Here is a 1091704-nt window from a genome sequence, read left to right on the forward strand (position 1 = left end):
TCCAATACAGTGACCTTCCAGCTTATACACTTTAATATATGAATAATTTATTTACTATATAAACGTAATAATAAACATAATGCAGGGGTGTGATTTATGTACTATCACATGATGCTCCCTTGTTTAATATCACAATTAAACCTAGCCCTCCTGGTTGTCATGATCATTAAGGTGTAAAGTCACCAGGTGTATACAAAAGTTTTTGCCATTTTTGTGGTACAGAATACACCTAATTTTCAAGGGAAATTCAATTTTTGTTTATTCAAAATATTGGCCATCAGCTTCTACACACTTCACCCATTTTTCAGGTAAGTCATGAATACCATACCAGAAAAACTGCTTGTCTTTTGTGGCAAACCATTCATTGAGCCATTTTCCAACTTCCTTGAAATTGCTGAAGTGCTACTCTGTGAGCGTGTGCCTCATAGATGCGAATAGGTGATAGATGGTGCCAGGTCGGGGTAGTACAACGGCTGTGGAAGGCTGTCCCATCCAAGCGAATTCAAGGTATCTTCCACTGGTTTTGCTGTGTGAGACGACACACTGTCATGTAACAAAATCACTTTGCCATGCCTTCTGGACCATTCCAGTCGTCTTTTGATCAATGCGTGATTTAAATGAATAATTTGTTGGCAATAGCGTTGTGCATTAATGGTTTCACCTGCAATTGCTTTTCTTTGCACTTTTGTGGTCTACCAGAATGCATACTGTTTTTCACATTGAAATCACCATGTTTAAATTGTTGAAACCATGTCTCTCATGTTCACCATATGTTTATACCAGAAAACGATGACTTTCCACAGTCTTTTTCTTTTGATTAAATAAGAAAAGTAATGCGTGTCACAAATGATGTCCTTTTTCAGGCACAAACGTCAACAAGATCACTGAATGATACAACACCGATGCTAGTGTTTGGCAGACTCAAGTTGTGTGTGTTGGTAGGTTAATGTCAGGCGAAAAAACTTATGTATGTGCCAAATTGATACGCTGTGTACTGTTCACTGGCGCCATCTCTTGGAGAAACCGGAAAAGACTTATGCACAAACCTGGTATATGCACACACACACACACACACACACACACACACACACATACACCCCTTCATTATACACTGTTACACCTTTCAGCATTCAATCTGCAAGCCTCTGAGAATTAACTAAGTACCTCCATAATCCTGTATTTGCAACTAGTGATGGGACATTTGATTCATTTTACTGAATCCATTCATTTGATTCCATTCACGTTACTGCATCGATACAGTGATCTGATTCATGGCACATTACAGTCACCGCTCCTACTGCATCTGTGTAGTATGTACTGGTAAGACAGCAGCAACAGCATTCAGTGTTCGCTGCTGCCATCTGGTCTTCATAGTATGAACTCCTTTCTTAGAAAAAAAATGCTAGTCACTCTAATACATCAAAGGTTTCCGGCGACGCAGGATGGGAAATGTCTGGGATTAGGAAGGTAGCAGCCATAGCCTTAATTAAGGTACAGTCCCAGGATTTCCTGCTGCAAAAATGGGGAAACTACGGAAAACCATCTTAACGGCTGTTGACGGTGGGATTCGAACCCACCATCCCCCGAATGCAAGCGCATAGCTACGTGATATTAACCGCATGTCCAGCTCGCTCAGCCATTTTTGAAAATATGTATTTTTCTATCAGTATAGGATTTTTTTAAATCGCCATATTTTGTATAGGCTACCCGAGATGTACAGTAGCCCACTGGTTTTCTGATTAAACATACTGTTGATTAAGTTATTGCATCAGTCAGCTCACTTACTGTCCACATATTATTGAAGTCTTGTGCAACGATGTGACATATGAACTGAGAGAATACTGAGTCGTTCTTCCCAATATAAAACAGTTACTTTTGAGTGGTCATGAGCATGACTTATAGCCATACGGCAGGCTAGAGTCGAGTTTAATTAATTGTCACACACACGCACACACGCACGCACGCACGCACGCACGCACGCACGCACGCATGCACGCACACACGCACGCACACTCTCTCTCTCTCTCTCTCTCTCTAATGAACCACCATCTTGACAAACATTTGACTGCTACAGTAGCATGTCAACAGAATACAATACGAGTTCACGACTTCCACACAAGTCAAATTAAAAAACAACTCAATTCAACCCTCGTGACTGCCTCTTTATATACAGTGCCTGCCAGGCTTCTAGAAGAATATGACACAAGATGATTTCTTGTAACTTTGAGAGACTCTGATAGCCTGTTTACAATTATAAGAATATATTGACAAGAGGGTCCATCTTTTCAATACAATATATCAAGTGACTTGATACTTCAAGTTACTTCAATACGGAACAAAAAATTAAATTTATAGCTTATGATTAAGCCTATTTACAATGTAAGGAATTTTCTACACAATTCTGGCAACCTGTTATGCGAGAATGTATGAGCGATTGCAAGTGGGTAGTCTTGAGCAAGGATCTTGTAGGCTGGAGTGCTGTGCACAAGTTATTCATGGTTAATAATTATAGTAAGTACAAATTCATAACTAGGGTCAACATTTTTGTATTGTTTGTGGATAACCAGCTATTAGAACATTTAATTCAAGAGACCAAAAAGTATGCAATGTTTTTAAATTGTACAGACTCACAAAAACCTTCTGATGAAATTTTTTGTTTCAACATCATACTTTTCATTTCTGGATACAATAACTTGCTCTCCAGGCGTTCGTATTGGGACACACAGGATGATATGAAGACAGTACAAGACTGTCATTCTAATCCATGTGTCTAACATGTAAGTAGTGAGGGTAGGTTTTTATCTGCCTCCGAAAATATTGACACTCTATTTATTCTACAGTGTGTAGTTGCATCTGAAGTTCTTTGGTTCTTAGTTTTCTTATTTTTGATTGTATTCTATTGTTTGAGTGAGTGTTTTGTTTTGATAGGCAAAAAACTATACATATGTCTCTCTGTACTGCAAACAAATAGTTCTTTCCTTTGTTAAATAATTCTATTTTTTCAGCTATGATGTGAATAAAAAAAGATTTTATGTATTCTTACAATAAATAATGTTAAAATTTTTCATCATTTTTATTGTATGACAAACAAAAACTACTTTGTAACCTAAATTCTTCTTCCAAAACTCATCGTTAGAAAATAGGTAGGACAAGCATCTAGCGTTGCCATATGGCAACATCAAATATCTTACGACCTAGCAGTCCCAAAATTCTGAAACTTGTTTCATTCGTTTATTTTGGTCTCAAACATGCAGTAAAACATAGTAAATCAATTAATATGAGAAAAAAAAAGAATTCCCATGCTAATGGGTTAAATTATATATTCCGGCAGTTGACCTTTCAAGGTGTCTTTCCAGAGTCTCTCACCAGCAGACAGAGCACAGGCACCACCCGACCGAAGTGAACCGAGGAAAGGAAACAAGCACACAGCCAGAAGATGAAAGCTTTCTGGGCGAAGAAAAAACAGAATTTCCATACAAGGAGTTGAAACGAGCCTCGTGGTCCTCAGTAGGCCCAAACAACAAGGAGAAGAAGAAGATATAGAATCCAATGTACTTTAAATATTTTCAAAATGAAGGTCTGCTTTCTTACTAGCTAGTTGGAGTTTATTTTATGGATGCTCTGCATGTAGTTTACTGATGTCTCATGATTTGTGTAGTCTCTAAAATATAATTAGACTATAAAATCATCCCTAGTTTTAACAATGGTGAGATGAATGAAAAGTTTATAATAAGACATTTTACATCATGACCAAAGGGCAAACTTACACTAGGATTGCCACACAAGGATATTCCCAAGTTCAATCTTCTCTTCATGCCTCCTGATAACTGTGAAGGGCGATCATTCTCATGACCTTTCAACCTCAAGATGTCTATTAGTTCTATTGCTTCATCATATGCTTCTTTCCTTGGGGATCCTTTCACCTAAAAAGTAATAAAATCAGATATGATGTACACTGACTTAGCAAATGTCATGGGACAGTCACCTAATAGTGTGTGGGGCCTCCTCTGGCCCTGCAAACTGCAGTGAGACACCATGGAAGTGAGTCAACAAGTCCTTGGTTGTCCTCTGGATACAGCTGACACCAAATCGTTTGCAGAGCGGCCGCCAATGCTGGTCTGTTCGTGGGTGCAGGATCCATGGACGGAGCCTGCATTCCAGGACACCCCAGATATGCTCGATAGGGTTCATATCGGGGCTCCTGGGTGGCCATGGCAGTCGTTGGACCTCTGCTGCATGTTCCTGGAACCATTCCCGGGCGACGTGGGAGCGATGTGGCGGCGCGTTATCATCTTGAAACACCGCAGAACCGTCTGGGCGCTGGAAGGCCAAAAATGGGTGGAGATGGTCTCCGAGCAGCTCAACATACCGCGTACCATTCAAAGTCTCTTTCAGAACAACTAGGGGGCTCATTCCATACCAGGAAAATGCACCCCCGACCATAAGAGAGACACTAGCGCCCTGGATCACACCTTCAAGGCAGACGGGATCCATCGCTTCATGTGGTCTGCGCCATACATGGGGCCTCTCATCGGCATGGAGCAGTTAAAATTGTGTCTTATTCTGAATTTATATAAAGCTCAAACCACGGAAGTTAATATTAATGGTAGTACAAGAGAAGCAAAACTTAGAAGAGGAGTATGACAAGGCTGCTCACTGTCACCATGTATCTTTAACCTGCTCATGGGAAATAAAGTTAGAGAAATGAAAGGGCATGCCAAAGGGGTGAATTTTAATGGTATTCAGGTTCACAGCATCCACTTTGCAGATGATATTGCTATCTAAGCTAATTCTGAAAAGGATATGAGTAAGATGTTAAGAACATTCAACAAATCCTTTGAAAAAATTAAACTAATAAATAATATTTTTAAAAAATTCATGTTAGTAGACTAAAGGAAGCCTACAGATAGAAAAACTTAAGAATTAAATAACACACTGATAGAACAAGTCACAGAATTCTCCTATTTGGGTAGTGTAATTACCTCTCATATCAGGTTCCCTTCGGAAATCAAGAAAAGAATAGCGATAGCAAAACAAGCCTTCCGAAATAAGAAAAACTTATTGCTAAACAACCATCTGTTTGGAGACCTGAAAATAATTTCACAAGACCTTTATTTGGAGTGTACTACTATACGGATGTGAAACCTGGACATTAGGGAAACAGGTAGAAACAAAACTTGAGGCTGTAGAAATGTGGTTTTGGAGAAGAATTACAAAAACAAGTTGGATGGATAAAAAAACAAATGACCTTATTTTAAAAAAGGTAAGGGAGAACTGTTCTTTACATTAGATATGATAAAGAAGAGGAAAACAAAGTTCTTTGGACACGTATAGAGACATGACTCTACGGATGTCATACATCAGGAACTCCATTGGTGAACTGACTGAGAGAGAGAGACTTGTCATCGTAGACTATGCTTTGGGGACTGTAACACTAGTTGAAGTCATCCATAAATTTTGTTTTTCGTGACGGTTCTGTTGTCCCCATTTGTTGAGATAAAACTGATCACATATAATGAAACTTTTCAATGAGAGCTAACACTGTTTTGTTATTTGGTGCCTCCTTATTAAATTGCTCCTGTCCTTTAATGTGAAGCAAATTCAGCCTATCCTGATGCCCCATACATATGACCAGAAATAATGTTCCAAGATAAACACTCTCTCCTATGTTATGAGGTCAATAACTGCAGAAATAATACAACACTGAATTCACAATATGTCAAACAAACAAACAAACAAACAAACAAACAAACAAACAAACAAACAAACAAACAAACAAACAAACAAACAAACAAATACTTAATTGCTAGAGAAACATAAACAATAATTTCAATGTTTGTTCTGCCACATACTGTACAATTCAAAGTCGAAGTCTAATGTATTCTGTTAAATGTACTGAACCAAGATTACCATTGAGAAAAACATCAGATGCTGCACCACCGTAAGGTCGTTGTGAAGCATATTCTGCTGAGGACATAACCCCAAATTTTTACGTACTCTAGTTATATCATGTTGTATATCATAACCATCGATTCTTATATAGCCACTTGTGGGAAAATACATTCCTAGAAAACAGAAAGAAATACTCTCGTTAGAGTTAACAGAGAACTAAATCCTGAGAATAGGATATGAGTAATGATAAAATAAGGAGGTACCGGTAGTTATTGTTTTGGGGCAACAATGTAAGGTTTTTAATTCCAAAGAAAGGAAGGAAGAAAGAAGAAATACACACACACTTACATCTTCATTATACACTGTTACACCTTTCAGCATTCAATCTGCAAGCCTCTGAGAATTAACTAAGTACCTCCATAATCCTGTATTTGCAACTAGTGATGGGACATTCGATTCATTTTACTGAATCGATTCATTTGATTCCATTCACGTTACTGCATCGATACAGTGATCTGATTCATGGCACATTACAGTCACCGCTCCTACTGCATCTGTGTAGTATGTACTGGTAAGACAGCAGCAACAGCATTCAGTGTTTGCTGCTGCCATCTGGTCTTCTTAGTATGAACTCCTTTCTTAGAAAAAAAAATGCTAGTCACTCTAATACATCAAAGGTTTCCGGCGACGCAGGATGGGAAATGTCTCGGATTAGGAAGGTAGCAGCCATAGCCTTAATTAAGGTACAGTCCCAGGATTTCCTGCTATAAAAATGGGGAAACTACGGAAAACCATCTTAACGGCTGTCGACGGTGGGATTCGAACCCACCATCCCCCGAATGCAAGCGCATAGCTACGTGATATTAACCGCATGTCCAACTCGCTCAGCCATTTTTGAAAATATGTATTTTTCTATCAGCAGAGGATTTTTTAAAAATCGAACTTGCTTATCTGAAAAAACAAGTTTGAAGTCTGCTAAAAGGAAGCTACAGATCGGGAAGAAGCAATTAATTGCATTAGATGGGGACAACAGACGAATTACTGATAGGGAAGAACTTCTTGAGTTCATCAGGAACTTTTATAGCAAGTTGTACGAGAAGGCTGATGATAACCTGTCCTTGCCTGACTTATCCAACATTTCCCAAGTCCCGGAAGTTCTCGCATCTGAGATCAGACATGCTATAAACAGTATGAAAAAAGAATCAGTCACAGGTAGCAATAACCTTTCAGTTAGCGTTCTCAAACTTGCTGGTGATGAAACTTTAAGCCACTTGGCAAAAATATTCACGTCTTGTCTACACAATGCATTCATCCCTCCATCTTGGAACAGAGCAATGATAATTCTCCTGCACAAAAAAGGGAACATACATGACATCAGAAACTATCGTCCTATTAGCTTGCTTTCTGTCCTTTACAAGGTTTTCACCAAGGTACTGACAAATAGAATCAGTTCAACGCTTGATTTTGCCCAACCAATTGAACAAGCAGGTTTCCGCCAAGGTTTTGGAACAATCGACCATATACTCACCCTTTGTGAAGTTATCAGCAGAAGTAATGAATATCAAATGCCGCTCTGTCTAGCCTTTGTGGACTTTGAAAAGGCTTTTGACTCGGTGAGCCACGCTGCTGTTATGCAAGCCTTAGCTGAACACGGCGTTGATGCTGCCTACATAAGAGTTCTCCAGCATATCTACGAAACCTCTTCAGCCTTCGTGAACATCAATGTGCCAACCACGGATTTTCCCATTCAAAGAGGTGTTAAGCAAGGTGACCCCATATTTCCCAAGCTGTTCTCAGCCGTATTAGAAATGGCCATGTCAAAAATCAACTGGCAAAGCACAGGAATCAAAATCAATGGGAAAAGGCTGAACAATTTAAGGTTTGCAGACGACATTACACTTTTGGCCAACAACATCGATGAACTACAAACTCTAATACAAGATCTTGTCTCAGCCTGTCAAAAAGTGGGACTATCCATGAACCTTTCTAAAACCAAAGTAATGCTTAACAAATGGGCCCCAGCAGGAAAGCTGCATGTGGGAAACACCACATTACAACAGGTCAATGAATTTGTCTATCTTGGGCAACTTGTAAACATGAAAGGGGACTTAAGACCGGAAATCTTCCGACGTATCAAACTAGGATGGCAAGCCTACGAAAGAAATTCTTCAGTCTTCAAATCCAACATGCCACCCCACCTAAAGAAGATAGTCTTTGACCAGAGTGTTCTCCCCGTACTGACTTACGGTTGTGAAACCTGGACATTGAGCGAGTTTGTTAAGCAAAAACTCAGAACAACCCAAAGAGCTATGGAACGGTTCATGCTAGGCTTGACGAAGAAAGACAGGAAGAGAGCAGATTACATCAGGTCAGTCACAAAGGTCAGTGACATTTTAGAAAGGGTATTTACCCTAAAATGGCAGTGGGCAGGCCATGTTGCTCGGAGAACTGATGGTAGGTGGACTTGTGCTTGAGTGGTGTCCGAAAGATCATCTCAGACCAAGGGGAAGACCACCGGACAGATGGGATAAAGACATCCGGAAGATTACTGGGATCAATTGGCAGAACATCGCTCAAGACCGTCCCAGATGGAGAGACCTCATGAAAACCTACCTTGCTTCGGACTTAAAGAGGCCACATCATAAAAACGATTGAATATGGCTGATAGTGATAGTGATAGTGATAGTGATTTTGTATAGGCTACCCGAGATGTACAGTAGCCCACTGGTTTTCTGATTCAACATACTGTTGATTAAGTTATTGCATCAGTCAGCTCACTTACTGTCCACATATTATTGAAGTCTTGTGCAACGATGTGACATACGAACTGAGAGAATACTGAGTCGTTCTTCCCAATATAAAACAGGTACTTTTGAGTGGTCATGAGCATGACTTATAGCCATACGGCAGGCTAGAGTCGAGTTTAATTAATTGTCACATGTCAGCTAAGTTATAAAACTAAGATTCATTAAACTAATAAATAGTATAACCTAATAGCCTACCTACTTACTAGCTACTTTAGAATTATGTTTAGACTACCTTTTTAACACTGCAAATAAATCCATCTATTATTTAAACCTCCCTATAAGAATAGGACAGTGAATGCAATAAACCGTGTGTGAGTTGTGTCTCACTGATCCGTGACTGCATATGATTCTTTCGGTGTGCCATGGCTCACTGAATGTCACGCTGCAGCGGAAGCTCGGCTCTCCGCCAGTGTCCAGTATGCCGATAAGGAGCCGTGTGTATCTTGTGTCTCACTGAGCCGTGCTGTGCGTACGATTCTTTCGGTGTGCCATGATTCACTGTCTCGCTGCAGCAGAAGCTCTGCTCCCCACCATCACTCTCCGCTGGGAGTAAGCTGAATCGTGTGCCATGAGCTCGCCGTTCCTGTGAATCGATTCACTCGGACACTTGAATGAATCGATACACTGCTTCAAATCATGCATTCAGTAGCCAACATTATTTGCAACTAGTTTTGTGGCCTTGTTTAGCTTTACACCTCTTATTTTTAAATTAAACCTTTAAAATCTGAGTCTAACAACCATCATCTTCATGGTCTCACTCCCCCCCCCCCCCCCCCAACTGTTTCTCTTACCCTTCATGGCCAAATTCCTTACTCTCCTTATGTGGCTTACCTTCCTCCATTCCCCTAACATACCCAAGATGGCGTGAGCTGTACAACGTGTGTAAACGTGCTCCGCAATTCACCTGTTATATCAGACAGATAATATTTATTTTAATGTTCATGGGTGGGTGCTACTGCTTTATTTAAGTGTGAACTTCAATACCCATGAAGTGCTATAAGGCTGAAGGCCATAAACAAATTGTCTATCAAAGTTTGAAAGGCGAATGGCTGAATTCCAAGTATGCTTGGAACCAGTGCTGCCAACTCGGTGACACACTAGCCAGCCTCGCTTCAGATTTCCAGGACTTTCGGGAAGTAATATCAGATGAATTATGTGAAATGAAGAAGGAGGTAAGCCTGCAGGAACATCTCGATCAGGAGGATATTCTGATTGATGAGGCAGAGCAATACAGCAGAAGGAAATGCCTCCTTCTTCATGGTGAAAGTGAGACCACTGGAAGGACACCTATGCTATGGCAATGGGTATGTTAAAAACCAGTTTATCTATAGACAGTATAGATCAATGTCATAGACTGGGCCATATGAAGACGACGGCAGCTGAGGTGGTGTCCACAGGAAATAGGCCGATCATTATTAAATTCCTCAGGTACCATGAAAGAGACTGCATCTGGCACACCAACTGAGATCTTAAAGGTTCCAAACTCCCAATCACCGAATCTCTGACATCCACAAGGAAGGAAGTACTGTGTAAAGCACAGGACTTCTGGGGTATGTGGTGGGTTTTGATGCAGGATGGCTGCATTATCATTCATTTAGAAGACGGGAGAAAGCTCCACATTAGTTCAACTTATGTACATGTGCGTCCAGGTAAGATTTTTTGTCTCAATTAAATCATGTCCGTGAGTCAGGTAACTATGTATTTTCCCATGACGACCTCTTTAAGAATACCACTCTCTTCACTTCTCCCCAGAGCATAGATGCCAGCATCCTTTTGAAACAAGAACTCTTATAATATCCCCTTACACTCTAGTGTTGTCACTTGCATAGCCTAAGTTTGCCCTAACACTCTGATGAAATTCAGGCTATATATAACAAAAGTAGTGTCCAGTTGAGAGGAATTAGTGAAAGCTGGTCATCACCTTCAATTCCAAACAGCATGGTTTAAGCTGTTAGTTATAATCTCACCGTCATGACTGCACCAATAAGAGGGGAGGAGGTATTGTTCTCTACTATAGAGATGTCCTGAAGAGCCGTGTTATTTGTACCTTATCAACCAGTGAATTGCCGAGGATGGAATTCATGTTCAATGAAGTAGTTGCTACAGGACAGAAAATACTTATTGGAGTGGTTTACCGACCATCAAAAGTATCTTATTTGACTGAGTCTGAAATGTACCTACTTAACTTGCTATCAGCCTATAAACATATCATTATATAGGGGACTTTAACACAGGTCTACTTACGAAGAAATACAATACTACGAAACTAGACTTGTTTTCCATGTTTTTAACTTATAATATGACTTAACTATCATTCCCTCTCATCCTTTTTTTTTTTTTTTTTTTTTTACAATTCGTTTTACATTACAAGTTATAAATCTCATTATGATAACCATATTGTAGAGTATTGGAATGGTGGTTTTTAATAAGTCTGTTTGAAACTTTTATATATATAATTTGTTTTACGTCGCACCGACACAGATAGGTCTTATGGCGATGATGGGATAGGAAAGGCCTAGGAGTGTGAAGAGAGCAGCCGTGATCTTAATATAAAGGTACAGGCCCAGCATTTGCCTCATGTGAAAATGTGAAACCATGGAAACTCATCCTACTAACCATATACATATAGCCAACAACATTCCCCACACTTTAATAGATCTCAACCCTCAGAACGTGGTAACTCACGAACAAATTTTAGTACCAGCTGTGTCCACCCATGATCTTCTATTTCTCGCTTACACACTTTGCGTTCCAAAAAATAAACTTAGATATACAACATGGCAGGAATATGAAAGATATATAGGAATTAAGATACGATGCCTACAATCTTTCGTGGAATGACATTTTAAATCTGACAGACATTGATGCAAAAATAAATAAATTGAATTCATTAATACAGAGTTGATACAACAAACATGCACCTAAAAGACAGATAAGAATATCCCGTGAACCTAATCCACTGCTAACCTCTGCAGTTAAAAATATGTCGTCTCAGTGTGATACTCTTTACCGACATTAAAACGTACTCATGACCCAAGAGACTATGAAAATTATAGAATAATTAGGAATAAAAATAAAGAAATCATCCGTAATCTTAAATTTAAATATGTTCAAGAATCAGTAAGTAACATAATACAGCTAGTGCTTGGAGGCATATTCAAGCCATGGGTATAGGCAAAACACGGGAACAGCTTCAGGTACCTGCCATTCCACTCAATGATTTAAATGTGTATTTCTCAGAAAAGACAGTTCAGTCTAATCCACTTAAAATACCTCACATAAATAACTACCCACTGATTGTCCTACAAAATCACCCCTGCTTTGCTTTTCATACCATCAGCACTAACGAAGTTAAGAAAGGCTTGTATTCTATTAATACTAGGATTACCAAACATTCCTTCTACCAACTTTTACCAAAGTGGTCATTTTGACTGATGGTAACACATATTCATTTCTTGAGGATATTGGTACCAGAAAAAGGTTCAAATTGAGTACAAAAACATCAAAGATGCTGTATAATTTGATTATGATCATCTAGGACTTTAAACAAACAAAAAAAAAAAAAAAAGAAAGAAAAAAAAACACACACACACACACAAAAGTAAGGCAGAATGTTCTTCTTACACACTTTCCTTGCATTATATACATATCTGAATGAATGTCACTTTCTTCTTTTCAACCTATTTGTCACACTGTACACGCACACTTTGCTTGTTCACCTTCAAAATGCATTTACACCAGACCAGTTTTCTACAGATTGCACACCTTTCCTTTGTCTTGTTCCTTTTGCAAACTGCAACCTGACACTGTCTGCGATGTTAACTCTCTTCGGAGGCTAGGGTCTCATTATTGCAGCCAACAGCAATGATGGTGCTGAAAGGCCTAATAATCCGATATGAAGCGTATGCATGCGCTCGATCGGTTGCCAGCTGTCTCAGGAATACCGGTGTTTGCTTGCCGGCTGTTGCCTTATACAGTGCATAAGCATTTATACCAGCAAGATCTAATATGTTGAAGACATCGCCGACTCATCGATTTTACCAGGTACTGGTGGAATTATAAGAAGGGACTGTTTCAAGTTTTTCTTTGGATGTTGTTCGCTGATGCTTACATCAGTATGTACTGTACTGAGAATGAGGACATTCTTTCTTTTTACCTTGGTACACTACTGTGCCATAGCGTGGGTCACTGTTGGTCTCCACAGAAGGAGGAACTTCTCTCCCACTACGGGTCAGAGTGCCTACAATACTTGTGTTCTTTTTCTTCAATGATTTTGCTAGTTTCAGTGACACGAAAAAGTTATCACTACTGATATTTCTTCCGTGATTGAAGAAAGGCGCAGCAAGATGCAATACTACATGTTCACTTAGAGACTGATCAGTGGGTCGCGTTTCATCTTTCGCAAGATAGGGAAAACTGTTTACGACATACTTGGCTTCCACATAGACAGCCAAACTTGTCTGGTTCATTGTCCATACACTGCATAAATGGGAAAAAGCTGTTCATCCACAGTAATGTTCTCACCTGGTCAGTAGAAAATAGTACAATTAGATCCAAATTTGTCCCACACAATGGAGACAAGCGTAGATCTATCAGTTTTCAGCTGATCCCTGCAGGTAAATTTTTTATTGAATTGAAGAAACCTCATGGTTTACTTACACTGTGCACAGAATTACATAAATACAAAATGACTAATGTCAAATAGGCTTACCTTTTTTCATCAGCGGTTTTGCTGTTGTGCCGGTGTCGCCATTTGGCGGGTAATTACCTAACCCTTGAGATTGCTTGACTGTTATGGGGAAATATTAGGTAAATGGTTCAGAATTTCAGCATCCGCCAGCAGATTACGTGAGAACATATTTTTTCAGATTGAAATCTAGTTTGAATGTTTGTAACCAGTGAGCACGACAATTGACTGCTCGTTATGATTGCATACCATTCATTACTGAACAGTCCAACTCGTTGGCTGAATGGTCAGCGTACTTGCCTTCGGTTCAGACGGTCCCGGGTTTGATTCCCAGCCGGGTCGGGGATTTTAACCTTCATTGGTTAACTCCAATGGCCCGGGGACTGGGTGTTCGTGCTGTCCCCAACATCCCTGCAACTCACACACCACACATAACACTATCTTCCACCACAATAACACGCAGTTACCTACACATGGCAGATGCCGCCCACCCTCAGCAGAGGGTCTGCCTTAGAAGGGCTGCACTCAGCTAGAAATAGCCACACGAAATTAAAAATTATTGAACAAATACTGATTATGATTTCTTGCCAGTGTACTTCAATCATTGTTTGAAAAGAGCCAACAGCTGCCCCATTGTAGCACACCAATATGCTACATTCGATACTACAGTAATAAAATATACTGTTACAGCTTGTTAAAATGATATTCCGCTCTAAATGAATGCCACAAAAGCTGATATATAACTACTGCAGTAGCGGTCAAAATGGCCGTCTCGTAAAAGTAGGTGTATGACCTCATTGCACCAAGCAGAAATGAGTTACGGGTATTTGAAGCTATATGCCGGAAAGTACACTTAAAATCATTAAAAGCCAACAAAGAATTTGTTTGTCATTTCTTCGTTAACACTGCTATCTATGATGGTTAGCACATTATCAACTTAACGTGACCTGTATTTTATAGCTTTGATCTTTTCTATGATGTTTGTGTGTTCTAAGTGGTCCATGTACATGTTCTCCAAAATACTTGAGGACAGTGCTCCCATAGGTAAAACTGTTTGTTGGTAATTAATGAAATTAATGAAATAATTATTAAAAGAGAATTTTAATAGGCCTATGAACCCATCTATTTCACCAATGCTTAATTTACTGAATTTGGTTAAATTATTCCGTATCAAATTTATAGGTGTTTTTAACTGGGATATTGGCATACATACTGACAACATCAAATGAAAGTTTTTTTTCTTTTTTGTTAGTGGCTTTACCTTGCACCTACACAGATAGGTCATATGGTGACAATGCGATAGGAAAGACCTAGGAATTGGAAGGAAGTGGCCGTGGCCTTAATTAAGGTACAGCCTTAATGGCAAACCATGGAAAACCATCTTCAGGGCAGCTGACAGTGGGATTCGAACCCACTATCTCCTGGATGCAAGCTCACAGCCGCGCGCACCTCTAACCGCATAGCTAACTCGCCTGGTTGAAAGGATCTTGTGGTGTTCTGGTACCTTTATATGCTTTTTACTTTCACAAATTTCTATCGAGTTCTTTATCATTGTGTTCGCTTTCTTCCGCATACTCCCATTCTCCTGCAAGCCCCGCCCTATTTCCCCACTCTACTTCCTTGCAGCAACACGTCTTGCGTCTCAACTGCGGGAGCAGGTCAGTCGAGAGCTAGACTCCATAATTAGAGAACACAGGTGATACAAGTGGGCCACATAACGTAAGTTAAGTTTCGCTCTTCATAACTTAATCTAAATGTTGTTCCTGTTAGTCACCACTTTTCCACCTTAATTTGATTCGTATTATCCATTTTACAGACTAAAATCAGACGGTTCATCTTCAATAATGTTTATGTACAACAGCCCATGTCGGAACATGAAAACTAAGCCAACAGTTTACAGATACCAGTTGATCCACACCAAAGGATAACAAAAACCATTGAAACAGAAAGACTTCCAGCTCAAGACTGTTTTAATGATCAACATTTCACAGTTTTTTTTACCTTTCATCATGCTTTTTTAAAAACTTTTAAAACTAACATTTCATTTTGTGTGTCTCCTGTGTTTTTTAATACATCATATATGTCTCACTGAGGATGACCCAACGCCGGATTGAAACATGTCTATTCATGTGTGAACTTTCGTATTAATTGGACGTAAAAAATATGTAGTACTGACTAGGTGGATTAAAATAGTTTTTGTACAATTTTGTAAGAAGTTCAACCATCAATATGGATTCAACAATGAGATTTATAGTCTGTAATTTATCATCACAGGACTGGCTGCATAAGGAATAGTGTTTTTCATATTTCAAGGCTTAAGATGAAACTTAGACAGATCTATGAAAGCAGTAAACTTGCTCACTCATAGGGTCATTAGTGTGCACATTTCGGTGGGCTTGGCAGAATGATACTTAATAGCATTTTTGGCATGGCAAGGAAAGCAATGAGAAACTACCTCACTCCTCATTTCACTAGTTTGCCTCTTCAACGACACTTAGGCTTTTTATAATAGCTAATGGAGTTATTACAGATCCAACCAATCATGAGCTGAAGTGAGTATTCCAACATGCATGATACATACATAAATACATACAAGGCAGGTATCTTTAAGTACAGAAATTTCAAAGAAACGCAACATTACTTTGAAAACATTTTCTTTTCTTTGGATTCCACAAAACTTAAACTACTTCTCCATATAGTCACCGCCATTATTAACCAATTTCCCATTTTGAACGACAAATCGTCATGAAGATGAGCAAGTTCATGGCAGCACAACAGCTGAAAGTCAAACTAATAGTATTGTGCCATTTCACTGTTAGGAATGAACATCTTGGAACAAAAATGGATGCTACGCCACGAGAAAATTAAACACGACACGCAAATTTAATCATCAATGTCGAGAAGATTGCATTCATATCAGGGATAAGCCGAGAAATAGTATCAAGAAGGCGGTGAAAAAGAATGAAGGATACGGGATTGTTACAAATTTATTATTACAAAAAAATTCCAGAAGAAGTCATCTCAAGCTGATCAGTACAACATATTGCTATGTAAAGAAGACAGTATTTATAGCAAAAGGCTTGAACAAGAAAGAAATAGGAATAACATCAAGAGAAAAGAGCAAGGCTACAGAAGTATTGCATAGAATCGCATGTTAATAAGCTGAAAAATTAAAACGACTTGTTGGGAATCGTTACGTAACTACGTCACAAGACACCACGCAGAAGTAGCAGATATCATACAAAGTTACCGGCAAGAAATAATAAATACTATGGCAATTGAAAATAAGATACTGGAACCTAAGTCGAATTATAATTGAGAATTTCATAGACATATTAATAGTCTGCAAGACATTAGCTGAATCTAATTGAAAGAAGCATTCTTTCCAATACGTTTATGAATGTTAGAAGGCTTTGAATACTAAGACCATGTTTATCTGTATTTTTGTCCTAACTGCACAAGAGATGGCCACCATCATGCACTAAGAAGACTGAGGCGGACTGTCTGGAGATGGTGACCCGAAGTCGACGGAGCTATCCCTAGGTGACGGAGAAGGAGGAAGGACCTGCCCATATGTTCCCAGAGACCGGCACGATGTAGCAGTCGTACCTAACGAGATGTCCTAATGCATCTGGGCACACCATCGAGGGAATACAGGGAAGAAAAGATAAGTTGATTGAGATATCATTACAGTAAGTAACTTAAACAGCTTGTTTTGAAAAGTGCCATTTTCTGATTGCGTGTAATATAATTGTGTAGTGCTGTCACTGATTTATTTCAAGAAGAGTGATTTATGTGTGAAATAGCATTGATATAACAACGTAGCAGGATAATATGTAGTCATCTAACTTAAAATAACAATCCTTTGGTTAGGATGTATTTGATCAGTGATAATCAAGTTATGCATTCGTAATGCCGTCTATTTTAAGTAAGAGGTTAATTTACTTTGGTTGTGAATATTATACCGACATTTGGTTAATTTTTTTTTACATAAAATGAATTTCATTGTAAAGCCCGTATTGTCATATGTATACTTTTTGAGGTTAAATCAATATTCCACCTTTACAATGGTTAATGTTATGATTGAGTTAGGGTGTTATACCATGAAATGGAGATGATGCAATACGATATACCCGATGACTTTACTCTCCGAACCTACGACCCGAAATTGATACTTGATTGATAGATAAGGATGAATTGAGCTAGTCAGAATTTCTTTGTGACTCGACCTGGATGGAGGAACGGCACAGTATTTTCATATCTCCAACTGATGAATGTGAAGTGCTCAAAATTATCACTTCTCTAACAAATAAAAATAATTTAACAGAAGATAAAATAACCAATGTCATGTTAAAAACCTGTGTTGAATGTTCAGTGCCATATATTGTGGAAATTATTAACCGTTCAATTCTCAGTGGAAAAATGCCCCAATTACTCAAATGTGCCAGAATTGTACCTATCTTTAAATCAGGAGATAATACAGATCCATCCAATTACAGGCCAATCAGTATATTATCTGCCATTGGAAAACTCATAGAAATGGTAGTAAAAATTAGACTGATAAATTTTCTGTGTAAAACTAATTACTTTTCCAAGAATATGGGTTTCTCACAAATAGAGGGATTGATAATGCTGTATTTGATACAGTTATAGATGTTCAAAAGACCTTAGATGAAAATAAATTAGCAGCAGGGCTACTCATAGATCTTAAAAAAGCATTCGACCTGGTTGACCACTAAATACTTCTGAACAAGTTAAAAATAGCAGGAATTAGGGGTTTAGCACATAAATGGTTCCAAAATCATTTATCCAACCGAACACAATATGTGATGATTAATGATACTAAAAGTTCTAAGCAACAAACAAAAACGGGAGTACCGCAGGGCACAGTAATAGGTCCTTTATATTAATGGCATGTAATCTTTAACACTAAAGGGAAAATGTAAATTATTTGCCGATGATATCTTGATAACTTATAAAGAACTAAGTGAAACACAAATTATGGAAGATATAAATTGTGATCTGAACAAGTTATCGGACTGGGCTTTATCTCAAAAAATGATCATAAATGTAACTAAAACAGCCCATAAGATCACAGTGGCTAATACTGATACCCTAAAGGACCAAGTAATAGAAAGAGTCAACTCAGCTAAGTATCGTGGTATAATATTGGACTCAACACTTTCCTGGAAAAGCCATATTGATTATGTAATAAGTAAAATTACCCCTTTCATAGGAATAATGCACAGATTAAGATACAGTAATTTCTCTCATCAACAACTGAAGTGTATATATTATGCAATGATCCACCCACATCTAACATACATAACATACATACATAAGCTTCATTCGGGGAAGATGTAGGAAAGATTATGTTATGTTAATAATTTGGAAATCCTACAAAAAAGAGCCATCAAAATCATGTATGGATTCCCCTTCCTCAAACCATCACATTAAGTTTTTTCGGAGTCAAATATTCTACCATTCCATAAACAAATTGCATTTTCATCATCAGTCTTTATGTATAAGCTAGACAGGAAATTAACCCACTCTACTGTTAACTTCTCCCATTTTAGTGAAATTCATAGATATGAAACTAGAGGATCAATAAGGATATATCCCTCTCACTCTAATTCAGTAAAGTATGGAGTGAAAGGCATAGAATCATCAATGTTTAGGGAATATAATGTGTTGCCTTCTGTTATAAAGAACTCTACATTGATTATATGTTTTAAGAAAAAAACTGAAGGAATATTACTCTTATACAGATATCTTAATATAATCTCTATATAACTTACTTTAATTAATACAATAATATATTGTCCATATTTAATATCTTGCAGCCATGCAATGTATCTGAATATACTTCTGAAAAACTATGATGCTAACATGTTAAAACAAACATGTCTTAGTTATCCAAAAATGTACTTGTCACTTTACTGAACCCCACCTAGCTGATTCTCTTATCAAATAATTCCTCATCAGCATTAGCACTAGCCTTGCCAGATCTGTACACCTCAAAGGTACTGAGTTGCATATTATCTTTAGAGATAAGCCTTACACCTAGAATTTCATGTTTCTCATCCTTAACTTTTTCATAGCTTACAGATTCCTCTTTTACCAGTATGAATACTCTCCCTCCTATCGTTCTTAACATGTCTCTATGTCCAATTCCATAATATCACTTCTCAGCCATGATTCGATTCCTATTACAATATCTGGTAAATGTATATCTGTTAAATTACTTAATTCTATTCCTTTCTTTACAATACTTCTGCATTTAAGCTCTTTAGACCTTTTCAATCCTGAAATTACCAGCACTTTGCCCCAGTGTAGTAATGGGCTCATCAGTTGGATTGCTACACCTTTCAGGTTCGCACAGTATCTTTGATAGCTTTATTTAAACTTAATAAATTGTTGATTGTGGGTTGCATGCCGAAAATTGTTGTACTTTATTATCTCAACTCCTACAACGATATTTCTTGCATTATCAGCAAAAACAGTGACAACTTTTTTCTTCCAAATCTCACGAACTACATCTTCAAACTTTTCTGTGCAGTTAGCGGCATTGTGGTTTGTGTGTTATTTTGAATTGCGATATTCCTCATTTGAATCAATCCAGTGAGCTGAAACCCCCAAGTAGCTACGGTTAGATATGGAAGACCAAAAACCCCCCACGAAATTAAATTCTGCTTGTTTCAATTCATGTAATAATTTTGATCTTTCTACGTCACACAACTTGTTTTTTTAGTATTTATTTATTTATTCATTTTCAATGCAGGATAACAATGTCTGCATCCTTAAACTTGTTCTGTGCTGCCATAACCAGATCCCGCACATCCCCCAACTATGTTAGTACCTATTCCTGCTTGCCTTACCTTATTGTTTCCAATGTGGAAAATTACCACCATCTCTTTACCCTCCTCCTTACCTTCTATTTTCCTCAACATCTGCCTTTGCCTAATTCCAGGATAATACTTCCCCTGGCTCCCTTTGCTCATACCTCTCAATTGCAGCCCTGAAGACTGTTTTCCATTTTTACTCTAGGCAAAAGCTGGGACTGTACCTTAACTAAGATCACAGTTGCTTCCTTCCCAGTCCTAGCCCTATCCTATACCATCATTGCCATAAGACCTGAGTTGGTGTGACATAAACTAATAGGGGAAAACAAACACAATCCTACATCCAACATGAAACAGCAAGAGACAAATATAATATTATAATCCTATAAAAATAAAAAGTGAATATTTATATTATGTATGACCATCAAAGAAAAATGTCATACCTTACCTGTCAACATAAATAAAGTGGTTGTCTTCCCAGCTCCATTGTGACCAAGTAATACTGTAATTTGATTTTTGTAAATATTCAATGTAATGCCAGCAACAGCCAATTTATAGTTCCCGAACAAGGGTTTAAACTCCTTCTTAAGTCTGAAGATCTCAATTCCTGGAGTAAAATTAGTATTATTAACCTGTTCATAATTACTATTCTCCTCAACATAATCTCTTTCTTCAACTTGTACTTTATTAGGCTTCTTCCAGTAAGAAGTCTGAAAGAACAATAGTTGAAAATGGTTCATATTTTGTGTTAGTTAAGAAACACTAGAGCTAGATTTGCATGAACTATATACTTATTATCTATTTGGTATCCTTAAGTCCTATATACTCATATTTGGAGTAATCATTTATCTGAATGGGGTCTACACTAAATTGCTTGAATCATTCTTTTGAGAACTGTACAGAGTATACAGCTGAGTCATGAATATTTTGGCAGAGTTCACTTAGTTGCATTTTGATGCTTGTTTAGTTATGGTTGCTTCACCAGTAGAATGGCCATCACTATTCATTAAGAATTTACTGTCTCTTTTTTTCTTCTTTCTTTTCTTCTGTTTATCTACCTTTGGTTAGTGTACTCACAAAAGAAAGTTATTCTTTTGAGAATGATTAGCTGTACACTAGGTAAGCATACTAATTCCCTTAAAATATTTTATATTTGAAATTTTACGCAAAGAACTGTAATATTAGTGTTATGGGCTTTATGTCCCACTAATTTCTTTTACGGTTTTTGGAGACACCAAGGTGCTGGAATTTAATCCCGCAGGAGTTGTTTTACATGCCAGTAAATCTACCGACATGAGGTTGACTTTTTGAGCACCTTCAAATACCACCGGACTGAGCCAGGATCGAATCTACCAAGTTGGTGTCAGAACGCCAGCGCCTCAACCGTCTGAGCCACTCAGCCCGGCCAAAGAACTGTAGTGGCCATTACAAAATACCCTGATTACTGTAAACTTCATCCAGCCTTGAATTTCCTGCATATGAGATCTAGTCATGCTTGGTATAAATCTTCATGATAGATTACAAGGGACCGGGCGACTTGGCCGTGCGGTTAGAGGCGCGCGGCTGTGAGTTTGCATCCAGGAGTCAGTGGGTTTGAATCCCACTGTCGGCAGCCCTGAAGATGGTTTTCCATGGTTTTCTATTTTCACACCAGGCAAATACTGGGGCTGTACCTTAATTAAGGCCATGGCTACTTCCTTCCAACTCCTAAGCCTTTCCTATCCCAGCATCGCCATAAGACCTGTATGTGTTGGTGTGACGTAAAGCCACTATCAAAAAAAAAAAATACATGGAATGAAGATTAGAACCTGTTATCCTATAAAATACAGTGGATTATTAAGGTTTTGGTTCCTATTGTGATCTTTGTAGAAGTTTTACATAGCAAATGATGTTTTATATACAGTATATATCAATTGAAGCTCTTCATTTGAACTAAGTTACTAGCACCACCAACCATCAGCTGACTGGATGTAGTACAAGGCATATGATGATGATGAAGATGGAGAAAGAGCAGCGATGGTGATTATGATAATTGGTGATACACTAAGATAATTGCAAAATATAAATCTCATGTTAGATCTGTATTGATGGTTGAACTTCTTACAAATTGTACTAAATTATGTTGATATTCTCCTAGTTAATACTCATTATTACATCCAATTAAGTTGAAATTTAGATAGACATGTTTCGACTTGCCATAGGGTCATCCTCAGTAAAATATATATAATAAACTAAAAGACATATAAGTAATATAGTATAATTTAATATAATATTCATATTTTTATATTGTTTCCTTCATGGTAAAAGAATATGCAAGGGTACTGATGGGTATATATTCCTATTATGCAACAATACTATTGTTAAACTATTCTTAGATGAATGTAAAAATAGTCTCCCCTCATTTGCGTTGTGACTCCTTCCAAGTTCATGCAGAAGGCCTTCTACATCATTCCATAGATATACTAGCAAGATACCTGTACTTTGCTATGGTATTATACTGAAATTTATAATTGAATACTTAACATTTGTATATGATCCACCAAAATTCGCGATCTGACGGCAAAGGTCCTCCCATTTTTCAATCTTTCTTTCCAGCAATCGATTTTGTACTTCCCAGGCAAACTCCAGGTGTTCTGTCTGGTCAGTTGGGTCCCTAAATCTTTGCCATCTTTTCCTATAAGCATTTTTAATATGGAACAAATCCTTGAGGAGATCTGGCGTGGTGTCGTCTTCAATGCCCTGACGGCACTGAACCTGCAGTCGGACTGCATTCGTAGTCATTACCTGGCCATGATCTGTTTCCAGCATGGTCCGCACATTTTGACGATGGTCCAGAACAATATTATTATTATTATTATTATTATTATTATTATTATTATTATTATTATTATTATTATTATTATTATTATTAGATATTTGGGATACTGCTACAATGCCTGAAGAGTGGAATATGGCAATAATTCAACCATTGCATAAAAAGGGCGATAGATCTGATCCAAATAATTATCGGGGAGTATCATTATTGGATATTACATATAAGATTTTATCTAAGATTATCTATAACAGAATACAGGGTCATCTTGACTGTGAACTAGGGGAATATCAAGGTGGATTTTGTCCAGGAAGAAGCTGCCCTGACCAAATCATCAGTTTAAAATGGATTATGAAACATCATAGATCTAGAAACAAAAATTTAGTTATTACGTTTGTTGATTTTCAAAAGGCGTATGATAGTATACATCGTGAATCACTGTTGAATGGCCTTCAGGAATTTGGTCTACATTCCAAACTTATTAGCCTGATTGGTATGACTCTTAAGAATACTCAATCTAAAGTTAGATTCAGAAATGAGTTATCTAAATCATTTGCAATTACAACAGGCCTCCGCCAGGGAGATGGACTTTCGCCATTATTGTTCAATTGTGTATTGGAAAAGGTCATGCGAGAGTGGACTAAGGTATGTCCTCCAAAAGTCAAAATTGTAAAAAATATCAAACTAAATTGCTTGGCATTCGCGGATGATCTTGCGATACTGGCAAATGGTTTCAAAGAGGCTAAAGTTCAATTGGAAGAACTTGCAAATGTAGCAAAAAAAGCTGGATTGCAAATTTCGTATGATAAAACAAAAATAATGCCTACTTTCAGAACTTTAAATTCAGAGCTATTATTAAATAATAATAAACGAATTGAAATTGTAAGTACATTTAAATATTTGGGTGAAAATCTCACTTGGAATTGCAATGAAAAACCATCAATAGAGGGCAGAATATATAAAATGAAGCAGGCACAACGGATAACTTGGCCTACATACAAAAAGAAATGTCTTTTGATTAATGCTAAATTTAGGCAATATAACTCTGTTATTAAACCAGAAGCAACTTATGCTTGTGAAACATTATTTAAACTCAATACTAGATCAACAACAGAACGCTTACAACGAGTTGATCAAAGGATACTCAGGACGATCATAAACAAGAAACATCAGGTGGATGGACAGTGGAGATTGTTGCCAAATGAGGTTATCTATCGGGAAAGTGAGTCCATCACAGACACGATGAGAAAAAGAAGAATTGCCTTTTTTTGTCATATATTTCGACTAAGTGATAACAGAGTTTTAAAACAATTATTTAATTACTTTTGGAATAGTAAATCAAAAAAAAAAAAAAATTGGTTTAAAGAAGTTCAAAGTGATTTGGAGGAGTTGAATATTACCATGCAAACCATAGAAAACAGAGGCGAGAAAAGTATTTTGAGGAATAAATGTATGAGGCTTCCTCTGACCACTGTACAGAGGAAACAATATGTTATAACGGATGCAGAGAGGGCAGCCAGGTCAACCAGACTCAAGACTTTTTGGGAGAAGAAAAGGAAGACAAATTTGTTGTAGTCTGATTTAAATGCTCCAATGTGGGCCTAAACTCTGTAAATAAATAAATAAATAATTATTATTAGAGTGGGTGATATTAGTTGAATTTAGGTTATTGTTATTAATATTATTATTGATGTTCTGGACCACGCAGCAAGATACAAGATCGCTACTTGGCCGTAAATTACATCTGCTGCCATTCTCATTGCTGACAATGTGACCAGCACCATTGTTGCACGTAGGCAAGTGCATGGGATTTCTGGCTACACGAATGATATTTTTCCTTGAATTACTGACTTTATTATAGAGGTGAACAATTGCACGGTCAATATCATTCCTATCGTTTATTTCAAATGTGTTAACATTTTTATTTATATGCCAGGAGAATCTACTGTAATCAAACTTTAAGTTCTTCAAAGGAAAAGATGGCTCTTGAAAACAAACCCTGGAAAGATTAAAAATGATCGGTTTATGATCAGAATCAAGTAGTACATTATGAACAGTAAAATCAATTGATCTCAACTCCTTTTTAACCCCACCGCCATTAAGTTGATCCCCCCCCCCACCCAAAATAAAAGAAGATGTGTTTCTTTATGTTTAAAGGAGATCCAAATACTAATGTTCACGTCTGTTACCTTCAGTTTTGAGATATAAGTATCCCCATAAAAAGAATTCACTCTTTTTCACTTCCTTTCACACGAGATATGTGTCCTCATAAAAAGAATTCAACTCCTTCCCCCCCCTGCTCTATAAGATGATTATCCCCCCCAAAACCCTTTGTCTTTGTTTCTAAAGGAGATCCAATTACCAATTTTCACGTCTGTAACAACTTTAGTTTCTATTATTATACTGCAAGTATGTTCATACAATTAATTCAATTAATTTTTCAATTCTTTCAACCCCCCCTCCCCCACTGGATTTTCCAAGAATACGTGTCTCTTTACTTTTAAAACAGATTCCAAATACCAATTTTCACGTCTGCAAAATCTTTCGTTTTTGAGATAATAGTATCTTCATACAAATAATTCAACTAATTTTTCAGTCCCCCCCGCCTTTTAAGTGGATTTCCGAAGACAAAAAATACGTATTTCTTTACTTTTAAAGGAGATTCCAAATACCAAATTTCACATCTGTAACATCTTCAGTTTTTGAGATACCAGTATCCTAATTTAAAAAATTCAACCACATTTTCAGTCTTTTTTACCCCTCACACAAGTGGTTCTTCCAAAAACAAAATATATATGTTTCTTTATTTTTAATAGAGATAAAAAATATCATTTTTCACTCCTGTAACATGTTAAGTTCTTGAGATATACTGTAGACATGCTCATTTCAAAATTTCACCCTCTTTTTAGTTCTCCTTAAGTAGAATTTCCAAAAACAAATCACCTATGTTTCTGTGGCCTTGGTAAATATTTACACTATTCAAAGTAAGATATTTACAAGAATAAAATATAATATTATATTATATTATATAATATTATAATATAATATTAACAAATTAATATTTTCCCACGGAAAGGAAAGAACACGAATCCCATAAGGGGAAATTACAAGGCATGGGAGAGTCAGGCATAAGTAGGTTTGAGCGGGGAGCAGGGCTGGGTGAGCAAAGAAAAGAAAAGGAAAAAAAAAAATCTTGCATAACAAGAAAGAAAAAAAAAGGGGAGGTCATGCCTGGGCAAACGTTATAAGAGGAAAGAAAACAGAAAAAAAAAAAAAGCTAGAAATCAGACTGAACAATGAAATCTTCTCACTAACGTATGATAAGTGAGACTGAAGATCAGGGGAATAAATGAGGATATCGTCAATAAAGGGAAATAAATACTTATACTTAATACCAGAAAACAAAGAATCAACAAAACGTTGCATAATTTGAGAACTAAGATTTAAACCAAAGGGAACTTTTTTAAACTGGTGTAAACCATTAAGAGTAATAAATGCAGTGTAACGAGAACTGCTTTCATCCAAAGGAATTTGATTATAAGCAGAGTTAAGATCAAAAATGGTGAAATATTGAGAACCAGAAAAGTGCTGGAAAGCAGATTGTAATTTTGGCATGGGGTAAGCATCATATAATATCCTAGAGTTCAATTTATGATAGTCAATAATAAATCTAGCTAATCCATTGGGTTTATCCACAACAAATGTGGGTGAGGCATAATTAAAAGATGAAGTGTTATCTTTTAGCATCTTGTCGACTAACTGGTTTAAATCACAAAGTTTACACAAGGAGTAATTTTAATATCACCTATTCAATACAATTTATTCCACTATCGTGTGGTCAAATACACATAGAAATTACCAGAATTTTAAATGTGCATGTTTCGCCCACTATTTATTGGGCATCATATGCCTCGTTCAATCTTAAAACACATACTGGTCTGAGGAATCTTAACAATTTACGTAAAACATATTGATGAACACTTAAAGGTGTTGATACTGTGGTTGCATAATGATTACAGCACAACAAATATTTAATAAAATAGAAACATATACTAAAATCACTTTGAAAGATTAAAACGTTCGTCTAAAAGTAATTGTGTCACATTGTATTTTAAAAATCATCCATGTCTGGCACTGAACTGGATCTTTTTGATAAAAAGCTTGAACAATATATATCTATCACGACTGGGGAACAGATTATCAAAACCAAGGCTTCACAGGATAAGAATAATACAGTTAAAAGATACAGTATTTGATGAAGTTGAAGTATAATATTTAAAATTAGGATGAAAATATGTAGTCAAATTGGAGGCGGTATAGATTAAGACATCTTGGAATGTTGGATAAAAATCATAGTATGTCGAGAAGCGCTAAAAAACATTGAAGAATTTGTCAAAAATGCTGCTAAAATTATCCAAATAAAGGAGGGTGGGTCAAATGACAATTTCGTGTAACCAGAAAATGCTTCATGTAGACGTGGATGTCCGTAGTAATACAATGTGACACAATTACTTTTATACAAATGTTTTAATCTTTCAAAGTGATTTTAGTATATGTTTCTATTTTATTAAATATTTTTTGTGCTGTAATCATTATGCAACCACAGTATCAACACCTGTAAGTGTTCATCAATACATTTTATGTAATTTGTTAAGATTCTTCAGACCAGTGTGTGTTTTAAGATTGAACGAGGCATATGATGCTCAATAAATAGTGGGCGAAACATGTACCTTTAAAATTCTGGTAATTTCTATGTGTATTTGACCACACAATAGTGGAATAAATTGTATTGAATAGGTGGTATTAAAATTACTCTTTGTGAAAACTTCGTGATTAGCTATTTTCAATTTGGAATAATGACGAGAATAATGGTTTGTAACTGGTTTAAAACCTTCATCCTAGGAGGGCTCAGAAAATAAGGGGACGAACGGACCAGAGTGGTATTGGTAAGGTCAATATGAGTGGAAAAGTTTTTTACAGTAACCAAAGTTGGGATAATAACATCGGAAAATTCAGTAAGCGACTGGACATGATCAGAGCGAACAGAAGTAACATGAGAAGAAGAAGAATGTAAAAAATGGGGATAATCGAAAGTATTCACCAAGGGAACTGACTTGGAAGAAAAATGAAAAGAAACCTTAGAATTCACGGAATCAAGAATAAGGCCAGTATGGGAAAAAAAAATCAAAACCTAAAATAATAGCAGATGATGATAATTCTACAATGAGAAAGGTAAAGGGCCAAGAAAAATATTGCATTTTGATATTTAAAGAAATGGTACCAAGAATGACCAAAGGTTGATTAGACACAGAAAGACATTGAGTAAAAGATAGAAAATAATGCAATTGGGAAGAAACTGACTTTAAAGATTCAAAACACTCGAGACCAATAAGATACACTGCTGCTCCCGAATCCAAGAGAGCAACAGAGGGCAAATTGTTTACGGTTAGAAGAACATGAGAGGTAGGAGGTAAAAATGAAGCACAATCAGTTGAAAAATCAGAAGAGAGTATATGAGAACAAGCTTGGAATACATGAGAAACAGAAGGCACATTTTCCCCCCATTAAACGTCTACTGCCTAACAACGTGGGTGAAAGGCGTTTTCCTAAGGCTGAATATTACAATATTTCGCAATGTGTCCTTGTTCTTTAAAACAAAAACAAATGGCTGGGGGACGAACAGTAGAAATGGAAGAGGGAGGCAATGATTGAGGTAGTGAAGTAGGGTCGATAATTGATGGTGGAATAGAAGAATAATAAGAACAATCGCCTAAAGAATTAATAGCATGAGATTGAGCTAGATTATATAATTGCAGAATGGAAACGGAAGGGTTAAGCATATTAAAAAGTTGACGGAAGGAAGGGGTGGCATAAAATTGTACAATGGAAATTAATTCCGAAGTATTATGGGCAATATTGAGAACATCGCTATAGGTAATGATAGAGTCTAATTAATCATGTGCTGGAGTAGGTAATTTATGACGTTGAATAAACTCGATACTCAGCTTATATCACACTTCAAAAGGTAAGAAATAGTTGTGTATCACATGCTGTAATTCATACCAATTAGAAAAATTGGACATATTATCTAACCAAAATGTTGAAAAAAATCCAGTAGTCTTTCTGGATAAGAGACCAATTAATTGTGGAAAAGAAGCAAACTTAATATTTAAAATTTTTGAATAGAAAAAAGCCAGATGGTTAAGCTACGAGGGTCAGTTGCTTGTAATTGAGGGACCTGGAGTAATGATTGTTTAACAATCTGAATATTAAGAGAACTGTCCTCTGGAGTAAGCTGAGGTATGGGAGAAGGAGCCGGAGGCATTGGATACTGTCGGAAAGACAACAAAGGTTTTATATCTTCGGTTAATAAGTCAGATGTAGGAGTAATAGATGGAGGGTATATGGAGGAAGACATAGAATTAGAGAAGGAACTCAAAGTCACCAACAGAAGGGTTAGGCAAAGACAAATTATGATATGATCGGGGTGGTAATGAAGTAGAATCTTCCCCTAATGGAAAATTATCAGAAAAACATGCCATTTTGAGAGAGCGAGAGAGAAAAAACAAAATATGTTTCAAGAAGAAATTTAGGTCAATTATAGAGGAGAAAGAATCAGATCAGAGTAAGAAAAGGATACTCTGCTACCATTTGTTACGGATGGTTTATGGTGGGATGGGGTATCCATTTAGTGTATCCAGGTTAGGTGTGTTAAACAGTAGAAACTCAGTCGTTAGTTGGTGATGACAAATAATATGGGTAATGGTATACAAATGCTAAATTAAGTATAAATCTGCCCGTGCACTGATGCAGAAATAGATCACTGGGCCAAAGGACGTGTACGATAGAGGCCACAAGGCAAAATAGTTACGTGGTAGACAAAAAATAACCAAGCTCCAGTGCCAGACCAAAAAAAAGGAAAACAGTGCGAAGCATAATCACAAATCAAAACCTCAACATATCAGCAGAATTAGCGCAGAGTTCGCTGGCATGGTAAGCGCATAATAAGCAGGAGGGAGAAAAAGGGGAAGTTAGGACAGCTACGGAAGCTTAAATGACAAAGTTCAAAATTACAAAAATGTACTGATAACACCCAAAGAAGAAAGTATTTTACAAACAGGGATTTCCACAAATACCAACACTAAATTATTGTGATATCATTACTTCAAACCATAAATAAAGAATTTAAAATACATTAAGGTGCTCATTAAGGAAGACGTTCATTAAGATCGTGACTGGAATTTTACAATATTGCTTTGGCAATACCAAGAAGACCATAAAAATAACTGATCATTAGACCATGACTAGACCTAGGTATAATTACATAGATACAAATAACATGACCATAAAAGGTAAGGCTTACGAGATAGTGACTAGAAATCTTTGATAATGGAACATTTTTATCGACAATAGGAAGAGATCAAAATAATGATTTTACACCTTAGAAAGATATTGTACAATAGCTAAACACCAATATTCATAGTAGATGAAACACGAAGGCCACTTTTACAAATTTAGGGTCATGGAAATTATGGAAAAGAAAAAAATTAAAGGGACAGGAAAGGAAAGGGCAGTAAATAATAAGCAATGTTAACAGTGACAAGAGAAAAGGGAGAGAAAAGCTAGGAGTGACGAGGGTGAGAGATTGTAAAAATCAGGCTGCAATAATTGAAAGTTATTCTATCACATGCACACAGGTCATATATAAAAGTTTCGCATTTGTCAGTCTCTCACTTGATTCAATATTGAAACGTTCGCCCAAGCTATGAGTCCTTTGTGACACAAGTGTACAAGATTTTGTAGCTAAGTCTTGACGGTGGAAGTTCATCAAATAAGCAGTGATAACTGCCCTGCAAAGGGCTAAGTTTGAAATACGAACAAGGCCTGAGGGGCAAAGTTGTAGAAGATTAAATCCAAAGTGTCTAGAATAACATAATAAAATTCTGCTCACCCAGCATAGCGAAGGTAATAAAGATGTCGCGTAGAAGATGGAAAATTTTTAACATCGCAATGGACCAGCCTTCACAATTAAGTAATTTATTTATTTTCCACCTAGTCGATACAATGATTGCTTAAGGCAATTTTAAAGGTCAAAAGTGGTACATGTTTCGTATATTATCAACATCTTCAGCCACATAACACTGTTTAGATGAAAAATATATAAAATTGACAAAGTAATGCTTTAGAGGAAGTGTCCTTTCTAATTTTAAGGACACTTCCTCTAAAGCATTACTTTGTCAATTTTATATATTTTTCATCTAAACAGTGTTATGTGGCTGAAGATGTTGATAATATACGAAACATGTACCACTTTTGACCTTTAAAATTGCCTTAAGCAATCATTGTATCGACTAGGTGGAAAATAAATAAATTACTTAATTGTGAATCTATTGAAGTGCGATACGGACCATGAAACTGATTTTATGTAATGGACCAGCCTTGCGAAACAGTTTCTGCTCCCTCCACTCAAGTTAATACAGGATGCCTGACTGCCGGTAACAGGGCAGCGGCAACATATATACCCAAGAGAAGCGAAGCCAAGAACATGCGAGAACATCGTAACATAGTAGAATGGAGGCTAGGAAGGAGAGGCAGCAAACAGTCGCAGGTGGGCCGTGTGAGCAGACGGTGCAAGATGAGTTGAACTGCAATATACACAGCAGCAAGTCAGCGAAGTAGGCAGAAGGTAAGATCAAACATCAATGTAGTAAATATGATTAGGAAGCTCGTAACATATGATAGGGTACCAGCCGTGCGAAACAGTTTCTGCTCCCTCCACTTAAGTGAACACAGAATGCCTGACTGCTGGTAACAGGGCAGCGGCGACATATATACGCATGTTCACCATACTGGGGGACTATAGAATTAAAGGTAGATTATTAAAATCAATCAAAGGTATTTATGTTGACAATTGGGCTTCAGTGAGAATTGATGGTAGAATGAGCTCTTGGTTCAGGGTACTTACAGGAGTTAGACAAGGCTGTAATCTTTCACCTTTGTTGTTCGTAGTTTACATGGATCATCTGCTGAAAGGTATAAAGTGGCAGGGAGGGATTCAATTAGGTGGAAATGTAGTAAGCAGTCTGGCCTATGATAACGACTTGGTCTTAATGGCAGATTGTGCCGAAAGCCTGCAGTCTAATATCTTGGAACTTGAAAATAGGTGTAATGAGTATGGTATGAAAATTAGCCTTTCGAAGACTAAACTGATGTCAGTAGGTAAGAAATTCAACAGAATTGAATGTCAGATTGGTGATACAAAGCTAGAAGAGGTTGATAATTTCAAGTATTTAGGTTGTGTGTTCCCCTAGGATGGTAACATAGTAAGTGAGATTGAATCGAGGTGTAAAGCTAATGCAGTGAGCTTGCAGTTGCGATCAACAGTATTCTGTAAGAAGGAAGTCAGTTCCCAGATGAAACTATCTTTACATCGGTCTGTTTTTCAGACCAACTTTTGCTTTACGGGAGCGAAAGCTGGGTGGACTCAAGATATCTTATTCATAGGTTAGAAGTAACAGATATGAAAGTTGCTGGTACAATCAGGACTGAGCTCAATAGCTGCAGTCGCTTAAGTGCGGCTGGTATCCAGTATTCGGAAGATAGTAGGTTCGAACCCCACTGTCGGCAGCCCTGAAAATGGTTTTCCGTGGTTTCCCATTTTCACACCAGGCAAATGCTGGGGCTGTATCTTAATTAAGGCCACGGCTGCTTCCTTCCCACTCTTAGCCATTCCCTGTCCCATTGTCGCCATAAGACCTATCTGTGCCGGTGCGACGTAAAGCAACTAGGAAAAAAAAGTACAATCAGGTGGGAACAATGGCAGAAGGGTACTCAGAATGAGGAGATAAAGACTAATTTAAGAATGAACTCGATGGATGAAACTGTACGCATAAACCGGCTTCGGTGGTGGGGTCATGTGATGTGAATGGAGGAGGATAGGTTACCTAGGAGAATAATGGACTCTGTTATGGAGGGTAAGAGAAGTAGAAGGAGACCAAGACGATAATGGTTAGACTCAGTTTCTAACGATTTAAAGATAAGAGGTATAGAACTAAATGAGGCCACAGCACTAATTGCAAATAGTGGATTGTGGCGACATTTAGTAAATTCACAGAGGCCTGCAGACTAAACGCTGAAAGGCATAACAGTCTATAATGATAATGTATGTATGTATGTATGTATGTATGTATAATAATAATAATAATAATAATAATAATAATAATAATAATAATAATAATAATAATAATAATAATAATAATGTTATTTGTTCTTATGTCCCACTAACTACTATATTCTAGTTGGAATTGGAATTAGCATAGGTGTATTGTCCTTTTTTGTTCTCTTTTTCATTTCTCTTGAATCTAAAATTATTGTCTTCTTTCTTCTCAAATATGCCTTCTCGGAGGAGGAGTAATATCAGTGCTCTATCTAATGAGGCTAAGCACTTGTGAGTGATTCACTCACGTGAATCCCAAGAGCATAGATTTTGATGTTGGATGGGACTGAAGGAGCATGCCTCACAGTTAAGACAAGCAGAGACTGAATCCCAGACAGAGGAGAGGCTGTCTCAGAATCATGCATGTATTGCAAAGTTAAGAAAATGAAAAAGTGAGGCTGAGAGGAAGGAAAGATGGCATCAAGACAGAGTACAACATGTTAAATATAAGATAAAGAATAATAATAGTAGCATGTATATTTTTACAGGTATGTTTTTAGTGTTATAATTTATATTGACATTTTTGTTTGTCTGACAGACTGGAAAGTTTTTATCTTACATTTTACTAAGTGAACACTGGAAGGTATGGCTTCCTCTTAACAAAATAGAACACGTTATGCTGTGGGAACATAGAACTGAATTTGAGAGGAAAGAAAGACTAACTCAAGACAGGGTGTGCCATTTTGAACTCAGAGAACGGGAGACTGAAGCCCAAACAGAGGAAAGATTGGGTCAAGACAGGGTACGTCACTTTCAGTTTGGGGAACAGGAGACCGAAGCCTGAAAAGAGGAGAGATTGAGTTGAGACAGGGTACACCACACTGAATTGAGGTAACAGGAGGCAGAAGCCCAAAAAGCGGAAAGACTGTGTTGAGATAGTGTTTGCCACATTTACTTAAGGAAACAAGAAACAGATGCTGAAAGAGATGAAAGATTGCATCACGACAGGGTACGCCACACTGAGGGATCAAGAGATGGAGGCCTAAAGAGAGAGGAAAGACTGGAACCAGGCAGGGTATGCCACATTTGATTGTCGGACAGGGAATCCAGCAGAGAAAGAGAAGAATGGTTGGCCGTAAATAGATCTCGCTATACTCTAACAAGATTGCATGAAACAAATGGTGAGAGGGAAGTTAGACTTGCTGAAAGGAGACAAGAGTTACTGCTTGAATGTTGAAGCAAGGCTTGGGAAATAAAGTGGGGCATATTTGGATCAGGAAAATTTGGATCGGTGTTTGAATATGAGGGTCTGGAGAACCACTGCTCGGTTCTGTTTCATCCACTGTCTGTTTTTTAGGAAGCTTAGGAACTGGTATAAAAACATGATAGGTTTCTTGGCTGAAAGAACATCAGGATAAAATATAGAATGTTTTGATTTAGAACAGAAGTAACAATCCATAGTATGATCTTTCTGTTCTGTCCATATTACAGGGTTTCTGAAGCGCACTGATTTGTGAGTGCCATTAAGCCAACCATGTAAAGTATGCAAACAATTAAAACAAATTTTACCTGGTGCCCAGCTTTTTCCCCTCATCTACTGCTCTTCCAAAATACAACTCATATCTCTTTTCCAATATAGGAGTGATAGTTTTTCTCTGTGACTTCAGAATAAATTCCCCGCAAACATAACAAAACAAGTTTGGGTTACTCATACATTTGAATGACATGGCAAACTCATTGAGTTATAATATATTTCTTTATATAAACATTTATGATGAATGCTGTTATCATTTTGTTAAAATACGACTTAAACTTCACTTCACTGTACACAATATTACATTTGCAATTTCACGAACATATACAAGCATAAAGTACCACTACTCGTGAAGTGATCGGAAAGGAAGTTAAGACTTGACTAACCCACAAAAGAACAAAATTTAACAGAGAAACAGGAAATTACATTACTGCCAGGTATTTCCTCCACAAAATATTAAAAGTGGCAGTCATAAACTTACAAGGTCACTAAACCGCTCTTGTCCATTTTCTAGGAACCAACCGCTAAGCCGGATGAGGAGCTGGGTGTGGAGACCTGAGACCATAAAACTATAAATGCAGGTGTTCTGCAAACAGTTTAGGTGATACAGGAAAACGGATGTGATATTCACTATCAGCACATCTGAACAGGTCTATGTAAAGGTCATTTAGTTTTATTTAAAGGAGTATTTCATTGTTTATCAGTGTAATCATGGATAGTCTTTACTTGATGCCGGTATCTTCAGCTTATGAATAAGATATTCAATGTTCATCCAGTCCCCTGGTTCACTTAAAAACAGAGTAATATAAGATTAATTTCATCTGCACAATTAATCTTCTGTTAAAATACCTTCAATTACTATTACAAACTTCTGCAGTAATTTTGCTGTACAATTATTCAGTTTCTCGCATTATTCTCCTATACTTGCGGGAAGAAAAACTAAAATATATGAAACGATGCTGTTGCTTCAATTTAAAATCTCTTAATATTCATTCGAACTCCTTAGGTCTGTTTCCTAGCAAAAACATTTTAGTCTTAAAAATGCTGGTATTCACACCATTTTACAAGTAGTTTCCTTGCACCTTCCCATTCTGGAATGAAAAATAAACCTAAAGACATTTAGTACTCACCATACATAGGAATAACCATGGTTTAGGAATACCATATCTTCCAGGCAGAACAGCTTCAAAGTATAATGTGACAATGCTGTACAGAATCATTTCAACTATATACATGATCCACAGCTCAAACATGACAATCTTTTGGTGTTGGCTTATTTTGCTGTATGATGCCAAATTGCTCATTTGGAAATCCATACCTTAGGAGAAAGAATGTAACATTTTCAGACCAAGATTCAAAGACGAGTACATGAATTCTGACAAGATATTAATGACAACAGTTATTATGTTCCCATTTGAGAGTCTCACAACTTCTATATACTGTATAACTATAAATCTATGCACTTCATACAGAGGCTCATGACTGCAAAGTTTGGCCCCTTATGATGACGATCATCATCAGCATGATCAGCAGTTTGTTCACTAGAGTGTGGTGGCACTTTTCTTGGTGATTATTATTTCAAGTGCAGCAGAAGCACCAACAAATAAAAAATAATGACATTTTTATACATTTTCATTCCACAAAATAAGTTAAGAATTTCCTGATTACGTTGATGTATTACTTGTTATCAGGGTTATCGAATTATAGGCAAGAAAAATGAACACACTTTGCCTCATGTACTAGCAATAAAATAGTTGCTTAGGAAGTACTTTTAACATAACAAACATAAGTAGCATACCAAAACTATAAAATGTACAAGTGCTGTACCTTTATTAATCATATTCTCTACAAAACAGAACAACTAACTTAGCTTTGATTTTTTGAAGCTCTATTCTTCACTTCTGACAACCATAGATGTATAACAAAAACTTTTTAGTTTGTCAGACACACAATAATTTCAAATGTAAATTAAAAAACTATAAGCAAACCTGTAAATATCACATATTATATACAAAGAATGAGATGTTTCATTCTACAAGAACATCCTCAGATTCTATCAGACCACTTGAATGGTGTGCATATATGTATGGTATAGTTTATGTAGTGTAAACTTATCAATGATATGGAGTTAAGTGATAATGTGAACCATGTGTGAGTAAAAAATGATTGTATGGGATACAACCAACAACGTATAATGAAATATTTTGTACTTATCTACACACCTCTCACCATAACAGATCTGTGATCCTGGGAGAGGAGCGGTTTTGAGCTTAGCTAGCAGTTCCTCGGGGAGGGGCGCATGTAATGATGTGGATTTTTCCTACTGGTTGGAGGAGAGCAGGTTGATGCCTTCTTCCTACAGCTAGCAACTGTAACCTGGAAAGAAGACGGGGGTGTTCGGGGTGGAGCGTTGTGAAACTTTCTTCATCTATCTTCTTCTAGTAATAATGTATTATGTATTATGAATAAATGCAAGTTTATGATGTGGGTTTAATAAATTAGGTATTGAAATACATATACCTATTAGACCTTCTTTTTAATGTTAACTCATTTTGTTTTTTTATATTTAAACTTGCTATTCTTATTCTTCCTCTTCTTCTTCTTCTTCTTCTTATTATTATTATTACAATATTTTAGGAGTGTTCCTGTGAGTTTTATTTAGTGATATTTGATAATCTATAAAGATGGTCCTGAGCCTGCAAGGATGGTGCATAAGTCAGGTGCACTTACTACAGATAAGAATATCCTAACCCATATTCCAGACCTTTAAGTCAGAGATTACCTCCTGTGGGATTCATTAAGTGCTAATGTATAAGTGTAAATGTTGTCCAGATGTTAATTAAGTAAAGTGAATAGAGGGGAATTTTGTTCGTTCAAGTTGTTTTTCTCATAATTTTATCTTTATTTAGTTTTTATGCTCAAGGGCGTCCATACCCGGGGGCATGGTGGGGCTATGCACCCCCCCCCCACCCCAGCTCTCAGGAAAAGGCAAAAATCTAATGCAGTCAGGTGTTTTCCTTTCAAGAAAATGATTTAAAAGCCAGTATTACGTAGAAGTGGTAGTACCGTCCCCCACCAACCGGCAGGGGATACCGCGGTTTATTCTACCACAGAATACAAGTCACCATTTATCTTTCAAAATATTAAAAATACTACATATCCCCAGGTCTAAGCCCCTCCTACAAACTGTCATACAGGCACCCATGCTAATGCTAGCATGCTCAGGCAAAAGAGTATAAGTAAAAAAATTGCCAAAATGAGATAAGTCCAGATTCTGTGAGGTAGAGTCATCACACAGCTATGGTAAAAATTATACGAGTCTGAAGAGAAGCAATGAGCTGTAACGCCACATAGTTGAAACAGTATAACTAAGAAAGGAATTTGTATGCTTGGTCAGAACAGTATATGTCAAGATGTACTCTTTATACCACAGCACCTTCCTACAAGGCATATTGAGTAAAATAGTACAAGTCATTTCCCTCCTTGATTACGATTGTTGGATACAATTCTGTGCACAGATTGATGCATTAACAATACCAAATAACAATTCCGGTTATTGTTGTACATTACAGTGTATAATATCAGAAGGATTAGTTAAGCTGTGACTTGCTGCTGCTAATAAAGTAGTTTTTCCTGCTGTATGAGTGAATGTTTTGTGATGCACCCTGGTATCAAGGGCTAAGAAGATTTTGGAGATGGTTCTGGCTCAGGAAGAGGACAAATTTTACAAATTCTTTACCATACATTTTAATATTTTTTAGTGACAGGATGGTGATTGTTCATATCATTTCAGATCAGCATGAATCCAATGGAGTTTTCACAACTGAACACAGAGAAGTTGGTTCATGGTCTTCTTCAGAACTTAACGATGAACAGATGGAAACAGCAGAAGAAGCTGAGAAGCTCCTGAACAGAGACAGTGATGAACAGTGTGCCATAGAATTCAGTTCACTGACTTCGACCACTCCTAAAAATGCCAGCAACATTTGTACAGATCTGATTACAAATTCCAATGAAAACCACAGTGAAATATCCGACTTCGACGATTCTGATCATGACAAGACCTATATACCCAAAAGCAGCGATTAGGGCAGCCCACAAAACAAAAACACTTCCAGCTTGCAAATTCTTACAAAATGAGTGAGAAATCGTGCTGCAGTGTTTTCCAGAAAACTTATAGCTGAGTGGAAATTGAGTAGAAATACAGTAAAGAAATATGTAACCGCAAAGGGTAATGGTATAACAGATGTAAAAGCCACTTAAGGACTGTCAGATTCTGGAGGCAATCCACAGAGAGAATTTTGGTCTTTGGGTGTCAGAAACAAAAGACTTAATTACATCACTCAACTCGTAGAAACGAAACAGCCAGGTACATCGCGGAAATGCCCAAGTAATCCAGATAGACAAAACTAGGACAGTGACTCACCTGTTTCATTTCAGAGTTGATGGTGAGCGATTTAGGGTTTGTAGAGACTGCTTTATGTGGACACTTGATGTGTCACAAATATTCGTTACTGTTGTTATCGCAAATCAAAAAGTGCTAGTGTGTCCTGTACAATCCAACCAGATCAGAGGGGGCAACACCCACCAGCTATTAAATTGAAATAATAAATAAGGTAGTTCAACCTATTCAATACACAATGGCAGTAAATTACAAGAAGTTAAGCAGCACATCATCTCTTTCCCAGCGTACGAATCGCACTACATAAGGCGGAAAAGCATTCGTCTGTATCTACCACCCCAACTAAATTTGCAAATAATGTACAAGTTGTATTGTGAGAACACATGCGACCTGGTATCCCACCCAATACATGAAAAAGAGTTCCATAAAATGAACATTTCTTTTAAGAAACCCAAAGCAGGCACATGCCACATTCGTGAGGTTTTACACATAACAAAAAGACTGAAGGAAGGCCAAGAAGAGAAGTTAAAACTGGAGAAGAACTTGCACTTCATCATAAAGAAGCAGATGCAGCATATTTAGCAAAGGATGAAGACAAACAGCTGTGCAAAGAAGACCTTACAGCCTGGTGATACTCGTTCGATATGCAACAGTGTTCACCAACACCATTTCTTCAGACATCTGTTTCTTTTAAAAACGACAATATTATGGAACTTTAATCTCACTATGCACGAAACAAGCAAGAAAGATGTAATATGCTACTTGTGGAAGGAGACTGCGGGAGCACATGGGACAAATCAGGCTGCAATCGGCATTTACAAATAATTGATAGGCCTTCCATAAGACGTTAAGAAGGTTACCATGTACTCGGACACATGCGCGGGGTGGGGGGGCCAAATAAGAACTCCCATGTTTCCACTACATTTTTCTGTGCACTGAACGATAAGAAAAACTTAGAATTAATAGATCATAAGTTCATGGTTAGCGGCCATAGCCACTTAGATTGTGATGTTGACCACCGGCTCATAAAGAAGCAGAAGAAGAGACTGCAGTTCCCTCTCTATCATTCCTATGATTGGAGACAGCTGATATGTTCTATGGGAAAGAAAAAGAAGTTTCAGGTCACCAAACTTTCCCACGAAGACTTTCTGGATTTGGGAGGCCTGTACAGAACTTCATTTATGCACCGCAAAAAGGATACTGGTCATAATCCTTTCAGCGGGCGTAATGTAAAGTGGATTCATCATACCAGGGATTGCGGTGTGATGTACTTAAAAACTAGAATGAAAAAAAGAGGACTTATTTAGAACCTTGGACCTCAAAAGAAGAGGACGCATAGAAGAAGGGCTTAGAGCAAGAAGGTGCTACAATGGCAAACTGCCCATTTCTAAGGAGAAGAAAAAGGACATTTTAATTCCTCTTATTACAAGTGCTTTCCATCAGTTCTATAAAGAGATGCAAACATCCAGTATTGCAGACATTTATCCAGATGGGGAAGGAAACGAAGATGAAGACTGAGATAGAAACAAACATTAGGCAGCAAATCAGTGATAGCTGATGAAGGAAAGCCAGTTTATAGATCGAGTTCACTGAATGCCTCAGAACGATTACTGAGAGCATCATTTTAGTTCTTTGACATTTTTTATATCTCTTGCTTGAAATTAGTGCAATTTAATTAAGTTTACATATAAAATTTTATGTACTTATAGCTATTCTGAACCTGAAAATGTGGAATGGTCCAAACAGTATAAGTGAGAAACTGTAGGTAGTAAAACCAGTATAAGTCAACAGTTTTCTAAAATGTTTCATTTAAATCTATTTTATTTTATTTTACAGCATTTAGACTAAAAAAACCTAACATTTTAAAACACATACATGCTTTGTAGTAGGTATAGTACTTAAATAAAGAAAAAATTAATCTACTGAAAAGTTATATTTTTTGATGATGTTATTTGCTTTACTTTACGTCTTCGGAGACGCCGAGGTGGCGGAATTTAGTCCCGCAGGAGTTCTTTTACGTGCCAGTAAATCTACCAACACGAGGCTGTCGCATTTCAGCACCTTCAAATACCACCGGACTGAGCCAGGATTGAACCTGCTAATTTGGGGTTAGAAGGCCAGTGCCTTAACCGTCTGAGCCACTCAGCCCGGCGGTTATATTTTTTGACTTATACTTATACTCTTTTGCCCAAGCATGCTAGATAATTAACTAATAATAAATCCAAATCTGGAAGTACTCCGGAGACAATGGTTCATCCCATTCGAGTCCACCTGTCGACAAATGTTACATTAACCCCTTGGTTAACACCGTACCACTGAGCCCCAGAGGATCAAAAACCTGTAAAAGTTTGGACGTGATCTCTCTTTATGATTTTTGTATCTGCTTTGGGAACTCAATGAAAAACTGAAAATAGTCTTCAGCTAAATCTCAGAGTAATCCAAGAGCTTTGCTAGCTTCTTGTTTGTCTAGAAACAACAAAGTTCTCTTGTCACTCTCTTTCTTCAAATTTTGCAGGATCTATTTGTTGTTGGACCTCCATTTGCATAATTGCATACCTCTGTATATTAGTATACTTTGTAGCAGTTGTTGTAAGCAAATAATATCTTGCAGTATGTTTCTTCCACTCATGCAATTGTCCATGTGGAAATCATCAAGGAGAGCCCTAGTGGCTGCTGGAAAATTGTTCTCATGAAGATTAGCTAGTTCGTTGAGGTACCTCATGGCATGATATAAAAAATAATTAATCAATACTGATCTGCATTTAGAACAGTTGCACAGGTGGCAGATTCCCTACTGTTGTTTTCCTAGCCTTTTCTTAAATGATTTCAAGGGAACTGGATAATTATTGAACATCTCCCTTGGTAAGTTTTTCCAATCCTTAACTCCCCTTCCTATAAACAAATATTTGCCCCGATTTGTCCTCTTGAATTCCAACTTTATCTTCATATTGAGATCTTTCCTACTTTTAAAGACACCAAGACATCCAAGAGCTTTGCTCAAACTTCTTCATCTACTAATGTCATGCCACGCCATCTCTCCATTGAAAGCTCAGAACATACCCGTTAATGAGCATGCTACAAACATACTACTTAGTCGAGCAGCTCGTCTTCTTTCTCCCAGGTCTTCCAGCCTTTATCTCTTCATTCTGAGTACCCTGCTGTCATTGTTCCCACCTGTTTGTACCAGCAATCATTTTCGTTACTTTCATGTCTGTTACTTCTGGTTTATGAATACTGTAAGATATCCTGAGTCACCCAGCTTTCACTCCCATAAAGCAAAGTTGGTCTGAAAATAGACCAATGTAAAGATACTTTTGTCCGGAAGCTGACCAGCTTCTTACAAAATACTGTTTATTGCAACTGCGAGCTAACTGCATTAGAATCAATATCACTTATTACACTGCCATCCTGGGAGAACATACATCCTAAATACTTGCAATTATCCACATGTTCCAGCTTTTTATCACCAATCAATTCTCAATTTTCTTGGATTTCTCACCTACTGACACCAATTTAGTCTTGGAAAGGCTAATTTTCATACCATACTAATTGCACCTATTTTCAACTTCCAAGATATTTTCAGCACAATCTGCCATTAAGACCAAGTCATAAGCATAGGCCAGATTGCTTACTACATTTCCACTTGGCTGAATACCTCCCTGACACTTTATACCTTTCAGCAGATGATCCATGTAAACTACGAACAACAAAGGTGAAAGATTACAGCCTTGTCTAACCCCTGTAAATAATCAATAACAGTCATCAACAATCATCAGTATGGTGATAATAAATAATTTGATTTTACTACAGCATACATCTAAGAAACTGATGGATACCAGTGACTTAACACATAAGACTGCATGGATAGAGTATACTTAAAAGAAAAACATCGGTCCAAAATTTTTGGCTGTAGCCTTTGTCAGTAGAGGACAGAACGAATGGTCACTGTCGGTAAGTAGACACTGTGTTAGGTGAGGTGAGCGGGAGGTGGGGAAGGTGACGTAACATCAGATGCTTTCAATGCAACCTTGAGGTGACGTAACATCATGTGCTTGCAGCACGGTTCCGTACTTAAAGCTGAACGTTGTCAGTACTCAACCAACAGCCTGAGCATGAGGAAAAGCCAGCCCTTCCTATGTTGATGTCAACAAGGCTACATTTTAAACTCATTTTAACTAATTTTGATGACACACTCATGTGGAATTAAATTTAAATTTTAACACTGATGATGGACCATAGTGTCCGAAAACCGGTTATGTTTAAAAAAAAAAGTGTGTGCTGATACGTATATAATTAATAATAATAATAATAATAATAATAATAATAATAATAATAAAATAACTACATCAGCACTGTTAATAAGAAATGGCTTTGATATTTTATAATGATTATAATTGGCCAAGATCTAGTGGATGTCAACTGTTTTATCAGAGTTATCCGAAGGTTCTGAAGTGGCTTGGATGTAGCTTCTTGTTATTACATAAAGCAGCTGCAACCAACTGACAAGGTATTCCAGGACCCCTTATTATCAATGGATAACATGAAGGCAAACATAATTAGCAGTTATATGAAATTTAAGGGAAAAAGAAGGATTTGTATAAGTACTTAAAGACTGAAGCAGGTTCCAGGAAGGAAATACCAGAGATCATTAATGAACAAGACAAGTGGTGTATATGTGAGGACTTACAGAAGGCAGAAGTATTCAGTCCGCAGTATGTAAAGGTACTTAGATATAAGAATAATGTCCAGATAGAGGAATCGACTAATACTGGCGAATTACAGAATGCTTGTTACCTATGATAAGAAAGCCATTTACAAAAGGATACAAAAGATGAAAGATAGAAAAGTAGCTGGTATTGATAGAATTTCTGGGGATATAGTGTATTAAAGGCAATGGGCTGGGATATAGTGCCATATCAGAAATAGTTATTTGTTTACTGTTTGCATGAATGAGTAATACCAAATAAATGGAGAGTTTCTGGCAGACCATTCTTTCTGATTATATAAGGCACATTCGAAAAATTACTGACTGGTTTGATAGAAGACATTCGGGTTTAGGAAAGTTAATTCCAGTGAGGCTCAACTTGTAGGACTTGGCAAGATACAGCAGATATCTTAGATTGAAGAGGTCAAATGGACTGTGTTGAAGACTTTTGATGCAATGTATCATGGAAGACTGCTGATTTGAACTAGGCAAAAGAGTGGTTGAATGACTGGCTAAATTTCTAGAAAAGAGAACTCAGAAAATTAGAGTAGGTGAAGCATTTATCTCACCCTGTAATGATAAAGAGAAGGGCCCTGCGACAGACCGACCGACCAATCAATGATCTGCATTTAGGAATGTCATCCAGGTGGCAGATTGCTTATCAGCTGTTGTTTACCTAGTCTTTTCTTGAATGATATCAAAGAACTTGAAAATCTATCAAACATTTTTGAAAATTTATTGAACATTTTACTTGATAACGTATTCATTGATTCCTATTCTAACAGAAGAATATTTGCCACAATTTGTCCTCTTGAATTCCAAATCTTCATATTCTTTCCTACCTTTAAAAGCTCCACTCAAGCTTATTTGTCTACTAATCTCAGATAGCTTGGAACATCCCACTTAGTCAAGCAGCTCGTCTTCTTACTCCCAAGTCTTGATGATGATGATGATGATGATGATGATGATGATGATGATGATGATGATGATGATGATGATTGTTGTTTAAAGGGGCCTAACATCGAGGTCATCAGCCCACTCCCAAGTCTTACTAGCCCAAAATTTGCAAATAACACTACTCTTTTGTTGGAAATCCCAAATAACAAATCATGCTTCCTTCCTATGGATCTTTTTCTATGTCCCATATCAAGTCATTCTGGTGTAGATACTGTATATTGGAACCATACCCTAATTTATCCATCAGAAGGTCTCTCATCTTTCACCAGTTACTCGTTGAATCTTCGTCAGCATATCAGTCATGCTTAATACATTTTTCTATTTCAATTCATCTAGTCTGTGAAATTTGACCATCTGTGAGAAATTCTCATCAAAAATTTTAATGTACATCTGAATACTCTTAATAATTACTGTCATATACTGAATCTTGGTTATTATAATGGAAGATAACTTTACCTTGGAGAAAACTTACCATTTAGTTCATAGGTCCGAATTATATCAAATCCATAGTAGAGGGGCACATTTGGGAAGAATATACAAAGAAAGACAAGAGATGTTTTCCATCTACTTGCCTTGGCCATTTGGTTAAGAATTATAAGGCTTCCAAATGATAAAACGAAAGCTACTGCTGCCGCTAGGATAGCTGAAAACAAGAGCAACAACATTAAGCCCATTGATATGATCAAAGTAAAATTTCTGAGTTATGAAATTACAGATATAACAAAATCAGATAATTAGAATCCTAAATTCTGTGACAAAATGCTGCAACATCATAACAGGTTACCATAGGCTCATGGAAAAGTTGCTAAGATTAGATGAATGTTGGTCAGCAATGTGTGATAAGGTTGAGAGAGGACAGTCTCAATGACTAAAAGACAATGTGAGACAAAGTTCAAGTGAGTCTGAGTGAGGAAATTGTAGGACAATCTGAGTAATTGGAAATACAGTTTTTAAGAGAAAGGCATTGGGGACAATATGGGACAAGAGCATGTGACAACAAAGCATGTACAAAACAATGACAGTGAGAAAATAATTGTGTGAATGGATGAAACTGTAGGAAAAATATTGACCGACCAGAGAGACAAAGTGAAGCATGGACAGAGTGACCAGAGGACAATATGGAAAGAGGACAGAGTGATAAGGACTGTGTGGGGCAAAGAATGAGTGACTATAAAATAGTGTGGGACAAGGATTGAAAGACTAGGGGATACTGTAAATGAGGGAAAAATGATCAAAATTTTGTGGTTTTTTATGGTACTGAGGTAAAGGAACACTGTAAAAATTGTGGGGAAAAAATTCTTGGAAAAGAATTCTGCCTATTCAATGACAAAGTAACAACAATTTTGCAACTGATGCCAACTTCTTCTTCATCCAAGCATTTATCCCACTGATATAGCGTCCACTTGATGGATCAAGGAATGCCATATTCTGTGATTGAAAACATCATTGCACTGTAGGTGGAAAGGTCTTATGTCAGCATAGATGTGGCATCCTGCTATTGTTTTCTTTAGTCTTCCAATTGTTTGAGTTCTGATGATTTTGAGGTGGTAGGGCTATGGCAACGGTGTTAGGTGCTGTGTGCTTGATGTGGCCATACCATTGGAGAAGTCTTTCACTGCTGAATAGCGTTTTATTTTGTAATGTGCACAAGGAGAGAGATTTCATTATACCAACACAACATACACATCTCCATAATGTGAAGTTGGTGCTCTACTTATCTCGTATCTGGCCAGCACTCTGCTCCATGGATAGTGACTGTATGCTACATTTTCGGTTTTAGGTGTATCAGCATCCTCTCGTAGCAGAGCATTCCTGTTACCTCCTGCACTTTAGCACTGATGTTGGTGTTATTACATAAAGGAGATTGAGGCGTAATTATGCAAAATACACTAAAATGTAATTTGGACTATGAACTGTCTACAAGATATCTATTTAAATTGCGTGCCTTATCGGCACAGCTCATCTACTGTGACTTATGCGCTTTGCAATTGAACTCTGCATACTTGGCACGGTACGTGTCTATCGAGCGATGACATTATTTATGTCACTATAATCATATTAAATTGGGATCTGATGCTATTGCACAAACTGTGTTGTTTATCTACATATCTGTATGCCACAAATTATCCTCAGTGTGAGGGCGCACGGAACATTTGACCTGCATGTCTACTACTCATTGTATGTATGGCTATTTGGGACATTACAGCACCAAATTATCCTGAAAGTTTTTATCTGGTGTGTAGGATTGTACGGTGGACTCTGCTAAACGAACTCCTATGTCATCTGTGTGTGTCTATTGCAACTGCAGTGTGTGTTTTGACGGTGTCCACCAGAGCGTGTTCCGAGGCTAGACTGTGTCGCCGCGTGTGGCCAAATGTGGAGTGTGCCTGTTGATGGTTTGAACTGCTCGGGAGTAGATGGTTTTTTGGTAGCCATGTATAACGGCTGTACTGCTCCTAAAATAATGACCGAGGTGGTCGGTATTGGATAACAGGAAGTGCATTCCTCACCCAGGGACGAGGGAAGATATTTTGTTTTTAAATATTTTGAGTTATTTACTATTATATTAATTACTAGCTGATGTATCCATGCTTCACTACGGAATTCTACATTGTATACGGAATTCTAGTGTACACATTGTGAGCAAGATTGTATTAAATTGCAAAGCTCTTAACGTTACCCTAGAAATGCGACAGGGAAGTCACCAAACATCTTTTCTCATACGAAGACTGAGTTAGGGAGTTTTCAATGTAATGGTAGACCCAATTGCATACCATCAGTCACAGTCAGGTTGGGAAGTTTTCATTATAAAGTTAGACACTCACTCTCCACCTGCCTTTTTACATCCTCAGAAAGACTGTCTCAGTGGTTTTCCCAACTGAAATGAACATACATTACAATGATGTCAGTAGGAATGGCTCAATTAAAAGCAATGCTTTCATATGGAATAATCGATCAAATTAAACACCACACATTTTCTCATTTTTCATGAACAGGACTACACTGCCGATCTAACAGTCCAAAGTTCCAGAGCTGGAATGACCAAGCTGCAGACAGCCATGAATCGTGAACACTCTTCGTCATTTTTCGGCGGGGAACAGGTCGAATAGTGGAGACTCCCAGAGCAAAACCAATGCCCTTTTACTAATCTGTTTTCCTAGGAGTACCGAATGAGTCAGAAAATATCAAATCACTACACTGCCGGTGGAAAAATCTAACTGACTTGGAGGCAAATTTTTCCTCCAAGCCAGAGGAGAAAGCCTCTCTTCACTGATAATTTGGAATAAAATGAATGTAGAATTTAATAAAAGTGAAGAGGAAGAAGCTTTCCTTAAGAAACGGCTCTTTTCAGGGTTGAATTTTGAGTTATTTAGTGAATTGTTATACTATAATTTGGAATAGGACTAAATTGTTATTCTAGACCAGGCCATACTACTACTACTACTACTACTAAGCCAGCCTCTGCCTTAAGTATGCACACTGCTCATTCAAAACAGCACGTCAGAGTAGGGATCAAATAACTGGAATACTATGAAGAACCAGTGTGTTACGTACCAACTGTATCAGAAAATGTATGAACCAGAGGAATGGCATGTTAAAGAAGAACGTTTTCTAACTCCCCAGCTATTTCCCGCCAATATTCAGTCAGACTATTATACTCGGTAAACAGCAGTAATCCCATCTATCAGAGTTGAGAGGCAGCATAAGAGACAAATAACATCACAACAAACAATGGTCAATGTAATGTTATTGTTGATCAATGTTATGCGCTTTCAATATTGTAGGTCTTCACATTTAGTTTTCTCCCGACTCTGAATTACCATTCATCATAGTCGGTATGGTAAAACTGAATAAAATATAAATAATTGGAAATTGTATTCTCTGTAACTTTTGTTATGTAGTACTTTTTGATAGGACCAAAAACATAGCTATTTAAAAATTAAATTTTAGGCACCTTCCCCTAAACTACAATTTTATCCTGGGTGAATAAAATTGTTTATAGCTTAGACTGTAGTTTCTTATTCCCCGACTCTATATCCGATTTTCATTAAATTCTGTTTACCAATTTTCTCAAGGCTCGGCGTCGATATGGACTTAGCAACAAAAGTACAAATTCATGAATATCCGTGTTATCATAGCTGGTACGGTAAAAATGAATAAGACATAAATGGTCGGATATATAATTCTATATAACTATGGTTATGTAGTATTTATCGATACGACCACTAATAATATAAATATTTGAGAATTAAATTTTATGCCTTCCCCTAAAGTACCATTTTATTCAGCGCGAATAAAACAATTTATGGCCTAGATTGTAGCAGCTCATCCTCTGACTTTGTATACCAGTTTTCAATGAGGTAGGACCACTAATGACATAAATATATAAGAATTAAATCTTAGCCCTTTCCCTAAACTACCATTTCTATCAGCGAAAATAAAAAGTTTTATGGATTAGATTGAAGCAACTTATTTCCCGACTTTGCATACCGATTTATATTAAATTCTCTTTAGCCGTTTTCTAGTGATGTGTGTACATACCCACAGACAGACAGATAGACAGACAGAAATTACGGAAAAGTGAAAAGTGCATTTCCTTGTTACTGTGGACATGACCGATGCAGAAATACAATTCTTTTCAAATTCTGAGCAATGTACAGACAAAACTCTTATTTTATATACACTGACTGACAGTGACAATGCAACACCAAGGAGGAGTGGTTCGAAAGGGATGAAAGTTGGGGAAAAAACAGAGACGGCACGGACGAATAATTGATGTTTATTTCAAACCGATATGCAGGTTACACAATGCGCATGGCATCGACTCAGTAGGATGTAGGACCACCGCGAGCGGCGATGCACGCATAAACACGTCGAGGTACAGAGTCAATAAGAGTGCGGATGGTGTCCTGAGGGATGGTTCTCCATTCTCTGTCAACCATTTGCCACAGTTGGTCGTCCGTACGAGGCTGGGGCAGAGTTTGCAAACGGTGTCCAATGAGATCCCACACGTGTTCGATTGGTGAGAGATCCGGAGAGTACGCTGGCCACGGAAGCATCTGTACACCTCGTAGAGCCTGTTGGGAGATGCGAGCAGTGTGTGGGCGGGCATTATCCTGCTGAAACAGAGCATTGGGCAGCCCCTGAAGGTACGGGAGTGCCACCGGCCGCAGCACATGCTGCACGTAGCGGTGGGCATTTAACGTGCCTTGAATACGCACTAGAGGTGACGTGGAATCATACGCAATAGCGCCCCAAACCATGATGCCGCGTTGTCTAGCGGTAGGGCGCTCCACAGTTACTGCAGGATTTGACCTTTCTCCACGCCGACGCCACACTCGTCTGCGGTGACTATCACTGACAGAACAGAAGCGGGACTCATCGGAGAACACGACGTTCTGCCATTCCCTCATCCAAGTCGCTCTAGCCCGGCACCATGCCACGCGTGCACGTCTATGCTGTGGAGTCAATGGTAGTCTTCTGAGCGGACGCCGGGAGTGCAGGCCTCCTTCAACCAATCGACGGGAAATTGTTCTGGTCGATATTGGAACAGCCAGGGTGTCTTGCACATGCTGAAGAATGGCGGTTGACATGGCGTGCGGGGCTGCCACCGCTTGGCGGCGGATGCGCCGATCCTCGCGTGCTGACGTCACTCGGGCTGCGCCTGGACCCCTTGCACGTGCCACATGTCCCTGCGCCAACCATCTTCGCCACAGGCGCTGCACCGTGGACACATCCCTATGGGTATCGGCTGCGATTTGACGAAGCGACCAACCTGCCCTTCTCAGCCCGATCACCATACCCCTCGTAAAGTCGTCTGTCTACTGGAAATGCCTCCATTGACGGCGGCCTGGCATTCTTAGCTATACACGTGTCCTGTGGCACACGACAACACGTTCTACAATGACTGTCGGCTGAGAAATCACGGTACGAAGTGGGCCATTCGCCAACGCCGTGTCCCATTTATCGTTCGCTACGTGCGCAGCACAGCGGCGCATTTCACATCATGAGCATACCTCAGTGACGTCAGTCTACCCTGCAATTGGCATAAAGTTCTGACCACTCCTTCTTGGTGTTGCATTTGCTCTCTCAGTCAGTGTATATAGATGTAGGGTTTTTTTATTTTATTTTTTTGGTTAATATTTTTACAGGTGCGCGGCTGTGAGCTTGCATCCGGGAGATAGTAGGTTCGAATCCCACTATTGGCAGCCCTGAAAATGGTTTTCCGTGGTTTCCCATTTTCACACCAGGCAAATGCCGGGGCTGTACCTTAATTAAGGCCACGGCCGCTTCCTTCCAACTCCTAGGCCTTTCCTATCCCATCGTCGCCATAAGACCTATCTGTGTCGGTGCGACGTAAAGCCCATAGCAAAAAAAATTAAAAAAAAAATTTTTACTTGTGAGTGTAGTAGTGTTAGGTCAAATACGAGGTAAGTTATCTAGGCACATGGCCTCCTTGTAAGTACATTTTATGAATTATTTCTGTTAATATTATTTTTTTGGTGTGTATTATTTATATTCTATTTCGTGTTTTAATTTGGATGTGAATGGTATCTCAGTGTGGTGGTATGGAGTTCGTGGTTCAAGTGTGTATCGTATGTAACAGAAGCCTATTGTCATGCTTAGATAAATGTTCTCAAGTATCCCAGCATTTGTCTGGAAATAAGCATACTGCGGCTTCTTTGCGTGTGCGTTCACGATAATTACTAATAGCTGAACCAGCTACTTCAAATGCAGGCCCATCTAAATATCCCCAGCATTATTTAGATGTGTGCAGAGCATTTGTTTGCGCTGACATTCCTCTTGACAAAATAAATAATCCAGGACTGAGAAATTTCCTAACAAAGTACATTCATTTTGAGCTTCCAGACGAATCCACATTAAGGAAAAACTATCTCCCTAAATGTTATGAAAAAACTTTATAGAAAATTCGGGCAGTATATGATAGCGAAAAACTGTGGGTGAGCATTGACGAAACCATTGATTCAAGTGGCAGAAAAGTAGGAAATGTTGTAGTTGGTGTGTTTAAGAACAACAAAACTGATTGTGAACTTTCTTATTTGCTAGGTTATAAAGAAATGCTTGCTGCAAACCATGTCACTGTAGCTAGGTTATTCAATGAAGCCATGCACTTACTTTGGCCAAAAGGTATAAAATACAACCTTGTATTGCTTATACTTACTGATAGCGCAGCTTACATGAAAAAGGCAGCCGAAGGCCTTTCTGTGAGCTTTCTGAAAATGATACATGTAAGTTGCGTTGTTCATGCTCTACACAGGTTATGTGAAACTGTGCGGGCTCAGTATTCTCAAGTGGATAAATTAGTGTCTAATGGCAAAAAAGTCTTCATAAAAACACCCTCAAGAATCGATCTGTTTGAAGAGAAAAACCCGGATCTTGCGCTTCCTCCTCTGCCTATTGTTACGCGGTAGGGTACCTGGCTTAGCTCTGTGATATACTACACAGAAAATTTTGAAAGTTTTGCATCCATTCTCGTGTCCTCTGTGAATGCACTAGATAAAAACGATGCATCGTCAATTGAGATTCTTCATAAGATACTGGAAGGCAGCTCTTTGAAAAATGATTTGGTGTTTATATCTGCCAATCTAAGCTTCTTGTGTAAAACTATAGACATACTTGAAAAATCCACTAACCTGTTGTCTGAGTGAAGGAAGTGCATGCTGTTGAAAATGAATTAGATTCACTCCCGGCTTCGCAGGTACAGGGACTATTAAAGGTCAAATATCAAAATTTGTTCAGGAAAACAGAGGATTTCAAACAATGTGCCAAATTTCTAATGTATTAGAGGGTGCTCATATTGGCAAAATTGATGGCGTTAGTATTGGTGACATTCCTCTCTTTAACTATGCATGTCTGACTTCCTGTGATGTGGAACGATCGTTTTCGCAGTATAAGGCGTTCTTTAGAGATAATCGGCATACATTTGTGATGGACAATTTGGAGATGACCTTTGTTGTTCACTGCAATTCTGAGACTACTTACTTCTAGCAACAAATATTCCAGCGTGTGATGGGTGAGTACGAACTGGTACCATTTTTTAAAGGTGATAGGTTGCTTCTGCCATATTTAAACAAAACATTACCTTTAAAAAATTAACTATTCATAATATCTACTCTGGCATATCAAAAATTAATTTACCATACTGCACGTTTCCATACACAGACACCAATTTGCCTTAAGGCGCATATTTAGTAGCACCATATTCTAATACAAAATGTTATACTTATTTACTTCTTGAGCGCAAGTAGTTATGTGATATTTAAAGGAAAATAATTTTAATTTGTTATCATGTATCTTACAGTTTTAAGCACATAAAAAATAAATATTTTTAATATTTTTAGCACACAAAAATCTGCTCCCTACTAATTACAGTATTATAATGCACTAATCTAATAATATGTCTGTTTATTCTAACGTGTATTCATACTAATTTCCCTATCTATCTATACCCACTGATATGTCCCTTATTTGTTCCTTTCCATTGCTTAAACTAACCCATTGGGTACCTTTTCTCCTTCAGTATTTGTCCTGTGTTTGAAGTCTCTAAACACCTACAGTATATTTTTATATTACCTTTTCTTTGTTTGTTTGTCCTACTTTCTCTTTATCTTATACTGTGTTACATAAAACTGATGATGTGTCCCCATGGCCCTCAGTGAGTGTTAACTTCACTCTTCTTAATGAACTGGGAAGCAGAACAGAGCTTGTTGGGAACTGAGAAGAAACAGATGTAGAAAGACTGAGATTGATGAGGAAAGAAGATGTGGTGGTAGTTCTTGTCCTTTTTGTGTTTTCATGTTTGTCTTTTATATCTCTTGCACCCTTTTCTGATCCTGACCTGTCATTATGTTCATTCTATTATGTTTTCCTATTCATATTTCTATCTTTATACAACTTAGTCTGATAATACGGCTTTACAATAATACTTACGGTGCTGAAAGATAGCGCTGATTGCAAACAAGAAGATGATAGATGCAATGCAATAAAGAAATAGATGAAGGAATAGAACTACTGCACTGCTCTCCAAAATTGGGTTGGAACCCTCTAGGATAGTAATCTTGAGCAATGTCACTATTATTATTATAGAGATGATAGGAGGTATCAAAGCATTTATAAACCATCCAAACCACATTACTCCTGTCCTGAGACCCATCAACTTCATCAGTTCCTGTAAAAGAAGAACATTATATTATCTTTACTAATAAATGGAAGTGGAAGTAAAGCAAACTATGAAGTTAGGTATAAAAATGAAACAGACCTGAAATAATGATGTACTTCTAGGCGTATTTTCTCTTAAAATAATAATCACTATCACCAATATCCTAGAAACTTACCAGAGAACCTGATAACCCCAAGATCCCTAGAAAAATACAAAGTTTCCCAAATTCACATGGGAATCAAGTTTGGGGTATTCAAAATTGGTGCATTGAATCCATGTACTTATGAAAGAAATATATGAATTGTCACTTTAAGTATCACAAATGATATGATGTATATGCATATTTTACTGAATGTATTTTGTCTTTTTTCATTTCCTAGCAAGCCATAGTTAAGCACCAAAACTTTGAGGCTAATAGAGGAAAGGAAACAGCTAAAAAGAAACAATTATAAAACTGATGAATATTTACAAATGCACGCATCACTATCTCAGAAGAATAAAAAGCAGTGCGAACTTGATAAGACAAACCAGATTCACGAAATCTGTGAAGAGATTAAACTGCATAAGCAGCACTGTCAACCCCGTGATCTCTTTATGAAGGTAAAGAAAATTACCCGCGACTTCAAGCCCTGTTCATGGGTTGTGGAAGTTGGTTGAAAAGGCACATGAATTCAACATTCCTCTGTTTCTGTGCTTCACTGACTACCAAAAGGCCTTTGATTATGTTTTGTGGCCCAAGTTGTGGTGTGTTCTAGAGAAAATGGGAATTCTATGTCATTGGAGAGAAACAACTGGTCATTGAAAGATGGAAAAGATATTGTCAAAATCTATATGCAGATGTGACTACCAGAAATGTTTGCAATAAGTACATCCTTAATCAATCTAACTCAGAACCAGACCCTTCAATACTGAGGAGAGAAGTAGAAGATGCAATTAAACACCTGAAGAATCATAAAGCATCAGGAAGTGATGGCATCACTGGGGAAATTATTAAGGAAATGGGAGAAGAAGGAGTACATTTAATGCACTTCATCTGTAACAAGATGTGGGACAGTCGTGTATGGCCACAAGACTGGCTCATTTCCATCTTCATTCCACTTCACAAAAAAGGGATCAACAAGGAAAAACAGGAATTATTGAACCATCTCACTAATATCACACGCAAGTAAAATATTACTGCATATCATAAATGAATGTTTGAAGCCTTACATTAGATATCAGCTACCATCAGAACAGGCTGGCTTTGTCAAGGGAAGAGGAACTAGAAAACAGATTCTGAATATTCGTCAGTTGGTTGAAAAGGAATATGAATTCAACATTCCTCTGTATCTGTGCTTCGTTGACTACCAAAAGGCCTTTGATTGTGTTTTGTGGCCGAAGTTATGGTGTGTTCTAAAGGAAATGGGAATTCCATCTCATCTCATTTCACTTACAAAAGGCTTATATGATAACAACTTTGCCAAAGTCATAGTTGATGGTGATCTATCATCAAGTTTCAAAGTCTCCAAAGGTGTGAGACAAGGATGCATTTTATCACCTCAACTGTTTAACGCCCATGGTGAATACAGGATGAACCGAAATTCGCGCACTTGGGCATTGCAGCACGACTCCTCACATGCCAGCAATAAACAAATGTCTCTCACAAAAGTTCGTTCTGCGAGTATATCCGGCATGAAAAGGACGTAAAGAGTGGCAATCTCGTGTAACCATATGTAGGGTAACTACCTCTGTCAGCACATATTAGTCATGCTGTACAGTTGGTGCAGTAGATAGAGCTTTGGGTTAGCATGCAGGAGGTCAAGGGGTCGATCCTGGTTTGAGGAGTATGTTTTTTATTTTGTAAATGTAATGGGAAGACGCCGACGATGTGGGACGACTCCAACGCTGCAAGACATTCAAACTATTCGTCTGTAAAAGGTGATATAATTTCTATGCATTTTTTTAATAAACTGCAAGTTCCACTTTAAATATGAACTCATTTCACTACCCTTCTATCGTACGAAGTGTGTTCAAAAAAAGACCGAACTTTGTAAATTGCACGCAAACCGCAACATTGAGCGAGTTGTGACTGTGGCGGCGCCTAGCGGCAACTTCTGACAACAGACCGCTGCTTTTCGCATTCCATTGCCTGCATTATCAGTTGAGTTAGAGTGATTGAAGTGATTGCGTGTGTCACATGTTCGTCGAATTCTATAATGAAACAGCTTGAGGAACAACGCGTGTGCGTGAAGTTCTGCTTCAAAGTTGGAAAAACGTTTGTGGAAACATTTGAAATGTTGAAGCTAGCATACGGGGAGGAATGCATGAGTCATACACAATGCTATGAGTGGTTTAAATGTTTCAAAGATGGTAGAACGTCTGTCACTGAAGACCCTAGGCCTGGGCGACCTTCCACATCAACAGACGACCGCCATGTCGAGAGAGTTCGTGAAGTGATTCGTGGAAATCGTCGTTTGACAGTCCGAGAGGTTGCTGATCAGGTGTGCATCAGCGTAGGATCATGTCATGCAATTTTAACCGAAAAACTTCAGTGCTAAATTTGTCCCTCGTTTGCTGACTGACGATCAAAAAGAGAACCGAGTCAGCATCAGTCAGGAAATGCTTGCTAATGCAGATGCTGATGACAACTTCCTGAAGAACATCATCACTGGAGATGAGACGTGGGTGTACGGTTACGATGTCGAAACCAAAAGGCAATCATCACAGTGGGTGGGGAAAGGTTCTCCTCGACCGAAAAAAGCACGAATGAGTCGTTCAAACATCAAGGTGATGCTGATTGTGTTTTTTGATTGGAAAGGCATTGTACATCACGAGTTTGTACCCCGAGGCCAGACAGTGAACAAAGAACTGTACCAGAATGTTTTAACGCATTTGAGAGATGCTGTGCGCAGGAAGAGGCCTGAACTGTGGGAAAACAAATCCTGGATGTTGCACCATGACAATGCGCCAGCACATGCCTCTCTCTCGGTCCGCAGTTATCTGGCAAAACACCAAATTCCTGTTGTGCCCCATCCGCCCTATTCTCCCGACTTGGCTCCAGCAGACTTTTTCTTATTCCCCAAATTGAAAACCACCTTGAAAGGACATCGTTTCCAAGACATTGAAGAGATCAAGGAGAATGCGACGAGGCAACTTCGCGCCATCAAAGAAAGTGCATTCCAGGAAGCATTCCAAAAGTGGAAGAAACGTTGGCAACACGCTGTTGATAGTGCAGGGGACTATTTTGAAGGGGACAGTCTGTGAAATGATGTAAGCTACATAATAAAGTTTTTCTAGCCACAGTTCGGTCTTTTTTTGAACACACCTCGTACTTTCTAAAGCATGAACCATACACACCTTGGCGTTATGCATGCTCTCCACAAAGTTGAAGTATGGACGTTCCTGTTTCAGAGAGAAGGTAGTGAATAGTAAAGTGGCACCCATGACGTTGGGGCCTGATTAAAGAGAGTACAAAGTGACAATAATTAACTTTGATGAAAACAGTGATATCATTACTTTCATGTTCAGATAGAAGTGAATACTTTAACTTCAGTTCAGTGAATACTTTAAATTTTACCAAGTTCAATTCAATGACTTTGATAAAATCTTGAACTCATGGCACAGAACTCAGACTAATTTTTATGGCACAAATGATGATTATTTTTTCATTGTACTTAAACATTTCAGGCACAATATTTGATTTATGCACAGTCTCATATAAGTATTTAATATTTGTGTTAGTGAACTATTGAACTTTACCATTGGACAATAATGGTGATTTTACGTATGAACTGAGTCATTGTATTTTCTGCATTTTGTGAAAATATCGACATTAATATGGAAAATATACTAGCTGCTATTGAGGCTTTAAAAGTCAGTCTAAATGACAGGATCACAGAAAGTAACACTAATTTAAGGCGTAAGATTGCTGAATCTAATGCTGCATTAGGAAAGTGTATTGATGCCACTAACACTGGCATAAACCAACTTTGCGTTAACCTAGAAAGTCGTATTGATGCCACTAATAATACTTAAGGATCTCAACTTAGAGAATCTAACGCTACCTTAGGTGCTAACATGACTCAACTTAGAGAATCTAACACCACCTTGGAAAGTCATATTAATGCCAATATGACTCAACTTAGAGAAGCTAATGAGGCCACTAATGCTAGTATAGGTCAGCTTAGGGAGGCTAATGAAGTAACTAATCGCAACATCACTCAGCTTAGGGAGGCTAATGAAGTAACTAATCGCAGTATCACTCAGTTGAGGGAGGCAAATGAGGCTAACATTGTAAAATTAACCGAGTCTGTTGATCAAACTTTTGCAGAAGTTAATGATAATTTGGAACGTAGACTCAATAGTGCAGGTGCCGAAATTGAGAAACGATTTAAAGAGTCTAACAAAAGAATGGATTCTATGTTTACGGAATTAAATGAAAAATTAACATGTGTCTTAGAAACCATTAAACAAGATATCAAATCACAAGTAGCGGAGGACTTTAAAATTGCTTTCCTTTCTTCTCAGGAAGTCCTTAAAGAAGTAGAAAACTTGAAGGGAGAATTTCAAGAGTCCCCATTATTACTTGCGCAAACCAACATGGCCTCTATTCAAGACAAACGTCATGATCTGTTAAAAATAATTTTGTGAAGTTGGGAAACGAAATTACTCTTCTGAAAACTCAGCAAGAGGAGGCCGATAAACGTGTCAAGACCAGGCGCGGTTCTGCCTTTAGGTCACATGGTCACGTACCCCTCCACCAATTAAACCTATTATAAAAAATCAGAACAACATTATGCACGATTACTGTCACGACCACCTTCAGTGAGTTCAAGAGGCTATGATTCACCATGGTTGTTCTTGTTCTAGCAGCCCTGGACTAAACTAGGCAACATAGTAAAGGTCTAACCCTGGATGGGACCGACTCGTTCTTATACCTGAACATCATCCCCTCGTTCTGCGAGCTGTGAGGGGTGAAGGGGGTAATGGCAAATTCCATTGACCCGGTAACAGTATTTCTACAACGTGACACTTCAGCGCTAGTTCGTATTTTGAACTTACTTCTCCTACAGCCTACTAGATAGCACCCAGCTACACTTTCTTATCGGCATATGTATTATTAACGCGCGCAAAGGTAGTGTTTGTAGCATATCTGTGCTTACCTTGTACGTCTGTTAGATTAATCGTGTCCATCGGTGTCGATGTTCATTGTAAGTCTGAAAAGAGTGTGAAGATTAGTGTGATGTATCTGAGTGTATTCCTGTGTGAGCATAAGTGTTTTTAAAATTAATCAAGTGAGCTACTTACAAACAAAATCACTTAATTACAAAAACAGATTATTAGCTAAAGAAATGAGCCGACCGAGACCAGAGCTTAGCATAAATCGTTCAAAGATAAAAATAGAACCTACAATCACAGTTTCATATACAAGAAATAAAAAGGTAGATGATAGATAGATATTTATTTCAATAATTAATTCCAATGAGCCAAAGGCTCATACAGAGGAATTATACAATGAATAATATATTCAATGGCAGATTAATTTAAGATTAATTTAATTGATTTAAATGATTCCTAGTTTTCCTAATGTGCCCCACCCATTTCTATCATCATGAGCTGCCACTGGTCAAGACACAACTATATAGTGCTCACACACAGATTACTCATATCTGTTGCGATGTAGCAGAAGTTAAGACTGACTTAGAGAAGGAGGTCAAAGAAATTGAGAATTCCGTACATGGGAAAATTAAAACCCTAAAACTCGAACTCCAAGGAGGTATGGAATCTCTCAACAGCAAAGTATCCCAAATCGAACAGGATGTCTTATCATCTAGCCTTCACAATACTAGTGGAGAAACCATGAATGTTTCCACAGCTTTTAAAATGACTGAGGAAAAACCAGCCAAATTTTCGGGGAAGGAAAAGTATACTGCTAAAGAGTTTCTCCTTAACCTTGAAGAGTATTTTCAGGAAAATCACATTAAGACAGACCGCCGATAACGTATAGCATCTCGATTGTTAGAAGGCAGGGCGTTAATGTGGTACACTGCTTTCAAATTTAGTACCAGCACTTATCAAAAATTTAAGGAAGCTCTACTTAGACGATTTTGGAGTTCTGAAACTCAGCACTTGATACAACTCCAACTATACTCTAGAAAGTATAACACTTCCGTCAATTCCTCATGGTACTCAGATTATCTAATATGTCAGCTTAAAAAGATGCAATTTTTCGACCCTCCTTTGCCGGAGTAAGAACTTATTCAGGTCATAACACTGCAATTCCCTCCAAACGTTCAGGAGATATTGGTAGCGGCAAACGTCTAGGACTTAGAGCAGCTCGATGACGTCCTGAGGAAACTCGATACTGCGCACACTCAGAACGTAACAAAAGCAGGTAAAACCAAAGAAACTACGGCTAACTCCACGGAAGTGAAGACCCCGGTTCAAGTAAATCCAGAACCGTGAGAAGAAAGGGAAATACCAATATAAATGGTACGTTATTGGACATTATAAATTTTCCAGCTAACTCATTCTTGGTTCCCAGCGTTTTGCCCTCGTGTGCTAGGGTGGGCTCATCAGTTGGTACCTAACACACCTACCAATACGCTGGCTAGTGCATATCGTGGAGGCCACTGCGTAGGCTAACTGGAGCCACCGGCAGTGCCAATGCACTAAGATAATTTGTCTCATTACCAAAAATTGATGCCTGCTTGGCCATCAGATGATATAGATGTTGATTTCCATAGGGAATCTGAAATATTTGTCCTGAATGAGTAAATTTATAATAACAATATAAATGGTCTGTTAGTGGACATTATAAATTTTCCACCTAACTCATTCTTGGTTGCCAGCGTTTCGCCCTCATGTGCTAGGGTGGGCTCATCAGTTGGTACCATTTATATTGGTATTATAAATTTACTCATTCAGGACAAATATTTCAGATTCCCTATGGGAATCAACATCTATATTAAAGAAAGGGAAACTCATCGAGACATTCTGTTCCAGTACAGAAGATATAGAAATCGTCCCTACGAAGAGAGGGCTACATTTCAACAAGGACCTTTGTGGAGGCAGACAGCTAGCCAACCTAATGACAATAGAACTCCCAGCAGGAGGAATTGGAGAAACATTGGAGAGAGACTAGAGAATATATAAGGAATAAGAACAGGGAAGAAGGTTTACCTAGTGCAGCTTCTATGGAATACCAGGCAGAGATTCAAAGAAGAAATGAGAGAACAGAAATGGACCCCGAAGTTACGGGTGCAAAAAAAGAACTTTGTCAAAGCAATAAGGAGATTGCCTGAAAAACCCGGACGAAGGAGAAATAATATGTAGCACAGTCATCAACCATTGGTATTTAGAGGATACGGACTTACTGTATGAGGATTCAACAAACCGACAGTCTCAGATACAGCTCGGCTTACCGATCATAATTATTAAGTTAAGCGATATGATTGTCAATTTTTTAGTGGACTCAGGATCACAAGCCTCACTAATTTGGCAAAAATTGATAGATGTGGCGCAAGAGATGAACAACATTTCCATCCTGCCTGTTGCCCAAGTTAAGGTTAAAGGCATAGTTCCTGACAAGGCTATTAAATGTAAATTCCAGGCGTTTCTTGAGTTAGAAATTGGTGGTGTTTAGTTCCAACATCTATTTTTTTATTTTGACTCAAATGATATTTGATTTAATCCTTGGATCGGACTTCCTCATTCAACATGGGGGAATCATTGATTATCCTGTTAACATGATTAAATTTTCCCAAGTCGAATCTGTAGAGCTACAGTTGGTTGCTTGTAATGAAGTGAAGCATCCGGAATTTGAGACCTGGTGGATATAGTAGAAGGCAAGATGAGCGAGGCTCCGCCTGTCGAAGAAAGCGTCCACGAAGAGGGGAGACCCGAGGAAGTGGGACCCGTACAGGACCAGATGGCGTCCATCATCGGTGATGAGTTCAACGAGGACCACTACAACTTCACGATTTATGCCAGTGTAGCTGAAAGCCCAGATTATGATGATGATGACGATGAAGTAGCAGAGGCAATCCAAAAGCTTTTCAAGAAGTTTCCAGATGTATTTTCTGATAAACCTGGAGTTATTAAGAGTTTTGAGCACCACTTAGATGTTACTGACACTTCACCCTATAAGAAACGACCTTATCCGATACCCAGAAGTACTTGGAAGAAGCTCGGGTCATCATTGAACTGTAGGAAGAACAGATAGCAACATCGAGGGAATTTTCAACTCTGCCAATCTCAAGAAATACTTTACCAGGACATGAAAAAAAAAGAAAAGAAAATCGTCCACCAATTTTCTTTTTTCCTGAGCAGGGGGGAGATGAAATGGGAATGCGCAGCGAGCAATCTCATTCATGTATTTCTTGAGAAGAATGCACTAACACCCAACTGTATGGATTCAAAACGAGTGACGAGCGTGCAGGCATCATGGAGGACAGCATGCAAGCAAGCGCTGCTACAGAGTGCCAGCCAAGGCCAAGTGACATCACACCAAAAGTTCCATTAGATTCTATGGCATTTCATCATGAATGGAAGGTCAGATCATTTTCTGGAGAATGTCACCTTGTAGGCCTGGACAACAAATGCTACTACACTAAATTTCATTAAAATCGGCAGAAGGATGGCCGAGATGTGAATTTTTTTTAAAGCTCATATTTCCAGTTTTGCCGTCCGACCTTGAGCAATATAAGAGGGTCGCTAGCCTTGAGGAGATCAGAGTGTGTCAGTATGTCACAGTGTGTCACAGTACTTTGTCATGAACCAGCCATCCCACTGATATGATACAGTTCGTTACTCTGTCCGGGTAAGGACCGGGATTTGAAAGTACGTAATACGAGTGTTGAAAGTCTTCTCTGTGGACTTTAACTTTGCGTGTAAGTGAAAGCTTATTCCCTGATAATATCGGTTTGTCGAGCCGACTAACATTATTTCATTGCAAGTAATGAAAATCATTTTATTTTCCGTATTGAAAGAATCTCAATAATAATAATAATAATATAAAAGAATTTATTGGACTTCAACCTATTCAATACATTACTGGATGTTAACATTTTTTAGTTAAACATCGTTAAAATGGAGACATGTTTCGCCCTCCATGTGGGGCATCATCAGTCATATCAAAGCACCTCAAAATTAAACCAGACGTCTGGTTGGAAATTATAAACAATATATGTAAGAAAGAATACATTAAAAACACGTACAAAATCCTATCCTAAACGAAATAACAACAGACTAGTTACACATAGTAAAATACGCTAGTGGTTTCTTAATATTAAAATGAGGTTATCATATGCACAGTATAAAAATGGAAGTAATCAAAGTCCGTATGATATTGAGTTCGATGGTAGTTCTGCGTAGTATATACAAATGTTGGCAAAATAAAACACAATTTATAATTTATAATTTATAATTACTAGTTGTCAAATCTTATTAAGCCTGCTTTCCTTTGGAACAGTAACTCCTGTAATTCTTTCACAGTTTTGCGCCGGGTGTAATATTGATGATATTTTCATCTACATTAATAATAAGAGCCGCATTGTGATATCAGGATTTCTTCATTTCGATAATTACTTATAAATTGTATAATTTTTAATTTTTAAATTGATTTTTTTCATGAATTATTAAGAAAAGAATATTTATTAGGACATATTCTCTATGGAATATTGTACAAGTGTTTCCTTGACGACTGCTTTCTATTGTAGAAATAATTTATATATTTTCTCTTGAGTTATTTGTTTGTTTTAATGTTGTCAATCTTATGTTAATTTTAAGGACACTTCCTCTAAAGCATTACTTTGTCAATTTTATACATTTTTCATCTAAACAGTGTTATGTGGCTGAAGATGTTGATAATATACGAAACATGTACCACTTTTGACCATTAAAAATTACCTTAAGCAATCATTGTATCGACTAGGTGGAAAATAAATAAATACTTAATTGTGAATCTATTGAAGTGCGATACAGACCATGAAGCTGATTTTATGTAAACCTAACTGAATGTCAGCATTCCAGAAACAATGCAATTCATATAAGATGAGTAAGATGTTTTCCAACAATCGGGAAGGGCTTGTATCAGAGCCAATCATTACAATTATTTCTGTAAACACAGAAGGATTATCAATATGTAAAGAAGAACTATTACACAACCTTTGTTACACCCACAACTGTGATTAATTATGTATTCAGGAAACACATAGGGACAGTCATCAACGGCCCCTAAGATCCAAGGAATGAAATTAGTGGCCGAAAGACCTCACGGCCTGTATGGTAGTGCCATCTTTGCCAAACCAGATCTTAGGATTCTTATGACTTCCACCACAGAACAAAATAATGTTGAAATAATTACTGAAGAAGTTAGTAACCTTGTAACTTCCTGTCTACAAGCCTCCCAGTGAGACATCCTTATTTAATCCTCCTGCTAATTTCAGCAGTCGGAAACCATCTGTTATTGTCAGTAATTTCAATAGTCATAGCATTGTTTGGGGATATTCTCAAGATGATTCAAATGGAGATGCCGTACTAGAGTGGGCAGAACTGCATCGACTATCCTTGATCCATGATAATAAACTTCCTCAATCTTTCGATAGTGGTAGATGGCAACGTGGATACAACCCTGATCTTATTTTTGTCAGCGAGAAATTAGCTAATCAAAGCATAAAGTCAATTTGCACACTCATTCCTAACACACAACACTGCCCAATTATGTGTCAGTTGGTACCAGCAATCTGGCCACACACTGTGCACTTCAGGCGAAGGTACAATTTCAAGAAGGAAGACTGGCAAAAATTCACCACAATACTTGATGAGAGGATTACAACAATTGATCCCATTCCAGAGGCATATGAAGAGTTCTTGGAAGTCGTCCAGTATTGCTCCAGAAAAGCTATTCCTAGAGGATGTAGGACCAGTTACATTCAAGGTCTTACCTCTGAAACATCCACTTTGCTGAAAGAATATTAAGACCTTTTAAAAAACGATCCTTTCAGTGATGAAACTATCCACAGCGGACTGCGTGTTATTTCCTCCATTTCAGAATCCAAACGTAACCAATAGATTAAATTAATGGAAGAGCTGGATATGGTAAGAAACAGTTACAACGCGTGGAGGTTACTTAGGCACCTCAGTAATGATACAACTAAGACACACAGCAACGTTTCTGCAAATCAAATAGCTAGTCAGCTTGTAGAGAGCGGCAAATCAAATAAAGCTGGGCGAGTATCAAAAAAAAAAAGAAGAAAAGCTGACTAATCAGGAAAACAGCATTCTCTTTAACCGGTTTGCTATGGAAGATCTACATAGAGCACTGAATGAATGCGAAAATGGTAAGGCGGCAGGCCTTGATGACATTTGTATTGAGCAACTCAAAAGATTTGGTCCTGTCAGTAAGCAATGGCTCTTGGACTTATTCAACAACTGCATCAAATATTGCAAAATTCCTAAACTGTGGAAAAAAAGCAAGAGTTAAGCAATACTCAAACCTGGCAAGAACACAGGCGATCCGAAGAACTACCAACCAATCTCTTTATTGTGCCATTTATACAAAATCTTAGAAAGAACGATTCTGGACAGACTATCTGAAGTGATAGACCCATTACTCATACCAGAACAAGCCAGCTTTCGACCAGGGAAAAGTTGTACTTCCTAAATACTGCACCTCACGAAATATATAGAAGACGGCTATGAAAACAACAAAGTCACTGGAGTAGTTTTTGTTGACTTGACATCAGCCTACGATACACTTAATCACCATATACTGCTTCGTAAAGTGCACAGTATAACTAAGGACTATAAACTCACCCAAATGATTGAGTGCTTTCTACAGAACGGAAGATTTTTTGTTGATTTCAAGGCCAGAGGAGTAGATGGAGGAACTTAAAGAATGGCCTTCCACAAGGGAGTGTGCTAGCACCTATACTTTTCAACATCTACACCAATGATCAGCCTCGCCCACAAGGGACAAAGAGCTTTATTTATGTAGACGATGTCACTCTGGCAGCTCAAGAGAAAACGTTTGAACTAGCTGAAGAGAAGCTCTCCCATGCTCTACAAATTCTAAGTGGTTATTACCAGGAGAACAACTAAAACCAAACCCATCAAAAACACAAGTCTGTGCCTTCCACCTAAAAAATCGACAGACATCGAGAAAATTGCAAGTGATTTGGGAAGATAAAATATTAGAACACTGCTTCACTCACAAATATCTAGTAGTAACTCTTGACCGAGCACTAACCTATACAACACACTGTCTGAATACCAAAAGGAAGGTATTTGCAAGGAACAACATTATCCGGAAATTATCGGGTTCAACCTGGGGGATGCATCCTCTCCTTTTAAGAACATCAGCAATAGCCCTCTGTTGTTCAGCAGCAGAATACACCTGCCCTGTCTGGTGTAGATTTAGTCATGCTAATCAAGTGGATGTTGCCTTAAATGAAACCTGCAGGCTCATTACAGGATGTTTGAGATCAACACCACTTGATAAAGTTTATTGTCTAGCAGGTATCCCACCTCCAGATATTCGCTGTGAGTGTGCATCCAGACTGGAGAAATCTAAAGCACTGAACCTGACGACCCATACTTTATATGGGTACCATCCAGCAACCCAACGGCTCAAATCAAGGAAAAGCTTTCTCCATACAACTGAAAGCCTCACTGAATCACCATCAAACTTCAGAGTGAATTCATGGTGTTCCAGATCCAGCCACCTTGCAGGATGGATGACTCCTTTCGAAAGACTTCCTCCAGGCCACGAGGAAAGCTGGTCAATATGGAAGACGCTCAACAGGTTGCATTCAGGAGTTGGAAGAACAAAGACCAACATGAGAAAGTGGGGTTTTGTTTGTGACTCCACTCTATGTAAATGTGATGAAGAAGAGACAATGAGCCATCTTCTTGTTTGTAACTTGTGTCCAACTAATTGCTCTCTCCAGAATGTCATCGACGCTACCAAGGAAGCATGTAAATTAGCCGCTTATTGGTCACACCACATTTAATTAATTTTGTATTTATGTAGAGCTTAAATCACATCATTACCTGGCATCATCAGAAATGATTAATGATTATAGTACCAGATTTATTATTGTCCTGTATAATTGTAAGTATAATGTATGTTTCTGACATGATTAAATAAATAAGTAAAATCACAGGCCTTTCCTAAGTCGAAGAAAACAGCTATCAAATGCTGTTTGTGGAGAAATGCATCCTAGATAGAGCCCTCCAGGCATACCAAGTGGTCAGTGGTCGAGCGAGCAGCTCGAAAACCACACTGGTACTCGGACAAGTGTCCTTGTTTCTCCACACACCATTCAAGTCGGCAATTTACCATCCTCTCAGGCAGTTTGTAAGACAAAATAGGTCTGCAGGCTTGAGGACAGGAATGACTATGCCCTCTCGCCACTGAGATGGAAACTCACCCTCTATCCAGATTAGGTTGAACACACGAAGGAGATATATTAGACTATCCTCACTAAGGTGTTTCAACACCTGGTTATGGATACTGTCTGGCCCAGGGGATGTGTCCTTGCGAAACACCAAGGCGCTGCATAGTTCCCACTACATAAAGGGTACATTATCATTCTCTGAAGCTTGAGTGGCAAAACAAAGGCGATGATGTTCTGCCTCCCGCTTCAGAGCGAGGAAGTCACAATGGTAATTCCCGGAGCCAGACACATCCATGAAATGGCCAGCTAGATGGTTAGCACTCGAAAGTGTCTCGACAATACTGCCTCCAATGGAAATTCCCGGTACAGAAAATGATCCTTGGATATCTGAAATACGTTGAAGTTTAGTCCACGCTTGAGACAATGGAGTATGTGACGTCATAGACAACACATATCTCTCCCACAAAGCTTTCTTACTTTGGCGAATAAGATCTCGTGCCTTAGCATGGAGTCTTTTAAATGATACCAAGTTGGCCACAGTAGGCTACCTACGATAACATTTATGAGCGCGACGGCGTTCTTTGATTGCTGCTGCAATTTCTTCGTTCCACCAAGGAACGAGTGTTTAGCGAGGAGTCCCTGAGAAGTAGGGAATGGACTCCCCAGCAGCAGCAATGATAACTTGTGTTATGTAAGTAATATCACCATCTACAGTCCATAGCGTCTCATCATTAAAGACAACGAGTGATGTGAGCTTTGGCCAATTAGCATGTTTAAGAATCCATCGAGGAGGAGCCTCGATAGATTTTCATTTTCAACAAAGTAAGAATAATAGGAAAATGGTCACTGTCACAGAGATCATTGTGTGTATTTCACCAATAAAGCGGAACCAACGTTTGGCTGCATAGACTTAAGTCTATGCTAGAGTATGTGCCATAACGTACACTGAAATGAGTTGGTTCACCTATGTTCAAGATACATAAATCCAGCTCTGTTACTAATGTTTCCAAATCCCTTCCCCTGGGGCACCGTATGATGACCTGGTCTGAAGTTTGTCTCCTGAACACAGACTATACTCGCCGCACACTCACTAATGAGCTGACGCAGCTCAGCAAGATGCCTGTCATAACCATTACAATTCCACTGTACCTGTGCCATAGTGTGGACTATAAAAAAAGTGTTAAGTTATGAGCGACAAGGTGCTCTTAAACCTGAACACTATCAACATCTACATCCGAAGATCCGAAGATGTAGATGACAGCTCGACGTCCATCCCGTCATTGACACTCCGGACGGAGGGCATGATTTCCCCTTCGTAGGAGTAGTGCAAGAGCGTCCACTAAGGGCGCTCCTCTTCTCCACCTTCTTTTCAAGTTTAGACGGGCTGGGAGATAATTTCCCAGCCCTGGTCGATGATGCCGCCTCCGTCGGCATGGGCATGGCTTTTGACAACCCCTTAAGGGGGGAGACTTAGCCTTCCCCACTTTCTGTGCCAGCTTAGAACTGCCAGCCGGCACAGACTTCTTGGTGGTCAAAGGAAGAGTGGTCCCTCCCTTCAAGCTTATACACTTTGTGACTTTGCTCTCAGGAGCAACAGCCGCCTTGAGCGCAGCGATCATCACGGGTAACGATGTCGTGAAAGACAAACCTGGGAGACTCTGAGCTAACATGCTGTAGTCGAGTGTATGGGCAGGTGTATTCGTGGAATTAAACTTACGGCGCGCTTCCTGGTAGGAAAGACCATCCAGAGTCTTGATCTCCTGGATTTTCTTCTCACTCAGATATGTCGGACAGTTCTGATCCCGAGGAGAATGAAGACCAGAGCAATTAGTGCACTTGTACGGAGTTGTGCACTCTTCCGCACCATGAGCTACTCTTCCACATATACCACACACAGACAGATTTGAACAACTAGATACCATATGTCCGAATCTCTGGCATTGATAGCATCACATAGGAGTCGGGATGTACGGCCTCAAATCACAACGATAAGTTGTTACCTTGAACTTCTCTGGTAATACTGACAACTTGAAAGAGACAATGAAGGCACTAGTGGCAATGTCTTCACCATTGATCTTGCGCGTAATGTGCCTGACGTGTGTCATGACACGGTTCTTCATGTCTTCCAACTCTTCATCAGTGTTCAAAATAAGGTCACGGTGAAAGATGACTCTGTGAACCAGATTCAAGGATTTGTGCTCCTCCCCTTTGATGGAGATTTTGCCAAAATGGTCGCACTTAAGCAACTGATCAGCTTGCAGTGCTGTACGAGCCTTCAAAAGCAAACTACCATTGTGCATTTTCTTGAGATCCTCAAGTTTGCCATAGATGCCGTCAATGTGTCTACTAAAAAGGATAGATTTTACCAGCTTAAAATCGTGCCCATCAGTTCTGGTAGCAACCAGAAACCTAGGCAAGCTGGATCCCATTCCTTCACACTGCGCATGTTCCCAGGGAGTGGAACCTCTCAGGGAAGCAAAAGTTGAAGACTTTGGTGGGGGACCATCTTGGGCATGCCGATGACGTTTCGAAGCCATGCCTGAAAAGCATCTTCCCCGAAAGCCACCCACTCTGATCAGGGGTCTCTGTAGCCGAACCAAGCTGCCAAGGCAATACCTACATGGTCATAGCCGATACTGCCGGGGGTCCGATGTTGGACGATGCCTAATACGGGATGACCAAGGCAATGAGCACTAGGACTCCCTTCCTCCAGTCACCTGCAATAGCATGTACCTCATAGCATGTACAGAACACTAAATATAGAGAAAAAAAATAAAAGACAATTAATAATATGTCCTTCTGGCATTCGGCTGTGCGGAAACCTGTGTTGTCAGGCGGATACTACTGCAAGGGTACATGACGCTCCCACGTGCAGGATCCCTGGGTGGTCACAAATGTGGGCTTTTGGGTGTAATCACACATGTAAGAGACCCATCTCTGAGCAGCACGCACATCAAAACTAACCCTCAAAGAACAATAAAGATAGAGAGGGGACCATGGCCACATGACCCTTTTAGTCGCCTTCCATCACGAACCACTGGCAATATCCACATTGACAGCATTACTGCAGAGGATGTTGAACTAGCATTAAAAAAGCCCAAGCCAAAGTCTTCCATGGGACCAGATCAGATACCGCTGTATGTTATAAAAGGTTGCAAAGATGTACTGAAATATCCTCTCTCTTTCATTTATAACTTCTCAAAACATCTGTATTTCCCACAGTATGGAAACTGTCCCAAGTATGTCCTGTGTTTAAATAGGGCAATCCAATATTAATAAAAACTACCAACCAATATCAATTATTTCAGCTATTGCCAAGGTTTTTGAATTTATGTTATGTCATAGACTCCCAGTCTATACAAGACCTTTAATATCAGAACAGCAACATGGATTTATTTCAGGACAATCTACAGTAACAAATCTCATAAATTTTAAGTAATCAATATCCACAGAACTTGATAGAGGTGGCCAGATAGATGCAATATTTACTGACTTTGAAAAGTCCTTTGACAAAATTGACCATGACATACTCCTAAGAAAAATAAAATATGCTTGGATTATCTTAACCACTACTGTGTCTTTTCAGCTCCTACTAAGAGATAGAAATCAGTATGTAATTTATCAAAGAAACTCATCCAGAGAATACCCTGTAAGTTCAGGAATAGTCCAGGCCTCTAATCTAGGGCCGTGGATGTTCCTGGCACTAATCAATGACTTACCAGAAGGAATAAAATTCTCGGACTCTCTCTTATATGCCGATGACTTTAAGGTATTGAAATCCATTGTCACCATTAATGACTGTGAACTTCTCCAGGCTGACTTAAGTAATTTACTACAATGGACAACTGAAAATCAACTATATCTAAATGTAGAGAAATGTGTATCGATGTCATTCACCTGAAATAAAACGTGTATTTCTTTTAAATATAAACTAGGTTATGATGACCTGAAACCAGTAAATGAGGTTAAAGACCTTGGGATATTATTAGCCCGAGAACTCGCCTTCACCCCACATATACAGAAGGTAGTTGCTGAGCCATACAGGCCATTAGGATTTAAACTCCTAAAAACATATACACACCTCTACAGCTCTCTCGTCAGTTCCAAAGTAGAATATGCAAGCATTGTATGGAATCCACCAAACAAAGTATATATTGCACAGATTGAAAAAATCCAAAAGAGATATTTAAAATACTTACATTTCAAAAAAACAAAAACAAAAAACAGTAATTATCCACACATAGCATACAACAAACTTCTCCTAAATTTTGAAATATAAAGATTGAAACTGAGGAGACAAAAGGATGACATGAAGTTTCTGTACATAACTGTAAATTCTATTATTAACAACCCTGACTTCTTATGCCTCTTGAGCTTCCACGTGCCCCACTTTAATGCGAGGACAAATGTAACTTTTCATAATTAAAAAATCAGAACAAACGCTCACAAAAAGTCTCCACTCTACAAGCTATGCAATGTCTACAACAGTGCAGTTCAGAAAAATAATTTTTGTAGACTTCTGTGTACCTCTAGACCTGTTTTTACAACAATTCACCATCTCTGTGAAAACTCCCTAATTTTTAATGCTGATTTGAACCACAGAATGTATTATAAACATTCTACATTAAGCCCTATCCCATAAATGTAGTTATAAGTGTTAGAACTAGAAGAAAATAATAGTTTAGATATGAAATTATGATTTTTTAAATTTACTCTTTCTTGTAAAGATTAAATTAGATTAGATGTGAAATACTGTTCCTTTCTAATTGTAAATATAATATTAGAATAGTTCAGATATTAGGTTATTAGACTGATTCGAAGCATTTAAAAAAAAAAAAAACACATGTAAACATTTGCCACTGTAATTGGGATTAGAAATCCTGTAGTATGAAACAAACAAACAAACAAACAAACAAACAAACAAACAAGCAAACAAACAAACAAACAAACAAACAAACAAACAAACAAACAAACAAACAAACAAACAAACAAACAAACAAACAAATCCTCCAGAACAGATTTTTCCATGTGTTAAACATCTAGCATCGTGTGATGCAGATAATATTAGTGTGATATTTATGTTTTCCCATGTACACTGACAATGATTTATAAACTTATGGTACATTACAAGGAACGTCCAGTACAGTTTGCTGTCTGGGCTACTGTAGGGCAGTTCAATCTTTTGACCAAATATCTCCGATATTAATCCATATGAGTTCTTCCTGCGGGGAATATTTGAAGGAGAAAATCAACTGTCATAAACAAGAAATATTTTGCAGTAGCAAGCGATTATTGTGGAGTCTTTCTGGGGGGTCGGGGTGGAGGGTGGCTTATGAATTTCTTCTTAAGTGGTCAGAAAGATGAAGGTTTATCTAGAAGAGGTTTTAATGGTGGGAAGGTGGAAACATATTGAACACGTTCGGCATACTGTGTAGCCATGCACATTCCTGTGAGTATATTATACATTTTATTGACCATTTTCAATGTATAGAATTTCCATGTGCAACCTGTAACTGTAGCTATCTATGGTGCAGTGGCAAGATCGTTCCCCATCAGACTGACAAAACTTCTGGTGAAACAAGACTGTCCGTATTGCATACTTGTGGCAGAGGGCAGGCGTACAAAACAGACAAATTGTGACACAGATCTTGAAAAAAGTCCGTACTTTTCATAAAAAACCTTCGAAGAAGAAAATTACCCCCTGGCCAGAGGAAAGAAAGGAGCTACACTGGAAAATGATTGGACAATACTGGGCAAAGATCAAAGCCCAACGCTGAACAAATGTGGTCCCAGATAGTTCCATTATAAAGAAGAATGGATTAATTTCCAAATACATGAAACTAAAACATTACAATATGTTCATCAAACCAAAATGTCTCTACGGACCACGAGCTCTAATCCTGAACAGCAAACCAGACAATGAAAACATACGGAATGGGGGTTGAGTGTCCTGAGGACATATTCGGCTCGACGTCCATGGGCGATCTGTGTGTCTGTGTGTGGGATTACAATATACTATGCGTGATGGTTTGGTGTGCCCTGACAATATCTTATCAACTTCTAATTTTGTACAATTATTTTACTCGTACATGTTTTGGGAGCTCCAACTCCCTTCACAGCGAGTTCTACCTCATAAAGTGATATTCACCATATCTTAAGATCTAACATCATTCAATTATACATACGACATTGTCAATATATAACATTATTTTTAACATATACACACAATGACCATTTCTTGATAATGTTTGTTATGCAGTAGAACACTTCAAAACACTTATAAAAAGTTCAATTGTTTAATGTTATATATCACTTTAAAACATGTATTAAAATGTCAGTTGGTTTTCTTGAAAAAATCAGCCAAAGATTAAATGTTTCTTGCTACTGTTTGCTCTGTGTATATTTACTGTTGTAGCCCACTTTAAGCATATTAAAAGGTCAACTGATGTACTACCAAAGTTAAAATCTTCACCTTGTTGTTGTTAGAACATGTTCTAGAATGAACTATTTACCATTGAATTTTTTTACTTCTTAAGATCTAAATGCATAATTGATTATATCAGGTCAGGGAATCAGGGGTTAGTTAATAAGTAGACAAAGAAATTTCAATGGAAATATTTTCATCTTGAAAATTTTGAGTTCTCTCTCATTATAACACACTTCAGAATACCCAAAAAGAAATGACTCAGTTTTAAAGTATATTTACCTTTATACCAGAATGCTTCTCTTCAACAATCCTCGGTACGAGGAACAGAAGGGCCATAAAACCAAGAACTGTAAATGGAGTTAATTGATTCAATATCAGAAGCCGTCCTTCAGTAAAATCCTGTGTTTCTGGCCTAGGAAACTGCTGAATGTAAAACTGAAATGAAGAAAAATGTCAGTTCATTTACAAATTTATACTCACCAGATTGATTGATTGATTGATTGATTGATTGATTGATTGATTGATTGATTGATTGATTGAAGAATTAGTGGGCAGCAGTCAGGGATTCAATTTCCTGTAGTGATGATGGCCTGTTTTTCTGTTCAATCTAGGATAGTGGTGTTGTGTTTATGATTATGATTACTCAATTGGCAAAACAGCAATATTACCAAATCCTCTTAACATTAATTAACCCATTAACATACTAAATTTAATGTACTGAGCATGCACATGTATACAATTTTTTCATGCGAAAGATACGGTTTTACACTACTAGGATTTATAGATGTAATCCGCAACATAGGTACTGAATTTTAATAATATCCCTATTTGATGTGATGAAGTGCAGAAGAACAATTTGAAGGTTTTTAATGGTGTGAAATACCCTAGAACACTCTGGGAAATGCAAAGCCACCAAATACTTTTCACACTTGTATCTCACAATACTTTTCTTTCCGGTCTTGCTTTAAACCTTGTGAAATGTGCCCAGTGAACTCATACAGGGTGAGTTGGGATTTTTTCTGTGAATAAGTGATTGGCAAACCCATTCCTTTCAGTAGCTATCTCATCCCATAAAGAGTTGTAAACCACGTGTTGAGAAATGTCTAGAGGGTAGGGATCTGGAGGGAGGGTCCCATTTATGATTGCTTTTATTCCAGAATTTCATATAAAACCATATTTGGAAGGTGTATCACCTGTTTTAATTCATTCCCAGCCATCCTCCTTTGTGATTTTGAAGGCAGTATACACTTCATTATCATCATCACCTTCAAACTCATCATCACTCAACGTGAATTGTTTTGTTATGCTGCTATAACTGTCACTGCTAGTAAATAAATTCACTATGATTTTCCCATAATATAAGTTCAATTTATTCCTCATAATACAATGTTTACTAGTGTCTGCCATTTCTGCTGATTATCAAGCATGTAATCACCCTACTTTGAGAGTGATTGCCTGCTGCATGATGCAATCTATGATGTTCATTCCAACTTCAAGAAAGAGAGCAGATTCTCAGCTTTCAGACAGTATATTGCATGTGATGCCATCTATGGACAGAAAGCTTGAACTAGTTGCAAAAGCTTACCTCTCAATAGACCGCCTGCCAGGTGTCTGTGTATGAATGGTCACTGCACACGCGGCTACCTGCCAGGCGGCAAGACATGCCAATGAGTTGAAAGAAGAATAGGGAGATTCTAAGAATGTGAGAGCTGACTGATAATTACTGGCTTCTCACCAAGGTGGCCTTGGTTCAATTCCCAGGCAATGAATGCATGGTTTTTAAAATGAAAATCACACTTTTGCAGTTTGGATCCCATGCAGAAATGGAAGACCTATGACTAAGAACACTAAATTAGCAGTTATGTAAAACTATCAGCTTGCTTGTTAGATCAAAAAGGGAATGTTCTAAGGATAAGAGTTTCAACAACGAAAGATGCAAGGCAAACGAATGAAAGTTTCTCTAGGCCTTACAAATCTAAAACCATTACAAGAACAAGAGATAAAGAAAGGAAGTTGAACAGGATAAATGACAGAACCAACCTTGCTCTGGCGAAAGCAGCTTGGATCCACGTCTGAAGTAGGTGACTAATTATTAGGGCTCGGGATTGGAATAGATTGCTTGGGTGCCAAAGCATTTTCCTGGAGTAAGGTTGAATATATTTTTTTGCTAGTGGCTTTACATCGCACCGACACAAATAGGTCTTATGGCGACTGGATAAGTCTAGCAAGCACCTTAGACAGCTATTGTCAATGCCAAAATTTATGCTTCATGTCTTTAAACAGTGTGCAGGAGGAAGAAAATTGCATTACCTTAAACCAAAATCAGTTTAGAAGTAGATTTATTAAAAGAAGTAAGAACGGTGATAACGTGTTCAAATTCTTTACTATGGTGACAAAAGCAAATTACTCAATATTTACAAAAACTTAATATGAATGAAATCTCAGATAAAATTAATACCCTTCTTGTACTATATTTCCAATACAACTTCAAACCAAAAATATCCAATCCATAACAATTTTCATATCCCCTACCTATCAAATTTTCATCCTTTCCCCACCCCCTTCCTCCAACCACATTCTTTAATTTTTTATAATCCATTTTATTAGAAATTCCTTTAAACCATTTATTATTTTTCATATATACAAATTATATAATGAAAATTTGCAGACGTCTACGTCTTTTTGATGAAAGGATACAACATTTGATGCGGCTACTTTTCACTTACAATTTTACATTCTCAACGAGATTATTGCATGGATGCCCTGCAGCAGCTCTCAGCCTTCAAGTGTTAAGTTCTCATCTTTGGTGTATTTAATCCTAACATTATATATTTAGCCATTTTGCTGTGATTTTACAAACTTTCCATCAAAGAGCTTATATAATTGGCCATCTTGTGATGTTTCTACAAACATTTTATCAATAATTTCCAATATTTTGTTTTGAACTCTCTCAAGTATTAACACTTCTCTTTCAAGTGCATTTTTGTTGTGATTTTTATCATATTTATGTGTTTGTGCTGATGATGGCTCCAAGAGCTGAAACATGTTCACACTTACTACATTAATAATCTTTTCAGACTGTAATATTTGTATTAATTTGGTGGTTTAACTATATATAATTTTATTATACCATGTCTTGTCATTTCTGCAATTGCACTGTATTTTGTGGCAAGGTGCACTGTATGCTTCTTCATCTTGTGTGGGTTGAATGCCATGTTTTTCAATATGCTCCTTTCCTCTATCAGCAGTAGAGTTGTGTTAGGAGTTAGATATCCAGGGATACCTTACATGCAGAGGCTTAGTTACTGGTTCCGAGAGAGACAAATTAATTATTGTCTTGAGGTTGTTCCAAGTTTGGGAGGCTACTCTTTTCTCCTCTCCTTCTAAAAATATTTTGGGCTGGCAGAAATGATAATATACTGAAATTTTCTGCAGAGCACAGTTACAATAAATCACCCACTTGATTGGACAATCCTAGGTAACCTCTCAAGGTTCAATTAGTGACACTACTTCCTTTTTTGTGATATCTGAAGCCATTTTTTTAAAAGTTTAGACTCTTCTAATTCATAACTGTTAGGTTCCTCAGTCTGCTGAAACAAATTTTAAATAAATAAATTCAGAAGCTCTCCGCTGGCAAATTTATAGTCACGTGAAAGAATTCCTGTGGGACAAACTTCAGGCACCCCAGTGTCTCCGAAAACCATAAAAGTAGTTAGTGGCAGACATCTTTCTGTCAAGCTCTTGCTCCACTGGGAGCTTTGGCCGTTAACATGGAAGATAAAAAGTAAGTTTCCTTTCCTTAAATGCTTTAATGTAACTTTTGATTTCATGTAGGAGCTCCATAGGGCAGTCCTGTGTCCTCATTTATAAACAGTTTTATTAAGGTATTACAGTTTGGTAATATCTAAAAGCATTTTGTTTGGATCAAGGAAACCTTATTACATAACCAGTTTTATAAACATAATGCAATTAATTAACTTCATTGGTTGCCTGTTTCCAGTAATATGGCAGCAGCCCACGATGACAAGGAATTGTAAATTCCTCCCTAGCTTTGTAAACAGGGATCTGCTGCCACCTCACAGCAGGTATCACAGGATCTAAAACAATTCATGGCAATGCTTGATGTTTGCTTTAAATGAATAATCTTTTCTAGATTATTAATTTTTCTTTTTAACTGTTAGTTTATTGAGTTGTAAATACCATTTGATGATAGTGATTTAAGCCAGAGGGTGATTAATGTAAGTAAGGACATCACATAGGTTCCAAATGTAGGACAATGGCTTCAAGTGCCTGCAAGCACTCTGATACAATTTTGCACTTCATAGATTGCACAGTCAGCTGGGTTTTGTTATCTTTTTTTATGCTTGAGATTTGCAAAGGCTTTAATAATTCAAATTTCTTTATATATTCCTCAAACAGAAGAGAATAAATTCAAGTTCAATTTTATGCTTAATGACCTTCAGTGTAATTCCTTTGTTTAAAATTATTTTAAAAGTTGCATTCATCGCAATTTTAATTTCTCTATGGTTTAAAAGCTATGACATAAATTTTCAATTTTTTATTTTAATAAATTGTATCTTGTGGAATATAAATATTCTATTGAAACTACAAGTATCACCAGTCATATTTCTTGGCAAGGTTGCTCATACCTTTCACGTCCTATTTTCCGAATGTTCATATCAGCTTTACAGTAGTTATCCTTGTATTTTATAATAACTTTCGTAATGTTACCGCATGGTACACAGATGATTATTACTGAGTAGTTGAGGAAACTATTGGATTCAAGAAAATGAAGAGTGAAGACTGGTTTGAAGACAACAGTGAATACATTTTGAGCCTTGTTGATGATAAAATTTAGGCCTAGAATTCAGATTCAAGACCCAGTTAGGCCTAAATCAGCGAAGGTAGCTGTGTTTGGTGATAGCCAAGGAAGGGGAATTGCGGGAGTGATTAACGACGAGAATATAGCAGCAACCGGAGAAATATATCCAGGAGCTTCTATCAGCAGTGTTGTGGAAAACGTAGAAGCAGCAACTAGGAACTTCGGGAGCGGCGATGCAGTGCTTATCATCGGTGGGACGAACGACGTAGCTCACGACGACGCCAAGAATGTAAGATCACAACTTAAACATACACTAGGGAAGCTGACCCACACTAACGTTTTTGTAGTGAACGTGCCCCACAGGCATGATTTGAGTAGAGACTCGTGTGTGAACATTGAAGTGGACAAGGTCAATACAGATATTGTTAAAATTTGTAAACATTTTTGGAATACTCAGGTTATTGAATGCAGCAGTTTTGAGAGATACTGTTATACAAAACATGGCCTCCATCTAAACAATTCAGGTAAACGAAAGATAGCAAATATTGTTCTAGATTTTATTAATCTTAAGATATGTACTGTAAAACAGGCAACTCCCATGAGTTATAATACTGACCAGGAAAACTAGTAGAAAGAGCCAGCTGTACTTCAAGCTGGCTCAGTCAACTAGAAAAAGAAACTCAGGATAGTAAGGAATTTCAAGTTACCCAATTGCAACAGTCAAGTTTTAGGGAGGAAGGGGGTCTGAGATTGCTCTTGGTAAACAGTCAAAGTGTAGTAAATAAACAATTAAAATTCGGTACATTGATGGAATCTTATGAGACTGATGTGGTGATAGGAGTGGAATTGTGGTTGAAAGAAGGGGTGGGTAATAGAGAAGTATTTCCAGAAGGGTACACAGTCTATCGTAGAGACCGAGGAGATAAAAAGGGAGGGGGGGGGGTGTTTATTCTGGTGAAGGAAACTTACTGTTCACATGAATGGTTTACTGATGAAAGGGATGAAATATTAGGGATAAAATTAGTTCGTGATAATATGAAGGAGGTGGGAATTATAGGAACATACAGGCCTGGAAGAGAGGAAAGAGACATGGAAATCTTTGAGAAAATAATAGATTATACTCGTAAAAACAATAATAATGATATGGTAATAATTGGGGGGGAGCTAAATTTGCCTGAAGTTGAATGGAATGGAGCTGCAAGTGAAGCCCATGAACAGAAACTGGAAAATAAGTTAATTTGGGAGGGAGGATTTACACAAGTAGTACAAGAACCGACTCGTCTCAATAACTTACTAGATGTATTCTTGGTTAAACCATGGGAAATTGTTGATAAAACTGAGGTAATTGAAGGAATAGGAGACCATAAAGCTGTAATAATGGATGTAGGACTCGTACCAAAAAGGCTTAATAAGAGGGTTACACAAGACAAGAAATTGTACAGAAAAACTAAAGTTGATGAATTTGGGACTTACCTTAAATCACAATTCAGTTGTTGGATAAGTGAAGGGAGTAACGTGGATACACTTTGGGCTAAATTTAAAGGAATCATTTGGGAAGGAGAGAAGAGATTTGTACCTGTTAAGAAGGGTAAAATGACCTCAGACCCTGTTTATTATACAAGGGAAATAAGAAAATTAAAAAGAAAATGTAGAATAGTAAACAGGAAAATCAAAGAGGGCGGGGAGAGTAGAGAAACTAGAAAACAGCTAATGAGGGAACTGGATAGAGTGAAAAAGGAAGCAAAAGAGAATTATATGAATGGCATACTTCAAGAGGGTAATGACCACAAAGAGAAATGGAAAAAGCTGTATTCATATATCAGGAATCAAAAAGGAAAAGGAATCCAAATTCCTACAATGGTGGGAGAAGGGGGTGAACACTATTTAACAGATACTGAGAAAGCAAACCTATTTAGTAGGGAATTTAGAGATTCAGTAGATGATTGTCAAGAGTTGGAAACCAAAACAGAAGATAGAGAGGGAGAGAGACAGAGGGAAACAAGAAGCTTCTCATTCACAAACGAAGATATTTTCAGAGAAATCCAACTGCTTCAGCAAGGAAAAGCAGCAGGAAGTGATCAAATTACTGGGGAGGTATTAAAGACAATGGGGTGGTACATAGTGCCTTATTTAAAATTTCTCTTTGACTATGTCATAAATAATAGTGTAATACCAAAGGAATGGAAGGAATCTATAATAATACCAATTTATAAAGGAAAGGGTGATAAAAGGAAACCAGAGAACTACAGACCAATCAGCCTGACCAGTATAGTTTGTAAAATACTGGAGAGTTTAATATCGAAGTACATCAGAGGGATATGTGATGATAAAAATTGGTTCATGAGGAGCCAGTATGGATTTAGAAAGAAATTTTCTTGTGAGGCACAACTGGTGGGATTTCAGCAGGACATATCAGATCAGTTGGATTCAGGAGGTCAGTTAGATTGCATAGCCATAGATCTTTCCAAAGCCTTTGATAGAGTGGAACATGGAATATTATTAAAGACATTGGAGGGAATAGGATTGGACGTAAGGGTTACACGTTGGATAAAAACATTTCTAAATTCAAGGGTTCAGAAAGTCAAAGTAGGAAATAATGTATCTCAGGAAGAGAAAGTTTGGAAGGGAATTGCACAGGGTAGTATAATCGGTCCCTTACTTTTCTTAATATACGCAAATGATTTAGGGAACAATATAACATCAAAAAAAGTAGGAAATAATGTATCTCAGGAAGAGAAAGTTTGGAAGGGAATTGCACAGGGTAGTATAATCGGTCCCTTACTTTTCTTAATATACGCAAATGATTTAGGGAACAATATAACATCAAAAAAAGTAGGAAATAATGTATCTCAGGAAGAGAAAGTTTGGAAGGGAATTGCACAGGGTAGTATAATCGGTCCCTTACTTTTCTTAATATACGCAAATGATTTAGGGAACAATATAACATCAAAAATAAGATTGTATGCAGATGACATAAGTGTTTATAGGGAAATAAACAACATTGAGGATTGTTCAGAATTACAAAGGGACCTTGAAAGTATCCAACAATGGGTTGAAGAAAATAATATGAAGGTTAATGGAGGCAAATCAACTGTTACAACTTTTACAAACAGGAGCTTTAAAACTGAATTTGAATATACTTTGGATGAGGTAGTTATCCTAAAAGATGGCAAGTGCAAATATTTAGGTGTGAGATTTGAAAGTAATTTGCACTGGAAGGGTCATATTGATGACATTGTTGGGAAAGCATACAGATCATTACATGTCATAATGAGGCTACTTAAAGGATGCAACAAAGAATTAAAAGAAAAAAGTTACTTGAGTATGGTTCGTCCATTATTGGAATATGCAAACAGTGTTTGGGATCCTCACCAAGAATACCTAATAAAAGAAATAGATAGTGTGCAGAGGAAAGCAGCAACATTTGTAACAGGGGATTTCAGGAGAAAGAGTAGTGTATCAGAAATGTTAAAGGAACTTGGGTGGGAAACTTTAAGTAAGAGAAGGGAGAAAACTAGACTTATAGGATTATATAGAGCCTATACAGGAGAAGAAGCATGGGGAGATATCCATGAGAGGCTTCAGTTGGAAAATAATTATATCGGCAGGACTGACCACAAATATAAAATTAGAAGGAATTTTAGCAGAAGCGATTGGAGTAAATTTTCATTCATTGGGAAGGGTGAAGGAGTGGAACAGTTTACCAGGGGTAGTGTTTGATCCTTTTCCAAAATCTGTACAGATATTCAAGAAGAGAATAAACAGCAACAGAGAAAATAAATGAAGTGTTAGAGGGCATTCGACCAGTGCAGGTTATTGTAAATAAAAAAATGTGTGTGAATAAATTAATTCCATCCCCTGGTCTAAGGAGTTTGGACAGCCAAAGTAGGGAACTGCCTGTAGGGGTGAAGTACAGTGGGGACTTCGAGGGCCCTGGGACCGCTACGGTAGCTGTGAAGGCCCTTCAGGAACTCTGAAAAGTGGTGGCAAAAGGGGCTCTGGTTAAGACGCAGCAGGTCGTTATGCTACTTAGGATCTAGAACGGGTAAAAAAAAAAAAAAAAATAGTAAATAAATTAATGCAATGTAAATATTAATCTTATACCAGTTGTATAGTATCATTTGAAGTAATTCCACATACTGTATATCAGTTGACTATATTTGTAAGTAGTACAGGAGATATTATAAGTAGAATTTTGTAAACAATATAAATTTATTAAGGATGAGCTGTGTGTTTAATAGAAAACATTGTTAGCGTAAATTGTATAATATTGTATTATAGGAAAATTTTCTTCTCTTGTTAATTTAATATTTAGTGCTTGACAATAATGTATTTTAGTGTACCATTTGCCACCGAGGTAGACACCTCATTTGCAAATAAAGAGATTTTGATTTTTGAAGTGAAGCCCATCTACCCCTTCTTCAAGATCCATCTTCATGAGTCATCTTAATTAGTGATAAACACAAAATGTAATGAAGATATGCAGCAAGATGTATTTACATTATTTATCATAGATATGAACAATTCAAAATTCTAATTTGACTGCAAATGTTTGCAGAAAAATGTATGTTTCAGTAAAAATAATCATTTTTATGATAAAAATGAAAAGTGGTATTGTTCTAAAAGTTCATTTTATTTCGTGTATTTAGAAATAATACTCGTTTTTAAGTTATTACTATTTATTAGCTGCAAGAGCAAGGGAAGGCATGACTCAACCTTGAGAACTTCTATTATTTTCTCAAGTTTCCCCTTTGCTTTTCTATCCATTGTCACTCTTTTGTTGTTCTTACAGTTCCATAAAGCACAAGTATGGTGAGCCGAGAATGACACTCCAGTCCAGTTTACACAATACTTGAAGAGATTAAATCAAATTTCCAGGGACACACTAATGAAGGTGTATTTCAACATTTCTGACAAGTTGAGAACTATTTCTGGTCAACTTGCTCCAGACATTAGAACAATGTGCTCCTGTCATTCTGGCCAAGATGGGAAGAAGTCATGAAGTTAGTGTTACCTCTCGGGCTAACAAATTCAAAATAATGTGGTTTTGTGGCAGGTGGTACTAATAGTAATATACTGATGTGTAAACATTAGTAATACAATAGTAGAGTGGAAAAGGCGCAATTCATGTGAAAAACATATTCAAAGTAAAGGAGATTTAAATCATGTTCAGCTAACAAGTTCAAAGGATTCTGCTCCAAAAAGACAGAGTACAGTAATATTGAAGAAAGTCTTCAGCAACAGAAAAGAGTAAAAGAAAAATACACGTTCGTAATGGACTCAATAAAAATGTTCCTCAAGCTAAGCTGCGTTTTGTCATTTGTATATTACACCACTGAACAGTGGTGTAGTCAGGGGGAGGGGTTGGGGATAGAACCCCCTTTGATTTAAAAATAATGCAAAATTGAATAGCAAACACAGCTTCTTTTAGGTTAGTGGTAACGAGATACTTCCTAATCGTACCACTGTTAGTGCTGTATGTACGCTGCATGTACAGTATCTATTATATGGTCAAAAGTGACAGTAACGGCCGGTTGGACATCCCCCCCCCCCCAATCCCGCCCTTCATATTTCTCTGGCTACATTACTGGAATTTGATAAAGGCCATTTTAAAATTAACTAAAGGGAAATGTGGGATGGAAATAAATAAAACAATTATTATTTTAGACCAATATCCCCCTACAAAAAGTGGATCATCCTGCAGTGAAGGCATGGATGAGGAAGTATGTACAGGGGTCTGGAGATCTTCCCACTGCAAACTGGTTGAGGCGGGAATGTATACCAAAATGCACTGCAGAAACTTGGACCAATATTGCTGACGATCTTACAGACAACCAGCCATAATATTTTGTGATGAAATGACCGATTCTAATGGTAACTGTGTATTTGCGGTCCTTATTGGAACTATAGAAAGGAAATAGGATCATAAACTTTACCTTGGATCATGCTCATTTCTAAAAGCAGCGAATGCCACTACAACAAGCCAAGCAGTAATAAAAACAATGAGTTAAATATCAGTTATTCAAATGTAAAAGCGATTTGTACTGACAGTGCCAATTATATGTTGAAATTTGTAAAAACTCTCAAAGTACTAATAGGGGATGAAACGATTGCCTTCACATGATGGTGTCATAAGTTTAATCTATTAGGAGAAATATGGCAGAAAAATCTGAAAGATCTTAACTGTGTTATTTCAGGTCTAAAAAGTGTTTTTAGAAATGAAAGGAAAATCAAATCACACTATAAAATATTTGTTGTGAAAAACTATCCAAACCTCACACCAAGATTGTTTCCTATTCCTGTTATGACAAGTTGGTCTAGTTGGTTTAATTCCGTGGAATATCTGTTTGAATATTTTGAAGCAATTGTAGAATATTTCACTCAGTGCAATCCAATCCTCAAGGTCAAAATTTAGTTCAGGAATATTTTTTAAATCTAGACAAATGTAAAATTCGGAAAATTCAGGCTTCCTTCGTAGCTTTGAATTGTGACTTCATTATAAAACCCATATTAGAGTTTCAGACATGTATGAAACCTGTAGCACACTTATTAATTTCACAAACTGAATCTCTAGAAAGCAAATGTGAGTTAATAGTGTGTGGCCAGTTTGATAATGAAATTAATAAATTAACTGAAGTTGTTGATTCCAAGAATCGAGCTGCAGTTTACAATTCATATATCTTTGGCTAGGTTCTAAAAGGGCCAAAGTCAAAAAACCTGTTTTTGAGCTATGAGCATTTGAAGTTTTGCTTATAGTTTTCCAATTATTTTTTTCAACAACTAACTTTAAATAACTTTATACTTTCTTTGTGAAGTCACCTTATTAAACGCTAATTTTTTCTATCGTATTCTTTAAAAATTGTCAGGTCTCTAATCATTATTGGTAATCTAACATTATTGGCAAGATCAAGGCATCAGAGAAGAAATGAAGAACTACTATAATACTTTATTAAATGGACAAAATCTTCGAAGTGGTATCACGACTGCAGTTTAAGTGCAAATGATGGAGCACAACACCAACTAACATGGCTAGAACTGGTGGTGAGCTGTGGAACATGAGAAATGGTTAAGTTCCAAGGGTTTGAGGACCTCACTGCTGACATGATACAGGCAGCTGGAGCACAAGGCATACAATGGTTGTACAGAGTACTCCCTGTCATTGGAAAGAGAACAGGATACCAGAGGACTGAACAAAAGGTATCATTACCCTCCTGCATAAAAAGGGAAACAAGAAGAAATGTGGAAATTATAGGGGCATCACATTACTTTCTCACTCACTGAAACTTCTGGAGAAGATATCTGAAAGAAAAATCAGGAATATAGTAGAACAATTATTGGAGGAGAAGCAATATGGGTTCAGGAAGAGCCAAAGCACTAATCATGTAGGCTGAGTGCACCTCGAACCAGCCCTCAGATTCAGGTAAAAATCCCTGACCGGGCTGGGAATTGAACCTGGGCCCTCCGGGTAAGAGGCAGGCACACTAACCCTGCATCATGGGGCTGACAATATTCAGTCAACAGAAATGAATTCATCAGAACAGTGAACCAAATGACCAGAAAAGACAAAATTAGAAATGAAAACAGGAAGGAGGCTGGCATCAAAATACCTATTAGTGAGCTTTTGAGAAGACATAGGCTACAATGATTTGGACATGTTATGAGAATGGGCAGAACAAGAACAGCAAGGAATAACTTTTAACAGAGAAGTAAAAGGGGAGAGGCCAGTAGGGAGGCCAAGGAATCGCTGGATAGACACAGTGAACTCAGAGGTCAGCAAGAGGAATGTCAAGTGGGAGGACATAGAGGAACAGAAACTATTTTTTAAAAATTATATTTGTTCGTGGCGTCGACCTCTGTAGATCTCCTGCCACTACTTGCACCATATGATAGGAACCTGCGTGTAAGTGGAATTGCGGAAGTGTAGAGTGTTGAATGTGCGGCAAGAAATATTAAGGACGACACAAACACCCAGTCCCCAAGCCAGGGATATTAATCATTTACAACTAAAAATCCCTGACCTGGCCGAGAATCGAACCCAGGTCCGCCGGGTGATAGGCGGACGCATTGCCCTCTACACCGTGGAGCCAGATTAACAGAAATTATACTTTGACAGGAAGAAGTGGTGAGCACTTGTACACAACACACGGGAAAATGGAGCTGGAAAAATGATGATGATGATGATGATGATGATGATGATGATGATGATGATGATGATGATGATGATGATGATGATGATGAGAGCTTGCTCTGCATTGTCCCACAAAAAAAACTGCACTGCCATGGATGATCATGTCACCATTGTACCCAGAGTTCACTCAGGCTCTCAAAATACTGAAATTAAGTGAGGCACCTGGACCTGACAGCATCTCTTTAGAGTTCATTCAGGGTGGAGGCTTACCTCTAAAGACAAGGCTATTCATGGCCATTCTCCTTATATGGGAAATCCAAAAATTACCTGGTGACATCTATAAATCCCACTATCATCACAATGTTCCAGAAGGGTAAAATGAAATAAAATCACATCTCCACCCCGAGGTGGTACAGCTCATTACAGGCACACTCTCAATTGATGCCAGCAGCATGTACAATTTTAACTACACTCCAGCTTTCCTGCCAATCTTAAGTTTCTACCAGTACTGGGAGATGAACCTCCAAGAATGGAAGCTAATCCTGCTGTTACACTACTGAGGTGAGTAAGAAGGGTGATAAGAGTACAAGAGTTGAGGCATAAGTCATGACAACTACTTTTTTTTTTTTTTTTCACGAATGCAGAATCTGCTAGACAAATGGAAATATGAAGATGGAAGTGGGGAGTGTAAGGTGCTGTGGAATGTATGAATAATGCCGACTAGTTTTACCAGGTGTAGGATATAAAGTGAGGAAACTGACAGCCATGAAATCCTTGTATTACATAATGTTTATTCAAGTGTTACGGTTCCGTTTTAGGAAAATCCACCCTTATAATACCAAATTGATTTGTTCCTAACATTATTGGTACATGTTTCATCTTTTTAAAAGACAACTTCAGCCATTTAGGGAACAATGTTTAAAAAGGCAAAGATACTATTAATTTCTAAAAACCTTAAAATGTTTCTGTCCAATTCTTGATAATGTCTATTGCACCCGTCCACCTCCCGAGTCCCAGACTAGCATTTATCTCAGGGGTATCGGTTCATTATTTAAGTCATCAAATATATAAATATAGAGGCATCAGTGAACACGGGAATGAATGGGGCAACTAAAAATAAAAATGGGGAAAGCTCAATTGTAACATGAATTTAAGGACTCCATGATAGGACTAGGAAGTGACATTTAACTTGAAAAAGGACATAACATCTAACTACAATAGAAAGATTATGAGAATGGTTTCCTTTGAAATAATTGCCAGAAGGAGCAGTTTATTGCACTGAATTTTGATACACTCGAGAACAAACATTAAATTTACAAGATGTTAAATCAAACAAATCACTTGCTTCACCACAAGTAGTGACAATATGCTGATGATGTTCATCCTGGAAAAGAATTACAGTTGTGGGGTATAATGCACTGATCGATCGCATTAGGATCGAACCTATGTCCATAGGACTCGAGAGCCCGAGGATAAACCATGTTTATTGTTGGCTTCTCGATTTAAATTAGATGAAGTACCTCCATCTATCTACATTCCCCTGAGGTCGGCACTCAGGATGAAAAATGTCATATGATCTCAGGAAGTGTAATCACGAACGGGTTCCATTTTATATCCAGCTGATGCCATGCCATGCCATGCCATCTACAAATTATTTACACATGATCTAACTACTGCCCAACTCGGCCACATGGTCTCAGTAGGTTAGTGTCTCGATAAGATAACGTGGGGAGCAGTGGGAATTACCGGCCGATGACCTCCACTCACCCCACAAGCAGAAAATAAACAAACCAAGCATTACGGTAACATGACTCACGCAAGAGCCAGCTAGTTACGAGAAAACATGTGATTATTACTCCGACGAAATCGCAAGCTGAATGATGTCGTCATCAATAATTTAATTCATTATTATTAAAATAATCATTCATCCACGAAATTAGCATTATTATTATTATTATTATTATTATTATTATTATTATTATTATTATTATTATTATTATTATTATTATTATTATTATTATTATTATTATTTGATGATTCCTGACACCGCCACATTTCATTATGATCCTGATTATTACGGGATGCAAAACACAAATGTTATTACTGTTATTATTATTATACTATCACTCATGTGACGATTAATATTATTATGATATCACTCATATGATTATTATTATTATGGGTTATGAGTTGGTCACGTCCGCAAACATCTCAATATACTGGGTGCATTTACGAATTTACAATGATCACCAACCCAAAATGTGATTATTATTCTGATAATTATTGTTATACTGATCACTACGATTTATCACCGTTCTGACATTATTACCATCAGTCATATTCCTCTTTAACATATTTATCCTCGTTTATTTATTTAACATGGTCCAACTTCTCAATCTGAAATATTTATTATTATTATTATTATTATTATTATTATTATTATTATTATTATTATGGTATCATGATTATTATCACTTGTCACTTTTAACTAATACAACACACGATCATTTATGTGGAACCTGAACCTCTCATTATCTTTAGGTCCGTAATATTTCAACGAATAGCTGCGCAGTCTATTTACTTCGTACATGCTGTCACGGGTTCGAATCATGCCCGCTACGTAATTCAGTATTACTCTGTTACATTGCCCGTACTTTTACACTCATTTCTCAGTAGGTAAGGTAAGGGTTGTTCTGCCCGAAGGCAGGTCCGAACCTCCGCAGAGGTGTTCCTGAGCCGGAGTTTACGTGCGGTAGGGTGGCCAGTTCCTTTCCGCTCCTCCATTCCCTTACCCCCCACCAACAGCGCGTGGCGACCCATCCAACTCCTGACCACGCCCAATGTTGCTTAACTTTGGAGATCTCACGGGATCCAGTGTTTCAACATGGCCACGGCCGTTGGCGATTTCTCTGTGTTCATCATTAATTTCATACATTTCCTCATATCCTATTATTTCAACACAGCTTCATCATATGATAAGTGTTTCCCATACGGAATTTATATCTCTTTCTATCTCAACATTATTTTATTCATCTATTTATCACAGAGTTATCAACTGACTTATATTTCTCATCTATGACATCGTACAAGATTTTTATATCCCGACTGCATGATCTTTATAATATCTCTCTTCCCATCTGATTTATTTCTGAGGTCATTCTCCACAAATCATCGCAACAACCTGGAATTATATTGCCAACATTTGACAATCATGATCACGTAATTCATCACCCTACGTGTTCCGGTTAATACTTGCAAATGAAATATCTGACATTTATTTATAAAATTTTGGACCGTAATTTAAACAATACATCTATCAACATACAAGGATCATTAGCACCGATCTCACTACTCATAATTATTATTGATGGTTATGAATTTCATGTTTTTGGTCCGTATTGAACAATATATAAGTAATAATAATAATAACTTAAATGTTTCCACCTTTTCAATACAATATATTCACAAAATTACAAAATTATACGGTACTAGTTTCGACCCGTCTAGGGGTCATCATCAGCCGTATTGGAGCAAAGATCATTTGTGGCGAAATCCTAAGACAATATTATTTTAAAGAATAACAAGTGAAATGAGATGTTATGGTAATAGTTAATAATACAAGGAATATACATAATAAGAGGTTTTTAACAAAGAATAAAGTATAAATGGGGTGTTGTAAAAATTATAATCATGGAAATCAGTAAGTTCTTGTATTGAAATGAAATATGGCTTAGGAAGAGGGCTTAAGGTGGGGCTGAAGGGTGCGGGAGAAAGTGTAATTGTCTTGGAAAAGTACCTTTGATTAAATTTAGGATTGAGTTTAGGTTGGCTGCATTATTGTTTCTGAGGAAAGTGATAAATAGATCGAAGAGTATGTTGGGTTTCTCTGAGATTTCATTGAGATTGTGACTGGCATTAAAGTATTGGTCTAGGTGTATGTAGTAATTTTCCATTATGTTCAGTAAAGGGCCCTTGTTTGCTAATACGAGGATGTCCATGTCTTGTTCAATATTGGTGAAATTATGGTTATAATCTTGCATGTGTTGGCCGATGGCTGAAAACTTGTTGTATTTTATTGCGTTAGTGTGCTCGTGGTATCTGATAATGAAGTTTCTCCCGGTTTGCCCGATGTAGGTTTTTTTACAGGTGGTACATTTGATCCTATAAACTCCTGATTTTAAAAAACTGCTGGTCTTGTTGATGTGTGAAGTATTGTATAAAACATTCATGTTCTTATTGTTGGTTTTGAAGGCTATTTTAACGCCTTGTTTCTTAAAGATGTTGGTTAACTTGTAGTTTATAGGATCAAATGTACCACCTGTAAAAAAACCTACATCGGGCAAACCGGGAGAAACTTCATTATCAGATACCACGAGCACACTAACGCAATAAAATACAACAAGTTTTCAGCCATCGGCCAACACATGCAAGATTATAACCATAATTTCACCAATATTGAACAAGACATGGACATCCTCGTATTAGCAAACAAGGGCCCTTTACTGAACATAATGGAAAATTACTACATACACCTAGACCAATACTTTAATGCCAGTCACAATCTCAATGAAATCTCAGAGAAACCCAACATACTCTTCGATCTATTTATCACTTTCCTCAGAAACAATAATGCAGCCAACCTAAACTCAATCCTAAATTTAATCAAAGGTACTTTTCCAAGACAATTACACTTTCTCCCGCACCCTTCAGCCCCACCTTAAGCCCTCTTCCTAAGCCATATTTCATTTCAATACAAGAACTTACTGATTTCCATGATTATAATTTTTACAACACCCCATTTATACTTTATTCTTTGTTAAAAACCTCTTATTATGTATATTCCTTGTATTATTAACTATTACCATAACATCTCATTTCACTTGTTATTCTTTAAAATAATATTGTCTTAGGATTTCGCCACAAATGATCTTTGCTCCAATACGGCTGATGATGACCCCTAGACGGGTCGAAACTAGTACCGTATAATTTTGTAATTTTGTGAATATATTGTATTGAAAAGGTGGAAACATTTAAGTTATTATTATTATTACTCATAATTATTAATTCACAAATTTAGATTATCGCACATATTAAGTCCGAATTAGAAAAACATACCGGTTACATTTACGAATCCTAATAATTTCAACATATCATCACACAAAATTTACTATTACTCGCTGTTCACATCGAAAGATGATATCTCAAGAATTAATATTATAATGATTATTATTAGTGGCATTCCCTCCAACTCTTGACAACGTTAAATGGAGACTATTAACATAACAACACAAACACAGCTGGCCTGACACATGCCTGGATTTTCAATAAATATTATTATACAACTCGTCGTCACATGAAATAACATAACAGCAAACTCCGGGTCGAATTGAACACTACACAAAATCAAAACTTGTCAAAAAATCTCGACTATAAAATACTGGTAATACATGCATGACTTAACTGCTATCCTCTACCTACAGAAATTATATGTACAACAAAATGAATACATATTTTGACCCAACATTTACGTTAGAATTATTTAATCCTGTTTGTTATCCAAATTTAGGATGGCATCGAGAAGCGACCCATTTCGTTATGTGAAGTAACCAAGTCAAAATCAAACTACTACCCTTCCATTGTCATAGTAACATCCCTAAATATTTTACATTTTGGTACTCATCTGGTAGTTGTCATCCTGGCGGCATAGCAGACGAGAGACCCATTTGGCCCTCTCTGCTGTTTACCCTTCCATAATGGCTGGTTGCCCGTCACATGTGATTTCCTGGCATTCCACCATACTTATTAAATTATCACACATTTATTACTTCAAATATTAACACTGTTGGTATTCACTGAAATACTATCATAACACTTAATCATCCTGGACCCAAATTAATTTATTTACACTGTTATCTCTTTGTCCCCCTTCCGCACAAAGGACTTAACACAACAGCAGAGTGTTAATATACATGCCCGACGCATTTTGCGTTGTCCGGCCCGTCCGAATCATGTCGCACTCTTGAAGAGTTTATCATGATGACGGTTCAATTCCTACCATACAGGCTCCATTAATTTATTGTTATTTCCTTGTACTGCTCGTCACACAGTAGCGTAACTCTGCATTTACTGTTTTTAGGAAAATAAAGTATTTTCTCTCCTTGGAAATACTATCTACTATTTAGACTTCACAAACTATAGATCACAAAGTCTCAAATCGTTACATGATTTGGAATGTTTAACTTTACTGACTGGAACACGACGTAAATACTACAAGTCACTTCGCCCACACACGAGCACATCATGTAAGTACATGCGGTCGTTCATACAAAATGCAAGTTAATTCAGCATCAAAGTAAAATTTCAGAGTAAGCTCCATGACGAGTTAGCGTCAACCTGAATTCAGAAGTAACTACTGAGTGTTCATTGCGCTCATATTTATCGGTGAATGTCTTCCTCGTGGCTCCACTGACGTCATGTCTCGGAGAGAGGGGGGTGGGTTTCTCAAATCGGCACTTGCACTCCAAACTGGAAATTGTAATTTATATCAAATTAATCCCCTCATTTGAAACATACAATGGATCGAATACGATCTCCTAACGATCATAGATTTCGGAGATATGGACGGATTTCTCTCCTGACTTTTTGTGGGCTCAAAAGCATCTATCCCAACGTGGTCACCTTCCAGCCAATGGCAATCGATGAGCTCAAATTCCAAGAAAGTCCGTCTTCAATTAATTTAATTTGCAATTTATTACTGATTATTCTTCCACGCATGACATCTAAAAAGTTCCTTAAGTTGATCCATATAACTGCAATAATTTATTGATGATTACATTTGAAGCTAACTTTATTATTTCACCCAGATCTTTCAAGGTGGTATTCCTGAGTCGCCAACTAAAATTTCGTGATTGGTCTACAAGCGAGCGGTCGGTTTGAATTTTCACCTGCAATAACTTAGCCAACGATTGCCGTGGAAACACCATAATTTTCCATTCTCTGATTCTGAGAGTCCGTGACGTAGCAGAAAGCTTGTGCTCACCCAAAATATACCAGCGCAGCGCTCATGTTGCAACCATTCTATTGTCTCTGGCTCCACTTTCTCTTCTTGTATGAAACATACTTGTGGACATACGTATCTTCTGGTCGCTGAATTAATGGGCCCCCTGCCGTGAGGCAGCTCTCTGCTGTTATGACAAGCTAATCTCTCAGGCTCCAGTCTGTCGTGTCCTTAGCTCATATTTCAACACTATACAGATGAAATATTGTCAACTAAAATTCTGTACTTCAATAAATGTACCCTATTCTCGTTCATATATCAAATCATGATTAAATTATGACCCCGATCAGGCGGGTTCACTATGGACTCCGGTCAAGTTTGTCACTATTACATAAACACGCATGCAAACAAATGAGACTGTAGTCTCCTAAGTCATATTTGCCATTTTTGAGGGCATATAAACTTCAGAACACCATGTAAACAACAGAATTATTTTTAAATAACTCCTATTGATACTGTACAGAACTATAGTTTCAGCAGATCTTCATGAAAAGATCGTATTTTACTGTATTTATTAGATATAACACTCCGGAGCGAGCTTCAGCTACCGGGAAGGTCGCAGGTGTTGAATAGCGAATGGTCCTCAAATATGGAGTTAGCTGTGAATAAGGGGAAACCTGATTAAGCAGCCCCAGACTGAGACAAACTGCTGCCTTGCAGAAAGAGGGCTAGTGGAAGAAATCCTGACAGAAAATCTAGCAGACCGAGGGCTGTGAGGGAGGTAGCCCCTCCCACAAGGCTTTGAAACTACAGCTGATAACCCAAGTGTCCAAGATACAATTATTAAAAGAATCTATAGAGGGGAAACTGGACTGATTAAACTGTTGACAACCAAGCAAGGAAAGAAGGATTATGAATATGGCAATATGGAACGTACAAGGACTTGTGAATACAGAGTTTTAACTGATGTCGGAAACGCTACGAGCGAAGCTAAACATTCTGGCAGTGACAGAGACCAAGGAAAAAAGGCAACGAATGTGAACGGCTAATAGAACCAAACATTGGTGAAAGGATGTTCCATTCAGGCATGGGCAAGAATGGAGAGCAAAGGAAGGAGTCACCATAGTTATCGCCAAAGGCTACAGACATTATGTCAAGTGCTGGAAATTCATCAATGATAGAATGATCTTGGTGACTTTAATCTTCAACAGCAGCACCAATGAAGACACCACTTTCAATGCCATATATGCACCTAATGAAGATGATTTTTCAAAAGAGAAAGAGGACAGTGGACGACACCATGGGAATTGTCTTTGTCCTTGGTGACTTCCATGGCAGGTTTGGAAACAACACACAGGGAATGTGGGGAAATGAGGAGAGATGCACCAGACTGATAATGGGAGAAGACTCCTGATATGTTTGTGGGAAATTATTTTGTAATCACAAATACTAATGTTCCCACACAAAGAAGTGTACCACTATACAAGAGAAGTTTCCACCTGCAAAGAGAAATCTGTCATCGACTACATCCCAGCACAGTGGAGCCAGTGGAGATGTAACTTGGATGCAAGAGTGTATAGAGGTTAGGAGATTGGAAGTGACCACTATTTAGTAGTTATGCGACTGCATGTTAACATGAAGACCCAAGACTTCATTAGCAGGAAACCCAAAGACAGAATAAGGGTCCATAAATTGAAAGAAGAAGGAACTGTGGAAGAAATACTTTACTCACAAAACACCCACATGATTATAAGGCCTACAAAAACCAAAGGCTTGTAGTCAAGAACACAGTGCAAAATGCAAAACAGCAATCATGGGAAAAGTTCAAAGAAACAACCAAAAGCTGTTTTATAGGGTGCTGAAATCTTTGGAAACAGAGAAGCACTGTCCTGTTAAGTTCAAAAAGGACAAAAGTGGTTACCTCCTCCAAAGTGAAAATGACATCATGGAACGGTGGAAAGAACACTTTCAAGAATTGCTAGGAGGGATTATGAAAACCGGGGATAATGATCAGATTGGAGAAGAACAGCAGCACCAAGAGGAAGGTTGGACCTGTGAAGAATTACCCATTCAGGAACTAAAGCATGCATTGATGAAAATGAAACTAAGCAAAGCTGTAGGCCATGATCAGATAGCACCTGACATGCTCAAGTTTATGGGCAAAAGTGGCAAAGACTTGTTCAACTGGATTATCAGTCTTGCCTGGAAAACAAAAAAGGCACCAACTGACTGGGAAAAAGTGAAATAGCATATGGCTTTTAGTGACGGGAGTGTCCGAGGACAAGTTTGGCTCGCCAGATGCAGGTCTTTCGATTTGACACCCATAGGTGACCTGTGCATTGTGATGAGGATGAAATTATGATGAAGACAACACATACACCCAGCCCCCGTGCCAGAGAAATTAACCAATGATGGTTAAAATTCCCGACCCTGCTGGGAATCGAACCTGGGACCCCTGTGACCAAAGGTCAGCACGCTAACCATTTAGCCATGGGACTGACTGGGAGTACAGTATCATTGTGCCAATATTCAAGAAGGGTGATACCAGAGATTGCACAAACCATCAAGGAATATCGCTTGAGTGTGCTGGGGGAAACATATGCAAGGATTTTGTAAGACGGGCTAAAGCAAGCTATAGAACCACAGTTGGATGAGGCACAGTGTGGGTTCCAATCAGGAAGAAGCATCCAAAACCTCATATTTACCACCAGGCAGATCAGCGAAAAACTGATGAGGTACAGAAAAGAGGCACATCTGGCCTTCATCAACCTAGGAGAAATTCCAAGGGATGAAATTCAGATGACATTAAAGCAAAGAAGTGTTGATGAAAAACTAATTACAGCAATTCAAAGCCTGTACAGGAAATGTCAGAATTATGTCTGCACCTGCAATGTAGGGTCTTTGGAGTTTGAGACTTCAGTGGGACTTAAAGAAGGGTGCATCTTCAGTCCACTTCTCTTCATTATTCTAATGGATGATGTTAATGGGCAGGTGCAGAAATTCAGGCTTGACTATAAGTTTAAGAGGCCAGTGTATATCACCTATAGTGCCTTCGCTGATGACATACAACTACTTGGAGACTCAGAAAGAAATCTCCAAAAAAACTTGTTAATTTGGGATGGAGAGCTGAAAAAGAGAGGCATGAAAATAAATGCTAGAAAGACTCAGACCATGATGATGTCATGACAGCCTAACCCATACCAGATCGCACTGAAGGATGGTATAGTATTGGAGCAGACCACAGAATTTAAACATCTTGGAGCTACAGTGCAGCAAGATGGTAGAATGGATGGTGAAATCACAGCTCGATCCCAAACCTCAGGGCGACTCTTCAATGCACTGAAGATAAATTTCCTTATTAACAACCCATCTGTGACTAAATCCACAAAACTTTGTGTATACAAAGTGATATATTTCCCTACCTTACTCTATGGCTGCGAAACTTGAACAATGACCAGCAAACACTGGAGTAGTATTCAGGCATCACAAATGCAATTTCTCTGCAAAATAGAGGGGAAAATGAGAAGGGAAAGAATCAGGAACCAGACCATCAGAACTAGTCTTGACGTCTCAACTGTGCTCGAGAAAACTGAACAGAGCCTAGTATGATGGTTTGGACATACCAAAGAATGGATGACACCAGAATGGCTGAACAAGCTTTGGACGCCAGAATGCAAGGAGCAAGATCGCAGAGGAAACCTGGAAGAACATGGGAAGAAGATGTGAAGGCAGCTGTAGAAGCAAGCAAGCAAGCAAGCAAGCAAGCAAATGTGCATGGTCATGGGACCTGTTTGTGCAGTAGGGGGGGGGGGGGAAATGAAGGAGATAGGGGGCAGAAGAGAAGTGGGGAAGTTTCTTATTTTCTTATCGATGCCTATCAGTGCTAATACGGAAGAAATTATCTCATAGAGAGGATTCTTATTGTCCAAAACATCATTCAGATTATACCTATTATTATATAATTGATCTAGGAAAGTAAACAAATTTTCTGTAGTGTTCATGAGAGTATGTAAATTTCTTTTTAATATCCTCAAATCCTGCTCTATGGATGTATAAGAGTGTCCTACTTCGTCCATATGGGTACTCAATGCAGAAAACTTACGATGTTTACCCGCATTCACGTGTTCCATGCACTTGGTTTTGAAGCTTTGTACCATCTGTCCAACTTATGAAGCTTTGCAATGACTACAATTAAGCCTATAAATGCCTGAGCTTGCTTAATTGCTATTCTTGGAGTTAATGCTATTGTGATTAAAAAACAAATTAGAGTTAATATTATGAGTAGAGTATGCTACTTGAACATTTCTTTTCTTGAATAAATTTGTTATCTGTGTAATGGCTGGACTATTATAGGTAAAGACTGCAAACCCTGCTTTTTTATGTGTATCAGGGGACAACTTAGAAAAAAGCTTCTTCTTAACTTTATTTACAATTCTATTGATAAAACCTATACTGAACCCATTAAACTTGGCTATATTGTGTACATATTCTGTCTTCTTAGACTGTTTGGCCCGAGAAAGAGGCAATTTAAGAGCTTGGTATATTAAATTGTAAGTGGCCACTTTTTTATGACTAACTGGATGCAGCAAGTTACTTTTAATAGTAATCGGTGAGTAAGTTAACTTTCTATATACTTTGTAATCAAATTTCCAAATTCTAGAAGAGAGGGAACTAGATCCCAAAACTCGAGAACTCATAAAACAAACACTGACAATGGCACAAAATCTAAAGTGAAATATATGGGGTAAATCTCAGAACCCTTTGACATTCAAACAGGTGTGAGACAAGGTGATGGACTCTCTCCTATTCTGTTCAATATCATCCTAGACAAGGTTAAGTAAGAATAGGAGAAAGAACTCAAGGAATGTGAGTTTTGGAAGCCAATCCAACTGGGCTTTCCCAAAGATAACCTCTACATACCATATCTTGCTTTTGCAGATGATCTGTCAATACTAACAGAGGATGAGGAGACTGCCATTAAACTGCTTGAGATAAAGAAAGTGCAGAAAAGGTGGAACAACAGATGTCGCACGAGAAAACTAAATTATTATACTCAAAGACAGATATCAAGAACCTGAGAACAAAATATGGTACAATTGACAAAGTCCCTTACTTTAAATACCTTGGAGAATTTATCAAACCGACAAGCCTTGAAAAGATCTCACAATAAACTCGTCTCCAAAAAAATTAAAAGAGCATTAAGGTTAGTCCAAAACATCTACAACCGTCAAGACATACAAAAATTTGACATTACAACACAGTCATAAAACCAACAGTCCTTTATACAAGTGAAACACTAGCACTTAACAGAAAACAAGAACATGAAGAAATCAAAAAAGAAGAGAGGAAGATCATTAGGAAAATCTTAGGAGCAAGATACATCCAAGATGGTTACAGGTTACAATCAATCAAAACGAAAATCGATTGACGAAAATAATAATAGATTATGTAACCTCGCTTAAGAACTCAACACCCTGGCTTAACAAACTTCAAAAGGACCTGAAAAACACAAACATAAGTTCAATAGATATCCTAGAAGGAGACTAGGCAGAAAGTAAACAAAAGGGAAGCTACATCAGAGCAAACCAAAAAAACAGACCAAAGTGGTAAAGTGGTCAGCAGAACGTAAACAAGCCTTCTCGGGAAGAATGAAAACCTATTGGAAAAACAAGAACAACCCACAGAAGAACTGACTGAGTTATTCGCTTGACGTCTTCCAATATTGGGATATGAAACAACAACAACAACAACAACAACTGCAACTACTACTACTACTACTACTACTAAGTTTCTTAGCACGTAGGAGTAGTTTTCACAATGATGCACAATATTATCTTGGACAAAGCAATTTGAGGACAGAAAGCTTGGCAGTAGCTCACCTTCTCACCTAGACCTGTTACGAACTGCAGTCCTGCCTGTATTATCTGCCCAGAGCACACAAGTTTCTACATTGAATAAACGAATGACATTAAGTATACGAGAGAAGCAAGAAGTGTGCTTATAAAGAACACTATCCTCCTGCTAATCAGTGGAACATTGCAAATGATCTTTCATTGTTGTGGGGGAAAACATAAGATGGCAAGGGTTTGGAGATATTCTGAGTTAAAAACTTAAAGTGGACAGGTGAAACATCCCTGTGAGGCAGAAAACTGAAAAGTGTGAGATGCTGGAAGAAGCTTTGGTTATTTGGATATCCAAAGTCAACATAAAAAACAAAATTGCAATCGCTGAGGTCACTAAGGAAGCTGAGATGAGGGCTGTGAAAATCTTTCAGCAATCGCTGAAAATTACGATGTAACTGATGTGTACAGTATGGATAAAAGGATGAAACTGCTTTATTTTATTGTATGCAACTTGATACTGAGTAGGCCCAGAACATGAATGCTGGATTTCCTATGGACAAGCCCGACACTACATACGAAAATGGGTACAAAAGAAACAAATGGAGAACTGGAAAAATACTCAAGGATGCAGGTTGCAAAGGAACTGATAAAAGGACCAAACAAGAAGCATACTAAAGAACTAAAGAACTGTTGAAACTCAGCAGGGAAATTATAAAATGGATAGTAGGATTCTTGACAGGACACTGCCATCTGAAGAAACACCTACATAGAATTGGAGTAATAAGAGACAATATGTGTCAGAAATGCAATGAAGCAGAGGAATCAGCTACACACATACTTTTCGAATGTGAGGCTCTGGGTAGAATCAGACTCTCCACTCTAGGACTATCAGGTGAAGAGAGAGAAAAAATCCAAGAAGACCAATAAGAACAACCTGCAGCTTTTTGAAGGGAGCAGGTATATCTAGGTGGGAATGAAGGAAAAACATAGTAGCAAAAGATCTTAGAGGTCTTAGGAACTAATATCTAGAGGCCCCATGAAGAAAAGGAGAAGAAGAAGAAGAAGAAGAAGAAGAAGAAGAAGAAGAAGAAGAAGAAGAGATGCAATTTGATAATACAGTATCAAATACCACTGTAAAGGGTTGCAAGAAATCAACGATAGACCAACTAATGTATTTTGTACCAATGCCAATAGGAGTGATAAAAGAAAAATGACAGTGATCAATAAGTCCGCTATACCTAGGTGTTTGAAAAATTTTAACCCATCAGTTTATGTTCAGTATAGTAACAACAGAAAGGCGTGGATGACCACTATCAAATTCAACAAATGGATCAAAGATTTCTACAATAACATCAGATTAAACGTTATTGCATAAAATTTGCATATAACAACTGCCATGGTATTGTACAAATGCAAAATACCTAAATAAATTAAATGTTGAATTAGTCCAGAAAATCCCCATACAATATGTCACTATGCAGTATAAGTAATTCAAATTGTTTTAATGCATGACTTTGATTTAATAAACCAAACCAAACCCCATGGCGCAACAGCCCAAAAGGTCATGGCCTACCAAGCGACTGCTGCTCAGCCCGAAGGCCTGCAGATTACGTGGTGTCATGTGGTCAGCACAACGGATCCTCTCTGCCGTTATTCGTGGCTTTCTAGACTGAGGCCACTATCTCACCATCAGATAGCTCCTCAATTGTAATCACGTAGGCTGAGTGAACTACGAACCAGTCCTGAGATGCAGGTAAAAAACCCTGACCTGGCCGAGAATCGAACTCGAGGCCTCCAGGTAAGAGGCAGGCACGCTATCACTATGGGGCTGGCCTTTAATTTAATGCCCACTCTGAACAAACTATGGTGTTAAAAATGAGAGACAACGGTGTAAGAAATCAGTTCCATGTGCACCTGCATTAGGGCTATCTGTTTGGACTTAGACTATAAAGCATTCCATTAATAATATCTTCATTATTAATCCTCCTACCAAAATAGTGTATATGACAAGAAAAGTTTTAGAAACAGAATTTCATTTAGCTGGTAGAATTCCATTTGGTTTCTCATGGGTATTTTGCAGGAGAGAAAAATCACAGTTTTGGTCTTTCTATAAACTCCAGTCTATTCAGGGATTTTGAAATGGTATGGATCCTAAAACATACCTTTGGATAGGGGGATTCTAAATATGAAGTTTGGTACAAATATGTCCAGTAGAGTAGTTTCCATTTATGAGAAATCAGCTCTACATGCACCTGCTCTTGGCTGTGTCCATTTGAAATTGAACTGTAAAACATTCTGTTAATAATATCTCCCTTGTTAATCTCCAATTGAAAATGTGCACATGGCAAGAAAGTTTTAGAAACAGTATTCGATTAAGGTTGGTAGGTTTGCAAAGATTGATAATGGATATTTTGTGAGACAGTAAAATCACAGTTTCAGTTTTCCTATCATGGGTGCCCACAAGGGGGGGGGGGGCTCGTCTCCCCCTAGAATTCTAAAAAAGGTTGATGTTCAATTGTTTAATATCATACTAGATTATTTCATAAACTGAACTTACTGACAATCATCTAGCATCTGTAATAACTGGAAATTTCAGTTATAAGAACTCAAACAGATAAACAGACACGAAAGTTGTTAAATCTGTAGATGGTCATTATTTCACCTGAAACAGATAACTATATGAAAATTTCACCGAAATAATCAATGTACAGACACAGAGTCATTACCATTTTATTTATATAGATATGCAACAGAAAAAGCATACATATTTTCCAAGTCTTTTGTTGCTAGATGATCAACTCATAACTGCTCTATTACCTGTTACTCTCATGACTTAAGAGTTTTTGCTTTCTGCTCAGGTCACTTGATTAATTTCTTTCCATTCATGGCTGCTCAAAATTTCCCTCTTGGGTGGAGTTTATTTATCTTTTTAGTTAGCTAGTTAGTTATCGTATGGCTTTTAATGCCGGGAGTGTCTGAGGACACAATCGGCTTGCCTGGTGCTGTTCTTTTTATTTGACATCCTGCAAATAACCTGCACATCTGGATGTGGGATGATCATGATAATCAGGTAGGGAGAAGGTGAAACACAGTGTTGGCACATAGCCTATTCCTGTCGAAGAACGCCAAGGGGTCTGCTCAAATCTGTATATTTCCATTCAATGGACAAATTACTGTCAACAGTGCCATATGCCCTCACTCTATATGAACACTGAATCCAGGCTTTTGGTATACAATCCAGTGATTAGAAATTGTATACCACCACTCTCCTACCCTGCTAGCCAACATTCTAAGGTGAAACTTTTTCAACCAATGGGACTCAAACCAGCTAACCATGGTGTCAGACCATATAGAATTGATGCCTTAACAATCATGGCCACTAGGTGGGTTATAGTATTCCTGGTATTTAGCATGCTTACCATAACATTGTGATAGCATACTTTCACAATTTGCTATGTGCTTCCCAGGCAGAATCTTTCAGTTTCTGGTACTTTCTTGTTAGGGCTTACTTCAACAATCATCTCTGTACATGGTTTATGACAAATTGAGTGGACTCTGGTGGACCGCACAGTAATGGGGTATCATTTTCCAGCAATCAAAGCATAGCTCTCCTTGAAATTTAGTACACTATCTCCCAGAATATATCTCTCAATAATTCCATCATGGTTTAGTTTAAAATCATTACCCACTAACTGAAAGTTGGTGTTTCTTTTTCCAATCAAGAGCCTCACTCTGCCCTTGGTCTATCTGTCTCAAATGTAGGAGGGGCATTTGGTTAATCCATTCCTCCTATGGTATGTACTTTTCTTTTGCGAGGGACACTCACCTTCAGTTTTGAGTAAAAATAAAAGTGGGTTCTTCTGACCAGTTACTTCAATCAGTGAAGTGCCCTCACACTCATCTGCACGATCAGTGCTGGGAATACTAACTTCACAAATCTCTCAGATGCCCAGTCTCACAGGAAATATATTCCTCAAAATGTCCATGTATCCAGCAAGATAGTTTATAGTCCTATCTTATAATAGGTCTTTCCCTATGAAACCATTAACTGACAGTTGAGACTCATCCCATATGACATCGATGTCTTGGTTGGAATCTCCTACATGTAACGTTATACACCCCAAGTGGAGTACGTTCTTCCCATTTCACCTGAGAGTCCTGTTAACTTATTGGGTTATGATAATGAGCCTCTCTTCTTTTCTCTATCAGACCTATATCAGCCCCAGTGTCAAACAAAAAATTTCAAAAAATTCTCAAAAATTTCTCCCTGTCTTTTACCAGTACAGAGCTTTCATGATCTTACTCTCTTCTTCCTATCTATCACCTGACTGATAACTACTATTTTGCAAACTGTTTGTAGGTCATAATTTTCCTGTGTTGTTCTTCTTTTCATGATGGGTTGAATGTTCTTGTGGGGGTCTTACTTTGCAAGACTTACCTTTCAACTTGTCTTAGCAGTCCCTGACCCATTTAATGCTTGAGTGAATATTTTTCACCCTCAATTGGCACCCACTGCTTCCATTCCTCTTAGGTTATTTGCGAGCTTGTGAATTTGCCATACATTATCCTTTAATTCCTTTTTTCAGATATATTGTTCCCAGGGTGTTGAACCAACAGTCTTTCTGCAAGTGACCCTTTCACCCTCATATGAAACACTTCCTTTTACTTATACCCTTTGGAGAGCTCAACATTTGAATTGTTGATGTCCCATTTTGTTAAATTATACACCTAATCACAGCACAAATATGTATCTTGTGGGGTCCCATTTTAGCTTTCATATCCTGTTTGATGCTTGTTGTTTAAAGGGACCAAAAATCTAGGTCATCGGCCCTTATCCTATTGTTTAGTTAGGCAGTCCTCTTCTGTATGTTCTGTCTTTTTTCAAAATACCAGCAGGTTCTCTGATTAGGCTCTTTTAATGAGCAGCTTGGCCCTTGCAGTCATGGCTGCCTTTGATTCTGAGGTCTTTGTTTTACCTTCACTTCTGTGGGCTTCCTTGCCTAGACCAAGACTTGCTGTTTGGCCTGATAAGAGAAGATAACAGTCTTTTCTTCCTATGTGATATTAATGGCCTGTTATTTTATTCTTGAGTTCCTAACTTTGATTAGATTCTGAATACTTCCATTTGACAGGCCCTGCATATAACTAGCCTTTTCCAACTTATGCACTAGTTGCACTTGATGTTTGCATGGAGGCTCCCCTTGTCCTGAGATGTTTCTAAGTTCGGTCTCCATCCTATCAATTCTATGCATCCACTGAGTCACTGTTTCTTTTACTGTTCCACGAACCTACTACGCTGGCATAGCAGGGGGAGAGGTGATACTCTCACGTGGCGCATCCCAGGTGGCGGATAGAGGGGTCCTAACCAGCTTGCTGGTGGACTTGAGGGAAATAAAATACCTCTCGCGGACCAAACACACTACCCCTGCGGGTGGGAGACGCACATGTAGAGTACACCCGCGGTATCGCCTGCCTGTCGGAAGAGGCGACAAAAAGGGGCGACCTAAGTGCGGACATGGATTACGGTTTGGTATAATGTGTTGGACCTCCTGTGGGTGGGAGAGGCTGAATACATCCACAGGTAATCTCTGCCTGTCGTAGAAGGTGACTAAAAGGGTCATGTGGCCATGGTACCCTCTTTATTTTTTAATGTTTTTCCGAGGGTCAGTTGTACACCATTTCCAAATTTTGATGTGCATGCTACCTGGAGATGGGCCTCTTACATGTGCAATTACTCCCAAAACCGCAATTGCCCACCCAGGAATATTGTGGGTGGGAGCAACATTTACCTTGGCAGTAGTATCCACCTGACAACATAGGTCCCCGCACAGCCGAATGCCAGGACATATTATTATTAATTATTTTTTATTTTTTTCTCTATATTTAGTGCTCTGTACATGCTATGGGGTACATGCTATTGTGGGTGACTGGAGGAAGGGAGTCCTAGTGCTCATTGCCTCAGTCATCCCGTATTAGGCATCGTCCAACATTGGACCCAGGGCAGTATCGGCTATGACCAAGTGGGTATTGCCTTGGCTGCTTGGTTCAGCTACAGAGACCCCTGATCAGAGTGGGTGGCATTCGGGGAGGAAGTTTTCGAGCATGACTTTGAAACAAAGTCGCCCCTCTCAAGGTGGTCCCCCACCGAAGTCTTTAACTTCTACTTCCCTGAGAGGTTTAACTTCCTGGGAACATGCACAGCATGAACGAATGGGATCCAGCTTTCCTAGGTTTCTGGTCGCTACCAGAACTGATGGGCATGATTTTAAGCTGGTAAAGTCGATCCTTTTTAGTAGACACATCGAAGGCATCTACGGCAAACTTGAGGACCTCAAGAAAATGTGCAACAGTAGTTTGCTTATGAAGACTCGTAGAGCACTGTGCAACCACTTTGGCGAAATCCCCGTCAAAGTGGAGGAGCATAAGTCCTTGAATCTGGTTCGCGGAGTCATCTTTCACCGCGACCTTATTTTGAACACTGACGACGAGTTGATGGAAGACATGAAGAACCGTGGTGTGACCCACACGTCCGGCGCATTACGTGCAAGGTCAATGGTGAACATGTTGCCACTGGTGCCTTCATTGTCTCTTTCAAGTTGTTAGTGTTACCAGAGAAAGTCAAGGTAACAACTTATCGTTGCGATGTGAGGCTGTAATTCCCGCCTCCTATGCGATGCTATCAATGCCAGTGATTTGGACATATGGTATCTTGCTGTTCGAATCAGTCTGTATGTGGTACATGTGGACGAACAGCTCACGGCGCGGAGGAGTGCACAACTCTGTACAAGTGCACTAACTGCTCCGGTTTTCATTCTCCTCGGGATTGGAACTGTCCGACATATCTGAGCGAGAATAAGATCCAGGAAATCAAGACCCTGGATGGTCCTTCCTACCAGGAAGTGCGCCGTAAGTTTAATTCCACGAATACACCTGCCCGTACACTCGACTATAGCATGATAGCTCAGAGTCTTCCAGATTTGTCATTTACAACATCGTCACCTGTGCTGATTGCTGCACCCAAGGTGACTGTTCCTGCTCCCAGCAACATCACAAAGAGTAAAAGCTCGAAGGGGGGACCCCCGCCACCTTCGACCAACCAGAAGCAAGAGGGAAAGGCTAAGTCTCCCCTCCCTAAGACGTTGGCAAAAGCCGTGCCCCATCTGGCGGAGGCGGCATCGTCGACCAGGGCTAGGAAACCATCTCCCAGCCCATCTAAACCAGAAAAGAAGAAGGTGGCAAAGAAGAGCGCCCTTGCTGAGCGCTCTTGAACTTCCCCTGTGAAGGAGAAGTCATGCCCCCATCTGCGGGTTATGAGTCTGCACCAGGAGGTATTCCTGCTCCCAAACCTGCACGCTCTCCTCGTAGGGGACCTGCTTGCCCCTGAAAAGCGTCGAAGCTCTGGGCGGCATCCCCGCCGTTTGTTGATGACGGGATGGATGTCGCGCTGTCCTCTATATCTACAGATGTAGATGTTGATAGTGTTTAGGTTTGCGAGCATTTTGTCGCTCAAAACTTTTTTTTTTTGCTAGGGGCTTTACGTCGCACCGATACAGATAGGTCTTATGGCGACGATGGGATAGGAAAGGCCTAGGAGTTGGAAGGAAGCGGCCGTGGCCTTCATTAAGGTACAGCCCCAGCATTTGCCTGGTGTGAAAATGGGAAACCACGGAAAACCATTTTCAAGGCTGCCGATAGTGGGATTCGAACCTACTATCTCCTGGATGCAAGCTCACAGCCGCGCGCCTCTACGCGCACGGCCAACTCGCCCGGTGCTCAAAACCTAACACACCTTCTATAGTCCACACTATAGCACTGTTACAGTGGAATTTTAACGGTTATGACAGGCATCTTGCTAAGTTATATCAGCTAATTAGTGAGTACGCAGCGAGTATAGTCTGTATTCAAGAGACCAACTTCAGACCCGGTCATCATACGGTCTTGAAAAATTTCAGACTATACTTGACAGAACAATATTATGCTCATCGGGCATCTGGTGGCGTGGGCATTTTTGTCCGTTCTGATACTTACAGCGAAGAGGTTCCTCTAAGGACCCCACTGGAAGCAATTGCGGTGCGGGTACCTCTGCCTGCCATAGCAACAGTGCGTAACGTTTATTTTCCACCAAGCCAGCCTCTTAACATAAATGATGTCACTGATCTTATAGATCAGCTCCCACCTCCCTTCATCTTGTTGGGCGATTTTAATGCCCATCACCCCATATGGGGTTCTGAGATGCCTTGCCCCAGGGGACGAGAGCTGGAAAGATTGGTATCAGAGCTGGATTTATGTATTTTGAGCACAGGGGAACCAACTCACTTTAGTGTACGTTACGGCACATATTCTCGCATAGACGTAGGTCTATGCAGCCGAACGTTAGTTCCGCTGTTTCAGTGGAATACACATGATGATCTCTGTGACAGTGACCATTTTCCCATCATCCTTACTTTGTTGAAACATAAATCCATCGAGGCTCCCCCTCAATGGATTCTTAAACATGCTGATTGGCCAAAGTACACGTCACTAACTGTCTTTAATGATATCATCATTCGGACCATCAGCGTGGAAATAACTTACATCACCCAAGTTATTCTTGCTGCTGCTGAGGAGTCCATTCCATCCTTCTCGGGTCCTTCTCGTCTAAAACTCGTTCCTTGGTGGAATGAAGCAATAGCAGCAGCTATCAAAGAACGCCGTCGAGCTCTTAAACATTACCGTAGACAGCCTACTGTGGCCAACTTGGTAACATTTAAACAACTCCGCGCTAAGGAGCGAGTCCTTATTCTCCAAAGTAAGAACGTTTCATGTGAGAGATATGTGTCATCTATGACGTCACAAACTCCATCATCTCAAGTGTGGACTAAACTTGGACGTATTTCGGGTATCCAAGGATCATCTTCTGTACCGGGAATTTCCATTGCAGGCAACATCGTCACTGAACCACTATCGATTGCTAACCATCTAGTTAGCCATTTTGCGGATGTGTCTGGTTCTGGGAATTACCATCATGATTTCCTCGCTCTGAAGTGGGAGGCAGAACGTCATCACCTCAGTTTTGCCACTCATGCTTCAGAGGACTATAATGTGCCCTTTATGGAGTGGGAACTCCTCAGCGCATTAGCGCTTTGCAAGGACACTTCTCCTGGACCAGACAACATCCATAACCAGATGTTGAAACACCTTAGTGAGGACAGTCTTCTATATCTCCTTCGTGTGTTCAACCGAATCTGGATGGAGGGTGATTTTCCATCTCAGTGGTGAGAGAGCATCGTCATTCCTGTTCTCAAGCCTGACAAAGATCTTAAGTATGCGGAAAGTTACAGACCTATTTGTCTTACAAGCTGCCTGTGTAACCTAATTGACAGGATGGTAAATCGCCACATGTGTGGTGTCTGGAGAAACAAGGACTCTTGTCCAAGTACCAGTGTGGTTTTCGAGCCACTCAATCCACCACTGACCACTTGGTACGCCTGGAGAACTCTATCCAGGATGCGTTTCTTTGCAAACAGCATTTGGTAGCTGTTTTCTTTGATATAGAGAAGGTCTACGACACCACATGGTGATATGGTATCCTTTCAGTCCTGCATCACTGGAGATTCCAAGATAACTTGCCGGTATTTATTGCAAATTTTTTGTTCCTCCGTCTATTCCGTGTCTGAGTAGGGAGGACATATTCGCAATACCATGTTCAAGAAAATGGAGTCCCACAGGGATCAATTCTTAGTGTCACTCTGTTCGCAATTGCCATAAACGGTATTGTTGCTGCTGCTGGTTCAGCAGTAATACCGTCGCTGTATGTGGACAATTTTGCTCTGCATTATAGCTCGCGCAGTATGGCAGTCGCAGAGCGACAATTACAGCAAGCGATTAGGAGGGTGGAGCAGTGGACCTTACAACATGGCCTTCAGATTTCTACCGCAAAGACCTGTGTTGTCCACTTTTGTCGTCAACGTACTCTTCACGCCCATCCTGAACTTTCTCTAGGAAATGTCGCTCTTCCCGTAGTTGACACTTACCGATTTCTTGGGTTCCTTTTTGACAGTAAATTATCGTGGGAGCCACATGTACAGGAGCTAAAAGCGCAATGCACCAATAGGCTTAATCTCTTGAAGTTTCTTAGCAGCACAAATTGGGGAGCTGACCGCGCGGTGCTCCTACAATTCTACAGGGCACACATTTTATCCAGGTTAGACTATGGCAGTGCAGCATATGGTTCAGCAAGACCAAGCGTTCTTGCGAAGTTGAACAGCCTCCACCACAGTGGGGTTAGGCTGGTGACGGGAGCTTTTCATACAAGCCCCATTGCCAGCCTACTTGCTGAGTCTGGCAATGGCAATGGCAACCATTTGCTGTATGCTGCTTGTCCTCAAGCAACGCGGCCGGTTGGAATACACTTGGATAGCAGTTACAGATTGTTTCACGTACCTTCAGTTCCTTGCCTTGTCAGACAACCAAGTGGGGTACCTCCGTGGGTAGTATGGCGACCTGAAATAATCCTGGACCTACACACTGGCCCAAAGGAAAACACAAACCCTTCGATTTATTGGAGGCTCTTCCTGTCCATTGTTGGCCGATATCCAGGTTCAGTCGTCATCTACATGGATGGTTCAAGGACAGAAATGAAGATGGTCTGTGCGATCGTTGTCGACCATGATAGGTTCTATTTGCTCTCCCGGAAACCTGTAGTGTGTACACAGCAGAGCTCTATGCTATCTGTGAAGCTATGCAGTACGCACTGTACAATGAGCGCTGACACTTTCTTCTGTGTACTGACTCCTTGAGTTTGCTCCAGTCTATTGACACTTGTTTCCCTCGGCACCCTCTGGTGCAGTGGGTCCAGGACCTGCTGGCCAGGTGTTCAGATGCTGGCACCAGAATTACGTTTATGTGGCTCCCAAGCCATATGGGTGTAGAGGGAAATGAATTAGCAGATGCGGCTGCCAAGGAGGCAGTTACATTGCCCCCATTGCCTTTCAAGGTTCAAGCAAGTGATATTTGCACTCAGCTGAGACTTCTGGTTATGTCCCATTGGGAGATGGAGTGGCAGGCCATTCCACTTCCCATAAGCTGAGAGCGATAAAAGGAACAACGAAGGTATGGAGGACTTCCCTTCGTGTTTCGCGGAGGGAAGCAGTGGTATTATGTCATCTTCGGATCGGCCATGGTATCCTGACTCACTCGCATCTTTCGAAAGGAGAACCCCCTCCGGTGTGTACCTGGGGCAACCATCTTACCGTGGTACACATCCTTATGGAGTGTATGGACCTGGTCGATCTTCGCTGTAGTCTTAACCTTGTGAGTACGATTTCCCTTATCTTGCGAGACGACGAGCAGTCAGCAGACCTCGTCATCCGCTTTATGAGGGATGGTGGTCTGTTTTATCGTGTCTAATGATGTCCTTTGTCCTAGTGTATTTGTGTCACTTGCGCTTTTATGCCATTGACTTCATTTTAGTTTATGTTGCGTATTTTAATGTGTTATTTTAACATCTAATGTATATTATGTATATATATCTATTTGTCTTACAAGCTGCCTGTGTAACCTAATTGAGAGGATGGTAAATCGCCACTTGTGTGGTGTCTGGAGAAACAAGGACTCTTGTCCAAGTACCAGTGTGGTTTTCGAGCCACTCGATCCACCACTGACCACTTGGTACGCCTGGAGAGCTCTATCCAGGATGTGTTTCTCTGCAAACAGCATTTGGTAGCTGTTTTCTTTGATATAGAGAAGGTCTACGACACCACATGGTGATATGGTATCCTTTCAGTCCTGCATCACTGGAGATTCCAAGATAACTTGCCGGTATTTATTGCAAATTTTTTGTTCCTCCGTCTATTCCGTCTATTTCTATTTCCGTCTATTTCTTATCTATTACATATATATCTGCACCACCAGGCAATGCCTTATGCCTTTTTTTCCGCCTTTATTTTCTCTTATTTTATTAGAAAATAAGGCATTGCGAATTAGATCCACTGATCCACTCATACTCATTTTCTCATCACCATTTTTTTAAACTCTTGTCAGTGGATACATTTTAAAATTTTAACTATCATATATCATGTCGTCCATCTCATTCCATCAGGAGCCGATAACCTTCGATGTTAGGCCCCTTAAAAGAACAAGCATCATCATCATCATCATCATCATCTTTTACTGTTTGTCTAGAGGCAAACAACTGACAAGCATAACAAGCCATGGTACTATTTTTTACTGTACTATTCTTCTAATTCACTCCTAATATCATCCCAAGTTTGTCAGTTTGGTCATACAAGTAATTTACAGCATGACTAGTTATCTTAGACTCAATTTATAAAACAACTCATACTAGTTAGGATGCACTAACTGAAGTGCAGTCCTTAAATTTTTTCAAAAAACCTTTAATCTTTGAGGATGCAAGGCATCCAATGAGTTTTAGAGCAGCGTCAGCCAACTGGCTGGCGTGTGGTGTAAAGAGGGCCCGTGTGACGTCAGAGAGCCCATGTGATGTAAGAGCGCAGAAGGTGGGGAGCCGCTGTTGTAAAGTGAGACGGAGAGACAGCCTCGCTTTGTAGTAAACACGTGCAGTGCTGTACGTAGTGGTGGTGTTAGTGGTACAGTACAGTACATAAGTATGGATGAACCGGGCACATCACGGTGCGATAAGTTATCTATGCCTCCGATCCTTTTATCTTTATGAGAAAATCTATATTTATTTGTTGAAAATGGTAGGAATGTTTAGTTTGTAGAAAAGAGTTACAGTATGTAAAAGGATATAATTTACAATGCCACTACATTTTGTGTCACGCTACAGACTATGATCAGTATCAAGGCGAGGTAAGGGTACGTGTAATTACAGAATTAAAAGGTAAATTAAATAAAACTGTCGAGCATTCGATCAGCGAGTCAACAGTTCGACTAAGTTATAAAATTTCATATTTAATTGCAAAGAAAATTAAACCTTTCAGTGATGGTGAATTTGTAAAGGAATGTTTAATACCAGCAGGTGAGGAGTTTTGTCCAAATATCATTGAAGAGTTTGAAGCTACCAGCTTGTCCGCACACACAGTGTCGAGAAGAATTCAAGACCTACCTGATGATGTCCACCTACAATTATTAGAACCAAAAAGCTTCTGGGCATACTCCCTAGCAACTGACGAGAGCACGGATATTTCTGGCACAGCCCAACTAGCAGTGTTCATATGAGGGTTCGACGAAAACCTTAAATTTGTGAGGAACTACTAGATTTAGTGCCTATGAAGAATACCACGAAAGGCATCGATATTTTCAACTGCGTTGTGTTGTTGAAAATGCTTCCATGCCATGGAACAAAATAATTTCAATAGGAATAGATGGTTCACCTTCTATGGTAGGACACGATTCTGGAGTAGTTGGGCTAATAATACAAAAAATGAAGACTCTCAGTATAGCTCACACACGTGTTCCAATTCACTGTATCATACATTTAGAAAATCTACGTGCGAAAAGCATTGAACTGAACAATGTAATGACCGCAGTGGTTAGAATTACTAACCTCATAAGATCAAGGGCCTTACATCATTGGCAATTCAAGGAATTCCTAGCAGAAAATGACAGTGAAATTGATTATTTGCCTTATCATTGTGCTGTTCGCAGGCTTAGTCAAGGCAAAGTACTTGACACGTTTTTTCAGCTACGACAAGATATAGCTACATTTATGAGGCGACAAAATGTGCCAGTCCCCGAACTACAAGATCGCAGGTGGATTGGTGACCTCACATTTCCTGCAGATTTAACAGGTCATTTGAACTTTCTGAATGTTTCTCTCCAGGGAAAGGGTTTAACAATTACAGAAATGTTTGATAGAGTGAAATCGCTCAAATTAAAATTATGTTTGTGGGAGCGTCAGTTCATGAACAGAATTATTCCACATTTTCAAAAACTGCTTACAGTGTTTGAATGAACTACGGCTGAGGATATATGTATGTCAAAATCATAAAAAACCTTTATTCAGAATTTGATTCTAGATCTAACAATTTGGAGTGTCTGGAAACTGATTTTCATCTTTTAAACACGCGATATTCAGTTATTGCAGATATCGTTGATCCAGACCTACAATTAGAGTCAATAGAGTTACATTGTGATAGAGAACTAAGAGATAAATTTGTAAATAATGACATTTATGACTTTTATAGACATTTTTCACAAAAAAGGTTTCCCCAATTGCATAGGTTTGCAGCAAGAATGTTGAGTATTTTCGGTTCCACGTATGCCTGTGAACGACTCTCTTCTATTTTAAAAACAACCAAACCAAGACAGAGAAGCCAGTTGTCAGATCACAATTTGAAGTGTTCTCTTAAACTTAGTGTTTCTCAAACATTAATTCCAAATATTGAAAAACTAGTCAACAAAAAAAGACTACAAAAATCAAGGAAACCCACGAGTGGCAACTGAGTATCGACATCATGAGGTAAAACATATGTTTTGAGTTTACGTATTACTCTTTGTACTATTTTTGTTGTAAAACTGTACTGTTTGTTACTATTAGCACTCTTTTTAGATTGGATGATATTGTAAACAAAACCATTTTTTGTTCAATATTGGTTCCGAAGATGCACCGAAAAAAGTCAAGTTTAGTTTGTATATGTACAAATAAAGTTGCTTTATAACTCTTATGCTACTTCATAACAAAGTTACGTTACATTAAAGTATGTAGAGAGAAATATGCACTACACATACTGCATTGTACTACCTACAGCCCTAGGGCCTCCCCCTACGAATGACGTGTTTCCCCTCGCCCCTCTAGCCATCACTTCTCAGTTACTCGTTTCGCTGCCCGAGCAGAGTGTGTGACGTGTTACCTGACATCACATGTACACGCAGTTGGCTGACCCTGTTTTAGAGCCTCAGTTACCGAAAAAAATAACTTTTAGCATGGAGAACCTCTTCATGCATAATATCAAGTTTAGTAGGAGCAGGATTTGCACTTCTTTCTGACCTTGTCATTTGAGCTAACTCATGCTACTGTCGTATTCAGGAAGCTCTCGAGCTGTGTGTTATTTGTCTTTGATCCTCAGACTGGATTCTTTCTCTTAGTGACAGTTATAGATGACATTTCTCACTGTTTCACTTGATTTAGAAATCATATGCTTGCATCATATTGCCACTATGCTCAACTTTATTGAATACTTCAAATTAAACCTACATAACTTTTCATATGACTTCTGAATTTTTGCCCTTTTTTTTAAATTATCATTGAACATTGGTAACATTAACTGAAATTGCTGTTCACTTCCCGTTGTCTTCCTTTCTATGTTTGGGACCATTATCCAGGAGGTCATGGACCAAATCTTGTCCAATTAGTTCACTCTCAACTTTATGCACAGAAGATTCAACGTAAATTCTCATTTTGCTTCATTAAGCTAACCTATCAGCAGAGACATATTTGCTTTTACAAGTCAATCTCTGCTGAATAATTTCAGTCAGGGTTGTCGCTAAAATGCTGAAAATAAACCAATCCAAATTGTTCTGGGGATAATATTTGCAATGTGCAATATCCTATAAAGTCCATCACACTGAAGACAGTAATTCAATATTGTTTCCACTATCACCATATAACTTAAAGAACTGTGTTCTTATCCTAAACTACTTCTTCAGTCAAATTACTTTGAGGATAACTTATATTCTAGAAATTAATATTACTTACTTTTGCTTTTATGTCTTTCTTTCCCTTTAATTCAATGTAGCTTTTATCCAGTGCATATTGCAGTGTTGCAAACCCTGAAGTGATGTACTTATCTGAAAATAATTGTTAAAAATTCAGGTCAGTATTTTCTTTTAGATTATACACTAGGGTAAGAGATGTCAATGATAGAGTTGTCAAATATGGGCGACGATGAGAGAGGAAAGGCCTAGGAGTTGGAAAGAAGTGGGTGTGGCCTTAATTAATGTACAGTCCCAGCATTTTCCTGGTGTGAATATGGGAAACCACAGAAAACCATCTTCAGGGCTGCCGACAGTGGGGTTTAAACCCACCATCTCCAGGATGCAAGCTCACAGCTGTGCAGTCCTAACCACATGGTCAACTCGCCTGGTGATTCCTTGTTCTGAAACTCTTAAACTCTTCACTTAAGACAAGTTTGGTGGAAGGACTGTGAAAATATATCCATCGTTCTGGTTGAATATCCCAAGGTACTTAGACTTCTCAGTTTTATCAAGGTCAGCATCAATTATGTTACTTTTTAAACTATCCAATCTACTTTATTATGATCATAATCTATTTATCAGAAACACTCTGTTTATAGTACAGAATGGAATACGGTAAATTTGAGCAGTTCCTTCTTGAACACCTTGTCTTATGGAGGGTCGGTGATGTGACAGCGACATTTCCATCTTGTGCATCCTCAGTGGTGAGTTCAGTTTCGTATGGATTTCATTTCTGCCCAACTATGCTAATTTGTTCTGCGATCAGCAGGAGTGACATCTACTAAACTTCTAAGCATTCTCATCTCCACTGAGTGAAGATGTATATTTTCAAGACCACTAAATGACATTATAATTTATAATTTTGGGGATATTAGGTCCTGTTTACTTAACATGTGCTGATGTGTTTCGAACCTGCAACCAAAATTATCTTCAGAGCAATAATAAAGTTGTTAGTGGCAACTGTTACTCCATAGTAACTAGACTCAAGGTAATAGAGAGACCCTGTTAGGAAGGGTATCCAGAGTCAAGTAGAAAGATGTTGGAGTTAACTATGGAGGATAGCCATGATCCCCTTTGTTAAACTTATTCGTATGTTTATACCCATTTCTACCACCTCATGAATGATTCTAGGTATAAAATGTTTCTCTTTACAAATAACAAAAGTTGCATAAAAATGATTTGATGATCATTACATATGGCATGTTCTGTCACAGCAGACTTCTCTGGCTGGCAAAGACGTAAGTGCCAGTGATGTTCCTTGACTGATCCACAGCAACAACGATTCATAGTTATTCCAGCAAAGTTTAAGCCAATAGGATCTTTAACAGATCTTAAGCAACTGCTTATGATGATATTAGGCTTAAAGATGGTCTTGATATTGTGTGTTTTCTGAGAATATTGCTAATCATATCCATGACAAATTATACATATGGCAAGAAGGCCAGACTCAAGGACGAGAATCATATGACAGTCTGTCTTTTGGCTGAGGATGTAGCATTTTTATCAATCTGGCAATCTATTTCCTTGAGTAGCCATTGTTCAGGAAAGTTCTGGTTAGCAACACAAGTTCACCATTTAACTTATCCTTCTCACAAACCTCCCAGAAGATTGCACTAATTCCATGGAATTGGGCATCCCCTGGGTAATGATAAAAAAAGTACTGCAAAATTACTGGCTGATTCTTACAATACAAAAACATCTTTTTATAGAACCCATCAAGATACCTATTAATAAGGTAAACCAAATGACCTAAATTTCCATCTGATTTCCTAGAAACCAAATTACATATTATCCAACAATATTCAGGAAACTGAGCTCAAATCAGATCTCTGCAGGAAACAGCATGGAAAATAAGCCTTAGAATTTCTTTTGAAAAACTGAAATCACGTCAAACGATCCACCACTCAAAAATAAAATTAATATACCGTACATTAACATGAAATTAAAATTGTTGATACATTTAAGTATTTAGGTGAGATTATAACTTATAATCTAAACAAAAAACCCAGCAAAACAGAATAAATAAATTAACCAAAGCAAATTAAGTTGCCAAAACACAACAACAAAATAACAGCAAAATTAAGACATTATAAAACAGTCACAGAGCCATAGATGAATTATGCAAGTGAAACTACTTTCATAACTACTAATACAGCTGAAAAAGATAAAATACTTAAGATGTAAAGAATAATAATTAGGATGTGTACAAATAAACACTATCAAATTAATGGCCATTGGAGAATAGCTTCAAATAACACAGTTTATAAGGAAATCGAACCAGTATTGATCAAAATGAGAAAGAAGTGCATCTCATTTTTTACATCTTATTGGAACACCGGAAACTAGAATCAGTAGAAAAATGATGGAATAGCAATACCAGAGTTATATGTTTTTCTTATTATTATTAATCACATACAGTCGTATAAGCACACTAATCTTAACACAAAACCGGTTTTCGGATTCTAAGGTCCATCATCAGTGCTAAAACATAAAACATTTAATTCCACATGAGTGTGTTATGAAAATGAGTTAAAATAAGTTTTAAATTTTTTTAAATGGAGCCCTGTTGAAATAAACTGTAAAATAAGAAAAAGAAAAAACAAGTGTAAAAGATGCAAACAATACATATAAACTTACAATGATATTTTAAAAGGTACGAAATACCATAGGAAGTCAAAGTACGGCTTAAAAATCTTCATGCTTACGGATTCTATCGCATTTTTCACTTCGAACAAGGAGATATCAGGATTATATGTATTACAGAAATTAAGGATGATATTAACCCTTGAGGACTCGTGTGGGGTAAATTTTTTCTGAGAACAAGAAAAAGCCAGTTATTAGACGGTGAGGTTATTTTTCATGAGCTTGTGAACTCATCTACTTTCAAGTGCAGTCGTCCAACACTTGTCTTATTGTGATTCATTTCTCTCCAACAATTAGTTCAGCAGTGATAGTTGTTTAATGCAACTGCCGCTATGGGTGCAAAGTTGTTACCTCGCACGCGCCTGTCTGTTACGACTAATTGTAGTTCTTGTTTATTGTGTATTTCTGAATAGTGTAATATTATAAATGAAGAGAGGAAGAAGACCTACGGATAAAGAAATTAAGGCTTGTCTTGAAGCATTAGACAATGAAGTTGTTAGCGGAGATAGGTCTTCATCAGAAGAGGATAGTGTACAAGACAGCGATAATGACTCAAACTCAATATAAAGCGCAGAAAGTGATCAAGATTCTACATCAGAAGACGAAGATACACTGAAGAAAATGGAAATTGCAACACCCAGAAGCAGTGGTGCTACATTGCTGCAGTTAAACATGCAGGATGAGTGTTTAGTTGTGATTCGATGATTACACTTTCAGGTCCCTCTGACCGCAAGTTTGGACAACAATCAATACAGGATGTGCCCACCACGAGCTGCAATACATTGATGAATTCATCGAGGCATGGAGTCAATAAGGCCCTGGATCACTTCCTGAGGTTTTGTGGCCCATGCTTGCTGCACTGCACGGGTCAGTTGTTCCAGAGTTGTGGGTGGCTGAGGACGGTTGGCCAGTTGTCGACCCGTCATGTCCCACACATGCTCTATAGGACTGAGGTCCGGGATCTCGTGGGCCATTCTAACGTAGTGATGTCGTGGAGAGCTTCTCTAGAGATGCGTGCAGTATAAACCCGGGCACTGTCCTGTTGAAACATCCCTTTAGAAATGTTCGCCATCATAGGGACAACTACTGGATTGAGTACCCTATCAACGTACTGTCGAGCAGTCATAGTGCCCTTAACAAGCACTAATTGTGATTTCACATTAAAGCCAATAGCTCCCCAGACCATAATGCTTGGTGTTGGCCCTGTGTGCCTCTTGACAATAAGATCTGGGTGGTCCCTCTCCCTGGTACGTTGGCGCACAGATTACGGCAATCACTGCGGGCAAGACAGAAGCGCGATTCATCACTAAAGACAACCCTATGCCATTTGTCGACCCACGTCGATCTTTCTCGACACCAGGCCAGCCTTACACTTCGCTGTTGTGGAGTTAATGGAACACCTTCTGTAGGGACACAGGCTCGTAACCCAGCTGCACGCAGGCGATTACCAACTGTTTGTTGTGTAATGTGGGATGCCACAGCTGCTCGAATTTGCGCTGCTGTTGCATAGGGTTCCACCCGGGCCATCCAAATGATGCGGCGATCCTCTCTCACAGTTATCTGTCGCGCTGGGCCTGTACCAGGTCTATGAGAATGGGTACCTTCATATGACCACTGCTGCCATACAGGTTGTACCATAGATGCCTGTCAGCCAACATGTGCAGTGACAGTCCTTAGCGATAATCCAGCCTCATACAGCCTAATTATCCGAGCCCTCTCAAACAGCGACAGTTGTTGATAGCGTGCTCTTCTCTGTTGTAGAGGCACGTTTGACGGGGAACACTTCACTGTACAGACTGCAAGTCAACTACGCTACAACAGAGTCCGTATACTGGAGTTGATTCCTCCGCGACCAATCACGTGGGGAGACCTGTAGCAACAATCCAATGGGTCTGAAACTTTGATCGTGGCATCGTTCCATATCTTGAAAAACAACACAAATGACCAATGCCTTCATGGTGTTGCAATTTCCATTTTCTTAAGTGTAGTTCACACCTTTCTGAAGATGACATTCCCTTGGGAATATGAATTCATTGCTTGAAAGAGAAAGATGGTATGATATGGTATAAGGAACCTCTGGATACTAGAGGTAGAACATGTGCTTGAAATATTGTGACAGAGCGACCTGGTGTAAAACAAATAGCTAAAAATGCAATGACTGCTGGTGAAACTTGGAGCTTATTATTTACAGAAGAAATGATAGATCAGATAGTAAATTATACTAACATTTACATAGATATGAAGAGAGAACAATATTGTAGGGAACGTGGTGCCACAGTAACCGAATGCAAAAGAGATCAAAGCATTATCTGGATTATTGTATATTACTGGAATAATGAAATCTGCACATCTGAACACAAAAGACATTTGAGCATCAGATGGTACTGGTATAGAACTCGTTTGCACCATGTCGTGGAAATGGTTCCATTCGCTGATGAATTCTCTTAGGTTTGATGACAGAACTACTCGGTACGATAGAAAAAGAGTGGATAAAATGACACGTGTAGGAAATATTTCATGTTTTTGTAAGAAACTGTCAATCTGCATACACTATCTCTGACTATGCAACTATAGATGAGAATTTGGAAGCTTTTCAGGGCTGCTGTAGCTTCAAAGTATTTATGAAGTCAAAGCTCAAAAATCTTCATGCTTACGGACTCTATCTCATTTTTCACTTCAAACAAGGAGATATATACGGGAACACAACCTGATGGCCCCTACGTAATCAATAATGATGCAAGTGACGTTGTCAAGCAACTGATAGCTCCCATATAACTGTCGACAACTGGTTTACCAGTATACCTTTAGCAAGAGATCTGCTCTGCCATCATAAACCGACCCTGGTTGGGACTATCAGGAAGAATGAAACGGAAGTATCTAAGGAGTACATCGAAGTAAAGAATAAACTGATTTATTCCAGCACATTCGGTTTCAGCAAGGACAAGATGACCATTGTTTCCTATGTGCCTAAAAAGAACAAGTGTGTACTCTTGTTATCAACAATGCATGACACTCCTTCCATTGATCCAGCAACTTGCAAAGCATGGAAACCGGAGATGAACAGCTTTTATAACAAGACTAAAGCAGGTGTCGATGTTGTAAATCAGATAATCCAAAACTACTCAGTGACCCATAGATCCAACTGTTGGCCACTGACATAGTTAGGCACAGGCTACTTAGATCCACTGGCAGTGCCAATGCACTATGACATTGCGGCCTCCACGGTATGCACTAGCCATGCATCTTGGTGGGTGTGCTATGAACCAACTGATGAGCCCAACTTAGCACACAGGGGTGAAACGCTAGCAACCAGGAATGAGTTAGCTGAAAAATTTACAACGTCCAATAATGGACCAACGACATTGGTATTGTGAAAGGGGATCGAGATGTTTCAGTTAACCACTTGACGTGCTTTGACGGATCTCTCTGTCCAGGCTCTCGATCGCACTCCGGTACAAAGACGGATCTCTCCGTCCGCGCCTAGTGTTAATTTCCGGACCCGCTCCAAGCCAGTTTCCTTTGTGAAAAGATTTGATATTAGTAAGGTAAACTCTTGACAGATGGAAGCACTGTTTTATTCCATTGATGCATTTGATAAACACGTCTGTGCAGTTATTCCATGGAAAGAATAACCTGTAGCTTAGCAACCTTGGAATCACAAAAAATGGACACAGTAGAACATTGCAAAAAAGGAAATGTTTTTCTTTTTTTCTTTTTTGCTAGTGGCTTTACGTCGCACCGACACAGATAGGTCTTATGGCAACGATGGGATAGGAAAGGCCTAGGAGTTGGAAGGAAGCGGCCGTGGCCTTAATTAAGGTGTTGCCTGTTTTGAAACTGGGAAACCACAGAAAACCATCTTCAGGGCTGCTGACAGTGGGACTCGAACCCACTATCTCCCGGATGCAAGCTCACAGCCACGCCCCCCTAACCGCACGGCCAACTCACCCGGTAGGAAAAGTTTTAATGTTGGAATTTCACATGGAAAATTTCTTGATGTAAGTTCATTTTAGAGAAAAAAATCTTGAAATCCAATCTTGAAGTCTTCCCACAGTAGTCTAAGTCTGTGGTGCCTAGTTCAAGTTTGACGGTAAGATCGACCGTCACCGCCAATACCAGGGTGGCGTCCTCCGGACCCCCCAAGTACCCTCAGATACAACTCTCCCGCTACTATGAGAGGGGTAGTCATGGTGATGGTCGCCGCAGACCAGATGTAGAGGTACTGTTCCAAGATGGGTTGGCGGTTGTGTTACTGCACCTCAGCCCTTGCCAGAAGGATGGAGCTCCAGCGCGCCATTCAGAAAGAGACTAGACTAGAGTGGAGCGGGCCCTTACCCCACGCTGGCATCACTTGCCAGATGTTGAGACACGGCTGCCGATGGCTGAGGGGGCACTGAAACAGTAATACACTCGGTGACAGAGATTGTTTGATGGAGCTTGAGAGTACCACTTTTTTGTGTGCGGCATTGAGGATGAGTGTGTGTCTGTAGGCCGGGATTTGGAGACGGGGGCTAGGTAATGGCCACCTGGCCATGGCAAACAGAAATTCCTCTTAGAGAGGAAGGTTGTACACATCTAATTACAAGGCATAATATTACTTTCTTATGATCAGGCCAGAAGGCCTCCATATTTCAAAATAAATCACCTAATTAATTTTAAGACTTAAGACCATTACTTTAAGGAATATAACCTTAGCTTACTGCCAAGATTTAGTGGCCAATGTACAAAATTAGGAAATTATACTGGTTTTACCTGAGGAAGGTGAACCCTAAATATCCTCTCAGTGGCTGGGTTGCTGACCAATAAAGTGTCAGGGGTTAAGAAATCCAAAATAATATATGGCCCATGAAATCTGGGGGCAAGCTTGCCGGCAGGTACAAAACTTTTGACGATAACCTGATCTCCGACTTTTAAATCGGTGGGCCTCCGTCCACAATCATATCTTTCTGTAACCTTTTCATGAGAAGCTTTAAGGTTACTCTTAGCCTTCTTCCATAGATCACTAATATTATCGGGATCTATTGTCTCTGGCAATATTTCATTAAGTGACCAAAGATTAAAGAGCGGCGTGTTGGGAACAAACTTGAACATGAGAGAGGCAGGGGTGAACTTGTGTGACTCATGAACAGCTGAATTTAAAGCAAAAGATAACCAATGCAATGCAGCATCCCACCTGGGATGATCTTCATGATGAAAAGCAATCAATGCCAATCGAAGATTACGATTAACCCGCTCAGCCAGAGATGGTGGAGGGTAATAAGCAGAAGTTGTTACATGTGAAATAGGTCGAAACAGAGTTTTCGGAATAAGTTGGATGTGAAAGCCTTAGCATTATCGAAAACTATGTATTGACAAGGACCAAAAGAAGCAAAAATAGTATTAAGACAAGAAATTGTAGACTGAGCGGTGGCCAGCTTTGTCGGAAACAAGAATGAAAATCAAGTGAAGCCATCTACACACACCAGAATGAATTTATTTCCATTACCCTTTGATTGGGGGAAAGGTCTGACATAGTCTATATACAGACGCTCCATGGGGTGAGATGCCTGATGAGATGACAACAGCCCTAGCTTAGTAGACAAGGTGGGCTTACTAAGCAAGCAAGATTTACAAGCTTTAACAATTTCTCTAATTTTGCCATCGATACTCTTCCAAATAAACATCTCTCTGATCTTTTCCCAAGTTTTGAAGATGCCTAAATGCTTCCCCCCCCCCCACATCTCATGATAGTATTTGAAAATCATGGGCACAAGCACAGCTGGAACTACTACTTTCATTTTCTGATTGTGCCTCGAAGGGCAACACAAAACGCTGTTCCTCAATACATAAGGGACAACATGTTCCCCAGAAGAGAGGGTTTCCATAATGGGAGCCAGCACTGGATCTTCACATTGATATTTCTCAATATCCCGAAATAACATAGAGGCATCAGTCAGAATAGCACTAATACATGAAGGTATGGGCATGGGAAGAACAGAACTACCTTTCTGGTCACTGGTTTCAACCTCATTGGAAAACATGTGACTTAGTCCATCAGCAACTACATTTTCTGATCCTCTAATATGTCGCACATCAAATTGGAATGCTGAGATCCTGATAGCCCAACGGGCAATACGCCCAGTACGATGAGGCCTAGCTAAGATCCAACTTAGGGCTTGGTTATCCGCCTCTAATTCAAATTTGACATGTTCCAGATAAAGGCTGAACTTCTCTAGGGCAAACAATACTGCTAAACCCTCAAGTTCATAGATAGAATATTTGGCTTCTTGAGCCAATAAGGTCCTAGAAGCATATCGTCGCTGCCGGGACAAAACCTCCCATGTGAAATATTTTAGCTTAGAGCTTCGGCCGGTAAGATCCTGTCATCTAAGGTGCAATATTGTGTGCATGTCGTCAAGGCATCTCGCTCTTCATAATGTATGTGGTGCGGGTCAGTATATCTTCAAAAATATTATCACATAGGAGGTTTTGTCCCAGCAATGACGATATGCTATGGGCCGCCTTCCGAGTTCAGTTTCCTGAAGAAGGACAGCGGCAACAGCTCATGAAGAGGTATCTGTTTAGACTATGAATTTCTTAGATAAATCGGGCATGGCTAATACATGGGGATTATAGAGCGCTAATTTCAGGTCTTCAAAAGAGGCCTTTCCTATGCAGTAAGTTCAGGGGTGCCGCCCTGTTAGTGAAGTTAGGAATAAATTTCCTGAAGAAATTCACCATGCCTATAAACCTGGCCATGCCTTTCATGTCCTTAGGAGGCTTGAAATCACGGATAGCCTGTGTTCTGGAATTGTCAATAGAAACACCATCGGGCAACACGATATGCCCTAAGAATGACATAGAAGGCTTAGCAAAAGCTACCTTAGATAGTTTAACAGTCAACCCAGCCTTCTGAAGATGGTTAAGTACTTCCTTCAGATGATCTACATGTTCTTCAAAGGTCTCAGAAAACACAACGACATCATCGAGGTAATGATACAGATATTCGAATTTGATATCAGAGAAGACCCTATCTAGCAGTCTAGTAAACATGGCTGCCCCCGTGGGAAGCACAAAAGGCACACGGTTGTATTCATACAAGTTCCAATCTGTGGCGAAATCTGTTAGATGTTTTGATTCTTCTGCTAGAGTTATCTGGTTATATGCCTGATTAAGATCAAGGATGGTAAAGAACTTGTCCTTTCAAAACCATGAAAAACAAGAGTGAAGATCGGGAAGGGGCACATATTGTAACACCACCTTACGGTTCAAAGCTCTGTAATCAATAACAGTCCTGAAGCCACCTTGGGGTTTTGGCACAAGAAAAATGGGCAATGAATACGCCGACTTGGAAGGTCGAATGATCCCATCCTTTAACATCTGATCAATGATTACCTTAAGAGCCTTGATTTTAGGTGGCAATAATCTATATGGTAGAAACCTAACTGAGATAGAATCAGTTAACTCAATCTTATGTTCAATAAGGTCAGTAATGCCAAGAGTATCTGAGAATACATCAGGAAAGGACTGACACAACCTTCGAATACTATCAGCCTGATCCTCAGGTTGATGCCTAAGATCTAACAAGATCTGATTCAGTGTACGAGAAATACATGAACATGATATAGAATTACATTTCATAAGGGAAATATTACAGTTGCTAGCAAACTTGAAGGTGCACGACTTGCTCTGAATGTCGAGTACAAGACCAGTATTAGACATGAAATCGGCCCCCAATATTATAGGGCAAGACAATTGTTTAGCATCAAACAATTTCACCTTCAAAGTAAATTTTGAAATATGAACTTTAGCAAAAATTAATCCTAACATTTCTGATGGAGAGGAGTTAGCTGAAACACATTTCATAGAGTTTTTAATTTAGAATACCATTCTAATTATTCAGTATATTAATAAGTGAGTTTTGTTGGGTTGAGATAGTCATACTGTAACTTGTCACTGTGGCCAGATGAGCAATTTTGCAATCGAGGCTAAGTTTAACCGAGACTGTGTTAAGCAAGTGAATTTTCCGCTGACACATGCTATATAGTCATCGTCTGTAAGCGTGGTCAAGCTTTTAGTCACATGACTGATGACATCGGTGCGTGGGCATCAGTGGCGGCTCGTGAAAAAATCGTCCTACGTGCTACAAAAAAGAAGCTAAATACGCTGTTTTAAATCTGCATATTGCCATGATGAACAACGCATACTTCAAACTTGGTAATAATAATAATAATAATAATAATAATAATAATAATAATAATAATAATAATAATAATAATAATAATAATACAACTTTTCCCACGATTTATAACTCAGAACAAACAAAAACAACATTAATTTGGAAGCAGATGAATTCTTCGACAACTGTCTACGAGATAAATAATTCATTGGAGAAATATTGTTTTTACTAACCTAAGGGCGCAACTTACATCAGTGCAAATAGAATCGTGGGAATATAGATCCCCACTAAGAACACTAATTTAATTTCACTTTATATACACTGCAGTGGATAAATAATTTGATAAATCTTCGTATAAACTTTAGCACTAACCCAATGACAGAAAAAACACGCACCAGTAATATAACCGCGAGATTAAAAACCGCACAAAGCAACTGAAAGAGCCACCAACTGATTCATTGAGACCTCCCCTATTACCAGAGTAAATGTCCGGCTCCATGGCTAAATGGTTAGCGCGCTGGCCTTTGGTCACAGGGATCCCGGGTTCGATTCCCGGCAGGGTCTGGAATTATAACCATCATTGGGTGTACGTGTTGTCTTCATCATCATTTCATCCTCATCACGACTCGCAGGTCGCCTACGGGCGTCAAATCAAAAGATCTGCATCTGGCGAGTCGAACATGTCCTCGGATACTTCCGGCACTAAAAGCCATATGCTATTTCATTTCACCAGAGTAAATGACATTGTAATGCGAGATAACATTTAGGGTCAGTCAAAGATTCTTTGACTCACCTACGAATTCCTTATTTTTGACACAAAAGGTAGATGGATATTTTAATAAGCATGTGTGAGATAGATTGCCTCCACTTACGCTTTACTTTCGAGCCCAGACGATGCTACTCTCTAGTGGCAGGTTCGCTTACCACGTTCAACATAAGCACGGCCGACTGGATCCCCCGCTGCGCTCCAAGGAGCTAGCTACAGCGACGCATCAAGTCGGCCGTGAACATAAGGGTAGCAGGAGACATCGAGTAATTCTACCCCCTTGCGGGAGAGGAAGTAACTATAAACGGGATCAGTGAAAGTTGATCCCGGTTTACGGTATACTCCGCCGGCTAGGGGGAGTGTTGCAAGCTTGGCTGCGCCTGCGTATTGCTTCCTTCAGGCTACAGGCAAGGGCTCACTTCACATGAGCACGAGCCAGGTTCCCCGGGGGAACGGCGCTAGGTGTTCGACAGATGTCATCTTGATTTTCACAAAACACAAATTCATATCGTACTCAAAACAACGAAAAGGCACCAGGATAATTGTACTGTACATAAATAATATTCCTTACAGTTCCAAGCTACGTGCTGGAGCCCGGTAGCACGTACTGACCGGCCGCCACTGGTGGGCATATGGTTTTGACCGAGTGTCTGCATTTGCTAGCTGGCGTGTGTCTAGGTGGAAGGGATGACCAGATAGTAGGGAGATATGTGGTCATTACGAGTTTATAAAAGTAGAGGTAAGAATAGTTGGCCCATGGAAGAGTGATGGTCAGTGGTCTAAGAGTGGTGGTCAGAGCTAAGAAGTGGTCTAAGTGTTCTAAGAGGTGTTTGAAGAGGTCTTAGAATCATCGAAGAGGTCTACGAGTGGTGGTTGGATCTGAGTAGGGACCGGTACTGTGCTGATAGTGAAACATCATCTACTTGTGAGGATGGACTTCACAATTGTGTTTCAATAATATTTTCCAATTTCTCACAATCTATTGAGTGGACGTAACCACATTGGAGGTCACTCCACTCGGGAAGGAAATGTAGGTCAACTCCAGGTTACATAAGAAGAGTGTTTACATTCTTATTTACCGTTTTCCACCGATCATATTTACTTTTTTTTAACTGCCTCTTGCATGCACAGTAGTCACAGCTAATGACTTATGACTTCAATTCGGTGGTAATAATAAGTTATTCTATTTCCAAATACAATCCTCAATTGTGGAAATGCAACCGTAATCTACTATTGTCATGATCCATATTCCTGTATATTGCCAGATGTGTGAGTTTATCACCTCACGCCTTGAGATAATTGAGATAAGAGGCATGCTCTACGAATTTTGTTGCTTAATACAGCAATTGGTGCTCAACAAATTGAATATATATTGTGTGAAGGAGATTAAGGTGTAAGAGTAGTGGTAGGAGTAGTCACACTGCCTTTGGAAGATCCTCACATACACACTCTCCTTGTTCATTAATTATTCCTGGAATGTCCTTCTTGGAACCTGTTTTTGCCTTAAAGTACCTTATGCATACCCTTCCATTTTTCACTAAAATTTGTATGACTGCCAATTATACTTGCCATCATGTTATCCTTAGCTGCCTTCTTTGCTGGATTCAATTTCATAGTAAGTTCCTTCAATTTCTCCTTACGTCCACAGCCAGTTCAAACTCTATTTCTTTCCAGTCTGCACCTCCTTCTTAGTCTCTTTATTTCTCTATTATAATAAGGTGGGTCTTTACCATTCCTTACCACCTTTCACATTCCTCATCAATTGCTTTAAACCCATCCCAGAGTCTGTTTACATTCTTATTTACCGTTTTCCACCAATCATATTTACTTTTTATAAACTGCCTCATGCATGCTATATCAGCCATATGAACTGTCTAATAGTCCTACTTTTAAAACCTTCCTTTCTATCACATTTATTTTTAACTACAAAAAACCAGCTTCGTGATCACTAATACCATCTACTACTTCGATTTCTCTATAGAGCTCATCTGGTTTTATCAGCACCACGTCCAGGATATTTTTCCCTCTAGTTGGTTCCGTCACTTTCTGAATCAGCTGTCCTTCCCATATTAGCTTATTTGCCATTTGTTGGTCATGCTTCCTGTCCTTCGCATTTCCTTCCCAATTGACATTTGGTAAATTCAGATCTACCACTACAATCACATTCCTTTCCATGTCATTTCCCACACAGTTGATTATCTTATCAAATAATTCTGAATCCGTGTCAGTGCTACCCTTTCCCGGTCTGTACACTCCAAAAACATCAAGTTGCCTATTATCTTTAGAAATGAGCCGTACACCTAGAATTTCATGTTTCTCATCTTTAACTTTTTCATAGCTTACAAATTCTTCTTTCACCAGAATGAATACTCCCCCTCCCACCATTCCTATCCTATCTCTATGATACACACTCCAGTTCCATGAGAAAATTTCTGCATCCATTATATCATTTCTCAGCCATGATTCAACTCCTATTACAATATCTGGTAAATGTATATCTGTTAAATTACTTAATTCTTTTCCTTTCTTTACAATACTTCTACAGTTCAACACTAACATTTTTATGTCATCCCTACTTGACTTCCAGATCTATGTACCCTTATCACCGCTCCCTAGACAACCCTGTTTCCTTGAATGTACCTCCCTATTACCCTTCCAAACAAATTTCCTAACTTATACGTACCACTGCGGTTTAAATGAAGGCCATCTGAATGCAGATCCTTATCTCCTACCCACGCATTAGGGTCTAGAAATTTCACTCCCAGTTTCCCACATATCCACTCCATAGTCTCATTTTAAACCTCCAATCACCCTCCAGTCAGTATTCCTCCGACACAGTATTCTACTGATAACAATCTCTGCTTCCTTAAACTTCACCTGTGCTGCATTTACCAGATCCCACACATCCCCAACTATGTTGGTACCTATAGCAGCTTGCCTTACGTTGTTGGTACCAATGTGGAACACTACCACCTTCTCCTTGCCGTCTTACTTCTCTTCTACTTTTCTCAACATCTGCCTCAACCTAATTCCTGGATAACACTCTACCCTGGTTCCCTTTCCTTCACACACTTTCCCCACATGTCTAACGATGGAATCCCCCCATGACCGGAGCTTCAAACCACTCATTTGATCCCGTCCTCTCCTGGTCAGCCCTATCTTTCCTGATAGCTGCAGAAGTTACTTCCTCCTCCTTTTTCTCCCTCCCATGACCCTGTTCCACCCGTTTTTTCCTATCCTCTACTCTACATTTCTCTTTCCTACCTTTTCCCTTCCTCCTGCTTCCACACATTTCAGCAACAGTTTGCTGTTCCTCATCTTTCCTCTGTTGCTCTACCTGGAGTGGCTCGTACTGATTTCTCACAGACACCTGTCCTGAATTCTGCTCCTGAATAGAGCCCTTAGCCTGCAATCTCCTTTCCCTTAGAACATTAGACTACCTGTCCTCTACAATTCCCCCCTTTCCTTCCTGTCCCATTTTTACACCTGTTGTAACCTGTACTTTGTTTGAGGGAGGCCTACCTTCCTTCCTGTCTTCTGTGAGAATCCTAATTATCTCCCTCGAACTTTCCAACTCCTCCCTCATACCCCTCAATGCCTCGCCACATCCACTGTTCCTACACTTGCACTCCTTAGCCATTCTTTACAGAGAAAATGGAAAAAGGAAAAATAAAATGGCTTATGTGCAAAAAAAATGAACGGAAGGAAATATTGTCTAGGATAGTACTCAAAGATCACATGACAATAAGGCAATTAATATATGACTACACTACAATACTACTTAGTCGTACTCTGTTTTTATCCTACAAAACCCTAACAGTATAAAAACTGCTACCCTACTCTCCTAATGAAGCTGGGAAGTACAAATGAGTTTGTTAGGGGCTGAGAAGGTGTAGAAGAACTGAGAGTGATGAGGAGAAAGGCAATCTCTTTGAAGATGGCAGTGTATGAAGATGTGAAAATTGTCCCAGTCCTTTCAAGTTCTCTCTCTCAAGTCTCCCCACGATGACTTGGCATGAGAAGAGATGGATGTACAAGAACTGGAATTGATGAGAAGAGAGCCTATCTATTTCAAGATAGCGGTGTAAGAAACTGGGGAGATTGTCCAAGTCCTTTTGTGTTTTCATATTTATCCTAGTCTCCTCTTTCTGCTGCTTCCTCTTCCCACACAGACCTGCCATTATGTTTATCTTATTATATGCTCTTCTTCTTGTTCCTCCCTCTAAATATACTTTATGCCATGACCTGTCACTGCATTTATTCTGTTATGTGTCCTTTCAATGTTCCAATCTTTCTATATTATTTATGTACTTCAACAAGCACACCCACATACAATTTAAAAGTATTCTTAAATAGAGAAGGGGCAGTCATAATTTAATGGACATGTGGTACTGACGATGACCTTCACTTCGAGACAGTTCCAGGGGTTTGTGATATTCATGGTGTGTTTCTGAGTTAACTCTGTTACTCATATTTCAGTACCCTGCATAGGTGTTTCTATTTGTAATTAATTTGCAGTGGAAAAGAAAAACATGCTCTAGAACTTGCACAAACTGTGTAATATCTCAGAGGCAAATAATGTACCCAGGATAACTATATAAAGTTGCTGTAGCTGGTATCAAACCAATAAGCTGTTCTTCCTCCCCTCTCATGGTGCATGTCAGAATGCTGTCCACTATACTATGGAGGTGAGCTTAAGTCCAGGATGAAATGCTCTGTATGGCTGGAAAATCTATAATTGATGTTCATTTATTCCAAAAATTGTTCACAAATAGAAATGTATTATTTTATCTTACCAGTAAGACGATACAATAATTTAGTCTTCATTGTAACTGGATCAACCAGTTCATACATTATTTTGTAGAGAAAGTGATTTGAACTGTCATCAGGTGAGGCTTCTTCAAATATAACTGCCATGATATGAATTTCTGAATTATTTTGATGTATACTCAGTCGTCGAGCTTCTACCTCTCCCTGACTGTGTAGACCAATATATTCTGTGGAGAAAATGCTGTACTGATAAAGTTGTTACAAGTAGAAGAATAAGAACTATCTATTATTATCTGTAAAACTCAACAACTCACCTGAATCACGTATGTTTAAAGTACGAGATACCTTATCCATCAGTTGATCAACAAACTCGGTTTTTGGGGAGTATAAGAATTTTGCAGGTCGGTTCGCTGGAAATTTGCTGTTTATATCTTCACTAGGGTAATACCGTTCACCGAGAGTTTCTGCAAATGTAATTACTTTTGCATTGCCTATGGCTAAGAATATGAAAATAATTATTGGAGTCACAATTTCAAACACAAGTGCGAAAAGGTGACGTCTACGAACTCTCCAGTTCTTCCATAGGACTATTCTAGACTGTTGCATACAATTCCCCATTTTTATCTGCTTTCTGGCTCCAATCTAAAAATAAATGTTTCCATAAGTAATTAATATACTCATACTAAAACTTACTCATACTAAAACTAAGTGAGACATGGCTAATGTAATACATAAAATCTCTTAATGGAAGTTTGGTTTACTGAAACATAAAGATTGGTTGGATCTAATCATGAAGTCTTGGCCTTACTAGGCCGTGTTCTCTCTCCTAACTACAAAATTAAAACACTCTCTAAAAATAACAGTTTTACCATTGATTGTGGCATGTTATAAAATGTTGAGAGATGATACATTGAAACATATGTAAGTCCATTATAAAACCTCTTTTAGCCTGGCCACTTATTTCATAGCTGTCTAAATCTCTTGGAAAGCTACAGTTCAGTACTCTAGTGATAAATATCCTACTAGAGTTGCATGTAACTCATCCAGCCTAATAGATCATTTTATCACAAACAGTGAAATGAAAATCCACAGCCTGTTTCTAGTCATTCAACCGGTCAGGAATGTAGTGAATGAAGCCCACAACTAGATAGGAATTGTGCCGGCTGCCGAAGCTTGTCGCCCTCCTCTGGCGCAATGATTAATGAATGACAGATGAAATGAAATGATATTGGAGAGTGTTGCTGGAATGAATTATGACAGGAAAAACCGGAGTACCCGGAGAAAGACCTGTCCTGCCTCTGCTTTGTCCAGCACAAATCTCACATGGAGTAATCGGGATTTGAACCACAGAACCCAGTAGTGAGAGACCGGCGTGCTGCCGCCTGAGCTATGGAGGCTACATCACAAACAGTAATAAGAGCAATTATACAATTTCAAATATCACCCATGAAATCATTATATAATAGGCAAACTGATGTTTATGTGATGTGCAGACTTGGCAAGGCTGGCGCTGATGCTCGTGCAGAACTATTTGATAAGATAACCGGCTATGTGGGAATGACACAGATATTAACGATATTATAGTGGGTGAGCTGAACTTACCAAATGTTAAGTGAGAATGCAGTGCAAACAACAGAAAGCATCACTAACAAATGGTGAATAGGTTGATATGGGAAGGAAGGCTGAGTCAGAAAGTGACGGAACCAACTGGAGGGGAAAAATTTCTAGATGTGGTGCTGAAAAACCAGATAAGCTATATAGATAAACTGAAGTGATAGGTGGTATAAGTGATCATGAGGCTGTCTTTGTCAAAGTTAAAAATAAATGTGATAGAAAGGAATGCCATACAAGTAGAACTATTAGACAATACCACATGGTTGATAAGAGAAGCAAGGGGAAAGAAAAAAAAAATTATAATCAATGGAAAATGGTAAATAAAAATGTTAACAGCCTACGGGATGCATTTAAAGCAATTGTTGAGGAGTGTGAAAACAGGTAAGGAATGGTACGGACCCATAATTTTATAACAGGGAAATAAAGACATTAAGAAGGAGATGCAGATTAGAAAGAAATAGAGTTATGAATTGTTGCAGGAGTAAGATGAGAATGAAGGATCTTGCTAGGAAAAAAAAAATCAGCAAAAAAGTCACCTAACGATAACATGATAGCAAACATAATTGACAGTCATATGAATTTTAGGGAGCAGGTAGAAAGAGGTGGTGGTGGTGGTGGTGGTGGTGGTGGTGGTGGTGGTGGATTTTGTTTTAAGAGGAAGTACAACTAGGTAATTATCGTCTCTGAACAAATTAAGTGAAAATGACATTCAAAATAAAACAAAATTATTTATTCAACAAAGGAATTTTGAAACGAGGTACAAAATAGAACAAAGAAAGTACTGAATTAAGCCAAAAAATCTCTAATGAATCAAAGGGGAATGTGCATTCCCCGAGTAATAGAACACTTGCAATTTACATACCCCTGATTAATCCACTGTTGCATATAAAGCGGATGATGAGATCAACAGTAATCACGTCATCGGCTAATATGCGTTCGAGTGTTTCCTACAGGCCGAGGCTCTGTCTTAGGCCAAAAAGATCAGCGCACTCTGTGAGGATGTGGGCCATGGTAAAGTCGGCACCATAAGAACACACTAGGGGGTCTTCCCTCTTTAGTAGATAAGAGTGCGTAGATCGTCCATAACCTATCCACAGCCTACACAATACTATGGCCTCTCTCTGTGAAGCTTGGAAAGAGGACCACCACACGGTAGTTGTTTTCTTAATTGCACTCAGCTTGTTAGGAGTTCAGATAGATAGCCACTCTGATTCCCAGGACGCCAAGATAGTTCAACGTAGCTGAGAACAAATATCTTTAGCAGGTACATTGATCACTGATATCAGACAAATTGTCAATTTTAGGAATTTCATCCCGTAACACACACATATAAATATTCAAACATGCTTCACCTTTGTCACGTTAGCAAGAAGTATAAATAACCACCTAATCGATACTTTATTATTGCCTCAGGCAAAATTGAATATAAATTAACACTTACAGGACATGTTTCAACCACTTAGTGGTCCTCTTCAGCTGTAGAAAGAAAAAAATTGAGAAGAAAAAACGTTAGGACAATAAGCACAAATAAAAGTTCTTTGGAGACTCTTTTGTTAAAAAATGGAGGTCATCAGAACAGGACATCTTGCCTCTCGTTCTTGTTTGGAAAAGATGTTTAATCTGCGCTGTCTAGAGGGTCTGTCTTTGAGTGCGACCTGGTGAAGTAACGATGTGACACAGTCTAACAGTTCATGCAAAGCTCTGGAGAGAAGGGAAGTCGAGTTTTGTTGTCATCTAAAATAACATGTGAGGGAGGACGGAGATTGGGCTGTGCTTCTGCGATGTCGTGTTTGATTATATCTCTTGTTCGTCTAGTCTGTTTCATGTTTACCCATTCCAAGTATTTACTAATATTCTCATATAAGATGTTTTTTTGCTCGTTGTTTTCGTTAAGATTCTCTTCACTGTTTTCTAATTTATTAAGAACGATGTGGATGTTTTCCAGGTTGTTCATTAGATTTCCTTTATTTATTATACAGATAATTTGAAGGTCCTGTCTGATATTGGTGAATTTGTGGTTGGACTCTTTCATATGGGATCCCATGGCATCTTTTGTATTTTTCAGCATTGACGTGTTCTTGATATCTAATTAAGAAGTTCCTTCCAGATTGTCCCATATAAGTTTTTTACACTGAGTACAAGTTAGCTTATAAATACCAGATTCCTGGAATTCGTCATCTTTAAGTTTATTAGCTTTATTGTGACTAAAGAACCTATGTTTTGTGTTGTTGTTTGTTGAGAAGGCTACTTTAGTGTTGTGTTTCTTGAATAAGTTGGTGATTTCGTAAATCTTCGAGTTATTAAAGGTGAATTTGACATATCCTGTTTCTTTTTCTGAATGCTGTTTAAGTTTAATTTGTTGTTGGTATTTGCATTTAGTAATGATTTTATTGATGAATTTCAAACTGAAACCGTTATGTAGAGCTTGTTGACGAATGAAAGATAGTTCTTGACGAAACTATGATAAGCAGATCTCTTTTGTGAGATGGGATGTAAAGAATCACTTTTGATTGTGGTCGGAGTAAAAGTGGATATCCTGTATATTTTAAATTGGAAATGGTTGTCTTTCTGAATTGTTTGGATATCTTGAAAATTGAGTATGCCTTTCTCTTCTTCTTCAGCTATAAATTTTACGTTTGGATCTAAATTATTCAAAGTATTTAGGATACTGTGACTGTCATTGATTTCCTTATTAATTATGGCATAGGTATCATCAACATATCGAAGCCAGAGATCAGGTCCTTTAATGTGGCCTACTATCTGAAAACTTCATAACTATCTTGGAATTCGTTTTGAATCATAATTTCTTTTCTTTTAATAATAAAATATATCAGCAAGATGGACTACTAATGGGAGCGCTGGCTTCTGGAATTTTAGCTAACATATACCTCGACTATTTGGAACACACTCAGATAGCAGGCCACATTAAAAGGTGCTTGCAACCATTTTCTGAGACTCCACAGGGATTTTGCAGGTGGATTTTCTTCACAAACAAAGGACAATTAATGCAGCCTATTATTATCACCTTCTGAATAAGCAAAAGCTGCATATTGCAACAAGAGAAGTCTGCAACTGATCTGAAATGTCATTCTTCTCCATGAGAATGCAAGGCTGCATACTGCCGCTTTAACGCAAGAGAAACTGGAGGAAATTCACTGGACATCTCTGGAACATCCTCTGTACAGTCCAGATTTATTGCCCTGTGACTACCATTTATTTGGATCACTCAAATAAGATCTAGGAGGATAGCGGTTCAATGATGATGCAAGTCTTCAGGACAGCATCAAAAACTTACCAATCTCATGGAGAATATGTGTATCGAAGGCAGGAGACTATATCAGTTTTTAAAAGTTAACATGTCCCTTTCTACTCCATTTACCGGTACCATAACATATTCAGTTCTTCCTTCAAGCTAACTTAGGAACTTTGGAAAAGCAAGACCTCTGACTCCTACTTTATGTAATTTGATATTGGTGATTTAGCTTTAGCTTGCATCTATTGCAGCACTTTCTATGCTTAATTTCCTTCAAAAGCAGTAATTTGGTCTTGTTAGTGCTTTGGTTGGCCTACTTAATCTCTCAAGCTAACAGATATTGTGTTGGCAAGAACACAAAAAGTACAGTACCACTCCAAGCCTTAGTCAAGGTAAATATTTAAATTGTGCATGAAGAGGCCAACTGTGACTTCATGCAGGTAATATTGCCGATATGTAATTTTACTGACGTAATTTACAAGCTTCAGTGAATATATGACCATACTGCATAGTGTTTTGTAGGCTATCGTCATTAGAATAAGTTTGGAACATTGTGCGTCTATGCCTGCCATCTAGCGGAGAAATTTTGTCGCAGCCTAGTCACAAAAAACCTCGCATAAAGCAGGCAGTATAGGAGGATTGAGACAGCGGTGGTTCCTACACATTACTCAAATATGGCTAAACATGAGCATGACTTGCCCACAGGTAAGTGTATCGCTTTCGGTGGAAATTAAATCTCATAATATTATCGACACTGAAGCGACACGCCACCGTACAGGGAAGAGTAGCTTTGATTGTAGCATTGTTACAGTGAGTGTAATCTACTCATAAATACGGTAGCTTCGATGAAGGGAAGATGATGCAATCAAAGACTTTAATATTACTTATCTAGACTCACAGAGCGCGCTGATGCTATGCGGAATATTGAACACTTTCGTACATCGCCATGTTGCGGGTACTTCGGCTTTGAATGCATGATTAGCACGTGGTCATGTTGACAGTCCCTTGTTCCGTATTGAAGATGACTTTATCATCAAGTTTATACATGGAATATTCTATTATACTGTATTGAATAGGTGGTATAGTAAAATACTCCTTGTATAAACTTGATGATATATACCACTTAGTCAAACAGCTCATCTCCTTTCTCCCAAGTCTTTCCAGTCCAAACTTTGCAACAATTTTGTAACGCTACTCTTTTGTCGGAAATCACCCAGAGAACAAATTGAGCTGCTTTTCTTTGGATTTTTTCCAGCCTTTGAAACAAGTAATCCTGGTGAGGGTTCCATACACTGGAAACATACTCTAGTTGGGGTTTTACCAGAGACTTACAGTATATGCCCTCTCCTTTACACCCTTATTACAACCCCTAAATACCCTAATAACCATGTGCAGAGATCTGTGCCCTTTATTTACAATCCCATTTTATCATCCAACAGATTATGTCAGGACACTAAAACTGAACAGAAAAGTAAGTTCCCAATGAAGTGAAAGAAAATAAACTTACGAAGTGAGAGATTATAGATAGGCATTCTGGTCCAGCCACTGTGCTAAAATGGTGTGACAAAAAATGTTACGTTTATGTCTACATACCATAATGCAGAAAGGAATAATGTCACTGAGAGGCGAAAGTAAACAGTAAAGCCCTTGTATGCTACATATTTCAATCATAGCACTGGAGGGGATGGGGTGATCTAAAGGATCATTTATTAGATATGTTCTTAGTCAAAAGGAAGAGAATGACTAAGCGGTACATCAAACTGTTCAAAAGACTTTTGAAGGCAACCATGTTAAATTCTCTCCTAATATTTATACAATTGACAGGGACAGACACTGAGTTGTATTCTTATTGGGTCCTGCTGGTGGAAGGTTTGTTTATGAAATACACTTGCTCAGGCAGAGGACAAACTACTTAAGGCCAGCACACATCAGATGATGTAGTCCCGAGGTTGCAGGGAAGACATTTTGTAAGGAAAGTAGCACTTACAACAGAAAAATCTAAATCTTAGAGATGATTTGTCATCTGTTCAAACACGGTTAAAAAAATACTTTGGTGTACTGCTGCCAGGAATGTGATGTGGGTCTTTGTCTGGAGGTGTGCTTGGAACTCTACCACACCAAACTAAATTACTAAGGTAATGTGAACATGTATCTGCATGTACATAGTTGTATCATAAGAAATTCCAAGTTTTGTCTATGTTACGCTACCCTTATAAAGTTGATCAGTATATTTCAGTCATGCCTATTTTTTTAATCTCTCCAGGTAGTGGAGTATGAAGCTCTTTAAATGGCTGCATCAGAGGGTTTAAACTGAAATCATTGACTGGACTGTCCTTTTTCTATAGAAGTGAGTTTAATTTTTGTTCATGTATAATATTTGCTGAATTTGTTCTTGTGCATTAAGTATTTGTTGATAATCTCAAATTTTTAAAGAAATCCTGATGTGAGAATAAAATATGAACATACTAAATAATAATTAAGATAAGCCTAGTTAATTATATGACAACACAGAAAAATTTATGGAAGTTTACAGGGCTTTTTATTAATTTTGCTGGGGGAGGGAGGGGGCAAATATTATAAGTCTGCCACTGATTGTAGTACATTTTGTTTTGGAGCCTGGAAAACTGACCACAATCCTGATCTCTGCTTTTCGTCGACAGTAATGGCATAATTACTCCTGTAATATGTTTATTTCCAAGGCCTCAATAGAACTTCAGAAAGCCTAACTGGACTTCATTTATCTGAGAATCTGGAAAGTGTGCAGGATAGATTCCTCCTATAAGCTCGAACTATTGTACAAGCAGTTTGATGGAGCTGTAATAAGAACAGCGAACAAGTGTATCTCCTGAGGTTTCCAAACTTCAGAAGTTCATACACTTACAATCACTGTTAAAAAAGAACTGAAAGTACTCAAAGGAAATGCCAAAACTGAGACTGAGTACTCTAAACTATTCAGTGCTGAAGAAGTAAGAAAAGCCCTAAAAGAAATTAAGGTTCTGGGATTTGAGGGATTCCTTGTAGAATTCCTAAAATATTCTGGCAAGTTCACCAAACAATAGCTCGCTGTGTTCTTTGCAGATATCTTCCAACCTTGCAACCTTCCAAATGAATTGAAAACAGCAAAAATCATAGCTCTCCTTTAACCTGATTAATTAATTAATCGGTGATCCACAAAGTTATTGCCCCATTGCTTTCCTCAGCACTGGTATGATCCACAAGCCTCTGGAGAGGATGCTTTACAACAGAATAAGCTCTAGAATCTTCAAAAACATACCCATTACTAATAACTTTCATAAAATCTGGTTTCCAGAAGCAATAAATTTCAGTCAGATTCATTGATCTAACAGCAGCTTATGATACCATGTGAAAGCAAGGTGTAATACTGAAACTTCTCCCATATATCCTGTGCCTAAAAGTCAGCAAACTCATCAGTGTCATGGTCAGTAACAGAAGTTTCCAGGCAATGATAGGTAATCAAATGAAGAAACCAATGGAATAAACAACAAATCATGTCAGGAGTTCCTGGACCACAGCCTACAAGCCTGAAAAACACTAACGTGGTTTGTAGTACCAGCCGTGAAAGGCTCAATTGCTAAGTAAACAACAGTCTTTCATAAGGATTCATACTGGCCCCTCTGCTTTTCAGTCTATACATAGTTCACATGCATGAAACCACTTCAGGAAGGTTTGAATATGCGATGACTTGGCGCTCACTATAAGTTGTTAAGGTCCAGTTTGACCACGGAATTTTACATTTTTGGACTATATTTATAGGAAGTACTGGTTACAAAAAGTGCTCCCAAGGCAGAAGAATCTATCAACATCATCATCATCGTCTCCAGTTTCCCGGGTGTGGTGTAAGAGCACCCTCCATTTCTGTTTGCACAGGTACGTTCCTTCATCTTTACACCATTATTGCCTCTTCCTTGCAGATCTTCTTTTATTTGGGATATCCATCTTGTCCTTGGCCTCTCTCTAGGTCACTTACCCTCCTGGTCCCTTTCAAACTATTCCCTTGCTACTCTCTTTGGATACATTCTCTTCAAATGAACAAACCATTTCAATCTTGATGTTGCCAGAGTTACATAAAGTGGTTTTATTTGGATATCATTTTGGATCATTTCATTTTGAATTTTATCTCATCTTGTTTTCTGAAACATTGAGCTCAGGAATTTCATTTCTGCAGCCTCAAATTTGCTATTATCCCTTCTGTTGATGGTGCAAGTTTCCCGTCCATTTGTTGTTATTGAGACTGTTGTTGAGACTGAGTACTCTAAACTATTCAGTGTTGAAGAAGTAAGAAAAGCCCCAAAAGAAATTAAGGTTCTGGGATTTGAGGGATTCCTGAGGCCTGATCTTCTTAGATATTAATAATAATAATAATAATAATAGTAATAATAATAATAATAATGTTATTTGCTTTACGTCCCACTAAGTACTTTTTAAGGTCTTCGGAGACGCCGAGTTGCTGGAATTTAGTCCCGCAGGAGTTCTTTTACCTGCCAGTAAATCTACCGACACGGGGCTGTCGTATTTGAGCACCTTCAAATACCACCAGACTGAGCCAGGATCGAACCTGCCAAGTTGGGGTTAGAAGGCCAGTGCCTTAACCGTCTGAGCCACTCAGCCCGGCTCTTAGATATTAAAGGTGCTAGTCTCTCCCAAAGGAGGTTCCTGACTTGTCGGTAAAATGGGATCCTTTCTGAACTCTGTTGATTAATTCAGCTGTGCTTCAGACATCTTGAGTTACAATGCCGCCAAGATATTGGAAATAATCGACTTCTAATCTCTCATGTATCTCCTCCTTGCCTGTTCACTTTCATTGCTACTGGTTTTGTGGGACTGATTTTAAGAACAAACTCCTTAAATTGGTAGTTTCAAATATTTAGTTTCTGCTGTACTTCATCACCTGTGCAACCCCATATCACTATATGGTCTGCAAAAGCAAATGCCTGAAAATCATTTCTGGAATTCTATTGTTTCATGCTCTTTATGATTTCATCCATTACAGTGATGAATAATAATGGTGACAATGTTGAACTTTCAGAGTTGTGCAAACCAATCTGAATATCAACTCCCTAATTGGACACAGTTCTGACAATGGTTATAGAGCATTTTCACTTTCCTTATAAGAGATTGTGGTACTTCTCTTCTTATTAGATATTCCAAGATCTTGTCCCTAGGCAAGTTGTCATAATCCTCTTCTATATCTAAGAAAATATAGATGACACCCCTTCCTTTCTACCAGTATTTCTCCATAATCATCCTAACAGCGAAGAAGAGGTCTGTGGTTGTTCTACTACCCTTGAATCCATATTATTGTTTTTATTGCCGAGGTTCAATGACACACCATAGTTATCTATATTTCACCAAAATAACAAGCTGGCTGACAGAGAACTGAGGATCTAGTTTGAAGACCTATTTCTTTCTCACACCAAGTGCCCAAAACATCTTGGGGTCATCTTTGACTGAACTTTCAGCTACAGACATCTACTGAAAACAACTACCAAAATTCAAACCAAAAGCAATATTTTTCAGAAATGTTGTAGTTTAATGTTAAGTTCCTCAGCTTCAACACTCAGCATCTCTAGTCTTGGTTTCATTTACCCTGTGGATGAGTACTGTGCTGCAATTTGAGACACATGTGAGACTCAGTTAAATTAAACTATGCACACTATGACAGGAATGATCAGACCCACTGCATCTTTTTGTTTACCTATTCTCAGTCACATAACTCCTCCTTTCCTACGGTAAAAAACGTGCGCTTGTTTGGGAGCATAGGAATATACTGTACGTACCACACAGCATTCTGTATCCATGATGACATTCCTTCTACCAACAGAAACAGATCTCATTCTCAGTAACCTTCACTTAGGAATGCAAGTGAGCTCATTGAAAATGGATTTAATGCAAGTGACCAATGGAAGGAAAAGTGGCAGACTAATGAACAGCTTAAAATGCCCTGCAACAAGATAAAACTAACAGGATCTTATTTAAATCATAAAACCTGGTCTGTTCTTGATAGTATAAGGAAAACTGTGCTGAATCATTGCACAAATAGAGCACAAGATCCTCTCCAAGCTGTGATTGTGGTGCAGAAGAACAAACTGTCCAGTATATATATCAAGAATGCCTTCTCAGATCCCTTCCTTATTTCCCAGCTGAGCTCCTGATGGAAACTACGAGAGATTATGACTATATTAAAAATCCAGACATTAGTCTATGACCGCTTTCTGCAGTGAAATACTTATAGAGCCTAGATTTCTAAGTAAAATGCATATTCTTTCCTGCACTACTAAACATAAGCAGAAAGATTATACTTTGTAAGCCATGCCTTCATAAGCATTTTTAACTATGTTTGATAGTATACTATTGTTATTATTATCATTGGGGGCCTATTCTTTGGAAGATTCAAATTAGTGTCCTTTTAAAACTGTGATTAAAACATTTTAGTAATATTGTTTATTTATGCTAGTCACTGAGCTACTGTTGACCTGATATTGTTATACAAGACTATTTATTATTTACATTGCTATTTGGGCTGAACAGTGAACTGTGCATTTGAAAAGGGAGCCTCGTCCATGCGCTGTGAAGTTCCCTTCTGCCAGTCGTTTCGCATCTCGTGTGGACTGCAGGGGATTTCTTCTTCTTGTACCTTGTTATCGGACAACTATAGCTACGGACATGTACCCGTCTCTTCAGTGAGACCAAGTATGGAATAATGCCTTGTACTCTGTATCACTGACCCAGGGTAAAGATGAAGTGAATATGTTAGTTAACATTTGTGAGAAGAATAATTCATGTGTCCTTGCCAGTGTGGAAATCATTAGTAGATTATTTTTGCACTGTACAATTAGTGCTTGGGTAAGTCCTTATTATATTAAAATGAAGCACTAGAAGTATGAAGTTTAATAATTCCACTATGGATTAAGGTTTATACGTACCTTATGGTACACTCTACTAAAGCTTATACCTGCAATTTGCTTATTTTCTTTCTGGGTTTGTAAAAAAATGTTTTTACTGTAACGACAGAAAGAGAGTTAATCTGAAGCTGTAAATCTCAGTTGCTGCCCTTTTTTTCACCATTTATATATGATATTTTCTTTGGTATGCTGGTACTATTTCTCCTAAATACATAACACTCACTACAGAATTCTACATTGTTCTATATAATGGCTGGCCTACTTTTCTACTGCCAGTCACATTTGAGTTGTCGAGTTGGGGAGTTCTCATTGTAATGGCAGGCTCCCTTGCCTACAGCCAGTCACAACTGAATTCTACTGCTGTTCAAATTATGTTATTCAAAGTTGTTGATAAGTTAGGCTGTTTTATAAAACTTCCTTGTTAACTACATTTTTCGTTCACTCCTGTGGCTCCAGAATCACAAGGCCGTCAGGAGACCTTATAAGTGAACAGGCCATGGAAGAAACAATCATTCCTTAAGTCAAATTTTAAAGACTGCCCCTGAGTTTTGTTTATTGACATTGCAAAGCATACTTTTACAGAAAATTGCAGTCATCTGAATAAGAAGTGGGAGCAGAGGGAACCAAAGGAATGTTGGGGATGAAAATTCCCGTACTACATCCCATGAAGATGGTTGCTTCAATCATGTTACTATGTAAAGACTTCAACTACAGTCTGGTGCCATTACAATGCTTAGGAGATAACAGACTCCATACAGCATTATAGGTGATCCAACTTTCAGACTTAGATTGAGAGGTGAAAAACCTGGTGGATTTGAAGTGTGGAGAAACTCCACAGGGTGTTGGACCATGTCTTCTACCTCCACCATGGAGCCCACAGATGTATATCTCACCATCTTATTAGGAAGTTTGTCCAATAGGAGATCACATGCTTGCTTCAGTGTCATTCTTAAGCATGAGAACAGCTCTTTCCTTAAGCAAATTTGGCCAGCGAGTCAGTGCATTAACTGAGATAAGGAATAGAAAAATAGTAAATATTAATTTTACTCGCTTTATGTCCCACTAATGACTTTTATGGTTTCTGGAGACACCAATGTGCCGGATCTGCAGTTCATTTATGCACCAGTAAATCTACCAACATGAGGCTGATGTTTGAGCACCTTCAAATACAATTAGACTGAGCCAGGATCGAAACTGCCAAACTGGGGTCAGAAGGCCAGTCCTCAACCATCTGAGCCACTCAGCCCAGTAGGAATAGAAAAAAACAGGACCTGTCTCCCTTCATGGGTACAACATGGTGAAGTACCATTACACTGCCAATAGCAGTTAGCCCCATACCTAACGAATCCTATTATGGAAAACAATAGGAAAATAGAGTCAGCTATGAGAAACAGGAACTTCAGTATACAGGAGTTAGGTAAACAGAAAAGAAAACGTGGTAGAACAACCATAGTGTTTGTGACCAGAATGAGTGTGAAAAGGTAGAAAGTAATAAGAATACCGGGTGAGTTGGCCATGCAGTTAGGGCTGCCCAGCTTTGAGCTTGCATCTGGGAGATAGTGGGCTGTTGGCAGCCCTGAAGATGGTTTTCCGTGTTTTCCCATTTTCACACCAACCTCTATTAACATTAATCAGAGGGCAAAAACAGAAGGGGTCCAACACTAAAAACAATCAACGTATCGACCAAAGAAAAACAAGGAGTAAGAGTGAGCACCATAAAATTCTCTTGCAGAATAATGTCTTCTTCCTGCAATCTTCTCAAGTGGAAGCTATTAATACTGTTAACAATAGAACAACGGGAGTGGTCATTGTGACCACAAAGCTCTTTCTATATAACCCCAGCGTATTGAAAATATAAGACTTTTCTCAAGCTTCTAAGTTTGTTAAGCATACAAAATGTTTCTTTTGAATGTTTCATTGGAACGGAATAAATTAATGTTTTACCTAGAACAATGAGAACGGTCAAAATGACCACCATGAATTTCTCTGTAAGGGGATCATCATTATTGATTTTTCTCCACCTATTTTCCTCGCGCTAGCAGTGTCACTTGTTTCACATTCAAACATCTATTGTTATGTGTTTCAGCAAATGGTCATTATCGATTTTTCTCCACCCCTTTCCTTCAGACACGCAGTGTCATGTGTTTCAATTTCGAACACCTACTGTTATGAATTTCATTGGATGGTCTGGAACTGCAGTTTGTTGGAACTGAAATGTCTAGGCTCAAGCGACTGACTCTTGATGAATGCCTTGCATTCCTTGAGGAACTCTGTGAGAATTCCAGTAATGGTGGCAGTGCCAGTGATCCAGAATTTGTAGTGCCTGTTGGAAATGTGGAACACATGAGCATCTCTTCAGAGACAGGAACAGATTCTGATGTCACCACTTCATGCCTGGCGACCGATAATGAGTGTAATGCCCCCACACCAGCCAATCTTCGCGCTCGCGATGGAACTGAGTGGAAAATATAGAATCAAGATAGTACAGTAAGAGGTAGATTTGGTGGATGAAGGATAAGGATAAGAAAGGACCTACTCCATATGCAAGGAGACATACTGGATGCAATGAGCCTTCATCGTGGCATCTATTGTTTTCAGAATCCATGCTGCAGCATATTAAATATGCACCACTGAAGAAGCTCACAGACAAGGAGTCCGATTCATGGGACATTTCTTTCATAGAACTTGAAGCGTTTATTGCTTTAGTGTACACAAGGGGAGCAATGCATTATTCTTCATTAGATGTGAATGAAATGGGGTCAAAATAATGGGGACCTCCAGTATTTGCTGAAACCATGTCATGTGGCCGCTTCAAGGAAATTCTTAGGTTCATCTGGTTTGGCAGAAAAACAACACTTTCAACTTGGCTTATCAATGACAAATTCACCCTAGCTTCTGAGCTGTGGGCCACCTTTTGTTGAAAACTCTCAGCTGTGCCTTACAGCTGGTGAATACTGAATCACAATTGATGAACAACTCCTACCATGTAAAGCGTGTTGTAAATTCATTCAATACATTGCAAATAAGCCTTATAAGTCTGGATTGAAATTCTGGTTGGCTGTAGACCTTGAAACCAAATACTTCTTGGTTTCATGTTCTTGGGAAAAGATGAAGAAAGGGACAGAAGTTCTCAACTTGCCGAGCATGTGGTTCTGAAGCTCATGGAGCTGTTTCTTTATAAGGAGAGAAATGGCACTACTGACAATTTCTTTACTTCATAGAGGCTTCCAGAATTCCCACTGATCAAAGGGATATCTATTCTTGGTACTATGTGACCAAATCAACGAGAACTTCCACCAGTTTGCAAAGACACAAGTGGAGAACGCTTTTCGTCAAGGATATTGGTCACTGGACAAAATACTCTTACTGTTTATTGGTGCAAACTAAGAAAAGATGTTTGTATCCTGAGTACCATGCACAAGCAGGTTGAAATATCTGACAATGACAAAAGGCATACGGTAACTGCGATATTTTACAAATCCAGAAAGTTTGGAGTGGAGGTTCTTGACCAAATGAGCCACTTGTACACTTGTACACTACTCAGTCAGCATCAAAACGATGGCCTGTTTACATCTGTAAGGTACTGGATTTTGCAGCTGTAAATGCCTGGATTTTATTTTGCACAAGCAATTCTTTGGAAATTTGTCAAAGATGCTTTATTTTGAACCTTGTAATAGAACAGGAATCTACCGGCCTTGACATCATTATTTAATCAACTCTATGCCTCAAAAAAGATACCATTATGACTGGCTAAAATCAACATTCATTCTGCTGCCAAAGAAGTTCAATTCATCTTCTTGCGATGACTACTGTTCGATAAGTTTGATGTCTCATGTACTCAAAATTTTCCTCCCAATCATAATACACTCTTGAATATATAAGAAATGTGAATCTTGCATGGATCAGAGTTAATTTGGTTTTAGGAATGGTCTTGGCATGCGTGAAGCACTTTTCTCCTTAAATGTATTGACACAGCGTTGCATGGATATGAATATGGATGTTTATGCTTGTTTTATACAGAGGGCACTAGGAAAATTTTGCAATGTGAGTGAATGCTTTAGACGTTTTCAAAATAATTTCCACCACACTCAATACACTTCTCCATATGTCAAAACCAGTCACTGAACCAACACTGCCACTTTTCTTTGGGTACATGTTCACACTTTTGATCCCATGCTGCCAGAAGCTCCTCATCGGATGCAAAACGCCGCCCTTTCAGCTTCATCTTCACTTCTGGGAAGAGTGTGAAGTCACATGGGGCAAGATCAGGACTGTATGGAGGGGGATCAAGCACAGTCAATCCTGATCTGGCAAGAAAATCCATTGTTACATTAGCACAATGTGCTGGAGCATTGTTGTGATGCAAGAGCCAAATGTTGAGCCGTGACCTTGGACGGAGCTGCTTGAGAGCCTGGATGACTTGAGGCAGACAAGTCTCACTGTACCACTTCGCAGTAACTGTCCTTTGTATTTCTAACATAACCCAAGTCAGGATGCCCCGTTTAGTGAAGAATACTGCAATCATCCTTTTCTTCACTGACCTTGACTTTCACACAGTCACAGGAGTACCCTCATCTTCAAACAGCCATACCTTGTTCTGGGATTTTGTTGGGACATCGTAATAATAAAGCCAAGTTTTGTCACCTGTAATGATGCTATTGACGTTACGCAAAGTCCCATTTTCAAACTGTTTTAGCATTTTTATGGCACCATTTCACTCGATGTGCCCTTTGTTCCTCTGAAAGTGAATGGGGTACCCTAAGGAAACAAACCTTTCTAACATGGAGATGGTCGTGTAGAAATGAATGAATAGCTAGTGCAGGGATGTGGAGGGTCTCTTCAACCTGCCGATATGTCAACTGCCTCTCTTGCTGCAACATTTTCCTCGCAGCTTCAACGTTTTCCTCAATCACTGATTCAGACAGTCACCCAGAATGAGGATCGTCTTCAACCCCAAAATTTCTCCTCTGGAACTCTTTGTGTCTGTCTATATCGGTCCCTCAGTCCTGAGGATCGTGTGATCTCTGAAGATATTTCTTTGTACCCATTTCCATCCTCCACGGTCTTCTGCTATACGGGTAGATTGTATGAACGATGTCTTTGTTGCATGTAATTAATCTCATAATAGAACCGTATTGAGGACAATATATTAAAATTATAAAATCCTTTTAATAACAACCACCTACTCAATACAATACAGAGTAGGTGGTTGTTATTAAAAGGATTTTATAATTTTAATAGTCTTTGTTGCATGTTTTATGCCATCTGTCCAGCATATAGGTGCTCACCCATGGTCCATCTTTCCAGGCATATTTCCCAAGGTTATGTGCTTTTCAAGGCTTCCTTCTCCACGACGCATAATATGACCAAAGAATTGGAGAATCCTCTGTTGACATTTTGCCGATAACCTGGTAGGCTACTGATGTTCAGCTCCTTGAGGATGGATTCGTTGGTTCGAAATGCTGTCCAAGGAATGTGAAGCATTCTTCTCCAGCACCACATCTCGAATGAGTTGATCTTATTCAAATCTGAAACTCATAAAGTCCATGTTTCAGCACCATAGAGGAAGATAGGGAATACTAGTGTCTGTACTAGTCTCATCTTTAGCTTTACAGAAATGGAGCGATCCTTTCAAATATGAGATAACTGAGACATGATATTCTTGGCCATGGCAATTCTTCTCCTGATCTCTATTTCACAGCTGTTGTTGCTAGTTACAATGGCACCCAGGTACAACATTTCTGAAACCATTTCCATTTCGCTGAAGGCACTGAGTGCGTTCAGCTTGCCAGGCCTATCAACTACCATAATTTTTGTCTTTTGCATGTTGATCTGCAAACCCAAACTGATGATCTCAGTTCTAACACGGTCTAAAAGTTCTGTCATTTCTGCCTCATCCATGGCAATCAATACAGTGTAGTCTGCATATCGGAGATTCGATATCTTTCTGCCACAAATAGGAAATCCACCAGTTCATCCAGCCAAAGCAGTTCTCATGATGTACTCACCATAAATGTTAAAAAGCTGGGGCGACAATATACAGCCTTGGGAACGCCCCTTTGTGTCTTGAAGATTTCAGACATCTTGCCATTTATCCTGACAACTGCTGTGTTAGACTCATAGATTCTTTATCAACCAGATAAGATGTTTTGGAACTCCCATTTCTAACAACACTTGCCAAAGTTTCTTCCATTGAACACAGTCAAAGGCTTTCCTATAGTCTAGAAAGCAAACGATCATAGGAAGCTGGAATTCTCTGCTCTTTTCGATTAGTTGTCGGATGTTCAGCAGCTGTTCTCCTGTGCCTTTTCCTTTGACAAAACCAGCTTGTTCATGGGAATCTATGAACTAGTATAATGTTGGAGTCTGTCTTTCAAGGTAGACAACATGATCTTGCTAGCATGTGAAATTAACGATAAAGTCCTATAGTTATCACATTTTATTGTTGAGCCCTTGTTATGCAAGGGGATAAAAATGGATGTAACTCAGTCAGCTGGCCATTTGCCATTTCTCCATATTTTATTGCAAATATCTGTGATAATTTGAGCAGCAGCGAAAAATTGGTGTCCGATGTGAACAGTCTTTCTCCAGCACAGGAGTAATTTACTCCAGGCACTGGTCAACAGTTAATCCACGAGTAAAATTGTAGTGGATAATTGCGCGATATTCACCTTTAGACCACAATGACATTTTAACTTGCTTTCAATCCCACTGCTTGGTAACAACTGGTGTGAAGGTTGCACCTTGCTGTCTTCTAGACCAGTTTTCACCCTTCACCATAACAGGGGTGTCCAGCCAACCATTTTTGTGTATTGCAAAATTCTCCTAGTGCCCTTTTTACATTACAAAAAGCCATTTGACTGCGTTAAACATGAAAAGTTAATCACGATTCTTCAACAACTCGGTATTGATCACTATGATCTACGTATAATCAGTAATCTATACTGAAATCAGACAGCAGGCCAAAACTGATAATGGAACTTCAGGAACAACTTCAATCAGAATAGGTGTACGTTAAGGCAATCTTCAAGGAAGCATTGGTGGATTACTGTGGAGGGATCACAATAAACGGAAAAGTTATTAACAACATTAGATATGCAGATGGCACTGTCATCATAGCAGATGAGCTACCTGCCCTTCAACGCATGATAAACCACCTAGTTCAGTGCAGTGAGCAATACGGCCTATTTATTAACACTTCCAAAACCAAGGTTATGGTAATCACTAAGAGGAAAAACCCAATAACCCTCACAATAAATGGAAAAATAGTTGAGCAAGTATCCTCCTTCAAAATTTAGGCACTATTTTGGACAGTCAATCTGACTCTTCTAAGAAAGAGGTTAAATCTAGAATAGAACAAGTCCAGAAACAATTAATTAATATAAGAAAATTCTTCATATGATCAGGCCTCAGCTTATCACTGAGAATCAGAATGATCCGCTGTTACATATTCTCTGCTGTGAGCTTGCATCCGGGAGATAGTGGGTTCGAATCCCACTGTTGGCATCCCTGAAGATGTTTTTCCGTGGTTTCCCATTTTCACACCAGGCAAATGCTGGGGCTGTACCTTAATTAAGGCCACGGCCGCTTCCTTCCCACTCCTAGGCCATTCCTATCCTACCATCACCATAAGATCTATCTGTGTCTGTGCGACGTAAAGCCACTAGCAAAAAAAAAAAGAAGCATATTCTCTGTCCTCCTTTACGGGTGTGAAAGTTGGACCTTGGAACCAAATACTGAGAAACGAATAGGAGCATTTGAAATGAATTTGTACAGATGTATTCTACGTATACCATGGATACTGAATGTTTCGAATATTGAGGTCCTTCGCCGGATGGAAAAGCAAAGATAACTATTGCTTGTTACAAAACAATGAAAAACAAGATACTTGGGATATTATGAGAGATAATAAATATGTTATTACAATTAATTATTGAAGAAAAAATTCATGGGAAAAGGTCTATTGGAAGACGAAGAAACTCATGGTTGAAGGATATCCAAAGATGGTATTGTTGTACATCGGAGGAGGTCTTTTGTGCTGCAATATTAAGATCAGAGCTGGCCGTGTGGATCGTCAACCTCCGTTCGGAGACGACGTCTTAAGAAGAAGAATGAACTAAGATCACCACCCTGTTTGACCAAGAGGTGATCACTAACCCTTCCTTGTGGTACAGAGACCACCAGTAAAAAAACTTCGCCAGTTCTCATTCTGCCGTAACAAAACACCAGATGTCTGTTCGTCATGTGACAAGTCAACCTGTGGAAAATGCCAAGAATGCTGCATCAAGAAGGTTTATTGCAAGAAATGTGTCACTGGTAAATCAAGCATTAACTGGATGTGCTTGCAAGAAAAGTACTGTATATGATTGATAATGATAAACAATAATAATGTCATAAATGATGTTCTTGTCCTGAAACACAAATAAATGTGTTATGTAGTTGTAAAGTGTTCTAAAATGATGTATAAACTGTAAAATGCAACAGGTAAAATAAAGAAAAAGAACTGAAATAATATTGAAGATATGATTAAACCTAATAAATACTGTAAACATAATGTCCGAATTCTGTACAACAGGTATTGTACTTCCATATTTACAAAATGTGTAGCCGTGAAGTATTTTAAAATATTGTGTATGTTGTAAAAATCAACAGGAAGAATTACATAAAGGAACTGAAATACCTGTTTCAAAATATGATGAAACATAATGAATACTGTAAACAAGTTGTTTTGTTTCTGTGAAATGTGTATTGTACTTTTCCTTATTGCGGTCAAAATGACCGCTGCCATCATACTAGGTAGTTAAAAATAGCTGTCGTTCTAGTGTTAAAATGTGGTTTTCACAGAGATTTGTTCCTCGCGTCATAATGAGCTTTGTCTCATCCTTGTATAACAAATTAGATTTTCCCCTATGCTTTTTTTTTTTTTGCTATTGGCTTTACGTCGCACCGACACAGATATGTTTTATGGTGACGATGGGACAGGAAAGGGCTAGGACTGGCAAGGAAGCGGCTGTGGGCTTTTGCCTGGCGTGAAAATGGGAAACCACGGAAAACCATCTTCAGGACTGCCGACAGTGGGGTTTGAACCCACTATCTCTCGAATACTGGATACTGGCCGCACTTAAGCGACTACAGCTATCGAGCTCGGTCCTATGCTATTGTGGCAATAGGTCTAAATATAGGGCAGAAGCTGAATTCTGAAAAATCTTTTCTTAGTGCAACTCTGGGAAAAAAGATGAACCTATGTTCCTAATTTCAAGCATTCTAGGTCTTTTGGATCTGGAGATACCTTGATCAGCGAATGGTATTTGGCTTTTATATGCAGAGATTAAGTTATAATTTTTCACAGGCACCTTCCTAAAATTTTTTATGAATTCAGTTTTTGATTTTGATCCTGGCAACAAGCCCTTGCTTATAACTTTTCATATATGTCCGGTTGGACATGCCTGCTCATTATTCTGCATATTATCCTCTGTTATTATATTTTATTTCATTAATGCAGTGAATAATAAATTTTATTTTTGACAGTTTATTTAACTTACAGTACATAAGGAGTCCTGAGTATGCTATGATTATATTTTACCAATTATAAGAGGATCCCTTGGTAATTAACCTTACCTAACCCCATGGCACCACAGCCCTGAAGGGCTTTAGCCTAACAAGCGACTGCTGCTGAGCCCGAAGGCCTGCAGATTATGAGGTTTCATGTGGTCACCACGACGAATCCTCTCAGCCGTTATTCTTGGCTTCCTAGACCGGAGTCGCTCTCACCGTCAGATAGCTCCTCAATTCTAATCACACAGGCTGAGTGGAACTCGAACCAGCCCTCATATCAAGGTAAAAATCCCTGACCTGGCCAGGAATCGAACCCTCTAGCTACTGGGTAAGAGAAAGGCACATTACCCCTACACCACCGGGCCAGCTCTCTAAGTAATTACAGGTAATAATTTCATATAAGCCTTTTCTATAACAACTAAGTATGTAATTGAGTGTTAGCTAACTCAAAATATTGTAGTGGGCTACATATTGCTTCGCCATAAGACCTATCTGTGTCAGTGCGACGTAAAGCAAATAGCAAAAGACATATTTCTTCTCTTATCAGGTAGGCTATATCTTCTCATTGTTGCTTACCCTTTCCTTTAATCTTGCATCTCTTTGTGACATTGCATCATATTGTTCCATTGTGTGTATAGGTATACCTTCTATTCTGTTTGACATTTGAAGATAATCTCTGATGTTTAGGTTTTTTATTCTGGGGCTTTATCATCTGGTGGCAATGATTGTTAAGACGTTAAGGTCTAAATGGTCTGGCACCATGGTTAGCCGGTTCGAGCCCTGCTGGTCGAAAAAATTTCACCATCAGAATGTTAGCCAGCAGGGTAGGAGAGGTGGTGTTATACAATTTCTAATCACTAGACTGCGTGCCAAAAGCCTGGATTAAATTCCAAACCTCTCCGCAGTGCTCATATGGAGTGAGGCATATGATGCTATTCATGGTGATTCGTCTGTCAGATGGACACGTTAAGCCTTGAGCAGACCCCTTGGTGCTATTTGACAGGAATAGGCTATGTACCGGCACCGGGTTTCACCCTCTACCTCTGATGAGTTGGCGTAAGAAACGGCATCTGGTCATAAAAACCCGCCACAAAAAAATCATCTCACCTCATCCCCAACCCCATAGAAAAACGGGACAAGGGTTGGACGAACATTATTTTTCTTAAACTCCATTAACCATACTTAATTGAAATTTGCTTTTGTGGAAGACTTATTCTTTAATTTTTTGTTTCCCTATGCATTGTTTTTGTATTTTTAATTGGCTAATGATGACCCAGATTGGTGTTCGAAACCGGTACCGCTTTTAACCAAATAAGAATGTAACACTACATTTTTTATTTACTTGTATCGAATAGGTTGAACCACTTAATTTCTTGTTTCAATTTAATTGGGATACAGTTCAATACGGAACATTATGATATTGTTAGCTTTAAACGAATTATTGCATCTCGCCAGTGTACTATTTGGATTCAGAGTTCATCATGTGATATCACCAGCCAGGTCGTAGTTGGTATACATACACACATTGGCCACTATGTCAAAACTTGCATGTTTCAGTGCTGCGAAGGATGAATAATTAATTGAAATAATTAGTGGCCATCCATTTCTGTGGGAGCTGAAGAATCCGGAGTATAAAAATACCATAAAGAAAGAAATGACTTGGGCAAATATCAGCACTATGATCAACAAAAGAAATAAGCACCAACATGAAAAGAAATATTTTATTGACAGTACATTACATTAAATAATTCATCATTGTTTATTCTTATTTCATGCACAGTAAAACAAAAGAATGTAGACTATATAAGTAAACATTAGTATCATTATGGTTCAATATAAGTAGTCATTATTATTTTTAATGAATGTTTTTATTGAAGTCCATGGGATAGTATGCTCAATGATCGTATGAGCCACCAAAGCAAACAGAATGTGCATTGTGGAATTAAACCATCTTATCTGAAATCGTTCTGATTTCAAAAAGCCACCTGTCCCTGAAAGAGGGATCAATATTTTTTTGTTGGGAAAACCTGTTCATGGGAATTCTGCGACACCTTCACGGCATGGTGAGCTGATAAGTATTCATCCCTCAGCATGGGCGTAATTTGAGCATTCTGACTAGGGGGTTGGGTGGTGGCAGGGATTACGGGGGGTCAAGGGGTCCTCTTGGGAGCAATTTGCAACCTATCTCTTGTTCAAGTATGTCAATAATGAGAAACAACATTTATCTTTGTAGTAGGTACTGTTGCACTGTCCCAAATGAAGCTTTTCTTCTACTGCCAATTTTCACAGGATTGTTTCTTAGCAACTCTGCTGCTCTAAATCCACATTTTTCTTCTACCTCTGCACAGTGATTGAGCAATATGGAGTAAAACATTCTTCAGTTCTAAAAAGATCGTAAAAATTTCAAGTGTGCTGTTGTTCACTGAGTTTACAACTTCGTAGCTCACACTGCTGGATGAGTCATATTGCATTAGAATTCTTCTTAGTATGATAATAGTGAGCTGGCCCCGTGGTGTAGGGGTAGTGTGCCTGCCTCTTACCTGGAGGCCCCGGGTTTGATTCCTGGCCAGGTCAGGGGTTTTTACCTGGACCTGAGGGCTGGTTTGAGGTCCAGTCAGCCTACGTGGTTAGAACTGAGGAGCTATCTGATGGTGAGATAGCAGCCCTAGTCTCGAAAGCCAAGAATAACGGCCGAGAGGATTCGTCATGCTGACCACACAGCACCTCGTAATCTGCAGGCATTCGGGCTGAGCAGCGGTCGCTTGGCAGGCCAAGGCCCTACAAGGGCTGTAGTGCCATGGGGTTTGGTTAGGTTTTTTATGGTAATAGTAAATCAAATTTTAAAAAAATGTGAAATCCTCCATGCTTTTTAACAGAGCACTGGCTTGCCTACTACTGGTAGGGTCAATCTGTGAAATTTCCTCTGGAGTTAACAGAATAGCTTCAAAGTTATCTAACAAATATTATATACTGTATTTACAAGTAAAAGTAATAGTAATAATCAAGTCTAAAACATGTACATATAGATACAATGTTGACATAAAGTGTAGTGAAATGAAATGGCATATGGCTTTTAGTGCCGGGAGTGTTCGATGACTTGTTCGGCTCTCCAGGTACAGGTCTTTTGATTTGACGCCCGATGAAGATTAAATTATGATGAAGACGACACATATTATACACCCAGCCCCCGTGCCAGAGAAATTAACCAATGATGGTTAAAATTCAATTTAACCATGGGGCTGGACATAAAGTGTACGGTAGTAACAAACATTAACACAAACTGGCACATATTAAACCTAAGACATAAATACAGCAAAAGGGTTTGCTTACCACTTAGCTATTAAAATATTTATGAATGCAGCTAAACAAAATGCCCAATAAATATAAGTACAGGTGACGCACGAAACAAACACTACACTCTAACATAACCAAACAGCGTCTCCACCGCAAGACAAATACGCGTACAGTAGGTAGGTTTGTTGGAACACTCTTTCCTTACTACCGATGCATCAGACAGTTTGCAAACTGTTCCCGTTCTTGTTGGAACAAACCTAAAATTTACTTTCGTGTTTATTTTGTTCGTTCTACTAGTTCTATTTATAAATCTGTATTTTACCTACATTTTCTATGACCCAACTCTGAATGAAAGTACAACGTTGTTAATATTTGTGATTACCGATACCGAAGAACACTCATTTATTATTAATGGAAAAATTATTGTGAATATACGTTATATAAAATATTTATGTCTTTGGTGTATGATCAATATAATTTCAGTTAATAAACAGTTATTTTTGTACATACTTTTCTCCTCGCCATATTTCTTTCGACGTTTATAAGAAAATGATCTATTACTTATATTCATTAGTAGCCTAATCATTTCGAAGAGTATTTTATTTCTTCAGGACATATTGTATCTTGACAAACAAAAGTGCAAGTAGTGATGTGCGCGAGTGATGCCTGGAATCGCGGTACTCGATTCTTTCGAGTCCAGGCTCGGACTCGCTTCGCTTGCGAAGGCTCGATGATAGCATGACGTCACACGTTCGCTCACTCGCCGGCTCGTAGATGGATGAAGCATGCGTACAAGCGGTCGCTGAGGGTTTATGGGATTGCGACAGCGCGGTACGATATGAAAAAACTGAATGAATGCGCAAAAGGAATAACCTAAATTTGATAATTACTTGAGAACGATAATAATGCCACTTAATACGCATAATAAGATATGAAAATATCCGTTTACGGCGTCTCGCACACACTTCACTGAATATGCCATCTATTCTAATATTGATAATATAGCTTATCTGGCCTTCATAGCCCAACGTGGCCGGTTCGATACTGGTTTATTCCGGTAGTATTTGAAGATGCTCAAATACGTCAACCTAGTGTCGGTAGAATTATTGGGACGTAAAAAATCTCCCGGGGGACTAAATGCGGTACCTCGGCATCCCCGAAAACCATACAAATGTACGTACTTGGACGTAAAAGTTATAACATTATTATTATTATTATTATTATTATTATTATTATTATTATTATTATTATTATTATTATTATTATTATTATTATTATTATTATTATTATTATTTCAAATCCCTGTCACGGTATGTATGTTGTAATTAGTGTATTTTAAACATGTGCTATCTGTAGACTATAGACGGTATTTCTGCACACATTGTATTGCTTCGCTACTGGTAAATTATATCTCATGTAGCCATTATGCATATACACGGGCGTAGATGTGCTAATATGATCGGTAGTATGACAGATTTCTTGTAACCATAGCCTATTGCTAACCGCGCCAAAGCCTACAATCGTCCGGGGGAACAGGTGAATTACAGCAGTTTATATGTACATCATACTTTCGGCAGATATAATGTCGGGTATTAAGATGAGGCGTCCAGAATGTGACGTACGTTCACGCAGCAAATCAGCGGACAGAACGTCATTCTGTTCTAGCTAAACAGCTGACAGTTTGTTAGTAAGTCACAACCTTTAGTGCCTATGATGATAATAATAATAATAATAATAATCATAACAATCGAATTATTAACGACCGATGACTGAACAACACCAATCATCAGCAGCAAACATATTGCACTCCACACCACAAAAATATTCTGTGGGCGACCCTGAATGCCGTGCATTCCAGTACAGTAGATTTTAGTTCTAAGGCATGTCCACAGATAGCGACACCAGTATGCTTGGACTCGAGTCTGGAGTCGAGTAATACCGATTCTAAGAGCACATTACTCGATTCTACTCGATTCCGTCGCTAGCCCATCACTAAGTGCAAGTATGCCAAAATCCGCCCTCTAGCCATGAGTGACTACAAAAGACGTAGGAAAGTGAACTCTGAAAATTCTGTTTTCAAGCCGAATGGGAACTGCAATTCTTCTTCGATTTACTTAAACGTATAGACGCAAAACCGTCATGTTTAATATGCCTTGCGGTTTTCAATACAAACTTCCCTTTTAGTCGCCTCTTTCGACAGACAGTGGAAATTCAGTGCGACATTTCAACAGTAAGCCTTTCAGTTACGACCATTAATAGGGATGTAGAACGCAAAACTTCTCCGGTTGGCAGCGTAATGGATGGTATGCGCTTTCTGCTCTTATATGAAGTATTTCTAAATTTATGATAATCGAAATGCATGAAAATGAAATTATCATATTCTGCTGATGATTCGAAAGAGATGTAGGTGCAATGACAATTGCGGATTTGAAAGTGGATTTGAAGGGAAAGGGCAGAAAATTATCCGGGAAAAAGCAAAAGTAGATTGAAAGTTAAGGGCTAAAAGTAGCAACCTTTTCTCTCCTGGGCCGATGACCTTCGATGTCAGGCTCTTTAAAACAACAAGCATCATCAACCTTTTCGTTTAGTGTTTTTGTTAAGATTGAATTCTTTAAGTGCAAATAGCCTTTTAAAAACCTGCGTGATACCGGTATGTATATTTTAGGTTACAGGCGTTAATAAAGCACGAGATTGGCATGACTGCAGTACCAGAGGCTACATCCGGTACTACTAAATTGGATTTCCCTTCAGCACCAGAGTTTCAAGATCTTGTTTCAGGTCATAAGACAGATATAAATAATTCAGATTTGGAATTGATGAATTATTTCCTGTTCAAGAAGTCTAAAATTGATGGTGCTTCAGTGTCAAACTATAGGTCACTCTGTGATTCATGGTACACCACCGCACACGGTGTTACGGCTGCTTCCCAACTTCTAAATCTTCTTGCTGTCGGGATTATTTCGAAGGTATCGGTGCCACTCCATGGAAATATCGAAGGTACAGCGTCCTCCCTATGTTTCCGTCTTTCGCCTAAAATTAATAATACCGGGCGAGTTGGCCGTGCGCGTAGAGGCACGCGGCTGTGAGCTTGCATCCGGGAGATAGTAGGTTCGAATCCCACTATCGGCAGCCCTGAAAATGGTTTTCCGTAGTTTCCCATTTTCACACCAGGCAAATGCTGGGGCTGTACCTTAATTAAGGCCACGGCCGCTTCCTTCCAACTCCCAGGCCTTTCCCATCCCATCGTCGCCATAATACCTATCTGTGTCGGTGCGACGTAAAGCCCCTAGCAAAATAATAATAATAATAATAATAATAATAATAATAATAATGTTATTGTCTTTACTTTCAACTGACTAATTTTACGGTTTTCGTAGTCGCCGAAGTGCCGGAATGTTGTCTCATAGAAGTTCTCTTTTACGTGCCAGTAAGTCTACCGACGCGAAGCTGACGTATTTGAGCACCTTCAAATACCACCAGAATGAGCCAGGATCGAACCTACTAAGTAGGGCTTGGAAGGCGCTCTACCGTCCGAGCTACTCAGTCCGACTAAAATGATTGAAATAAGTCTTATTAACTAATCAGAACGTCACTGACTTTTTATAAAGTGACTCCTTAATTAGAACTAATTAGCGTATTCACTCGTTTCAATAATGACAAAATGCAAACTCTTCAAAATCATTGGAGCTGACCTTAATATTACGAGTCACGCTTTCATTTCTCAGATCATGTCTACGAAGCGCATGCAACCTAACCTTGATTTTGGAACAATGGAACACTGTAATAGTCAGGCATTACAGTTTTCTTGTTTTCTTTTCTGTCGTTGGAATATATTAAAACTTTGTCCGGCTCCATGACTAAATGGTTAGCGTGCTGGCCTTTGGCCACGGGGGTCCCGGGTTCGATTCCCGCTAGGGTCGGGAATTTTAACCATAATTGATTAATTTCGCTGGCACGGGGTCTGGGTATTCTCGGACACTCCCGGCATTAAAGCCATCCTTCATTTCATTGAAACTTTACCTTCGTCAATTAACTAAGCAACTTCCATTACCAACATAGAGGAACAAATGACGATCCACTAGCGCATACCGTCTACCACTCGTGAGACATCTATCGGCAGTGATTCAGTACCTCCCTATTACCACCTGGCAGTTACGCAAGAAACCGGAATGAAATCTTCATTAGATACACATCAAGTGTGCATGAGACGAGTTACCCTACTATAGAACAGGAGAAGGCAACAGATGTGTCTTTTTAACAGGATCCTGAATTTTGCTGTAGGTAGGGCAAAAAATTAATTTGACGACTCAGAAACTGTGAAGGAGTGTCTTGTTGAAATTGTCAGCGAATTATTTCGAAGTCATGCGAATTGATTCAAGTCGTGTAAAGTATACAAGTTGTCTGCTGCTATAAATGTCTGCAGGAAAGAATTATTACCTTTGGATGTTCGTTGTAAACTCAAGCAGGAAATTAGTGATGCCTCCGTGTACTCTGTGTCCCTGGACGAGTCTTCTGAAAGGACCGACTGCGTTCAACTCTGGTATATATCCGTTTCTTTAATGGTGTCCGATATGTGGAATAATTGCACTGATTCAAAGCTATTGAACGCAGTATTACGGAATGCATATATCGGACACTATGCTCCATTACGTCCGAGTGTGATAGACATGAAATGGGAAAAATCTGTTTTCGGTGGCAACGGATGGTGGGTGCTCTTACATGGTGGAAGGTAAGTGAAGGTGGTGATTACTGTTTTAAGATGAAGTGCTACTGGGCAATCAACCTCTCTTAACACTAATCAGAGAGAAAATGGAAGGGGTTCGACCCTTCGAAAAAAGGCGTCGGCAAAAAAAAATAATAATAAGAAAACGGCCACGAAGCGTATGAAACTGGAAGACTCCCTAGGACAGGGATGGCAAACCTTTCCGATTGGCGTCTTTATAACTTTTTTACTATCTAGTGTGCCATCGGTTAATTTCCTTTAAAATCATCATGAACCCCTTCATTTGACTTCATTTAGGTATTAGATTGCATTACATATAAATCCATTCGACTGAATGTTCCGTGATTTATTTTGCAAACATAATTGAAAATTACACTTCAAAAATTAAGTTAATTTTAAGAATAGGATATATTGTTATTTTAACCTAATAAAATTTGTAGAAAATTTGGCCATAGAATTACACTGGCGGAAAAAATATCCAAACACCATGAAATAAGGAATGTGGAATACGGAAATTTTGGCAATATATTTGTCAAGGTAACATATTTCATAGACTAAAGGTACAAGACTACAGGTTAATATCCGCGCGAGAAAAGCCATCGCAAATGTGCCATGCTGGTCCATCAATAAACGGTGTAATCGCCTGACTGTTGAATGCAGGCATGCAAACGTGCACGCATTGTGTCGTACAGGTGTCGGATGTCAGCTTGTGGGATGGAGTTCCATGCCTGTTGCACTTCGTCTGTCAATACACAGATGGTTAATGCCGGTTGTGGATGAAGCTGGAGTTGTCCAATGATGTCCCATACGTACTCGATTGGGGTCAGATCGGGGGATCGAGCAGGCCAAGGAAACATGTCTACACTCTGTACAGCACTTTGGGTTACAACAGCGGCATGGGGGCGTACATTATCCAGTTCAAAAACACCCTCGGGAATGCTGTTCATGAATGACAGCACAACAGATCGAATCACTGGACCGACGTATACATCTGCAATCAGGGTGTGTAGGATAATTACGAGAGTGCTTCTGCTTCCATGGAGAATTGCTCCCCAGATCAGAATTCCCGGTGTAGGTCCAGTGTGTCGACGCTCCAGACAGGTAGAATGTAGGTGCTCAACTGGCCCCCTTCTAACCAGCACACGGCCATCAATGGCACCAAGGCAGAACCGGTTTTCATCGAAAAACACAACGGACCTCCACTCCATTCTCCAATGAGCTCTCGCTTGACACCACTGAAGTCGCACACGGCGGTGGTTTGTGGTAAGCGGAATGCACGCCACAGGGCGTCTGGCTCGGAGCTGTCCTTCAAGTAACCGATTTTGAACAGTTCGTTGCGTCACTGTGGTGCCAACTGCCGCTCGAATTGGTGCTGCAGACATACTCCGCTGTACCACAGCCATACACCGAATATAGCGGTCTTCCCTCTCGGTGGTGGTGCCACGGGGACGTCTGGAGGCTGGTCTTCTTGTGAGCATACCTTCTCGTTACCACCTGCTGCCAGCATGCATGCAAAGTAGAGACATTCCTGCCAAGTCGTTCTGCAATAGCGCAGAAGGAAAATTGACCTTCACGTAGCCCTATTATAGACCTCGTTCAATCGCAGTGAGCTGTTGATACTTGCCTCTTCGTCGTCGTAAAGGCATTCTAGACTCACTCTCAGTCACTCCCTCAAATCTCACATGTAACTAATGCTCTTGCACAGTGCAGCCCGTATTTTAAAGCTGCAACGTCACGGGGCCGCTTCTAGCGCCAAGCTCTTGCGATTGGCGGAAAAATTGAATCAACGGCATCTTTCAGATGTATAAACACACCTGTCAACGTTCGTTAATCTAGCACAACCCCTTCTTGGTGTTTTGATATTTTTTCCGCAAGTGTAATTGTGATACATTTCTTTTTATTAAAGCGCAGTGTTAAAATATGCTATGTTGCTAGATTATATTATTATTATTGCTAGATTATTTATTATATGTTAAAACATTAAATATGTTAGTATGTTATGCGGCGTGCCGCAGAAGTCGTGTTCGAGTGTGGCACGCGTGTCATAGGTTAGCCATCTCTGTCCTAAGATTAGCAAACCTAATACCGTTATGGTCGGAAATGATCAAGAGGTGACCGTAGGAGGTCGGAAAAATGAAAGTGGGGAGCCTGGCAGAAGTAAGTGGAAACTATGCAAGGATTTATCTGAGGGCCCCGTGGCTCCCAATCCACGCTCCAAATTTTAGAGATCCTGGAAACCCCTTTGGGCGCCTTTTACGACTTTCACAACAACGTTCACTGGCTTAGCAAAGGAAACCCGAATGGCTTGCTAAATTTCTAGACAATAGAACTCAGAGAATTAGAGTAGGTGAAGCTTTATCTGTCCCTGTAATAATTAAGAGGGGAATTCATCAAGGCAGTATTATTGGACCTTTATGTTTTCTTATATATATATCAATGATATGTGTAAAGAAGTGGAATCAGAGATAAGGCTTTTTGCAGATGATGTTATTCTCTATAGAGTAATAAATAAGTTACAAGATTGTGAGGAACTGCAGCGTGACCTCGAAAATGTTGCGAGATGGGTAGCAGGCAATGGTATGTTGATAAACGGGGTTAAAAGCCAGGCTGTGAGTTTCACAAATAGAAAAAGTCCTCTCAGTTTTAATTACTTCGTTGATGGGGTGAAAGTTCCTTTTGGGGATCATTGTAAGTATCTAGGTGTTAACATAAGGAAAGATCTTCATTGGGGTAATCACATAAATGGGATTGTAAATAAAGGGTACAGATCTCTGCACATGGTTATGAGGGTGTTTAGGGGTTTTAGTAAGGATGTAAAGGAGAGGGCATATAAGTCTCTGGTAAGACCCCAACTAGAGTATGGTTCCAGTGTATGGGACCCTCACCAGAATTACCAGACTCAAGAACTGGAAAAAATCCAAAGAAATGCTGTTCGATTTGTTCTGGGTGATTTCCGACAAAAGTGTAGCGTAACAAATTTTTTGCAAAGTTTGGGCTGGGAAGACTTGGGAGAAAGGAGACGAGCTGCTCGACTAAGGGGTATGTTCCGAGCTGTCAGTGGAGAGGTGGCGTGGAATGACATTAGTAGACGAATTAGTATGAGTGGTGTCTTTAAAAGTAGGAAAGATCACAATATAAAGTTGGAATTCAAGAGGACAAATTGGGGCAAATATTCGTTTATAGGAAGGGGAGTTAGGGATTGGAATAACTTAACTTACCAAGGGAGATGTTCAATAAATTTCCAATTTCTTTGCAATCATTTAGGAAAAGGCTAGGAAAACAACAGAGAGGGAATCTGCCACCTGGGCGACTGCCCTAAATGCAGATCAGTAGTGCTTGATTCTTTGAAATAAAAGACAAAATCAGAAGAGTTCACAATGAGAGTGACGTTAAAAACAGTAACAAGAAATGCAATTTCATCATCTTCCTCCATGACGAAGGAACAATTCAGCCGGTTGCTTTCTTGAGTGACATATTTTACCAATTAAACAATCTTGTCATAATATCACAGGAAGCAGGAAAATTGGTACATGAACTGCATGATGCTGTAAGGCGTTTTCTAGTTAACGTAAATATCTTCATTCATGGCCTGAGGGAGGAATGAATTCCCCCAAATTCATTCGGTATTTTGTTCAAAGGTTTGTTGCGAAAATGTCATAATTTTGTACCACCTGAAGTGAGAATAATGGTGTACAAAAGCAATTGAATTGTGGAACTTTGACAAGGCAGAATTACAGATGGAAATGCTACAGCGGCAGGATTAAAAGGGCAGGGAATCCTTATATGTCGTTTTCGCCCTTCCCAGATAGAGATTCCATCCTCAATTGCGTAAGTATTCAAAAGCTATACTGAAAATGTTGGGATATATGTGAATATATGATTTCCAGCATGAATCCCGTGGAAAATATTTTCTGATCCAGAAGAATTAATAAATACTTAACGGACTGCTTAAGCATTCCACACTTCAGACTTCGAAAATATTTCACTAAACGAGACATGCTATTGCACAATAACCCTCTCTATTGAAATAGTGCCATCAATCCGGTCCCCGGGGAATAATAGCTGAAGACCCGTGAATTATTCAGTCGATGCCTAGGCGTCACTGAGAAGGAATGCTACGGACATGAGGGGTGAGGAAGTTCCACGCTGCCTTCTTCGCCAAGCCAGAAGTTGCTATTAGGCCTAAATATCAGTTTGCCGAGCCCACTGAAATGCACGCACTAACCGACCCTATGAGCGACGTTTTCACACCATTATTAACAGGATTGTTATTACTAGTATCGCTCATACTTCGGTCACTTTCAGATAACGTCAAAGCCAAGGAATGGACTGAGATAGGTCAATTAACACGACTAATTTGATTGGCTCATACCAGAAGACAAAGTAAATACTAGGTTTCGCAAACAAAGGCAACGGCATAGTTTACGTTCATTCAAACAAAATATTGGGAAGATAGCAGTAATTATTTTCTTTTGAAAGTTGCTACGCCGCAGAAAAAATTGAATTGCAGGAAAAACTGAAATTCGAAAGTAAAAAGTAGGAAATCTAGGCAAGGTATTTTTACTATAATAGTCTTGTTTTTATTTTTTCTCGTTCTTATTCCCATTCTTAAATTTACTCTTATTTGGCACTCTTACATAATATTCTCTGTGGTGGGGACTTCAACCTTTATTTAAAATCCCATTTATGTGATTAGGCCACTCCAATGAAGACAGTTTCTTGTATTAACACCCACGTACTCCCTATGAGGTACTTTCACCCCCATCAACATGTTATATCCCAATAGAATGCGCGCATGTCGACCACACAATTTATATAGAGACTTGTTTTATTCTTAGTCTCCCCATTTGTTGAGGTTGATTATTCAGATGAATCATGAGACAATTTCAATACAATTATTTATTTTTGTAAGCAATGTGTTCGTGCTTAATTATAAATGTAATTCGTGTATGTCATAACAAACACACAATTGAAACTCAGAGACATTTTTCTCTTGGTGAAACTTACATCCTGATTTTAACAACATTCTATCCCCTGCCAGCATCCTTTAGAGGCTTGCTTTTAACTTCCTGACAGGATCTAATCATTGAATGTTTATGAATCTGCCTAGCACAAATATCTGACATCTCCACTGTTCTATAAATTTCACTCTTGATTTTAATAATCTTTTTAAGATACATTGTTAAAATAGTGAATGTCACCTTTACATGTGAGGCACACTGATCCTTTCCTGACAATACGATCTGCCCTGTGTTAAAAAGTATCTGGTCACAAAACAATACTCACAAAACAGTTATTTATTAGTATTTTATTAATTAATTCCAACGAGTTCTAGTTTGATTCCCGATTCAGTTATACCTGGAACGAGTATTACGGAAAACTCCGAATTAAAAACGACCATTTCAAACATGACACACTCATATGACAACGCCTTGACCAACACATGGTCGTTTGCTAACCATGTTGAGACTCATATCATTCCCACGATTAAGTTCTTACAGATAACTTTAACTACAAACTTCGACACATCTATAGACCTAACAGGACATTTTTACCATATCCTGGACTGTGAACACAAAAAATATTCTCTCTATAAATACAGAACACTAATACTAGGTAAGTTATATTAATTTCAACGTAAATCCTACTTTTCACAGAATATCATTTTAAAAGAAAATGAAATGGGGTCGTTTTTGCGTGTGCGTGGTAAAATGGTGATACGCTAAATCCGTTCGCAAAACACAACAGAAAGGATGACTTAAGTCCGACACTCGAGTCTGAGATCTACACAAGGTAAACGCAGATTTTATTTCACATTTTTGATAGCATTTAGCAAATTGCAATGAGAAGTTATTGTACAATAATAAGGCGAAATGAATAGTTTTCTGGGCATTGTAAACACTATCAGCATAATGTAAATAATTTTGGCTTACTTTTCTGTGATAGCGGTAGAAATTCACCAACTATTACATTTGAATTACGTTCACACTTATATACCACATCAATTGTGACATCAGAACATTTCCAGTTTCGTTAAGGTAGAATATATGTTCTTAACAAGTGTTTGATATATACTAACTCTTAATATCATACTTGCAGTACGGTACACAACTGGTATGAAAACTCATGGAGCAAGGAAAAAGAAACTGATTCCTACGATAGCCAGCGAGGTTACAAGCCTTGCTGAGTAACCTGAAAGCACCACCCGCTGAATTTTAACGATAATTACACTAGACTTAACATGCATCAAGGAGTCGCAACATGGTGGCAATCGAAGGCCTGTGACGAGAATGATGTAATTGATAAGGGGCTCACAACCAGACTCAGACTCCGGATCTCCTTAAGGATTTGATCCAAATTAAAAATAATGTCAGGAAGCGATGGCAGAAATTTCGAGACTCTGCTAATAAAGAAGAATTCAAACAATTAAAGAAACTTGTACAGGCCAAATTACTTGAACGTAAGATTGAAAGATGGGAGTAGCTAACAGCGACCTTAACCAAAGAGGATAGAATAGAATAGAGATGTAACTCTGTTGAATTTCGATACCAAGCCACTAGGCACTAGTAGTTTCAGTCGGAAATTCGAGATAGCACCACAGTGCGCATTTTATGCAATACCTTACTGTTATTAACAACAGATAGCGCATAGAAATAACATCCGGCGCAGTGACGCACATCCAGTTATGCCAAATAGCTTAATATGATAATAGTGGAAACTCCTGCGAGAAACTGGCGACACCGCTTCTGCGTGCCATCTAGCGGCTCGAGAGGCTAACTACTCTTACTACGGCTGTCAGCTGTGTATGCCAGAAGTGTCTTATTTGTACTTCAGATAGTTTTGTGCTTGTAATGTATCACGATTTTGGAAATGGCAGGAAGAGGAGTTATTTGTGCTATGCATGGGTGTTTTCATTACAGAAGACAAAGTAATCGCAAGCCATTTTGCAGATTTCCTAACAACAAAGTGCTGTGACTATAGGCCTACCTGTTAATGTTTACGTGCCGGTATTTTTTTCTATCTATGAGAACACACTTTCTTTAAAATATTGTTATGATTAAACCTATGCATTTAATCGATTTTTAGGTGTACTCGGTGGGTGAAGAGCAGAAGGGCAGATTTAGATGAAAGGTATGAGGGTATGTTTAGCCAGCAGAGTCCTCAGCCATTCTGTAGCTTCTGGAATGCTAGTTCATGTGTCATTCAATTCTTTGCAATCAAGTGCTGCAAACACTGCAGAGTTTATAGAAATGTGTGATACTTTATCTGATATTTTTAATTCTTCAAGTCTCAGTAGCCCCAAAGAGTTCAGGAGACCTTTAAGCAATGACTCCGGGCATATGAAAAAGCTGGATGAAATCTGTGATTGTCTAAAACAACTCAAAGTTTAGAATAACCGCAAAGGCAACCCTCTCTGTATTTAGGGTTGGATACACAATATTTCTGCACTGAAACTATTGTGGTCTGAATTATATAGTGATTATGGTTTTCATTATTTGCTAACAAGGAGGCTCACACAGGACTGCATTGAAAACATTATTTCCATCATCATAGCAAGAGAAGGTAACAATGTAACCCCAGATGCAACAAAATTTCGCAGTGCCATAAGGAGTGTTATGATAAATCAATTGCTCTGTGCTTCTGATGACAGCAATTGTGAATCTGATGTTGCAGACTTTCTACTGACTCATAATGATGTGATGAAGTGCAATTTTGATGTTAATGTCTCTCGACAGTGTGAGTTAAGTGATCAGGTAACTGATTATGACATGATATAATACAGAAAAATGCAGACAATTATGTCATGGGCTGGGCATGTAGCAAATTTCCCCATGCTGAGTGTAGGGATGTATTGTCATCTTATGATAATGATTATAGCATGGGAAACTTGCACATAGAAATGAAAAAATATGACAATTCTAAAATTATGTTTCCAAATATTTGTGGGGAAAAGTTAGATGCTAAAATATCAAGAACATTTGAAGATAGGTTTTTTTTTAGTTTTTGTTAGAAAGCAAAGATGGAATTAGAAGAAAATTAAATGACAGGTTTTTGTCATTGAATGAATGTAGTGTAGGCTTATGTAACAGCTGTGTAAAATTACTGACCGACAAACAAGTATTTCAAAGTCCTTATAAAGGCATCTGTGAATAGAATCAATGACTCAACAGTGAAACATATTGCCTGTAAAAATGCCAAGTTTAAAAATATATTGCATGTGTGATTTGCTCTTGAAGACTGTAGGCCCTAGTCATAACATGACGATCTAATGTTTTTATTGGATATTACATTTGTTTTATTCTTATCACTAGTTCATTCAGATCAACATCCACCTTTTACCTTCCCTATATTATGTTACAAGAACGACGCAAACGTCTTAAAATCTGTATTTCGTTGGGTTGGAAGTCGAAATGTGTAGTGTTTGAATAGCGCGTTATGTTAGTGTTCCCTGCGAGCCGCTAGATGGCAGCACTACGTGCTGTCGCCGCTGCTCTGCGTGCTAAGTGAGGAGAGTTTCCACTATTGTCATATTAAGCTATTTTCGTGACTGGACGATAACACATGAGTCCAACCACACCTTTCAAGAAGAAGAAGAAGAAGAAGAAGAAGAAGAATCATATTAAGCTATTTGGTTATGCTTAACAGCTCCCCTTACCCTCTTTCTCCTGCCCCTCGTCCCCTCCCTCCCTTCCTTCCATCGATTATAATGCAGTTCTACTACTTCCATGCCCAATACATTGTAATTCATATATTTTTATTTTCAAGTACTTATTGTGTTGTAAATATTGATCTGATACCACTAGTTCGTATAGCATACTATGTTATTGAGAACATAACCTCACACCTCAAAGCAGCTTTAACTTCAAATGAATGATTAACACATTAATACACAGCTGATATTATAACAAATAAGAAATCCCCTGAGAAATCCCTTCAAAAGCAAGGCAGCAGAACACACCATATACAAGAGAATGGGGTATCACATCAATATCCCAGTACCGCATGGAAATAAAAATAACAGAATTAAATGCACTGAGACAGGAAATATATAGAAATACATTAATAGAACCATTCAGCTTTTAGCCCCTGAGCTGTACTCGAGCAGGAAATACAGGATCAGGAGGACTGGTGAATATATATTTCTAATAAACAAGCCCAAGGAACAAAGATTTACAGCACAAGCACTTGGGCACTTGGATTTCAAACAACACAAATACTGTAGCATCATGGGACCTGTCGCTTAAAATCGATATTAGTTCGTACAAGACCAACTCCAATACTCAGACCACAATGCAAAAAAACATGGCTGCCGTACCAGGCCAAAGCTGACATGGCGACGAATAACCTAATAATAGTCGTAAGAAATTTGTAGTTCGAAAATGTTTATCTATGGTTATCAAACACGCAATATTTGAAACATAAAATAACAGTGGTAATTTAAATTGCGCTTTATCTATGAGAGTATGACACAGAGCGGACTTTGAAAGCTTTACAACAAACAGTAAGTTATACTGTAGGTACGTACTACTACATTTAAATGTAAACACATATTCAAGAAAGTTACAGACTAGGCTAAGTAACATAACACCAAAAGAAACACTGGCACAACATACCTATTAGGTCATTATTCACCCATCACCAAAATATTTCAGTCGAACAAATCTTGTGGTGCACACTTCGAACAAACGAATTACAGATTAAGCAACATAACACAAAACACATAAATAAATCAGTTTTCCTCCTAACTTATTAACACTAACACGACATATTAATTAGCTCGTTACACCCTTCAACAAAATATTGCAGTCGAACAAAAGTAGTAGTGCACACATCTAACAAACAAATTACAGACTAAACAACATAACGCCAAGCTAAGAGAAAAATTCGATTTCCTCCTAACTTATAAACACTAACACAACATACCCATTAGCTTTTTATTCACCCTTCACCAAAATATTGCAGTCGAACAAAACTATTAGTGCATACATCCAACAAACAAATTACAGACTAAGTGACATAACATCAAGCACAGAAAAAAATCAGTTTTCCTCCTAACTTATGAACACTAACACAACATATCCATTAGCTCGTTATTCACCTTTCACCAACATTTTGCAGTCGAACAAAACTATTAGTGCACACATCCAACACACAAATTAGGCCTACAGACTAAATAACATAACAAAAAGCAAAGAAAAAAATTAGTTTTCTTCCTAACTTTCTAACTTAATAATACTAACACAACATACCCATGAGCTCATTATACACCCTTCACCAAAATATTGCAGTCGAACAAAACTAGCACTGTGCATATCCAACATACAATTTTAAAGAAAGTTTCTACACAAGTTTCTAATGACTCAAAATTAATTAATTTATTAGAAGCCTACCTTAAAGTTACTTGCTGCTGAGTTTCAATTCTTTCCTAATGTGCTGTTTCAGCCTGAGAGTTGATTCATCAGTCTTTCTCAAGGCACTCTGCTTTTTAAGTTTCTTGGCAATTTCTTGGGAGATTTTCTTTCCATTTAAGACCTTTGTGAATAAAAATATTGGCCAGAATTTTCACACACTTCTTCATAATTCTGGTCAAAGGAACACCACAGTTGCATACGTCACTCGCATTAACAGCACTACTTTCAAAGGCTTCAGCTCCTAAAGCAACTATTGCATCCCTTTGGTTTTCTAATTTTGAAAATTCTGCTTCATAAGCACTACTTATGAGGACCTGAAAGATCCTGAACATTTTACAACACATAGAAATCATTATCAGTGATGGGCACTTCAAGCCACCTCTGTTTAACTGCCTAAAATATGAGAGCATTTGGTCAACATCACAGTGTATCACCATTTCTTCTTCGGGCTGTAACATCTCAACACAATCAGCACAGTTGTTAAACTTCTTAAGCTTCTCAATAACCCATGTTAATCTAAAATATGTACATTCCATTTTAAAACGACACTAATAATATTAACAATAACATACGAACACAAAGATAAACAAACACGTAACCTATACGTGACCACGTGTAAACAGGAGATAACCTATACTTAGTATATTAAACTTCCAGAGAAAAGAACTCCTATACTTCCTTGTCACTATTGAAAGCTATTAAACGCAGTCATAAAAGCAGACCCGAAATAATTCAGTCGCCACGATTACTTTAAACTGGCATTCACGATCACACTGAATTAATTTATGGCCCGCGCTCACCGCCATCTTGCCAATAATCGAAACCTGCCTTGAGGTCTGAGTATTGGAGTTAGTCTTGGTTCGTACAAGATTAGTCGATTGGGTAAAGTCGGATTCAATACAATCCACCAATATTATCTCCATAATCCTTGATGTGATACGACTAATTCTTTGTCAGAAGGGCCTACTGATTGAGGTTAGACTTGAAATACATTATTTCGAGGCAAACTGCCTTTAATTATTAATATCGCTCATTTCATGCTTACTTGCGTTCCATCTACAGAACGTGTCTACAACTATCTACACGTTGTGAATGACCTCCAACGCCATCTAAAATTTCCGACGGGAACTACCTGAAGCTAGGTACAAGTTGGAACCATAAGTCCCATTAAACTTTCACCGGGGTGACCTTAACTAAGAGCGAAAGTGATATTTGGCACGTCACTCCCTCTCTTACCAGATCTAAAGCACCGAAAGGTGCTTCACAGGTGACGTGGGCTGGCCTTCTCCCCATTGGAAAAAGCCGAAGCTTTCGCAGATACTTTTAGAGTCAATTCACAGCCAACAGGGCTACGAACGACGAAGGCATTGGTAACATTCATGACGATATTCTGCGAAACGTTTCGAGACTTAGAAGACAGTGGACAACGACCACAAACGAATTTGACAAAATTACTCCTATGGAGGTTAGGCGGGTCATCAGAAAACTCCAAAAGGACAAAGCCGCAGGCCCAAATAGTGTAACAACAGAGCACTTAAAACATTTGCCCCCCAATGCATTGACATTTCTGGCAGATATTTTCAATGCTTGCATTTCCATTGGCTATTTGCCTAGTGAATGGAAAATAGCAAAGATAATAATGATCCCCAAGCCCCTCAGAATTATAGACCCATCTCACTGCTGTCCCATATTTCAAAGATACTTGAGAGATGCCGCTTAAGATGCCTCAGTTCTCAGCTCAACAGTCATGACTCATGACATAATAGCACCCAAGAAGTTCGGGTTCAGGACAAAACGTAGTGTTCCACTACAGGTACTACGACTGGTATATGACATAACAACTACTATAGATAACAGGCAGCCGGTCCCGGCTGTATTTATGGACATCGAACACACATTTGATACAGTGTGGCACCCTTTGTTGTTATATAAAATGCACTTGGAGGCCCATGTACAGCCTTTCCTGACTCGAATGGTAGCCACCTTCCTGGACACAAGATCGTTCTTAGTGAGTGTAGTAGGTGAGCGTTCCTCCACTCGTGGAGGGGAAGCGGGAGTACCCCAAGGCAGCACACTTTCACCGGAGTTCTACAGCATTATGGTGAACGATCTTCCAAGATTACCGCACGCACGTTTAGCACATTACGCAGACGATGTTGCACTTTACGTTATAGCTACATGACATCTGAGCTTTAAATATTTATCTGAATATTTAAGGCTCTTTGAGGACTGGTGCGACGTTAACCGTGTAAAGGTTGACGCGACGAAGACGGTTGCCATGACCTTTACTAGACTGAAAATAGATCCCCCGCCACTGACTTTTAACCATACCTCCCTACCATGGCAATCCAGGACAAGATATTTGGGAATGACCTTGGATAGAAAACTTTTATGGAGAGATCATATTGCCCGGGCGATCGCTAGAGCGGAAGTCCATACATCCACTCTGTACTCTCTCTTGAGAGACAGGCATCTGCCTGTTCAACTCGAAAAGAGGATGTGCCTAGCCTGCATTAGGCCTGTCTTAGTGTTCGTCTCTGAAGTATGGGGATATATCCCCAAGACATATATTAGAGCACTACAGGTCGTGCAAAACCGTGTCGTATCCATTATGACCAACTCCCCACGATTCACGAATCTTTGAAGACTACACACCTCCCTACAAATACCGGCAATACGCAGGTTAATAGAGAAGACGGCTCTAGGTGTATTAGGCCATATCCCTGCCGGTCCTCAAGATCGCGGCAACAATATGATTAGAAGACGTTTCCAAATTTCAAAATTGCCTACTAGGCGTAAACTCCGAGGACCGTGGCTAATGTATAAAATATAAAACTGATGCATGTTAAAGTAGGGGTTTTCATTCCGATCATGTATTTTATACATGACCGAATACGATTTCTCTCCGATAGCGAATTTCTTTAAAGTCAGAAGAAACTACCTTAGGTGAGTTTCTCTCTCCTTAATTAAAAAAGCCCATCAGATACATACATGTAAATGGACCAGGTTTAGGTCCTAGGACATGCAATCTATATTTGTGACAAAAAAGAATTGATAATGTGACCGTTGCTTTTAAAGGACACACTTATGAAATTATTAGTCCTTATTAACACTAATCGTAGTAGAGCAGGAAGAGATCCATCGTTTCAGTGAATGAAGGTATTAGCTATTTAGTGCTCAAAAGAAAAGCACCCTGGATGGAGTAATGTGTGATCGTGAAAGGAAAGAATTACAGAATATCATACAGTTAGGAAATTTGTGCCCCTTTTAGAGAAAGAAACTATTCTAACTTTCGGATAGTTTCTTTGATGGCTTGTTGTGTCATTTCCACTTGGCTGGCAATGCAATGATTTTCCAAAAAAATATGATGAAACGATTTTCTTCACACAGGTCCACACAGCGAGATCACGGTGTTGGAAAGATAGGTGATGCAGTGAGCGCTTGGAGCATGTGCCTCTAATACACCACCGTCTCGATCCTCTTATACTGCCTGCTCTATGCAAGGCTTTTTACGAATAGACTGATCCAAAAATTCTCCTCTGGATGGCAGACATATACGCACAATGTTCTTAACGCATTATTATGACGACAATCCACAGAACCCCATTTCAGTATAGATAGTCATAGCACATCTAAATACGTTACAATTCAGCGCTCTCCGCATTGGTCTCGGTGCTCTTCACACAACCCTACTAACGCATTACTTGTATAAGCCGGCGATCCCCCTCTAGAAATACGACGACTTATGTTAACAACAAAATACCTCTTCAAGAAATGTGCCATCATCGCTACTCCCCTCATACCAAAATTACAACTATTGTTCGAACTCTCCGCTCTTCCCCGTCACCGTCTTCAAAAAATGCCGGCACTATATCACGCATTTAGTTATTTACATGGATATCGCAATGCTCTTTTGCACATGCCTATATTTGTTTTATTCATCGTTCTTACATTATTCTCTCTACTGCTTCTAACTGTTCTCGCGATGAAATGTCGTATGGCTTTTAGTGCCGGGACATCCCAGGAAGGGTTTGGCTCGCCAGGTGCAGGTCTTTCTATTTGACACCCGTAGGTGACCTGCGCGTCGTGATGAGGATGAAATGATGATGAAGACAACACATACACCCAGCCCCCGTGCCATTGGAATTAACCAATTAAGGTTAAAATCCCCGACCCGGCCGGGAATCGAATCCGGGACCCTCTGAACTGAAGGCCAGTACGCTGACCGTGCAAATCAGCACTGCACACATGCACAGCTTCACAAAAAATTACGTGTCTCTCCCTTTACAAATACTGTCATTATGTACACAGATGGCTCTAAGTCAGCAACTGGCGTTGGAGCGGCCTTTTTTGCTGTTCAGCCTCAGTCAGCTCAACAATTGAGATTACCTAATCACTTCTCCATTTATTCTGCTGAACTTTCTGCCGTACGCCAAGCTCTCTTTTATTTTACACAGCATAATTATGGAAAAGCAACCATCTACACCGATTCTATGAGCGTATTACAATCACTCTCCTCCTCCTCCTTCTCATACACTTGGTACCTGTATAACGTAAAACATCTTATTTATACGCTAGATCACTCAAACGTCTACCCCACTTTCGTCTGGGTGCTAGCGCATATTGGAATTTTTGGAAATGAACGAGCCGATACTTATGCAAAGCAAGCGGCACGTCTTCCGCTTCCCGCCTCTACTATAGCCATTCCCCCCAATGATTATTTTATACATGTCAAACACAAGGCTCACTCTGAATGGCAATCAGAATGACATGATACTACCTAGTACAAAGGTAGATCGTACTACCAACTGCAACCTATTATTCCCCTACAACCGTGGTTCATAACAGGCCAGTACTCTCGACGACATATAACTACTATCATCCGTCTAAGATTTAATCATGTTCTTACTCCGCCGTATAAATATCGTTTTCAGCTGACAACTCACCCCTTTTGTGAATGTGGTTACCCCGACGGAGATGCTAATGTCCTTTATACCGTTCAGCCCGCCGACATTTTTACACCGCCTTGTCCAGCACAAATTTTCATTGCCTACCAGTATTTCTTGTTTACTCTATAATCTGACACCCACTGCAATTTCAATAATTACCACTTTTCTTGATGAATCCAACCTTACTTTATAACTTGATATCATATTACTCTTTCATTCTTTTGTCGGTATGCTCCAGGCTTCCTTTGCGTATATAACCTGATCGTTTGTTTTTTGTAGTGACTCTTTCTACATTCTCAGGTTTTCTTCTATTTTGTTACTGGAGCTGCTTACTACCTTTTCCTTAAAGCTTATCCCTTGCATACGATACCGTTACCGCTCTATGAATTAATCGAGTCTATCATGCGCACTTCTTTTTCCAAACCCCCTGTGTTTTCTGTCGTGTGTATAATGCAGTGCTCCCATTAGTTTATTCATTTATATTTATACAGATATCTATACGGTGTTTTATAACACTCATAAAAATATTGACTGAGCGAAAATCACAAGGAGCCCAACACAACATTTCATGAAGAAGAAGAAGAAGAAGAAGAAGAAGAAGAAGAAGAAGAAGAAGAAGAAGAAGAAGAAGAATCATACTCTCACCGAAGCTCGCAAATTATATCAGTAATATTAAATATCGGTACGATTACCTGTATGAAGTGGTAGTGGCCTCTTCATCTCACAATTTAAAGGTTTTTCTGGATGAAGGCTTGGAGTGATACTTCGGGCGGGTAACTCTCTGTGTTCTCTTCAACGCTATATCAGTTAATAGAGGTCTTACGAACTTGGTTAGGATAATGTCACTAAGTTTGCTGATTTTCTCTGACGTCACACTGTAACAGAACACATTCTGAAAGGGAAGATGTAGCAAGTCTCCGTATTACGCTCGTAAGTTTGGAAGAGGTGTGACAGTAGAGCACAGCAGCTTAACAAACTCATGCAGATCCTTAATTAGAGCAACAAAACAACGTTTTGGTAGCTTCTATGTATTTTAGCATTGTTCAAATTTTTTCCCTTCCATTTGTGGTGAATGATTCTTCTGGGATTGATTTTGCACGAGAAAAATAGGACTGTGATCTGTGATACTTATAAGTAGAACATATGAGTCAAAATCGTTATTTGTATAGGATTTAACATGTACTATATATGATCTATACATGTTCTGGGTTTTGGGATTATTCTGGTTGCGGAGTTTATGTATGTAGTGAAACCATTAACATGTAAGGTTTTTGTAACGTATTCATGTTTAATTTTTTTTAGCATACTGACCAGTTGAGTTTAAAATATCAATGTTTAGATTTCGTATTATTTTACAATGTGTAGCTGCGTCCGACTCGTTGTCTGAATGGTCAGTGTACTGGCCTTCGTTTCAGAGGGTCCCAGGTTCGATTCCCGGCCGGGTCGGGAATTTTAATCGCTTCTGATTAATTCTTCTGGCTCGGGGACTGGTTGTTTATGACCGTCCCAACACTATCCTCTTCATATTCACACAACACACTACACTACCAACCACCACAGAAACACACAATAGTGATGAACTTCCTCCATACAGGGTTGGCGTCAGGAAGGACATTCTGCCGTAAAACAGGGCCAAGTCCACATGTGCGACGCAGTTCACACCCGCGACCCCACAGGTGTGGGAAAAGCGACAGGCAAAGAAGAAGAAGAAGAAGAAGAAGAAGAAGAAGAAGAAGAAGGAGAAGATACAATGTGTAGCTGCATAATTTAGAAATTACGGAGCTCGATAGCTGCAGTCGCTTAATTGCGACCAGTATCCAGTATTAGGGAGATAGTGGGTTCGAAACACATTGCTAGTGGCTCTGAAGATGGTTTTCCGTGGTTTCCTATTTTCGCACCAGGCAAATGCTGGGGCTGTACCTAATTAAGGCCATGGCCGCTTCCTTCCCACTCCTAGCTCCTTCCTGTCCCATCGTCGCCATAAGACCTGTCTGTGTCGGTGCGACGTAAAGCAACTTGAAAACATTTTAGAAATTCTTGCATTCCTCAATGTTTATCTTTCCATTTGAGATATATGATATTTCTGGGATTTATTTTGTACGAATACAATTATTTCCTAGTTCTTCTATGAATTACTTTGGGCTTTTGGAGGGTGATCTGTACATAGCAAATATTAAGTAACTTTCTTTATTATGTTTGAAGGTGTGAGTACTACCATATGCTGTTTTCATTGTTTTCACAGTAGATACTGCGATATTTTGTATATGAGTTACATATGTGTGTGTAGATATACAGTAGAACTCGGTTACAACGACATCCAAGGGACCTGAAAAATTGTGTCATTATAACTGAGTGTCGTAGTAACCAAGATTCGCATTATCAGTCTAGTGAAGTTGAAAGTGAAAAATACTGTAATACAAAATTGGGTTTATTGTAGATTTATGTATTCACTTTTAAGCATAACATGAACATAATAAAATACACGTACAATTATAGATACAGTATTCTGCATTAAAACAGTTTGTCCAGTACTAACCAAACTTCCTTACTTAGTAGTGAAGTAATTATTCATTTTGCTCTGTTGTCTCCTACTTGCCCAATACACACTTTCTAAATTACGTTCTGTGTTCATTATTTCATTAGTAATTTCACTGCTCCCTCCCCTGGCTTCATATGTTCACAATTCTAATGGCTTCTAAGGCGTCACTCATTGTAGGAACGGGCACTTTAGTTATTTCTTCAACTTCCTCTTCTTCTACGTCATCTCCTTCCTCCACTTCATGGTCACTGTGGCCGTTATTCTTCAATTCACTTACAATTTCTTCTTCAGTGTGCACTTCGGTTGTAACTAGGTCATCATCTAATGTTGCGTACGTTCCATAGTCACACTTATTGAGCACATCACAGTTGGTTTCTCGCAGAAATGCAGATAACGGCAGATCATCACTGCCATCGAACGTATCTTCAGTTTCGGTGGCATTTATTTCTTCAGTTAATGAGATTGCGGTATGATGGAAACAGTTCTTGATAGTTTTGGTAGCAATCCATTTCCATGCTTTTGTAATGCATCTTATCGCATCTATCAGTGTAAGAGAATAATGCTGCTGTTTATCGATGCATTCTATCATTTTCAGCTTACGGTAATAGCATTTCAGACTTCTAATTACCCCTTAATCCAAGGGCTGCAATATGCTTGTTGTATTTGCAGGAAGAGAAACAAGCTTAATGTTCTCCAGACCTGAGATTACAGGGTGTCCTGGACAGTTGTCAACAAGAACTTTTTTCTTTTGCAAGCTGCTTTACTTCGCACCGACACAGATAGGTCTAGTAGTGACGATGGGATAGGAAAGGGCTAGGAGTGGGAAGGAAGCGTCCGTGGCCTTAATATTAAGGTAGGCCTACAGCGCTAGCATTTGCCTGGTGTGAAAATGGGAAACCACGGAAAACCATCTTCAGGTCTGCAGACAGTGGGGTTCGAACCCACTATCTCCCGAATACTGGCTGCACTTAAGCGACTGCAGCTATCGAGCTTGGTATCAATAAGAACTAGAATATTTCTTTTCTGAATTCCAAGCTCCAGATTCCAATGCCTCATTTCAGCTTCAAACAATTCGGAAGTCATCCAGGATGTTTCATTAGCACTGTAGTCTACTAGAAGATTTTTTTACCTGCCTGAAGCATCTGCGACTTTTGGATTTGCCGATCACAAACAGGTTTCTCTTCTCAGTTATGTCTGCATTAGCACAAACGAGAATTGTTATATCTGCACGGAAAAGTATCCCATGATTTTTGTCCATGATTATGTTTTTTCGTTTTATGGGAATAGAATTTTGCATTTGTGAGAGAAGTCTTCTTCCTTCCGTCCTTATCTGTAACAGCTGGGAGTCGGTGGCAATATTCAGTATCCGGTCAGGCTGATTTTCCACTCCAACTGAACTTGCAACTTCAGTTACTATGTCATATTCTCTTCCTTAGAGTCTGGTATGCCAGCAATTTCTGAATTATAATTCTTAGCATATTGTTCCAGGTCATTGATTTGCTCTTTCAAATAATTTTTTGTTCTTTGAGAGCACTATTTTCAGAGTTGCTGTTGTTGACTTTGCTGATCAGGTAATCTATGCATTTTTTTAAGGTCAGTTTTGCTGTATTAGTTCATCAAATTTTTGGTCTGAAATTCCAGCATACTGTAGATGTCTTTCAAGACTTGTTGCATGCTATCTACAGCTTTACTTAGGGTTGTATTGTCCGCTTTGACCTTATTACACTGAAGAGTGAATGGAGATGATTTGGCAGAAGTAGGGTTATGTTTACAATGCCATTAAATTTCCCCTCGATTTGCCAGCTTTGTCTTAAAGACAGTGTTCGAAACTCGCACCCAGTTTATGTGAAAGGTTCCACCACACTTCCTGTCCCACTGTACATATTTTCGTTCTCTTTCAGTGACACTTTGCAGAAACTACTCGTAACATTGCTAGAATTGGGCACATTACTGTACGGTAACTGTAGCTGTTAGAGAATCTGCCACCTGAGTGACAGCCCTAAATGTAGATCAGTTATGGTTGATTGATTAATTGATTGATTGATTGATTGATTGATTGATTGATTGATTGATTGATTGATTGATTTTACAGTTAATTGGGTGTGAATTTTCTTTAACCATTCTTGTTCTAATAATTTGCAATTTAAAAAACTGGAATGTAATACAATTACTGAAGAGAAGTAGTGGAAGGAAAGGCAACGATGGGGAAGTGCCATCGACACCCCGACCTGGTTGGAGCTGTGAGGATTGGTGGCAGGGGTATATTATTTTGTGAAGGTCATAGACATTGATGTATGAGTCACCCCGCTTGCCGCGCGTATTCGTCAGTCTTGCAGTCTCTTAGTGTCTGTTAGTTCCTTAGTGTGTAGTCAAATACTAAAGGATTTTTAATTGTATAAACACGCCGTACTTCTATTTAAACGTAATACTTGTTTAACATTGTTCCTTTGGTGAAAGTTTTATTGCACAGTACTGAATCAAAATCTCAAACATCTATTACCACCGCACTTAAAGTGGTAAACTGTCAACCTTTACCCCTCTGTCTAAATTTGTTAAGAGAGCATAATCAAATTACCATTTTGTAGCATTTCTTTCAGTTTCCTCTCCCTCCGCTATATCACATAAACCTAGGTACTTTTTGTTGTCTCTACATTTTTTCCCCTCCTCCCTCCCACGTTTTATTCGCAATCGCTGCTACTGCTTTCTTCCTCGAGGTAAATAAATGTTTTGCGAAAGCTGATTGTAGAATACGGTTAGATAGCTCTCATGTGACAATTTAAGATGTTTCCTTGGGATGCGAAAAGGTTCACTATTTTCAACGGGAAATATATCTTTACGGACAATAAACTTAGAGTTAAAATATTTGATGCAAATGACAATTTCATTACTTACAACCAAATTCTCGCTATTATTGAATCGAATCCATTTATCTCGAAGACTTTATCCTTTGGTGAGAGCAGACATTACCTGTAGAGAGGTACACAACACGGTCGATCCATATTAGTCTAATATATGCATACTACATTCTAATAAAACACCAATAATTATAGTAGAACCACTCAAACAAAATGGTAAATAAACACATAACCTATATCACGTTCAAATACGAAATAATAATTAACCTACAGGTGTTTTAAGTTTCCAAGTAAAAGTAACTGATGACTCAAATACTTCCTCATCGGTATTGAAAATCAAATGCGGACTCGAAGCACCTATTTCACAATTATTACTATAAACAAGTATCCACGAACACATTTAACCTATGCCTGGCCCGCATCCACAACCATATTGCCACCAATCGAAACCTGCCTTGAGGTCTGAGAGCTGTATTGGTCTTGATCAGACCTGAAGGCATTATCGTCCCATGTTAATTAATTATGGAGGAATATCGCACAATGCACATACATGAAATAAAAATAACTTAATTACACAGTTCAGCTAACGATTCTGTTATTTTGGAACATAGTTCTGTCTGGAACCGTTGGCAAATTTCCCCACACAATTCGCAAACACAATTTTCATCTGGTTCGTGGAAGTACTTTCTATGGCACAACTTGTAATGAAATCCATGGACCGTGAAGCATGTTATAGTATGCCGCAGTTGAAAATGAAAATCCACAGCCTGTTTTCAGTCATTCGACCGGGTCAGGGATGGAATCAATTAAGCCCCCTTCTAGCAGCGAGGATAGGAATTGTGCCGGCTCCCGAAGCCTGTCGCACTCCTCTGGGGCAATGATTAAGGAACGACAGATGAAGCGAAATGTTAGTGGAGAGTGTTGCTGGAATGCTAGATGACAGGGAAAACCGGAGTAAACCGGATAAAAACCTGTCCCGCCTCCACTTTGTCCAGCACAAATCTCACATGGAATGACCGGGATTTTAACCACCGAACCCAGCGGTGAGAGCCGACGCGGCCGCCTGAACCACGGAGGCTGTCTATGCCGCAGTTCATAGGCGGAATTCGTCGGTTCTGATGTCATCATGGTGTATGTTCGGTAAAAAAACTATCCATACATTCGCTTTTTTATCCTGCAGTTCTTGAAGTAAAACTTGGTACTGTGTCGCCTGAATTGTAGTTCTTCTGTATAGAACGGTTGTCTTGTGAGCTCATAGGTTAGTCCCGAACGAGCGATTTTTTGCCAGGCAGACAGCTTAAAGGAAATGGCCTTCATTCTTTTTAGTGTAGCTAGGTTATCCTTTGATAGGTGTTCCCAGTTCACCTGTCTCAGTCTCGTCTTTGGCTTTGACAACATGAAAGTGACCAGGTTATGTGCGGTACTAGTAATGCTATTCCTTATGCAGCCAGGCCCTGTTATGAATGGTATGAAAATGTTGCTCATAGGGTCGGTTAGTGTAGACATTTCAGTGGACTTGGCAAACTGATATGTAATAGCAACTTCTGGCTCAGTGAGGAAAACAACGGGAAACTACCTCACTCCTCATTTCTCTAGTACGCCTCTTCAGTGACGCCTGGGCCACCTATGACAGATGATGGCAGAGTTGTCGAGTTCCAAACCAGCCTTCGGGCTGAGCACTCAACATACACGTACGTAGGCCTACAGGTGTTCCCAGATGTCTAATGCATATGCCATGGCGAGTGAAATCTTGATGTGAAATATGGCTATTGCTGTCTCTGTAGATAATTTTCTAAGGTCCTTGATAAAAAGGCCAAGGCAAGACCGTCTCCAATCCTCAGTCCTTAATGCTGCTGTCGATCGTTCCAAGATGGCGAATCAAGTAGCCGGACTTGTTGTAAACGTGGGTTCGTTGTTTTTGTATACAGTCGGTGTAATTTCGTGGAAGCTGACGATAAATATTAGTTTCTTTGTAGTATATACTTGTGCGAGTGTATTTATATGAGTCGGTGGATACTTAGGATCTTGTTTTGATTGTGCTGTGAACCGGGTTTAAGTCAAACTACGGCAATGCCTCTCATACAACTATTCTTAAGATATTTTTTGCTAGTGGCTTTACTTCTCACTGACACAGATAGGTCTTACGATGACGATGGGAGAGGAAACGCCTAGGAGTTGGAAGGAAGCGACCGTGGCCTTAATTAAGGTAGAGCTCCCAGCATTTTCCTGGTTTGAAAATGGGAAACCACGGAAAACCATCTTCAGGGCTGTCGACAGTGGGGTTCGAACCCACTATCCCCCGGATGCAAGCTCACAGCTGCGCGACCCTAACAGCACGGCCAATTTGCCCGGTGCATCAAATTGAAGCTAGTCAATGTACGTTAGACGGCCTAAGTTAGTCAATAGAGGTTTTGCATTCATGTACCTGAATGGGAAAATACCTATTATATCTTTGGTGTCTGAACATTTCATTACTAAGTTTACCATCACTCTGTGAGGTGCTGCTATGCCATACGTCAATATATGTTTTAAAATTTTCCAGAAAGGAAAGCTTAGCGTCACCAGGGTTGTTAATTGGGTTACCGTCATCATTTCGGGTGTACTTCACTTTCATTGGATGCTGAATATTAGAAACTGTCCACCACTTCGAAACTAAGGTAACACGCTGTGTTTCATAGTTCTCTTCTTCTTCTTCATAGTACCGTATCAGGTCCCCCTGACGTTGGCGATCACTGTGGCGAATGCAGAACGATCTCTTGCTAGGTGGAAAAGTCTTTCAACATTGTGAATTCCAGTCCATTCTTTGATGTTTCCAAGCCATGATGTTCGCCTCCTCCCGACACCTCTTCGACCCTGTATTTTGCCTTGTACAATCCGCTGTAAGATGAGGTAACGGTCATTTCTAAGGATGTGGCCAAGGTAAGAGATCTTCCGGAATTTTATTGTTTGAACGAATTCCCGACTTGCTCTTGCCCTTCTGAGTACTTCTTGGTTCGTTAGTCGTGCAACCCACGAAATCCTGAGCATCCTACGGTGGATCCACATTTCAAAGACTTCCAAGCGTTTCACTGATATGTTCTTGAGAGTCCACGTTTCCACACCATATAGCAAGGCTGACCATATATAGCATTTGACCATCCTCTGTCTAAGTTTTAAATTTAAGTAGTCATTGCAAAAGAAAGATTTCATTTTTGTAAATATTTTTCGTGCTATTGCTATCCTCTGTTTCACTTCTTTCTCGGGATCAAGTTGTTTAGTGACAATGGCACCCAGATATTTAAAAGTGGTTACTCTCTCAATCTGTCGGTTGTTTAGTTGTAAGATTGCCTCAGCATTGGCACGTCTGCTGAAGATCATGAACTTGGTCTTGTTTACATTTATTTTTAGTCCCATGTCCTCACTTACTGCACTGATATTATTGAGCAGGAGTTGGAGACCTTCAAAATTGTCACACAGGATGACTGTATCATCCGCATATCTTATGTTGTTAATTATGCCGCCATTTACTTTTATTCCATATTGTTGATTTTCTAAAGCTGTTTTGAAAATTTTATCCGAGTAAAGGTTGAATAACAATGGAGACAAAACACAACCTTGTCTAACTCCTCTTTGGATGGCTATCTCGTTTGTAGATTGATTTCCGATTTGGACAACGGCCTTTTGTCTCCAGTAAAGGTTTTCAATAATGCGGATATCTTTGCTGTCAACTCCTATATCTTTTAGGAGTTCTACAAGTTTTGGATGTTGAACTCTGTCAAATGCCTTTTCAAAATCAATGAAACAAGCAAACACTTCTTGCTGTTGATCTAGACTGTTCTGAATTAGGATATTTAGCGCAAACAATGCTTCCCTTGTACCAAACGAATTTCTGAACCCAAACTGTGCTTCGTCGAGGTCTTGTTCACACTTAGTCTTGATTCTGTTATGTATTACACGAAGGAATACTTTAAGTGTGTGGCTCATGAGGCTTATTAGCCTATAATCATTACACTTACATGCCTTTTGCTTCTTTGGCAACGTGATGAATGTAGATAACAGCCAGTCAGATGGGACGTCTCCAGTATTATATATAGTATTGAACAACTTTACCAAGAATTGGATATTGTCTTCGTAAATCATTTTAAGAAGTTCTACAGGGATGTTATCTGGACCTGGTGATTTCTTGCTTTTTGTAACTTTCACAGCATATAACACTTCTGATTTAAGAATGTCAGGGCCTTCACAATTAGCTCGTTGGTTAGTTTCCTCACCCCTCTGATCACAGAAAAGTTCCATCAGATAATTTTCCCAAGTATTTAAAACTTCTTCTTCATTAATAATAGGCCTGTTTGTAGCATCAACCAGTACAGAAAGGTTACGTTTTCTGTACATACCAGCTATTTCCTTTACTTTTCGATGTATATTGAACAGATCATGTTTAGACTGAAAGATTTCCATTTCCACACATTGTTCTTTCATCCAGTTCTCTTTCGCAGCACGTATTTCTTTCCTTATGTGGCGTTGTAATTTTTTGTATTCCTCTGCATCATTTTTTACTAATCTTCGTTGTTCCATTAGTTCAAGAATATCATCTGTCATCCATTTCTTTTTCTTCATTGGATGTATCTTTTGATCTTTGTTTTGAAGAAGTATCTCTACCCGACTTTTAAACTGATTCCATAAATCATTTGCTGTTTCACAGTTATTGGTATTGATTTCTTTTAAATGCCTATTCAAATCCTGAGCAATTTTCTGCCGAGCTTCACAATTTTGCAGATTAGGTGTATTTAGTACCTTTCTTCTAGGCTTATTCTTCATGATTTTCGGACGAACTCTTACGTCAGCTATCAATGGATTATGATCCGAGGAAATATCTGCACCTGGATATGCTGCGACTCTTTTGATGGAATTTCTGAAACGCTTATTTATCAGAATGTAATCAATTTGGTTCCTTGTTGAGTCAGGATTCTGAGGATCATCTTTAGGAGCTTTCCATGTGTATAAACGACGTTTTGGAAGTTTGAACCATGTATTGGTGAGAACCATTTGATGTTCTACACAAAATTCGTACAGCTTTTCTCCCCGGTCATTGCATTTACCAAGCCCAAATTCGCCTACCAAGTCGGAACGACGCCCTTGACCAATTTTTGCGTTGAAATCACCCATTATGACAGTTATTTCATCCTTCTTCAAGTCTTTAAGAACAGTTCCAAGTTGTTCATAGAATGTTTCTACTTCGTCATCGTACTTTTTGTCCGCTGTTGGTGCATATATCTGTAAGATGTTTACGTTAAAAGGTGAGCATGAAAGCTGTAATAACATGATTCGATCAGAGACTGGTACAAAGTTGCTGACATACTTCGTAAGTTCAGAATTTATAAAGATTCCGACTCCATTTCTATGATCTTTATCATTATCTTCGCTACCAGAGTAATAGAATGTACCATTATCACGATGACATTTACCTGCACCCGGCCAGCGAATTTCACTAATTCCCATTAATGGTGTTCTTAATCTAACCATTTCCTTGATAAGATTGTCAAGCTTGCCAGCTGCATAGAGACTTCTGACGTTCCAAGTCCCCATTCTTATTGCGGAATTCACTAATTTGAGCCGGGAGATTCTTAGCACCCCTCGCCCATTTAAGCGCTGCCCGGGACTAGGGGCCGTTTCTTTCTGATTCCTCGCCATAGTGATTTCCTGGGAATTTATACCAGTGTAGTTTCCCCTTGCCTTCACTGGTGTAGACTCAGCCGCCCCTAACATGGAGAACAGACGCTGTTGGTAGCCGCTCCTAACATGAAGTACAGACGATACCTGATGGATTCTAGTGGCATTACCTCCACTAAGGGACCATCACCCTCCTAAGGGAGCTCCTCCGCCATAAGCCGTTGGCTCCTTTAGGGTGTCAGGTTATTTCCCGCCGCCCAACACTCGGCGTTGAGTCGCTGGCTGTACGGTCTACTCCATACCGTAGCAGGATAACCTGGCCAGACAGCATCATAGTTCTCATGAGAGTGAATATATCGAGAAATTTCGCACCTTATTTTTTTAATATTCAAAATGACGTTATAAATATAATTTTTAACTGTTTTATCATGTATACTCATGTTCCCAGTGACGTAGAATCTAAGGCTCCTTTCACACTACACGGTTTCGAGCGTACGGCAATAAAAACCGTTACGGCTCTTTGCCCTGGACATGTTGCTTTCCCACTGCAACGGTTTTTTTGCCGTGTTGAGCTCAGTGCATGTATTGATGATAGGCATACAAGAGAGAATAAATTTATTGGCGTTCCCCTTTGATTGTGGGAAGGGTCCGACGTAGTCTATATATAGAAGTTCCATGGGGCGCGACGCTTAGTGAGCGGCAGTAGACCTAGCTTAATGGACAAGATGGGCTTCAATCAATCAATCAATCAATCAATCAATCAATCAATCAATCAATCAATCAATCAATCAATCAATCAATCAATCAATCAATCAATCAATCAATCAATCAATCAATCAATCAATCAATCAATCAATCAATCAATCAATCAATCAATCAATCAATCAATCAATCAATCAATCAATCAATCAATCAATACTGAATCTGCATTTAGGGCAGTCGCCCAGGTGGCAGATTCCCTATCTGTTGCTTTCCTAGCCTTTTCCTAAATGATTTCAAAGAAATTGGAAATTTATTGAACGTCTCCCTTGGTAAGTTATTCCAATCCCTAACTCCCCTTCCTATAAATGAATATTTGCCCCAGTTTGTCCTCTTGAATTCCAACTTTATCTTCATATTGTGATCTTTCCTACTTTTATAAACGCCATTCAAACTTATTCGTCTACTAATGTCATTCCACGCCAACTCTCTGCTGACAGCTCGGAACATACCACTTAGTCGAGCAGCTCTTCTTCTTTCTCTCAATTCTTCCCAACCCAAACATTGCAACATTTTTGTAACGCTACTCTTTTGTCGGAAATCACCCAGAACAAATCGAGCTGCTTTTCTTTGGATTTAAGATTTACAAGCCTTTACCATTTCTCAAATTTTGCCGTCCATACCTTTCCAAATGAAAAATTCTCGGATTTTTCCCCCGAGTTTTGAAGATGCCTAAATGCCCCCCTAATGGGGTCTCATGATCGTACTTGAAGATCATAGGCACAAGCACAGCTGCAACCACTACTTTCATTTTTCGTTCATGCCTCGACGGGCAACACAAAACCCCGTTTCTCACTACATAAGGGACGACATATTCCCCAGAGGCAAGGGTTTCCATAATAGGAGACATCACAGGATCTTCACGTTGGTATTTTTCAATATCCCGAAATAACATGGCGGCATCAGTTAGAATGGCATTAATGTCCGAAGGTAAGGGCGTAGGAAGAGAAGAACTATCTTCCTGTTCCGTGGTCTCCATGTCATGAGAAAACACGTGGCTTAGTCCATCCGCAACTAGATTTTCCGATCCTCGAATATGCCTCACATCAAATTGGAAGGCAGAAATCCTGATGGACCAGCGGGCTATACGACCAGTACGACGCGGCCTAGCTAACACACAACTTAATGCTTGGTTATCTGTTTCTAGGTCGAAGTTGACATGTTCCAGATAAAGTCGGAACTTCTCTCGTGCAAACAAAACTGCCAAACCCTCAAGTTCATAGGTGGAATATTTGGCCTCTTGAGCCGATAATGTCCTAGAAGCATAGGCGACGGGTCGCCTTCCGAGTTCCATTTCCTGAAGGACAGCAGCAACCGCCGATGACGAGGCGTCTATTTGGACAATGCATTTCTTCGAGAAATCAGGCATAGCTAATACAGGGGCGTTACAAAGAGCTAATTTCAGATCTTCGAAGGCGGTTTGCTGAGAGGGCCCCCATTCAAATTTGACGCCTTTTCTACGGAGTAAGTTCAAGGTCGCCGCCCTGTTAGCGAAGTTAGTAATAAATTTCCTGAAGAAATTCGCCATGCCGATGTACCTGGCAATACCTTTGATGTCCTTAGGAGGTTTGAAATTACGGATGGCCTGTGTTCTAGAATGATCAATGGAAACACCATCGGGCGACACAGTATGCCCTAGGAATGACATGGAAGGTTTAGCAAAGGCTACCTTGGATAATTTGACAGTCAACCCAGCTTTACGAAGGCGATTGAGTACCTCCTTTAGATGATCTAGGTGCTCTTCAAAGGTCTCAGAAAATACAACGACATCATCAAGATAGCGATACAAGTATTCAAATTTGATGTCCTATCTAGCAGTCTAGTGAGAACAGCAGCACCTGTAGGGAGCACGAAAGGCACGTGGTTGTACTCATACAAGTTCCAATCCGTGGCAAAAGCAGTTAAATGTTTCGATTCTTCAGCTATAGGGATCTGGTTGAACGCCTGATTAAGGTCTAGGATGATAAAGAACTTGGCTTTCCGAAACCATGAAAAACAAGAGTGAAGATCAGGAAGGGGCACAGATTGTAACACCACCTTATGATTTAAAGCCCTATAATCAATCACAGGCTTGTAGCCGCCTTGGGGTTTCGGCACTAGAAAAATAGGCGATGAATACGCTGACTTAGAAGGTCGAATAATACCATATTTCAATATCTGATCGGTGATCTCCTTAAGAGCCTTCATTTTAGGTGGGGACAGTCTATAAGGCGGAAACCTAACCTGAATCATCCGTCACCTCAATCTTGTATTCGATCAGGTCAGTAACACCAAGAGTCTCAGAAAATACATCCGGAAAAGACTGACACACTTTACCAATATTTTCAGCCTGCTCCTCAGGTAGATGTCTAAGGTCTAACAACATCTCATCCTGGGTAGGTGAAACAGATTAACATGATACTGAATTACACTTTAACAAAGGAATTTTACAATTATTAGCAAATTTGAAGGTGCACGACTTACTCTGAATGTCAGCCCCCAATATTACAGGGCAAGACAAGTGTTTAGCCACAAACAATTTTATTTTCCAGGTGAATTTAGAAATACGAATTTTAGCAAAGATGAAACCTAAAATTTCTAAAGGAGAAGAGTTAGCCGAAACGCACTGGACCGAAGACGAACAATAGTCAGGAAACTTACAAACAGTCTTTAATTTAGAATACCATTCAGCCGAAATTATAGAACACACGCTCCCTGAGTCTAATAAAGCAGTGACAGTTTCACTATTCACTTCAATTTTAAGAAATGGTACAAGTGCGGGGGACTCCGCCTTGGGAAGATGAACATACTGACTCAGCCGATGACACTAGTCACTTTCTAATATTGGAGTTCGCGGAGGTTGCACCAGAAATTGAGCAGGAGGGGGTGCTATTGGCATTAATGCAATTCTTGGCGAGATGGGTAAACGAGCCACATTTGAAACAAACATTTGATGACCCTGCTCCATTCTTTGTCCCACCCGATTTTATCAATGATCACTTGTTGCACAGATGTTCCGTTGGCCTACAAGCATAGCATTTGCGGGTGGTGAAAGATCGGCGAGGTTTAGGCCGAAAACTATTAGAAAACGCAGGGGATTCCTTTGCAACTCTCTAGGTGTCGGCATACCTCACTCCTTCAGCTGAGACAGCCATAGCCTCTAATTCTGCAAAAGTTTGGGAACGAGATGCAAAACATAAGTAAGTCCTCTAGGGCGGAGAGATGCCTTCGACAATAGTTTGCACTATTTGGTCTTCGGAAAAATGCAGAGCGAACACTTGGGTATAAAACTTGATATATTGGATGAAGTCCGCAAGATTTTCGTCCTAAAATAGTACTTTTGAAACAATGATGACATTGCTCTAGCCGGAATGAAATTTGCCAACAGGTGGGCGTGGAAGTCTACTATGGATGATCTATCAGCTATAGCTTTGACTATCTTGTCCGAAAGGACTCCAACAGAATATGGGTACAGAATATGGGTACATGATTTGTGGTATCTGAGAATGAGAGAGAGAAAATACCAAAGCGTGATATTGAAATTCAACAAGGAGCCTGAGAAATGAAATTACTTCGTTAGTGGAGTTTACTGAAAATCTAGAAATTCCCCTAAGCAACATAGCCAATGGATGGGGCAAACTACTGAAACCGAGTGACATAATTGAGAGGTCTCAAAAACAGCATTGTTCAAAACGAAAGGTGGAATTTGTCTAGGATGACCAGACTCAATATCCGATGGAGCAGAAGTTTGTTGAATAGCCACAGATTTTCTACTTTCTACAGTTTTAGAAGAATCCTCCTCAGTAGGCAAGTTGATTAAAGGGATTTGATCGATTTTGGGAGCAGCTGCCCCAGTCAACAATTGACTAACTCTATTTGACATTTCTGAAATGTGTTCAACGAGATTACTAGTTTCCTGGGGATCCATTGTTTCTCACGTCCGTGGGTTTAACCTTAAAGTACCCTACGCGTGATCCCCGGCTGGTGCTAAGCGAGCAACAGCGAACAGGCGAGCAGACATATTTCTCTCCTGGTCAAGATACAACATTAATGAACATGGATTCACCATCCAAAGGTCCTTTTCAGGACCAAACTACTACTACTACTACTACTACTACTACTACTAGGAGACTGGGACTTACTGTCCGTATTTGCCAACTTAATATGGAAGGCATTAGCCGATCCAAGAGTGAAGCGCTGTCTAAACTGCTACTTTCTTATGAAGTTGATTTAGTAGTTATCCAAGAAACTCATGCTGCAGATGATCAGCAATTGAGAACAAGATGAAAGATTCCAGGATATGATCTTCTGGGAGCTACCTATCATTAAGCGTATGGAAATGCCACCTAAGTACGCTCCACGGTAGATAATGCCTACCTTGTCTCTTCCAGTACAAGCGAGGATATTCACACTGTTGTTACTCGAATAGGTGACACTGTAGTCTCAAATATCTATAAATCACCCAATGTCAAGTGGCCTAGTCAAGTTTTAGATGTGCATCCACACCCAGCTGTCTATGTAGGAGACTTCAACAGCCATCATCGGGAGTGGAATTATAGAACCAACGACGACAATGGAGAGGCGTTAATGGGTTGGGTTGAACTTAATGACCTTTTCCGTGTTTTTGACGCCAAGGATCGAGGTACTTTTAGATCTGCAGCATGGGGATTAGAACATTGCCCTGACCTATGCTTTGTGTCTAGAAACAAAGACGATATATCCTTACCAATCATCCGGAAAGTGCTCACAGACATTTCTCATAGCCAGCACCGACCAGTTCTCTATGAGCTTGGAATCCAGATTCCTCTAGTTTCAGCTACCCCACGACCACGCTGGAATTTCAGTAAAGCTAACTGGTCTGCCTTTACAGAGGACCTTGACAATGTTTTGCGAAAGATACCACCAACAAACACAGGATATGAGAGATTCGTGGGAGCTGTGATCTCTACAGCAAAAAAGCACATCCCTAGGGGCTTTCGTAGAGAGTATATCCCTGGATGGATTGAAGAAACAGATAATCTTTATCAACAATACATTGATAGTGGTGATCATGAAATTGCAGATCAACTTTTACATAGCTTAGATTCTGCAAGAAGACAAAAGTGGGTTTCAAAAGTTGTATCTCTTGACTTTACAAAATCCAGTCGTGAAGCTTGGTCCCTTCTCAGGAAGCTGGGGGATGGAAAACCCATTACACGAATGAATTCAGAAATTCACCCAAACAAAATTGCACCTCATATAGTCACAGGGATATAGTAGCAGGGATAAAGTATTCACGAAACGAATAAAGAAGTATCTGAAAATCCTGAAGGACAGTGTCCAGATATATCGGAGTACTCCAGACCTTTTACTGAGAATGAGATAACTATTGCAATTACTGATATCAAGCCAGGAAAAGCACCAGGTGTGGATGGTATTCACCCAGAATTTATCATTCGTGTGGGGATAGAGCTAGAGTATGTTTGTCCACCTTCTTCACGAACATCCTACAGAGTGGGCAATTGCCAAAGCTATTCAAACAAACAAGGCAAGAAAGGCAAAGCCAGCGATAAACCAGAGAGCTATCGACCTATTGCCCTAAATTACTTGAAAGGCTCCTTCTCAATAGAATTGGCCCAGAGATCCTCGAGAAAATCCCAGTGGAGCAGGCAGGATTCATACCGAATAGAAGCACTACAGACCAAATAATGTCTCTTACAACTTACATAGAAGCAGGCTATCAGAGAAATCTCAAGAGATCGTGGCTTTTATTGATCTAACAGCAGCCTATAATACCTCGTACAGTCTGGAAGGATGGTCTGCTCTTCAAGTTTCTGAAAGTGATACCATGTAAGACGACTGCCCGGCTCTTGAATAATATGCTAAGCCAAAGACTTTTCCGAGTACATATGGGGAATACTGTGAGCACCAAAAGACCACTAAATAATGGATTTCCTCAGGGTTCTGTTCTTGCTCCAATCTTATTTAGTCTATATATCTCAGACATGCCTGCCACATTTTCTAGAAAATTTGGATATGCCGATGATTGGGCTATTGCTACCAGAGATACAACATTCGAGAAATCCGAGATGACCTTAACGGACGACATAAAAGTGTTGGTACAGTACTTTAATTGTGGAGACTTGCACTTAATGCCAATAAAACAGAAGTAAGCTGCTTCCATCTAAACAGCAAGATGGCTAACAAACAATTGCAGGTGTACATTGGAAATCAGTTATCGAGACATAATAGATTCCCTAAATACCTGGGAGTTACCTTAGATAAAACACTCTCCTTTAGACAACATCTTCGTAACGTCGAATCCAAAGTAAGAACTCGCAACAACGTAATCCAAAAATTATGTGGTACAACTTGGGGTTGAACAGCAACTTTAGTCCGATGCACCGCTTTGGGACTTGTGTTCTCGGCTGCTGGGTACTGCGCTCCTGTTTGGCTGAATAGCCCTCACATCAACCTCATAGATACGCAGCTCAACACCACGATGCGTCTCGTCACTAGCACAATAAGGTCTACACCCACATATTGTCTACCTATTCTCAGCCATATCTTCCCACCAGATCTTCGACGTAAAAACGCTCTCTTCAGGGAATTTAAGAAACTAATAAATAATCCCTAATTACCAATACATTACGACATCGCCGATTTTCATCTAAATCGTATAAGGTCCAGAAATCCACCATTAAGAACTGCAAAAAACTGAAGAATACCAATTTCAGTATTACTAAGGAATGGCAGGGAAGACAAGATACTAGGCCTGAGTCAACTTTGCCACAGATAGAATCGTCACTGCCACCTGGATTTGAGCTTCCTCGGAAAACCTGGTCTACTCTTAGCAGGATACGGTCGGGCCATAGTAACTGCGCGTATTTCCACTACAAGTGGAAAAGAATTCCTACGCCTAACTGCGACTGTGGTGCCTCTAAGCAGACCATCCTGCACATTATCAGCGAATGTCCAAAAAGAAAGTACAGTGGCGATATCAGTGACTTTGCTCATGCGCTTCCAGAGACAGTTAGCTATATAAATAACCTGGATATAAATATATACTTTGTTCTTCAAAATCATTGTGTGTTGTGTCGGTAAAGCCATACGCTAAATAAATAAGTAAACTAGCCTCCTTAGCATGATCTTCTTTTAATTTTAGAGACAATAGGTCCCTAGTCCGGTTATAGAAATCAAATAGCCTAGCCTGTACTCTCTTAAAGCTGATTAGCAGATGGATCCCTTATTTCAAAAAACTCACTACAGACGCTAGTTCAGTGGTGTTGTTAGTGATGGTGGATAGAGCCTCATCAATTTCCTTTCCCCCCAAAATTGGGATACAAATAGGCAATTCTAGGGATTCTTTTTGTCAATATCTGCCGCAACCGTGCCTCCAGATTGGACCTTACTAATGAGTAACTCATAGATCAATAAATGCCTCCTTGTACAAGTACCCGAGAGTGAGGACTTCGCGAGGGCCAGACATGTTGACAGAAAACTTCAAATTTAGAAAAAAATCCCAGCGACCGAGAAAATTCTTAGAGTTCGGCGCGGATCCAATATTTAGCCGTCAAAAGGGGCTTAATTTAGACCCATTCAACCACGCTCTGCTACCACTTGTTACCATGTTTTGGTGGATCGCAGAGAGGTGGAAGAATGTGCGGGCTTGAATGGGTCTAACTACAATATCGAGAATTGACTTGAAACTTTAAATAAAGGTTATATTTCTTTTAGTGTAGTGACATACGGCTCAAAAGCCTGGAAAATTTTAATTGATGACGCAAATAAATTAAGAATATTTGAAAGAAAGATTATTAGACGAATATATGGCCCAATTCAAGACCAGAATGGTTGGAGGATAAAGACGAATGCTGAAATACAGAACATATTAGACTAGGAGGATATAGTTAGATTTATTAAGGCACAGAGACTGCGATGGCTTGGCCATGTGGAAAGAATGGAGGAAGATCGTTTGCCAAGAAAAGTAGTTAAATCCCGAGTAGATAAAAGACAGCGACAAGGAAGGCCCCGTAATAGATGGAGCGATGAAGTTGAAGCCGACTTGAGGGCAATGAACATCCGCCCATGGAGACCAGCCCCTCAGGATCGAGGTAGATTGCGGACTATCGTAGAAGAGGCCAAGGCTCACACAGGGCTGTAGCGCCGGATAAGTAAGTATATTTCTTTTAGAATTTCAAACATAACAAATTTCTTCACTGAGTGAACAATAACAATGAAAATTCAGGTACAATGCCAATTCAGTTACAAGGGTGGAACACCCCAGAATAAAGAATTTAACAATTTTGGCCATCGAGCCATCAGTTTACACGTTTACAGTTTCAAAAGAGGTATTGCTTAGACAAAGATAGAAATCTCACGGATACAAGAGCACTTTGCTCCAACAAATTTACCGCCTTCCAGAGGCACTCCTCAATGTTACAGAAATTTAGGAAAGAGCTTACGTGCTCTCGATTTCTTACAGCCTGCTCAAGGCAACATTACATCAAAATCTTACAATCTCTGGTCTCTCAAGGCACGATTCACAACATTTATTTTACACAGGGGTATCTATTACCCAACCTACTGGGCCTTTGCGGAAAAAGAACAGGTTAAATGACTGGCCCAAACACAAACTGAATGGAAGAGTACACTTGCGCTCCTAGAAAATTAAAAATTAAAAACCTAACAGGGCTCTCGGTCCGAAGAAACAGGGGCTAGTACCAAGCTACTGAGGTGACTCGAATGAAAATAAATTTAATACATTACAGGAAGGAAAATATTACGAAATCGTAGTCACCTCAAATCAAGATGAAGGGGAGCTCGAGCGGGTAACACACCCTCTATCCCCGATTTAAAGTCGAAGAATTTAAGAAATTTTACATAAAAAGGAAGAAGTTTACATTAAAACGGTTACATAGTTAGAAATTCGGACCTTCCCCTCGGATAAATTCGCGGAGGCAGCTAGAAGATAGATTTTAGGTGGCCATTACCTGGCTATTGTTCTGCCTGCCGAACAGGGGCGTATTCTCCTTGAATGCAAGGCATTCATTGCATGCGTTATGATAACAAAAAGAACTGTCTGATGTACGATTTTAGGTTGTTTCAAGTCAAATATTAACGATTTCATCTCTCAGAAGTTCAAAAGTTCCGCGCAGCTGTACTAGTTCCGTTGCTTGACTACGTGTGGTGCTCGTATAGTCTCGCCGTCTACTCCACTCTCGGAAGAAAGAGACAGCAAATGGAGGAGTTAAGGAAGTAAGGCATTCAATCTTAAAATTGCATTCGGTGGCAGACGTAGTTCTGAAACCCTCCGAACGATGTCGCTGCAATTGAAACTTGGTCAGAATTTGTCACCCCATACCCGTTCTACCCCTGCCATCTGTTAGCAACTTGGAGAAAGTCGGCATGTTTACAGCGAACGGGACCCACAATTACCCTCCAGCGAGAACCCAACGTGACTAAACTGACCAATGCCACTGGGGTGACTTACCTCCAGTGCTTGAGTTGTGGCTAACTAGTGAGTTAATCCATTGTGTGTTTTGCTGATTAGTGACTTCACTCTGTGTGTGCTGTTCCTGTGCTATTCGTCGTTTTCGGTGTTTTATTATATTTTGCGCACATGTGGTATTAACGATGGATGAGTTTAAAACGGATATAATTGCAAATCAGTTTGAAAAGCGATTTACTGGCCGTTCGTTTGACAAAAAGATTCAAATAGTTAAAGCCTTCCCTCGTAAATTTCTTCTTCTTCTTAATCTGCTTACCCTCCAGGGTTGGCTTTTCCCTCGGACTCAGCGAGGGATCCCACCTCTACCGCCTCAAGGGCAGTGTCCTGGAGCGTCAGACTCTGGGTCGGGGATACAACTGAGGAGGATGACCAGTACCTCGCCCAGGCTGCCTCACCTGCTATGCTGAACAGCGGCCTTGCGGGGGATGGGATGATTGGAAGGGATAGACAAGGAAGAGGGAAGGAAGCGGCCGAGGCCTGAAGTTAGGTACCATCCCGGCATTTGCCTGGAGGAGAAGTGGGAAACCACGGAAAACCACTTCGAGGATGGCTGAGGTGGGAATCGAACCCACCTCTACTCAGTTGACCTCCCGAGGCTGAGTGGACCCCGTTCCAGCCCTCGTACCACTTTCCAAATTTCGTCGCAGAGCCGGGAATCGAATCCGGACCTCCGGGGTTGGCAGCTAATCACACTAACCACTACACCACAGAGGCGGACCCTCGTAAATTTAAAAACAGAAAACAAGAATTGTGTACGCACGTTCAATCCAGAAACTTACAGTAAAACTGTTTAGCTCGAGTTCACCTACATGTAATTAGGGTGAGTAGAATTGAAATGTACTTAATACATTGTGTTAACTGCATGGTTACTAGTTGCATACCTCCGTGGAGATTCCAGGATACGCCACTGCTGCCGAAGAATGAGGTGTCCTACCCCCTGCCTTAACACGCACACTCAGAAAGACGACGATCAATGAGACAAAGTAGCCAGAAAAGCCTCAGCTTATATACCCGGAGGGAAGGTTCGAGAGGATTCTGGACTAATCCGGATACACCCTCTCAATTGTATTGGTCAATTTAAACTTTACACCCAACAAACCAAGAGGAAGCCTATGTTAGGCTGAAAAATAATTACAGAAAAATTATTAGCCAGATTCAAAACTGGCGGAATGAGAAAGAAGTGTTGCAACCCTTAAAATATATCAGACCCATGTACACAAAATTTCTTTCATTAACAACTTCCTTTACCTTGAACTAGAGTGCATGACCATAGTTTTTTGGTAGTGACATCTGTGGAAAAGTGTCCAAACTTCTTGATGTAAACAAACCCACAGCAAATAAAACCAGTCAGTTTAGGCAACTTCACAATAACACAATTACTCAATACTTCAGTAGTGACATCTTCTGATTGAAGTCTCAACTTTATGTAGTAGCAGTTGCACATTTGTTGGATAGATGGAATTCATTAAGGCGCTTTTGAATGTGCGGGGTTGAGGTGTACGTCCCGGTACAGTAATAATATTGTATAACTGAAAATGCACTTACCAAATGCATTTTTCTTTGTCTTCAATTACATCAAAATCTGGTTTCAATTCTAAGTAAATTTCATACCAGGTATTTCTTGTCGCATTTATGCAGTAGCATTTATAATGATCTGTTTTTTTTGTGCCTTGTTGAAGACACCAGATGAGTAGCACGTGGACACGAACTCTACCAGACCAAAAGCGATCAATAGTTTGAGATTTTGACGTCATGATATTTAACCAATTGGATCGCAAGGTTAGCCCGATCGCTAAATCTCAGCCAATAAAATTCAACTAACAAACACACCTACGTCTTGAAGAAATAAATACCCATTATCTGGGGGAATCTTGCTCTTTTGCTCTTTTGTGTCTTCAGTTGTCTACGTGAATAATTGCTTCGTACAAGTGCAAGTCATCGTGTTGTAAGAGCACATGTGTAATTGGAGACGGCATATACGACGTTGAACATTACAAGCATTCATTTGAAGAAAGATGATATTTTTTTCTGCTTCTGAGGAAATTTTGAGATACGGAAATATTGGAAACGCAGCAGTTCAGATTTCCTTAATTTTATAAATCTGAGGAAATTTTAAAGTACGTAAAAACTGTGCCAGCTTGGAGAATCGAGTGTGTGTTGGGAACTATTACTAAAGCAAACCTTTTAGTTTCAGCTTTCACCAGAAGACGGAAGATCACTAGCAGTCCTGAACTATTTCGGAAGAATGGAACTTCAACCTTACGACGGAGTTTGTAATTGTCCTAAGTCCTCGCCTGCTGCAGCCATGTGTAACTAAAATGTGAGGCATAATTCAGCCCAGGGGAGAATAATATCGGAAATGGAGTTTGGTTAAATATTCACTGATCATCAACCGAGTCCAGAAGCCAAGTCTACTACAGCTAAGATTTAAATTATACTTTTCTCTATTTTCTGTTGTAATAATTATGTAGACGTAGTCCTTGCTTGAATATTTGAGATCATTTCTGATAGTCTTTGTAGTTAGGAATTTCACTCTTCTTTCACTGGTGTTGGTAGATTTGATGTGTGTGAGAGTGTATTTGGGACCTATATTTTGTTCTATTTGAGTGAGTGCTTCGTGACATGTTCTCACTGTCCCATGATAAGTCGAGGAAAGTATTAAAAATATTTGACGCATGCGATAACATTTATTAATTTATAAAATAATGATGGAATAATTTTGAATTATTTGGGACAGAATATCGACGTGTTCTGTGAACTTAGGATTTTTCCTTGATGTTTTCGTGGTTTACCATAGATCTGAGATAGGATAGAGTCATCTATGATTTCATTAAACCATAGCCTACGATGACGCGACCGCGCGCGTATAATAATAATAATAATTATTATTGACATTATTACGGTCTAATAGAATGTTTAAAGGTCATGAGTGTAATTATTACTGTGCTTAAAAAGTGATTAATGTGTGCTATATTGAAGTAGATGTTGACCTGGAATATTGGTCGTGGCTTGAATGTCCACAAATTTTGCATTTACTGTTATTGGTATTTTTGAGACTTGTAAATGAATCCTCTAGATTCAAAATCCTCTATATCCACTTCCATAAATTGTTCAGGAACTGACTTTTTCTTTGACAGGTTCTTATTGAAATGGTACTGAACAATTTGTGTTATCTAAACATGCAAAGAGGATCCAGAAGCAATTATAAGTTACATAAAATACATTAAGAGATATTAATATGCAGTAAAATCAGTGTGAAATATGAACGTAGGGGGGTTTTGAATCTCAAATACTAACATAGGGGATTTTGAAACGCATAATCATGAATACTACTGGATATGGAGCATTTTGAAACTAACTCACTTACTTCAGCTTTTATCACTAAAATGATGTTAAACAATATAAGATCACTGAATCACATTTTATACAACTGTTTTGCATTCTTGGCCTAGTAATCATGAATACAAACTTCTAAATCACAGTCAAGAATGTAATTATAAGAACTGTAATAATACTTTAATCGCTAAACAATACTCACCTTTCTCGCTTTTCCCTAGACCTTTTCCAATTATCCACCTACCACAACCTTTTTCGTCCTCTTCCTAGAGTTGCTTTAGCAACAAGAAAAGTTTCGTCCCTCATTTTTCAATAAATGATGCCAAGGAAATGGACAACAAATCGCTTTCTCCTTAATGCACTAGGAAGCCACCTTCTATCAGAGTAACGCATATTGCCAACATACTGCTTTAGAATTCTCCTGTCCGAGGTAGAAAGAACGGACAATTTGTACTTTCTCCACTGATTAGGCCTTTTACTTTAATCAAAATCCCTGTGAATAGGTTCATATTATCCTCTGACAATCATATTGTTTTGTCTTTCATTCGGGTCCATTAGTATATGAAAATCTGTGGTTAAGAGAAGATCGCAAGACTTGGCTGCATTGCTAAACAAGTGACGTCATTCTTATTCCTCAATACATCTGGAATTTCTCATTGGTTGTTACACACAGAGGCTTTTGAAAGTAACTGGTGGTGGATATAGAGGATTTTGAATTTAACAGAGATTTTCAAGTAGCTCGTTCTATGTAACTTAGCGAGTTCTGAAACTCAGAGGTTCACCAACAGATCGAACTCATCCTTGGAAATCTACTGCCATGCTTATCTCAATTTTATAAAAAATGGTCTTTAGGGGGTTTTGACTATTCCAGTATTTATTAATGAACATAACAGGCGTTCAGCCCCGAATACATGTTCACAATAATAAATAAATAAATAAATAAATAAATAAATAAATAAATAAATAAATAAATAAATAAATAAATAAATAAATAAATAAATACTAACTACTGCTACTATACTAACTACTGCTACTGTACACCTTGGCCGTGCCATGAAGCCCGTAAGATACTCCGGAAATGTGACCTAAAAAGTTAGGTCACCACGGTAGTCATCCTCCGTCTCTTCATGCCACGTCCAGCAACTCCCCTGTCTAATTCTAAATTCACACTTAAGCCACCCTACTCCTCCAACAGAAATTTACAAACAAAAATAATAAAAATCCATAACTAATAAAATTAATAAACGTCCTAACAACCAACTGGCCCACGGTTAAATCCCTCGAGGAACCGTTAGCCCCAGCACATAATTTAATATATAAATATTTCTTACTCTATTCCTTATTGCTGAGCCCAGCATACCTTACCTCCTCCGCTGTGACCATGTTTACATTATTTCGCTGGTGTTGCAACTTTATCCTTGCTTTCGCTCTTACGTCCAACACTCATCACGTAACCTTATGCACTCAGCATTTTTATTGTTCCCTGACCTAATCTCGATCAAACTACTGCAACAACATTCCACAATTGCATACCAACCCGCCATAACACTACGTTTGCCAACCTGCATTCCTCTTTCAAACTCCACCTACTGTACAGAAATGGAAAAGAAAAATAATACACCTGCACCTCCACACTGATCTCTCTCAACACTTACCTTAAATGCCATCTCTCCTTCAGTCATTACATAAATCCCTCTCACCACCACATTTCAATAGATCTCTCTCAACACCAAAAACCAAGCGCTATTAAAATCACCTCTCCGACTCCAAAAATTCAGGAATAAATAATCCATTTAACAACCAAACCATCTTCACTTACAAATACCAAAACTCTCTCGTACCATCACTTCCTCTTCACCACATTTCAACCTCCACCTTCATAATTCTGCTCCCTCTCCATATTATAGCAGTAAATAAACATCCACCATCCACGTTTTAATACCCCCAAATACCACTTCAGCCCCATCTCATCGGCAATGAATAACAAATACCAATCACGCACATACCAGCACCTCTCCACCATCATATTTCTTCGTCCTCTCCATACCAGACACCAATACAATAATACCACCTCCCAACTCCCACGAATTCAACCGTAAATAAACCATCTCAATACCAAACCATACATCTGCCTTCCACTATCTTATATCACCACTTCTCCCACCACACATAACACCTCATAAAGTAATCATAACACATAATCATAAATACTAAGCCTTCAATACTTCCAACACCACATTTCAGCAATACAACACCAACTCCACATCATTCCAACGATATAACACCTCATAAATTAATCATAACACATAATCATAAATACTAAGCCTTCAATACTTCCAACACCACATTTCAGCAATACAACACCAACTCCACATCATATACCACCTCTACTTATATCACCACTTCTCCCACACCACATTCCAACGATCGAACACCACCTAAATTAATCATAACACATAATCATAAATACCAAGCCCTCAATATTTTCCAACACCACATTTCAGCAATACAACACCAACTCCACCTCATATACCACCTCTACTTCTTCTACAAATACACTCACCTTCTGCCATCCACCATCTTAATCATAAATACTGAGCCTTCAATACTTCCAACACCACATTTCAGCAATAGAACACCAACTCCACATCATATACCACCTCTACTTATATCACCACTTCTCCCACACCACATTCCAACGATATAACACCTCCTAAATTAATCATAACACATAGTCAAAAATACCAAGCCCTCAATATTTTCCAACACCACATTTCAGCAATACAACACCAACTCCACCTCATATACCACCTTTACTTCTTCTACCATTACACTCACCTTCTGCCATCCACCATCTTATACCACCACTTCTCCAACACCACATTTCGACCCTATAACATATCATAACTTATATATCACTTCTCCATCACAACATTTCAACCTCCACAAATAAATACCATTCTCGCTTCTCAACTCTACTTTCAGTAACCGAACCACCTACTACTGTTTTTTTTACTTCTAGTAGCTACCCCCCTCTCATGTCCACTTTGTACCCCATATTTCTTTAGCTCCCCTCATGTCCGTATAGTTTCTATTTCTCCCTCCGCTCAAACTCTGATTTTGCTCGAAAAACTCACGGGTTAACTCTGACCTTACTTTTTTACCCTGATCTTGCCTTACTACACCACTACACTCGGCTCTCTCAGCTTCTTGTTGCTCACTCTCCTTGCGCCCGTCCCCCATTTGTTCTTTGGCCTCTCCACTGCACTGACCGTCCACTGCTCTTTCCTTGCCGTTATTCCTACTTCCACTTAGCACTTCTCTCTGTCTCCCTTGACACCTTTCAGTAATACTTCCGATAATTACACGTCTACCCTCGTTATCTTTCACTTGCCTATTATCTTCCACTCGTTTGTCTTCCACATTATTCACTACACTTCTCTTAGCCTCCTCATCTTGTTTCATCCTCCGTTCTAGATCCATCAGTCTATTCACCGACCATATTCTCCTCCAGTTGTTGCCTGTCACCACTAATTCCTGTCCTCTGATGACTGCATTCAACCCCTGCTGCCTGGCTCGTATCATGTGTTTTTTAAGGATCCTTTCATTCCTCCACGCTTCCGTTCCCATGTCCCTTCTTATCCATATTTTTTTCCTTTGCACATTACCTGCATTACGCACCACTATATCAGCCATCAATGTAGAAAATAATTGCACTTTGATAGGCCTATTACCTCTAAATCTTCCCACTCTTGTCACATCATCAATGTGCACTTCACTGAAATTTATTTTCATTTTACCCTGAATTATGTCCACTACTTTATAAATTATACTCGCCTTATCTTCCTTCTTCCCCTCTTGCACTCCATATATAAATAAGCATTTATTTCTGCGACTTCGGGTGTTAGCAACTACGTCGGCTTTCAATTTCGACATCTCCTCTTCCAATCTCCCTATCTCATCTCTTAATGCTGAAACTTCTGCACCATTTCTTCTCACCTGTGACGCTGTGTCTTCTACCTTTTCTTGAAACAACCCCTTCATTTTTTCAAACTCCCTCGTTTGTTCCTTGATCATGTTTTTGATTTGTTCAAAGGGACATGTCTCCGCGACCACCTCTTTTACGATTTTTCTGATTGTTTCCATGTCCTCCAAGCTCATATTTCCCCTGGAAGTCGGACCTGGGTTCAGTTCTACTCCCCCGATCCAAAGCAGTATCAAACTCACCGCTGCAGAAAGCATAAATTCTCCTATTTTGTCCAGTTCTATTTTACATCCTCTTGTCTTCAATTCTTCTTTCTTCTTTCTTCCCTCCCAACCACCTATGCTCGCCCTGTACTGTTCTACACCAATCATTGCCTATAAGCACCTCGCTGACTTCCAACACTCCGCACTTACACTACCTTCTCCCACTCCAGGGACCCTCCACTCCGTACGTCTGCACTCGCCGGTGGCTCTAGGTGAACTACCTTAGGGGGTTTTGAATCTAGAGGATTCAAATGGATCTTAAGATAGGATTTTATTTGTGTGTCCATTACATGAGTCAGTTAAGGAAGAGAGTGTGTCTTTGAACATAATTTCTTCTTATGCAGCACATATTGATCGATAATTTGAGATAATAGGAGATTAAAAATAACGTAGTCGTGACTCATAGACCGTATACGCGAATGCTTATTTATCTATGACTGTAGGCAATTCTATGGAATTTTTAGTGATGATTTCTACTGTAAAATTATCCTGGAACATCGTTGTGGAATCTATTTCATTGTAAAAGTGATAATCCTGTTACAATCACACGCCAGACGATCGTAATGGTAGCACTTATCTGATATCGTCATCGGGAGAAACTCTCATATTTCAAATAAAATTTAAAATTAAAAATCAAGAGATAGGTTTCGATAAATCTATTTGATAATATTACCGTGGACCAAAGCTTGAATGTGAGATGGATGAATGACTGATATTTTGTAAATGTGATTTTCATGGTGATATTTCGTCATGATATGTGTACGCTGTGCGCGTAAAGTTTTCGATTTCTTGTTGTTTTGTGGCGAGCATATTTGGCTCAATTATAAACCTTGAAGCAATTTTATGACGGAATAAGATAGATAAGGATCTTTGCTTCGAGGGAAAATACTTAAGCAAGGATCGCGTCAATGAACTAAGCTCACAAAATGTAAAATGTTTAACTTTACAATGCGAGAATTTTAAGTCTTTATTGTGAGTTGTGCACAACACTAGGTCAATTGACACAAGAGTAAAAATCTAATGAGTTGAATATTGGACTTCAAAATAATTTAATTAAATAATTTGAAGCATAAGTAATTAATTAGAATAATATTTAATTAATAGAAATGATTTTTTTTCGTGTGAGGTAAAAATTTGACTCATTGCAAAATAAATCGCAGAGTATTGTTAATTTAAATAATAATTTGAAAAATCAGATTTTTGATATTTTGAGATAGGATTTTCTCAGATAATAAGTTAATTAATTTCCTAATACGATTTATTAAGACTCAGTTTCGTATCTTTGCAGAATGCAATTTAATGAAGAACTGTGGGTGAATTCCAGCAGGGAAGAGCTAAATATTTTAATTCAAGATTTTGAAAATATTAATGGAATTTCGAAAAGTGCTAATAATTTTTTAATAAATGTTAAAACCCTTTTTTTAGTGTTTTCATTTGTCGTCAGTCCTTAGGTTGTCCCTGTCCTCAATAATTTAGCGTTGCCTGTAAGCGAACGTTCCGCCTCTGGGACTTTTGCTTACCGGCTGAGCTGCCCGGCAAAACGGGGGCAATATACATATATATATTTTTTTCAATTTGCTTTACGTCGCACCGACACAGAGGTCTTATGGCGACGATGGGATAGGAAAGGCTTTGGAATGGGAAGGAAGCGGTTGTGGCCTTAATTAAAGTGCAGCCCCGCATTTGCCTGGTGTGAAAATGGGCAACCACGGTAAACCATCTTCAGGGCTGCCGACAGCGTGGTTCGAACCCACTATCTCCCGGATACGAGCTCACAACTGCGCGCTCCTAACCGCACGGCCCGGTTACTTAAAAGTTTAGATGTACTGTATATACCACGCCACTGTCGCTATATCTCACTAACCCGGGTACGTTTTGTTGTCTGTACATTTTTTCCTGCCCCCCCCCCTTCTAATTTACAATCGCCGCTACTGTATAAATATGTCTGGAGTTTTATCCCACAGCGCAGGTCTGCCTTGGACCATAGTAATCAGAATTTCAGAGTCTACGTCAGCCATTTCACAAAACCAACCATAAATCCTACAAAGCAATGCACTGAACATTTTAACAACAAAGTAAAACAATAAAACACTACGATACTAATGTGTATAACTTGTGTCTAGATACCCTTGCGTTATCTCCTCTACAGCTGCTCGAGAGCTGCCGTACGATTAAAAAAACCATACAGTGTGAAAGCATGCATTTAGCTGCGTGCGCCGCTGAGTCAACGGCAGCCGTCCATTCCAGTAAAAGACTAAAAATAGATGAATATATATAAAAAATATTCAGTGCACAACTTCCTAATAAAATTAAACTCATTGTCACGAGCATGAAGTGAAATCAAACATTTTAAAAACAAATTAATTACATCGATTGTTATTTCTTTACTTACCACAACGTTACAGCCAGCATTTCAATAGGCTGTATACAGTTTCTAAATTGCGTGTTTTGACGTTGAAGAACATCCTTCAGTTTTCTGTGTAATTCGTCATAGGATGCAATTGACATACGAAAGTAGTAAAAAAAAATATTTTCGTCATTCCTGAGATCTTCAAAAAGTGTGTAAAATAATCCCACTTCCTCTCTCCTCTGATTGATAGGATTCACCCAAAGACGAGGATTTCGTTTTTGCCTCTTTCGGCAACGATGAAATAACCATAACGCAATAATTTGTTCACGATCCATTCCAAGACTCTCTTGTATGACTAACTTCAAGACATGCACTGAGCTTCCCACGAATAAAAAAAAAATAAAAAAAAAAAATAAAACCGTTGCAGTGTGAAAGCAAAATCTCCACGGCAAAGAGCCGTGAGGTGTTTTTTGCTGTACGGTCGAAACCGTGTAGTGTGACAGGAAGAGAAGATGTTATTTGAGTAAGTATGTATGTCCAACCCTTATCGCGGTCGGGTGCGAAGTGAGATGAATCTTTGTAGCGAGCTTTAGGAACGGATGACTTTCCTGATGTCAGCCTCATCGGAGGAGTTAATGAGATGAAATGAATGACGTGATATACGATAGCAGGAAGGTGAAACCCGGTGCCGGCCCATAGCCTAATCCGGTCGAATAGCACCAACGAGTCTGCTCAAGGCTTAAGAAAGCGGAGATTGTTATTAGTGGAATACTGTGTAGAAGGGATACTGACTGGAGGGTGATTGGGGATTTAAATGAGACTATGGAGTGGGTATGTGGGAAACTGGGAGTAAAATTTCTAGATCCTAATGGGTGGGTAGGAGATAGGGACCTGCGCTCAGATGGCCTTCATTTAAATCGCAGTGGTACGTATAAGTTAGGAAATTTGTTTGGAAGGGTAACAGGGAGGTACATTCAGGGAAACGGGATGGGCTAGGGAGCGGTGATAAGGGAGCAGGGAACTGGAAATCAAGTAGGGATGACATAAAATTGTTAGTGTTGAACTGTAGAAGTATTGTAAGGAAAGGAATAGAATTAATTTAATAGATATATATTTACCAGATATTGTAATAGGAGTTGAATCATGGCTGAGAAATGATATAATGGATGCAGAAATTTTCTCACGGCACTGGAGTGTGTATCGTAGAGATAGGATAGGAAGGGTGGGAGGGGGAGTGTTCATTCTGGTGAAAGAAGAATTTGTAAGCTACGAAAAAGTTAAAGATGAGACACATGAAATTCTAGGTGTAAGGCTCATTTCTAAAGATAATAGGCAACTTGATATATTTGGAGTGTACAGATCGGGAAAGGGTAGCACTGACGCGGATTCGGAATTATTTGATAGGATAGTCAGCTATGTGGGAAACGACATGGAAAGAAATGTGATTGTAGCGGGAGATCTGAATTTGCCAAATGTAAATTGGGAAGGAAATGCGAACGACAGGAAGCATGACCAACAAATGGCAAATAAGTTAATATGGGAAGGGCAGCTGATTCAGAAAGTGATGGAACCAACCAGAGGGAAAAATATCCTGGATGTGGTGCTGATAAAACCAGATGAGCTCTATAGGGAAACTGAAGTAATAGATGGTATTAGTGATCATGAAGCTGTTTTTGTGGTAGTTAAAAATAAATGTGATAGAAAGGAAGGTCTTAAAAGTAGGACTGTTAGGCAGTACCATATGGCTGATAAAGCAGGCATGAGGCAGTTTCTAAAAAGTAACTATGATCGGTGGAAAACGGTAAATAAAAATGTAAACAGACTCTGGTATGGGTTTAAAGAAATTGTTGAGGAATGCGAAAACAGGTTTGTACCATTAAGGGTGGTAAGGAATGGTAAAGACCCACCTTATTATAATAGAGAAATAAAGAGTCTAAGAAGGAGGTGCAGACTGGATAGAAATAGAGTTAGAAATGGCTGTGGAAGTAAGGAGAAATTGAAGGAACTTACTAGAAAATTGAATCTAGCAAAGAAGGCAGCTAAGGATAACATGATGGCAAGCATAATTGGCAGTCATACGAATTTTAGTGGAAAATGGAAGGGTATGTACAGGTATTTTAAGGCAGAAACAGGTTCCAAGAAGGACATTCCAGGAATAATTAATGAACAAGGGGAGTGTATATGCGAGGATCTTCAAAAGGCAGAAGCATTCAGTCAGTAGTATGTAAAGATTGTTGGTTACAAGGATAATGTCCAGACAGAGGAGGAGACTAAGGCCAAAGAAGTAATAAAATTTACATATGATAACAATGACATTCACAATAAAATACAAAAGTTGAAAACTAGAAAAGCGGCTGGAATTGATAAGATTTCTGGGGATATACTAAAGACAATGGGTTGGGATATAGTACCATATCTGAAGTACTTGTTTGATTATTGTTTGTTCGGAGGAGCTATACCAGATGAATGGGGAGTTGCTATAGTAGCCCCTGTGTATAAAGGAAAGGGTGATAGACATAAAGCTGAAAATTACAGGCCAGTAAGTTTGACATGCATTGTATGTAAGCTTTGGGAAGGCATTATTTCTGATTATATTAGACATGTTTGTGAAATTAATAACTGGTTTGATAGAAGGCAATTCGGTTTTAGGAAAGGTTATTCCACTGAAGCTCAACTTGTAGGATTCCAGCAAGATGTAGCAGATATCTTGGATTCTGGAGGTCAAATGGACTGTATGGCGATTGACCTGTCTAAAGCATTTGATAGGGTGGATCATGGGAGACTACTGGCAAAAATGAGTGCAATTGGACTAGACAAAAGAGTGACTGAATGGGTTGCTATATTTCTAGAAAATAGATCTCAGAGAATTAGAGTAGGTGAAGCTTTATCTGACCCTGTAATAATTAAGAGGGGAATTCCTCAAGGCAGTATTATCGGACCTTTATGTTTTCTTATACAGTATATGTAAATGGTATGAGTAAAGGAGTAGAATCGGAGGTAAGGCTTTTTGCGGATGATGTTATTCTCTATAGAGTGATAAATAAGTTACAAGATTGTGAGTAACTGCAACGTGACCTCGAAAATGTTGTGAGATGGACAGCAGGCAATGGTATGTTGATAAATGGGGTTAAAAGTCAGGTTGTGAGTTTCACAAATAGGAAAAGTCCTCTCAATTTTAATTACTGCGTTGATGGGGTGAAAGTTCCTTTTGGGGATCATTGTAAGTATCTGGGTGTTAATATAAGGAAAGATCTTCATTGGGGTAATCACATAAATGGGATTGTAAATAAAGGGTACAGATCTATGCACATGGTTATGAGGGTGTTTAGGGGTTGTAGTAAGGATGTAAAGGAGAGAGCATATAAGTCTCTGGTAAGACCCCAACTAGGGTATGGTTCCAGTGTATGGGACCCTCACCAGGATTACCTGATTCAAGAACTGGAAAAAATCCAAAGAAAAGCAGCTCGATTTGTTCTGGGTGATTTCCGACAAAAGAGTAGCGTTACAAAAATGTTGCAATGTTTGGGTTGGGAAGAATTGAGAGAAAGAAGAAGAGCTGCTCGACTAAGTGGTATGTTCCGAGCTGTCAGCGGAGAGATGGCTTGGAATGATATTAGTAGACGAATAAGTTTGAATGCGTTTATAAAAGTAGGAAAGATCACAATATGAAGATAAAGTTGGAATTCAAGAGGACAAACTGGGGCAAATATTCATTTATACGAAGGGGAGTTAGGGATTGGAATAATTTACCAAGGGAGATGTTCAATAAATTTCCAATTTCTTTGAAATCATTTAGGAAAAGGCTAGGAAAGCAACAGATAGGGAATCTGCCACCTGGGCGACTGCCCTAAATGCAGATCAGTATTGATTGATTGATTGATTGATTGATTGTTAGACAAACAAAACACATACGGAAGCGCTCCACGTGGCAGAAAAAGTAGTTGTAAGGTAGTAAATTATGTATCCATATTATTCTCTACACGTACAATATATTTCGTACTGTTTCTTAATTTACCGCAGATTTTACACTCTATTTGAGTAAAAGCAATTATTATCTTCCATTTGAAATGTGGACGTACCGAAGGATGCTTAAGATACCTTGGACAGCTAAAATGACCAATATAGACGTTTTGCACCGTATGAACAAAGAACCAGAAATTCTCACTACCATCAAGAGAAGGAAACTAGAATACTTTGGTCATATGATGCGGAACTCTAAATACCACCTTCTGCAAGTAATACTCCAAGGGAAAATTAATGGAAAACGTGGTCCGGGGAGAAGTAGGACATCATGGCTCGGCAACTTGAGCCAGTGGTTTGGGGTGACAAAGCTTACTCTGTTCAGAACAGCTATGAACAAACAACAGATCATGCTACTGATCGCCAACGTTCTGCGAGGACATGGCACATGAAGAAGAAGAAGATTTGGGACAAATATTACAGTGACATTTCATGGATCGGATTCGTTCACGTAGGTCTAAACCCCTATTTCCATTTGAACACTGTGGAGATATTTGGAATTGAATCCAGGATTTTGGCACGCAATCTAGTGATTAGAAATTGTATACCGCCACCTCGCCTACGCTGCCTGCCAACACTCTGAAGGTAATTTTTTTCGACCAACGGGACTCGAACCGGTTAACTGCGGTGTCAGACCATATACACTTGACTCCTTAACGATCATGGTCACTAGGCGGACTGTTATTTGACAAAGTGAAATTTCTAAATAATCAGCTTGTTGTTTTCTTTTACTGTCGTTCTGTCAGTCTATGCTGATGTGATTCTAGTTTTACACTGACTGACAGAGCAAATGCAACACCAAGAAGGAGTGGTCAGAACTTTATGCCAATTGCAGGGTAGACTGACGTCACTGAGGTATGCTCATGATGTGGAATGCGCCGCTGTGCTGCGCACGTAGCGAACGATAAATGGGACACGGCGTTGGCGAATGGCCCACTTCGTACCGTGATTTCTCAGCCGACAGTCATTGTAGAACGTGTTGTCGTGTGCCACAGGACACGTGTATAGCTAAGAATGCCAGGCCGTCGTCAACGGAGGCATTTCCAGCAGACAGACGACTTTACGAGGGGTATGGTGATCGGGCTGAGAAGGGCAGGTTGGTCGCTTCGTCAAATCGCAGCCGATACCCATAGGGATGTGTCCACGGTGCAGCGCCTGTGGCGAAGATGGTTGGCGCAGGGACATGTGGCACGTGCGAGGGGTCCAGGCGCAGCCCGAGTGACGTCAGCACGCGAGGATAGGCGCATCCGCCGCCAAGCGGTGGCAGCCCCGCACGCCACGTCAACCGCCATTCTTTAGCATGTGCAAGACACCCTGGCTGTTCCAATATCGACCAGAACAATTTCCCGTCGATTGGTTGAAGGAGGCCTGCACTCCCGGCGTCCGCTCAGAAGACTACCATTGACTCCACAGCATAGACGTGCACGCCTGGCATGGTGCCGGGCTAGAGCGACTTGGATGAGGGAATGGCGGAACGTCGTGTTCTCCGATGAGTCACGCTTCTGTTCTGTCAGTGATAGTCACCGCAGACGAGTGTGGCGTCGGCGTGGAGAAAGGTCAAATCCGGCAGTAACTGTGGAGCGCCCTACCGCTAGACAACGCGGCATCATGGTTTGGGGCGCTATTGCGTATGATTCCACGTCACCTCTAGTGCGTATTCAAGGCACGTTAAATGCCCACCGCTACGTGCAGCATGTGCTGCGGCTGGTGGCACTCCCGTACCTTCAGGGGCTGCCCAATGCTCTGTTTCAGCAGGATAATGCCCGCCCACACACTGCTCGCATCTCCCAACAGGCTCTACGAGGTGTACAGATGCTTCCGTGGCCAGCGTACTCTCCGGATCTCTCACCAATCGAACACGTGTGGGATCTCATTGGACGCCGTTTGCAAACTCTGCCCCAGCCTCGTACGGACGACCAACTGTGGCAAATGGTTGACAGAGAATGGAGAACCATCCCTGAGGACACCATCCGCACTCTTATTGACTCTGTACCTCGACGTGTTTCTGCGTGCATCGCCGCTCGCGGTGGTCCTACATCCTACTGAGTCGATGCCGTGCGCATTGTGTAACCTGCATATCGGTTTGAAATAAACATCAATTATTCTTCCGTGCCGACTCTGTTTTTTTCCCAACTTTCATCCCTTTCGAACCACTCCTCCTTGGTGTTGCATTGTCACTGTCAGTCAGTGTATAACATGTGATGAGTAGTTGTTAGCGAAGCGTTTTCATACGTGCAACTGTGATTTTCCTTCGGATATTACATGTATCATGTTAAATTACCACCATTGGTATAATATGTATGTGATATTTTCGTGTTAGGCAATACCAGCAGTCCAGCTACTTCGGCCGCCATGTTTTATTAATGTTACGGTCTCAGTATTGGAGTCGGTCTTGGCCAAGAGCTGGGGCCATGCGTTGCGAGGGTATTGGGTCTTGTTTACGTTATGTTTGGTGTATATTGCGCGTGTGTCCAAGCGGAAGAAATCGTCCTGTACCTTGTATTCGCGATATCACTATCTGTTAGTTATTTTTGTAATGTTACGGTTCCTCCTATTAGCAATTTTGTTGTCTCTGACGCGCTAATGATATGCCTAATTACATTATAACCTATTTCGAATTTCTACCTTATCTTCAGTGTTTTCCGGTGCTTCAGTTGCTTTCGTTGATGTGTTGTAAGGAATATGACTCAAATGTGAAAAGGCAAGGCGGTAACCAGTATGATTTTTGGGAAGAAAGAAACAAAAAGTATGATTAAATTAAACAATCTTAACCAAAAATGAGACCTCAGTCTGTATCAAACAACAATTAATGGATATCCTATTCAAAAATGAAGCACAAATACAGTCATCAAGTTTCATTTGTAAAAAGCAAAATCAACGACTACCAGTACTCTAACATTCCTCCCCTTCATCTTAGAAGACAAGTAGCAATGAATACAGAATGGCTTTAATGCGGTGAAATTTCTCTCCCGTCAATACATCAGGACTGCTCGCATCAAACCTCGGGTTAAATTCAAGGAAACCATGATGGCTACTAGGTGAGAGAGGGATCCAAAAGCAATTGAACGTGAATCATACATGGTGCAATAAGTGGTTCACTTCAAACTCGGACAAACTAGGCTTAATCCTGGACCCACTTAACCGTCCACCTGATTTCAACCTACCCAGAACAATCTGGCCGTCATGAAATTAAATAAGAACCCAACATGGCAGTTGCCAATACTGGAAGCTTAAGTGGAAGGTAACTGAGAACCCTTGCAGTGACTGTGCAGACGTGCCCCAGACTCTCCAACATATCGCTATGGATTGCCCATTGCGGAAGTTCAACGGAACAATGCAAGTCACCCATGAGGCCACTCATGAAGCTGTAAAATGTTGAACATTCAACTCTAACACTACGACATCATGTGATCTAAGTTTCTTTCTGTATGTTTTTAAGACTACTCAAATACGAGTATGTAGGTCTATATAATTATATGTTTTATTATTGTTTGTAATCTTGTATCCTTCTACAATACGAAATAAAATAAATACATTCATGAGGTTGGGGGGGGGGGCATTATCAGGTCAGTGGCTTAGCTGCTGGCTTCCAACAGGAAAGGCTGAGGTTCGAATCCCGGTTGATCCCGGGTTGGGATTTTCGTCTTAAAAGTCACGTAGCATCAGGAAGGGCATCCGGCCTTAAGCCCCTGGTCAGAAACAAAAAAAATAGCCTAGGTGGCTCCAAGGACCCCGGAAACATCTAGGACAAGCTGAAGAAAGTTTTAAATCTTTGATTGAGCTTTGAAGTTAATTTCAGTGAGAAATTTGTATCGTTTCTACAAATAAGAAGGAACAGCTGAAGGGTCTTTGACAAGACAACAAACATGTCGTCTTTGACATTCAATCGATTTCGTCTATTTACGCGGAACATTTTCCATGTTGTTTGATTCACATATCACGCACTTATAAACAATAGTTGGCTATTCATAAATTCACAATCACACAATCACCATTGATCTGCATTTAAGGCTGTCACCCAGGTGGCAGATTACCTAACAGTTCTTTACCTAGTCTGTTCTTAAATGATTTCAAACAAGTTGGAAATTTATCAATTATTTATTCATAATTCCTCCAAAGGTACTTAGAACTCATTTACAATAAAATAGATACAAAGTTTTGCCATTTAACTGAATAATAATAATAATAATAATAATAATAATAATAATAATAATAATAATAATAATAATAATGGCTTGTGGCTTGCGGAGAAGCCTGGTGCAGGTCTTCCGAATTGACGCCGTACGGGCGACCTGCACGTCTTGAGGATGGCGCATGGCGCCCTATCTAAGATGAATTCTAATGATTAATTCTATCCAAACATCCATCCCCATAACGAGGCGCACTAGGCAAGATGAGGAGTAAATTACACTGAAGAAAATGGAAATTGCAACACCAAGAAGGAGTGGTGCTACATTGCTGCAATTAAGGATGCAGGACGAGTGTTTGGTTGTGATTCGATGATTACACTTTCAGGTCCCTCTGACTGCAAGTTTGGACAACAATCAATACAGTATGTGCCCACCACGAGCTGCGATACATTGACGAATTCGTCGAGGCATGGAGAAAGTAAGGCCCTGGATCGCTTCCTGAGGAATTGTGGCCCATGTTTGCTGCACTGCACGGGTCAGTTGTTCCAGAGTTGTGGGTGGCTGAGGACGGTTGGCCACTTGTCGACCCATCATGTCCCACACATGCTCAATAGGACTGAGGTCCGGGGATCTCGTGGGCCATTCTTAGGTTGTGATGTCGTGGAGAGCTTCTCTGGAGATGCGTGCAGTGTGAACCCGGGCATTGTCCTGCTGAAACATTCCATTAGCAATGTTCGCCATCATAGGGACAACCACTGGATTGAGTACCCTATCAACGTACTGTTGAGCAGTCATAGTGCCCTCAACAAGCACTAATTGTGATTTCACATTAAAGCAAATAGCTCCCCAGACCATAATGCTTGGTGTTGGCCCTGTGTGCCTCTCGACAATAAGATCTGGGAGGCCCCTCTCCCCGGTACGTCGCCGCACACGATTCCGGCGATCACTGCGGGCAAGACAGAAGCGCGATTCATCACTAAAGACGACCCTATGCCATTCGTCGACCCACGTCGATCTTTCTCGACACCAGGCCAGCCTTACACGTCGCTGTTGTGGGGTCAATGGAACACCTTCTGCAGGGACACGGGCTCGTAAGCCAGCTGCACGCAGGCGATTACCAACTGTTTGTTGTGTAACGTGGGGTGCCACAGCTGCTCGAATTTGCGCTGCTGTTTTATGGGGTTCCATCCGGGCCATCCGAATGATGCGGCGATCCTCTCTCACAGTTGTCTGTCGAGCTGGGCCTGTGCCAGGTCTACGAGTGTGGGTACCCTCATTTGACCACTGCTGCCATACACGTTGTACCGTAGATGCCTGTCGGCCAAAACGTGCAGCGACAGTCCTTAGCGATGATCCAGCCTCACACAGCCCAATTATCCGAGCCCTCTCAAACGGCGACAGTTGTTGACAGCGTGCTCTTCTCTATCGTCGAGGCATGTTTGACGGGGAACACTTCACTGCACAGACTGCAAGTCAACTACGCTACACCGGAGTCCGTATACTGGAGTTGATTCCTACGCGACCAATCACGTGGGGAGACCTGTAGCAACAATCCAATGGATCTGAAAATTTGATCATTTACATTCCTACATGGCATCGTTCCATATCTTGAAAATCAACACAAACTACCAATGTCTTCATGGTGTTGCAATTTCCAATTTCTTAAGTGTAGCTTGCCATTGGTTTCCTCGCTGGGTACCGTACAGGTAATGTTGACGGAAAAAGTAGACACTACCTGATTTAGTCCCCATAACATTCCTACGCGCCTATAGGTTGTACTTCTCAAAATAAACAACATCACCACCACCACGACTCCTACACCGCACACATCACACCCAACCCGGCACACTTTTTATTCTATTTATTTTACGTCGTACCGACTCAGAAAGGTCTTATGGTGATGGTGGAGTAGGACATGGCTAGGAATGGGATGGAATAGATAACATACTGTTACAGTCTGGTGTGAAAATGGGAAACCAAGGAAAATTATCTTCAGAGCTGTCGACATTGGGATTCGCTCCCAATATCTTCCGAATGCAAGCTCGCAGCTACGTTACCCAAACCGCCTAGCCAACTCACTCGGACTGACAGGCTACACCGTTACTGTACAAGCTATGATAACAGAGATAACGAGTTAACCGGCGGTGGTGATGGTTGTTATGTCCGTTTTATAAGGTGTAAAACAGCGTGGTTATCAAAGTGACTTCTAAATGAGCAGAAAATAATATGAAGAAACCAACACCAAAAGTATGAGAGACAGAGAAATCATAAGTGGTTGATGTTGAAAGGCTAGGTCTCGAATACCCTATAGCGTCCCTCTACAATCTGGTCTTCGGCATTTTGTGTGCATCTGACCCAGTTCTACGACCAGATGCCGTTCCTGACCCCAACCCTACGTGGAAGGATATAATAAATATTTTGTCTCTCTGTGTTGGTTGGTAGCATGGTGCGTTGTGTGTAGATGAAGATATGTATTAAGACGAAAACAAAGTACGAATTCCCGAGCTAGAATAATCAACTTATGCAAATTAAAATCCCCGGCTTGCCCGGGCATCAAATTCGGGACCCTCTGAACCGAAGGCCATTGCGCTGACCTGTCAGCCAAGGAGCTTGACATAGCCTACAGTGTCTTAAACCCGTAAAACTCATCATAAATATCATCTCACTGACTATAGACGTGGGCTCTGTCTTTCTTGCTGTCATCCATCACCACTGGAAACGGTACTCCTGAAAATCTACAGAAATGAACTCGTCAACAACGGGTAAACAGATATCGCGGAGATATAACCCCTCCTTAATATTCTATTAAATGAAAAAGAAAAGGGTTAGTATTTGTAGGGTTAATCGAAAGAACTGACTACCAGGTAATGCGAAACATTCTAGTTCAATTTTAATTGACTGTGGGCCTCCTTCCCGTAACTGACTCATTATCGAGCAACTTGCAGCCTCAGGTTGTGATTGTTGTTACAATGGATAAAATAACGTGATTATCAGCTCCAGGATTTAGATACTACTTCTTTTGGCACACAAACCTTTACCATGTACCCAAATGGCATATTTCTTATATAACTTCTCAATAAGCATGTACCCAAATGGTATATTTCTGATATAACTTCTCAATAAGCACTAATGATCATGTAATGATCATGTGAAAACAACTACGTGGATTGTTGCCCAGTTGTACTTCCACGACCGCCACAACGACCCCTATTTACGCCAGTCAAATTCACAACATGACGACTGAACAAGACATGTTTGCTGTTGATGGACTAGAAAATCCAAATTCATGAATATCTAAGTTATTACAGCTTGTAAAGTAAATTTTTATGAGATACAGAAAATATGCAATATTTTCAGCAACTTTTGTTTTGTGACGTTTCTATATACTGTAGCTAATATTAGGGGATGTATTTAAATGTACGTAAAAATGTAATAATCGCAAATATCTTCGGTATCATCCTTCGTACGGTATAAGATATGAAACTTTAGAAATTAACATTTGTTATGTAAAAATGTGTAGTGAAACTGATATTAACAGTGAAAGTTATTCTGTCTCCCAATATTGCTACTCCAATACATACTAATAAACTAACGTATTTATAGGTCAATGGCACAGCCTGGCTACCCCATAACGTAAATCCTGAGCTTCGGGAAATTATGTCAAGTCTTTTTCTGGAGATGTAAACAGAGAGGACAAATTGGGGCAAATATTCGTTTATAGGAAGGGGATTTAGAGATTGGAATAACTTACCAAGGGAGATGTTCAATAAATTTCCAATTTCTTTGCAACCATTTAAGAAAATACTAGGAAAACAACAGATAGGGTATCTGCCACATGGGCGATTGCCCTAAATACAGATCAACTGATTGATTGATAAACCAACTTTCAGCTTATGCGTAGCTAGTACTAGATAAAACAAAGTATGAGGCTAAGAATGGATTAATTCTGTTTTTATTTTCACAGATATTTAGTGCCCTGCCTTCTCTAGTCATATTCCGGTCAGTAGAAAGTAGTATTAGAGCATGATCCATCTTCGTGCGGTCGCCTGACACTGCGAAGGTATGTTGAAAGTTGGCGAGTTCACACAAGACTAGCAATGACTCCAAGCGCTGAACAGGAGTGATGGACAGAGGAAGCTTTGGAGTTTTTCCCACAAAGTATAACATCGATCCTCGTTGAGGAATCCATCGCTCATTCTAGACTTCTCGGCTTACATGGGACTGTACTAGGAATGTGCTTAACAAGTTCACTTCTTGTTGCATGACAGCCTTTTCTTCTATTTATATGATGTTCTTTGGCTAGACAAGAGGTTACGGTTTTGAGTGAAAGCCATAAAACCTTATGGGTTGAGGATAGGATATCTGTACGGCATTCCCTAACTGTCGTAAGGGCAGACTAAAGGACGTGATTGCCAGAGAGGGGCCCTCAACTTAGAAGCGTGCGTTGTATGACATTAGACCTTCTATGTGAGCCTGGCATTCCATCCACTTACTTGTGCTAGGCACCTCGTTTAGATCCTTCTTGGTCAACGCTTGCTTTTTTCCGACCAGATGGTTTTCACGTTTGTGAATCATAAGGAATAGTTTTAATTTCATGCACTTCATGGATCCAATTCAGTTCCAATTTTTGGATCTTTTCCTTTTCCATTCTGATTAATGCTGATAGAGGCTACTGACCAGTTTCACTTCCTCTTACAACAATAATCATCACAACCACCCGGGCCTCTCAGCTTGAGAGAATGGCTTGGTGGCCACTGAGCTCATAGCTGAGTTTATCATTGATTCCAGTTATTTGAATCAGGCTCCACGCTTTCATCCTTCCTACGACCTTCCCTGATTAACCCTTGTTCTCTTTTCACCCAGACGGTATAAGGTTTGCGAGGCCTAGGGAGTCTCTCATTTTCACGCGCTTGGTGGTCCATCCCTTTTTGCCGATAGATTCATTTTTTAAAAAGTATTTGACACCCCACTCCTATTCCATTTTCACTCCCATTAGTGTTAAGACAGGATAACTGTACTTCTTCTTAATATAATAATAATAATAATAATAATAATAATAATAATAATAATAATAATAATAATAATAATAATAATAATAATAATTGTACCGGGAGGTACACCCCAACGCCGCGCATTTAATTTCAGCGCCTAAACGAACTCATCTAGTGGCAAAACAGTGAAACTGAAACTACACCAACTGAGAACTTTACTCAGAAGATGTCACTACAGAAGTATGATATAATTTTTTATTTTGCAGTTGCCTAACCTGAGTGAATTTCTACTTGTTTTGTTTGACATTCATCAAGAAGTTTGGACATTTCTCCACAGATGACACTACCAAGAAACTATGATAATGCATCCTGGTGCAAAGTGCAAGAACTTAAATTTGAAGAAGTTTTGTATTTCTAAGTTTTTGTAACTGATTGATGCTCATTTATTTTTGGGTTTGCAATATTTCCCTCATATTTCCGCCAATTTTTAATCTAGCCAATCAAATATTTCTGTAATTAATTTTCAACCTATCAAAGGCTTCTTCTTCGATTCAGAGTGTAACTTTGAAATGGACCAATAAAATTGAGAGGGCGTGGCTGGTTTAGTCGTGAAAGATCTCGAACCTTCCCTGAGGGTTTATAAACTGCGGCTTTTCACGTCTCTTGGCCAATTGATCGTCATCTTACTGAGTGCGTGTGTCAAAGCGGGAGGCGGGTGGCCTCTTTCGTCAGCTGCTGGAACTTCTACAAGTTAATGGCCGCATAACTTTTCTTTCTTGCTACCTCCGCAGTTTAACCCGAGGGAAAGGTCCGAATCTTTAACTATGTAACCAAATTTTCTAAAATGTATATCTTCTTTCGGCTAATGTAAAAACTTCGTAAACTCTTGAACTGTAAAGCGGGGATAGAGAGTGAATTACCCTCTCGAGCTCCCCTTCATCTTGGTTTGAGGTGACTACGTTTTTATAACTGGTTTTCATTCTATAATGTGGTAAAGTAATTTCTATACGAGTCACCTCAGTAGTTTGGGAATAGCCCCTGTTTCATCGGCCTAGAGCCCCTTAGGTTGTTTTAGTGTTCATATCTAGGAGTGCAAGCATACGCCTCTATTCAGTTTGTGTTTCGGGCCATTTACTCAACCTGTTCTTTTCCGCAAATGCCATGTAGGTTGGGTACTAGATACCCCTGTATAACATTACCTTTCAATTTGTAAGTTGTGCCTTGATGGGCGAGTGATTGTAATTTTCTGATATTGCCTTGAATAGGCTAGAAGAAACTGAGAGCCTCTTAGCTCTTTTCCAACATTTTGTAATTGTAAAGAGTGCCTCTGGAAGGCTGGATATTCAGATTTTGAAGAGCAAGTGCTATTGAATTAGGGAATTTCTGTCCCTGAATAATTTGTGCTCTTTTGTAATTTTGAGCTTGTAGCTAAGGAAATTGTAAAACTAGGGGCTTAAAGCCCAAAGTATCAAGGTTCTGAATCTTGGATTTTTCTTAATCTTGTTTAAGAATTGCTATGTGTACCTGTAATATTGACATGAAACATTGTTAAGTTTGAAGTTCTGAAATTATAACCTTCAGATTAAGTTTTAATTCAATTCTTGACATTATAGTTAGACCCATTCACCCCGGCACCTTCTTTCACCGCTGCGTTCCACGGATACCCTGGAACAATAATAATAATAACCACTATTTCGTGGTTCCTGAGATGGTGTGAGCGTATTTCGCACTGATGTATTTAGAGAGGCAGATGTCTGGCTGTATGACTCAGTGGTCAGGATCTTAGTCTTCGGTCTTCAGGGACTCGGTAATTTAACATGATAAATGTAACATCATAGGGAAAATACATTTTCACGTATGAAAACACTTCGCCAACATGTACGCACAACATATAATCAACTAGAATAACATATATTCTACTAGAAAAGAGAACAAGCTGATTTAGAAATTTCAATTATTCAAATAACGTTTTCGCTTAGACTTCACTTCGCTGGATAGATGAAAATACATGATAAAACTGTTAAAATGATATTTATAACATCATTTTGATGTTTCAAAATAAAGTTCGTTCGTTCGTAATCTGTTTACCCTCCAGGGTCGGTTTTTCTCTCGGACTCAGCGAAGGATCCCACCTCTACCGCCTCAAGGGCAGTGTCCTGGAGCTTCAGACTCTGGCTCTGGGGATACAACTGGGAGGATGACCAGTACCTCGCTCAGGCGGCCTCACCTGCTATGCTGAACAGGGGCCTTGTGAGGGGATGGGAAGTTTGGAAGGGTTAGACAAGGAAGAGGGAAGGAAGCGGCCGTGGCCGTAAGTTAGGTACCATCCCGTCATTTGCCTGGAGGAGAAGTGGGAAACCTTCCAGGGTGACTGAGGAGGGAATCGAACCCCCCTATACTCAGTTGACCTCCCGAGGCTGAGTAGACCCCGTTCCAGCCCTCGTACCACTTTTCAAATTTCGTGGCAGAGTCAGGAATCGAACCTGAACCTCCGGGGGTGGCAGCTAATCACACTAACCACTACACCACAGAGGCGGACTCAAAAAATAAAGTAAGGTGCGAAATTCCTCAATTTATTCGCTCTCATGAGAAGTATGAAACATAATTTGTTGCCTTAGTTTTGAAGTGGTGGACAATTTCTTATATTCGGCACGCAGTGAATGGGTAGTACACCCGATATAAACTTATTGGCTTTACGTTCCATTAACTACTTTTTTACGGTTTTCGGAGTCGCCGAAGTGCCGGAATTTAGTCCCGCAGAGTTCTTTTACATGCCAGTAAATCTACCGACACAAGGCTGACGTTTTGAGCACCTTCAAATATCACCGGTCTGAGAGAGGATTGAACCTGCCAACCTGGGGGTAAAAAGGCGAGTGCCTTAACCGTCTCAGCCACTCAGCCCAAGTACACCCGTAATGATTATGTTAACCCAATGAACGGCCCTGGTATGTTAACATAATGTTGACATATGGCATGGCAGCACTTCACACAATAATGGAAACCTCAGTAATGAAACGTTCAGACACTAAAGATATAATAGGTTTTTACCCATTAAAGAACATGAGTGCAAAAACTCTACTGACTCGAAACATTGATATTTAACCACATCAACGAGCTTCAGTTCGGTGTAGTCTGCTTGATAACAAGATAACCACAGCATGAACCGGAAGGAGTTGGTAGTGTAAAACCCTGCGTTACAAACCCAGCTAATTCATCCAAGTCACTATTTCTTCTGTGTAAGAGTATACAGATTGCTCCATCTGTCACACTTATAAGTTGTATTATTCTCCAAGATCCAGCCAAACATTTCCGCAGGCAAGCACAGATTATTGTAAAATAGACTCGCATCTAAGTCACTCGACACTTTGAAGCACAGAGATACTGACGGAATATCACAATATCAATTTTCTTCTATCTAAATATTTTTCAAGGAACACGAAAAGGTTCATCGTTTGGAATTAGAGGCAAGTCTTCCCTAACCTCAGGCTTATTCTAAAAAATGATGTAGGCCTATGCACACTCCAGTTTTGTCATCGACTTCAAAATAATCACGACGTAACTTATATTCCTAATCCATTTTTCTCTGAATGTTTTATTCCGTAGTAAACTTAAGAATAGTTGTATGAGGGGCATTGCCGTAGCTAGACTTAAACTTGGTTCACAACACGATCAAAACAAACGCATTCTCACATTGCTGCGTATAATTACATGTTCTAACTGTCCACTGACTCATATAAATGTACTCGTACACTTATATTCTGCAAATAAACTTTGTTTATCATTAAAAGTTCAGTACATCTCACGCAACATTAGTACCATGGTTACCGCTTGCATCGGCAATATCTACGCGCGGTATGACTGTCCTATGTTTATTTCTCGCAGACGACTCGCCGATGACGAAGCACAAAGCTGCCAACTACTGTACTTAGGAACTAGTCCATCTGTTAGCAAAGGGGGTCTTGGGGCGTAAGCCCCCAGTCTCAAGTCGCGAACGGCAAACAAAGGTGGTCTGGGGGCGTAAGCCCTCTGGTCTGTACTGGTTAGGGTAGGGCATGGATAAGACCATTGGTCTGTATTTGTTATGGTACTGAGCCCTGGACCACAATTACCTTTCTTTTCACATGTTAGGGTACTTAGCCCTAGACCACAATTATCTTTCTTTTCACATGTTAGGATACTTAGCCCTGGACCACAATTACGTTTCTTTTCACATGTTAGGATACTTAGCCCTGGACCACAATTACGTTTCTTTTCACATGTTACGATACTTAGCCCTGGACCATAATCACCTTTCTTTTCACATTACTACACCACGACATTCTATGTGGGGTACTGGTCAGAAAATGATACGATAGATAGCAGCAAAGGCTACTACGTCTTTCTTCGTACATAGCGCCTCCACATCTAGGCAGCAGTGCATATGTCCATTGTTGATACAGAAAACATATCTAATTCTAATGACATGGCATCGTGTGATGGATGCGTTATTAATGTTACAAGTTTTTCATCTTATTACAAGAACAACTTTAATGATTTAGTTCAATTGTATGTACGTCACAATTTGATTTCAAATAGCAGAATATGTGAAAGATGTGGCCGTGACGTTAAATTATTAGTGATCGTCGCCATAAGACCTATCTATGTCGGTGCGACGTAAAGCCCCTAGCAAAAAAAAAAAAAAAATAGTGAATGAGAAGTTCAATCGTGTTGTTTTTTCATGTCGTCGCCGAGTAGGCCTACAAGGGGGTCTGGAATGTGGTTGTTATGCCAGTGGTAGAAAATATACTTCTTTGTATGGTTTGTAGTATTTAGAATCGTAATTACTTCATCGAAACGTCTCAACTATTTCAACATGTTCTTATATAATCGTGGCTGGCGGTGGCACGAATGGACTCTACCATCGCCTGAAGATTTGCCCTATGAAATGTCACTGCCATACTTCAAGATAGCCAGATATTGTTACTCTTATTTGTTTCATATGGTTATTATTTTACATTGCCTCACTCTTAGGTCTTTTCATCGCGTAAGTTGGTCATAACTTCTGCCTGTATTGAATTATGGGAACGACATTTCATTGGACTAGCCTTCAACCAATAGCATTGTCCATTCGCCCACCGTCAGCCATGATTACTATGTTATAAACTTGCCTGAGTAATGCTGAACTTTTACCTGTTTATCTTCAGTTTTCGTGAAATTACAACGAAAACAACAAACCAAAACTGCAACGCCCCTTTATAATAAAAGAATGAATGACGAGCGTCACAGGGACATGCGTTCACAAGATAAATATTAAAGGAGCAATAATACATAACAAGTCAGAATAAAAACACAACAAGCAAGGAAGAGTACTGGAACCAACCCAAAAAGGAACGAGAGAGGAGTGGATCAAAGGACTACGGGACAAGCAACATCAAAATGACACCCAAAATTTTCATAAAATAAAAATAAAAATATAATTAATAAATAATGGTTACCACTATACATCAATTTTACAGAAAATAAATACCTCAGAGGAATCATAATAAAATTGCAAGAGAAAACCAACACAATATTAAGAGGTAAGATGAAAATTCATTAAATAAAATTAAATAAATGTAAATTAAATGGTATCTCAAATAAACAGTACTTTTCTGTTACCCAAAAAATATATATACATATGTACTGATGCATCAGTTTAATTAAATAGTTATTATTTATAGACACATGTGTGAATAATGTTAATATTAAATTAATTTAAAATTTAATACAGAAAGGGGAAGCCATTAAAATGAAAATCGAGAGCTTTCGACAGCACCCCAGTGGAAAAATAAGGTCCCACCAACCCACATGTAAATGACGTATCACAATAAACACAGAACACAGCAAAAACAGACATAATGTCCCCCCAGGAGACATGCCCAGAAAAAACGACCTAAATTAAAAAAATTAAGACCACAACGTCATGTTAAGGAGAGGCAATAAATAAAAATACCGACACAAAATTTACAGGAAAGAACCAGTTCACATCACGTCACTGTGAGCCCAAAAAAAATTGCAGTTCCAGAAAGAAACAGTCATAATAATTGTACCGGGCGGTACACCTCCACGCCGCTAATTTAAAAATTGCGCCAGTTGAAACTCCTCTGGCGGAGGAAGTCTGAACTTTATCTAATGTATTAATTTTCAAGTTACCCAGAAGATGTCACTACTTGGAAATTTTGAAGTTTCTGAGCTGGGTCGTTTTTGACGTATTTTTGTTTTGCTTATAGTAAGAAGTGTGAACTTTCTCTTCTAGAGGACACTACTGAAAAACTACAATGGTGCACCCTAGTGCAAGGTGAAAGAACTGGGTTTTTTTGGAGAAATTTTTATTTCAAAAGTTTGTTTCTTGTTAAATTTCTTTCTGGTATTGTTTAAGTTGGCTGTATTCCCCTTTCTTTCCCCTTGTTTTGAATTTAGCCAATCCCGAATTTCTTTAATTAATTTACGACCAATAAGGTGTTTCTTCTTCAGATTGGATATGCTGCTTAAACCTAACCAATAAATGATTGTGGGCGGGTGTTTTCTTTCCTGAAACGCCTCGAACTTTCCGCGAGAGTATATAAACTGCTGATTTTAGGGTCTCTGCGCCACTTCAGTACCATCTTTCAGTGTGTAAAGTACATGGCAGGGGGCGGGTAGCGTCTCTTTCTTCGGGCAGCAGTTCAACAACAAGGTAATGGCCGTTTAATAACTTCTTTTCTTGCTAGCTCAGCAGTTTAACTCTCGGGGCGGGTCCGAAGCGTTTCCACCATGTAACTTTCCCTAAAATGTAAAGACACTTTGTATTTATTCTATCTTTTAAACTACATATTGGGATAGAGAGTGCTTAACCCTCTCGAGCTCCCACTCATATTGTTGAGGTGAACTTATTTTTCTCAACCGATTCTTCCGTAACAGTAATGTAAATTGTTTCTTTCTTAAGTCACCTCTTTAGTATGGGATTAGCCCTTGCATTAGCGGCCTAGTGCCAGATTAGGTATTTAAACAAGTGTATTAGGAGTGCAGATCGCCTCCTCTCAAATGGTTATTTTAGAGGTCATGTAATTAACCTTTTTTCTCACTCAATAGGCCTCAGTAGGTTGGGCATTTTACCCCTGTGTCTATGTCCTTAGAGGACAACTTGAAGGTGGAGTTTGGTGTGGCCTTTAATAGGCTTAATGTTGAGAGCGAGTGGCTCTTTCTCGAAAATTGAGTGTTGTATGCCTCGAGGAGGCTTTACTGTGTAATTGGGAGCAAGTGCTCCTGGGCATGATTGGGGTCTTCTGCCCCTTTGTTGAATTTCTGTATATCGTAAGATTGGGCTAATTGTTCATGTATTGTGGGTTGGGCTCTCGGAGCCCATCCTGTAACTCTGTAATTGTACATAGTGGCTTTGCTACTCTGTACCTGCCATGCTTGTTATTTCTTAATTTTGAAAAGAAAATATAACCTTGTTAAATTTTATCTTAACTTTAATTTCGTATTTTGAGGCCCGTTCACCCCCGCACCTTCTTTCACCTCTAACTACCACAAAAACTTGGTAACAATAATAATCACGGAGCAATCCACAAGATGCACTTATCGCGCCGGCGACAATTCACACTAACCCCAATAATGACAATAATAAGTTACGTAACCGTCAGGCCAGAGCAGATAACACTATAATACAAATCAGAAGCGTAAAGATAAGGACCAGGCTACATTATCTTTCGCACTCGGGTTGTCTAAGCCCTCGATTAAAATGAAAAATTATAATGGCATTGTTGACAAACGTTAAGGTAAATACGGGATTACTAAAATAATTAGAACAAGGATCTCATTAAAAGCCCGCAATAGGGATGAAAATAAACTCACTAAGTCTAAATAAATATATACACTGACTGACAGAGCAAATGCAACACCAAGAAGGAGTGGTCAGAACTTTATGCCAATTGCAGGGTAGACTGACGTCACTGAGGTATGCTCATGATGTGAAATGCGCCGCTGTGCTGCGCACGTAGCGAACGATAAATGGGACACGGCGTTGGCGAATGGCCCACTTCGTACCGTGATTTCTCAGCCGACAGTCATTGTAGAACGTGTTGTCGTGTGCCACAGGACACGTGTATAGCTAAGAATGCCAGGCCGCCGTCAACGGAGGCATTTCCAGCAGATAGACGACTTTACGAGGGGTATGGTGATCGGGCTGAGAAGGGCAGGTTGGTCGCTTCGTCAAATCGCAGCCGATACCCATAGGGATGTGTCCACGGTGCAGCGCCTGTGGCGAAGATGGTTGGCGCAGGGACATGTGGCACGTGCGAGGGGTCCAGGCGCAGCCCGAGTGACGTCAGCACGCGAGGATCGGCGCATCCGCCGCCAAGCGGTGGCAGCCCCGCACGCCACGTCAACCGCCATTCTTTAGCATGTGCAAGACACCCTGGCTGTTCCAATATCGACCAGAACAATTTCCCGTCGATTGGTTGAAGGAGGCCTGCACTCCCGGCGTCCGCTCAGAAGACTACCATTGACTCCACAGCATAGACGTGCACGCCTGGCATGGTGCCGGGCTAGAGCGACTTGGATGAGGGAATGGCGGAACGTCGTGTTCTCCGATGAGTCACGCTTCTGTTCTGTCAGTGATAGTCACCGCAGACGAGTGTGGCGTCGGCGTGGAGAAAGGTCAAATCCGGCAGTAACTGTGGAGCGCCCTACCGCTAGACAACGCGGCATCATGGTTTGGGGCGCTATTGCGTATGATTCCACGTCACCTCTAGTGCGTATTCAAGGCACGTTAAATGCCCACCGCTACGTGCAGCATGTGCTGCGGCCGGTGGCATTTCCGTACCTTCAGGGGCTGCCCAATGCTCTGTTTCAGCAGGATAATGCCCGCCCACACACTGCTCGCATCTCCCAATAGGCTCTACGAGGTGTACAGATGCTTCCGTGGCCAGCGTACTCTCCGGATCTCTCACCAATCGAACACGTGTGGGATCTCATTGGACGCCGTTTGCAAACTCTGCCCCAGCCTCGTACGGACGACCAACTGTGGCAAATGGTTGACAGAGAATGGAGAACCATCCCTCAGGACACCATCCGCACTCTTATTGACTCTGTACCTCGACGTGTTTCTGCGTGCATCGCCGCTCGCGGTGGTCCTACATCCTACTGAGTCGATGCCGTGCGCATTGTGTAACCTGCATATCGGTTTGAAATAAACATCAATTATTCGTCCGTGCCGTCTCTGTTTTTTCCCCAACTTTCATCCCTTTCGAACCACTCCTTCTTGGTGTTGCATTTGCTCTGTCAGTCAGTGTATATATATATATATAGAGAAAAACAAACTTTAAATTAACGATAATAATAATAATAATAATTGTACCGGGCGGTACACCTCTACTCTGTTTATTTAAAAGTTGCGCCAGTTGAAACTCCTCTTCTGGAGGAAGGTTGAACTTTATCTATTCTATTAATTCTCTACTCTCTCAGAAGATGTCACCACGTGGAAAATTTTGAGTTTTTGAACTGTGTCACTTTTGATGTGTTTTTGTTTCGCTTGAAGTAAGAAGTGTGAACTTTCTCTTCTAGAGGACACTACTGAAGAATTACAATAGTGCAACCTAGTGCGAAATCAAAGAACTATTTTGTTGGAGAAATTTTTATTTCAAAAGTTTGTTCTTTGTTAAATTTCTTTCTGTCATGGTTTAAGTTGGCTGTACACCCCTCTTTTTCCCCTTAGTTTGGATCTAGCCAATCCCGAATTTCTTTAATTAATTTTCCACCAATAATGTGTTTCTTTTTCCTCTATGTAGGGGTTTCTTTTCCCGAACCAATAAAGATTTTGTGGGAGGGTGTTTTATTTCCCCTAACGCCTAGAATCTTCCGCGAGAGGATATAAACTGCTGATTTTGGGGTCTCCGGGCCACTTCTGTTCCATCTTTCAGTGTATTAAGTACATTGCAGGAGGCGGGAAGCGCCTCTTTCCTCGGCAGCGATCTACTACCAGGTAATGGCCTATTAATATCTTCTTTTCTTGCTAGGTCGGCAGTTTAACTCTCGCGGCGGGTTCGAAGCGTTTTCCATCATGTAACCTTTTCCTAAAATGTAACTACTCTTTTCTTCTTTTCTTGTAAAGTTACATATTGGGATAGAGAGTGCTAACCCTCTCGAGCTCCCACTCACATTTGTTTTGAGGTGAACTTATTTTCTCAAACTTTTCTTCGTTTATGTAATGTAAAGTGTTCTTCTCTAAGTCACCTCTGTAGTATGGGATTAGCCCTTGCGTTAGTGGCCCAGAGCCAGATTAGGTTTTAAAAGCAAAGTGTATTAGGAGTGCAAGTTCGCCTCCTCTCCAGTTGTATTTTAGAGGTCATGTATTAATCTTTTCTCACCTAATAGACCTCAGTAGGTTGGGTATTTTACCCCTGTGTATATGTCCTTTGAGGACGACTTGAAAGTTGAGTTTGGTGTGGCCTGGGAGAGGCTTAACTTTAAGAGCGAGTGGCTCTTTTCTAAAACTGAGAGTTGTATGCCTCGAGGAGGCTTTGCTGTGTAATTTGGAGCAAGGGCTCCAGGGTTTGAGTGGGGTCTTCTGCCCCTTTTGTTGAAATTGGTATATCGTAAAGTTGAGCTAGTTGCTCAAGAATTGTATTTCCAGGGCTCGAAGCCCAATCCCTGTAATTGTACATTTCAAGTTGTATTTCGGCTACTAAGTACCTGTTCTATTTGTTGTTACCTAATTTTGAAAAGAAAATATAACCTTGTTAAATTTTAAAATTTAATTTCTCTTTAGTAGCTTGAGACCTATTCACCACCCAGCACCTTCTTTCATGCTTAACTACCACAAAAACTCGGTAACAAGTGGTAGCAGAGCGTGGTTGAATGGGTCTCAATTTAGCCCCTTTTGACGGCTAAACATTGCTTTGATTCGAACTCTAACAATTTTCTCAGTTGCTGGAATTTTTTGAGTTTTTCAAAATTGTTCTGTCATCATGCCCGGCCCTCGCGATGTTCTCCTCCTTAACTACTTGCGCAAAGAGGAGTTGATATATGAGTTAACTATCAGAAACGTTCAATCTGGAGGCACGGTTGCAATAGACACTAACAAGCTTAGAGAGTCCCTTGATTTGCCCATTTCCATCCCCAATTTGGGAGAGAAAGAAATTGACGACTCTCTTTCCACGATTGTCGAGAATATTACTGGGCTAGCATCGGTAGTCATCTTTTTTGATGAAAACGATCCATCTCCTAATCAAATTAAGCGTGTGCAAGGCAGGCTGTATCACTTTGCAAATAGAGTTAATGATCTATTGTCTCTAAAGGTGAATGACGTTCAGAGGAAGCAAGCTAATACGCTCCTTGAAACTATTTCTGAATTGTCTAATAAGGTCACTCAATTGCTAACCGGCGAAGCTCCTCCCAAAACTGATCAACCCGCCACGGTGAATGTAGGTAACGAGGAAGAGCCTCCTCAGGGAGAAGTCAATAGGATAACCGTTGCTGCTCAAACTATCTCTGCCCCATCGAACAACGAATCTGAACGCCGTGCGTCATTGAGTAACATCCGCTCTGAATTAACTGCCTTGCCCTTGAAACCTTTAACGACTATGACACCTGGGTTCAGCAGCTTGCCTCATCCATTGGCAATGTTGCTTAGAGGTATCTCTAAGTTTTCCGTCAACACCACCAGTGACGTAATTTCATTTTTAAGATTTCTAGTGGAATTTCAGGATCATGCCCTTGTGTTTTCTCTTTCCCCATGTCAAATTTTGCAAATTATCTATCCTTATGCTATTGGTGTTCTATCTGACAAAATAGTTAGAGCCATTGCCGAGCAATCTTCTATTGAGGATTTCCACGCCCATTTGCTAGCTAACTTCATCCCGGCTAGGGCCAGGTCCTCCCTTATTCAGAAATACTATTATCGGGTACAGCGCTTGGATGAAAACCTGGCAGACTTCATCCAAGATATTAAGTTTTATACTAGGGTGTTTGCTCTCCACTTCCCTGAGGATCAGATCGTGCAAGCTATTGTTGAAGGGATTTCACCACCCTACAGGTCATATTTGTGTTTCGCGGCGTGCCCGCAAACCTTCTCTGAACTGGAAGCATTAGCCGTCTCTGCGGAAGGAGTTAGGTATGCCGATTCCTTGCGTGTGGCGAAAGAACCCCCGCCTTCCTTTAGTAACACTCGGCCTCCACCTCGCCGACCAGTCAATCCCCGTAAATGTTATGCTTGTGGGTCGCCTGACCATCTGCGGAATAAGTGTCCTCTGATCAAGTCAAGTGGGACAAGGAATGGAGTAGGGTCATCACAAGGCTGTTTTAAGTGTGGGGCCTTCTCACATATCGCCAAGAATTGCCCAAACTCAAATAGCACCCCCTCCTGCTCAACTTCTGGTGCAAATTCCAGCTATTCCAATAATAAAAAGTGACTAGTGGCGTCGGCTGAGCCGACTAATCCATCTTCCCGAGATTTAGCCCCTAGTAAACAGGTTGTAAATGCAGAGAACGACCAGCCTTCAAATTCATCTTTTGAATGCCCTAAAGAGTGTCTTAGGATTGCGGCGGATACCCCCGCACCTGTTCCTTTTCTTAAGATTGAGTTAAATAACGAGCCTATAACAGCTCTCTTAGATTCAGGCAGTGTTTGTTCCATTATTTCGGCTGATTGGTATTCTAAATTGAAATCTGTTTGTAAACTCCCTGACTATGTCTCTTCTCCTGTTCAATATGTTTCGGCTAATTCATCTCCATTAGAAATTCTAGGTTCCATACATGTCAAAATTCGGGTTTTTAAGTTTACATGGAAGATCAAATTGTTTGTGGCCAAGCGTTTGTCTTGCCCCATCATATTGGGAGCGGACTTCATTTCTCACACTGGTCTTGTGCTCGATCTCCAGTGTAGGTCGTGCATATTCAAATTTGCGTCCAATTGTAGAATTCCCTTGTTAAAGTGTAATTCTGTATCATGTTCATCTATTTCGCCTACCCAGGATGAGATGTTGTTAGACCTTAGACATCTACCTGAGGAGCAGGCTGATAGTATTCGGAAACTGTGTCAGTCGTTTCCCGAGGTGTTCTCTGATACTCTTGGTGTTACTGACCTTATTGAATACAAAATTGAGGTCACGGATTCAATTCCTGTCCGTTTTCCACCGTATAGGCTATCTCCACCTAAAATGAAGGCTCTGAAAGAAATCATCGATCAGATGTTGAAGGATGGTATTATTAGGCCCTCTAAGTCAGCGTATTCTTCGCCTATTTTTCTAGTCCCGAAACCCCAAGGAGGCTTCAGGCCTGTCATTGATTACAGGGCTCTCAATCGGAAGGTGGTGTTGCAATCTGTGCCCCTTCCCGACCTTCATTCTTGCTTTTCATGGTTTCGTAAGGCCAAGTTCTTCACCATCTTGGACTTGAATCAGGCCTATAATCAAATTCCCCTTGCCGAAGAGTCTAAACATCTTACAGCGTTTGCCACGGACTGGAATTTATATGAATATAACCGCGTGCCTTTCGGGCTCCCCACGGGGGCAGCTGTGCTCACTAGGCTACTAGATAGGGTCTTTTCCGACATCAAATTTGAGTACTTATATCACTACTTGGATGATGTCGTCGTATTTTCCGAAACCTTTGAAGAACATCTAGATCATTTGCGAGAAGTTCTCAATCGCCTTCGTAAGGCTGGGTTAACTGTTAAGTTGTCCAAGGTTGCCTTTGCTAAGCCCTCTATGTCATTCCTAGGGCATATTGTGTCACCTGATGGTGTAGCAGTCGATCATTCTAGAACACAGGCCATCCGTGATTTTAAACCTCCTAAGGACATCAAAGGTATCGCTAGATTCATTGGTATGGTGAATTTCTTCAGGAAGTTTATTCCTAACTTCGCTAATAGAGCGGCGCCCTTAAACCTTCTTCGTAGGAAAGGCATCAAATTCGAGTGGGGACCTTCTCAACAAGCCGCTTTCGAAGATCTTAAATTAGCTCTCTGTAATGCCCCTGTACTTGCTATGCCTGATTTCTCGAAGAAATTCATCGTCCAAACGGGCGCGTCGTCGTCAGCTGTAGCTGCAGTCCTTCTTCAAGAGACTGAACTAGGGAGGCGTCCCATCGCCTATGCATCTAGGACTCTATCGGTTCAAGAAGCCAAGTATTCCATCTATGAGCTCGAAGGGTTGGCAGTCTTATTCGCCTTAGAAAAGTTCCGTCTCTATCTGGAACATGTCAAATTCGACCTGGAGACAGATAATCAAGCCTTAAGCTGGGTCTTAGGTAGGCCGCGTCGTACTGGTCGTATAGCCCGTTGGGCCATCCGTATTTCTGCCTTCCAATTTGATGTACGACATATCAGAGGTACCGAAAATGTTGTTGCTGATGGACTCAGCCGTATGTTTCATAACGACGTCGAGACCCACGAACCGGTCGATAGTTCATCACCTTCCGAGTCCATACTATCTGGTGTTAATGCCATCTTAACAGGTGCTCCCATGCTTTTTAGGGATATTGAGAAATACCAACGTGAAGATCCGACGCTGGCTCCTATAATGGAAACCCTTTCTTCTGGGGAACATGTTGTCCCTTATGTTCTGAGGAATGGTGTTCTATGTTGCCCTTCGAGGCATGATAAGTTGATGAAAGTTGTTGTTCCAGCGGTTCTTGTACCTATGATCTTCAAATACTATCATGAGACCCCATTGGGGGGGCATCTTGGAATCTTTAAAACTCGTGAAAAGATTCGTGAAATGTTCATATGGAAAGGTATGGACGGTGAAATTCGAGAACTTGTAAAAGCTTGTAAATCTTGTTTGATCAGTAAACCCACCATGTCCACTAAAGTAGGCCTTTTGTCTTCTCATCAAGCGTCGCGCCCCATGGAACGCCTGTATATCGATTATGTGGGACCCTTCCCCCAGTCAAAGGGTAATGCCAACAAGTTCATCTTTGTGTGTGTAGATGGTTTTACAAGGTTTTCCTGGTTATTTCCGACTAAGCTGGCTACCGCTCAGTCCACCATTACTTGCCTAAATTCTATTTTTGCTTCTTTTGGTCCGTGCCAATACATTGTATCTGATAATGCTAAAGCTTTTACATCAAATCTGTTTCGTAAATTCTGTTTTGACTTGTCCATCTCTCATGTAACTACATCTGCTTATTACCCTCAACCATCTCTGGCTGAACGGGTTAACCGCAATCTCAGGTCCGCACTTATTGCCTATCATCATGAAGATCATTCTAGGTGGGACACGTCCCTGCATTGGTTAGCTTTTGCTTTGAATTCGGCGGTTCATGAATCTCACAAATTTACTCCAGCTTCTTTGATGTTTAAGTTCGTTCCCAACACGCCGCTCTCTAACCTCTGGTCTCTGAATGACATTCTGCCCGAGACAATAGATCCGGACAACATTAAAGATCTTTGGAAGAAGGCTAAAGCTAATCTTAAAGTGTCTCATGAAAAGGTTAGGGAAAGGTATGATCGTGGACGGAGACCCACCACTTTGAAGGTAGGTGACCAGGTTATGGTCAAAAATTTTGTTCCCGCGGGCAAGCTTGCCCCCAGATTTCATGGGCCTTGTATCATTCTCGATTTTCTTACGCCGGTTACCTTATTGCTAAGTAATCCAGCCACCGAGAGGATATTTAGAGTTCACCTGTCCCAGGTGAAACCGGTGTAATTTCTGTGTTAACTTGCTCCATATTATTTTGAAAGGATATGAAGGTTATATTTTTTTTGAGTTTCACTTTTAAGGCATTCTGCCCCTTCTGTAATATTTTGGTTTTAGATGTAAGCCTTATGTAAAACCTGCCCCGACCCGTTAAACTGCCATCCTGTTCTTGCCACGGCCATTACCACGCTCCCGTCTCCTGCTCCACTCTACACAGTGGCTTAATGAATACCATGAATATCTGCACGCCGCTGGCCCCTCACTCTCTCTACAAGCCTGTACCCTCAAAGAAAATAATTGTCCAACACAATTCTGCCGCCTAGCTTTAATGTTTCAGCGCCCCCGCAGCCGCGCAGCGCCGCGCAGCGACTGGGGAGGGGGATGGGCCCCCTCCTCTCCAGCGAGGACGACATGTGCACGGCGAGCCGGAGCTCACCTCCCGGCCAAGGCTGATGTGCGGCGCACGACCTGCTACATGCCCGCAGCCTGTATCTGTTCACCGCGGGCGCGGCGTACTTCAACACCTCTGCTCCCCTCATAGTGCGGGCGAGCGGTATCTCAGGGTACTTGAGGGGTCCGAGCGGCCTCCGTTGGACGCAAGCTGCAACGGCCGGTCCGGCCATCCGACTCAATCTACATCAACTACATGGACAGTCACCATAAGCAATAACTACACTTCGGAATTCCACAACAATATTTGGTGGACATTGCAAAACTTTTCTTCACCTTTTAAGCATTAAAGGTTTATCTTCAGAAATTCAACTTCTACAAACATAAAAACTTTACTGCACCGGCAACAACAAAATTTTGAAATTGCAACCAACCAAATTACTAAAATCTTATAAATGCTTCCGCAATTAATCTTAATATCAACATCAAAACTTGGACCTTATTTTGGAAACAAAGCTTATGTTCTTCTGTGTTACCCCTTGGAGGAACTTTTGGGGGGGGAGGTCTGTACCGGGCGGTACACCTCTACTCTGTTTATTTAAAAGTTGCGCCAGTTGAAACTCCTCTTCTGGAGGAAGGTTGAACTTTATCTATTCTATTAATTCTCTACTTTCTCAGAAGATGTCACCACGTGGAAAATTTTGAGTTTTTGAACTGTGTCACTTTTGATGTGTTTTTGTTTCGCTTGAAGTAAGAAGTGTGAACTTTCTCTTCTAGAGGACACTACTGAAGAATTACAATAGTGCAACCTAGTGCGAAATCAAAGAACTATTTTGTTGGAGAAATTTTTATTTCAAAAGTTTGTTTCTTGTTAAATTTCTTTCTGTTATTGTTTAAGTTGGCTGTACACCCCTCTTTTTCCCCTTAGTTTGGATCTAGCCAATCCCGAATTTCTTTAATTAATTTTCCACCAATAATGTGTTTCTTTTTCCTCTATGTAGGGGTTTCTTTTCCCGAACCAATAAAGATTTTGTGGGAGGGTGTTTTATTTCCCCTAACGCCTAGAATCTTCCGCGAGAGGATATAAACTGCTGATTTTGGGGTCTCCGGGCCACTTCTGTTCCATCTTTCAGTGTATTAAGTACATTGCAGGAGGCGGGAAGCGCCTCTTTCCTCGGCAGCGATCTACTACCAGGTAATGGTCTATTAATATCTTCTTTTCTTGCTAGGTCGGCAGTTTAACTCTCGCGGCGGGTTCGAAGCGTTTTCCATCATGTAACCTTTTCCTAAAATGTAACTACTCTTTTCTTCTTTTCTTGTAAAGTTACATATTGGGATAGAGAGTGCTAACCCTCTCGAGCTCCCACTCACATTTGTTTTGAGGTGAACTTATTTTCTCAAACTTTTCTTCGTTTATGTAATGTCAAGTGTTCTTCTCTAAGTCACCTCTGTAGTATGGGATTAGCCCTTGCGTTAGTGGCCCAGAGCCAGATTAGGTTTTAAAAGCAAAGTGTATTAGGAGTGCAAGTTCGCCTCCTCTCAAGTTGTATTTTAGAGGTCATGTATTAATCTTTTCTCACCTAATAGACCTCAGTAGGTTGGGTATTTTACCCCTGTGTATATGTCCTTTGAGGACGACTTGAAAGTTGAGTTTGGTGTGGCCTGGGAGAGGCTTAACTTTAAGAGCGAGTGGCTCTTTTCTAAAACTGAGAGTTGTATGCCTCGAGGAGGCTTTGCTGTGTAATTTGGAGCAAGGGCTCCAGGGTTTGAGTGGGGTCTTCTGCCCCTTTTGTTGAAATTGGTATATCGTAAAGTTGAGCTAGTTGCTCAAGAATTGTATTTCCAGGGCTCGAAGCCCAATCCCTGTAATTGTACATTTCAAGTTGTATTTCGGCTACTAAGTACCTGTTCTATTTGTTGTTACCTAATTTTGAAAAGAAAATATAACCTTGTTAAATTTTAAAATTTAATTTCTCTTTAGTAGCTTGAGACCTATTCACCACCCAGCACCTTCTTTCATGCTTAACTACCACAAAAACTCGGTAACAATAATAATAATAATAATAATAATAATAATAATAATGAAAATTTAAAAAAATAGAGACAAGTGTAAGTGTAGTGCTAGGTCAATTACGGGCACTCGAAAGCCAAAACACGCGACAAGAAGCACGAATCACACCCAAGAGAGTAACCACAAACATGAATATGAACCCACAATACATCACGATAGAGGAGACAAAAATATACCAAATTTCAAGGAAAAACGGCACACGCACAAGGGCATAGCATAGAAAATCACCAGCAAATACACCAAAAAATAAGCCCGGGCAAAGAGAACGACAATTTTAAACAAGGAAACGGAAAATTTCAAATATTATCTCAGCACAATAATGGTCATCCGTTACATACCACACGCACACTTGTAGCAGAACACAGCATCACCAAACTTAGATATCCATCACGTCCATATAACACACCAAACTGAATATAATACATACGCAGTAAAATAATTTTAACAGAAATAATACATTAAACATATTTACAAGTAGGCCTTATGCCAAGATAACTCACCTCGTATTTGACCTAACACTACTACTTCACAAGTACCAAATAAAACTACCTACTTAGCTACATATTTACTTATATACACCAAGAACTATTATACAAACTGCACGTTCAAAACATAATTCCCCAGGTGGAAAGGTTTTTTAAGGTTATCACCCTATACCAGTCTGCGACTGCATAGGGAACGTTAGCCATATTCACGACAGCGTCTTCTCTCCAAAGCTTCACGTGCAAAATGCACCACTTCCAAGTTCCCCGCTAGGAGCGACACAGCATAGACCGGATTCTCACCCTGGTGAGCAATGTCGAACCACCCACTGTAATACCAACTGTAGTCTCATACATGGCATCAGAGTGCGTGTAGCTGACCGAAGTGTAATTATACTCTTAGAAATAATAACACACAGTGTAACTATGTGACGAAAGGTTCACTTCTCCTCGTATAGACAGAGTAGATGACAAGTAGTCCAAGCGTCCAAGGTGCTAAGGCAGATATTATCAGAGTCCACGAGATACGAAGTTTTTATTAATCCAATACTTCAAATATAATAGAATTCCAGTCTCATCTAATCTTGGTATATCACAGCTCCGTACAATAACTAGGCCGTGAAGACGAGGTCCATAGTGGAATGAGATAATTCACCAAAATTACAAGTGCTGATGAGAGACACAATTAAAATACATGCCGCGTAGACAGTAGATTGTCCAAAATATATGACATAACAAGCGTATTTAGATTAATAACGCCACAAAACAAACCCACATTTCCAGCATGTCCGGCTACTCGATTCGCCTTTGAACGATCGAGGGTAACATTAAGGTCTTAGGATTGGAGTCGGTCTTGCATGAACAATGCCACCACCTCATCTGTATCGACTCTTTAAGCTCTTTAAAATCGATTGATTTATGAATCTCGCAACACCCCCAAGTGCAACAGATCCATGACCTTTTAGACTGTGTGATGCTGGCACCAGAATCACCTTCGCATGGTTTTCTAGCCACGTGACAATTGCGGACAACGATCTAGTGGATTAAGCTGCGAAAGGAGCGGCAATTCTGCCATCTACATTTGTCAACGTACCTGCTAGGAATAATTATTCTTAGCTACACAGAACAAGCTTGGCATCCCGGGAATCGGAGTAGCTTCATACTAGAGATGGGAGTTACATATCGTAACATGATAATGTATCCTATTCCATCAGAGTAAGCTGTTCCAGAAGTATTACGTTCCACCGGAGACCCGAATACAGAAATAACTGTTTCAGCGAAACCAAGGGAAGTGAAGTTTCTGATTGGCTAACGGATATTAGGAAGCGTAGCAGCTCGCTGTAAGGGTGCACTCCTGCGCAGGTGCGAGCGATAATTTTGTAACAGTTTAGAGGCAGTAATGATATTCCTACCCTGTTACTTGCTGGCCGGTTAGATATATTCTTTAGTTATTCGAAGTGCTTTGTGTTAGGCTTACTTGTGGTAACACATACAGAAGCGTAGTTCCCCGAAACAGTTACGCGTGGTCTTCCTACTTTGCATTTCGCGTTTCACGCCGTGTTGTGGACAAGGAACAAAGGCGCGATACAATTTATATGGACAAAAACTCAATTACAGGAAAATTGATTCTTAGAAAGGCGTTGTAAGAAGGTAGCTACTACTAATAATAATAATCTTAAAAAATTCAACCGGTCCATGTAGTTCTCATTAACGTTATTAGGTCCTGAAAAACCATCGCAAGTGCCAGCACGTGTATCTGTCCCTCCTGAAACTTCGTCATTGACTGCAACCGGCCAGGTAGTGCAGCAACAGCTGCTTTCATAATTTTTATCAGTACAAAGGAAAAGGAGTGATTATAGAGGAAACACCACTGGGCAAGCCACTTACACGGTTGTTTATCGCATATTCCAACCTTTTTCCCATGGCGGAGGACAACGGTCTTGGAGAATGTTATACTGGATTTCCAGAGCTAGTTGCTACTGCTAATTGCTTTACGTCGCACCGGCACAAATAGGTCTTATGGAGACGATGTGATAGGGAAGGCAAGGAGTGGAAAGGAAGCGGCCGTGGCCTTAATTAAAGTATAGCCCCATCATTGTCCTTGTGAGAAGATGGAAAATAACGGAAAACCATCCTCAGGGCTGCCGACAGTAGGAGCTAGTTGTCTACACAGTTTGGGTCACGTAGCTGTTATCTTCTATTCGGGAGATGGTGCGTTTTAACCCCATTGTCGGCAGCCCTGAAATGGTTTCCGGGGCTTCCCATGTAGGCTACACACCAAACAAATGGTGGGACTGTTCCTCAGTTGAGGCCACGGTCGCTTCCATCCTAGTCCTGTCCTATCATATCCCATCATCACCATAAGCTCAGTCTGTGGCGGAGCGACGTAAATAAGACACAAAGAAGAGTTCTGGATTATATTTTACGTGTTGCCTGATAGAAGGACTGTTTCCTCATCTTTTATTCCGGCAGCATCTGAAGTTTAGAGCCTATATGACACTCGTTCATTTTCACAAATGAAGGTTTCGAAGTATTAATTCTAGGAGTGTAAATGGGTCATTGCAATCATTTTCTAGGAATAGTCAAGAATGTGGGTAACGAACTGGCGAAAGGGGTAGTGGGAGAGAAGAAAGCGAGATGAAGATATAGTATTGCTATTTATAAGGGGTACTTACTAAGGTGCGGTTAGGCGTTCGTCTAGCAATCAACGGAATGTACCAGCGCCGGTGCGAATCCTGCAGCGGTCAATTATTTTTACATTGGTATGATGTTTGAATACGTAAACACAGGGCCACGTTTGCTACATTCAATCAGTAGAATGGCGCTGTTATTCATCTTGTGCACTGCGCATGCTCCGCTGGTTAGGGCCTAAATGTACTGTAATCTCTGCTGTCATTCTGCATGTTTTCCACAGAGGAATACGTAGACATGCTCCTCATTTATGAGGAAGCAAGGCAAAGCGCGTGCGAGGCACTACGTATGTACCAGGACCGGTATCCCGACAGGCGACACCCGGCTGCTACAACATTCCGCCGAGTTGAAAGACGCCTAAGGACAACCGGTGTGATTTCCAGCCAGCCACCAGTCCGCGATAGGCCCGTTACATCAGGTGAAACAGAAGAGGTCCACCTCTGTGATGTAGTGGTTAGTGTGATTAGCTGCCACCGCCGGAGGCCCGGGTTCGATTCTCGGCTCTGCCACCAAATTTGAAAAGTGGTACGAAGGCTGGAACGGGGTCCACTCAGCCTCGGGAGTTCAATTGAGTAGAGGTGGGTTCGATTCCCACATCAGCCATCCTAGAAGTGGTTTTCCGTGGTTTCCCACTTCTCTTCCAGGCTAATGCCGGGATGGTACCTAACTTAAGGCCACGGGCGTTTCCTTCCCACTTCCTTGTCTATCCCTTCCAATCTTCCCATCCCCCCACAAGGCCCCTCTTCAGCATAGCAGGTGAAGCCGCCTGGGCGAGGTATTGGTCATCCTCCCCAGTTGTTTCTCCCGACCCAGAGTCTGAAGTTCTAGAACATTGCCCTTGAGGCGAAAGAGGTGGGATCCCTCGCTGAGTCGGAGGGAATAACCAACCCTGGAGAGCAAACAATTTCGTGGCAGAGCCGGGATTCGAACCCGGCCCTCCGGGGGTGGCAGCTAATCACACTGACTACTACACTACAGAGACGGACGCCAAGAGCTTCATGGGCGGAATTTCGAAGCTAGAATGGAGTTCTGTCGGTGGCTATTAGGCAGGCTGAACAATGATGCAGCATTCGTATCGCATATCTTGTTCTCGGACGAATCGCGTTTCCACAATAATGGGAACGTCAATCGCCACAACATGCTCTATTGGATTGCAAGAGACTATCCTAATTTTTCCGTATTGGAAGTCTGATAAAGGAGAACAATAAAAACCTTTTTTTCCACCTATTCAATACATTAAAAGCAATTATGAAATTAGGATCTCATCCTTACTTTATTGCTAAATTATTAAAAACATGTCCGCCTCTGTGGTGTAGTTGTTAGTGTGATTAGCTGCCACCGCCGGAGGCCCGGGTTCGATTCTCGGCTCTGCCACCAAATTTGAAAAGTGGTACGAAGGCTGGAACGGGGTCCACTCAGCCTCGGGAGGTCAACTGAGTAGAGGTGGATTCGATTCCCACCTCAGCCATCCTGGAAGTGGTTTTCCGTGGTTTCCCACTTCTCCTCCAGGTGAATGCCGGGATGGTACCTAACTTAAGGCCACGGCCGCTTCCTTCCCTCTTCCTTGTCTATCCCTTCCAATCGTCCCATCCCCCACCAAGGCCCCTGTTCAGCATAACAGGCGAGGCCGCCTGGGCGAGGCACTGGTCATCCTCCCCAGTTGTATCCCCCGACCCAGAGTCTGAAGCTCCAGGACACTGCCCTTGAGGCGGTAGAGTTGGTATCCCTCGCTGAGTCCGAGGGAAAAGCCAACCCTGGAGGGTAACCAGATTAAGAAAGAAAGAAAGAAATTATTAAAAATATAGGACATGTTTCGTTCAAATTTTTAACATCTTCAGCTATAAACATTCTTAACAAGGTTAAAACCTGTAACATTATTCTATAACTTTCAGTTATTGTTTACTGTTAACAAACTTAACCATAATAACATGTCCTATGTTTTTAATAATTTAGCAATAAAATAAGGATGATATTCTAATTTTATAATTGCTTTTAATGTATTGAATAGGTGGAAATCAAAGTTTTATTGCTCTATTGGAGTCCGGACAATCCTCACTGGGTGCGACAGGTGGCCCATCAAGTACGGTGGGGAGTGAATGTTTGGTGTGGAATGTCGGGGGATCGCCTGATTGGACCTTATTTCATTGAGGGCCATTGGACGGGCGCACGCTACGTGCACTTTCTGCGTCAGGAACTCCCACAGCAGCTGGAGTATGAGCCCTAGCACGATCGTTTGACGATGTGGTTGCAACAGGATTGAGCTCCACCACATAAGACTTTGTCCGTTCGTAACCATCTGAACGAGGAACTGCAAGGGAAATGGATAGGCCCGCCAGATCATCGGATTTAACGCCGTTAGACTTCTTCTTGTGGGGACGTTTGAAGAACGCCGTTTACACTCAAGCGTCAGAAAACCCCGGCCAGCTCCGGCAACTCATCACGGACGCCTGTTGAGCAATTACACCTGGAATGCTTCAGCGCGCAAAATGATCTATTGGACACCGGGCCCTAATGTGCATAAACCAAAACGGTCATCACATCGAGCATTTGCTGCGATAAAACATTGTCAGGGCAGTTGTGTTCCTATTATTTCCGGTATGTTTGTGTTCGGCCTGCTAACTAATCGGCCCTTCTTAGGGCCACAGACACATTCATTCATGATGTACGTATTAAACAAATATTTCAAAAATTTGTAATATTCGCCCCGGACTCGAACCTCCCATCCGACACGAAATCGCGCTCCGGCACGCCTTTATCACCTACACTACTATTCCGTAGAGCACGCCGCTCAGCTTATAGCAAGTATTGGGTTTACTGTGGTCACAATATCAATTTAGTGTTTCGCCAGCGTGTTAGGTTCATAAGTCTATGATGTAGAAGGCACACGCATGTCTTCCAGTGTTTAATACGAGTATAACATTACGGCGTCCTATCATGATGAGGCGGTAAAAACCAAGATATCCGATTGTGTTGTCTGAGCATACCAGCAGGGCAGATATTTTCAGGACGAAATGAATATTGTGGGTTACACAAATCTACATTGGGAGGGGCAGCTGAATCACGCTTTGTACGTTTTATTTTATTTCCTTTCCATAATGTTTTCGTAGACGATATAGTTTAGTTTTTGTTTTGTTTCCAATTAGTTTTTAAGAGAAGACGGTTGTCAGGTTGTACTTCCTCTTAAAATAAAAATCACCACCTCTACCACCACTCCTACACCTCGAACACCACACCCAACACCATACTCCACAATACCAACATGCAATTTTCCAAACACGTCAGTTGCCACCCTCGTTGAAGGATCTGCCTTACAAGGGCAGCACCAGTCTAGCATTAGCCACACAAAATAAATGCATTGTTACCAATAAAACAGTGCCTGTGTTATTACTGTAATTTATTTCAGGATGGCCCAATAAATGCACACACACACACACATATGAACACACACAGTTCTATTCAGCCACGAGCGGCCACACTTACTAATTGCTGTCTATTTAAAAGTCTCTCACAGCAGGACTCCATCCTAAGAGATTTTACCGGAAGGAAGCTCTAATCTTATTTGACGGGCCTTTCATTTGTGTTCACCAGTCCAGCCACCCCACACAGCAACTGCGTACGGACAGGTTTGAACACAGGGCTACTCGTCACACAACACACGGTGATTGTCCCTTTGTTCGACTCCGGGGACAGTCCAGTAATTCACACAGTCACATGCAGTGAACAACTAGAGAGTAACAGTTCACCAGTATTCAATAGTGATTATTAACGCGTAGCGGCCTATTATTTATAACCCGATAGGTTACTAGAATATTCAGGGTTCGGTTAGAAATGGAACATTCCCGTTGTACCTGGCAGAAATCGCATGGAGAAAGTAGATGAAGGGAACAATAGAGGAGGAGCCGCGGTTTGCCCTCGGGCGGACAGGGAGGTTCCCCGAGCTGGCTTAGTCATCCCTTTGAGGAAATACCGAAGGGGCTGCGACAATGCTGACAGTCGCTTGGGCACGTAACAGGTTAGACAAGGCAGTAATATTTCACCTTTGTGGTTCGTAGTTTACATGGATCATTTACTGAAAATTACAGAATGACAGGGAGGGATTCAGCTAAATGGAAATGTAGTAAGCACTTTGATGTATGCCGACGACTTGGTCTTAATATCGGACTGTGCTGAAAGTCTGCAATCTAATGTCTTGCAACCTGAAAATAAATTCAATGATTATGATATGAACATTTAAGACTAAAGCGATGTCAGTAGGGTAGACATCTGAGAGAATTGAATGCCAGGTTGATAATACAGAACTGGAACAGGTAGATCATTTCTCAAGTATTTAGCATATTTATTTTCCCAAGATGGTAGTATACACTCAAGGTGTAGCTAAGCTAATGCAGTGAGCTCGCAGTTGCGATCAACAGTATTCTGTAAGAAGGAAGTCAGCTCCCGGCTGAAACTATCTTTACATCGGTCTGTTTTCAGACCCAATTTGCTTTACGGGAGTGAATGCCGGCTGGTTGGAACGCTGGCTTTCGGAGCTCTAGTTGGCGCGTTTGATCCTGGCTCAGCCCGGTGGTATTTGAAGGAGCTCAAATACGTCAACCTCGTGTAGTGTGTTCCTGCGGGACAAAATTCTGGCACCTCGGTGTCTCCGAGAACCATAAATGTAGTTAGTAGAACATTAAACCAATAACATTATTATTATTATTATTTTATTTATTTATTTAATTATTTTATTATTAGATACAGCACATGAAGGGCATTTACAATAATAATAATAATAATAATAATAATAATAATAATAATAATAAAATATAATAATGTTTCAATAAGTATAAAAGATAACAAAGGTATTAACAACAATATTAAGTATCAACAATAAATTAACAATTATTATCCAAACAATGTTACAACAATGGCAACGACACCTGGCAAGTATCGGTTACGGAATTAGGAAGAGGAAAAGGTCGAGGGTTGGATGGACGGAAGGAAATGGAGACCTGGAGAGGACTTCAAAGGAATCTTTTAAGTTTTCGTTTGAAGGATGCGAAAGGTGTGAATAAGTCGATACCGGGTAGTTAGTTACCAAGAGTAGGGAGACAGTGGAAGATAGAGCGTTGTTGTAAGGTTCGGCGCGGACGGGACACATAATGATTGCGCCGGTTGCGTGTAGGGCGGGTAGAAACGTGTATAGGGAAGTACGCCGGAAGAGTATTACATTTGGTGTAGCCATTGATTATTTTGTGAAGGTAACATAGATCGGAGAACTGTAAACGGCTTTTCAGGTCAAGTATACCCAGATAGTTCAAAATGTCAGATTTAGTTTTGTTCTTAAAAGTTAAAAATACTATTTAGTTGAGATATGTTTGTGATAGCAGATGAGGACCAAATAGGGGAACAAAAGTCAATAATGAGGAGAATATACGAGACAAAGTATAATTTTAAGGCGTTAATATCATTAATTTCATTGAATCTGTAAAGAATGCCTAGGGTACGCATAGCACGGTATTTTTATTATTATTATTATTATTATTATTATTATTATTATTATTATTATTATTATTATTATTGTTACCGTGTTTTAGCGGTAGGTAGAGGTGTAAGAAGGTGCGGGCGTGAATGGGTTTTCAAACTACGGAATCAAAGTTAATGTAAAATTTAACGAGGTTATATTTTCTTTTCAATATTAAGTAATAACAAAGAACAGGTACTTAGTAGCCAAAACACAATTTGAAATGTACAATTACAGGGGTTACAGAGTTTGGGCTTCGAGCCCAGAGTTCACAATTCTTGAGCAACTAGCCCAACTTTCCGATATACAAATTTTAACAAAGGGGCAGAAGACCCCAATCAAACCCTGGAGCACTTGCTCCAAATTACACAGTTAAGCCTCCTCGAGGCACACAACACTCCGTTTCCAAAAGAGCCACCCGCTCTTTAATTTAAGCCTCTCCCAGGCCACACCAAACTCCACCTTCAAGTTGTCCACAACGGACACAAACCCAGGGGTAAAATACCCAATCTACTGAGGTCTATTAAATGAAAAGCAGGTTAATTAAATGACCTCTAAAACAATTTGAGAGGAGGCGAACTTGCACTCCTAATACACTTTGATTTTAAAACCTACCTTGGCACTAGGCCGTTATTACAAGGGCTAATCCCATACTACAGAGGTGACTTAATAGCAATTTACATTACATTACGGAAGAATAGGTTGAGAAACAATAAGTTCACCTCAAAACATTATGAGTGGGAGCTCGAGAGGGTTAGCACTCTCTATCCCAGTATGTAGCTTTTCAAGAGAATAGAAGAAAATACTAGTTACATTTTAGGAAAAGGTTACATGGTGGAACGCTTCGCACCCGCCCCGAGAGTTAAACTGCTGAGCAAGAAAAGAAAGAATTTATTAATCGGCCATTACCTTATTGTTGACCGCTGCCGAAGAAAGAGGCGGCTCCCGCCTCCTGCTAGGTACTTAACACACTGAAAGATGGAACAGAAGTGGCCCAGAGACCCAAAAATCAGCAGTTTAAATACTCTCGCGGAAGTTTCTAGGCGTTAGGGGAAAGAAAACACCCGCCCACAATGTTTTTATTGGATAGGACCCCGCAACAGATACAAGTTGGGGGAAAATACACCAGATTGGTCAGAAATTACTAAAAGAAATTCGGGATTGGATAAATCTAAAACAAGGGGAAAAGAGGGGTAAACAGCCAACTTAAACCATAACAGAAAGAAATTTAACAAGAAACAAACTTTTGAAATAAAAATTTCTCCAACAAAATAGTTCTTTGACTCCGCACTAGGGTGCACTATTGTTGATCTTCAGTAGTGTCCTCTAGAAGAGAAAGTTCACACTTCTTACTTCAAGCGAAACAAAAACACATCAAAAGTGACACAGTTCAAAAACTCAAAATTTTCCACGTGGTGACATCTTCTGAGAAAGTAGAGAATTAATAGAGTAGATAAAGTTCAACCTTCCTCCCGAAGAGGAGTTTCAACTGGCGCAACTTTTAAATAAACGGTGTAGAGGTGTACCGCCCGGTACAATTATTATTATTATTATTATTATTATTAGCTACCCACCCCGGCTTCACACGGCAGCTGTTATGAATTTAAGGTGATAGATTACTTTTAACTGATGACTTCCACAATTTCCCTTTATACGACATTCGACGTTTTTCACCCCACGAAAAGATTTTGTTTTGATGTAACACGCGAAAGGGAGACGTAAAGCTGTCCATGAGAAAAACATTTTTCCACTGAGATCAACTCCTGCCATGTTAAGTGTCTGACACTGTGCTTTGTTTATTGTTATGCCAAAGCAGACTCTTACCGGGAATTGGACTCGTTTGAAATCAAAAGACAAATCTGAAGGAATCATAGGGATTGTTGGTATCAAGACCGCCTCTCCCGTAGCCAGTTACATGAGCAGCTTAAAATATCAAGAAAAGAGTTTTTCAAAATTTTCACTACCAATCGCCTCCCATTGCATAACTTGGTTAAGATCTAAGATGGTAAAGAACTTATCCTTACGAAACCATGAAAAACATGAATGAAGATCAGGAAGGGGCACTGATTGTAATACTACCTTACGGTTTAAAGTCCTGTAATCAATGACAGGCCTGTAACCCACTTTGGGGTTTCGGTTAAAGAAAAATGGGGGATGAATACGCCGACTTTGAAGATCGAATAATGCTATCCTTTAACATTTGATCGATAATCTCCTTAAGACCCTTTATTTTAGGTGGAGAAATCTTACGGGAATTGAATCCGTTACCTCAATCGTACATTCAGTCAGTTTAGTGATACCAAGGGTTTTCGATGTATATCGGGAGAAGATTGACACAACCTTCGAATACTCTCAGCCTGGCCCTCAGGTAGATGCCGAAGTTCTAACGACATCTCACTCTGGGTAGGCGAAATAGATGAAGATAACGCAGAATTACAATTCAAAAGAGGAATGTTTGCGTTACTATTAAATTTGAATGTGCACGACTTGCTCTGAAGATCGAGCACCAAACCAGAATGCAACATGAAATCAGCCCCCAAAATTACAGGACAAGAGAACTGTTTAGCAACAAATAACTTAATTTTCCAAGTAAATTTCGGAATGCGAACTTTAGCAAAAATGAAGCCCAAAATGACTAAAAGCGAAGAATTTGCCGAAACGCATTTAATAGAGGACAAACAATAATTTGGGAATTTACAACAGGCTTTCAACTTAGAGTACCACTCCTCAGAAATAACGGAGCTAACGCTTCCTGAATCTAATAGCGCAATCGCGGGTTCGTTATTTACCTCAAACTTAAGAAATGGCACGAATCCTGGGGTCTCAGAAGCAATTCTAAGGCATAACGATGGGCCTTCAGATAATGTATTTAAGAGGGTATCTTTCTAGAAGGTTTCGATGCCCGACTTAACATGTGCTGAGCCTCGTGAAGTTGACATTTGTGACTGAGCCGACTGCACTAGTCACTTCCTATCGCCTAAGTTATTGGAGGTAGCACCAGAAGTGCTGTTATGCGAAATGCAATTTTTGGCTAGATGGGAAACGACCCGTACTTAAAACAACCTTGGGACGGGGCTGCTCCGTTCCTAGTTTTACTAGGTTTTACTAAGGTGTTCTGGCAATCCGCATGCAACACACTTGCGCGGCGGGGGGGGGGGAAGGTTCGGCGGGATGGTGGCCGAGAACTGGCAGATGATGGAGGGGGCTCCCTAACGACTCGTAACGTGTCAGCGTACCTCACTCCCTCGGCTAACACTGCAATTGCCTCAAGTTCAGGGAAGTTCGAGAGGCAAAACATAAGTACGACCTATAAGATGGAGAAATTCCTTCGTTAATGGTTTGCACAATTTGATCTTCGGAAAAATGGAGAGGGAATACCCTCATATACAATTTTATGTCTTGGATGAAATCGGCCAAATTCTCGCCCAACCTTTGGACTCGGAAGCAGTACTTCTGTATAAGAGACGACATTGCTCTAGCTGGAATTAATTTAGCTAGGAAATGGGCATGGAAGTCTTCAATAGGGCATCTGTCAGCTATTGCTTTCACAATTTTGTCCGAGAAGACGCCAACAGAATATGGGTACATTATTTGGAGAATTTGCGAGTGAGAGAGAGCGAACACCAAAGCATGATCTTGAAATTCAATTAGGAATCTTAAAAAAGGAAGCACCTCATTAGTAGAACTTAACGAAAATTCGGATATTCCCATAAGCAACATGGTTAAGGGGTGGGGCAAGCTGCTAAAACCATGCGAAATAATAGGGGATGGCATTGGATGTTGAGAAGGTTCAAACGCTGCATTACTAATAAAGAAAGGTGGAAGTTGTTTCAAATGATCAGATACTTGGTTTGATGGGGCAGACGTTTGTTATGTAAACGCCTATTTGCTACTCTCAACAGACCTACTAGAGTCCTCTTCCGTAGTCAAGTTTACAGTTGGAACAGGGTCACTTTTAGCACTAGCGTCCCGAGACAACAATTGACTAACTCTATTAAACATAACTGAAAGGTGTTGGACCAAATTACTAGCTTCCTTAGCATGAACTTCCTTCAGTTTTAGAGACAATAGATGCCTAGCTCTATTGTAAAAATGGAACAGTCTAGCTTGAACAGGCTTAAACTGATTTGTGGAAGGATCACTTACTTGAAAGAAACTTACAACGGACTCTTGCTCAGTTGTATTATCAGTGATGGCGGACAGAGATTCATCAGTATCTTTCTTCCCAAATACTGGGATACAAATGGGAAACTCTAAAGATTCTTTTTTGTAATGTCTGCCACAACCGTGCCACCAGACTGGACCTTCCTAATTAAGAGTTCATAAATTAATTCTACCTTGCGCAAGTAACCCGGTGCAAGGACTTCTCGAGAACCAGACATAATGATAGAAAGTTGACAAAATTCGGAAAATTGCAGCAACCAAAAAATTTGTAGATTTCAGTATCGATTTCTTTGAGGTGCCGTCAAAAGGGGCTTTATCCAGACCCATTCAACCACGCTCTGATACTACTTATTCCGAGGGGTCCTGTGGAACACAGAGGCAAAAGAAGATGCGGGCATGAATGGGTGGATATAGTGAAGTCAGAAAATGAATGTAACATTTTAAAATTGGAACTATATTTCTTTTTCCTTCACACTTTACACTTTGCTAACTAAATACCGATTCAGGTACAGAACTAGCTCGTTAGCTTGAGGAACAGTTTGGATAGGTGAAGAGTACTCAGAAAACAATACAATAAGAATATGAGCTTGAAGCTCCCTAATTACAAATTTGACCTGAACACTACAGCTCCTTTCAATCAATAGTCAAGGAGATGGATCTTCCAATTTTTACATCAGTGGAAGAGCATCTTTGCTCTACAGATTTGCACTTTAGGAGTCTATTTTCGAAAATTCACACTTCTCAGGCCTATCAAAGGCACAACCTACATTTAACAAAATTAAATAGTATTCACTGTCTTAACAGCTCAACAGTCCGATGATTTAACATGAAATGAATGAAATAGAGTTTAGCAGATGTAACAAGTACCCATTCTACATGGCCTTTGGTAAAAACAAAAGGTTAAAGTTACTGACTGAAAATCAAAATGGTGAGGAGGCGAACACTTGCACTCCTTGAAATGTACATGAAATACATAAAACCCTATTTGGGCTTATGGCCCGACGTTACAGAGGCTATACTACGGAGGTGTCTAGATCGAGAAAAATATTTATGTTACAGAAATCACTAGATAGGGTTTGAAGGTTATAAAATCATAGTCACCTCAATATCAAGTTGGGAGGGAATATAAGATGGTACCTCACTCTCTATTTCCTGATTTCGCTTAAGTTCTGTCGACTTGATTGAAATTTACATTTAAAGTTTGAAATTTACATTTGAGAAAATAAAAAAATTACATTACTAAAATTTTGAATCCTTCCCCTCGAGCTAGCTTTGAAAGACTATCACATATTGAGCAGAATCTGCCATTACCTTGAGCTGGTGGACCTCCCGAAGATGGACGAGGCAGCCCCCGCATCAATTACGAACACACTCTAGACTGGAGTGATCAGAGAACAACATGGTTTGCAATATGCCAGATTTTATAGCGGAGAGAAAGGTTCCAGAAAACTCTGGGCCTAGGCCCTGACACACCCCTAATTTTCATTGGACAATCAAATGAATATCATAATTTTATCATTGGTGAATAAATAAATGTACAAAATTTCTTATTGGTAGAAAGATAAGTTTGGCGGGAAGAGATAGAAGTGTTGATAACTTTTGAACATTAAAACAATCAATAAACAATTCAGTTTAAGAAACCTTCACATACAAAATTACTTTGAAAACTAATAGTTCATTTTCACCCCAGAGGGCATAACATATGTTGATAGTAGAGACATCTGTCGAAAAATGTCCAAATTTCTTGTACTAGTAGTTTCAAGGTTTACATTACCGTACGCGCACCTTTTAGCGATACATGGACACCCTAGTGCTGAATAGGTCGACATCGGGTATCTTCGAGATTCGTATTGGTAACCTTTGAAACACAAACTATGAGTCGCTTATGCATCGCTGCGCGACATCTGGCGTACACTTTACGTACTAGTACTGTTGCTGTTTACACAGCAAAGCCAAACTATAGAATTCATGGTGGGAACAAGATTCGCATCGAGAAATGTTATATAATGTGTGTATGACACAGTTGTTGGCTTAACATAATAAAGGTTTAGAAAATTCTTATCGATCGATCATATTATCGATTCAATTCAGATTTCTTTCCATTCAGTTGTCAGTATTACCGGAACTGGGAGAGCTCCCTCCTTACTCCTCCTACCCGTACAAAGAAATATCGCTAAAAGGTGCGCGGACTATACAAATGGCCTTATACAAGGCGTTTAATTTAAATGCGCGGGGCGGGTGTACCACCGGTACAATAAAAATAATAATCGTGTGGCCTCAGATACCGCGTGCAGACATTATAATTCGACGCCATCTGGTTGTCTGTTCGTCAATTTGGACATTCCGTTTTACTCTAGGCGTACTAGATGGCAGTCAGAAACAACAGGAACTCTCTTGGGCGTCAGGGGCTGAGATTTAATGAATTTTGTTGGTTAAACACCGAATGTGTCACCAGAGATCTTTTACATGCCGACATCTTACGACATGGAGTGTCGGATGGACTTTTTCCCGCCCTTCAGAAATCCGACATCCTCTGCCGGGTTTGAACCCGCTATCTTGAGATCCGGAGGCTGACACTCTATCACTGATCCACAGAGACAGCACTCAATTTCTAATGATTTAAAAATAACAGGTGTAGAACTAAACGAGGTCACAGAGCTAGTTACAGACATAGAATTGTGGAGGCGTTTAGTACATACACAGCGGCTTGTAGACTGAACACTGGAAGGTATAACAGTCTATAATGAAGATGTATGTTAGTAACAAATAAGACGATGATGTACTTTTCTGTACAAATGGACTCTTCAACCTTACAGTTAAGATGGGCTACTTCTTAAGGTATCTCTTTAAACAGCAGTCGCTACCAGTTCACTGTTTTAATACTTACTGCTTCAAGTACTGTGCTTCGAGAAGAATTCCCAGAGGGTTCTGAAATAAGTCGTTTCAATTTCTTAAGTGAGGCAATTCTACAAATCAAATTACCATTCCCCAAGGGATCTCACTAGCACCTGTGGCTTAACAGACTTTTAATTAGAATTGTGTGAGAGGGAGAAAAGTATTAGATACTTTCCGTAATGGTCCAACAGGCTTTTGTTTCTCTCTCGCTTGTCTCTACAATAAATGTTATGAACTGGTCGATGAGCTTCACAATGAAACTTTATTCTTCCTTGAGAGGTTTGATGACTGTGCTTGTAGCCTTACGATCATTATCAAGGAGCCAGTCCCTCATTCAGTACATAAGGGGAGTATCAAAGGCCTATCCTTAATTTTTTTTTTTTTGCTAGTTGCTTTACGTCGCACCGACACAGATAGGTCTTATGGCGACGATGGGACAGGAAAGGGCTAGGAGTGGGCAGGAAGCGGCCGTGACCTTACTTAAGGCACAGCCCCAGCATTTGCCTGGTGTGAAAATGGGAAACCACGGAAAACCATCTTCAGGGCTCCCGACAGTGGGGTTCGAACCTACTATCTCCCGAATACTGGATACTGGCCGCACTTAAGCGACTGCAGCTATCGAGCTCGGTCCTGATAATGTTAAAGTGAACAGATTTACATCCAGGATTTTCTTGAACTGTACAAGGTAATAAAACGAAATTTTGTAGGATATATATTTATACCTAATACACTTACTGATCTACTTTCTTGGGTCTATCTTCATTTGAAACCAAGGTATGTATATTTAAGTCATATTCTTACTTTTTTTTTTACATTTTAAAAATATTTATAATCAAACTAGAGAGAGAGATTTATTAAAGAAATAAATAATCCGTCCTCCAATCAGGGTGACCGTTTGGATCCGGAATACTGTTTCAATTTCAATGGAGTTTAAAAAATCAAAAAGTGAAAATTTAATCATTAATGCTGTTATTTTCTTTTTTCCAGGGTTAGTGGAAGAGGTATATTAGTCACGTTCTCGGGCATAGATGGAAATTAATGATTTGCAGAGAGTCCCTCAGTAGCTGTATTGCTCTTTTTCCTAACCTGAAGAATGGAACTTTCAATTTTTTTAGGAAGGTGGATGTCTCACTGGGAGGGTGCCTCTTGCTCCGAATAGCAGGCGTATGACAGTCCACCGATCGATATGTATTTGTACTTGGATGAAATGTAAGGCAAGCACGGAACATAAACAGCTTGCTTTTCTAGATCCACATCCCGAGCCTGATTTATGTCTCTTTCAATCAATTCACTCAATACTGATCTGCATTTAGGGCAGTCGCCCAGGTGGCAGATACCCTATCTGTTGTTTTCCTAGCCGTTTCTAAAATTATTTCAGTGACATTGGAAATTTATTGAACATCTCCCTTGGTAAGTTATTCCAATCCCTAACTCCCCTTCCTATAAATGAATATTTGCCCCCAATTTGTCTTCTTGAATTCCAACATCACCTTCATATTGTGATCTTTCCTACTTTTTAAGACGCCACTCAAATTTATTCGCCTACTAATGTCATTCCACGCCAATTCTCCGCTGACTGCTCGAAACATACCACTCAATCGAGCAACTCGTCTTCTTTCTTCCAGTTCTTCCCAGCCCAAACTTTGCAGCATTTTTGTAACACTTCTCTTTTGTCGGAAGTCACCCAGAACAAATCGAACTGCTTTTCTTTGGATTTTTTCCAGTTCTTGAATCAAGTAATCCTGATGAGAGTCCCATACACTGGAATCAGACTCCAGTTGGGGTCTAACCAGAGACTTATATGCCCTCTCCTTTACATCCTTACTACACCCCTAAACACCCTCATAACCATGTGCAGAAATCTGCATCCTTTATTTACAATCCCATTTATGTGATTACCCCAATGAAGATCTTTCCTTGTATTAACATCGAGATACTTACAATGATCTCCAAAAGGAAATTTCACCCCATCAACGCAGTAATTAAAACTGAGAGGACTTTTCCTATTTGTGAAGCTCACAACCTGACTTATAACCCCGTTTATCATCATACCATTGACTACTGTCCATCTCACAACATTATCGAGGTCATTTTGCAGTTGCTCACATTCTTGTAACTTATTACTCTATACAGAATAACATCATCCGCAACAAGCCTTACCTCTGATTTCACTCCTTTACTCATATCATTTATTATATAAGAAAACATAAAGGTCCAATAATACTGCCGTGAGGAATTCCCCTCTTACTTATTACAGGGAGAGAAAGCTTCGCCTACTCTAATTCTCTGAGATCTATTTTCTAGAAATATAGCAACACGTTCAGTCACTCTTTGGTCTAGTCCAATTGCACTCATTTTTTCCAGTAGTCTCCCATGATCTACCCTATCAAATGCTTTAGACAGGTCAATCACAATACAGTTCTTTTGACCTCCAGAATTCAAATTATCTGCTATACCTTGCTGGAATGCTACAAGTTGAGTTTCAGTTGAATAACCTTTCCTAAAACCGAATTCCCTTCTATTGAACCAGTTATTAATTACGCAAACATGTCTAATATAATCAGAAATAATGCCTTCCGAAAGCTTACATGCAATGAATCTCAAACTTACTGGCCTGTAATTTTCAGCTTTATGTCTGTCACCCTTTACTTTATACACAGGAGCTGCTATAGCAACTCTCAATTCATTGTGTATAGCTCCTTCAACCAAACAATAAGCAAATAAGTATTTCAGATATGGTACTATATCCCAACCCATCTTTAGTGTTGTTGTTGGAGTCATCAGTCCATAGACTGGTTTGATGCAGCTCTCCATGCCACCCTATCCTGTGCTAACCTTTTCATTTCTACGTAACTATTGCATCCTACATCTGCTCTAATCTGCTTGTCATATTCATATCTTGGTCTACCCCTACCGTTCTTACCCCCTACACTTCCTTCAAAAACCAACTGAACAAGTCCTGGGTGTCTTAAGATGTGTCCTATCATTCTATCTCTTCTTCTCGTCAAATTTAGCCAAATCGATCTCCTCTCACCAATTCGATTCAGTATCTCTTCATTCGCGATTCGATCTATCCATCTCGCCTTCAGCATTCTTCTGTAACACCACATTTCAAAAGCTTCTATTCTCTTTCTTTCTGAGCCAGTTATCGTCCATGTTTCACTTCCATACAATGCCACGCTCCACACGAAAGTCTTCAAAAACATCTTTCTAATTCCGATATCAATGTTTGAAGTGAGCAAATTTCTTTTCTTAAGAAAGCTCTTCCTTGCTTGTGCTAGTCTGCATTTTATGTCCTCCTTACTTCTGCCATCGTTATTTATTTTACTACCCAAGTAACAATATTCATCTACTTCCTTTAAGACTTCATTTCCTAATCTAATATTTCCTGCATCACCTGCCTTCGTTCGACTGCACTCCATTACTTTTGTTTTGGACTTATTTATTTTCATCTTGTACTCCTTACCCAAGACTTCATCCATACCATTCAGCAACTTCTCGAGATCTTCTGCAGTCTCAGATAAAATAACAATATCATCGGCAAATCTCAAGGTTTTGATTTCCTCTCCTTGGACTGTGATTCCCTTTCCAAATTTCTCTTTGATTTCCTTTACTGCCTGTTCTATGTAAACATTGAAAAGGAGAGGCGACAAACTGCAGCCTTGCCTCACTCCTTTCTGGATTGCTGCTTCTTTTTCAAAGCCCTCGATTCTTATCACTGCAGACTGATTTTTATACAGATTGTAGATAATTCTTCGTTCTCGGTATCTGATCCCAATCACCTTTAGAATCTTAAATAGCTTGGTCCAATCAACATTATCGAATGCCTTTTCTAGATCTACGTGGGCTTGTCCTTCTTGATTCGATCCTCTAAGATCAGACGTAAAGTCAGGATAGCTTCACGTGTTCCTCCATTTCTTCTGAAGCCAAATTGATCTTCTCCCAACTCAGCTTCAACTTGTTTTTCCATTCTGCTGTAAATAATACGTGTTAAAATTTTGCAGGCATGAGATACTAAACTAATAGTTTTCACACCTGTCAGCACCGGCTTTCTTGGGGATAGGTATAACAACATTCTGCTGAAAATCGGATGGGACTTCTCCTGTCTCATACATCTTGCAGACTAAATGAAATAACCTTGCCATGCTGGTTTCTCCTAAGGCAGTCAGTAAATCAGAGGGAATGTCATCAATTCCAGGTGCCTTGTTCCTATTGAGGTCACTCAAAGCTCTGTCAAACTCTGACCTCAAAATTGGGTCTCCCTTTTCATCAGCATCAACAGCCTCTTCATGTTCCAGAACCAAATTATCTACATCTTTACCTTGATACAACTGTTGGATATGCTCCTGCCATCTTTCTGCTTTGTCTTCTTTCCCTAGGAGTGGTTTTCCATCTGAGCTCTTAATATTCATACACCTAGATTTCCTTTCTCCAAAGGTTTCCTTGATTTTCCTGTATGCAGCATCTACCTTTCCCAGGACCATACAGCCTTCGACATCCTTGCATTTCTCCTTCAGCCATTCTTCCTTAGCTGCCTTGCACTTTCTATCCACTTCATTCTTTAATCGCCTGTATTCTTTTCTGCCCTATTCATTTCTAGCATTCTTGTATTTTCGTCGTTCATCAATCAGGTCTAGTATCTCCTGAGTTATCCACTGATTCTTAGTTGATCTTTTCTTCCTTCCTAACATTTCTTCAGCAGCCCTACTGACTTCACTTTTCATGACTCTCCACTCTTCCTCTATAGTGTTTCCTTCAGCCTTTTCATTTAGTCCTTGTGCAACATGTTCCTTGAAACAATCCCTCACATTCTTTTCTTTCAACTTGTCTAGATCCCATCTTTTTGCATTCTTTCCTTTCTTCAATTTCTTCAACTTCAGATGGCATTTCATGACCAACAAGTTGTGGTCAGAGTCCACGTCTGCTCCTGGGAAAGTTTTGCAATCCAACACCTGGTTTCTGAATCTCTGCCTAATCATAATGAAGTCTATTTGATACCTTCCAGTGTCTCCAGGTCTCGTCCACGTATACAGCCGTCGTTTGTGGTGTTTGAACCAAGTATTGGCAAGGACTAAATTATGATCAGTGCAGAATTCAACCAGACGACTTCCTCTTTCGTTCCTTCGTCCCAATCCAAATTCTCCTACTGTACTACCTTCTCTTCCTTGGCCTACCACTGCATTCCAGTCTCCCATCACAATTAGATTCTCGTCACCTTTTACATATTGTATTAAATCTTCTATCTCCTCATATATTCTTTCGATTTCTTCATCATCCGCTGAACTAGTAGGCATATAGACCTGCACTATTGTGGTGGGCATTGGTTTGGTGTCTATCTTGACGACAATAATTCTTTCACTATGCTGGTCATAGTAGCTTACCCGCTGCCCTATTTTCTTATTCATTATTAAACCAACTCCTGCATTTCCTCTGTTTGATTTTGTGTTGATAATTCGGTAGTCGCCTGACCAAAAATCTTGTTCTTCCTGCCAACGTACTTCACTTATGCCAACTACATCTAACTTTAGCCTATCCATCTTCCTTTTCAGATTCTCTAACCTACCACAACGATTCAAACTTCTAACATTCCACGCTCCGACTCGCAGAATGTCAGTATCCATCTTCCTGATGATCGCCCCCTCTCGTGTAGTCCCCACCCGGAGATCCGAATGGGGGACTAGTTTACCTCCGGAATATTTTACCCGGGAGGAAGCCATCATCAGTACATCATTCATACAGAGAGAGCTGCATGTCCTCGGGAGTTAGTTACGGCTGTAGTTTCTCGTTGCTTTCAGCCGTGTAGCAGTATCAACACAGCTAAGCCATGTTGAGTATTATTACAAGGCCGTATCAGTCAATCATCCAGACTGCCGCCCTTGCAACTACCGAAAGGCTGCTACCGCCCTTTCGATGAACCATTCGTTAGTCTGGTCTCTCAACAGATACCCATCCGATATGGTTGCACCTGCGGCTCGGCTATCTGCATCATTGGGACACGCAAGCCTCCCCACCGCGGCAAGGTCACATGGTTCGCAGAGGAGGCCATCTTTAGTATATCCCCAGAAATCTTATCAATTCCAGCCTCTTTTCTAGTTTTCAACTTTTATATCTTGTTGTAAATGTCATTGTTATCACATGCAAATTTTAATTCTTCTTTAGCATTAGTCACCTCCTCTATCTGGACAATTTCCTTGTAACCAAGAATTTTTATATACTGCTGACTGAATACTTCTGCCTTTTGAAGATCCTCACATACACACTCTCCTTGTTCATTAATTATTCCTGGAGTGTCCTTCTTGGAACCTGTTTCTGCCTTAAAGTACCTATACCTAACCTTCCATTTTTCACTAAAATTTGTATGACTGCCAATGATGAAAGTGGTATGTAGCTCTGTACCAGAAAGCCTCCTAGAGAAGAAAAGTGCTGCTAGTAGCCTGTATTTTGTAGTCACACTAGAAATTAAAATAACCGGACAAGGGAATTGATCAGGGTAATTTGATTTCTGCTTTCGTTTGCATGGCATTCATCTTGAGTAGTTTTAATTCACTCAACATGGAATGAAGCGCCTTTATTTTCAAAGAAGGGGCCGAGTTTCCTGTCATATAACATCGATGGACTTCCAATGAACACAATCTCTCTGCCTCATTTAGGCGCTGGCTTTTTGCTAACAGCCGCTCCTTTACTATTTTGAGCGTGTTATTCCAGTTTCAAAGTTTATATTTCCTGCGTAGCTTGAAAATGTGGATTTACTCGGTGTGGCGAACTCGTAGTTTCGATGATCTCGAAGTGAAATTCAGAGAGAAATCCTTTCTTGAAATAACATTTGTGCATTATTGACTTTGTTGTTCATTGAAAGGAAATTCATGTAACGAAATCCCATTCCCCGATCTGCTTATGCTCTTAAATAAGGGCACACAGCAGTAAACCATAGTATGTACATACACATTAAAACAATTCACGACCAAAGAAAAAAACCAAATAAGGCAAACACGAGTTCAGATTACACCAGCACTTTTAGCAGCGACGGGCCTGAAGGTGCTCAAATACGTATGCCTCATGTCGATAGATTTACTGGCACCTGAAAGAACTCCTGCGGGACTAAGTTTCGGCATCTCGGTGCCTTCGAAAACTGTAAAAGTAGTTAGAGAGTCGTAAAGCCAATAACATTATCATATACTCTTAGCACCGATCACCGAGCGTATCTCGTCAAGCAGACTAATGCCAGCTTTCTCAGCGCTCCAAGTGCCTGAAATCGAGGAGCAAATTTGCGGGTAAATTTATCAAAAATGTGAGTTTTAACAAACACTTTATCACATACCAACAAGTTAGTTGGTTGAAAATTTATATTATACTATTTTTTTACTTTAACATGAGGAACCTTCGGCATATTCTTTGCCTATTCCACATTTTACGAATCTGTTCACGATCTTTTCGATCCGGCAAAACATCAATTTTCAACAAATTGGACAGGGGAGAAAATGGATTAAAGGACAACATGAGGTTCATGGGTGTTTTCATATGGCCTTCATGAACTCCGGAATTGAAGGCGTAATTAACTAATGGAGACTTAAATCCGAATTCTGATGATTAACGTGATATGCATTGGAGAGTTAGCCGATCTCGTCGGAAAAATCCAGGAGAAAGGAGTATACCTGTCAATGCACACTAACATGAACTTGCTTCGGTTTTAAGTTCGTGGGAGAGGACCAACGAAATCGAAGAACATTCTCTCCGTGGGTTGCATAGCCCGAGGAGGTTCTAGCAGACCCATTTGGGTGTTTAACTGTGGCTTCTTTTTTACACTAGTTTGATAGGCTTCCACCATCTCTCTTATTAGGATGTACTGTACATAAAATTAAAGATGAAGAAATTACGAATCTTTAGTTTTGTTCTGAAAACGCCCGAATGTTCGCCAATAGGCGAGTCATGGTAGTACCGACATATAAACGGAATGAGAATTTGTAAAAACAATTCTGAATCGATGACCATAACGCGATTTACAGCAGAGTACGCCATTACATAAGGAGTATGGTTTAACAAATTTTCCAGATTTAATGTCATCAATGATCACCTTGAGTTCGGCATCCTCAGAATGATGCTTTTAGATATCCTAGTATAACAATGGGAAATAGACAAAATAGCACTGGCACAACCATAAAAACATCAGGCGCGGTTTGTGGCATTGTTGCAGGGTTGCACAACTCCCAATAATTTTGCGCTTCATTTGTCGTTTTTTCTTCTAATGTTTTAGTTTAATAAACCTAACATGTATTCAAAAACATGTTAAAAGCTACCATCTTCGGTCGTTCGCTGTACTAATGCTTCGTAACGGACCAACAAACGCTGCTGGCTTCGAATCAAACTTAGAGGGTTTGCTTTCCTACGGAAGCTCCCTAGCGGACAGCGTGGCTCAATGTAGTTCCAGAAGGGATGAGCCTAAGCCTGCACATAATCAGGTAGCATGCTCGCCAGTATCGGTCTCAGGGAGTTGCACGAAACTATCAAGTATCCTACCGAGAAACCGGTCCAAATGTCCACATTAGATTGCGTCACTCTGCAGGGATTACTTATGCCTACTTTCTCTCCTCTCTCAAAGGTAATTCATTTTCCCATTTTTTAAATCTACAACTTTCATTTACGTTGCACAGACGCAGATAGGTCTTACGGCGACTATGGGATAGGAACGGGCTAGGAGTTGGAAGGAAGCGACTGCAGCTTTAATTAAGGCACATCCACAGCATTTGCGTGGTGTGAAAATGGAGAACGGCGGGTAACCATCTTCAGGGCTTCCGACAGTGGTGTTCGAACCCACTATACCCCGAATGCAAGCTCATAGCTACGTGACCCTAACCGCATGGCCAACTTGCTGGGTAATTTATTTTCCACGCCATACCAGACAACCCACAATATTACCAACATCTTGTTTCAATGAAAAACAGGACGACAAATTTTCAATTCTAGTGAGGGAAAAGTAGCTGGGCCAGGCTGAGTGGCTTAGAAGGTTGAGGCCGCAACGTGGCAGGTTCGATCCTGGCCCAGTCCGGGGGTATCGAAGGGGCTCAAATATGTCAGCCTCGTATCAGTAGATTTACTGGAATGTAAAAGAACTCTGGCACCTCGACGTCTCCAAAAACCGTAAAATGTCGTTAGTGGGACGTAAAACCAATAACATTATTATTAAGAGTAACTATAGTTACTGTGTAAAATTAGCCTCTAATTTCCTGGGTTATCATTGCCAGATATATTACAGTTTTAGTAGAAATGCAGTTCATTACTTAGCGATAATAGAGTTTCTTGTTATCTCTGTAAGCTCTATAAACGTGACACTGAAAATGTCGGTGCAGCACCCAGATTCAGATGCAACAATTCGCCACTGACAATTAGTTACAGCATTTTGGAAGAACATGGATTCCAACATCGTCAGGATTAACAGAAGATTAATTAAAAGTTCCACTAACCCATCAGCGATAACATCATCGGACCACTTAATATGGCGAACATCAAACTTAAATGTGGAAATTCTAATTGCCCGATGCGTCAAGCGACCGGTGGGTCGAGGTCTATTTAGAACCCAGAATAATGCTTAGTTATCGGTTTGAAGATAAAAATGAGAATGTTCGACGTATATTCTACATTTTGCCAGAAATGACTACTGCAAGACATTCTAACTCATACATCGAATATTTTCGCTCTAGAGGACTCAAGAGTACGTGAAGCGTATTCAATACCTCGTCTGCCTAATTCAGTTTCGTGTAGCAAAATAAGAAGCACCAGTCTGGATGAAGAATGGTGTACCAAAATCGGGGATTGTTAACACAGACACGCTAAATAAGGCTGCTTTTAATTGATCAAAAGCACTTTGTTGAGGTTGTCGCCAGATAAATTTAGCATTTTTACGCTGGAGAGAATTTAGAGGAGCAGCAATTTCAGTAAAACTTTGCCACACCAGTAAATCGGGCAATGAACTTTTGGTACTTGGGAAATGGGAACTGAGGGATATTTGGATTCGGGACTCATCAATAGCTATGGCATTGGGCGACACAATTTGGCCAAGGAAGGATATCTGATGTTTAGTAAAACTGAACTTGGAAAGTTTAACAGTTAAACCTACCTTTCTCAGTCTTTCAAGTGCTTACTGGATATGTACCAGAATATCGTTTAAGGTCTCAGGGTAAATTATGAGACCGTCAAGATAATGATATACGAATTTGAGTTTAATATCCCCAAGTGAATCTAACAGTTTAACATTCGAGTGAGAACGGCTGCACCTGTTGATATGCAAATGGTACTCTGTTGTAATCGAACAGGTTCCAGTCGGTGGAAAACGCGTTAAGATGCTTGGATTCACTACCTAGCTTCCCAATTTATCGCATGACAAGTTACGCAACTCATATATACCTGCAAACATACGCTCCTGGAATTCCCTTCTGGCTGTAATTAGAGACATTCATAGTAGAAATGTATTTAAAAGGAAATGTTAAATGGTACATAGATCTAAGAAATTAGTATACAATATAATGCTTCTTTATAGAAACTCCCAGAAATTTACCTTACGTTTAGAACTATTATTTAAGTTTAATTTCATAATTAATTACATGTAATTAGGAACTCTAAGACTCTGTAGTTTGTACAGTGTAGCACATATAAGATGGTTTGGCGTAACTTCATGCTTGATAGCTTGAGCCACGCCATATAAAAAAAGTCAATAAATGAACAGAAGGGATATTGACTGGAGGGTGATTGAGGATTTAAATGAAACTACGGAATAGCTATGCGAGATTTGTAGATCTTAATGGGTAGGTAGGAGATAGGGTCACTCAGATGGCCTTCACGTGAATCGCAATGGAACAAATAAGTTAGGGGTTTGCGTAGAAGAGTTATAGGGAGGTACATTCAGGGAAACGGGATGGGCCAGGGAGCGGTGATGACGGTATAGGAAGCATGAAGTTAAGCAAAGATGACATAAAATTGTTAGTGTTAAACTGTAGAATTATTGTAAAGAAATTACTAGAATCAAGTAATTTTATAGATATGCAATATATCTACCAGATGGTTTATGGTGTGGGTTACTATAGTCACTTCCTAGTTCTTGAAGCAAGGGGAATAGCTGAGTGGCCTAGTAAGTGGTCCTAAGAGTCGACATATCAGTTGCTATGGAATAGGAGTGAACATCTCGGACATATTCTGAATCATGGCCCTCCTTGTGCTTAGGTGGCTAAGACTATGCAATCCACCGCAGGTCCCTAACCCGTTAGAGGAGAGATCCTCACTTGGACTATGTGTAAGTAAGGTTAGTATCCTATTTCACAGAATTTTTCATTGAGTCAGCTCAGGACGTTTTAAGCAAGCCTCCGACCTATAGGAGTAATGGAGACCCACTCCCATTTGACAGGTGAGGGACTCTTTGGAAACAACTTGGCGAATGAAATGGAATTCGTTGGGGAGCTATAAGTATCAATGAGGTTTATGGGAGAAAGAAAGTAGAACTGGCTGAGTCAGAAAAGAGGATGCGTCTGGATGTGTTAGGAGTTAATGATATTCGAAGAAGAGGTAGGATATTATGAAATTAAATGTCGTATGGCTTTTAGTGCCGGGATACCCCAGAACGGGATCGGCTCGCCAGGAGCAGGTCTTCCTATATGACGTCTGTAGGCGACCTGCGCGTCGTGATGAGGATGAAATGTTGATGAAGACAACACGTACACCCAGCCCCCGGTCCATTGGAATTAACCAATTAAGGTTAAAATACCCGTCCTGGCCGGGAATCGAACTCGGGATCCTCTGAACCGAAGGCCAGTATGCTTTCCGTTCAGACAACGAGTCGGACAGGATATTATGAAGTGTACTTGACGGGTGTTAAAAAGGGAAGGTCAGAGCGTTATGTAGGACTGTTCATCAGGAGTACTATTACACGCAACATAGTTTCTGTTGGACAGGTAAATGAGTGAGTCATGCTGGTAGATTTGGCGGTTGGTGGAATTAGGACGAGAAATGTCTTGGTGTATTCACCATGTGAGGGAGAAGATGTGAATGAAGTTAACAAGTTTTATGAAGCATTGCGTGACATAGTCGTCAGGCTTATTATTATAATTAATTACATGATCGTCGTTAATTATAATTACATAACAATAATAATATAATTATAATCGTAAAGTACTACCATCAGCACTGCTACTAAGATGGCTTTGATATTTTATAACGATTATAAATCGTAGTCAGGGTCAACAGCAATGATAGAATAGGGCTACTGGGCAATTTCAATGCGAGAGTTGGAAATCGAACTGAAGGATTCGAAAAGGTGAATCGTATATGTGGGGAAGATACGGACGCTAATAGGAATGGGAAGCGTTTGCTGGAATTCTGTGCTAGTATAGGATTAGCAGTTACAAATACGTTCATCAAGTATAAGGCTATTCACCGCTACACATAGGAGAGTAGGGGCACTTGATCCCTAATATACTATATCATAACCGACTTTCAATTCAGGAAATCTGTTAGGAATAGGAGGGTATTCCGGGGATTATTTCATGATACAGACCACTATCTGATACGTAGAGAACTAAGTATCTATAGGCGTAGGATAGAGAAAGCGAAACCTGCCCGTAGACCGATAAGAGTAGAAAATCTCCAGAACAAGCAAATTAGACATAAGTACATAGATATGATTAGTTAAAAGTTCCAAACAGTGGACAGTAAGCAGGTTAGGTATTTGGACAGAGAATGGGTGGCAGTACTTTTACTAAATAAAGCCCAAGATGTGTACTTAAAATTCAGTTTTCTACGAAGAGGGCGATATGGATTTTTGTTGTAACTCTAAAGTTTCGCCAGGAAGGTCGGCTTGTGTGCGTTAAAGCAGGCGTTCCAGAGCGCTGTTCGGTTGGGCACTTTGCTGATGCTTGGTAGGTCTTGCTAGTTCACACCAGAATGTGCGTAGGTTACGTCAACAAATGGCACACAGAGAAGTCAGTGCAATCCCCAACTATTTATCCGTCAGCGACGCGTGCGTTCTGCTCGTATATAATGTAACTCACAGTAGCATGGACACTTGGCTTCTCACATTGTTGATTTTTAAAAATATTACAACAAGGCTGGTTTAGTTTAGTCAAATAAAGTTGGTAAGTTAGATGATATGTGTAAGGTTTACGTGTACGACCTTACTTTATTCTGAACTTCTTCCAAGATAATTAAACATTCTTAATCTCATTATTACCTTTCAACGTTTCCCAGAAAGTTCAATTGTACAAGGTGCATCATATTTCTTTAGTGGGTGAATTTCCTCTAATGGTGCAGGGCTTTCCGTCAGGAAACTATCATAGAAGACTACGACGGGGATCTTTGAAATGACGTTTTGTAACTAACATAGCCTTCGCAGTATGAACTGAAATATTTTCAGAACGAGGTTACTGCGGGACACCTACCTCCCTCTTCGTATGTCCACGCATTTTTTCGGCTGGGTGGCGCTCTTCTCCGCTGCAGCTCAGTCGGCCCAAGAATAAGCACACGGGCAGACGCCTAGTTCGCTGTCGCCTTTCCTCATCACGCCGTCTTCATCATGTCTCACCAAGAATGTGGACACCACTCGAACCCCCTCTGACATTCGCAAGTACCTTACCGAAGATGGCGTCGACATTCAACTGGTTCTCCGCCTCCAAGATGCTTCATCTGGTCAGCCCTCCCCAGACGTTGTGGTCTTCTTTTGTCATCCGGGGGTAGCGGATTCCTTCATCACATTCGGCGAAATCTACCTCTTTGGTGACATGCATAAAACTTTGCCTACTCCTGGACATATTATGCTACAACTGGCCTCCGATCCTGCTTTCCCTATCAATGTCACATCCCTCTGCATCGCCCCGTCTACTACTACCATCACTACATTTGTCTCGCCCACTATTACTACCACTACCGTCTCCACTTCTGTCCTTTTTTCCCCGTCTTCTTCTACCTCCACTATTACGAATAGTCATCCCTCTCCTATCATGTCGACACCTACCACCTCCCTTTCTACGACTCTCCCCAGTCCCCAGCTGACCTCTGCCAACCTCATGGATACCACCGCCGCAGCTCCGCCACTCTCCCATGGCAATGAAGACGCCTTCACTCCAGCTAGTCAACTGCTTCAACCTCCGAGCTGCATCATCCGTGGGATTGACCCTGCCGTCACCGAAAGGGATCTACTTCACGAGCTGCAATTGGCAGACGTTCCAGTTCATCGGGTGTTTCGCATCTTTAACAACGACGGCCCGACTTTCATGATTCGCCTCCAACTTTCATCCGCTGCCGATGTAGACCATCTCATCGCTACCGGCGTCCGTTTCCGTAGCCGAACATATCGAGTGGAGCCTTCTCGCTCCCCACCTCGACCCGACAACTCCCCCCTCGTAACCCTTCTCCTAGCTCTTCATCCGCCCCGCCACCCACCCCACTGCCGCACACCGTCAACCTACCCGCTCCACAACCAAATTTCCTCTTACCCCCTCTCCAGATCTTGGACCTTCTTCGTCTCTTTGCCACGTCTATTACCAATATGACCACCACCCTATACTACCTTCTCTTACAATACTACCCTCCTCCTTACTCCAACTTCCTCCCGCCCCCACACATTCTTCCATTTCAATAGTTGTAATACGTCCATGTAATTCTATGTAGCACTTTTTCGAAATGCGCGCCCGAGCTACGTGACTGAAATAAACGTCCCGTTCCCTCTCCTTCTGGTACTTGTGGGGGTTTGCTTGTGCGGGGTGCTTTGCGGGTCCTCCCTGGGTCCTGGCTTGTTGGGACGGTGCCCTTGCGCCAACTTCATTCATTGTCTCCCCCTCCGGTATGTACAATACATACCTCCTATAATTATTTTTTTCCTATAAGATTTTTCTTTCTCTATGGCCTAAGAGCTCCTTCGTTGAGCTGATGGCCCGCTTGCCCCCTTCTGGGGAAGAGTTGAAATAACCTCTTTTACGCTTACACTTACTGCGGGATAACAATTTGAGAAAAACGAGGGAAAGCCATTTTAAAAGTGACAGGGTCTACAGGGGAAAAAGGACCTGTTTTTAAAGAATTGGAGCATTTGCTGTCCTGAACTCACTTTTCTTACGACCCGAGACATAAAGCTTAAAAGACACTATCCCGTTAAAAATTTGACTCCTGGTAACCGTATGTTGCATGGTTGTGAGTGCTGGACGTTTGGGAAAGACGGCCGAAGGAGAATGGATGTAATTGAGACATGAGTACGGGGAAGGATAACTCGTGCAAACTGGACTGAAAGAGAAACACATTCGGAGTGCTCATTGCGGATCGTACATTTCAAAGCGTAATTAATAAACCCCAGCTGCACGGTTCTACTTATTAAGTTGCACTCGGGAGATTAAGGGTTCAGATCGTACTTTTAGATGTCCGTGGCTACAGATTTTCTTAACAAGGTAACTAAGGCAACGATCGCTTCTTTCTCAGTCAGTTCTTTCTCATTCCATCGCCGCCAAATAACCTGTCTCTGTTGTGAGAAATCGACGGCCTCGCGATGGAGGGGTAGCGTGCCTGTCTCTTACCGGAAGGCCCCGGGTTCGATTCCCGGACATGCCAGGGATTATTACCTGGATCTGAGAGATGGTTCATGGTTCACTTAGTCTACGTGATTACAAATGAGGATCTATCTGACGGTAAGATAGCGGCCCGGGTCTAGAACGCCAAGAATGACGGCCGAGAGGATTTGTCGTGCTGACCACACATCACCTCGTAATCTGGAGGCCTTCGGGAGGACAGCGGTCTCTTGGTATGCCAAGGCCCTTCGGGGCTCTTGTGCCATGGGGTTTTGTTTGGTTGTGCGAAATCAAACCACTAGCAAAAAAATTGCATTGCATAAAAGAACAAGAAAATTCATTGGTCTCACTGTATGACAGAAGTTTCTTTCGAACGACACGGATGGGAAAATTACTGAGGAAGTAGGAAGAGGCCGACCGAGAAGGAAATACATGGATGAGGTGAAGATCGTGATTGGATTCAAAGACACCCCTGCTTCTTCTTCTTCTTCTTCGACAGTTTCCACACTCTGATGGGTTTATGGTTGCGATTTTAGTAGCACATGTGGACTTGGCCCAGTTTTTCGTTCGCATGACCTCCATGAAGTAAACTATATTAGGATGTATTCACACTAATTGCGTACTTCTCTAGTGCTTGTTAATGTGCTGTGATGTATGTAGATTGTAGATGAAGAGCGGTATATTAAGACGAACACGAACATTCTGTTCGCGAGCCAAAGGAATGAACCATATTCAGTTTAAATCCCTGGCACGGCACGGAATCGAACGCGGGACCTTCTGAACCGAAGGCAATTTGTTCACCATTCAGCCAAGGTGTTGGACGGAATTCACAAGGCATGAAGAGTTAAAATGAGCGGTGATAAACTGAAGAGGTAGACAGCAATGACGAGACGAAGCCTTTACTCTTTTGATGAGCAAAACTAAGTGCACCCCTTTCTACTCGTGAAACTAATCCCAGTTAAAACAATGTTCTAGGATGATCGAGCTCTGCGGATCCTCGGTTGTAGTTGGAACACCGTGTCAGCTTGCAACAGCATGTGCAGACCCTTGTGTGCAGAAGGAACGGTCTATCTCTGTTATTTCAATTAATGAACGTACTTTCATCCGTACATGTACGCAAATATGTCCGCAGAATAAACGAGAAACAGACAGCGTGTCAAGTGCGACAGTTGCAACCTCCATATCGGTCATCAAGGGATGAATGTCATAGCTGTCGACCCGCTTATGTCGATATCAGTGATAAGGTAATTAGAACAATTCCTTTACACTAGACATATGGATCCAAAGGAGGCAGAAACAAATTTCTGCCTCGTTTACATCTATTAGAAATCATAACACCTCTATAGGTAGCCGCGTACAATACAAACATGGTATCTCCTGCCTACCTACCCATAAGTTTCGTCTAGGAAGTGTGGGCTTGCGAACACAAATCCCTTACGAGAATCTGACGTTGTTTCCACCTCCACATTGTTTCATATTTATATTCGATCACCATTCGTCAACTCTTGTTCTTTGCACGGCGCCGACGGTATTAGGTTTCCGAAGCCTAGAGAGTCTTTCACTTCCGCGTCCTTCGTGGCCCTGCCCTTTCTTCTGCCGATACCGTTATTATTCGAGGGATCAGACCTTTTCTCCTTTTCCTTTTTGATTCGCGTTTGGAGGGGAAGCTTGCCTAGTTGTAGCCTACTTCCACCATCATCTCAGCTTGGGAACTACTCAACTATACCAGCCGCAATCACTTCCTTTTTGCTATTGGTTTTAGGTCGCACCGATTTAGGTGGGTTTTACAGGACAATGGGAGAGGACAGGGCTAGGACTGAGTAGGAAGCGACCGCGGGTTTAATTAACGTCCAGCCCCAGCATTTGCTTGAATGGAAAACCGTCTTCAGGGCTGCTGACAGCGGGGTTCCAGCCCACCATCTTCCGAGTGTAAGCGCACAGCAACTCGCCCGGACCTCGTCACTCTCATCAATCAAGTTCAAGCTCTTTTCATCCATTCTTATTCTCTTCGATCTCGACGACATTAGGCGTGCGAGGCTTAGAGAATCTTCGAATTTCATGCAAGGGGACGAATATTCTATTTTCCCTTTAATTAGGGTTAGGGGAGGATAGTTATATACTGTACCGTAGTTGAAACTCTTCCTAAACCACTCTCACAATTACAATGTCAATCAAGGGGGCACCTGGCTCAAGCCCATTTTCGACCTCTGATTAGTGTGTTGAGGGAATTATTTCATAGTTTGCGCCCCTCACACAAATTATTACATTATTACTGCCACCATCACCTCCATCTTCCGAGCCCGAAAGTATTTTTCCCTGTGTGTGGGAGTGGTTAAATAAATCCATAATAACCCCTGATTGACTTAAGAGGTGAATAAATAGGTAACTTTTATGTGGTGTAAACGTGAGAGATTACTGTTTTTTTTGCTAGGGGCTTTACGTCGCACCGACATAGATAGGTCTTATGGCGACGATGGGATGGGAAAGGCCTAGGAGTTGGAAGGAAGCGGCCGTGGCCTTAATTAAGGTACAGCCCCAGCATTTGCCTGCTGTGAAAATGGGAAACCACGGAAAACCATCTTCAGGGCTGCCGATAGTGGGATTCGAACCTACTATCTCCCTGATGCAAGCTCACAGCCGCGCGCCTCTACGCAGAGGTTACTGTAAGTTGGCGACCATGGTGTCCCTAACGGAGTCTGGCTATAATTCCACTTACTTGTGGCAATCTCATTACATTCCTCTTTATTATTCAAACTTCCTTGATGAACTCTTGTGTTCTTTTGAGGCCTAGAGAGTCTTTCACTTTCTTACCATTTAAGCCTCTTTCATTTCTTCTTCCAATACTTCCATTTTCCGCAAGGTTGAAACTCTTTTCTGATTACTGTTCAGTTACCTAGCGGTACTTCCCCTTAAAACAAAATTCACCACTACAACCAATCTCTCGCAATGCTTCCACTTACTTGTGCTAGACCCCTCGTTTTATTCTGAGCTATCCAATCTCGCTTGGCCACCCATTGTTCTCTTTCAACCGCTATGTACGAAACCTAGGCTATCTTTCGTTACCACGCCTTTCGTGGATCTTTTCCTCCTTGTGCTGATGTTATCATTCTTCGAAGGTTCTAAACTGTTTCCAAATTTTCTTCTAATTAGCGTTAAGAGGAGATAATTACGTAGTTATACGTCCCTTTAAGACCACCATCAAAAGTGATTTTTTTGCCCTTTGGAATAGCTGACTGATTGTACGCCTCTAAGTATGTTGTTAGATAGTGTAAAGAGTGATTTCCTTGCGTCCCTTACACTTACGTTCTAAAGCACCATCCTTACCATCTGGTTTTGATAACCGGAAAGGATCAGGAAAGAAATTAACTTTTCGAAGTTGGTAAATAAATGAAAATTCGGGTGGCACCTACTGGCACCGCGCTTGGCTGCCCACCAGCTAGCGTACGGAACTGAAGTGTCTTTTCTAGTGGTTGATACCAAGACGGTCATGAGATTAGCCCTGGTAAGAAGGAACGCTGTGGGTAATTGAGTTAGGCCTCGTCATTGCATCTCTTCTGGTTTGAGAGATGTTAGTTTAGATTGTAAGATAATTATGCAATTTTTTTTGTAACCTATTGTTACATACTCATGCGACTGCCAGTCCTCTGGAAACCCCGTTTCTTATTCCCTGGATTGGATGAGTGAGTCAGGCCGGTGACCTTCCAGTCAGCCTGAGGAAATGTGGCGGTTGTATAGGGACGGGTAGTGTTTGCATTTTGCCATACTGTGACATTTATATAAGAAACGTGTCCACGATGGACGTCCGGCAGGTCTCGTACACGCCGTAACATACCACAGATCAAGTTGTCCAGGTCATATTGAGAGAGGCGATCCCACTCTTGGACGGTTGGCTCGATGACCTATTGGCAGGTTATAGGAGGGCGTGGACGCTGATCAGTAGCACGCGTCAGCATATTCCGTCGATATAGTCCATGTCCAGCGACCACGCAGGCCATTGCATTCGGGCAATGTGGGGCTGCTGGAGGAAACTTTGTACTACCCCAGCTCGATGTCGTCTTGCATTGTCGTCCACAAGGATGAATTCATCGCCGATTTCTTCACGGAATGGACGTCCAATTGGTCGCAGCACCTTACGAATGTAACGCTCACCCGACATGGTCGCCTAGTTGTACTTCCTCTTAAAACAATAATCACCTCCACCTTTATGGCATGGTGGATGGGTGGGGATGAACACGGGGTCCCTAGCTGAGTCTCACATTGCTTCCACTTAATTGCGCCAGGCTGCTCAATTCCATCTTTCCTATCCTACCTCCCCGTTCAACTCTTATTCCCAACCAACTTCGAAGAAATTAAGCCTGTGGGACTAGAGTGCGTTTCATTTGATACCCTTCGTGACCCTCTCTTTCTTCACTTTCTTCTGACAGCTGATTATTCGCTATACTTTTCACATAGACACACCGTGTCAGTACTGAATTACATAAAACCTTCAATATCGCCGTAGGTAACAGGTAAAGACAAACAGATACGCGATGACATTTGAGAGACAACACTGATCTTTGAATAGGGTGGCCCGCATATGTGAAAGAAAAATATTTGAAGACATTTCGTGTTGTCGAGAAGTACTTGTCAGATTTTGAAAATAATTTTACCCCTAAATTAGCAATGCCATATGTTTAATTTTAGGTATAAAAGTGTAGTTCTATATAAAAATAATATGGTTAGTCCTTTTATCTCAGGAGATATTGATCCTTAATATTCCTGCATTGTTCCCTTTTACAACATACTCAATACAGATATTCGCTTTAATGGTTTATGAGTTATTTGAGATGAACAACTTAGCCGACTTCCTCTATACTTACTTTCTGGTGGTTGTATGACAAATTTATTAAAACTGAGATTTCATTGTAAGAACATCTTAACAGAGCTAAAAGAAAGTAGCTGGTGGAATCCTCCTTGATATGAACAAAGAAACGCGCGGAGAAGGAATACAATGCTGTAACAGCGGGGAGTAAATGAAGAAACACGGCTCAATCGACGTCACCCTAGCAGCCTTTATATAAAGCGAACAGAAATGGTTTCTACGAAAACAACAAGTCTTGACATTCAAGACAGATGTCGTGAGTAGGATGCGATTCGCGGAGTATACTTGCGGCTGCTGAAAGCTAAGATAAAAGTATTGAATGTGTTCAATAGTATCTGGATGTTCACGTAAACGTAATAACTTCTGCGTCATAGTCATCAATACATGACAAAGTTAAAATTCATTTCGAGGATGGTCAAATTTGAAAATTCTGAAAGGGAAATATGGTGGCAGTAGACTACATCTCCATGTCGCAAGAGCCGACTAAAAGAGCACCACGTGTCCATTAGCTGTGTCGGGCATTACTTCAACTTCTTGCTTGACTATTGTTCTCGCTCTGCAAAGCCAGGCAATTTTTGAACTTCACACACTTCATGGCCCTTCCATTCATTATTCTTATAATGTCCTTCTTAGAAGGGCCGTAACTCTGGTTATTTACCTGTCGTTAGTGTTTAGAGATAATTGTTACCCGGCTGTGACGTACCTCCACTTCGCTTTCATTGACCCGGAAGAGGCCTTTGACCGAGTATGCCTACCACTCGAGTTGACCTGGCTTTCCCTCTGTGAACATGGAGTACTTGAAGAGCGAAAATAAACTGTAAACTCACTCGTGCCCTCATGCCCTCGTCCGGAGGTAGTGCAGCTTCCTTTAGACACTCCCTCCAATGAAGGTGAGCACTTGAAGAGTTAATACAATGAGTCGAACTGCATTATCATGATCCGAAGTGTCTGATACAATCATCTGCTAGTTTATGACATGTAGGAGACACTCTGGATTTTTTCTGTTTCACAAGTGATCTGCTTTCACATTTCCTTTTTCATCACATGGTACTGTCTAAAGGGGTCTGCGAAAAACTATAACCTTGACTTTTATTTTCTAATGATGTGCTGTTGGCCTCTGAAGGAAACATCGACCTTCAACATCGAGTCCAAGTATGGAACAACTACCTCGCAGAAGCCTGCCTAAAGTTCAAAGTAAAGAAAACAGTTTCTTACTACAAACCTAAAGGATTTGGGTACCATCAAAATAAGCGGTGTTGACCTATTAATGACTAGAGCATCTGCTCGACAACATTGTTTCTAACGGGACTCTCAGTGCTGAAATACCTAACCACTTCAGCAGTGTATAGCTTAAATGGTGTCTTGTGACTGATGTGCTCTGTGATGGGAAGATTTCAAAACGGCCCAATTAAAAATATGTCGTTCTATAGTCCACTCAGTTGAACTGTATGGTACTGAATGATGGTCCTCGTCAAAAGAAGTGGAACAAGGAGTTGACACCATGTAAACAACGATACTTTTTTTTTCTAGTTGCTTTACGTCGCGCCGACACAGATAGGTCTTATGGCGACGATGGGACAGGGAAGGGCTGGGAATGGGAAGGAAGCGGCTGACGCCTTAATTAAGGTACAGCCCCAGCATTTGCCTGGTGTGCAAATGGGGAAACCACTGAAAACCATTTTCAGGGCTGCCGACAGTGGGGTTCGAACCTACTATCTCCCGAATACTGGATACTGGCCGCACTTAAGCGAATGCAGCTATCGAGCTCGGTAACAAAGATACTAAGGTCGACAACTTGCCAGCTAATTCATAATCACGTTACAAACGACGAAGTTCACAGGCAGTACGCTGGCACCAATCGCTGGAAAGATTATAGAAAGCCGTCTACACTGGTATGAGTATATGCTTCGAGCAGAAGTAGAAACTGTAGCACCGGGCGGGTTGGCCGTGCGCGTAGAGGCGCGCGGCTGTGAGTTCGCATCCGGGAGATAGTAGGTTCGAATCCCACTATCGAAAGCCCTGAAGATGGTTTTCCGTGGTTTCCCATTTTCACACCAGGCAAATGCTGGTGCTGTACCTTAATTAAGGCCACGGCCGCTTCCTTCCAACTCCTAGGCCTTTCCTATCTCATCGTCGCCATAAGACCTATCTGTGTCGGTGCGACGTAAAGCCCCTAGCAAAAAAAAAAAAAAAAAAATAGAAACTGTAGCAGAGACTGGTTTTACTTTGCAAGACGGCTGGTACGATGAAGAACAAGATAACGAATTAATTTACAGTGTTATTGTAAATGAAAAGTTGGTGACATAGTAAAAATAATTGAATTGTAAACGAATTAATTTCTTACTCTATATTAAAAACAAGGCAAACTCGTGCATCCGGACGTGGTGCAGCTCTTGTCAGACACACCCTCATTGGAGGTGAGCTGCATGTACCATTTCAATCTTTAAATTTCTGGCAGTACCGGGAATCGAACCCCGACCTCCGAGGACGGCACCTAATAACATTAACCGTTACGCTACGGAGGCGGACTATAGAGATAACGAAAGCTATAGTTTACAAATTCTTCAGTTGTTGCTATTGACTATGGTCATCTTTATTGTTTGTTTGATAGATGATATCATGAGCAGCAGCACGATGGACTCTCAAGGTACCAGAAGGGACTCAGTATTGTTTGCTGAAGATAGTGTGATTTGAGGAATGGTTGTGGAGACACAGGGCCACAGCGTATTTCACTCAGAATGTGGACACACGCACACGCGTATGCACACAGGCCTGTTATAACAACCTACTGTACGCATGCAGCTTATTTACATATTTACAAAATTCCTCCTGACAGCCTCTTTAATATTTGCTGTGAATAGGAACATTATCTGGGATGAGAGAGCGTTCCAGAGTCGAATGAAACGATTGTAATACTTTTTTACTAAGTCATAATATAAGGCTAATTTTTTACAAATTTAGAAGAGGGGATCTCCCTGAAATTGCTGTGTATATGACTTTTCAGGAGTTATAAATGTGAAATAATATAAGACCTGTGTACGTTATAAAGGACACTGAATCTGTCCGGATTTTATGAAAAACCATATAGGTATGTCATACTTCCAGCTGGGTGCGTGTTCAAGGCATACGTGCTCGAGGCGTACAGACGATTTTCGTGCTTGAGGCGTACAGTGTTTTCAAGTTCAGATAGGAACAGATAACGGGAGAAACCAGAAGCATTATTTCCCAAGGAGGCAATTACAGAGTATTTAGAGAACGATTCTTCGGCATCAATATTAAATGAAGCTATCCAGTAGTATGAACGCCAGAAAAAGTACAGTTAAATTAATATCATCAGGAGGGGCTGATGACCGAAATCATCTTTAAACAACAAACATCATCATCATCATCATCATCATCATCATCTTAAATAATTGAAGAGTAGCAAAAATATAATCTTACTAATATTCCTATATAATCATATAAAATATTGCCCGGCTGAGTGGCTCAGACAGTTGAGGAGCTGGTCTTCTACCCCAACTTGGCAGGTTCGATCCTGGCTCAGTCCGGTGGAATTTGAAGGTTCTCAAATATGTCAGCGCGTATCGGTAGATTTACTGGCTCGTAAAAGAACTCCTGCGGACTAAATTTCGGCACCTCGGCGTCCCCGAAAACCGTTAAAGTAATGGGATCTAAAGCCAATAACATTAGGATAGTATTATTATTTAATATATGATAATCATTATTTAAAATATAATAATAATACATACATTATCATTATAGACTGTTATGCCTTTCAGCGTTCAGTCTGCAAGCCTCTGTGAATTTACAAAACGTCACCACAATCCTCGATTTGCAATTAGTGTTGTGGCCTCATTTAGTTCCATACCTCTTATCTTTAAATCGTTAGAAACCGAGTCTAACCATCGTCGTCTTGGTCTACCTCTACTTCTCTTACCCTCAATAACAGAGTCCATTATTCTCCTTGGTAACCTATCCTCCTCCATTCGCCTCACATGACCGCACCACCGAAGCCGGTTTATGCGTACAGCTTCATCCATCGAGTTCATTCCCATATTAGCCTTTATCTCCTCATTCTGAGTACCCTCCTGCCATTGTTCCCACCTGTTTGTACCAGCAATCATTCTTGCTACTTTCATGTCTGTTACTTCTAACTTATGAATAAGATATGCTGAGTCCACCCAGCTTTCGCTCCCGTAAAGCAAAGTTGGTCTGAAAACAGACCGATATAAAGATAGTTTCGTCCGGGAGCTGACTTCCTTCTTACAGAATACTGTTGATCGCAACTGCGAGCTCACTGCATTAGCTTTACTACACCTTGATTCAATCTCACTTACTATATTACCATCCTGGGAGAACACACAACCTAAATACTTGAAATTATCGATCTGTTCTAGCTTTGTATCATCAATCTGACATTCAATTCTGTTGAAATTCTTACCTACTGATATCAATTTAGTCTTCGGGAGGCTAATTTTCATACCATACTCATTGCACCTATTTTCAAGTTCCAAGATATTAGACTGCAGGCTTTGGGCACAATCTGCCATTAAGACCAAGTCTTCAGCATTACTACATTTCCACCTAACTGAATCCCTCCCTGCCATTTTATACCTTTCAGCCAGTGGCGTATGCTGGTATCAAGACGTGGGCTACCACTAGACTTAGGCTACCACTTTTCGATAGTTGGTTTAGAGAACATCAAGCCTTAAGTATTTTGAGCTGCAGCCAACAGCCAACGGAGTTGCCCGCTGTGTTGTCAAGGCTGCTTCACAAGCTACTGGCCTGGCCTCTGCCACCGTCAATACTCAACACCTGATCAATCGAGTTGGTAGCCTAAGGTTTAGCAAATTGAAGTCCAGCTTTGAGGCTAAGTGGATAGAATGCTTTTCTTTGGTCCAACGGCCCCGGTTCAATTTTCAGAATCAACCCCCTCATAGTGTTAATTCCCCTGACTTGGGAACTGGGTGTTTATGACGTCTTCGCCACTCATTTTATCCTTATTAGGTCACCACCAAGCCTATGTAGATGCCATGCACCATTATTATTATTATTATTATTATTATTATTATTATTATTATTATTATTATTATTATTATTATTATTATCATAATCGTTAAATAATAATGTTGAATTTTACAACGGTCGTACCCATCGTTCAGTGGTTAATTATCTTCCTCGGAAGATCAGTGGTGGTGTCCGACGCATGATAACGGGTTCGATCCCAACCAACAAAAGAGAACACTAAACCTGAAAGATTGCGTTTCATTTTAGCAGATCTACCAAGAAAGCTATATTACTCCTATAACAGCAGCCCTGCAGTGTCTTCCTACAAGTATGTAGAAGTAAACGGGAGTGAAATACCAGCACTCCGTTATCTATATATTTAAGGCAGAAGGATGAGGTGAGGAAGTATATACGATGAGTAACTCATGGATGACAGCAGTGGCGATCTGACGGACCGAAGCCTAGCACAGCTATCCTCCGCCGGTCCCCGCACCTGTAGGCAGACAGCAGCAAGCCGCGTGAGGCGAGTCGATGGGTACTAGTCTCCGAAGCCTTGTTCTCAGAAATACATGCGACGTGTTTTCTCATTGCTTTCAAGTTTTGCAAATGTAACAATGTGTCAGATGCTTACAATATAATGTGCTTTAGATTTCCATCGCTCGCATTTGAGGTTTGGGCTTCACTGATAGCCTTGGTAGCCCTCAGTATACGCCACTGCTTTCAGCAGATGATCCATGTAAACTACGAACAGCAGAGGTGAAAAATTACAACCTTGTCTAACCCCTTTAAGTACCCTGAACCAAGAACTCATTCTACCATCAATTCTCACTGAAGCCCAATTGTCAACATAAATGCCTTTGATTGATTTTAATAATCTACCTTTAATTGCATACTCCCCCAGTATATCGAACATCTTTTCCCTCGGTACCCTGTCATATGCTTACTCTAGAATTAGATCTGCAAAACATAAACACAACTGCCTATTCCTCTCGTAGCATTTTTCAATTACCTGGCGCATACTGAAAATCTGATCCTGACAGCCTCTCTGTGGTCTGAAACCACACTGGTTTTCATCCAACTTCCTCTCAACGACTGATCGCACCCTCCCTTCCAAGATGCCAGTGAATACTTTGCCTGGTACACTAATCATTGAGATACCTCGATAGTTGTTGCAATCCTTCCTGTTCCCTTGCTTATAGATAGGTGCAATTACTGTTTTTGTCCAATCTGAAGGTACCTTACCAACACTCCACGCTAATTTTACTACTCTATGAAGCCATTTCATCCCTGCCTTTCCACTATACTTCACCATTTCAGGTCTAATTTAATCTATTCCTGCTGCTTTATGAGAATGGAGTTTACTGTATTTACCATCCTTTCAACTTCCTCAAGCGTAATTTCACCAACATCATTTTTCTCCTCCCCATGAGCTTGGCTGTTCGCAACACCACCAGTCCTTTTCGCGGCCTCTTCCAAGTTTCGACGTGCTGCGGGGGACCGTGGTTGAGCGAGTGGACTTCGTAAACAGGACTATAAGGGATTGGAATGAATTACCTGCAGCAGTCTTTGATACATTTACTTCCGGTATCAAGTCATATAAGAAGATCATCAGTGCTAGTGTAAAGTGAAAAGTAAAAGTTGTAAATTAAGGATAGGCCTACTGAATTTACGATTTTCTGCTTGATTTAGAATGTTATAGTAGTAGTAAGTTAGTATTTCTTGTAGTATTCTCTTTTCAGGAAATTGTGTGTTGTACTAATGTTGTTGGTTTTGTTGTTAATGTTGTTGGGTAATTACCTATGTTTTTAATTTTATTATCACGGGTAATGTTAAACTAGTAGTAAACTCTACCTATAGTATTGTAAGCTGTAGCGTTAAGACCTTCATTATTATTTATATTGTTATTTGTTTAACGTCCCACTAACTACTCTTTTACGGTTTTCGGAGACGCCGAGGTGCCGGAATTTAGTCCCGCAGGAGTTCTTTTACGTGCCAGTAAATCTACCGACGCGAGGCTGACGTATTTGAGCACCTTCAAATACCACCGGACTGAGCCAGGATCGAACCTGCCAAGTTGAGGTCAGAAGGCCAGCGCCTCAACCGTCTGAGCCACTCAGCCCGGCCGTTAAGACCTAGAAATACTTAAGTTGTGTGAGAATTTGTAGATGATGATGATGATGCTGGATTTAGAATGTTAACTAATGGTAAGTTATTTCTTGTAATATTTTATTTCCATCGATTTGTTTGTTGTAGTGTTCGTGTTGTTTCTGGGTAATTATGTTATATCTTTACTTTATCATTGTAATGTTAAGCTAGTAGTAAGATCAACTTATAGTATTGTAAGCCGTAGTGTTAAGCACTAGAAATACTTAAGTTGTGTGTGGATTTGTTAATGATGATTATGGATTTAGAATGTTAAAATATTAGTATTTTTTGTTATAATTTCTTTCCACGTAAATGCTTGTTGTACTCCTTTTGTTGTTGGGTAGTTATGTTTGAAGTTTACTTTGTTATCACTTGTAATGTTAAGGTAGTAGTAAGCTCAGCCTACAGTATTGTAAGCTGTAGTTTTAATCACTGGAAATATTTAAGTTGTGTGTGAATTCGTATATTATGATTTATTTAGAATGTTAAACTGGTAGTATTTCTTTAAATCAATACTGATCTGCATTTAGGGCAGTCGCCCAGGTGGCAGATTCTCTATCTGTTGCTTTCCTAGCCTTTTCCTAAATGATTTCAAAGAAATTGGAAATTTATTGAAGTCTCCCTTGGTAAGTTATTCCAATCCCTAACTCCCCTTCCTATAAATGAATATTTGCCCCAGTTTGTCCTCTTGAATTCCAACTTTACCTTCATATTGTGATCTTTCCTACTTTTATAAACGCCATTCAAACTTATTCGTCTACTAATGTCATTCCACGCCATCTCTCCGCTGACAGCTCTGAACATACCACTTAGTCGAGCAGCTCTTCTTCTTTCTCTCAGTTCTTCCCAACCCAAACTTTGCAACATTTTTGTAACGCTACTCTTTTGTCAGAAATCACCCAGAACAAATCGAGCTGCTTTTCTTTGGATTTTTTCCAGTTCTTGAATCAGGTAATCCTGGTGAGGGTCCCATACACTGGAACCATACTCTAGTTGGGGTCTTACCAGAGACTTATATGCCCTCTCCTTTACATCCTTACTACAACCCCTAAACACTCTCATAACCATGTGTAGAGATCGGTACCCTTTATTTACAATCATATTTATGTGATTACCCCAATGAAGATCTTTCCTTATATTAACACCTAGATACTTACAATGATCCCCAAAAGGAACTTTCACCCCATCAACGCAATTGTCTTTCCTCTCAATTGCTTGCTTGTTGTTGTTATTGTTGTATAGTTATGTTTTAACTTTATTATTACTTGTAATGTTAAGCTCGTAGTAAGTCAACCTACAGTATTGTAAGCCGTAATGTGAAGCACTGGATATACTTATGAATGTTAAATTAGTAATATTCCTTGTAATATTTTCTTTCAAAGGAACTACTTGTTGTACTTTTGTTGTTGTTGTTGTTGTTGTTGTTGTTGTTGTTGGGTAATCATGTTTTAACTTTACCTTATTATCACACTACTGCAAGTGACCATTGCCACCGGGATATTTCCCAATTGCGATGTATTTGTTAATAGTAATAAAAAGTCTAACTGGTTGTAAACACATTGCAACATACTGAGACAGAGCCACATATGGAACAACATGCTCGGCTCGCGTGGAGGCTTTTTGGGTATTTCCTCACGAACCTGCAAATTGTTAGCAACTTGGTAGCACGTTGACCAACCGGCCCACACACAAATTAACTTGGTGCCGAGACTTGTGTTGACGAGCTTGTTGGCCGCTAATGAGTGGCCTGCTAAGAATAGGAAGTATAATCTATATATATAAAATAACTTGTCCTGACTGACTGACTGATTCATCATCGCCGAGCCAAAACTACTGGACATAAAGAAATGAAATTTTGGGGATATATTCATATTAAGATGTAGATGCTCGCTAAGAGAGGATTTTTGGATATTCCGTCCCTAAGGGGGTGAAAAGGGGGTGAAATTTTAAAATGAGTGTATCTATATCTCAAAACTATAAATGTTTACAGATGTAAAAATTGGTATTTAGAATCTTCTTTAAAAATAAGGAAACACGTATTTTTTTGTTTTCAGAAAATCCCAACAGGAGGAGTGAAAAAGGGTGAAAAGGGGGTTGAATGCATTTAATCAGGATACCGGTACATATATCTCACGAACTGAAGATATTACAGACCTGAAAATTGGTATTTTTGATCTCTTTTAAAAATAAAGAAACACGAATTTTTTTGTTTTTGGAAAATCCAATTAATGGGAAGGTGAAAACGGGGGTGAATTTTTAAAATGAGTGCATCTATATCTCAAAATTTTAAAGTTTACAGATGTAAAAATTTGTATTTAGAATCTTCATTAAAAATAAAGAAACACGTATTTTTTGTTTTCGGAAAATCCCAATAGGAGGAGTGAAAAGGGGTGAAAAATGGTTTGAATGCCTTTAATGAGGATACTTATATTTCAGAACCTGAAGATATTACAGACCTGAAAATTGGCGTTTGGAATCTACTTTAAAAATAAAGAAACAGGTAATTTTTGTTTTTGGAAAATCCAAATAATGGGGGGGGGGGTGAAAAGGGAGATGAATTTTTAAAATGAGTCTGTCCACATCTTAAAACTTTAAAAGTTTACAGATGTAAAAATTGTTATTTAGAATCTCCTTTAAAAAACAAAGAAACACGTATTTTTTGTTTTTGGAAAATCCAATTAATGGCGCTTAAACAGGAGTGACAAATTGGGGTGAATTTTTTGAAAGACAATACCTACAGAATAGCTGAGAAACGTACAATGTTACAGACGTAAAAAGTGGGTATTTGGAATCTCCTGTAAATGCAAAGAAACATAGGTGATTTGTTTTTGGAAACACTACTTAAGGGGAACTAAAAAGGGGTGAAATTTTAAAATGAGGATTTCTACGGTATATCTAAAAAAAACTTAACATATTAGAAGTGAAAAATGGTATTTTTTATCTCTATTAAAACTAAGGAAACGTGTATTTTTAGTTTTCAGAAATACCACTTGGGTGGAAGGGGGGGGGGTAAATGTGACTGAAAATGGTGTTGATTTCATTTAATTAGGCTTCTGATATCTCAAAAATAAAGATGTTACAGACGTGAAATTTGATATTTGGAATCTGCTTTAAAAGTAAAGAAACACGTATTCTCGGAAAATCCAATGAAGGGGGAGGGGGAGAGAATTGAAAAATTAATTGACTTAATTGTATGAGAATACATACATCTAATAAAAACTAACGTTGTTACAGGCGTGAACATTGGTATTTGGATCTCCTTTAAAACAAAGAAAAACGCGTTTTGGCGGCGGGGAAACCATCTTGGGGGGAGGGGGGGCGGGAGTGTATAGGAGTTGAATTCCTTTCGTGAGGACACATAAATCAAAAACTGAAGAAGTAAGAGTCGTGATAATTGGTATTTAGAAGATCCTATACTATTAAAGAAACAAGAATTTTTGCCGGAAAATTCACTTTGGGGGGGGGGGGGAGGAGTATGAAAGGAATTGAAAAGAAGTTAATTATTTTTATGGGGACACTTATATCTCAAAACTGAAGGTAATAGGCGTGAACATTGGTGTTTGGAATCTCCTTTAAACATAAAGAAACGCGCCTTCATTAAATTTTTTTTTTGGGGGGGGTAAATAAACTTAACGGCGGTGGGGTGTAAAAGGAGGTGAGACCAATTGATTTTACTGTTCATAATGTACTTATAAGGAGCCCCCGTTGCTCAGGCGGCAGCGCGCCGGCCTCTCACAGCTGGGTTCCGTGGTTCAAATCCCGGTCACTCCATGTGACATTCGAGCTGGACAAAACGGATGCGGGAAAGGTTTTTCTCCGGATACTCCGGTTTTCCCAGTCATCATTCATTCCAGCAACACTGTCCAATACTTCATTTCATTTGTCATTCATCGATCATTTACCGCTAAGTAGCGGTCTAGCATCTTGCTGTGGGGTCAAGAACATCTATAATAATAATAATAATAATAATAATAATAATAATAATAATAATAATAATAATGTTCTGGACCGTCGTCAAATGTGCGGAAACGGGTCCTGGACGGGTAATGACTAAGAATGCAGTCCGGCCGCGGGTTCACTACCGCCAAGGCATCCAAGACGACACCACGCCGGATCTCCTGAAGGATTTGATCCCTATTAAAAATGCTTATAGGAAAGGATGGCAAAGATTTAGGGACCCAACTGACCGGGTGGAATACCTGGACCTAACCCGGGAAGTACGAAATCGATTGCTGGAAAGAAAAATTGAAAATGGAAGGAAACTTGCCGTAATCTAATAGAAAACGAGTCAGATCGCGAATTTAGGCGGATTATATATGTAACAGAATAAGCATTCAATTATAAATTTCAGTATAATACCGTAGCGAAGCACGGGTATCTTGCTAGTAATATAATATAATGGCGTGTGTTCTCCGAAGAGTCCTGGTACAGGTCTTTCGAGTTGACCCCGAATAGGCGACCTGCGCGTTTGTTAGAATGGGTCGTTACCTATGATGAATTCGAATGATACCGAGCTCGATAGCTGCAGTCGCTTAAGTGCGGCCAGTATCCAGTATTCGGGAGATAGTAGGTTCGAACCCCACTGTCGGCAGTCCTGAAAATGGTTTTCAGTGGTTTCCCATTTTCACACCAGGCAAATGCTGGGGCTGTACCTTAATTAAGGCCACGGCCGGTTCCTTCCCACTCCTAGCCCTTTCCTGTCCCATCGTCGCCATAAGACCTATCTGTGTCGGTGCGACGTAAAACAACTAGCAAAAAAAATCGAATGATGATTACGGCACATATCCAGCCCCGAGCCATCGTAATTAATCAATTAAGGTTTAAATTCCCGACCCGGCCTGGAATGGAACCTGGGACCCTCTAGACCAAACGCCAGCACACTAACCATTTAGCCATGGAGCCGGACAATCATTGGGAAATGAAAATGGCGTATGGCTTTTAGTGCCGGGAGTGTCTGAGGACATATTCGGCTCGCCAAGTGAAGGTCTTTTGATTTGACACCCGTAGGCGACCTGCGCGTCGTGATGAAGATGAAATGATGAAGACGACACATACACCCAATCCTCGTGCCAGCGAAATTAACCAATGATGGTTAAAATTCCCGGCCCTACCGGGAATCGAACCCGGGACCCTTCTGGCCAAAGGCCAGCACGCTAACCATTTAGCCTGGGAGCCGGACAATCATTGGGAAAAATCTTGGCCTTTGAATTGGTCCCCTGTTCGCTCTGGAGCGTGGCTCACCCGCCTCCTGTTCGTCAAAAGCCCGAGGATAGTTAACATGTGATTATCTCATGACTCACTCTTCGGCCCAACTAGCCCTCTTCGGAATTTTAATAAGCTAGAAGTTTGGTAATAATTAAGCTCTGCAACTCTGAATGTACTTTTCTGGAAAGGTTCACGCTATACTTATTTTCGAGGTCATTGAATATCTCCTTCCCTTTGGATTCCACCCTAGTTTCTGTTTAACAAATTGTTTTAAATGTAATCTGTAATCCTAGAGAGACACTTTAATCTTTATCCTTCTTTGGGCAACTTTATACCTTCTTTTAAATTTGTTATATTTTGAAATGTAGATATTTTAATGATATGCTGGTTGTAGGAATTATTGCAATTGTAATTCGAAATAATCTGTATTCTATTCATTGCCCTTTTTAATCCTTTGGCAACTTTTCTCCTTGGGCATATTCAGTTATAATGTATTTCATTGGTTTATTTCTTGAATAGTGCAAACAATTATCTTTGTTGAATATGTTATAACTTAATTATTCATTGTTAAGAAACTTTTGAATTTGAATGAGATTGCAACTCTTCTGTCTTGTAATGCTATTCCCTTTTTATGGGATTCCCTTTGAGATATTCATGATAAAGAAATATTGAGCATTATTTAAGCAAGTCAATCTGTTCTTCCTAAACTTAACTATTTCTTCGCTGGCTTATCAACATTCTGTATTAACCCAGCATTTACACGATACCAATTGTACCACCATTGTGACGAACATTGAAAGTTTATTTCAGCTGCCAGTTTTATAATTAAAACGACCAGATGCGTCTATTTTTATAAAATGAGCATCAATCTAAATTTCATTTTCTTAAAAAATGGAATTAGTACCTTCTATTAATGACTGATTCAAATACAAACTTATTTTTAGAACGTGTTTTTGAATAAAAGGCGTAGTAATTTAATCGGAAATTTGTGAATTAGAAATGTTCTTAATTTTTAGTGTTCTAACTTCCCTTTAGTCATTCTGTTATAGGAATATTCTCTCCCAGCATTATCCCCTTTTTAAATTACACATTGTTCGAAGTCTTATAATACAACATTTGTGGGTACCGTACCTTAACTTGTCTGTAGACCTTTACAGACTATTGTCTCTGAAAGTGGATACAATCTCTGAAACAAAATTAAAGTAGTGATGGAAACTTGCAATTGAATTCAGCCTCCCTTGGCAATATTTGCATTCACTGTCACACCTGACACCATGATATGTGTCTCTGTCGCACATCTATTACGGTCACACCTGAGTCTCGTGGTAAATTATAGACGGAACATGTTCACAGATAGGTTTCCAACAAACGATGGAGTTGTGAATTTTAGAAATGAATTGACGGATACATCACACCAACGTAATAATAATAATAATAATAATAATAATAATAATAATAATAATAATAATAATAATAATAATAATAATAATAATAATAATAATAATACATTAATACTCGAATACATATATACTATGCCCTTCCTGCCTGCATATTGGGCACCGGTTGCTCATCTCAGGGTCGTAAACAGGCATACCGTTGTGATATATCGAAAATTAAAAGAACGAAACTTAAATTAATAGGCAAGGAAAGAAAAAAAAAATAAACAAAAATTATGAATGAGCACTCTTTGCAAAATGAAGTTTATTTAAACGTTTGGCAGTAAGAAAACCAACAAGGCACTATAAAAATATCATTTCCGATATCACAGAGTCAATTGACATGAAAGTCACACTAATATCCACTCAGATATTTAATAACTCCGTTACATCTTCCAAGTCGTATTATTCAATTGAGCACAAAATGCATAACTTATTTGAATATATTAAAGTCGGGTTTATTTTAATTTCGTTTCCACTCATTAATTCTTTAACACTATAAAAACACTTCCCTCATAATCTTGAAATAATAAAAAAAATTCATCGAGTGGTTTAAATTTTGTTTACATTACTTTAAAATACATTCTCACGATCTGTTTACAAAAAATTACTGACATAAATAATTACAAATCCTTACAGTTTTTAACCCTATTAATGGGTTTCATTATTGCAACTATTAACATTATTATCCGGAAACATATTTGACCTGTGTTATTTTTAAAGTTAAATAATCATTTCGCCGAATCATTTCTAAAATTTATTAATGAGAACCGAATGAAGACTGAACGAGTATATCTGATTTGATTTTTTGACATCAGTAGATCTAACTAAAAATTCAATCATATAAACAAACAAACAAACAAACAAACAAACAAACAAACAAACAAACAAACAAACAAACAAACAAACAAACAAACAAACAAACAAACAAACAAACAAATAACAACTAGCTGTCTAGTAACTCTATTCCACCAAGAAGTAAATCTACGTTGCAAAATAGCACACTAATATAAAATTTGTAGCGAAGGGCTCTACGTGACATGGAAAAACAAAATCCACCTAAAACCGATAACTGCACTGGTTTTACTGCAATGGGAATGACCCCTCTGCCTAAAAGACATGGTAACCACATGGAACTGAGTCCACATATCAACAAAATAAGACAATCACAAGAGCAGAATAATTAAAACTTGTGCTGTGGTCCTACTTATTCAATTGAACAAATTGTTTACAAAGTTTACGTATTTAATATTCTTCAATGACAGTATCTCAACATAAAATGATCTTTCACAGTCAGAAACGGTCGCGAGGAAGCTCATATACTTGAGAGTAAACATTTATCTGTCAACATTTTCTTGACGTTACATACATGGCTGCATTCTCTGGCTAGCTTCATAAGAAGGCAAGTATATATTCATTATTTCTCTCTTCAGAATGCATTCTTACTTTAGGTCTATCTCTGGCTCTCTATCAACTTCGACTGGTTCAATATCTCACCAGGATTAACACAATATTCCTCAAATCACCTGAAATACACAATTCCTTGCCTTTATGTAGGTGTCTCATAGTATCTTATCTCTTGTCCCTCATTTAGTTGTCTTCCCTTCACTACCGTTCTGCTGCTTAAAATAACACTCCTATCTCAAAAGTCCCTAAATATTATTACATAAAGGAACGTCGCACCATAAATTACTTCACAGCACAGATATTTATCTCAACCAAAATCAAATCATCTATTCACATTACCAAGACTGTAAAGATAAGCTGTAATAGTCGTTGATGGTTACCACTTCGAGTTCGTAGCACAACACTGCTGGTTTTTCTCGAAGAACAAATCCACACGAAACATGCCACTATACTAACATGCCCATGCAAACTACTTTAAGTGTACATAATGCCATCTATTATTTACGTCCCCATTACAGTAACGCTAATATTTCATGAACACAGAATATTGTTTCTAACACACGATCAGGAACATATTTTGAGGATAAATCTGACATTATTACTCTAAAACTATTTACATAAAAATAAACATTCCCGAGGCATTAATGCCACATAATCACTTATTCTAACCTAACTAACCCTTGCTAAAAATGAATTCAAATAATTTCCAACGTTACATGCAATAAATAACTATATACAAATTAACATGACAACCAGATGTTATTGTTCATAGATAAATCAGATGTGCTCATTCTTGTCCACGTCGTTCCATGATTCAGCAATGCACGAATTTAGGCCAATAGGTCAGCCCAGCGATGCCACGGTTACACCATCATGGTCCTCGTACTGCTCCAATCCTTAGAATTCTTCTCCATGGTCAGATTCCGATGTACACTGTCCAGAAACGACACTATTCACGACACAGTCGGGCACAAGACGAAATACACTGAGCATAGGGAAAACAGACAATAACAATTATCAAACAGCACAGACACACACGCAATGTAATTATCCCTTTCATAATTCCTGTCTGCGTACTATTCCTGTATTAGAATAATTTCCTGTAATGTATTCACCTCCGGAATCTGGTAGTTAATTTTAGTTCAATTAATGCATATCACTTCTAATTTAATTCACGACATTGTTGCTTATCAATTTTAACTTTGATCACACAATAAGTTGCTTACTATTTCACACAGCTGTTTTAGTACCACTTTATAAAATCATCAACCATATTAATATTTCCCCTATGGGAAAATCCCTGCGGATTAAGTTCATTTCTCCAATATTAAAGTCATTATCTCTGCCTACAGAAATGCTCAGCGTACTAAATCAACGTTTTCAGGCGGCACTCGTAAAATCCGTTCAATTCAAATTATCAGAGTGCTCACCTGTTATCGCGTGGCGTCATCCGCTGCTTGCTTGCTTTCTGGTGTATATATATCAGGGATTCCCCTTAATATTTCACCACACTTCGTATCTCTGGTTGTTACATTTTTCAACTTCACAAACGGTCAGTATATCTTAATTTATACATGATTATAAGTGCCTTATTTACATTTTATAATATTTTCTTCTGGACTTCAGCCTTCCTTTTCAGTGTTGTTGTTTTGGTACTACTGCTATCATTCCGACTAGTCATTTGCACGCTGATCTGTTATTCGTTGATTCAAATTTTCCGTCAGTAAATATCTTTGGCTCTGTCTCAAATCGTTCACAAGCTTCTCTTTCTACTGAACGGAAGTTCCATTAACCTATGTGTTGCACTCCTCCGGGGTAAGGTTACAAACATAAGTTAAATCACAATCATGCAAGGGAACATCTACCAAATTAAATTTACGATTAGGGCAAAATTTAAAGAAACAATTTCTACCTTGAAGGTTCAAGACTAATTCAACACTAGACAAAAATTTAGGACCCAGAATCACATCACAAGAGAGGTTACAAGTCACTAAGCATAGAATTTTCCAGGTAAAATCACCGATTCTAGGTTCTATTCTTACAGATACCAGGATTTCTATCTTATTCCCATGAGCAGTAACCCATTTAATTTCGACATGTTGTAAAGAAGGCAGTTTACAAGCACACTTCACGAGATTATACCATATTGAATCAATTAAGGTTACAACACTCCCTGAATTAATCAAGGCTACCAATGGTTCATTGTTTACCTCAGCGTTCACAAAAGTACCCTGGGGTACGACATGAGCAGAGATTCTTTTACACTTTTGTGGACATATTACTGGTTTAAAACCATCATAAGTGTTAGATTCAACAGGTTCACACATATTACCTTTAGTCAATAGTCATTGGGCACGTTTTTGAGAAGTTGGGCAGTTCTATTTGAGATGTAGCGTATACCCACACAAATACCAACAAATACTAGCATTACGACTAACCGAAGGACATGTGTTCTTAAAATGATCCCTGGACCCGCAATTAAAGCACTTAATATTAACACTCTTGGATAACTGAGAGGGAACCGGACACAGAATTAATAGGAGGACGATAATGGATGGGTCTCGACTCGTCCCCGTGTTCCACATTTTCAGCGAAGGAGCAACCAGCTTCTAACTCCACAAAATTAGTAGGGCACTTAGTTAACAAAAGAGATGACCGATAGGAGGGTGATATCCCTTTCAGCACCCCAGCAACCGTCTCTTCCTAGGGTACAGAAATCCTAAAGACCTTACAGAAAAGTTTGAGATCAAGAATATAGCTAAGAAGTTTTTCATGGAGAACTTGGGTCCTGAATCAATGTTGGGGAATCAAGCCTTGGAGAGCTTGGGAAGGGATGAATTCAGAAAGGACTAATTCATGGAATTCACTTATCTTCCGGTTCCGCGATATAGCTTTCGATCCCTTTTGAGAATACCTGCGCAATGTGGGAACAGTGCCCGAAAAATGCCTAGATCATCAACTAAGTATACACTTCCTGATTCAGTCATTTCTACTAAAAAATTTAGGAATCTAATATATTCTTCTATTGAGTTTACAGAGAAATTCCTGACTTCGTGAAAAATTTCTATTAGGGAGTTTTGGGAAGGGGTAGAACTTAATCGAGACAAAAGACATTCTAGGAAAGGCGTAGCTACACAACATTGGCTTTGATTACTGGGAGGGGACACAACATGTTTCTGGTTATCATCGGAACTAGGCTTAGAGCAGCTTCCCTTTTCGACAATAGACATATTCTCCATTTCTCTACTGGTTATCATTGAATACAAATCGTCTGAGATGCTAGAGGAAAGAGTCAACAGTTGCGTACATTCGTTAATATATTCAGCTTCAGGTTTAATTGACAAAAGATCCTGAATACACCCTGACTGGTGGTTTACCCCAGCCTTTAGCCTATTGATCTGTGCTTTAGTGGGGGCTTGTTCGATAAACTCCTGCCTAATCACTTCAATTTCAGATAAAGCATCATTAATGGTACGCAAGGACTCACCAACGTTGTTCTTGTCAACCGAGGAGAGATTAATGGGCACCTGAACACAAGAAGACATGAAGGGATGCGCATTCGGGTACAGTACCAGCAGGTTCAGTACCACAGATGGCTAGTTCGTACATCAATTCAGGCTTCCGCAACATGTGGGCGAACAAGACCGCTCGCGTCATGAGGAAGGTACATGAAACTAATAATTAAATGTTTAAATAAGATAACTGAACTTCTTTTCACAATATTATTATTATTATTATTATTATTATTATTATTATTATTATTATTATTATTATTATTCATCGATACGGCCACCTGTGGGCCACGTTTACACAATCTTCCTCCTGTCACGCAGACTGATACCCTTCTCTTTACACTCTCGCCAAAGATTCTTGAGTCTTTGACTTCTTCTTGCTCGTTCTTCCACCGAGATGTTCCGTGGCTTCGCATGTTGCTCTTCAGACGCATCCCACAATCCCGCAAACTTCTTCCTAAATTATGTCCTTTCTTTTATATCCTCCTCTTTGATACCTATTTCTGCCAGGTCATTGTGCACCTGTGTAAGCCATCCCGGTTGTTTTTTCCACCTTTCCTGCAGAAGAAGTATCCTGTTGGCCAATCTCTCAGGGTTTATTCTTTTGATATGTCCATAAAACGTCAGTCTCCTTTTTCTCATCACAGTCGTAATTCCTTCTACTGTCTTGTATAGCTCCAAATTCCATCTAAACCGGAATGTGTTTGGGTCACTCGTCGACTTTCTAGGGCCTAACATTTTTCGCAAGAATCTTCTGTCTCTTTTTTCAAGGAGTGGGTCAGCCATCCTCGTCAAGGTTTCTTCTCCATAAAGGCACTCTTTTCTAACCACTGTGCAGTAATGTTTTAACTTGGCCTGAATTGAGAGAGACTTGGACTTATAGGTGTCATGACATAGTCTGAATGCCGACTCCATCCTTCTCACCCTCTCCTTTAATCTCTCCTTTTCATCTCCATTGGGGGTGAGTATTTCTCCCAGGTATTTACATTTTTGCACACGCTGGATATCCCCATACAATGTAACAAGTCTGTCCGTGTCGCCTTTTTTTTTATAGAATCCATGAATGCTGTTTTTTTTAAGGAGGTTCTTAACCCTGTTTTGACTGCAACATTTTTTAGTTATTCGACTTGTTTCTTGGCTGTTTGACGGTTGTCTGTAATAAGAACGACATCGTCTGCGAAGGCAAGGCAATCCAACATCATCGCATTTTTTCCACAACCTATCTTTACCCCATTCTTCATTCCATTTTCAGTCATTCTCAGCCTCCATTCCCTAATAACTTTTTCTAAAATTTCATTAAAGAGTAGTGGAGAAAGGCTGTCTCCTTGCCTCAAACCCGTTTTTATCTCAAATGGATTTGAGAGTTCGCCCATAAATTTGACTTGAGAAAAGGTGTTTGTAAGAGATTGCCGACTTATGGCCAGAGATTTCTCATCCACTCCAAACTCCTGCAGAACGTTCATGAGCACTCCACGATCTATGGAATCATATGCCTTTTTGAAATCAACGAAGGTTACGATTGTCCTCTTCTGATTTCTCATTGATCTTATTTTTATAAGTGATTTTAGAATATAAATCTGCTCAGCACATGAACGCCCTTTCCTGAACCCTGCCTGGTATTCACCAATTTGTTTATCTAGATGTGTTTCAAGCCTCCGCTGCAATGCTTTGGATATAATTTTGTATGATATAGGAAGAAGAGAGATACCTCTGTAGTTGTTGACGTTAGTTTGGTCCCCTTTTTTGTGTAAAGGATGAATGAGTGCATTTTTCCAATCACTTGGTATTTCTTCTTTTTCCCAAATAAAAGCGAATAATTCCTCTAGTTTTTCCACTATATTTTCACCTGAAAATTTGAATAACTCTGCAGTAATTGAATCTGAACGGTTAAAAGGTGTGTATCATCTGGTAAGGGTTCCAGCTCACGGTTACGGGTGAAGACCTCAACGGCAGTGAAGGCGGAGATGAAGATCATTGGTATGGCGGAACTGGCGGATGAGGCACCCTTGCTTTTTGGGATAGTAATAAAAAGCATTCACGAAGATAGTCAACAACTTAGCAGCGAATGAGGAATTTGGATCCCAGCGGTGAAGAAGGTGGAAGAACTATCTTTGAAATGTAAATCCACACATGTCTGATCTCGCAGCGGGCGGTGTTGTGGTCAGCGTCTGTATTCAGGTCAGGGTCGGCTGTTTAAGCATGCTCCAGGTCTTACCAACCTGGTTCTAATTTTTGTGGGACCTACGGGTTCCACCCTCATGTGAAATGATTCACACAATCTACCATGATGGTACAACGCTCATCGGAAACTAACCCAGCCGGTAAAATCCGGGGCCAGTTAGAGTCTGGTCTAAACAGGGCATTGGATTCTGGGGGCCCTGCACCATCATGTTGGGATCAGTCGGAGGATCCCTCACCCCGCAAGATCAGGACCAAGAAAAAACACTTCTTTGGTACAATGAATGTCAATAACCTCCTAAGAGTCGGTAAACAGATGGAACTTATCAAAGAACTGGTGAGATATCAGATAAAGTTACTCGCTGTACAGGAAACAAGATTTCCATCAAATGAAGTATCTATGATGGGCAAGTACAAGATAATAAAGGGTCAACCAGCGATCAGGGAGTATAAAATGGGTAATAAAAGAAAATCACCTTCAATTCTAGGAACAACATTTTTGTTCACAATTCAATTATAGATGCAATCATTGATTTTCGATCACCTTCCCCTAGGCTTTCCATCTTAACCTTGAAGAGTGGAAACAAATCATATGCTATCTTCAATGGGCATGCACCTATTAATGAGGACAACAAGAAAAATCCAGATAAAGTTGAAGCATTCTGGTCTCTCCTGGAAAAAGAGTTGTTGGAAACTCCGGAACATATGATTAAAATATTAATGGGTGATTTTAATGCTCAAGTTGGCAAGGAAAGAAAATACAGAAAAATAGTTGGCAGTTATCCTGGGCATATAAGAACCAATAGAAATGAGGAAAGGCTTATTGAAGTGTGTGAAACATTCAACCTCAAGTTAATGTCCAACCAATTCAAGAAAGAAAGGAAGAAATTAATGACATGGCGTTCACCAAATCCCATGTTAGGGGAGTTCCAAATAGACCATGTAGCCACATTGAACCCTGCAGAGATTTTGAACGTTAAAGTGCAAAAAGGTGCAAACATAGATTCTGACCACTACCTTGTTAGAGTCAAGATAAGATTTATTCCAAAGTCCTTCAAGAGACCTTCACCCAAAATCAAGAAATATCGAACTGATGAACTCAAGATAAACCAAGAGATTATTGAGAACTATAAACGAGAGCTTGAGGTCTTGGAATCTTCGAATTGGGACGAAATGGCAAGGAGGATACAAGAAGAAGCTGAAAAGACTATAATGATCGCCAAAAAGAAACATCCATAGTGGAATGGCGATTGTGAAATAGCCTTACGGGAAAGGTCTAAAGCGTGGAATAAATGGTGTGCTAATCACAATTTCGAAGACTTCAAGGAACAACGGAAACACACAGCAAAAATTCTTCGGAATACGAAAAGAAAGTACGAGAAAGAATAGCTGCACAACATAGAAGAAGATTTCAAGAGAAACAACACAAGAGATTTCTATAGAAGATTTAAAAACAAAATCAAAAAATTCTCCCCTGGTAATCTATGTTTTAAAAGTGAACAAGGGAAACTCATTATTGGTGACAAGAAGAATTGCGAGTATTTGGCCAACTATTTCCATAATCTTCTGAACTGTGAACCTTATGAAGATGGATTGCTGTTTGGAGAGCCTCAATTCAAGTTGAAGGATTCATTACCACCAAATAAGGAAGAAATTTGGGACATCATTAAGCAACTAAAAAACAACAAAGCTCCTGGGAAAGAGTCAATTGACATGAAAGTCACACTAACATATCCACTCTGATATTTAATAACTCCGTTACATCTTACAAGTCGTATTGTTATTATTGTTGTTCAATTGAGCACAAAATGTGTTGTATGTCCGGCGCTCCCTTCTCGCTCCGCCAGCCAGCTACACGCGCGCCAAGTGTCATTCTTCTAGCCTCGACGCGCAGCCCTCAGTGCGCGTGCCTGAACAGTCGTGTGTGTACTATAAAGAGGAACTCGCAGCCTGTCCAGATGCCCACTTGCCCCGGTGTCCAGCTCCAGAATACACCCTACGTCGAGCACGGAGGCTACTCCTCTTGAAAATGTGCTTCGACCAGGTGGACTGAATTTCTGGCAGTACGAGGTCTCACCTCTGGTCACCGCTCCTCTTCCGCTGCCCATATCCAGTCATACTATTACATACCGTTATATTTCCCTAATTAATGCAAGCTCCCTTGGTTTCGCCAAGTAAGAATTCTTCCAACATTGAACTTGCCTTTATGAACTCAACAAGGAAGGACTTTCCAAAACATTTATGTCAGTACTTCTGATAGTTTTCGACTATCGACTTTTCATATCAAGGACTATCTTTTCGAGATAGAAGTGGATGTAAAATACTGTAAACTTGTATATAGTGTACAAAAGATAGACTCTTTCTCAAGATTCCTAATTCATTTGCTTCAAGTTAAATTTCATTTTTATTTGTGTAAATAGTGTATTTTGCATTAGAAGCGAATAATAAAGTAGTGTTTTGTAAATCTCAACCTTGGTTACAACAAAATGCATAACTTATTTGAATATATTAAAGTCGGGTTTATTTTAATCTCGTTTCCACTCATTAATTCTTTAACACTATAAAAACACTCCCTCATAATCTTGAAATCCTAAAAATATTTCCATCGAATGGTTTAAATTTTGTTTACATTACTTTAAAATACATTCTCACGATCTGTTTACAAAAAATTACGGACATAAATAATTACAATTCCTTACAGTTTTTAAACCTCTTAATGGGTTTCATTATTGCAACAATTAACATTATTATTCGGAAACATATTTGATCTGTGTTATTTTTAAAGTTAAATAATCATTTCGCCGAATCATTTCTAAAATTTATTAATGAGAACCGAATGAGGACTGAACGAGTATTTCTGATTTGATTTTCTGACATCAGTAGATCTAACTAAAAATACAATCATATAAACAAACAAAGAACAACTAGCTGTCTAGTAACTCTATTCCACCACACTTGAATACCTTGCCACACAATTCAATTACCTAGCATTACCTTCTAGTGTTCCTACCAGATCATCATCCACCTTAGTACAAAGCATTCTTATTCACCGCTCAACTGGCTACAGTAGATCGTTTGTAGTCGCTGCCAGGCGAATTTGGAATTCCCTACCTGCTGAAATTAGGAGCGTGTCAAACCACCTCCGCTTTAAGAAACTCTGTCAAAACTGGTTAATAAATAATAATAATTTCTTATAACTTAGTAGTATTAGATCATAGCTAAGTTATTAAGTTAATTAAAACATTTAATTGATACCTTAAGATATTAAATTGTAGATTTAGTGTACATTTAACTCTTCGTGTAGGTGTATGTATGGTCGGACAGAATAGCAGGATTCATAGCCTGAGTCCCGCCATAAAAAACAACACAATAAATAAATAAATAAATAAATAAATAAATAAATAAATAAATAAATAAATAAATAAATAAATAAATAAATAAATAAATAAATAAATAAAATAAATAAATAAATAAATAAATAAATAAATAAATAAATAAATAAATAAATAAATAAATAAATAAAATGATGTTATTTGCTTTACGTCCCATTAACAACTTGTACGGCTTTCGGATATGATAATAATTTGAAGCAATACTTTACACTAACATTAAAAGGGTTTTATCAAGCTTTATCGTTAAAATTTTATGGATTCTAGGCCCAGGTTTATCAAATTTGTAATACCGGCACACAGTCCGCGTGAAAAATGTGCATGCTTTTTCAGAACAGCTGTTTAGTTATAAACAATTATCTACAATGAATTCGAAAACAAAGTAGAAAAAGAAGCCTAAACATTCTAAATTTCATATCCATACGTTCTTTGAATCAACCAATCTATAACCTGCCTAGTTCTCGATTATGGTAATTAAAAGTCATTAACTTATATAACAGTTCAATTTCTACACACATATGAAAAGAAATACCAGATCGCTTCTGACAGCGATTTGTACAAATAAAAGTGCAAATGAGTTCACCCTCGTGAATATCTTTCCGTTCCAAACGTAAGGCCTAACTTACTTGCCTTTAATTTTGCCGATCATTTTATCTACCGTAATGTATAAGCTCCCACATTCCTTTGTAAATATTAAACAATCCATCACATATAATACTACAACAGATCCACTAACAGATATGATTTAATTCGAAAACATGCAAGGAACTGTAAACATTATCACGCCCTAGCCATACATTAGAAGCTGAAGCGCCCACAGCGTGGCGATGCGCGAAAGTGTTCAATATTCCGCATAGCATCAGCGCGCTTTGTGAGTCTAGATAAGTAATATTAAAATCTTTGGTTTAGGTCTAGTAGTGTTGCTACAGTCACATATCGTTCGTCTATTGCATGTCCATTATCGTGTGTAATTTGGAGTAATGCTGTCGCGATACTGTGTCCTTTTTAAAAGCCAGATCTGAAAGGGTCAAGGAGGGAATTGTGGATCAGCTGGTCAGTGATTTGTGCATGAATCAGAACTTCGGGTGTCTTTGAGAGGGATGGGGGAATGTAAATTACGCGGTAATCTGCTGGAGAATCGAAGGTAGTGTTTTTCGGGTTAGGCCTTAGTAGTGCATCTTTACAAACGTCAGGGAATACCCCATTGGTGAGGCAGTAGTTAAATATGTGATTAAGTATTGGCAGTACAGCCCCGATGTTGTTTTAATTAGAATTTTATAGATACCGTCATTACCTAACGCATCGGAAGTGATAAGAGTAGGGCTCACGTTTAGCATCATTTACACTAACGATACGGAGAGAGAACTGGTTGCGCTCGAAAAGGCAAGCGGAGCTTGTGGGGTTAACAGGTAATGGAACCAGACCGACTTTGGGCTGAGAAAAGTAGACCTAATTGTTTAACGTATATAGAAATATGCTGTGTATGTGCTCCTCTACGACTTTGCCTACGCCGAAAGAGCGTAGATTCTTCCAGGTTTGGGTTTAAATATTATTTCCCGCTGACTGTTGAAAGTAGTGACACTTACCTTTCTGATTAGCTGTTTAACTTTGTTGCTAAGTTTCTTGTATTGCTCGAAGTCCTCTTTGTTACGGACGCATCTGTATTCTTTGTATCAACTGTTACGGCTGGCCATAGCAGATCTTATCTCGGTCGTCAGCGAGGGGAAGAGGGGCTGGTAAGTATTACCTACGTCTTCGAAATCTGTTTGTCATACAAATTTAGCATGAATGAGTTGAACCTGTTAACTTTTGAGTAAATGTCATGACGATTACGTGTGTCATCTCACGTTAAGTTATATGAGTCACTGCATAGGTCATCTAAATCCACAGATAAACTAGGATAGAAGGATTTATCCAGGAGAAATCTTCAGCTATTGGCCCATTCTTGTTGTACTCAACAGCGCACACACATAAACATAGACATACACGCACAGGCACACACCACACACATTACTTCCCTCTCTGTCTTGGTAACTTAGACGTGGGAACGTGCATGTTAGGGATATTTGATCTCAGCTGCACCGAGCCGTCCTAGAAATCTGAGAGACGGAGAGGCTAGCTATCTGAACTCCCAACAAGCTGAGGGCTGTTACGAATACAACTGCGGTATGATAATCGTCTTTCCGGTTATCATGGAGAAAGGCTGTAGTTTTACGCAGATTGAGATTTTGTCATGGAAATTCTGATTATTTTAACACCTTAGTGTGTTTATGAAGAGCTGATTTAACAATGGCTAGCAATACCACTGAGTGCGTGGATCTTGCTGACTCAAGACGAAACCTTAACAACACCCGAACTCATATTAGGCGGTGACGAGACCACCGTGTTGGGTTTTATTTTTCTTGAAATGTTTTACGTATTTTTCACTTATTAATACGTATACACAATCCACCGATAGTCCCTAACCCGTTAGAGGAGAGATCTTCAATTGGACTATGTGTGAGTAGGCTAGCATCCTGATTCACGAATTTACCGAGCTCAGAACATTTTAAGCAAGTCTCTGACCTATGAGAGTAACGGAGTCCTACTCCCACTTGACAGGCGAGGGACTCCTTGGAAACAATTTGGCGAACGAATTGGAATTCGATGGGGAGATATCAACATTAATTGGGCTTATGGGAGAAAGTAGAACTGGTTGAGTCACCAAAGAGGGTGCATACGGATGTGCAAGGAGTAAGTGATATTCGGGCAAGGTGAGATAACGAGGAAGAGATAGGAGATTATAAAGTGTACTTGACGGGTGTTAAAAAGGGAAGGGCAGAGTATAGGGTAGGACAGTTCATCAGGAATACTATTGAACACAACGTAGTTTCTGTTAGGCACATAAAAGAGTGAATGATGTGGATAGATTTTGTAGTTGGAGGAATTTGGAGGAGAATTGTCTCATTGTATTCACCATGTGAGGGTGCAGATGAGGATGAAATTGACAAGTTTTATGAAGCATTGAGTAACATCGTACTTAGGGTCAACAGCAAGGATAGGACAGTGCCAATGGGCGATTTCAACGCAATATTTGGAAATATAACTGAAGGATACGAAAGGGTGATTGGTAAATGTGGGGAAGATATGAAAGTTAATAGGAATAGGAAGCGTTTGCTGGGCTTCTGTGCTAGTATGAGTTTAGCAGTTAGGAATACATTCTTCAAGCATAAGGCTATTCACTGCTAAACATGGGAGGGTAGGAGTACCAGATCCATAATAAAATATATCCTAAATAACTTCGAATTCAGGAAATATGTTAGGAATGTATGGGTTTCTAGGAGATATTTCAATGATACAGACCACTATCTGATCTGTAGCGAACTAAGTATTTCTAGGCCTAGGCTGTAGAAAGTGAAATTGTTTAAGAGCCTTTCTCGTGGACAGTCGAGATTTTCTTCTGATGACGCAGAGCACAGTTGTCTGCGAAACGTAAAGAATTTCACCTTATTTTCTTGACAAAGCATAAGCACAAAAGCCTATACAGTATCATGTCTATACGTACGGGAAATGAAAGCACCAATAGCAACAAAGTGAAATCTGTCTGCAAACGAATAAGGGTAGAAAATCTCCAGGACGAGGAAATTAAACAGAAGTGCATGGATATGATTAATGAGAAGTTCCGAACAGTAGACAGTAAGCAGGTTCAGGATATAGAAAGAGAATAGGTGGCATACAGGGATGCTGTAGTCGAAACAGCAAGGGAATGCATAGGAACAACTGTGTGTAAAGATGGGAAAAAGCGAACATCTTTGTGGAACGATGAAGTGAGAGCAGCTTGTAAACGTAAAAAGAAGGCTTGTCAGAAATGGCTTCAAAGAAGGGATGATGCAGACAGGGAATTGTACGTAGATGAAAGAAACAGCGAAACAAATAGTTGTTGGATCTAAAAAGAAGTCGTGGGAAGATTTTTGTAATAACTTGGAAATGCTAAGCTAAGCAGTAGGGTCCTTTCTGGACAGTAATAAATAATCTTAGGAAGGGAGGGTAAAATGAAATGTACAGTGTTTTGAGTAATTCAGGTGAACTCATAACAGAACCCAGGAAATCACTGGACAGGTGGAGGGAATATTTTGAAAATCTGATATCTCATAAACGAGTAAATTTTTTAAAACTTGCTTTACGTCGCACATGCACAGATAAGTCTTATGGCGACAATGGGACAGGAAAGGCCTAGGAATGGGAAGGAAGCGGCTGTGGCCTTAATTAAGGTACAGCCCCAGCATTTGCCTAGTGTAAAAATGGGAAGCCACAGAAAACCATTTTCAGGGCTGCCGACAGTGGGGTTTGAACCCACTATCTCCCGCATGCGAGCTCACAGCTGCGCGCTCCTAACCGCACGGCCAACTCCCCCGGTATTGGCAGAATGAGTTCTTGGTTCAGGGTACTCACAGGGATTAGACAAGGCTGTAATATTTCATCTTTGTTGTTCGTAGTTAACATGGTATAAAGTGGCAGGGAGGGATTCAGTTAGGTGAAAATGTAGTAATCAATCTGGCCTATGCTGACGACTTGGTCTTAAAGGTAGATTGTGCCGAAAGCCTGCAGTTTAATATCTTGGAACCTGAAAATAGGTGCAATGAGTATGCTATGAAAATTAGACTTTCCAAGACTAAATTGACGTCAGCAGGTGAGAAATTCAACAGAATTGAATATCAGATTGGTGATACAAAACTGGAACAGGCATATAATTTCAAGTATTTAGGATGTGTGTTCTCCCAGGATGGTAATATAGTAAGTGAGATTGAATCAAGGTGCACTAAAGCTGATGCAGATAGATCGCAGTTCGGATAAACAGTGTTCTGTAAGAAGGAAGTCAGCTCCCGGATGAAACTATCCTTACATCGGTCTGTTTTCAGACCAAGTTTGCTTTATGGGAGCGAAAGCTGGGTGGACTCAGGATATCTTATTCATGTTAGAAGTAACGGGCATGAAAGTAGCGATAATGATTGCTGGTACAAACAGGTGGGAACAATGGCAGGAGGGTACTCGGAATGAGGAGTTGAAGGTTAAGTTAGGAATGAACTCGGTAGCTGTACGCATAAACCGGCTTCGGTGGTGGGGTAATTTGATGCGAATGGAGGAAGGTAGGTTATCTAGGAGAATAATGGACTCTGTTATTGAGGGTAAGAAAAGTAGAGGAATACGAAGACGACGATGGTTAGACTCATTTTATATTGATGTAAAGATCAGAGGCAACAGAACTAGTTGCAAGTAGAGGACTGTCGCGACGTTTTGTAAATTCACAGAGGCTTGCAGACTGAACGCTGAAAGGCATAACGGTCTGTAATGATGATGTGTGTAATATGTGTGTAGGAAACTTCCTTTCCTCTTTGCCTGTACTGTATTCATTTCTTTGGGAGGGACTGATATCTCATAAACGAATAGATTATTTCAACTTGCTTTACGTCGCACATGCACAGATAGGTCTTATGGCGACGATGGGATAGGTAATGGCTAGGAGTGGGAAGGGAGCAGTCCTGGCCTTGGTGTTAAAGTGGAAAAGCACGGGAAACATCTTCAGAGCTGCCGATAGTGGGGTACGAAGGTACTATCTTCCGAAAGCAAGCTTACAACTGCACGACCCTAACCGCACGGCCAACTCTCTCGGTACGAATAGAAACTGAGTGAACAAGAAATAATTCACAGACTCAACAATACTATAAATACTATTACGTATTGAATAAAACCGCGCCTTCCACACTCCCGTCAAGAAACACGTAATTAAAGTACTATAAATCCATCATCTACCAGTGCTAATCCACGGTGCCGAAACATGGATTCTAAATAAGAGATGTGCAGCATAGACTAACAGTTTTGAAAACAAAATTCTGACTTAAATATTTTGACATATTTATTTATGAATTACATGGAAAATAAGAAAGGCTCGAGGATTAAGGAAAATTTGCATCGATCTCAATATTTCAATAATTGTAAGAATTCGTAGACTATGTTGGTTAGGCCACATTAATTGTGGAGATGAAGAACAGCTTTCGAGAAAAACACTAGCAGAAGACCACCACATTGTAAGAGACGACCTCGAATGAGACGGGTCCAGCAAATAGAATCAGATCTAGAAGTTGCTGGGGGTAGACAAACAGAGAGAAATTGTGAATGAGGTTGAGGACCCATTGAGGTTCACATGACTACATGATAATGATGATGAAAACGAACTAATAAATTCGTTGTATTGTTCCTTGAACAATAATTACTACGACATCATTCCAGGCAAGACGAGCCACAAGACCGGAATGTGTGTATATTCACATATTATCAAAATGTTCTATAACTAATACTTCTTTTCAGTCTATTGATGTATTTGAATGGATGCAATACTTTTGCATCTGTCTCTTGGCACAGACCAGAGAGAAATGTAGTTTTCACCAAAGTCTCAGTCTCCTATATAGCTGTAAGTGAATGGAAGCTGCTGGGGTATGGATGGTGCTCAGTAATGAGATTCGGAACACAGCTCGTGGGTCTGGATGTTATGAAAGGTGCTGCTGATAGGGCCGGTCGGGCTGCAAGGAATTATTCTGACCTGCGAGGAAGTCTATGGCATACTACCTCACTCCTTATCTTGTCTTTTAGGACTTACATGGTGACACCATAGATTCCTTCGGTTTCCCTATAATCGCATGAACGGTGGGGGTAATTGGCATTTACCTTCGGAAAGGCTACTGTTACACAATTCGACGAAAACAACTTCAGGTACCGGAGCAACAAGGAGGTTACGCCTTTTTGCAGTTGCTCAACACTCTTCTTCAAACACATTACTAGAACCAGATAGTTACGCGAGTATCGACTCGTTGGGACTGTGATGACATTCCGAGACGAGACAAATAACTTGTAACAGAGCCGTCCTCCTCCATATTCTTCCAAGAAAGCCTTCAAGCTCTTGCAACAACTCCCAGAAACACAAATTACCGATTGCTCCTTCAACAAATCAAAAACATATACACTGACTGACAGAGCAAATGCAACACCAAGAAGGAGTGGTTCGAAAGGGATGAAAGTTGGGGAAAAAACAGAGACGGCACGGACGAATAATTGATGTTTATTTCAAACCGATATGCAGGTTACAGAATGCGCGTGGCATCGACTCAGTAGGATGTAGGACCACCGCGAGCGGCGATGCACGCAGAAACACGTCGAGGTACAGAGTCAATAAGAGTGCGGATGGTGTCCTGAGGGATGGTTCTCCATTCTCTGTCAACCATTTGCCACAGTTGGTCGTCCGTACGAGGCTGGGGCAGAGTTTGCAAACGGCGTCCAATGAGATCCCACACGTGTTCGATTGGTGAGAGATCCGGAGAGTACGCTGGCCACGGAAGCATCTGTACACCTCGTAGAGCCTGTTGGGAGATGCGAGCAGTGTGTGGGCGGGCATTATCATGCTGAAACAGAGCATTGGGCAGCCCCTGAAGGTACGGGAGTGCCACCGGCCGCAGCACATGCTGCACGTAGCGGTGGGCATTTAACGTGCCTTGAATACGCACTAGAGGTGACGTGGAATCATACGCAATAGCGCCCCAAACCATGATGCCGCGTTGTCTACGGTAGGGCGCTCCACAGTTACTGCCGGATTTGACCTTTCTCCACGCCGACGCCACACTCGTCTGCGGTGACTATCACTGACAGAACAGAAGCGTGACTCATCGGAGAACACGACGTTCCGCCATTCCCTCATCCAAGTCGCTCTAGCCCGGCACCATGCCAGGCGTGCACGTCTATGCTGTGGAGTCAATGGTAGTCTTCTGAACGGACGCCGGGAGTGCAGGCCTCCTTCAACCAATCGACGGGAAATTGTTCTGGTCGATATTGGAACAGCCAGGGTGTCTTGCACATGCTGAAGAATGGCGGTTGACGTGGCGTGCGGGGCTGCCACCGCTTGGCGGCGGATGCGCCGATCCTCGCGTGCTGACGTCACTCGGGCTGCGCCTGGACCCCTCGCACGTGCCACATGTCCCTGCGCCAACCCTCTTCGCCACAGGCGCTGCACCGTGGACACATCCCTATGGGTATCGGCTGCGATTTGACGAAGCGACCAACCTGCCCTTCTCAGCCCGATCACCATACCCCTCGTAAAGTCGTCTGTCTGCTGGAAATGCCTCCGTTGACGGCGGCCTGGCATTCTTAGCTATACACGTGTCCTGTGGCACACGACAACACGTTCTACAATGACTGTCGGCTGAGAAATCACGGTACGAAGTGGGCCATTCGCCAACGCCGTGTCCCATTTATCGTTCGCTACGTGCGCAGCACAGCGGCGCAGTTCACATCATGAGCATACCTCAGTGACGTCAGTCTACCCTGTAATTGGCATAAAGTTCTGACCACTCCTTCTTGGTGTTGCATTTGCTCTGTCAGTCAGTGTATATGGAAATCTTTTGCTTCACCGCAAGTTTGCACCTCTAGTGCAGATAAAATTTCGCGAGAAAAGTTGGAATCATTCCTGGGAAAATATTTACAAATAATGGATTCATTCTGACATGCGAGTGTCAATTTACACTGACATCAATGAATCGCAGCTACCGGATAAGAAATCAAGTGACTCGAACAAGTAGCCGATGCCACCAGCCCTGTGTTAAAAAACGGGCACCCTCATCCATAGCATGACTGCATACCGCAATGCATACGTCGTATGGAGATGGTCTTTGAATGGCATTACACGCATAAGCGGATCACCAGCAACTTGCATCGAGGACACTGAGATCCTGACTTTCGAACTCCGTGATGTGCAATGCGAGAAAAAGAATTCGCAGGATTCGATATTGTGTCTTTCGGCTCTGCCTAACACTGACAGCCACGAACCTGCTGCGCAGGCGTAGCAAGGGGAGAGGTGATACTCCCACGTGGCGCGTCCCAGGTGGCGGATAGGGGGGTCCTAACCGACTTGCCGGCGGACTTGAGGGAAATAAAATACCTCTCGCGGACCAAACACACTACCCCCTGCGGGTGGGGGACGCACATATATAATACACCCGCGGTATCCCCTGCCTGTCGTAAGAGGCGACTACAAGGACGACCAAGGGATCATTGAGTTAGAACCATGAAACTACTCTTGATTCGTACCATCATGCGGGGAACACCATGGGTTGCATGTACTTGCGAGTAGTATCACTAAATTGGTACGAAATAGGTTTGTGATTAGTTGCAGTAAAAAGCTTGGCCTGGTGGATTCCAGTACCCGTGCGTTGTACCCATGTGAGCAACACCGCGGGTCTGGGCGTAGCCTGTGAGTTGTACCGCTATATGAGCGGCACCGTGGGTCAGCGTTGCCTGTGATTGGTACCCACTATGTGAGGAACACCACGGGAATACCGGCGCCCGTGACTAGTACACCTAGATGAGGAAGCTTAGCGGTTAGCGTTGGCTGTGAGTGGCGCCATTGTGTGAGAAACACCATAGGTCTGCGTTCCCGGTACGAATTGCAATACTTGTGAGTAGTACCATCTTGTGTGGACCACCGTGAGTCTTCGCTACTTTTGATCAGTACCCCAAAATAACAAATACCATGGTTCTACTTTACTCGCGACTTAGGTGGGGCCTTAGACGTGAATTTAGCACCCATTCAGACATCAAGCATCATTGTGCTTTATAAATGGTCCCTTGGTCAGTAATACTCTAATTAACTACCTTCTTTTTGAGTCTGATCCACTGTTTTTTTTTTTGTAGGGTTCATATCCATCCATTCATTCATGACATTTTTTATTTTATTTTTGTCAGTGGATGAATTTGAATTTTTTGTTATTTCATTTCGTGCCACTAGGAGCCGATGACCTTGATGTTAGGCCGCTTTAAACAACAAGCATCATCATCATCATCATCATCATAACACTGACAGAATCTGTCCCTCTGAAAACTATGACTTAATTATGAAGTTGTGATGCCCTTGCGTTTATGGATACCCCGGGCAAGAAGGATATAACATGTTGTTGTTTATATCGTGCGTCATAAATTTATCTAGACGCTTGCGAGGTACAAAGCACAAGCTCATTAAAATGTGAGAGAAGACAAGTTGCTAACATCGTAACACGAGGCATTAATGCGATGAAGGTAATATCTTAGTGTTGATTGACCTGTTAAACAAAACAAACCTGTGCCACTCCTTCTGAGACTGGGATTGGGGGGGGGGAGGGGAGGGAGGGGGCGAATTGAAACACCCACAGCATTCTCTGCATGATATAGGAGGCGACTAGAATCAGGATCTTAGAGGCTTTCAGCGTCGTCTAGGAGGCACCTAATTGAATGTAGCATTACTTACAGTTTCTTATGCCAGTGTCATCGTGTAAGTCTTTCCTACCTGACCTCGCACGGTCAACCCGAATAGAATAGTTTTACGAGTCCTGAGAAGTCTTATTTTCAAGACCTTCATGGTCACCCTGTTAATTTAACGATATATTCATTGTTTGTATAAGAAACGAGATTTCCACTTCCGGAGGTGCATATGGCCCTGAGGTTCATTCAGCCTACACTAAAAATGACTACCAGGTTAATTCCTGGGGGCAAAGGCGGCCGGGCGTAGAGCTAATCACTCTACCTCGCCAAGTGCTGAGATTACGGATAGTGGAAGCCTTTGCCTTCCACTCTTCCTGGGGCCTTCATGGTCTGTAAGGAGATTGCTTTGCTTTTTGCTTTTGCATTCTTTAGAGGTTCGTAACTATTCTCTTTTCTTTCTTCTGATAATTTTCTGACAAGATAAAAGTAGAACCCTGATTGGCGAGTAATGTTAGCGATAGTTTCCGAGCCAGCGAGAGAGCTAGACTGTAACCAGAGACTATAAGTCTGCTGTATTTCTTTGTGAAAGGAACGCTCCTATGTCAGGGCTACGCAATGCGTAGAAAACGTTGTCAATTTGTATATTGTTTGACCTTGGACAGAGGAAGTGCGAACGTATATCGATCTATTCTACTGTCGTAAACACACCCTCTGCGAGAAGTACAGGATTGGTGCCAACACCTAGGATGCCAACGTGGGATAGGGGAGTTGTTCGAGTAACTCGCACATCTGTCTGGTTTCAGATGAGCTTGTCAGGTTTTAGTGTTAAGAGGGGTTGGCTGCTTAGTTGTACTTCTTAAAACAGTAATCACCGTCATCAAGAATCCCTTAAAACGTACTGTACAACTCACGTGTCTGTCCTTTTTGGACATATGAGTTGATGGTGGTGATTATTGTTTTAAGAGGTCTGATACTTCGAAGTGCGATAGTATCGGAAAATGAAAGGAAAGAGTAAGGAACAGGGTGGAAATGAAAGACATCCTAGGTCTTGCAATCTTGATATACCACTGGGATCGTGATAGAGAAATAGTTAACAATAAGTATTGGATAGAAGTCATGTACACGAGGAGATTGGTGCAAATCAAGCAATGCTAAATTTAGCTACGGACCTGCGAAACAAAGGTTTCATGTCTATATGTTGGTATGCAAATTTCCTGTGCGACTGGCCCGTTGTGGAACTCTCGATTCTGATCGTACTAGAAGTGATTTCTGATCTATTTCTGACATATTATTGCCCGTAAACTCCAGGTGAATGCTAAGCTGGTACCGAAAATCCACGCACAGGTATTATATTGACACAGGATATCGGGAAAAAAAAATCAAACACCAAGTACATGATGCTCATGATAACGATACCCTTCACCCTCGTTAAAAGATTTATTCTTCCTAGCCTTTCTGAAAATTTCTCGGAGTCGATATTCGATATCTATTTGGTTTAGGTCGGATGTCCTTCCTGATGCTAATCCTGTATGGAGGGATGCACTCACTATTAAGTGTTTCTGTAGGGGTTGTTAGTGGCGTTTGTTATGTGCATATGAAGAAAAGTGTACCGTATTAGGAAAAAACACCCACTTCCTGAGCCTGACGAAATAACCATGCGCAGTTAAAATCCTTGACGCGGCCGGGAATCAAACCCTTGGTCGTCTGAGCCGAAAGCCATTTCGCTTACCATTTAGCGAACGTGTCGGACTTTGAAATATTAATTAAAAAAGAAAGGTAAGGGAGCAGTAATTCCGTTTGCTAGTGTTTTAACGTCACACTCACAGATTCAGATTTTCGACGACACACGGATGGATTAGGACTGGGATCGGGCAGTGGTCTTAATTTATGTGCAGAATTTACATTTTTATGGTATGAAAATGGAAAACCACGGAAATACAACTTTAGGACTGCCGATGGTGGGGTTCAAACTCACAATCTCCCGAATGCGAGATCACAGGTGCACGATCTAAACCATGCAGCCAACTCATTCGGTATAAACAATGAGAAGTCAGGCTCCTTGGCTAAATAATGAACGCCGAGACCCACAATTTGAATCCCTGTCGGGTCCGGGATTTTAATCATTTCTGATTCATTTTAATACGAAGATTAGGTGTTTGTATTTATCCCAAAACACCCTATTTATATGCACACAACACACCACACTACAGCCTCCACAGAAACAAGCAATAGTGAATACATCCTCCCACGTAGTGTTGACGTCAGGAACAGTGTCTGGTCGTAAAACAGGGGCAAGTCCACTTGTATGACACATTTCACACCTAAGACTGTGCCGCGGCGTGAGGAAAGTGGTAGAATAATGATCTTGTTTAAAGAAGCACTACTCTTTTAAAGGTGGCTTCCTGCTGTCTTCCGCATCGTAAAAATTCCTAGGAACGAATTCACTCGGACATAATGATGTCAGAACATATCCCACATACAGCGCTAAGTGTTCAGAGCACGCAATAAAAGACTCAGTTAAAATTCCGGGATTCCCACGAGTATCTCATTCGTTGTTAGCCCCTGTATGTGGATGATTTATCGAGACGCAGAGAATTTCTGGCTGTACTCCCAGGCGAAAGCTACCGTCCACTGGTGTACAATTCCAACACCCCTATAAATAACAAAATGTGTTTGCTCTAGAAAGAGGTGGACATACAATGCCTCAGCCTTAAACGCGCAGTTAATTACCTTTAAGCACTGTCTGGGTGGAGCACGCCACCTCTTTCCTTGCTACTTCCTGCAAAACTAAACTCCTTCAAACACGACGGAAATAAATATGCTAGCGAACTACCGTTCAGGCAATACTCTTTATACTAATTTTATATCCGGAAGCTGCGTAGCCGCGTTAGAAAACCTAGAACGATGAGAGTTCCATTTTTCATCAAAAAGTCGGGAAATTTAGAATCAAGACTTCTGTAGAAACTCAAGGCTCTGAGTTCATTCAATCTACACATCAAAATTCAACCGGCGAACTTTCTCTTACAATCCCTTATCCCAATCCAAATTCTCCAACTGTATTACCTACTCTTTGTTGGCTTGCCACTGGAATTCAATGTCCCATTACAATTAGATTCTCGTCACCTTTTATATATTGTATTAAATCTTCTATCTCCCCATATAGTCTTCCAACTTCTTCATCATCCGCCGAATTAGTAGGCATATTGTACCGGTTACAACCTGTACATGCATATTTTTTTGAGAGTTGATCGTATTTTATCACCACGCGTATTACTCCGTGCAAGCCTGGTTTGTTTACATTCTGCAGGACGAGCGAGCAAGCTGAGAACAGCTGTATGCGTGATGTAGCCGCAGGGGCTAGTTAGATCACCCGCCTGTCATGCCACGTGCAGCTAGCCTGAACTCGTATGTTCCAGAGTCAAGCGTCACACCTTTCGGAACATTCGATGGAGAAAAAATTTAAAACTCCCATAATAATTGGGGTAGCGACTTGATCAACATGTCATTTTAAAGGGAATTACATAAACATCGCAATGCTTGAATTTCAAGAAAATCCGTCGAAGGATTCAGGAGATAACCAGCTTCACGGCATATGTGACGTAATATCCCCAAACCAAATATAAGGAGGGCTCCATATAGCCTGATGTCTCAGTCTATCAGTGACAGTCGAGTAGTTAACGTGGCCCTACTCGCTGCCCTTATCGTCGGAAAGCTATCTTCGTGTGGTTATAGTCTCACTGAGGATCTCTGAATTCTTCTAAGTCTTTATAAATGGGACTTGCAATATTTACTAGTGTTGAGGAACTCTGAATTTTTCTAAGTATTTATAAATGGGACTTGCAATATTTACGAGTGTTGAGGAACTCTGAATTTTTCTAAGTCTTTATAAATGGGACTTGCAATATTTACGAGTGTTGAGGAACTCTGAATTTTTCTAAGTATTTACGAGTGTTGTGGACTCTAATTTTTCGCCAGTAAGACTTGTAATATTTACCAGTGTTGGACTTTAACTTTTCGCCAGTGATTATTCAGACTTGTCATATTTACCAGTGTTGGACTTTAACTTTCGCCAGTGATTATTCAAAGACTTGTAATATTCACGAGTGAAGAACTCTAAATTTATTTGAAGTTTCCATGAGCATAGACTTGTGATCTTTGCCAGTGATTACTTAAAGACTTGTAATTTTATTTTTGATGAACTATAACATTATTGAAAGTCTTTTCCGTGAGTGTTAAAAGTGGATTCTTGAAAGTCTTTATGAACTTTGTCTCGTGACTTTACTAGTAGTGAGAAAACTCATTACTCAAGGTTTTCATGAACTTTGATTTATTCTGCGAGTGACGAAGAGCACATTTTCGGAGTTTGCATTAATTCCATCAACCTCATTGTACTTAGGTAATGTGATTACCCTCAACATCGTCAGGAACCAGCGGAGGTCATCACGAGCATCGGGAATTTGAGGCGTATTCCATGCAACCAACCTGGATGGTCCGTCCGCATCTTGACGGAGTACTTGGGCATCTTCTGGAACGTGTTCCAGCCGGTGCGGCCTGGTGAGCTGGAGACCCGGGCCATTTAAAGGATAATGTGGAAGACAACCCCTATCTACCATGAGGTGATGTGCAATTTAATATGCATTACATGAATAAACCCTTATCAAATCAGATTCAAACTTTTCTTGTAGATAGGACCCTGCCTCCTGTACCAAGCCCTAGCTAACATTCATCCAGTTTAGCCCTGAGAACTATTCCATGCGTACATTGAAAATAAATCTTAAAGTCGGGCTCTTTTCTGGTACAATATAGAGCTGCACTATTGTGGTAGGCATTGTTCTGGTGTCTACCTTGACAACAATAACCCTTTCACTATGTTGGTCGTAGTGGCTTAACTGCTGCCCAGTTTTCTTATTCATTATGAAACCAACTCCTGCATTTCCCCTGTTTGATTTTGTGTTGATAATTCTGTAGTCGCCTCCCCAAAATTCCTGTTCTTCCTGCCCCAAAGTACTTCACTTATACCAACTATATCTAACTTTAGTCTGCCTAGCTGAATAGCTCAGACGGTAGAGGCGTGGCCTCTTAAGCCCAATTTTGTAGGTTCGATTCTGGCTCGGTCCGATGGTATTTGAAGGTGCTGAAATATGTAAGCCTCATATCAGTAGATTTACTGGCACTTAAAAGAACTCTTGCGGGGCTAAATTCAGGCACCTCGGCATCTCCGAATGCCGAAAAAGTAGTTAGAGGGACGTAAAATAAAACATTATTAACTTCAGTCTATCCATCTCCCTTTTCAGATTCTCTAAGCTACCACAACGATTCAAACTTCTAACATTCCACGCTCCGACTCGCAGAATTCCGGTGTCCATCTTCCTGATGATTGACCCCTCTCGTGTAGTCCCCCACCCGGATATCCGAAAGGGGGATTATTTTATCCGGGAGGAAGCTATATTCGATATATCATTCATACAGAGAGAGCTGCATGTCCTCGGGAGTTAGTTACTGCTGTAGTTTCCCGTTGACTTCAGCCGTGTAGCAGTATAAACACAGCTAAGCCATGTTAAGTTTTATTACAAGGCCATCCTCACAACTTCCGAGAGGTTGATATCCATCTTTCGATGAACCATTCGTTAGTCTAGTCTCTCAACAGATACCCATTCCATATGGTTGCACCTATGGCTCGCTATCTTCTTCATTGGGACGCACAAGCCTCCCCACCGCGGCAAGGCCACATGGTTCACAGTGGAGTTCTTGGGTATTAGTATAATGTACTGTCTGATAATTCGAAAGGTGGAAGGAAGAATCAAGTCAGTGAGCAGTAAAACATGGAAATGGCGTATGGCTTTTAGTGCCGGGAGTGTCCGAGGACAAGTTTGGCTCGCCAGATGCAGATCTTTTGATTTGACCCCCGTAGGCGACCTGTGCGTCATGATGAGGATGAAATGATGATGAAGACGGCACATACACCCAGCCCCTGTGCTAGAGAAATTAACCAATTATGGTTAAAATTTCGACCCTGCCGGGAATCGAACCCTGGACCCCTGTAACCAAAGGCCAGCTTGCTAACCATTTAGCCATGGAGCCGGACTCAGTGAGCAGTGAATGAGAACATATCAGATGTAAGCGTTTTCTAAATTGAAGAGCGTTCAGTGACTAAGTTGTGGGTTCGCGACCTACGATATACTGGCAAAACAGTTTCAGGAACTATAAACTTTCAATTGCGACATCGAAAGGTAAGTTATTACCGTCAAAACGAATGCCATTGGTGAGGGAAGGGATGAAGTTTAAGGCAATATGCCTATAGAACGCACCTGTGGCTGTTGGCACGTTTGGAATATTGTGTTGCTGCTGAAGGATCAATAATACAAACTCCAAGTCAACTCATAAGCCCGCTGTAGAATTGGATATTCCCTATTTAACCGTAAGAAAAGTACCAAAAGGATTTGAAATTCAAACTCTAACTCCGTTTGCCAATGAATGATACATCGGATGCGGCCTTAACACTACATGAAGCACCATGGTAGCTGTATCTCAGCCAATTTTAACAAGAGAAGATAAGCGTATGTTATCTACCGGTTATTGTGTTATCCACCGGTTATTGTGTTACCTACAGAAGTTGGAACGACTGGAACGTTTATTTTCGGTCCACGCAGAACTTAAATTTATTTCATTTTTTTGCTAGTTGTTTTACGTCGCACCGACACAGATAGGTCTTACGGCGATGATGGGACAGGAAAGGGCTAGGAGTGGGAAGGAAGCGGCCGTGGCCTTAATTAAGGTACAGCCCCAGCATTTGCCTGGTGTGAAAATGGGAAACCACGGAAAACCATCTTCAGGGCTGCCGATAGTGGGATTCGAACCTACTATCTCCCGGATGCAAGCTCACAACCGCGTGCCTCTACGCGCACGGCCAACTCGCCCGGTAATTTATTTCATAAAATCAAACAAAAAATCGACCTCATATTATGATTTGGACAGGGGCAATGGACAACATTTTGTAAGGACCGTATGTTTCAAATCACTCGATGAATCAGATTGAGTTCGATTGTCGAATGGATGTTTCCTGAAATCCAGATGGTTACTTGCTTTACGTCGCACCGACACCGTTAGGTTTTATGGCGACGATGGGATAGGAAAGGTCTATGAGTTGGAAGGAAGTGGCCGTGGCTTTAATTAAGGTACAGCCCCAGCATTATCCTGGTGAGAAAATGGGAAACCACGGAAAACCATCTTCAGGGCTCCCGAACAGTGGCATTCGAACCCACTATCTCCTGGTTGCAAGCTCACAGCTGTGTACCCCTGATAGCACGGCCAACTCGCCAGTAAATCCAGATGGAAGGTACTATGATTTTAACAAGAATACGCACCAACTAATTTCGTCTGAACTGTGTGGCTGCGCCTTAATCAACTTTCCTGGAACCGCTAGATTTGTCGGGGATCACAGGACATCCCTATACTTCTCTTACGGCGACCATCAAGCCCAGATTTCATCATGCCACACAATTTTTTCTAGGAAATCATGGCGCAGGGTGCAGAAAAGGCGCTATATTCTAAAAGAGTTGAAACATGATGCACGTGGTCTATGTCTTCACGACTGTAATACTCTGGTGCAATATTTAATACCTTAGTTTTACCGTCCCTGAATATTTAATGTTTTGCACCGACTGTATCCCATTGCTGACCGGGCCGCTAAACGGATCTCGTGCCACCGCCTGACTCTCACCCTTCTCTTATTCTCTGACGTCATCATGTGACATGATCAGCGATCAGCTGTTCACCATCTAGAATCTTCTCAAACTTTGCGGCTCACAATATACAAGCAAGCCTGGCCCTAGCTCAGGGGGTGTCAGTAGATGCAGAGTGGGACTCGGCCCACAGGTGACCACGGCTGGTCCGTGGTCCAACAGCTTTGCACTCTGACCGGCCAACCGAGCAGAGGACGGGTGGCCTCGGCTCTACCGTGGCTCTACGCCTCTGTATTCGGGAGACGGGAAAGGGCTGGACCTCACGGCTGGGGAGGAATGAAGACATTTTAGTCGTAGCCGTTCCTGTTTGAATGCGCACTCTACTGCACCGTTATCGAGTGAGCTGGTTCTCCTATTCCGGTTGCCTACTACATTTCGTCATGAGGTGAGAGGGTGAGAGAGAAATATTGATCTGTTCTACCTTCCTGTTATTTTATATTTTTGTGTCCCTTACTCAGAACCAATTCTCACGGGGTTGATTAGACTTCGAGTAATCATATGCCATGAACGTAATCTACACTGTAGTTTAAATTTTGAACTTTGTGCGTTGAACCTTATCTAAAACAAACCACTAGGTGCTTTTTGTATGAACGAACATATGGTGCATTCGTATTAGATGATCTGTTTTGAAGCGTTTATGGCTTAAAGCATAGGTTGCCTTCTGCAATTACGGCTTCCCTGCCCCATTTTCGCCGGCTGCTACACCTATGTACCTATTCTATTTGTACCGGGAGGTACACCCCAACGCCGCGCATTCGAATTCTGCGCCAAAACTGGTGAAACTGTGAAACGGAAACTACACCAACTTGAATATTTAATCAGAAGATGTCACCACCTAAATATTGAGTATTATCGTGAAGTTTCCTGAACTGACTAAATTTCTACTAGTTTTGTTTGCTATTCATCAAGAAGTGTGGACATTGTTCCACAGATGACACTACTAAAAACTATGATCATGCACCCTGGGGCGAGGTGTAAGAACTTATAATTCAAAGAAGTTTTGTATTCATAAGTTTTTTCCGATTGATATTCATTTATTTTTGGGTTGACAATATTTCCTTTTTATTTCCGCCAGTTTTAAATCTAGCCAATCCCTAATTTCTGTAATTAATTTTCCACCTATCACCGGCTTCTTTTTCGATTCTGTGTGTAACTTTGAAATTGACCAATAAACTTGAGAGGGTGAGGCTAGTTTAATCTTGAATGGTCTCGAACCTTCCCTGAGGGTTTATAAACTGCGGATTTTCACGTTTCTTTGCCAATTGAACGTCATCTTACTAAGTGTGTGTGTCAAGCAGGAGGCGGGCGGCCTCTTTCTTCGGTCAGCAGTACATATACAAGGTAATGGCCACATAACATCTTTCTTTATTGCTAACTCCGCAATTTAACCCGAGGGAAAGGTCCGAATCGTTAATTATGTAACCTTCTTTTCTAAAAATGTAACTTTCTGCTGGCAAATGAAAAAACTTCATACATTTTTAACTGTAAATCGGGGATAGAGAGTGATGTACCCTCTCGAGCTCCCCATTCATCTTGGTTTGAGGTGACTAAGTTTTTCCCTAACTGTTTTTCTACTGTAATGTGTTTATGTAATGTCTATACGAGTCACCTCAGTAGTTTGGGAATAGCCCCTGTTTCATCGGCCTAGAGCCCTTTAGGTTTTTAAGTGTTCATTATCTTGGAGCGCAGTGTGCCTCCATTCACCTTGCGTTTGGGCCAGTTATTCAACCTTTTCTTTTCTATGAAGGCCCCGTAGGTTGGGTATTAAATACCCCTGTATATAATCATTTTTCAAATTGTAAGTTGTGCCTTGGGAGGCTAGTGATTTGTAAGTTGATGCTGCCTTGAGTTGGCTTTGAAAGCTGAGAGCCTGTTAGCTCTTTTCAAGGTTGTAATTGTGAAGATTGCCTCTGGGAGGCTTGATATTGTATTTAGGGAGCAAATGCTCTTGAATTAAGGGGACTTCTGCCCTTGGATAAATGATTCCTTTGTTTGGATTAAAGATTTTGTAAATTGAATCCGGTATCCCTGACACTGTAAACTAGGGGCTTGAGGCCCCAAAGATGTTAAAGTTCTGAATCTTGGAGTTTCCTCGTCTTGTTTTAAGACTGCTTTTGTACCTGAAAAAAAACCGGTTAAGTTTAAAGTTCTGAAAATATAACCTTCAGTTTAAGTTTTAAATTAAATTTGATTTTGTAGTTAGACCCATTCCAGCCCGCACCTTCTTTAACCTCTTTCTGCTCCACGGGTAACCCCGTAACACTATTCGTACGGGCTGTTTGCTTCAGCACCTCAACGCACTGCCAGAAAATACTAAACTGAAAATAATTTTATTCACTCAACATATGTTCAACAAAGTCTTCAGAAATCATACATCTACTATATCAGTTTACAACCATGTTAACAGAACATACAGCTTCTAATAAAGAAAAGCCCACCCATAATCTGGTATCTTTCCTATTCGTACAAGCAAACTGAACACTTGAAATAAACAAAAATGAAAGGGTTCCTGGAACATGTTAGTATCTAGTGGAATGTCCCCTAACATTTGTAACTGCCTGACATCGTCGCCGCGTAGAATACACTAATTTCTTGCACATGTCAGAGCTGATTTTCTGCCGTTCCTGAAGAATCACACTTTTAAGTTCCTCCTTCGTACGCCCACGTTGCCAACGGATATTTCTCTTTAACGTAGCCAAAAGATCTTCGATGGGATTTAACTCCGGAGACTTGGGAGGTGTTCTTAGCTTCTTAGGAATGTTCCAGGTCAACCATGTCTTATTAATGTCAGCAGTGTGTTTTGGGTCATTATCATGCTGGAACAAATAAACAGGTGGCAGTCCCATTCTTTTCGGCACTCTGCTTCACGTTTGTCCTAGGATTGCATTATAACCCTCCTTGTTCATTATTCCGTCAATGAAATATACGTTTCTCACACCTCTGGCTAACACACAGCCCCAAAACATTACAGACCCACCACCGTATTTTACATTTGGGAGTGTATTTGCCAAATCATTGTAAGTACCAATTTTTCTCCATATTCTGCGGATGCCATCTGACCCGAAAAGGTTTATTTTCGTCTCATCACACTAGATAATGTCATTACAGAATTCGTTCTCCTTAATTATATGCTCCTTAGCGAATGTCAGTCTAAGCCGCCTGTTTTTTCAACTTACGTATGGCCTTTTACCGTGGGATTCTTCCATAGTTCTCAGGATCCGACGGATGGTGGAGTTTCCGATCTTCTTTCCAGGTCGTGCATCCATGAGTTTCATCAGTACTGGTGCACTTAATTTGGAAACTGACTTTAGCAGCCGAACAAAAATGTTCTTTCCTTTCAGTTCAACACTTCTCCTGAGTTTACTTGGAGTGTTCTTAACAGTGCCTATTTAAATTTATCAACCACATATTGCACAGTAGAATGTATTATATTGACCAGCTGTCCAATTTTTCGTAATGAAAATTCTTGAAGTGGCAGTTGATGTATAGTGTAAAGCAGCAATTATTATTAAATTTCCCCAGGCAACGCGGGGTCCTACTGTGCTGTCGTATCGCTTAACAAAAGACAATAGTAAAAAATTAAATGCGGTAATTAAAATGCGCTTAAGAAAGAACAGCTAAATAACAAAACCAAGCACAAACAAAACACATGGCAAATTTTTGTATCGGTACAAGTTATGCCATGACCTATCGCTGCACACCACTGCATCAAAATCTTCAGTAACAACTTCCGTACAGTACGAAAATAACAGAATACACACAAATACTATGCAATATACAACCAAAGTAAAATATCTGCCATTAGACAACAACTTTATGTTACTTCCTTGCCGCTGCAGGCTGAAGTCCTCTATCATTCTGAATCGGGCGAAGATTCATTGCCTACAGCAATGATGAAGGGCTCAATTTCGTCCTGGATCAAATCAGATTTTCACATGTCCGCTTCAATATCTTTCACGTGTTTCACGTAGTTCGCCCAGATTTCAGTAGACACGCGTAGGAAACCTTCATCGATGAGTCTTTCCACCTCCCTTGTTTTGAAGGTGGTGTTGTTCATAGCAATATAGTGCTCCACTTGCGCCCAAACAAGTTCAATAGGATTCAGCTCACAATGGTATGGTGGTAAGCGAAGAACAGTGACACCACTTTCTTTTGCCATTTCATCGATTCCGTGGCGATCGTATTTCCATCGCACACTGTTTACGAGGGCCATCAAGTCTGTTTTCAGCATGTTCTCATCATACACTACACCACGTTCTCGAAGCCTTGACCGCAGGTTCTCTTTCTTCCATGCCTTCGTAGATAGATGTTCTTTCTTGAGGCTATGATAGGAGGTATTGTCAAGAACAATGACAGAGTTTGGCGGCAGGTTCGGTAGTATACGTTCTTTAAAATACTCCTCATAACAATCACTGTCCATTTCTTCGTGAGCATCTGTGGTATTCATCTTGCACTGAAACAAGTAGTTCGCCGCTGGCACGAACCCATTCTCATTACCGGCATGAACTAACGCGAACCGTGGACCACGACCTGTAGGTGACTTCAGACCGCAAGAGAGTCCTAACAGAAAAGCATCCCGTGGAGTTGAAATGGTCTTATCTTTCCATTCTTTCCCAACAGTGTGCCCTGTGTTAACCCATGACTCATCAGTGTAAAAGATGTTCCTTCCCTCGTCTCGATATTTCTTAACTGTTGACAGATAATTGTGACGCCAAGATATTTCTTTCTTTCCGTCAAACGAGTTGAATTCCCTTTTTTTTTTCGTACTGGAAACCCATGTCTCTCAACAAACGATACAGAGTTGTTCTTTTGAACTCATGAAGGTCTTTATCATTATTCACGGACTGTAGAACTTGTGCAAGGTTGGAGGTTGGTTTTTAAGGAAAACCTCGTGCACCTTACGCCTTACACCACTGCTAAACAATCATTGAATTGACAATTCAAAATTTAAAATTTAGTGCTTGACAATAATCTATTTTATTGTACCATTTGCCACCGAGGTAGACACCTCATTTTGCAAATAAAGAGATTTTGATTTGATTTGATTTGATGTAACATAACTGACTTAATTTCTGTTATCCCATGTGGGACATAGGACACAAAGTTTCTCTACATTGTTCTGTTAATTATTAACCTCTTTAATTCGCTCCAGGTCTTTCCTCCTTCCAAACACTCAATATGGACTGATCTTCGCTAAGATTCACTGGGTTTTCCTCTCATACTTTGCCCTTGCCGTTTCTAATTCAATGCCTGTTCCTTGATGGATTAATTGTTTTAGCTCCCTCCGTGTATCAGTGGTAGTGTGCTGGCCTGCAGGTTCCAAGATCGTGGCTTCAAACTCGGCAGAGGTCGACGGACTTTTGAATGGCGAAAGAAAAGTGCTACCAGCACTTCATGTTGTACAATGTCGGTATGTGATATATCTCTGGTGACTCATTTGCTACGCAACTGAAAATATTCATTAACACTCAGCCATAGATGCCAAAAAGTTCCGGTTTACTCTGTCACCTAGTAGGCCTAGACTAAAATGGATCATCGAAATTGAGGTGTAGGCAGACGGATGGCGTCACATAAAAATGCTTGCATAGGGTAGCTGAGGCCATACGATGTTATTGCCGACTAGGACAAAGTATACCAATGCGCATTGTAATTTAAGCACTGAAATTGTAGTTAAGTAAGGTGAAGAAACTGGAAGCAACTGATTAAGGGGAATGGGACAGTTACATGAGACTTATTGGCTATGTATTAATTCTGATGTTAAACAGGTGATTCCTCAGCATCTGGAACGACCCCCTGAAGGCGTAGAGTGCAATATCTGGAAAACCTTCGGCGGGGTCCCATGGGATTTGAAAAATACCATAACATATCTTAGGATTGCCCCACGGCTTCCAATCATCAGCCCCGTCACACGCAATTTAATATTATATGCATGCCGGAAGTAACTTATATTTGCCACGTATATTTATTTTCTTCTTCCAGTCAACAGTTGTCGGCTGTCCAGACCTTCTCGAAGTGTACCGTGGAGTCAGTCCTATTGTCTTGTCCAGCGAAATGATGTTTATTCGGCTTGTGCTTCCACACTCAGCCACGCAGCGAACCTCTTCGTGAAGTTCGTAGTTGTTATTAACAAATGCTTTAGCAATCATCTGCCATTTCAGGATATGACCTATCCATAAACACCTACATTTCACTGTCTGAATGCCCATCTCCATCTCTCTCTCGTTCTTTTCTAGAAATCGTGGGTAGAAATAATGTCTACAAATTTCTTCCAGGCTGTCGACAATCATGGAATAACTTTCTTGTATCAGAGTTCTACATCGTTGCCGTTGAACCATTGTAGGAGGTTCCACACCCACGATCATCTTCTCCGCTCAGGTCCAGGTTTCCCTTTTATCTTTCCTTATACCTTAATTGTATTATACTATATTTGTAATTTCTGAAGGTATGGCCAAAATAGGCTGCTTTTCTCTGCGTTTCTCCAGGATTAAGGTTTCACATAAATTCCCGTTGTATATGTACCTTCTCGTTTATGACGTATGCACCCATGGGCTGTGTTGAACATTAAATTCACATTTCAAAGGCTTGCAGCCGGGTAATTAGTGTCCATCCTCAGAGACCTGAAAGCAGTATCGGCAAGACATAACACTTCACAACATTACAAACGCAGGTAACGGCTGCACACACTATTCGCAAAGCCAATTCTGTTCTTGATATCTGCCTACGAATTCCAATCTTTTGTTATAATAACATTGGTGACTTTCTCTTTAATGATCGCCAAGAATTTTGATCCCTGAGTATTCGTTTTAAGTACAAATTCCTCGATTGCTTCGGTAATTGTATGTAAACGTAATTATATAGCCAACGGTGGTTCAAAATTCGTCGTACACATTGGTTGATGAAGGTTTTCAGCTTTGAGGTAATGATTTTTTGACTTTCCATTTTTCGAACTCACACAAAAGCACATATTTCTCATTTCTTCGGAAGATGCCGAATTCGATCCTAGCAGATATTCCGTTGCGAACAGAGCTGCACTAAGGCACCATTCACTTTACGTATACGGTGTGCGTCATCCTGTCCAGTTTCTCGTACTTTGAGAACTGTTCTGCAGAAATAAGTAAAGCCATCCACATTCTCTATAGCTTCACTATTTTAGGTAAACCGCTTTGTTTTAGTAGTGTTGATCCTCAGTGCCTTGGTCTTCCTGATTTGTTTGCCTTTTCCGTGTGTGCTACTGATAAAAATATATCTGAATGGACTTATTACATACATATATAATGCCAAACTATTGCAGTAACTATTGTTAATAAAATAAATTTATTACATACCAGATAGCGCCTTGTTCTCCCTCAGTCTCCCATTCAGATTTATTCACTTTCTTTTCATTGCTTTTCGCTTTCCATAATAAATAACTCCAGTTTGATTGGCTATCTGTACACTCAGGAAACACCTGCCTTTCAGGGTGTAGGGTAGGGGTGGGGGTGGGGTGGGCGTTGGTGTGGGGGTGGGTGTGATTACTTTCAGAACTTTTTACATACATCTAGGAAACCATCCCTTACAACACTAATCAGGAAAGGAAAGGGAAGATACCCGACCATTCGAAGAACGAGTACGTAGGCAAGAGAAAGGTAAGACACACGAGTGAAAGTGAAGGCTTCTCAGGCCTCGTAAACCCAGTACCGTTGGTACCGGACGGGTACAGTACAAGAGTTGACCAAGGGAGGTCAAATGGGAAATATTTAAGTGAAGAGCCTGGCAAGTAAGCTGAACATATACCGGACTCAGCTAATGGAACCGTGGTTGGCAACTTGAGAGTCCTTTCCAGTTACCGCTTTCAGTCACTTCTTAGGACATCAGGTGATACCATGGCTGTAATCTACCACTCCCACCCATAGCGCGAACATGAACAGTGTTATTACATTAAGCTGTTAATTTCAAATATCGCCCTGAGATATCGCTACTTTTTTCTTCAAGAATGCGATATGGTTCTCATAAGTTTTCGTGACTGATGGCGAGCAACCACATTGTGGAATGTGTTCTACTGTATTTACAGGAAACCTAATATTATACCCGATTTGCGAGTAACTAGTTGGAATTAGGACGAAGATTCCATATTTTTATCAATCTGTGGTATTCATCGTCTCTTTATGTCACTGTATGGCACATTCCAATCATCGTGGCTTTACTTTAATAGAATTTTAAATTAAAATTGTTACTGATTTCATGTAAAGCCATATATGCCGCAGTGTCGAAGTTATTTAAACCCAAAGCTATGGAAGTACAGTAATACTGAAAATAATTAATATTCTAATACCTTTCAAGATGTGAAACGTCCGTTATTAATAGAAACCACGAATTCAAATAAAAGTATTTTCAGAAAAGTATTGGAATCTGAGGTACATTTTATGAATGTTACTATTATAGAACCTTAACCAAGACTTTTCGTGAACGAACCTCTGATTCAAATATTATGAGGGAATTATGATTTTCATTTACCTGTTTTTTTAAGCAATTTGATTTACGTCGCACCGACACAGATAGGTCTTACGGCGACGATGGGAGAAGAAAGGGCTAGGAGTGTGAAGGAAGCGGCCGTGAATTTTTCTGGTGTGAAAATAGGAAGCCTTGGAGCAACCTTCTTCAGGGTTGCCGACAGAGGGGTTCGAACCCACTGTCTCCTGAATGCAAGCTTACATTTGCGCGGCCCTAACCGCACGGCCACTTGCTCGGTCATTTAGTTGTTTAATGGCACATGATTTCATGAAAATCATTGGAAGAAAGGCACCGGCATTTTGAAAAAGTATTTTATTAAATGATCTGGCCCAAAGTAATCTTGCAATGTGGCACGGAATTGTTTGGACTTTTATAATATTTTTATATGATTTAGTCTTCCAATGCACTCGGAAACCATAGAAGTGATTTTCAAGCACATTAAGTACTAACCAGTGACCCTCTTCGGCTTTGCACAGGCGCAGTGTTGAGTCTATTGTAGATTGGCCTTCTGAAATGTCCTTCTACTGTACACGACATTTTCCCCCTGATGTATGTACTGCGTGTTTCAAAAGCAACTCCGTAAGGTGCGTGGCCTGGAGCAACAGGAGCTTCGGAGAAGTAGATTTTAAGTCCAACTGCCGATTTAGTAGCAATCTCCTCTACTTTATCTGTGCAGCGGGATGAAATACCCCAAAGGAGAAAGACTCGAGTAATGGAATGAATAGAGCAATTTTATTAACATGTAGTTGTTTTTTTTTTTTACAAAATAGGTCAAAAAATCACCCTGAAGTCACTACTCCGTACCATAACTAACAACATGCGACTGGAAGTTTTGAAAATGCTTTATTGCAAACGAAGGTATAACGTCAAGAAATACTCCTGTTCTCCTCGTGCATAGTGTTTTCATCGCCATTATAGTGAGTCGTAGGAAGACTCGTTTACTTGCGATATGAATGTGCAGTATGCCCGTTTACTAAAAGTAGACCGTCCCGCAGCACACGTGAGGCGGTGATTCGTCATCGCCAGGGCCAGGATTCTGATGACCTAAAAATGTTTAAAAATGATCTATAAAATGACAAAAAAATTCCAGTAAATTGCTCCAAACACTTTTAAAAATGACAAAAATTTAAATGATTTTTTTACAGTTAATTTACTAATCTAGTTGGTATAGCCTATATTTGTCATAGACATGAATTATACGCTTTTGGGCTTTTGTCATGTCTAGAACACAACGTGAAATTCTTTACATTTCGCAGATAACTTTGCTCCACGCCTTCAGAAGAAAATCTCGACTGTTCACGAGAAAGCCATCTCCAGTTGGAGGTGTCTCTCCTGGAATGTGGAAATTTCCAAGAAGTAAATGGTGAACAAACTTTCTTTAGGGGCTCAAGTCTTTGTGTTCATCCTCGCTTCAGGTTGCGATAATATCCAATGCCACACGCGTAAGTGCTTCTAAATCCTCTAACATACAAAATAATAAGAAAAAAGTGTAACATAGTCTAAACCAGGGCCTCTCAAACGCCCAAAATCTCACGCGCGCAAATCGATGCGCAAGAGCTCCATGCACTGTGCATCGGTTCCACTCGGTTCGGCTCGGACTAACGCTTCGTCTCTGGGCTACTCGGCTCAACTCGGCTCAACTCGGCTCAGATTTGGAGCACTACGGAGTAAGTGAGGAAGAGGGAGACAGGCGGAGCGAGCTAGACAGGCGTGGGGAAAGAGAGAGATAGCGCTATTACTCCAAATCGAGGAGTGGGGGTCTGCACTCTGGGCAACCAAGTGAAGCCGTCTTTTGCACCGTGCACAGTGCATGCACCAGGCGCATGCACCCTGAGAGGCCCTGGTCTAATAAGTTCCATAAAATGACCAAATAATGACGTATAATTTTATAAAATACAAAATGGCAAAAAAAACTAGCAAAAGAATGATCTAATAAATGAGCATTTCTACAATGTGAGAATTATGATCAGGATTTGTGTACAAATTAACAATGTCTGCTGTGAACCAATTAGAAGATAACATGTCATGAAAATCCAAGCCCTGGTCATTACTGTTCCCTTAACAGTCTTAGGTTTGCGAGGCCTATGAAGTCTTCGTAATCCTTCCCTTCTTCTTGCCAATACCGTGGTTCCTAGAAGTGGCGGGCCGTGTCGGACATACTCCATTTCGTGATATAATTAGCGTTAAGAGAGGATGGTTGCCAGTTTTACTTCGTTCTCCACCCCCTCCCCCACCACACCACACCACACCACATCCACTTCAATCAATTCTTCACTAAAATCTGCATTTAGGGCAGTCGCACAGGTGACAGATTCAATATCTCTTCTTCTCCTAGCCTTTTCTTGAATGATTTCAAAGAAATTGGAAATTTATTGAACATCTCCTTTGGTAAGTTATTCCAATCCCTAACTTCCCTTCCTATAAATGAATGTTTGCCCCAATTTGTCTGTTTGAATTACAACTTTATCTTCACTTCATCCCATGGCGGATTTCATTTTAAAATATAATATGTACAGATTTTCATCTGACCGTGCTACAATATTAATGACATCCCGAGAAGAGTTTCAATATTTCAAATATTTCAAAACGGAATGCTACTTTTCCCCCACAATATCTTCTCCTAATAATTTTAAGGTATTTCTACACCTAAAATGGACATTTAAGAATTCAGAGCTTTCATTTAGCAAATACACGTATTATAGAGTTCGGGAGAGGCCACTGGGAGAGGCCACTGGGATAGACGCTGTTCCCAAAGTGACTCTACTATAACTGAACAGTATGACATAGCTAATAGATTATGCTCAAAAGGGCGATCTTGTTCTTCTAAACGTAGCTCATATCTTCGTGTTTAGGCTTGTACGATCTGTTTAGGGATAAGAAAGTCATTTTTCAATGTATAATTTCCTTTTAGAATGTGCATGCCTTCGTTGGAGTTACCTGTTGTTTTCAGTGCGCTATGTTCTCTGGTGTGGGTTAGTGCAAATTTATTATTTTCGTTGACGTGAATTAGTCTCATCCTTTGCTTTGATAATATGAAAATGGCTGAATATGAGAAATTCTAGTAATTCGCAACAAGTTTCCGTTACAAATAGCCTGAAAATATAGCTCATAGGTAGAGTTCGTAGTTTATAGCATTTAAAAATCAGAGATTTAGCGTTTTGATTTTCAAATTTAGCGTTTTGTAGCATCTATACTTCTCACATTATTTAGCGTTTTTTTCAAGTTGCTTTACGTCGCACTGACACAGATAGGTCTTATGGCGACGATGGGACAGGAAGGGGCTAGGAGTGGGAAGGAAGCGGCCGTGGCCTTAATTAAGGTACAGTCCCAGCATTTGCCTGGTGTGAAAATGGGAAACCACAGAAAACCATCTTCAGGGCTGGTGACAGTGGGGTTCGAACCCACTATCTCCCGAATACTGGACACTGGCCGCACCTAAGCGACTGCAGCTATCGAGCTTGGTTTAGCGTTTTGTAGCTAATTGGTTAAAATAGGCATAATTTGATTGCAAAGTCGGCACCTCAATATATTTGTATCGCTTACATAAAAATGTTCCAAATTGTAACTCTCGGCACGCTGTTTGATCGTCACTTCGCTTCTACCCATGGCTACCAGGCAATAAATCGCTACGGTGCTTTAAAACAGAACTAGTACTCAACATCTATGTCAAGAATAACCTACTATGATCAAGGGTCAATACAAATTGAATGAACGCATGTGCCTGAACGAGTATTAAGCATAGAGTTAGTAAATAATACACTAGAGGTAGAATTGGCGCTGCAGTCCCGTGCGAAGTTGAACGAGCGCGCTGTTTGGCAAAAGGTGGATTGTTTGGCACTGTCAATACTGGAGCTTCCCGCTAAATTCAAGTATATATTTCTCTGAAGGAAAATGCTAGTCTCCTGTGCAGCTTATGGCTGCATAGAGAGGTTCATAAAGGGCAGTGGCGTATCATTTCACAGGTACGTTTCCTTGAAATTCATTTCCGTGTGTATAAAATAATACTTTGCGTGACACTTACTGTCATGAATTGGCCTACTTGGGCTGACTTCGCGAGTGATTCCCCTGTCGGCGTGAATGAGATTCTTTGGATCTTTCCTTGAAGACTGAAATTAATGTATTAGGAAATATAAGGGATGACATTTTCCTTTCACTGAAAGCGAATATCCAGAAAAATCATGTGCATGATATCGAGCGAGTGGCTGTAGGCTTCAGGTCACATAGCTGTCAGCTTGAATTCAGGAGATAGTGGGTTTGAATCCCACTGTCGGGAGCCCTGAAGATGGTTTCCAATTTTTACACGAGGAAAATGCTGGAGCTGGAACCTAATTAAGGCCACAGTCGTTTCCTTCCCACTCCTAGTCCTTTCCTGTCCCATAGTCACCGTAAGATCTATATGTGTCGGTGCGACATAAAGCAAATTGGTACAAATAAGAAAAGATGTGCATGGTAGCTTGGAATTGTGCTTCGTTTTTCACTTTCTGTGTGTATTTATAGCATTAAAAGCTATTGAATATATTTTCTCTATATACCGGTACAGTTTGTTGCTTTCCCTTCGCACAATACGTGTAGCAATTCCCATTTATGCCTTACCCGATTTTAAAATTTAGAGACTAGATGTCCTGCACCGTGTGAATATCTGAGTCCTTTACTTTCGTCTATATTATTCCCTGAAATGTCATACAGAGATATAAGCATAATAAATTATTGACCAAGCAAGATTTCCGTGCGGTTAGGGCCACGCAACTGTAAGCTTGCTTTCGGGAAATAGTGGGTTCAAACTCCACTGTCGTTAACCCCGAAGATGGATTTCCGTTGTTTCCCATTTTCACACCAGGTAAATGCCGGGGATGTACCTTAATTAAGCGCACGGGCGCTTCCTTCCCACTCCTAGTCTTTTCCTATCCCATCGTCGCCATAAGGCCTATCTGTGTCGGTGTGATGTAAAACAAATTGTAAAAGTTATTATAAGTACCTCTTCAGTTCTCTTCAATCATATAATTTACCACTCTCCCTTTCCATTAACGGAAATCATGTTATAAGTTAAAATCTTAAAGCAATTAATACATTTCAGGAAAAGCTAAATAGAAACTCCATAATAGGCTGAAACCACAACTGAGTGTCATATTTCCACTTGTAATCGCGTTTAGAAAACATCGATAATAATAATAATAATAATAATAATAATAATAATAATAATAATAATAATAATAATAATAATAATCAGAAAATGAAAGCATACTGGGCCAAGAAAAAGCAGAAGACCTTAACTAAGAGTTAAGACGAGCCCCGTATTCCCTAGTAGGCCAAAACGAATAATAATAATAATAATAATAATAATAATAATAATAATAATAATAATAATAATAATAATAATAATAATAATAATAATAATAATAATAATAATAATAATAATAATAATAATAATTCTTTTTTTTCTACCGCTTATCCCACACCTGTGGGGTCGCGGGTGCGAACTGTGTCGCACATGTGGATTTGGCCCTGTTTTACGGCCGGATGCCCTTCCTGACGCCAACCCTATATGAAGGGATGTAATCACTATTGCGTGTTTCTGTGGTGGTTGGTAGTGTAGTGTGTTGTGTGAATATGAAGAGGAAAGTGTTGGGACAAACACAAACACCCAGTCCCCGGGCTAGAAGAATTAATCAGAGACGATTAAAATCCCCGACCCGACCGGGAATCGAACCCGGGACCCTCTGAACCGAAGGCCAGTACGCTGACCGTTCAGCCAACGAGTCGGACATAATAATATTAATAATAATAATAATAATAATAATAATAATAATAATAATAATAATAATAATAATAATAATAATAATAATAATAATAATAATAATAATTGTACCAGGCGGTACACCTCCGCGCCGCTAATTCAAACTTTGCGCCAGTTGAAACTCCTCTACTGGAGGAAGCCTGAACTCTAACAACCATGTTAATTCTAAAGGTTATCAGAAGATGTCGCTATCTGTAAATTTTGAAGAGTTCTGAACTGTGTCTTTTTCGATTTATTTTTGTTTTCTCTGTAGTGAGAAGTGTGAACATTCTCTTCTAGATGGCACTACTGAAGAAATACAACGGTGTACCCTAGTGCGAAGTGAAAGAACTTTTTTTGAAGAATTTTAGTATGCATAAGTTTGTTCTTTGTTAAATTTCTTTCAGTCATTGTTTAGGTTGGCTGTATAACCCTTCTATTTCCGCCAGTTTTGAATTCGACCAATGAGTAATTTTTGTAAAAAATATTCCACCAATCCTAGATGTCTTCTTCAGTTTTGAATTGTAATCTTTTGGCCGTCCAATAAAATGCTTGTGGGTGGGTGTTATCATTCATGAAAGGTTTCGAATGTTCCGCGAGGGTATATAAACTGCTGATTTTCGGGTCCCTGCGCCACTTCAGTAACATCTATCATTGTGTAAATTATGTAGCAGGGGGCGGGAAGCGCCTCTTTCGTCGGGCAGCGGTTCATCAATAAGGTAATGGCCTTTTAATAACTTCTTTTCTTGCTAGCTCAGCAGTTTAACTCTCGGGGCAGGTTCGATACCTTTTATCATGTAACTTTCCTCTAAAATGTAATAGACTCTTGGTATAAATTCTATCTCTTTAAACTACAAATTGGGATAGAGAGTGCCTAACCCTCTCGAGCTCCCTTTCATATTGTTTTTGAGGTGACTACGTTTTCTCAACCATTTTTCTTCGTTTCGTAATGTAATAAGTTTTCCTATCGTGTCACCTCTTTAGTATGGGATTAGCCCTTGCATATGCGGCCTAGTGCCAAATAGGTTTTAAATAAAGTGTATTAGGAGTGCAAGGACGCCTCCTCTCTAGTTGGTATTTTGGAGGCCATGTAATTGTCCTGTTTCTTTATTGAGTAGGCCTCAGTAGGTTGGGTATTTTTACCCCTGTTTTCATGTGCTTGGAGGTCAGCTTGAAGGTGGAGTTTGGTGTGGCCTTTGATAGGCGTGAACTTTAAGAGCGGGTTGCTCTTTCTTAAAATTTTGACTTCTGTGTGCCTCGAGCAGGCTTTACTGAGTAATAGGGAGCAAGAGCTCCTGGGCATGATTGGGGTTTTCTGCCCCTTTGTCAAACCTGGTATCTGGCTAAAGTTGGGCTAATTGCTCAAGAATTATGTGTCTGGCTCTCGGAGCCCAAATCCTGTAACACTGTAATTGTACATTCTCGATTTGTTGCTAGGCTACTGAGTACCTGTTATATTTGTTATTTCTTGATCTTAAAAAGAAAATATAACCTTGTTAAATTTTAAATTAGATTTAATTTCGTATATTGAGACCTATTCATCCCAGCACCTTCTTTCACCTCTGCTAATCCAACAAACCACGGTAACAATAATAATAATAATAATAATAATAATAATAATAATAATAATAATAATAATAATAATAATAATAATAATAATGGCTTTACGTCCCACTACCTACTTACACGGTTTTCGGAGACGCTGAGGTGCCATATTTTTTTTCCCACGGGAGTTCTTTCATGTGCCGGTAAATCTATCTACAAGAGGCTGACACATTTGAGCATCTTCAAGTATCATCGGGCTGAGCCAGGCTCGAACATGCCAACTTGGGTTTAGAAAGCCAGTATCTAAACCAGCGATAACAAATATTTTGTCTATCCCAAAATCTCCCCAACGCTTTTAGGCCTAAAACTCGCTCATCCGCTTCGTACGAGAGAGGACATTTTCGGTCGTTGGGCAGAACTGTACCAAAGTACTGGTCATTTACACGAAAGATAGAGAAATATACGTGCCCTCCTTCTAAACCTATGTTTTTAGAAGACTTAATATGAATAGTATATTAATTTTGTGGTACTTAACTGCACCTGAACACCGTCCTCTTTTATCACGCATTTCTCTTATATATATGCTTTTAGGGCTTTCTTTTTTACTGGAGAAAATCATCGCAAGTATACTGTAATATCTGAGAATGTTTACATGTAAGAAATTTAAACCATATCTATATCCACACAGTTTTAAAAGTCCCTTATTTACATTGGTGAGTAGAGCGGAGTGAGCTTTTTGCCAAACAGCTGCGATTTCAACATGCTCTGCTGGCTACAGCGATTCTCTCGTAGACGGTGGCGCCAATGCTACCTCTAGTGTATAATTTACTAACTCTATGGTATCAAGCTGTTTGAATGGTTGTTCTTTGCACTTCTCTTTGGCCGTTGGAAAATATTCCACACATTGAAAGATTCAATGCGTCGTAATAATTCTTTCCTTTGAAATAAATAACAACATACCCTATAACTCATTTTTAAGAAAATGTATCGTTTTAAAAAAGATATATGGTTATTTCGCATAAAAGCGAGTGTTTCGTATTCGCTTAAATTGTATAATTTCGCACTTTGAACCAATTTCGCATTTTATCGCTAATTTGAAATCGCTAAAAACCACTCGTAGGGGTCATAAAAGATGAAGGTACATACATTGACAAAGTTTCAACATATTTCGCATTTATCGCAAATGCTAAAAACCACAAACTCTACTCATAGGGTAGGATAGTGCATGCAATTTAGCGGGGTTATCTGGAATACGTGTGACAAAAACAACAACAACAACAACTTCTAGCACGACGTGGAAAGCAACAGGAAACTACGTTACTCCTTATTTCCCTAGTACGTCTCTTCGATTACCCATAGGCCATCTGTGACCGCTCACGGTGAAACTGTTCAGGATACCACCAACCTCCGGACTATCAATCAATCAATCAATCAATCAATCAATCAATCAATCAATCAATCAATCAATCAATCAATCAATCAATCAATCAATCAATCAATCAATCAATCAATCAATCAATCAATCAATCAATCAATCAATCAATCAATCAATCAATCAATCAATCAATCAATCAATCAATCAATCAATCAATCAATCAATCAATCAATCAATACTGATCTGCATTTAGGGCAGTCGCCCAGGTGGCAGATTCCCTATCTGTTGTTTTCCTAGCCTTTTCCTAAATGATTTCAAAGAAATTGGAATTTTATTGAACATCTCCCTTGGTAAGTTATTCCAATCCCTAACTCCCCTTCCTATAAATGAATATTTGCTCCAATTTGTTCTCTTGAATTCCAACTTTATCTTCATATTGTGATCTTTCCTACTTTTAAAGACGCCACTCAAACTTATTCGTCTACTAATGTCATTCCACGCCATCTCTCCGCTGACAGCTCGGAACATACCACTTAGTCGAGCAGCTCGTCTTCTTTCTTTCAATTCTACCCAGCCCAAACTTTGCAACATTTTTGTAACGCTACTCTTTTGTCGGAAATCACCCAGAACAAATCGAGCTGCTTTTCTTTGGAGTTTTTCCGTTCTTGAATCAGGTAATCCTGGTGAGGGTCCCATACACTGGAACCATACTCTAGTTGGGATCTTACCAGAGACTTATATGCCCTCTCCTTTACACCCTTACTACAACCCCTAAGCACCCTCATAACCCTGTGCAGAGATCTGTCCCTTTTATTTACAATACTGTTTATGTGATTACCTCAATGAAAATCTTTCCTTATATTATCACCTAGATACTTACAATGATCCCCAAAAGGAACTTTTACCCCATCAACGCAGTAATTAAAACTGAGAGGATTTTTCCTATTTGTGAAACTCACAACCTGAATTTTAACCCCGTTTATCAACATAGTTGCCTGCTGTCCATCTCACAACATTATCGAGGTCACGTTGCAGTTGCTCACAATCATGTAACTTATTGTGGCTATCAACACAAGAGTACATACATACATAGATACATAACACCAATAATATATATCGGCGAGATTAATGAAGTTCCGTATCTGTAGCTTTAATAATTTTCAAGAATGTGTCGGTTTTTCTGGACTGTAAATGGGGAAGTCGCTGCTACTGGTACCACACGATATATCGTCGGTGTGTCAGCGAAAACCGCTGTGATAATATTTTTAGAGAAATACTGACCCGCAGTGCATATATTATGAAGGGCGAGAATTCCTTGACAATTGACGCACACTATTGAACCTTAGATGACAGAACGTTACCGGCCATATTCCTAAGCTAAAATGCCGGGCTGAGTGGCTCAGACGGTTGAGGTGCTGGCCATCTGTCTGTAACTTGGCAGGTTAGATCCTAGCTTAGTCTGATGGTATTTGAAGGTGCTCAAATACATCAGCCTCGTGTCGGTAGATTTACTGGCACATAAATTGGCACCTCGGTGTTTCCGGAAACCGTAAAAGGGTAGTTAGTGAGACGTAAAGCTAATAACATTATTATGTATTATACTAAGCCAAAATATTTCACAAAGCTATTTTTGCTGGCGCAACGACCATATGCAATACAATATCGCATGTGTGCCAGCCAGCTGGTTTGTGGCTAAACGCTCGCGTTACGTGTAAACAACAATGTATCGACTGTTCTCCGGGCCACCTTTTAAGCAGACTAAAGCGGAAGAGGCCAGGGAAAGACGCGGGTGAGAGGGGATACACCTACAGTGTTGTCACATGGTAGGAGAGGGGCAAGAGGGGCGCGCGTTTCATGCCTTCTGTCAGCGCGAGTTACGGCAATGCTTTCGCCAATGCGGAGCTGCCATACTTATACAGTAGATGTCTTAACCACGTGGGTTAAGTCACTATCATATTACGTTTAAAACAGCAGTGGCGGTATGGGACTCCACTAATACGAATACGTTAATGCATTCATTCTTTCAAACGTGCTCAAGTTACAACCGGTGAGATGTGCTGCGTTATAGTGATGGAGTATAACTTCCAATCGCGCGCCTGTTCATTTGGCAATCAATGCGAGTGTGACGAGGCAATGACGTTACTTCCGCTTTTAGTCTGTTTAAAAGGTGGCACGGAGTAGAGTACTACATTCCCCTTGACCCCACATTCCAGTTCTAGGCAGCCTTCCCGCCTGATCACATTGGTTGCAACATAGCAAGATGTAATTAGGTAGTTTAAGCACCATTTCAGGCTTCATGTACGGCTAAGTGCTGGCATTCACAATAAAGAGAGACGTGCCGTTGTTAAAATAACTTTTACATTTCTCTTTGTATTGTCATTTTCCTCTTGTTGGAAAGCATGAGTGTGGAACACCACTGTAAATATTAGATAATTTCTAGATTAATGGTGCTTAATCCACGAAAAGTATCACACAAAGTTTGCTATAAATATCTTGAGGAAGAATCTCACGAAGTTTGGGGGTACCGTTACCTTCTAACCTCGATAACACACTTTCTATTTAGTCTCGAGGTTGTACTTTTAATTAACATAACTCCTTCCTGGCCTTTTCCCAACTGCATGAGGTTGACAGTAATGTGGATTAATGTTACGTCCGAATCCCTTTCCTGGCGCCAACTCCATGTGGAGGGATGTATTAACTACTGCGTGTTGTAGTGGCGGTTTACAGTATGATGTGTTGTTTACAAATGAAGATATTATTAACCCGGCAGTGGTCGCGTGGTTAGTGAATCCCTCACTTCTCGAAATGAAGTGTTGTCATTGCCCAACCCATGTGCGCAGCTCCCCTCCCCTCTAGGTATTCCTCGGCCAATCCCTTATCTTCCATGCAGGATGTTCAGTATGAGTTAGCCATTCACTAGAGAAGAGTTATTTCTGTTCTTAGTATGCAGTGCGCTCGGTGAGGGATTTTGTCAGCACGCGACCACTAGTGTTAGTGTTTTATTATAACTCGACAATGTATCTCTGGTGTATTGTTTTATTTGTCAGGGTGTTCTTTCATTAGTAATTTACCGAGTTGTGAACATTGTGTAGTTATTCAATGGCTAATTCACAAGAATAGCGAATCCTGCAATGGTTGGACGAAGTGGAACAGGAACTAAAGCAAGTAAGAAATACGGTTGGTGAAAATGATTTGGCACAATTTGGTGATCCTTATGACAGTGAAAATGAGGGTGAGAGTGACCTCGTGGAAAACAGTGATCATGATACTGATTCAGAGGTATCGGGAGAAGAGCTGGAAGAGGAGCAGCGTGTACCAGTACCTCGTTATATTGGAAAGGACAACTGCACTGACACATCAACCTTATCCTTAAGTTACCAGGAGTGAAAGGAAATGCCAAGTTTGTCAGATCACCACTTAAGTCCTAGAAATTATTTTTTCCCTCTGAAACGTTACATGACATAGTCTCGATAACACACATTAAAAACTTTGTATTGCTTTATATTGTATTTATGTATTATTTACATTTGTAAAATAAATACATTAGAAGTCCACTTCAAGATAATTATTAAACCAAAGAAAGATAAACAATAAACAAAACCGATTTTAGTATTGGTTTTGAAAAGAGCGAAATGCTCACAACGCGACCACTAACGTAACTGAACAAGTGAGCGAAATGCTAATGACGCGACCACTTTTGTATCAGAATAACATCATAATTCTCAGACTAGAATATTATCCTGGAAACTAACACCGTAAATAATTTGTGAAATATTTTCGTTCATATTACGTGATGGGACATGTCCGTGAACACTTCCATATCATTAACAGATGCATTTAAGTAAACTACTTATCACGATAACATAAAAATTACTGGGTGAGGGACCATTTATGTGCCACCAACCACGCGACCACTGCCGGGTTAAGACGAACACAAACAGCCAGCCCCTGAACTCGAGAAATGAATCAAACACGTTTAAAATCCATGACCCGTCCGGGGCTCTCTGAACCAAAGGTCAGTGCGCCAGACGTTCAGCCAAGGAGACGGGCAATTATTTCCTCTACTTCGAAATACATACTTTTAAACGGCAATACGATAGATATCACTTGCTACATTCCACTATGTCAAGTTTGTTGCTCATTTTCCGTAGGGTACCTTTCATTTCTACACAATTAGAAAACTGTGGAAGATATTGGTAGAGGCCTACAATATTTACAGATTCTGAAGATGATCGGCATCAGATACCGAGAAAGGAGAATTGTATACAAACTGTATAAAAATCAGTCTGCAGTGATAAAATAAGGAACAATTCAGAAAGGAGTGAGGCAAGGCTGCAGCTTGTCCCCCCTCATTTTCAATATTTATATAGAAAAGGCAGTAAAGGAAATCAAAGAGGAATTTGCAAAGGTAATCACAAAGCAAGGAGAGGAAATCAAAACTCTGAGAGTTGCCGATGATATTGTTATTTTATCTGAGACTGCAGAATATCTATAGAAATTGCTGAATGGTATGGACAGAGCCTTGGATAAGAAGTACAAGGTGATAATAAATAAGTCCAAAACAAAAGTGCAGTCGAAGGAAGTTAGGTGATGCAGGTAAAGTTAGATTAGGAAATGAACTCTTAGAAGAAGTAGATGAATATTGTTATTTGGGTAGTAAAATGACTAACGATGGCAGAAATAAGGGAAACATAAAATGCAGAGTAGCACAAGCAAGGGAGGCCTTTCTTAAAGAAAGAAATTTGCACACTTAGAATATTAATATACTAATTATAAAGAAGTTTTTGAAGACTTTCTTCTGGAGCGAGGTGTTTTATGGAAGTGAAACATGGACGATAGCTAGCTCAGAAAGAAAGAGGATAGAAGCTTTTGAAATGTGGTGTTACAAAAGAATGCTGAAGGTGAGATGGATAGATCGAATCACGGATGAAGGGATACTGAATCGACTTGGCGAGAGGAGATCGATTTGACTAAATTTGAAGAGAAGAAGAGTTAGAATGATAGGAAATATCTTAAGACATCTAGGGCTTGTTCAGTTGGCTTTAGAGGGAAGTGTAGGGCGGTAAGAACGGTCGGGATAGACCAAAGTATGAATATGACAAACAGATTAGAGCAGATACAACATGCAGCATTTACAAGAAATGAAAAGGCTAGCACAAGATAGGGTGGTTTGGACAGCTGCATCAAAACAGTCCATGGACTGATGACTATAACAACAACACAGTACTTACAACATTCACTAGACTCTTTCCTACAAAAAGTGGAGTATCAATTTCAAAAATGAGAAAAATATAAAAATCAGAAGAATGCAAAAATGAGAGACAGTAATATGACTGGTAGTGGCTAAGAGCTCTCTAAAGGAATTTACTAGATATTGTAGAATTTGTTGTTGATTCAAATGTTTAAATCATTTAAGTAGCAGAACGGCGTAAATACATTGTAAAATTTATAGTGCAAACTCCATTTTGGTGCAAAATATTATCAAAGCTTTTGATTAAATAGCATTTATTATTTATTTTAGTGTGAGGCATTCGAATTTTTCTCTGTATAAAACTCAGTAACTATTAAGAATGACTATTATAAAATGTGCACGATATTATTTTGTCAGTGCTCATTCTGTCCCTTTTTAACGTAAACTACGATTTTTCCGACGATTTATGGCCAAAAGACTGATCTCGTATGGCGTAACTTGTTAATATCAGCTGTTGATTGGCGCCTCCTTATTAAATCGCTCCTCGTGCTGTTCTGACGCCTCACTCCGTATGACCGAAAGTAATGTTCCATGATAAATACCTTCTCTGTTGTGATAACCATGAATGAAACAATTAACAACACACCGAATTCGCAATGTGTCCAAGTACAATAAATAAATACTTCGTTGCTAGGGAAACGTGGAGAGCAAATGAGCAATAATTCCTGAGTCGTTTCTTTTGCTGCATACAGAGACGTCCGACTGCACTTGCGGATGATCACATGGATCTACAACTAAGACAAAGTGCTAAACCAATAGGATAAATAGAATATTAAAATATAAACTACAAAAGAAGAAAATTAAAAGCTGAAAGACAAACAAATGTGCAGAATTCTTGAGAACCATAAGGCAAAGATGTTGTTAATCCTTCACTGTCTTAGCTTCTTAAGGGAGGAGGTTGCTCTGGCTCGTGTGTATCTCGAGGTCTCATCGCTCCCACTTGAGTGAGGGACGCATGGGCAGGAAGCAGCACCGTGCGCTTGATAGCAATAATATCAGCACGGTAATTTGAACCATTTTTCTTGATGCAATCAAATTCCTGCACTTTCCGTTGAGCTTTCCGTACGGCAGTCGCGATATTTGAACATACCTTGTGATCTCTAGTATTTATTTGCAATTCTCCCTTGGGACAGCGACCCTGCACATGTGCGAGACTCTTCACTCCTTCACAACCCAGGTAGGGACATAGAGTTAGTAAATGATACACTAGAGGTAGCATTGGCGCCACCGTCAACGAGAGAATCACTGTAGCGAGCAGAGCATGTTGAAATCGCAGCTGTTTGCCAAAACGTTCACTCCGCTATACTCATCAATGTAAATAGGGGACTTTTAAAACTGTGTGGATATAGGTAAGGTTTAAAATTCCTACATGTAAATATTCTCAGATACTACAGTATACATGCGACGCTTCTCTCCAGTAAAAGAGAAAGTCCCAAAAGCATTAATACAGGCCTAAATGCGTGATAAAAGAGAACGGTGTTCAGTTGCATTTAAGTTACACAAAATCAATTTACTATTCATATTAAGTCTTCTAACAACATACGTTTAGAAGGAGGGCTCGTATATTTCGCTATTTTTTGTGTAAATACCAGGAATTTGGTATAATTCTGCCCAACGACCAAAAATGTCCTCTCTCGTACGAAGCGGATGAGCGAATTTTTAGGCCTAAAAACGATGGCGAGATTTTAGGGTAAAGTAGACAAAATATTATCATCGCCGGTTTAGACCCTAGCTTTCTGAGCCCAAGTTGGCAGGTTCGAGCCTGGCTCAGTCCGGTGGTACTTGAAGGTGCTCAAATATGTCAGCCTATTGTAGACAGATTTACCGGCACATGAAAGAACTTCCGTGGGAAGAAAATTCTGACACCTCAGCGTCTCCAAAAACCGTGCAAGTACTTAACGGGACGTTTTTTTGCTAGTTGCTTTACGTCGCACCGACACAGATAGGTCTTATGGCGATGATGGGATAGGAAAGGACTAGGAGTGGGAGGGAAGCACCCGTGGGCTTAATTAAGGTACAGCCCCAGCATCTGCCTGGTGTGAAAATTGGAAACCATGGAAAACCATCTTCGGGGCTGCCGATAATGTGGTTTGAACCCACTATTTCCCGAAAGCAAGCTTACAGCTGCGTGGCCCTAACTGCACGGCCAACGCGCTAGCTCAATAATTTATTATGCTTGTATACAGTCTTATATGACATTTAAAGGAATAATAATATTGACGAAAGTAAAGGACTCAGATGTTCACACGGTGTTGCACATCTAGTCTCTAAATTGTCACATCTGGTAAGGTATGAATGTGAACTGCTACATGTATTGTACGAAGGGAAAGCAACAAACTGTATGTACAGAAAATATATTCAATAGCTGTTAATACTGTGCTATAAATACACTCAAAAAGTGAAAAACGGAGCACAATTCCAGGCTACCATGCACATCTTTTCTTTCGGTAGTTTTTTGTACCGATTTGCTTTACGTCGCACCGGTGCAGATAGGTCTTACGGCGACTATGGGGCAGGAAAGGGCTAGGAGTGGGAAGGAAACGACTGTGGCCTTAATTAAGGTACAGCTCCAGCTTTTGCCTGGTGTAAAATTTCGAAACCGTCTTCAGGGCTGCCGACAGTGGGGTTCAAACCCACTATCTCTTGAATGCAAGCTAAAGCCTGCAGCCACTCGCTCGGCATCATGCACATGGCCATTCAGTGAAAGGAAAATGTCATCCCTTATATTTCCTAAAACATTAATTTCAGTCTTCAAGGTAAGAGCCAAAGATTCTCATTCACGCCGACAGGGGAATCAGTCGCGAAGTCAGCCCAAGTAGGCCAATTCACATGGCAAGAAGTGTAACGCAAAGTATTACTTTATACACACGGAAATTCATTTCAAGGAAAATACCTCTGAAATGATACGCCATTGCCCTTTATGAACCTATATATGCAGCCATAAGCTACACAGGAGATTGGCATTTTACTTCAGAGAAGTACGTATATACTTCAGTTTATCGGGAAGCTCCAGTATTGACAGTGCCAAACAATCTAGCTTTTGCCAAACAGCGCGCTCGTTCAACTTCGCACGCGACTGCAGCGCCAATGCTACCTCTTGTGTATTATTTACTAACTCTATGGGTAGGGACATAGGATGATATTTTGTGACTGCCCCAGAACTGCTCTTACTACATATGCATTGCGGGATATCCACTCGGAAGACGAAAGACACTTTCTGTCACTTTTGTATGATTGAGCTAGGGATCATCTTTGTACGTTTGCACACCTTTGCCTTTCTGTGGAAGATAACACCTACTCTTAAAATATCTCTGATGATGCTCATTCCGCAAACTTCGACCAGATATTGGAAGTTATTCCTCCTTTAAGGAAGCAAACGTTGATTGATGCTGAAATTCTGAATACAAACCTCCCATTCGGCTTACATTATACATATTTCTCAAAGATTCTAAAGGAGCATAAAGCACGCCATTCAGACAATCGTGAGGTAATCCTATCGTATATTTTACTATTGAACGGATAGTCTTATTAGTGACATTTAGAAAACTTTTGGGAAGTTTGTTCAGTGGAATGCTTTTGAGTGAATTATGGGTAAATGTACTGATTTACAGTTTCAGATCAGGCTTAAGAAGTGTTTAAGTCATCTCAATTTTTTACGATTAATTTACAAGTGCCCCAAAGTTTTCCTGAATATTTTCTCGTTTCTCCTTTTTGGATGCATTCCAATTCACTGCAACTTGGCAACACTGCCTTTATTTCAATTAAAATTGAAATTTAATATTTTATATTTCAATTAATTCACTCTTAATCCACACCTACACAGCATAATTTCAACAGTTAGTTAAATCAGAGACTGCACATATTCCATGCCATCTCCTATTAAAGCAATTTAATCATTATTAGCCAACGTTGACGCACTTCCTACAACATGACACAGCTAGAATCCATAAGCATTAGATTATCTCAGGTTGCGTAATATTTTTTTAAGTATCACCAACTGACAGATTAAATAATACAGGTGACAAAGAACATCACTGAGCTACACTTTTGAGAAGCCGGATTCTCTTGATTTTATTAAACAGTGATATTATTGGAAAAAATCCAAAGAAAAGCAGCTCGATTTGTTCTGGGTGATTTCCGACAAAAGAGTAGCGTTACAAAAATGTTGCAATGTTTGGGTTTGGAAGAATTGAGAGAAAGAAGAAGAGCTGCTCGACTAAGTGGTATGTTCCGAGCTGTCAGCGGAGAGATGGCGTGGAATGACATTAGTAGACGAATAAGTTTGAATGGCATTTATAAAAGTAGGAAAGATCACAATATGAAGATAAAGTTGGAATTCAAGAGGACAAACTGGGGCAAATATTCATTTATAGGAAGGGGAGTTAGGGATTGGATTAAGTTACCAAGGGAGATGTTCAATAAATTTCCAATTTCTTTGAAATCATTTAGGAAAAGGCTAGGAAAGCAACAGATAGGGAATCTGCCACCTGGGCGACTGCCCTAAATGCAGATCAGTATTGAGTGATTGATTGATTGTTCTGAATAAGATCGATAATCAAGTTTTACGGATTATACGTTTGAAATAAGTGTATTATTTTAAGATGTTCATGACAAATACTTTCATACGCTTTAGTAACATTCCACACTGTCCCACAGCAACGCGTACTGGGAGACTTTTGCATCCTTGAGACACCCATTAATGTGGAAGTGTTAATGTGGGTCCCAGGGATTGAGATAAACCTCGAATGTAGAGAATAAAAACTCAGAAAGATTCAGATACTTTCTCTATTACCCTACCAATAACTGAGAAATTTGTAATAGGTTTCCACTTGAACACACTTTCACGGTAACCGCATTTATATGATAGAATTGTTTTTAGCCAACTTGACTGATGGAAATTTCTTAAATTTCAATATAGCATTGGCCAATAAATGTATTGATTTCGCAGTGATCAAGTACTTAAGTGCCGGGCTGAATAGCTCAGACGGTTGAGGGTCTGGCCTTCTCACCCCAACTTGCCAGGTTCGAACGTGGCTCAGTCCGGTGGTATTTGAATGTGCTCAAATACGTCAGCCTTGTGTAGGTAGATTTACTGGCACGTAAAAGAACTCCTGAGGGACAGCATTCCGGGACTTCGGCGTCTCAGAGAAACCTTCAGACGTAGTTAGTGGTACGTAAAAGCAGCAACATTCTTATTAATGATTGAAGGTGTTCTGACGATAACCGCGCCCACTCCTCACGCTGTGTCAGTTTTTATTTTGTAAATAACATTTTTACCTCTTGGCCTGTAATTTAACTATGCTCCTCTGTGCTTGTTGACTCGCTGAGTGGTTGACGGGTGTTCGGTTAGTGTTCAGAAAATATGTTTTTATGAATACCAGAATTAAGGCTAATAGAAATTCTATACACTGTACATCATTGCAATTGTTTTACACAGCGGGTCGATGACCCAAATATTAGGCCCCTTTAAAAAACAAGCAAGCATTTTTCACAGTATTCTTCACTACATCTCATCTTTGGTTATAATAGTTTTGCTTAGGAACATAATAATATCGTTGCCTACTTCTTTCTCGGTTTTATTCATCTAACCTTTGAGGAGTCCTGGATTAGTTATTTACAAATAGCCGCGGAAATTAATGTTCGACCTTACAAGTTATAAGGTAATGGCTTAAAGGGTACACATGCAGTTGGATCCCCGCCCCTAGTGGATGCTGCATGCGTGGGTGGGAGCTGTGCGCGTCTCAACGCTAGCCGTCCCGATGTCAGTCGCTCGGCCGCGCGCCAACAGGGTGGTCGACCGCGTCTCTTGCTCTCACTGTCAGCCGCCACAAGTCTTCGCGTAAACATCGTACGACATGTTTTCCAAAAGTAGGCAACACAACTAAGGAACAAAAATCGGAGATATATAATAATTTATTTTTCTTAGCTTACCTGTGTTGGAGTGGTGACGTGTTTATACTGGAAAATCGAGACAGTCAAATTTTAAAGAGGATGTTCGATTTTTGACGTTTTGGGAGAAGATTGATAAAAATATGGATATTATCGTTAGGTTACCGTAGTGTTCCCCCTTTTAAAACATATTTATTAACTGGTTACAATTGGAAGTGTATGTCAGTCTTCCACAATATGATATACTGAATTTGATGAAAATTAAACCCCAGAAGAAGTTGTTTACTTATGCCTGTTTGCGAATTAATTAAATAACATTACACTCGATAATAAACATTGTACTTTTCCACCAGACAGTAAATATTTGAGTTGTAATGGAGACGAGAAAATGTACTAATGTGATCAAGTGTTTCATCTCAGCAAAGAATGCTAGTAGAAACGTGCCCAATAAAACCGAAGTCTTACTCAGCGCTCCATGACTTTTCCTTCAGTCTGATATGAGGTGTTATTTAAATACTGATTTTGCTCAATTAATGAAAGTTTAACTAGGTATTGCATTTCTTCAGCGGTACAGAAGCAATTTGGTTTCGTTTACAGCCCGTGTGAAGTGCATTTTTTCCGTCATTTATGTAATTTGTAATGATAGCAGGATATTTTTGGACAAAATTTTAATTTCGGGATGTTATTCCGTATTTGTGCACATATTCGTATATTCATACCGTGAAAGGATGTCACTGATGGACCAGCTTTTAACTACAAACAGTACTAGTGTTAGTAGGGTGTTCAATGGTATTAACGTCCTTCCAGAGGAAGAGTGTGAACGTATTCAGAATAGTAATTCTACCTTGTGGTTGCTGTTGAATATAGAAAGTAACGCCACCAGTGGAGGACCTGTTCGATGTTTGGAACATGCTCCGCTACTGACGTATTCGTCTGCCGTCAGAGTAGTGGTGCTGGCTTCTTTGGCGGTGTTATCATTCATTGGTAACATCGCAACAATTGTGAGCATCAGGAAGAATCGTATTCGGAGGAGACTGTACCACCGCAGCCTGAATGCGGTCTACACCCTCATCTTCCACTTAGCCATCGCCGACCTGCTCGTCACCGTGTTCTGTATTGCGGGGGAAGCAGCTTGGAGTTATACGGTCGCGTGGGTGGCGGGGAATGCTATGTGTAAGGTGTTCAAGTTCCTACAGATGGTCAGCTTGTACTTATCCACCTTTATATTAGTGTTGATCGGTGTTGATAGATTTGTGGTGGTGCGCTATCCAATGCAGTCACTCAGCACAGCCAATCGACTCGACAAACTCATCGTGCTCGCATGGATCCTCAGTCTGGTGCTCAGCATACCCCAGGTAAGGTTCCTTCTCAAATTTATTTGTTGAATGTCACCAGCAGTACAAGTTCTGGACAAACTCTAAAATACATTTAAAGTAATATCATTTTAACCAATTATCATAATATGGTGTAAGTTCAGTATGCAGAGTAAATATATACAAAATATTTAATAATATATACATTTTCACATGTAAACGAGGGGTGCAGGCTCATATAAAATATGCTAATGCTGGTGTTGCCGACAGAAAATCAAACATGTCCCTTTGACATGCCTTTTTCTAGGATTCAGACTAAATATGTTCTATACAAGCACCATTAATTCACTGAGGAGAGGGAATTTTACCACACTTGCAAAGTCATTCAACACAGACTCTATGATTGCTTTTAGTACTCTTAAGGGCAGTGCATGCTTCTTTAGGGGTTCGAAACTAGGTACAGGGCTATTTCTCTTTAAATGGGATCAACATTGAGGGCTACTCCCCCTAGCGGGCAACAAATTTGTTTATATGTGTTAATTTAGCGAATCTCCTAGCTCTCTTTGCTCAATAGACGTTTCTATGAGGTGGTATGTTAATTGAATAATCAAAGTCTTATTTTGAGAATATCGGTTAATAACCGGGTATAGCTGGCGGAAAAGGTGGCATAAAACGAAATAAATTTACTGACGGTTCAGTACAGCTAACTCATTTGCAATTCACGCTATTTTGTTGGAAGGAAATGAGTATTCTGATGAAATAACCCTTACATCCACCTGTTTTTGACGCGACTAGCTATACAGTCCTCACACTGTTTTGTCATGCGTGATCCTTAGTATAGATTTTGTAAGGATTTCCTAAGGATTTGTAAAGAATAACGAATTTTATGCGTGTTAACAGAGTGAATCTACTGGCACTCTTTATCGATTGCGTGATGTGCTTCTATAGTGTGTATTGTAAAGAGTATTATTTACGACGTTAGAAATATCATGAAATATTTTTGAGGAGATAGCTGGCAGAATTGCATATAGCTAGTAAAAATGACTTTATATTGTGCAAAGTTGATGTACTTGTGATAGTAAGTGAGTTCGGTGACCAGGTAATGTTTTTCTTTTTACAATTTGTTTTTCCGTCATGGTCAGCACTATAATGGCATTCCAACTTCTTTATGCTTGGGAAAGGTACTAAATCGCTACAAATTAAACAACACCATTTGTATTTCACCATAAATATTCAGCATTCCATTCGTCGGGAAAATTGATAATTTTGGTTTCCTTTCTTACACTGGTGTCTACTGCTCAAACCATCAAAGATAAAATTCTCCTTCAGTGAATGGTTTACATATTTTAACTATCAAATTGGTCACTTTGAAGGGAGAAATTGCAGCGTTGTTAGAATGAGAGGTTTGGCAGATGCTGATGAGTTACTGTATTCTTAAATATTGAGTTTACGAATAACAACTCGAGTGGAAAATCAAGATCGTATTATGATCATAGCCGAATAAGTAGCTAACAATTTACGCACTATAGCACATTAGAATCAATTGTCACCAATAACGCAAACACAGCCACGCCAAAGAATTTAGATTACTGTTTGAGTGATTATTTAGTCATTCAAACTACTTGTTGTAGAAGGCAATAGTCACAAGACAGCAAAATATGATATTCTCACACTCACACGTATCCACACACCTATCGCACCAACGAGGAAGAAATTCCAAGCAAATGCTGGTATATTTTCTTTGTCGATTCCTTACTCCTACCAGGCATATGTGATTGATTAAAAACTGGCCGACGATCGACCAGCGATCGATGCATTGTACAGGGCTGAGATAATCCATACATCAACCGCGTTTCAGGCTGAAAGGCTGTATGGGATTGAGGGTCGAGTGAATTACGGGCACATAATGCATTAGATGGATTCAACATTTGTGAAAGTAATGAGAATTAATGTTAATATAAAGGGTAGCGTCACTACCTTCGACAGTGTCAGCCATTAACCTACAAATGGGGATGTGAAACTTTGCGTACCTAAATGATACGGTGGGCTCAAGACTGGCACCAATATAAAAATATTCATAAAATGTACATAATCTAAATGTATGTGAAAATACTAAAGAAACACTCACTGCGACACTCTCAGAAGTTATTACGTAGCCTTTTTGATAATATTATCTAATTTGATATGATTTGATATGATTAACAAAACTCAAGGAAGAATTGCAAGGTCCTAAAAAGATACTAATCTTCATATTTAAAGACACTCGTGATTACAAAATTTATAATGAGAAATCAATATTAAACCCTATCAGAGTTTAAAAATATAGAAATAAGAAACATTGCTTCGACATTTCTGCCTTTGCTGGCAGGACCTAGTGTTTACAATGCACTATGTCTTCTGGTATGGGCTAGAGCAATTTTGTTACTTTCATTGATCTGTCTCTGTCTTATCCTTGGCTTTGACAATATGAAAGTGACTGAGATATGAGTGATGCTTGTAATGCCATTCCTTCTGCAGCCAGTCCCTGCTATGAATGGTGTGAAAATATTGCTCATAGGATCGGTTGGTGCATGCATTTCAGTGGGCTTGGCAGACTGATATGTAATAGCAACTTCTGGCTCGGTGAGGAAAGCAACGGGAAACTACCTCACTCCTCATTTCCCTAGTACGCCTCTTCAGTGATGCCTAGGCCATATATGACAGCTGATGGCAGAGCTGTTGAGGATCCAACCAGCCTTAGGGCTGAAGACTGAACATTCATTTGATTTCGCAAGCTGTGAAAGTATTTCACAATAAGGTTTTCTGGACACCCGCAGAAAACTATGGAACAGCAGTTTTGACACACTGAATGGTTATAAGTGTCACATACAGTATTGATTCGTCGGATTCTGCTTTAGAACGTTGAGATTGAAACTCAGAATCATTATCTACCCATCTCTTGAACTGATTCCATCCTAAATATCATTTAGTATACCGTTCATAAAGTCTGTAAAATCGGGAACAGTGATAAGAACCTTTCATCGAGAGATGGAGGGCATACTAAAGCTGAACAGGAACATTTCAACTTCAATACTTGCAAAGTTATGAAGTTTATGGCACCAAATTCATACAAACACCTAAGAGAACTAAATTATACAGGGTGGCCCACTTAAACATTTCACCGCAGATATATCTGGGACAACAAGAGATATTGAAAAATGACTTTCACAGGCATGAAGGCAGGGAAGGGGCTAATGAAACTAAATAGTATGAGCCAGTCAAAAACGTAGGAAAATATTATTTTCAACATTAACTTACGTTTTTTCAAATGGACACTCTGTATTATTGCGTGCGCAATCGTTAACATGAAAAATTACATAAGTAATAGCGTTTGTTTCATCGCAATAGGTCAATTACATCCCGAGATATTGCAACGTGAATTTGACGCTTGAGATAAACGAAACGCGCAGCTGTTGCACATCCCGAGAGTCAAGCGCGAACCTCACGGTCCTCTTACTCGCGATATGATTGCCGTACTACGAAGCGACAGGCACTGCACTTAATGCTATTTGCACCGTTATCAAGAGGGATGAAAATAAGAGAAGGGTTTCCTGCCATAGCAAAAGGATATGTAAATAACGGTTTCTCTATTGCGTGTTTTATTTACCTACACAGTACATTGCAGTACTCTGTACTGTACTACTTCAGAATGTACATAATTCGTACAGCAAAGTTACTGTAACGAAATTCTCTTATTTTCATCCCTCTTGATAACAGTGCAAAATAGCATTAAGTACAGTGCCTGTCGCATCGTAGTACGGCAATCATATAGTGAGTAAGAGGACCGTGGGGTTCGCGCTGGAATCTCGGGATGTGCAACTGCTGAGCGTTTCGTTTATCTCAAGCGTCAACTTCACGTTGCAATATCTCGGGATGTAATTGACCTATTGCGATGAAACAAACGCCATTACTTACGTGATTTTTCATATTAACGACTGCTTAAGAAATAATACAGGATGTTCATTAAAAAAACGTAAGTTGATGTTGAAAATACTATTTTTCTACGTTTTAGACTGGCTTATAGTATTTACTTTAAATAGCCCCTTCTCTGCCTTCATGCCTGTGAAAGCCATTTTTCAATATCTCTTGATTTTCCAGATATATCTGCGGTGAAACGTTTAAGTGGGCCACCCTGTATTATAGTTACTAAAACGGTGAGGTGGGTTCAATAATGGCACCCGTATTATTTTGACACTGGGTAGAACGAAGACGAATAACGCTAGGGAACAGCCGCTTCAGGCAAGAGGTAGCCTTCGGCTGGGGGTAAAGTACAAGGTATAGCAGCAGTTAGAGATTAAAGCGAGGACTCTAGTAGAGGTGTACTCTCTAACTGGTCCCGTGAACTATCTCAACTCACAAATTGAGGGGTGATTGAGGCTGATTACAGTATTACAACCGAGTGTTGTCCACGGCACATAATTATCCAGATTTCTTTTCCAACATGCTTTTTAGATAAAAGTCATATTCACCTTGATGGCTACATCGCCCAACAAACAACTAGTTTATTTTAGGGTTTGAACTGTCTGATGTCGTTGTACACAAACTACTACACAGTGCGCAGGTTACCATTTACGGTACCGTGTCCGATGTAGCAGGCAGTGTACTGAGACCTCGTTATTACTCCTAATGTGAAAGACAAAATGCATGGTCAACAAAAGGTGAATAAGTTAATATGGGAAGGACAGCTGAATCAGAAAGCGATGGAATCTAAACGTGGTTCTGATAAAACCGGATGAGCTCTATAGAAAAACTAAAGTGATAGATGGCATAAATGATCATGAAGCTGTTTTTATTTTAGGTAAATATAAATGTGATAGAGAGGAATGTCGTAAAAGTAGGACTATTAGATAATACCATACGGCTGGTTGATAAGAGGGGCATGGGGAAATTGTTGAAAAGCAATTGTGATCAATAGAAAATTACATACATACATACATTATCATTATAGACTGTTATGCCTTTCAGCGTTCAGTCTGCAAGCCTCTGAGAATTTACTAAACGTCGCCAATAGAAAATTGTAAATAAAAATGTCCAAAGCATATTGGGCGGATTTAAAGCAATTGTTGAGGTGTGTGAAATAGATATGTACCTTTAAAAGTGGTAAGGGCCCATTATATTATGACAGAAATGAAGAGGTTAAGGAGGTGCAGATTAGAAAGAAATAGAGTTAGGAATGGTTGTGGGAGTAAGGAGAGAGGGAAGGAACTTAATGGGAAATTGAATTTAGCGAAAATATCAGTTAAAGATAGCATGATGGCAAACATAATTGGCAGCCATATTAATTTCAAGGAGCAATGGAAGGATATGTATAGATACTTTAAGGAAGAAGCAGGCTCCATGAATGACATTCCGGGAATTATTAATGAACAACGAGAATGTCTGTGTGAGGACTTACAGAAGGAAGAAATATCCAATCAGGAGTATGTAAAGGTGCTTAGATATAAGGATAATGTTCAGACAGTGAAAGCTAGAAAGGCACTAGGATTGGTAAGATTGCTGGGAATATATTAAAGGCTATAGGCTGGAGTATAATGTCATTTCGGAAATACATATTTGATTAGTGTTTGCAGGCAGGAGCAATACCAAATGAGTGGACAGTTGCAATAGTAGCCCCAGTGTACAAGGGAAAGAGCGACAAACATAAAACGGATAATTACAGGCCAGTCAGCTTGACATGTGTTGTTTGTAACCTATGAGAAAGCATTCTTCCTGATAATATAAGACACGTCCGCAAAATTCCTAACCAGTTTGATAGCAGGCGATTTAGGTTTAGGAAAGGTTATTCCAGTGAAGCTCAACTTGTAGGTTTCCAGCAACATATTGCAGATATTTTAGATTCCGGAGGTCAAATGGACCGTATCGCTATTGACCTATCCATGGCTTTTGATAGGGCAGATCACGGGAGATTATTGACAAAATGAGGGCTATTGGACTAGATAAAAGGGTTGTTGAGTGAGTGGCTACATTTCTAAAAATAGAACTCAGAGAATTATAATAGGTGAAGTGTTATCTGATCCTGTAACGATTAAGAGGGGGGCGTCCCACCGGGCAGTATTATTGGATCTTTATATTTTTTATATATAAATGATATGAGTAAACTACTGCAATCGCAGAGAAGGATATTTTAGGAAGTAAATAAGTTGCAGGTCCGCCTCTGTGGTGTAGTGGTTAGTGTGATTAGCTGCCACCCCCGGAGGCCCGGGTTCGATTCCCGGCTCTGCCACGAAATTTGAAAAGTGGTACGAGGGCTGGAACGGGGCCCACTTAGCCTCGGGAGGTCAACTGAGTAGAGGTGGGTTCGATTCCCACTTCAGCCATCCTGGAAGTGGTTTTCCGTGGTTTCCTACTTCTCCTTCAGGCAAATGCCGGATGGTACCTAACTTAAGGACACGGCCACTTCCTTCCCTCTTCCTTATGTATCCCTTCCAATCTTCCCATCCCCCCGCAAGGCCCCTGTTCAGCATAGCAGTTGAGGCCGCCTGGGCGATGTACTTGTCCTCCTTCCCATTTGTTTCCCCGACCCAAAGTCTGAAGCTCTAGGACACTGCCCTAGAGGCGGTAGAGGTGGGATCCCTCGCTGAGTCTGAGGGAAAAACCGAGCCTGGAGGGTAAACAGATTAAGAAGAAAGAAATGAGGTGCAGGATTGTGAGCAACTGAAGGGGAACCTAGAATATATTGTGTAAAGGACAGCGTATAGTGGTATGATAGTTAATGTGATATAAAGTCAAGTTGTAAGTTTCACCAAGAGTAAAATTCCTCTCAGTTTTAATTGCTATGTTGATGGGATAACAGTAATTCGTGGGGAACACTGTAAATACCTAGGTATTAACACAAGGAATTATCTTCATTGGGGTAATCATATTAACTACTAGTTAATGTACCCGTGCTTCGCTACGGGATCGTCAGAAAGAATGTCTTTGTGGTTTTCCTAACTGATGTCAACTTAGGTCATTAAAAAACGTCAGTAGGAATGTAGCGATTAAAAGCAATGCTATCATGTAAAATACTCGATCAAGTGAAAAAACCGCACATATTCTCACTTTTAACGAACGTTCTTACGGTGCCGATCTAATAGTCCAAAGTTCCAGTGCTGGAATGACCAGGCCGCAGACAGCCGTGAACACTCCTCTGCCATTATTTCATTAAATATGCACACTGCTCATTCCAATCAGTATCTCAGAGTAGGGATTGAATAGCTCGAATGCTATCATGAACCAGTTTGTTACGTACCAGTAGTATCAGAAAATTTATGAACCAGAGGAATGGCGTGCTAAAGAAGATAGTTGTCTAACTCCCCAGCTACTTCTCGCCAATATTCAGGCAGGCTGTTATACTCCGTACGACAGGGCGAGTTGGCCGTGCGGTTAGCGGCGCGCAGCTATGAGCTTGCATCCTGGAGGTAGTGGGTTCGAACCCCACTGTCAACAGCCCTGAAGATGGTTTTCCGTGGTCTCCAATTGTCACACCCGGAAAATGCTGGGGTCGTACCGTAATTAAGACCATGGCCGCTTCCTTCCCACTCCTAGCCCTTTCCTATCCCATCGTCGCCATAAGACCTATCTGTTTCAGTGCGACGTAAAGCAAATTTAAAAAATACTCGGTATACAGCAGTAATCCCACCTATCGGACATGAATGGTAACAGAGACACAAAGCACATCACAACAAACAATGGTAAATGTAATGTTATTGTTGATCAATGTTATGAACTTTCTCTATTGCAGGCCTTCACATTTAGCTTTCTTTCGACTCTGTGATATTAGGGCGTCTTACAATATTATTTATAGCGCAGACTGTAGTTCCTTATTCCCCGACTTTGCATACCGATTTTCATTAAATTCTATAAAGGGCCTACCCATTTTCTCGTGACTCGGCACTGATATGGACTTAGCAACAAAATATCAGATTCATGAAGATCTCTGTTTTCATAGCCGGTACGGCAAAAATGTATGAGTCATATATGATCGAAAATTTAATACTATATAACTTCACTTATGTAGTATTTGTCAATAGGACCACTAATAACAGAAGTATTAGAAAATTAAATTTTAGGCCTTCCTCTGAACTACCACTTCACTCATCGTAAATAAAAGTATTTATGGCCTTGATTGTAGCTACTAATTCTCCGACTTGGAATACCGATTTTCATTAAGATAGGACCACTAATGACATAAATATTTGAAAATAATTTTAAGCCTTCTCCCTAAACTACCATTTCTCTCAGCGTGAATATGATTATTTATGGCCTATATTGTAGCGACTTATTCCCGGACTTTACGTATCGATTTTCATTAAATTCTCTTCAGCCGTTTTCTGGTGATGCGTGTACAGACAGACAGACAGACAGACAGACAGACAGACAGACAGACAGACAGACAGACAGACAGACAGACAGACAGACAGACAGACAGACAGACAGACAGACAGACAGACAGACAGACAGACAGACATTACGGAAAATTAAAAACTCTATTTTCTTGTTACTATGGACACGACCGATACAGAAATACCATTCTTTTTAAAATCTGAGCAATGTACAGACAAAACTCTTATTATATATATATAGATTGTTAAGAAAGCTTACAGATCTCTTCAGATGGTTATGAGAGTATTTAGGGGTTGTAGTAAAGATGTAAAGGAGAGGGCGTATAAGTCTCTGGTAAGACGACAATTAGAGTGTATGGGACACGACGCCAGGATTACTTGATACGGGAACTGGAAAAGATGCAAAGGAAAGCAGCACGATTTGTTCCGGATGATTTCCAGCAAAGGAGTAGTGTTATGAACATGTTACAAACTTTGGGCTGGAAAGACTTGGGAGTAAGGAGACGAGCTGCTCGACTATGTGGTATGTTTCGAGCCGTCATTGGAGAGATGGCGTAGGGTGATATTAGTAGGCGAATAAGCTTAGGCGGAGCTTTTAAAGGATCATAATGTGAAGATAAAGTTGGCATTCAAGAGGATAAACTGGGACAAATATTCATTTATAGGACGAGGAGTAAGGGATTGGAATAAATTATCAAGGGAAATGGTCGATACATTTCCAAGTTCTTTGAAGACGTTTAAAAAACGTTAGGTAAACAACTGATAGGGAATCTGTCACTTGGGTGACATCCCTAAAGGCAGACCATTGATTGATTCGTGTGGGATTGGCGCCATTCGTGGTGCACCAGGAATGTTCCCCTCCAGTGACAATGGATGCAACAGGGTGGAGCTACAGCCCTCTCTGCGGGGGAGTCGCTTTTTGTATCGCATAATTTCTCGTAGAACTTCATTCCCGTTTTTTTTAATGCTATTTGTTCGGGGCGTCGACCTAGAAAGATCTTTTGCCCCTACCTTTTACCATATGTGAGGAACCTGCGTGTATTGTGTAAATAGCGGAAGTGTAAAGTGTTGAATGTTAGGAAAGGAGCGTTAAGGACGACACAAACACTCAGTCCCCAGGCCAGGGATATTAATTATTTACAATTAAAATCCCCTGACCCGGCCGGGAATCGAACCCCTACACCGCGGTGTCGGACACTCCATTCCCGTACTCTTCCTCGTCCCTGGAACTCACGGCCTCAGATGTCTACGTATTGGGCATGTTGAAAGAATAATTTTTCATGACAGATGACTCCCTTACTAATATTATTGAATTATGCCAGAAGAGTCCGCCTCCGTAGCGTAACGGTTAGTGTTATTAGCTGCTGTCCTCGGGGGCCTGGGTTCGATTCCCGGTATAGCCAGAAATTTAAGAATGGCAGGAGGGCTGGTATGTGGTTCAAATGGTACACGCAGCTCACCTCCAATGGGGGGTGTGCCTGAAAAGAGCTGCACCACCTCGGGATGAGGTCACGAGTTTACTTACTATGCCAGAATATAACGTAATTTTTGTGTCTTTACAGCAACTTTTGTGCATCCACATGTTTAACGATATTCGGAAACGTTATCAACAATGTGTGGGACGTAACTGTACAAATTTTGAACACATACTGTACCAAATCAATTAAATACCATTGCAGTGTTGTTTCCTTTGCCGCATATTGCATTTGAATACATTCACTAGTAAATGACTTTGTATAGCATGGCAACCTTGGCGTGCTCCTCTTTTGATACTTAACTTCTTTATTTAATTTAATTTCCGGGTTGAACCGTGTTGCACTTGTACGCGCGTCACGTACAGTTTGCCGACGTTTCGAATACATTGCAGTATTCTTTGTCAAGGCGACTGAAATACCCCTACTCGATCCGAGGTAATCAGTCTCCCAGGCAGAAATTACACTACTAGAGTGGCCTTGATCTTGGCCTTTTATATCCTAGCCTTTCTGGCTGACGTAAGCCCTGGCTGTCTCGTGAGAATTCTGGAAAGTATGTGTCACAGCCAGGTAGTGGAGGATTGCCCGCGCTGTTATGTAATGGGGTTGCAGAATTCTCACGAGACAGCCAGGGCTTACGTCAGCCAGAAAGGCTAGAATATAAAAGGCCAAGATCAAGGCCACTCTAGTAGTGTAATTTCTGCCTGGGAGACTGATTACCTCGGATCGAGTAGGGGTATTTCAGTCGCCTTGACAAAGAATACTGCAATGTATTCGAAACGTCGGCAAACTGTACGTGATGTGCGTACAAGTACAACACGGTTCAACCCGGAAATTAAATTAAATAATTCTTCACACCGTGGAAGCTTCACTTCTAACTTAACTTCTTTGTTCGTTTGTGGTTCGCTGGTTCCAGTAAAGATATCGAACCGTTTCTGCTGAAGAATCTCGATCATTCTTTTTATATTTGACCCTGTAGACTGCCTTCTCATAGTTAATGAAACATGCAAATACTTCTTTCCGTTATTTTTGGCATCTTTGAAGGAGAACATTGACACTGAGCAAAGACCCATTTGGTTGTCGTCCATGTCCATTTCGCACTTTGATCTTTTGCGTGCATGTATAATATGCAGCATTTGGCTCATCAGACTTATAAGAAGTAATCGTTACATTTTCTTGGGTGTGATTTCTTTAGTATGGAAGTTAATGTGATTGTAGCCAGTCACATGTGATTTCTCCTATGCTGGATATTGTTTAAAGAGCTTCGTAATCTGATCGATATTGGCTTCGATTATCAGTTTTAAAACTTCAGCTGCGATCTGATAAGGGCCTGGTGCTTTATTATTACGAGTTAAAGTTGGAGCATGAAGCAGTTCAAACTTAATTATTTCTGGACAATCAGCACTACTGAATTTCCTGTCTCGCCTCTATCACTCCCGAACTGTTGTTTAATGAATCTCTGCCTTGTGTTTTCTTTGACAAGTTGCTTTACGTTGCACCGACACAGATAGTTATTATGGCGACAATGGGATGGGAAACGGTTAGGTGTGGGAAGTAAGTGGCCGTGGCCTTGAATAAGGCACAGTCCCAGGATTTGCTTGGTATGAAAATGGGAAAACACGGAAAACCATCTTCAAGGTTACCGACAGTGGGGTTCGAACCCACTATCTTCCGAATACTGGGTACTGGCCGCACTTAACAGTCTCCCTTGTGTGCGCGATTTTCTACTCATCTAGAATTAGCCGTTAGTACTATCAAGAAGAGTGGCTGATGTTGGTTTTATGTATAAACTTGCTATCAGCTTGACCTTTTTGTGCAGTTTGCATTTATCATGTTTGTCACTTATCTCAGTCAGTTCTTTGCACATATCTGCCATCCGTTTTTCTGTAGCTATTTTGATTTTTTCCTCATTTGTGCTTTTATCTGCCGATAATCCTCTACAATGCATGTTGCAGGTCGTCTTTGTTCCATCAGCTTCAGTATCTCATCCGTCATCCGTTTCTTCCTCTTCTGTACCTCACTTGTCCTTAGATGTTTTCTACAAACACAGTGACGGCTCGTGCTGAATAATGTTGGTGGTTCTGCTCTGTGACGCCCAGTCCATTGCAGTAAGTGTAATAGACAAATCTAAATGTGTATTGCATATGGAAAGTGTCAGCTGAGCTCGTGTGAATCCGTCCTCCAACTCCGCGTAAACGCTTTACTCCATGTCCTATCAGTGTGAAGTTCTCGAAAATGTACCAAAATAATACAGGTAGACGTTCATCTCAAACATATGTATCATATGTATCATATGTATCGCTAGCCAGTAGGCGTGTAATAGCCCAACAAATGTATCTCTATAAGATGGTTAATGCATTAATTGACGATAATAGTTCGCTTCACGAGTTATGTTTTAATGTTAGAAAAGGAAATTTAAGATTTCGGCAATTGTTTATTACTCCAGTCTCCAAAACTGTATTTTTTAAGAACTCTCCGTTTATCAATATGTGTGAAACATACAATAACTTAGTTAATAAGTATCATATAGATCTTGACTTTGCTTATGAATATGACACATATGTAAATATATTAAAAGAATTTTTCTCGTCGAAGTGATTTGTTTATATGTATAATATTTACATGATTTTGTTACAATTTTTTGTTTGATTTATTAACAGGCTTCTGTATACGATATATTGTCTCATCCATTTCATACAGAGCATTATCATCTCATTTACATAGCGTTTTCACATTTTCTTCTTTTTGGTATTTCTATGTTCTTTGTTCAAATAATTTGTAAAAGCCACCTATAATTGGAGCGTGTCTCTGTTGGTGGCACATGTATTAAATAAATAAATAAATAAATAAATAAATAAATTTGTAAGACCCCGATTTCGAAACACATCGACAATATAAATAACTGACTTGTACAAAAAACAACAATTAAAAAGTTACAAAAATAAAGCCCCTCTTCCGCTTATCGAATTTTTTTGACCTATCGACACTTTCGTATTTATAAAGGTTCCGATACCTGAATACATCTTTGGCAGCCGATTTTCTTAATAGAGGGGAAACATTATCTAATGGCACTAGCGTTTCTGTTTTCATTTTCATGACTACCTGACTCGGAAGAATTCACTACCATTACGGAGAAACATAGTCATGATTACTGTTATATACTTGTAGGCCTAAGAACTTGCTCATTCGCTTTGTACGAGAGAATGTTTTCGGTCGTTGTATAGAATTTTGCTGAAGTCCTGGTCATTTACACCAAATACAGAAAAATGTACATACCCCCAATCATAAGGTACGTTGTTTGAAGAGTTAACATGGACAGTAAATTGATTTTGTGTTACTTAATCACAACCATCCCCTTTTATCACGCATTTCTCCAGTATTTAAACTATTTGGGCTTTCTTTCTAATGAACAGAAGCTTCACAACTATACTGTAGTATCTAAGAATGTTGACATGTAAGAATTTTAAACCATACCAATATCCACACAGTTTTATAAGTTCTCTATAAGTAGAGGCTTTGATAAGCTATACCATTATATTTCATTTGACAGCTTTCCCTGTCAACGATTCACAAACTTTCCAGTACGCGGACCCCGTGAAAAATGTTAGTCATGCATAAAACATTTCATTAATAACAGAATATAGCTGAATAAGTTTGCCTCTATGGCTAAATGGTTAGCCTTCTGGTTTTTGGTACAAGGGGTTCTGGGTTCCATTCCCGGCTGAATCGGGGATTTTAATCTTAATTGGTTAATTCCGATGGTTCCGGGGCTGGGCGTGTGTGTGTGTGTGTGTGTGTGTGTGTGTGTGTGTGTGTCGTTTCAAGCATTCATCACAGCCAATGTTCCACCCTCAGGAAGGCGCAGGTCGCCCGTAGGAGTCAACTCAAAAGAACTGCAACAAACCTCTCTGTAGGTTACATGCTGTTATTACCTGAACAAGAAAACATTGAATTAATCCCAGAATGACGTGTTTCGTGAGGAGCGAGAATGCGATATACCGTGAGGAACACAGTTCAAAGTGAGTTCAAGGCCCAGGCGCTCTCAACTGTAGAGACCACGGTTCACCTAGCTGAGTCTGGTATTATTTACATTGTGCCAGTCTCCGGAATTTCATATTTCCTACCTTGGTCAACTCTTGTTTATTCTAACAGGTTCTCGAGTCCTAGGGTGTGTTTTATTTTTACACCCTTCCTCGCATTCCCTTTCTTCGCCGAAATCTTCATTTTTCGGGATGCCGGACCTCTTTAATTTTGCCTCTGATTACTGTCAATGGAGGTTGATTGCTCGGTTGTGCTTCCTCTTGAAACAGTAATCACCACCACCATTAGTGTTAGAGGATGGTTCACAGTCGTACTTCCTCTTGAAACAGTAATCACCACCACCATTAGTGTTAGAGGATGGTTCACAGTAGTACTTCCTCTTGAAACAGCGATCACCACCACCATTAGTGTTAGAGGATGGTTCACAGTAGTACTTCCTCTTGAAACAATAATCACCACTACCATTAGTGTTAAAGGATGGTTCACATTTGTGCTTCCTCTTGGAACAGTAATCACCACTACCATTAGTGTTAAAGGATGGTTCACATTTGTACTTCCTCTTGAAACAATAATCTCCACCATCATTAGTGTTAGAGGATGGTTCACATTTGTACTTCCTCTTGAAACAATAATCCCCACCACCATCAGTGTTAGAGGATGGTTCACATTTGTACTTCCTCTTGAAACAATAATCCCCACCACCATCAGTGTTAAAGGATGGTTCACATTTGTGCTTCCTCTTGAAACAATAATCACCACTACCATTAGTGTTAGAGGATGGTTCACAGTCGTACTTCCTCTTGAAACAATAATCCCCACCACCATCAGTGTTAAAGGATGGTTCACATTTGTGCTTCCTCTTGAAACAGTAATCACCACTACCATTAGTGTTAGAGGATGGTTCACAGTCGTACTTCCTCTTGAAACAGTAATCACCACCACCATTAGTGTTAGAGGATGGTTCACAGTAGTACTTCCTCTTGAAACAGCGATCACCACCACCATTAGTGTTAGAGGATGGTTCACAGTAGTACTTCCTCTTGAAACAGTGATCACCACCACCATTAGTGTTAGAGGATGGTTCACATTTGTGCTTCCTCTTGAAACAATAATCATCACCATCATTAGTGTTAGAGGATGGTTCACAGTAGTACTTCCTCTTGAAACAGTGATCACCACCACCATTAGTGTTAGAGGATGGTTCACATTTGTACTTCCTCTTGAAACAATAATCTCCACCATCATTAGTGTTAGAGGATGGTTCACATTTGTACTTCCTCTTGAAACAATAATCCCCACCACCATCAGTGTTAAAGGATGGTTCACATTTGTGCTTCCTCTTGAAACAATAATCATCACCATCATTAGTGTTAGAGGATGGTTCACAGTTGTACTTCCTCTTGAAACAGTGATCACCACCACCATTAGTGTTAGAGGATGGTTCACATTTGTACTTCCTCTTGAAACAATAATCTCCACCATCATTAGTGTTAGAGGATGGTTCACATTTGTACTTCCTCTTGAAACAATAATCCCCACCACCATCAGTGTTAAAGGATGGTTCACATTTGTGCTTCCTCTTGAAACAATAATCATCACCATCATTAGTGTTAGAGGATGGTTCACATTTGTACTTCCTCTTGAAACAATAATCCCCACCACCATCAGTGTTAGAGGATGGTTCACATTTGTACTTCCTCTTGAAACAATAATCCCCACCACCATCAGTGTTAAAGGATGGTTCACATTTGTGCTTCCTCTTGAAACAATAATCACCACTACCATTAGTGTTAGAGGATGGTTCACAGTCGTACTTCCTCTTGAAACAATAATCCCCACCACCATCAGTGTTAAAGGATGGTTCACATTTGTGCTTCCTCTTGAAACAGTAATCACCACTACCATTAGTGTTAGAGGATGGTTCACAGTCGTACTTCCTCTTGAAACAGTAATCACCACCACCATTAGTGTTAGAGGATGGTTCACAGTAGTACTTCCTCTTGAAACAGTGATCACCACCACCATTAGTGTTAGAGGATGGTTCACAGTAGTACTTCCTCTTGAAACAGTGATCACCACCACCATTAGTGTTAGAGGATGGTTCACATTTGTACTTCCTCTTGAAACAATAATCTCCACCATCATTAGTGTTAGAGGATGGTTCACATTTGTACTTCCTCTTGAAACAATAATCCCCACCACCATCAGTGTTAAAGGATGGTTCACATTTGTGCTTCCTCTTGAAACAATAATCATCACCATCATTAGTGTTAGAGGATGGTTCACAGTTGTACTTCCTCTTGAAACAATAATCACCACCACTGCCCTCACGACTGGGAAGGAGCTACGTTTATGTTACGAATACACGAAAAAAGCGCATACACGGCACCTCTGTGAGAACTAGGTGGCAGGACATCATCTAAGGTGAGTCATCCCAGGAAGACAATGCGCCGGAAAATTCGGAGGTTCATTGCCCCTACCACCCACGGCATCCTGCTCCTTAAGAACTTCGGATAATTATGGACTTAAAAATCCCAAAATATACACAGAAATGCCCAAAACGTGCACTAAACGTTTTGAAATATGCATTAGAAACAAACAAATTTGATGTCAGTGAGCAGTTCACGCCATAAAAGAAAAATTGTACACTTTGAATATGGCCAAAATAACAAAATATATCCTACATAACGTCCCACAAAGAACGGTCCATTTGTTCAATGAAATTCACAAGTCTGGATTGCTCAGCGTGATGCAACAAATACTGAAGCACAAACCTGCGCCTATTTTTACTAAAAGAGTTTTTAATACTCCGGAAAGCTGTCTCTAGATCACATGCCACAAATGGAGCAAACTCCAACTTAATGAAATCAGAAACTTCAAGAATCAAGGCACCGTCAACTGTTTCTTTGCAGTGTACAACAGCACAGGTGGAGACCGAAGTTCTTTTTTACACTACATTCTGCATTTTCTCCGAGAAAAATGTATTCGCTAAGTTCATTAGGTATCGTTCGACTCCTTCAACAATTCCAGTACGAACGCATTTTCTTGATCGTCGAACGTAAGCTCGTCAAATTGGAGCGAATGAATTTAAGTTGCTCTCAGACGCCATATTTGCTCAACACTTTTGGTGTTTCTTTAACAGCAGCCGCATCTTCAGAATCTTGATCTTCAACACCGTCATAATTATCGGTATAATATGAAGCAATATTTAGCCACTTTGTATGAGCTGGCGAAGGCGGCAGTGGCACATTACTGAACGGACCCAAAAGGAAATACTTGCGACTTGGAACCTTCAGGAATACTCTCTTCACTGAAGATGTTCACTACAGTGAAGGGAGCCTGTACTGCTTCAGCGGCTCGATGAAGACCATGTGCTGCACATGTGACACAAGATCATCATCATCATCTGGAGTAGTTTTCAACCACAGGCTGGGTCTGCTTGGAACAAAAGCCTCTCCATTGTTTTCTGTCCATTCACCACTTCTCTTCTCTCACTGTCGTCCAGTTCCCTCCTCTTGCCTCGATGCTCTTCTTTACACCTTTCAGTCATCTGTCCTTCGTTCTTCCTTTAGGTCTCCTTCCCTTCAACTCTTTTCCTAACATCTTTCTTGGTAACCTCCCTTCTCTCATTCTCTTAATATGTCCATACCACAGCAGCCTTGATTTTTCTATATTCAGCTGTAGGGGAACCTCATTTACCATTTCCCGAACTCTCTCATTTCTTACTCTGTCCATTCTTGTTAAACCTACTCGACACCTTTGAAACTTCATTTCCACTGCTTGTATTCTACGTTTATCCCATTCCTTCACCACCCACGTTTCTTATCCATATGTCAAAATTGGCACAAAATAAGTCTTGTAGATACTTCCTTTACATCTCTATGGCACATCCCTGTTCCATATCAATCCTCCCACGCTCTTAAAGAATCCATTTGCACACCTTCCTCTTTCATTGATTTCAATCCTAATTCCTCCATTTTCTTCGAGTACACTTTCCAGGTATTTGAAACTTTCAGCTCTTTTCAACTGCTCCCCTCCTATTGTCATGCCATTATACACTCGATTCTTGTTTCGTGTCGTCACCAGCACTTCACTCTTTTGTGCTGAGAACTTCATAAGATGACAATTTCATCCCATACATTTAGTTGTTCCTGCACTTCACTCTCACTGTTTCCCCCATATTAGATGATCGTCTGCAAACAATACCGCATTCATTCTTCTCTCCACAATGCTCTGAATGTATGGCGAATCACCTGTAAATGCTAGACAGTTTATTATTATTATTTCAGAAGATAACAAGCTCTTACACATACATGGGATAATATAAAATTTGCGGTACAGCCCTCTCCTTGCTTTCATTTAAAATTTCCCTTTAGCCTACTATTCTACAATACGAAAGGAAAAGGCAAGATATGATTTCTTCATTTATTCCAGATTGTTTGCTTACAACACTCTCGCAATATGAGGTAACTGTCCTCAGAGGTACTGTGGAGAAATGGTAACGTAGAGCAAGTAGATATTTGGCAAACATTGCAATCACAGCATCACCTTTAAGATTACTAGGTGTATTTCCAGTTCGTCGAAGAAGTGTTGGTTCTAAGTACCTCATGCTTGAATCTTCTGGCTGTGGTCAATGCCGTAAACGCCAGAGAGCCATTTTTTGATAGCAGGAGTTGTTTGAAGACACTGGATATTTGTTCTCGGAATTCACGGTCATTCTTGATGAGTGTAGGCGAAGGGACGTCTGGTGTCTTCGTGGAGAATTGATGGTGAAATACTTCTGGAAGTTTCCAGTAGTTTCCCCCATGTGAAGTCGGTCACTGAATCGCGTGCTAGCGACGACTCGTTCCTCCAAGTGGACGCGCACCTGTAAAATAAAATGAAATTTAAAAACCTTACAACATGCCTGTGGCAAACCATGCAAGTCAGCCTCGCCGGACATAGACAGCACCACCTGGAAAGAGAAAAAATATGACATTAGCAATACTTTCTAACACCTTAAAGATCTATTCGACGTTGAAGTAGTGTGGTGATGACGAGGGTCCACCATCCCTACGGAAGCAAACTTGCTGGGTTGGAGGGTTTTAGGGAATTCGAGATGGAGGGTATGCGCAGACTTGTAGACAGGGGAAGGTGGATATTAGGTCGACGCTGTTGAGTGATGCAGCAAGTTTAACTTTCCGTAGGAGACAGTCATTCGTGATGAATCTCCTTCAAAGTGAGGGCTCCTCCCCGCCCAACACTCGTGGCAACCATCCGAAAGTCAGTACGCTTTGTTGCCCCCGAAATCCTTGCGGACGCGTACTTAAAACTAATCGATGTAGTTGTAGTCGAAGCTGTTGAGTGACGCTTCTTCTGGAGAGAATCCTGTGTGATGAATCTCCTTCAAAGTGAGGGCTCCTCCCCGCCCAACACTCGTGGCAACCATCCGGAAGTCAGTACGCTTTGTTGCCCCCGAAATCCTTGCGGACGCGTACTTAAAACTAATCGATGTAGTTGTAGTCGAAGCTGTTGAGTGACGCTTCTTCTGGAGAAAATCCTGTGTGATGAATCTCCTTCAAAGTGAGGGCTCCTCCCCGCCCAACACTCGTGGCAACCATCCGGAAGTCAGTACGCTTTGTTGCCCCCGAAATCCTTGCGGACGCGTACTTAAAACTAAGCCATGTAGTTGTAGTCGAAGCTGTTGAGTGATGCTTCTTCTGGAGAGAATCCTGTGTGATGAATCTCCTCCAAAGTGAGGGCTCCTCCCCGCCCAACACCCGTGGCAACCACCCGGAAGTCAGTACGCTTTGTTGCCCCCGAAATCCTTGCGGACGCGTACTTAAAACTAATCGATGTAGTTGTAGTCGAAGCTGTTGAGTGATGCTTCTTCTGGAGAAAATCCTGTGTGATGAATCTCCTTCAAAGTGAGGGCTCCTCCCCGCCCAACACTCGTGGCAACCATCCGGAAGTTAGTACGCTTTGTTGCCCCCGAAATCCTTGCGGACGCGTACTTAAAACTAATCGACGTAGTTGTAGTCGAAGCTGTTGAGTGATGCTTCTTCTGGAGAGAATCCTGTGTGATGAATCTCCTCCAAAGTGAGGGCTCCTCCCCGCCCAACACTCGTGGCAACCATCCGGAAGTTAGTACGCTTTGTTGCCCCCGAAATCCTTGCGGACGCGTACTTAAAAGTAATCCATGTAGTTGTAGTCGAAGCTGTTGAGTGATGCTTCTTCTGGAGAGAATCCTGTGTGATGAATCTCCTCCAAAGTGAGGGCTCCTCCCCGCCCAACACTCGTGGCAACCATCCGGAAGTCAGTACGCTTTGTTGCCCCCGAAATCCTTGCGGACGCGTACTTAAAACTAATCGATGTAGTTGTAGTCGAAGCTGTTGAGTGATGCTTCTTCTGGAGAGAATCCTGTGTGATGAATCTCCTCCAAAGTGAGGGCTCCTCCCCGCCCAACACTCGTGGCAACCATCCGGAAGTTAGTACGCTTTGTTGCCCCCGAAATCCTTGCGGACGCGTACTTAAAAGTAATCCATGTAGTTGTAGTCGAAGCTGTTGAGTGATGCTTCTTCTGGAGAGAATCCTGTGTGATGAATCTCCTCCAAAGTGAGGGCTCCTCCCCGCCCAACACTCGTGGCAACCATCCGGAAGTCAGTACGCTTTGTTGCCCCCGAAATCCTTGCGGACGCGTACTTAAAACTAATCGATGTAGTTGTAGTCGAAGCTGTTGAGTGATGCTTCTTCTGGAGAAAATCCTGTGTGATGAATCTCCTCCAAAGTGAGGGCTCCTCCCCGCCCAACACTCGTGGCAACCATCCGGAAGTCAGTACGCTTTGTTGCCCCCGAAATCCTTGCGGACGCGTACTTAAAACTAATCGATGGAGTTGTAGTCGAAGCTGTTGAGTGATGCTTCTTCTGGAGAGAATCCTGTGTGATGAATCTCCTCCAAAGTGAGGGCTCCTCCCCGCCCAACACTCGTGGCAACCATCCGGAAGTCAGTACGCTTTGTTGCCCCCGAAATCCTTGCGGACGCGTACTTAAAAGTAATCCATGTAGTTGTAGTCGAAGCTGTTGAGTGATGCTTCTTCTGGAGAGAATCCTGCGTGATGAATCTCCTCCAAAGTGAGGGCTCCTCCCCGCCCAACACTCGTGGCAACCATCCGGAAGTCAGTACGCTTTGTTGCCCCCGAAATCCTTGCGGACGCGTACTTAAAACTAATCGATGTAGTTGTAGTCGAAGCTGTTGAGTGATGCTTCTTCTGGAGAAAATCCTGTGTGATGAATCTCCTCCAAAGTGAGGGCTCCTCCCCGCCCAACACTCGTGGCAACCATCCGGAAGTCAGTACGCTTTGTTGCCCCCGAAATCCTTGCGGACGCGTACTTAAAAGTAATCCATGTAGTTGTAGTCGAAGCTGTTGAGTGATGCTTCTTCTGGAGAGAATCCTGTGTGATGAATCTCCTTCAAAGTGAGGGCTCCTCCCCGCCCAACACTCGTGGCAACCATCCTGATAGCAGCACGTTTTGTTGCCCCCGAAATCCTTGCGGACGCGTACTTTATTTATTTAGACATCACATTACAAATAAATACAGTAGTAATACATAATGTTTACAGTTTGAAGTATTTACAGGTTCAAATTATTTACATAGTGAACACACAAGGGTGAGAGCAGGTAAAAGTCTCTTGGGTTTCCCTGGTAGGACGCCGAATAATCCATGTAGTTGTAGTCGAAGCTGTTGAGTGATGCTTCTTCTGGAGAAAATCCTGTAAGATGAATCTCCTTCACAGTGAGGGCGCCTCCCCGCCCAGTACTCGTGGCAACCATTCAGGAGACTGCACGCTTTGTTGCCCCCGAAATCCTTGCGGACGCGTACTTACTTTATTTATTTAGTGAATGGCCAACGCCAACACATTACATACAAATACAGTAGTAATACATAATGTTTACAGTTTGAAGTATTTACAGGTTTCAATTATTTACATAGTCAATACACAAGGGTGAGAGCAGGTAAAAGTCTCTTGGGTTTCCCTGGTAGGACGGCGAATAATCCATGTAGTTGTAGTCGAAGCTGTTGAGTGATGCTTCTTCTGGAGAAAATCCTGTAAGATGAATCTCCTTCAAAGTGAGGGCGCCTCCCCGCTTAGCATTCGTGGCAACCATCCAGAAGTCACTATGCTTTGTTGTCCCCGAAATCCTTGCAGACGCGTACTTAAATGTCCTTTTTTTTAAGTTTGCTGCTGTGATATCCGAGCTGTGCTCATATCTAGACAGATTGCGGACCGCACAGGAAACTAAGTGCGGACCGCACAGGAAGCTAGCTGTCCGCGCAACAATGGCACATTTACTCATTGTATTAGCGATGATCATGTTTCAGAAAATATAATCTCAAATGAATCTGATTATCACACCAAAGAAAAGTTTCAGGGAGCCTTTATACAGGATGCATTTAGTGGCTCAAATTCAAGCAGCTCTAAGTACGTCTTAGTAGGGAGGGGTCCTCAAACAAACCGGTTGTGAGATAAAGGTTACCAGCCACCGCTGACTTGATTCTGTGTAAACGTCATCGTAGTTAGGAAAAGGTACTAATACAACATTCAGAAAAGTTATTAGTAGAGCCCGGAAGTTGAAGACATTTATTTTTGCTAAAGATAGGCAAGCAAAGAAGCACTCAACGTAGGCAGTAAAATAATTAAAATAGGCGTTTATAATGACAAAAATTGGGCACAAAAATAATAAAGATGCTTTAATGTAAGCTACGTAACACACATCTGCATCACATTTTAGTACTTAATCATACATCCCGCTGTGGGTGGGGATGACAGAATAAATTCAACGGTATCCCCTCTCTGTCGTAAGAGGAGGAGGGATCCTCAACTTGGGAGTGTGGGTTGGCGACCACGGTTCCTCTAGCTGAGTTTGGCGTTGCTTCCACTTACTTGTGTCAGGTTCCTGTCCGACCTCCCTTGGTCAATTCTCTTCCGACCCCGAGGGTATTAGATTAGCGAGGGAATCTTTAATTTTAGCGCTATTCGTGCCCCTTTTCTTTGTTTTTCCGATACCTTCATTTTTCGAAGTATGGAACCTCTTCCATTTTCCTTCTGATCAGTGTTGTCAGAGGATGGTTACCAAGTTGTTCTTTCTCTTAAAACAATAATCACCACCAACACTTAACGTTACGTAGAAAGGACTTAAAAGGACATTTAAGTAAATGTTATTTTTTATTTATTAAGCTAAAATGATTTTTTTCTTTATTATCAATACAGTACATTGGAATTATATAGTTTTCTTTCCAATTATTTTAATGCGTAAATAACATCAGAAAATATCCACAACAACTTAAATAAAGCATTAAGCTATCAAATAAGCTATGGAAGCTAAAATTGGCAAAAAGCAGGCAAAATACGAATTATTCCTACCATTTCCAAACGTACGGAAACATGTTTGTGTCTATGTTACACATGGATATATCCACCTTAAAAAAAGGCATTTTGCCTAACTTCTGGGCTCTTGTTATTAGATAAAAGTTCAGTTGTTTTTAACGAACAAAAAACAGTCTTACAAAGTATGTAACATGTTACAATGACGGTACAGTGTACTTACTCGTATGTAAAGGAATTGTTTGTGTACCCTTGTTTACTAAGACTGTTTTGCTTCTAGTATCGTGTACTTACAGGTTTCACTTTGCACTATTAATTATGATACACCCTACATTGTCACCGATCTCCTTGTCCTCCAGTGCAGCTATTTAAGCCTATAGTTTGCGTGAAATCCCTAGTTTTTTAAAAGAAAGTAAAAAACTGCAACAGCTGCAAAGAGCGAGGAGAGAAAATGAAATGACAACAATACTGACAAACGTATACCAGTTTTGAAGTTGCTGCGACGTAAGGTAATTTCTATTACTATTCTATTACTATTTATATTACTACTTCACTCTTTCTTTAAAGGGAAACTTAAAATTCGTGGTTACGAATTACGTCGAGATTGAAACGAGAGCTATTCGTTACTATACGGCGCGTCCCTGATCTTCCTTGTCTTGTGCCAAGCCAAAGACAGTTTCAATACACTACCGGGGGGGGGGGGGGATATTCTCTGACCCAAGCCGCACCACTGAGAGTCCTGCGTTATCCAATGTAAACCTGAGAATGCTGGATGGCAGTTTCTTGTCAAGTTCGCGTGGAGTGACGCGCTAGGTTGCCATATATTGTCTTTTCGCTTCAGAACTTGTGTGGTGGTGTTATTACTGTAAATAAAAAATCAGGCAACTACGCTTCTTTCCCTGGCCACCCCACTCACTTCCAGGCAGTCCTTTTAGGTACCGGTTTTTCACCTATAGAGAAGCACAATGATACGCCTGAATTTGTTTTATAGGAAAAGAGCCCTGCGGATGTATACACAGGTTGCTTTACGTCGCACCGACACAGAAAGGTCTCATGGCGACGATGGGACAGGAAAGGGCTAGGAGAGGGAAGGAAGCAGCCCTGGCCTTAATTAAGATACAGCCCCAGCATTTGCCAGGTGTGAAATTAGGAAGCCACGGAAAACCATCTTCAGGGCTGCCGATGGTGCGGTAACACTACAATAATCCAGGAAAATCGATTATTCTTCTATTACTACTACTACTACTACTACTACTACTACTACTACTACCGCTCTTCCCACACCTTGTGGTGTAGCACATGCGGATTTGACCCTGTCTCATGGCCGGATGCCCTTCCTGACGTTAAACCTATCTGAAGGGACATAATAACTATTGCTTGTTTCTGTGGTGTGTTGAGTCAATGTGAAGAGGAGAGTGTTGGGACAAAAGCACCCAGTCCCCGAGCCAAAAGAATTAATCATACGCGATTAACATCCCCGAGCCCGCCGGGAATCGAACCGGGGACCTCTGAACCGAAGGCCTCAACGCTGACCATTCAGCCAAGGATCAGACGGGAAAAACGACAACATTGAAAATTTCTATTGCTCCCCACAATGAATTTAATATCAATAATTAGTTTATATGTTTCCTTAGAAACGATTCCTCGCTCTCCTGTCGTTCTCCCAATTCTGAGGATCGTAGTCTACAAGGAGGCTGTTGCCAGATGTGCTGCCACCAAACAAAAAAAGCGTTGCCTACCATGGGGCTGCCTGTCGTAGGAAGAGACTAAAGGGGGCACCAGAGGCTCTTAACTTGGGAGAGTGGGTTGGAGACCACAAGGCCCTTAGCTGAGTCCTGGCATTGCTTCCACTTACTTGTGCCAGACTCCTCACTTTCATCTATCCTATACGACCTCCCTTGGTCATCTCTTGTTCTTTGCCGACCCCGTCGTATCAGAGCAATTGTGGGCTTGAAAGTCTTTCATCTTCACGCCCTTCGTGGCCCTTGTCTTTCTTTGGCCGATACCTTCATTTTTTGAAGTGTCGGATCCTTTCCATTTTTCTCTTCGATTACCGGTAGTGTTAAATAGAGGACGGTTGCCCAGTTGTACTTCCCCTTTAAACAGTAATCAACACCACCATAGACCTCGCATGTTTAGGCAGTAATACGATAAAATGCAAATTAATTTGGTTAGTAGGAATGTAGTCTATCCATAATGTAGCGAGAATTACATACATTCTGGGGATTCTGATAGGCCGTACCCCTAATGTTCATATCCGGGAGATAGTAGGTTCGAATCCCACTATCGGCAGCCCTGAAAATGGTTTTCCGTGGTTTCCCATTTTCACACCAGGCAAATGCTGGGGCTGTACCTTAATTAAGGCCACGGCCGCTTCCTTCCAACTCCTAGGCCTTTTCCATCCCATCGTCGCCATAAGACCTATCTGTGTCGGTGCGACGTAAAGCCCCTAGCAAAAAAAAACTAATGTTCATAGCATAACCCAGGGTCTCTCTTATAAGCCCAGACTGAGCGCGCGGTGTTTGTACTCTGGGCTACGGCAGCCGCAGTATGGGACTTAAAACCACAATTTAAATATTCCTGACCACTCATCGTCACGCTTCCATTTCTTTCTTGAAACTGTAACGTCCTGTAAAAAATTAATTGAAAGAGTAGATTAATCTGCTATCGGTTGCTGTTCGTGATTTTATGACGTGTAAACACTGTGGTGGATGTAACAACAACATTTGTTGTTTTCAGTAAAATGTTATGTCAAACGTTAGAATAAATTACCTCAAATCTATATTTTTGCACATAAAGATTCATTTTTATCCGAAACTACACAATATAGACGTATAACATTTTAATAGCGCGTTTGTCCAAATTAAAGGTACAAACTGCTGTAGTGTGTATGTTGATTGATTGGGGTAGAATACATTCAGGTATCCTCTGCCTGTCGTAAGAGGTGACTAAAAGGGGAATGAGCGAACTGTTAAACATGGGATGGTGACCACGTTTCCCCTCTGGTATTGCTTCCACTTACTTATGTTTGGGTTTTCAGTTTTATCTTTTCGATTTCACCTCCCCTGGTTAACTCCTTAAATTTTCCGACCTTTATGGTATTAGGGTTGAGAGGTCTAGGAAGTACTTTATTTCACGCCCTTTATAGCCTTTCCCTTTCTTTTTCCAATACCTTCATTTTGGTAATATTAGATCTCTTTCTTCTTTCTCTCTTATTAATGTTAACCTATATATGCCTTAAAGAAAATCGGATTTGTGTTCCATTCCCTGCTCCTTTTATCAAGAGTCACCGAAATACACGCGAATTCTCACAATCGTTTATGCTAGCACTGGTATTGGCTTCACATCCCAATAGCTACTTTTACGGTTTTCAGAGACGCTGATGTGCCGGAATTATGTCCCGCAGGAATTTTTTTACGTGCGATTAAATTTACCGACACGAGGCTAACGTATTTGAGAACCTTTGAATACAACCGGGCTGAGCGATGATCGAACCTACCAAATTCGGCTCAGAAGGCCACCACTCTACCGTCCGAGCTACTCAGCCCGGCAGAATCGTTTCATACCGTATAAACAAGTGTCAAAAACAATAGACATTCACATTTGTATCACGGCGAATACGACGAAGGATGTATGGCTTGTGTACACATTGTATTTCTAATAATAATTATTAATTTTATTACTCTTTGGCCAGGCTGATGAGCTCAGACAGCAGAGCGCTGGCGTTCTGAGCTAAGTTAGCGGGTTCTATTCCAGATCAGTGCAGTGGTATTTCAAAGTTCTCAAATACGCCAGCCTCATGTCGGCAGGTTTCCTGCCGCGTAAAGTACTCTTGAGGGAGAAAATTCCCTTGCTGTGCGTAAAGACTATACGGGGCTGGGTAACAGAAATTATCCTTTTCTCTTTCCGAGAAAATATTTTTCACATTAGATACAACAGTAACATGGTTACTTTTATTACATTTTGTAAGAACAATTTTGTTATCTTCTGAAAGCTTTGATTCGTAGTAATCACGTCATTTACATATCGTTTCATTTTTATTCATGAGAGAACACGGGAAGGTACGATTTTCACCAACTGTACCTATATCTCGTAGATGTTTTTCATCAAGTACTTGAACAAGGGGAATTATGGTAAATAACTTGTCAAAGAATAAATGAAACAGTGATTTGTTTGCACTCATGCCTACCAAAGTACGGCACCAAGGTTTCATCCACACCGTGATTTTCAGTTTTTTCACATATAATCATTATAAGAGTTCTTTTATTAATCGATAACTTTCATAAGATATTTATCAAATAGTGTAGAGTTCAAATATTGAACTCTAATCTGTCTGTTGACATTACTTTATCCACTGCTTTCTTATAGGTATTTATATTTCTCTCTCCTTCTTGAAACAGAAGCATAGCAACTAAGCGAAAACATTCCAATTACAATTTTCATTTTATCAACAGGAATGTCACTCAATCTGTTTTTCTTCGCAGAATATTTGTTATTCTCTAAAATCAACGAGTGAATAACAATTTCATCGAAGAAATTCGAAAATACGTGAACAGGTGTGAACAGTCCCCTCAGTGTAGTTGAAAACTCACGACACTCGTTAGTATCCGCTGAAAGACAACCCACCTTTCACTTGTACTCTCATCTTTCTGTCTTCATTTGAAGAAATACATCCTAAACCAGGCATACTTATTGATTCCACTTCACCTACTTCACCAACTCTGTGATTAAAAAATTCAGTTTCCAGTGCAATGTCAGAACCAGGCAGGTTGTTGGATGTTGTATCTTTCTCATAACCTCAATCCCCATTCTTTATATCCTCTGTATCATTCAGCTGAGGTACTACACCTACAGTACATCGTATCACCCAAGTAGTTAGTACGTTTCCCTCATCGTTCCTTTCCAGCCGGGATAGCAATTAGTCCAGGAGAAATTCGCTAAAATAAGAGTTACGGCATTTCTGCAAAATGTACCAGGATTCGCCTATTGTCCTTTTAAAAACAATCCTGATATTCAAGCCGCTCATTAGGCCCTTAACAGAATTATGTGACTGACCGTTATTTAACCGAATACGTTTATCCATTACCTGTTATTTGACGTAGAATAACCAGTTAAAAAAAAGCGCTTCACACGGGTGCGTTAGTTAAGTTTGAAGACGTAAAGACGGAGAGAATGTCATGTCAGATTCCACCAGTCTGTCTGGTGGATTCTCACGTTGTACACAACAATGATCCTTGTTGTAATTATTGGTCCTACTATTCTTTTACTGGAGATTAGTAACATTGCTAAGTGTGAAAAGAGAAATGCATGAACGAATGCATGTCCTTTTAAAATGACAATACGGTGAAGTATGGATACTCCAGTTTAAACTTCTATAAACTCGAGCTAGTTCGCCACGCAGTTAGGGCCGCGTAACTGTGAGCTTGTATTCCGAAGATGGTGGGTTAGAATCTTACCGTCGGGAAACCTGAAGGTGGTTTTCCGTGGTTTCCCATTTTCACACTAAGCAAACTCTGGGGCTGTACCGTAACTAAGGCCATGGTTGCTAACTTCCCAATCCTAACTCTTCACCATTATTACGTCGCTGAAAACCTTCGATGTGTTAGTGCGACGTTAAAACACTAGCAAAAAAATTAGAATAGTTGCTCCAATCCCAAACCTAACTGCACCAAATTATACCCCTATTCCTTTTACGTTTAACAATGTCATACAAAGTTTTTCCATGTTTATTTCTGCAGATGTAATCCGAACGGAGGAAAGAACTTTTTATTGTCATTCTACGGACAAACCTCCAATATAAAACGACGCCGATCAAAACGCTTCATCCGAACGTGACAACGTTTTAAAGTGGCATAGCCTCGTGTGCCCCATACAAGAATTCAAACTTACAATATTTTATCACTGTAGCTTAATAAGTTATCATTTTTATATCTAATGGGTTTCCCAGTTCTGCAAAGTCAGACAAAGCCGAAATCAACATCAGTTTTTCATAATCGATATTTATAAAAGAACATACACGTATCCATAGATTTCACACCATATTGTTATTTGAGCGGGAAATTTAGCGGGTGCCAATGGCTGTGTTGAGACCGCAGTGTTGCCGCATGACCATGCTATGTTTATATTCACCTGGTATTCGAACTCAGGCCTGAATCGTTTAGAATTAATCGAAAGCACGTGAAACACAGACATCTCTGTTGAGGAAAGTTTGTAAATATGAACTGTTTACTTTTTTGTACACATGTAAATACGAATGACGATGACATCTGATCTATAAATATTATGTAAAAACAAAAATAATGATATTTGTTTTAAACAATAAGCTGCACACAGTTTTAAACCTGCTGTTCGAGGTCCAAATCCCTCGTGCGAAAATATGTTGGGAAATGGTCAGTGTTTAATTTAATTAAATATGATTTATACTTTAAAGAGAGAGTTGCTAAGTATTTACTTAATAATGCACGGCCGACTGCGAGCGCGGCACACAGCGTTCTGCAGGCAGCTGGAGTGTAGCTGTATTTCCCGCTTGGCATTCACACAATTTCCCTCTCAAGTTATAATCTTAATCTGTGTCCGACTCGTTGGCTGAATAGTCAGCGTACTGGCCTTCGGTTCAGAGGGTCCCGGGTTCGATTCCCGGCCTGGTCGGGGATTTTAACCTTCATTGGTTAGTTCCAATGGCCCGGGGGCTGGGTGTTTGTGCTGTCCCCAACATCCCTGCAACTCACACACCACACATAACACTATCCTCCTCCACAATAACACGCAGTTACCTACACATGGCAGATGCCGCCCACCCTCATCGGAGGGTCTGCCTTACAAGGGCTGCACTCGGCTAGAAATAGCCACACGAAATTAAAAAAAATCTTAATCTGTATAAATCTAGGGATATGTGTAGATTTTCTGTAAATATCGATCATGAAAGCAAGATTTACAGCGCTCAAAACAACAGTTTTGTCTGACCTCACAGACTTCAGAAACCTCTTAAAAATTAAGCTGATAACAGATCTTTAAGTTATTGTGATAAACTCTTGTAAGTTTTAAATATTGTGTGGGACCGTTAAGGTTATGATAGATTAAATTGTATCACGTTTGATGACAGCTTTTGGTGTTATGTAGTTTTAAATTCATGTTTGTCCGTACAATGTAAAAAATACCCACGTTCTATTTTCGTTCCAGTAGAAGTAAACATGACATAAGGAATGTTTACAACTGTTAAACGCAACATAATTGGAGGCATAATTTGGTGCAATTAGATTGGTGCTCCCATTCATTTTTAGAGAAGTTTAAACTCAGTGCACATACGGTTGAATCCGACGAATCCCCTTAAAACAATAATCACCAACGTAATCACCAGGAAGGGCATCCAGCCATAAAAATTCAATTTATCCACATTAACGTCTTCCCTAGACAATTGGTAAAGGACCAAGAAAGAATAATAAGAATTGGTCTGTAAATAATCGTTGGAGGTACTGTTATTTGTAACATTTGATCTGATATTTGAACAAGAATAGGACTAGTATAATATTTACGCTGAACATTGGTTTAAAAGCTATTTATACCAAACAGAATAGAAATTCATATACCATGTTGGTCTTCAGAATATGAATGAAGTAAAGAGAGTGCTACTTCTGACTTCTTCGTTCTATATACGCACTTGTTTTATTCCTCAAAGAAGTAACACTACAGTATACTCTACAAAGAACTTTAAAATATGTGTAACTAAGCAAGTATTGACTAAAGAAACTGGCTTTATCATATTAACATCTCTTGGCTCAGAATATCTTCAGATTTTAGTTCCGTAACTGGATGTAACTTCTCTTCAGGTCCTTGGTGAATGGTCTAAGCTTGTTAATTCTTCTGGCACGGGAACCGAGTGGTTTACTCAAAAGCACTACTCTTTATTTGCACACAACACACCACATTACAGCCACCACAGAAACAGCACGAAGTAGAGAAATCCGTATGTCAGAGGCAGTGATGATATTTTTATTTCTCTTCTATAATGATTATACATGTAATACTTCCTATCATCGCGCACATATTTAATTGCTGCATACACACAGGGACCTTTTCAATACTGTGGAAAGAAGCTCTAGTAATCCCCCTACCGAAGGAACCCTGTCCTAACCTATCATATGATTACCGCCCCGTTTCAATTACTGCAGCATTGTCTAAAGTCTTTGAAAAATTGATTCACCGACAGCTGATGGAATGTCTGAACAAACAAAATCTTCCCGATCCTCTTCAGTCTTGTTTAGGAAAAGGACACAGCACTGAAACAGCCTTACTGAAAACTACAGGTGACGTACGACAAGCCATGGATCGAAGGCAAGTGACGATCCTTACCCTCCTTAACTTCTAGTACTTTCGATACCGTAAACTTAGATATTCTTTTGGCAAAATTGCAAGCCATGCATTTTAGTCAGATGATCCTCTAGTTTTCTTCTTATCTCACAAACTGCAGGCAACGTGTTGTCACTAACGAGAGTAACCTAAATCTCAATGGAGTGTAAGAAAAACAAGAATCAATCAAGGCAGTGTCCTAGCCCCAGTTCTGTTTAGTTTATATTTAAATGACATCTCAAAACGACTTAAATTTTGCAAATATCATCTGTATGCTGACTATCTCCAAATATACTACCATTCCCCAGTTGAAAACGTTCATTTTACAATAAAGCAAATTAATGACGATCTCAACAATTTAATGCGATATGTCAACGAAACCTTTCTCATTATTAATTCGAATAAAACACAAGCAATAATCCTTGGACAAACTAGGCTCATAACTAAACTCAGAAGCAGAAATATCCCAGACTTACAGCTAAGCGGTGTAAATATTACCTTCACAAACGTAGTAAAAACCTGGGTATCGTTATGATTGAAAATGTAAATTGGAATGAACACATAAAGTGTGTATGCAGGAGAGTACATGCTTCTCTTCATCCTATCAAATATCAGCAATTATATCTCTCACTAAATTTAAAAATCAGATTGGTTGAGACACTGATACTCCCATTATTTAAATATTGTGATGTTGTACTAATTTATGCGGCTATTGAACAGACCAGTGAGCTACAAAAAGTATTAAATTCACGTATAAGATTCACATTTTCACTCAATTACTCTGCTCACGTAACACCCTGTTATGAAAGACTAAGCTGGTTAAAATTTGACGAACTACGTTAGCTACACACAGCTACTCTAGTGTATAGAATGTTGAATGAATCACAACCACACGATCTTTCGTCTTTGTTTAACTCACTTTCCTCCTTTCATGAGCGTAATACATTTCTAGTTCCCGTACCATTGTCATTCCCAACTGTCAACATGTTCCTGACTGTCTGACTAACTTTACAACATATGTATAAATCTGGATTAAATTGAAAAATCTGAATATCTGCATTTAAAATGGAAAATCTGAAAATTAATATTCATTAAATAAAATACACACTCGTCGAACCTTGTACTCACACTTACTTGTTACCTGCTTACTTACACATACGTTATTTGAAGGGCGCCAGCTGTCACTCAGTACAGCAATAATAGAATGAGACTCTTGACTATCTCTAGGGTGTGGGGTAATAAGCTTACTTTTGACAACATACCATATAAGTTCTGGGAAAAGGAGATTGGCGTTCGGTTTCCCCATTAATTTTGAGGTTAAGATATTTTACTTTCAATGAAATGAAACTCTGAATTCGTTTGATAGAACAATATATATTCTTTAAATAATATATCAAAAAATAGTGAGTCTTGTTGCGATAAAACAGATGAGAATATGAAATTATGACATTGCAACTGACAGAAACTAGGCATGAATTTGAATTCTTCTTGACCGGACATTTAACAATTTATACGAAATATTTCCCTCACTGATTCACTTGACTGTACCTTTAACACTTTGAGTGTAATTACGACGTAATCCATTGCTCTGGTGTTTACTGTAGATGTGTCACGCCTAATGTGGTGATACATCCTTGCGACTGCTTCTTCTCCATATCATCTGACTTCTTTGTAAGTCAATATGGTATGACCTCTTGGCAGGTCCAGGGTTGCCCTCTCTGACTCCTTGGTAAGCCTTGCGTCCACGTCTTCCACTAAGTGACGGACCAACCATTTGGTCTCACTCTCTCAATGACCAATAATGGCTCACTGAGTCTTCACCATCTCTCGTTCACACTGGTTGGCTGACCACTTAAGGCCTCTTGATCTAGTAGACTACTTCACTGTACTGCATCCGTATAAGTAATGACTGACGCTACAAAGTGCATCCACCTTATATAGAAGTTGTTTGACACAGCTACGTAATCTCCAGAAATAACAATGACATACTCCCACCTACGCGACAGATATAACATCCAGTGGTGAAATAGCCCCGCGGCGACGAGTCCGATGCGCGCATATCTAAATAAATACGATGACATAGCCAAGGCGCGGCGATGACTTGGCAGAATCGCCAACAATATTGCACAATGCACCAACGTCACATCCGATCTCTGATATATACAACAATTCTCACTGTACAGGTATTGAGTGTTATACTACACATAAGTTACGTATATATGTATACATCTAAGTGCAATCTTGCAAGCAACAGGCAATTGCAAAATTGAATAAAACGGATAATTACAATAATAGTACAATATCACAGATAACATAATAATAATACTGACATAATAATAATAATAATAATAATAATAATAATAATAATAATAATAATAATAATAATAATAATAAAATCCAGATAAAATCATACAATAATAAAAATACAGATATCATCTTGTAACGGGATTTGAACCGTTACAATTCGCCTCCCTCATAAATAAATCGAACAACAAAGAATCGATTGATTTATGAACAAAATTATATATATATAACACTGACACATATAAACACTTTAAATAAGTATACAACAATAATTTTCTTTTTCAACATCCATACATTTTATAATACATCACACATGAGAATTTTTCTCGCACATTGCCATCGTAGACAACTGTGCAGTGTCCCATTCTCTTTTTCTCTCATACAAATCACAAGAGTATATAGCACTTGATTAAACACATACAAATAATTTTTAATCAATATACAACATTCTTCTCCTTTTTTTAACATATCAAAATATTTTGTGAAAATTCACTTATATGAGAACTTTTCTCGCATATAATTATCGCAGATAACTGTCCAATGTCCTGTTCTCCGTTTATTTGTCACACAGTACATGACAATGTAGCACTTATTCTTCCAATACACCAATACGACACTTGGTTCACACGCATATCGCAAATGTTAGTTTTATTTTGCCAGTTTCTCACAAAATTGAATCATCTTACTCTTATTTCAACAAATCTCACGTGAAGTACTTCTTTACATTCATTATACTATAAATACCGACAATATCCCCTTCCTGATCTTTATAAGAATATGCACACTTCCCGATACGGCTCACAATAGTGAAATACCCCTGATACAAAAACTAACTTCAACATATTTCCCGCCTCTGGAGATGATGAAATGGAACTCTGAGTAGCACTCTGTCACTCAAACTGAATCAATTTTGCCCTCATTGACTTACATATCTCAAGAAATCACATCCTCCTTGGCAACAATAATTAAAGAATCAACACTATGACTACAAAATGGTTCAATTATTCCGTAATCCAGCATAATGTTTATCTGTTCTTCGACTTCACTAGCATATTTAAGTTGAATAGGGTACTTACCTCCCACAAAAGATCAATGGTCATTTACTACAAATTTATGTTCATATACGTGTTCTTCCTCACTTACCACTAAATACATCTCGATGCTTACCTAACATCGAACACAATTACTCCTCCTGTAATTCACTCAAATTACCTCACGTCACTGCCTCATACCGACTATCCCTCGGATACTGGTCGTACAGGCACGTAACACACCCAACAAAACATTTCCTCTCACTAGGAACAACTTCACTTACCTCTCATATATTTCAAAGAACACACGTCACCAACACACTTACCTCAGACCATCGTAATTAACACGTACTTCTTTGCTAGTTTTCCTCCCAGAACAAACACACACTACCTAAATTAAAGTCTATTCTACTTCCATGATTTGCAACCAAGTCAGCTCCTAAAATAACTGAATACACAAGTTTTGGTACAACAAGGCATGACTGAAACTTACAATTATCTTTACTTATGATCGGTACCGCTATCATTTTATTTACTCACTTTGACTCACCCAACGGCTGTTATAAGATCTGATAGTACCTTCTTCATATCACAATTTCCATAATTGGAGTTACTACCTCACTACGTACATCACATTCTCGGCATTACAAGTACTTACATCACTTACCAGAACACTTCTTACGTCTAACTTACTGCTACCATTAATTACTGCATGATCTACGACTACGGCACTACTTAAATATCTCACTTAACATTACTCAGGTCACAATCACACTACTCTTAAATCTACTTTCACTACATAACTACTTATACTAAATACCTGTTCATTTTCTACCTTCAGACTGTTCACTTTATTTACCCGATTCCCTGTGAGTCTGAAATACTCTGACTCGATAACGACACCTGGATAACATTCATATTCGGCTTATCATAATCCCTCTGATCAATCAAACCCGTACGCCTCCCATCTTCCGATTCTCTCTGATTACTCCTCTGACCTTCTCTCTCATAACTCAAACACATACGCCTCCCATCTTCCGATTCTCTCTGATTACTCTACCGACCCCTACCACCATCGACACAACTCTTAATCCTTTGCTCATCATGATCACCCCCTCTCCTCTGATTCACGGCTAACATTTTTCCTCCTCTCTCTACTATACTACTTTCCTCAGCTATCATGCGCTCTCTCTCTCTCTCGCGCCCTTGCACACATTCTTTCCAAATCCTATCAATGAACACTTTAAACTCTCCTAAATCAGACATATTATTCCAGTATACTCGACACCATATTCTACTTTCACCGACAAACACATTAGACAAAATCTCCAACACGTATTCCCATTCAATAACATTATTCCTCAACTTACTTGCAAATCTTTTCTCAACTACTTTTACAAATTCTATAGAATTGAACTGTTCTCCAGAAAACCTGGTTAAATCACAATCCCTACTGAACAAACCCCTCGCTATTACCACTTCTTTCGCCGTCTCACCTGTACCTTTCTGCCATATCACTTCCTGGCAGTTTACAACTTCTTCTTTTTCTTCTTCTTCCGCTGCTCTTTCAGCATTCTCTTCCACTATTCTCACGTCTTCCTGCAATTCTTCCTCTCTCTCTCTCACCTGTTGTGATAGCATTTCCTGTTCGTTCCGTAGTTCAGTGACCTCCACAAGTTTGCTTTCAATTTGTTCGATTCTACTAGTCTGTTCCCTCGTATCTTCCCTAACTGCATTGTAAATTCTGTCCAATCTTTTCTCGACTACCTCATGAATTTCTTCCCGATTACTCGAAATTTTATTTCTTAATTCTTTGATATTCTCTGTACAAGTTCCTTTGACATGCTCAATTTGAGTATGAAGATCGCTCCGACTCGACTCCATTTCTTCTCTAAGGTCAACACACTCTTTATTTACCTTATCTTCTAACTTAGATATTTGACTAGTTACCTCTACTATCTTAGTATCTATTTTAGAATTAAGTGATTCACTTAGCCCATCTATTTTATCATTAATCGCACTGTTACTATTAATCAATTCTTCGATTTTACTACTTAAAGAGTTAATCTGTTTATTACAATTTTCATTACTATTGTCAATTAATACTTTCATCTCTTTCTTATTATTTTCATTACTAATACCAATCATTTCTTCCATTTTATTACTTATCTCTTTCTTACTATTTTCGTTACTACTAATTATTTGTTCCATTTTACTACTTAGAGAGTTAATCTGTTTATTACAATTTTCATTACTATTGTCAATTAATTCTTTCATCTCTTTCTTATTATTTTCATTACTAATACCAATCATTTCTTCCATTTTGTTACTTATCTCTTTCTTACTATTTTCGTTACTACTAATTATTTGATCCATTTTACTACTTAGAGAGTTAATCTGTTTATTACAATTTTCATTACTATTGTCAATTAATTCTTTCATCTCTTTCTTATTTTCACTACTACTACTACTAAAAAATTCTTTCATCTCTTTCATCTCTACCTTACTATTTTCACTATTCTTTTCACTGAGCTTCTTATTTTCATTACTGAGCTCGGTAAATCTGACCATCATTAAATTTATAAAATCTTGGTTCATTCCCCCCGCGATTTCCTTTTGAGTTTCAGTGTGCTTCTCAATTTCTGCACTTTCCTGAATTATCTCAGAAGCTTCCATCGTATTCACCTGCTCCCTACTCTGAATTTCACCTTGGATGTCCTCAGAAGCAATGACCTCGTCGTCACATGACTTGTTATTGTCTTCCTTGTCCATCTTTGGTTCACTAGTGATAGTACGCGATCTCAAATTAATTTCCCTCTTCAAATCCCTTGACATATCCCCAAAATACAAATATATATCACAAAATTACACTCCTGAAATTTACCGGTAATAATTTCCGTTGGCTTAAATGCGCACACTCCTTCCAAAATGAGCCTATGATATGCTGTCATTCAGAACAGATTCTGAATTTATTCGAGCCCCACGTTGCGTCGACACTTTGTGAGTATATTTATTACTAAAAACTAACTAACAGGGTGTGGGGTAATAAGCTTACTTTTGACAACATACCATATAAGTTCTGGGAAAAGGAGATTGGCGTTCGGTTTCCCCATTAATTTTGAGGTTAAGATATTTTACTTTCAATGAAATGAAACTCTGAATTCGTTTGATAGAACAATATATATTCTTTAAATAATATCTAAAAAATAGTGAGTCTTGTTGCGATAAAACAGATGAGAATATGAAATTATGACATTGCAACTGACAGAAACTAGGCATGAATTTGAATTCTTCTTGACCGGACATTTAACAATTTATACGAAATATTTCCCTCACTGATTCACTTGACTGTACCTTTAACACTTTGAGTGTAATTACGACGTAATCCATTGCTCTGGTGTTTACTGTAGATGTGTCACGCCTAATGTGGTGATACATCCTTGCGACTGCTTCTTCTCCATATCATCTGACTTCTTTGTAAGTCAATATGGTATGACCTCTTGGCAGGTCCAGGGTTGCCCTCTCTGACTCCTTGGTAAGCCTTGCGTCCACGTCTTCCACTAAGTGACGGACCAACCATTTGGTCTCACTCTCTCAATGACCAATAATGGCTCACTGAGTCTTCACCATCTCTCGTTCACACTGGTTGGCTGACCACTTAAGGCCTCTTGATCTAGTAGACTACTTCACTGTACTGCATCCGTATAAGTAATGACTGACGCTACAAAGTGCATCCACCTTATATAGAAGTTGGTTGACACAGCTACGTAATCTCCAGAAATAACAATGACATACTCCCACCTACGCGACAGATATAACATCCAGTGGTGAAATAGCCCCGCGGCGACGAGTCCGATGCGCGCATATCTAAATAAATACGATGACATAGCCAAGGCGCGGCGATGACTTGGCAGAATCGCCAACAATATTGCACAATGCACCAACGTCACATCCGATCTCTGATATATACAACAATTCTCACTGTACAGGTATTGAGTGTTATACTACACATACGTATATATGTATACATCTAAGTGCAATCTTGCAAGCAACAGGCAATTGCAAAATTGAATAAAACGGATAATTACAATAATAGTACAATATCACAGATAACATAATAATAATACTGACATAATAATAATAATAATAATAATAATAATAATAATAATAATAATAATAATAATAATAATAATAATAATAATAAAATCCAGATAAAATCATACAATAATAAAAATACAGATATCATCTTGTAACGGGATTTGAACCGTTACACAACAACTACAATTTTCAACTGGTCGTTCCAAGTGATGGGTGTCATACCCTGGAACGCTATTCCAGTGAACATTAGAAAATCTAAAAATTTGAAGACCTTTAGATCTACTTGTTGAAATTATTTCCTAAACTAAGTGAATGATGTATGATTGTGTAAGTAAATGGCTGTAGTTGTTCTTAAGATTTTAAGTTATAGTATATAGATATACTTACACTAATTAAATTATTTAAGATAAATGTATAATTTTATTATCCTAGGTAAGTTTAATTTTTGTTTGTTTGTAATATATCATAATCTTATTTCTATATTATGGTTAAATATAAGATAGTGCTAGGAGCCCTAATTTCGCCATTAATAAAGACATTAATAATAGTAATAATCTTAAAAATGGAGAGAGCTTCTGGACTAAATCAAAACATCTACAATAAGAAATGCATGGAATGCTAAAATAAGTCATTAAAACACTATAGTAAAACAGAATGCCTGTATGCCAGCGAATGCCTCTCGGTGAATTACAAGCTGGAGAAGCTGGAGATCCTAGAAAGAAGATACTATGGAAAATCTTGGGCCAAATCCAGACTGAAACCGGCTGGAAACTTCCAAACAACAATGAAGTCTACAAAAATATTGGAGAAAATTTCAGAGATCGTGTTAAAGAGGAGGTTATCATTTCTCGGACATTTGTGCAGAATGGACAAAATCAGACTAACTAAAAATGTATTCGACTACCTCTGGAACAAGAAGACAACGACGGTATGGATTGAGGAAGTTCGTAAAGATTTAGAGGAGTCCAATATCCAGGAAGTTCAGATGTTAGACAGGAAAACATTTCGGACCATGATTCAAACTTTAGAAAGGTTTCAAGTAGAAAGACGGGAAGAGCCTGGACGAATGAACAAAAGAAACAACATAGCGCTCATATGAAGAAGTACTGGAGGAAAATGAAACTTCAGACAAAGAAAGCATCAAATTGTAGCGTGATCCTAAGTGGTCAATTCGCAAATAAATAAAAAGATCATAATACAATAATCACTACCGTCATCACCAGGAAGGGTATCCAGCCATAACACTGCACGTTAACTGTATAAATCTACGGATACGTGTAGATTTTCTGTAAATATTGGTTATGAAAACAGCACTTATAGTGCTCATAACAACAGTTTTGTCCGACTTCGCAGACCCGAGATATACATTACAAACTAAATTGATCAAAGAATATTCAAGATAAACTTAAATATTATAATTAAGCGGTCCGCCTATTCAATACAATATATAATTTATTAATATCTAGGACATGTTTCGTCCCCTAAGGGACATCATCAGCTAATAATACATTAATATTAATATATCAGAAATAAATATTAAAATTGGAAAGACATTAAAATTTTTGACAATTTAAAATAAGATCTTCAAATTTTGTTAAAATTGTAAGTCATAAGACAGGTAAAACAGTTAAATTGTCCGTATTTCTCTTGTTGATGTTCTTGGAAAATACCAGTTTGCTTATAAAATCTTAAAATATCATTTGTTGTAAATAGCACACTTGATTTGTATTCCTTGATGAAAGATTTGTTGAAACTTAATAAGCATTCCTTAGATAGTATATTGATAGGGACTGATGATGTTCCTTAGGGGACGAAACATGTGCTAGATATTAATTAATTATATATTAATTATAATATTTAAGTTTATCTTGAATATTCTTTGAGTGATTATAGTCAATACGGGATTAGTATTACTTGAAATGAAGCTGTTAAAGCTCATCACTTGTAACTAAATTGATAACAAATTTTTAAGTTATTGTGTGACGCAAATTGCATCTGTGACTCTACCAGCGTTTGGAAAGAATGTCAGCGCGATAAAATTGAAAATAGCTACTCGGGATCTATGCACTTAAAAGAAGGTAATCCTATGGCATTTGGAGAAAATTAGGAAAGGCCAAAGTACGTTTCCAAAGTTTTACGGGAAATGAGAAAAGTAAGGGATCAGCAGTCACAACATTTATTATAGTATTTAAGAAATTAACAATAAATAATTTGAATGATTTTAACAATGGCTGAAATCAGGTAGCGTACACATGTCCTTGAGCCAAAATCGGCTACCGGCTGTGCATATGATATAAATATAAATATAAATATAAATATAAATATAAATATAAATATAAATATAAATATAAATATAAATATAAATATAAATATAACTAACAAAAGTCTGAATATCTGAAAAAATATATTAACTTGAAGGCTGGTCCAAGCCAGACCAATATTGAAATTTAATAGCGTGATTAGATATTAAAGATATCAAAAATGAGAAAGTTGAATATAAAGTGGTCTCCATGAACAATAGATTAATAAAGACTCGAAATTTAATGACAAAATTTGAAACAAGACTTGCAACACTAAATTCTCCACCAGGGAGATAACAATTGAAAGAAATGGTTGCCGAACATTAAACTGGCAAATAAATAGTCCAACACTGCAGTGCTATAGATAAATCTTCGAAGGCAAAACAATTGAATTAGAATGTCGTCTTCCAGAAACAGACATGCTGACGAAAACGTAGATTACAATATTCATAAAATTGGTGCACACGTTTCTGCAGAATGCAAAGTCCAGACTGCCGTTAGCAAAATTCGGTAAGAGAATAGAAGTGCTGTGCGGGCCAGCTACAGGAGTGTCGAAAGCGCTCGACTTGACATGCTTTAGTTCAAACAGGCGAGCAAGCCCAGGTCAACAGCCCCAAGCAAGGCGAAGCGAAATGCATGTAGTCAAAATGCCGCCTCCAGTGCGCGCGGCGAAATGTCGGCCTGGACGATAAGTCAGTATACAAGCTGCCGCGGAGCGGCAATTATGGTGAGCTGCTCGTTGAGAGTAAGGAGCCGAATCCTGGAGAGAAGGGCAATCCTTAAGAAGCAGTGCAGAAGGTTCCAGATCCTACATAAAGTAGTGCTGTAAGACTAACGGTAGCAACTACTCAAAAGTGCATAAAAAACCTTATAAAAATACAAAATAACGGGGAAAAGGAAGTCAAGAAAGAATATTGATAGCATTCAATTAATTAATAATATAACAAAGGCAAAAGACAAATAGCAAAAATGACCAATGAAAAAATAGAAAGACGCGGAAGAATACATTCTCGGTACGGTACCAATTAGAAATGAAGTTGCCGGTGACGCAAACAGTCATGTCAAGGTGATGTAACCAATCAACAAGCAAGAAGAAAAATGACGTAAGTCAGCGGAGCAATAGATATTTTTTTTTGCTAGGGGCTTTACGTCGCACTGACACAGATAGGTCTTATGGCGACGATGGGAGAGGAAAGGCCTAGGAGTTGGAAGGAAGCGGCCGTGGCCTTAATTAAGGTACAGCCCCAGCATTTGCCTGGTGTGAAAATGAGAAACCAGGGAAAACCATTTTCAGGGCTGCCGATAGTGGGATTCGAACCTACTATCTCCCGGATGCAAGCTCACAGCCGCGCGCCTCTACGCTCATGGCCAACTCGCCCGGTCGTAGCAATAGAAAGAAATAGGCAAGCAGTATTCGTATAACCTGTGACATGATTGCACGTCTAAGGGAACTTATAATAAATCAACGGACAGTAACCAAACCGAAACCAATTAAGGTAAGAGCAACATCTAACATAAATTCAGACAAGTAAGAAAGGTAACGAAAATAGTGAAAATTATAAACAAATCGTACGTTCATGGGCGCATGAAACAGCATTTGTTACCGTGTGCTGGCAAGTTTAGGTCTAGTCTACTAGATGGCAGAGAAGGCAAAATTCTACTGAATGATGCATTATTTACTCTTAGTGAATTGTTTCTTTAGTAAACAACCATCTTGATACCGGAGATCTTTACATCCCAACAGCGTACGTCATGGAGTGCAGAATGGACTTCTTTCAACATAATTTTTATGTAGCACATTACTGCATGATGATTTTGGTATGTGTTGATTATACCGTTCTCTTCTTTATTTCATTCTTTCTTCCGCTATTATTCCTGATTAAGCACATATTCTGCTACGTATATTTCATTGAAAACGAATTTCTTACTACTTTTCTGAATCACAGCAGTGAAATAGCCTTTTCTTCCCACGCGGGTTTTATTAAAATAAACTAAGACGAAAAATATACATAAATCTTCGTTGTTTAGGCCTATGGGATCTAGTTAATCTCAAAATATGATAGGCGTCTCATAACACAGAGAAAGGCACGGTAAAGGATATTAACGTTACCAGGGCTTATAGTATTTTATCCCTCCTAAGCATAAGGAATATTTCCATTAATGCCAAACTAAGACATTATGACGCTGTGGTAAAACCAGTGATTCTGTATGGGGTGGAAACAGCAACACTAACGAACTTGGGAAAACTACTAAAGATTGAAAGGAGAATATTAAGGAGGATTTACAGCCCAAGGGTGGTAGAGGGAAACTACAGATTACGATCAAATAAGGATATATACAAAAGAACAGAAGACCTGGAAACAACAATAAGGAAAAGATGGCTGCGATGCTATGGACACATGGTCAGAATGGATCCAGCAAGGTTAAATAAACAAATTTTTAATAAAATGTACTACTTGAAGAGCCAGGGGGGATTATGCCAACCAGATGAAGGAAGAACTCAAGAGGTTAGGAATTGCAGATGAGAATGTCATGATAGAGACCAATTCAGGAAAAGAATTTTCAACGTAAAAGTTCTTGTTCAAGAAAAGAAAGAGCGCAGAGGGGGAAGATGGAGTGAAGAGAGAAGAGCGCAACATTCTGAAAGAATGAAGGCACTGTGGAGAAAGAGGAAGGAATAAGGGATGATAAGAAGGAAGTGAAGTGGTATTGGCGTGGTCTTAAGTTTGGCCGGTTCGCAAGAAAGAAATAATAATAATAACAATAATAATAATAATAATAATAATAATAACTTCTTGTGGCTAATTCTAGCCTGATGCAGCACTTGTAATGTAGACTCTCCGACAAGAGTGGATGGCACCTGCTGTGGATGAGAAACTGCGTTTTATTGTGATGGTGGATAGTGTTGTGAGTGGTGTGTGTGTTTAAGGTATTTTAGGGTCACCACAAATACTCATTCCCTGAGCCAAGCGAATGAACCATAAATATTAAAATCCCAAACCCGGACGGATATCGAGCCTGGGGACTTCTGAACCAAAAGCCACGACGCTGACCATTCCGACAAGGAGCAGGACGGCCTGATAATAATATTAGACTGAAACTGAGAATAAAATACCATGTAATTGATATTTGAATTACTGTATAATCTATTCCCACTCACATTAGATATTATTATGTTAATTATATTACAATAATTCTCTTTGACTGCTCGTCAAGAAGGAATACCAATATTACTATTACTAGTAAGGTATAGTACATTTCCCTATTGAAATGCTATAAGAGTAACATGCTTTTCACACGCTTTTTTTTAGCTCTCTAATATTATTAATGTTTCAACGTTTACAAGATTAGACTCATTTTAATTAATACTCCACAGGGATAACGAACTCCCAATCTTCGAGACTTTAAGAACCTAATATCAAAATCAAGGTATCTTCTTGACTTATTCCCAGAGGGTAAAGAGAAACATTCGAAGTTTACAACTACTTACCTGAACTACACACACTTAACGTTCGCTGCTTTTATTCCACGGGGAAGCAACGACATCCAAACTCGGATCAGATGGATCCAGAACAAAACAGGAGCAAAGGCTCATACTACTAGGCCAAGATAAAATCAATTTAAATAACCAACAGGAAAACGGGCCAAACACAAAGAGAAGGGGATACTGAACCCAATCAAGCAATCTCATAACATGATCACAACAAATCCAAATGGGGCAGAAGGCCCGGTGACCTAGTGGATATTCCATACTACTCTGTGACTAAGAAGAGGAGGGGAAGGGAATTAATGATCGAAAATGCAAGGAAGTAAAATTTAAATATTGAAAACTTATTCACAAGAAATCAAAACTTAATGAGAGACGCGACGGTTCACGCTCGTGCTTCCTTATGACATGACACCCAAGGCCGAAAACTGCCTTACTTCTAATGGCGAGCTGGACTATGATTGGTTGATTTCCATTTAAACGTTCAGTAGGGTCAACTCTAGAACTAAAAAATTAAATAAGGGAGTACCAACCCTTGACCATAAAAATTTTCCTGAAAGTAGGCAGTAACTAGAAAGTTCAAGCATCGGTTCCTTGCTGGCATCGGTAATCGAAATAATGATATCTATTGGCAGGCTTCAGAATTATATTGTAACATATAGTTCAGCTTATCTCCATAAAACTTCACAATATTCAGATGTTCAAAGTTTAAACTCTTCATGACAGAATAATAATAATAATAATAATAATAATAATAATAATAATAATAATAATAATAATAATAATAATAATAATAATAATAATAATAATCTGAATACATGGTAAGCCGCCTCTGTGGTGTAGTGGTTAGCGTGATTAGCTGCCACCCCCGGAGGTCCGGGTTCGATTCCCGGCTCTGCCACGAAATTTGAAAAGTGGTACGAGGGCTGGAACGGGGTCCACTCAGCCTCGGGAGGTCAACTGAGTAGAGGTGGGTTCGATTCCCACCTCAGCCATCCTCGAAGTGGTTTTCCGTGGTTTCCCACTTCACCTCCAGGCGAATGCCGGGATGGTACCTAACTTAAGGCCACGGCCGCTTCCTTCCCTCATCCTTGCCTATCCCTTCCAATCTTCCCATCCCCCAGTCCGACTCGTTGGCTGAACGGTCAGCGTGCTGGTCTTCTGTTCGGAGGGTCCCGGGTTCGATTCCCGGCAGGGTCGGGGATTTTAACCTTAATTGGTTAATTCCAACGGCACGGGGGCTGGGTGTATGTGTTGTCTTCATCATCATTTCATCCTCATCACGACGCGCAGGTCGCCTACGGGAGTCAAATAGAAAGACCTGCACCTGGCGAGCCGAATCCGTCCTGGGATATCCCGGCACTAAAAGCCATACGACATTTCATTTTTTCCCATCCCCCTACAAGGCCCCTGTTCACCATAGCAGGTGAGGCCGCCTGGGCGAGTTACTGGTCATACTCCCCAGTTGTATCCCCCGACCAAGAGTCTGAAGCTCCAGGACACTGCCCTTGAGGCGGTAGAGGTGGGATCCCTCGCTGAGTCCGAGGGAAAAGCCGAACCTGGAGGGTAAACAGATGATGATGATGATGATGAATACATGGTAACATAAATATACTTTCTTAGTGAGGAAAAGCTAGTGCTACCCTCCAGTCACCTTTAGGGGGTGGGTAAGTAATTTATCAACGTATTGTTGGAATCCTGCAAGAGGGGAGTGAAGGTTGGCATTAGGGAGGGCGTGGTAGTGAAACATTTCTATATGGACCAAATTTTTGTTCGAACGTTTACAGTATACCTTTGGAAAAAGTGTTGTGTATAGCGTAGAGCTGTTGTTTTTTTGTTTTGCTGTTAAGCACCAATTTCAATCCCCTCAAGTAGACTCCCCGGTAAGTTTTGTCAGTCTTCTATTTCTCTAGGGATCTCGGTCGTATTAAATTAATTAATTCATGTCTATTTTCATTTTCATACATGCATTTACAGTACACATCTATTACATTTAGTATCTCCTTTATATGCAGAAAATTTTCTTCAACACTTTCTCGGGGTATTACATCAAAATTAAACCGTATTTTCAGGGCACTTTCAAAACTATGAAAACCAATGATTACCGCTATTTAAAAAAGTCTTCCCACAGAGTCCAAAACTGCTTACGTTTGTATAATTAAGTATTTTCCACTTCTGAACCCCAAATTTGAACCTCCCCAGTTCAACGCCCTTGGGGAGTTTTGGTACTTTATCCAGGGAACTCTGCAGGGATCAGGTTCTCCGGCACCAAGCTTTACAATCTCTAGATTGCCTTGAAGTATCACATTAATTCACTCTTTTATTACACCTAACATTACAAAATCGGTAAACTTCAATTTTAGTGAGATTTGGCCGCGCTTTCGTGGTCGAGTACCCATGGTAAAGTTCTATTGAAAAATTCCTCTTGAAGTCACCAGGATTCTAACTCAGGACATGGGAGCCGAGTGGCTAGACTTCTGCGTCAGAGAAATATTAATAATTTTAGTACAGGCAAAAATTGGAGGCTATGTTATTAGATAATAGCCGCGAATTAAGTGAATAATTAATCGTAAATGAAGAAAGAAGTTAAATATAATAAAGTATTTAATGCATTTTGCTCTTTTCGTTGATACAAAATTGATTAAATATAGGTCTGTGATAAATTACATAGGATACAATAAACACATTTTGAACATGTGTACAGTGGCATCCCCCTATGAGTGGGGGCGGTAGAATAACACCCACGGTATCCCCTGCCTGTCGTAAGAGGCGACTAAAAGGGGCCCCAGGGGTTCTGAACTTTGGAGCGTGGATTGGCGACCACGGGGCCCTTAGCTGAGTCCTGGAATTGCTTCCACTTACTTGTGCCAGGCTCCTCACTTTCATCTATCCTATCCGACCTCCCTTGGTCAACTCTTGTTCTTTTCCGACCCTGACGCTATTAGGTTTGCGAGGGCTAGGGAGTCTTTCATTTTCACGCCCTTCGTGGCCCTTGTCTTTCTTTGACCGATATCTTCATTTTTCGAAGTGTCGGATCCCTTCCCATTTTCCCTCTGATTAGTGTTATATAGAGGATGGGTGCCTAGTTGTACTTCCTCTTAAAACAATAATCACCACCACCACCAACCTGTACAGTAGCACGGTTCACAGTAAACTGGCATCAGAAACAATAGTGTGATTTATATTGTATACAATTCAATCAGTTTTGCAAGTAAAGACCTTGAGGTAGAATTAACCAAGAAAAATTAAATGCATACTGTTTTATTTTTTACTTTTTCTGTTTTCCATTATGTTTAACATTAACATGTAGCTATATTATTTTCAAGTGCAATTGAGTTTTACCTAAAGACTGTTTATGAAACAGGAAATATGAAATTTTACCCCTTGTATTTTGCGACTCAATGATCCGATCTTATTTATGATGAAACTGCTTTAACATCTGACGAGCGTCATTCAAACAACTCTCGTTCATTTCGATATCTCGATAATTAAGAAATTTATAGGAGGAACACGATTTCCAAGGAATATATCACATGACCTTCCAACAGAACCTTCTATACGCATGAACTGAAGGAGGGACTCGTACTAAACTTTATAAAGATTGATTCATTTCTAAAACATCTTATGACTGACGACTGACCTTTAAGAGCTCCAAATATCTATTTAATACAGAATCTCTCTTGGTGAGGAGATACACAACTTCAATTTAAGACTTGTAACTTGAGACAGGCAGAAAATTGGGTGGTAAATCTGAGAGGGTTAGAGCGCCTCTTCTTTCCGATGTAATTAGATTTGAGTGGCCATTTGATATCTCTGCCAAGCTCTGAAAACGGTGCTGGCAATCGCTACCCGTACAGAGTGAAACGTGAAAAAAAAGAAACAACCACCTCGCGGGCTAGCTCTAAATAAGAAAAGGAAGGGTTAGTGTGGTTTCTGTTGGGCAAGTAAAGGGAGGTATTTTCTCAGGCCAATAATGGTATTCAAGTGAGGATGCAAGTAAATTTTTACCGGCTGTAACCTAACAAGTAAAAATGAAATGACGTATGGCTTTTAGTGCCGGGATATCCCAGGACGGACATAACAAGGGGAACACAGCCAGATAGCAGTTTTCAAGTATAAACATGGGGCTTCCGTATTTACAATTGTAAATCGTTGAGCAGACCCCTTTTCTTCCAAATAACAATAATTCATGTTAGTATCCCTCAGTGAATTGGTGGTGGGGTGTCAGCCTCCGGATTCAAATATCGTAAGTTCAACCACGGCAGAGGATTTTTAAAGATCGGAAAAAAGGTGCAATTGGCACTTCCTTTCGTAAAGTAAAAGGTGTCTGATGACAAATTTGAAGTTCATCCGGTAAAATTAAACACACATTCAGCCATAGGTCGCCCAACTGAAATCCTGTTTCTCTTCCATATGGTACAGAAAAACGTAACGTCAAAATTATCACGCAGGCAGCCTAAATGACGTTACATTAAAATGTTTGTGCATAGGAGCTGAGGTTATACGATTATATTTTTGTAATAATTCACGGACATTTCAGTTAATGTATCAATTGTAACTCATAGTTGGCTCCTCCCTATTTTTAGACAACTGAATACTATACATTAGAAAGAGTCTATTCGCCAAAAACAAAGAAATGAGAATAAGCGATAATCATGTTTTGTTTCAATACAAGGTTAGCAGTAAGAAAATAAACTACATATTGTGACAGACACGGTTTATAGGAACGTGTAACGTAAGAAAAAATTCAAGAAAATTCACTGTTCCACTACGAAAAAACCTATCTGGAAAATGATATTTGAAAAAGGGTCTATGTACCAGGTGGACTAACATGTACTGTTACTTTCCTAACGCTCTTACTATCTTTTGAAACATATATAAAACTGCATTTAATTTGAAAATATTAAATATCTGCATTTAAAATGGAAATTATGAAAATTAAGATTCATTAAATAAAATACACACTCGTCGAACCTTGTACTCACATTTACTTGTTACCTGCTTACTTACACATACGTTATTTGAAGGGCGCCAGCTGCCACTCAGTGCAGCAATAATACAATGAGACTCTTGACTATCTCTAGGGTGTGGGGTAATAAGCTTACTTTTGACAACATACCATATAAGTTCTGGGAAAAGGAGATTGGCGTTCGGTTTCCCCATTAATTTTGAGGTTAAGATATTTTACTTTCATTGAAATAAAACTATGAATTCGTTTGATAGAACAATATATATTCTTTAAATAATATATCAAAAAATAGTGAGTCTTGTTGCGATAAAACAGATGAGAATATGAAATTATGACATTGCAACTGAAAGAAACTAGGCATGAATTTGAATTCTTCTTGACCGGACATTTAACAATTTATACGAAATATTTCCCTCACTGATTCACTTGACTGTACCTTGAACACTTTTAGTGTAATTACGACGTATTCCTTTGATCTGGTGTTTACTGTAGATGTGTCACGCCTAACTTGGTGATACATCCTTGTGACTGCTTCTTCTCCATATCATCTGACTTCTTTGTAAGTCAATATGGTATGACCTCTTGGCAGGTCCAGGGTTGCCCTCTCTGACTTCATGGTAAGCCCTTGGGTCCGTGTCTTCAACTGAGTGAGCGACCAACCATTTGGTCTCACTCTCTCAATGACCAATAATGGCTCACTGAGTCTTCACCATCTCTCGTTCACACTGGTTGACTGACCAACTAAGGCCTCTTGATCTAGTAGACTTCTTCACTGTACTGCATCCGTATAACTAATGACTGACGCTACAATGTGCATCCACCTTTTATAGACGTTGGTTGACACAGCTACGTAATCTCCAGAAATAACAATGACATACTCCCACAACGCGGCAAATATTACACGCAGTGGTGACATAGCCCGGAGCGGCCGACTCTCTGAGCGCATATCTAAATAAATACGATGCCGTAGCCATGGAGTGGCGATGACTTGGCAGAATCGCCAGTGGTATAGCAATATAACAACGTCACTTCCAATCTCTGATATATACAACAATTCTCACTGTACAGGTATTGAGTGTTATTCTACACATACGTATATATGTATACATCTAAGTACAATCTTGCAAGCAACAGGCAATTGCAAAATCGAATTGAATAAAACGGATAATTACAATAATAGTAACAATATCACAGATAAAATAATAATACTGACATAATAATAATAATAATAATAATAATAATAATAATAATAATAATAATAATAATAATAATAATAATAAAATACAGATAAAATCAAACAATAATAAAAATACAGATATCATCTTGTAACGGGATTTGAACCGTTACAGTACAAAGGTCTATGTGGAAACATATATTACTAATGTGTCTTTTTGTAGAGGATGTGGCACAGCTTAATTAACGTATATTTACGGGAGTCTACTGTGTTAGCCTATACTGTCATAAAATTGCTTGTGTTCATTTGATAAGCAGGGAATCATTGTTTTCAAATCAGTTTTCTTTTCAACTGTGAGGCGATTTCTGCACTCCAGCGGTTGTTGTTCGATCGTAAGTAGGTCTTCTGGTCTCCTTCCCTTCTTTATAATGCTGCATGTTGTCCAGGGGCAGGATTCTCCTTCGTGACTTTAATTCAAGAAACCTGGGATGTATGCAATTTTGTTCTGTTCACATAGCTATCTGCAGCTTTGTGTAAATACTTGAAATCATTCTCCTCCATATTTACGATACAAGGATGTTTTGGCCTACTAGCTGTTAATAATGTTTCGAGTTCATGTGGTACAAACGTCATACTGACATGTTTCCTCTTCTCAATCACAGAAAAGTCACGGTCACAAAGAAGAAAGGAATGGCCACTAACAAGACACCTGTGACTGATTTCATCATAGTGACCTTTGGCAACGAGATGCAGAAGAGCAACAACCATCATCTTATTTTTGTTTTGTCCGATGCACTTTCAGAGCCCCTCTTTCTCCTCTTTAGAATGTTAACATAACCACTGGACGACATTCTGTGTTACACGCGGTACACACGCTATCAACTGGTGAGAACAAGCGGCACTTACACCCTTATTAACTAAACGTACCGCTGGAGATACAGCTCCTGCCATCTTCCGAGGACATCTATAAACCCTTTGTAAAAGTATTTCACTCGGTACATATACCTCTTTAAACCATTTAATTCAAATTCGCTTACTTTGGCACTTAGACCCTTTCTAATTTATAGTATTCAACTCTTTGATCATGTTGTAATAGTGTCATCTAGGGGTGAGACGTTGAACTTTCGCAAGATATCAGTACATTAGTCTACCTATAGGTGTCACTTTTCTGTTTGGGGTTGCCACCTAGAGCGTACGTTGGAACCTTCTAGCTAAAAATTATGAAGGCTAGGAGTTAGCATCTCTTAACTTTCTCTCCTTTATACTGCCACTACCTGCTTTCTCTGCTCCCAATTAGCGGCCAGTCAGCCATAAGAAAAGTGTTCGCAGTTGCTTGTGAGGGGCATCTTCTTATGATTATCTGCTGAGGTTCGGAATTCAATTAAGGCGACTGGCTGCTGGGGCAACCACAAGGTAGGCTATTACGACTTAAACACCAAGTAACTCTAGAAATATCGAGCGACAGACGGAGTACTTACATGTAAAGTTTAGGGCCCTACCATACCCATAGTAATGCAGGGCTTTTGTTAACTTATTTTAGAATTATGTAGGCTTTTCTGGTTCCTTCGAGAAAAACACAGGTGTCCTAAGTGGCTGTAATATTTTAAGGGAAGCACGAACTTGCACCCTCGTCTCCATTTTTAATACCTCCCCTGTTACTAAAACTTTCAAAATGGTATTTGCTTTACGTCCCACTAACTACTTTTACGGTTTTGGGAGACACCGAAGTGCCGAAATTTTATCCCGCAGGAGTTATTTTACGTGCCAGTAAATCAACCGACACAAGGCTGACGTATTTGAGCATCTTCGAATGCCACCGGACTGAGGATTGAACCTGCCAAGTTGGAGTAAGAAGGCCAGCGCCTCAACAGTCTGCGCCACTCAGCCCGGCTCTATTTTCTATTTTCGGCTGTATGTTTCCCTGCCTCCTAGTCACAAAGTAGTCTAGGCTCATCCTGTGTTGATCTGGGCCTCGTTCCCATTAGATCTTGCTGAAAAGTTTGTGTGTGTTTCAGATTTTCTACATTTATTCTTGTCTCCTGTTGGAATTTAGATATGTCAAAAAATTTCTTATTAGGCTCTAAGAGCACTCTGCCTGTTGTGGGGTTCGTCTACGTTATAAATGTTATTGACTATTAAAAATTGTTTATGGAATTTTTATCAGAGTGATCGATCACCTTTTACAGTTACACAGATGTTATTTTGGTTGAAACTCTTCTTCTTCTTCTTCTTCTTCTTCTTCTTCTTCTTCTTCTTCTTCTTTATCTGTTTATCCTCCACGGACGGTTTTTCCTCGGACTCAGCGAGTGATGCCACCTCTACCACCTCAAGGGCAGTGTCCTGGAGCTTCAGACTCTGGGTCGGGGATACCACTGGGGAGGATGGCCAATACCTCGCCCAGGCGGCCTCACCTGCTATGCTAAACAGGGGCCTTGCGGGGACTGGGAAGAATGGAAGGGATACACAAGGAAGAGGGAAGGAAGCGGCCGTTCGAAGGAAAATTACTCACAATCATGACGAAGCTGTACGACCTATGCGAGACAAGTCATGAACAGTTCCGGTTTCCCTGTAACGCTTCCATGTTCGAAGCACATCACTTTGATAAAGACACACACGTCAAGCAATTGCCATTACTTGTTGACCGTACTTCTTGAGATAATGCTGGCATTGAACGTTCATCCCCCTTTCTGGTGGGTGGTGAGGGGGATTCATATTTTAAAATAATCGAAAATATTGTCGAAGCCATAGTTTTCGGGGTCGCTGAGATGAATAGTAACACTCCTGATCTTTTAAAACTCAAACCCCCTTTAGGGGGGAGGGGGGAGTGAGATAAAATAATATTCGAATATACTGCCTAATCCATAGTTTTCCGGGTCGCTGAGATGAATAGTAACATTCCGGATTTTTAAACTCCAACTTCAGCCCCCTTTGGCATAAGGGTGAGAAAGGGTGAAAAATAAACTGTCAAAGATGCCCAAGATAATAGACGTGTGTATGTTTCAGTATGACTTTCAAGTATGACTTACTACCTGGAAAACATACTGTGGGAGTAAGACGCCCTTAGAACCACTTCGGAAGCGGGTGATATATAACCCATATTAATAAATAGAAGTCAGTTTGGCGCGATCTATATATACTGTACCATATATATAAATTAAGGCATACAAATGAAAACAGACGTGAACTAATGAGACCAATCTAGGCACCCTAGAAACTGAAAAGTTGGCACCAGACAACCTGATGACTTCAGGATCCCTAGAAAAATCTAAAATTCTCAAAATTCCCTGAGAGGGACACTCTGGGAGTTTCAAACCTGCATAAGAATACAGTCGGTGATATTTATCCAGAACGATAACCTATAGGTTTCATGGGCATAAAAGTTTCCTGAAAGTCCTAATGTTTAACCCCCTCCCCCATATCAAGATGGCAGCACAATCTCTCAGAAGAGTTAGAAAATTGAAATTTGGCAAAATTATAGCTTTTAGACTGTAACCGACGGAAAATTTACGAGATGTTGAAACATTTTATTTTTCACTCCCGGAAAATATAGAAATATGGAGGCAATTTTAATGACGGTGTAGACCTTCCTTTCGAGGTATTTGGTGGCTAAACCGTAAGTCGTGTCACAAAACGGATGGCACAATCTCCGTTCAGTGATCTACAACTTTGGTCCTATGACTTTTTGTCGTATCTCTATCCTTTATGTTAAATTTGGCTGTGTTTCTGGATTTACCTAAATTTTGCACTTTGTACACGTATAATTGATGGTTTGATTCACTTATAGGAAAGATGGGATCATCAAATTCTACACGAATATTGGCCCACCCAGCCAAATTCTATGTTTGAAGCTGTCGCATAAGTATCTGAAAAGTAATTCACTATGTGAAAACCTTACACAAATTTCAGCCTATTCAACGTTTATAAAATAATCTTGCCTTTAAATAGATGAGATACGAGGAAATATCATAGGGCCAGCCATTTAGATCGCTAAATGAGGCCAGAGGCGTCTTTTCATACAATCCGTTTTTCAATATGAATGCACCGTTTAGCAGCAGTTATTCTGTAAATGAAGGTGAACATGCGTATACTTCCGTATGTCAATCTACATTTATTAATTTAAGTCGATTTGTAGCGATCTAGAAGGGGGTGTGTCTTACATTGTAATTAATACTTTACAAATCAATAGCGAATGTCAGCAGAAGGGCGTCTGCTGTTGTAATCAGTACTCCCCACATCGACTTTAACTAGCAATAGGAATGGGGTCCTTCTCCAACGCCTGAGTACCATTGTAATGTATAATTCCCTTCTTGATTTGACTAGCAGAAGGCAAGGGAGCGTGAATTTTCTTTAAAAACTCTTTTACCTGATTCTCTTTAAAATTAGGTTTAGGTGCCCCCGATTATAAACAAATTTACCCATCAAAATGTGACTGACGTTACGCATAGTGAATTGCGGCAGACAAGTGGACCTGTCGTTATCATCATAACTCTGCAACTCGCACTTTACATTGGAAACAACATCTGTGGATCTCCCTATGCTTTTTCTCGGATAACGCCAAGAGACATGCAATTAAAAAGTTCTTATTCACTTCATGTACAGCAATTTACTTCGATATCCGTATACATTGTAGAATACCGTAGCGAAGCACGGGTACATTTGCTAGTAAGATAGACTAAAATTAGATGTAGTTAGTATAAGTGAAGTGCGTTGGCGGGAATACCTATGGTCAGGCGACTGCAGAATTAGCAACACAAAATCAAACATCGGAAATGTAGGAGTTGATTTAATAAGGAACAAGAAAATATGGCAGCGGGTAAGCTACTACGACTAGCATTCTGAACGAATTATTGTTGTCGGTATAGACACCAATCCAATGGCCATCACAATAGTGCAGACAGAGGAAGGTATCAACTAGACTTTATTATGATTAGGCAGAGATTTAGAAACCAGATGCTGGATTTAAGGACGTTCCCAGCAGATGTGAAGTCTGACCACACCTTGGTGGTCATGAAATGTCATCTGAAGTTGAAGAAATTGATGAAAGGGAGGAATGCAACAAGATGGAATTTAGATAAGCTGAAAGAAAATAGTGTAAGAAATTGTTTCAAGTAACATGTTGCACAAGAACTAAATGAAAAGGATGAAGGAAACACAATAAGTGAAGAGTGTAAGAATGAAATCAGTAGGGCTGCTGAAGAAAAGTTAGGAAGAAAGGTAATATCAAGTAAGTATCTATGGGTAACTCGGGAGATACTAGATGTAACTGGTGAACGGCAAAAATAGAAGAGTGAAAAAAAATGAGAAAGGCAGGAAAGAATTCATGCGATTAAGGAATGAAGAAGACAGAAAGAGCAGGTCAGCTAAGTAAGAATGGCTGGAAGAAAAGTGCTAGAATGTTGAAGGTTTTATGGTTGTAGGAAAGATAGATGCTGCATACAGCAAAATCACGGAAACCTTTGGAGAAAGGAAAAGGTGATTGGGATCAGATACTGAGAAAGGAAAATTATGTACAATGTGTATAAAAATCAGCCTGCAATGATAACAATCGAAGGCGATAAAAGAAGCGGCAATCCAGAAATAAGTGAGGTAAAGCTGCATTTTGACACCTGTCCTTTTCAATGTTTGCTTGCATTAAACAAGCAGTAAATGAAATCAAGGAGCAATTTGGAAAAGTAAAACACAATCCAAGGAGAGGAAATCAAAACTCTGAGATTTGGCGGGGATATTGTTATTTTATCTGAGACTGCAGAAGATCTGGAGAAATATTGCTATACGGTATGGACACAGTATTGGAGGAGTACAAGATGAAAATAAATAAATAAATAAATAAATAAATAAATAAATAAATAAATAAATAAATAAATAAATAAATAAATAAATAAATCCAAAACAAAAGTAATCTCGTGCAGTCGAATGAAGTCAGGTAATGCAGAAAATATTAGATTAGAAATTGAAGTCTTAAAGGAAGTAGATGAATATTGTTATTTCGAATCCTACTACGTGAAGACATTTTAATGGTTTTTTTTGCAAGTTGCTTTACGTCGTACCGACACAGACAGGTCTTATGGCGACGATTGGACAGGAAAGGGCTAGGAGTGGGAAGGAAGCGGCCGTGGCCTTAATTAAGGTACAGCCGCGGCATTTGCCTGGTGTGAAAATAGGAAAACACGGAAAACCATCTTCAGGGCTGCCGACAGTGGGGTTCGAACCCACTATCTCCCGAATACTGGATACTGGCCGCACTTAAGCGACTGCAGCTATCCCGCTCGGTTTTAATGGTATTAATGCTGACTATTGTAATAATGATATAATTATTGGATTTACGTCCCACTAACTATTTTTACGGTTTTCGGATATGCCGAAGTGCTGGAATTTTGTCCAGCAAAAAATCTACCGATACGAGACAGTAGTATTTTGGCATCTTGAAGTCCCAGTGGGCTGAGCCGGGATCGAACTCGCCAACTTGAGTTCAGCAGGTGAGCACTCTACCGCATGAGATATTCACCCCAACAGTGACTATTGTCCTAATGTGCCTAGCATTCTCATTTTACCCAGGTAAGGCAGAGCGTCTCTCTTTAAAACGATAACTCCGGACCTGTGAGGGAAAGCTTGTTCATTCACTCGTCAAGAGGAAGCGAACACGAGTTATTACTAATCTACACTCGCAATGCATTCCAGTCACGAGTACGTTGATATGTTATTAATCTCCCTATTGAGAAACATGACAGAAACCATCACAGTCACACAACGTCAGCATGGCAACCGTTTGGCTGAGTTACGAGAACAGACAAGCAGTACGTTTCAAGGCCTTGAACGAAGTGGAACTGTGGCACTGGGATGAAATCCTCCTATTAAAGATGTTCCCAGGTCAAAATGAAAAACTGGTAATTGATGATATCTGAAATGCCCTCATACGGGCTCATTGGTATACAGGAACTTGTACAACAGACTAACATCAGTCGGTCTTCTGTTACGCGAGAAAGACATTTCACCCACACCATCGACAGTAAACTCACTTGTTCTACGACCTGACTCCCATATTTCGAGAGCATTTTCATGAATATACATCACACAAAGTGGCCAATACAGTAGCCTTTATATGGAGAGTCCTCTTTTCGGATGAATCGTGATTTCGCAATGGCGCTACGGAACAATCAATGCATACAGACCTCTTCAGGCCAAAATGAATACCAATTTCTTTGGATATGAGTAGGAATGTGCCCGTACAATGTCTGCAGTAAAGGACGTAACAAGGAAAACATACAGGCTGAAGTTGAACCTGTCTCTACCGGGCCTGCGTTCTTAATGTTAGCAGTGCACACTTCAGCTAGTCCGAGGCCTGGCAGCTTCCCGTTCTGTCGCGTTATTCACAACAGTGATTGATTCATTATTTCATTAGAGTTTCTGTAACAGAATTACCATAGCCACAAATCTGTATTGTCGAGTTTAAAACTAAACATATCGTTGTTCTAGTCCTGTATATGAACGAAATCCTATCTATAAATAGTTTATGAATAGTGGTTTGTACAAACCTACATTTCAACAGCACGCTGAATCACTCTGTACATTTGATGTGTAATTGGTTGAAATGCTTTCAATGAGATTGACAAATTCATTTGTGAAATAAAAATTCGCGGAAAGGTAATTAAATCGTAATGCTGAAGCAGTGAATGGCATGATATCGCACAACTGAAATCTTTATATTCGCCGAGCCAGCAATAGCTACGTTTTAAAGATGCGTGATCTGACATCCGAAACGACGCATTGTCTACAGGCCCTCAACATAACATATATTAACCGATTCTCCAATAAAGGCAGTGAGTGACCTTCCAAATCCAAGAAAAATCCGCCAAGAACTAAGAAGTCGTGAAATGGCAACTTGGTGCTTTTTGCCTCAGAAGGGGATCGGTGTAGAGTTGTATAAAGAGTACACTCCGGCCAATAATTGGATTAGGCATCACCAGGGACTTTCTTGTACTGAATGGCGAGAGGCAATCAAGATGACATCGAATGTTTCTGCAGTACGAACTATCCCGGGCAGAACTCAGGACGGAAACCTCTGTCGCAGATGCGACAGAGAGAAAGAAACACTGGCTCACGTTCTGGGTTCTTGCCCCTACGGCGAAGTACTGAGAAACTCACGTCACCACAAGATAAGATCACTGATTGCAGAAGAACTCCGTAGCAAAAACTTCCGTGTATATGAATAAGTCCACGGTTTGTCTACGACAGGGAGCACAAGACGAATTGACATAATTGCCTTTAAAGATAACGACAAGAAAGGCTTCATTATCGATCCGACCATCCGATTCGAGCACCACGTCGGCCAGTCTACTGAAGTTCATCTTGAAAAGCAGAACATTTACGCGCCAACCATTCCGTTCTACAAAAATAAATACCAGCTGAATGAAGTAGAGATTATAGGCCTAATGATTGGTGCTCGTGGCACAATACCTGCCTTGTTCGTAGAATTCTGGAAGAAGTTCGGCCTACCTATGAATAGCATTGAAAGAATAGTTACCACCACCATACGTGGATCTGTACACATCCTGAAAACTCACCTGTTTGGACCTCCATAATTAAAAAAAAAGCCGTACCATCGCTATATTTCTATGTGATAAAAACATTCTCTATCCTGATATGCTTTACTTTGTCCATTGTGGCAACCCGTAATTGCGGGAAGTCGTTGATTCGTTCAATATATATAGCGAGAATGTTTAAAAATTAATTCTTATGCTCCAGCAATTCAATCGAATCAGAACAATATCACGATAATCAAAATGGCTGTCGGAGATATTATTAATTATTTGAAAACTGTCTCCCGTTGGTCCTATAATACTTCACGTACTCTCAAAAACGGTTTACAAAGAATCATACACAATTATTTAATTTACGTAAGTGATGGATTAATATCTGGAATGATTTATTTAGCATTGATGAAATAATTTCTTCTTGTAAAGGATGAGAGAGTTCTGTTATTTTTCCCGAAAAGATTCAAGGAATTTAGTAATCATACCACGAGACCCTATTAATTCTAGAGGTTTCAGATGATATTTTTTTAAATACTCAGTTAGTGGCTTGTATATGCTCTTCCTTTCGGCATTTACTTCTTCTGGTTAATTTCTTCCAGTTTCAAATCTATATTTTTTGGGCCTGTAATGAATTCATTTCTAGTCTCTTAACTGGGCATGACGTATACATTCGTACGCTGAATGTAACAGGGTAATGGGCATGACGAATATATACGTACTCGTCTTTTACCACGAATGGGTATGAAGAGCTACTTTGCCGCGTCGTGTATTGTCGTCTTAATTGATGTTTTCCCCGCTCGATGACTGCAAATACCGCATGTCACGCTTCTTGAAACTTATTTGTTTTTATTTTACAACTGTGCGGTGCTACTTGTCCGCAGTAGGCCAAATATGGCAGCATCTAGTTCAAAGTGTAAGTTCGAAACGCTCGAAGAAGACCAGATTATTCAACACTTAGAGAATGATTGTGACGATTTATCTTCTCAGAAATCCAAAGATGAGTGGTTTGATACAAATGTAGGTGAGTATTATAGTGAAAGGGGTTCAGAAAGTGAGAATGAAGAACATGACGAATCGGATGAAGGCGAAGTGCTAAACATATTTCAACCTTTCCCGCCGCGTAGTGTTCACGTCAGAAATTCGTATTTTCTGGTGCTAGTGGTGTAAATATGGACTTCGACGATGAATCCAATCTGTTGGAATATTTTGAACGGTTCATAGATGATGATTTATTTCAACTTATTGCCGAAGAGACCAATGTGTATGCTAAACAGATTTTAGAAGCCCATCCGAATTTGAAACCACGGTCACGAGCAAAAGATTGGGTGGATACAAATCCAACTGAGATAAAAACTCTAATTGGACTTGTAATGCTGCAAGCGATCAGTTCATAAGCCAGAAAATAGTGCGTAGTTCTCAAAACGGGAAAGTATCGCAACCCCTTACTTTTCGAAAATTATCTCTGTGACAAATCACTGCAGTTCTAGTGAGATAAATGACGTAACGGACCGTGAAGTTAATGTAAAATCTTTCACAATGTCACTAGCATGATGTGCAATTCGTATATATTCCTTTTATTTGTTTTAATTTTAGGTGCTAACATATGAACAAAACACTCAAATTTCAACCAGGTAAATGACCTTGCAGTTAATGAAAAAAGGTTCAGAATGCTACATTCATGATATGATATTTATAAATACCCCTTGCTTTTATTTGTTTCAACTTTCGGCTATAAAATATGGGCCAAACTCTCAAATTCCAACCAGCTAAATTACCTTGCAGTTAATGTTAAAATGGTTGAACATTTATCTAACATTAAAATTAATTAATTAAAATGCCTTTATTTTACTTTTTGTATCACAGATGAATGATATTAGTAATATTACTAACTTTTCAGCCTATCCTACCGTGTAACAACAATCTGCTGAAAAAATACACAATGCAGGTTACACCAAGCACATCTATCATACCCAGTTAAGAGGCTAGAGACACTCGAGTATAGCAAGATTGTGAGCGACTGAAAAAATATCTCATTAATGTTGTCAGATGGACAGCAGGCAGTAATGTGATGGTAAACATGTCCAAAAGTAATGTTTCAGATCTGTTCACATGGGTATGAGGACATTTAAGGGTTGTAGTAAGGATATAAAAGGAAGGTAATATAAGTCTCTGGTAAGACCACTGGTTCCAGCGTATGGGACGCTCACCAGTATTACTTGATTCGAGAACTGGAAAAATCCAAAGAAAAGTAGCTCGATTTGTTCTGGGTAATTTCCGACAAAAGATTAGCGTTACTAAAATATTGCCAAGTTTGGGCTGTGAAGACTTGAGAGACAGGAGACGAGCGATCTGCTCGACTGAGCTGTCGGTGGAGAGATGGCAACGAATTATATTAGTATCTAGACGAATAGTTTTGAGTTGTGTTTTTAAAAGTAGGAAAAATTACAGTATAAAGATAAAGTTGGAATTCAAGAGCAAGAATTAGGGATTGGAATACTTTACCGAGGGAGGTGTTCGAGAAATTTTGAAATTATTTTTAAGACAAGGCTAGGTAAACAACTGATAGGGAATCCGCCACCTGAACAGATCAGTGGTGTTTGATTAATTGAAGATATCCATGCATCTATCGACTTAGTTTGTTACACCAAAGGGAACATCTTCCTCAACTTTCCACGGTTCGTCTCTCAATGTTTCAGCTATTAGTGTCCTTACCGGATGGGGTCGAGTGTTTCTTAGTAATAAATTACGGTCACATTGCCCTTGAACGTAATTGTTTCGTTCTCTAGGCCAGACATCGTCAATCGAGAGCGAAATGCCTTCGGAGCCAGTTTTCTCCCCGCTCTTGAGGAACGAGAGCAGCTTAGCGAGCAAGTAGGGGAAGAAGTAGGGGAAGTGCATGACGTAGTACGCACTGAAGGTCGGTGGCGCTAAGGTATAGCGCATCTTTCTGGACAGGGTAGATTGCGACATGATTCGCGTGAACTCACGTGAGGTGACAGTAGTGTGTTCCCGCCTTTATCCTCACACCACCCGACGTTCAAGCATAGTCGGTAAATGTTGCATTTACTATCGAAGAGAGTTCAGCACAGCGTAGGCCATCGACGCTAACAAATTTCAAACCTTCTTGGGATGAAGAGTATTTGATACTTCAAGAAAATAACACAGAAAACGATTAATATGTAATAAAATATTGAATCACATTAAAAAATTTAATCTGCAGCGCCGTTGTTCCTTATGTAATTCCAGCAAGAATGATATATATTGTGCCCTTGCAAAGGCACCAAATGGGATGATCTTCTTTCTTCCTCTGTGCGCCGGCTGCTCCTGTAAATAATGACATTTTAAAAATACTCACCGCTGCATGTAGACTCTTCTTCCTCAGTCGTGGTGCGTCCAAAAATATCCCACGGGTTGATAGGCCACACATCGATCGGGGAATGAGGAAATGAAAAGGTGGGGTAAACTATAAATGACGGTACCCAAAGACTGAATTAAAATTTAAATAAATAAACTGATTTATTGAACAAAGTGCAAAGTGCCCAAATTGAAAATAAACTGGTGAAAATAAAACAAAGTGAAATGAAATAGAAATTAAACAAAAAAATAGAAGATCTACCTTACAATAACTCAATTATCTGCCTAATAAATTGACTGAAGGTCGATCAAATTTAAAATTATTCCAGATTACGTCGACACTGTCTCCAAGACGATGACGTGAATAAATTCAAAACTCTGGTCAGAAAATACCACCTCATTTGAAATACGGAATTGTAATACATAGAAAAATGTCTATCAAAATAAACTTGCGTAGTTAATTAATTAATTGGTTAAATCATCAAATCAACACTGACTCAGAGGTGTTTATCAAATATTAAACAGATGTGACTCAGTTGGGAAAACACCCAACTCTAACTAATCATGGACTGCACTAACCATGTGTAACAAACAAGAGAAAAATTTAAAGAAAACAACCATGAACATTGTACTTCATCTACCACATAACCATTGCCACATTTTAAACTACTCGTGGTTGAAACAAGAAATTATTGAAACATGAACCTGAGTGTAACAATCACTCATTTAATTATTTAAACCTCACTTGCATGACTGTGATAGCCTGGACTTTTTAAATAATATAAAATTAATTAGGCCAAGTGCCTCATGTTTACATCTCAAATGAAAACGATCCCTTTACATTATTAATTTTACTCAATTTGCCGCTGCCTGCATTTTCATTACGAACTCATTTATTTGTGGTACCACCACTAGATGGAGGCAGATCCCATCTCATTTACCTCATTCATTTGCGGCACTTATGATACAACTGGTTTATTAAAGATCGCTTCATTTTCCTAATTGAAATGTAGTGGATTTCTAAGGCTTGGTAATTACTGAATGTCTGGTATGAGTATACCACTACTATAGTTTTGACAATGAACTAATCGATGATCTCTTATCCTAACACATGAAATCTTATTTACATAAATGAGCCTGTTAATGGAGACACTGCTCCAACAAAAAAAATACTGAAATCAAAACTAACCTAACTACACTTACTTATTTACATCAATCAAATACAAATAATTCACGTATGATCAGATCCTACAAATAAACGGTGATAAAAGATACACAACGAAAGGATATCAACAAAAATCTAGATCCCGAACATCGCTGCCTGCTGAGAATTAAAAGAAATAAATAAAATGCGCAAATATCGGAGCCTAAAGAAAATTTTACCCAGCTACAAGTAACAAAAATATTGTGAATTTGACGGCAATCTTCTAACCTCAGACGAAAAATGTCTGGCCATGACACTATTCAGCCTTTATGGACAATAATTACTGGTATTACATGTCATCCATGATTCTACATGACTGTCAAAATACACATTGATTCGTCGCTCTGCTCACATATTACCTCGTGCTTTAACTCGCATATTTGCCGAGCATCTACTTTCCCTGGAAACTATTTGAAACAATACAGGCTTCTGCCTACAATCATAATCCATGTCGTTACATATTTAACGCTCTTGGTTAAATTATTCATCTCTCAATTCTATTTACTCATCATTATTCTCGACGTAGTAACTCATAATACGGCCTCGCTCATATCCGGTGGGCGAAATAACTGTCGTTCACATCTCTATTTCTTACGACACTGTTCATGACATGGTCCAAATATCACATTTCCATTATCAACGCAGATCATCAGGGATATTATTCACTTAGCTCGATCTTTAGATCATCCTCTGCTTCACATATTACAAAATATCAGAGCTGACTTATCAACGGCTTCCTGTCACTAACTGTTCACTAAAATGACGAGATTGCCTCTCAAAAACACAGCTATTGAAAATGTGTAACCGCAATTACACACAGAAATAAATATTCGCATGTCCACAAAATCGTCGCAAAAATACACGGTATATGAGCTACCGGAAACGGTCATCTGAATGATGATTACACAACATGAAACAAGCTGAATGCGCTAGTAGCAAAAGTAAGCATTAAAAAAATCAACAAGGCGGCATCTACAACATCATAACTTCAACAGAAATATCGCTCATAACTAACGTTATAATAACAGGATTATTATTATTATTATTATTATCTGCATTACACTCGTTTAAATCTCATAAGATAGCATTCTAATCTGTCAAAGTGACTTACTACAAAATGATCCATAAATAATATGCAAACACATTTACGTAAAGAGAGTGCGCAATTAACCCTAGCTCACACTTATTATTGTTATTATTATTATTATTATTATTATTATTATTATTATTATTATTATTATTATTATTATTACGTAAATTATTTACAATCCTATCTAACAGTCTAAGCTACATTTGATCATCGATTGGTTCATAGTCCTACATATTTATTTATACATTTTTGTTGCTCATTACCCTGGTGCTGGAGGCAGGTTGGATCACCCTCCGGGCTCTGTCATGATGAATTAGAATTTTATCTTGAAGCTGATGTGGTATTCCGAATTATCACACACGCATACTTGATACATTTTTATAAAGGCGTTACACACGTTCACATTTACATAAACACTCGCATTTTCTAGCACTTCAATGATGATTATACAATAACACTGCATAAACACCTGACGTGAAGTCGAAAGTTTTCTCTCCGCTATCTGGCTGGCGTCGTGCTGTGCCTCACACACCCCTCTCAGTTTGTTTGTTTAAGGCTTACCGGTTGTTCACCTCTTCGGAACATGACAGTGTAGTCAAGGTCTTAACACCGCAGCCTTCCATTAATGAAACAAAGTCATTCTCCTCCCTGTAACTGCTTTAACTAATTTCTCCCCCGTAACATCTCGCTTGCCATAACAGTTCATTGAAAGTGATGAAAACAAGCTAAAAGTACTGTTTCCAATGATGTGTGGAGAAATTTTATACTAATCGTCCTCCAAAATAAAAGAATAAAATGGCCTTTCAACAAATATCCAAACTACACGTGGATTAGAAAAATTTTATGCAGTTACGTGTTGCGACATGTTCCATTGTCCCTCTCGGTTGGTTGTGTAAGTTCATTTAAGGCAAGTGTTGAAAAGTGTAGCTATTGCCTGATTATCTCTGCATAAATTCAAATAAAAATAAAAGTTTGTTAAAGTGTTCATTTCTCCTGAAATATTACTCTCCCAAGTGAATACATGGCTCACTCGGATGCCAACAAGTGTCTCTGATCGCGTTCCTACCAGACTCAGAATTCACAAAAGAAAACATTCACACAAGACTGGACTCACTCCGTACAAGACTGAATTAGACATCAATAAGTCTGGATTAAACACCAACTAACTGCTCCACATAAGACTGAATTTGAAAGCTGACACTGCTGACTGAAGATTCACCACGCTGCTCGTTGGTTTTGTAAACAGTTCTCCCCCCACTTCGAAAACAGTTCTGTGGAGGGGATGTGGCGTAGTAATCTAGCACTTGGGACCGATTTATTATACGTCCGTAGGTTAAAGCTTTAAGAAATATGTCCAACATCTTCCTAATTTCGGTCTGACTTACTTGTTATATTGCGCCGTGGGAAACGATCACAGGGTAATCTATACGACGGCGCGCGTCACCGGCGTTATTTTCTTCCTGAGAATCCTCTCTTCCCGCCATGATGGTTCAGTTCCTGGGCAATACCACTCTTCCGTGTAAAGTTAAAATTTTCTTAATTAACCACTAATTAATCACACATTTGCACCGATAAATTTTCAAATATTATTACGAAGTCAGGACATTTTTTTCCACAACTACTCCGGGCTCCAAATAGCGAAATACTGGCTGTAGCTTCCCGATATGACAAGACATTTAAATTTGCAATTTTGTGATTGGCTGAGACGTTCGTGCTCTCCGCAGCATGGATGCTTCCATTTTCTGCCAAGGGTTGACGAGTATTATCGTTTTCTCTCTTGCACTGCTAAGTAGGTCAGGTCTCAACGCGTGATTTTCCCGTGAGAACCGAGTAGAAAGTTCCCACTCTTTGTCGGCACCATAAACTTTATTGGATGTACCACTTAGGCCAGCTATATGCTGTTCGTGCCATGAGAAAAGTTTTGCGGATCTCCTTGCCGTCTGACCGGCGCCAGAATGTTGCTTTGTGACTGCCAGCTTCCACAGCCTACTGTTGTATTCCAATATGCGAATTATTAAACTTTTAATTCATACATTAATTACGCAAATTCGCTTATGGGTGCAATATGGAGGCCGGGAAAGCATAGCGTTACTAGAAAAACTTAAAAATAACACATTTGAGGATGTACGTACATTTCATATTATCTTATTCAACTCTATTTATATTATAATGTTTGATAATTCCTCGGAGATGATTTATTTACATACCGGTATGTATTTCATTGCTGTTGTTCATATGGTAACATCTCCGAGCGGCAAGTACAGTACCGCCACGGTATGCAACCCACCTCTCCCGCTGCTCTCTTGTCACGTGACTGACAGTCGTCCCAAACGGAGCAAGTAACACCGGCTGCCTAGAGCAAGTACGTGATGCCGTCTGCTCTAGGCATCCGACTCTGCACCGGGAAGCATCCAAGAACCGACCAAGAACCACTCTTACTGCTGCAACATTTCTATTCATCTTTAGACAGGTAGCCTATTCAGAGGTAGATAATCCTGACTTGTTCGCTATCCAATTATATTGTGACCTAAGTGTACAACTCGATCCCTTTGGCCTTTGCAGGTAACACTTTCCACATATCTCTCTATCTTTGCTGGGAAGACCTAGGGTTTACAGTGCACTATGCCTTCTGGTACTGGCAAGAACCTATTTGTTACTTTCATTGATCTGTCTCAGTCTCATCTTTGGCTTCGATATATGAAAGTGACTGAGGTATGAGCGATGCTAATAGCACCATTCCCTATGAAGCCAGTCCCTGCTGCGGATGGTGTGAAAATGTCATTCATAGGGTCAGTTTGTGCATGCATTTCAGTGGGCTTGGAGGACTGATATGTAATAGTAACGTCTGATTTTGTGAGGAAAGCGATGAAACTCTACCTCACTCCTCACTTCACTTGTACGCCTCTACAGTGAGGGCTAGCCCATCTGTGGCAGCTGATGGCAGAGCTATTGAGAATCCAACCAGCCTTTGGGTTGAGTATTCAACATACTGTGTCCAACGAAGTTCTTTTCAAGAGCTTTCTACTATCTGATTTACGGTATTCCGTTGGGCAAGGGAGATCCAGATGATTTCAAGAAGTTTTACATTTCTCTTCTAGAAGCCTTGACGTATTCCATATGCGTTACTATATACTAGTCAACTAATGATAATACTATACTTTTGAAGGTAAGCCTCCCAAGATGCTCCTACTAGACCCAAACCTCTCAACTTCTTAGAGGCATATAACATCCGATGGTAAAAGTTGCATTTCCTTGACAACTACAGATTATCCTATCTATGTCTTCCAAGTATTCGCTAAAAGGTGTTGAATTGGTGCCATCTGCAAACGATATGATTATAAACCTTGGCCGTATTTAATGATTAAATTGTTTTAGTTTCTAGTCTGTGTACTAAGTTTTCAAGGTCAATTTTAAGATGTATTATAAATGACTCACGATCAAATTTGATCGCTCCGTTGAAAAGAATGGAATCTCCTTGTTTGATACCTTTTATGAAACAATCTACTTGAGAATTATGTCCTTTTCTCTCTCCTTTCCTTGTTCAACATTTAATGAAACAGATTTTTCTTCATTTAGTTGTAGACCTATTTTTTGCAGTAATGATTTTACTATCGCCACTAGTTCCTGACCCGCGGACATATTGATCCTTGTGGCAGGCAGCCACGGTATTTTCTTCTAAATTTCTTGAAATTTCGAAATCATATTTATCACTTATTTCGTTCTCTGACAGTTCATTTAGAATGACATCTATTGATAATGAATGGGAATAGAGATGTATCAAGAAGGTTTTTATAAAATGACTACTTCTGGACCTGAATGTCCAGACACGAGGCAAAGAAGTATTTCATGAGGTTGCCTAGGTTAACCTCGCTTACCTTCTTCTTCCATTGTGCAATCTTCGAGGGGCTCCATTCTTACGACTTGTCTTACTAATGCATAAAGGGCATCAAAGACAACTTGCTTAATTACCAATTGAGGAAGGAGGTACATCAGGATAACGCAAGAAGAAGAAGAAGTATAGACATTCCTGATATTAGATTAAAGAAAACGCAAACAAAAATCATAATTACACAGGAATGACACACTTTAACAACCTCCCATTGGAATTAAGGAGAATGTCGGCGAAATCCTTACAAAAGTCTCCAAAAAACTGGATTACAGTAAACGGCACTTACATTTACGGTATTTACTGCATAATAATTTTATAAATATATGGGTGCACCTACATAAACGTGTGTAGATATATCAGTTGTAGGTTTAGCACAAAATACTTAGTACAGAATATTTTCCGAGGAATTATACGTTGTTTAATGACAATAAATTATATTCTATTCTTATAAGAGGTCAAACGAAAAATGCATCCCTATACAGGATACGGAGATCTCTGCAAGTGAATGATAATAAAGTGTATTAGGAAGAGGGATTATTGTTCCTATCGTAGTAGGTTTGTCCCCAGAAATTAACACGGTATCCATTTTTTATATTATATGAGTGAATCCTAGGGTCGTGCATTTCCACAGAAGCGGAAATTGCGTTTTCCAACATTTAGACTTCCTGACGGGGAAGTTAGGAACGTACGTCCTTCCTGATGAATCACTTTATCGTGTAGATCCGACATCCAGAATGATGACATTTCGGTTTCTCAAAAATGGTGAAATTAAACTTATAAATCGTGTATAATTTTAATCATTAACACTCTCGGATAGGACGGATCGAATTTCGTTTCAACACTGATGATATTTTCCTAACTGATCTCCGTAATCCTGCCAAACGTTACAGCTCACCATCATCCCGTCGAAATTTTTCCATTGCTTTTTTATAGTATTTAATTACTATACCTTTTAAAAGACGCAAGGGAGTCGGAATGTTATTCTCACGACACCAAACTCTTAAAATTAAGTAGCTTCAAATGTCAGAGCTTCAAAATTAAATTACTTATTTAAGCATTAATATGACACAACAATGATTCACTGCTTTCAGCGTACCGAGTATTAAATGCGTAAACACACGCAACTTAAGATACACGAAGTGATTTAATTACTTGCCTCTCAGAAAGTCAATAGGGAAAAGCGTTAATTAAATTCGAGTTTAATTAAACGTGTAGGTCTACTGGAAATGGTTTCGGGTGAAAAGACACCTGACTATAAATCGCAAAAAATATATTAAAAGTAATTCACGTTAACAAACTGTAAAATTGAACTTGTCGAAGAGTAATAATTGTATTGTTAAAAAGGGTTATTTCTGTATAGAATAGACGCAAAACATTGGCTGCATACGTTTAGTCCTAAGACCTAACGCTAGTGGTATCTCCTTGTCACTTTCTCTTTAGAGATAAACCATTTAACTGTTAAAAATAGTAAAAGAAATATAAAAGATTTATATGAAAGGTAACAATTAAGAAATTACATGTTTTATGAAATAATATTAGAGAGATTCTAGAATATGTTGTTGATACAAGTCTTAACATCTTTTCAGCAGAGTAATAAGCTCCCTCTGTTGACTACTGGTAGGGTGCCAGACTCCAGATCCAACATTCACGGGTTAGAACTTGGCAAAGGTAGTTGAATTTTTGAAAGGCAGAAACAGTTCCATTCGACATTTAGCGTTCACCGGACAAGTTATGGTTTACTCTGTCATCTGCTAGAGTAAAAATGAACGTCCATATTACCGCGCAAGTAGTATAGATGGCGTCATCTCAAAATACCTGCATACGGTAGCCCAAACTAAACGATTATTATTATCAGAGTAACCTTGCAAATACTCAATGAATTTTATTAATTACAGTGCAAAATTTAGTTTCAAGATTAACATTTTAAGTAGCATTTCAAGAGATGAGCTATAAACATACCTTATTAAATGAAATGGCGTATGGATTTTAGTGGCGGGAGTGTCCGAGGACGCCCGTCGTTGACCTGCGCGCGTGATGAGGATGAAATGATGATGAAGACAACAAATACACCCAGCCCCCGTGCCAGCGAAATTAACCAAGGATGGTTAAAATTCCCGACCTTGCTGGGAATCGAACCCGGGACCCTTCTGACCAAAGGCCACCACGCTAACCATTTAGCCATGGAGCCGTACAAGTTTTAATAAATTTATGCTTTCAATAGACATACTCACCCCCAGCCACCCCCTGAAGAAGTCACAATATTTCGAATGTTAAGCGCTTTAGCGCAACTGAAGAACAACTACGAACTCAAACGGCATTCTGAAAGTCTCTCCGTCTCTCAGTACACCAGTGAACACACAAAGGGGAGAATAAATCAGGCTGTAACATATCGAGTTACAAGAGAGGACGAGACATTTGCATTAAGTGGTTCTTTGTTTGACACAATACACTGTTCGCACGAATTGCTCGATGCCACAATCCCACTATGCAGAAATTAACTTAACTCGTGTTGCACTTTCAGACTTGAATACTGATATCAAGTTACACTCATAATTAACATAAGTTGATGCCCTAAAAGCATACTATATATGTATAGTCAGAATATCAGAAATTCAATGGATTTGAAATCTTCCCTAGGGTTATAAGTTTTGTGACCCCATGTTCCTGTGCCGTAGATCGACGAACTTTATCTCAAAAGTAAAAACAAATAAATTATCTCTAATTAATTTTTGGAAAAAAATCGCCTCCAAAGCAAAAATTGGGTTTACCATATACAGACATACACGTATAAGGTAAAAAAATCAAAATATTATTTTACCAGTGATATATTTAAATTATAATGATATAATTGTATATGGTGTTTTATTGAATATTGTACATGCAATTAAGAAGTTATTGTTATACAACAACACACGAAATTAGAAATAATCACAAAACCACAAACTGACATCTCGGTTCTACAAGTACCAATAGTTGAATTGAGTTGTAATAGCCGAAAACAAGTATTTAGTATAATAATAGTATAATGTAAAGTCATTATTCTTTGTTAGTCAAAACTAACCTAAACTGTAGCTTATCCCATTTTGTTTTACAGATACCATAAAGATCTCGATGACACCGCCCGTTCTGCGCACCGATTTATTCTGGAAATTTCCAATCTTGAAGGTTCTTGACTTCAAAACATGTTTACACTATTCGGTGCTTTGCCATGACCCTGAAAGGTGCAGCGTGGTTTCCGATAATCATCTGAATTTTACATTTGGTCAGTAAACCAATAGTGTGTCCAACTGCAAGAGATAAATCTACAAATGTTGAGTAGTTAGGTTCTTCTGCCTGGTAAAATAATAAATGACAATGTCTCTCTAGAATTACGTAAATTAAGTAATAAAATTCCTTCTTCAGTTATTCAAGCAATTTACTACATTGCACAATTATTCTTAGGGGTATACGCGCAGATATTTCTTATAGAAATATAGAACGATGTGACGAACCACTATATATAATTTTTTTAATAGTCGTCGGAAGTTACTTATGTGAGCAACGGGATATGATGATTTTAGAGTATTTAATACGCCTCTTTGCTGTGAATGGATAGCTTTGCTTTGTTACTGTATATGGGCAGCCTGTCCACGATAATAGATGAATGCTGGTGCAACTGGTTCTTGACAACTTATGCACCATTCTAGCCAAACCGGTTTTGTTTATGGGTATGTGCATCCTGTCCAAGATAACAGCTGAAGGCTGGTGCTAATGGTTCGTGTTATGTTCCCTAACATTCTTCCCAAATCACTGTTGTTTATATACGGGCAGTCTGTCTACGATAAACTGTTAGCATTTTGTTTCCGTTTCAAGACTTTCAGACGCCTTTGGTCATCGATCTCGGTCAATGGAGATGTATCGAATAGCCGGCGTTAATGTGGGTTCTGTTGCTGTTAAGTCCTTTTGACCACTAGAGCAAGGTCATCTGCCCCATGCTCTAGTGAGTACGGAAATGGCCTGCAAACCTGTGACAGTGCGGGATATCTACGAATGTATGATATGATTATGCCATCGCCGTAAGACCTATTGTGTCGGTGCGACGTAAAGCCCCTAGCAAAAAATAAATGATATGATTATGCGAGCGTAAGGTTGGGATAGGCGCTCCCAGACGTGAAATACGGCACGATCCCCGTTGTGCACTGCGTAAAGGTAGGCGGAAGAAGACAAAATCGTATTGACGTGTATGTAAAGAAAGTTCTTTACGTAGACGAAATAATGCATGGGATAGGATGTCCAATGATTAGTGTCGGAACTGAACTATCGAAGCACATCGAACGTTTTGTTTCAGATGAATAACGGACATGTTTTTTAAACTAAATACAGTACAATAAACTTGCCTACATTTCGTGCTTCCTAGCGGGAGGAGTGGCTCAGACGCTTGAGATGCTTTCTGACCCCAATCTCGCAGGTTCAATCCTGGCTCAGTCCGGTGGTATTTGAAGGTGCTCAGATACGTCAGTCACGTATCGGTAGATTTACTGGCACGTGAAAGAACTCCTGCGGGACTAAATTCCGCTACCTCGGGGTCTCCGAAAGCCGTAAAATATTAAGTGGGACGTAAAGTAAAATAACATTAAAATATGATTGGTCCAAGTAACCGACCTCTTACTACACCCATCCAGATATTAATTGAGAATCGGTGCTGGAAGTTGCCTTTACGTACTGTGCGGGGATGTTGCACGAGTGTGTGTTGTGCATATTAAACATCCTTTGTCGTGTGAAAATTACCTCATCTGTCACGAATACACCTGACAGAAAATCTGGATTGCGTGCTAGATAAATTAACCTGCGGCAAAAATCCACTCTTGATTCGTAATCATCACCGAACTCGATAGCTGCAGTAGCTTAAGTGTGGCCAGTATCTAGTATTCTGGAGATAGTGGGTTCGAACCCCACCGTTGGCAGCCCTGAAGATAGATTTCCGTGGTGTCCCATCGTCGCAATAAGACCTATCTGTGTCAGTGCGACGTAAGAAAGAAGGTAATCAGCTGGTGAGAGACATTGCACCCGTTGAATATGGTCATGATTCGCTCTTCATTCAGTGTCCTACTCACGGTCCATGTTAGAACACCAATGGCACGTGTGGTACTACGCGTACTGCTCCCGGGATCATCCTCCACCATTGTCAGAATATCTTCTTCCGAGTCTAGGATTGCACGTGGCCGTTCAGACCCTCACATTTCATAATGTGATGTAACACAACCAGTATCGCGAACACGCTGTGCTACCGCAAGTATCGTTGCTGGATTCGGCACCCATCTGTTGGGAAAAGTTTCGTAATAGATACGCGGAGCCCGACCCATATTATGTTGTACATCACCATACGCTAGCAACATATCAAGGTACTGGTGGTTTTCATACACTGGCATTATTCAAATACTACTACTACGTAACTCGCGTACGACTATACTGAAGTCAACTCACGATCTGAGGAAATGTATCCTTCTGCACGTAGCACGTCCCCTGTTCCCTCCTTCCCGTCTCGGTTCTCCTTCTCCGCCACACCCAGCTTATTAAGGCAGAAACACACTACTGTCACATCACGTGAACTCTCGCTGAGCTGAGTCAGCGTGGAGGGGAGGTTGATGATGTCACTGCGTGTGGCGTGAAGACAGGAAATACACTGTCCTCACATTCGCAGATCACAATATACTTTCTTCGATGGCAAGCTAGGATAGTACATCCAGTTCATCGGATTCGGATGATCTTTCAACTGCCTATGCTGTTTCTGTTGCCATGAGTAATGTCTAACACAAACGACAGTGAGTACATGAAACTAATTTGCGGAGGGAAGAAAAGGGTGAATACCACAATTTAGTAAAGGAGCTAAATGGGCATCCAGAGAAATTTCAGATTTACTTCAGGATGAACAAAGATGAATTCAACTACTTATATAGTATCATAAAGGATAATATTTTTGGCCGAAGTACGCTCTCCATTTGCAACTGATTCGAAGGAATCCTAGATAGGAGGCTTTTCAGATACGGCAAAATTTCAAAAATCATTCAGCTCGCCTGAAGGCTCTGTGCCATGGCAATTACCAATCGTTCGTCATTGAACAAAGAAGAGAAAATAACTGTGTGGTAGTGATGGGATCGAACAGTAAACATTTATTCACCGATCTCTAATTCAACATGATTTGTAAGTTTTGTAGTGTTTAAAGCCTCCGTGGCTCAGGCGGTAGCGCGCCGGCCTCTCACCTCTGGATACCGTGGTTAAAATCCCGGTCACTCCTTGTGAGATTTGTGCTGGACAAAACGGAGGCGGGCAGTTTTTTCCGGGTACTCCGGTTTTCCTGTCATCTTTCGTTCCAACAACACTCTCCTATACCATTTAATTTCATCTGTCGGTCATTAATCATGTCTCATAGGAGTGGAACAAGCTTCGGCAACCGGCACAATTCCTATCCTCGCCGCAAGATGAGGGCTTCATTCATTCCAACCATGACGCTGTCACTGACTGGAAAACAGGTTGTAGGTTTTCACTTTCAATTTGTGTATTAATTAAATTATTATTATTATTATTATTATTATTATTATTATTATTATTATTATTATTATTATTATTATTATTATTTCGGGGGTATTTGTGGATCGCAGAGGTGAAAGAAGGTGCCGGGGTGAATGGGTCTAACTACACTTCACACATGACAAGATTTTATTACAATATTGCAGGTACAAGTAGCAATCATTGAACAATATAGGGTAAAATCCAAGATTAGTGGTTTTAACAGATCATAGGCTTCAAGCCCTCGCATCACTTTTCCTGAGCTCCTAGCTCAAATTTACATAGAACACAAATTTACTCAAGGGCAGAAATCCCGCAATACTTGCTCCCTAAATAACAATGTCAGGCCTCCCAGAGGCACTTTTACAACACTTGAAAAAGAGCTAACGTGCTCTCAGTTTTCCAAACCTACTCAGGGCAACATAGCATGAACCTCTAATAATCACTGGCCTTACAAGGCACTATTTACAAATAGAAATCTTATTACACAGAGGTATCTAGTACCCAACCTACAGGGCCTTAGTGAAAAAGAAGAGGTTAAATAAACGGCCCGAGTACCATTTGAATGGAGTCGAAGACTGAACTCCAAAAAGAAAAAAAGAACCTATAGGGCACTTGACCGACGAAACAGGGACTATTCCCAAACTATTGAGGTAGCAGGCATGGAAATAACTTTAAGCGTTGCACCTCAAATCAAGATGAAGGGGTGTTCGAGAGGGTACATCACTCTCTATCCCCGATTTACAGTTGAATATTTTATGAAGTTATTACATTAGCCGACAGAAAGTCACATTTTTAGAAAAGAAGGTTACATGGTTAACGATTTCGGACCTTTCCCTCGGGTTAAACTGCGGAGCTAGCAAGAAATAAAGATGTTATGTGGCCATTACCTTATAGAAGTTCTAGCAGCTGACGAAGAGGCCTCCCGCCTCCTGCTTGACACACACACTCAGTAAGATGACGATCAATTGGCCAAGAGACGTGAAAATCCGCAGTTTATAAACCCTCGGGGAAAGTTCGAGACCATTCAAGATTAAACTACCCACACCCTCTCATTTTTATTGGGTAATTTAAAAGTTACACTCAAAATCGAAGAAGAAGAAGAAGAAGACTGTGATTGGTAGAAAATTAAATACATAAATTAGGGATTTTCTGGATTCAAAACTGGCGGAAAGAAAAGATAAATATTGCCAACCCAAAAATAAATGAACATCAATTAGTAAAACAACTTATGAATACAAAACTTCTTTAAATCAAAAGTTCTTTCACTTCGCACCAGGGTGAATGATCATAGTTTTTAGCAGTGACATGTATGGAAGAATGTCCAAACTTCTTGATGAGTGGCAAACAAAACAAGTAGAAATACAGTCAGTTCACGAAGCTTCACAAGAACAAAACTATATCATCTTTTAGTGGTGACATCTTCTGAGTAAATTTATAAGTTGGTCTAGTTTCACTTGGACTGCTTCACCACTAGAGGAGTTCTTTTAGGCACTGGATTTAAATGCGCGTCTTTGGGGTGTACCTCCCGGTACAATTATTATTATTATTATTATTATTATTATTATTATTATTATTATTATTATTATTAGGGGCTGTCTGGCCGAAGCGGTAAAGGCGTGCTCGGTTCGCCCGGAAGGACGTGGGTACGAATCTCTGTCAGGAAGTCGTAAATTTTAAGGAACGAGATTTCCACTTCCGGAGATGCACACGGCCCTGAAGTAAATTCAGCCTATATTAAAAATAAGGACCAGGTTAATTCCCGGGGGCAAAGGCGGCCGGGCATAGAGCTAACCTCTCTACCCCATCAAGTGCCGAGGTAACGGATAGTGGAAGTCTTTACCTTCCACCCCTCCAAGGGCCTTCATGGCCTGTACGGAGATGACTTTACTTCTTCTTCTTCTTCTTCTTCTTCTTCTTCTTATTATTATTATTATTGACTACTCGTCAATAATGTCTGCCCAGAAAACACTTCTCATCGTTTATATGAGTAGCTGTGGATCTCACCAGTTGTATAATGTCCTAAATATGATGAAATTTAAACATTGGCTTTAAGTCTCACCGACACAGAGAGGTCTTGTGGCGGCGATGGGACAGAAAAGAGATAGGAGTGGGAAGGAAGCGGTCTTAGTAAAAGTACAGCCCCAGCATTTTCCTGGTGTGAAAATCGGAAACCACGGAAAACCATCTTCAGGGCTGCCGACAGTAGAGCTCGAAACCACTATCTCCCGAATGCAAGCTCACATCTGCGTGCCCCTAACCGCACGACCAACATACTCTAAGCTCGAATACCCGGCTGAGTAGCTCGAGCGATAGTGCACTGGTCTTCTGATCCTAACTTGGCAGTTTCGATGGCGGTTCAGTTCGGTGGTATTTGAAGGTGCTCAAATACGTCAGTCTCGTGTCTGTAGATTTACTTGTATGTAAAAAATCTCCTGCGGTAAATAATTTTGGCACTTCGCGACGCCGAAAATCGTAAAAATGAGTTATTGGAACGTAAAAATATTATTATTAGTAGTAGTAGCAGCAGTAACATTATTATTAAGGAAGCTCTAATTAAAGGGGTCAATTACAGTAATCATTTTACCTATCGGCACCTACTGTCCAATAATAATAATAATAATAATAATAATAATAATAATAATAATAATAATAATAATAATAATAATAATAATAATAATTTCGTGTGGCTATTTCTAGCCGAGTGCAGCCCTTGTACGGCAGACCCTCCGATGAGGGTGGGCGGCATCTGCCATTTGTAGGTAACTGCGTGTTATTGTGGTGGAGGATAGTGTTATGTGTGGTGTGTGAGTTGCAGTGATGTTGGTGACAGCAGAAGCACCCAGTCCCCGGGCCATTGAAATTAACCAACTAGGGTTAAAATCTCCAACCCGGCCGGGAATAGAACCCGGGAACCCCTGAACCGAAGGCCAATACGCTGACCATTCAGCCAACGAGTCGGGCTGGTTTTTATTCTATTAGATATCGTTTAGTAATTATTTTAAACAAATTATTATATGATTAATAACTTTAAACAAATTGCTGTCTTGAAAGTTCTCTTTTAATCATATCTTTTACTTTGTTTGACACTACTCCTATTGTTCATAAACATTTATTTTGAACAGTTTCATTAATTAAGCATATAATAATAATAATAATAATAATAATAATAATAATAATAATAATAATAATAATAATAATAATAATAATAATAATAATAATAATAATAATAATAATAATAGGTCTTGTAGATTTTCTTGTATTTTCTAGTGAGGATTGTTTATCATCTCCTGTACGAATTCTTATCTCAACATTTCATTCAGAATCGCAGTGGATCTCTGTTTTTCTTGTACCATCCTAGGTATCCTAGAGGTCTCAGTCAATCTATGTGTCAGTTTGCACTCTCCCCTTCCTTGGTTGCGGCTATTTGGCATAGGCCTATCGCTTGGTGGTTTTTCATTTGTTAATATTTCTGTATTACGCTGCGTTATTAAGTTCTTTATTATATGATGCTACTATACCAACCCACTGGTGACATGAATACTGTTCACAATACAAATAAGGTCGCAGTTCCATCACAGTTTATTCCTAACTTATTAATCTAATAAAATATTTATTCCGCCACTTTCAGAAACTCCGGGTACATTTCATCAATGCAATTACTTCAAATGACAGTAATCTATCTATCTATAATATTATAAAAGGAAGTGTTTGTCTGTCTGTCTGTGTGTGTGCCTGTGCGCGATGCCCAGCAAAATCTACAGCACGTAGAGATCTGAAATTTTGAACATAGGTAGATGGAAAGGGGTCCGAATGCACCTCGAAGCCGGAATTTTCATTTTCGCTTTCGTTGTTGAGTTATGAACGAAAAACCATCGGAAAACGTGCATTGGGATATGACAATCCAACGTGCTGTCACCAAGATTAAATGCATAGAGTCGCTGTCGCTAGGCAACGTACATAAGATAGGTAGAGAACACAATATTCATGGAGCCATTTTACGTCCAGGACGTAGGAAGCTGTTTTTGGTCTTATATGGTGTGAGGGCATATGACGGTGTTGATGATGATTCGTCCGTCGGATCGGGACGTTAAGTCTTGAGCTATTCGAGAGGAGTGGCATATGTTGTTTTTTTTGCTAGGGGCTTTACGTCGCACCGACACAGATAGGTCTTATGGCGACGATGGGATAGGAAAGGCCTAGGAGTTGGAAGGAAGCGGCCGTGGCCTTAATTAAGGTACAGCCCCAGCATTTGCCTGGTGTGAAAATGGGAAACCACGGAAAACCATCTTCAGGGCTGCCGATAGTGGGATCCGAACCTACTATCTCCCGGATGCAAGCTCACAGCCGCGCGCCTCTACGCGCACGGCCAACTCGCCCGGTGAGTGGCATATGTGCCGGCGCCGGGTTTCATCCTCTTCATTCTTGCTATCATATATCATGCCATTCATTTCTTTCAACAAGCAACTTTTACAAGAATTACCCGATGTTCTACACAGTCACAAGTCTATCGACTACACGGCAGAGCTTCGAAAGACTTGGAGTCACCTGGAGTACCCTCGAACATCTTAGAGCGGACGATTGTGGCACCCATTATCCTTCTTAATAATAAGAATCCTGCCCTCTGCAATGAACACGACTCTGAAACTGATGACCAATATTATTGAAGCCATTCTCATGCTTGGGCATGCCGCGAGCGAAGTAATATTAATTCCTTGGATTCGAATAATTTCTTCGGATACACAGTTTAGTTTAGATCCCTGCAGTGTTCGAAATAAAATTTCTCTATGTAATAATAAAGCAAGCATAATCTTCTTCTTGTTACTATATATAAAAATGGATGTATGCATGTATGTGTGTGTGTAAATGACACATCTCCTCCTAAACCACTGGAGCAATTTCATCCAAATTTGGTACACTTATGACTTACTATCTGGAGACGAGCACTGTAGGGGTAAGCCATGCGTAGCTCCCTTAGGGGTGGGGGGTCGGGGGAGGAGCAAGGTATAAAAATAATCGAAAAAGTGCCGAATCCACAGTTTTCGGGGTCGCTGAGATGAAAAGTGACACTCCCCATTTTTCAAATGCCAAAGTTTAGCTCCCTTTCGCATGGGGGTCGAGGGGGGAGTGATATATAAAATTAAACGAAAATAATGTCGAATACACTGTTTTCGGGGGTCGCCGAAGTGAATTGTATACTCTGGATTTTTAGTATCAGGAGACAAACAACTTTGATGGTAAGAAAGCCCAGGAACCCTTAAGGGCGGGGGGGGCGAGGGGGTCAGATAAACAAATTAACGAAAATATTGTCGAATCCATACTTTTTGGCGTCGCTGAGATGAAAAGTGACACTCCCCATTTTTCAAATGCCAAAGTTTAGCCCCCTTTCGCATGGGGATCGAGGGGGGAGTGATATATAAAATTAAACGAAAATAATGTCGAATACACTGTTTTCGGGGGTCTCCGAAGTGAATTGTACACTCCGGATTTTTAGTATCAGGAGACAAACCACGTGGGGATAAGACAGCCCAGGAATCCTTAGGGTAGGGGGGCGAGGGGGCTGAGATATAAAAATCATCGAAAATAGTGTCGAATCCATACTTCTCGGGGTCGCTGAGATGAACAGTGACACTCCGGAATTTTTTAAAGTCCAAGTTCCGCCCCTTCGTGGTGGAGGGCGATAATAATAGTAATATATAGAAATATTAGTGTCGAATACATAGTCGCTGAGGTGAACAGTGACACTCCGAATTTTTAGTATCAGGAGACAAGCCACATGGGGGTAAAACACCCCAGGAACCCTTAGGGGCGGGGGAAGGCAAGGTGACTGAGATATAATAGTAATCGAATATACTGCCGAATCCATAGTTTTCCGGGTCGCTGAGATGAATAGTAACATTCCGGATGTTTAAAGTCTAACTTCAGCCCCCTTTGGCATAGGGGGTGAGAAAGGGTGAAAAAATAAATTGTCAGAAATGACCGAGATAATGGGCGTGCGTATGTTCCAGTATGACTTTCAAGTATGACTTACTACCTGGAAAACGTACTGTGGGAGTAAGACGCCCCTAAAACCACTAGGGAAGCGGGTAAAATAGTATCCACACTAATAAATGGAAGTCTGTTTGGCGCGATCTATACATACTGTACTATATATATATTAAGGCATAAAAATGAAAACAGACGTAAATTAGTGAGACCATTCTAGGCATCTTAGAAATTTAAAACTTGGTACCAGACAACCTGATGACTTCAGGATCCCTAGAAAAATCTCAAATTCTCATAATTCTCTAAGGGGTACATGCTGGGAGTTTCGAACCTGCATAAGAACACAGTCGGTGATATTTATCCAGAACCTACAGGTTTTATGGGTTTAAAAGTTTCCTTAAAGTACTGATTTTTAACCCACTCCCCCATATAAAGATCGCAGCACAATCTCCCAGACAAGTTAGAAAATTGAAATTTTGCAAAATTATAGCTTTTGGTATGTAACCGACGGAAAATGTACGAGATTTTAAATGTTTTTATTTTATTACCCCCGAAAAATATCGAAATATGGAGGCAATTTTAATGACGGTGCAATCCTTCCTTTCGATGTATTTCGTGGCTAAACGGTAAGTCGTATCACAAAACGGATGGCACAATCTCCGTTCAATTTGGAGTGATCTACAACTTCGGTCCTATGACCTTTTGTCGTATCTCTATCCCTTATACATAAAAGTTTTCTCCATTTCTGGATTTACCTAAATTTTGCACTTTGTACACGTACAACTGATGGTTTGATTCACTTATAGGAAAGATGGGATCATCAAATTCTACACGAATATTGGCCCACCTAGTAGCCATATGTGAGCCAAATTCTATGTTTGAAGCTGCGGCATAAGTATCTGAAAAGTAATGCACTGTGTGAAAATCTTACACAAATTTCACCCTATTCAACGTTTCTAAAACATAATGAATTGTGGTAGACAACTGCACTTGTCGTTATCATCACAACTTCACAACTCGCACTTTACATTGGAAACATCGTCTGCAGACCTCCCTATGCTTTTTCTCCGATAACGCCAATTTACATGCAATTTAAAAATTATTATTAACTTCATGTACAGTAATTTACTTCGATATCCGTATACAATCTGTAATGCCGTAGCGAAGCACGGGTACAATTGCTAGTAGTAATTAAAGGTGAATTCTTTGGAATGGCAAAGAGTCAAATTAATAGATATCCGTACGACATATACTTGGGAATTACAGCATTGTCACTTTATTGCCAATAAGCTCGGTAGAGAAACACCTGCCTCTGAGCATTGGCCAATAAGCACCGCCCTATGTCATTTCATGACCCCTGCCGAGGCCACATCTGACCTGACCGCTTTTGATTGACCGAACCCAGATGTGAACACTATTATGAGGTTACACTGTGTGGGTTCCTCGGTTAAATGAGACACATAATTAACCCTCGAAAGGACACATACCAGGTAATATCAGATTATTGGGTTAGAAGGCACAATGAGATTGTCACGGTTCTAGCCCAGCTAATGAATGTGGTATTTTTAAAATGTTGAGTAATGTGCCTGTGGTTCGGAGTCTAACGAAGTAGCACTGAGTCGTGGCTTCTAGGATGGCCTCGATTAAGACGCCTGTGGATATTCTAAGTGAACATCCACTCCCAATGGTTGAGATTCCAAGTAATGCTGGAGGCTACGTGGCTATGATCACAATATCAAAATAAGTACTACTACTACTCATCATCATAAGAGCTCCCTCTATGGGTCAGTGGTAGAAGGTTGGCCTGTGGATCCCAGGATTGCGAATTACAAAATCGGGAGAGATATTTGAAGGGTAAAATTCCTCAATCCACAGTCCATGTCGTATGATGTTAGCATGTAGAAAGTCTCTGGCGACACATTCGGGGTTTATCCGACAACATGAATTCAAACTCTGCAATAAGTCGTCCATCGGAGTTCTGATTTCTCTATCTTATGGTACTTCTTCTTTTTCTACCTATTTTCCCACACCCTGTGGGATCGCGGGCGCGAACTGTGTCGCACATGAGGATTTGACCCCGTTTTACGGCCGGATGCTCTTCCTGACACAACCCTATGTGGAGGGATACTATTGCGTGTTTCTATGCTGGTTGGTAGTGTGGTGTGTTGTCTGAATATGAAGATGAGAGTATTGGAAGAAACGCAAATAACCAGTCCCCGAGCCAGAAGAATTAACCACATGTGATTAAAATGCCTGACCCGGCTGGGAATCGAACCCAGGACCCTATGAACCGAAGGCCTTAATGTTGACCATTCAGCCAAGGAGTCGGACCTCTACTAGCACTACTACTACTACTACTACTACTACTACTACTATTTGTTCACCCATGTGAGTGAGAGCATGGAATATATCGACGGTATCCCCTGTCTGTCACTAAAAGGGGGACCCCCCTGGGCCTCTTAACTTGGGGGCGTTAGTTAATGAGCGTGGTCCCTCTGAGACTGACATTACTTCGGCTTACATATATTCTAGGCTCCTCACTTTCATCTTTCCTCTCCGACCTCTCTTAGTGAACTGGTTCTATTCCGGCCGTGGTGATATTTCGTTTATGAGTCATCCAACTTCGCGCCCTTCGTGACCCTTCCGTTGTCTTTGCCGATACCTTCATTCTTTGAAGTACCGTAACTCTCCCTTTCTCTTTTCTGATTAGTGTTGGAACAGGATTATTGTTTAGTGCACTTCGCCACCACGAACATTCATGAAGAATTGTAGGGACTTTATATTCAATATTTTTTTGCTGGATTTCACTTAATTCATTAATACTAGCGGAATATGCCACCCTTGACGGGTCGATCGTAAACGATGATAGTGACTTCTGTTTGTACTTATCGTTGATGTGTAGGACCACGTTGTTATTTTATATTACTGGGAATGAAATCATTTTTGAAGGGTAAAAGAAATGTCCATTTTCAAAGGCCTCTTGCGCGAAATAGGAGTGGTTTCTTTCATGAAATATCAGCGAAGTTCTTACTGCAACATAAAATAACAGCACTTCACTTTTTAAATGAAAGACCTTGTTACCTACGGTGTGTATTATTCTCACTGCATGTTTCAACGAACGCTCGCTCTCTGCGTGAAGATCTTGTCACACCGGCACGAGGCAAGGCATGCTCTGTTTAGCTCACTCCTCACTAAAGACTACAGGTTGCGGAAATGTGGGGTATGATGAATGTGTTTTTAAATATCTGTAACTTTCTTTTTCGCAGAGCCAATATTTCTGACGATGGCCAGGAAGTTTATAAAAATAACTTTACAATACGTCTCCAGTATGATAGCAATGAGAGTGATAGTGAATGCGAGTCAGGTGAACGTAATATTACAGTATATATGATTATACTGATGACGATTTACTTTTCTTACTATAGTACACAAGATTTTAATCGGTTGATCTAACAAGCAATAATATATATACAATTCCTCCATTTCCAAAATAATAATAATAATAATAATAATAATAATAATAATAATAATAATAATAATAATAATAATAATAATAATAACAATGATAATAATTTAATATGGAAACAGCATATTTCTATTTTATATATTAGGAATGCTCCAATTATTGGTCTGTTCAGGCGACTTAAAAGAGTCATATCAGCTTCTGGACAGAGATCCTTATTACTCTTTCATACATTCTCACAAAACTTATATGATTTTCGTTTGGGGTCACAGTTAAGAAACAGATATGAAACCACTGAAAGGAACATAAATTTGATAGTAGCACGATATTTATCACCTATGGTCAGACTAGGATACTACGTTTGGAATTAGAGATTAAGTTCAATGCCAATGTTTAAATTTCCAAAAACGTTAACAGTAAGATGCATAAACCTATCATGCAATTTAATAGAGATATACGTCAGTATGACACACGCAACAATCTGAATATTTATAACTATCAATCAGGAACAGTAACGTATGAAACAAAGAGTCTGAAGAATTATTTGTCCAAAGTATACAACGAAATACCTCATCAAATAAAGTTCCTTTCAACTATTAATAAATTTAAAACTAAGTAAATTCTCGTTTCAGTCCTACCTGGTCTAAAATGTGTTTCTGTAAATCACTAAGCAAATACGTGTAGAAATTACTCGTATTTTGCTATTAGTTTCGTTTTAATTTCGTTTCCTTCAAATTTATTCTAATTTTTGTTTATTTTTTATTATGTGCATTATTTTAGTGGTTTTAATTTTAAACTTCATTTTACCTTACTGATTTATTACAAAAACTTGGATATGTTCCAGTTTTATTTCATGAATATTATGCATATGTCCTATGTATACATCCCCTTAAAATACCAGGTGGCTCAAGAACACCGTACTTTCTACTTACAAATGTCCCGCATGCACAAATGATGAATGGCATATCTACTAACTGATTTTCTCATGCGCACTACTGCCAGCGGGTAGGTTACGTCAGAATATGAAGAGATAAGAACAAGCCTGTCGCTCGCAGCATGTTACTCAGTGTTACAGGTCTAATGCACCCCTTGTAATAGTAAACATCGTTTTCCACCGCATATTTCTAGGCTGGTGTATGGTACAGCCGCACTATATTTGCTGTCAGCATATCGGCAATGGATAGTGTGTTCAGCAGCGACAAATACACAGACATTATTTTAATCTGGACAACCTGGTCGGAATGCAGCCGAAGCTCCAAACAGACGTAGGCCAATGCCCCCTACACACGTATATCACCGAACAGTATTAGTTTTTGTTTCATACAAGCAACTCTATTATCGAGTGGAATGTCTACACGTGTATAAATTAATAAGTTATTAAATTTCCTTTTCTGCATCTTTGGCATGTTTTCAAACAATAGCGGTGATTAGGGGGTGGGGCGAGGAGGGACAGTGGCACCCTCCCCCAACTTTTTGGAGTAAACATTACATTTTTTCCACTTTAGCCTGCTGCAACTAGGAATTATTTTAAAAAAAGCTATTTGTACATGCCTTGTTGTCTTATCTGCTAATTCGTTCCTTAATTTTTTAATTATTAACATAATTATTGGCGGAAATACGCACAAAATGCCGTTCGTCACGGCTAACCGATTTGTATAGCGCTACGGCAGGTAGTGGAGACTTTGCATGTGCTGTGAGGAAGGGTAGTAGGGGTACATATTTTTTTGACAAGGTCGTGGACACTTAGTTATAATTCACCCGCTTGCCGCGCGCATCCATCAGTCTGGCACTCTCTTTTAGTGCCAATTAGTTTCTTAGTGTGTATTCAAATACTAAATGATTTTTAATTGCATAATCATGCCGTATTTCTATTTGATTGCACCGGGCGAGCTGGTCGTGTGGTTAGGGGCGCGCAAATGTGAGCTTGCACCCGGGATATAGTGGTTTCGAATCCTACTGTCGGCAGCCCTGAAGATGGATTTCCGTGGTCTCCCATTTTCACACCAGGCAAGTGCTGGGCCTGTACCTTAATTAAGGCCACGGCCTCTTCCTTTCCAAGCGTAGCCCTTTCCTGTTTCATCGTTGCCATAAGTCATATCTGTGTCGTTGCGACGTAAAGTCAATTGTAAAAAAAATATATTTAATTGTAATTTCAACGGGAGATAATACCAACTTTACTTTCACCGGACTAAATTCTTTCGTTTGATTATGTTATTTATTATGTAAATGTAATTAACCTGCCCCGTGGTTTATTTGTAATAATACTTTTTTGAGATTGTGATTAAATGCTTTATACTAAACTTTTCAGCAGGTCTCACAAACAAACCACGGGCAGGTTAAATAGATTTACTTAATAAATAACACAAAAAATAATTTAGCCCAGTAAAAGGAACGTTGGTATTATCTCCCGTTGAAATTACAATTACAATTGAATTTATTTTACAATTGGATTTACGTCCGCCTCTGTGGTGTAGTGGTTAGTGTGATTAGCTGCCACCCCCGAGGCCCGGGTTCGATTCTCGGCTCTGCCACGATGTTTTGAAAAGTGGTACGAGGCCTGGAACCGGGTCTAGTCAGCCTCGGGAGGTCGACTGGGTAGAGGTGGGTTCGATTGCCACCTCAGCCCTCCCCGAAGTGGTTTTCCGTGGTTTCCCACTTCTCCTTCAGGCAAACACCGGGATGGTCCATAACTTAAGGCCACGCCGCTTCCTTCCCTCTTAGTTGTCTAACTCTTCCAAACTTCCCATCCCCCACAAGTCCTCTGTTCAGCATAGCAGGTGAGGCCGCCTGGGCGAGGTACTGGTCATCCTTGTTACTTGTATACCGACCCAATGTCTCACCCTCCAGGACACTAACCTTGAGGCAGTAGAGGCGGGATCCCTCGCTGAGTCCAAGGAAAAATCAGCCCTGGATGGTAAGCAGATTAAGAAGAAGAGGAATTGGCTTTACGTCCCACCGACACAGATACGACTTATTGCAACGATGAGACAGGTAAGGGCTACGCGTGGAAAGGAAGAGGCCGTAGCCTTAATTAAGGTACAGTCCTAGCACTTGCCTGGTATGAAAATGGGAGACCACGGAAAACCATCTTCAGGCCTACCGACAGTAAGATTCGAAACCACTATCTCCCGCGTGTAAGCTCACAGCTGCGCGCCGCTAACCACACGGCCTGCTCGCCCGGTGCAATTAAATAGAAGTACGGCATGATTATGCAATTAAAATCATTTAGTATTTGAATACACACTAAGAAACTAACAGACACTAAACGAGACTGCCAGACTGACGTATGCTCGCGGCAAGCGGGTGAATTATAACTAAGTGTCCATGACCTTGTCAAAAAAATATGTACCCCTACTACCCTTCCTCACAGCACATGCAAAGTCTCCACTACTTGCCGCAGCGCTATACAAATCGGTTAGCCGCGACGAACGGCATTTTGTGCGTATTTCCACCAATAATTATGTTAATAATTAAAGAAAATAAAGGTTATAATTGGCAGATAAGGCAACAAGGCTTGTACAAATAGCTTTCTTAAAAATAATTCCTAGTTCCAGCTGGCTAATGTGGAAAAAATGTAATGTTTACTCCAAAAAGTTGGGGGAGGGTGCCACTGTCCCTACTCGACCCACCCCCTAATCACCGCTACTGTTTGTAAACACGCCAAAGATACAGAAAAGGAAATTTAATAACTTATTAATTTATACACGTGTAGACATTCCACTCGATAATAGAGTTGCTTGTATGAAACAAAAACTAATACTGTTCGGTGAAATACGTGTGTAGGGGGCATTGGCCTACGTCTGTTTGGAGCTTCGGCTGCATTCCGACCAGGTTGTCCAGATTAAAATAATGTCTGTGTATTTGTCGCTGCTGAACACACTATCTATTGCCGATATGCTGACAGCAAATACAGTGCGGCTGTACGATACACCAGCCTAGAAATATGCGGTGGAAAACGATGTTTACTATTACAAGGGGTGCATTAGACCTGTAACACTGAGTAACATGCTGCGAGCGACAGGCTGGTTCTTATCTCTTCATGAAAAACCTACAACCTGTTTTCCAGTCATTGACCGGGTCAGTGATGTATGAATGAAGCAGATATAGGCTGTTCGTACGATGGGGTTGCCACTCCCAAAGTGATTTATTAATGACTGATATATGCTATGAAATGAGAATGGAGAGTGTTGCTGGAATGAAAGATGACAGGGAAAACCGGAGTACCCGGAGAAAAACCTGTCCCGCCTCCGCTTTGTCCAGCACAAATCTCACATGGAGTGACCGGGATTTGAACCACGGTATCCAGCGGTGAGAGGGCGACGCGCTGCCGTCTGAGCCACGGAGGGTCCTCTTATCTCTTCATATTCTGACGTAACCTACCCGCTGGCAGTAGTGCGCCTGTGAAAATCAGTTGGTAGACATCCCATTCATCATTTGCGCATGCGGGACATTTGTAAGTAGAAAGTACGGCGTTCTTGAGCCACGTGGTATATATATATAATATAAAATCTTCTTTTTGCCCCTACTCTTCGAATATTAACTTGATACTTTGTTTTCATACCGGGTAAAACAATTAGTAGGCTATGTTGGATTCATTTTAATTTTTTTCGGTCTGTTTGTATTTTGTTGTTTGTTTGTTTGTCACAGCATCACGGTAAAACGGATACAGTTTTTTTCATGAAATTTGCTCTTTATGTTTAGGTTTAGTTTAAGTTTATCGAATTTTCCGGTTCCCGTATTCAATTTTAATACATTGTAAAAATGTATTGTGAAGTGAACAACTACATTTGTTGAAAATTATATTATTATCTCATACCCAAGGGAACAGTCAAATTGTCTTAAATATTAACTATGTTTTTGTATCAGAATACAATTTTTTTATAAAAATTGTTTTACGTCGCACGACACAGATAAGTTATGTGGTGACGATAGGATAGGAAAGGGCAAGGACGGGGAAGGAATTGGCCGTGGCCTTAATTAAGGTACAGCCCCAACGTTTGCTTGGTGTGAAAACTGGAAGCCATGGATCGTAAGTTTAAAATCGGTTTCCTATAAGCCCAGCGAATTCTGTGTACGTACTTTAAACCTATAGTACAGGCTCATATTACGTAGAGACTTGTGGCTTTCAAGAAAACGATCATCATACTACTACCACTAAAAGGTAAAATAAACGATGAATAGCATTTCATGACTAAAAGTATTATTTCATATTAGTAGAATCCACCTTAGGACGAGCAAGAGGATACCTTTTACTCATGTTTCACTTAATGGAGCAACATACTGTACAGCCGGTCATGAGAAGAGCAGCTGGTTTTACGATCAACGCCTGTTTTCCTATGTTTGTTGACGGCATTCAGGAATGAGGTGGGCAACAGGCAACTGTAAGCGTTTGAAAGGGAAGTGGTAATTGAATGGTAGGACTGTCCTATTAAACAGTTTCAGGGGTGTAGATCTCTAAGTATCATAAGGAGGGGTTCCATTTACAGAGAGAGATTAAAGACTGGAAGTCCGGGGTAACAGAATTCATATATAACACCTTAACACCTCATATCACCTTATCTCACAAAAAACGGAGACATTTAGAGCTGTGCTTCATAAAGCATTGAAACTACCCTTGTAGGACTAAATAAAATTAATACACGATGAAAATGGCTAAAAACAGGGATAAAAATGCTTAGGAACATCACGAACAAAGTAGCAGAATAACCAATACAAGAAGTGACACCACAGACAAGACGTGAAGTATTCCAGCATACTGTTCATAGGAAAAGCACCAAACCAAATAGCTAGAACCCTCAGGGAGCAAAATATATTCGCCAGCCTATCAACCAGAGACATATTAGGTCAAAGTCTATCACACTCAGTGTATATAAAGTTGCCTACAAAAACGGTGATTTCTCGATATATAGAATTCTCTCACTGTTTTACAGCCACATTCAAAAAGTTAAAAACTGAACATTTTAACAGCACTGGGAATTTACGTGCATCAGTTATTAGATCCACAACACATGCGCAGTGATAACATACAGAATGAATATTTAAAAACAGTCGTAAACTTTGGCCATAACTGCATATTTCTGAAACGTCACATGAATATGGATGAATCGACATGGGTGTTGTACAGTAATTTACGTTCATACCTACTACATGAGCATATAATGTTCGCGTATTGTATGAATTCTCACCCTTGAGGTCTCTTACAATTCCAACGATAATATCCTTTGTAAACAGTCGTATTTTAGTAGAAAAACAATGTATAGTTCGCATGCATAGTCAGGTCATGGCCACTGGAGACGCCTGTTGAAGGTCTTTTGACTTGACGCCGTATAGGCCCTACCTAGAACGATTTATAATCCATAGGACAACACATACTTCCAGCCCCTGAGCCATCGGAATTAACCGATTAAGTTTAAAATCCCTGACCCTGCCGGGAATCGAACCTGGGATTCCTTGGACCAAAGACCAGCAATGCTGCAGGACAGCATCTCAAATAAACCCATACCAAAATTTCATCCCAATTATTCCAGTACATTTGGCATGGTTGAGTAAAAGAGAGATACATACCATCTCACCACAATTCCACATATTACACATTTTTTGCCTATTATATTGAAGTAAAATATTATAAATCATGTGACAATGTTTGTGAAAATCTTGTTAAATTCCGAAATAATGCTTCGCAACGTACATAGACAGACGTAATTTTAGTTTTGTATACAGTGGATCAAAAGGTACTTCTGTGACTATAGACCTTTGTGTTCATTGAGCATTGTTTCTTCGACGATATAATTAGTTTTACAACATTCTGTATTAGTATACGTGTATTCAGTTTAAATAACTTTAAAATTATAATCATAACTGAAAATATATTTGTTCCCTTCGGAAACATTAAGTCATTTTGCATACGCTGATACAAGCGAACTGATAAGCTATTTCAACACCTGAAGAGCAGCACAATCTCAGAAACACCCAGTGATGGGTGACAGTGTTTTTATTGTTTCACGGACACGGCCTACATCAAAGTTTGGTTCTGTTTAAAATCCTGTTTCAGTTTGTTCCTTATAAAGTCGTTTCTTGAGCGTAGTAAACGCCGCACCGCTTAACTTGAAAGCTATTTGATTTGTGAGTACAAGGTCTTATTTGAAGAGAATTGCTGGAACATCTCTCTTCATCTTGCCCGGAATTCTAAAACTTAACATGATCCCGAGGCTATGCGATGAGAAAATAAAAGAAATAATAACGAAATTCCAACTCGAGAATTCACAAAATAAAGGCAATGTGCTTCACAGCAAAGGCAAACATGTCTTGCTTCTCCTCGAGTTTGTTCGAAAGCACTTGCTGCTTCCCAAAAGTTCATCTGAACTCTCACAACACTGAGGAAAGATTCTTTCTAATACTCAACAAAAATTCAACTCAGATAACGTAAAATGTTTACTTTGTGCCTTTGTTTGTAGCGTAGGTAGAGCCCTCGGCATTCTCTTACACTTAACCACTTAAATAGTAACGTAATTCGAAAATTATTATATGAGACTGTATACAGTATCTACAAAATACCTGAAGTAATGGAATAGAACAGTATTTTAAAATTTATTTTGTTAATGATTAATATTCCGTATCTACATTTTAACCTGATGATAGCTCTGTTTGCTATCATTCACTCAAACTTTATGCAAGCTGTTCATTTATTTAAGGAGAAATCTCGACAAGACTGCTTCAATGAGGCTATTGAAGTACTCTTTCGTGTACTGACAGGGAGAGAAGTCCATAGCCTTGCCCCAGACAACTTGAAGATTGGTTGTGTACTGATGAGTGATCATAAGGGTAAAAGCCGATCTGGTGTTATGCACATGGATAGAGGGAATGTTAAAATTTGAAGATAGGTACTCAGAAGGCGAAATATTAGTGTCATAGTGTATTTTTTTTAGTTTATCCATTTTCCTCCGTGGTAGCTTCCCATAACGACGAGATATGTCCGTTCTAAATTTTAAAGAAAATATAAATCTCATACAAGAGTTCATTGCCTTCTGTAATGGCATTGTTTTTTTCTATAGTTGTGTATGTTACTATAAATCACACTAATTAATTAATTGAAAAAATGAGTGTTAGATTAAATGCTATTTTAATACTACAGTGTATGGAAAAACGGATTGTTTAATTTATTGGGTATGACTTGATGCATATACGTTACCGCACTCTTGTTATGTGATCAGTGCGGCTTAATGTGTCGCTCAATACGATAGCTATACTTTTTTATAAATGTTTGAGCATCAAAGTAGGCAGGTGTGTGATTTAAGAGACGAGGCTGTCCTATTATGATTTCTTGCATTTTATTCGGGTTAATCAATAGGCAATTCTAATTTGCATATGAAATGAAATGGCGTATGGATTTTAGTGCCGGGAGTGTCCGAGGACAAGTTCGGCTAGCCAGGTGCAGGTATTTTGATTTGACTCCCGTAGGCGACCTGCGTGTCGTGATGAGGATGAAATGATGATGAAGACGACACATACACCCAGCCCCCGTGGCAGCGAAATTAACCAATGATGGTTGAAATTTCCGACGCTGCCGGGAATCGAACCCGGGACCCCTGTGACCAAAGGCCAGCACGCTAACCATTTAGCCATGGAGCCGGACAATTTGCATATGAGCTGGTTGAACATGAAATCGAGTTTATTTGGTGAATTGCACTGTCAACATCAGTGACTTTTAAGTGTGAGTATATTTCAGTTTCTTCGGCATAAAGGCGATCGTTTCTGTCATTCAGTTGAGAAGAAATGACATTAATATAGATTAAGAAGTAGGAATAAAAGAGGTCCAAGAACAGATCCTTGGGGACGCCAAATAAGTCTTATATTCTATGTCCAACTCACTTTCGTCTATTTTTGAGTTATGAGCCTAAAAGCTGAATAGTAGAAGGAGGAGCGACAATACTTTTTTTTTTTTGTAATTTAGCTAACAGTATATTTCATTGACCGGTCTCAGTCTCATCCTTGGCTTTGACAACATGACGTGATTGAGGTATGAGTAATGCTAGTAATGCCATTCCTTATGCAGCTAGTCCCTGTTATGAATGGTATGAAAATATCACTCATAGTGTCAGTTGGTGCATGCATTTCAGTGGGCTGATGTACAATGATGTGTAATAGCAACTTCTGGCCCGGTGAGGGAAGCAACGGGAAACTATATCACTCCTCATTTCCCTAGTACGCCTTTTCAATGAAGCCTAGGCTGTCTATGACAGCTTTTGGCGGAGCTGTGGAGGATCAAACCAGCCTTCGGGCTGAATACCCAACATACAACATGTATATATTCAGATTCCTTATAAGTTGTTTACTTATTCTTTTCTTAAACGGTTTATTTAATACAAACATTAAAATGCTATTTGCTTTACATCCCACTAACTACTATTACGGTTTACGGAGACGCTGAGGTGCCGGAATTTAGTCCTGCAGGAGTTCTTTTACGTACTTGTAAATCTACCGACACGAGACTGACGTATTTGATCACCCTCACATTCCATTGGACTGAGCCAGGATCGAACCTGTCAAGATGGAGTCAGAAGGCTAGCGTCTCAACCGTCTTAGCCACTCAGCCCGGCTTAAACGGTTTCAAAGGAGTTGGAAATTTATCAGACATCACCGTTGATAAATCACGTTATTTCAATCCCTAATTCCTATTCATATAAACACCGAGCTCGATAGCTGCAGTCGCTTAAGTGCGGCCAGTATCCAGTATTCGGGAGATAGTAGGTTCGAATCCCACTGTCGGCAGCCCTGAACATGGTTTTCCGTGGTTTCCCATTTTCACACCAGGCAAATGCTGGGGCTGTACCTTAATTAAGGCCACGGCCGCTTCCTTCCCACTCCTAGCCCTCTCCTGTCCCATCGTCGCCATAAGACCTATCTGTGTCGGTGCGACGTAAAGCAACTAGCAAAAAAAAATCATATAAACAAGTATTTGTTCCAATTTGTCCTCTTGAATTCAAACTTTATCTTAATTTTTTGATATTTCCTACTTTTAACATCTCTACTGAAGCGTATTCGTGTACTAATATCATTCCAAGCCACTTCTCCATTGTCAGCTCAAAACATTCCGTTTAGTCGAACTGTTCGTCTCCTTACTTCTAAGTCTTCCCAGCCCAAAATTTGAAACATTTTCGTAACACTGCTCTTTTGTCGGAAATCACCTGGAACAAATCGTGCTGCTTTCCTTTGAATCTTTTCCAGTTCTTGTATCAAGTGTACCTATCGACTATTCCATGTGTATATATTCACGTTATTAAGGCTGTGTTTGTTCATTTTCTGAGTAGTTACTGCATACTGGAGTTGATTTACAACTGAGAGCTGCTTCCTTGTTAGATGTCTTTGTAATATTTAATAGGCAACTCATCGGTTATATTTAAGGTTAACTTGTGTAACCTAGCGTTGCTTTTCGTGTCAGAATTTTTCCTTTGCAATATTTACTAGCCAACGTATGGCTCATATGTAATATATTGTTGGTTTTTATCATCGGTCTTACATTTGTCGAAAGATTCAATCTCTGATCGGTGGCCTTCAGCTCATGATCAAGCGTACTTATAAAACTCTCTTTCCCAGTCAGTATGTATTTCTAAATTATTTAATAAATGGCATTTTTATATCTCTGATTTCAACATTCCCCTATCATCCTTAGCTTCTTATCTACTACTGTATTTCTACCCGATGGACCCTCAATTCTACACGCTAAAGGATGTTTGGTTCAAAAACATCCAAGACCCCTTCATCAGCAATATCAAAAACGTTGTATTTTCCTCACCTGGAAGTAGGATTGAAGGCTACAGATGCAAAGGATAAATAATTGTTAATAATGCTGATTGGGGTATGCTATTAAAAAGGTCTAAGGATGAATTTCCCGACGTTTCTTTAGTGATATCTACAGTTCAGCAGTGCCCATTAAATACTCATAAGAAGCACATCTATCACTGTAAGTTAAATAGCGTCCTTCCATTCTTAACTGTAGTTAGCTGCAAATGTATTCTCTCTGTTGAGGTAAGAAGCTGAAACATGTCATCATAAATAACTCCCAAGGCCAATAACCACAAGAGAAGACGAAGCAGAAGGAGGAGGAGCTATCACTTTGATACAATGAGCTTGATTATATTGAGAACAAGAGAAAATGAAAGTGGTGGAAGAATACAATGCAGCAATATCCATACTTCAATAGACAAATATGTCATCATATGAGATATTCTGAAGTGATAGAGGAGCTGCTGTTAGTATTTATTTAGCTTCTAACTTGTCGCTTCTCACTGTAATAGGCCGAAGGGTGGCTGGATCACGAAAAGATCCACGATCAGCTATACAGTAATATGTAGCTTAGGCATCACTAGAAAAGCGTGCGCTATGAGATAAATGTCCTCAGCATTTATTACAAAGACTGGCTGTGTAAATAATCGTGTTGATAATATCACTATTACCTCAGCCGCTTTCATGTTTCAAAATCAAGGATGGTATTGAGACAGGTCAATGAGTATAAGAATTTTAGTCTAGCATCTAAAAAAATACACAGAGAAATATGAATATACTGTAATAAGGGTCAAAAAAGAATAACAATGTAGATGTAATAATGAATAAGTATAATATGATAATAACATTTAATATCTGCTAACAAATATTCATATTCTGTATACACTGACTGACAGAGCAAATGCAACACCAAGAAGGAGTGGTTCGAAAGGGATGAATGTTGGGGAAAAAACAGAGACGGCACGGACGAATAATTGATGTTTATTTCAAACCGATATGCAGGTTACACAATGCGCACGGCATCGACTCAGTAGGATGTAGGACCACCGCGAGCGGCGATGCACGCAGAAACACGTCGAGGTACAGAGTCAATAAGAGTGCGGATGGTGTCCTGAGGGATGGTTCTCCATTCTCTGCCAACCATTTGCCACAGTTGGTCGTAGGTACGAGGCTGGGGCAGAGTTTGCAAACGGCGTCCAATGAGATCCCACACGTGTTCGATTGGTGAGAGATCCGGAGAGTACGCTGGCCACGGAAGCATCTGTACACCTCGTAGAGCCTGTTGGGAGATGCGAGCAGTGTGTGGGCGGGCATTATCCTGCTGAAACAGAGCATTGGGCAGCCCCTGAAAGTACGGGAGTGCCACCGGCCGCAGCACATGCTGCACGTAGCGGTGGGCATTTAACGTGCCTTGAATACGCACTAGAGGTGACGTGGAATCATACGCAATAGCGCCCCAAACCATGATGCCGCGTTGTCTAGCGGTAGGGCGCTCCACAGTTACTACCGGATTTGACCTTTCTCCACGCCGACGCCACACTCGTCTGCGGTGACTATCACTGACAGAACAGAAGCGTGACTCATCGGAGAACACGACGTTCCGCCATTCCCTCATCCAAGTCGCTCTAGCCCGGCACCATGCCAGGCGTGCACGTCTATGCTGTGGAGTCAATGGTAGTCTTCTGAGCGGACGCCGGGAGTGCAGGCCTCCTTCAACCAATCGACGGGAAATTGTTCTGGTCGATATTGGAACAGCCAGGGTGTCTTGCACATGCTGAAGAATGGCGGTTGACGTGGCGTGCGGGGCTGCCACCGCTTGGCGGCGGATGCGCCGATCCTCGCGTGCTGACGTCACTCGGGCTGCGCCTGGACCCCTCGCACGTGCCACATGTCCATGCGCCAACCATCTTCGCCACAGGCGCTGCACCGTGGGCACATCCCTATGGGTATCGGCTGCGATTTGACGAAGCGACCAACCTGCCCTTCTCAGCCCGATCACCATACCCCTCGTAAAGTCGTCTGTCTGCTGGAAATGCCTCCGTTGACGGCGGCCTGGCATTCTTAGCTATACACGTGTCCTGTGGCACACGACAACACGTTCTACAATGACTGTCGGCTGAGAAATCACGGTACGAAGTGGGCCATTCGCCAACGCCGTGTCCCATTTATCGTTCGCTACGTGCGCAGCACAGCGGCGCATTTCACATCATGAGCATACCTCAGTGACGTCAGTCTACCCTGCAATTGGCATAAAGTTCTGGCCACTCCTTCTTGGTGTTGCATTTGCTCTGTCAGTCAGTGTATTTTCATTCGCTTATTCTGTTGCATTGAAGAGCTTGTAAGCTTTCCTCCACTTTAATTCTAATTGTTGTTTCACGGCTCAACGATCATCATAAGGATATGTAATTATAACACACCTGTATGAAACGTCAGTACATACATATACTACAGTCAGTGTGCATTCTGTTGAGGTAGGATCGTCTTTTACGTATCAGGTTCATATCCCGTTGTGCATTATACCGTATAACACAAGGCATTCTATGGTACGTAGGAGTTACTTAGGTTTCCTATTCTTCCCTCCCGGGGTCAGTCGTACTGAAACTTCATCCAGGATCTTTGCTGTTTGAAGGTTTTAACTGTTATTTACTACGAAGCAATCCATCAGTGTGTTAAACTTGAGTGTCCGCACGTACAGTTAAGATAAAATATAACATATGGAATTTGTCATTGACTAATCTACATTCAAATAAATGTACTATACACCGTGAGGTATAGAACTGTTTTAACACTTCCAATAGAGCGTCCACAGTATTTGATTACAAAAAAATAAGGTGTACTAAAATTTAACTTTAAATTTCAGAGAATATATTCAACAAACATTATCTGATCTAACCGAAGACGTTGATGTACCCTGAAAAAGGAATGTTGATATTTACTTGCAAAAAAAAAAAGGTTAAATTAATTCGACTAACGGAATCTCCAAGGATTTAAAAGTCCGTGCATAATTATATTTTTCGGAATTTGGAGAAGAAAAACTTGAGTCGTCATACTGTAGCGTTGTCCGCCTTGTTCTATGTGAGGTCAGTAACAAGTTAGAATTGAAGTGTGAAACAGTTGTTAATATTATGGCTAAAAGTTCTAATAATCGATCGTTCACGGTTTAAGATAAAGTTCTTGATGATATAGAGAATATTGGAAAGCGCGCAGCAAGAAAATGTACGATGTCAAAGAAAGTTGTACTCGCGACTGAAAAAAAAGCCGTGTGACTTCAAAAATCAAATGCTATATCTGGGCATTTCACACAACACGTTCCTATACAGCTAATACCGGACAGCACACTCATTGAAGCACATCGGCGAAACTGGACGATTACAAACAGCAAACCGCACGACAATTCTGATCAGCGGGTTGCCTATCTAACAGCATGTGAAGATTATTAAGCGCTTCTGCATAAGAAATTTATATTTTACACTCTTCAGTTTCGGTGTACACCATTAAGCCTATGTAGGATTAATTTCTTGTGAATAAAAAATAAGCCTTTTAAAATTCCTTCCTAAAAAGAGACTGCGCGGATTTTTCGATAGCGCAAATTACTCGCGTATATACGGTATGTATCAAAAGCTCAGTGATTGGAATGGGAATGAGTTTGATTCTTCAATGTAATATACTCCTTATTCTGTCTGGTCTTTTTACAAATATTTGGAGTCAGCACCACATGTGAATTTAGCTAGTTCTAATGGCCGGATACCTTTCCCTATGACAACCCCGTGTGGAGAGATGTCTTCAACTATTGGTATTTTTGAGGTAATTGGTCTTGTATTGAAAGTAAATGAGGTAGTGTGTATTAACACATTGCTGTCCGTCCCACCTGACGTATAACTGGCCCCTGTGGCCGGAAGGTTTTGGCAGAGACATGGAGTTATTGCAGGGTATCATAATTTAATAATTTTAGGTTCATTCACAGTTATATCTGTCCACTTTAAAGTTTTTGGTGAGATTTTATATTTCGGTTCATTCTGGTATTGATATCTGTTTGATTCCTCCACCATATACGCCAACAAATCATTACAAATGAACAAGTTGACATCACAACCTATATTTTCAGGTTCACACGCCGAAATTTTAACGCCAGACGTCCACGAGAAAGACTCCAAAAACAGTATAATATCCTGTTAGGCCACTCACTGCCAGAAATAGGGAGAATATTATCAACAGTACTTACATCTAGACCATCTTTGCTATCTGAAGCATCAGGTCATTGCTCACATGGTGCAATAAACGTGTCATTCAACGCATCACTTCCACATAAATGCATGACACTAGCACTAGAATTATCATTAGACAATTCATCTTCACTCTCCTCACAATCACGGGAAACATATGACAAATTATCAGCGTATAATTCATGAATAATATCAGCAGGAGTCAGTCCACTGTTTTTGTTTACCGGGGCTGCCATTTTTGTTTACTAGCATTGATGGATACACGGAAGATATTCGAAGGCAAAAACAAATGCAACTGACGCACTAAAACGGGCAAAACCAGTACTAAAAGAAGCGTAGTTTTTCTACCATTTAGGCACATCAACGATAATCTCCAAATAGTTCCTCAATAACCGTTAGATGGCATCAGAAGACAGACTTGCACAAACACGTATTTATACGTGATCGGCTGCAGAGCACCGTGCTTGGAAACACGTATTGATACGTGAGCGGACAGCATTGTGTTAAGATGAACACAAACACCGAGTCGCTGAGTCAGAGGAATTCACCAGATGTGGCTAAAGTTCCTGGGTTGACTTTGAATCGAACTTGGGACCCTCTAAATTGACGGCTGCTACGCTGTCCATTACCTAGGAGCCGGACTCAGACACAATATACCCACTGCATAATGTAATTGGTAATGCGTCCTCTTGTAGTTATTCAAAAACAATAACCAACCCGTGGCACAAACAGACCATTAAGGGTATTCTCCTGTAAAGACGGAAGAAACAAAGAGGAAGTGTGTTTCTTTAGCTGTCAGAGATGTCGAGATGGATTTGTAGCAGAGTGATATTACTTATATTTTAGAATTTCCTGACGAGAGAAGTGAATTCTTGTGATGTAACTGAGGAAGAATTTCCAGTATTTATTGATGTTACTTTCGATTAATTCATTTCCACATGTACGAAATATTCAGGCTACAACAAAGTTGAATTCCAACGCACATTTCCGCGCTGCTTAGCTCGTACCTCAGGAATGTAAATGAGAGGAATGCAATTAGGTTAACGTGAGAATTACTTGTAGGATTACAACACAAAACGTGTGGTACAACATATGTATTTTAGCTAGGAATGTTTCCAGTGGAATTAAACGTAATTAATTATTTAATTGATAATAATAAATAAGTCTGAACCGAGTGACTCTAATGGTAAAGAGATGGTTTTCTGAGTCCAAGTTCGTATGGTCGATCACAACAGGGCTAGTGGTGTCTGAAAGCGCTAAAATATGTCAGCCTCATGTCGGCACATATACTGGAACATAAAATAACTTCTGCGGGATAACATCGTCTTTAGGTATAACCTTAAATTACCCTACACCTGTCTACCGGGTGGTGTTAAGTAAGCAACGAAACTGGCTGCTGGACCTTACGCTCTGCTTAACGGATATCCCAGCAAATAGAGGATACATTAAACTTCGATTATAATGACGGAAAATTATTCCAATCAAAACGGCTCTTTTCAGAGCCAAACAAAGGACACAGGACCCACTTTGAAGGTCCTACAACTGAATGTTGAGGGTATAAGCCGATCCAAAAGTGACTACCTCTTAAAACTGCTTAACGATAACCATGTAGATGTCGTTCTACTTCAAGAAACGCATTGCGACAATGAAAACCAACTTCACTCCAGATGTAAACTACGAGGATTGGTGCTGTTAATATTTGAACAGTACCGCGGAGTGTAGCACATTATTTCACACCGTAAGGTGTTTCCTGGCGTTTACTTTACTATTTTTGTTTTCTATAATTTATTGCCTCTTCCTTGCGTCTATAGGCTTAAGTAATAACACCATAAGTTATCTTCTTATCTGTTTACCTAAGAATGTCAGCGACTAAATTTCTCTTATTTTACCGCCTTCTTATATCCGTAACTCATATCATCACAATTTAGTGAGGGGCATTTCATTTTACAGTATATCAACATGGTATTTGCATATTTGTCCAATCCGGCTGTCCTTAATTATAGTAACATTTTCTATTAATTTCAAATTTCTTAACTGTATTACTTTCTTCCTTAATTTCTCCATGTGTTTGCAAGTGCTAATCCCGAAACCTGGGCACTGTTTCTTTAGGGAAAAATTTCCAAGCTGTTCATATGTATAACTTTTGGCCCCGGAAAGTATCGAAATATGGAAGCAATTTTAATCTGGGTACAGACCTTCGTTTCAGGGCAACTGCAGGCTAAACGGTAAGTCATATCGCAAAATACATTACACAATCGCCTCTCAATTTGGAGTGCTCTTCAACTTTGGTTCTATGACTTATTGACGTATCTTGATTGTTTATACGTTGCATAGCGTTGCGTTTCTCGATTATATTCAAATTTTTCCAAATCGATTGTAACCGGCATTAGGAAAATGGGCCTGTCTTTATAAAAACTCTCCATCTGTTATTGTGAATAGCAGTTGTCAAGTGAGCCTGCCGTTACAGTAGAAACTCCTGAACTCGATTGTCGAATAGAAATAGAAAATGTGGTCTGCCCTTATCGAAACTTCGCCAATATGCACCTCACACCGGAACAACGTATGGCGCCCTCCCTGTTAATTTTCTCGGATAGCGCTAAGTGACATGCAACTTAATGTAATATTACTCACTGCGTGTACAGTTTTTACGTAGGAAGCCGTATACAAGGTATAAAATCGTAGCGAAGCACGGGTACTTTGCTGGGTATTGAAATATTTCAGGTAGAAATTTATTCCTGAGTATACGTAAAAAATGTGCGTAATGAGTGTAAATGTAGTCGATGCCGTTTATTGCGACAACGCTTTTAAAGGCGTATTGGATATTACGGCGAAATCTAACGGTCCCGTCTAAATCCTACGTATATAATCACTGTATAAAAATCGTTTAGTACGACTACGCTTGTTACGACATATCGTATGAAACGGCGTGTTTTATCACATTTTCCAAGAAATGTTTCGACTATAACGTACAATTTTGATTTTTGTTTGTTACGTGTTTGAAGATTGCTGATAACAATGTAAATCTCACTTTTAAACTCTTGTTTTCAGTAGATTGTAGATTTAAAATCAGTCGGTCTGTTAAATAGTCAAGGCAAACATCGTTGTGAATATGTCACAAAATGAATGGGACATTTTAAATATTGAAGAATTGTCACTGTACCGTGAATTTTATCCCTCCCCCTTTTTAATCCTTGCCCTTTTTTACTTTCCGAGCCATTTTATCTCGCCCTGTATTAATTATTCTTCGTTATTGTATTATTTCTGTGTGTTACGCTTTTGGGCATTCCCTAATAAAACGTATATCTTCGTACCTTCCCCTAATTATGGCCCCAGGGTAAAGGAAGGCTTCTTCCGCCCTGGAGTACTCCCTTCCCCATATGTTGACTATGCTGCTTCTCGCCTTTATGCCCGCGCCGACACGCCCCGGCTCTCCTTTCTGGCCAATGAGAGCTGGTGCGCTGTACGTACATTCTCGGGTCATTGCCTCCCGAGGTTTGGTTCCTCGCTTCGCTGTGTGTGAGTCACTTTGCTTTGAAGCCCGTGCCGAGCTGGTCCCACTTTCAGATCGACCCCAGGACTCCCACGGGCATGGAAGTAGGATTATGACTAGTTGAGATATTGCTGGGGCAATGGGAGGATCTAGTTCTGTTGAATTTTAGTGGTATCTTGGATTGCCTTCGGACAAGGTAGCTTTAAATTAACTACTTGGTTAGAAACCATGTTTGTGATTGTATGTTAATTCAAACTGCGTTGTTCTGTTGGGCGGTTGTGCCCCTTTTAGGGATGTTGATATTTGAGCTTGTTAGGGTGATTGGGCAATGTAAGTTATTTCACCCGTTTTCTTGAAGCCGTGTGGTTGCGGCTAAAGGTCATTAAATTTTCTAAATGTATGGGACGTACGAAGTTCGTAGCGATGTACGAAGTTTGTAAGGTACCAGAACCTTTTACAATGTCGAGGCTCGGAGCTTGCTAACCTCCGGTTGTCAGCAACCCATACGCTTCCTAATTTGGCCTTCTGTGTCATGATTTTCTAGCGTGATTTATATTGAAGAATTGTTATGTGTCCGGTATGGTTGTTTAATATTTTTTGGAACTATCTGGTACTAGTGAATGAAACGAATGTTGGAGGATCACCTCCCTAACTTAGGAAATAGGTTGAACGGTTTGGTTCCTTGGGGGGCAGGTTCCCCGTTTGAAGATTATGTACGGGTCAGTGACCCCCATGACCATATCAGAGTGTAATCTGTCCATATCTATTTTATGTCCTGTGCTTAATCAGATAAATAAATAACCTAGAATAGCAAATAGCCTTCTTTCGTGTTAACTAAACTATTATGATAGTTACCTTCCTGCTCTTATGGCCCGGATCCTTGGCCTGCATCTTCTTTGCTCGTTGCCGGTAAATTCCGGTACAGTCACTAATAATATGGCGATTACAAAATCTCTCTCTCTCTCTCTCTCTCTCTCTCTCTCTCTCTCTATATATATATATATATATATATATATATATATATATATATATATATATAATAAGAGTTTTATCTGTACATTGCTCATAATTTGAAAATAATGGTATTTCTGTATTGGTCTTGTCCACAGTAACAAGAAAATGCACTTTTTACATTTCCGTAATATCTGTCTGTCTGTCTGTCTGTATGTCTGTCTGTCTGTACAGTATGTATGTATGTATGTATGTACACGCATCACTAGAAAACGGCTAAAGAGAATTTAATGAAAATCAGTATGCAAAGTCGGCGAATAAGTCGCTACAATCTAGGCTATAAATAATTTTATTCACACTGACTGAAACGGTAGTTTAGGGGAAGGCATAAAATTTAATTTTCAAATATGTATGTTATTAGTGGTTCTATCTTGACAAAAAATGGTATACAAAGTCGGAAAATAAGTCGCTACAATCTAGGCTATAAATAATTTTATTCACGCTGAGTGAAATGGTAGTTTAGGGGAAGGTCTAAAATTCAATTATCAAATATTTATATTTGTACTGGGCGGTACACCTATACGCCGCACATTCGAATTTTCCGCCTTAAAGTACTCTTCTACTGGAGAAACTCTGAACTTTAAAAAGATTCGGTGTTTCTCAGAAGATGTCACTGTGTGTATTTCGCCTTGTTTTGTTTTTAATTAATCAACGAGTCTGGACATTCTCTTATAGATGTCACTGCTAAAAGAACTATGATCACGCAGCCTGGTGCGAAGTGAAGGAACTTTTTTTTTTTTTGAAGAAATTCTGTATGCAGAAGTTTTGGTCTTTACTAAATTTTGTTCTTTCATCTGTGGGTTGGCAATATTAATTTTTCTTTCCGCCAGTTTTGAACTTAGCCAATCCCGAATTTCTTTAATTAATTTTGGACCAATCGGGTCCTTCTTCCCCAATTTTTGATCTGTAACTTTTAGACGACCAATAAACGTCTGTGGGTGTGTATTAATCATTCATGAAAGGTCTCAAATCTTCCACGAGGGTTTAAAAACTGCTGATTTTCTCGGCTCTTCGCCACTTCAACAACATCTTGCTTAGTGTATAGAAGCATAGCAGGGGGCGGGTAGCGCCTCTTCCTTCGGGCAGCAGCTCTTCAATAAGATAATGGCCGTTTAACATCTTTCTTGTCTCTTTGCTAACTCAGCAGTTTAACCCGCGGGGCAGGTCCGAAACCTTTAAAATGTAACCTTTAAACATGTAAATCTTTTTCCTACTTGGTAAAACTTCATACATATTTAAATTTAATTCGGGGATAGAGAGTGCTTTACCCTCTCGAGCTCCCCTTCATTTTGAATTTGAGGTGACTATGTTTTCGTAACCGTTTTTCTCCTCCTTCTTAATGTGTTAAATTTATCTTGAATACAAGTCACCTTCATAGATTGGGATTAGCCCCTGTGCAATAGGCCTAGTGCCTCTTAGGTTTTAAAATGTGTATTTATTAGTGCCAATTCTCGCCTCCATTCCTTTTGTGTTTTGGGCCATTTAAAATTAACCTAGTTTTTGTCCACTAAGACCTGGTAGAATGGGTACAAGATACCCCTGTTTCTTTGTAAGTGTGCCTTGAGGGCAGTTTGTAGTAAAGTCCGTTTATGGCCTTTTAATTGGCTTGAAAGATTGACAGCGGGTCAGCTCTTTCTGGTATTTTAAAAGGTGCCTCGGGGAGGCGGAACATTTTGCTTGCTGGGAGCAAATGCTCCATTGTATTGAGGGAATTTCTGCCCTTTTAGAAATATGTAATTGTGAGCTGAGAGCTCAGGAATTGTTAAACTTTGGGGCTCGTAGCCCAGAATTTGTAAACACCCCCTTAACTTGTGCTTTCGTTTGCAAAGTTGCATTGTACCAGATTTTTCTTTGTTATTTCACCTAGTAAAAATTGTTAAATCTTGTTATCTATTGAAAATATAACCTTCATTTAAATTTTAAATTCATCTTTCGGACTTGTAGTTAGACCCATTCCAGCTCGCACCTTCTTTCACCTCTGCCTTCCACGGAAAACTGCGTAACAATATTATTAGCGGCCGTATCGATAAATACTGCATAACCAAAGTTATATAAAATTCAATTTCCGAACATTTATGTCTTATACATTTTTACCGCACTGGCTATGATAACACAGATATTCATGAATTTGTATTTTTGTTGCTAAGTCCATATCAACTCCGAGCCACGAGAAAATAGGTAAACAGAATTTAATGAAAATCGGTATATAGAATCGGGGAATAAGAAACTACAGTCTAAACTATAAAAAATTGTATTCGCCCTGGATGAAATTGTAATTTAGGGGAAGGCGCCTAAAATGTAATTTTTAAATACCTATGTTATTGGTCCTATCGAAAAGTACTACATAACAAAAGTTATAGAGGACGCAATTTCCGGTCATTTGTGTTTTATTCGGTTTTAACGCACCGACTATGATAAGAGTGGTATTTCAGAGTCGAAAGAAAACTAAATGTGAAGGCCTACAATACCGAAAGCGCATAACATTGATCAACAATAACATTACATTGACCATTGTTTGTTGAGATGTTCTTTGTCTCTTATGCTGCCTCTCAACTCCCAATGATGGGATTACTGCTGCGTACCGAGTATAACATCCTGACTTAATATTGGCGGGTAATAGCCAGGGAGCTAGAAAACTTGATTCTTTAGCATGCCATTCCTCTGCTTCATATATTTTCTGATACAGCTGGTACGTAACACACAGTGATACATCATAGTATTCTAGCTATTCGATCGCTACTCTGACGCGCTGTTTTGAATGAGCAGTGGGCATACTTAAGGCAGAGGCTCACTTAGTATAGTAGTAGAAGTAGTAGTGGTAGTAGTATGGCATGGTCTAGAATAACAATTAGGGCTATTCCAAATTATAGCAGCACAATTCACTAAATAACTCAAAATTCAACTCTGGAAAGAGCCTTTTCTTAATAAAAGCTTCTTCCTCTTCATTTTTATTAAATTCTACATTCATTTTATTCCAAATTAGCAGTGAAGAGGCGGTTTCTCGCCTGGTTTGGAGGATATTGTAGTGAATTGATACTTTCCGACTCATCGGGTACTCCTAGGAAACGGAGTAGTAAAAGGTCATAGTTTTTGCCCTGGGAGTCTCCACTATTCGACCCTCTCCCCACTGAAAAGAGACGAAGAGTGTTCACGGCCCACGGCAGTCTGCGCCTTGGTCATTCCAGCTCTGGAACTTTGGACTGTTAGATCGGTAGCGTAGTACTGTTCGTTAAAAGTGAGAAAATGTGTGGTTTTCCATTTGATCAAGTATTTCATATGAAAGCATTGCTTTTTATCGCGCCATTCCTACTGACGTCATTGTAATGTATATTCATTCCACTTGGGAAGACCACTAAGACAGTCTTTCTGAGGATGTAAAAAGGCAGGTGGAGAGTGAGTGTCTACCATTATAATGAAAGCTCCCCAACCTGATTGTGACTGATGGTATGCAAGCGGGTCTACCATTACAGTGAAAATTTCCTCAGTCTTCATATGAGAAAAGATGTTTGGTGACTTCCCAGTCGCTTTTCTAGGGTAACGTTAATAACTATGCAATTTCATACAATCTTGCTCACAACATGTACACTACCTAACCTAGAATTCTGTATACAATGTAGAATTCCGTAGCGAAGCACGGGTACATCAGCTAATGGGAAAATAAATGTTAGCGTCGCCAAAGAATTGTGTGTATCACACTCAGTGATGTCTACAATTTGTAATAACAGAGAGAACATTTTATTTATTAGCCAAGACCGTGTGTGGTATTTACATTGTTACTGTATCTTCCTCCCGTATATTTTTATAATTTCCTGACATGTTATTGCTATACGTATTGCGTAAACATTAGAAGAAAATATCCCTTTGGTTGCAGCTCGCAAATACAGTGCTTATTTCACTTATTGTTTTAGTGTTAACTTTATCCTGTTAATTGAACACTGACAGTGTGAAGCCTAAAATGTACAGATATGACATTTTTAGCAACCAAACAAAAAACTGATTTTTGCGACTATCGCCTAAAACGACCGTTAATTGGAGGTCCCTCCGTAGCCGCAAACCTGTTTCGACTTTTTTTTTTTTTTTTTTTTTTGCTATTTGCTTTACGTCGCACCGACCCAGATAGTCTTACGGTGACGATGGGATAGGAAAGGCGTAGGAATGGGAAGGAAGCGGCCGTGGCCTTAATTAAGGTGATTAATTTGCCTGGTGTGAAAATGGGAAACCACAGAAAACCATCTTCAGGGCTGCCGCTGGAAGTTGTCATGACAATTTCTCAAGACCCGCAGGTAAACGTAAATACCTTTCTAAGTATTTAATCAAAGTTACAGTACCCTTTCATACTCGTAGAAGGGTCAATACGTTTCTCCTTCGATAAGTGCGAATATAGGCTGATAACCTGGCTGTTTAATTCGCCATCATCATCATCATCATCATCATCACGACGAATGGATTCAGTAGACGATCAATAATTGATCATTATACGTCTTGTTAAAAAGGTGCCGTGAGCGTCCCAGACATATTAGAGACACTTTTCATATGACTGATTTCTACAATAACTAATATTCGAAATCATATCGTATGATCCTTCCTACTATAGGTTCGGAATTGCACCAAGCATTTGGTAAGACCCTCCTACGACGTTCCATTCCGTTACCATCTGCTGCATCATATCTAATAACAAAATATAGTTTAACTGTGCATGCAATTATGGCTGGGTCAGCGCCACACCCTAGAGCAGGGCTAGCGCAGCAGTTGGCCCTGCCTGCCGTGCGAGCCACATAGCGCAACTTAATGTCCCTCTCCTCTGCATGCCGTGAAAATGTTTCTAAGACGTACGCTTGCATCACAACCTGTGACATAAACAAAAACGACCCAGTAAAAAACCCTCAAGTGAGTAAAAATGTAATGGACATTTAAAAATCATTAATCATTAATCATTAATCATTATCAACGACCAACGAGTATTTCACACTAAATATGCCTTCCTTTAAAAATGTATGTATTACACAACAGAATCTACACATAATACAAGCACTTCTCGGTCCATCAGTCTTTGAGTTCATTTTATTTCTGTGACACACAAAGTCACTGGCGCTCACATGAAAAAGAAGGATTTACAATAGTAGTGTAGGGACCATTACAGTAAAAATGTAACGTAGAACTAGTTAATTAAAATTCATACAAACACTTCTCAAGGATATCTTCTAGGCACTTCGTTTATACTAGTTTCCACCGTTCTTTGCGGAGGTGGTCCGGAAAGCCTGGAAAAGTTCCTGGGTAATTATAGCACACAACTCCCGCTCTAAGTCACAGAAATGCATTCACTGTTTTTGGTACAGTCAGTATGAAGTTCAAGGATGTTCAATGCACCCTCTGAGAACTGCTGTAGTTCTTTTAATGAGTTTCTTCAGATTGGATGTCCACCTCCAGATGATGGCAGCATAACCACTCTCAATAACGCGATGTACCAGTGTACCAGCGTACCAGCATGGCAGCATATCTTTACGATCATACGCTACACACGTACCGTCTGTAATTTTTCCACGCCCTTCATTTTACCACTATTTCGTACGCACAACTGTGCATTTTCACTCACCAATCTAAAGGAATAGACTTCATGTGCACATTTTTTCCAAATTTGTTTCCAGTTCTTCGCAAGGTGTTTGACCTACATAAGGGGATCGAAGAGCTTCCACTGTAGTACTGCTGTATAAATACATTTCACTGGGTTGACCTTACTGGTGATGAGCAAAGTACGTTCGAGTATTTGAGAGAGAGAGGGAGGGAGAGGGAGGGAGGGAGAGAGATAGCCGCCCCTAGTAGGGAATCATACCGACTGACCTCCTAATCAGTTCACACAGAACAATATTTATGACAATGAACTTTTGTACTATGTTTTAATGCTATTGCTTGTGCTCTGTGGAAAAGAAGTTAAGGACAAAAGGTAGGTAATTGATATCATTTTGCTGCCTGCTTTGGGTAAAATTTAAATACTACAGATGGGCCCCTGTTCACAATGGATTAATAACATTTTTACCAAATACATGCAGAATGCTCTTAACTGTTATTATACATTTTAAAAGTCTTAATGAAAATAGTTCACCTGCAAGGATTTTTTGAAAACGCATAACATTAATTTCGTTTCACGCATGTTTCTCTCCAGTTCCAGTGTTCTCATAGAATTACATAATATCTGCAATGTACTAAACTTTAAGACTGAATATAACACCGTCATATGTGATCTATCAAACGAAGTATTATTTTTAAAATAGCCTATAATTTAGCACTTTTTCTTTTTATCTAATTTATTTTGCATAAACCGTTGTTAACGTTAATTTAAATCATCGAAGTGGTTTAAATTTAAATATCAAATTATGTTCATCATCTAGAAGGTGCTTTCAAGAGTTTCCATAGAAAATATCATAATTCTATCTCAATTAGTTGCTGAGAAAAGTGCACCTGAACATATGAATATTCAGTATGTATTTTCAAAAAATCCATTGCAAGTGAAATAATTGCATTAGATTTTTTGAACGTATAATAGCAGTTAGCCGGCCCCGTAGTGTAGGGGTATCGTGCCTGACTCTTACTGGAGGCCTCGGGTTCGATTCCCGGCCGGGTCAGGGATTTTTACCTGGACCTGAGGGCTGGTTCGAGGTCCACTCAGCCTACGTGTTTAGAATTGAGGAGCTATCTGACGGTGAGATAGCGACCCCGGTCTAGAAAGCCAAGAATAACGGCCGAGAGGATTCGTCGTGCTGACCACACGACACCTCGTAATCTGCAGGCCTTCGAGCTGAGCAGCGGTCGCTTGGTAGGCTAAGGCCCTTCAAGGGCTGTAGTGCCATGGGGTTTGGTTTGGTTTCTTATAATAGCAGTTAGGAACATTCTAAATGTGTGTGGTGAAAATTGAATTAGTTTATTGTGAATTGAGCCCAGCTGTGTTAGTTTGAATTTTGTCCAAAGCCGACTGAAAAATTATAGCAGTTACCTACCTTCTGTCCTCAAAGTAACTGTTATTAATTATGTTCGCTGATATACAAAATTTGACGAACACACGTCAAAGGAATCTCCTCTTAACTTTCTTTGCGTTAAGGATATGCTTCACGAAGAGGGCCATGGATTGTTTTTCTACTGCGATGAACTGCAGTCCTTCACTCTTTTGCGGCAGACATAGTTGTTCACTGTGTAATCTAAATCGGTAAACTTTCCAGAGGAAGTATCTATAACCTTTTCATTGCGCTGGCATTCAACTTTAGGGACAGGCAGAACTTGCGCTATGTACCACAATTTCGAAAGTGCGAAGGAATTAACGTACCGCATTTTCTGCAAAAGGAGGAACTTACTGAAATGTGCCTCTTTGAGCTTGAATCTGCTGGCCGATCATATCTCTGATACTTTTAGTGAAGTTCTTGCCAGTAGCTTACGGTGGTTAGCCACTGGTATCGGAATTAACTCCACTGTGTTGTTCCTATCATTCCATGCTCTGAGTGTTAAACGGGAAGATTTCTTGTAGTTAATTCTTGCTCCAGAGGCGTTTGAAAAAATCTTGATCAGTTCTAGCATCTTTCTTCATTTTTCATTAGAATCGTCGCACCTGCATCACAAGTTCGGACAGTAATTCGTTCTATGTTTAAATGAAGACCGTGCATTACTTTGTGTATTCCTCGAAGCAAGGGCTCGAATGCCAAGGCAAACAGCGTCATAGGCATCGGACATCCTTGCCTCACAGATACTTCAATGTCCGACTCGTTGGCTGAATGGTCAGCGTACTGGCCTTCGGTTCAGAGGGTCCCGGGTTCGATTCCTGGCCGGGTCGGGGATTTTAACCTTCATTGGTTAATTCCAATGGCCCGGGGGCTGGGTGTTTGTGCTGTCCGCAACATCCCTGCTACTCACACACCACACATAACACTATCCTCCACCACAATAACACGCAGTTACCAACACACGGCAGATGCCGCCCACCCTCATCGGAGGGTCTGCCTTACAGGGGGCTGTACTCGGCTAGAAATAGCCACACGAAATTATTAAAGATACTTCAATTTTCACTTACAAGGAACTATTAATGGTAACTCGAGAGGTAGCTGCAGTAATAAATTTGCACGGGAAACAAAATTAATTTAAAACTTCCCATAAACATTTGTGCTCGATACGATCAAAAGTTTAATTATCGCTGCTGTTTCGTTTTCATGAACTCCGTAGTATAGGATTAAATCGCGAATATCTATAATATTATGAATTACGGACTCCGAATCAGGTAATCCTGGTGAGGGTCCCATACACTGAAACTGGGGTCTTACCAGAGACATATGCCCACCCCTTTACATCCTTAGTACAACCCCTAAACACCCTCATAACCATGTTCAGAGATCTACATCTAGCTCTTCTTCCTCTCCTGAGTGTAAATAGGAGTGGGTGGTGATCAATAAAATCTAATGGAACGACTTTGGAGTTAACAATCTCATCAGCTTTCGTTCGTGAGATGTCTGTCCAACGCCGACCAACTTTGTTCGTCCATGTCAGAGGATAAACTGTACTTCTGACCTGTGTACATTCTTCGCTATGTCCAATACTTCTATGTCTTTCACTAGAGCGTTCAAGATAGGGCATATAAACGCTCCTATTTGATCTTGAGGCTTATGACTGCCTCCAGGCAAATGCCGGGATGGTACCTAACTTAAGGCCACGGCCGCTTCCTTCCCTCTTCCTTGTCTATCCCTTCCAATCTTCCCATCCCTCACCAAGGCCCCTGTTCACCACAGCAGGTGAGGTCGCCTGGGCGAGATACTGGCCATTCTCCCCAGTTGTATCCCCCGACCCAATGTCTCACGCTCCAGGATACTGCCCTTGAGGCGGTAGAGTTGGGATCCCTCGCTGAGTCCGAGGGAAAAACCAACCCTGGTGGCTAAGCAGATTAAGAAAGTAAGCAGAAAGGTAAGGGTGCATTCCACCTGAAGGCAGGTCCGAACCTCCGCAGAGGTGTGCCTGAGCCGGAGTTTACGTACGGCGGGTGGCCAGTTCCTTTCCGCTCCTACATTCCCTTACCCACACCAACAGCGCGTGGCAACCCATTCAGACCTTGACCACGCCCAATGTTGCTTAACTTCGGAGATCTCACGGGATCCAGTGTTTCAACACGGCTACTCTTCAACAATTTTATACGAGAAGAAGCTCATTTGTACAACAATGTTCATGAAGTTGGTGTTTAGGTTGTGCAAACATTGATCGAAAATCTAAAATAAATTAAGTATTTTTACTCTTTAAAGTTCCATTTTGATTTCATGCAAGTTATTGGCTACGCTAATGCTTATATTACCTACTAAAACTTTTTGTTGAATGTTTTGACATCAGTAGTATTAAATAATGTATATTCTTTTCTCCTTCTAAACGGTAAATATGCGTTCATCTTGTTTCGAGTCCATGCTCATTCAAATCATGTTCCTAATTAAATACAAAACCATGAACTGCAGAACGTTTGAATTTGAGTCAAATTTGTGTCTATCTTTTATTGCGATAACACGCGAGACTTTCATTTTTACACTCGTTCATACAGCAGAGTTTATGTTTCATCTGAAGAAAATTGTTTTGTGGTCGGTAGATGCAGAGTGGGTTTCGGCTCTTAAGAGGCCACGGCTTGCCCGTGGTCCAACAGCTCTGTACTCTGACCGGCCAACCGAGCAGAGGAAAGTTGGCCACGGCTCTACCGTGGCTCTACGCCTATGCATTCGGGAGACGGGCCTGGGGCACAGTGCTGGACTTGACGCCTGGCCCCACCCGTCGGCTGTCCTGAGAATGGTTTTCCGTGGTTTTCCATTCTCCTCCACTAAGGCGAATGCCGGGAGAGTTCGTAGTATAGGCCACGGCCGCCCACCCCCTCACCTTCTCCGCACATCTCCTTCACCGTAACAAATCTCCTGGCCTGAGAGGCGGCGTAACCGTCTAAGAGGCCCGCCTCCCCCTTCAGGGGAGGAATGAAAACGTTTAGTAGTAGTAGTAGTAGTAGTAGTAGTAATTGTTTTGTATCTGCGTTTGCAACTAAACAACTATATACGGAAGATATTGTCGTTAAAGAATCAAATGTTCATATGTCACAATGCCCTTCCCGCATTAAGACTGGTCACGCCTCCGAGCCACATATGTCAGAACAATGTTCGTTGTGTTCATTTTCCTATGCATGTGTGCAAAAGAAAATGAACCTGACCGTACCGTACTGTAGCAATGTATGTTTGCGTGACGTATTTACTCATTCCTAAACAGGGCCGGATTAAGGGGGGGGGGGGCTAAAGGGGCTGCAGCCCCGGGCCCCGCGTGCCAAGGGGCCCCAGCCCTTGGCCGAACCTAAAATGGTATAAAAAGGCCTGCTGCTCCACCTCCGTGCATGTATATGAATATTTATGCTCGCAGAATATCAAACAGCGCTCTTCCTTCCTTCTTATCAGCTGTCCGCGTTAGTATTTCATCGCTGCTAGAATCAATTACCGTCCGGAGATACGAATCCTCGCTACTTACGCACTGTCATTATTGTAAAGGTTATTGTTGACGAAAATTTAAATCTGGCAGCTTGCGAGTGCGGGCAGAGGGAAAAGGGGGGAAGAGGTCTAGGAAGTTGAGCGGGAGGGGACAGGGGAAGCGCGGTGGAATGCGCATGTAATACTATATCTTTGCATAAGGAAGAGAACTTCCAGTTCACCTCTGATTATTGAACCATTCTTAAGTTACAACTGTAATGTTCCTGTAAAATGGATAGAAAATATCCTAGTGGTGCTAAAAAGCGTAAATTAAAAGAACAACATTTGAAAGAAATTGAAAAGTTGCCGAAAATATCAACATTTTTTGACAAGAAGTCTACAAGTGCATCGACGACTGAAGAGACTGTTACTGGTGAATTGGAATCTTCCACGGGTAAGCGAATAGTGTCATATCTAAGTCTGCTGTTTTATGAGAGATTAGGTCTTTACGGAACTGGAAAGCATGAGCATTAGGAAGATGGATTTAGGAACAATGAAAGGGAATCCTAATGTGTATTTTAAACTTCAGTCACATTGTATGGAATACTCGAAGTCGTAAATAATAAATTGCCGACCTCGTTGGTGTAGTGGTAGCAATAATGACTGCCAACCCCGGAGACCCAGGTACCTTCCCCGGCATTGCCTGGGGGGTACCTTCGTATGGGGTCTCAATAACTTGTTCAGGGCACTCCGAATTAAACCCAGACCCGACACGGTGTGGTCACACGTTTACTTACTTGTAATACATTATTTAATAAATGCACGAATTAAAAAAACCCCAAAGGTCTACAGCCGCGGAGGACCTTGTCTTACCAAGTGACTGCTGCCCAACCTCTAGGACCTGCAGATTCCGAGGTGTTGTGTGGTCAGCACAACGCATCGCCTCGGTCGTATTCTTCGTTTTCTTGCCCGGACTGCCATCTCATCGTCAGATGACTCCTCGATTGTAATCACGCAGGCTGATTGAGCCACTTACTAGCCCTCAGGTACAGCTGAAAATCGCTGACTTAGCCGGGAATGGAACTCGAGGCCTCCGGGTGAGAGGCAAACACGGTACTCCTACACCACGGGGCTGTCTAAATTCACTAACACACAAGTAAATTACTTGTGTTCTTATGTTGCAGGTTCAGATTTAGTACTCAAGAATGAGGCTGTGTGTGTCATAGAGCCTGGTTGCAGCTCTGCCACTGCTAATGGCAGTCATGCTTCAAATCTTCCTTCTGCTGATCCTGGTTATTGGCCTGAGTGCATGATGGACGAGTTTAGAGAGGAATGTATTCAGCTTGGGCCTCAATACTTTCAAAACCGTTCAGTTACGGGAAAGTATCTTGAATCCAAACAAGTGCAAAAATCGCAAAATCGTTATTTGTCAGACAGTTTGTTTATGCGCAAACTCAGAAATGAAGACTCTGTTGAAAGGATTTGGCTTGTATATTCACCATCTACTGGAAAAGTGTTTTGTTACCATTGCAAATTACTTTCAAATGACAAGATGAACTCTGCATTTTCTTCACATGGTTTTTGTAACTGGAAAAAAGCAGACGAAGCTGTCAGTAGCCATGAAAACAGTATAGAACATAGGAATGCAATTAATTCTTGGCTGTATAGGAAGAAAATTTCCTCGCGTGTTGATAGTTAGTTAAACAGATAACTTTAGAGACCCAGTACTGGGGCGAGGTGTTGAAACGAATTGTGGCAGTCATAAAATTTTTGTGTGTGCGAGGACTAGCATTTCGTGGAGAAAATGAGATTTTTGGAGTCCATAATAATGGGAATTATTTAGGAATCCTTGAACTAATTTCCCAGTTTGATCCTTTTCTGAAGGAGCACATTTCAAAACACGGTAATGAAGGAAAAGGGAAGCCTTCATATTTATCAAAAACAATTGCCGAAGAACTGATTCATTTAATGGGGGGAAAGGTGTTAAATACAATCCTAAGTGAAATAAAAGAATCAAATTACTATTCACTGATAGAAGACTCTTCCCCGGATTGTGCTCATGTAGACCAATTGTCAATTGTATGTAGATATCTTCATTCTGGGGAAGTCAAAGAAAGGTTCCTTTGTTTTAAGGCTATAGAAAGCCACACAGGAAACTCATTGTTTAATGAAGTAAAATCATTTTTGGATAGCAAAAGCATACCTTTGAGTCAATGTAGTGGTCTTTCTTGTGATAATGCGGCGAATATGTCTGGCCAGTACAATGGGTTCCAGGCACAACTAAAGAAGGAAAATAAATTTGCCCCGTTCGTGCCTTGTGCAGGACACTCATTAAATTTAGACGGAGTAAGTGCTGTTGAATCCTGTCGTGAAGCTTTGAAGTTTTTCGCTTACCTACAACGACTGTATGTTTATTTCTCAAGCTCTCCTCGTAAATGGGCTATGTTGACGAGAAATTTGGAACCGCACTTAAATTACAAACTTCTTCACCTGAAGAGTTTGAGTCAAACCAGATGGTGTTGTCATTATGAAGCAGTGAAAGCCTTGCGTATCAACTATGACAATATTTTGTGTGTATTAGATATTATATGTGAGAATGCTGAAGAAAAACATGAGTCCCGGAGAGAAGCAAAATCACTGAAAAATAAGTTCATGAAATTTGAATCGGCTTTTATGTGTGTTTTTTGGCATGAAATTTTGGAAAGATTTGATAAAGTTAGTGCGAGTTTACAGAAACCTACATTAGACTTGTTAACAGGTTGTAAACTTCTGGAGTCTCTGGTTACATTCACAATCAATGAAAGAGGTAATTTTGACAAATATGAAGAGGAAGATAAAAGGTTATGCGAAAAATATCTCACAGGTTCTGAGGACAAATCTGAAAGACAATCAAAGAAGAGATATGCTGATGGTAATGCCCTTAACGAAACTATTTTGAAAGGAAGAAAAGAATTTGAAGTAGAAACATTTTTGGTGATAATTGATAGTTTATGTAGTGGACTTAATAATCGCCTTCAGTCTTACAAAACATTTCAGTCATTGTTCCAGTTTCTAGTAGACTGTAAGACTTCGTGTACTGTGGATGAAACTTCTCTTAATAAATGTTTACAATTTTACCGAGATGATCTCGATGAATCTTTGAAACTAGAAATTAAACATTTTTATGATTTCATTAAAAGTGTAGATGTAGTTACTTGCCAGGAGATAGCTAAATACATATACGAAAATGATTTGATTAGTGTATTTCCAAATGTATTTGTGGCATTGAAATTGTATTTGGTAATTCCAATAACCAATTGCGAAGCAGAGCGTTCTTTCTCTAAACTGGCACTAATCAAAAATAAATTACGGTCAACCATGCTTCAACCAAGACTGGACGGTTTGACTATCATGTCTTTAGAACATGACATAACAAATGAGTTGTCATTCGATGATGTTTTACAGTCATTTGTAAATCTGAAGGCAAGGAAAAAGACAGTTTTAATGTAAAAGTTATTCAACTACCAATTAGGTCAGTTCAGTACAGCATCGATTATCCGAAAGAATTCGGGAATGGGAACGATCAGATAAGTGAGTTTTTGGGTAGCCGATCATTTGCGAAAAGTCTGATCCTACGGCATAAGAGCAATGGAGTGATACTGAACATTTTCAAAGTTTATCTGTTTCAAGCTTCCGTCCTTATTGTCAAATGCACTTATAATTTTTGAATAGGTATCACTCTTCATTTAAATGTTCGTTACTGTGTTCTTCCAGCTCCAAATTCTTGAACTAATCTTGACTTGCCAACAGTAATTAGTCTATTTTAAATTTATCGGAAAAACATAAAATGAGCTGTGTTCCTTCAGACGTCATTGCGAACTGTACAATCATTCATTTCATTTCAATACCTGCCACAAGCGAAGATTCATGCACCACTGACGCCAACGGCAGTATTGTTAATTACGTCGGAGTAAAAAATAGGTAAACGTTGGATGAAAAGAGTTACAATTGGCTGAAATGGACCTAGATTACAATTATAATATATTTTAACGATATTTCTGTATTTTTGGATGCGAGGCTGCTCACGTAGGAAGGAGAAAACGTTATTTTGTCACAGCACTTGCGAATATACATAACGCAGATATTTGAATTTGCTGACTGAGACACTTTCTGTTAGTCGATATTTCTGTTGATCGACATTCGGATAATCGATACTTTACTGCAGGCAGGAACGAGTTTGCCAATGATATAACGAAGGACACTGGAGTATTATGACTTGTAAACAAGTAGTACAAGTCATAATACTACAGTGTCCTTTGTTATCTCATAATACCACTTGTGCTAGCTTTTTACATGTTGATTTAGTTTTAAATTTTAGATTTTAAATTCATGTAATGCCAATAAGATAATGGGAATGAGTTCGTATTAAGTTCTGTTTTGTATGTCGATTTGATAGTGATGATGAGACAAATGTGAAATATGTTTTGGCATTATGAAATATTAACATGAAAAATAGAGAAAAATTTTATTCTATTTCAGCACTTCCCTATTCATCAATTTAAGTGGAAGTAGTTCTATAACGACTTCAGTATGCTAGTCTTACGTGATGTTACGAAGAAGGGGCCCCACATTTGTAAGGTTGGTACATTTCACTATTAATACGGTAGCCCGGCCGTCAAGATTTTCACACCCGCCTAACGACTGTCGTTTGTTTACACGCTCGCGGCCTTCTGGGGAAGGTGATCAGTGCTGACAACGTCTGTACTTAGGAAATAATTGAGTGACAAGCAAATGGGATCTGGGGGCCTAAGCCCCCAGGCTAGAAGCCGCGAAGCGCCCCTAGGCCTTTAGTTTAGTGTGGAAACACGATTGGTCTCGACTCGTTCTTGCCGTGCGGGCGGTTAGGATGGGATCTGGACAAGACCATTGGTCTGGACGGTTAGGATTCTTGCCGTGGACAAAACGATTGGTCTGGACGGTTAGGATTCTTGCCGTGGACAAGACCAATTGGTCTGGACGGAAGACGATTGGTCTGGACGGTTAGGATTCTTGCCGTGGACAAGACCATTGGTCTGGACGGAAGACGATTGGTCTGGACGGTTAGGATTCTTGCCGTGGACAAAACGATTGGTCTGGACGGTTAGGATTCTTGCCGTGGACAAGACCAATTGGTCTGGACGGAAGACGATTGGTCTGGACGGTTAGGATTCTTGCCGTGGACAAGACCATTGGTCTGGACGGTTAGGATTCTTGCCGTGGACAAGACCATTGGTCTGGGCGGTTAGAAGCCGCGAAGCGGCCCTAGACCTCTATTTTCGTGAGGAAACACGATTGGTCTGGACGGTTAGGATTCTTGCCGTGGACAAGACCAATTGGTCTGGACGGAAGACGATTGGTCTGGACGGAAGACGATTGGTCTGGACGGTTAGGATTCTTGCCGTGGACAAGACCATTGGTCTGGACGGTTAGGATTCTTGCCGTGGACAAGACCATTGGTCTGGGCGGTTAGAAGCCGCGAAGCGGCCCTAGACCTCTATTTTCGTGAGGAAACACGATTGGTCTGGACGGTTAGGATTCTTGCCGTGGACAAAACCATTGGTCTGGAAGCCGCGAAGTGGCCCTAGACCTCTATTTTCGTATGGAAACACGATTGGTCTTTTATTCAGCTGGGATTGGTAACGCAATGTATTTATAATAAAAATTAGAGAAATTTATCAGCATTGATGGCCGACAGCAGCGCATTCTATGACGTCTAGTGTTTGTAATATGAATTACAATACAACTTCCTTGTGTACCGTACTTTTACTCGCTACTGACGTTCCGTCCAATATGAGTTCCTTGTACATTGTTGATTCATTATTCACGGAATGGAAAAATGGCTGCCTGCGGTGGTTGCGTTATCAGTCCTTCTGAATTCGCTATAAAATATAAAAGCAATTTAAATGATTTAGTGGAGTTCTATCAACGTCACGCTTTGCTATCCAATAAAACAGTTTGCAAAAACTGTGGACGTGATGTTCCATTGCGTGTAATTAAGTGTGGCAAAAGAACTGAACAAATAAGCTTTCGATGTCGACTAGTTGAACGGGGTGTGCAATGTACTTGGTTTGCTAGTGCCAGAAAAAGTACCTTCTTTCAAGGCTCTAATTCGAGCTTATATGAAATTGAGGTTTCACATAGCTTTATTGCTGTAGTGTATTGTACACTGTTTCTTTAACATGTTATATTTTCTTGTGCTTTTATTGTGCTGGGGTTAGTAACGGATTATGATTATCATTATTGACTGCAACGACATCACCTTGCACTTCACATTGGCCAATAGGGATGCAAGTAGCTACTTTAGAAATGAAAACGGCGTGTAACATTCTTCATTATGTTATAAAAGTAAATATAATTCCTCGGGCGGGATGCTGGGTTCCTGGACTTCGCAACGAACACTTATCTCCTCTGAGGTGCTCTCCACGTAAGATTTCATCATTTCCCATTCAATATAACATTACAAATAACATGACAGCCGGACTTCATTTTTACTATTTCACTACAAGTCTTACAAGTCAGCTGATTTCTGTGAGATAGCCAAGTGCAGTCAAACATGAGTAATCCTAAACAGCAACAAGTTGCAAATAAAATTTTAATCCTGAATAAAATCAGGAGGTGAAGGAAATTTTGTTTGGAGCTTTCTCTAATTAATTCACGAAAGAAGACAAAATTAGAAAGTGGAGGAATATTCATAATATTGCCTTATCTCTGGAAGAGAATTTCCTCTGAGGCTTCACCTTACCCCACAGATTATCTTGAAATTGAGAGGAGAAAGAAGATAGCCCTTGGGTCTACCCAAATCTCAATACACAAAGGACCTTACAAAGTGTGATGAGAATTTAAAAGTGGGGAGGTGGGTGTATACTATATTTTAACAAATTAAGTGGCTGAAAAGGCTAATGTATGATTTTGCATTTATATTTCATTATTTCTCCTGTATATTAAACGTTAAAGGAGTTTGTCTGTGTAAATAACTGCCTTTTATGTAACATTATTTTGCTATACAGTATATTTTACCATTGTAAGACATTATTTCACTTAATATTTTAGGTAAGCCTTAATCTCAACCAAAACGATTATGAGTTGCTGTAGACGCCTATATGCTGCTGGAAGAGGTACATAGTCAAAATCTAGTTCATCGTCTCCATTTTCAACAGATTTTGTGTTCATCACATTCTGATCTTGAAGTTCTCTTGGAATATTACAAAGTGTAATACAACAAAGAAAAATATTAGTTGCAAAAGTAAGATTAACTCTAAGATGATTGAGACATGGAGATTTATCTTTTAAGATCCCAATACCATTTTCAATTATACGTGCTGTTGAGTTATGAGCTTTATTAAAACGCATAACTGCAGTCATTTATATTATCCAAGACACGAGCCAATTAGCATCAAAGTGTTAAGAAAGAGTGCTTTTTCTCAGTACGCGTGCTCATGCACAATTCCAGGCCAGTTAGTACTTGCATAGTAAAACTTAAGATTTGATCCACACCCTACCATGCAATTTATGGAATGGTTCCCATGCCTATCAATAAAGTTGCTCTCATGTACTACCACAGGAGCCTCAATGTTTATTAGTGTTCCATCAATACATCCACATATATGAAGCATACGAGCAATAGCACGGAACTCTCGATCTATGTGGCCAGTTTCCTCTGGCCAGTCAACAACTGTGGGAAACTTGACAATATTCACTGCATTCACAACTGAATGAACTGCTCTGCACACACTAGATTTTGATACACCATACATATCACCTACTGCATGATATTGCCCTTTATTTCCTAACCAGTGTAATGCTGTAAGTAACTGTTATTCTGGGGATAGAGCACAGATTCTGTTAGTTGCATGTTGAAGTTGATTACCTACATCTTGTAGGAGTGACTCCAGTTTTAGTAAACTCATTCTAAATCTTTCATTATGTTCATAAAAGCTGAAAGTTCTTTTACGTCTTTGTCCATCCCGTACTATATCTTCATCACTATCGTTGCTACTATATAACAAATCCAATTCCACACAAAAATCAACACAAAACTTGAAAACTAATTGATTACTGAGTATTTAACAGCAAATTGCACAGACTTGTATTCAATCTTACATGTCTAACTTGCAAGAAAAATGGTATTTTCTACAAGTTTTTGTAATCTGCAAGTATCTTCATGAAACACAACATGAATTTTGACTTGTTGACAAGTTTTATAGCTTGTAAAAATACACTTGTACCTACAAGTGCTTTTGTGAAATAGGAATTAATTTTTTCCAACAACTTGTATAAAAAATTACTTGTAACTTGTAGACTTGTAGCTTTATGAAACACGCCCCTGGCCTTTCGTTGGAAGTCGCTAACACAGTTGATAGACGATTCCTCGTCAGTCAGAGATGGGATTATATGCCAATAATAATAATAATAATAATAATAATAATAATAATAATAATAATAATCTCCTCAGAAGTCGAGATTTTGGACTTAGTCTGTAGAAGAGAGAGACTCATCATTGGCTTATCAACCGTGCTACTGCATACTGTACTTAGTATCTGTACATAGAGTAGGTGTACATAAATCAGAGGTAATTAAATCACTAGAAGGAATTCTACCTTCTTCATTCTCAACGCGTTGTCGGCATTTCCTAACGCGGACTCTCCAAAACGTCGAAGATAATCAATCAACTACTATTCCTGAGTTCATGTCCCTGTCACGACACTTTTTCTATTGTTTATTGGGTTCACTTCTTATAGTACACTCACCACGTAAAGACTGAAGATCTGTCTCTCAATGAGGGTTGATGTTCGTTCTTCTGTTGTTGCTTGGAAGCAGAAACGAGCTTGTCGACGGCTGAAAAGTAGAAGAGCTGGGAAAAATGATCTGCTTGAAGACGGCAGTGTTCATTCATGTTTGTATTTGTCTCCTCTTTCTGTTACTCCTTCTTTCCACACGACCTCTTATTGCTTTTTTCAATTAGGTATCAGTTTATCAACAGCAATTTCAGTTCAAATAATTCAACCTATGGAGATGAGCGGTGAGGTGGTGATCGTGTGAGTAAAGGAATTATATCTCCTATGACAAGGTAGTGAATGACGTGAACAAGGTGAATGTCGGAAGTACGCTTGATGAATTTGTGAGTTAATGAAGACTTCATGGATCAAGTGAGACTCTGGCTGCGAGCGAGTGCTCATTATTAAGCATTGTTTAAACTGATAGGCGAGGTTTCCCCGGCTTGATTAGTACGACATGAGTATAATTGCATTCCTCCCTGATATAAATGGAGTTCATCACACCTACAGAACTGGTACCAGTAGTATTAAACCACATTGACGTAGGAAGACAATTCACATCACAGAGTAATTTGAGCTCATCAGACAGGTAAACGAAGCACACAGATTTTAACATTTTTTTTACATGTATATAAATTTTATAATTTAAATGCATAATTTTTATTTTTACAAATTCTATTTATTCGGGGCGTCGACCTAAGATCTTTTGCCCCTACTTTGCACCATATGTTGTGAACCTGCATGTGTTTGGAAATGGCGGAAGTGTAAAGTGTTGAATGTGAGGAAATGAACATTAAGGATGACACAAACATCCAGTGCCCAGGCCAGGGATATTAATCATTTACAATTAAAAACCCCTGACCCGGCCTGGAATCGAACCCGGGGCCGCCGGCTGACAGGCGGACGCTTGCCCCCTACACCGTGGGGCCGGACTAAATGCATCATACTTTGTATTGGTCTGAGCAAATAAATTCGGTTAAGGCCTTAAAAAGGATGTATATGAATTAAATATCCTGTAGAGGCTGTATGACTGATGAATATTAAGGAAAACAACACTAAAGTAATCCCCGTACGGACTATTACCACCCTTGGTGGAGTAGAATACAAATGTTTCACTATTCGTAACTTCGACACTGAATACGATAATGTGTCTAGATCTTTAATTGGCCACATTTTAGTGTCCTGCATAACCAAATATAAAGACCATAGATTAAATGAGATTGTCTGACGCCCTTAAGTGGATTTTCCGAACAGAATTTACATATTTCTTTATTTTTACAGGATAATCCAAATACCAATTCTTACGTGTGTAATATTCAGTTTTTGAGATATCAATACCGTCATAAAAACAATTCAGTACTGTACCATTTCATTGCCCTGGTCATTTAGAATCGCGACATTGAAATCGTCATTTGCCGACAATAGCGGTAAAGTTCCGTAAATCGTGCGGTAGAAAGCTCGAAGTAATGAAATACAGACTAATGGAATCCATGTGGCCGCTAACATAAGGAAAAATATACAGGCAAACGGAATCCAGGTAACCGTGATATAAGAAAAGTTCACTATAAACCAACAGTATAGTAATGGAAAGGAGCAGTTCACCTGTGGGAACTAGTTCATTTACTCTCGCTCCCAAGAAAGAACTACTTCATGAACTACTTCACCAACTACTTCAAAATGTTTAACTTTCCCGCTAGAGTACTCTGCAACCGCTGAAGTAGTTCGTCCGCGAACAAGTTCTTTCCCATTCCCTTCACACTCGTGAAGTTCTACAGTTCGAGAAGTGGTTCTCGAGAGACGAGTAAACACTTCACAGTTCGTGGGAGTGAAGTAGTTCCCGAGAACTAGTTCGTTCGCGAACTACCCATCACTACAACAGTAGGAACATTCGAAGATCGTGAAAAGGAAGAATATACACAGAAGATTTCAAGAAGCTACTGTATAAAGAAATAGCAGATTTTAGAGAGAAGATACTAACATTATCGGAAGAATTAACAAAAATACGAAGTCCAAATGTTATATTTCTCGTAAAGATATAGGGTCATAGGCAAATTACACTGCAATTCGTGTTGTTAAAACTGCAATAGTTGAATTTACGTCATCATATTCTCCTCATAAGATCCTAAAGAATATAAGAAGGCTTTATAACTATGGAGACCGTGGAATTAATGTTATATTTATCTATGTTTTTCATGCATGTACGTGAAAACGCTGTGATGGCCTGCTAAATGGAGATGGGATTGGCGACAGACGGGAACCGAACCGGCCTTGCCCGACAACACAAGTCCAGCGATCAAGACTTGGAGATGCCGCAGATATAAACCAGAGATGATCGCCACATAAGAGGACGAAATTACAGCAGTCCCAGCCCAAAACACAGGCAGAATAAGATAAGTTTAAAAACTGTATTTTTTTTTAAAGTAGATATTTGTGTAGTATCATGTAGTAATTTGTTGGTTGTGTTGATGTAAGGAATGGATCGATGTATCTTCGAGAGATGACTTATAAAGATAGTTTCATCGCGAACGTATTGATAATGCTGTTCAGATGAAGGTGTTTGGTAATCTTCAAAAGCAGATAAGAACTTCCATATGTAGGAAATGTCGCATTCGCCAATGAAGCACTATAATAACGTCATGTCAGTCGATTTTCAAAGAGTTATGCCATAATCAAGCCGTTAAAATGTACTTGGAGTAAGTAAATACCGGTAATGCAGATCGAATCGTAGGTTACCTAGATCATCATTAATACCAACTTATTGCCAAACGTGAATAAATATGGATTATATTTATACATATATATTTTGACAAATCAAGTGCATATTGTCAGAAATAGATGTTGTCGATCCATAATATTGTAATTTCATTGGGATATGGAATTATTCAAATCGAGCGTTACATTGAATAGATCAAATGAAGTTTATGTATGCGGTGATGTAAGGATATGATGGAAATATGAGATAGGGAGTGCGAATAATAAATAATAGATATCCTTGAATATTTGTTTGGGGAATGATAATAAATGGAAAGTCGTTTGAGGAAAGAATCTCACGTATAAGTAATTAATGAGAGTGTATGTAACGTAGTGTAGAATTAAGGTTTTATTTAATGCTTAAATCGACGTAACCTCGAATAATCTATATGTGACGTATTGGCAAATTGAAGATGGGTTTACAGTATGTTAATGAAGTATGGTCATCGGAAATTAATCTCAATTAACCTACAACTCAGGCTATTATGGCAACCTCAAAGAAAATTTCCACATCCTATTTGATATTTAAGTTGATTTAAGCTGAAACACTAGATTAGTGTCGGCAGGTATGAAATTAGTGTCATCGTAATGTTAGCTAATCACTATTAATGGCTTAGGAACTGTCATCTAAGGTATTCCTTGACTTATTGCAAACATATAATTGAATTTATTAAGCGGTGCGACATATTATAACCTGAATGCAAATGTGTTGAGTCTATCTTGAAGATTTTACAGGTTTCATAGGAATATTTTGATCACATCTAGTCATGAATAATGATATATATATATATATATATGTATGTGTGTGTGTGTTTATATATATATTAACGTAGGTAGCTATTACGAGCTACAATTATGAAACATTTCTTATTCTGCGTGTGTTTTCTGAAAGATAAAGTTAGTTGAAGAGCCCAGACAGATAATTAAGCTTACTTATCAAAAGTTTAAAAAAAAACAGGAAAAAAATATTCTCGGATTCTTAAGTTTGAAACTTTGTAAAATATCAATAACCGAAACTGGATGTATGTCAGAACTCGACATTCTGCTGGAGCTTAACAGTAGAATCTTATATTTCACGAGAATTTAACTTTATTCATGAAAGTTTCACTTTTATTTTACTCTTGTTGTGTCATTTACACAATTTCAAGCTAATTCATTAATCTAATTAATTTATAAATGTCAATATAAAGAACTATACAATTATAATTTTTTTTCAATAAGAGAATGAGAATATGAAGATAGATTGTAATTCTTGAAAAGTCAGGATGAATTCATCAAACAATCTTAATCCATGAAAAATTTTAGGAGAAGAGTTATTTGGTAGGCTGAGACCATAGGCAATAATGAGGTAGATTTTGATTAATGATCATGGACTTCAAGGACTAGTTCAAGATTTTTTTTGTTTGGATGAAATACCAATGTACATACAAAATATTTAGAAAACATTTAGCTCATCTGAAAATATGATATAATTTTGAATAAATATTAATAATTTAGAATTTAAGTGATTTTATATTATTTATAGATTATAAGATTAATTTAAGGTAATATCTTACCTGATGATGGTAATTGAGTTTGAAACCGAGTCTTCATGACCAAATATTCCAATCGATGTTCGCATATAATGAAAGGTAGAGAGGGTAATCCCAGTCGGATTCACGGTAAAAAAATGCTGATGTAACTTATTCCCTGAGATATTGTTCGAACATTGAATTTTCTTGATTGCTGAGTAGGACCGAAAGGTGGTATAGGCACTGTAGCACGGCTCTAGATAAATAGTCACCCGTAAGAACGGTGCAAGAAAAAATTGTTACCCACTCGTAGAGCTCGAAAGGAGAAAGACGCCGCGGGACTAAGCGTTCGATTCAGGAAAAAGGTAGTCGCCCACTCATGGCAAGAAAATTTTTCCCTAGCTCGGCTCAGTACCTTTTTCAGTCCTTTTTACCCCCGTTAAGTGGATTTTCCAACAAAAAATACGTATTTCTTTATTTTAAAGGAGATTACAAATAACAATTTTGGGATATACTGTAGATTATACTAATTTTAGAAATTCATCCCCTTTTTCACTTCTTTTAACCTCCTTAAGTGTATTTTAAGAAAACAATAAAATGCAATTTTTTTTAATTTTAAAGGAGATTCCGAATACCAATTTTGGGATATACTGTAGATTATACTAATTTTAAAAATTTATCCCCTTTTTCACTTCTTTTCACATCCTTAAGTGGATTTTACGAAAACAATAAAATGCAACTTTTTTTTACTTTTAAAGGAGATTCCGAATACCAATTTTGGGGTATACTGTAGATTATACTAATTTTAAAAATGTATCCCCTTTTTCACTTCTTTTCACCCCTTAAGTGGATTTTACGAAAACAATAAAATGCAACTTTTTTATTTTTAAATGAGATTCCGAATACCAGTTTTGGAATATACTGTAGATTATACTAATTTTAAATTTCACCCCATAATTCGTTTTCCGAATACAAAAAATGCGTGTTTCTTTACTTTTAAAGTAGACTCCAGATGCCAATTTTCACATCTTCAGTTTATGAATTATAAGTATCTGCATAGAAAGAACTCAGCTCCGTCTTCAATTCTCTTCACCCCAAGTAGCAATTTTGGACGTCTGTAACATCTTCAGATTTTGAGTTGTGAACATCCACATAAAAAGAATTCAACCCTATCTATAGTCCTTTTCACCCTAGTCGTCCTAAGTGAATTTCCCGAAACCAAAACAATACGTTTTTCAATATTTTCAAAGGAGATTCCAAATACCTATTTTCACTTCTGTAACGTCTTCAGTTTTTGAGATTTATGTATGTCTATAAAAAGGATTCAACCGCTATTCCAGTACTTTTCAGCCCCCTTAAGTGAATTTTCGGAAAAACAAAAAGTACTGCAGTTCCTTCATTTTTAAAGGAGATTCCAAATACCAGTTTTCACTTCTTCAGTTTTCAGATTTATGTATCACCATAAAAATAATTCAAACCCTTCTTAAGCCCTTTTTACCCACTTAAGTAAATTTTCCGAAAACAAAACATACGTATCCCTTCATTTTTAAAGGAGATTCCAGACACCAATTTTTATGTTCGTGACATCTTCACTTTCTGAGATATAAATATCCTCCTAAAATGATTCAACCCCTTTTTCATTTCTTTTCATCCCCCTTAAATGGATTTTCAGAAAAGAAAATAAAATAAATACGTGTGTATTTTTAAAGAATATTCCAAATACCATTTTTTAAGTCTGTAAATGTTTATAAATTGTATTTTTTCTAAAACTTCCGTTATGTATTATTTTTCGATAGAACTGCTACTAACGCGATTATAAGAGAATGAAATTTTAGACTCCACCCACTAACGTACCATTTTAGCTAGCATGAATAAAATCATATATAGGCTACGTAATAGCTGCTTTTTCCTAACCTTTACATTCCAAATTTTATTACAAATTCTGTTCAAGTTTTTGAGATATAGGTGTTCCCATTTAAAATTCGTCCCTCTTTTCATATCCCTTAGCGACGGAATATCCAGAAACCGTCCCTTGGTAGGTGCTTGCACTGTAATAGAAATGTATTCCAAAAATTTCATTCCTTTATGTCCAGTACTTTTGGCTGAGCGTTGATTTACAATCAGTTAGGACATTGCCTTTTATAAAAAAGAAAATCATGTGATCGACTGAAGCTAATTGATTTAGAAAATATTAAGTTAAGATATTACATTTCAAAGGGAACTTTAGAATATTCACTGATGAAGAATGAACACAAAATATAGACTAGCCTGGAAAGGATGACCTTTCTTCAAAGAAATACATTTAGCCCAACTCAGACCTAGACATTCGTATTAGAATGATGTAACCAAGTATGCATGGAGTCTTTCGAAGGGGTTGGGTGCTTATCACCCTACTTTAGAGAACATAAAAACGACTCGGTCACCATCCTAAATCATCATCTCTTTAACGTAGGAGTCATCTGATTCGTGGCTTTCACATTATTGTTGTGGGTCATTTTATTCTGTAGAGTATTATACACCTTTCTAATGTTTTGGCTTGCATTTAGAATTCGGGATCGCTGTTGTCACACTCACAACTTGTGAACTGATGCCAACTTGGAATATAAATTACTGAGTACACAATGGGGGTGAGTTAGGTAGAAGTGAAGACAAGACGAAACGGTCGGTAGATTAAAGCAATACCATTGTTGTGGTGGCGCAACTTGCACATAGGGGGTGTCCACTTCAAAACCCCCCAGTATAGGTAACATTTTAGTTAATTTTAATTCATCCTAAGAAACACACACACACACACAAAACATGTCAGTTTAGATATGTGCGCGGAAGTTTGAAACAGGGTTAATTGCATTTTAGGTTTCACCCCCTCAAAACCAACCACCAGCCTTTGAAATTCCGAGTGTCACCTCCATATTTTTATACTTATTTCTGGAACAGCCTTCATTATTTTGCTAGTACATCTAATTCATTTGTTCTCATATATTTTGTTTTCTATCGTCTGGCAACTTGGATTTTTGTTTCGGTCGATCAGAGATAGTATAATAAAGTCGCAGTCTCTTAAGCATTATTTAACATCAGCAAATGTACCCGAGTTTCGCTACGGTATTCTACATTGTATACGGATTTCTCCGCAAATTACTGTAAAGGCAGTGAGTAAGATTATATGGAATTGGATGTCTCTTAGCACGATCCCAGAAACAAAACAGGGAGGACACCATACGTTGTATCAGATCTAAGATAGGCATTGGGGAAGTTTTGAGGATAATGGAAGGCCACAGTTTTTACTGCCAATCACAATCGAGTTCGGGAGTTTCTACTATAACGACAGGCTCACTTCGTAACTGCCATTCACAATAGATATAGAGAGTTTTCATTATAAAGATAGACCCCTTTTCCTAATAACAGTCACAATCAAGTTGGAGAGATTTGGTTAAAGTGGAGAAAAGCAGCGCTATCTAAAATCGAGACACTACAATAAGTCGCAGGACCAAAGTTGTAGCTCTCTCCAAATTCAACAGCGATTGTGCTATCTGTTTTGTAATACGACTTACCGTTTAGCCACCAGTTATCCTGAAACGAAGGTCTGCACCATCGTTAAAATGATCCATACTTTGGTATTTACCGGGGCCAAAAGTTACACATTTGAACAGCTTGGAATTATTCCTCAAAGAAAAGAGTAAACAGTTTCGGGGTTAGCTCTCGCATACATACGGAGTAATTAAGGAAGAAAGTAATACAGTTAAGATAGTTGAAATTAATAGAAAATAGGATTATAACTGAGGAGAGCCGGATAGAACAAAAATGTAAATACCAAGTGGATGTGTTGGAAAATAAAACGTCCCTCAATAAATTGTCATGGTATGAGTTACGGATATAAGAAAGCGGTAACAGAGGAGAAATTTAGGCGCAAGGATTCTTAGGAAAGCAGATAAGAAGATGACTTATGGTGTTATTACTTAAGCCTACGGAGGCAAGACAGAGGCAAGAAATAAAAGCGGAAAGCAGAAGTAGAATAGAAATACAGTAAAAATTATAGCAAATGCCAGAAAACACCGTCCGGTGTGAAATAATGGGCTACACTCCGCGGTACTGTTCAAATATTAACAGCGCCCCTTAGTGCTATTCGAGGACGATGTAACCTCTAACGGTATTCTGCCAGTATCCCACAGAATGGCCGATTGATATCTCTCTTGCTTTCTACCCAAGAAACAAGAACGAGTTTAAAGGAATGATGACTTAAATGGCAATACATTACTTCCCTGCTGACAAGCAGTCAGTGACGTTGCCGCGGTAACCTGTAGGTCCGGTGTCGGTTGTCGTTCACTCAATGTAGAGCATGAGAGTCGCAAGAATTAGTAATATTCTCCGTCACTTGAAGAGTAAGCGAAATTGTTTATAATGAAGAGACGTTTATCAAACAGTCCACGGATTCTACAGAAAATCAATAGTATAAGGGAAAATGGAAGAGGACTCTTCTGGATATCCTATAAACCCCCGTCTATTCAGAGATTTTTAAGTCATGTGCATATTAAACCTTCCTCGGGACGGGTATACTCTAAATATGAAGTTTGGTCGAGATCTATTGTGACCCTCGCACTGTATGCAGAAGTGAGAAATATTCCTATTATTATTATCATTATTATTTCATTAATATTATTATCATTATTTCATTTGTGTATTTATTCTTAATATTTTAACCTGGAAGGTCTCCATATGTGTTGTGAGTAATTTGTTTTGTACAACGGTTGGGAAAACATTGCTACTTTAACTTGGGAACTTTGTATGACTCATGCGGGCATCCCAGAGTCGGATGAGCTTGTTGATGTATTCGGGAAGTTCTATGAATCATGTGAATAGCCCGGAGTCTGACGAGGTGGACTTGTTGTAGTCGGAAAGTTCCTATGACTCATGTGAAACACCCCAGAGTCCGTTGATGGTGTTATTGTCTTGGGGCCAAGAAGTGATTGAGGGCGTGGTCCTGACCAGAGGATCTAGTCATGATTGGCTGGCCAAGATTAATCTAAGAGTATCATGTAAGAGGAAGGGGAAGGAGGAGGTCTTTATAGCCATGTGTTCAAACTTCGGCGAGGGACACACGACACGGGAGTGAAACTTCACAATACGGTACTGGAGTGACACTGCTGCACTATACTTGACTGGACTTCAAACGTTTGTGGGACGTAGTTTTTATATGTTTGTGGAACGTAACTGACCTACAAACTGTGGAGTGCTCAGGCACTTGGTATTGTATTACTGGTGGCGGCTTGGTATTATATGTCGGTGAGAGATATGGAGTGCTGTCTTTCAGAATTTCCATAATGTGGGTTTTGGAACGACCAGCGTGTGTTGCTCAAGTGAATATATTCTTAAAACAACTGTTAGAGTCAGTGAACACAGTATTATGAGGTACAGTATCTGTGTGATATAATAAGAACCAATTATGAGAATCTGCAAGTCGTATTGACACAGAGACAATGAAGGGTACTTTTCTACATATATGTGCACTGTATAACGTACCAAGGTGCAAATCGTAGATTGCTCCTCGCTTTCGTTTTCGCACTGTTTTCATTGTTGTTGTTCTAAATATGGAGTCTTCCAGCAATATTTTGTGTGTATATTGTATGTATATTTTAGTGTGTTGATGAGGTGTTCATGCACAGATTTTATTGAGAATATAGTACGTTATTTTAGAATCAGTGGAGTTATTGATGAACCTAGGTGCAGCTCCACCTATTTAGTCGTTTTCAGAAAGTTAGGTAAGGCCTGAAGCAGATGTAACAGTACGCAGCTTTTACGTACAGCTTTTATGTACACGCCCTGGGAGAGAAAGAATTGTTATCATGCTCTATTAAAACTCGAGGAATCCATTCTGGTGAACTCTGGCACCCATACTACGGACATTTCGACTAATTATTTTTATTAATTTATTTAAATTAGATTTTTCAGTTTTAAGCAATTTTATTTATTCAGATATTTTTATTATTGGTATTCAGAAAGGTATATTTCACTATCCAGCCGTCTCTCCATGATGATGGAACAGCAGACAAGGAGGCAGTAAAAATAAAAACAACTGATACGATCTTGAGATGACCTAAAACGGATAGTATCTGAATAATTGGCCAAACAAACGAAATTACGGACAGTCGACCCCTACAACTTTATTTATGCAGTTACTAGCTGTGATTCGGTGATTAATCATTAGAATTAGTGTACACTCTTCAAAAGAAGTTTGAAACCATGGTTATTTGCATTTTAGATTTCACCCCCTCACCCCCAGCCGCCCAATTTTTGAAATTTCAATTGACATCCCTATATGTTCATAGTTATTTCTAAAAAAGCATTCATGTGTTAGTACATCTCATTCACTTGTTCTCACATCTCTTGTTTTCTATTGTCTTGGCAACCTGGCACCATTTCAATATGAACAAAGAATGAGTCGTTAGGAGGTGCAGGTCAAATCTGTCCAAGAGGGGTTTCTCAGTGAAGTTCCGTCATGTGTGAGTGGAGCCACGCCGACATTACCTCATTTGCTGTAATACTGCGTGTGTCTGGAAACGTGATGAATGAATGAGTTTGTTATTGCGTGGTTCGCGCCCTGTTAGTTTGCTCCCTTCTCATCCCTTAATATGGTTGTTTGTTTTTGAATACCTGAGAAATTACGGTCTGCCTGGCCAAGCGGTAATAGCGAGTTGTGTTCGCCCGGAGGAACATTAAGTCAGTTGGGTGAAACATGGGTTATTTCGGGGAAATTTCTCGCATGTAATTAATTCTGTTTTAAATTAAACTAGCTGATGTACCCCTGATTCACTGCGGAATTCTACATTGTATACAGAGTTCTAGGTTAATTACCTAGTATACACGCTGTGAGTAAGATTATGTTAAATTGTATAGCTCTTAACGTTAGCCCAGAAATGTGACGGGAACGTCACCTTACGTCTTTTCTCATGTGAAGACTGGGTTAGGGAATTTTCACTATAACGGCGAGCCCTCTTGCTTACTATCAGTAACAATCAAATTGGGGAGTTTTCATTGTGATGGCAGACCCACTTGCCTACTGCCAGTCAATCAAGTTGGACAGTTTTCATTATAATGCCAGACACTCACTCTCACCTGCCTTTTTCACATCCTTAGAAAGACTGTCTTTGTCCTTTTCCCAACTGAAATCAACATAGTTCATTACAATGAAGTCAGTAGGAATGTCGAGATTAAATGCAGTGCTATCACATGAAATACTCGACCAAATGAAAAACCCCGCACTTTCTCACTTTTAGCGAACAGTACTACGCTGCCCACCTAACAGTCCAAAGTTCCGGAGCTGGAATGACTATGCCGCAGACAGCCGTGAATTCTCCTCTGCCATTATTCCCTTAAGTGTGCACACTGCCCATCCCAATCAGCGCCTCAAGAAGGAATTCAATAGCTGGAATACTATGATGAACCAGTGTGTTACGTACCAGTAGTATCAGAAATTTATGAACCAGAGGAATAGCATGCTAAAGAAGAAAATTATCTAACTCCCCAGCTGCTTACCGCTAGTATTCATGCAGGCTGTTGTACTCCGTACGCAGCAGTAATCCAATCTATCGGAAATGAGTGGCAACAGAAGAGACAAAGCATATCACAAAAAACAATGGTCAATATAATGTTATTGTTGATCAGTTTTATGAACTTTCGACATTGTAGGCCTTCACATGTAGTTTTCTTCCAGCTCTGTAATATTAGCGCATCTGATGCAAAGGGACTCTTCCTTTCTTCCATAACTCCCTCTTGTCTTATTTTTCAAGCGATCGTTCCTTTACGACCTCCCTTGGTCAACTCTTGTCCTTTTCTGACCCAGATTGTATTACGTGTTACGTATGGGAGTTATTTGATTTCCACAGCCTTAGTGGTCATTGTCTTTCTTAGCCGATAAAGTCGGACCCCTTTAATTTTTCTCTCTGATTAGTATTATATAGAGGATGGTTGCCTAGTTGTACTTCCTCTTAAAATAATAATCACCACCACCACCATCACTCTTACCATAGTCGGTACGGTAAAACTGAATAAGACGTACATGATCGGAAATTGTATTCTCTATAACTGTTATTATGCAGTACTTATCGATGGGACAAATAATATAGGTACATAAAATATCAGGTCCGTTTCCCTAAACTATTTTAATCAGCGTGAATAAAATTATTTATAGCCCAGACCAGGACGAATAGAATAAAACGTGTGATGACTAGGGCTCGGATATTTAAAAAAAGCATATGCGTATATGCAAATGCATATTTTGAGCGTTAGTGCATATTTTGAACGTTAGTGCATATACAGGTATATTTTTCTTTTATGTGTGATCGATTATTTAAGATTTCTGAATGAAATAAAAAGTCTAATGAACTCTATATGCTGTACATCCCTTGGCAACACGACAAGCCTTCCCATGATCAAGGAAAGGGCTTTCATTGTCACATTACAAGTAGGTAGACGGATAATGAACCATTTTACAACAGCAATTTCCTTCTTTCTGGCATTCCACTATCCTTACAGTAGCCTTCCAAGGGTTGCTTAAACAAGTACGTTCATCTGTTAAATTGCTGGTCTATTGCAGTGTTTTGCCAGTTTAAACTGTAAAAATGCTTATAGCTCTAGGTCTTTTTTAATTAAACAGTGGATATCAGGCAATAGTGACTATACAAGTGACGGTGATGCAGTATACTGTCAAGTGTGCAACAAGAGTATAGAATGTGATAAAAAATTTCAAATTGAATAGCATTCGAAAACAACTTCACATCTCAGATCAAATGAACAGAGTAAGAATACTACGTAAAGGCTACTTTTAACCGACGTGAAAACACGGTGTGAAGTTAGTACATTTTCCGCTGATATTTGTAAAGCTTTCGTATGCTGCAATATTCTACTGCATAAATTGAATAATCCACATCTACGCTCCTTTCTTGAAAACTATTGTGCTAATCAGCGGATACCAGATGAATCTACCCTTAGGAAGAACTATTTACTTTCATTGCACGCTTCTGTCGTTGATCCGATGCGATCTGACATAGGAGGGGACAGTGTCTGGATATCGGGAGACGAAAGAACAGATTAGTGTGGTCGATACATTGCGAACTTCGTAGTGGGTAAATTGTGTCCGGAAGAGCCCGGCAAACCTCATTTACTTTCGTGAAAAGTGCTAAAAAAAATCCTACCACGCTACAGTTGCATGATTTGTTAACGATTCCCTGCGACTTCTGTGGCCCAGTGAATCGGAGAGTGATTGTTACATAGTGCGCCTTTTTGACACAGATGCAGCTTCGTATATGTTGAAAGCTGGTTAGTCTCTTTGAGTTTGACCCATGGATTGCATCGTATTGCAGAAGAGATACGTGCCCTCTTTCCATCTGTCAGCAAAGTAATTTCAAGTGGGAAAAAACTGTTCCTAAAAGCACCGGCTCATGTACAGTTGTACAAAACTCATCTGCCTCAGGTTTCTCTTCCGACGGAACCTGTTCTCACAAGATGGGGAACTTGGTTATCCGCAGTATCGTTTGGGGAGCCGGTGCCATGGAGTTCGTCGTCAGTGTTACGCGATTCTCGTTACATGCTATTCATTGCTCAGTATCGTTCTACCAGAAGAACTTTAAATAACGTAAAAGATGTAGTTGAAACTATTGATGATAGTCATATTACGTCTGTTCGTGTAGTAAAGCGCCCATTTGAATCTGAAACTGTATATAAAGATATCAGTTTCATCCATGTGCATTATTCTTCACTTTCGAAGGCGATTAAGGGCCTAGAAACTCGCGATGCACCCTACACGAATCCCTTCAGTTAATTCTTTAATGGTGTCGCTGGTGAAACTGGAGAAGAGTTAAAAGGAAACTCAGTGCGGTGTTGGACTCAAACCCAGGACTGAAGAAAATTCAACCCATAAGCAAATACATAAGTGGAATCAGGCAGTATTTGCCAGAAGAATGTTCCGAGTAGTCAGTGCCAGTGTACAAGTATCACCCAATTACGTTCGTCGATGTAGAACGATCATTTCCAGCATATAAATTAATTCTGTCCGACGACAGAAAGTCATTGACCCCTGAAAACAGTGAAAAACTATACATAACCTGCTGCCATTCATCATTTTACAAGGAATGAAACATGTTTGTCAGTTTAATACTGAGTTAAAATTAAATAATACGTTTGGTAAATGTATTTTGTTTTAGTTTTAGTGTATATTTTCGTGCATAATTTCAACATTTTTAGTGCATATGTGCATGCATGTTTTTGGAGTTTTTAGTGCATATGAATCCTGGCCCTAGTGATGACTCATCGAGTTCAGGCGCGCCCCACCAGGCAGCGCTAGAGTGTGGTAGCTCCACAATAGCGATCAGCTGGTCTTAGGAATGCTGACACAGGAAACGTATTACTCCGTAACTGATAAGTCTTTTATAAAAAATGAGAGATTACAATTAAAATACCACGGCAGGAAACAATAGAAAAATATCATACACGGAAATAAGAGCTACGGCCTTCATCACATGTTGCGAAAAGCACAATTTACTCGTGTGTACTTATCATAAATAACACATAACTCCAAGCATATTAAAACAAACACCCATGAACTATTTAAAGGTAATATACTCTACTTACGAACTCATTTTGTCGGTTACTGGACTTTCGAAAGCTTGCATGAAGATTTGGCGGATGTTCGAGATTGTAAATCTCGCCGGATTTCTTTCATTCTGAAGAAAAATCGGCACTTCAGATAATGATAAACAAATCTGGGGATTATATCCATAACATGCTGAAGATAACAGCCATCTCCTGAAGGATCGACTGAAATTTTGTCTGTAGAATCGACACAATCAAAAAACATTTTGCCCTACATCGATTTTGAGTTCAGTTTTTCACTAATTACTTTCTCGGCCTGGAAAAGAATGTCACATATACTTTCCGAAGGGCGTGTTAAAAACACTTCATTATTGCTTGAACCGTAGTCTTTTATTTCGGAGAGAACTGAAAATGTACTTTGATTTTATTATCACGTACAGAATGGGCACAGGCGAACACTTAATAAATTTAGAAGAGTGATTAACAACGTACCCAGCCAAACGGCACACTAAACACTTCTCAATCAAAGAGTTTCGAACTGTGCTATCAAATTCAGGTACAGAGCTTTCCCAGTCTTCGATATTTACTGCATCTTGAACCACAATTTTTTGCTAAATGGAACTTTCCACTGATTGTTTCACTGTCTCATTATACATTTCCAAATTCCAGGCTAACATACGCATCTGATTAACATACGAGGTCAAGATTATTTCTCGTTTAGGTTCGCGATTTCCTCCTACATTTAAAGTCTGCTTTATAGGGACGTAGACACATTGAAGTAGATGCAAATGAAGGAAATCTATTGTCGATGAATGATCATTTGAACTGAAAGAACGCATAATTCCTGTCCCGGGGTATGTGTGGAACGCAGACATGGTGAAAGAAGGTGCGAGCTTGAATGGGTCTAACTACAATATCAAGAATCGAATTAAAATTTTAACAAAGGTTATATTTCTTTAAATATAAAAAAACAAACAAATTTCCACTAAGTGAAGTAAGAGTCAGCTACAATGCCATTCTTGGAACCAGATTTGAAAAAATCCATGATTCAGAACTTTAACAATTTTGGGTTTCAAGGCCCTAGTTTTACAATTTCAGAGATACCGGATCCAGTTTACAAAACTTTACTGCAAAACAAGGAATCATTTAGCCAAGGGCAGAAATCCCCTAATTCAAGAGCACTTGCTCCAAAAATACCATATCTAGCCTTCCAGGGGCACTCGTTACAATTACAAAAACTTCTCCGTTTCTTACGGCCCACTCAAGGCAACATTACATCAATATCTTACACTCTCAGACCTCACAAGGCATGATTTACAAATGTAAATAATATTACACAGGGGTATCTAGTACCCAACCTACAGGGCCTTTGCGAAAAAAACAGGTTAAATGAACGGTCCGAACACAAACTGAATGGAGGCGTACACTGCGCTCCCAGATAATGAAAAATTAAAAACCTACAAGGCTCTCGGCCGATGAAACTGGGGCTAGTCCCAAACTACTGAGGTGGCTCGTATGGAAATAACTTTAACATATTACAGGAACGAAAGGTTGCAAAAACGTAGTCATCTCAAACCAAGATGAAGGGGAGCTCGAGAGGGTAACTCACTCTCTATCCCCGATTTACAGTTAAAGACTTTATGAAATTTTTACATTAGCCGAAAGAAGATTTACATCTTAGAAAAGTATGTTACATAGTTAAGATTCGGACCTTCCCCTCATATAAGGTTGCGGGGACAGCAAGAAAGATAGAATTTACGTGGCCATTACCTGGTAGATGTTCTGCCGGCCTAAGAAAGAGGCGCCTCGCCTCCTGCCTTAACACACACACATAGAAAGACGGCGATCAATTGGCAAGGAAATTCAAAAAGCCGCAACTTGTATACCCTCAGGGAAGGTTCGAGAGAATTCAAGACTAAACCGGCCACACCCTCTCAATTTTTATTGGCTAACACAAAGTGAACAAGGAATGCGGTATTGGTTGAAAATTGATTACAAAAATTCCTGATTGGCTACATTCAAAACTGGCGGAAAGAAAAAGGAGTGTTGCCAACCCAAAAATAAATGAACATAGAGTCAGTTATGGACAACCTAGAAATAAGAAACTTCTTTAAGTTATAAGTTCTTTCACCTTGCACCAGAGTGCATGATCAGAGTTTTTGGTAGTGTCATCTGTGATAAAATGTCCAAACTTCTTGATGTATAACAAAACAAGGAGAAATCAATCAGTTTAGGAAACTTCACAGTAACATAATTACTTAATATTTGAGTAGTGACATCTTCTGATTAAAGTTCAGGTAGTATCAGTTCACCTTTTGTTTGATAGAGGAGTTTATTAAGGCGCTTATTTTGAATGAGCCGAGTTGAGGTGTGCAGTTCCAAGGGATCCTGGGTGAGCTTTCCTGTTAACACATACTTATAACCCCTTTCCCAAAGCCATTCACACATTTCCAAAGTACTCTGTAGGGTTACCATAAGTTATTTCCAAGGTTCTGTTGGAGGCAAAGGTGTTGTTAGTAGATCTGACGGTTTGAAGAAAATTAACAAGAGCTGTATGAGAAGGTGAACCTTTTCGAAGAACCTGAGAAGGGATGAATGCATTTAGTGCATCAGCAACAATATTTATATCATTGGTAAATGTTTAAGTGTCCTCACTACCTTGTAATCCTGCCAGTCCCATTTCTCGATAAAATTTCATACCTTTGGCAACACTGTCACTAAAATGTTGGAAAGCAAGCCTAGCATTCATTCTCTGGAACGATGATGGTTCTAAATGAGCAACTGTCAGCTTGGGGCAGGCTCTAAGCCCAGCATATCCTGAGAGATCTTCTTTGAACAGTTCCCTATAGAAATTGAAATTAATGATTTTGTCGTTATAGTGAAGTTCTACTTTATCATAAAAGTGGTTTCTTATGAATTTCAATACATACACGAAGTCGGAGAAAGCCCAGATCTTTCTCTTAACATCTACAGGATTAATGATGTGAGGTTGTAGAGAACTTGTCTTGCCACGGATTCCTAACGATTTCCAGGCCTTTTATTCGTCTGATTACCATCACAAATAAATCCAACTACCCTCGCCCCAGCCTCTTCTAACTGCAAAATCACCTGTATTAGAATTTTTGCGAGAATGTCTCCTAGAGTAGCATTTCTGCATGCATAAAGAGCAACTGGTTGCACCCAATTATGCATAAAAGATACGAACATGAACACTAGTGCTTGATTTGCAAGCAAGTTCTTCTGGGGGTCTGGCGCGTGTTCATCTAAATCAACTAATCCATCTACTTTATGGGAAAAACTATTGAACTGGATTTCTTCTCTTAGCTTAACTTCATAAAAAATAACAACACCATAACGTGAATTATCATTTTCGTCCTTAAGAAAATCTGAAATAGCATTTATGCTATGCGTATTAACTCCATAAGGGCACTTAAGCCCTTTAAAAAGTTGTCTCACGTTACTTTCTGAGGGCAGAAGCAAGAGGTCATGTCGTCGACAATGACGGAATCCTTTCGGTGGTTTTATTCTCAACAATAAACTCTCAAAAATGAATTCATTGCTGTACCTCATTCCATTAGAAGATTTCACCTGGCATTTCTTAAGCATGGTATCGATTATCATCTTTTCCTTCTTGCTAAGGTGTTTGTTATCTCTATAATTAAATTCCTGTGTATTTCTAACCTGCGTCTCCAGTAATTTATTTCTCGATTTTGCTGAGTCTAGACTGGATCTAGCGCGAATTAAATTTCGATTAGCATTTTTAGGCACCTTTTGAGCGATAATATTGTCTTTTCGGCATCAGAAAGCACACTAGAATAACCCAAATTTTGATCAACATTAGACTGCCCTTTTAATTCTCTATTCGCTGCTACACTCCCGTCTTCGGTCTTCTTTCTTCTTCTCCTAGTGGTGTCTAGATTCTTTTTCCTGTTTGGAGTTTCACTGGACTTAATCTCACTTGAAAAGTATTTCGGCAAATTAGGGAAAATGTGAGGCACTGCTCCTGGTGTAATTTCCATCTCTCACGAGGCATAACCACTTTTTCACCATTCACTATAAAATTATCTGATTTTACTATCAAATCATCAGAGAAATGAACTTGACAAATTCTATTATTACGTGTTAACACAGTATCCTTTCGTGGAATAGCTCTGGCCCATTTTTCAAATTTATTTCTATCTTTTGGTGGTGAAAAGTATCTTATACCATTAACTACTCTACCATTGCCTGACTTACACCCAGGCACAAAAGAGTACGGCATGTTGAACTGTTAATGTAATCAGGCCACATAACACACGTGCTTTAAGTGCACAACACACAATAAACTGAATTTAGGAACTGAAAGCAAAGAAAATTCAACTTATTGGCTTAAAATATCTCGCACAATAACATCTCCCGCAATTTCCTACACATGGTTTCCCGGTCTACTGAAGCACGTGTTGGACACCGTCGCGTGCAGTGCTCCCAGTGGCGGGTCCACAAACTACCATGCTGTAACGGGTGAGTTATCACACTTGTTATACCATTCGCCATGCCTAGACTGTAGTTCCTTATTCCCAGGCTTTACGTACCAATTTTTATTGAATTCTGTTTACCCATTATCCCGTGGCTCGGCGTTGATATGGATTCAGCAAAATGAAATTCGAAATTCATGAATATCTCTGTTATCATAGCCGGTACGGTAAAAATATATAAGACATAATCGAAAATTTAATAATGTATGACTTTAGTTTCAGTATTTATCGATAGGTCTACTAATAACATAAATATTCGAGAATTAAATTTCAGGCCTTCCCCTAAACTACCACTTCAGTTAACGTGATTAAAATTATTTATAGCCTCCCCAAATTTACATACCGCTTTTCATTAAATTCTCTTTAGCCATTTTCTCGTGATGTCCATACATACATACATACATACATACATACATACATACATACATACATACATACATACATACATACATACATACATACATACATACATACATACATACATACAGATAAACTGACAGACAGAGATGCGGAAAATTAAAAAGTGCATGTCTTTATTATTGTGGACATGACTGACACAGGCATACCATTCTTTTTAAATTCTGAGCATTGTACAGACAAAACTATTATTTTATATGTAGCCTATAGATGTTCAAAATGTGCTCCATTGTTTGCTAGACAGTAATATATATTTTTCAATTCTTGAGCATTCTCAGATGGATGAGTACTGTAGATAGATAATTGATTCCAAATGACCCCACAGGAAGAAAAATAGAGGCGTCATGTTTGGTCATCTTACTGGCCATTCTAGGGCCCCTCACCTACCAAACAATTTTCCAGGAAATTTTGTATTCAGCCACTGTCACAAAGGTACAGATTAACATGAGCAATAATCCACGCTGCCAAGATGATAGAAAACAAGAGATATGAGAATAAATTCATGAGATGTACTAACAAATATTCTTACAAAAGTAAAAATAAAAATTTCAAAGAGGAAGTAGCTGGGTGCTGATGAAATCTAAAATGCAATTAAGTCCGCTTTAAAATTCCCTGTCAAATAGAATTGAATATATCTTGTTTAAATGGAATTAAAATTAAATAGTGACTTAGTCTGGGAAGGTTTGAAATGAAGACCCTGTATAGTAATTACTCTGTGGTTGATGTAACAGTCCGCGGAGCTGTGGCTGCAGAGTAAAGTACAAATGTCACAGAGGTAAATTACGGGAATGTTCATAGAGCTCATGTTGCTATAAAATCAAGTAATCTTACAAATACAATTCTAGGGGATCCGTTGTCTGTAATGTCACTTATTTCGTCAAATGTTGATATATTTATCTGTTTCATGTCAATTCAAGATCGTATCAGTAGGTTTTGGCTTTCGAGTCTGTTTGTTTCACCATCACGAGTAAACGGTCGAATATATCTCCACCAAACTTCATATTTAGAGTCTACTCATACAGAAGCAAGTTTCTATATGCATTTCATTTAAAAATCACTCAACAAACTGGGGATTTATAGGAAGAAAAAACAAATTTTTCCATATTTTTCTTATATTGAATATATCTCGGCCAAACTTCATATTTAGCGTTTAATCATCCAGAAACAGGTTTTGATACGCATATCATTTAACATCGCTGAATAGACTGGGGGTTTTAAAATTTATTTCAATTTTGTCTTTCGCTGTGAGTTATATCTCCACCAAACTTCATATTTAGAGTCTACTCATCCAAAAGCGAGTTTCGATATACACATCATTCAAAAATCACTTCACAGACTAGGGATTTGTAGGAAGACCAAGGAGTTTTTTCCTTCAATTTTTCTTTTACACTATTGGTTATATCTCGAACAAACTTCATATTTAGAGTCCAATTATTCAAGCGCAGGTTTTGATATGCATATCATTTTAAAATAACTGAGTAGACTGGGGGTTTATACGAAGACCAGAAGTGATGTTTTGCATTTTCATACACTATTGACTATATCTCCACCAAACTTCATATTTAGAGTCTACTCATCCAGGAGCAGGTTTCGATATGCATGTCATTTAAAAATCACTGAATAGACTGAGAGTTTATAGGAAGACCAGAAGAGTTTTCAATTTTCTCGTACACTTTTGATTATATGTAAAATATGTAGACTATATGCGAAACGCCTCTTCATTTTAAATACGTTTTATTATGTACATAATTTCGCTTACTCTTCAAATGACGGAGAAAATTACTATTTTCTACGGGCTTCATACTCTGCAGCCAGTGATGGACACCGTTGCAGACGTACAGTTATTATTTTGACGGATCCATAACAGATGAAAATTAGAGGATGCATCATATTTCTCTCGGCTTCAAAATTACCCCACCTAATGTATCTGAACACCGAGGTAACATGACGTAGAACTTTTCCCTTTGGAGTCTGTCTGTCTGTCTGTCTGTCTGTCTGTCTGTCTGTCTGTCTGTCTGTCTATCTATGTCTGGTTATATATCTGCTTGTATATTCATAAAAGTAGAAAACGTTTGGACTTATTTCAACCAAAATAATGTATGCATTTGGATTCTACTCACTCAGGATTGTGTTATCAGATGCATATGATGTCATGGTAATCACATGGAGTTCGTAAATACCACAAACGTTTAAGAATATGTAATTTCCTTCCTTTTCTGCCATGTTCGTATTAATCCCACGACGGATAATAACGCAAATGATTACGAAAATGTGGATCTTTAGTCCAAGTCCCGTGGGATGTCGTGCATGTTACTTCAAGGTGAGCGACGGTAAAAACGAAAGAGCCAGTTTACTCTTTTCGATAGGACAGATATTAAGGGAGGTATCACCAATGTCAGAGCGCCATGCGAGTGGTCAGAGATACAACATGCAACTTGAGAACTACGGAGCATTTCGCACAACTTCGGACCAGGAACTGAACCGTAGAATAAATTCGGAAATCGTAATAATTCTCTCTCGACTTTATTCAGCTTCACGTTACTGCCACACGCTTTTGTAGGAAAATAACATGTCGCATTGAACGTGAGAATAGAGCCATGCTACTTTGCATATATTCCTGAAGGTAGCATGTAATCCACTGCAAATTCCCGTGCGAAGAACGAGCACAAATGCTAGTAGTCTAATTAAATATACATATTAGCCTAAATTAACAGCGAAAGCCATCCCCATGGCAGCATATTTTCCCCTTACCCGGAGGTTCCACGATCGATTCTCGGCTCGTCCAGTTATTGAAGATTGGAATGGGGTTTACTCATCCTCATTAGACAAAATGAGGAGCTGTCCAATTAGAGAGGCTGTGGATATAACAAAGTAAGTCAAGCACCTCGGCTTAACATGTCACATTCTCTCTAAATCACCTGCTTGGGCAGCTGTCTTATTAGTTCCGGCTAAAGTAGAAATACTCTTTAAATTGATGCAGAAAGAAACTTGTGGCATGGTTTTCTGCATGGAAAAAGTAAACGAATTTAAAGAGTTCCTGTGTCGGCCGCGGTGAAGTTTACATTATGTGGAATAAGATTAACCGAGCTTCTCTATCAGAGAATTCCATTACAGAAAACTGCAGAAAGTAGCAATGATTGGACATCGTTGGAAATGAGCCTAAAACATCATTGGGGTGTCTGTATCATGAAGTAATGGATCACCTTGTACTTTATACTGGAAAAAGATCTGATTGCAATGTTTTGCCGTTTCAGGTTTATGAAAGTTCGAAAAGTTTTCTTGTCATTTCATTCAAGTCATCTCCAATTTATCATTGAATCGATTTACGGACGTTACATTGACGGCAAGTGACTTCTAATACTCTGAAATTAATATATATTATGGGTCCTCAGTCCGAAGGCTCATTAGATCTTCATTTGATCCTCAATGAGCCTAAGCGTCCCTGAGAAAGCGGACTAGGGAAATGAGAAGTGTAGTAGTTTCCAGGCATGAATGTCAACCGTCCTTCCGCGGGGAGCCCAAGATTCACGCCATCTAGAACCATGTTTGACGTCACCCACAGCCGAACATAGCCGATTCCTTTCCGACACGAAACAAACAGTATCATGCTCTAGCACTTGATAGAGGACACTGGGACTCGTATTAATGTCATCATTATTTAAGAAAATACTGAAATATACACTTTCAATATATAATACTTACTCATTTTATAAATGATGCCATGAGATCATCCCCATTAGTCATAATTATTGAAAATAAATCGAAGTGTATTTTAACATTCGAAGTTCTTCTTTTTTTAGAGAAATTTAAATACAAATTAACAATAAATTTGGCATTAAACATCACTTTGTCAGAAACATAACGAATATACCATCAAATAATTTTATTCAGAAATATTGTGTTAACTGTGTCCTTACAGTTAAAATTGAAATAATTGATAAAGAGATTCAACCTATTCAATACAAAAGAATAATAAATGTAATGAATTACATTCTTATTTAATAAGTAGAAGTGGTACCGGTTTCGACCCTAGTCCAGGTCATCATCAGCCGATTAAAACATGAAAAACAATGCATAGGAAAAGGAGATAAAAGAGCAAGTACACTTCGGATCAGTAGAAGAGGCGTTATAAAAATGAACGGGGGTAGACACTGTAAAGTTCAGAAGAAGTAAAATGTTAGTCACTTAAAAGAAAACAGTGCGTAATTTTCTGAGCGGCAGCATGGCACACGCATTGTTAGGCAAAATCTTATAATGTTTATGAATAGCGGAGAACGGTTAAATGAGTTAGTTTTTAAACACTGTCAGGCACAAAGTCATATCATAATCAAACACATACGAAGATCCATAATCGTGCAGGAGTTGAAGATGAGTAGATCTATTAAAGTAACTTGCCAGCTCCCGGTGATAAGCGCGATATATTTAACATCAGGCTATGTAGTTTCAAACGCCAAAGTAAAATGGAGAATAGCTTGATGATCCAGTAATTTTCTTCGGTTGCGGGAAAGTAAGTATATAATACAATAATATAATATAATTCAACATAATTGAATAGGTAATTGTGCTCCTATAGAATTCTTAGAACAGTTGACGTGAAAAGAAAACAACTGTGAAGAGAAAAAAATATAGTAAAAAGTGCAATACAGGAAACAAATGAAAACGTATATGCACAGTGCGCAATTTTTTAAAACGTAAAAAATTCAGGTCATGATTGAAGTAGTCAAAATTGGTGCAAGGGAGGAGTTGAGTATGAATGAGAAGAACCGAAATGAAGGTGGAAATTTTTTTTGAAGAAAAGATAGAATAAATTAATAGAGGAAGAGGAATATTGGAATAAGAGAAGAATAAAAGAAATTGAAGTTAAATGTTGTTGAGGAAGGATAAGATAGGGAGATGAAGGAGGGGTAGTCAGAATCCTTAGAAAACACACTGTAAGTAAAGAATTTTTATTCACTGTCACAAAAAACAATATATTTCATGACAGCAAACGGTAAGTTTACAATTCATTGTAGTTTTATTAAGGGTCGATGCATAAGTTCGTGCGGTATTCTTTTGGGTTGGCAACAATGCGGCGTGAAGGGATTGCTTCTCGTTATTCCGGTGTTTTAACTGAGTTTGGAGTTTGTGTGTTGTGAAACACAGGTTCTCTTGACTGTGAACGTATTATTTGTGTATATTTCAGACAAACGGATATGGAATGTCAAGTTGAGAAAAGTGAGCATTTCCGACACATTTTACTCTTTGAGTTTAACCGAGGATCCAGTGCAGCAGGAGCTGCAGGAACAATTTGTGAAGTGTACGGGAATGAAGCAATTGCTGAATGAACAGCACAAAATTGGTTTTCCCGCTTTCGAGCAGGACGGTTTGACTTGGCTGATGATCGACGTTCTGGATTTTTACGAAAATCGCTTGAATGTGTTGCTTCATGAGAATCCTCGTCAAACAACGCGGGAAATGATGCAAGTTTTTGAATGTGACCATTGTGCACCATTTGCATTCGGTGGGTAAGGTACAGAAATTGGGTATATGGGTACCACATGTGCTAAGTGACAGTAACAAAAATCAACGAGTAAAGATCTGTTCGTCATTGCTTGCCCGGCACCGGTTGGTTTGAGATAGGCACGAAGCATTCCTTTCAAACATTATCACCGGTGACGAGACATGGTGCCTGTATGTCAACATGAAGAAGATAAAAGAGTGGCTGAGCCCATCAAAAAAAAGCAACTTCCCGTGCTAAGGGTAGTGTCTATTCACAGAAAATCAGTTCGTGCGTTTGGTGGAACAAAGATGACATTTTTCACTATAAACTTCTTCCGAGAAACGTAACGATTACCTCTGTTGTGTATAGTGACCAGCTAAGATGGCTTGTCGTTGCTGTTGACAACAAAAGACAAAGACAACAACCAGTCTTATTGCTCCATGATAACACTCGTTCGCATACAGCGCTATTGACCAAAGGTGTGATTGCTGAACTTGGCTGGGAACCTCTTCCTCATCCTTCGTACAACCCTGACCTTGCCCCCTCAGATTTCCATCTTTTCCATTCTCTTTCTAACCACATTGGAGGGCAAGTGTTTCCTGACGAAGCGTCCCTTGACCACTGGTTAACAGATTTTTTCCAGTCAAAACCAAAACAGTTCTATAGGCGAGGCATTCAACTGCTGCCTGAACGTTGGCAGGTCATAGATGTGCAGGTGAATATATCACTGAGTGATTGTGATTGTGACTGTGAGTTACAGTGCGTGCCAGTGAAAATAAAATAAAATAAAATAAAATAAAATAAAATAAAATAAAATAAAATATAAAACATAACAAACACACGAACTTATGCATCGACCCCAAAATTAAGTTTCATTTAGATACTAGTTTTCAATAAATAATATTGTACAAAGGCAATTTACACAGATTTTATTCATGAATAGCTAGTCATCTCCCTAGAAATTATGCCTTTAGTTAATCTCCTATTCAGCGGAGCCTCGTTATTATATCTCCATGACGGTGAGAAGGTGGTGGTGATTATTGTTTTAAGAGAAAGTATAACTAGGAAACCATCAACTCTTAACAAGATCCCCCCCCCCAGTGGGTGGGGGCAGTAGAATAACACTCACGGTATCACCTGCCTGTCGTAGGAGGTGACTAAATGGGGACCCAGGGGCTCTTAATTTGGGAGCGTAGGTTGGCGACCACGGGGCCGTTAGCTGAGTCCTGGCATTGCTTCCACTTGTGTCAGGCTCCTCAGTTTCACCTATCCTATCCAATCTCCCTTGGTCAACACTTGTTCTTTTCCGACCCCGACATTATTAGGTTCCGAGGCTAGGGAGTCTTTCATTTTTACATCCTTTTTGGCCCCTGTCTCCCTTTGGCCGATACCTTCATTTTTCCTTTCCCCCTTCAGTTGTTCCTCTCTGATTAGTGTTAATAGAGGATAGATGCCTAGTTGCACTTCTTCTTAAAACAATAATCGCCACCACTTATCACTGATCACAGAACAAAAGAAAGAGGTCCAACACTTCGACAAATGAAGGTATCGGCCAAAGAAAGACAAGGGCCATAAAGGGCATGAAAATGAGACTGCCTAGCATTCATATACCTAACACCATCGGGATCAGAAAAGAACTAGAGTTGACTAAGAGAGGTCGGATAGGACTGCTGAAAGTTAGTAGCCTGGTACAACTAAGTGGAAGTAATGTTAGAACTCAGCTAACGGCCCCGTGGTCGCCAAACCACGGTTCCAAGTTGAAAGCCCCTCGAACCCCTTATAGCCGCCTCTTACGACAGGCAGGGGATACCGTGGATATATTCTATAGACCCCATCCTCAGAGGGCTCCATGACAGCCGTTATATATTACTAACAATAAGCCTACACAGTACTTAAATGTAACTTTAATATTAAAGATTGCTGCTATTGGCTCCTTAGCTTAATGGCCAGCGTCAAGACCTCCCTCCGTCCCAGAGGGTCATAGGTTCGATTTGTGGCTTGGTCACGTTTAACTGAGTCTAATTAATCTAATCGGAGACTGGGTGTCTGCATTTGTCCCAATGCACTCCTCTTCGTAAACACTCAACACACTACACAACCATCCGCCATAGAAACACATAATGTTTTCTTGCTAGTGGCTTACCGTCGCATTAACAAATTTTCAGGGCCACCGACGGTAGGATTCAAACCCACCATCTGCCGAATGTAAGTTCACAGCTACGCGACACTAACCGCATGGACAACTCGCTCGGTACTCGTAATAGTGTAGACATCCCTCCAAATAGGTTTGGTGCAAGGAAGGGTATCTGGTCGTAAAACAGGCTCCAGTCCACACGTGCTGCACTGTTGGTACCCCCGACTACACAAGGATGTGGGAAAAGCGGAAGAAGAAGAGGAAAATTCCACGGCACTATTGCTTTCCTCTCTTCTTTTTTTTTATCTCGCCGGATATCCCGTACTTCCTCTTAATTCGGGAAACGGAACACTGAAGGCTGTTTTTATTTTGAAGTGGCAACCCAGCCTGAGAAGGTACGAGTCCTTTTACTCTCTACAAGTACGACATGTCATTTAACCTTTTTGCTTCGTCCTTTTCTTAACTGACACAGTTAGACTATGTCTTATGGCGACAATGGGACAGGAAAAGGCTAGAAGTGGGAAGGAAGCGGCCGTGGCCTTAATTAAGGTACAACCCCGGCATTTGCCTGGTATGAAAATGGGAAACCACGGAAAACCATCTTCAGGGCTGCCGGCAGTGCGGTTTGAACCAACTATCTCCCGGATACTGGATACTGGCCGCACTTAAGCGACTGCAGCTATTGCTGCTTCGTCTCGTACTGCTTTTTGCAGTGATTTAATTTCTGACACATTCAGGCCTTCACAACTCATATGAATTTTACCCCACCTTCGTTTTGTCTCATTTGCTCCTCCGTAACATCGTGTTAAAACTTGCTGGTTGTCCAGTTGAAAATGAAAAATCCACAGCTTGTTTCCAGTCATTCGACCGGGTCAGGAATGGAATGAATGAAGCCCCCATCTAGCGGCGAGGATAGGAATTGCGCCGGCTGCCGAAGTCTGTCGCACTTTTATGGGGCAATGATTAATGAATGACAGCTGAAATGAAATGATATTGGAGAGTGTTGTTGGATTGAAATATGACAGGGAAAACAGGAATACCCGGAGAAAAACCTGTCTCGCCTCCGCTTTGTCCAGCACAAATATCACATGGAGTGACCGGGATTTGAACCACGGAACCAGCGGCGAGAGGCCAGCGCGCTGCCGTCTGAGCCACGGAGGCTCACTGGTTGCCCAGTTATTCTTTTAAATAATTATGATGGGGATAATCTTATGTCATCGTTTATAAAATGAACAATAGTTATTTCAGTATTTTCTTAAATTATGACGTTAGTGCTAATCCCAGTGCGCGCGCGCAGCCGCTGGCCTCTATCGGGTGCTAGAGATAATGTTTCGGGTGGGAGCATGGTCGGTTATGTTCGGCAGTGTGTGACGTCAGCTTGGTGCTAGATGGTGGTGAATCTTAGGCCTCCCTTCCCTTCATTTACCTTCACAAATATACCTTGGTGTATGTTTATAATATTTACGGACATATACTTGTCCACAACCATTGGCTTGGTCACAGGCCCACTAGAAGTGCGCTCACTGCACCAATTCGAGTTCTTTTCGTTCTCTCTACCTTCTTCAACTCTCGGAAGTATTACGTTTGGACTTACTCCCCTTATTTAGAAGCGCTCATCACTTGCTATCCGTCGGTTTTACCCTCCGCCCCACCTGCACTGATTACATCTCAACGATGTGAATGTTCTTCCTTCACTAAAAAATTCACTCGCGAATGTTTGCAATTTACGTTATCGACTACCGATTATTGCGTAAATGTTACTATATACTGGTTTATTACGAGTCGTTTGAAACCACTACGAACATTTTATCGCTTCGCATTCTCGAGTTACACTGCCTCGGCTACCGCACACCCCGCCAATTCATGCCTCGAATTCCCTCCTTTGCGTATTGCTAGATGACGCCACTAGCTCCAATTCAAGGTTACTTTGGAAACAGTGATCCTCCAACCGTCCATTGCCATTTATTTTCTCGGATTACATATTATTATTTAGAAATTACAATAATGACAAACCCCGCCTGAAGAAGTTCTGGTCGAATTTCTGGGATGCATCCTATTACTGGACTGGCAATATATTGGGACAATATCCCCCATTTTGTATAAAACCTTGGAGAGGATCAAGATGGAATGGCTCTCCTTTCCAACAGCTGAAGTTACTACTCAGATATTGATTAGCGCGCGACGAACCAATCAGGAACGAGGAAGATGCGCGACTCCAGCCCCCTCTGCCACCACTCCGTTATGACTGGAGGCTTCCCGGCGGTGGAAGAAAGAACTAGAATATGAACCCAGATCATTCGAAATCGAGAGGACTCTACAGACTTCTCCCTTCACGAAGTATCTGGAGAGTGTGGCCTCCCTATTTAAGGCAGGCCAGTCGAACTAAAGTCAGTCTCTGTGTGAAGTTCAGTTCAGTTCAGAGTCTGTCAGTGATGCTGTGGCGTTCAGTAGTGTAGTGTAATGCGTGCAGATCTGTCCGTGAAATTAGTGTTCGTTCTTTATTGTCTGTCGTGGAGGGGTGGAGTATCTCGTGTCCAGCTGTTATGAGTGAACGTCATGTATCCGGTGCACCACGAGGGAGTTCGAGCGGGTATCGGCAATGGACAGTGAACGAAGACTGTCAGGACTGTACGGAGAGTGTACGACAAACTAGGTTGTGAGGCTATGTTGTGTGCAGGCTGTGAACTAATAGGCTGAGATGGAGTACAACGAGAATACCTATGAAAATGACTTAGAGTATAAGTGACACTAGTGGAAGTGTGCTTAAAGTGATTGTTTTAATTTGTAAGCGATATAGTGAACAACCGGTGTCACTCAGCCAGAGAGAGTGGTAACTGGTGTAATAGTGTACACTGTGTAGTGTAAGTTGTGTTCCTGCTGTGTCTGTGTAGTGTGTAAGCAATTGGTAATAATAAATATTTGTCTTAAAATTTAGCGCTACCAGTGTTGTGTGTTTATTTACTATCCCCGCCACATCACAATACGTATTCACGTCAAATTATGCTTTCCTTCCTGCCATGGTACCACAAATAGTCAATTTGTATATCACCTCCTTCTTTTGAAAGTATAGGCATGGGGCGTATTTGTCTCTTTAGCCCTGCATGTTGGGGGCATTTGTTTCTCATGACTGCTAAGAGAAGGACGATTAGAAAAAAAAGAACAGAATATATTTCATATACATATAACAAAACCAGCATTATTTAAAATGACATAGACAATAACTGTTATCATACACAAGTTGACTTGTTAAAATTGATCATATTTTCGCAATGTATGGCTTGAAGTATTCCTTATGTAACTGTCTACAACAAGGTCATGCAAATTTTTGTTCTTCGCTTCTGTACCTTCAATGAAACCTTCTCCTTATTTTCATTTCCAAGGGTAAAATGTCCTCAATATTCTCGATCATTCGTGCTCATTTATAGGTACAGCCAGTACAAATGCCTCCGTTTACTTTCACTATTGTTGGACATCTTTCAACATTAAATCTGTGTGCTCTCGAGTACCGAAAGGGTTACAGATGACGTGCTTTTTTTTCTTACAGAAAATGAAATTCTGATCCATAGCTAAATACAGTAGTTAGCATGCTGCCGTCCGTCAAAAGGGTCCTGAGTTCAATTTCTGGCCGTTTCTGTCTTCAAGATTAGAATTCAAACACCCCATTCTCATAGACCTGCAGGTCGCACATGGATGTCAGCTCGAAAGACCGGCACCGCGCCGCTCCGAAGGCCATATACCGTTATTGTTATTTGGTAAATTGGGAAATGGTGCTTAATGTACATTTCCTATGCACTCGATAGATGCAAATGATCATATCTCGCAGTACATAATCATTTCTTACAGGGAACCTTACAGGGGACCCGCTAATAACCCCCCAATTCATCAGCCACTTCTCTAGCATGTTTGTTGTGTGGATAAGTTATGTGCCATGTTGTACCGTTTTGTCACATCCATAGAAACATTAGCTCTGGATGTAGTTTTCTTTCCTCCATACAAACTTTATTGCAAAATTGTATCAGCCTTTTCTTTGTACGGACGAAAACGTTAAAACTATTGTACGTAATATTTTTAAATGATGAAATTGAAAACCTTTTGTGCGATTCCTTGGCTGAATATTTAGCGTTAATGGCTTCTGTTCAGAGGGTCACGAGTTCGATTTCCGGCCGGGTCGGGGATTTTAATCGCGTCTGATTAATTCTTCTGGGTATTTATGTTTGTCCCAACACTTTCCCCTTCATATTCAGACAGCACAATACACTACCAACCACCACAGTAACGCGCAATAGTGATTGCATCCATCCATACATAGGGTTGGCGTCAGGAAGGGCATCCGGCCGTAAAACCGGGCCAAATCAAATTGTTCGACCCAGTTCGCACCTGCCAAAGGTGTGGGACAAAGCGGTAGAAAAAAATAATAAGAATGTAATTGGAAACCTTTATTTATCGTAATGTTAAAGTCTCTACGATATGTACCTCCGGTTAAATATGAATTTTGTAAGTCAGGCTACACATTGACCCACCTACCAATTTTGTAATCCTGTTTCTTTTGCTTTAACGGCGGAAGGACTTCATCACTGTACTTTAAACTGGACGACTGTATCCGCACTTGTTTCATTCGATGTTCATTGTGTAAACAAAAGTTTTGCTTTGATCATTTCTTAAACTCACGAACTTATCATTTCACGAAATTCGATATCCATATCACTTGAATGTATCATTACCATGGAGTTAATTAGGGTCATTATACACAACAAGTTTCACATGTCTGATGCTGCAGAATTGCATTCTGGTGAAAGGGGATCAATTACGGCGTAATGTAACACTGGATCTTGTTATTATCAAGGCGATGATTTTTTCTAGTCTCCACATACTCGATAAGCAAAAGAATAATGAAATAATAAATTGTATTAAGGTATACATTTACTTTTTTACTTATTGTGGTCAGTTTGTAATTCTTCTTGGTGCTCCGAAAACATTCGCCATTACAGCTGAATTTTTGCGTGAAACATACGAGTAAACTGTAGGAATATTTCTTGTCTACCAAAGCTCATCTCGATATCTTAGGATTCGATTGGGAAGGGTTCCTTGTACGAAGATGCTCAACAACGTTCTGTATTACACAGTACTGTTAACCATCTGACATACCACCATTTCGCTTGGAAAACCGCCAGTGGTGCAGATTATTTCTTTACATGTTTAGTTGTTCATTTAGCATCCCACAATATGTAAATTATATTTTAGATTCGCACCTTTTCAATGAGGTCCTCTTGTGTCATGAAAAGATTTTCATCCACTAAGGATCGTACGGGTGGAGAATTTGTGTTCGAATGACCAAGACAACTTCGTGTTTTAGCACTTCCGGTTTATTTACGCGTAACATCACCACAGTCAGTTGTTTCTAAGCCAATATCTTCTCAACTATCAAAACTATCAACCTGGAATATTTATTCTTTTTCTCGTAATGGTAATACATCTCACATACTAGCACCTGTACTTACCGCTATTCGTCAGCCCCGCTGTGATATCTGCCTGCAGCTACCAACCGAACCTCTTATCGGCCAGGTCAGAGAGCCTTACCTGGATCTGAGAGCTTGTTCGAGACCTACTCAGCCTGCAATAGAACAATCGAGGAACTATCTGACAGACACGTTGATAGAAAGTCTAGAATAACGCCGAAGGAGATCCGTTGCGCTGACCACGCGTAACCACGTAATCTGCAGTGGTAGACCAATGCCTATCAGAACTGTAGTGCCCCGCGGTTTGATAATAATAATAATAATAATAATAATAATAATAATAATAATAATAATAATAATAATAATAATAATAATAATAATAATAATAATAATATTATCTTAACGTAGAATACGTTTCTTCACATGATTTATTTAGTTAAAAGCGACACACGGGCAGTGTCATTAATATTCATACTGCTTGCACTCTGCCGTAGTTGTGCTTACCATACACCATTGTTAAGTATACTGAAATGAAAACCTACAACCTTTTTTCCAGTCTTTGACCGGGTCAGGGATGTAATGAATGAACCATATATAGGCTATTAGTCCGATGGGGTCGCCACTCCCAAAGTGATATATATTAATGACTGATAGATGCTACTAAATGAGAATGGAGAGTGTTGCTGGAATGAAATATGACAGGGAAAACCGGAGTACCCGGAAAAAACCTGTCCCGCCTCCGCTTTGTCCAGCACAAATCTCACATGGAGTGACCGGGATTTGAACCACGGTATCCAACGTAGTATAAAATGTCGAAATATTCTACCACACCAAGCATTTATTGCAGGGGAACAAACAGCTGTGGGAAGCACTACCACCGGTTTTAGACCACCCGAAGCACGGAAGCAGGTGGACGTCTAGTCTTGTCCCAAACGTTCTCGATGGGCAAGAGATCTGGAGAACTTGCTGGCCAAGGAAGCGTGTTGAAATCATAAAGACAAGCCAGAGGTAACCGTCCTGTGTGAGGGCGGGCACTATCATGCTGGAAAATGGGGTGGTCAAGTTGCACCAGAAAGGGAAGCACACATGATTACAGAAATTCTTGGACGTACTGCCGCGCCGTCAGGATTCCTTCATTCACCACTACTGGGGGATCTGAAATCGTTCGAAATGACACTGAGCATCATGACACCTCTGTACAACAAAGTGTCAATGACTGCGCTGATCAGGGCATCTCCAGACTTTAATTCATCGGTCATCTTTATTCAGACCGAGCAAGTGTCTATGGGGTTAGGGTCGCGCAGCTGTGAGCTTGCATTCAGAAAACAGTGGGTTTGTACTCCACTGTCGGCAGCACTGAAGATGGCTTCCTGTGATTTCCCACTTTCACTCAGACAAATGCTGTGGCTGTACGCTAATTAAGGCCATGGCCGCGCTTTCTTCTTACTCCTGACACTTTCCTATCCCATTGTCGCCATAAGAACTGTCTGTGCTGGTGCGACATAAAGCAAAGTGTAAATATATATTCATAAAGAGACGTGATTGGTCGCTGAAAACCATTTGCCGCCAATCTGTAAGCTTCCTTGCTATTCTTTCCTGGCAGAAATTCAGATTTTCTCGTCGATGCACAGGTTGTAATAGCAGGCGTCGTAAGGGACGTTGTGACGACACATCTTGGCCTGCTAGGAGCTTAAACATGATACTGGAAGGCAAGAGCGTGTCCCCAGCTGCCGTGACAAGTGCAGTGCAGTAAAACTGAAATGGCTTATAGCTTTTAGTGCCGGGAGTGTCCGAGGACAAGTTCGGCTCGCCAGATGCAGGTCTTTTGATTTGACTCCCGTGGGCGACCTGCACGTCGTGATGAGGATGAAATTATGATGAAGACGTCACATACACTCAGCCCCCATGCCAGCGAAATTAACTAATGGTTAAAATTCCAGACCCTGCCGGGAATCGAACCCGGGACCCCTGTGATCAAAGGCCAGCACGCTGACCATTTAGCCATGGAACTGGACTATTGTGCAGTGACGCCCGCGGAATGTTTCCAGCCTATCCGCACGATGAAATGATCCTCCCCGCTGGTGGTCCGCCGGAGTCGACCGAAGCCTTCTTGACGCGCGCGTTTCCTTTCACGTTCCTACTGTGTTCAACACTGACGCATAAGATAGTCAGAACGGTTCAAGCGGTGAGCAATGTGCCGATACATCCAATCTGCCTGTCACTCAAACTCATCTAGCTGTGTGTTTAGCTCAAAGGTTGTGTGTTTACTTAGCTTAGTTCAGTGGCACACATTGTCTTATTCGGTGTCTTGCATCCACGAATGAGGGAGGGATATGCACACTTCCTAGTGGCATTTTCGAGCTAGCAATTAATAAAATAAAAAAACGAGAGACATGCAAGCCTATGACGATACTGCGTGGTATCCTCCGTTGTACTCACTCGATTCGATCATAGTGCCCATTTCACTTTGCAAATGATTGTACATTATATGTTTCCAATTTATAGAGTTTATTATTCTATGCGCATTTTGAACACTGTTAGGGTATATTATAATTGTCTACTAAAACAGAACAATTATGGTAATAGTTATAACATTAATATAATTGAATCGGTTATTTGAGAAAGCACACATGTCCAAGTGGAAAAATCTGCCTATTTACGTCTGTCTGATTTACGTACCAATCAGTTATCAGATCTTTCGTAATAATTCTGATCACTTTTGGAAAGGGCCGACTCGTTGGCTGAATGGTCAGCGTACTGGCCTTCGGTTCAGAGGGTCCCGGGTTCGATTCCAGGCCGGGTTGGGGATTTTAATCTTCATTGATTAATTCCATTGGCTCGGGGGATGGGTGTTTGTGCTGTCCCCAACATTCCTGCAACTCGCACACCTCACATAACACTATCATCCACCACAATAACACGCAGTTACCTTCACATGGCAGATGCCGCCCACCCTCATCGGAGGGTCTGCTTTACAAGGGCTGCACTCGGCTAGAAATAGCCACACGAAATTATTATATTATTTTTGGAAAGAATACGTTTTCAGAAATTGAAAGTTACTGGTCACGTGTTATTTCTCAATTAAATAAACTCTTGCTACAAAAACATAACAAAACGAGGTCATTTAATGATTTCGAACATTTCAGCACACTACATATCACACTGTAATTATGTAATTACATCAGTTTCATTTTTAAATTAATCTTCATATAACAACATTAAAGGCAAAATTCAGAACATTTTCCAACACTGTCCATCTTAACAATATCACTTATTACAGCTACTCAGGGACATCCTCCCTGTTAACAATTTTTTTGCTAGTTGCTTAACGTCGCACCGATACAGATATGTCTTATGGCGACGATGGGACAGGAAAGGGCTAGGAGTGGGAAGGAAGCGGCCGTTGCCACATCATTTGCCTCGGTCTGTTAACAATTAACGCCAAGAGAACATCTTGTCATGCCTGTTATTCAAGTTCCTCAGATATGTCCTGCCTATTGACAGTAGGCCAGGAGAAAAGTTTCAAGGTCCCTGTAAACTACTTGTAATGAGGAGGACATTTATGCTTTCTCTCTGAAAGATGGGAATAACTTTAACATATATGCATTAAATCTGTGTTGTCCGAAAATGGACATGTGTGGTTTCTCAAATAAGCGATTTAATTAGTAATCATTTGTAATATTAAGAAGACAATAACCAAGCAAGTTTGTCGCACGGTTAAGGTTACGTCGTACCGGGCGAGTTGGCCGTGCGCGTAGAGGCGCGCGGCTGTGAGCTTGCATCCGGGAGATAGTAGGTTCGAATCCCACTATCGGCAGCCCTGAAGATGGTTTTCCGTGGTTTCCCATTTTCACACCAGGCAAATGCTGGGGCTGTACCTTAATTAAGGCCACGGCCGCTTCCTTCCAACTCCTAGCCTTTCCTATCCCAACGTCGCCATAAGACCAATCTGTGTCGGTGCGACGTAAAGCCCCTAGCAAAAAAAAAAAAATAAAAAAAATAAAAAATAAAAAAGGTTACGTCGTAGCTTTGAGCTGTGAGCTGGAATTTGAGAGATAGTGGGTTCGAATCTCATCATCGGCAACGCTGAAGATGGTTTTCCGTGATTTCCCATTTTAACACCAGGCAAATACTAGGGCTGTACCATAATACTTTAAATAAGGCCATGGAAGGTACCTTCTCAATCCTAGCCCTCCCATATACTTGCGTCGCCGAAAACCTTTAATGCCTGGCTGAGTGGCTCAGACGGTTGAAGCGCTGGCCTTCTGACCCCAACTTGGCAGGTTCGATCCTGGCTCAGTCCGGTGTTATTTGAAGGTGCTCAAATATGACAGCCTCGTGTCGGCAGATTTACTGGCACGTAAAAGAACTCCTGCGGGACAAAATTCCGGCACCTCGGCGTCTCCGAAAACCGAAATAGAAGTTAGTGGGACGTAAAACCAATATTATTATTATTATTTAAAACCTCTAATGTGTTAGCGCGACGTTAAGCCACTAACAAAGAAGTTAAAATAATAATAACTAAGCTTAATCCCTTGTTGACCGAGCTCGATAGCTGCAGTCGCTTAAGTGCGGCCAGTATCCAGTATTCGGGAGATGTAGGTTCGAATCCCACTGTCGGCAGCCCTGAAGATGGTTTTCCGTGGTTTCCCATTTTCACACCAGGCAAATGCTGGGGCTGTACCTTAATTAAGGCCACGGCCACTTCCTTCCCACTCCAAGCCCTTTCCTGTCCCATCGTCGCCATAAGACCTATCTGTGTCGGTGCGACGTAAAGCAAATAGCAAAAAAACAAAAAAAAATCCCTTGTTGGCCGATAGTTAAGGTATGTGAAAGTCCCTATGAAGAAGAATGATATTTCTTAATGTTTTCTTACAATTTATTACGACCGGCCCCTGATGTGAATTTGGCTCAAAGTGCCGAGTGCCCTTCCTGACGCTATTCCTTTGTAGAGGGTTGTTTTCACCACTGTGTGTTTCTGTAGTGATAGGTAATGTGGTGTATTTTTTGTAGAAGTGAAATGGCGTATGGCTATTAGTGCCGGGAGTGTTCGAGGACATGTTCGCCTCCGCCAGGTGCAGGTCTTTTGATTTGACACCCCTAGACGATCTGTGCATCATACTTAGGATGAAATGATGATGAAGACAGCACATACAACCAGACCCCTGTGACCAAAAACAAGAACACTAACCATTTAGCCATGGAGTCGGACATTTTATGTAGAAGAAGGCGTATTCAGACGAACACAAATATCTAGTCCCCTAGCCAGAGGAATTACCCACACACAGTTAAAATCACCAATCCAGTCTGTCCGGGAATAGAATGAGTACCCTGACCATCAGCCAAGGAGTCAGGCCTAAAAGTACGCAAATACGTTTGGATAATAATGTATTATATCGCCGTTGTGCTTGCGAACGCCACATGGCGATGTTGTTGGAAAAGTACTGACCCGCGGCACATCTCTCATTAAGAACGAGACATTTTTGAAGATCAATACACAGTACTGAACCTCAGATGAATGAACCTTACCACGCAAATTTCCAAGCTGAAGTTTTCACATAGCGGTTTTCGCAGCAGAAACGACGACATCGTTTACATGCTTGTGTCTTAAGTATAATCTTCTATGACAGCTCACCTAATGGCCATGATCGTGAACGTGTCAAGTACTTAGACACCGTACTTAGCCCTTTCGAGTCCTCTTAGTGGAAATAATTTTCACCACCTGAATGTTGACCAGCGCGGTAGGAGTGTTGGTGGTGTACAATTTCTAATCACTAGATTGCATGCCAAAAGCCTGGATTCATTTCCAATCCTCTCCACAGTGTTCCCATGGAGTGAGGACATGTGACACTGTTGATGGTGATTCGTCCATCGAATGGGGGCGTTAAGCCTTGAGCAGACCCCTTGGCATTATTCTATAGGAGTAGGCTACGTGCTAACACCTGGTTTCACCGTCTAACCAAAACCAAACCCCATATTGAAACAGCCCCGAAGGACCATACGCTATCAAGCGACCGCTACTCAGGCCGAAGGCCTGAAGATTACGATGTGGCGTGTCGTCGGGACGACGCGTCCTTTCGGCGGCAATTCTTGGTTTTCTAGACCGGTGGAGTCCACCTTCTACCCTTTTCCAATCTCATCGTCATCGTCATCTCACACCCAGATGCGCAGTTTGCCCATGCGCGTCAAATAGAAAGACCTGAACCAGACGAGTCGAACATATCCTTGGACACTCTCGGCACTAAAAGCCTTACGTTAAATGGCACATGATCGGAATAAAATGGGATGTTAAATGTATGACTTGTTATTTCTTTCAGTTATGAATACATATTTGTTTAAGTAATTCCATCTATTCCGAATGATCCTTTTACAAGATTGCGAAACCAGGAAATAAAATCCTCTTAATGATGTCATATTAAAAGTACGCCTTTCGAAGTAAATGTAACGCCATTGTAGAATGATGGAATCTGAAATTGAAAGTCATCTCTTTCTTTAAATAATATACAATTGATGATGATGATGATGATGCTTGTTGTTTTAAAGGGCCTAACATCGAAGGTCATCGGCCCAATATGCAATTAGATAAATTGCCTTCGCCATTCTAGAGTTTAATGGCGTTAACCGTCTTTACCTTACCTAGAATATATTTCTCGTTTACACAAGCTAGTGTATATTATCATTTTATATTTTTCCGTTACCCTATATAACTAGTTCTGGAGTTTGATCATGCATTGAAAATGGTATTTGCTCCGGTTAACTATATTCGAGCTCATGGTTTGAAGCACAGAATGTTTCATGCGTTTCTAGAAAAAAATGAATCCGAGTATACGGATGTACCGTACGTTGGCTGAGCCGCGGTCAAGTTTTATGCATTTTGTCACGTTTAAGAATGAAATAATGGCATTACTGGAAACCGAAGGTGATATGGGAGAACTCTCAGAAATGATGAATGAAGAATGGAATCAAAATATATTTTTTCTTGTGTGATATTTTGGGTCTCTTTCCTTAATTTATAGCTCCAAGGAAAAAAATTTGCTTTTCAGTGAAATTGTCATATAAAAAATTCAAAATGAATGAAATATTTTTTGAAAAAATGGAGATTTCACATTTCGTAACTTGTGGACAGAATATTCCATCCGAAAAACATTCAATGGTCGGTGGAAAATACAAGAAACATGTACCACTCTTAAGTGAGAGTTTGAGAAAAGAATGACATTGAGTAATGAAGAGGAAGTACACATTCAGCATCCGTTTCCTGTCAAAGCAGTAAATCTACCTGTCGAACTCCAGATGGAAATTATTGACCTCGAGTGTTCTGAAAACTATCGGGTCAAGGATATAGAGAGTAATTTACACGAGATTGATTCTATTCTTGATCAGGATAAATTAAAATGTTTGTTGAATACTGTTTAACTTGTGTTTGAATGTTTGATAGCACATTTGCTTGTAAACAAATATTTTCTGTCATGAACTTGAAGAAAAACAAACATTGTTCAAATTTAAGTGATGTCCATTTAGAAGCCTTATTAAAAACGGCAACTTCAAATATGTCACCAAACTTCATCGCAGTAGTCGTGAGAAATAAACTGAATGTATCAACAATAAGTGTGATATTCTCGGTACTATTATTAGTAAACGTCATGTTTATGTTTGCATGTAGTTTTTATTGTGAAATTTTGCACCTGTTTGTAAACATTTTTGAATATCGTCGTTGCCGGGACGAAACTTCCTATGTGAAATATTTTAGCTACAACTTTCGCCGGTCAGGTTCTGTAATCTAAGGTGCAATATTGTGTGAATATTGTCAAGGCATTCTCTCTCTTCATAGTGTATGTGCTGCGGGTCAGTATACCTCCAAAAATATTATCACATAGAAGGTTTTGTCCCGGCAACGACGATATCTTCATTGCAAGACCATGCTCTTGCTATCCATTATTTTTCTTAAGACTGGTAACGCCTCCCAGCCAAATATGGATATCGTCGCTGCCGGGACAAAACTCCCTGTGTAAAATATTTTAGCTTAGAACTTTGGCCGGTAAGGTTCTGTCATCTAAAGTGCAATGTTGTGTGAATATTGTCAAGGCGTTCTCGCTTTTCGTACTGTACGTGCTGCGGGTCAGTATATCTCCAAAAATATTATCACATAGGAGGTTTCGTCCCGGCAACGATGATATGAAATCCATCACAACTTTCGTTGTATTCATTTCCCTGTACTACTTTCCGTATCGCACTGTAGGGATGCAATGTTTGCGTGACGCATTTACGCACTACTTCAGTATACCGTATTTAAGGTTCATTTTCCTTTATAGATTAGCTTAGGAAATTGAACAAGAACATTGTTTTAATGGGCTGGCAGGCGGATCAGTCTTGAGGAAAATAATGGATAGGAATACTGATGTCAGATACGCGGTATTGCTCGCGCAGTGGCAACATAATTTTAACTGAAACTCTCTAAAAATGGTAATATGCAATTTAATTTGTATTTACTAACTATTTTAAGTTTAAAAATATTAAGCAATTTATATATTTTCAATTGTGAAATTATCAGCGTTTCGCCTCAGTGTAGCAGTGGGCTCATCAGTTGGAATGCTACACCTTTCCAAGACGCTGGCGGCTGGTGCGCCGTTGAGACACCACTGCAAGTCTCTTATGTAGGACAATGCATTGACGGTGCACTAGGGGAAGCATTTTCCTCAAATGCCTGTCTTTGGCCTTTATATAAAAAAATAAGGTTCCTAGAAGGAAGTTTATCTGCAGTGGACTAATGAAAGATCAAGGTCCAAAGTGATGTGGGCCTCGGTTGGGAGGTAAAAATTGAGTTTGGTGCTCAGAAATAATCAAGTTGTACAGACTTGCTCTATCGTCGAGCCTCTCAGCCCGGAGGTAGCAGAATAGACGTAAATCAATGCTTTGCCATTAGTTGATATTTTTTGCGTACAAATGCTATGGTACTGTCAAGATCTGGTGAACGTGGTGACTCAGAAACGATAAAAGAGCCCGTAGCGGGTTTTCTGCAATGAAGTTATTTGGTAATTCATTTATGTCTTAAGAAGTTACGACCATAATTATCATGGCTTACCATACGATAAAAGCAACAAAATGAAAGTAAACAAACAACACACGTCGCTATTTGAATGAATAATATGACCTCCGTGGTGTGGTCTGTTAATTACTGTCATTCTGTTTTGCGATTGGATTCTTGCTGGCGTCTTTTTAAAGCAGTTTACAAGTGAGAACTTCATGTCCTTGACTTTCGATACACCAGAGAACAAGTGCGGGATAATATTACAGCAACGAATTAATTTGTAAAATGTTGAAATTCAATATTCATTCAAATTAATGATACCTGATTAAGAATTCACTAATCATAAATATTACATTATAATGAACACATTTCACATTAATTTTCAGAAAATTTGATTACATATCATCCAGGCCTGTGTCTTGATTTTGAGTTTACGAGTCTATAGTCAAGTGTAACCACTCACAGACAGACGGAGGTGGATGAGAGGCTCTGTAAAGATAATCGAGTTAGCTTTCTGCGTTGAGAATACTGAGAAGTAGGTTACAATAGGTGCCAAACCTCATTAAGCTGCTGCACTCACCAAGGTGGAAATGCAGGGGGTGAATTGTACTCACACCCAACTGAGATAGAACAATCTCAAACAGGAAAGCAGAAGTCCTAATTTCCTTGCAACCCAGATAAAATACACGCAAGTTTCTCTTTACACGAAACTTAAACCAAGTATTTTGCAGTCATCATCATAGATTGAATAAGAGCACAGAATCTTTAAATCTACGAAAAGAGTGATTAATATAAAGCAGCTACTTAGAGCCCAGTGAGATTGATATGTGCTGCATGTATGGCCTGGGAAAGCATTCCTTCTGATTATATAACACGCGTTTATAGAACTGGGTTGAAGGAAGACAGTTAGGGTTTCGGAAAGTTTATTCTAGTGAGGCTCAACTTATTGGAATCCAGCAATATATAGCAGATATTTTAGATACAAGAAGTCAATTGAACTGTGTCGCTATTTGCTCTCCAAGGTAGAAAAAGAAGATCATGGGAGATTGCTAGCGTAAATACGGGCTATTTGACTAGTCCGAATAGTGGTAGAATGAGTGACTAAATTTCTAGAAAAGAGAAAGAACTCAGAGAATGAGAGTAGGTGAAGCATTGTCTCTCCTGTAACTATTATTGTGGCTCTCAATAGAGTTAAGACGTTGTTTCACTTTATCACGTTTCTCAGGTGTTTAGTCTTAACATGGGCAATTGTACAGTCGTTAAAACGCTGACAGGCTACTATCTCGGAAGATGGTAAATGCTTTTCAGTTTCCAAGCCTGCGTGAAAATGCACACAGTACACATTAGAGGACTGTTGTTTATCCGAACTGTCGAAGTCAATAACGCCATACAGGAATAGCACATATCATTACCTAATAATACCGTCGTAAGTCTGGAAAAATAAGAGTTGAAGACATCTATACATAAGTGAAATAATAGAAAACAAACCCGTGCAACAATAGTTCATTAGGGTTCCTGGTCTACCAAGATGACTACTGTCCATCCAGGTGGCCTGCAGTTGATTGGAGTTACACGTGGTCAGCGTTATAACATCTTCAATCGTATTTCTTGATTTTCGTGAACGGGTTTGCTGCATTTCATATCAGACAACTCCTTATTTGGTGTTACGAGGTTGAGATCCTTGGACTGGCTGTGAATCGAAACCTGGGCCTGTGAGTAAAAGGTAGGCCAGCTACATTAATACTATGGAGCTGCCTGAAATAATAATAGTGTATTCTACACATCAGCGTAAAAACGAGTAAACATCAGATAACAAGGTTGTACACATCCACTCTGTTTTCCCATTTTCACACCTGGTATTGATTTATGTGTTATCTTGCAATATGAAGGCCACATTGCTCTCTCTTACATCTAACTGGATTACTGTAAGGCTACATGTTTTATTTATATCTGCTTCTGTGACAGAAGGATTCCGCGGAATGCATATTAAGGCACTTGAATATTAAAATACTCACAAAATATTCTGCTGAAGACAGAACTTTGTTTAATAAAGTTTCCATTTGGACAAGCTTTAGTGTACTAAGTACTCCACATTAAAATTCAATTTCTTTTCACAAGAGTCAGAGTAACATTTAAACATTTAGCACGAAACGAAAGGATCTGTAGAATATTTTAAGAAAGAATTCTACACAGGTTCATTAATTCTGAGTCATTAGGCACAGGATCCACAGTTTTACGTAGAACCCGAACCAATTGGACATGTCTCTTTGTTTCAGATTCTCGGTGACATTGATGGAGATTCGAAATTCGGCTGCCTCGGTTACATAGAACGACAATGCCATTCAGCTACCAGTCTCACTCACACAAAACCCAAACCCCATGGGCACAACACTGACGTTCTTAGGCCTAGGAAGTGACCGGTGCTCAGCCTTAAAACCTGCAGATTACTAGGAGACGCATGGTTAACGCAACAAGTTTTTCGGCTGTTTTTCTTGATTTCATAAACCAGAGCCACTATCTTACTATCAGATAGCTTGTCACGTAGGTTTAGTGAACCTGGAACTAGCCCTCAGATCCAGGTGAAAAAGCGCCAACCTGGAGCTTCCAGACAAAAAGGCCCCCTACACCGAGAGAACGGCCATCTGCATCAAACATCATATTCAAATGTCCCGTGCCTAGCAAGTGGCTGCTGGGTTTAGTCACTTATCTACAGCGTGCATGTGGGAGATAATGGGTTCGAACCCCACTGTCGGTAGCTCTGAAGAGGGTTTTCCGTGCGTTCCTTAATTGAGGCCACGGTCGCTTCCTTCCCACTATTCCCTCACTCCTACACCATCGTCGCCATAAGACACATCTGTGTCGGTGTGACGTAAAGCAAATTATAAAGATATTAGCAAATGTACCCGCGCTTCGCTACGGTATTTTACAGTGTATGCGTTTATCGAAGTAAACTACTGTGCCTGCAGTGAATAAGAATTGTTTAAATTGCATATATTTTAGCTTTATCCGAGAAACTGCATACGCAGGTACCCGTACGTTGTTTCCAATGTAAAGTGTGAGTTGCGGAGTTGTGATGATAATGGCAGGCTAACTTGCCTACTGCCATTCACAATCGAGTTGGGCAGTTTACATTATAATGACAGGCCCCATTGCCTACTGCGCGGTTACAATCGATTTGGAGTTTTCGTTACAATGGCAAGCCTCCTTTCCTACGAGTACTTCCACACAGATTACAGTTGAGGAGCTGCTAAATGTAATGACAGGCAACTTCCCCACTGCCAGTCAAAATTGAGTTGTTCTATTATCATTATAATGACAGGCCCCTTTTCCTACTGCCAGCCAGCTTACTGCCAGTCACACCGAGTCGGTGAGTTTCCATTAAAACAGCAGGCCACTATGCCTAATACCAGTCACATTTTAGATGGGTACATTTGTTTATAATGGCGGGCGCACTTGCCTACAGCCAAACACAATCGGGTAGGGGGAGTTTTGAACAAAATTGCATGCTACCTTGTCTTCTGCAAATCAAAGCGACAAGGGAATTATTCATTACCATGGTAGGCCCTTCTGACTAATGACAGTTACACAGGAGTTGGAGTCAAAGTCGATGTGGGGCGTACTGATTACAATAGCAGACACACCCTTTCCTGGTAGCAACAAATCGACATCATTGAATATATATAGATCGACATAGGAAAGTATATGCATACTTACAATTTTGCAGACCTTCATTTAGAGATTAACTGCTGCTAAACGGCACGTTATATTGACAAACGAATTCTACTATAAGACGCCGTATTTAGAGTCTAAATGGCTGGTCCTATGATATTTTCTCGTATCTCATTTCGGCTGAGTCCGTTGGGACTTGTGCTGAAAAACCGTCCGTTAATGATATCTACCTTATTAATCCTCTTATGCACATGATGCACATGAAAGAAAGTGTTAGAAATTTATTTAGATTTCCATTAAGGGTGGTAGATTTCCATTAATTCTGGATATGCATACTTTGTGGGGGGTGCAAAATCATGGTTTCGGTTTCGGGTACACCACCAATAAATTTAGTTATTCAGAAATAACATTGGCCCTAAAACCTACCCAAGGACATGTGCATTCTAAATATCAACTTTGGTAGAAATATATCCAGTAGTTTTCAAGTTATAATAACTCAGACAAATAAACACACATCAAAGCTAAAAAGTATGCAGATGGTCATTATTACACCTGTAACGGATGACTGTATTTCGCTAAAATAGTCAATGCACAGACACACGGTCGTTACGATTTTATTTGTATAGATGACAGATAAACATGGGCACGTTTATAAGTGCAGACCTTCATTTCGAGATTTACTGCTCCTAAACGGTTGGTCATATCCACAAACGGTTTGTGCCATCAGACGTCCATTTTATCGTTCTATACGTTTGGTTATAAAACATTTTCCCGCATCTCCCATATTTATGGGTTAGAATGAGTTAGAAATTTTTATTAGGGTACAATTTGGGTACATTTTTAACACTTTACATTATTTTCGCATACTTATGTCCATGCCAAAATCATAAAATTTGGCTCGCATATGGCGATCAGTCTTGTAAATGTACTTGCGAAATTGTATTACTCTATCTTTGCAATAAATGTGTCAAACGATGATACATACGAGTAAAAATCACAAAATTTACGTACAATCGAGAAATACATACAAATCTAACGTGTAAGGGAGAGAGATACGGCAAAATGTCACAGGACCAATGTTGTAGAGCACTCCAAATTGAACAGAGATTGTGCCATCCATTTTGTGATAGGACTTACTGTTTAGCCACGAAATACCTTGATAGGAATGTCTGCACCATCATTAAAATTGCCTCCATATTTCGGCGTTCTTCGGGGATACAAAGTGAAAAATGTTAAGATCTTGGAAGTTCTCCGTCGGTTACAGGCTAAAACGTATAATTATGGCAAATTTCAATGGTCTAGCTCGTCTGGCAGATTGTGCCGCAATCTTCATTTTGGGGTATTGAGGTAAAAATTAGGACTTCTAGGAAACTAAAGCTAAAAAAATATGTAAATGGTCATTATTACCCCTTAAACGAAAATTTACCCAACATAGTCAATGGACAAATACACGGTCGTTACGATTTTATTTATATACATTGATAAGGAATCAGCTTCACGTACAACACCATTTGGACGGACGCTGGACTTAGCCTGCAAAACCGATCGTTCAAGATATCTCCCTTATTAATCCTCCTATCGAAAAAATCACATGAGAAGAAAGTTTTAGAAATGCATTTCCATCAAGTTTGGTCAATTTCCAGTCAGCTAGGTCTTGTATATGTTGTGGGAGAGTAAAATCACTGCTTCGCTTCCCTATAAACCCCCAGTCCATTCCGGGAATTTGAAATGTTATGAACCTTAAAACTTACCTTTGGACAGGTGGATGCTAAATATAAAGTTTTGTTGAAATATCTTCAGTAGTTCTTAAGTTAAAAGAAATACGCTTCACACGCACCCGCCTTTGAGTAAAGTCCGTTGAGACTTGTGCTGAACTTCTGTTAATAATCTCCGTTATTAATCCTCCTAAATATACACTGGGGTGTTAGCGAACAGATTAAGTGGGTGGGCGGAAGAAAATGAAATATTGACAGATTTTCAAGGGGGATTTAGGAAAAAGAAGAGAACAGTGTATAATATAATGATAGTGAAGACTGTTTTAGAAAAGTACAAGAGTATGGCTAGAAGTACGGTTTATGTGGCAGCAATAGATTTTGAGAAAGCGTTTGATAAGGTGAATAGAGAGGCCCTATTAGAGAAATTAGGTAGGCTGGGGATTTCAGATAAGATCTTGAGGGCAGTAGAGGGAACATATAGGGTTGTCAGATTTTGTGTAAAATTGGGAGATGAGAGACTGAGTAGACCCTTAGAGTCCAGGGTGGGTTTAAAACAAGGGTGCAAGTTATCGCCAATATTGTTTATTTTATTTATTAACGATATTCTGGAGGGGCATGGGGCAAACAACTGGGCTGTGCCGGTAATTAATGGCCTGGAGGTACCGGGACTGATATTTGCTGATGACGTGATATTGATGACTCTAACTTCAGGGGGGATGAATAGAGCTTTAAATGCAGTGTCGCTGTTTGCGAAGAAATGGGGCTTGAAAATTAATGGTAATAAATCTAAAATATTAGTAGTTCAGGGAAACAAAGGAAGAAAGATGGATGGGAAATGGATACTCCAGGGAGAAAGATTCGAACAAGTAAGGAAGTTGGAATATTTAGGAGTTATTTTTAACAGTAAAGGAACGTGCAAAAATCAGATTAGAAGGATAAAAACCAGAGGATTGGCAGCCCTAGCCTTAGTCAGGGCCAAATACCCGGGTATTAGCTATAACACCTTGAGGCTAGTGTTAAGATCGGTTATTTTTGGGAGGGTATTGTACGGCGCAGAAGTTTGGGAGTTGGATGAGAGAAGAGGGAAATTAAGAAGTATTATTAGTAGTTTTGGTAAAATAGTAATGGGTTTGCCGAGGTGCACAGCAAATGCAGGGGCAAAATTAATGTGCGGGGAGGTTTTAGAATCCGAGGGTGTGAAAAGAATAGTTAGATACTGGATGAATTTAAAAAGACAGGAAGGTGGGAGGGTTTTACAGGCAGCGTATGAACAGCAAAGTAAGAGCATGTATAAGGGCGGATGGTTAGAAAAAATTAAGGGATATTTGGAGATGATAGGATTAGGACACCTGTGGGGGAGGTATGGACGAAGACAGAAGTTAGAGGGATGAAGATCCTGGAGAGGAGGATTAGAGATATTAATAGGCAGAAATTATTGGGGGAAAGTAGACTGAGAAATTCGCTGAATGTTTTGACGAAAATAGAGGAGAGAGCAGGGATGAATATTAGATTCATTGACAGGTCTAAAAGGTATGGGATGATGTGGTGGCTCTTAGGATTGCATAGGAATAAGGGGTGGCTGCAAGGGAGGGACAATACTGTGTGTATACTTTGCGGGGCAGTAAATGATGATTTTCACTTATTAAGTGACTGTGAAGAAATGAGTAAGATAAGGCAAAGATTATTGAGTGCCGAGCATAAGAGACTATTGGGAAGAGGCGACGAGCAATCAATTCTGAGATGGATTATTAAGCAGTGGGAAAGCGGGGGTGAGTTGAACAGGTATTTATGTGCGGCAAAAAAGTCCTGTGAAAGCAGAATGAAAGAGGGTGGGTTAGAGGGTGGACAAGAGGGTAGGTGATTGGAATAGGCATGTAGGTTGAGGGGAAGAGTGAGTAATAAGCAGTGCTTAGGCAATGGAAGGAGAGAGTATAATAAAATGGAAGGGGAAGGAGAGTATAGGTGTGGAGTACATTGTTAAGCATGTGGGGTTGGGAAATTGATATGTGATTTCATAAAGGCAGGGTCTCCTTGTTTGTGTTATGGCGGGTTGGAATGGAAATGCTGAATGTTGCTGTTTTGGTATCGATCGGGAGTAGGTCAGGGAACAATGATTGTGGTTGGAATGGAAATGCTGAATGTTGCTGTTTTGGTATCGATCGGGAGTAGGTCAGGGAACAATGATTGTGACGAAAGTGCTGAGTACATAAGGACACGCGAAGAGTATGCTAAGAACCTTGAGACAGTGACTGATACAGCTAACAGTTTTACTCCTATTATTATTGTATTATTATTAGTATTGATATTATTATTGTTTGTGTTATTATTATTATTAATACTATGAATATGTTGGTATTATTATTACATAAATTGTTATTATTAATATTATTATTACTATGATTAATATTATGGATAGTGGGTTGTATATAGTAGAGCAGGTGCTTTTGTCTCACTATTCAAGCATAGTGGGAGCTGGTAAGGAAGGATGGATAAGGGAGGGCAGGACATACCCGTAAAAAGACGGGGTGGGACGGGTCCACTCCAAATAAGTCAAAGAAGGGAGATATGAGATAGGCGGGAGGATAGCGGCTCCAGTTTCACGGGGATGGCCGCAACGGAATGGTCAGAGAAAAAAAAGCATTGTCATCTGGTAGGGTTGGTGACGCCTTCATTAGGACCTCACGGATGGGGCCGGTCGAGTCATCCTCGGGAGGGCGGCCTTCTTCTCACCAGGGGTGATGACGCGGCCGGACAGTAGTAGGAGTATTTAGGGGAGACGATGGACGTGGCATGAAGGTACCGAGGATGACTACTGTGGTGACCTTATCTTTAGGGGTCGCGTTTCCGGGGTATCCGACGGGCTTCATGACATGTCTAAGGGGTACGTTTGGGATGATCACTAGTATTATCATTTATTGCGGGTAGTATTATTTTTATTGGTAGTTTGTTTTGTCTATTTCTGTTTATTATTATTTATTTATGGTATTATTTTATTAGTAGTGTGTTTTGTCAATTTCTGTTTATGGAGTTGGTGGCTTAGGTTGAACATTGTTATTTTTCTCATTCAATGGATCGAATGGGTATTTGGTTACTGTGATCTGGAGAAAAATAATAATAAAGAATAAAGAATAAAGAATATTAATCCTCCTATCGAAATGATGCACAGGAGAAAAACGTTTTAGAAATTGATGGTAGATTTCCATTCATTTTGAATGTACATATTTTATGGGAGTGCAAAATCATAGCTTCAGTTTCGGATACACCCGCAGTAAATTTACGTATTCAGAAATAATATTGGCCCTAAAACCTACCCAAGAGCAGGTGTATTCTAAATATCAAGTTTGATAGAAATATATCTAGTAGTTTTCAAGTTATAAGAACTCAGACAAACAAACAAACAAACAAACAAACAAACAAACAAACAAACAAACAAACAAACAAACAAACAAACAAACAACAGACAAACAGACACCAAAGCTAAAAGATATACATATGGTCATTATTACACCTGAAACGGATAACTGTACGGAAATTTCACCAAAATAGTCCATGTACAGACACACAGTCATTACGATTTTATTTATATCCCGAACGTCACTAGCCAGTCTTTTCTCTTTTTTCTCTACAGTTTTCATGCAAAGTGATGACTACTTTTGAAACAACAAGCCATGCTAGTGACAGATTTATGAAGAATGCGAACCATGGGGACCTCGCAGTCCATTTTTGTGAAAGCTTTAGAGCAAAGCTTTTCAGAAAGCAGTCGTGAATGGTTAACGTACTGTACCAGGAAGGCATAGGCCCTGGCACATACGAGTTATAAATCTTTATTCATGAGCAAACGGCTACGTTACGACGCACTAACAGCTGTGCGAGAGAAGGTTCTCGTTCTCACTGCACTGCGTAAGGAAGACGGCATGAGTGGAGCAACGTCAAGTGACGTCAGGACTGCCTGTAGCTTACTTCCTCGTAGAATTCTCTCGAAACCATTTTAAGCTTTTCAACGACTGGATCAATAAATATGAGACCAACACTAAATTGTAGCCCATATTTTAAAAGTATAACCCTGCAAATTTGAGATTAATCCGTCCAGTGATTATTTATTTATGGTAATTGGGAAGTATTATCACCCCTACGTCACCTGCTCGCAGCCGGATATGAATAGGTCGAAGAACCGAGGGTATAGTGAGTGTACCTTAAACTCTACGATTAGGACAGAACGACAGTATGGTCCGTCGCGCTCCGCGAACACGCTGAAGTTACACTCGAGCACTTTGAAATTGTGCGAAGACGTCGCAAGTAAAGTTTCTACCGCGTCGTGGCGAATGAAATGTTATAAAATTTTATCCAACTAAATCGTCATTGTATAATATTTGCGAGTGTGTTAACCGAGTGAAGTTACAATAGAAATTGTGAATTGAAATGCAATTGGGGATTCAGGTATTTCATTTATCAGTTGACGGTATTGTGGACTTTGTCATTTTATCGTAATTTTGAACTTTGTCATTGACTGTGACAGTATTCTAAGACATTGCGTGTGATAAACTAAACTTCTAATTTGTGACCATTTAAATGATTCTGAGACGCATTTCTCCTATACTAGTACAATTGTGAGCTGTGTGAGATACTATTCCACTAAACATTCAACAAATAACAGGGCTAAATGTGACTTTTTTTTCGTGTATTCTCTCGAACTTTCGATTATTACCACGAGAAACTAACTAAATGTTAAGAACTTTTTATGGTATTATTAGGTCGTACAGACTCGTGTTATGCAAATTCAGTCATAAAATCTTCTTAATCTATGAACATTATTATTCCAGAGACTGTTATAGGGGTGTTATTAATGACATTTTTACAAGTATTTCATGGGCTGTAATGATTATAATACGGTCGAACGTAAGACATAATCAGTAACTATTATGAACTGTGACAGTGTTCAATCCTTATTCTATAAACTGTGTGTGTGTGAAAAACTGTGTTTTCCGTTTTGAAAACGACTGTAGGTCATTACTTCATTAACTTGACTTACGAATCATACTGTAGCATAGACTGTGATATTCTAAATCACGCATTCAACCTCGTAAAACAAAAGTGAGAATACGAACTGTGCATTGAGACCTGTGTCAGTGTATAATACCAATCTTAATGATAATTGAGAGCTCTATAGTCCATTATTTTGTGCCAATTGAACTTTCCGTGTTTCGACATTATCTTTAAAAGAACATCAGAAATCTTGGCGAAGTGTCGTGAGATTCTACTGCGTAGAACGTCATTTCCAGCGTGGGATTAACGTGGTTTCTTCGATCATGGTACCCGAAGTGTCGTGAGATTCTACTGCGTAGAACGTCATTTCCAGCGTGGGATTAACGTGGTTTCTTCGATCATGGTACCCAGCGAGGGGCGTCAACGAGGAATAATAACGTGGTGTCTTAATTGAACGGACTTGTCACGCTGCTGGTGCCGAGTTCGAGTCTTGGCTGCACGCTGCAGTAAGTTCCAGTCACCAAGCCGCAGGACAGTACTTCACCAACCCTTATAAGCAGATTCCAGGTATTATAAGTGTTTTTCTTATATTGTGAGTGAGTAATTCCACTTAGACACTAACTGACTTTTAACAAAGCACTCAGTTAATCATAGTTCTCCATCCAACAACAGAAAAGTGCTTCGTGTGAATTTCAGCTTGCTATTCCTAATAATTCAAGAAGGCTTCATGTCTTGCTTTTGAACTGTAAGTTCCTCTTTAAAATCTTTTATAACAAAGTAATTTTCGTACATGACCTCTAGGGTTTGCCATAAAGCAAGTGCACTATTTTATTTTCTTACAAAATCAACTTAGATGAACTGTAGGAGTATACAACAAGTGATCAAGTATATTTTATTTGAACTACCAACTTATTCATGGAAGTGTGTGTAAATATTATGTTTAAAAATCTTAAAAAAACTGTAGGTTTGCATCACAAGTGACGGACTTAATTTTTACGCCACCTAGAAATTTGGTTAAATGAAATTCTATGTGCAAAGTGTTTTGGTACTTAAATCCATTTAAGAGATCTTGGATGAACTGTACGGTATTTACGATCTCTAAAACAGTGATATTTATTTTGGACATTTTTAATCAAGTGGATGTCTCGGAATACAACAGCACCGATATTTTATTTTTGCATTTCTGAAAATAGTGACTGAAAATTTAATTTTGACGATTCAACTGCAGGGTGATTTAAATTAATATTTTTAATAAATATTGCCAAAACGATTTTAGCATCTATTATTCGCCCTGCGAAACTATCCATCTCTGTACCTGCTCCAATAAGTAATCGCACACTACCCGAGATCCTTCCCAATCTTTGGCCCCATAATCATTTCCTGGTATAGTACGGTTCCAGTGAGTAGGGGATTCAAATTCGAATCCCGAGTGTGAACAAATTTTCAGGTCTTCCGACCTAGAATCAAGACCATTTCACCATGATGTTCACAGCGTGTCATCAGTAGATCACTGTTGTCTTACGTGAATAGCCCGGGTGTCCACCAGTGAATTACAAAAATATGCTGGCTCATCGTGTACTACGCGAGGATGATCCTTACATGTGTTTTTGATATGCAAGTGGAATTTTTGTTCCACTATTGCTTTGGTTATAGGTTTCGACAAACTTTTAAATGAGGGAAAACGTATCATTATTTGGAGGTGATAAAAGGTATGGCATTCTTTATGAATTATTCTTGGAAATTATAATGCTGCAAAATATTTATATAATTGCACATAAATTTATTAATGTATCAGAAATTTAACATGAACTACTACTAATGCTGATAATAATAATAATAATAATAATAATAATAATAATAATAATAATAATAATAATAATAATAATAATAATAAACATTGCAGATATTGAAAAACAAGAACGTAAAATTCTTAGGAACATTTTCGGCCCCTTACAAGAAAATGGAATTTGGATCAAAAGGCGAACTGCATACCTCTATAGTCACACAGATAGTTTCATCAATTCCGTACCTAGGAGAAGTTTGACATTTTTGGACACATTTTTAGGATAGATAATAATAGACTCACAAAAAGATTATTCAGTGTAATAAATACCCAAAACAGAATACATTGACTGGAGGAAACAAGAGGGGACCTGAATGAATGGAACATCAGCGAAGACCTCATGGAAAATCGCATAATCTTCAGGATCTCAGTAAATAAACACAAATTTATGGTAAAAACTAGCAACAGGACAGGCACAAAGTGGTCAGAAGAGCGGAAGAGGCAACACAATGAGTTCATGAAGAAATTTTGGAAGAATAGGAAGGTGAAAAGCATCAAGCCAATGAACAAGTTCCAACGCCCTCTATGAATGGGCAAAACGAAATAAATAAATAAATAAATAAATAAATAAATAAATAAATAAATAAATAAATAAATAAATAAATAAATAAATAAATAAATAAATAAATAAATAAATAAATAAATAAATAAAATTAATAATAACCAAGTCGTAGAACCTCATTGTTAGCTTCCATGTTGTCCATATCTAGGCATCCAGAAGCGGAGAAGGTGGGTAGGTCAGTTCCTTTCTGCTTCTCCTTCAACACCACGTGGATAGTCCAAGAGATCTCACGGAACACAGTGTTTCAAAGTGGCTATACCATCTTTTTTCTCTTTACTACAGTTTTAGCTTCCTCTGCGAATCAGCGTAGAAAATCAGCCTCCGGAAGAAATGAGATGATTTAATACTGATCTTAAAACAACCACGTGCATTATTCTCATAAAATGTCCCGTATTTTCAGTAACATTTCCCCAATTTCTTTATGCAGAAGGTGGCAAACTTAGCTTGGCTTTACGTAGGAAACTGGTTACCTTAGCTTACGGAACAGCCTGTTTTAACCAGTCGGTCAGTGGCTCACAGAAAGAGAGGAAGATTCCGTCCGGTGAGACATTAAGTTCATCGGTCTCCTGCGTTGCGCCTCGAAATAGGTACCGTTATGTGGCAATGTTAAGGGGAGAAATACTGACCCGCAGCACATGCTGCACTTAGAACGAAAATTCCTCGATAAGGTTCGTGCAATACTGAACCTTAGATGACGGAACCTTTCTGGTCAGAGTTCTGAGCTAAATATTATCATATCGCAGTTTTCTAGCTGCAACTACGATATGGCCTCACTTTCGTTGTGCCCTACTCCGTAGAACTGCATTCTAGATCACGTACTACATTTTTGTATATGGCTGAACGTTGCCTACCTTATACAGAGTGGTGCACCAAAAACCCGCCCGTGTACAGACTGACGCTGCCTCAATTGGATGCCGTTATGCATCACTAGACCAAGCGCCAAAAGTTGGTTGCGAGATAATCGCGTTTAAATTTGGTTCTATGTGTAAATTCGAGCGAACATAATTTTGCTAAATATGGTATTACTGGTGTTGCAGGATAATAGATTGTACTTTCTCACCAAATTTCAACATTTTTATATTCGCACTACATAGATTTTCTTGAAGAAATGGCGCTTAGTCTACTGATGCAATTTAAGGTTTTTCTCAATTGCGAATAATGTATCACGATGCTACACCAATAACCCCCAACTGTTGAGTATCTACTGAGTAAAACTTCAAAAAATATAACGTGGCGGCAGCCATGTTTAAAAACTGAATCTCCTACTGTCTGAAAAAGCCCGCTAAGTGCTTGATCCACCATGAGCCGCGCCACAACTCCGGTACATTATTCAAGTTTTAGATGGAGAAATTCTAGAAGGGAAGCTATTCTCTAAATTCGTTGCTATAACGACTTACTGATTTGAGGAATTTCAACTTATCTGAGTCAAATACTTTGGTAAGACATGAGCCATTGTAGTCTGTACAATTTTGAATGGATTTTCCTTCACGATAGGCCTGTTATATTCTGAGAGTACAGTACTGACATGATATTTTTAAGCCGTGTTTTGTTTTGCTTGAGACAGAAAATGTGATTAAAGATATTTTCTGCCATAAATACGCACAAATCACTGGACAGGTAATACGATTGTTGCTCTCAGTTCATTCAGTCTCAAAATCAGGATCTCCATTAAACCTATCTGCGTCATCCACGATGTCAGAATCTGCTTGAAGATTCTGGTAACATTGTTTGGCATCTGCAGGTATTAGGTGCATCAGCGAACCAAAGTCTCTTAGTTTGGCTTCAGAGATAATACGTTTTCCTTTTGGCCAAAAAGGTGTTAATGCCTGGTGAAGGGGAACTCTACTTTCCCGTGTTCGTCCCTGTCTTGACTTATTTAGATTTACTTCCTGAGATTCACCATCAAATTCTAGAGAATGATTCTCAGACGCAACCTTCTTAGCAAGCTGCATTAGTAGCATTGTCCTTTTCCTTACTTTTGGAAGTACCGGTATATACTTGATACATCGCTGAAGTTCGTCACTTGATAACCCACTCAATGAATCACCACGTAAAAACGTCAGCACTATCGAAAACGCGGGCTCGCTCGCTGTCATCCGCGCGCAATGTGAGGAATGTGGCGCTTGGTCCAATGATGCAAACTGGAACGTCGCATAGTCTACTGATGCAATATACATTTTTACTGATTCCCGCCTTGTCGCTTAGGTTTTCTGTTTACTAACAACTAACGCCCTCTTGTAATGCAGTGGGGAATTTTTTATAAATAGTTCAAGCCTTCATCTACAAGATGGTGCTAAAATCTCAATTTTCGTCAAATGGCGCTTAGTCTACTGATGCATAACGGCATCCAATTTTATTGTCATTGTTACCCACCTATTCTCACTTATTGTTGCGAAGCAGTTGCGACTATGCATACTTTACCATTGTCGGCATGAAAGCCGTAAAAAATGAAATAGCGTATGGCTTTTAGTGCCGGGAGTGTCCGAGAACAAGTTCGGCTCGCCAGGTGCAAGTCTTTTGTTTTGACACCCGTAGGCGACCTGCGCGTCGTGATGAGGACGAAATGACGATGAAGACGTCATATACACCCAGCCCTCGTGCCAGAGAAATTAACTAATGATGGTTAAAATTCCCGACCATGCCGGGAATCAAACTCGGGACCCCTGTGACCAAAGGCCAGCACGCTAACCATTTAGCCATGGAGCCGGACAGTATGAAAGCCGTGAATTCTAGGTTCAGACGTGTGAAGTATTCAACGAAGGATCTCAAATATGGAGGCGTACGTGTTTAGTAAGGAAACACGAAACATTCTTTTTTTGCTATTTTGCTTTACGTCGCATCGACACAGATAGGTCTTTAGCGACGATAGGACAAGAAAGGCCCCGGAATGGGAAGGAAGCAGCCGTGTCCTTAATTAAGGTACGGCCCCAGCATTTTTCTGGTGTGAAAATGGGAAACCACGAAAAACAATCTTCAGGGCTGCCGACAGTGGGATTCGAACCCACTATCTCCCTGATGCGAGCTCACAGCTGCGCGCTCCTAACCGCACGGCCAACTCGCCCGGTCACGAAATATTCATATAAACAAGTTCCCTGGTGTGTCTATACCAATAAAGATCAGTATCCAGGGATGCATAGCTGTTTATGGAAGTAAACATAATCTTAAGGGTCACAGGAAATGATTTACGAACTTCAGTTTGCACATACTGATTTAAAATGCATGTACAGAAAATGATTAACTGACTTCAATTTGCACATACTGATTTAAAATGCATATACTTGTGTATGCATACAAGTATAGAAAGTACTCCATCCGTATCCGTGATGATGTTACAGACTTTCAGGGAAGATGGAGGACTGGAAATGGATCAATTTGAGGTGAGAAACCATATTCCGGAAACATTCGAGTTAAACGTTAAGTAAAATTCTACTCATATATGTCCGTTTACCTGCACAAGTTTCATAAGCTGCTCCATTTACAACAAATGTTCGAAATGGCACCCCCCTGCATCAATGCAGATATGGCATCGTCGCACAATTTTCCGTCGTACTCGTTCCAATATCCCCAGCGTCGTTTGAACAGCGCCGCATGTAGCGAGAATTCTTGCCAAGAGATTCTCTTCAGTCTCGACAGGTGTCTCATACACAAGGCTTTTCACGTGGCCCCACAAGAAAAAGTAATGTAGAGTGAGATCAGGTGAACTAGCGGGCCACGAAGCAGGACCTCCTCTTCCTATCCACTTTGCAGGGAATGTCTGATCTAGGTGTCCACGAACCCTCGGTCCAAATTGAGGTGGGAATCCATCATGTTGGAACCACATCCGTTGCCGAAGGACAAGTAGGGTGTGTTTCAGGATCGTGGGTAGTACATCCCTGAGCAGCACTGTGTACACTGCTGCATTTATGTGGGGAGGAAGAAGAAACGGGCCTACTACGTAATCATTGACCATGCCTGAAAGTTTGTGCTGGTGGCTCTTCACAACTGTAGCGGGGAATTCTTATCGGCCCAAACATGACTATTGTGACTGGTTTTCCGTCTCTGGTGAAACAGGATTATCTGGGAAAAGCACATACGCAGGGAAGTGAGTATTGACTGCAAGGCGCTGCAAGACCCACTGGCTGAACACGACTCGAGGTGCGAAATCAGCAGGACCCAAAGCCTGCACTTTGTATGGATGGTAGGGGTGTAGCTACATTTCACGTAATACTCGCCACACTGTCATATGCAAAACATTCATTTCACGTGCAACTGCTCGAGTGCTGATTGCATACTCCTCATCCACGCGATCAAGCACTGCATTTTCTAAGTCGGGAGTCCGTGTAATTCGTCGTGCTCCTCGGCCATTGTATTGTGGTACCAGTTGTCTTGTTTCATTTAATCGTTGTAACAGTCGTGGAAACATGGTGTGAGCTGGATGTCTCTTACGTGGATATTTGGTCTTGTACAACCGCTTGGCTTCCCTGCTACTTCCATTTGCTTGTCCATACACGAACACCATATCTGCAAGTTTCGTAACCGGGTAGAACTCCATTTGGATAGGGCTGATCAACGTAGCACTTCAACTCGTAAACACAGACTGTAGCCTACAGTACAGACATCGCATACCGATTACGTCAGCACGCCATCTGTATTAGAGTCATTGAGTTATTATCCTAGCCTCTTCTGCTCGTCGAAATTGTCTTCCCTATTGTACTGTTAGCACATGTAGTGTACAGTACAGTCTAAGGTATCTGACCGATTTTTGCTTTAACTTTTGACTGCCGGTCGCGAGGTGTAGTGGATACGGTGTTGATCTACTAATCCCAAGTTAACGGGTTCAAACCGACTGAAGTCGGTGGCTTTTACGGGTGTTTAAAGGTGACTACCCCATGTCGTTGTCTTCCGGCACGTTAAAAATATACTGCGGGACGAAATTCCGACACCTCGGCATCTGTTAAGACCGGACGGACGTTAAACAACTTGGATTATTAATAACTTCTGACTCGGACGTTTCCGGACTAGGGTTCTTTATCTCAAATTGATCCATTTCCCATCCTGCCTTATTCCTGAATTCTTGTAACATCGTCACGGATACACCTGTATAGTGGTCGACCAGCCTCTTGTAACGTAGCCTCATTCAACGTGCAGTTTATAAACAACCTAAAATTGATGATGATGATGATTGTAGTTTAAAGGGTCCTATCTAGGTCATCGGCCCCTAAAGAACCTAACATTATCGGTTCATGTCCATGTACAAACATGCGGAATCGTTAGCGTCAATTTCATGGACGACTTTTCCAACAGGCGTTACAGTCCCCAAAGCGAAGTATATGACGACCATCACTGAAGCTCTCATTGACATTGATTGACTGATAGGTCGGTTCGGCAGTTGTTTAAAGAGCTGGGTAGATTTGCGTGCCACATTCAAGTTGCAAACAGAAAGGTACATGCGAGTCCGATTACATTATTTTCTTTTTCCTTTTTTTCTTCCTGTTTAACGTCGCACTAACATATCGAAGGTTCCGACGGTGGAATTCGAGCCCAGTATCACTGCTGCGCGAGTACTGTTACAGTACTGCAGCCGACTGTTATCCGTGACGTATGAGGATCCAGATTTCTTCTACAACATATGATTTTCAGCCGAAAGCCTTTTTTACCTCGTTCACCACATTAACCGACAAACAACTCATTGTTTAGGGTTTGAACGGTCTGATGTCACTATGCAGAAACCGCTACACAGTATGTTGCTTACGATTTGGTTCGCCGTGTCCAGTCGTGGAATATTCGCCCTTATTTCGTCGAGGATGCAGCACGGAATCCAAAAACAGTGGGCAGGTAGTCTACATAGATCTCGTTATTACCCATTAACATCCCCACACCTTAGAGCTACAGTACCCTTTATTGGTAAAGGAAGTAGCTAGCAGATTGAATTTTAGGGACAGACACGTTAGGGCACATCACAGCAGAGCCCAATAAAATATAAGGAAATATATCACCACAAAATAAATATCAATAACAAGTAATAACATAGGGACTAACCCTAGAAAAGAACAGCAAGCAGCAGAAGGCCCCCAGTGGAAGGGAGTTTAAAAAGACCCACGGCCCTTAACAAGCTAAAATGTCCAGTACGAGAACAAAAGGGCATACCTTTTTCCAAAACATTAAATGAGAACATTGATTAAATGTTAAAACATTTAAAAAGGAGAACAAATAGTTTACAATATTACATGTTGTAATTCAATGAGGACCAACAAAAATCGCGATGGCAGCGAAGTTGAAAAATTAATTAAAAGTAATTAAACACAAGAAAATCAGTAAGATGTACTGTGTATCTGACAAAGGATAACGTTTCACCAAGAAGGTAATAGAAAGGAGAATGTTGCTGAACTTCCCGCTCCACGTGACGCACAAATTCTCAAATAATTTACTAACTTACCAATAAAATCAGGAGAAAAATGAAATCCACAAGAAAAACACGTTACATTAAAATCAGAACATGAATTATATTATATTCGCCTCACACAAGGCGAACATGATAAAATTTCAGTCCAAGGCTCGGAGCTCTTCAGGTGACACGCTCACAGTTCAAGTTAGAGTGTATGCCTGTCCAAATTACAACACATCATTGCTGCCAACAAAACGTTAACAAAACAAAGTAACTCAAAGAAAATAGCAATAATGAGATTTTCTTACATTAGCACATTGTTCCACAAACTCAATATCCTCCAAACCGCCATATAAAATTAATGTTGATATACATAATTCAGTTTTCAAGCTCACTGGGGAACTATGAGAAATTCACTCATGTATATATTTCCTGTCCAGTTTGATATTTACTTTATTATAGCTCATGATAATAGTTTTAAAGGGGCCAAACAAGTGGGTCATCGGTCCATTGTCGTAGCTGTATTCTGGAAGTGAAACATGTATGAGGAGAGTCTGTTCAAAAGGTGCTATTTCCATCTTGTGACAAAAGCGCAAGAAACAGAAAATAAAAGGCACATGGTAAGTACCCATGGTCGGGTTTGGTACAACTTGTAAGGAATTGCATCTTTCTGGTCTGGATTACTCTTTCCAATTCGTAATATTCTACTGTTGCAATGCACGTGGACGAAATACTGATTTAGTTTTTGGAACCTTTTGAACAGGCACTCCGTATATCCTCACTGTACGATTATGAATTCAAGAACATTTTCCTTCCTTCCTTCCTTCCTTCCTTCCTTCCTTCCTTCCTTCCTTCCTTCCTTCCTTCCTTCCTTCAAGCTTACCGCATTAGGAAAAACAAGGTGCCTGTCTGAGTGGCCCAGAAGGTAGTGTGCTGGCCTTCTGACTCAAAATAGGGAGGTTCGATCCTGGCTCCGTCGGGTGGTATTTGAAGGTGCTCCAGTACGACAGCCCCGTGCCGGTAGATTTATCGGCAAGTAAAAAGAAACTCCTGAAAGACCAAATTATGTTACCACGGCGACTCCAAAAACTGTAAAATTAATTAGTGGGACGCAAGAACAATAGCTTTTCCTCCTTTTAGTTTAACGTAGCACTAACACATCGAAGGGTTTCGGTGACGAAGGTTGGGGAAGGGCTAGGACCGGTCAGGGGTCGAGGACTTAATTAAGGTGCAGCCTCAGAATTTGCCAGGTGTGAAAATGGGAAACCACGGAAAACCATATTCAGCGCTGCCGATGTTGGGATCCGAACCCAACATCTCGGATGCAAGCTCACAGCTACACGACCCTAACCATACGGCCACCTCGCTCGGTAATAACATTAATTATTAATTACTGAAACCTACGAGGACGCTAATGTGTCATACTATGTCAAGAGCAAGAAGGATGATAATTTCAAATATCACTTCCTTACTTACAACTTCGATTAACGAGAAATTTCAATAAGTAGCCTTACATATTCTTTCTTTCTTAATCTGCTTACCCTCCAGGGTTGGCTTTTCCCTCGGACTCAACGAGGGATCCCACCTCTACCGCCTCAAGGGCAGTGTCATGGAGCTTCAGACTCTGGGTCGGGGGATACAACTGGGGAGGATGACCAGTACCTCGCCCAGGTGGCCTCACCTGCTATGCTGAACAGGGGCCTTGCAAGGGATGGGAAGATTGGAAGGGATAGACAAGGAAGAGGGAAGGAAGCGGCCATGGCCTTAAGTTAGGTACCATCTCGGCATTTGCCTGGAGGAGAAGTGGGAAACCATGGAAAACTACTTCCAGGATGGCTGAGGTGGGAATCGAGCCCACCTCTACTCAGTTGACCTCCCGAGGCTGAGTAGACCCCGTTCCAGCCCTCGTACCACTTTTCAAATTTCGTGGCAGAGCCGGGAATCGAACCCGGAGTAATAACAATTATTGTTACGGGGTTACCCGTGGAGCAGAAAGAGGTTAACGTAGGTGCTGGGATGAATGGGACTTACTACAATACCAAAAGTGGATTAAAACTTTAACTGACGGTTATATTTTCAGAAGTTCAAACTTAACATTTTTAAAAGACAATATTACAGGTACAAATAGCAATCATTAAACAAGGTTGGAAAAAAAATCCAGGATTCAGAACCTTAATACTTTGGGCTTTAAGCCCTTAGTTTAGAGTGTCAGATATACCGGATCCAGTTTACACCATTTAAGTCAACAATCAGGAAACATTAAGTCAGGGGCAGAAATCCCCTAATTCAAAGAGCACTTGCTCCCTAGCTCACAGTCTCAAGCCTCCCAGAGGCATTCATTAATCTTACAAACTTGAAAAGTGCTAACGGGCACTCAGCTTTCCAAGCCTACTCAAGGCAACATCAACTTACAAATCACTGGCCTCCCAAGGCACAACTTACAATTTGAAAACTGATCATACACAGGGGAATGTAATACCCAACCTACGGGGCCTTCATAGAAAAGAAAAGGTTAAACATCTAGCCCAAATACATGAGGAATCGAGGCAGACGGCGCTCCAAGATAATGAACACTTAAAAACCTAAAGGCCTCTAGACCGATGAAAAGGGGCTATTCCCAAACTACTGGGATGACTGGTATATAAATTACATTAACACATTACAGTAGGAAAACATTTAGAGAAAAACGTAGTCTCCCCAAACAAAGATGAAGGGGAGCTCGAGAGGGTACTTCACTCTCTATCCCCGGTTTAGAGTTAAAGATTTTATGTTTTTACATTAGCCGGAAGAATGTTACATTTTAGAAAAGTTGTTACATACTAAAGAGTCGGACCTTTCCCTCTGGTTAAACTGTGGAGGTAGTAGGAAAGAAAGAAGTTACGTGGCCATTACCTTGTAGATGTTGTAGCTGCCGACGAAAGAGGCCGCCCGCCTCCTGCTAAACACACACACACACACACACACACACACACTCAGATAGACGTCGATCAATTGGCCAAGAAACGTGAAAAGCCGCAGTTTATAAACCCTCAGGGAAGGTTCGAAACGATTCAAGACTACACCAGCCGCACCCTCTCAAGCTTATTGGTAGATTTCAAAAGTAACACTCAGAATAAAACAAGAAGCCTATGATAGGTTGAAAATTAAATACCGAAATTAGGGATTGGCTAGATTCAAAACTGGCGGAAAGAAAAAGTAAATATTGCCAACCAAAAAATAAATGAACATCAATAAGAAAAGAAAAAACCTTAGAAATACAAAACTTCTTTAAATTATAAGTTCTTACATTTTACACCAGGGTGCGTGATCATAGTGTTTTGTTAGTGTCATCTGTGGAGAAATGTCCAAACTTCTTGATATATAGCAAACAAAACTAGAAAAATTCATTCAGTTTAGGAAACTTTACAATAATAAAATTACATCATATTGCTGTGGTGACATCTCCTGAGTAAAGTTCTAAGTTGGTGTAGTTTCACTATCACTGTTTTACCAATAGAGGAGTTCATTTAGGCGCTGAATTTAAATGCGCTGCGTTGGGGTGTACTTCCCGGTACAACAACAACAACAACAACAACAACAACAACAACAATAATAATAATAATAATAATAATAATAATAATAATAATAATAATAATAACAATAATAATAATGCAATGTAATAGAAACTGAATAAATATAAATAAATAAATAAATAAATAAATAAATAAATAAATAAATAAATAAATAAATAAATAAATTTTAAAATATTATGAGTAATTCCAACGTCACTTAAATTACCAAAGAACTACATAGGCTATAATAAGAAAATGTACTATTCTCCTACAATTTTTGTACATATATTTCGACATCAGAAAATATAGGTAAGAAATAAAATTCTCAGCACAAAGCGGTAATATTCATATTTCCTCCAAGCGACCCTCATAGTGCTTGCTACAGCAAACACATTCTCCAGTTCTACTTCTTCCCCCTTTCCTCTGAGTCACTGCTTCCCTATTATTATTATTATTATTATTATTATTATTATTATTATTATTATTATTATTATTATTATTATTATTATTATTATTATTATTAGGAGCCTCCGTGGCTCAGATGGCAGCGCGCCGGCCTCTTACCGCTGGGTTCCGTGGTTCAAATCCGGGTCACTCCATGTGCGATTTGTGCTGGGAAAAGCGGAGGCGGGACAGGTTTTTCTCCGGATACTCAGGTTTACCTTGTCATAATTCATTCCAGCAACACTCTCCAATATAGTTTCATTTCATGTGTCATTCATTGTTCATTGCGCCAGAGGAGTGCGACAGACTTCGGCAGCCGGCACAATTCCTATCCTCGCCGCTAGATGGGGGCTTCATTCATTCCATTCCTGACTCGGTCGAATGACTGAAAACAAGCTGTGGATTTTCATTATAATTACAACCTGTGACAATAAAGTTCGGTGAATGAAGTCAGAACGGTCGATCCGGCAATACTGGCGACACGCAACGCTGCACCTGCGTAGCAGTAGGTTTTGACCACCTGCTCCCAACGTCGTTCAGTTGAGCATCGTGTGTGTGCCGTGTAAGACCTGTTTGACACAGTGCGTGTTTAGTGCGTTGGTTCTGAACTGCGAAGAGGAACAGGAACGACCAAAAAATCAATGTACAGATTTGTTTTAAGCTTGGCAAGACACCGAAGGAAACGCATGCGATGCTGGTACGTGTTTATGAAGATCAAGCACTGTCCTTGAAGTGTGTGTACGAATGATTCGCCCGTTTTCGAGAGGGCCGGGAAAGTATTTCTGACAACCCCCGTAGCAGAAGACGGGCGACCGCCGTCAGTGACGAAAACATTGAGAAGGTGAGGTCATTAATCACGAAGATCGGCTATTAACTGTGCACATGATAGCGGATGAACTGCAGATTAACCGTGAATCCGTGCGACAAATCGTTACCCGAAAGTTAGGGAAGAGGAAAACGTGTTCTCGTCCTGTGCCACATTACTTGACTGACAATCAGAAGCAGGCATGTTTAGAGGCTTCACAGGATTTTGTCGAAACGGCGGATGCGACACCAAAGTTCTTGAACTGTACCGTCCCTGAGGATGAAACCTGGTATCTCAAGTACGACCTTGAAACGAAACAGCAAAGCATTGAATGGCGTTCTCAGGGATCCCCTCGTCGGAAAAAGGTCAGAGCCTATTTCCACAATTCAAACTCGCTTTGAAAGGGAAGAGATTTGACGTTATTCCTGACATCCAACGAAACGTGAGGAGGCTTTTGAACATCATCCCAAAGGAAGCCTTCTTGCAAAGTTTCCAGGACATGTATCGCCGATCTCAGCAGTGCATAGTTATGGGAGGGAACTATTTCGAAGGACAGTAAGGTCACTGTCGTGCATTGTTTATCTAGGTTGATAGAACAGTACTATTCACCGAACTTTATTGTCACATTTGGTATTGTTATTATTATTATTATTATTATTATTATTATTATTATTATTATTATTATTATTATTATTATTATTATATCGGCAGTGGCTTATATGGAACAATGTACTGCTAGAATGTTGTATAATATAATATTGAACTAAAAAAAATGTTTCAAAGACTTTTGGAACACAGTCCCATCTAGTATAGGGGAAATTATCCTTTCATCGCCTTTGTTGCACGATAGAGGAAGGAGAACCGGATAACGGATGATGACTTTAATGTTTCTTTGAAAGGATCCATTTATGCTCCGAACTGAAGTACTCCTTAAAATTAGTTCAATAAGTCGAAGTGGCTTCGAAATTCCGCTGAGAAACCTGCCACGAGAAACTATTTTCTTGCTATGGCTACTTTTAACTTCCATCTCAATCCAATAGTTATGGACCCACTGCAACTAGTCCCTGGAATACTTGCCCCAATGTTTCGGTGTAGGTGGTGCGTAATATGACGTACTGTACTGTGCTGTACAACACGCTTCTCTGCGTTGGTCAGTACGATTTTATGATTTATTACTGTCCATACTTAAGTTGTGTGAAAAATTGAATATGATGATACTGGATTTAGAATGTTATACTAGTAGTATTCCTTGTAATATTTTCTTTCCATGGAATTGCTTATTGTAGGCCTACTTTTATTGTTGTTGTTGGGTAATTACGTTTTAACTTATTATTACACTACTGTAAGTGACCATTGCCTCCGGAATATTTCCAAATTACAATGTATTTGTTAATAATAATAATAATAATAATAATAATAATAATAATAATAATAATAATAATAATAATAATAATAAAATCACGTCCTGTGAATCTAACTTTTCTACCTTTCGATACTCTGTCATTGATATCTAACACAGTTTTGGCGAAATTTCCAGGGACTTTCATAATCCCTTCAGCAATAATGTCATCTAATGGAGATAAATGGAAGCAGAAGAGACAGAGAACACCTCAGCAACCAGCTATAACCCACGTCACGTAATTATGTGCATAAAACGTGACCTTTTCGCTGATGCGATTCTACACAGTGACTTCCCCTACACCGCTCATTTTTCAATCGTATTATGTGAGGAATAATAATTTCGTATTGCTATTTCTAGCCGGGTGCAGCCCTTGTAAGGTAGAACCTTCGTTGAGGGTGGACGGCATCTGCCATTTTCAGGTAACTGCGTGTTATTATGGTGGATAATAGTGTTATGTGTGGTGTGTAAGTTGCAGGGATGTTGGGAACAGCACAAATACCCAGCCCCCGAGCCACTGGAATTAACCAATGAAGGTTAAAATCCCTGACCCGGTCGGGAATCGAACCCGGGACCCTCTGAACCGAAGGCCAGTACGCTGAACATTCAGCCAACGAGTCGGACTTTATGAGGAAGAAACAATAAAACGGTGGCTTAAAGGCCGTAGATAGCTCATTCTGTATTGAAGGAGTCTCTTGATTAGGTAGGTCAAGTGAACGTATTAATGGATACAGACACGTAGGCGATATCAGAAATTTGTGTTTGTGATATTTAAATATGCAACGGGTGTCGGAAGAGGTATGGAGAAATTATGTGAGGTACGGAAAAGTGCATTGTGCAGTCTGTGAGGTGAAATGTTCCTGAAGTGGAAGAATTAAGAAGGCCAGCATGCTCGTCAACACAAGCTGCTACACTCGTGTGTGGGCTGGTTGGTCAACATGCTGGCAAGTTGCAGGCTCGCGAAGAAATATTAAAAGCCTCAACACGAGCCGAGCATGTTGCTCCGTGTGTGGCGCTGCCTCAACATGTCGCAACCGGGCGAGTTGGCCGTGCGGTCGGGGGCGCGCAGCTGTGAGCTTGCACCCGAGAAATAGTTGGTTGGAGTCCCACTGTCGACAGCCCCGGAGATGGTTTTCCGTGATTCCCCATTTTCACACCAGGCACATGCTGGTATGTACCTTAATGAAGGCTACGGCCGCTTCCTTCCCACTCCTAGGCCTTTCCTATCCCATCGTCGCCATAAGACCTATCTGTGTCAGTACGACGTAAAAAAAAAATTGTAAATTGTAACATGTTCTAACGTGTTGACAACAAGTTAGACAGTGGTCTGCTTGCAATATACCACAGTGTACACGATGTCCTTCAGTGACAACAAAGTGTTTCGGAAATAATTTATTGAATTATATGAATCTTTACCATGCTTGTGGGATATTAAAGAAAATAATATTTAAATAAACGCCTAAGGAATGAAGCAATGCAGACTTTAATGGAAAAATGTCAGTTTATCCTATTGCGAACAAGGAGTTCGTAAATAAATAAAAATCAAAGTATAAGAGCATCGTCCAGAAGAGAACTCAGGAAAGTGTTAACGTCGAAGAGTACTGGTGCATCTCCTGATGACATTTATGAGCCGTCTCTGTGGTACTACGGCCTGCTTTTATTCACTGCCGATTGTGAAATTGTTCGAGATTGCATGTCATCTATGATCTATGTTTCTAGCAATAGTGAAGATGAGGGAGGTAATACGCCGGTAAGTAATTGTCATTATTAATACTAATTATTTGTATCACATTCTAGTTTTCTTAGCACAAGATACAAAATGTCCAACTGTTAACGTCCACTAGTCAGTTCAGTGATTGATCATGTTTCTTGAAAGGTACACATCTAGCATTGCTACTGTAATTAGTACTAGGCTCTAATTCCTGTCTGTCTTCCTCGTAAGCGTTGAAGACCCAAAAGTTTATTTACTTCCCGACGCCAGTCACCCTCTCTAATTTCACCGCTGGAATAAATTATGACAGGGAAAACCGGAGTACCCGGAGAAAAACCTGTCCCGCCTCCGCTTTGTCCAGCACAAATCTCACATGGCGTGACCGGGATTTGAAACACGGAACCTAGCGGTGAGAGGCCAGCGCACTGTCGCCTGAGCCACGGAGGCTCCTAATACTATGCCTCTGTGGATCAGTTGGTAGAGTGTTGGCCTCCGGATCCCAAGATAGCGGGTTCAAACCCGGCAGAGGTAGTCGGATTTTGAGTCTTGCTTGTACAGCCGGCCAAGCAGGTTGTCTGGCCGGGCCCTGCTAACTTGACGAGGACGGTAGTGTGAGTGTTTGTTCATTTGAAGTTGCAGTTATTGAACAAGTACAGTTAGGAAACATGGCATCCAAAATTACACGGCAAAACACCCTGAAAGTTGTATTTGGCAAGGAGCAACAAAGACCAACAGCCCACGAAATTCACCAGTGGATAGAAGACGTTCTAAAGGTATGTGATGATGAACTACAAACAATTCAACTAGTTGGAAAACAGAATGCAGCCTATCTCAAATTTAATAATGACAGAAGCTACCAGAAGTACTTACATTCCTTTAGAGGTACAAATTCTCTTACATTAATGAATGGCGATTCAGTAACAGTTACAATCATGCCCGGTGAAATAGAACTTATCACTGTACGCTTAATGAATATACCGCCGGAAGTACCAAACGAGCGGGTACAGTACGTATTGCAGAATTATGGCAAGGTACAACAGATAGAAAACGAGAAGTGGTCAAACAGATACCGCTATCAAGTCGATACAGGAATAAGGGTAGTTCAGATGTCAATTGAAAAGCCTATTCCTTCAACCCTCAATGTAGCGGGTTATGAGGCATATGTAACCTATCCCGGACAGGAGCAACATTGTTTTTCATGTGGAAGTTGTTCTCATATTCGGACTAATTGTCCCACTAGATTTACTAACAGCAAACCATCGACGGCATCTAGATCACGCTTCACATTGAGCGATCTATTCAAACCTCCCTCATTTGACAGTGCGCGGTCAGATAGAGAACCCGCTCTCACGGATGTAAACAAACCAACGTCCGTGCAGAGCAGGGTAGCGAACGGTGCAGTGGAAAGTAGCACAGATAGCAACGTCAACCCTACAACACCTGGCTCAAGTCATGACAATAAGTTAGAACATATGGACATAGTAAACACACTAGTGTTAACAGCCGATTCACAGGATATAGCTAACGCACCTGCAGGGGACCAATTTCCATTACCTTCAAATGACAGTACAGACTCAAATACCGTATCAGTAGAAGAAACATTAGATATCAGGGACATACACGTATCAGATAAAAGAACCATAGAAGAAAATAACGCGATCACAAACACGCTGAGACAGGAAGACCAACAACTTGATACAATGCCCATCACTCTTCAACCTTTGACAAGGTCTGAAACTGAGAGCCAGCGCCCTCCGGAAAGTACATTATCTTCGTCTGATATGGATAGGTCTGTGATCACTGAACAGCATCCTCCCACTCTCGGATCGTGGAACAGTCAGATGGGCTTGGAGGAGGAAGTATTGCGGAGTGAGGACCCAGTAGCAGAAATATCGCTTGATGTAACAAAATGTAACCCCGGTCAGCAAAAAGTAAGCAAGTTAGCTAGTAAACAACGAAACCATCCGTATAAGACAGGAACGAGTAAGCAAGGATTACCTCCCCCGACTACGAAGAAATAGTTTGACAGAATATCAATATGTGGACTGCATTCTATTTTTCTCTCTGTTGTAGTGTCATGACCCTCACACTAACAGTGGGGACAGTCAACTTCAACAATAATTCAACCCCAACTAAAATGCATGCTCTGCTGAAATTTCTACAGTGTCATGATATAGATCTTGTAATGCTACAGGAGGTCTCCATCAATGATTTTTCTTCGGTATTAAACTATAATGCCTATGTAAATACTGGTAGTGATAACCTAGGTACTGCTATCCTTACTAAGTCAGGTATTGAACTGCAATCCATAGAGAAGCTTCCCTCTGGTCGTGGAATGAGTGGCAGATTTCAAGATTACCTGTTTTACAATGTTTATGCACCATCTGGGAGTAATAAACGCCAGGAAAGGAACGAATTCTTCCAGTCGGACTTAACATATTTACTTCGCTCCTTGCCTACGCATTATGTGATGGGGGGTGATTTTAACTGTGTACTGCGTGCAGTAGATTGTACAGGTCCCTTTAAGCCGAGCAGCAGCTTACAGACTTTAGTTACAAATCTCCAAATGTGTGATCCTTGGGTGCTAAAACATAATACCCCAGGATTTACTTTCTTTTCTTCAAATTCAGCAGCAAGACTGGATCGATTTTATGTTCCTCAAAATTTAGCTAATGACATAAGTCGTGTAGAAGTAGTACCAGTCACATTTTCTGATCATGAAGCTGTTATCCTACGTATAAGATTAAATATAAATTTTATACCTAGAGGACGCTCTTACTGGAAGATGAATGTAACCTGTCTTCAAAATTCTAGTATCCTTGAAGAGCTGAAATTGCTTTGGTCAGAATGGAGTAAAAGAAAGATTAGATATCAAGATTGTGCTGATTGGTGGGATCGGTATGTAAAGCCGCAAATAAAGTATTTCTTTAAGCGAAAATCTTACGAACTTTATCAAGACGAAGAACGTCTAATAAACCTTTATTTTAGGTGTATTTATGACTTACAAGAAAACTACCAGCCATCACCAGAGAGAAGAAGTAAAATCAGCCGCTATAAAGCAAAAATACTTTCTATATATCACAAACGACTGCAGGGACTCAAAATACGCAGTCGGGTCAACGAACCAATCGAAAATGAACGGATCAATCTTTATCATTTAATGAAGGACTTCAAGCGCCGCAGATCATCTCTCATATTGAAAGTTCAGGACCCAGAAGGACAAGAGTACATAACACAACCGACTATAAGTAAGGCTTTCGATTCCTTTTATCGACAACTGTTTGATGCCGAGCCCACCCACGACAATGAAATTAATTTTTTTGCTGACTGTAAGCCTCCACCGCTCAGAGAATAGGATAACTCAAGCCTTGAAGGACCCATAACCAAGGAAGAGGTTTTAAAAGCGATACGACAAGGGAAGAGCTCAAGAACACCTGGGATTGATGGAATACCTCAGGAATTTTACTCTACCTGCTGGCCGATAATTGGAGAAGACCTCACCTGCGTCCTGAACACTGTGTTACAGAGGAAACAACTCTGTGAATCACATCGTCGAGGGATTGTTGTACTGATAAAGAAGTTCTCTACAGCTATCACTGTCAATGACTATCGCCCAATTACCCTCCTTACTTACGACTACAAAATATTAGCCAGAATTCTCGTCAACAGATTACGACCATTATTATCCTCCATCATTCACCCTGCACAACACTGTGGAGTGCCTGGACGAACAATTTTTGATGTTACCTGTTCGCTGCGTGATTACGTGGCGTCCACGGAACGCACTCATTCACAGAGCTTACTAGTGTCCTTAGACTACCAGCGTGCGTTTGACAGTGTGAATCATCAGTATCTGCTAAACTGCTTAAAGTGGCATGGTCTTAGTCCCACATTTATCTCTTACATTCAGTGCCTATACACAAACGTTTCTGCGATTTTGCAAATTAATGGCTTTCACACTAAAACCATTCCCATTAAGAGGTCAGTAAAACAAGGATGTCCGGCTTCGATGGTGCTGTTTACCTTGGCCATAAATCCTCTCATTTGCAAGCTGCATAAAGAAATAGGAGGAATAACACAAGGAAGTGCAAAGCTCGCGGTAGCTGCTTACGCGGATGACGTCAGTGTAATATTATCATCGGATAACGATATACTCCACATGCGAAATGCTCTCGCACAGTTCAGTGCAGTATCTGGGTTGTCTATTAACTATCGTAAATCGAAAGTGATTCCGCTAGGAGACTGGGCATCATTACCTCAACGCCCACCGCTACAAACGGTAGAATCACACAAGATACTTGGAATACATTACACTCGAAAGACCAGTGACATGAATCAACAAAACTGGGGACCTGTTGTCAACAAGATAAAAGTCTATGCAAAAGAACTCTACTGCCGAGACCTCTCTCTAATCCAAAGGATCTGGACTGTCCACACATACCTTCTATCACAATGCTGGTATCTTGCACAAGTACTACCACTGCCTGCAACGTTTGCTAGACAGATAATATGTGCTACTTCCTGGTACATATGGCGCGGCAATATCTTCCGGGTACCGATAACTACCTTGTGTCTTCCACCAACAGCTGGTGGACTTGGGTTAGTAAACGTCATCATTAAATGTCAAGCCCTCTTTTTGAGTCGTGGAAGAAAAATAGAAATGAACCAACGGAGCTTCTCATCTGCTTGGCTGAAACACTGGTCTACTGTGACGGACTTGCGCAATCCACCTGATCTTCGGATTGTCCCGTCTGCCCTGAAGTATCTCCGAATTTATTTGCAAGAATGGTGCTATTTGACGGAAGCCAAGTTCGTATCAGAAGTACAATTAACACGTCGGGTTTATACTGATTTATTTCGTCTAACACCTACACCACTTATGCGTTTATTTCAACAAGTGCCTTCAAACACCGACTTTAAACAACTTTGGAAAAACATTAGTGCCCCTCATCTCCCTGCTAAAGTGCGATCTACATGGTATATGGTAGTCCATGACATTGTACCCACAAAAGAACGGCTATATCGAATACGAATGACTGATTCGGACTCCTGCTCATATTGTACTCAACATGACTCAATACTTCACAGACTGACCACTTGTATGAGGGTCCGACCGGTGTATATGCAAGCCAAAGTGTTTCTTCACCAACTGAACTTCACAATCAATAGAGATGACCAATTCATAAGACCAGATTACCTCCTTACCCCAAGGACAAAGCACAATTCTTCACTATGGATAATTGGACACACTATCCATTTTATAATGACTACTGATGGACAGCTGGACAAGGAACTTTACGGTGCATACCTGAAGCGAACAAGATGGAAGTTTGTTGCTCCCCGAGTCAACGACGTGTGTGGACATTATCTAAGTGATTTGTGATAAGTAGTACTTTGTTGTTGACGTCTTTGTTGGTTTTGTTACAGGAATTACGAAAGTGCCACAGGAATTTCGGATACATTACGGACTCTAAAACCTCAACAGAGAGAAATTTGAACACAGTACAGTAATGTCTTTGTCTAGAATACTCTGTGAAACTAGTTTGTATCACTTCTTAGGTGTGTCTAACATGTAACACGTAAACAGCATTTTAAAAAAGACAATCCAGTCCGTACCAGAATTACAGTATTTCTTTGAAGATGTAACATTAAAACATCTGTAATTTACTTGATCAATAAATCTATTTAAAAAAAAATACTAATAATAATAATAATAATCATAATAATAATAATAATAATAATAATAATAATAATAATAATAATAATAATAATAATAATAGGGAAGGTTAAAAATTCTCCATGGGCCACATTTAAAATACGAAAATAGTAAGAAATTACATAAGAGAGGAGAAAATGTATTTGCGTACTTCAGAGGGTTGGATGATAACAATGTAATTTGTTTTACTCCCTGATAAGTACGTTTACTGTTTCCGGAGACGCCGATGGGGCAGAATATTGATCAGTAGGATATCTTTTACGTGGCGGTATATCTGCCGACATGAGCACCTTCAAATACCACCGGATCGACCTGACAGTTTGGGCTCCTATGGCCTCAGCACGGCGGGCGTGACGAAGAACTGAATCAACGTTGAGTATTTTTTTAATATTATAAAATTATTTTATTTCCTATGTAAAAGGAAATGATACATAAATAATTACAGCGCAATGAAAAATACACAATGAAAAATACACTGTTCTTAATCCGTCGCTTGATTGACAGATGAATATTTTGTAAGAGCGTTCGTTGTAGGAGGGAAAACAACAGGCTCTTTGAGTATCCTCCTAATAAACTACATTTCAGTTCTGTTTACGGGCCACAAAGATAAACGGAGCACGATATTCCGAAGATTATCCCGTTCATACCTCATTCACCCCTTACCAATGAATGTTTTTCATGCAATTTATGTTTCATTTCCCCCAGTGTCTGCCTTACAAGGGCTGCACACGACTAGAAATAGCTGCACGAAATTATATATATTACATTTCAATAGCAGGAACATCACAATTGCACTGCTCTCTCTTCAGTTTGAACAATTTACAAACCTACCTCCTGTCTCTAGATTCTGACAGCGATAGTACGCTCATGTTGTCAGAACTTGTCGGTAGATTGACAAGTCCTCGTAATTGGTTATTTACGCTCGGTCGCTAATTGGCGAACACAGCATGTGTTAGGTAATATTTCGCTCCCAGCTTTATCACAGAAGCCGCTAAGGAGCTCGCTGCTCTCCTGAAAATCATTATCGAGTTTTAATCTAATAACTGGTTGAACTCAATGTCAAGAGAACCTCCTCGATCGTGGAAATAAAATATCATACTGACGAGGAAACCATCCTACTTGGAGATGAGTATAACAAAATGTTGTTGATGTTCTTAAAATGCCGCATAATACTTATTTCGCATGCCCAATATAAGCAGTTAGCGGTAAACATTGTCCACAATATTACGATGGATGATGCCAAAACTGTTTCTGGACAGGAAGGTGAAGTACACGTGACAGGAATTACCGGCAAATTTCACAAAGTGGACGTCGTCAGAATTCACACAATGATCAAGGTAGACTTTTAACTTGCACTAAATAAGGGGCGAGACACTACACTAATCACAGAAGTTCACCCCACTTGAACTAAAGAGTCAACTCCTTTGGCGTGATAAATCCTTCAGGACAACCATATTATTGTATATAATGGTAACTTGATATGCATTCTTCAAGAGTGATTACAAAAAATACGTTTAGAGATAGAGAAAGGGACTGGCCGATTTGATTTTTCTGACAACGCGCTCAATTCGCAGTGTTGATCAGGAGTGCTCGCTCACTATGAGACCTCTGCAGTCGTCGGCATTTTAATTTGAAAGCCTTGTTTTACGAGCCGTGAATGCCTCAATGCAAACAACGTTGTTCTGATTTCATTTTGCTCCCTTGTTCTGTGTTGAATGTAGGAAAATTGCATCGAACCAAATAAGTATTTGATAGTTTAACGTTATTTTGTTTAATTAAAAGACGAAGCAAGACCAATAGGTCTATTTTTCAAAATAATGAATTTAGAAAAAACTGCACACCTAAAGGATGGATTGATCTTATAGCGACGAAATTTCGCCAGATATCCTAATTTTATTCAAATGTCATTGGTGTAATGTCTCACTAACTACATTTTTACAATTTTCAGAAACGCTGCGGTTCAGGAATTTTGTCCCGCAGGAGTTATTTTACGTTCTGATAAATCTACTGACGCGAGGCTAGCGTATTTGACCACCACCGGACTGAGTCCGGTTCGAACCTGCGAATTTCGAGTCAGAAGGCTAGCGTTCTACCGTCTGAGCTGCTCACCCTGGCTAATATCAATTTCGGAAAATCATAATGATAATAATAACAATAAGTGCTTAAATGAGCAAATTTTGACACTCCAAAACAGTTGCTAAATATATGACCGAGTATCTTTGATATGGCTGAATGAAGCATTCCTACTGAAGTCATCGTACTAAATCTCAGTCATATCGGAGACTTACAGGTGGAAGTGTTTCCTTGTTAGCTTCACTTTCTGCGTATGTGGCTTTAACTGAGTGCAGCTCTACTCTATCACAACAAATAGTGGAAACTATCTTAAGGGCTTGCTACCGAAACACTAAAACACCAGAGTGGCATAAAAGCTATAACCGGGTAACCTAGTGAAAATTACCCTTCAGTCAAATCGGACAAGTCATACACTAGTGGTTAGTTAGTCTTTCATTAGAGCTTTTTTTTGTCAATTTTCAAATCGCTATTAGTACCCTAAGAGGAGGTATCAGCGTGAATGTGCGGGTAGGGCCTATGTGCATCTCTGCGAACCCCGAGACAGAAACATTCAGAAAAAATATCAGGGGCATGTGGGACTTCAACACAAATATCCTATAACGTTTTCAAATTCTGAAATTAACAATGACGAGCTTCATAGCATTTCTTGTATATAATGCAATAATTGGAGCCCATGCATTTTTCTATCGGATTACCGCGAGAAAAGTTTACACAGTGATTAGCAAGTTTCAGAAAATTGGGGAACGACATTAAATATTTCTTTTGCCTATTTTTGCTTCCTTTAATCTCGCGACCTCATATTCCCTATTTTTAATGCTATTTTCTTCATATGATTTGAAAGTCGCCGTTTTAGCTGTCCTAAATCATGTAAGTCTGCTTACAGTGTGAGCCACTTCCCCAATTTTAGTAAATTTTTAAAAAAATGGGTTTACTGTGCTGTTTGGCCGTCATGAAATTCCTAGTGTGCCTTGACTTTCCCTTTCATCTCGTAACGGCACCCTTCAGAGATGAAGTTGACGGGAGGTATCACCCGTAAACCACACTGAAAAATAAGCATACGAAAATAAACTGCTAATTGACTTGAGCCTTATAATAGTAGATACTGCAGGGTAGGAATTGTTTGTGAATTCCCCTTTCTTTCCTCAGTAACCTTCTACGTAAATAACTCGTCTACCAATGTTAAGTTAAGGGTTTGATTTTGATTTTCTGTAAAATATACGACTTATAAGTTACTGGCTAGTAGAGAAGCACATAGTGTTCTTACCATACGTACATAACATGGCCAAATTAAGTGCCCCATCGAAAAGTAAACTCCAAGGTTACACTCGCGAGTTTTTTGATGATGTATTGTCACCTGAAGGAACAGTTTTATTGTATTAAGGTTTGGAAAAAAACAATTAACCACGAAAATCACGAACATAAGCATTTCTAACCCAACACATTTCCCTTAAATCGTGGAGTTGGGTAGTCTTCGGAGGCTGATAAGGCGATACAGCTGGAGAAGGTAGTGGATGATTTTATATCAAGAAATGAGATTAGAAATCAGACATTCCTTCAGAGAACTACATTTCCTAATAGAGACTGTTCAGACGGTACATCTGGTGGTAGAGCTTTTCACATTTCGTACCATGAAATGAATAATATACAGTAAGAGGATATTTATTAAGAAAATGTATTTATAAAGCAAGTTCTACATTTTTACTTGTGATTTTTTTAATACCTTCGTACATGAAACGTTCCTTCAAAATACTTACTGTATTTATGAATCTAGTCCTATTTTTCTGTTTACTTGTGAATGTTATTGAAACCCGCGTACATCAGACTAGTTCAAAATGTATTTGAGTAACAAGCTCTATTGTTGTTCTGTTTTTTCTGTTTGTTTTTTATTATATAGGAGAGAGATTCAATCCAAGTAACTAAAATGTGGATTTGGAGTACAATGGCGAGGACACGCTGGACTGAAGAAAGAAGAATCGAGATATTCTAAAGGAAATCGATGAGCAACGGATACTGATAAAAGGATATGGAATGAAGGAATAAGAACTTTTGGGTCATATCCTGAGACATAATGACTTCCTAGTAAACGTCTTTAAAGGAAAAATGCTAGGAAAGAAGGGAAGAGGAAGATTAAGGAAGACATACTTTGAGGATGTGAGAAAGCTGATGGGATGTAAACACTACAAGGAAGTGAAGAGAACAGCAGGATTAGAAGGAAAATGGTTGCTTCGCCTTTAGTGTATGACGTTGAGTGAAATCTCACCGGAAAGTCGACAAAGAAATGTAAGTTAAATCGTGAGCAACTTCTGTGTCAGCCTATGCAGCGTGTAGCCGGTCAAGCTGTCTTGCTTTATAACGTTGGGCGGTGTGCTACACTGAAATGTCGCTCGCTCACATGCAACCTTGTCCTCCTCGTTGGCTGAATGGTCAGCGTACTGGCCTTCGGTTCAGAGGGTCGCGGGTTCGATTTCCGGCCGGGTCAGGGATTTTAACCTTCATTGGTTAATTGCAATGGCTCAGGGGCTGGGGGTTTGTGCTGTCCCCAACATCGCTGCAACTCACACACCACACATAACACTATCCTCTACTACAACAACACGCAGTTACCTACACATGGCAGATGCCGTCCACCCTCATCGAAGGGTCTGCCTTGCAAGGCCTGCACTCGGCTAGAAATAGCCACACGAAATTATGTATTTATATGCAACCTTGCTAGTGTTGGCGGGGTATCACTGAGTAACATCTGATCATCATGCTGGGATAATGTGGCATCTTTATTCTCATTATTATTATGAAATGAAATGGCGTATGGCTTTTAGTGCCGGGAGTGTCCGAGGACAAGTTCGGCTCGCCAGATGCAGGTCTTTCGATTTGACTCCCGTAGGCGACCTGCGCGTCGTGATGAGGATGAAATGATGATGAAGACGACACACCCAGCCCCCGTGCCAGCGAAATTAACCAATTAAGGTTAAAATTCCCGACCCTGCCGGGAATCGAACCCGGGACCCCTGTTACCAAAGGCCAACACGCTAACCATTTAGCCATGGAGCCGGACATTATTATTATTATCATGCTGTAAGGCAGGGTCTCTCAAACGCCTAAAATCTCGCGCATGCAAACAGCGGTGCAGAATTCCTGTGCACAGTGCATCGGTCCCGCTCGGCTCGGCTCTGACCAACGCTTCGTCTCTGGGCTACTCGGCTAAGCTCGGCTCAACTCGGCTCAACTCAGCTCGGATTTGGAGCGCTACGGAGCAAGTGAGGAAGAGGGAGACAGGGGGAGCGAGCGAGACAGGCGTGGGGAAAAAAGAGAGACAGCGCTATTGCTCCAAATCGAGGAGTGGGGGTCAGCACCCTGGTCAACCAAGCGAAGTCGTCTTTTGCACCGTGCATAGTGCATGCACCAGGCGCATGCACCCTGAGAGGCCCAGCTGTAAGATATCCTGAACCGACTGGCGTACAAATCTAGAATACTAGTAGTAAAACTCCTGCCGGTTTCGGGTGAACACAGTGCATTGGTTTTATGAAGCGTGTCGGTAAACACAGTACATTTCGTGCATGTCAAAACTCGCCACTCTACAAAATAATTATTGAAACGGCATACCCATGTAACATAACTTATGTAATGAAAGTAAATATTACGAGCACGTCCTGTGGTATTGACGGGTATTAAGGGCTGTTTAGAACACAGTATCTTAAGATATAGGCTAATAAAACAAGCCTAAGTCCAAAGTAGATCCGTACGTCATTATGGTGTTTTGATAGTGTTAATCAGAAATGTAGACCACTATTGATGCCAAGTATGTTCTTTACGTTATTTAATGTTCCTGACGTAACAGGCCGAGCCTTCCCAGCTCGACTTTAGAGTCCTTCGGCCATTGAGGAGATATGTTTAGTGGTAACTGAATTCTGTTAATTGTTTGTGAATCGTACATACTGTGAACATTAATACTGTTATTATATTTATTTAGTGTGTTTCACGCGGAGCAGTCCACAAACGCGAAAACTTACAGGAGATGATTTTAAATTTATGTTTCCCGATGTCCCGCTTGTCCACTCCCCTCCCCTACATGTGTTGAGTCATGCAATTCACACTGCTGCATTGCTTGCCAACTGCACAGCACTAGTAAATAGATGACACCGTACGTTCCATGGCTCATGTCTGTACTCTGTTCGCTACAAGAGATTCTGATTATTTCTGCGCATCCCATGAATTTTCCTTAGGAATTTTGAATGCTAATGTTAATACTCTTCACCGCTAACGTTCTGTTGCGAATTCCGTGCACTACGCCGCAGGGCATGAGAGATATGAACCAGTTACCTCTGGCGATTAACTAAAGGGTTTAGGAAAAAGTGGATGACGGATCCTCTCTTATATTATTGGGGTTATTATGCCCATAATTTTTCCGTAACTTATTTTCAGACACCCTGTATTTGTGTAAAGCTTTTGTCGATTCCGGATTTCGTTTCTAGAGGATCGAAAACCAAGCGCGTACTCTTTCTGGAAAATATACTAGGAAAAGTGTTTCAAGTTAAACAACACTGCGCAAAAATTACTTGTCCGTATGATACGATAATGTACTGTAGTCCGAAATATTTGCAGTGGGGTTTCTGGAAAAGAAGTCTGTATTTCAATTGATGAAACAACACACATAGTGGGAAGGATAATCGCGATCATTATCGGTATGAACAATAGAACCTGAAGATTCAATGCCAAAGATATTTCTGCTAACACCTGAGCAGTCAGAAAAGGTTGACAGTGCAATCCTGTGGTACTAAGGCAGAACCCAACATGTAAAAAAAAAATCGAATTTTCTGTTTAATGTCAATATGGTAGATTTTTCGACGAAGAACATGATCTCAAAGTCCGGTATGACTCTTGTGCCCATAGAATACGGTGTTCCCTAAATAAAGATTCTTGCATCCGGTAGATAGTGGCTTTTAGCCCCACTGTCGGCAGCCCTGAAGGTGGTTTACCGTAGTTTCCCCATTTTCCTACCAGGCAAATGCGGGGGCTGTACCTTAATTAAGATCACAGCCGATTCTTTTCCACTCCTAGGCCTTTCCTATCCCATCGTCGCCGTAAGACCTATCTGTGTCGGTGCAAGTTCCAAAAAAAAAAAAAAAAAAAAGATTCCGATGTGTTCAGTACATCGGTAGGAATTGAGGCAATCGAGTGATTTACTTGCTGAATGAATAATAAAGCTTCTTCTTTGTTTTATTACATTCATAAATTTATGCCACGTCAATTTAGAGGTCATTGAACTACAATATGAATTTAGCAAGCCCGATAACTTTTAAAAGCGCTTCCTGATAAATCTCAGTTATTTGACTTATCGCGTTCTGCCTTAGAACCACAGAATTATAGCTTATAATCGGTGGGAGGGTATTCTTCACAGCAAGAAGATCCTCCTTTTTTATAACGGATGTAGCACCGTGTATGAAGAAAAGTGTGAAGGCTTTAAAAGTTATCTTTCCGGAAATGGTCCATGTGACATGCTGAGTACATATACTTGCAGAGAACGTGCGCAGGTTTTTCCCGACGCAGACAAATTAATTTCAAGTGCAAAGAAGATTGGTGTCTCGGATCCATATCTTCAGCTAGGCTGCTACCGAAATCGCGTTTACTCTACAACCAGTGTTAAGAAGGTGGGGTGGGTCATGGGTTTCTGCTGCCTTGTACGATTCCGACAACTTTGACGAGATATCTGAAGTGCTCTCAGAAAATGTCGCTGTATCAATCGTGATGTGAAGAAACTTCTCTCCTTTGCGACTGTGAGGAATGGTTTGTGCTTCACAGAAACCCATTACGTAAATTACCTCAGATGATTACTGAGTTGGAAAAGAGAGGGCTTCAATGAAAATTGTTGAAAAAAATCTGAAACTTATTGAAGTTGGTCAGCGTAAATTGCAAGAATGGTTTTTCTACAAATCTACGTTTACATAAAATAAGGGAAATTTTCCAGGTTTTGAAAGGAGATCTCTAACGTCCATCTACGAGTATATTACATTGCTTTAAAAACTCTTTCGTAACATCAGTAAACGTAGTGATCATTTTCTGTAACGAACTGAATTTTGTCTGATAGAAGGGATAGTTTAAGTTGAGGAAATATGTTGCGATGATGTGGAATGATGTAAATCATTACATTTTAATAAAAGACCGCGGTGATTGAACACTGGACTTTGAATAATCATCTTTCAGTAATGTACTGTATGAAAATTTAATTTATATTGTTAGTATATCTACACAATATTATGTATTTTTTAATTTTAGTGTTTACTTTTCATCTTCTGCCTGTCTATTTAAACAATTTAGGTGACTAAATATCCGGGCTCTAGATATCATTTTGAAAAGAACAACCAGAAATACTGTATTCGAGTGTTTGACACATTCATTTCTGCGCAATTTTCGATTCCTCTTTTTAAGAGCCTTCATTGCATTAAATGTGTAATATAGTAGCTGTTTTTTTTCGACATAACATATTTACAGAAAAATTGAGTTATTGTGAAATGTATTTGCAAAAAAAGTAACAGCATTGTATTTACAGTACAGTATACTGTTTGAAATTACCTGAAGCAAACATGAGTGCGATTGCTACTTTGTATGTTATGGTATTCGTTGTACAAACAGGTTGCTCTGAAATAGCTCACAGGCGGCTGGCCATGAGCACATTTCCATGATCAAAGTAAATACCGCGCAGAATGGCATCCACTCGATTGTAGTTCGATAGTTTATTTGCAGAATGTTTCAGGATGGCTGCGTTCGGTGTACTAAAGTGCTGCGAGAAACTATGAAGAAAACACAAAGTAATATCAAGGCAATCGGATGCAGTAAGAGTGGCGATAGTTTTTAAGGAGCCAGTTGTGATAGCGATAGTCGCTACTAGTGGTCTCTGTCGTGAGCCAGTGCAAGCTGCAGTACTTCTAAGATGGCAAAAAAAAATCTCCGCAGAGTACACGGTTCAGATACTAGGAAACGAGACCTTACCGAGCTCGATAGCTGCAGTCGCTTAAGTGCGGCCAGTATCCAGTAATCGGGACATGGTGGATTCGAGCCCCACTGTCGGCAGCCCTGAAGGTGGTTTTCCGTGGTTTCCCATTTTCACACCAGGCAAATGTCGGGGCTGTACCTTAATTAAGGCCACGGCCGCTTCCTTCCACTTCCTAGGCCTTTCCTCTCCCATCGTCGCTAAAGACCTCTCTGTGTCGGTGCGACGTAAAACAAATAGAAAAAAACCGACATCTTGGGGTCGGCTAGTGTGAGTTTGAGCCAGTTTTACTGCTGAATGCCCTTTCCGACGCCAACGCAGTGTGAAGGGATGTAATCACTATTGCTTGTAGTGTGTGTAGACGAACATATGTGTTGAGTAACAACTGACAGTTTAAATCCTCGACCCGGCTGGGAATCGAATTCGGGGCCCTGTTAAGGTTTGGCCGAATTAACTGTACTTTTCAAATTAAATGTTTGTATGTTGAGTGCTCAGTGTGAAGGCTGGTTGGATCCTCAACAGTTCCACCATTAGCGGTCATAGATGATCTAGGCATCACTGAAGAGGCGTACTACGGAAATGATGAGGGAGGTAGTTTCCCGTTGCTTTCCTCACTGAGCCAGAATTAGCTATAATGTACCAGTCTGCCAAGTCCAATGAGATGCATGCACCAACCGACCCTATGATCAACATTTTCACACCATCCATAGCAGGGACTGGCTGCATAAGGAATGGCGTTACTAGCATCACTAATACCTCAGTCACTTCCATACTGTCGAAGCCAAGGATGAGACTGATACAGATCAATGAATGTAACAGCATTGCTCTAGCCCATACCAGAAGACACAGTGCGCCAGCAAGGGCATATAATAATAATAATAATAATAATAATAATAATAATAATAATAATAATAATAATAATAATAATAATAATAATAATAATAATAATAATAATAATACGTCTGGTATACCATACAGCCAGCAACTCAACGCCGAGTGTTGGGCGGCGGTAAATAACGTGACTTCCTAAGAGTGCCAACGGCTTCGGGCGGATGAACTCCTTTAGGTGGGGCGATGGCCCCTTCAGTGGAGGAAATGCCACTGGAAGCCATCTCACCATGTCTCATGAAGCTTCTTTGAATGGATCAAAGTAGAGGTCCACGGGATTCTGTTGACTGAGGTAACAGCAGGACTGATGGCGGATGAACTCACAGTAGAGTCAACGCCAGCGTCCAGGCCTCAGTCAGTGAGACTAATCTGACTTGGCGTCAGGCGGCAACCGGCTGTAAATCATTTTGCCAAACCATGTTGACCATGCGAATACGACATATTTGTAGAAAGATAATCGATAGGTCGGCTCCCCGAAAGAGTGGGGCTAGAGACAGGTTGCCTCCCCGCAAAAGTGAGGCCAAATATATGTCCCCTCCCCGCAAAAGTGAGGCAAAAGCTAGGACACTTGCTCCCATGCACAAAGCGGAAAATATGTTGCCAAAGTTGAGAATCGGCACGTGGTTGGCACACTTATCCAAAAACCCTCCCAACTAGCAGACATTATAGAAGGTGCCGACTGGACTTCGCCACTGTGCAGGAGACAAAGTGGAGATGAGGAAAAGCCAGAAATATCAGCCATGGCTATGAGCTCTTCTACAACGGTGATATCAATGTAAGAAATGGCTTAGGAATCACCCTCGCCATTCATCTTATCAGAAAGTTGATTTCAGTCGCACGTTTCAACAACCGTCTAATGGCAGTAAAAGTAGCCAGGTATGGTATCGTCTGCCTGAATATGATCTATGCATGTGCGCCTCAGGCTGGCTGTGGTGGAATCACGAAACAAAATTTCTGGGACGACTAAGATCATTTAGTGACCTTAATTGGGTGACCTTAATGGTCATGTTGGAAGGACTGGCGAGGATTATTCCGAATGTAATGGAGGCTTTAGTTACGGAATGAGGAATGACCAGGGTGAGGAGATCCTCTAGTTTGCCGAAGTGTACAATCTAGCTGTAGTCAACACATACTGTCAGAAGAAGGAAGATCACCTTATCACATAAAAGGTGAAGATCTCATCAATGATACAAGATCGAGTGGAAGAGAAAGTCATGTGTACACAAATTGACTACATTCTCTGCAACAGTGATCTGCTGAGAGAATTTGTTGAATGCAAGGTCATCCCAGGAGATTCTCTGACATCTCAACGTAGGCTTTTGTTCGGAAAGCTATTGCTAAGGTGTCCGTTAAACAACAGAGTCAGCTACCGTGAGACCACTTACGAAGATTAAGTGGTTCAAACTGCGAGATCAAGAGACAGCCCAACCACTCTTAGATGATATCGGGGCGTATATAGTCCCAGACATGCAGGAGAACGATAATGACATCCCAGATCAAATATGGACAAGATTTCAGAAGTACTGTACCAACATGGCAAGGCATCACCCTGGAGTTTCTAATGACAGACTGAAAATAGACAAGGAAACCTGGTGGTGGAAATATAACGTCCAGGAGGCACTGAAGAAGAAAAAGACTGAGTTTAAAGCATGGTGGAAAGCAAAAGACAACCAGAATGGACAAGACCTAAAGGAATAATATAAGGCCGAAAAAGTCGTAGCAATAGCCAAAAGTGAAGAGCAGCAAGGCCTCTGTGACGACTTGGAGACACCAGAGGGTGTGCAGCGGATCTACAAGGTACTGTTCAGCGCGAAAGAAAATCCAGGGATAATGTCGACACCAAATATATCCATGACCATTGGGCAACATTACTGACTAATGATAAAGCAATTAACAACCGCTGGAAGAAGTATTTCGAAGGGTTACTAAATGGGGAGTATGTACGAGACATAGCAGTTTCACAATGCAGTTGAGGGGCCTGTCCATGAAGTCACATCTTCTAATATTGCAACAGCTGTGTCAAAGATGAAGAACGGCAAAAACATCAAAAAGTTCCTGAGGTGTATGTGAAGATGAACCAAGATATGTTCCTACGTCCATGTACTATGGTGAAAACCACTGGAGGTGTTTCAGATAGTTGCCGTGTTGATGTTGATGTACATCAGGGGTCGGCACTGAGCCTGGTACTTTTCAACATCAACTATCTGTCGGAGCAGGTGATGACAGACCTGCCGTGGGCCGTACTTTACAAGACGATATTGTTTTGGTTGGTGAATTACGTCAGGAGGTTGAGGCAGTCATGGAACGATGGCGAGTAATACTAGAGGCAGATGGATTAAGAATAAGTCGCAAGAAGACAGAGTAAATGTTTTTCAACTTTGCGCAGCCAGGGCAGGCGGGCCCGCACAACTCGTTCTCCCTTGCTCGAGAACCGCTGATGACCGACAAGTTCAAATATCTTGGATCAGTCATCACTACCGATGGTAATAGCGATACAGATGTCAAGCACCGCATCAGTGTTGGTTGGATGAAATAGCCGTCTCCTACTGGTGTTCTCTGCAATTCGTATTCGTATTCGTATCAGAAGCATTAATACTATAAATATATATATATATACTCTTACTGAACTATATACATTATATGCAAAGTCACACTTATAAGAAAAAGTCTATACTACTTTTGCCCAGAAATTGGCGACATCCAGTGCATTTTCTGTTGCCTGAAGTAGATCTTGTACTGAGCATGTTTTAGGGCACCTACTACACTGCAACAAATGAGACGTCGTCTGGATTGCACCACACTCACACAATGAGGACTCGATGTTAAAACCCCACTTCTGCAGGTTGCTTTTACATCTTGTAACACTACCCGTAATCTGTTCAGTGATCTCCAAGTACTCCATTTCTCCCTGTGACCAGGTGGTAATTCTTCACTTGGTGTCAACCATTCTTCGGAGCGAGTGCAGCTCGCGCGCCACATATCAATTCGGGATTGCTGAGGTGCCCCATTAAGAGTCTCTGTTGTTCTGAAGAAACTTTTCCTTGATTTGAGTCTTGGAGTATCCATACAGAGGGTGAGCTTCACATGTTTCCGCCTTCTTCCTCTCGACGGATATCAGGAGGGGCAATACCAGCAAGACTATACAATTTGTTCAACGGAGTAGGTTTTAGACAGCCGGTAATGACGCGACAGGTATTGTTTAGAGCAACATCTACCTTCGTGGCATGACTTGACTTATACCATACTGGGGATGCATATTCCGCTGCAGAGTAACATAGAGCAAAGGAAGAGGTTCTCACAGTATTGGGATGTGCCCCCCAGGTAGTACCCGTTATCTTCCTTATAATATTATTTCTGGCTGTCACTTTTTGCTTGGTGTTCGAGCAGTGTTTCTGGTAAGTGAGAGCGCGATCAAGGGTAACTCCAAGATATTTTGGTGTGATGCAATGTTCTAATGTGGTTTCTTCCCAAGTGATTTTGAGAGTTCTGTTTGCCATTTTATTTTTGAGGTGGAAGGCACAAGTCTGAGTTTTACAGGGGTTTGGTCTCAGATGATTCTCCTTGTAATAAGCAGACAGCACTGAAAGTGCATTAGATAATTTCTGCTCAATAGCGTCAAAGCAGGTGTCTTGAGTGGTAATGACACAGTCATCTGCATAGATAAAGCGCTGAGTTCCTTCGGGTAGCGGCTGGTCATTGGTGTAGATGTTGAACAATGACGGAGAAAGCACACTTCCCTGAGGTAATCCATTCCTGTGTGATCTCCACCTGCTTCTTTTCCCCTGAAATTCAACAAAAAATCTTCTATTTTCAAGAAGGTTCCTAATGAAGCATGTAAGCTGGTAGTCATTAGTAGCATTGTATAATTTCATAAGGAGTCGTTTATGGTTGACGGTATCATATGCATCTGTAAGGTCGACAAATACAGAGCCAGTGATCTGTTTCCTTTCAAAACCATCTTCGATATGCTGCGTTAGCTCCAACACTTGAGATGTACAGCTCTTCTCAGTTCTGAATCCAGCTTGCATTGGTATGAAGATTGCCTCTAACTTCTCCGTTAGCCTATGGAGTATGAGTCTTTCAAGAATCTTGTACAGATGACAAAGGAGCGAGATAGGCCGATAACTCTTTGGATGATTTGGATCCTTACCTGGCTTACGTATAGCTATAACTCTGGCTCTCCTCCATAATTTCGGGATCTTGCATGATTGGATGCAGTTGTTCCTCAACTCTATTAGTCAGTGCTTTGTGGCTGGACCGAAGCTCGTAATTTGCTCAACTATTATGTCGTCAAGGCCAGCAGCTTTACCATTCTTGGTTTTGCTCAATGCATAATCAAGCTCAGCCTGAGTGAAAGGTTGATATAGAATGATGGTTTCTTGATCAGGTTTTCTCTCAAATGTCTTCTTACTAGTCTTGATGGTTCTAGTAGTTTTTTCCATTTTCGATGAGCTGGTGTGCAATTTCATCAGCTTTGACATTTGCATGCGTACTTGTTTGAGAACGGTCATTATTTAGGCGCCGTAGCAATCTCCAAGCCCCTTGGCTGCTTCTACTCATATCACAGTCTGCCATCAGTTTCTCCCATTGGTCTTTCTTTGCCTCGGAGATTGAAGAGAGAATACGCGTTGCTACGTTGGAGGTTTCCTCACTAAATGGGTTTTCGTTGTATGATTTGTAATATTCATCTAGTAATACTGCTGTCTCTGCAGTTACCCCTTGGAGATAGTTTGTCCTACAGCCTCTTGGAATACATGTCCGAGAGCATAGATTCACAACATCAACAAAACGTTCACATTCTTCAGGTACAGCTGGGATAGTCCGAACTTTCTCATCCAACATTTCGGAAAACTTAGACCAATTAGCCCTTCTGTGCGATAAGCGGATGCTAGTCAAATTAAAGGGAGAAGTGTACAAAGCCACTATCAAGCCTGCCCTCATGTACGGCTCAGGATGTTGGACAAGGTAGAACAAGCGTGACCAGCGAATGCATGTCACAGAGATGCGGAAGTTGCGATGATCGACGGGAGTCACTGTGCGTGACAAAGTGCGCAATGAACACGTGCGAGGATCCTTTTAAGCTTTGCCCATCAGCGACAAGATGGAGGAGAAACAGCTCCGCTTGTATGGTCACGTCTGAAGAAGAAATGAACACCATTTAGTACGGAAAGCTATTGCCATCAAAAAGTCGAAGAGAGGAAGAAGGCGTTCTAAGTCAACATGGAAACAAACTGCTGAGGCTGCTTTAAGGAAAAGTGAAGTGCCATTAGACCTGGTACAAGAACGTCGGACATACTCCCTCCGAGTCAGACGAGCCGACTCTGAGTGAGCCCGGGAGTGCCCGTTTTATGGGTACACATATGGCCAGTATTGAAGAAGAAGAAGGAGAAGAAAAAGAAGAAGAAGAAGAAGAAGAAGCAGTTGCGACATGCGATACTTTATGCTGGTAGTGGTGTCTCATGCGTGTTTACCTTCGAGAATCAAGTAGAGCGACAGCCTTGACTGCGGTGACGATGGCAAGTAAGCCAACAAGGAAGCGGGCAAGGAGAACCGTCGGGTGTGACCCGGACACTTGATTAAATGCATAATGTACGAATATGACTTAATGCTTTAGCGCCAGCACTCAAACATTTGCAGTATCGACATCGAAGAGGGGAAACAATTCTCAGAATGGTTATCGTAGGGATGTGAATTAATAACCAAAGACGAAATTGTTTCACTCTTTCACTAGACTAACTTGAAAGAAAGTTGAGTTTCTCCCCAATTTGTTGGTGTCGATGCATCTTGCTGAAATGTCATCTAAGCGATTGTTACACGTGAGTTGTAAATAAAGTAGTATTAACGTAGTCCGGACACTTGCAGGAGGTCGGACATGCGCAAATAGGATGTGGCAGCGATCAGGTGGTGCGGTGTAGATGTGTAGTGTGCGTTTGACGGGTATCGAGTTAGAAGTGATGTTGCTGTGCGGCATTGAAGTGAAGAGTGTCGATTTCACCGCTCTAAAGTTTGTTTTCAAAGGTGATCAGTGTGCGTGGATTAAAATCGAGGTTGCCCATGGCAAAAATTCATCAGAATGCTATCGGGGATTTCGTGAAGCCTGTGGCGATAATGCATAGGAGGTATAGGAGGTTTGCACGAGGGTCAAGGCGTTTCATGAGGGTTGGAACGAGGTCTTGGAACACCCTCCGTACTCACCGGTCATGAGTCCTTGTGACTTTGATCTTTTTCCGAAGTTGAAGGAACCCCTCGAGGCCGCCGATTTCTTGACGTGGCATCTGTACTCAGCGCAGTAGGGCGATCCGACGATCAATAGAGAACGTCTTGCCAACTGTACCCAACAGCTTCGCGACAGTTGGCAAAAGGTAATGGACTTTGTGAGTGACTACATTGAAGGAATCTAATGCAAATGCACTTGTTAGTTCATTGCATTCTATCAATATTCGCACTATTTTGTTTACATCCCTCGCATTTCTGTTCAAATTACGAGCTGGCAGTTCAAATCCTATTATTTCATCACTGTTTTGAATAGAATAGGGACAATAAATATTGGGCAAGTTTGTGTCAGTTTTGGACGAATTTTGAAACGATGTTCCAACTTCCCATATCGGAATAACGACACGTTTTCACAAGACTTGATTACAAATGAAACTTCCCTCGTGACAAAGGGGTTGTTTAACACAAATGATCGTTTGGCATTAAAAGTTTTGACAGTTCTTACGTTCGGAAAAAAGATCTAATTAGGAGTACCAGTGCAAATCTTACTCAGGCCAAAAAAAGATATCTTTGTGCAAACCTTTTAGGGTATATGTCGTGATAGGTAATGTAGTAGATGTGCTGGATCCTTATAACGACCATTCTAACAACGCGGAAATATTTAAACTCACCCTGCAAGATCCGAATGCATCATTCGACGTTTGTTTTACGGATGCAAAAGAATATTTGGAAGAATGAAGATTTACACTCTTCGTTCTGATACTGAAAGGTCATTGCTATCAGTTGGCTACAGCAGAAGACAACGATTTGCACCATATAACTAGGATTATTTCGGTGTTTCAGGCCATGCGTGGGATAATTGGGCCAAAGAACTGTCTCTTCCATCATCCCGTAGAAAATAGTTCATCCCTTTTTGCCTGAGAGATTGCTTTCATATAATTTTCGAAAGAAGTTAGAGTCAGACATTCGTCAAAGCTATGCAATTCTCGCAAAAATGTAGGGCAAAAGATCACTCCGACCATCCCACGACAAGACGCCAATGAGCAGCGCAGGAGTAGGCGACGTCACTCGTTGCAAACGTTTACATCAGAATATATTCTTGATTTCTCAGGGATGACATATAAGCAGTTTCACATACTTTTCACAGCTCCATATCAGCTATCAAAGGTTTCAAACATCCGTCTTTTAAATAAAGTAAATACGTGTCTTCGGCCCGTGGTGGTGTAGCTCTTTTCTGGCACACCCCCAATGGAGGTGAACTGCAACAACAAAAATCAACCGAGGATAGCATCGCAGCAAGCATAATAGGCAGTCGTATGATTATTACGAAAAATGGAAGCGTAGGCATAAGTACTTCAAGACGGAAACAGGTTCCAGCAAGGATATTTCAGGCTTCATTAATGAACAAGGCGAGTGTGAATGTGAGAAGGCGAGTAATACTAGCGAAATACTGACATTTACCTATGATAATACAAATATTGTCCGACTCGTTGGCTGAATGGTCAGCGTACTGGCCTTCGGTTCGGAGGGTCCCGGGTTCGATTCCCGGCCGGGTCGGGGATTTTAACCTTAATTGGTTAATTCCAATGGCCCGGGAGCTGGGTGTTTGTGCTGTCCCCTACATTTCTGCAACTCACACACCACACACAACATTATCCTCCACCACAATAACACGCAGTTACCTACACATGGCAGATGCCACCCACCCTCATCGGAGGGTCTGCCGTACAAGGGCTGCACTCGGCTAGAAATAGCCACACGAAAAAAATACAAATATGTTAAAAAATGATACAAAATTTGATAGATATAAGTTAATAGCAGCTGGATTTGATAAGATTACTGGGGATATTAGAAAGACAGTGGGTTCGGTTATACTACAATTTCTGAAGTACTTACATGATTATCATTTGCAGGTAGGAGAATTACCAAATAAATAAAAATATCTGGATTATACCATCAAAATTGGTCGACAGAAATTGCAAACAAAAGATGTGGAATATAAGTATAAATGAATGTGATGGTGATTGTGGTGGTGATTATTGTTTTAAGAAAAAGTACAAGTAGGCCACCATCCTCTATATAACACTAATCAGACGGAACAAAATGGAAGGGGCCCGACACTTCGACAAATTAAGGTATCGCCAAAGAAAGACAAGGGCCATGAAAGGCGTGAAAATGAAAGACTCCCTAGCCCTCGGAAAGCTAATAGCGTCGGAGTCAGGAAAGAAAAAGAGTTGACCATGAAAGGTCGGATAGGATAGATGAAAGTGAGGAGGCGGCACAAGTAAGTGGAAGTAATTCCAGGACTCAGCTAAGGGCCCCAACGTCACCAACCTTCGCTATAAAGTTCATAGCCCCTGGAGTTCCTTTTATCACCTCTTACGACAGACAGGGGATACCGTGGGTTATTCTACCGCCCCACCCACAGGGAGTGTTGTTTGTGACACATGGAGCGCGTTAACACGAGGTTTATTGTAGATGGTTTTCCAATATCCCGGTGGATTCCTTCAGTACTGTGAGGGTAGTTATATAGATGAAAACTTAGTTCGTTATTTTAACTTTAAATTTCGTTTTTTGTCCATTGAACCTTACACTTGTCGGGAGAAGTTATGTCATCCGGTACCTTATAAAAATATACACAACAAGAGAAATATATTCTATTTTAGGCATAGTAAAACATATTCTGATTTTTCAGCTCCCTTAAGAAATACGGACACTCATTAATAAAGTTATATTAGAGCTGATTGGAAAGTTTAACCTCTCAGAAACTTCATAAGTTTCAAAAGCTTGTTATAGAATAGCATTCACTTTATATAACTTTTGGGCTATAGTGCATAATTTTAGTGCGGTGAAAACTCATGTGACCGAATGTTCGATGCGTGATTTGGCCTATGCAGCTGTTGGCTTGTATTCTGGAGATGATGCAATCGAGGCCCACAACCGACAACCCTCAAAATGGTTTTCTGCTGTCTACCCATTTTCAGATCAAGTAATAAATTGATCACCTGTACTTTAATTAATGTCAAGGCCGCTGCCTTTGCAGTTAAAACCTTTCCGAGTTTGTGCCACGTTAAATCATTAGCGAGAAAGAGAAACATCGTGCATAAATAACAATTACCTTGGTACGCGGTAGCAGAACGTGGTTGAATTCTCCTGGAAAAGCCCGTTTTGACTATTTTGGCGAAATGTTTTGATCCGAACTCTAAAATTTTGATTATTTCCATTTTTTCTAAATTTTCGAATTTTCTCAATCCACTTTTAACTTGTTTTCAATGGGTCACACAGAGAAAGAAACGTTAGGGGTAAATGGCTGGACAAAACATGAAGCAAAAATTGAACTTTAGCAAGTTTATTTAGATATAACTGTTTTCTTTCCTTTTCTTGGAAAATTAGGAAAGAACAATAGCAATAGAGTTGAGAATAAACATCAGAATATAGCAGGTAAGCTTAGGAACTTAGTTAATTCACAACCAGGCGCAAAAGGACTCCCATTTCCGTACAAGGCTTAAGAGTCGAAACTAAAACAACAGGTCTTATAAAGTACAAGTTTTTTATATAAATAAGTGAGATACTAGCTTTTACACAAGATATTCCTCAGGAGCGGAAATATAGAATAGTACTTGTTCATAACAGAAAGAAGTAAAAGCTTCCAGAACAATGCTATCATGACGGAAATCGAACCCTCGACTTCAGAGTTACATTTAAAAGGGTCTCCAACCCTGAACAACCATTTATATTTTACACTTAACCATACTCTCATGGGCCTCGAACTCATGTTAGCTTAATTAATTTACATCAATGAACTCACGCCAAAATACTTGTAGCAGAATTCCCGTTATACTCTTAAAACCTAAACAGCTTTTACCCTCACTACCCTTATTTCATAGGAGAGCCACACCCGAAAAGTGAATCGAAAGATCCAGAAAATACAGGAGCCGAACCTCATACTACCTGGTCGAGAAATGGAAAACAAAGTTTAATGGAAAGGCCGAGAACAAGAAAGGAATGGAGGCTGAACCAACCCAAGTAATCCGAGAAAAAAACTCATGACAAGAATTAATACGGCTTAAGAGGCTATGATACAGAGGTTAAGCGATGCTACTTGGTGACTAGGGAAGGAAAAGGTTATGTCCGAAACCAGGCTTGAAAAATGTATAAACTGAAAATTTAGTCACCGTAAAATAAAGCGAATACGGGAAATGAGGTAATAATAATAATAATAATAATAATAATAATAATAATAATAATAATAATAATAATAATAATAATAATAATAATAATAATAAGAGCAATTTCAATTTTCTTGTACTGTAATTATGAATTTCATTTGGGAATATTCAGTGTTTATTGTACTAATATCTCTTGTCTACACATTAGTCCCATTTCTCGAGTGTGAGTGAGGGATGGGGAGAGATGAATGCATTTTTCATGTTTGATATCGCCGGATGCCCTTCTTGACGCCAGCAGTTGAGAAACTAATGAAGATGAAATGAATGATGATGAATGGAATTGGGTACTGTGGTGAAAGGAATCAGCTGTGGCCTATGGATTGGGACTGTCCCGGCATTTGTCTGGAAGTGAAAATAGGAAACCACAAATAAATAATTCTCAGGACAGCTGAAAGTGAACTTCGAAACCACTCGTCTCCCGAATGCAGCGTTTGGCTCCATAGCCGTAGCGTTATCATGCGCGGCCACTCCACTCTGTGTTTTGTACAGTACTAATAAAAATATCAATAATCACGATATTATTATTTATAAAAATCCTCATCGTATGGCGTAGCTAATGTAATTCAACACAAAATGTGCCCTCTGTTGGACTAAAAGAGTAACTTTACAAATTTATTTCAATTTTATTAACCACACCATTGGTTGTCAATTTGAACTTCACAAAAACATACTTATCGAGCGTTCATTTTAACATAACAACATTTGATACTAATAATATTAATTATTATACCACAACTGACTGAATTTATCACTTGGTAGCTTTCAGTATAATAAAATTTAAAATAAATGATGCTATTAATTAAGAGTATAATTTATAAGTTGCCTAAAATGCAGGTAAATGGGCGCCAGAAGTCACCATAGGATACCTCAAGTGAATGTTTTCGAAAATTCTAAATGGATCCGCCGATGAACAGTAAACCAACATGACAGCAATATTATCGCTGTAGTTTTAATGAGTGTCTGCATACGTACATGTTTAAAGAAAAAAATATTAATGATTAATATTGTATTAACGTTTTATTATTGGGATAATCGGCCTGCGTATAGATATTGTGTAAAACGGTTTCCTAAAACACAGTATGTTTTCAAGACATCGCTAAAATTTGTCATGACAACTTGGAGTACGTTAAGAATCAGAAAGAATGAGACTGAACGAGAGGTGAAACGATCTCTGTTATATTTCATTTCTAGCGGTACTCTGCTTGGTTAATTTTTTTTTTTTTTTTTTTTTTTTTTACCTTTAGGATTTGTTTCACCTGTTTGCAGTTTTTCATTATCTGTTTACCCTCCAGGGTCGTTTCTTCCCTCGGACGCAGCGAGGGATCCCACCTCTACCGCCTCAAGGGCAGTGTCCTGCAGCTTCAGACTCTTGGTCGGGGGATACAACTGAGGAGGATGACCAGGACCACGCCCAGACGGCCTCACCTGCTATGCTGAACAGAGGCCTTGCTGGGGGATGGGAAGATTGAAAGTGATAGACAAGGAAGAGGGAAGGAAACGGCCGTGGCCTTAAGTTAGGTACCATCCCGGCATTTGCCTGGAGGAGAAGTGGGAAACCATGGAAAACCACTTCCAGGATGGCTGAGGTGGGAATCGAACCCACCTGTACTCAGTTGACCACCCGAGGCTGAGTGGAACCCGTTTCAGCCCTAGTACCACTTTTCAAATTTCGTGGCAGAGCCGGGTATCGAACGCGGGCCTCCGGGGGTGGTAGCTAATCACACTAACCACTACACCACAGAGGCGGACTAGCGACGTTTTGTAAGTTTCTTTATTGTGACGTTGACTGATAGTTTACGAACTCTTTTCTGGATTTAGAAATATTGTTATGTGTATAATTTTATTTTAATTTGAGATTATTTAGTAATAGCATCAATATGAGGAACAAGAGTAAGTAGCCTATATGTTAATCAGAGATTCCCGTTTTATAATTGCCAAATTTAATCGCGGACCGTCATCAGTTCTTACGTGAAGGTAACGATGACAATGTGATCAAGGATAAAACATGCGCCAAAACACAGCAAAACATTTGTCTCGAAAACAATAAGAGGTATAAACATGTTTCTGGGAAATCGAATTTCAGGTACACTAGGTGTACTCCATTTTTCAATAGCACTAACCGCTTAGGCAGCGTAATCAATTGTAAGGGTCTCAAGCGGACGTTTTTCTCTGACTTGTTTCACAGCTTCTGTAGCAACATATACCACTTAAAAGATAGTGTGGTAGTAAATATCCTGTGTATTAACAAAAGGTATCAGCTGTATGACTGCCAAATTTGAGTTCCACCAGTCAAGTAGTTTTGTGTTAAAAAACACAGGCAGGCAAACATACAAACGTTCAGATTTATATTGCTACCATTTTTTCCTTAAATTGCGGTTCTCACGGGAACACGTTGATATCCCGGGATGATATGTAGATTGTGTTATCCAGAATGATATGATCTTTCAAGTGGGGAAAGAAATGTAAAAATAGATGTGTAATTTCTGAGATTACCCCTTACTTATAAACAAACTCACAGTCTCTCTTCATATACGAGTAGAGATCATAACGGTGTATTTTCAACCGATAGCCATACATGTATTTGTTGTGTAATTAACGTTACACCAACACAGGTTACTGGCGACGATCGGAAGAACAAGGGCTCGGACTTGGACGGTAGGAGCAGCGGTCTCCAGTAGCGTAGATTAGGGGGGCGAGGGGGGCGCAGTGGCCGCCCACTTTGTGAAAAACATATTTTATTCCATTTTAGCTGGCTGAATCTAGGAATTATAAGAATTATTTATAAAAAACCAATTTGTACAAGACCTGCTGTCTTATCAGCTACTTCTTTCCTTTATTTCTTAGTTATTAAAAAAATTATCAGCGGAAATACCCACAAAATTTTGTTCCTTGCGGCTAACCGACCTGTATAGCGCCACAGCACGTAGTGGAGACTTTGCATGTGACTTGTGGAAGGATAGCAGGGGTATTTTTCTGCCAAGGTCATGAACACTGCGGTATTATTCATCCGCTTGCCGCCCGGATTGGTCAGTCTGGCGGTCACTTTTAGTATCTAGTAGTTTCTTAGTGTTTGGTCAAATAATAAACGATTTTAATTGTACGAATCGTATAATCACGCCATACTTCTATTTCATTGTGATACATGTGTAATATTGTTCCTTTGGTGAAAGTTTTATTGTATAGTATAGAAAAACCTGAAAAATCTATTATTACCGCACTGAAGCTGGTAAACTGTGAACCTTGACCCCTTTGTGTAAATTAGCACAGAGAGCAAAGAAACTTACCACTTTCTAGCTTGATTTTTTTCAGTGTTGTATAACTCGTCTCCCACTCGCTATATCCGACTAACCCGGGTACATTTTGTTTTCGGTAATTTTGCTCCAATTCCCAATCGCAGCTACAGGCGATCTCAATCCAATATGAAGACGCTGTTCCATTATTGGAACATAAAAATCACACTTTAATTATATTTAATCCATTTGCCTGCGTTGTTTAAAATTTTGTAATGAACATGAACTATGTAAGGATCACAGATGTTCATGAAGTCGTAAGTTTTCACGTTTCTTATCGACAACGTTAATTTTGAAATCCTGAACGACCCAGGTAATATCATAATAGGAGTTTGTATTAACAATGTAGCAGGTACTTTCATCCCATTTCCACTACTCGCGATTTCGCTTCTCGTCATAATACCTTATTTTCAAAGTAGAGCAAAGAAAAAAGAATATACATTTCAGTTTGAACTGAAGTAGACCTACCTTACAAAACACCCGTCTAGATATGAGTAAAAATAATTAATATGAAGTATCTTGGACAAATGTGGATTAACTGAGGTACAAAAGGTATACAAGTGGGGAAACATTTCAGGACTTCCGACGGTAGCGTTGAAAGGCATAATCTTCCTAGCTTACAGCTACTTGACGTGTGGTACGTAGCCAAAGTGCTCACTCATAAAGCTTTGAACGAATGGCAATTGAAAAGAAGAGTTTGTTCCGAGTTATACTTCCCTGAATCCAAGTCTTCTGGGAAATCAAGTTGTGCTCCCAGACGAACACTTCTGAGTGGTTTACAAAGTTTAATGAAAGAGCCCCTGTTTGATAACAGATAAAAACAGCAAGCCTCTCTGAGGGGATAAGGATACAGTATTTGTAAACTGTATTATTATGAAGTTTCTCAATTAGAAACTAGGTTTTACTTCAGTTTTCGCGACTACTGAAATTAATCTCAAATTTATCGCAAAGAAATTATTTAATATCGTGCAGTAGTCCCCAAAACCTCTAATAATGACAACTGCGACTGGTAACTAGAGGCGTTAAACTCTTTATGAGACAACACAGAGTGTACCAAGAATGTGTCAAAAATATTCTAGAATTTGTTCTTTGGTACAACGTACATAAACGTAAGGAAGGCTGTATTTGTTGATAAGACTAACACGAACACGTGCTGGCAGTGAGACTCATGTAAAGAGAACTAAATAACGTATGATTTTAACATAAACGTGACTGGCAGTGAGGACATGAAAATACAGAACAAAAACAAGTTACCGGTAACATCTGAAACTCCCAGCTGACTGCCACTTAAGGTGTCCCGCTGGGGCTTACGACAGGAAACTATTTAAGGCAGGGCACAACAAACACTTTCATAGTTGATATTATCTGTCTGAAGAGACTGATTACCTCGGGTTAAGTAGTGGTATTTCACTTGTCTTAGCAACGAACACGTCAATGTATTCGAAACGTCGGCAAACGGCACGTACGGTGCATAGAACATCACGGTTCAAAACGGAAGAAAAAGTGAATAATTTAACAGACCTTACAAGCTTCACATCGACGATTATTATTATTATTATTTGAAGAATACTGAAAATGCTCTTATTCTGACTAGAAAATGGGTAACATCTTTGTTTATGAAACTGATTATATAACTTAAAAAGGGAAAACCAGTGTATGTGAACACACGTGAATTTGTACTGCAGGAAGTAAGAAACATGTAGATATTGTAACGATTGTACATGCTGATTAGTTGACGATCATTAAATTAAAATTAGCGTGCTTATTGCTGCTAAGCGAATATATTTCTTGCCAAAATAACTCAAAGAACATACGATTCATTAATTCATTAATTGTGAGCTACATATTACTTTCACTATAGGACTGAAAGAAAGACGATACTGGATTTAGAATAATAAAGTTGGCACTTTTACGTGATTGTCCTGATCATAGATATGGAACCTCTATCTTAGAAATGAAGTATTACATAGTTCTTTTCCTGGTTGAACCGTGTTGTTGTTTTCTGTACATTCCGTACAGTTTGCCGACGTTTCGGATACATTGCAGTATTCTTTGTCAAGGCGAATGAAATACCCTTACTCGATTCTAGGTAATCAGTCTCCCAGGCAGCAATCACACGGCGAGAGTGGTTCCTGACCTTGGCCTTATACATCCTACCCACTAAAATATTCAATGGTAATCAATGAAGTAATAACAAAATAAATTCACGACCATATCCTGAGAATCCTTTATATTATAAATCAATGAACCAGCACATATAAATAAAAGGGCCTTAAATAATGCCCTGGCCGTCTCGTGATAGGCATCAAAGAATTGCTGATTTTATATCCTTCTTATAAATTCACATTGTTCGGGTGTTTCTTGATTTCGATAGCCTCATGGATTTTTCTTTCCAGATTCCAAGGGATACCTGCTGGGATCTTGGTCTTGTCAAATGATATTCCGTGACTTGTTCCGTAGCAGTGCTTGCCTACAGCTGAAATATCTGTGTTATGGTTCTTGGTGTGACGGATGTGTCCTTTTAGGCGGGTAGAGATCAGACGTTTTGTTTCACCGACATAACATGTTCCGCAGCTACATTCAATATGGTATATTCCAGGGGCCTGAAGTCCTATTGTGTCTTTTACTGGTGGTAAATAATGGGCTAGCTTCCGCTGTGGTTTATAGACAGTTTTCTTGTCATATTTATCGAGTATCTTGCCAATCCTGTCTGTAGTGTTTCTAATGTACGGAAGTATCGCTGTTTACTGGTGGGTCAGTTCTTTTTTCCCGTATTTTATTCTACCGCGGCATTTCCTTTTTCTTCGAATTTTAAAGACTTGTCGGACGTTATTGAGTGAGTAGCCATTTCCCCTGGGTTCTCGTGAGGTGTTCTTTCTCTTCTTCGAGGTATTCTGCGTCTGATATCGCCTTAGCCCTGTTAATCAGTGGTGGTAGAACAGGCTGCTTTTGTGATGGGTGGTGATGAGAAGAGGTGTACATGTACCTGTCTGTATGTGTGGCTTTTCTGTATACTGCGTGACTCAGAGTCCCATTGATGTTGCGTTTCACTAGGACATCCAAGAACAGTAATTTTCCGTTTACCTCGATTTCCATGGTGAACTGAAAATTTACGTGATTAGAGTTGAGATGGTCGAGAAATACCTGCAAGTTATTGCTACCGTGAGGCCAGATCACGAACGTGTCATCCACACAACTGAGAAAATATTTCGGTTTCAGGGTAGATGTGGCTAAGGATTTCTGTTCGAAGTGTTCCATATACATGTTTGCTATTATTGGAGAGAGCGATGATCCCATCGCGGCCCCTTCTGTATGTTCGTAGAACTCCCCATTAAAGTAGATATAAGTGACCTTAAGTCATTTTTAGCTAGTTTTGACAGGTCCTCTGGAAGTTTCTGGTTTAATAGCGGAAATACTTCCATTAGCGGCACCTTGGTGAAAAGTGACGTGACATCAAAACTTTAATAAGTCCGTAATTTCGATTGATTGACCCCTAAGGATCTGGACGAAATGTCGGGAGTCCTTCACGTAGGATTCAGTGTGTCCTGTGTGTGGCTGAAGTAGTCCGGCTTTGTAATGGACAATATCGTGCGTCGGAGTTCCTATAGCGCTCACGATAGGTCGCAGAGGTATGCCTTCTTTACGGATTTCTGGGAGACTATACAATTTACAAGTTACCTGGTCCGAGAAAATCAGTTTCCTCTGTATTTCGGCTGGGATACTGGAATTTTTTACTAGACTGTGGGGTTTGTTCTTAATGTGGTTGGTAGGGTTTCTTATTTTCCTGTAGAATCGGTGAGTAATTGTTCTATTATCCGTGTGTAGTCGGTGCGCGTCATTAACAGCGTAGCGTTGCCTTTATCTGGGCGTAGGATTATTGTTTCCATATCTTGACGTAGTGTTTTGAGGGCACGAATTTCTTTTTTGGTCAAATTGAAGGCGGCGGCTTTGCGGTTCTCAGTAGACATGATATATCCTGTCTGATGTTTTCTGCATATTTGTTAGGGAAGTGTAGGATTGCAATTTCAACGTTGCTAATTATTTCTTCCACCGGCATCCTCTTACAAATTCGACCACCTCCTACTAAAACAGAAAACATCTGATTCACTACAGAAGAACGTAATAGTTAATCTCACAGATAAGCCACTCAGTGAACCTACTACTTCGGCCTTGAAAACAGTACTCAACTACGCAGTAGCTCCTAGTAGGATAGAATACACCGATATTGTCCATTACCTAGTCGGACTACTTCAGCCACATACAGGACAAACTGAAACCTACGTGAAGGACTCCGGACATTTCATCCAGATCCTTAGGGACCAATCAATCCAAAGTACGGACTTATTAGTAAGTTTTGACGTCACGTCACTTTTCACCAAAGTGCCGCTAACAGAAGTATTTCCGCTATTAGACCAGAAGCTTGCAGAAGATCTGTCAAAACTACCTAAACGCCCTAACGCCACTTATATCTACTTTAACGAGGAGTTCTACGAACATACAGAAGGGGCCGCGTTGGGATCATCGCTCTCTCCAATAATAGCAAACATGTATATGGAACACTTCGAACAGAAAGCCTTAGCCACATCTGTCCTGAAACCGATATGTTATCTCCATTATGTGGATGACACGTTCGTGATCTGGCCTCACGGGAGCAATTACCTGCAGCTATTTCTCGACCATCTCAACTCTATTCACGTAAATTTTCAGTTCAACATGGAAATCGAGGTAAAGGGAAAACTAACGTTCTTGGATGTCTTAGTGAAACGCAACATCAATGGGACTCTGAGTCACGCAGTATACAGAAACGTCACACATACAGACGGGTACCTGTACACCTCGTATCATCACCACCCATTACAAAAGCAGCCTGTTCTAACATCACTGATTAACAGGGCCAAAGCGATATCAGACGCAGAATACCTCGAAGAAGAGAAAGAACACCTTACGGGAATCCCGGAGAAATGGCTATTCGCTCAATAACATCCGACGAGTCTTTAAAAAATCGAAGAAAACGAAGGAAAGGCCGTCGCAGAAGAAAACAACGGGAAAGAAAAACTGACCCGCCAGGAAATAGCGATACTTCCGTACATTAGAAACACTACATATAGGATACTGGATAAATATGACATAAATCCTTTTATAAACAGCACCGGAAGCTACCCCGTTATATACAACTAGTAAAAGACACAATAGAACTACAGGCTTCTGGAGTCTATCACACTGAATGTAGCTGCGGAACATGCTATGTCGGTCAAACAAAACGTCTGATCTCTATCCGCCTAAAAGAACACATCCGTCACACCAAGAACCAAAACACAGATATTTCAGCTGTAGCCAAGCATTCCTACGAAACAAGTCACGGAATATCAGCTATCAGCTGTCCCTTGGCATCTGGAAAGGAAAATCCGTGAGGCTATCTAAATCAAGAAACACCCGAATAATATGAATTTAGAAGAAGGATATAAAATCAGCAATTCTTGGATGTCTATAATACAACAGTTTAAGACATACAGACCTCAACATTTCCATCTCCGTAGCGTAACGGTTAGCGTTATTAGTTGCCGTCCTCGGGGGCCCGGGTTCGATTCCCGGTACTGCCAGAAATTTAAGAATGGCAGGAGGGCTGGTATGTGGTTGAAATTTCTCACGCAGCTCACCTCCAATGTGGGAATTCCTGAAAAGAGCTGCACGACCTCAGGATGAGGACACAAGTTTTTTCACCTCAGCATAAACACGCAGGACGAAACTGTAACTAACGCAGACAAGTCCCACTGCCTGGCTGTCACATATACTTTCCAGAATTCTCACGAGACGGCGAGTGTTAGATCTTTACAAATATTGCCTAAGTCAACAGCTGGGTCTGGTCACAAAGTTAGTCGACAAAGTTAATCTAGGCTATAAATCATTTTACTCACGCTGAGTGAAATGGTAGTTTAGGAGAAGGCCTAAAATTGAATTCTCAACTATTTATGTTATTAGTGGTCGTATTTTAAAGAAAATGGGTATGAAAAGTTGGGGAATAAATTGCTACAATCTAGGCTGTCAATAATTGTATTCACGCTGAGAAAAATGGTAGTTTAGGGGAAGGCCTAAAATTTAATTCTCAACTATTTATGTTATTAGTGGTCTAATGAAAATCGGTATGTGAAGTCGGGGGATGATCCGCTACAATCTAGGCTATAAATCATTTTACTCACGCTGAGTGAAATGGTAGTTTAGGGGAAGGCCTAAAATTGAATTCTCAACTATTTATGTTATTAGTGGTCGTATTTTAAAGAAAATGGGTATGCAAAGTTGGGGAATAAATTGCTACAATCTAGGCTGTCAATAATTGTATTCACGCTGAGAAAAATGGTAGTTTAGGGGAAGGCCTAAAATTTAATTCTCAAATTTTGTTGTTATTAGTAGTCCTATCTTGATGAAAATCGGTATGCAAAGTCAGGAAATAAGTCGCTATAGTCTAGGCTGTAAATTATTTTATTCACGCTGAGTGAAATGGTAGTTTAGGGGAAGGCCTAAAATGTATTTCTCAAATATTTCTTATTAGAAGTGTAGTCGATGAATGCTAGATAACTAAGGTTATATAGTATTAAATTTCCTATTATTCATGTCTTATACATTGTTACCGTACTGGCTATGATCACCAAGATATTCATGAATTTGAATTTTTGTTACTAAGTCCATATCAGCGCCGAGTAACGAGAAAATGGGTAAACAGTATTTAATGAAAATCGGTGTGTAAAGTCGGAGAATAAGAAACTACAGTTTACGGTATAAAATATTTTACAAATCACAGAGTCGAAAGAAAACTAAATGTGTAGGCCTACAATATAGAAAGTTCATAACACTAATCAACAATAACATTACATTGACCATTGTTTGTCGTGATGTGCTTTGTGTCTTCTTTTGCCCCTCATTTCCGGTAGATAGGATTACTGCTGCGTATAGAGTATTTTTTTTATTTCCGTCGCACCGACATAGAGAGGTTTTATGGCGACGATGGGATAGGAAAGGGCTAGGAGTGACTTAGGCCTTAATTAAGGTACAGGCCCAACATTTGACTGGTGTGAAAGTGGGAAACCACGGAATACTATTTTCAGCGCTGCCGACAATGGGGTTCGAATCCACTATCTCTCGGATGCAAACTCACAGCTGCGCACCGCTAACCACACGGTCAACTCGCCCAGTCGGACAGAGTATAACAGCCTGCCTGAATATTGATGGGAAGTAGCTGGTGAGTTAGATAACTTTCTTCTTTAGCATGACATTCCCCTGGTTTATACATTTCCTGATACTACTGGTACGTAACACACTGGATCATCATAGCATTCGGGCTATTCAATCCCTACTCTGAGGCACTGATAGGAATGAACAGTGTACATATTTAGCAGAATAATGGCAGATGAGTGTTCATGGCAATCTGCGGCCTGGTCATCCCAGCTCTGGAACTTTGGACTATTAGATTGGCACCGCAATCCAACCGCAGCACTGTTCGTTAAAAGTGATAAAACGTGCGGCTTTCCATTTGATCGAGTATTTTATATGATAGCAATGCTTTTAATCGCTACATTCATACTTACGTTTTTGTAATGACCTATGTTGATTTCAGTTAGGAAAACCACAAAGTCAGTCTTTCTGAGAATCCCGTAGCGAAGCACGGGTACATCAGCTAGTCAAATATAAAATTTCGTTATGGATAAAATTCACGGTCTACAATGTGAAATTCTTCCGCGAAATCAATTCAGTATGGATGCAAGTCCTAAATTCATACCAATTCTAAAGGGAGTAGACAACTTATATACAGAAACTAACTCAAACAAAGTTCCAAATGGACATATGATTATAGAACCCAGTGTAATGGCGTGTTAACTGCGTCTGAAGATCGATCAGTTGTTTTGACAGAATTGGAACACAGTCGTGTTCCGGTTTGTGGCCACTATAAGCTGAAAAATTGAAACAAGAAATAAAGCCGACAGCTGCCAGCTCTATTGAGTTTGCATCGGCCATCGTATAAAATGTAATTGCTATCACATCCAGAAAAATAAATGCAAATTGTTGAAAGATTCAATAAAATCGTATAAGGTGTCAGAAGGCAGACATTGTCTTCCTCAACCAACGTCTATAGAAGTGACTGAAGATCTATCTCAAATGTACAAAGAAACAAGTAGTAACGCTGTTATAAAGTGCAGTACGAGGTTGGTTTTTCCTCGTGTTAACGCAATAACGAAGAGAAATATTTCGCGTTCTTAAGCAGAATGTTTTGTATAACCTAGGGACAAGTTTCCTACTTTATTGCATACTAACCCACTACGAAATTTCTGCCATATCACCAATGAATGATGCTTTCCCTAACTCACAAATTGTCGGTTGTCTCTTTCTTTTCGCACAAAACGTGTGGTGTAAATTGAAAGCTGAAGGTTCGAAAGAACAGTCCATGGCCGAGGAAAACACTGAAATTAGCGCACAGTTTCATTCATCATTACAATGGCTTTTATTACGGTAGAACAGGTCCCGGAAGTATTCGAAATCTTAAGAGAAGAAATTTGTTAAGATTTACTACGACATTGTAATTATATGGAAATTTGCTATGTTCTTCGGAGACACGAATGTTTCCACCTAGCTAATGGAATTGCCACAACCGTGTCATTTCACAGCTTCTACATGCAACTAAACCTTATATTATAACGATTCCTGTACATTTTTGAAATATAATAAAGACCGTAGTTACAACAAGAAGTCCGCTATTACAAAGTAACCGCGTGACAGAAGTTTGTGTCGAAAAGTCCGGGATATGTGTTTGACGTGACCTAAAATCCGAGAACTGATAAACAAACTTGAACTCTGTAATCGGTTGTACATGGTATGTGGCTGTGGCTTCCCTGCTACGACCGATCATCGTACAATTAAATGAAAAAGTATGGCCCGTATTGGAAAGGCAATTTAGATTGGTTATGAAGTAAATGTAACTTGAAAGCTTTTCTGTCTGTCAAACACACAACTTCAGTACCTGTAAATAAACACACTGTTAAACACATAATAACATTGAATATTGAATTTTCACGACCGCATTGTAATAGACTTTGATTTTCAACCTATTAGGTCATGTTACGTACATTTTGAACGCGTTGAAGAGATGTTAAGTACAGAACAAAAATAGCCAACCGGACACCAGTGGGATACGAACCCACAACATACATGTTTCATTCTACAAGAACATCCTCAGTTTCTATGAAATCACTTAAATCATGCATATGTATGTACAATATTGTTTACTTTGTGTAAACTAGTCAATGATTGAGAGTCTGGTGATGATATGAACAAGTATTAACAAATATGATTGTATTAGCACTCAACAGTCACCGTATTACTTATTTAAATGTTTCTGTACTTATCTAAGTTGCAGAAGTGTACTCTGTTGTCTCCAAACACTGTTTCCCGACTGTGATCATGGTGAGACTTAGTGGAAAGCTTTTGTGGGTGTTGCACACTGTTCCGTGGACTTGGGAGGGGAAGTAGGGGGGGATCTGGGGGAGTGTTGTGGATCCTGCCTTTTATCCATTGGAGAGGGTAGAGTAGTTATTTGCTTCTTCATGTTATAATGTACCGTACTTTATGTAAACAGTTCAAAAAACTTAGAGGAACATATTTTTGAACGTATGCCATGCGCCATAAAACAATACCTCACACACAGGTATATTTCCAACTAAACCTTTATTCTTTACCATTGAAGTATACAAAAGAACGTCGATGGATTCGCTTTCGTTTCCAAAACACAAACGGAAACGTCGAAATAGAGGCGCAAACAAAGCTACAACAGTCCCCCAGGGTAGATTTTTATCACAGTTGGAGTGCTTCAGTATGGTGTACGTCCACCACGAGCATTTATCACAGCTTGGCACTTACGTGGCATGCTCCGTATAAGACGATGGAGGTTACGTTGTGGTATCAGGTTCCGTACTTCTATGAGAGCCTGTTCGAGGTCTTGGAGAGTCTGTGATGGAACAGGACGCCCACGAACACTTCTTTAAAGCCTATATCATACATGCTCGATATGATTAAGGCAAGACTCACTGCTGGCCATTCCATCTTTTGAATGCCCAGTGCTCGTAAGACAACTCTGGTGATGCGCGCTACATGAGCCCTGGCATTGTCGTGCATGAGTACGAATTCAGGGCCAACACCGTATGTAGCTACCAGCACGTGCTGTAGCAGTATCTGCTCGATGTACCCCACGGCGGTAAAATTACCACGGACGACGACAAGATCCGTACGGCCATGAATAATGATTCCACCCCACACCATCACAGAACCTTGTCCGAATCGGTCGACTTCCTGGACAACATTTGGCATGTAATGCTCACCACGGCGTCTCCATATACGTTGACGCCCATCACGCTTTGTCAGGGGAAATCTGGACTCGTCTGTGAACAACACAGATCTCCACTGGTGAAGTTGCTAATTGACGTAGGTACGGGCAAACAGAAGGCGAGCTGCGCGATGTTGCTGCGTTAAACGGGGCACTCGAACTGGACGTCTGGGTCGTAAGGACTCTTCTCTTAACCTGTTCCATATTATCTGGTCAGACACTGTGACTCCAGTGATCCTCCTGAGGTCTTGTCACAGTTCTCTGGCAGTTGCTAAACGACGCCGCAATGGCACAGAGAGTCAGATATTGGTCATCCTGTGGAGTTATCATGCGTCCATGACCTTGTCCAAACCTCCTTGTGAACTGGCCTGTCTCCTTGTAGCGATTCCACAAGCGTTGCATAACTGACGGAGATACATTGAGATCCACAGGAACACGACGAAAAGTCCATCCTTCCTGGATCAAAGTGACGGCCCTTGCGACTTGAACCTCGTTAAGATGTCTCATGGGATATGCTGGTTGACGTAAAAAATGCTCAAATGACCACAGTAGTCTGTATTCTTCACAATACACACGGACCCACCGCTATTCACTTTGTTTTGAGGGGTCACCTGGCAGTATAATGCATGGCTACGTGTACAGATGGAGTATAACTTCGATTTGACATACCCTGAGTAGCTAAGGTCTCAAGGTATGCTGTACGACCGTTGGAACCCCATCTACCAAATTAACCTTCACATACGAGACGTTACAAGACATGTTTCCCTAACTTTTTTGAACTGTGCATTATGAGTAAATGTAAATGAATAATTTTGGTTAAATAAAAATGTGGAACTGAGTTTCTGTAAACTTTCTGTAAAATCTGGATTTCTTCAGTCATCAACTGTATCCTGGAAATACCCTCCATCCCTTCTCTAAAATTTCATACAAGCTTTTATGGAACCTAGAAGTCATAACCGATGTCACGCTCAGGAACAATTGGCCAGACATTGTTTTAATCGATACATCAAAAAGATCCGTATCCCGTATAGAAATTGCTTATCCAGACACCTCCAATCTGCAAACAACAATAGCCACAAAGATATCAAAATAAACGGACTGGTAATATAAATGCAACGGCTGTGGAAATTAGAATGTCATCACATTTCCAGTAGTAATATCATGTACTGGTGTTATTTCAAAAGGCTTGCACAGCTCTCTGGCCGCATTGAACATTCACTATGACGCCTACGTTGATCTACAGAAAGACACCCTCATGAGCACCTGACACATTGAGAGAAAGTTTCTAGGAACGACTTTTCCTCTGAGTTACACCAAGCAGCATGAAGTTCCATGCCGCAGTTCCGGTGATACTGAAGGACAGATTCCAAAAACAGAGAGATTTAAAGTTGTTTAGGGTCATCATCTGTGCATATTTATTGTATATATATGTTGTAGTTATTTCTGTTGTAAATATTTGTAGATATCTGTACAGTTTCATAATCAAGAGGAATACTCCTTGCTTAGGCCGAGTCAGCCAATGTTGTTACCGACACAGGCCGAGCCTTCCTAAATGGATTCTGACATAATGTTCTTAAATAGTCACCAATTTGTGCTTCAATTACATATTTGTGACAAGAATAACTCCATATCAGTATAAGATCTCTCCAGTGAAAATGAATACCCCACAAATAATACTCATTCTGCAAACGTTAATCAACCAGAAGGTGAAATAACTGTGAAAGTAGAAGAAGAAAGAGAAGAGAAGCTGGTATGGTTCATAATATGGAAAGGGCTTACTATCCCATGTGGAACAAGCGCAAATGATGATTTGGGCTTCAGTCGTAAATCTCATTCACGTAACTTCACTTATGGAATGAAATTCATGGTGTTCATTGTCACGGTTTAATTTGTTGGGCGCTCTATAGCCACCAACATGTGTGGGAGTCAACACTGGTGGGATTTCGTTAAAGGCTTCGTTTGCTGTGTTCATGTTAGAATTTTCTATATTCTCCATGGCTTTGCCCATTTTAGATTTGTTTTCGTCTTTCATAGATAGATTTGTCCGTGTTAAATTCATAATGAGTTACCATCGATATCTGCTTACCATTATCCTGATTTCTACAAATATGTAAACAAATGAAATTAAATGTGCGTGGTGTAATATGCCGACACTTCCTGACTTGACTCGTTCTATTTAAACTATATCATTACGCTCGTCGCCTCTGATCGATACTTCATTCCACAACACACTCTAAAATCCGCCAGGGAAAATGAGTATGTATCGTATTATTCACGCCGTTGTCCCTCTGCGCTTCGCCATGCGCGCGGTTACGCAAAGAACGTCAGGTTAGCTTGGAGTCGCGAGGCTTCATACGAATTGACTCTGGTTTTTGAAGGATTCAGGTGCGTACTTTGCTAATTTTAACTTCGACAAAATCACACCGCATGGACATTTACTTTTCACGAACCACACGCTATTTTTGACCTTAAAATAAATGACAATAAATGATGATGATTATGATGCTTTTTGTTTAAAGGGGACTAACATTTAGGTCGTCGGCCCCACGAAAGATGGCACTGCAGGAGCTCAGCATTCATTCGTATTCAACCTGCAAGTTTAAGACTGAATTTTCAGTTCGAATTAATATCAGTGCAAACTAATAATATATTTTAAACATCTTTGTCACGATAAAGTTGGTGTAAATGTTTTTAAACATTTTCCGGTTGCGAAGTACATGAAATGAAGATTATTTGCAGCTTAAGTTTTGCTATGTTTCATTTTACTTATTTGTTTGAGTGACGGTTTTCACATTACTAAACAGTTCCAGCTTGAAACGGAGCTCTGAATTCAGGAGGCGGTGGACTGGCCCCACCGTCCGCTATCCTGAGAATGGTTTCCCGTGGTTTTCCAATCTCCTCGAAAAGCGGAATTCCGGGACAGTTGCTATGTAGGTCACAGTCGCTCCCTTCTCACAGTCTCCGCACCTCAAATCACCACAAGACATCCCCTGACCTGAGAGAGGGAGTCACCTTTTAGGAGGCCCGCTGCACCCCATCAGGGTACAGAATGTAAGCTTTAGTAGTTGTAATATATTTTCACAAATGAACTATGTGAAGTAAAATTACAGATCCTGTTCAATTGAAGAACATGCGATTATCACGCCTTCGGTCCCCTCCAAAAGGCCTTGAAGGGTCAACGCTTCCTGTCGGACGAAGATGTGCAGCAGGCGGAGATTTTGCCTGATTGCCATCCCCATTCAGGACTGTACGGTCGTCCAACGGAAGTGTTTTCTAAGAATTAACAACCGCTACAACACTGATTGTCCGTTTCTGCCTCCATCTATTGGATCGTTCCCAATTCCCCAGATTTGTGGGGTGCTTATCAAGTTGTTCGGAGTTTGCTCATACCTGCCCTATAGCCTCTGCCGTGAATTATCGCACGGCCCCGACCGCCACTGCACAGCTCACAAGAGAGAGAACAGAACTACAGCTAACTAGTTATAACATTGCAGCGTTCCCTCATGTAACAGTGTTTATTTGGTTGGTCCACTGCGCGTAATTTGTCAAATACTGAGGCAATGGTTTGTCGATAGGCCGGCCAAGCCGTCTGCCTACATAACAGCCATCTTCTAAAACAGAGTAGGTAACGACGGTACGTATTTTTAATGAATTAATAAACACTGTAATCGACAAGAACAGCAAAACCGATAACAGGACTTCCTACAGTCGATTATGAAGAAATGCCAGTTTGTACAACTGCAGTTGCAAGGATGTGGTGTCTGATCAGGCGATGTGGTGACGTACTATTCACGGCGGCCCACAACATTTAGATATACGGTGATGAAGGCACGAGTTCGATGAAATAGGTCATAGTAAAGGACGAAATAAAGCAGAGAAGAATTGATCCAGTTTCTCTAATCATATCTTTGGTAGATTTGAAATACCAGCTTGTGCAAGATCTTGTGATTCTAGAATTGATTTATACAGCCATCTGAGGACATAATATGCTCTCGGAAACAATCGTTATACTCGCCAGTTAATGAGTGATGATATTGATGAAGAAGGTCAACACATGCCATGTAACTCGAGTCTTCCCAGATCCTAAAAATTCCGTCTCACCGCCGAGTGAATTAGCTGGTTAAATGAAGTAGTAGAAGATGTTACCATGTCGTTCTATTATTTTAACTCTAATTTGAGCTACGTGATTTTCTTAGATGTATTATTTGCTTATTAATTGGACAACCATAAATCCTCATTCTCCATTACCTCCTATAGGCGCTGAGGTTAATACCGAATAAGTGCAAAGATGAAGTATTCAACATTTATTATCACATAACAGGCCACCGATATGCCAAACTACGGAGCGCTCTTGGTGACTAGTGGTGAGTAGAAATAGGTCTCGGAATAAGTCTTTGTTTTCGCTCAAGTATTCTCAACAGGATTAAGTCTGCCTCACAAGGGGGAAAATTAAGTATCACGATTTAGTCTTGCCCCGCGAACCTCTCTTTAACTAATTGGGACTTGTGGACACGAGACTCGCCCTGTACGTCAACCTACAGCGTGTTATCTGCTTTAGTCTCTTCCAATTGGAAAAGAATAACCTCGTCGAGATAAATAAAAAATTAATGCTTCTTATTTTGCACTACAGTCAATACAATGATCATAACAATCGTTCATCCCGTTTTATATGGAATCCGAAACCACGGGAATGTTTAATTTTAATTCCTCATACATACACTGGCGAAAAAATATCCAAATACAAAGAAGGGGTTGTGTTAGATTAACGAACGCTGGTAGACGTGCTTATACAAGATAACGTTGAATCAAATTTCCCCAAAGTCACATTAGCTTGGCGCTAGTAGCGGCCCCATGGCGTTGCATATCCGGTTTGCTTTAAATACGGGCTGTACTGTGCGAAATGGTTATTTGCCTGTGAGCTTGGACGGAGTGACTGTGAGTGGGTCAAGAATGCCTTTACGACTACGAAGAGGCCAGTATCTTTTTTTTTGCTAGGGGCTTTACGTCGCACCGACACAGATAGGTCTTATGGCGACGATGGGATAGGAAAGGCCTAGGAGTTGGAAGGAAGCGGCCGTGGCCTTAATTAAGGTACAGCCCCAGCATTTGCCTGATGTGAAAATGGGAAGCCACGGAAAACCATCTTCAGGGCTGCCGATAGTGGGATTCGAACCTACTATCTCCCGGATGCAAGCTCACAGCCGCGCGCCTCTACGCGCACGGCCAACTCGCCCGGTTAGAGGCCAGTATCAACAGCTCACGGCGGTTAAATGAGGCCATATTATAGGGTAACGTGAAGGTGGACTTTCCTTCAGCGCTAATGCAGAACGACTTTGCAGAAATGTCTCCATTGTGCATGCGTGCTGGCAGCAGTGATCACGAGAAGGTAGGTTCGCAGGAATACCGAGCTCCGGACGTCCCCGTGGCACCACCGAGAGGAAGGACCACCGTAATCGGCGTATGGCTGTGGCGCAGCGGACTGCAACTGCAGCAGCAATTCGAGAAGCAGTTGGCACTATACTGTTGCAACCAACTGTTCGAAATCAGTTACTTGAAGGACATCGGGAAGCATTCCACTTACCCCAAGCCACCGCCGTCTGGTGTCTTGAGAGAACACATTGAAGGATGGAGTGGAGGTCCGTTGTGTTTTCCGATGAAAGCCAGTTCTGCCTTGGTGCCAGTGATGGTCGTGTGTTGGTTAGAAAGAGGCCAGGTGAGCGCCAGCATTTCACCTGTCTGCGGCGTCGACACACTGGACTTAGACTGGGACATCTGGTCTGGGGAGCAATTTCTCATGGCAGCAGGAGCACTCTCCACGCACCCTGACTGCAGAGGTGTACGTCCGCCTGGTGATTCGACCAGCTGTGCTGCCGTTCATGAACAGCATTCCCGGGGGTGTTTTCCAACGGGATAATGCACGCCCCATGCCGTTTTTGTAACTCAACATGCTCTACAGAGTGTCGACATGTTGCCTTGACCTGCTTGATCCCCTGATCTGTCCCCAATCGAGCACGTATGGGACATCATTGGACGACAACTCCAGCGTCATCCACAACCGGCATTAACCGTTCCTGTATTGACCGACCAAGTGCAATAGGCATGGAACTCCATCCCACAAGCTGACATCCGACACCTGTACGATAAAATATATGCACGTTTTCATGCCTACATTCAACAGTCAGGCGATTACCGGTTATTAATGGACCAGCATGCCACATTTGCTGTTGTATACACGAATCACGATATACAAAGCACAACATAAAAGTTTATTAGTTTGTAAATATTCACACAGTATGTACAAAAATGAACGAAATTAGACTTGCTGCTTGAAGTGTTGTACTCGTTAAATAACAGCATAAGCCAGTTTACTTATGGTCTGAGAAATATATACAATTATACACTTGGATTTTTATATGTACAATGATATCTATCTTGATGAGATAGGATGTCCGAAGGAATGAATGTTCGTGTTAGCTGATGACTATCTGTAGTTTGGAGAATTATAAAGGGAACTTGGAGTAAAGTTTGTGGTAGCAGAACGCTAGGCAGAAGCTTGAGAACTTGAAGGGAACTTCTGGCAAAGTTCATGAGTAGCAGAATGCGACATATTCCTCAAAGGCATAGCATAACGGTAGTGAACGACCTTGGGTCGAGGCACCAACCAGTGATATTTACACTAGATGCGAACCCAGAGGAATATGAAAACAACCCCAAGCGTAGGCTCAACTATAAAGCAGCCAAGTGGGGCAAATTCGAACACAAGCTAGACACACTACTACAGGGAAGTGAGGGTATGCTATTAGACAGCACAGCCCAAATTGACGAAGCAGTCAAAACCCTAGTAGAAGCAATCCAGGCAGCCGCAGCAACGAGCATACCAGAAAGCAAACACAAAGAATACCCACAATTCGAAATTTCAGCCCACATTAAGGAACTAATACGCAAGCGCAACAGCCACAGACGCAACTGGGCACGACACCATAGAGGCTACGACAGAATTATGAAAAATGAACTCAATACCGAAATACAAACTAAACTACAGGAATGTAGGTCGCGAGAATGGAACAATAAACTCCGTCTATTCGACACAAACACCAGGCCTGTGTGGAACCTAGCGAGACACTTCACTCGTGAAACACACAGCATCCCTACTATTAAGGGACCAAATGGCCTGGTATATGAGAACCGTGATAAAGCGGAAGTCATAGCGGACTCGATCGAAGCGGCATTCACTCCGAACGAAATACCATCTGACCCTGCCTTCACCAGGCAAACCGAGGCAAAGGTAGCTGAGTTCCTCGAAAACGCACCTAAGCCGGAGGTTAAGAGGACAAATATACACGAAATTAAATGGATTATAAGTCATCTTAACCCCAAGAAGGCGCCTGGCCCTGACGAGATACAGAATATTATAATTAAGAAATTAACACACAAAGCCCTAACACTACTTACCAGCATCTTCAATGCAATGTTCAGACTCCAATACTACCCTGAACAACGGAAAAGGGCTAGAATACTCGTATTTGGAAAACCAAGCAAAGACAAGTCAGACCCAAATAATTATAGGCCTATCAGCCTCCTAGACGCCCTCAGTAAAGTATTTGAGAAAATACTACTAAAAAGGTTAATAGGGCATATGAAGGAAAGAGGAATAATTCGCAACGAGCAATTTGGCTTCAGGAATGGGCATTCAGCCCCACAACTGCTCACGCGATTTATAAAAAAAGCGACCATAGGTTTCAATAAACGAAGGGACACAGGTTCGGTTTTCCTTGATATCCAGAAAGCATTTGACAAAGTCTGGCACGGAGGCCTACTAGCGAAGCTAATTGACCTCGAACTCCACCCAGGCTACATAAGGCTAATAAAATCCTATCTGGAGGGCCGAGAGTTCCAAGTAGACGTACACAACACGCTGTCCAGCACGCGAAGGATTAGAGCGGGCGTAGCCCAAGGGTCACTTATCGGCCCAATCCTCTTCGTCCTATATACAAATGACATGCCCACTACGGAACTCACTACCACATACCTCTACGCTGATGACACTGCTATCACAGTCCAACACCCACAACTAGCGTGCGCTCGGAAGAGGCTCCAAGTAGCGCTAAGAACTCTCGAGTCATGGCTAACGAAATGGCACATCAAGGTCAATGTTGACAGTTGTACAAACTTAGGAAGAGTCTAAGGAGAGAATCGCCATGAGTTGCCGTAAGTACGAGCCAATAAAAAGCGGCAGGCCGGAGTAGGTTGGTGTTAGGCCAGAACATGTTCCCCTCAATCACAATGATTCAAAAAAACTGTCGATAAATGCTCAAGAACAAATCAGTTCAGCAAAAGCAAATGTAAGCACTCGAGTGCGTAAGTTCAGGTTCATTAACAAATGATCACAAGAAGCACAAGATGATTTTCAGTGCAAGTCATAAATACACTATTTAGTGTTCAACAGGTAACACAATGAACTTTTAGGTAGGCCGTTTGAAAGGATCAATGGTCGGTTTGATGATAGTCACTCGTGCGAGACAATCCAACCCAGAGGTAACGTACTCTACCACAGCGAACTTCCAAGAAAGAGGCACTGTGAATTTAAATAGTCCTCATACCACCTCTTCCACAACCTGCTGATGTATTAAATGGATGCACTGCCAATTAGAAAATCTGTTAATGACAGTAATGTCAATCTCAGGAATGGTTGTAAGAGGGGCACCACTTAGAAAGTAATAATAGTATTATTGGTTTTATGTCCCACTAACTACTTTGAAGGCGTTCGGACACGCCGGGTTGCCGGAAGATTTTCCCGCGGGAGTGCTTTTACGTGCCAGTAAATCTACCGACACTGGGCTGACGTATTTGAGCACCTTCAAATACCACAGACCTGAGCCAGGATCGAACCTGCCAACTTGGGCTCAGAAAGCCACTCAGCCCGGCCACTTAGGATGTGAGCAGGTTATAATCAACTAAGGTTATTAGGGTCCCTAGATAAAGTGCTTAATGGACTAGATTTGACACATGCTTCTGTCTGTATAGTAAGGTTACAGAGCTTCTCGAATATCATAAGTGTGCTTCAAATTCTTATCAAATGGCACTTCATGGATTTAACAGCAACGTGTGTAGAGCTTTTATTGTGGGGGGGGAGGGGGTACAATTTACGCCTTTCATCTCGAATGAACACTTTATCAGTTGAGAGGAACAGTTTTTGCGATTCTAAATACTTGTATTGGCTCCAAAGAAGTTAGTATTTTTTTTGCTAGGGGATTTACGTCGCACCGACACAGATAAGTCTTATGGCGACGATGGGATAGGAAAGGCCTAGGAGTTGGAAGGAAGCGGCCGTGGCCTTAATTAAGGTACAGCCCCAGCATTTGTCTGGTGTGAAAATGGGAAACCACTGAAAACCATTTTCAGGGGTGCCGATAGTGGGATTCGAACTTACTATCTCCCGGATGCGAAGTTAGTATTATTACCACTATAGATAACGGAGCATTTTACACGATGAGCTGTGAATCTTCTCAAGCTTGCCATGAAAGCATCAGTAGAGAAATCTCTCACAACTTCCAGATGACCATTCTGAGTGATCAGGCAGATGAACAATACAATGTAGCTGTTCGTTGTCCTGTTACTTTTTACAATTTCCCTCTTGATGAGGAAGGGATCAGCATAATCAACACCTACGTCAAGAAATGGGCGCGACTTTCCTGAACTCTCGTAAAGATACAATTACCAGTTATGCACTTGCATTCAAACGTCTAATATGTTCTGCCATCACAATATTTGTCAAAGCATGCCAGGGAGAAAGGATGAGTTGTTACTTAATATCATAATGTAGATTCACCTTGTCTGGAAGAACTTGGGGTCAGCAAGCTTCTCGTCAATGTACATGTTTTAATGAGCATGCTGAGTTTAATTTCTGGGCGTGCTCCCTATGGTACCTCGACATTCAGTCCAAGACAGTGAGGATACCTGCAGTGGATTGTAACTGATCGCTATACTTCAAATGAAACAGAGAAATATTATTTATACCACTGGTTTGCACGTGGTTCCTAATTTACCTCAGATCTAATCGCTGGACTAGACATTCAGCGCACGAATTAACATGCATGCCATTCTAGAAAAGTGCTCTGTAGAAATGCAGTTGTCTTCTAGAATCCAACATCTCGACGAAGGCTGTAGACAACAGAACTCAAACAATAGCTCGTGTATTGCAGTACTATAAGACGAGTTGGATGTAGTTTCATAGTGGACTTTACCTCCCTCTCTAACGGACGGATTGTGTAACGAGGTGTGAAGCTTCTTACTGCCTGTTCATACACATGGTTTACATTACTTAGCAGAATGCTTTGTATGCAAACAGTTAAGCCACAAATAAATTTCCTTAACCTTCCTCAGTCTCTCTTCCACACTCAGAGCAACAAACATTTCACATTTAGAAATAATGTGCTTATCATGACAGCAAGAGCACTTGGCGTGACTGGTAGTCATGTAAGTGCAGCGTGATTGAGTATCTCCTTTTAGTAAAGGCCAATTCCTTTCAGCTTGTTGCTTTCGAAATGGTGTAATATGCTGTGATATAGTGTAGTGTCCTGTGTTTTACGTTTAGGCTCAACAAATGACAGAAAAGCATCAAAAGATGGAAACTGAGTATCTGTGACGACTCGCCTAGTACTAACATCAAGTCCCTATGTTTACACTTCATATAGAGGAATGTTATATTCTACGCCATTTAATGTATGAAAGTGGATATTATATGTGTTATAATATCGTAACAGTTCTTCAGCTGTTTCGTTAGACACTGAATCTAGGGTTAAGTGCTCCTTAACGTGAGTAGTTGTTCTAAGACTTCAGTTTTAATATATTTCCTTCCACATTTTCCAAGGTACCTCATTATTAACCTCGGTGATGTGTAGATGTTGAGTGAATTAACTGGCTGGGTCCTTGAGAAGAAATGCTAGGTAGTGGAATTTTCGAATGCCTTGTAGCTGAGTACTTCTTTAGATCATGACTTGAAAACTGCCTACAAATGAAAGTGAGTTGCCGCATTTCCCTTCAAAATATAGAATGTTTACAGCCATTAACGTTAAACTTATGATACTGCTAGACTTGGTTATACGCGAATTTACCGTGCAGTGAGTTGCCTTTCAAAGTTAGCTATTATACGACTGATTTTACACTTTTTCCTTATAGTATCTCCTTTCTAACGCAGCACGAGCCTGATCATGCATTAGCTCATTTTTAAGATAACCTAATTCTAATAATGTCTGCGTGTGATGAAACTTTGGCATTAATGAAAAGAGTGACGATATCCTCAGTTTATTGCCCGTCAGTTATTCTCACGAGGTTGAGAGAACCCTATTCCAGTCCTTAGTGTAAATTGAAATCTTTGAGCTGACTGAGATTCGTACCTGGAGCCTTGGGATACCCCCACATTACGAGAATGTGTTATTGCAAATACCCGGAGTGTCTACTGGCCTGTTTTCTTTAAATCACTCAGTCACTACTGATTTAGGGCAGTCGCCCAGGTATTGTTTTCCTCGGCTTCTCTTTAAAAGATTGCAAAGAAATTGGAAATGTATTGAACATCTTCCTTGATAAGTTATTCCAATCCCTAACTCCCCTTCATATAAAGGAATATTTGCCCCAATTTGTCCTCTTGAATTCCAACTTTCTTCATACTGAGATCTTTCCTACTTTCAAAGACACCTCTCAAACTTATTCGTCTACTAATGATTGTAATTCCACGCGATCTATCCACTGACAGCTCGGAACGTACCACTTAGTCGAGCATCTCGTTTCCTTTCTCCAAAGTCTACCCAGTCCAAACTTTGCAACATTTTTGTAACGCTACTCTTTTATTATAAATCACCCGGAACAAATCGAGCTGCTTTTCTTTAGATTTTTTCCAGTTCTTGAATCAAGTATTCCTGGTGAGGGTCCCATACACTGGAACCATACCCTAGTTGGGGTCTTACCAGAGACTTACATGCCCTCTCCCTTACATCCTTACTACAACCCCTAAATACCCTCGTAACTATGTGCAGAGATCTGTACCCTTTATTTACAATCATATTTATGTGATTACCCTAATGAAGATCTTTCCTTATATTAACACCTAGGTACTTACAATGATCCCCAAAAGGAACTTTCACCCCATCAACGCAGTAATTAAAACTGAGAGGACTTTTCCTATTTGTGAAACTCACAGTCTCACTTTTAACGTCGTTTATCATCACACCATTGCCTATTCTCCATCTCACAAGATTATCGAGATCATTTTCCATACTTCGTCTGGCTAATAGTGATCGTAACATTAGTACGGTCATTTTCCTAAGTGGGTATGGGATCTTGCCACAACCTATCCTCAGTTCAGTTTACTTCTTACTAAATGTAGTCTATGTTATGAATGAAGTTCAGTATATATACTTCTTCTGAGTATTTGTGATTGGAGTTATTAGTGTAAGCCGATTTTACTAATAACTTTAGATATAATCGCATATTCCAAAGTCCATGCTCTGTGTACAACGCTCCGTAAATGGCCATCAGAAGTTTGATACGAGTGATATTTCCACCAATATAGAGAACAAAGCAGGAGAATGACCATCGACATCCACTCGATGGTCACCAAGAGCGTCCTTGCTAGGACTCTGCCGCTGGAAAGAACACCAGAGAAAACTCGTCTTAACAGATAGAGGAGCTCACTGCCCACAGACATGTTACCAACGGAAGAACTAGCTCCCGGCGCCGACCTACGTTACCCTGTACGGAGGTCCCTCAACCGCTTAAGAGTGGGCGTCCCTTGATGAAAGACCAACCTGAAGAAATGGGGGATCCTTCCAGCAAACGCAGACACCTCGTGTAAATGTACAGTAGTGCTGAGCAAGACACGAGTCACCTACTTATCTGTCCCCTCCTGGACAACCCATGCACATCACAAGACATTTTAGAGGAAACAACAAGGCCATAGCAGCTGCAGTTTTTGGAAATTCTGACCGGATACGGAAATGAACGAATAAACATCTAGTAATGTCGTACATATACTAAAACTTCAAACCATGTTAGGAGATGCCTGTTGGTCCTGAACGGTTTTTTGTTTTTTTTTTGTTAGTGGCTTTACGTCGCACCGACACAGATAAGTCTTATGGCGACGATGGGGTAGGGAAGGGCTGGGAGCGGGAAGGAAACGGCCGTGGCCTTAAGGAAGGTACAGCCCCAGCATTCGCCTGGTGTGAAAATGGGAAACCACGGAAAATAATTTTCAGGGCTGCCGACAGTGGGGTTCGAACCTACTATCTCCCGAATACTGGATACTGGTCGCACTTAAGCGACTGCAGCTATCGAGCTCGATGAACGATGTTCTAGAACTGACGACCCTAGGTGGCAACGGATAATGTCGAAGCTGGATTCCAAAGACGCAGTCATCATCTGCATCATGCTGACTACTCTCGGCTAAGACATCTACCCACAGCTCGTGTAAAAGTCTTTTGACGAGGTTTGCTCTCAAGTCCAAGCGATTACCGGGATCGTGCTTGCTATTTAGGAGGCTTCTGCTGCTTCCTTCTCAAGAAAATTATTCTGGAGATAAACATCACAGCTGCAAGGGTTCGCTTGTCACCTAGTGGCACTCGTGTCATAGGTTCGCCATCCCTACTCTATACTATCCGGTACCAGATCATCGTGTACACATATATGTTTAGTTGTTCTCCAGAATGAGTTCTTAAATATATCACTTACAGAAGATGGTGTGAGAAACAGTGAGGGGCATAGCCAAGGAGAGGTTACTGGGGGTTAGACCCCCATGGAACTTTCATATAATGAAATAAAGATGAACTGACAATAAACAAGTGAAAGAACATTCAATGGGCTCACTCTTTTGAACATTCACAGAGACATAATTATAAAACCAACAGATTTCTTGTATTTATTTTCTAAGAAGCCTTGAAAGTTGGATTTTAGATTGTTATCTGAACATATCATTCGTCGTAAGACGGTGCTTCAATCTGAATAAACCAAATGCCATGGCGCAGCAGCCCGGAAGTGCCATGGCCGACCAAGCAACCGCTGTTCATCCCGAGGGCCTGCAGATTATGAGGTGTCGTGTGGTCAGCACGACGAGTCCTCTCGGCCGTTATTTTTGGCTCTTTAGACCGGGGCCACCATCTCACCGTCAGATGGCTCTTCAACTGTAATCTCGTAGGCTGAGTGGACCTCAAACCAGCCTTAAGAACAAGGTAAAAATCCCTGACCTGGCCGGGAATCGAGCCCGGAGTCTCCTTCAGTCTGCATATCAACATAATTTATCAGTGCCCTTATAATGCTACTCACGCATTCGTGCACCGTCTTTGTGTTCTATCATTATTTTGTAAGTACAGTATGCGCCAAAATATACAGTACTGGAGCAATATACAGCACTGGAGCAATATGCAGCTACAGTATTGGAGCTGTTATTTATTAAAATGTAAATGTTTAAAATGTGCGCCATCGCGCTGTGGCAGTGTTCATAACGGTGACGCAGATTTTGAAAACATAGCCGAGAACATAGGTAGTTGCAGACTCCTGAAAAACGAGGTGATCTCACGTAATGCAGGCACAGTTCTGGGTGAATCTGTACAGCGGAACACTTTCTCCTTTAACATCTGGCCTCTCGAAATCAAGAAAATGAGTTGTTTGGCAATTCATGAAACCGTCCAAGTAAATGTGGCTTTCGTCGAAGAACGATACATCGAGCAAGAAATCTGGAACTTCGTACACCGTGGCCAAAAATCTTGCACAATACACAATCCTGGCACTCATAACTCGCTCTTTCAGTCGTTGTCCAACCTGTATTCGGAATGGAAATCCACCTATGTCTTTAAACAATCGCTGAAGTGACGTATGGCTGATGTAAAATTTGCTGACTCCAATACCTGATTGAGAACACGTCCATGATTCTCATTTGTGGACATAGTTACTGGCCTACCAGACCTTCCCTTCCGTTGACACTATACACTACCAGTACGACGAATTTCGTAATAGGAGACAGCATAACTGTGGTGCTTGGCACCGCCTTATTAAATTGTTCACGATATTGTTCAGCCACCAACTTCAAACTTGGTCCGCCTTGATAACCATTTTCGTACGAGCGAAAATAATACTCCACTATGAAAACGTTTTCCTCCGTCGTGAGACCCACTTTCAACTCCAACCTCACAGTACAATGGGAACACATAACGCTGATTCAGTGTAACGCCGAATAATGGATATGCGCATGAGAGCTCCGCGAAATTCAGTACTGTATGTTTTGGCGCATGCCGTACGTATAACCCACCCATCGGCCGATCCTGGCAACCCTACTGGAAATAATACATACACATTGATTACCGAAAATTCTTCTTTTGTAAAATATTTCTTAATTTAAAAATTATGTTGCTAATTTGTATCGTTTATTACCTCACCTTCATGTTTCGTGCGTATATGGTTTGTTTCGTAATGATCGATGAATTTGTTAACGAGAGGTATTTTGAGTAAACTCTGTATTTGATAATAAGCAGTTCACATTTAAATGGCAATGCACACAGGAAGTTAAGAAAATCACCAATACGTCAATCAATTCAGTGCCGAAGTATTTGCCATCTGGTAGACTGCATCATAACACCGAAATGGACAGGCCTAAATAGTGTCAAATCAACCTGAAGGCAAACGAGTAGCATTATGTGTTGTAAATATGATTGCTCTTGGCCATGTACTCTCTGTGGATAGGGCCACGGTATCCCCTGCCTGTCGTAAGAGGCGACTAAAAAGGATCCCAGGGATTCTCAACTTGGGAGCGTGAGTAGGCGATCACGGGACTGGGTCTTGGTATTGCTTCCACTTACTTGTGCCAGGTTCCTCACTTTCATCTTTCCTATCCGACCTCCCTTGGTCAACTCTTGTTCTTTTCCGACCCCGACGGTATTAGAACATGTGAAGCCTAGGGAGTTTTTCATTGTCACGCCCTTCTTGGCACTTGTCATTCTTTCGCCAATACCTTCATTTTACGAAGTGTCGGATCCCTTTCCTTCCCCCCCCCCCCTCTGGTTAGTGTTATTAGAGGATGGTTGCCCAGGTGCACTTCCCTTTAAAAAGTAATCACTACCACCACCACTCTTGATCATGCCAGGAGCTACTGTTTATTTACGTTCGGTACCTTATCACAGGGGTACAGTAGAGAACCTAATCTATCACTGCTTAGTCATTCATCCATTCGTTCATTTATGAAACTCTCTCCCAGGTTGATGGTTATCCGCGGCTGGGAGAGAAGAGTGAATATTCATTCATTAATTTATGCATGAGCACAATTCAGTCATGAAATCATTCACTCACCAATTCATATAGGCACTCAGTCATTCTTTCAGTCATTCAATTCCATCAAAATATAAGTTGTAATTTATCCTACATTTTATCCTCTTTAAAGACCGATGAGACAATTAAGCACTAATACAACTTAGCGATGGTTAGATACAGGTTCTTCCTAGACTATATGAATCTCTTAACGTCTAGGACAAAATAAATACACATTAAAGAAAAATCTACTTAGAAATTAGATTGAAATAGTTAATACCTAAGTTTTAACGTTTATTGTAGTAAGGGCCGTTTTCCCCAAATGAGTTTAAACTAGGTTTATTTTAATCTGGTTTAAGTCTGAGTTTAAACTAACATTCATTTTCCCCATATTGGTTTAAACTTTGTATCAAGTTTAAACTTGGTTCAAAGTTAAACCTTCTATATTGTTGGTTTAAACTGCTGTTTACATTCAACCTTCTTGACATTTTATTAACGTATCTGTGATTTTCCTAGTAGAAGGGTTAGTTTTGACTACCAGTACTGCAGCACTTTACTAGAATCATCATCATCATCATCATCATCATCTGTTTACCCTCCAGGTTCGGTTTTTTCCTCGGACTCAGCGAGGGATCCCACCTCTACCTCCTCAAGGGCAGTGTCCTGGAGCTTCAGACTCTTGGTCGTGGCTCTTGGTCGTGGGATACAAGTGGGGAGAATGACCAGTACCTCGCCCAGGCGGCCTCACCTGCTATGCTGAACAGGGGCCTTGTGGAGGGATGGGAAGATCGGATGGGATAGGCAAGGAAGAGGGAAGGAAGCGGCCGTGGCCTTAAGTTAGGTACCATCCCGGCATTCGCCTGGAGGATAAGTGGGAAACCACGGAAAACCACTTTGAGGATGGCTGAGGTGGGAATCGAACCCACCTCTACTCAGTTGACCTCCCGAGGCTGAGTGGACCCCATTCCAGCCCTCGTACCACTTTTCAAATTCCGTGGCAGAGCCGGGAATCGAACCCGGACTTCCGGGGGTGGCAGCTAATCACGCTAACCACTACACCACAGAGGCGGACACTTTACTAGAAAACGTACTAAAATTATAACCTAGTATTAGCATTAGAAAAATGGGAGAATTTATTGAAGTCTTTGGTTAAATAGGAAATAATTTTGATGTGCAAGTGAGGTTAAGAAGCCGCATTCCAACAAAAATTTACAATCTTGGAAAATCGGATGTAAAGGAGTTTTTTTGATGGAATTATAATTCATAAGCGAACAACAAGGATTGTCTAGTATCTAAGAAGGATTCATTTAAAACGTCAACTCTACGAAATAATGCTATTTCGCTAGAAGCAATGATTCTGGTTCCTCCCGAAGGTATCACCACCTTGACGAAGGCAAAATATATTTTGCCGGGTGTTTATTGGAGGCTTGCGTGGTCAAATGATCCTTAGAGCTATGCCGGCGGGAGCATCTGCACCTGGTAGGGCCACCCAAGCCGGACAGGTCTAAGGTGATGATCCAGACTAAGAGTGATACCCTGGTCCTCCAGGTTGGGGGTTGAGCGTAGGGTTAACTCCCCTACCTCGTAAAAAAACAACTGTTACGGATACCTTAAGAATGAATAAAGCAGGACTGGAAAACTTGGTGACGAACCGACGAGAAAAACGGCTAAAGAGAAGGAAAAAGGATATTATATTAGCAACGTGGAATGTTAAGACATTGAAGAGACCTGGCAAGTTGAAAGAATTAAGGAATGAAATGGATAAGTATGGAGTGAAAATAGCAGCTCTACAGGAACTGAGATGGAAAGGGCAAGGGATGATGATGTCTGGACAACATATCTTGATGTACAGTGGAGAAAAAGCAGGCAGTAATGGCACAGGATTCCTCATACATAAGTCGGTAAAGCAAAGCGTGGTCAACTTTACTCCAATCAATGATAGGATGTGCTCTGTGAGAATTAGGGCAAAATTCTTCAACGTAACTGTGTTTTGTGTGTACGCCCCTACTGAGGAGGCAGAAGATGAGAAGAAAGATGCATTTTATACTAAATTGGAGGAAGAAATTAATAAAGTTCAAAGGCATGATGTGAAAATTATCCTTGGAGATTTAAATGCAAAAATTGGAAGAGAAGAGGTGTACAAACAGTTAGTAGGGAAAGAAAGCCTGCATGAAGTAAGTAATGATAACGGATTGAGATTGATTGATTTTGTGAGTGGAAATCAGATGATAATTAAAAGTACTTGGCATCCTAGGAAAAACATTCACAAGGAGACCTGGATTTCACCAGATGGTGTGACAAGAAATCAAATAGACCATGTTATCATAGACAGTCGACATGCATCAGATATCATGGATGTTAGAAGCTGCAGAGGTGCTGATGCAGATACAGACCACTATCTTGTTAGAGTCAAGTACAGACAAAAATAGATTTGGCAAGAACGGAAAAAGTAACAAGAAAGGCAAAGCACAATATTGGTCTAAAAAATGAGGAATTGCAAGAGAAATACAAAAAGAAAATGGCTGAATCTTTGGAAATAAAAAGGGAATTATGGGAGAAAGGAGAAGTGGAAGATAAATGGGAGATACTGAAAACAACTATCAGTGAAGTTGCGGATAGTACCCTGGGAAAGAAGAAATTGGTAAAAAGAGCAGAATGGTTTGATGAGGAATGTTCAACATTAATCCAAGAGAGGAATGATTCTAGGAACAGAATGCTTCAAAGGAGAACAAGACAAACAGTAGAAGAGTATAGACCGGGCGAGTTGGCCGTGCGTGTAGAGGCGCGCGGCTGTGAGCTTGCATCCGGGAGATAGTAGGTTCGAATCCCACTATCGGCAGCCCTGAAAATGGTTTTCCGTGGTTTCCCATTTTCACACCAGGCAAATGCTGGGGCTGTACCTTAATTAAGGCCACGGCCGCTTCCTTCCCATTCCTAGGCCTTTCCTATCCCATCGTCGCTATAAGACCTATCTGTGTCGGTGCGACGTAAAGCCCCTAGCAAAAAAAAAAAAAAAGAAGAGTATAGAGAGAAACGAAGAAGAGCAGATAAGATATGTAGATATAAGAAAAGAGCTTTTGAAAGAAAGAGAATCAAAGAACTGGATGAAATGAAGGATAGAAACGAGGTACGAAAGTTCTATGAAAGAACAAAAGACCTTAAGAGAGGATTTCAACCAAGAGCTGTTTTCTTCAAGGATAAAGATGGAAACCTTCTGGGTGATAAAAGCAAAGTGCTTGGAAGATGGCAGGAGTATTTTTACGAGTTATTCAATGGAAATAATAAAGATGATAGAGAGGAGGAAAATATAAATGTTGATGGGGAAGAAAGAGAATTGGAAGAGAAATCAGTAAAACAGCCAGACTTAGAAGAGGTCAAAGCTGCAATTAATGCATTAAAGAATAATAGAGCCCCAGGTGAAGATGGAATGGAGTCAGAGCTGTTGAGATATAGGGGAGAGGGAATAGAAAAGGCTGTTTATGAATTGATTAAGGAGGTTTGGAAAAAGGAGGAAATACCAAAGGATTGGACATTGGGTATAATTTACCCAATACATAAAAAGGGAGACAAGGCAGTATGTGGAAATTATCGAGGGATCACCTTGCTGGATGAAACGTACAAAGTTTTTGGTAAGGTACTAGCCTTAAGATTGGAATTATGGATGGAAAGAATATTAGGGGATTACCAAGCAGGTTTTAGAAAACATCGCTCTACTCTGGATCAGATATTTATATTACGACAAGTGCTAGAGAAATTTTATGAATATGACAAACAGCTACATCAGCTGTATGTGGATTTTAAACAGGCATATGATAGTCTAGATAGGAGTAAAATTTACAAGATTATGAAAGAATTTGGAATCCCAAGGAAATTGATTACATTAACAGAAATGACTTTGAAAACAACAGTATGCAAGGTGAGAGTGGAGCAAGATCTGTCAGAGGAGTTTTTAGTGGAGAGAGGACTAAGACAGGGAGATGTACTTTTCACACTGCTTTTTAACCTAGCATTGGAAAAAGTAATCCGTCAATTGCCCATCAACCCAGGGGGAACCATTTTGAACAGATTAGTACAAGTGATAGCATATGCTGATGATGTAGCAATAATTGCAAGAAATGAAAGAGCTCTTGAAGAGAGCTACTCAGTATTAGAAGGGAAAGCACGGGACCTAGGACTAGAAGTGAATATAAACAAAACAAAATATATGAAGATGGGAGATACAGAGGGAATAAGATTAAATGGGAAGGAATATCAAAGAGTCACATCTTTCAAATATCTAGGTTCTATAAAAACAGAGGACAATAAAACCTCCGTGGAAATACAGGAGAGGATAACAAGTGGAAACCGATGCTTTTACGCCTTGCAAAATATGTTTAAATCCAGGAATGTCAGCAGGAATACAAAAATTAAAATATATACAACAGTACTAAGACCAATAGTTATGTATGGATCAGAATGCTGGGTGATGACCTCCAGAGAAGAACAGTGGCTGTTACGGTGGGAAAGGAAGATATTGAGAAAGATATTCGGTGCAGTAAGAGAGCAGGATGGGTGGAGAATGAGGACAAATGTAGAGCTGCAAGGATTGTTTGGCCAGCCAGATATTGTTACTAAAATTAAGCAGGGAAGAATTAGGTGGGCCGGTCATGTTCAGAGAATGGCAGAAACCTGCACCGTTAAAAAGGTGTTTATAGGGAAACTTAATGGAAGGAGGAGGAGAGGAAGACCCAGGAAAAGATGGATTGATGATGTTGAGGATGACCTTAGAAAGTTAGGAGTTAAACGTTGGAGAAGAAAAGCTGAGGACCGAGATGAATGGAGGCAGGTGATAAAGGAGGCCAAGGACCTACAAGGACTGTAGCGCCGACCAGTAAGTAAGTAATGATTCTGGTTGCTTTAAGATATTATGCAGCAGGCATTTTTCTTTTTTACAACGGGGACCACAGACCTTAAATCGCAGTCTCCTTATAATATTATATACTGTAAAATACTGTTGGTAGTATGAATACTGTAATGTGAAGCATAAAAATATTCGTACATAAGTCGTGTAATACGTCCGCACTTCATGCGGTGCCTGGTGGTTGTGGTCGCTAAAGCGTTAGGTCAGCATCGTGCGTAGACGGTTCGAATCCAGTTTGTCGAAAATACTTTTACCATCAGAATGTTGACCGGCACGGTAGGAGAGGCGGTGGTATACAATTTCTAATCGCTAGATTATATATTTATAGGATCAGAAAAACAATAAAGTGTTTCATGCTTGCTAGTAAACTTGTCATCATCATCATCATCATCTGTTTACCCTCCAGGTTCGGTTTTTCCCTCGGACATAGCGAGGGATCCCACCTCTACCGCCTCAAGGGCAGTGTCCTGGAGCTTCAGACTCTTGGTCGGGGGATACAACTGGGGAGTATGACCAGTACCTCGCCCAGGCGGCCTCACCTGCTATGCTGAACAGGGGCCTTGTGGAGGGATGGGAAGATTGGAAGGGATAGGCAAGGAAGAGGGAAGGAAGCGGCCGTGGCCTTAAGTTAGGTACCATCCCGGCATTCGCCTGGAGGAGAAGTGGGAAACCACGGAAAACCACTTCCAGGATGGCTGAGGTGGGAATCGAATCCACCTCTACTCAGTTGACCTCCCGAGGCTGAGTGGACCCCGTTCCAGCCCTCGGGCCACTTTTCAAATTTCGTGGCAGAGCCGGGAATCGAACCCGGGCCTCCGGGGGTGGCAGCTAATCACGCTAACCACTACACCACAGAGGCGGACTAGTAAACTTGTAATAGAATAAATTATAGTTAAAAATGTTTCATCGTAACTATTGCCAGCATACCAGCAATAGAAATATTAATGCTATAGGGAGAAGAGTATTATGCATACAGTACGACATATCGCGAACTTGGTTATGTTATAAACGAATATGGAATCAAGTAATACATCTCCAAATAATACATCCTCAGTGGTCTGTCTGCTGGATCCAAGGCCGAGGGCGGTGGATTTTAATAGGAGATAGATCCCGAACATGCTTGGAATTTGTTTACTTGAAATTCACATAAATGTTAATTTTCTGAGGAAAGGAATACCGTATGGCCTATTGCTGAAAGACCAGGATTTTAATATTTCAACATTCCCGTGTGTTCCGTAAGACAATACAGACATTAAAAGACACGTATTAGGCCCACGGTACTTGTTTATGGTAAAGCATGACAGAGAAAAATAAGAAATAAAAGTGCGTTCCAAAAATTGTAGACAGCAATAGGTAAAATTATATGACACAACACTTCGCACAAATGTAAACAATTTATTTATCAGTAAAGCTAATATCCCTCCGAATTTGTTCTTTATTCACTACGTACTATCGCATTAATTCGCCACAAACAGCTGATATCATTACAAAAATGTCGGTCATTGAATTTCTTGGCTCTGATTGGCCAATTCCAATCGACCATGCCTTCGACTATTCCTTCAGTGCAGCCAACGTTAGCGCCAACGACAGCTCGCCCGTTTAAACTAAACGAGTGTCAGACATTGGTGCGAAAATGGACGCAAGTTTAAACTAGGTACTAAAGTTAAACAGGTTTAATTTATACCAGGTTCAACTCGATTTGGAGAAAATGGCCCTAAGAGAGAAGAAGGCATGTATCAAAACACATTTGGGATTACAAAAAATGATTACTCCCGCCCCAGTTTCAGGAGATCCGAAACTGGGGGATGGGAGTATTCTATTCTATTAGAAGAAGAAGATTATGTGATTAAGTATAAGAGAACGGGCATGTAATGTACGGATAAGTAAATAATAATGGAATCAGAAATATGAGTGTACAATTTTGTCGTAGCACGGAATTTGGATAAGTGCCAAGAGCACTCAAATAAAATACTATCTTAGATTTTATTTAGATATAAACGGTATGATGTAGTATCCGTTTTTGGTCTCGCAAAACTAAGCGTTCAATTTTCGCAGTTTCTTTTCTCACTCCCATCGCGCTGCATTATTGAACGCACTCGGAAAGCTTAGAGATCTGCTTCCTTCGTTATATTGTCTTGGAAATGGCGCTGTTGCACAGACGGGAAGAAAAGAATTTAATTAAGAACCGTTCTCAGGTAAGAACAATAACAGAATCGTTCTAAATATCGAGCTTCAAATGAGCTAATTAACGCGACTGAATAAGTTTGTAATTGCTGTTATCCTAAATGCAACACAATTTCTTTCATCAGAGTCTTCAGCTTAAGAACAGATTTTATGCTCCTTTAAGTTTGATTGTGATTTGTGATATTACGCTTGATTAAATTACGATTCTATAGAAATAATTACTCAATTGAATTAAGTTTAGGAGGTCAGACGTTAGGCCCCTTGAAACAATAATAATCATCATCATCATCGTCAATTATGCATATTTTCTACAGGCGACTTCTCTAGAAGGGGACTTGAAGGAGGTAGAAATATCATATAACCTAACCTAATCCTATGGCACTACAGCCCGGAAGGGCCTTGGCCTACCAAGTGACGCTACTTAGCCCGAAGGCCTGCAGATTACGAGGTATCATGTGGTCAGCACGACTAATCCTCTCGGCCGTTATTCTTGTCTTTCTAGACTGGGGCCACTATCTCACCGTCAGATAGCTACTCAATTTTAATCACATAGGTTGATTGGATCTTGAACCAGCCCTCGGATCCAGGTAAAAATCCCTGACCTGGCTGGGAATCGAACGCAGGGCCTCCGGGAAAGTACATGCACTCAACCCCATACACCACGGAGCCGGCAGGAATGTCATATAATGAGATCAAAATCTAATGTATTACCAAAATGAGAAAACCAAACCCTGTGGTAAATGCTATTAATTGAGGGCTTGATCGAGCAAGACGACTGCTAGAGTGTCATATGATCAGCGTGATGACTTCCTCAGCTTTTGTTGTCCGGGTCCGCTGCCTCTCCTATCGCGGAGTACTGCCGCGGTGTACTGTGTGTGTGCCAGCCGTGGAGTACTGAGTACTGTGCTATTCTCTTACTTGACATAGTGTAGAAGTAGTAATAATAGTCTAGCTTATGGTGAAGAAAGCGAATTTATTTAGCCACTCCTACGTCAGGAAGTGATGAACAAGGCACTACATACCGGTATTCCAGAGGCCAAGGGAAATCGAAGAGTATTCAATAATATTATTGGGCGAGGTAACTTTGTTTGAAGGTAAAGGAAAGGCCTATCAAAGAAAAGAGACTGGGCAATATTAACATCTTCGTTTGCATTAATCTTCTTCGTAATCTGTTTACCCTCCAGGGTCGGTTTTTCCCTCGGACTCAGCGAGGGATCCCAGCTCTATCGCCTCAAGGGCAGTGTCCTGGAGCTTCAGACTCTGGGTAGAAGGGCAATACAACTGGGGAGGATGGCCAATACCTCGCCCAGGCGGCCTCACCTGCTATGCTGAACAGGGGCCTTGCCGGGGGATGGGAAGTTTGGAAGGGATAGACAAAGATGAGGGAAAGAAGCGGTCGTGGCCTTAACTTAGGTACCATCCCAGCATTTGCCAGGAGGAGAAGTTGGAAACCACGGAAAACCACTTCCAGGATGGCTGAGTTGGGAATCGAACCCACCTCTACTCAGTTGACCTCCCGAGGCTGAGTGGACCCCGTTTCAGCCCTCGTACCACTTTTCAAATTTCGTGGCAGAGCCGGGAATCGAAGTTGGGCATACGGGGGTGGCAGCTAATCACACTAACCACTGCACCACAGAGACGGACGTTTACATTAATAACAGTAATATATAACATGATTAATTTCATTAAAAGAGTGTCTTCATAACCCCAATGCATACAAGGAAATTTTCTGACGACTTGCGATCACAACACATAAATAACAAGCCCTTTGAATACAAATTGTTAAAAGGAAGGAATGCATTAAACAAAAATTAAAAGTTTTAAAGGCTAGGACAAACAAACAACTATTAATAAAGTTTAAAATAACTGCACAACATCATGAGTATAAGGGCCGAAGGGATCTACTAAAGAAAATGCATAAGGGTAAGTCCCCAATTATGGCCCTCTTTTTGTTTATCGCACGTATGCGATGACGTAACCGTGATAACAATTTGAAAATTAAAATACATGCAGTTCGGAAATCACTTTGTCCATAGCTTGTATTGGCTCCATGTTATAAGTAATGTGGTAATGTGGAGTAAATAAAGTGAGTTTAAAAAATAAAAAATAAAGAGATTTCGTTGAACATATAATATTGGCTCCAAATCTGGCCTCCATATAATATTCACTCAGGGGAATAATTATTGGTAAAATATTTAACCAAAACCATATACATAGTGCTACAAATTAATCATTGTTTGTGGTGAAATAATCCGTTCGGGTAATATGACATTGTTTTTCACAAAGAGCTCATTTAAATGTCTTCGTAACCTTGCGATTGCAATTTTCATGGCTCTACAGGAAACATTAAGTGCACCGGGTCCATTTCTGACACTTGCTGTTACAGCTTGTTGCAGATGGGACATTCAGCATCTTCTTCACCACCATTGTTATCATCGGTAGAGGCAAATTCCACTTCATCTTCATTCTCTTCGCCACTGCTAGACGAACTCACCTGACGCTTTACTTCGGCATTTCTCGTTTCTTTCCTAGCCGCATCCGCCGCTTCCTTCTGCTGTTTCTTTTCAATCGCTGCTTCAACTGCTCTTTTATGTGGTGAACCAGCGTCCAAAACAGCGGAATCTCGTCGAGTGCATGTACTGGGTTCGATGACTGGAACAGATCCAATGTCACCGGGCAGTACGTTATCACCGTGGTCATAGTTTGACTCTCTACCAGACCTCTCCTTTAAGAAGTCTCCATGAGTAAACATGTTATCTCATTCAACCCGGAAACCACTGGTGACTGTTGTCATGGTAGCTGCTTTAATGTTTCTGTTCTAATTCAGTCAGCAAAATTATTTTCCGGCCTAGTGGGACGTTGACCACTTCCTCGTGTTTCAGGTCATTAGAGTGCTTTATTTTCCTTAAATAGTTCCTCAAATTTGTGCGAGTTACTTTCAAATTCCTTACAACCTGTTTCACTGACATCTTATCTTCTTTGACTCGCTTAATAGCTTTCAGTATCGTTTCTTTATCCCAACATTTTCGTTTCGACATCTGGAAAGATAAGACAACGACATAAATAGCATTTCTTCCGCAGCCTACCTGAGTTCAGTACAGTACCCAAATACCGCCCCGGGGCCATAATTGGATACGCGCAGGGGGGCCATACTTGGAGATCACTAACTTTACGATATGGCTTAAAATAGCTCCGACCATGTCTTGGATATCAACAAGAAAACTAGATCATACGAAAGTACAGTACAGAGAGTACTTATAGAAAAAAAATATATCTTTCAAACTTAGTAACTAGACACAGGAATATAACTATGAAGATATGTCCGTAAAAAACTCACAATCTCAAAGAAATTTCAATGTTGAAAGAAAAGCACTACGCGTAAGCTTTGTCTTCGGAACGGTCACTACTCACTGATAACAGCAAACAGACTTCGTTTTAGAAGTTTTCGCCAGAGTTCACGACCTACCAAGCGTGATATGAGAGGGGGCCATATTTGGAGACGGGGCCATATATGGAGGTCTACCCTTACCGTATGCAATATCTTTCTTTCTTAATCTGTTTACCCTCCAGGGTTGATTTTTACGTCGGACTCAGCGAGGGATCCCTCCTCTGTCGCCTCAAGGGTAGTGTCCTGGAGCGTGTGACTTGGGGACTGTGATACAACTGGGGAGGAGGACCAGTCCACAGCCCAGGCGGCCTGACCTCACTTTGACGATGGCTGAGGTGGGAATCGAACCCCTCTCTACTCAGTTGACCTCCCGAGGCTGAATGGATCCCGTTTCAGCCCTCGTACCAGTTTTCACATTTCGTGGCAGAGCCGGAAATCGAAGTCGGACCTCTGGGGGTGTCCGCTATTCACATTCACCACTACACCACTGAGACGGACCCGTATATAATATACTTAAGCATATACCTCGAAAGCCTCTTGCCCCACTTTACTTCCGTTAAACAGCATTCATATTTGGAACACAACCAAGTTTAGAAAAGCTTCAAAGAAATTTTCGGGCTGACCAACGTTAATAAAGCTTGTCTAACAAGGAGAGGCCAGGCCCTGTGGCCTACCGATTTCAACGAGCTTCAATGTATCTGTTGGGGGACACTCAACAGTAACTCGTGTATGAGGGCGAGTTGGCTGTGCGGTTAGGAGCGCGCAGCTGTGAGCTTGCATCCGGGAGATCGTGGGTTCGAATTCCACTGTCGGTAGCCCTGAAGATGGTTTTCCCGTGGTTTCCCATTTTCACACCAGGAAAATGCTGGGCTTGTACCTTAATTAAGGCCACGGCTGCTTCCTTCCAACTCCTAGCCCTTTCCTATCCCATCGTCGCCGTAAGATCTATCTGTGTCGGTACGACGTAAAGCCACTAGCAAAAAAAAAAAAAAAATTGCGGACAAATGTCATGACGCAGGATCCGTTTTGGCCCAAGTGAAGGTGATAAAACACTAAAAGGCGAACAAATTTTACTTAAACATGTCAGGTCCGCAACCTAATAATTTCCAAAACTTGACGAGTCCCCCGATTCCAACGCAATGCACATATATGGAGAGTTACAGCACGCGCAGCGGGAGCGCCAGCCGAGTAGTCACCGTACTTGCCTGTGAAACGCGATGACGTGAGTTCGAGTTTAGCCGTAGCTATAGTTTGTGTACAAAATGAATTATAATTCAAGGGGAGTGAAGATAAAACTGCGAATAAAATTACTAGGCAAACTGCAGTGAACTTTATTTTCCTACCTCAAATACAGTTATATACACAGAGAGAGATTGGGGAGGGGGGAAATCCAGCAGTAATATTTCTTTCTTTCTTAATATGTTTACACTCCAGGGTTGGTTTTTCCCTCGGACTGAGCGAGGGATCACACCTCTATCGCCTCAAGGGCAGTGTCCTGGAGCGTGAGACGTTTAGTCAGCGGGATAAAACTGGGAAGGAGGACCAGAACCTCGTCCAGGCAGCCTGTGGGGGGTCGGGAAAATCGGAGGAAAGGAAGCGGCTGTGGCCTTGTGTTAAGTACCATCCCAGCATTTGCCTGGACGAAAAGTGAGAAACCATGGAATCCACTTCAAGGACGGCTGTGATAGGAATTGAACCCCCCCCCCCATATACTCAGTTGACCTCCCGAGGCTGAGTGGACCCCGTTTCAGTCCTCGTACTACTTTTCAAATTTCATGGCAGAGCCGGGAATCGAACCCGGGCCTCCGGAGGTGGCAGCTAATCACAATAACCACTACGTCCATTAGAGGTGGACTGCGTAATAATTTTGTTCCCATTTTTATCTTCACGTTACCTCAAATATTAATTTATTTTATACAGTATATATAGCTGCGACGAGACTCGAACTCACGTCGCCGAAGATCGCAGACAAATACGGTTACCACTATGCCACCACTCCGGTTGATTACGATGTTACACTTCAAGTACAAATGTGTTGCACTGGAATCGGTGATTCATAACTTTTTTCGGAAATATATTAGGTTGCGGATGGTGTTCTGTCACCTCCACTTTGTACGAAGAAGATCCTGCATCATGACATTCGACTTTTTTTTTCTTTTTTCGAAAACGAAAACATATTGACTGAAACCCTTATACACGAGTTACTGTTGAGTGTCCCCCAACCCCCAGGTACATTGAAGCCCGTTGAAATCGGTTGGCCTCTGTGTTTTGCCTCTCCTCGTCTTACGCTCCGTACTGCACATTAATGTAACGAGAAATGCACAAATCTGAGAACAATGCCATTGGAGATCGTAACAAGAATAATCGCATTTGGTTTTTAAAAACACATGCGATCCGTGTTGCCATCTATGAGTCGAATTAACCAATTTGCGCAGAGTTTTCGGGTACCGAAGCTGTTACTTAAGTAGTAAGGCATGCTAGAAGTTCGGACACAGTGTTCTGAATTAAATGGATTAGGCCCCGGCTAATCCCACTGTCCACTTCATTCAATTGTCGTGAGTGCAGGGGAGTAAAATCAAATGTAGTGGGTGTTGTGTTGACTGACGTGCCAAGTACGTCTGTAAAATATTGAGTACTGCGTGTGTATTTCCTTGGAGTTCTGCCTTGAACACAGTACAGTCGGAGTAGGAGTGTTCAGTGTCCACATCCTTTGCCAACGAAGGTTTTCAACACCGCCAGCCAGGCACGTAGGGCTTTCCCTATTGAAAAGGTGAACTGAAGAGGTGGTCACAAGAAAATCCGGGAGGTTTCACCTCATGACGAGCCCATCGCCAGCAACTACCGCAACACAGATGGAATAATCTGCCCTGAACTCTTTAGAGTCTACCGGGACAGACATAATTCCCATGTTTCTATATTCGGCCCGCTGTCTGCCATAAAAACGGCAAAACTAGTACCACGACAACTACCACCATCACCGAACTCAGCCAATCAGCCGCAGTTGCATACCACTCGGTGGTAATGTCGAGTTACGCAGCGCCTAATTACCAAGCCACATTCAACCCAGCGCTACCAGTTTTACAACGGGACACCTCCAGATTCCAATTTCAATTTACGTGATTGACGCCGCATTCTAAGCAGCATAGGAACGAGCTCAACAACACCAATCGGCACCTCCAGCAGCGACGACAGCTGATCCACCGTTACCTATTCACACCTCAGTTCAGAATAGTCCTCCTACTAGCCCCCCCCCCCCCCCCACCCGTACCTACATCATCCATTCACGCCATTTTCTCCACCCTGGTCAGATACAACATGCGCCGAAAAGACATAGCAGACATCAAAAGAACTACAAACGGAGCCATCATACAGGTCAACGGGGAGGCTGCTGCCAACCTTCTCAACACTGTCATAAACTCTCAACATCGACGATCAAGCACCTCCCTTCAACCCCTCCCACCGCCACCTACAAAAATTCCACGTCAACCTACGCACTACAAACTTCTCACTTGAGTCATACAATGGGTAAACCCTTCTATTGCTAAAGACACTTTACTCTCCGAGCTCAATCTCAACGCAGAAGACATCCCAGCAAAACGGGCATTCCGGATCAAGAACGCAAAGAGTCCAACATACATGGTGCTTATTCTTCCACCATCAGCGGAAGACATCGACCGGGTACTGACCAACAGAGTCTTCATTCACTGACACCACCATAAACTTGGACCATCATCCGCACCACCTCCCCAATCCATCAAGTGTGAGAATGTCTCGCCTACAACAAACATCCCACCACTCACTGGACTGCTGAAAGTCAGGTATGTGGACACTGTAATCAACAACACGCTACACCCAGATGTCCCAGCACACAACAACCCCAGCGTCACACCTGTGGAGGCACTCAGTATACTCACGCCCTTCCAGAAGCCACTCTCCACCTCCCCAGAATTGACCAGAACTTGTAGCCCCTATTAGAACTATCGACCCATCCACGTCGTTCGCTTCCCCCCCCCCCCCCCCCCGGCCCCCTACACACAGTTAAAGACCTCATCTGTTTCACAGCTATCTCATTGCTCAATATTAACCCCTACAATAGATCCTTAGTTCTCAATCACCTACAAGCCACAGCAAATCAAACATTAAATCTCCATTTCTCAACCACCCATTCAAGCTTAAATTCTCACTTCAAATTCACACCTCTGGAAACACTGGTTTAAACTCCCACGGCTCTCTCGTTTGTAAATAAGTTCCATCTTCTACGAATGTTTACAACAAATAATGTGCCTACTCATAGTATATAGATAGTAGTATTGTAAGTTTATCAAAAGAACAATTATGTTGAATAGTAGACTCCTTAAAACTTTCGCTGTTTGTTTCCATATCTGGACTTTCTGTCGTAGGATACAATGGGAAAATATCTCACGGTTATTTTTAAATCTGTACACCGAGCTCGATAGCTGCAGTCGGTTAAGTGTGACCAATATCCAGTATTCGGGAGACAGTGGGTTCGAACCTCACTGGCGGCAGCCCTGAAGATGGTTTTTTGTGGTTTCTCATTTTCACACTAGGCAAATGCTGGGGCTGTACCTTAATTAAGGCCACGGCCGCTTCCTTGCCATTCCTAGCCCTTTCCTATCCCATCGTCGCCGTAAGACCTATCTGTGTCGGTGCGACGTAAAGCAACTTGCAAATAATAAATCTGTACAATCATGGTATTTCCAAACCAAGATCTAGCTAAAAAAAGTTTCTTTCCTTCTTGTATATAATTTCAAAAGCTGAAACCCTTAGCCAAGAGGCCACACACCTCCTCACACCTCCTTCTTTTTCACATCCTTTTACGAACCTCCTTCACCCTTCACATCTCCCCAACCTGCCCGTATAACCCTCTAAGTGGTCCGTCCCGCCCCTTCAGGGTGGAGAATGATTTTTTTTAAATGTATGTTCAGTGTCCGTATCGGAGTGCTAAGAGACTGATAATATTTGTTTTCATTGAATCACTTAAAATCCCTTTTATTGTAGAGGCCGCATTTTGTAGGTATAATGGTATTTAAATTTATCTTCGATATATGAAACCCCTTAGTAACCGTGTGTGTGTCTGTTGTACATGCCGCCACCCACAAACATACGGTATTTAATTACTGAAGCCGTGGAGTAGCTCTGGTTTATGTTCATCCTCTGTCTGTGTCACTATGGAAACGATGAGCACGTGTGTGACGAGTCATAGGTCACTGGTGTCGAACGTCAAGTTCTCATAGATCTAATAACGAACTCGAAACTAGCTATTGTATTCCTGGCTTCAACACCGCTGAACATAGAACACGTTGTAAAGGAATATGAGAGATGTAAATAAATATCTAATTTTCTTTCTCTCTCTGCCACTGCTGGGATCGTGGGTATGATTTTGAGGACGTGACAGAGTTTTCGCCACGCCTAGACCGCCGGCCCAGCAACCGCAATTGAAAGGCGAAGAAATGTCTTGGATTTGACTGGAAGCACTCTGCTAAAGTGATTATGAAAGATAATTCCTATCCGCACCGTTGCGGAGGAAATGACGTGTCTGCCTCCTATCCTGAGTTCCCTGCTTCCATTTCTAGCTCATCTGAGAAGTCTAATCGTGTGGACTAAGGGTTGATACGTGTTTCACTCAGTGTCTTAGGATCAACTAAAGATATGTCTGATATGAACAGCAACGGATCCCGTCATGAAATCCAAACAATGCTCCTGACAATGTTACCACTCTGACCACGTGATACTCTAATATCTCCACGTCATTTTACTGGTCACCTGTCGTCTAGACATGACTAACTTGTACTAGGAGTTTGATACTTGCTTCATAATACAGCTTGATCAAATAGAAAAAAATGATGGCGAAGTAAATAATAGGTTGTAGAAAACTAAATACCCTTATTGGAAAAAGGCAGATGAAGGAACAAAACAATTATTAGAATAGGTTTTATACCCACCCCAAAATGCGAGTTTGGCAATGTTGGAAGCAGAGGAGTAGGGTCATCATTCATTCACCCAGGTGGCAGATTCCCTATCAATTGTTTATTGAGTATTCCTTAAACGAATTCAAAGAACTTGGATATAAATAGCGGAGATGAGATTTCTAGGACGTGCTATAGAAAATACTAGAAGAAATTATATGAAAAAGACTCCAATTTCTATAATGGAATTGACTGAAAGATGCTACAGTGATATGCCGTTAGTACAATCGAAGAAAGTCGTAAATGGAAGCTAGTCCCAGGAACCCAGTCTGAGGGTAATAGAGGACAAGAATAGAATTCAATCCGAGGAGTATGTGAAAAGGATAAGCAGGAAGGAAGGGATGACTGTATCACGAACATGTAAGCCTGCACAAAACCAGAATTCGTACAATAAATGGATAAAGTGAACCGACGCTTAACAATAGAAGGAAATGGAAAAGAAGAAGAGAAGGTGAAAAAGACCTGTTCATTTTAAGACACACCGAGATGTGTAATTTCACCATGAAAACGGGTTGGAAACCTACTGACACTAGTCTATAATATCAAACACTCCTTCCCTTTGAGTAGTCAAATATTTTAGTTGCAATTAACTCCCCATGGTGAGGGTCTCTTTGTTTTTCGATTAAATGCAATCATGGACTACAAGGACTTAATTTCTATTCTTGTCAACAACCTCATCTTCAGAAGTTAAAACTGTCAACATATATGGAATTGAATTCATGTGGAGACTCCTTCCAGACTAGATTGTTTTATATACAGATATAAACAAACAAGCAAACAAACAAACAAACAAACAAACAAACAAATAAGGCACATTATCGTTTCAGAAAAGTTGGCAAAAAAGGAAGTAAGACATCTCAATTTTGTTTCTTCTTCTTCTTCTTCTTCTTCTTCTTCTTCTGATACCATTTTCATCCACATCCTGGTGGGATTACGGGTGCCAACTGTATCGAATGTATGGACCTAGCCCTGTTTTCAGGCCGGATGCTCTTACTGACGCCAACTCCATGTGAGTATTTCTGTAGTAGTTAATGTGTTCTCTTCAAGTGAAAAATGTATAGTGGGACAAATCACAAACACCCAGCCCTAAAGTAATTAATTGTACATGGGTAAATCCTTAGCCTGCCTGGAAATCGAACCCGAGACCCTTTGAACCTAAGACGTTGACGCTGACCATTCAGCCAAGGAGCCAGAAGTTTATAAGAAACATTACTGAACGAAACTACGCCAGCCATTCGAAAGAAAAATATGCCTACAGCCGACCTAGCCTCGTACATGGTGTCAGAGTGAGCATGATATGTTTCCATAGTTTCCATTAGTGCGTGTGTGATAAAGTTCTGGCGGCAAGATTGTGCGAGATCATAAACATGAGTCGCCTCTGATCATCCGTATGGTGCACCTATACTCCGTACGGCTCTACTTCTAAATTGACATTTTAGGAGATTTTGGCTCTGTCTGGTGGTTATGCGCTGAAGCATAGACATCCAACCAATCCCAAGCTGCCATTCATATCGATTTATATCGGCAGAGCACGATCTCGAAACCTAGTTGCCAACTCTAATATTTACATTCACCACGTGGTTAACCTATCTCGCTCAGCGTGTATGGTATTCGGTACGGTTCGCGATCTTTTGCATTCTTCTTCAGTAATTAGTGTGTTTTTTGTATTGTTGGAGGTTTCCAGTGACTCTGAGATCAGTAGAGTGTTCCCTTTGTAGGCCATAACCTCCTTTCTGTGCCAGCCATTAGCGGTGAGTGATGTTTTATTTCCTCATTTTTTGTTAATAATATATTCTCTTTTAGTGCCAGATATTGTTAGAAAGTGTAGTTCTTGCGAATTTGTTTTCAATCCATATTCATTCGTTTTTCTGAGTTCTGCATTACAATTTAAAATGGCTGTTTACCGCGGTCATATTGCATCAGCTGTTCTCGCAGGCGTAGCGCGCTGGCAACAGAGGAAAGGCGATGCTCATTTGTTTTACGAAACTTCAATTTAGAAGTAAGGCCGTGCGGAGTTTATCTCCGGAAGGATAGGTGGTATTGAAGTACCATTAGCGTTCCCCTGTCGGTCTTGTTGGATGTGTGCCATTGTAATGAAGTGTAACATTTTAGTGTGTGTGTGTGTGTGTGTGTGTGTGTGTGTGTGTGTGTGTGTGTGTGTGTGTGTTGCCAGGGAGTTCGGTATTATGCAGTGTTACGGCTGACACAGTTATTTAGTGTTACAGTGTGGCAGTCCTGTATGGTGACCCATCCTATTACTGACCACGGCGTATGTTTCTTCAGTAATTGCAACTGGCTGCACTGTGAAAATAGGCGCTACTTATTTGCGTGTACGTTAATAAGTTATTGCGGGTGAAAATTTTGATAAGCACCTGTTTTAACAGCTATTGGCGCTCCGCCTTGGCTGTACCTGAGGTTCCAATGCTTCGGTAGTTTTGTTGGGAAGTGAGAACTTTATGGGGTTGGATCTTGGAGTGAATGGTCCTTTTTGGCGGTGGTGGTTTGGAGGCGGGGGTCTGTTTAGGCTTGTTGACTAGGGTACCGTATTGGTTTGGCGGCAGAGGCGTAGTGGTCTTTTTTGGGTCGAGAGTAGGTTTAGAAGTAGCATTTGGAGGAGGGTGGTTGTATCTTGGCTGGGCAGGTGGAAGACGGGAGGTAGTAAGAGGACTGGGGTTGGAAGGTGGTGAGGTTAAGAGACATAGCAGAGGGGGAGGTTTTGTCCGTAGGCACCTTACAATCAGTGTGGCGGGTGGGTTCTGAGTGACTGCTGCAGAATGATTTAATTTTAGCAATTAAAGCACTGTGTAGTGAGTAATGTCCTGGAAGGTGTGCGGGTTCGAATCTCTGTGGTGGGATTTTTGCATGTTGGCTTTTTCTTGGATTTAGGAGAAGGTTTTTTTTGTTAATTGCTTTGCGTCGCACCGGCACAGATAGGTCTTATGGCGACGATGGGACAGGGAAGGGCAAGGAGTGGGAAGGAAGCGGTCGTGGCTTTAATTAAGGTACAGCCCCAGCATTTGCCTGGTGTGAAAATGGGAAACCACGGAAAACCATTTTCAGGGCTGCCGACAGTGGGGTTCGAACCTACTATCTCCCGAATACTGGATACTGGCCGCACTTAAGCGACTGCAGCTATCGAGCTCGGTGAGGTTTGTTTTACGCCTGTTCCTAGTCTGTGTGTTTTTCTTGTGTTTCCGGGTTTGAGGCCGTTATGGTCTCTGTCCCGGGTTCGGTTTGCGTTGTTCGCGTTGGTGGTGGAGAGAGTGATATTTGGGTGGGTGGTGAGTGGATGATGAGTCTAGTGATAATGCAATGTCTGTTGAGTATTTTGATATCTGTATTGAATGGCAGTGCTCGAAAGGCTCTGTGGTTGGTAGTCTTGGCTATCTGGAAGTATTTAGTGAATTTCTGGGGGGGGGGGGGGAGTTTAATAAACAGTGGTAAGTGACTGCTGTAAATTAGCTGTCATTTATATTGGGACAGCTCGTTTTACTGAAATATTGAAATTTAATTGCGTGAGCTAGTTAGATTAAAGTTGGAATGTCACGGAAGTCCCGTACCAATAAGAAATGTGGTGCCAATAAGTCAAGGAATATATAAGCGGGAATGGAGTTATGCGCACCCAAGCGGAGGAAAAGGATAACAGTACAACCTGTGATCTTACCTCTGCCGAGAAAGCTGTTTGTTCTCTCTAACTCAAGGCTTTTTGAATAGTCCATTAGATCGGCTTGTAGACAGAGTAATCGATAAACTAAAGCAAGAGTATTGATTTTAACACAAATGTTAGAAGTGTCTTCAGAGAGGAGCTCTCCAAAAGCAATAATGTCATTAAAGAACTCCAACAAGCGTTAGGAAATGCCAAAGACAAGTCAGACAATGAGACAAAACAACTACACCAATATCAACGGCCGAACACTATTGAAGTACAAGGTGTCCCGGAAGTACAGGGAGAAAATGTTTTCTACATAATAGAGAACACTGGTAAAGCTGTTGGATGTGCAATTGAAAAGCACGATATCGATATTGCTCACAGAATTACGTCGGGTAATAGCAAGACCAACTACAATATCTCAGACCTTAACCGACCTATCGAAATTGTCCATAATGGTGGCAGCTGGAGTGCTAGCATGCGTTTGTTTTGATTTGTGTAAGCCGTGTTGTTACCAAATATTTACGGAAATTTGAATATTATTAATCGTACATTATATTTATTTATGGTTTTAAGAAGGTTATAGATTCTCTTTCAGTGCCGTAAGAAGCTGTTTGTTCTCAAAGAGCTGATTTATTCCAACAATACGCAGCAGTGGCGTATGCTGAGATCAAGACGTGGGCTTTCACTAGACTTAGGTTACCCCTTTTCGATGGTTGGTTTAGTGAAGTCAAGCCTTCAGCGTTTTGACATGCATCCAATAGCCAACGTAGAAGCCTGCTGTGTTGTCAAGGCTTCTTCACAAGCTACTGCCCTGGCCTCTGCTACTGTCAATGCTCAACCCCTGATCAGTGGAGAAGGTAGCCTAAGGTTTAGCAAATTAAAGTCCAGCTTTGTGGCTAAATGCATAGAATGCTTGCCTTTGGTGCGATGGCCCCGGTTCAATTTTCAGAATCAACCCCCTCATACTGTTAATTCCCCTGGCTTGGGGACTGGGGTTTATGATGTCTCCGCCATTCATTTTATCCTCATTATGTCACCACCAAGTCTATACAGATGCCATGCACCATTATTATTATTATTATTATTATTATTATTATTATTATTATTATTATTATTATTATTATTATTATTATTATTATTATTATTATGCGTGAATGGTCCCTTTCGGAACACACGAAGCTTTATTTATGATTTCGTTTGCGGAGGATCCAGGATGCTTTCATCTGTTGACTAAAGATCCTTTTCCTTTCTTCCGTCCACTTGGTACCTGCTCTTTTTGGTACTTCATTCTCTGGAGTAACTTCCCAATTGTCAATTTTCTTTCTATATATATTTCGATTCAAAATGTCTTCACAGAGAATTTGTGCGTTCTTCATGTCTGCTTTTGTTTGTTGTATCCAAGGAAAATTCTTCAGTTTGTCAACTCTTTCAAGAACTTGGTGGGTTAGTCTAGTTTCTGGAAGCCTCTTAACATGTCCATAAAATTTTAGCCTTTTTTCCTGAGGTCTGCCGCAATATTAGATAATTTTTCTGTGGATTTCCGGGTTTGGAGGCGGTACCCTTCTCCCGTGTGTCTTGGTCCTAAAATTTTCCTCATGATTTTTCGCTCTTCTTTTAGGATATTTTCCAGTTCGCCCTTTCTATGAAGCGTTAGAGTTTCCCCTGCATATAAAGCCTCCGGTTTGATTACAGTATTGTAATGTTTAATCTTAACGTGGAGAGACATACATTTTTTGTTGTAGATTTCTCTTGTTCTCCCATAAGCTCTTCTGAGTTTTTGGACACGGTTGTTTTGGGCTATTTTCTCTTGTTCGGTTGGTTCGAGGATTTCGCCCAGGTATTTGAAGTGAAGGACTCTGTTGATTTGTCCGTATTTTGTATTGAGACTATGGATGTCTAGTTTTGCACAGAAAAATTCAGTTTTCTGGAAGGAGATATGAAGTCCGACCTTTCTGGCACATTCTTGGAGAATTTCAACTTGCTTTATTGCTGTGACTTCATCGCTGGACAAAAGGGCCAGGTCATCCGCGAAGGCTAAGCATGGAATTTCAAGCTTGTTTTTTTGTGTCCCGATGTTTACTGGGTTCCAGCTATTTTGTGCTTTCAGTTCGTTTTCCCATTCCCTCATCACCTTATCTAGTACGAGGTTGAAGAGGAGGGGTGATAGTCCATCTCCTTGTCGGACACCAGTTTTTATCAGGAATTCGTCTGAGATTTCTCCCATGAATTTCACTCTTGACTTCGTGTCAGTGAGGGTCTGTTTGGTCAAGTTTAGCGTTTTGGAGTCTAGTCCCTGTTCTTTCAGGATGCTGAACAGAGATTGACGATCAACTGAATCATAAGCCTTCTTGAAATCTACAAAGGTACAGATGATTGGAAGGCTTCTGAGGGCCCTGAATTTTAGAGCGGTTTTGAGGTTGAAGATCTGTTCAGTGCATGATCTGTGAGGGCGGAACCCAGCCTGATATTCACCAATGTTATGCTCTAGTTGTTCTTGTATTCTTTTCAACAGGCATGCAGAGAAAATTTTGTAGCCGACTTCAAGGAGGGAGATTCCCCTATAGTTGTTCACATCAGTTTTGTCTCCTTTTTTGTGAAGTGGGTGAATCAAGGCACATTTCCAGTCTTCTGGGAGTTTTTCATTTTTCCAGATTTTCTGTATGATTTCTGTAAGTTCCTTGAGTGAATTTGGACCAAGATTCTTAAGGAATTCTGCAACAATCCCGTCTCTCCCTGAGGTTCTGTTGTTCTTTAGTCGTTTAATGTGGCTCTGAATTTCTTCCTGGTTTGGTGGAGGTGATTCTGGGTGAGTGAAACTGGATGCTTCTTCAAGAAATATTTCAGTGGGTTCGGGGCAGTTAAGTAGTTCTGAGAAGTACCGTGCAAGTTCTTGGTAGTTTTCTTTATTAGTAAGCGCCAATTTTCCGTCTTGTTTCCTAAAACATAAGTTCTGTGGAATGTATCCTCGGATTTTTTCTGTGAATGTTCTGTAGAAATCCCTTGTGTTGTGGTTTCTAAAGTTTTCTTCAATTGACTCCAGTTGTTCTTTCAGGTGCTTTCTTTTCTCTTGCCTGATGGTTCTGGATACTTGTTTTCTGGTCTCATAAAATTCTCGTTGAGTTTTCTGGGATTTTCTACTGTTGTATTTCTGAAACGCAGATTTTCTTATATCTAGGGCTTGGTTGCATGTTGAGTTCCACCAGGGGTGTTTTGCATTCCTTTTTAAGGGTACCATTTCTCGTGCCTTCTGTATGATTTTGGTGTGGAATTCTTCCCATGTTTTCGCTGGTTGATTTTCCAATGCTTCTTTTAGATCCGTAACAGGAATCTGTTTTATGTCAAATTTCTGTTGTTGGATTTTCTTGGGGTGGTATTTTCGTGGAGTAAATTTTACTTTAACTCTTGTGAGATAGTGATCAGAGTCTATGTTTGCTCCTCTTCTCACTTGTACATCATGTACCTCTTTCTGTAGCTGATACGAGATAGCTACATGATCAATCTGAAATTCTCCAATGGATTCAATGGGGAACCTCCAGGTTTTTTGTTTCTTGGGATGCTTCCTGAGGGATGTGGACATGATTTTAAGGTTGCACTGTTGACATAGTTCAATGAGCCTTGAGCCGTTTTTGTTCGTAAATTTGTGCGCCGGGTAGAGTCCGACAGTTTTCCTGTGTTCCTTTTCTCGGCCGATTTGTGCATTGAAATCGCCTAAGAGGATTTTGACGTCATCCTTTGGAATTTTTGACATCACTTTTTCAAGTCTGTTCCAAAATTTGTCCACATTTTGGGGATTCTTCTTGTTGTCTATATTTGTAGGGGCGTGTGCATTTATTAATGTATATTTTTTATTGGCACAATGAATCCTCATGGTCATTAGGCGATTGATGATGGAATTAACTTCTTGGATCGAGTTCAGTATACTTTTATGTACTACGAAGCTCATGCCAAATAAAGGGGTCCTATTTAGAATCTTTTGGTCTGTTTTGCTTTTGAATATACGGTAATTTCCATAATCCAAGGTAGCATCATCAGTAAATCGAGTTTCCTGCAGGGCAAGGATAAGAATTTTTTGCCGATCAAGTTCTGTGACTAAATTTAGTAATTTTCCTGGTTGTATCAAAGTGTTGATATTGAATGTACCAATGTACGTGGGGGTTTTGTGGTATAGTTTACCAGAGAGCTCCGACTCTCTCCCATGTTTTCGTGGTTGTCCAGGCTCCCCAGAATCCGAAAGCCTGGTTGCCGTCTCAATGCGACGGGTGGATTGGATACCACCTGGGGTAATGTTGTTAGTACGCTCACGAATCATGTTTGGCTTGTAATAGGAAATCCAGCAGTGCTGGGTGCTTAGAACCAGGGATTGTTAGTTCCTGGAGCTTGGTATTGCCACCGCACCTACAAGGTGACAGACGCGGACCAGGAAGCCGGTGGATACCACTCAGACACACCTGGATTTTAAACAGGCTTTTTATTACTATCCCAAAAAGCAAGGGTGCCTCATCCGCCAGTTCCGCCGTACCAATGATCTTCATCTCCGCCTTCACTGCCGTTGAGGTCTTCACTCGTAACCCTGAGCTGGGACCCTTACCAGATGATACACACCGGGTCAGTGTGCTCTGGGACTCACATAGGCAGGGGCGCCACTCCCTGGGCAGGGCTGCCTCCGAAGAGGGTCCCTACCTGCTACCTTATTATTATTATTATTATTATTATTATTATTATTATTATTATTATTATTATTATTATTATTATTATTATTATTATTATTATTACCGGTACTGTTAAATAAAAACGTTGAATTTTGCAGCGGTCGTACTCATCGTTCACCGGTAAATTAGCTTCCTCGGGAGATCAGTGGTGGTGTCCGATCCATGATCACGGCTTCGTTTCCAACCAACAAAAGAGAACACTAAACCTGAAAGACTGCATTTCATTTTAGGAGATCTACCAATAAAAATAAAACTATATTGCAGCCCTGCAGTGTCTTCCTGCAAGGATGTAGAAGTAAACAGGAGTGAAATACCAGCACTCTGTTACCTATGTAATTTAGTCAGAAGTATGAGGTGAGGAAGTATATGCGATGAGTAACGCAAGGTTGATAGCAGTGACGATTCGACGAACCGAAGCCTAGCACACCTCTTCTTCCCGGTCACCGCTCCTATGTGACATACAGCAGCAAGCCATGACGGGTGAGTCGAGGGGAGAGGGACGAGAGTTTGGGCTGCGATATCAGTCTCCGATGCTTTGTTCTCAGACACACGTGCGACGTTTTTTCTCACTGCTTTGAAGTGTTTTTAAATGGAACAATGTGTCTGATGCTTACATTATACTGTAATGTGCTTTAGACTCCCATCATTCTCAATTGAGGTTTGGGCTTCACCGATAGCCTTGGTAGCCCTCAGTATACGCCACTGGTGATTAGGTTAATGATGATTCTCGTGTTCTTCTCTGAAAATATTTTCTTAATTTTTAGTAACCTATGCAATATGTTTATAGTTTAACTAGCTGATGTACCCGTGCTTCGCTACGGGATTCTCAGAAAGACTGACTTCGTGGTTTTCCTAACTGAAATTCCATAGGTCATTACAAAAACGTAAGTATGAATGTAGCGATTAAAAGCAATGCTATCATATAAAATACTCGATCAAATGGAAAGCCGCACGTTTTATCACTTTTAATGAACAGTGCTGCGGTTAGATTGCGGTGCCAATCTAATAGTCCAAACTTCCAGAGCTTACCTTACTACAAAGAAAATTAAATCAGTCCCAGAAATATCCGGAAAATCATGACCGATGTCCGCAACGTTTTTTCTGGTTTACGGTCTGATGTAATTGTAGTTGGTCTTGGTAATAGGTCCCAACCAAGACCTATAATTATAGAATGTGTTAATAGATGGAGAAAAGGGTTATTCATGGCAGGAAAGAAGAATGTTAAACTACTTTCATCTTCATCAATTGGTATCAACGCAAACCAAACAATCTACATCGACGATCACCTGATTACAAGAGCAAGAGGATTACTGGAGTGAGCAAATCTTACGAATGAAAGGTTTTGAGTACGTATGATCCAGGGAGGAAACTTTTTTAGTAAAGAATGATGATACCTCTAATATTGTACCTATTAGGTATATTTATGATATATGTGCACTTGAGTCTACATAAGTTTAACATAACCCACAAAAATAAATCAATTACCTGTTTTAAATTTTCATTAAAATACGGAATCTACTGAACGTCAGATAGTAAATATACTTGAACTAACGGAAAGAGGAAATAACTTACGAATATTTTATGTCAATGCCCAAAGTATTCGTAACAAGTGGAGTGATTGCACTATATTTCAATACATTATAATAACTGTTGAAACATGGTTAATTCTGAAAGAAAAGAAATATTACAACAACAAAAAAGGATATTATGCTTATTTTTTCTAGAATCCGTAAGAGAGAAGGAGAAATAGTCATTTATATTAAAGAGCCTTATAAAGCATTAGAAATTATGTCTATTAATAATCCTGCTATTTCACTTAACTTACTATTACTTGAAGTACCATTAAATGTATCATATATATAGTACGTTCTAACCGTAATGTACAATATTCTAAATATTTCATAAATTTACTAGAAGATATCTGGAATAAACGTCCATGTATTAGTATGGGTGATTGTAATATTGATCAATTAGAGCAGACTCCAATTAGTAAAGCTCTAAAGAAACTTTGTAATAGTCTTAATCAGAATGCTTGCAATACAACTTCTCCCACTAGAATCACTAGTAGCATTAAATCTGTCATAGAGCATACACACATAAATAAAACATGTAATTTATATATTATCCATAATTTTATTACATACATATACATATATACATACATTTATTGAACATAACAGGCGACTTCGCCCCTATACATGTTCACATGCAATAATAATAATAATAATAAAATGAATAATAAATAATAATAATAATAATAAAATGGATAATAAAAATAATAATAATAATAATAATAAGGATAATAATAATAAGAATAATTAGCAGTCATTAGCTGAAGCAGTTCACTCACTCAGTGTTCATCCAGTGTCCTCATTATGCTCTGTACTTGCGTCACATTCTTGTTACTGACCTACACCTGATCAATAATCAAACAACAACACTCAGCATTTCAGCACTTGCATTCCAGCTAACTTTAAAACAAACAGACCATGCAATCCTGACCTCTTACCCAACTCCACCTAACTAAGTACTCAGTCCCTATGTTCCCTAATCCATTAGAATTTTAACATACTATCCCCTTCCCTTATACAGATAACTATTCCACCCCCCTATTCCCCTGCCCACCCTCTAACTCACTCTCCTTCATTTTACTCTCGCAGGCCTTTTTTGTCGCACAAAAATACCTGTTCAATTCACCCCCTTTTTCCCATTGTTTAATAATCCATCTCAGTATTGCGTTCTCATCCCCTCTCCCCAATATTTCCCGATGCTCGGCACTCAATAATCCATGTCTTAACCCCCTCGTTACCTCACAGTCTCTTAGCAAGTGAAACTCATCATTCACATCTCCACAAAGTACACACCTTGTCTTATCCCTCCCCTGTAACCAGCCTGTATTCCTTGGCAAACCTAAAAGCCACCACATCATCCCATATCGTTTTGACCTATCGACGTATCTAATATTCAACCCTGTTATCTCCTATATTTTCGTCAAAACAGTCAGCGAATTTCTTAGTCTGCTTTCCCCCAATAATTTCTGCCTATGGATATCTCTAATTCTCCTTTCCAGTATATTCATCCCTCTCACTTCTGTCTTTGACCAAACCTCCCCCCACAGGTGTCCTAATCCTATCCTCTCCAAATATCCCTTTATTTTTTCTAACCATCCACCCTTATACATGCTCTTAAATTGCTGTACATATGCTGCCTGTAATACTCTCCCACCTTCCTGTCTTTTTAAATTCATCCAGTATCTAACTATTCTTTTCACACCCTCTGATTCCAAATCCTCCCCACACATTAATTCCGCCCCTACATTTGCTGTACACCTCGGTAAGCCCACCACTAACTTAGCAAAACTACTAACAATCCTTCTTAGTTCCTCTCTTTTCTCATCCAGCCCCCAAACTTCTGCTCCGTATAATACCCTCCCAACGATTACCGACCTGAACACGAGTCTCAGTGTTTTATAACTGGTCCCCGGGTACTTGAGTAGCAAATTTCTGACTGAGGCTAAGGCTGCCAATCCTCTATATTTCACTCTTTTGATCTGGTCACTCCAAGTTCCTCTATCATTAAAAATAACTCCTAGATATTCCAACTTCCTTACCTGTTCCAATCTTTCTCCCTGAATTACCCAATTCCCTTCTATCTTTCTTCTTTTGTCCACCTGTACTACCAATATTTTAGACTTATTTCCATTAATTTTCAATCCCCATTTCCTCGCAAATAGCATCACTGACTCTAAGGCCCTATTCATCGCCCCTGAAGTTAGCGTCATCAATAACACATCATCCACAAATATCAGTCCTGGTACTTCCAAACCATTAATTACTGGTACAGCCCAATTTTCTGCCCCAAACCCCTCTAAAATATCGTTGATAAATAAAATAAACAGTATTGGCGATAACTTGCATCCTTGTTTTAAACCCACCTTGGACTCTAATGGTCCACTCATTCTCCCTTTCTCCCAATTTTACACAAAACCTGACGTCCCTATATATTCCTTCCACTGCCCTCAACATCTTCTCCGAGATCCCTAACCTACCTAATTTCTCTAGTAGGGCCTCTCTATTCACCTTGTCAAAAGCTTTCTCAAAATCTATTGCTGCTACGTAAACCGTACTTCTAGCCATATTCTTATACTTTTCTAAAATAGTCTTTACTATCATTATATTATCCACTGTTCTTTTCTTTTTCCTAAATCCCCCTTGGTAATCTGTCAAAATTTCATTTTCTTCCGCCCACCCGCTTATTCTGTTCGCTAGCACCCCAGTATATATTTTACTCAAAGAATCCAACAGAGATATACCTCTATAACTGTTCACATTGTTCCTACTACCCTTCCCCTTATATATAGGGCATATAATTCCTGTTTCCCATTCCTTAGGGTAATTTCCTCCCTCAAATATCCTATTGAATAAGTTTAACCATGCCCTCTATCATTATCTCATTTTTACTAATTTCCTTCCAAAACTTGTTATTTATACCATTACACCCCCCGGCCGACTTCGCTCTGGCTCTGCTTATCACTCTCCGGATTTCCTCTCTTGTGATTTCTTTATCCAGGTCATAAATTGCCACTCCCCTATTCCTCCAAATTACTTCTTCTCCCGAACCTCTCCATCTATCACCCCCCTTTTTTCCTAGTAATTCATCAAAGTGCCTGACCCATTGCACTTCCTCAATACTCGTTCTCTCTATATTCCTTCCACCCTTAATAATTCTATTAATCTTATCCCAAACTCTCTCAAAATTGTTTGTCTTGCAGTCATTATTTATGGCTTCCATTTGTTCCTCTAACCACGTCTTTTTTGTCTCAGAGATTTTCTTTTTATACTCCTTCCTCAATCTACAGAAAAACTCCCTTTCTTGGCTCCCACCTTTCCTTCTATATTCTCCTAACGCGTCCATCACCTTCCTCCGCAATCCTTCACACTCCCTATTAAACCATTCTTCTCCCTCTTTCTTATTTCCTTTTCTAGCTTTCACCTTCTGCGCTATCATCTTTATTGGATGTAGCAACAATTCCAAGGCTTTATCAGTATTATTCTCTTCTAACGCCCCTTCCCACCCATATTTCAGAAGATGTAGCTCCTCCTTTACTACCCTATTCCAATCCCGGCCCACCTTCTCTGTCCATTTATACTTATTATAACCACTCCCTCGTTTATCCTTTGTCTCATCTTCCTTCATTGTACACTTCTCTTCCTCCCTTTTCAGCATAACCCTCACCGGGAAATGGTGTGATTCAATCCAATCTCCTATTTCCATACTTACAACTTCCTCAATCATCCCTTCCGAACTCAAAACCATATCTATCACACTACCCCCCTTCTCCGTAACATATGTCAATTTCCCCGTCCTGTCACCCTCTATCCACCCATTCAGAATATACAAATTTCCCACAGCACACATCTCTAGGAGCTTCTCTCCATAACTATTTGTAATTTTATCCTCACTCCTTCTACTTTCCAACAAACACATTCCATCCTCCCTACTATAAACTGGGCTCTGTTCTCCTATTCTCGCGTTCCAATCCCCAAATAACAACATATCCTCCTCACCTGGATACATTCCCCTTATCCTACCAATATCCACCAATAACTCTTCAAAAAAATATTTATTTGCATATGCTGAATTACTAGGGTGGCAGTAAACAAAAGCTAGATTTATTTTCTTCCTCCTTCCCTCACTCCCTCCCAAATTCAATCTCAGCCATATGGTTTCCATCATATCGGTCTCTATATCCTCTACTCTTTCACTAATTTCTTCCCTAATTAGAACTATCATCCCTCCTGGTGCTCGTCCCTTATTCCTCTCTTTTCTTCTATATTTATATTTTATCTCAAACCCCTTCCATGAAATCTCCCTCCCTGTTTCCAACCACGTCTCCAAGAGTGCCACAACATCAAAACTTTCAATTACTTCCCGAACTTTCTTGTTTCCTAATTTGTTCCTTAGTCCCTCAATATTCACACATCCTATCTTCCAATATTGTTATAACTTTCCCTCCCTCCCTTCTAGGTCTCCCCCTCTATTCTTACTTCTAGTATTTATCGACCTCTCTTCCTCTGTATCCTCCATCCCTTTACGTACTTTTCCCCATATGTCTTTTAAGCTCTTACTTCTGACTTTACTCATAAATTTTTTACCTTCTTGTCGATCTGTCTCCTCTTGACCTTTCTTGTTCACTACACCACTGCACCCTGTTCTCACCCCTTCTTGCTGCTCACCCCCACTCACCCCCTCACTATTTTGGACTTCTGAATCCACCTTCCTTTGTCCTTTCTTGCTCACTGCACCTCTACACTCTACTCTCCCAGTTTCTTGCTGCTCACTCTCACCGTCCACTTCACTATCTTGATCTTCTGTCTCCCGGCTGCACTGCCCATTCTCTTCCGAGATGCTCTGCTCTCCTGCCACGTCCCTCCTCCTCTTCTTTTCTTCTTTCTTCTTCCCATCTTGCCTTGTCCTCTCACCACCCTCAACCCTCTCGTTTTCGTCCATTTCCTTTAGCTTCGTCACTGAATGTACTCTAACCCATCGCCCGTTTGTCACCTCCAACCTCAGACCTCTTATTCGGGCCTTTAGCCCCTGGTTCCTCGCTCTCCATAGGTGCCTATTCAAGATCTTCATATTTTCACTTCCTTCTCTTCCCATGTCTCCTTTCACCCCTATTTTCAGCCCTTGTAAATTCTTGCTGTTACTTAACACAGTTTCTGCCATTAAGGTTGAGAACAATTTAACCCTAATTGGCCTCCGACCTTTGATTTTACCAACTCTCTCTACATCATCTATGTCTATCTCACTAAAGTTTATCTTCATTGCATCACGTATAACTTCCACCACCTTATATATCAGCTCAATCTTGCTCTCCCTCGCCCCTTCCTCAACTCCATATATAAATATGGCTTTTTTCAATCTCTCCTGCCTGTACCCCTCCGCTTCTTTCTTCATCTTCATCACCTCCTCTTTCAGATGTTTCACTTCCCCTCTCAATAACTCGATTTCTTTCTCGTTATTGACCACTCTCCTGCTCGATTCCTCTGTCTTCGTTTCAAGCCATTTCTTCATGTTCCCTATCTCCTTTCTCTGCTCCTCCATCATGTCCTTTATTTCCTGCACCTTATCCCATTGACACTTTTCCTGCATAACTTCACTTACAACCACCCTGAGTGCGGCCAAATCCTCCGTACTATATTTTCCACTGGTATTTGGGCCTGGGTTTACTTCCACCCCCCCCCAATAACCAGTAGCACTGCTATCACTGTCACCACCAGCACCGCTTCACTCATTTTCAATCCGTCCGTACTTATCACCAATCCACTCCTGGTCTCCTTCTTCTGCCTTGCCTGCCATTTCCCAATAGCGGCCCGGTACTGTTCAATGCCGACCATGTTTACAGCACACACTTCACTACGCAACCTCTCTCCTCGACCGCTCGAGCTAGACTGCCCATAATTTTATTGATTTTAGCAGGTTTGTGACTTGGAGATATTACACCAGGCTAATCTAGAAACCTCATAACATTTAATAAAACTAATATAAAACCAGTAACGATAGTTATGATACTATATTTAACAATATTGTTGAGTATGCAACAAAAGCTAGTACAGAGGTTACAAATCTAAACAGTAAGTTGAAAAATATTAAAGGAGAAAAACCACTTTCCCTATGGATAACCCCTGAACTTTAAGGCATAATTCAGCTGAAAAATATATTATAGAGCAAACGTAAGAGGCAACGAGTTGGACTGAAAATGGCATGCGGTTATGTATCACAACAATGGAAGAAAGATTAAAAATGGGTGTGTAGTAGAGTTACTTAACTTCAGAGATAACTTAAGAAACACAAATTAATCAGTGGGAAGTTATAAATGAGAAATGAACAGGAAATACTAACAATAGCAAGGATATTCACTTGATAAAACATGAGAACATAGTTATTAATCCAAAATAAATTTCTACAACATTCAATGAATATTTCGCTACTATAGGGAAAGATCTGGCCAGCAATATTAATTTTAATAAACCTCTTAATTTAGGAAGAGTAACGAGTAATGTTTCGTTTTTAAGTCCAGTCAATGAAAATTAAGTTTATAATATAACAGGAAAATAAAAAAAATAGTCGTAGTTAAGACTGCTATGGTATTACGAACAATACAATTTAAATGGCATTTCATTTAATTTCACATATATTTAAATTAATCAATAAATACAAAGGATAACGTCCTAAAATAAAATTTAACTTTAATTATAGGCCTATCTCTATTGCTTCTACTTTGCTAAAAACGTTTGTAGCATATAATTAAACGTTGATTGTTAAAATTTCTTGAAAATAATCATTTCTTTTATCAATATGGAATTTTACAAAATTCAAACAGTTAAAATGCTGTTGAAGATATTGTTATTAAATTACAAGAAATATTTGATCTAGATCAATTAGCACGGGGCATATTTATAGATTCAGAAAAACTTTTGATACAGTTGATTGTGGTATTTTAATCAATAACTTGCGACTGTGCACATTTGTCCACAAACTTTGTATATACAATGTATATGTAAATATCTTTGATTCATCATAAGATAAATAAATCAATAAACTGGAAGCAGCTGGCATAAGGGGTGTTGCGCTAGATTAATTTATAGACTATCTTAGAGATAGGGAACCATTCCAATCGTATAAATGCTAATAATTATCAAACTATGTCACTGTCTCACAGGGCTCAGGTTTGGACCATTTAATTTTCTCTTATTATTAACGATATTGTTAACTTACATCCTAGGGGTAGATTATCACTTTATGCTGATGGCACCAACAAATTCCATACCGGTGATAACATTCAAGAAATTTGACAACATATGCAGCATGCTGAACATTTTATTTAAATATTGTCCTGTAAAAATCGATTTACAATTAATCTGACAAAAAACAATTATAATTTATTTCATAAACCTAAAATGATTTGTTTTTCAGATTTAAATTTGAAATTTGTTGTGCAACTAGTACCTAAGGCTTTTAAATTTCTTCGACTAATTACAAATGAATCACTAACGTGCAATACTCGTGCCGAATCAATCTGTGACAAACTGATCCTAGCTATCGGCATTCTAAACAGACTGAAATATAAAATTCCTCATGATTTGTTGAAAAGCGTTTTCCAAACACTAATTCAGAGCCATATTATTTAAATGATCCGTAAGTGGGTACTGAAGAATTATTCACTGGAGTTGTTATACTGTATGAGCGAGCCCTGAAAATCATTTTTAAATTTTCTCTGTTAACTCCTACTGAACAATTTATTGTACACGCTACGCCATGTTCTTTCACTTGATAACCTACGACAGAAATCTTCATTGGTCATGACGTATAAAATTACTCGTAAGTTTTCACACTCAAATACATTATGTAAAAACAAATTCAGTAATTCAAAATTATAATACAAGAAATAATAATGCAAATTCCAATGCACAGTTATCGATTCAAATTAATATTAATTAACTGTGGCTTTGTTATGTTAGTTTCTATAATAAATTGCCAGAATATATAAAGAACACCTCTTCAATACAAATGTTCAAATGAAGTTAAAGAACTATCTTAAGTAGAGTAAAATTGTATTTTAAAATTTTTGAATTGGTTGTTACATTTGCTTTCTTGTATATTTTGTTATTTGTTTTCTTCTTTGATATTATTACAGTTTGTCAGTATGAAACATTTAAACAATATCAATCAGTTATATAAAACAATACCCCATCATATCAATGATACTCAAGAATATATATCAGAATAAATCAACACACACGTTTATTAATCACATACATGTAATATACTGATAATATATATATTATTACATTTTTATGATATAATCATATTTTTATGATATTCAAGTATGTATAATATGCAGTACTTTGATCTATTCTTGGAACTAAAATAACTGTTGACCTGATTTGATGTTACAAACTTATGTTACTGCAGAGTAATAATTTATTTTATAAATACTCAGGAGCCATTATAATATTAGAATATAGCGCACCACAGAGAGCTTTAGCTAAGACGCCTTCACAAATAAATAATAATAAACATTGCAGATCATGTTTACATAAAATTAGGAATACCTTTAGGAACAAAACTGAATCGAGAATGAAGTTCAAACACGTGGTAAGAGATAATAGTTCACTGAAAGGTAAATTTACAGTCAGAAAGAAAGTTACGTCAAAATAATTTTGGTTTAAACTAATCATACAGGTTCTTGGGACGGGAGTTCCCCTTCGTAGAAAGTCTCGAGGCCGGCAGCCAAAATCTCAAAAATCCCATAACCCCTGTTGGCTCTCTGCTCGCGCGTGCGAATCACAACGAGCCGTAAACGCGTCTCGCTCGAAGTGCGGGTCTCGAGAATTTCTAAGCGATCACATTTTCGGTTAACTTGTCGTAACTCATGACACACCACACGTTTGTAAAAGTTATTGCCTTCAGAGTACCGTATATTGTACATCAGTTTCTTCATATTAACATAATTGCTTATTTGAAAAGTAGAAATGAAACATTACAAAACCCCGTTTAATAACGCTTCAAGGACGAACGAAATACACTGACTGAGCAAATGTCATGGGATAGCGGAGCACTGATGCTCAGGTGTGTTGTCTGCGCACCACACGTCCCTTGTGCCAGCGGCAGTTGTATAGGAGACCTTGTGAGCAGTGGCTGTGCATGTGACAGGTGTAACATGGAACGTCGTCGTGAGCTGACACCGTTCGAACGGGGTATGGTGGTCGGTGCCCGACGGATGGGAAGTGCGATTTCGGAAGTGGTGCGGGAATTCGGCTTCACACGGTAAACCGTGTCCAGGGTGTATCGTGAATGGTTAAATGCGGGTGTCACCGTCCACAACAGACGAACGACCGGCCGTCCAGCCACCCTCGATGACCGTGTCCGGCAACATCTGAGACGGATTGTCAATAGTGACAGACGGGCAACCGTGCAGCAATTCACGGCTCAATTCAACACAGGCCGTGCTAGACACGTCTTCCAGTAGACAATCCGTAGGAACATGAGTTCTAAGGGGTATGGGAGCTGGCGTCGCATACGGGTGCCACGGTTAACCCAACGTCATCGGGCACAACGACGCGCATTTGTCGCCAGTCATCAGGGATGGACACTAGAACAATGGCGTAACGTGATATGGAGGGACGAATACGATTTCGACTGCAGCATGCCTATGGGAGGCACCGTGTATGGCGCAAACCACATGAAGCGATGGATCCCGCCTGCCTCTAAGGTGTGGTCCAGTGTGCTGGTGTCTCTGTTCTGGTCTGGGGTGCATTTTTCTGGTATGTAATGGGCCCCCTAGTTGTTCTGGAAGAGACTGTGAATGGTACGCGGTATGTTGAGCTGCTCGGAGACCATCTCCACCCATTTTTGGCCTTCCAGCGCCCAGACGGTTCTGCGGTGTTTCAAGATGATAACGCCCCGCCACATCGCTCCCACGTCGCCCGGGAATGGTTCCAGGAACATGCAGCGGAGGTCCAACGACTGCAATGGTCACCCAGGAGCCCTGATATGAACCCTATAGAGCATATCTGGGATGTCCTGGAACGCAGGCTCCGTGCCATGGATCCTGTACCCACGAACAGACCAGCATTGGAGGCCGCTCTGCATACGATTTGGTGCCAGCTGCGTCCAGAGGATTTCCCGGGACTTGTCGACTCACATCCACGGCATCTCACTGAAGTTCGCAGGGCCAGAGGGGGCCCCACATGCTATTAGGTGACTATCCCATGACATTTGCTAAGTCAGTGTGGTGCTTTATTTATCTTTGAAGTTATTTTTATGAAATTCGCTTTCCCTTATTATTTTTTTGCTAGGGGCTTTACGTCGCACCGACACAGATAGGTCTTATGGCGACGATGGGATAGGAAAGGCTTAGGAGTTGGAAGGAAGCGGCCGTGGCCTTAATTAAGGTACGGCCCCAGCATTTGCCTGGTGTGAAAATGGGAAACCACGGAAAACTATCTTCAGGGCTGCCGATAGTGGGATTCGAACCTACTATCTCCCGGATGCAAGCTCACAGCCGCGCGCCTCTACGCGCACGGCCAACTTGCCCGGTCCTTATTTTTTAATAACTTTACAATTGCTCATTCGAAGGAGAACATAACTTTGTTTAAACTACAAAGACAGTCTGTAAAGTAGAAGAGCTACTAGCAGATACTTGACTGGCTTGACATATCTCGTGAATCTTTAAAATAATGGCGAATCATGGCCGATGTATTAATGCTTTCGAAACTAATATGCTGGTAACAAGTATTACATTGTACTTTATTATCTCGACTATGTTATGAGATGGAGGGCAGATGATAGTAAACAGGGTGAAAAGTCAGCTTGTAACTTCCACAAAGAATATAAGTTCTCTCAGTTTTAATTATTGTGTTGATGGGATGAAAGAACCTCATAGAAATCGCTGTTTAAGTACCTGGGTATTAACATAAAGAAATATCTTCGTTGGCGTAATCAAATAAACGGGACTGTAAACAAAGGTTACAGATTTATTCATATGGTTATGAGGGTATTTAGTGGTAAGGGTGTAAAGGAGAGGGAATACAAGTCACTGGTAAGACCCCATTGCAGTATGGTTCCAATGTATGGGAACTACACCAGTATTATTTGAGATGAGAACTGGAAAATATCCAAAGGAAAGCATCACGATTTGTTTAAGTGACTTCCGACACAAGAATAGTGCTGCGAACATGTTGCAAACTTTGAAGTGGAAAGATTTGGGAGTAAGGAAATGAGTGCTCGACTAAGCGGTGTGTTTCGACTTGTCAGCGGAGAGATGGCGTGGAATGACATTAGGAGACGAATAAGCTTGAGTGGACCTTTTGAAGGTAGAAAAGAACACAATATGAAATTGGAAATATTAATACACTTATGTCGTAAAAAACACAGCACCTTGAAAGACTAGAGATAGGAAGTTCATATTCACAGGACATTTGCATCTGAAGAAAGGATAGCATTTGACAGCATGTCGGCCCTCAGGTTCACGATCCCTATCGATATTTCGACTCATCACCACCGGCTGGTAAAATGTGCCTGCGGCTCTCGTTGTCGATATAAATCGAAGGTAAATGATCATTGTGAGTTGAGCAGGCGTGCAGGATGCCTGGCAGATGTATGCGAGAACCGTACCATCACATGAGTGAGTTTGAAGGAGGGCGCATTTTTAGCATTAGAGAACGTGATGCATCCACCCAGGAAAATGCTGATCGTGTGGGACGAAATGTGTCCGTAGTACAACGGGTGTGCACAGAATGTCTCACAGAAGGCCGTAGAACACGACGAGATGGGTCTGGTTGTACCACCCAGACCCCCCGAGAAGATCGACCCCTAATCCGAATGACATTGCAGGACAGATCTGTGTCCTCCTCGGCTCTGGCGCAACAATACAACAGTGTAACACATTGTACACTATCAGGAGTGACATTTCGTCGCCGTTTATTACGGTCTGGGTTACCGGCGTGTCGTCCACTTCTCCACCCACCTTTGACTAATGTGCATAAACATTCTAGACTGCAATGGTGTATGGAATGACGTCACTGGGGACAGGAATGGCAGCAGATAGTGTTTTCGGACGATTCTGGGTTCTGTTTGTTTGAAAATGATGGCCGCATTTTGGTTCGCCGCAGACAGCGGGGAGAGGCACCACATTGACTGCATCCACACAAGACATACAGCGTCATTGACCTACGTGAATGACATCCTGCGACCCGTAGCCATACCCTTCCTGCACGATACCCCAGACGCCATATTTCAGCAGGGCAATGTGCGACCACATGTTGCTGCACGAACATGTGCCTTCTTGTTGTTACAGAATGTCAGACTGTTGCCCTGGCCCGCTGGATCACCGGGCTTGTTGCCAATCGAAAATGTGTGGGATATGGTGAAACGACGGGTGCGGCGGTGTGGCCAAGTGCCAACCACCAAAGATGAACTGATGAACCAGGTGAATGCAACATGGATGAATATACCCCAGGACGCCATTCGATGCCATCACGTATGGAACAAGTTGTCAGTGTCCATGGAGGACCCAGTGCCTACTAGGCAACAGGACACATGCTGAACCTGTAGGCCGCCCCTAGTGGACTTTGACTGGACTATAAAACCGTAGATAACTTTTCTTTGCCGAGAGAGAAAAGCAGCAGAAAAAAGTAAAGATGGAGTGAGCTGTTTTTGTACATTTGTGTAACGATAATTGTGGTGTAAAATAAAAGTGTAGCTAAAGCGGATTCAGTGTGTTGTGTACTTCACTACAAACCTAAGTGACTGAAATGCTAATCGTTTCTGCAGAACATACTAATGAACATGTCCTGTGAATATGAAATTTCTATCTCTAGTCTTTCATGGTGTTCTGTTTTTATGAACATAAGTATAGTGTAGATAGAAAGAGGAATTAGGGAATGGAATAAATTTTAAAGGGAAGTTTTCAATAAATACAGTTCTTTGAAATAATTGAAGAAACGACTAGGTAAACAACTGGTAGGGAGTATGTTACTTGGGCGACGGCCTTAAATGCAGATCAGTGATAATTAATTTACTGTGAGCTTCGAACCCACCATCCCTCGAATGGTAGCTAACAGCTACAGGGTCAGACCATGCAGCCTTCTCGCTTGGTCGTTCATTCCTAACTGAACATTTAGAAGTCGACGAAATGGTGCGCATCGGTCCTTTTTAGTGTCCAACATTCGGACTCTTGGAGAACGATGGTGAACACTAAAGGCTTGATGAGACATATTTTAGTTGTGACTGTAACGCCATATCGTTCCAGATATAGCACTGAAGTCTTCGCATTTGGTATTGTTCTGGTTTCTTTAGTAGGATACATCTTCGTTTACTCATAACCAGTGACCTTGAGTAGATGGACTTATCTTCCAGCTGCAGATCAGCGTCTTTAATGGTTTTAATTTTCAGAGAATACACAATGCACACTAATATCGTGTCTAAAACAATGTTTGGAACCGAATTACATTCCTAGAGAATTTTTAAAACGACTTGTACCTCACCAGAAATTTCTTATGTAACTCGCTTGGCATCTATAGTGACTCTTAAATCACTTCACAATTAATGAGGCCACGCAACTGAATGAGCAGAATGATATGCCGTTTTTTCGTTTTCCGTAACCAGCCATGAACTATTTTTCGGACCTCTGCCCTGCTAGGCATGCTAAATAAATTCTAGACTATTGACTAGTACACTACAATGGACAGGTCCAATTACTAAAAGAAAACGGAAACTTGTATGTGCATAGAGGCACTATTAGGCACTCTGATACCAGCCCCGTGATGTAGGGGTGTAGTGGGCCTGCTTCCTATCCAGAGACCTCAGGTTCGATTCTAAGCCCGTCCAAGAATTCCAGTCAGTTAACCTCGTCTACTATACAATTGCAGTGTGGAAAAATAGGACATCATTGGAAACCAAGGATATTTCTTTGATAATTCTTCGAATACATTCCCCCATTTCCCTGAAGGAAAAAGGAAGACTCGAGTGAAATTTACATTTGAGACAACAGACAGAGGGTTTGCAACCTACTTATACCTTTACAAGGAAATTGCTCGAAGTTTCCCACACACTTTAAATTAAAACACAGTTTTCTGCAGGTGAACAAGCGTTCTATGTTTGGTGGATTTGTATGACCAGCAGTTCCACGACTCTGCTGCGTTTAAGTCGGACGTAATTACAAGCCGAATTTGAACAATAGTAAACATTTAGGAGGACGTCGAGTAGATATGATCCACCAAGTCTGAACATCAGAAACCAAGAACGAAAAGTAGCCCACATTGATATGGAGAATATTAAGATCCTAGCAGACTGCTCCGTAAAACTCCTTAATTGTAAACCATCATTCCAGAAATTTAACTGCATCACAAACAATCAAATTCGGACTTGGAGTCTCCGGCTGTGGAAGAAGTCAGGAGCATCATAAAGAACTTGAAGAACAATTAAGCACCTGGAGAAGATGGGATTATTACGAAACCTTGGAAATATGCCAATGATAGAATGATCAATGCACTGACAAGAATTCTGCGCAAAATTCTGGAAGAGGAGAAGCTGCCAGATGGAGTGTTGATACACCCACTTCACAAGAAAGGAGACAGGACAGATATCAACAATTACAGGGGACATCGCTACTAGCATAGACATATAAAGGTATTTTCCAAGGCACTGCTACATAGAGTGAGTCTCAAGGAAGGTTTAGAAAGGGCAGATCATGTCCTGAACGTTCGCCTCCGTAGCATAACGGTTAGTGTTATTAGCTTCCGTCCTCGGGGGCCCGGGTTCGGTTTCCGATACTACCTGCAATTTAAGAGTGGCAGGAGGGCTTGTATTTGGTTGAAATGGTACATGCAGCTCACCTCCAATGGGGGTGAGCCTGAAAAGAGCTGCACCACCTCGGGACGAGGACACGAGTTTGCATGTGCTGAATAGGTCCTTCTTTACCCCATTCGCATCATATGACGAGCTGCGGTCGCGTACAGTGTTCTGGCGCATGAATCAAATGACGAGCTCAGCTCGCAATGACGCAGTGTCTCGCTTATCTTCGTAAATTAGATTCCCTTTGCAATATAATTTCTAACGATACACACAGTAGGGAACTAGAGGTATGTGCTGTAGGTAAACAATGTTATCTGTATTTCTATGTGATACTGGACTGTTGAAAAACAGTTTTTCATCAGTATTCAGTATTCATTATGCAGTAGAAGCGGTATAGCGGTAATATTAACGAGGGATTGAAAGTGCTTGTAGACATTATTTAGGATGGCGATTATGGCAATAATGACGTTTTGGAAAATGAATGCGAGTTCGAGGATAGCGATAGCAACAGTGGAAGTTACTGAATTGAGCAGAATATTGAAGAAAGTGAGAGTGAAACTGCCGCACCTCGTTCTTCCAAACGCGAGCGTCCGGTGACACGAACCGTAGTGATTGGAAGTTGGAGAAAAAAAGACAACAATCCTGATATATATTCATTTCGTGGATAGCGCGGTGTTTCCGTAAAACTTACCAAAAATGCATAGTCAACCCACCATCCGAAATTGCTATGTTTATAGTGTACACGCATCAGTTCTTTTAGAAATTATTTCAAATGAACATTTGTACCACAGCCAGCAGTCACTCAAGGAATGAAGAATGGGCAAGTCGTAACCTCCAAGGCATGAATGTGAATTTTGAATAAATTACCTGCATTAGTTTTTATCTTATGCGTGTTTTTATGTGACAGGTACGCTCAAACTAGAGGCGGGTAAAATAAATCTGATTCCACAGTCAATAATGTGGCTATTTGCTGTGACTTGAATGGGTTACCTCGTGATGCCAGCGCACCATGGTTTTCCTCGTCTCATTCTGCAGATATGTCCGACTTCAAGTTAAGCATTGCATACCAAAAACAGAGAAACATGATATTCGTGTTCACATCTGTGGACTTCGGTAGAATAGGCCTGGATGGGAAGACAAGAGAACTCGTTCGACAGACTATCCCAACATCCAAGGTCAAGTTCAGAGGGATCCTATCGGATGTTTTTTGGTATTTAAACAGGAGTCAGACAGGGAGATGGACTCTCTCCTTTTCTATCCAACTGTGTTCTTGACAAAGTGCTTAGAGTGTGGTGCCAAAAAATGCAGTGGATAGGTGGTATACGAATGGGATGCAATGAAATTGGAGTTGACTGTTTAGCCCTTGTGTCAACATTGCGATTTTGTCACAGTTAATAGAGGAGACACCCGCAGTATCTGGGAGTGAAGAGTTTCCTTTGCTTTTCATGCATGCATGAATGCCATTCATTCACTCTGAATGGGATAGTTTCGTTTGTATAGGCCGAGTGCATTTAATTCATCCATTCATGCATTCATTCACAAATTCATCCATGCATTCATCCATGGATTTATTCACTTAGGAATGCTCTCTCCTCAGTTGGTGGTTATCCGTGACTTGGAGAGAAGTATTTATTCATTCATGCGTGCATGAATTCAATTAAGTAACGCACTAATTAATTGTTGTAGCCGTTCAGTTATTCAATTCATGCATAGAGTCTATTGAATGTGGAGGAGAACTCTGTACAGAATTATGACAAATAATTAATAGAGGAGCCACGGAACGAAACTGTCCAACTCCAGGAAAAAGCGAGTAAGGCAGGCCTACGAATCTCCGGCGAGAAGATTCAATATATGACCTACCTCGAAACAGCATCCATATGGGTGATGGTTGAGAGAGAAAGGATTTAGAAAGTGAATAAATTCCAATTTCTGGGAGAGTGGATAGACAACACCTATCTGAAAGAGAGGCACTGTTATCGAGAATTAACAAGATGAATTCGGTATATCAACTATGAACACTTACAACAAGAGTAAGATGTCGATCAATGCAAAAGTCAGACACTACCAGACAGCGATTCGCCCGGAGGCTTTATATACAGCTGAATGGTTGAATCCGATTAAAACAGAATTGGTCAAGAAGTTGGATCTGGTGGAGAGAAAGATACTGAGGAAGATAATGGGACCCCAAAGAACAGAGGATGGATCATACAGAAAGAAAGGAAACGAAGGATTTTACCTCAGGATGAAAAATATCTCAGATACCATCCGGAAGAGGAGAGCCACGTTCTTCGGACATTTTTTACAGAATTAATCCGTGAAGACTGACTGATCAGATAATAAAGGTTTTCGAAACCAGGAAAGCAACGGTACGCTGGTATCACGAGGTGAAGAAGGATCTGGAGGAAATGACATCAGCAACAGGGATACTTACCAAAAATTTTCAAGAAAAAGTAAGATTTTGTACTCAAGCTCGATGGAGGAGATGAGGAGATAGCAGAGTGCTGGACGAGGATCAAAGCCTAGAAACAGACGAAGGTGGATTCGAATTAACGTGGTCCGCAGTCGACCTAAACGGAAGAAGAAGAAGAAGAAGAAGAAGAAGAAGAAGAAGAAGAAGAAGAAAACAGTCCAATAACAACTGACATGTGATCACCCTCTCTGTCACATTTCATCTCTCTCCTCGGCAGTTACATCAATTATCCTGTCAATTCCCATAAACCAGGAACACCAGTTGCACTTGTACCAAATTGGGCAGTGTTTTCTCCTTAACCAAGTTTCTCTCACACAGGTATAACGTTTATTGGATTTGCGCCACTAACAGATATAAAAAAGGATTTTTGTAGTTTTATAATAAGATCTGCAGATCTTATCTAGAGAAAATCTGGATCTCCAGCTTTGTTTATTTTGAATACAAAATTAAATATGACAATGAAAGTACAGAGAGACGAAATTATATAGAATCTCACTTCATCCCCGACCGCGTATCTGTAAACGGGGTAAAGATACACAAAATAAAATTTCATCAATAAGAAAAATTCAAATTCATAGATATGCAATATATATACTGAGAACAAAATATTCGGCAGAGCAATAGACTGTAAACTCTGTGGGTCGCAGTCTCTTATTTTGTCGGCTAACGGTTTTTCCAGTATAACACAGTCGTGTCCTGTTAATTGTGTGGTCTGTGATACAAAGAATACACTATTCTGATCAGTGTATATAAAAGCAAGTGCACGTAAGTGTGATAAAATATAAGTGATAACACGAAAACAATATTTTGGCGATAGGCAGCTGATGATTGGTTGAAGTTTCCTCATCTTCTCTTACCGAATTTGTCATTGAAGTCACCAGCAAAAGAGTCACCCCAGTCCACTCGGCATGGGCTCGCTACTGACCATATGCCCTAAAATGCTCCTTCACTTAGAAGCGTAACCACCTAGCAAACTGTAAGTGTTCGAAGAAAATGTATACATGGATATTGTTGAGGGAAATATAATTCTAAATCATACACGTATGCTCTTTTATTGATGTGACTAAGACTTGACCCGACTTTTCTTATTTATATCGGATAAAGTATGCTCCGGAACAGGGAAGTACTTTTGTCTGTAAAACAGCTAGCCTCTTCAGTCCCGAGCTTGTTTTTGCATTCGATGGATTATAGTTTTCTCAAATAAATTTAAAAAATTCACCAAAGAATATAGTATGTTTCACTAAGTTGTTTTATGACATGTAGCATATATGCTACATCAGGACTCAGAGTTGACTTTCCTACCATTATTATTTTTGCTTTAAATTGTTTTGTATTATTATAAGTAAAGAAAACCACATGTAGAGCATATACTACATACGGACTGAGGAGGCTAGAGTAAGGAAGATAATATTCGTGTAGGACATTGAATTATAATTACGCCTGTATATGATGGACTTCATTCTCCAATAGTATTAAGGAGGGTTCGAACCCCACTGTCGGCAGCCCTGAAGATGGTTTTCCGTGGTTTCCTACTTTCACTCCAGGCAAATGCTGGGGCTGAACCTTAATTAAGGCCACGGCCGCTTATAGGCCTTTCCTATCCCATCGTCGCCATAAGACCTATCTGTGTCGGTGCGTCGTAAAGCAAACAGCACAAAAAATTGTATTAGGATTAATTGATAAGGCATCGTATTTACTTTTAGAGCTTCTGGACACGATCTGCTTCACTTTTCGAAATGCTACATGCTTTCCTGATAAACTAGCATAATAGTAATCTGGAAGAAATAAGAATTATTGAAATAGGTTGAGTAATTCCAGAGATTACCCACAATATAGACACAAACTCACACACTTTCTATCTTTATAATACTAGTATGAATATTAGATGCAGTAAAAATGAATGGTAGCGGCAAAGTTTCAAAGATACTTGGAGATGTAATTGTACAACAATGTCTTTATTTCCATAGCGATTTAAAACTCCTCAACATACCACAGATATATAAATGTCTGACAGTTGAACAGTACAGCCGGCCTACCATTCTCCATTATAAAAACATGTACATCAAAGAGAACGCTGTATTCCACACAGCGTGTGCATGTCTAACAAGCGTCAAAAGTGTAAACGATTCAGTTCAAAGTAATATTTTAATGCTTTTAAAACCAATGTGATCGTTTCCTCGGGTATCCACACATGGAAGCTGCATATTTTATCAGATTCCTCTACCCTATAGAAGGTGACATAGTGTACAGTACATTCACGACAAACCCTGCTTGTCATAGGAAGCGAGTAAACGGACGACACTAAGGACTCTCAACTTGGAAGATTGGGTTGGTGACCACTCCAGTCACGATCATTCGACCCTCATACGGTCGACCGTATCTCGGTCGACTTTGAGCGGGTTGGCTAGCAGTATGCAGTCTGATGCGCTTACAGACAGTATCATCTGACGTTACAATGAACAAACTCAAAAGGAGCGAGGGAAGAGAGTTGCTGACTATAAAATGTTGGACACCATGCAACTATTTTAACGAAGTATGCATTGAAGTAACGCAATTACAAATGTACTATAAACACTGTGAAATCAACTTGTCACGTTAAACTTTTGCTCTCTTTCACACCGTCACAAATATTCATCATTAATGACCGGGAGAGTTGGCCGTGCGGTTAGGGGTGCGCAGCTGTGAGCTTGCATCCGGAAGATAGTGGGTTTGAACCTCACTGTCGGCAGTCTTGAAGATGGTTTTCCGTGGTTTCCCCATTTTCACACCAGGCAAATGCTGAGGCTATACCTTAATTAAGGCCACGGCCGCTTCCTTCCCACTCCTAGACCTTTCCTGTCCCATCGTCGCCAATGTGTGCTGATGCGATGTAAAGCCAATTGCAAAAAGAAATTGCATCATTATTGTGTTGTCTGTTTTGGTACAGAATGAATCAAGAGAGCGCCATTGGCTAAGCGAGCTCCTTTTGTCACTAATAAAGTTGGCATCTGAACTAAAACTGCCGCATTGGTGGCTGAAATAGACAATATTTTCAGCGCTAGCAGAGTACGTTATGGATATTCTGTGCTGTTATTTCTCCGCTATGCAAGGGGATCGTCACCAGAAAGGCGATCTTTTAATGAATAAATTGTTGCAAGAAATCCGTAGTCTGTGCCAACATTAATTCGTTTTTGACATAAATCTAGGAACCTATTCACGATACGGCCATAAAGGGACGGAGATCTGTTACACACATTTTTACGGACTCCTGTGTAATGTTTCTTTGATATCATGTGGTACTGTATTTGATGGTCTGTATTTGGCCGCACTTCATACACGCGAGCTTTCATATGTGAGGTGGTAGATGCAAACATCCATAAGAAAGCGCAACATTTACATTTAAAATACTAATTATCACCACCTCCGCTACCATCATTTCCATTCAAATTTTTGAATCTTGACACTGCAACTTGGTAGTGCTTGATTTCCTTTCTATAGGAAGCTCTTTATTTAGGATTTATTATTTTAATCATTATGGTTTAATTTGGTCCGTACTGACTTTAATCTAATAACAGTGAGAAGTCACTGGTAATGTATCCGCCTTGTCAATAGTAAACTATTTAATCCTTATTAATTAATATGTCGTAGGCTATATGTTTCGAGAACCACATTCATTCCCTTCATTAGCGATCAAATCAATTTGAGAAGTGACAGCCTTAAATAACAATTTAGTGAAAAAACATATACTGTACTTAGGGCATTCAAAAATGATTGACACTGAATGTTTCTCCCTCACGGCAACCATTTATTGAAACTGATAAATATAGATTATGTTAGGGACATTCCCCGCCAATATGTGTCCACCTTAGCCATCGTTCCAGCAGTTCACGTATTTGCACAGCAAACCATTATTGAATTGTGACCTGAAGGGGTGTAACACGGTTCACTTTACCCAGGGCCTGTCAGAGTGCATGCACTGTGCACGGTGCAAAAGACGACTTCGCTTGGTTGCCCAGAGTGCAGACCCCCACTCCTCGATTTGGAGCAATAGCGCTGTCTCTCTCTTTCCCCACGCCCGTCTCGCTCTCTGCGCCTGTCTCCCTCTTCCTCACTTGCTCCGTAGTGCTCCACATCCGAGCCGAGTTGAGCCGAGCTTAGCCGAGTAGCCTAGAGACGAAGCGTTGGTCCGAGCCGAGCTGAGCGGGACCGATGCACTGTGCACAGGAACTCTGCGCCCCAGTTTGCACGCGTGAGATTTTGGGCGTTTGAGAGGCCCTGACTTTACCTCATGGGACCACCCGTGGAAGAGGTAGCGGACCGGGTCACGAAAGCCAAGTATAGCGCCTGAGGTTATAACGCTGACCTCATGGAACTCCAATATCTGCAGGCCATCTGACTGGGCACCAGTCGCACTGGAAGGCTAAGATCCGAAAATGGGCACGACGTGGCAAAGGTTTTCTTTATACACGAAGACTGATAGCAGTTTACGGCAAAATTAAATGTGGTTGGACCGGGCGAGTTGGCCGTGCGCGTAGAGGCGCGCGGCTGTGAGCTTGCATCCGGGAGATAGTAGGTTCGAATCCCACTATCGGCAGCCCTGAAGATGGTTTTCCGTGGTTTCCCATTTACACAACAGGAAAATGCTGGGGCTGTACCTTAATTAAGGCCACGGCCGCTTCCTTCCAACTCCTAGGCCTTCCCTATCCCATCGTCGCCATAAGACCTATCTGTGTCGGTGCGACGTAAAGCCCCTAGCAAAAAAAAATGTGGTTGGGGCACAGAAAATGAAATCGCAATGCTTGATTCAGTCATTAGTAGATTTATTAAAATAATTACAGGCTTACCAATATGTACAGCGAATAGTGGAGCAAGATCACTGTGTACAGACGTTAATATAAAGGTAGATATAATTAAGAGAGTAATAAAATATTGCTTTAGGTTAATAAGGGGTGGAGGGGGAGAAATTCTAGATATAGCTTACTGGCACCAAATGAAGTACCAGGATGGGTACTGGGCGGGCAACTTGAAGAAAGTAGAAGGAATTGGGATGGGGAACTATTGGGACAAAGATTTAGAAGAAAGAAAAGTCTGTAGGAAAGTGGCACAGATGGTAGCAGATATAGAAATACAAATGCTAAGAGCTGAGGAGAACTCTGGAGGAATTCATAAATATATATCCAGGTATGAAAATAATACATGATAATTTTTTTTATTTTTTCAAGCTGCTTTACGTCGCATCGACACAGATAGGTCTTACGGCGACGATGGGATAGGAAAGGGCTAGGAGTGGCAAGGTAGCATCCGTGGCCTTAATTAAGGTACAGCCCCAGCATTTGCCTGGTGTGAAAATGGGGAAACCGCGGAAAACCATCTTCATGGCTGCCGACAGTGGGGTTCGAACCCACTATCTCCCGAATACTGGATACTGGCCGCATTTGAGCGACAGCAGCTATCGCGCTCGGTACATGATAAATTAAGCAAAAGAGAATACAGGGGAGTGGTATGGTGGCTGTTGGGAGTTTATAAAAATAAGGCATTTACAGAAGTTGCCGGCCCCGTGGTGTAGGGGTAGCGTTCCTGCCTCTCGCCAGGAGGCCCCGGGTTCGATTCCCGACCAGGTCAGGGATTTTTCTCTCTACCTGAGGGGAGGTTCGAGGTCCACTCAGCCTACGTGATTAGAATTGAGGAGTTATCTGACGGTGAGGTGGCGGCCCCGGTCTCGAAAGCCCAGAATAACGGCCGAGAGGATGCGTCGTGCTGACCACACGACCCCTCGTAATCTGCAGGCCTTCGAGCTGAGCAGCGGTCGCTGGGCAGGCCAAGGCCCTTTCAATGGCGTTAAGTGCCGTGGGGTTTGGTTTATTTACAGAAGTTGCAAATATATGTTTATTGTGTGAGAAGGAGTTAGGAAATACCCATTTCTTGAGACAGTGTGAAACTACAAAAGCATTACGAGTTAAATACTTGGAAGCGGAAGAGATAAATAAAATGGAAAGAGAATAAGACTCTCGTCAAATTAATAGTACAGAAGTCACGCTGCGAAAAGTATTCCCGCTTATCTCACTTGAATCTCGTACTTATTGGGCATTTCGCTGTAACATTGATTCGTGTAGGCGTCTGTAAAGTGTGATAAAATCCTAGACAGTGTCTAAGCTCTTTAAGAAGCCTTCTTTCTAATAAGACGCAAGCAGTACAGTATTTATCACAGTAGCACACTTCTATGTACAGTAAATTTGAGGGAACGCAGGAACTTCCTAAATTATTCAACCCGATGCTGCATTCTATTCAAACACAACATCCACAAACATTTACAGACGGTACTGTATCCCGAAGTCTGCTCTTGCTGTGTGTTCTATTAAAATTAGAGAATTTCCTCCCCTTTCCTCAAACCCGGGCAAGTAGTTTCCTTCGATTTAGCGAGATAGAATGTGTTTGAATGGGGGCCATTGCTCATGTTGTGAATACGTATGTAAACTTTGACTTGTAGTATTTATTCTGAAATGCTTGTTAGCAATTATATACAGTCTATTGTGCATATGCAACAAACATTGAACAACTGTTTGATGTAACTTTGTTGGGAATTACATGAACCAGAGCATTGGTTCATTACCTGGAGGTTGTTTAGCTGTTTTTAGTGCCTATAAATCCTAATCCTAATTATTATTTATTTATTTATTTATTTATTTATTTATTTATTTATTTATTTATTTATTTATTTATTTATTTATTCTTAACCCGTTTACCCTCTAGGGTCGGATTTTCCCTCAGACTCAGCGAGGAATCTCATCTCTACGCCCTCAAGGTCAGTGTCCTGGAGCGTGAGATATTGGGTCGGGGAATACAACTGTGGATGAGAACCAGTACCTCGCCCAGGTGGCCTAACGTGCTATGCTGAACAGGGGACTTGTAGGGGGATGGAAAGATTGGTTGCTGCTTGTTGTTTTAAGGGGCCTAACATCGAAGGTCATCGGCCCATAGAAAGATTGGAAGAGATGGACAAGGAAGAGGCCTTAAGTTAGACACCATCCCGGATTTTGCCTGGAGGAGAAGTGGGAAACTACGGAAAACCACTTCGAGTATGGCTAAGGTGGGAATCTAATCCCCCTCTATTCAGCTGACCTCGCGAGAGTGAGTGGACCCCGTTGCAGCCCTCGTACCACTTTTCAAATTTTGTGGCAGAGCCGGGAATCGAACCCGGGCCTCCGGGGATGGCAGCTAATCACACTAACCACTACACCACAGAGACGGACATTTTATTAATATTAGTTATTAATTAATGAAGACATATCACGTCTGTGGTGTAGTGGTTAGGGTGATTAGCTGCCACTCCTGAGGCTTGGGTTCGATTCCCGGCTCTGCCAAGAAATTTGGAAAGTGGTACGAGGGCTGGATCAAAGTCCACTCAGCCTCGGGAGGTCAACTGAGTAGAGTGGGGAGGGAATGTGTTCGATTCCCACCTCACTTATCCTCGAAGTGATTTTCCGTGGTTTCCCACTTTTTCCCGAGGCAAATGGCGGGTTGGTACGTAACTTAAGGCCACGGCCACTTCCTTCCCTCTTCCTTGTCTATCCCTTTCAATCTTCCCTTCCCCCCAGACAAGCCCCCTGTTAAGCATAGCAAGTGAGGCAGCCTGGGCGAAGTACTGGTCCTCCTCTCTAGCTGTATCCCCCTGACCCAAAATCTCATGCTCCGGGAGACTGCCCTTGAGGCGGTAGAGGTGGGATCCCTCACTGCGTCCGAGGGAAAAACCAATCCTGGAGCGTAAGCAGATTAAGAAAGAAAGAATATTAATGAAGACTTAATCTGCAAAGTAGGTTCGCTAAATCATTTCATTTTCTTTAAGGCAGTGTTGTTATTATTATTTTATTTTGTTTTCATCTTAGTAGTTTCATTCCCTTGTAAATTGATTCCTGTCTTAGGCAGCATTTCAGAGAATTACACTAACTTCTTGTTAATCATCAGCACAGCTCCTTATTGCAACCAAGTTAATCATTATCATTGTTTGTAGTACTTAAGGTTAATTATTGTATATTATTCTAATGTAGTTTATTTGTAATGTTTGAGTGTACGTTATTCAGTTTCCAACCTTCTCATTTTAGTTTAATTTCCTCCCTCTTTCTTTCTGTAATAATTGTTCGGTGTATTGTTTTCAATGTAGATGCTACATAAAGGGGCTGATTGGTGTCAGTGGCAAATTTTCACCAAAATATTCAAATTATTATTATTATTATTATTATTATTATTATTATTATTATTATTATTTCCGTCTCCGTAGTGTAACGGTTAGCGCTATCAGTTGCCGTCCTCGGAGGGCCGGTTTGGATTCCCGCTACTGCCCGAGATTTAAGAATGCATGGAGTGATGGTATGAGTAAAATTGGTACAAGCAGCTCGTCTCCATTAGGCATGTGCCTAAGAAGAGCTGCACCACCTGGGAATGAGGACACGAGTTTACTTTTATGATTATTATTATTATTGTTACTTGGTTACCGTGATTTACAAAAGTGAAAGAAGGTGCGGGCATGAACGGTTGGATGTACGAAAATTGAAAGATCGATTTAAAACTTTAAAATTGGCAGTTTTATTTCTTTCCACTTTATTTCTTTTCTCTTTTCATGTGTTAACTTTTAACAACAATAATTCGCTAAGTGAATAACAAAGTCTCAGGTACAACAATAATCTCGAGACGTAATATTATGAGTTCATAGAACAATTAAACAACATTAATTACCAATACGAGCTTGATGCTCCAACCTGGCCAATGTGACAAGAGCGACCACAGCTCCGTTCAATAACATTTCTTACAAGAGCACCTTTGCTACACAAAATTGTCTGGGAGGCAACTCTCCGAACATTATGACAGTCCAGCTTTCCAAAGGCACCATTCAACCTTTAAAATAATAAGAAGAGCGTCTTTAGTCAATAAATTTACACTTAGGAATCTATTTTCGAAAGTTCACAATTCCCAGGCCCATCAGAGACACAACCTACATTTAACAAAATCAAACACTGTCTATATATATAAAATAAGAATTTTGTCTGTACATTGCTCAGAATTTGAAAATAATGGTATTTCTGTATCGGTCATGTCCATAGTAACAAGAAAATGCACTTTTTACTTTTCCGTAATTTCTGTCTGTCTGTCTGTCTGTCTGTCTGTCTGTCTGTCTGTCTGTCCGTCCGTCTGTACACGCATCACGAGAAAACGGTTGAAGAGAATTTAATGAAAATCGATAGGTGAAGTCGGGAGATGAGCCTCTACAATCTAGGCTATAGATCATTTTACTCACGCTGAGTGAAATGGTAGTTTAGGGGAAGGCCTAAAATTTAATTCTCAACTATTTATGTTATTAGTGGTCTAATGAAAATCGGTATGTGAAGTCGGGGGATGAGCCTCTACAATCTAGGCTATAAATCATTTTACTCACGCTGAGTGAAATGGTAGTTTAGGGGAAGGCCTAAAATTGAATTCTCAACTATTTATGTTATTAGTGGTCGTATTTTAAAGAAAATGGGTATGCAAAGTTGGGGAATAAGTTGTTACAATCTAGGCTATCAATAATTGTATTCACGCTGAGAAAAATGGTAGTTTAGGGGAAGGCCTAAAATTTAATTCTCAAATATTATTAGTAGTCCTATCTTGATGAAAATCGGTATGCAAAGTCAGGAAATAAGTCGCTATAGTCTAGGCTGTAAATTATTTTATTCACGCTGAGTGAAATGGTAGTTTAGGGGAAGGCCTAAAATGTAATTCTCAAATATTTCTTATTAGAGGTGTATTCGATGAATGCTACATAACTAAGGTTATATAGTATTAAATTTCCTATTATTCATGTCTTATACATTGGTACTGACTTTGATCACAAACATATTCATGAATTTGGATTTTTGTTACTAAGTCCATATCAGCGCCGAGTAACGAGAAAATGGGTAAACAGTATTTAATGGAAATCGCTATGTAAGTCGGAGAATAAGAAACTACAGTTAACGGTATAAAATATTTTACAAATCACAGAGTCGAAAGAAAACTAAATGTGAAGGCCTACAATGTAGAAAGCTCCTAACATTGATCAACAATAACATTACATTGACCATTGTTTGTCGTGATGTGCTTTGTCTTCTGTTGGCCCTCATCTCCGGTAGATAGGACTACTGCTGAGTACAGAGTATTTTTTATTTGATTTACGTCGCACCGACATAGATAGCTTTTATGGCGACGATGAGATAGGAAAGGGCCAGGAGTGCCTTAGGCCTTAATTAAGGTACAGGCCCAGCATTTGATTGCTGTGAAAGTAGGAAACCACGGAATTCCATCTTTAGCGCTGCCGACAATGGCGTTCAAATTCACTATCTCTCGGATGCAAGCTCACAGCTGCGCACCGCTAACCACACGGTCAACTTGCCCAGTCGTACAGAGTGTAACAGCCTGCCTGAATATTGATGGGAAGTAGCTGGGGAGTTAGATAACTTTCTTCTTTAGCATGCCATTCCCCTGGTTTATAAATTTTCTGATACTACTGGTACGTAACACACTGGATCATCATAGCATTCGAGCTATTCAATCCCTACTCTGAGGCACTGATTGGAATGAACAGTGTGCATATTTAGCGGAATAATGGCAGATGAGTGTTCATGGCAATCTGCGGCCTGGTCATCCCAGCTCTGGAACTTTGGGCTATTAGATTGGCACCGCAATCTAACCGCAGCACTGTTCGTTAAAAGTGATAAAACGTGCGGCTTTCCATTTGATCGAGTACTTTATATGATAGCATTGCTTTTAATCGCTACATTGATACTTACGTTTTTGTAATGACCTATGTTGATTTCAGTTAAGAAAACCATAAAGTCAGTCTTTCTGAGAATCCCGTAGCGAAGCACGGGTACATCAGCTAGTCTTAAATATGCTCAACAGTCTGATACCTTTAACTTGGAGTTGAACAGAGGTAACAAGTACCCATTCTACACGGCTTTTGAAGAAAACAAAACCGGGCGAGTTGGCCGTGCGCGTAGAGGCGCGCGGCTGTGAGCTTGCATCCGGGAGATGGTAGGTTCGAATCCCACTATCGGCAGCCCTGAAGATGGTTTTCCGTGGTTTTCCATTTTCACACCAGGCAAATGCTGGGGCTGTACCTTAATTAAGGCCACGGCCGCTTCCTTCCAACTCCTAGGCCTTTCCTATCCCATCGTCGCCATAAGACCTATCTGTGTCGGCGCGACGTAAAGCCCCTAGCAAAAAAAAAAGAAAACAAAAAGTTAAATAACTGGCCCGAAAACCAAAATGACAAGGAGGAGAACTCTTGCAATCCTAGAAATTTGCATTTGAATGCATAAAACCCTATTTGGGCTTATGGCCCTGCGTTACAGAGGCTAAGCCTGTATTTCTGAGGTGACTAGAAGGAGAAACATATTTAAATTGCAGAAATTACAATATAGAAAAGTTACAAGTTCATAGTCACTTCAAAATCAAGTTAAGAAGGAATACGACAGAGTACCCCACTCTTTATTCCCTGATTTCGGTTAAGTTCCTTAGACTAGTTTGAAATTCAGCTCAAAATTTGAAATTTACACTGGAGAAAAGAAAAGTTACATTGCTGAGAATGGAAACCTTCTCCTCGAGCTAGTTTTCAAATACTATAATATTTTTAACAGGATCTGCCATTACCTTGAGCTGGTGGACCTCTCGAAGATGGACGAGGCTGGGGCGCCTTTATAAAAACACTCTAGACTGGAGCGATCACTAAGACAACCTGGTCCGAAAATGTGACAGCTTTATAGCCGAGGGGAAAGTTACAGAAAATTTTGGGCTAAGATCCTGCCACACGCCCCATTCCCACTGGATAATAAAATACATACCAGAAAATCTTAATTGGTAGAAAAATAAATGTTCAACAACATCTTAAGTTGGCAGGAAAAGACAGAAGTGTTGAAAACTTTAACATACCGAAAACAAAGAATAAACAATTCAGTTTAGTAAATCTTAACAAACAAAATTACTGTACGATTTTAATAGTTCATCTTCACACCAGAGGGCATAACATAACTCTATAGTAGCGACATCTGTTGATAAATGTTCAAACTTCTTGTGCTAGTGGTTGCGAGTTTTATATTTTACATGACATTCTCCAAGGTCTCCAAGGCGGACGGGGCGGGTGTACCTCCGGTACAATTACTATTATTTAGTAGTGTAATATACAAACCTCACAACATACAAGCAATTGTTTATTATGCATCTGGATGTGTTTGATATTCACTGATATTCAAAGTACCGATATACGGGATTTTTTTCCTACCCATTTTAAGTTACAGTACTTACCTCATAACAGGTGTTACGACTCCAGTCCGACTAAAGGGTTGGCGCATGCCCCCCACTACATAACGAAACAGCAGACAGCACAGGTCAGTACTTACTTCAACGAAACAATGAGCTGTCGATCAGGAGGGTGACTTCTTTACCATGTAAACGTAATGACTAGGCCTATCAAAACCAGTTAAATCCCTTCTTAATTATTCAAGTTTTCTCATTTAATCTTGGATGCTTTTACGGGTATTATACCGGTATATCACTGATGTACGTCTGTACCGGTATGCGCGTCCTATAATGACATAATATTTAACGATGCACAGTTTCTCATAGCAATTCTAGAAAATACCAAAATAATACCGCTATTATACCGACTTTTTCTGTAGAAATACGGTCTCTGGTCTTAAACGCTCCCTCCACAATCGGAACAACTACAAATGCGTTCTGATGCCATATATCATTGACCTAGTAGCAGCTACTTGTGGACAATTTCCCCGACCTTCTGCTGGATGTTCTCAGGATCTGGGTTACAATGCCCATCGGAAATATGACCTTTGATGTCTTGCCTGTCAGTACAATATCAGGCTGGTTATGACTTGTCCTGTCAGCCAGTAGTTTCCTGTTCTAGAACTCTTCCCACTCCTGATTTTAGGGCTCATTTTCTATGACTTAAAAACCGTGGGAATGTACATGCATATTGTGACATTTTCCTCATGTCGATTTGAAATAATTTGCTTCATGGAGAACATAATTTACATCTATAATAATCTTTGAAATACGATGGAACGAAGATACGTCGATATAATAATTTATTAAAATGAATTGATTGATTATACAACTCTAGGAAATGAAATCATATTTATTGATTCACGTCATGATTTGTTATATAATCGCCACATGGATAATTAAAGAAACTGAGTATGGAAACTCGGTATTCAAAGTATGACACGACTGCAGTTGTACAAACGCAGCAAGCTTACACTGCTCGTTGTTGATACAACACACTCTTGCCTTGGACGTGGAAAGGAATAGGCGCAAACGCTGAGCTTTGATACATTTCATATGTTTAATGATATAGAATGATACAACTCTTTATTGCCCACCCTAGTTTACACCATCGGTTACAGGCAATAAAGACCATGAAATACACCTAAACCCAAAAACAAAACAAAACAATATAAACTAACATACTATTATATATCTGTAAAACTTCTTACTATCTACACTAAAACTATTTACTATCTACTCTACTCATTTAGTGGTGACAGCACCGGCGGAATCCGTACCTTGTACTGCACCACGTTGCCTAAAACTATTGAGATGTCTCTGGCATGCGAGGAACACCTACCGCATGTTAGGACATCCCCTACCTCAATTCTAATGTACTAACACATATTCTACTATCTACAGCTAACTAAACCAAGAGAAAAAGAGACACTGGCTGCACGCGGAATTCCCTAGTAAGGAGAGAACCATCCCACCCAGCACCGCTATCAGCCACTCCTCTCGGGTCAGATGTTACCCCTACCTACAGCTCGTGCTTCCCTCCTCTTTTGCGTGACGAATCGTATTGGCGGTTGACCAGTCCATCATACGATCCGTCACGTTTTTATCTACTGCTCCGCCTATAATCGAGTCGTCTTACTTCATATACATTTCATATATTTATCGCCATGTTCCACATTGGGATATCGTCGCCGTTGTATACGACACACGCGACCGGTAACTGTCCTACGGTCAGAGTTTTGGAATTTAACATTTAAATTGAATTACTAGCTGTGATAATTTCTTGAAGACTGAACTCATACAATTTCTTGACAGCGCGTATATTTCATTCAAGTAACTCTTGTGTTGTCGTGCACTACGTATTCGAAGTTTTATTCGTATAGTTTGGGATACGTGAAGATGGGATAAACATGTGAGGCACCAAGAAAACGCCAGGATGAATCCCGGTGGCGGCCGGCTCATTATAAAATAAATCCTTACTTCATTATTTTGTAGCTAGAACTCTTTTTCAGGTTTTATTTGAATTTAGTGTACATATTTTTCTATTACAATGAGCAGAGCAGAAAGAATATTTGAAATATGAGATTGATATCTGTCATCAAACATAAATCAAGGTGCTTACGATGTATATCTTCAATTAGTAATCTAAAGCCACGTGCAATGTTGATAATTCAATGGGATATTATTCATTATTTCGAATTTCTTGATGTTAGTCTTCAGTGAATATTAACTTCAGTGATATTAAATGGGTCAGGCAAAATAGGGTCTTCGAAATAATAACTAGACATCGCTATATTAAATAATATTTGTACCAGTATTGCTGTGGAGAGTGGCAGTTCTATTTCAGAGTTATGCAGCAGATCTATAGCAGGATTGTACGGTAAGTTTATTTATAGGAGAATCGAGGACAGTGTTTCCTACATATTATTGAAAATCTACGTATCATTGAGGATCTGTGTGTTATTGAATCTACGTGTTATTGCGTCTACGTGTTACTGAATCTACGTGTTATTGAAGTTATGTGCTATTATGAGTTGATATTTTATGAGAGAGGCATTTATTGAATAGAGTCTTCGAATATGGAAATAAATAGGGCGTTTATAGCAATGAAGTAATGTAAAGGTAATGGAATGGCGTATGACTTTTAGTGCCGGGAGATCCCAGGTTCGGCTCGCTAGGTGCAGGTCTTCAGATTTAACTCCCGTAGGCGACCAGCGCGTCGTAATGAGGATGAAATGATGATGAAGACATCACATACACCCAGCCCCCGTGCCAGGGAAATTAACTATTTATGGTTCAAATTCCCGACCCTGCCGGGAATCGAACCCGTGACCCCTTTGACCAAAGGTCGGCACGCTAACCATTTAGCCATGGAGCCGGACAATGTAAAGGTGATAGAATGTAGCAATCTTTGATATGAATCAATGGAATATTAGAAGCCGTACCGGTATGTCAAGTTCTGATCTCGTTATTTATTACAGGTACATTTCTACGAGAACCTCGCCAGACCCAGTGACCACCAGCAGTATTACTGTAATATTATGTATGTGCATGATAATTTATTTCAGCCTTTCATCGTGGAGTAGCTACCTTTGTGGATCAGTGGTAGAGTGTCGGCCTCCGGATCCCAAGATAGCGGGTTCAAACCCGGCAGAGGTAGTCGGATTTTTGAAGGGCGGAAAAAAGTCCATTCGACACTCCATGTCGTATGATGTCGGCATGTAAAAGATCTCTGGTGATACATTTGGTGTTTACCCGACAAAATTCATTAAATCTCAGCCATAGACGCCCAAGAGTGTTTCGGTTTACTCGGTTTGCCATCTAGTGGGCCTGGAGTAAAACGGAACGTCGAAATTGACGAGCAGACAGCCAGATGGCGTCAAATTGAAATGTCTGCACACGGTAGCTGAGACCATACGATTATTATTATTATTATTATTATTATTATTATTATTATTATTATTATTATTATTATTATCGTGGAGTGACCCAGAATCATTGATCCAGTGTGGCTATACATATAACAATATTTGGGATATACTTTATACATTCTAGGAGCGACCTGATGCCACGTTCTTGTAATTTCATTTGCATATTGGAGTGATTCATTCTTTACTTTGAGATGGTACCACATTTGAATATTATCTTCGAAATCAATCCTTTTCAATTTCATGACATTACATCTGCAGTGAACTGAGTGTGTTATTTTTAAAAGGGGAAAGGTCTCTTTCATATTTTATGAGTGTCTTGATGTTGTTGCCATTGAAGTAATGTTAACTTATATTTGTTTAAATGAAATAACCTGAAGGCGAGTGCTAGTGATGACTTGAGGACTTTTCTTAGAGCCGCGGGTGAAGGAAACGATAATTCAATTCAAACCAACTCAAACTAACTCAAATACTGTATAAATTTCAAATGAAGTTAAATTCAATTATAGCCAAGATTAAGTTGTATTATGTACACTTGTATTTCAAAACCTAGTCGGATATAAATATTTAAGCCACAATTGTATGGCAAATTTTAAATCATTTTCTTATGATGTTTTAAAATATTTATTGTATCTTACTGGTATTCAGTGATTTAATTAATGTACAGATTATTCGAAATTTCAAATGGACTAACGTTAAAAATAGATGTAAATTTAATTGCATGTCACAGACATGTTGTCATCTCTTTTAAAGAAGCCATTGTTTAAATACCCCAATTTTTATAATCCAAGACTTCCTTTATAGTAATCTTATCTTTCAACAATGTACGGTGTGCCTCCACAACAATACAAAATGAAATGTAAATAAACCAGCCATCCTACATTTAAGTTTATTATTTATAGTTAGGAAATCCTTCCACATTCCTTCATTATGACAGTAGTAGTAAAATTGGATGGTTCTGCAGCCACCGCCACCACACGCTCTCGGGAGAGGTCTCCACCTAATTTACTGCACTGGCTAAGATTGCATGCTTAACCTCACATCCTCCATCTTAGAGGGGCTTAACCTTATCTTTTACGCGTAAGAGAGCAAGCCTAACCTCATAGAGGGGCCTAACCTCAGTTTTACGGCCGGATGCCATTCCTGACGCTTAAGAGAGCAGGCTTAACTTCACATCCGCTAACATGGAGGGGCTTAACCTTAATTTTTAAGCGCAAGACAACAAACCTAACCTCATGGAGGGGCCTAACCACAGTTTTACCGCCGTATGCCCTTCCTGACGCCTAAGAGAGCAGGCTTAACCTCACATGCGCTATCTTGGAGGGGCTTAACCTTACTTTTTACGCGTAAGAGAGCAAGCCTAACCTCATGAACGGGCTTAACCTCAGTTTTACCGCCCGATGCCCTTCCTGACGCCTAAGAGAGCGAGCGAAACTTCACATCCGCCATCTTGGAGGGGCTTAACCTTACTTTTCACGCGCAAGACTGCAAACCTAACCTCATGGAGCGGCCTAACGTCAGTTTTACGGCCGGATGCCCTTCCCGACGCTATCTTGTGTAGTAGGGCAATGGCTTTTCTCGAGACGTTATTTTGAGTAGTAGGGCAATGGAGATTAGCATAAGAGAGCACACCTAACCGTAGAGAGGAGCCTAAACCCATTTTTACGGCCGGATGCCCTTCCCGACGCCAATTGCACAATATGGTGGCTATACACAGCACCTTATGAGACGGCCTAGGGACGCTTGCGCAAGATGGCGGCTATACATAGGCTCTTAAGAGACGGCCTAGGGTTGCTTGCACATTATTGCGGCCATACATGGGCTCTTATGAGACGGCCTAGGGACGCTTGCGCAAAATGGTGGCTATACGCAGACTCTTATGAAGAAAGCTAGCTTAGAGGCTACTGCACAAGATAAAGGCTGCTGTTATGAAGATCCTTATGCATGCGGTGGAGGGCAATTTGATATTCCACGTGCTCTTGTTTTGTAAACAAAGCCACATGCTTTTTTGACAGCGGCCATCTTTAATCAACAGAGCATCGTGCTTCCATCTTTAGCTAATGCCTTAGGTAAGTGGTAGCGGGCAATTTGAAAAATTACACGTGCTTTCTTGACAGCGGCCATCTTTAATCAACAGAGCATCGTTCTGCCATCTTTAGCTACTACCTTTGAAATGTGGTGGCGGGCAATTTGAAAAATTCCACGTGCTTTTTTGACAGATGTCAGATGCATGCTACCTCTTCGCAAAACGTTTTTAAGAAGCATAGCAACCTTGTCAGCAGCAAAACGAACACTATTGTAGTACATTGTAAATAAATATTTAATTGCGTTCAAAATGTTGTACTTATTGAATTCATTTGCCTCCTTACACCTACTCATTCTTGACAAAACGATCAAGTCTAAACATGCACAACTATGATGACGTCATCGCTGCAGGTTAAAAACACGTGCTCACTCTTGCATTCGCGATGCATGTTTAAACTTGTTCGATAAAGATATGCCTTAACAGAGGAGGAAGAAAAGGCCATAACAGCCTATGTATAGCCGCCATATTGTGTAGTAGCCTCTAAGCTAGCTTTCTTCATAACAGCAGCCGCCATCTTGTGCAGTAGCCTCTAAGCTAGCTTTCTCCATAAGAGCCTGTGTATAGCTGCTATCTTGCGCAATTACCCCCTAGGCCGTTGCCACCATCTTGTGCAATCACCCATAGCCGGCATCTCTAACAGCGTCTTGGTTTAAAAACTAAGATAATAGTATGTTGAGAAGGGCAGCTCGGTATGTATGTTGAGAAGGGCAGCTTGCTTTATAACTATGATCGTAAGAAAGGCGGCGTGGCTAAGTTCCGCGCTATAATGTTTTACTTCCGTCAAGATAGTAGTAGTAAGCCATGTGCATGTAGTTAAAGATGGCGTCTGACAGCTGTCAGAAAAGCACGTGGAATTTTTAAAATTTTCCGCCGCCACATTTCAAAGGTCGTAGCTAAAGATGGCAACACGATGCTCTGTTGATTAAAAATGGCCGCTGTCAAGAAAGCACGTGGAATTTTTCGAATTGCCCGCTACCACGTACCTAAGGTAGTAGCTAAAGATGGCAGCACGATGCTCTGTTGATTAAAGATGGCCGCTTTCAAAAAGCACGTGGCTTTGTTTACAAAACAAGAGCACGTGGAATATCAAATTGCCCTCCACCGCGTGCATAAGGATCTTTATAACAGCAGCCGCCATCTTGTGTAGTAGCCTTTAAGCTAGATTTCTTCATAAGAGTCTGCGTATAGCCACCATTTTTCGCAAGCGTCCCTAGGCCGTCCCATAAGAGCCCGTGTATAGCCGCCATCTTGTGCAAGCACCCCTAGGCCGTCTCATAAGAGCCAATGTATAGCCGCCATCTTGCGCAAGCGTCCCTAGGCCGTTTCATAAGGAGCTGTGTACATCCGCCATCTTGCGCAAACACCCCCTAGGGCGTATCCTAAAAGCAGCAGCCATCTTGCGCTAGCGCCCTTAAAGCGTCTCATAAGGAGCCGTGTATAGCCGCCATCTCGTGCAATTGGCGTCGGGGAGGGCATCCGGCCGTAAAACTGAGGTTAGGCTCCTCTATTCGGTTAGGTGTGCTCTCTTATGCTAATCTCCACTGCCCTACTACTCAAAATAACGTCTCGAGAAAACCCATTGCCCTGCTACTTAAGATAGCTTCGGGAAGGTTAAGCCCCTCCATTAGGTTAGGCTTGCTGTGTTGCGCGTAAAAAGTAAGGTTAAGCTCCTCCAAGATAGCGGATGTGAGGTTAAGCTCGCTCTCTTAGGCGTCAGGAAGGGCATCCGGCCATAAACCTAAGTTTAGGGCCCTCCATGAGGTTAGGGTTGCTCTCTTACGCGTAAAAAGAAAGGTTAAGGCCTCCAAGATGGGGAATATGAGGTTAAGAATGCAATCTTAACCAGCGCAGTCAATGAGGTGGAGGCCTCTCCCGAGAGCGTGTGGTGGCGGCAGCGGCCGAAGCGCAGTCAATGAGGTGGAGGCCTCCTGAGAGCGTGGTGGCGGTGGCTGGAGAACTATCCACTTACACTACTTATAGTTAATTACTAGCGTTGCACAAGACGCCTGTCTGTCTCAGGTATTCTTATTCTTGTTATTACGACTATTCTGATTTAGTGGTGAAACTGTCGTGAGAACCTACACCATGAGATATGAATCTTATGTTTTGCCAGAGCTAAGTTATAATATAATATGGGAGGATATGATACGAGATAATTTATGTGAGTATGCGTCAAACCCATATATGACAGATTTATATATGGCATTCTACCTTAATAATGGCGCTGATATGATTACAATTAAATGATATACATATTAGTTATTATCATAATACGTTAATATATTTGTTGTAGGATGAATGATATTGGTTGTGCACATGAATAATTAATGGAACATTTAGAACCCAATTTCACCACTAGATAATTAAAGGTTGTCACAATATATGCCCTAAATTATACAAATGCGACGCAAAGGAAATTCAATATTGTCCAAGAATTGCTTTAAAAAATTTTTTACATCGCACAGTCACTGATAAGTCTCATGTCGACGATGGAATAAGGAAGGCCTAGGAGAGGGAAGGAAGCGGTCGTGGCCTTAATTAAGGTACAGTCCGGTGTCCGATGTGAATGGGAAACCACGGAAAACCATCTTCAGGGCTGCCGACAGTGGGATTCGAAGCCACTATGTCCCGGATCCAAAGTCAGAGCTGCGCGCCCCTAACCACACGGCCAACTCGCCCGCAAAATTTGTTTAGAGGGGACTTTTATTTTATTCATAGTTCTATAAAAAGAGGTTAGTATGAACTCCCCTTGACCACAGCAGACTCTTCATCGCATAAAAAATACAACAAAATGAATTACTGTCTCCTTTGAAGACGAGAAAACGTGTCCAACTACATTCACATGTCACTATTGAAGAGACGAAAGGATTCTGAGAAAAAAGAAAAAATGTCCAGTCCCTCTCCTCTGCACAATTATTGCTTTCATATTTGTGTTAGTAAAGCCATGACTGCTCAAAAGTACTACCTGGCACCACTCGCCAAGGGGATGTTTGGGAGTGATGAGGGTAGTGTAGGTGGACCGACCAGCAGCAAACTCGCTATACTCCTAACATTTAACAACATCTGACAAATTACTGTTCACGAAATCTATTGCCTTCAAATTTCAGAGAACCACAAATTATTTCAAAGGAAAGGGAGTGCGAAATAGCAAAACACAAACAAAATCACTTCACATTATTGGCACATAGCAGGTGAACATCACTTGAGATCGGCTAAAACAATGTAAAGTAACCAAAAATTAAGATTCAAACCATATTTTCGTAAAATATGATTTAATGGGGTGAAATTCAAGCATGAAATGCAGCAACTGCATTTTGTAGCGAGAGACAACATATCCAAGTTCTGCTCCTTTTGAATACGTTAACGAAGGCAGACAGGCTTTTATAAGCCCGGAGTAGCACGAGCCCAGGTGTGTCATATGTACAAGAGCTACGTACAGAATCTTTCAATACAGTTCATAGAGAAAATTTGAAGGGGAACTATGGTCAATCGAAGAGCTTTGTATACTTTCTTCTACCTGTATTCAAGATGGCCGATCTTAAAGTAAGTAAAGACTTGAAGGAAATCTTTTAACATTAGGGATTTTTAATACACAATTCTTTCTTCAGAACAGCTACATTCACACTTACATTCGCATACAAATGTTGTATTAGTGCACCTTGTTACAATTAATTGTCCCCACCACTGGGGCAATGTAGCAGACTTGAGGGTATTTGTAACATAGGTATTGTTATAACAGGACGCAGTATATTGAGCAGCCATGCCATACATTGTATTTATCATAAAATAACATAGAAAAATAAGTCATGGAAGTACTTTATTCATGATGAGCAATTAGAATACGTAAAAGGAACGAAGTAATCCGTTGAAGTATTGAACTGGTTTGATATTAAAGTAAGCGAATTCAGAAAACAGCACTTAAAAGGAGGAAATATGTATATCTATTCATCGTAGAAACGGGTTGGTCACTCATATCGGTGTTCATATTAATTTGAAATTTAAGAAATTTGCATATGTGTTCCGTCCTCTTCAAGTTAGAAACAATCTCAAAAATGTATTCATATTGGCATTATCAGTTAATTAATTTCATTTTATAATTAATTGTCTGTACGTTTTTGTTCAACTGACTAAGTATGAACCTTAGCTCCGCTTTCAATGCTTACTCTTTTTGTTAATTAATTATCATCGAATTAATAAATTAATGAATAAACCTTATCAGACTGCCCCGCCAATTAATTTAGTAGCTTGCGCTACAAGAACAGATACAGAGAAGAATGTATGTAATAATTTACGATCGTCCCCAAGAGGAATGTTGCAATTGATCCCGTATCACCATTTTGAAAACAACACGCGATGACATTAATAACTCTAGCTGTGAATGTCTGAAGTTACGTAGAATAAAATATTGATAAATTGTCTACTCATTCATTGGTCAGCTATATTAGAGTTTCTAGCCTATAGTTCACCAGATGAAAATAATATCCAGACAAAGTGGAATTTTACTTCAGAAAAACAAATTTCATTCGAAGCTACTGAACACGACAGAAGTTCAATTCCAGAGATCATTGTATTTCGAGAGACATTGGAAGTTCGTGAGTGAACACTTCCAGGTGAATTTTGAGATTATTTGGTTAACATGCCATCCTGAGAGACGTATTCACGAATAAGCCTCTGATCCAGCATACCCTGATTTTTTCTTTTGGTAAATTTTAATAATGTTATTGATTTTACTTCTCACTAACTACACACACAAAGCTTAGGTGGTTTCATTACCTTTGAGTGTGCTGATACCTTCTGTCACATTTCGGTTGCTGCAGAATTAAATTTTCCTACTAATTTGAAATGTTACAATTGACCCGGGTTATTTTTGACCCCAGGCTCCCCTATCGTTAGAGCCCTGAGCGGATATAAAAAGTATTATCCGCATCCGCGAATGGCTATCCGCATACGCAAATGGTTATCCGCGGTTATTGCAAACATTTAACTACAGTATATTACACCCAGATCTGTTAACACAATAAAATAGGCCTTATACCTGATACCAAAACCCATACAATCTCAGGTTTATGAGGGATTTTCTCTTGTGACAACTACCGACGTACTGACCTTTGTTCTTTCCTTCCATTAATTGCGGACAGGAGCCAGCTGGCTTAGGTCAGATTTACGGCTTCATGGTCTCGAGGCTCTTTATATATCACCATCATCCCATACCACTGTCAAAGGTAACTTAACCTCAAGCAAATATAAGAGTTTCCCTTACAAATTTCAAAAATATCCGTACTTTTCTTTTTAAAGTGTGTATCCAACCTCCACCTACAAAATGAACCTCACTCACTAACATACACTGTGATTTAGATATTTTTGTCGAGTTCTTTATTCCGAGCATCTGAAAATATTAATAATTTTGTAAATAAATATATTATATATAATCTAATATAAATCCTATTGACCCGAATGAGGTGCAGATTGTAGTATAACACCATGGGAGGAAACCCTGAAAAAAATCATAATTATCCGTGAAACAATAAGAATGTTATGAAAGAAACAGTATATACTGTTAAAAAGGCGGGATATTTTGAACATTTCATTTTTTAAATGTTATAATTAGAATTTTGACATTAGTGAAGTTGCTTGTGTTTGCTAGGAAGCATGCCAATATTGGGATATGTGCAACATTTGTCAACAACATTTTTAGCATATTTAACAATTGAACGAATATTAGCCTATTTTCCCCGTGTTAAGCTGGGTCTTCCCCCTTGAGCACCTTCAAATACCATCGGACTGAGCCGCAAAAGAAAGCGGCTCAGAAAGGCAGCGTTGGGACTGTAGGGTGGATGTTGCCAGACCTCCCACTTGAAACGCTGCAGCAGTTCTTTCGTTTGACGGGCCTTGTGAGGTGTTGCGTTATTGTGCAACAAAATCACACCGACGCTCAATTACCCCCGGCGCTTCTCTTTAATCGCTCTACGCAACCGGTGCAACGTTTGACAATACGACGCCGCGTTGATCGTCGTTCCTTTCGGCATGAATTCCACGTGCAGCAAACCCTCCATAACAAGAAAACACTGTCGCCATAACCTTACCGGCTGAAGGTTGAACCTTGGCCTTCTTTCGTTGTGGTGATGAGGGGTGCACCCATTCCATTGATGTTCTCTTCGTTTCGCGGGTGAACTGGTGGACCCACGTTTCGTCGCCTGTGACGATTCGCCGCAGAAACTCGTTGCCGTCTGCGGCATAGCGTTGCAAAAATGCCAGGGAGGATTGGAAACGTTGTCCCTTGTGCTTATCGGTGAGAAGACGTGGGACCCATCTTTGACACAGCTTACGATATCCAAGGTCCTCGTGAACAATAGTGAACACACTGCCATACGACATGTTCAGCTACGTCGTGATTTCTCTCAGCTTAATGCGCCGGTTCTGTCTAATGATCGCATTCACACTGTTGACCTTTGCACGGGTCCTGGACGTTGCGGGCCTGCCTTCGCGATGGTTGTCCGTGATATCCGTGCGTCCGGCTTCTAATTGCTGACACCACTTTACGATACCTTGCCAGGAAATGGCCCGCGCCCCATACACAGCACTAATTTCACGATGAATGTCCGTGCAATTCTTCCTTTTGGCCCAAAGGAATCGGATTGTCGCACACACCTCATATTTGGAGTGAACGTCCAGTTGACGCGCCATTGCATTTGGTCACTATTCACACAATACTAGACGAGACACCACTAACCTTTTGATCCACCTACGTATTATAGCGATGTAAATATCAGAAAATGTAAAACAAGTGCTTCCAGAAAATCAAATACGTAGTAGTCAATGTCCAACCGTGGCCGCTGGGATAAGAAGCCAATGGTGATGCTACCCAATTATGGCGCCCTATCCCAAATATAACATGGTACTCATTTGGGATGTAGGCTTAATTGAATCCTGTCCAGAGGTGGAAGATTCGTTTCTAAATATCTCGAGGAGAATGGAACTCACGTACCGCCGGTTCAACTGAGCATGCCTTTTTTCTAGGTGTTCCCCACGGTCGTCTCAATTTCACGCAATCAGTTGATAAGGAACTACAATAAATACATACACTTTATTTATTTATTGTTTATGTCCTTCAGCAGTCGGCTTGGAAGTAACTTAGGGCTTCCACAATCTTCTATATGCAACTAATTCTACCGTCGTTTGTAGTTTAGTCCTGCACCTCTCGTTTACATTTTAAAAAGTCGCGTAGCTATGAACTTTCATTCGGGAGTTGGTGGGTCTGAATCTCACTGTCGGCAGCCCTGAGATGGTTCTCCATGGTTTGCCATTTTCACACAAGGCAAGTGCTGGAGCTGTACCTGAATTAGGGCCACGGTCGCTACCTTCCCAATCCTCGCCCTTTCCCATCCTTAATGGCTGAAAACCTTCGATGTGTTAGTACGACGTTAAGCCACTAGCAAAAGAAAATTCAAAAATAATATTCCTATCGCTTTCTTAGTCTCCCTAAGCTTCACTTCCTCCTCCGTGACTGAATCCTAAGCATCCATTTTTCTCCATTCTCCTCACATGACCCCACCATCGAGCCCGATGCACACATTTTTACAATTGTCCTAACTTCAACCCAAGGGCGTAGACAGTGGGATGAGGATTTCACTGGGGGATGTTACTCGTGGGGGAGTTAGAAACCCCCACGCCATATCATTTTTACAAAAGAAAATGAACAAAAAATGGCAAAAAACAATTAAAAGTCGACTCAAAGAGTTGGATTTTTGAATCCTCGTAGAGACAAAATTGTAAAACCAACAGATCCCTTGAGTCTATTTTCTAAGAAGCCTCGAAAGTTGGATTTTAGATTGCAAACTGAACATACTATTCGCCGTAAAACTATTCACTTTGATCATTTCGTTCTTGTTTTGTATTTTAATGTAAGATTTTGTAGTATACCGGTACTTCAATCTGAATATCTTGTGTCAGTGTCCTTATAATGACAAGCCTTGCATGCGCGCAACACACACGCACAAGCACTTTCATTGTGTTCTGTCATCATTTTGTAACAATAACTCCTCTCTACCGCCAATCAGTCGATCTTGACTGCGATACTGCTTCATCTCTTCATCGTGAGTGCCTTCCTGCCATTTTTCCCACCTTCCTTTACCAATTTCGTACCTGTTACCTCCAGATTATGAATAAGATATTTTCAGTCCACTCACTCCCATTCTATATATAACAGTATTGTGAGAATAATTTCGGCGGAGAGCTCACTTTATTCTTGCAGGCTGTCGTTGATGGCAATTGTGAGGTGCTACGCCATAATTCCATGTCAATGACTATGCTACCATCGTGGAGGAATACACATCTGAAGTATTTGAACGAATCACACGTTCCATATCTTTATTTCTTAGTGCATTTACAGCATTCGTAAATCAATACTATAGCACGGTTGAGAGAGTATAGACGTGATATGAAATATTGGCAATGGTAGGACTAAAATAGTTTAATCAACAATTCAGTCATGCAGTCTTTAACACTAGCAGCACTTCAATCAAATTTCTTCGGACAGGAAAATAAAACTTCTGGCGGGACTAACTAGAAATATTGCAGTATATAGTCGTAATTATTGTGTACGGAGAGACTGTAAAAAATTATGAAAATGTTCGATAGCTTATCCCGACACTATAGACGATAATATCGAGCTTAAAGGACTGTTTCACAGGAAATTTAATATTGCATAAATTTTTAATATCACCCTCAAATTTATTCTGCGATTATCTTTATTGAGCTCCTACGACACGTTAGTTGAGGATGCGCTAATTAAGGCTAGGAAACGGAACATGAAAACTTGAGTTGGAGCACAAGTTAATTAAATATATTGGAAAAAGCAAGTTGAAACTCAAGCAATCAATCAATCAATCAATCAATCAATCAATCAATCAATCAATCAATCAATCAATCAATCAATAATGATCTGCATTTAGGGCAATCACCCAGGTGGCAGATTCCTTACCTGATGTTTACCTAGCCTCTTCTTGAATGATTTCAAATTGGAAATTAATACATTTACGAAGGAATTTCAACATTCTAGGTCTCGCAACTTCAGATATTTACCCTCGCCGTATTCTAACGGTGAAGAAGGAATAACTTCCTCGCTTAGTATTTAAAAAAAAAGCTGGAATAGAGAAGATTTCTGTGGATATACCAAAGACAATGAGTTGGGATAGTATAACATATCTGATGTATCTATTTGACTACTGTTTGCATGAAGGAGCTATATCAAATTAAGGGAGAGTTGCTATAGAAGCCCCTGTGTATAAAGAAAATGGTGATAAACATAAAGCCTAAAATTATTGCCCAAGTGAATTTGATATGTGTTGCATGTAAGCCATGTAAGCTTTGACAAAGCATTATTTCCGATATGTTTGCGAAATTAATAACTGGTTGGATAAAAGTAGGGTCGGGTTTAGGAAAGGTTATTAAACTGAAGCTCAACTTGCAGGATTCCAGCAAGATATTGCAGATGTCTTAAATTCAGGAGGTCAAACGGAATGTTTCACAATTGACCTATCTAAGGCACTTGATATAGCAGATCATAGGAGACTACTGGCAAAAATCAGTGCAACTGGACTGGACAAAAGAGTGACGAATGGGTAGTTATATTTCTAGAAAATAGAACTAAGAAAATTAGAGTAGGTGAATTATTACCTGATCCTGTAAGCATTAAGAGGGTAATTCCTCAATGCAGTATTATCGGCTCCATGGATAAATGATTAGCGTGCTGGCCTTTGGTCGCAGGGGTCATTATCGAACTGGAAATCTGCTTTGACTCGTGGTCTCGAAGATATCCAGTGGCCATCCAATGTGCGTTTCTGGTGACCTTACATTGGCATGTATTGGTCGCCGGAATACTGCTCTCTTCTGTTATGGAAGTAACTGGTACACAAACTGTAAAAACCTCAGTTCAAAACTCACGTAAATACATGGAATAATAATAATAATAATAATAATAATAATAATAATAATAATAATAATAATAATAATAATAATAATAATAATAATAATAATAATAATAATAACATATAGTCAAACATGAATGCTTATATGCAAGTAAGGCAATAGCCATTAAGGGACTCAGACCTGGAAAAGTAAGAAAGGTAGTTATTTAGAAAGATTTTTGGCCCCAGGAATCCAACACGTAAATTTACTTTCCGCTTAAGAACAAGCCAAGAACTATACCAAAGATTTTAAAACATGACTACCACAATGAAGAAAAGGAGATTGGCCAAAATATATATATATATATTTTTTTTTTGCTAGGGGCTTTACGTCGCACCGACACAGATAGGTCCTATGGCGACGATGGGATAGGAAAGGCCTGGGAGTTGGAAGGAAGCGGCCGTGGCCTTAATTAAGGTACAGCCCCAGCATTTGCCTGGTGTGAAAATGGGAAACCACGGAAAACCATCTTCAGGGCTGCCGATAGTGGGATTCGAACCTACTATCTCCCGGATGCAAGCTCACAGCTGCGCGCCTCTACGCGCACGGCCAACTCGCCCGGTTGGCCAAAAGAAAGGCTCGCCAAAAGAATGATCACTTTCGAGGAGAACAGCAAAACGCAAGTCCTATAGGTAAATGAAGTCCGGATCTAGAGAATTGCGCGATGAGGGCGCACGAAATACGAAACAGAAAAGTCTTGAGAAGAAAGTTTGTAGAAGTGAAGGATATGTTCTACGAGAAAACGAGAAAGAACAAAGTATTCTCGGCAGAAGAACGAGCACGAGTAAGGCAACAATGAAGGAGTGCTGGTGAAAGAGGAAAGAGACACAGAACTTGAGAAAATTGTGGAAGTTATGTAATCGAAACGCATCGGCGGTTAAAACGAAAATAATAATAATAATAATAATAATAATAATAATAATAATAATAATAATAATAATAATAATAATAATAATTTAACCACGGGTTCGGCCTCTCCGGCTATTCAAAACTCCTTCAGCTCTACTATAATGTAATCTATGCCATACTATCAGTTTGAAGAAGTTTCATTGGCAAGGAACAGATGTCTGCATGGACCCTTCTAGCGAAGCTTAGTGTTTAAGGACTTTAACTGATATTGAGAATTTTTTTTTCAAGTTTGAACATGTTATCTGTCTTCTTTTGTTTGTCTGTTGGCATCCCTGTTAAAAAGTTATCCTCCGATCATGTTGCTTCTCTCCTAGATCATTTGTCCATCATTTCTTCTCTTTCTTATTCCTTCTGGAAATATCTACTGTGTTGCTATTTAAAGCGTAGGTTTTTTCTGAAACTAATGCCTTTTATTGCGGCAGTCGAGTCTAAATAGTGTTACCGGAAGGAGTGTTCCTCTGAGGAGGAATAGGCTCGAGGTGGGGGAGCGTTCGGCCTAAGAGAGCACTTATAGGTAGGCAGAATACCCATTTTGTGAACTATCTGCGCGTATACTTAGGGAAGATTTCTACGCCCCCTTTTATTACGTAATTTTCAGTTTCAGGTTTCTTTATCTTTTTAAATATTTACTAAGCACAGTGTGCATATATAATGTGAAATCTACTCAAGCATTATATACTTAATGTAATATCCATTTTCGAGGACGGTTTGAAAAGTTCTCGGAATCACCGCTAGATGTCAGTGCTAGAGCAACGAGGTTCCCGCTCAATAATCACACATCCTTTGTGAGTGAACACGTGACGCGTCAGTGCTCTAGCTGCAGGAGTGTGGTAGTGACGACTCTTTGTTGTTGTTCCAGCGTAGTGATTTGTGACAATGGAAAAAACTGAGATTCGAGCAGTGATTAAATACTTTGTAAAGAAAGGTATGAAAACAAAGGAAATTCATGGCGACTTTCAGAACACACTGTGGGACTCTGCTCCTTCATTTTCAACTGTTGCCAAGTGGACCAGCGAGTTTAAATTTAGTCGGGAGAGTTTGGATGATGATCCGCGTAGTGGACGGCCAAAAAGTGTTACGACCCCAGAATTTATCGCAAAAGTGCATAAAATGGTCATGAAGGATCGTCGACTGAAAGTGCGGGAGATTGCTGAAGCTATAGGGATGTCTTCTGAACGGGTATATTATATTTTAACCGAAGAATTGGGTATGAAAAAAATTATCCGCAAGATGGGTGCCGCGGCTCTTGACATTGGACAATAAACGCACCAGATTGGAAATGTCCGAACAAAGTCTGGTCCGTTTTCAGTGCAACCAACAAGATTTTTTGCGCCGGTTTGTGACTATAGATGAAACTTGGGTCCACTACTATACCCCAGAGACAAAACAGCAGTCAAAGCAGTGGAAACATGCTGATTCACCACCACCAAAGAAAGCAAAGGCAGTGCGTTCGGCCGGAAAGGTCATGGCCTCAGTTTTCTGGGATGCAAAAGACATTCTGCTGATAGATTATCTTCCTACTGGCCAAACAATTACGGGGAAATACTATGCAAACCTCCTAGACCAACTACAGGAAAAGATACGCGAAGCAAGGCCTGGTTTGGCAAGGAAAATGGTCATCTTTCATCAGGACAATGTTCCGCCGCACACACGTGTTATTGCGAAGAACTGACAGCCGAATTGGAGAGGTATTTTTCAGGCCTGGAGGAATCTCATTTTCGAGATGGGATCAAGGCATTGGAATATCGCTGGACCAAATGCATTAGTCTATAGGGAGACTATGTTGAAAAATAAAAGCAGTTCCACCGAGGTAAGATACTTAATTCTAGTGCATTCCGAGAACTTTTCAAAGCACCTACGTATATATAGCGCTTTCTCTTGCGAACCTACGAAGGGAACCCTCCAAGTGTAACAACTCGATTTGCCAAAACTTCGCTCATTGAAAGAGGGGTCGAAATAAGCGAAAACATGTGTCGGCTTATCCATAGACACTCGACCGTTTCGAAGTTTCTGACGTGCTTTATATGCTATCACTCTGCCGCTGATTTAAAGAGGGAAATAGTTTAGTGAAGTGACAATCAGACTGTTTGTTTTCCCACACCCTGATATGGTCGTGGGTGCGAACTGTGCCACACATGTCGACATCGTCCTGTTTTACAGCTGGATACCCTTCCTAAGTGGAGGGATGTTATAACTATTGCGTATCTCTATGAGGACAGTGGTTGTGGTGGTGGCGATTGTTGTCCTAAGATGACACCTAGGCAACCAACGTCTATTAACACTAAACAGAGGAGAAATGGAAGACGTCCGACTCTTAGTGTTATATTGAGAATGGTTGCCCATTTGTACTTCCGCTTCAAACAATAATCACCACCACCACCAGTTCCAGACTGAGCATATTTAAAGAAGTATTGTCTTCAGTTAACAAATGCATTTGAATGAAAAGAAAATGTAAACTTTAACATTTAAATACAAACCAATTCGAAGTATGCGAAGAAGTAACCTTTATGTCAACAGAAGGTTCCATTAAAGCCGGCCGCGTGGTGTAGGGGTAGCGTGCCTGCCTCTCGCCCGGAGGCCCCGGGTTCGATTCCCGACCAGGTCAGAGATTTTTCTCTCGGCCTGAGGGCTGGTTCGAAGTTCACTCAGCCTACGTGATTAGAATTGAGGAGCTATCTGACAGTGAGATGGCGGCCCCGGTCTCGAAAGCCCAGAATAACAACCGAGAGGACGCGTCGTGCTGACCACACGGCCCCTCGTAATCTGCAGGCCTTCGGGATGAACAGCGATCGCTGGGCAGGCCAAAGCCCTTTCAAGGGCGTTAAGTGCCATGGGGTTTGGTTTGGTTTGGGAGGTTCCACTAAAAGAGAGGACATTGTTGTCATTAGGAAATCCAACAAGGGCGTCATTATCGATCCAACGGTCAGATTGGAGAGAGATGACTACACAACACTACCGTAGTGGCTTTACGTCGCACCGACACAGATAGGTCTTATGGGGACGATGGGACAGGGAAGGGCTGGGAGTGGGAAGGAAGCGGCCGTGGCCTTAATTAAGGTACAGCCCAGCATTTGCCTGCTGTGAAAATGGGAAACCCCGGAAAGCCATTTTCAGGGCTGCCGACAATGGGATCCGAACCCACTATCTCCCGGATGCAAGCTCACAGTCACACGCCCCTAACCGCACGGCCAACTCTCCCGGTAAGGAGAGAGATGAAAAGCAGTCCAAAGAGATTGATACAGAAAGAAAAAGTCAGTGTAAGCCTTGCTTTCATGAATTAGGACACAAGTATAAAATAATTAACTGGGAAGTTATTTGTTTTTCGGTGCACGCGAAACATTCACTTTTTTTTTTTAATATTTCCAAAAGTTTGCGAACACCACTACTGTTCTACAAGAAATGTCAACTGTAATTTTGTGAGATTAACTCTAAATTGCTCAAAATCATCAATAAAATCTAGAAGTAATTTGAATAAATACAATCCATCGAGGAGGGGGAAGGTGTAGCAACCCGAGAATAATGAATATTACAGCATTTAAAAATTCAAATGAAATTACATTTATTTCAATTTCTTATTGTTCGTATGGATTAATAAGTAGGCTGAATCTTTGTACTTTGCCTGGTATTAGGACAGCTATCCTTAGTCGATTTTCTCTTTCTCCCTGGACTTGCAGTACATACACACATATGAGGTATCCATGATAGTGTTCTTGGATTCCACAGTTTTAATATTTCTATTTCTTACAGTGTACTGACACGTGCCAGAAAAGAAACTGCTGTCGGTGGAGTTATTTCCTGCCGGCACTGTAGCGCCGCGGACTTTATATTCTTATAATAGCAAGATACCCGTGCTGCGCTACGGTATTATACTGAAATTTATAATTGAATGCTTATTGTTTTAGATATATAATCCTCCGAAATTCGCGATCTGACTCGTTTTCTGCGAGAATCCACCAAAATTACCGATCTGACTCGTTTTCTATTATTTTACGGGACGTTTCCTCCCATTTTTCAATCTTCCTTTTCAGCAATCGATTTCGTACTTCCCGGGTTAGGCTCAGGTATTCCTCCCGGTCAGTTGGGTCCGTAAATCTGTGCCATCTTTTCCTATAATCATTTTTAATGTGGATAAAATCCTTCAGGAAATCCGGCGTGGTGTCATATTGGGTGCCTTGGCGGCACTGAACCCGCGGCCAGGCTGCATTCTTAGTCATTACCCGTCCAGGAGCCGTTTCCAGCGCGGTCCGCACATTTGACGACGGTCCGGAACATTATTATTATTATTATTATTATTATTATTATTATTATTATTATTATTATTATTATTATTATTATTATTATTATTATTATTTGTTGCTGGTATGGCTGATGACAGGGAAAACCGGAGTATCCGGAGAAAAACCTGTCCCGCCTCCGTTTTGTCCAGCACGAATGACACATGGAGTGAACGGGATTTGAACCAGGGAACCCAGCTGTGAGAGGCCGGCACGCTTGCGCCTGAGCAACGGAGGATCCTTATAAGTACATTAATAACAGTAAAATCAATTGATCTCACCTCCTTCTACACCCCACCGCCGTTAAGTTTATTTACCGCCACCTCCCCCCCTACCCCAAGAAAAAATAAATATGTTTAAGGGAGACTCCAAACACCAATGTTCACGTCTATTACCTTCAGCTTTGAGATATAAGTATCCCCATAAAAATAATTTACTTTTTGCACTTCATTTCACACTACTCCCACCCTCCCCAAGTGAATTTTCCGCAAAAAATACTTGTTTCATTAATAGTAAAGGATCTTCTAAATACAATTATCACGACTCAAAATTCTTCAGTTTTTGATTTATTTGTCCTCATGAAAGGAATTCAACTCCTATACACTCCAGCCCTCCAAGATGGTTCCCCCCCCCCCCCCAAAACGCGTTTTTCTTTGTTTTTATTGGAGATCCAAATACGAATTATCACGTCTGTAACAACTTTAGTTTTTATTAGATGTATATATTCTCATACAATTAAGTCAATTAATTTTTCAATTCTTTCACCCCCCCCCCCCCCTTCATTGGATTTTCCGACAATACGTGTTTCTTTACTTTTAAAGCAGGTTCCAAATATCAAATTTTACGTCTGTACCATCTTCATATTTGAGATATCAGTAGCCTAATTAAAGGAATTCAACACCATTTTCAGCCACTTATACACCCCCCCGCTCCACCCAAGTGGTATTTCCGAAAACTAAAAATACACGTTTATTTATGTTTAATAGAGATAAAAATACCATTTTTCACTTCTGTAACATGTTAAGTTTTTTGAGATATACTGTAAAAATTCTCATTTTAAAATTTCATCCCTTTTGAGTTCCCCTTAAGTGGAGTTCCTCAAAACAAATCACCTATGTTTCTTTACATTTACAGGAGATTCCAAACACCCCCTTTTTACGTCTGTAACATGTTACGTTTCCAAGATATCCTGTAGATATAGTCTTTCAAAAAATTCACCCAATTTTGTCACTCCTGTTTAACCGCCATTAATTGGATTTTCCAAAAACTAAAAAATACGTGTTTCTTTATTTTTAAAGGAGATCCCATATACAAATTTTCAGTTTTTTAATATCTTTCGTTTCTGAGATATATGTATCCTTATTAAAGGCATTCAATCCATTTTTCACCCTTTTAAACCCCTCCTAATGGGATTTAAGGTAACAAAAGAATACGTGTTCCTTTATTTTTAGAGGAGATTCTAAGTACCAATTTTACATCTGTAAATTTTAAAGTTTTAAGATGTAGACAAACTCATTTTAAAAAAATTCACCCCCCTTTTCACGCCCCAATATTTGGATTTTCCAAAAACGAAAAAATACGTGTTTCTTTACTTTTAAAGTAGATCCCAAATACAAATTTTCAGGTCTGTAATATCTTCAGGTTCTGAAATATAAGTAGCCTCATTAAAGGCATTCAACCCATTACTCACCCTTTTACACCCTTCCTATTGGGATTTTCCGGAAACAAAAGAATACGTGTTTCTTTATTTTTAAAGGAGATTTTAAATACCAATTTTTACGTCTATAAACTATACAGTTTTGAGGTATAGATACACTCATTTTAAAAAATCACCCACTTTTCACCCCCCATTAATTGGATTTTCCAAAAACAAAAAATACGTGTTTCTTTATTTTTAAAAGAGATCCCAAACACCAATTTTCAGGTCTGTAATATCTTCAGTTTCTGAGATATAAGTAGCCTCATTAAAGGCATTCAACCGCTTTTTAACCCCTTTTCACTCCTATTGCGATTTTCCGAAAAAAATACGTGTTTCTTTATTTTTAATGAAGATTCTAAATACCAATTTTTACATCTGCAAAACTTTAAAAGTTTGGAGATATAGATTCACTCATTTTAAAAATTCACCCCCTTTTCACCCTCCGATTAATTGGATTTTCCAAAAAAAAACGTGTTTCTTTATTTTTAAAGGACATTCTAAATACCAATGTTTACATCTATAAACTTTAAAAGTTTTGAGGTATAGATACACTCATATTTAAAAAATCATCCCCCTTTTACCCCCCACCATTAATTGGATTTTCTAAAAACTAAATAATTCGCATTTCTTTATTTTTAAAGGAGATCCCAAACACTAATTTTCAGGTCTGTAATATCTTCAGTTTCTGAGATATAAGTAGCCTCATTAAAGGCATTCAACCGCTTTCTCACCCCTTTTCACTCCTCCTATTGCGATTTTCCAAAAACAAAATAATACGTGTTTCTTTATTTTTAATGAAGATTCTAAATATAAATTTTTTACATCTGCAAACTTTAAAAGTTTGGAGATATAGATTCACTCATTTTAAAAATTCACCCCCTTTTCACCCTCCGATTAATTGGATTTTCTGAAAAGAAAAAAATACGTGTTTCCTTATTTTTAAAGGAGATTCTAAATACCAATTTTTACATCTGTAAACTTTCAGAGTTTTGAGATATAGATGCGCTCATTTTAAAATTTTACCCCCTTTTTACCCCCTTAGCGACGGAATATCCAAAAATCCTCTCTTAGCGAGCACCTACATCTTAATATGAATATATAGCCAAAATTTCATTTCTTTATGTCCAGTAGTTTTGGCTCGGCGATGATGAATCAGTCAGTCAGTCAGTCAGTCAGTCAGGACAAGTTATTTTATATATAATAGATGTGTGTCTTTTTTGAACGTGAAAAATTACTTTACACACCTTTATGCGCCGAAGTGGGAGCAGAAAGTTTATTGTAAGCAAAGTGCACATTTTCTCCGGTGCACATGATAGAGCTGCGAGGAGAAGACGTTGTCATTGATATAAGTGATCAATTAATTATCACCTAAGCGATAATCAATGCACAGAGAATCAGTCAATATTCACTTTTATCCTCTATCTCCTTATTTGTCAGATTTGCCTGGAGGGACATTTCTTTCCTTTGCAATAATTCCTGCTTTCATATGGAGCTTTGTCAATGATAACGGTGATAGTAATGAAATGGCTTATGGCTTTTAATGCCGGGAGTGTCCGAGGAAAAGTTCGGCTCGCCAGATGCAAGTCTTTTGATTTGACGCCCGCAGGCGACCTATGCGTCGTTATGAGGATGAAATGATGACGAAGACAGCCACACACACACACACACACACACAGCTCCCGTGCCAGTGAAATTAACCAATTATGGTTAAAATTCCCAGCCTCGCCGGGAATTGAACCCAGGACCCCTGTCATCAAAGGCCAGCATGCTAACCATTAAGCCATGGAGTCGGACGAGGTAATAGTGAAAACATATTCTTAATAAAATAACGTATATTTCGTTAAAATGTCTTTCTTTGCTGTTCTGGCTTCCGAGAGAACATTCCCATTTTAAATTATCCACGGCTTTTTACACATCTTTCAAATACCATGCCATCATAAATCTCTCTATCTTATCTCATTTCACTGATAAGATAAATTTTCCCAACCAGATTCATTGTTTAAGGGGAGATGGAGCTTGAGGAGAGAATCATCGTTCACTCTAGTTTCCTTATCTCCGCGACTCTACGCTGTACGGCGCCATTCTTTTCTCTCACCCCAATTCCTTGCGAAGAAATTTGAAACTGTTCTTCCAAGTCCAGCTTGAATAAAACTGATAATCCCTTGAAAGTTATCAGAGTCTCATTTTGGACTTAACTTCACAATTTTGTTTGTTCTCGGCTGGTGAGCAAATGGAAACCACGATATTGCTTTAATACTTCCATTAAATCAACACGCGACTGCCGCAGCGATCTGTTTACTCTTGTAGAATTTGCTTATGCTGCTCCTTAAATAAATACTGCCACTATTCTGAACACTGTAAAAGGGAATGCTGAATATCTACAATATAGTAATAGGAGATATTTCTTAACACAATAAACGTTTATTTATTTATTTATTTATTTATTTATTTATTTATTTATTTATTTAATTTATTTATTTATTTATTTAATCCGTTTACCGTCCAGTTTTGGGTTTTCCCCCGAACTCAGCGAGGGGTCCCACCTCTACCGTCTCAAGGGCAGTGTCCTGGAGCGTGAGTCATTTCGTTGGGGTACAACTGGAGGGGAGGTCCAGTACCTCGCCCAGGCGGCCTCACCTGCTATGCTGAACAAGGGCCTTGTGGGGGATGGGAAGATTGGAAGGGATAGGCAAGCAAGAGAGAAGAAAGCGGCCATGGGCTTAGGTTAGGTAACGTCCTAGCATTTGCCTGGAGAAGAAATGGGAAACCACGGGAAACCAGTCGAGGATGGCTGCGGTGGGGATCGAACACCTCTTCACAAATGATCTCCTGAAGCCGAGTGAACCCCGTACCAGACCTCGTACCATTTATCAAATTTTGTGGCTGAGCCGGCAATCGAACCCGGGCCTACAGGGGTGGCAGCTAATCATCATCTCTAACACTTAATTAAGTTAATTACTCCGTAAAATGAGGAATATAAATATTCAGTTACAAAACAAATTGTGACTATGCTTACTAACACGAAACAATGAAGGAAAGTAGTGTAAAACAAATCAAAGAAACATGAAGAATATTAATAAAAATGAAAAAGCACAGTATAATAAATAAGAGTAAAACATAACATAAAACACTAGCCAGAGTAAAACTGACGCACGATATGTAGTAATGACAAGTAGAAAAAAACTGTGATGATATTTAATGGCATCATTTAAACTCTGTGTATCCTGATTCTTGACTGAATGATCAGCGTAGTCGCCTCCGGTTCAGAAGGCCCCGGGTTCGATTCCCGTCGGGTCGGAAATTTTGACCTTAAATTTTAATTCCCCTATTTTCGGGGACTGCGTGTTTGTACTACCCCCAACATCCCTGCAATTCATACACCACACACAACCCTCTCCTCCACTAAAATAACAACCGAGCTCGATAGCTGTAGTCGCTTAAGTGCGGCCAGTACCCAGTATTCGGGAGATAGTAGGTTCGAACCCCACTGTCGGCAGCCCTGAAAATGGTTTTCCGTGGTTTCCCATTTTCACACAAGGCAAATGCTGGAGCTGTACCTTAATTAAGGTCACGGCCGCTTCCTTCTTACTCCTAGACCTTTCCTGACACATCGTCGCCATAAGACCTATCTGTGTCGGTACGATGTAAAGCAATTTAAAAAAAACTACAATAACACGCAGTTTCCTATTCACTGCAGATGCCAGCCATCCTTGCCGGAGAGTCTATCTTACAAGGACTGCAGCAGGCTAGCAATAGCCACACGAAATTATAATATTATTACGAGTATTATTATTATTATTACTATTACTATTATTATTATTATTATTACCGTATTATTATTGAGATATCTATAACAACTTAGATTTTTTAATGGAACTATAGAATATTTGACCGACAACACTGTTCAAAAGTAAGGAAATTCAATAGTGTACTTGCTTTAACGTAGAATCATTCGTTATTGAGCAAATCTGTATTCCTATCTCACTTTTCGGCTAGTCTCAGGCCTCCAGTATTTCCATGCTGTCATAATTGCACAACATAACAAAAAATAAGAGTTTTGTTTGTTTTCATTAAACTAATATCGCACACCCTATCTTTTATATCTCCTGCCGTTTATAGTTGGCCACTTTCAGTGTCCCAATCGTGCAATACACAGTACAGCATTTATGTACAACTAACAGAACGTATCAGTCGTTGATGGGTCATTAGTTCACTATGTCACTGACTTAGGTTGAAATCCTTCGTGTTTAAGCAGCGACCTTCGAACACTTTGGAGTCCAGTCTGAATTAGCAGGGCCTACCAAGATCCGGCCACATACCCAACCGAACAGCGCTCGGCCCGCAGGTGCTTTCGAACGCGCTCTTTAACACGTAACATCCAGATTTCCTGGATAATCATCAGAGTTACAAGAAAATACATGGGCATTATTTTATCAAACTAAATTGGTGATGGAACTAACACTTTGAGCACTATTTTACCCTTTAGGGGTAAAAGATGCGCAAGTTCAGTAAAAATGGCGCCATTTATAAAAGGTCAGTTACAGAAAACATGCTTTTGAACTGAATATCTCAGTTATAGGCCAATTTTCAGCTCAATTGGCCTAGTAGTCCACGCGTAACTGAGCGAAAAATGGAATGAATAATCTAATTTTATGCTATTACTCGATTAAAAATGAATTTCGCAAATATTACATTTTCAGGTAAATATCTTGAAATAAACTAAGAAGAATGCAACCACAGTTTAGATGTACACTTTTTATAATTAAATTATTACGAACTGAGTTTAACCATTTTCGTCTTAGCCTCCCTCTACTTCTCTTACCCTGCAAGGCCCAGTCCATTATTCTCCACGTAACTTGTACTCTTCCATTCGCTTCATATTATCCCCCCCCCCCCCCGCCGAAGCCGATTTATTCCTACCTTAGCCCTTATCTCCTCATTTCGAGCACTCTCCTGCCACACTCCCCCCCCCCCCCCCACTCATCCACTAACTATTTGTACCACCAATCATTCTCACTACTTTCATGTCTGTTACTTCTAACTTATAAAGACTATATCCTGAGTTGACTCAGGTTTTACTCCCGAACAGCAAAGTCCTTCTGGAAACAAACCGGTATAAAGAAAGTTTTGTTTGATAGTGCGACAGCCGCTTGTTCGCTGTATGGGTACATCATAATACAAGCCAAAATCTATAACTTTTATTTCAAATCGTGGTTATTTTAAAGCTTACATATATGTTATTGGTATTATTTTCCACCGTTTCCCAAGTTTAATTTAGCTTCTATCGCGTTTTAGAACGGTAAAGTAAAAATATAAAGCATGTCCGTAATTTTTTTATTTCTTCTAGACTTCCGAGCAGATTTGCAGTTTTTTTGTGCTCTTGGAGTTGCTCTGTTATAAACATATGGTCTATTTGGAAAAATAATTTACTTTAAGACTGTTTAGGTTATGGCTCCAGTGAGGAATCTGGTAGAAGATTGTCACGAATTTCAACCATCGCCATAGAGTTAGAGTTTTCGTATTACCACTTTTGTATTATCGCAATTGCATGCAATAGTTTTTATATAAATTCATCGGAACAGCGCACTGAAATATCTTCAATAATATATCTGACCACAACAACAGGACGTAACTGTGTTATACTGATGAAGCCGATAGCCCATATTTTGGGGGAAACGAACCCGGAGACCTCAGATGCAAAAGTAAACAGTTTATTTCCATGTTGAAAGTTTCGTTCCCCATACAGGCCATGAATATCTGTGTAATTGATTATTTTTTATTTATGTACTTTTATTATCATTACTTAATTAATTGTGTTGCTATTCGCCAGATACTCAAAGGAAATACAACTCGAGGACCTAGTTCTTTCTAGATACCGCAGTTCTCGCTACATTACCACAGAATATTAACGTGAATGAAACCTCTACACTGGCTGACGTATTTTCAGTACGATCGGTAAACCACAGACTAGTCGGCTCTCGCTTTCATAATATCAGCCACTGCTGTGCTGAATACTGTTGTTCAACATTGTTTAACAGCGTTCATGCCACAGCAATGGTCATTCAGCTGAACCAAACAATGCGCATCATATCAGGATGCATTCACCCTACAAATATCCATAGTTAACCACCATTATGCAGACTCAATAGCTTTTGAATATCTGTGAGAAATTAGTAACAGTCCTCAGCTTCCTATTCCAACAAATTCATCAGTAACCTCTGACATAAGACTGAGATCAAGACAGTGCGTGCGTCCCTTAACCTAAAGAACGGCTTTTTCAAGGTATCAGAAGATGTCTGGTAACAACAGTAGCAACAGTAATTTGTGCCACCCCAACATCACATCATAGTGGCTGATCGGATTCCTTCTACCCAGGCGGCAGTAGAGTACATTAAACAGAGTGAATACTGCTCACTAAGATGTGGTACGACTCTTTTCAAAAGGGAATGAAAAGACTCGCCTTAGTGTGTGACAGCAGAGAAGGAGAGCAGAAAGGGAACCTAATTGCTTTTGAATAGCTCCAGAGGCTGCGTTCAGAGGCAATAAAAACGATCTGAACATGGTCACAGATGGATAATATAGGAAAGGGCTTGGAGTGGAAAGAAACGACCGTGATCTTAATTAAGGTAAATCCTCAACATTTGCCTGGTGTGAAAATGGGAAACCACGCAATGCCATCTTCAAGGCTGCCGACATTGAGGTTCGAACCCACAATTTCCTCGAATGCAAGCTGATGGCTACGTGATCCAAACCGCTCAGCCACTTGCTCGGTGCGACAGATAGAGCTCTTCATGACTTTCATACATTGATTTAGAAATGTGACTGCAAACTTGATAAAAATTGTAATTTTATATTAATACAACTTATATATGTATACCAGGTGAGTCCGCTGCGCCTGACGTTTCTGCTGTTAGACATCCCAACGAAAGTCAGTGGGGTGATGGCCGATTTTATTTTACTGTATACCAAGCTACAGTCGCCTTCAAAGCACTTACTGCGTCATCACTGCACGACTTTTGCGAAAACATGTATGCGACAGGTATTTGCACAATACATCCAACTCTCATACGGTTATTTAGAAAAATATGTGCCAATTATAAGCTCTCGATTGCTTATGAAATTATCGCTAAAAGTGATGGCATACGGATAGAAAACGTGTGTGGGTTTGTGAAGTGGGTCGTAGTTCAACAAGTAAGCTTTCTGATAAACTGGAGGCAACAGTCACCGTGGTGTAGTGGAATAACCATAGATGTGTAGACGCATGTTGCGTTGGTAGGTGGGTTCGAAATTTTAAACTTTCAAGATCAAATAAGAGGCCATTCGTGCCACATTCGACCAATAGCATGCATGTTGAATGTGTAGTGGCCTGACACTTGGTTTAGCCTAGCAGTCCTGGTCATTTCTTCGCTATGTATTCAACAGATGAGCATGTTGAGATGCTCCTCATCTACGGCGAAGCAAGACAGAACGCACAGTAAGCACAGAGCCTGTACCGGGAAAGATTTCCACACAGACAACAACCAAACGCAAATACGTTTAGGAGGGTGGAACGAAATTTGCGTATAACTTCGTCACTTTCCCGAACAGGTCCTTTCAGATAGGCACCAGTTACGTCCGGTGAAACTGCTAAGATCGTTTCGGACATTTTCCGGAAGAATCCTCACACGAGTACCCGGACAGTAGCACAACAGGCCAACATAAGTCAGTCGTCTGTTGTAAGGATATTGCACTTCATTTTCTTTCGTCCGGATCACCTGTAACTACATCAAGAACTCCACGGACGAGATTTCGAAACTCCTGTTGATTTCTGTGCGTGGATACGGACGCAAGTACCAAATGATCCAACGATTGTATCTCACATTTTATTTTCGGACGAGGCACGATTTCATAATATTGGCCCTGTGAATCGACATAATATGCACTACTGGAGTGTTGAAAATCCCCATTGGGTAAGACAGGCAGCATTTCGGGCACGATGAGGAGTCTGGTGTGTTATACTGGGTGATCACCTAATTGGACCATATTTCTTTGAGGATCATATGACAGGAGCCTGGTAACTCTACAGTTTCTTCAAGAGTATGTGCTCCTGGGTGAGCGTGTAAGCTTGTGGTATCAACACGACGGAGCTCCGCCTCACATGTCAGCAGATGTTTGCAACTATCTGAATGTTAGACATCCCGGTCGATGGATAGGAAGGGGAGGACCTGTCACCTGGCCTTCTAGATCGCCCAATTTGACACCACTGGACTTCTTCCCATGGAGCTATTTGACGGATGTAGTGTACGCTCAGAAGCCGGAAAATCCTGAAAGCCTTCGAAACCTCATTACGGAAGCCTGTGAATCCGTAACACCGACAATGCTACAAAGAGCCCGAATGGTAGTTCAACGGCGTGCTGAAACGTGCATTACTGCAGAAGGCCATCTATTCGAACACTTACAGCGGTAACAGGCTCTTGCTCAGTCAAGCGGATTTAAACCCCCAACCATTCTATCTTCGTCCTGCCCTGCTTATAAAACATCCACATAAGCAGCCCTAATGGCCTAGAACAGTGCCAAAATAAATAAATAAATTAATCTATATAAATAAAATTGTAGGGGGTCCGCTGTCTGTAATTTCTTCTGTTTTGCCAATTTTTCAGATATTTATCCGTTTTAGGTCAACTCAAGACCGAATCGGTGGTTTTTACGTTTCGTGTCTGTTTGTTTGTCTGTTTGTCTGTTTGTCTGTCTGTTTGTCTGTTTGTCTGTTCCACCATCACGTCGAAACGGCTGGATAGATCTCAACCAAACTTCATATTTAGAGTATACTCATCCCGGGGAAGGTTTCGATATGCATATCGTTTTAAAATCTTTGAATACTCGGGGGGTTTATAGTAAAACCAGAATGGTTTTTCCACCATCACGTCGAAACGGCTGGATAGATCTCAACCAAACTTCATATTTAGAGTATACTCATCCCGGGAAAGGTTTCGATATGCATATCATTTTAAAATCTTTGAATACACGGGGGATTATAAGAAAACCAGAATGGTTTTTCCACCATCACGTCGAAACGGCTGGATAGATCACAACCAAACTTCATATTTGGAGTACATTCATCCCGGGGAAGGTTTTGATATGCATATCATTTTAAAATCTTTGAATAGACGGGGGTTTATAGGAAAACCTGAATGGTTTTTCCACCATCACTTCGAAACGGCTGGATAGATCTCAACCAAACTTTACATTTAGAGTATACTCATCCCGGGGAAGGTTTTGATATGCATATTATTTTAAAATCCTTGAATAGACGGGGGGTTTATAGGAAAACCCGAATGGTTTTCCTCCATTTTATCTTATACTATTGATTTTCAGTAAACTTAGTTTACCGTACGTGAAACGTCTCTTCATTATAAACAACTTTCGTTATGTTCATAATTTACCTTACTCTTCACATGACGGAGAAATTTACAGTTTTCCGCTGGTATCATGCTCTGCATTGAGTGACCGACAGACCGACAACGAACCTACAGGTTAGCATGGCAACGTCTCTGACTGCATGCCAGCAGGGAAGTAACGTATTGCCATTTTCCTCATCGTGCTTTTAAATTCGTGGTTGTTCCTTGGGTAGAAGGCAAGAGAGGCGTCAATCGACCTATCTGCGGGATATTGGCGGAATATCGTTGGATGTTATAACCGCCCTCGAATAGATTAAGTAATAACACCATTAGTCATCTTCTTATTATTTGTTTACCTAAGAATCACTGGACCTAAATTTCTCCTCTGTTACCGCTTTATTATATCCATAACTCGCACTAGCATACTTTATTGAGGGGCATTTGATTTTCCAATACATTCACTTGGCATTCACATATTTGTCGTTATCCGGCTGTCCTCAGTTATAATCCATTTTCTATTACTTTCAACTTTCTTAACTGTATTATTTTCTTCCTTAATTACGCCGTATGTACGCGTGTGCTACGAACTACTGGATGTATTTCCACCAAGACTCACATTTAGAATACACCTGTCCTTGATAGGTTTTGGGCAAATATTGTTTCTAAATCTCTGAACTGACTGGGGGTTTATATGAAACCGAAACAGTGATTTTGCACTTCCACAAAATATACACAACCAACGTTAATTTAAATCTACCTGCCTTGGTAGAAATTAATTTCTAAACCTTTTTTCTCATGTGCATCATTTCGATACGAGGAATAATAAGGGAGATATCATTAACGGACCGTTTTTTTGTACAAGTCCCATCGGACTTAACTCAGGAGCGGGTGCGTGTAAAGCGTATTCCTTACAACTTGAAAACTACTGAAGACATTCGAACCAAACTTTGTATTTAGCATCCACCTGTCCAAAGGTAGGTTTTAAACTTAAATAACATTTCATGTTCCGGAATGGACTGGCGGTTTATAGGGAACCTAAATGGTTATTTTACTCTTCCACAATATATACAGAACAAGACCAACCTGACGAAATCGACCAAGCGTGATAGAATTCCACCTCTAGACGCTTTTTTTTTTCATGTGCATTTTTTCGTCAGTAGGATTAATAAGGGAGATATCATGAATGGTCACTTTTGCACGTTAAGTCCAGCGCACATAGCCCGAAGGGTGTTTTACATGGAGCAGACTCCTTATCTATATAAATCAAATCGTAACGACTGTGTGCCTCTACACTGACTATTTTGGCGAAATTTTCGTACAGCTTTCCGTTTAAGGGGTAATAATGATCATCTCCATAATTTTTGGTTTAGTTTCCTGAAAGTCCTAATTTTTACCCGCCTCGCCCAAAATCCAGATTGTGGCATAATCTGCCAGAAGAAAAAGAAGATAATTGAAATTTGACAAAATTATACGTTTTAGCCTGTAACGAACGGAAAACATCCTAGATCATTCAATTTTTCACTTTTTATCCCCGAAGAATATCGAAATATGCAGGCAATTTTAATGATGGTGCAGACCTTCGGAAATTCCTATCACATAACGGATTGCACAATCTCCGTTCAATTTGGAATGATCTACAACCTTGGTCTTACGACTTTTTGCCGTATCTCTATCCCTTTTACGTTTTTCTTTATTAATCGATGTTAAGTCAATTTGGAATTTTCACATGCATAATTCATTCTTTCAATTACTTATATCAAATACAGAATCACCAAACTCTTGGCCCACTCAGTAGCCATATGTGAGCCAAATGCTATGTATGTAGCTGTCACATAATTATCCGAAAAGTAATGTAATGTGAGATAATCTTACAAAACCTTTACCCTGTTCCACGTTTCTAACTCTATCTGACCCAAGAATAGATGACATATCATAGGACCAGACATTTAGGCCACTACATCCGGCGTGTCTTATGGTATAATCCTTTGTCGCTATGACGTACGTTTAGTAGCAGTTAATCTGTAAATGAAAGTCTTCAATATTGTAAACACGCATATACTTTCGTATGTCGATCTATATATATTCACTGATGTCGATTTGTAGCGATCGAGAAAGGGTGGGTCTGCTATTGTAACCAGTACTCCCCACACCGACTTTGACTGGCAGTAGGAAAGGGTTCCTCCTCCAACTCCTGTGTAAGGAAGGCCTACAATTGTAATGAATAGTTCCCTTCTCGATGTGACTTGCAGAAGGCAAGTGAGCATGCAGTTTTGTTTAAAACTCCTTTACCCGATTGTGTTTGGCAGTAGGCAAGGGTGGCCGCCATTATAAAGAAATGTCCTCATCTAAAATGTGACTGGCATTAAGCATAGTGGCCTGCTATTTTGATGGAAACTCACCAACTTGGTGTGACTGGCAGTAAGCTGGCTGGCAGTAGGAAAATGGGCCTGGCATTATAATGATAACTGCAAGACTCAATTTCGAGTGATAGTAGGGTAATTGCCTGCCATTATAATAGAAACTCCTCAACTGTAATCTGTCTGGAAGTAGAAAGGGGGGGCTGCCATTTTAACGGAAACTCCCCAAATCGATTCTGTCCGCGTAGTAGGCAATGGGGCCTGGAATTATAATGTAAACTTCCCAACTCGATTGTGAATGGCAGTAGGCAAGTGAGCCTGCCGTTATATCACAAATCCGTAACAAACACTTTGCATTGGAAACAACGTACGGGGTCCTCCCCATGCTCTTTCTCGGATAACGCTAAGAGACATGCAATTCTAAAACAATCTTATTTACTCCATGTACACTATTTACTTCGATATTCGAATACAATGTAGAATACCGTAGCGAAGCACGGGTACATTCGCTAGTCTATCTATATAAATAAAATTGTAGGGGGTCCGCTGTCTGTAATTTCTTTTGTTTTGCCAATTTCTCAGATATTTATCCGTTTTAGGTCAACTCAAGACCGAATCGGAGGTTTTTACGTTTCGTGTCTGTTTCTTTGTCTGTTTGTCTGTTTGTCTGTTTGTCTGTCTGTTTGTCTGTTTGTCTGTTCCACCATCACGTCGAAACGGCTGGATAGATCTCAACCAAACTTCATATTTAGAGTAAACTCATCCCGGGGATGGTTTCGATATGCATATCATTTTAAAATCTTTCAATACTCGGGGGGTTTATAGGAAAACCAGAATGGTTTTTCCACCATCACGTTGAAACGGCTGGATAGATCTCAACTAAACTTCATATCTAGAGTATACTCATCTCGGGGAAGGTTTCGATATGCATATTATTTTAAAATCTTTGAATAGACCGGGGGTTTATAGGAAAACCAGAATGGTTTTTCCACCATCACTTCGAAACGGCTGGATAGATCTCAACCAAACTTCATATTTAGAGTATACCCATCCCGGGGAAGGCTTCCATATGCATATCATTTTAAAATCTTTGAATAGACGGGGGGTTTATAGGAAAACCTGAATGGTTTTTCCACCATAACATCGAAACGGCTGGATAGATCTCAACCAAACTTCATATTTAGAGTATACTCATCCCGGGGAAGGTTTTTATATGCATATTATTTTAAAATCTTTGAATAGACGGGTGGTTTATAGGAAAACCAGAATGGTTTTCCTCCATTTTCTCTTATACTATTGATTTTCTGTAAACTTCGTTTACCGTACGTGAAACGTCTCTTCATTATAAACAACTTTCGTTATGTTCATAATTTACCTTACTCTTCACATGACGGAGAAATTTACAATTTTCCGCTGGTATCATGCTCTGCATTGAGTGACCGACAGACCGACAACGAACCTACAGGTTACCATGGCAATGTCTCTGACTGCATGCCAGCAGGGAAGTAACGTATTGCCATTTTCCTCATCATGCTTTTAAATTCGTGGTTGTTCCTTGGGTAGAAGGCAAGAGAGGCGTCAATCGGCCTATCTGCGGGATATTGGCGGAATATCGTTGGATATTATAACCGCCCTCGAATAGATTAAGTAATAACACCATTAGTCATCTTCTTATTATTTGTTTACCTAAGAATCACTGACCTAAATTTCTCCTCTGTTACCGCTTTATTATATCCATTACTCACACTAGCATAATTTATTGAGGGGCAAATGATTTTCCAATACATTCACTTGGCATTTACATATTTGTCGTTATCCGGCTGTCCTCAGTTATAATCCATTTTCTATTGCTTTCAACTTTCTTAACTGTATTATTTTCTTCCTTAATTACGCCGTATGTGCGCGAGTGCTACAAACTACTGGATGTATTTCCACCAAGACTCATATTTAGAACTAGCGAATGTACCCGTGCTTCGCTACGGTATTCTACATTGTATTCGAATATCGAAGTAAATAGTGTACATGCAGTAAATAAGATTGTTTTAAAATTGCATGTCTCTTAGCGTTATCCGACAAAGAGCATGGGGAGGTCCCCGTACGTTGTTTCCAATGTAAAGTGTTTGTTACGGATTTGTGATATAACGGCAGGCTCACTTGCCTACTGCCATTCACAATCGAGTTGGAAAGTTTACATTATAATTGCAGGCCCCATTGCCTACTACGCGGACAGAATCGATTTGGGGAGTTTCCGTTAAAATGGCAGCCCCCCTTTCCTACTTCCAGACAGATTACAGTTGAGGAGTGTCTATTATAATGGCAGGCAATTACCCTACTATCACTCGAAATTGAGTTGTGCAGTTATCATTATAATGCCAGGCCCATTTTCCTACTGCAAGCCAGCTTACTGCCAGTCACACTAAGCTGGTGAGGTTCCATCAAAATAACAGGCCACTATGCCTAATGCCAGTCACATATTAGATGAGGACATTTGTTTATAATGGCGGGCACCCTTGCCTACTGCCAAACACAATCGGGTAGGGGAGTTTTAAATAAAACTGCATGCTCACTTGCCTTCTGCAAGTCAAATCGAGAAGGGAACTATTCATTACAATTGTAGGCCTTCCTTACACAGGAGTTGGAGAAGGAACCCTTTCCTGCAGCCAGTCAAAGTCGGTGTGGGGAGTACTGATTACAATAGCAGACCCACCCTTTCTCGATCGCTAAAAATCGACATCAGTGAATATATATAGATCGACATACGAAAGTATATGCGTGTTTACAATATTGAAGACCTTCATTTACAGATTAACTGCTACTAAACGTACGTCATATCGACAAATGATTATACCATAAGACACGCCGCATGTAGTGGCCTAAATGGCTGGTCCTATGATATGTCATCTATTCTTGGGTCAGATTGAGTTAGAAACGTGAACAGGGTAAAGGGTTTGTAAGATTATCTCACATTACATTACTTTTCGGATAATTATGTGACAGCTACATACATAGCATTTGGCTCATATATGGCTACTGAGTGGGCCAAGAGTTTGATGATTCCGTATTTGATATAAGTAAATGAAAGAATGAATTATGCATGTGAAAATTCCAAATTGACTTAACATCGATTAATAGAGAAAAATCAAACGTAAAAGGGATAGAGATACGGCAAAAAGTCATAAGACCAAGGTTGTAGATCATTCCAAATTGAACGGAGATTGTGCAATCCGTTATGTGATAGGAATTTCCAAAGGTCTGAACCATCATTAAAATTGCCTGCATATTTCGATATTCTTCGGGGATAAAAAGTGAAAAATTTAATGATCTAGGATGTTTTCCGTTCGTTACAGGCTAAAACGTATAATTTTGTCAAATTTCAATTATCTTCTTTTTCTTCTGGCAGATTATGCCGCAATCTGGATTTTGGGCGAGGCGGGTAAAAATTAGGACTTCCAGGTAACTAAACCAAAAATTATGGAGATGGTCATTATTACCCCTTAAACGGAAAGCTGTACGAAAATTTCGCCAAAATAGTCAGTGTAGAGGCACACAGTCGTTACGATTTGATTTATATAGATAAGGAATCTGCTCCATGTAAAACACCCTTTGGGCTATGTCCGCTGGACTTAACATGCAAAAGTGACCATTCATGATATCTCCCTTATTAATCCTCCTGACGAAAAAATGCACATGAAAAAAAGGGTTTAGAGGTGGAATTCTATCACGTTTGGTCGATTTCGTCAGGTTGGTCTTGTTCTGTATATATTGTGGAAGAGTAAAATCACCATTTCGGTTCCCTATAAACCACCAGTCCATTCCGGAACATGAAATGTTATTTAAGTTTAAAACCTACCTTTGGACAGGTGGATGCTAAATACAAAGTTTGGTTCGAATGTCTTCAGTAGTTTTCAAGTTGTAAGGAATACGCTTTACACGCACCCGCTCCTGAGTTAAGTCCGATGGGACTTGTACAGAAAAACGGTCCGTTAATGATATCTCCCTTATTAATCCTCGTATCGAAATGATGCACATGAGGAAAAAAATTAGAAATTAATTTCTACCAAGGTAGGTAGATTTCCATTAAGTTTGGTTGTGTATATGTTGTGGAAGTGCAAAATCACTGTTTCGGTTTCGTATAAACCCCCAGTCAGTTCAGGGATTTAGAAACAATATTTGCCCAAAACCTATCAAGGACAGGTGTATTCTAAATGTGAGTCTTGGTGGAAATACATCCAGTAGTTTGTAGCACTCGAGTACATACGGCGTAATTAAGGAAGAAAATAATACAGTTAAGAAAGTTGAATGTAATAGAAAATGGATTATAACTGAGGACAGCCGGATAACGACAAATATGTAAATGCCAAGTGAATGTATTGGAAAATCAAATGCCCCTCAATAAATTATGCTAGTGTGAGTTATGGATATAATAAAGCGGTAAGAGAGGAGAAATTTAGGTCCAGTGATTCTTAGGTAAACAAATAATAAGAAGATGACTAATGATGTTATTACTTAATCTATTCGAGGGCGGTTATAACATCCAACGATATTCCGCCAATATCCCGCAGATAGGCCGATTGACGCCTCTCTTGCCTTCTACCCAAGGAACAAACACGAATTTAAAAGCATGATGAGGAAAATGGCAATACGTTACTTCCCTGCTGGCATGCAGTCAGAGACGTTGCCATGGTAACTTGTAGGTTCGTTGTCGGTCTGTCGGTCACTCAATGCAGAGCATGATACCAGCGGAAAACTGTAAATTTCTCCGTCATGTGAAGAGTAAGGTAAATTATGAACATAACGAAAGTTGTTTATAATGAAGAGACGTTTCACGTACGGTAAACTAAGTTTACAGAAAATCAATAGTAAAAGAGAAAATGGAGGAAAACCATTCGGGTTTTCCTATAAACCCCCGGTCTATTCAAGGATTTTAAAATAATATGCATATCGAAACCTTCCCCGGGATGAGTATACTCTAAATATGAAGTTTGGTTGAGATCTATCCAGCCGTTTCGAAGTGATGGTGGAAAAACCATTCAGGTTTTCCTGTAAACCCCCCGTCTGTTCAAAGATTTTAAAATGATATGCATATCGAAACCTTCCCCGGGATGAGTGTACTCCAAATATGAAGTTTGGTTGTGATCTATCCAGCCGTTTCGACGTGATGGTGGGAAAACCATTCTGGTTTTCTTATAAACCCCCCGTGTATTCAAAGATTTTAAAACGATATGCAAATCGAAACCTTCCCCGGGATGAGTATACTCTAAATATGAAGTTTGGTTGAGATCTATCCAGCCGTTTCGACGTGATGGTGGAACAGACAGACAAACAGACAGACAAACAGACAAACAGACAAACAGACAAACAAACAGACACGAAACGTAAAAACCACCGATTCGGTCTTGAGTTGACCTAAAACGGATAAATATCTGAAAAATTGGCAAAACAGAAGAAATTACAGGCAGCGGACCCCCTACAATTTTATTTATATATAGGTACACCTGTCCTTGATAGGTTTTAGGGCAAATATTGTTTCTAAATCCCTGAATTGACTGGGGGTTTATACGAAACCGAAACAGTGATTTTGCACTTTCACAAAATATACACAACCAAACTTAATGGAAATCTACCTACCTTGGTAGATAATAATTTCTAAACCTTTTTTCTCATGTGCATCATTTCGATACGAGGATTAATAAGGGAGATATCATTAACGGACCGTTTTTCTGTACAAGTCCCATCGGACTTAACTCAGGAGCGGGTGCGTGTAAAGCGTATTCCTTACAATTTGAAAACTACTGAAGACATTCGAACCAAAATTTATATTTAGCATCCACCTGTCCAAAGGTAGGTTATAAACGTAAATAACATTTCATGTTCCGGACTGGACTGGCGGTTTATAGGGAACCGAAATGGTGATTTTACTCTTCCACAACATATACAGAACAAGACCAACCTGACTGGAAATCGACCAAACGTGATGGAATTCCACCTCTAAACCCTTTTTTTCATGTGCATTCTTTCGTCAGGAGGATTACTAAGGGAGATATCATAAATGGTCACTTTTGCAGGTTAAGTCCAGCGGACATAGCCCAAAAGGTGTTTTACATGGAGCAGATTCCTTATCTATATAAATCAAATCGTAACGACTGTGTGCCTCTACACTGACTATTTTGGCGAAATTTTCGTACAGCTTTCCGTTTAAGGGGTAATAATGACCATCTCCATAATTTTTGGTTTAGTTTCCTGAAAGTACTAATTTTTACCCGCCTCGCCCAAAATCCAAATTGCGCCATAATCTGCCAGAAGAAAAAGAAGATAATTGAAATTTGACAAAATTATACGTTTTAGCCTGTAACGAACGGAAAACATCCTAGATCATTCAATTTTTCACTTTTTATCCCCGAAGAATATCGAAATATGCAGGCAATTTTAATGATGGTGCACACCTTCGAAAATTCCTATCACATAACGGATTGCACAATCTCCGTTCAATTTGGAATGATCTATAACCGTGGTCTTATGACTTTTTGCCGTATCTGTATCCCTTTTACGTTTGATTTTTCTCTTTAATCGATGTTAAGTCAATTTGGAATTTTCACATGCGTAATTGATACTTTCAATTACTTATATGAAATACAGAATCATTAAACTCTTCACGAAAATTGGCCCACTCAGTAGCCATATGTGAGCCAAATGCTATGTATGTATCCGAAAAGTAATGTAATGTGAGATAATCTTACAAAACATTTACCCAGTTCCACGTTTCTAACTCAATCTGACCCAAGAATAGATGACATATCATAGGACCAGCCATTTAGGCCACTAAATCCGGCGTGTCTTATGGTATAATCCTTTGTCGATATGACGTACGTTTAGTAGCAGTTAATCTGTAAATGAAGGTCTTCAATATTGTAAACACGCATATACTTTCGTATGTCGATCTATATATATTCACTGATGTCGATTTTTAGCGATCGAGAAAGGGTGGGTCTGCTATTGTAATCAGTACTCCCCACACCGACTTTGACTGGCAGTAGGAAAGGGTTCCTTCTCCAACTCCTGTGTAACTGTCATTAGTAAGGAAAGCCTACAATTGTAATGAATAATTCCCTTCTCGATTTGACTTGCAGAAGTCAAGTGAGCATGCAGTTTTGTTTAAAACTCCCCTACCCGATTGTGTTTGGCAGTAGGCAAGGGTGCCTATCATTATAAAGAAATGTCCTCATCTAAAATGTGACTGGCATTAGGCATAGTGGCCTGCTATTTTGATGGAAACTCACCAACTTGGTGTGACTGGCAGTAAGCTGGCTGGCAGTAGGAAAATGGGCCTGGCATTATAATGATAACTGCACAACTCAATTTCGAGTGATAGTAGGGTAATTGCCTGCCATTATAATAGAAACTCCTCAACTGTAATCTGTCTGGAAGTAGGAAAGGGGGCTGCCATATTAACGAAAACTCCCCAAATCGATTCTGTCCGCGTAGTAGGCAATGGGGCCTGCAATTATAACGTAATCATCCCAACTCGATTGTGAATGTCAGTAGGCAAGTGAGCCTGCCGTTATATCACAAATCCGTAACAAACACTTTACATTGGAAACAACGTACGGGGAACTCCCCATGCTCTTTCTCGGATAACGCTAAGAGACATGCAATTTTAAAACAATCTTATTTACTGCATGTACACTATTTACTTCGATAACCGAATACAATGTAGAATACCGTAGCGAAGCACGGGTACATTCGCTAGTTAATTAATAAAATAAATCATCATCATCATCTGTTTACCCTCCAGGTTCGGTTTTTCCCTCGGACTTAGCGAGGGATCCCACCTCTACCGCCTCAAGGGCAGCGTCCTGGAGCTTCAGACTCTTGGTCGGGGGATACAACTGGGGAGTATGACCAGTACCTCGCCCAGGCGGCCTCACCTGCTATGCTGAACAGGGGCCTTGGGGAGGGATGGGAAGACTGGATGGGATAGGCAAGGAAGAGGGAAGGAAGCGGCCGTGGCCTTAAGTTAGGTACCATCCCGGCATTTGCCTGGAGGAGAAGTGGGAAACCACGGAAAACCACTTCCAGGATGGCTGAGGTGGGAATCGAACCCACCTCTACTCAGTTGACCTCCCGAGGCTGAATGGACCCCGTTCCAGCCCTCGTACCACTTTTCAAATTTCGTGGCAGAGCCGGGAATCGAACCCGGACCTCCGGGGGTGGCAGCTAATCACGCTAACCACTACACCACAGAGGCGGCAATAAAATAAATAAATAAATAAATAAACAAACAAACAAATAAATAAATAAATAAAATGACCCATGACATGAGGGCATTCGGATACATTGGCTCTGTGGATGATTCTCGAAGTACAAAATGCGAATAAAGTTTACAGGCTCAAGTGGAATTCGAAACCACTTACCAAACGCAGCTGAATTAACAGCACCGCACTTAACCTATGACACCACGGTGACTCCAGCGCGTGGGTTTACAGAAAGCCTTCTAGATGGACTACTACTTCCGCTTCACAAATGCACACACGTTTTCTATCAGTATGCCATCGCTTTTAGCGTTCATTTCATCATCATCATCATCATCATCTGTTTACCCTCCAGGTTTGGTTTTTCCCTCGGACTTAGCGAGGGATCCCACCTCTACCGCCTCAAGGGCAGTGTCCTGGAGCTTCAGACTCTTGGTCGGGGGATACAACTGGGGAGTATGTCCAGTACCTCGCCCAGGCGGCCTCACCTGCTATGCTGAACAGGGGCCTTGTGGAGGGATGGGAAGATTGGAAGGGATAGGCAAGGAAGAGGGAAGGAAGCGGCCGTGGCCTTAAGTTAGGTACCATCCCGGCATTTGCCTGGAGGAGAAGTGGGAAACCACGGAAAACCACTTCCAGGATGGCTGAGGTGGGAATCGAACCCACCTCTACTCAGTTGACCTCCCGAGGCTGAGTGGACCCCGTTCCAGCCCTCGTACCACTTTTCAAATTTCGTGGCAGAGCCGGGAATCGAACCCGGGTCTCCGGGGGTGGCAGCTAATCACGCTAACCACTACACCACAGAGGCGGACGTTCATTTCATACCGTACTGAAAGCTCATAATTGGCACGTACTTTTACATAACCGTAAGACAGTTTGATGCATTATGTAAATGCCTGTCGCATACGGTACATGTTTTTGCAAAGCTAATGGTGCAGTGAGTAATTAAAGGCGATTATTGTTTGGTGTATGGCAAAGGCCGCCTCTGTGGTGTTGTGGTTAGTGTGATTAGCTGCCACCCACGGAGGCCGAGGTTCAATTCCCTGCTCTGCCACGAAATTTGAAAAGTGGTACGAGGGCCGGAACGGGGTTCACTCAGCGTGAGTAGAGATGGGTTCAATTCCCACCTCAGCCATCCTGGAAGTAGTTTTCCGTGGTTTCCCACTTCTCCTACAGGCGAATGCCGGGATGGTACCTAACTTAAGGCCACGGCCGCTTCCTTCCTTATTCCTTGTCTATCCCTTCCCATCTTCCCATCCCCCCGCAAGGCCCCTGTTCAGCATAGCAGGTGAAGCCGCCTGGGCGAGGTACTGGTCATCCTCCCCAGTTGTATCCCCCGACCCAGAGTCTGAAGCTCCAGGACACTGCCCTTGAGGCGATAGAGGTGGGATCCCTCGCTGAGTCCGAGGGAAAAACCAACCCTGGAGGGTAAACAGATTAAGAATGTAAGAAGTATGGCAAAGAAGAATAGATCATAACACCAGTAACGTTCGGTGGGATGCCTAACAGCATAAAACTTCAAGCGCGGCTGACTCACCCGGTATAATGTATATATTCAGTTCATTGTACGTTAAGTAAATTGAAATATGCTCACGTAACCACGGTACCCGGTCTAAGAATAATCTATAACGCGATATTTTGCAAATTCCTCTGACGATGTTTTGTGCAAATTTCCATGAAATTCTGATCGGCAGTTTACATGAAATGCCGTTTCCGAAGGCAGAGGAACAAGCAGGTGTAATTTCATTCTTAAAAAGAGAGATAATGAGGCACATTTAATTACAATCATACCCGACCAAAATAAAACAGCACATGTTTATCACTACCTCGTGACTTATACCTACTCACCTCGACATCTGCTGCTCAGAAACATCAAACACGCACGCTACATTGGAAGGAGTACAATTTGTAACACTGATTTGCTGTCAGAGAAATTATATTTTGTTCCTTTCTAGTCTTCGCTTGACTTATTAGGATAGGCACTTGATGTGGTTCTGCCCAGTTTTACTGCCGGGTGCCCACCCTGATGCCTACCCTGTGAATACGGATGTATTCACTATGGTGCCTTCCTATGTTTGTTGGTAGCGTGGAATATTGTGGCTGGATAAGGAGATCATTATTAAGACGAATACAGTCCCCCAGCGCCAGAGCAACAGGAATTAACTATACGCCGTTAAATTCCCAGTCCCTTCCGAAAATCGAATGTGGGGCCCTCCGAACCGAAGACCAGTACGCTGACCATTCAGCCAAATTATTCGGACGCCAAAGGAATGATCGGACGTTAAAAGCAAGTATACCGCTGAATTTACCAAATTTAACTCTACTGTGCCGTCAGTTTTGTCTGAAGAACGTTTAAAATCACTGAACAACACACCGTACCCACATAAATTCTTATAATAAATCTCAATGCCAACCATATCCGATTTTCATCCCCTTTCGTAAAATGAAAATTATCATTACCGTCTTCACCAATGCATACTTCCGTATAAATATTAAGAATTTTGTTCAGATTCCCAGTCTGATAAAAATTCTATCAGGGGCCGATGACCTTAGATGTTAGGCCCGTTTAAACAACAAGCATCATCATCATCGAGAATTCTATGAGACAAAGTACCTCTGATACCAAGGTATTTGTGCAATGTTCGCTACTCTATTCAAACCGCTTCCTCCCCGAATGGGTCTCCCAACACCAGCCTAGCTTAAAGGCTCCACTAGAATTTGCATTTCAAGTGCGGTTGAGATGCGTTCAGACGCTCTGTGGAGTGAATTGTTCTTCCCACCGGAGTCTCATCCTAAGTTCATACTGTCGGGAACAAAATGTCCCTAGACGGAACGTTGTCTCATCTACAGCCAACTACACAGTTTAAAATAATGCCAAGTATTAAGTGGAATTTGTAGTCAGTCTCTTGGTCTCTGCCTCTCTACAATTCATCCCGCAATGTAGAAGCTTCACTTCCTTCATCCTTTTACATCGAACCACCGTTTCATGGGACTACCACGGAGCAGAAATTCTCCTTAGTCGTGTGAGAGAACCGTATTTCCGATCTAATTCCCACCACTTCTTGGAACATGACCAAACCGCCCAAGATGTGTTTTATCTTTCCTGTAATAGGTGCGACACCAACGCAGCATTTTAATCTCTATTCCTTGAAGGGCTATCACTTGTTTCGTTGAAGCATTCTGAGCCACTCAAGAGTTGAAACATGGATTTGTGATGCTCTCTCGTGAGGTATCGGGTGCGATTGGTGCTCAGTGATATGGTATTTGAGAGCTGCAACTAGAGTAGTGGACTTAACATTATTAGTATGGTGCAGCTCATAAAGACATCATATTTAAAAAAAAATAGTAATATTGTAATGACATATGTAAAAATCTTCACGTATGTTATTAATTACTGTGCACAGAAAAATACAGAATTCACTTTTCACAAAATTATACCCACTGAAAGGTAAGCAAACAAAATAAAAGCATCGTCTAATTTTCTGTTCAGCTACTTCCTTCAAGTGCTGACAAAACTCGATCAAATTAAGATTTTTAAAGCGGGAATTATTATAAAAAAATAATGCGTGATTGAAAGTAAAAATAGATTTGGGCTTGTAAGTATCATTACTCTTTGCATCACGTGGCTTATTGTGGGTCACAATTTGTGCACTATCACCCCGTGTCGGTAGATTTACTGACACATTAACGAATTCCTGCGGGACTCGGCTTCCCCTCGAAATCATTAGTTTAATTAGTGGACTTAAAAAACCAATAACATTAAATTAATGTTATGTTTGTGCTTTATCGCACGACGGACCTCGCGCATATCGTTCGATGCGCACTTCTTCGTCTTCTTCATTTGCTGTTAGTTTACTTTCCGAGTAATGACCGCTGTCTTCCACATTATCTTCAAAATCGCATGTGTCGCTATCAATATCAACATCTGGATCAGTTACATCAAAAGCAGCAAGAATTTGTTTCTCATCGAATGCAACATTTTCTCGTGCCAGAATTAATAGGCTAGAAATATGAGTTCATCAGAAGAAAAACGTACATTAATCAACTACAAACAAATAAATAAAAAGGACAGTCATACATACCCACTTCATTAAAAGGAACAACTCTTGCACTATTGAACGGGTCAAACGCAATCAACAGATAATAAGCTACCATTCACTCGTAAATAGGATGGGGAGGAAGGCAACTACCGGTGACTGGATGAAGTTGGTGCGGAAAATGCAGTGGTTGAGTGTTAAATACCGTACAGCAGCCTCGTGTCGGTACAGGATCCAGGATAAAATTGTCTGCACCTCAGCATCTCCGAAAACCGCACAAAGTAAATAGAACGAAGAACCAATAACTTAAAAAGATACAATAAATCATATCACACATCATATGTCTGTCACTGTAGATTATGATGATAATTCGCTTTTAGAAGACTATACTGTGTTCAAAAACTGGCGATTTGTTTCCAGCACTAGCCTTTAACCTACGAAACACTCTCTATTAGAGAGAAATAAATAAACTTTGTGAACCCTCCGTGGCTCAGACGGCAGCGCGTCGGCCTCTCATCGCTGGATATCGTGGTTCAAATGCCGGTCATTCCATGTGAGATTTGTGCTGGACAATGCGGAGGCGGGACAGATTTTTCTCCGGGTACTCCGGTTTTCCCTGTCATCATGCATTCCAGCAACACTCTCCATTATCATTTCATAGCATCTGTCAGTCATTAATAAATCACTTTGGGAGTGGCGACCCCATCGTACTAACAGCCTATATCTGCTTCATTCATTACATCCCTGACCCGGTCAATGACTGGAAAACAGGTTCTAGGTTTTCTTTCATTCAAATAAACTTTGTAAGACTACACGTTGAAAAATATTGGTGTGGTTGAGAACCTTATCTACATTTTTTGTCTAAATAGGCGTTGTTATACTTAAAAACCATAGAGAGGGCTGATCTATTAACATATGCACTGGTGGTTTTTATTAAACTTTTTTTACTTTGCTGATTTGTTTTGAATTTGTTCTAATTCCTTTGTTGTTACTACATTAAAGCTGACTATACTATCAGCAGCCCTGAAGATGGTTTTCTATGGTTTCCCATTATTACACCAGGCAAATGCTGAGGCTGCACCTTAATTAAGGCGATGGTCACTTCCTTCCAACTCCTAGGCCTTTACTATCCCATCGTCGCTATAAGACCTATCTGTGTCGGAGCGACGTAAACGAAATTGTAAAAAAAAAAAAAAAAAAAAAAAAAAAAAATAATAAATAAAAAAAACCTACTAACTACTTTAAACGTCTCGAGAGACGGAGAAGTGCCGGAATTTTGTCCCTCAAGAGTTCTTTTACGTGCCGGTAAATCCACCAACACGAGCCTGGCGTATTTGAGCACCTTTAAATACCACCGGCCTGAACCAGGATTGAACCTGCCAAGTTGGGGTCAGAAAGCCAGCGCTTTATCGTCTGAGCTATTCAGCCCAGCACGTAGAAAAGAAAATTAGCACAATTAGGATGGCACTGAGGGCTGCTTCAAACCAGTCTGTGGACTGATGAATCAAACAACAATATGATGTAGAGCAAGCTAAAAATGTAGAGAACCCCCTGCGGGTGGGGGACGCACATGTAGAATACACCCGCGGTATCCCCTGTCTGTCGTAAGAGGCGACTAAAAGGGGCGACCAAGGGCTGACTGAATTAGAACCATGAAACTAATTTTCAATCGTACCATCACGCGGGGAACACCATAGGTTGTCTGTACTTGCGAGTAGTACCAATAAATTCGGTACGAAATAGGTTTGTAATTAGTAGCAGTTAAAGCCTGGCCTGGTGTATTCCAGTACCCGTGCGTCGTACCCATGTGTGCAACACCGCGGGTCTGGGCGTAGCCTGTGAGTTGTACCACTATATGAGCAGCACCGTGGGTCTGCGTTGCATGTGATTAGTACCCACTATGTGAGGAACACCACGGGAATACCGGCGCCCGTGTTTAGTACACCTAGGTGGGGAACCTTCTCGGTTTGCGTTGACTCTGAGTTGGGCCATTGTGTGAGACACACCATAGGTCTGCGTTACTTGTGCGTATTGCAATACTTGTGAGTAGTACCATCTTTTGTGGAACACCGTAATCTTCGCTACTTCTGATTAATACCCCAACATGACACATACCATGGTTCTATTTTACTCGCGACATGTACCATTCTGTGGGGCCTTAGACGTGGATTTTGCACCCCCTTTAGACACCAAGCATCATTGTGCTTTATAAGTGGTTCCTTGGTCGGTAATAATGTTATTTTCGATCTGTATTGAGTCCGATCCACTGGTTTTTGTTGGTTTGTTTTGTGTTTTGTTGAGTTCCTGTCCATCCATTCATTCTTCATGCCATATTTTATTTTTATTTTGGTCAGTGGATGCCTTTGCAGTTTTTGTTCTTTCATTTCGTACCATTAGGGGCCGATGACCTTTGATGTTAGGCCCCTTAAAACGACAAGCATCATCATCATCATCATCAAAAATGTAGAGAGGAAAAGCTAGTGGAGTTAAGAGCATATTTAAAAAAATGCGTGGCTGCTAATTGTACTTGTTGTGCTTTCGCGCTTCCAAATAGCTTATCTGGCCATCAAACGATGTATGTACCAGCTGACAAAGCTAGGTGCCATTAAAGAAGTGGAAGTAAACAATGGAAACTCGTATGACCTTGGAAATAGCTTTAGGGGAAATAAACATCAAGCCAGAATAAGAAGATAGGCCTATGTGACAACGAACGGTCAGAAGTAAATCCTAAATAAATAGCTACCTCCTAAAGATGTTAGATGAAGATATCAGAAGCACCAGGGATTAGGGTGAGAAAAGACAAAAGACTACCTATAGTCCTCTTCGTGTAAGGACGTACCCTAAGCGTGCAACCTTACCCTTTCTCCCCTGTAATATTAAGATATTGATTTATGGTTACTTTTCTTGTTGTTGGGTCTTTTTCAGTGTCGGTAACCATACAGTTTAGGGACCCTACTTGCCAATACGACGTCTTACATTTACCGTTAATCTGGCACGTTGGCAACGTTCAATCACTGCTCTAGCGTGAAGTGCGTGTTGCCACCGCATCGCCGTTAAAGTCACTTGTGATACATTTGCGAGAATATTTAAAGCATATTTTCTTTTTCTGTGGGATTGTAAATCTATTTGGCTAATACCAGGTAAGTAGGATTGTGGCATGTTCGGATAATGCATTTAATAACATAGTTTGTGTGAAATGATGAAAGTGCTCAAATACGTCAGTCTCATGTCTAGATCTACCAGTACATGAAATAACTCTTGCGGGACGAAATTTTGGCAGTAGAACTTATAACATTATTATTTTCAAATCCGCAGTGAACTTGAAAGCTGACATAAATTCCGTTCACGGAGCTTGGCACATTAGTATTCCTATATGTTTCCTGATAAGCTTGAAGATATAACCAGCCTGCAGGCTGAAAATATGCCCAATAATCTTTTTCCTTACTGGTTACCGGTATTGAAGAGAGAAGGAAATATTCGCGCAAAAGAAAGGGAAGTCATTGGATGTCTGGAACTTTCGAAAATCACACTGCAAAGACTTATTAAATAAATTGCATCGTTTAACACGCCCCTCTTTTCAAGAATATGGTTATAGTACGCCTACTGTATATCAAAATAAAGACAGATAATTTAAGTGAGAAAGTGTGTTTATTTCCTTAATTCCTCATTGAGGAGATATTCATAATTATCTTGATTTATTTCATCTTATCTTTTATCATTTACTAGGGTAGGGAAACATTCATTATCGGTGTTTACATTGAGGTTGTTTGTTATGGTTATGTCTGATGATTTTAATATGTAACCAGGCAGGTTGGCAGCAGTGATCATCCATTACAAAAAAGAGAAAAGAAGAGCATCGGGCGGCGATATTTACTTTCTGGGGTATTTCCTTACGTGGCAATTACTATAGGTGTCGTTATGTTGCCATTGATGCTTTCACGGCCCGTACTTATAGACATGATACTGTGTAGGCTTTTGGGCTTATGCCGTGTCAAGAAAGTAAGGTGAAATTCTTAACGTTTCGCAGTTTATATCGGTGTCGTCGTATTCAAAGAAAACTTCAGTAAATTTATTGAGTTGTAAACTTATGGTATTTCCAACTGGAGTATTACTTTGGGAAATATTATAACAATGAAATTAAGAGCCTTGCCAGATATCATTCCACTTTCAGAGGTACAGTAGAAGATAAAATGACCTGTGGTCTATGGCTGACTTCACTGATGGAAAAAATAAAAACTTTTAGCACAGCACTAGAGCTCAGGTAGACTTTATACTGATCTAAGTGAATGAATAAATAATTAATCTATACTACTCAAAAACTACTGAACCGATTTTAAAAATTACTCCACCTATAGAAAGCTACATTATAAGTGAGTAACGTGGGCTGTATTTTATTTTCAAAACAATTAGAGATCCTTACCAAAATTGAAATAAATGATATATATGTCATTGTATGTATATAGGTATGTACGCATTACATCTCCTAAACCACTGGAGCGACTTCAACCAAACTTGGTACATTTATGACTTAGTATGAGGAGAAAAATAGCGTGGGGTTAAGACACCCTAAGCACTCTTAGGGGCGGCGGGTGAGGGGAGAGTGAGATACAAAAATTATCAAAAATAGTGTCGAATCCGTAGTTTTCGGAGTCGCTGAGATGAATAATAACACTCCGGATTTTTTAAAGTCAAAGTTCAGCCCCCTTTGGCGTGAGGGGAAAGGGGGAGTGATATAAAAAATTAATCTAAAATAGTGTCGAATCCATAGTTTTCGGGATCGCTGAGATGAATAGTGACACCCGAATTTTTTAAAAGTCCAAGTTCATCCACCTTTTTTCGTGAGGGTGAAATATAAACTTAATCGAAAATAGTGTCGAATCCGAAGTTTTAGGGGTCACTGAGATGAACAGTGACACTCCAGAATATTTTTTGGTCAAACTTCAGCCACCTTTGGAATAGGGGTAAGAAAGGGTGAAAAAATAAAATGACCAAAATGACCGAGATTATAGGATATAGGTGTGTATTTACCATCATAGCACTCAACTCAATTTGGTACAAATATTACGTACTACCTGTGAAAAATTCTGTTGGAGCAAGACACCCCTTGAACCCTCAGGGGTGGGAGTGAAATATAAGTATAACTAAAAAACGAGCGATACTTTTCTCGAAGTATACTTTGCAGGATTTTGGAGTGATTTATACCAAACTTGGTACACATATGACTTACTATCAGGAGACTAACCGCGTGGGGATAAGACACCCCTAGCACACTTAAGGGCGGTGAGATATAAAAATCGTAGCCTAAATAGTGTCGAATCCATAGTGTTCGGGGTCGCTGAGATGAATAGTGATACTCCGCAATTTTTTAAAGTACAAGTTCAGTCCCATTTGCCATAGGTGGTAAAAAGAACTCGAGTCCTCATCCCGAAGTGGTGCAGTTCTTTTCAGGCACACCCCCATTGGAGGTGAGCTGCGTGTATCGTTTGAACCACATACCAGCCTGCCTGCCATTCTTAAATTTCTGGTAGTACCGGGAATCAAACCAGGGCCCACGAGGACGCAGCTAATAACACTAAACTTTACGCTACGGAGGTGGACGCCACAGGGGTGAGAAAGGGCGAAAAAGTATAATGACAAAAATGACCGAAATTATGGATGTATGTGCGTATTTTTCAGCAAAGCTGTCAACTAAATTTTGTGCAAATATCACTTACTAACTGTGAAAAAATTACCGTGGGGTAAGAGACCCCTCGCTCCGTAGAGTGGGGCTGAAATGTAAAAATAACCAAAATTCATAGTTTTCAGCGTCGCTGAGATGATCTGTGCCACTCTGGATGCCATTTAAGACAAAGTTCAGTCCTAATCGGCAGGGGGTGAGAACCTGTGAAGAAAGGAAAATGTCAAAGTTTAGGGACGTATGTGTGTAGGCCTGTGTTTTAGCACATCTCTCAACCAAAATTCGTACACATATGACTTACTACGTGGGTAAGATACTCCTAGCACCCCTGGGGGCGGGATTGAGTGAATTATAAAACCCCGGAATATTAATGCACTGCACATAGTTTTCGGTGTCGCTAGGTGAATAATGCCACTCCGAATGTCGTTGAAGTCCATTTTCAGCCCCCATGGACGTGAAGATGAGAAGGGGTTGGAAAGAAAATTCCGAAATGACCGAAATTACGGATACATGTGTGTTTCTTCGAGCCTAGCCCTCAAACAGAATTGGTACACATATAAATTACTATCTGAAAAAAATACTGTTGGGGTAAAACATCTCTAGCACTCTTAGGGAAGGTGGTGAAATATACAAATAAACTAAAATGACTTATATTAATGTCGGTTACAGTGTTTACGAGGTCGCTGAGTTGAACTGCGATACTCTGGATGGTTAAGTCATACTTCAGCTGCAATTAATATGAAGGTTGAGAAAGGGTAAAAATGACTGAAAAATAACCGAGATTGTGGATGTATATGGGTACGTTCCATAATAGCTCTCAATGGAACTTGGTACACATCTGACTTACCGTCTGGAAAAAAAATACTATTGATAAGAGACATTCCAATTACCACTCGGGGTGGAGAATGGGAAGGGATGACATGTAAAATTAATGGAAAATAATCTATATTAATGTTTAATTCATTGTTTACGTGTAGCTGAGAGGAATTGTGACGCTCCGGATAACGTTTAAGTCCACATTCAGCCTCCATTGAGATCGTGGGTGGGGGGGGGGGTTCTGAGAGGGGCTTAAAAGTAAATAGTACAAAATGACCAAGATTAAAGTTGAATCCACTGCTTTTGGGGTTGGGGTAGGCTGGTTGGCGACAGTCTCAATGAGAGTTAAAGTCGTGCACTTCATATCTATAACACGATGGGTATATACATAATACTTATCACTTATTATATTTTGAAAGGATCAAATACCTCTCAGTCAGTTCGAGTTTCCACAGGAACTAAGTTTTACTCGAAAAGTAATTAATTTCAACTTGAAATCAAACACATCTAAATAACCCTAAAACTACATAATAGACCGTAAAATCAACATCACAAAAAGGAATTCCATAAAAATTCACTTCACACATGACTAACAGGTAATACAAATCTTAAAGGTACACATTCAAAAACTATCCGGGCAACGCCGGGCACTACAGCTAATAATTAATCATTTAAAGTATACGGCACATAGCTCTTTACCAAATTTTCTAACATGTGTTTAATCCATCCTCAGATATATTCAGATATAATAATAAATATACTTATATGTAATGAAAACCAAATTTCATGTGTTTTTTTTTTTATAGAGGACGTCTTTTTAAAATAAACAGTTGTCAAATATCCCTAAAATAATTGTTTGGTAATTATCTGATTTACTGTAAAAATAACTGATAAACGACCGCTGATCCAGGATATAACCCTAATGGCCTGCCGTGTATTAATTACTCAAACCTCACCCCATCTGTAGCTTGCATAAATAACGTTCAGTGATTCACATTAACACCAGCTGGGCTTTTAATAGCAACCACCAAATGATTCATTTACCACTGTGCTTTTATGTATTCCTACATTTAAAATATTTAAATTTACCATCATAGCAACATATCCAGCTTTTCAATATGCTTTCGACTAGTTTTAGTTTTCCCACTGACCTTAGTGCCATAGTCCACATGTCATTACCTTTTACTCACATGATAACGAATTCGGTCCCTACCATTTTCAGTGACATTAAGGAAACTTGTGAGTCATTTGTTTCCGGAGCTCCAATTTTTACATCCCAACGTCTGTTAAGAACATTGACAATTAGGATTGACGTTATATGAGTAACATTATTGTTTGTCGGATTTATGAACTGAACGAGAAAAGTATCTGCAGTATAATTTACCCCTTTGTTGCCTGACGGTACTTTAAAGTACCATCTCATATTTCATGGCTTTGTAATTATTCAGTAAATCCTATCCTTGCATTTTCCTCATGGTACTTTCAAGTACCTAATTCTTGAAACAGAGATATTTCATTTTTGAGGTTGGCATTGATGAAAATCGCGGGAGATCGTTTTATCCTTAGGAGTGTAGTCATAGTGTTACCACCGTAAACAAATTACATTTTGATTGATTATTTCTTAGCTCCTGTTGTTACATTCGACCTGCAAGTGATCTTAGTACATGTAAGTATGCTTCTGTATTGCAATAAAATACTCAAATTGATGAAATTTGCAATTGGTGTGGATATATAGCTAGTAAATGGCGAGGTACTTAGAAGTACCATCAGGCCATATGGAGGGTATAATGTTAGTCATATCCAAAACCGAAAGTAATGCTTTATTGCTGCAAAATATTCAGCATTTATGAAGTTTTCTTCAATAATTTAAGAATATTTCTCCAAAAATTAAGACATACAGCATATCAAATAAAAGTACAAGTATCTATTACATTACAGGTTTGCAATATGTCTGACAAAGCAGCCAGGTTGACTGATATCTGTAAGATAATAGAGGACTTTCCAGAAGATGATTCGGAAAATGCTGATATAGAGGAGGAAGAAGAAGATGATCCGGGTGCAGTTACGACCAATAGTTCTACTATATTTGATGCCAATTTTTTATAATGACGTGGATCCAATAACTCGTGAAGCTGAGGACGGAAATGTTGGAAACTTCCCCCGAGAATCGGACGTAGATGTGGATCCAGTCGCGTCTACCTCAAAAGCCTCTCCGATAATTAATATTGGCAGGAAATGGAGAAAACGAAATTTGGAAACCAGAAGTCCACAGTATAGTATGAATGAAGGTTCGTACATTACTGAGAACTACCAATGAACTGTATTGTTACCTACTGCTGCTTGTATGCTAATAATACGTCTTTCTTCCCCCAGGTCCAACAGAGGAAGTATTTTCTTCATGTGAAACAGCAACAGATGTAATAATAGCCGTGCTTGAACCGGTAATTGAAAATATGATGTTTCAGGGTAATTTGTATGCAACGCAGAAGGGTAAGACTCTAAACCTAAAAAAAGAGGAACTATTAGCATTTTTAGGCATTAATTTTTTATGGGTTATCATAAGCTTCCTTCATAGAAAAATTACTGGTCAACAAGTGAAGACTTAGGAATCCCGCTAATTAGAAGAAGAATGAGCCGTAACAGGTTTGACATCATACTCACCATGTTACACATCAATGACACTTCTAAAATTCCAGAAAATAATACGGACAAGCTTTACAAAGTTAGACCATTCGTAACAGCACTCAATGGTCATTTTTCAGACATTTACAAGGGCACAAGGGAACTTAGCATGGATGAGTCAATGATTTTGTTCAAGGGAAGGAGTAGTATCAAGCAGTACAATCCCATGAAACCAATAAAAAGGGTTATAAACTGTGGTGCATTGCAGATTAGAGGGGGTACATTCTAAAATTCGACATCTATCAAGGGAAGAATCAGGCCCTAGAACAAGAATTCCAGAATTATGGGCTTGGGGAAAGAGTTGTGCTGAGCCTATCAAAGCCATTCTGGGGACAACACAGAGAATTGTACTTTGATAACTATTTTAGTTCTCTCCCACTTCTTGAAAGGTTGAAAGAGGAAAATACTGTAGCATGTGGAACCATTAAAATGACTAGAAAGGGAATCCCACAGAATTTTATGCCAGAAAAAATGAAAAGGCGGTGTTCTGACCATAGAATTTCTTCGATGGACATCGGTGTTTTTCTATGGAAAGGCAGTGAAGATGTGTGCTTAGCATCTAATTCCCATGGAACAGAAGCCACAACTGTTTCTAGGAAACAGAAGGATGGAAGTAATGGTACTGTTGATTGCCCGGTTGTTGTGCAAGACTACAGTGCACACATGGGTGGAGTGGACCATGCTGACAGACTTCGAGGCGTATATGGTTTAAACCGTCGATCCAAAAAATGGTGCCATAGATTATTTTGGGGAATGACTGAGATAGCATTTGTCAATGCCTACATCATATACTGTAATCTGCATGAAAAAGTCCCTCTAATGGCATTCCGGCGTAATGTGGCCCTAGGACGGATGAATCAGAAATTCCTCTTCCAGGAAAACTTTCACGTGATATGAGGTCACCAAAGTCACCAGAGCAAACTTGTCTACCAAAAAGGAGGAAAACAGAATATTCTGTGCCCAGTGATGTCAGACTAAGTAATCGTAGAATTTTTTTGTTGTTTTTGTAAAAAACCGTGGTCGATGTGAGGTGTGTTCGAGAAAGAAGATGTAGTCAAGACCGCATTCAAAGTGTACTACATGTAGTGTTTTTCTTTACTGCAATGAAAAAAGAACAGCTTTGCAGAGTATCATAATGTGTCAATTGTATAGGATGTATGCAAGATGTTCTACATATGAAAAATAATATTAGGAAACTTCACTCTTATGACACATACTTGCTTTAAATTTTGCTTTTACATTTTTGTAATAGTTTTAAGTATGAAAAACATGTTCTACTAATATTTTGAGACAATAAATGTGATATAATTCCAAAATGTGAACATTCTTATTGTACCCGATGCATTTACTGGACGTACTAAAAATGGCGCCTACGGAAGGTAGAGGCCAGCCAAGGCAAAGAAATGTGTAATAGGGTATCGATATTGATGTATGCTAGAAGGCCATGACTAACTTAAACCTACCACTATGAAGGCGGTGTACAATGGTGTAGAATCGATAGAATTGTTTTTTAAAAAATAAGAAGGATCAAACAGATTATTATAAAAACTGACTTAAAAAATTGACGTGGTAAGGACAAGATATCCCGAACATCGCTCTCAAAAATAAGCAAGATTTGCAATATCTAACGTGAAATTTTAAGCTGAGAAGACGGAAATATTGAACGAAACGAAGAGATAAACGTTGAAATACCGTAAAGAGGGAATAAAATCCAGAAGCTTTGAAAAGTCCGTCCAAATACTTAGACGCAAAGTCGTTTGGAAACAAGAAGTTGATTGAGACGTGAGAGCTCGAGGTTGAGCTATATTAAGTGGAAATAGTCGCAAGGACAGCCTAAATAAAGAAGCAATCACTATAAAAATATATATATACTACGCAGAACCATGATGAATTCATATTTTCCAGAATCGACGCATATTGTCTGCTGTGTTCCTGAACAGATGATGGCTTGCTAAATCGGCATAGACCAACCTGGAGGGAGATGTCATCCTGGCTGTTAAAACCACCCGACCCGTGTGGAGGAGGTCACTCTACCTGAGATACCAGTGGTGGAGATCCTGCCCAGTTCCCAATCCAAGGCCTGCGACCAGACCGAAGAGCAACTAAGGCCCGAGATATTGAATGGCGAGCTAAGTAATAGTATTAAGTAGTATAATTTCTTATGTAGAGTATTACCAGTATATGCAATAGATCTGAATAGCCTAAGCGTGAGATAATTAAGTGTGCAGTGAATATAAGAAAGTGCAGTGTGAAATATTTAAGACGATATCTTGTTACAGAATGGTAACGTGTTTACTACATTATTTTATCCAAGGATGAAGGAATACGATTTAAAATGCGACATAGTGTAACAGCTGTTTTCAAAGAATCCCGGTTAGTTAGAAAGATCCATGAGTGATGTAATACCAGTCAAACCCAGTTACGTCACAGAGGGATGCATGTTTGAATTGGTTAAGTTAAATTACCATACTCTTTGCTGTGTGAATATATTGAAAGAATAGATACTGAATTTGGGGTTATATGTTGAATTGTATGACAAAAATACGTTTGAGGAACGAATTCTGCGCTATTGGAGAGATACGTATCGTTGTGTTTAATTAATATTGGAGGTTAAACGCGGTAATTATAGATGATAAATGAATTAAATATGGGTTGAATTGAAGGTTAATAATGAAATAATGGAAGTATATATGGTATTTTAAATGATATATTGCGCAGATTAACAGGAAGTAAAACGTATATGATTTATATAATGTGCGAGGTAGGAGCACATGTAAAGCGACTACGGAATATAAGTATGCCCCAGGGAGGAACTATAGCAAGGTATGGACAATAAAATTACGCATATTTTAATGAAGTGTGAAAGTGATTTGACAATAATAACAACCGGTGATGGGTAAATGAATACATGATTGTATCATATTCTGAATGAATGGTAATTGCGTGGAAGATCAAACTTGTATGCAACTAGTATGATAATGTAGTGTTGAAATATCTTTATGTAGGCATTTGCACATCTATATATGAAAAATGCTTATTGGCTATGTGTATATTGAACTGGAATACGTTACATAAGGAATTATCTAGCTAGAGTAGGGAAATTATTTGAGATTTACGTAAGATATCATCGATGTTTTGTTAATCTGAAATATTATTAGAGCGAATATTTAGTTAGGCGCCGTAATTTAAGTGGCAATCGGACCGAGAAACTTAGTGCGTCATTCAATATTTCATTTTCTTCACTGTAGTCTGCACCAACGAACTCAGATAATTTTCAATGTAACTTAGGTCACTGATATTTGTATTCAGGATACTTTATTCAAATTCAGTTCATTTCCGCGATAACTCGAACAATGTAGTGGTTGTATTTTTGATGAGGATATATAATTAACACCGTGAGTGATGGAATAACTTATTGGTATACCGAATTTTGACCGTGGTCTGAAGACTTTGATGTAATATATACTTAAGTGACCAGATGTAAATTTTAATAGGAAGATGAAACAAAGCAACAATTCATTTCAGGAATATGCGACCCAGAATGTTAAGATATGTAAACTTAGTTTAGGAGTAAGGCAGCGCTGACCTAGAATATTTGATTCAGTAATTAAAATATTTATTTATTAGGTTGATAATTGGAAGATTATGAGCAATATTTGACATTGACCATTTCTTTCGCGAATCTTGATAGTTTAATAAATGTGTTTCTTGATTAATTTTTATATAATGGAATGAGTTTTCATTTATAATGGTAGTCAGTAGTTGTACTTAGTGAGTAAGGTTCTCGTTATGCGGATATGTTTTTTTCGGAAGGTTGACTGAAGTTTATGTCCGCAAAATCCATTACTGAGCGTTGAATTACGTAATTCTGAACCGCGTATGATACCGTTACTTTCTCTTTGAACACACGTTAAACCAAACATAGAAAAATTAACCATTTTTCTGGAGGCATGAATACCCTGAGATATGTAACTGACTAGTTGGGAAAATACTGTGGTTACCCTGACCCGCAGGGTGCATTATCTACCCGAATATGAAGCCTCCTATATGCCTGACGGTACTGAAAAGTACCAGGCCCCAAAAACGTACCAAAAATAAAAATTATGATTTGAAAGGATTAGCATTTACTATTTGAACATATTCCATTAGAATAAAGTGAAAAAATCAAGCATACTTATAATGTTTTACTATTCAGGCAACAAAGGGTTACAATATTGTGCCCCCAGCAAAAAAACAAAAGGCTAGAAGGCGATGTTCGTAAGTTCATGGAAGACTTTGACAGTGGTACTACAGTAGTCACCAAAATTCCGCTGAATTAAGTTCACTGAACGCTCTTTGGCGATGGTATTAGGCACCGGCATGACATTGTTTATAGGCAACCTGGAATTTGTGTTATCTGTGTTAGTTTCATTTATGCACGGAAAAAGCACAACACAGGCGGTAACTTACGTGCTAAATGAAGTGGAAGAAGCATTTTAAAAAACAGAGGGAAATACTGTACATTATTTATGGATTACACGGAAACCATTTGACTCGACACATCGCGAATTACTAAAGCAGAAGATCAAAAGTCTGCCCAATGAATTACGTCCGATAAGAACTCTTTTGGAATACATCTTGGCATACAATACAACCTTATAGAAATTGACGATGGCATTACCACATCAGGTCCCATCAGGCTGACGATAAGTCCAATATCGCCACGGTAGATATTGTCAGTATAATTCAGGAGACCCCGTTACTCTATGCAGATGACATGGTATTAGGGTCCTCAAACAAACTAGAACCGCAAAGAACACTGATAGAACTAGAAAAAGGGGTAAATGAAAATCACTTTGAAATTAACCTTCAAAAAACAATTCAAGTGACATTTAGGAAAGGTGGAACATCTACTCTCAAAGATACCCTCACGTTGTACAACGAACCATTAATCGTAGTGGACAAATTCATTTACCTCAGCAAGATCATACAGCTATCATATACAAGAGAGGTCAGCGAAAGCCATCAGAGCCATCTATAAGATAAAAAAACATAACAGTCCTATCTCTCACTACAGCTTTGATACTGTTCCATACATTGAGCTCACCCACTGTGATCTCTGATCTCGAAGGATTAGAGTGTGTCAAGTTGCATTTCTTGAAATGTGCCCTAAAAGTGGAAAAAATGGTCCCTACAAGAATAGTTTAAGAGCTAGCGAAATAATCCTTCTAGATAGAGGACCTTAGGATGAAATTACCATTAGAGTGTAGACAAGCAAAGAGAGACCGACCAAGACTTTTATATTACGGACGCCATGATGGACACAACGTGGGCCAACTAAAATCAAGATCAAAAGCACAGAGTAACCAGACTTGCCATTCATGGTTTCCACCATAAGATATGTTCAATCAGATCATTCCACAGCCCGAGTGACAAATGTGTATGCGTAGGCTACTATGAATTCAAAGGTGTAACAAATATAATCAACTAACGTGCCACAATAGAACAAAATCTTTTAGTGAATACAGTAAGAATTAATGTCCTTTCGGGCGATCCTTTTTTCCTTTGTATTTCAGTAAGGATGTACGTTATTATTATTATTATTATTATTATTATTATTATTATTATTATTATTATTATTATTATTATTATTATTATTATTATTATTATTATAGAAAATGTACCCGTGCTTTGCAATGGTGTTCTATATTGTATACGGATATCGAAGTAAATTAGTGTACACGCAGTAAATAAGATTTCTTAAATTGCATGTCTCCTAGCGTTATCAAAGAAACAGCAGGGGGGCTCACCTTAAGAAGTTCCCTATATAAAGTGCAAGTTGCGGTGTTGTGATGATAACGACAGGCTCATTTGTGCCTACTTCCATTCACAATCGAGCTGGGAAGTTTTCATTATAATAGAAGGCACCCTTGTCTACTGTGCGGTCACAATCGATTAGAGGAGTTTGAGTTTCAATGGCAGGCCCCCTTTTCTACTTCCAGATACAGTCGGGTAGGGAAGTTTTGAAGAAAATTGCATGCTCTCCTGCATTATGCCAGTCAAATCGGGAAGGCAATTATTCATTACAATGTTAGGCCCCCTTTACTAATGCCACCTACACAGGAGTTGGAGAAGGACCCCATTCCTACTGCCAGTCAAAGTCGATGTGGGGAGTATTGATTACAATAGCAGACGCACTCCTGCTGACAGTTACAATCGATTTGTAAATTATTAATTATAACGCAGACACACCCCTTCTAGGTCGCTACAAATCGACTTTAGTGAATATATATAGATCGACAACGAGATGTTGATCTGTTGGAAGCCAAGATAAGCGATGGGTTGAGACCGTAAGAGCCCACTTAGCGTTATACCTGTCAGGAAGAAATGAACCTCCTTTATTTCCGTACAATAATACAGCAAAGGCTGAAAAACGAAAACAAAATGGATAGTTACAATTCTAATTAAGGGGACGTTAACTAAAGATCAATCAGAAAATCTACTAAACAGTTATAAGTGTCGTAACAAATTATCATTCAGCCCAAGGACAAAGACTCACACTGGTTTAATAGACTGCTACGAAAATTGTGACATGAATGTTAGATTCCCCGCCAGGTCGAGAATTTTTACCTGGATCTGAGGGATGGTTCGAGGCCCACTCAGCCTACGTGATTACAATTGAGGAACTATTTGACGGTGAGATAGTGGCCCCAGTCCAGAAAGCCAATATTAACGACCGAGATGATTCTTGGTGCTGATCACAATACACCTCGCAATCTGTAGGCTTTCTGGCCAAGCAGCGGTTGCTTGGTTGCCCACGGCCCTTCCGAACTGTTTTTCCATGGAGTTCGGTTTGGTGTTTAGTGCTACATTAAGTGATACTGATGATTTAACATATATTGAATTGCTGAATATATTTTTACAGAGATGCCAGAATTGTAAAATGTTATGGACCGGGAGTTTGATATGATCTGAGCCTAAATGCCATCGACCTCGAAGTTAATCGAGCTCGTTAGCTTAAAAGCTGCATCAAACATGACTTGTAACATCAAGGATTTCCCGTGCCGTACCTGACTGTTGTGAATACTGCGAGATGATCCATGATGCTGCGATATTCAAATACTCCGTACATTTTCACTCGTGTTAAATTCACTTGACTGATTGTCTCGTTTTTAAACTACGACAACCATTAATTTCCATATTCATTTCTGCACAGTAGAGAGCTTTTATTATAAATATAGCTTATTTTGTCGGACCATTTTACATACCATTAATATTTTATGCATTTGTTCATAAGCGAATTTGTGTGCATGTACAGTATGCATTAATATGGGTCACGCAATGGGTTATGCAGGGCCTGCCGTATGAATTGCATGATCCTCATTTTTAAGTCACTATTTTATGCTGGCATATATTAATTAAATTTCATTAGCGAGTTGTTAACAATGTATTGAACTGCTGGCCCCACTGGGAGGACAGTATGCGTTGCGCTTCGAATAACACTATTCGTCATTTTCAGTGGAATAAAAAATGTGGTGCACATATCTCTATGGAAGTAGGCCTACAATGAATTATCATATTAGGGTGGCTTATTGGCGCCTATAGTGTCTGTCGTAAACAAGTTCGCTGTCACCGTGATTCAAGAGTTAACATAATATTGAATTCCCGCTTGGATAACCTGGGTTTCCTTCTCGACTCTGCAAGTGTATGTGAAACATTGCGAATGTAAAGAATGAACTCAGCGAACAGAATTTACAAACATATTGTAGTTTATCCAGATAAGAAACTTTCAAAAAGCATACCGAATAATTATTTTCTATTTTCTGTATTCTTCGTTTTCTAATATGTCAAGAATTTAATATCTCTGGCGAACAAATGAGGACGCTACAGCATAGACTTTCTCCAACAAAAATCATCTTCTATTACATTACGAAAATTTAAATTATATCACTCACTCGTAGCCAGTCATATCGTTGTCACTGTTACCATTCTCTTGTTAGTACACTCATGTCCATAAAGACCATAATACATTGAAAGACTAGAGATAGGAAGTTCATATACACAGGACATGTGCATTAGTATGTTCTGAAGAATCGATAAGCATAACGGTCTATAATGAAGTTATATGAGGTACAGTGTATGTATGTATGTATGTATGTATGTATGTATGTATGTATGTATGTATGTATGTATGTATGTATGTATGTAGGTATGTATGAAATCCCTTTACCAAACTTCACGAGCCACCACACGCATTGCGACATTAACAAAGAGGGTAGAGACCAACTAAGAATATAAATGTGATTTCAAGATGGTCAGTGAGTCTGGTAAAGTGGCGGCTTCCAGAAGTTGGATTCTGGATTTTGTAAGCGGAACCTCTTTCAAGAGTGTGTAAAAAATCTACTTACTACGCCTCGTGCTCCTATCAATGAGATACGTTAAAAGTCAGGTTCAAGTCATTACCAGCGAGAAAGTAACTGAATGTTCGAAAACTATTTATAAAATAGACGAAACGTTATGATATAAAATCAGACGCAAATGCTTTAAATAATTTTTTTTTAATAATGTAAGCAGAAAGTACAAGCTCTACTTTATATTTTTCATGCCTCCATGATTTTCTTCTTCTTCTTAATCTGTTTACCCTCCAGGGTCGGTTTTTCCCTCGGGCTCAGTGAGGGATCCCACCTCTACCGCCTCAAGGGCAGTGTCCTGGAGCTTCAGACTTTGGGTCGGGGATGAAACTGGGGAGAATGACCAGTAGCTCGCCAAGGCGGCCTCTCCTGCTATGCTGAACAGGGGCCTCGTGGAGGGACGGGAAAATTGGATAGGACAGGCAAGGAAGAGGGAAGGAAGCGGCCGTGGCCTTAAGTTGGGTACCATCCCGGCATTTTTCTGGAGGAGAAGTGGGAAACCACGGAAAACCACTTCGAGGATGGCTGAGGTGGGAATCGAAACCACCTCTACTCAGTTGACCTCCCGAGGCTGAGTGGAGCTCGTTCCAGCCCTCATGCCACTTTTCAAATTTCGTGGCAGAGCCGGGAATCGAACCCTGACCTCCGGGAGTTGCAGCTAATCACGCTAACCACTACACCACAGAGGCGGACCTCCATGTTTTTGCTTATATTAAACATTGTGCTCGTTCTGCCAGAAATCATTTCACACACTCACTGTTTTTCTATAGCAATCAACTTTATTGTTGTCCGGCTCCATGGCTAAATGGTTAGCGTGCTGGCCTTTGGTCACAGGGGTCCCGGGTTCGATTCCCGACAGGGTCAGGAATTTTAACCATCTTTAGTTAATTCCGCTGCCACGGGGGCTGGGTGTATGTGTCGTCTTCATAATCATTTCATCCCCATCCCGACGCACAGGTCGCCTACGGGTGTCAACTCAAAAGACTTGCACCTGGCGAACCGAACTTGTCCTCGGACACTCCCGGCACTAAAAGACATACGCCATTTCATTTTGCAACTTTATTGTTAAACCCTGGTAGGATGTTTTCTTCCTGGCACAAATAAATACGTACTTCACACTTCTAGTTTTTAACATTAATAATATCGATGGCCACCAAGTCAGAAAGAACAATAGTTTGTGTCAATTGCGATTTTGTAATTATAAGTGTAACATTGTACGGCTTCAACGCCAAGCATGAATAGATAAAACTGAAAATAATGCAGACTGCTGCCGTTATACTTCATATCCCATCTGCAATTTATGCAAACAAATAGACTTTACAGTTACAAAGTAAGAAGTAGAATTAACACGTTCAATAACTGGTAAATATTCCAAGTTTAAAAATCGAACAGATCTGATATTGGTGGTTAATGCTTAAAGTGGAAATTCGTCGAGGTAATCGCCCCCTCTTATAGGGCGTGATAACTGAGTGACTCACTCGCTTTTCACCAAGGTAACCGCGGTTCTAATCTCGATCAGTACATGAGGAATTTTTGAGTTGATAAATCAGGTTACTCGGGTTTCAATTGCACATAAAGCTGGAGGTTGAATAACTATGATTACAGTCATGTAAAACTACTAGCTTGTTTTGTGTTCAATCCCTCTTTATCTAAAGCACAGGATGACGAGTAATCGGGCAAGGGAAAGTATGGGACATGAAAGGGGCGAAGATGTTAGGGTAAGAAACAGCTCACCAAGGAATGCCATGAGTGGGTGACAAAAGAGAGGATCTTCGCACAAATAAGTGGAAGATATGGTAGACAATGGGCACCAATCCATGCACTTTCGCTCGGCCCGCACCTTTCCCGTTGTTGATAACGCTTGATATCCCCTTACGAGTCCCTCATCCTACACCGGAGCTGCAAAGTACGATGTCTTACATATCATTCAAAGCGCCTCACACGCGTAATGATCCCTGCTAATGGGAAACCTTATCTACGGTAAGACGATTAATTTACCTTTGGGTAATATGAAAAGCTACTGTTACATTTCATAATTATCTTACTGTCAGAGCTCATAAAATAATTAATGCAGACATTGTCTTGCACCGAGAACAGTGACATCCAAGAACACAATTTCGTTTCCGTCCGTCGAGTTGGTACCCGTGCTTTAACTATTCTTGGGTAACGTGTGATAAGCATGAACATATATCTGTAAGTATTTTTCATTGACTATGAAAAGGTACTTGATAGAGTTCCCAGGCATACATTATTCGCGTTACTAAGAATTATATAAATGGAAGAACAACTTACCTCACTCATATGGGACCTCTACGATGGTCCAAAGGCCATTGTATGGTTGAGAGATCTCATTGATCCAGCTTTTTTCAGAAGAAGGACTGAGACAAAGATGTCCTCTCTCTCTCTCTCTCTCTCCATGCTTTTGGTGAGTTGAAAATGGCTCAAGAAGACACAAGACTAGGAGTGCAAATCAATGGAATGCGCATACATGGCGAGTACTACAAGGGTTCACAGCATGCCATGTGTCGGTAAAAGACATCGCGGTCAACATAACACCGTTCCCTTACGCTTCTAAAAATCCATCGTCTTCGAGGAATGGATAATCACACTGAAAAAGAGATAAGAACAATAAAACATACCCCATTACAACAAGTGTTGAAAATGCCCTCCCTCAACCTGCAGGCAAGCGTTGAAGCGTGTGCAGATATTTTGGTTCACTCTATAGGCAATTCAGCCTCACGTATATTCCAAATTTAGGTGTGAATTGCATTTATAAATCTACAGTATACGAAAATATGCTGTTGAACATTTAATTCAGAAGCCATTAAATGCAGTAAACTGTATAGGAAGCAATCTCGCTGCACGCTGTACGGAAGTTTATCGCAAACAAGCTGTAACTATGACATCACTGGGCGAGCTATATTTTGGGTCAGGCGTTTATTGCATCATCGACTCGCCCAGACACGGTACAAAGAATAACCGATAATTCGAATGAAACTCATATTGTACAAGTTATTAAGTTTACAGATGATAGGCCACCCTGTAAAAAATCCGATCCATCAATGCTATCAAGAATTGCATCCATGTAGCTGAAGAATGGTATAAAAATAAATATCTCAATGACAAAATGTATGACAATCTTGAAATTCCCAAAAGCTCTTCCCTTACAATTGGCTTTACATCGCACCGACACAGATAGGTGTTATGGCGACAATAGGAGAGGAAAGGGCTAGGAATGGGAAGGAAGCGATCGTGGCTTTAATGAAGCTATAGCCCAGGCATTTTTCTGGTATGAAAATGGGAAACCACAGAAAACCATCTTCGGGGCTGCCGACAGTGGGGTTCGCCCCTAACCAGACTGCCAACTTACTCGGTTAACCTTTTCTCTTAAGGATTGACGACTCAGATGTACAACAAGTCGAACTTTTCACTTATCTACGAGTATATCAGAAGATAACAGAGGACGGATGGTGTACCACCCAACGTAAATATATTGCTCGGGCCAAAACAGCTTTCACCGGGCGAATTGGCCGTGCGGTTAGGGGCGCGCACCTGTGAGCTCGCATCTGGGAGATAGCGGGTTCGAACTCCACTGTCGGCAGTCCTGAAGATGGTTTACCGTGTTTTCCCATTATCACACCAGACAAATGCTGGGGCTGTACTTTAATTAAGGCCACAACCGCTTCCTTCCCGTTCCTAGGCCTTTCGTGTTCTATCGTCGCCGTAAGACCTATCTGCGTCGGTGCAACGTAAAGCAAATAGAAAAAAAGCTTTCGTGACAATGAGGAGATGACTCTGTGACAGTTAACTTACCCTTTCTCTCCAACTAAGAATTCTACGTACATTTGTATGGAATGTCGTATCGTATACCTCTGAAGCTAGGACACTAGAAACAAATGAAAAGAGCAACCATGAAGCCTTAAGGGTGTGGTGTAACGTGCAGAAATAAGATGTTAAAGGCCAGGGTTCTAGACACTGTGAAGCAATGAGGATCAGTCCTTCGTACAAACCTGAACCGACGCTTGATGGGACCACACAATGTGCCAATTTAATGTAAACTGTAGCAGAAGGCTTCACTGCAGGAAAACAACCACTGGCCTAGAAATATATTCTTCAAACAAACAGTAAATTACAGTATACGCGGACAGATAATCAATGGAGAAAGTCGCAAATAACGGGTATATTTCATGGACTGATTAGCAAACAAATGATGATGAAGAACAGTGACTGAATTACAATTCAGCGAACTAATCTCTAATGTTCACGATTCCCGCTTTTGCCGCTAATTTCTGGAAACAGATGTCTCTGCCACTTACAACGTTACGGGAGATTTCCATCATAGCCTTAAGGGGCTCACTGATAATTCTAAGAAATCACTGTTACAATTAGGTTACCTTCAACATTTCTCAAGTACAGTATAGCTATTTCTCTTCTAAAAATAAATGTAAAAGTATACTTTGTCGCAAGGCAGCCTCTGCATGAGAGGAAGTATTTAAAAAATAAAAATAAATAATCATAAAATCAAGAATGAGGACTTCGGTGTTGTCAACCATTCAGAGTGATCATATTTGTACAGAGCAGTGTTCAATATGCGTTCTTCAAAAGCGATTATACATCTGGTACGTTGGATGGAATTTACCTTTGATTTAAAAGGAGTGAAGGTTTTTGACCTGTACAGGGACGAGTTCTTCATAAACTCTTCTAGATACAACTTAATCGTTTGCAAACATCACGTTATGAAATGTAATTTTCTCCTAAAGACCGTCTTCCTTTTCAGAAGCGCATGTTCTTCGCAGCAACTAAATGTAGACTTTTCAGTCTATGGACAAGGTTTTCTTAGGCAGCTGATATTATGTACGCTTTTAACGACATCAACAATATTGTACTTTTGAGACACCGAAGTGGGATCACCCTTTTAATCGTCTCGTATGAGAGGGGTGCGATAACCTCGTGACGTCGTCTCTCGCTTATGACCAAGGCCAAAGTTCGAATGAATGTGGAGACTTCATGGCAATAATCAGAATATCAAGAGTAGAAGTAAAATATTTTTGTCTCTCATGACATACTGGAGATGTAATCTATCCACCATCCACAGCAGGAGCAGCAACAACTTAGGGCTGAATTCAATATTGTTGTGGCCATAAAATACCCTGTTAGTGGCTAAAATGAACGACCAGGGGACTCTCAGATTGGAAAAGATTGTTGGTGACCATAGGACCCTTAGATGATATTGGCTTGCTTATACTGAACTCCTGTTCTCTTTCATTTTTGTACCTGATCTCTTTTTCGTTCCCGGAGATATTAGGTTTACAAGTCCGTGGGATCATTTTGACGCATTTTGTTGCTTTTCCCTTCCTTTTTGCATTATCTTTGAGGGTTTGGAACTCTTAAGGATCGGATGTGACTAAAACTGTAGTTTATGAACACAAGATTCGAAGTTTCCAAAATTGTCGCTCTAACTTACTTGCTGATTTGTTTGGCTGAACAGTTACACTTCCTGACCCAAGGACTGAGTGGACTCTTGTACGGAATACCTTTGAATACCTCGCCACCTTTCGTATTAGAATATTTCTTGCCGTACTCTTTAATATACAGTACATTTGTCCAAAGCACACTTTAGCAGTAAATGTGAGTAGTTCCGATTATCATAATGTTAGCTTCATCTAGAGAGATTTGTAGCGAATGTTATCATTTCAACTCGTTTTAAAAGCAGAGAAGAGCGCCAGTATAATTTAACTTCATTTGCTTCTTTTATTGACTATGCAAGAAATCGCTGAGACTATTTAGCTATGGCAGTTCCGTATGATATTATCAAGAAATTCAACAAATAAACAGCTGTCTATTGTGATAATATTATGGTTTTCATATTATCACGTTCGTAATATTGCATCTAGGCGCACTTGCTTTTTATATACATTATTTTAATCAGAATAGCACACTGAAACATCACCAGTAATATTGTGTTTGACCACCACCTCGGAATTAACACAATGTATCTGTGCAATTGTGATGTAGTCTTTATCCGACATATTGAGAGACTGAGGAGGTCCAAAGACTTCAGATGCGAATTCATTCACTCTTCATTCTTTATATATGTTATGAAAAATATGTATTGGATTTGTTTATATATTTTTATGCATTTTCATTATCAATACTTATTTAAAATTTTGATTCGCTAAACAGTCAAAATAAATACTACAGATAATGTGCGCCTTCCATTCGATCGTGCTTGAACTTGAGGATATTACCGATCACTTTTGTGTCAGAAATTGTAGAAATCTAAGCTATTTCCGTTACTCACATTTATCCCAACAGGAATCCAGCAATAACTACTTCCTATTCTAACTGAAAAATTTCATAAAGGTTCGAGGATGGGATCTCAGCAGTTACCGACTGTGATTTCATCGATGGCAGACCAGTTTTCGGATTAAAGGCAGAGCACAAGTCGCGTAGACTTTCTAGTAAGAGAGATAATGGCTGCATGGAAAGCCTGCGTGTCACTTCCAGACTTAGAGACTGGATTATGGATGTCATGTACAGGCAACGAATGCTAATAAGAGAATGCGGATATTAAAACGAGTTTAGAAAGATGGAGAGGGGGAGAGAGAGAGAGAGAGAGAGAGAGATGATGGATGGTATTAGTTTGCGAAATGTTGCTAATATAATAACACATCATTTATCCTACGTGTCTAGAACAAACATAAAAAAATCTGTTTCAAGCGCTTTATAGCTTCAAATGGGACGCTTACCCTGAATGCCACGAGACTGACAGTCTAGAGTACTTGTTTCAACGCTTAACCTCTATATTCAAGTCTGAGTATGTGAATCCGAACGTAATCAGTTGGCATTCCAGAGAAAGAAATTCGCGTAAGAAGATGGCACGTTACCGAGTCCCAGTCCAGGACAATAATTAGGCAACCCTTTAAGCTACTGAAGCAACGTTGAACACAGGACTTCATATCATTATTATTATTATTATTATTATTATTATTATTATTATTATTATTATTATTATTATTATTATTATTATTATTATTATTATTCAGAAGTTTACTCTCTATATAAAATTATATTTAATTCTCTGAGGTAAATCAGCTGCTTAGAGTGGAGCATCTTAAAATAACAAAAATAAAAGCGTTGCTTTCTTAACTTGTAGTCCCAAAGAATTTCCCTAGTGTAGGGCCTATCATTTTACACAAAGAATATTCACGAAATGTTCAAGAAATAAGGCAGATTAATTCTTGGTTCTGCGCTACAGTCCATAATGAGCAAGTAGATAGTGTCCCCGTTTCTACCATCAAGGTAATTTGCCCCAGACTAGTCATCCGCTCCCAAGGGTGCTCGGTTCGAACTATGATTTAAAAATTGCCCTAAAATTACATACACCCTGGATTTGATGGGGAACATATAACTAAATGTGGACACGGCGAGGTCAACAAAAAAACTACAAATAAAGCAAGGCGGAGCTTTGCTAGTTGCTTTACGTCACACCGACACAGATAGGTCTTATGGCGACGATGGGATAGGAAAGGCCTAGGAGTTGGAAGGAAGCGGCCGTGGCCTTTATTAAGGTACAGCCCAAGAATTTGTCTGGTGTGAAAATGGGAAACCACGGAAAACCATCTTCAGGGCTGCCGACAGTGGAATTCGAACCCACTAACTCCCGGATGCAAGCTCACTGCCGCGTGCCCTGGACCGCACGGCCAACTCGCCCGGTGAAAGGCGAAGCATGACGTCCGTTTTGGAGGGAAATTGTTTATTAAAATAAACAGGAAGTTTTTTAAAAAGAAGTATCAAATGATCCAAAATTTTACATGACTCAATTTTTCTTTCGGCTTGATAAAGTTCATCTTAAGAATCAAAAAAATATATTAAAAATGTACAATGTATCCCGACACACATATCAAATCTTGAAGTTTCATTAATTTTACACCTTGGGCTTGCGTGCTCTCACCACGCTCCTGGCTTTTATTTTTGTTAACACTTCGAACTGTAGATGACTACGTTCCCCTTTCCTTCGCACTTGACATTGCAGTGGTGGTCCCTAACCTTAAGAAAATACGTGATTTAATGTGCAAAAAGGGGAGACAAAACTATTCTAACTGCGCAAAATAACACTCTGAGTGGTAAAACATCCTAAGCACAAATATATACACCCCGAATCATGAGCAATCTCATGAGCACAACAAACAATGTGGATCGTAACCACACAAAATCAGAATCACATGAATGGCAAATATACACATTCAAATACACAAAAACATGATGTCATATTTTCCAGGGCTCGCTAAGAAAGCATGCTGCATTCACGCAACTCTCATTCACTCTAAGCCTCGATGGAAAATATAAGGGAACAAATTACACTTTAAGCAACACTTCCTACTCAACGCAGATCCCTGAAATAAATTATATGACACAAATTCAAAAAATAACAGAGTAGGCTTTAATTTTCAACATATAATTCAACGTTGTATCCTGAAAAAGATTACATGACACAAAATATTTCTCAGCGCGGTGATATCCTGAAAGAAAATCCGAACTAAACGACGCGTTAAAAATAATTGTCTACGGCAACACGTAGTGACATGGACAAAAACCAATAACATCAACAAGAAGTTTAGGCCGCTAAAATAAAACTCTCCTCGGTAGACAAACATATCACCCTCGCCAACATTCGGCGGAATGACTCAAAGCGGAGATTCACGTCTCCCAGAATAATGCGGCAAACATAAAAAGTACACAGGATCCAACCCTTTACACACACTGCTCAACAGTCTACCCGAGGCGAGTCACACTATCAAGAAAAATGCAGGCCTGTCAGATGAGGAACGCGTCCTCGTACTCAAAATCATACTAAATAATATCTCATGTCCTAAAGTTGCCGAGTGTGGAAAAATAAATGAAATGAGGTCGTCTAACATTCGCTCGCATGAAAAGAAACAAGACCGCGCTGGTCACAAATCAAAGCACTCGTGCTCAAAGTTAAAAATGAAAAATAAAATGGCCAACTCTGTAATAAATATGATAAACTGAAACTAAGAAATTGCCACATTGACACTCGATCATGTATGAACATCGGAAAGTTACTGAAATATCTCAATCCTACAACTCGAGAAACTCGCATTGGTAATTGTACCAACTGGTACACCTATACGCCGCATATTTGAATTTTCCGCCTTAAAGTACTCCTCTACGGGAGAAACTGTGAACTTAAAACTGGATCTACTTAAACTTTTGCTCTGAAGATGTCACTGTGTGAATTTCGACTTGTTTTTTCTATTTATCAAGAAGTTTGGACATTCTCTCATATATGTCTCTATTAAAAACCTATGATCATGCACTCTGGTGCGAAGTGAGGGAACTTTCTTGAAGATATTTTGTACTCATAAGTTTTCTTATTACTAAATTTCGTTCTTTCAGTTGTGGGTTAGCAATATTAATATTTTCTTTCCGCCAGTTTTGAAGTTACCCAATCAATTATTTCTGTAATTAATTTTCAGCCAGTCCCGTATGTCTTCTTCGATTTTGTGCGTAACTGTATACTGTAGCCAATAAAAGACTGTGGGTGTGTCTTAATTATTCATGAAAGGTCTCGAATCTCCTCCGAGGGTATAAAAACTGCTGATTTTCTTGTCTCTCGGCCACTTCATCAACAACTAACTTAGTGTATGGACGTGTAGCAGGAGGCGGGAAGCGCCTCTTTCTTCAGGCAGCAGGTCTTCAGTAAGGTAATGGCCGCTTAACATCTTTATTTCTTGCTAGCTCAGCAGTTTAACCCGCGGGAAAGGTCCGAAACTTCTACAATGTAACCTACCTTTCTAAAAATGTAAATTTGTTCCGGTTTATGTAAAAACTTCATATATCTGTAACTGTAAATCTGGGATAGAGAGTGCTTTACCCTCTCGAGCTCCCCTTCATGTTGTCTTGAGGTGACTACGTTTTGGTAACTGATTTTCTACTCCTCCTTAATGTGTTCAATTTATTCATTATACGAGTCACCTCCATAGTTTGGGAATAGCCCCTGTTTCATCGGCCTAATGCCTCTTAGGTTTTAAGAAGTTTCATGTAGGAGTGCAAATTCACGCCTCCATTCGTCTTTGCATTTTGGGCCATTTACTTAACCTATTATTTTTCTACTAAGGCCCAGTAGGTTAGGTACAAGATACCCCCGTTTCATTTTGTGTAAGTTGTGCCTTGATGGCAATTTAGTGTAAAGCCTGGTATTGCCTTTAATAGGCTTGGAAAACTGAGAGCGGGTCAGCTCTTTTAAGTATTGGAAATGTGCCTCGAGGAGGCTTGACATTGCTAGGTTGGAGCAAGTGCTCCATGTTATTAGGGGATTTCTGCCGTTTGGTAAATATGTGTTTGTGAGCTGAGAGCTCAGAAATGGTAAAACTTGGGGCTTGAAGCCCAGATTGTTAAATTGTCTCTAAATCTTGGCTTTTCCTGGTCTTGTACCAGAGTGTCGGTTATTTGTTGACTTGTTGTTATTTGTTAGGGAATTTTGAAATTCTATGTGAAAATTGTTAAGTTTTGCTATTTTCGAAAATATAACCTTTAATAAAATTTTAATTCATATCTCGGCTTTGTAGTTAGACCCATTCACCCCGGCACCTTCTTTCACCTGTTCCACAGAAACCTCGGAACAATAATAATAATAATAATAATAATAATAATAATAATAATAATAATAATAATAATAATAATAATAATAATAATAAATTTTACAGAAAATTTATTCTAATATTCTCCCGCACTCTCATTCACACATCATGCAATAAATCCCAGAAAACTTGACGGCATGTTTCCGTACACTTTGAGCTCCCATTAATAATACTTTAACCTAGTCCTTCCTGACTTTAATTTGAATCCTTACTTACATTTACATTTAAGCACCAAGACGTACACTGCGTCTCAAACATCAAAGCCAAACAAAACAAAAGTATATATGAGGCTAAAATAAGAAACTGACTCGTAAAACAAATGACGTTAACCACTGAGGTAAATAAAATGCAAGAAAGCAAGCTGCGACTTTATGCAAAAGGACCACATTTACATTACAATTATATTTACATTAACAAGCTACCTAACATTTACTTGAAATAGGACGCTGTCCTTCCAAACAAAGTAATATTTACTGTTATTAAATATTAAAACTAACCTATCCCCTTGTGCAATATTAAAACACGTTCACACTCACACAATTATATTGAAAATTCTGTACTCATCCATTTCGTTGACTTACCACCGCCAGGCTTTCAGGACAGCTGGCCCCCATCGTGTTTTAGCCAGCCATATCGACTGATGATGCCTTCAGAAAACACTTGGATCAGTCCTTTGGTCTCCTTTCTGGCGTCAAAAAGTGGTGTCGTATTTTCCTCGCTGCTTCTGCTTCTGGATGACGTCTGAAACATCCCCTCGTTCACGATGTTGAAACTAGGCCAAGATTAAACCAGCCAATTACTAGAATACTACAGCCGGGGTAATTTCCACTGATCGTGAAACCAGTTCCCATTCGGTGGCGGGACAACTTCTTTTATCTAATCCCGTAACTGGGTCAGATATTTCCCTTTTAAAAGATGGACTGTAAATTATAAATTTTATGCCCTCGGGAAACTATTTACACAGGCAGGCCGCTAAGCATTCGAAATGATTAAATGAAACTGTTATCTCCCTCTGGAAATCGAAAGTTAAATTCCATTCTTCCAATATTAGAAAACTTGAATAGATTAAATGCAGACTGAGCGTCTTCCAACAAAATTTATAAGTTCCCACACGATCACTCGCGTAAATGAAAAATTCTCGTCACAATGTTACCTGCACAGAATCTCGCCGAATAATTGGGTAGCTAGCCCACGAGGTCATAGTTTTTATTAATTCGTCCTCTAAGACGCCGTTGCATCCTCGATCGGCGCCATCACTTCCAAAGACCAATGCCTAGCCATATCGACTGTGGCTCTATCATTTCATTGGCTCAACACATCACGTACCTGACGCTTACTTCAAACGTGTATTTGTAGCTCGTGTAGCCTCTCGCCGGGCCTCCGAAATGCTGTCCGTTGGAATTCTATTATTCCCTTATTCTGCTTTGTGTACGTCATATCGAAATTCCTCCTAAACTTACCCGGCGAGCAAACAAACCCGAGCTCCAAGCTCCCTGCAGAAATTGCGACATGTGCTGCTGAATGTAGACGTTCCCTGCCAGTTACTAGAACTTAATAAAAATATTCTCTGTACATTCGAATAAAAGACTGATTCATTAAATGAGCACTTCAACAAGGGCTCAATAGTTCAACCGAAGGTACCTATTTCGAGTAGAAAAACGTAATATTTGTGGTTTTGTGTAACTCCGTTCTTCATGAAACTGGAACTGTTCATGGAACTGTCGAGAACATTATTACGACCACCTTCACAGGCCAGTTCAGAAGCCATCAAAGATATTACAGAATGTTAATGATCAGCAAGGTCGCGAAGACAATATTTGATCACGCATCATAAATTGAATTATTTTAAAATTCAAATTACGTTGAAAGTCGTGATTGTCAAAAAATAAAATGTACCTGTTCTCACATGTTGACATCAAGTATGAAGGGAATATATTTTAATATGAAATTAAATTGAACGCCGTGCTTTGTTTGCTACAGTTAAAGCAGTGACTACGTCACCTTAATGAAAGCAGAGCATGAAGGTCGTACTAGGTGTGTATTGCAGATTCAAGGGGTAGGAATATCATGGCCAGGCAGCTGATGAGAAAATTGTTCATGTGTGTGCTGCCAGATCGCACCTCAAATAGGCGTTTCCAGTGGTCAGCTGCCGGAAGTGCAGAATCCTGGCGATTACTTTAAACTAGATTAGAACTGAAATTGTTGGAAATCGTTAAGTCAGTGTTGAAAATAAAAGAGCGATAATGAAATCCAATCCAGCAGAACTATCTTACGAATCGTACAAAGAAATATTCCTCTCTGAAACCAGTGTGCAACCCTTCTAAGACCCCCCACCCCCCCCGTGGATTGAGTCGGTAACGTCTGCTGTTTGAAATACCGGTACTGCGTACGGAAGGAATGTATGAGTGTAGACGTTTTCTTCAACTAGTGAAATAACTGTCTCTCTTCCAATGTTGAGACGAATTATTATTATTATTATTATTATTATTATTATTATTATTATTATTATTATTATTATTTACAAGTTGCTGTTACGTCGCACCGACACAGATAGGTCTTATGGCAACGATGGGACAGGAAATTGTTGGGAGTAGGAAGGAAACGGCCGTGGCCTTAATTAAGGTACAGCCCCCAATATTTGATTGGTGGAAAATGGGAAACCACGGAAAACCACCTTCAAGGCTGCCAACAGTGGGATTCGAACCCACTTTCTCCCAATAATACTGAATACTGGCCGCACTTAAGCAACTACAACTACCCAGCTCGGTAGGCGAAATTCTGTTAGTTTCTCGACTTATTTTCGAAAGAAAAACTAAGTAGTACATGGTACTACAGCTCTGGTGGGCCTTCACGTACCGAACGACCGTGGTTATCCCGAAAACCTGCAGATTATGAGCTGGTGCGTGGTCAGTGCAATGGATCTTCGCGGCATTTATTCCTGACTTTCTAGGTCGGGGCCGCCACATCATCGTCTGATAGATCCTCCAATTGTTCTCACTTAGGCTGATTGGACCTTGGACCAGCCCTCAGTTTCAGTTAGAAATCCATGGCCTGGCCACGAATCGAACTCGGGGCAAACTCACTACCCTTAGACTTAATCTCACATCATCAATAAAATCTGTCCTATTACACACGAAGAGATAACCATTTTAGTTAGTGCAACCTCATTTGTTCAACTTTAGACGTGTATTGTTTCACTCGAGAACATTCATAGCAGTCTTCAAAGTCGTAATTCTCTCAACAACTTCATATGCTTATTCATACTCACTTCCGCTCTCTAGTCTTTAATTACATGAACTATAGATAGACCAAGGGGATGGAAGATTGCGCGCCTAATATACTTGTCATTTTCACGACATGGTTCGTGGTGTGGTTTACTGTAGTCGCGTTCTAGTTCGTGAACCATGGGCAACGGCTGAGTGGCCTAGTGAATGGTCCTGAGAGTCGGAATACCAGTTGCTATAGAATAGGAGGGGGCATCTCGAACATATTCGGAGCCATGGCCCTCTTTGTGTCAGGCGGTTAGCACCGTACAATCTACCAATGGTTCCTAACCCGTCAGATGAGAGATCCTCACTGGGACTCTGTGTAAGAAGGGTAGCATCCTGCTTCACAGAATTTAAACTCAGAATGTTTTAAGCAACGGAGTCCCATTCCATTTCATAGGGACTCCTTGGAAACAGCAATGCGAACTAAATGGAATTCAATGGGGAGCTATCAGTATTAAAGGGATTTATGGAAGAAAGAAAATATAAGTAGCTGAGTAGCAAAGAGGATGCGTCTGTATGGGTTAAGAGTTAATGATATTCGGGTAAGGGGAGATTACCAGCAAGGAATAGGAGATTATAAAGTGCTTCGTAGTAGTGGTGTCATCCTGTTCATAATCAGATTTGCCATTCAACCTTCCAAGCAGATAACAATCTTCTTTTGAGGAGAGGTGTGCAATCAGCTGAGGGAACTGTATTCTAATCCAGCCAACCACCAATTGAGGCCGATTTAGCTCTCCGCACGCTCGTTACCGGAAATGTCTCTGTGAACCTTTATTCAAGCCAGTGTCACATACTTACCTGGAAATTGTAAGGGACGGTTTGTGTCGATGACTTCATAAATCAGTAACGTATTTTTAGAATATAATAGAATAATCCCGTCCTCTAGTTCCGGATCCCCAGAAACTGGAGAGAGAGTAATAATTTATTGCAATACAAATTATTTTACCGAGCAAGTTGGCCGTGGGGTTAGGCGCGCGCAGTTGCGAGCTTGCATTCGGGAGATAGTGGGTTCAGACACCACTGTCGGCAAATCTGAATATGTTTTTCCGTGGTTTTCCATTTTCACACTAGGAAAATGCTGGTACTGTCCCTTAATCAAGACCACGGCCGCTTCCTTCCCACTCCTAACCCTTTCCTGTCCTATCGTAGCCATAAGACCTGTCTGTGTAGGTGTGACATAAAGCCAATTGTAAAAAATATATTTTTGATACATGCATGATTATTTTTGTTACAATGAATTTATCCATTACTACATTCAATATTACAATGCACCTAATCACTATTTACACCCAATCTCAAAACTGTAGCTTTTATTTTGTCCAAGATGTTAACAATGTTACATAATCTAGGACTAAATGTATCTTAGTTTTATCAATTTCTATTAGTGCAAGTATTTTTGTCATGAGTCTGCACAGAGTTATCCTTAGCTTACAGTAGGTATTACGAATAACTAGATGACTACATGAATGAATGAACTGCATGATTGTATTGTATGCATGCATGCATGAATGAAGAAAATATTCCTCTCTGCCAGTCGCAGATAGCCACCAATCAATCAATCAATCAATCAATCAATCAATCAATCAATCAATCAATCAATCAATCAATCAATCAATCAATCAATCAATCAATCAATCAATCAGTCAGTCAGTCAATCAATCAATCAATCAATCAATCAATACTGATCTGCATTTAGGGTAGTCGCCCAGGTGACAGATTCCCTATCTGTTGTTTTCCTAGCCTTTTCTTAAATGATTTCAAAGAAATTGGAAATTTATTAAACATCTCCCTTGGTAAGTTATTCCAATCCCTAACTCCCCTTCCTATGAATGAATATTTGCCCCAGTTTGTCCTCTTCAACTCCAACTTTATCTACTGGGGAGACAGCATCCATTATTGAATAAGTGATTCAATTAATGAATGAATTGAATGCTCTCAGCCTGCTTCTACGGAACTCCGGTGAATAAGGTGAGAATATTTCAATGTGGATTAATGTATGAATGAACTGAATTCAACCAAGCATGAAAAAACGAAGCTTTCTCACCCAGTCACGTATAACCACCAAATGGGGAGAGAGCTCTCATTATTAAATGAATGAGTGAATGGATGGATGAATCAATGAATGAATACTCTCAGCCTACAGGTACAGAACTCCAGCTGCGGAGGAAGGAACATTTCATCTATTGTAACCCAAGAAAACTCGAACGCAATTTAAGGAACATTTCACCTGTTGTAACCTTAGCAAATTCACATGCAATTTAACACATAGTTACCTTCAGAAAAATACACTGATCAGCCAGAATACTATGACCACCTACCCACTATCGATATAAAACCGTCCATACGATGGCAGCGTCACCTGACGAGGAATGACTGCTGGTCAGATACATGCACGGTGCATTCAGCATCAGTGAGCGTGCTGTCCGTGTGTAGAATGGGGAAGCCGCGCGATCTATCTGAGTTTGTCCGAGGGCAGATTGTGGCACGAGCATTTCGGAAACTGCACGACTTGTCGGGTGTTCGAGGAGTGCTGTGGTGAACGTATTCAACTAGTGGCGAAACCAAGGTGAAACCACGTCCAAACGTCGAGAGATTGGGCGGCCACTCCTTACCGAAGATGTTCGACTTCGTAGGTTGGGCAGTCAGGTAAAGCAGGAGAGGTGGCGAACTGTCGCGGAACTAACATCAGACTTTAATACTGGGCAGAGTACAAGTGTGTCTGAACACACAGTGCACCGAACACTCCTAAGGATGAACCTCCGCTGCCGACGACCCATTCATATGCCAATGTTAACACCACGACAGCGGCAACTACGACTGAAATGAGCACGTGACAATCGTCACTGGACGTTGGCGCAGTGGTAGAGCATTTCATGGTCTGATCAATCTCGATACTTTCTTCATCAAACCGATTGGAGGGTGCGAATCCGCCGTCTTCCAGGTTAACAACGCCTTGACGAATGTACTGCGGGACGGAGACAAGCTGGTGGCAGCTCAATTATGCTCTGGAGAACATTCACATGGGCATCCATGGGTCCAGTGGAGCTCATACAAGGCACCATGACGACCGAAAAGTATCGTTCACTGGTTGCAGACCACGTATACCCCCTATCATGTTTCCCAACGGCAGTGGAATTTTTCAACAAGATATTGCGCCATGTCACAAGGCCAGGAGTGTTATGGAGTGGTTCGAGGAACACAGTGGTGAGTTGCAATTGATGTGATGGCCCCCCAAATCGCCAGATCTTAACCCGATTCAATATATCTGGGATGTGATTGAATGTGGTGTCAGATCTCGTCGTCCCCCTACCCGGAATTTACGGGAATTAGGTGACTTGTGTGTGTAGACGTGGTGCCAACTCCCTCCACCGACCCACCCAGGCCTCAATGCTTCCATGCCAAGACGCGTTGCCGCTATTATCCTTGCCAAATGTAGACATACCGGGTATTAGGTAGGTAGTCATAATGTTCTGGCTGATCAGTGTAACAATGACGACAACAACAATACAACCATAATACTAAAAGTTGACTTTGTGCTTGTTTTAATTTAGTCTCTTTTGCCACGTATTTTTTCTACTATCCCGAAAAATGTTGCCGCCCTACAGGTACAATCCATTCTTCGTTTAACAGTTTGATAACTGTATAAAATACATCATCTCTTTCCATTTTCGCTTTACAATCACCACCCAGGCATTTCGTCCTAAGTGAGTCTGTTTCCCTAGATATTTTTTGTTTTCTCTTTCAGGTAATTTATAAATGTATTTACACAAAGTGAGTTTCGGCAGACTGAGGAGCCTAACAGTTATTTAAAAAATAGTAGCTACATACTCTCAACTCTAGTAGATTGTGGCAAGTTTTTGTGCAATAAGTAACACGACTCCGTTTAGCTTTTACAAACGTATATTCAGCAATCAAGTAAGTTAGTTACAATTTATAGACTAACGACAGTTCTTACTTTCTTTACGGACAGTTTTGTGTTCATTTCACAGAATTCCCGTAATATTCTTTGGGTCCTACATTCTGACAAAATCAACTCTTTCTCAATGCCTTTTGCTCTAACAGTTACTTTCTTACTCAGTTTCTTTTGTTCGTTCTGAACCTGTATAACAGGAATCTCCCATTCCTATTATAGGCCTGTCTAGCATATTTTTCACCTTAGTTACCCAATAATCATAGTGTATATGTTTAATCTGATGTTACTATGCTAAATTAAAAATTTCTCTACCGTTTCCCCCTATTTAATCTTAACCAATATTTAGTTAAGTTTATGGCTATATTCAAATTACATTTCACATTAACTTTAAATTATAATAAACTTATTTTTAATTTCAAGTAGTTATAATGTTCAGTATATTATGTTTATGTAGGTGCATAATTATATGGTTTGGCATGATAGCAGGCTTCATAGCCTGAGCCCCGCCATGTACAGAAAGACATTAATAAAATAAATAAATAAATAAATAAATAAATAAATAAATAAATAAATAAATAAATAAATAAATAAATAAATAAATAAATAAATAAATATCTTCACGTATAATTCTGACTCCACCGTTAGCTGTACGTTCTTGTAGCCCCATTATTATTTTGCAGAATTTACTATCTAATCTCTCTAGTTCCTAACTTCTTTCTTCAGTGCCCCATATTCAATCAATAAATCAGTGAATACTGATGTACATTTAGGGCAGTCGCCCAGGTGGCAGATAACCTAACTCTTGTTTTCCTAACCTTTTCTTAAATGATTTCAAAAAAATTCGAAATGTATTGAACATCTGCCTTCGTAAGTTATTCAGATCCCTAACTCCCCTTCCTATGAATGAATATTTGCCCCAATTTGTCTTCTTGAATTCCAACTTTATTTTCATATTGTGATCTCTCCTACTTTCAAATACTCCACTTAAACTTATTCGTCTACTGATGTCATTCCACGCCATTTCTCCGCTGGCAGCTCGGAACATACCACTTAGTCGAGCAGCTCGTCTTCTTTCTCTTAGTTCTTCCCAACGCAGACTTTGCAAAATTTTTGTAACGCTTCTCTTTTGTCGGAAATCGCACGGTACAAATCGAGCTGCTTATCTTTGGATTTACACTGGAACCATACTCTAGTTGGAGTCTTACCAGAGACTTATATGCCCTCTCTCTTACATCCTTATTACAACCCCTAAACACCCTCATAACCATGTGCAGAGATCTTTACTCTTTATTTACAATCCCATTTATGTGATTACCCCAATGAAGATCTTTCCTTATATTAACACTCACATACTTATAATGATCCCTAAAAGGAACTTCCACAGCATCAACGCAGTAATTAAAACTGAGAGGACTTTTCCTATTTGTGAAACTCACAACCTGACTTTTAACCCCGTTTATCATCATACTATTGCCTGCTGTCTGTCTCACAACACTATCGAGGTCATGTTGCAGTTGCTCACAATCTTTTAAGTTATTTATTACTCTATACAGAATAACATTGTCCGCAAAAAGCCTTACCACTGATTCCACTTCGTTACTCATGTCATTTATATATATAAGAGAACATAAAGTTCCAATAACACTGCCTTGAGGCATTCCGCTCTTAATAATTACAGGGTCAGATAAAGCTTCGCCTACTCTAATTCTCTGATATCTATTTTCTAGAAATAAAGCAACCTATTCAGTTACTCATTTGGCTAGTCCTCCGTACAATGCTATGGATAGTACAAGTGAATTTAGAACATTTTCCTGCACTTGATATTAAGTACTTGGCACCTTACGCTCCAAACATCTCGAACTACATGATGCTGCCAGCCCTTTAACTTTTGCTCGCCTTATTTGTCCTTTCCATTTACCATTGTATGTTAGTATTATTCCTAAATATTCTATTTTATTCACAACCTTCTAACCACCATCTTTCTTTTCTCTTTAGTATATTTCCCTTTTTTACATACCATAACTTTCATTTTCTTAATGGTTTTTAAATTCCATTTTATACAATATTCTGCAGTTTTTGTAATGCTTCTTTGCATACCAACTGCTGTTAAAGATAACAGAAGGATGTCGTCTGCGAAGACTAGGCCAGGAATTTCTCTACTGTTAAGACTGGGAATTGTCATGTTCTCATTTCTTTCATTTTCCAAACTCTCGTTAATAAAAGTATGAACAGTATAAATGATAATTTGCACTCCAGCCTTTTAATATCTTTCTCCCACTCTTAACTCTTCTTCATTTTAATCGTGCATGTAAGCTCTAAATACAATTCTTTTACGGCACTAATCATTTTAATTGACGCTCTTATTTTAGCTTCGCAACGACCATCCCTCTCCTTACCGACTCAAAATCTTTCCCTTAATCTATTGCTGTAATACACAATTTATCCATTTTCTCTATAAGTATTTATCTATTATTGTTTTGATGACAAATATATTGTCTGAAGTTCTCATTCTTTTCCTGAACCCGGACTGATATACGCAGAGTACAGAGTAATCTTCCACCCATTTTTGTGAGTATTGTTGCTGATATCCCAGTATAAATCTTGTTGAGTGTGTAATGCCTCTATAATTATTTGTATTGGATATGTCTCTCTCTTCTTTTTGTATATGGATAATTACTTCTTCTCGCCAAAATCTTGGGATTTCCCTGCCATCAAAAATAACGTTAAATATTTTTGTTATAACTGGCGTTGCCTAGCTCTTTCCAAATTTCTGAGTTATTACACTTATAGCACCTGACTGTCCCCTCTTCCATTTATCATTGCCTCTAATACTTCCTCCGTAGTTATTGGATCATCTAATGAGGAAAGTGTGTTCTCAATAGTACTAAGTATGCCAATCTCATTTTCCCTAGGTTTGCATTTATCCCGGCCATTTAATAATCCCTTGAAATACTCTACTTATAATTATATGGTTATTATTCTTATTATCTTTACAAATTTTGTTTATTTTGTTCCATACACTTTTTGGTTTCGGTTTATTTACGATAACTATTCAGTAACTCAACTTCTTTTTCCAGCCAATTTTTCTCATTTTCACTTAATATATCTTTGTACTCCCTCCGTCCCTTACATAATTCTACCCTTCATTCTTGTGATCCCTCATTTCTTTACCTTTTAGGGCCCTTATAACTTCAGATTTCTTTTTCCTTCATTCATCATTATACCATTTGTTACCGGCTATTACAATTGCTCTTACTGCCATATGTTTTTGCTTCATCAATCTTATTATATTTTAACACATTTTCAATACAGATTTTGAAATTTTCTCCTTTGAAATAATCCTGAAATTCGTCCCTATATTCATCAGTCCAACTGTTTCTGTACTTTATTAACCTGTTGCGTTTCCTTTTGTTTTCTTTCAATTTTCTGTAACTTAATAACAACTGGGAAATGATGATTTGATTCCGAGTTCTTTACCGTAATATCTTTAATGTAATTCAGTGCCTTCTTAGAAGCTATAGCTAAACCTATCTTGCTCCCTTCTGAGTCAACAATATAAGTTAATTTCCCCCAACCACCAACCATTTCATACGTATAGTTTCTCTGTTGCACAGATTTGTAATACTCGTCTGTATCTCTATTTTCCTCATCCACCCTTTCATTCAATCTCCCATTATAATTATCCTTGTTTCTTTATTCTCTAGTTTTATCTGATTTATTTCCCCGATGAGTTCATCAAAGACATTCTTCTTTGTGGAAATTTTTCTTCTGGATTGTTATAAGAGAATCATGTAATGAATACTCTCTGTCCATCTCTCCCTCTTCCCTCTTAATTATTCTAACTCAGACTACTTCGTCAAGGACCGATTTCACTAGCTGTACCCATTTCGGTAGTGTATCCTTTACAAACACCGACATACCCCCCAGGATAACGACCCTTACATATATTTTGTAATGTGCCGGCTGCCGAACCCTGCCGAACTCCTCTGGGACAATGATTAATGAATGATTAATGAAGGTGTCGCTGGAATGACAGATGACAGGGAAAACCGGAGTACTCGGAGAAAAACGTGTCCTGCCTCCGCTTTGTCCAGCACAAATCTCACATGGATTGACCGGGATTTGAACCACGATATCCAGCAGTAAGAGGCCGGCGCGCTGCCACCTGAGCCACGGAGGCTGGAAATGTGTTAATAATTTTGATAAATTCATTTGTGAACCTAAATTCTTCAACCAGGATCGGGGTGCGTTTTCTTTTTTCGTCAGTACCTCGATGTTTGTAACGCAGTTGCCAGCCGTTTAATGCCCGCCAGAAGGACATCAACTCTTACCTGGTATAAAGAAGATCCTTAGCGGTGAGGTAGTGCCTGCGTAGGCAGAGTGGCGTTTCCAAATTTTCCAATAACAAGCATTTGTTGGAGTGAAAGTTACCGCTCCAGTATGCATGGCGACTTTAGTATCTCGAAATGGCAGTACTATTGTATCACTCGATGATGTCATACCGTACGGAAACCGGGCTCTTGTTGATAGATACAATCATTGAAATGTCCGGCTCCTTGGTTGAATTGTCAGCGTAGTGACTTTCGATTCAGACGACCCTGCGTTCGATTTCCAGCCGAGTCGGAAATTTTAACAGTAGTATAATAAGCGGGTTCTGCGGCACCTCCGCCGCCGCACGCCTCCGCCCGCCTCCTCCTCCGCCGCCGCCTCCGCCTCCGCCGCCGCCTCCGCCTCCGCCGCCGCCGCCCGCGGGAAATTTGAATTTTGGCGGGAAATTTGAATTTGTAAACAAAGCCACATGCTTTTTGACAGCTGTCATCGACAACAACGCATCGCTAACCTCACTGCTGCCATCTTGACGGGCCTAAACCTCACTAGTGCCAACTTAACCTAACTAGCGCGAGGTAAACAAAGCCACGTGTTTTTTGACAGCCACGTGCTTTTTGACAGACAACAACGCATCGCTAACCTCAGTACTGCCATCTTGACGGACCTAAACCTCAGTAGTGCCAACTTAACCTCACTAGCGCGAGGTAAACAAAGCCACGTGCTTTTTGACAGCCACGTGCTTTTTGACAGATTTGTAAACAAAGCCACGTGCTTTTGACAGACAACAACGCATCGCTAACCTCAGTACTGCCATCTTGACGGGCCTAAACCTCAGTAGTACCAACTTAACCTAACTAGCGCGAGATAAACAAAGCCACGTGTTTTTTGACAGCCACGTGCTTTTTTGACAGCTGTCATCCGCCATCTTTGAGCACTGTGCTGCCCTCTATATCGCAGTAGCTGCAAAATTCATCACCTGTCATCGGCAGTGCTGCCATCTTGACGGGTCTAAACCTTAGTGCTACCAACTTAACCTAACTAGCGCGAGGTAAACAAAGCCACGTGTTTTTTTGACAGCTGTCATCCACCATCTTTAATCTATAGAGCACAGTGCTACCCTCTTTGTGGTGGCGGATAATTTGAAAAATGCTTTTTTGACAGCAGCCATCTTGCATCGCAAACCTCAGTGCTGCCCTCTTTAGCTAGATACCTGTGGTGGCAGACAATTCCACGTGACAGCAGCCATCTTTAATCAAGAGAGCACCGTGCTGCCCTCTATGTGGTGGTGGTAAATTCCACGTGGTCTTGTTTGGAAACAAAGCTTTTAATCCAGAGAGAACAGTGCTGCCCCGGTAGCGGCAAATTCTACGTGCTTTACAAAGCTATGTGCTTTTTTGACAAAAAAAAAATTCTGCTCTCGAGATACTTACCGAACTATACTTACGAAACTGCTCATCACCTTCTTTCTTCTTCTATGAGTAATAAACAAAAACTCTATCTTGCAAATAAGGAGTGGGAGGAAGGTAATACCTAACCTAAAATAAAAGAATATGCCAATTCTACATTATTTATTTACATCTTGTATGTACAAGTTTTATCTTGAATCATTTTACCCCAGTGATGTTTGCGTACTTCTCGATGCAATTCTTGAATGTACAAGTTTAAACTTGCCGTACTACACTCTCAGCATACCTCTTTGTGATGTAAGACAGCGTAACGTAAGTACACACACCTCTAGCATAATGTTTATGTAAAGTAGTACTTATCAATACTACTATGCCCCCAGGCTAGCGTGTTGGTAGAATTTGGAATGACAAACCGTTTACAATCATCGCTATTAAGGGCTACCTTACTAATTAAATGTGTGTACAACTGGTGCTTCTTGCTTCTAATGACAGACATTTGCTTATGCAAAACAGGTGGATTACTTTTAATGCAATTGTTATAGTTTTCAAAACTTAGCTGATTCTGAACGACATTCTTTTTAACCCCCTTCAATCTCTTTATTTGTAATTCATTTAAGAGTTTTATGCAATATGACTTAGATTTAGTACCTACAAATGAATCGATAATATTCCCAGCACATTCATCTTTCATTTTACCTAGAACCTTTTTGTTCACTAGCGGTAGATGATATTGATTATCTGCAGGATAGTTACTCGTATCAAACCTACCCAAGTCAGGCTTTATATCATTGTAATAGTCATCAGTTTTGATTTGATAAATAAACGAATCGGTATCTGTGTAGAGCAATTGCGCATTATGCGCGTACTTCTTCATCATATAATCGTAATGGAATTCATACATGAGTGTTTTAGCCAATTCAAGTACTGCAAAGCCGACGTAGGTAGGTTTGTCATACTTAACCTTGACACGATTCATCTGTATAATAACTAAATTCTCATGTATGATGGTGCAGCTGTGGAAATTTGGTTTACTTATTAAATAGTTAGCACCATACCTTTTCTTAATATTATCCCAGTTTGTAATCAATTTTACATCAACGCGTTTGTCAACATTCTCCATAGTCTTACCAAACACACTGTTATTCATGAGCTTGTAGAAATCTTTTTCAAACTTGTTAACCGCATTCGTTCTTAAATTATTGTTCAGATCGATATATGGCTTTAGCCACGGTGACTGATTAAATTCTAGTACACGATGAATTTTGGATAACTTCAAACCATGCTGCAAACACTGTTTTAAATTTCGGTAATGAATGATATACTTAGATTTATCGCATAAATTAGCAATGAGCATTTTCGTCGTTGATGCAATGTACGGGGACTTCATATTTTCAGGGCAGAACGGTAGGTCATTATGAGAAGTGTGTAACTCTTTAGGATACTGTAAGTCAACTTCGAGGAAATAACCTTTATCAGCTTCATCACCTAGGGCGTGTAGCTGTAAAGCATCAATTTCGCACTGCGTCAGCCAGCGGAAACCACTCACCGGTAGGTGCTGACTCATCGCCCACCCATACTGATTATTAGCATCCAGATAAACGATATACTGAGATTCCTGACTAGAATCGAAACTCGGCATGTACTTATTATTAGCCCTCGAATATCGCCCGCTGCACTGACTCAGACCGCCTCGAATGGATGCTTTTATAAAGTGCACCATATCGATATCGGTCAGCAGTTCCAAATTCACACGCGTGTATTTTAACATCGCGTCCCAACTTAACCCAGGTGCAGTAAAATACTGACATGGGTCAAGGCTGTAGGTGTTCATGCAAACACAGCGAAAATTTTCAAAAACATCAGCTAACAAAAGTACATCTGTCTTTAAATATAAATCGGAGTATTCACCCAGCGTTTGAATGTGGAACTGCTCCCAGATATGTTGTGCATGTAAATAGTCATCATCACTAATATCTGCTGAATTCAGCGAGCTGTAAAAGGATTGTTTCGATGGTAAGGCACGTTCTTCGAGGCGGTCTAAGCAGTCGAGATATTCGTAACAAAAAACACCCTTACGCTGAAGTAAATTAAACTGCGCTTCTTCAGGGAAAACGCGTCGAATTTCTGTAAATTGTTCAGGCTGTAAATGACTAGAAAGTTTATCGAGGCTACTCGCCATAAAGCGAAACGAGTCAAGGAATCTCAGTTTTATAGAATGCTCAGCATCTACTTTTACAGACTTTGCAAACGCAATGTACCGCTCTTTATTCTGAGGGATTATATCTACTTTTTCATCCGAAGCTCCAAATTGTGAAATGATGAAATGAGAGTCGTAACCAGATAAGTTATGAAAAATTACAGGGATAAATTTAGGAACTCTATACTTAAGATTACAGCTATAATGAGCGGCACATCTGTAGAAACCAGTTAAATGATCATGATCAAAAACTTTAGGGTCATTTTCGGAAAATTCCCCATCACAAATGCTACACTTTGTAGCACGTTCATGATCATTTAACTGAATTTCGGTGAGTGGCTTCATAGGAATATTACTATTCAGAATACGACCGAGACGAACTGCATCACTTTCAAGTCTTTCTAAAAATACTTTAGCAGCATCATGTCCTCGATACAGCTCTAACTTGTTAAGCGTACTATCGTAACTACACTTGATGTAATACGCGAAGCTATACGGGACATGCATGTGCGTAGTATTAGTGAAAGAGTTGTCAGGATTAGGTGAGCATGTGTTGCATGGCGTGAGGATGGCTTCAAATTCTGCATAAATCACGAACGGTACCCACATCTGCTTGTGAAAATTTGTAAATTTTAAAACATTATTGCCTGTAGTAGGTATCTCTGTACGTACATGATTGCAGTCATTCTTGGAATGCTTCGTTAACTGATCTTCAGTTCTAAAATACTGCAAGCATCCATCACATAGCCACATTTTACACTTATCTTTTGACAATTGACTACTAACAAGTCTACTCAGATTTTTAATCCAGCAAAAGTGGCTATTCTCACTGTTTTCAATATAGAGTAAATTAACATGAGTACTCTTCTTATGACATGTATAATACAGAGGACCTACTACAGACTTTTTCTCTACACCATACACATTAATACTAATGTTATTTAGTTCCTCAAAGCGCTTAATATCTTTTAACTGTACGGGAAATTCTATACTATCGAAATTTAGCTGCGTTGAATAGTGTGGATAGGATGATGTTCTCTTAGCTACGTCTGATTTCGCAGGATTTAAAGCCGACATCACCGCCCATGCGAAACATGCTTCGTCATTGTTTCGGATGTTTACAACAGCTTTTCTTTGCTGAATCCATGTCGGCAGCTCAATGTGCGAAGATCCACGCATAGGATTGTACTTATTGATGTTAACTTCTAGATACATTATCTCAACTAAAGCCCACCCTGATTCCTTTTCCTGAAATTCCTCGCTCTTAGTTGAAATAATGTTAGAGACATCCCTAAGTACATCACCAAAATTAGTCGACTGACTTATGACAAAATTCTTCGTATTAAATGATTTAATGTCCGTTATTTCGGATTCATCCGTGCTTTTAATGTACAAGGCGAAAAGTTCAAAATTAACTTTAAATAAACTATGATTGGACAAAGATTTAGCAAGAAGCTGTTGTACATCCGGTTGAACGCAATTTAAAAAGTTTGAAGTGCTCTGAAACTTTTGACTGGTGCGAATTCGGTAACTAGCAATCCTACTTTTAAATGCTGTATTAATTTCCTCGATGTTTGCGTTACTACCACTTCTACACGCATTATTTTTATGCGCATTACTCCGTAAGTGCCCCTGAAAATGCGAAGATGGTACATCAGTGTTACAGTGCTCGCAGTGAATAGTTTGAAGTTCATGATTTTTTCTAGGTTTTTTACTACTAGTACTTTCTACAGCTACATCAGTAGCTGCACGCTTTTCCCCTACTACTACCTGAGGGCAAGTAGATATTTGATGTACCTCTGCTAAGTGATCCTCATATCGCTCTACGTTAGCGAAATACACACTACAAACTTTACATAAAGCTGATGTTATGCTAGGGTGTTTTGATTTCATATGGCGCGTGAAGTTATCACGCCTTGCAAACGTTACATTACATTCCTCGCAGCAGGGGGACATCTGTTCATGATTTTTTCTAGGTTTTTTACTACTAGTACTTTCTACGGCTACATCAGTAGCTGCACGCTTTTTCCCTACTACTACCTGAGGGCGAGTAGATATTTGATGTTCCTCTGCTAAGTGATCCTCATATCGCTCTACGTTAGCGAAATACACACTACAAACTTTACATAAAGCAGATGTTATGCTAGGGTGTTTTGATTTCATATGGCGCATGAAGTTATCACGCCTTGCAAACGTTACATTACATTCCTCGCAGCAGGGGAACATCTGAAAAGAGAACGACCGATAGAGATTAGGTGAAAGTTACGGAAGAAACCAAGTTTCAGCGTATAGAGGTTGGACATGGCTGTGAGTTAGGCCTATAGCATGAGGATTGAAGAAAACGACTAAAGTTACGATGTTCGGAAGAAACCAAGTTTAAGCCTGTTGAGGACGGACATAGCTATGTGTGCGTGTTTGAAATTATACCACGTCTATAGTATGTAGGTTGAAGAGAACAATTATTTATGAATAGTTTAAAGTTACGGAAGAAACCAAGTTTCAGCCTGTTGAGGGCAGACATAGCTATGTGTACGTGTTTGAAATTATACCACGTCTATAGTATGTTGATTAAAGAGAACAACTATTTATGATTAGCTTAAAGTTACGATGTTCGGAAGAAACCAACTTTCAACCTGTTGAGGGCAGACATAGCTATGTGTGTGTGTGTTTGAAATTATACTACGTCTATAGTATGTAGATTAAAGAGAACAACTATTTATCAATAGACTAAAGTTACGATGTTCGGAAGAAACCAAGTTTAAGCCTGTTGAGGACGGACATAGCTATGTGTGCGTGTTTGAAATTATACCACGTCTATAGTATGTAGATTAAAGAGAACAACTATTTATGATTAGCTTAAAGTTACAGAAGAAACCAAGTTTCAGCCCGTTGAGGGCAGACATAGCTATGTGTACGTGTTTGAAATTATACCACGTCTATAGTATGTTGATTAAAGAGAACAACTATTTATGATTAGCTTAAAGTTACGATGTTCGGAAGAAACCAACTTTCAACCTGTTGAGGGCAGACATAGCTATGTGTGCGTGTTTGAAATTATACTACGTCTATAGTATGTAGATTAAAGAGAACAACTATTTATCAATAGACTAAAGTTGCGATGTTCGGAAGAAACCAAGTTTAAGCCTGTTGAGGACGGACATAGCTATGTGTGCGTGTTTGAAATTATACCACGTCTATAGTATGTAGATTAAAGAGAACAACTATTTATGATTAGCTTAAAGTTACAGAAGAAACCAAGTTTCAGCCCGTTGAGGGCAGACATAGCTATGTGTACGTGTTTGAAATTATACCACGTCTATAGTATGTTGATTAAAGAGAACAACTATTTATGATTAGCTTAAAGTTACGATGTTCGGAAGAAACCAACTTTCAACCTGTTGAGGGCAGACATAGCTATGTGTGCGTGTTTGAAATTATACTACGTCTATAGTATGTAGATTAAAGAGAACAACTATTTATCAATAGACTAAAGTTACGATGTTCGGAAGAAACCAAGTTTAAGCCTGTTGAGGACGGACATAGCTATGTGTGCGTGTTTGAAATTATACCACGTCTATAGTATGTAGATTAAAGAGAACAACTATTTATGATTAGCTTAAAGTTACAGAAGAAACCAAGTTTCAGCCCGTTGAGGGCAGACATAGCTATGTGTACGTGTTTGAAATTATACCACGTCTATAGTATGTTGATTAAAGAGAACAACTATTTATGATTAGCTTAAAGTTACGATGTTCGGAAGAAACCAACTTTCAACCTGTTGAGGGCAGACATAGCTATGTGTGCGTGTTTGAAATTATACTACGTCTATAGTATGTAGATTAAAGAGAACAACTATTTATCAATAGACTAAAGTTACGATGTTCGGAAGAAACCAAGTTTAAGCCTGTTGAGGACGGACATAGCTATGTGTGCGTGTTTGAAATTATACCACGTCTATAGTATGTAGGTTGAAGAGAACAATTATTTATGAATAGCTTAAAGTTACAGAAGAAACCAAGTTTCAGCCTGTTGAGGGCAGACATAGCTATGTACGCACCCCGCGTGAGGATTAAAGAGAACAACTATTTATCAATAGACTAAAGTTACGATGTTTTAGAAGAAACCAAGTTTCAACGAATAGAGGTCAGACATACCTTAAAATCTTCGCGCTGCAAACTGTTACTCGGATGTATAAAATGCGTGCGTTCAAGCCTGAAACTCGAATGATAATATTCTGCTCGTACCTAAAAAAAGAAGAAACATATATGAATGTAGTGTAGGGTGCATCATCTAACCTAGTTATCTTTATAACTCAAAGTTCGAAAACATACCTTTTTAAAAAAATGCACGTGCTGCAGACTGTTACTGGGATGAATAAAATTGTGTACTTTCGAACGGTACCTAAAAAAGAACAAACATATATGAATGTAGATGTCTAGCGTAGAAGTTGCTTTGCAAATAAAAAAAGTAACTAACAGTTCTACCTTACCTTAAGATAAAGGCTGAAGAATAATATTCACTGCAGACGGGAGATGTGTGTGTACGTAATAAACGCATACAGAGAACTGTGAGCACTTCGCGCAGACTGCAGCGGCTAAATATTCTGCTTGTTACCAACCGGATGTGAAAAAATCGCTGAGCTGACAACTGCGGTACAGTCGGGCTGACGTATTCGAATCTCCTGTTGATGCCGAGGTGTCAGAATTTAAGAGTTCGAGCCTTGGAAAGTTAGCGTGTGATCCTCGACTTCTCGAGGGTACATACGCGGTATTCCTTACCTGTAGGTATTGAGCTAAAGCTAGATCATGTAATGACGATCGCGCAGGGCCCCCTCGCCTAGCATTTACGGCTTCTAGTTCGAACCCGCTATCTACCGAAGTAGCGAGAATGATTGAAGAATGTTGAGGATGATTCATTCGTCGGATGGAGGCGTTAAGCTATGTGCAGGCTTCTTCTAGTCGGGGTACGCGATTCAAATCCTGGTAACTTACGCCGTCGGGAAGGGCATCTAGCTAGATCATGTTATGACGATCGCGCAGGTCCCTCACCTAACATTTACGGCTTCCAGTTCGAACCCGCTATCTTCCGAAGTAGCGAGAATGATTGAAGAGTGTTTGAGGGTGATTCATTTGTTGGATGGAGGTGTTAAGCTGGCTTCTTCGGTAGGAGTAGGCTATGTCGGGATATCGATTTAAAATCCTAGTCAGGAGGGGCAGCCGGTCGTAAAACTATGGTGTGAGGCGGGTGTGCAAGAAAGCTAGCAATAAGTAAGGGCTGTTGATGGGGACGTTAAACCTTGTGCAGACTCCTTCGAAAATGATTTTTTGAGTACAAGACTTGACGGTGATTCATTTGTCGGATGGAGGCAATAAGCCTTGTGCAGGCTTCTTCAGCGGGAGTAGGCTATGTGTCGGTACCGGGATATCTAGTTATAAAACCCGCTACAACAAATTTATCGCGTATACTGCGATTTAAAATCCTAGTCAGGAAGGGCAACCGGTCGTAAAACTATGGTGTGAGGCGGGGTGTGCAAGAAAGCCAGCATTAAGTAAGGGCTGTTGATAGGAGGCGTTAAACTATGTGCAAGCTCCTTCACCAGGAGAAGCCTACATGCCGGTACCGTGCAGGTTCTTTCGATAGGAGTAGGCACTGTGTGTGTTTTAACCTCTCCGTACAATCATGATATTTTACGTTAGGAACTTACATAGGCTAAATGCTACACATTCCGTGGCAGAGCCAGAAATCGAACTCGGACCTCCGAGGGTAGCAGCTAATCACACTAACTACAGCACTACAGAGGAGGGCTATTTCAGAATATTTTACAACCTTAATTAGTACTGTGTTTTAAGAGCTTACATGCTACTCGGCTAAGAAGACGTTCGCGAGTTACAAGCATGCCGTGTCCTCGTTCAAGGTCGAGTCGGAAGATACGTGTACAATTTCAGCTAACACACGCATTCCACACAACTCGCTCAGAATGACTGTGCCGATACTTCGAGGACTGTAGAACAAATCTATAGCCTACAGTATGCATGCCTCTCACCCGGTAGTCTCGGGTTCGATTCTCTTGGGAATAAAAATGTGTTTAAATCACATGAATGTGTTGAGTTGTCCTTCCTGATGCAAAACTAGCAGTATCTAACCTCATACACCATAGTTTTACGACCGGTTGCCCTTCCTGACAACTCGGATTAAGAATCTGTTTTACAACGTCTAACACGGGGAATCGGGGATTTACAGCTAGATGCACTTCTTAGATTTTAAATCACGAACTATTGTTTTACGGCTGGATGCCCTTCCTGACTAAGATTTTAAATCGCAAGAATTTGTTTTAAGACTAGTCGCCCTTCCTGATGCAAAACTGGCAGTATCTAGCCTCATACACTATGGTTTTCGGCCGGTTGCCCTTCCTGAAAACTCGGATTAAGAATCTGTCGAGAATCGGAGAGGATTTACAGCTAGATGCTCGCCGGATGCCCTTCCTGACTAAGATTTTTAAATCGCATGAATTTGTTGGGTTACCCTTCCTGACGCAAAACTAGCAGTATCTAGCCTCTCACGTCATACACTATTGTTTTCGACCGGTTGCCCTTCCTGACAACTCGGATTAAGAATCTGTTTTACAACTTCTAACACGAGAATCGGGGATTTACAGCTTAAAGATGGCGGATGACGGCTGTCAGAAAAGCACATAGGTTTTTAAAGCACGTGGAATTTGCCGTCACTACATAGAGGGCAGCACGGTGATTAAAGATGGCGGATGACAGCTGCACATGGCTTTGTTTCCAAACAAGAGCACGTGGAATTTGCCGTCACCGGGGAAGCACGGTGATTAAAGATGGCGGATGACAGCTGTCAAAAAAAGCACATGGCTTTGTTTCCAAACAAGAGCACGTGGAATTTGCCGTCACCCGGCAGCACGGTGATTAAAGATGGCGGATGACAGCTGTCAGAAAAGCACATAGGTTTGTAAAGCACTTGGAATTTGCCACCGCTACATAGAGGGCAGCACTGTTCTCAAAGATGGCGGATGACAGCTCTCAGAAAAGCACATAGGTTTGTAAAGCACTTGGAATTTGCCACCGCTACATAGAGGGCAGCACTGTTCTCAAAGATGGCGGATGACAGCTGTCAGAAAAGCGCATAGGTTTGTAAAGCACGTGGAATTTACCACCACCACATAGAGGGCAGCACTGTTCTCAAAGATGGCGGATGACGGCTGTCAGAAAAGCGCATAGGTTTGTAAAGCACTTGGAATTTGCCACCGCTACATAGAGGGCAGCACTGTTCTCAAAGATGGCGGATGACGGCTGTCAGAAAAGCGCATAGGTTTGTAAAGCACTTGGAATTTGCCACCACCACATAGAGTGCAGCACTGTTCTCAAAGATGGCGGATGACAGCTGACGAAATTGCCCGCAGCACAGTGCTCAAAGATGGCGAATGACAGCTGTCAAAAAAGCACGTGGCTTTGTTTCCCAACAAGAGCACATAGATTTTTTCAAATTGCCGCCACCACATAGAGTGCAGCACTGTGCTCTGTTGATTAAAGATGGTGGATGACGGCTGTCAAAAAAGCACGTGAGTTTGTTTCCAAACAAGACCACGTGGAATTTACCACCACCACATAGAGGGCAGCACGGTGCTCTCTTGATTAAAGATGGCTGCTGTCACGTGGAATTGTCTGCCACCACAGGTATCTAGCTAAAGAGGGCAGCACTGAGGTTTGCGATGCAAGATGGCTGCTGTCAAAAAAGCATTTTTCAAATTATCCGCCACCACAAAGAGGGTAGCACTGTGCTCTATAGATTAAAGATGGTGGATGACAGCTGTCAAAAAAACACGTGGCTTTGTTTACCTCGCGCTAGTTAGGTTAAGTTGGTAGCACTAAGGTTTAGACCCGTCAAGATGGCAGCACTGCCGATGACAGGTGATGAATTTTGCAGCTACTGCGATATAGAGGGCAGCACAGTGCTCAAAGATGGCGGATGACAGCTGTCAAAAAACACGTGGCTTTGTTTATCTCGCGCTAGTTAGGTTAAGTTGGTACTACTGAGGTTTAGGCCCGTCAAGATGGCAGTACTGAGGTTAGCGATGCGTTGTTGTCTGTCAAAAGCACGTGGCTTTGTTTACAAATCTGTCAAAAAGCACGTGGCTGTCAAAAAGCACGTGGCTTTGTTTACCTCGCGCTAGTGAGGTTAAGTTGGCACTACTGAGGTTTAGGTCCGTCAAGATGGCAGTACTGAGGTTAGCGATGCGTTGTTGTCTGTCAAAAAGCACGTGGCTGTCAAAAAACACGTGGCTTTGTTTACCTCGCGCTAGTTAGGTTAAGTTGGCACTAGTGAGGTTTAGGCCCGTCAAGATGGCAGCAGTGAGGTTAGCGATGCGTTGTTGTCGATGACAGCTGTCAAAAAGCACGTGGCTTTGTTTACAAATTCAAATTTCCCGCCAAAATTCAAATTTCCCGCGGGCGGCGGCGGAGGCGGAGGCGGCGGCGGAGGAGGAGGCGGGCGGAGGCGTGCGGCGGCGGAGGTGCCGCAGAACCATCCAATTATACTACTTTAACCTTAAACGGTAAATTCCCCTGGTTCAGAGATTTGACGTTTGTACTGTCTACAACATCCATGCAACGAATACACCACACATAACACTATCCTCCATCACAATGGCACGCAGTTTGCTACACACGGCAAATTCTGCCCAGCCCCTCGTTGGGGCGCCTGACTTACACAACCCACACGAGATATCGAACATTTTCATCTTATTCGTTTTTTGAAATTATTCAGATTTTACAACTTATCTTTTTTTGTAATGCTCACCGGCGGTTCGGGAATTATAGAATATTCTACGTCAACACCATATAATTACAGTTTGTTTTACGTCGCACCGACATAGATTGGTCTCATGGCGACGATGGGATAGGAAAGAGCTAGGAATGGGAAGGAAATGGTCGTGGTCTTAATTAAGATACACATTTAACTGGTGTGAAAATGAAAAACAGCGGAAAACCATCTTCAAGGCTGCCGACAGTTGGGTTCGAAACTACTACCTGACGAATTCAAAGTGATACCTTCAAGACCCAAGCGGATAGACACTCGCTTGGTACTTTGTGAAGTGCAATTCCTATATCCTACAGATCACCTTCCTATCGAGGGTGAGATCACTTTCACACCGCTCAAGGGTAAGATGTTTACTAGTCTCCAGTGGAGAAGGTTTTCCATGACACATCAGCAGCTAACATGCCACATGCTAACTAGACACTGGTGACCCTTTTAATGATATCAACAACTTTGTGCTTTCCCTTCTCGTCACTTACTACAGTCGATGGAGCCACCTAGGCTCATCGCTAATTCTCTACTTGCCACGGTTAAATGACGCTCACCCGTCCCTGGGCCAAGTTATTCTTCAGAAAAGAACTTCACCTCGCAGCCACGAGAATTTGAATGTTAATCCCCAGGGTGAAAAATTGTCAAGCCAGGTGAATAAACTCGTCTGATTTTGTGCTTAAGTACTTTTCGGTCAGCTATTCACAACATAATGGAGAACAGAAAAACATCTATATCGAAACTTAGATTGCCCATATTAAGAAACGTGATATCTTTCGCAAAGAAAACTGCAGAGAATGATTAAGTTCCGCGACTCCTCAGAAGATAAATCAATCGACTGCGGCTGTGAATGTTCTAACATTGATAAAAACGTCGTCCAACCGTGATGCTTTCCTTCAGTTTACCTCTTTCACATGACAAATACCCTAAATATATCATATCTGTTGGGAATAAAGAATATAAAACTCCATTCCCCTAGTTTTAGATGACCCAAAACTGAGGATTGGGTTACTTTACTGTAATTTAAGTTGTTTTGATGCATGAATTTTCAATATTCCTTAGGCCCTATTACAGTTAGTTTGCCTAATACTACAGTAAATATTAACAAGATTTTAATATTCATTTTAATATTGTTAGGTAAGTCCTAATGTTAAAAAAGTGGTACGTATTTTAGGACAAACGGGTATTTTACCATTCGTTATTTACAGTAGTGCTTAGGCTATTTTATGTTCATTAAATTTCCTTTGTCGTATAATTTTTACAATACGAAATGCATTTGTGATGTATTTAACGGTGCGAGAACTGTTTAATTCTTTGACAAGTGTATGGAATTCCATATCTCCTTCTCTTTTAACCTTAGATTCACTATAAAGATATTTGATTCTAAGTGATTCTGCCTCCTTACAGACTCTTAACAGATGTGCCTCTTTTATTATTTCTCCTCACAGCAAGAACGATACTCTTCACCTTTCTCCTCACATCAGCCACGCCTATACCTGTAAATATTTCTTTTTTTTTATATTTATTGCCATCCCTTTTCTAATTTCTGGCAATTCTAGTAATGTCGTTTTGGTCTCCCACTCTGAGATGATGTCCTGTTTCTTAATATCTTTCATTCTTGCAGTTATATTCTTACTCAGTATATTTTCTTCTTTATTAATATACCTTTCCGAGCAACCTCTCATTCCTATTCTGCCTAGCATCCTCTTAATCTTGTTCACCCATTAATTATTATGAATATATCATATGTTTCGTATAGATCATGTCTAGCGTGTGGCCGCTATCGACTATAATTTTTTTTTTTTTTTTAAGTCGATCAGTTCCTATGAGGCTTGCATGTTTTCAGTATGTGTCTGCTCGAGGCAGAGTACAGTACATGTTTTGAACTTCCTCGGTATCCAAATGCAAGAGGTATATCGTGAATAATTTAATTAAATTACCGCGGCCTTTGTCAGAAGGAAACAATCTCACATCGTATCGTATTACCGACAACAGAAAAAGCACAGTTCACAAGGAAAGAGAACGACCTATTGTAAGTAGATTTACAGATCGAAATAGATATTTCAATTTTGTAAGCTAACTATGAGATACTGTACTAAAACAAGAAGATATTTACACCCATTGTTTGAAATGTCATTAGTTTCGAGCTGCGACGAACTTTGACGTAGTTCGACACGTGCTGAGTTTGCTGTTGACAGACATATGTAGGGCATGCTAGGCATACAGAGGGGCTGTTGTCTACCGTAGGAAACACGATTGAATTTTCCAAAAATGCTCAATTGTAGTTGTTCAGCACTTGGGTACATATAGCATTAGACCAGGTGATATATATATTGCTAGTTATTTTACGTCGCACCGACACAGTTAGGTCTTACGGCGACGATGGGACAGCAAAGGGCTAGGAGTGGGAAGGAAGCGTCCGTGGCCTTAACTAAGGTACAGCCCCAGCATTTGCCTGGTGTGAAAATGGGAAACCACGGAAAACCATCTTCAGGGCTGCCGACAGTGGGATTCGAACCTACTATCTCCCGAATACTGGATACTGGCCGCACTTAAGCGACTGCAGCTATCGAGCTCGGTAAGGTGATATATTTGAACGCATGCAGAATGTGTATGGTGCTGAATGTTTGCTGTGTCCTACCGTCTTTCTATTTGCTATTAGCTTTACGTCGCACCGACACAGATAGGTCTTACGGCGACGATGAGACAGGAAAAGGCTAGGACTGGGAAGGAAGCGGCCGTGGCCTTAATTAAGGTTCAGCCCCAGCATTTGCCTGGTATGAAAATGGGAAACCACGGAAAACCATCCTCAGGGATGCCGACAGTGGAGTTCGAACCTACTATCTCCCGAATACTGGATACTAACCGCACTTAAGCGACTGCAGCTATCGAGCTCGGTCCACCGTCTTTCAGTGGAGCACGTAATTCAGACACGCGAGGAATGCCATGCCTACGCAGTACTGCAGCGAACCAAATCAATACGTGGCCTTCAGGACAATAAAGACAGACTGGTGCGTTGATGAGATTGTGTTTAAATATATAGCTATGATATGTTAATGACTGTGACCACTTATTCCACCACATTGTGCTAGATGATGACGTACAGCCGACCTTAAAATTCTGCCGGACGCGTATCGACTGTTAATAAAGTCCTGGGCTGGTGGTGTTGATGGGTTGGTGGTTAGCATACTACTTGCCTGTGCCTGAAGCGATGGGTTCAGTCCTGCTCAATATTAAAGAAGAAGTTTAGAAAACGAAAAACTGCAAGACAGGTTGAGTCTGCGTGTAAACGAATCCTGGCAGCACATTCGGTATTCACTTGGAGAATTCCTTTCGGCACTTTCGTTACTAGGAGCCTTGATGGTAGTTATCTAAAATGGCACGTGATTGGAAAGTCGAACTTGATCCGCAAGTTGCACAGTTGAAATTAACTCGAAGGGCACTCAATCATCTGTATAAGTCGTTCGAAATAATAATATCTATGTAAATAAGATCGTAACGACCGTGTGTCTGTACATTGACTAATTTGGAGAAATTTTCATTCAGTTATCCGTTTCAGGTGTTTTATGACCATCTGTATACCTTTAACTTTGGTGTCTGTTTGTCAGTTTGTTTGTTTGTCTGTTTATTTGTCTGAGTTCTTAAAACTTGAAAACTTCTGAATGTATTTATATCAAGTTTCATATTTAGAATCCACCTGTGCTTGGGTAGGTTTTAGGGTTAATATTGTTTCTAAATCCCTGAAATGACCGGAGGTTTATACGAAACCGGAAGCTTGATGTTGCACTCTCACAAAATATACACAACCAAACAATGGAAATCTAATTGCCTTAAAGGAAATCAATTTCTAAACCTTTTTTCTCATGTGGATCATTTCGATACGGGGAATAATAAGGGAGATATCATGAGGATTAATAAGGGAGATATCATTAACGGACCGTTTATCGTTCTAACTTCGAGCAGACTTAGCCTAAAAGGGGGTCTGTGTAAAGCACATTTCTTATAACTTGAAAACTACTGGAAATATTTTAACCAAACTTCATAATTACCATCCCCATGTCCAAAGGTAGCTTTTAAGGTCCATAGCATTTCAAACGCTCAGAGTGGACTGGAGGTTTCTAGGAAAAGGAGACAGTGATTTTACTCTCCCACAAAATATACTAGATTAACCTCGATGGAAATCAACCAACCTTGATGGAAATCCATTTCTAAAACTTTTTTCTCATGCGCACGTTTTCGATATAAAGTGAGACATCATTAACGGATAGTTTTACAGGCTAAGTCCAGTGGACACAGGCCAAAAGCTGTTGTACGTGGAAGAGATTCCTTATCTGTATAAATAAAATTGTAATGACCATGTGTCTGTTCATTGACTATTTTGGCGACATTTTCATTCATTTATCCGTTTCAGGTGTAATAATGACCATCTGCATATTTTTTTAGCTTTGGTATTTGTTTGTTTGTTTGTCTGAGTTCGTACAATTTGAAAACTACTGGATATATTTCTACAAAACTTTATATTTAGAATCCACCTGTCTTTGGGTAGGTTTTAGGGTCATTATGGTTTCTAAATCGCTGAAATGACTGGAGGTTTATACGAAACGGGCACCGTGATTTTGCATTCCCACAAAATATACACGAGAAAGCTTACAGGAAATCTACCTGCCTTAATGGAAATAAATTTCTAAACCTTTTTCTCATGTAAAGGAGATCGATGTGGCTAAATTTGACACCCAGGACTTGTGCAGTTGGTTTATGAGGGAAGTGTAGGCGGTAAGAACGGTAGGAGTAGACCATAGTATGAATATAACAGACAGATTAGAAGAGATGTAAAATGTAGTAGTCACGTAGAAAGGAAAAGGTTATCACAGGCTAGGATGGCATGGAGAGCTGCATCAAACCAGTCTAAGGACTGATGACAAACAAACAACAACAACGACGTTATTTCTAAATCCCGGATTGATTTGAGGCTTTATAGGAATTCGAAACAGTGATCTTACCCTCCCACAAAATATACATGACCAACCTTAATGGAAAACTACCAGCCTTAATGGAAACCAATTTCTAAAAGGTTTTTCCCATGTGCACATTTTCGATAGGAGGGTAACAAGGGAGCTATCATCAATGGACTCTTTTACAGATTGTCATATCTTTTCATGTTGGGTTAAATGGTTTAACTAAAGAGCAATTTTACTCTTTTTTCGATAGAACAGGTAATAACCGTCCGAAAATTCTATATTTAAACCACCATTTTTAGAAATTTACAGGAAGTAAAAGAGGTTTGAAACCTTCCCCTCAAGCTATCTGCCGGAGCTCTCACATGTTATGAAAATTCTGCCGTTACCTTGAGTTGCTGGGCCTTCCGAACGCCAGTGCCCCCGAAGAACACGCCGCACTCACTAAACGTGAGCGATGAAGATGACAACACGGCCCTAAAGTTCCCAGATTGTATAGTATTTCGACAGGAAGTTTCCAGAACTCTTTACAGATAGGCTGGATTCCAGTACACATCCCAAATTTTAATTCTTAGCAAAAGCTATCTTAGATAACTCTCAACCCAGCCTTACGAAGACGATTTAGAACTTTCTTAAGATGATCTAAGTGTTCTTCAAAGGTCTCAGAAAACACGACGGCATCGTCGAAATAATGATAAAGACATTCAAATTTGATGTCGGAGAAGACTGTATCCAGCAGTCTGGTAAGGACAGCCGTGTCTGTGGGGATCCCGAAAAGCATGTGGTTGTATTCATACACATTCCAACCATTGGCGAAAGCCGTTAGATGTTTGGATTCTTCTGCCAGAGATATCTGATTATATGCTTGGTTAATATCTACATACCGGGCGAGTTGGCCGTGCGCGTAGAGGCGCGCGGCTGTGAGCTTGCATCCGGGAGATAGTAGGTTCGAATCCCACTATCGGCAGCCCTGAAGATGGTTTTCCGTGGTTTCCCATTTTCACACCAGGCAAATGCTGGGGCTGTACCTTAATTAAGGCCACGGCCGCTTCCTTCCAACTCCTAGGCCTTTCCTATCCCATCGTCGCCATAAGACCTATCTGTGTCGGTGCGATGTAAAGCCCCTAGCAAAAAAAATCTACGATGGTAGAGAACTTAGCCTTGTGAAACCATGAAAAACAAGAATGAAGCTCAGGAAGGGGCACCGAATATAATACGACCTTACGGTTTAAAGCCCTGTAATCAATGACAGGCCTGAAGCCACCTTGGAGTTTCGGTACAAGAAAAATTGTCGATGAATACGCCAACATCGAAGGTCGAATAATACCATCTTTTAACATTTGATCAATGATCTCCTTAAGATCCTTCATTTTAGGCGGAGGTAGCCTATATGGAGTAAATCTTACGTGAATTGAATCCGTTACCTTAGTTTTGTACTCAATAAGTGACACCAAAGGTTTCTGAAAATATGTCAGGAAAAGACTGACATAACTCTCGAATACATTCAGCCTGGTCCTCAGATAGATGCCCAAGACCTAACGAAATATCACTCTGGGTAGGCGAAATAGATGAAAATGACACAGAATTACATTTCAGAAGAAGAACATTAACGTTACTATCAAATTTGAGTGTGCACGACTTGTTCTGAAGGTCGAGCACAAGACCAGAATGAAACGTGAAATCGGCCCCCAATATTACAGGGCAAGACAACTGCTTAACCAAAAACAACTTAATTTTCCATGTAAATTTTGAGATACGAACTTTAGCAAAAAATAAAACCTATACTTTGTAATGGTGAAGAATTTTCCGAAACGCATTTAACAGAAGACAAACCATATTCCGGAAATTTACACCGGTCTTTCAATTTAGAGTACCACTCCTCAGAAATAATGGAGATGACGCTTCCTGAATCTGATAGCGCAGCGCCAGGTTCATTATTTACCTCAATATTCAGAAATGGTACGAATCCTGGGGTCTCCGAAGCAATTTTAAGGCATTTCCTAGGGCCTTTAAATGATAATTTAGAGGAGGTTTCTTCCTTAAAGTATTCGTTTCCTGATCTAACTGGGGCTGAGCCAACGTGAGCTTCCATATTGAACTGTATGAAAACAAGGACGTTTATGCTGACAATACGTCTACAAAATACAAGCAGACGTTGTAAGAACATATAACCCACAGGTTACTGTCAACTAATAACGGGAAATATCTTCAACAATTGAGTTCCGTAAAATTAGGTCCCTAAGTAAACCAAGATATTGAGTTAACGTTCTCACATTTATGCAATGAGGAATTCCTTTAAAGTTTTTAACATCACAATCAATAAAATTTCGAACGCGCTAGTTTTAGTGCCACAGATTTTCTGTTTTAAAGGTGTTATGTTCGATCCCTATTGAGATCAATGGTATTTGACGGAGTTGAAACGCAACAAGTCCATGTCTTTGGCTTCTAGCACGTTAAAGAACACCTCCGGGACAAATTGTGTACACCTTACTTGTTAGCATCTCTTGAATGCTTAGGCAATCGAAGGATTAATAAAATTTTAAAAAATACTCCTTTAATTATTTATTCATGTATTTACTTAATTGGTATTTATTTTTATAGTACGGTAGTTTATTTCGAATAAAATGTACCATGCTTTCTCTTGAGACAGTCTGTGCCTTTTTAGATGATCCAGAAATATGCAGGAGGAAGGTTACTGCATAATTCATGTAGAAGTTTGTCGTCTACAGAACAGAGATTTCATGCGACATCTCATCTCGTTTGTGTATTCCCATTCAATATTCTGCTGACATTCGTCATAAAACTTTTACCTCATAGTTTGGAAACTACGCACTCATGGGCAAGCCAGGCAAAAATAAATCCATTGAAAGAACGTATTTGTATATGCATGCTGCTGGCATCGTATTTCGGCGAGGGTTCTCCATGCTGCCATATCTGGTGCTAAACTTTTCATATCAACGGAAGTATTACGTCCCATATCTGCTCTAAGCCTTTTATAATATTCATGCCGTGGCTTACCCTTTCGTATTCAAAATTAAGTGAACAAACCCTGAGTGTCTTACAAATTCAACAGATTAAATTATTCCTGCCGCATAAAATCAATTAAGAATCACCTTGTGTTCCTGTCTACTTAACCCACACTCACAGCAATCAATCAATCAATCAATCAATCAATCAATCAATCAATAAATACATTCAAACAATCAGTCACCAATGATAATTTAGAACTGCCGCCCAGGTGGAAGATTCTCTATCTATTGTTTGCCCAGACTTATCTTAAACGTTTTCAAAAAACTTGGGAATTTGTCGAACATTTCCCAGGATTATTTACTCCAGTCCCTTACTACTCGTCCTATAAATCAATATTTGGCCCAATTTGTCCTCTTGAATTCCAATATTATATTATATTATATTATATTATATTATATTATATTATATTATATTATATTATATTATATTATATTATATTATATTATATTATATTATATTCATCTTTCCTACTTTTGAAAATTCCACTCAAGCTTATTCGTCCACTGATGTCATTCCACGCCATCTCTCCACTGACAGGTCGAAACATACCACATAGTAATGTTATTTGCCTTACGTCGCACTAAGTACTTTTACGGTTTACGGAGAAATCACATAGTCTGTAATCCGTCTGCTTACTCTCGCGTCTTACAAGCCCAAAGTTCACAACATCTTCGTAACACTACTCCTTTGTCGGAAATCAACCCGAACAAATCGTGCTGATTTCCTTTGGATTTTTTTCCAGTTCTCGTATCAAGTAGGCCCATCCTTACTGTAACCATGTGAAGAGATTTGTAACCTTTCTTAACAACCACGTGAATACGCTTACCCCAATGAAGATCCTTCCTTAAGGGAACTCTTTGGGTTGGTAGGGTGATGAAATAAGGCAACGTAAACTTTATTTAATAGTCATTATGCCCTAAAATAATATTTATGTACTTACCAATTTGTTGCTCTCTTGTCAAAAGTATAGCCTGTGTACCAAGGACATCAATTGCAATGGAACTAGATAAGATGATCCATTGACACTTCGGAATATCGCAGCACGTCTGCCAATATTAAATATGCCGTCCTCAGCGTGCCAAAATGAGTGATTCACAATGCGGCTCCCTTTTTATACTAATAACAATTTGTATTAATAGCATGCACGTTAATAAATAGATGAGCACGATTTCATACTGCATAATATGACAGATTTCATCAGAAACGATACAGAATATTTTGATAATTTTATTGATATACAGTACTGCGTCTCTTAGTAAAGTACAATTTGAAGTCTGTCTGGTTGAATCTAGATTGTTTCGTTATTAGTGTAGTGTTTGGATTACAATCCCAATTTCCCTCCTTGGCTGAGGGGGTGGGGGCTATTTACTTCTGAGATATGAATCAAAAAGCTGCTAAGAGCATCAAGTGTTCAGTGACTAAAGAAAGCAATATTTCATTAAAATTCCTAATTCTATGGCATCCAAATGTACTAGTAGTGGAGGTTCGACTTCCTCTCTGACATTGTGCGTCCATTTCCCGCATTATGTTCAGAGCTACTGAGACCAGTATTCAGCAGTATGGCGCAATTGCAATGATTGCTAGAATATGACGAAAGAACACCGCGTCAAGAGAACTGTATTAAAGAAATGACGAAGGACCACACATTTGAAAATATATAACTTTCGTTATATACAGTATTTATAAATTGACGGTTTTTGAGTGGCGGTCGGGTAGACAATGACACTTTCAGGGAGGCAGCTGTCCAGCCACGCTCACCTTGGAAATCGATATACTGTATATGCCATATGTATAGGCTTTCGAAGATACCTAATTGTTTGGAGCCGTCTAGTACGCGTATTTGTGACAGCGACTTTCACTAACCTGTATCTATACTGATCCGCAATACATGTCACTACCTAATCGCTAATATTGGTGAGATGGGGATTATTTCTGTCAGTCAATGGAGATGACCATATGTACATTCTCTCCAGGGAATAAAACTCTTCTCTGTGGAATATTAGGTCTATGCTGGCCTCAATAAAAGAGGCAAGTCATGTCAATGTTGATAAGTCTTTAATCTGGGTAAAACCGGGCGAGTTGGCCGTGCGGTTAGGGGCACACGGCTGTGAGCTTGCAGCCGAGAGATAGTGGGTTCGAATCTCACTGTCGGCAGCCCTGAAGATGGTTTTCAGGGGTTTCCCATTTTCCCACCAGGCAAATGCTGGGGCTGTACCTTAATTAAGGCCACGGCCGCTTCCTTCTAACTCCTACGCCTTTCCTATCCCATCGTGGCCATAAGACCAATCTGTGTCTGTGCGACGTAAAGCCACCAACAAAAAAAAATCTGGATAAAGTAAAATAGCTTAATATGATGATAGTGGTGGAAACTCTTCTCACTTATCACACAGAGTAGCGGCGACAGTGCGTAGTTGTGCCATCCAACTGCTCGAGGAGAACATTAACACAACGAGGTATTAACACACTACATATTTCGATTTTGAATACCCGGCGAAGTACAGATTTTGAGACATTTACGTCGTTCTTGTAATAATATAGGGAAGGAATAAGGTTTTATTTATTTATTTATTTATTTATTTATTTATTTATCGTATCTTTCTTTTTTGCTATCGTATCATGAATGTATGTGCATATATATAGTTTCAGGATAAATGTGCGTAGTCACAAGTCCGTAAAATACTACAACTCTAGGTCTAGTATTTTGACCCAATCAACTGCCTCATCCGATGTGCGGTGAATGTCCATTAGCTTTCCTTTGAAAGCTGGAATTGGGCAGTCAGGAACAATGTGGTGGATTGACTGAGAAGGGGCACCACAATCACAATCTGCAGAGCTAGTCCAACCCCATTTGCACAATAGATAACCACATCTGCTTTGTCCAGTTCTTATCCGATTGATGATTCTCCACTGTCGTCTTGGAAGATCAAATCCTTGTACGCGTTTAGAAGGATTCTCAACTAGATGTTTGTTGACTGCTGAAGACTGATCCCACTGGGCTTTCCATGAACTGTTAGGATGAAAAGTTCTTTCAAGATCTGTTGCTGTACACCAGGGTGATTTCCTTGATTTCAGTCGTTGATGTTCAGTGTTTGTAATATCTTGATGGATGGGTAGTTGGAGGTTCTGCTGAATGATTTTCCAAACTTTTAGGAGAGCTTCTGAATGTCTCAGAGCTGGAGGTGGAATTTTGCTCAGAACAGGAAGCCATAGCGTGTTCGTGCTCCGAATGCATCCCGTCTTTATTCGCATTGCCTGATTGAGTTGTACATCAACCTTCTTAGTGTGAACACTATTGATCCAAGAGGGGCAGCAGTATTCAGCAACAGAATATGATAAGACTAATGCTGTTGATCTTAGAACATGGGTATTGGCTCCCCATGATGTACCAGCAAGTTTCTGAGGAATATTGTTTCTGGTTTTAACTTTAGCAGCTACATTTGAGAGATGTTGCTTGAAAGATAAAGTTCTATCAAGTGTTATTCCCAAGTATTTTGGTGTACTGCAGAATTTTATTGTTGGTTTGTAATTAGACTGTCTGCTGCGTAAGTGGAATGTAGATTTAACTGTTTTTGAGGATTTAGGTGAAGGCACCATTTCTCTAAGTATACATCCAAGGCTTCCAGATCAGTGGCTAAAGTAGTTTCAGCGTCATAAAAGTTGGAGCACTGAGTCACCAAACAAATGTCATCAGCATAAATTAATTTCCTTGATGATGTGCCTTGGAAGTCGTATATGTACAGACTGAAAAGAAGGGGAGCCAGGAATGATCCTTGAGGTAAACCATTGTTTTAAACACTCTACTTCTGCCATTACACAACCCAGCATTTTCAAACTTTCCTTTCGCGGCAAGAGGTGTGATAGGTGATCTTAACTAATTTTGGGTCGCTGAACACGAATCCGTTGTCCGTTTCAACGTATCACGTCACGTTTTCTCGCAATAGGTATATCAATATAAGTGATAGACCTGATTATTGCATATAAAAAGTACTGAAAAATGTTGATAATTTTGGAAATATTTCTATTGTTTTTATTATTATATATATATATATATATATATATATATTGAAATAGTTGAATATTGTCTTGAATTATTATAAACAATGAATAATTATTGAGTATAAAATTCCAATGAACTATTTAGCATTTATTGTAATATAATACTGATTTACACAAAACACATAAACAAACAACTCTGAGGCAATGAAAGCAATTTATTTTGACAATTAAACGTGATTTACGAGCAAACCATGCTGTATCTTTATGAATTCATAAATGTGAACAAAATAAACTTTAACAGTCCTAGATGTCCCCTTGGAATGAACGCTTGGCTGCCCAGCGTCTGACTGCATCAAGTTTGTCTTCTCTTTCCAAACACCAACCGTAGTCGGTCATCATTGGTTCATCCCACCTCCCCTGGTATCGTTTTTCTGCCTCCATGATCTCTTGGTGGAACCTCTCTCCCATCTCTTAACTAACAGCCCCAAGATTTTCCAGAAAGTGATCGAGATGAGAATGAAGAAAGTGCAGCTTCAGACTCATTCCACACCCCAACTCTTTGATATCATCCAACATCGTTTTCACTATTGTTTTTTGATGTCCATCCTTTACATTTCCTAGGAACTTAATTATGACGTCTCTTATTGAATTCCATACAGCAAGTTCCACTGCATTCATCGTCTGTTTCGAAGTTTCTGTCTTTCAGAAGCTTTCTAATTTGTGGTCCATTAAAAATGCCTTCCTTGCCTTTTGCATCAGATAATGTGGAAATTTGCTTGCAGTGTACTTGAAACAGGGGCTACTTTTCTCCAAGGCCTTAACTAACTAATTCATGATTCCCAGTTTGATGTGTAGTAGTGGTAAAATATTTTTTGTGGCTGAACTAAGGCATCATTTGTAACATTTTTCACAGGTGTTAAAACTTGTCTCTTGGACCAGAAAGGTGTAGACCATTGTTTGTCCCTAGCTCTGCTGTGCCATTCACATAAATAACAAGGGAATTTAGTGTAGCCTGCTTGTTGTCCTAATAGAACACCACACACCTTCAAGTCATTACACACATCCCACCAGTGCTCATGATATTTGTTTTTATCTAAAACAGTTTGCATTGTGATATAATTTTCTTTTAGTGAAGCGGAATGTGCCACAGGAATCGAAGCTAGAATGTTTCTGTTATGAAGTAGTACAGCCTTTAAACAAACCACGACCACTCTAACAACAGACGATTCGCTGTTATCGCAAAGCAGCACTGTGCCGCAATGACACATTTTCAGACAGTAAATGGCAATTAACACGAAAACTAGATGTGATACGATTGAACCAATGACATTTCTGAAATCAGGAGACCTTATTTAGTTGATATCAAGTATCAGATGCTTTGCCGCAAAAATCATGCTGGGTAGTGATTATCAGCGTAGATCTGGAAGTACCTACTACTAAGCATATTGCTAAGTAAGGCCGTAAGTTTACGACATGGGATAGCAGTCAAAAATTTTAGAAGGTGTCCTTCTCTCCAGACAGTATCATAGGCAGCTGATAGACCCAAAAAATCAGACACACTTACTGATTTCCTCTCATATCCATTTTTCGATATACGTGGTGAGAGACAGTACTTGTTCATTACAACTTCTTCCAGGTCTAATTCCTGCTTGCTCTATAGGAATGTAGCTGTTGATTGTTACGTAAATTCTATTGTAGATCAGTCGCTCAAGGAGTTTATATGTGACACTTAGAAATTATATTGGACGACAGCTTTCCACTTTAGATGGATATGTATTTGGTTTCAGTATGGCTACTATCTTTGTTTTCTTCATCAAAGGTGGGATGTTTCCACTTTGCGGAATATTAGTGAAGAAGTTGATTAACCATTTTATTGTGGCTAGTCCGCAATGAGCCAAAAATTCAGGACAAATTCCATCAAATCTTGCAGCTTTTCCAAGTTTCATACATTTTATTGGGGCTTTAGTTTCCCCTTCTTTGAATGGAGTAGAGACTTCAGAAGACTGCAGCGCTGCTTTTTCCTTGATGTCCAACTTTAATTTGATGTCTTTTTGGTTCGCTTGTCTTTTGTGTTTTTAGAAACTGATATTAGATTATTAGCAAAATCATTCAGGTTGCTGGCTGTTTTTGATCTTTAGTTGCAGGGTTGAAGAGTCCAATTTTCTAATTATAGACCTGGCCTTCCTGCTAGAATGGGTGTAAACTAGGGATTCTACAGTTTCATGCCAGATCCTTTTTCTACTCTCATCCAAGGATTGGAGGAGACCAGCTGCATTGTCGGAATTAGGATGTTCTACATATTCTCTTAGTAATTCCTCACTCTCTGAACTGAAGCCAGGGATATACTTCTTAGGATATCCTCTAGGGATGCATCGTCTGCCTGCACCTTATGTAACCCCAACAAATCTGCTTTAGTTGTTGTATGTTCGTTTTATCCATCTTATATTGGAGTCTGTTCGTTTTGCAGATTCAGTCCAGTTGTCTTTCTTGAAGTTCCACCTCGATTTAGGATGTGATCGAACAACGGGTATAGACATCCCAACCCCCAATAGAACAGGTCTGTGATGACTATGTGGGAAATCGTTGAGCACTGTACGTCGAACTTGATTGTGTGAATTATGAAGCCGATTTGTGAAACAAAGATCTGGGGTGTAGCCTCGAGACCAGCGAGCTGATTGAAAGGTGGGCACATCCTTAGCATCAAAAATGAGATTCATTTTTTCAGTTTCTATCCATTCCACGAGAACTTCACCATTAGAGTCATCCTTGTTATATCCCCGAAGATGATGATGACTGTTGAAATCATCGAGATATATAGTAGTATACTGCAGAGAAGTTCTAGGAGGATTAGGCCAAGTAATATCTGGTGGCTTGTATACATTAACTATTGTCAAGTTTTCAATGCTAACTGTAGTAGTAAAAATGTCCTTTTTCATAGTTTACTGATATTTATTGGTAATTCGTTATATAATTTATGACATAAGTTGCAAGGCCGTAGTTTTGATGGTAGACGCTATCAATTTAAAGCCTGGAATTTTCCCCCTACTCTGTAACTGTAGTTCGTCTGGTGTGTGTTTCTTCAAGCACGATGACATCAACTGCATACTTCAGTGCAATCCTGGAAAGATACATTTCGCTCGACTAATCCCTTCGATATTCAATTGACAAATGCGCAGCGATGGTGCAATTCTACGAACTTATGTGTCCTGAAAAGGGCTACACATCTCCTTCTTGTTCGCTCTTTGACCGAGAGGGCGTTTCCGACAGTTCGGTCTCATCTTACCAGCACCACCCGGGGGACACGTGTAGAGTAGTGTGGAAGTGAAGCAACGTAGACCTCCGAAGAATGTGGATCTTGATCTCAAAGAACCAGTAAATGAAATGACATGTCGTATGGCTTTTAGTGCCGGGATATCCCAGGACGGGTTCGGCTCGCCAGGTGCAGGTCTTTCTATTTGACACCCGTAGGTGACCTGCGCGTCGTGATGAGGATGGAATGATGATGAAGACAACACATACACCCAGCCCCCGTGCCATTGGAATTCACCAATTAAGGTTAAAATACCCGACCCGGCCGGGAATCGAACCCGGGACCCTCTGAACCGAAGGCCAGTACGCTGACCGTTCAGCCAACGAATCGGACAAAGAACCAGTGATAATAATAAATCAAATGTTTCATTAAATTAAAACATACGATCATCATGTTATGACTACAGTCTGATAACATCTCCGAGAGCAAATCACACATGCAATAAATTATCATTCTCAGTTTGGTATTTTTACTAGCAAGATTTTTCTTTGTTAAATCATTGGTTCTATTCATATGAACCTTAATAAGGACTTTGAAATACTTGTCATTCAGTAATTTTATACAGCTTTTATACCTTCTCTACGTGCATTCATTGATAAAAGATGTCGGTTAATTTGCTTCTAATCCCATGCGTGCTTTCAACAAAAACTATTTTATAATGCTCCTGGTATTTTAGCAGACAACTTTCCCCCGCTCATATCTGGAAACATCATTTTAGAATTCTCATACTTCTTCACTGCTACGTGCAAATTTTCCATGCTATAATCGCTATCATAAGATGATGGTACATCCATACACTCAGCATGGAGAAACTTGCTACATGCCCAGCCCATGTCATAATGGTCTGCATTTTCCTGATCACTTAACTTACGCTTTTAAGGGACATTTGCTTCAAAATTGCACTTTATGGCATCATTATGAGTCAACGGAAAGTTTGCAACATCAGATTCACAATTACTGTCATGAGAAACACAGAGAAGTTTATTTACTATTACGCGTCTTATGGCACTGCGAAATTTTTTTCACCTGGTGTTACATTGTTACCTCCTCTTGCTCTAATGATCTAAAAAGTTATTTCAATGCAGTCCTGTGTGTTACTCCTTGTTAAAAAATAATGGAAAGCATAATCATAGAGGAATTCTGACCACAATAGTTTCAGTGCAGAAATACCACAAGAAACTATGTATAATATACCCTAGGCTTAAGAGAGTTTTGTTTCTGAACTCCATTCCTGTGAAGTAGTCCGAGCACACTACATAGACTTTACCTAAATATTGTGGTCCTTTGGTCGTCATAATTGCATCTAAATCTGACCTTATGCCCTTCACAACCCCCAGATTACACCTGAAAGTCGATTAATTACATAGGTTTAATCACAAGAGTGTTTTTAAAGAAAGTGCGTTTACCTAAGCAGAAAAATACTGGCACATAAATATTAACAGGTATACTCACTGCACGTTGTTTCGGTAATCTGCCATGTGATTGCGGTCACTTTATCTTGTGTAAATAAAAGACCAGTACATAACACAAATAACTCTTCTTTCCGCCATTTCCAAAAAAGTGATACATAACAAGCACAAAACTAATTTAACCTCAAATGAGATACTTCTAGCATACACAGCTGACTGCATTAGAAAGTGTAGTTATCTCTTCGAACCGCTAGATGGAACGCAGAAGCAATGTCGCCAGTTTCTCGCAGGAGTTTGCACTATCATCATATTAAGCTATTTGATAAAGCACACCATGAGAATTTGCCAGTAAGTTTGTTTTTATGCTGCGTACTCTTTAATGGCTACGGGATACCGTTTATATTACATGTAAGAAAGTTGCTTGTACAAGATATACAGCAATGCCATCCCCCTTCAACTATGGTGACACATGTAACAACCTAAGCAGCACACTAGGCACTAAACTTCAGCGAGACTATAATCCTGTTCTTCATTTCTATTCTAAATAAGTCTAGGTACTGTCATAGGGGCCCAGATACATTTATGGCGATACACAGTGTGAATGGATCATGGGACAATAGCGTTTTGCTTGAAAAGTTTACTTTTAATGTGAAAACATCTAGCTTATATCTAAGGCAATTTTTATATTGTAATCGAAGCAAAACTCCGCCATAAATATCCCCCACTGCAGAGAATGTCTGATGTTATCATTGACTTAATTTAATCTAAAAATGGAAAAGGCTCATGTTCTACGAGAAATTCTCGAACACTCATAGAATGCAAATTATGTCACATGAACTTGATCGCGAGAGGTATACGTATTCACATTAGACGTTGCCACAATTAAAACCCTGATGATACACAAAATTCTCCTGCAATGCAACCTCTAAAAACCTGAAGAATTTACTTCAATCATTGAATAAATGTGAGTCATGCGAAGGGCTTTTCAAAAGTGCCAATCGCCACCTGGATCGATCTCACCCTGATGCTCATCGGAACAATATTAGTCAACGACATCAAAGCTCACCTTTAACAAATCCCAGCAATATTGATTCTGCTGCTCCAACTACAAAACATCCATTTCAAAATGGCTCAGATCTCCCACATGATTTCCACAATGAATTTAGAATGGGAAAGTAAGCTTGAATAACTTATCTCCTTGGATTCACATGAAAATCAAGAGTTTGATAAGGCAGTGAATGACATACGAAGCTATGAATAGTTGTAAAGAGCCACAGCACCCACCAGTAGAATACTATAAAAGTAGGCAGGCCAAGAAAAATAATCCTGATGGTCTAAGTTACAACAGATTTAAAAGTCCTAAGCAAGCCAGTAAAAATGTGCCCAACGACAAAGGAATAGAAGTGATTTGGAACTCGCGTCGTTTCAATATCATTATAATGGAAAAAATGTGGCGAGAAAAATTGTGTCTTCCCCATCTTCAGTAGATTGTAAACTGAGTATAACGATTGTTTCTGAATATTATAGCAGTCAGTCTGGCTCTAGCAGTGTACACTTACTTGATAAATCCGATGAAGTGTGCGAGACCAATAATCTCGAAAATGAGCAATGCACGCCGATGAATTCGAATGCGAAAGATGGAGTAAGACTAAAGGATATTAAAGACCTCAATGCATACAAAACCATTTCTTTCATTGCAACTTACATGGTTCGTTGGGAATAAGTCCCATCGTGTTTCTGACATGGTAGAAAAATATTAATTCATAAAGGAGGAGATCCAGACAATATCCAGAACTGGCGATCTATATAAATATACTCAATATAATGGAGAAATGTTGAAAGAATGATAGATAACATGCTCAGGAAAATTGTCGTACTCAGTCCTAATCAGAATGGTTTTGTATTTTGCCCGGGAGCTTCTATTAATTCGTCTATTGTAGACGGGGTATAATATCTCAAAACTTAAAAAGGAAGGATTGCTGCATTGGATTCCTAGACGGGGACGGACAGATCCATCCATCCATCCATCCATCCATCCATCCATCCATCCATCCATCCATCCATCCATCCATCCATCCATCCATCCATCCATCCATCCATCCATCCATCCGGAGGAGACCATTTGCCCTTTCGTCGTTTTTCCAAACTGTTAAGGAAAAGAAACCCTTTTGTTCTTTTTCCCTACGAATAAGGAGGGGGTGCCCTTTTGATCTCCAGCTAGAAAGAGGAGCTGTTTTGCCCTTTTGCCCTACAGAAGAGGAAGAGGTGTCTCTACAGATGAGGAAGAGGTGTCCTTTTGCTCATTTGCCCTTTTACCGGGAAGAGGAGCCCTTTTGCCCTTTTGCCGATTTGCTATACAGATGAGGAGGAGGCGGAGGGCGGCTGTGTCCCGTGCCCTTTTGCCCTTTTGCTGTACGGATAAGGAGGAGGAGAAGGGCTGCTGTGCCCCGTGCCCTTTTGCCCCTTTGCTGTACGGATAAGGAAGAGGAGGAGGAGGAGGCCATAAAAGCTTATGTATAGCCGCCATCTTGCGCAGTAATCCTTAGGATAGCTTTCTCCATAAGAGCCTGTGTATAGCTTCTATCTTGCGTAAGCGCCCTTAGGCCGTCTCCTTGAATCCTATGTCTCCTCTAAACCAGCTTTCTCCATAAGAGTATATATGTATACCCGCCATCTTGCGCAGTAGTCCCTGGGCTAGCTTTCTCATTAAGAGCCTGCGTATAGCCGCTATATTTCGTAAACGCCCTTAGGCCGTCTCCTTAAATCCTATGTCTCCTCAAGATCAGCTTTCTCCATAGGAGTATATATATATATATATATATATATATATATATATATATATATATATATATATATATATACCCACCATCTTGCGCAGTAGTCCCTGGGCCAGCTTTCTTTATAAAAGCTTATTTACAGCCGCTATCTTGTACAGTAACTTCTGACCCAGGTTCTAAGAGTTAGTCTCATATGAGCCTGTGTATAGCCGTCATCGTGCGCAATCGCCGTTATCTTTCTCCATAAGTGCCTATGTATAGCTTCCATCTTGTGCAATCGCCCATGGCCGTCATCTTTCTCTATAAGAGCCCATGTATGGCCGCCATCTTGCGCAATCGCCCATGGCTGTTATCTTTCTCCGTAGGAGACCATGTATAGCCGCCATCTTGTGCAATCGCCCATGGTCGTCATCTTTCTCCATAAGGGCCCATGTATAACCACCATCTTGCGCAACCGTTCATGGCTGTTTTCTTTCTCCGTAAGATCCCATGTATAGCCGCCATCATGTGCAATCGCCCATAGCCGTCATCTTTCTCCATAAGTGCCTATATATAGCCGCCATCTTGCGCAATCGCCCATGGCCGTCATCTTTCTCTATAAGAGTCTATGTATAGTCGCCATCTTGTACAATCGCTCATAGCCGGCATCTTTCTCCATAAGAAGCCGTGTATAGCCGCCTTGTGCAATCGCCCATGCCGTCTCATAAGAGCCTATGTATAGCCGCTATCTTGCACAGTAATCTCTAACCCAGGTTCCAGGAATTAGTCTCATAAACGCCTGTCTATAGCCGCCATCTTGCACAGTAACCTCTAACCCAGGTTCCAGGAGTTAGTCTCATAAGAGCCTGTGTATAGCGCCCATCTTGTGCAATTGACGTCGGGAAGGGCATCTGGCCGTAAAACTAGGGTCCTGTGTAGTTAGGCTCCTCCATGTGGTTAAGTGTGCTCTGTTATGCGAATCCCCATTGTCCTACTACTTAAGATGGCTTCGGGAAGGGCATCTGGTCGTAAAACTGAGGTTAGCCCCTCCAAGAAAGCGACTGTAAGACTAGGTATGCTCTCTTATGCAAAATCCCCGTCGGGAAGAGCATCTGGCAAGATAGCGTCGGGAAGGGTATCTCATCGTAAAAATCAGTTTAGGCCCCTCCAAGAAAGGGACTCTGAGGTTAGGCTTGCTCTCTTGCGCGTAAAAAGTAAGGTTAAGCCCCTCTAAGATAGCGTCTGTGAGGTTAGGCTCGTTCTCTTAGGCAAAATCCACGTCGGGACGGGTATCTAGCCGTAAAACTGAAGTTAAGCCCCTCTAAGATAGCGGCTGTGAGATTAGGCTTGCTCTCTTTTGCAAAATCCACGAATCGGTTTAGCCCCACTACTATACAAGGAGTCAATGATCTGGCTAGAGGACAATGAGATGGAGGCCTCTCCCGAGGGCCAGAGGTGGAGGTGGCCGCCGAACCCGTAAAAAATAACTACTCACACTATTTACAAGTATGTTGTATTATGTATGTTACAATTAGTGTTTTCAACAAACTGAAAATCTTAACGTATAATTACTTGAATAATTTTAGTGATTATGTCCAAAAATTCAGGAATGGTGCTGAAATAAGGCAGTTTCTTTCTCTTATCATATTTTTTTAAATATTCACGACCGAGCTCGATAGCTGCAGTCGCTTAAGTGCGGGCAGTATCCAGTATTCGGGAGATAGTGGGTTGAACCCCACTGTCGGCAGCCCTGAAAATGGTTTTCCGTGGTTTTCCATTTTTACACCCGGCAAATGCTGGGGCTGTACCTTAATTAAGGCCACGGCCGGTTCCTTCCCACTCCTAGCCCTTTCCTGTTCCATCGTCGCCATAAGACCTATCTGTGTCTGTGCGACGTAAAGCAACTACAAAAAAAAACTTTTCACGTACAAAGGAGCAGGAAAACTAATTTTATTTCCTACGCTCGCATCACTTTGACAGAATTACAAGGTTACATTGTTCTAACGTCCGGTTCCATGCTTGAATGTTTAGCGTCGAGCCTTTGGTTCAGAGAGTCCGGGTTCAATTTTAATCATTAATTAATTAACCGTATTCCCTTTGTTCGGAAATGGGTGTTTGCGCTGTCTCCAACATCCCCTGCAACTCACACAAAGCACTAATGGTCCACCACAATTACACGCAGTCTCCCATACTCGGCAGGTGCCACCCTCCTTCCTCGGAAGGCCTGCCTATTCGCTGCTATATTCCGTAATTTTTGTGTTGTTGTTTTCGCTACTATTTCTGAGCTCTCGTACATCGTTTGATATTCAAACCATATACAGGTCTCTATACAGGACGATCGTTTTTTGTTGACCGTAACAGGATATCATTCCACCAACGCCTGCCCACGTGAAGCATTGTTTAGAGGTAGCACGAAAAATCAATGTCCATCGCTCTTTTTGCAGTGCTCCTTGAATTTTCCAGCATTATATACAGGCTATATGCGTGAATATTATCGAACACGTTACGAAAGCCAATATCACGTTTGATCTCTTGGCACGTTCCATGTCACTTATATATTTTTCTGCTAATGGTGCCGAGAACCACAACGCTGATAGTCTGAACGTGTTTTATTGTAGCTGGTGTTCTTAGAAAGAGATACCAGCACCTTTTAAAGCCGTTATATGATCTAAATGATTTTTATACAGCCATTTTCGTTCTAACAGCTCCATCATAACAGTGCACACCACCAAGTTACGTTATAATATGGCTCGGGAGGAGCAATAAAGAAAACTATTCCTTCCGGTTTTACTCTCTTGAAGTAAAACAGTACCGCAAGTCACTCTGGTCAATTTAGTTTATGACACCATACTTTCCAAATTCCTGAAATGTTTCTTGGCACTAAACATGAAAATGAAGGGTGCCCTACAAGGGCAGAGGTTCGGACAAGACAGTGTATTTGTTGCATTCCACTGTTTGATTCGCCTGGAATATACAAAGTTTATTGATAGTAGGCCTATGAGTCAATGCGAAAAGCAGCGCTCGAGACAGTATAACTGAGCAAATATCCTTTCTTAGCACTAACCAGAAGATAGAAAGGAGAAGATCTGGCTGGCACTTCAAACATGGTAGGAATAGGCAAAAGAATGGAAGAGACCACAAAGAGAGTAAAAATGAAACATTCTCTAAGTCTCGCGAACATTACACTGCTCCATCGGAATCTTAAGAGAGCAGAGTTGTCCAAGGGAATTTGAACAGGAAAGTTCTGGATGTCAGAAGTAAACCATCGTAAGTGACTTTTCACTAATTTTACAGGAGAACCGAAAGGAACTTTCTCAGACTCACATTTTGCTACTTCTAAAGCAATTCGAATCGGCAGTTCTGAAGAGCCCTATTTGTTATAACATTTTCAGGTAGTCTCTGCGTGTACGTTGTCATTGTGAATACTTTTGTGTAGTACTAGAGAAGTGGGAGGTAGTATACACGATATTTTACCTCTCAGAAATGTATTCAACCCATCGTAATTTACACTTGAGATAAGTCAAGGGGTTTAATAATATCGTTCCTTTTAATTTACTTCCCCTTTTTAAATATTGTTTAAATAGAAGTGAAAACTATACGAAATGTAGAATTCACTTCTTAGATAATATTTTCATCTTGTTCATTTCTTCCGGTTCTTTCTCGGTTAGTCTCGACACAGTCTGTGGGAAATAGTGAATAGTGAAATGTTGAAAGCACTGGCGCACCCACCTGAGTAAATTTTGCAAGTATTTATGCTTTTCTGGAGTTATGGATCTGACGGTCTTTCGTATAACAGGAAGATTTCTTTTTTTTTTTTCGTGCGTGTAGAGGCGCGCGGCTGTGAGCTTGCATCCGGGAGATAGTAGGTTCGAATCCCACTATCGGCAGCCCTGAAGATGGTTTTCCGTGGTTTCCCATTTTCACACCAGGCAAATGCTGGGACTGTACCTTAATTAAGGCCACGGCCGCTTCCTTCCAACTCCTAGGCCTTTCCTATCCTATCGTCGCCATAAGACCTATCTGTGTCGGTGCGACGTAAAGCCCCTAACAAAAAGTGTGCGTAGTTAAAGAAAGTGCTATAAACCTTTTCAATGTCCAGCAGCATAGCGACACTACTTGGCACAAAACAGCTGAGATGAACGGGCAATAAGTGGTATCTGATGTTTTTCTTTCTATATTTTTATTTCGGTTGAATATTTTATACCCAAGGCGACTGTCGATGCATTCTAAATCCCGGTAACTAAACCAACTTTCATTGGTTTGCCAGGATCAACAATTTGCTCTTTGTCACCATTGTGTAAGACTTCAATATTAATTGCAATACCTTCGGTGCTGACCCGAGTTTAATGATTGATAATAAATTTTTGATAGAGACTAGTGGAATTAAGTTAAAGGAACTAGTAACGAAATTAACTGAAGTGGTGCAATACGATTTTAGAATGAATTATATTAATACAAATGAAGCGTTATTTAACAAAATACGCTTGTTATGTCATCTACTGTCTACTACTGATCTAGTGTCTAGGCGACATATATTTAAATAGTGTCTCTTATCGGCACTTGTAAGTTTTGGCGAATTATTTCAATCCGCTATGGACCTCGTGTTCACGGCCTAGTTATTATACGGAGCTGTGAGTATATAGTTCGGGACAAAACATAACGACCGCGCCTCACTCCACTACACTCCAGCGGCAGCCCGATGCCTATCAGGGGCTAATAGGATTTACTACGTCTGCCGCAGTCAGAGTTGCCAAATCGTCTACCTCATTAGCACCAAACGACCCAGAGCAGGAATAAAATATTTTCTTGGAATTTGTTCTTTTCGATGTAAACTAAATTATTATTATTATTATTATTATTATTATTATTATTATTATTATTATTATTATTATTATTATTATTAACAAATACATCGCAATTGGGAACAAGTGGCAATGGTGACTTACATTAGTGTGTGATAGTAAAGTTAAAACATAATTATCCAACTACAACAACAACAACAACAACAACAACTACTACTACTACTAATACTACTACTACAACAACAAGAGTACAACAAGCAATTCCATGGAAAGAAAGTATTGCAAGAAATACTACTAGTTTAACATTTTAAATCCAGTATCATCATAAACATAACCATTAACCATTAATCCATTAAATTTCTTCTTATTAAAATTTTACCTTAATCCTCGTCGCTGTCTTCCTCCTCAGAACCAGAAGAATCTGGTAGCTGTATACAAATCCTCTCATTGTCGAAAATGGACTGGATGTTCTTGTAGCTATTTTCTATTTTCTCCACGTGGCTGATGTAATTTCTCCACTTTTCAGGTGTCACGACCATGCAGGCTTTCTTCAGTGATTGAATAATTTCTTCCAATGGTTTCTTTCTTAGATTTTGTGATGTGGTCCTCCTTTTTATCTCCGCCTACACCATTTCAATGGGATTAAAAATGCAGTGGTATGGCGGTAAACGCAAGACTGTGTGTCCATAACTGGCTGTCATTTGATCTACAACATACTTATTTTTTTCTTTCTCCAATACGCGTGTTCTCCGTAATAATTTCTAGGAGTACTCGTATTATAGGAACAGGATGATGGACAGGAATATTTTTATCGATCATATATTGAAGAATTCGATCCTTTTTTCAGGACTGATTGGGTTTAGGGTTAAATACACGGCTGTGGTAGGAGGCATTATCCATAACTATAACAGATGATCCTTCTAAGCGTCGTAGTATCCTCTCTTCAAACTAGTTTTCAAAGATTTCCGATTTCATGCTGCCATGGTAATCCGCGGGAGTATCCGCCATTTTAGTATGTATAACTAGAAGAGCATCACTAATAAAACCAAACCGTCACCGCAATGAACAATTAACGATTCTATCGCCTTTGTTGAATGGCGTTGTTACAGCACAATTGTCAGAATCATCTGTCCGGCTCTTCATTCTGCAACAGTTACTGTCGAAGCACGTTTCATCTAGGTATATGTCAGCATAACCTTGGGCCCGAAGATCTTGAATATCTTGAAGATATCTATACCGCCAAGCAATTATTTCAGGTGTTTCAGCTTTTAAGCACTTTTTAGGAACAGACAGGTATTTAAACCCCATACTTTTCAGAAGACGACAAAGTGTCTTCGCCCCATACGGAAACTGATAATCTGTCCCAGCTGTCTTCTGTTTCATTGATTCTGTTAGATCACCTATTGTTGGAGATTTACCGTCCCTATAATACTCAAAAACTGTCGACGAAGCAGGTCTCGAGTGAAATCGTCTATTTTATCAAATTTAAATCTCTGCTTCTGAACCTTCTTTTCAGTGGGGGTTACGTAGGTATTGACATCACTGATTTTACCTATTTTTTTCACCGCGGTAACACATATTCCTGTCGCTTCCGATGCTAAATTATTTAAATTTTTACCAGTTATAATACCGCCATTTCCTAAAACACCTCGTAAGAAATTTTTAATGTTCCTCACCAACACCACGGTTTGTTTTCGTAATTTAACACCTCTGCCAATCACATTTTCGTCACTTTTAGTTGGAGTTCTTGGTGAGGAAGGAGAAGAAGAAGAAGAAGGTGCAGGCAACTGATTTAATTCCGCTTCGTTACACTGTGAATCTGGATTTACCCACGACCGGAAGAATACCGGCATATTACTGCTCTTGCGCTAAACTGATATGTTATAAATATTGCAGATATCAGTTATTTCATATCTTGCTATTAATAATGCTCACTAGGTCACTGCACTGCACTCGGCATGAAGAAAGAGTCAAGACTGAAGAGAGTGGTTTGGCATCCTCTCCATACCAAGTAAAGGTTACATGGAGCTCATTAACTCAGCAGGGTGCAAGGTGGGATTTACAGCTCGCTTCCGGCTCGCTTCCAAGAACTGAGGTCGTCATGTTTTGTCCCCAACTCTACCTCGATTTTATGAAACTGAAATTCAACACCATTTGGAGAATGGGATGACTAAAACCTTGTATCTAGTATATTTGGTTTATTTTAATGCATGAGCGCTCTGAACTGTTAGCATATTGGACATCTATTCAGTTTAAACGTGGCAATTGTGACTTTTCGTCACATAGTTTTCTGTTTGGTAGTGCCTCTACAGGGTATAATTGTATGGTGGACAGCTACATGGACTTCTACACCATTTATGAGTGTACATAGCAATTACTGTGTGGGTTTTGGCGGTCTCCGCCAGAGCATGTAGCGGTGTTAGACTGTGTCGCGCCATGTGGCGAAGTGTGGAGTGTATCTTTCGGCTGTTGGACTTGCTCGTGACTGGAAGCTAACGGCCATGTTGTCTAACGGCTGTGCTGCTACTAAAATTATTATGACTGAACCGCTTGGTATCGGCTAATTAAGGAGGGTATACCTCGCCAAGCGAGGAGGACAAAAATGTGTTGTGCAGTATCTTAAGTACATTAGTGTTTATTAAGTAAGGTTTTTTTAAATTCTTATTTGTGAGTGCCGTAGTAATTAGGTATAACACGAGGAGGTTACCTGGGCATAGTTGATCACCATGAATGTACGCCTTTAGGTTTTATTACTGTGTATACAACTTTCTTGGTGTGGGTTACTGTATTCTATGAGTGTATTTATTATAGTTGAAATTAGGCCACTGTTTGGTGATGACGTTCATACTTGAAGTGTGTGGTGTATAACGGCGCAGTGCATTGTTTGCTCTCGCTAACCGTCAAAATTCTTCCTTGCTTTTTCTAAATTTTGTGTTTCTCTTTGTTTATTCTTATTTCTGGTGTATCTGCGTGTGTTTTTCCCTGAGCTTTTTGATCCGTGTGCTGTGTCTACTGGTAAATTTCTTATTCATTGCCGTTTATGCTGTGTTTTATGTGGTGCACATTATCGTCTTTCCTTTGATGTTGTGATTCTCATATTGTTTTTGTGCATCGTTTCGTGTATTTCGGCCTCCTGTTACCCGTGTTCCAACCTAAGTACTACGTTTGTACTAAACACCACTATTTTAAAAATATTATTATTATTATTATTATTATTAGTAGTAGTAGTAGTAGTAGTAGTAGTAGTAGTAGTAGTAGTAGGATAATTCGTAGATTTTATTATTTGCTTGATACGTATAGTTAGGGGTTAGGATTGTATATTTCTGCATTACTGCGGGTGGTTTTATTTCATTATTGCTTTATGAAATGGGGATACCCACATTAATTTCAAAGATGTAGTTCCTTAATAATGTAAAGTTTGAGGTTTTAATGGAAGGTTTGGGCACCCCTAGTGTGGAGCGATCATAGCTTGGGCCTTATCTTCTCTTCTGATTATTATTGCTTATCTTATCTTATCGTCGTGTTACAGTTACGCAACTGAAATTTTTGGGCATTATTGTCTCGTCGAGATTTGCGTCCGCTGGTGTGTGCCGCTGTGAATATAATTACGGATTGTTTGTGGTATCGAGGCGAGATCGTGTGTGTTTTCTTCTTGTGGTTACGTGTCCTGCCTCATTATATTATTTATTTCGCGTTGTGTTTTTGTTAATTTGCATGCCTACTATGTTGGGTGATTTAATTTATAATTTATTTGTGTTAATATTATTTTAACTTCCTTGCGGTATGGTGTTCAACATATTGACCTGTTGTTGTGTGGAGTTTTTATTTATGGTGATGAGTAGTTGATCTACATTATGTGGGGTTTACGGGGAATGATCCTTCCACTAGGGTGTGTCGGAAGCCCTCTCTAAGTAATTTGTTGTTATTCTTATTAAAATTTAGTTTGTGAATATTTACTAGTAACTTGTTAGGTTTTAAGCTATCCGGTGCACCAGGATTTTCTTTTATAAATGAAGAAATGATTTTATGTTAAAGTATATTAATTTTATTTATATCTAAATTATTTATTTTACCAACTCTTATGGATGCTATTTAGATTTTCATTCCTTCAAGTTCATTTTATTTACTAGGGGCTAGAGATTTCTTTAATTTGAAGATATGTAAAATGATTTTTCTTTTAAGTATATATTTATTTTAAAATTTTAAAGTTGGTGTCATTTGAGTGTTGTCCGTCGCAATTCCTAGTGATCCCCCACCTCTAACCTTATTTTATGGGTAGGGTCTTGCACTCCTTCTCGTTTCCTTGCTTCCTGATATTGTTTTGTGGAGTTTCTTACTGTTTTTGTTTCATTTGCTCCTTTGTTTATTTTTGTCTGATGTGCAAACGTCCCTATGACGCACGTCATTTCTTTCAATTGTTAGGGGCGTTGCACAAAAATGCTAGTGGAAAAAACCATTCGTCGGCGCTGCATATGTTTGGTCATATTTTCTATTTTGTTGGTTCATATTTAGCTATTTTTTGAACATATTTGCCTGCGGGAGATTTTTAGGTTCTAAATATCCGAACCCTTAGAATTATTCGGGACATACCTTTGACTGATGGTATGGAAAGCAATTCAAGCGGCCAGTTCATAGTATTCTAAACAATCATTTACGTCAGTAGGATGCACTGCTTCTGCCAGTAACAGAATCCATGTCATTCTTCGGATCCTTGTCGTAAAGTTCTGGTCTAAAAAACAAAAGTCACAATCATATACTACTTGCGCGTAGTTTACAGTACGGATGACGTCGCCGATGTAATGTTAATAACTTACTGAGGGATAAACGATTGTAAGAGCCAAGACGAAAAGAAATGTAACGGACGGCATAAGGCTGAAGTACTGTACGAACCATTGTTTACCGCTAGATTCTCCTTGTACATGCGATAGTATCATTTACCTTATCTTCATTCCTACAAAACATACACAAACAAGATTGTACAGCTAAGAGTCACGATTAAAACACAAAGGAGAGGTTGTAGGGACATATCAAGAGATGTAATGTAGATTGCTTCTTGCCAGCACCTGCCATTGCTACCTACATCTACCACTAAGAGTTAGCGAGTCATGGTACTAGGCGAAAATAACTCACACATCGTCAAGCACACTTATAGGGTTGTCCTGAATTTGAGCATGTGTCCCGACGTCCTGACTGAATTTTTTTAATCCGTAAATGTCCTAAATTTTAAAAATCAGAGCAAATTATTTAAAAAATTCTCAAATGCTTTTGAAAGTGAATGTCCCGTCTGTTACTTAAAAATCTATGTATTCAGAAGAGATTACCCCCTTGTGCCTGAGGATTCTAATCATCCTGCTTTATATTTTGAACTGGTTGCTAACATTGAGCGAGTCAAAATATTATCTGTCAGGATCTATAATTTCCAAAAGTCCGATTTTTATGAATTGTATGCATCGTTACAGAAATATGACTGGAATCAGTTACTATTGACTGAAGACCCTAATAATGCAGTAAGCTATTCTTATGAAGTCCTTAATAACCTTTTCACAAAATATGTTGCTAAAAAAATAGTGAATAAGAAAAGAATGTACCCTTGCTGGTTTACATTAGATATACACTGACTGACAGAGCAAATGCAACACCAAGAAGGAGTGGTCAGAACTTTATGCCAATTGCAGGGTAGACTGACGTCACTGAGGTATGCCCATGATGTGAAATGCGCCGCTGTGCTGCGCACGTAGCGAACGATAAATGGGACACGGCGTTGGCGAATGGCCCACTTCGTACCATGATTTCTCAGCCAACAGTCATTGTAGAACGTGCTGTCGTGTGCCACAGGACACGTGTATAGCTAAGAATGCCAGGCCGCCGTCAACGGAGGCATTTCCAGCAGACAGACGACTTTACGAGGGGTATGGTGATCGGGCTGAGAAGGTCAGGTTGGTCGCTTCGTCAAATCGCAGCCGATACCCATAGGGATGTGTCCACGGTGCAGCGCCTGTGGCGAAGATGGTTGGCGCAGGGACAAGTGGCACGTGCGAGGGGTCCAGGCGCAGCCCGAGTGACGTCAACACGCGAGGATCGGCGCATCCGCCACCAAGCGGTGGCAGCCCCGCACGCCACGTCAACCGCCATTCTTCAGCATGTGCAAGACACCCTGGCTGTTCCAATATCGACCAGAACAATTTCCCGTCGATTGGTTGAAGGAGGCCTGCACTCCCGGCGTCCGCTCAGAAGACTACCATTGACTCCACAGCATAGACGTGCACGCCTGGCATGGTGCCGGGCTAGAGCGACTTGGATGAGGGAATGGCGGAACGTCGTGTTCTCCGATGAATCACGCTTCTGTTCTGTCAGTGATAGTCACCGCAGACGAGTGTGGCGTCGGCGTGGAGAAAGGTCAAATCCGGCAGTAACTGTGGAGCGCCCTACCGCTAGACAACGCGGCATCATGGTTTGGGGCGCTATTGCGTATGATTCCACGTCACCTCTAGTGCGTATTCAAGGCACGTTAAATGCCCACCGCTACGTGCAGCATGTGCTGCGGCCGGTGGCACTCCCGTACCTTCAGGGGCTGCCCAATGCTCTGTTTCAGCAGGATAATGCCCGCCCACACACTGCTCGCATCTCCCAACAGGCTCTACGAGGTGTACAGATGATTCCGTGGCCAGCGTACTCTCCGGATCTCTCACCAATCAAACACGTGTGGGATCTCATTGGACGCCGTTTACAAACTCTGCCCCAGCCTCGTACGGACGACCAACTGTGGCAAATGGTTGACAGAGAATGGAGAACCATCCCTCAGGACACCATCCGCACTCTTATTGACTCTGTACCTCGACGTGTTTCTGCGTGCATCGCCGCTCGAGGTGGTCCTACATCCTACTGAGTCGATGCCGTGCGCATTGTGTAACCTGCATATCGGTTTGAAATAAACATCAATTATTCGTCCGTGCCGTCTCTGTTTTTTCCCCAACTTTCATCCCTTTCGAACCACTCCTCCTTGGTGTTGCATTGTCACTGTCAGTCAGTGTAATTAAAATGTTGAAATTAAAGGAAATTCACAGGAAGCACATGAAGCATTCCGAATACAGTGCTCACATGTACAAACAATTAAGAAAGCAGTCCAAGACACTTATTGCAAGGGCATATAAATTGTATATATTACAGTCACAGAATAATATAAAAATGATCCGAAAACGTTTTGGGGTTTCATAAAAAGTAAACGAAATAATTGTTTGTTTAAACAGTGTATGACATATGGTGGAAACCGTTTGGTAACTGCGCAAGGAATAGCCAACGCGTTTGCAAGTTATTTTCAAACTGTTTATGCACCCCAGTCTTCATTATATATAGCATCTGAGTCAGTATCAATGATTATTGCTCACAGTTTGCAGATGGGTCCTATACGCGAAGATGAGTACAAAGATGCAGTAACAAAACTTAAGGCATCTAAATCGGCGGGAATTGATCACATACCTCCTTACATTATTAAAGGATGTGCAGAGGTGCTAATGGTTCCAATATGTGCCATATATAATTTAATTTTAAAGACGCAAATATTCCCTGAGATTTGGAAAATAAGTAAAATAACTCCGATCCTTAAATCTGGTGACAGTTCGAAAATTGAGAACTATAGAGCTATCTCAATGATATGTGCTCAAGCGAAGCTTTTTGAACAAATACTTTATGTTAGAATATTTAATCATATCAAACCATACGTATCAGAATTTCAGCATGGGTTTTACCCCAAGCGTTCTACTACGACTAATCTTATGAACTTTATTCAGGATATTTCTGATTCAATGAATGAAGGGCTTCCTATCGATGCAGTTTATACTAATTTTGCGAAAGCTTGTGATAAAATTGATCATGGTATACTTTTGAGTAAATTATCATTATTTGGTTTATCTTCTGAGTTTCTGAAATTAATTCCTTCATATCTATTAGACAGAAAACAGTTTGTGTCTTAACGCACAAAATACCTCATTCCAGTTCAAAGTTAATTCTGGAGTCCCTCAGGGCTCAAACCTTGGTCCATTGTTCTTTTTATTATTTATAAATGACTTACCAAAAGTAATAAAATATTCAAAATACTTACTCTTTGCTGACGACCTAAAGATTTATAAGCAATTTACCGGGTATGATGATGCTATGGAATTGCAAGCCGATCTGAACAACTGTTACAAATGGTGTGTTGCAAACAGGCTTTTTTAATATTAAAATGTGTTTGTGATCACTTTTGTCGTAATAAGAATGTGACTGTGCATAACTACAGTATAAATGGTGAGATCTTGCAGAGGTGTAATTCAGTAAATGATCTGGGTATTATGCTTGATTCAAAACTTTCATTCAACAGTCTTATTCACAAAATTACAAATGATGGATTTAAACAATTAGGGTTTATTATTAGAAATACTCGGGAACTTAGGGATGAATATACTTTAAAAATCTTATTCAGTCTTCTTGTCAGAAGTAAACTTGAATATGTGTGTGTAGTGTGGGCTCCTCAGTACATGTGTACAATTAACGAAATAGAAAAGATACAAAACAAATTTTTGCGATATTTATATTTTTAAAAATATAACCGATCATCATATCATCAAAGAGTTTCTTATAGAACTCTATTAAATGAATTTGGTTTAAGCAGCTCAGTACACGAAGAATATTAGCTCAATAGATATTTATTTACAAGACAATTAATGGAATATTAGATAACCAAGAGTTTCTTAAAAGAATCAACTTCATTACTGAGAGGGTAACTCTTCGTTTGAGACAAACATTTTACTGCCCCTTCTCAAGCACCTCACATCATAATAAATTCACCTGTTGTAAAAATGTGTGAAGTACATAACAGAAAATCTTCAGACAGCAGACAAATAGATTTTGCTTTATCACTTCCTTTATTTTCAAAAATGTTAAAACAATATTTACATTATAATGAATAATTTATTGGAGAAAATTAATGCAGCACTGAAATATGACATATGTAATGCCACTATTACTTTTCCAATGTACATGTGTTTGTGTATTTGCTATTCTTATGAATATTTTTCTTTCTTCACGGCTAATTTGTTTTTATCTTCTTTAACTTTAATATTTTATATGTTTTATTGAAAATGTGTTTAAATTATTCTTAATTTAGTCATGGCAGTCTTGGTTTTTTAATTGTTATATATTATTTTGTACATATAGTACCATTTATATATTGAATGTATTTTGTACCATCCATTGTAATTGGGATATACCCTGTTATGGATGTATAAATAAATAAATAAATAAATAAATAAATAAATAAATAAATAAATAAATAAATAAATAAATAAATAAATAAATAAATAAATAAGTTTGGAGAAGTCTGTAAAGTAGGTACTTTACTTAAAGCATGATTTCTTATTATTTCTCTATTTGATTTTTAACATTAACATCATATAACAACTGTGTCTTTTGGTAATGGATGGGACAGTTCACATGGAATTACCCAAATGCACTCGTTGGAACCATAGGCGCCAAATTTTGGTCTTGAGCACGGGGGAAAGGATGAATACATCAAATACTTTTTACGGGAATAAAAACACGATTGCGTCCCCGTACCATTATATGCATGGGGGCAAGTTCTGCCGTTGAGTCGGTGCCTATGTTTGGAACTTATCGATGTTGGTGTCCTGAATTTCATATTGAACTTTATGGCAACCCTAACACGCATGAATTTTAGTGAAAAATATACGGGTACGACAGGTACTTTAACGCAGAAACAGGCTCAAGGAACAGCCTCAAAATGCCATGGCCTACCCAGCAACCGCTGCTTAGCCCGAACCCTGCAGTTTACGAGGTGTTGTCGTTTCTTTCATTATTATTATATGTCTAGTATTTTTGTTATTGTGTGATAATTGGTTAACTAATGTTCAGTAATCGGACATCCATTCCTAGCAAAACACAGTGGTTTACAGAGCACTACGTCTTGTGACGTGAGCAAGAAAGTGATTCATATAGTTTAGGTTTAGAGAGTACAAATAATGACGAATTTAGTGATGATAATATTTTTCTAGGAACGTTCCGTTTGATTTAGAATGTCTGCAGATTGTGATTTAATTTGTAGCTTGCCCTGAAGGTTTGACACGTATTAGTTTGGTTACAAACAAAATAGATAACAAGAGATTATTATTATTATTATTATTATTATTATTATTATTATTATTATTATTATTATTATTATGTAAGATGTGTGGCTACCAAACTTGGAGTAAAGGACAGTATTTACCACTTTAAAAATGGCAGTACATGGGAAATGGACATTCTCAAGAAGGCTGACATAAATCGTGGCAAGTAAGCAGTGTCCGGCGTAGGTGCCGCTGATAAGGGGCACTTTACTCTGACTTTGAAACAGTGCACTACGGAGTGAAAACAACGTCACAAAAGCCAGGAGGAAGCCCAGTATCGATCTAAATTCCCAAAATGAAGGCACCACCTACGCATTAGGAGGTATTTAGGAGCACAGAAGTAAGCTACTTTACTTTAAATGTGTACCTCAACTTTAAGCGACTTTTTCTCAGGTTTCATTTTTTCAATATTTTTCATTACTTGGGCCGATGAAATGTTCACTAATAATTAAGATATTAGCTTAATTTAAAAACTAAAATGAAGATAAATAATTCAGCTATGTTGTATACCAGAATAATACAATTATATTGAAATTAAGGGTCCGGGCCCCCGCATTTAATTTTTCCCTATGAGAATAATTTAATTTGTAGAAAAACGTCAATAAATTTGGCCTATGAAAGCTACGAAAACTATACTCCTATACAACACTAAGAACATCTTAAAAAGCCATCTGAAGCAACAATGAGTCTTTGATGTTAAAGACGAGCAGAGATATTAGATTCCAAAAATGCTTGTTATTTTTGTCATTTTTCAGTGAAAAATCCCCCCTCAAAGATATTAATTTTCGATTATTTTGTGCCAGAAGTCCACTAGTTTATACCCTTAAAATCTACCTTACCATAAAATACTGTACATACCATCAGCATTAACTAAATTTCCGTTTTATTGAAAATTCTCGTGGTTCCTTAAAACCCGTTCCATCTTGGCGTTGTGGGTTTTTCCGACTCATATGAGGCATAAACTGGACATAGGGCCTATTCTTGCCCAAATCGAAAACTAAATTAAATGAAAACATCATTTAAATAAGAACGGATGTGTTTCGAGTTTTCAACACGAAGGCTGCTTGGATCCTTAACAGTTCCACCATCAATTGTTAATAGCTTGTCACTGAAGAGGCTTAGTAGAGAGTTTTCCACTGCTTTCCTCACTGCCACAAAGTATTATTAGGTTTCAGTCTCTCTAGCCCACTGAAAGACACACATCAAGCAACCTTATGAGTGGTACTTTTATATCACACAATACAAAGATTGGTGTTGCTACCATTGTTCGTACCTCAGTCACTTTCATATTGCCAAAGCCAAGGATAAGTTAAGTCAGCTCAATGACAATAACAATTTTTTTCACGTGGTTCCAGACGTCTGCGTATAAATATCACAGCAGAGGACTTACTTGTGGAGATTTCAAGTCCATATTCGTTTCATTCAATTATGTATTGTTTGTGTTATGAATCCATTTCTTGCTGATGCGATCATTCGGATTCGAAAGTTGAATCATTTTTGTATACCCCTGACTAGTGAGTATTCAGTTTCCCTCATTTTATTCTTCCTTTCAGGCAGTTTAAGGCCAACTAAGAATCCTGGTATAGTAATACCTCTACATCTCTCTGGAGTTTACTTTAGCTGGCTTTCCCTCTGTGGCCAATATACGTGTAGGGGCTCATGAATCTAAATCGCCTCTCCTTTTCGTGTGGGTACAGAACGTGTTGTTCCCATGACAACACATCAGGAAGGGCTTTAGATGTAGCCTCGTCTTAATCCAACATTCCTTCTCTCCCAGATTTGTTGAGCAGTCAAGATTCATGAAAAGACCAATATCCCATTTCTAGCCAGCTGCTACATCAAGAGAGAGCTCTACAGTAGTTACGTATTCCAGCGACTTAGCATTAAAGTGGAAATCTCATTGATGAGTACGTTCAGAGACTGTGCTCCCTGCACCGCGGAATAAAAAGCAATCAGCAGAGGAAAATTCATTTCAGATCAGTATGGAAGCAAGCAGAATATTTACGGAAGATGAACAGTTTTAGGGGACAGAAATTAAAACTCTATCTGTAATATTGTAAAGAGAAACAATATTATCTCCACTAACTGAAACGACATGGTTTTAAATGTCCATTTGAGTCTCTTGCTACATCCCACTCTGTCATATTCTCGTTTGCCCACTTTCTACACACGTGATATTCATCATAATTCAAAAACTACTCAAAATATAAGTATTTTATTTATGTAAAAACAACATTCTGTAGGCAACTTTCGTACACACAAGAAATTTAACTCTTTTCTTTTTACAAGTTGCTTTACATCGCACTGACATAGATAGATCTTATGGCGACGATGCGGCAGGAAATGGCTAGGAGTGGGAAGTAAAGGACCGTGGCCTTAAAGGTACAGCCCCAGCATTTTCTTGGTGTGAAAATAGGAAACCATGGAGCTATAGAACTTTTATACAGAATTAGTAGTGAAAAGATTATAAAGATGAATATGAAAGATAATGGTTCAGAAATAAAGTACAGTATGTGGCAAAGAACACAATACTGAAATCAGAAACGTGTTCTGAATATCAAGATACGTCGTTATAACATGCAAAGTGACAAAGGCAACACGTATCTGTGTCGGTACAGTGTGTGTTGAGAACGTGCACGCTTATGTCTCACATGCTACTGGAGATCGTCGAACATGTTGACGAACAAAGGCAGCCGCAAAGACACAAAAATGACTGTATCTTCTCCTGTAATTCGGATCATGCTGAAAGAATCAGTTTTATGATCAAATGTCACATAGGAATTTTCCCTGATTACGAGAAAAACAGTCATTTCCACACCAATGCGTAAGGAATGGCATTACTATAATCGCTCATGTCTCAGTCACTTTCATACCTACCAGAAAACACAGTACACTCTTAGACCTAGGTCTCACCAGCAAAGGGAGAACAAGAGACTAAGGCTTGTTATACTCGTATGCTTCTTAACAACCATGGGTAAGTTTACGATAACGCTGTGATAAAGTCAGAGATCCCTTAATTTGCGTAGAGCCTCCGAATTTTCCTGGTATGAAATGTAAAATATATTGTATATCCTGAATACAACTTACAGCTACCATGAAGGCAACTCGCTCAATGCTGTGCAATATGTGATTGAGGTTCAAATCCTGGCAAATAATCTAAAATTGATTGGATCCTATTATGGTACTTACAACCCTGAGCATTTCTACACATTTTAGATATTTATGTTCAAGGAACTGCTGCGAGCCGTAATGTATTTTAGTTAGTAAGACTTAAAATGTAATGACTGATAGTTTTATGGCTCCAAAGTGTGCTATGAAATTCAGAATAACTCACGTTATTTTTAACACAAGATTCGCCAATTATTAGTATCTGTATAAAGCGCTTATGAATAAATAAGGCAATAAATCAGATCATTTTCTCTTTTTACTGCGAGTCTGATGTCACATTACTTCATACATGTTTTCGGGAAAAACAGTCCAGGAAACGGCTGATAATGGGAAATAGTGGCCACGTCTTAATTACGCTACTACCTCAGCATCTGCCTGCTGTAAAAATCGGGTATCTCAAAAAGCCATCTTAAGACAACTACAGTGGGGTTGGAACTCACAATCTCCGGTATGCAAGTTTATCCCTACACTACCTGTATAACGCGTAGTGAACTCGCTCAGTAAATTAAATTCTTGTTTGAACCCATACCCACATGATGTGTTAAGATTTGATAAAACTTTATTAACGATTATTTTGAGCTCCCTCTATGTTTCAGTGGTTGAGTATAAGCCTCTATATCCTAAGATTATATTATGGGTTTAAACCCTGAGAAGGTAATAGAAGGGTAGAAAGAATTTAGTTTCCTCGCCATCGGCTGGAGTGAAATGAAACGTCGGAATTAACACGCAAGCACCCTAAATGATAACAAATCAAAATACCTACACACGATAGCTGAGGCCATACGATTATTGCCAACTGTTTGAACAAGGAAAGGGACTAATAAATGGACATTCAAAGGGAGAATGCGGATCTCCTAAGTGTGTATTATTTAACAAAAGAAACTGTAATTGAAATCAGAAATAACAAGTGAAGCATCGAAAGTAGAAAATTCAGAACAATTGTACTAAAATATTTCATATGAGTTGCGCATAACATTAACTCATTTTTAATATCTACCTTAGAAAGTACTTAATGTTCCTTTAGGAGCTGACGTCCTGAAATTTGGAATTTTTGAGTATCCCATTCCCCGTTGTGCAACAAGACGGCTGCCTTGTCAGAGGGTCTTCAGATATGGAATGTCACATGATCAGTATGGTGACGTGATCAGCCGTATTGTTGGTATTGTTCACTGTGCACGACCTACTACGTTGAAAGTTTACTTCGAACTCGTATTAGAGTTCCTCTTTAATTCATACAAATCTGTAATGCTCGTCTTTTACAGGTTACTTTCGGTATAATTGCATCAGCAATATCGTGTTTGGCAGCAGAAGATATCAAAAGTTGCTCAGTGCTATGTTTCTTTAGATCAGTTTTGCACCTGAGTATACCATCGCTTAAGAAACAACACCACGTAGCTGGGAGAATACAATCAAATTATGCGGTTTAATTTCTTGTAACTAACATGTTATTATTGATGTTGTTGCTACTGCTGCTGCTGTTGCTTGTGGTGATGGTGGCGTTGGTAGGATTCTATGGCAAACAAAGAAATTACCTAAAGGGACAGCTTTGACACGGATAAGAGGGACGGAACATAAACAGACTTGGCTGAATCCTTCATACTCCGTTGTAATATGCAACACTAACTCACAGAAGCGTTTGGTGATTTGGCGATATAGCCGGGCGTCAGACTATTTCACATGGTCTTCATACTAGGTCGTGCAGAAATCTTTATAGGACATACGCAACATTTTCTCGCGGATCGGCGGTAGGCTATTCCACTCCCACCAAAAGTTTTGATTCCCACCTGCCTCCTCATTTTCTAGTTAACTCGTCACCATAATTGGAGAATATTTCCGTGCCAGCGAAGTTCGTTGTGAAAAATCCAATGTCTTGAATATCTCCGTCATCAACACTCGCACGGAAAATGGTATGAGACGTAACTGATTGGGAATTGCATTTTTTTCACAACTGTTATTCTTTACAGTTTTTTCTATACACCTAATGCAATATTAACGGGGATGTTTTGTGTTTCCTGTTTGCAGTCCCATAATATTAGCATGTCACTATATATTGCCAACGGCCGTAGCCGTGTTGAAACACCGGATCCCGTGAGATCTCGGAAGTTAAGCAACATTGGGCGTGGTCAAGATTTGGATGGGTTGCCACGCGCTGTTGGTGGGAGAGGGGTGTAAGGGAATGGAGGAGCGGAAAGGAACTGGCCACCCTACCGTACGTAAACTTCGGCTCAGGCACATCTCTACGGATAGTGGTGGTGGTGGTGATTATTGTTTTAAGAGGAAGTACAACTAGGCAACCATCCTCTATATAACACTAATCAGAGGGAAAAAATGGAAGGGGCCCACACTTCGAAATATGAAGGTATCGGCCAAAGGAAGACAAGGGCCGCGAAGGGCATGAAAATGAAAGACTCGCTAGGCCTCCATACGTAATACCGTCGGGGTCGGAAAACAAGAGTTGACCAAGAGAGGTCGGATAGGATAGGCGAAAGTGAGGAGCCTGGCACAAGTAAGTGGAAGCAATGTCAGGACTCAGCTGAGGGCCCCGTGGCCGCCAATCCACGCTCCAAAGTTCAGAGCCCCTGGGGCCCCTTTTAGTCGCCTCTTACGACAGGCAGGGGATACCGTGGGTGTTATTCTACCGCCCCCACCCACAGGGGGACACCTCTACGGAGGTTCGGACCTGCCTTCGGGCAGAATACACCCTTACTTTTACCTTTACTATATATTCATGAGGCGATGTACAGACTTTGTGAATGTAATGTAGAGGTAACTATGAGACTGACGTATTATATCCAACTTTTTATACAATTGTTTTATTTCAGAGCTATGAAACACAAAACAAAATTCATTCCTCCTAGGATTTATTCATTTCCGGATCAAAAATTCAACTATTATGCTGTACGTAGTGTAAACTTACAGCAAATTGATTCCACCCAGTGCAGCACAAAGGCAGCAAAATTAGATCCGTCCACAGTTCAACTAAACAAAGGGATCACAAATTCAACTCAAATTACGCACAGTATAATACTACATTCTGTTTACATCATAGTATTTTCAAAGTGAAGTCCATGAAAGTACAGAAAGAGAAGTGCTCGACATTGTGTAGTTCTTGGAATTTCACAGAACCCATTCAGACATATGTGCAGTACACAAAGCCCTTTGTCATTGAATCAACTGTGTATAGTGGGGTGTAGAAACGAATAACGAAGATCTACTGTACTTCAGTCACTACTGAACTTAGCAGTTACATACACTGCTCAAAACAATTAGGGGATCAGGTGAGATATAATACACAACATACTGCACCCGCTCACTTCCTGAGTCTCAGACTTGCATTAATCTCAGGGGTGATCAGTTCGAAAAAGATAAAAAATAAATTTAGTAGTATAATTGGATGGTTCGGGCGCCGCCTCCGCCTCAGGGCTCCCAGGGGCCCCTCCGCCTCCGCCTCACGGGAGGCCCTCCCAGAGGCCCCCGCCGTCTCCACCTCACAGGGGGCCCTCCCAGAGGCCTCCTCCGCCTCCACCTCCCGAGGGGCCTTCCCAGAGGCCTCCTCCGCCTCCCGCGGGAAATTTGAATTTGTAAACAGCTGTCATCGACAACAACGCATCGCTAACCTCACTGCTGCCATCTTGACGGGCCTAAACCTCAGTGGTACCAACTTAACCTAACTAGCGCGAGATTTGAATTGGTAAACAAATCCACGTGTTTTTGACAGCCACGTGCTTTTTGACAGACAACAACGCATCGCTAACCTCAGTACTGCCATCTTGACGGGCCTAAACCTTAGTGCTACCAACTTAACCTCACTAGCGCGAGATTTGAATCGGTAAACAAATCCACGTGCTTTTTGACAGCTGTCATCCGCCATCTTTAATCTATAGAGCACAGTGCTGCCCTCTTTAGCTACTTACTTTTGAAATGTGGTGGCGGATAATTTGAAAAATGCTTTTTGACAGCAGCCATCTTTAATCTAGAGAGCACCGTGCTGCCCTCTTTAGCTAGATACCTTTGAAATGTGGTGGCAGGCAATTCCACATGACAGCAGCCATCTTTAATCAAGAGAGCACCGTTCTGCCCTCTATGTGGTGGCGGTAATTTGAAAAATTCTACATGCTCTTGTTTGGAAACAAACTCACGCGCTTTTTGACAGCCGTCATCCGCCATCTTTAATCAACAGAGCACAGTGCTGCCCTCTTTAGCTAGATACCTTTGAAATGTGGTGGCGGCAAATTCCACGTGCTCTTGTTTGGCCACGTGCTTTTTTGACAGCTGTCATCCGCCATCTTTAATCGACAGAGCACCGTGCTGCTATCATGCGGGCAAATTCGTCAGCTGTCATCCGCCATCTTTAAAACACAGAACACCGTGCTGCCCTCTTGCGTCAGCTGACATCCGCCATCTTTAAACTACAGAGCACCGTGCCGCATTCTTGCGAGCAATTTCGTCAGCTGTCATCCACCATCATTAAACTACAGAGCACCGTACCGCACTCTTGCGGGCAATTCCGTCAGCTGTCATCAACCATCTTTAATCAAGAGAGCGCAGTGCCGCACTCTATGTGGTGGTGACAAATTCCACATTCGCCATCTTTAATCTACAGAGCGTCGCGCTGCACTCTGTGGTGGCGGATAATTTGAAAAGCTGGCAAGAGAGCATCGCGTTGGTATCTTTATTCTTTGACATGTGGTGGCGGCAAATTCCATATCCGCCATCTGAGAGCACCGTGCTGCGCTCTTGATCGTAGTAGCGGACAATTTAAAAGGAACATGTCAAGGAATACCTTTGTTCTAAAAGAAAACAAGACTACGGTTCTGAACGGCTTGCGTAAGATAGCGATTGTTATAACCTCCTTTTCCCTGCTCTGTTAAGGCATAGCTTTATCGAACATATAACGCGATCTTACACATAAGACAGCATGCATATCACGTACCTGCAAGTTTAGACTTGAACACATAATACTGCTTATAGTTCGACGTTCTTGAACACTGCATTGCATGACTAGAATCGAACACTGTTTAGAAAGAAAAAATTATCTTCTTAGCATACTTACTAAGCTGCTCTTTTTCCTCTATCAAGCTACATCTCTATCGAACATGCATTGCAAAAGCAAGAGTATTGCAAGTTTAGACTTGAACACATACTACCGTTTATAGTTCGATGTTGTTGAACACTGCATTGCAATCAAACACTGTTTAAAAAAAGAAAAAAATTCTCTTCTCAACATGAGCTAGACAATAACATACTTACGAATCTGCTCATCACCTTCTTTCTTGCTTTTCTTCTTTGAGTAATAAACGAAACTCTATCTTGCAAATAAGGAGCGGGAGGAAGGCAATACCTAACCTAAAATAAAAGAATATGCCAATTGTACATTATTTATTTACATCTTGTATGTACAAGTTTTATCTCGAATCATTTTACCCTAGTGATGTTTGCGTACTTCTCCCATTCTCGATGCAATTCTTGTATGTACAAGTTTAAACTTGCCGTACTACGCTCTCACCGTACCTCTCCCTATCTTTATACAATATGTACAGTGAATTGTGATGTAAGACAGCGTAACGTAAGTACACACCTCTAGCATAATGTTTACACACATCTGCTTTATGTAAAGTAGTACCTATCAATACTACAATGCCCCCAGACTAGAGTGTTGGTAGAATTTGGAATGACAAACCGTTTGCAATCATCACTATTAAGGGCTACCTTACTAATTAAATGAGTGTACAACTGGTGCTTCTTGCTTCTAATGACAGACATTTGCTTATGCAAAACAGGAGGATTACTTTTAATGCAATTGTTATAGTTTTCAAAACTTAGCTGATTCTGAACGACATTCTTTTTAACCCCCTTCGATCTCTTTATTTGTAATTCATTTAAGAGTTTTATGCAATATGACTTGGATTTAGTACCTACAAATGAATCGATAATATTCCCAGCACATTCATCCTTCATTTTACCTAGAACCTTTTTGTTAACTACCGGTAGATGATATTGATTATTTGCAGGATAGTTACTTGTATCAAACCTACCCAAGTCTGGCTTTATATCATTGTAATAGTCATCAGTTTTGATTTGATAAATAAACGAATCGGTATCTGTGTAGAGCAAATGCGCATTACGCGCGCACTTCCTCATCATATAATCGTAATGTAATTCATACATGAGTGTTTTAGCCAATTCAAGTACTGCAAAGCCGACGTAGGTAGGTTTGTCGTACTTAACCTTAACACGATTCATCTGTATAATAACTAAATTCTCATGTATGATGGTGCAGCTGTGGATATTTGGTTTACTTATTAAATAGTTAGCACCATACCTTTTCTTAATATTTTCCCAGTTTGTAATCAATTTTACATCAACGCGTTTGTCAACATTTTCCATAGTCTTACCAAACACACTGTTATTCATGAGCTTGTAGAAATCTTTTTCAAACTCGTTAACCGCATTCGTTCTTAAATTATTGTTCAGATCGATATATGGCTTTAGCCACGATGACTGATTAAATTCTAGTACGCGATGAATTTTGGATAACTTCAAACCATGCTGCAAACACTGTTTTAAATTTCGGTAATGAATGATATACTTAGATTTATCACACAAATTAGCAATGAGCATTTTCGTCGTTGATGCGATGTACGGGGACTTCACATTTTCAGGGCAGAAAGGTAAGTCATTATGAGAAGTGTGTAACTCTTTAGGATACTGTAAGTCAACTTCGAGGAAATAGCCTTTATCAGCTTCATCGCCTAGGGCGTGCAGCTGTAAAGCATCAATTTCGCACTGCGTTAGCCAGCGGAAACCACTCACCGGTAGATGCTGACTCATCTCGCCCACCCATACTGATTATTAGCATCGAGATAAACGATATACTGAGATTCCTGACTAGAATCGAAACTCGGCATGTACTTATTATTTCCTTTAGAATACCGCCCGCTGCACTGACTTAGACCGCCTCGAATAGATGATTTTATAAAGTGCACCATATCAATATCGGTTAGCAGTTCTAAATTCACCTGCGTGTATTTTAACATCGCATCCCAACTTAACCCAGGCGCAGTAAAATACTGACATGGGTCAAGGCTGTAGGTTTTCTTGCAAACACAGCGAAAATTTTCAAAAACATCAGGTAACAAAAGTACATCCGTCTTTAAATATAAATCGGAGTATTCACCCAGCGTTTGAATGTGGAACTGCTCCCAGATATGTTGTGCATGTAAATAGTCATCATCACTAATATCTGCTGAATTCAGCGAGCTGTAAAAGGATTGTTTCGATGGTAAGGCACGTTCTTCGAGGCGTTCTAAGCAGTCAAGATATTCATAACAAAAAACACCCTTACGCCGAAGTAAATTAAACTGCGCTTCTTCAGGAAAAACGCGTCGAATTTCCGAAAATTGTTCTGGCTGTAAATGACTAGAAAGTTTATCGAGGCTACACGCCATAAAGCGAAACGAGTCAAGGAATCTCAGTTTTACAGAATGCCCCGCATCTACTTTTACAGACTTTGCAAACGCAATGTACCGCTCTTTATTCTGAGGGATTATATCTACTTTTTCATCTGAAGCTCCAAATTGTGAAATGATGAAATGTGAGTCGTAACCAGATAAGTTATGAAAAATTGCAGGGATAAATTTAGGAACTCTGTACTTAAGATTACAGCTATAATGAGCGGCACATCTGTAGAAACCAGTTAAATGATCATGATCAAAAACTTTAGGGTCCTTTTCGGAAAATTCCCCATCACAAATGCTACACTTTGTAGCACGTTCATGATCATTTAACTGAATTTCGGTGAGTGGCTTCATAGGAATATTACTATTTAGAATACGACCAAGACGAACTGCATCACTTTCAAGTCTTTCTAAAAATACTTTAGCAGCATCAGGTCCTCGATACAGCTCTAACTTGTTAAGCGTACTATCATAACTACACTTGATGTAATACGTGAAGCTATACGGGACATGCATGTGCGTAGTATTAGTGAAAGAGTTGTCAGGATTAGGTAAGCATGTGTTGCATGGCGTGAGGATGGCTTCAAAGTCTGCATAAATCACGAAAGGTACCCATATCTGCTTGTGAAAATTAGTAAATTTTAAAACATTATTGCCTGTAGTAGGTATCTCTGTACGTACATGATTGCAGTCATTCTTGGAATGCTTCGTTAACTGATCTTCAGTTCTAAAATACTGCAAGCATCCATCACATAGCCACTTTTTGTTACACCTGTTTGACAACTGACTACCAACAAGTCTACTCAGATTTTTAATCCAGCAAAAGTGGCTATTTTCACTGTTTTCAATATAGAGTAAGTTAACATGAGTACTCTTCTTATGACATGTATAATACAGAGGACCTACTACAGACTTTTTCTCTACACCATACACATTAATGCTAATGTTATTTAGTTCTTCAAAGCGCTTAATATCCTTTAACTGCACAGGAAATTCTATACTATCGAAATTTAGCTGCGTTGAATAGTGTGGATACGATGATGTTCTATTCGCTACATTCCGTTTCACAGGATTTAAAGCCGACATCACCGCCCATGCAAAACATGCCTCGTCATTGTTTTGGATGTTTACAACAGCTTCTTTTCGCTGAATCCATGTCGGCAGCTCGATGTACGATGAACCTCTCATGGGATTGTACTTATTGATGTTAACTTCTAGATACATTATTTCAACTAAAGCCCGCCCTGATTCCTTTTCCTGAAATTCCTCGCTCTTAGTTGAAATAATGTTAGAGACGTCCCTAAGTACTACACCAAAATTATTCGACTCACTTATGACAAAATTCTTCGTATTAAATGATTTAATGTCCGTTATTTCGGATTCATCCGTGCTTTTAATGTACAAGGCGAAAAGTTCAAAATTAACTTTAAATAAATTATGATTGGACAAAGATTTAGCAAGAAGCTGTTGTACATCCGGTTGAACACAATTTAAAAAGTTTGAAGTGCTCTGAAATTTTTGACTGGTGCGAATTCTGTAACTAGAAATCCTACTTTTAAATGCTGTATTAATTTCCTCGATGTTTGCGTTACTACCACTTCTACACGCATTATTTTATGTGCATTACTCCGTAAGTGTCCCTGAAAATGTGAAGATGGTACATCAGTGTTACAGTGCTCGCAGTGAATAGTTTGAAGTTCATGATTTTTTCTAGGTTTTTTACTACTAGTACCTTCTACAGCTACATCCGTTTTTTTACTCTTTTCTCCTATTACCTGAGAGCAATTAGATACCTGATGTGCTTCTACTAAGTGAGCCTCGTATCGCTCTACGTTAGCGAAATACACACCACAAACTTCACATAAAGAAGATGTTATGCTAGGGTGTTTTGATTTTATATGGCGCATAAAGTTATCTCGCCTTGCGAACGTAACGTTGCACTGCCCGCAGGAAAACGTATCAGATGCATCAGGATGTTTCGATTTTACATGACGTGTGAGGATGTCACGTCTTCTGAACGTTTCATTACACTGCGAGCAGGGAAACATCTGAAAAGAGAACAACCAATAGAGATTAGCCTAAAGTTGCGATGTTCAACATATAGAGGTCGGACATGGCTGTAAGTTTGAAATTGTAAGATTAACCTCTTCTACAGCATGAAAGATTGAAGAGAACAACTATTTATCAATTGACTAAAGTTGCGATGTTCGGAAGAAAACAAGTTTCAATCTATAGAGGTCAGACATGGTTGCGAGTTTGAAATTATAAGATTAACCTCTTCTACAGCATGAAAGCTTGAAGAGAACAACTATTTATCAATAGACTAAAGTTGCGATGTTCGGAAGAAAGCAAGTTTCAACCTATAGAGGTCGGACATTGCTGTGAGTTTGAAATTATAAGATTAACCTCTTCTACAGCATAAAACATTGAAGAGAACGACTATTTATCAATAGACTAAAGTTACGATGTTCGGAAGAAACCAAGTTTCAACCTATAGAGGTCAGACATTGCTGTAAGTTTGAAATTATAAGATTAACCTCTTCTACACCATGAGGATTGAAGAGAACAACTATTCATCAATGGACTAAAGTTACGATGTTCGGAAGAAACCAAGTTTCAACCTATAGAGGCCGGACATTGCTGTGAATTTGAAATTATAAGATTAACATCTTCTATGACATGCAGATTAAAGAAAATAACTATTTATCAATAGACTAAATTTACGATGTTCGGAAGAAACCAAGTTTCAACGTATAGAGGTCGGACAAGGTTGTGAGTTTGAAATTATAAGATTAACCTCATCTATAGCATGAGGATTGAAGAGAACAACTATTTATGATTAGCTTAAAGTTACGATGTTCGGAAGAAACCGAGTTTCAACGTATAGAGGTCGGACATTGCTATGAGTTTGAAATTATAAGATTAACCTCTTCTATGACATGCAGATTAAAGAAAATAACTATTCATCAATAGACTAAAGTTACGATGTTTTAGAAGAAACCAAGTTTCAGCCTGTTGAGGTCAGACATAGCTATGTGTGTTTGAAATTATAAAATTAACCTCGTCTATAGCATGAGGATTGAAGAGAACGACTATTTATGATTAGCTTAAAGTTACGATGTTCGGAAGAAACCAAGTTTCAACGTATAGAGGTCGGACATTGCTGTGAGTTTGAAATTATAAGATTAACCTCGTCTATAGCATGAGGATTGAAGAGAACAACTATTTATGATTAGCTTAAAGTTACGATGTTCGGAAGAAACCAAGTTTCAACGTATAGAGGTCAGACATACCTTAAAATCTTCGAGCTGCAAACTGTTACTCGGATGAATAAAATGCGTGCGTTCAAGCCTGAAACTCGAATGACAATATTCTGGTCGTAGCTAAAAAGAAGAAACATATATGAATGTAGTGTAGGGTACATCAGCTAGCCTAGCTATCTTTACAACTCAAAGCTCGAAAACATACCTTAAAAATGCACGTGCTGCAGACTGTTACTCGGATGAATAAAATGCGTATTTTCAAGCCTGTAACTCGAATGATAATATTCTAGTTATACCTAAAAAGAAAAGAACAAACATATATGAATGTAGTGTAGGGTACATCAGCTAGCCTAGCTATCTTTACAACTCAAAGTTCGAAAACATACCTTAAAAATGCACGTGCTGCAGACTGTTACTCGGATGAATAAAATGCGTACTTTCAAGCCTGTAACTCGAATGATAATATTCTAGTTGTACCTAAAAAGAAAAGAACAAACATATATGAATGTAGTGTAGGGTACATCAGCTAGCCTAGCTATCTTTAAACTCAAAGTTCGAAAACATACCTTAAAAATGCACGTGCTGCAGACTGTTACTCGGATGAATAAAATGCGTACTTTCAAGCCTGTAACTCGAATGATAATATTCTAGTTGTACCTAAAAAGAAAAGAACAAACATATATGAATGTAGATGTTTATTACCTAGCGTAGAAGTTGCTTTGCAAACAGTAACTAACAGTTCAGGCTTACCTTAAGCTGAAGGCTGAAGAATAATATTCACAGCGGACAGTACTTAGACGGGAGATGTGCACGTAATAAACACATACAAAGAACTGTGAGCGCTTCACGCAGACTGCAGCGAGTAAATATGCTCCTTGTTACCAAGCGGACATCAAGAATTGCAGACGTTTGCAGTACAGTTAGAACGAAATGTTTATGCAACAAGAGCTCTCCTGAGGGTCTTACGCTGAGTTCTGCAGGCTGACGTATTTAAGCCGGGATCGAACCTGCTGTTGATGCCGAGGTGTCAGAATTTAAGAGTTCTGCAGCGGATCGAGCCTTGGAAAGTTAGCGCGCGATCCTCGACCTCTGGACTTAAACGGGAGGGTACTAAGCTACATCCGCGGTATTCCTTACCTTTAGGCACTTAAAGGTATTGAGCTAAAACTACATTTAGCTAGATCATGTAATTACACGTTATGACGATCGCGCAGGTCCCTCGCCTAGCATTTGTTATTTCTTACGGCTTCCGACAGTAGGAGTTCGAACCCGCTATCTCCCGAAGTAGCGAGAATGATTGCGGGTACAAGAGTGTTGAGGGTGATTCATTCGTAGGATGGAGGCGATCCTACTGTTGCATATTACATTCTCAGGTAGATTCGAGGGCGTGCAAATAGCCAGCATTAAGTAAGGGCTGTTGATGGGGACGTTAAACCTTGTACAGGCTCGTTCGAAAATGATTGTGAGTACAAGATGTTGATGGTGATTCATCTGTCGGATGGAGGCGATAAGCTGTGTGCAGGCTTCTTCGGTAGGAGTAGGCTATGTGCCGGCACCGAGTTTTACCCTCTCCCTACTATTGTATATTACATTCTTAGGTAGTTTCGAGGGCGTGCAAAAAGCCAGCATTAAGTAAGGGCTGTTGATGGGGACGTTAAACCTTGTACAGGCTCCTTCGAAAATGATTGTGAGTATAAGATGTTCATGGTGATTCATCTGTCGGATGGAGGTGATAAGCTGTATGCAGGCTCTTTCGGCAGGAGTAGGCTATGTACCGGCACCGGGTTTTACCCCCTCCCTACTGTAGTATATTACATTCTTAGGTAGTTTCGAGGGTGTGCAAAAAGCCAGCATTAAGTAAGGGCTGTTGATGGGGACGTTAAACCTTGTGCAGGCTTCCCCGAAACTGATTGTGAGTACGAGATGTAGATGGTGATTCATATGTCGGATGGAGGTGATAAGCTGTATGCAGGCTCTTTCGGCAGGAGTAGGCTATGTACCGGTACCGGGTTTTACCCTCTCCCTACTGTAGTATATTACATTCTTAGGTAGTTTCGATGGTGTGCAAAAAGCCAGCATTAAGTAAGGGCTGTTGATGGGGACGTTAAACCTTGTGCAGGCTTCCCCGAAACTGATTGTGAGTACAAGATGTTGATGGTGATTCATCTGTTGTATGGAGGCGTTAAGCCTTGTGCAGGCTTCTTCGGTAGGAGTAGGATATGTGCCTGCGCCGGGTTTTACCCTCTCCCTACGGTAGTATATTACATTCTTAGGCAGTTTCGAGGGTGTGCAAAAAGCCAGCATTAAGTAAGGGCTGTTGATGGGGGGGGGGGGTGTTAAACCTTGTACAGGCTCCTTCAACAGGAGTAGCCTATATGCCGGCGCCGTGCAGGCTCTTTCGATAGGAGTGGGCAATGTGCCGGTACTGGGTTTTAACCTCTCCGTACAATCATAATATTTTATGTTAGGAACTTACACCAGCTAAATGCTACACGGTTAAGAAAACGTTCCGCGATGTACAAGTGGCTTATCAGCACGCAGTGTCCTCGTTCAAGGTTACTACAGCCGGAAGCCGAGTGTACAACTTCAGTCAACGCATGCATTCCGCACATCGCTCTGACTGACTGCGCCGATACAACTTCAAAGATAGTGTTCTATGCGGTAGAACAAAGAATGTAACCCATAGCCTATTCCTAAAGCTTTACACTGTAAATGTTTGGAGCTCCTGTTTTTACAGCTAGATGTGGTTCCTAACGTAGCAGGGCCGGGATTAAAAATATATTTTACAGCCGAGTGCCTCCTCTTGACGCAAGAGTTTAAATCCCAAGAATCTGTTTTACGGCCGGTTGCCCTTCCTGACGCGAGATTTTAAATCACAAGTATCTGTTTTACAACTGGATGCCCTTCTAGGATTTTAAAAAGCAGTATCTAGCCTCTTACATCATACACTATTGTTTTATGGTACGACCGGTTGCCCTTCGTGACACAAGAATCTGTTTTACAACTGGTTGCCCTTCCTGACACAAAACTAGCAGTATCTAGCCTCTTACATCATACACTATTGTTTTCGACCGGTTGCCCTTCCTAACGTCAAAGAACTGGGATTAAGAATCTGTTTTACAACTAGTTGCCCTTTCTAACACGAGAATCGGGGTTTTACAGCTAGATACTCTTCTTAGATTAAAAAGCAGTATCTAGCCTCTTACATCATACACTATTGTCTTACGGTACGGCCGGTTGCGCTTCCTGACACAAGAATCTGTTTTACAACTGGATGCCCTTCTAGGATTTTAAATAGCTGTATCTAGCCTCTTACATCATACACTATTGTTTTACGGTACGGTCGGTTGCCCTTCTTGACACAAGAATCTGTTTTACAACTGGATGCCCTTCTAGGATTTTAAAAAGCAGTATCTAGACTCTTACATCATACACTATTGTTTTACGGTCGGTCGCCCTTCCTGACGTCAAAGAACTGGGATTAAGAATCTGTTTTACAACTAGATGCTCTTTTTTAACACGATAATCGCGGTTTTACAGCTAGATGCCCTTCTTAGAATTTTAAAAAGCAATATCTAGCCTCTTACATCATACACTATTGTTTTACGGTACGGCCGATTGCCCTTCCTGACGCTGAAAGGCCAATATTTAGCCAGTTACCCTTCCTGATGTAACAAGACTAGGATTTATTTTCAGACTGCACTTGGCTAGAAATAGCTACGCGAAATTATTATATAGAAAGAGAATTGCCGGCTCCTACGGTTTGGTTTAGTGTGCTTGCCTCTCACCCGGCAGTCTCGGGTTCGATTCTCTTGGGATTAAAAATATGTTTTACAGCCGAGTGCCCCCTCCTGACGCAAGAGTTTAAATCACAAGAATCTGTTGTACAGCCGATTGCTCTTCCTGACGCTGAAAGACCAGGATTTAGCCAGTTACCCTTCCTGATGTAACAAGACTAGGATTTATTTTTAGACTGCACTTGGCTAGAAATAGCCACACGAAATTATTATATAGAAAGAGAATTGCCGGCTCCTACGGTTTGGTTTAGTGTGCCTGCCTCTCACCCGGCAGTCTCGGGTTCGATTCTCTTAGAACGAAGGTGCACTCCAAACACATCATTCAATGTTCCGATCATATGTTGTATCGATTATATTCTTAATCACTTCTTTTGTAATATAATCTTCAAGTATTCGATAAAGCTATGCCTTAACAGAGCAGGGAAAAGGAGGTTAACACAATCGCTATCTTACGCAAGCCGTTCAGAACTGTAGTCTTGTTTTCTTTTAGAACAAAGGTACTCCTTGACATGTTCTTTAAAATTGTCCGCTACTAATATCAAGAGCGCAGCAGGGTGCCCTCAGATGGCGGATGTGGAATTTGCCGCCACCACATGTCAAAGAATAAAGATACCAACACGATGCTCTCTTGCCAGCTTTTCAAATTATCCGCCACCACAGAGTGCAGCGCGACGCTCTGTAGATTAAAGATGGCGAATGTGGAATTTGTCACCACCACATAGAGTGCGGCACTGCGCTCTCTTGATTAAAGATGGTTGATGATAGCTGACGGAATTGCCCGCAAGAGTGCGGTACGGTGCTCTGTAGTTTAATGATGGTGGATGACAGCTGACGAAATTGCTCGCAAGAATGCGGCACGGTGCTCTGTAGTTTAAAGATGGCGGATGTCAGCTGACGCAAGAGGGCAGCACGGTGTTCTGTGTTTTAAAGATGGCGGATGACAGCTGACGAAATTGCCCGCACGATAGCGGCACGGTGCTCTGTGGATTAAAGATGGCGGATGACAGCTGTCCAAAAAAGCACGTGGCCAAACAAGAGCACGTGGAATTTGCCGCCACCACATTTCAAAGGTATCTAGCTAAAGAGGGCAGCACTGTGCTCTGTTGATTAAAGATGGCGGATGACGGCTGTCAAAAAAGCGCGTGAGTTTGTTTCCAAACAAGAGCATGTAGAATTTTTCAAATTGCCGCCACCACATAGAGGGCAGAACGGTGCTCTCTTGATTAAAGATGGCTGCTGTCATGTGGAATTGCCTGCCACCACATTTCAAAGGTATCTAGCTAAAGAGGGCAGCATGGTGCTCTCTAGATTAAAGATGGCTGCTGTCAAGAAGCATTTCTCAAATTATCCGCCACCACATTTCAAAGGTAAGTATCTAAAGAGGGCAGCACTGTGCTCTATAGGTTAAAGATGGCGGATGACAGCTGTCAAAAAAGCACGTGGATTTGTTTACCGATTCAAATCTCGCGCTAGTGAGGTTAAGTTGGTAGCACTAAGGTTTAGGCCCGTTAAGATGGCAGCACTGCGGATGACAGGTGACGAATTTGCAGCTACTGCGATAAAGAGGGCAGCACAGTGCTCTGTGGTTTAAAGATGGCGGATGACAGCTGTCAAAAAAGCACGTGGATTTGTTTACCTATTCAAATCTCGCGCTAGTTAGGTTAAGTTGGTACTACTGAGGTTTAGGCCCGTCAAGATGGCAGTACTGAGGTTAGCGATGTTTTGTTGTCTGTCAAAAAGCACGTGGCTGTCAAAAACACGTGGATTTGTTTACCAATTCAAATCTCGCGCTAGTTAGGTTAAGTTGGTACCACTGAGTTTTAGGCCCGTCAAGATGGCAGCAGTGAGGTTAGCGATGCGTTGTTGTCGATGACAGCTGTCAAAAAGCACGTGGCTTTGTTTACAAATTCAAATTTCCCGCGGGAGGCGGAGGAGGCCTCTGGGAAGGCCCCTCGGGAGGCGGAGGCGGAGGAGGCCTCTGGGAGGGACCCCCGTGAGGCGGAGGCGGAGGGGGCCTCTGGGGGGGCCTCCCGTGAGGCGGAGGCGGAGGGGCCCCTGGGAGCCCTGAGGCGGAGGCGGCGCCCGAACCATCCAATTATACTACTAAATTTAATAAAGAAAATCTAATTATCTATCGGCGCATCAAATGAACACAGGGATGAACGGGGCATACAAATTAAGGTAACGGGGGACGACTCATTCATGGATACAAATTTTTGACTCCACAACAGGACTCGGAAGTGACAACTTAAATTTCATGGGCATAATTGACTAACTACAATAAAAAGATATGGAAACTGTTTCCTATTGAAATTGCAATGAGGAGCAATTTATTCACTTATTTTGCAAACTACACATGATAACAATTATTACATTGGGACACTTCCATCTGAAAAATAAATGACATACTACTTGGATTTACCTCACTACTCTGGTAGTGTAAAACATTTGGTGAATTCGCCCCAATTGCTTACTGGGGGTCGAATTCACATCCGTATGAGTGGACGTTTCATCGCTGGAGATATTCTTTCGGAGACGAAGGCATGACAGTAACTATTTACGGTCATCTCCTCGTTCCGTTTGGACATGAGACACTTCCGGTATGCACATTCTGGTGAGCCGGACACCCACCGTGGAAATGTTATCGCCTCGAAAAAACGGGAATTTATAGTACGGACAAACTCTAGCCTATTATTTCCAGATTCACAAACACGCCAGGTAGAGTTCATTAACTCAAAGCCTATTTCAATATTTACATTTGTCAATACGACAAGACGTACGGAAAGGTTCATTACTATGCTCTGACAATGAAGACATGTGCCGTCCATGGGTTATCTTCGTATCTACCACTAACAATCTCCCCCGTGAAAACCCAACATCTGGTTCTGAGCAGTTCGACACATGACGACTGTCCCTGTCATATCCTCCTATGATTATTAAATAATATAATTATCATTATTTATCTGATCATTATTATATTCTTTGATTACCATCAATTATTTTATTATTATCGTTAATTTCAATTATAATCCTCTATTTGATTATTATCATTTGTCATCCGGGATGATTATATGCCAACCCTTGCCGATGTTTCAAACGAAGGGTCGTTCTTCCTCGTAATTTATCCCCACAATTTAATGATCAGTTTCCTAATAAATATTATTATTATTATTATTATTATTATTATTATTATTATTATTATTATTATTATTATTATTATTGTTACGGAGTTTTCCGTGGTAGTTAGAGGTAAAAGAAGGTGCGGGGGGGTGAACAGGTCTCAGGCTACGAAATTAAAGTGAATTTAAAAATTAACAAGGTTATATTTTCTTAGCAAAAAACAAGAAATAAAAATAATGGCAGGTACAGAGTAGCAAAACCACTAATCGAGAATGTACAATTACAGGATTTTGGGCTCCGAGAGCCAGACACACAATTCTGAGCAATTAGCCCAACTTTACGATATACAGAATTCAACAAAGGGGCAGAAGACCCCAATCAAGCCCAGGAGCACTTGCTCCAAATTACACAGTAAAGCCTCCTCGAGGCATACAACACTCAATTTTCGAAAAAGAGCCACTCGCTCTCAACTTTAAGCCTATCAAAGGCCACACCAAACTCCACCTTCAAGTTGTCCTCTAAGGACATATACACAGGGGTAACATACCCAACCTACTGAGGTCTATTAAGTGAGAAAAAGGTTAATTACCTGACCTCTAAAATAACAATTTGAGAGGAGGCGATCTGCACTCCTAATACATTTTATTTAAAACCTAATCTGGCTCTAGGCCGCTAATGCAAGGGCTAATCCCATACTACGGAGGTGACTTTAGAAAAGAATAATTTACATTACATTAAGGAAGAATCGGTTGTGAGAAATAAGTTCACCTCAAAACAATATGAGTGGGAGCTCGAGAGGGTTAAGCACTCTCTATCCCAATATGTAGCTTTAAAAGATAATAGATTCTCAGAGTCTTTACATTTTAGGGAAAGTTACATGGTAGAAACGCTTCGGACCCGCCCCGAGAGTTAAACTGCTGAGCTAGCAAGAAAAGAAGTTATTAAAAGGCCATTACCTTGGTGTTGAACTGCTCCCCGAAGAAAGAGGCGCTTCCCGCCCCCTGCTATGTACTTTACACACTGAAAGATGGTACTGAAGTGGCGCAGAGACCCTAAAATCAGCAGTTTATATACTCTCGCAGAAAGTTCGAGGCGTTTCAGGAAGGAAAACACCCGCCCACAATCATTTTATTGGTGGATAAAGAAAACCCCTACACAAGATGAAGAAGAAACACATTATTGGTGGAAAATTAATTAAAGAAATTCGGGATTGGCTAAATTCAAAACAAGGGGAAAGAAAGGGTTAATATTGCCAACTTAAACAATGACTGAAAGAAATTTAGCGAAGAACAAACTTTTGAAATTAAATTTTCTCCAAAAAAAACAGTTCTTTCACTTCGCACTAGGGTGCACCGTTGTAGTTCTACAGTAGTGTCCTCTAGAAGAGAATGTTTCACACTTCTTACTACAAGCAAAACAAAAATACGTCGAAAACAACACAGTTCAGAAACTTCAAAATTTCCAAGTAGTGACATCTTCAGGATAACTTGAAAATTAACACCTAAGACAAAGTTCAGACTTCTTCCAGTAGGGGGGTTTCAACTGGCGCAAGGTTTGAATTAGCGGCGTGGAGGTGTACCGCCCGGTACAGACCTCCCCCCCCCCCCAAAAGTTCCTCCAAGGGGGTAACACGGAAGAACATAAACTTTTGTTTGAAAACAAGGTCCAAGTATGATGTTGCTATAGAGATTAATTACAGAAGCATTTATCAAAATAATGAAAATTTGATTTGATCCAGTTTCAAAAATTCTCGTGGTAACTGCTGAAGTAATGTCTTTATGTTTGTAGAAGTTGAATTCAAAAGGAAAACTTTTAATACTTGAAAGTGAAGAAAAATTTTCAAAGTCCACCAAATATTGCTGTTGAATTCCCAAGAGTAGTAATTGCTGATAGTAAATGTCCATGCAGTTGATTAAATGTTTCAATGTTCATTAAGTTGAATGGCCAGACCGGCCGTTGCAGCTTGCGTCCAAAGGCGGCCGCTCGGACCCCTTAAGTACCCTGAGATACCGCTCGCCCGCACTATGAGGGGAGCAGTGGTGTTGAAGCACTCCGCGCCCGCGGTGAACATGCAGGCCGTGGGCCAGTTACAGGTTGTGCGCCGCACATCAGCCTTGGCCGGGAGGAGGGCTCCGGCTCGCCGTGCACCTGTCGTCCTCGCTGGAGTAGAGGGGGCCCTTCCTCTATCCCAGTCGCGGCACGGCGCCGCGCGGCTGCGGGGGCACTGAAACATTAAAGCTAGGCGGCAGAATTTTGTTGGACCATCATCATTTTTTTGAGGGCATAGGCTTTGTGGAGAGGTTGAGGGGCCAGCGGCGTGGAGAAATTCTTTTCATAAGCAAGCCACTGTGTGTAGTGGAGCAGGAGACGGGAGCGTGGTAATGGCCTGGCAAGGACAAGATGGCAGTTTAACTGATCGGGGGAGGTTTACAAAAAATAATTACACGCAAAGGAAACAGATTCCAAGGGCAGAACGCCTTACGAGTGAAACCCCTCAAACAAAATATAACCTTCATATTTCTTTCAAAATTATATGAAGCAAGTTAACACGGAAATTACACCGGTTTCACCTGTGACAGGTGAACCCTAAATATCCTCTCGGTGGCTGGATTGCTTAATAACAACGTAACCGGCGTAAGGAAATCGAGAATGACACACGGCCCATGAAATCTGGGGGCAAGCTTGCCCGCGGGAACAAAATTCTTGACCATCACTTGGTCACCTACCTTCAAATTCATGAGACACTTTAAGATCGGCTTTAGCCTTCTTCCAAAGATCTTTGATATTATCCGGATCTATTGTCTCGGGTAGAATGTCACTCAGAGACCAGAGGTTAGAGAGCGGCGTGTTGGGAACGAACTTGAACATCAAAGAAGCTGGAGTAAACTTGTGAGATTCATGGACCGCCGAATTCAAAGCAAAAGCTAACCAATGCAGGGACGTGTCCCACCTAGAATGATCTTCATGATGATAGGCAATAAGCGCGGACCTGAGATTACGATTAACCCGTTCAGCCAGAGATGGTTGAGGGTACTAAGCAGAAGCCGTCACGTGAGAGATGGACAAGTCAAAACAAAATTTACGAAAAAGATTTGATGTAAACGCCTTCGCATTATCAGACACAATATATTGACATGGACCAAAAGAAGCAAAAATAGAATTTAGGCAAGTAATGGTGGACTGAGCGGTAGCCAGCTTAGTCGGAAATAACCAGGAAAATCTTGTAAAACCATCTACACATACAAAGATGAACTTGTTGGCATTTCCCTTTGACTGGGGGAAGGGTAGTACATAATCAATATACAGGCGTTCCGTAGGGCGCGACGCTTGGTGAGAAGACAACAGGCCTACCTTGGTGGACATGGCAGGTTTGCTAAGTAAGCAAGATTTACAAGCCTTTACTAGTTCACGGATTTCACCGTCCATACCCTTCCAGATGAACATTTCACGAATCTTCTCACGAGTTTTAAAGATTCCAAGATGCCCCCCTAATGGGGTCTCATGATAGTACTTGAAGATCATAGGTACAAGAACAGCTGGAACGACAACCTTCATCATCTTATCATGCCTTGATGGGCAACATAAAACACCATTCCTCAGAACATAAGGGACGACATGTTCCCCAGAAGAAAGGGTTTCCATTATCGGAGCCAGCGTCGGATCTTCACGTTGGTATTTCTCGATATCCCTAAAGAGCAGGGGAGCATCTGTTAAGATGGCATTAACATCAGATAGCATGGACTCGGGAGGTGAAGAACTATCGACCGGATCATGGGTCTCGACCTCGTTGGAAAACATACGGCTGAGTCCGTCAGCAACAACGTTTTCGGTACCTCGGATATGCCTGACATCGAATTGGAAGGCAGAAATACGGATGGCCCAACGGGCTATACGACCAGTACGACGCGGCCTACCTAAGACCCAGCTTAAGGCTTGATTATCTGTCTCCAGATCGGATTTGACATGTTCCAGATAGAGACGGAACTTTTCTAAGGCAAATAAGACTGCCAAACCTTCGAGCTCATAGATGGAATACTTGGCTTCTTGAGCCGATAGAGTCCTAGATGCATAGGCGATGGGTCGCCTCCCTAATTCAGTCTCTTGAAGAAGGACTGATGCTACTGCTGACGACGACGCGTCAGTTTGGACGATGAATTTCTTTGAGAAATCAGGCATAGCAAGGACAGCGGCATTACAGAGAGCTCATTTAAGATCTTCAAAAGCGGCTTGTTGAGAAGGTCCCCACTCGAATTTGATGCCTTTCCTACGAAGAAGGTTTAAGGGCGCCGCTCTATTAGCGAAGTTAGGAATAAATTTCCTGAAGAAATTCACCATACCAATGAACCTGGCGATACCTTTAATGTCCTTGGGAGGTTTAAAATCACGGATGGCCTGTGTTCTAGAATGATCGACGGCAACACCATCAGGTGACACAATATGCCCTAGGAATGACATAGAGGGCTTCGCAAAGGCAACCTTGGACAACTTAACAGTTAACCCAGCCTTACGAAGGCGATTAAGAACTTCTCGCAGATGATCTAGATGTTCTTCAAAAGTCTCTGAAAATACGACATCATCCAAGTAGTGATACAAGTACTCAAATTTGATATCGGAGAAAACCCTATCTAGCAGCCTAGTGAGTACAGCTGCACCCGTGGGGAGCCAGAAAGGCACGCGGTTGTATTCATACAAATTCCAATCCGTGGCAAACGCTGTAAGATGTTTAGACTCTTCCGCTATGGGAATTTGATTATAGGCTTGATTCAAGTCCAAGATAGTAAAGAACTTGGCCTTACGAAACCATGAAAAACAAGAATGAAGGTCAGGAACGGGCACAGATTGTAACACCACCTTCCGACTGAGAGCCCTATAATCAATGACAGGCCTGAAGCCCCCTTGGGGTTTCGAGACTAGAAAAATAGGCGAAGAATACGCCGACTTAGAGGGCCTAATAATACCATCCCTCAACATCTGATCGATGATTTCTTTCAGAGCCTTCATTTTAGGTGGAGATAGCCTATAAGGTGGAAAACGGACAGGAATTGAATCCGTGACCTCAATTTTGTATTCAATAAGGTCAGTAACACCAAGCGTATCAGAGAACACCTCTGGAAACGACTGACACAACTTACGAATACTATCAGCCTGCTCCTCAGGTAGATGTCTAAGATCTAACAACATCTCATCCTGGGTAGGCGAAATAGATGAACATGACGCAGAATTACATTTTAACAAGGGGATTTTACAATTGGAAGCAAATTTGAATGTGCACGACTTACTCTGAAGATCGAGCACAAGACCAGTGTGAGAAATGAAGTCCGCTCCCAATATGATGGGGCAAGACAAGTGCTTAGCCACAAACAATTTGATTTTCCATGTAAATTTAAAAATACGAATTATGACATTTACAGAACCGAGAATTTCTAATGGAGATGAATTAGCCGAAACATATTGGATCGAAGAGGAACAATAGTCAGGGAGTTTACAAACAGATTTCAATTTTGCATACCATTCAGCCGAAATAATAGAACAAACACTGCCTGAATCTAACAGGGCTGTTATAGGCTCATTATTTAACTCAATTTTGAGAAAGGGGACCGGTGCGGGGGTATCCGCCGCAATCCTAAGACACTCTATGGGACATTCAAAAGATGGATTTGCAGATTGAATGTTCCCTGAAGTTTCGATCTGTTTACCAGGGGCTGAGCCTCGGAAAGATGGATTAGTCGACTCAGCCGAAGCCGCTAGTCACTTATTATTAGTGACATTGGTGGAAGTTGCACCAGAAGTTGAGCAGGAGGGGGTGCTATTTGAATTTGGGCAATTCTTGGCGTTATGTGAGAAAGCCCCACATTTAAAACAGCCTTGTGATGAACCAGCTCCATTATTTGCCCTACTAGTTTTGACCAATGGACATTTATTGCGAAGATGGTCAGGCGACCCGCAAGCATAACATTTACGGGGTGTAACAGGTCGGCGAGGTGGAGGCCGAGGATTACTAAAAGAAGGAGGGGGTTCTCTTGCTACACGCAGGGAATCTGCGTATCCAACTCCTTCCGCTGAGACGGCCAATGCTTCAAGTTCAGAGAAAGTTTGCGGGCACGCCCCGAAACACAAATATGACCTATACGATGGTGAAATGCCTTCCACAATAGCTTGTACAATTTGATCCTCAGGGAAGTGAAGAGCAAACACCATAGTATAGAATTTAATGTCTTGTATGAAATCAGCCAGATTTTCATCCAATCTCTGTACTCGATAATAGTACTTCTGAATAAGGGAGGACCTTGCCCTAGCCGGAATGAAGTTAGCTAGCAAGTGGGCGTGGAAGTCCTCAATAGATGATTGCTCGGCAATGGCTCTTACTATTTTGTCTGAGAGAATACCTATTACATAGGGATAGATGATTTGCAAAATCTGACATGGAGAAAGAGAAAAAACAAGGGCATGATCCTGAAATTCAACTAAAAACCTTAAGAATGAAATAACTTCACTGGTAGTGTTAACAGAAAATTTAGAGATACCTCTGAGCAACATTGCTAATGGATGAGGCAAGCTGCTGAACCCCGGTGACATAGTAGGTAAAGATTTAAGTGACAAGGATGTTAATTCAGAACGTACATTATTCAACGAGGTACGGCGTTCAGACTCGTTGTCCAATGGGGCAGAGGTTGTCTGAGCTCCAACGGTTTTCCTATTGGCATCTCCCTTAGGAGGCTCTTCCTCGCTACCTACATCCACCGTGGTGGGTTGATCAGTTTTGGGAGGAACTTCCCCAGTTAACAATTGGGTAACTTTACTGGACAATTCAGAAAGATTTTCAAGAACCATACTCGCTTCCTTCCTCTGAACGTCATTCAACTTCAGAGACAACAGATCGTTAACTCTATTTGAAAAATGAAATAGCCTGGCTTGCACACGCTTCATTTGATTAGGAGAAGGATCATTTTCTTCAAAAAACTAACTACAGATGCTAGCTCAGTAGTATTGTCAGTGATCGTGGAAAGAAAGTCGTCAATTTCTTTCTCTCCCAAAGTGGGGATGGAAATGGGCAAATCAAGGGACTCTCTAAGCTTATTTGTGTCTACCGCAAACGTGCCTCCAGATTGCACATTTCTAATAGTTAACTCATAGATCAACTCCTCCTTGCGCAAATAGTTAAGACGGAGAACATCGCGAGGGCCGGGCATGATGACAGAACAATTTTGAAAAAGGAAAAATCAAAGAATTCCAGCAACTGAGAAAATTGTTAGAGTTCGGATCAAAGCAATGTTTAGCCGTCAAAAGGGGCTAAATTGAGACCCATTCAACCACGCTCTGCTACCACTTGTTACGGAGTTTTCCGTGGTAGTTAGATGTAAAAGAAGGTGCGGGGGGTGAACAGGTTTCAGGCTACGAAATTAAAGTGAATTTAAAATTTAACAAGGTTATATTTTCTTAGCAAAAACAAGAAATAACAATAATGGCAGGTACAGAGTAGCAAAACCACTAATCGAGAATGTACAATTACAGGATTTTGGGCTCCGAGAGCCAGACACACAATTCTGAGCAATTAGCCCAACTTTACGATATACAGAATTCAACAAAGGGGCAGAAGACCCCAATCAAGCCCAGGAGCACTTGCTCCAAATTACACAGTAAAGCCTCCTCGAGGCATACAACACTCAATTTTCGAAAAAGAGCCACTCGCTCTCAACTTTAAGCCTATCAAAGGCCACACCAAACTCCACCTTCAAGTTGTCCTCTAAGGACATATACACAGGGGTAACATACCCAACCTACTGAGGTCTATTAAGTGAGAAAAAGGTTAATTACCTGACCTCTAAAATAACAATTTGAGAGGAGGCGATCTGCACTCCTAATACATTTTATTTAAAACCTAATCTGGCTCTAGGCCGCTAATGCAAGGGCTAATCCCATACTACGGAGGTGACTTTAGAAAAGAATAATTTACATTACATTAAGGAAGAATCGGTTGTGAGAAATAAGTTCACCTCAAAACAATATGAGTGGGAGCTCGAGAGGGTTAAGCACTCTCTATCCCAATATGTAGCTTTAAAAGATAATAGATTCTCAGAGTCTTTACATTTTAGGGAAAGTTACATGGTAGAAACGCTTCGGACCCGCCCCGAGAGTTAAACTGCTGAGCTAGCAAGAAAAGAAGTTATTAAAAGGCCATTACCTTGGTGTTGAACTGCTCCCCGAAGAAAGAGGCGCTTCCCGCCCCCTGCTATGTACTTTACACACTGAAAGATGGTACTGAAGTGGCGCAGAGACCCTAAAATCAGCAGTTTATATACTCTCGCAGAAAGTTCGAGGCGTTTCAGGAAGGAAAACACCCGCCCACAATCATTTTATTGGTGGATAAAGAAAACCCCTACACAAGATGAAGAAGAAACACGTTATTGGTGGAAAATTAATTAAAGAAATTCGGGATTGGCTAAATTCAAAACAAGGGGAAAGAAAGGGTTAATATTGCCAACTTAAACAATGACTGAAAGAAATTTAGCAAAGAACAAACTTTTGAAATTAAATTTTCTCCAAAAAAACAGTTCTTTCACTTCGCACTAGGGTGCACCGTTGTAGTTCTTCAGTAGTGTCCTCTAGAAGAGAATGTTTCACACTTCTTACTACAAGCAAAACAAAAATACGTCGAAAACAACACAGTTCAGAAACTTCAAAATTTCCAAGTAGTGACATCTTCAGGATAACTTGAAAATTAACACCTAAGACAAAGTTCAGACTTCTTCCAGTAGGGGGGTTTCAACTGGCGCAAGGTTTGAATTAGCGGCGTGGAGGTGTACCGCCCGGTACAATTATTATTATTATTATTATTATTATTATTATTATTATTATTATTATTATTATTATTATTATTATTATTATTATTATTGTTATTATTATTATAGTATCTTAATTTTACGAGTTACACTACCGTTAGCGATATTTATGGTTAATGCCTAAGCTTTTGCAGTTTCAGTCTACTTTGGTACTAGGCAATTGATTTAAAACAAGATTCACTTGGATTATTATTATTATTATTATTATTATTATTATTATTATTATTATTAAAAATGGAAAGTAGATATTTTAATTTCCACTCTTTAGAATTTAGTCACATATGTTAAATCCCGTTATGAACCACCAAGATCTGCTTTATGTCGTTCGGGACAACACGGTATTCGGGACCGTACCTTCAGTTTCGTACTGGCGTTAATTTGTATGGGGACACACGTCCTCCCAAGACACATCTCACAACCTATGACACATCGCGGCTGGGCAAATACCTCCAATGCCGGCGATTGCTAAACTATTCCTTCCAATTTGAAGTCCATTTCCTTTTATTGGAACTCTTCAAACACTTAATTCGTAAATTAATCCTCGGTGCGTGGATTCTGCCACCAATAACACCGGAATATGCATTTTATATCATCTTAGGCCTTGAGATTCATCTATTTCATCATTACAAACAGTACGGCTCAATTTATTTCAAGCCGGATATTCGTCCCTCATGACTTCCAACTCTAAATATGGGCTCAAACCACTCTGGGCTTTTAACATATCGTCACCATTCTAATGTACGTGCCTCTATCGCTTTTAAACAAATTTTAACGCTTAAGATAAAGTCCAAAAACGTGAAATCAAAAATTTATATAAATCAGACTGATTACCCGAACTAAATTCTTTAACGCTACATGTCATCTCCACATTGATTATTATTTGCACTAGCTAACTCACGAAGCACTGTCATTATTATTATTATACTTTAACTTGCAAACGCACAAAATATTATTATTATTATTATTATTATTATTATTATTATTATTATTATTATTATTATTATTATTATTATTATTATTATTATTATTATTATTAATTTACTTTCCTTTGCCAACTCATAAACATTATTATTACTTCTTTCTCGCAAACACACCGAGCATTATTATTATTATTATTATTATTATTATTATTATTATTATTATTATTATTATTATTATTATTATTATATTAATGACCTTCCGTACGCAAAACAAATTTTACATACTCTGGCACTTTCATAATCTGGCTGTCTGGTAGAAAATATTCCTAACTAAAATACAAATAATCACAGCAGTGATTGAAATCAAATAAATGGGTTAGCACAAAAAGTAATTTAACATTTGCAATGAACTTAAATCAAAGTATTACAAACAGCATGCATTAATTGAAAGAAATATACCCCATAATTACATTATATATAACAAACAAATACTCAAATTAATTAATCTAACCCATTATTACGTTAATGTAAATTAGCTCGTCCGTCTAACAAAAAAATTAACATCATGGATTCGGGAGGCGGACCATGTTAAGTAACCATAATTAATTTACATTGAACACCGTTTAGTCGCGATAACATCCCCAAATATTAAATTTGTGTACTCATTCCTATGTAGAATTCCATTGTCTCGTAGCCTATGATAAGCCTCCTGGCCCCATGGTAATTTACTCGTCCATCATATCGCACTTTATAAATTTAACACAATAAAACAATTCTGGGTGACTACCCATGATTATTACCTTACTTACAGAATTTACATTAATTTATACAAGAATAAAAAACACTTATAGGTGCCTCTAGACCCATTACATTTGCACAATTATTCTTTCTTGAGCCCGAATCACACGTCGTGGCACATTACGAACTGTCGTTTCATTCGAACCGGCGCGTATCGCGTTCTTCAGTCCGCACTTCCTGAAGTATACGATGCCGTCTTGCGATCGCCTCGCTCCTACAGTTCCCTGCTACAGTAACTGTTACACCGTCTATCATGAAATATTTATTTCAGGCTCTAACACTGCCTTCAAAAAGTATTATCGGCGTTCCTGTCGATCCTTTAAATTCCAACACATGAAATGTTGAGAAATGTATTAATTTCACATACAGTGATACTGATAATTTACACTCGATATACTGAATAATTATCACTGTTCGTCTTCACCTTCATGACTACTAACGTACTTTCACTCTGACAGAATCTATAATGAGTTTTCTGGTACCGAATTGCAGTCACCGTGTCAGCGTAACAAAAGTATTTCAAACGACTGGTTGATGTGAAGCTCGACTGGTCACAACTGGTGACTGGTAACGACTGGGTGATGTGAGGTCCCACTACTGGTTATTTATGGACGATATGGTTTCCCGCCGAGGTCATCCGCGGTCATCTCATGGGGAGGGGGGTTGGTTGTCCTAAATCGGCATATGCAGGTGGATTTGGATCTCTTGATTTATCCCACTTAATAAACTTGCGATACACATTCATGTGTCGTATTCAGAACTCATATCGTTCGGTGATCATGGAAATATCACTTAATTCCTGTCCTCCCCCTTTCGCGCGCGAAGTCGGCGTCCCTGATGGCGTGCTCTTCTTGACCAATGGTGAGATAGCGTGGGTCATTTCCAAGAATTCATTACTTCAATTTATTATAATTACTATTAATCAATATGGGAATGATATTACAAAAAATCCCCTCTATTCAATTCTGTGGTTGGAATAATTTAATTATTGTTATCGGAGAAGCTAACTGGAGTTCACTCTGAGTTTCTCTTATGTTGGTTTATCTGCGGGCCTATGATAAATTTTCCCATTAGTCAACACCGCATCGGTTAGTTTAAAATTTCTTCCTTGCAACTTGACAACACAAAATGCCTCGAGGCGTTGGAAAATACTGGTACGTCATATTCTCGGTATCAGTGAGACACCTGGCTCGCCCTTGTTCAGAAATAAATATTCTTTCACTTCCGTGTAGTCATTACTTCTGTTGTTGTGAGCTCTAGATTTAATCCTCTTAGCTTCTGACCAAGAAACATTCTCCCCATAATGACAAGCTTAACTGTGGCGACGGACTGTCGCGATATGTTGAAATCCTTCCGTCCACACAAAACTGACACTGTATTCAATTTAATATTCCTATATATTTGCATTCATATTATAACAATTAAATCATGAAAACTAGGGCCTATCTCATCCGGGTACAATACATGGTAACGTATGTTATTCAGATATCGGTTACAATTGTAATTTGTGTGTGATACAGTACGATATTTTACTGTCTCAACTTTTTAATTGAAGTTTACCTGGCGCTTACATAAAGCGAGGCACCATGGGGCTACCATAATAGTGGAAAAGTCACTCTCGTTGCCCTCTAATATGGTGTGTGATCACCTCGGACGGCCAGTACAGTAACACACCTACGTGGCATGGACAGTACGAGGTTATCAATCAGCTCTTGAGGGGTGTTTGGCCATTCTTCCATGAATGCAATATCCAGCACTGCAACCGTTGTGGGAGGTGCTGGTCTGGCTGCAGTGCGTCTGCCAAGTCCATCCCGGACATGCTCAATCGGGTTTAAGTCCGGTGTACAAGGTGGCCACTCCATTCGTTCAGTTCCCTCAGCTTCAAGCATGTTGTCCACCAGTGCAGCTCTGTGGGGACGAGAGTTATCGTCCACCAGAAGGAACCCATCTCCCATGGCACCAGCGTAGAGTACAATGAAAGGTCGAAGGATCTCGTCTCTATACCTCTGAGCAGTCAAAGCGCCGTTCTGAACGACATAAAGGTCTGTACGTCCGCCAATACTGACTCCTGCCCACACCATTCATCCACCACCATAATATGGTGATGTTTCCTGCACCTAAGCCGGATTGTTCCGAGTTCCACATTCTCTCCAGACGAAGGAACGAGGATTGTCCGACTGAAAACAAAATCTTGACTCATCTGTTAACAGAACCCGGCGCCATTCTTTATGACTCCAATCCTGATGTTCTTCCGCCCAGTTTCTGCAGGCTAAACGGTGTCTTAGTTTTAATGGGACATATTCCCGAAGGCGATTTCGGACTGCTTGTGTTGATATTGCGCGTCTTGTTGCTGCCTGTAGGGTGCGTTACAGCTGAGTTGCATTCAGCCTCCTGTCTCGACGGGCTGTTAACCGGAGATAACGGTCACCTCTTGCTAATGTTACCCGTGGATGACCTTGGCCTTGCCTTCTTTTAACGGTTCTTGTTGTCTGAAATCGCGTCCAGATCCTGGAAATTACACTTTGGGACACTGCAAGAGCTGCCACCACCTCCCTCTGTGTCTGTCCCGCTTCCAACCTTCCTATGGCTCTCCATGCCATAGCTTCGGGTAAGTCAATTTGTTGTTGCATTGTACTACCCGCTCACTACACTATCTGAACCCAACTGCTTGTGTAATTCGTTTGGTAGAGTAAACAGAAGTCAACACCAACCCCTCTGCAGCAACTATCTCGGTTACCATAATGTTTTTGTCTCCACTCCGTAGAACCGATAGAAAGACATCGAACCATTGTAGTTCATTCTGCCGATGACAATACTTCAGAACCTAGATATCTCAACTGATTCCCTAATTGTTTTGACCAGTGTATATAAGGAGCAGTCAAATGAAAACTGAACACCCACTACAACGTGACCATGGAATGGTTGTATTCAAAAGTAATTACCAAAAGTGTTAACACATGTATCCCACTGGGAGACGATACGATCAATTCACGAGGTAGGTCGCTGAAGAATCCACAACCGCACCCACTCTTGCACTTCCTCGTCCGAATGAAACTGACATCCACAAATGTCTTACTTCAGGTTGCCATAAATATGAAAATCACAAGGTGAAATGTCCGTGCTGTACGGAGGATGTTGAAGAGTTTTCCAACCAAATCGGTGAAACGTAGCCTTCTTCACATTGGAAGTATGGGGGGTGGGAGGGGGGTGAACATTATTATGCAACAGGATGGCTCCGTCCGACAGCATTCTAGGGCGATTTGACTTTATGGAACATCGCATTTTCTGCAATGTGTCTTCATAGTGCTGCGCCACCGAACCACACTTCTCTGCTCTTCTTTCCTTGCCTCCATTTCCACAGCTGGACGAACACACTAGGCCAGTCCGCGCACCAACAAAGACATTACCCAACAACTGAGTGCACCTTTGAGTTGTCACTATGCAGTGCTCCTACCACAGCAATTGCAGTTTCGATACCTAAACAACAGCGTTGCCACCTTTCGCGCGGAACGTCTGTTATGGCGGGTGTTTGGTTTTCATTTCACTACCACTTATAACAGGGAAAATCACACATATGTTGTGATCGTATAAGAATTCTCTTCCACAGGTCATGCAAATACTGAGTTTTCTCTTAATTCTTGCTATTTTTAATAATTATGTAGGTGACGATGACATTTATGAAGGCTGTATTTGCCCATTCTATTAATGCCTGGAAAGATAGGACATTATGTATCGTACATCTGATGTAAATCACTTTCAGAAAAGTTGTAAATAACACGTTAGTCTTATTTTTACCTCAGATTCTCCCTCAGCTTAAATAACGAGTTTCTAGAAACTTTGTTAAGCAGTTTTCCTGTCATATTGTAACAAAAATGCAGACAAAATTTGAACTCAGCCTGCTTTCTGAATTTTTTATACCTAACTCGAGATGAAACAGAAATATGACGCAAGAGTGTTTTAATTGTACGGACAAAAATATAATTTCACGTATATAGGTATCAAATCCGCCGGCCCCGCGGTGTAGGCGTAGTGTGTCAGTCACTTGCCCGGGGGCCCCGCTTACGATCCCCAGCCAGGTTAGAGATTTCTACCTGGATGTGATGGCTGGTTCGAGATCCACTCAACCTACGTGATTACAATCAACAAGTTACCTGAAGGTGATTTGGCGGCCCTGGCTTATAAAGCGAAGAATAACGGGCGAGAGAATTCGTCGTGCTGACCACTCGACACCTCATAATCTGCAGGCCTCCGGGCTGAGCAGCGGTCGCTTTATAGTCCACGGCCCTTCGAGGCTGTTGCGCTACAGGGTTTGGTTTATATATCAAATCATTATTAATTATATGGTGTTTCCAATCTTTTATTGCAAATTATTTCCTTTTGTCACGCTGAGTAGTTAGCACGGCAGTCAGTCATAGATCCGTCCAGTAGTACCGGTATATGAAGGTACTCAAATACGAAAGCCTCGTGGCGGTAAATTTACTAGCACGTAAAATAATACCTGTGAGATAAAATTCCGGCACCTTAGTTAATAGTAAAAGTAGTTAATGGGACATAGAAAGCAATAACTTTATTACCTAGTTCCCTAATGTGAGGTTCCTGGGCGTTTTGGTTTCAGTTCCCACTGTTGTCGAAGATTTTCTGGTAAACCACTTGAATCCCTCGAAACACTGGAAGACAAGAGACCATAATAAAGGCTGGCATTGACAGAACAGTTAGAATTTATGCAGTATACCCTGGATTTATTATTTCCTTGTTCACCTACGGTAAAAAGCTCCTTGCTTATTCCTAGAAGCATCCAACAAACCGCAGTAACATTCTCCTCATAAATCGGTGCGAAATTTTATGCACGATTGTAATAAGATTACCCTTTCCCTTCTTGCAAGCCACTCACAAGAAAGACGAAAAGAGAAAAATTTGCATAGCACGGAGTTACCGAGTTGTAAACTTTTAATAAACATAAATCTTGATAATGTATCGTGAAATTGTCTGAAGATGGTACGAGAGAATTCTTAGAGTTTGTAAGTTCACTGGAACTTGGAAGCAGGATACGAACACCTGTAGGTAACTTAATCTAATCTAGATACTTGTGACAGTCTAGTAAGTACTGCGCTCCGTACGCAAGATAGACATAGTAACAACAATAAGGATTTGGAACAATGCAGGTACACTTCCTGACTCACAACGTGATAGAAAACTTTGTCTCTAAAACCAAGAACGACCGTGATTTAATGACCAGTTAATACGCTGTACCGCAGATGAATAAGGGAATATTAAATCCAGGATCTTCCATATAAATTATAACTCTTCTCTCAATTTCAGCCGGGCTGAGTGGCTCAGACGGTTAAGGCGCTGGCCTTCTGACCCCAACTTGGCAGGTTCGATCCTGGCTCAGTCCGGTGGTATTTGAAGGTGCTCAAATCCGTCAGCCTCGTGTCGGTAGATATACTGGCACGTAAAAGAACTCCTGCGGGACTAAATTTCGGCACCTCGGCGTCTCCGAAAACCGTAAAAGAGTAGTTAGTGGGACGTAAAACAAATAACATTATTATTATTCTCAATTTCAGCCTCTATTATAGCCTCTTGTCTTCCTGTGTTTCGAGAGATTCAAGTGGTTTCCCAGAGAAACTTCGACAACAGAGGAAGATCATGTGCAGTGGAGATGAATGCCTTTTAACTTCTTTATTCGTGATATCATTTGTGTTTGTGGTTTCCGGAGAATATCTTCTCCTTGATCTGTTTACCCTCCAGGGTCGGTTTTTTCCTCGGACTCAGCGAGGGATCCCACATCCACCGCCTCAAGGGCAATGTCCTGGAGCTTCATACTCTGGGTAGGGGAATACAACTGGGGAGGATGACCAGTACCTCGCCCAGGCGGCCTCACCTACTATGCTGAACAAGGGCCTTACGGGGGGATGGGAAGATTGGAAGGGATATACAAGGAAGAGGGAAGGAAGCGGCCGTGGCCTTAAGTTAGGTACCATCCCGGCATTTACCTGCAGGGGAAGTGGGAAACCACGGAAAACCACTTCGAGGATCGCTGAGGTGGGAATCGAACCCACCTCTACTCACTTGACCTCGCGAGGCTGAGTGAACTCCGTTCCAGCCCTCGTACCACTTTTCAAATTTCCTGGCAGAGCCTGGGAACGAACCCGGGCCTCCGGGGATGGCAGCTAATCACACTATCCACTACACCACAGAGGCGGACTGAGAATATCTCTAACACTGTTTTTATACAGTGTTCAAGTGTTATTTCCGTGATGTACGACCTATTTTTCTTGTTTGTAGGGTGTATTATTGGCATAACCTTATTGCCCTAAGTTCCTCCATATTGGATTCTATACAGCGTGATTCAGCCGCCCCTTCCAATGTAGTTTTATGCAACCCACAATATTCATCATCATCATCATCATCATCATCATCATCTGTTTATCCTCCAGGTTCGGTTTTTCCCTCGGACTCAGCGAGGGATCCCACCTCTACCGCCTCAAGGGCAGTGTCCTGGAGCTTCAGACTCTTGGTCGGGGGATACAACTGGGGAGAATGACCAGTACCTCGCCCAGGCGGCCTCACCTGCTATGCTGAACAGGGGCCTTGTGGAGGGATGGGAAGATTGGAAGGGATAGGCAAGGAAGAGGGAAGGAAGCGGCCGTGGCCTTAAATTAGGTACCATCCCGGCATTCGCCTGGAGGAGAAGTGGGAAACCACGGAAAACCACTTCCAGGATGGCTGAGGTGGGAATCGAACCCACCTCTACTCAGTTGACCTCCCGAGGCTGAGTGGACCCCGTTCCAGCCCTCGCACCACTTTTCAAATTTCGTAGCAGAGCCGGGAATCGAACCCGGGTCTCCGGGGGTGGCAGCTAATCACGCTAACCACTACACCACAGAGGCGGACCACAATATTCATTCCGTCCTGAAATCATCTGCCCTGCCGGTATGCTCAGACAACACAACCGGTTATATTGGTATTTAGCGCCTCACCATGATAGGACGCAGTAATGTTATACTCGTATTGAACTCTGGAAGACATGCGTGTGTCTTCTAGATCATATGAACCTGAAACGCTGGCGAAACAATAAATTTATATTGTGACCGCAGTAAACCTAATACTTGCCATAAGCTGCACAGTGCACCATACGGAGCCGTAGTGTCGTTGGTAAAGGCATGGCGCAGCGGGCATGCTTGTTAGGTGGGAGGTTCGAGTCTGGGGCGAAGAGTGCTATATTTTAATTTTTTTTAATACGTACCACACACAATGTACGTTCACTACCAGCTTTCATGCAAATTGTGTGTGAATGAATGTGTTTGTCGCCCTAATAAGGGCCGATTAGTTAGCAGACCGGACACATACAGGGAAATAATAGGAACACAACTGCCCTGGGAATGTTTTATCGCAGCAAATGCCCAATGTGATGACCGTTTCGGTTTATGCACATTCGGGCCCCGTGTCCAATCGATCGTCTCGCGCGGTGAAGCATTCCAGGTGTAATTGATAGGCAGGCGTCCGTGATGAGCTGCCGGAGCTGGTCGGGTTTTCCGGCGCCTGAGTGTACACGACGTTCTTGAAATGTCCCCACAAGAGGAAGTCTAAAGGCGTTAAATCCGGTGACCGGGTAGGCCAAGAAAGAGGGCCTCCTCGTCCTATCCACTTCCCTGGCAGTTCCTCGTTCAGATGGTTACGAACGGGCAAAGTAGAATGTGGTGAAACTCCATCCTGTTGCAACCACATTGTCAAACGACAGTGCAAGGGAATATCCTCCAGCAGCAATAGGAGTTCCTGACGCAGAAAGTGCAGGTAGCGTGGGCCCGTCCAATGGCCCTCAAAGAAATAAGGTACAATCATGCGATTTCCCAAGATTCCACACCAAACATTCACTCCCCATCGTACTTGATGGGCCGCCTGTCGCACCCAGTGAGGATTGTCCGGACTCCAATAGTGCATGTTGTGCCGATTGTCGTTCCCATTATTGTGAAAGCGCGATTCACCGAGAGCAAGATATGCGATACGAATGCTGCATCATTGTACAGCCTGCCTAATAGCCACCGACAGGACTCCATTCGAGCTTCGAAATCCTGCCCATGGAGCTCTTGATGTAGCTCAAGATGGTATGGGTGAAATTTGTTCATGCAGTATTCACCAGACGGACGGCTGGCTGGTGTTCACCTGTCGTGCAATCGCCCTTGAACTGACGTGTGGATAATTACGACCTGTTTCCAGAACGGCCTCTTCTGTTTCACGCGATGTAACGGGCCTATTGCTGACTGGTGGCTGGTTGGAAATCACGCTTGTTGTCCTTAGGCGTCTTTCAACACGGCGGAATGTCGTAGCAGCTGGGTGTCGCCTGTCGAGATACCGTTCCTGGTACAGACGTGGTGACTCGCACGCGTTGTGTCTTGCTTCCCCATAAATGAGGAGCATATGGACGTATTCCTCTGCGGAAAACATGCAGAATGACAGCAGAGATTACAGTACATTCAGGCCCTAACCAGCGGAGCATGCGAAGGGTACAAGATGAATAACAGCGTCATTCTTTCTTTATTAATCTGCTTGCCCTCCAGGGTTGGTTTTCCCTCGGAGTCAGCGAGGGATCCCACCTCTACCGCCTCAAGGGCAGTGTCCTGGAGCGTCACTCCACTAGTTCGTGGTGCTCTAATACAGGAGCCATTTGTCGAACGGGCAATCTACAGGGTGAACAAAAAATGCCGCACTTGGAGGTCGGCATGCGATTCCTCATCCCATTGCAAGACAAAAGTTTCAGTAGCCAGATCGGATCTGGTCCTGTTGGAAAACAAGTCGAAAACGAGAAGCTGGCAATACTGTCACATCCTGCAGGGTATCGGAATGTAATAGAGAAACGTTCATCATCCCGCTCTATCGTACCCACCGTCGCAGCTGACAGAGTAGACTGCTGGGTTATCAAACCTACATGCACCATGGAGCTACGGCTCGAATCTACGTCAGGTTTTTTTGTGTGTGTGACGTCATGTCCCTAGTTCCCGTCGTGTAACTGCGTTTATAAGCATGACATCCTGTTGTCACATGACAATAGTCGAACACATGACAGTGTGATCCATTCAACTGAACGCATGAGCCGACTAACCACGCAGTGCACAACCATAACTGGTCCTGTCAAGTATAGTTCGCTGTGAGACGTGCAAGCGTGAACATCGAACGCGCTGTTCTGTTGTGTGCTGTAAGGTAGAGTGTTTCGAGTGGTATTAGTACAAAGTGCAAGAAAATGGCAAGCTTAAATATTAGGAAAAATACAGTAAAATGTGCATTTCCTGATAAATTAAACAAACACGGACCGGCAGAAATTCATCAGTGGATTGAAACAGTTTTAAAATTAAATGTTGATCAAATGGAAGTAATACAATTGGACAATTTGGAAACAGCAGTGTACATAAAATTAACCAGCAAATTTCTGATGGAGCGCATTCTGACTTCAACAGCAGGAAAATCTCGGGTAAAGAAATTCAATGGTTCACTTTCGGAAGCAATTATAACATGTGCTGATATGGACACGAAACTGGTACGGATAATGAATCTTCCTATTGAAATGGCCAATCAACGGGTGGCAACTTATTTCAGTAAATATGGGAAAGGTAGGGAAATACGTAATTAAAAATGGTCTTCTACATACACATTTAATGTATTTAGTGGAATTAGAGCTATGTGTATCGAATTACAAAAGTGCTATCCCGACAATAGTGGCAATTGACGGATATAGAGCTCAGGTACTTTATGAAGGTAACCAAAAATATGCTATTATTGTAGTGGTAGTGACCATCTCTGACAAGACTGCCCGGTAAGGCGACGAACAACTTCGACAGGTGAAACAGGACCTAGGCTTATGAGTCAAGTAGTTGCAGGGAACTCCACTGCCCCATCTCTCGCGAGCGACACAGTTGTAAACACAGGTAGGAGCGACAAGCTGGAATCAGTCACAACAAGAACAGACCAGCCGGGGTCATAAACAAGATACACTACACGAAGTTGAAGTTATCACAACGCAAGCAGAGATACATCCCCTTCCGAATAACGTTGTAACACATGGTTAAGGCAACTCAGTCGATGTGAACGGACCGGAAATAGATCCACGACCAGCTCATGTCGGAACTGTAGGACTGGAACAATCTACGGATCACATTCAACTTGAAGAACACTCACCCCACGATAACACAAATGTCACTGAACTTACGACAGGAAAAGAACTTATTAATTCTGACCTTGCAAATACAGACTTTGACGTAACCAGTTTGTTGGCAGGCAAGTTAAATAGTTCTAGTTACCCCAACACTAGAAGTCCTCCGAAGGAAGATATGGAACTAGATACTGATGATAGTAACACCACCGAAAATTTGGCAGGTCATAGTGAGACTCCTAAACAGCCGTGGTCAGATGACCTTGAACCCTCATCTCATACACTGCTTAACGACATTAGCGAAATTCCCTCAAGTCAGTCAAGTCAGATTGTTCCGCCAGAGAAAAGCGTTAAAAAGCAAAAAACTACCCAGTCCGCCAAAGATGGCGTCCATAAGAAATACAACCTTATATCAGCCCAAAGGATCCTCGAAGACAAGGAGGGAGGATAGGTGAGAGACGGTAGTTTGGCAATGTCTGTCAGATCCAAGGGCTCGACAGTTTAGTTTGGTATCAAGATGAATGTTACATTCCTCATGCTATTGACGTACACTATAATGACCTGAAACATATCCAGATAGACAGCAAGCAGCACCTTCTTAAGAAAATCGTGACCAAGATGTTGATAATGCATTGTTACAGGAGGTTGCTACAGATGATTTAATTCATATACTTGGGTATGAAAGAATAGTAAATATCAACGAGACCAGACGAGGTTTATATAAAAGATACAATTCCCCATACAGCTCCCGTCTTTCTTCCAAGTTCTCGTGGTATCAGTTTCAACATAAAAGGACTTCTAATTGTAAATATTTATGCACCTTCTAGTTCTCAGGCGAGAGATGAACGAAATGACTTCTATACCAGTGATATCATACATCTAATTAAAAATCATCGAGATCGCATGGTTATTGGCGGGGATTTTAATGCAGTTATCAATGCCAGAGATCAGAGCGGGAGTTTTTAGAACTGTATAGCCTTATCAACTCTAGTGAAAGGGCTCAAACTGATAGACACATGGGAATTACAAGCATCATCCGACCCAGGCTATACATATTTTTGCGCTACAGGAGCATCGAGATTAGACCGAATATATGTCATTCAAAGTCTGCAAGAGCATGTTTGGAATGCTGATGTGTGCCCCGTCGAATTTTCGGATCATGCAGCATATATATGTAAAATAAAGCAATCAGAGCTGGGAGTAGCTCGGGGATGGGGTGTATGGAATCTCATTGGAATATTATCAACAGTGAAGAAATGAAGGAACAGTTTTCTGTGCAGTGGCAACTATGGAGGAAACATACTTCACGTTGTACCACGAGACTTGAGTGGTAGTTATCTTATGCAATGCCCAATGTAATCGAATTCATGAAACGGTTTAGTGCTCAGTATACTCGACAGATCAATCAAAAATCCGAATTCTTTTACAAGTGTTTACGTCAGCTGTATAGGGAAGATCCCAGGAACCCATCAACATATCTCCGTATCAAAAAGCAAGAGCACTTCTCCTCATATTATATAGAGAAATGAATGAAGGACTTAAAATACGAGCACGAGATCATCGAAATAATACTGATGAAATGTCATCATTGTACCATCTCATTCGTGAGAGTAAACGAGGCAAACAAAAATATATTTCGAAACTGACATAATTGGGGAGTCTTCCGGGGATGTAAATATCATTAAGAACACAATTGAGCATTTCTTTACACAATTGTATGAACAAACGAATGATGTTCTTCTTGACAGTAACAGCGCCTTTTTTGATTCTGTTCGAGGAAGACTGCCACATATGCAACAAGACTATCTTATTGAAGAATTGCGGGAGGAAGACATTTATGAAGCCATACAGCGCAGTCTGCCTAACAATCCCCTGGATTAGATGGCCTTGGACGAGAATTCTATCGGACATTTTGGTCAGTTATCAAGGAAGAGACCTTACGATAGCCTTAAATGATGTGTTATATTCAAGATCAAATATACGTCGCCTAAAAGAGGGATTGATTTTACTGGTACCAAAAATCCCTAATCCTCAAAGTATAGATGATTACAGACCAATTACTCTGCTGAATTTCGATTACAAGTTACTCACCCGATGTTTTAAACAGCGAATGACCTTCCTTATGTCCGATGCTTTAGAGGCACACCAATCGTGTGGAGCTCCCGGTAGGAGCATTATACACTCAGTATGTGCAATAAGAGACATTATCAGTGATTGTAGGCAGTGTAAACAACTAATATCTTTATATTTCAATCACGCGTTTGACAGAGTGAATCATACCTATTTAATTGCTGTTCTGTGTGCAATGGGACTAGACAACCGCTTCATTAATATCCTACAACATGTTCTTCAGGGAAGATCTACGAAAGTCAAATTTAATTGTTTTTTATTAAGGCAATTAACATAAATATAGGAGTACAACAAGGATGTCCGCTATCGATGTTATTATTTGTGCTATCTCTTGAACCACTATTGAGTAATTTAGCATGTTTACGCGACGGAGATATGATGAAAATCCTTGCCTTTGCTGACAATGTCACCATCATTGCGAACCGCAGAACAAACGCACAAGATCCTCAAAAAACTATCAGTGACTACTGCAATATATCTGGTGCACAGCTAAACGTTAATAAATCGTGTTTGTTAAAATTAGGAGCAAGCCATATACGTGATAAACGTTTGTTAAACTGGGCAACAGTTCAGAAAGAGGTAAAAGTCTTAGGACTTAGTTGTTTTAACATTATTCACCAAATGATCCAGTATAACTGAGGAAAAACAGTGAATGTGATACGCGGACTGTTACAGCGAGAAAAATACAGGAATCTGTCATTAATGCAAAGAATTCAGTATATCAATACATACATAATCAGTAAACTGGGATACATGGGTCAAATCCTACCTCTGCCTCGGGTATCCGGTATTAAGGTAATGTCTGCTGTAGGATGGTACATATAGCAAGGTTCAATCCTAAGGGTGAATCGTGATACTTTAACTCTGTCAAGATCTAATGGTGGATTAGGACTCAAGAATATCCAGAATCATGTGACAGCCTTATTCCTTAATCGACACATAAAATTCCTTATTGGTGAAGGTCATCCGTATTCTCAAAATTTTCTCAAACAGTAGTGCAGTTTACAGCAGCTGCCTAACCCTCCCCCCTTCCATTATGTGGATAAATTCGCCTATCTACCACAAACTTTTATGAACAATAACGTGACCTCGAAAAGCATCTACATGTTTCTGCAGCGTAGCCAATATGTAGCTCCCAAGATTCAGCAGTCTATTCTGGTATACAACTGGAATCGCAACTGGAGGAATATTATGCATCGAGTTCTTCCTCTTGAACTTCAAGCAAAGTGGTATATAGTTGTTCATGACATTGTGCCGACAAATAGTAAACTGTATAATATTCGTATGGCAGAAAGTTCACTATGTACCGTGTGTCGCAGCGGAGAAGACACTCTTCTCCACCGTCTGCATGATTGTGCCCGTGTTACGCAAGCTTGGTGATATGTAACGTACATCATCAAACGGGCTGCTCGATCCCGACATTTTGAAGTACCACTGGAATGGATTGTCCGCCCCACCTTTTGGACAACTTCAACTCATTTTACATCTGTGCTCGTGTTAGTGATTGCAGTGTACGTGCATACAGTGTTAAAAACTCATGGGACTTAGAAATCTCGACAGAATAGTTTGTGTCCAGATATTCAAGATGGTATTGGTCAGGTTTTATCGTCACCAAAAGCTAAACATGTGGGGGAATGCAGTCCGTTATTGTACTCAATAATGGAAGACTTCTATACTGGAAACAACATGAATAATTAAGAAACATATTTGTTTTTAATGCCTTTTGTAATTCTCCGAAACTTATGCTACCGTTCCAGCTCGTTAAAGCCAAACAGAGTGTGTTTCTATTTTTATTTATTTTTATTTTTACTATTTGTCTTTATTTTCATTATTTTCATCCTAACGCTTACATAGTAATGCTTCCTAACAAATTTCAATAGTGCCAAGTTATCAAGGCAGAAAGAGACCTTTTAATTTTTCAATCTGTAAATTTTTACTACGACATTGTTTGCTTATTTTGTAATGTCATCTATGTAATTATTGATGTTGTATTGTGTCTGTGTACCAACGGTACCAACTGTGCCGAAGGATTAGGCACAAGAACTATTAATTATTTTTACCCAAGACCAGGTCGTTAGTGGTAATCAATTATTGCCATAGCAATGTAAGAATGTTCAAGAACTAACAAGAACCTCCAAGGTAGTGGAACTGGAAAGGACTTACTGTAGACCAGGAGACATGAACTATGTAAACCTACCAACTGTAAAACTTGTAAGCATGTATTTTTATCAATAAAAAGTTGTTAAAAAGTGCAGGCTTCCTGATGGAGTACACAAACGGCGAATACGTCGATATGCTTTTAGTGTTGGGTGCATCCGATAACCAAGCTTCTGCTGCTGCTCGTGAGTATGCAGCACGGTACTCTGAAAGGCGCCATCCAGATAAGAATGATTTTTGTCGCCTTGAGCAACGCCTGCGAGAAACCGGTAATAGTGCACAGAAGTCGTCCAAGGACTAGATGTACTATACAAACAGAGGACGACATTCTTGAAACCGTTCACCAATCACCGCGGCGAAGTACCCGTGATATTGCAAGACAGTTCCAGCTATCTCAAACACTGGTTGTTGACGTGTTGCACGACGAAAAACTGCATCCATATCATTACACGTTAACTCAACACCAGCGGCCAGAAGACCGCATTGAACGAGTACAGTTCTGTGAATGGCTTTTGCAACAAGTTGAAGATATTGAACATTTTATGAAGAATGTGATATGTAGCTTCACTCGGGAAGGTATTTTCAACCATCACAACAGCCATTATTGTTCTGACCACAACCCACATGTCAGCCGTGAACGTAACATTCAGACACGCTTTGGCATAAACCTGTGGGCTGGAATCGTGGGAGGAGTGCTTTTAGGCCCTCACCTATTGCCGGACAAGTTTAATGCGCCCCGCTATCGTACGTTTTTGGGCAATACTTTGCCTAACGCTTTAGAAAACGTTCCACTTGGTATTCGGCGACAGCTATGGTTTCAGCATGATGGTGCACCGCCACACTTTGAAATGACTGCGTAACTGGTTAAATGAAGTGTTTCCGAGGAAATGGATTGGTCGTGGAGGTCCAATACTCTGGCCTCCACGTTCCCCGGACCTTAATCCACTAGATTTGTATTTGTGGGGATACTTAAAGGAACATATTTGTAGTACTCCGCCCATGGATGTACAGGATCTAATAGCTCGCGTGCATGCTGCATCGGCAATGGTGGATGCAGGTGTGTTGCGTAGGGTCCGGCAAAGTATGCTACAGCGAGTTGGCGATGTGTTTCCAAATGCAAGGTGGTCGCTTTGAACATCTGCTGTGAAGTGAACATTGCTCGTAAGTGTACGTACCGACTCTGTGAAGATAAGACTGGACGTCACACGTACACTGTGGAATTATTGTGCGTAGCATAATGGGCAATCCAGTGTACACTACCTACTGTACTGTATTGTGTTTCCTTGTATCGCATTGGATAGAGGCGATGTTACTGTATCCACTATTATGTTCTATGTATTGGCTTTATTTGTGCCTTGAACGAACCAAAGTGGTCGTTTACGTCTGTAAGAAGTTCATTTTATATTTGAATGTTTAAATAAAGGTAACTGAAACGGTAAGACAGAACATAGTGTATTGCATAGTGGAGGTGTACATTGGATACACTTTGATACATTAACTGAAAAAAATTGGCGCAATCGCGACTCGAACATCTGCGCGTCCTCACAACCGGCATTTATGGCATTAACTCGTCTCACTAAGCTAATGAGACAGCTCCGGCAGAGCGCCGAGTTCATGCGACCTGTGCTTGGCCACGCTGCACGCCGTTACAGCGTTGCCAGAGCCTCGTTTCTTAACTCGCATTTCTATTAAACCTGTTGGTGGGACTAAGTTTTGCAAGATAAACTTTTGTCGTGAATTTCGACGAGGAACTGCATGCCGACCTCCACATGCGGCATTTTTCGTTCACTCTGTATATCTCTTGCACTATCGGGGTTGTCGTTGCTGCACGTCCGTAGGTATAACTTTAAATTGCCCTACACGTGACCGCTGGGTGGTTCCAAGATAGCCACTACAGTGGTTGCTGGACCTAAAGCTTTGCTTTAAGGATATCCCAGCAATCAAAAGATGCTCCAATACGAGAAAAATGACTAGAACTAGAAATGGTTCCTTTCAAAACTCCGCTGAAAACCTTGATATTTATACTATCGTAACAGTATATCATCTTGCCATACTAAATAGGTAAATCGCTGCGGTACATTTACAATTGACCATTAAAAATGCTCTTCTGTGTTTAGGACAAGTTTAAGGGGAACTGCACTTGAGATCTATTCAATAATATTATTCTTAAGTGGATGTCCTCAGAAACTTTGCATTTTCACAGCATTTCGAACACTTACTACATTTGTTTATAACCTTAATGTTAGATAAAACTGATGTACATTATAGAACGCATTTTTTCGATCAAATACGTTTAACGTATTTTTAATCTTTTCAGTTTGGGGAAACATTTTTGGAACGGTATCTATTTTTCCAAAAGTATTTCATGTAGTACCAAATGTTCAATTTATACTGTCATATACACATAATTTAAGTCTACCATTTTTATTGATTTAAAACTGTAAATATGAGTTCTTACTTTGGCAGAGACGTTCAGGAAATGTTGTTTATAAGACAGTGTTCTATCCAGTGTGACTCCTAGATATATAGGATACCTATTATGTCTCAATTTCTGGTTGTCCATGTACACATTTAACTCCCTGTTAGCCATTTTGTTATTTAGGTGGAAACAACAAACTTCCGTTTTTCTGATGTTTGGTCGGAGTTCCCATATTTTAAAGTAGTGTGCCAGTGTCTTAAGGTCTTCATTCAGGATCTCTTCTGTTTTCTCAACTGTTTTGTCTCTGATAGCAAGTGCCCAGTCATCTGCGTATCCGAATTTCCTTGAAAGTATATTCGGCATGTCTGCAATATATAAACTAAACAGCAAAGGAGCGATAACTGACCCCTGTAGCAGACCGTTGCTCAGCGTCTTTGGCTGCTTACAGCTGTCCCATTGTACACACGAAATTGTCTTTGACTCAACATGTTGTTCAGGAGTCATACAGTTATCCTACATGGGACCACTTTCAGGAACTTGTAGAGTAATCCATCTTTCCGGACTGTGTCATAGGCTGCTGTCAAGTCTATGAATGCCACTGAAGTCTTGAGTTTTCTTTGGAAGCCTGCTTCTACGTAGGTTGTAAGAGACATAACTTGATCTGTCGTACTTCTCTGCGGTCTAAAGCCCGCCTGTTCCACTGGAATTTTCTTCAGTAACTCGGGACCAATCCTGTTGACCAGAAGTCTTTCTAGTAGTTTATATGCAACGCTGAGCAAGGCAATAGGGCGGTAGCTCTCCGGTTTTTCACTTGGTTTACCTTTCTTAATCAAGGCAATAATCTTTGTCCGTCTGAATAGTTTTGGTGTCTTGCCTCTTTCAAGGATATCAGTGTAGAATTTAGCCAGCCAGGCACGAGCCTTTCCTCCAGTGAGCGAAGAACTCTGGGTGTATACCATCCTCACCAGGGGCTTTACCTGATTTAGTACCACTGATAGCTATGTTTATTTCTTCCACGTTAAATGGTTTGGAGTGTGCCGCCGGGGAACTACTTTTCAGGAGTTTCAGTTCTTTCTTTAAGTTTCTTGTTTCTTTTGCTTTTGGAAGTCATGACCAGATGAGAGGCGATCTTGTTTGGATGGATTTCTGACATCGTCCGTCCAGTTGCTTTTCCGTCTCCAAGCTTCTTTAGGAGAGACCATGCTTGTCGACTCGATTTAGTGAAGTCTAGAGAGCTAACTTTATCTTCCCATTTTTGCCTCCTGGCTGCATCTAGGCTGTGTAGAAACTGGTCTGCAATTTCATGGTCACTGCTCTCAATAAATTGTTGGTAAAGGTTTTCGCTTTCCTCGTTCCATCCAGGGATATATTCCCTGCGAAACCCTCTAGGGATATGTTTCTTTGCTGCTGACACCACAGCTCATACAAATCTTTCTGATAAGCGTCATGTGTAGGTGGTATCCGACCTACGCATTTATCAAGTTCTTCTGCGAAGCCAGGCCAATCAACCTTATTGAAATTCCAGCGTGGACGAAGGCTAGATGTGGTCAGAGGGATTTGGATGCCAATTTCGTATAGTACAGGCCTGTGCTGGCTATGAGGGAAGTTGTGGAGCACTTTTCGAGTAGTTGGTAGAGGTTTGTTTCCTTTGTCTCTGGACACTAAGTACAGATCAGGACAATACCCCCGTTTCCAGGCTGCTTGATTAGAATGTGCCCCGGTCTTTGGCATCAAAGACGTGAAAGAAGTTGTTTCTATCCATCCATTCCAGTACTGCTTCCCCATTATCCTCATTAGTTCTGTACTTCCAGTCCTGGTGGTGACTGTTGAATTCACCAATGTAGACTGCTGGATGTAGTCGAATATCTACAACATGGTTGGGCCACTTACAATTCGGAGGTATGTATATGTCTGAGACCTCCGTGTCACCTATTCTGATGTCAATCAATCAATCAATCAATCAATCAATCAATCAATCAATCAATCAATCAATACCGATCTGCATTTAGGGCAGTCGCCCAGATGGCAGATTCCCTATCTGTTGTTTTCCTAGCCTTTTCCTAAATGATTTCAAAGAAATTGGAAATTTATTGAACACCTCCCTTGGTAAGTTATTCCAATCCCTAACTCCCCTTCCTATAAATGAAAATTTGCCCCAGTTTGTCCTCTTGAATTCCAACTTTATCTTCATATTGTGATCTTTCCTACTTTTATAAACGCTACTCAAACTTATTCGTCTACTGATGTCATTCCACGACATCTATCCGCTGACAGCTCGACACATACCACTTAGTCGAGCAGCTCTCCTCCTTTCTCTCAATTCTACCCAGCTCAAACTTTGCAACATTTTTGTAACGCTACTCTTTTGTCGGAAATCACCCAGAACAAATCGAGCTGCTTTTCTTTGGATTTTTTCCAGTTCCTGAATCAGGTAATCCTGGTGAGGGTCCCATGCACTGGAACCATACTCTAGTTGGGGTCTTACCAGATATGCCCTTTGCTTTACATCCTTACTACAACCCCTAAACACCTTCACAACCATGTGCAGAGATCTGTACCCTTCATTTACAATCCCATTTATGTGATTACCCCAATGAAGATCTTTCCTTATATTAACACCTAGATACTTACACAATGATCCCCAAAAGGAACTTTCACCCCATCAACGCAGTAATGGAGTGGATGTCCTCCTCGGTGCTAGTAGATAGAAGAAAGGCATTATTTACATTGTTTCGCACGTATGTAGCACTACCGTAGGCATGATGATACGTTGCTCCCAAAAGATCGTCGTAACCCGGAATTTTTCCTCTAGCCTGCAGCTGCTGCTCATCAGTGCAATTTGTTTCCTGTATGACTGCCAGGTCTACTTCATGAGAAAGTAGCAGTTTGGACAAGGCTTCACTTTAAGCAGGACTAATACCTTCAATGTTTAGTTGATATACACGAAAGACAGGTCCCAGGTTCCTAGTGGTTGTTTGGCCCCTAGAAGGCCCTTTGGAAAATTAATTCGTATTCATCATAATTCTGTACCCAGCTGAACACTACAATGCGTCTCATCACTGGCACAATCAAATCTACTCGCACGCAGTGGCTACCAGTATTAAGTTCCCCCTGTGGGTGGGGGCGGTAGAATAACACCCACGGTATCCCCTGCCTGTCGTAAGAGGCGACTAAAAGGGGCCCCAGGGGCTCTGAACTTTGGAGCGTGGATTGGCGACCACGGGGCCCTTAGCTGAGACCTGGCATTGCTTCCACTTACTTGTGCCAGGCTCCTCACTTTCATATATCCTATCCGACCTCTCTGGGTCAACTCTTATTATTTTCCGACTCCGACGCTATTAGGTTTGCGAGGGTCAGGGAGTCTTTCATTTTCACGCCCTTCGTGGCCCTTGTCTTCCTTTGGCCGATATCTTCATTTTTCGAAGCGTCGGATCCCTTCTATTTTTCCCTCTGATTAACGTTATATAGAGGATGGTTGCCTAGTTGTACTTCCTCTTAAAACAATAATCACCACCACCACCACCAGTGTTAAGTCATATCCCTCCTCCAGATCTCAGACATACAGAAGCTCTCCTAAGAGAATTCAGTAAAATAGTGAATAACCCAGAACTCCCGATACATAATGACATCGGCGGTGCGAATATTAATCGTCTGCGTTCGAGAAAAAACACCAACTAGGGATGCCATGAACTTGTGGAACAACAACTACCAAACATCTGCTGAATGGCAGAAGAGACTCAACGACAAATACTGCCCGACAATGCCTTCTGTGAAGAAGACGCCGCCACCTGGTTTCAACCTCCCTCGTAGACTATGGTCCGCACTGAACAGGATCCGAACAAGTTACGGGAACTGTGCAGCCATCCACTACAAGTGCAACAGAATCCCAATGCCTGAGTGTGACTGTGGCGCTACACAACAGACAGTGAAGCACATCATCGAAGAATACAGGACTAGAAAACACAATGGTAGTGCTAGTGACTTTGCTTTCGCGACTCCAGAGGCTATAGACTATATAAAAGATTTGGGCATACGTATATAGTGTAGATCTCTTAACAAGAGACGCTGTATCTCTGACCATACGCTAAATAAAATAAATGTAAATATGAAACTTTCTTTCTTTCTTTCTTAATCACTTCACCTCCCGAACTCAACGAGGGATACCACCTTTACCGCCCTAAGAGTAGTGTCCTGGAGCGTCAGAATTTGGGTCGGGGATACAACTGGGAAGGAGGGCCAGTACCTCACCCAGGCCGCCTCACCTGCTATGATGAACAGGAGTCTTGTTGAGGGGGATGGGAAGATTGGAAGGGATAGACAAGGAAGATGGAAGGAAGCGGCCGTGGCCTTAAGTTAGGTACCATACTGGCATTTTCCTGGAGGAGAAGTGGGAAACCACGGAAAAACCACTTCCATGGTGGTTGAGGTAGGAATCGAATCCACCTCTACTCAGTTGACCTCCTGAGGCTGAGTAGACCCCGTTTCAGCCCTCGTACCACTTTTCAAATTTCGTTGCAGAGCCGGTAAACGAACCCGGGCCTCCGGGGATGGCAGCTAATCACGCTAACCACTACACCACAGAGGCAGATAAGTGCGAACAATTTAATTTAACATTCTTTACACCCTAAAGCCTCTTGCACATAGTTTAGAAATAATTAAAATACCGTAACACATTTTCAATGAAATTAAGTCCATTTTGGTACGAGAAATAGAAATTTCCAGTGTCTATCTTCCTGAAAATTCGTATTAATTTACCAGAAAAAGTTGAGAGATCTGTCAAGCATGTCTCACAAATGCCCAATAGTACTCAGATCGGGAATCACCGCTGGCCTTTCCATAACTTGAATGTGAAGCCTTGTCAAGACGTCCCCGGTGTCGCCGGCTACATGATTAAGAAGGAATTCATGGCCAGCACCGCAAGCAGCGACCACCATATGGTCTAACAAGATGTGGTTGACGTACAGTACTCCCTCGCGGTGAAGGGGCCGCGGAAAGTGACAAGTGTGTTCGGCTTTCAACACTAATTATCACTCCACGCTATTCCAGAACCTTGTCCGTATCTCTCCACTAGCTGTACAACATTTGGCAAGTAACGTTCACCAGAACCCCTCCATAAATGCATACAACCTTCACTTTGAGTCAAGGGAAAGCGTGGCTCGTCTATGAACAACGCAGCACTTCAATGGCGAAGTGGCCAATTGACGTGGATTCGGACGAACAGAAGGCGAGCTGCTTGATACTGCCACTCGAGCAGGTCATCTCGGTCATAAGTTCCTGTCGTGTAACCTGTTCCTTACTAGCCTGATCGGATACCGTGACTCCTGATGGCCTTCTGAATTCTTATTGCCCTGAAGATGGTTTTCCGTGGTTTCCCATTTTCACACCCCCTGGGGCTGAACCTTAATTAACGCCACGGCCGCTTCCTTCCCACTCCTAGCCCCTTCCTCCCTCATCGTCGCCATATGACCTATCCGTGTCGGTGCGACGTAAAGCAAATAATAAAAAAAAATCTTATTGCAGTTTCCTGGTGCTGGTGGTACGACGACACAACGTGGATGTGACCCGATATCTACCGCCATTTTGGGTATTGGTGGACCTTGTCCAACCCGCTTGGTAAATGAAGATGAAATGGCGTATGGCTTTAGTGCCGGGAGTGTCCGAGGACAAGTTGGGCTCGCCAGATGCAGGTCTTTTTTTATTTGACTCCTGTAGGCGACCTGCACGTCGTGATGAGGATCAAATTATGATGAAGACGACACAGACACCCAACCTCCGTGCCAGCGAAATTAACCGATTATACTTTAAATTCCCGACCCTGCCGGGAATCCAACCCGGGACCCCAGTGACCAAAGGCCAGCACGTTAACCATTTAGCCATTGAGCTGGACAACCCGCCTGGTGAACCGGTCCGTCTAGTTGTACCAATTTCATAACCGATAAATTACACACAGGGAGACATTGAAGTCCTCGGCAACACGACGAGACGTTCACGCTTCCTGGATGACGATTTTTACGTCGTTAAGATATCTCACTGTTCGTGCTCCAAGGTATACTGTCTCCTCAAATGGCAACTCCAGTCTATTTACCTCGATAAGACACACGGGTATTCACTTTGTTTTGAGCCAAAGTGTTGTCCCTGTTGGGTTAACTTATTTATGCGAACGGTTCTTCTCCGTCCTCAAAAATACGAAACCGAATCTACGGTTGGATCTGCTAGACACAAACTGCGAATATTCAGGGTTTTTCCATCAGTTGTGTAAAATCAGTACAGTCCCATTTAAAAAACATGTTTTCCTTAGCCTTCTCAGTAGGCTAATAACGTACGTGATGGAGACGAACTGGAGAATGTTTTATTATCCCCTTAACACAATTTAAGAATATGAAAACAGAATGTCTATATCTTTAACGAGTCAGAATATATTTGAGGTCGATAACGTAGCTGATTTACTCTGTATATATTGAACTGGTTTAAGATTACCGTGAGGATCATTCTGGGTAAAGATAAGGATCAAGGTTGCGCGAGGATCGTTTATTAATTAAATAAATAAGGTTGAGATATAAAACAATAAAACAATCAAACTCTTTATAAAAATCATGACCTTAGCCTTAATATGAATGTTGATAGGAATGATAATTAATTTCTACACTGAAAATGAGAAAAACACGTACTATAGGACTGGTATCAAGGAATAAACACTTCTCCTAACCATGGTCACCTTATTGTCAAAGTATGAAAAATCAATAAATACTGTGAGCGAGTTGGAATGCGGTTAGGGTCGCGTAGCTGCAAGCTTGCTTTCGGGAGATGGTGGATTCGAATACCACCGTCGGCAGTTCTGAACATGATTTTCCATGGCTCCCGATTTTCACACCGGGCAAATGGCGGGGCTGTACCTTCATTAAAGCCACGACCGCTAATTTCTCAATCCTAGTCCTTCCCTACCCTTCCTTCGCCAAAAATCTTCGATGTATTAGTGCGACGTTAAAACACAAGCAAATAATAATAATAACAAAAACTCAAGAAAAATAATGTAAAGTAAGTTGATCACATAAGTAATGAATTAAAGTTATTCAAAATCCAATTAATATGTTTTAATACTGGAATAATTTTACCATACGATTCGAAATGAATTGAATGGATGATAACCATAACGGTATAAGTGACATTTTTAAGAAAATGAGTTAATTGCAGGATGTAACTCCGGGAGGATGTATCCTTTCACAAGCAAAGAGATACAAGTGATAGCGGTAATATTCTGCGTTCTAGTGATGGTTGGTATAACTACAAATAGCATGCTTTATATGAATGGTAACGATATTTAAATGCCTTCTTCTCTGAATGACCAAAATGGTACTTATACCGTTATGGTTTTCACCCATTCAATTGTGATGCTTTAAACCTGAAATTTAATTTTATCAAGTTTCAATGTACTCAAAATATTTAAAGTGTTCACTTGTCACATGTTCAACTTTAAACATCATAATTCCATGTCAGGTCTTAATATTTACACTAGTTGGTTGGAACCTGTACGATCAGTACTATGTGCCATGGAATATAAATTAATTCAAAAAATAAAATGTTATTCCTCAGGAAATATATCATACCCTTAATAAATCACAGTAAAAAAAATCAGTGTTATTCATAAGGATCGAAGACTGGAATCATCAATCCACTCGCAATAATATACAAGAAAAATAATGTGGAAAAGTATACAAGTCCCTCCAATGGAATACTCAATGATAAAGCAGTTGAGACACTGTCGTCCTAACACGACACGCCAGCATTCAATACAACAATAATGAATAGTCAAAATATTTAAACTGAATGGAGCAAGTCCCAAATCCGTCGTACAATTTCACAAAATATGCTGATAAAAGAATGGATATTAAATTATTCGAAATCGGATATCATATGTGAGTTTATACGTAATTTGTGATGAAGTTGAAGATTAAAGCTCTAATTATTGCAAAAAATGGAATGGTCTTCGAAGTTAACACAAATAAATGGTCCGAATTATGATATATAATGAACATAACACAACCTCATAAATCACTTCAAGCGTTGTCCTGTTCCGTGCAACATTATCGACTATCGATCAACTGCAGGCTCATAAATTAAAAACACCTGTGATATTCCGCAAGATCGTAGCTCATAACGCAATGCTACTCCCGTGCCAATACTAAAGAGCGCCATTATTGAGCAATTAACACTGAAGACCAATTTAACAAACAGCTAGAAAAAATATACGACAATTATGCTTGAAGGAATAAACACTCAACTATGGAAAGAACAATGACTACGCCACCAGGCAAAAATACACCTAAAATATGACCCGCTTGAACAAAATGCGAACCGAGCGAGTTGGACGTGCGGAGAGGGTCGTAGTTGTGAGCTTGCATCCGGGAGATAGTAGGTCAGAACCCCACTGTCTGCAGCCCTGAATGTGGTTTTCCGTGGTTTCCCATTTCCACACCAGGCAAATGCTGTGCCGGTGCGACGTAAAGCAAATTGTAACAAAATGCAGTATTCCATTCATAGAAAATCACTCAACAATTACATAGACTATAAGATAAAACTTATCGAAAATGTTCATATCATAGTAAATCTCAGTCCGCCTCTGTAGTGTAGTGGTTAGTTCGATTTGCTGCCACCCCCGGAGGGCCGGGTTCGATTCCCGGCTCTGCCACGAAATTTGAAAAGTGGTACGAGGGCTGGAACGGGGTCCACTCAGCCTCGTGAGGTCAAGTGAGTAGAGGTGGGTTCGATTCCCACCTCAGCCATCATCGAAGTGGTTTTCCGTGGTTTCCCACTTCTCCTCCAGGCAAATGCCGGGATGGTACATAACTTAAGATCACGGCCGCTTCCTTCCCTCTTCCTTGTCTACCCCTTCCAATCTTCCCATCCCCCACCAAGTCCCCTGTTCAGCATAGCAGGTGAGGCCGCCTGAGCGTGGTACTGGTCATCTTCCCCAGTTGTATCCCCCGAGCCAGAGTCTGAAGCTCCAGGACACTGCTCTTGAGGCGGTAGAGGTGGGATCCCTCGCTGAGTCCGAGGGAAAAACCAAGCCTGGAGGGTAAGCAGATTAAGAAAGAAAGAAAGAAAGAAAGTAAATCTCAAATCAGTCATGAGTTTCTACAACAAACAATGTCAAAAATAAATCGAATGTTGTGATAAATTTTATGGTGTGGTATTTTCTACGTTACTATTATTCTTAACAAATACATCGCAATTGGGAAATATCCCAGTGGCAATGATCACTTACAGTGGTGTCATAATAAAGTAAAGTTAAGACATAATTATCCAACAACAACAAGAACAAGACTACAATAAGCAATTTCATGGAAAGAAAATATTTCTAGGAATACTACTACTTTAACATTCTAAATCCAGCATCATAATACACAAATTCACACACAATTTAAGTATTTCCAGTGCTTAACACTACGGCTGACAATACTCTAGGTTAAGTTAATACTAGCTTAACATTACAATACCGTCATAGTAAAGAGAGAGATGAAAAATTCGCCTAGTCAGTACTATGCATTAAAAATGTATGTACATTTCACACTTTAAAATATCCAACACATGTTTCGTGAAATATGTTAATTCTCTTCTTCAACTAAATATGTTAAAATCATATATTACATTAAGACCTAACGAAACAGGGAGGCCCCACTAAGAAAACTAAAACTGTACTTGTACAATATGACATATTAAAAATTGATGAATAGTAGCGTGGAAGTTAAGTCCATCTTGTCATCTCTGTATAAACAGGACATTAGGGGAATGTCTATGTAGATAAAACATTGAGCACTGTTGCGATATGACGATGTTCAAGAATGTCTGGAAGTCACAATCACCTTGATTGCAAATGTAGTCACTGACCACATTCTACACTCGTCGAATATTTACACATATCTACACTTCACATAAGCACTCGTGTTACTGGCCCCTTCATCGCCTCATGGGAACTTTCGGGTACGACATGCTCAACACTGGAGCCTTATAATGACCTGTTGTTGTCTAGTCTAATCACCACTTTGCTGGTTTATTATTTTGCTGTTACCATTAAATAAACAGCTAAAATTATTGAATTTATTGTCACATAGCATAAAAATGAAATGTCGTATGGCTTTTAGTGCCGGGATATCCCAGGACGGGTTCGGCTCGCCAGGTGCAGGTCTTTCTATTTAACTCCCGTAGGCGACCTGCGCGTCATGATGAGGATGAAATGATGATTAAGACAACACATACACCCAGCCCCCGTGCCATTGGAATTAACCAAAAAGGTTAAAATCCCCGACCCGGCCGGAAATCGAACCCGGAACCCTCTTAACCGAAGGCCAGTACGCTGACCGTTCAGCCAACGAATCGGACACATAGCATGAATATAATTCGTGATCCCGTTAATGAATGGTTCACAATCGGAAGTTCCCGTAAATATTCACGACATTAGTTTTGTGCTTGAGTCACAACAATTGTGAACACTGAAACAAGCACACTGGATGGAATACTCACGGTGAGGTTCGAACATTGCGTTACTTACGGCATACTGGACAGAAGTCCAATAAGTCGGCCCGCACACGTGTTCAATTATATTTTCACTTCCTGTACTACAGAAGTATTGTTCACTGTTTTGGAACACAACTTAATTTCATTGAACTTCAGTATACAGAAATGTTCCCTGTAATATTTAAGTCGCTAGTAAAGTGATATTTACACTCAAATACGATGAATTCTTAAACCAGAACCAGTAGTTATACAAGCACGAAAATCTCGAAGCAATACGCAGTACTACCAAGACAAACAAAGACTGGCTACGAATAATAAAGACACACCAGAATAACCAAGACACGTGGTAACCAAGAAAAGCCACAAAGGCTGTGGAGTTCATCTTATAACCTATATCGAGTTGTCATGATTTCGCTCAAACCAGTGACATTCGTCGTTCCACACTGAACAACGTAGTTACTCAGATACAATTATAAATCGTTTATAGGTATTAAAACTATACGGAATTGAATCGTGAATTAAAGACATACAACCCACATTTATAACACGTTCTTTATTGATCGTTCTGTCAGCATGGTTTTCCTGGCGAGATGTAGTGTTTACAATGCACTATGTCTTCTGGTATGCGCTAGAATAAATTTTGTTACTTTCATTGACCTGTCTCAGTCTTATCTTATCCTTGGCTTAGACAATATGAAAGTGATTGAGGTATGAGTGATGCTAGTAATTCCATCCCTTATACAGCCAGTCCCTGTTATGAATGATTTGAAAATATCGCTCATAGGGTTTGTTGGTGCATGCGTTTCAGTGGGCTTGGCAGACTGATATGTAATAGCAACTTCTGGCTCGGTGAGGAAAGCAACGGGAAACTACCTCGCTCCTCATTTCCCTAGTACGCCTCTCCAGTGACCCCTAGGCTATTTATGACAGCTGTTGGCGGAGCTGCGGAGGATCAAACCAGCCTTGGGGCTGAATATCCAGCATACATACATACATAACTGTCAGCGTGTGTGAAATCAGCCCGAAAATCCAGGTCAAGTTTAAACTGTGAAATCTAATGCACTTCGCTAAATTTTGGAGATTCGCATTTAAAAAATGGGAGATGCTTCGTGCGCGCTCGATGGGACCCCGGCGATCGATAATGTATTCGGTTTCAATATAAATGTTATTTTCCAACATTTTCTGGGCAAGCATTCTGTAATAGGTATAAAAGTGTAATACATTATCCCTAAGTTATTTGAATATCTACTGCAATTTTCTTGATGGATGCAGTACTTTTCGAACTGGCCAGAGCAGCCTGTGACAATATAGAAGCTGCTGCTGAGGTAGAAGTGGTGGTGATGACAGAGCATGTCTAGCATGTCTAGATGTTGTGAAAATTTAATTGTGGGGCCCGTCGTACTGCAATAGCACTTTCTGGCACAATGAACTTGCCTATTATGACTTATTAGCGTTTTTCACGGTTTTTTGTGTTTTCTTATTTTTTAATTTCGTGTGGCTATTTCTAGCCGGATGCAGCCCTTGTAAGGCAGACCCTCCGATGAGGGTGGGCGGCATCTGCCGTGTGTAGGTAACTGCGTGTTGTTGTGGTGGAGGATAGCGTTATGTGTGGTGAGTGAGTTGCAGGAATGTTGGAGACAGCACAAACACCCAGCCCCCGAGCCATTGGAATTAACCAATGAAGGTTAAAATCCCCGACCCGGCCAGGAATAGAACCCGGGACCCTCTGAACCGAAGGCCAGAACGCCGACCATTCAGCCAACGAATCGGACATGTTTTCTTATGATTATACATCATTCCTTGGTGTCATTTGACGATCCAACTAGCCTGGCTGATGACTTAATAAACATCATGCGTCCTATGACTGGCACAATCGGACCTACACCTACTTTCTGTCTACCCGCACTTAGCCACATACCACCTCTTTCTATGCGACGGAAAGAGCACGAGAGTACCAAAACTACAGAAAAATCCTCACCTCGCTGTTCACGCAGACATCCCATCCATCAGTAAAGGAAGGCTTTGCCCTCGTCACCCACCCCTGGAAACTGCAAGGATGTCACCCAACTGCAAGGATGTTAGTTGACAACTGGTCTAATATTAATGACTGCTGGAGATAGACAAGGCAGATTAATGCTACGACGGAACAACTTACGATACCGTGCATATCACCCAAGCCACCTGGCTTTGAATTGCCACCCAAGATCTGATCGATTCTTAATCGAATAAGAACCAACACTGGCAGGTGTGCAGATTACCCGCACAAGTGGAAGAAAATAACTTCTCCAAATAATGACTGTGGTGCTGAAAAGCCGACTGTTCATCATATAGTCCAAGAATGTCCTCTGAGAGCTTTCCCTGGTGATCCAACGGAGTTCCTACATATAACGGACGGATCAATAGACTACATTTGTAGTCTGGATATTAGTTTGTAATTTTATTATGAAATAATTATTGTAAATATTATTTTTAGTGATGTAGCTATACGAAAAATAAATAAACTTACTTGAAAGAAAAGATGCGAAAAACCGAGCTTGATAGCTGCGGTCGCTTAAGTGCGGCTAGTATCCAGTATTCGGGAGATAGTGGGTCCGAACTCCACTGTCAGCAGCCCTGGAGATTTTCCGTGGTTTCCCATTTGCAAAGCAGGCAAATGCTGGGGTTGTACCCTAATTAAGGCCATGGCCTCTTCCTTCCCACTCTTAGGCCGTTCCTATCCCACCGTCGCCACAAGACCTATCTGTATCGGTGCGACGTAAAACAACCTATAAAAGTAAACATGCCAAAGCATTTTGTATTCTTTAAAATTGTTTCCTTAGGAGGTCAGCTCTTAGCAGTAACATATTACAAAAGAAATGTTGCAAATGTCATCTTATATTCTATGCTATAACAACTGTTTTATCCATCTATTTAAAGTCACACTAATATCTGAAGTTTTCGCCGATGATGGGAAGGAAATGATGGGACTGGAAAGGTAGCTGCAATTGTCTTAATTTCTGTGGCCTTCGGGTGAAGTGAAATAGGTCAAAGTTTGTCAAAATGAGTTATATAGGCTGTCAAGTACCAGAAAATACGTTCTTTAGTTGTGTAGAAGGAAGCAAGTGGTATCTGCGTTAGCAAAAATTATTGTCAAATTCTCATGAGTAAAAGGACACAAAATTCAAAAGTAAACATTTAATTTGCGTGAATGGAAATATGCTAACTAATTTCTATAGTCTGGAAGGATCAAATACTCCAATAATGCTTATTTCACTTTGCCCATTCTACAGTTTCACAGTATTGTGTTATCGGTGGACAGCTGGAACTTCCTTCCCCCCCAAGTAGCCCCTGAATTTATCCATGGCCCACACCACGACTAAGGCTTCCTTCTTGGCAATGCAGTAGCATTGTTCGGTGGGATATAGGTTTCTGCTGGCATACTCAATGAAGTCCCTTCCACCGTCACTAATCTCCTGGAATAACACTGCTCCTAAGCCGGAGCCGCTGGCGTACGTCTGCAGGCACATCTTCCATCGAGAGTTGGGATGGGCTAGACCAGAAGCGTTGTGGATCCCGTTAAATCTCAGCAGTTAATCAATATTAGGCGTGGTTACCACATTAATTGGATAATCCACATATCACTGGATAGAGGGGGAACGGAAAGGAATTGGCCACCACCGCAAGTAAAGGCCGATTCAGGATGCCTGATCACTGACCAATGGTTCGGCTGGGAAAACTGACTAGTTCGTCAAATTTCGATAAGGTGCTCAAAATGTATTATTTTATTATAGTTTTAACAGGTTTTAATACATTAGTTCTCATAAATAGGCCTACACTTCATTCTCAAGTAAAACGATTTGTAAGGGAAGAGAAGATGTATTTGCCAAAGTCTCGTTATATTTTAGAAGTTGTCTCTAGGCGTGCTGAAGATGGTTATCAACTTACTTTCAATTTTGAACTGAAAGAAGTATTAAATGATATTTTTTAGATTTTCCAAACTACAGGAGAAATCGTAATTTTAAAAATAAATTAAATAAATCAGTGGGTATGATTACACTTGAGATAGAAGTGATTGTGTACCCTTCTGGAATCTATCTCGGTTCCTTCATTACTAAGTCCATTGTATCAGTTTTTAATCGCGTGATGAATAGGATGTACATGATGAGGATTCACTTCCAGTCTCCACAGTAGAAACGAAGTTTTCTTTAATCCTTTCTGTGTTTCGTGGCTTCTTCCGAAATCTGTAAACAGAGGATATGACAGATTTGAACCTAGGTACCGTTTAACATATGTGAAGGATAAGATGGATAAATACAAAAGAAAAAACATAAACTTATCTCATTTATAAATGTCACTGCTGTCATTCGTATGTAAGCCCCTCTATGTGTTAGCCTACGTCTTTTTATGTATAATATGATATGAACTCCTTAAAGTCCAAGTGTTGTAATTCACATTACTGTTATTTTCAGATATTTGATACTACTAATACTAAACGTTTTCACTCCTCCCCTGAAGGGGGAGGCGGGCCTCTTAGACGGTTACGCCGTCTCTCCGGCCGGGAGATTTGTTACGGTGGAGAAGATGTGCGGAGAAGGTGAGGGGGTAGGCGGCCGTGGCCTATACTACGAGCTGTCCCGGCATTCGCCTTAGTGCAGGAGAATGGAAAACCACGGAAAACCATTCTCAAGACAGCCGACGGGTGGGGCCAGGCGCGAAGTCCAGCCCTGTGCCCCTGTCCCGTCTCCCGGTTGCAGAGGCGTAGAGCCACGATAGAGCCGTGGCCACCTTTCCTCTGCTCGGTTGGCCGGTCAGAGTACAGAGCTGTTGGACCACGGGCAAAACGTGGCCACTTAAGGGACGAAACCCAAGGGCCGAAACCCACTCTGTATCTACCGACGACATATTTGATAAGCATAAGCATAAAGTCAGTTATGTTCAATTCTTTCTCCTGATGGGGGAGAGCGGGCCATCAGCTCAACTAAGGAGCTCTTCAGCCATCGAAAAAAGAGGTAACAGAAAAGGAACTACGGAAGAAGGTATGTATCGTACATACCGGAGGGGTACGATGATTGATAATGGCGAAGGGGACCGGTCACCGCAAGACGGAACCCAGGGAAGACCCGCAAAGAACCCCGCACGAGCAAAACCCCAACCAATACCGGAAGGGGAAGAATTTATTATATAGTAAGGCATCTCGGGCGCGCATTACAGAAAAGTACTACATAGAGTGACATGAACACAGTACATACGACATAGATTACAAATAGTGAGTAGCAGAAAGTGACGGGTTCAGTGAAAAGTGGGAGGAAGGAACGGGATAATATTGTAGAAGGAAGTAGTATAGAGTTGTAGACAGGTTAGTGACAGATGTGGCCAGTAGACGTAGGAGGTCCAGTATCGGAAGAGGCGGCAAAGTAAAGGTGGTGTATGGAGTAGGGACAGTGGTGTGGGGCGGTGGTGGGGTGGGTGGCGGGACGCGGGAAGGGCGAGAAGAAGTGGTGGTGGGAGAAGAACGGACAGGAGAGGGTTGTGAAGAATATGGAGGACGGAAGAGCCGCGGCGGGGAACGAGAGGGCTCCACACGGTGGGTTCGCCCGCGAAATGGGACGCCGGAGGTGATAAGATGATCAACATCGGCAGAGGAAGAAAGTCTTAGGCGAACCATGAAGGTCGGACCATCTGTGTTGAAGATCCTGAAGACCCGGTCGACAGGGATGCCCTGCAGTTGCAGTTCATGCAGAATGTCCTGGTCGGTGACGGCAGGGTCAATCCCACGGATGATGCAGCTCGGTGATGAAAACTGTTGATTATCCGAGGGAGAAGAGTCTCCAATGCGGCAGGAGATGGGCGGAGCTGCGACTGCGGGAGTCATCATATCAGCAGGGGGCGGGGGAGGACAGGAGACAAGCGAAGGTAGTGAAGTAGGTAGGGCCGTAATAGGCGAGGAGTGACTATACGTAACAGTGGAGGAAGAAGAAGAAGACTGAGAAAGGTGGGTAGAGGTAATGATGGTGGTGGTAGTAGTAGTAGGAGTGGGCGAGGGGTGACTGATAATAGGAGTGAAGGAGAAGTCGGGAAGTGAAAGCATTTGGTGTAGCAGATGCTCCGGAGTAGGGACCGCTCATGGGAGACATCAAAAAGACAGATGCCATTGGAGATGATTCCTTCTACCGGTCCTGGATAGCGGAAGAAGGCCACGACGTCGGGAGAAGGTTGACCGGAGTGGCCATCCTGAAGGCGGAGAACTGCTTCAGCGTAGGCTCCACGGCGTATTTCATCTCGGATGGCAGTTGGAGAATGAGAGGTGTCCACGTTCTTGATGAGACACGTATACATTGTGTTGGAGGGAGGCGACAGCCAACTAGGCGTCTGCCCTTGAGATTGTTCTTAGGCCGACTGAGCAAGAGCTGAGAAGAGCGCCACCCAGCCGAAAAAATGCGTGGACATACGTAGGACGAGGGATCTGATGAGATATTTGATATCTTACTTGGGTAGTTATAACAAAATCAGCAGTATATCACATATTGGTTTAGAAAAGTTTGTTTTAACTCAAATTGATAATTATGGTAAATTGTGTCCAGTTATACACCTGGTACAAGGGTTTAAATTAAATTACACCATTTGCGCTATAAACAGGTAAAGCATTTAATTTACAAGAAAATGTGCATTGGAACCCACAACACTTTATTTGCATAATTTTTGTTATTCATTACAAATATTGTACATTATTTGTGTTACTCATCAATAGTCACCTCCATTCAGTAGACCGATGTCAGAAGACTCTCGAGATGAACAGGTGGAATGAAGGGTAAATGTCGTTTGCTTCTCTTTTGTAACAGGTCCTGGTCCTCTGTACAGCTCTCCCTGAGATACGTTAGCCAGAGAAATTGGGCGTCCTATTCTAGATCCTGGATTGAAGTCCAACTTGTTAAATGCCATGTCCTCTGAAAGTGTTTCCCTTTAAAAAGGATTGTGAATGGTTTGCTCTTTTGATATAGAATCCACTGCCTCTTTAGCCATGACACTGCATGTTTTTCAGTGTCAGTTTTCCTTTCGGTGATTGATTGCAACAAGTTTACTACAGACAAGAAGTCCTTGTTTGACATTACAGTGACATGAAAGGGATTTTTCTTCCTTGACTTGACAATATTATTGTACGAATCACTGGAGCAAAAAATTCTTTTGTTTCTTGCTGTAGTTTTATATTGGAGAGTTGGTCAAATATTTATGGGCTAAGTGTCCACATATGTAGTCACCAACTATCTATGCAAAAATGACATGAAGAAATGTGAGCGCTAAGGGCAGTGGTGCAGTTTCAAGGCTGATTAGTATTTAGTAACATAGGCAGGATAGTATCAATTGAATAGTTGGCTGTAAATTCATTAATATCTCCGGTCTTATATCTCAATGATAAGAATGCTTACTATAAATGAATGAATGAATAACCTTTATTTTCTTCAGATCTGTACAGTAAAAACCTAATAGATCTATTTGGAGAAAATAAAAATAAAAATAACAATATAAGAAAATAGAAATAAAAGGTTACCAAAAATGTCTTCTTACTCTACGCGTGTGTCAGCGAAAGTGTTACCTCCTACCCTACGTCGCGGATGACCTGCAACCTCGGGCATCTACTATTAGTCCACCCTTGCAATCATTCTTCTATACGCGCTTACTCAGGCCTCCACTCCTCCCCCCCGCCCCACGGATAACTAACTGTTCTCCACCTGCCCCAGCTTTTATTCCGTTGAGTCAGGCAGCTCTCATTAACCTAGGACACACACTCTGACACACCCTTCTCCCTTCCCCCACACAGCAAACCAACAGTGTCGGGAGACCTTGGTAATCTGATGCTGATATGAGTCTCTCTCCATATTTACTTCCTATTTACACCAACAAGAAACTAAAACAGAAATATCACACTATTTACCTTTAAATTCCGGTTCGATTAATTTCTTTATACATCGTTTTCTAACTACAACTTTTTTTTTGGCAAGTTGCTTTACGTCGCACCAACACAGATAGATCTTACGGTGACGATGGGAAAGGAAAAGGGCTGAGAGTGGGAAGAAGCGGCCGTGGCCTTAATTAAGGTACAGCCCCAGCATTTGCCTGGTATGAAAATGGGAACCACGGAAACCCATCTTCAGGGGTGCAGACAGTGGGATTCGAACCCACTATCTCCAGAATACTGGATACTGGCCGCAATTAAGAAACTGCAGCTATCGAGCTCAGTCTAACTACATCTAAAACTTTTATATTCCCTGTGCTTTTCCATTCTGTCATTACTCATCCTATGATTTTCTGATAGTTACCTGGGTGATTCGTAACTTCCAACTGTTTTTCACTCGTGTGTTTCAATCTATCCATTCGAGTTTCCTTGCATACTTTTAATAAGTGAAAATCTTCTCTTGCTTGTTCGCACAATATACTGTACAGTACATATCGTAGTGTTTCGTTCTTGTCCATCCTTTATTCTTATATTAACCCATCATCCACCAAATTAGTCCTCTTCCCACAATCCTACTGACATTTCCTACCCTTATATTGACTACTTATTCTACTAAATATGGTTAGGGTTGCGCTCTTCCTGCAGTCAGCCGTTAAACCTGTACCTGAATACGTTCACCCTTTTTTTATAGTATTCCTCCAACACACTTCCTTCCTCCTTCCCCACTCCATCTCCCAATAGTTTTCTAAACCCAAACTATTATAATAATTTTAACCTTATAAATCCAGGATTCCACATAATTTTATTTTGGTGATGGTAAGCCGTCTGCAGGAGTGGGCCACCCCCAACATTTTTGATACTATTTATTCTGTGCGTCGACGTATAAAGATCTTTTTCCCCTACTTTACACCATATGTTATGAACCTGCGTATATTTGGAAACTTCGGAAGTGTAAAGTGTTGAATGTGAGGAAAGGAATGTTAAGGACGACGCAAACACCCAGTCCCCAGGCCAGGGATATTAATCATTTACAATTAAAGCCCCCTGACCCGGCCGGAAATCGAACCCGGAGCCGCCAGATGACGGGCGGATGCCTTGCCCTCTACACCTCAACACTCTCTTTATAATATCGACCTCTATATACTCATTACACATAACTCTAGCAGCTGCATTAGCCGTGCAATTGGGAAGGCTCATTACAATTTTACTAAATCTGCTAACTGACCCTTGTTCTCTTTCAACCTCCATATTTCTGCTCCATATAATACCCTATTAATTACCACTGCTTTAAACACAATCCTTTAAATATTACAGTCAATAAATACCAGGGAATTTATTTTCCAATGTCCTTATATCTGAAAGTGTTGCTAACCCCTTCCACTTTGCTTGCTTAATTTGTTCGGACTATTTACCATTCCTACTTATAAAAACTCCCAGATACTCTAGTTTATAAGTGTCCTCCATTTACCCATTTCTTCACCAATTTCTTTTTTGTTTTCCTTTTCCTGCATACCATCACTTTTGTCTTATTGCTATTTATTCTCAACGACCATTTACTTGCATACTTTGATATCTCATTTATAAGAATGCATACTATATAAAGTTTTGTACAGTGTTTTGATAACAATTTTAGCGGAGATATTTAACATTTGTGAAACATATAATAATCGTAAATATCTCTGATTATTCCTCGAGCAGTAAGCACACTTGAAGGATAAAACACCATATATTATACTTTACACAACTTTAATTCTGTTTTTGTTTTTCAGTGTAGCTAACATTTGCGATATTCCACTGAATACTAAACAAATAATATACAGGCTGACTGAAAATAACTTATGGAAATTGTAATAGTAGATAGTGTGCTTGAACAAAAATTTATTCTGATGCGTTTTATTTCCTCCTAGTGACACCTCACCAGAAAATCGACAAAGAAATCTAAGTTCAATTGTGAACAAATTCTGTGTCAGTCTATGCGGAGTGTGGCCGACCAAGCTCTGTTGCTTGATAACCTTGGTCCATGCGCTACCCAAGCATAGTAACGTGTCGTTCGCTTGCTAGTAGTGGCGGCGTATCACAGAGCAACATCTGATCATCATGCCTGGATTATATAGCGTCTTTATTCTGATTATCGTGCGCCAAGGTATCCTGAGCATACTGGCGTACAAAACTGAAATCCTAGCAGTAAAACTTCTCTCGGTTTTGGGTGAGCACAATGCATTTGTTTTATGACGTATTTCCGTAAACACAGTACACTTCGTGCCTGTCAAAGTTCGCCATACTGCAAAATAATTACTGAAATGACATACGCACGTAACATAAGTTATGTAATAAAAGTAAACATTGCAAGCACGCCCTGTGGAATTGACACGTATTAAAGCCTAAGTTCATAACAAAGTATCCTAGGATATAAGCTAACAAAAACAACTCCAACGTAATTTCGTGCGTTATTATTGTGTTTCGATAGGTGTTAATCAGAAATGTACACGACTATTAATAATAAACATCATCTTTACGTTGCCAAGCGAGTTGGCAGTGCGGATAGGGCGCGTAGCTGTGAGCTTGCATTCGGGAGATAGTGGGTTCGATCCCCACTGTCGGCAGCCCTGAAGATGGTTTTCCGTCGTTTCCCATGTTCACGCTAGGCAAATGCTGAGGCTGTACCTTAATTAAGGCCACGGCCACTTCCTTCCAATTCTAGCCCTTTCCTATCCCATCGTTGCCATATGACCTATCTGTGTCGGTGCGACCTAAAGCCAATTATTAAAGAACTTATTTGTGTTATTTAGATTTCCTGATGCAATAGAACGGGCCTTTACAGCTCTACTTTAGAGTCCTTAGACCATTGAGGAGGTATGTTTAGTGATAATTTATTTCTGTTAATTGTTTACGTATCTTACATAATGTGGACATTAATATGCTCGTTTCAACTGTGTAGTGTGTGACGCCCGGCACAGGGCACAAGTGCGAAAACTTACAGGATATTATGATTTAAATTTCTCTTTTCCGATGCCCCGCTTGTCCACTCCCCTCCCCAATATGTGTTGCGTCACTCAATGCACTCTATCGCTTGCCAACTGAACAGCACATGTAAACAGCGGCTACCGTGTGGCCCTTAGCAAGGCCGCACTAGATAGACAGGCCACAAGGCTCGGAGCGTGACGTCACGCTAGTGGCTGGCGTTCATCATGGCAGTGTAGGGCCCGCTCTCACTTTCACCATGATATTGTTCATTTATTTTACCTTAACGATAAAATTGAACACTCCTTCAATTGTGGCTTTACTTAGGCTTGTATACTACACGAGTTTTATGCGGGGAGAAAACTGGAAAGGCAGTACATGTACATTTCTTTACGTAAAATTATGATGACATCTGTCACTTGTAACTCAACACGGTATCTTTAAAAGATTAGAACGCATAATACGTATACAAAAAGTTTTAATGTTACTAGGAAAATGCATGATGGCAATTCACAACAAAAGTCCTGAAACCTTTCTTAGAAATTAAGCTGCAACTTAAAACTTACCTAAGAATTCCTAAGGTTTCAGTTTGTACATTTTTATTTTCCTGAGGATTTCTTCTTCTCAGCGATGAGTTTATCTACGGTAACTTTTCTATTGTTATTCAATAATATATTACAAAAGATGTATATACATCTGTCAACGAAATGTTTAAAACTATTTATTTAATCACAGCATGTTTAAACATTTTCGTTTTCCAGAACATTGTTGACAAGCGAAGTCAGAATTTTTCTCTGAGAATCCTCATGTAAAAACATTAGTATACAGGTTTACATTTTGTAGCTCTAAAAGAGTCTGGTACGACACCTTTTTATACAGGGCAGGAGCAAGCCAAGGCCGCACTAGATAGACTCAGACATTTTTTTGTCTGACTCAGAGTTGTCAAAGTCAGGATAAGTTGTCAGCTTGATTAAGCCAGTTATTTATTAAGATTTTAAATAAATGACCAGTATCAAACAATTTTGTGTATGTGTGTGTTTCGTCAAATGGATTTTGAAAAGTGGTTTGTAAATTGCTTTTGCACAGCTTTTCAAACATTTTCCTGTTATTATTAGAAATTATGCATGCTACCTTATAAGCTATAAGACTATCTGTTAATACTTTAAAGACTTGCAAAGTTAGTTCTTCTAAGAAATGTCATATTAGGTTCTTACATGGAAACAAATCAACAACGTCTTTATTTTTTTAAAGACTGGATGACAACATAAAAGTTTGTGCAGTTGTAGCTAATGTAGTGTTATTTTCTCCGCTTTTACTACTAAAAGCAACTCCCTCTACCTTTCCTCCTAGCGGGCGATCTGGCCGTGCGGCTGTGAACGTGCATCGGGAGATAGTGGGTTCGAATCCCACTGTCGGCAGCCCTGAAGAAGGTTTTCCGTAGTTTCCCCATTTTCACACCAGGCAAATGCTGGGGCTGTACCTTAATTAAGGCCACGGCCGCTTCCCTCCAGCTGTTATGCCTCTCCTATCCCATCGTCGCCATAAGACCTATCTGTGTCGGTGCGACGTAAAGCCACTAGCAAAAACAAAAATAAAACCTTTCCTCCTTTATAGTTCAGCTCACGTTTTATGTAGACTCCATTCAACAAGTTACAAAATATGTCATGCTCCTTTAACAATTTTAGTTTCTTTTTTCAAGTAATTCCAATGTGAATCATCAATACCCGAATTTCCCGTGCCTAGATTTGCAGTAAAAGACTGTGAATAACCAAGTGGGGCATTGTAAGAAACGTTGACTGTCTTATCTTCTTTTACGCCCCAGGAAATGCGAAAAATATTGAAGTGAACCATGTTATTAGAATACAGGAGTAAGATACTTTCTTTGCAAAGGCTATATTTAACTGTTCCTTAAAAAAATATAATTTATCAGTAATGATACACTCATTAACTTCACTTTCAATTTCATCGATTATTTTGTGTACAGATGTCCGCCTCTGTGGTGTAGTGGTTAGCGTGATTAGCTGCCACCCCCGGAGGTCCGGGTTCGATTCCCGGCTCTGCCACGAAAATTTGAAAAGTGGTACGAGGGCTGGAACGGGGTCCACTCAGCCTCGGGAGGTCAACTGAGTAGAGGTGGGTTCGATTCCCACCTCAGCCATCCTCGAAGTGGTTTTCCGCGGTTTCCCACTTCTCCTCCAGGCGAATGCCGGGATGGTACCTAACTTAAGGCCACGGCCGCTTCCTTCCCTCTTCCTTGTCTATCCCTTCCAATCTTCCCATCCCTCCACAAGGCCCCTGTTCAGCATAGCAGGTGAAGCCGCCTGGGCGAGGTACTGGTCATTCTCCCCAGTTGTATCTCCCGACCAAGAGTCTGAAGCTCCAGGACACTGCCCTTGAGGCGGTAGAGGTGGGATCCCTCGCTGAGTCCGAGGGAAAAGCCGAACCTGGAGGGTAAACAGATGATGATGATGATGATGATTTTGTGTACAGATTCTATTTTATCGTGGACAGTCACTTTTGAGTTACGAGCAGGTCCAAACAGGAAGTTATAAATACTTTTCTAATTTGACCATTTTAATATCTTGCCCCCATCACCTAATGCACGTATATCAGGGTTATAACTCATGAAAATATCATGTTTAATGGATTTAAAATCAAGAGCCTCGTTTAATGTTAAGGAAGTACCAATTTTCGGAATATTTTGCTCAGTCACATACATTTTGAAAATACAGACTTTGGCTGTTAAAGTTGACGGAAACTTTGTCCAAATCTAATTTGCGTTTAATACTGAAATTACCCTGAACGTCGTCGAAGTCCTTGATCCTGTCATATTCTTCCTCAGCTTTCTTTCTTTCCTTCCTCTTCCCGTTTTTCAATTTTTTCTTGTCTTTGAATAGGATTTTTGCTCGTTGTTGGAAGATTTTTTATACAGATAGGCAGGCACATTTTAAAACTTAGGAATAGCATCGTTTGAGAGTTTTAAATGGTTAGGTTTTACAGTTAAAAGAGACTCATCAGGTCTTTTAACGGAATCGTCCCTAATTACGAAACTTCGTCGAAGTGTTTTATGCACACAACTGAGCTTGCTGAAGGGATGAATTCGGTTCGATGGATAGCTATGATCCACTTTTGTTTCCGAAACACGCCAGTAGGAAATTTAAACACTGAAATATTAGGCTGTTTTGAACTGTAGTTTATTCTACAACCAGGTATACAACACGACGTGACCATAATTCACAATGTTCACACACGTTTAAATCATTCAACACCATCGATAGCCTCACTGCTGCGAAGTTCAGATCAGCTTATAAGTCACTGGCGAGAAGTGAAGCGGCTGGCGACTAGTGTGACGTAGCGCCCGAAGTGGAGGGGGAGCCTTGTGTCTGTTAGGTCATCAGCCCAGAGGCTGGTTGGATCCTCAAATAGCACCACCAAAGGTTATGCGGTTATAAGGAAACCGCAAAAACCAATGGCAGCACCAAAATGAGGCATACTAGGCAAGACGAGGAGTGAGGTAGTTTGCCATTGCTTTCCTCACTGTGTCAGAAAGTGCTATTGCAGCACGACTGACCCTATGAGCAACACCTTTCATAACACTCAGATGCACTAGTCGTGCTCTGAATGTCATTACTCAGCACCACCCATACCCCAGCAGCTTCCATATTGTCACAGCCATGGATGAGACTGGGACTTCGGTGAAAGCTACACTTTACTCTGGCCTGTGCCAAGAGATGGATACAAAAGTACTGTATCCATCAAGAAATGGCAGCAGGCAAGGGGGAGCCTTATGGCCTGTATATCTAGTTGGCCTTGCCCTTAGTCACGCGCTCATGTCTGTATTCCATTCACTAGAAGAGATTCTCATCATTTCTGCGTACTCCATGCATTTTTCTTGGGAATTTTGAATGCTAATATTAATACTCTTCACCGCTGACGTTCTTCTGCGAATTCGGTGCACTACGTCACAAGATTTAAGTACTATGAACCATTTACTCCCGGCGATTAACCAAATGGTTTAGAAAAAAATGGATGTAATTATTTTATTATGACCATAAATTTTCCCTGACTTATTTTCAGACACTCTGTATAGCACAGCGCACAATTGGGCTATCCTTGAACTTTAAAACTGAGTATTTTTCGTGATGTAGTAACAAACAACTAACTAGACAAAACTTGATCTGAATCTTTTTAAACTTCTGTACATCTAGCCTTAGATAAAGGAAACAAGTTATGAGGAAAAAATGTTTAGTAGGCAGATAAAATTACATTTTCATTTACATAAATGAAACTCAAATTTTGTCTTGTGCTTATCCATCCAGAATATTTATATTATGTCCAGTTATATAAAATGGAAAGTATCTACCACAAATAGTACTTCTTTGCAGAAGAGAATAAGTTGTTTCAAATTCAGAACACACAAGAACCTTGTTTATCCGGCCCTCATTAATCCGGATCTCCGGTTTATCTGGATCGAAAATAATAAAAATGTATTTTTACTTGTGCAGTATTTCTTTTACGGGGTCGACTCTTATTGAATGTCTTTTTTGCCAAAGATAGTTAAGGGCAGGAAGTGGAAGTAATTCGGCCACGGTCTGTCAAAGGTGCCGTGCCGGCATTCGCATGGAATTGAGCATGGGAAACCGTGGAAAACCATTTCCAGGACGGCCGAGGTGGGATTCGAACCCACGATCTTCTGAATGCAACGCACTACTAATACACTGATGGTGAATTCGAAAATCAGAAGAAACAATGACTCATGGAGAACCAACAATGCAGCTGGACAAATTGATGGCCTATTTAAATTCCTAGACTGAAACCACACCGGCAGAACTGTTGTTAGTAAACCGTCTTCGTGATCGTGCTGCGCGCAAACGCTATACAAATGTAAAACAGAAAAAACTCGCACATTATTTTCGTGCATAAAACAGAGTCGCAAATGTAAGAAAAGGGTCCTTGTATTTTTTGTAAAATTGAAAAAAATGGTGTTACTGTACAACTTACGTTAATAGATTATATAAAATCTACTGTATTTGTTTTTTAGTTTTTCCGCATTATCAGGATTTTCGATAATCCGGATCACTTCCGGTCCCACTTAATCCGGATAAACAAGGTTCTTGTGTACTTCGAAACTAGGTTATATCACATGCACATCATTTACGGTGTTATAAGAGTTGGTTTCATATGACAAATTGCAATAAGAAAATTGTATTCTAAATTTACAATCGTTTGTTAAAGTTAGTTCTCATGTTTCTCATAATAAGTTGGAGAACATATTTTTGTTTACCCGAAATCCACTTGATTAAGGTACTTTCTCAGCAATGGTATGGTGTGGAAAAGGTCGGGCCACCACGAAAAACCATCTTCAGGCTATGGACTGTGGAGTTCGAATACACAATCTTCAGAATGGAAGTTTATAGCCATAAAACTTGCACCGCATAGTATTCTCGCCTATCATGTACAATCAAGGTTTCCAGTCGTGCTCATTGATATAATATATTTCTAAATATGAAGGCTGATAACTGTCTGTGGTTATATCACTGTTAACGCCGAGGCATAAGGGCAAGTGGGCTGGTGAACAAATTAGTGAAGCCACATCATACTCACTCGTCCATGTCACAATAATGAGCTGTAATTCAATGTTCCACCGCTAGAGTTACTGAACTACTTCCAGGTATTCCAACTCTATAACATCTAGTATCCCTACTTCACTGCATTACATCACCCAACTAATGTACCGTAAGGGCATATTTTTAGAAACACTTCACGGTTATAAATTTCCATATTCCATCTCGCAGCTGACATGAATAGGCCACCTACCACAGTTCTTAACACAGATTTACTGTTCGCAAAGTTTACAGACTGTTAACTTTTTGCATGCTTCTATGTCGGCTTCACTTAGTGCATTATTAACTGATATATTGAAAGGGGAAGCTCCTTTCCCTGTACCCTGTTAAATTCTGTAAGATTTTCTCTAGGTGCTGTTTACTGAAAAGATTCTTGGAGAAACACAGAGAAGAGAAAGTTTAAGTTTATCACCCCCGGTACACAGGAGCACAACCTACAATCAATAATTCTATGGCTTGGTTCTAAAAGGGCCAATGTCATTTTTTTTATCGAAATTGAGATATTAACTGATACAAACGCGTTTTATTCTGGCTTGCAACATGTTAAAAGGGTCAATGTCCCTGTTAAGTACTAAACGAACAGTTAACGTGTAATTAAAAAAGCGCTTTCCAAGAATGTTAGATTACCAATAAAGATTAGAGACCTGGCAAATTTTAAAGAATACGATAGAAATATTAGCGTTTAATAAGGTGACTTCCACAAAGAAAGTATAAAGTTATTTAAAGTTAATTGTTGAAAAAATAATTGGAAAACTATAAGCAAAACTTCAAATGCTCATAGCTCAAAAACAGGTTTTTGGACATTGGCCCTTTTAGAAGCAAGCCACAGAATTCACCGTTACTATAGCCTAATTAGTGGATGTCAGAGGAATATATAGCAACTGGCTTTAAAACGTGCCAGTGTAGAAATACTAGGAAGACATGAAGGAATATTATCTAGTTACGACCACACAACTTAAACTCTTCCTCCTTCACCTTCCTCTTCCTTCCTTCCCTCTTCCTTTTATGAACGGTTTTCTTCCTCTTAATTTTCCTTAGCTTCACCTCCATACTGAACTGATATTTCGTTATAATTTTGACATTCGTATCTTTTTGGTGATCTTTTAATTGGTAAATTTACATCTGTACATTACTACCATGCATATTGTGATTAATTTAATATTCCTATGTCTGATAGGGGTGTATGCTATAAAATGTTGATTCTACTTTTATATCACTAGGTTGGATTATATTATTTTTATTATTTAGTTTCCTGGGTTGAATCGTGCTCTTGTCGTTTGTACCTTAAGTACAGTTTGCTGACGTTTCAAATGCATTGAATTATTATTATTTGAGTTCTCGGTGTATAGCATTTTAAAATCAAGTATTTAGCGTTTTGATATTCAAATTTAGCGTTTTGTAGGATCTATACTTCCGAAATTTAGCGTTTTTTTAGCAAACTGGTTAAAAAGGCATGATTTGATTACAAAGTTAGCATATCAATATATCCGTATCGCTTTCATAAAAAATGTTCCGATTTGTAACTCTCGGCACGCGGTTTGATCGTCACTTCGCTTCTACCCATGGCTACCAGACAATAAATCGCTACCGTACTTTAAAATAGAACTCGTACTCAACACCTATGTCAAGAATAACACGGGTCAACACAAATTGAATGAACGCATGTGCCTGAAAGTGCATTAAGTTGTTTGATTGGTTGTTCTTGCACTTCTCATTGGCCGTTGAAAGATATTCCACACATTGAAAGATTTAAGGCGTCGTAATAATTCTTCCCCCTGAAATGAATAACATATATCTTATTTTAAAGAAAATTCCTTCTTTTAAAAAGATATGTTTATTTCGCCTAAAACCGAGTATTTCGCATCAATTTTGCACAAATAGTATAATTTTGCATTTTGAACCGATTTCACATGTTATCGCTAATTCGAAATCGTTAAAAGCCACTCGTAGGGGTCATATAAGATGAAGGCACATACACTGACAATTTTTCAACATATTTCGCATTTATCGCAAATGCTAAAAATCACACACTCTAACTATTATTTATCAAGGCGACTGATGTAGCCGTGCTCGATCCGAGGTAACCGGTCCCCCCAGGCCGCCAAAATAAACTATGTAATTAGTCACCGTGCCTCGCCTTAAATAGTTTGTCGGGTCATCTTCAAATATGTGGAATATACCTTTTATTCGGCAGTCTGTTCAGATTTACCGGTGTTGTTAGGTGTAACTCCCAGATGCCTGCCGAGCAAGAGGTACATACCTTACCAGATGTTTCAAGATGCCCCCCAAGGCTAGCAATAGTCGGGGAGAGGAGAACCTATTTACCACGAATCGTGTACGGGTACATCAGTCAGTCTCCGTGATAAAGAATATTGAAATGTATTTGAAACGACAACAACCTGCACTTAAGGTACCTAAAACAACTCTACTCAACCCAGAAAAAGAACTAAATAGTAATTTAACAGATCGAGCAAGCTTCACATCTGAGATTATTATTCTTAACGTCTTCTTCTTGTCCAGACGTCGGCGATTACTCTGGAGAAAGTTTTTCTGTCTTCTGCCAGTCGTAAAAGTCTCTCAGTTGTCTCAATGCCGGTCCACTGCTTGATGTTGTGTAACCATGTTATCTCTGGTCTGCCAACTCGCCGTTTGCCCTCCATTTTACCCTGAGTTTTATGAGGCCATATTTGTTTCCTCTTAATATGTGGCCTAGATAACCTATCTTGCGAACTTTTATAGTTGTTAGTAGTTCTAGCTTCGTCCTAGCTCTCCTTAGGACTTCATCGTTTGTTATTGGGCATTAATAAGAGAAGTTGCAGTGACGAACTTGAAATATTCAATCCAAATGCTGGAGAACAATATCTCCCAAACTTGTTAATGATACAATGTCAAATGTACTAACCAACCATTATGTAATCAACTCCTCGCGTTTACTTTTAAAATGTATCTTCTTTTCTGTATACTTTGCCTCCAGTGGCAATATTCACTTGGGGAAAGTCAAAATAAATTAAATAAATATTTAATAATAATAGTGTATTAGATTAAGACTGGTTAAGCATAAGAAAACGAATGTACTCTTAATTTCGCGAGGAAAAATAGACTGAGAACGAAGGGGTCACAATTCAAAAAATGCATTTTCGAAATTTTACAATCAATGTGCAATTTATTTCGATCTCTACAACCTCCGAAAGTGCTACTACAAAAATCTAATGTAGTCACGCCAGGAAGCACTTCTAACGGTTTTCATTGCTCTGTTCTTAGTCATTTTGCTTGATTCTAAAGGGTCATTTTGGGTTGTAACGCTTTTCCAGATATAAGAACTATCTATAAACCAATTTTCATTAAAAAAGTTTGTAAAAAGTGTATTTTTGAGAGGCAATCAGGTGAACTGCTAAAATCTTAAAACTCTTCTCCTGAAAATACACGCATTTTGAATGTTGTAAAACTCTCGTTCTCGGCCATCGATCTTACGTACCCCTAACTTCACATCACATCTGAGATTATTATTCTTAACCTCGATCGGGCATTAATAAGAAAAGTTGCAGTGACTGACTTGAAATATCCAATCCAAATGCTGGAGAACCATATCTCCCAAATTTTTTAATGATGCAATATATGTAAAATGTGCTAACTAGCCATTATGTAATCAACTCCTCACTATTACTTTTAAAATGTATCTTCTTTTCTGTACACTTTGACCCCAGGAGACACTACCTATTCAGACCCATCTTTAGTGGAATATGGTATTTTTAATATTGTGTATATTTATTTATGCACTAGCGAATGTACCCGTGCTTCGCTACGGTATTCTACATTGTATTCGAATATCGAAGTAAATAGTGTACATGCAGTAAATAAGATTGTTTTAAAATTGCATGTCTCTTAGCGTTATCCGAGGAAAGCATGGGGAGGTCCCCGCACGTTGTTTCCAATGTAAAGTGTTTGTTATGGATTTGTGATATAACGGCAGGCTCACTTGCCTACTGCCATTCACAATCGAGTTGGGAAGTTTACATTATAATTGCAGGCCCCATTGCCTACTACGCGGACAGAATCGATTTGGGGAGTTTTCGTCAAAATGGCAGCCCCCCTTTCATACTTCCAGACAGATTACAGTTGAGGTGTTTCTATTATAATGATGGGCAATTACCCTACTATCACTCGAAATTGAGTTGTGCAGTTATCATTATAATGCCAGGCCCATTTTCCTACTGCCAGCCAGCTTACTGCCAGTCACACCAAGTTGGTGAGTTTCCATCAAAATAGCAGGCCACTATGCCTAATGCCAGTCACATTTTAGATGAGGACATTTCCTTATAATGGCGGGCACCCTTGCCTACTGCCAAACACAATCGTGTAGGGGAGTTTTAAACAAAATTGCATGCTCACTTGCCTTCTGCAAGTCAAACCGAGAGGGAACTATTCATTACAATTTTAGGCCTTCCTTACTAATGACAGTTACACAGGAGTTGGAGAAGGAACCCTTTCCTACTGCCAGTCAAAGTCGGTGTGGGGAGTACTGATTATAATATCAGACCCACTCTTTCTCGATCGCTAAAAATCGACATCAGTGAATATATATAGATCGACATTCGAAAGTATATGCGTGTTTACAATATTGAAGACCTTCATTTACAGATTAACTGCTACTAAACGTACGTCATATCGACAAAGGATTATACCATAAGACACGCCGGATTTAGTGGCCTAAATGGCTGGTCCTATGATATGTCATCTATTCACGGGTCAGATTGAGTTAGAAACGTGGAACAGGGTAAAGGTTTTGTAAGATTATCTCACATTACATTACTTTTCGGATAATTATGTGACAGCTACATACATAGCATTTGGCTCACATATGGCTACTGGGTGGGCCAATTTTCGTGAAGAGTTTGATGATTCTGTATTTCATATAAGTAATTGAAAGTATGAATTATGCATGTGAAAATTCCAAATTGACTTAACATCGATTAATAGAGAAAAATCAAACGTAAAAGCGATACAGATACGGTAAAAAGTCATAAGACCAAGGTTGTAGATCATTCCAAATTGAACGGAGATTGTGCAATCCGTTATGTGATAGGAATTTCCGAAGGTCTGCACCATCATTAAAATTGCCTGCATATTTCGATATTCTTCGGGGATAAAAAGTGAAAAATTTAATGATCTAGGATGTTTCCGTTCGTTACAGGCTAAAACGTATAATTTTGTCAAATTTCAATTATCTTCTTTTTCTTCTGGCAGATTATGCCGCAATCTGGATTTTGGGCGAGGCGGGTAAAAAGTTAGGACTTTCAGGAAACTAAACCAAAAATTATGCAGATGGTCATTATTACCCCTTAAACGGAAAGCTGTACAAAAATTTCGCCAAAATAGTCAGTGTAGAGGCACACAGTCGTTACGACTTGATTTATATAGATAAGGAATCTGCTCCATGTAAAATACCTTTTGGGCTATGTCCGCTGGACTTAACCTGCAAAAGTGACCATTCATGATATTATTAATACTCCTGACGAAAAAATGCACATGAAAAAAAAAGGTTTAGAGGTGGAATTCCATCACGTTTGGTCGATTTCCAGTCAGGTTGGTCTTGTTCTGTATATATTGTGGAAGAGTAAAATCACCATTTCGGTTCCCTATAAACCGCAAGTCCATTCCGGAACATGAAATGTTATTTACGTTTAAAACCTACCTTTGGACAGGTGGATGCTAAATATAAATTTGGGTTCGAATGTCTTCAGTAGTTTTCAAGTTGTAAGGAATACGCTTTACACGCACCCGCTCGTGAGTTAAGTCCGATGGGACTTGTACAGAGAAACGGTCCGTTAATGATATCTCCATTATTAATCCTCGTATCGAAATGATGCACATGAGAAAAAAGGTTTAGAAATTAATTTCTACCAAGGTAGGTAGATTTCCATTAAGCTTGGTTGTGTATATTTTGTGGAAGTGCAAAATCACTGTTTCGGTTTCGTATAAACCCCCAGTCAGTTCAGGTATTTAGAAACAATATTTGCCCTAAAACCTATCAAGGACAGGTGTATTCTAAATATGAGTCTTGGTGGAAATACATCCAGTAGTTTGTAGCACTCGCGTACATACGGCGTAATTAAGGAAGAAATAATACATTTAAGAATGTTGAAAGTAATAGAAAATGGACTATGACGGAGGACAGCCGGATAACGACAAATATGTAAATGCCAAGTGAATGTATTGGAAAATCAAATGCCCCTCAATAAATTATGCTAGTGTGAGTTATGGATATAATAAAGTGGTAACAGAGGAGAAATTTAGGTCCAGTGATTCTTAGGTAAACAAATAATAAGAAGATGACTAATGGTGTTATTACTTAATCTATTCGAGGGCGGTTATAACATCCAACGATATATCGCCAATATCCCGCAGATAGGCCGATTGACGCCTCTCTTGCCTTCTACCCAAGGAACAACCACGAATTTAAAAGCATGATGAGGAAAATGGCAATACGTTACTTCCCTGCTGGCATGCAGTCAGGGACGTTGCCATGGTAACCTGTAGGTTCGTTGTCGGTCTGTCGGTCACTCAATGCAGAGCATGATAATAGCGGAAAATTGTAAATTTCTCCGTCATGTGAAGAGTAAGGTAAATTATGAACATAACGAAAGTTGTTTATAATGAAGAGACGTTTCACATACGGTAAACGAAGTTTACAGAAAATCAATAGTATAAGAGAAAATGGAGGAAAACCATTCTGGTTTTCCTATAAACCCCCGTCTATTCAAAGATTTTAAAATAATGTGCATATCAAAACCTTCCCCGGAATGAGTATACTCTAAATATAAAGTTTGGTTGAGATATATCGAGCCGTTTCGACGTGATGGTGGATAAACCATTCTGGTTTTCCTATAAACCCCCCGAGTATTCAAAGATTTTAAAATGATATGCATATCGAAACCTTCCCCGGGATGAGTATACTCTAAATATGAAGTTTGGTTGAGATCTAACCAGCCGTTTCGACGTGATGGTGGAACAGACAAACAGACAGACAAACAAACAAACAGACACGAAACGTAAAAACCACCGATTCGGTCTTGAGTTGACCTAAAACGGATAAATATCTGAAAATTTTGCAAAACAAAAGAAATTACAGACAGCGGACCCCCTACAATTTTATTTATATAGATTTGGTAACCCAAAACAGCGAGGAACTGAATTACAAAGTTCCGCGATGAAAAAAAAATTACAATGGAGTAGCACATAGCAAACATAAAATGATAAGTGGAAGAACAATGACGAAAAATCATCTAATGATAAAAATAGAGGAAAACTAACAAAATAACTGTAGAGGCACCAATTAACAACAAAACATGAAGGCAAAAGAAAAAATGAGGAAAATTAAAGATTGAACGTAAAACGAAGAGAAGAACTTATAACTAGGCACACTAAGATAAATACAGATGTAACGCATAAATAACAGCATAGTACAGTGAAAAATAATATTACATTATGTATAAAAGAGGGGAAAGCTATGCAAAGAGAAAAAATTAATACGAAGAAAAAACGTCCAAGTTCCTGCCAGAAGATAAAGAATTAAGGAGGATTGGTATGAACGAGAGAGAGAGATGTGGGAATACGGAATATGAAGGGGTGGATTAATCCTGGTTTTGCGAGTTGAAACATGTAAGGAAAAGAAGGATGCAGTTTCAGGAGAACGAAATAAACTTTTAACAGCGTTATATCGGAATCTAAGGTCGGCTGCTTTCCTGCGGCTAGATAACGGGCGAAGGTTTAACTTATCCAGTATCTGATTACTGCTTAAGTTTAGACAATCAGATACTCTGGCTCTAACAATAGCACAGAAGAATGACTGCACGCGGTGAATTTGATTCAGATTAGTGGGTGAAGAGGTAGACCAAATGGGAGACGCGAATTCAATAATCGGTAGGATGCAAGATGCATAGTAGGCTCTGAGGGCATGGATATCGGTGATGTCAGAAAATCTATACAGCAAACCGTTAAGTGACATTGCTCGTGAGGTTATCTTTTGTATATGGGGGACATATAACAATTTACTGTCAAACAACACTCCTAAGTCATTTTGTTCTGTTAGAGTTGGGAATGTGTTACCGAGGAGGGAGTATTAACTAAGAATAGGGGATATACGAAGCGTGATCGAAATAGAGGAACACTTGGTAGGATTAGGCTTAAGACGCCATGTGGAGCACCATTCATAGAGTGAGTTAAGCCCGCTCTGTAAGGAGTTTACGTCTGATAAATAATCGATTTGTTTGAATATTTTACAGTCATCTGCAAATAGTAGAATTTAACACGAAACGGGAGAATACTGTATTAATGTGATCGTCAATAAATAGGACAAAAAGAGGGGGACCTAGTGTATTGCCCTGTGGGACGCCAGAATGTACCATAACAAGAGTCGAAATGAACCCATCAAGAACCTCACTCTGAGTTCGGTATTTAGGAAGCTGTGCAGGAGAGTTAAGGAGCGACCATAGATATTAAAACGTTCTGAGAGTTTATAGGAAAGAAGTTCGTGGTCTACGGTATCAGATGCCTTTGCAATATCAATGTATCAATATTTAATTAACCTTCATCGATTTGCCTCAGTCTCAACTTTGACAATATGAAAGTGACAGAGTTATGAGCAGCGTTACGAAGCCAATCTCTGTGATGAAAGGTGTGAAGGTGTCACCCACAACGCATAGCATCAATTAGTGTAAGCACTCCAGTGGGTTTGGCAGACTTGCAGGAATGAAGTACTCCCTGGCTCGATGAAAAAAGCAGCGGGGAATTACCTCACACGTAATTTCCTGAGCAGGAAAATTCAGTGCTGTTTGGGCTTTCTCAAACAGTTGATTGTAGAGTTATCGAGAATAAAGCAGCCTTCGAACTAAGAAGTCAACAGACAACAATATTCTTCGTAAGTCTCTTACACATATGCAACATCCTGTTTACATTACGGATTCACTTATATTTTTCTCAACCCAATATTTTTCCTAAGAAACTATCTAAATATTTACAGTTAATTTATAAATAGAGCTCATGAGCATTCCTGTAAATGATATAGCGTGCATTGCTCTGCACATAAACATGCATATACAGAGTGTTCGTGTAGGGAAGTATTTCCTATGATATATTATAAAGCAAAACCTACTAACGCAAATCTAGTGAAGATTAACCCAAGTTTAAAATGTTTCTTATTTGCGGCTTCTGTGTGGTAAAAATCTTCCTCCTCCCATTTCTTCTTTTTTCTGTAATAAATCATGGGCGTTGGTATCTTGATGATGATGATGCTTGTTGTTTTAAGGGGCCTAACATCGAAGATCATCGGCCCGGCGTTGGTATCACTAAATTTCTTTGATAAAATATTCTTGTTATAGTGTGCGCTAAGTGATGAGAATAAAATGTTGACAGCAGAGGATCCTGCTCAAATATCTTGCCGTAAATAACTTCCATGCTGTAACAGTTGAAGTATTTCCATACCACTTCTTTTCCTTACGTTCGTACTGGGGCTATATTAGCTTCTTCTTCATCCGTCTTAGTTTGCCCATTACCTCCTTCACAACCTACCCATTCTTAATCAACAGCTGCCGCTCTAACTTGTCTCACCCTTGTTTCCCTCAGAGTACATCATCTAGCCATCTCTATGTTCCAGTCTTGTTAGTTAAAGCTTAAGATATTCCGTATAAGAATCATGTCTGTTTTCTGTTTGCTAGCATGTTTTAACAATTTGCTTTACGTTGCATTGATACAGATACGTTTTATGGCGACGATGTGATAGGAAAGGGCTAAGAGTAGGAAGGAAGCAGCCGTGTCCTTAATTATGATACAGTCCCAGCATTTGTCTTGTGTGAAAATGGGATATCACGGAAAACCATCGTCGGGACTGCCGACAGCGGGGTTCGAACCCAATGCAAGCTCACACATGGTTTGCTAGTTTGTTTTCTAGTAGCAGTCCTGAATCTCTTGTTTTGCTTATCAACGATATATTCCGTTTCTAGTGTAAGACCTCACGCTCAAACCTCAACCTGAAAGACCAAGGACTCTTCTGTTAATACTAACATTTCTCAGCCAAGGTAGCCTTGTTTTCAGGTTCCGGGCATTCACGATCACCCATCCCCATATGAGGGATGCTTTGATGAATGTGCTTGCAGATGGTTGCTACACATATCTGGCATCAGTATATCCCCCAAGTCTATATTCTCAGCCATCACCCTTCTCCTTTATCCGGGCTTAGGACCGGCACCAGAACGTACCGAGTTAGCTCCTGAAATCGAAATTTATTTTTAACCTCTTCAATACAAATCAGCAGTCGGCGTCCTTGTAAAAGTCTTTTATTGCTTTCCTGCCTCAATGTAAAAAAAAAAAGAGGAATGATGTAAAATAAAGTGGGGGAGTCATGGCTGTGCAATAATATCTTTTTTCAGTCAACATCATTGTTGTCATCGTTATCATTATCAAGACATTGTTCCGTGTTCGAGAATGAGTAAGCCACTTGTCGTTGGCTGTGGTGGAAATTATTTCCCGTATGACAACTAACGTAACATAACACGACATGAGGCTGTATGTATCATCAGGTTTAATTTGGTTTAAAACTCCGCTGTATGTATCCAAGCAGAACATAACTAATGAGTGTACAGAACTTTGAGTTTATGTTCTGGCGCATTAATATGACATGTCGTGATATCGTAACTCCAGTGTGTACTTGCACAGTACAAAACAGTGTGAAACAAGTAACATGTTACCCTTACTCCAACCAGCTTTACAGAAAATTATAACATTTTGTCACAATTTCTATGTGAGTTCTCTGTTTTTTGTCACATTTCGCAGCTACCCTGTTGACAGCTACAATATCTGACGAATACATTCCATCATACCTTTACAGCCCGCAGTTAGACTGAAATAAATTAGAATATGCCCGCGTAGAGTGAAAGCCCGCCTGTTGGCCATGATCGTCTAAACGTTCTGACACCCACGTTAGCCGGTTCGAGTCCCGTTGGTCGGAAAAATTTTCACCATCAGAATGTTGGCCGGCAGGGTAGGGGAGGTGGTGGTATAAAGTTTCTAATCACTAGATTGCGTGCCAAAAGCCTGCACTAAATTCCAAACCTCTGCACAGTGCTCATATGGAGTGAGGGCATATGACATTGTTGATGGCGATTCGTCCATCGAATGGGGACGTTAAGCCTTGAGCAGATCCTTCGGTGCTATTCGACAGGAGTAGGCTATGTGCCGGCACCGGGTTTCACCCTCTCCCTACTATCATATATCACATCATTCATTTCGTCTCATTAACTCCTCTGATGAGGCTGACGTTAGGAAGGGGATCCGGCCATAAAAACCCGCCAGGACAGATTAATCTCACCTCATACCCGACCCCGTAGGGAAACGGGACAAGGGTTGGACAAACAACAACAACAACATGCCCGCGTAGAGTGGAGTTCCAGAGGTTAAATCACTGAGATAATTCAACAGAGATTTATAAGATATTTACACTACAAAATTATTGGTAATTGCCCAGATATGACAGTGCATTATAAACTAGCAGGATACCTGGCTCAGACGTTAGAGAGCTGGCTTTCTGAGTCCAAGTTAGCGGGTTCAATCCCAGCTCATTCCAGGGGTGCTGTGATACTTCAGTCTCGTGTTGGTAGATTTATATGTGAAAGAACTCCTTCGAGATAAAATTCCGGTACCTCTCCAAAAACCGTAATAGTAGTTAGTGGGTCGTAAAACCATTATTATTATTATTATTATTATTATTATTATTATTATTATTATTATTATTATTGTGCCACCAGTAAAGCCTATCTCTAGTGATAGGCAACAATTGAACCACCTGAGGGCAGTGTAGTCCCTCGGAGACAGCCTCAATTTTCTGAACTGTACTTGATTATCTTGTTTATTTACATATGTCACTACTTTTGATTTTAAGTACCACTAGGTGCTTCAATCGTGTCCCGCTTAGTAGAGAATTGCACGTGTCAGAAGGTTGGCATTCGACGACTTAATTCATCTGACTACTGTCAGTTCAAGTTAAACCAACCAATCATCGCCCAGCTCGCTCCTATAATTACTGGTAATCTTGGACCTTTTGGATCTATCTTGATCTTGTTCAGTGCAGCTACAAGTGAAGTTATCCTCACAAGAGGCTACGGGCGTGCTGGGGCAGTATGTAACGTAGGCGGCAAGAATTTTTTTCTAACATGTGAAATTGCTTGTAGTGACGAGAAGATACCAGCGTTCCTCTCTAGCGTGTAACGGTTAGGGTGAGCCACGTTTACCTTGAATTTAAATGTATACTTTCTTATATTCGGTTAATTTTGTACCTGTGTGGATTTCTAGGTTGTCTGCGGACGGAGTGTAACCATCTTAGTGGGTGCCATGCAATGTATTAAGGATGTACGAGTGTGGATCCTCGTTTCCCTTGTCCACTTTGGCTTCTGATGACTAAGCTTTCCTAAATTTCTAATTTTTTCTCTGCTTTTCCGTCTGTAAATATTCTTTCCTTGTCTTAGTCACCAAAGTAGTATGGCGTACCCTCTGAGTCACCGGGCTTTCTGCGCCGTTAGCTTTTATGCCATGTCATGTCTCGGGATTGCTCGAGTGGGTTTAGCATCCCAGCCTAGTTTGTGTTCGGACGATATTAATAACCTTTTATTTATGGCATTTTCGGCCGTGTATTATAAGCTTGTGCTTCTGCTTTTCTAGATTCTTCCTATCACAGAGTTTATGTTGTTATTTACCCTCTATAGGAGGGCAGCAAGTGTCATGTTACGTAAAAGCTGATAAGCTATGAAATGTAAAAATACCTGAATGTGAACTCTAGGCCCGTGAGGCCTTGTTAATCAGAGTTGAAGGTCCCATATACCTCTCAAAGGAAACATTTATTATTGGAAGCTCTTTTCTTATTCACTAATAAAACCAAAGATATTTTTAAGATGACGAAGTCTTGTATTGTAAAATGGGAGCTCGTTCTCCCCTGTTAACGATTAAGCTCTAAAACTTACTATTGTAAATTCCATTCCTAAAATTGTCTGGCTCCATGGTTAAACGGTTAGCGAGCTGGCCTTTCGTCACAGGGGTCGAAGGTTCGATTTCTGGCAGGGTAAATTGGTGTATGTGTCGTCTTCATCACTTCATCCTCATCACGACGCGCGGGTCGCCTACGGCCGTAAAATCAAAAGACCTGCACCTAGCGAGCAGCACATGTCATCGGACACTCCCGGCACTATAAGCGATACGCCATTTTATTTTCTTCGTAACATTGTTATTTTAGTTAATGTTGTTTATTAATGTTTTGAAAAGAATATTGAAACAAAAGAGAAATTATGTTTTTGGGAATACATTCAAAATGTAAAGATTTTGTGTGGTCACTTGTTCACTCACCTAGGCCCTCACACATCCTCCCATCTCCTGCCCTTGTTGTCTTAACAATTATTAGTAAGGCATTTCTCTTGACAATCATGCAGCAATGAGAATTGATGGCAGAATGAGTTCTTGGTTCAAAACAGTTATAGGTGCCATACAAATCTGTCACATTTGCAGTTCATAGTATGCATGAATAATTTACTAAACAGTATCAGTTTTCAGGAAGGAGGTGAGTTGGGGGGTATTCAGTAAGAAGTTTGCCATTTGCCTACCATTCGGTCTGAATGGAAGACTGTGCTAAAAACCTTCAATATAATACCTTGGAGGGTGAAAAAATATAGCATGATATGAAAATTCGCATTTCCAAGACTTAAGTCAAACAATCAATCAATGTTGATCTGCTTTTAGAGCAGTCGCCCAGGTGGCGGATTCCCTATCTGTTGTTTTCCTACACTTTTCTTAAATGATTGCAAAGAAATTGGAAATTTATTGAACATCTCGCTTGGTAAATTAAACCCCTTGCTATAAACGAATATTTGCCACAATTTTTCCTCTTGAATTCCAACTTTATCTTCATATTGTGATCTTTCCTACCTTTAAAAACATCACTCAAACGCATTCGTCTACCGATGTAATTCCACGCCATCTCTCCACTGACAGCTCGGAACATACCACTTAGTCGATCAGCTCGTCTCCTTTCTCCCAAGTCTTCCCAGCCCAAACTTTGCAACATTTTTGTAACGCTACTCTTTTGTCGGAAATCACCCAGAACAAATCGAGCTGCTTTTCTTAGGATTTTTCCAGTTTTTGAATCAAGTAGCCTTGGTGAGGGTCCTATACACTGGAACCATACTCTAGTTGAGGTCTTACTAGAGACTTATATGCCATCTCCTTTACATCCTTACTATAACCCCTAAATACCCTCTTAAGCATGTGCAGAGATCTGTACCCCTTATTTACAATCATATTTATGTGATTTCCCCAATGAAGATCATTCCTTATATTAAGACCTAGGTACTTACAAAGATCCCCAAATTGAACATTCACGCCCTCAACGCAGTAATTAAAACTGAGAGGTCTTTCCCTATTTATGAAACTGACAACCTGACTTTTAACAACGTAAATCATCATACCATTGCCTGCTGTCCATCTCACAACATTATCAAGGTCATTTTGCAGTTCCTCACAATCTTGTAACTTATTTATTACTCCGTACAGAATAGCATCATCTGCAAAAAGCCTTATTTCTGACTCCACTTCTTTACACATATCATTGATATGCATAAGAAAACATAAAGGTAAAAAATTCTGGCTTGAGGAATTCCCCTCTTAATTATTACAGAGAGAGATAAAGCTTCGCCTACTCTAATTCTCTCAGTTCTATTTTCAAGAAACATAGCCACCCATTCAGTCACTCTTTTGAGAAGTCCAATTACACTTATTTTTGCTAGTATTATCCCATGATCTACCCTATCAAATGCCTTAGATAGGTCAATCGCGATACAGTCTAATTGACCTCCTGAATCCAGGATATCTGCTATATCTTGCTGGAATCCCACAAGTTGAGCTTCAGTGGAATAAGCTTTCCTAAACCCAAACTGCCTTCTATCAAACCAGTTATTAATTTCGCAAACATGCCTTATATAATCAGAAAGAATGCTTTGCCAAAGCTTACATGCAATGCATGTCAAACTGACTGGCCTTTAATTTTCAGCTTTATGTCTATCACCCTTTCCTTTATACACAGGGGCTACTATAGCAACTCTCCATTCATTTGGTATAGCTCCTTCATGCAAACAATAATCAAATAAGTGTTTTAGATATGGTGCTATATCCTGACCCATTGTGTTTAGTATATCCCCGAAACTTTACCAATTCCAGCAGCTTTTCTAGTTTTCAACATTTGATCTTCCTGTAAATGTCATTTTTGTCATAGATAAATTTTAATACTTCTTTAGTATTAGTCACCTCCTCTATCTGGACATTATCCTTGTAACCAACAATCTTTATATACTGCTGACTGAATACTTCTACCTGTTGAAGATTCTCGCATACACACTCCCTTTGTTCATTAATGATTCTTGGAATATCCTTCTTAGAACCTTTTTATGCCTTAATGTACCTATACATACTCTTCCATTTTTCACTAAAATTTGTATGGCCGCCAATTATGCTTGCCATCATGTTATCCATAGCTGACTTCTTTGCTACAATCAATTTCCTAGTAAGTTCCTTCAATTTCTCCTGACTTCCACGGCATTTCTAGCTCTATTTATTTCCAATCTGCACCTCCTTCTTAGTCTCTTCTCTGTTATAATATAGTGGATATTTACCATTCCTTACCACCTTTGTAGGTACAAACCTATTTTCACATTCGTCAACAATCGCTTTTAACCCATCCCAGGGTCTGTTTACATGTTTACTTTCCGTTTTCCACCGATCATAGTCACTTTTTAAAAACGCCCTCATTCCTGTTTTGTCAGCCATAAGGTACCTCCTAATAGTCCTGATTTTAATATCTTCCTTTCTTCGACATTTATTTTTAACTACCACAAAAACAGCTTCGTGATCACTAATACCATCTATTACTTCGGTTTCTCTATAGAGCTCATCTGGTTTTACCAGCACCACATCCAGAATATTCTTCCCTCTAGTTGGCTCCATCGCTTTCTGAATCAGATGCCCTTCCCATATTAACCTATTTGCCATTTGTTGGTCATGCTTCCTGTCGTTCGCATTGCCTTCCCAATTGACATTTGGTAAATTGAGGTCATCCGCTGCAATCATGTTCCTTTCCTTATCGTTTCCCACATAGCTGATTACCTTATAAAATAATTCTGAATCAGCGTCTGCGCTACCCTTTCCCGGTCTGTACACTCCAAAGACATCAAGATGCCTATTATCTTTAGAGATGAGCCTTACACCTAGAATGTCATGTTTGTCATTAAATTTTTCGTAGCTTAAAAATTCTTCTTTCACCAGAATGAATAATCCCCCTCCTACCATTCCGATCGTATCTCAACGATATACAGTACACTCCAGTTCCGTGGGAAAATTTCTATATCCATTATATCATTTCTCAGCCACGATTCAACTCCTATTACAATATCTGACCACACGACACCTCGTAATCTGGTATCTATTAAGCCGCCCCCGTGGTGTAGGGGTAGCGTGCCTGCCTCTTACCTGGAGACCACAGGTTCGATTCCCGGCCAGGTGAGGGATTTTTACCTGGACCTGAGGGCTGGTTCGAGGTCCACTCAGCCTACGTGTTTATAATTGAGGAGCTATCTGACGGTGAGATAGCGGCGCCGGTCTAGAAAGCCAAGAATAACGGCCGAGAGGATTCGTCGTGCTGACCACACGACACCTCGTAATCTGCAGGCCTTTGGGCTGAGCAGTGTAGATTCAGTAAATATATTTAGTGACTGTGATATTAGATAATTTAAGAGAGTGTCACCTGTGAACTCAAAAGTAAGAAAAACAAAGAATCTGCATGCACAAGCGAGGGAGTTAATTTATGAAGTGACGAAGTTCATGGAAAAGTAGCAAATGCAGTCAGTTCTAGCGAGAATTTCAGAAGCAACGGGAGTGTCTAAGCCCTTTGTCAGTAAAATTAGGCGTGAAGGCGTTGATGTTAAAAAATGGACGGGGGGGGGGGGGGGGCTGAATGCATAACATTAAAACAGGCAGACTTATTATTACACTCGTTACGTTCGAACAAGTTGCGCACAAGTTTTCTCTTGTGCGTGGTTATTCACATTCTGTGCTAGATTTTCACGCTGCGAACAATAAACTAATGTCAGACTGTGTTAGAATTTGAATTTAATGGTGAGATTGACATTTCGTTCAGTATTAATTTGTGTACTGTTTTGTTACAACCATTAATTATTGCTTATTCATTCGTTAACGAAATGATCTTTGTTATTAAAATATTCCAAACGACGTTCGACAATTAGCACTCCTTGCGGTATAACACAACTGTGGTGGCGGACACTGGGAGTGTAACGTACGAAGAGGCTGTTTCCAGGCAAGACAGCAGCCGACTGTGAGTGCTCGCTGAAATCTAAACTGGTGTTTTTGCGATGAATCGTAGCTGTGGCATCTGACGTCACACGATTCCACAGTTACCGTGGGTCCATCTTTACCTATCAGAATAATGAACTCGCTGATGGTGGACAAGAGAAGTGGGAGAGCATGGCAGCCTTGGTTAGACTCAAATTTTTGATAGGAGATTGTTATAGGGAGACATGGTGCTAGTTGCAAGTAGAGGGTTGTGGAGCCACATAGTTTATTTACAGTATTGCAGACTGAACACCTAAAGGTAAAATAGTCTATAATGAAAAATTGTGTACGTATGTGCCGGGCTTAGTACATCAGATGGCAGAGCGTTGGCCTTTGAGAGGCAGGTTCGATCCTGTCTCCGTCCGGTGGTATTTGAAGGCGCTCAAATATGTCACTCTTGTGCCAGTAGATTTACCTCCTGCGAGACAAAATTCCTACACCTCGGTGTCTCCGATCACCATAAAAGTAGGTAGTGGGACTTAACCAGTAACATTATTCTTACGTATAAATACGTGCGTGTAGATCGTGCTTAACATAGAGCTTACAGTTAATGACAGTAACGATATCAGAATTCGTATTATGGGTAAAATTTGGATATCCACGTTGCATTAGGAGTGTTTGATTGTGGGGAGGGTCATGGCTGATCAGACGAAAGAGGAGAGGATGTTGCGCAGTGGACGGGCGATAAAAGGCAATAACGTATTGAGTTCAGAGGAAGAGTTGTGTAGTCTAGTAGAGGAAATTGAAGATAGAAGTGTAAGTAGTATGGAGAGTGAAGGCAAGCAGAAAGAAGTCAGTATGGAGTCAGATGATAGTAGGATGGGGGGCGAAGCGGAAGTAAACACTAACAATGAAAGTAATAATAATGATCAGTTAATGGGAATGATGCAGTTAATGTTGAGTAAGATAGAGGACAGTAAATCTGAAATAAAAAATGAATTGGAACAAATTAAAACAGATGTAGAACAAACTAAATCAGAAATTAAAAATGAAGTAGAACAAACTAAACGAGAATTAAGTAAGGCATTGAATGAACACAAGGTAGAAGCTAATAAAAGGATGGACGAACATAGCAAACAGTTACAAGAATTATTTAAACAAAATGAAAGATTTAACAAGCAGATAGAGGAACAGAAAGAGATAACTAAGCAAAACAAACAAGAGGTAGAAAAGAAATTTGTAGAGCAGAGGAGTGAGTTGTTGGAATTAATGGGGAAGGAAAACAACTCTACTAGGGAGGAAGTAATGAGGCAGGTCACTAGTATTGATAAGAGAGTTGAGACTCAAAGAGGGGAAATACGGGTATTCAAAGACCACGTCCAACAAGAGATAGACACAGTAAAGCTTAGAATAGAAGATGAGACGCGGGGAAGTGAAGAAAGGTTTGCGATAGCTGAAGAGAATAAGATTGAAATTAGGACATTGAAAGAGAAGCAGGTTAATTTGGAGAGCGAAATTGATAGGAGAGACAAAGATGTAGAATGCCGGATGGAGAAAGCAGAAAATCAGTTAAAACAGGTGGCAAAGGATAAACAGGTTTTCACGGGAAAGCAATGTCTAGGAAATAGCTACATTAGGGAAATTGAACTACCTAAATTTAATGGGAAACAAACGAACCCGCTAGATTTCCTTAAGATGATAGAAAAACGATTTGAAAAGCGTCTAGAGGAAGGGTCTATGGACTGGGAAGACGTTATGGAAAATATTGACCATGCTTTTGTAGGAGAAACTCGGTCTTGGTTCATGGTATATAGGCAAACGATGACGAACCTGAAAGAATTCAGAAATAAGTTTAGAGATAAATTCTGGAATGAAGCGATACAAGCTCGGGAGAAAGAAAGGGTGGTATTTGGGAGGTACAAACAGCATGAGGGAGTCACTATGACCGAGTACTTCCTGGCCCATGTCATGATTTGTCAGAACTTAGATGGTATAACCGAGGGGTCTGATGTAGTAAGACTACTTTTGAGACATTTTCCGGACAGGGTGAGAGAAGCGGCCTGCATGCAAAGAGTTGGTACTATTCAGGAGATGGAGAACCTACTAGGCAGTTTTGATGCTTTAGGTAACCTTAGGAGTAGAACGGAGAATATACAGAGCTTTAGTCATCACAACGGAATGAGACATAACGGAAGAACACAGAATCACGAAGCTCGCAATCAGTTCAGACCTCAGCATAACAGTAGGAGCGGAGCACCTGAATATAGGACAGGAAATTCCCAACGGGGGCCAGAGCAATGTACTAATGAGTCCAACGTCAATACACAAAGGGAACCTTTAAACTAACTAGAGGCTGTAATCTTAGGTCAGAATTCCAGCCTAGTACGAAGGTAGCGAAGTGTCTTGTCATGAAAGTGTTACCATATGACCTAGATGTTAGAGACGATTTGTTGTATGAACCCGAGCAGAATAATGGAGATTCAAGTAATAAAGTAGTCAATCCCGTTGTTAAATTGAAAGTCTGGGGGGCGTGGGTTAAAGTTTTGATTGATTCTGGTAGCCAAATCTCATGTATTAGTTCTCAGTGGTATGAGTCATTAGTGAAACAGGGTATTCAGTTGGAGGAAATGCCTTTTAAGTCTACTTTCATCATTACGGCTGTTGGACAGAGGTCTAAGCAAATTTGTAAACAAGTAGCTGTTCCGATCTGTATTAATAATTTTATTAGCGTTCAGATATGTTTGGTAATTCCGCATTTGATATTTGATCTTATCTTGGGATCTGACTGGTTAACGTTAAAATTGGCTCCGTTAAATTACTATGATGCAGTGCTAAATTTGAGGTGGAATAATGAGGATATCAAGGTCAAGTTTGAGGAGGAAATTCAAAGGAAAAACGGAAGTTAGTACAGTGTGGAGAATGAGAGAGGTTTCTAAAGTTAATGAAGAGGCTAGTGAGGGCCTGAAGTTGTGCCAGTTGTGGATTAATGAGGATAAAATATGTGGCTTGAAAGAAGCCGTAGGTAGAAATCAGTTAAGTGAAGTCCAGAAGGACAAGTTATTTGAAGTGTTATATGAACACATGGAGATTTTCTCTGAGAAACCTGGTGTTACCCATCTGTACGAGCATTCTTTTTCTGTGCTGGATAAGAGTCCATTCAGCGGACCGCGGTATCCGATACCACACAAATATGCCATAGCCGTAGAGGATCAAATTCAAGCTATGTTAGCAGACGATGTGATTGAATTATCAAACAGTCAATACGTTAATCCCTTAATTGTCGTGCCTAAGTCTGATGGATCAATACGTCTGTGTATTGAATGCGAGAGCGTAATGAATTGTTCATATAACAGTAGTTTACGGAGATACCTGTCGTGTGAGGTGGCTGAGCCAGATTGTGAGATATAGGTCAGTAACTCGGGGAAGTTGCTACCTGTTATGTCAGACTACGAGCGGAATGAGTTTACGTCTCAATTGTGGTGGTATTTCCTAGTTGTGTTTGTAAACAAGGGAGGTGTTTGTGTGTAGCGGTAGATTTACGCTCGTTCATGCCGATAGATCATCTGTTTTCTGTATGTGAGGCCATGAAATGTTATATCTTATCTGTTTTCTGAGATGTTACCGAAGGCTAATTAAAGCTGACGATGGCAAATAATTAATTTTCCCGTATGTGCATTTCTAACTTGCAATAATTTTACCGTGAGCTTAAATCGCGTGTGTATTCGTGTGAAGTGTATTGCATCCTGCTTCAAGATAAGGTTGAAACATTCGAGAGAGTGATTAAGGTGTAAATTGATTGTATCATTTGTTTTCCATGGTTTTAATGTAAAAGATTGGAAGAGAACGTGTTACTGCTATCTAGCAAAGAATGTCGGAAAGATGGAGAGTAAAAGGACTAATAGACACTCGGGAGAGTTTGTAATCTGAATTGTATATATATTATGTTATATTCTCAAAGATAATCTTGTTTTTTTAAAATGGAAAGTTGCTCATGTTGGGCATAATTTAGTATCTAAACCTCAAGATGAACTGAAATAACGGACATTCGCAATGGTAAGCAGTCTAAGAGAGATATGGAAACAGTGAGATATAATTAATTGTATGAAAATAATGTCGCTCGTAATGGGCAGGTAATAGAGGTATTTCAAGTCAATGTGGGAGTAAGAGTGTGAGTTCTCAACTCATGTGATATTTGTTAAGAACTCATGGGGGCGTATGTAACGTTCCAGACGTCACAGTGTAATTATGTTAATTTTATTATATGTAATTAATTCAGGAATTTAACGTCATGATATTTATCTTGGTATGTAATTGTATTATAATTCATGGTTGATCATTTGCTCACTATCATTTCATTACTTTGTAACTACGACTTGTAAACGAGGGCTGAATATCCTAATATTCACTTAGATTCTTGCGACATTCGTTTAAATTTAACTTGCAGTAGATTTCCTCTATCTTGCCACATCACCGAGGAAGAAGGAAGGACAAATTTAGACATCAAATTCTGGGAAAAGCGAGCACGTGTTCAAGCGTTATAACGACAGCTACCGTATTTCGACCAGAATAATTCAAACTGATCACCGCCTATATTTTCAAAGGAGCGTCATTTTTGCCATGGATACTGAGTGAAAGGGCTAATAGAAGAACAGTTGATATCATGGTTAAGACCCATCAACTCTCATATCTGGAGTGGGGAGAGACGTGTCAACTGATTGGACCACGTGTAGCGACCTGTAATTAGAGCCAGAGAAGGTTATAAAAGGGCGTGTTGGAGCTCTTGGCTTCATTCTTCTTCTTGATTCTGCATTCATTATTATTATTCTTCTGGATTCTTGATTCTTCGATCTTGTATATCGCTGTAGGTCTGTGAACTTGTCTTATGGTTGTTGTACCATAGTGGACTAGTGTGATAGTTTATCACTTCTACATTAATTACTTCGTTACCACGACGTGGTACTTAGGAATTTCTGAATGAGGGGTGTATAGCCACTCTCATCAGGAAGTACGTACAGCTCGGCTACTAGACCGGTTTGTACCAGTCTAAGACAATAGGTAGTATTAAACTAGATAGAAATGAAACTTCAGGGCACATTTTCAGTAAAGTTGGAAGGATTATTAATTGTGTATCCTCTCCACATAACCCAAGGAGGTTTTTCTAACTATGACTTAGGGCTCATCTCCAATATATGGGATAGAGCATAATAGGGAGTGTTAGTGTCGAAGCCATCTTCCAATTAGTGGTCGGTGCACTTAGCAAGGCAGGAATGGTACTTAGCTGCAGATGAAGAGATCTCAAAGACGACCGGTGATGTTCCAGCTACAAGGATGGAAGCTTTCCAAGGACCAGCAGAACAAGACTACATGGTGAGCAAGCGAGTTAAAAATATTGCAAGTTTTCGCGAAGTAGAGTCATTCAACTTTTGGTTAAATTCATTTCCTATTTTAAATTCAGTTCTCGTTAAACCGTCGTCATTTATATTCAATATAATAAATAGTATTTTTCTAGTTCACTTTAATCAATCTGCCTTAATTAGCCTTTTGATTTCTAATTCTCCGGCTTAATGATTAGTGCACTATCACCCCACCCCTGTGATAAGAGTCCGTCCAAGCTTGATTATAAATTTTTATCTTTAAGTCATCAACTTAAAGATTGGCGCCCTTAGCTTGCATGGTTGCATTTCTCGTTCAATGATTGTTCTCCGAAAGGGGAAGTCACAGTCTCAATTAGCAGTCGATGGATGCAGAGCGGGCTTCGGCCCTTGGGTTTCGTCCCTTAAGAGGCCACGGCTTGCCCGTTGTCCAACAACTCTGTACTCTGACCGGCCAACCGAGCAGAGGAAAGTTGGCCACGGCTCTACCGTGGCTCTACGCCTCTGCATTCGGGAGACCGGCCTGGGACACAGTGCCGGACTTCACGCCTGGCCCCACCCGTCGGCTGTCCTGAGAACGGTTTTCCGTGGTTTTCCATTCTCCTGCACTAAGGCGAATACCGGGACAGTTCGTAGTATAGGCCACGGCCGCCCACCCCCTCACCTTCTCCGCACATCTCCTTCACCCTAACAAATCTCCCGGCCTGAGAGACGGCGTCACCGTCCAAGAGGCCCGCTTTCCCCTTCAGGGGAGGAATGAAACGTTTAGTAGTAGTAGTCAATGAGCCGGTGCTTCGGAAATGTAGATTTTCAGTACAAAATTCCGATGTGTAGGCAACCTCTGATTACCCACTGAAGGTGTATGCTATAGCTATAATAACCCTTTAAATGTTATGTATTCCAGATTTCGGGCTGAATACCTCAGATGGTAGAGCGCTGACTTTCTGACTCCAGGTTGGCGGGTTCGATTCTTCCTCAGTCCGGTGGCATGTGAAGGTGCTCACATACGCCAGCCTCCGGTAGATCTACGGACACGTAAAATAACTCCTGTTGGACAAACTTCCGGCACCTAGGCATCTCCTAAAACCGTAAAAGTAGTTATTTGGACGTAAAACCATGATTATTATTATTGTTGTAATTATTTCTTAATCCGTCCACTCCCCAGGGTTGGTTTTCCCTCGGACTCAGCGAGGGATCCCACCTCTAGCGCCTCAAGGGCAGCGGCCTGAGCGTGAGACTTTAGGTCGTGGGATAAAACTGGAGAGGAGGACCAGTACCTCGCCCAGACAGCGTCACCTGTTATGCTAAACAAGTCTTTGTGGCGGAATGGGAACATTGAAAGAGATAGACAAGGAAGAGGGAAGGAACCGGCCATGGCTTTAAGTTAGGTACTATCCCGGCATTTGCCTGGAGGGGAAGTAGGAAACCTTGGAAAACCACTTCAAGAATGGCTGAGGTGCAAATCGAACCCTCCTCTACTCATTCGACCTCCCGAGTCCTTATACCACGTTTCAAATTTCGTAGCAAAGCCGGAAATCGAAACCGAGACTCCATGGATGGCACCTTATCACACTAACCACTATATTACAGAGGCAGACATTATTATTATTATTATTATTATTATTATTATTATTATTATTATTATTATTATTATTATTATTACTTCCAGATGTACCGGGCGAGTTGGCCGTGCGCGTAGAGGCGCGCGGCTGTGAGCTTGCATCCGGGAGATAGTAGGTTCGAATCCCACTATCGGCAGCCCTGAAGATGGTTTTCCGTGGTTTCCCATTTTCACACCAGGCAAATGCTGGGGCTGTACCTTAATTAAGGCCACGGCCGCTTCCTTCCAACTCCTAGGCCTTTCCTATCCCATCGTCGCCATAAGACCTATCTGTGTCGGTGCGACGTAAAGCCCCTAGCAAAAAAAAAAAAAAACTTCCAGATGCACGAACACCTGCGTTGAATTTTCATACTACTTAATCTCATTCTACATCAAGGCCCTAAGTTAATTGAACACATTTGCTCTCCTCCAGTTTACTGCATGTAATATATTTGGTTAAATTGTATATACATACACATGTACTCCCACCAAACGGATGGTTCTATGGACTATCAGAAGACAGTAAGTAAGTCTGCTTTCCAATGATAGCGCCTCAAACAGCTAAACCGGTGTGCGCATCTTCATTACTCGTAGATGTAGCAGTTGTGATTGCGATACTGTCCCGGCCCGTCGTTACTTGGTTGAGCTTTTTCTTTTTCTTTTTTTGAGTCGGAAGTGCTATTTCTCTGTCTCTTGCAACTGAAATTCGTCAGTTGTTCGTAACACAAAAAACTCTTTTAAAATCAGGTCTTGAGTATTATTTTTTTTTGTAATATCTGAGGCCATCTCTATTCAGTTGCGACTCAGTTAATTTATAACTGTTAGGATTTTCAGTCTTGTAAAACCAACTTTGAGTAAATCAATTTATAAATTACATATGGTAACAGTATCACGCCTGAAAAAGGAACAACTTGATTAAAATATAATGGCATCTTTCTTTGAAAGAACATCATCAGATTCTATCAAATCACATTCAAGTATTTAGAAATAAATATTTGTGTGTAGTTATTTCTAAATATTTTAGTGGGTTACGTGAATAATGTTGATCCACGAAATATCACTGTAATATTTGTTATAAATGGAAGATAGTAATTGCTTTTACTCAAATAAAGTCAAATCGATGGTTGATTAAGAAATAATGCAAAATACTTTATTTTAGAGAATACATACTTTACTGCCTTACAACTACTATTTCTGCTACGTCGCAGCGCTTCCGTAAGTGTTTTGTTTGTCTAACACTGTCGTGTGTGATGTCTTTGCTCACTGAAGTTCTTTAGAGTCGTTTTATTGATTTTTCTCATTTGATGTAATTTGATGGGCTGTCACTTCATGTGCATTAACTGATTCATTAAACGATTTATTGGTCCAGGGATCATGCTATTTTTCTTTCAACAAAATACCCGCACTCCCATTCATCGGTGCCAGCCCTAGACCTCAAGAAAAAAACAAACGACGGCGCGAGCAGCGGAATGCAAGACATATGGCCAAAGATAATAAAAATCGCAGACATAGCACTCCCATTCATCGATGTCAGACCTGGACCTCAAGAAAGAAACAAAAGACGGCGCAAGCAGCGGAATGAAACACCATGGACTCCTATTCACAGCCAGTAAATACGTACGTATACATATTTCTTGCTAGTAACGACGGTATTTCTTAATCAACCTGGTATTTGAGACTTTATTTGAGTAAATCAATGATTACCTTTCGTTTGTGACAAATATTACAGTGATATTTCGTGGATCAACATCGTTCACGTAACCAAAATCTATTTGTACTTTTTCTTTTTAAGCTGACTTGTGTTTAGTACTATAATCACCAATATTTAAATAAGAGAGGATATGTGTCTTCAACATTGTCCGCTTCTTTGGCCGAATGGTCAGCACACTTTCCTTCAATCAATCAATCAATCAATCAATCAATCAATCAATCAATCAATCAATCAATCAATCAATCAATCAATCAATCAATCAATCAATCAATCAATCAATCAATCAATCAATCAATCAATCGCTACTGATCTGCATTTACGGCAGTGGCCTAGGTGGCAGATAGAAGGCCCCGGGTTCGATTCCTGGCTGGGCCGGAGATTTTAACTGTGTATGGTTAATTTCTACGGATTGAGGAATGGATGTTTGTGTTCATAAAACTGGGCCAGATCCACATGTGCGGCACGTTTCGCACCCGCGATCTCACCAGTGTGGGAAAAAAACGATAGAAGAAGATATGCCTTTCAACATCACCATGACTGCTTTCACTATTACTTTTTCAACATTTCTCCAATGAAATGAAATGAAATGGCGTATGGCTTTTAGTGCCGGGAGTGTCCGAGGACAAGATCGTCTCACTAGATGCAGGTCTTTTGATTTGACTCCCGTAGGCGACCTGTGCGTCGCGATGAGGAAGAAATGATGATAAAGACGACACATACACCCAGTCTCCGTGCCAACGAAATTAACCAATTATGGTTAAAATTCCCGACCCTGTCGGGAATCGAACCCGGGACTCCTGTGACCAAAGGCCAGCACGCTAACCATTTACTATCCTATGTGTTATTTCTGGAACGTTATAACCCCATATTAATCGAGTTCCAAGTCCTGCAGAGTCTATTGTAATCTTACTACGATAACCATTGCTGTGAAAGAAAACTTGTTCACCCGACATTTCTGAAAGTGTTTTGTCCAATGTTTCTTTATTCTTCACCTCAGCGTAAGTTTTATAAAGAGCCCATGGCTTACTGACTTTCGGCTGCCTATCACTGATTCGAGGTATCAAGGACTGGGTGTAGTATACTGAGCACGAGAGATCACAGCACCTAGATGTGTTCTTAATATAGATAGCCTTCAAAGCATCATTCACTTCCTCTTTGACAGGTCGAAACTTCAATTTATCCTCATTACAGTCATCTTCTGTGCCGGTCGGACTCACTTTCGATAGTTAACACCTCTCACATTTAGGATACCTCCAAATCATTATAGCAGTATATTATTCTGGAACACTGGTTGCAAAACAGCGAGACTTGGTGACACAATGAAAATACTGCCCCACGATGAAAGTAGTGAAGGTAATAGGAAGGCTGCACACTCTTCTTTTGGAGTGGTACTGCAGGACAGACCCAAAATATACATCGTCTAAGTCCCCATTCATGTTGAGATCTGTGGCGATATACAGGTATCGATACAAATCGCGATACATCTATCTGAGATTTGTAGCCGGTTCCATTTCAGCATACGTATGATGGGACTGAGTCGTGAGTTTAGTTCAAAACGCTGGGCCGAAGTATTGCCTCTCCAACCAGTGTTTGATAATATTATCACATATATAAAGAAAATAAAACAGACGCCGGAAAGTAATATGGACAAAACATTGAAGCTCAAAATATCGTAATACCACAAATGTGATTCACATCTCTTATCAAAAGTCTATGTTATCTTCACAAATCACAACGGAAGCTCTGTATAAGTTTAGTTGGGGGTGATAAAACTACGATAGACTACTCCTCGACGACGGACTGAACTGAACGAACACTCACTTCACGGACAGAACTGCACTCATTGCGTGCGCTGCTCAGCTGCACTGAACCACACTCTGGCTGATATACACAGGCTGACTCCTAAATTCAAAATGAGCCAGTGAACTGTGAATTTGAAAACTCTACTGCACCACACCTAGTGATCCACAGCAGTACACTAACTAAACAGTACTGAACCGTAACTCGAACTGAACTCAAACTGAACCGTCACTCCTCACTGACTGACCCACTGCACCATAGCAGTACTCACTCAACAGCACTAACTCTGACTCAATTTACTCCCGGGTTGAGATCGTCCGGCCCGCCTTAAATAGGGAGGCCAGTGGTTCTAAAACAGTCCGAAAGCGGGATATGACTACTCTTCGTCCCCAATCTTCTCGAAGTTTCCAGCAGTGACTAGAGGCATCGAGGGAGTTGAAAGAGAGGTCAGAGGGCCTGGCCCTGCCACTTCTTGCTGTGTTCTGACTGGTTGGCTGCTTGACAAACGGAAGGAACCACTAACTAGGAGACGTCACGCGACCAGAGCCAGGCTAACTTGCTCCTTCCAAGATCTTACAATAAAATGGCGGACACCGTCACAATATTATTATTTTTCACGCACTTCAGTTTCAATGGACTCTTATATGGATCGAGTGAGATGGCCGTGCGGTTAGGGTTATGCAGCTGTGAACTCGAGAGATGGTGAGTTCGTATCCCAGCTAGGGCTGTACCTTAATTAAGGCCACAGACGCTACCTTACGAATACTATCCCTTTTCCATTTTTGAGTCGCCGAAAACCTTCGATGTGTTTAGTAAACCACTAGCAAAAACTTCGTATACAATGTAGACGTTGAGTTAATTCTTTTGTTTGGTTGAAGGTATGGTGTACACTGATTGGTTACATCACCCACAGATCTTCGGACATTCAACACGTTTATATCTGGACATATTATTTTCTCTTTAGGCCCATTTTAACTTGATCATCACATTTAGAAGATATTATATGCATAATTTATTAAAATGCGATAATATATTCTTTCAGTATTGATGCACTGTTACTACAGTGTAAACATGAACAACATAAAACACCTCTTGTTCCATTTTTTCCCAATTCCTCACCACTCTCGTGTTGATATGTGTCGGTTGTGATGTTGTTTGCAAAGTGCTGGAGAACTGTGCACTAAATCAGTCATAGAGTCTTTCGTCGTATGATAATGGGCACTGGTGTTTGTACTGATTGCGTGCAGAGAGGGACTGAGACATGCGAATAGGTAGCGTGTCTAGAAACTGACCAATCACATGGAGATCAAGGTGACATCATGGAGATAGCAAAATGATTTATTCTAACCTCGTTATCCGCTTGCTGCTTAGGTAATCCCCCTCCGTGAAGCAGTGTAGCGTGCTTCTTCCCTACGTGCCCTCCTGGTTAAAAGCCTCACTTTAATTCAATATTCTTGTTGCGTTGTTTTCTTGTCGCCTCGTCACTGTAGCTTTGCCTCCTCACTGTGTTCGTTAACGGTACGAACATCCATCCCTATTATCTTAAAATTGAAGCCTCTCTGATTCATTTAGTGTACAGATCCAATACTATCGGATAAAAATGAAAACAACACCACAAGTGACACGCGTTAAAGCGAGAGTGGAGAAAAACCTACTCAAGGGGCCGATGACCTTAGATGTTAGGCCCCTTTAAACAACAAGCGACATCATCATCATCAAACCTACACAGATATCGTTTTAAAGGCAGAAATAAAGTTAAAAATTCATCACATTCTTGTCACATTTCGTTTACATGGTTCCCACTATACTCGTTATTCATTAACTCTGAAAGCAACCACCATGTTGCACTTACAATTTCTTCACTGTCACTGCCACTGCCGGACAACAGTTCAAAAATATTTTCAGCTACTTCAGAAATGGGCAACACGACCCTGAATACTCTGACCTCAAGTTGGCGAGTTCCATTCAGGCTCAGTCCAGTAGTATTTGAAGGTGCTCAAATACGTCGGTCTCGTGTCGATAGATTTACTGGTGCGTGAAAGTACTCCTGTACGGAAAAAATCTGGCACCTAGCGTCCGCGAAAACCGTAAAAGTAGTTAGTGGGATGTAGAACACTAACATTATTATTAGGGACTAAATATGCAAAAAATCTCAATAGGTTGTGGTATATCGAACCCAGATCCCACCCACACCCCCAGCATGCAGCGTCCTTCTACTAGTTCACCGCCATTATTATATCTCACTGTCACTCCCTTCGGCCCCTATGATTTGCCTTTGATTGTCACAGCATGTTCCCTATGCCTCCGTATTGTCATGTCATGTTGTCGCGATGTCACCTTGTCAGCATCCTGCTTTATAACACAGTCTCCTCACTGTGTTTGTACCCTGCGGCTGATCATCCGACGAGAGTAGGTGGCGTCTGCCGTGTATGAGAAACTGCATGTTAGTATCCGAATTATCAATGGCAGCTGTGCTGACCAGTTTCTCAGGTAGGAAAAGCTGTGCACCCGGAGTGTAACTGTAGCTTCCAAACGTAGATACTGCAAAATTTTGTTGAAGATTGCCCTCTCAGCTCATATCCCGGAAGCCTCAGAGAATTCTTGTACACTACACAAAAGGCAATAGACTACAAAATCTGTATTTTAACGTGTTGGGGGTAGATAAATCAATACATGACTGTTGGCGTTTACTCTAAGATGTATTGACTAGCTGTAATAATTACTTACACAAGTACACTGCCACACCACGGCCACAACTTAGGCCAACACAGCATAAACAATAACACTTGCTCGCGCTCTCTCCACTCTCACGACCAGTCATATTAATGGTTCACACTATCGCTTATAGATTAACACAAACCACACTCACTCTTCCTCAGTTGACACTTATAAGCTAAAAGCATACACTGTTATTCTCGCTGTCACTATCACAACCACTCAGTTCACAGCCCGCACACAACAGGCTCACAATCCTGCAAGACGCACACTGTCCGTTCGATCTCAACATACTTCGTTCGTTGTCCCGTGCCGATCCCACGTCGAATTCTCCCAAGCTGCACCATGCACACATTCATTTCGCAGCAGCTGGATCGAGAGATTCAACTTCTCAGCGACAGACAGACAGGCAGACAGACAGACAGACAGACAGACAGACAGACAGACAGAGAGCGATCAGCTAGTTCCACAGATAGAACACTCACAAAGACTGACACACAGACTACCTCCTCAATTTAGGCTGACCCTCAGCTCGAAATTTCACTATCCACAACAGCTCCCACTCTCTAACTGAACGGACTGCACTCCACTCACGACTCGCCTGATCCGTCTCAAATAGGGAGGCCACTGGTTCGAGAAAAGTACCGAAGCTTGGTACGCCCAGAAACCTCTCAGCCCCCAGTCGTCTATAGGTTTGCGGTCATCGCTAGCAACTTGAAGGATACTAGAGGGAGACCGGTACATCCTATTACAAGATCCTCCTTCCTAAGTAAACCCGCAGGCAGCGGCCCCTAACCAATCTGTGACGTCACGTGCTTGTCGGTGGAGCCAGACCAGTTCATTCCTTTCGGCTCGAAATCAGTATGGCGAACACCGTCACAATATACTGACGTAGAATATGTATATAGTTTTGAAACCGTACTTGGGGTTGTGCCTGTCACAGGAACATGAACGTCTTAAGATAGAAATACTTTCTAGACAAGACGTCTGACGACTCTGTTCAATATCATATACTAAGGACGAAGGACCAGTGTATCCAGTCTGACCTCGGTAATGGCGTCACTGGGTGATACAATAGTGATGCTACTACAATGTACTAATATCACCACATCGCGTGGCTTTCAATTAGTGTATTCTGGTCTGCGGCGTGGTAGCACATCATGTGAAGCGTCGTTTGATTCCTCTCGGTAGGTTACAGACGTAGGCTATATAGCGCCTGGTAACCATGATAGTTAAGGCGTGAGGTCCATGTGGTCTGACTCCATGGTTAACTGGTTGGAGTCCCATAGATCGAAAAAAAATCGTCATCAGAACGTTGGCCGACAGGGTAGGGTAGGTGATGGTATACAATTTCTAATCTTTAGATTACGTGCCAAAAGCCTGGATTAAATTCCAAACCTCTCCGCAGTGCTCATATGGAGTGAGGGCATATGACGCTGTTGATGGTGATTCGTCCGTCGGATGGGGACGTAAAGCCTTGAGCAGACACCTTGTTGATATTCGACAGCAGTAGGCTATGTGCCGGCACCGCGTTTCACCCTCTCCCTTCCTACTATCACAAAAATCATGTCACTCATCTCATCGCATTAACTTCCCTGATGAGATTGACGATAGGAAGGGCATCCGGTCGTAAGAACTCGCCACGATGATCCACATCACTTCATACCCGACCCATAAAGAAGCGGGACGAGGGATGGACATACATACGTACATTAGGTTCAAAATTATAGACAATCCAATGCGTCCTGTAGTACAAGTGAACAAACGATAGACCATATTATTTTTCGAACGGAAACTGATAGATCAAGAAAGACACATGTTATTCGGAGTAATACTGAAGGAAGGAAACAGGCCAGTAAATCAAAATAGACTTAGAAGTAAATACTAGAACAAATTCTTGAAATTCATAACTAGTGCAAGGGACAAAATGTTGTCTAACTAAATAATAGATTAGCGTTATTCGTACGTATCCCAACTTGCAATTATGTAAATAAACATACAACATTTATACTCAGAATAAGAAAATGCATTTACTTGTAATATTACTGTTGTAAGGAGCACACAGAATGAATTCCAATATTTACAAAAAATGCACGCATACATAGTATCTACGCGTAGGCTATACAGCAAAATCCATTCAAACAGTGAACATTTATTCGTGAGAATAAAGCGGAAAATGTCTATCTTTCGCAAAATATCGGGACATAGGTCAATAAATACAGTAATACAGTATACCTTTATTCCTTGTATAGCTCTATAGATAGATAGATAGATAGATAGATAGACAGATAGATAGATAGATAGATAGATATCTTCATTGGCGTAGTTAAGGCCGTTAGACCTTCTCTTACACTAAACCAATTATTGTATAAAGCATCAAAGTTAACACTAACATAATTAATACTAAATATAGCACAGTTAAACATAATCGAATTATTTTATAACAGAAATAAAATTCCACCCCAGTGGGATATACAATAATAATAATAATAATAATAATAATAATAATAATAATAATAATAATAATAATAATAATAATAATAATAATAATAATAATAATAATACCTAGTGATAATAATGTATTAGCACGATCAATAAAAGACCAGAAATGTACAGTTCATTCATATCCTGCTGTACCTCTTAAGGCTCTTTTAAATGACCCTGTGGTTGGTATTCCAATGATGTCATCCGGTAAAAGGTTCCATTCTCGTGCAGCAAACATAGAAAATGAGTTGTTATATGTGACATTTCGATGGTGAGAAATGACAAGCAGGTTTGATGTATGGGCCCGTGTATCTCTGTTACGCACATTTGAGAAGTAATGGAAACGCGAAGAAAGGTAAGATGGGGGAGATGTAGTAAGGACTCGGTGGAGGAGAGACAAAGTATGATGATTACGACGAACATGGAGTCACGACCACTCTAGTTCGAGGAAAGATGATGACAGGTGGTCATATTTTCTTAGATTACATATATACCTCACACATGCATTTTGCGCGCGTTGAAGCCTTAGGGACAATAGTGTCCTCACATCACTGAAAACAACATCGCAATAGCCAAAATGTATCATTACAAGAGTTTAAACTAATTTAGGTTTTATTGGAAAAATGAAGAGTTGAGAAAACCTTTCGGCAGATATGTAAGATATGTCCAGACCAAATCATGCGTTTGGCCATGATAACGCCGAGGTTCTTCACTTGTGATACAAAAGGAACTGGAATATTTTGAATGATTACTCTGGGAAACGGACGTTTTGATGGCCAAAAAGGATTACTTGTGACTTTGTAGGGTTCAATTGCAGGCGGTGGGCAGCAGACCATTCACTAACAACCTCTAAGTCAATATTTAGTAAGTCTATATTTTCCTGAAAGTCTCGTGCTGTAGAGTCTGTGTAGAGTTGAAGATCGTCAGCGTACATTTGGTATTTGCAATGTCTTAAATTCGGCGATTTGTCATTCACAAAGAGTGCCAAAAGAAGAGGTCCAAATACAGAACCTTGAAGGACTCCTCTATTCACGTGGCACACGAGGAAGCGATTCCATTATTACCTTTCACACATCGTTGACGTCCGTGAAGATAGGAATGCATCCAAGTAATCGTACTCTGAGAAAAATGAAGAGCCTTCAATTTTACAAGGAATATTTTTGATTTGATTTATTGATAAATAGGGTTCCAGAGAGCAAGAGCTCTGTCAAGAGGAACAATACATAGATAATCAACAATGGCGGATTAACGCATAAGGTCTAAACGTGAAAGGGTAATTATAGTGGTTTTACATATACCTTAAGTATCACAATTTACCTAATGGATAGGATTATATTAAATGGATTATTATAAGAGTAACATGTCAATGTCTACGCTGTCAAAAGCTTTACTGTTATCTAGTAGTACTAGAACTGTGACTCGTCTTCTGTTTATTGCTTGTCGAACGTCCTCAGTCACTTTGAGTAAGGCTGTAGTTCTACTATGTCCTTGTCGGAAACCGGACTGGAAAGGGTTAAGGAGATTGTGCGTTTGAATGTATTCTGACATGTCCGTATGGACTATAATATTCTAAGATTTTAGATAAAGCTGATAATATACAAATTGGACGATAGTCTCCCTCGTCTAAAGGCGTTTGACTTTTCGGAAGAGGTATCACAATAGCCTTCTTCCAGAGAGTTGGATATGTGGAGTATAGAAGTAAGAAATTGATTATATGGGTTAACGTTGGTAATATAAAATCAAGAATTAGTTTGACCGTGTCAGTCCCAATGTCAACAATTCCTTTTGCTTTAGTACTCATCCTAAGGACTGTTTTTCTGACTCGGAGAGTTTCACGTGACTGAAACAGAATTTATATCTGTCAGGTGGTCATAAGTTTCTGTTTGTCGTCAGGTCGTACTGTGGAGGAAATAGCAATAAAGTACTCGTTAAGAGTCTCGAGAGGTACCGGTACTCTAATTTCGCCTTTGTTCTAGCTCTTCGTAAGTCCAAGATTATTAATAGATTTCCACAATGTCGTCGCTGTTCTACCGGTAGGCGTAATTAAACTGTAAGCGTGTCGCATTTTAGCATTCTGTTTTTGTTGTGTTGCCTTGTTTCGTAACTTCCTATATTCGTCAAACTTTTTGTATCGTCTGTGGGCGCAGTCTCTTTGTTTCATTAGTTGTCTAAAGTCGTCATTTATCCACGGGGAGGGTCGTATGGATATTCTCGCTCACCGCTTTGGGGCATGCTTCTCAAATAGTTCCGTTACTTTGCTGTTAAAGTAGGTGACTTTGTCGTCTAGTTTGTTATAGGTCGTTATGTTATGCCAGGGCATTTTTCCTCGTCCTCAAAGAATCTATCTTTATTTATATTTTTCAACGGTCGATAGGAAATCAATTTCTGGGAGGGTTTCTGTGATCGGATGTTATACGAGATGTATATTGCGCCATGTGCAGAAATACCAGGTACAGATGTTTGGACAACATTGAGAACTCTGTCTCAGTTCCTGGTAACTATAAGATGTAACAGTGTGTGCGAATGAGATGTGTGGTGTGTTGGAGAGAGGGGACAAGATGTCCATATCATAGGCTTGAAACAATGTTTTAAGTCGCGTAGTTTCGGAAGAATTCACGTGAATTAAGTCCGTATGAAAGTCTCCCATAATTATAGTGTGAGGTTAGTCTGGCAGAAGTTCATTAGTCAGCTTCCAAATCTTCTATGTGGCTTGTATTCGGAGGTTTGTAAACCACTCCTACTAGGGCTTCAATCCCGTTCGATGTTATTTCTACAAACATGTTTTCTGGTTTCCTCTTATACCTGGCTGGTTTCTCTTTCTAGATTGTAATAGAAGACATATATAGCAAATAAACAAAATGGAATATAAATGTCAAGCCTACTACCTCTGGGCCTGAGTTGAATCAGCGTGTCTGGTCATCCAAGTCTAGTCTCGGGAGCCAAGACCTAGGACAATGCTCATATCACCCCGTCCTTGAATCATATTTCTTTCGCAGCAAAGGCTCAGCACCCCCCACCCCACCCCTCCTTCGTCACAATGGTTCCACTGTTTGTTGGGCGGGAAGACCCTCCGGTCGCAGCTCCCTTCCTTTACCCTCTGCCCCCCCCCCCGGGGCAAGCAGTGGTGAACAAGGGGACCTATCGTACGCTTCCCACATGGATCTCCAGTAGTGGGGAGCCCCGCTTCTTACTGATTCTCGACAAGGCTGCATGTCCCTTATCCTGACCTGTCTCACTAACATGCGCAGGTCACTGTCGTTATCTAAGACCTTCCACTGATTCAACCCACCTCCCTCCCATATGCTTGCTGGACGTCAGTGCCCCGTCTATCTAACTCAATATTACCGTATTTACCTGCAACCCAAAATATCGAATAACAACACCGAACAAACGGTCAATACATATTTTTAATCATTGGAACAGCAGTCGAGAGAACTTCGTAATATGAAAATGTCAGAAGTCACCAATGTCGAGTGTCAAAAGTCTTACCGGAAGCGTCTCAAAGTTACGGCGGCGAGCATGATGAGGTTGGTTCCACACTGCTGGAGCTCCAGTCAAGCAGATCTACTGTCCAATTGGTGGAAAATGATTTCATACTCGTGGTCTTGAAGATGTGTAAATTGGTTTATAGTTAAGAAATAAGATGTCAACAAAGTAATGTCAAATCCATAATGGCTAGATATTTTAACCCGGCAATGAATATCACGCGGTAATTAGTTTACGTCGAAACTTGTGACCGTGACCCCGACTCAGATTCTTTGGAACTTTATATATTGTTCTTAATTAGCCATATTGTTTTATTTTGATTCATTATATTGTGACAGTGATGGTAAATGTCATATAATTAAAAACCATGCGTGTCAATCAATGCCTTTGCTGGCAAGATGTAGTGTTTACAGTGCACTATGTCTTCTGGTATGGGCTATATCAATTTTTTTACTTTCATTGACCTGTCTCAGTCTCATTCTTAGCTTTGAAAATATGAAAGTGACTGAAGTATGAGTGATGCTAGTAATACCATTGCTTATGCAGCCAGTCCCTGTTATGAATGGTGTGAAAATGTCGCTCATAGGGTCGGTGGTTGTATGCATTTCGGTAGGCTTGGCAGACTGATATGTCATAGCAACGGCTGGCTCGGTGAGGAAAGCAAAGGGAAACTACCTCACTCCTCATTTTCCTAGTACGCCTCTTCAGTGACGCCTAGGCTATTTATGACAGCTGTTGGCGGAGTTGCAGAGGATCAAACCGGCCTTCGGGCTGAATACCCAACATACATACGTGTTAATCAGGCAGAGGTTAGTGTGGCGCATCGGTTACAAAATTTAAGGGCAGTACAAACATGTAATTGGACTTAGCAGGGATGTAAATGATCACCGATATTGTTCATACTTTTAATTAATTATGAATTAGATAGTCAAGGGAAGGGAGATAGAACATTCCCGTGTATGAATAATAAAGTAATTCCTAGCCTAGTTTTCGTGGACGACATCCCTCTGCTCTCTCTAACACCAGGCGGTATGCAAAACAGTCTTAATAAAACTGCTGAATATTGAAGAATACGGAACAATATGGAATACAAGTTACATTAAAATATTTTAAATGCGCTGGTAATGTCAAGAGCATTGTATGGGGGCAGAAATATGGGGCATTCACGTAGAGAGAAAAGAAATTAGATGTAATGAATAATAAATTCTTCAAATTAATTATGGGTCATCCGGATTGCACAGTCAATAGCGGAGTTAGAAGGCTATGTGAGAATGTAATCATTCAAGCATATATAGCCAGAAAAGTAATAAAATAATGGTTAAGAAGGGGAGAAGGGAGGGAAATACTGAATTTAGCATACCAACAACAGATATAACACTTAAAGGATGATTATTGGCTAACGAAAATGAAAAGGATGTTCGACAGAATAGGAATGGGAAGTTACTGGGGTGAAGAGATTCAGAATAAAGATAAGGAGTTCAGTAAGAAAGTAATGATTAGAGTGAGGGATATTGAGGGACAGGCGATTATGGCAGAATATGGAACAAGAAGGACATTGCTGGAATTTTCTAGAATTATACAAAATATGGCAGTAAAGAGAGATAGGCAACCTAACAGAAAAGAAAGAGCATGTTGTGGTGGCTAATGGGGATATATAAACATACAGGTACTCCCATAAATATTCGGTCACTCTTATTTTTGACACACTTTTATTGGGTTGCTAATCTTACACTATAATGAAAACGTATAATACAACGAAACATGTAGGAAAACATTATAACACGTGCTACAAACATTGTGATGTAAGTCAAACTCTTCTGACAGTCATTAGTACGCTATCTGTCGTACATTAAATAAAATCATAATTCCAGTGCCGCCTCAAAAATATTCGGCCACTATACAAAAAGAAAAATAAACTCTCATAATTGACGACCCTCTTACACATTCGGTACTTCGTAGGTCCACCTCAATGTTTTATGACCTCTTCCAGTCGATTCGGCATACTGGCGATACCTTTCTTGATATAATCAGGGCTTAATGCCGCCCATTCTTGTAGCAGTCTTCTCTTCCATTCTGTGAGAGAACTTGGCGGTCGCTGGATTCTCCAAAACCTTCGGGCAGTTACGACTTGTGCTTGGGGTAGTTGTCTTGGTAGAACTTGAAAGTACGCTGTATACAAAGTTGTTCCGAAGATTTGGCAAATTGTGTTTGAGGTTAGTCAAATAGCCATCTTTTGTCAAAGTATGTTCAGTGAAACTCAGTGCACCAACCCCGTTCGATGCAACACATCCCAACACAATTGTACTTCATGCAGCATATTTTACCGTTGCTTGTAAATTGCATGTTTTCAGTTCCTCGTGACGTTTCCGCCACGCTAATTGCTTTCCATCGATCTGAAGACGTTGAACTTTGACTCATCAAAAAATAACACATCCTCCCACCAAGCACTGGGTTTGCTTACGTAGGTTTTTGCCGCTTCTTTTTATTTACCGCACTAATGTTGGTTTCCTTCTAGCTCTTCTCTCAAAGAACTCATTCCTTCGCAGTACTTTTCGCATGGTTCCAGTACCCACATTCTTTCCGCACTCCTCTAAAACAGCTGCTGCCAGTTTCGGGACACTAATTTTCGGATTTCGTTTCACATTCCGAAGCACAAACCGCTCCTCTCGTTCTGGCCGCCTTCTTGGTCTGCCTGTCTGGGAAATTGAATCAATTCTGTCTTCATTTTCAAATCATCTTAGTGTATCTCCAATTATTGTTCTGCTTATTTTAAGTATTTACGATAACTTTCTATGCGATTTACCTCGAGCATGATGGAATATTACGAGCTGGCGTTCTTCAAACGTGGTATTGTGTTGTCTTTTGCACCCTATTTGATACCAGCCCGCAACACTGCAGCAGATGACATAGGCTCGGCGTGTCTTGCGACACCGTACTACTGAACTGAACGTTTTGCAACGCTATGCGCCCTGTCGCCGTCAACGAACAAAGCGGCAATCCCGGCTTTTCCGGGTGACCGAATATATTTGAGGCGTGTCATTTCACCCACATGCGCAATGTCCTTTCTTTTACAGCATAATGTACATCAATGCTCCGTGATTCCTCTTCTGCATAAGCAACCACTTGTAGTTTCATTACTTGGACACATTTTGGTTTCATATTCTGCACCTGGTTACGTTATTGTTATCACTTTTCCGCGAATTTTATCAGTGGCCGAATATTTATGGGAGTGACTGTAGGGTCAGAGAGAGAGAGCGAGAGAGAAATAACGAAAAGCAGTGTTTATTCTGTGGAGGAAAAACGGAAGAATCTATTAAGAGTATATGGGGGAAATGAAGCATTGAGAGTTAAATATGAGGGTAGTGAATATTAAAAAAATAGAAAGAGTGAATTCTATACAATTCTTAAACTATTAAATAAAGAGTGGATTATACCGAAAAAATAGCTTTTTGAATTTTTAAAATATATTGGCAAAAGGAAATAAGAACAGATAAAATAAACATTAAGGAGAATAAGGGAGTAGAAGGATAAGAGACATGCCTGTCCTACAATAACGATTACTAGTACGTTACAATATTAAATGCAGTAAACAAATTATACTAATTGTTGTAATGTCGTATCAATATATTTTTCCTTAATTTAATTATTAAAGTGCGGGTGAATTGAACGAGAACGTTCATTCATTCATTCATGCACCTAGCCACCCGTCCATCAATCCATTCATTTATTTAGGCAGTCAGTATTTCATCCACAGCGGAATGATCAGGTTTTTCATCAATTCACAACCAAACACTTATCATTTACTGAATGCTCTCTCCACAGTTGGCGGCTATCCGTGACAGGGAGAGAAGAGTGTTTATTCATTCACTGAAGCACGAACACAATTCAATCTTATCACCTGCAAGAAGATGGAGTGTGTGTCAGTACTGTTGTTCACAGTATTAAGTGCCGGCCACAACCCTGTTCAAGCAACGACTTCTCAGCTTGAGCTAGCTGTGAGAAGGATATCATAGCGTGTCACCTGTTTATGTACATGCTGTTGTTGCTCCATAACCAAAACAAACCGACTCGTTGGCTGAACGGTTCAGAGGGTCCCGGGTTCGATTCCCAGCCGGGTCGTGGATTTTAACCTTAATTGGTTGATTCCAATGGCACGAGGGCTGGGTGTATGTGTTGTCTTCATCATTTCATCCTCATCACGACGCGCAGGTCGCCTAAGGGATTCAAATAGAAAGACCTGCACCTGGCGAGCCGAACCCGTCCTGGGATATCCCGGCACTAAAAGCCATACGACATTTCATTTCACCAAAACAAACCCGTCATGCATAAAGCTCATTAATACCCTATTCTGCAAAATTTCCAACATACAGTATATTCGAGTGTTAGGAGATGAACATGACAGTATTGCTTGCAATTTGTTAAGTGTCGCACCAACAGATAAGTATCTGGTGAAGCTGGGATAGAATAGAGCTTGGACTGAGAAAGCAGCGGCCATGATCTTAACTGAGGTACATCCCAAAATTTGCTTTGTGCGAAAATGGGATAACATCCGAATACCATGTGAAGTGCTGCGGATAGTACGCTTAGAACTCACAACCTCCTAATTTTTTTTTTTTTTTTGCCTTTCACGACGAAGTTCGTTGCCTCTCATGAGGACACAGTTAAAAACCTTAGACGAATAGGAAAGGGAAGGCTGGCTTGCTTCAGATTATGATGACGATCATAGTGCCTGCGCCGTGAATGCCGTCAACACACCGAACCTACTATCCTAAGGCAGTTTGCTAAGATGGTGTTTGTCAGGTTTTTTCTTGTCATCTTTCCTTTCAACATCACTTCTTCCTCTTTCTTCTTTTTCGTTTAGTACATCGCGCCAGTTGACTGGAGTGGACAGTGTGATTACCCGAGCCCCAATCCATTTAATTAAGAATATTATTTGGAAATTTTTATCGCGCTTAGCTAAACGAACAACTTACCATTTAAAACAAAATAGAATGGTCGCCGTATCGGCTGAACTATCACAGCATTTTGTTTACGATCTGTAAATGCTGCGCTCTTCAGAACGGTGTGCAAATTTAAACAAACCATATTTTCTACAATAGAAATAATGAAACACTGAAAATAAACCAACATGTAACACGTGTTTATAACTCGACGTGCATAACCTAGAATCTAAGTACGATGTTTTTGTGCTTATTATATTAACATACAGTATATGTATCATCAACAGGAAAAGCAGAACATTTACACATAAAACACCATATGTTACTCAGAGGAAGTTCATTAATTAATTAATTAATTCATTCATTCATTCATTCATTCATTCATTCATTCATTCATTCATCAATGGACACTGAGCCTCCATGCCTCAGGCAGCAGCGCGTTGGCCTCCCACCGCTGGGTTCCATGGTTCAAATCCCGATCACTCCATGTGAGATCTGTGCTGAACAAAGCGCAGGCGGGACAGGTTTCTTCCGGGTACTCCGGTTTTTTCCCGTCATCTTTCCTTTCAACATCACTTCTTCCTCTTTCTTCTTTTGCTACCGCTTTTTCCCACACCTGTGGGGTCGCGTGTGCGAACTGAGTCGCACATATGGATTTGGCCCTGTTTAACGGCCGGATGCCCTTTCTGACGCCAGCCCTATATGGAGGGATGTAATCAGTCACTAATGCGAGTTTTTGTTGTGTCTGAATATGATGAGGAGAGTGTTGGGACGGACACATACACCCAGTCCCCGAGCCAGAAAAATAAATCAGAACCGATTAAAATCCCCGACCCGGCCTGGAATCGAACCCGGGATCCCCTGAACCGAAGGCCAGTACGCTGACCATTCAGACAACGAGTCGGACTTCCAACAACACTCTCCAATATCATTTCATCTGTCAGTCATTAATCATTGCCCCAGAGGAGTGCGACAGGCTTCGGCAGCTGGCACAGTTCCTATCCTCGCTGCTAGTTGGGGGTTTCATTGATTCCATTCCTGACCCGGTCGCATGACTGGAAACAGGCTGTGGATATTATTGTATTAATGGACACTTATCTCTAAATGTTGCGCATACGGTTTTATTAAAACTGTTCAGATTGTCTTGATAAACACACAGATATTTCTATGTAGGCCTATTCCTAAAAAAAAGTAAGTATATACCCAAGGGCCTACCTGTTAAATGACTTAATGGGACTGTTGTTGAATTTAACTGTTTACACTTTCTATATCCACACCATTGTCTGCCACACCCAATACCTTTCCTCCTTGCACGTTATTTTAGAATGAAGATAAATTTCATCTAACATAACTGATATCACTTTATCCTCATTCTGAAGAAATTTGCTTTATGTGTGAGATCCTTCGCCGGGGATAACGGGGCCAATTTTACCTTTAAATTATTTAAGGTAAACATGATGTAGCAAATTCGAACCATTTGTCTGTCTTGTGGACTGATATGCGCCAGGAAATGAGTAACACATTGTTGCAGCACAAATCAAGAGTTCTTTGAAATATATAACTTGTTTCAGAGAGAAACTGTTCCAGAGATAATTTCATTTGAATACCCTTTTCTGGTTTCCTGCTGACATTTCTTGATGGATACAGTGCTTTTGTATCCATCCATTGGCACAGGCCAGAGTAAAGTGTAGCTTTCACCGAAGTCCCAGTCTCATCCATGGCTGTGACAATATGGAAGCTGCTGGGGTATGGGTGGTGCTGAGTAATGACATTCAGAGCACGACTAGTGCATCTGAGTGTTATGAAAGGTGCTGCTCATAGGGTCAGTCGTGCTGCAATAGCACTTTCTGACCCAGTGAGGAAAGCAATGGCAAACTACCTCACTCCTCGTCTTGCCTAGTACGCCTCATTTTGGTGCTGCCATTGGTTTTTGCGGTTTCCTTATAACCGCATAACCTTTGGTGGTGCTATTTGAGGATCCAACCAGCCTCTGGGCTGATGACCTAACAGACGGACACCGTTTTCTGTATCAGAACTATTTAAATCTATAGCATCTTTCCAAAAGTTCATAAACAACAGAATCCTTTCGCCAGTTCCAAATGTCTCATTATTATAACACTGAAGATGACTCACCAGATTGTCAAATTTCGACCACGATCTTAGCTTCTGATTCTAGATCCACATGAAGATTTCTGGAGAGACACACGTAATTCTTTAGAAAACTTTAACTTCCCAACCACCGGTAACATTAAAGCTTACTGTAATTGATGGGATATCGGTAGTCCTTTACTTTAATAAGAAGAATATAGTCTTCATTCATAAATGAAATGAACGGTTTTGTGTCTCATTTCATAACTTTACTTTTAAAGTGATAAAACCTAGAAATCACATATTTCGCACATCAATTTCTGAAATATTGTTCATCTCCAATTAACAGGCATTCTGGTCGTGCAGCTGAGTCTTTCCTAACTTTAGGGACCTTCACAGTTTGGAATGAAGGTTGACTGAGAAAAATACTGGGGTAGGTATCATCTCTGAGTTCAGGCTTTTTCCGGGAACTAGTTCATCACCAACTACAGGAAAAACGTCCTCTAATAATAAATTTACCTTCAAAATGTTTAATACCGAGCTCGATAACTGCAGTCGCTTAAGTGCGGCCAGTATCCAGTATTCGGGAGATAGTAGGTTCGAACCCCACTGTCGGCAGCCCTGAAAATGGTTTTCCGTGGTTTCCCATTTTCACACCAGGCAAATGCTGGGGCTGTACCTTAATTAAAGCCACGACCGCTTCCTTCTCACTCCTAGCCCTTCCCTGTCCCATCGTCGCCATAAGACCTATCTGTGTCGGTGCGACGTAAAGCAACTAGCAAAAAAAAAATGTTTAATACACACTAATGAATTATCTGTCACTACAAAATCGTCAAGATGGATACATTTGATCCACGTCTATCGTAGTACTTTAGCCTTAGGGAATTTAGATGCTGAGGTGTCTGTAGCTCCGTAATTGGATTTGCATCCAGGCACGCAGCACTAACGACCCACGACCCGTTCTAATACGACATAGTGCACTTGTTTTCAAACGTAGATAAACTAGATTTAAACACAGAACTGTAATAACCACTGACTTATTACAACTCGAGGCAAGAATACAGTCGTGTTTCGCACATGTTCAGAACCGATCGCGGCGCTATTTTGACTAGTATCGATAGCTGCATTTGGGTCTGATAGCATTGTACCTGGTCCTGGCTTCTGTGCCTGAAAATTTCCTTAAGCAGCTCTGGGTGACCTGGTTAATTCTTGGACTCCTAGATGGCCGCACAGATCACGTGTTTACTTTTAAATGAGATTATTCTCCTCACGATATCTCATGACACCATTTCAGATATGGACATTCCTCACTACATGAATATGTAGTAGCTGATGATGAAAGCCACTTTTGTAATATCACCGACGATGAGGATGTATTTTTCATAAGGAAATAAAGTCATCATCATCATCATCATCTGTTTACCCTCCAGGTTCGGTTTTTCCCTCGGACTTAGCGAGGGATCCCACCTCTACCGCCTCAAGGGCAGTGTCCTGGAGCTTCAGACTCTTGGTCGGGGGATACAACTGGGGAGTCTGACCAGTACCTCGCCCAGGCGGCCTCACCTGCTATGATGAACAGGGCCCTTGTGGAGGGATGGGAAGATTGGAAGGGATAGGCAAGGAAGAGGGAAGGAAGCGGCCGTGGCCTTAAGTTAGGAACCATCCCGGCATTCGCCTGGAGGAGAAGTGGGAAACCACGGAAAACCACTTCCAGGATGGCTGAGGTGGCTCTACTCAGTTGACCTCCCGAGGCTGAGTGGACCCCGTTCCAGCCCTCGTACCACTTTTCAAATTTCGTGGCAGAGCCGGGAATCGAACCCGGGCCTTCGGGGGTGGCAGCTAATCACGCTAACCACTACACCACAGAGGCGGACAGGAAATAAAGTACTGTACTAAATTTTCCTCGTAACGCATGGCGACATAAAATAGCCTATGTGACAGTTCTGAAATGAAGTCTGATCAAATTCCTCAATACGCTGTGCAAAATATTCAGTGGAAGGCCTACCAGATTCTTAACAGTTAATATTAAACAGATGAAGTACCGAGACTCAGGAACTTCCCAAACTTTTCGCACTCACGGCACAGCTTTAATTAATATTGAAACTTCACGGTACTCGATTGTAATTAATGTTTAATTATTTAAAAGATCCTGCACTTGCATACCGTAGTCGAATTGCGTTCCTAACGATAATTTGCTAGAGGGTATATTCATAAGTATGAAATTTAATGTCGATATAAGTCTACAGAGAACATTTTATAAATCGAAGACGAGTTGTTGGAGACAAACTGTTATTTCTTGTCGGTGTTTCCTTGTTGTCTTTGGCACTTCATGCAAAAAGCTCTCCTATATTTTGACCATCAAACACCGTCTGCTCGGTACGTATGAATTATTATTATTATTATTATTATTATTATTATTATTATTATTATTATTATTATTATTATTATTATTATTATTATTATTATTATTTAAAAGATCCTGCACTTGCATGCCGTAGTCGAATTGCGTTCCTAGCTTCCAAAGTTTCACCTGGAAGTGGGCCCACGTTTTTAAAAGGTTCACTTCCTTTAAAAGTCAGTCTCTTGGCCATTCGCAATTCATTTACTACTGATCCGCAGTTAGGGCTGACAGCCAGGGGGCAGATTCCCTGTCAGTTATTTAGAAAGGTATCGAACATCTAGCTTGTAAAGTGTAACAATCCCTAATTCCTCTTCCTATAAAGGAATGAAAATGAAAACTTACGACGTGTATTCCAGTCAGTGATCGTGTCAGGAATGGAATGAATGAAGTCCCCACCTTGCGGCGAGGATACGAATTGTGCCGGCTGCCGAGGCCTGTCGCACTCCTCTGGGGCAATTATGAATGATTGACAGATGAAATTAAATGATATTGGAGAGAGTTGCTGGAATTAAAGATGACAGGGAAAACCAGAGTACCCGGAGGAAAACCTGTCCGCCTCCGCTTTGCCCAGCATAAATCTCACATGGAGTGACCGGGATTTAAACCACGGAATACAGCGGTAAGAGGCCGACGCACTGCCGCCTGAGCCACGGAGGATTTTCCTATAAAGGAATATTTGACCCAATTTTTCCTCTACCGGACAAGTTAGCCGTGCGGTTAGGAGCGTGCAGATGTGACCTTGCATCCGGGAGATAGTGGGTTCGGTTCCCACTGTCGGCAGCGCTGAAGATGGTTTTCCGTGGTTTCCCGTTTTCACACCAGGCAAATGCTGGGGCTGTACCTTAATTAAGGCCACGGCTGCTTCCTTCCTCTCCTATCCCATCGTCGCCATAAGACTTATCTGAGTCGGTGCGACGTAAAACCAACAGCAAATAAATCCTCTAGAATCCTAGCAATATCCTACTTTTTTAAACTCCATTCAAGGTTATTCGTCTAATAATGTCATTCCACGCCATCCCTCCACTAACAGCTCGGAACATAACGCTTAGTCGAGCAGCTCAGAAAATTTCTTTCATATTCACTGAAACGCCGTCCGCGAAAGTCTAAGGTATAATAATAATAATAATAATAATAATAATAATAATAATAATAATAATAATAATAATAATAATAATAATAATATTATTATTATTATTATTATTATTATTATTATCATCATCATCGTCATAGTTATCATCATTACTATTGTCTAACGGTCTCAACAAGCGGATTGCAGACCTACTGAAGTGGCACCATCCGGACAGCCTGCCAATTATTTACAATATCTCCGTTGTGCCGCTGTGTAACAACGAAAGTGGAAGTCTTTGTATAATTGCGTCAGTTTCATCGCTGAGTGCACATACAGTACCACTGGTGTGCTAAGATTATTTTATCCCCCTATTAAAAAAATTGGCTATCTTGGCTGGTATGAAATTCATGAACTTACTGTAGGTTCAAATCAACTGATGAATGGTCAGCATCACAGCCTTCTGTTCATAGGGCCACGAAATCGATTCCTGTGGATATTGAGGGTAAGCAGCTTACATGTTTTGTCTTATAACCTGCATCGTTTTTGTACGTGCATTGGTACAGGTATTAATAAGTTACTGGGTCTAGAATTAGTTAGAAAATGCGCGTTCTGGCGGGATAGCCGAGTGGTAAAGTCACTAGCTTCTCAAGAAGGCGGGCATGGAACGAATTCCGGCCAAATCAACGTGGTTCAGATAAAACTGGTGATTCTGCTGCTTCTGATCACAGTTATAACTATAAGATTGCTTTCTCAGTTTTGAAGTGACTAGTAACTATCACTTAGTACCACCCAGTCATTTGTCCGGAATTAAAGGGGGAAAGGAGATAAAACCACTTCAATTATGACTAAAGGTGGGATTCAAACCCATTTCCCTTCTCAGATATGTTACCTAGTCTGATTGAACCCAGTTCTGATTCATGATGACACAGCCAAGATTTGAGCCAATTCAGTCACGCCTGCTGGAAGATATTAAACTAACGCCCTTGACCAGAGTGATAGAGTTGCCTTGGCCCAAGTATTGATATCGCTGGAGGTTTGGAAGTAAAGCATATGTTATTCATGTCCTTGCGTTACTGGAGATGGTGCAGGGTTTTCTCATACAAGACCTGAGAATCTAAGCCCCTGACTACAAACAGGAACGTAATGAATGAACATATTACCAACGATTTCTTGGCTAGTTAATACACGAAGGTCTATATACGCCTCTCGTACGGTCCTGCCGACCTCGGCAGCGGTCGAAGTGGAGATGTGACGATGGATGGTGAAGGGACCCGATCCCTAGTGAAGGCACGCCCGGCCGGGTGAGAGCCCGTGCTCGGCGGCCTATGAAATTTTAGTTGGCGGCCAATCGGTCAGCCAACGGAGCAAAGCAAGTCTGTGTCCCGCAGGCCGCACTCGTCGGCGGCGGGCTACGACGCTCGGTTTCGGCTCTCGAGCCAGCCAGCTCCCTGGTTGATCCTGCCAGTAGTCATATGCTTGTCTCAAAGATTAAGCCATGCATGTCTCAGTGCAAGCCAAATTAAGGTGAAACCGCGAATGGCTCATTAAATCAGTTATGGTTCCTTAGATCGTACCACTTTACTTGGATAACTGTGGTAATTCTAGAGCTAATACATGCAAACAGAGTCCCGACCAGAAGTGGAAGGGACGCTTTTATTAGATCAAAATCAATCGGTCGGCTCGTCCGGTCCGTTTGCCTTGGTGACTCTGAATAACTTTGGGTTGATCGCACGGTCCTCGTACCGGCGACGCATCTTTCAAATGTCTGCCTTATCAACTGTCGATGGTAGGTTCTGCGCCTACCATGGTTGTAACGGGTAACGGGGAATCAGGGTTCGATTCCGGAGAGGGAGCCTGAGAAACGGCTACCACATCCAAGGAAGGCAGCAGGCGCGCAAATTACCCACTCCCGGCACGGGGAGGTAGTGACGAAAAATAACGATACGGGACTCATCCGAGGCCCCGTAATCGGAATGAGTACACTTTAAATCCTTTAACGAGTATCCATTGGAGGGCAAGTCTGGTGCCAGCAGCCGCGGTAATTCCAGCTCCAATAGCGTATATTTGAAGTTGTTGCGGTTAAAAAGCTCGTAGTTGGATTTGTGTCCCACGCTGTCGGTTCATCGCTCGTCGGTGTCTAACTGGCATGGTTCGTGGGACGTCCTGCCGGTGGTGGCGAGTCGAAAGCGCGCGGCCGCCGTGGTTATCCGCGTGCGGTTCCTGCGCGCCGTAGGCGGACCCCGATGAAATCCTACCGTGGTGCTCTTCATTGAGTGTCGAGGTGGGCCGGCACGTTTACTTTGAACAAATCTTAAAGCAGGCCGGCTGCGCCTGAATACTGTGTGCATGGAATAATGGAATAGGACCTCGGTTCTATTTTGTTGGTTTTCGGAACCCGAGGTAATGATTAATAGGGACAGGCGGGGGCATTCGTATTGCGACGTTAGAGGTGAAATTCTTGGATCGTCGCAAGACGGACCGAAGCGAAAGCATTTGCCAAGTATGTTTTCATTAATCAAGAACGAAAGTTAGAGGTTCGAAGGCGATCAGATACCGCCCTAGTTCTAACCATAAACGATGCCAGCTAGCGATCCGCCGAAGTTCCTCCGATGACTCGGCGGGCAGCTCCCGGGAAATCAAAGCTTTTGGGTTCCGGGGGAAGTATGGTTGCAAAGCTGAAACTTAAAGGAATTGACGGAAGGGCACCACCAGGAGTGGAGCCTGCGGCTTAATTTGACTCAAAACGGGAAACCTCATCAGGACCGGACACCGGAAGGATTGACAGATTGAGAGCTCTTTCTTGATTCGGTGGGTGGTGGTGCATGGCCGTTCTTAGTTGGTGGAGCGATTTGTCTGGTTAATTCCGATAACGAACGAGACTCTAGCCTGCTAAATAGTCGCATCCGGTATCCGTTCGTGCTACCGGCGACAACACATCTTCTTAGAGGGACAGGCGGCTTCTAGCCGCACGAGATTGAGCAATAACAGATCTGTGATGCCCTTAGATGTTCTGGGCCGCACGCGCGCTACACTGAAGGAATCAGCGTGTCCTCCTAGTCCGAAAGGACCGGGCAACCCGTTGAACCTCCTTCGAGCTAGGGATTGGGGCTTGCAATTGTTCCCCATGAACGAGGAATTCCCAGTAAGCGCGAGTCAAAAGCTCGCGTTGATTACGTCCCTGCCCTTTGTACACACCGCCCGTCGCTACTACCGATTGAATGATTTAGTGAGGTCTTCGGACCGGTGTGCGGGATCTGCTTCGCGCAGTTTCCGATGTGTCTGGAAAGATGACCAAACTTGATTATTTAGAGGAAGTAAAAGTCGTAACAAGGTTTCCGTAGGTGAACCTGCGGAAGGATCATTACTGAAATTGTTTTTAACAAAAAATATTTCGAGAAGGAGGAGTCGGACGGCCCCGCGCGGTCCTCTCCTCCGGCGAGGCTCCCTCGAGGAGCGAGACTCCTGCCGAGCCCTCTGTTGCGAGCTCAGGCGAGTCCTGTTCGTACTGTGTAAGCGGCGGCCCCGGCCGTCGCCGACAGGGGGAGTGTAGCGGTCCGCGTCTCCCACGACGCAGACGTTCGGCATTGGGTACCTACCTCCTCGCTCAGTGGAGGATACCCGTCGCGGCTTCGGCCCGGCGGGAAGGTTTTAAATGAACGCCACGCCCATGCTCGAAACACTTCTTAGCTCTGTGACGAGAAACCCATGAAAATGATTGCTTCTCCTCCACTCACCGTGGAGAGAACGATCAAAAAATGAAAAAAAACCTGAACAGTGGATCACTCGGCTCGTGGGTCGATGAAGAACGCAGCAAATTGCGCGTCGACATGTGAACTGCAGGATACATGAACATCGACATTTCGAACGCACATTGCGGTCCATGGATTCCGTTCCCGGACCACGCCTGGCTGAGGGTCGGTTGCTAAAACTGAACGCGACATTGCGTTCGGAGGGTGGGAGCGTCGCGGTTCGTGCGGCCACGGCCGCCGCCGCGTCTCCTGAAAAGAGCTTCACCCCGGTGGAGATACACTTTACGAATAAAAGGTTACATCCGCTGTTCTTAAAACGAGTTGCAATTATTACTTTCACTATAATTTGCCCTAAAAGTTGCTTATAATGTTGGTAACATAATCAAACTTCTCATATTCATTAAAAAGTGTGTATTGTATAAATGTATATTAAGGAGTAAGAAACTAAATATTTTATTGCGAAACACCACAGCACCGGATGAGGTTTTCAGAGTTTGACGTTGTTTCTTTCGTACGAGATTCTGCTTGTGTTTTGTGTCAGGAAGTGTATACTTCCTAGGGAGTTGAGCGGCCTTTCCAACTACGCAATCGGTACGCTGCGAGATCTAGCACTGAAGCCAGGCCTTCGAGTACAACAGCCATTAGCGCCATCCGATACACTATTGATGTTTGAATTCGAAAAGTGTGTTGATGAATATGTCGTTGAATTCGGTACTGGAAGTATTTCTTGCACACACATGTTGCTGTAGATGTTTAACGACACATTTCTACACAGTGCCAGCGCTAACTGCTAATATCTAGTCACCAGACAAACAGTAGGCACGAAGTGTTCGCCATGAAGTCGAAATCTCAAATAAAGCACAAAAACCTGAAGTTATCGTCCAGGTTTGAGAGAATTGTCACTTTACGAACATTATGCGCAACACATGTGCAGGTTGCTGACGTCTTGAGTGCATTTTGGTATTCTTTATCAAGGTGACTGATGTATCCCTACTCAACTGGGGAGAGTAATTATCTTGGATCGAGTTGGGGTGTATGGGACTTCATTGTAGACCATCATGCCTTTCAGCGTTCAGTCTGCAAACCTCTGTGAATTACTTGAATATCTCCACAATCCTCTATTTCAAACTAACTCTGTAGCCCCAGGTAATTTCACACCTCTTACCATTAAATCGTTAAATCCGAGTCTAAACATAATCGTCTTATTCTCCCTATATTTTTATTACCATCCAAGGCCGAGTCCATTATTCTTCTAGGCAATTTTTTCTCCTTCATTGACTTCACATGGCCTCACTACAAAAACCGGTTTATATGTACAGCTTCATCGAACGAATTTATTCCTAACTTAGCCTTTATATGCTAATTAAAAAACAGACCGAGAGTGAGAGCGAGTGAGTTCTTCGACGACGCTAGCTCGTGTATGTGATTTGCAAATTGTAATATTTAGAGCCATCGTGCACATATCGTGGATATTGCTATCGCCTATATCAGGGGTAGGCAACGCGGTGATCGCGGGTGCCATGGTACCCTTTGGCAAGGATTTGTCGCCCACCTTATATTGTGTAATTCTGTACAATTTTGTAATAGTTTCCTTTCATAAATATTAATTATTTAAATTTTAAATTTGTAAAGCAGTCCTCATTGGCCAACCAATTTGAAACTCCGTTGTAATACTGTCTATAGTGTTCTATCAAAATGATCATGAAGGCCGTGATTCTGCTCTATAGTGATCGGGTAGAGACAAGGTTGGCAAGACTGTCTCACGATAGCACATTGGCCGGTACGCAATTGTGAGTACAGTATTTTATGTTGTGACGGACAGAGCAATCCTGTTTTAAGAATGAGTAATCTCTGTACCTGCCTTTTGTCATGCATATGAATGATCCCTTTCTCATCATTTCAAGCCCTTCCATAAACAGGATGGTAGATGAATTCTTACATCAAGTTTGGCCCGATTTCATTCAAATATATACCGATGGATCCAAGAAATCTACTGCAACAGGATACGCATATTTCTGCCCTCTTACTTCAGCTACTGAACAACGTTCTCTGCTTGAACCATCAACATGGCAGAAATGATCGCCATACGTTCAGCTGTACAGTATGGAATTAACCAGAAGTTTTCTAAAAATCCTGATTCTTTCCGATTCTCGTAGCACACTTCAGCGACTAGAACATCGACGGCGGTCTATAAAAACCCCCACGTACATTTATAACATCCAACATATGGTAACATATGCAAGATGTGCTAGTATCACGATACACTTCTTATGGATAAAAGGACACATAGGAATACAACACAATAAACGGGCCGATCATCTTGCAAAAATGAGTATTACTGAAGGTCTGTTTAATGGACTCCAGCTTCCCTATACGAACTTCTTTCCATCAATACGTCAACGATCTGTCCTAAAATGTTCGGCCAAGTGGACAGATTCACAGGCTCAAAGAGGACGACATTATGCAATCAACCAACCAGAAATTCCCACAAGACCCTGGTTTCAATATTTGCGTCTTCAGAGATGCCACCTTACATCTATCATCCGCATACGTTTGGGACACTGCTGTTACCCCAGCCATTTGCATAGAATCCGTGTGTTGAACTCTCCCATGTGTGATTGTGATCCGTCGTGTGTTGCAGATCAGAACCACATAATATTGGCTTGTAAACACCATCAAGTTGCTCAAAACCGCCTATATAAAAGGGTCCACGAACTTCGAATCACACTCCCTACCAATGTTACAGTGCTATTATCCCCTTTTAAGCGTGAAGTGTATTTAGTTCTCGTTCAGTATCTTCGTGAAACAAATTTAACCATATGAACGTTTCTCGGACCATCAGAAAGTGTTGAATGTTTCTTTAATATGTTTCTAAGTGTCTTCTCTTTCAGTCATGACTGTCTTATTTGTTTCTCATACGCTTCTCTTCTGTATCCCATTCATTGTCTTACTCATGTATATGTTTATGGTGGCTGCATAGTCGCAAGACCGAAAGCCAAGATAAAAAAAAAAGAGTGAGTACTAACAAGAGACGGAGAACTCAGACAATCATGAATGGGAGAAGCAGTTCTGTTTTGTAGATGTAGAAGATAAATGCGTGTGTTTACCTTGTAACGCCCGTGTATATATTCCCAAGAAAAGCAATGCCGAGAGGCACTTCAGCACAGTTCACCGATCTTTTAACGATTGTTTTCTTGTGGATTCAGTAAGAAAAAGAAAAGTTAGGCTTTTAAAAGCGGCATTTTCCTTGGCGCGCCCGTGGCGAACCTCATTTTTTAAATAGCTCTTCATAGTGAAAAGATTGCCGACCCCTGGCCTGTATAACGATGAATGTGACTACCTAGTGCTCACCGATATTTGGATTAGAGACAACGAAGATCAAGTAGAAGTCGTCGGATATGAATGCATATAATTTCCTAATTCGAGAACCGACACAACGACAAATGTTGTCGCTGAGAGAATTGGCCGTGCAGTCAGGGGCACGCAGCTGTGAGCTTGCATCCTGGAGATAGTGGGCTCGAACCCCATTGTTGCAAGCCCTGAGAATGATTTTCCGTGGTTTCCCATTTTCACACCAGCGAATGCTGGGGCTGTACCTTAATTAAGGCCACGGCCACTTCCTTCCTACTCCTAGGCCTTTTCTATACTATGTGTGTCGGTGCGACGTAAAACAAATTGTAAACAAATGTTGCCGGCGGAGAGGCTATGTATCAAAACCTACAGAGCAACATAGTGTGCAGATCTCTGACTGTGTCCATCAACAGTCGCTTTAGGAGAACAAATTCACTCGTCAGTGGCATATGCATACTTGAAGTTACTCTCCTTCCTATTTCAGACTTTTCTTAGCATCGACTTAGGTTCATCTGGGAATTTCCTTCAAGACTCAAAATAATTTTACGCAGGCGCTTCTGCCGTGTGCAGTCTATTTGACCGAGTGCGAGGACGGATCCAACACCAACATGCCCATCATTCCGTGTGGAGATTTCAATTTCGATTCCTTCAAAACGAAAGACTTGCTTGCATTCACCCATGAAGAATAGTTTCAATTTATTTTCGGCGGTCGAGTACATGACCACTCTCGGACTTAATTACGTATGCGAATTGTTACCGTGGAAACTTTGCCATATGTTCTTATAACATAAGCCTGTGATTTGTAACTGGTGCTAAGCCAGTATCTAAGTAAATGAAACTTAAAATATATCGTAACATTTTATTGCACCAGACCACATAAAACGTATTTGCGTCTAAAACGCTTTCAGCTGCATCTGTTCTTTTTTCATATCCAACTTGACTTGCATCAAGACATAGACGTGAATCACTTAAAAGTGAAAGTGAAGTTAAAATCTTTCCTCCATATTTTCTAACGATCCTGGAGCGTGGGCCTCCTCTAATCTACTGATGAGTGTGACAGGTATGTTACGCTGGGCGTCAAAGGGATAAAATAATAATCGCCACTACTACGTACATGGCAACGTTTCATGTTCCTGTTTTCCAGGGACCATCATGTTTATGAATTAATAAAGCAACATTACACAACATGTATCATCTGTTGCACCTCTCATTATACTGGTGATTGTTCCAGTTGGTGATCTTCCACCTGGAGAAGGGACCCTTCTACGAAGAGTTCTACCAGTGTGTCACGTATGGTTTCTACACTGAAGCTTGGCAGGAGCAGCTGTACACCACCTTCAGCCTGGTGTGCATGTTTTTACTGCCACTGGCCATCCTGGTCTCTACATATGTGTGCACCATCACCACCATAGCCCGTGAGTTCATATGTCTAAAAATGCTTAATACTAAACTAAATAAATAATTTTATGTACATTTAATGTTTGTAACAGAGATGCCGTGGTATTTATTCATTATGGCAAGATTTAGGTGTAATTTTTACCACAACTAAATCCAACTCAGAGACTTAAAATTTCGATTTTATTGGAAGTCATCCTCAGCCTACAAATACAACAGAAAACATGTTAAGTTTCTGTTAGATAATTACAGGCTCCATTAAAGTATCTAATCTCCATACTAACGTACATTAAAATAACAAAATCATACCATTTTGAAAAATGAAACCTATCTTCGAGAGAGTGAACTTTTTGTCGTCAACACAAGGCACTGAAACTCGGGTAGCGGAAGGAAGTTACAGTAGCGACAATAAGTATTTTGACAAACACATTTTAACACCTACAGCGCGCGTTGAGCACGCAACTCGTTGCCCATGCACAATCTTCAGTCAGATGCAGACGGGTGAACACTCGGATCGGAGCTAGGCACAACTGTTGTGAGTACGGAAGGAAAAATCGTAGTTTGATTAGTCAAAAATTATTTTTGACACTGCTTGTTGACCCGTACAGTTTACATTTAGTTTTATTTTGTTTTGTTTATTCAGACAGCTACCACCATGCCAAAGGCAAAGAAAAATTCAGCAGACCTAAAGAATGCCCTACAGCGGGGCAAATTAGAGGCACAGGTGGCAAAAGATTTGAGTCTCTCCAGACAAATAGTAAACATTTGGTGGAAAAAGAAACAGTCAACAGGTACCACGGACAACAAATAGAGAGCGGGTAGACCCAGGAAAATCAAGCTCCGAGTCAAAAATATAATTCAAAGATTGTAAAATGCTGATCCGAGGACTGCTGTGGACATAATCAAGGAGCTTCGTCAATACCACAAAGTCAAAATGTCCAACAGTAGCGTAAAATCGATTCTCAGCCAGTCCAATTTCCAAAAGGTCCAGCAAAAGGCCGTTCATATCTCCAAAGAATACGAAGGCAAGTCTTACCATTGCCACATCGCATAAAGACTGGAACAGCCGACAGTGGTTTTCTTTCGATGGAATTCGATATCTGCGCAAACTTGTAAACGAAAGGAACAACGTCCGGTACCAAGCACCCACTGTAAAACATGGCGGTGGTAACGTGATGGTGTCGGGATGTTTCTACCGGTCCACTTCTTCCCACAAATGCTCCATCGGATTTAAATCTGGTCTCTAACTCGGCGACTCAAGCACCCTAATCTAAACCTTCTTGAGAAAGTCTTTGACGTGATGACAGTTGTGCTTGGGATCATTCTCCAGTTGAAATGTCCAATTTTGGCCCATTGTCTTTTTAGCGTGGGGCAACATGCCTTCTTTAAGGATGTCACAGTACTTGAAGACATCCATGGTACCTTCAATTGGTACCAATGGACCGACAGCTGAACGGAATGAATTTGGTCCATCCTGCAGTCCTTTCTGCTGGCAAATTCATATATTGCCGGATACGGAGGAGACGAGTCTGTGAACAAGTAGCGGGGTGGCAAAGGTTTCGCATCGTAAGACACCTTTCACTCATTTCACTCAATTTGTCTGGTTTAGTAAGTGCGAGAACTACACCTTACTGGGGATGAGTGAGTAATTAGGGTCTCTAGGAAGTGCTGCACCCTGACGTTAGTCAGTGGTGGTGAAAGTTCATGCGACTGAATGGAGGTTTCCTGCACTACTTACTGTAACTCTCAAACGTGCATGCGCAGAACCTATCCCAATTCATAATCTTGTCCCCAAATGTCCCTTAAGAGACAGTATTACACCCTGGCACACGATAGTAGGTTTAGTTCCACAAACTAACAGGACCACTCGCATGAACGCCATATTGCGATTCCGTCAGGGAACAACACACTCGTGTGAGGTGACAATAGCAATGGGGAGAGTACGCACAAATCTAAAACATAGTTAACTAATATGACCAGAAACTTGTATTTACTTGAATGTTCCCTACTTTTACGAAAATGCCACGCATGTTAACCAAGTTTGGTGTGCATTTATGAGTATGCGAACATTCCATTAAATGTATTTTTTATCGGTTTCGTTAAAGTGATGATATAATCTGCTTGTGTAAAGCTACCAACCGCTAACTTGGGAAACTACGTCTGTTACTAAATTCCTTTCACTCCTTCTCACAGTTTACTCTGAAAACTGATAGTAATTTCAAACTAAATTTTCTTGATTTAAATGTTGATCACTCACAAAATCTCTACACCTTTAGCATCTACAGGAAACCCACTTCTACAGATTTAATAATTCCATATAATTCATCCCACCCTTTCCAATACAAGCTAGCTACGTTTCCTAGCATGATCCATAGACTTCTTTCTGTACCCCAAAATCAATCAGGTAAATAATTCCTGATCATTAAAGAAATTGATTTTAACAACGGCTTCAAGACGAAACTCATTAACAAATTAGTAACTCAAAAAATAGAAATTAATATGATGTCGGTGTACTCAATACGTTATCATGAGAAGAAAATGTGGAGAGTTCTGCCATGTTACGGCCGAGATCCTAAAGAACTAGGAACTCTCATATAAAAGCAGGTTTATTCAGTAGTGTTTAAATGTAAATATTATTTCTCAAACATAAGAATACCATCAGTAGAGAAAAAAGTAGTGTATAGAAATTAGAGTAAGGTGACTGCAACTCCGATTACGTCGATCAGACAGGGCGAACTTTTAAAATTAGGACTAAAGAAGATTACTAGATCACTGAAATTACATAATTACCTGGAGGCCCCGGGTTCGATTCCCGTACAGGTCAGGGACTTTTACCTGGACCTGAGGCTGGCGGTGAGATAGCGCCCCCCGTCTAGAAATCCAAGAATAACGGCCGAGAGGATTCGTCGTGCTGACCACACGACACCTCGTAATCTACAGGCCTTTAGGCTGAGCAGCGGTCGCTTGGTAGGCCAAGGCCCTTCAAGGTTGTAGTGCCATGAGGGGGATTACATAAGCTCAGTTCATCACAAACCTTATAAGAAACAATCGTATCAGTACCTCCAAATAATTCATACTGAAACCAAGGGCTCCATATTAATTTCTTTACAAATACTAAAGTTTGTTAATAATAACTAAGAAACATGTGCAAATGAATAATAATAATAATAATAATAATAATAATAATAATAATAATAATAATAATAATAATAATAATAATAATGTTATATGCTTTACGTCCACTAACTATTTTTACTGTTTTCGGAGACGCCGAGGTGCCGGAATTTAGACCCGCAGTATTCCTTTTACGTGCCAGTATATCTACCGATACGAGGCTGACATATTTGAGCACCTTCAAATACCACCGGACTGAACCAGGATCGAACCTGCCAAGTTGGGGTCAAAAGGCCAACGCCTCAACCGTCTGAGCCACTCAGCTGGGCATATACAAACGAAGAAACTTCCTTTCTTAACCCTTCTGTGATTAATAAATTGTATAGTACCACCCCTTACCTTACTTCCGCTACCCGAGTTTCCTTTGTCAGCAGTGGCGGCGCTAAGAAGCCCCCCCCCCCCGCAATAATTAAATATGGGCCCCTCGTTTCCTGATAAGGAAAGTTACAAGTTTATTTCGCAGTACAGGGTTGCATATTATTACAATGAGCAACAACGACGCAACGATGATGATAATAATAATAATAATTACATAACTTAGTTTTCCAATCCGAAGGAATTAAAATATTACACTTATACGGTGTGCCTTTACTGGCGAGATGTAGTGTTTACAGTGCACTATGTCTTCTGGTATGGGCTAGAATAAATTTCTTACATTCATTGACCTCTCTCAGTCTCATTCTTAGCTTTAGAAACATTGAAGTGACCAAGATATGAGCGATGCTAATAATACCATTCCTTATGAAGCCAGTCCCTGTTATGAATGGTGTGAAAATATTGCTCATAGGGTCAGATGGTGCATGCATTTCAGTGGGCTTGTCAGACTGATATGTAAGAGCAATTTCTGCCTCGGTGAGGAAAGCAACGGGAAACTATCTCGCTCCTCATTTCCCTAGCATGCCTCTTCAGTGACGCCTAGGCTAAGTATGCCAGCTGTTGGCGTATGTGCGGTGGATCAAACGAGCCTTCGGGCTGATTACCCAACATGCACGTACACTTTATGGTAACACACACAAGAAATCCATATACCAATATAGTAACCGAAACACGATGACCGTCACAATATTAAGAAATAATCTCCTTCCTGGGACCAAATAATTTAAAACTCAAACGTCCATCGTAAACCTACTTAGATACACTGACTGCCGAGAGTTATAAACAGGCTCGAAACTTCAGTATTTAGAGTTTAGCTAAGGAGGATGTCTTTGTTATAGCATCTTCGCTCACTACTGGGTTCTCAGAACTGGCTAATTATTTCAAAAGCCTTGTTGATTGTTGTGAGTGGCAGCAAAGGATGGTTATTATTGGAACAGGTAGGGTAATCAACATTCTTTTATAAATAACTACCGTACTCCTATTGATGAAAGAAGCCTCAGTAATACAAATAATACTGTGTTGTGTGCTGTAGCTTTATCAGTATGTAAAAGCACTCTTCAGCTACTAAATTAAGAATCAGTCATGGGCCCTTAACAAGGCATGCCCCCACCCCGCCCCGTGGGTTCTGCGGGGTTGTCGTTGTTGTGATAATTTTCGTGAATTACAAAACCACGTGATCATCAGTTAATATTGATCAGGGAGATAATTAAGATAGCCAGCGAAATGAAAACCACCAAAAAATACATACGAGAAAATCAGTCATGTAGAGAGGTTGAAATTAAAGACTCCCTTGACCTGGTATGTCCTAACATCGGCCAGCCGGAGGAAAACAAGATGCGGTACCCTACGTGTTCTAAGCTCATAAACATTACACTGACTTATTAACTGAGATGTGTTCGCTCTCGTTCTCTTTACGGCTGCCACTTACATCCGCTAGATGGCATTCCCGCTGCAATGGTATGAAAAGTAACCCGTCAACGACGAGTTGAAAGCCAGTCAGATTGTACAACGGAACATTTAGGGTCTGTGTGATATGTAACTACATTACCGTGCAATATGCAGAGTAATGTTTAATATTCACTTCTCCTCTTCTAATGTATAATTCAATCCCGTTTTGGTTAGTTAGGAGGGTGCCTATTCTTGTATGTTTAGGAAAGAGTAAAAGCAATACTTGAAGTAGAGAAGAAATGTGGAGATAATAATGATAATATTCGCTTTACGTCCCAGTAACGGTTTTTGGAGACGCCGACGTGCCGAAATTTAGTTCACAGGAGCTATTTTACGTGCCAGTAAATCTTCCGACATGAGGCTGACGTATTTAAACGCCTTCAAATACCACCGGACTGGGCCAGGTTCGAACCTCCCATGTTGGGGGCAGATGACCAGCGCCTGAACCATCTGAACCATTCAGCCCGGCGAGATGAGGAGGGATCCTTCATTTGTTCTTGCCAGGGACCCTTCCCCAACCCTAGAAGTGATTTCTTGCTTATTGAGAAGAATTAAAACCAAGACCGTGTAAATCTAGTGAGCCTACGTGGTTCAGGCGGCACCGCTGGGTTCCGTGGTTCAAATCCCGGTCACTCCATGTAAGATTTGGCTGGACAAAGTGGAGGCGGGACAGGTTTTTCTCTGGGTACTCCAGTTCTTCCTGTCACATATCATTCCAGCAACACTCTCCAATATCATTTCATTTCTTCTGCCATTCGTTAATCATTGCCCCAGAGTAGTGGGACAGGCTTCGGCAGCCGGCACAATTCCTATCATCGCCGCTAGATGGGGACTTCATTCATTCCATTCCTGGCCCGGTCGAATAACTGGAAACAGGCTGTGGATTTTCATTTTATTGTGTAAATCTGCGAAATGAGACTGTTGCTATTGGCCGGCTAGGATGAAGGCATATTTCCTAAAGAACTCACGTTATATCTGGCTACAGGGCTGCCGTATTCGGTGAAAGCAGACCAATAGTCTTTTGTCATCCCCCGGACGTAACCAAAGTAGATCAATGATCCTGTCCGGGGGATAGTAGAGGCCCGTACCAGCTACCTTGAGGTTTACGCTCCCAAACCCTGTTTGCCACCGTGAAAGTTCACTCACGATCATAGAATGCTCTGTAGATTAATGTGCCGACATTGCCAGGCCCTGTTTACTGTATTCTGAGTTCGTTCGAGTCGCGCCATGTTGGATCATTAACCTATCTTTCGTGAACACGCAGCGAAATCTTAAGATTTATGAGAGATCACTTCTATGTAATATATTCCAGCTCTTTCAAACTCTTGTCTTTCAATTGGTCTTCAGTTTCTTTTTCTTGGCTCTGCCAATCCTTAAGCGGTAAAGGCGTGCTGGATTCACCTAGGACTTTTTGTTCGTTTCCCCTTCTCGTTGAAATATTTAGAATTGAGACTTTCTCTTCTATAGAGGCATATGGGCGTGAGCTCCATTCATCCTAGCTGAGATTAATTCCTGGGGACAAAGGCGGCCAGCATATAGCTAATCACTCTATCCTCATTGGTGTCAAGCTCATGTCGCGTGTCCCTCTTTCGCACGACGTTCTAGGCACCATTTCAGCCCCAAACGGTTGTGATGTCGAGTCAAATATATGCGAAGTAATGGCTGTATTGAGAAAATACTCCAATGATATATACGATGCCAAAGTGGGAGTGCGGAGATCGGTTGGTATTCATCGCATCCAAATTCTTGTTTGTGATGGTGGCTTTGCAGTTCATTACTGCGATGCGCACATAATGGTCGTCCTCTTGAACGGTGGTATGACAGGGCCGTTGAGATCCTTTGCCTCATTGAGTCAGTCCCTCTTCGACCGGTCAGTTCTAAGTTCGCATCACTGTGATTTGACCGAACCGATGGCTATTACGATGACCATTGATCAAGGGGGTAGAATCCGTTGTGAAAGTGTAGCTCACAGGGTTACAGAGTAACAGGGTTACTGTATGCATTTCAGTGGGTTAGGTAGACTGATATATCAGAACCTTATGTATTGGTGAGTAAAGCAACGGGAAACTACTTCATTCCTCATTTCCCTACTATACCCCTTCATTGACGCCTAGGCTATCTTTTCCAGCTTATGCTGGATCTGCTGAGGGTCCAACCAGCCTTCGGGCTGAGTACCCAACGAACAAACAAACAAACAAACAAACAAACAAACAAACAAACAAACAAACAAATAAACATACATACATGCATCCTACATACATAAATACAATACTCTATTAATTTTAAGTTCGTTTGTCAATATTATTATAGTCCTCAATGGTGTTTTACTGCATATGCCTTAATTTTCCCTCAATTAACAGTACCGCACAAGTTAGTGTTGTACAGAAGTCCTCTTCGTGATTCGCCATTTTGGAGTGTGTACGTGTCCTGACAGTCCGATGTTTACGATAAGGACTACAGGACCCCGAAAGGTGTCTCACCGTTACATTTGGTTTTATATAATTTTTGTCGTATTTTCATTCGCCTTCGTTTTTATTTATTTTATTCAATACTTCATGGTGGTTGCTCTGCAACAACTGTGAAGAATAAACACGGTTCATTTCAATCTCAATAACCTACAATTGTATTTAGGCATCGTCTTCTCTTTGGTTTTTTGATTATTATTATTATTATTATTATTATTATTATTATTATTATTATTATTATTATTATTATTATTATTATTACTATTATTATTATTATTATTACTATTATTAATTTAATGTGTTTCGTGGTTGTATCTTTGTGTTATCAAATCACTGTATATTGTAACTTTTGGAAGCTCTTTCTATGTTATACTGTATATTGACTTATTGCAACAAACTCATTATAGTTCTGAATCATGACGTCTATTATTTTAAATATCCTACATGTTGGATAATATTCTATAATCTGAATTCTCTTAAAATTAAGACACGTTTCTTCTTTGTACTTCAACATAGTAATCATATAACGACTCGTTAATTATGTCAATTTTGTATGTATGTTGGGTATTCAGTCCGAAGGCTGGTTTGATACTCCACAGCTCGGCCAACAGCTATCATGAATAGCCTAGGCGTCACTGAAGAGGCGTACTAGGGAAATGAGGAGTGAGGTAGTTTCCCGTTGTTTTCCTCGCCGAGCCAGAAGTTGCTGTTACATATCAGTCTGCCAAGCCTAACCAACCGATCCTATGAGCGATATTTTCACACCATTCATAACAGTGATTGGCTGCATAAGGAATGGTATTACTAGCATCGCTCATACCTCAGTCACTTTCATATTGTCAAAGCCATGAATGAGACTGAGACAGGTCAATGAAAGTAACAAATTTATTCTAGCCCATACCAGAAGACAGTGCACTGTAAACACTACATCTCGCCAGCAAAGGCGAATATCCATTTTATCCTATCGAAATATCACATCCCCAGCCTTCCACTGGTTTTTTTCAGAGCTCCTCTACGAAGTCTCTGTGCTATTTACATTTTTCATCTAGACTAAAGTCGCTTGTATAAATGCGAGCAAATTGAAGGAAAATGTGTGATAAATAAGATAATGAGTTAATTTTTAAAATTATGCATGCGTATTTCTCTTGAGTATCTGCAAATCACACTCCCTTCCTTACAACCATTATCATCCTTTACGACGTGATCATCTATAGGTCCTTGCACATGGTTTAGATTCAATCTTTACAAGGCAATGTATCTACTTCGTTCGAGATCAATCATTGTTATACGTATTTTCAACACTGACTCCATGAGTACTTACAGCATCTCAGTGAGGTTACAATCTGGAATGTTAACAAACCACAGGAATGTGTTATTATTATTATTATTATTATTATTATTATTATTATTATTATTATTATTATTATTATTATTATTATTATTATTATTATTATTATTATTATTATTATTATTATTATTATTATATACTTGGTCTTATATCACGGTACCGCGCTGTGTCTCGAAACAGCCTACTAGAAAGCCCGTTGCATAATACGCCCTTTCAGCTAGTATGAATTGTGGATGTGGACTGTTCCGCTTCACAGGAGTTGTCTTTGTCTTCAGATTTACAAGCTTGGCAAATCTCACAACTAGAAACCGAATTAAGCCCTTTTGTGTAAGCGTGGTACATTGTGACGCTGCATCAGAGGAGATAAACAGAACTTGGCTCGTCCTCCTTTTGACCAACTGATACAGTATAAGAATAAACCAAATTATTCCAATTTCATATTACGTTGATCACTTTTCGGAACACTTTCGCCTTTGGCATTTTTAACGTGAATTTTCAAAAGACGAGAACAAACACAATCTTGATTGTATTTCTTAATTTCAAAACACGTTCACTCCCATCAGTCCTCACGACTCAGTACATCTCAGAGAGGTGATATACCCAGGTGGCTCAAGAACGCCGTACTTTCTACTTACAAATGTTCCGCATGCAAAACTGATGAATGGGATGTCTACCAACCGATTTTCACAGGCGCACTACTACCAGCGGGTAAGTTACGTCAGAATATGAAGAGATAAGAAACAGCCTGTCGCTCGCATGTTATTCAGCGTTCCAGGTCTAATGCACCCCTTGCAATCGTAAACATCGTTTTCCACCGCATATTTCTAGGCTGGTGTATGGTACAGCCGCACTATACTTGCTGTCAGCATATCGGCAATGGATAGTGTGTTCAGCAGCGACAAATACACAGACATTATTTTAATCTGGACAACCTGGTCGGAATGCAGCCGAAGCTCCAAACAGACGTAGATCAATGCCTCCTACACACGTATTTTACCGAACAGTATTAATTTTTATTTCATACAAGCAACTCCATTATCGAGTGGAATGTCTACACGTTTATAAATTAATAAGTTATTAAATTTACTTTTCTGCATCTTTGGCGTGTCTACAAACAGTAGCGGCGATTTTTGGAGTAAACATTACATTCTTTTTCCACTTTAACCAGCTGGAACTAGGAATTATTAAAAAAAGCTATTTGTACAAACCTTGTTGTCTTATCTGCTAATTACTTCCTTTATTTTTTAATTATTAACATTATTGGTGGAAATACGCACAAAATGCCGTTCGTCGCGGCTAACTGATTTGTATAGCGCTACGGCAGGTAGTGGAGACTTTGCATGTGCTGTGAGGAAGGGTAGTAGGGGTACATACTTTTTTGACAAAGGCGTGGACACTGAATTATAATTCACCCGCTTGCCGCGCGCATCCGTCAGTCTGGCAGTCTCGTTTAGTGTCTGTTAGTTTCTTAGTGTGTATCCAAATACTAAATTATTTTAATTGCATAATCATGCCGTGCTTCTATTTAATTGCACCGGACGAGCAGGCCGTGGGGTTAGGGGCGCGCAGCTGTGAGCTTGCACGCGGGAGATAGTGGTTTCGAATCCTACTGTCGGCAGGTCTGAAGATGGTTTTCCGTGGTTTTCCATTTTGACGCCAGGCAAGTACTAGGGCTGTACCTTAATTCAGGCCACGGCCTCTTCCTTTCCACGCGTAGCCCTTTCCTGTCTCATCGTCGCCATAAGTCGTATCTCTGTCGGTGCGACGTAAAGCCAATTCTTCTTCTTCTTAATCTGCTTACCCTTCAGGGTTGATTTTTCCTTGGACTCAGCGATGGATCCCACCTCTACTGCCTCAAGGTCAGTGTCCTGGAGGGTGAGACACTGGGTCGGTATACAAGTGGGGAGGATGACCAGTAACTCGCCCAGGTGGCCTCACCTGCTATGCTGAACAGGGGACTTGGAGGAGGGGGGATGGGAACTTTGGAAGAGTTAGACAACTGAGAGAGAAGGAAGCGGCCGTGGCCTTAAGTTAGGGACCATCCCGGCGTTTGCCTGGAGGAGAAGTGGGAAACCACGGAAAGCCACTTCGAGGAGGGCTGAGGTGGCAATCGAACCCACCTCTACCCAGTCGACCTTCCGAGGCTGAGTAGACCCGTTCCAGCCCTCGTACCACTTTTCGAAACATCGAAGAAGAGCCGGGAATCGAACCCGGGCCTCCGTGGTGGCAGCTAATCACACGAACCACTACACCACAGAGGCGGACGTAAAGCCAATTGTAAAATAAATTCAATTGTATTGGTAATTTCAACGGTAGATAATACCAACGTTCCTTTCACTGGGCTGGATTATTTGTTTTGTGTTATTTATCAAGCAAATCTATTTAATCTACCCCGTGGTTTGTTTGTGAGACCTGGTGAAAATTTTAGTATAAAGCGCTTAATCACAATCTCAAAAAGTATTATTACAAATAAACCACGGGGCAGGTTACATTTAAATAATAAATAACATAACACAAACGAAAAAATTTAGTCCGGTGAAAGTAAAGTTGGTATTATCTCCCGTTGAAATTTCAATTAAATATTTTTTTTTACAATTGGCTTTACGTCGCCGCGACACAGATACGACTTATGGCAACGATGAAACAGGAAAGGGCTACGCGTGGAAAGGAAGAGGCCGTGGCCTTAATTAACGTAGACTTGCCTGGTGTTAAAATGGGAGACCACCAAAATCCATCTTCAGGGCTGCCGACAGTGGGATTCGAAACCACTATCTCCCGCATGCAAGCTCACATTTGCGCGCCCCTAACCACACGGCCAGCTCACCCGGTACAATTAAATAGAAGTACGGCATGATTATGCAATTAAAAATCAATTAGTATTTGAATACACACTAAGAAAGTAATTGGTACTAAAAGAGAGTGCCAAACTGATGGATGTGCGCGGCATGCGAGTGAATTGTGACTAAATGTCCACGACCTTGTCAAGAAAATATGTACCCCTACTACCCTTCCTCATAGCACATGCAAAGTCTCCACTACCTGCCGTAGCGCTATACAAATCGTTTAGCCGCGACGAACGGCATTTTGTGCGTATTTCCGCCAATAATTATGTTAATAATTAAAAAATGAAGGAAAGAATTAGCAGATAAGGCAACAAGGCTTGTACAAATAGCTTTTTTTTTAAAATAATTCCGAGTTCCAGCTGGCTAAAGTGGAAAAATGTAATGTTTACTCCAAAAAGTTGGGGGAGGGTGCCACTGTCCCTCCTCGCCCAACCTAATCACCGCTACTGTGTGTAAACACGCCAAAGATGCAGAAAAGGACATTTAATAACTTAATAATTTATAAACGTGTAGACATTCCACTCGATAATAAAGTTGCTTGTATGAAACAAAAACTAATACTGTTCGGTGAAATACGTGCGTAGAAGGCATTGGCCTACGTTTGTTTGTAGCTTCGGCTGCATTCCGACCAGGTTGTCCAGATTAAAATAATGTCTGTGTATTTGTCGCTGCTGAACACACTATCCATTGCCGATATGCTGACAGCAAGTATAGTGCGGCTGTACCATACACCAGCCTAGAAATATGCGGTGAAAAACGATGTTTACTATTGCAAGGGGAGCATTAGACCTGGAACGCTGAGTAACATGCTGCAAGCGACAGGCTGTTTCTTATCTCTTCATATTCTGACGTAACTTACCCGCTGGCAGTAGTGCGCCTGTGGAAATCAGTTGGTAGACATCCCATTCATCATTTGTGCATGCGGGACATTTGTAAGTAGAAAGTACGGCATTCTTGAGCCACCTGGCATTCCTCATATCCTACACTAAATGCCATATGAAGGTTTAAAAGCAATTTTACGTGATTGTTGATAATTTCAAGTTCATGTTTACTCCATCGTATGGATTCTTGATTTTCCTACACACAGAGAGTTTGGAAGATAAGTATGATTAAACTTACGGAAAGAAGGGATGAATTCCTCAGTTCATAGAATATGTTATTTTTGTACATCGAATGGTTTGTCCGGGAGAGGAGCTGGAAGTAGAGTGAGATGTTTTGAGGTAGGTAGTAGCTTCATTTGCCCCTCGGCTTATACCACCCCGGCATACCATGCGTCAGAGATATTCTGCATGTGTAATGTATAAGAAGCAATTATGATTACATCACTGCACTGCACCTGTACACATCACTTCACTGCGGCTTCAGAACGTATGCATGCGTAATTTTTAGGAAACACTTCGAAGTGCATACCTAGAAATAATAATTATCTAAAGTCTGTATACAAATCATTCTGCATTGATAAGAATCGAGGGCTTTGAAAAAGAAACAGCAATCCACAAAGGAGTGAGGAAAGGCTACAGTTTGAACCCTCCCTCCTTTTCAATGTTTATATACAACACGTGGTAAAGGAAATCAAAGATGAATTTGGAAAGGGGATCACAATCCAAGGAGAGGAAGTCAAAACCCTGATATTTGTTGATGATATTGTTATTTCATCTGAGTCTACAGAAAATGTGGAGAAATTACTGAAGAGTATTGGCAGAGTTTTGAGTAAGGAGCACAAGATAAAATTAAATAAGTCCAAAACAAAAGTAATGGAGTGCAGTTGAACGAAGTCAGGTGATGCAAGAAATATTAGATTAGGAAATTAAATCTTAATGGAAGTAGTTGAATAATATTACTTGTATAGTAAAATAACTAACGATGGTAGAAGTAAGGAGCACATAAAACGGAGACTAGCACAAGCAAGGAAGGCTTTTCAAGGAAAATAATTTGCTCCCTTCGAACAGTGGTAGAGGAATTAGAAAGACGTGTTTTAAGACTTTCGCCCGGAGCGTGGCATTGTATGAAAGTGAGCATGGTCGATAACTGGCCCAGAAAGAAAGAGGAAAGAAGGTTCTGGAATGTGGTGTTACATAAGGATTCTCAAGGTCAGATGGATAGATGGAAGAACGAATGAAGAGATACTGAATCAAATTTGTGAGAGGAGATCGATTTGGCTAAATTTGACAAGGAGAGATAGAATAATACGCCACATCTTAAGACACTCAAGACTTGTTCAGTTGAGTTTTGAGGGAAGTGTTGGGGTAAGAACGGTAGGGGTAGACCACGATATGAATATGACAAGCAGATCAGAACAGATGTAGTATGTTGTAATTATGTAGAAATGAAAAGTTTGGCGCAGGATAGTGTGGCATGGAGAGCTGCATCAAACAAGTCTGTAGACTGATGGCTTAAACAACAAGATCTACCATCATATATCGCTACACTTTAACATCACGATCTTCACTTTATCTTGATTTTATCAGTTAGGTACGGCTCACTTGTATACGTCTTTGCTCCCTTAAAGAGATATATACAACCGAAACCTTTTCTCTTGGATATGTTATTGACACAGAAGTTAACTAGCTGCCTTTTATCCCAGTATTCTTCAGCATTATAGTTTCATTTGTCAAACGGTTGTGGTTACGTCATGCCCTGATGTCTATAACTCTCAAATTATAGCATCATCGTAAATCACTTTACGTCACAAGCTGAATGAAGCCATGTTCGTTAATCATTGGGCTCTGATTGTCGAGTGTGACACCGTCAGTCACAATTCAAACGCGCCCAGTCTGTTACAGGTGATTTAAAATTATGGTGCACTTTATTTGTAACAACTAACACCCAGTCATCAAGCTCCATAAATTTATTCCAGACACAACGACTGAAGTAAATTAGAACAGTGGAGAGGGGGGGGGGGGAAGAAGGAGTTAGCTAGGTTCTAGCATTTTCTTGATGTCGCTTAGGTCATTAGTCCACAGGCTAGCATGATGCAGCGCTCTATGCCCCCTATACTGTGCCATCCGCTTGAATTCTATGTAACTCCACATCGTGCAGTACATTCACTCTCATATATTTGTCATAATCATACCTTGGTTTACCACAACCACATTCAACCTCCAGGCCCTACTCTTTCCTGAAAACTGAGGAACATTAGGGTGCCTCACGGTGTGCACTTATATGACCAATAAAAACCGCTTCATCGCGTTCACGAAATATGTTAGAAACGTGCCTAAGTTAACTTCACCTTGGGAAAACAAACCAGGATTAAAATATGACGTCATAAAATACGAGACCTAGTCATTTTTAAGAAATTAACCAGAAATTCTTAGTGAGGGGATATACTTACATGCACTGCGATCGCAATTTTGCTCACACTGGGAAGTGTAAAAGAGTTCAAACTGGTCATTTTCCAATGGATTTAGCGAGTATAATAATTAAGAAAAACCACAAACATCCATTTATAGTAACTATAAAGGAGAAGAAGATTTATTTGACATAAGGAAAGCTGCAAAATGTTTATTCATGAAAAGAAACTTTGTATCTCAAAGACTCAGTGGATTCGTGTTAGTAAATCTACTCCGGGGGTAGTTCACGTCAGTCATTCGGTGAAATTGAATAAAGGAAATGTATTAAAGCTCTGTAAAGGGATGGGTGTCTTTCCTGATCACACTGCGCAGTTTCAAGTTTCACACCTTGTGAACAACAATAGATGAAAGACTTAGAGGTACCGATATAACTTTTAAAGAATGAAAATTGTATAACTTTCTGTTTGTTTGTGAATCGCATGCAAGGTTAGATGAATTGTTTGCAGTGTTAATTTGTTGTATTGCTATTATGAACTTGTCCACTCCAAGTTGCCCATTACTCTAATAACTGCATATTGTCAACTAATTTCAACTCATGGACATAGCATTTTATTTACATATGGAGCTTAGAACGCATTTGCTTTATTCGTGTTTGCATTTCTTTTATCTTTAGCATGCCATTGCTCCATATATGCTGTTTAATTCATCATATCTTGAAAATAAGCCATAAATCCTCAGTTACCTAAGAATTCCGTTTTTGCGCTTGACCCCTCATTTACTTCAACCACTCAACCTGTTCATAACCCGTACAATTTATGCGACTTTCCCTACAAAAGCGCAGAACGGGCAAGAGGTTTCTTGTACGCACTCGTTTCCATTCTAACCTTTCTCCTTCTCCTGCCACTTTCCCAGGACCCTGGCCGGGTCGCGGGTGTGATCTGTGTCGCACATGAGGCTTGACGCAGTTTTGGTGCCAACCCTATGAAAAACGATGCACTCACTATTGCGTGTTACCCGTGGTTGTTGGTTGTGTTGTGTTGTGTGTATTGTGACAAACACATACACGCAGTCCCCGAGTCAGATAAATTAACAGAAATGGTTAAAAACCCCGATATCGTGGGAATAGAACCTAGGACCCTCAGAACCCAAGACCTCGATGGTGACCATTGTGCCAAGGAGCCAGATTTTGAATTTTAACCGATAACTACATGAAATTTCTGGACCTAATAAACGTCAATGGGAATCTGGTAGTTGTTTGGTATTGGATGTAGGCCTAGACCGAGAAAAATGTCCGGATTCATAGCTAAATGGTTAGCAAGTTGGTCTTTGGTGATAGGGGTCCCGGATTCGATTCCCGACAGCGTCGGGTATTTTAACTTTAACTGGTTAATTTCGCTAGCACGGGAGCTGGGTGTATGTGTCGCCTTCATCATCATTTCATCCTCATCATGACGCGCAGGTCACCTTCAAACGTCAATTCGAAAGACCTGCACCTGGCAAGTTGAACTTGTCCTCGGACATCCCCGGCAATAAAAACCATACGTCATTTCATGAATCGAGAACATTCTTTTTGTAAAATTTACGTCATTAATTTGTATCCATGTTGCTTGTTGCAGGTAGTGAAAAACTGTTCCGAGCCGAAGTCTCTTCTGACAGGAGGTACGTGGCATCCGACGTCAACCGTCGTCGAATTATTCACCGCGCCAAAATGAAGTCCCTGCGTATTTCAGTGGTGATTGTCCTGGCATTCATAGTGTGGTGGACCCCGTACTACAGCATGATGATTATCTTCATGTTTCTAAATCCGGACAAGCACGTGAGTTACTTTCTGTATGTTGCTCCACAGTAAACCTCGTCAGCCCCATTAATGTCACACACACTCGTTGCTACCATACAATATACACTACGTAAGGAACAACCCGACATTGGCTTCTCACCAAGCCACCTACGGTTCGAATTCTGGTCAAAGCATGCGGCATTATTGAAATTGAGATTTACATCACTGTGGTTCGGATTTTCCATAACATTGGAGGTTCCATTGTTATGATATCAACAGTAATGTAAAATTACAAGCTTTCAATTGTATTGGGCGTTTTGGAGATCTCCATGAAGTAGTTCTGTACAGGCAGCATCTGTATTGTGCTGCTGTCTAGAAGTGAAGACGAGACTTCACTGAAGGTTCGTATGACTCAGCTAATTTTGTTAGATGATATTCGGTGCGCCACCAGAGATCTTTAACATGTAAGCAACAAAATAATGGGGCGATTACCTAGATGTTAGGCCCCTTTAAAGACTAAGCTATCATCATCATCAAAATGATCGAGTGCTAAGATTTGTAGCGTCCTTCAGTCATCGACTGTTTCGTGTCGCGATTGAACAACAAACTCGAGATCATCCGTCGTACCCTCTATAACTAATCCGTGGAGGCAGTTAGCACGAAGAAAATAGATATTGCAAGAAGGAGGAAGAAATGTAGAATTTACTTTGTATAAGAACAATGACAGGAAATTAAAGGTATGCAGTAACTGTAAATAAGGCAGTTTCGTTATTTATCTTAGTAAGGGAGTTTATTCTTTAATAACTATAACATTTGTACTGCAGTTGTAATGTTAGTATTTGTGATTAAGGTTCTGTTAGGAGAAAGGTGAGAACTTTACGTCACGAATGTTCTCAGATCCATCTAATCGACTGTCCATGGCAACTCGGGAAAAACTGACTCATTTTCTCTCGCTATACATGCCTCAATCGATTCAAATACAAAATATTTACCTCGGAAACACATGATTTTAGGCAAATGTTATGCGGAGGAAACCCCCAGGACAGGACAGATCATTTTACAACTGGTTTTACGCAGCCTTGACGGTGAGTCAGAAGTCATGAAAAATATATGTCGTATTGATATGAACTTGCAGCAGGAACACTTTCGCAAAGAAGATAAGGTAACTTAGTTAATGAACACGTAACATCTCTCATTTTTGTTCAGCTCTTTGTCTGAATGCTCAGCGTACCGGCGTTCGGTTCTGAGACACCTGGGTTCGATTCGCGGCTGGTTCACGGATTTCGACTTTAGTTGATTCCTCTAGCTCGGGGGCTGGGTCTTAGAACACTTGTATCCAGCGCATCACACGACAAACCACCACAGAAACACACGATATTGACTACCTTCTCTAAATACGGATGGCGTCAGGAGATGCATCCGGCCGTAAAAATCGGGTAAATCTATATTAAGTTCTGACACCAGGTAAATGGAAAAGAAAGTAAGAACTCATATCAATACGATGTTTATATTTCATGACTTGTGACTCATAACGAGGCTGCGTAGCACCAGCTGTAAAATGATCTCCGGACCTCTAAAACATCACAGAATGTCAGTATGGATACGAGAGAACTGAACGCAACAAGAAATCTACGCAGTGAAACAGTGACGAGGAATTTCCGTTCTGTAAAGAAAGTATTGGAGAGGATGAAGAGGAATATTACACCTCTCATCTTTATCCCCTGTTAGAGTTACCATTTCTTCAGGTATTTTCCCCTTCGGCTCTTCATCTTCAATTCGGAAAGACGTAACCAAGTCCGTTGGGTCTTCTTCGCTTGTGTCCTCTAACTTATGGAAAATATCCCCACCCATCGATTTATTATTTTCCATACTTTCGGAAGTAGTTCCTGCAATATCCATAACAGTTTCAAGACTATCTCAGCAGCAATGTTTTCCCTCATATAAGTCTTGGTACTACGAATAGAATTAGGTAAATCGGAACATTTGCCTTTCAGATAGAGTCAGCAGCGTTTACTTCACAGTCCCGTTTTACATTTTGCTTTATTGCAGTCTCGACGTCTTCCGTTGTAAAGTTCTCTGAACATACTACACTTGTTTTTTGAAAGTTTACATGATTTTTTCTAGCTATTTTAATTTCCCAGGATTTAATTCATTTGGATGACTTTTCAGGATTTGGAAACCGATGAAGAGAGAGATTTTCTTTTCCAGGATTAGAATTGTATCCAAACACACCACACTGAGGCATCTTGCAACCACTACTCGTTGCACGCACGCTGCCACTCGATGCTGAACTAGCGCGAGGAACTCACGTCACTACGTTTGAGAGAGAAAACCGTTTATCCCCTAAACGCGTGATCGGTTTCTTATCCGGAAAGCACGGTTGTGTTTCTTTATTCATGCTCTCTACTTTCAGATTTGTATCACTTCACATCGGGCCGATCCTTTAAAATGTGAACATGACCTAATATCACACCTGTACCTTAAGGCCACGGCCGCTTTCTTCCAACTCCTAGGCCTTTCTTATCCCATAAGACCTATCTGTGTCGGTGCGACGTAAAGCCTCTAGCAGCAGCAGCACACCTTATATCAGTGATTTCCAACCGGGATTCCAAGAAAATGCATACCATATTTTAAGAGCAATCATATCTCAGCCGTTGCCTTTCTGTGGCAGACATGGTACTGTGATCGACTATTTAATGAACAGTCTTATGATATAGCCTATTTCAGTTTTCGCATTATAGACACAATTCTCCGTATCTTATTTGTGTGAACAAGCGTCTTCATCTTGGACGAACATTAATCATGTTATTGGTTTTTACGTCCTACAAACTAGTTTTGCGGTTTTTGGAGACACCGAGGTGCCGGAATTTAGTCCCGGATGAGTTCTTTTACGTGCCAGTAAATGTACCGACACGAGGCCGGCATATTTGAGCACCTTCAACTACCACCGGACTGAGCCAGGATCGAACATGCCAAGCTATGGTTAGAAGGCCAGCGCCTCAACCGTCTGAGCCACTCAGCCAGGCTTGACGAACATAAAAATCAAACAACGAAATGAGCATTTTTCTCCGTTGAATAACTTGGTGTTTGCCTATCGAAGTTTCGGCCGAGAATAAAATTATTGTGCTGCAAGAGTCAAGGACAAACATCACATTGAACAGCTAGTTTCAACAGAATCATCAATTTGAGGAACTGTTTACCTATTTATGAGAGAATGAATCTTAAAGATAATGCTAGTGCCTTTACGTCGCACCGACACGGATAGGTCTCATGGAGACGATGTGATAGAAAAGGCCTAGGAGTTGGAAGGAAGCGGCCATGGCTTTAATCAAGGTACAGTTACAGCTCCAGACATTTGCCTAGTGTGAAATGGGAAACCACGGAAAACCATCCTCAGGGCTGCCGACAGTGGGATTTGAACCCACTAAATAAAATGATTACAGAGACAATACTGATATAAATCTCTTTATTTGAAAGGTCTTCATACAACTGCTTCTGTTAATACTCTTCTGAAGAGTTTATATACTGTATATATAAAATCGTCCGCCTCTGTGGTGTAGTGGTTAGCGTGATTAGCTGCCACCCCCGGAGGTCCGGGTTCGATTCCCGGCTCTGCCACGAAATTTGAAAAGTGGTACGAGGGCTGGAACGGGGTCCACTCAGCCTCGGGAGGTCAACTGAGTAGAGGTGGGTTCGATTCCCACCTCAGCCATCCTGGAAGTGGTTTTCCGTGGTTTCCCACTTCTCCTCCAGGCGAATGCCGGGATGGTACCTAACTTAAGGCCACGGCCGCTTCCTTCCCTCTTCCTTGCCTATCCCATCCGATCTTCCCATCCCCCTACAAGGCCCCTGTTCAGCATAGCAGGTGAGGCCGCCTGGGCGAGGTACTGGTCATTCTCCCCAGTTGTATCCCACGACCAAGAGTCTGAAGCTCCAGGACACTGCCCTTGAGGCGGTAGAGGTGGGATCCCTCGCTGAGTCCGAGGGAAAAACCGAACCTGGAGGATAAACAGATGATGATGATGATGATATATAAAATCCATAATTCTGTCTGTCATTCACAGCGATATTGACGAAATGAAAAAGATTCAAGAGTGAACTTAGTACCAGTTATACATTTCTATGTCTTATTTAAAAGAAAAATGCAATGAGCCACTCACGGCCACGACTTTTGTATTTTTTGAAGAAAAATTGGTTTCACGAAATATTGTATGAGATCCACTTGGTTCAAGTCAGAGTTCAATTTTTTCCAAAGCAGCAATCTTTTGCCCAAGAAACGAACAAGTTAACATCATCAAACGATAGGTTCTGAATAGTTTGATAGGTGACCAAATAACGTACATTAACATTGACTCCGTAATGTTAATGAAGTTAATAAAGGTGGTTTGTGCAAAAGAACGAATTGAATTTACGGAGGTTAGACAAAAATTTCGATCTTGAAGAACATCAGATAGACTCAACTTCAGGGAGAAATTGCTTTAATCCAAGAATAGATTTAGTACCTGTGCATACCATTCGTTTTTAAATGGAGACAATTTTCTCTAAATCTTGCCTTCAATGTCACAATGAGTCGGACACCAGCATAAACATTAAAGTTGAGATATATCTCCCCACTCCAGTATTTTTCACAGTTGTATGTTGCTTTCCCAAGAGTACGCAGATCCATGGATATCAAAGTACAACTCCGAGCTACAACTGCACTCAATATACGTTGTAGTTTGTAAGGAAACACTGCAATGCCTGTTTTGATTACATTTGAATGAGGCATAAAACCGCTGTAACTTTTATTCATAAGATATGTTAATAGTCCATTTGAAATGTCCAATTACTTTATAGATCCTAATTTCGACTGTCGAAGACAAGCTTACGTACTAGTATTAAATAAATTACCTTCCAACATTTTATTGAAAATATACGAGTTGTAATTTGGCTCACTTGCTGTAGAACACTATTTTGTATGTTGGCCTAGGTTAAAGTGCCAGGCAGCCCAAGGTTTAGTTAAATATTTTTAGGGTTCTCCGAAACAGAAATGTTTGGGAAACTCTGACATTGATTATTATAACAACAAATTATCAGGCAAATATTAAGTAGACAATATGTACGTAATAATTAGTACCAAGGCTACGTCGCGGATTAAGGGTACATACACGAGGTAATTAAATACATACTATGAGTAGGTCGCGTAACCTAATTTATTGAATCACCCTAGTAATTGACAATATTTCTCTCTTTTCAGCTGAGTGAGGACTTACAGTCAGCCATATTCTTCTTCGGGATGTCCAACAGTCTGGTAAACCCAATCATCTATGGCGCTTTCCACTTATGGCAGCCTCATGACAAACGTCGGGAGAGCACCAACAGTGACTATCGACACAGGTAAGAAGACGTTTCGATCTCACATGTGTTCATGATCCGTGATTAGCTTTTCATTTCTCCTTGTATATTACTAGAATTATCATCATCATCATCATTATTATTATTATTATTATTATTATTATTATTATTATTATTATTATTATTATTATTATTATTATTATTATTATTATTGTTTTCATTTTCCCTTATGCCCATTGAGGCGTTGTGTTCTTCCAGCTTCTACTTATAGGAAGTCCACCGACAGCCAATCTTTTCACGTTATCTGGTGATTTTTATCTTTCCTGGGCTATTTCAAAACATCGGTCGCCAACGTTTGGTGTGTGGTTACTATTCTTATGTCTTTCTGAATAAATGTAAACTTCACTTCACTTTTTGGACCTAAAGATGTAGCTAGAGCAGTGGGAGGAATTCTACCTCAAAACCCTCACCTCTGCTCACATGTTCAGCGTTGAGGGAAGGCATTTACTCCTGCACCAGTTAGATACGGCTTTCCCGCCAATGACTGGTTGCAGTGGTCGCACTGAGCGTCATTGGAATACAAGCAAAAACGTGGTTCGTCAGACAACATTACGTTCCACCAGTCAGCTATTGCCCAAGTTCGATGATTTCTAGGCCATCAAAGACGCACAGCTTTAAGTGCCTTTGTGATCAATGGCCTCTTGCGAGGTGACCGACTCCAAATGTTCAGTGTATGCAGTTCCTGTCGCAATGTTCTCTTGCTAACAGGTTGGAATGGACCTTCATTCACTGACTGTAGCAATTCCTGTCGGTTTGGAAGCTATCTTGATTGACAAGCAGTAAAATGCGTTCCCTCTCACAAGTGGGCATTCCCTACTCGTCACCACCGATTACGCTCAAATGTATAGAACATGCAGGGCTTGGCTAGAAATGAAATTACCCGAAGTGCGAATTCCAGATGGCCAAGCGTACAGAAAATAAAAATAAAAATAAAAATGTTCACGCGGCTCTCGCACCGTATAAGCCACTTACATTATTGCGCACGCCGAGCAGTTGTTGGCGTAGCGGTAAGAGCTCGGACTGATAATTCGAAGGTTGTGGGTTCGACTCCCCGTGTGGAGACTGGTTTTTCTGTCAACTTTTATATTATTCATTTTCCAATTAATCAAAGAAGTGAATAATTCATTTTATTTATTTATACGCAAAATCATTGAAAAAAGAAAAAAATTGGGATTTCATTGTCAGACTTTTTTCTACCCGCGCCAAGAATCTATTGTTTGTGTACAGCCGCAAGGAGCAACCTTCACTTGTCAGGTGGAAACGAATCCTACAGCGAAACGACTATTCACGTTTATGGCACATTCCCCAAGGAGGGGAGATAGCCAATAAAGGAGAAAAAAAAGAAGAATTTCTGTTTGAACACGTGGGGAAAGTTCGCTACTCCAAATTTTCTACAATTATTGTGCGCTCATTAAAAAATGACGTCCTATATGCCTTTTGCATATAAATAAATAAATACAATACAATAAATTAAAAGAAATGAATAATATAAAAAGTGAGAAAAATTTTCCACACGGCGAGTCGAGCCAATAACCATTTAATTACTAGTCGAAACTCTTACCGCTTCGCCAACAACCTCTCGGGGTGCGTACTAACGTAAGTGGCTTATACGGTGCGAGAACCGCGTCAACATTTTCATTTTTATTTTTATTTTGATTTTCTATGTCCGCCTCTGTGGTGTAGTGGTTAGCGTGATTAGCTGCCACCCCCGGAGGTCCGGGTTCGATTCCCGGCTCTGCCACGAAATTTGAAAAGTGGTACGAGGGCTGGAACGGGGTCCACTCAGCCTCGGGAGGTCAACTGAGTAGAGGTGGGTTCGATTCCCACCTCAGCCATCCTGGAAGTGGTTTTCCGTGGTTTCCCACTTCTCCTCCAGGCGAATGCCGGGATGGTACCTAAGGCCACGGCCGCTTCCTTCCCTCTTCCTTGCCTATCCCTTCCAATCTTCCCATCCCTCCACAAGGCCCCTGTTCAGCATAGCAGGTGAGGCCGCCTGGGCGAGGTACTGGTCATACTCCCCAGTTGTATCCCCCGACCAAGAGTCTGAAGCTCCAGGACACTGCCCCTGAGGCGGTAGAGGTGGGATCCCTCGCTAAGTCCGAGGGAAAAACCGAACCTGGAGGGTAAACAGATGATGATGATGATGATGATTTTCTATACGCTTGGCCATCTGGAGTTCCCACTTTCGGTACTTTTATTTCTAGCCAAGCCCTGCATGTTCTATAAATTTGAGCGAAATCGGTGGTGACGAATAGGGAATGCCCCCTTGTTAGTCAGGAACTTCTTCCTACCACTATTCTGACCTCCTGGCCACGCGTAATATACAACTGCTTGTAGACACCTTGAATAGTCGGCTGAAAAAAACAACAACAAATCCAGCAGATTCACGCAAGGTATGACCCTGGGCATGGCCACTCTGTCACATCCTTACATCTAATGTTGATGTACACTGCCCGCTTGAAACATCAGTGTCTCACTGATCACTGCTGCCTTGTGCTCACGCAGAGCCATTGCGCATGTGCTTGAGCACGGGACTCCGGGTTTTTATATTTTCTCTCCTTATTTAGTGTATCAAGTGGAAAGGAATTTAAACTGTATGGAGGACGGACCTGAGGCAGCAGAAAAGTTAGTGCACCCAGCAGAAAGTGGGATGTCTTCAAAGTTCCCTAGTAGTGGTTATCGTAATACCAGACCAGCCAACTAAGGCAAGGTTAATGTGGGTCAGGGCCTGGTGTCGCATGCAGTAGCAGTTTATAATAGTATATTTTTACCTCTACATGTTGCGTAATCTCAACAGGATGCGCAACATTCCTTATTTCTTATTTTTCTGGTTAGCATCAGACTCCACTCAGCAGTTAGCACTACTGGGTGGAGCTTTTATTATTATTATTCCTGTTAGATAATAGTTTCTTTAGAAGCCTCACGACCCCTGGTAATCACCGTACATCTGGTAATCACCAAATTCCTATGCGGGGTGATCATTGCATGGTGGGCCTACTAATTCTTATTATTAGTGTGAGTAGCCTCGCCATTCAATAGGCTACACTGGGCAAGGATCACTGCGTGGAGGACCCACTATACTAGACTTATCATAGCTGGTTTATTATGTATAAAGGTAGATTTGGTTTGCTCCATAGGCCAACGGCTCTCCGGTAGTGAGTTGACCGTAGGTCATTAGTTTCTGTTTTGTTTGTTTAAATAACTAGTATTCTGTCATCTGCTTTTAAATAGGGGAGTTTATACATTCTGTTCTTGTTTATTAAGGAGGTGAACACTGTATTGGGCGAAGGCATGTTTGGTTCAATAAATACTACGACTACTTATTTAGGGTATAATACTTAGTAACGTTTCGCTGCGCCATCCGCAGAGGCTTAATGATCCATCTATCCTTGGGCACCAGGGTGAATTTTTTTGTTCGGAGAGCTTAAATAAAGCTTCGTTTTCCACCACAAATGCATGAACTTGTGTTTTTATGGATCTCATGCCATTTGAAGAAGAAACTGGAGAATTTGCTCAGTCTGGCAATGGGTAAGAGAAAATCCAAAGTAACTAATTCTATTGGAATGAACGACTTGCATTATTTGTGCCACCAAAGAAGCACTTTTAAACAACAAGGAAGTTGATAGCTTACGCGCCTCTTCATATCGTGATCGTGGCCATAGGTCGTATTAATACCGAAACACAGCACGGTGCTTGTTTTATTTAAAAAATCTCGTATGCATTGGCCGCGATTCAAATCAATTCTGCCTTGATGAGGAGGCTTCTTTAACTTTAAAGTACCAAACAACGTAATTATGCGTAAAAATCCAGTAACGATAAATTGCCGTTTGTCGTTTATTGCCATATCCACATTCCAATTACTTCAAGCGGCCTCTTCTCCTGTTTACGAAATGTTCAGCAATGTGCTCTATATACTGCACCAGTACAGTCGGTGGCATGGGTCTTGGCACTCAGGGCCTTTTACAGGTCCTTTTACCAACGAGAACAGTCTGAAATGTATGTACGCTACAGCTAGTCAAAGGTGCAACAATGCTGATTAAACGAGGTCGCGTAGTGATGCCAAGTTGGTAAACATCCAAAATAACGTGAAAATACGGTTATAGTTGGAGTCGTATTGGGCGATCAGTAAATTACATCGAGGATTTAATCTAATAGAATGGATAATTCCGATGATTTTACATCCGATGGCCTCTTGTGAAATTCTGGTACCATATTGGTATACCAAATAGCTGTATCTAAACATGAGTGACATTCCCAACTTTACATATTCATGATATTCAAAACATATTATATGCTAATGGATGAAATAATATTATACATGATCATGGATGGTTTATATCCACTCTACACAAAAAACAGCTGAGATATTCAGGTGGGTCATTTTTATTCAGTAAATCCCTATTCTACCACCTTGACGAAACCAAGGAATATTATTAAGTTGAAGGCTAAAAGAGAAAAATTATAAGAATAAGAATTAATTACTCTGACAGTGTCCAAGCCCGTAATTGAAATTTTCATTCAAATTACTCCCATAAAATAAGGGTTAATGATATTCATATGCGTCTTTTACAACGTAACGCAGTAGAAAATCAATTGCGTTGGTTGGTAAGTATCATTGTCCTGTTACACGAACACTAGTTTACATCAATCTTTAATTTGCTTTCTATCAGCTTTTAAAATGCATCAGCGTCCATACGTCGGATAATATTAGTTGAAGTTTGAAAATATAATTATAGTCATTTTATCATATAAACATAGGATACTTCAAATTTTGAAATTATCCTTTTATATACACTTCATTTACCAGTACTAATTTCCAAGTTAGATTGTATAAATTTTTCATTATTTAGATTTGTTTCCATAGCAAGATCCTACATAATAACGTTCTTCCCGCGGTAAAATAAATGAAATTTAAGTCTAATCTAAATTACAGTAAACAAACATTTACCCTGAGGATGTCCACGCCCATGAAAGACCAGACACATAATGGTATACTCATATACATCTGATGATATATCTCCCCTATGAAGCAATTAAATGAAATGGCAATTAAAGCAACATAAAACAAGAAAGTCAAACCACATTTGGAAAATGAAACAAATAAAACCACACACCCCTGAGGCACGCTACAACTTATTCTAGAATTAACTACAATTAAACTATAATCAAATAAATAGCAGTTGTCCTCGTAGTTATATGCGCCGTTTAATTAATTAGTGATGGTGCCATTTAATTATCATCTCAGTATTAAATAATGTGGCCCAAAGGTAGAGGTAATAATCAAATAATATGCCATCTTCACCAAGGACACGTGATTAACAAGTAAATGACCCTACAGTTGGGCTGATGTTGGCTTATAAATGATAATGCATCACTTCGGTTCTGTCAACATGTTATTCAACGTGTCCAGAATTGCAGAATATAGATAGGTATTCAAGGCTTCTATTATATGGAACATGAACGCGGCATATGGTTAACTCCTCCCGTTAGGGGCGTACGTACGTGTCAAACATAACACTGGGTTTCGAATGAGGAACATCAGACATTCAGGTTTAAACTAAAATATGCCATAAACTCAATAACATTTCACATATCGTACTTCATTTATTAAATGTACGCAGTACAAATTTAAATATAATCTACACCCTTGGTATGTCTCGAAGAATCTGCTGCTACCAATATAGGAATAATCGTCGTTTCCCACCAATGCTGGTTCTCATTAGCACATTACCGCGTCCAGTACATCATTCAAACGAAGACCAACATATATATATATATATATATATATATATATATATATATATATATGCCAAACACCAATCATAAATCTAACTTACCAATGTCATATATTCCAACGACAATTCAACAAAAAAACACGACGCAGTTATGCCATACATGATTATAACCTGAATTATAATAAAATGACGTGTTCTAGGCCCCGATCTCTTAATATCTGCCTGGACCATCAAATATACCAACCAGCTTCTCAAATGTTACTACTACATCCCAAATTAGGCCTACATAAATAATAGGTAAAATAATTCACACCGTACACAAAAATCACCACTCATGACATTGCCTGTTATTCAAACAACTAAGATTGAAATACCACCATAGAATAATCACACGCACGCCAATCGAAATACTGTAGCAAATTTAGAAATCCAAACACACCGAAATAATTCTTACTGTAATTCTTATTATGACTCGCAATAACACATTTGGGCATTTGGAACGAATGGACCCCAACAGACTTTCACATCAAATTTACAAATGTCTACAAAACAAGGCCACTAGACAAAAGTGGTACAAATTATTAGAGAAAGACCTCAATAAATTAGAATCGCCAAATCTACAAGATCGAAAGGAAATACAAAACATCCTTTAAACACGGGGATTTGAGAAACAAGAAAGGAAATCCACACGATCGGCATGCTCGGAGGAGCGGAGACGTGCACAATCATTGATGATGAAGAACTACTGGGCAAAAAAAGAATGTTGATTCCGCGTGGTCCTAGGTGACCCATTCGCAAAGAAGAAGAAGGAGAAGAAGAAGACATCTCTCTTCATTGCTTCGATTGCCTCAGAGCAAATTATGCCTTACATATAACATGTGACTTATATCTTACATGTAACGAAGCTAAAAAGAAAACGTTATTTCACATTATGGTTGCCAGAGCCCAGGTCACACATGACTCACGTTTCGTCTTCATTGTTCCGGGATACATGGCGCTTGGGGTTCACTGTTACATTTAGCAGCACATCGTGGCAATTAGACCAGGTTATGAACCAACGTGAACAATCTTATCTGGAATGAACCTGAAACATTCTTTTGTAGGTTTCACTTTCATATAACTACGATTTACTGCTACTAGTTATTGCCAATCTTTCCATTCAGTCATAACTTGGAGTTTTTAATACCGAAGGCTTTAGATTTTCACAACAACAACTGATCGATCCTCTACTTTCCAATACAACCAAATAATGGAATAAAAGAATCTCTCCTTAATACACCTTCTCTAATATTTCTAGAGAGAATAGTTTCAATAATCTTGACATACGTGAGTCCACCAGCGTACTGCCATGGTTTAGATATTTTCCTCTTCCATGGCCTTCATCAATTACTTTCGTTGGTTTCCTCTAATGTAATATGCTAATTACAACGTACCGAATATACAAATTAATACTGAATGATTATTATACACACGATTAAACTGCAATAATAGTCTAATGGTACAAACCTCACTGTTAAAATTTTCTGTTTCATAGTATTTATATTACAGCCGTCACGTATAGCTGTACCAAACAAGGAGCCTTTTTAAGTCCGGCGCCATGTTTGAGGGAAATTTGCCGCGCACGATTCCTCGCGCCTGCATTCCCGCTATTTCAGTTGGTATTTCTAAATTGCACCATGCGAAAACGGCATAATACAGGAAATTACTTTGCAGATTTCCTATCCTTTTTCACATGCCTACTGATTAAAGTAATTTTTGCCATCAATTCCTGCATTTCCAGGCCTATTCTCTTCAATTCCAGCATGCATAAGTTGTCCTCTCTAATCATACTGCCCATATAAGTCTCCTTCTTTACTTGATCAATTTTGATGCCATGAATTTGTATATTAGTTTTTATTTCTCTGGTGAGCTCCCGTAAAACCAATACCTTCTTTTCCTCTTTATTCGCCTTCAATTTCCATTCTTTAAGAGTGTCAGATAGCATTTACGGTTTGTTTATTTCCTTTTAAAATTCTGCAACGATTGCAAAGTCATCAGCAAATTTGGCAGAGTGTACCCGTCTCATCATTGACCTTTGTACATTTGCCTTGTTCTCCATTATTTCAGGAAGATAATATTAAACAATTATGGAGAGAGAATGGGCAATCTGACTCTTTGACTGAATGGTCAGCGTTCAAGCCTTCGTTTCAGAGGGTCCAAGTTCTATATCCGGCCGGGTCGGGGATTTTAATCACTTCTGATAAATAATTATATCTCGAGGTCTGGATGTTTGTGTTTGGCCCAACACTCTCTTTTTCATATTCAAACAACACACCACACTACCATCACAAAAAACACAAGGCTAAAGTCCAGATGGAGGAGGTGACTAATACTAAAGAAGGATTAAAATTTACCTATGATAAAAATGACATTTACAGTAAGATACAAAGGTTGAAAACTAGAAAAGCGGCTGGAATTGAAAAGATTTCGGGGGATATACTAAAGACAGTGGGTTGGGATATAGTACCATATCTGAAGTTATCTGATTATTGTTTGTATGAAGGAGCTAGACCATATGAATGGAGAGTTGCTATAGTAGCCCATGTGTATAAAGGAAAGGGTGATAGACATAAAGCTGAAAAATAAAGGCCATTCCGTTTGACATATCTTGCATGTAAACTTTGAGAAAGCATTCTTTCAGATTATATAAGACATGTTTGCGAAACTGATAACTGGTTCGATAGAAAGCAGTTCGTATTTCTTCTTCCTGAGACGCCTTCTCCTAGTGGAGGTTGGCTGTCCACATAGCCAGCTTCGAACGTGATGTTGCAGCATGGAAAGCATCTTCTGAAGTGCAGTCGTGCCATCTTAGGATGTTCTTCAATTCGAATTTTGTTGTCGTACACTTTGATCTTTCCAAAACTGTCGGGCTTTCTAGTCATAGGAAAGTTGAAATAATTCCCCCCCCCCCCGAGATCCGAATGGGGGAACAGAAACTCCGGATAATAATTTTACGCTAAACAGAGCCATGCCATGTGAACTTAAAGGGATATCCTTCAGGATCTTTAATGCAGTGATTTCCCGTTGCCTTCCGCATCCTAATGCCGTTGACCAGTTGTAGGTTCTTCCGCCTTTTGGGATCATTTCCTGTCCCAAGGACAATAGAGTGTCCTAACCTCTACCCGCTCATCCACCCTCAAGAAGACTGTTGGCACTTGGTAGAGGGGATCTTCTTATACCGGAAGATACTCTGTTCCTTCAATCGTTAGCCGCCTGCATATAACAACATTGTCTTAAACGGTCGTTGCCCCTCTCTACCGTGGGGAGGTGAATGTCAGGATTTCACCGTCATTGAAACTGAGACCATAATGGCTTTTATCAGTTTATCTGGATCTTCAGAGAGGAGTTCGTATTTAGGAAAGGTTATTCTACTGAAGCTCAACTTGTAGGATTCAGGCAAGATATAGCAGATATCTTGGATTCAGGAGATCAAATGGACTGTATCGTGATTTACCTGTCGAAGACATTTGATAAGGTATCATGGGTGTTTACTGGCAAAAATGAGTGCAATAATTGGACTAGACAAAAGAGGGCCTGAATGGGTGGCTATATTTCTAGAAAACAGAACTCAGAGAATTAGAGTAGGCGAAGCATTGTCTGACCCTGTAATGATTAGGAGGCAAATTCCTCAAGACAATGTTATTAGACCTTTATGTTTTCTTATATATATCAACGATATGATTAAAGAAGTGGAATCGGAGATAAGGCTGTTTGCAGATTGTGTTATTCTGTACAGAAAAATAAATAAATTGCAAGAGTGTGAGCAACTGCAAATGGCCTCGATAGTGTTGTGAGATGGACGGTGGGCAATGGTATGATAATAAACGGGGTTAAAAGTCAGGTTGTGAGTTTCACAAATAGGAAAAGTCCTCTCAGTTTTAATTACTTCGTTGATGGGTTGAAAGTTCCTTTTGGGGATCATTGTAAGTACCTAGGTGTTAATATAAGGAAAGATCTTCATTTTGGGAAATCACATACATATGATTGTACATAAAGGGAACAGATCTCTGCACATTGTTGTGAGGGTTGTAGTAAGGATGTAAAGGAGAGGGCATTTAATTATCTGGTAAGACGCCAACTAGAGTATGTCCGTCACCAGGATTAATTGAGTCAAGAACTGGAAGAAATCCAAAGAAAAACAGCTCGATTTGTTCTGGGTGATTTCCGACAAAAGAGTACCGTTGCAAAAATGTTGCAAAGTTTGGGGTGGGAAGACTTGGGAGAAAGGAGACGAGCTGCTCGACTAAGTGGTATGTTCCGAGCTGTCAGTGGAGAGATGGCGTGTAATGACATCAGTAGACGAATGCGTTTGAGTGGTGTTTTTAAAAGGAGGAAAGATCACAATGTGAAGATAAGGTTGGAATTTAAGAGGACAAATTGGGGGTAAATATTCGTTTATAGGAAGGGGAGTTAGGGATTGGAATACCTTACCAAGAGAGATGTTCAATAAATTTCCAATTTCTTTGCCACTTGGCTGACTGCCTCAAATGCAGATCAGTAGTAGTGAGGACGAACGTTTACTGAGAAAAAGAAACACACAATAGTGAATATATCCCTCTATATAGGGTTGGCGTCGGGAAGGGCATCCATCCGTAAAACAGGACCAAATTCACACGTGTAACACAGTTCGAATTCACGACGCAGGTGTTGGAAGAATGGAATAATGTAGAGAGAATGGGCATCATTGTCGTCATCCTCTTGCCACTTTTTCGACTCCTATTAATTGTTAAGCTCTTCCGTCCATTACCCAGCGTAACATAACTTAGTGTAGTTTTTATTTCCAAGAAATATTGAACCAAAGGATTCCATTTGCATACTAAACCTTCACCGGGGAAAACTCTTTTACCTTTTACCTACGTTTTCGCAGTTGCATTTAAAGGATCATTTTCGAAGAACTTTTTGAGGACATTAGAAGCAGGACACATTCTAATATACAAATATTCTTCAAGAATGGTCAAGCAAACCTGTAGTAGTGAATGCAATCTCTCGTTCCGTACATACGGTACTTTGATTAGTATCTTATTTCTGTGATGATCACCCTGTGCAGTTTGTGGGACAAATTTCAAGATACCGGTAGTCTACATTTTCCTGTGGGTTTTTTAGAGAGTGCTCTTGTGTCTTCGTAACATAGTGCTCAGAAGCTATTTCAGACACACGGAGGTAAAGGAGTATTGTTTGTAAATATTATACAGTTTCTCGCAGGGCTAACACGTTCTGCCAATAATTCATTGTATCATTAATAAGCTCCTGGCACGTGCCACGTCAGTTACCAAATCTCCTGGCTTATCCAAGTACGAGAACATGCCACCTTACGAGGCTTTCCATATCATTCTTTAGCGTTTACAACATAAGAATATTATGAAAATCAATGTGCTAGTGATTATTGTTTCAACAGGAAGTAAAACTGAGAAACCATCCTCTCTTAACACTAATCAGAGGAAAAAATGAGAAAGGATCAGATCTTTTGAGAAGAGAGATGGGCCATGAGGGGCGTGAAAATTAAGCAGAAGGGAACAAGAGTTGATCGCGGGAAGTCGGATTCTTGTACAAGTAAGTGGAAACTATGCCAGACTCTGTTACAGGGGTCCATGGTCACTAGCTTATGCTTTCAAATTGAGAGTCCCAGAAGTTCCCCTTTTAGTCACCTCTTACGACCGGCAAGGGACACTATGGGTACATTCTACCACTCCCACCCACAGGGGAAATAGTATTGAAGACAAGTGCCTGAAATCGTTGTTAGGATTATGTAGCTTATCGTATCTTTTGATATGGACTTAAACAGGTTTGTTACTTTCATAGACCTGTCGCAGTCCTACTTTCCACTCTCGTAAAATGAAAGTTAATGAGATACGAGTTACGATAATAACGCTATTTCTTATGTTGCTAGTATCTGTCATAAATACTGCAGCGATATCCCATGCAGGACCAGCTGGAATATATATTTTAGTTGACTTGGCAGATTGTGATATGTAAAGACACTTTCTTTTTAGACGAGGAAAGCAACGGAAAACCACCCCATTCTTCACTTCACCACTACATCTGTTCAGTGATACCTAGGAAATTTATGGCAGCTGATGGTGGAGCAGTTCGGGATCAAGGCTATCGGGCTAAGGATTCAACATGAAAATATTGAAGGAAATTCGGGAGGGTAAATTATAGGTCCTAGAGAAAAATACAAGTAGTGACAGGTGGGGAATGTCCCGCTATGTTTTCATGACCAAGTTGCCTGGCGCAAGTCTGACTTCGGGTGAACTGAAAGACACGTTAGATAGTCAATTCAGTACAATGTTATTTACAATTGGCCAGTGTATTAATTTATTTTAATGTTCTTGCATCCCAACTGATGGGGTGGCATTATGCCAAAGCAAACCAATCAAGCCTTTTCTTCCGTAGTACTGTAAAGAACTATAGTTAGTAAAACCATTGACAGCCACACGAAGGGTTATCCACTAGCAATATAAATTAATGGGGATTGTATAAATGATTTTGCAAAATAGGAAAGGAAGCTCTCAGAGCCAATAAGACATCCTCCAGACCCAAATATTTCTTTAGACCGAAACTTATGCAAATGTTCGAGAACATCTTTGGAATGGTGCATCTACACCTTACAAGCAACGCTGTAACCGTGACATTGTTGAGGTCGCAAAAGATCTTAAAACAGTTTGCTGGTGGGCAGTAGATCTCCTTTTCTCGATTGACTACCATTGGCTGATCTTCGCCAGATTCAAAGAGTACGATGGGATCAATAACAAATCCCGATCTGGTTTATTATATGTCCACCGCTATGATATTAATTCTGCTTGCACCTTGATTTTCTGCAACACAGTAAACTTCCTCGTACACATCGCAGTTTTTTATCTGCCAGAGCTGGCGCACTCTTGCTTCTGGTCAGATGATGTCTTGTATTCCGTAGCTGCGACCACCGGAGGCTCGGGTTCGATTCCCAGCTCTGCCACCAAATTTGAAAGGTGGTACGAGGGCTGGGATGGGGTACACTCAGCCTCGGGAGGTCAACTGAGTTGAGGGGCTTCGATTCCCACCTCAGCCGTCCTCGAAGTGCTTTTCCGTGGCTTCCCACTTCTCCTCGAGGCAAATGCCGGGATGGTACATAAATTAAGGCCACGGCTGCTTCCTTCCCTCTTCCCTGCCACCCCTTCCAATCTTCCCACTCCTCAACAAAGCCTCTGTTGAGCACATCAGGTGAGACCACCTAGGTACTCCTCACCGGTTGTATCCCCGACTCAAAGTCCTACGATCTAGGACACTGTCCTTGGGGCGGTAGAGGTGGTATCCCCCGCTAAGTCCGAGGGAGAAACCAACCCCAGAGGGAAAACTGATTAAAAAATAAAGAAAGAAAGAAAGAAAGAAAGAAAGAAAGAAAGAGAGAAAGACAGAAAGGAAAAGAAAGAGACGAATTGCATCGTTCTGGCCAATTGTCACGTCAATACTTAAATAAATAAATAAATAAATAAATGCATTAATAGATCTATATAAATGAAGTTGTAGGGTGTCCGCTGTGTATAATTGATATTGTTTTACCAATTTTTCAGATATTTATCCGTTTTAGGTCAACTCAAGACCGGATCGGTGGTTTTTATTTTCCGTGTATGTCTGTTTGTTCCACCATCACGGCAAAACGGCTGGATTGATCTGGACCAAACGTCATATTTAGGGTGTACTCATCCCGAGGAAGGTTTTGATATGCATACGATTTTAAAGTATTTGAGTAGACTAGGGTTTATAGGAAAAGCAGAACAGTTTTATTCCATTTTCTCTTATACTATTGATTTTCTGTAAAATTCGTGGGCTGTATGTGAAACGACTGTTCATTATAATCAACTTTGGTTATATTCATAAATTTAGCTTACTCTTCAAATGATGGAGAAAATGGCTATTATCTGCGGGTATCATGCTCTGCATTGAGTAACCGACAGACCAGCAACGAACCTACAGGATACCATGGCAAATGAAGTTGTAGGGTGTCCGCTGTCTGTAATTTATATTGTTTTACTAATTTTTCAGATATTTATCCGTTTTAGATCAACTCAAGACCGGATCGGTCTCTGACTGCTTGTCAGCAGAGAAGTAGCGTATTGCATTTTCGTCATAATTCCTGTAAACTCGGGGTTGTTTCTTGGGTAGAAAGCAAGAGTTACGTCAATCAGCCACTCTACGGAATATTGGCGGAATATCGTTGGAGGTTAAAACCGCCCTCGAATAGCTTAATTAATAATACATTAAGTCGTCTTCTTACCTGTTTACCTAAGATTCCCTGCACCTATATTACTCCCCTGTTACCACCTTCTTATATCCGTAACTCATACCAACGCAATTTATTGAGGGACGTTTTATTTTTCAATGCATCCACTTGGTATTTAAATACTTGTCCTATCTGGCTGTCCTCAGTCATTATCCTATTTTCTATTAATTTCCACTTTCTTAACTGTATCACTTTCTTCCTTAATTTCTCCGCATTTATGCGAAAAATAATCCCAGTACCTGGACACTCTTTTCTTTGAGGGAAAATCCAAGCTGTTCAAATGTATAACTTTTGGCCCCGGAAAACGTCGAAATATGGATGTATTTTAATGACGGTGCAGACATTAATTTCGGGATGATTGGTGGCTAAACGGTAAGTCATATTACAAAACTGATAGCACAATTGCCGTTCTATTCGGTCTTATTGGTCCTATAACTTATTATCATGTCTCGATTGTTGATACGTTAGATAGCGCTGTATTTCTCGATTATGATCAAATCTTTTTCACTCGATTGAGACTTGCATTAGGAAAAAGGGCCTGTCTTTATATTGAAAACTCTCCATCTCTATTGTGAAAGGCAGTTGCCAAGTGAGGCTGCCGTTATGGTAGAAACTCCCGAACTCGATTGTGATTGGCAGTAGGAAATGTGGTCTGCCATTATGCTCAAAACTTCTCCAATGCCTACCTCACATTGGAAACAACGTATGGCGTCCTCCCTGTTTTGTTTCTAGGATAGCGCTAAGAGGTATGCAATTTAATATATTCTTACTCACTGCCTTTACAGTAATTGACTGAGAAACCCGTATACAATGTAGAATACCGTAGCGAAGCACGGGTACATTGCCTAGCAAATAAATAAAAGTCGATTAACCGATTTTATCTTTACGGCTGTTATGCCTTTCATGTCATTCATTGCGAAATAACCTGTTTTGCGAAACGGATGGCTAATTGTATAGACTGATCACATGTTTCAATACACACAATAAGTACAAGTAGGTAGAGGTGAGGGACTGTTCCGCTTGATTTTTCGTGACAAAGCCGTCCAACGTAAGTCTGATTTTGGGTGAAATTTCAAAATTTCTACCTATCATGTAAAACCCGCCCTAATTGTCCTGAGTTTACCACTATGGTACCCTTAATATTTTCTATTCAATGATACATACATCATGAGTCGGAATTCTCATTCACAGGTCGATATAAAGCAATTTGAAGAATTCACACACATTCGAAAGCACATGACTTTCTCCGTAACAATCTTAGGGAAACCATTATGGTACCGCCACCTCGGTCTCAGATAGAGCTTTCTATGTGGCACCACACATAAGAGTTCGAAATTTATATTTAGATGGTCAAATCGCTGATGTTTCAAAATAAGTTGCTGAAAGTTTTTAAAGCTCAAAGGCACTAATCACAAACTTTACTTGTATTCGTTATAAGGTACTGTTTTCATTTGTTAGACTACCTATTTGTGAACAAAAGAGACCACAATCTTTTAAATTGGTCAACACGTTGACTTGCTGTGGTGCTCCGAACTGTATTGAGTGAGCGTAGTAGAGTGCTCAAAGTATGAGGCCCTTTGTTGACAGTTTCCCTCATCGCGTTAAATGTATTGTTGTGTCATTTACCTGTGGCCTTGAGTTACATAGTGAAATCGGAAGGTTGAAATTATCATTTACAGTTCATCAGAAATAGCCCGTAATAGATTTTCGTAACTCCAGCTTTCCATACAGACAGGCCTGCGTAGTAAGACGTTGTCACATCAAAAGCTATATCTATTTCTACGTTTCTTACAGATGTTTACTGCTTTAAGGTTAAAATCAAAGATATCATTCTTCTTCTTCTTCTTAATCTGCTTACCCTCCAGGGTTAGTTTTTCCCTCGGACTCAGCGAGGGATCCCACCTCTACCGCCTCAAGGGCAGTGCCCTGGAGCTTCAGACTCTAGGTCGGGGGATACAACTGGGGAGAATGACCAGTACCTCGCTCAGGCGGTATCACCTACTATGCTGAACAGGGGCCTTGTGGGGGGATGGAAAGATTGTAAGGGGTAGACAAGGATGAGAGAAGGAAGCGGCCGTGGTCTTAAGATGTACCATGCCGGTATTTGCCTGGAGGAGAAGTGGTAAACCACGGAAAACCACATCCAGGATGGCTGAGGTGGGAATAGAACCCACCTCTACTCAGTTGACCTCCCGAGGCTGAGTGAACCCCGTTCCAGCCCTCGTACCACTTTTCAAATTTCGTGGCAGAGCCGGGAATCGAACCCGGGCCTCCGGGGGTGGCAACTAATCACACTAACCACTACACCACAAAGGCTGACAAAGATATCATTACCCCCAAATATAGGAGATCCCGCTCATCGAAGATTGCAGTTGTTAGATAAAGAATGGAAAATACATGGACAAGTGAAATCCTCACTAGCCCTAGCCTGCCTAACATCGCCGTGGACCTATAGGGAAGTTGACAGAGAATATGTCAGCAGAAACAATGCCATACTGTGCCAGGTGCTTCAGATAAACACTCTGCAATAGAATGGGTAGTCTACCTGGCCCGCTAAGAGCACTTACCTCGTTATGCATAAAACAGCTACGAGCAAGAACGTGATGTCGCAGAAATTGCCGAATGGTGTAAGGGCTGCAGACTAGCAGAGCCCTCAATTTGTCAAAACGTCACTTACAGGCTCTGTTCATTGCTCTGGGTAAGAGCAGCTTTAAAGCGTAAACGTTCAGTCCAATCACATGAATAAAAATGGAACGACCACATTATATGAATGACGCACTTATGGATATGCTGCGTATACTTGGAGAGTGTCCAGCACCATGGCTAAATGGTTAGCGTGTTGGCCTTTGGTCGCAGGGGTCCCGGGTTCGATTCCCGGCAGGGTCAAGAATTTTAACCATCATTGGTTAATTTCGCTGGCGCGAGGGCTGGGTGTACGTGTCGTCTTCGTCATCATTTCATCGTCATCATGACACGCAGGTCTCCTATGGGTGTCAAATCAAAAGACCTGCACCTGGCGAGCCGAACATGTACTCGGACATTCCCGGCACTAAAAGCCATACGCGATTTGATTTTTGCCTGGAGAGTGTTATCGCATTGAACGACAAACAGTTACGCATTATACACAGCAATATCCAGACAGACGACGTCCAGATTGTAGGGTGCTCCATAATGAAATGCTAGAATGGCTATGCTTCATGTGGTGCCTCGTCGACTGACGACACGACAGCAGGATTCACTGAGAACATGAAGGAAGTGAACTTTTTTTTTTGTTTTTGCTATTTGCTTTACGTTGCACCGACACAGATTGGTCTTACGGCGACGATGGGATAGGAAAGGCCTAGGAATGGGAAGGAAACGGCCGTGGCCTTAATTAAGGTACAGCCCCAGCATTTGCCTGGTGTAAAAATGGCAAACCACGGAAAACCATCTTCAGGGCTGCCGAGAGTGGGGCTCGAACCCACTATCTCCCGGATGCAAGCTCACGGCCGCGCGACTCTAACCGCACGGCCAACTCGCTCGGTAAGTGAACTGTTGAGAGAGCTGTCGTTGCAGGACTTAATACAAATACTAAATCCACGGTACACACATCGGGAACACATAATGTTGACGTTCCGTGCGAGCTGGCCGTGCATTTAGGGGCACGTAGCTGTGAGTTTGCATTCGTGAGATAGTGGGTTCGAACACCACTGTCGGCAGCCCTGAAGATGGTACTCCGTGGTTTCCCATTTCCACGCCCATCAAATGCTGGATCTGTACCTTAATTAAGGCCACGGCCAGTTCCTTCCCACTCCTAGCCCTTTCCTAATCCATCGTCACCATAAAACTTTTCTGTGTCGCCGAGACGTAAAGCTACTTAAACTGAAAATAAATCATGTTTGAGTGCGTAGATTTTTTAAACACTCACTGACACCTCTTCAAATGACACGCAACGTCTACCAACGGACGACCATGCTCGTCGTGAGGATTTTTTGGGTGGATCGCTGAACAGGCGATCAGTACACACCTGAGCATAAATGACGTTGTTATAAAAAGTCGTAAATTTGCTTATTTAGTGTCTCGTATTGTTTTGGATTATGGGTTACATTTTATGACGTGCGGTATGATACCTTTATAAAAAGTATACTCTGAACAGATCTGTATGTATTTTGGAGCGATGGAAGTGTCAGTGAGGACAAAAGTCCGTTCTAATCGCCATAAAGGACGTCTGGAATGTATGCATGCCCGCTTAACGGTGTGGACGGACAATTTGCCGATGTTCTCCAAGCCACTCCGACATCTGTGATTATGTTTATATTTTCCCTATGTTAATAGGATAGAAGGAAGTAGGTTAGCAGAGGAGTACCATAGGTGCAATGGGAAATATGGATAATCCAACGAAGTAAACTTTATTTCAATCCACTGTCAGGGAAGTAGGTAAAAGAAAACATAAATACATTTATTCAAATCTACATCAGGGTGTATTCAAAATTAATTACAGTTCTCTAAATCTGCATTACTTCATCGCAAAAGTTTTATTTTGTGCATTACTCTCTATTATTATCACTGACTTTTTGCTATTTCGTGTGTAGCTTAAAAAATACGCTATAAGTTCCAGGAAACTTGCAGGTTTTCGTTGGGTGTGTTGCTCGATGGTATTTCTGCAGTCCTCGAGCGAAGCAATGCGTTTACCGTTCTCAAAATTCTGCAGAGACAGAAATAGATAATAATCCGATGGAAATATATTAAGGAAGTAGGGAGGGTGAGGTAACACTTCCCAGCCAAAAGACTACGAATTCTGGCAAGTCGCAAGAGACACCTGTAATTTCGTTGCGTTGTCATGATGGAACACCACTTCACTCTTTGTTAATTCTGGTCGTTTCTCTTTAATGACTTCTTTCAGATGGTGCAGCTGAAAACAATATTTCACTAAATTGATGGTCTCACTATTAGGAAGCAATTCGTAGTAGAGAATATCCCATAAAATACAAAGCAGTACTTTGCTAGAATTGAGACCCGGTTTAGCAACTGTGAGTGCTTTTCTTCGCCACGACTTTTTCCTTACAATGTTGTCATACATGATCCACTTCTCATCACCCGTCACCAGACGTTTCAGAAATGGATGATGTTCATTGCACGTTAGTAAGGAGTCACAAATGGACGTGCGCTGAACAAATTCCATTCACTGAGTTCGTGTGACACTTCAAACATCGTAGCGAAGTAAGTAACCAAGCTACTTAAGACGTTTCCTCACTTTACGGGATGATATATTCACTGGAGCTATTTCACCCGCGGTCACCCTTGGGTTACTTTAAACCAACTCCTGGAGTCTTTCTTTGTCTGTAACAATGGGTCTTCCCGAACGAGGCTTGTCCTTTAAGGGAAGAATTCCAGATCGAAACCTAGAAAACTTGGCATGTCCAATCGGTCACCGCGTCTTCACCGTAAACAGCAGAAATCTTCCTCCGAGTTTGAGAAGCGGTTTTTTTTTTCGTTTGCTATAATAAAATAGTACCAGGTGTCCGAAATGCTCGTTTAAACACTAGCGTACACGAGCCGTAGCAGATGCTAGTTAGGTCACCGACATTGTAGTACACACTAAACAGTTGCGTCCTTCTTAGGTGCCTACGTGGATGAGTGATGTGGCAACCGGACTATCGCTGCTGTAGAGCGGGTCGCGGCCTCCTTAGGCTGAATATTCCTGCTGTATGAATAACAACGGACATTTATGTCCCCAAACCAAAACCAAACCAAACCCCATGGTACTACAGTCCTTGAAGGGCCTTGGCCTGCCAAGCGACCGCTGCTCAGCCGAAGGCCTGCAGATTACGAGGTGTCGTGTGGTCAGCACGACGAATCCTCTCGGCCGTTATTCTTGGCTTTCTAGACGGGGTCCGCTACCTCACTGTCAGATTGCTCCTCAATTCTAATCACGTAGGCTGAGTGGACCTCGAACCAGCCCTCAGGTCCAGGTAAAAATCCCTGACCTGGCCTGGAATCGAACTCAGGGCCTCCGGGTAAGAGGCAGACACGCTACCCCTACACCACGGGGCCGGCACATTTATGTCCCCACCAAATATTAATCGTAACAAAGAGCACCACCATCCTAATTTATTTATCCTACTTTATTGCACATTTAAGGTTACTTCACTATTAATGGCTGGACTGGTATTTTAAGCAAGCATGTTATCGGCCCCATACAATCGATGGAAACCTCAACGCTGAAAGATATTTAATTTTTTTGGATAGTGAATTTCAGTATCAGTTTGATAATGAACCGCCGGCTGCACATCAGGCCATTAAAATTCATTGGGATGGTAAGGCACCTCCTTAAAAGGGCTTGTCGGCTTCAAAGCACAAAATATCCCTGAAGATGGATTGATATGCATAGCACACTGTGCGGTTTCCTCCAAGACTATACTACTTAACCACCATGAACTTCTTTATTAGACATGTGTATGGTTATTAGCACCATGAGGTTTCTGTAATATTGCCTGCAAAGTGGTCTGACATTCTGTGTAAACTTTCTTCAGCAACTAAAAAACCAGCAATTAATGTTAGCAAAAGTGCGAGAGAGCATAATCATAAGTGTAGCATTGTGTGCGGAAGCTCTTTTGAACGTTTTGGATGTTAAGTGCAACAATATTTATTTATTTATTATTATTTTACTTCCACTTTCATTTCCGTAAGAATGCGCCTGCCTGCTATGGCAACCCCACATACTTTGTAATAAGCAGCTATTAGTTGCGGGAACCCACCACACTGCAGATAATCTAGTTGAATCACTCAGTACATTACTCCTGTCCGGCTCCATGGCTAAATGATTCAGATTTTTCTACACGCTGCCAATAAAGTGGTGGGATTGTGTTCATTTCGAAATAGTTTGAATGATAGTAACCACCATAAATTTCCCTGCACGTTGCTTGTCACTTTCTTAATGTAATACAGCTACACAAGTGTATTGACAAATGGACTGGAAAGAAATATTGGCTGTAGGCTGTCCGTACTGTAACGGCCGCAGGATTTTGAGGGCTTCGTAGACTTAGAAGTAAGAGAGAGATATCATTATATACTGTGCTCAACAGTACGTGGTACACTCGGTGTAGTTTGGATCTGTAATATGAGAAATAAGAGATATAATTTAAGAGTTCCGGAGTAATATTACGAGTAAACGTAAAAAAAAAAAACTGTACTTTATGTCGATGCACCTTCATTCACTTCAAAGTAGTTACTTACTCTAAATTGTTTTCGCTGTTTTAATTTCTCATAGTAACGCGTATCTCGCTCTTTTCGTTTCATATATTTTATTCCTTCATCATTCAGTTTTTTATTCTATACAACTGACCATACCGAGCTGGACAGCCGCAGTCGCTTAAGTTCGGCCAGTATCCAGCAATCGGGAGATATTGGGTTCGAACTCCACTGTCGGCAGCCATGAAGATGGTTTTCCGTGGTTTCCCATTTTCACACCAGGCAAATGCCTGGGCTGTACCTTAAGTAAGGCCACGGCCGCTTCCTTCCCATTCCTAGGCCTTTCCTATCCATCGTCGCCGTAAGACATATATGTGTCGGTGCGACGTAAAGCAAATAGCAAAAAAATGACATTGGGGTATTCACAACAAAGGCTAACCTCCGACTGAGCGCACGAGTCAACACAGCGCCATCTTATAACAGAGTATGAGTGTGACGACACATATTTAGCACAAAATGTTTACATACTTACTGTTTCATCTACGTTTCAGATTTTCAATTTATTTTTCAACAGGCAATCTCCTTTTTTATCTGTCAATTGAGGCATTAAACATAATCGTAAGTTACAGTAAATACTTTCGTCGAAATACGCGTTCTACCCAAACACTAACAACGTCGTCCGGCTCCGTGGATAAATGGTTAGCGTGCTGGACTTTGATCACAGGGGTCCTGGGTTCGATTCCCGGCAGAGTCTGGAATTTTAACTATCATTGGTTAATTTCTCTTGGACGAGGGGCTGTATGTATGTGTCGTCTTCATCATAAGTTCATCCTCATCACGACGCGCAGGTCGCCGACGGGACTCAGATCAAAAGAGCTGCACCTGGCGAGCCGAACACTCCCGGCACTAAGAGTCATACGTCATTTCATTTCACTAACAACGTCTTAAATGTTTTCTTTCCATGTACGTAAGTGTACGTTAAAACGTGTGTTTTATTACGAAAGACCCTAACACGGAAAGAAGTTTACAAAGTAGGATGCTGATTCTTCCATACAAGAACAGGGCCTATGCTCAGTTTTGTGTCAGGATGTGTAGAAGGTCCATGTGGTCAGTAAGCATATTTTAGTTGGAATCACGTATATCTGGACCCGAGATGCAGTATTGATCGGTCAACATATAACCGTCTGAGCCAAGGAGAAGCCATCAAGTCATTATGCCAACAAAATCCCTCCGAGTTATGCTTTCTCACAGGATCTCGGAACTCAATATCTTGTTATATAAGATGCAACCGGGGCAATTTCTCTGCCTATTACAGAATGGTCCCCAGTTCGTTGCCCGTCTCATCAAAGAATATTACTCCACTGAGGAGCTGGCTAGTGTAAGAGGCAATGAATCCGGTCACGAGGCAAACGACCAAATTGCCACCCAGACCAGTATTTGCCGTTCTCATTACCAGGGCGGCAACCATTTTGACACATCCAAAGTTCTTCATATCCCCCTGGGAGAGAACATCCACAATATACCCTATCTGCCGTAGGAGGAACACACAACCTGGAAGCGTGAATTGGTGACCACGGGGCCTCTAGCTAAGTCTGACATTGTTTCCACTTACTTTTGCCGCCTCTTTACATTTATCTTCCTAATCTGACCTCCCTTCGTGAACTCCTGTCATCCAATCACAAAGGTATTAGTTTTGTGAAGTTTAGAAAAGTCTCCCGCTTACACACCCTTCATAGTTCTTCCTTCCTTTCAACGACACTTCATACAATGAAGGTCAGAACTCGTGCTATTCACACCCGATTATAATTAAGAGAGGATTGTAGTCTAGTTTTACTTCCCCTTGAGACAATAATCACCACCATCAATGTCTTTCGTCAGCTGTATGGGTTTCAAAAATAGTGACTTAATCTTTGATGAAAGTACATTTCATTTCTTTGCATTATATGATCATTGCTTTATGATTCAGTGGTTTTATTTTTCATACATAATTAAGTAGATAACTACAGTGTTGTATTTTAATTTTAAAATATTTTATTGACATTTCTGTAAAGTGTAACAAGAGTTGCTTAAATAGTTTTCTTACCCTTATAAAGATAATTTCCCCTGTGTTCCAGAGACGTGTCCGGTCTACAGAGACAAAGCACAACGGTGGTACAACGAGGCAGTTCACGCATTCTCCGAACGAGGGACGAGGAGACGTCCTTCGTACTCCTGGACGACGTCGGCGGCGAGCGCTGTCGTATGTCTAACTCTGGTGTCCAGCAGTACAAGAACATCGCTCTGACTAACGGACACACGGCCGTCTAACTCAGCGAGAGAGGCAAGGAAACTTGTTGAGAAGGAATAGGGAGTCGCTATTACCTACGGACATAAATCTCCTAGGAATGGAACTGTGGACGTTAAGTTTCATCATTTAGGGCAACAACAGCGTCGATTTGGCTACGACCAAATGATAAACTGTGCTTTAAGTTGGTATCAACAAGTTTCGGCTTATGAAAACCAGTGTTCACATATTTTACGACTTAATACAACAAAGCAAAGTTATGAAGTCCCTGCAGGAGGGGAAGATCAAGACGTCCACGGCTCTAAGTGGAAGAGAATGGTTAGCTTTATGCCTGACCACCTTTTCGCCTAGGTATTAACCCAATGCACATTTATGGTATAGGGCCATGTGCCTCTTCGGAAGTAGAAGACACTTTTCTAAATCACGTCCTCTCCCCTGAAGCGAACACACTTTTGTTGTCTTCTAGGCAACCCCTGACTTAATACACAAACATTGAAATCTGATAGGAACGTTTTACATGTTATTTCCCTTCCAAGATTTGATTTCTGTCGTGCGATAAATTACTACTAATTTCTCTTCTGTATACGTAGATCTTCCGGACTCACGTCTGCTAAATAATTGCCTACACTGCAATACGCAAAACTCAGATGAGGGCCTCGGTACTGTTGTTTGGAAAAGATACCCCAAAACAAATTTCATTGGGAAAGAAATTATCACCATAGCTACACCTAATGTAGTTGTACTCTTATAAGAACAGCATGCATCTTATGAGGAATTCTTGAATAAATTCGACTGAGATGGATGGTGCTGAGCTACTCTAGAAAATCTCGATCAGTAGTGGGTGAGATACGATTATGTAAGAGGTTCAATGGCAAACAAGGAGGAAATGAATCAGTGGGAGTAAACAGTACAATTATATTGTCATCGGTAATTACTGATAATTTTCCAGGACTTTCATTTCCGTGTGAATAATTTATCTCATAATCAGCTGCACCAATTTTCGGTATTTTTACATGAATCCATACATTAGTTGGATGAGCAGTGATTCTTATACTAATAAGCGACCTGAAAATATAATTTATTACTCCATTTCACTTCAGTATAATTTTTTTTCGAAATAAATATTTAAAAATGAATTTTTAAAAGTAAGAACCTCAACACACCAACGAATTGCAGGGTAGGCATTCTCTATATGTTCTGATTGTAAACTCTGTCTCTTTAAATGTTACCGTTTGATGAATACACTGGAGGAAAAAAATACTCAAACGCCACGAAATATGGAATGTAGGATACGGAAATGTTGGCAATGTATTTGTCAAGGTAACATATTTAATTGATTAAAGGTAAAATATTACAGGTTAATATCTGCGCGACCGGGTGAGTCGTCCGAGGGGTTAGGGGTGCACAGCTGGGAGCTTGAATTCGGGAGATAGTGAGTTCGAACTCCACTGTCGGCAGCCCTGAAGATGACTTTCCGTGGTTTCCCATTTTCACACCAGGCAAATGCTGCGGGTGTACCTTACTTAAGGCCACGGCGCTTCCTTCCCACTCCTAGCTCTTTCCTATCCCATCGTCGCATAAGACCTACCTGCGTCGGTGCGACATTAAGTAAATTGTTTTTAAAAATTCGCACGAAAAAAGCCATCGCAAATGTGCCATGTTGGTCCATTAATAACCGGTGTAATCGAGTGATTATTGAATGCAGGCATGCACTGAGTCATACAGGTGCCGGATGTCAACTTGTGGGATGGAGTTCCATGCCTATTGCACTTGGTCGGTCAATATAAGGACAGTTAATGTCGAAGTGGATGACGCTGGAGTTGTCGTCCAATGATTTCCCATTTGTGATCTATTGGGGACAAATCGGAGGATCGATCAGGCCAAGGCAACATGTCAACACTCTGTAGAGCGCGTTGGGTTACAACAGCGGCATGGTGGCGTTCATTATCCTGTTGGAAAACACCCCCGAGAATGCTGTTCATGATTGTCTGCACAACAGGTCGAATCACCAGACGGATGTACACATCTGCACTCAGGGTGTGTGGGATAACCATGAGAGTGCTCCTGCTGTCACAGGAAATTGTTCCCTAGACTAGAACTCCCGGTGTAGATTCAGTGAGTCGACGTCGCAGACAGGTGAAATGCAGGCGCTCACCTGACCTCCTTCTAATAAACACGGTCATCACTGGCACCAAGACAGAACCGGCTTTCATCGGAAAACACAACGGCCCTCCTCTCCACCATCCGATGATCTCTCGCAAGACACCACTGAAGTCGCAGACGGAGGTGGTTTGGGGTAAGTGGAATGCACGCCGCAGGACGTCCGGCTCGGAGCTGTCCTTCAAGTACCCGATTTCGAACAGTTCGTTGCGTCATTGTGGTGTCAACTGCCGCTCAAATTGCTGTTGCAGACGCAGTCCGCTGCGCCACAGTCATACGCCGAATACGGCGGTCCTCCCTCTCGGTAGTGCCACGGGGACGTCCGGTGTTCTTGCGAGCGTACCTTCTCGGTACCATTGTTGCCAGCACGCATGCACAGTGGAGACATTCCTGCCAGGTTGTTCTGCAATAGCGCGGAAGGAAAATCCACCTTCTCGTAGCCCTATTATACGACCTCGTTCAACTGCAGTGAGCTCTTGACACTGGCCTCTTAGTCATCGTAAACGCATTTTCGACCCACTCACAGTCACTCCGTCTAATCTCACAGGTAACTAACGCTCTCGCACAGTACAGCCCGTATTTAAAGCAAACCTGTTATGCAAAGTCATGGGGCCGCTACTAGCGCCACGCTAATGCGATTTGCGTGAAATTTGAATCAACGTTATCTTTCATATGTTTAAATACGCCTACCAATGTTCGTTAATCTAGCACAACTCGTTCTTGGTGTTTGGATACTTTTTCCGCCAGTGTATTTTTTATTTAATAATTTTGTTCGTCAGAGGTAAACTATTGTAAATGAAAAAATGATGATGTTAAGGGTTTTTTTTATCGTATATGACTTGTTTTGGTCGTGCCTTCTTATGAGTGCATTATTTCATGTGTATGTTTCACAGGAATGAAGATATGCTATGTGATACTATCATATGTGTAAGGAGAAACCAGCCATAAACAACAGTATGTGATCATACAACAGTTTAGCCTTATGCCATTCACCGCACTCCTTATCGGAGTGGCTCTTGCTATAGTTCATTATGGTCTGAACTGTCGATTCGACCTACCTTAAGGGTAGCAAAATGCGAGCCTCCACAGCTTCTTTCTGCTCTCCTGTAAAGTTAATGAAATGTCACGATAGTTTGCCTTTGACGTTCAGAATTCATCATTTGTAATCTTGACAGTAGTGGTGCATAATTCTTTTTTTTTCAGGTTCTAAATCCCTGCATTATGTGCAGTTCACTTTCTGTGGGGTTAAATTCTCATACTGTATCAGATGTACCTGTATTATGAATGGAAAGAATAATATTATTGAAACACGACTACTTTTGTGATTATTCCGTTAATTCCGCCTTAATTGTAGAGTTTACATGAGTTCGATAACGGCTGTCAGACAAAGTCCGTTTTCTAGCTTCCCAACAAGCATATCATACGCCGGGCTCAGTGGCTCAGTCGGTTGAGGAGCTGGCCCTCTAGCCCCAACTTGGCAGGTTCGATCCTGGCTCAGTCCATTGGTATTTGAAGGTGCTCAAGTACGTCAGCCTCGTGTCGGTAGATTTACTGGCACGTAAAAGAACTCCTGTGGGACTGAATTTCGGCACATCGCCGTCTCTGAAAACCGTAAAAAGTAGTTAGTGGGACGTAAAGCCAATAGTATCGTTTTTATTAGCATATCATTCATCAACCTGTCCTGTAAGTCAAAGTACGCACTTGACTTCAGTAGGACGACCTTGCGCCCAGCCAGCACGTAGCTGTTCAAATGTAGCAAGGTACGTTCTTCAAAAGAATAAAAGCATCAGTCTGACCGATTGAACATTTAACTTCTGCGGGAAGTGTGAGGTGGAGATGTCTCCCTGGCCAGTAGACATTTCAAGCTTAAACTTCAGCAAAGGACGCTCTTCAAAAGAATAGGATGCCTAGTAATAATAATTACTAATAATAATTAGTATTTTCTTTTCCACTAGCGGCTGAATGAGATTGGTTTATGACAGAAGTGTGGAGGCTGTACGGCGCGCCCCAAGTCAGCACGACCAGGCAAGTCAGGTAAGGATGACGTAGCATGGAAGTCTACCAATACGTGAAACTGCAGGAGAGGTGCGAGGGGGGGGAGCCAGTTGGTATGGATCATTCGATGTGCTGTTTTTGTTTTCGACTGCATTCTACACTGGTTGCGATGAAACCTTGTAGCCACAGAATTCATACAGTCTGGTATGGAATAGCAGTCATGATGTTTGCAGAGAGCAGCTTGATATTTCAGTTTGCGTATCAGTAACACAATAACACCTACCATATTTGATTTGGACAGTCACTACGGTGAAAACTACGTGTAGGGGGCCTGTCCTTTTCACCTGGCCTTCCACAGACTCTGTAAAGGTTCTATGGTAAATAAATAACCAATGAAATTCCTCTTGTTGTGCTGTCACCGTCAATGGATATCCTTGAGCGGAATATCGCACTAGACTAACGTGAGACCGCTGTATCGATTGAGCACATAAAATTACACTTTAAAACTCATTTCGTTTTCAACGAGAACCATACCGACGTTTTCCGTTGTTACTGGACGTCGCGTGATGTACTTGATCAGCACTACTTGTCTGGGCGGACTCTACTTACGCATTCCAAAAGAGAAATTGAAAACATCTTCCGAACCGAAGAAAATGTGCCTGATGACTCTTAGGTGAGAAACGCGGTATACTGTTTCGCTAAAATGTTTCACGTGCCTGAATACTGGATCCCTGGTTGGAACTTTTGCATAAAAGTCAAGCTGCAAGCTGCTACAGGATGGGCATCCAGCCTTGTAAGTCCGGCTAAAACTCAAACAAGTCAATGTGATTCAAGCGACATCGTTCTAACTATTAATGGCTTAAAGAAGCGCTGGAGTGTAAGAATTGTGTTCCTTAGGATTTCACCAATATGATAAAGGTTATAATTGTTGCTTTCATTGTAAAATCAATATGATTATCAACCCCTTTTTACAAATAAAATAGAAAAAAAAAGTACTTCCACGATTTTGAAAGAAAGGAAGAAATAAAACTGAATATACTGTACATACAGTCATTTGAAAAGAAAACAGTGTGCATTACGAAGGAATTTTCATTTTTATGCAGAACTTTTCATGCATTTTACATCTCAAACAGATATTTAATGGGATTAGTTGAAAGTTCTACTCATCAGAGGTCGTGTAATCGTCCTCTCCGTTTACAGTGGTACCTGGACTGATCGGGACTGGAACCGGGTAGTCCTTAGGGATGAATTCAGGTTCCCTTTGTGCATTTACAACGGCCATGTTCGTGTATGGTGTCCTCGTGGTGAGCGCCGTAATCTTGCATTTGTTTTAGCACAACATACCGCCCTCACTGCTGGTGTGCTGGTCTGAAGGGCTACCCCGAGTGATACGAGGGGTATCGACAGCACAGTGATACGTGCAGAAGGTGTTGGCCTTAAAGACAGGGCTCCCAAGTGGCACTTTCCAGTATGATGATGTTCGACCACACAGAGCAATATTAGCACACTGCCGGAACCTTCCCGATCGCCTGCATGGACCAGTGAGGGTGCTCTTGAGACCACCGAACGCGGTGCTTACGATCGTGGGGAAATGTGTGAATTCTGGGCAGGCGCCGGAGTCTCAAATCCCAGTCTTCGTATCTCCCGGCGCACAGTCATGGTGTTAGTTACACAATTATTGTAGTGTACCGAGGAATTTAAGAGTAATGGTGTCACACGATGTCCTACGATTTTCCCGTACCTTCTTCAATGCTCTGTAGTTTTGTTGTGGTTGTGTCTTCCGGTTTCCATTTCACAACCAGTCGACTTGGGAAACTTGACAAGTTAGAAAATATCCCTGACTGATTGCTTACTGATGTGGCCACCAATAACCATTAAATGTTGTCCGGATCTATAGCTCAATGGTTAGCGTGCTGGCCTTTGGTCACAGAGGACCAGGGTTCGATTCCCGGCAGGGTCGGGAATTTTAACCGTCATTGGCTAATTTCGCTGGCACGGGGGCTGGGTGTATGTGTCCCCTTCATCATCATTTTATCTTCATAACGACGCGCAGGTCGCTTATGGAAGTCAAATCAAAAGACCTGCACCTGGCGAGCCGAACATGTCCTCAGACACTCCCGGCAGTAAAAACCATAGGCTACGCCATTTCATTTACCATTCCAGGTTCAAGGTCACTAAGCTACCTTGCTCCATCCATTCTACCTTTGTAGGTAGCAGGGACGATGGTCATAATGACATCTAGGCTCTAGTTTACGTGAACAGAGGGGTATCCCGATAATTTGTTCAGATAAAAGGTTATGTATATAATTTAAAACCAAAAAGAGTAATATGCCAGTCAGAATGGAATATATTTCATGTTCCCTGAGTAACCATACTATTGCCATTTACAACTCTTTATTAGGACTCAAAAAGTGAACGATTAAAAAATGGTGTATGGCTTTTAGTGCGGGAGATCCCAGGACGGGTTCGGCTCGCCGGGCGCAGGTCTTTTGATTTGACGCCCATAGACGACCTGCGCGTCGTGATGAGGATGAAATGATGATAAAGACAACACATACACCCAACCCCCGTGCCAGGGAAATTAACCAATGATGGTTAACATTCCCGACCCTACCGAGAATCGAACCCGGGACCCCTGTGACCAAACCCTGTAGCCATGGAGCCGGACAATCGAATGATAAAATCGCCTAATACGAGAGCGTATGTTTCCGGCAGACCAAACTTTCGACGTAGATTGGAGAGATCCACGCACTCGGTTAAGAAATGGGCCACGGTGATATCAGCTCCACAGGAACACATTGGAAGAGTTCTTCAAGGTTCCAGAAGCCAACGATATGAAGTTGCCTCCTTTAAACACCTTAAAATACCACTTGCTATAGCTGCGATCTAACACCTAAACTTGGCGGGGAGGAGGCAAGCGGCTGGCTGACTGCACAAGTAATACTGAATACATAGTTTGTCATAACATCGCCCACATCCCATCTTATCGAGCGTTGTCCCGACTCTAAGTCCCAAGTGGGTCTGTGTTCAGTTTTAACTGTTTTACTTTCACATTTCGTCCTTGGGTCTTGCTCGCCACTGTAGTAAACTACAATCGATTCTTCCAACATACATATCCAAGTGTAACTCCCCATATGTAATTCATATGAATGTCAAACCTATAAAATACACGCATGGTTTTCGTTGCAAAATTCTTATTTCCCACCATCTTCTTAAATTATTTCTGAATGTTTAAATTCAATGTACAGTATGTTTGACGACAGAAAGTGATGTTAAAAAACTGTCCCCTTAAACAACATTGCTCTTAAATCTCTCAAGTATTCTCGTACGCGATGTGTCTAGCAGCAACTAGTCGGTTTTTTTTCTTTACATCCTTCCACTAGTCAGAGTTCGTCACGCACAGACGCAGCCGGCAGAGAAAGCCTGCTGAATATTTTATTTTTGTATTACAGAATGTTATCTCTTATTAATGGGCCTGAACTGTTCACTGGCCTGCTCCGCTTCGTTTATGTCGCTCCCAAGAGCAGTACCGGTAGAGCTACAAGTTCGGAAGCTATAGTTTGAGTTTGTGAAAACATCCCGCGTGAGATTTGGCTGCACATGTAGCGAGGGCCAACATTCACCGCACAGTTGCACTGAGAACATCTGTTTACTACTGTTTACGAAGTGGTGGTGAGCATAGTTCACCTTATAGCTTCTTAGGCTAAAACTTATTTCATTAGTGTGATCTGAATTGACAGCATGGTTCTCAAATATCTCTGTAAAAAGTCGTATAAAATAATGCCTGTAACATTTTTTCTTGAGCATATCTTTCTATACGACGAACGATAACAGAAATAATTACGGATTTTATTGGACCAAGATATTTGAGATTTTGAAGAAGATCGAGATAAAATCAAATACGGAGGGAGTAGTGTTATTTACTGTCGGTACAAACATCACATTGTAACCGTCCAGGCTTCTCCAGCCCTACTAATTTAATATAATATCATTTTACGCGATATCATTTGATATCAAGTTTATCCGCCATCGGCAATTATTTGTAATAACATATTTATTCAACGTCAATCATTTGTAATCAAGGCTTTTTGGAATCATATTGTATATATAATAACATCGTTTTAGTATTTAAATTATTATATTATGTAGGATAAGAATTCATTATGTTGTAAATACGGTCAATATGTTGAGACATAGTTGTTTTCATTTCATCTCATGTTTGTGTATACGGAGGGTTATTCTTGAAGCTTGGGATTTTGCGTGAATCATGGGTTTATTTTATGGCCAAGGCTAGTAAACAGCGACCCGTGCTCGAGGCTTGCAAGCTGGTCAGCTATATCATCGCCACGCCTTCTGGACTTGTCGAGGAAGAAGAAAAGGGGAGTTGATGCTTCGATCTATTGAATCAGATACTTCGTTGTATATGAGTTTTGAGATTGAACTGTTACCAAGAGTGGGGGTGAGCCCGGATATATACTGATTCTCAAATCGAGAACGGAACCTTACGACCTGACAACCTTATAACCTAACTAGGGATATACTCCATCACTACTACTTCTACTGTGAACATCTACTTTGTACGACGTGATTTGATTTTTGAAACAGTGTGTGGTCGCTCCGCGACATAGTTACTTTTGTGCAATGTGTTGTCGCTTCGGTTATGTTATCGGATCTACGAGAAACGAAACAAGCTTATGGCATGTGTGATATTCAGTAAATATTGTGGACGAAGAACTATGTTTAGTTCAAGTCTACGGAAATTTGATACAAGTCTGTACCGTATAAATAGTATAGCTCAGTTGGATTGAGATTTCTACTAATATGGAAAAATTCATATCTCTGAATTTTCTCCTCATACGATCAACGCTGATCAGTTTTTACAAGTGTAGGGCCAATGTCTAATTTAAAGACTAGGCAAGCAGGGAGTGCTAGTCCAGATAGCCCGTACCATATCAGAGAAGGAAGGAAGGAAGGAAGGAAGGAAGGAAGGAAGGATGTCCATGGAGCAAAGTCTACATCGAGAAGGAGAGAACGAGTAACCACGGAAACCAGATGACTTCAACGGAAGCTGCAATTGGTGAGCTTCAATTAGATAAAGCAAGCAATAGGAAATTCAGTAAATTATAAATTCCTCCGCGCTTTAAGGGAACTTTTCCGATTCATCTCATTTTTTTTGTATAATAAATTCATTTGTATTTTATATTGCGTTAATTTTCCTTTCTTAAGCGATACTTAATGGTTAATTATTTAAAATCCTACCCCTGTGATTTAAGTATATGTCTCTATGCTAGTAAATATAAATTTTGGTTTACAGTTTTGTTTAAAATTATAACCCTGGCGCCCAAACATTACATAGACAAATGGGGAACCATGGAATGTTAATTGTTTCTATTTGCGTGGCAAATTGCGGGCAAGCAACAAATAGTTTATTTAATATTCATGTGTCCCAAGATAATAACTTTCATCTCCTCAAGTGTTTTGATGAGAGGGAACAGTTACAACATGCAATGGTAATAATCAAGGGCTAACAAAACTAATCCATTATGTAGAAAATAGTGATAGAGGGCTGCAGTTTCTCCTCATTCTTTTCAATTCTTATAGATATAGAACAAGTGATAAATGAAATCAAAGAGGAATTTCGAAGAATAATCTCAGTTCCAGGGAAATAATTCAAAATTCTGAAATTTGATGACGATGGATAGTTTATCTAAGATCCAGACCAATTGCTTCACGATATGGTTTTTGTTAAGCAGGGAGCCATTCTTTATTTAATTAATTTAATAGAGCACACAATTTGTGTATATAAAGCAATTACATGTCATGTAAGCATAAGTCTATTATATGCCTATTTCTCTTAGAGCATTCCACAACATGATAACGAGGACAAGTCAAATCACACAGTGCACACACACAACTATCGCTTCCAAATAGCGGCCACTGGGTCCTCTCATACAATTGCTTCACGGCAAATAATCTCACTTCTTTCTTTTCTGGCCACAATGGCAGCACATTAAATATTGGCTCTGAATCCGGCCGTAATCGTCATCCGCGTAGCACATATTAATAACAGACTCCAGGGGAAACTTTACATTTCTACTTCACAATATAAATTAGGGCTACAGCCTGCCTAGTTACCTTGTTCCTCCTCTCGGTACCTCGAATACAATGCTATTTAATGATGAACCCCTGCCACACGGGTCCGAATTACATCACGCACCCACGAGCTAAATAATTCGACGATATAATGTATATACCCCAATGTCATGTCTCCATCCGTTGTTTCAGCAGCCTTAATTGCTAGTTAGGAGGACTCCTTACTAGGTGTGAAGTGCAAAAAAAGAAAGTCAATTACTCAGAGATCTTTGATGACTCATTATTTGCTATAGAGAAGATGATAACTGGAGTCATTTTTACAGAATATTTAAGCCCTCTTTACTCGACAACGCTTCACACTTAATTAATCTAAGGTCCTTAGAATTACGTCATGCATTATCAAAAACCATATAAAAACGGAAGTAAAATATGGTTATTCCAAACCATGATGAAGGTATTCCATAAAAAAAGCCAAAATAAAATGAAATTATTTTATCCCTCTGATAGGCGATCTACGTTACAACTACATCAAATTTACTCTATATTTACAATAGGAAACGACCTTCAAAGCTACAAATAATTGGAAATGTACTCATCCTTCGGGAAAAAACCACGAACACAGCATTACAGGAGGGCACATCCATGTGTTTATTCGATCTGCATGATGCATTCAGCGATGTGAAGTCCCTTAGTGACCAACTGGCAAGTCACGAACATGACGGCTTGATCTCGTGCGAAGTTCCTGACAATATCCGCTACACCAGGCGAAATTCCGGCAGGCAGCTAGATGTCTCGTTCACTCCGAAGTTCTTGTAGACTCTTTATGTAAATGAGGAGAAATTATCTCATGTGAATGCATTAGTTTATATTACACATCACAGATTAAATATATGGTTGGGTCTGCTCAGTAACACAAGCATCCCAACCTAACATCGGTTGTGTCCCTGAAGCCCGACATTATTCCCTTCTCATCTACCTATCCTTCTTATTGACAGCTACTCTAAGTCCTGAAGCTCCACTGGTTCACTTAGAAACGTGTTAGCACTCTCGTATTACACAACAATAATTCAGGCATACTCTACTGCACTTAGTCACACGTAAGTCGAGCTCCCTACTGCGATAGGGATCGATCTAACGTGGCACTGCCCTTAATCATGCCGACAATGAGCCGTTCATTCCCTTTCCTTATATTTCACATTCATATCGAATACACTCGCTCCACGCACTTAGTTAAATACGTGCCTATTTATGTTAATTCAGCCGTATTAGTTTAGGCATATATGAGGCTCGATGCACGACCTCTTCGACCCACGGACAGCGATCATCACGGTTTCGTATCGTTCCTACTATACTTGTTAGCGGCACACTGTACGCCCAAACAGCTTACTCAGATTGTGGTTATTTCCACATACATTCACAGACTTTAATAAATCACTGCATTACACTGCTCACGTTACAGAATGATTTCTTCATAAAAGACTCACACACAAATCACGACGAACTGGTAACGAACTGGCGTTGAACTGAAAATGAACTGGTGGTGTCCGTACCTCAGCCCCTTATTATATAGGCGAGATGCCCTGGTGCTAGCAGTGGGGGTAAAACACACCCCTTTCTCAAAATGTGCTCCGGTAATACGCAACGTAGAGTGACGAACAAGATATCAAATTGTAGCTCTTGTACTCCCATTTTCACTGAGTGAATATTATTAAAATAGCTTCGTAGATTCTCAAGCAATCTTAAAAGCGTCCTTTTGTCTCTGTCGGTGAATGATGACGAGCGCCAGGGAAATCCTTGAGCTGGCTGCCGCGGTTGGGACCCAACATCTGGTAACCATTAAGACGGGCCCTTGTTACGGTGTAGCTACCGTTCTTTCAATTATGTAGAGCACTTCTCGGTCTCATAATTATGTATAAAATTCCCTGATTCAAATCAATGTTTGCACGTGACTCTCTGTCGAGTATTTTGCGATTTATAAAAATTATCAGGGGAAAAACAATTGAACTCGATGAGTTGGCAGTGGTGAATGAATGAGGGAAATAGGGTATAGTGTTAGTTCTCACGTTGGATGTACTCCCTGAGCTCTGCTAGTGACCTAGATTCTCTGTCACGTGGTAACGCGTCTCTTTCCGCCTCACTCGTGGTTGGAGTGAGAAAACTTCGAGTACCAGCGCTCCTGCAATGCCTCGCTGCTAATTACCGACAACTAGTCCGACTCGTTGGCGGAATGGTCAGCGTACTGGCCTTCGGTTCAGAGGGTCCCGAGTTCGATTCCCGGCCGAGTCGGGGATTTTAACCTTCTTTGGTTAATTCCAGTGGCTCGGGGGCTGGGTGTTTGTGCTGTCCCCAACATCCCTGCAACTCACACACCACACATAACACTATCCTCCACCACAGTAACACGCATTTACCTACACATGGCAGATGCCGCCCACCCTCATAGAAGGGTCTGCCTTACAAGGGCTGCACTCGGCTAGAAATAGCCTCACGAAATTAATTATTACCGACAACTAGAGTTGGGTCGGGCGAGCCGGCATACTGCAAATCGCATCCCGGAGCGGGTGGATAAATCCTAACTTGGACAGTTTTTACCACAGAATGACGCGGAAAACGGCATATTTCATCTCCTGGGTATCATGCCATACTATATGTAACGTTGTAAACGGTCACATCATGGAAGGTATGAACAGCACAGGTAGACTAAGGCTTGAATATGACAAACAGATTAGAGTAGATGTAATGTGGGGTGCTTACATAAAAATGAAAAAGGTCAGCACAGAATAAGTCCCGGTGAGGAAAACTATGGCAAACAACCTCATTCCTTATCCTGTCATGTACCGGTACGCCTCATTTTGGTGCCGTCGTTAGTTTCTGTGCTTTCTTTATAACTGCATAACATCTGGTGGCGTCATCGGAGAATCCAACCAGCCTTTAAGCTAATAACCTAACAGAGATGTTACCATGGAGAGCTCCAGCAAAGCAGTCTACGGACTGATGACCCAAACAATAAAAATGTGTATCACAATTTTAGCTATAAACAAACGGCAGAGATGGTGGTGGTGGTGGTGGTGGTGGTGATTATTGTTTTAAGAGGAAGGACAACTCAACAACAACAACAATCAATACTGATCTGCATTTAGGGCAGTCGCCCAGGTGGCAGATTCCCTATCTGTTGCTTTCCTAGCCTTTTCCGAAATGATTTCAAAGAAATTGGAAATTTATTGAACATCTCCCTTGGTAAGTTATTCCAATCCCTAACTCCCCTTCCTATAAATGAATATTTGCCCCAGTTTGTCCTCTTGAATTCCAACTTTATCTTCATATTGTGATCTTTCCTACTTTTATAGACGCCATTCAAACCTATTCGTCTACTAATGTCATTCCACGCCATCTCTCCGCTGACAGCTCGGAACATACCACTTAGTCGAGCAGCTCGTCTTCTTTCTCTCAATTCTTCCCAACCCAAACATTGCAACATTTTTGTAACGCTACTCTTTTGTCGGAAATCACCCACTAGGCAAGCATCCTCTATATAACACTAATCAGAGAGAAAAAATGGAAGGGGTCCGACAATTCGAAAAATGAAGGTATCGGCCAAAGGAAGACAAGGGCCACGAAGGGCGTGAAAATGAAAGACTCCCTAGCCCTCGCAAACCTAATAGCGTCGGGGTCGGAAAAGAACAAGAGTTGACCAAGAGAGGTCGGATAGGATAGATGAAAGTGAGGAGCTTGGCATAAGTAAAAAAGAGCAGAGAGATAACAAAAAGTGAAATCTCAGATATCTCAGTCCTCTAATTCCGAGAATTTTTGATAATTCGATACTCATTTATTGTATGGATGCCTGCTTTTCCAGAACTCTTTTCTACACTATGTTAGATGTCCTACCCAGAAGGAAAATGGAGGAGAAGCGTGATTGTAGAATGAGAAGGGTGATTTGATCCTGAAGAAGGTTATAAAGAACTAGCCGTGAATTGAACACTCTTCCCAGAGTTCCAGTCCGGCAGAACGAAGGGTTGACTGGATGCGAGCGCATGTGAGAAAATTTAAGATAAGAATGACTCAGACGGAAAGACGGTACGACAGGAAAGTGCGTCTGCCGCCCCTTCTCCATGATCCCCTTCCCAAGACTTCTCGCACAAATCTAACACATACCACTCGCTATTTTTCGTATGAAAAAGATTGTGCATGAGAGGTTTTGTTTTCTTTTTTTTTTTTTTTTTTTTTTTTGCTATTGGCTTTACGTCGCACCGACACAGATAGGTCTTATGGCGACGATGGGACAGGAAAGGGCTAGGACTGGGAAGGAAGCGGCCGTGGCCTTAATTAAGGTACAGCCTGGTGTGAAAATGGGAAACCACGGAAAACCATCTTCAGGGCTGCCGACAGTAGGGTTCGAACCCACTGTATCCCGAATACTGGATACTGAACGCACTTAAGCTACAGCAGCTATCGAGCTCGGTTTGTGCAGGAGATATGATGTGAAATAACGTTACTATAATCTTAGTAATGCACAATACTTTAATTAGACTAATATGAACTATATTGCTTTATGGGACTAACAATCAAACAAACAAAATTTAAACCCGATGTTATCCAGCATTCGCCCTGTCCGATATCAGAACCAAATACCTATCATGTTTTATTTCAAGAAGTATAGGATAGAGATATGGTTTCATGAATATAGATTGCGTTGATGCTATTGGAAAGTGTTCGCCTTCTTAACGCTAGCGAGGAGATATCGAAAAAGTTACTTCTATTCAATCAAATTGGAAACTGTTAGAATTTGACAAGAATAAATGTATTTCCTCTCCACTGAATCACTTGTTCTTTATTTATTACAGTTGTTCATAAGAATCAGATATACCGATTCCATGCTTCAAGACTGGTCTCAAATTTTTAAGGCAATTGTTTTGCCCTGTTGATACTCTCCTTTTAATTCCTCATGACGAAATGTAGTGCGCTACTGACTGTGACTCAGCGCTTCCGTGCCATCTTCCGTGGATCTCATTTTCAGTACAGTGTCCTGCAGACACTTGCATAAATTATCACTCTCCAATACGCTCATTGCTATCTTTTAAAACGAAAAGAAGGTAAGAAGTTGGTTATTGCCTTATGTTTTCCTCTTTTGATTAGTGAACATATATTTGTCTCTTTTGAAACGTAATGGCTCCCAGTTGTGTTGATGTTCAGGTATCTATGTCCTTGATAAACTGTACAGAATAATAATAATAATAATAATAATAATAATAATAATAATAATAATAATAATAATAATAATATTGATTTTACGTCCCCCTTAACACATGTACGGTTTTCGGAGACATAGAGGTGCCGGGAGTTTGTCACACAGGAGTTCTTTAACGTACCAGTAATCTACTGACACGAAGCTGATGTATTTGAACACCTTCAAATACCACCGGTCTGAGCCAGGATCGAACCTGCCAAGTTGGGCTCAGAAGGACAGCGCTCTACTGACACTGACACGCTCTACTGACACGAGGTTGATGTATTTGAGCACCTTCAAATACCACCGGACTGAGCCAGGATCGAACCTGCCAAGTTGGGCTCAGAAGGACAGCGCTCTACCGACTGAGCCACTCAACTCGGCTATACAGCTTCTTCTGCCCTTCACAGGGTGTTGCGACATGCCACGTATAGTTGGAGAGATACTGACCAGTTCTGCTATCTTCAGCCAGCAACTAAACATGGTGAACAAATTTCACCACCACTGTCTTCATCTGATATATCCTTATCGTTGCTACTATTTCTGTCCTTTCCATTACCATATTTCCCAAAGCTCTCATTCGTCTTACGATATCCCTGTTAGGCATAGTTAATTCTCTCATTTACCCTAATCTTAGCTTCTCGAGAAGAGAGGCGATGATCCGATGTCATCCAAAATAATAACAGTACACGACAGTGGGTTCAAATTTGCAGTGCTTCTTTTTTAGTTTGAATTTTGTGTTATTTGCAATAGCCCAGTCTTTCTAGATTTTGGATACTTTGACAGTCACCGTGCGACCCAATGTAGGATGTCCCTAATTTTGTCTGGGAATCCTTCATTGTTCGAAGTACAACTGCCTTTCAAAAATTATGTTCTCTTCTGTTTTCTCTATAATCGTTCCCAGTCAATATTCTCTTAAAATTTTCCATGGCCTGTAGTCAGAGTTGTGTTGTTAAGATAGGTCATTCTCCCATATACAGTAGGAGAGGCTGGGGTAAGCGATACACACCGGGCAAGAGAGTCCACCCCATTTTGAGGACTTTAGAATTTTGGATCCTGTGTATGTGAGGTTACATGTTGTGAACTTGGCTTGTAATATGTGCTGGTTGAGTTACGAAACGCTCCGCCTCGAAATTCGAAGTTACTAATGTTTCTTTATTTTAGTCGATTTTTCTCTAAGAAATACAATTTATTTATTACCAGTCAGGCATTCATACATCTTCATTGTAGACCGTTATGTCTTTCGGTGTTCATTCTGCAAGTCTCTGTGTATTTAATAATCGCCGCCACAATTCCTCTATTTCCAACAAGTTCTATGACCTCGTTCAGTTCTACACCTATTATCATTAAATCGTTATAAACTCAGTCTAACAATCGTCGTCTTGGTCTGCCTCTAATCTTTTTACGCTCCATGACAGAGTCCATTATTATTCTAGGTTATCTTCCTCCATTCGCCTCATGTGACCCCACTACCGCACGCGGTACCCTCCTGCCATTGTTCCTACCTGTTTGTATCAGCAATAATTCTCGCTACTTTCATGTCTCTTACTTCTAGCTTATGAATAATACATCCTGGGTCATCTCAGCTTTCACTCCCGTAAAACAAAGTTGGTCTGAAAACAGACCGATGTAAAGATACTTTCGTCCGAGAGATAACTTCCTTCTTACAGAATACTGTTGAACGCAACTGCGAGCTCACTGCATCAGCTTTACTGTAACTTGATGTAATCTCACGTACCATACTACCAGGCTGGGAGAACACACATATTAAATACATTAAATTATCTACCTGCTCCAGCTTCGTATCTCCAATCTGACATTCAGTTCTCTTGGGTTTGTTACCTACTGACATCAATTTAGGCGAATTTTCATACCACGCTAACTGCGCCTATTCTTAAGTTCCAAGGCTTTCGGCACAATCTGCCATTAAGACCAAATCGTAAGCATAGGCCAGTCTGCTTACTATGTTTTCACCCAACTGAATCCCTCCCTCCCACTTTATATCTTTCAGCAGATGTATCTGGCTGTTTGGTTTATTACACTTAGCCAATAAATAGAAAAAACTATACATACATACATTATCATTATAGACTGTTATGCCTTTCACCGTTCAGTCTGCAAGCCTCTGTGAATTTACTAAACGTCGCCACAATCCTCGATTTGCAACTAGTGTTGTGGACTCAATTAGTTCTACACGCCTTATATTTAAATCGTTAGAAACCGAGTCTAACCATCGTCGCCTTGGTCTACCTCTACTTCTCTTACCGTCCATAACAGAGTCCATCATTCTCCTAGGTAACCTATCCTCCTCCATTCACCTCACATTACCCCACCACCGAAGCCGTTTTATGCGTACAGCTTCATCCATCGAGTTCATTCCTAAATTAGCTTTTATCTTCTCATTCCGAGTACCCTCCTGCCATTATTCACACCTGTTTGTACCAGCAATCATTCTTGCTCCTTTCATGTCTGTTACTTCTAACTTATGAATAAGACATTTTGAGTCCACCCAACTTTCGGTCCCGTAAAGCAAAGTTGGTCTGAAAACAGACCTATGTAAGGATAGTTTCGTCTGGGAGCTGACTTCCTTCTTACAGAATACTGTTGATCGCAACTGCGAGCTCACTGCATTAGCTTTACTACACCTTGATTCAATCTCACTTACTATATTACCATCCTGGGAGAACACACAACCTAAATACTTGAAATTATCGACCTGTTCTAGCTTTGTATCACCAATCTGACATTCAATTCTGTTGAATTTCTTACCTACTGACATCAATTTAGTCTTCGAGAGGCTAATTTTCATACCATACTCATTGTACCTATTTTCAAGTTCCAAGATATTAGACTGCAGGCTTTCGGCATAATCTGCCATTAAGACCAAGTCGTCAGCATAGGCCAGACTGCTTACTACATTTCCACCTAACTGAATCCCTCCCTGCCACTTATCACCTTTCAGCAGATGATCCATGTAAACTACGAACAACAAAGGTGAAAGATTACAGCCTTGTTTAACCCCTGAAAGTACCCTGAACCAAGAACTCATTCTACCATCAATTCTCACTGAAGCCCAATTGTGAACATAAATGCCTTTGATTGATTTTAATAATCTACCTTTAATTCCATAGTCCCCCAGTATGGCGAACATCTTTCCCCTCGGTACCCTGTCATATGTTTTCTCTAGATCTACGAAACATAAACACAACTGCTTATTCCTCTCGTAGCATTTTTCAATTGTCCGACTCGTTGGCTGAATGGTCAGCGTACTGGCCTTCGGTTCAGAGGGTCCCGGGTTCGATTCCCGGCCGGGTCGGGGCTTTTAACCTTCATTGGTTAATTCCAATGGCCCGGGGACTGGGAGTTTGTGCTGTCCCCAACATCCCTGCAATTCACACACCACACATGACACTATCCTCCACCACAATAACACGCAGTTACCTACACATGGCAGATGCCACCACCCTCATCGGAGGGTCTGCCTTACAAGGGCTGCACTCGGCTACAAATAGTCACACGAAATTATATTATTTTTCAATTACCTAGCGCATACTGAAAATCTGATCCCAACAGCCTCTCTGTAGTCTGAAACCACACTGGTTTTCATCCAACTTCCTCTCAACGACTGATCGCACCCTCCCTTTCACGATGCCAGTGAATACTTTGCCTGGTATACTAATCAATGAGATACCTCGATAGTTGTTGCAATCCTTCCTGTTCCCTTGCTCATAGATAGGTGCAATTACTGCTTTTGTCCAATCTGAAGGTACCTTACCAACACTCCTTGCTAATTTTACTACTCTATGAAGCCATTTCATCCCTGCCTTCCCACTATACTTCACCATTTCAGGTCTAATTTCATCTATTCCTGCTGCTTTATGACAATGGAGTTTATTTACCATCCTTTCCACTTCCTCAAGCGTAATTTCACCAACATCATTTACCTCCTCCCCATGAGCTTGGTTGTTCGCAACACCACCAGGATGATTTCCTTTTACATTGAGAAGATGTTCAAAGTATTCCCTCCACCTCTCCAGTGATTCCCTGGGATCTATTATGAGTTCGCCTGAATTACTCAAAACACTGTTCATTTCCTTTTTCCCTCCCTTCCTAAGATTCTTCATTACTGTCCAGCAAGGTTTCCCTACTGCTTGACCTAGTCTTTCCAGGTTATTACCAAAATCTTCCCACGACTTCTTTTTGGATTCAACAACTATTTGTTTCGCTCTGTTTCTTTCATCTACGTACAAATCCCTGCCTGCCTCGGTCCTTGTTTTGAGCCACTTCTGATAAGCCTTCTTTTTATGTTTACAGGCTGCTCTCACTTCATCATTCCACCAAGATGTTCGCCTTTTACCATCTTTACACACAGTAGTTCCTGGGAATTCCCTTGCTGTTTCTACTACAGCATCCCTGTATGCCACCCATTCACTTTCTATATCCTGAACCTGCTTAATGTGTACTGTTCGAAACTTCTCACTAATCATATCCATGTACTTCTGTCTAATGTCCTCGTCCTGGATATTTTCTACTCTTATTCGTTTGCAGACAGATTTCACTTTCTCTACCCTAGGCCTAGAGATACTTAGTTCACTACAGATCAGATCGAAATATCCCCGGAAAACTCGTACATTCCTAACTGATTTCCTGAATTCAAAGTCTGTTAAGATATAGTCTATTATGGATCTGGTACCCCTAGCCTCCCATGTGTAGCGGTGAATAGCCTTATGCTTGAAGAATGTATTCGTAACAGCTAAACCCATACTAGCACAGAAGACCAGCAAACGCTTCCCATTCCCATTAGCTTCCATATCTTCCCCACGTTTACCAATCACCCTTTCGTATCCTTCATTTCTATTCCCAACTCTCGCATTGAAATCGCCCATTAGCACTATTCTATCCTTGCTGTTGACCCTGACTACGATGTCGCTCAATGCTTCATAAAACTTGTCAACTTCATCCTCATTTGCACCCTCACATGGTGAATACACGGAGACAATTCTTGTCCTAATTCCTCCAACTGACAAATCTACCCACGTCATTCGCTCATTTACGTGCGTAACAGAAACTATGTTGCGTGCAGTGGTATTCCTGACAAAGAGCCCTACCCCAGACTCTGCCCTTCCCTTTGTAACACCAGTCAAGTACACTTTATAATCTCCTATTTCTTCCTCGTTATCTCCCCTTGCCCGAATATCACTTACTCCTAGCACATCCAGATGTATCCTCTTTGCTGACTCAGCCATTTCTACTTTCTTTCTTCCACAAGCCCCATTAATAATGATAGCTCCCCATCGAATTCCATTTCGTTCGCCAAGTTGTTTCCAAGGAGTCCCTCGCCTGCCAGATGGGAGTGGGACTCCGTTACTCCCATAGGTCTGAGGCCTGCTTAAACTATATTTAAATTAATTCTGCCAAAGAAACTTCTCATTTAGCATTATACATTTTCGCTGTTCAGTTATTCCTATTGTAATTTCGACAAATATTACCCTTGTAAAATCCAAAGATGCACTTACTGCAATCAACACAAGCTTCAAATGGGGTGAAGAGAATTAAAGCACTGCAAGTACTCTGTCAGCACTATTATGAAGAATATAACATACAAGTGCGTCGATTTCTTCCTAGTTACATGTTAATATTTAGGATGTCTCTATTCTTGCCGCCTACAGGATGATAACTTCCCACTCTTGCACCTTGGCTGAATAGTAAACGGAAAGGCTTTCGGGTGACGTCACATATTCGATACGGTAGGGCTGAAGATCTGAGCTATGTTTGATTAATTCATTTGACATGTCTATACGTTTGCGTTGGTTATAAAGCACAAATAACACACGACAGATGAGATATTTTCGTGCTAGAATAAAGGCTGATATATTCTTCACAATGGTATGCTCAAAGGGCTTGTGTATGTAATTGGCAGGGTTTTATCACAGGCTAACAAAGTAAATCATTTCCAGTAGTTTGCTTGCAGGGGCGAAGCGTCTGGGGAGACAGGATAGACAGCATGTACCCTTAACATTTTGTGAACGAAATGTTGTCTAACTAGTTCAATTATTTTTAGAACATTATTTATTTCCACATTCATAACATTACTGTATTCCCCGCTTTACACATTTTCGTCTCACTTCGGCAATGCTAGGCCTCGCGTCAGTTACACAAAGTACGTAGACGAAAGTAGACTCTGTAAATTCTGTGTATGTTCCCTTTGATTTTCAAAGGTTTCAGTTAGAGCAACGCTAACGCTATAGACATTATACCGTTTGGGCTTTTGGGCTTATGCCATGGCAAGAAAATAAGGTGAAATTCTTTACGTTTCGCAGGGAACTGTGCTCTGCGTCATCAGAAGAAAATCTCGACTGCCCACGAGAAAGGCTTCTTAAACAATGACTCCTTAAATTTAGACGTTATAATAGAAGTGGAAATGGTACGTTCATTCGCCACCAGATGCCTCCCCAGACGTGGCACAGCGCTAGCGCTCGAAGCGGAAGCCTGACGAACCATCAGAATCAGTCTAAGAGGTTCACATAACATGTGTACGTAACATATGACATTGACACAAGCCTGGAATGAAGCATCTGGCGATGAGGAACGTACGAATTTGGAAAGCACCGAGACGAAATAACAATAGTGAAGGGACAGGAAAGGCAACCAGGTATTACTTAATTGATAGCCAGTGTGTCTGTTGAAACCGTTAGGATTTCTACGTATTTCCACAGCTTCATTAGAAGAAAATCTCGACTGTCCACGAGAAAGGCTTCTTAAACAATGACTCTTCAAATTTAGACGTTATAATAGAAGTGTAAGATGTTAAGGGTACATGCTGTAATACCTGGTTGCCAGCCATTAAGAACTTACGTAGGTAGTTCCCTTCCCTGTCTCTTCACTATTGTTATTTCGTCTCGGTGTTTTCCAAATTCGTACGTTCCTCATCGCCAGATGCTTCATTCCAGGCTTGTGTCAATGTCATATGTTACGTACACATGTTATGTGAACCTCTTAGACTGATTCTGATGGTTCGGTCAGCTTCCGCTTCGAACGCTAGCGCTGTGCCACGTCTGGGGAGCCATCTGGTGGCGAATGAACGTACCATTTCCACTTCTACTATAACGTCAAAATTTAAAGAGTCATTGTTTAAGAAGCCCTTCTCGAGGACAGTCGAGATTTTCTCCTGATGACGCAAAGCACAGTTCTCTGCGAAATGTAAATAATTTCACCTTATTTTCTTGCCACGGCATAAGCCCAAAAGCCTATACTTGATACTTCATGTCTATAAGTACGGGCCGTGAAAGCATCAATGGCAACACTAACGCTATATGTAGGTGCTGACTGTGGAACTATGACTTTCCTATCACGCCCGACTTAATGCGTAGCTCTAGCTAGCTCCTTACTGGCCTTGACAATCGGGTCTACGCACTGTACAACGGAGTAATTACACAGCTCGACACGTGGCGCTGGTGGCCTATCTATTTGCGGTAGAAATGCATACTTCTTTATGGAAAAGATATTGACTTTGATTGCCGATTTATCGTAATTTAGAGTTATGAAGAATGTTACATAGGTTAATACTGTTAAAATGATTAATCTTAAAGGTTACTTTCGTTGATATTTGCCAAAAATAATGTCGTGAAATGAAACTGCTGAAAGATGGAGTAGTCCAGCTGACGTTCTGATAATGACTATGATTGCCGATTTTTCTTAATATAGGGAATAAAGGAGTATGTTACATTGACTAATACTGTTAAAACTTAATCCTAAAGGTTACTTTCATTGATATGTGCCAAATTAACATCGTGAAATGAAACTGCGGAGAGATGGACTAGTCCAAGTGACATTCCTTAACTGTGAAGAATGATAGTAATCGCTTTTATTATCACGACATTTAGATACATAGCAGAACTTACCACAATACTTTTGTCTTCTGATGTTAGCCTTGAGATTAAGAGTCATTGTTCAATTAGAGTTTTAAAATTCTTCAAGTGCTGCTCTCAGGAAAAGGGGCTGGACAAAACATAAAAATCCTACATTTTTCTATATTCGTTGTATGGATAACGTAAGTATTTTGAACTCAAACATGTTTAAATATTAATTTCATTTTATATAGTTGCAGATTACATTTAATTCATATCTTTCACTAGAATTTTAAATACCGGGCGAGTTGGCCGTGCGGTTAGGGGCGCGCAGCTGTGAGCTTGCATCCGGGAGATAGTGGGTTCGAACTCCACTGTCGGCAGCCCTGAAGATGTTTTCTGTGGTTTCCCATTTTCACATCAGGCTGTACCTTAATTAAGGCCACGGCCGATTCCTTCCCACTCCTAGCCATTTCCTATCCCACCGTCGCCATAAGAACTATCTGTGTCGGTGCGACGTAAAACAAATAGCAAGAAAAAGATGAAAATTTTTAAATAAAAATTCAGTGAGAGAAAAGTATTTTGAGTAAATACATTGTAAACTGTTCATTCCACAGGTAACAACACTTCATACGATGGCTTCACCGTCATAACAGTAATGGTTCTTACTTGTCAGTGTTTAAATGTTAAAGTTCAGATTATCTTGGATAAAAATGTGTTGTGTTGCTGTCATATGGCAAATACGACTCCGCTTAAGGGATTATTCAATGAAAGAAAATTTAGGGGTAAAAGTATCCGATTAGCGCGATTAGCTGCCACCCCCGGAGGCCCGGGTTCGATTCCTGGCCCTGCCATGAAATTTCAAAAGTGGTACGAGGGATGGAACGGGGTCTACTCAGTCTTTGGAGGTCAACTGAGTAGAGGGGGGATCGATTCCCACCTCAGCCATCCTCGAGGTAGTTTTCCATAGTTTCCCACTTCTCCTCCAGACAAATGCGAGGATGGTACCCAACTTAAGGCCACGGCCGCTTCCTTCCCTCTTCCTTGTCTATCCTTCCAATCTTCCCATCCTCAACACAAGGGCCTTTTTCAGCATAGCGGTTGCGGTCACCTGGGCGAGGTACTGGTCATCCTTCCCCGTTGTATCCCCCAACCCGAAGTCTCACGCTCCAGGACACTACCCTTGAGGTGGTAGAGGTGGGATCCCTCGCTGAGTCTGAGGAAAAAGCCAACCATGGGGATTAAGAGATTAAGAAAGAAAGAAGATGAATACCCGAAATAGAAACGGAAAACTAAGATGAAAGTGGTAACTACTTTGTTTTGTCCTGGTCTACAGAGAATTCGTGAAATGATAATGTCCCAGCGCTCTTTTTTCCTGTTCGAAATACAAAAAGACACACAGCAATACATATTCGAATATTTCCAAACACAGTTAAAGAAAAGCAAATCACTACACCATTAAAAAAACGAATTAGCGCATAAATTAAAATTATTGTTTAGGACGAATTTACAGCGAGAAAACACTTTGAGCCACTCATTACATTTGTTCTTGTTTGCAGAAAATGTTTGTTCGAAGTACAAAAAGACGCACAATAATGTCACAAATTCCAAGAAATATAAACACAATTTAAAAAATGGAATCACCACACTACACAATAAAATATTAAACACTAGCTCATAACTATCAGCTCAAATTGTCAAGCCAACAGTCAATCAATCAATCAATCAATCAATACTGATCCTTATCTTATCCCTTATTGCGAACACATTGCCAACATTTACGACAGCAAAACAATATAAATAAAACTGGAAATGCGGCAATTTGCGGTATACAGCTTCCTGTCAGTGAGTAGGAGGCCAGCGCTCCAGCGACATTATGGTGAAACTTTCCAATTACAGCTTTATGCTGGGCTTCATAAGCGATTGTCAAGGCCGGTATAAGGGGCACAGCGAAGGATCCAGTCGGCCGTGTTCCTATAGCCAGATTTCTCCGTTCAGTAGGCAGACTTGCCAGCGTTTCTTCTTGCTCTCATTGGCTACTATTTGGATCACAGTTATAAAGGTTTTCTTATTGGCTACCATCTCAGACATGGTTTTAATGTAATTAATTTGAATTTACTTTATTATAAGATAGTCTAAAAACAAAATAATATTATTCAAATACGAAGTATAGCAAACTTACACCTAATAAATGAATGATAGCAACAAAACCTTTCAAGTACATGCATTTCCTTGCCTGCCAATCTTAGTGACGGTATTATAACCCCAACAACTATTGGCTTACATTCCTAATAATGTACTCCAGAGTGTGCATACGGAAACAACAAAATTGCTTAATTTGATGCTGTAAGCCTATATTCCATTAACGTCATTGCTAGTGAACGCATCTTAGCAAGACGCCTCACTTCAAGACGGGACTAACAGATAAATTTGCTGAAATTAAGAACAGGCGGATTGAACTCATTTACAAGAATATTGTTTAAGGTGACTTGTACGAATATCTATTTATTTATTTACTTCTCTTGTTAAATCTACACAGCAATGAAATATATTATTTTTTATTCTAAAAGTGTGTTGTTAATTGACAACTCTCGTTGCCTATTTAGTCCACATTTAAAAATAAAACGTGTGCACGTAGGGTATTAGGTTGTTATACGGTTTGTCTTGGTTTCATATTCATTAATATAATATTGAATACATATCAGTATGCGTCGAAAATAGAATTTCATATATAACATGATTAACCCTTGTCTAGTCGCGCGAAAATTATTGCGTTATTAGTCGCGCACGGAGGTAACCTCCGGGGTTAAAAATGCGCGTCATTTTTGTCCTTTGAGATGTTGTTTTGGCATGTTCGTTTGCAGTATTCTTCGGCATAATTAAAAGAAACACTTTTTTAAGTATTTGTAAGTTATTTTTACACAGTTTGTTTCATCTAAAAGCAGAATACTGTAGGCCTTCACTATGTCGAATGATCTTATGATATTAAATTCGTGAGACTCGCAATTACCTACGACGATCACATCATATGAAATATGAAATAATATTTTTCTAAAATAAGTTTAGATGAACAAAACCACAAGATCATCGACCTCCACAATAAAAATTATGCACTAAAATATGAGGTAATTTACTTAATAGCTCACGGAGGAAACGTCTAGGCAATTTCACTCGTCACAACAATGATCCCACACTCGCACATAGGATACAGGATCGCGCCGAAATGCTGACAGGACGAGTCCATATGACCAAGGAGAAAGGTACAGTGATGGAGAGACCCACAGTTCAACTGCGAAGTCCAATACCGTGCAAAATGTAGTCGGCCCGGAGGAAATCTCCGTGAGCGACTAATTAAAGGTTAATATGGTTTAAATTAAAAATCTCTGTCTACCCCCTTACTTAGTTCACGCTTCACCACTGTTTGCATGGCACTTCGATATTTTTATTTAAGTGCTTCTTATGGGAACTCATGCCTTCAAGTTAATGTAATAAATGTTCATTTTTCCTGATAAGAAAGTAATGAATTTCTATTCTCAAGCGTTCTGTGACGAGCATGTTATGTAAGACATTAGAAGGTTAACTGGGAAAGGTTCTCCAAGACTCAAGTCAAGCCCCTTAACGCTCGAGTTCACTGTCACATGACCCCCACAGGACACACTGTTGGGGAACACAGTCTGAGATACTTACCACAAGGCAATTCACGTATCCCGGAAGATAAAATATTGATAAACACAATACGCTTCTGTTCATTAACAATTAAAGGGTGCATTGAAGAGGTATCTTTAGCAGAAACAGGCCGTCTGAATGTGAACAATACCTGTAGCTAGATCATTACCTTCTTAAGGGAATCAGAGAGAAACTCACAGGAGAATAGGGCCTAAATATGTTTCGAGATAAAGCACCATATTCCAGTGGAAGTAAGTGTTTCTTGTACAGGGTGGAAAACTTGCAAGATATGTCCGGTACAATGTCACATAATTTTCTCCTCAAATGTACCTCCGCACAGGTGTGCGTAAAGAAAAATGCACCATCTTGTGCGCACAAATCTCATGTAAGGTCCCTAATATGTGTCTTATTCATCACGCCGTTTTGTACTTCCCTTTAAGAATGAAAGCATAATGGCTGCAAAACTTCACTTTAGAACTTATATGAGTTGCGTTACTAGATCCACTGAAATCCAAGACATGGAAGACAGAAACATGGTGGTGGCTTCTCGAACTCTTATAGTTTTACATGATGCGAGGTTACTGAAGTTAATACGTCCACAAAAAGAAAAGGTAACTGTAATTGGTGAGTGAAAATGTTTTCGAGAATATAGACTAAATATGTGTTCCTCCCAATTATACTACTATATTTATTGTAAATGCAATATATTACCAATGTTTCTCGAAAAATGTATGTCTCATATGAGGCAACAATAATTATCAAACAAACTGATGGACCGGTAAGGTTTTAAGAAAATTGATTGTATTCTGTTATCCTTCAATTAATTAAAAATTTGGAGATAGAATTTTCGCTTCCAAATGAAAATGCATCCACGAGAGGGGTAAAAATTAATGTATGATTATTATTAATAACATACGACATATTTTAACAATGTTATAATCTTACAAACGTTTTCGTTAAAGGAAGAATAAATTTACCACCACGAGTCTCCCTGTTAAATTGGAACTGAAGACTTTTGGCGCAAAACATCATTTATATTTCAGTCCAGGGTGTCAGTCGAAAAATCGACGTGACGCTTTTTATGTAACACAAAACTTGACTATAACTCGAAAAGTATTACTTGTATGAGAGTGATTTGTAAATTATTTTAAATTAGGAGGATGAATGCGGTAGCTAACTTAATGCGCATGAAGTCACCATAACATGGCCGCCCAATTAAGGCATGATTTTGGCGGTCGAAAGTTAGTTAACGCACAGTGTAGCTTGGCGTGTAGATGTCGCACAGAGAGGACGTGAGGTGTCATTTGATGTTTCTTGATGAAATTTATCATAAAACATCAGAAAAATGAAATTGTGACCGTAAGTAAAAAAAGTATTGAAGCTTGTTGTGGCTGAAAATTTACGAATGTATGAACAACTAGCAAGATACCCGTGCTTCGCTACGGTATTATACTGAAATTTATAATTGAATGCTTATTGTTTTAGATATATAATCCGCCGAAATTCGCGATCTGACTCGTTTTCTGCGAGAATCCACCAAAATTCCCGATCTGACTCGTTTTCTATTATTTTACAGCACGTTTCCTCCCATTTTTCAAGCTTCCTTTCCAGCAATCGATTTCGTACTTCCTGGGCTAGGCTCAGGTATTCCTCCTGGTTAGTTGGGTCCGTAAATCTTTGCCATCTTTTCCTTTATTCATTTTTAATATGGATAAAATCCTTCAGGAGATCCGGCGTGGTGTCATATTGGGTGCCTTGGCGGCACTGAACCCGCGGCCGGACTGCATTCTTGGTCATTACCCGTCCAGGAGCCATTACCAGCGCGGTCCGCACATTTGACGACGGTCCGGAACATTATTATTATTAGCAGTAGTAGTATTATTATTACTATTATGTGTTGCTGGAATGGCTGATGACAGGGAAAACCGGAGTATCCGGAGAAAAACCTGTCCCGCCTCCGTTTTGACCAGCACGAATGTCACATGGAGTGACCGGGATTTGAACCACGGAACCCAGCTGTGAGAGGCCGGCGCGCTGCCGCCTGAGCAACGGAGGATCCTTATAAGTACATTAATAACAGTAAAATCAATTGGTCTCACCTCCTTCTACACCCCACCGCCGTTAAGTTTATTTACCGCCATCCCTCCCCCCCCCAAAAAAAAATTAAAAGATGGCTTGTTTCTTTATGTTTAAGGGAGATTCCAAACACCAATGTTCACGTCTATTACTTTCAGTTTTGAGATATAAGTATCCCCATAAAAGTAATTTACTTTTTTCACTTCATTTCACACTACTCCCCCCCCCCAAGTGGATTTTCCCGCAAAAAATGGATCTTCTAAATACCAATTATCACGACTCTAACTTCTTCAGTTTTTGATTTATGTGTCATGAAAGGAATTCAACTCCTATACACTCCCGCCCTCCAAGATGGTTTCACGCCCAAAACGCGTTTTTCTTTGCTTTTAAAGGAGATCCAAATACGAATTTTCACGTCTGTATCAACTTTAGTTTTTATTAGATGTATGTATTCTCATACAATTAAGCCAATTAATTTTTCGATTCTTTCACACCCCCCTCCCCCCCGCTTCATTGGATTTTAAGAGAATACGTGTTTGTTTACTTTTAAAGCAGATTGAAAATATCAAATTTCACGTCTGTAATCAGTAGCCTAATTAAAATAATTCAACACCATTTTCAGTCACTTTAACCCCCCCCCCCTCCACCCAAGTGATATTTCCGAAAACTAAAAATACACGTTTCTTTATGTTTAACAGAGATAAAAAAATTCCATTTTTCACTTCTGTAACATGTTAAGTTTTTTTAGATATACTGTAAAAATTCTCATTTTAAAATTTCAACCCCTTTTGAGTTCCCCTTAAGTGGAGTTTCCAAAAACAAATCACCTCTTTACATTTACAGGAGATTCAAAACACCCACTTTTTACGTCTGTAACATTTTACGTTTCCAAGATATTCTGTAGACATAGTCTTTCAAAAAATTCACCCCAATTTGTCACTCCTGTTTAACCGCCATTAATTGGATTTTCCAAAAACTAAAAAATACGTGTTTATTTATTATTAAAGGAGATCCCATATACAAATTTTCAGTTCTGTAATATCTTTCGTTTCTGACATATATGTATCCTCATTAAAGGCATTCAACCCATTTTTCACCCTTTTACACCCCTCCTATTGGGATTTACAGGAAACAAAAAAATACGTGTTCCTTTATTTTTAGAGGAGATTCTAACTACCAATTTTCACATCTATAAATTTTAAAGTTTAAAGATGTAGACACACTCATTTTAAAAAATTCACCCCCCTTTTCACCCCCCCCCCAATATTTGGATTTTCCAAAAACGAAAAAATAAGTGTTTCTTTACTTTTAAAGTAGATCCCAAATACCAATTTTCAGGTCTGTAATATCTTCAGGTTTACACCCTTCCTATTGGTGTTTTCCGAAAACAAAAGAATGCGTGTTTCTTTATTTTTAAAGGAGATTCTAAATACCAATTTTTACATCTATAAACTTTAAAAGTTTTGAGATATAGATACACACATTTTAAAAAATCACCCCCTTTTCACCCCCCCCCCCTATTAATTGGATTTTCCAAAAACAAAAAATACGTGTTTCTTTTTTAAAGGAGATTCCAAACACCAATTTTCAGGTCTGTAATATCTTCAGGTTCTGAAATATAAGTAGACTCATGAAAGGCATTCGACCCGTTCTTCAACCTTTTCCACCCTTCCTATTAGGATTTTCCGAAAACAAAATATATGTGTTTCTTTATTTTTAAAGGAGATTCTAAATACCAATTTTCACATCTATAACCTTTAAAAGTTTCGAGATATAGATGCACTCATTTTAAAATATTACCCTCTTTTCACCCCCTCCCTTAATTGGATTTTCCAGAAACAAAAAAATACGTGTTTCTTTATTTTTAAAGGAGATCCCAAACACCGATTTTCAGGTCTGTAATATCTTCAGTTTCTGAGATATAAGTAGCCTCATTAAAGGCATTCAACCATTTTTCCACCCCTTTTCACTCCTCCTATTGCGATTTTCCGAAAACAAAAAATACGTGTTTCTTTATTTTTAATGAAGATTCTAAATACCAGTTTTTACATCTGCAAACTTTAAAAGTTTGGAGATATAGATTCACTCATTTTAAAAATTCACCCCCTTTTCACCCTCCCATTAATTGGATTTTCCAAAAACAAAAAAATACGTGTTTCTTTATTTTTAAAAGAGATCAAAAGTACCTATTTTCAGGTCTGTAATATCTTCAGTTTCTGAGATATAAGTACCGGTATCCTGATTGAAGGCATTCAACCCATTTTTCCCCATTTTCACCCTTTTTCACCCCTGCTATTGGGGTTTTCAGAAAACAAAAAATACGGGTATCCTTATTTTAAAATACGATTCTAAATACCAATTTTTACATCTGTAAACTTTTAAAGTTTTGAGATATAGATATACTCTTTTTAAAATTTCACCCCCCTTTTCACCCCCTTAGCGACGGAATATCAAAAAATCCTCTCTTAGCGAGCACCTACATCTTAATATGAATATATCCCCAAAATTTCATTTCTTTATGTGCAGTAGTTTTGGCTCGGCGATGATGAATCAGTCAGTCAGTCAGGACAAGTTATTTTATATATATAGATAAGCGAGAAAGAGTAGGAAACTACATTCAATCAGTGATGGCTATTCGTAGATTGTATTCTCATAGAGTAGCTTTTCGCAAAGCCTTTGTAACTTCATTTCTTAATCTAATATTTTACATCAACTGATTTCATTCGATTTTCTTCCATTACTTTTGTTTTAGATTCTACTTCTACTTCCTTCTCAAATACCACTAGCTTCTCCTTATCTTCCATAGATTCAGACTAAATAACAATAACATCCGCAAATATGAGAATTTGGACTTCTTCGTAAGAAAAATGTCTCTTTCTTGGGGGCGTACTGGCCTAGTGGAATAGCAATCCGGGTGTCCCCGCTTCGAATCCCAGTGAACTCGGACAGAATTTTGAATAGGATCATTAGGTGAGAACAGGAAAGGTATTTGGCTTTACAACCGCAGCCAAGACCGAGAATGAACTTAGGGAATTCACCCGAACCCTTAATTTTTATTTTTTTATTTCGTATGGCGTATAGAGGGTACAGAGAAAAATATATATATATACACACTTCAAACTATATACACTTAAAGTAGATAAAAATAACAATCGGTCAAAGAATCCTCATATACGTCGGAAGGTAACGTCGGAAAAGAATAAAATATTCGTATCCCTTCTCATCATTAATCAACAATGATCTTCATTTAGGGCTGTCGCTCAGGTGGAAGATTCTCTATCAGTTGTTTATCTAGACTTGTTTTTAAATTATTCCAATCCCTTGCATTTTTCTAGATCTAGTCTTTGAGAATATTTGTTAATTTTCAGAACACTTCACTTCCCTTACTTTTAAATACGTTTAAATACTTCATTCAAGCTTTTTCATCTCCTAAATGTCTAAGCACGCTATCTATCCACTAGCAGCTCGGAACATACCGATTAGTCGAGTAGTTCGTCTCCTTACACCCAGCCCAATGTTTTCAATATTCTCGTAACACTATTCTTTTGTCAGAAATCAACTAAAACAAATTATGCTGCTTTCCTTTCGACATTTTCCCGCTCTCAAATCAAGTAATTATGGTCAGAGACCGTTACATACTCTAATTAGGGGCGTAACAGTGACTAACGCGCCCTCTCCTTTGCATCCTTACTACAGCTCCTGAATACCTCATACACCATATGAAGAAATATGGAACCTTTCTTTACAAAGCCGTTAATGTGATTACTCTATGAAGATCTTATATTTAACAACTAGGTACTTTTAGTGAACCCCATGTTCTTAAACCGAGCTTGCTCACTTCGAACAATCCTTCTTGTCCAATCTTTACACTAGCGCATCTTGAAGAACATTATCAATGTCGTTTACACAGAAATAACTAATAACTGTAATAACTAAAATTCTTGAAGTCCATCAATGACTAATCAGTCAGCTATTCAAGTAGAGAATACTTCGTTTTACAAGTCCCTTGTGAAAAGTTACATTGTACATGAGAACGATAAAATTTGTTATCCAAGTTACTGAAATATTTCATGTTCATGTAATATTAAAAATTATGTTGGATCTCTTCCAGGGAGAATAACGTAGATGCTACTCCATTCCTTTCTCCACATAGCGAGGATACCAATTGGGAAGCGTCGAACCCTCAGTTAAAGACTACTAACTCAATTTTAATGAATACTTTTGGTAGCCCAAATAGGAATGAATCCAAGTTGTATAGGAGTAGCGCTCTCTTGGAAGATCTCAACAATGGAGACAGCTGTCATCGGCACTCTAAATGCAAAACAAGATATTCCCCTAGACAGGCGGTGCTTAACGGATGTGCCGACACCACTGTGCTGCGAGATTCATTATATACATTGTACCAGGAAATGCCCACACTTGAGTGCCAGCTTAACGAGCATGAGCAGATAACGCAGGGCGTGTGCGGTACACTACTGGATGATATTAAGTAGTCCAATGCATATGCTATTGCGTGTGCTATGTAATGTGTTTAATATCTATGTTATTATTATTCGTACCGTAAATAGGAGAAAATCCATCCCCTTAACACAACACGATGTAGAAAAACTGTAGAATAACTTTTATCGCACACGACTGTGGTTGTTGTGAATAGCTGCCTGTCGCAAGCTGCGCAAAAAATATGCTTTTTATAGTGTACGCAACACAGAAGAAGCATATAAAGAAAAATCAGTAAGGTGGTTTCCCGTTGTTTACTTCAAAGAGAGTTCAAGGTTCTGTGATTGAGATTTTTTATTCAAGCTATGTGGCTATGTGAGTGTGTAGTCGAAAGAAATAGGTCTCTTATATTTTACAGACATACCTCCCAAGCATTTGCATAGTAACATCGCTGATCATTTTACCGAGGAGACGGAACAATGTTGTAGGAGTGTTGTGTGAACAGTCCTAGCATTTGCTTGGTATTTACTATGGGCTAGTTCGTGGAGGAGCCGAGTTCGATTCCTAGCCACACAGCCCTCCTGTCAACTATTACAGCGTTGTAGTTCTATTTAGTTATGTTAAAAAGTGTAATAATTGTTTAATTTACTAATTCTTTACTGTCGCAGAAGATGCTATTTCGATTCTCCTTATTTATTGTCTTGTAACAATATTCGTTAGAAGATGGTAAGTATCATCACGCAAATAAATAATAAGACTATAGGCCGTTGTGTTAGCCGGAATATTTTCAGATGTTTTAAATTCTAAACGAATATCAATAGGATATGCTTTTATAGATTTATTAAAATAAGAGCAGACTACAACTACAATCAGTACTTTATTTTTAAAATCTTTAGGCAACAATAGCGGACGATCTTCTTTCTGCTAATATGAATTAAGGCTATCAAACAAGATACTGGGGTTGTAACTTTTAATCACCTATGCCGTCAGCCATGATAATAGATTTACGTGGTTACTTATGATTACACCAGGTAAATACTGGTTTTATTCACTAAGTAATGTCAACATTACAGTAGACAATTAAAAGTCTCTAGTGTTCAAATCTATAAGCTCGAAATGTTACAATCAAAAATTCAGTGTTCTAATTATCAAAAAACTGTTGAAGGAGGCTACTAAAAGGGTGCCGCCTGAGTAGCCGTCCGAACTATTCAGCGTAACAGATTGATTATTTTCGTAACTATGTTCGATTTATAGCCAGATTAGTGATATTTTTGTTGTATCCCACTGCCTGTCGTAAGTAGTCACAAAAAGGGTAAAATCGTTTTAAAAACAAGGTAACAACAGACAATATATGAATACATTTCCGGTCCCTCTCCCCTCCCTCTACCCACACAGCTAAAAGCAGGATTGAACCAGATTTTTTTGCGACGAGAAGGCCAGTGCCGTTCAAGCCGTTCAGCGTAACAGAGTAAGTATATACTATTCTGTGTCGCGTCATAATTAAATTTCAAAAAATACTCTCCGCAGCGAGAGGACGCTGTTCATAGTTATTTGTTTGTCGGATGGGGACGTAAAGCCTTGTGGTAAACTTACAATGTCATTCGATAGAAAAAGGGTACGTGTTACTACCCTCTCCTTTATAGCAAGTTAGTTATTTTATTTTTATTTATTTATTTATTTTTTGACTTGTTTTACATGGCGTGGCTCAGGCTATGAAGCCTGCTGTTATGCCAAACCATCTTATATCCAATACATTGTACAAACTACAGAGTATTAAGATTTCTAATTACATATCATTAATTATAAAATTAAACTTAAATAATAGTTATAAACAAAAGATAAATTTCTGAGAGTCACTATTAAAAAACATTAAATACTAATTTCTTAAGTCTATGTACCATTTATAACTTATTTTTTTAAATACATTTCTACTATGTATGTCTCTAATTACAGCCGGAAGGGAATTCCAAGAGCGTATGGTTGCAGGTATGAATGAGTTGCCGTAACCGGTCGTGCGGTAAATTGGGAAGCTCAGCAGGGAAGAGGTTTCTGACCTTGTAGGTATACTGTTTGGAGATGACAAGTATTTAAGATCCATTCTCAGATACCTTGGTGTGTCTGTACGGAGAATGTTGTGAACAAGCGAAACAGAGTGAAGGTTTCTTCTCTCCGCCAAATATAACCACGACAACTGTTCAAGACAAGGTGATATATGTCAATACCTGGGCATATTTAATACGAAACGAATGCATGTATTATAAGCCCGCTGAAGTTTAGCGTTAAGTGTGGTGTTTAGGTTGTTGTATATTACGTCACCATAATCGAAGATGGGTAGAATCCAGCATTGAACAAGTAACTTTCTCGTATTTAGTGGAAGGAGATCCCGTAAACGTTTAAGAGAGTGCAAAGAAAAGAATACTCGTTGGCATAGTTTCGTCGTGTGTTCCGTCCAGTTTAAGTACTTATCAAAAATGAGGCGAAGATTTTTTACAGTTTCGTTTATTTGTATTGGTGTTGCGTGGAATAGGATTGGGAGAATTTTAACACTTTTCAGTTTGGTATGATTATTTTTGGATCCTATTATGATTGCTTGCGTTTGAATGGATTGACTTTAAGGGAATTATTTTTAGTCCAGTCTTTTATATTTTCCAGGTCATCGTTTAGTTTGTTAATGTCTAGTTGGATGTCTTTCGGGTTTGTATGCATATCAAGTTGAATATCACCTGCGTAGAAATGGTATTTACACGTTTTTATATGTTCTGGTAGGTCACTTAAGTACAGTGAAAATAGCAATGGCGCTAGAACACTGCCCTGAACTACGCCAACTTCAGTTTGTTGCCAATGTGATACTTTCGTACCTGCTGACACGCACTGCTGCCGCCCAATTAAAAAAGAGTGCAGCCACGTCAGTGCGCTCGAAGAAAATTTTTGTGCTTGTAGCTTAGCTAATAATATTTCCCTGTCCACACAGTCAAATGCTTTACTTAGGTCTAAAAGTACAAGGATAGTCATTTATCCGTTGCCCATGCCTGCTTGAATGACATTTGTGACTTTTAGTAGTGCTGTGGTTGTGCTGTGGTTAGGTCTAAATCCTGACGGGTATCTGTCGAGTAAATTGTGTTTATTAAGGTAATTTTTTATCTGCTTGTGAACGACCTTTTCTAATATTTTACTAAGACAAGGAAGTATGCAAATTGGTCGAAAGTCTTCGGGTTTTGTTGGATTATCGATTTTTCTTATCGGTCGTATTATGGCACTTTTCCATATATTGGGAAAGATTCCTGTCATGAGTGAGGTATTTATTATGTGTGTAATTGTTGGGAGAACAATTTCAGAGAGTCTTTTAATTAATGTCAAATTTATTCCGTCACATCCTGTAGTCTCTGACTTTATTTCATGAATTGCTTCTCTGGCGTCATTAAGAGTTACGTGCGAAAAATAAAATTCTTCTCCGTCGTGTTTTCTTTTCGTATGTAGTCTGTCAATTGTTTCCCTTTTAGTTCGTTCGTCTGTATGTACATTTTGTGAGCAGAAATATTTATTTAATTCGTCTAATGGCAAGTCAGTGTTGTTTTGGTCGGTTTTATTTTTTCTCAAACCAATGTTCCGAAGAATTTTCCAAACATTGTCAGAATTGTTATTTTTTAAGATTTCATGTGTGTGGCGTATCTTAGCATTCCTGATGGTCTGAGTTGTTGTGTTACGCAATTTTTTGTACTTTTCGAAATTGTCTGCGGTTGGATTTTTTCTATAATATTTGTAAGCTGCATTTCTTATCTATTAGCGCCAGAAATTAGGGAGGGGCATCTACCTGTCGGGTAGAGGTGTATAGCCTTAAACAGACCTCACGATAACACAGATGCGTTTTCGAGAAGGAGGAGGAGTGTTCATAGTTATTTGTCTGTCGGATGGTAGAGGTTAGGCCCCTCTGAGATGGTAACGGGAAGGGGGCAGGTTGAGAAGCGAAGCTAGCCTTAAAACTAGGGTCCTCTGAGGTTAGGTCCCTCTAAAATGGTGTCGAGAAGGGACATGTCGAGAAGGGCAGCTAGCCTTAAAACTAGGGCCCTTACGTCCCTCTTAGATGGTGTCGGGAAGAGCGCATGTCTAGAATGGCAACTACCCACAAAACTAGGGTCCTTCCCCTCCAAGATGGTGTCGAGAAGGGCAGCTAGCCTTAAAACTAGGGTCCTATAAGGTTAAGCGCCTCTAAGATGGTGTCGGAAACGGGTTTGTCGAGAACGGCAGCTAGCCTTAAAACCAGGTTCCTCGTAGCTTAGGCCCCTCTAAGATGGTGTCGCACATGGCTAAGTCCCGTCAAAATAACAGCAGTAATGTTAGGGTTCGTTTTCAAAATTCCACGTCTGCACGTGACTAAGTCCCGTCAAATTAACAGCAGTGAGGTCAGGGTCCTTCAAAATTCCGCTTGCCAAAAGCACGTGACATAATCACGTCAAGATGGCAGATGTAAGGTTAGGGATCGTTCACTTTTTCAAAATTTCGCGCCAAAACTATTACGCGATGTTAAGACCTGTCAAGATGGCAGCAGTGAGGTTAGCCACGGGGCCAGGGGTCAATGACCTCGAGGGAAAAATGCTGATTCAGCTCCCATTGTTTTAGAACCCGCCCAGCCCTACTACTTGTTCCGGCTTACGAGAAGGACATCTTCGTTTCGTTAGTAATTAATGCATCAGTGTACTTCGCATAATTATTTGGAAACTTAGTTTCCTTTAGAGGTAGGGAAGAAGTCATTGTTTCTTCAAAATGTCTCATTTCTACGTGAATTTTAGTAAGAGGGTAGAGAGTACGCTGTCGCTAACAACTCTGTATAGCTGAGCGCGTGGAGCACAATAGCATTAGCCTGACATTCTCATGAGCTTCGTAACAAGCCGAAATGTTTACAGCTATGACCAACTATTAATGAGAAAATGCTGCCTCACAAAATTTACAACTTTTTTCACAAAATATCAGATGAAATAAAACTTGGTATGCAGATCAACAATAAGTTTCTTTCAGACGTATTAAAGTTCGGTAACGATCAGATCAGTACTTTTAAAGTTATGAATTTTCAAAGTGAGCACTCCGTTGGAAATGGAAAATATACCGGCACCTTTTTGTTCAACCTACGTTAATATTTTAAATGGGTACGATAAAAATGTATACTACACATAATTAAACGCAGAATAAAATAAGCTACATTTTGGTGCAGCTTGTTTCTATGTGGGACAAAGGATAAACCTTTTATTAACGTATAAACTCGGGTGTCTGTACTTTTTCCACGATAGTAAGTTTGAACACACAATACACGATAACTGTTCCTTGGTTAAGCTCCAGAGACATTCCAGTAATTCACACATTCAAACACAGTGAACAACTAAACAGTGACAACTATACGACAAAAGCTAAACACTGCTATCTAGATGGACAATACTCCCCACAACAACGTCCACACACAATGTCCCAGTCACACTCACGGTAGCTGCTCCAATCGCTGACTACGGCTGTCCTCAATTCACAGAAGTAAACACACACACACACAGTACGTCATCCCGTACCCGACAATACTCTGACGGCAGCCCACAGCCTTCTTCAGTCCAGCTACTCACTTGATTCTCCGGCGCAACAACGACCCTTGTTCGCCAGCGTATTTGTATAGTGCGTCTGCAAACTCACTCCGCAGCGAGCGCAGCGAGCTCGATCTACTAGCGGGAAAAGTTAGGTTGGCACCACTATCGTCCGCACGTGTTCAGTGTTGATTTTTGAGTTGAGTTAGTGGCGGAGGGTAGAATAGGATAGAATATTGAAGTCGATCGTTACAGTCTTGTCGACAATGAGTTCCGGTGCGTTGATGGTTTAAGTTGTGTTCTTGTCTAGTTCTTGTTTAAGCTTAGTGTGGTGAAAGTTGGGCCGAGTTGCCGTCCGGTTAGAGGCGCGCGGCTGTGAGCTTGCATCCGGGAGATAGTGGGTTCGAATCCCACTGTCGACAGCCCTGAAGATGGTTTCCCGTGGTTTCCCATTTTCACACCAGGCAAATGCTGGGGCTGTACCTTAATTAAGGCCACGGCCGCTTCCTTCCAACTCCTAGGCCTTTCCTATCCCATCGTCGCCATAAGGCCTATCTGTGTCGGTGCGACGTAAAGCCACTAGCAAAAAAAAAAGTGTGGTGAAAATACTTACTATTGAAGAAAGAGTGATTTTAGTGGAAAATGTTTTCCGTGCTCCTGGAAACTTTACGGAAAATGTGAGAGTGCAATTTCGTTTGCGTTTTCCTGATTCGAGGTGTCCACATCCTGACATTGTACGCATATTTCGTGCAACAGGTTCAGTTCATGATGCACCACGAACTGGTAGGCCAACAATTTAAACGGCTAAATCATTTCTGTAACGAAATAACCCAGAGACACTAGATGACCTGAAGACAGATAATTCATGACATGCATTCAATGATAAAATTGTTCGCAAATAAATGTAACTATGCCTTCAAGAAAGAGGAAAACACTTCCATCACCTACTATGATAGTGGTGAGTACAGTATATTTTATTTACTGTTTTAATTGTAATAATGCTGAATCCCACCTCCCAACCTAACTGTAGCCCCTAGCGTATGCAGCGCCATTTCATCACAGCGAACGATAGTGGTGCCAGCACCTCCTAGAGGTGTAGTACTGTAGATCAAGGCGCTGCGCTTGCCGCGGACCTGAGTTTGCGAACGCACTGTATTTATACCTCGATGATGGGTTACTACAGTCCACACCAACGTACTTGAATTATGGGATAAATACACTGAAGGGAGAAAGAACACTGAAAGGAGCGGGAAGGAAGGTTGGCTACGTCTGATGGTCATACCCCACTAACCAGAAATTGTACTAATTGATTTCCTCGTGCTACTTTTTATTGAACAGAAATAATAATCATATACATATTATTCTCGATGTCATTAGTAGAAACCATGCTAGGTTTGCTTAAACTTGTACGTGTTAATGTTACCTGAAAAAGGTAGGGGTGCAGTTCCGCAGCCGGAAGAGCTACCGGGCTAATGCGTTCCTTGCTACAGCGGTGAGCGAGGCAGTCCATGTCGAGATATTATGAGTATTGTACGTTATTCGTATTTTCATGAGGATATTGAAGCTTGTGTTGGAGAGTGTATATGTATAGGGTTTATTTCCCATAGTAGTGTTGTGTAGTGTAGTGCAGTGTGAAATTGTTTCATTCACTGTATACCGGTACATATTAAACGTATTTATAAATCTGTGATAATTCTTATGCAATGGCTCCAGAGCCTTCTATAATTAAGCACTGGAAGGGAAAACTAATGACCAGTGGCGAAAAGAAATTGGCCTTGAATATATTTACTAAGTTGTGCGAAGACTACCCACAACGTACTCTTGATGAAGTAACAGCTTTAGCTGCAAGTGCTTCAGGTATTTCTAAGGCCAGCATTATCGTGTAAGGATTGAGGTAAAACCTAGTGGGAAGGTGGTAACACTGCAAAAAACTTGTAAAGGGAAACAACTGACTGAAAAATACGACAATTTCACAAAGGATGGCAGTCGTAAAAAATTCACGAATTATTTTTTTAGGAATGAAATTCCTACATTGAAACTCTTTTTATCTTCAGTGAATAGAGACGGTGATTTGTCTAATTTCTCTCTTTCAACTCTCCATAGGCTTCTAAGTTGTAAGTTCGTTGCATAAAATCGCCAGTGGGTATTAATTGAGGAGGGCGAAATAGTGTTGTGGAGGCGCAAGTATTTGCGGCAAATAAATAAGTTTCGTGAGGATTCTAGACCTATTTACTATCTTGACGAGATGTGGCTAAATGCGTGTCACACTACGTCGAAAGTGTGGAAGGACCTTAATATAAATTCCAGTAAGCAGGCGTTTCTCGAGGGATTATCGGGTGGTTTAAGAAATTTCTCCTGAAAGTGAAAGAGACTCATTGTTCTTCACATCGGGAATGAAAATGGGTTCTTTGATGGAGGACTGCTCCTATTCAAATCAAAATCCACAATGGAGGAGATGGACGGCAATGTGTTCAAACAGTGGTTTAAACTTGAAAATAATGCTGTGATTGTGTTAGATAATCCCCCTCATCACTCCGTTAAGCTTGAAAGACTACCCAATTAATCTTGGACTAAGGCAAACATACAAAAATGGCTAGAAATGAAAGGCATTCACTATGAAGTAAACACCGTAAAATTAAATCTGTTGTCTTTAATTCCACTGCATATTCGCACTGCTATAGGATCTGGCAGACAAGTTCTGAGATCGCCACACTATCATTGCTCTATAAATCCTATAGAACTTGAGTGGAGTCAGGTTAAAGGACACGTGGCACGGAATAACGTAAAGTTTACGATTGGTGAAGTGAGAGCGTTGCTGATGGAAGGGTTGCAAAAATTCACGCCAGATCGGTGGAAGTCGTGTGTCCGACATGTAATCACTGTTGAGGAACCCAACATGTGGAAACTCAATTACCTTGGAGAGGATACCATGGAACGTTTTGTCGTTAAACTGCGTGACGACACTATGCAAGGGATTTTTTTTTTTTTGCTAGTTGCTTTACGTCGCACCGACACAGATAGGTCTTATGGCGACGATGGGACAGGAAAGGGCTAGGAGTGGGAAGGAAGCGGCCGTGGCCTTAATTAAGGTACAGCCCCAGCATTTGCCTGGTGTGAAAATGGGAAACCACGGAAAACCATTTTCAGGGCTGCCGACAGTGGGGTTCGAACCTACTATCTCCCGAATACTGGGTACTGGCCGCATTTAAGCGACTGCAGCTATCGAGCTCGGTATGCAAGGGATTGAAGCCGTCGTAGGCAGTGATTAAAAGGTGAGGCAGTTTATGTTATGTTTTACTTTCTTTCCTTATTGTTATTTTATTTCTTAATAACAAGCGTTTATTTATGTATTTATTTTATTATTAGCACTTTTATTATTTATTATTTTGTATGTTTACTTGTTTGCGTATGAGTTTTTGTACCAGGGGTACACTTTCTCCGGCTATTTAAACTGTGCACCTTCTCCACTATGGCTATCCCTGACAGTAACTGAGAACTTTTAAGACTATCTAAAACTTTCTTCTCCGATAGTTATATGGCTCTGGCATCTGGTTTATAGCGACCTCTGGTGGGCTAAGCTAAAATTACTTTAAAAATAAATTTAATTTGTAGTAACTGGTAAACCTTTTACTGGTTATTGTTTCTTATGTGCCGAAGTTGTCAACACTTCAGCTGGTTCCTCCTCTAATGTAATCTGCCTACCACATGCCTTTAAGTAAGTTCTCTAACGCATCAGAACTCGGGGGAGTGTATGGAAATTTAGCCTATCTTCGCTCTGGATGTTAAAATAGTCTAGACGTTTCCCCTGCGGTGATATTTAAGGAGAGCGCTTAAGCGCCACCTTCTCTTATTTGCTCCGGTGATAGAGTACGCGACTTGACGGAGGTTAGTGGGGGCAGGAGGCAGAGGGTGGCCGACTTGAAGTAGATCCAGCACTGACCGGTAATGTCAGAATTTACCGAGATATGTACGTGTGCCGGCGTGTTTTGAGGGGAAGATTTAAACGGTTTACCTTCAAATATAATATGCCATTCATTTTTCGCTGAAATGTAGGGCCTTCTGTGGAGTCTTCGGACTCAATTTATATTCCCTATTGGGAAAATACCTAATTTAAGGGAGCACGAGTGGTGACCCTCGGAACTCTCCCCTTCTACTTTTGAACAGGGTGACTAAAGTTTTTCAACATCTAAATTTTGGAAATTTGCCTCGGCCTTTAAACGTTTCGCTTTTAGTCACCCTTTTTAGCATGGGATTAGTCTCTGTGCCTCTGTGTCATTGGGCCTTAAGCCCAATTGTGTTTTACAGAACATTCTTCTAAGGAGTGCTGGTGTTTCGCCTCCTTGCCTTTTGTTAATGGCCCGTTTTGTTGTAACCTTCCCTTTTCCTTGTTAAGGTCTAGTAGAATGGGTAATGTGCCCTGTATATTCTTCATGGTTTCGCGGGTAACCGTGTCTACGTTTAGGTTCCCTTGGCGAACAGTACTTAATCTGGCTGTGAAATTTTGTAATTGGTTAAGACCACCATGGGGTAAACTGTGCATGAACTCTGTGAAGTGGGGTCCCCCAATTGGTTAATTGTGTAACTGAGAATGTAACAAGCGACATGTCGCTTTATTGGGGCTAGGCACTATGATTTTGGAGCTCAGACTCTATAATGTGTACCTGTTCGGAGAAAAATTGCTCTTTCATAATGTTGTACCTGTCAGGAGCATTATGCTATGTCATATGTAGTTTAACGACTGGGAGTTTCTCCCAATTAATCTTGTACCCGATTAAGGACTTCTAAGTCCACTGTATTGTTGGAGCTCACGATCTCCTTGTTTAATGTGAATATTCTCGAGTATCGTTTAAACTACTTCTTTTTGAATCACTAGATTGGGTTTTAAGAGAGGAAAGAAATAAAATTTTCAATTTTCGTTAAAGTAAATGTTTGCTCTAAGTCCAGCCATTCATCCCACGCGCTTCATTACCTCTGCGTTCCACGATAAATCCCCGTATCTGGTTGATTTCGCATAGCAGCGAGCCAGCGTATGTTTTGACGGGCGTTAATAGCGTTCCTCGCGCGTGTTTGTAGCAGTAGCAGCTGCTCGTGTTTACTCCATCTCGCAAGTGCCCTGGGACAGAGTATAGAATATTCAGGGTTTGGCTAGAGATGAAACATTCCCGTTCTACTTTCCAAAAAGAGCATAAAAAACTAGATGAAGGGTACAATATCCTCGGGCAGCCTGGGAGATTCCCCGAGCTGATTTAGTCATCATTTTTGGGGAATAAGGAACAGGCTGCCACAAGGCTTGAGCCCGTAACAATATGATATTACATTAACAACTTCTAATGGAACGTTTTGTAGAATATTACTGCAGAGAGATAAAAATAATTATCACTCTTGTATATCTAGAGGCTTCATAGATCCACCTACAAGTGAAATACTGCTTTCACATTGCGTTTTAGAGAAAACTGAATTTGTCCAATAAGGGGTTTGGGAACAGCATTGTTTTTCATGTGTTTATTTACACCACTAAAAATACTTAAGTTGTGTATGAAATTGTATATGATGATGCTGGATTTAGAATGTTAAACTAGTAGTGTTTCTTGTAATATTTTCTTTCCATGGAATTGCTTGTTGTAGTAGTAGTTGTGTTGTTGTGTAAGTATGTTTTAACTTTATTAATACATTTCAGTAAGTGACCATTGGCACCGGAATATTTCCCATTTGCGATGTATTTGTTAATAATAATAATAATAATAATAATAATAATAATAATAATAATAATAATAATAATAACCATATTTCTGCTTGTTGTTTAAGGGCCTAACATATCCATATTTCAAACAGGAAGCTTAAAACCAGCATTTAATAGTAGGAGGTATTTAAAAAGTTTGTTTTCCTAACTTTTTAATTTCTGTGTGAAATGAAAATGGTTGCGACTTTTAGAAACGTTATGCTAGTAATATATTTTGATCCACTTTGTACCTGACCGTGTGAATTACATGACCATTTAAACCAATCCATCATCGTTTGACTGTTAACGTGTGGAGGCTTAGCGCCTCATTTGCTATCTCTCATACACGTCACAGAGCATTTCTGTAATTATCGATGCTCATTTGAAGCGCGAATCAATAGTGTTGACCTGTTTCATCAATATTGCTACCCATTGTTCGAACACGTGACTATGTAACTCGTCCATGCGGTGATTCCAGATAACAGTCATTAAAAAACGCACACATAATATGTACTTCAGAACGCGAAAACAGGAATATCTTCCTGCGAAACGTTTACCTGTTTTCTTTGTCACCTAGAAAATTAATCTTGAAAATTTCTTCTTAGTCCGCCAAAACCGTAGGGCTACTCTTTAGTGAAAACGCCACTATTTTTCTCCCCTTAGAGCTCGAGGGCTATTCAGCGAACGTTACCTTCAGCTCTGACTACGTATCGTATAACTATGCGAACTCTAAGCAGTGAACGGCAGATAAAACTGTAAAACTACAAATACCAAAGTTCAAATAAAATAAAATAAAAATCTCTTTATTTGCAAATGAGGTGTCTACATCGGTGGCAAATGGTACACTAAAATACATTATTGTCAAGTACTACATTTTAAATTAACAAGAGAAGAAGAAAACTTTCCTAGAATACAATATTATGCAATTTACGCTAACATTTTTTTCTATTAAACACACACCTCATCCTTAATAAATTTATATTGTTTACAAAATTCTACTTATATTATCTCCTGAACTTACAAACATAGTCAACTCATATACAGTATGTGAAATTACTTCTAATAATACTATACAACTGGTATAAGATTAAAATTAACATTGCATTCATTTACTTATTTATTTTTCACCCATTTTGGAACCTAAGTAGCATAACGACCTGCTGCGTCTTAACCAGAGCCCCTTTTGCCACCACTTTTCAGAGTGCCTGAAGGGCATTCACAACTACCGTAGCGGTCCCAGGGCCCTCGAAGTCCCCACTATACTTCACCCCTACAGGCAGTCCCCTAATTCGGCTGTCCAAACCCCATAGACCCGGGGATGGAATTAATTTAATCACACACATATTTTATTTACAATATCCTGCACTGGTCGAATGCCCTCTAACATTTCTTTTACTTTCTCTGTTGCTGTTTATTCTCTTCTTGAATATCTGTACAGATTTTGGAAAAGTATCAAACACTAACCCTGGTAAACTGTTCCACTCATTCACGCCCTCCCCATTGAATGAAAATTTACCCCGATCGCTTCTGCTAAAATTCCTTCTAATTTTATACCTGTGGTCAGTTCTGCCGATATAATTATTTTCCAACTGAAGCCTCTCACGGATTTCTCCCCATGCTTCTTCTCCTGTATAGGCTCTGTATAATCCTATAAGTCTAGTTTTCTCTCTTCTGTTACTTAGAGTTTCCCACCCAAGTTCCTCTAACATTTCTGATACACTACTTTTTTCTCCTGAAATCTCCTGTTACAAATCTTGCTGCTTTCCTCTGCACACTATCTATTTCATTTATTAGGTATTTATCATGATTATACCGAGTGGATCATTTAAAACGATAATTGCGATATCATTAAAAATGACACATTTAAGAAAGGAAAGATTTCAATAGTCAATTGACAGAAGAGGTAAAACATTTTACGTTATATTTCAAAAATGCTGTCAAGGTCATTTGAAAGTCAATTAATGTTTTTAATGGGAATCCTATATTTTTTTTTGATATTTTAAAAACGGATATGTTTTGTACACTGGCGAACTTGATCTTCTGACCTTATAACTCTTCATTTTTCTTATGTGGTTACGTTAAAAAGGAAGTTTATGTCGATGCACCAATGAGGTTTGACTTCTCAACTGAATGATCAGCATAGAGGCTTTCGATTCAGAGGGTACCAATGTTTGATTTCCATTCGGATTGGGAATTTTAATCGCGTGTGTTTCGGAGACTGAGTGTTTGTGTTTTCCGTAATATTCTCCTCTTCACACACAACGTCCCGCATTGCCAACCACCACAGAAAGACGCAATAGTGAATGAATCCCTCCACATCGCGTTGACGTCAAGAAGAGAAAACGGTCGTAAAAGAGAGCCAAATTCGTATGTGTTACACAACTCACACCCGCGATCCTACCTGCGAGTGGTGAAAGGGATAAAAGAATAAGTTGTCGATGGACCAATGACTCCAGAATACATGTGACAGCGCATACGAAATGCTTGTGTCGATATTGCGAGAGACATACGTTTGTGTACACATCAGTCGTAGTGGAAAGTGGATTCTGGTAGAACAGTAATACACTGACTGACAGAGCAAATGCAACACCAAGAAGGAGTGGTTCGAAAGGGATGAAAGTTGGGGAAAAAACAGAGACGGCACGGACGAATAATTGATGTTTATTTCAAACCGATATGCAGGTTACACAATGCGCACGGCATCGACTCAGTAGGATGTAGGACCACCGCGAGCGGCGATGCACGCAGAAACACGTCGAGGTACAGAGTCAATAAGAGTGCGGATGGTGTCCTGAGGGATGGTTCTCCATTCTCTGTCAACCATTTGCCACAGTTGGTCGTGCGTACGAGGCTGGGGCAGAGTTTGCAAACGGCGTCCAATGAGATCCCACACGTGTTCGATTGGTGAGAGATCCGGAGAGTACGCTGGCCACGGAAGCATCTGTACACCTCGTAGAGCCTGTTGGGAGATGCGAGCAGTGTGTGGGCGGGCATTATCCTGCTGAAACAGAGCATTGGGCAGCCCCTGAAGGTACGGGAGTGCCACCGGCCGCAGCATATGCTGCACGTAGCGGTGGGCATTTAACGTGCCTTGAATACGCACTAGAGGTGACGTGGAATCATACGCAATAGCGCCCCAAACCATGATGCCGCGTTGTCTAGCGGTAGGGCGCTCCACAGTTACTGCCGGATTTGACCTTTCTCCACGCCGACGCCACACTCGTCTGCGGTGACTATCACTGACAGAACAGAAGCGTGACTCATCGGAGAACACGACGTTCCGCCATTCCCTCATCCAAGTCGCTCTAGCCCGGCACCATGCCAGGCGTGCACGTCTATGCTGTGGAGTCAATGGTAGTCTTCTGAGCGGACGCCGGGAGTGCAGGCCTCCTTCAACCAATCGACGGGAAATTGTTCTGGTCGATATTGGAACAGCCAGGGTGTCTTGCACATGATGAAGAATAGCGGTTGACGTGGCGTGCGGGGCTGCCACCGCTTGGCGGCGGATGCGCCGATCCTCGCGTGCTGACGTCACTCGGGCTGCGCCTGGACCCCTCGCACGTGCCACATGTCCCTGCGCCAACCATCTTCGCCACAGGCGCTGCACCGTGGACACATCCCTATGGGTATCGGCTGCGATTTGACGAAGCGACCAACCTGCCTTTCTCAGCCCGATCACCATACCCCTCGTAAAGTCGTCTGTCTGCTGGAAATTCCTCCGTTGACGGCGGCCTGGCATTCTTAGCTATACACGTGTCCTGTGGCACACGACAACACGTTCTACAATGACTGTCGGCTGAGAAATCACGGTACGAAGTGGGCCATTCGCCAACGCCGTGTCCCATTTATCGTTCGCTACGTGCGCAGCACAGCGGCGCGTTTCACATCATGAGCATACTTCAGTGACGTCAGTCTACTCTGCAATTGGCATAAAGTTCTGACCACTCCTTCTTGGTGTTGCATTTGCTCTGTCAGTCAGTGTACTTTGAGCACTGATTACGGCAATCTAATTGTATTCGATAGATAATAAAATGGACATGCTTATGAATAGTGTGTCATTCTTGCATTAGTATAATGTAGTACAGTAATATAGTAGAGTATATTTTAGTATAGTACAGTTTAATAATTTCGTGTGGCTATTTCTAGCCGAGTGCAGCCCTTGTAAGGCAGACTCTTCGATGAGGGTGGGCGGCATCTACCATATGTAGGTAACTGCGTGTTATTGTGGTGGAGGATAGTGTTACGTGTGGTGTGTGAGTTGCAGGGATGTTAGGGACAGCACAAACACCCAGGCCCCGAGCCAATGGAATTAACCAATGAGGGTTAAAATCCCCGCCACGGCCGGGAATCGAACCCGGGACCCTCTGAACCGATGGCCATTACGCTGATCATTCAGCCAACGAGTCGGACATAGTACAGTAATATACAGTAGTATAGTGAAAATATGCGTTTGAAAAAGAAATGTTCATTCAAAAGTCATTTTGACGGTTATAAGAAATGACAATACCAAAAAATACATATTTTTGTTGGCTAGATATTTAATATTGTACAGTTTGATTATGTACTTGTTTCCTGATCAATTGCTTACAAGGATTAGAAGCATCAAATGAAGATATAGACTTCCTTTCAAAAATGTCTATTTGAGCTTCAAATTTCCTTGACGCCATCATCGAAATAAGACATTCGCTGTGCTCTTTGCTTTCTCCTTGTATGACTTAACTTCTATTGAAAGTAATTCTTTCTCAGATGCGTCATTTTTTATTTAGATATTTCGCAATATGAGCTTAAATGATCCACCCTCTTATACGTTCTGTATACGTTTCATACACTGGGAGACAGTAGATTTACTAATGAAATAACCTAAATAGTTGATAAAGTAATTATTATTTAAGTAGTAAAAATCGAAATGGGATAGAAAGAAGTGTGTAAATTTCAGATGACGACGACGACGATGATGATGATGATGATGATGATGATGATGATGATGATGAAGATGATATTACTACTACTGCTGCTACTACTACTACTACTACAACAACTACTACTAATAATAATAAAAATACTCGTTGGCTGAATGATCAGCGTACTGGCTTTCGGTACAAGGGGTCCCGGATTCGATTCCCGGCCGGCTCCGAGATTTTAACCTAATTCCAATGGCTCGGGGGCTTGGTGTTTGTGCAGTCCCCAGCATCCCTGCAACTCACACACTACACATAATACTATGCTCCACCTCAATAACACGCAGTTACCCACACATGGCAGATGCCACTCACCCTCATCGGAGGGTGTGCCTTACAAGGCTAGAAATAATAACCACACGAAACTATTATTACTAATGATAATCATAATAATAATAACCTTTCTAACTAAAATGGCTTCAACAAACGCTAGGGCATTCCCAGTTTTTTTCTATAGGAGTTTTCTACAATTATTACGAAGCTATCGACAGGGAGCTGTTACATTAAACCACCCTCAAATTACACAGACCTCATGTGGGATTGAACCTACTCTCTTTCGATCAGAAGGTCAGCAGTTAACCGGCTACATTATTAAGATTGAAACACATTTTCTCAGCCGTATTGCCGTGATTGAGGGCAACTAGTCCTAGAGTTTTATATGGAAGTTCAAATTGTTTTCGATGCCGCTATCGAACTTTGGTTCGATGACACACTATTTATTTATCGGAAGTTTACTAGTGGTAGAGATAAATAGAAGGTCAGGGCTAATAACCGGCGTGTTCGTTCGGCAGTAAAACCCCTAGCAAATAGGCAGACCCGGGTTTCCTTTGACCACTGATCCATAAGCTTGTTCTGATGTCACGCACACCTGTATGGATTCCGATTGCTTTATATCGTCGCCCTAATTAAAAGCTAACAAGGGAAAAGTTTGGGATTGATCAGAGAGATTTCAATGAAACTTGGATGAACGATCAATTGTCGTGTCCTAAAGGTAATGTTAATGGGGAACTAATTATTTTGCCATAAAACCAACAGAAGTGTTATAATTAATAGTAGAAAAGTAGCTGATTGGCTCGGAGCAGTTAGATTATGACGATGTACGGTGACCTTGCGTATACACTGTAGAAATATATTGGTAGTCCTATTAAGTTACCTGGACACTTTATACCAGAAATTAAATTTTGATAACAGAACCGAATTTCACTCTCTACAAGTCTATATTACGAACACATACGGTATATGAATATATCAAAATGTTAGGAATTCAATAATTCTGTATCTTACTATATATAAAAATGGATGTGTGTGTGTGTGTGTGTGTAAATGACACGTCTCCTCCTAAACCACTGGAGCAATATCAACCAAACTTGATCCACTTATGACTTACTATCTGGGGACGAACACTGTGGGGGTCAGCCATCTTTAGCACCTTTAGGGGTGAGGGGTTAGGGGATTATGTGTAAAAATTATCGAAAAAAGTGTAGGATCGATGAGATGAATAGTGACACTCCAGATATTCTAAAAGTCCAAGTTCATGCCCACTTTTGGTAGGGGCGAACGGGCCGTGAGACATAAAAGTAATCGAAAATAGTGTCGAATTCATAATTTTCAGAGCCGCTGAGATGAATAGTAACACTCCGGATATTTTTAAAGTACACGTTCGGCCCCCTTTGGGATGTGCGGGGTACAAATATGATCTACTATCTAGAAAAAATACTGTGGGGGCAAGACGCCCCTAGAACCCCTAGGGAAGGGGGCAAAATATAATCTACATTAATAAATGGAAGTCGGTTTGTGCTGGTGTAGTGGTATCATGCAAGATTCCCATCGCTTCTATATATACTGTACTGTATATATATAAATTAAAGTGTAAAAATAAAAATAGACGTGAATTAATGAGGCACTTCTAGGCATCTTAGAAACTTAAAAACTGGTACCAGAGAAGCTGATGACTTCAGGATCCCTAGAAAAATCGAAAATTCTCAAAATTCCCTGACGTGGCCACGGTGGGGTTTCAAATTTGGGGCTCAGCTTAGGAACGTAGTCGGATATGTTTATCCACAACGATAACCTATAGGACTCGTGGGCTTAAAAGTTTCCTGACAGTCCTAATTTTTAACCCCTCCCCAAAATCAAGACGGCGGCAAAATCTGCCAGAAGAACTAGAAAATAGAATTTTGGCAAAATTATAGCTTTTAGCCTGTAACCGACGGAAAAATTACGAGATGTTAAAATTTTTCCTTTTTACCCCCCAAAAAATATCGAAATATGGAGGCAATTTTATTGACGGTGCAGACCTTCCTTTCGAGGTATTTGGTGGCTAAACGGTACGTCGTACCACAAAAGGGATTTGATAATCTCCGTTCAATCTGGAGTGATCTACAACTTTGGTCCTGAGAATTTTTGTCTGATCTCTACCCCTTATACGTTGGATTTGGATGTATTTCTCCATTGTACGTAAACTGTGTACTTTTTACACTATAATTCATAGTTTGACACACTTATAGTCAAGACAGAATCATCAAATTCATCGCGAACACTGCTCCACCCAGTGGCGATTTGTGAGCTGAATTCTGTCACATTGTATCGCAAAAGTAATGAAGTGTTCGAAAACTCTATCCATATTTTTCCCTATTCAAAGTTACTAACTCAATCTGACCCATAGAGTAGATACGAGAAAATGTCATAGTATCATCCACTTAGACCACTAAAAGTGGCGTCTTATGGTGCAATCCGTTAGTCAATATGACGTATTGTTTATCAGCAGTTAATCTGTAAATTAAGGTGTGTAATATTGTAAACTGCATATAACGTACTTTCGTATGTCGATCTATATATATACATATGTATTCATTGAGGACGATTTGCAGCGATCAAGAAAGGGGACATCTGCCATTATAATTAATACTTTACAAATCGATAGTGACTGTCAGTAGGATTGCGTCTGCTATTTTAATAAATACTCCCTATATAGACTTTGACTGGCAGTAGGAAAGAGGTCCTTCTCCAACTCCTGTGTAACTGGCATTAACAAGGGGGTCTACCATTGTAATGAATAATTCCCTTCTCGATTTGACTGGCAGAAGGCAAGGGAGCATGCAGTTTTGTTCAAAACTTCCCTACCCGATTGTGTCTGGCAGCAGGCAAGGGTGCCCGCTGTTAAAAAATACCCATCTGAAATGCGACTGGCATGAGGCAAAGTGGCCTGCTATTATAATCAAAACTCACTAACTCGAGTGTGACTGGCAGTAAGCTGACTGGCATTAGAAAAAGGGGCCTGTCATTATAATGATAACAGCACAAATCAATTTTGACTGACAGCACGGAAGGTGCCTGCCATTATAATAAGAACTCCTCAACTGTAATGTACCTGGAAATAGGGAAGGGGGCCTGCCATTGTAACGAAAACTCCCCAAATCGATTGTGACCGCGCAGTAGGCAAGGGACGCTGGTATTATAATGAAAACTTCCCAACTCGATTGTAAATGACAGTAGACAAGATAGCCTGGCGTTATCATCACAACTCTGCAACTCGCACTTTACATTGGAAACAATGTATGGCGGGGGGCACCTCTCCACGCTGTCTCACGGATAACACTAAGAAACATACAATTTAAAAAATCGTATTCACTGCGTGTACAGTAATTTACTTCGATATCTGTATACAATGTAGAATACCATAGCGAAGCACGGGTACATTTGCTAGTCTTTTATAAGTTAAAATATTATGTTACAAGAAATCTTGGCCGTATTTATACCGGATGAATCAGCTGCGCCTATTTTTGTCGTTTGCAAACTGATAGGAGTTAATTGTCCCTTAGTTGTATCTTACACAACGTATTACAATAATTGTATACTAGCTGAAGACAACCCGATTCGCAGGGTTATTTGTACATACGGCGGTTTTCTCTATGCAGTGTGGTCGGAAACATATGAGCATTACAGTGTTGGTTATGCTGATAAAAAATTTGGAAGAAATAATTTAACATCTCGCGCCGTTGTCATTTTATCAACTGATGAAATTAGCCAATCGGATTGCTTCACGGGTAGATTCAAGTGGGCTTATTGAGGCGGTGCTGTTAAATCTGCACGTGGCTTAGACCGTTGTTTCCGATCACCCTTTATAATACAGAAAACATGCATAGAAAACAACGCTTTTTCTGTTCTTCTGTTCTTCCGTTAGTCAATACGACGTATTGTTTATCAGCAGTTAATCTGTGAATTAAGGTCTGTAATATTGTAAACTGCATATAACTTACTTTCGTATGTCGATTATATATATATATACACATATATATTAATCGAGGACGATTTGCAGCGATCAAGAAAGGGGACATCTGCCATTATAATTAATACTTTACAAATCGATAGTGACTGTCAGTAGGATTGCGTCTGCTATTTTATATTTATTTTTTTATTTTTTATTATTATTATTTATTTATTATTTATATTTATTTATTTATTTATATTTATTTATATTTTTGCGGGGCACATCAATATCTTACATACTAAGTAATTTCACAAAAATACATTCTTATACACTACATTTGACGTCTTGTTGTCTGGCGCATGCACAAACAGGCTTTCTGCTTATCCAGCACGTGAGAAAGCCATGTGAGAAACAGCAATCTTTCAAATATTGTTACCGTAATAGTGGGACGTTTGACTCGGAGACTTACTGATAGTCATATTATAAGCTAATCTCACTGGCAATTGTAAGCGTTGGAAACAAAATGACAAAACATTTGAGATCAATGGAAGGTGTGAAAACCGTTTTTCCTTTTTCTTTGCCGGTTAGGATTAGTGCCTCAATGATATTGTTAAGAAGCTGTTTTTGTTAGTATCTGTTTCATATTCAAGAATTACAGAAAATACTGACAGATGTACTCAAGGAGCAAACTGTTATGGGTCTCAGATGAACATACTCCTGCCACATAAATCTTAAATACCGTACTATATAAAACCAAGGAGTACACACCACAGCCTTCTAGAGTACATTCTCACTCTGATCCTTTCATTACACACTCTTTCATTTAATACATTCAATGACGAAGTCGGCCACTTTCAACCCCCACATCTCCCACACCACCACAGCTACTGACACGCAACCATTATAGTGCACGATGGGAGACTCGAGACTACTACCACACAATCACCGGTGAGTACATACATACATAAACCTTTATTTTCTCCAGTCTGTACAGTTGAAAACTGTACAGTTGGAGCCTTTCTCGTGGTCAGTCGAGATTTTTTTCTGATGACGCAGAGCACAGTTCTCTGTGAAACGTAAAGAATTTCACCTTATTTTCTTGACACGGCATAAGCCCAAAAGCCTATACAGTATCAGTCGAAAACTTGTTTCACGGGTGGATTCAAATGGGTTTTGTGAGGCGGTGTGTTACATCTGTACAGACCATTGTTTCCGACCACCCTTTATAATACAGAAAACGTTCCGTTGAGTCAGGCATCTGGGCACTGACATAGGACACCCATTCTGTCACACCTCCCTTCTACCCCCACTCGGCTAACCAACAGTGCGGGGATAGCTTGGTAATCTGCTGCTGATCTGCGAACCTCTCCATCTATTTGGAGAATATAAAGATAAAAATAACACTGTAATAAAGTGCCAATAAAAGATTAACTAAAATGTCTACTTAGTCTAAGCGTGTGTTGTAACTTTTTTGATGATAATAATAAATAAAATCATGAATAAAAATATATAAATAAAATTACTCAAAAACTTAATACAATTAATAAGCATAATTAACCGAAATGTCCGTAGTATGGGCGCCAGAGTTCACCAGAATGGATCCCTCGAATTTAGATAAGAGCATGATAAACTTTATATCCCAGGGCGTGTACATAATGCTGCGTACTGGTACATCTGCTGCAGGCCTTACCTAACCTCCTGAAAACGACTAATTAGGTAGGAACTCCACCTAGGTTTATCAATAACACTGATTCTAAGATAGCTAACTATATTCTTAACAAATTCCGTGCATGAGCACCTCATCAACATACAACATTATACATATAATACACACATAAAATATTGCTGGAAGACTCCATATTTACAACAACAACAACAACAACAATAATAATGAAAATCGTGGGAAAACGAAAGTGAGAACTAAGCTACCATTTGTAGATAGTCCGATGAACAATGTACATGTATGAAGATAAATACCCTTCACTGTCTCTATATTAATTCGACTTACCGATTCTCATAATCGGCAGTTATCACATCACACAGATACTGTACCTTGTACTACTGTGTTCACATATTTTAACACGTGTTGTAAAGATATATACACACGTCTGTCGATCCTCAACATAAATTTATGGAAAGTCTGAGATAGCTTTCACCAACATATAATGCTAGGCCGCCACAAGTGCTACAATACATAATGCGCAAGCACTCTCCACAATCAGCCACTTTCCACGAACATAACAACGTTTGAACGTTTGAAGTCTAGTCCATTGCAGCCGTGTCACTCCAGTACCGTGTATCAGCACCACTTCCTTCCCGTACAGTGCGTCAGTTGTAGTTGTCGTTATCTTCCTTCTCGTTCCTTTACAATCACTCTTACAATCACCCTTACAATGTTTTTGGTTGCCGCCGTATCATCAACAACCTTTATAGACATCAACATCCCCCTCCTCTCAGATGATACGTCTGGATTGGTGCTTGCCAGCCAATCATGGGTGGTCCTCTTCTCAAGCCCAAGCCCTGAACTACTTCTTCCTCCCAAGACAATAACAAACTCTGGGGTATATTCCATGAATCACCAAACTTTCCTAATACAACAACAAGCTCATCTCATCAGGCTGGAATATATACATGACTCATGAATTTCCCGACACAAGTACATCACAACAAACACTGGGGTAGCCATATGACTCATTCAAATTACCAGAGTTATTAAAGCAATGTTTTCCCACTCGTGCAAAACAAATTACTCATGCCTACATATGTGGATATCTTCCAGCTTACCAATATAACTGGCAAAAATGTACAAATGAAATACTGATGATAATAATAATAATAATAATAATAATAATAATAATAATAATAATAATAATAATAATAATAATAATAATAATAATAATAATACGATTACTGACAATAATATCTCTAACTTCTACATATAATTCGGGGGTGTGATATATGTACTATCACAGTGTCAGCGTGGGTGTTGTCTCCTATTCTCCGTCGCGAATGACCTGCGACCTCGGGCATCTGCTCTTATTCCATCATACTTCCATTCGCGACCACCTTGTGCTTACTCCGGCCCCCACTCCTCTTCACTCCCTCCCACGCATAACCAACTGTTCTCCACCTGACCGTTCATCGTCTGTTCCGTTAAGCCATGCAGCTGAGCACTGACCTGGGACACCGACTCCGACACACCCTTTTTCTCCCCCACTCGGCTAACCAACAGTACGACCTCCTCTCGATTACTATTAAATTCCACTTCCTTTAAATTCTTTATACATCGTTTTCTAGCTACATCTAAAAACTTACTTATATTCCCGATGTTTTTCCACTCTTTTACTACCCATTCTTTGATCTTCTGTTCGTTACCTGGCTGTTTCATGACTTCTAACTGTTTCTCACTCACTTATTTCATTCTCTCCATTCGAATTTCCTTGCAACTTTAAACAAGTGAAAATATTATCTTGTTCCTCCGCACAATATACGGTACATATCGAAGTGTCTTTCATTCTTGTACATCCCTTATTTTTATATAAACTCTTCATCCACCAAATTAGTCCTCTCCTCTCTACCCTATTCACATTTCCTACTCGTATATTAACTACTTGATCAAATCTATTAAACATGGTGAGAGTCGCCCTCTTCCTGCAGTCAGCCTCCAAATCCTGTGCTTGAATATCTTTCATCCTTTTTATAGTATTCCTCCAATACCATTCCTCCTTTTCCACTCCGCCCAATAATTTCTTAAACCCAACCTTATCTATCCTGTAATCCCCATACCGACCGGCCGAGTTTGCCTGTGCGGTTAAAGGCGCGCGGCTGTGAGCTTGCATCCGGGAGATAGTGGGTTCGAATCCCACTTTCGGCAGCCCTGAAGATGGTTTTCCGTGATTTCCCATTTTCACACCAGGCAAATGCTGGTGCTGTACCTTAATTAAGGCCACGGCCGCTTCCTTCCAACTCCTCGGCCTTTCCTATCCCATCCTCGCCATAAGACCTATCTGTGTCGGTGCTACGTAAAGCCACTAGCAAAAAAAATAACGCACAATATACTGTACAGTACAAATCGTAGTTTCATTCTTGTCCATCTCTTATTCTTATATTTACCAATCATCCATCAAATTAGTCCTCTTCCTTCCACCCATCCTTCTCTCATAGCAGTTTACGAAAATATTCCACCCATGTTTCATAGTCAATTTTAGTTTTACATAACTCTTCTCTCCCCTGTTCATTTTGTTGATTCTCTCCCATACCTTCTCTCCTTAACTGTTTTGACAATCCCCGTTAATCGCTTCTGTTTATTCCTTATTCCATAACTTTTTCCTTTCTATTACTTTCCCTTGTACTCCCTCCTCAGTCTACTAAAACTTTCCTATCTCCTCTCCCTCCCCCCCATGCTTCCTGAATTCTCTTAGTGCCCTCATGTCCACTTTCCGCAATACCTTGCACTCCCTATTATACTGTGCCCGTTGCATTTTCTGACGTGTTTCAAAATGGCGTCAAGTAGAAGTATCGACCACACAGGCCAGAATTGTATGAAAAGAACCTTAAGTTAGAAGTTTATAGGAGGCCATGACCAAGTTGGAACATACAATTTTGAAAGGCTAAGAGGAGAGAACAGAACAATATCAAATGAATTGTTTCGAAAAACAAGTAAAATATAACATATTATTATTAAATCACTTACAAAATTGAAGAGATAGAGACCAGACGTATATCAATTCAGCTGCGACGGAAGAAGAGAATAATTGCCACGATAGTCGAAATGACGGAGATATTACCTTTAGTAAACGGGAATACGGCACAATACTTGTTATTCGACATTGAAGAGTGTAATCGCGGCGTGAAATACGAAAATTTGATTCAAATACGTTCACCAGTTGGACCGATACGAAGTAAAACGACACGTCGAAGCTCATCACAAACAGAGCTTAAAGAAGAGAAAAATATACAGAAATAATTTTCTGAGAAGAAAAAATGAGCAATAATTAAGCCTTCGAGAATAAAAATACCGCAAAATTACAGATTATTTAAAAAATAAGATCGAAGACACTGAACCAAGTGTAAAATATTTGATCGACCGGATTGATAAGAAAGACATAAGGATATTGAGAAGAGATTATTATTTTAAGAAGTTTTAACAATGAACGATTACTCGTTGGAATTCTTGGATTTTATCACTAGCTCAAGAATGAAGAATCAGATGTCTTGCTATTTTCGAGGTGGACCGACCTGGAGATGAATATGAACCGGCCAACAGATCAGACCTGATGAGAGGAAAGACTCCAACCGTTTCACAGACCGCAGCCAGCCGGGGACCAGAGATGTGACGCGGAGAGCTACAGAAGACGCCGTACTTGCTAAATGACGAGCTAAGTTTGCTAGATGTTAGTTCTTAATTAAGCTAGACATAATTATCTAATATAATTAACAATAAGTGTGAAATATCTAAGAAGTGAAGTGATACATTTGAATTATACCCTACTAAGTTAAGTTATGACAAGATCGATATCTCGAAAGAAGTGGCTATACATATGTCGAGTGGATTATGTTAGCAAATGAGAATACGATTATTTGCAAGAAGGAATGTAGATTATCACACAGCTGGATATGAGTATTTGCGTGATTATATTTCATTAATGGGTTCTGTGAAGCCATTCATGCTAAGTTAGCGTCATTATGGGATGATATAGAGAGGAATTATGATTTATACTAGCAAATGTACCCGTGCTTCGCTACGGTATTCTACATCGTATACGGATATCGACGTAAAGACTGTGCATGCAGTAAATGAGATTGTTTAAAATTGCATGTTTCTTAGCCTTATCCGAGAAATAGCATGGGGAGGTACCCATACGTTGTTTCCAATGTAAAGTGAGGGTTGCGGAGTTGTTATGATAACGGCAGGCTCACTTGCCTACTGCCATTCACAATCGAGTTGGCAAGTTTATATTATAATTGCAGGCCCCATTGCCTACTGCGCGGTCACAATCGATTTGGGGAGTTTTAGTTACAATGGCAGACCCATTTCCTACTTTCAGACAGATTACAGTCGAGGAGTTTTTATTATAATAGCAGGCAACTTCCCTACCACCAGTCAAAATTGAGTTGTGCAGTTACTATAATGACAGGCCCTTTTTACTGCTACCAGCCAGCTTACTGCCAGTCACACAGAATTAATGAGTTTCCATTAAAATAGCAGGCCACTATGCCTAATTCTAGTCAAATTTTTGATTGGAACATTTGTTTATAATGGCGGGCACCCAGGCCTAGAGCCAAACACAATAGGGTAGGGGACTTTCGAACAAAAGTGCATGATCCCTTGCCTTCTGCAAGACAAATCGAGAAGTGAATTATTCATTAAAATGGTAGGCCCTCCTTACTAATGCCAGTTACACAGGAGTTGGAGAATGACCGCATTCCTACTGCCAGCAGTCAAAGTCGTAGGGAGTACTGATTACAATAGCAGACACACCCTTTCTCGATCGCTACAAATCGACATCAATGAATATATATAGATGGACATACGAAAGTATATGCATGATTACAATATTGCAGACCTTCATTTACAGATTAACTCCTGCTAAACGGTACGTCATATTGACAAAGGATTGTACCGTAAGGCGCAGTATTTAGCGATCTAAATGGCTGGTCCTATATTTTCTCGCATCTCATCTATTCATGGGTCAGATTGAGTCAGAAACGTTCAATAGGTTGAAATTTGTGCAAGATTATCTTACATTTCATTACTTTTCGGATAATTATGTGACATAGCATTTGGCTCACATATGCGTACTGGGTGGGCCAATGTTCGTGTAGACTTTGATCATACTATCTTTCCTGTAAGTGATTGAAAGTATGAATTATATATGTAAAGAGTCCAAATTTACTTAAAATCGAGAAGAGACGAATCTAACGTATAAGCGATACAGATACGACAAAAAGTCATAATACCAAGGTTGAAGATCACTCCTAATTCAACTAAGATTGTGCCATCCGTGATGTGATAGGACTTCCCGTTTATCCCACGAAATACCTCGAAACGAAGGTCTGCACCGTCATTAAAATTGCTTCCATGTTTCGATATTCTTCGGGGATATAAAATGAAAAAATTAAAGATCTGTGAAGTTTTTCGTTCGTTACAGGCTGAAACGTATAATTTTGCCAAATTTCAATTTTCTTGCTTGTCTGGCAGATTATGCTGCAATCTGGATTTTGGGTGAGGGGGTAAAAAATATGACTTTCAGGAAATTAAACCAAAAAATATGCAGACGATCATTATTACCCCTCAAACGGGTATCTGTACGAAAATTTCACCAAAATAGTCAATGTACAGGCACACACAGTTGTTACGAATTTATTTATATTGATAGATAAGGAATCTGCTTCACGTACAACACATTTTGGCTACGTGCGCTGGACTTAACCTGCAAAACCAACCGTTTATGATATCTCACTTATTAATCCTCCTGTCGAAAAATTCACACGAGAACAAAAGTTTTAGAAATGTATTTCCATTAAGGATTGTAGATTTTGATTAATTTCGGATGTGCATATTTTGAGGAAATGCAAAATCATTGTTCCGGTTTCGGATAAGCCCCAGTAAATTTCGGTATTCAGAAATAATATTGGCCCTAAAACATACACAAGGACAGGTGGATTCTAAATATCAAGTTTGGTGGAAATATATTCAGTAGTTTTCAAGTTATAAAAACTCATACAATCAAACCGACAAACAGACACAAAAGTTAAGAAATATACAGGTGGTCATTATTACAACTGAAACGGATAACTGTACGGAAATTCCACCAAAATAGCCAATGTATAGACAGACGGTCGTTGCGATTATATTTATATAGATGACAGATAAGCATGGGCACGTTTGAAAGTGCAAACCTTCATTTCGAAATTTACTGCTCCTAAACGGTACATCATACCAACAGACGGTTTGCACCCTCAGACGTCCCTTTTATCGCTCTACATGTTTAGTGTTAAAACATTTTATCGTATCTCACATATTTATGGGTTCGATTGAGTTACAATATTTGAATGGGGGTGAAAATTGGGTACATTTTCATCATTTTACATTATTTTTCACATACTTATGTGGAAGCTAGAATCATGAAATTGGGTTCGCATATAGCCATTGGTCGTGTCAATGTGCGTGCCAAATTCAATGACTCTACCTTTCCTATAAGTGTGTCATAGTAAGTAATACACGTGTAAAAAGCACAAAATTTACGAACCATCGAAATATACAGCCAAATCTACCCTATAAGGTGTCAGAGAGAGAGAGACAACAAAATATCACTGGACCAAAGTTGTAGATCACTCGAAATTGAACGGAGATCGTGCCATCCGTTTTGTGATAGTACTTACCGTTTAGCCGTGAAATACCTCGAAACGAAGGTCTGCACCGTCATTAAATTGCCTATATTTCGATATTATTCGTCATAAAAAGTGAAATATTTAAAGAAGTTTTCCGTAGGTTACCAGCTAAAACGTATAAATTTGCTTAGTTTCAATTTTTCAGCTCGTGTAGTAGATTGTGAGGCAATCTTGATTTTGGGCGAGGGGGGGGGGGGGGTAAAATTTAGGACTTGCGGGAAACTATAGCTAAAAAATATGCAGGTGGTCATTATTACCCCTTAAACGGAAAGCTGTACGAAAATTTCGCCAAAATAGTCAATGCACAGACACACAGTCGTTACGATATGATTTATCTAGATAGATAAGGAATCTTCTCCACGTATAACACCTTTTGGGCTATGTCCGCTAGACTTAGCCTGAAAACCGACCTTTCATGTTATCTCCCTTATTAATCCTCCCGTTGAAAAATGCACATGAGAAAAAGAAATTAGAATTGGATTTCCAAATAGTTTGATCGATTTGCAGTCAGGTTGCTCTTGTACTTTATATGTTGTGGGAGAGTAAAAATCACCATTTCGGTCCCCTATAAAACCCCAGTCCATTCCGGGAATTTGAAATGGTATAAACCTTAAAACCTACCCTTGGAGGGGTGGATGCTAAATAAAAAGTTTGGTTCAAATATGTCAGTAGTTTTCAAGTTGTAAGAAATACGCTTTACGTGCACCCGCTCTTGCGTTAAGTCCGGTGGGACTTGTACCGAAAAACGGTCCGTTAATGATGTCTCCGTTATTAATCCTGGTATCGAAATGATGCACATGAGAAAAAAGGGTTTAGAAATTAATTTCCATTAAGGCAGGTAGTTTTCCATTAAGTTTGGTTGTGTATATTTTGAGGGAGTGCAAAATCACGGTTTCGGTTTCGTATAAACCCCCAATTACTTCAGGGATTTAGAAACAATATTTGCCCTAAAACCTACCCAAGGACAGGTGGATTCTAAATATGAAGTTTGGTGGAAATATATCCAGTAGTTTTCAAGTTATAGAAAGGCAGACAAACAAACCAACAGATAAAAAAACAAAGAAACAAACAAACAAACTAACTAACAGACACCAAGGAAACCTACCCTTGGACAGATGGATGCTATATATAAAGTTTGGTTCAAATATCTTCAGTAGTTTTCAAGTTGTATGAAATACGCTTTACACGCACGCGCTCTTGCGTTAACTCCGGTGGGACTTGTACCGAAAAACGGTCCGTTAATGATGTCTCCGTTATTAATCCTGGTATCGAAATGATGCACATGAGAAAAAAGGGTTTAGAAATTAATTTCCATTAAGGCAGGTAGTTTTCCATTAAGTTTGGTTGTGTATATTTTGAGGGAGTGCAAAATCACGGTTTCGGTTTCGTAAAAATCCCCACTCAGTTCAGGGATTTAGAAACGATATTTGCGCTAAACCTACCCAAGGACAGGTGGATTCTAAATATGAAGTTTGGTGGAAATATATCCAGTAGTTTTCAAGTTATAGAAGGACAGACAGACAAACAGACAAACAGACACCAAAGCTAAAAATGATGCAGATGGTCATTATTACACCTGAAACGGATAACTGTACGGAAATTACGCCAAAATAATCAATGTACAGACACACGGTCGTTACGATTTTATTTATATAGACAAGTGGGTTCTCTGAAGCCATTCATGCTAAGTTAGCGTCATTTTGGGATGATATAGAGAGGAATTATGATTTATTACGAAGTGCTAGATGTTAAGCATTATTCTATGAGATGAAAGATGATCCAAATAAGTGAATATAGTTGCAATGGAGTTTTAAGTTATATGTCTTAATAGATATGTTTACTTATGAAGAGGATATGATATATGAAAAGTGGTTATGTTGTTGGTTTAACTGAATTGATTGAGCGATATATAGTCGAGAATGGATTTATATGAAGCGATTGGAGTAAGGTAATAGGAAGATATGTTGCAATAAGACGTAAATATGGATGCTAAATGTTTATATATTCAGATATGGATCAAATATGTGATGCAAGTACATTGAAAGAGATACATCGAGGGAATAACTTAAGATAAGGTATGCATGACAGACCCATATGCGTAGATGAGAACATTTTAAAGAAAATGTTTGGAAACTAATTGAGTGTTCTGATAGTCAGAGACACGAATGATAAACTTTCTTTCAATTTAATAATTAGCTTAATAATGTAGTTGATTAATTGAATGTTTTTCATACCAGATAAATTGTAGTATGATGTTAGCTCATATCAGGAATGAAATCCAATTTTTTCTTGAAAGCCAACGCTGACTTAAATGAGATACATGTATATGATCAATGATTTTATGACATAATTGGAAGAATATCAGCATATTCTACGTTCTCTTTTCTTTCATATTCAATTAGCTTAATATATTTCTTCTTATGATTTATTTTTAAATGAGTGAATATGTGATTTGTAGATATTAGATTATGTTGACTTAGTTTTTAAGTTGTTGTTCATGCGATTTACTATGACCTGCGGTGATTGATTTTTTTTAATGCGATAGGATGGAGACCTTCATCCGGAGATATATATGTCGCGTGCGATCATAGTCTTTTCTCTGAATTCTAGTTAATCTAAACCATTTTACGAAGACTTACCCTGAGGAGACAACCAACTACCGAGATATTTTTACGTGTGTCATACCTGGACGCGGAATGAGCGTAATACCAACTCTCTGCATCTTCTTTCTTTTCCCCTCTGTTTCCTTTTACCTCTGCTAGTAGCTCTACATCCCTATCCACATTATTACATCTCAAGGCTACTTCACACCCTACCTCAATAATTTGGAAATCATTTTCTAAATAATTATCTAGTTTCACTTTTACCTCCTCTGTCCATTTATATTTAGTAAGCCTCATACCCTTTTCTCTACCACTCCTTCCTAATCCCTCCCCTTCCCCATACTCCATTCTCCTCAGGTTTATAAGTACCGGGGCATGGTGAGGGTTATACCAGTCAACAACCTCAATCTTATTTGTTCTTGCTAACAGGTCCTCTGAGCTGATTAACAACATATTAACACTACCTCCTTGCCTCGTAATAAGTCAACTTTGCAGCCCTATCCTCAGTCCACCAACCATTCAGAATGTACAGATTACCTGCCACATATAGTTCCAGCAATTTCTGCCCATAACATTTTCTCCCTATGTTTTCACTCTCTCTCCCATCATTACTTCATTCTCCCCTTTGTTGTATACTGGACTTAAACCACCTATTCTTGCATTTCAGTCTGCCATCAATATCATCACATCTTCCTCATACTTCTCACGGATCCAACTAATTTCCCCTATCAGGTCCTCAAAAAATTTATCACTAGCATATGCCGATCCCCTCGGGTGTTCATATAGAAAAGCCAGGCATACCTCTTTTGCCTCCCCAACTCCCATCTTAAACCAAATCCAAATCACCTCCCCCATCTCATTTTTTATTTCTTCAATCAATTAGCATATGCATTCCTTTATTAATGTTATTCCCCCTTGATTTATTCGCCTCTTCCACTCTTTACTTTTCGTTCTGTTCCCTACCCCAAAACCCCTACACGATAGACTCTTCCCTGCTTCGAACCTCCAAATGGGCCACAATATCAAAACTCTGCACTAATCTTGCCACCTCCCCGTTACCGAACTTGCTTATTACCTCTTCAGTATTTACAAAACCTATCTTCCAACATCGTTATTTATTCCCCCTCTCCGTTCTCTTCTCTACCTCCCTTATATTTGCTTCCTTCTGTTACACTGGTCGATTTAGTTCTTGTTGCCCTCGCTCCTTCACTTTTGGCTCCCATTTCCTTTTTTGTGACCATTTTCCACTCTCTTTATACCCCCTTCTCATCCTGCCCTTTATTTTTGTTAGCATACAAGTCTTTTAAACTTAGGCTTCTTCACCTACCCAGTCATTCTAGTCGTCGTCTTTCTTCTCCTTCCACCGTTCCGCTTGCGTGCGTCGGCTCCAAACCATCCTCTCTCATTGTTCTCCCAGTTACCCCTTTCCCTCTGTGCACTGGACTTCACTCACTTCCGCACTGCCATTCACTGGTCCGACATCACAGTCTAAACTTGTCTCGACCTTCCATTCAATTTCACCAGCCGCCTTGCCCCAACCTGCTGATTTTTGCCATCCATTTCCTGTAGCTTGTTCATCAGCCAGACATGTGACCATCTTCCATTCCCAACGACCAGCTGACGACCTCTAATATATGCTCTCAGGCCTTGCTCCCTATCCGCCCATAAATGTTTCCTTAACATTGCGAATTCTTTACTTGCTTCACTACCCATATCGCTTTAGAACCACACTTCTTCCCCTTCTAAGTTCCTCCGATCCTCAGCAAAATATCCGCCATCAGGGTGGTTAATAGCGGAATGTTAATGGGTATATTGCCCTTCCTTCTCACTATTATATACATATCGGTACACATCACTAAAGTTCATTTTATTTTGCACCACATCCAACACCTTATACACTTTCTTTTCTCTTACACCTTCTTGCACTCCATAAATAAAAATATTCTTCCTTCTTCACACGCAATCACCATTAGCTCCTTCCCTCTTCACCTTAACCAGCTCTTCCTCCAAGTTTATTTATCTTCTTCCTCAGTATTTCTATTGTACTCCACCTTCACATTTATACCTTTCAAATCCTCTTTGATGCTCTGCTTTATATCCTTTGATTGCTACTTCATCAACTCTCTTACTTGTTCCCTTTTACATGCCTCCTTCGCCGCCCCATTTATCGCCTCAATTTCCTCCAATCCAAGAGAGCCCACTGGACCTCGACCTGGATTCATCTCCACACCGCGTCTCGTTAGCAACACTGCTACCACCACTACCACAAGCACCGGTGCCAATATCCCCCCTTTCATATCGTTCATCTTCTTATTCTTCAATCAATCAATCAATCAATCAATCAATCTATCTATCTATCTATCTATCTATCTATCTATCTATTTACCAATCAATCAATCAATCAATCAATCAATCAATCAATCAATCAATACTGATCTGCATTTAGGACAGTCGCTTAGGTGATATTTTCCCTATTTGTTGTTTTCCTAGCCTTTTCTTTATTTAAAAGAAATGGGATATTAATTGAACATCTCCTTTGGTAAGTTATTCCGATCCCTAATTCCCGTTCGCATAAACGAATATTTGCCCCGATTTGTCCTCTTAAATTCCAACTTTATCTTCATATTGTGATCTTTCCTACTTTTAAAGACACCACTCAAACGCATTCGTCTACTAATGTCATTCCACGACATCTCTCCACTGACAGCTCGGAACATACCACTTAGACTAGCAGCTCGTATCGTTCCTCCCAAGTCTTCCCAGCCCGAACTTAGCAACATTTTTGTAACGCTACTCTCTATTCGGAAACCACACAGAACAAATAAAGCTGTTTTTCTTTGGGTTTTTTCCAGTTCATGAATCAAGTAATCCTGGTGAGGGTCCCATGCACTGGAACCATGCCCCAGTTGGGATTTTATCAGAGATTTAAATGCCCTCTCCTTTACACCCTTACTACAACCCCGAAACACCCTCAAAACCATGTACAGGGATCTGTACCCTTGAATTACAATCCCATTTATGTGATTATCCCAATTAAGATATTTCCTTATATTAACACCTAGGTAATTACAACGATTCTCATAAGGAACTTTCACCCCATCAACACAGTAATTAAAACTGGGAGGACTTTTCCTATTTGTGAAACTCACAAACTGACTTTTAACCCCGTTTATCACCATACCATTGCCTACTGTCCATCTCTCAACATTATCGATGTCATTTTGCAGTTACTCACAACCTTGTAAATTATTTATTACTCTGTCCAGAATAACATCATCCGCAAAAAGAGTTACCTCTGATTCCACTACTTTACTCATATCATTTATATATATATATATATATAAGAAAATATAAAGGTCCAATAATATTGCCTGGAGGAATTCCCTCTTAATTATTACAGGGTCGGATAAAGCTTCACCTACTCTAAAACTCAAGAGATCTATTTTCCAGAAATATAGAAACCCATCCAGTAACTCTTTTGTCTAGTCCAATTGCACTCATTTTTCCCCTAGTCTCCCACGATCCACCCTATCAAATGCTTTAGATAGGTCAATCGCGATACAGTCCATTTGACCTCCTGAATCCAAGACATCTGCTATACCTGGCTTGAATCCTACACGTTGAGATTCAGTTGAATAACCTTTCCAAAACCCGAACTGTCTTCTGTCGAGTCAGTTATTAATTTCGCAAACATGTCTAATATAAACAGAAAGAATGCCCTCCCAAAGCTTACATGCAACGCATGTCCAACTTACTGGCCTGTAATTTTCAGCGTTATGTCTCTCACACTTTCCTTTATGCACAGGGACTACTGTAGCAACTCCTCATTCATTTGGTATAGCTCCTTCATGCAAACAATAATCAAATAAGTACTTCAGATATGGTACTGCATCCCAACCCATTGCCTTTAGTACGTATATATCCCCAGGAATCTTATCAATCTGAGCTGCTTTCTATTTTTTAACTTCTGCATCTTAATGTAAATGTCATTGTTATCATATGTAAATTTTAACACTTCTTTAGCATTATTCACCTCATCTATCTGGACATTATCCTTCTAACAAACAAGCTTTACATACTGCTGATTGAATACATCTGTCTTTTGAAGATCCTTGCATACACACTCCCCTTGTTCATTAATGATTCCGGGAATGTCCTTCTTTGTATCTGCTTCTGCCTTAAAGTACCTATACATACCCTCCCATTTTCCACTAAAATGTGTATGACTGCCAGTTATGCTTGCCATCGTGTTATCCTTAGCTGACTTCTTTGCCAGATTCAGTTTCCTAGTAAGTTCCTTCAATTTCTCCTTGCTTCCACAGCCATTTCTAACACTATTTCTTTCCATTACGCACCTCCTTTTAGTCTCTTTACTTCTCTATTATAATAAGGTGGTTCTTTATCATTCCCTACCACCTTTAAAGTTACAAACTTGTTTTTACATTCCTCAACAATTGCTTTAAACCCATCCCAGAGTCTGTTCACATTTTTATTTACCGTTTTCCACCGATCATAGTTACTTTTAAAAAACTCCCTCATGCATGCTTCATCAGCCATATGGTACTGCCTAATAGTCCTATATTAAGACCTTCGTTTCTATCACATTCATTTTTAACTACGACAAAACAGCTTTATGATCACTAATACAGTCTATTACTGCGGTTTCTCTATAGAGCCCATCTGGTTTTACCAGCACCATATCCAGGATATTCTTCCCTCTAGTTAGTTGCATCACTTTCTGAATCAGCTGTCCTTCCCATATCAACTTATTTGCCATTTGTTGGTCATGCTTCCCGTCGTTCACATTACCTTCCCAGTTGACATTTATGACTCTTATCTTTTACATACATACAGCATTTGCATAATAACATTGCTAATCATTTTACCGAGTAGACGGAACAATATTGTTAGTGTGCTGTGTCATACAGTCCTAGCATTTGCCTGGTATTTATATTATGGGCTAGTTCGCGGTGGGGGCGTTTTCGATTCCTAACCACAGCCCTCCTGTCAATTATTACAGCGTTATGGTTGCAGAAATAAATAAGATAGTATTCACGTGATCGATTACCAGTCAGGACAGGGATGATATTGTTAAAATTATATTCAGTTATGTTAAGAAAGTGGAATAATTGTTTAACTGACAAATTATTTACTGTGGCAGAAGGTGCTATTTCGATTCTCCTTGCAACAATAGCGGACGATATTCTTTCTGGCTGCCACACACCTGGTCGCAAGCTGCGTAAGTAAAAATGTATTTTATTGTGTAGGCAACACAGAAAAAGCATACAAAGAAAAATCAGTAAGGTAGTTTCCCATGGTTTACTTCAAAGATAGTTCAAGGTTCTGTGATTAAGAATTTTTATTCAAGCTCAGTGGCTATGCGATTGTGTAGTCGAAAGAGATTTTATCATTATTAGAGAGAGGGAGCGTAGGTAGTTCCCTTATCTCTTACAGACATACCTCCCCAGCATTTGCACAGTAACAACGCTGATCATTTTACCGAGGAGACGAAACAATATTGTAGGAGTGCTGTGTCATACAGTCCTAGCATTTGCTTGGTATTTACTACGGGCTAATTTGTGGAGGAGCCGGGTTCGATTTCTAGGCACACAGTCCTCCTGTCAATTATCACAGCATTATGGTTGCACAACTATGTAAGATAGTATTTCCGTCTTCGATTCCTAATCAGGACAGGGATAATATTGTTAAAATCACATTTAGTTATGTTAAAAAGTGTAATAATTGTTTAACTAATTCTTTACTGTGGCAAAATATGCTATTTCGATTCTCCTTATTTATTGTCTTGTAACAATTTTCGTTAGAAGATGGTAAGTATTAACACACAAATGAATTATAAGACAATAGGCTGTTGTGTTAGCCAGAATATTTTCAGATGTTTTAAATTCTAAACGAATACCGATAGAAGATTATTTTATAGATTATTATAATACGAGCAGACTATAACTACAATCAGTGCTTTATTTTTAAAATCTTTAGGCAACAATAGCGGACCATCATCTTTCTGATAATACGAATTAAGACTACCAAGCAAAATACTGGTGTTGTACATTTTAATCACCTATGTCGTCAGCCATGGTAATAGATGGTAAGTATCAACACACAAATAAATAATAAGACAATAGGCTGTTGTGTTAGCCGGAATATTTTCAGATGTTTTAAATTCTAAACGAGTACCGATAGGAGATTCTTTTATAGATTGTTATAATAACAGCAGACTATAACTACAATCAGTGGTCTATTTTTTAAATCTTTAGGCAACAATAGCGGACGATCATCTTTCTGATAATATGAATTAAGACTACCAAGCAAAATACTGGTGTTGTACCTTTCAATCACCTACGTCATCAGCCATGATAATAGATTTACGTGGTTCCCTATTTTTACAACAGGTAAATACTGGTTTTACTCACTAAGTAATGTCAACATTACAGTAGACAATTAAAAGTCTCTATTGTTCAAATCTCTAAGCTCGAAATGTTACAATCAAAAATTCAATGTACTAATTATCAAAAAACTGTTGAAAGAGGCGACGAAAAGGATGCCGCCTGAGTAGCCGTCTGAGCTACTCAGCATAACAGATTAATTATTTTTGTGACTAAAGCCAGATTAGATATATTTTTGCGGTTCCACCCTGCCTGTCGTAAGTAGTCACTAAAAGGGTAAAATCATTTTATAAACAAGGTAAGTTAACAACAGATAGTATATCAATGTATTTCTAGTCCCTTTCCCCTCCCTCTACCCACACAGCTAAAAAAAGGATTGAAACTTATTTGCGACGAAAAGGCCAGCGCCGTCCAAGCCATTCAGCGTAACAGAGTAAGTATATACCATTCTGTGTGTGTCATAATAAAATATTAAAAATAATCTCTGCAGTGAGAGCACGCTGTTATTTGTTTGTCGGATGGGGACGTAAAGCCTTGTCTTAACCTTACAATGCTATTCGACAGAAAAGGTGTATGTGTTACTACCCTCTCCCTTATAACATGTTATTTATTTCGTCTATTAGCGCCCGACGATAAGAAGGGGCATCTAGCTGTCGGATGGAGATGTAAAGCCTTAAGCAGACCTCACGATAACACAGATGCGTTTTCGAGAAGGAGGAGGAGTGTTCGTAGTTACTTGTCTGTCGGATAGTAGACGTTATGCCCCTCTAAGATCGTGACGGGAAGGGGGGATGTCGAGAAGGGCAGCTAGCCATAAAACTAGAGTTCATAGGCCCCTGTAAGATCGGTTCGAAAGGGCGCATGTCGAGAAAGGCAGCTAGCATTAAAACTAGGGTCCTTAGGCCCTTCCAAGATGGTGTCGGGAAGGGGCATATCAAAAAGGGCAGCTAGCCTAATAATAAGGTCGCCTAACGTTAGTCCCCTCTAAGACGGTGTCGGAAATAGTTATGTCGAGAAGGGCAGCTAGCCTTAAAACTAGGATCCTCTTAGTTTTGGCCCCTCTAAGATGGTGTTGCACATGGCTAAGCCCCGTCAAGATAACAGCAGTGAGGTTAGGGTCGTTCAAATATCCGCTTGTCAAAAGCACGTGAGTAAGTCCCGTCAAGATGACAGCTGTGAGGTTAGGGATCGTTCACTTTTTCAAAATTCCGCGCCAAAACAAGTGAACGAGGTTGAGACTTGTCAAGATGGCAGCAGTGAGGTTAACCACGTTTACTTGTTCAAAATTTCCCGCCGACCTGTTAAGATAACAGCAGTGTGGTCAGCCATGTACACTTTTTCAAAATACGCGCCAAAACAAGTGCACGAGGTTAGGACCTGTCAAGATGACGGCTGCCAGGTTATCTACATTCACTTGATCAAATTCCAAGCCAACGTGGCCTAAAAAGTAAGGTTAGGACCTGTCAAGATGGCAACAGTGATGTTAGTCATATTCACTTGTTCAAATTCCGCGCCCACGTGGTCAAAAAAGTAAGGTTAGGACCCGTCAGGATGGCAGATGTCAATTTGACAGCTGTTACTTATTCAAATTCCACACCCTCGTAACCAAAATATAAGGTTAGGTCCCGTCAAGATGGCAGAAGTGAGGTTAGAACCTGTCAAGATGGCAGCAGTGAGGTTAGCGATGTTCTCTTGTTCAAATTCCGCGCCAAAACACAAAAGTGAGGTTAGCGTCTGTCAAGATGACAGCTGACAGCTGTCAAAAAACGTGCTTTTGTTTGTATACAAGACCACGTGATCATGACGTCACGGTCACGTGGCTATTACGTCGTGGGTTCAATCACCTCGTGGGAAAATGCTGATTCAGCTCCCATTGTTTTAGAACCCGCCCAGTCCTACTACTGGAACTTACGGCAAAATACAAGATATATTACGTAATTCTATCGTTGATATATCGAGCGCTAGTCCAATAAAGGTTTCTAAACAGTGACGAAACAACAAACATTCACTTATCGTACAGCACAGAACGCCCGGTATGTCCAACCCGACAAAGTCGGTAGGGATTCCAGGGCCAATTGCATTGTTCTTGCCGGCCGGTAGGCTGATTTCTTCTCGCACAACCACCCAATTAAATAAAAATCAGTATAAAATCAACAATTTCACGCAGGCAAAAAGCAATTTTTATTTTAGCCTGAAATTCTCATGAGCTTCATAACAAGTTGAATTATTTACGGCTGTGAACACTCAGTTACGATAAAATGTTGTTTCACAAAATTTAAAACAACGTTTTTGACAAATATCACATGAAATTAAAAACTTGGTATATAGATCAACAATACGTTGCTTTTTAAGACCTATTAAAGTTTGGTAACGATTAGATCAATTCTTTTAAAATTATGTATTCCCAAAGTGAGCGCTCCGTTGGAAATGGAAAACATACCGGTACTTTTTTCATTCAACGTACGTTAAAATTTTACTGGGTACGATAAAAAATTATACTACACACAATAAAATAAGCTAAATTTTTGTGCAGGCTGTTCCTATGTGAGACAATGGATAAACGTATAAACTCGGGTGCCTAAACTTTTTTCCCCGACAGTAGCTGTCCGCGCACATGCGGAATGGGGTGACTGGACTTGCAAGCTCAATGAAAGGCCTGTCAGTCAGCATTATCAGGAAAAGACTGCCCAGCTGGAGTCCTGCTGTGAGAGACTTGTAAATAGACAGCAATTAGTGATTGTGGTCAGTCGTGGTTGAATAGAATTGTGTGTTTATAATGTGTGTGTGTGTGTGTGTGTGTGTGTGTGTGTGTGTGTGTGTGTGTGTGTGTGTGTGTGTGTGTGTGTGTGTGTGTGTGTGTGTGTGTGTGTGTGTGTGTGTGTGCATTTATTTGGTCATCCTGAAGTAAATAAGAGTGATAAAATAGGCGGTGTTATATTCGTAACAAAGTGGTGTCAGAAGTTGGAAAAGACCCCATCATTGTAATCAGCATGAATCAGCGGACCAGATACTGTAGGTTTCGATCGCCGTAGAGAGTATTCTAGAACATCTGTATATATAATCATTAGGTTCCTTCTTGTGTTAATTTCTGCATGGCCGTTGAGACCAGGGGCAACACGAAATTGGAGACTCTGTTAAGTGCGTTCTTCAATATGATTAAGATGGAGGATAAGACGGAAGAAAATCGAAAGGATATCAAAGAAGACCAGAAGATAATGAAGAAAATGAATGAGAGCCGGGTGACTACAGAAGAAAAGATGGCAGAGGGCCGGAAGATGAAGGAAGGGAAGATGGAAGAAGACTGAAGTAGATGGAGAGGTAGATGGAAGAAGGCCAGAAGAGAGTGGAGGACGGACAGAGAAAGATCAAGGTGGGTCATCTAAAGATAAAACACATTCTCCAGGCAGAAATAGCGAGTGTGAAAGATTGAGGGGAAAATAGGCACAGTTGGTGAAAATGATATGGTTAACCAAACATTTAACAATATTTGCCAAAACCTGCAGAGAGAAGTCGCCCGGCTACGCAATAACGTACCAGAGATGGACTTTGCTGAGGGGCCATCGTCTGCAGTACTGAATTCAACGAAGGTGACGCCACCAACGCTCGAGGGGAAGATGCCATGGAGCACACACCCGCGTCAGTTCGAGGCGGCCTGTTCTACTAACTGTTGGACTGAAGGAGACAAAGCTACAGCCCTCGTTGAGACTCTGAGAGGGGACGCCCTCACTGTCTTACAGGCAATATCAGAAGGTGCTCAGAGCAACTACACCGCACTACTATCCCACACTGATTCCCGATTCGGAGATCGCCACCTCCAACCTGCCTACCAGACACACCTTCGGACTAGATCTCAGAGGAGCACGGAGACTCTCCAAGAGTTCGAGAAAGATGTCACCCGTCTCCTCCATCTGGTCTACCCATCAGCGCCAGAGGAGTTCCTCGAACAGCTGGTTAGGCAGATCTTCATAGATTTACTATATGATACTCAACAGGCAGTTCTCCTCGCCCGCCACAAGACCGTAGGAGACGCTCTCACCCACACGTTGGAGTTCGAGAACGTGAAGTAGGAATCGTGACTACAGACTAGGGTGCACAATCTGGAAGTGGACGAAACTGAGCAGCCAAAGGTATATAAGTCTCTGGTCGACTTCCTTCAAGCCGCAGAGAAGTTCTACGATGCCGAGCGGAACCCAGCCTACGAGGCAACGGAGCAATACTCGAGCCAGTGGATACCCAGATAATCTGTCACCTGCTGGATTTGTGGTAACAAATAACCCGGAAATGCGAGGAAGGCCGAAGGCGGGAGCCTTCATCTGAAGTCACGACAACCGAGAAACACACCGGTCAGGGAAACGCCTATTAGCCAGCCTTAGGAGACGAAGGTTTGCCCAAGATAGTCGTTAAGCACCAGCAGCTCACACCCGCGTAACGATCCCATAGTAGCAGCCTCATTGTTGACGGAGCGGACGCATGTGTGTATTATCTCAAGATGAGCGTTTCTATCGACGAAGAGGCGAGATTTATCGAGTTTGTTTCCGGAAGACGGGAACTATAGGACTGCTCCCATCAGGACTATAAAAATATTGTGCTCCGAGACAAAATCTGGGAAGAAATAGTCTCCAATTTCAATGATAAAACAGGTGAGTGATTATTTTTTACTGCCCCACAGTTTAATTTTCATAAAAAAGTTTACACAAGGTATTTACAAAAGTTTTCAAGTTACATAGCATTTTATGAATAGTGGGAATCAAAAATTAGTATATCATTTGCTCTTGAATGGATTTTTTAAAGAAACACTATACCTATTTTAACATCTCAATTTAATTAATGACTCGTATGCTTATAACTAGGGCTCGGATGTTTAAGACTTAAAGATAGCCCAAATAAGCAAGCAAATATAACCAAATATGACTAAATATGACCTCAAACTTGACCAAATATGACGTAAAAATTATTAAATATGACCCGAAAACGATTAATCAAAATATGGCCCTTTTAAAATAAATTATAAATCGAAACGGCAATTCCTCTGATACATATTTGTTAACTATATTATTTATTCTTACTTTAATATTAGTTTTCTGAATGTACATGTGCAGCAATTATTCGCAGTCTATTATCCTTGATTCACTTATCAAACTTTTGTGAATACATACCTACAGAGTACTAAGTTCGCTAAGATTATTAGATCACACAACATTTTGAAAGTCAAAACATGTTTGCACCCTACATTGGCGGTTTGAAATACGAGAAAACTAGAAATCAATGTATTTGAATATATATATATTGGAACGTTTAAGGTCAGATTTCATTAACATTATTCAAATGCGTTAAAGTTTAAATTGAATACCAAGAAACGAGTTAAGTAGATGTTTTTGAATACATTATGGTAGGGCGTCAGAGCCTATAGTGCAAACTCACATACCTTTTTCATTTTTCTCCGCGGATGGAATTGAAGTGTATCATTGAAGTGTATTCATCTTCAAAGCATCAGGCGCGAAATATTTCCGATTATCACTTACATTATTGTAAGAAGAGAAGTTCCTTTCTACGTCACAAAACGTTATTGGTGCATATTTAAGTCATGTTAAATCACTGCTGAAGTGTACTGGTACCTTCTCTTCTAAGAACATCATTTATCATGCACACACGGTGAAAACCATCATTTCGATTAAGCACATTTTAAAGTTTCAGTTTTACACTGTCACTAACAATTCTATGTAATCGTTGTGCTGAAAGTTGAACACTTCTCACATGAATTTCTAAGCCAGCAGATTCTAAACGAGTATTTTCACTCGATAAAATTCCAATGTTCGACTTAATATATGCCAGGCTTTCTGACAAACTGTTGGAAAACAATTCCTGCGCAATCTTTATAGAAGAGGCATCATCTTTGTTGAAGACGTTAACAATGTTTTTGATCGTGGAGTAGTTTTCACAATAATATGCGGTAGCATCGAGCCACATCCCCCACATAGTAAGAACAGGCTGTGGAGGAAGTGGTTTCAAAGGAGTTAACTCCTTGAAAGTCACAACCAACAGTGGTGCCTCAAAAACATTTTTTTAGACGTTAGATATTAATTTACCGACTTCAGGAAAATTTCCACGAATTTCTTCTGCCACCCTATACAGAGCATGCGCAAGGCAAGTGACGTGAATCATTCTTGGATAAAACAACTTGAGGCCTTCAGCAGCTTTCACCATGTACGGAGTAGCATCAGCAACAAAAAGAAGAACGTTTTCCCGCTTAATTCCAACCTTCCGCAAAATTTTTAGCGCATTAGCAAAAATAATTGCAATTTTTGTGTGATTTGCTCTCTCTAAAACTTCTGAGGTTAGTAGAAAAAATATCCCTAGCCAGCACGAAGTGTTTCAATAATTATATTCCCTATATATCTACCTGCAGTGTCCGTCGTCTCATCAATAGATATCCAAAACTTATTGTCTGTTACGCTGTGTGGTATTAGTATCTTCATAGCAACGCGATGAATAGTTTTTTCGCAGTGTTGATTCTGTAGGAATAGATTTTTAGTGTATTTCTCCAGGAAATTCTTGAAATGCGGATTGTTCACCATGTTTAGAGGAATGTTTGCAGACACCGTCATCTCTCAAAGTTCCTTTACAAATTCGAACAACTGTCCATCGCTGAAAATGTAATAGCCTTATCGAATATCAACTGCTGCCTCTTCTTATCGACATGTTGTCGTTTGACATTGCTGCTGTGTTTTGTCGTGTTACAATGTTGTTGCACATTACAACGTTTTTCAGCCACGACTTTCACTTCACACAACTTGCAGAATAGAACTAAACCGTCTGTACAGAAATATTCTTCTCCAAATTCCTTAACGAAGCTTCGTAACTTAACACTACCCAAGACTTTTCCTTAGGCATACTGGAATGGGAGCTGGGATACGATTTACTGTAAACTGACGCTTGTGTAAGAGAAAGGAGGTTGAGGTTCTAATATCTGAATAAAGACAAGTGAGCGATTACCAGATGTAATTAACTCACTGCTGGGACGGGATGTTCCCGATTATTTGTCTCTACCTGGGAGACCAAGTTGAGCGGTTCAGTTAGGGTGAGGTGTATGACCTTCATTGTATACGAAGGGTATTCCACTTGTCTCAACAGCGTGATACCAAGAAGCAGTTTTGTGAACACTAGTTCGCATTCGGTGAGTTGAAGATGATTTTGCACACGAACAGCGGTCGTCAAACCACCGAAATATGACGTTTTTACTAAATTAGCTCAAAATATGACCTTATGGCAAAAAATAGCCAAAATATTCATTTGTATGACAAATGAAAACCACTTAATTGTGATGATAATCACCTGATTTGCACCGAAATCCAATCAGACAGGAAAATAGAGACAAAGAAAAAAATATGACTTTTCCTCAACATCCGAGCCCTGCTTATAACAAATACAAAATTACTAATAATCACACCATACAATGAAAACATTTCTTTGTGAATACCAGTAAAATTGACATGAATATTTTGTATTTTGCATTATTTTGACAGTGTTTACATAATTTCACAACCGCTTAAAATACTGCAATGGAACACGTTTATACAGGCGGAAAAGTGCCTTATGTACAAAACATAGATATAGATGAAGGCGAAATTCCAAGGAACCGATTTTGCTTTCCGATAGATTCGTTTCTGCATTGCATTCGGAAAAAAACGGAAACTTATGAAAGAAAACATTAACAACATACCAGTATCTATTCTTGAATGCTACTCGAATATCTTGACTGATCTATGCAAGTGATCCACTTTCATCATCTTGTTATTTTGCTTTACGTTCCACTAACTACTTTTACGGTTTTCGGAGACGTCGAGGTGCCGGAATTTTGTCCCTCAGGAGTTCCTTTACGTGTCAGTAAATGTACCGACACGAGGCTGACGTATTTGACCACTTTCAAATACCGCCGGACTGAGCCAGGTTTGAACCTGCCAAGTTGGGGTCAGAAGGCCAGCGCCTCAACCGTCTGAACCACTCAGCTCGGTCCCACTGATTTCAATAATAATAATAATAATAATAATAATAATAATAATAATAATAATAATAATAATAATAATAATAATAATAATAATAATAATAATAATAATAATAATAATAATAATATTTCACAACACTACATATTCACGCACTTGGTTTTTCTTTCTTTTCGTGAATACAGCCGTGTACTCTGTACGATAATTTACAAAGTTTGGAGGAGTGAGAATCAACGGTAAATTGGTTTACGTTACTTTTGCACCGAAGTTCGTGTATAGGATCATGGTTTGAACATAATATGCCCGTCATGTCCAGTACTTGCTCGTACAGTACAACACAGAACTCAAGTGATTTCATTGCCACAATATTTTTTTCCGCATTATACAGGGACGTTCTTCGTAAATAAAATCTTTTCCACTCACGTGTTATGCAGATTCCACTTTACTCAAATTTCATAACTCAATAAGGACTGTTATAATCACAGGGACTATGAAACGTTTTCCCTACGGACAAGCTTTCGTCTTGAAGAGGTTTTACTGTATAGTGCAAAATCTAGCTGTCCATACTAAATCCCTGGTCTAATTATGTGCCTTGACTTGCTCTCTCTTGCCATTCAACTTTTCCTTCTGCTACAAAAATTCCATGAAAGAATATCGAACCCGGAATCCTTCTGCCTGAGTGAATTCTCCATTTCTACCAAGAGGTGTCATGTTCCTTACAGCTGTTTCACTTGTTTTCTGTCAGAAGTGATTGACAATCTTCCCTAATTAAATTGTGGAAGCAGCATGCAGCTAATACTAACTAGTCACAGGTTTCAGGTTTAACTCCGATTGGGTTGTAAAACAATCTGAAAACTTGAACCAGTACACCAAAAGCATTCTCAGAAACACGCCTGGCTCTGCATATACGGTAATTGACCTATTATATGGTTTCAGAATGTTCTTGTGGAGCCTGAATGATTCATCCCCAACAATTACATGTGGCAGAACCCTCTCAGAACCTGGCAAATTCGCTTCTGGTGGAAAGTCGAAATAGATCGAAAACAACTTTTTGTCCATATTCGACTTGGCAAATATTTCACTATCACCTTCTTTTCCATATAATCCGACGTCAACTGCAACGAACTTGTAATCGTCGATTGTCAAAATAACAATGGAGAAACAGTTCTCGCAATTGAAGAATAGAGACCCGCTCTTCGAAGGGCATACAATCCGGGTATGTTTCTCGTCAATTGCTCCGACACAATTAGAAAATTGCCATCTTTCCCAAAATTCAGTGGTCTTCGACTTCCAAATACTTTCTGTTGGTGGCGGCATCAAGACGTTGAGCAGTCTTGTACAAATAGCAGAATCGACCTTTTTAACTCTTAAACTTATGTAACTATGAGAAATTCTTAAAGCGTACTTCAGGGAATGGAAGGCTCCTCCTGTTGCTAAGTACCTGGAAAAGAGGATAAAATTAAAGTACAGGTGCTTTATTAATTTGTATTATTATTAATTCAAATACATGTAATGTAGCTGGAAAATAGAATAGGTTATAAAGGTAAAGGCTCATATATAAGAATTGCAATCACACATGATATGAAGTTATACTTAATTACGAAAAATTAGTATTAAGCACGCAAAGAGGTTACCGGTATGCAGTATTATTTCTTGCTTTATAGGTGAATTCTGCAAGAAGAGGTGGCGATCCATTCAAGATACCTGGAAAAGGCAGAACAAGGAGGAGAAGTATGGAACAGGACCGGGGGCACAGGCAAAGCGGAAGTGGCATTTGGCTCCATTTCTCGATTTTTTAAAATGTGTGGAGTCGGAAAGGACGACTGTTGGAAGCATTGAGGCTGCAGATTCCGAAGATATGGAAGAAATGGCAAGGCCATTCCAAGAAGACGTGCAACCTGCACCAAACGAAGATCCGTCTTTTGAAACACCGAGCAGCGGCATAAACAAAAGGAAACGGCCAAGAACTGAGAGGAGTAGTTCTGAGAACTTTTCGGACCAATCGGGTAAAAAAGGCTGCAGTTACTGGCCTCTATTAACAATGTGCAAAAGGAGAACGAAATAGGCCTCTTTTATAAAAGTTTGGTTTGTCAAAAAAAAAAACTACCAGACTATTTAGAGTCTGAAGCCAAGCTCTTCAAATAGTGATGGAGCTAGAGACTAAAGCTAGGGCACCTACCAATAATTGTGTTATTGTATTCCCTTCAACGAGCCAATAATAAGTATTTTGATTAAATTTTAATATACAAATTTCATTATTTGCCATATAATTCCAACTCCTGTCAAAGCAATGAAATATAAATATAAAAGAAGTCATCACCAGACATAATTAATTCACAAATTAATGTCATATAACTGTGTAAATTAACCACTCTTTGAGATATAAAGTCGATTTAATGTTCTTATGAACATGTCTAATACTGAATATTCTATAAATAAAAGCAGATATTGAATTAATTGCGTGTGGTGGTGACTTTTAAAATAATGTATTATTAAAATTTCTTACCCCAGTGTCACAGCAAGTTTCTATAGAGGCGCTGGACTAGCTACAGAGTTGTAGTTAAGTCCCAACCGACCAATGAGACGCTTGCATGCGTTATGAGCGGGACATGATGGAACTAAGAGTAGGAGTACACGGCCGACTTGATGCGTCACTCTAGCTAGCTCAGCCAGCGAGGGATCTAGTCGGCCGTGAGGAGTAAGACTAACCAGAACAGAAGGTTGGTTAATGAATAGTGAAATGTAAATTTTATTTGTGTAGATTAGTTGTATTATGTGATACATGTTGCGAAACAATAAAACTTGGCGTTTATGTATGTTAGTGTCGACATAATCTTTTACATTTTCGTGTCGGGAGGCCAGCTGCAGAGCTGTAGTTCTTTTAGTCCCAATCGACCAATGAGAGGCGGAATGAGTAATACTTCAAGGAAGGACTAGCTGCGGAGTTGTAGTTCTTTAAGTACCAACCGACCAATGAGACGCTTGCATGCGATACGAGCGGGACATGATGGAACTAAGAGTAGGAGTACACGGCCGACTTGATGCGTCACTCTAGCTAGCTCAGCCAGCGAGGGATCTAGTCGGCCGTGAGGAGTAAGACTAACCAGAACAGAAGGTTGGCCAATGAATAGTGAAATGTAAATTTTATTTGTGTAGATTAGTTGTATTATGTGATACATGTTGCGAAACAATAAAACTTGGCGTTTATGTATGTTAGTGTCGACATAATCTTTTACATTTTCGTGTCGGGAGGCCAGCTGCAGAGCTGTAGTTCTTTTAGTCCCAGTCGACCAATGAGAGGCGGGGTGAGTAATACTTCAAAGAAGGACTAGCTACGGAGTTGTAGTTCTTTAAGTCCCAACCGACCCATGAGAGGTGGGACGAGTAATTCTTCAAGGAAGGACTAGCTACGGAGCTGTAGTTCTTTAAGTCCCAACCGACCAATGAGACACTTGCATGCGATGTAAGCGGGACATGGTGGAACTAAGAGTAGGAGTAAGACTAATCAGAACAGAAGGTTAGCCAGTGATCAGCGAAAGGAAAGTTTACTTGTGTTGATTGGTTGTATTACGTGATGCCAGTTGCGAAACCGTAAAACTTGGCGTACATTTATGTAGGCCCTAAATATCGACATATCTTTTACATTTTCGTGTCAGGAGACTAGCTAAGTAGCTGTAGTTCTTTTAGTCCCAACCGACCAATAAGAACCTTGTATGCGATTTGAGCGGGACGTGATGGGACTAGGAGTAGGAGTTGGAGTAAGACTAACCAGAAGGTTGGTCCGGGACTCTTCTACAGGAATGTGCGGAGGGAACTTTCTAGTGAAATGAAAATTTACTTGTGTAGATTGATTGCAATACGAAACACCAGTAAGGAAACCATAAAACTTGGCCTAAATTTATGTAAGTATCGACACAATTTTTTACATTTTTGTGTTCGTGATGTAAAGTACTCTAAGTTAAAATAGGCTTAATTCAAACACACATAATGTGATATTTAGAGAGTTTGAAATCATAGTCCAAGTTTCATAATCAAAATATTAATAATGTGGAATCACCGAACTCATAGTTTATCGCCGACCGGTGTAGCATGACGGTATGCACTGCTTGCTTGTAATCCAGACTCGAGAGGCGCTGTGGGTTTGAATCTCCCCATCGGCTGTTCTCTAAGGGTTTTCTGTATTTTTCCCTTTTCACTCGAGGAACATGCTAGAACAGCACCTTCTTTAAAAACTATGGCTGATTCCTTCCAAATCCTTTTCCAAACCCCCACTTGCAAGTGAAATTAATACCACGGTTCGTGATCGTATTTTGTGACTGATGGCCAAATTTCAGAGGTATTGTAACATTGTTCCTGTAGATATTTAAAGAAAATGCACTGAAAATCCAGGCATTAATAATTTTTTTCTCAGTAACCTAATTGCTATGCCCTTTAAAACAATCATGATCGTTCATTTTTAAAGGTACTTTCGGCTGCTGTGATGCGAAGCGCGAGCTGGTCACGGACCATTTGTTGGCAGCCCAGCCGCCTGGGACTCTAGCGAGCGAAATTACTGAGGGAGAAGAGTAGGGACTAAAAGAATTGCTCCCAAAGAACTGTTCATTTCAGGGACTGAGCAGTTCTGACACTAGTCCTTCTGCTGAACTACTCTTATCCATCTCTACTGCACGATGGTATGTCTAGCGTCTGACAATGTGAAGCCACTCGACTGCGCTCGGGTGAGATCTGTCGGCTATACTCAACGGTGCTCGGTGAGATCCGTCCGCTATGTTCTACTGGTGAGTCCTAAGATAGTAATGGAATTAGGCAATAACGCCATTACAATTACTAACTAGTGCATTTGTTGTGGCCATCGTAATATTGAACTTTCCGATAGCATTGGGACACCAGTATTCAAATATTACTACAATATTATAGAAAGTTGAGACATGTTTCGGCATGAGAGATGTCGACAGAGATGCACTGGGCGTTGAAGTCAAGCTGGCTAACAAACTACTGTGTATTCTATTCAAGTGCTTGCCAACCTTTTACAGAATAGTTTACCGGTTTCGTTATATTTCACTTATTCGGTAACTAAAAAGCAGCTGAAAAAATTTACAATAGATGCCATTGAAACAGTCGAAGAATATGGTTTTCAAGTTTCTACAAGCATTTTTACGTCGCACCGACACAGATAGGTCTTATGGCGACGATGGGATAGGAAAGGGCTAGAAGTGGGAAGGAAGCGGCCATGGCCTTAATTAATGTACAGCGCCAGCATTTGCATGGTGTGAAAATGGAAAACCACGGGAAATCATATTCAGGGCTGCCGACAGTGGGGTTCTAAATCACCATCTCCCTAATACAAGCTCACTGCTGCGCGCCCTAACTGCACGGTCAATTCGCTCGGTGGTTTTCAAGTTCTTCAAATAATAACCGATAATTACCAGGTTAATATTTCAATGTTTGAAACATTATGTGGGGGACGTGGTACTTTTGAAGCATGAAATAATACATCCATCTGATAATGAAAGGTCTCTACTTATTTTGAATGACCCTAGTCATCTTTTGTATCGCTTACGTCAATTGTGTCTGATTTTCTTATTGCATCTGTGTTTTACCTTCCTCGAAATGAATTACTTAACTGCTCCAATCTCGTGAAAGACAAATTTATAAGAGAAATAAAATGTGACACTTGTAATGATGGGCTTCCACAGCTCTTTCTAAAAATATTTGTAAAGCCACTTTTAAGTAACATTGTCACAAATCATTTACAGAATTGCGAGTGATTAGTAAAACTCAATAAGAAACCTCTCAACAGGAAGGTTTTAAAACTTCAGTGAAATCTTAACAGCAAAACCAAGAAACATATGCATCCTTAATGAAGCAACTATTTATTTTATTTTATTTACCTATTTTCAAAATCCTTGGCATATTGGAGTTGCATGTTCGATTTAAGAAGGTAGTGTAGAAATAAAGATGTGTAAATATCGGTGTGGGGTATGAGATATAGCATGAAAATACCTCATTTCTACGAAATGTGCGCATTTGAAAGTTGAGGAAATAGGGCGCTTAACTGCGAACCTGGTGAGTGTTTGTTGAACAATTAGCTTGTCGACCACGGCCGACTGGATCCCCCGCTGCGCTCCTTGGAGCTAGTAGAGCGAGAGGACGCATCAAGTCGGCCGTGTTGTCGAGTACCGTCAGCTGCTTATCTGCCGGCCATATTATATTTCGTAGGCGAAGGACCGAACTAAGCCGAGTTGCTCCCACTGGCTGCACATTGTCAGGCGCTAGACATAAGTATGGAAACTGCCAAGGCCATGCGTCCAACGCATGCGCCCCCTGCATGCAGCAATCGCAACACACGGGAAACCGCACCCAACGACATGAAAGATGCTGCCGACCATCTTTGAATCTACTTGAACCAACGATATGAACTGAACTGCTGGCAGCCATGACACTTACGGGCAAAACAAACGACAGGTATAATGGCATAATGGCTGTAGTTTTATAGACATACACAATAAATTCGTTATTCTTTATGTTTCATGGCAACAAAACCGGCCTTAATTATGATAAAAAAAACCTTTTAAAAATACATGTAATAAAAGTACCGTTGAAGTCGTGTGATGAGAGTGCCTAACCAATGTGATTAATTCGTTTGTGGTTATGTGGCAATAGACTGTATTGGTTGAAAGGTGGCTCCAGTTTCCTGTTAAACAATAATAATTAATGAAATAATGTTAAATGGTCAAAGTAAGTAGGGTGCCTAAATAACAAGTAAACTAGAAGTGCATTCATAAGGTGTATTGTAATGATGCAATATTAAATCCTTCTCTTTCCGTTGTTCATCTTCTTTCCAACCAAAAGGCCGCCAGATTTGCTGGACTTATTTAATTAAAAGTCCTATGAGTATTAATTCTAACTGTTTTCAAAACGCCTGAACTTGATACGTTTAAATAAGACTTTATTTTTGGATAAACAATAACCACATCTATTCACGAACTGATAATAGGGCTAAGCTGAAGTGACATTCGGCTAGGCCAGTACATTGAACTATAGGTAATGCTGGAATGCTGATTGTAGTGGCAGCTCTCGCAGAAAACTGCTTCCTATTCCTCGGCTAGTCACGCCTGGAAGTTAGCTGATGTGTTGTGTTTGATGGAATCTTTTGGTAATATCTGACCATATGTCAAATTTGTGATATAATAAAGATGCCCATTTCTTGTGTAGTATATGGTTGCGCTAACAGGCAGCAGAAGAAACCAGTTGTGAACTCACAAAAGCTTCATTTCCACAGGTAAGCCATCTAAGCACTCTCTCGTTGAAAAGCTATAAATATGGCATTTTAAAACGATAATTACTATTTTTTTCCGGTTTGGCTCTTGTCATTAAGTAATCTATGTTTATGAAGATATCTTACATGATATTTAGGCATATTAAATAGCGTACGTTACGATTTATAGGTTATAGTCAGAATGATATTGTTACAGAATTTATAACTTCAGTTGCAGATTTCCGTGGAAACGTCCGGAAATATTTAAAAAGTGGGTTATAGCTACGTGAGAAGGCAATACTGGACCCGAACAAAATGGGAGATGTTCGATACATTTTCAACTTCTTTGGAATCATTTCAAAAAAAGTCTAAGGAAACAACTGATAGGGAATCTGCCACCTGGGTTGGCGCCCTAAATGCAGATCAATGGAGACTGATTATTTTGTAACGTGTATAATATACATTTAGTTTATTAAGTGTATATTCTAATGTGAAGTTGTGTATTGTGTATGTATATATACACGCATAGAGGGTGATCAAGCACAGTCAACCCTGATCTGGCAAGAAAATTCATTGCTACATTAGGACGATGTGCTGGAGCATTGTCGTGATGCAAAGCTAAGTGTTGAGTCGCGACTCTGGACGGAGCTGCTTGAGAGCCCAACCGAGCATGATAGCTGCAGTCGCTTAAGTGCGGCCAGTATCCAGTATTCGGGAGATAGTAGGTTCGAACCCCACTGTCGGCAGCCCTGAAAATGGTTTTCCGTGGTTTCCCATTTTCACACCGGGCAAATGCTAGGGCTGTACCTTAATTAAAGCCACGGCCGCTTCCTTCCCACTCCTAGCCCTTCCCTGTCTTATCGTCGCCATAAGACCTATCTGTGTCGGCGCGACTTAAAGCAACTAGCAAAAAACAAAAAAAATAGCTTGAGAGCCTGGATGACCTGACGCAGACAAGTCTCACTGTACCACTTCGCAGTAACTGTCCTTTGTGTTTCTAGCACAACCCGAGTCAGGATGCCCCGTTTAGTGAAGAATACTGCTATCATCCTTTTCTTCACTGACCCTGACTTTCGCAGTCACAGGAGTACCCTCATCTTCAAACAGCCACACCTTGTTCTGGGATTTTGTTGAAACATCGTAATAATAAATCCAAGTTTCGTCACCTGTTACCATGCTATTGACGTTACGCGAAGTCCCATTTTCAAACTGTTTTAGCATTTTTCGGCACCAATTCACTCGATGTGCCCTTTGTTCCTCAGAAAGTAAATGGGGCACCCAAAGGGAACAAACCTTTCTAACATGGAGATGATCGTGTAGAACTGAATGAATAGCTGGTGCAGGGATGTGGAGGGTCTCTTCTACCTGCCGATATGTCAACCGCCCCTCTTGCTGCAACATTTTCCTCACAGCTTCAATGTTTTCCTCAGTCACTGATTCAGACGGTCGCCCAGAACGAGGATCGTCTTCAACCCCAAAATTTCCCCTCTGGAACTCTTTGTACCAGAGGAAAATTATTGTCCAATGTGGACAGTCTTTCCCCAGCACAGGAATCATTTCCTCCAGGCACTGGTCAACAGTTAATCCACGAGCAAAATTGTAGGGGATAATTGCGCGATATTCACCTTTAGACCACACTGACATCTTAACTTGCTTTCAATCCCACTAATTGGTAACAACTGGTGTGAAAGTTGCACCTTGCTGTCTCCTAGACCTCACCATAACAGGGGTTATGGTCCAGCCAACCGATTTTGCGTATTGCAAAACTTTTCTAGTGCCCTTTGTATTGGCAAGTGTGGCCCATCACATTGCAACACATGGTGCGCATTTTTTCTCCTGCATTAGCTGCTGACTTCCAACAGCATTAACTGCTCGTGTGGACATAGCTTAAGGCATGGCAATTCATTATTACAACCACGAGAAATTATTTGCGGCAAAGATGTATGGACTGTTCCGTCCGCGAAGAAAAATGAACTGTATGAGGTCCGAAGAAGGTGAAATGAATTGCAACTGTGACCTGAAGTGTACAGACTGCAATACCTGCATTCATTCGTATGTTTGTACATGCCACGATCCTTCCATTAAATTCAATATGTGCAAACATACACCTAGTGGTTAAATATATTGGTGGTGCTAATGAACAAAATTTAGGATCAAGCACAAATTTAGTCATTTAGGAAGCACATTCAAACGAAGAAAAGGAAATTATTCAGAAGGAATTGTGTAATCCCCTGAAAAGAAGGCTAGGGTATAAGTAAGGACATAGAACAGCGCAATGCCAAGCTCCGAGAAAAATTTGAAAGCATTCTCGCAACAACAGAATCACCAGAACATCTAGGCTATATATATATATATATAAAATAAGAGTTTTGTCTGTACATTGCTCAGAATTTAAAAAGGATGGTATTTCTCTATCAGTCGTCCTCAGTAACAAGGAAATGCATTTTCTTTTTAATTTTTCAGTAATTTGTTTGTATGTATGTTCACGCATCACGAGAAAACGACTGAAGAGAATTTAATGAAAATTGGTATGCAAAATCGGGGAATAAGTCGCTATAATCTAGACTATAAATAATTTTATTCACGCTGGTTGAAATGGTAGTTTATAGGAAGGCTTAAAATTTAATTCTCAAATATTTGTTATTAGTGGCCATATCTTAATGAAAAGCGATATGCAAAGCCGGGGTAATAAGTCAATATAATCTAGGCCACGCTGAACGAAATGGTAGTACATAACTAAAGTTATATAGTAATAAATTTCCGATCATTTATGTCTTATACACTGCTGTTTGTAGAAAGTGAAACACTCAGAAGCAATGGTCTGAAACAAGCCAAAATCAGAGGATGTGTAGAAGAGTGGAACCATAATAAGTGTTTAAAATTGCAGAGCGATGGCGTGCACGTAGGCCCAGCAGTGCCCTTCTGTGTGTGACCGGACAGGGCAGTGTTACGCAACGCTCAGTCAGTGCGGAGCCGTCATACGAAGTGGAAATGTGTACAGAAGTGCCACCATGTCTCGCCGACATCACAGAACGGAATATCAGCATGTGAGTGCGTTCGAACGGCGCAGAACGATAGGGCTCCGGGAGATGGGTCTGTCGTACCGTGATATTGTGGCTCGTACAGGGTACGCTGCTTCAACGGTGTGGCGTATGTGGAACCAGTGGAAAGAAGTGGGTTTTACACAGCGCCGACAGGCTACTGGACGATAATGTGACCACAGCGCGAGGTGACCTCCATCTCGTCCGCTTGGCCGTAACGGACAGAACAGCTTTGTCTACGGTGTTGCCTCGATGTTGAAGCACTGCAACGGGAGTGGGCATGTCTGCATCGACGGTTCGATGCAGTCTTCTGAGGGCCGGACTGGTGGCACGCGTGCCATTGCGCGGGCTTCCATTGACCAGCAACCACCAACGCCATAGACTGCAATGGGCACGTGAACACCGACACTGGCGTGCTGAGTGGCAAAATGTAGTGTTTTCGGACGAGTCCCGCTTCAACGTGTCCTAGAGTGATGGTCGCATACGCGTTAGACGCCGCCGTTGTGAATGCCATCAGGCAGACTGTATTGTTGAGCGGCACAGCGGACAAACGCCAAGTGTGATGTTTTGGGGCGCAATTGCCTATAACATGCGATCTCGCCTCCTACGTCATGAGGGCAATCTGAACAGCTACCGCTACATCAGGGAGGTTTGACAGCCCGAGGCACTGCCCCTCCTGCAGGCCGTTCCAGGCGCCATATTCCAGCAGGACAATGCCCGGCCGCATGTGGCGAGGAATGTGCAAGCCTTCTTCGAAGAACGACGGATACTACTGCTTCCCTGGCCTGTCCGTTCACCGGATATGTCACCCATTGAACATGTCTGGGATATGGCCGGTCGGCACCTTGTTCGTTCAGGTCCTCCTGCAGCCACTGTTGATGATTTATGGACGCGCCTACAAACCGCGTGGCAGAGTATTCCGCAGCAGCATATTCAGGTGCTCTTTGATTGCATGCCACGATGTCTAGTGGCTCTGATTGCAGCGCGTTGTGGTGCTACGCCGTACTGAATTTCCACGGTCACCGTACATGCACAGTTCTGTAATTGTAATCATTTGTGTCTTGTCATGTCCCTAATATGTGGAATAAATTGCATTGTGATCACAGCTCTCAGTTTTGGTGTTTCACTTTCTACAAACAGCAGTGTACATTGTTACCATGCCTTTGCTGGCAAGATGTAGTGTTTACAGTGCACTATGTCTTCTGGTATGGTCTAGAATACGTTTGTTACTTTCATTGTCCTGTCTCAGTCTCATCCTTGGCTTTGACAATATGAAGGTGACCGAGGTATGAGTGATGCTAGTAATACCGTTCCTTATGCAACCAGTCCTTGTTATGGTGTGTAAATATCACTCGTAGGGTCGGTTCGTGCATGCATTTCAGTGGGCTTGGCAGACTGATATGTAATAGCAAGTTCTAGCTTGGTGAGGAAAGCAACGGGAAACTACCACACTCCTCATTTCCCTAGTTTGCCTCTTCAGTGACGCCTAGGCTATTTATGACAGCTGTTGGCGGAACTGTGGAGGATCAAACCAGCCTTCGGGCTGAATACCCAACATACATACATTGTTACAGTACCGGCTATGATAACAGATACATTCATGGATTTGGATTTTTGTTACTAAGTCCACATCAGCGCCGAGTCACGAGAAAATGGGTAAACAGAATTCAATGAAAATCGATATGTAAAGTCGGAGAATAAGTAACAACAGTATACGCTATAAATAATTATATAGCACGCCTTAATGTCACAGAGTCGGAAGGAAACTAAATGTGAAGGCCTACAATATAGAAAGCTCATAAAATTGATCAACAATAACATTACATTGACCAGTGTTTGTTGTGAAGTACTTTGTATCTTCTGTTGCCACTCATCCCCGAGAGATAGGATTACTGCTGCGTACCGAGTATTTTTTTAATTTGCTTTACGTCGCACCGACACATAAGTCTTATGGCGACGATAGGATAGGAAAGGACTGGGAGTGTGAAGGAAGCAGCCTTGGCCTTAATTAAGGTACAGCCCCAGCATTTGCCCTATGTGAACATGGGAAACGACGGAATACCATCTTCAGGGCTGCCGACAGTGGGATTCGAATCCACTATCTGCCAGATGCAAGTTCACAGTTACGCGCCCCTAACCACACGGCCAACTCATCCGGTCGTACCGAGTGTAACAGCCTGCCTGAATATTGGCGGGAAGTAGCTGGAGAGTTAGGTAACTTTCTTCTTTAGCATGCCATTCCTCTGGTTCATAAATTCTCTGATACTACTGTTCGTAACATACTGGTTCATCATAGAATTCAAGCTATTCATTCCCTACTCTGAGGCACTAATTGGCATGAGCGGTGTGCATATTTAACGGAATAATGGCAGAGGAGTGTTCACGGCTGTCTGCGGCCTGGTCATTCTAGCTCTGAAACCTTGGACTGTTAGATCGGCCCCGTATTACTGTCCGTTAAAAGTGAGAAAACGTGCGGTTTTTCATTTGATAAGAGTATTTTATATTATGGCATTGCTTTTAATCGCTACATTCCTACTGAGGTTTTTGTAATGACCTATGTTGACTTCAGTTACGAAAACCACAAAGTCAGTCTTTCTTAGAATTCCGTAGCGAAGCACGGGTACATCAGCTTGTGTAGATATAACGGAGAAACACCTCCAAGCAATAATCCCAACTATACAAGCCCATAGCACAAAAGCAATGATCAGCACAGCACAAATACCGTCAACTTCAAAGGAGATAAAATTTGAAACACAGCGACGATTATTTCCCACGAACAAGCCCCATAAGAAGACTTCTTCGTCCATGCCAAGGCCTCCGCTAAACAAAATATGTTATAGGCCCTAAATCGGTGCAATAAACTGTTTTATAGGAGCAATCCTAAAGACTACAGCTAACATAACAACTACTTTTTTTATTTTTTGCTATTTGCTTTAAGTCGCACAGACACGGATAGGTCTTACGGCGACGATGGGATAGGAAAGGCCTAGGAATGGGAAGGAAGCGGCCGTGGCCTTAATTAAGGTACAGCCCCAGCATTTGCCTGATGTGAAAATAGGAAACCACGGAAAACCATCTTCAGAGCTGCCGAAAGTGGGATTCGAACCCACTCCCGGATGCAAGTTCACAGTTGCGCGCTCTTAACCGCACAGACAACTCGCCCGGTGTAATAACTACTGTATGGGTGAATTGTATAAGTTAAATATTTTGTGAACTGTATATATACGTTGTGGCAAAAATAAAGTATTCGTGAAAAGAACTTAAAAGTGACGAGCTAACGATGTTAACCCCTTACTGCATGACTTTTACTGCTTAAATATAGTGTCCTGACTTACGGAAAAATAGTTTTAAAAATCTGAACTTCATGTGGCAGATCTTTGATGTTGGTTTATGGTTTATGGCATATATGGGACAGCATGCAATAACGTTTATCCCTCGATGGTATCAGTGGTAACTTGGAAACAGAAAATAGCATACCGGTACATTCAGAGAGGGTTATACATATCCAATTAAAAGTACTACACTTAGAAGTCTAGGGAATGACGAGACCAACATAGGAATAACTGAAATATACAGAGTGTCCACCAAATCCAAATTATGAAATTCTCTGTTTCCCAGACATAAAAATCAGTTTTCCCTGACAAACAAGGACAAAAAATAAAATTATAAAGGAAGTTTCCAGCTATGACAGTAATACATTTTGAAAGCTTAATATTCAAAAAATAAATGAGCAATTAATGTACACATTAAATTTCAAAACTTGGAAGTTTAATTTAGTCTAGTTAAATTCACTTTAAGATTTTTATAAAAATTGATTACCATTACTGTTTCAGCGAAGAAATTTCTTCGTCTATAGCAACCAACGACTGTCGAGCTTCTGCCATCAACCTCCACTTCTTTTCTTCTAATTCAGCAACAAAGCGGCCTTAATACCCTGGCCGCAGACACAAATTGTCCTCTGCCTACCACAGCTACCACAACGAACTCTATCACATATGACGCCACTGCTTCTTCTTCCATTAAAGAAGGTTCACCAGAGGCGAAATGTCTACAGAATTATCTTTCAAGAGGGAAAGTAACCAAAGCTGAGATTATAGTATGGTGCATGCATACTGTCGGGCAACACCATTCTTTACGTGCCAATGAAGCTAGTGTACGTTTGTTCCCAGTAATGTTTCCAGATTCTAAAATCGCTTCGAAAATTCAGCTGCACAAACGAAAGTTGCATATACAATCACTCACAGTTTGGCTCCCATTTTTCATTAAAAAGTTCTTGAGATGTGTAGTAAGTGCACCCATTTCACCGTTGGTTTTGGCGAGTGACTGAATAAAGTTTCTCAGATGGGCCAAATGGATTTTGTAGTTCGTTGTTTCAATACTAATACCTATGAGGTATGCATTTCTTATTTTGATTCCGTGTTTCTTGGTCACTCTACCTCCTAGGATTTGTTATGTTTTTTGCAAGCACTGCAAGGACCCAATCTACAAAACTCTTACAAATTTCAATGGATGGTCCAAATGTTAATAAAAAGTTCCTTCAGGATATTGGTAATTTATTAAATGATGATCCAGATGCTCCTATTTTGGCGAACATTGGACCTTGTGGCTTGCATACTGTGCACAATTCATATAAAATGCCAGTAAAAGAAACCCAGTGGATTATTGCAGTGTTTCTTCGTGCTCTTCACTAGTGATGGGCAGTCGGAGACTAGGTCTCGAGATTCCTTGAGACTAGCGCAGACACTATTTCTCGCGAGAAATTTCGAGAGCGTTGTCCGCTCATTGTGCGGTGAGCAGCGTCGTAGGCCTACAGGTAGTCGGAGCTGAATGTTGTTTGTGCCGAGTATGCGAATAGCCAATCACGGGCCTTCTCCATTTCGTAAATTCGTGTCAACAAGAGACTAGGACGTTCATTTCTACCGAGGTCTATTTGGACGCAGTATAACAATTATAAAGGATGCGCATTCTGGCATTGTATGCACTGGTAGGTACACGAATGAGTGATTAAGCACAAAACCTGATGGCTACTGTAGGTACACGTACCTGGATACTAGTGGCGTGCATTATTCGAACTCGAGACGAGGCAGGAAGCGCCTTGCTGCATATGAAACCACCATTACGCATGACTGGAATGTGTAATCTAAAATGCTTCAGTTTGCTCCAAATCTTTCGACTGGTAGGTGTACAGCGTTATCAGACCCCACATTCGATTACATATGACCACTGTTTGTGTTTGCCGATATTTTAGAGACGAAGGAAATAATTCCTTACAACGTTAGAGTACTCCCGTCATAATTAGGTACTTCCGTATATGACAGTGCAATGTGTAATTAAGTCTAGTTGTACGCGACAACTTGAACGCAATGTCCGAAATGCAACGTAAGTCGTGGTTGTCGGTTATATTGAAAAAATGCCACATAGCACAGCGCGCTGTTCTGTTTACTCAAAAGAAGTAAAATACGTCGGCAGAAATACTGGTATGATCCGACACACAAAAACACATAATAGGTATTAAATGAAGAGCAATAGTCGCAGAACACCTCCGGCCCGGTCTGAATCACAAGAAGTTACCCTGCAACAACGATTGTGAGGCATCCAGGTAGGTTTACATCCTAATAACAGTTATTAACCAATTATACGGGTTATTCAACTGAGAAGTCCACCTGAAATATATCGTGAACAGTTTAAGATACCGTACTGGCATTATGTCTTCACTTTCGTTAATGGTATTAAGGAGCTCATAATTCAACATGCAGTGCTTTCCTAGGCTTTTGACAGAATTTATCGTCACACACGTTTCCATATGAGAACTGTTGATGACAAATATCAAGCTTACACTCGTAGTTACTGGGACGTCGCGCGTCGCGCAGCTCGTAGCACACGAGAATTGGTCTCGAGAGCGTTGCCCATCACCCCTGCTTAAAGAATCGGAGCAAAGTCGGTAGATTACACGTTTCACTCATGTGTAATGGGGGTTGCATATGCAGCAAAACACATCTTCCCCGTCTCAAGTTCGAATAATGCACGCCTCTAGTATCCAAGTAGGTGTACATTCTACCTACAGTTATTCACAAATATGCAGGGTTATTCAGGTAAGATGTCCAGCCCAAATATGTCTTGAACAGTTTAAGATACTGGCATTATGGCCTCACTTTCGTTAATGGTATTAAGGAGCTCATAGTTCAACATGCAGTACTTTTCCAGGCTTTTGACAAAACGTATTGGCTCACACGTTTTCATATGAGAACATTATTTCACGCAATAACTGCCAATCACATACTATACTATCAAGTTTACAGTCATAGTTACTGGTACGTCGCACAGCTTGCACTATAGGAGGATTGGTCTCGAGATTCTCCCGAGATCTGTGACGTCAGTCTGCAGAGTCTCGAGCGAGAGCGTTGCCCATCACTACTCTTCATTTATTGTTTTGTCCGACTTGTTGTCTGAATGGTCAGCGTACTGGCCTTCGGTTCAGAGGGTCCCGGGTTCGATTCCCGGCCGGGTCGGGATTTTAACCTTAATTGCTTAATTCCATTGGTCCGGGGGCTGGGTGTTTGTGCTGTCCCCAACATCCCTGGAACTCACCCACCATATATAACACTATCCTCCACCACAATAACATGCAATTACCTACGCATGGCAGATGCCACCCACCCTCATCGGAGGGTCTGCCTTACAAGGGCTGCACCTGGCTAGAAAAAGCCACATGAAATTATTACTTCTTGTTTTGTTACGTTCCTGCAAGACGTGCTGATTATACACACCATTCAGGTTCAAACTTATTTCCTTTGAAAGATTGTGCTATAAGATGGCTTGAAAATTCGAAAGTCATTTAACGTGCTATGGATATCCTACCTAATGTTGACAAATATGTGGAAGGAAAAAACAGAGACAAGAAAATCCCAAAGTAACAGCTTCCTAATTGTATCAACTTCACTATCGCTAAGATAGTGTATGCACTTCCTAACAATATCAGACACTAAAACAAGAATAGGTACATTATTATTAAAAATAAAACAAATTATTCGCGGCTAATGACTGGCATAGTGAACCCGCTCACCTCCTGAGTCCCAGACTAGCATTAATCTCAGGGGTGATCAGTTCGTCAAAGACGTTAACATTTTTAATGAATAACAATAAAAAATATACATAGGCGCACCAAATGAACACAGAGATGAACGGGGCATGCAAAATAAGGTGAAGGGAGACGACTCATTCATAGATACTAATTATAGACTCCACAATAGGACTGCAATGTGACAACTTAAATCCCATGGGCGTACTGGACTAACTACAATAAAAAGATATGAAAACGGTTTCCTATTAAAATTGCAATAAGGAGCAATTTATTTACTTAATTCACACACTGCAAGTGATGACAATTATTACTATTAGAAATTTCCATCCTGAAAGAGAATACATAAATTTGGATTCACCTCACTACTCTGGTAGTGTGAAATATTTGGTGAATTCGCACCATTGGTTACTGGGGATCGAATGCACATCCGTATGAGTGGACGTTTCACCGCTTGAGATCATCTTTCGGAGACGTGGGCATGAAAGTAACTATTTACTGTCATCTCCACGTTCCGTTGGACATGAGTCACTTCCGGTATGTACATTCTAGTAGGCTGGATCCCCACCGTGGTAATGTTATCGTATCTAAAACGGGAATTAATTGTACGGACAAAATCTAGCCTATATTTCCAGATTTTCAAACATGCCAGATGTAGTTTGACAACTCAAAGCTTATCTCAATATTTACATTTGTCAATACGACAAGACGTACGGAAAGGTTCATTATTATGCTCGCACAATTAAGACATGTGCCGTCCGTAGGTTATTCCGCACATACCGCCAACAATCTCCCACGTGGAAAACCAACATCTGGTTCCGACCAATTCGACACATGACGACTGTCCCTATCATATCTTCCTATGATTATTAAATTATTATTATTATCATTCTTTACCTGATCATTATCATATTTTGTGATTACCGTCAATTATTTTATTATTATCATTAATTACAATTATCATCCTATATTTGAATATTATCACTTATCATCCGAGATGATTATATGCTAACCTTTGCCGACGTCTCAAACGAAAGCTCGTATTTTTCTCCTAATTAATCCGCACAAATTAATGATCAGTTTCATAAAACATTATTATTATAGATTAACATTCGTAACACTGAATCATCGTCCATTAAATATTTTAATTTCCTTCCATCATTATTATTATTATTCTCAAAAATAATATTGCCAGTTCTTCTGGTTCTTCAACTTTTGATTATTATTATTACTATTATTATTATTTATTTTTTTCAGTGGAGATATCATTATCGTATCACTTATCCATCATGGATTTAATATTTTACATTGATCTCACCACAATTATTCTCACATTAATCTAATAAATTCTTCCTATTATTCCCCTTCGAATTATTTTCATTATTATTTTTATGATAACTTAATTTCATATGTTACACTACCGTTAGCGATGTTTATGGTTAATGCATAAGCTTTTATAATTACGGTCTAGTTTGGCACTAAGCAATTGATTTAAGAGAAGATTCACATGGATAATTATTATTATTAAATTGAAAGATTTCTATTTTAATTTCCACTCTTTAGAATTTAGTCACATGTGTTGAGTCCCATTGTGAACCACCAAGATCCGATTTACATCGATCGGGACACCACGGTATTCGGAACCGCAACCTTCATTCTCGTACTGCCGTTAATTTTATGGGGACACCATGTCCTCCCAAGACACATCTCAAATCCCATGGCACATCGCGGCTGGGCAAATACATCAAATACCTGCGATTCCTAAGTTATTCCTTCCTTTTCATTTGAAGTCCATTTATTCCACTGGAACTATTAAACATGTAATTTACTAATTAATCCTCGGTGCGTGGATTCTGCCACTCATAACACCGGATTCGACATTATATCGTCTTAGGCATCGATATTTATCTATTTCATCATCAAAAACAGTACGGTTCAATTCTCACCTCATGCCAGATTTTCGTCCCGCACGGCTTCCAATCTCAAAAATGGGCCCAAACCACTCTGGGCTTTCAACATATAGTGACCGTCCTATACACGTGCCTCTATCACTTCTAAACAATTTTTTATGGTTATGATAAAGTCCAAAAACATGAAATCAACAATTTACGTAAAAATCAAATTTAGTGCCAGAATTAAAGTCTTGTCTCCACATGTTATCTCTACCTTGATTATTACTTTCACCAGCGAACTCTCACACCTTATTATTTTAATTTGCTCACTCACCAAGCATTATTATTATTATTATTATTATTATTATTATTATTATTATTATTATTGCACATGATCTTCCGTACGCAAACACATAATTACACACTCTGGCACTTTCATATATCTGGATGCCTGGTAACAAATATTGCGCCCTGGTGGGGGTGTGATAAGCATCATGCAATTGTAATTATTTATGGAGGATTATAAATTTCAATTTCAGAAAAAAGAAAATCGTACTTTATGTATTGGTTGTAGGAGCCACGCAGAAGGTGGTTGTGAAACCTACCCCAGACAGTTGTCTCCACTGAGATTAACAAACACAATGAACAGCAGAATTAGAATTCTCAGAAATTGTGACGGAGGGGAATGAGCTAGGCTAAAAGTGTTGACAAAGTTTCGTAGCCCCGGGCAGAATCGGTAGCGGCAACAACGCATCGGGTCGTGCGGAAAATTCTGAGAAATGACGTAGGGGTATCTCCATGTACTAGCGGGAGTTGAACGCGAGGTTGGCACTTGAAGAAAAAATAAGAGCCTTCCCGGTCCCGTGGTTTATGTGGACCAATAGAAAAATTCATCGACCAGTCGCAGGTACGCCAACTTCGTATTGTAAGAAGCACGAGAAACCTGAACTGCAAGGATTAAATTTATAAAAGGAAGTGAGTTATAAATTCGGAATCAGGTGGAATTTAGAAGCATAACCATATGATAAAACTTATTGAAAGTTAATAATTGAGGGAGATTGCATGGCGTAATTCTAAGAATCAATGATTGCTATCCGCTGATTGGCTGGAGGCAAAGGACGCCACATTATAAAGCGAAATCCCGAACCAGGATACGGCAGCTAAATTCGCAAATATATCAATTACCAGCGAGCGATAATAGTTGAGATTTGGTATAGAGCCTTTGAGAACATAATTACATCATTGGCTCTCATATTTAAGGCATGGGCCGAACCGCAAATTATCGTATGAGGATATCGGGACTGCGCGTCCTAAGATGACCTCCCGTGAACTCGGAGGAGAGGGGAGTCAAATATAAATATAGGGTCGTGGAGACGGACTTACTTACTTCTGATAATGTGTTCGAGCTGTCACCACGCCGGGGTGCGTAACTTACTTGTGAATATTCCATGCCGTTACTACGCTAGGGAGCATGTGTATATTTACTCGTGGAGAAGTGTTCGAAGTATTAGAATGTTACGTAGCACAGTAATTCGTAACGTGCAGTGGTTCATATTACAGTCTTGAACAGTCTACTAGCAGGAAGAGTTCCAATATTCAGAACTCGTTAAATTAAAACCTACGAATAGGAGTGTGAGATTCTAAAAAATAAATTAGGGAGTACGTGGTGTGAGAACGATCATGGGTGTTCGACGTATTTCACCCAGTAAACAGTCAATCATCAACTGATACCTGGTCAGCTGCGCGAACATGCGACGGGAAATCGAGTACGCGTCCGGGCCGTTGAAAAAGGGGATCCCGAGGTACCCCATGTTCCTAGTGTCCGGGAAAGGAATGAAGAATGTATATTTACATTAAGTGGGCTAAATACAAGGCCGAGAGTGTAAAATTTGTGTGTAGAATTTAGGGTGGAAATTATTCCAGAGTGCAACAGTTATTTTATTTGTTTTTATTCAAAATGTGTAAAGTTGAAAAAGGTCAAGGATTAATTCTTCAAGCTGGCATGAATACCAGTAGAATGCAGTGCTAAAAACCGGAGGGGCTAGGCTCCTTGTCCAGTTTAGCAGACTACAACAAAAGAGATGAGTAACCTTTTAAGATATTTGTAGATTGCTATCGTCAGGGGGAGGAAATCATATTAATTTATCATGTAACTTAATTGTAAAACGAGCCGTTTCCGGCTCGTATAAATTCAAAGATAGATAGAGAAAGGGACAACTTAATATGTACATAATTAGATCAAGCACTCATCATAATTTTGATTATTTAATAGAGTAGAGTAGGGTTTATTTGTTCATTCAAGTGCTTGAGTTGTTTGATATGATATGGAGCACGTTTCACGTAAAGATAATGTTAATAGTCATTTAGAAGTGCTTCTAAAGTGTTTTTACGTTATCGGAAATTTTATAGACATTAAGGCATGTTGTAAAGATAATCCAGAGGTAGGGTTGCCAAGTGATTTAAATTGTTGTGGGACGGAATGAAGTCCATTGATTTGTTTGTAAATATCGCGAAGTTCGCCAGTGGACAAAATAATAATAATCGGTAGAAGTGTCGGAGTTATAAATTAATATTGGGTAATGTGTAAAGGCGTGTTTAATAATAATCTCTGAAAATAAAGGCACGGGCCTAGTTGGATAGAATGATTGCAAATTAAAGTACTTAAAATGTGGAGATAATATGTGGCATGAATATTTTAATTTGGGCAGTGAATCCGATTTTAACACTAATTGTTGATTTAACGTTTTTGGACTCCATAATAATCATAAATAATTTTGGTAGAAACGAGATAGGCACTTTGATAATACGGTCACGCTATGTTTGAGGCCCAGAGTGATTTGAGCCAAAAGTTGAGATTTGGAGTTTTGTGGGACAGAAATCCGGCCCGAAATGAAAGTGAATTGTACTGATGTTGATGAAGAAATAGATGGATCTTAAGGCCTAGATAGAGGTTGTATTTCTATACCGGTGACATGAGTGGCAGAAGAGAGTCCACGCACCGACGGTTAATTAATGAAAATGTTTTGAAGAGTTCCGATGGATAAATGGACTTCAAAATGGAAAAGGAACGAATAATTTAACACTTGCAGAGATTGGAGGTATTTGCTCAACTGCGAGGTGTTATGGGATTTGAGAATTGTCTTAGGAGCATATGGTCTCCATGAATTAACGACAGTACGAAAATAAGGTTGCGGGTTCGAACACTATTATGTCCCGACCGATGTGAATTCGGATCTTGGTGATTTCTGTTTGGGAGAGAACGTATGTGACTAAATTATAAAGATGGGGAATAAAAATAAAAATTCTCGAAAGAATAATAATATTAATAATAATAATAATAATAATAATAATAATAATAATAATAATCCAAGTAAATCATGTCTGGATTGATTAGTGCCAAAATAAATCGGAATTGTAAAAGGGGTTATGCGGTAAACATATATAGAGTGGACTACCGTGTAACAAGCGAAGTTAATTTTTTAAATTAATAATAATAATATTTCAAGTAAATCATGTCAGGATTGATTAGTGCCAAAATAAATCGGAATTGTAAAAGGGGTTATGCGGTAAACATATATAGAGTGGACTACCGTGTAACAAGCGAAATTATTTTTTTAAATTAATAATAATAATAATAATAATTGAAGAATCAGAAGAAGAATTTTTTATTTTTATTTATGAACACAATAATGATGGTGGGAATTGAACTGAAAATATTGAAATTTTCAAACCACTTTAATAATAATAATATTTGAAGTATAAAAAAAGGAAGCTACTTTTTTATTTCAGTTGAGAATAATAAGAGCGAGAAGTTGAAGTATTATAGCGAGGATGATTACCACTATTAATAATAATGTTGATAATAATAATAAAATAAAAATAATAAAAAATATTATTATTATTATTTCGGATGCTGATGATGGATGATACTAGGGAAGTCAGCTGGCGAATTAACGTAATAATGTCACGTTGTTGTGAATAATAAGTTAAGTTAATAGTTGTAAAATGAAGGCAAATCCCTACATCTGGACATTAGGTTAGAGTCCCTCTGTCGTTTCCTTCAACTAACGATTAGCATATCTTGGTTAGGAACCCGGGGAGAGTTTGTAGTTTCCCGGGCTGGTCTCATCTCAATCAAAGTGGAGGCGATAACATAGTCCATGTGATCGCGCCCACTTAGCCAACAGGTAATTGGTCCACGGCCAAATATGGTCATGGTATTAACGAAGGTAAATCTGATACCTTCAGATATCAACGGTTCCACCACCCAAATGGAAGGGTGGTCAAAAGTGATAAATATTATGCAATCATTTTCAGGAATAATTTGCCAAATTACCAGCAAATCAAGGGTCAACAGATTTCGTTGTGTGTAAAATTTATTTTGTTTACTTAAATAAAATGCTCCTTTAGCATTTCCAAGGAAACAGTTCCAGGTTCTTGTTCTTGTAGAATAGTAAACCCTCGGTGACCGTTTAAATATCCGTCCCCATTCCTAGGACGGAGCCTTCATAATTTTCCTTTGATCTGAATATATATAATTTGTATGTTTGATGATGAGCCCTAAAGTTAAAGATTAGAGTGTCCCGTTCAACCCTGTAGTACTGATTGGATGCGCCCTTACGTTTAGTTTGAGATCTTATATCTCAATATATATATATTTTTGTTTATTAGTTGCGATAGATTCGGACCGTAACACTCCCTGAGATAATGCTGGTTGGGACTCAGGCTTTGAGCGGGTAAAATATGCCTAACTAAGGTACAAATAATCATCGTGGTGATTGAAAAATCAAAATAAACTGGGTTAGCATAAAAGAAAAATCTAACATTTGAAATGAACTTAAATCAAAGTATTCACAAACAGCATGCATTAATTGAAAGATATATCCCACATTTACATTATATACAACAAACAAATATTCAAATAATTAGTCTAACCCACAATTTCGTTAATGTAAATTAGTTCGCCCGTCTACCTTAAATAAATCATGGATTCGGGACGCGATGCATGTGTTACGTTAAGTAACCATGATTAATTTACACGGAGTCCCGTTTTATCGCGATAACTTTCCCAAATATATCAAATTTGTGTACTCATTCCTGTGTAGAATTCCATTGTCTCGTGGCGAAGGAGAAGCCTCATGGCCCCATATTGGTTTACTCGTGCATCATGTCGCATTTTATAATATTATCAAAACAAAACACTTCTGGGCGATTACCCATTATTAACACCTTACTAAAGAAATTACAATGATTTACATAAAAACAACACTTATAGCTGCCTAAAGACCCATTACACTTTCACTGTTATATTCTTCACTTGAGCCCGAACCACAAGTCGTGACACTTACGACGATTTGTCGTTTTATTCGACCCGGCGCGTATCGCGTCAGTCAACCGGCACTTCCTGACGTATTTCTAGGCCGTCTAGTGATCGATTCGCTCCTACAGATCCCTGCTAGGATAATTGTATCACCGTCTATCTTGAAATATTTACTTCAGGCTCCGCACACTGCCTTCCAAAAGTACTATCGGCGTTCCGTTAGTTATTTATATTAAATCACATAAAACCTTTAGAAATGTATTAATTTCAACATACAGTTATACTGATTATTTACACTCGGTACTATGAATAATCTCACTGTTCTTCTTCACTCTCATAACAACTCACGTACTTTCAGCTCTGACCGACTTCGAATGCGTCCCGAGGTACTGACTTACAGAGTCACCGTGTCAGAGTCTCAACTACTTCATACGACTGATGATGTGAGGTCCAACTCTCCGTTATTTATGGACGATAGGATTTCCCGCCTGGGTCATCCGCGGTCATACCAGAGGGAGGGGGTTTGGTTATCCTAAATTGGCACTTGCAGGTGGATTTGGATCTCTGAATTTATCCCACTTAATAAACTGGCGGTACACATTCACGTGTCGTATTCTGATCTCATATCGTTCGGCGATCACGAAGATATTACTTGATTTATGTCCTTCATTTTTCGCGCGCTAAGTCGGCGTCTATGCTGGTGCCATCTCGTTGACCAATCGCAATACAGCGTGGGTCTTTTCCTAGAATTCTATATTTTAATTCGTCAACATTACAATTAATCAACATGGGGATGACATCTAAAAAATCCCATCTGTTCAATTCAGTGGTTGGAATATTTTAATTATTATTATAACTGGAGTTCATATTGACTTCTGTCATGTTGGCGCACCTGCGAGTCCTGTACAAATTTTGTCATTGCCTAACACTGCAGTGGTTCGTTTAAATATCTCCCTCTGACAACTTAACAATATGCCTGCAGGCATGGGAAACTCTATTGCGACATATTCTCCGTATTCGTGACGCGCGGACTTCGCCCTTGTTCAAGAATAAATGCTCCCTCACTTCCTCGTTGCAATTAGGACTGTTGTTCCGAGTTCTAGATTTAATCCTCTTAGCTTTTGACAAGGAAATATATCACCCATTATGACAGGCTTAACTCTTGGCGACAGACTGTCGTGAGCACGTCTGACAATGTTGAAATCTCTCCGTCTACACAATGTGTATATTTCAATAATCTCATATGCCTTCATTTATTTTATATCAAATCATGATACCTCTGGGCCATCTCATCCGGGTACATTAGGAAGAATGTTATGGCTGATCGAGACAACGGTGCCAATTTTTGCCAAGTCACATTCTTGCCACTTGTCTTTCAAGAACTATACTGAGGTATGGTACACAGACGAACTATATACTAACCAACACACTGATGTAAAAAAATTACGTCTACCCTGAAGACTATTAAACCTATACCGCACACGCCGAGCCAGGTAGCTTAACCAAGTGGCTGCCACGTGGTGATGTAGACCGTACAGTTTGGCAGCCAGGTTTCGAGATGGCACTCAATTTAGATAAATCGATAAGAATGGCAGCTTGGGATTGGCTGGATCAAGACCGAACACATACAATCATACTTCACAAACTCAAAAACTCCAAACCAACAAACAACTTTCATCTTACAATGTGATGACACTTTATTTAAATCTTGTTCTGTATTCACAAAATTACACGTGATATTAAAAGCTACTAGTCGTGCCTCAAACTTCCGAACACCTCGCATGAAAGATAGGTTAGAAACTCAACATGGCGCGGCCCGAACGGTGTCACGATACATTACACATTTACACAAGGTTTAACCTACATCAGTACATTTAATGATTGTAATAACAATGACACTCGAATGAGTATTAAGTTTAAGTGAATTTCACACTTTCCTGCATTCGGTGTTTTTTGTCTGTTTTTACATTTTACGAGGTAGTGATTATCGCACACGTCATTATATAGCAAACAAACGGTCATCCGTTGGGTTGTGGAATTTTAGTCTACATGCATATTTCGCTGTGGAAGTCATGCATTTAAGCGATTAGAAAACTGAGAACGCAAAATAGGCCTCGCAATTCCCCAACACAGAATATTCAATAGTAAGCAGATCAAAACATTGAAAATTCGATCGATCATAGTCGCTACTGCTTGCTATAGGCTATCCATGTACCTATTGATGCTATTGGTTCCTTCACATTCGTGATCACGCTTGGTATTTTTTTAAATGCATATTCAGGTTTTTTTTACAATTTAATCCTGGCATACAGGACATGCCCTATATTAATGTTATAAAAACTGAAAAATGTGCTTTTATTAACGGATAAACACGGATGTCCATTTTATCTGGCAAAAGAACGAATTATCAGACTTTTTTTCGAATTCCCTGACATTTCCCGATTTTCCACACGGGTGGACACCCTGTTATATAAATTACACCAGCAAAAGATATTCTGTGGCTATTAAACTGATTACCGGTACCTAATTTTAAAACGTAATAGCTGTTTGCACTCATGCTAGTGGCCATTGAATAAGTGCTGCTGGCTGCACCTCGCGGAAATGCTTGGTGGGACGGGCTAAATGCCGATATTCCCCGAGCAGTTCCGAGCATAGTCGATTATGGCTGCACCTCGTCATTCCCTAGACACAAGTCTTTTTGAAACACCGCAAATGCTGGCATTTCTGAATTTCGAGAGGTGTGCCGTGGCGGGAAATCGAAGAATGTTGTAATGCAGACGGAAGCGAGAGACTCCTCTCGTCACAGGAAAGTTCGATAAGCCACGATGTACTAACGGCAAGTACAGGGCATCTAAAATGCATACAGTACAGTAGTCCAATGAATACAGCACGTACACAGGGGAGATAGCATAGATTTATCCTCACGTTTGAAACATGCTTTATTCTTTCTTTCGTTGTGTGAGGTTATGTTTTTCGTTGTTATCAAAGTGCATCATCTGAATACTGTAAATTCACCTTGTTGGATACATTTTGGAAATAGATTTTTGCCATGGCATTTGAAAGGCTTAAACTGTGAATCAAGGTTAATGGGTCTTAAGAGTATTTTGTGATTCATCATTTTGTGATTTCTGAATTAGGAGTTGGCGGTTAATTCGAAGTCCGATTTTTGCATCCCAGCGACTTCGAATTAACAACATTTTACTGTATCAGCTTTATCATCTAACAACAAATCGAGCACTTTCAAATCCAGTTCATTCAAAATCGCTATCTTACTTTCTAACAAGGTGGATAATGATTAAAGTTCCCTAATAGCAAATACAGTAGAGACAATACGCGACACTTCTGGATTTAGCCTTGTTAAAATGAGAGACAAGTCGCATGTGGCGCTCCTAGTGGCTTGACCTGAAAATTCGCGCTAAAATCAAATATCAATGGAAATGTATATATGGAAATGGATAAATAAATTACGTCTAGAAGGAAAGTGTTACTAAAATATTAACTTCAAAGTTGCTAAAGCAATTCTGGATAAATGAATGAAGAATTAGTTAACAGGTTATTATTTAAAGACTGAAATTAGACTGAAAGGGCTTGATCTTTCATTTATGCATAACTTTTTTTCCCTTTACAATTCCTGCTTGAAAGTTCACGGCTAGATTTTCTTTTTTTTTCTCATTTAAAAGCATTTTATCATCATATTAAAACACTTGTCAACGAAAATATCGGCACATTCCTTACACACATGATTCAATGAATTTACATTTAAGAGCTGGACAATTTTCCTTTCAACTTGGAAGCCTACTAACAGAAATATACAGGGTTATTCACCTAAAATGTTACACGCAAATAACTTCTAAACGATTAAAGATATTGGCATTCTGTTTTTTTTGTTTTGTTTTTTGCTAGGGGCTTTACGTCGCACCGACACAGATAGGTCTTATGGCGACGATGGGATGGGAAAGGCCTAGGAGTTGGAAGGAAGCGGCCGTGGCCTTAATTAAGGTACAGCCCCAGCATTTGCCTGATGTGAAAATGGGAAACCACGGAAAACCATTTTCAGGGCTGCCTATAGTGGGATTCGAACCTACTATCTCCCGGATGCAAGCTCACAGCCGCGCGCCTCTACGCGCACGGCCAACTCGCCCGGTCATTCTGTTTTCATATTCGTAAATGGTACCCATGGTCTTGTAAAACAACGTGCCATTTAGTCTCATGGGGTGATTAATATTGATTAATATTGACACAAACCTCATATTTTAAAATGGAATGGCACAAATTTATACAGCTGGACTAAAAGTTCACCTGCGTGCAAGTTCAAATATGTAAGTATTTTCAAAATCGGACAAGTACTTTTTGAGATATAAATAAGAACAGCATGCGCGGTTTTGTATGCCGCATCAGACGACGTGAAGTCGGGTAAGCACATATTGACGCGCAAGCAGTCTCCTGGGAGTGAGTTCAGCCACAGAATGGATACCAGGCATGTAAGCACCTCGTACACATGTGGTGGGTTTATAAAATGTGTATGACAAACGAAGTCATGACAGGACACGGAGGGTTGATGTGTTTAAAAGGAATAAAGTAAGTACTTTGCCTTGAAAGGAACATAACGGAAGCTATAATTGTCACTGGTTTTAGTGTACAGTACATACTACTGTATCAGTTGAGAAATAAGCATAACGCAAAACACCGGAAGAGCTCCTTCTAGAAAAGCAAATGAATAATGTCCGAGGTAGACTTCATTGGAAATGAAACTAAGGGCGTAGGAATGGGAACATAACAACGTCTCGTCAGTATAATTGTTATGAGGTGGGCATTTCGGCATTTTGTATGTACAGACCGTGTTGGCAACGAATTCAGTACTTTATGTGGCAAAGCCATTCGTGGCCAATCGTTGATTGGTTGGAGGCTGAATTATCACAACAATAAAGATACGAGATGGGTGATGTTTGAATACGTGCGTCTCAGTAAAAAATGAAATGCCGTATGGCTTTTAGTGCCGGGAGTGTCCGAGGACAAGTTCGGCTCTCCAGATGCAGGTCTTTTGATTTGATTTGACTCCCTAGGTGACCTGCGCGTGGTGATGAGGATGAAATGATGATGAAGACGACACATACACCCAGACCCCGTGCCAGCGAAATTAACCAATTATGGTTAAAATTCCCGATCCTGCCGGGAATCGAACCCGGGACCCCTGTGACCAAAGGCCAGCACGCTAACCATTTAGCCATGGAGCCGAACTGCGTCTCAGTGATCCGCATACACATTGTGTCTATTTAATTATGTGCTCGAAATATTGACCATCAACGGCAATGCACATTTGCAGTCGTGTCGCGAGGGATGATGTCACAGACTGAAGAGTTTCCCTCGACATTGCAGCACATGTTGCGATGATATGTCACTTGAGATGCTGTGGTGTTGTTGGAGCTTACGCGTAGACTATGTCCGCGCACGTACCCCTGAGGAGAAAGTCCAGCGGTGTCAAATCAGGTGACCGTGCTGGGGCCTTCACGTCCGATCCATCGACCGGGGAATATCTCGTTTAAAACTTGCCGGGCCACAATCGAATAGTGGGCATAAGAACCTTCGTGCTGGAACCACATATCCTATCGTATGTTAAGGGGTACGTTTTCCAGAACAGGGCGGACAAGACCTTCCCCTCCTACGCCCACTAATAGCAGCTACACTACCTTATCTTACTATTTTCATTTGTTTGCAGGACGTATGTCATTCACACTGCAATTGGATGACAAAATCCACATTTTCAAACACTAAGTCTACTCCAGAACATTTTTTAAAAATTTTTATTTGCTTTACGTCGCAGCGACACAGATATATCTTATGGGAAAGGCCTAGAAATGGGAAGGAAGCGGCCGTGGCCTTAATTAAGGTACAGCCCCATCATTTGCCTGGTGTGAAAATGGGAAACCACGGAAAACCATTTTCAGGGCTGCCGACAGTGGGGTTCGAACCCACTATCTCCCGAATACTGGTACGGGCCGCACTTAATCGACTGCAGCTATCGAGCTCGGTCTACTCCAGAACAGTAATGCTTATACGGTCGCACTTTCAGTAATGCGTCTTATTGTTCGAGTTCATCTCCAGACGTACGGGATTAAGACACTCGAAGGGGTACAGAGAATAGTTGTTATTTCATTTCCGGGGCTTGGACATCGTGGTGGTGTAGCCCCATGTGGTTGTGTGTGTGTACTGTATGTGTGTTAGAATGTGTCTGATAACCTGTGTTATTGTGGTGTCTGTAGTAGTGTACTTTATTTGTAATTCAGGTGAGGAATTGGGACGGAGGCGGCCGTTGTGGTAAGTAAGAAAGCATCCCGACATTTGCCTGGAGTAGCGGTGGGAAACCACGGAAACACTTTCGGGATAGCTGAGATGGGTACCGAACCCACCTCTTCTCCGTTTTGCCTCACGGCGCTGAGTGTGCCCCGTTCCAGCCCTCCAAAAAACAAAATTAAATGGCTTATCAGAGCCGGGAATTTAACCCGGACACCGCGGCGACAGCTACGAATGCTAGCCGCTACACGTGATTAAAAAACTCGACAGACTGCTCTACATTCAGGAGAGCGCAGGTTCGAGTCTTGCCTCGCCCAACATGAAAGTGATTTGCATGGAGTCCCATGTTCAACACGAGGCAAATACCGGATAAGTACCTTTGGGATAGGCCACGCCGACGTCCTTTCCAAATTGTTCCCATTCCCATCCGTAGGGAAAGAAGCTAAACTGAGCGCAGCCTATTACACATGGATGTCAAAACGAAACAAAAATATAATAATCTCCCCCGTAGTGTGTTTGCCAGTCATACAATAACTTTGCACATCCAGGGTATTTTACGGTATCAATCAATCAATCAATCAATTAAATACTGATATGCATTTTGGGGCAGTCGCCCAGGTGGCAATTTCCCATCTGTTGTTTTCTTAGCCTCAGTTCATCACATTATGTTGACAATACATGCCTAGTATCCGTTCCGAGACTGAACTCACTCCCAGGAAACTGCTTGCGCGTCAGCATGTCCTTGCCCGAATGCACGCCGTCTAATGCGGCATGTGAAACCGCGCATGCTGTTCTTATTTATATCTCAAAAAATACGTGTCCGATTTTGAAAATACTTACATATTTAAACTTGTACGTAGTTGAACTTTTAGGCCACATGTATAAATTTGTGACGTTCCATTTAAAAATATGAAGTTAGTATCAATATCTTGGTTGTTAATCTCCCCATGAGACTAAGTAGCACGTTATTTTACAAGACCCTGATTACCATTTACGAATATGAAAACAGAATGCCGATATCTTTAACGGTTTAGAAGTTATTTCCGTGTAACATGTTAGGCGAATAACCCTGTATATAATTTAGCTTCAAAAACATTCAGACTTTCCCTATAAGCAATACTTGCCATAATAGGCCTACCATTACATTAGGATAAAGCAAATTTGCATCATCACGTTGTTTCAACAAAATATGTACATTTGTTAGATCACCCATATTTTCTTCAGTGCTTGACAACGCATTATGGCATCCGAAATGGGGTAACTTGGAACACAACCAGCCACACTCATATGCATATGCATTTTCCTTAATTAAATCAAACCCACAGATCAGACCTACAACACATCGGTATTGAAGGTTAACTGCTGCACTATACAATAAAATATGCGTATTATATTTTATGCCAGTTAAAATATGGGTCGAGCAGGTCAGAAGATTATGAAGTACTATAAAGATCTCTTTGTCACTGGAAGAATATATATGCAAACACAATATTACTTACATTTTCTTGTCACTAGGGAAACGGAAGAAAGACCGCGCATTCTTCTCTACTTCATAGGTACTGCAGCCAAGCACAGCACGTACCTTTCCCCTCATGTTGAGAGGAGATATCAAGGAATGACACACGCTACTATTTAATTATGTCAACTCACTGAAAACGTATAAATAACACCAAAAACTTCACACACAAATACACGTGCTCTATGACAGAATCAGTAGTTCTCAGGTCAATCCACTAGAGAGATCTCTAATAGCTGTCCCTCGATATCTCGTTGAGTGTCGCGTATTGTCTACTGTTTTTGCTAATAGTAACATTTTTCACTTCAGTCAAATCACCAACCTAGTTCTCAGGTCAATCCGCTAGAGAGAGCTCTAATAGCTGTCCCTCCATATCTCGCCGAGTGTCACGTATTGCCTCTCCTGTATTTTCTAATAGTAACATTTTTCTCTTCAGTCAAATCACTAACCTGTTTAGCAATTTGCGTAAACGAAGTCCTTGACGCTCTTCTTTGCTTCAGTAATTTGTCGAGGATTTCGCGCTCCATATTCCACGTCGGTACGATGATTCTTCCTTCTTCAAGTCGCAAATATCCTACCGCGTTCGCCACTAAATGTTGCGTAATACAATTACACACACGAACATATTTTAAGGAAGTCTTACAATGGGTCCGCACTGGATTTAATGTTAAAACACTTCTTTGTACAGCTTACATCACATCATACTTTACAAAACATAGCGGCCATCACTACATTCTAGTGATGGGTAGCTCGTGAATGAGTCGCTCAAAATGAACGCTTCACTCATATGAAGTATGAACTAACCACTCAATTTCAATTAACTGGTAGTTCAAACACTTCACAGTTCTCAAACTTCATATCATTCGATTCGTCCGTCGCTCGCTCGCTCATTCCCTCCTCTGACTAGCTAAGTCATTCATTTCCTCCTTTATTCCTAGTCCTATCCTACCTGTCAACTGTTCCTTCCTTCTGCTAGTTGCTTTACCTCGCACCGACACAGATAGGTCTTATAGCGACGATGGTACAGGGAAGGGCTAGGAGTGGGAAGGAAGCGGCCGTGGCCTTAACTAAGGTACAGCCTCAGCATTTGCCTGGTGTAAAAATGGGAAACCACGGAAAACCATCTTCAGGACTGCCGACAGTGGGGTTCGAACCTACTATTTCCCGAATACTGGGTACTGGCCGCACTAAAGCGACTGCAGTCAACTGTGTTATTACACAGGTAGCAGACATGCAAATAAAATGGTTACCTTGTGAATCTGGAAGTAAAAAATACGCTGAATCCACAGCTGAAAGAGTATCTTCCTTGCAGGAGTGTTCATCTCACACAACACGGTAATTAATTAAACAAAACTGCACGTGGGGAAGACTAATTAAATAAAAATATAAAAATGAACGGACTTTGTATCACTTCTTACAAGAATGCCTTGAACCCACAGCCGAAAGAGTATCATCTTTGTAGGAACGTTTATCACAGGTACACACAACACTCAAATAATGAAATAAAATTTCACTTTGGGGAACAGACTAATTAAATAAAAATGAACGGACATAATATCACTTTTATAAAGACCTCCTAAAGTGTTATACGTTTAGTTCTTCCACTAGCTTCTCGGCTATCTGTTTCACATCACCACGAATTTCAGACTTATTGGCAAATCTGCAACACCATCTTTTCAATGACCGAATGACGAATATAACTTTTGACGCAGTGACCAGTCTTTCACTGCTCATTTCCTGAGTACAATCTTTGAAAACTTTCAATACTTCACAGACATGTGTTATGCTTGCAATGTCGTCTGCAGAAGCGGTTGTATTGACAATGGATGGGTGGACTTCAATTAAAAATGAGAGCTACTTGTTAGTGACAGCACACTATATGAAAGGTGGTGGTGCTGGTGATTGTTTTAAGAGGAAGTACAACCAAGCAACCATCCTCTATTAAAACTAATCAGAGAGAAAATAACTGAAGTAATCCGACACATCGAAAAATGAAGGTATCGGCCAAAGGAAGACAAGGGCCACGGAGGGCATGAAAATGAAAGACTCCCCAGGCCTCCGTACGTAATACCGTCGGGGTCGAAAAAGAACAAGAGTTGACCAAGGGAGGTCGGATATGATAGATGAAAGTGAGGAGCCTCCTAGAGGGGGGGGGGCAGTCATGGTGGTACGTAATAATTTTAATATTTTGGAAGATAAATGGCCATTTGTATTCTGCGATAGAATAAACCACGGTATCCCCTGCCTGTTGGTGGGGACGGTACTACCGCTTTTACGGAATACTGACTTTTAAATCATTTCCTTGAAAGGAAAACACGTGACTGCACTAATTTTTGCCTTTCCCTGAGAGCTAGAGGGGGGGCCGCGGCCCCACCTTGCCCCCGGGTATGGACGTCCTTGGCCTGGCACAAGCAATACTAGGACTCAGCTAAGGGCCCCGTAATCGCCAACCCACGCCCCAAAGTTCAGAGACCCTGGAGCCCCTTCTAGTCGCCTCTTGCGACAGGCAGGGGATACAGTGGGTGTTATTCTACCTCCTCCGCCCACAGGAGGATAACTATAAGAAAGATTCATCAAGGTAGATATATAGACATTTATGGCAGTGGTAGTCATATTCATTCTATTTCGCATTGAATTTTAAGAAAAAAAAATGTTATGATGAATAACGTTGGTAATCCTGGTGTTTTGTGCCAGAGTACAGCTAAAAAAAGGTATCACGTGGCAGATAAAGACACTGTTGAGTGCATCATGCGAATAAGATGACCCTAGATTAAATGCATTTCCTTCGTTATATAAGACAGGTCTCTATGCTTATCTTTTCCCTGTCCCTATCAACCATCATCTAGATGCTGTAAGCAGGTAAGCCATTTGGTCCATAATTATATAGCTCTGCCATCTGTTGGTAATATCATTATTTTGAAGTTTTATTGAGTGAGTGAGTGAGTGAGTTACTGTGAACGAAGTCGCTGCTGAACGACATTCTCAGCAGCTTCATCAGGCTTGATTACTTCATGAACGAACTACTTCATTTGAACGGTTCACAGCAAAGAGAGTGAATCTGTGAAGTAGTTCATAGGAATGACCTGGTTCGACCCATCGCTACTACATTCAATTGTTTTTGTTTTTCGTAAGTGTCCGGCAGATGGAACTGCCGGCCAATGGCAGACAGTGTCGACAGCGAAGTCTGACGCAACAACCTTGTTGCAACATTTTGAAGACATGCATCCCGAAACCTTACGAGTCGATTTTGTCCTCTTTGAACAAATTTGTCTAATGAGTCATCAGATCAAACAATGCAGTCAGAGCACTGTTTAAGTCATTTTGCAAACCTTCCTTAAAATATGGGGCTAATCCTTTATTTGGAACAAGGAAGCGTTAGTCTTGCCCATAGCAAAGTTTTCAGCAATTTTACTGTCTGGAAACGTTGTTCTGAATGCTGCAAAGGTTTCATCACAAGAGTTGAGAATCATCTTTCCATTGACAACCTGGAGCCCAAATGGCTCCAGCCGATATAACATCTTTATTCACACTGAAATTCTTTAAACTCGTTTGACTTGTTCCTGGCAATGCCAATTCCTCTGTAGCTGTGAATGCAGTGCTAACTCCTGGCTGCATATCTCTAACTGGAGATGGAGTAAAGGCATTCTTTGCAAAGAAAGACATTGTTAGCTGGGAAGACTTAGCTTTCATGTACAGTAACTTAACAAAACATGGGATAGTCACTAATAACGTGTGGGACCTCCTCTGGCCCTGCGAACTGCAGTGAGACACCGTGGAAGTGAGTCGACAAGTCCCTGGTAGTCCTCTGGACGCAGCTGACACCAAATCGTTTGCAGAGCGGCCGCCAATGCTGGTCTGTTCGTGGGTGCAGGCAGGCCCCGATTTACAAATGGGCGGACTGGGCATTTGCCCAGGGCGCCAGTTTTTGAGAGGCGGCGGCCGGCGGATCGAGTAATTATGGCCTACGTGAATTACGTCTTAAATTCATTACACTCAAATTACTTTTACATTCCACAAATTATTCCAATTATTTTATTAGACTATATAAAACACTTTAAACTATTCTAACTTTAAAACCTGAATTTAACCTATGTATTTAAATTTTATGAAGAAAATGTGTCTTATTTCTAAAATTATTTACTTACATACAAACTATCAAACTGAACTAACGGCTTTTTAAATAAAAATAAAAACAGCCTCATTCTTATTTGCCTTGATAAGTTTAATTATGAGAATTAACTGTGTTTGCATAATGTGCTGTTTTAAAATTTGTAATCTTGAAAACGGTAATATTTAATTTGTAAACATTTATTATCTAGAGGAACAGGAAAACAAGCAGAGGGGCGGGCGGCTAAATATTGTTTGCCCAGGGCGCTAACTACTTGAAATCGGGGCCTGGGTGCAGGATGCATGCCACGGAGCCTGCGTTCCAGGACATCCCAGATATGCTCGATAGGGTTCATATCAGGGCTCCTGGGTGACCATTGCAGTCGTTGGACCTCCGCTGCATGTTCCTGGAACCATTCCCGGGCGACGCGTCGTAGGAGCGATGTGGCGGCGCGTTCTTGAAACACTGCAGAACCGTCTGGGCACTGGAAGGCCAAAAATGGGTGGAGATGGTCTCCAAGCAGCTCAACATACCGCATACCATTCAAAGTCTCTTCCAAAAACACTAAGGGGCCCATTCCATACCAGAAAAATGCACCCTAGACCACAACAGAGATACCAGCGCCCTGGACCACACTTTCGAGGCAGCTGTAGTGCAAGCTGTGCGACGTACCAGCAACTACGACTGTAAACTTGATAGTATATCATTGGCAGTTATTGCGTGAAATGACGTTCTCATACGAAAACGTGTGAGCCAATACATTTTGTCGAAAGCCTGGAAAAGTTCTGCATGTTCAACTATTGACCCCTTAATACCATTAACGAAAGTGAAAATAGAATGTCAGTATCTTAAACTGATCACGACTCATTTGGGGTGGAGATCTTAGCTGAATAAACCTGCATAATTTGTGAATAACTGTAGATAGGATGTACACCTACTTGGATACTGGAGGCGTGCGTTATTCGAATGAGACGGGAAAGACGTTCATTGCTGCATATGCAACTCCCATTACACATGTAATCTAAAATGCCCGACTTTGCTCCAATTCTTTCAGCAGGGGTAATGGGCAAAGCTCTCGAGAGCGATTCTCGTGTGCTGCGAGCTGTGCGAAGCGACGTCCCAGGAACTACGAGTGTAAGCTTGATAGTTATCATCAGTAGTTCTCATATGGGAACGTGTGTGTGACGATATATTTTGTCAAAAGCCTAGGAAAGCACTGCATGCTGAACTATGAGCTCCTTAATACCATTAACGAAAGTGAAGACATAATGCCAGTACGGTATCTTAAACTGTTCACGATATATTTCAGGTGGACTTCTCAGCTGAATAACCCGTATAATAGGGAACATGCATGATCCGGGGTTTTAATTAAAAATATGCTAATCTGATTCAAAATTTCATGCAGAATTCAAAAATGTGATCAGAATGTACAAATATTAACTCCAAACGTGATAAAAATCTACGAAGATGTCACGTCACGCAAGCACGCGATCTCATTGGTCTGACGTCATCGTACAGGTTGACTGAATTAGCAGACGAAGTAACACATATAGTGTGCTGTGAGAAGCAGGATACACTTCGCGTATTTCTACTTTACGTTAGTGTCTAGTATGGTTAAATTCGAGGTCTATACATTGGATAATAATCTGAGTGGTATATTTTAGACTTAAAATGAATCCTGCGCAGACAGTGAGGCAGAAAACTTATAAATGGTGTAGAGTTCCGATGTGCAATAGCACATCGCATACCATACCAAACAAATTGTTTATAAATGTTCCAAAGACGCTAAAACTAGGGAGAAATAGATTTTGGCGAGCCGGAGAAATGCTGGTGATATATCGGAAAAGTCTACAGTTTATTATTATTATTTTTTTTTTTTTGAAGATTTTAACGTAAGATGAATTTGTTTGAATTTTCAAATCACTTTTCCATGTCAGCTGTTCTAGTGGTAAAACTTTAAATTTTAATGTATGATGCTTTATTTAAATGTTTCAATTACATCTTGGAATATGAAAGTAAAAAAACAGTGCATTAAATAATGCTGATTATTAAAGTATTCTCCAAACCTAACCTATGTTTTGGGTGATCCATGTCAAGATAATAAATCAAAGGGGTTATGAACCATTTTGACAGCTCTAATTCTACCAATACCGGGCGAGTTGGCCGTGCGCGTAGAGGCGCGCGGCTGTGAGCTTGCATCCGGGAGATAGTAGGTTCGAATCCCACTATCGGCAGCCCTGAAAATGGTTTTCCGTGGTTTCCCATTTTCACACCAGGCAAATGCTGGGGCTGTACCTTAATTAAGGCCACGGCCGCTTCCTTCCAACTCCTAGGCCTTTCCTATCCCATCGTCGCCATAAGACCTATCTGTGTCGGCGCGACGTAAAACCCCTAGCAAAAAAAAAAATTCTACCAATATATCTTGGCATGGGACAGTTATGTATGTCTTTATTGAAGAGCTTAATTGGTAAAGAAATTTAGGCTATATCTAAATACTCTATAATGTAACAAAGAATAGGCGTGTACATCATGAAAGGAAACAACGTGAATTTAACAAATGTATAACTCTACACAAAACCAATGCTTGTCTGTTGGGGTCTTATAAGTTAACAATGCTCAATTATAATAATTATCATAATATTAATGAAATAAATAACATAATTGCACACAGGTGAAAATAGTGATGTAGGTGTTTAAAATATTATCCAACTTAGCCTAAGTTTTAGGTTATACAAGCCAAGTCAATAAACCGAAGGGTAAAAATACCGCGCGAGTTGGCCGTGCGGTTAGGAGCGCGCAGCTGTGAGCTCGCATCCGGGAGATAGTGGGTTTTGAACCCCACTGCCGGCAGCCCTGAAGATGGTTTTCCGTGGTTTCCCATTTTCACACCAGGCAAGTGCTGAGGCTGTACCTAAGGCCACGGCCGCTTTGTTCCCATTCCTAGGCCTTTCCTGACCCATCGTCGCCATAAGACCTATATGTGACGGTGTGACGTAAAAAAAAAAAAAAGTAAAAGTCACAGCACCCAAAGACATTCCTGTATTGAGCGACTAAAATGTCACCGGGACACTTTTCTTTCCTGATATGCTCAGCTTGTTAAAAGCCAAATGTAATTAATGTTATTGGCTTCACGCCCCGCTAACTACTTCTACGATTTTCGAAGACGCCGATGTGCAGGAATTTAGTCCTGCAGGAGTTCTTTTACGTGCCAGTAAATCTACCGACACGAGGCTGACGTATTTGAGCACCTTCAACTACCACCGGACTGAACCAGGATCGAACCTGCCAAGTTGGGGTCAGAAGGCCAGCACCTCAACCGTCTGAACCACTCAGCCCGACTTGTGAAAACTAGATGAAGTCATATTTATCTTTATCATGTTTAACTTTTTCCCTCCACAAAGATATTTAATTCTCTTTCATGGGCCCTGGAAGTGGGTAGGCCAGTTGTCCCAAAATAAATATATATATTTTTGGGAATGATAGATTATAGCCCTATAGTACTATGATCTTTCTTTCTTTCTTTCTTTCTTACTTTCTTTCTTTCTTAATCAGTGTATCCTTCAGGGTTGGTTTTCTCTCGGACTCAGCGAGGGATTTCACCTCTACCACTTCAAGGGCAGTGTCCTGGAACGTGAGCTGCTCGATGAAATGGTATGTTCCGAGCTGTCAGAGTAGAGATGGCGTGGGAAGACATCAGTAGACGAATAAGTTTGAGTGGTGTCTTTAAAAGTAGGAAAGTTCACAATAGGAAGTTAAAGTTGGAATTCAAGAGGACAAATTGGGGCAAATATTCGTTTATAGGAAGGGGAGTTAGGGTTTGGAGTAACTTACCAAGGGAAATGTTCAATAATTTTCAAATTTCTTTGCGATCATTTAAGAAAAGGCTAGGAAAACAACAGATAGGGAATCTGCCACCTGGGCGAATGCTCTAAATGCAGATCAGTAGTGATTGATTGATTGTGAGACTTTGAGTATGGGATGAAACTGGTGAGGAGGGCCATTACCTCGCCCAGGCGGCCTCACCTGTTATGCTCAACAGAGGCCTTGTTGGAGGATGGGAGGATCGGAAGGGATAGACAAGGAAGAGGGAAGGAAACGGCCGTGGCCTTAGGTGCCTGGAGGAGAAGTAGGAAAAGACGAAAAACCACTTAGAGGATGGCTGAGGTGGGATTCGAAACCCTTCTACTCAGTTGACTTCCCGAGGCTGAGTAGACCCCGTTCCAGTCCTCGTACTATTTGTTTTCAACTTTCATGGCAGAGCCGGGAATCGAAACCGGGCCTCCGGGAGTGGCACACATTAAACACTACACCACAGAAGCGGGCTAGTACTATAATGCTACCTATATGTTTATGTTAGTGCTGAAATCCGATTTCTTACTTTACTAATGCTGAAAGCCCGAAAATGTAATGTTCTTCTTTAATAGGGGAATCAGTCTAGAAGGAAATGTTGAAAGTGATGTGATATCTATCCAGGTTCGTTGTTATCCTAATACTATGGGTTACAGTACATTGCACGTATATAAAAGACGCCACTTACAAACTTGCTTGTTATCCGCGAATTTCTGCGGCCACAAAAGTCACATTTTTCAAGAATGATGACATCTACACATGGTAGATTGTCTGACTGTGCTGTTTCGAACCTTTCTTCTGTCATTTCGAAGTTATTCGCGATCGTGAATAATAAACAATCGGCTTTTAGCAACGGCTGATAGAGCTCCATGCGGTACTGGATCGTGACGTCACAGCGCGCCGCTTACGTCAGAGGCCGTTTCACTCGCCTTGCGGAAAGACACTATTAAATATTTTTTTAATGGTAGAAAACAAGGCAACATACCACAATGTAATACGTTTACGTACTATTTCATTGGTGTACTTTTCAAAAAAAATATTTTTGAAAATGATGCATGTTCCCAATTGGTTAATAACTATTAGGATGTAAACCTACCTGGATGCCTCACAATCGTTGTTGCAGGGTAACTTCTTGTGATTCAGATCGGGCCGGAGGTGTTCTGTGACTATTGCTCTTCATTTATACCAATTATGTGTTTTTGTGTGTCGGATCATACCAGTATTTCTGCCGACGTATTTTACTTCTTTTGAGTAAATAGAACAGCGCGCTGTGCTATGTGGCATTTCTTCAATATAACCGATAACCACGACTTACGTTGCGTTTCGGACATCGCCTTCAAGTTGTCGCGTACAACTAGACAATTTCACTTTGCACCGTCATATATCGAAGTACCTAATTATGACGCGAATACTCTATAGTAAGGAATTATTTGCTTCGTCACCAAAATATCGGTAAACAACAAGCAGTGGTCATATGTTAAGAATGCGGGGTCTAATAACGATGTACACCTACATGTCGAAAGCATTGGAGCAAACTGAAGCATTTTAGATTACACATTCCACTCATGCGTAATGGTGGTCGCATATACAGCATGGCGCATCTTGCCTCGTCTCGAGTTCGAATGATGCACGCCTTATTGACGTCAGAAAAGTTGGATGGCGCAGCCACGCGGAAGAATGTTGAAGCTGCAACATAGTGACTGGTGAGCTTTATTTACATGGCGAAGAATTGACGTCGTGATGGAAACAGAAAGAAAATTGTCAAATTTGAGGAGGTACTGCTCTGTATACGGTTGCAAATCGTATAAGACGGATGCGAAATCTCTTCACTACTTTCCTGTACAAAAAGTTCACAGAGAAAGATGGGCTTCCGCGCTGTCAATTGGAAAACGCGTTACGCGATACATGACAGTGTGCAGTCTGCATTCTCGTGAAGACGACTTCTTTCCACAGCGTAGGTACCGGTACTGTTTATTGTACTCATTGATAGTTATTGTCTCTAATTTGTATTCACAAAGATTTAGCTACATCAAAAATACTGATAAACTTGTAGCCTAATACTTCTGTGCCGCACATAGAATGTGATCCGCTCTTTGTAAACTTCTTCATATGTGTAACGGCAGACAGTAAATTAACTATCTACGTGTGAGTAATACCTTTAACTGGTAGTAATTAAACACTGCATTTAAATTGTCTATAAAATACTTCTTTCAATGAAAGAGAATACGTAGTATTTTGCCATCATAAATTAGCTTTTTTTGCTATTTGTTTTACGTCACACCGACACAGATAGGTCCTATGGCGACGATGGGACAGGAAAGGTCTAGGAATGGGAAGGAAGCGGCCGTGGCCTTAATTAAGGTACAGCCCCAGCATTTGGGAAACCACGGAAAACCATCTTCAGGGCTGCCGACAGTGGGGTTCGAACCCACTATCTCCCGGATGCGAGCTCACAGCTGCACGCTAACCGCACGGCCAACTCGCCCGATCATCATAAATTAGAAGCCATAACCTAATTATTTGGTAGAATTGGACAAACCAAGTATTCTTCAACCCCAAACAGCTGTGACTGTAGAGGTTATAGTATTCTTTAATTATAATTTTCAAACTTTGCTCTGCATATTCTGTAGGTAGTTATAATTTTTATACTTATTATTGTCGGTTCTAAGTTCTAACTTTTGTGCTGATGGTAAAAATGGAAGAATATTAAGATTAGGATGTGGGCTGTTCCAACACAAGCCTGTATAAAGCCTAGGATTTATTTGCTTTACAATATTTACTTAGTAGAATTATTATTTTATTTCTTCCCCAAAATTACAGTTAGAAGACAGGTAACTCCCCGTCACCTGGCTAAGGCTTTGGCATGGACCAAATCAACAAGAAATTACTCCATAACCTCTAATAGTGGAAAATTACAGTAGCTTAACTGTTAAGGTGCATTAGCGTGTCAACGGTAACATTTCTCTGACAAACCCGCTTTACATGTCCAGTTGCACTTCACATTTTCACTCCCTTTGTTCAAGACATCAACTTTGTGGGGTTTTGAATCGATGTGGGATGATTGTAAACAACGCTACAACACCAGTTTCATCTTCTGTTTCAAACTTTTTACCTACACATATCAAGTAATTACGCTTGAATATTTCTTCCCCTTCCACTAATGGACGCGTGAAATCTCCGACAACTCTCAACAGTTGCGCACATGACACCAAAGACATTTTGAACACTTAATAAATCCTACAGACGCACACCCGATCACTGTCGTGTTTATTTCCCGTCACTATCTCGCCGCCATATTGGAAACAGCTGACCGTAGGCTCCTCCCCCGTTTCGGACGTCAATCCAGTTACGTGCGCCTACAGTAGCCGTCAGGTTCTGTACTTAAACCACTCATTCGTGTACCTACCAGTGCATACAATGCCAGAATGCGTATCCTTTATAATTACGTTATACTGCGTCAAAAGAGACCTCGGTAGAAATGAACGCCCTAGTCGCTTGACACGCATTAACGAAATTCAGAAGGCCCATGGTTGGCTATTCACATACATGGCACAAACAAAATTCAGCTCCGACTACCTGTAGGCCTACGACATGCTGCTCGCCGCACAATGCGGGGACAACGCTCTCGAGATCTCTCGAAATTTCTCGCGAGAAATAGTGCCTGCGCTAGTCTCGAGAAATCTCGAGACCTCGTCTCAGACTGCCGATCACTAGTACCTAGCACGGCCCGTGTTGAATTGAACCGTGGTTTGTTGCACGGTTACCCATCCGTCACTATTGACAATCGGTCTCAGATGTCGCCGGTCACTGTCATCGAGGGTGGCTGAACGGCCGATCGTTCGTCTGTTGTGGACGGCGACACACGCATTCAACCATTCACGATACACCCAGGACACGGTTGATCGTGTGAAGCCGAATCCCCGCACCACTTTTGAAATCGCACTTCCCATCCGTCGGGCACCGATACCCCGATCGAACGGTGTCAGCTCACGACGACGTTCCATGTTACACCTGTCACATGCACAGCCACTGCTCACAAGGTCTCCTATGTAACTGCCGCTGACAGAGGGGGCGTGTGGTGTGCAGACAACACACCTGCGCATCAGTGCTCCACTATCCCATGACATTTGCTCAGTCAGTGTATTTTATATGAATAGGTCGTTTAGTATGAGAAGTGACTGCTTGTTTCCCCATATTACGAAGTTTAAATGATTTATAACACACTTTGCTTTGAATCATTTACCAATATCACCAACCACTACTCAGTTCGGGAAACACTTTACTGTCTAGCCAAAGTTTATTAAATGTACACTGCTTGTTAGCCAGTGTCATGAGTTTCAAGAAATCACAGAACTGAAATTTAAAAAAAACATAAAAATGGTTGAAAGAAATGACACAAGGGCACAATAGAATTGTTATGCACTTCTTTTGAAAACACATACCTGAAAAAGAAATGCTGCAACAGCCTGGGTTACAACATACTAGAGCCTAAAATTATCCCTTCAAATGTATCATTGGGGAAGATTTCCCTGACTCCAGATTTTTGTCTATTTCACTGACTAAATGTTTTTTTCCCTAACTTTCCAGAAGGGGACGCTATGTGCAGAGATGTCAACTTTCAAGAAAGGTAATTAGTAATGCAGCCGTTAGAGCACCGGGGGTGGGGGGGGTGGGTCGTCGGCAGTGGCCGTAGATTTTTTTCCTTCAGAACTTGCACATCATTGAAAAATCAATGAACAACATACAATTCAACCGGATACAACATTCAAAAACTGGCATATAAAAGGTGTATGATTCTTACCTGCTAGAGTAACAGGTGATCTGCAGTACATATCTAAGTGGAGGTTGAAGGATCATTTATTTTCTTGAGTACCGCACTTGCCCCCTTAACAGCTTGTAGTTCTTGTTTGGTAAACGTACACTTGGTGACATGCTTTTTCTTTCGATATCATGAGCATCACCTGCACTAACAGAGTGCTTAACAGATCGATGTTCATATTAGCACGGAATTCAGTCTTTTTCTTCCTCACCAAACTAAGAACTCTTTCCACACGAGCATTGCTATGGGATACTAGAAGAATAGCCATCATTAGCTTACTCAGTGAAGGGTACTTCCTTATACCTGAAGCATCAGCGATCTTCAATATTCCGAACCAAAGTGTGTTGGGCCTTTCATCCTTGTCAAAAGGGAATCCATCAAACTGGAAAAGACTAAACTCTGTTTCCGCAGAATCAATTTCTTCCGATGATAGGATTGAACCCATTTATGCCCAAATTATTTTTTTCTTCCGATGTTGATTACTTGTATATATTAACACTTAATATGACCCATTTATTCATGTACAAATGAACAAAACCATATTTACTTGTCTAGAACCCATATAAACACATCAACCCGCTAAGCTCTTGCTCGGGAAACAGATATTCTAAACATCAATCTTAGCAACAATTTATTTCTACAGACTTACAGTTCACTTACCTTTAGAAATGAGTGTTATGGCACAAAGAGCAATAGTTGTCATTGTTCTGTTTAATTATAATATTTCGTACCCAAAACACGTAACTTCAGATTCCATAACTGACAGTGGAACTGAAACTCACTCATGGTAATTTACAAAACATGTCATGAAGGGGAACATTACACCTCGCACAGACCTTCACCGTTTTATTGGGACAAATCTTGCATCTGGAAAATTCTAAATTCCCATGGAGGGAATTAGATATTTTTTTCCAATAGAGCATGTCAAATGTCAAAAACATATCAGGTGTAAGGCTTTTCAGGCGTTTGCTCTATTAACCAGCGTTTCATCTTAGGTCTGACACTAGACTCATGAGAGCGGGATGTGTCAGACCCTACCCACTGATGCTGGGGTGTATGCAGGTGAACTTATCAGAAGCCCTTATAAGAGGCACAGTCAACTGCATACGGGAGATAGATCTCCACAATGGAATTATTGCCCGCCTAGCAATTCCGAATGGAAAATTCTAAATTCCCATGGAGGGAATTAGATATTTTTCACCAATAGAGAATTTTCCATTCGGAATTGCTAGGCGGGCAATAATTCCATTGCGGAGATCTATCTCCCGTATGCAGATATGCCAACTTTCAAAAGTGAAAAATCAGGAGAAATTTCACAGCGAATCGCAACGTATTACCACACATCACTGATGGCAGAACACATACAAATTCATTATAATTCAATACATTAACAATTCTATTTGCACATATATATATTTTCCATCATTTACATGTAAATACTAAATACTGGACATACCTGAACAGTAGGAACATGTGCCTTCTCATCCTTCAACATTGTGATCACATTACGACTAATTGTTGTTCAACACACCAGTAGCTGACTTAGCCTTCTTCAGAAACTCGGAACTAAATTTTTGCTCAAAGCACTTGCCTTGCTGAACTGATTTCAAGGTTAAAAGCTTCTCCAAGGTTTGTTCAGGCAGCAAGGATCTGCATTGTATTTTTGTCTTTGTGACTCTGCTAAAAATCCTTTCACATTCTGCATTGCTATGTGGAATTGATAAAATAGCAAGCATCACCTTAGAGGGCCTGTCATATTTAAGTACACCATCAGCTGATTTCAACTGACCTACCAATGCCCATTGAACATCAGTTCTTCCTTTCACCAGGTCTGTTTCTTCGAGCTGAAAGTTACAGAACTGGGAGTGCAGAATATCAGTTTCTTTATCCAAATGTTCTGTTTCACTAGTCAAAATGTTCGGACACTTGTTTATGAAAAATCTAAGGCTAGAAAATGATGCCTTACATATAGCAGAAATATTTGCAACTTCTGCATTAATTAAAACTTCATCTTTAAATGGAAATTAGTGTACAATGTAGTCACACGATGAAGAGAAACACTTTCTAAAAGAATATGCACTTTTCCTCAGACTTCAGGGTGTTCACTAAAACAAACGCAGAGTTCCCTATCATCAGATCACAATCACCCTTTTAATTTGCTGGAGTATGATAATCTACATCAAGGAGAGAGGAGGATCTTTTAATAACGTCTGGTTTCACAAAACTTGCCATCACATTCTTCAATAGTTCCTCCAAAACTGACCCAATAAGTGGATGTGCGGCATACTTGACTGAAGAGCTACGTTTGGATTCTCAAAGATATCCATAAAACTTGAGAGAATAAGGCAAAAAGATTTATGTAAATTTGATGAAAGGAACGTGAAAAGTCGTTCTTCATGTGACAATGCATGGCTCTTAAGTGTCATAAGTAGTTTCATTTTTTTTAGTGAAACTGATGACTGCCTTTTCCTTTTAACTGAGGAGGTGAAATGTTATAACAATCCTTAACGTTTTCAGACGAACAAGACACATCTGCACTTAAACTGTGCTTAGGAATGTTGTAAGTCTTCAAAGTTCCCATCTGAGAATCCTTACTCACAATTTCGCTCCTGAATAATGTAACCAAAGGGTCCCACTTAAGCAAAATCATATCTGAACACCTTCTTAGTGATAATCATCGAGTAGGCAAATACTTCGGAATTTTCCTAATCTCTGTGTTGTGTAAAGTCTGAAATTCTCTGAACTTTTCTTTCCTCTTTGCACACCTTTCCAGATAATGAAATATATCAATTATACTTTCATCTACATTTACGGGCAAGCATGCCGCACCCTTATCGGCAGCAAGATTAATTAGGTGACAAGAGCAGCCTAGGATGATTATGTTACTATTTTCCCGCTTCAAACATCCTGCCACACCATTCATTAATCCTACCATTACTGGAGCATTATCATCGCCAAGAGCTAGGCAGTTTTTTTAATAGAATGCAGAATTACCGAAAAGTTGAGATCAAAAGATTGGTCATGTTAGCTCCAGTAGCATCCCCTTCTAAATTGGGCACAGAGAGTAGACAACTCTGAATTTCATTGAGTTCAGGCTTAAAAAATGTTACAACAATGGATATATCTTCAAGTCGCTTTTATTGCTACCATCAGTAGCAACAGAAAATGCATTCACTTGCAAATGTGATACAATTTTCGTCCTTTCTTCCATGCACATTTCTGTAATGATAGCCGCTGTTTTCGTTCTAGCACACCCATATCGTTTAGCGATTTCCGATTCAGGAAAACATTTTGCGAAACAAAGGTAGCGCGTGATCGGCACAATTTACAGGCAGGTTATTTTCTACTATAAATGACGTAAATAACGCCTCGGCATTCGTCACAGGATTTACATCTTGGTTTTTTACATGAAGAGTTCAGTTTCTGGTTTCTTTCTACACACTGAACACTCTCCTTATGATTTTTCGTTTGCATGTGCTTGAGTATATAGCATTTCCCGCCATGTGTAACTGCAAAATCAGACCTACATATAGTACAGAATGTGAACGTTGGTCCCTTTCTGGATTCACACACACACGGAAACTCTTCCCTACAAGCACTTTTAAACACTGCATCATATTTTTTTTTTTTTTTTTTTTGACATTTTCGCCAAAATTATTAAGGCACAACACGAGGACTTCTGCAGGTCTTGCCCCGGGTAGAAAGACTTAGTTTCTGAGGTTAGGTTACTCCAAAGAGAATGTTACTCGCTTGACTCGCTTGCAAAGAGAATGACTGTATTACAGACCAAAAAGCAGCACATGACTGGCCACCGTGCCCCGTACTGCCATCTGGTATCATTATTAGAACTACTATCGACCACCCATACTCAGCCATATATCGATAGAACGAGGAAATCCGCGGGAATTTAAAATAATACGAAAATTACGGACATTGCTCTGAAAATCGGGAGATCGGACCCAGCCATCGGGAGGAACGATGAAAAATCGGGAGTCTCCCGCTCAAATCGGGAGACTTGGCACGTCTGAATTTACCTATAGCTCTCTATCGAAATTCGCTCAGAGAGCATCAAAAAGCCTATCACTTTGTAGATTTTTTTCTTTTTTTTCTCAATATTGATGTATATAACACCATCACCCCACCCCCACATACCCTGTTACTGCTTAATTTTTTTTTTTTGCCCCCGCACTTTTAACCCATTGAGCAGTACTGCCGTCTATGACAGTGTTGCACGTGGCCCACGGGAGTACTGCCGTCTATTTACGTTCTCGAAGTCTGCTCATAAACAGTCTATTCACGTTTGATGCTGAATGTTTGAAATTATTTCCTGACATCATACTGGCGGGTTTTTAGAAGTTGGGGGATGTTTGACTTGTTCAGTGAACTTTATTCCATGTTTTATCACATCTCGTATGTTCTGTGACGAAGTTCTGCCTCAGCATCCGCAGTACGTAACCTAACTTCTTACGCGATTGTGCTACAAATTACAACACCCGGGAACTGTTTTCTATTACTGTTTCCTGCAAGTGTATTGCATGAATATTCCTTGACAACCCACATTATTTGTCTTCTCCCTCATCTCAGGTTTCCGTAGAAACAAAAACCCTCTGACAGTAAACAAATACACATAGTAATGGCGGGATCGAATCAAGAATGAAACCTTGCTCAGGAAGATATAATATTTTGACTAACGAGGAGTCGGCCGATGAAATTGATATTTATGATAGTGATTGTATTTTGTCCGATGAGAGAGAAATTGGTTATTCCTCGAAAGACAAAAGAAGTAGTTGATCGTAATATTATGAACTTGTTAGTCATAAATGAACAAGTAGACCTACTACTTATTTGTTACGGAAAATGCGGACGTAAAGGAAAAGTCGAAATTACGTAAGTGGCAATGCATAACTTTAGAGACTATCTTTTCCTGGCAACTGTTTTGTTGGCCGGCAATGTGAAGAAAAAAATGAAAAACTATTGGTCAAAAAATAAATTGTTCAAAACTCTGATGTTCGGTAAAGTGACCTTCCTCGACAATTTCTCCCTTCTAAGGCTGCTTCACTTTCCTGCAACAATCTACAACCCCAGATGAGAGACTTTACAAAATTAGGCCTAGCTTATAATAAACTATTACAGAGAGAAATTCCAATCTATATTCTATCCCTTCCAAAATATCTGCATTGATGAGAGCCCAGTTGCTTGGAAAGAACGCCTAAAATGGAAACAGTACATTCCTTAAAAGTGAGACAGTACATTCCTTAAAAGTGAGACAGATTTGGTATAAGGGTGTTTATATTTTGCGACTGTGAACCTGGGTTTATCCTTGATTTTACTGCGTATACTGGAAAGGATATGGACATTAAACACTATGAAAAACTTGAGTGACTGGGTCAGTACTATACCCTAAAGATATTTTGATAAGTGAAACAGTTGTAAAATCAAGTCAGTGTGTTGTAAAGTTTACAAACTTGATATAGAGAGTAGACCTAGTAATATTTTTGTCAATTTTACCATTCCTTTCATGATTTTTAGAAAAATATTATCTACGCCACTGATTTCAATTAAATTGAAGGTATCAGTTATGTATTTAAGTGTAAATTATGTAAATTAATTAATAGAGAAAGTTTGGAATCAAAATAACATAAAATTAAGAAATCAAAATTGTCAAGAATAAACTCACTCCTGGTGGCCTGTGAGTCACCAAAACTCACTGATCAAAAGGTTACTTCCCAATCGCCACTACTGGCCCCAATGACCAATTCACTGTCACTTTTCTGTAATTTGGCAGAACCAAGTTTCTAATCAAGCAAATTACTATCGGACTCTGGAACCGAGGATGCTCCCACAAAGCAAACAGCAAGGTCACTGAAAAATTCATTTAACTTTGAATGAAGTTTATGAATAAGTGGTGTATCTTGTTGGAGGAATACATTTGAAGAGTCGAAAAGTGGAACAGAGCTGAGAACCAAAAGGTAAAGCTTGGTAGAGGAATTTTCAAATTGTTCCTTAACTTTCAGGAATTTTCAGTTGGCCTTGTCAGAATCTGATTAACAGAAGAGCATTTTGAAAGAGTTCCACTGTTCTAAGACCCTTGATACACACTGCAGAAGAGATAACCACCTGGTAGAAACTTTTTTTTTTTGCTAGAGGCTTTACATCGCACCGACACAGATAGGTCTTATGGCGACGATGGGATGGGAAAGTCCTAGGAGTTGGAAGGAAGCGGCCGTGGCCTTAATTAAGGTACAGCCCCAGCATTTGCCTGGTGTGAAAATGGGAAACCACGGAAAACCATCTTCAGGGCTGCCGATAGTGGGATTCGAACCTACTATCTCCCGGATGCAAGCTCACAGCCGCGCGCCTCTACACGCACGGCCAACTCGCCCGGTCCTGGTAGAAACAGAATTCAAAATTTTTGTG

The 1091704-nt window shown here is 40.2% G+C and overlaps 1 protein-coding gene and 2 non-coding genes across 3 annotated transcripts; all 3 read left to right on the top strand.

Annotated features, from left to right (window-relative positions):
• The first annotated feature begins 346188 nt into the window (after positions 1 to 346188).
• LOC136874483 (gonadotropin-releasing hormone receptor-like) lies at positions 346189 to 937266 on the top strand. The gene is made up of 4 exons (XM_068227816.1): positions 346189 to 346815; positions 915002 to 915185; positions 931726 to 931925; positions 937123 to 937266. Exons 1-4 carry the CDS (start codon positions 346189 to 346191, stop codon positions 937264 to 937266), a joined length of 1155 nt encoding a protein of 384 aa, XP_068083917.1.
• On the top strand, positions 908116 to 910034 carry LOC136875173 (small subunit ribosomal RNA). The gene has a single exon (XR_010860412.2). It is a non-coding gene; the product is annotated as a small subunit ribosomal RNA (ribosomal RNA).
• LOC136875142 (5.8S ribosomal RNA) lies at positions 910434 to 910588 on the top strand. Its single transcript, XR_010860392.2, has one exon. It is a non-coding gene; the product is annotated as a 5.8S ribosomal RNA (ribosomal RNA).
• Positions 937267 to 1091704: the final 154438 nt, after the last annotated feature.

This window comes from Anabrus simplex, chromosome 5 (genome assembly GCF_040414725.1).
Source record: "Anabrus simplex isolate iqAnaSimp1 chromosome 5, ASM4041472v1, whole genome shotgun sequence".
NCBI lineage: Eukaryota > Metazoa > Arthropoda > Insecta > Orthoptera > Tettigoniidae > Anabrus > Anabrus simplex.

What these genes read in the sequence shown, in the direction of transcription:
- LOC136874483 (XM_068227816.1), top strand. Translation starts at nt 346,189, where the DNA reads ATGTCACTGATGGACCAGCTTTTAACTACAAACAGTACTAGTGTTAGT. An exon ending in TGGTGCTCAGCATACCCCAG is followed by an intron (nt 346,816 to 915,001) that starts GTAAGGTTCCTT and finishes TGATTGTTCCAG; the next exon opens with TTGGTGATCTTCCACCTGGA. An exon ending in TTCTAAATCCGGACAAGCAC is followed by an intron (nt 931,926 to 937,122) that starts GTGAGTTACTTT and finishes CTCTCTTTTCAG; the next exon opens with CTGAGTGAGGACTTACAGTC.